At 40.5% G+C, this 894,898-nt stretch overlaps 5 protein-coding genes across 15 annotated transcripts; 1 reads left to right on the forward strand and 4 right to left on the reverse strand.

Moving 5' to 3' along the window:
* Nucleotides 1-7,246: 7,246 nt before the first annotated feature.
* Nucleotides 7,247-43,482, reverse strand: fancg (FA complementation group G). The gene is made up of 14 exons (XM_072251782.1): nucleotides 43,381-43,482; nucleotides 34,907-34,991; nucleotides 33,307-33,435; nucleotides 32,033-32,223; nucleotides 28,250-28,409; nucleotides 23,883-24,013; nucleotides 22,993-23,139; nucleotides 18,237-18,403; nucleotides 17,072-17,138; nucleotides 14,725-15,110; nucleotides 13,095-13,144; nucleotides 11,560-11,727; nucleotides 10,488-10,623; nucleotides 7,247-8,220 (listed from the first exon to the last, which is right to left on the reverse strand). Exons 1-14 carry the CDS (start codon nucleotides 43,453-43,455, stop codon nucleotides 8,073-8,075), a joined length of 2,040 nt encoding a protein of 679 aa, XP_072107883.1. The 5' UTR covers nucleotides 43,456-43,482; the 3' UTR covers nucleotides 7,247-8,072.
* A 4,305-nt stretch (nucleotides 43,483-47,787) lies between these two features.
* Nucleotides 47,788-99,370, reverse strand: pigo (phosphatidylinositol glycan anchor biosynthesis, class O). Of its 2 annotated transcripts, XM_072252467.1 has the most exons (10): nucleotides 98,560-99,369; nucleotides 84,735-84,878; nucleotides 77,435-77,558; nucleotides 72,596-72,755; nucleotides 71,376-71,552; nucleotides 66,707-68,306; nucleotides 64,421-64,624; nucleotides 57,855-58,042; nucleotides 53,379-53,449; nucleotides 47,788-49,070 (listed from the first exon to the last, which is right to left on the reverse strand). In XM_072252467.1, the coding sequence occupies exons 1-10, from the start codon at nucleotides 99,047-99,049 to the stop codon at nucleotides 48,944-48,946; spliced, it is 3,285 nt and encodes a 1,094-aa protein (XP_072108568.1). In that variant the 5' UTR covers nucleotides 99,050-99,369; the 3' UTR covers nucleotides 47,788-48,943. The 2 variants fall into 2 exon arrangements, with proteins under 2 accessions (XP_072108568.1, XP_072108569.1); XM_072252468.1 differs by lacking the exons at nucleotides 47,788-49,070; nucleotides 53,379-53,449 and having other exon boundaries at nucleotides 57,954-58,059; nucleotides 98,560-99,370.
* A 14,461-nt stretch (nucleotides 99,371-113,831) lies between these two features.
* On the reverse strand, nucleotides 113,832-160,381 carry stoml2 (stomatin (EPB72)-like 2). 2 transcript variants are annotated; one of them, XM_072252470.1, is made up of 11 exons: nucleotides 160,275-160,353; nucleotides 151,103-151,245; nucleotides 130,553-130,705; nucleotides 128,150-128,249; nucleotides 127,052-127,110; nucleotides 125,982-126,083; nucleotides 122,775-122,909; nucleotides 121,609-121,753; nucleotides 120,889-120,968; nucleotides 120,641-120,769; nucleotides 113,832-114,488 (listed from the first exon to the last, which is right to left on the reverse strand). In XM_072252470.1, the coding sequence occupies exons 2-11, from the start codon at nucleotides 151,112-151,114 to the stop codon at nucleotides 114,384-114,386; spliced, it is 1,020 nt and encodes a 339-aa protein (XP_072108571.1). In that variant the 5' UTR covers nucleotides 151,115-151,245; nucleotides 160,275-160,353; the 3' UTR covers nucleotides 113,832-114,383. The 2 variants fall into 2 exon arrangements, with proteins under 2 accessions (XP_072108571.1, XP_072108570.1); XM_072252469.1 differs by lacking the exon at nucleotides 151,103-151,245 and having other exon boundaries at nucleotides 160,275-160,381.
* A 19,416-nt stretch (nucleotides 160,382-179,797) lies between these two features.
* On the reverse strand, nucleotides 179,798-306,064 carry atosb (atos homolog b). 7 transcript variants are annotated; one of them, XM_072252471.1, is made up of 11 exons: nucleotides 305,951-306,064; nucleotides 279,089-279,201; nucleotides 234,823-234,967; nucleotides 216,586-216,816; nucleotides 200,295-201,334; nucleotides 196,910-196,968; nucleotides 195,519-195,618; nucleotides 187,785-187,943; nucleotides 185,621-185,689; nucleotides 184,000-184,196; nucleotides 179,798-181,337 (listed from the first exon to the last, which is right to left on the reverse strand). In XM_072252471.1, the coding sequence occupies exons 5-11, from the start codon at nucleotides 201,327-201,329 to the stop codon at nucleotides 181,184-181,186; spliced, it is 1,773 nt and encodes a 590-aa protein (XP_072108572.1). In that variant the 5' UTR covers nucleotides 201,330-201,334; nucleotides 216,586-216,816; nucleotides 234,823-234,967; nucleotides 279,089-279,201; nucleotides 305,951-306,064; the 3' UTR covers nucleotides 179,798-181,183. The 7 variants fall into 7 exon arrangements, with proteins under 7 accessions (XP_072108572.1, XP_072108575.1, XP_072108577.1 ...); XM_072252474.1 differs by lacking the exon at nucleotides 305,951-306,064 and adding an exon at nucleotides 305,788-305,896; XM_072252476.1 differs by lacking the exon at nucleotides 279,089-279,201.
* A 54,048-nt stretch (nucleotides 306,065-360,112) lies between these two features.
* On the forward strand, nucleotides 360,113-881,094 carry LOC140194974 (protein unc-13 homolog B-like). 3 transcript variants are annotated; one of them, XM_072252479.1, is made up of 39 exons: nucleotides 360,113-360,311; nucleotides 421,636-421,665; nucleotides 537,811-537,910; nucleotides 583,454-583,571; nucleotides 602,535-602,658; nucleotides 621,190-621,263; nucleotides 622,641-622,698; nucleotides 627,580-627,802; nucleotides 658,858-659,175; nucleotides 686,610-686,700; nucleotides 725,587-725,639; nucleotides 727,833-727,911; nucleotides 740,316-740,390; nucleotides 743,513-743,732; nucleotides 744,187-744,414; nucleotides 753,315-753,456; nucleotides 759,846-760,015; nucleotides 767,314-767,429; nucleotides 770,187-770,350; nucleotides 771,926-772,076; nucleotides 780,671-780,739; nucleotides 782,921-783,010; nucleotides 788,835-788,969; nucleotides 790,831-790,964; nucleotides 795,511-795,596; nucleotides 810,767-810,893; nucleotides 811,092-811,188; nucleotides 814,227-814,370; nucleotides 815,053-815,130; nucleotides 817,589-817,666; nucleotides 829,895-829,983; nucleotides 832,745-832,897; nucleotides 834,015-834,138; nucleotides 857,250-857,306; nucleotides 858,144-858,224; nucleotides 860,378-860,525; nucleotides 870,666-870,758; nucleotides 877,118-877,277; nucleotides 879,097-881,094. In XM_072252479.1, exons 1-39 carry the CDS (start codon nucleotides 360,290-360,292, stop codon nucleotides 879,380-879,382), a joined length of 4,785 nt encoding a protein of 1,594 aa, XP_072108580.1. In that variant the 5' UTR covers nucleotides 360,113-360,289; the 3' UTR covers nucleotides 879,383-881,094. The 3 variants fall into 3 exon arrangements, with proteins under 3 accessions (XP_072108580.1, XP_072108581.1, XP_072108582.1); XM_072252480.1 differs by lacking the exon at nucleotides 857,250-857,306; XM_072252481.1 differs by lacking the exons at nucleotides 832,745-832,897; nucleotides 834,015-834,138; nucleotides 857,250-857,306; ... (3 more) ...; nucleotides 877,118-877,277; nucleotides 879,097-881,094 and adding an exon at nucleotides 831,147-832,661.
* The last annotated feature ends 13,804 nt before the right edge of the window (nucleotides 881,095-894,898 follow it).

Below are 894,898 nucleotides of genomic sequence, written 5' to 3' on the forward strand. Positions count from 1 at the left end.
CTACTACCAAAGTGCATGACCATGCATTTTCCAACATTGTATTTCATTTGCCGCTCTCTTGCCCATTCTCATAATCTGTCTAAGTCCTTCTGCAGCCTACCTGTTTCCTCAATACTACCTGCCCCTCCATCAATCTTCATATCATCTGTAAACTTGGCAACAAAGCCATCTATTCCATCATCTAAATCATTGATACACAACATAAAAAGAAGTGGCCCCAACACTAAACCCTGCAGAACATCACCAGTCACTGGCAACCAACCAGAAAAGGATCCTTTTATTCCCAGTTGCTGCCTCCTACCAATCAGCCAATGCTCTAACCATGTTAGTAACTTTCCTGTACTACCATGGCTCTTAACTTAGTAAGCAGCCTCATGTGTGGCACCTTGTCAAAGGCCTTCTGTAAGTCCAAATATACAATATTCCCTACATCCCCTTTATCTATCCTACTTGTAATCTCCACAAAGAATTCCAACAGGTTCATCAGGCAAGATTTTCCTTAAAAGAAACCATGCTGACTTTGTCCTATCTTGTCCTGTGTCACCAGGTACTCCATAACCTCATCCTTAACAATTGACTCCAGCATCTTCCCAGCCACTGAGGTCAGGCTAACTGGCCTATAACTTCCTTTTTGCTGCCTTCCTGTTTTCTTAAAGATTGGAGTGACATTTGCAATTTTCCAGTCCTCTGGCACCATGCAAGAGTCCAATGATCTTTCAAAGATCATTATTAATGCCTCCACAATCGTACTGCTACCTCTTTTAGAACCCAAGGGTGCAGTCCACCTGGTCTGGGTGATGTGAATTCTTTAGGTCTTTCAGCTTTTTGAGCACTTTCTCCCTTGTAACAGTAACTGCACTCACTTCTCTTCCCTCATACCCTTCAACATCTGACACACTGCTAGTGTCTTCCACAGTGAAGTATGTGGGTTTCCTCTGGTGATCTGGTTTCTTCCCACAGTCGAAAGATAAACCAGTTAGTAGGTTAATTGGCCATTGTACATTGGCTTGTCATTAAGCTAGGGTTACATAGGTCGTTGCTGGGTGGAACAGCTTGTTGGACCGGATGACCCATAATGTTAACTTATTGCCAACAAAGCTGATGTGAGCATTTTCTGAGCCAACAAATCTTCCAAAGATTTGCTCATTAACAAAGCATTTGAGGAAAATTTTACCAGAAAGCAGAAAAAAAGCTGATGAAGGGGTTGAGAGATTCTGCTGTACATGGACCTTCAAGATGCATTTGATGAAATTCTCCTTAATAGGCTCATCTTCAGGACTGAATATAAATGAAGAGAAACAGGGATTGGAACTGGGTCATTATTGTCGCATTTACTGAGGTACAGAGAAAAACTCATCTTCCTTACAGATCAGATCATTGAGGTAACGGGGGAAACAATAACAATGCAGAGTGAAGTGTAATTGCTAGAGAAAGTGGAATGCAGGTAAACGAGACAGTGCAAATCATAATGAGGTACATTGTGAGGTCAAGATAAGGAACAGAAACATACTGTCGGTGTTTAGACTGGAGCAAAGTGTATTGTGGCATTCCTCCGCGCTAAGTAAAACAGAAACACAGCAACTGCAATGGAATGGCACAGAAAAAAATGCTGCGGGAGTTCAGCAGGTCAGGCAGCATCTACTGAGGGAAATGAACAGTCGATGTTTCAGGCCATGACCCTTCATCAGGACTGGAAAGAAAGAGGGGAGAAGCCAGACTAAAAGGTTGGAGGGTGGGAGAGGAGCATGAGCTGCTGAGAAGAAAAGGTGGCTGGGTGGGGGAGGGGAGGAAAGGGAATGATGTGTAAAAACTGCAGGTGATAGGTGGAAGGGCTGAAAAAGTTGAGGAAAGGGGTCAATACTAGAGCCACTGTTTTCCTTCCTCCAAATTATTAACTTTGTCTTAGGTCTACAGGGCTCAATTTCCAAATCTATAGACAAAACCAAATTTTGAAGCATAGTAAACTCTGAAGCATAAGAATACTTCAAAAGGATATAGACATCAGTACTTCATTAAAAGTGCCAAGTCAAGCTGTGAATGCAGTTAAAAATATGGAAGATCCAAGTCTTTATGAATGGTGGCTTATGGAGCAAAGAGGTAATGATGAACTAGATACCAGTTCAGCCACAAGATTATCTTGCAGAGTATGTGCAGTTCTGTGCACTATTCTTTTGGAAAGCTATAGTTTTAAAATGACTCCAGGGATAAGAGGCTTCAGTATTGTGGATAGACTGAAAAAGTTTTCCTTTGAACAGTTTGAAAGGGTATCTGATGCAAGTAATTAAATCATAAACAAAGGGAGGGTTAAGAACTAGAGGACATGAAGTGAAAGCAAAAGTACTAAAAATGCCATATGAGCAAAAACATTACAAAACAAGCAATCAGGGTCTGGAAAGCACCATCAGAGGATTGTGATGGAAAGTTCCCTTGTGAGCTTCAAAAGGGAAAATTTGAAAGGAAAACATTTGCAAGGCTGAAGAGGGAAAGAAGGGTAATGGTGATGGATTATACCTGCAGAGAACTGACATGAGCTCAAAGTAGTCTTTTTCTACGCTTCATCTTCTTTTTGATTCTGTGATGACAGTAAAATCAATCATGCGATGGGTAATTTACAATTGTATTGTCATTACTACTTCTAATTATGCACTGAGGATATGAGCAACATATCCTCTGAAGATATACCAAATCAGAAACACTAGATGGAAGAACACATTTGAAATGTTGTTGAAGTTTCAGAAAAATACAAGTTAGAAGTGAAAGTCACCAGTAATTTATTAAAGCTATGTTTATTTGACAAGAAGTAGAGTGTGTTGTTGAGGTAGAGCACAGCATATTCTTGTGAACTTTTAAAAGGAGCATTCAAGGAATTCTATAAAATTGACTAAGGAATTAATAGCGGAGAGCAATGACAAGTGGTTTTCTGTCAGATTATTCTAGTTACACAGAGTGTAAAATCTCCAGGAGTCAAAACTACTGTTTTATTGTATATTGAGCTTAGAACATTACAGCACAGTACAGGTCCTTTGGCCCACAATGTTGTGCCAATCTTTTAACTTGCTCTAAAATCGATCCAAACCTTCCCTCCTATGTAATCCTCACCTGTTTTAGCATCTATATGCCTATATAAAATTTTCTTAAATGTCCCTAATCTATCTGCCTGTACCACCACCATGGCAGTGTCTTCCACATGCCTGTGTAAAAAAAACTTAACCTCTGACATTCCCCCATACCTTCCTCCAATATGTCATTGACTTGGAATTATGTACAAAGGCATATGTTAATATTTTCACACAAAACAAATCTCAAAACCTAGTCAATGGCAATTATAACAGCTTTCAGGAAGAGAGAGGGTAGCAAAACAGACCAAAGCAGAGCATATCAAATTTAACGTAGAGGGAGCATAATATCCTGTACCTTGTAGAAAGACTGAGGTATCTACAAGGTGAGTGGCGGATTTTAGAAGAGTTTGCAGAAACAAAGTATCTTGAAGTGTACATACACTTATTTTTAATAAATGTGGTGGAGCAAAGGACATTTCACTGCTAGATTGACGATATCTGGCAGGTGGAATAGGTCGACAATTGGCCAACTTGAGAAGGCTATAAAAATGCATACTGGGACTGCTGGCACTTTAAGTAAAAATATAAGGAGCAAACAAAGAGGTGGTGCTAAACCATTAAGACTCAACTGGAATTCAGCTCTCAATTTGGAAACCAACCTGCAGGAAGGATGTCAAAGCTTTAGCAATCGATGAGATTAGAAAGAACTTTCAAAACATAACACAAAAAAGTCAAAAGTTGAAAAATACAGGACCACAGGGTAAGAGGACTGTGACTATGGGTAGCCTATCTGTACTCTATTACTCCTTTGTTCTATAACATGACTGAAGTGCTACCTCTTCTTTCGTATTACTCTGCCTTGTTTCTATAACTTCTATTTACTGCACACATACTTTAGCCAAACTATTCAACTTTGAAAATACAAAAAAACAGTTGATGCTGGAAATCTGAAATAAAAATGGAAAATACTGTAAAAATTCAGGAGGTCAGGCAGCACGTGACAATGTATTAGGCCCACTGCCCCTTGTTAGAACTGGTAAAAAGTAGATGCAAGCAAGTTTTCAGTAAGAGAGAAATTGTAGAAGAGATGTTTATTTTATAAAAAAGACCATTGTAAAATGGTAGTAGTTATGAACTCATTGGGCTTCTTGGTTGGTATAATAGACTGTTGATAGTGAAGTCTTGAGCCGTCAAGCAGGCAAGACTTTATGAGTAACATAAGAAAAACTAGCAAATATGATATAAAAAAAAGAACGTGCTGATAAAACTGAATAGATCAGGCAGCATTTGTGGAGGGAGAAACGTTATCATTTTGGATGAGAGACCATTCATCTAGCCTGAGAAAGAGAGAAATACATGAAACTAGAGAGCACCAACATGTGGTGGAGCAAAGAACATTTCACTGCTAGATTGACGATATCTGGCAGGTGGAATAGGTTAAACCACTAATGTGGAATGAGGTGTAGGGATGAAACAAGAATGCCATCAAATTCCCCACATTCTATTCCTTACCTACTGCAACCCAAGTACTTATCAAAAGTGTCCCAGCGATGGCGCAGGAACACTACTTTCCACTATCCCAGCAGCTAGCATAGCACTTTGCAGCACCTTATTAAGATCAGAGTTCAATTCCCACCTCCGTCTATAAAGAGTTTGAATGTTATTCTCATGAGTTTCCTCTGGGGGCTCCAATTTCCTCCTGTGTTCTAAAGATGTATTGTTAGGGTGGGTGAGTTGTGGCCAGGCTATGTTGGCGCTGGAAGAGTAGTTGCTGGAATTGTGGGCTGCCCTCGCCATAATCCTTGCTGATTTCATTGATGCAAATGATGCACTTCAATGCATGTTTCGCCGTACATGTGACAAATAAAGGTAATCTTTAATCTTATATTTGCTTGCCTGTAAGTCAATTCCCTACCTGTGCTACTACTATTTAATTCTGTTGTTAGAGAATAACTCCAGGAACTTGATAGCTCCCTATTTCCAGCACAAATCACATCGCTCCCATCTGTGACCTTTCATGTCTTCCAGCCCTATAACATCTTCCTTAATTAGTGATTGTCACTCTTTCCTTCCTGACCTATTTTTTCCTGAGCAGTTTCTATCCTAGAATACCATCACCAAGTCCTATCCTCTTTCGGGACACATATTGGTTTTTACTTCATCTTAACCCTACCTAGTTATTTATATCTGCACCTCACTAATCTTATAGACACTGCTTTATTGTGGCTGTGTACATACATTCAAGACTCATTTTTATATTCCTCGTTCCCCCTGTATCTAATACTGAACTAAATCCTTCACTGTTCCGATCAAATAATCTCTATTTTTTGCACATTTTCTTCCTTGCTATTACCATATACTGGTCTCCATCCACGCTAGTACACCTCCCTGTTCAAACACTGGACCAGCCCAGTTAAGGTGCAACCAAACTCTTTTGCCCAGTGCTCTTGGCATCCCTCCCCTTTGCACAGTGCATTTTCCCAAAAAATACTGAATTTACTATTTCTATTCTCAATAACGGTGGGTAGAATCTTGAGATTAGAACATTTTTCCCAAGCTCTGAAAATGTAGAATGAAAGACCCACATTTTTTTGACTTCCTATCTCAAAGGTCCATCATGAGTTATGACTTCTAGGGTTTTTAAAAAGCTTTGTTTATCACATGTATATCAACATCGAAACACACATTGCGATGCATCGTTTGCGTCAACGACCAACACAGTCCGAGGAGTAACCTGGGAGCAGCCCGCAAGTGTCACCACACTTCCAGCGGCAACATAGTATGCCCACAATTCACAAACCATGCGTCTTTGGAATGTGGAAGGAAACCAGGGCACCCAGAAGAAACCCATGCAGGCACCGGGAGAGTGTACGAACTCCTCAGAGTGACAGGAATCAAACCCGGATCTGTGATGACGGATGCTGTATAGGCTGTAAAGCATTTCGCTAACCACTACACTAGTGTGCTGCCTTTAGAATGTCCTTCATTCTCATCATACTCATTCTAGCATCAAGGAGACGAGATAAAACTCATGTCTAAAGCTATAAGTAATGCTCATATGTCTCCCTGAAAAAGGAATCTCCTATGACTACCACATTTGTAACCGCCCCTCTTCCCCCACACAACCCTTTATCTAACTGTGCCATGTACTGCTCTGCATCCCTTCAGAATGCAAGATCTGTTGTTGTTTTCAAAACCTTGGCCTCAATACTTCCCTGTGCAATTGGATCCTCGATTTCCTCATTTGCAGACCCCATTCAGCTCAGATTGGCAACAACGTCTCCTCCACAATCTCCATCAGCAGAGGTGCACCACAAGGCTGTGTGCTCAGTCCCCTGCTCTGCTTGATTTAGACTTATGACTGTGTGGCTAAGTACAGCTCCAATGTCATATTCAAGTTTGCTGATGACACCACTGTCGTCGGTTGAATCAAAGGTGGTGACGAGTCAGCATACAGGAGGGAGATTGAAAACCTGGCTGAGTGATGCCACAACAACAACCTCTCACTCAACGTCAGCAAGACCAAGGAGCTGATTATTGACTTCAGGAGGAGGAAACCGGAGGTCGATGAGCCAGTCCTCATCAGGGAAATCAGAGGTGGAGAGGGTCAGTATCTTTAAATTCCTTGGTGATACCAGGTGGGGCAACCTATCCTGGGCCCAGCACACAAGTGCAATTACAAAGAAAGCCTGGCAGCGCCTCTGCTTAGGAGTTGGTGAAGATTCAGCATGACATCTAAAACTTTGACAAACTTGGATGGGTGTTTGTGGGACAGTATATTGACTAGCTGCATCACAGCCTGGTGTGGAAGCACCAATGACCTTGAGCAGAAAATCCTACTGAAAAGTAGTGGGTACGGCCCAGTGCATCAAAGGTAAAGTCCTTCCCACCACTGAGCATGTCCACGTGGAGCGTTGTCGCAGGAAAGCTTCATCCATTATCAGGGACAGCTACCACTCAGGCCGTGTTCTTTTCTCGCCTCAGCCATCAGGAAGGTGGTACAAGAGCCTCAGGACTCATACCAGCAGATCCAGGAACAGTTATTACCCTCAACCATCAGGCTATTGAACCACAGAGGATAGCTTCATTTGAATTCACTTGCCTCATCACTGAAATGTTCCTACAACCTATGAACGCACTTTCAAGGACTCTTCATATCATGTTCTCAATATTATTTATTTATTTGTTTATTTTCTCTTTATTTTTGTACTTGCATGGTTTGTTGTCTTTGACACCCTTGTGTAATGCCCAAGTTGGTGCAGTCTTTCATTGATTCTGAAATAGTTATTATTTTATTTTGGATTTACCAGGTACGTCCACAAAAATGAATCTCAGTGTTGTATATGAGTATACATGTACTTTGATAATAAATTTACTTTGAATTTTGTTTTAAACATAAGAAATTTAAATCTCAAGAAACAATCCTTTTTGCTGCAACTTATTATTAAAAAGTTTCATATTTGTGAACATTTAGACATGCACTTTTGTATAAATGTGATGGATTCTTTATAAATGTCAAAAGTAAATAGTGCTGAAATAAATTCTCAGTTCATTTCAAAAGATTGGATAATAAAATAATTTACGGAAATATAAGAAAATATTAGGAGGATATGTCCACCTGCTCAACCATTCGATGAGGTCATTAATGATTTGACCTTGGCCTCAGTTTTATGTTTGGCCGTCTATGTAGACCAAAGATCTCTCTGCCTCAGCCTTGAATCTTGCCAATATTTCTGAATTCACAGCTTTGTGGGATACAGACAAAAGAATAATGATCTTCTGGGAGAACTGCTGCATGGCTCCATTACAGATTTATGTAATACCCGAACTAGAAATTTTGCAGTTTAAACATTGAAATATCAAGTGCAATCTTCCTTTGTCACAAAGGTACTTGCCATGGCCAAATCATGCAACAGACAGGATAAGTGCATGTTTCAAAATGATTTAAAATGACATTAATTCAGAATGTTCTTTGCCGTTTTCTTTCACTTGGACCTGGATGACTGCTGATGGTCATGAATAAGACGTGGATCTCAGAAACTGAACAGCTGATTTCTCTTTAGAATGAGAGACACAATGTGCCTGCAACATTTCAGAAACTGCTTCTTCCTCTGAAGGACTTATTTCATTGAGATGAGGAATCAAGAATAAGGGCAATTTTCTGAAAAGGAAAAACGAGATAAATGACAGGTAGGGAATGCAGTACTTTAGTCTGATACCCATTTTCAGTACTGAGCATCAGGCCAGTTGTAAATTAACTAACCTTGAATATGTTTTTTATCATCTCTTACCTTAGAAAAGTACTCTTAAGTAATCATAATGTATTTTCTCTTTTTGTCTACAGCCAGAATAGTCCACATCCCTAAGAAGTGGACTGAAACTCAGTTTGATGAAAAACATTTAAATCAGGATTTAAATGGAAAGGTATAAAGTACTTTTCTAATACCCTAGTGCCAAAATGAACTATTTACATTTTCACACTTGGACGTTTACAAAGAAAGATCAGTCTAATATAACCTTTATTTGCATGCATTGTCCTTATGGAAAGCAACCAACCAGTGTGATAATTGGCGATGACTGGCACAGGTATTTAGTTATTCCCAGCTACTGCTCTTTCCCCATAGCCTCTGGGTACTTGGACACACATAATAATATAGGCCAAAGTCTGCATGGTTTCCTTTAGGAAAAATCTTGTCTGACTCATCTGTTGGAACTCTTTGAAGAAACAGCAAGCAGGATAGACAAAGGAAAATTGATTGATGTTGCGTACTTGGATTATACAGAAGGCCTGTGACAAGGTGCCACACATGAGGCTGCTTAACAAGCTATGAGCCAATGGTATTACAGGAAAGATACTAGCATTGACAGACGACTGGCTGATTGGTAGGAGGCAAAGAGTGGGAATAAAGAGAGCCTTTTCTAATTGCCAGTGACTAGTGGAGTTCTGCAAGGGTTGGTGTTGGGACTGCTTTTTATGTTATTTATCAATGACCTGGATGATGGAATTGATGGCTTTGTGGCCAAGTTTGCAGGCAATATGAAGATCAGTGGAGGGGCAGGTAGTGTTGAGGAAGCAGGGAGGCTGCTGAAGGACTGAGGCAGATTAGGAGAATGGGCAATGAAGTGGCAGATGGAATACAGTGTCGGGAAGTGTATGGTCATGCTCTTTGGTTGAAGGAATAAAAACGTAGATAATTTTCTAAACAAGGAGAAAATTTAAAAATTCGAGATGCAATGAATTTGAGAGTCATTGGGAAGATACCTAAAGGTTAACTTAGAGGTGGAATTGGGGGTGAGGAAGGTAAATGCAATGTTAGCATTCATTTTGTGAGGACGAGAACATTAAAGCAACTATGTAATGATGAGGCCTCACTGGGAGTATAGTGAGCAGTTTTGGGCCCCTAATCTAAGAAAGGATGTTGTGACATTGGAGAGCATTCAGAGGAGGTTTACAAGAATGATTCTGAGAATGAAAGGGTTATTGTATGAGGAGCGTTTAACGGCTCTAGGCCTGTACTCACTGGAACTTAGAAAATTGAAGGGGGTTCTCATTGAAACGTATTGAATGCTGAAAGACCTAGATAGAATGGATGTGAAGAGGATGTTTCCTATAGTGGGTGAGTCTACAACCAGAAGGCATAGCCTCGGAATAGAGGGACATCCTTTTAGAGTGGGGATGTGGACGAATTTCTTTAGCCAGAAGGTGGTGAATCTATGGAATTCGTTGCCATAGATGGGTGTGGAAGCCAGGTCATTAGGTGTATTTAAGGTGGGGCATAATAGGTTCTTGATTAGTAAGGGCTTGAAAGGTTATGGGGAGAAAGCAGGAGAATGGGGCTGAGAAGGAAAATGGATCAGCCATGATGAAAGGGTGGAGCAGACTCGATGGGCCAAATGGTCTGGTTTTACTCCTATGTCTTATGGAAATGGAGGAGGGAACAGAACTAAGCACCTTTTCTGCTACCCGAGTATTGTATCTTTGAAAACGCAAACACAAGGAAATCTGCAGATGCTGGAATTTCAAGCAACACACATAAAAGTTGCTGGTGAACGCAGCAGGCCAGGCAGCGTCTCTAGGGAGAGGTACAGTCGACGTTTCGGGCCGAGATCCTTCATCAAGACCAACTGAAAGAAGAGCTAGTAAGAGAGCTGCCTGGCCTGCTGTGTTCACCAGCAACTTTTATGTGTTGATTGTATCTCTGAATTGTTTTTCACCATTCCAAGCTTATTAAAGCTCAATTACATTATATTAAATTACCTAAATATAAATCAATTATATTATATTAAAACCCAAGTTCATGTTTATTACATGAAAGCTCAATCTGCAAAGTTTCTGGTTATTTAATAAGAATATTCTTTTAAAAATTGATTCTCCAAGGTGCTTCAGATACATTTGCAAATGAAAAGTAGGAAAGCAGTTTCACTCACTTGGACCACCCTTGTTGCACCTCCTCTGCAGATGCTCTTGTTGAACTGTGGTATTTTTGCCAGTAAGAGAGAGCTTCACCCTTCCTTTTAAGTTTCCACAGAACTTGCACCAGATTATACATTGCTTCTAAACTATCTGAAGTGAGAATCAAAATGTTTTATAACGTGTTCTCCAGATGTAGGTTATATAATTGTATGATTAAAAACAGAAACGGACACACAGATCTCAACAGGAACAAGGGTTATGAAATTCTCATTTTAAAAATTAAAAATTTTAATCTGTTGCTGCACACAGCTGTCGGTGGGTGTGCCAAATGTTGCAAACAACTTGGAGCTCACCTCCATGCTAACGTGTGCAATGACCCAATGGCACCTTTGTGCAATGCTGCACAGGCACATGAAGGGCCAGTCATCAGACAGAATGGGTTAACACTGGTCATCCAAATAACAATGTTGCTACGCATATTTTTAATACTCTGCCATGCAGGTTATGTGCAATTTATGTTAATTTAAGTTACTTTAACTTATATTGTCATGTTTGTAATGTTCTGTGCTGCTGATGCAGCAAGCTAATTTTAATAGCATTTATACCCTGGGTATGTATGCCCATCACAATGAACTAGAAACTTCATAGTCATGCTTTATTGATCCCGGGGGAAATTGGTTTTCGTTACAGTTGCACCATAAATAATGAAATAGTAATAAAACCATAAATAATTAAATAGTAATATGTAAATTATGCCAGGAAATAAGTCCAGGACCAGCCTATTGGCTCAGGGTGTCTGACCCTCCAAGGGAGGAGTTGTAAAGTTTGATGGCCACAGGCAGGAATGACTTCCTATGACGCTCTGTGTTGCATCTCGGTGGAATGAGTCTCTGGCTGAGTGTACTCAACCAGTCAACTATGTAGTGGATGGGAGATATTGAACTTAAACTTGCCTTTGTCAGAACATTATGCATATGTATTTCTGGATCCATAAAAGACTACTAGCACTATTGGTTTGCATGTTTGGGGCTATCCTTTACAGTTTAGTCTGTGGAAACGTGATCCATAGGTCCAAAAATAACATACCAGGACAAGCTTGTAGACCCAGCTGAAAATTCTGCAGAGCTTCTCTTTGTTGACCTCTTTCCGTCAGCTGCACTCCTTTTCCAACAAAAGCCAATGATTTCAGCTTTTGCAAATATTTTAGTTCCATTATCTTCCCTTTCAAAGTCTCAAATTGACTATTCGGCCCTCCTGCATGAAAATACTTCAGAATTACTCAGTGTCCTATACATAGAACAGTATGTTTAAGCCCTTTGGGTCATGAAGTTGCACCAACCTTTTAACCTACTCCAGAGTCAATCTAACCTTCCCCTCCTACAAATCCCATGATCCTCCTTTTCATCCACGGACTTATCAAAGAGTCCCTTAAATGTCCATAATACATCACTCTACTACCACCCCCATCAGTGTATTCCATTAAATACAGTAGCTACAAAACAACAAATCAGGAACTAAATCTTCAAGCAAGTTAAATGCTGGGCTTTGGCAACAATGAAATGTTTCTGGGACTTAGCAGTAAGATAAAGCCAAATCTAAGGTCAGATAGAGCAAAGAGGCGCAAGGAGGGTTAGATTTCTGGGGAGTTTCTGAAGTCTAGGAGCAGTACAAGGTATGCCATTTACACAGAGGACTGACAAGTTCTGAAATATTCAGGTATTATATCCTGCTGGCAATGGGAAGTCACTGGGGGTTATATCTTAAATAGAAGCTAAAAATATCATATCTGGAAGATCAGATCCTTTGGGAATGTCAGTATTCTTGTCTGGAAGCACTGGGAAGGGAGACAAGATCAACATAAAACACATCGAAGAGTCTCCTCAGCGTTGGAGCAAACTTCAGGCTTCTGAGAAACAGTGGCCTTTACACCAGAACTCCCTCAGCCATAACAACTAATTGGTACCATGTACTGGCTGTCCATAAACCATTGCCTAGGCTTTCTCCCTTTACTGCCCACCATATTGTTGTTTCCTCATTCCCCGTTTGGTTGACATGGGAATCCTAAGTTAAAGTTAAAATCTATTTTAAAAATCATTATTCTTTAGATTTAAAATTTGGCACACAGTAACTTTTCAGGAATGAAAGAAAATTACCAAAAGAGATCATTTGAATACTCCAAAGTTTAAAGTTCAAGGATTGGATTACTTGGTGTCTGCTGGTTATACAGTTCACAACTTTTATTTCATCCACTTTCTACTAAACAATTACTTGCACAGAAACCTGAAACTCAAGCTGCTACTTCAGTCAGGCTTCATCCTACCACTTTGCAAGTGTTGGGACTTCGAGTGTACACATTCTGTTTTGTTACCATGACTGCAGACCAGGCAAAAGACATTCCAATTCTACTGTTAGTAAATTATGTCTTTATAGAAAGGCTCCTTTAAACTGAGTACACAAAAGCAGCCCTGTACTTGGTCACAAAACATGAGTATTTAGATTTTTAAAATAGGTTCATATAATCAAAACTCAAACTGAAATCAAAATTTTGATCATCTTTAATAACCTTAAATAGATAAATAGAGCAAATTTTTAAAAAAACTTTAATATACAATAGAGCTTACCAGAATCATCAGGATCTACAACTTGAACTTTATGGAGCAAATTAACACATCTGCAAAAAAAAATACTATCACTAAGGTGGTCAAAAATGATTATCTATTAATACAAATGTAAATTGCAATACAAATGGTTAGATAATGTTCACCAAGCCACAATCAAAATGCCCAGCAGTTTAAAAGTACTGAGTGTAGCAGGTAGCCTTCGCCTCATTACACTCATGTTAGTTCATTAAAAAAATGTATCCACATGAGGTTCTCTTCTTGCTCTGATAGCCTCTTGGAGTCAATCCAATTCAAATCAAGCAGGCTGCTTGGTTCTGCATAATGATTATTTATTTATTTAAAACAACACGTAGAGAATATTCAGAATCAGGTTTAATATTATTGCCATATGTCATGAAATTTGTTGTTTTGAGGCAGTAGAACATTGCAATACAGAACAATAAAAGCAAATTACAGCAAGTATGTATATTAAAAAGTTAAATTAAATAAGCAGTGTAAAAAGGGAAATGTAAAAGGTTGTGAGGTGGTGTTCACAGGTTCAATGTCCATTCAGAAATCTAATGGCAGAGAGGAAGAAGCTATTCCTGAATCATTGAATGTGTGCCTTCAGGCTTCTGTGCCTCCTCCCCGATGGTGACAATGAGAAGGCATCCTGGGCGATGGAGGTCCTTAGTGATGGATGCCGCATTGCTCCTTGAAGATGTTCTGCATGCTGGGGAGGCTTGTGCCGAAGATGGAGTTGACTGAGTTTACAACTTTCTCCAGCTTATTTTGATCCTCTGCAAGTAGCCCCACCATACCAGACAGTTAGAACACCTGTAGAAATTTGCGAGTGTCTTTGGTGATATCCTAAAGAAAGCAGGGGGTCCTTGATGCTCAATGCTGCTTTCTTGTGACAGCGCTCCTTCTAGATGTGCTCAATGGTAGGGAGGGCTTTTCTTGTGATGGACTGGGCTATATCCACTACCTATGATAGGCATCTCCATTTCTGGTCATTGGTGTTTCCATACCTGGCTAAGATGCAAACAGTCAGGATATTCTCCACTGTGCATCTACAGAAGTTCGCCAAAGTTTTAGATGACAAGCCGAATCTGTACAAAATTCTAAGAAAGGAGAGACACTGCTATCCCTTCTTTGTAATGGCGGTTATATGCTGGTCCCAGGACTGATCCTCACCAAGGATTTTCAGGTTACTGACCTCCTCCACGACAAGCAAGAGAGCATTGGCTCAAGATGAGAGGAATAGATTTTAAGGGAGAGCTAATTTTTTCCCGTTTTTGGCTGAACATTGTGGGCATACTATGTTGCTGTCAGAATGTGAGGCGATATTTGTGGGCTGCCCTAGTACATCCTCAGATTGTGTTGGTTGTTAACACAAATGACTCATTAAACTGTATGTTTTGATGTACCTGTGACTGATAAATAAATCGAAATCTAAATCCAGAACTCCCTGCTATAGAAAGTGGTGGGATCAAATATAACTACTAGTCAGCATGATCATGATAGTTAGGTAAAATTGAAGTCAAAGGCACCAGGAGAAAATGCTACAGTCATTAGAACCATATAGAATTCTGAAATTCTGCCCAAGAAAACATAATTTCTTTAGACGAGGAGACCAGCAGCAACTCACCGACTAAAGTTAGTAATTGATTCCTTATTATTTCCCAAGAGAGCAAAAGCTTGTCCTTGATATAATAATGCACTTGCCATCCATAGAATATAATTGAGGGTTTCTTTCTTTGTTGAACATTGTGTTTGTGACTCACTGGAATAATTTGAAAGGGAACTCTGGCAAACTGTGTTAATTTCAGTCCTTTCTGAGCAATCTTTAGGCAACCATTCATTAACTCTAATCTCAAATGTTAAATTTTCAGAAAGTAAACTTGACAGTTTGCAGGTAATTTCCTCACAGACCGTGATGGCATCGTTACATCTCTGACACTGCAGAAGAGCCACAGCTGTTTCCAAATAGATTTCAGGAATTCGAGGAACCATGCAGTCTGCTACAAGAGATATCTAGGAAAGAGTGAGAACAAAGGTGAATATAAGAACAGGCAGAACAATGCGTACAAGATCAATCACAAGCCAACAGTACCCATTTTCCTGTTACAACACTCACCAGAAAGGAAAGATGTGGATTAGGGGAAAATATAATTTTTTCTTCATGATAGGCAGAGAAAATACAGAGACAAATAGAAACACATTCCAAGAACGATATTAACTAATTAACCTGTCCCATATTCTCAGGGTTTCTAAGTTCCCCTGAAAGTGCCATGTTCAATCCTGGCCCCAATGCAGCCATACAGTGACTTATCCCTGTACATCCCATATCCCGATTAGACTCAATCAGCTGTCTACACCTTCCCGGCTGTTATTTTATTATGAATGTTGTTGTGAATTCCTCTTCTCTAGAGTTATTAATCCTTGTTTCAGCCTGGCCTGGCTTGACTCAACTGCTGATCTGGACTTTATGTTGGACCTCCAAAGGAAACCCTAACCCACCCATTCCCCCCCACCCCACCCTGCAACCCCCCACGCCAAATTCTCACCTGGATTACTGCTTTACGTCCCATTTTTGACTTGCATTTAATTTCATCTGCCCACCCAAATCCAATCCATCTCCTTGTGCTCATTGTTCATTGACGTCCTTTGATTCATCAACAACATCCATTGACCCGCTGGTTCTCAGTCTAAGAATGACCGTGCCGATGATCTCTTCCACTGCATGCACGTCTCACCCCATGTTAGAAATTCTGAACTAGACTATCACATTCCCAAGATCAGCATAAAGATTTTACAATTCACTGCATTAATGTTACAGTAACAATCTTAAATTTATCTTCTTCAGTTTTTGTTCCTTCTTCCCTCCTCTGTACATTCACACTGCCCATCATCCTCATTTCCTTTATCCTCTGTCCTGTGAGTATCTGTCCTTCATCAGTCTTCACCATCCCTTTTTCCCCTTCCACACACTTGCTTTGGGGCAGCACAGTAGCGTAGCGGTTAGCCAGCGATCCAGATTCAAATCCTGCTGCTGTCTGTAAGGAGTTTGTACGTTCTCCTTGTGACCTGCCACCTTCTTCTCTCACCCCTTGACCCTATGCCCTCCTATAAATCACACCAGCCAACTCTGCCACCTTGCACAAATTCAGAAGCTCCTTAGCCTTAATCTATTTAAATTTTGCACCCCCAAGTAACTTCACGTCATTTCAAGACTGCAAAGCACATGAGATACACTATGAGAAGCTATGAAAAGAACATGAAACCTATGAGAAGACCAGGTCAGCAAGAACTAGATGGGCTGAAGGACCTGTTTCTGTGCTGTAGTACTGTTGACGAGGTTGTCCTACTATTCAAAGAGGTAGAGAGATGGATATGTGGCAGGGCATGGGAAGAGATTAGATTATGGTTAATCAATGGGAGAAAATGGAGCAAAGCCAGAAATGGAACAAGGAAAGAGCATTGTGGAGGAAGGAATGACGTGGCAGGAGGGGGGGAAAGTCTAAGTCCAGCGGGAAACCACTGAGTAGGTGACGACAATCATGTAACTTTTTAAACTTCCTTTTGTTTACAAATACAGCATGGTACTGGCCTTCTGGCCCAATTACACCTATGTGACCAGCTAACCTACTTTGGAATGTGGGAGTAAACCAGAGCACCCAGAGGAAACCCACGCAGTCCCAGGATGAACGTACAAACTCCTTACAGATAGTGGTGTGGTTGAACCTGGGTTACTGGTGCTGTGATAGTGTTACGCTAATCGCTGTACTACTGTGCTTCCCTAAAGCAAATATTTTGAAAGGGAAAAAAGGATAGGCAGAAGTTGGAATGAAGCCAATGGTGTAATCATAAAAAGTAGCACATTTTAGAGCCAAAATTTAACACTCTGTCCTTTAACAAGAACTTTGCTAAAACCAGATAAATTACCTTGCTGAAACCAAGTGCAAGACCAATAATTTTTTTTAAAGATCACGTACTTCCTGTTGTGATCCTTCATAGAATGAAGCCAGTAGGTCAAGGTAATGTTCTGCTGCCTCTCCAGCCCTAAACAAAGTAAATTGTAGGAAAAGAAAACTATTAGGATTGCTGAAATACAGCTGTAGAAGCCTGAAGACACAGAAACATTCCCTACAGGGCTTGGCATCTAATATTGTTGAACGTTTGAGACCGTTCAGATGGGGGAGGAGCAAGAAATAAATCACCAAACAAATCCCAGAGGTATTTCCAATTACTTAATTTCAATTTGAAGACTAGCATTGATATTATTATTGGCCTCAGTATTCCTGTAGCAAGCTTGGGAAATCAGTCATGACTGTAGGTTAATGTGATGACGACTACTTCCATGCTGTTTGAATGTTTATGAACTAATACAGGATTGGACAGATCCACGCGCAAACAGCGCACTTCACTGTGTGTTTCAATATGCATATAGAAAATAAATCTAATCTATAATCTTTAATTTTTAAACAAACGATACATCCAAGTACTATTATTCATAATTACAACTTGGGCAAGGAACTACAAATCATTAATGAGTCTATTTTTCATGACAAAGAAAAATGAAAAAAGATAGCAGAACACATCTTGCATGTATTGTTTTGACACTGAATTTCAACTCTGGAGGATATTTAGAGCCACAGGCCTTTCAGCCCATCGTGTTCACACCAACTATCAAGTACCTGTCATTTATTAGTCTGTATCTTTCACTGCCTTGGTGACTCAAGTGTTTTTCTTACATGTTGTGAGAGCCTCCGCCTCCACTACCCATTCAGGGAATCCATTCCAGCTTCCAAATGCCCAGGTTAAAAAAAACACTTCCTCAGATCCCCTCCTCACCTCCTACCCCTCACACTCACATACGCTCTCTAGTTTTAGATACCTCTAATACGGGTAAAAGATTCTCACAATTTGTTCTACATCAGGTCCCCTCCGCTCCAAGGAAAACAAATCCAAACTTATCCACCTCTTCCCCCCCCACACACAAGAAAGAGTTGTGCACCAACCCTTGGAATGTGGGTAATAATGTCTCAGCTGGCATCAAATATCCATCCCTAGTCATTCTGAGGTAGCAGATTAGCTTCCTGAACCAGCACAATCACTGGTATTTCCAGATGCAGCCTATAAAATGGAAGTATTACATACCTTCCTATCTGAAGATATCTTCTTGCAAGAGAATGCTTTACATATACTTGGTTTACATTGGTCAACAGACTGCATGTTGCTGGAATCCCGACCAGCTGCTCAGGCTTGATCAAAAACTGAGATTCAACGTGATTGGCGTCCTTAAATTTATCATAGTTTTCAAAAATCTGGAAATGGAATCATGGCATTTCAGTTCAAAAGCCAACTACAATGTCTACAAGTTAGAATATAGAAATATACATTCAATAGGCACACAAAATAGATTTTTAATAGTAAGACCGGACCAGATTTTACCACCAATGGTGACAACATCTGCTATCATAACAAATAGTAAATCTGCCATTATTACCTTCTATCCCAAAGCGAAATGCACCCTGATAACACATAATGTTGGGACAGACAATGTGTTCAATGTTATCACCACCCCCACCACATGGGATTAAACAAATGGATAAAAAAGCAACTGACAGATGGCAAAACCACAAACCTTTGCTTGGCCAGGTTTCAAACTGGTCAAAAATTTGATTTTCTGAATAAGTTGCAATTATAAATCCATCCCAAGAAAAAGGGCTAATAATTCCAACATTCCAGGAAGAGGGTTAGATAATTAAAGTTAAGGGATTGTAAACTTTGCTTTTGAAGGACCTCAGAAGAAATATTTTTGGGAAACTGGATTCTCAGTGGCTCTATGATTAGAATCAAGATATAATGCTAGCAGCAGCTGCTAAAGCAAGTCTTTTAGTAGAAAAACAACCACATTATCCAGGACCTAACTAAGTTCCAAATATTCTGCTCATCAAGCTGGCCTACAAAAAAAGGGCAAGCACAATAGCATCATAAATAAACAGGATTAGATAAACCATGGTGATGCAAAAATATATTCAAACACTACCATTACACAGCATAAAGGGAACTAAAGGCTATAAATGCTTGGAATGTGTCCTCTGGCAACACATTCCAGTCACCCACGACTCTCTGTGTAATAAACTTGTCCCACACATCCTTGTACTCATCCGCTCTCACATTAAATGTACGCACTCCCGTATTCATCATCATCACTATGTGCCGTGTCGTATGATGTGGGCGATCATGGTCTCGACCATCACTGTTCTTAGCAAATTTTTCTACAGAAGTAGTTTGCCATTGCTGCTTTCTGGGCAGTGCCTTTACAAGGTGGGTGACCTCAGCCGTTATCAGTACTTTTCAGAGACTGTCTGCCTGGCATCAATGGTCGCATAACAAGGACTTGTGACGTGCACCAGTTGCTCATACGACCATCTACCACCTGCTCCCATGGCTTCATGTGACTCTGATCGGGGGGGGGGTGGCTAAGCAGGTGCTACACCTTGCCCATGGGTGATCTGCAGGCTAGCGGAAGGGAGGAGTGCCTCACACCTCCTTTGGTAGACACATATCTCTGCCCCACCTCCTCTAGATTTAGACATTTCAATCCTGAGTAAAAGATACTGTTTGTCTACTCTGACAATCTGATAAACTTCTTTCAGGTCCCCTTGAGCCTCTACTGCTCCAAAGAAAGTAACTCAAGTTTGTCCAACCTCTCCTTGTATCCCAAGCAAAGCCATGCTGATTTCCCCATGGCTTTCCAAATGCTTTTAAATCCTGTTCCTGAGAATCCACTCCAATTGCTCCCCTACCACTGACTCGAGACTCACCGGCCTATAGTTACCAGGATTATCCCAATTCCCCTTCTTAAACAAAGGAATACCTGCACCTAGAGAGGACATGAAGATATTGGTCAACAATCTCATCTCTTGCTTCTCTCAGTAACCATCAGACCCTGGGACATCTATCTTAATGTTAAGGGACCCAATGCAAATTTCATTTTTTAAGCTTAAAATGCCCTGGTATATTAGCACTGATCTCCCTATCCTCTACTTCCTTCTCCTTGGTAAATACCAACACTAAGTACTCATTTACGAATTACCCACTACTTCTGCCTCCAAGCACATATTCACATGTTCCGTCCCTTATCCTTGTGGTCCTACCTTCTCTACAGTTATCTTCTTACTCTAAAGTAGGTGTACAATGCTTTAGGATTCTCCTTTAATCCTACTTGTGAAGGACTCATCACGGCCCCTCCTGGCTCTCCAAATTCTCTTCTTAAGTTCTTTTCTGGCTCCTTTATAGTCTTCAAGGGCCCTTTTTGATTTGAGCTTTTTAAACGTTGACTATCACCTCTCTTATAATCCAAGTATCTTACCTTGCCAGCCTTGCCCTCCCTTCTTAATGGGACATACCTGTCCTCTAATCTGTCTTTAAACACTCTCCATAAGTCAGATACGGACATGTCCCAAAATAGCTGTTCCTGATTAACTCTCTCTAGTTCCTGCCTAATAATATCATAGTTTGCACTGCCCCAATTTAATACTCTGCCACAAGATCCATTCTTGCCCTTAAGAGTTATGGACTCTTCATGGCGGGAGGAGAAGATGGCGGCGCGCCTGCGCGTGCGCAGCCCTCTGGTGAAAAATGATATCGTATCTGTTAAATAGGGGCCGTGGACAATTCTGATTTGATGGAGAATGGATGTGAAAGCACAGAGGAACATCTGGAGAAATTTCTGAAACGCTCGTTCGCTGCTGTTGTTACTATGTGGTCTGGAATCTTTCGGATGGTAGGCCTCAAAATCCCCAGCCTTGCCTGCTTTTGGCAACTGAGAAGGAGGTCGAATCGTTCAGACAGAGATGGCGCTCAGTACTCGGTGTCGGACAGCTGATCAGAGCTCAAAGTTTTCGGATGACTCAGAGTCGGATTGTGGTCGGCATGGCAGAGAGAGTTTTTCTTCCTTCTCCCGTCTGCATGAGATGTGGGACATTTGAGAAACTTTGAACTTTACTGTACTCATGGACTTCTTCATCAAGTTATGGTATTGTTACACTGTTGTAACTATATGTTATAATTATGTGGTTTTGTTAGTCTTTTTCAGTCTTAGTCTGTCCTGTGTTTTGTGATATCACACCGGAGTAATATTGTATCATTTCTTAATGCATGCATTACTAAATGACAATAAAAGAGGACTACGTGTCTTCATAGTCTAAATCTGATGGCGGAGGGGAAGAAGCTGGGGAAGAATCATCCTAACACGTTGACTGTGGGTCTTCAGGCACCTATACTCCTCCCTAATAGTAATAATGAGAAGAGGGCATGTCTCAGATGGTAAGCGTCCTTAAAGATGGATGCCATCTTCTTGAAGCACTGCCTTTTGAAGATGTCCTCAATGGTGGGGGAGGCTTGCGCCAGTAATGGGAGCTGGCTAAGGCCACAGCCCTCTGCAGCCTCCTTCGATCTTGCACATTGGAGCCTCCATACCAGACAGTCATGTAACGAGTCAGAATGCTCTCCACTCTACACCTATAGAAAGTTGCTAGAATCTTTGACTTCCTCTTCAACTTCCTAATGAAGTACAGCCACTAGTATGTCCCCATTCCCTGCTTTCTCACCAACTCCTCCCAGATTCCAGCACTGACCTGCACACTACAAGCAATTTACAGCGGCCAACTCACCTACCAACCTGCATATCTCGGAAATGGTTGCAGAAACTAAAGCAACCAGAGGAAATCCACATGGTCACAGGGAGAATGTGTGAACTCCACACAGATGCTACAGGTTAGAATTGAACTTGGACACTGATGCTGTGAGGAGGCAGCTCTGCCAGATATGTCACTGTGTCATTCAGGCACAACTCTCTGAGAAGTCTGGTGTCAAGGGTGAACAGCAAATGCAAAGTTTTAAATCTATGTTGGAATCCTACACCCTGTAGCATTTGTGCAGAGAACTGTCCTTTATATCTGCATGCTAATCTCAAAGTTCGATTCTTTAGAAATTCATGAGCTACTCAGAATGAAATGCTTTTCTTAATTTGTAAAACAAATAGAATTAGATCTAACTTTACATCAAAGCTGAAAGAATACAAATTTGCAAAATGTAAGAGAAAAAACTAGGATTATGCCCTTTCCTATAGGATTTAAATGAAATTTGATTTCGGATCTGCTCACATGCTCTATTTCATTGTCAGTTAAGAGTGGATATCCCTCTGTACCTCACAATTGTAGCTGCGTACAAACTTTTAAGGAGCTTTTGAGCAGTTACTTTACAGTTCCCAAAGATCTTGCCAGGGTGGTGAACTGGATGTTTTTAATCAAATTTTGTTTGATAACGTATCTATGAAAAACCTGTTATGGTTATAACAGTATATCAATGCAAGTTCTTGTTCTAATATGAGCAAAGCAAGGGACTGTAAGTGTTCTCAACCAATGAAGCCGAAGTGATTCAAGTGACAGACGTGTAGTCTAACCCAGGAAGCATAAATTAATATTTAAATGGCTGTAAAAATTACAAACAGCCAAGAATGAATAATGAGGCTTTGATTGACAAGGAACAGACACAAGTATGACGATCGCAAAGTTTCTGAATGCCCAAGAATTTTATGTGGAAACGAAACTGCATGTGGTTAAGAGTAATGCATTGGAAAACCTAACAATGTGTCTCTTATAATGCATTTGCAGGATCTGGACTACTTCAGTGATATTTCAGTGCTTAATGGAAATGTTGATGCATATCATTGTCATCAGCATCACTGTCTCTCCACAATTTAGCCCATAATCTTGCAAGGTTCCACCGAGAGACTGACACCTGCAACAAATTCTGTCCACTGGACTAAACTTTCTGCCCGGACAATATGAGAAGTTGAAAGATATGTAATCAACAGAAATGTAATGAATAAAATTAAACTCACCATAGAAAGATGGTTTAGGGCCTCAAGTTCAGCTTCCAGCATCTCTAGCTGTCGATAGACCATAGCAGTATGATACAATGCAGGAAAGCACTGGATGTCTAATTGTAGTGCCCACCTGAAATATTGCAAGCCAGTTTGTGGTTTGCCCTAAAACAATTAAATTAACAAAAATAACACATTTGTTTATTTGGGGGAATAATCTTATAAACCATCAAATTTATATTTAAAACGATTTCTCAGTCAAGTATTTATGATACATTTTCCAAGTAAATTATAACAGGAGTAAATGCTACTGTTAACCTTGAAAAAGAATCAGCTCGAATCCAATTTAACCTATCAAAGTGGACAAAATTCAATCCAATTTCATCAGTGATTCCACAAGTACAGATATTACCAAAAAGGGAATTCAAACGGTCTACAAATTAAGTTCAGATACATATACCCATAATTAGGATTCTAACGTGACTGTATTGTATGACCAAGAATACTACTGTTCGTTAAAAAAAAAGTCACTATGGGCCATTTTTATGGTTGAAATCTGTATTTGTTTCAAGAACTGAAGTTTAAGAAATCCTTCTGAAACTCTGCACATATCCCTTTAGTAAATTAATATAACTTCTGACCTAAGATTTGAATGATTTTATTTTATATTGCGAATACACCAACACAGAACTAACTTCTTGTGTCATCCAATTAAGGTAAGTGAGTGTATACTTTATATTTTGAGTTATAGGAACCTCTGTTCACTCTTGATTCCATATTAAGACAATTGTCATTTATTAAAACTCCCTTCCACTGTAACATTTACATTCTCAGATATTTCCCTCCATTCACAGATTAAAAATGACTGTATTTTCTGGTTAAACACAAACGAATTGTGATTTGTGTACCACTTGGACTGAACTGTAACCGATCAGAGTGTAGATCTCTGCCAGAATTTTCTTAGAGCAAAGTCCATCGGTTGCTTGCTGCAGGATATCGATGGCTTCCAGGTAATTACCATCTTCCACTTTACGAACACCTAGTTAGAGCACAAAAAACAATCCTCACTTATTCGCCTGACAAATAGCAAGGAGTTCATAAAAGCAGATCATTCTGACTTATCGTCAAGTCAATATGAATGTCTCCGATTGATTTTAGAAGTTTACCTGCATTGATGGAACAATCACTTAACCACTGCTTGTAAATGCTAGCTTCGCAATTTATCAGGTTAAAGATAAAACTAACTATTTAAAAGAGAATAGAGCAGTCACTTAACCAGTGTTTGTAAATGTTAGTATCACATTTTATCAGGTCAAGGATACTATCAACTATTTTAAAAGAAAATACATATAAATAGCATCAACCATCCAAATATTTACTCAGTTTATTTTAACAATCAGTGAATTAACCAAAGTAGCAATAGAGTCATAGAGCAATACAGCACAGATACACTTTGGCCCAATCAGTCTATGCCAACCACAGTGCCCACTCAGCCATTTTCAATTTCCTATGCTTGGCCCATATCCAAAGCCCTGCCCCTCCGTGTAGCTATGCATGTATAAATTAAGTACAGTGTTACTATCCACATAAAAAACAGCATAGCAGAAGACAAAAACTCTAAAGGGGCTTTAAGTGCTCAAGACAAGCTTTTTTGATGGGGAAGAAAAGGAGGACATGCCTCAGGAGGATGAATCCGTGGAAAGCATCTGGCCCAGACACCATACCTGGCCAAGTACTGACGACTTGTGCTAATCAACTGGCTGGAGTCTTTACTGACATTTTTAAACCTCTCGCTTCAGCAGTTTGATATACCCACCTGCGCCAAGTAGGTGCCCAAGGAGAACCAGGTAACCTGTGTCAATGACTATCACCCAGTTGCCCTTACTGGATCCACTGTGATCAAGGGCTTTGAGAGGTTAGTCATGAAGCCTGAGGAGTGACCTGGATCCACTCCAGTTTGCCTACCGTCACAGATGTTATTTCATTGGCCTCTCACTCATCTCTGGAACACCTGGACACATATCAGATGTTCTTTATCGGTTATAGCCCAGCACTCAATGCTATCATCCCCTGGAAACCAATCAGTAAGCTCCAAGATCTGGGCCTCGATATCTCCCTGAGCAACTAGATCCTCGATTTCCTCACTTGCAGACTTTGGTCAACACAGACTGGCAACAACATCTCCACAATCACCTTCGGCACAGGTACACCACAAGGCTGTGTATTTAACCCCCCTGCTCTGTTCACTTTACACCTATGACTGTGTGGCTAAGTACAGCTCCAACACCATATTTAAGTTTGCTGGTGACACCACTGCTGTTGAGCAAATCAAAAAGGCAAAGAATTGGCATATTGGAGGGAGATTGGAAATCTGACTGAATGGACCCACAACGACCTCTCTCTAACCGTCAGCAAAACCAAAGAGCTGATTATTGACTGCAAGAGGAAGAAGCACATGTTTTTAGAATGTGGAAGGAAACACGAGCACCCAGGGGAAACCCAAGTGGTCACCGGTTGAACGTACAAACAGTGACGGGAAATTGAACCCTGATCGCTGATCACTAGCACTGTGTTGTTACACCAACCACTACTCCACTGTGAAATCACTTGTCAAAGCTACCTGAAAGCTCTGTAGAGGCACTTTCACATCATGCATTGCAGTGATCCTTGAAGATTGTTCACTCTCAGCTCTAAGAATAAATTATGCATGGTTAAGAACTGCTGACCTTGTCAGGTTTTCGTTCATATATCCCATGGGTGGATTAAAACAAAGAAAAGTCAATTGGTCCTCATGACTAAGCAGTATTCCAGAAGGGTATTTAAAGCTTTTGTTTCCACTTTTCCTGATGGAATACTAGGCAAGCAAATAACACAAGGAGCCAAATATTTTGTGATCATTGCCACCCGGTACACGAATTGCTGTTTACATATCCTTGCAGCATATACTCTTGGTGCTGCGCTGTCTACATGCTGTACACCATAGTTCACTGCACAAGGATCAATTTCAGTTATGTCTGAGATATAGTAAGTTGCTTTGTGGGAAGGACTGTCAGAAGCAAATGATGTAATGAATGTGAAATTACTTAAGTGGCTTGATGAACGTACTTGTAAGTACAGTTACTTAATTCATTTTTAAGATTCCTTAAGGTTGTCATAGCTGGGGGGTGGTAATGGGGACAAGCTCTCACTGCCTATTAAATGCTCCCAATAAATAGCCTCTGACAACCAAGTCCAGCTCCTGGCCTTCACGTGTGGCTTAGCTACTAAGCCTGGCAGAACCGTTTCTACTGACAGCAGGAGCAAAGGCAGCTTACTGGCGCCTTAAAACCAGTCGCTCTGGGCAGACGGGGCTTGTCAGCCGTAGTTGGCAGCTCATCTAGAAGGAAAATTCTGATCTCAAACCTCAGCTGCCTTGCGGCTATACCCAGTCATGGAGAAGGCTTCGGGAGTAAAACCCAAGGGAAAAATCCGGAGTGGGCAGTCCCTAAGGCAGTCCTGCATTGAGTCCAACGCTGACTGGCAACTCCCGCGACACTGCTGGTGCCAAACTGTACCAGTCTCTGCCATTCCTTTGGGTTCATCAGTTGCATGGAGAGGGGGAGCTTGCTACATGGGCAACAGCTTGCTCTCCATATTATACTGCACAGGCTTGCGTATCTAGGCAGCTATGGCGCACTATCCATGGTCGACCCTGACCGACAGAAGCCCTCACCTCACAAGAAAAATAAGACAAATCAAACTTCAAAGAACATTCCTGTTCTTCTTCCCTGGTGCATGGGAAAATAAGGGGAGATTTGATAAGAAATATACAAAGGTTACAGGAGGCAGGTACCTGGGTGACTGTTAAGTGAGGGAAAAGCAATGGGTAGCCAGTTCAGAGCACCCCTGTGGCCATTCCCCTCAACAATGAGTATATCACTTTTTATACCTTTGCAGGGGATGACTTACAAAGAGGAAGGCAGAACGACCCGATCTCTGGCACAGACTTTGTCTCTGTAGCTCAGAAAGGGGTGGGGAAGAGAAGACGACTGCAATAGTGTTAGTGGAGAGGATGTTTACCAAAGTGGGGAAGTCTAGGGGTTGCTCTCCATATTATACTGCACAGCCTTAGCATAGAAGGATATGGATTTACAACGGAGATAAGGAGGAATTTCTTTAACCAGAGGGTAGCTAATCTGTGGAATTCATTGCCACAAACAGCTGTGCAGGCCAAATCATTGGGCATATTTAAGGTGGAGGTTGATAGATTCTTCATTAATCAGGGCATCAAAGGTTATAGGGAGAAGGCAGGAGAATGTGGTTGAGAGGGATAATAAATCAGCCAAGATGGAATGACTGAGCAGACTTCATGGGCCAAATGTCCTAATTCTGCTCCTGTGTTTTATGACATTAAAATTACGAGGAGTACAGATAGGGTTAATGCAAGCAGGCTTTTCCACTGAGAGTGGGTGAGATTAGAACTAGAGGCTATGGGTTTAGGGTGAAAGTTTTCATAACTGAATCAGTATACTGTATATGAAGCACAATGTGAAGTGGTTGCAGACACTAAGTTAACAAATAAGAGTCCTGTTGTAGAGAAAGTTAGTGGCACAGCACCACACAGTGGAGAATCAGATTACACCAGCAATCATTCCAAAAACATTGTGGTCTCCATCTGTGCAGTATCATTGCAGAAATGAGAAAAAAAAAGGAGAGAAAACATTCTAACTTGTTCACAATGGGCATTGCAGGACTTACTGACAGAAGGGCAAAATGGTTTCCAAGGAAGGAACACAGAACAAACGTTATCTCCATTGACAGAACAAATTTCAGAAAGTTGAAGATCGGATTCACTTTTCACCGCTGTCTCTAAGGAGTTTGTACATTTTCCTTGCTTCCTCTCACATTCCAAAAAGACATACGGATTAGGGTTAAGATTAGTGAGTTGTGGGCATGCTATGTTGGTGCTGGAGGTGTGGCAATGCCTGCAGGGAGCCTGGCACAATCGACGCTGAATTAATTTGATACAGTTCACTGTACATTTTAATATACATGTAGCAAATAAAGCTGATATTTCTTTTTATGAGTTTATTTTGTGCTAATGTTTGTCCTTCTATTGATTACCAAGTTTTCAAGTTGTATCCTGCAATAGACCAACACCTAAATGGCATATCACATGTCATGTTATGAACAGCACCACTACTACATCAGGCAACAGATTTTCACGTGCACTATACTGATCTCTTAGTAATCAGATTTTTAAATTGGACTCATCTTGATCTTTAAGGTCACGTACCTCGCAAAAATGTAGCACAGGTGTACATCAACTGTCCCAGACTTCTGAGACTCAGTGCCAACACAAGACGCTTCCCCCTTCCATCTTTTAGTAGGTATCCAGTTTTAATGGACTGCCACAAATCATCACAATGTATATTCAAACCGGAGGCCGAGGAACTCTGAAAAACGCAGGCAAAAAAGTAAACAATGGCTTAAAAAAACACTTTCTTTGCATTATTCCAAAACAATTTCAGAATCCTAACACAATATTAAACCTACAGTCCATGGACAAGAATTGTTTTGAACAATATTTGGACAAGTGTATATTTCATGAACTGATTATTGAACAGTTTTGTTAAATGCTGTGCCTTGTGACCAACTAAGCAAAGTCAGCTAAAGCAAAAGAATGGTGAATTCTATTGTGTTTCTTGTATTTACTGTGATTGCCCACAAGAAAATGAACCTCAGTGTTGTATATGGTGACATATATGTACTTTGATAATCAATTTACTTTGAAATATATAACTGCATGATATTTGAATCAAATTTCCGCTTTTGTCAGAAGGATCAGTTTTCAGTTATTGAAGGATAACACACTGAACATATTTAAGGAGAACATATTGAGGGGTCCCAGAAGGTGGTCATCATATGGAATGAGGTGTCAGAGGAAGTAGGTTGAGACAAGTACATTCACAAAATTTAAAAGGCACATGGATAGGAAAGATTTTGAGGAATACCAGCAAAATGTGGGGACATGGGGTGAGATTAGACGGGAATTTTGGTTGGCATTGACCAGTTGAGCCAAAAGGCCTGTTCCCATACTGTCTGACTCTTTGAAAGATACAATGAGGTTGCATCATCTCATCCACTAATGAGAAAAACCATCAGAACAACTACTAAGAGCTTATGATTCCGTTCAGAAAATCCTTTTTTCTCTTCGTTTATCTTCTGTTGCTTGAGAGGTGTGGTTACAATTACAAAGCTAATCTATTTTAGTCATGAATTCGGATTGGAAATGAACTTCCTTCTGATCAGAACAGCATTCAGACCACAAGATGTATGGTCAAATTCTGCTCCTTTGGCCCATAGGGTCAGCTCCACCACTCAATCATGGTTGTTTAAACATTACCCTATTCCAACATCTCAAGTCTTTAAAATTCACTGACTTAAATCGTTCATCAATGTCTGTCTGTAGACATCTATCTGCCTAGTTCCTCTTGTACCAGTCTGAATCAAAAGGAATAGTCAAACATAACATCTCGGTAATATATTCTTCAGTTCTCTTCTACATCTCTATAAATGTGCTCTGCGTGGGCTTTAAGTTCTCAATGCAAAACCACTCTTCTCAAAGACCTGCAGTCCAAGTTACCACAAGTTGATCTATAACCCCAAGAATGTCATTTATTGTTGTGAAGTCATTTTAACTTCTTTTCACATCCCTTTCCACCCTGTAGTGGAAAAAAGCAAAAAACACAAAGGTAAGGCAAACGATAGGCCAATACCACTAATCCTACAACATTAATGAATACTTATTTACACCAAGAGAAACTTTATGCAATCTTCCACAAACACAAGAGATTCTGCAGATGTTGGGAATCTTGAGTGACATATACAAAATACTGGCCCTGATTAAGTCTCAGCCTCTAATGTGAATAGTTTATCCCCCTCCATAGGTGTTGCCTGACCTGCCGAGTTTCACAGGCAATTTTCCAAATGACAGCAGTACCAATGTCAGCCATAGACCATAACCATCCATGGAAATAATCAAAACAAAATGCCATAGAATGGAAAAGTTCTGGGGGTGCCAAGCCATCAGACAAGTGAACAGATACTTGATCAATCAATCACACTACAGGTTGACCTTCACTAATCCAACTACCTGTAATCTGGATCCTTCAATAATCTGGCACTGCTTATGCTTAATATGATCCTTCTGTAATTCGGCATTTTCACTAATCTGGCACTCCTCAGGTCCCAATGGTGCCGGGATTAGTGAAGGTCGACCTGTATATCAAGTGGCAACAAGTAAGGTCACACAAGGACTTGATGACGTTGACGGAGAATGCTCAACTAACAATGAAAGGGGTGGATAGTGGCAAAAGTACAATCACATAGAAGATGACAAAACAAAGATTTTAAATTGTTGAAGATTCATGTATCCTACAGTGTCATTTCTGCTTCTGCATTTAACCAGATTCTTATTACTTATGGCAGTGCAGCAGTCGGCAAATCACTATTACAGTGCCAGGGATCACTGATCGGAGTTCAATTCCTGCCACTGTCCGTAAGGAGTTTGTAGTATGTTCTCCCTGTGACATGTTTCCTCCGGGTGCTCCGATATCTTTCCACATTCCAAACATGTACAACTTAGTTAGGGTTGGTAAGCTGTGGGCGTGCTCTGTTGGCATCGGAAACATGGTGACACTTATCAAATGCCAATGTAATCCTGATTTGATATGATGCAAAAATAATACATTTCACTGTATGTTTTAATGTACAGCACATGTAACAAATAAAACTAATCTTTCTTTCTTACATTATTTCTGTTTTCTAACAAAAGCTGAAGGTTCTGAAGCCAGATTTTTTACACCGGGGAGGCAGAGAATTTGCAGAAAATGTTTGGTTGTTACCATATTGGTGAATGGCAGATCTCTCTGAGAAAACTGTTTTGTAAGAAATGTGGCAACCAATCACAACAAGTACAGGGACAGAAAGGTACTTGATTGACTGGAAAGAGGTGCTATATAAAGAAATGTCCCTTTTTTTCCTGAACTCAAATATACCAGCATTTAACTGTTCATTCAGGCACTTGCTATGCTGGATACATTTGAGATTCCGTTCATAGGAAATCCTTGCAGAAGGAATGAGTATTCCAATAAGCAAGTAAAAGTTACCCAGCGAGGGCCTCAATTAAAACCAGGGATTCCCGTGTCCTATTCATGATTAGTAAATTTGCAAGTATCTTGAATTGAATTGACTTTATTTCTTACATCCTTCACCTACATGAGGAGTGAAAATCTTTGTTACATCTCCATCTAAATGTGCAATGTACAATCATAGTAATTTATAATAATTTGTAATAAATAGAACAGTCAATGTAACATAGAAATACACTCAAATCAGTGTGAATTAATCAGTCTGATGGCCTGGTGGAAGAAGCTGTCCCAGAGCCTGTTGGTCCTGGCTTTTATGCTGTGGTACTGCTTCCTGGACGGTAGCAGCTAGAATAGATTGTGGTTTGCGGTGACTCAGGTCCCCAATGATCCTTCGGGCCCTTTGCTCACACCTGTTTTTGTAAATGTCCTGAATCATGGGAAGTTCACAACTACAGATGCACTGGGCTGTCAGCACCACTCTCTGCAGAATCCTGCGATTAAGGGAGGTACAGTTCCCAGACCAGGCAGTGATGCAGCCAGTCAGGATGCTCTCAATTGTATTCCTGTAGAAAGTTCTTAGGATGTGGGGGCCCATACGAAACTTCCTCAACCGTCTGAGGTGAAGAGGTGCTGTTGTGCCTTTTTCACCACACAGCTGGTGTGTACAGACCATGTGAGGTCCTTGGTGATGTGGATACCTAGGAACCTAAAGCAGTTTACCCTCTCAACCCCAGATACTACTGAAAGCAGAGTCTCTTTCATTATTATTAAAAACAGAAAATGCTGGTAATAAATAAATAGTGCAGGCAACTCAAGCTTTGCTTGTATACCCTGACAGAACCAGTAAAGAAATCTGATCTATCACAGTATGCAATGAATTAGACAATGTACAAGCAATAAATCCTTATCTAGCGAGGCAAACTTACTCTCTCCTTGAGCATGTGTAGCACTGCATCAACTTTCTCCAGCTGATTTCTAGCCAGCCACAGCAGGCTTTGCAGATATAATATCTGATGAACTCCCTGAATAACAGTAGGGTCACTGATGTTCTGAAATATCATTTTGCATAATTTCATGATGTCCTGTTCGTCAAAACATTTACCATACGCTTCTAATCCTGTTTCAAACAAATTTGCAAAGAACCATGAAGATTAAACAACTTTGTAGTTCTTGAGTCCAAAACACAATAAGCAAACTTTCCTACCAAAGAAAGCACATACTTAGGCCATGAAGAATGCAAAAATAGTTTTATTAACTTTTGTTACCATAAGGAAAAAACTAGCACGAGCAGCAATTCTAAAGAATAATATTGATTTTTAAACAAAATATTGCAGACAGTGCATGCTCACTAAAAGATATTCTTTATTTGTTTGGGCAAACAACAGTTAAAGAAGCCAATGAGAAGAGGCAGCTTGGATGAAATAAAAGATCAGAGCAACAGCTTGCTAGTCTTGGATATCTTGTAAGGGTTGCTTAGGAGCCTCATTCACAGGTTTCCTTCTCGGCTCGGTGGCAGGGCCCTCATCACTAAGTCGGATAGTTGGAGAATCAACCACGCTCCAAAGAACTGAGCAAGCAGCTTAGGCTAATGCTTCAGCAAAGATCTGATCTCATAAACAAAGTGTTCAATTGAACCCAACTTCCTCCCAAGTGGATATAAAAAGGTCCAAATGGCATACTGTATTGAGTTCTCTTGCATATAAATTCCATTCTTCGTGGAAGCTCCATGTGTAAAATGGCTGCCATGCATCAGCAGTACACTTCAAATCTACTTAAAAGCATGGGGTATTTTTTTGGAAATCCTGAGGTTGTGATTGCAATCTTCCTGGTGACAACAGGAATTATCAACAAGCAGTGACTTAAGGTGCAAAGAAAAAGTTTAGAAAAGTGTGAGGTAATTAAAAATTTACTTGAAATTTAAAATGTCAGTGCTTAGTGAGGCAGAAAGCATCATCAGGCATATTTATTACGACAGTCTGCATCTGTACAGCTATTATATCTGCATCAGACTACATCAACTGTACTCAGTCTCTGAGTGCTTTCACAAGTGAGGTCTTCCATCTCATTTCACAATAAGGTAATCGGAAGGAAAAAAGAAGAAATATCCTGCAAACAGCTCATGTACAAGTTAGGGAGGCAGCAAACTACTAACACAGTGGTTATAACAAATCACAATCAGCCCTGCAGGTTTATAACTTACCTCGGGTTAATCCCTGGAACAACTGGGAGTGATCGCTGTGAATGACGTCAGATAAGCTGATACCTAAAACAATGGTATTGTACAGCACAGTCAGTTCCAGGGGAAGGCTGGGTATAGTCGGTGGCAACCCTGCAGGAAGACACAACATTTAGTGCGCATTCTGTAGAAAAACAAGGTTTCCCAGTTAATGAGCAATTAGACCACACATGTTGACAATAAAACAGGCTGCAGAGTGTACTGCCCAACTGAAATTGTGTACCATTCAACGCCAGGGTGCCATGTGTTTTAAAAGCCTTTCTCCTGAGATACACTGCAACCACTGAAAATCAATACACACGGAGATCGTTCTGCTCCTGTACACACTTGGGAACAATGCCACCTGACCTGTGCTTTGCCTCCTGGATTTTAAATTTTATCCGCCATCTGCTTGCACCCTCTGCCAGCCTACTATTACCTGCTGAACTCTCCCACTACTCTCCCTACTTACCGAACCAAGGACTTCTGAGCTCTGCAGCCTACATCTCTCTGAGTTAATTTTTCAATGTTGGAAAATAGTAAGGTAATTTTTGAACTTAATAACTTGCTGTATTTGGTTACACATTATGGCAAAGCCACCCAAATCCAGAGAAACTATAACGTTGCACATCTTCTGGAATGCTAATGGGGGGGGGGGGGAACTAATGCAAAATACAGACAAGAAATGTAAAACTAACAAAAAAACCTGAAGATGCTGGAAATCTGGCATAAAAAAGAAAATGTTGGAAACACTCAGCAGATCAGATAGAGAAATGGAATTGTTATTTCTATCTGAAGATCATTTGTCATCCTGCATTACCTGATGCGTATTATCAGACTTGAAACTGGAGTGTGAAGGTGGGAGACGTCTGGAGGGAGATCAGCGGGGACACCTGAGCCAGATTCTGATATGTAGAAGTGTTAACGGGAACCATTAGAGGGCAAAGGAGAGATGAATAACAGTTGGAAACAGGTGGAAGGTGGGGGGGGGGGGGGGGGGAGGGACCTGGACGTGAAGTTGGTGGATCAAGGAAGCAGAAAGAGGCAAAGATGGGTGAGTGGTGGGCTGGGAGGAGGGTGGGAAGGGGGACAGAAAATGGGAGGACTAATGGACCAGAAGGAGAAAGGGAGGAGGGGAATAAAGAAAAGGGGTGAGGGGTTACCTAAAATTGGAAAACTTAATATTCATGCCACTGGGTTGTAGACCACCCAGGTGGAGTAGAAGGTGTTTCTTATCGAGTTTGCATCAGGGTTCATCCTGGCAGTATGGTGGACAGGTCAGTGTGGGAATGGTGAGGGGACTTGAAATGGTTGACAACTGGGAGCTTAGGGTGGCCACTGCAGACGAGGTGTCCTGCAAAATAGTCGCAGAGTTTGCACTTGGTCTTGTCAATGTAGAGGAGCCCATAATGGGAGCACTGAAAGCAGCAGACAAAGCTGGAGGAGATGCATGTGAACATTTGCCTCACTTGGAAGGACTGTTTAGGCCCCTGGATGGTGGTGAGGGAGGAGGTATGGCCTTTTGCTCTTGTGGCAGGGGACGCAACAGTGATTGATGACACAGACCGGCTTACCACGTCAGTACCTTGGATTTGCTCTAGCAGTTTGTTGAAAGAAACATAGCTCTGGCGCAAGGTAGCTTTCCAACTTGCAGTGTGGGTAGAAATATTCTGGGAGAAATAAAATACATTAGTCAATTATACTGTTACATGCTCAAGGAGATCTCTTTTTTTGTGAGAATGATGTAATGGTCTTTTGGAGGTCACCTGATGTGAGGTCACGTGATGACATGTGACCCACGGGTATATAAGGGTCGACCCGGATGACGCAGTTGGGTTTTTAGTTTGTAGATTTCTAGGTAGAACGTGCTGTGTCACCGTTTCTGTTGCGTGTTTGTTTTTGTGACGCAGTTTCATTTTTAAAACGGAGTATTGCGTTCTATTGCAAGATACCATATTATTGGACTGGAAATTTTTGCTAGATGTGTTGATTTACTCAATTCCAACAGTAGAAGGGAGAGTGAAGACTTTATCGAGGTACAGGATCGAAGGATCGAGAGGAGTTGGCATCGTTTGGCAGTTTAATAAAGGATCAACCTTATTGAGTCTTCGTTGGAGGAGTACGACCTGCATCAAGGATAACTCTTGCCAAAAAGAGCAAGGAGTTCATGCAAAGGTGTGCTCTCTCTCTAAAGGAATTTAAAGTCAGTTGTTTTAAACTGTTTATTTTCGGCATCGTGAATCCTGTGGACAGAACCAGCAGGAAAGTTGCGTCTGTGAAGAAATCGTTCTCCAGAGAAGTCTCTCCCAATTGAACGTATAAATCTGTTGGACTTTCGAATTTATCGCTTTAAGAATTATATTTGACTGCATCGCTTTAAGAACTGTTTTCACATTTAACGCTTTAAGAACTAGTGCCGAGTGATGAGGTGTTGAACGGCTGCATATCGGTTAACTTCCGGTTACAGTTTTCATTTGTTTTTTTCCTTATCGTTTATCCGTGTGTAATAACTGTTTGGTTGTTTTTATATAACCTGTCTCGATTGATAGTCATTGTTGCCGTTTACGTAACAATACGATACACCACATAATTAAATACAAAAGACAAGTCTGTAAGTGAAGAGATTCAGCTGAGTTATTTGCACAAGGTGAGATTAGATAAACTGGCACAATGCTATCACTGAAGAAAAGGAAGTTCTTATAAATTTGTCAATAGTCATAGGAAACTACAGTACAGAAAAAGGCCCTTCGGCCCATCTAGTCCTTACCGAACCATTTAAACTGCCTTCTCTCATTGACCTGCAGTCGGACCATAGCCCTCCATACCCCTACCATCCATGTACCTATCCAAACTTCTCTTAAGGTTGAAATCAAGCTCACATACACCACTTGCACTAGCAGCTCATTCCACACTCTTACGACCCCTTCAGTGAAGAAGTTTTCCCTCATGTTCCCCTTACACTTTTCACCTTTCACCTTAACCCATGATCTCTGATTATAGTCCCACGTAACCTCAGTGGAAAAAGTCTGTTTGCATTTACTCTATCTATACCCCTCATAATTTTGTATACTATCAAATCTCCTCTCAAGTTTCTATGTTCCAAGGAATAAAGTTCTAACCTATATAATCCTTCCTTATAACTCAGGTCCAGACTCGGCAATATCCTTATAAGTTTTTTTTGTACTCTTTCAACCGTATTTACATCTTTCCTGCAGGTAGGTGACCAAAACTGCACATGATATTCCAACTCAGGCCTCACCAACATCTTATACAACTTCAACATAACATCCCATCTCCTGTACTCAATACATTGATTTATAAAGGCCAATGTGCCAAAAACTTTCTGTACGACCCTATCTACCTGTGATGATACTTCCAACAAATTATGGACCTGTGCTTGCAGCTGGCATGTGGAGAACTAAGGGTCATAGTTTCAAGATAAAGTATTGCCACTCTAGAACAGAATGAGCAGAAAAGTTTTCACCTACAGAACAGTGGGTAGAAGTTATTGCCCAAGTGTTTTGTGGACATTCAATGACTGAAAATTTTCAGGACTGAAATCGATAGATATTTAGATACTGGGGGTAATTATGGAATATAGACTAATGCAGGAAAGTAGCTTTGAGAAAAATGGAGTGTGTAGAAAGGGCCAAATGCCCTATTCCTGATTTTCTTTCTTATATTGTTCTCAAGTGGATTTGAATACACCTGGCGAATTAAAAATGCTTTAACTGAACTTTTTTTCTAAAATTTCTTCGGTGACACGATGAAATACTATACTAGTGTTCTATCTATTCTTTATAGCAACTAGAACAGTCATCCAGTTGTCAAAATACTCACGACTGAGAGCCTCTCGAGTATTTTACCAGTACTGACCATGCTAGTACACTATTTCCACATACGACTGGCCTGCTGAGAACAATCGATGTGTTGTTACAATGAAGTATACTACAACTGAACAGGTGTGAATTCTCAACCATGATTTCCTAGTTACTTGAATTTTGTATCTGACTGTATATGAAGCTATCCCGCCATTCATAAAGTTACTCAAACATCCATTTATTTATTTCGCGATAGTGCAGAGTAAAGCCCTTCTGACTCTTTGAGCCACGCTGTCCCAGTAACATCCGACAAACCCTAACCTAATCACGGGACAATTTACAATGACCAATTAACCTACCCGGTACATCTTTGAACCAAGGGAGGAAACCAGGGGATACAGACAAAGGAGATTCTGCAGGTGCTGGAAATCCAAAGCAACAGATACACACAAAATGCTGGAGGAACTCAGCAGGTCAGGCAGCATCTATGGAGGGGAATAAGCAGTCAACGTTTCAGGCCACAAACAAGAGAAAATCTGCAGATGCTGGAAATCCAAGTGACACACATAAAATGCTGGAGGAACTCAGGAGGCCAGGAAGCATCTATGGAAAAAAGTACAGTCAACGTTTTGGGCTGAAACCCTTTTCGGGCCAAGATCTTTCGTCAGTCTCGAAATGGTGACTGTCTATTCTCCTCCGTAAACGCAGCCTGGCCTGCTGAGTTTCTCCAGCATTTTGGGTGTTGCTCAAAGATCACCGGTTTTAATTGCTTCCTCAACAATATACAGTATTTGCCTTTAGCTGTCTAAGTCCTAAGCGCTGGAATTCCCACTGCTCAGAATCAGATTTATTTACAACGACACATGTTGTGAAATTTGTTGTCTTGCAGAAGCAGTACAGTGCAATACTTCTACTTCCTTAAAACTCTTGACCATTTTGTCACTCACAACTCCGTTTGTGACCTTTCATAAATTATAACTTATACATACCCTTGCTGCATACACTTTAAATGGCCTTTCCCTGTACTACGATCTTCATTTCCTGGCTACTGTGTATTACCTCTACCTTCACCTCACCCTTCATGAAATAACTTCCAACTACTTCTATTCTAACTTCTGATAAGCTCTGCGACAAATTTATCAACCAAATTCAGTGAAAGCCACAACTTTCAAAGTACTATTATTTTACCTGCATAAAAAAAAGAAGAAAGAAATATTTAGGTTGCTGCCATGGCACCTTAGAGATTTTGCAATGAAGACCACATTGAAGAAAGTAATCAAATCAAACTGCAATATCTTCTGCTCTGTGCCACAGGGAAAGTCACTACCAGGGTCCTGCTCAGCTGCCTGGTCACAGTCGCTCTGTGACTATCAATGCAGATTCCACCTGTCCTGAGGCGAAGTGCATATACTCTTTATCATATGACAACTGTAATCACCACATATGGCATTTTTCAAACCTATAAAAGCCTCAAGGCCAGTTAGTTCAGAGTCACGCACACACAAAATGCTGAAGGAACTCTGCAGGTCAGGTAGCCACTCTGGAAACGAATAAATAATCGATATCTTGGACCAAGACCCTTCTTCAGTACTGGAAAGGAAGGGAGAGAACACCAGACTAAAAAAGGTCAAGGAACAGGAGGGAAGAGAGCTAGTAGATGATAGGTGAAGCCAGGTAGGTAGGGAAGGTAAAGGGCTGCAGAGGAAGGAATCTGACTGGAGAGGAGAGTGGACCATTGGAGAAAGAGAAGGAAGAAAAGAAGCCGGGGGAGGCGATAGGCAGGTGAGAAGAGGTAAGAGGCTATCGTGGAGAAGAGAGGAGGGGAAGGAAAAAAATACCAAAAGAATAAATCAGTGTTCATGCCATCAGGTTGGAGGCTACCCAGACAGAATATAAGGTGTTGCTTCTCCACACTGAGGGTGGCCTCATCATGGCACAAGAGGAGGCCAGGGACTGACATGTCGAAACAGGAATGGGAATCAGAATTAAAATGTTTGACCACTGGGAAGTTCCTGTTTTAATAGTCTTAATCTAGGATCCATAAACTATCAGAATCATACAGACATACAGCATAGAAACAGGTCCTTTAACCCACTAAATACACACCGACCATCAACTACCCATTTAATATAATCCTACATTAATCCCGTTTTTATTCTCTCCACATTCTTATCATCTCCCTCAGACTGTACCACTCACCTCCAAGAGAAGGACAATTTACAGTGACCAATTAACTTACCAACTTTTGGATAGAGCATCTGGAGTAAATCTGCGTGGTCATAGGGAAAACTTGCAAATGCCACTCAGGCAGCACCAAAAGTTAGATAGAACCTGGTTAGATCAAAACATAGAAAACCTACAGCACTATGCAGGCCCCTCGACCCACAAAGCTGTGCCGAACATGTACTTACTTTAGAAATTACCCAGGGTTACCCATAGCCCTCTATTTTTCTAACCTCCATGTACCTATCCAGGAGTCTCTTAAAAGACCCTATTGTATCCACTCCTACCACCAACGCTGGCAGACCATTCCTCGCACACACCACTCTCTGCGTAGAACGACTCACTCCCTGACATCTTCTCTGTACCTTCTTCCAAGCACCTTAAAACTGTAGCAACACACACAAAATGTTGGTGGATCCTAGGGAGGCCTCCCATCCCATGATCCTCTCTCTTCTCTAGCCTTGTATCCCCTTTGCCAATTCACTTTCCAGATTTTGGATCCATCCCTCCCCCTCCTGTCCTCTCCTATCATTTTGGATCTCCCCCTCCCCCTCCCACTTTTAAATCTCTTACCATCTCTTCTTTCAGTTAGTCCTGACAAAGGCTCTCAGCCCAACACGTCGACTGTACCTCTTCCTAGAGATGCTGCCTGACCTGCTGTGTTCCACCAGCATTTTGTGTGTGTTGCTTGAATTTCCAGCATCTGCAGATTTCCTTGTGTTTGCACCTTAAAACTGTGCCCTCTCATGCTAGCCATTCAGCTCTGGGAAAAAGCTTCTGACTATCCACACGATCAATGCCCCTCAGCATCTTATACACCTCTGTCAGGTCACCTCTCATCTTCCGTCGCTCCAAAGAGAAAAGGCCAAGTTCACTCAAACTATTCTCATAAGGCATGCTCCCCAATCCAGGCAACATCCTTGTAAACCTCCTCTGCACCCTTTCTGTAGTTTCCACATCCTTCCTGTAGTGAGGTGACCAGAACTGAGCACAGTACTCCAAGTGGGGTCTGACCAGGGTCCTATATAGCTGCAACATTACCTCTCGGCTCCTAAATTCAATTCCACGATTGATGAAGGCCAATACACCGTATGCTTTCTTATCCACAAATTCAACCTGCACAGCAGCTCTGAGTGTCCAATCAACTCGGACCCCAAGATCCCTCTGATCCTGCACATTGCCAAGAGTTTTACCATTAATACTATATTCTGCCATATTTGACCTCCCAAAAGGAATCACCTCACACTTACCTGGGTTAAACTCCATCTGCCACTTCTCAGCCCAGTTTTGCATACTATCGATGTCCTGCTGTAACCTCTGACAGCCCTCCACACTATCCACAACACCCCCAACCTTCGTGTCATCAGCAAATTTACTAACCCATCCCTCCACTTCCTCATCTAGGTCATTTATAAAAATTACAAAGTGAAGGGGTCCCAGAACAGATCCCTGAGGCACACCACTGGTCACTGACCTCCATGCAGAATATGACCCACCTACAGCCACTCTTTGCCTTCTGTGGGCAAGCCAATTCTGGATCCACAAAGCAATGTCCCCTTGGATCCCATGCCTCCTTACTTTCTCAATAAGTCTGGCATGGGGTACCTTATCAAATGCCTTGCTGAAATCCATATACACTACATCTACTACTCTACCTTCATCAATGTGTTTAGTCACATCCTCAAAAAATTCAATCAGGCTCGTAAGGCACGACCTGCCCTTGACAAAGCCAAGCTGACTATTCCTAATCATATTATGCCTCTCCAAATGTTCATAAATCCTGCCTCTCAGGATCTTTTCCATCAACTTACCAACTCACTGGTCTATAATTTCTGGGCTATCTCTACTCCCTTTCATGAATAAGGTAACAACATCTGCAACCCTGCAGTCCTCCGGAAACTCCCCCGTCCCCATTGATGATGCAAAGATCATTGCCAGAGGCTCAGCAATCTCCTCCCTCGCCTCCCACAGTAACCTGGGGTACAACTCCTCTGGTCCCTGAGACCTATCCAACGATGCTTTCCAAAAGCTTCAGCATATCTTCTTTCAGAGCTCTACTGGACAGCAGCCCTACTAGCTGTGCCACTCTGCCACCCATTACAATGGAGTTCTGAGGTAAAAGAACGTTGCAGGTTCAAGGCCTCAAGAATTTCTTAAAATTTTGCACAGATTCAGCATGTCATCGAAAACTTTGATAATCTTCTATAGATGCACACCGCAGAATATCCTAACTGGTTGCAGGTCTATATGGAAACACCAATGTCCAGGAGCAGAAAAGCCCACAAAAAGTGGTCATCTATCACAGGAAAAGCCCTCCCAATCATTGAGCACATCTACAAGGAGTTCTGGCATAGGAGTGCATCATCTAGGATCCCCACCATCCAGGCCATGTTCTATTTTCTTGCATGGCATGGGAGCAAAATTAGGCCATTCAGCCCATTGAGTCTGCTCCACTATTCCATCATGGCCGATTTATTATCCTTCTCAACCCCATTCTCTAGCTTTCTCCCCATAACCTTTGACACTCTTACTAATCAGGAAACTATCAAGCTGCACTTTAAAAATACCAAATGTCTTGGCCACCACAGACATCCGTGGCAATGAATTCCACAGATTCATCACCCTCTGACTAAGGAAATCCATCCTCACCTCTCTTCTAAAGGGGTGTCCTTCTATTCTGAGGCTATGCCCTCTGGTGTGAGACACCCCGGCTTACTGAAAACATCCTCTCCACAGATACTCAACCACTTGGCTGCAGAACCAGCACGGACAACTTAACTTACCTCAACTCTGAACTGATTCCACAACCATGGACTCACTTTCAAGGACACAACTCATGTTCCTTGTTTTGTCTATGTAGTTTTTTATTTACACAGATTGTCTTCTTTTGCACATTAGTTGTCAGTCTTGTGTGTAGTTCTTCATTGATTCTATTTTATTTCTTTATTCTACTGTGAATGCCTGTAATTAAGTGTGTCTTAGGGTTGTACATGGTGACGTATTCATACTTTGATAATAAATTTACTTTGAACGTTGAAACCTGGCAAAAAAAAATCATAGTCTACCAAGCAGCCATGATCCTATATGCTTCTAAGATGAGCTGCCGAGAGCAGCCATGTGGAAATACTGGAGAGGTGCTATCAAAGCAGTCTCACAAAGTTCTCCAAATCAGTGACTGGCTGAGGAGACTAAAGTCAGTGTCCTCTCCAGTTCCAACATTGTCACCATCAGGGCCTGGATCATACCCAGCTGGCTCAGTGGGAACATGTCATATCATTTGCAATTTTGATACCAGATTCCTAAAACAGAGACCTTTTAATTATTTTTTGTATTTTTTATATTAGTTTATACATTTACTTATATGCCTTCACCTAACAGATTTTCTTTCACTTTGCAAGCACCCAAATTCACCCTGACATCTACCCGTGCACTTCACTCTCTTCCTACACGTTTTGTTCTATCGTGCTTCTAAGATATATCCCCTGCTTACCTCTCTCCTCCTCACTCAAAACGCAGGGTTCTGATCCACCAGAGTTCAATAAATGAATGCCATTCTGATGAAACGCTACTGATCCGCAACATTGACTGTTCTTTTTTCTCTCTCTCCACAGGTGCTGCCCAACCTACCAGCATTTCGGGATTCACGTAGTAGAGGAATCTGCGGGGGGTGACAGGGAGACTAATCTTGGATTATGAATCCAGATTAAATCAAAGACGCAGCCTGTTGAATTTGTTCAACTAAGGGTGAAACTATAGTGACAATTCTTGACGCGGAGAGGCCAAAGCAAGCTGATACCGAATATATTCTATTTGCACACATATACTCTCCCTGGCACACATGAACATCAAAGGGGAAAGTTTATTTTTTGATACTCTGAAATTAAACAGTTTTATCTTCACAAACGTAGAAGGCTGCAAAGCATGTTAAAACTACAGTACATTTAGAGGATTTTGTCTATAGTTTGCAACTTTACAAATCACGGATTCTGTCAGATGATTCAAACAATCTACTTACCTTCAGTTCTGCCACCAACTTGTCGTTTTCCTCTGTCCAGATTTCCAAACAGCTTTTACCACCGATACTATCCATCACTCCCAATGTATCCCTCGCCGCCAAAACTTCATAGAATCGGAAGTAACGACAGAAGTATCGGAAGCACGAAACTGGGGCATAAGCAGGAAATCCCGCCTCTCAATTCTGTCCATGGCTTCGCCACAATCTCCGAGCCTGAACACGAACTACGAGGGGACCGGGAATTTCACCTTTACAGCGCTAACTAAAATAGTTGAGGAAGGGATGGCTACGTGTTTTATATACTAAGATTTAGAGTACTTGTGCAAGTTATTTTATATCCACTTTTGTAAGGGCTATATTAATTAAAGGGGTATTATTAAACTATTGCAGCACAATCAAAGTTTTGCTGAAACGAGCTGTTCCCTTTTTTAATAATCAGTTTTTTCCACTTTTATCTCAGTACCAGAGAAAGACTCTACAACAAGAAATTTAAACCTCAGCGCCACCTTTTCCATTGTAATCTAATTGGTTTAAGGAATTGGAGAAATACTTTCAAATCAGTGTCGCAATATTCTCTGAACTACTGACGGACTAATTGAAGGAACACCCGAGTCATCAGATCCGAATGGTTCATTTGAGGCCCCTGATTTTTTTTTTCATAAGTGTGATTGAAAGTTTGCAATATTTAATATTTATGTATTTATGCACATTTTATTCCATGTCAGTACAATTATTCTTTATAATTGTTGAATTTGGTTTTTGTTGTATGCTGACCAAGACAGGGCAGCAAAATCCGATACTGTACATGTAAATGGCAAATAAAGTTGCTCCTTGATATAGACAATCCTGTTTATTTTCCGCTAATCAAAAGACTAATTTCACCTGCCAAGGCATTGAACTGCATTGGGTTATTTCGTATTTATTTTTGAATCTGGGTGCTACAGTCACGGCCAGTATTTAATGCATATCCCTAATTGACCTTAAGTGGTTTTCTCAGACGAGGTGAAGACAACAGACAGCAGATTTCTTTCCCAAAAGACAGTAGTGCAGTCGACTCCTATTCCATATATTTTTTTTTCAATTAGAGAAAAAAATAGAAAATAGGCATGTCTTAACATACAAAGAGGAATGTGTGAAAGGCTGGAGATGAAGTGCCAACCAAGAGAGGGTGTGAAGATTTGTTAATAACGCAGCTTTCAGGTAGGAAACCAAACCTGCAAATATGGCATACAGACTACAGTTGTTGGAGATACGAAATAAAGGGAATTCCAGTCAGGTCAGGTATCTGCTATGGAGTAAGGGAATTACATGAGAGAGGAGTTGGTCAGAATTGATTGGAAAAGAACACTGACAGGGAAGATAGCAGAGCAGCAATGGCTGGAATTTCTCTAAGTAATTCAGAAGGCACAGGATATATACATCCCAAAGAGGAAAAAGTATTCTATAGGAAATGTGGCCAACCATGGCTAACAAGAGAATTCAACCCCAAAAAAAGAGCATATAATAGACCAAGGATTAGTGGGAAGTTAGAGGGTTGGTAAATTTTATAAACCAATAGAAGGCAACTAAAAAAGTCATTAAGGTAAAGATGGAATACGAAAGTAAGCTAGCCAATAATATTAAAGAGGATACCAAAATTTCTTCAGATATGTGAAAGTGTAAAAGAGAGGCGACAGTGGATATTGGACTGCTGGAAAATGATGCTGGAGAGGTAGTGATAGGGAAATAGTGGATGAACTGAATAAATATTTTGCATCAGTCTTCACTGTGAAAGACACTAGCAGTATAGTGGAAGTTCCAAGTGTCAGGGGGCATGAAGTGAGTGAAGTTACCATGACTAGAGAGAAGGTTCTGGGGAAACGGAAAGGTCTGAAGGTTGATAAGTCACCTGAACCAGGTAGTGTACACACCCAAGTTCTGAAAGAAGTGGCTGAAGAAATCATGGAGGCATTAGTAACGATCTTTTAAGAAACACTCGAATGCTTCTGAAAGGCTGGAAAATTGTAAATGTCACTCCATTTTTCAAGATGGGACAGAGGCAGAAGAAAGGAAACTATAGGCCAGTTAGTCTGACCTCAGTGGTTGGGAAGATGGAGTCGATTATTAAGGATGAGATCTCAGGGTATTTGGAGGCACATAATAAAATAAGCCATAGTCAGCATGGTTTCCTCAGGGGAAAATCTTGCCTGACAAATCTGTTGGAATTCTTTGAAGTAACAAGCAGGCTAAGCAAAGGAGGATTGGTTGAAGTTGTGTACTTGGATTTTCAGAAGACCTTTGACAAGCTTAACAAGCTACCAGCCCATGGTATTACAGGAAAGATTCCAGCATGGATAAAGCAGTGGCTGATTGGCAGGAGGCAAAGAGTGGGAATAAAGGGAGCTTTTTCTGACTGGCTGCTGGTGACTAGAGATGTTCCACAAGGGTCTGTGTTGGGACTCATTCTTTTACTTTATATGTCAATGATTTGGATGATGGAATTGATGGCTTTATTGCAAAGTTTGCAGACAATTTAAAGATAGCTGGAGGGCAGGTAGTTTTGAGGCTGTAGACAGGCTACAGAAGGATTTAGATTTAGAGAATGTGCAAAGAAATGGCAGATGGAATACAGTGTCAGTAAGTGTATGGTCATACACTTTGGTTGAAGAAATTAAAGTGTTGACTATTTTCTAAATAGGCAAAAAATACAAAGAGACTTGAGAGTCCTTGTGCAGGATTCCCTCCCTGAAGGTTAATTTGCACCTGTGGTGAGGAAGGCAAATGGAATTTTAGCATTCATTTCAAGAGGACGAGAATATAAAAGGAAGGTTGTAATGTTGAGACTTTACAAAACACTGGTGAGGTGTCACTTGGAGGATTGAGAGCACATTTGGATTCTTATTTTAGAAAGGATGTGATGAAACTGGATATGGTCAAAGGATGCTCACAAAAATGATTCTGGGATTGAATGGCTTGTCATATGAAGTGCGTATGACAGTATCTACCAGTATTCATTAGAATTCAGAAGAATGACGGGTGACCTCATTGAATGGCCTTGTATCGCATGGTGAAAGGCCTTAATAGAGTGGATGTAGAGAAGATGTTTCCTATGGTGGGTGAGTCTAAGACCAGAGGACACAGCCTCAGAATAGAGGGGTGTCCTTGGAGAGAAGATAAGATAGGAAGTTCTTTAGCCAGAGGGTGATGTATCTGTGGAATTCTTTGCCACAAGAAGGCAGGAGATTGTGGATGAGAAGAAAATTGCATCAGCAATGATGAATTGGTGGAGCAAACTCGATGGGCCAAATGGCCTAATTCTGCTCCTATATCTTCAGTCTTATTCACCCATTATATTTAAGACCATAAGAGCTCTTTTAAGTAATGATGGAATAAAACAGAAGAAATTGTTCAAATGTGAGTTAATAAATTAACCTCTGGCAAAGGAAAATGCAGCTAAGACCAGTTGCTGCTGAAATGAACTTTAATGCTGCTTCTCTGGATACCTGATTAACCTGCTGCAATTTCTAGCTACAGTGGCCATATCCTTGTTAATAAATCTGAAGCCTTTGCTTTTTAAAATTTTGTAGCTATCACTGTTTCAGTACTCTGGTGGGATGTGTCTATGTGGTAAAATGTATTGATGCAACTGAAACTAATGCATAAAATATGCATTAATTTTCCAAATCAGATTAGTATTATTTAACAAACTTTTAATGTGAGCAAGGCAAATGCATTAATTTTTAGGATTACATGTTAAACAAACAGCAGAGTACTAAACAACAGGAAGCAATATAATGCTGTTGGGAAAAGATGAAGAAGAATGGAGGTTACACATCCCTGAATAGGAGGCAGCCGTCGAACCCAGAGGATCATGAGTTTGTGCCCCTGTTGGACTCTGTCCTCTCCAGGGTGCAAGCCTGGGTGGGAAGATTTGAAAAACCGGCTGTTGCCCATGCAGCAGGTTCCCCCTCTCCACGTCACTGATGTGGTCCAAGGGAAGAGCAAGTGCCGATACAGCCTGGCACTAGTGTCATCACAGAGGCTGCCAGGGTGAAATTGTAAACAACATCAAACTGCCTTAGGGACCCCGGCTCCCCAGATTTCTTCCTCGGGGTTTACTCCCAAAGCCTTTCCCATGGGTGGGTATGGACGCAAGGCAGCAGAGGTTTAAAATCAGAGTTTTCCTTATCCATAGAAGACAAAAAATATTGTAACATTTATCTAGCCAAGTTTCTGTTGACCTCATTCTACAGCAAAATAGACTAAGTGTGATGCACAATATGCAAGGATTATGGCTTGAATAATTTGTTTTACACACATAAATACACACAAACTCTTTATTCAACATTTTTCAATTTGTTTAACAAATACTATGAAATTTCATGAGAAGTCAATTGATATTTAACTTACAAGACAAACAAACACTGCAACAACACTAAATGAACAAACAATTACCTTTAGTCAAGTTTTATAGATTTTAGGGAAGAAATAATTTAATCAGCACTGCTGCAATATATCAATAATATAAAACAGCTCTTTTCACAGAAGCCTTTTTAATTAAAAATATTAATTATGATTACATTTACAAAACTTACTGAACACAGGATGAGCATCAAAGCAGTATTTAGCTTAAAACAAGTAAAACTGCAGATGCAAGATTCTGAAACAAAAACAGATATTGGAAGATCAAGTAACATCGGTGGAAAGAGAAAGCAGAGTGTTTCAGTTCAACAACCTTTCCTCAGAATTGGAAATGTGTATGTTGCTGAAGCATGAAAACGGTGGAGTAGATAATTAAACTTTTGAAATTGGAGAACTGCAAAATCAAAATGCTTAACCTAAATGAGTTTGGCATTCTAGGATGAATATTCTGCTTATATTATAGCAAATATTTAAAGGAACAGGAAATTGTAAAGTATCTCCAAATGTGTACCTCTCAAGTAATTTAGCTGAACTAATAGAACTGCTTTGTGACATACTTTTCAAGGATTCGCACAACATGTGTGCATGTAAATTTACATTCGAGCAATCCTTGCAATATGTCTACTTTCAGAGCTATCATAAACAAAGTTTGGTACTTGACATGAAAAATTTTACATACCTGTTTTTGTTTTGTAATTACATCTGCAGTCAGTAGCAATTTGCCACATTACAAAACAAACTTTGGAGTTAAAATAAAAACACACATCCTAGGTTTTCTATGCTTGATGTCATTCACTAAAATAAAAGAATTTTTAAGTTAGGCCATCATATCTACTTACCACAAGCCATACAACTGCTAAAAGTACACCTTTATTTACAAATAAACTCTTTCAAGTATTTGTCAACATCAAGAAACAGAAAACAGTTTTACTTTTCCTTCAGTGGCTCAAATCTCTTCAATCATGCATACAATAAAAATTCAGCATTCATTTGTTGGCTTCAGAAGGCAAGAAGGTAAATTGTGCTTTTTTTCCCCCAATGGTAAATGTTCAGAGATAATTACAATGTCATGGTTGGTTTTCTTTTGGTATTCAGTGAGGTTGACAATTGTAACACTCCATAGCAATCTTCACTGGACTTCATTTGTAAAGGTATTAATTAACTACCTTGACTGCTTCAGTAATTCTTTAAACCATGTATTGACACCAACATCCACACGCATCACAAAACAAAAGGTGATAACAAGGTAGATATTTGTAACAATAAAGCCCAAAGCTTCAAAAAGAAACCTAGAAAGCAAAGAGAAGAAAATAAACATCAAATTTAGGAAACAATTGTCATTCAATTCATACAAAAAACACAAGTGAATTTTTTTGTGATTAAAAAACTGTAAATGCTGGAGATCTGAGATTAAAACAGAAGATGCTGGAAATACCTGGAATCATTAGAACTGTTTCTGATAAAAGGCAATTAAACTAAAATATTATTACTATTTCTTTCTGCATATAGGCTACCTACCAAAGTATTACCAGTGTTTCCTGTTTTTATTTGAGACATTTTTAAAAATGTAATCACTGGAAGTGGGAGAGAGTGATAAGACCCTCTCCTACTTCCACGTGGAACGTGCACATAAATGTCTTGAACCGACTGTCTTGCTAAGCTATTATAGTTGATGGGTTAATAGTCCTTGCTTAAATCATTACTGTTGTGAAGACGACCAACCCTACATGCATCAATAGATGTAAGTGAACAGCAGGAGGCATATCTAAAAACGAGGCAACCTGAAAATGAAATCTCAAACTATTAAAACTTACAACAAAGCAGTGAACCAAACTGGTTCCATAGCTTAACCACAATTTGTGACTGAATTTGTCATCAATCAATGCCATTCAAAAGTACTGTATGATTTATGGTTATGTTTTTCTTGTAAATGTTCTGTCTCTGATGCTAAGTAACAATGATATCGCTGCAAGTGGCATTTCTATTGTATTTGTGGACACTTGAACATATGACAGTAAACTCATTTTAATTTATCCACTAATTACTTGACCACTGATTTATTTATTTATTTAGAGTTATAGTGAAGTGACAGGCCCTTCCAGCCCAATGAGCCCACACCACCCAATTTCTCCTATATGATCAATTAGTCTACAAACCTGTACGTCCTTGGAATGTGCGAGCAAACCTGCTTGGTCATGGGGAGAATGTACAAACTCCTTACAGACCGTGGAAGAATTGAACCTCGGTTGTTGGCGCAGTAATAGTGTTACGCTAACCAGTAAACTATCGTGTTGGATTTGATTTAGTCAAAACAGGCAAAAAAAGATTAATTCTAAAAGGTTAGTTGAAAAGGCTTCAACTTCAAAACAGCCTTTGAGTGCTACAAACCCTTGTTTAGTTGGCATCTGGGATCACACTAAATATGATGGAAGTTGTTTACGATTTTTGATTCTCATCATCTCAGTCCCAGAATATTTTTATATTTGTTCTTTAAGGAAGTGTCTATGGGCTTAAGCACCTCCAGCTGTTTCAACTAATCATTTTTTGTTCATGTTGATGATAACAGAGTTACTGACAATCAAGGGGGCCATGCTTACACCTACCAACACCTGAACACATTTTGTTTTTTTGTAGATACGTGCCAAGAAACATTTGCTCACACTTACCCGACCACCTATCATTTCAGGAACACCACCACTGGAAAACCTCAATTTGCATAGGCTCAAACTTCTAGAGCTATCTGCCTAACAGTTCTGAGGGAACTGCTGTACCACTTGGTCAGCTATGGTTCTGAAGATGCCTTGCCAAATTCTCAATGCAACTAGAAATGAGCAATAAATATAATCTTACCAGCAACACCCTAATGCTACAAAAGGATAGTTTTGGAAAATTCTCCAGATCAAACAAAGTCACTAACTGAGTTGACTCAATTTCTAAAATTCATCTAATCTGGAGTACTATTTCACAATTTACTTTAGGATAGTTGATGACAAAACCAGTTTATCAAAACATAAATTTATTTTTGAATCTGAGAAAACTGAAAATATAACATATTAATGACGAGTTCATTTACTTTTCACTCAGCAGACATACCAAAATTTGCATTAATTTAAGTCAATTTTTAAATTTATATTGGCAAAACTTATTATATAGTAAAACTCCAGTTAATACAGCTGCTAGGAACTCTGGTGATGTAGAACTGATAGATTTTATGGACTATTTAATCTTATTCCAATTAATACCACAGTGCAGTTGCTATTGAATTTTGTTTATAACCTATTACAAAGTTGTATAATGACTTTTACAGCAAACTTAGCAATGTTAAAGGGAGCAAGGGAAATGCAGCCCTAGTGAAGTTAAAGGGAGTGTGGGAAATTAGACCCTGCAGGGTTAAAGGGAGTAGAGGAAACAGGGCCTCATTGCATTGAAGAGAACACTCGTCAGCACTCAAACTTCAAAATGCAAAGCAAATTTATTATCAAAATACATATATGTCACCTGAGATTCATTTTCTTGCAGGCATTCACAGTAGATAAAAAGAAACACAACAGAATCAATGAAAAACCGCAAAGACGGACAAATGCATTAAACTGTGCAAATATAAAATAATAATCAATAAATAAGCAATATCTCATTGATTCAAATGCCAATCCATTAGGATTTCCAAATAATTAGTGGAATATTCTAGTATACACGTCTAAATATTTACATTGCTGTGTAGCACTATAACAATAAGGACATCTCATCATTGTAGGAATAAAATGCCTTATGTTATAAAATAGTTATATATTAATGTAAAAGAACACTTAGAGGCAAGTGATCATAATATGATCAAATTCACCCTAAAATTTGAGAAGGGGAAGCTAAAGTCAGATGTATCAGTATTACAGTGGAGTAAAGGGAATTACAGAGGCATGAGAGACGAGTTGGCCGGAATTGATTGGAAAAAAACTCTGGCAGGGATGACGGCAGAGCAGCAATGGGTGGAATTTTTGGAAGCAATTTGGGAGGCATTAGTAATGATCTTTCAAGAATCACTAGATTCTGGAATGGTTCCAGAAGACTGGAAAATTGCAAGTGTCACTCCACTCTTCAAGAAGGGAAAGAGGCAGAAGAAAGGAAACTATAGGCCTCAGTGGCTGGGGAGATGTTAGTTGAGTATTAAAGAGAGGTCTCAGGGTACTTGGAGGCACATGATAAAATAGGCTGTAGTCAGCATGGCTTCCATAAGGGAAAATCTTGCCTGACATATCTGTTGGAATTCTTTGAAGAAATAACAAAATATGCAGGATAGACAAAGGAGAATCAGTTGATGTTGTGTACTTGGATTTTCAGAAGGCCTTTGACAAGGTGCCACACATGAGGCTGCCTAACAAGCTACGAGTCCGTGGTATTACAGGAAAGATTCCAGCATGGATAAGGCAGTGGCTGATTGGCAGGAGGCAAAGAGTGGGAATAAAGGGAGCCTTTTCTGACTGGCTGCTGGTGATTAGTGGTGTTCCACCAGGGTCTGTGTTGGGACAGGTTCTTTTTACATTATATGTCAATGATTTGGATGATGGAATTGATGGCTTTGTTGTGAAGTTTGCAGACGATATGAAAATAGCTGGAGGGGCAGGTAGTTTTGAGGAAATAGAGAGGAGGACAGGCAGATTAGGAGAATGGGCAAATAAATGGCAGATGGAATAGTGTCGGGAAGGGTATGGTCATGCATTTTGGTAGAAGAAGGGTGACTAATTTCTAAATGGAGAGAAAATTTTTAAAAAACAGATGCAAAGGGATTTGGGAGTCCTTGTGCAGGATTCTTTGAAGATTAATTTGCAGGTTTAAGTCTGTGGTAAGGAAGGTGAATGCAGTGTTAGCATTCATTTCAAGAGGACGAGAATATAAAAGGAAGGATGCAATATTGAAACTTTATAAAGCACTGGTGAGGCCTCATTTGGAGAATTGTGAACAAGCTTGGGCCCCTTTTGTTAGAAAGGATGTGCTGAAACTGGAGAGGGTTCAAAGGAAGTTCACAAAAATGATTCCAGGATTGAACGCCCAGTCATATGAGGAGCGTTTGATGGCTCTAGGCCTGTATTGACTAGAATTCAGAAGAATGAGGGGTGACCTCATCGAAATCTATCGAATGGTGAAAAATCTTGATAGAGTGGATGTGGAGAGGATGTTCCTATGGTGGGAGAGTCTAAGACCAGAGGACACAGCCTCAGAGTAGATGGGCCTCCTTTTAGAATGGAGATGAGGAGGAATTTCTTTAGCCAGAGGCTGGTGAATCTGTGGAATTTTTTGCCACAGACAGCTGTGGAAGCCAAGTCTTTATGTATACTTAAGGCAGAGGTTGATAGATTCTTGATTGGTCAGGGCATGAAGGGACACGGGGAGAAGGCAGGAGATCAGGGCCAAGAGGAAAACTGGATCAGCCATGATGAACTGGTGGAACAGACTTGTTGGGCCAAATAGCCTAATACTGCTCCTGTATCTTATGGTCTTAATAAAGGAGCAATAATTGTAGAAGCAGTAAAATCACTGCTTGTTTAAAAAAAATGTTTCCTGTCTACTAATAGTTAGCAGCTCACTAATGAAGCATAACTTACTTTGGTGCAAAGATCTTCCAAACCATTAAATGTCTCCTTAATATGGCTGCTGCACACACAGAAGCAAGGAGCTGTGTAGAGAAGGAAACGTTTATTAAATCTTAAGTAACGGAACATTTAATTAAAAAACAAATTGATTTCATTTAATCACAAACACAAAAAAGTCTGCAGATGCTGGAAAACCAAAGTAACACACACAGAACACTGGAGGAACTCAGCAGGTCAGGCAGCATCTATGGAAAAGAGCAAACAGCCAACAGTTCAGGACAAGACCCTTTTTCAGGACTGAGAAGGAAGGAGAGGGGGAATGCCTGAATAAAAAGTGGCGGGGGGTTAGGGGGAAGAGGCTAGCTGGAAGGTGATTGGTGAAGCCATGTGGGTGGGAAAGGTCAAGGACTGGAGAAGAAAGAATCTGATAGGAGAGGAGAGTGGACAATAGAAGAAAGAGAAGGTGGTGGAGACCATGGGGAAGTAATAGGCAGCTGAGAAGAACTGAAGAGTTAGAGTGGGGAATGGAGGAGGGGGGCGTATGGAATTTGTTCACAAGAAAGAGAAATCAATATTCATGCTATCAGGTTGGATGTATCCAGATGTAATACAAGCTGTTGCTCTCCCACCCTGAGGGTGGCCTCATCTGGGCACCTGAGGAGGCCTAGATCAACACATCAGGATGGGAATGGGAATCAGAATTAAAGTGTTTGGCCACCGGGAAAACTCCCTTGTGGCAATAAGTGCGGAGGTGTTCGACAAAGTTATTCCCAACTTACAACAGGCCTCACCAATGTACAGGAGGCTGCATCGGGAACACTGGACACAATAGATGACCTCAGCAGATTCAAAGGTGAAGTGTCTGGTTAACTGGAAGGACTGTCTGGGGCAGTGAATTGAGGTGAGGAAGGAGATGTATGGGCAGGTATAGCACTTGGGCTATTTGCAGGAATAAGTGCTTGGAGGGATATTAGTGGGGAGGGAGCGATTCCTGTGAAAAGTGGGGGGGGGGAGAGCAAAGGTAGGCAAAGATACGTTTAGTGGTAGAATCCCTTTGAAGATGGCTGATGTTGTGGAGGCTAATATGTTGGATGCAAAGGCTAATTGGGTGGTAGGTAAGGACAAGAGAGTAATACTATTGTGGCAGTGGGAAGATAGGGTGAGTGCGGATGTACAGGAAATGGAGGAGATGCAAGTGAGGGCAGCATCAATAGTAGAGAGAGGGAAACCCTGTTCTTTAAAGGAGGAGGATGTCCTGGAATGGAAAGCTGCATCCTGGGAACAGATGCAGCGAAGGCGAAGAACCTGAATATAGCATTTTTACAGGAGATAGGGTGGGAAAAGGTATAGTCAAGATAACCATGGGAATCAGTAGGTTTATTAAAAATGTCTGTTGACCGCTTGTCTCTAGAGATAACAAGAAAGTGGAGGGAGACCAAGTGAATTTAAGGGCAGGGTGAAAGTTAGAGGCAAAATTGATAAAATTGATGAGTTCAGCATGGGTGCATGATGCAGCATCAGTGCAGCCGTAAATGTAGCAGAGAAGAATTGAGGAGCATAACTGGGGAAGGCTTCAAACATACATGGTTCTACACAGCTGACGAAGAGGCAGGCATAGCGTGGGCCCATGTGAGTGCCCATGGCTACCCCTCGGGTATGGAGAAAGTGGGAACCAAAGGAAAAATTGTTCAGGGTGAGAACCAGTTCTGCCAGACAGAGCAGGGTAGTGGTGGAGGGGATTGTTTGGCTCTTTTGTCAAGAAAGAAGCTTCTTGGGGCTTTGAGGCTTTCCTGATGGGGGATAGAAGTGTATAGGAACTGAACATCCACGGTGAAGTTGAGGCGGTCACAAGGCTGGGGAATTGAAAGTTACTGAGGAGGTCGAGGGCATGAGAAGTGTCATGGATGTGGGCGGGAAGGGACTGAAGGGAAGGGGATAGAATGGAATCAAGACAAGAAGACATGAATTCAGTAGGGCAGCAGCAGGCAGAGACAACAGGTCTAACTGAACAGTCTGGTTTGTGGATCTTGGGTAGGAGATAGAAGCAAGCAGAGCGGGTAAGGGAACTATGAGTTTGGTGACAGTGGTTGGAAGTTCTCCAGAGTGGATGATGTCAGTAATGGTGTTGGAGACAATTTTCTGATAAGTCTGAAGTGGGGTCCTCCTCAAGGGGTAGATATGAGGAGGGGTCTGAGTTGCAGCCTGGCCTCAGCAAAATAGAAGTCGATGCACCACGTTACAATAGCACCTCCTGTCTTCTCGGTCCTGAAGAAAGGTCTTGGCCCGAAACATCGACTGTTTAACTCTTTTCGATAGATGCTGTCTGACCTGCATTTTGTGTGTGTTGATTTTATTTAGTGTATTCCTTTATGCACCTATTTTATTCCCAATATAATTTACATCAGTTTAGCAACATTTATAGATTTCATAGAGGATATAAGTGAGATCTTAAAAAAGCAGTTAGGAGAGCAAAGAGGGAACAGGCCAACATAATTAAAGATAATTCTAAAACCTTTTGTAAGTGTATGAAAAGAGGGTAGCTAGGGAAAGAATAAGAACCTTAGAAACCAAAAGGGGAGTCATTGTGTGCAGCCAGGGTATATGTATGTTGTTGTGAATTAATACTTTGTACTAGTATTCACCAGGGAGAAGAATGGGAGAGGGGATGAAGCTGGGAGAGGATTGCATTATAGTTTGGGACATGTACCCATTAAGAAAGATCAAGAGTTAGAGATAATGACACAAAATCTCTAAATACCAGAATTAGAGGCAAATCCTCAGGGCCTGACAAAATCCATCAAGGTGTTATGGGAATCAAGGAAGGAGTTGCTGCGATTCTGATGGAGATTTTTGCATCAGCTTTAGCCATGGATGAGGAAGCAGAAGACTGAAGACTGGAGAGTAGTAATTTTCCTACAGTCAAGATGGGCAATAAGGACAAGCTAAGAAATTACAGGCTGGTGAGCCTTACATCAGTAATTAAAATACTATTGGGAAAATAATTCCTAGGGATAGGATTTATGATCATCTGGAAAGGCAGGATATTTAGGGCTATCAGCATCTTTTGGGAAATCCTGCCTCACAAATCTGATCTGATTTCTGTTTGAGGCAGGTACTAAGGTAACTGATTAAGGCAAAGCAGTTGGCTTGGTACGTGTGGACTTCAGCAAGAACTTTGACAAAGTACTGAACAGGAGGCCAGTCCAGGAAGTTAAGGCACATGAGATCCAATGTATTTTTGCAAACAGATCCAGAAATTGACTTGATGAGAGGAGGAAAAGGGCAGTTGTTTTTCCTGACTGGGAGTCTGTAATTAGTGGTGTATGACAGGAATCTGTGATGGATCCTATATATATGTTATAACGTCTGTGGCTTGAAATGCAAGAGAAAGATCGGTGAAGCTGTAGACAGCAAGGATAGTTTCCTGAGGAAACAGACTTCTCCTACTTTGGAGACAGGTGATTTAATCCAGAGAAATAGGAGGTAATGCAATTTGGGTTCTTTAATACTGGCTGGATACATATAGTAAGCAGCAAGGACTTGGAGAATTTGTCTAATATACACCTGAAAATGGTAACACAAACAGATTGGGTAGTGGAAAAGGCATATAGCTTGCTTGCCTTCACAGGATGAGGTACTGAATTTAACAGTTGAGGCATTAAGCTGCAGCTGTACCATTCTTGCTCAAGACCACATTGGGAATAGTATGCGCATTTCCGGTGACCATGCCGTGGAAAGGATTTGGTGGGACTATAAAGAGTGCTGAATGGAGGGCTATAGTGACAAGGAGACAGCAGATGGGCCAGGATTGTTTTCATTAGAGTGCGAGACTCTGAAGATGATCTTTTGGAGGTTTATAAAAATTATGAGGGGCATTTACTAGGATAGAATAGTCATCGCCTTTTCCAAGGATGGGGGAGTCTAAAACTAGAGAATTACAAGTTTAAGGTGAGGGGGAAAAGTATTTAAAAGTGGACCCGAAAGACAGGTTTTTCCACAGAGGGGATGGTGGATATATCAAACAAGCTGCTAGAGATGGTGTTAGAGGAGGTGCAACTGCAATACTTAAAGAGCCAAAAATGATTTCTGAAGGAACCCAACTGGCCAGGCAGTGTCTGTAGAAGGAAATGGACAGTTATCTGAAGAATCGACTGTGAAATACAGCTCAAAACACCCTCTTATTGGGTTGAGAAAGGTACAGGACAAAAGAAGGTCTGTTGCAGCATCCAAGATGCAGCAATGTTGACAAAGGCCAAGGCAATGACCTTGTGAAATTATTGTCAAGTATTTTGTAGCTCTAAGCCTTGACAGGGTCAATTAATTCCCCTGACTATACAATAGTTAGAGAGCATCATGTCTGCAGTCTGACTGACACATTATAGAATTTATTTAATGCAATGACATCATAGCTAATTTAACTTTTCCTGAGTGTGGCATTGCAGAATTATAATAACTTGACTTTTGCGTGGAACAGATAATATAAAATACCTGCACACCGTAGGCAAACAAGTATCTCATTCCCAGTTGCAGCATGGCAATAGAAAACATCTGAGGATTTTCTCGCAATCTCATCTCCATCATCAGCTCCTCCTCTCCAGATTCCTTTCTGGCAATCTTGCTTTTAGCGTTTTTCACTTCACGAATAAATGGCCAAAGCAGTAACAAAGGACATCCCACTATCTCAAGAATATAACTGAAAAGTCAGTTAAAAGTTTCAATGCATTTTATTGCAAGGTTGATAATATTTTATTAATATACTTTTAGCACCAGCTTGTAATGTAGTTAATCCAAGATATTATGATTAATCACATTGACAATCAGTACACTTCTGGACACTTTGTATGGTATCATCCTACTGCCACCCACCTCACACACCTCCTCACCTACTAATGCACACAATTAATCTTCCCTTCCTTGAGGAGTGGACAGAGTGGGAGATTCTTGTATAGATGTATGGTGAAACGATGACAGACAATGAGAGGAATAAGTAGGATAGAGAGGCAGATTCTTCTCCCCAGGATAGAAAACGTAGTGGAATCAGACAATTTCAAGAGGTGCTCAAACAGACTCATAAATATGAAGGGAATGGAGGGATATAGATGAAGCACAGGAGGAGGACGACATTTAGTATTAATCAGCACAACATGGTGGGCTGAATGGCCCGTCCTGTGCTCTACCTGTTCTATGTTTAATCTAACTATGGAAATATCATTTTCTTCAACCAATATTTAGAGGCATACATTTCAGCAGGAAAACAGGACATTGTTGTAATAGATGCCAATGGTAATTGTAGTGCTATGCTGCAGTCCCAAATGCTAATGTTTTACTTGGTTCATACAGTGAAAAACAATTCAAAGGGGAGAAAAAATAAATCTGGCAATTACAGTCCAGTTAGTTGAATATCCACAAACATATTGACAAACGTAGACTTGGAAAGTAAATTCACTACAGATTTATAAAAGGATAAAACATGTTTAGTCAACACGAGACAAATTTTATGAAGTAACGGAGTCGGTTGATGAAGAAAGTGAGTTGATACTGTACATTTCACTTCCAGAAGGCACCTGAATCATATTGAGCTAGTTACCAAAAAACCTCTTTAAAATGGGTAGCAGCAGCATAGTTAAAAAAAAAATTGGCTTCAGAAGTAAAAAAGATGGGTGGTAAATAGTTACATTGTGAAATTGAATAAGATATACAATTGCATTATGCAAGATTCAGTACCAGGCATTTACAGTGCATATAAAAATTAAGTTAACTTATTTGTGCAGTAGATATAAATTAAGTCAAGTCTCTTTTTTTAAAACACGAATGCAATAATTATTGCCAATCTCTCTCAACACTGAAGATGAACTGTCAAAAGTATATAGCCTCATTCCTTTGCATAATTATTATAGAAGATCTTAAAATTATTTATGCCACATGAGAAGCAGCAGACCATATGTGGTCCTGCATTTAATAACATCATGGTTTATCTGATTGTGACACTTTCACCTCCTCATTTATCAAATATTTATTGACCTCTGTCTTAAAGATAAAGACACTACTTCCACCACCCTTTGAGAAAGATTACCAAAGTCTCATGTCCGTGGAGATGGGGAGAAAAAAATATCTTAAATGAAATATCTCTTTTTAAATAGTGACCAATAGCATGTGACCAAAGCGAAACCCAATAGCATGAATGGCAACAATGCTTCACTAGCAGATGAACTCAATGCCTTCTATGCCTACTTTGAAGGGAAAATGTAACTACAGCTGTGAAGATCCCTGCTGCACCTGCACCTGATGACCTGGTGATCCCTGTCTCAGAGGCCAATGTTAGGCTGTCTTTAAAGAGGGTGAACCCTCGCAAGGCAGAAAGTCCCAACGGAGTATCTGGTAAGGCTCTGAAAACCTGTGCTAACCAACTGGTAGGAGTATTCAAGGACATTTTCAACTTCTCACTGCTACAGGCAGAAGTTCCCACTTGCTTCAAAAGGCAACAATTATACCAGTGCCTAAGAAGAATAATGTGAGCTGCCTTAATGACTATCGCCCCGGTAGCACTCAAATCTACAGTGAAGGAATGCTTTGAGAGGTTGGTCATGACTAGACTGAACTCCTGCCTTAGCAAGGACCTGGACCCATTGCAATTTGCCTGTCGCCACAATAGATCAACGACAGGTGCAACCTCAATGGCTCTTCACACAGCGTTAGGCCACCTGGACAACATAAACACCGATGTCAGGATGCTGTGCAGATTGGTGATAACATCACCTCCTCACTGACGATCAACAGTGGTGTACCTCAGGGGTGTATGCTTAGCCCACTGCTCTACTCTCCCTATACCCATGACTGTGTGGCTAGGCATTGCTCAAATACCATCTATAAATTTACCATTGTTGGTAGAATCTCAGATGGAGACAAGAGGGCATATAGGAGCGAGATATACCAACTAGTGGAGTGGTGTCGCAGGAAGACAAAAGAGCTGATTGTGGACTTCAGGAAGGGTAAGATGAAGGAACACATACCAATCTCATAGAGGGATCAGAAGTAGAGAAAGTGAGCAGTTTCAAGTTCTTGGGTGTCAAGATCTCTGAGCAGCTAACCTGGTCCTAACATATTGATGCAGTTATAAAGAAGACAAGACAGCAACTATACTTCATTAGGAGCTTAAAAAGATTTGGTATGTCAACATATACACTCAAAAACTTCTACAGATGTACCATGGACAGCATTCTGACAGGCTGCATCACTGTCTGGTATGTGGGGGGGGGGGGGGCTACCACACAGGACCGAAAGAAGCTGCAGAGGGTTGTAAATTTAGTTGGCTTCATCTTTTGTACTTGACCTGGGCACTTTGTAGGCAACTTCAAAGAGCGGTGTCTCAGAAAGGCAGCATCCATATTAAGGACCTCCAGCACCCAGGGCATGCCCTTTTCTCCCTGTTACCATCAGGTAGAAGGTACAGAAGCCTCAAGGCACATACTCAGTGATTCAGGAACAGCATCTTTCCCTCTGCCATCTGATTTCTAAATGGACACTGAACCCACAAACACTGCCTCACTTTTATAATATATATTATTTCTGTTTATTTGCATGATTTTTCATCTATTCAATATACATATACTGTAATTAGATTTACTTATTTATTATTACTATTTTATTTTTTTCTTCTTGTTCTATATTATGGGTTGCATTGAACTGCTGCTGCTGTTAACAAATTTCATGATACATGCCGGTGATAATAAACCTGATTCTGATTGTTCTAGGTTCTCCCAATATGCAGTCAGTCAAGATCTTAAGTTTCAGTCAACATCACTGGAAACAAATGTAGTCTGTCCATCTTTCCATTTAAGACAAGCTATCAATTCCAACTATTTTTGTATACTGAGTAAACCTTCTCTGAACTGCTTCCAATGCGTGAACATGGTGGTGAAATAAGAGACTAAATTGTACATAATATCCGAGATGAAGCCACACCACTGTTCTACCGACTGTAGCATAACCTCTTTGCTTCTACATTAATTCCCCTAATAATAAAAAAAATTAGCTTTCCTAGTTACTTGTTGAACCTGCATTCAATCCTTATGCAAAATTATACACTAAATCCCTTTCAAAGGTTTCAATGGTGCATTTAATGTCAGAGAAATGTATACATTTGCCCTGTGTCTTTGCATCTCAAGCTGCAATTTCCTATTTACATATGTATTTTTTTTAATTTTCCCAGTCAAGATATACAATTTCATATTTTTGCACATTATATTCCATTTGCCATATACTTTCTCACTTAATTTATCTATATCTATTCACAATCTACTTTCCTACCCATCTTTCTGCCATCTGCAAATATAACCATACTTGAAAATTTTCCCTTGGATTGAGGAAAATTAAAAAAAATTAACTGCTGAGAAACTGGACTCACTTGTTATTCCTAGTTTTAACTAGGAATAAATCATATACTTTCAGCTCTGTTTGTGATTTAAGCATGGTTGACATAGGGACTAGGCAACTTCAGAAACAAGTGTAGCCTGTCCTAGGAAAGCTGCTCAAGAACTACCCAAGGCTCTCAGAGTCTGTGATAACTCAATGGGTGAATTTCCCCTCACTTTCTGGTAGTTAAGTGCTCATACACCCATGTAAAGGGGTCCTCAGCAGTTAACACTAATGGGAGTTTTTTTTGCTACTGAGGAATCAATATGGTGGTGATTGGCTCTGTAAATGTAAGAAAAGTCAGAGACCTGCGACACACATGTGCCTTCTGAGTAAAAATAGAGTCTATGCATACAGTGTTCAGAAAAATCACATTTACCATGTACCACAATTTGCTGCTCACTACAATAACAGATGCACCCGCAGCTCAAGTAAAGCTCTACTCAATAATCATTACTTCTTCAGTGGCTAAGGATTTCATCCACATTGTGTCAGATCAGAAGACACACCTTATCATGATTAATGCTACATTTTATGGCAGAACCTATTTACCTCAACTTACTCAGTAGTTAGCATTGCCTGGAAGGCTTGAACCTTCAGTATCTCATCTAAATATTGCAAAGGCTTGCTAGAGTAGCCATTGAATGATTCGCTTTGTATTTGCTTAGCTTTACAGATGTAAAATTTCTTTCAAATACCGAGCCCTTTGGATTACTGTTGTTGCAGGTTGCTGCTGACGGGTAACAGCCTCTGCAACTGAAAGTACGAACAATAAACTTTACTGTGCTAATGAAAATGGACTCGAGATCCTTCAAGGGTTTGCAATTGAAGCTAATGAAGTTCGACGTCATTGACCAATGAGAAACCCCTGACAAAACTCAAGTTGAAAGCAACGTCAATATATTGCACAAATGGGCCTTTTTTGAGAGGTACAGTTGTTAATCATCAGAGATGGAAGCAAGTTTTGGCACACTGAAATCAAAATTTCACAGAGTGAGGGGAAAGGATTGTTTTTGAAGTTGCATGCCTGTGACTGGTGTCACACAAAGACTGATGCTGGGACACTTGCTGTTCATGGCCACTTTATTAGGTACACCTGCTAGTTAATCAGCCAAACAATGCATAAAAGCATGCAAAAATGGTCAAGAGTTTCAGCTGTTATTCAGACCAAAAATCAGACCAGGGAAAAAATGTGATCTAAGTGATTTTGACTGTGGAATGATTGTTGGTGCCAGACAGGGTGGTTTGTGTATCTCAGAAATTGCTGATCTCCTGGGATTTTCACACACCGTCTCTAGAGTTTGTGGGCAAAATGTCTTGTTAATGACAGAAGTGAGGAGAATGGCCAGACTGGTTGAAGTTGACAGGAAGGTGACAGTAACTCAAATAACCATGTGTTACAACAGTGGAGTGGAGAAAGCAACTCTGAACGCGAACCTTGAAGTGGATGGGCTGCAGAGGCAGAACACCATGACCATACACTCAGTGACCACTTTGTTAAGTACAGGAGGTAATTAAAGTGGCACTGAGTGCATGTGAATGACTTAAATGTGGAGTGGGAAGCCAGAATGGTAAGTTTAAAGATGATGTGGTGATTGGTAGAGTTCTTAGTATGGAAGCTGATTTTGGGCTACAAAGAGAATTGATGTGTTTAGGAGAATGAAGGGGTGGGGGAAACTCATTGAAACCTACAAAATATTGAAAGGCCTAGATAGAGTGGATGTGGTGAGGATGCTTCCTATAATGGGAGAGACCAAGACCAGAGGAAAGCCTCCAAATATAAGTACGTCTCTTTAGAACAGAGATGAGAAGAAATTTCTTCAGCCATTGGGTGTTGAATCTGTGGAATTCATGGCTACCAGCAGCTTTGGAGACCAAATCATTGAGTGTATTTAAAGTGAAGATTGATAGGCTCTTGATCAAAGCTTATGGGGAGAGGCAGGCAAATGGGGTTGAGAGGAAAAATAAATCAGCTATGGTGGAGAAAACTCAATGAGCTGAATGGACTAATTCTACACCCATGTCTTATGGTCTATTTATGAATTTAGGTACCTCCCCCTCTACTACAGTCATGTGTGCAGCTGTAATCTGTGTGTGGCAATGATCGATATTCTTGTGGTGGTGGTATATTTTCTACAGGTGTCCAATACTGTCTTTGAGGACTGTGCCAATCCTATTTTTAATGCAAAAATCTGATGTAAAACATTCTAATAATTTTTAAGGGTGTTTCTGGCTAATCTATTGGACCATATTAACACAATGGTACCATGTGTACTGAAAATAGATGAGATACTATTTCCAGTCGAATGTCTTTTTCTCCTTTTGTCTGTTTGCATTGAATTCACCCACATATATTTGTATTACTTCTCCATTAATTTCACTCTTCTTAAATATTTACTCAAGTCCCAGCAGTCTTGTTTCTGTCACAAGACCACTTTTTAGAGCCAATTATTACATATAAAACTTAAAAAATCTAAACATGTAAGAGCAAGTCTTGGTAATGGCAGATATTATTCAGCGCTCTGCTGAAACAAAATATTTGCTAGCAACATACATTTCACATCACAATTTTCTTTGCGGATATTCATTTAGAAAATCTCCTATTGAAAAATATGGAATTTTTGAAGCAACAAAATAATTACCTGCAAAAAGAATATGAGAAGCAAAGGTATTCATCCCAACCAGCATTGCTGGCAGCACATTGGAGCTATGCCCTTCAGTGAACCCGACAAAGGCTGCACTCCACTGGATAGTCTGGAAAGTTGGCTGATGCCCAGTGGCATAAAAGAACTGTGTAGCCGTGAAGACCCAGGCTGTAACTGCAGACCATGGGACTGTAAAATAGCCTTCAAAAAAATATAATCAGTATGAAATATCTGTGACATTATATATGAAAATCAAATAATAGTCAATAATTAATTTGCAAAGCACATCTACCATCTGCTGAAACAACTAAATATCTACTTTAAAACTTTTACAGAAATCTTAAAATATAAAAATAACGTAACTCTTTACTATATTTAATAATATAAAAATGGTTTATCCCATCTCACAATGTTATACATATTATGCCACCTTTCTAATTGAAGTATTGGTTGAAGAAATGATTTAAGGCAATTATAAAGAAGGAAGCTTCAAAGTTGATTGCCTTTGCTCTCAGTAATTAAGATTTAGTTTTTTAGTGACTTTAACAATCTCAGGAAATCTTCAACCTTTTCATAGAACTTGTCATGGACTGAACAATATTTATTACTTCTTGGTGTTTTGAAGGCATTTGGACTCCAAGGCATGGAACTTAAGTCTAGGTACAACTTATGCAAAGTGAAGAGTGAAAAAGCAGTTCTGAGTGAAGATAGAGATGCAACTGAATGCACTTCAGCTGTGGCAGGACCTGCATGTTATAACTTCCTCTCAAACAAAGCCTGACGTGGCTGTGATGCTTCATTCTCCAAATTAACTCAATGCCTTTTTGCACACTTTAGAAAGGAGAATGAAACTATAGCCGTGTGAATCCCTTCAGCATCTGACAACCTGATATCTGTCTCAGAGGTGGACGCCAGAACACCTTTTGAGAAGGTGAACCCTCACATGATGCCAGGCCCTGATGGTGTACCTGGTAGGGCACTGAAAACTAGGGCACTCCAACTTGCTGCAGTGTTCAAAGACGTCTTTAAACTTGCACTACTACAGTCAGAGATATCCAACTGCTTCAAAAAGACATCCATCATACCAGCCCCAACAAGAGCAGGAATGCAAGAAGAGCAGGAACACAAGAAGCATTGCTTCAATGACTATCAGCCAGTAGCAGTCACATTTAAGGATACAATGCTAAGGCTTTATAAGGTATTGGTCAGACCACACTTGGAGAATTGGAAATAGTTTTGAGCCCTGCATCTAAGAAAGAATCTGCTGGCATTGCAGAACGTGCAGAAGTTTCACAAGAATGATCTGGGAATGAAAGGGTTAATATATAAGGAGTGTTTGATGAGCCTATACTCACTGAAGTTCAGAATAATGTGTGTGGGGGCGGGGATCTCACTGAAACCTATCGAATATTGAATAGAGTGGACGTGGTGAGGATATTTCCAATAGTGGGAGAGTACAGGACCAAAGAGAACAGCCTCAGAACAGATGGACATTCTTTAGAACTGCAATGAGCAGGAATTTCTTTAGCCAGAGGGGTGAATTTGTGGAATTCATTACCAAAAGCAGCTGTGGAGGCCAAGTCATTGTCTATATTTAAAGCAGAGGTTAAAAGGCTCTTGATGACTCAGGGTGTCAAAGGTTACAGGAAGAATGCAGGAGAATGAGGTTCAGAGGGACAATAAATCAGCCATGATGGAATCACAAAGCAGGTTTGAGGGGCCAAATGGTCTAATGTGATGAAATGCTTTGACAGAGAGGTTTGTCATGGCTGGCATTAATGCCTCCCTGACTAGGACCTGAAGCCACTGCAAATTACTACCATCACAACAAGTCTTCAGGTCACAAAAAATATTCTTACCCATTGATTGGTAGTGAGACATTTATGCTTTCGGACACCAAATCATTCTGCTGAAGACATTTCCTCAACCTTCCCTGGTCCCCGTGCACATCTTAAGTGTTCTGTCCCTGATTTTCTTTTATTTAATCTCTTTAGCATTTTGTGGATTAGATACTCTTCAAAAAATTAAGTGTATAGATCACCTTTATATTCCACTTTAAGGTTATTTGGACCTTCTTGAGCCAGGTGGAATTTTTTGATGTTTGAAATATTTAAAACAATGCAACAAAAATGATAAATATACAGTCTGCACACTTTCAAGGGGTTTCCGTTCAAATTTCAAAACAAAGTTTGAAAGTAAGCCTAGAAAGGACCAACAAAATATTTTAAAAATCTGCAAACTGCTACTAAACAACAAATGAAATTTCTTACACTGGTTACATACCTGTGTTATCAGACTGTAATGACAGATTCCTTGCTGTACCATGTATCTCCAGAAAAGTAAATCCTTCCAAAAACAGCAGCAGGAAAGCCAGTGACATTCTCTCATTATGCAGCAGAATAAGCAAAAATGTTAAGAGAACAATAATAATGAGGAGTGCAGCAGAGTACACAGTTCCAAGGCCATAAGCAGACACTGCCTGAGACTCATTCTGATCACCACTAAAATGCATTTTCATTGACTGCTGCATCTTACGGTATATCAGTGGGATTACATGCAGGGAATCAGATTTCATTTCAGCAGAATTTTTGTAAGAAGGAATAAGAGTTTCATCAGACTGTTTGTTGTCTTTCACAAACACAGTGATTGGATTCCATAGTACAATAAAGAAGCCTGTTATTATTAGGCCAGCAACAATTCCTGGGAGAATTATTATTATCTTCTTTTTTAGATCTTGAAGTTTAATGGAAGTTTCTTCTGGCGCAGCATTTACAGCCCAAAAACAGCATAAGCAAAATACAATAAATGGGAAACCCAAACGTACAAAAAACACAATCAAGTGTGAGCTGTTGAGGTTTCCGTAATGAAGGAACCATTTTCGTACAAGGTAGATCAAGAGTGCAAGTGAACACACTGACAAGATATAATGGAGGTTCCTTTCTTGCCTGTTGTTTAAACTTGACAAAGGTTTGAGGAAGGAAGAGGGCACACAGCTCACAAGTTCTTCACGGCAATTATAAAAGTTATTGGAGAAGAGAACACACAGCAGAAAGGTCACCAGTAATCCAATGAGGTAAACAGTTTCTCTTTTATATGTAATTAAACCAGGATTCCTATGTATATCTGGCACATTTAAACTATAATTATTAAATTTACCATCCCACTTTAGTTTTATGACAGTAAAAGTCACAACAGATTTCAAAAGGAAAGATACCACTTGTCCTTCATTTACTACAAAGCTATTGGAAAACATCGCTCCACACCGTAACAGAAGCATTCCCAAAGGTACAAAGAACTTCCACAAACTTCGCCACTTCCCTTTAAAGCCAGCACTGAAGCGTTGGGATAATTTGTTTGTAACTTGATCGTCAATGTACTTAGATCTCCAAAAATACCAATGAAAGCCCAAATGTGACCCAACAGCTACCCAACAACATGCTGTTAGAGGCTCCAGCCTAATGCCAGATATCAGTATGCAGATATTGAACATTAACCCTGAAGTGAGGCCCCAGATAATTGGATAGATAAGAAGTGCTCTGTATAATGATTCAAAAGTTGATACACTTTCAGATACCAAAAAACAATGTACACAAGATGCTGCAAGAAGCAGAATACCACACAGCATGTGTGCAGGGTTGAAACGGGCCCATATTTCTTGACATGTTTCCTTGGTCTCCCTCAAGTAACGCTGCAAAGTTATTACCAGATTTTGCATCCTTGCATGGTGATCTTGGTTGGGAATATTTTTTTCAGAAACCTGTTGGCTTGTAATCAGAGCATCATATTCAGAAATTGCAGTGGAAAATAATTCCCTCAGGTAACTCAGCTTTTCCTTGGGGAGATCCTTGGCAACTTGAGAATAGGCTTCCAAAAATCGATTCACCTATAAAATGAATACACATGCAGCACATTACCAGAAGTAATGATACAGTATTAACTAGATATCCTTTTAGTATTTTAACAACCATCATTTGCCTTAAGCAATTTGATAAAATTTTCACAAAGTGATAAAATTAATGAAGTCCACACAAAAGTACATAGGATTCAGTAGTTAATTTAAATCTGAAATTGAGTTTCTGGTACACTTCTGACATTGTCAAGATTTTCAAAGATGACAAAGTAAAAGCTAGCTTTACAATCAGATTTCACATGACAATTAGATAACGCTGCTGGTCTTGCTACCTCTGGGCTCTGAAAAGGAAATGACCAATCCTGACTTTTATCCTGCTGTTAATTTAGAGTACAGAAAAATATGTTTCTGAATACTTCACTAGAAAGAAATTTAAGCATACATAATCCTGCTTGAGTCAAGCATCAAAAATTGGCAGCTCTGCACCTGAAAATGACAACCATGAATGATGAAGTCAAATTTGTAATTCAGGATAAAGGTTACACATATAAAACCACAGCTTCCAGAAATGTCAGAAATGTCCCTGCTGTATTACTAAACAGTTCACTCTGAAGGATTGCTTCATTCAAGGGAAGAGAGAAAATATCCTTGACCCATTTAAGGACAATTAGATATTCCTGAATGAATCTGAAATAGTGAGAGTACCAGCAGCTTAACTTTATCCAACATAATGTCTTGATCTGTTGCAATATTTAATGGTCACTGACAGCATTGATGGGCGTGACAAAATCCCAAGGTTCCACTGTGATTATCCTTAATCTAGCTCTGCAGCACCACTGATGTGCTAAATGGGACAGATATATCAACAGAAGCTCCAAATAGCTCAGCCCTGGGAGAGGAAGGATACACCAAGAAAATGGGTTACACCCGAGACAAAGTGCCACGATAGTGTAATTGTTTGCACGATGCTCAGGAGTTTGAAGCTCAATTACGGCACTGTTCTGTAAGGAGCCTCTGTATGCCCTCCCTGTAGAATGCGTGGGTTTTCTCCAGGTTCTCAGTTTCCTCCCATAGTCAAAAGACCTACCGTGTAGGTTAATTGGTCATTGTAAATTGTCTGCCGATTAGGATAGGGTTTATCAGGCTTGTCAGGGGTTGCTGGGTATGGCTCAAAGGGCCAGAAGGCCTACTCCGTGCAATATCGCGAAATAAATAAATATACACAATTTTAATATGCCTCTAGTGGCTAAACAAATTATAATTATAAAGTTTCTTTGCCTTCTGTTAAGTGGCTTGTATTTTCTCATTGATTAACTTTTTACCGCAGTATTGAATAAGTATTTTCCAATTGGATTATTATCTATAGATTAGAATGGAATTTTTCTCAACTCTATGGTATAAAGGAGGCTATTTTGTGCTAGGTGCCATCTTTTTTCTCTTCTTTATTTCTTTTCTTCTTCTAGTAAGAACTCCTGTTGCTGTTATGTTCCTATCAATTCTTAATAAAATGTTTGTGAAGCAACACCGGTTTTGCCTCATTCCTAACTTCTAAAAGAAACTTGAACTTAAACATGTGAATCCAACAGAACCCTAGAAGTAACTGGTTAGCATGAATCAAGGCAAAGCTTTCTATTGTCCGCGTTCATAGCTTGTACGAAAATGTTATGGTGGTTGGAGGTTGTGGTCATCATCAGGACATCCTTGACCAGCCATCTTCAGCTGCTTTATCAATAAGATTCCCTCCATTATCAAGACAGAAGTAGTGATGCAAGGTAATGATAAAATAACATTCAGTTGCATTTGCTGCTCCTCAAAAAATGAAGCAGCCCATGCCTCAATATCGGAAGACTCCAAATGCATTCAGGTATGTGCTGAAAAGTGGCAAGTAATGTCTGTTATACACAGACAAGAATATTTACAATTAGATTCCAGCCACCGTCTCTTGATATTCAACACATCACCACTACCAAATTCTCACCATCAGTATATGGGGGGGGGGGAGGGGTTGGAGATCACATGCGATCAGAAGCAAAAATGGACCACCACGTATTTACTGCTGCTACAAACAGGTATCCAGTAATAAGTGCCTTGTCTAACTCTACAAGTCTTTCCACTATCTACAGATCAGTAATGTGATGGAATACTCCCAAATTCAAAAAGCACTGCAGCAACTCAGCAAAACTCTTTAATATCATCTCCTAAATTCAAAATATCCAAATCTAGAAGGTAAAGCAAGCACAAGGAAATACACTTTCATCCTGGAACTATTATATTAGCAGCAGCATCTACCCCGCAAGGACTGCTGTAGCTCAAAGAATAGATCAATACCAAGACATTTAGGATTAGCCAACAAAATTAACCTCATCTGTCACATCCACATTCTGGGAAGAATAAATAACTCAGATCCATTTGCATGTTATAGATGATACCTGGGAGAAAATAACCCATGCACAATTCTGGCAACTTTATGTGCAGCAATATGTTATAAACTGACTGAGAAGCTTCCTTAATTTTTGAGAGGAGCATTTCCAGTAATATAATTTTGACTAAGAACTAGAGAATTCACTAGTTATCTTCGAAAAATCACTATCATAACAGCAAAAGAACATCCAAAACTTACACACGTTATTGTCCCCTCACATGTGGCACATAAACCATTAGTATACCAGCCTACTTTTAATAGTTTTTAAGTATTCATGCGCTTTGTCCTGTTTGCCAGTATATTACAAATGTAGTCTAATCCATGCAATATAGATGTACAAATCCTGTTATAATAATGCCTCCTCCAACTTATTTTCTCCTCTGTGCAGAGTACCAAGCATTCTATTCTGTGCATTTACACAGCAAAAAGATATAGCATACCACATTTTATCAACTATTTCTTTTTTTGCAATTGGAAATAGTTTCCTCATTTAGTCAAATTCCCAAATGAACAGAATAAAATATTTGCCTTGTTGCTGTAGAAAAACACTAATCTGGACCAAGCCAAGACACTTGTTTCTTCTATAACAGATTCAATAGAGTCTAAAATCATGGTGTCTGGAACTTGGGGAGAGGAAGCAAGATGGAAAACAATACACAACAAATCTTTTAGTCTTGTACCTGTATGGCATTGATGCGAAGTGCCTTTGCTTGCTCAAGATTATGATTATCACTCAGGTTTGGCAAAGATGTAAACATGTCCACAATCACCATGCCAATATTACTGTATGGAATAGGAATCCCAAGCAGAAGAGCCAAGGTTGGTACAAGATCTATCTGAGAGACAACCTCTGGGTCCTAAATGCAAATATATTTTGATGTAAATGAAAGTAAAAAAATACATAATTAAAGGAATGAATAAAAATTTCTCAAACAGAAATAAAAATAGACTGTCTTTGAATGTGGAGCTATTTCAATGAAAGGAAACACTCATTGGCTAAATATGTACAAATGTTTGTATCTGTATCTAAACAATAATTGCCTCTGTTCCCTGCATTCCTCCCAATTACTCTGTCGTTTCAAAAGTGCCTTTTCTAACTTTCCACATTGCAGAAGTTCAAAGTAAATCTATTATCTATCAAAGTACACGTATATACTATATACTTCTGAGATTCATTTTCTTGCAAAAAATCAATGAAAAACTACAAAGATATCAAATTGTGCAAATACAAAAAGAAAAACAAAGTAATAATGATAATTAAGCAATAGTTCATATAGAGAACACGAGTTGTAGTCAACCTGAAACTATACCTCTGCTTTTCCCTTCAGACTCTGCCAAATCTGAAACCTGTGAACTGTCAATTTCCTTTTCTAGTCAACCTACTTACTATTGAGTACTTAAATATTCAAACTACAGAAGACAGTCACTTGCTTTCAAGCCCTGTATTAGGTTAGCGAGACCTGGCAAGGAACACATCAGCTTTGAATAGCAATTGGATGGCTACTTGGAGAAGAGCAAGAGATCAAAATAGATGATCTTAATGATGGCTGATATTATGGTGCTTTCAATGGACAAATATGATCCTAAAATTGTGATTAATCTGGTTCAGTTTCAGACAGTTATTACAGAGAACAAAGGGTAAGAAAAAGGATTTGTGACATTGATTTAAGAACTATTCTTTGTGTATTAAAGAAAGCACTAATTTTTATTACACTATTTTGCTATGAATTTTTATTGTAAAAGAATTTTCTATTACTACATACGTTGGGGGCAACGTGTATTTGAAGTGTCTATGTCATATCTAAAAATTTAAATATGTTATATCTAGGAATGAATTGCAGCCACATTTCTGGTAATACAACATCCAGATAAATGCAACATGCTGCAAAATAGTACTTACTTCAGCAGCATTTTCCTCAAACATGGGAAATGGACTATAAACAAACAAAGCTGCATCAACTTCGCCTTCACTGTCACCTCCATGATCTCCTGTTTCCGTCATTCCATGATCTCCCATAACCACCAGCAAGGTATCATTTTGAAGTTTTGCAATTAATGACCTGTCAAATACAGAAAAATATCTTACCAGCAAAAGTTACTCTACATTTATTTTTACAATTTCCAACAGCTTAAATATTTAAAGTTCCTGGTGCACTTACCTAATAGAAATAATGTAGCTTAGACTTTAAGCCTACCATGCTACCTTGACTTCTTCAGATATTTAAGAGCTATTTTGTCTGCATCCTTCATTTCAGACAAGCTAGTTCACCTTGGCTTACTTACCAGTGTCCTGTCTTCATTGTGGTCAGCAAGTTACCTGCCCCAAGGCGGTCAAAATTATAACACTTGCCACTTGCATACAAATCCAGAGGCAAAGAAAGAAGGGTGTCCGTGAACTGTACATGGTCCAGGGGTGTGTGCGGCACCATGACATGCAGTGGACCCCTCAACCTCAGGGGTCCGCCAAGGGCTGAACCAAGCACCAACCTAGCCTGGTGCACAAAAGCAGCAGTTTCCTATGATAAAGTAAACAAGGTTTGATATGTCATTTCTTATCCCTTCCCTACAATGCAGGAAAGTGACAATATCTCCTTTACAGTCACAATTTGACTGTACACCATACAGTCCAAACGTGAATGAAAACAAAGTGATGACTCAGGACCATAAAGGCACACAATATCTCTCAATGTTGCAACATAATGATCCATGTACAGACCTTGCAGTTCCTATATGCATTTTGACAACAATCTCTACAGGGCGAGCTGTCTGAACTACTATCACCCAGTGGTACTCACATCTGCTGGGATGAAGTGCTTTGAAAGGTTGGTCATGGCTAGAATCAACTCCTGCCTAAGTGAGGATCTGCAATTTGCCTATCAGCACAATAGGTCTACAGTGGGTGCAATCTCACTAGCTCTCCACTTGATCTTGGATCGCATGGATAATTGTAATACCTACATCAGGTTGCTGTTAAATGATTACAGCTCAGCATTCAACACACTGTTCAAATCAACAAGCTCCCAAACCTGGGCCTCTGTACTTCTTTCTGCAACTGGATCCTTGACTTCTTCACTGGGAGACCAGTCAGTGCAGATCAGAAATAACATCTCTTCCTCCTCACATCAAAGATGCATGCTTAGCCCACTGCTTCACTCTCTCTACACCGACTGTGTGGCTATGCACAGCTTAAATGCCATTTATAAATTCGCTGATGACACAATTATTGTTGGCAGAATTTCAGATGGTGACAAGAAGGAGCACAGGAGTGAGAAAAGTAAGCTGGTTGAGTGATGTCGCAACAACAACCTTGCATTTAATGTCAGTAAGACCAAGGAACTGATGGGGACTTCAGGAAGGGGAATTCAAGGGAACACACACAAGTCCTCATCTGGTATGGAGGGGCCACTGCACAGATCGGAAAATACTGCAGAAAGCTGTAAACTCAGCCAGCTCCATCATGGGCACTACTGCATCTAGAACACCTTCAAAAGATGAGGCCTCAAAAAGGCAGCATCCATTATTAAGCACCCCCATCACACCCAAGACATGCCCTCTTCTCATTGCTACCATCAAGGTGGTGGTACAGGACCTTAACGACACATACTCAGTGTTTCAGGAATGGTTTCTTTCCCTCCACCATCAAATTTCTGAATGGACAATGAACCCATGAACACTACCTCACTAATATTTTCCTCTCATTTTGCACTACTTCCTTAATATTTTTCTTATATACTGTGCTTCTTATTGTAATTTATAGTTTTTATTATGATGCATTGCAAAGTACTGCTGCTGCAAAACAATACATTTCATGACAAATGCCAGTGAAATTAAACCCAATTCTGACATATATGGATTTTGGTAATAAATCTACTTTGAACATTGTGAATTTTTAAGCACATACATCCAAATGTAGCAACAAGATTAAGTACCAGATAACCTATTTCTTTTTAAACAATGTTAATCGAGGGATAAGCATTGACGAGGATACCAAAGATCAATACTGATAGCATTTTGGGACCTTTTACATCCATCTGAAGAGAGAACAGGGGCTTTGTTTAACATCTAATCTAGACAGATAGATCTAACATCTATCTAATCCAAAGTAAAGTACCTCCAGCAGTGCAGCACTCTTGAAGTTTAAGCACAGAAGCTGTTTCTGGAATTGTAGAATTAAATATCTTGTTGCTATCAAAAGAGCCACAGCAGAATAAAATATAAACAAGCTGACAACTCTACACCTACACAATAGTAACTATTTGAGAAATGTTCTGTAAAATCCTGCAGGAATATAGCACTAAAAAAAAATTGCTTTTTTCATTTATATTCATTGATGTTGAAAATGATACAGAAAAAAACATGTCAAATCTATATAATGAGATTTTGAAATATCTGAATTTTTTTCCTTTTGCAGATCTATAAATACAAGTTATATTGATAATAAGTATGTTGAAATTCTACTCAAGGTTCAAGAAAAATTTTCAGTCTTCAATCTTGGAAGTTTTATCTGCAGTCATTGGTTCCTTGAATTTGTACACAGGAAACTCCTTAACATAAACACGAATGAGAAAGGCAATTAAATCAGCTCTAATAGCTGTCCTTGCATTCTGCACTCTCAGCTTCAGCCAAAAGCTTATCTCGTTAAGCTGTCTGATGATGTGCATTCTGAATACCTCATTAAGGTGGCACAGTAGCATAGCAATTAACACAATCACTTTACAGTGCCAATGATCACTGATCAGGGTTCAATTCCAACCACCGCCTGTAAGGAGTCTGGACATTCTCCAAGTGACCAGTAGGTTTCCAACATGCACTCACGTTTCCTCCCACATTCCAAAAGATGCATAGCAGGGTTAGTGAATTGTGAGTAGATTACGTTGGCGCCAGAAGCATGGTGACACATGTGGGCTTCCCAGCACAACCCGCGTTGATTTGATTTTACGTAAACAACACATTTTACTTGTATTTCGATGCATATGTGAAAAATAAAGCTAATCTTTAATAAAGCTAATTTCAATGACCAAGTGCTCAATCCCCATTAGCTGGCTCAATATGAACAACAATGCCACATTCACAAAGCTGGTTGGGCATGTCTGGCAAACTGAAACTGACAAAGTTCTAAATTTTGACAATTCTTTTTTATATAATTTTTAGTATTGGTATCTTCCCCTGGACCAACAGCTCTATGATGGAACAGAATTCTGTAGGAGTATAACTGAGTATCACTTGTTCTTTGTGGGGAAAATTAACTTGCATAAACCCATTGTCTTAGGTGATTAATTGCTCAATTAAGACACTGAGTGAGTAGTGCTTTTTTTTAATGCTTTACCCCTTCCTTTAGCACAATATTGCCTCAGCCCAATCAAGACATCTTGCCTGCTTTGCGTAAATTTGATGCTACAAAATACGAGAATGAACGTATGTGTTAAGATCACTTTACAAAATTCAAGTTCTTAAAATTTGTTTTTTTCCTTTTATTGTCTTATATTTTCATTCCTCCAAGCTCTGTATGATTGTTGATTACTGATCTATTGCATACGCAGCCTGCTAAGAATCCATGGAATTAATGCAGGTGGGTACCCGCTGGTCAACGTGGACATAGTAGGCCCAATGGACTGTTTCCAATGCTGTATGATTCTATAGTCCAACAAACCAATTTTGCCACAGAATCATCACAGACAATCCGAATACTGTTTCATCTCTAACATACTATTGGCAATGCATTCTGCTCGGCAATCAGGATACAGAATTTTAGTCCATTATAAACTATGCTAAGAATTTAGCTTCATGTTAATCAACACTTTGAGTACATTTTAATCTTCTAAACACTTGAGTGGTAAGTTAACGAATATGATTATAAGAAAGTATTTACTGAAATGGTTTTATAATGTCTCACTAATTTAAGTTTACAACGGAACAAGCTTCATTGTTTCATGTAGTGAGACTACATGAGATAATGAAGTTAGAGACAATACACTGTACAACAGAGACAGGTTGCAACTCTGAACCACTTGTTTTCTTCTGGACTGACGGGGATTGAGACCAGTGGTAGTGAACAGCCTAAAAACATTCTACTAGTTAAACCAGACAGATCTAGCTTTTTTAGGGCCCTGTGAGGAAGAGAACGCAAAGGGAACTTTTTTGCTAGGTTCTTGGCCTGTTTACTTTGTGCTTACATATCCAAGTAATCCAACAAGACAAATAGTACCAGGCTTACAAATGTTTGTTTAAAATGATATTTTTAATAGTAATAATAATTTTTGTTTAAAATAATAATATTTATTTTTAAAGCTCTTAATGGTCTGGGACCAGAGTATATCCCAGAATCGTTTTATACTCCTGCTCAAACTCTCAGGTCTTCTTCTAGTGGTCTCATAAATTTAAACAATTTCCCTCAAAAGGGGTATTGACAGGTCAGCTTCATTGACCTATGCTCCTGAACTGTGGAAATGAGTACCTAAAACGATAAGGAACGTAGACTCAGCTGGCACATTTAAACAGCAGGTCAAAACCTATTAATTTAACCTTGTTTTTAAACTAACAACTTTTTGTATTCATTTTTATTTTTTACATTAATTTCATGTTTGCACTTGATCCCCATTGTAAAGCACTTTGAACTACACCGCCTGAATGAAAAGTGTTCTATAGATAAGTTATTATTATTAATTGCAACAAATCAATACTCAAACCCATTATATTGGCCTTCAATATTATCTAATTGCAGTCCTCACATAAAGCATACCTCAGCATCTGGTTCATCTGATTGAGTTTTTTGGCCATCATTGGGTGGTCAGGCCCATATCGATGCCCACAGTGGTCAACTCCCAGAAAGTGTGCTATGAGTACATCCCATTCACCAGTTTCCACTATAAGCAAAGTAGAAAGCATAATATTACCGTCAAAACAGAGCAATTGCAATCTATTCTTCCAATTCAAACACAGATAAAAATAATTAACTATATACAGTTAAAAACTTACAAAAACTTGTTAACGAGACTTACAAAAATCAATAAATTACTCAAACTGGAAGCCTGCAATCAAAACAGAAAATGTTGCGGATACTCAGCATGTCAGGCATGGTATGTGGAAAGACACAGATGCTGCCTATTTACAACATTTTCAGCTTCTAATAAAGAGATGTTCCATTGAATAAGGAAGTTACCATAGTGCCAAAATGAATAGAAATGGAAATCCTAAATTGAGGGAAACCACTACAAAGCGCAAAGGAATACTAAGACACTAGATAATGCATCCCCACCCCCCCAGAACACACAGAGAAAATCTACAGGTTTCCTCCGCTATCCGAAGGTACAGCGTTCCTATGAAACTGGCGTAAGGCGAAAAAGCAATTACCATTAATTTATATGGGAAAATTTTTTAAGCGTTCCCACACCCAAAAAATAACCTAACCAAATCATACCAAATAGCACATAAAACCTAAAATAACACTAACATATAGTAAAAGCAGGAATGATATGATAAATACACAGCCTATATAAAGTAGAAATAATGTATGTACAGTGTAGTTTCACTTAACAGAATCCGGAAGTTTGAGCCAAAATCAATTTGTCAAAAAAAATTAGCATGTACACGCATGTGCACATCACGCATTCGCACGTACACGCATATCATGCATGCACACGTACACGCATTCGCACATCACACATGCGCACACACCTGCCTACGCAAGGCTTCAAGGTCATGGTAGTCTTTCTTGAGGTAAGCATAAGTTTAAAGCGAGCGTCTTTTTTCGTAAAAGCAAAAATCCTCTTTCGGTTAATGAAAACAGGTACTAATGTAGGTCTTTCGTAAAAGCGAAATGTTATAAAGAGAACGTTTGGAAAGCGGGGGACACCTGTATTACCAAATTCATAATTACATGCTGTAAAATTTACATGTGAATGATAAACATGGTTCATCACCCAAGTGTTTATGACAAACTGAGAAACAAGTTATGTAGTTAAATGACATACAGGATAAATTAGAACACTACCAATAGAACTACACTACAATAAAATGTTAGTTCTTAATAGTTAACGATGGAGGAATTCATCCAGTATATGCAGCCATGTTCTTTTCATTCACTGTGATTTAACAAAATCAACGCAGACACCTACAGTAGATAATGGGCTGCCTTCATACAATGCTATCGACAATTACATTCCTCCAAATTTTCATTACCATTGTAATATTCAAGATGATTGCCGATATTTTTAAATTCTTCATAGTTCTTAACTTGTTGAAGTAGTGAAATAGTTTCATCTTCACTCCTGGCCGTTTCTGGCATCTCCAAGCCCAAATGCTTGCGACCGCAGTGAGCAAAGTAGTTCAGAATTGTTTTGCAGCTTATTTCTCACGAACTATCAGTGACAAATATCTGTGCTTTTTGAATACAAACATACAACTGGCGCTATTTTTAAAAAATTAGCTCTAATCACAGTGTAGTGTCTAACAGCAGCACAAATGCGCTGACTGAAGCTAGTTAGAATCAGTTCAGCAACAGTCCCCTACCCCAATTGAGCAGCATGTCACATATAAATTAAGGGAATCCTGGTAATTTTCTCCATTAGTTTTTGTTCTTTCAGGGTTGTCCTAAATAAATGGCTGCCCTATTTAATCAATGGCTCAATTAACCATAATCTGCTGTATTTCATTCCAGGGAAGCCTTCAAAGGGGAAATTTTGAGAGTGCAAAGTTTGTATGTTCCTGTCAGGATTAAAGGCAAATTGAATAGGAATAAGGAACCTTGGTTCTCAAGGGATATTGCAATTCTGATAAAGAAGAAGAGGGAGTTGTATGAAATGTATAGGAAACAGGGGGTAAATCAAGTGCCTGAGGAGTATAAGAAGTGCAAGAAAATACTTAAGAAAGAAGTTAGGAGGGCTAAAAGAAGACATGAGGTTGCCTTGGCAGTCAAAGTGAAGGATAATCCAAAGAGCTTTTACAAGTATATTAAGAGCAAAAGGATTGTAAGGGATAAAATTGGTCCTCTTGAAGATCAGAGTGGTTGGCTTTGTGCGGAACCAAAGGAAATGGGGGAGATCTTAAATAGGTTTCTTGCGTCTGTATTTACTAGGGAAGCTGGCATGAAATCTATGGAATTGAGGGAGTCGAGTAGTGAGACCATGGAAACTGTACAGATTGAAAAGGAGGAGGTGCTTGCTGTCTTGAGGAAAATTAAAGTGGATAAATCCCCGGGACCTGACAGAGTGTTCCCTCGGACCTTGAAGGAGACTAGTGTTGAAATTGCAGGGGCCCTGGCAGAAATATTTAAAATGTCGCTGTCTACGGGTGAAGTGCCGGAGGATTGGAGAGTGGCTCATGTTGTTCCGTTGTTTAAAAAAGGATCGAAAAGTAATCCGGGAAATTATAGGCCGGTGAGTTTAACGTCAGTAGTAGGTAAGTTATTGGAGGGAGTACTAAGAGACAGAATCTACAAGCATTTGGATAGACAGGGGCTTATTAGGGAGAGTCAACATGGCTTTGTGCGTGGTAGGTCATGTTTGACCAATCTGTTGGGAGTTTTTCGAAGAGGTTACCAGGAAAGTGGATGAAGGGAAGGCAGTGGATATTGTCTACATGGACTTCAGTAAGGCCTTTGACAAGGTCCCGCATGGGAGGTTAGTTAGGAAAATTCAGTCGCTAGGTATACATGGAGAGGTGGTAAATTGGATTAGACATTGGCTCGATGGAAGAAGCCAGAGAGTGGTGGTAGAGAATTGCTTCTCTGAGTGGAGGCCTGTGACTAGTGGTGTGCCACAGGGATCAGTGCTGGGTCCATTGTTATTTGTCATCTATATCAATGATCTGGATGATAATGTGGTAAATTGGATCAGCAAGTTTGCTGATGATACAAAGATTGGAGGTGTAGTAGACAGTGAGGAAGGTTTTCAGAGCCTCAGAGGGACTTGGACCAGCTGGAAAAATGGGCTGAAAAATGGCAGATGGAGTTTAATACTGACAAGTGTGAGGTATTGCACGTTGGAAGGACAAACCAACATAGAACATACAGGGTTAATGGTAAGGCACTGAGAGTGCAGTGGAACAGAGGGATCTGGGAATACAGATACAAAATTCCCTAAAAGTGTCATCACAGGTAGATAGGGTCGTAAAGGGAGCTTTTGGTACATTGGCCTTTATTAATCGAAGTATTGAGTATAAGAGCTGGAATGTTATGATGAGGTTGTATAAGGCATTGGTGAGGCCGAATCTGGAGTATTGTGTTCAGTTTTGGTCACCAAATTACAGGAAGGATATAAATAAGGTTGAAAGAGTGCAGAGAAGGTTTACAAGGATGTTGCCGGGACTTGAGAAACTCAGTTACAGAGAAAGGTTGAATAGGTTAGGACTTTATTCCCTGGAGCGTAGAAGAATGAGGGGAGATTTGATAGAGGTATATAAAATTATGATGGGTATAGATAGAGTGAATGCAAGCAGGCTTTTTCCACTGAGGCAAGGGGAGAAACAAACCAGAGGACATGGGTTAAGGGTGAGGGGGGAAAAGTTTAAAGGGAACATTAGGGGGGGCTTCTTCACACAAGAGAGTGGTGGGAGTATGGAATGAGCTGCCAGACGAGGTGGTAAATGCGGGTTCTTTTTCAACATTTAAGAATAAATTGGACAGATACATGGATGGGAGGTGTATGGAGGGATATGGTCCGTGTGCAGGTCAGTGGGACTAGGCAGAAAATGGTTCGGCACAGCCAAGAAGGGCCAAAGGGCCTGTTTCTGTGCTGTAGTTTCTATGGTTCTATGGTATCTGTAAGCTGGCACTATGTACAAATTACTAATGCTGGCTCTCATAAAAGACATAAAAGTCTGTTATTCACTCTAAGGAAGTAAATCACCTGATATGGTCCATCTAAGAACCTTGTCTGTGATAATAGAGGGTGCATACTGCCTGGAGGTCTGTCACCAGTGGTGTCTCATGGAGATCTATACAGGGACTCTGCTCTTTGTGATTTTTATAAATTACACTCAGAGCCTGCATGGTGCTGATTCGTTACAACACAGTTATTCAATTCTTTATTGAATATATTTTTTTTAAATGACAAATAATCATTCTAAGCAACACTTAAAACTATTCAAGAGCAGCCACTATTACAGTAAACATTCAATCAGCCAATGAGAAAACTTCACACACTCTGAGTCACTCACAGCCAATCATGCAATAGTTCTCACTCTACCTTCCCCTCCCTTGCCAATTTATTCCATTTTTTTCACCCATAATGTCTGGAAAACAGCCTACAACTTCCAGTGAGGGTAGTACATCTAAGATGTCTAGGAAAAGCATCAGCACTGGATGTGAAACTGCAAGTGATAAGGCGTTTGGAAGCTGGTGAGTATCAGGATGATGTTGAAGAGTTACTGCGTTCTCATGGTGAGAGCCTTAATAATGAAGAGCTTCGAAAATTGGCAGAGCAACACATCCTAGGTGAATCTGAGGACACAGATTGAGAAGAGGAAACATCAACAAGAAATCTCACCACAAAATTCTTCAGCACAAGCATCACCAAAGTCACACAAATCATGGACCAGTTCATCGATAATGACCCTGACTGGGAGTGAAGCAATAAGGCAAAACGAGGTGCTCTTGACATGATTTCCTGCTACCGAAAACTACTTCATGAGAGGAAACTTAAGAAAAGGCAGTCAAATCTCGATGCCTACTTGAAGAAGAAGCCAAAGTTGGAAGAGGACCCATAGCCTGGTCCCTCCTCAAAGATGTAACCACCTCCCGCTTCTCTCCACTGCTGCTGTGATGTGTTGCTGCTCCACTGATGTACAGGTTAGGCCTATTTGTGTGTTTGTTACTCCATAAATTACTGTGTATACATAAAATAATATGGATCAATATCTTGGGTTTGATTTTCTTTATCAGGCACACATGTCCATTTGCATAATGTTATAATGACTCCACATAGTGCTGATTTACATGGCACTCCACCTCCGAAAGACGCATCCTCAGCTTTAAGCAGGGTCTGAGCGTACTTGGATGAGGAAGTGGAAGGGTGGGTTAGTTTATTGTGGTTCAAGAGCCACAAAGTAATATTGTAGCTCTATAAAACTCTGGGTAGGCCACACTTGGAATATTGTGTCCAAGCAATATAGTTGAATTTTAAAGTGATTGGAGGAAAGTTTAGGAGGGATGCCAGAAGTAGTTTTGTTTAATACACAGAGTGTGGTAGGTGCGTAACTTGCTGCCAGAGGTGATGGTAGAGGCAGATACATTAGGGATATTTAAGAGTCCTCCACTTTCCTATCATCCACATGCCTCTCCAGTCTATCTGGAAGGGAAGGGCTAGAGTGATTTTAGAGTAGGTTAAAAAGTTGGCATATCATGGGCCAAAGGGCTTGTACAATACTGTACTATGTTCTGTATATATATTTTTAAAATCCACAATATATTTCTAATACCACACAAAAAACTCTTCAGTCTATTCATCAGCCATGACAAATTTGTTCACTTCAGCTTTGAGGCTGTAGGTACAAATCTCACCAGAGATGAAAGCATAACAATGGTATCCTAAACCAGGAATGAAGACAATTCATGCTCAATGCGATAGCTTTCAGATGCGATTTTAAACTATCAGGGAAACACAAAATATTGAATGACAATTTCAACGAGCAGGGAATCTATCCCCAGTGATCCAGTCAATAATTTAATTTTGTAACTTATTGTCTTATTATCAAACTGCTGTTTGTGGAGTTTGCAAAGGATAAAGTGATTACTAAAACTGGCTATAAAGAACTTTAGAGCATCATGACAGGCACATTTTTTCTTTCTAATTAAAGAAAACTAACAGGAATTATTAGTTCCATAAATTTAGGTTTGATAGATCTATTAGGGCATATTCTAGAGATATGGAATATAGGAAATACTAATTCAACAGCAAATAGTCTTCAGATCTGGAAATGGATTATAGATTGAATTTTAAGTGCAGCTCAGAACAATGGTCTTCTGGGAGCTGCATTTTGGGGTTAATTGCAGACCAGAAAACACTCCGTTGACCTGAGATGTCTCCACATGCATGAATGCAATAAAATCCCCATTCATCTGAGATGTCCGCATATGCAGACAGCAGTAACTAACATTCATTTTGGGCATGCTGGTGTGAAGACCTAGGTATTGGAAAATTATATGTATCCCAAAGGAAGCATTATGAATGCATTGTAACTATAGAAATCATTCTGCTGTTACCTTTGTTCTTTAACATATAAAAATGTGATGTACCGTTGGGTCAGGGAGTGACTGCAAGTGCTGCCAGCTTGTGTGTGCAAATAAAGATTTTTATATACTCCCAGCTACTGTCTCTCCAGGGGCTTTTGTTGATAGTCACAACGGAGCTAACTCAACTTCCAGCAGCAAGTTGTGCCATTTGGATGAAAGCAGTATTCAAAGATTTTTGCTGTATTCAGTAAATAAGGTATAGATCATTGGTTATTGGTGTTAGAGTGAGGTTTTTTTGGGTAGATGATTTGTTTACACTTAAATGACTTTGGCCACCAGACTTCTATTTGACTATTTGACAAAGTACTGTGGATTGAGTCCACAACAATGTGCTTCCTAAAAAGGTGTGAATACCAGATGCTTCTGGCGCCATAGTTTGACCAGATGCTGTAGTTTCGAAGACGGTATTATCTATACATTATAAATATTAATTGTCTTCTATGTTAGCACGTAAAATGCCAAATAAATGTATTGTGGATTTAACTTGCATTCCTAAAGACTGTGGATACCAACCCAGACATGTTGGCGTCGGAAGGAAAGGATGAAGTTAGGAGGTGTGATGTTTGTAGGTAGTTTCAAAAGGAAGCATTGTCTATAACTTTTTAAGTAGCAATTGCCTTTGTGTTTAGCATATAAACATCAATCCCACATTGGGCTAGCAGACCTTCCTACCGAAGGCGTCTCCGTCGGTATGATGCCTGCTGTACCTTGTTGTGTCGAATAACGAAGCTGTTTTGTATCTACCAGTGACTCTGTCTCCCTGGTGATTTCATCCACGCTACAACAATTGGGATACTGAGCAATTTCTTACCTGTTGTGAAAATATGTTGAAGAATACCATCATCCACTGTATGAAGGTCTCTCACATTAAATGAAGCAAAGGGGAATGATCTGTAAAACTTATTTGGAAACAGTCCTTCCCAAGTGTCATCTCCCATGAATATCACTTTCTTCTCTGAAGGAACAAAACACAGATAGATGTAATTAATATACTAAATAGAAAATGCATATTTTCATGCTGCATTTGAAAAACAAGAAATTGCAGTTGCTGAAAATCCAAAACAAAACAGAAATGTTCAGCAGCATCCAATAACAGAAATAAAGTGAAAGCTTCCAGTCAATGATCTCAGCAAGATTAGAAGTCAAAAATGTTTTAAATTCAGGGAATGATATGAAAACAAAGATTGTGATAGATAGAGATTAAATGGCATGGTCATTAATCACAGCTACTTCTTCCTGCAGAAGGTGTAGATGACGAATGAGAACAGAAGTAAGAGAGAAATCTGGAACTGTGATATTGCTGGAAATCAGAAAAAGGAACATAAAGCAGATCAGGCAGCATACAAGTGTTGTTAATGTTTCAGGTTGATGACCTTTCATCCAACAGGCAAGTTCTGATACAAACTTGGAAAGTCAAATTATCAACAAATTCAGAAAACAAACATTTAGTCAGAGTGGCTACTTTTGATCAAAGGTCTTCAGGAGATGTGTTACCCCTACTCCTTCCCTTACTCCAGAACTTAAAGTGTTCTGTTTTGAAGAACATATGAAATAGGTGTGGGTCATTCTGTCCCTCTTGCCTGCAAAGGCAATTAGAACAATCATGGCTGACCTTATACCTCAGTGCCACCTTACTGTTCTACATCTGCTCCCTTAATGTCCAAAAATATTAACTCTTTTTCCCTCTCATAATTTATTTCCAGCCTTTTCTTGTTTTTTACTTTGCAATGTTAATGCACTTTGTATAAAGACTAACCCACGAGGTCAACTTTCTTTTCCTTGAATTGTCTAACTGTAAAACCAACCCATGTATAAAGCAGGGTATCACGGAACATGTATCACTAAGTCAATTTTATTTTTATTTATTTAATGAGATACAGCGCAAAACAGGCCAGTTTAAGCCGCGCCGCCCAGTAATCCCCCAATTTAATCCTAGCCTAATCATAGGACAATTTACAATGGCCAGTTAACCTACTAGTCAGTACATCATTGGACTGCGATAGATAAGAGATTAAATGGCACAAATTTAATGCCATTAAATGGTATGGTCATTAATCACAGCTACTTTTTCCTGCAGAATGAGAACAGAAGTAAGAGAAAAATCTGGAACTGTGATATTGCTGGAAATCTGAAAAAAAGGAACAATCAGCAGATCAGGCAGCCTACATAAAGAAGTAAATGTTAAAAACAGGAGCATCCAGAGGAAACGCAAAGTCATGAGAGAATGTAAAAACTCCTTACAGGCAGGGGTTGGAACTGAACCCATGTCACCTGATCTATAAATTGTGCTAACCACTACACCGCTGTGCCACTCTCCTTTGTTTTTGTATATTTGCTTACTGTCAATATTGTTCATTGCCTTCATTCCCTCTTATGTATTCATAATGCTAACTTAGAAAAACAAGTGGGGTGTATTATTTGAAACTGCATTTTAAAATCATTTTTGAGGAAAATAATAATCAACACTTCAATCATATTTAACAGCACAAATTTTTGAAAGCCACAGGAGGTATTGCTTTAGATTTTTGGGATTAATAATAGGGTTTGTCCAGGCCAAAGAGGCTGCAACTCAATCTGGCCAGCACCAATATCCTTTCAATTACATTGACAGAGGAATAGGATGCCTGAACATAAATTCTGAAGAAAAAAAAACAGGTGGAGATGATAGGCAGAAAATTAGCAAGTTTGAAAGGCAGAATAAACAAAATAGATGATAAAGCAGTCTCACTGTGAATAATGGCATACAAGGAAACAAACTGAAGGCACAGAATATAACAGTATAGTATTTTGGCTATTACTCGCATAGTTTAAATTGGGACAAGAAAAGCATCTAGTGTTCCCAGTTGCAGAGTTTTCAAACCAGACAGAGAAAAGGATTAAAATGGGTAACAATATAACTTAAAGAAGCAAAGCTGTGGGAAGGATCCAAGAAGCTGTTTGGGTTTAATTGGAAAGCAAAAAAAGGCAACTCGCAATGTTTTACAAAACAGTCCAAGGAAAAAGAAAGAACAAATATGTACGTAAATTTCTGACTTGTAAAAGCACTAGGGTATTGCATAGGGTTTACTATTGTCACATATACCTAGGTACAGTAAAAAATCTTGCCTTGCATACTGTTCATACAGACTAATTCATTAACCAATATACTGAGGTGGTACAGGGTAAAACAATTACAGATGCAGAATAAAATATAACACTACAGAGAACAAGTAACAGCTATAGTTTCAATAAGGTGCAAGATCTTAATGAGGTAGATTGTGAGGTTAAGTCTGTTCTATCCTCCGAAGGGGCCATTTAATTGTCTTATAACAGCTGAGTAGAAGCTGACCTTCAGTCAGGTGGTATGTGTTCAATTATTTCAACATTAACAAGTTTGAAGTCAGTATGAAATGTACAGAAGTGTGAAAGGTATACCTAAACTTCACTCAGAGGAACTTCTCAGCCAGTATGCAGGAAGTCCAGTAACAGAAGTGAGGATTCAGGTGATGAGCAATACTGGAATTCATTTGAGAGAATGAGGTGGGGAGATGGAAGGAGTACAAGTGAGAGACCACTTTCATGGTAGTAACCATGATCAAACTAGAGCATGGTCACAGAGAAAGTAAGAACAAAGGCTCTAAACTGGGGAGAGGCTGATTTTACTTGACTGTCAATTGATTTAGCAGAAGTAGTGAAAGCATCTACCTGAAGTCAGTATTAGAAAAAGAAACCTTCCCAGGATAATACTCTTGGATATTCGGGATACTGTTTCCATCAAAGAAAAAGATGAGGCTGCCAAATCCAGAGCCCCAAATGACAAACATGAATTAAGCACAAAGCAAAAAGAACATTAAGTTTATGTCAGGCATCCAGAGCTTACACAGAAACATAGGAAACCCACAGCACAATACAGGCCTTTTGGCCCACAATGCTGTGCCAAACATGTTCTTACTTTAGAAATTACCTAGGGTTACCCATAGCCCTCTATTTTTCTGAGCTCCATGTACCTATCCAGAAGTCTCCTAAAAGACCCTATCATATCCGCCTCCACCACTGTCGCCGACAGCCCATTCCATGCACTCACCACTCTCTGTGTAAAATACTTACTCCTGACATTTCCTCTGTACCTACTTCCAAGCACTTTAAAACTGTGCCCTCTCATGTTAGCCATTTCAGCCCTGGGAAAAAGCCTTCACACAATCAATGCCTCTCATCATTTTATGCACCTCTATCAGGTCACCTCTCATCCTCCATCGCTCCAAGGAGAAAAGGCCAGAATCACTCAACCTAATCTCCTAAGGCATGCTCCCCAATCCAGGCAGCATCCTTGTAAATCTCCTCTGCACCCTTTCCATGGTTTCCACATCCTTCCTGTAGTGAAGCAACCAGAACTGAGCACAGTACTCCAAGTGGGGTCTGACCAGGGTCCTACATAGCTGTAAGTAACATTACCTCTCGGCTCCTAAATTCAATCCTACGGCTGATGAAGGCCAATGCAACATATGCCTTCTCAACCACAGATTCAACCTGCGTAGCAGCTTCAAGTGTCCAATGGACTCGGATCCCATGACCCCTCTGACCCTCCACACTGTCAAGAGTCTTACTACAGGTGTCCCCCGCTTTTCCAACGTTCGCTTTACGAAACCTCACTGTTACGTAAGACCTACATTAGTACCCTGTTTTCGCTTTCAGAAGGTGTTTTCACTGTTACGAAGAAAGGCAGCGCGCATCCTGAGCAGCCACTCTCCCCCGGATTCGGAACGGCATTGCTTAAACATGTGCCTGTGAGCAGCCATTTGCAAGATGAGTTCTGAGGTGTTGGAAAAGCCTGAAAGAGTAAGGGTGTTACACTTAGCGTAAAACTACACATAATTAAGCGTTTCGATCGTGGTGAACGAAGCAAGGACAAAGTGAGTTTGGCTTGTGGAAGCTGACAAACATGATGTTGAAGAGGCTTTGGCATCCCATGACCAAGAACTGATAGATGAAGAGCTGATGCAATTGGAAGAGGAAAGGATAACAATCGAAACCGAATGCAATAGCGAAAGTGAAGCAACTACGTGAGATTTTCGCTGCAATGATAAAGTACAACTTTAATTTTGAAAGGGTACGTAGGTTTAGGGGATATTTACAGGATGTTTTGAGTCTTTACAAAGAACTGTATGATAGAAAAATGCGCGAGGCTCAGCAGTCAAGCAAGCCTTCCAAATCAGCCACAGCGGACGATGAACCTTGATCTTTGACATCGAGGCGGGCAGTCCTAGGAGAAGATGAGCTGCCTGCCCTGACCGACAATGAGATGACACCCCCGTGTCCCACCACCCGGGCCCCGGACAGATACTGTACCGATTTGCGGAGAATGCAGCAGTAGCAGGGAGGCACACAGCACATCTTTAAGAAAAAAGCCGAAATAAACAAGCTAATTAATTAGGTGCCACTGACACGTAAATGTCGGCCCAGATCAGTGCCGATTTCTGATTGCATCGCCTCTGATCTGGGCTGACAATTATGTGTCGGCGGCACCTAATTAATTAGCATGTTTATTTCAGCTTTTTTCTGAAAGGTGTGCTGTGTGCCTCCCGGCTACTGCTGCCTTCTTCGCGGCAATGTATCGGGTCGGTGGCTTGGAGGGTGGGGGCCACTGCACCACCCAACCTGCGACAACTCAGCCTAACACACCATCATCAGTTCGCTCGGCAAGCTGTCTTTCTGATTCCGGTAAGTGATACTACGCTGTACATACATTATTTCTACTTTATATAGGCTGTGTAGTTTTACGTGTTATATGGTAGATTTGGCAGCCTCATAGCTTAAAGGTTACTGGAGAGAGCATTTATGCCAACAGCGCTTGCGTGAGATTTTCTGCCGAGAGCTCTTGCGTGAGATTTTTGCTACGGAGATCAGTGCAGGCAATCGTTGTAGAGAAGTATTTCTGCCTTATATAGGCTGTGTGTTTATTATATTATTCCTGCTTTTACTATATGTTACTGTTATTTTAGGTTTTATGTGTTATTTGTCATGATTTGGTAGGTTATTTTTGGGTCTGCGAACGCTCACAAAATTTTCCCATATAAATAAATGGAAATTGCTTCTTCGCTTTACAACATTTCGGCATACGAACGGTTTCATAGGAAAGCTCTACCTTCAGATGGCGGGGGAAACCTGTATTAATACTATATTCTGCCATCATATTTGACCTATCAAAATGAACCACCTCACACTTATTTGGGATAAACTCCATCTGCCACTTCTCAGCCCAGTTTTGCATCCTATTGATGCCCCGTTGTAACCTCTGACAGCCCTCCACACTAACCACAACACCCCCAACCTTTGCGTCATCAGCAAATTTACTAACCCATCCCTTCACTTCCTCATTCAGGTCATTTTTTCAATATATATACATTGTTTTTTTTGCTCAGCATAACAAAACTTTCAATTTCCAGATACACTTACATTTACATTTCTTCCCCTCACAGATATCAGGTATAAGAACACTTCCATCAAAATATAGACATCACCACAACACCCTATACAAAAGCCCTTATTAGTATAGCAAATACGAGGAATTCTGCAGATGCTGGAAATTCAAGCAACACACATCAAAGTTGCTGGTGAACGCAGCAGGCCAGGCAGCATCTCTAGGAAGAGGTACAGTTGATGTTTCAGGCCGAGACCCTTCGTCAGGACTAACTGAAGGAAGAGCTAGTAAGAGATCTGAAAGTGGGAGGGGGAGGGGGAGATCCAAAATGATAGGAGAAGACAAGAGGTGGAGGGATGGAGCCAAGAGCTGGACAGGTGATTGGCAAAAGGGATATGAGAGGATCATGGGACAGGAGGCCCAGGGAGAAGGAAAAGGGGGAGGGGGGGAAAACCCAGAGGATGGGCAAGGGGCACAGCCAGAGGGACAGAGGGAGAAAAAGGAGAGAGAGAGAGAAAGAATGTGTGTATATAAATAAATAACGGATGGGTACGAGGGGGAGGTGGGGCATTAGCGGAAGTTAGAGAAGTCAATGCCCATGCCATCAGGCTGGAGGCTACCCAGACGGAATATAAGGTGTTGTTCCTCCAACCTGAGTGTGGCCCCATCTTTACAGCAGAGGAGGCCGCGGACAGACACACCAGAATGGGAATGGGACGTGGAACCAAAATGTGTGGCCACTGGGAGATCCTGCCCTCTCTGGCGGACAGAGCGCAGGTGTTCAGCAAAATGATCTCCCAGTCTGCGTCGGGTCTTGCCAATGTATAGAAGGCCACATCGGGAGCACCGGACACAGTATATCACCCCAGCCAACTCACAGGTGAAGTGTCGCCTCACCTGGAAGGACCGTCTGGGGCCCTGAATGGTGGGAAGGGAGGAAGTGTAAGGGCATGTGCAGCACTTGTTCCATTTACAAGGATAAGTGCCAGGAGGGAGATCAATGGGGAGGGATGGGGGGGACGAATGGACAAGGGAGTTGCGTAGGGAGAGATCCCTGTGGAAAGCGGGGGGGGGGGGGGGAGGGGAGGGAAAGATTGCTTAGTGGTGAGATCCCGTTGGAGGTGGCGGAAGTTACGGAGAATAATATGTTGGACCTGGAGGCTGGTGGGGTGGTAGGTGAGGACCAGGGGAACCCTATTCCTAGTGGGGTGGTGGGAGGATGGAGTGAGAGCAGATGTTAGGAAAGCAGACAGGTTTACATCTATATACTGCAGAAAGGTTGCCATGTTTTACGAAAACTATTTGTTTTTGAGTGTATCATACATGTCAAAAAGTCCAAAGGAATGTATTCCATGATTAATTTACGCCAACCAAAAGGTCCAGGGGCCTTTTCGATATCCAACAAAGTAAAATGTTCTTCCTCGCACAAAAAGTCAGGACGTTAAAAATTTTTCTCTGATGTGCATTAATAATACGACTGCTGGGTAAGCCTAAGAGAAAAGACACTGGGTCCAGTTCAAACTTCATCTTCAGAATCCTTTCCATTTCACCCAAAATATCACTCCAGTATGCCTGAAGTTTGGGACAAGTCCAAAAACAGTGGGTGAAAGTTCCGGTATTTACTTTACATTTCAAATACATAGGAGAAACCCCCGTCTTAAATTTCAAGAGACGGTCTGGAGTCAGATGGGCTATATGCAGAATTTTGAGTTACAATGCTTTAGTTCTATTACAAATTGAAATCTTCTTTGCATTATCACAGATGTCATCCCATGTCTCAGCTGTAATTTCTACTCCCAGCTCTTCCTCCCAGACCCTTCCCAGCTGCTCAGCCTCTCCACAAGAACATTCCCTCAGGATGCTGTAAAAAGTACTAATAGAGACTTTACCCTTAGAACGAAACACCCTCTTTTCTATGTCAGAACTATAGAACTCCATTAACAATAATATTTTTTTCTGTATATAATCTCTTATCTGAAAGAAACGATAAAGATCCTTGTTGGGTATGTTAAATTTCTGTACTATTTGACTAAAAGACATCATCGTTCCTTCATCAAAAAAATCTCCTAGATGGAAAATACCCTTAAAAATCCAAAGTTTAAATCCAGAATCCATTATGCCAGGCTGAAAATCTGGACTGCCGGTTATTGGAGTGAAGGGTGATAATTTCGCTGCATTGCCCTCCAAGCCCTGACTGTATTAATTGTTATTGGATTGCAACAATATTCCTTAACTAGTTTCATCTTATTGAGGAAAAGCAAATTAATAAGAGGGCATTTTGCTTGTGAAGCTTCAATGTCCAGCCAAATTGAGGAGGGATCCCTGCAAACCCAGTCAACCACATAAGATAAAAAGGAACCTAACTGTTATTTTTTAATGTCTGGAAAATCCAGACTCCCTAGACTACCGGGAAGCTGTAACTTAGACATTTTAATACAGGGTCTTTTTTTTGTTCCAGATGAAAGAAACAAACCAGCCATTTATTTTTTTAAGTATTTGTCGGGTAAAAATGACTGAAATCATTCGTATTGGGTACAGCAGGCGAGGAAGGATGTTCATTTTGAGCAAGGATATTCGGCCAAGCCAAGAAATGGGAGGAGTGCTCCATTGCTCAAGATCCTCTTTGATTTTGTCAAATAACTGTGTAAAGTTAGCTTTGAACAATTGATCAAACGTAGGTGTGTTAAATATACCTAAGTAAACAAAACGTGTCTGCGACCATTTAAAGGGGAAAACACCCAGAGTGTCAGGTACCTGCTGCAGATTCCCCAGGGGCATATCTCTGATTTAGTAAAATTGATTTTATAACCTGAAAAGGCGCTAAATGAATTGATGCATTGTATAAGATGGTGCACTGATATAGCAGGGTTTGATAAGTAAATTAGAACATCATCCACATACAATGTAATTTTATGTGACTTTAGTCCTACGTCTGTAGCAGGTATTTTGGGGTCTCGCCGAATAGCAGCCAATGGCTCAATCACTAGTGTGAAAAGTAGTGGTGATAAAGGGCAGCCCTGCCAGCTGCCCCTCAGGATATCAAAATTATCCGACCTAATACCATTAGTGAGAATCGCAGCCGAAGGGTCATTATAAAGAACCTTCACCCACTTAATGAAGTTATTGCCCAAACCAAATCATTCTAAAGTGAAAAAAAGATACGGCCATTCGACACGATCAAAGGCCTTTTCTGCATCTAAGGAAACCACCAAGTCGTCCACTGCCTGTTGCTGACATGCCTGAGTCACATTTAGTAATCTTCTGATATTGTTAGATGATCTACAGCCTTTTACAAAACCCGTTTGATCCTCTTTTATGATATTTTCTAATCGCAACACTTAGGTAAGATTTTAAAGTCAACATTTAACAATGAAATAGGCCTGTAGGAGGCACAATCTTCAGGGCTCTTTCCTTTCTTAAGAATTAGGGAAACATTAGCTTCTCTCAATGATGGTGGGAGGAGACCACAATTAAATGCATAATTGAACATCTTTAGCATAGGCTCTGATAATAACCCTGTGAACTCTTTATAGAATTCACTAGTGAGTCCATCAGGACCAGGGGCCTTCCCACTTTGGAGCTATCTCACAGCTTCCTGTATCTCATGTATAGATAACGGAGCATTGAGGAGGGACTCTTGTTCAGAAGAAATGACTAGGAGATCTAAATTCCTGAAAAAGGACTCCATCCTAGATTGTCCATTATTACATTGCTCAGATTGATACAGTTTAGAATAAAAATTCTTAAACACAACATTAATCATTTTAGAAATACTAGTGAGCGCTCCTGTCCCATCCCTAATTGAAGCAATAGTCTGAGAGGTATTTTTCTTTCTAGCTAAATAAGGCAAATACCTACCTGGTTTCTCATCATGTTCAAACAATTATTGTTTAGCAAATGTCAATTTTCTTTTGGCTGCTTGTGTAAGTAAAGAGTTTAGTGTACAGCGTAGGGCTATGATATTCTGTAACTTGGCTGCAGAAGGCTTATTAATATAATCCTTCTCAGCTGCCGCAAGCCTTGCTTCCACTAGGCGCTGCTGTTCCGCAGCTTGTCACTTCTTACTAGCAGAGTAGGAGATAATTAATCCCCTTGCATAGGCCTTAGCGGTTTTCCAGAGCGTCGATGGACTACTAGCTGATTTGGAATTATTAGATAGGAAAGTTTTGAATTCGGAAGTAGTCTATAAATTTATTATCTTTTAGAATAAAAGGATTCAGCCTCCAATGTCTAGATCATGCTAAATTATCTTTGGGCTTAATATTTAAATATACTGCTGCATGGTCAGAAATAGCGATATTTCCAATTGTGCAGGATACAACTAAATCTAGGAGCAAAAAAACCTATTCTGGTGTAACACTTGTGTGGATTAGAAAAAAAATGTGAAGTCTTTGTCTGAGGGATGTAACAACCTTCAGGCATCCACAAGTCCTAGTTCTCCACATAAGCCCATGATTTGTTTGGACTGTGAGGAGAGCAATGGGGGAACCACTAGGCACTCTGTCCATCAATGGGTCCATGAGACAATTAAAATCCCCACCTACAATAATGTTTTGTATTGAAAAGCTTGTAAGTTTGGAAAAAGCATCTGTTAGGAATTTGAGATGAGCTGGAGGGCAGTAAACATTGAGAATACCATATTCCTCTCCATATATTGAAGTCTTAACAATCACAAATCTCCCATACTTATCCTTAATGCAGTCTAATAACTTAATAATTAAAATGGCCACCCACCTCCTGGTATTAAAAGATGAAAAATAGACTTGATCAAATCCACTCTGTTGCAGTTTTAGATGCTCTTTATCATTTAAATGTGTCTTCTGCAATAAGGCTTTATGTACCCTTTCCTTTTTCAGGTTTAGTAGGATTTTCTTTCTGTTGCTTGGTGAATGACTCCCCTTAACGTTCCAAGTGCACAATTTTAATATATTACTCATCATAACCCTTTATTACAATCATGTGACTCCGGAGGAGAAGAAACCCGACTTAAGATCAGCTGAGTAGCAATAAGTAAATTTAAAAAACCCACAAAAAAAAAGTGCCAACAGCACTGAACAAGAGGACTTACCCCACACTTAAAGGGGATATCTGAACCTTCTAGCACCTCATATTCTGCCCCACTATCAATATAGCATTTAACATAGTCAAAAATGAAAACAGGGCATAATTTATCAATCCACCGATTTGTTACTATCATATTTAAACTCCTTCAGGCTGGAGCAGCACCGCTAATTTAAACAACTAATGAAACTGTATCAATCAAAGCAAACATGTTACCCATCCTATAAGATATCCTGCCGTCGAGTAATGAAAAGGTAAAATAAAGCGACCATCGAGCATGTTATTGTCCATAACCAGGGCTACACAATATACAGTATACATTCTTTAGCCCAACGTGTCCACAAAAGTTTTAGCTTTGCCAGGTGAATCAAATATCTTCGTGGTCCCGTTGTAGGTGATTTTCAGCGCTGCTGGGTACAGCATAAAGCAGTGGTCTCCAACCTCCGGGCCGCAGACCGATACCGGGCCACGAAGCATTCAGGGGTGCAGCGGTAGCTGGAGCGCACCCAGCACATCTTTAAGAAAAAAGCCGAAATAAACAAGCTAATTAATTAGGTGCTGCCCAGAAGCCAGTCTTCATTAGAGGAACTGAGGTGGAGAGGGTCAATAACTTTAAATTCTTTGGCATTAAGGATCGACGTTTCTCTCTCTGAAACGTGTCAGAGGATCCATCCTGGGACCAGCACGTAACTGTCATTACAAAGAAAGCACAGCAGCGCCTATACTTTATTAGAAGTTTGTGTAGATTCAACAATCACCTCGATCCTGACAGCTCCGTCTTTTCAGCCTGTCTAAGCTGGCATTTAAATTGATCAAACAATGGAACAGCTAAAGGCTCCAGCGCCCTGGAAAGAGGAGTGAATATCGCGTAGGGCAAGTGAAATCAGTAATCACCTCTGATCTGGGCTGACATTTATGTGCCTGGTGGCACCTAATTAATTAGCTTGTGTATTTTGGCTTTCTTCTTAAAGACGTGCTGGGTGTGCTCCAGCTACCGCTGCAGCCCTGCATACTTTGCAGCCCGGAGGTTGGGGACCAGTGGCATAAAGTACTGGATTCCAGATTCTCTCAGCCACTTCTTTACCTGGTCGAATTCCTTGTGCTTCCAAATAATGGCTGCCGAAAAATCTTGGAAAAACATAGGCCTGGACCCCTCATATATTAAAGACTGGGCATCAGCCCCGCAGCGCCTCGAAGCCTCCATCACTCTTTGCTTATCACCGAAATTATGGAACCGCATGAGGACGGGTTGAGGGTGTTGGCCTGGGCCTGGTTTTGGTGCCAGCGTACAATGAGCTCTTTCCACTTTAATGCATCCAGCCTTGGTTTCCAAATCAAGGAAATTAAGCAGCCAGCCCTCGAAAAACTTGGCCGGTTGGCTGCCTTCTGTATCTTCAGGTAGACCGATGATTCGTATATTCTTTCTCCTACCTCTGTTCTCGAGATCATTGATATTGTCAGACAGGCTTTGAACCTGCTTTTCTAGCGCCAGGATGCAGCTTTGGGCCTGATCAGTTACAGTTTCTACCACGGAGGCTCGGCCCTCGGCTTCGGTCGTTCTTGTATCAAGATTCTTAAGCTCCAATGTGTGGTTTTGAAGTGTTAGAGAGAGTGGAGCCAGCTTCTTGTCCATCATTTTGGACATATTCTCCGTAACTTCCTGAATTACTAGACGAAAAGCAGGGTACAACTTGTTAGCATAGCTAGCAGTAGCTATCTCCTCAGCCCTGGACAAGCGCTCTGTGCAGCTCACCTTGGCCGCCTTTTTAGTACCTTTCGAGGGCATGGCGTCGACACAGCTCAAAAAAAAATTCATCAATGTTCATGTCATTAACTCTGACACTTGAGCATTTAAAAAAGTTGAAACGGATAGGTTTATATGTGAAATTATCAGTGTTGCTGTGCTGAGCTCAGCAAAGTAGACTTCTCACTGCGCCGCCATCTTGAAACTGCTCTCATTCAGGTCATTTATAATAATCACGAAGCAAAGAGGTCCCAAAACAGATCCCTGAGGCACACCACTGGTTAATTCAACAAAAGGTCTTTGAAGTGAGTGCAAAGTGTAGGGGTGAAAATGTAAAGGAAATTGGGAAAGAAAAAGGAAGCATGAAAAAAATACTGACACATGGGTGGCCCAGTAGGGTAGTGGTCAGCACAGGCAATCGAGATTCAATTTCTGATGCTGCCTGTAAGGAGTCTGGACATTCTCCTCATGACTGTGTGGGTTTCCTCCAGGTACTCTGATCCAAAGAGGAACTGGTCATTGTAAAATGTCCCGTGATTAGGCTAGGATTAAATTGGGGGATTGCTGGGTAGAATGGGTCAAAGAGTCATTAAAGCCTATTCAGCTTTGTATCTCAATAAATCAATAACTTGAAAGATAATACAAAAATGTTTCAAAAGTATATTTCAGTTACTGACAGGAAGTAGATATCTACGAGGAGGGTCTTTTAGAGATTATTAATACTTTGCAACTAGCTTTATGGAAGAGAGAGCATAGTGTGAAGATTGCAATTAAAGAGTGATTAAGAGTGAATTATAGTATGGATAAACTACAAAGTAAAAAAATGACACATTAAAATGGTTTTGTCCAATTACACATTGATAAATAGCAGGGCCCAATGGCATTCATTCCAGACAGTTAAAAATTTCAGGGGTGAAAACTGCAGAGGCCAACTGTCATTTTCAAATCCTCTCCAGCTCCAGATGTGGTGCGAAATATTAAGAAACGTTAAGGTTGTAACACTGAAGAGGGAGATGAAAATATTGCAAGTAATTACAGGCTAGGCTTTTAACCACAATGATCAAGATTATTGGAAGTAATTATTAGGGGCAATGTAAACCTTCATTTAGAAAGGCACCTTGTAAGCAGGAACAGTCAGCTTGATCTCTTTACCGAACGTCAGATCAGACAAACTTGAGTGAATTTTGCAGATAACCAGGGTTTGATAAGACCAGTGAGTTTGATGTAGTCTACGTAGTTTTTAGCAGCGTTTTCCATATTGACCCACTCGGCGGACTGATCAAAATCAACACGCCTATCGAATCCAAAACTTCCTCAGTGAGAGACATCAAAGAGAAACTATTGACTAGTGCTTTGCGACCGGCAGACTCACAATAGGTTGAATGGCCAGCAGTGTATACTTTCCATGATATACTAATTTCATTTCAAACTTACCATTTTGCACAAATTGTTGAATCAAATTATCTTCCTCGATTGCCGGAGATGCAAAGTTGCTGCCGACATCTATGAAGGTAGGTAAAGTACCCGTGGTCATCCCTTTAATCCTCTGCATTGTTGTTGTGGGCGGATCAGCTCTGAACTTGAAAAGTCTCGCATGCTGAGGTTTAGCAGCAACAGTCTGATGGATCACCTCCAGCTTATTCTCGTACGGTTTGGGATTCTTGTTTCCTGGGTCGTACTTGGCAAAGTCAAACCTCAGAGCATCTATGACGAGGACGACGGCTTTGGAAAAGCGCCTCGGCATCCAGCAGGAGTTTAAAGCCCGAGCGGAGGACGCCGCACCGGAGAACTCTGCGTCCTGACACAAGCTGCGGCCGCGGAGCTCCAGCCGAACCAGCATGAAGCCGCTGAGGAAGAGCCCGAGGCCGGCGCAGAAGAGCAGGCAAGTCCAGCAGAGGGACAACACAGTCACCATCCTCGACATGACGGCGCCTGGAAGGCTACGGGAACCGTTCAAGGTCCCGGTGTGCGGTGGAGCCGAACTGCGGGACGGGCACGACGCCAAACGTCAGCGTGGTGAGCAAAAGTTCCTCCTCACGATCAATCCCGGCTCCAGGGAAACGAGCTGATGGATTTGTAAAGTAATGACACCGGATTTGTGATCCCCAAGGTCACTTACCCCAACACACCAGCTCGCTCCCTCGCAACCGCTCGCGCATTCCCGGCGCCGGTCGGCAGGCGGCCCCCGAGGACTCCTCCGACAGCGCCGCTCCAGCGGCCGGCGGCCCCCGAGGACTCCTCCGACAGCGCCGCTCCACCGGCCACGGTGACCCTTTCCGCGACAGCGCCACCTGGGGTTCTAGCGAGCGGCGCCTCCAACCTCCTAAATTAGTCCAGAGAATTCACTGATGCAGCACCCCCGGCACCGGCGATGGGAATTTGTGCCAACGGAGCCAAACACCCCTCTTTTCCCGTCCCATCACAGCGCCAAATACAAACCATGCAGACAACAGCCTTCATGAAGTGTCTCGGCCCGAAAAAATGGACTGTTTATTCACCTCCACCGATGCTGCCTGACCTGCTGAGTTCCTCCAGCGTCTTGTGCAGACATCCCACCCTGCAAAAACTCATTTCAGGGAGGTAGCACCCCCCTCCCCCGACCTCCAAGGGTGTATGTAATACTTTGTTTAGTGATTTTGTCTAATCTGTAAACCAAGTTGGGTATGTGCAGCAAATGTGACATTAAAATATGTGCTTATATTATATTATATTATCATGTTTATTCTATTACAACGTTAAGTAAGTCTACAGGGAGTTTGGCCTTATCACGTAGGACATCAATAGCGTAGCTTCTTAGCAGCTAGTCAGCTAGTTGAAATAACGTTAGCTATGCTAATGAATGACACCTGTTAAACTCACCTCAACATGTCTTTTACAGTCTTAACCCACCATGGGCAATAGAAACGTCACTTTTGCAACCAGTGCAGTGAGCAACTCTGTCATTATTTTTGAGGTCGATTGTAAAGCCCGCCCACAGAGAAAACTGATAGGTCTACTTAACAGGGGTCCCCAACATTTTTTGCACTGCAGACCGGTTTAATATTGACAATATTCTTCGGGACCGGCCGACCGAGGGGTGGGGGGGGTGTTAATCACGACCGGAATATAGGTGATAAGTCAATAGCATCATAACATTTTAAGCAACACACATCAAAGTTGCTGGTGAACACAGCAGGCCAAGCAGCATCTGTAGGAAGAGGTGCAGTCGACGTTTCAGGCCGAGACCCTTCGTCAGGACTAACTGAAGGAAGAGTGAGTAAGGGATTTGAAAGTTGGAGGGAGAGGGGGAGATCCAAAATGATAGGAGAAGACAAGAGGGGGAGGGATAGAGCCAAGAGCTGGACAGGTGATAGGCAAAAGGGGACACGAGAGGATCATGGGACAGGAGGTCCGGGAAGAAAGACAAGGGGGGGGGACCCAGAGGATGGGCAAGAGGTATATTCAGAGGGACAGAGGGAGAAAAAGGAGAGTGAGAGAAAGAATGTGTGTATAAAAATAAGTAACAGATGGGGTACGAGGGGGAGGTGGGGCCTTAGCGGAAGTTAGAGAAGTCGATGTTCATGCCATCAGGTTGGAGGCTACCCAGACGGAATATAAGGTGTTGTTCCTCCAACCTGAATGTGGCTTCATCTTTACAGTAGAGGAGGCCGTGGATAGACATGTCAGAATGGGAATGGGATGTGGAATTAAAACGTGTGGCCACTGGGAGATCCTGCTTTCTCTGGCGGACAGAGCATAGATGTTCAGCAAAGCGGTCTCCCAGTCTGCGTCGGGTCTCGCCAATATATAAAAGGCCACATCGGGAGCACCGGACGCAGTATATCACCCCAGTCGACTCACAGGTGAAGTGTTGCCTCACCTGGAAGGATTGTTTGGGGCCCTGAATGGTGGTAAGGGAGGAAGTGTAAGGACATGTGTAGCACTTGTTCCGCTTACACGGATAAGTGCCAGGAGGGAGATCAGTGGGGAGGGATACGGGGTGGGGGGGGAACGAATGGACAAGGGAGTTGTGTAGGGAGCGATCCCTGTGGAATGCAGTGGGGGGAGGGAAAGATGTGCTTAGTGGTGGGATCCCGTTGGAGGTGGCGGAAGTTACGGAGAATAATATGTTGGAAATTTTATTGACTCTGCCTCTCGCCGCTTCTCCCGTCAAGCTCTGAAGGCGGCTCTCTCCGCCATGAGGAGGTACTTGGTGTCCCTATCTCAGACCCTTCCACACCTTCGGGACACTTTCTTCGCCGTCGGTAATGGTCCTACCCGTTATTTCATCCTCCGTCGGATTCACGCCTGCAATCGCCGTTTTTTTGACTTTGTCATGTTAGGCAAAGATCGCAAGATCCTACATCTACGGACTCCAGAGCCTACTGTCCCTGAAACTAGCAGGCATGAACTTCAGATTGCGGCCCCTGCCATTGATCTCACCGGCTCCAACACCCCAGGGCATATTCAAATCCCGGACTCCAGCAACGACCATGGACACCTTCACAGCGATTGCGCAACCACCAACTGCGACTCCAGCCTTGAACTCCAGGCCGGGTCCTTATGTGCTGCTATTGCGACTCCCGTCTCCCCTTCCCCCACCAATACTCTGCAACCCTGTCTCCTTCAGATCCCATCGTCAGCTCCTGGGTCCTCAGAGGCTCCATCTTCCTCTCACCCCAACCCTTCCCTCTCCACTGACACCCCCAGCCTTCCCCCTCCCCCCTCTGATCCCAGCTCTCATCCGTGCCGGGTCTTTACCATCCCCTCCGACCTTCAACTGTCGGAGGCAGAACGCTCTGTTCTCAGTAAGGGCCTCACGTTAGTCCCCCTTCGCCCACATCTCAGCGAGTTCCGCATTCGCCATGATGCGGAACTTTTCTTCCGCCGTCTCCGTCTCCGAGCCTACTTCTTCGGCAAGGACTCTTCCACCCCCACCGATGACCCCTTCTCCCGTCTTCAACCCTCCTCTTCTTCATGGACACCCCGCTCTGGTCTTCTGCCTGCTCTGGATCTCTTTATCGCTAATTGCCGATGGGACATCAACCGTCTCGACTTCACCGCACCTTATCCCCATTCCAACCTCACTCCTTCAGAACGCTCTGCTCTCCACTCCCTCCGCACTAATCCTAACCTTATTATTAAACCCGCCGATAAGGGGGGGTGCTGTTGTAGTCTGGCGTACTGACCCCTACCTTGCCGAGGCACAGCGACAACTCGCGGATACCTCCTCTTATTTACCCCTCGATCGTGACCCCACTAAGGAGCACCAGGCTGTTGTCTCCCACACCATCACCAACTTTATCCGCTCAGGGGATCTCCCATCCACTGCTACCAACCTTATAGTTCCAACACTCCGCACTTCCTGTTTCTACCTCCTACCCAAGATCCACAAACCTGCCTGTCCTGGCCGACCTATTGTCTCAGCTTGCTCCTGCCCCACCGAACTCGTTTCTGCATACCTCGACACGGTTTTATCACCCCTTGTTCAATCCCTTCCGACCTATGTTCGTGACACTTCTCACGCTCTTAAACTTTTCGATGATTTTAAGTTCCCTGGCCCCCACCGCTTTATTTTCACCATGGATGTCCAGTCCTTATATACTTCCATCCCCCATCAGGAAGGTCTCAAAGCTCTACGCTTCTTTTTGGATTCCAGACCTAATCAGTTCCCCTCTACCACCACTCTGCTCCGTCTAGCAGAATTAGTCCTTACTCTTAATAATTTCTCCTTTGGCTCCTCCCACTCCCTCCAAACTAAAGGTGTAGCTATGGGCACCCGTATGGGTCCTAGCTATGCCTGCCTTTTTGTTGGGTTTGTGGAACAATCTATGTTCCGTGCCTATTCTGGTATCTGTCCCCCACTTTTCCTTCGCTACATCGACAACTGCATTGGCGCTGCTTCCTGCACGCATGCATAACTCATTGACTTTATTAACTTTGCCTCCAACTTTCACCCTGCCCTCAAGTTTACCTGGTCCATTTCCGACACCTCCCTCCCCTTTCTAGATCTTTCTGTCTCTGTCTCTGGAGACAGCTTATCCACTGATGTCTACTATAAGCCTACTGACTCTCACAGCTATCTTGACTATTCCTCTTCTCACCCTGTCTCTTGCAAAAACGCCATCCCCTTCTCGCAATTCCTCCGTATCCACCGCATCTGCTCTCAGGATGAGGCTTTTCATTCTAGAACGAGGGAGATGTCTTCCTTTTTTAAAGAAAGGGGCTTCCCTTCTTCCACTATCAACTCTGCTCTTAAACGCATCTCCCCCATTTCACGTACATCTGCTCTCACTCCATCCTCCCGGCACCCCACTAGGAATAGGGTTCCCCTGGTCCTCACCTACCACCCCACCAGCCTCCGGGTCCAACATATTATTCTCCGTAACTTCCGCCACCTCCAACGGGATCCCACCACTAAGCACATCTTTCCCTCCCCCACCCCTCTCTGCATTCCGCAGGGATCACTCCCTACACAACTCCCTTGTCCATTCGTCCCCCCCATCCCTCCCCACTGATCTCCCTCCTGGCACTTATCCGTGTAAGCGGAACAAGTGCTACACATGCCCTTACACTTCCTCCCTTACCACCATTCAGGGCCCCAAACAATCCTTCCAGGTGAGGCAACACTTCACCTGTGAGTCGACTGGGGTGATATACTGCGTCTGGTGCTCCCGATGTGGCCTTTTATATATTGACGAGACCCGACGCAGACTGGGAGACCGCTTTGCTGAACATCTACGCTCTGTCCGCCAGAGAAAGTAGGATCTCCCAGTGGCCACACATTTTAATTCCACATCCCATTCCCATTCTGACATGTCTATCCACGGCCTCCTCTACTGTAAAGATGAAGCCACACTCAGGTTGGAGGAACAACACCTTATATTCCGTCTGGGTAGCCTCCAACCTGATGGCATGAACATCGACTTCTCTAACTTCTGCTAAGGCCCCACCTCCCCCTCGTACCCCATCTGTTACTTATTTTTATGCACACATTCTTCCTCCCACTCTCCTTTTTCTCCCTCTGTCCCTCTGAATATACCTCTTGCCCATCCTCTGGGTCCCCCCCCCCCCCGCCCTTGTCTTTCTTCCCGGACCTCCTGTTCCATGATCCTCTCGTATCCCCTTTTGCCAATCACCTGTCCAGCTCTTGGCTCTATCCCTCCCCCTCCTGTCTTCTCCTATCATTTTGGATCTCCCCCTCCCCCTCCTACTTTCAAATCCCTTACTCACTCTTCCTTCAGTTAGTCCTGACAAAGGGTCTCGGCCCGAAACGTCGACTGTACCTCTTCCTACAGATACTGCCTGGCCTGCTGCGTTCACCAGCAACTTTGATGTGTGTTGTTAACATTTTAAGTAACGTTTGGATATTAAACACAGCGCATATTTTCCCCGTATGAACATATAAAATCATTGCAACACACCAATATCGCTGAATCAGTGCGCGCCCTGGGCTTTTTTCATGCAACAAGATGATGCCATCGAGGGGTGATGGGAGACAGCGATACTCGAATGGGGTTCCTTATGTCCAGTCTATTCCGCAATGTAGTTTTCGTTGCATTCATCGCAGAAAACTCCGCTTTGCAGCAATATGATGTTGGAAATGGAAGCAACGTTTTCAGTGCTTTCGTGGCTATCTCAGGATATTTAGCCTTGACTTTGATCCGGAATGCCGGCAGAGATGTTATGTCAAACAAACTTTTCAGCCCGCCGTCATCTACAAGCTCGAGGAGTTGATCTTTTTCCTGCGCTGACATGGATGACCCGCGGGTAATGACCTCGTGTGCATTCAAGTTCAACAGTGCGTGACAGGGAATGTGGAAAGGTGCAAATGACTCATATCGTTTCATATCGCCAAATCATATTGTTTCCTCACGGCCCGGTGGTTGGGGACCACTCCTAGCATGAAGAGAGACCAATCAGAATGCTCGCCCTCCCTCTCCCTCTCAAAAAAAATCTATTTCCGGGATATTGTATATAATTTCCGGGCGTCAGGGAGCCACTATCGATTTGCAGGAGACTCCCAGATCTTCCGGCAGAGGTGGGATGTCTGCTTGTGTGTGCTGAGGCGACAACGAACGCACGCAAGAGCTTTTCACAGCCGCCTCATCACATTGTCCGAGGAGTTTCTGCCTTGCAGAAGGGGAGCTTGCATCTCCATTAAGAGGGAAATGAATGAGCACCTTTTTCAAGTAATGAACGCCAACACGCCAATGCAACAAGAGCGAATGGTATGGTGCTCTTTATTTTGAGAGATGCGTGAGATTGCAGATGCAGGAATATGGAGCAAAAACCACTGGAGGAACTGAGTGGATCGAGCAGTATCTGGGGAGGGAAAGGAATTGCCGACATTTGGGGTCGCGAGTTCCTCTAGCAGTTTTGTTTTTAGAGATTTGGACTAAGTTTTATTGCATATATAAAATCAACGTCTTATTTATTGTCTTAGGCATAAGTACATGTATGCACAATTACAATGAAAAACACCAGCAGCAGTCACAGACACATGGTAACATATAAGCAGGATTCACCAGAAAAAAACATAAATTATATACAATTTTTACAAGAAAGAACATAAACATAAAGTTTATTTTAATGCGGTGACCAAAGTCGTCATAATGTTACTTAACTGACTAATAAGGGTGTTGCCAGTTGACAAGTGGTTGACGGGAAGTAGAAGTTCCTGAATATGGTGGCTTGGGTCCTAAGCTCAGCCAGCTCTATCAGGGGCAAAACCCATCAAGGACATTTCAAGTGGTGATGCTTCAAGAGATACCATCCAGAGCATGCCCTCTTCCCATTATTACCATCAGGGATGAGGTACAGGACCCTGAAGACCCACACTCAACAATTTCTTCCCTTCTGAATGGCCCATTAAACCATGAACACTACCTCACTCGTCCTCTTTTGCACTTTTTTAATAACTTATAATTCTTTTTATGTCTTGCACAATACTGATGCCACCAAAAAACATTTTCACAGCATATGCCAGTGATAATAAACCTGATTTTGATCGTAATTTGTTATGGCTAGGGCACTGCTTTGAGAAATTCCTGGAGTAACCTGTGCTTACCTGAGCAATTTTGTACATTGTCAGGTAGATGCCAGTCAGGCTAGAGACTGGAAGATGGGGTAGGGCAAAGACAACATTGTGGGCCGAAGGGCCTGTACTGTGCTGTACTATTCTATATTCTATGTTCTAAAGGTTAACATAATGTCCAAGCAAAGATAGATTGCAAACAATACAGACAAGAAAGGTCTTTGAAGAGCGTAGCTTTATTTTGCATAGCAGATTCCTGGAGCTATTTCACCTTACTAGAGACGAGATAAGAATGTAATAGAAGGATTGCTTTCCTAACTTGACATTCAACAAATCATTTTTACCAAGAACCCTTCCATCAATATCATGAGCATGTCCACTGAGCAGAACCTCAGCTTGATCAGGTACGTACATGGGGTAACTAGAAGAGCAGGTCAGAGGGTGGGTACATTGTACTAAGTGATTTACCTCCTGATTTCTCATGGTGTTGCCACCTTTTAACAGACATGACAGAGTGATGGAATACTCTCCAAATTTGACATCGTGGTGCCATAAAAACAACCTCTTAATGTCAGCAAGACCAAGGAGCTGATTATTGACTTCAGGGGGAGGAAACCAGAGGTCCATGAGCCTGTCCTCATTGGAGAATTGGTGGTGGAGTGGGTCATCAATTTAAAATTCCTTGGTGTTATTATTTTGTAGGAGCCGTCCTGGCCCAGTTCGTAAATAATATTACAAGGAAATAAAGGCAATCCCTCTCGCCCTCTAGTTCCTTAAGAGTTTACAAGGATTCAGCAAGACATCTAAAACTTTGACCAACTTCTATAGATGTACAGTGGAAATTAGAGATGTTGATGTTCATGCCATCAAGTTGAAGACTAGCCAGATGGGATATGAGGGGTTGCTCCTCCAACCTGAGTGTGGCCTCTTGAAATGTTCCACAGCCTGAAGACTCACTTTCAAGGCCTCATCATCTCATGTTCTTAATATTTACTGTTTGTTTGTTTATTTATTTATTATTTCTTTTTGTATTTGCACAGTTTGTGTCTTTTGCACACTGATTGAATGCCCAAGTTGGTGTAGTCTTTCATTGGTTCTATTATGGTTATTATTCTATTATAGATTTATTGAGTATGCCCACAAGAAAATGAATCTCAGGGTGATGTATATGTACTTCGATAATGAATTTGTTTTGAACTTTGAGACCGTTTGATGGCACTTCGTCAATCATGCAGACTAGTCATTCCATTAATCACTGTGGGACAGTGGTTTCAGTGAGTATCCTTGAAAAAATCTTCACCCAGTCAACTGCAGCAGCACCTTCCGAACCCAAACCTTTTACCACCAATGAGGACAAGGGCCGCAGGCACATGGACATCTCTTCCTGGGTGTTACCCTCCCAAATGCACCATCCTCACTAGGAAATATATTGATTTTTCTTTATCACTACTGGAATGCCATCCACAACAGCAGTGTTGGGCGACCCTAGGAAGAATGACAGCAATTGTTCAAACAGGTGGCTTACGAATACTGTATCTTGATGATTGATTGATTGATGATCAGCAATAAATTTAACAAAACATACAAATCACATAAAATGCTGAAAGAACTCGGAAGGACAGGCAGCATCTATGGAGAGGAACTGATGAAGCGTTTTGGCCCAAACATCGACTCTTTTTTCCTTTCCATTAGTGGCTGCCTGACCTGCTCAGTTCTTCCAACATTGTGTATTTCTCTGAATTTCTCATGTTTAAAACATATACAGTACATTTGAACATTTATATGTAGCATGTGGTGATGAACTAGAATTTGTTACCTCCTTTCTCCTCATTCTACTCTCATTGTCCCTTCTGTTCAACATTGTATCCCTCACTCCCTCTCCCCCTTCCTCTTCCCATCCTAACCATTTCCTGTTTCCCTCTCCCTCCCTGTCATGTACTATTTAAGAGGTTTAAGTCTCTTTGATTCATATCTCTTTAAGAGCTGGATGGATTACAATTGCTCTGCGATACCATGAGAACTGTGAGAATTTGCAGCCCATCCATACAAATGGAACTGACATTGTGTATTTCACTGTTGTTACACAAGGAACTCAACAACGCTGTTTTATGATGTTCGCAATTGAATTCTGTGTTCTAGCAGCTCTCACAAACAGGTCAAAACATTGGTATGCAGTATGACTCAGTCTTATTTTAATACCCCAGAACCACAAAGAAATGGAACAATTTGTACATCCACATTTGCTACAACACTAATCACAGTCTTTAATGATTTGTAAATATCTTCGATGCAGTTATTTATCTGCTACCAGCAAACGTGTGGAAATTAGATGCAGCTGGAAAAAATATATAATTTAATTAAAACAACAGTTCCCTAATTATTAATGGGAGAGGAGAAGGAAGAGGGAAAGATGGAGCAGGAATGGATAGGTAGAATGTGGGAGGGAAGGGACAATGAGGTTAGAAAAAGAGAGAGAAAGCAGCAAATGCAAGGTCATGGCATGCTAGATAAAAACATGCCTCCACACATCCCTCCTGCGTGTTTCTTCTGTAAATTTATTCTGGATTCCCAATAAGCCTTGAGAAGACGGTAAAGAACGGCCTCCTCAAATCACTGCAGCCCTACTGTGAAGGTACCCCATGTTGGTGAAGTCAAATCAACATCTATTTCCCATCCCTAGTAATTGTACTCCAGTATAATACAAATGACTGCCTCAATTTAACTTTTTTAGAGCACACTTCAGAGTCCATGGTGTTGGTATGTGATTAGAATTACATTAGGCCAGATTAGGTATATACTGGGCTTCGTTCCCTGTGGAATTAGAGAATCCATGGAATTATCAACTCTATTCTCCTATAAATAGAAATATAGAAACAGTTAATGCTGTAACTTGAAGGAAAGATCAGCCAAGGCTGTTGGAGCCAGCACCACATTGTTGACTTTGCCTCTTTATATTTCTGCAATCATTAATTTTTTTCACTTTTTGCTCAGGGCAAATTAGTGTTGTTCTTTACTGATTATAGCTTCTACTTCAAGGTGAAATGATTAAGCTCAGTGAGACTCTTTAATGAAGCAACTAGGCTCTTCCAAGCACGTCACTATAAAGACGCCTGATGTTATAAAGTCACAACGTATCACTTCAATAGTTTGAACACACTATTTTTGTTTGGTGCCTCCAGCTACATAGGTATTACGTCTCAGTAATATTTGTATCAGAAAGTTAATCAGATCAGTTTTGCATAACACAAAGTTATTAGCAGGGTATAAAAAACTAAAGGAAATATACAGGGATGCTAAAGTTTTGAATTATTGCATCATTCTTGCATGTAGCTTTGTTTCAGATTCTTTTCAAAGGAACTAAAATCCATCTGCATGTCGTCTGTAAAACATTTGTTAGTCATTTTATGGCCCAGAACAGCAATTCATTTACTTTCTGAATGACACCAATTTGTTCTCTTTTCACTTTACATTCATTTTTTGCAATTTAAAAATAATATTTTTGTTCATTCTATTTCAGTCCATTCCTTTTTCTAATAGGTTTTGATCTAGTAGGATTTTAATTTCTGAATTAACATTCATTCTCATCATTTTAGAATACTTTTTCATAACTAGCTCACTTAAATGAATAACTATAATATTTGGCACTTGTGATGTTTCAAATATGCTGCATATGCTCAGCAGGTCAGATTGTGTCAGTGGAAAGAGAAACAGTTAACATTTCAGGTCAGGCTTCATCAGAACTGGGAAAGTAAGAAAACAAGTTAGTATTCAGTTGCAGGGAGGATGCGGAAAGGATGACCAGAACAAAGGAAGCATCTGTGATGAGGTGATGTGTTGAAAATTTAAAAAGCTTGACTCTGTTACAGTAACCATGAAACTATGAGGCTGTTGTGCAGCCATTGTGATTCAGTGTCAAAAGTAAGAAATCTGTCATCTTTACTCAGCCTGGTCTATATTTGCATCCAAACCCATCCAAATAATTGACTTTAATTGCTTTGTGTGTTCAGTACCATTTGGGGATAGAGAATATATTCTTATATTGCCAGTGATGGGGAAAAATATAGAAAATTCTCTAAACAATATTTAAAAATGCCCTGGTGTTCATGGATAATGATCCCATGCAACACATCTGAGAACATTTCTGCACCTTTAACATTAGCTGGCTTTCCTTGTCTGCAAGTTCTCCAGGAACACAGGAGAACACACATCATAGTACAATAGTCTGTTTTATTATTTTGTACATTATTGCACATTGGTAAATTATTGTGTATATTATTATTCCGTACTTTATAATTAGTTAAGTCTGCACATTGCTGCGTGTTTTTAAATGTTGCTGCTGTAATGAAAGAATTTCCCACTCGGGATCAATACTTATTATTATGTCAGGGTTACACTAAGGATAAATTGCAAATGTCACCTGCATCTAGGATAGTGAGAGGGAACGTTGTCCCTTGTTCATCAAAGCAATGAAATGAGGGTAGATGTGAGTATGCGTGCACAGGCAAAGGAATGTAAGCAATGTGAAATGTATGACCATGGGGTATGCCCATGAAGTCAGGTTGTGTGAATGGAGAGAAAAACTGAGTCATTCTCATACCATCCAAGAAGGCATATGATCAAATGTGCCCCTTCTAATGGAGACAGAGGAAGTAGTTACCTGAAGTTGTTGAAGACAATATTGAATTCAGAAGGTTGTAACATACCCAAGCAAACTTCAGTATAATGGCATGGGCACGTGAGGTCGAATCACACATTTCTCTGCTCCCATCAAGCAGAATATACAAAAGCCTGAAAGCATGTACTACCAGGCTCAAGGACAACTTCTATCCCACTGTTATCAATCTCTTGAATATACCTGTTGTACGATAAGGTGGACTTTCGACCACACAATCTACCTTATTATAATCTTGCACTTCATTGTTTACCTGAACTGCACCTTCTCTATATTTTTGTACTTTATTCTGCATTGTTATTGTTTTACCTCATTCTACCTCAGTGCAGATTTGATCTGCACAAACAGTATGCAATACAAACTTTTCACTGATCTTGGTTAATGAAACAATAATAAACCAATATCTACACCGTATATCTGGTTTAATCTATTATGTCATTTTAAGTCAAAGTATTTTATAACGTGAGGAAAATTTATTACCTTTTCCTCAAAAATAAAGATTCAGGACCCAAAAATTGCTGTCTTTATAGAGTAATGGCAACAAATTCCAAACATTTAATGTAATATGAGACTTGCAAACAGGGAAAGCCAGCTAATGTTACAGTTGCAGAATGGTTCTCATGTGTTGCATGGGATCATCATATATAAACATAGTTAAATATTGATTAGAGGATTTTCTGTATTTTTTTCCATCACTGGCAATATCAGAATATATTCGCTATCCCCAAATGGTACTGAATACACAAAGCAGTTAAGAGTCAACTATCTGGATAGGTCTGGATTCAAATATAGACGAGGCTGAGTAAGGATGACAGATCTCTTTCTTTGACAGACATGAGTGAATCAGGATGGCTTCACAACAACCTCGCAGTTTCATGGTTACTGTAACAGACGAGTTTTTTTTAAGAATTAAACAAATTTAAGTTTTCAACTCTTCTGCCATAAAATAACCATTCCTTTACCAACAATCCCGAAATATGCAAGGAAGCACTATCTTTGCACTGTTGAAGTACTGGCAAAAATGTAAAGATGACTGCAGCTGTCAGAGGAGAGTTTCAATCAGTCACCTTAATCACCACACTGTTTCATTTGGAGCAAACTTGGATGACAATGCATTATGAGTCACTGCAATGAGAGTTTGAAATAAAAAGGCAGAACTGAAATAGGAACAAAATTCATAGTGAAAAGGTCTCCATCTACCCAACTAAAGCTTTATTATTGTTTTCATATTATTTTGCACTAACAGAAGGGCCCTCAGACACAGAATTAGTCTACAGATATTGATGTATTCTGATAACTATGGTGTTCAAGAAAGACAATTCAACTCAGATTCCTTTGAAAGGTTTTTGATGTAGACAATTCTAAACTAAATGTATTACTGTGTTAGTTATTTAATTTAAAAACTTTCAGCAATAAACTATTTATTAAGGATTTGTCTTTGGGGTTTAAATAAAGTTGGTTGTGTCATATACTCTCTTCTATTCTTGATTAGTCTAGCAGTGATCCTTATAAAAAATAATATAATAAAGTCTTACCATTTATTACATACAATTGCCAAGTTAAAATGCTGACCTCTTTTTCCCAAGATTATGGGGATTGAAAAAAGTTAATAAGATATTGGGTCAGATTTAAAACTTAGATCAGATACAATTTCAAATGCAGTAAACAGTGAACCTGTGAACAGAGGATTTAACTTGGAGCAGAGGTATTATGAGGAATGGATAACAACTCAAATTCATTACTTAGAGGTCTTAGAAAGCTAAAACATTCTCCCAGTGGAAGCCAAAGAAAAGAGTTAATTCTATTCAGCTCAAAGGTTGTTCTAATTTGGAACTCATGCTAAATTAAAATAACAGAACTTCAACCTACTCGTTCTGTATCATGGCCAACTACCCATGGATCTTAAACCATTCATCTCAATTTACACCTTAGACATTTATTTCTACTGCAAATTTTAATCTGCCTGGTTGATACAGAGTTGCTTTTAATTTGTTAAATTGATGAGTAAATACAATGCACTAAGTATTTATATTCTCAACATTTAAATATTAATTCTACTAAGATTCTAAGGTTAATAATCAGTTCAAAACATTTCTTTGACTACTGGCAAGGAAAATTCGATTTATACATCTTCTAATGCGTTGAACAGGATGAAAGGTTATGCAGATGCTAATATAATTCAAACTAGTTGACGTAAGGCACTTCAACGAGCCAGATTTAGCCATTAAATCTTACATGTGAACCAAATAATTCATTCCAGAAGATTCATTGGTGCAGAGTGAAGGTGGCAAGTTGAGCTCAATATCATGCCCTCAGGAATATTCTTGTATTAATCTTTTACAAATGTTACCTTGAAATTGTGTCTGCCAGCCAGTTGTTCAAAGATAAAAGCCAATTAAAAATCCTGTATGATATAAAACACTTGACAGTAAAACATCAACCACACTATAGCTTGTACAGCAAGAGCATAATTTGAGTAATTTTTTCTTTCTCTCCAATACTGCTTTGCTTAATTTTCAACCATAAGCGTGAGCAGATGGCCTGTTTGCAGGCTGCTATTGATGCATTTTGAGAAGGGAGGAAAGTATTATCTAATAAAAGAAAAAAAATATACATTTGCCAGATCATGATTCACAGGCAGATTCTGCCAATGTGCAAATTTGGCAAAAAAAAACCTCAGTTTAGCAGATACAATTACTGAAACTCCTTTGAACTTCACATTTAATTAATTACCTCAGCGTTCACTTCTCAACTGGTGTGATGGAATTCAGACTTGCTGATCCAGATTCATAGCCCAGACAACTGGGTATTGGTCCCATACCAATACCAGGTTGTCGGAAATAAACAGTTTCAAAGAATGGGCTCTTAAATTACTTCAAACATGCAGTTTAAGTAAATATCCTGTTATACAATAATGGTTGTATTAACACATTTTTAAATTGTTTTGGAACTATAAATCATTTCCTGTTTTAAAAGATGAAAAAAAAGAATGAGTTGCAATATGTTTGCTGCAATGCATCATGTTAAATTTTCTGTGTATTTTAATTGCATACATTTATCACAAATATATCAGATTTGTCATAATAGTTACATTTATTCCAAATAGTACCTTTTGTTTCTCCTTTCCATTTTTCTGACTTTCTCCTTCACACACAAACCCTTTCCCGCTTGAGGTTAACATCTCACATTTGGATCATCCCAAATACAATTGTTCATTTTTATCCCCACTTGAAAACAATATGAATAATTACATGACAAAACAAAAATACCAAGACCACATTTACTTTTGAGGGTCAAAAAGAAATTATTAAACATTTATTTCTCAGGAAAATTTACAAACTCCTCCAAACCAATTCAACCATTTTTTTTCTTATATCCATGATGGGAGTTCAACGGAAGGCATATAAGCTACAGGCAGCCAACAATATCAATTCTTCCATGAGTATAAAATTGGTTGTGTCATGAATGAAACATATCTTCATCTCAGAACAGTCAGAGAAATTCTGCAATTTTAATTTTCATTTGTCATTCAGTTGAAACCTCAGGTTGTTATGTCTCTGAATAACATGTTCAGTTGCCACTGGCTAGTGATGATTCATCAGTATGAGCAGTGTCTCTTGTCAGTTTCTCTTTCGCTGTTTCCGGTTTATAGAGGGCACTGTAAATTCCCATGGCCTTTAATGTATAAATGGAGATAATTAATATTCTTTCCAAAGAGCAGTCCAGGGAAAGCAATGACAGCAAATACAGTATGTAATTTAAACATACAGAATACACAATAAACACAGAAAACACAAGTACATTGGCATTAAAAGCCAAATGCTCAGACTTACTGTTAACGACAAAATCAGTAATACTGAAATCCTACCAAATAAAGACAGTGCAGTAAATCCGACAGAGCAGGAAGTGTTTCCAGGATTGAGAAACAAATTAGAGTGAGTTAACAAAAATAACCCAAAGGAATCATGGACAATTAGACCACAGGTTGATCTTCCATATCAATAACTTGGGAATAATCATTAGAGGGTCAAGTTCGCAATTTTGATTATTTTGCACTAAACTTTCATGGAAAGGGTAAATACTTGACATTTTGTTTGATGCTTTTGTTCACATTCACATCAGGTTTTACGAATGAAGAATGAGAACCAAATGCTTGAATTTTTGCCAGTATTTACAGAAACTTTTAAAAAGGCAAACAAAAATGAAACCCAAGATAATAGGGAACATAATTTTTAAACCTATTTCTGATATGCCTGCAACAATATTCTGTATTTACATTCCTGGGCACTATAGCATGCAAATCCAGGACACAATGACACTGACAAGCAAATTTCCAGAAGTTTCAGCCAACAGTTGGCACAATATGGGTCATTAATCTTAACATTACATACTTCTGAAGATTACTCATAATTGAACAAGACACTTGGACCTTGGTTTCCAAGCTTTTCTGCCATCTCTCTTCCCTTTCTCCATCTCTCTGTCTCCATCACTGGAGGCAAACTGTCTAACGCTATCTTTTATAAACCCATTAATTCCAAGTCCTTTGTTTCTGCCACATCTGTTCCCAGGATGAGGCTTTCTTTTCCAGGACACCAGATATGTCCTCCTTCTTCAAAGAATGGGGTTTCCTTTCCTTTACCAATGATGCTGCTCTCACCTGCATCTCCTCCATTTCCCACACATCTGCACTCAACCTATCTTTCTGCTACAACAGGGATAGAGTTCATCTTGTCATCTACCTCATGAGCCTCCGCATCCAACACACCATTCTCCGCAACTTCCACAATTTTCAAAGGGACCCTACCACCAAACACATCTTAACCCCAGCCCCACTCTCCACTGTTCCCTCCGTGATTCCCTTGTCCATTCGTCCTTCCCCACTAATCTCCCTCCTGGCACTTATCCCCGCAAGTGGCTACACCTGCCCATTCACCTCCTCCCTCACATCAATTCAGGGCCCCAATCAGTTCTTCCAGGTGAGGCAACACTTCACCTGCAAATCTGTAGGGGTTGTCTACTATATCTTGTGCTCCTGGTGCAATCTTCTCTACATTAGTAAGATCTGATGTCGTGTACTGTAGATTGGGGGGACAACTTTGTTGAGCACCTCAACTCCTTCCACAAAAAACAGAATTTGCCAGTGGCCAACCATTTCAATTCCTATCCTCGTTCCTGTTCTAACATGTCTGTCTGTCCTTGGCCTCCTCTTATGCCACGGTGAGGCCACTCTCAAGTTACAGGAGTAACATGTTAAGGTAGCCTCCAACCTGATGACATGAACACGAATTTCTCCAACTTCCTGTATTTTTTTTCTCTCCTTCTTCTTCATTCTATCACTCTAGTAATCCCACTGCAATGTGACCCCCAACCTATCCAGTGCCCTTATTGTGGTAACAACTCAAGGTAATTTAAAGGAACTTTATCAAACACACTCTGATGTTTACCCAGGAAAAAATCAACTGAAATGAGGCTCACTCTAAGGGGGAAGAGTGGTTAAGAGGGAGGAACATTTAGGAAGGAACTTCCGAGCTTGGGTGCCAGCAGTTGAGGATACAAAATGTGGAGCAATTAAAACTGGGTATATTCAAAAGGAAGGAGATTGCATGGTCTAAGGAGGTTACTCACAAATCATGCACGTGTGATGCATTTTATTTGGTGCCATCTTTAATCCCAGTTTTCAGGATGCTTTTTGAAGTTTTGCACAGGGTATCTCATCAGCAAAGCCATCTCCTCACATCACTCAAATAGTGTCAGTTGTGTGTTTATGAAAACACTTGCTATTTTCTTTAATGGTCGTTGGCAACCTGCATTCTTACTCAACAGCCATCTCAATCAATGTTTCCTTTATACAACAGATAATTCAGTACTTCCTCTCTATATTTATTATAGAGTGGAAAGGAAACATAAGCCAGAAACATAACACAAGCAGCTTCACTTTTAGCTTCAACATAATTTTATCAACAAATAAACTTAATCTGGAGTTGTGATACCAGACCTACAGATTTTATTTCATTAAATCTTGTTTTCGCTATATGTCTTCAATTTATCTTTGAAACTTCTTTTTATTCCTCATTGCCACATATTTAGCTTAGGTAAGCCACTGAAATAAAGTCTTTAGATGTTACTCTTCTTTTGCCTTCACCTCTCAAATGTGACCTCAAATCAGTTTTGGTCATCACTTTCCAAGTCTTCTTCAAGTTATTTTCCATTTTATTTCTATGGTCAATTACTTAATTATCTCAGGGTCATTCTCAAAACTGTAATCAAATATTTATATTACTATTATGGGTTTGACAATTAGACTGTAGGGGGCTCTGGACAGAGGTTGTACCTTTGATGTCTGACAGCTGCACGCCATCTAGTAGAGTGGACAGGCATCACTGGTCCTCATTCATCTCTAAATCTCTCACATCTGCCTCCAAGTGGCACACCCTGGTACACTGCTTCAGCTGGCGGTCTAAATGACGTGACGGGTGGTGTTAACACAGCACCACCTGGCGAAGGACCTTGTCAACGGAGTCACCAGCCGGTGGACGACTTCCCTGAAGAACTACAATGGCCATGTGTTCCAGACCGGGGCGAGCCACTGAGTCGGAGGGCATCGGCTATGGTCTGGCCTGGAGCAGCATGGATGCCGCCAGGCCTCACCAACCAAAGACAAGTGACATGATGCACACAGCAATAGACCGCATACCGGATTGGTGGTCGCCCGGGTCACCAAGGACCTCATCATCTGTTGCACGCCAGGGCGAAGGTGTTAAGTAGGCTACTGATGTAGGTGCACCACAGAAGATTTGTGGAGAGACTACATCTCATTAGCCACACAGAATGTGAGAACACTTGCTCAAGCAGGAAAACTGCAGGAGCTCGCATATGAGCTAGAGAGGTATATATGGCACATCATGGGACTCCGCAAAGTCAAACTACAGTGGAGAATTTGACAAATGTGCCAATGGCGTAGGATTTCTTGTCAACATCAAGAAATCAGTACTCGTGTACCACCCAGTCTCCAACAGGGTTATTTCCACTCGCCCTAGAACAGCACCTTTCAACATCACAGTAATACAAGCTACGCACCAACAACTGACTATGAAGATGACTAGGTACAGGAATTCTACACCCAACTCCAGGGCATTGTTGACAAGGTGGACAAAAAGGACATTCTAATCATCCACAGGGACTCGAATGCCAAGGTGAGCGCAGACGTACTGGAAGACTGGAAGGAATTCTGCGGCCCCTCATGTAATGCCGTAACCAACGAGCAAGGATTGTGCCTACTTGGTTTTGCCAGCTACAACAACGTGGTGTTTGCGTACACCCTTGGAGAGCACAAGGCATCACGACCCTGGACCTGGCATGCACCCTATGGAATACATCACAGCCAGACTAATTACATACTGGTGCAGAACTGGTTTTGGTCTGGGATCAAGACAGCCACAACAAAGATGTTCCCAGGTACGGGTATTGGAAGTGACCACGACCTGGTGATAATGAACTTTAGAATCAGGCTGAAGAAAGTCAAGAAGCCTAAGAGCATCAGAATGAAATTCAACTTGGACAGATTCCATCGCCGATTCCTTCAAAGTCACAGTTGGAAAATTTGCCCCACTGCTGATGCCTGACGAAAATTCTGATGTGTTGACAGCTAAGTTCAGTGAAGTGATGATAGAAACAGCCAATGAGATACTTGGAAATCACTTGCCAGAAAACCCAATCCTGGATAACAGGGAAGATCCTGGAAATGTGTGACACTAGACGAGACCTGAAGAGAACTAAGAACAGAACAACTGGAGCTGTAGCGCATCAGCAAGATGATCAGGAAAAAGCATGATCAAGGCCAAGGAAGATTGGATTAAGAGACAGTGTACAGAGATAGAAGATAGCCTGAACAAAAACATTTCAAATTATGAACAGTCACAAGTCAACACCTTCCAAGACAAAGAAGGAAACTGTCTCACAGAAGGTGAAGACATTTTCAACATATGGACTGAGTATTGTTCAGATCTTTACAACCATCAGACCCAAGGAGACCCCAGCATACTCGCAAGCCAAGACTTGTCAAACAACAATGACTTTCCAATTCTGCGGGAAGAAGTAGAAGCAGTCATAAGATCGCAGAAGAATGGGAAAGGTGCAGGAATAGACAACGTCCCAGCTAAGCTGATAAAACATAGAGGAGAAACAGTGAAAGGCATCCTCACCAATATCTGCAACAAAATCTGGCAGACCAGGGAATGGCCCATGCCCTGGAAAACAAATCACTCATCATCTCCATCCCCAAGAAAGGCAATTTACAGCAGTGCCAGAATTATAGAGCCACAAGTCTTACCAACCATGCAAGCAAAGTGATGTTGAAAGTCATCTTGAACAGACTGAAACCACAGGCAGAAGAAATAGTCGCCAAAGAGCAGGCTGGATTCAGAAGTGGAAGAAGTACAACAGAACAGATATTCAACCTCTGAGTACTGTGCGAGATACACAACCAACATCAACAGGACATCTTCCACGTGTTCATAGACTTCAAGAAGGCATTCGATAGGGTGTGGCATGATGCACTCTGGGCCACAATGAAGAGACACAACAAGGGCCAGAAGCTGATCCAAACCATCAAGTAGTTCTACACCAAGGCTAGCAGTGCGGTACTTGTTCAAGGAACAGTTGGAGAGTAGTTCCACACCTTGTTGGGAGTCTGACAAGGCTGCCTCCTTTCACGCAAGCTCTTCAACATTTTCCTAGAGCAAATAATGACAGATGCCCTGGGAGACCTTATTGGTACAGTCAGCATTGGAGGACAGATCATAACCAACCTCAGGTTCGCTGATACCATTGATGGGCTGGCAGGAAGTGAGTCTGCCTTGTGATACATCTACCAGATACGGCACGGAGGTCAGCGCAGAGAAAACCAAGCTAATAAGAAACAATGAGGAGCCAATCACGACAAAAATTATAGTCAGTGGACGAGAACTAGAGACTGTCAAACAGTTCAAGTGTCTTAGCGCCATCATCAACCAAGAAGGATCAAAGCCTGAAGTCCTTGCAAGGACAGCCCAAACAACAGCAACACAGGCTAAACTAAAATCAATCAGGAGAGACAATAACATTGCTCACAGATCCAAGTTGAAACTCCTGGATGAAGTTGTGCTCTCCATCTTCTTGTATGCATGCAAATCATGGACTTTGACAACAGAACTGCAAAAGAAGATCCAGGCAGTAGTAATGAGATGCTTCAGAAGGCTCCTCGGCATCTCCTATACAGGCCATGTCTCAAGCAACAAAGTATGAAGAACCATCACCCGACAGTAAAAGATCGACTGTCCCCAGTAAACAAGCAGAAACCAAGAAGGTATGGTCAAATGGACGCTCAAAGACCGTTCTTCAGGGAAAAGAAAAAGGAGAAGAAATAGATAAACAACATTGTAGAGTGGACTGGAAGGAGCTTTGCCGCAAACTCAGGCACTCGTCCACAGTTATGAGAGATGGCGACAACTGATGCAGCGCTCATCTGTACAGTGCCCCTACGACCCTGACAGTTTGCAGGATCCATAACCGGAACGGTATACACAAAGCAGTCCAAAGAGATGCTCATTTGCTAATTTTTTTAAAGTGCATGATAAAAGTTATCTGTACTTAAGTTGCATTTGTGCAGTTTATTTCCATGAGAGGGTGTCAACACAGCTACAAGAATCCCTGTGAAAGTATACAGCATCATTTTCTAAAGGGCATCAAATGCTAGCTTTGGCAGTGATGCCCACATCATGGAAATAAATAAATAATTAATAAAAGACTACTGAAAGGCAGAACACCTTGAAGCTTAAAAGACATCTTACCTGTGACACCATGCTTGTGACATCACCTGTATTTGATGGAAGTAAAATTGTATTTGTCTGCTTGGCCAGGTTACTAAAGGCAGATACATACTGCTCCGCTACAGTCAGTGAAGCTGCTTGATTTCCATACTGTTAATCAAATAAAAGAAAAAACATGAAGTGCAAGTTAATAACATTTTTTTCCACTCTATTGCAATACAAAATCAGAATTGAAAATAATTTAATTCTGTGGATTCATTTGGTCTTACCTGCTGACCCAGGACTTCGGAAAGCAGTTGGATAGATTCTGCTTTTGCTTTTGCTTTTACAAGGACTGCATTGGCTTCACCTATGAACAGGTGAAAGAGTGGAATGTAAGATGTTGTGCACAGGACATTTAGGTAAGAAAGATAACATGAGCAGCTCCACTTTTAGCTTCAACATGAATCTACTAACAAATAAGCTTGATTTGTCAAGTTGTTTATTCTTTCACTGGGAGATACAGATGCCAGATCTAGAGAACAGTTACCTGAGGGCAGCATCATGAAAAGGATCACACACAAAATGCTGAAGGAACTCACCAGGTTAGACAGCATCTATGAAGGGAAATAAACAGGTGATATCACGAGTACTGAAATATCGACTGTTTATTTCCCTCCATAGATGTTGCCTAACCTGCTGTGTCCTTCCAGAATTTTGTATGTTACTCGTTTTTCAGCCTCCGCAGAATTTCTTGTGGCCATACGAAGAATGACATTTTGCTCCCATTATTGACTGCACTTAGAAATCACTAGAAAGACACTTGTTTCTCTAACCTACCAATTGATGCGCAAAAATTATCAGTAATATGCATCACATATATTATTCTTCAAAATACTTTAGAAATACAGCATACAGAACCTACAATTTGCTGAGAAAATTAATTTCGATAGTGCATGTGGGAGACCTCACAGTAAGAATAACAAGTGGTCCTTCAGCTATGAGCCTACCTGCAGCTTGGTTGATCTTTTCTGCCTTTTCTGCCTCAGAAGCCAGAATTCGAGATCGTTTCTTCCCTTCAGCAACATTGATTTCAGCCTCTCTGGCCCCTTCGGATTCCAGCACAGTAGCACGCTTTTTTCTTTCAGCCTCAACCTATAACAGTGCAATAAAATCAATAATCCACATTCCCTTTATACCATCCAATTGGTGTCAGACAGAACTTTGAAAAAGATAATAAAATAAACAGCACAAAATAACCGTTTCTAACCTGATTCAACTGACATAGAATACAGCTATTTAGTTACAATTTGTTGTATGGAACTGGAATAAACTCCATTGTGCATATACAATAAAGTGAAGAAAGTGGATAAGACTGCGAACATGACTGTAAATGTTCTTCCATCAAGGAGGAAGGAACAATTTTGATGCAGTCTAGCTTTCATGCCCATCCCTGTGGCTGTGTTCCAAATTACTCAACTATATACGTGTATACTGCCAGATGAAACAACATTCCTCCAGATCAAGATGCACAACACAGTATGTATAATTCACATACAACAGAGGTGGGTGTGTTGCAGCTAGTTGGTCATTATGCAGCCATGAAAATAGTCACCAGCTTCCTTCTCTACCATGGAATAGTATCTGGCACAGAGAGAAGTTTAGAAAATGGTGGAAAAATGCAGAGTGCGGAATGCGGGGAATGAAGAAACACACATTTCAGGAACACACACACCAGAAGTAAGTTTTTCACACACAGAGTGGTGGGTGCGTGGAATGGACTGCCGGCGTGGGTGGTGGAGGCGATTACAATAGTTCTGTTAAGAGACTCTTAGCTAGGTACATGTAGCTTAGAAAAATAGAGGGCTATGTGGTAGGGAAATTCTACAGCAGCTCTAGAGTAGGTTACAATGTCGGCACAACATTGTGGGCAGAAGGGCCTGTAATGTGCTGTAGATTTTCTATGTTCTATGTTCTAACTTGCAATATTTAAACAGAGGTTTTCTTAAATTTTTATTGTGGACAAAAAAAAATTTGTAAGAGGTCTAAAATTAGTAATGATGTGATTGTGCCCTCCATCATATATTCTTGATCAATCCAACACTTCCTTGCCACAGAATTTTAATGAACTGATTTTCCTTTATCTTCTTGAAGAAACTTCAAATTGCAAACTTACTTGCATCTGCATAGCTTCTTTCACTTTAGGTGGAACATGGATATCCTTGATCTCATATCTCAAGCAGCGGATTCCCCATGTATCTGCAGCTTGATTTATCTGAGTTACCATATTCATATTCAATACTTCTCTTTCCTGCAAAGCAATGCAAGAGATCTTTGGTCTTCCACATGCAAAATGGAAATTAATTTACTGTGTCAGAGAGATGAATGTCAATTTAAACTGATGAAATTATAGCATTTTCAATACATTTATGTTTTTTTCAAGAATTAGAAAAATGACATAGCATGAGGTTACAATAATGATAGCTTTAATGTTTGGTTCAGTTGGGACATTTTGCATTTTATCAGTGTTTAGTAAATTAGTTAATATCAATCATTTAAAAAATCTGGCAAAAAGATAAGATCAATTTTCATCGTTATTTGGGCTATATAATTGCATCTAAATTGAAACAAATAATTACAGAGGTATGGACTAATGTTATAGGGCTGTGATTTCACTTTAGAGAAATTTGTATGATGAATCCCTAACATTTGTCAGATGTGCTGATAAAGACTGGTCTTAATTCTGCTTCTTTAACAGAGACTGTCTATTTTGTCATTAAGACAGGTGCTTTATTCAAATGTGCACAATTTCCTGAAAAATGCAAAGCTATTAAGTCTCTGGTAATGTTTCCTCTCTGCTGTAATAAAACCACATACTTCACTGAGCAAACCATTTACAGCTGTAGTTAAGGCTAATTGCAATGAATATTTTGTCATGTCTTTTTGCTACAAATGAATCACTTAGCTGGGGAAATAAAGAGTACACCACATTGCTGTAGATTTAGAATCACGCAGAGGCCAGATTAGCTGAGCTGTCCTTAAATGAGGGGTATAAGCGAACCATTTGGGGTTTAAAGGCTAATTTTGTCATTTTACAATAACCATTTATAATTCCAGTTTTTTTTTAATTAAGTGAATTTTAATTCTCACCTACTGTGGTGCACAGGCTTCTGGATTAATAGTTCAGTAATTTAACACTAAAATCTCATTCTCCAATATATTCTGTCCGCAGCACATTTGTCTACATGAAGAAACACACATTATTCTTACAATTCCACCCCACCCCCATTGCCATCCTTGTGAATCTAATCAATTGGAAGGTCACAAAATCATGGACACATCAACTCCATTTTCCGTTCCAAGTCGCATCTCATTTCAATGGTCATTTGTCACTATTGCCTAATCTCTTTCCCTCAAACAATAACAAGAGCCGGATTTTCCATCCTGTATTCCAACTGGTAGCACTGCACTACTTTCTTAGAACCAGATATACTAACAACATCTGCAAGTAAACAACCAGAAAAAAGGAGAACATAAACACAACAAATTCTGCAGATGCTGTAAATCACTGAACAACAGACACAATGTTCTGGAGGAACTCAGCCAAGTCAGGCATTTTGTTTTCCCTCTCACCACTTCTCTTCACCTCCCTCTGGTTCTCCTCCCCTTAATTCCATAGTCCATTCTTCTCTCCAGGTTTCCCCCGCCATCCAAAGGTACAGCGTTCCTATGAAACAGTTTGTAAGCCAGACTATCGTAAAGCGAAGAAGCAATTCCCATTTATTTATATGGGAAAAATTTGTGAGCGTTCGCAGACCTAAAAAAATAACCTACCAAATCCTGTCAAATAACACATAAAACCTAAAATAACAGTAACATATAGTAAAAGCAGGAATGATATGATAAATACACAGCCTATATAAAGTAGAAATACTTTTCCACAATCATTGCCGTACTGTTCTCCATAGCAAAAATCTCACGCAAGCGCTCTCGGCAGAAACACTCTCTCCAGTAACTTTTAAGCTATGAAGCTGCCAAATCATACCAAATAACGCATAAAAATACACAGCCTATATAAAGTAGAAATAATGTATATACAGTGTAGTATCACTTACTGGAATCGGGACAGCGCTGAGCACACTGATGATGGTGTATTAGGCTGAGTCGTCGGAGGTTGGGGTGGTGCAGTGGTCCCCAACCTCCAGGCCGCCGACCAATACCGATCGGCGAAAAATGCAGTGGTACAGCGGTGCCAGGACGCACCCAGCTCACCTTTAAGAAAAAAGCCAAAATAAACAAGCTAATTAATTAGGTGCCGCCCGGCGTGTAAATGTCAGCACAGATCAGAGGCGACGCAATCGGCAATCATCTCTGATCTGGGCCGACATTTACGTGCTGGGCGGCACCTAATTAATTAGCTTGTTTATTTTGGCTTTTTTCTTAAAGATGTGTTGGGTGCGTCCCGGCTACCGCTGCATTCTCTGCGGCAATGTATTGGTCTGCAGCCTGGGGGTTGGGTTGGTGGGCCACTGGGGTGTCATCTCATCGTCGTCTATCTCCATCAGGGCAGACAGGTCATCTTCTTCACGTTCAGTTCCTGGACGACTTCACTTTCAGTCCGTTTGCTACTGCATTCAGTTTCAATTGTTATCCTTTCCTCTTCCAATTGCATCAGCTCTTCATCTATCAGTTCTTGGTCATGGGATGCCAAAACCTCTTCAACATCATCTTCGTCAACTTCCACAAGCCAAACTCACTTTGTCCTTACTTCGTTCACCACGATCAAAACGTTTAATTATGTCTAGTTTTACTCTAAGTGTAACACCCTTACGAGCTCTTTTAGGCTTTTCCAATACCTTAGAACTCATCTTGCTAACGGCTGCTCACAGGCATGTGTTTAAGCAGTGTCGGCTAGAATGCAGTTCCGGGGTAGGAGCTTGGCTGCTCGGGGCACGTACTGCCTTTTATCGCGCGCTGCCTTTTTTCGTAACAGTGAAAACACCTTCTGTTAGCGAAAACAGGTAACTAATGTAGGTCTTTTGTAACAGCGAGGTTTCGTAAAGCAAACGTTCGAAAAGCGGGGGACAACTGTATCAGATTTCTTCTTCTTCAGCCCTTTACCTCTTCCACCTATTATCTCCCAGATTCTTAATCGTCACCTCTCCCCATCCACACACCTTTGCCTTCACCGGTCAGCCTGTACCCCTTTTCCCCCCACCTTCCTATTCTGCCTTCTGTCCCCTTTCTTTCCAGTCCTGATGAAGAGTTTCAGCCCAAAACTGTTCGACTGTTTATTCACCTCCAGAGATGCAGCCTGACTTGCTGAATTCCTCTGTTTTGTTTGTGTTGCATAAAAAAAGAGAAACTGAATTATGTTACTCACCCTGAAAACACTGTCCAGTGAAAGCTTCCCAAGTTCAGATCTCATGGTTGTTTGGGCCAACTGAGTAACTGCATACTCGGGATCTTCAACTCCGTAACTTGCCTGAAATAGATGTCGAACTAATTAGATATTCTTTTAACTTCTACAATCTACTATTATTGATTACCTTGACCTTCACAGACTCAGCTCTGGCCAATGGGCCTTGACTTCCGGACTTCCAATTCAACCCTCAGGCCTTGATCCTTGGCATCAATCCCAGGACACATCAATCACCGAACACTAGGCCTCACAGATAATAAATTTTACTTTGAACTTCGATTTGTGAACCCAGGAAGCAATCAGAGCTGTTCCTCCTGCCCGCATGGAACTTTGATTCTGCAACCTGCCGACAACCGGCTGACTTGGGGGAGGCCTTTTCCACCATCTGCCAGTCTTACTGTACATCCGACCATGGATGCCCCAAGTCCGCATTGCTTTGAACGCAGAATGGAGACTTAGACTCCAGCCTGTTCTCTAACACCTCTCATCCCCAGCTCCTGACCTCTAATTTTCCTCTCTGTCCCTAAAACCATCATTTCGAACCTAAAAAACAATGAAAAATGAAACAATTAAAATAACAACTAAACCTGAGCTGTGACTCAACAGAGGTCACAACTCAGCACCATCTTGGGACCATCTCAACAAATATATAAAGAAGATTATAGATTTTTAAAAATTACATTATTGACAAGGAGCTTGAAAGCCACAGACTGTTGTAAGCTGCAGATGGCCTATCAGTTGGACAGAAAAATGGTAAATGCACTTTAATCGAGAGAAGTGTGAGGTAATGTGTTTGGCAGATGGAACATGCAATAACTAATAGTTGGAGGATATTAAGTGCAGTGGAGAAACATGTGGACAGATGTGTATACATCGTTAACGATAGCAAGACAAGTCCTTAAAGGTGCACCTCATTAAAGGTCATAACTCTTCCTTCTCACATGAAACCTATGCTCTCTAGTTATACGAATTCACAAAGCCTGAAGTTGTGGCATATGCTTAAGAAGAATAACATGCACAATTTATATTACCTTGTATGCATCCATTATTCGTAAATATAGTACACCATCTATCTGTAAAGTCACGTTATCTGTAACAGTAAATGAAAGATTGTGATATTTACACATATTCATTAATGCATGATAAAATACACGTCCATAAAACCATCAGCCTTGTCATACAGAAACAAGTCCAGTCCTTTCAGAACAATTAATACAAGTGAGAATAAAGGACGAAAAATGATAGAATATGAGAAGTTAAAAGTTAAAATCTATTGGCTCGAAACATTTTGTTCCGGTTGCTTTTGTAAACATACAAATAGAATCCCAGGGATCTCAGTCAGTTTTTTTCCCAAATTCTACACAGAAGGATCCTTAGTGGGAGTCACATTGCATTGCAAATAGTACATGGGCATCAATAGTGAGGAGTGACAAACTTAGCATCTACAAACCAATTAATCTCTTTTTTCACTGCAGGGAAAAATTTGAGGTATCATTGCAAGGACTAAATTAATTCTCATTTGGAAAAAGATAGGATTAACCGACTTGGATTTGTTAAATACGAATTACCTCTGCATAACCCGGAGAGATAAACAATAATAATGGATTAGATATGGACTTTCAAAAGGTGTCATTTAATCAACCACCTGCATAAAAACAAAATAGTAAAGAGATGGTGGAAATAACTGATACGTAATTAACTAAGGTATTGGCAAAATAGAAATATGTATAAATAAAGTATATGTGGATGATCTTCTGATTAGAGAGAAGTACACAAGAAGTGGCATGACCTAGCCTGCTCTCCAAATCACTAAGACATACTGTCCTGCAAATCCTAAAATCCAAAAATCAATTGTATGCCTTGAATACACTGAGAAGCAAATATCCATGAGCCTCTGAGATACAGAATTCCAAAGATTCTCAACTCTTTCAGGGATGAAATTTCTCCTCATTGCCGTTCAAAACTGTCAAACCCTCGTTCTAGTTTCCCAGGTGGGATCTATTAGTCAGCGTCTGCCCTATTATCCTCAACAGTTCTGAATTAAAATTTATAAGAAAAGCGTTATGGCAAATCTATAAATAAGAAAACTCTAAATCAAATATTTAATATTAACTTGGAACAGCACTTACCTAATGAGACAGCAGATTGTTCTGGAATATCAATAACGATCTCTTTTAAGCTCTGTACGTATCTTATCCGATCTATGACTGGAATCAAGAAATTCAAACCCTTTGTAAAGGCAACAAAAATTAATTTGAGATCAATATATGCTTTCTGTCCCTTTTGTGAAATAAAGGGTCAAGGAACAACTTGGTTTCAGGGCACAGTATAAACTAATTAAATTTGTATCTGTATTTCTTGAAACTGATGACAAGAGAGACTTTAATATTTAACTGTGGCATCTAATTGCTTGAAAAAATTGCTATAACTTCTAGTTATAATTCCATTGTCTTTTGCACCTGCACCTCTAATTGAGGTGCTCTAATTTACATGGATGAATCAAGCATAATTTAACCCAAGGTTATTTCCTCTTTCTCCTCCTGTACCTCAATGACCTATTCTCTTCCTTATCTCTTTTCTGTATCTTGACATCATCACCTACAGATTTAGGGCCAGCACTGTATTGTTGCCCGAGGGCCTATCTGATAATTTGATCTATTAATTAAACAACAGTTTAATGCACATACTTTTGTTTGAATGCTAGGGGTCTAGATATGTAATAGTTTAGATATTGTACAGAAGCATCATATAACATCAGTAAAGATGGATACAATCTTCTCAAAATCCAAATAAATCACAGTATGTAGTTTAACAAAGACACTATTTCCACCAAACATTTTGGCATACAATTTTAACATGACTTCAAAAAGTGCTCAAAAGTTATTAAATAGACAACAAAATTTCTCCACTTGAAAACTAATTTTTCTCTAAAACAGAAGCAAAATACTTCCAATAATTTGCTTAGAATTTCAATATTTTGTGAATAAAATAATTTCAAGAAACTATTTTATTATTTTGTTTTTACTATATTGAAACAGAGTCTTTTAATAGTGAGCAATGCAAGTTTCTGAAGCTGTGCTTCTGTTGGAATCTTACAATTTATCAGGTCATAAAAATGCAGACTAAACCAATAGCAATCAGATTATCGTGCTGGAGCCTTTTTCATTATCAAGTTCAACAAATTAATCAACAAAGGTCTATCACCAAAACATGAACGTTATTATAAAGGGCTCTTTATGGTCAGCAAGCTCCGAAAGAAACATTCCAGTGGCCTCATCTGAAAATAAAACTTGGACAAATATTTAAAAGCTATTTACAAATACACAAGCTTTAGCCACAACCACTTTCAGGTTTCCCATTCTCTCTGTGTATTGAAGAATGGTAACTTCTAATACAACACACACAAAATGCTGGAGGAACTCAGCAGGCCAGGCAGTATCTATGGAAAAAAAGCACAGTTGACGGTTTCGGGCTGAGCCCCTTTGGCAGGACTGGAGAAAAAAAAGCTGAGGAGTAGATTTGAAAGGTGGGGGAGGGGAGAGAGAAACACCAGGCAATAGGTGAAACTTGGAGGGGGTGGGAGTGGGGAATGAAGCAAAGAGCTAAGAAGTTGATTGGTGAAAGAGACAGAAGGCCATGGAAGAAAGAAAAAAGGGGGGGGGAGGGCTGGGGGAGGGAGGATCATCAGAAGGAGGTGATGGGTGGGCAAGGAGAAAACATGAGAGAGGGAAATCAATCCATGGCCTCCTCCACTGCTGGGATAAGGCCACACTTATATTCCATTTGGGTAGCCTCCAACCTGAAGGCATGAACATCAATTTCTCAAACTTCCAGTAATGCCCCCCCCCACTTCACCATTTCCCTCCTTCATGTTATCTCCTTGTTCGCCCATTGCCTCCCTCTGGTGCTCCCCCCCTTTTTATCCTTCTTACATGGCCTTCTGCTCTTTCACCAATCAACTTCCTAGCTCTTTGCTTCATCCCTTCTCCTCCAAGTTTCACCTATCCCCCTACCTTTCACATTTACTCTTCAGCTTTTTTTTCCCTCCAGTCCTGCCGAAGGGTTTTGGCCCGAAATGTCAATTGTGCTTTCTTTTTCCCCACAGATGCTGACTGCCCTGCTGAGTTCCTCCAGCATTTTGTGTGTGTTGCTTGGATTTCCAGCATCTGCAGATTTTCTCTTGTTTATAACTTCTAATGCCTCTGCTCTTTGTAATAGTGACCAGTTTAATGGATTAATTTATGAATTAACCTCAAAACAACCAACCCTATAAAGCTGATATGTAGCTCTATGTGGATCTATATCCAGCGGGTGTCTTCTAGGATCAGGCAGCTGCAAATGATCACATTCTGCCAAAGTCTGTGGAGTCTAGTGGCCTAGAAAAATTGCTATGACTGAGGGGTTTTAATTATTACACACATTTAAAATATTACAATCACCAAACACTCTGCAATTAATTATCATAATTGTCTATACTCAATAATAGTCAACCACCCTGGTACCTGTTTCGGTCAATCAGTGAAGTGACTTACTGGATCAAGTATTCTGTGAAAACGACCCATCCGTTCTACTACCCACGCTTCTTGTTGTGGAACAAACAATACAACTGTGTTCATGGGTAGGCTTGATGCCCATCGGTGTGGTGCTGCCGCTAACCACGCCTGAGGTAGTTCTCTTCTAGAGTGCTAGAATAAAATTACAATTGAAAATGGGTTATTTGTTTCTGTTGAAGCGTTCTCCTTAATTTTATTCTAAACATACTGACATACCATGATGGTATTAGTAAATCTTGTTTTAATTACGTGACATCAACAAGGAAGGTTGACATAACACACTGCTGGCTATTCAGCCATCAGATCCTTCTCAGTCCGAGCAAAGAGGTTATTTTAGTTCCATACTTCAAAGCTCAAAGTAAATTTATTATCGAAGTACATACATGTCACTATATACAACCCCAATATTGTTTTTCTTGCAGGTATACTCAGTAAATCCAGAACCATAATAGAATCAATGAAAAACCAGACCCAACAAGGTGGACAAACCACCAATGAGCAAAAGACAACAAACTCTGCAAACACAAAAGAGAAAAATAAATAAATAAATAAATAAACAAGCAAGCAGTAAAATATCGAGAACATGAGATGAAGGATTCTTGAAAGTGAGTCCATAGGTTGTGGGAACCGTTCAGTGATGGGGCAAGTGAAGGTGAATGAAGTTATCCTCTTTGGTTCAAGAGCCTGATGGTTGAGGATAATAACCGTTCCTGAACCTGGTAGTGTGAATCCTGATGTTCCTGTATCTTCTTGATGGCAGCAGCGAGAAGAGAGCATGTTCCAGGTGGTTGGGGCCCCTGATGATGGATGTTGCTTTCCTGCAACAGCACTCCGTGTAGATGTGCTCCACGGAGAGAAGGGCTTTACCTGAGACGGACTGGGCCGTATCCACTACTTTTTGTTGTTGCTTTGCTGTTTCCATTCCAGGCTGTGATACAGCCAGAAAATATACTCTCCACCACATATCTATAGAAGTTTGTCAAAGTTTTAGATTTAGCATGACATCTTCACAAACATCGAAGGAAGCAGAGGCACTGCCGTGTTGGGGCCAAGACAGGTCCTTATTTCCCATCAGCTCTGCAAGTTATTTTTATTAAAGCCTATCATCTCGCATTGATTCCTTTTTCTACTTTACCTACTCTATGTCTAAATTATTATAGCATGCCTTTGGGACGTGGGAAGGAAATAGAACATCCAAAACAGAGAGCACCTGTAGCCAGGATCAATCATAAATCAAACTCATTACTGTGCTACCTTTAACTGATAATTATACACAAATACTTACTATTAAGGATCACCATAAAAGAATCCGGATCTGAGAATCCTGCTTATTTCTTCCATCCTTCTACTCACACTGCAGCATTACAATTGCACCAGTGGAACTCATTTCCATTATCGATTACATACAGCTTTTAGTAACCTGCATGATCATCTGTGCTCCTCACTGAACCAGTGATGGCCCTCTGACCTGACAACAGTCGTGAGGAATATACCAGACCACCAGGTCACTGACCGTAGTGAAACAATTATCCTGCTGCTGATGCTCACAGTATCTCAAGGCTGTCCACTTTGAGCAGGCAGATCAGTTTTGAATAAGTTTGCACAGATATGAAAGTGGAACTTCAGTCTCCACAGTCACCGAATGGCACTTGCTCTTGCCAATACCGTCCTGTACAGTTACATCTGCAACATTTAAATTGGCAAGGATGAGGTCAAGGAATGTTGGTTCTAGGAAGGTCTAACACAATCTGGCAGCTAAATTGTTCAGGATACACATGACTCGGTCAGTAAAGGAGCTCCAGTGCTGCCCTTGATAATTGATACTGAATGTACACTCGGTGCTTTTGCCACTCTCCAGCACTGATCAACACAGAGAAATAATGAAATACCAGCTGAGAAAGGGCAACCTGCATTGTCTGTGCTTGACCTGATGCTACAAATCTTCATGGAATCAACATTAAAGATTCTTAGGCCACTTCTTTCCAATTATATACAAATGTACAACAGCCTCTAAATGCTAATTCTACTGCCTTTGCAGTGTGTACATATAAAGCTCTTCAGTGAGTTAAACACCTTCTCACAAATCACCTGAGACGGAAGCTTCCTTAAGGTTTTTAATGAGATCTTACTTGTGAAACTGCAGCAAGCGCAGCAAAATATGTATTAAATACAATACAGAAACATCAGATTCTTAAATGTACTAATGCTGTTGATTATTCTCGCAATCTGTTAGTCAAGGTAATAGCCACATGCAATACTCCATAACTATACCATGTAAACAAGAGTAAACTCATGATGCAATTATCTTACTAAGAAACAAACATATTTTCTTCAAAATATATCTACTAAATGTTTACCAATATTAACGAAGCTTAAGACTCACAGTTATTGCTGTTTCAAGGACAAATAAAGAGGGGATGGAGATGGATGTCTTTCTACCACCTGCTTCAAAGTGAATCCAAATTAACTCGTGTAGGAAATGATATAAAAACAGTTTACGTATAGGAAGTGATGCTCATACAAAATGAACTGCACCTCTAGAGGCCAGAACACTAATGGAATACACAGGAAACTGGGTGACAATCAGGAAGGGGAAAGGAGTTAAGCAGCCAGTGCAGAGTACCCCTATGGCCATACCCCAACAACAGATTGGATACTATTGGGGGAGATGACCCAACAGAGAAAAGCCACAGCAGTCGGGTCTCTGGCCTCTGGAACTCAGAAGGAAAAGGTGGGGGAGAAGAGGAATGTTGTGGTGATAGGGGATTTGTTAGTTAGGGGAAAGGACAGTAAGTTCTGTGGGCGAGATTGAGATTCCTGGATGATATGTTGCCTCCTGGGTGCCAGGGTCCGGCACATCTCAGATTGAATCCTCAGCATTCTTAAGTGGGAGGGTGGCCAGAGGTCATTGTCCATGTAGGTACAAATGACATGGATAGGACAAGTGACAGGGTTCTACATAGGGAGTTCTGGGAGTTAGGTGCTAAGTTAAAGGGCAGGACCTCCAGGGTTCTGACTTCAGGATTGCTAACCATGTCATGCTTGTGAGGCCAGAAGTAAGAACATTATAAAGTTTAACACGTGGCTAAGAAGTTGGAGTAGGCAGGAGGGCATAAGATTATTTGGATCATTGGGCTCTCATCCAGGGAAGGTGGGGCCTGTACAGAAGGGTTGGTTTACTGCTGAAGTGGAGGGGGACTAATATTCCAGCAGGAAGGTTTGTAGATGCTGCATGCTAGGTTTAGACTAGAGATCCAGGGGGATGAGAACCAGAGTGCCAGAACAGTTAGTGCAGAGGTTGTGGAGGCAGATGTTGGTAAGACCTCAGACAGAGTCAGGAATCAAAAGGCCGAGCATGGTGCAATCAGCGTCCTGAGCTGCGTATATTTCAATGCAAGAAGTATCATAGGAAAGGCGGATGAGCTCAGGGCATGAATCAACACCTGGAGTTATGACGTCGTAGCCATTAGTGAGACTGGGTTGCAGGAGGAGCAGGACTGGCAGCTGAGGTTCTGTTGTTTTAGACATGACAGTGTGGGAGGGATCAGAGGAGGAAGGGTGGTGTTACCAGTCAGGGAAAATGTCACAGCAGTGCTCCGTCAGGACAGACTGGAGAACTCAACTAGTGAGGCATTAAGGGTGGAACTGAGAAATAAGAAGGGTATGATGATGTTAATGAGGCTATATTACAGACCACCCAACAGTCCTAGGGATTTAGAGGAACAAATTTGTAAAGAAATTGCAGACTACTGGAAGAAACATAAGGTTGTTATAGAAGGTGATTTTAACTTTCCACAGACTATCTGACAAACCTATACTGTAAAAGGACTAGATTAGATAGCATTTGTCAAATGTGTTCAGGAAAGTACGTAGAAGTCCCAATGAGAGACTGTGCGATACTGGACCTGCTATTAGGGAATGAGACAGGGTAGGTGACAGCAGTTTGTGTAGGGGAATGCTTTGTATCCAGTGACCACAATGCCATTAATTTCAAAGTAAATATAAATATGCAAAATGATAGGTTTGGTCCGCAGGTTGAGATTTTAAATTGGAGAAAGACCAGTTTTGATGGTGTCAGAAAGGATCTGCAAATGCGAATTGAGACAGGCTCTTTTCTGTCAAAGGTGTACCTGGTAAGTGGGAGGCCTTCAAAAATGAAATTTTGAGAGTACAAAGCTTGTATTTACCTGTCAAAATAAAAGGTAAAGATAACAAGTGTAAAGAACCTAGGTTTTCGAGAGATATTAAGGCACTGGTTAAGAGAAAAAAAAGAGGTGCATAGTGGGCATACAGGCAAGTAGGAACAAATGAAGTACTTATGGAGTATAAGAAATGCAAGAGAACACTTAAGAAATAATTCAGGAAGGCCAGGAGAAGACATTAAGTCGCTCTAGCAGATAAGGTGAAGGAGAATCCTAAGAAATTCTAAAGGTACGTTCAGAGCAAAAGGATTCATCATCATCATCATCAGGTGCCATGCCCAGTTTGAGCTTTGACTACCATGGCCCACACACTCCTGTTTTGGGTCAAGTGGATCAATTCATTGGTATTCATTTCCAGTTCTCTGGCTGCTATCTCCATCATCATTTGTCTTTGTCTTCCTCTTGCTTTCTTCCCTTCAATCTCTCCCATAATTACCATGCATTCTAACTCCTCTTTCCTAATCACACGTCCGATGAAGATACGTTGCCTTTTCATGATCTCATACATTATTTCTCTTTTTGTGTTTGCTCTGATAATGACATCCTCGTTAGATATTCGTTTCATCCATGATATTCCTTGCATCATCCTCAAAAACCACATCTCTGCTGCTACAATTCATTTCCTCTTGTTACTAGATATAGTCCAACATTCTGAGCCATATAACATAACTGGATAAACGTAACATTTCAGTACTCTGAGGTGGGTTGTCATGCCTAGTTTACTATTGGTCAATATACTCTTCATTCTCATAAAGGTGGCTTTTGCCACCCCTATTCTTCTTTGGATGTCCATGTCGCACCTGCCATCTGATGTCACCCAGCTTCCTAAGTAGCAAAAGTTCTGTACTTGTTTTATGTCTTCCCCATCTATTCTCAGCCTACAGATAGGATTCTCCTTCTTTTTGGATATCACCATACATTCTGTCTTTTTGCAATCGATAGATAGACCCATTTTTGCACTTTCTTCAACAATTATATCAATTAAGTTTTGTAGTTCTTCCTCCGTACTTGCAATTAACACAGTGTCATCTGCATATCTGAAATTATTGACGTTTTCACTGCCAACTTTGATTCCCAAGATGTCTCTTATTTTTTGTAATATTGTTTCACTGTACACATCAAATAAATCAGGGGAGAAAACACACCCTTGCCTAATGCCTCTCTTGATTTTCATAAACTGACTCACTTCTCCATCTATTCTTACAGCGGCAGTTTGTTCCCAGTACAGATTTCTGATTAGGCGGAGGTCTTTCGAATCTAGATCTAGTTTTCTGTAATATTTCAAATAACTTATTGTGCTTCACTTTATCAAATGCTTTTGTGTAGTCGATAAAACAAACAAATCTTTTTGCACTTGAATAGCTCATTCTGATAGTATCCTTAACATCAATTTGGCGTTTCTTGTACCTTTGTCTTTCACAAAACCAAATTGATCTTTGCCTATTTCCGCTTGTATCTTACAGGCGGTCAGCTAGCGCACTATAAAAGAAGTTTTGTCTAGTGAAGCGGCCATTGTCAGAGCTGAGAAGGAGAGGAATCACGGGCTTTTTCAGTTTTTTTTAAAACGGCCAACAAATTCGGAGCGGAGGAGCAAAAGGATTACAAGTGACAAAATTGGTCTTCTGGAACTCCAGAATGGTAATCCATGTGTGGAGCCAAAGCAGATGGGGGAGATCTTAAATTAATTATTTGCATCTGTATTAAATTAGTTTATGGACAGAATCTATAGAAGTGAGGCAAAGCAGCATCAACTGCATGAATCCTGTTTGCTACCCTGAGGCAAATCAGGGTGGCTAAGTCCCCAGGGCCTGACAAGGTATTTCCTCAGACCCCTTGGGAGGCAAATGCAGAAAGTGGCAGAGCTCTAGCAGAGATATTTAAATCATTCTTAGCGACAGGAGAGATACCAGAGAACTGGAGGACAGCCAGTGTTGTTCCGCTGTTTAACAAAGGCTCTTAACATAAACCAGGAAACTATAGGCCGTTAAGTCTACTTCAGTTATACGGAAGTTACTGCAAAGTATTCTAAGAGGTCAGACATATAAGCATTTGGATAGACATGGACTGATTAAGGATAATCAGCATGGCTTCATATGTGGTAGGTCATGTCCAACCAATCTTACAGAGTTTTTCAAGGAAGTTAGCAGGAAAATGTCTGCAGGAAGTGGATGTCTACATGGACCTTAGTAAGGCATTTGACAAGGTCCTCCATGGGAGGCTGGTAAAGAAGGTTCAGTCACTCAGAATTCAGAATGAGATAGTGAATTGGATTAGACATTGGTTTGTTGGAGAAGCCAGAGAGTGGCGGTAGAGGATTGTCTCTCTGACTGGGAGCCTGTGACAAGTGGTGTGCTGCAGGGATTGGTGCAGGGTCCTTTGTTGTTTGTCATCTGCATCAATGATCTGGATAACAATGTGATTAACTGAATCAGCAGATTTGCAGATGACACCAAGATTGGGGGTGTGGTGGACAGTGAGGAAGGTGATCATGGTTTGCAGACAGATCTGCACCAGCTGGAAAAGTGGGCTGCAAAATGGCAAGTGGAATTTAATGCAGACAAGTGCAAGGTTTTGCACTTTGGTAGGACCAACCAGGGTAGGTCTTACTTATACTTTATACGTTATTGTCGCCAAACAATTGATACTAGAACGTACAATCATCACAGCGATATTTGATTCTGCGCTTCCTGTTCCCTGGATTACAAATATTAAATATTAAAAAATAGTAAAAACTAGTAAATATAAATATTTAAATTATAAATCATGAATAGAAAATAGAAAAATGGAAAGTAAGGTAGTGCAAAAAAACTGAGAGGCAGGTCCGGATATTTGGAGGGTACGGCCCAGATCCGGGTCAGGATCCGTTCAGCAGTCTTATCACAGTTGGAAAGAAGCTGTTCCCAAATCTGGCCGTACGAGTTTTCAAGCTCCTGAGCCTTCTCCCGGAGGGAAGAGGGACGAAAAGTGTGTTGGCTGGGTGGGTCGTGTCCTTCATTATCCTGGCAGCACTGCTCTGACAGCGTGCGGTGTAAAGTGAGTCCAAGGACGTTAAGATCTTACACAGTGAATGGTGCAACACTGAGGAGTATGGTAGAACAAAGGGATCTGGGAATACAGATCTATAATTCATTGAAAGTGGCATTACAGGTAGACAGGGTCGTAAAGAAAGCTTCATAAATCAAGTATTGAGTAGAGCAGATGGGATTTTATGTTGAAGTTTTTTTAAGATGTTGAAGAGGCCTAATTTGGAGTTTCGTTTTGGTCACCTACCTACAGAGAAGATGTAAACAAGGTTGAAAGAGTACAGAGAAAATGTACAAGGATGTTGCCGGATCTGGAGGACCTGAGTTATAAGTAAAGACTGAATAAGTTAGGACTATATTCTTTACAACGTATAAGATTAGGAGGAGATTTGATAGAGGTATACAAAATTATGAGGGGTATAGATAGGATTTTCCACTGAGGTTGGGTGGAACTAAACAAAGATCATGGGTTAAGGGTGAAAGGTGAGAAGTTTAAGGGGAACATGAGTGGAAACTTCTTCACTCAGGAGGGCCATCAGAGCATGGAATAAGCTGCTAGCAGAAGTGGTGCATGCGAGCTTGATTTCAATGTTAATGAGAGGTTTGGATAGGTACATGAATGGGAGGGGTACGGAGGGCTGTGGTCCTGGTGCAGGTTGATGGGAGTATACAGTCCAAATGGTCTTAAGCATGGACTAGATGGGCCAAAGGGCCTGTTTCTGTGCTGTACTTCTCTATGACTATGACTCTAACGCAATGATGTGATCATGATGGAGAAAGCTAAGGCATTGGCTGAAAGGAAATGTAGTGAAACGGAAAGCATTTTTGTTATTTTATGCTTTGAGTATGAATTGTTCAATTTTTAATATTAATCAGCAATTTCCTTTTCACTTCTCCATCCCAATTATGCTGTAGCATTCCTATTTTTGGCTTAATAGAGTGCATCAAGCATAGCCAATGTGACCTCACCTCCTGGTCAGCATGCTGATTCTGTTCAGTTTACAACCAAAATATTCCACTTCAGTTTGTTTTCCTTTTCTCGTGTTTGTCTAATAACCGGTTTTTGATCTGATGATAACTTTTCTCTGTATGCTATCACAGTCAATCCTTCTGTTCTCTCCACATCCTCCTCTCTTGCAATTAAAAGTAATTTTTCAATTTTCTAGTTCTGATAAAGGGTCCTTCACATGAAAGGCTGGCATCATTTCTCACCCTATAGATGCTGCTTGTCCTAAGTTTTTCATATTTGTTTTGGATTTCTAGCATCTGCAGTTTTTGTACTCCAAGCAGTACAAAAACTGAGTAAGAGTAAACAGAGTAACATCCTATGAGTCTTACTAATATAATCCATAAACTGGCTCTGCTCAAGGCCATAGATTCTATCAGTTCCATTACATTCCTCCCTACCATTGAGGACATTGTCAAAAGGTGGCATCCACTAATAATGAGTCTCACCAACTGAGACAAAGTCAAAGTACATTTATTAACCAAAGTAAATATACAGAATACAACTCTGAGATTCGTCCCCCCACAGGCAGCCAAGAAACAAAGAAACATCATGGAACCGTTAACAAAAACATCAAAAGCCTAACCCGTGAAAAAAGAACAAATTGTGCAAATGGCAAAAAGCAAGCGGATAACACACCTAACATCAAACAAGGAGTACAGTAGTATTCAGTTAAGAAAGCAGAGGAAAGCAAGTCTGGGAGGTGTGTTGTGCTGGGATTGGTTGAGGGACCGGAAATTTTTTAAAAGATGAATTGAAATTAAATCTCACAAATTACTTAATTCCAAGTATCCGTTCTAGGAATCTCCCTACCCTTTTCTTCGGAGTTTTATGTAAACACTGGAGCCAATAGCCTGACTAGGGCCAAAACAGTACTTTATAAAGACCCGGTACAACTGCCTCACTCATATTTTATATCTCTGTGTATGAAGTTAAGAATCTCATTTGATTTTGTCAAATACAGTTTTCCAGGAAAATCCAAATTATATGTTGGATTTGTTTGAGTGTCATGTCATATTTCTGAAATGTGCCACCAAGTATGACAGTTCAGGGCAAATTTATGGGATTTGAATAATGATGCAGTGGTTAGCTCTTCTGAAGAGGTGAAGAATTCTTCTGAAGAATGTTACTCTGTATGGAAAAGTTAACCTTTCCCCATGACCCTGAGGATTTTAGTAAAAATATTTATGTTCTCAGGAATTAACATTGGTTTTGTATAATGCTGTACATTAGTTATGTAAAAGATATGTAGTACTGGGTGAAATAGTATAAAACATCACTATTTTAGAGATTATTTGTCCCTTTGCATAGCATCACACGTGATGCTTCCTTGTTGGATACCTTGGTCCAAGTGCTTTTGCATCTGAGCAACGACCCAGCGAATGGCCCTTTTCTCTTTACTACCATTAGGAAGGAGGTACAACAGCTTGAAGACCCACACTCACTGTTTTAGGAACAGCTTCTTCCCCTCTGCCATTAGAATTCTGAATGTTCCATGAACACTACCTCACTATTCCTCTATTTATTGTAACTTATAGTAATTTGCCTACACAATACTGCTGCCACAAATTTCGCAACTAATGCCAGAGACAATAAAACTGATTCTAAAACTCAAGGATGTTGCCAGGACTTGAGCGCCTAAGTTATAGGGAGAGGATGGACAGACTGAGACTTTATCCCTTGGAGCACCAGAGACCAACAGGTGATTTTACAGAAGGGTATAAAATCCTGAGGGGCACATAAAGGGTGAATACACTCAGCCATGGGGAATCATGAACTAGAGGGCATAGGCATAAGGTGAGAAGGAAAAGATTAAATATGAGAAACATTCTTTCTTATACAAAGGCTGGTATATCTGTGGAATGAGCTGCCAAAGGATACAATTGAGGTGGATACAACAATAACCTCCAACACATACACAGATTGGAAAGGTTTAGAAGATCGTGGGCTAAACACTGGCAAATGAGACCAGCTTGGATGGGGCATCTCGGTGAGCATGGACCAGCTGGTCCGAAGTACCTGTTTTTGTGTGGTATAACTCTATGAACTGTTAAACAAAAAAAATCATACTGAAGGAAGCAATTTGGTCCAATATACAGTAGTTGAGTTGATCAACTGAAAGGGTTTAAACACACAGATACTTTGCTTTCTCTTTTCTTTAAATTTTCTTAAAATATTTATTTGTTCCATTTTAAACAGTCAAACTTTGTGCCTTTTTATAGTTACAATGTTCCACATTTCTAAATGTGCAGTCTAAAACAAAGTTCCTCTGACTTCATTCATTTGGCAATCCTGAAGTTATACCATCTTAACAGATAAGACTGCACTGGCGACATTCTGCGGGTTGCGGATAATACTTCTAAAAATGCCTCTTACTGAATTACTCTCACTGCAATCTGCAACATGTAATTACCCTTTAAGCAATGTACTTTTAAGTCAACTTAATGATCTACAGATTTCACTATCTTCTGAAGGACTTGGCGGACCAAGAAAGTACAGCACCTTTCAGTGGACAAAGGTTCATCGCCATGGCCGAAAGCAAGGCAGGAGGGGCAAGTCCCCTCTACCCAGCATCTTGTTAGCAAAATGTGCAGTCACTGTTGACTGCACATTAAGGACCTGGGGGCAAGATTGCTGCATCGGAGAGAAATGAGGGATTATTGTGTTTTATGCCCGAGGGAGACATGGCTTTCTCCGGGTACACCAGATGCAGCAATCAAACAAGAAGACTTCTCGATTTACCGTATGGACCGAACTGCTGATTTGGAAAAAACCAAAAGGTGGAGGTGTCTGTTTTATGATAAACTATCGCAGGTGCTCCAATGAGGCGGTTTTGTAAACTCACGACATTTAACACCTAACAATCAAATGCCATCCATTCTATTTACCAAGGGAGTTCTCCTCCATAATGCTGGCTGCAGTTTACGTAACATCAGCAGCAAACCACAATCAGGCATCTGAGATACTGCATGATGTTGTCTCTAAACAAGAAACAGTCCACCCCAACCCATTTTATATCATATTTGGGTACTTCAACCAGGCTTGTTTGAAGAAAACCTTGCCCACGTACCATCAACATATAACCTGTAATACCAGAGGCCCCAACACATTAGACCACTATTAAACTAAGAGAAGGAATGCCTACTATTCCATGCCCAGACCACATTTTGGTAAATCGGATCACTTGTTTGTCCTTCTCCTAGCTGCAGGCAGAGGCTAAAGAGCAAAGCTCAGAGATTAGGTGTTGGAGCGGCTACAGGATTGCTTCAAGTCAGTGTACTGGGCCTTGTTCAAGGACTCAATCTGTGGATCTGACTGAATACACCATGATTACCACAGATTTTATTTAAACAGTTGTAGACGAAGGTGTGCCCACAAAATCATTCAGAGACTTCCCCAACCTGAAGCCAAGGATGAACCATGAAATCCGCAATCTGCTGAGGACTAGATCAGAGGCATTCAAGTCTGGTGACCAAGAAAGTTTCAAAACGTCCAAGTACAATCTCCAGAAAGCCAACTCACAAGTGAGGTGGCAATTCCGTACTAAACTTGAATCAACAAAGGAAGCTTGACAGTTGTGGCAGGGCTTGAGTACTATCACCGCTTATAAAGTTAAATCAAGCGACATAGGCGACAGTAGCTTTGGTCCCAGATCAGCTCAATGCCTTTTATGCTCCCTTTGACTGTCAAAACATGGAGGAACCATTACAAACTCCTACAACCCCCGATGATCCTGTGACTTCGGTTTCTGAGGCCAACATGCGAGCGCCTTCAGGAGGGTAAACCCACGAAAAGCATCTGGCCCAGATGGGGTACCTGGCCAAGTATTAAAGACCTGTGCTGATCAACTGGCTGGAGTGTTCACTGTTCTCTTTAACCTTTCACTTCGACAACCTGAGGTACCGACCTGCTTCAAGCAAGCTTCAATTATACAAGTGTCCAAGAAGAACTTGGTAACCTGCCTCAATGACTATCATCTAGTAGCACTTTCATCCACAAGAATGGAGTGTTTTGAGTGGTCAATGATGAAACATTTCAACTCCTGTCTGAGAAGTGACTTGATTCCACTCCAATTTGCCTAACAGCACAACAGGTCCACAGCAGATGCCTTTTCATTGGATCTTCACTCAACCCTGGAAAATCTGGATTGTAAAGATGCATATATCAGGATATTCTTTATCAACTACAGCTCAGCATTCAATACCAAAACTAATCAATAAGCTCCAAGACCTTGGCCTCAATATCTCCTTGTGCAATTGGATCCTCTATTACCTCACTTATAGACCACAGTCAATTTGGATTGGCAACAATATCTCCTCCACCATCTCCATCAGTATAGGTGCACCTCAAGGCTGTGAGCTTAGCCCCTGCTCTACTTGCTTTACACCTATGACTGTGTGGCTAATCACAGCTCCAATGACGTATTCAAGATACCACCGTCATAGGCTGAATCAAAGGTGGTGATGGATAAGCATATAGGAGAGAGATTGAAAATCTGGCTGAGTGGTGCCATAACTACAACTTCTTATCAATATCAGCAAGACCAAGGAGGTGATTATTGACCTCAGGAGAAGGAACCCAGAGGTCCATAAGCCATTCCTCATCAGAGGATCAGAGGTACAGGATCAGCAGTGTTATTATTTTGGCGGACCTGTCCTGGGCCCAGCACATAAGTGCAATTACAAAGAAAGCATGGCAGCACCTCTACTTTCTTCGGAGTTTGTGAAGATTCAGCATAACATCTAAAACCTTGACAAACTTCTATAGATGTGTGGTGAAGAGTATATTCACTGGCTGCATCACAGCCTGGTATGGAAACACCAAAGCCCTTGAACAGAAAACCCTACAAAATGTACTGAATATAGCCCAGTCCATCACAGGTAAGACCCTCCCCACCATCGAACACATCTACAATAAACATTGTCACAGGAAAGCAGCATCCATCATCAGAGACCCCCACCTCTCTTCTCGCTGCTGCCATCAGGAACAAGGTACAAGCGCCTCAGAACACACACCACCTGGTTCTGGAACAGTTACTACCCCTCAGCCATCGGGCTTATGAACTAAAGGAGATAACTTCACTCAACCTCACTTGCCCCATCATTGAAATGTTCCCATAACCTACAGACTCACTTTCAAGGTCTCTTTATCTCATGTTCTCGACATTTATTGCTTATTTATTTATTGCTGTTATTGCTTTCTTCTTGGATTTGCACAGCATTTGGACACTGGTTGAACACCCAGGTCAGTGCAGCCTTTCATTGATTCTGTTATGGTTATTATTCTATAGACTTACTGAGTATGACCGCAAGAAAATGAATCTCAGGGGTTGCATATGATGACATACATATACTTTGATAATAAATTTATTTTGAACTTTGAACTCTAGGAAATATTTTCCCCCCAAACTTCTCATCAAAAAGGATCAACATTCTAAACAATTTTATCAATCTTTTTTGTATTATTTCTAGTTTCTCCATGTTCAGTTGGTAAATGAAGTTTCCAAAATCAAGTATTTCAGTTAATCCCATCTACAACCTCCTAATGGCTCTCGGATTTTAGCCTTAAATAAGTTGTCTGTAACAAAAATGTACTTTTACTCCCTGCTGAAACGTTCCATTTAGTACTGCTATAAATACCATGTAAGTTGTTAACACTGGAAAAAAAACTTTTTCCACCCCAAAAGATTTCAGACAGAACTCCAGAAATGTGCTTATTTTTTGGCTTACAATCCCAATACGCAATTACAAACATTTTTGCAACAAAGGTTGGATTTGTATTTGACAATGACGAAATGTCTATTGACAATAATGAGACCTCAGCTGTTATATTGGTACTGATGCAGAGGTGACCCCAATGTCATACTGGCACAGATCAAACAACGATGCGCCACTCAGCTAGTGACTATGATTGACAATGGTGTCTGAGAACCAAGAAGGGAACAGAATCACTGAATAGCTGAAGTCCTAGAGGCAGACATCTCAATGACACAAAGGACTGGTTTCTCTAAAAGTATTCTGCCAGACAGCATAAAGGCAGAGCTGAATTCTGAACATTTGATCCATTTTGTCTAGCTGTTTTGTTAAAAACAGCAAATGGTTTATATTTTGTCTATAAATATGGGAAGACTGCACTGAACCAGACATACCACCCAGAATTGCTGCTTGTACCCCCATAGAGGTGAACTTACTTTTAATGGATACAGTGGGCCTCAAACAGTAGCCCTCAAATCAGGCATCAGATCCAACCTGCAAAAGGATCACTGACAGTATTGTACAGACTTCAAAGGTGAAGGCATGGCTTGGGCTTCTGCCACAGCTGTTACTGAGCTTTGCAGTTTTTAATAAGTGCCTGAGACTTGAGACACTTATTAGTCATTTTGTTTTAAAAAGGTTAACCAAAATCACGCTAAACCAAACTAACTTTTTTTTTTAAAAACTCCACTTTGGCTCCAAATTAGCAACCTGAGAATTCCTAACAAGAGCTGTGGGGATTCACATCCTGATAAGAAGTGATTCACCCAGAGATATGCTGGAGAATTCTGCCATGACTGGCCCCCCCCATGAAGGGAGTAGGGAAAGGGATAGGGAAGAGGGATAAGAGGAGTAACCAGCAATAGGCCAAATAACCAATTCAGCCTTCCAAATCTGTTCATTTGCTCCAGACTCTATTCATTTTGAACATGGTGAAACTGGTGGTTCCAACGAAATTCTACTTAGTGAAGATTTCACAATAAATTATTTACTAGTTATTCCTCTGTCATGGGTAAATAAAGCCACATTCTAGGTTACATTGGCAAAGGTGAGTTGTTTGAAAAAAATTGCAGCGTACCATATCAGCATTACATTCTTTCTTTTCAAATCTTTTTATTGTATTTATATAGGAAAAATAACATGAGTACATCAAAGTAACAATACTTACAATGCCTCAAAAAACCCCATCATCTTAAAGATTGAAAACAAGATTTTGTGATAACAAAAAAAAACCTACTAAGCAGGAAAGTGAGAAAAAAAAGAGAACCCATTAGCTGTACAACCCCGGAGCCATGCGTCATACAAAAAGCTTCTAAAAATAAGTATCAAACCGCCAGCAAGAAAAGAAAATATACTCAAAGAGTTTACAATTAGATCGTGGAAAAATTATATCAATTAACTCAAATGATAATAACGAGCAAATGAGACCCATCTTTTCTCAAAATCAAATTAAGGTTCAAAGGTTCGACTCTAATTTTCTCCAAACTAAGACATAGCATCACTTGAGAGAACCATTGTGACAAAGTGGGAGCTGATGTATCCTTCCACTTCAACAAAATGGCCCTCCTAGCTACCAATGTAACAAATGCAATAACATGTTGGTCAGACACAGAAATACCATGAGTATTTTGAGGAACTATTCCAAAAAGCACAGTTAATTTATTAGGTTGTAAATTAATTTTAAGTGCTTTAGAAATTGTTGAGAAAACCGACTTCCAGAACTGTTCCAATATAGAACAAGACCAAAACATATGTGTCAGTGTAGCTATCTCAGTTTTACATCTATCACAATGACTATCAACATTAGGAAAAATTTTAGAAAGTCTCTCCTTTGTCAAATGGTAACAATGTACAATTTTAAATTGAATCAATGAATGGCTAGCACAAATTGAAGAAGAGTTAACCAACTTCAATATCCACATCCAATCCTCCGTCATAAAAGTCAAATTAAGTTCCTTTTTTCAATCTTGTTTAATCTTAGACAAAGGACGATTATCCCATTGTAATAATAAATTATAAATTCTTCCAATAGAACCCTTAATCAAAGGATTCATAATCATAATAGTATCTAACAGGTCAGCCTCCAATATGTAAGGAAAATTACTTAAATATTTTTGTAAAAAATGTCTAACTTGAAGGTATTGCAAAAAGTGTGAATACGAAACAGAATATTTATCAGTTAATTGTTCAAAGGACATCAATCTACCTTCTTTAAATAAATCCAAAAAAGAATTAATACCTTTATTTTTCCAAAGTAGAAAAATTGGATCACTCAAAGAAGGCTTAAAAAAGCAATTTCGGTAAATTAAACTACAAAGTTTAAATTTTGTAAGATTAAAAGAATTGCGGAACTGGAGCCAAATTTGTAAAGAATACTTAATCACAGGATATAAGTTTAAATTAACAACTTTACCTAATTGCATAGGTAAAGGAGCCCCCAATAACGAAGTTAAATACAACTGTTTTACAACTTTTAGTTCCAGATCTACCCAAATTGGCCGATCAGTCTTATCAACCCAGTATAACCAAAAAGACATATATCGCAGATGAACAGCCCAATAATACATTCTAAAATTAGGCAAAACAAGACCTCCATCCTTTTTCAATTTTTGTAAATGACATTTACTAATTCTTGGTCTTTTATTATTCCAAATAAAAGATAAAATAATGGAATCAATCCGATCAAAAAACTTCCTAGTCAAAAAAACAGGAATATTCTGAAATAAATATAAAAATTTCGGTAAAATCATCATTTTAACTATATGAATATGACCAACAAGTGAAAATGTAAGTGGACTCCATCTACTAAATAAATACTTCATAGAGTCTACTAAGGGAACAAAATTAGCTTTATAAAGATCCTTATATTTTTTAGTAATTATAATACCTAAATATCTAAAAGAGTCTGAAACTTTGAAAGGAGTATTATCATATATAACAACAGAATCATTTAAAGGAAATAATTCACTTTTACTAAAATTAATTTTATATCCTGAAAAACCTCTGAATTCATTAAATAATTTTAACAGGGCAGGAATGGATTCCTCAGGGTTAGATATATAAACCAATAAATCATCAGCATAAAGAGAGACCTCATTCACAAATATCCCATGGATATTTTTAGCCTCACGAAGAGCAATAGCAAGGGGTTCTAATATTAAATTAAACAACAAGGGACTTATTGGACAGCCTTGCCTTGTTCCCCGTGAAAGCTGAAAAAAAGGATACCTACAATTGTTAGTAACAACAGTAGCAATAGGGGCTTTATATATCATTTTAATCCAATTATTAAAATTAAAACCAAAGCCAAATTTCTCTAAAACATTGAATAAATATTTCCATTCGACTCGGTCGAACGCTTTTTCAGCATCCAAAGATACAACACATTGTGGAATTTTAGAAGAGGATGAATATATCATGTTAAGTAGTCTCCGAACATTTCAAAAGGAATAGTGACCCTTTATAAAGCCTGTTTGATCTTTACAAATAATTTTACCCAAAATATTCTCCAACCGATTGGCCGTTATCTTTGACAAAATCTTAGCGTCAACATTCAGTAATGAAATATGAAGCACAGTCAGTAGGATCTTTATCTTTTTTAAGAATTAAAGAAATAAAGGCCTCATGAAAAGTAGAGGGTAAGTCACCTTTCACAAAAGAATCCTTAAACATTTCCAACATATATGGAGAGAGCAACTTTCCAAATTTTTTATAAAATTCTACGGGATAGCCATCAAGTCCTGGGGACTTACCAGATTGCATTGAAAAAAATAGCTTTATGAGTTTCGGCTTCAGTAATTTGAGCATCGAGAATCTTTTGATCCTCAGCCGAGATTTTAGGAAAAACAATCTTTCGTAAAAAAGCATTCATTTTAGAGGAATCTAATGGACATTGAGATTTATATAGCTCAGCATAAAAGTCTTGAAAAATCTTATTAATTTCCTCATATTCCTGAGCTAAGGTACCATCTTTCCTATGAATTTTCATAATTTGCCTTTTGGCTGTAGCCATTTTTAATTGAGATGCAAGCAGTTTATTATTTTAATCTCCAGACATATAAAATTGGCTCTTTAACTTAAGCAAATAACCTCCAATGGGATGAGTTAATAACAGGTTATATTGTGATTGAAGTTCCACCCTTTGTTTAAATAAATCAGTATTGGGGGAAATTGCATAAATATTATCTAAATCTTTAATTTGTTTTGAAATTCTATCTAATTCTGCTTTAGTTTGTTTTTAAGTTTAGCTGAATAAGAAATAATCTGACCGCGTAAAAATACTTTAAATGTATCCCATATAACTAATTTAGACATACCCCCTATATCATTAAAAGAAAAAATTCCTTTATCTGGGTTTCAATGAAAGTGACAAAGTTAGAGTTTTGCAATAATGTCTGAGACATGCGCCAAGGTGGCAGGCAAGAGTGACATCATCAAATTCAAAAGACAAGCTCAGAGGCACATGATCAGATATAGCAATAGCGTCATATTCGCAGGTTTTAACACTAGGCAAGAAGCAGGGATCGATTATAATATAATCGATCCTCGAATATTTTTTATAAACGTGTGAGAACAAAGAATATTCTCTATTGTCGGGATGAAGATACCTCCACAAATCAATCAACCCAAAATCAATCAAAAAGGAATTAATAAATGATGCGGATCGATTTGGAAGTCGCTGATTGGTTGAGCTCTTATCAATCATAGGATTTAAACAACAATTAAAATCCCCACCCATTATGAGCATATATTCATTTAAGTCAGGCAGTAAAGCGAATACCTTTTTAAAAAAAGGATCATCTAAGTTAGGACCATACAAATTAACCAAAACAACTTTTCTATTACAGATTGTTCCTTTAACAATTAAGAATCTACCATTAGAATCTGATTCAATATCCTCTTGAATAAATATATTAGGTTTAATGAAAATAGACATGCCTTTTGTTTTACTCTGAGAAGTGGAGTGGAATTGCAAACCATTCCACCATCTAAAAAATCTATTTTGATCTCCCGCCCTGATATGTGTCTCTTGAGCAAAAATTATATCAGGTTGGAATCGGTGCATTACATTAAGAAGCATACAGAGCAAGAGTTCTTATTAAAAGTGCTTAGAGGGATACAGTGGATTCTGGTTAATTGGGATCAGTATATTTTGGCCCAATAAAGCAGCTGCTCCAATTAACTGAAGTTTCATGGAAATAGTTAAAAAGCTATAAAAAAAAAGGACAAACTACTGTTTAGTGGAGTAACAAATTATGTATTTAAATGAAATACAGAACACATTAGAATATTACCAATACTTTTACAGTACTATAAAACTGTACTAGTTTCTAATAGTATTGACAAAGGAATTCATCCAGTGGATGCGGCCATTTTTTTGATTGACTGTAAAGAAACAAAATCAGCGTAAACACCCAGAGCAGATAATGGACTGCCTTCGTACAATACTTTCGATGACGGCATCCTCCAAAACTTCATTTCATTGTAACATTCAAGAATATTGTCAATACCTTTAAATTATTTGTAGTTCATAACTTGCTGAAGTAGTGAAATCATTTCTTTTTCACTCCGGGCCATTTCTGGCATCTCCAAGCCTGAATGCTTGAAGCCGCAGTGAGCAGAACGGCTCTCAATTGTCTTACTGATTATTGTTTGCCAACTATTATTGACAAAAACTACTTATATTTGAACAAAAAGTAGTGGATAAGGCCCAGTACATCACAGGTAAAGCCCTCCCCACCATTGAGCACATCTACGTGGAGCATTGTAGAAGGAAAGCAGCATCCATCGTCAGAGACCTCTGCCATCCAGGTCGTGTTCTCTTCTCACTGCTGCTATCAAGGAGGAGGCTGGGGAGCCTCAGGACTCACACTGACAGGTTTAGGAACAGTTATTACCCCTAACTATCAGGCTCTTGAACCAAAGGGGATAACTTCATTCACATCATCACTGAGCTATTCCCACAACCTATTGACTCACTTTCAAGGATTCTTCATCTCATGTTCTCAATAGTTATTGCTTATTTATTATTATCATTTATTTTTTCTTTCTTCTTGTATTTGAAGTTTGTTTTCTTTCGCACACTTGTTGTCTGGCTTGTTGGTGCGGTCTTTCATTGATTCTATTATAATTATTAGATTTATTGAGTACGCCCGCAAGAAAATGAATCCCAGTGTTGTATATTGTGACATATATGTATATTGATAATAAATTTACACAAACACATGCAACTGACACTATTTAAAAACTGTTCATTCTAAGCTCAGTGTATTGTCTAACAGGCACACAAGTGCATGCAACTGACACTAGTTAGAAACCGTTCTGCAAGAGCATCCTGTCCCAATTAAGCAGCATAGTATCACAAATAAACAAAGGGAAACCTGGCCATTTTCTCAATTAGTTTTTGATCTTTAAGAGTTGTCCCAAATAAGTAGCTGCCCCAATTAACCAATAGCCAATTAACCAGAATATTTACCTCTTAGAATGCATATGGATTTTATTTAAAAAGGAACAAATGTCAATGAGTTTGAATTTTATTTTAGTACCTCAGTTTTCATTAGCTTGCTTCACTGTGTTGGAAAATCCCTGGTCACTGTTCAACAGCATGAGATATCTGACGAGCTTTCACTTCCAAATGAAATTACATTCACAAAACAGACACTCAGATCCCAAAGTTAGATTGAAAAAGCTGCCAAATTAAAAACAGAAAAGTACAAGGGGAAAACTTCAAGATGAAAATCAGAGAAAAAGTAATTAGATATTATTTTGCTTATGATCATTTGGGACCTAATTTTGTGCGGCTAGTATATTGAGAACATAAAATTGCACTAGTTAAAGGAAATGTTTTCAAGCAGCACGTGCAAACATTTCCTGCGAATTAAAATAAAATTAATTATCCATATCTGTCTCTTTTTCACCGATCTCTTGGCTCAACTTCAATGTCTGGAGAAGCAGCAAGGAAAATATTTAGATACAGCAAAACATTCAATTCATATCGAAAAGCTACATCCATTACATCCCTGATTCACATTTGTGTATGTTTGATATTGGGGAGAAAAAGGCTACTCAGCGAAGTGAAGAATCTACATAAAGTGTGACTAATACTATAAAACTAGAGAAAGTACATATAGCAGCTAGTTCTGTCATGGGAGCCCTGAATGCTGTCATTATTTTCTCAAGTAAACCTACTGTTACTGTGTTCAACACTAAAGTTAGAAATGGTAGTTACTTTAGAGGAGCAATGGTACTATTAGTAAATGCACGAGGACAGAAAAATATACCGCCCCTTAATCTAAAAAACATCAACTAAGCATTAGTCTTTTAAATCTGTTTACTTAAAATTGTTATATAATCATTTATTTAACTTGCCACACATATAACACCTTATTAATACTTGAATTAATTTTACCAAACTACTTCTTAAGTAGACATTATCATAAACTTTTTATAACCCGCATACAGACCATCCCAGGGTAACTAACAGGCACTATTTTTAGACACCCATTTGTCGATTTTGTCCGTAAGTCAGAAAATACACTAAGAATGATATGGTAAAATACTGTAATAAATGGCATCAAAAGTGCAAAAGATTGGTAAGAACGAACAATTACTAGAAGTAGAAAGAAGAAACTAGTTCTGCTCTTTGTAGGACTTCTGAATGTTGTAACATTATGGGGGCTGGTTCATATGTTGGGAAATCCATAGGTTGCATGTTCGTAACCCAGGAACAGACTATCCTGAGCATTCACTGCATTTCTTTTGTCAATACAGTCATCTTCCCAGAAATGTTTAAATGTCAGAAATTATTTGCCTTTTATGAAGCTGTATTGATTATAGTATTCATCATACCCATGAATAAATTTAGGCTGATAGTTATTTTAAATTACCTGGCTTACTCCTGTGAACCCTTTGAAAAGGGCATCCTGCTACCAATCCTCCAATGTTCTGGCATTCAGTGCCTCAAGTCTTTCACACTCTAGAGCTGCATGACCATTTCTGCTAGTATTAGCTTCTTACCCTTAGCTTCCATGACTTATGCATCAATGCTGATTCCCATTATTGCACTTTTCCATGAAAATTAAGACAGAAAGGGACAAAAGAAAGCTAGAAAAAAAACTGCTGTTGCTGACTTCTGGAATGAGAGAATGGAATGAGGGAAGAACTCAAGAGTTAACTACTGTCTGTGGAGACAAATTCAGTATGTCAACATTTCTGGTCGAGAACTGCCTCGGCACTGACTGGGAAGCGGGAAGATTGCTAGTGTATAGCAGTATATAGTGGGGTGGGATGGAGATTGGTGGGTGGTAGGTGGAGAGGGGACGATAGGCAGAAGGCACCAGGTAAGGAAAGGGGTGGACGGAAGACATGAATAAAGATGAACATGGATGGGTGAATATTGGAGGGACTACCTGAAATGTGCATACCTTTAGGTTGTAAGCTACCCAAGCATATATAATATAAACTGTAGTCCTTCAAGTTTGTGTTTAGCCTCCCCGTAGCAATGGAAAAGACAGAGGATAAACAGTTTGGTGTTGGAATGTAGGAGTGTAGAGGAGAGTTAAAAAAAAGTACAACTGGAAGCCTGAGATGGCCATTGCAGACCAAGCACGGGTGCTCTGCAAAATGGCCAATTAGTCTTCAGCATGGAACCCAACATACAGGTTGGAAGAGGTGCAGGAGAATCTGGAGGGACTGTTGAGGTACCTGGATGGTGCTGAAAGAGGAGAAAGGACAGGTGTTACCACGTCTGCAGCTGCAGGGGAAAGTACAGGGGAACAGGGAGAAATGGATGGGGAAGAGGGAGCAGACCAGTCCTGAAGAGAGCGCTCCCTACGGAAAGCAGAAATGAGGAGGGGGTAAGAGGGCAAGGTATGACTCATGGTAGGATCACTTGGAGCAGGCAGAAATGACAGAAGATGATGTGTTGCAATGGGAGGCCACTGAGATGAAAGCAATGACCAGTGAATTCTGTGGCTGTTCTGTCTGGCAGCAAGTGCAGATATTTGGGAAATGGAGCAAATGTGTGCGAGGGCTCTATCAACCACGGCAAAGGAGAAGCAACATTTCTGGAAGAAGGAAGACACTACAGATACCCTACAGTAGGTGGCCTCACATGCAGCAAAAGAGAAGAAATTGAGAAAATAAGGATAGCTTCTCTATCGGAAGCAGGGTGGGGCAATAAACAGTATATTTGAAGTAGCTGTGTGAGTCAGTGGGATGTCATCTGCTTCTAGTCGTTGAACTGGTCTATATTCAAGGACTCAGCAGCTAACCTAAATAAATACACTACTACAGTTACAGGCTTCATTCGTAAGTCTGTGAAAGACTGGGTACCAAAGAATTCAATCGTGTTCCCCAACCAGACATCATGGATGAACCAAGAAAGCCACTCCTTATTGTCTACGTCTGAGGCATTCAAATCAGGTCACCTTGACCTAGACAGAAAATCTAGGTATGACCTTTGTAAACCTATCAGGTAAGCTAAGCGACAATATGAGACCAGCTTTCAGTGGCAGCAAGGCTTGCATGCTGTAGCACAGGGGTCCCCAACCTTTTTTGCACTGCGGACTGGTTTATTATTGACAATATTCTTGCGGACCGGCTGCCCCGGGGGGGTGGTGGGGTAGGGTTGCCAACAGACAAGAGTAGCAGTCAAATACATTGTGTTTACCCTGAGAAAGACTACAATTACCATGAAGCCTTGCGCAGGCACCAGTGCGCATGTGTGTACGTGCCGATTTTTTTCTACAAATCGTTTTTGGCGATTCTGTTCGGTCTGTTCGGGGTGGGGGCGGGGGGAGTGTTAATTACGACCGGAATATAGGTGATAAGTAGCTAATACGCTCAATTTCGTTTCTAAAAGGGTTTATCTAACAAATTTAATATTAAACACACAGCGCATATTTTCCTCGCATGAATACAGTGATGTCAATTATCAGGGGAGGACAGGGGAGCTTGAAGTAAGTATTGAATGAACTTCCAGTAGAAGTGGTAAAGGCAGATTTGATATTATCATTTAAAGAAAAATTGGATAGGTATATGGACAGGAAAGGAATGGAGGGTTATGGGCTGAGTGCAGGTCGGTGGGACTAGGTGAGAGTAGCGTTCGGCATGGACTAGAAGGGCAGAGATCGCCTGTTTCTGTGCTGTAATTGTTATATGGTTATATAAGTCACTTATAAGTCAATAGCATCATAACATTGTAAGTAACGTTTGGATATTAAACACACAGCACATATTTTCCTCTATTGAACATATAAAATCATTGCAACACACCAATATCACTGAATTAGTGGGAGTCCTGGGCTTGTTTCCCTGCAGCAAGACGGTCCTATCCAGGGGTGAAGGGAGACAGCGACACTCGAAGGGGATTCCTTATGTCCAGTCTATTCTGCAATTCAGTTTTTGTTACATTCATCGCAGAGATATGTTGGAAATGGAAGCAACGTTTTCAGTGCTTTTGTGGCTATCTCAGGATATTCAGCCTTGACTTTGATCCAGAATGCTGGCAGAGATGTTATGTCAAACATACTTTTCAGCCCGCCATCATTTGCAAGCTTGAGGAGTTGATCCCCTTCTCATGCTGATATGGATGACGCGTGGATAATGACCTCGCATGCGTTCAAACTCAACAGGGCGTGACAGGGAATGAGGAAAGGTGCAGCTGACTCATATCGCCAAATCATATCGTTTCCTCGCGGCCCAGTAGCACGTGCTTGGTTGGGGACCGCTGCTGTAGCAGACTACAAAACAAAGTGAGGCCATCTTTCTGGCAACACCACCTATCTCCCTGCTTAATGTATTCCAAGCATTTTTCAAACAGAAAATCAGCCCACCCTGACCTCCGATGCACCTATGCTCACAGTCACCATTGCAGATGTCAGATCACCCTTCCTGAGAGTGAGCATGAGGAAACTATCCGGCCATGTCCTCAGATCCTGCATGGATCAGCTTTTGGATGTACTTGAAGACATCTTTTCAGCTCTCCAAATTCCAATCTGGGGTCCCACCTGCTTTAAGAACCCCACTTTCATCCTGGTACCAAAGGAAAAGAAAAAGTAACATGCCTTATTGACTGTTGACCATCAAGAAGTACTCAAGAAGATGGCTCTACACTCATCTCTGGAACATCTGGATAACAAAGACACCGATGTCAGATTCCTGTTTATTGACTATAGCTCCACCTTCAAAACTGTAATTCCAAACAAACTCATTTCCAAACTCCTAGCCCTAGAACTCAGCATCCCCATCCACAATTGGATCCTTCAGTTCCTGACCAATTAACTGTATTCAATCAGGACAGGTAACAACAACCTTGCCACAATTATCCTTAACACTGGTGCCCCACTAGGCTGCATCCTTAGACCCTTACATTATTTCTTATAGACTCACAGCTATCTTGCCAGATTCTGCTGTCACTTACAAGTTTGCAGATGACACCACGTTACTGGACCGGATCTCAACAAGAAGACAGCATACAGGAAGGAGATGGAAAGCAGAGTGGCATGGTGTCAAGACAAACAACCTGTTCCTCAAAGTTAGCAAAATAATGTAACTAAATTACTGAGATAAGAAAACCTGCAGATGCTGGAAATCCAAACAACACACGCAAAATGCTGGAGGAACTCAAAGTGCTGAAGATCGATTTCTTGAACTTCCGGTAATTGACCTCTCCCCCCACCTCCCACCTTCACATTTTCCTCTCTCACCTTATCTCTTTACCTGCCCATCACCTCCCTCTGGTGCTCCTTCCTTTTCCCTTTCTTCCATGTCTTCAACACTCTCCTGTCAGATCCCCCCTTCTCCAGCCCTTTATCTCTTTCACCAATCAATTTCCCAGCTCTTTACTTCACCATTCCCCCCCCACTCCCAGTTTCACCTCTCACCTGCCACACTGTACTTCTTCCTCCCCCCCCCCACTGTCTTGCTCTGACTTCTCATCTTCTCTTCCAGTCCTGATGAAGGGCCTTGGCCTGAAACGTCAACTGTTTACTCTTTTCCATTGATGCCTGGCCTACTGAGTTCCTCCACCATTTTCGGCGTGTTGCTCAACTAATCACTGACCTCAAGATCCTTGGAATACATTAAGCAGGGAGGTAGGTGGTGTTGCCAGGAAGATGATCTCACTGTGTTTTGTAGCCTGCTACAGCACGCAAGCCTCACCACGACTGAAAGCTGGTCTGGTATTGCCGCTTGGCTTACCTGGTAGCATCTCCAATGCAAGTGTCAAGGTGGAGATGGCAGAGTTTCAAGTTCCTGGCTGTAAATACAATCAACAACTTATCCTGTTCCAGCCACATGGACACATTGGCCAACAAACCACACAGTGCTTATACCTCTGTAGGCGGCTGAGGAAATTTGGCCCGCCTCCCAATAACCCTCACCAACTTTATTGATGCACCCTGGATAGCACCCTACCTGGATGCATCAAAGCTTGCAGGCAGCTGCTTTACTAAAGAAATAGCAGAGAGTTGCAGACCCAGCCGGGCCTACCATGCAAAGCAGCCTTCCCTCTATTGATGCTGTGTATATTTCCTGCTGCTTTGGGAAAGCAGCCAATATCATCAAGGACAACTTCCAACCCAGTCATTATCTCTTCTCCTCTCTTCCACCGGACAGAAGATACAAAACCTGAGAACACATACCACCAGTCTCAAAGACAGCTTCTATGCCATTGCTATAAAACTTTTCAAGATCAAAGTAAGTTTATTATCAAAGTACATATATGTCACCATATATAACCCTGAGGTTTGTTTCTTGCAGGCATATTCAGAAAATGCAACAACTATATTAAAATCAATGAACGAATGCAACCAGCAGGATGGGCAAACATTCAATGTGTAAAAGACAACAAACTGCAAATACAAAAGAAAAAAATAATAATAAATAAATAAATAAGCAATAACTATTGAGAACATGAGATGGAGAGTTCTTGAAAGTGAGTCCATAAGTTGTGGGAACAGTTCAGTGATGGGGCAAGAGAAGTTGAGCAAAGTTATCCCCACTGGCTCAAGAGCCTGATAGTTGATGACTTCCTGAACCTGGTTGTGTGAGTCCTGAGGCTCCTGCACCTTCTTCCTGATGGCAACAGCGAAAGGAAAGCATTGCCAGGGCAGTGGGGGTCCTTGATGATGGAAGCTGCTTTCCTGCAACAGCCTTCCATGCAAATGTGCTCAATGGTGGGAAGGACTGGGTCTTATTCACTACTTTCTGTAGGATTTTCTGTTCAAGGGCATTGGTGTTTCCACACCAGGCTGTGTGGTAGTCCATATAATCTGCACCACACATCTATAGTAGTTTGTCAAAGTTATAGATGTCATGCTGAATCTTCGCAAACTTCTAAGGAATTACAGGCACTGCCGTGCTTTCCTCATAATTGTACTTATGTGCTGAGCTCAGGAGTGATCCTCTGACATGATAACACCAAGGAAATTAAAGTTGCTGATCCCCTCCACCTCTGATCTTCTGATGAGGACTGGGTTCATGGACCTCTGGTTCCATACTCCTGAAGTCAACAATCATTTCCTTAGTCTTCCTGACATTGAGTGAGAGGTTGTTACTGTGGCACCACTAAGCCATATTTCCAATATCCCTCCTATATACTGATTTATTACCAACTTTGATTCAGCCAACGATACAGGTGTGATCAGCATTGGAGCTGTACTAGCCTCATAGTTATAAGTATACAGTGAGTAGAGCTGTAAAGTCTCTTTGGATACTTCCATCCTTGCACGACTACTGCATTTGTTCCAGGTTGAGGTACAGGTCCAGACCTCCAAGAGCTTTATATGCTGCTTCAATATTTGAAGGATACCTGTCTGGTCCTCAATACAATTTGTCTCCTCCTTCTGACTCTTGCCTTCAAGATGGCTTCTCTTAGTATCCTGGATCTTGAGTGTGTTTGTCACTGTCTCACACTGTCTCCTGTCAATGGGCTGAGTTCGATGCACTCCTGCACCCAGCTTTCCAAAGCTTGAGTTCAGAGGAAGCTCCCACATTCCAGATTCCCTCAAGATAAAGTCCCCAGGGGCTTTTACTCTCCTGGCAGGGTTTTGCTGAAATATAGTTTCTTTCTGTTCTTTCACTTCCTTTTCTAGTGGTGGTGGTGGTGGTGGCGGTGACTTCACTGCCTTATTTTGTTATTAGATGAGGACAACTGTGGATGTCTGCCTGGCTTGTCATTCCTCTTAGAGTTGACAAGAGTTGTTGGTAGTTTTTTGAAACCTTTAGGAGACTTCCCTCCCCCCCCCCCACAACCCAGTTTATTTCTTTTCACCATTTGCCAGTCTCCTGCCTCCTCCTCTTCCATTGACCACATTGGTTTGGCAGAGGTTGGGAGACGTCAACAAGCACTTCATAGCTTGCCACAGTCAGATTTTTGATTCTTTCCTCCTCATATTCCTGAGTGGTGCCTCAATGGCAGGAGGAGAGGTGTTACCATTAGCAGAAGAATGGTAGCCAGTTCCCTCCATTATAACCAGAAGACTGCTTGGGGCAAACTCTGTGGAAGTAGCTTGCTTCTTATTGCATACTGGTTGAAACAGTTCGCTTCCTTGTAAATCTCTGGTGTCATGGCCTTCCTGTTTATAGATTCTGCAGATGATGGCAAATCACATATCTGAGTTTGCCCTAGGTGTAGTACACGTTGAATTGTCCACAATGTAGCTCAGCCTTTCCCTGAATATGAAACTGGACTACAAGCAAATTCTTTTCAGTCCATTTTATGTGTCACCTTGATCTGTCACATCCTCATTACATATCCTGAAGAGGTTGTTAAATTTGATGCAGTTCCCTGCTTCATTGTTTCCTAGCAAGGAAAACTAGATGACCAATAACCACATGTTAGGTCTGTAAGTGTAGAGTTGCAGTCCAATCCTTTAATGCCAAGTGAGGATACTGCCGTCTGAACCAAATTTTACTGTCACCTTGACAACTTTGGTCAAGTTATTGTCATCTTGACAACTTTGGTCTGCACCTAAAACATTTCTTTCTTCTGTGCACCCTTCCATTCTTTGCAATTTAAAACATGCTTAATTTCACACTTTTCCAATTCTAATGATGGTCCTTGACCTGAAACATTCATTGTCACTGAGAACTGGTACACTTTGATCGGTTAGATGTTTCTAGAATCTTCCTTCTATGCTTCAGATATTGCATAAAGCTGCTGGATTAGCGACTGAAATTGCCTTTGGTTAATGGGGTAAGGATTTATTGGTTAAAGGAAATAATTAACTGACTCCCCTTCAAAGCAACACCAAGTAAACCCTTACGTCAATCTAGACAAGGCCAAGGTTTAAATTTCAACAAATACATAACCTCAAGTTACAGTGAGGGAAGGATGCCAGAGCACAGAGGGGTGGTAAGAGTTGGGCAGGAAGGAGAGTGGGGATGGCAGAGGTGCTGGGGTGAGGGCAAGGAAAGGGTGGGGTGAAGGTGAGGAAGGGAGAGGGGTAAGGATGGAGGGAATGAGTGTAGGGTTAGGGGAGATGGTTAAGGTAGGAGGGAGGAGGTGGGGCGTAGGAGAGGGGATGTGAGTACGAGTGTGGGGTGTGGTTCAGAGGGACAGAGTGACGAGTTGAAAGTAGCACGGGTGGGGGAGGGGCTGAGTGAAGAAGCGCGGCCATGTGAAGGGTGCTCGAGTAAAGGTATCGGTGGCTGGATTCCGCTGCCGAGGTCTGGTTATCTACGTGGCCGCCCGGGCCGCGTTGCCCTGGTTACCTGGAACAAGGTCCGTCCCCGGATCAGCGAGCGCAACATCTCGGCACGGTTGTGGATGGAGCAGGTGGGCGGACAGAAAGAGCGGAACTCCGACGAAACAGGCAACAAACTATTTACTCCGACAGGCAACGAAGAGCCAGTGTCTAGGGTTCCGGCAGCTAACCGTGTCCTTCCCGCGTCCGCCTCAGAGAAATCCAAACTCTCTTCCCATCGAGTATCGAAACACTGCCAATAATTGTAAACATGCTCATTTTTTTAACAAAATCGTTGTAGATATTTTTGAGAGATTTTATCTCCCGGATCTCGCTGCGAGGATTTCGGGTCAGTAAGAATTTGGGCCATTTGTAAGAATCGGTATGATAATAGTCTCCTTTGTAGAGAAATAGGCGTTAAGTGGGTGGTACATGTGAGCGAGTAAAACGTTCAGTAATACGCCTAACCAAAGGTGAACCTCTCAAGCAAATCAAAGAAAAAAATGAAAACCAAAGTTTCCAACTCCTCGGTGCTACCTGACAGAAAAGCACAGGAATAAACCCTTTGGACTGCAGTATCTGTGCCAACCATAATGTCAACTTAAATGGCATATCTGGTACATATCCCTCAATATGATTTCACAAAATTCGAGCCTAATGGAATAGTGAGCACAATACCAAAGATTCTCCCGAAGCGCAACACCATAGAAGATAAAGTTGACTGGCACTCAGTCCACCACTTTAAATGTTCATCACCAGTGCACAGTGGCTGCAGTGCGCACTATTTGGGAACTGCACATCAGTTATGTCCTGGGCTATTTTTTCAGCAGCACCCAAGCTCCCAGACTCTGCCAGTAAGAAGGATAAGAACAGCAGTCACAACTCACCACCACCTGCAGTTTCCCAAGCCATACATCATAGCCAGATGTCAATCCTGGAATACCCTAGCCAAAAGCAATTCCTTTTTCACCAGAAGGCTTACAGTGCTTCAGCAACTCAAAACTTCTCAAGGAGATTGAAATAAAGATAATAAGTATTTGATAACTACATCTGTAGAAAGTGCATCGAGCTGCAGCTCCTTTCAGAACCTCCGGCTCCTACAGGAGAATGAGGAGGTGACACACAGGAGCCAGAGGGAAGTAGTCACCCCTAATTAGCAGGAGGCAGGTACCTGGTGAGGGAAAGGGAATAGGCAGCCAGTGCAGAGTACCCCGAGGCCATACCCCTCAATAATAAGTCTTCCACTTTAGATAGTGTTGGTCGGTGGGGATGACTGATTCGGGAACACCGCCCAGCAATCCCCCAATTTAACCCTAGCCTAATCACGAGACAATTTACAATGACCAATTAACCTACCAACCAGCATGTCTTTGGACTGTGGGTCGAAACCGGAGGAAACCCACGCGGTCACGGGGGGAACATACAAACTCCTTACGGGCAGCGGTGGAAATTGAACCCAGGTCACCTGTACTGTAAAGCATTGTGCTAATCATTATGCTACTGTGCGTGTTGGTACCAACAACATAGGTAAGAAATGGGCGGAAGCCATGAGGAAAGAAATAGCTGGAAGAAAGCTGAAAAACAGGATCTCCAGGGTAGTAATCTCTGGATTGCTGCTTGTGCCAGGCGCCAGTGAGAGTAAGAATAGGATGATTTGGCAGATAAGTACATGGTTGAGAAATTGGTGTGGGGACAGGGTTTTAGATTTCTGGATCATCGGAATCTCTTCTGGGGAAGGAATGACCTGTACGAAAAGAACGGGTTACACCTGAACTCGTTACACCCTGAACTTGAGCAACGGAGGATGAGAAGTGACCTGATAGAGTTGTATAAGATGATGAGGGGCATTGATCGTGTGGATAGTCAGAGGCTTTTTCCTAGGGCTGAAATGTCTAACACCAGGGGACATAGTTTTAAGGTGCTTGGAAGTAGGTACAAGGGGGATGGCAGAGGTAAGTTCTTCATACAGAGAGTGGTGGGTGCCTGGAATGTACTGCCAGCAAAAGTGGTAGAGGTGGATACAATAGGGTCTTTTATGAGACTCTTAGATAGGTACATGGAGCTTAGAAAAATAGAGGGCTATGCGGTAGGGAAATTCTAGGCAGCTTCTAGGGTAAGTTACAGGGTCGGCACAATATTGTCGGCCAAAGGGCTTGGAATGTGCTGCAGATTTTCTGTGTTGTATGTTCTATGAACTTAATAAGTATTTTGCATCAAACACTAGCAATATGCCAGAAATTTGAGAGTGTCAGGGCAGAAGTGAGTGTTACTGCTATTACAAAGGAGAATGTACTTAGGAAGCTGAACGGTCTGACAATAGATTAATCATGTGGACCTTATGGACTACACCCAGGATATTGAAATAGGTAGCTGAAGACATTGTGAAGGCACTAAATTCCAGAATGGTTCTGGAGGACGAGAAAATTACACATGTTGCTCCACTCTTTAAGAAGGGAGGGAGGCAGAAGAAAGGGAATTATAAGCCAGTTAGCCTGACTTCAGTGGTTGGGAAGATGTTGGAGTTCATTGTTAAGGATGAGATTTTGGGGTACTTGGAGGCACCTGATAAAATAGGTCAAAGTCAGCATAGTTTCCTTAGGTAGAAATCTTGCCTGACAAATCTGTTGGAATTTGAGGAAATAACAGACAGGATAGACAAAGGAGAGTCAGTAGATGTTGTTTACTTGTGTTTTCAGAAGGCATTTAACAAGATGCCACACATGAGGCTGCTTAACAAGATAAGAGCCAATGGTATTACAGGAAAGATTCTAGCATGGATAGAAGATTGGCTGACTGGCAGGAAGCAAGGAGTGGGAATAAAGGGGGCCTTTTCTGGTTGGTCACCAGTGACTAGTGGTGTTCCGAGGGTTTGGTGTTAGGACCACTTATTTTCACGTTAATGATCTGGATGATGGAATTGATGGCTTTGTGGCCAAGTTTGTGGGAAGCATGTCTCCTGGCTTATGAGGTCAATCTGAAACCCCCAGCATACACTGGTTCAAATACAGAGAGTTTCTAGATGCAGCATCTGGCTGAAGTTTTACTCTTCCATGTGTATAGTGATTGGTCTAACCAGACTTCTGATCAAGTGACACGGCTGTTATTGACTGGATCACAGGTGATAATGAGTCAGCTTATCAGAGCAAGATAAAACAGTTGGCTGAATGGTTCCGCAACAAAGGATCAAAGCGTGCATCCATGTACTACTCTGAAATTTGTATTTCTCCAGGTAGCCACGATCAACCTCTCACTCAATGTCAGCAAAAATAACACGATGACTGTTGGTTATTTGTATTCAATACTTTTGTTATACAAACTATTTGAGATGGATGATAAAATACTGATTAAATCTCCAGGAATTAGTCCAGAATTAGAAACTTATGATGAATGGAAGATGGTCAACAAGAATAATTTAGTAAACAAATAGGTGTTTCAATACCATAGGGGTGGAAATTGATCTAAATTTTTCTGACTGTTGAGTACAGTGGCCAATTGGCCTTATTTTTTATGTGGTGTAAAACATTTGACATGGGAAGGTAGCACGTAGGACTAACTTGCATATTACAATGTAGAAAACACATCATAAGACAAAAGAACATTTCGGCCTTAGCAAGGTTAATTTGTGTGACTGAGCTATCAGCTCCAGCAACAGAAATAAGGAACAAACAGCCACTCCAATGCCTGGGTCAACACATGGACATGTGGGCAATATACTTTACTTTATACTTTATTGTCGCCAAACAGTTGATACTAGAATGTACAATCATCACAGTGATATTTGATTCTGCGCTTCCCGCTCCCTGGATTACAAATATTAAATATTAAAAATAGTAAAAATTAGTAAATATTAAAAATTTAAATTTTAAATCATAAATAGAAAGTAGAAAAATGGAAAGTAGGTATTCCAAAAATCCGAGAGGTAGGTCCGGATATTTGGAGGGTACGGCCCAGATCCGGGTCAGGACCCGTTCAGCAGTCTTATCACGTTGGAAAGAAGCCCAAATCTGGCCGTACGAGTCTTCAAGCTCCTGAGCCTTCTCCTGGAGGGAAGAGGGACGTAAAGTGTGTTGGCTGGGTGGGTCGTGTCCTTGATTATCCTGGCAGCACTGCTCCGACAGCGTGCGGTGTAAAGTGAGTCCAAGGACAGAAGATTGGTTTGTGTGATGTGCTGCACCGTGTTCATGATCTTCTGCAGCTTCTTCTGGTCTTGGACAGGACAACTACCATACCAGGTTGTGATGCACCCTAGAAGAATGCTTTCTACGGTGCATCTATAAAAATTAGTGAGGGTTATATGGAAAAAGATTTACATTGAGGATTTAATTAACATAGTCAAAACTCATGGGATCTGGTATAGCTGACAGCAAGTGATAGTGCCTTTTTGAAGAAAGTAAATAGAAAGACCAGGATTTCCTCAATGCCTGATTCCAATGGAAAGATTAAATGAATTGCAAGTTTGTTACTGTGACAAATGATCTTTGCAGAAATGCCAGGAGTGGTAACAAGCTTGTTGAACACAGGTGGAATGTGGCTCAGAATACAGGCCTGCTGGTCATAAATAGATTCTGACAAGGCTCTAATAATAAAGAAACCCGAGGCCACACAATATGGAGCAGAGCCAGGATCTCCAGGAACATGATGATCATGCAGGGAAAGTAATGTCGGAAGTGGCTGGTCATTCATTATATTGCTTCTAATTGGTTAAGAAATGACAGTTGAACTTTTGTACATTCACTTGTGTAGTTCTGTCCCCTTTCCTCAAAATGTGTGTAAGAATAGCAATCAGAGAGAGAGAGTGTGTGTGGATTTTGCCTTTGAGATGAATGAGTTTTCTCTTCCCTACAGTAGGTAAACATTTCTTGGTTTAATCAAGATATAGACTCATCTCTGCGATCATTCTGCTCCACAACATTTGCCGTTGTCAGTCGGATTGCCTCACCAACCCAGAACACAGAGGAATTTGGGTTGTGTAGACCTCACTTGGCTGGCAGTGAAAGGGGCTCTCATATTTCTGTACAGACCACACACGTGTCCCCAATACACTCTGCTCCTGGGAGAAGAGACAGCCATCCACATCTCTGCAGAGTGTAGATTTACTAAGGGAGTAAGGAGAGGGATTCCAGGGTCCTCATCCTGGTTCACCCAAGCAGCTGCGTACCAGAGGATCCTCTGGTTTATGGGCTGTTCCCAGGGTCACACACAAAAACAGACATCAAGTGCTGCTGGCGGATCTTCAACTCAGTGAAAGATTCCCTTTGGTCTGCTGAAAACTTGTTGGTCTTTTAGGATAGTAGGAAGTACATAAAGAAATGCTGCCAGCTGGCACATTCCAGGGTGCGGGGTGACATGCTGAGGGATGCACTGAATCTTGGAGAAGCCAGTGCTAAGGCTCTGTAAGGACGGGGCACAGTATTGGGTCCTTCCACTACTGCACATGGATAGGCTGAGCAGGGTGGGGAAGCTCCTTAAACATTGTAAGGGAGTATCACCCCAAATATGGTGCTATAATTTTTTGGTGTTTTTAAAAATTGGACTACTGAATATAATAACCATGAATGTAAATGTTTTCCTCTGATTCGTCCCTCGTGTATATATATATTCATTATTAATAAATTATTTTAAAATCCATCTTAAGCCCTTTATCTCTTCACCCATCACCTTTCATCTTCATTCTTCATTCCTCTTTCCAACCATCCATCTTCTCCTTCACCTGGTTTCACCTATCACCTGCTACCTTGTATTCCTTCTCCTCCTCCCACCTTTTTATTCCAGTTTCTGCCCTTTTTATTTCCAGTTCTGATGAAGGGTCTCGGCCTGAACATGTAAATTTGATTCTAATTGAAGGACCTAATGCAAGATACATAAATGTACAGCCTGGCCGACAAAACCAAAGTGTAGTGACGTGGACAGTAATACATGGCTTAGGAGCTCCATGGCTACAAAGCTGGGATCCGCAGTGAGGATCAAAAGGCTTATTAACTGGAGGGTTCAAGGAAAATCACCAAAGGTCACTAGATGGGAAAAATGCTGGTGGTACCTGAGCCACCGTTCCAAAGACCAGAAAAACTGGTGGAACAAGCAACAGAGGAATAATCTAGGGAGTTAACCATTCTGGGACCAGGGTCTTGGTGAATCACATAATTGAGGCTGTGGATAGGCTTTAAACTAAGTAGTAGGGGATGGTTCCAAAAATGTGGATAAAGTAAAAGGGAAGGGGAGTGCAGGAGATGCTACTGAAATCTTCAGAATAAAAATAAGTCAGAAAACTTAGAAAGGGATAAAAATTTAACTTCAGGTAACGTGGAGACAAATTTGAGAAGAGGGTCAGTGAATACAGGACTGAAGGTGTTATATTCAGTATATAAAACAAGGTAAATGAGCTTATAGTGCAGTTTGAAAGTGGTAGGTACTATGTTGTGGGCATCATAGAGTCATGACTGAAAGAAGATCATCTAGGAACTAAACACCCAAGGAACATAATCAGGTTTATTGTTACTGATATATGCTTTGAAATTTGTTGTTTTGTGGCAGCAATAAATGCAAGACTTAAAACATTACTGTAAGTTACAATTTCTAAAAAGTGCAAAAGAGGAATAGCAAATTTGTATTCGCTGACTGTTCTGATGGCAGAGGGGAAGAAACTGTTCCTAAATCACTGGGTTTTCAAATTCCTGTTCCTCATCCTTAAAGATAAGATCCCCCTGTGGTTAAAATTAATTTATGGTCTCTGCTTCTAAGTCAATGTAGCTTTTAACAAATGGTGTTTTAAATTCATAGTGTGAAGTTGCTTTTGCTTCATTCAGTCTAAATCAAAAATAATGGCAATATTTAGTTCAACTTAAGCATTATGCAAGTGCAATTTAATTGAGTTTTTTTGAGCCTGAGGCTAGGATTTTGCATTGGTTCCTCCCTTTTGTTGCATAAGAGAGAATCAAAAATTTGATTGATAAATGCAAGTTATAGTTTTAAATGTCCTCTTTAGTTTTGGACAGTGTGAATTTTTAAAAGTTCAAGGCATTGTAAATTAATTGCAATATCAGTCTCGTGCTGTGTTGCTTGAAATTCTGCTGATCTGCACGGGAAAGTTAACCCTTTCTGTTGACAGTTTTGTTCTGAATACCAAAGAATGGAATTTTAATTGGGTAAAAAAAACTCAGGGGTGTTGGATGCTGCAATGGGAATGCAGGCGTGACAGGTTGTGAAGGAGGAAACCAGCAGTGGAAATGCGGAGTGAGTTCATACTGAGGAGCAAGTCTCAGACATGAATAATTACTTAACAACAGCGTATCATGAAATAGAAATGGGAAAATCTGCAGATGCTGGAAATCCAAAGCAACACACACAAAATGCTGGAAGAACTTAGCAGGCCAGGCAGTATCAATGGAAAAAGAGTAAACAGTCAATGTTTCAGGCTGAGACCCTTCTTCAGGACTCATGATGAAGATTCTTGGCCCGAAATATTGACTGTTTACTCTTTTCGATTGATGCCGCCTGGCTCGTTGAGTTCCTCCAGCATTTTGTGTGTCTTGTATGTCGTGGAATACTTTATGTATCAAGAGAGAGAACTGAATAAATAATTGGGGCACTGAAGTGTAGTCCCCTGTAGACACCTATTTTGAAACTATCTGGTTGAACAATAGGAGTTGCATAGGGAGCGATCCCTGCGGAAAGCAGAGGCGGGGGGAGGGAAAGATGTGCTTAGTGGTGGGATCCCGTCGGAGGTGGCGGAAGTTACGGAGAATAATATGTTGGACCCAGTGGCTGGTGGGGTGGTAGGTGAGGACCAGGGGAACCCTATTCCTAGTGGGGTGGCGGGAGGATGGAATGAGAGCAGATGTGCGTGAAATGGGGGAGATGCATTTGAGAGCAGAGTTGATGGTGGAGGAAGGGAAGCCCCTTTCTTTAAAAAAGGAGGACATCTCCCTCATCCTGGAATGAAAAGCCTCATCCTGAGAGCAGATGTGGCGTAGGATCGCTCCCTAACCGACTCCCTTGTCCATTTGTCCCCCCCATCCCTCCCCACCGATCTCCCTCCTGGCACTTATCCTTGTAAGCGGAACAAGTGCTACACATGCCTTTACACTTCCTCCCCTACCCACCATTCAGGGCCCCAGACAGTCCTTTCAGGTGAGGCAACACTTCACCTGTGAGTCGGCTGGGGTGATATACTGCATCCGGTGCTCCCGATGTGGCCTTCTATATATTGGCGAGACCTGAAGCAGACTGGGAGATCATTTCGCTGAACACCTATGCTCTGTCCGCCAGAGAAAGCAGGGTCTCCCAGTGGCCACACATTTCAATTCCACGTCCCATTCCCATTCTGATATGCCCCACCTCCCTCCCGTAACCCATCCGTTATTTATTTATATACGCACATTCTTTCTCTCTCCTTTTTCTCCCTCTGTCCCTCTGATTATACCCCTTGCTCGTCCTCTGGGTTTTTCCCTCCTCCCCCTTTTCTTTCTCCCTGGGCCTCCTGTCCCATGATCCTCTCATATCCCTTTTGCCAATCACCTGTCCAGCTCTTGGGTCCATCCCTCCCCCTCCTGTCTTCTCCTATCATTTTGGATCTCCCCCTCCCCCTCCCACTTTCAAATCTCTTCCTAGATCTTCTTTCAGTTAGTCCTGACGAAGGGTCTCGGCCCGAAACGTCGACTGTCCCTCTTCCTAGAGATGCTGCCTGGCCTGCTGCGTTCACCGGCAACTTTGATGTGTGTTGCAAATTGGTGGTACTGTTTTGCCTCAATTCCAAAATATGTATAAGAATGTTAATCAGAGACTCTGTAATCCTCCTTTGAGATGAATGGGCCTTCTTTCTTGTGAAGCAAAATTAATCTTTCTTTCTTTGAATAACTTCTCAGGATGAATTCATGTGAATGTCTCTTTTTCCACAACAGTCCACATCAAACATGATAATACTTTCTCAGATGGGAAGATGTACATTCTCTACATAATGCACCCAGCTGTTGTGATGTGTGTTTTATGTCACATAAATTGAATATGATCTCCTGTTACTATATTTGTGCGCTGTTTGTTCTTTTTTCCTGTTCGCTGATGTTTGTTTATTTAAATAGTACCCTAATTGTTAGCTTCTGTTTATTTAAGAAGCTGACTTTATTCTTCCAGTAATGGAACTGTCCTTTAATCTGAAATAAGACTGCATGTTGCCCACTTTCATTCTCCCTTTTAAAGATGTAATTAGGATGACAATAAAACCAGAAGCATATCAGGAATCATTCATCACAATTTTAAAATGTCTTCCATCTCAGTCTCCAGAATGCATTGTCTATCAATTTCCCACACAAATTCACTCATAACATTTTTTCCACGTTGACAGAAGTTTACCACAAAGCATGTGGATTTCAAATTGCAGGGCCAATTACAACTTACACAACCGTAAAATAACTGAAACGAAAAGTAGCACATGTTTAGAATTAAAATAGTCATTCTACTAAAATTACAAACATTAACCACTCAACACAATACCTTGATTTATTCAATCCAAATGATTTAATCTGAAGAATCTGTTATAACATAATTAAATTATGTGAGTAAAGCTGGTTGTTTTGTTCCAATCTTAATCATGAGAAAAGTAAAACTAGAATAGCACACTAAATGCTGGAAGAACTCAGCAAGTCAGGCAGCATCTATGGGGAAAAATAAACAGTCAACATTTCAGGCTCAGACCTTTCATCATGACAGTCCTAATGAAGGATCCTGGCCAAAATGTCATCTGTTTATTCCTCTCCATTAATGCTTCTGAACCTGCTGAGTTCCTCCAGCATTCTGTGTGTATAACTCTAGGTTTCGAGCATCTGCAGAGCCTCTTAGATTTTTGAAAACAAAAAAATGGCTTTATGCAATTGCAATGAATGTTTCTGCAGTTTTATGCTGCCTCAGGTCTGTAAATAGGATTCAAAAAATGACTTATTTTCAAGTGAACGGATAGCATCCAGTTTGTTTTTTGAACAAAGTTTAAGCTTGCCTGCTGAATAATGACCCATATGAGCCAGGAGATGGGTGGGATCCTGTTTGCCCAGGCTGATAGTTAAAGCAGTTTGGTGACACCATGACTAATATCTCAGCGTCTTCTCCAGTCTAAGCAGGAAAAGCTATCACTCTTTCCAAGTTACAGTCTGAAAAATTGAAAGCCTAGAATAAATAAATAGTAACCTAAATTACAATAAACAGATCAAATTGAAGAAAGCAATAAATCCTAATAAGTACTCATGAATTCAAATCCATAGGTCAGATGACTGGCAAAAGAAATATTTTTAGAAAATAATTGAATACAAGATAAATCAATGGAAGTAAATGAGATCACACTTGCCAATGCTAACAAAATGTTATATAGACACTAGATCAAGTTTGTTCAGAGTACTGAATGTAATCTTTTCTGTACTAAATCCCACATATCCATCCTGTTTACTTCAACTCACCACACTCCATAAATTTTACAACTTTCCAGACTATAAATTTATCTATGAGATTGCTCCACCTTATCTTTCTGGTTTCTTCCAAGCCCAGAATTTCTTCTAAGTATTTCATGGGTGACTGAAGCCTTTTGTGTCCATTGTTCTTGTTACCTCAGCCATATTTGTTCTTAAGGAGGTGATAGATAATGGGAATTTGACAGAAATTACGATACGATTCAAAGATTTTAATGAGCTGAGGTCAGTAACTATGTCAATTTTATTTTATTTTGCCAGCATTAGATAAACAGAATGTCCTAATTTAGGATGTATAACTGAAAACAAACCAATAGAAATTTGCCCACTTTGCTCAGTGGAACTGGCAGTAACTTGAGGATTTAGCCCTTTGTGGATGTGGATGTCCTCCACAGACTGCACTCTTTCTTTTTTTTTAATTTTATTTTTATTTGGATAAGGAATTCACAAATATCATGTACTTTTTTCACACATATAACCTTTTCCATTTTTTTATATGTATAAAACTACAATTATTTATACATTCTTCAGTACACATTGAGATGATATAAAAGGAAAATAAACATTTAAATAGATAATTATGTACTGTGGTAAATCTAACCTATTAGGCTAAGTAATGGAATAAGTTGTTAAGAAAAATGGTAATAATAGTTTCCATATAACCCTTCTGGACCATTTCCACTGGTCCAAAATGTTGTATATAAGCCTATGTATCAACCATTGTAGGTGTTTATATCCTAATTTGTTGATGCTTGCTCCTGCCCGCAGACATAATTATCCAATCCCTATGTACTTATTTACTTAATTTTTTCATTTTTTTATCCCTTTCCCAAATCTTTCCCTTTACTTGTGTTAATTCTCTATTTTTCAAAAGAAAACGAAAAAAACAAACATTTAGACTAGGGGTGCTTACGTTAGCAATATTACTGTGTTGATGAGAAGAGCAGTATAAATCATTAGGAGAGTCATCTAAAGTCTGCTCGCATTGGGGTTATATATTCAATCCATTTATTCCAGATTTGATAAAATTTTTCTTTTTGAGTTCTCAGGGAGTAAGTCAACTTTTCCATTTTAAATATTTCCAAGATAATTTCGTACCAATCTTCTAATGTAGGTGGTATTGGATTTAGCCATTTTCTAGTGATTGATTTCGTACTTGCCGCTAAGAGGGCCTGCAGCAACTTTATATTTTCCTTCTGTTCAAGAAACAATACATGCCCCAAATAGAGCCTCTCAAAGTTCAGAGGTATCTGGGACCTAAGTACCTTAACTAATGTTCTATGAATACCTTCCCAAAATAGACTTAATTTAGGGCAATCCCAAAAAATATGAAAATGATTTGCCTCCTTGGAGCCGCACCTTCTCCAACACATCACATTTGTATCTTTATATTTTTCCTCATATGGGGTCTTGAAGTATCTTATAATATTTTTCCAACAATGTTCTCTCCAAGTCAAAGAATTAGTCGAGGACCATTGAAAGATGCAGATTTTCCCCCAAGCCTCCTCTGAAAGTACCAACCCCGCTTCTTTCTCCCACTTCTCTTTAGTATACAGTGCATTTACATTTTTAGCATGGGAGAGTGCATTATATAATCGAGAAACTGATTTACTAGGTATTGAACTGCAAGCCGAATTCAGAATCTTGAAAAATTCTAATTCTACTTTTGATAGGTCTGTATATCTACAACTCTGGTTAACATAGTTTCGTACTTGAAGGTACCTAAAAAAGTCATTATGTTCTAGGCCATGTTTGTCCTGCAGGATTTGGAAACTTTGTAATACTCTTTTATCTATAAATGAGAGGTAGGTTGTAAGACCTTTCTTTATCCATAGCTCAAATCTTTTATCTCCTCTGTTGGGAAGGAATTCGGTATCATATGCACACCATCTAAAGAGTTTTAACATGTTATTAATTCCACTTGAATTAACCACCTTCTGCCATACTTTTAATGTAAGATTTATCCAAGCGTTTTTTAAATTTTTCCAACTGGGCCATCAATCCTTTGTCAGCTATTGAGGCCTGAAGAGGAAAACTGTCAACTAATCCAAATTCTATTTCCTTCCATCTAGCCTTATATTCCCTATTACACCAATATAACAGAGGGGTTATCTGTGAGGCATAAAAATAATTTCTCAGGCAAGGAAGAACCATACCTCCTCCTTCCTTCCCTAACTGTAAGGTGTTATATCGAATTCTAGGTTTCTTTCCTTGCCAAATGAAGCGGGAAATCCATTTGTCCCATTCCCTGAATTGATTATCATCCACCTCCACTGGTAAAGTACGGAAAAGATACAATAACCGAGGAAGAATATTCATTTTTATAGTATTTATCCTTGAATTTAAACTTAAAAAGGGGATAAGATTCCATCTATGCATATCTGCTTTTATCTCTGAGATTAATGGCCCATAATTTACCTGTGACAGTGTTGAAAGATCCTTCGGCAGGGTTATTCCTAAATACTTTAATGATTTAGCTTTCCACTTAAGATCATATGTATCCTGCAATTTTTTGGATGGTGTATAATTTAGGGACATAACCTGCGTTTTCTTTACATTTATTTTATAACCTGATATTTTCCCAAAGTCATCCAACAGTGTAAACAATCCTATAAATGATTTTTCTGGTTCACTCAGATAGACCAAAACATCATCTGCGAATAACGCCACTTTCTGTTCAATCCCTGCCACCTTGATACCTTTTACGATTTCGCTCTGTCTTATTAGTTGGGCAAGCGGTTCAATATATAGCACAAAAAGGAGAGGAGAAATTGGGCATCCCTGTCTAGTCCCTCTCTCTAATATGAAGGAGTCAGAGAGGTCCCCATTTATCTTAATTTGGGCTGTAGGGCTGTCATATAGAGTCTGAATTACTTTAATAAACTTTTCTTGAAAGCCGAATCTTCCTAACACTCTGTATAGGAATGCCCAACTAACCGAATCAAAAGCTTTCTCAGCGTCCAATCCTACTACCATTGTCTCTGTCTCGTTCTTATTAACCTGTTCTAATATGTGCAGAGTTCTCCTTATGTTGTCCTGTGTTTGTCTTTGTTGAATAAATCCAGTCTGGTCTAAGTGGATTAGGCCAGGTAAAAGCTTTTCCAATCTGTGCGCTAATATAGATGTAAATAGTTTGTAATCTAAATTAAGAACACTAATTGGCCGATAATTGCCACATTCTAGTTTATCTTTACCCTCTTTAGGAATAACTGAAATAATCACTTCTCTCCAGGAAGGTGGAGTTTCTCCTCTCTGCAAGATCCAATTAAAAGTGTTAAGTAGTAATGGGGCTAACTGTGTCTTCAGGGACTTGTACCACTCTGAGGTAAACCCGTCAGAACCCGGGGACTTTCCAGCCTTTAACCTAGAGATGTCCACGTTCAGTTCTTTGACAGTTACTGGTTCTAATAAACTTTCATTTTGTAAATCTGTAAGTTTAGGTAGATCTAAACAATTCAATACACTGTCTATATAGGGCTCATTGGGGGCCTGGGGTTGGGGGTACAGCTCTCGATAATATGTTTCAAAACTCTCTTGAATTTTCCCTATTGTACTCTCCACAAGCTTTGTCTTTGGATTCTTTATTTTATGAATTGTATTGTCTGCTTGTTGTTTTCGTGATTTATATGCTAATAATCTAGCTGATTTACCTCCTACTTCATAATTCTTTTGTCTCAGGTAAAGAAAATTTCTTTGAGTTTCCAACGTATAAATATCGTCAATTTCACTTTGCAATTTCCTAATTTCCTGTTTTCGATTTGAATTACTTTTGTTGCTATCTACAACTTGAAGTTGTTTTAATTTTCCTTGAAGGTCTGCTAATTTTTGTGCATTGATTTTTTTCATGTGAGTGGTAATGGAAATAATTTTCCCTCTCAGTACAGCTTTCAATGTATCCCATAAGATCACTGGTGATGTTTCTCCCGTGTCATTAAGGTCTAGATATTCTTTGATTTCTCCCCTTAATCTCTCCATTACTTTTGGGTTATTGAGTATATGTGAGTTTAGCCTCCATAGTGTTTTCCTCATTTTCCTTTCCAGGATTAGAGACATAGAGACTGGGCTATGATCCGACAGATCAATTGTTGCAATATTACAGTTTTTTATCCTGAGTCTAGACTGCACTCTTTCAAGGACGAGGACACGAGGCTGCTACACGGCCCCTCAGCTTTCTTTGTCATTTGTTTTATCAACTCTTCCAATTTCATGTTGCCATCAATTCAAAGATTTATCTGCCTCCATCTTAAATGCACATAATGAACTGTGCTCCACAGTTCTCTGGGTTAGAGAATTCCAGAGATTCACTATCCTCTGCATTAAGAAATTTCCATATACCTTGGTATTAAATGACTAACTCTATCTCCTCATATATGATTTCCCCTTTAGGGAAAATACCTCATTATCTACCCTGTCATGCCCTCTAAGGATCTTGTGCAGTATCATACTATCATGTAGCACAGATACAGACCCTTTGTTTGTTTAATATATTTAATGTTTAGTGTCATTTCCAGTACTCAAGCGTAAAGGAGAATGAAGTAATTGTTACTCTGGATCTGATGCAGCATATAAAAACAAACTAAGATAAAGAGCAATTATAAATATATAAGAAAGCTTATATACACATACATAGATCGATTATATGTACATAAAGTGATGCTAGGTGCAGGAGAGTCCGTACATATGGTGACTGATAGAAAACTATTAAGTAGTGGTGGTGGAGGTTGTGGTGGGGTGGGTTAGAAACATAGAAACATAACCCCCTTACACATAGAAAATAGGTGCAGGAGTAGGCCATTCGGCCCTTCGAGCCTGCACCGCCATTCAGTATGATCATGGCTGATCATCCAACTCAGAACCCTGTACCAGCCTTCCCCCTGTACCCCCTGATCCCTTTAGCCACAAGGGCCATATCTAACTCCCTCTTAAATCTAGCCAATGAACTGGCCTCAACTGTTTCCTGTGGCAGAGAATTCCACAGATTCACCACTCCCTGTGTGAAGAAGTTTTTCCTAATCTTGGTCTTAAAAGGCTTCCCCTTTATCCTCAAACTGTGACCCTTCGTTCTGGACTTCCCCAACATCGGGAACAATCTTCCTGCATCTAGCCTGTCCAATCCCTTTAGAATTTTATATGGTTCAATCAGATCCCCCCTCAATCTTCTAAATTCCAGCGACAGTGGAATAAAGTTAGTGGGTGGAGATGCTGATCAGCCTTGGAAAAAATAAGCTGATCTAAGTCTGGTGGTCCTGGCATGGATGTGATGTAGCCTCCTCCCTGATGGAAATGGGAGGAACAGTTCATGAGCAAGGTGGGTGGGATCCTTTATGATATTGCTGGCACCTTTCTGTGTATAGTGTAGTTCCTTGATGGCAGGTAGGTTGGTATGGGTGATGCACCGGGCAGTTTTGACTACCCGTTGTAAAGCCTTCCTGTCCACCAGAGTGCACCTCCCATACCATGCAGTGAGGTAGAAGGCCATGAGTACTGATGAGTTTTGACCCAACTGGATGATATCCATTGAAGCTAATTCCATTTGCCTGCATTTAGCCCAACATTTCCTATCCATGTACCCGTCTGTGTCTTTGAAATGTTGTTAAGATTATCCCTCATTCTTCTAAACACAAAGTATATAGATCTAACCCTTTCAGCCTCTTGATGTATATAGTTCTCATTCCAGGAATTAGCCTGGTATATCTCCTTTGGACAGCCTCCAATGCTACTATATCCTTTCTAAAGGGATCAAAATTGTGCACAGTACTCGAGGTGTACTCTCACCAACACCCTACACAATTGAAAACTTTTTCTTTAAACTCCAACACCTTCAATAAAATTCTTACCATCCTCTGCATCACAATGACATACAAGTCATGATCCTCGTACAATGTTGTCCACATTGACCCAATCCCAGTCCACCTGGAGTCAAAAGCAAGGCTGTGTCATTGTACAATCCTCTTCATTCTTCCTCATTATAGTGTTTCACCTCATTTTAAATGTCCACAGCTCAGGTGAATTCACAGAAAAGATGTGAAATCATTCATTGCCACTCCTTCAAACTACAATATGCTTCTGTGCCTGCATACTCGGAGGTTGGCATGGATGAAAATGTGGGTGGTTTGATTCGTAAATTGGCAGATAACATGAAAATTCATGGGGCTATAGCTAGTGAAGAAGGTTGCCAAAGGATACAGCAGGATTTAGGTCAGATGGAACTTTGGACAGAAAATGGTAGATGGAGATTAATCCGTACAATTATGAGATGTTGCTTTTATTTTGAAAATTAAAAGCAAGAGGAAAGCACGCAATGAGTGGCAGGGCCCTTAGGATCACTGATGTGCAGTGGGATACAGGGATGAAAGTTCAAAGCTTCCTGAAAGTTGTAACACAAGTGGATGGTGAGGTTGGGACATTGAGATTAAGATCTGGCAAATCATACTCCAGCTATATAGAATTTTGGTTGGTTTATATTTGGAGCACAGTGTGTAGATTTGGTCACCCTACTATAGGAATGACATTAGAAACATTTTAATTCCCATTCTGACATGTTGGATCATAGACTCCTCTTGTGCCAGGATGAAGCCACCCTGAGGGTGGAAGAGTAACACCTTATATTTCAATCCAACCTAATGACATGAATATTGATTTCTCCTCTAGTAAAAATTTACCCTCCCCGTCTCTTCTTCTATTCCTGACTCTAGCCCCTTACCTCTTCTCACCTGCCTACTACCTCCCCTGGTGCCCCTCTTCCTTCCTTTTCTCCTATGGTCCAATCTCCTCTCATATTAGATTCACTCTTCTACAGCCCTTTACCTTTCCCACCCATCTGGCTCCACCAATCACCATCTAGCCACCCTCCTTTCCTCCCCCACCCACTTTTTTAATTCTGGCATTTCCTCCCTTCCTTTCCAGTCCTGCAGGAAGTGTCTCAGCCTAAAACATTGCCTATTTGTTAATTTCCATGGATCCTGGCTGACTTGCTGAGTTTCTCCAGCACTTTGTGTGTGTTGAATAGGAATGATGTGGAGGTTTTGAAGGGTTGTAGTGTATTACCTTTCAAAGGAAATGTGGATACACTTGGATTATTTTCCCTGGAGTTTTGGAACAATGACCCAAAAGAGCCTCTTGGAGTGGCTCCATTGCAGCATTTAAGAAAAGTTTGGACAATTACATAGGTGGGAGGAATATAGAAAGCTATGGTCCAGTCTTGGGTCATTGGGATGCAGTAGAATAAAAGTTTGGCATGGACTAGGTGGGTCAAACGGCTGTTTCTTTGCTATTGTACTCTATGACTCTAAAGAAATACATAAAGTTATGAGAGTCATAGATAGAATTCTCTCCCAGGATGGGGATGTCATACACTGGAGGCACAAGTTTAAGTTGAGAGGTGGGAAATGTTTAAACTAAATTTAAGAGGAAAGTTTTTTTTAGTACACAGCTGGGGTAATGTAACTTTGCACATTAGTTGATTAGAGAGTGATGTTTTCCACTCTCTCCACAGTGGAGAGAGCGGAAAACATCAAGTTCCTTGGGGTGCAGATCTCAGACAATCTCATCTGGTCCAGGAACACCACTGGGATTGTGAAACGGGCCCAGCAGAGATTGCACTTTCTGAGGAAGCTTGAACAAGCATCACTCCCCACTAACATCTTAACTACATTCTACAGAGGCGTGGTTGAGAGTGTGCTGACCTTTTGCATCACAACCTGGTACTCCAGCTGCAGTGCTGTCGACAAAAAAGCCTTGCAGAGGGTGGTTAGGGGAGTAGAGAAGGTTATTGAGGTCTCCCTACCTTCTGTCCAAGACCTCTTTCAGAGTCGATGCCTCCAGAAGACACGGTACATCATTAAAGACCCCTCACACCCTCTCCATGAACTGTTTGTTCTTCTGCCATCAGGCAAACGTTACAGGAGCATCAAAACTAAAACCACAAGGCTACTAAGCAGCTTCCTCCCATAGGCAGTCAGACTGCTAAATAGCTGCTCTACCTGACTCTGCTTTGGACACTTTTAACTTGCACTGGACACTTATAACTGATTTTAACTGACATGTGGCTGTTGTGTTTTACTATTTATTGTTATGTTTATTATTTAGTGTTGCATTTGTTATGTTATGATTGCACTGCCCCTGAGAAACGCTCTCATTCTGCCCTGCAGAGCTGATGAATGGTTAGAATGACAATAAAGTTTTTTGAATCTTTGAATCAAACATCGTCACAGGAATAGTTGATCTATCAGTGGTTGGGATATTTTGTATACTCAGAAGAAAAGCTCTCACAGCATTAATTGTGAGGTTCTGGGATCTGTGTCCCTAGAAGCTTTTAGACCCTTGGTTAATGAGAGGGGTACATGGCATAAAAATGGTTGGGAACTGCTGTTTTAGACCATCTGTGTAAATTACTTTGCACCAAAAGAACTAGAATTCATTCCTCATCTTTGGTTTCTGTGATGGACGACACTTTTGCCTGGAACTTGTTGGTATGTTATTTTAGCTTGTAAGCATTGTACCTGTTTTTGGAAATCCTTTGCAGTTTAGATATTTTTTGTAATTTCATAAATCAGAAATCTGCTATGTGTGTTAATAACAATGTCTAAATTTTAAACATGTATCATTAAAAATAAAAGTGTTTAAACTACTTTAATAGCCAGAAGCATCTCCTCCTTGATAGGAAGGCAGAAATCACCACTCAAGCATTGGGTATTGACAGCTAGACCTCACTGCAGAGACCAGAAAGGGAAATAAGCTGGTCCTTGGTGGTGGATATAGTATAACCTTTTTAAAGTGAGAGTACCTGTAGATACTTGTATCTGATAGGGCTCATCTTCTTTTGAGTTAAGGATTTTGTGGACAGGGAATCTAATACCATCACATCCTCCAATGTTATCAGTTCTTATACATTTTCAGCTGGAATTGTTACAAGTTCATAAATTTTATTTCTGCAGCTTAGTGGCAATTGTCAATTTTTTGACATCAGTTAACAGGCTGGAGATCAAATCTGACATCATCTTGCTGTCTTGCACAAAATCTTTGAAGTTAGCTCTTGGGAAAACAGAATAGATATAAAGAGAATGAACAGCGAGATCTTATTTGGCATGCATGTTTAAAAGAATATTCAAAACCAGTATTTTTACAGCAGTTTATTCCATCAAAAAATACAATCTACTTCACTTTGCTTTATGTTTCTACAACTGTTTCAACAATATGATTAGTAGGTTTAGGAGTTTGAACAACAATGATAATATTAAGAACAAAAACTAATGTCTTTTCTGAAGCGTACCTTCTGAATATAATACTACACAGTGCATAATGGAAAAGTAAAATTAACATTAGGAAACATTTTAATTAACTCTTTAATCTACAGTTTGCCCATACAAAAAGTTTCATTTACTCCAGAATGAAGAGTTAGTTATCAGAACATCGAAGAAACTCACCCTTTCTCAAACACTTTGGCAAATATAAAAGTTCATTAACTATCACCAAACATCACAGTGCATTTGTAATCAATTTGTGTGTGCCAAGTAAAAGGACATTTTAACTGTTGAGGCATCAAGGGGAAAGCAGAGGCTTGATATTCTTCTGTTGATTGGGGAAGAAACCAAAAATTAAAAAAACCTAATCAGAGTTCACCCTTTTGTCTCATGGATTTGCCAGCTGGTTGTGGAAAAATAACAGGAAGAGATTTCCTACTTCAGCTTCCATCCAGAGAACAGCTCTTTTGCCATTGCCAAATGTCAAAAGTTGGACATAATTGTAAAATGGGAGAATTTAAATTAAATTGAAAAAAGGTCTAAACTATTGCCAATTCAACCAGCTTTTCTCACCTTCCTTTTCCCTTCCCAATGGCCTTGTTAGTATTATTTCTAAGTGGGAGAAGATTAGAACAAGTTAAAATTAGTTTTTGCAGCAAAATTAACTTTGAGGTTTATAAACCTCTTAGGGAGAAAATTAAGTCTTTGGAGAAGGAAAGAGGTTTTCCCAAAAGTAAATCTGGAAGCAGCAACGTTCACATTGTACATTAAGTATTGTAAAGATTTTTGCACAAGACCTATAAATTAAAGAGTTAAATCAAACTATTATTATTTATTCCCAAACTGCAAATGTGTCTTTTGTGGTCCTGACAGTTTATGAATCAGGGAACACATAATTACAATAATTATTAATATAGGCAATGAAAGATATTTAAGATAAATAGATCAATGTTTCAAAGTAAAATGGGATTTTGATACTGAGATTAAAGAATTAAATTTCCATCAACTGAGAGCAAAAGTGTATATTAAATATTATTTCAAGCCTACATTAAAGCAAGTTTCCTGTGCTTTTTAAAATCAAAATGTACAGAATGACACCATTGGAAACTGCACTTTAAACAGATCTTTAATATTTATTACAAAGCATGCGTTTTAACACTGAACTGAAAATCTTTCTCCATAGTTAGAACCAATTGCTAGATAAATAATTACTGAATTCCAATATAGATAGTCTTGAAATTGATGTGCTAAACTCGTGGTGAATATTTTGGATTTCTTGGCATTTCTGTAAATGACTTTAACTCGTAAGGTATCCCAGCATCCACTTCACTTGATTTTCGGGAAAACAGCAGCCTAATATCACTGTGCAAGTAGATTTTTCCAGACTTGGAACTCTGAAACCTGAGCATTTAGATAAAAAGTAGAATGAGGTGAATATCTGCATGCTAATTAAAAAAGTAAGTTTAAAAAAAAATAACGAAAGGGTGTCAGGGAAAATTACTCAAATGTAGTCTACGTGAACACACATATCAAGTTAACAATTCATAATTGAATTAATTCATCACATCAGCCAAATGATCGAATATACATACTTCCCATTCCACTACATTAAGACATAATTCACTGGCATTTTCTGTACTTATTCCAAAATGGACATTCATCATATGTAACCTTGGACAAGGAAGGTTAGATTATTTCACCAAGCAACTATGACAGTGGGTCCAATCCTCTCATACAATACACTAAATTACTTCCTCCTTGTCAAGATGTTCAAATCAACTATTTCTGCTTGGAAGAAAGATCTCTAGATCCCTGTTCTACAGTACTCCCCATGGCCCTGTCATCCACTTTATATTCTGTCTTGATTTAACTTCTCAAAATGCACTGCGTTGCACTTTCCAAGTTAAATTGGTCAAGATCCCGCTGTATCCCTCTTCACTGTCCACCACACCACCAATTCTCAAACCAACTATAATGCCATCTATATTCTCATCCATATTTAATATAAAAGGCAAACAAGGCAGTGAAGAGGATGCAAAGATGACTTTAAGGATGTGACCAAATATGCAGGAATATACTGTACATATGAGGGAAGGATTAACAGACTGGGCTTCTTTTCTCAGAGCCAACTGAAGCTTCTAAAATGATGAAGAGCTTTGAAAAACAGTGCAACATTTCCAACTGTGTAGAACATGTCTAGAGAACCCTAAAATAGAATCAAATCTAATAATAGTTATAAATTTGATTACTTAGAAGGTGATTTTAGTGAGAAGTATAGACAAGTTTATGAAGAGGCCGGACAAGCAATGGGATAAGGAAAATAATTATGCAAATGTAGCTAGATGGAAGATTAGCTACAATGGCCCATGATACTATTTTTGTGCTCTGTATTATTTGTAATCCTGCAAAATAACTAAATATTGATATTATCTTTCATCCTTTACTGCTAATGACTTCAGCACTTAAAAAATATTTCAGATGCTCTTGCATTTACAGAATTTTACTTGTGGATGCACACCATTTATACTGGAGTGCTTTTTAAAATCAAGAGAACTGACAAGGGTGGTGGTGGGGTGGAGGAAGCCTTTGACAAATCCTGCATGGGAAGCTGCTCAGAAGGTTAGATCACATGGGATCCAAGAGTGAGCTAGCCAAATGGACACAAAATAGTCTTTTAAGAATCAGAAGGTGATTGTGGATTATTTTCCAGATTGGAGGCCTGTGCCCAGCAGTGTGCTACAGGGACTGGGATGGGTCCACTGTTGCTTGTCATTTGTGTTAACAATTTGGATGAGAATATAATCGGAAATACAGATGGAATTTAACTCAGCCAAGTGCAACAAGTGCTGCATCTTAGGTTAATCCACAGTAAAACTAGCACAGTAAGTGGCAGGACCCCAGAGAGTACAGTAGAACACAGATCCAGGGGTAAAGTACACAGTTACCTGAAAGGGCAACACAGGTATACAGGGTGGTGAAGGTGGAGTTTGGCAGGCTTGCCTTCATTGGTCAGGGCACCGAGTGTGAGGGTTGGGATGTCATGTTTCAGGTGCCCTGAAGACATTTTTGGGAGTATTATGTGCAGTTCTGATTGCTGTGCTATAGGAAGGTTGTCATTGAGCTAGAAATTGTGCGGAAAACATTCCCAAGGGAATTACAGGCACTGGAGGGTGTGAATTATAGTGAGGAGACTAGTCAGGCTGGGACTTCTGGCCTGGAGCATAGGAGGTTGATATAGGAGCACACACAAGGTGAATTCTCAGTCTTTTTCCCAGGATCATAGTCAGAGTTAAGTAACATGGAAACAAGCCCTTTAGTCCAACTCATCCATGCCAACTGAAAGCTCTGACCCAGCTATTATTGTTTGCATACGTTTAAAACCCAATCATTCTAAAAACTTCCTTATCCACATGCACCTGTCTAAACGCTTTTTAAACATTATAATTGTGTCTGCCCCTCGAGCTTTCTCTGGCAGCCTTTGCATATACCCAAGATCTCTGTGAGGGGCAGGGAGGAAAGTAATTTCCTCTCAGGTCCCTTTTAAATCTTTCCCCTCTCACCTTAAATCTATGATTTTCAGTATTAGACTATCTACGACCCAGGTCAGGGGAATCTAAAACCAGAAGACAGATTTAAGGCAAGAAGGAAAAGACTTAAAAGGACCTAAGGGGCAAGTCCTTCACGCAGGGGATGGTGCCAGAGGAAGTGGTAGATGCAAGGACAATTGCAACATTTAAAAGACAGTTGGGCAAGTACATAGACAGAACAGGTTTAGAGATTTCCTTAAGGGAAAATCTTGCCTGACCAATCTGTTGGAATTCTTTGAGGAAATAACAAGCAGCATAGACAAAGAAGAATCAATGGATGTTGTGTACTTGGATTTTTAGAAGGGCTATGACAAGGCACCACATGAAGCTGCTTAGCAAGATAATAGCCCATGGTATTACAGGAAAGATACTAGCATGGATAGAGTGGGAATAAAGGGAGTCTTTTCTGATTTGCTTCCGGTGAGTGAATCCTTGTGCTAGGATATATGTGGGCGTTGCTTTCAGATTATACATACCTTAAATGAATCAGATAACATAGTACTTTTCTTTTTACTTCTGAATTTTCCATATTTTCACATGTTCCTTCATTTTCTTCCACTGGTACAAGGAAGATCCTGTGGCGCAGAAGTGTTATGTGGTTTGGTGGCATGTCACTGAAGTCGTATGTTACTAGAAACATTTTCACCACAGTTTTGTTTGGGTTGAATAAGGTCTGTAAGTAGAGAGCAATTGTTATGCTGTTAATTTAAATACAATAGCCTGCGGATTTGTCAGAATGGATAGGAAGAGAAACAAACAATGAGTTTTGCAATAGATTATGCACAAAAAACCAAATGGGTTGCAATAGCTTTCAACATAAATAATGATTATTAATTCTCAAACAGGACTGGAGAAAAAAAGACGAGGAGTCAGAGTTAGAAGGTGGGGGAAGGGAGGAAGAAACACAAGGTGATAGGAGAAACTGGGAGGGGGAGGGGTGAAGTAAAGGACTGGGAAGTTCTGAAATAGTTCTGAAGTGCATTCTCTTTTATATTGAGAGAAACAGCAAAAAAGTGTACAGTCAACTGCTGCATACAGCATAAGAATAATGACAGTAATAACTCTTCATGAAGAGCAAAGATTCTGCCCCCCCCCCCCCCCAGTCAGTAATCAGGTCAAGTGACTGAAATATTCACAAAGCTAGATTTATCGCATGTGGGAGGTGCATACTCTCAAGGTGGGAACATATGTTCCCTACTCAAGCAGAGAGAACAGATAAAAACTAGTCACAAGACAAGAGAAGCATGGTTTCAGAGGCAAAGATGGGTTCATACTATGACCCAACATTCATCTATGCATATATTCCTTCCTAATGGCAAGGAATTTCAAGGAGAAAGATTATTTGAGAGAGTGCATTTCAAAAATAAAGTGAAGTATCCTTATGAACATCTAGACAAGAATAGAAATAGGTGATAGCTCAAAGTTCAATGGTTCCATTTAATATCAGAGAATGTATACAATATACAACCTGAAATTCTTACTCTCCGCAAACATCCTCAAAACAGAAGAAAAAAACCACAAATAATGAATGACAGAAAAAATTGCAATCCCAAAGCCCCCACCCCCCAAAAATAGGCCAAATTGTATCCATTCTCCCCTGAAAACATAAAATTCTGCAAGAGTATATTTTAATCAAACACTCACCATCTTCCAATGCCCTGTTAAAGCAGCTAACCTCAACAAAGAGCAGCATCTGTCAACCAAATAGTCAACTGGTAATCTAAAGATTAATCTCCTCATTGAATATCTACTTCATCAGAAAATTTTGGAAGCAGATGCAATCAGAAACCTTAGGTCCTTTTCTTACTTTCTCCCTGCGAATCAGCTTCAAAACTCAAACTTCTTCAGTCTATTTTATAATGCTATTTACAATGAAAAGAAAACACATTATTTAGAAATGTAAAGAGTGATTTTAATTTGGTGCATATGTTTAGTGTAATTTTACATAGTAAGGGAATTAAGGGTTATGGGAAAAAGGCAGGTAGATGGAGCTGAGTTTACAGACAGATCAGCCATGATCTTATTGAATGGTGGGGACAGGCTCGATACTCCTATTTCTTACGTTCCTTTGAGAAAATCTAGATGTGGACAACTTACCACTTGGATGGTTCCAGCCTTGGGGACATTGTAACCCTTCTTTCCCAAAGATTCCAGATTTATCACACCCTAATGGAAAAGAAAATAACAATAAAATATCAAGGTTTCCTTTCCAACAATGGAGAATCCTCGGTTGGAGATGCCTAAACATGTGGTTTTCTTCTTAAGCTTTACAATAAATCAAGCTATAAATCAATCAATAAATTTATCGCTTTTAGACAAAAGTAAGGTGTATGCACAGTAATATAAGCCATGATCAGATTCATGTCAATTTTTATATGTTTGTCATTAATTGGTTTGAAAATAAGTATAGTATATATTTTTAAAGAATGTGTTTTGGAATGCAAAAAATTCACAGTTGATAGATAGGATAGATCTTCTGGGAAAATACTCAGGGTTTGAGCTCTTTCTGGCCACACTTCATGTAAATATTTTGATAAACTTACTTTTTGATGACAGTGCTCCCACAAAGAACTCTCCATTAGGCTATATGCATATTCTTGGTTTGCCTGAATGCTGCCAGAATTGGCTGCCTCAGGACGACCCAATGTTGCATTCTGCGTCTCAAACCCAAAACACTTATGATTCAGACATTTCTTATGCCCATACAAGTATGGAATGCTACCTATTTCAAGCTCACTTTAAACATATGCTTCTGTCTGCCTTGTTGAAGATTCCTCTCAGGGAGGTGACTGTGCTTGTTTCAAAGTGATATCAAGATACTTTTATTGAGGAAGTTAGTGTTATTTAATGAGAAACACAAGTTGTCCTTTGCATTGAAGATTTGAAGATAAAATATCCAATTCATATAAAACAGCATTAAAGGAAATTAAATAATCTATTCTGGATCACTGACTGGCAGCAGAAAGTCTGCCAGACCTGTACTAAGTCTTGTGTCTTGACCAGACTTGTATCTAATCTTTCCCAACATCAGTTTTATAAAACCCAAGAAATGTGGTAAAAACAGAAAATGCTGCAAACATTAGACAGGCCAGGCAAGCTGATGAACCAAATGTTTCCAGCATATTTTGCTATAATTTTAGATTTCTTTAAATGTATTCACTATAATTTAGGAAACATCAGAGTCATAGTAACAAATTCTCTCAAACTACAAGCTAATAATCAATTGAAAATCTGTTTAGTGACATTAATGGAGGGATAATATTGCTCAAGATACCAGGAGGAAGATACTTGCTCTGAAATAGTATGATTTGTTACACTCATTTTGGAGACCTGACAAGTCTTAATTTAACATTAGACCTTGAAAAAAATGATCTTATGGCAGAAATATTTTATAGTGCAGTATCAGCCTAGTTTTTTGTTGTTGTAGTCTGTAGGATGTGACTTCACAATCTTCAAATGGAGTTTATTGTATGTTGGCCCTGGGCCTGTTCTCATTGGAGTTTAAAAGAATGAGTGGGGGGGGGGGGGGAATCTCATTAAAACTTATCAAATATTGAAAGGCCTAGACCGTGACATAGAGAGGATGTTTCCAAAGGTGGGAGTTATGGAACAGACAGCAGAGCCTCAGAACAGAAGGACGTCCTTTAGAACAGCAACAATAAGAATTACTTTAGCCACTGGGTGGCCAATCTGTGGAATTCATTGCCACAGACTCCCGTGGAGGCCAAGTCATTGGGTATATTGACAGCGGAGATTGATAGGTTCTTGATTAGTAAAGGTGTCAAAGCTTACAGGGAGAAAGCAGGAAAAAGGGGTTAAGAGGGACAATAAATCAGTCATGATGGAATGTTGGAACAGTCTCAATGGGCCAATGGCCTAATTCTGCTCCTATGGCGGTACTGGTGTGTAATGGTTATGTAGTGCTATTACAGCACCAGCGAAATGGGCTCAATTCTCGCTGCTGTCTGCAAGGAGTTTGTACATTCTCCTGTGACCGTGTCCATTCCTATGGGTATTCAGTTTCCTCCCTCATTCCAAAGACATATGGGTTAGGGTTAGTATGTTGTGGGCATGCTATGTTGGCACTGGAAGCAGACTGGCCACAGCATACCCTTGGACTGTGTTGGTTGTTGACGCAAACGACACTTTTCACTGTTTTCAGTGTTTTAATGTACATACGACAAATAAAGCTAATCTTTTATTCTCATTTTATGGTCAAACAGTAATCTTGATGAACGATGTTCACTTGCCATTTGCTTACCAGGAATGGTGATGGGGCGCTATGTTCAGAAATATTATAGTAAGACACATCCACAGGTAATGTTACATGCTGTGGGCAATATGATCCACTTGCCCCAAGTTCAGCTGTAAAACCTTCAATTCTTCCTGATGGTGCAAACCTGCCATTTAACAAGGATTCCTGAAATGAAATAAAAAGGCAACACCAACTTAATTTGCAGGCTTGTGAGTTTTATTCCTTAAATATTTCAGGATGTTTCTAAAGTCACTTAGTACCAAAACAAAACATTAAGCAGCACCCACCCTCACAGTAATAGCAGAATGAAATTGGGAGTCCAGTGTTATCAAAATCAAGAACTGCAAATTGGAGATTAATTTAAGTCCATGTTCAAGTTCCAATTTATTGCCATATAGCTGTACCCACATATACTGCCAAATGAAGCAACATTCTTCCAGACCAAGGTGCACAACACAGTACATATGACTCATATATACAACACAAAATAATATTACCACTAGTTACTTAATAATATAATGCATTTACAATACAAGTTAAAAAGTAAGCAGTATAACTTCATTAGTATCCTCTAGCTTCAAAAATCTGAAAAGTATAAACTTGACAGAGGATGATTCTGTGACCATTCACAAGACTGCTAACAAACTAATAACACAGGCAAGGAACAAGTTTGCTCTGCCTGTGTCTTTTCTTCTATGACAATGTTGGAACACTGACATAAAACACCGTAGTTGGTATAAATCTGAAATAATAAAATAATACTATAAAAGATTATCAGCAGGTATGGCAACAACTGCAGAGAAAATTAGAGTTAACAGTAACGAACTTTCATCAGAACTGGCCAACTCTGACACATGCTACAAAATTTGTTTTACTGAAATTGTTGAATTCAATGTTGAGCCCCCAAAGATCCGGAACAAACTTTTTTTTTCAAAATTGTATATAGCATTCAATAGGCAAGATGCCCTGATTACCGTACTGTGCAAAAGTCTTAGGTGGGTAATGTAGCAGGATCCTCTTTTGAATCAGTATGGGTGGATGTCAGGAACAGGAAGGGAGCAGTTACTCTACTGGGAGTATTCTATAGGCACCCTGGTAGCAGCAGAGATACCGAGGAGCAGATTGGGAGGCAGATTTTGGAAAGGTGCAAAAATAACAGGGTTGTTATCATGGGTGACTTTAACTTCCCTAATATTGATTGGCACCTGATTAGTTCCAAGGGTTTAGATGGGGCAGAGTTTGTTAAGTGTGTCCAGGATGGATTCCTGTCACAGTATGTTGACAGGCCGACTCGGGGGAATGCCATACTAGATCTAGTATTAGGTAATGAACCGGGTCAGGTCACAGACCTCTCAGTGGGTGAGCATCTGGGGGACAGTGACCACCGCTCCCTGGCCTTTAGCATTATCATGGAAAAGGATAGAGTCAGAGAGGACAGGGAAATTTTTTATTGGGTAAGGGCAAATTATGAGGCTATAAGGCTAGAACTTGCAGATGTGAATTGAGATGATGTTTTTGCAGGGAAATGTACTATGGACATGTGTTCGATGTTCAGGGATCTCTTGCAGGATGTTAGGGATAAATTTGTCCCGGTGAGGAAGATAAAGAATGGTAGGGTGAAGAAACCATAGGTGACAAGTGAGGTGGAAAATCTAGTCAGGTGGAAGGCGGCAGCATACATGAGGTTTAGGAAGCAAGGATCAGATGGGTCTATTGAATATAGGGTAGCAAGAAAGGAGCTTAAGAAGGGGCTGAGGAGAGCAAGAAGGGGGCATGAGAAGGCCTTGGCAAATAGGGTAAAGGAAAACCCCAAGGCATTCTTCAATTATGTGAAGAACAAAAGGATGACAAGAGTGAAGATAGGACCAATTAGAGATAAAGGTGGGAATATGTGCCTGGAGGCTGTGGAAGTGAGTGAGGTCCTCAATGAATACTTCTCTTCAGTATTCACCAATGAGAGGGAACTTGATGACGGTGAGGACAATATGAGTGAGGTTGATGTTCTGGAGCATGTTGATATTAAGGGGGAGGAGGTATTGGAGTTGTTAAAATACATTAGGACAGGTAAGTCCCTGGGGCCTGACGGTATATTCCCCAGGCTGCTCCATGAGGCGAGGGAAGAGATTGCTGAATCTCTGGCTGGGATCTTTATGTCCTTGTTGTCCACGGGAATGGTACCAGAGGATTGGAGGGAGGCGAATGTTGTCCCCTTGTTCAAAAAAGGTAGTAGGGATAGTCCGGGTAATTATAGACCAGTGAGCCTTACATCTGTGGTGGGAAAGCTGTTGGAAAAGATTCTTAGAGATAAGATCTATGGGCATTTAGAGAATCATGGTCTGATCAGGGACAGTCAGCATGGCTTTGTGAAGGGCAGATCGTGGCTAACAAGCATGATAGAGTTCTTTGAGGAGGTGACCAGGCATATAGATGAGGGTAGTGCAGTGGATGTGATCTACATGGATCTTAGTAAGGCACTTGACAGGGTTTCATATGGTAGGCTTATTCAGAAAGTCAGAGGGCATGGGATTCAAGGAAGTTTGGCTAGGTGGATTCAGAATTGGCTTGCCTGCAGAAAGCAGAGGGTCGTGGTGGAGGGTCTACATTTGGATTGGAGGGTTGTGACTAGTGGTGTCCCACAAGGAACGGTTCTGGGACTTCTACTTTTTGTGATTTTTATTAACAACCTGGATGTGGGGGTAGAAGGGTGGGTTGGCAAGTTTGCAGATGACACAAAGGTTGGTGGTGTTGTGGATAGTGTAGAGGATTGTCGAAGATTGCAGAGAGACATTGATAGGATGCAGAAGTGGGCTGAGAAGTGGCAGATGGAGTTCAATCTGGAGAAGTGTGAGGTGGTACACTTTGGAAGGACAAACTCCAAGGCAGAGTGCAAAGTAAATGGCAGGATACTTGGAAGTGTGGAGGAGCAGAGAGATCTGGGGGTACATGTCCGCAGATCCCTGAAAGTTGCCTTACAGGTAGAAAGGGTAGTTAAGAAAGCTTATGGGGGGTTAGCCTTCATAAGTCATTGGATAGAGTTTAAAAGTTGCAAGGTAATGATGCAGCTCTATAAAACTCTGGTTAGGCCACAATTGGAGTACTGTGTCTAGTTCTGGTTGCCTCACTATAGGAAGGATGTGGAAGCATTGGAAAGGACCGATTAGAGATAAAGGTGGGAAGATGTGCCTGGAGGCTGTGGAAGTGAGCGAGGTCCTCAATGAATACTTCTCTTCGGTATTCACCAATGAGAGGAGATTTAACAGGATGCTGCCTGGTTTAGAGAGTATGCATTATGATCAGAGATTAAGGGAGCTAGGGCTTTACTCTCTGGAGAGAAGGAGGTTGAGAGGAGACATGATAGAAGTATACAAGATATTAAGAGGTATAGATAGAGTGGACAGCCAGCACCTCTCCCCCAGGGCACCACTGCTCAATACAAGAGGACATGGCTTTAAGGTAAGGGGTGGGAAGTTCAAAGGGGATATTAGAGGAAGGTTTTTTACTCAAAGAGTGGTTGGTGTGTGGAATGCACTGCCTGAGTCAGTGGTGGAGGCAGATACACTAGTGAAATTTAAGAGACTACTAGACAGGTATATGGAGGAATTTAAGTTGGGGGGTTATATGGGAGGCAAGGTTTAAGGGTTGGCACAACATTGTGGGCCGAAGGGCCTGTACTGTGCTGTACTATTCTATGTTCTGTGTTCTATATGCAGCTCGGGTGCCTAAGGCACAGTACTGTATATTGGTTAAGATAGGAAGGTGGTTGGGGAAACAGAAATAGTGTCCTTAGCTTTGTACGAGCTCAGTAATACTAGGTATTATTTAGTAACTGGAAAGACAAACAATACTGTGCGATAATCTTAGGCACCCTAGGCACATGTGCCTAAGATTTTTGCACAGTAGTATAGGTGCTGCTCATCAAGTTTACACTGTGGTTTGCCCACAGGATAGTAAACATTTTGAAATAATCAGAGTCTTACTCAGAGGATTTCACATCAAGGTTGACAGATTAAAAAAACGAAAACCAATCTTTCCGTTTTGTGACCTTATCTCAGTGGTAGGGAGGCTTTAAGGGAGAGGATGTAAAGTGTATACAGAATGTAAAGTAAGTAAAGTGACTCAGATGAGAATGTAGGTGGCATGATTAATAAGGCTGCAGATGACACAAAAATTAGTGAAGTTGCAGATAACAAGGATTGTTGTTCAAGGATACAGTGGGACATGGATCAGCTCTTGAGTTGGAGTGGTGGCAAATGGAATTTAATCCAGACACATACAAAGTCTGCACACTTTGAGGTCAAATTTTGTAGGATGTCTAGAGTAAATGGCAGGGCCATTAGAAGTATTGATGCATAGAGAGACTTTTGTGTGCAAGTCCATAGCTCCCCAAAAGCTATATACCGTGTGATAAAGGAGTGTTTTGCTTTCATAGGCTGAGTTAGAATACAACTACTGGGATGTCACATTGCAACTATACAGAACATTGGATAGACCACACTTTAGAGAACTGGGTACAGTTCTGGTTCCCATGTCACTGGAAGAATTTCACCAAAATGTTGCATGGAATAGAGGGCTGTAGCTATACGGAGAGATTGGATTGGTTGGATTTATTCTCACTGAAATCTGGGAGCGGTACCCTTATAGAGATTTATGAAGAGCGTAGAAAGGATAGATACTATTCTCAGGACAAAGGAGAGTAGAACTAGAGAGCATATATTTAAAGTTAATGGAGAGAAATTTGAGAGATCTCGGAGGTAAGGGTGTTGAATAGATAGAATGACCTGCCAGAGCAGAGAGAAGCATATACAGTTACAATGTTTGAGGGTTTGGACAGGTACTTGGATAGGAAAGGTGCAGAAGGACACTGGCCTAGTGCGGGCAAATTGGATTAGCACAAGTACCATCACAATTAGTGTGAACAAGGTGAACAGAAAGGACATGTTTCTGCGCCATATACAGTGGCATGCAAAAGTTTGGGCACCCCTGATCAAAATTTCTGTTACTCTGAATAGCTAAGCCAGTAAAAGATGAACTAAAAGGCATAACGTTAAAGTTAAAGATGATACATTTCTTTAATATTTTAAGCAAGAAAACTTTTATTTCCATCTTTTACAATTTCAAAATAACAAAAAAAGAAAAGGGCCCGAAGCAAAAGTTTGGGCACCCTGCGTGGCAGTACTTAGTAACACCCCCTTTGGCAAGTATCACAGCTTGTAAATGCTTTTTATAGCCAACTAAGAGTCTTTCAATTCTTGTTTGGTGGATTTTCGCCCATTCTTCCTCGCAAAAGGCTTCTAGTTCTGCGAGATTCTTGGGCCGTCTTGCATGCGTTGCTCTTTTGAGGTCTATCCACAGATTCTCGATGATGCTTAGGTCAGGGGACTGTGAGGGCCATGGCAAAACCTTCAGCTTGCGCCTCTTGAGGTAGTCCATTGTGGATTTTGAGATGTGTTTAGGTTCATTATCCTGTTGTAGAAGCCATCCTCTTTTCATCTTCGGCTGCTTTTTTTTTTTAAACAGACTGTGTGATGTTTGCTTCCAGAGTTTGCTGGTATTGAATTCATACTTCACTCTACCAGTAAGTGTTCCCCGTGCCACTGGCTGCAACACAAGCCCAAAGCATGATTGATCCACCCCCATGCTTAACTGTTGGAGAGAGGTTCTTTTCATGAAATTCTGCACCCTTTTTTTCTCCAAACATACTTTTGCTCATTGCGGCCAAAAAGTTCTATTTTAACTTCATCAGTCCACAGGACTTGTTTCCAAAGTGCATCAGGCTTGTTTAGATGTTCCTTTGAACCTTTTGAATAGAACTTTTTGGCTAAAAGATGTAAATAAAAAAGTTTTCTTGCTTAAAATATTAAAGAAATGTGTCATCTTTAACTTTATGCCTTTTGGAAATCAGTTCATCTTTTACTCGCTTAGTTATTCACAGTAACAGAAATTTTGATCTGGGTGCTCAAACTTATGTATGTCACTGTATATATGGTGTGTGTCAGTACTGGAAAATTCTGATGAAAACACTTCATTCGGTAAAGTTAGCTTCATTCCCCTAATTTCTTCCCCACCCCCACACAGATATTATCAATCTGCAATCTATTTTCAGCATTTGTTTTACCCTTTCATTTCTAATGTTTTCTTCTCAGAGTATAGGAACCAGGATCCCTTGTCAAAGGGATCATTATGATCTTCATTTAGTACTTAGAAAAGTGAAGGCGTTTTACTTCATATTTAGTCTGGGTAGACAGGTTTAGAAATATTTTCTAATTTATTGTCTCTTATGGGGATGGAAATTTCATTTTTCTTCCCACAGAGCTGAATTAATTGAAACATTGTCAAAGATCGGATTAAAATTGAGATACAAGAGACTGCAAGATTGGAACTCAACTCTTGTTATTTCACAGCACAGCTGTCAGGTAGATATGTGCACAAGCCAAGTGTTGGTCAGGTAAGGTTGCATTGTAACCGAGCTGTTTCACAGACTGAGAGATTTCTTCACAGCTTGCACTCTGCGACTTGGCAACTTTCACATATTTAACTCAGACTCAGCTTATATATTATTCTGAGTGAAATAGCAGCCAATCAGAGCAAGAATAGGCAGCAACACCTCTGCCACAATTATTTTAAACACTGGCACTCCACAAAGGTGTGCCCTCTGCCCCCTGCTCTATTCCCTATATAATCATGACTATATGGCCAGATTCTGCTCTAACTCCATCTACAAATTTGTCTTCATCTCAAATAACAATGAGTCAGAGTGGAGCAAGCAGATTGAGCACTTCGCGACATGGTGTCACGACAGCAACCCTAATGTCAGCAAAAACAAAAGAGCTGGTCATTGGAACCAGAAAGGGAGGTGCCTACATCAACGGTGTTGTTGAGAGCTTCAGGTTCCTAGGACTGTACATCAGCAATAGTCTTTCATGGTCCAACCATGTAAACCCACATCCAAGAACACCTCTACTTTCTCAGGTGGTATAAAAAAAAATTGGTATGTCCCATTGACCCTTAGCAATTTTTGATGTACCACAGAAAGCATCCTATCTGGTTGCATAAAGTTCACCATAAATTCATTATCAGATATATTACTACATACTACCTTGATATTCATATGAGATTCACATGCATAACAGCTTGCATTGGCCACTGCTCTATCTGCAACTGCAAGAAGCGGCAGGAAATTGTGGACACAGCTCAGCACATAATGGAAACTAGCCTCACCTCCATAGATTCTGTTTATATTTCTTGATGTCTCAATGAGGCATCCAGCATAATCAAAGATCTCACCCACCCCGGACATCCTTTTTTCTCCCGTCTTTTATTGGGTAGAGGATACAAAGCCTGAAAGCATGCATCATCAGGCTCAAGGAGAGCTTCTGCCCCACTGTCATAAGACAGTTCCCTTGTCTGATAAAATGGACTCTTGACCTCAGCCTACTGCGTTATGATCCAACAACTTATTGTCTATCTGCACTGCACCTTTCCAGTAGCTATTTTACTCTTTATTCTGTATTATAGTTTTACCTTATACTGCCTCAATGCACTGTAGAACGATTTGATCTATTCGAATAGTATGCAAGATATGCAGTCACTGCATCTCTATGTGCATGTGACAATAATAAACCAATACTGATTCGATTCAGTAGATGGATAAAACACATTTCTTGCTATGTTAATTACAACATAGGAAGCAGAGCAAAATCAAACTCATTTTCTGATGCAAGTCATGTTCTGCAATCATACCTCAAAATTTCCAAGCAAAGAACGACTAACAGAAAAACTTGTGTTGTTTCTTGATGAAAACTTATTGGATTCTCCTGTAAGTGCACTCCTTAGGTGTCTCCTGTAGAGCAAATAAGTATCATGTCTTTATACTTTAAAAAAATAATTTCAGTTACAGAATAGTATTATTTAAAGCATTTGTATATCTAATGTCATAACGCGTCCCCATTTATTTAAATAAAAACAAAACAGAATTAATGGAACAATGAAATTTATCTTCATCTCTTCACTTTTGAAGCTTCTTATTCTAACCACTCTGGATTGTTTGAATATGTCCAGCAGACTTCACTGACTGCTAGCATGATAAAAATCAATAATGTACATTGGAAAGCTTTGAAACATAAAGCAAAAGGGGAACCTGTGGTCATCTTCTGGAGTTGGAGAATTCAAAAGCTACTGATGAATTTAGCAATGTGACCTACTGGTAATTTTTCTGCTTTTAAGCAAAACTGATTTGCACTGATTAATACAAGCAAATGCTTTCATCACCTACTTTGTATGTTCCTCTTTGTCATTCAAATAAAGTACCCAGCTGATTGTTTTCTGGCTTTGTCTCATTGGGAGTTTCATTAGGCACCTTAGAAATAAGATGGCAGTTGTGAAGTCAGATACAAAGCCGGGAATTGAAAGGATAGAGAAACTATTATTTGCTTTTTTGGGGAATCCAAGACCAAATGAAAATAGCCCTAAAATTAGGAACAAAGGTTTTAACATGGGAACTTAGAGAACTGTTTCAGAAGTTTCAAACTCCCTTATATGGACAGCAATCAGAGGTAATCAATATTAATTTTATATAGAACTTCTATCATTTTTGTGAACCAAAGTTAAGGAATAGGGAAAAGGACAGTTGTATTTTTTTAATGATGAAACAGAATATATAAAAGGCTTATTCCTTTTACTATCTGGTCAAATAGCTGAACAAAAACAAGAAATATGATACAATTGACTTTTAAAATCATGCATGGTGAGAAGATCGGAAAATGGCTGATGAATGATATACGATTTTTAAGTCTTAGAAATTAACGATGTACTTCAGAATCCGGTCTTCTAAATAGCAAATCTAAAAACATAATGATCAAACAAATAACAGGGAACTAAATTAAAGCTGATTCATTCATTAATTGGAATTAAATAAATCACCCGATGCCAACATGACAAAGATCACTTACTACATTTCTGGGGAACATTTTTAAAGTACAATAACTAAATATTGCTAATGGTATTTCTTGCAAACTCCTTTCAGTGGAACTGGGCATGAAAACAGGGAGACTGTGACTTCTAGTGCAATTTTCATTCTTCTAGCAAAGCACAAGGTGAAATTCAGAATACCTAATTTCATATCAACTACTTACGATTTCAGACGCAATCCATTCTTTAACCTTCTGGCAGCACTGATGCAGTCAGAAGAATTCTAATGAAAAAGCACATACAGGCATTAACAGGCACCTATTGCAGTTTTGCTCCAAATGTTACAGGAGGATAATTGAGTCACCTTTCACGGAAAGAAAGGATGATCAATAATAGAAGTACATGAGCTGTGCTAAAGAGCACCGAGTTTGGAAATGTTTAAATTCACAGAGACATTAAGGAGTCGCACATTAATAGCCATTGATTTGGAGTTGGTCTTTTACTGATACATATATTTATTATTTTCTCCACTCAGGTTTAAGACTTCAGAAATCCCGTCTCTCAGGAATAACAGGCAGTTTTTACAAAGTATGACACATAACAAGCTTCACAAGAAATAAGACTAGTAATTTGGATAATTATATTAATGACACATATAAAAACAAATTACAAGTGTCTATCAAACATCAAAAAGTAGCTTCCTGTCAGCAATACACATTCAGGCAATTTCTAGGGATAAAGCGGTTAAATCATAGTACTAAGATACTCGAGGATGGTCAAAGTAACGAATTTTGTTTAATCATCTTCAGTTAGCTGACTCAAGGGACCAACAGGCAGCTGTTGAAGTCAAGTCTTTATGTTTATTTAAAGCAGAGGTGGATAGATTTTTAGAGTGGTCAGGGCATGAAGGGATACGGGGAGAAGGCAGGAATTTGGGGTTGAGAGGGAAAATGGACCAGCCATGTTTAAATGGCTGAGCTGACTTGATGGGCCAAATGGCTTAATTCTGCTCCTATATCTTATAGATCTGTGATACAGAAAACAATACTTGATTTGTTTTTGGTATTTTTTAAAAACAATCTAAAATGTGGTCTTGCTGAAACCATTTTAGCCAAAGTTTTCATTACTCGTGACTAGTAAACCAAACGGATTTAAATGACAAATTTCAAAATTGTTGTGAAAGAGATTAGCTCTTTTAGAACACAAAAAAACACACATCTATTTAATTATTTGAACTTAAATTCACAATCTGTCAAATAAGGATTCCAATTCATGTCCCTAAATCAAAGATCAAGAACTCTGGCTTCCAGTTCAGCAACTTGTAACCAATGTTCCATTTCTTTATCTGTCAATTAAAGACTGTTTAAGCACAAATGACAACACTAACATTACTTGATGAGTTTAAGCAAATATAACTTAAAAGAACTGATCTTCATCACTTATTCAAAAATGCATTTCATGCCGAAGAGTATTTCTATTGAAGGATAACGCACAGAGGTTTAACATACACCTGAGGACAAGGAGCGAGCTAGTGAAGGGGCGTAACATATGCTGGAGATGGCAAGACCACTCGGAAATCAATAATGCACTTTACAGGGGCATTAGAGAAAAACAATGATGGAACTGAGTACAGGTGGCAGTCTTTGGTATTTACTGGGTCCTTAAAACAGTTGTCCAATTTAACCTATGCTCTAAATTTTGTAATAACCCTGTTGTATCATATTGCCTTTCAAATTTTTCTTCAGAATCTAGTTCTATCACATTTCAGATCAAGTATTCCAACTTTTAACAACCCTCTGAACGAATTGCTATTCATTACCTTTCCTATTTTTTCCCATTTATTTAAAATTGAATTTATTAAAATTAATTGAAAAAGGGCCCAGAGGATCATCAGGGACTCCAGCCACCCCAACCACAAACTGTTTCAGCTGCTTCCATCTGGCAAATAGTACCACACCATTAGCCAGGACCTACAGGCTATGGGACAGCTTCTTTCACCAGGCTATCAGATTTATTAATACATATTGATCTGATTGCACAGCTGACTGTACATTGTATATGACTGTACATGTATACAAAACAAATATGTATACAATCTGAGTGTTTGGGTAATATCCTTGCACATTTTCCTTCCTTATTGCTTGTACACATCGACGGAGAGGCAACATAAAGATTTTTAACTCTCTCATGTTGTGAGATGGTTGTAAGAATATAAAATTTTGATTCTAATTCTAAAATGAAGGTGGATTTTTGTTGCAACAGACTCCAATGAAACATGGCGCCCCAAAATATTTAACAATTAGAAAGTAATTAGGATTTTGAATGAAAAATAAAAAGAATGGCATTTGGAATAAAGGCATGGAAAGTTATGCACTTTACTTCACAGAAACAGAAAATAGCATGGCCATGAAGCAAAGTGGACAATAAGCAGTAGGTTATGGAAGAGAACATTGAGTTGAACTGTATCATCTTTTAAAAAAAAAGTCAGGTAAAAGAAAAGTAAAAATCTAAAATGACATGATCTTTATCTGACTGCAGACTTTAAACAAATTAGGTAATGTAACCAAAAGTAATAACACAATCATGTTTTGGAGTGGGATATGGATGGGGGGGGAGGGGGTGGTGATTCAGTCTTCCTACAAGCTGAAAAAAATCTAGTTAACAAATGCAGCTGGGGAGCTTATTGAATGCATTCAGGGCTGGTTTTCTAAGCAATCTATCAAGGAATAATTTTAAATCTCAATTTGTTTAATGAGACAGGATTAATTATCAATCTCATTATGATAATTTTTTTATCAAGCAGATCTCCTCTGATGCAATCAGAGTTTGGTTTGCAACTATTTACAATCTAGATGAGAAACTTGAGGATGTAATGTTTCCAACTCTGCAGAGACGTTAAAGCTTGGAGGAATGTATGCTCTTTCACCAGGCCATCAGGTTTATCAATATGTATTGATCCGATTGCATAGCTGACTGTATATTGTACATGTATACAGAACAATATGTATACAATCTGAGTGTTTGGGTAATATCCTCAGTGTTTGGGTAAAGTCTCAGAAAGACGACAGATGTAATGGTTGGTGCATAAATTGTATTTATTGTGGGGAAAATTTTGATACAATAGGAAGATTTTTTTAAAATGAGAAATTTGTACTTCTGCAGTGATATTTGTTCAACTGGTTTTTCTTGTTAGATATCATTCATCAGTTAATGAGTTCATTCCAGTTTTGCTGCAATTCAAGTGACTGCTGCCATAACAACTGAACATTTCTGTCAAGGAAAATCTATGTGGATTCAGTTTTAGAATTCTATGCTGCTTGGTTTTGGTAATATAATTTACTGATGTGGCCCATATATCAAGTAGATAGTGCTTTGATAAATCCAGGCAACCAATACCCAGATCAAGAAAAGAGAACCAAAGAAAATTATGTGCTAAAGTTGCATTTCTTCACTTGGGAATGACATTTTTGCCAAAACCAAAGAATGAATAGGGCTTTATTTGCAGATTATGCTATAAGCATTTGCGGACCATTAACTCATGCACTTAAATACAAGTTCCATTAAAAATACAATAGCTCGTCTAATAATGAAATATTAGTCAGTACAAACCTTGGCTGCATCTCTTGAGGATGGAAGTAAGTGATTCCAGAAAGGTGCTGCTTTGGCATCAGTACTTCTGCAAGAAACTGGGATGGAATTAGTTAACTGAATCCTACATTTCTTTGCAACAGAGGGGGTTTCGTCTCCTAAGCACAAATCTTTCCCTAATGCATTTGTTGGTGATAGCAGCTTTCGTTTTGCTGTACATCTAACAGAGATTGTACTTGAGTGTCCTAAAGAGGAAGGTGTTTTTTCAGATGATAGCAGTCCAGTGTTGGTAATAGGCTGAACCTCTTTCTCGGAGGTTGGTGTCATTGGCACCAGTTTATTTCTAGGTGTGCCTGTCTCACCATCTTCGATCAAAATACTGTCTTGGAAGTCTTTATGTTCAATAACATGCAAACCACTGTGACAAAAATGTTGTGCAGAACCATGCACAATTGGTTCTTCATCATGGAAGCTAACATCTTGTTGATCCGTATAGTCAACTGCCTTTTCTATGTTTTTTTCAGAAAGACTATCATCAACTCCACAATGAGATGCATTTAAATTTTCAGTCAACGTGGCAGAATTTTTGCAATGCAGGTGAATTCTTTTCTGATTGAGTTCAAGTTCAAGATCTGGATGAAGTTCAGTTACACTTCTTTTAATACTCCGTTTGCAATTTTTCTGTTCCAAGCTATTTGAAGAGTTAGAAAGGTGAGAAAATATTGAAAGCTGATACACTTTTTGAATTCTAACCTCGTTCTCACTATACCCTGCCAAAATTCCTCTTTCAGGGATGACATCACTAGAGTCCAAGCGATAGTCGCTCATTGGTGTATCTTGGAAGCTCCCATCTGCATGGCTTGTAGCCTGCCGAGACAAGTTGTTGGACTGCTCTTTCTGAGAAGTCTCCAGATGCATGTGCCTCATGGACTGTCGTATCTTACACCACAAAAACTTTGAAATCCGAGGACAGAAAAAAATATTTAGTTTGCAATGGTCTGAGTAATTCCTCATGAAGTTGAACCAATGGTACTTCTTATGATTTCCCTCTGACATAGCATCTGAAAAAGAAAATTGCATAGTAGCATTTAATTAATAGATAATATTCACAATTAAAACACAATATAGTAACTTTACTTTGAGCATTTCCATGAGCATAAGCATTTATGGTGGGGTATCCGCTTTTGGATCCTACAGGTTACAACTAGGGAAACTCAAGGAGATGCACAAGGTTAATTAAAAAATAAGTATTAAATGGATCCTTGATGGTTTTCATGGATGTGGTGGGTCAAAGGGCCTGTTCTGGAGCTGCTCCGGCCTATGGTCAGGCCACACTTAGATCCCCTCCAGTTCGCCTACCAGCCCCGACTAGGAGTTGAGGATGCCATCGTCTTCCTGCTGAACTGTGTCTACACCCACCTGGACAAGCCAGCGAGCACTGTGGGGGTCATGTTTTTTGACTTCTCCAGTGCGTTCAACACCATCTGCCCTGCTCTGCTGGGGGAGAAGCTGACAGCGATGCAGGTGGATGCTTCCCTGGTATCATGGATTCTTGATTACCTGACTGGCAGACCACAGTATGTGTGCTTGCAACACTGTGTGTCCGACAGAGTGATCAGCAGCACTGGGGCTCCACAGGGGACTGTCTTGTCTCCCTTTCTCTTCACCATTTACACCTCGGACTTCAACTACTGCACAGAGTCTTGTCACCTTCAGAAGTTTTCGGATGACTCTGCCATAGTTGGATGCATCAGCAAGGGAAATGAGGCTGAGTACAGGGCTACGGTAGGAAACTTTGTCACGTGGTGTTAGCAGAATTATCTGCAGCTTACTGTGAAAAAAACCAAGGAGCTGGTGGTAGACCTGAGGAGAGCTAAGGTACCAGTGACCCCTGTTTCCATCCAGGGGGTCAGTGTGGACATGGTGGAGGATTACAAATACCTGGGGATACAAATTGACAATAAACTGGACTGGTCAAAGAACACTGAGGCTGTCTACAAGAAGGCCAGAGCTGTCGCTATTTCCTGAGGAGACTGAGGTCCTTTAACATCTGCTGGACGATGCTGAGGACGTTCTACGAGTTTGTGGTGGCCAGTGCTATCATGTTTGCTGTTGTGTGCTGGGGCAGCAGGCTGAGGGTGGCAGACACCAACAGAATCAACAAACTCATTCGTAAGGCCAGTGATGTTGTGGGGATGGAACTGGACTCTCTCACGGTGGTGTCTGAAAAGAGGATGCTGTCTAAGTTGCATGCCATCTTGGTCAATGTCTCCCATCCACTACATAGTGTACTGGGTTGGCACAGGAGTACATTCAGCCAGAGACTCATTCCACCGAGATGCAGCACTGAGTGTCATAGGAAGTCATTCCTGCCTGTGGCCATCAAACTTTACAACTCCTCCCTTGGAGGGTCAGACACCCTGAGCCAATAGGCTGGTCCTGGACTTACTTCATAATTTACTGGCATAACTTACATATTACTATTTAACTATTTAGGGTTCTATTGTTATTTATTATTTATGGTGCAACTGTAACAAAAACCAATTTCCCCTGGGATCAATAAAGTATGACTATGACTATACTATGACTACTCCCTGATGTATGACTATAATTACACACCTGCCACAGGTTTCAAGTATATATTCACTTGAATGGAGATTGTTGGACTGTCATGAAAAAGGCAACAAGTTTGTGAGTAGACACACATAAAAGTTGCTGGTGAACTCAGCAGGTCAGGCAGCATCTCTAGGAAGAGGTACAGTTGACGTTTCGGGCTGAGACCCTTCGTCAGTACTAACTGAAAGAAGAGTTAGTAAGAGATTTGAAAGCGGGAGGGGGAGGGGGAGGGGGAGGGGGTTGATCCAAAAAGATAGGAGAAGACAGGAGGGGGAGGGATGGAGCCAAGAGCTGGACAGTTGATTGGCAAAAGGGATATGAGAGGATAAGGAACGGGAGGCCTAGAGAGAAGGAAAGGGGGAGGGAGGGAAGACCAGAGGATGGGTAAGGAGTATAGTGAGAGGGACAGAGGGAGAAAAAGGGGAGAGAGAGAGAGAGAAGGAAAATATATATCGGATGGGGTACAAGGAGGAGGTGGGACATTAGCGGAAGTTAGAGAAGTCAATGTTCATGCCATCAGGTTGGAGGCTACCCAGATGGAATATAAGGTGTTGTTCCTCCAACCTGAGTGTGGCTTCATCTTTACAGTAGAGAAGGCCATGGATAGACATATTAGAATGTGAATGGGACGTGGAATTAAAATGTGTGGCCACTGGGAGATCCCGCTTTCTCTAGCGGAAAGAGCATAAGTGTTCAGCAAAATGGTCTCCCAGTCTGCGTTGGGTCTCGCCAATATATAGAAGGCTGTATCAGGAGCTCCCCCCTCATACCTCATCTGTTATTTATTTATTATTATTTTTTATATATATATTCTCTCTCTCTCTCTTCTTTTTCTCCCTCTGTCCCTCTAATTATACTCCTTGCCCATCCTCTGGTCTTCCCCCACCCCCACTTTCCTTCTCCCTAGGCCTCCCGTCCCATTATTCTCTCATATCCCTTTTGCCAATCAACTGTCCAGCTCTTGGCTCTATCCCTTCCCCTCCTGTCTTCTCCTATCATTTTGGATCTCCCCCTCCCACTTTCAAACCTCTTACCATCTCTTCTTTCAGTTAGTACTGATGAAGGGTCTCGGCCCGAAATGTCGACTGTACCTCTTCCTACAGATGCTGCCTGACCTGCTGCGTTCACCAGCAACTTTTATGTGTGTTGCTTGAAATTCCAGCATCCGCAGATTTCCTTGTGTTTGCCTTTTTAAAGTTTGTGAGTAGAGCTTGTTTCAGCCCACTAAGGTAACCTGAGTACATGTTCAACATCCTGCTGCAACTTCAGCCATGACACCAGTCCTCACTGAGGTATCAGAAGTGGAAAGAGTGAGCACTTTCAAGTTCCCAGGTGTCAACATCTCTTTCCACTTCTGATCCTTTATTGTGTCCCTTGACCTCCCCTTCCTTAAGTCTAAAATCAATTTCTTGGTCTTACTGATGTTGAGTGCAATGTTTTTGTTGTGAAACCACTCAACCAGCTGATCTCTTTCCTGCTTGCCTCCTTGTCTCCACTTGAAGTTCTGCCAACAATAGTTGTGGGTGTAGAGTTGAGTGGAACAGAGCACTGGGCTGAGTACATATCCTTGTGGTGTGCCACTGTTTATTGTCAGCAAGGAGGAAATATTATTTCCAATCTGCACCGACTGGGGTCTCCTGGTGAGGAAGTCAAGGATCCAATGGCAGAGAAAAGTACAGAGGCCCAGGTTTTGGGCAATTTGATTAGAACTGAGGGTACATGATAGTGTTGAATGCTGAGCTGTCGTCAATAAACAGCAGCCTGATACAAGTATTACTATTACCCAGGTGATCCAATGCCAAGTGGAGAGCCAGTGAGATTGCATCCGCTGTAGCCCTATTGTGGTGATGGACAAATTACAGCGGGTCCAGGTCCTTGTTTAGGCAGGAGTAGATTCTAGCCATGACCAACCTCTCAAAGCACAGTAAATGTGAGGGCCACTGACCCTTCTCTTCTCGGACACTGCAAACACTGCAGCAGTGAGAGACTGAAGTTGTGCTTGAACACTCCTGCTAGTTGGTTGGTACTGGTTTTTAGAGCCCTATCAAATACACCATCAGAGCTGATGCCTTGCGAGGCTTCACCCTCATGAAAGATACTCTGATGTTGGCCTCTAAGACAGATCACAAGATGCTGCGGGGATTTGCACAGGTGTAGTTTTATTATCCCTTTCAAAGCATGCATAAAAAGTGTTGAGCTCATTAGGGAGTGAAGCATCCCTGCCATTCCTACACAGCAAAACTGAACATCAGGAAGCAATGGTCTGCAAACCCTGCCAAAGTTGCTGTGCATCTGATTCTGTCTCTAACCTCAATTATTTTTTTATTTTCCTCCCCCCCCCCCCCCCCCCCACCACTCTTAGGATAGTTTTCCATAGTTCATAGCTCATAGCTGGACTTGTAGTTCTGGATCACTTGTCTTGAATGCCTCAACCGACTATGAATCTCTTGGTTCATCCATGTGTTTCCTTTTAATTTTCTTATTGTAATTCACAGCTTTTTTTTGTATTATGTATTACAAAATACAGTGGGACAAAACAACAAATTCCATGATGTATGCCAGTGATATTAAACTCGATTCTGATTCCGATATCCCTTAATACTTTTTTTTTTTTTTTTTTTTGCGTACACTCAGAGTTAGACAGCTCCAGTCAAGCACCTATCCAACAAGGCAAAAATTACTCAAGTACTTCCAGTCAATAAAACCAATAAAAATAGGAAAATGCCATTCTGGTTAATTATTATCCAAACATCTCTCAACTACCAACAAGTTGATGTAATAATCTGATGGCAGCGAAATGGTGAAATGTGTACACAACATTGTCAAACAGAGCTTGCCCACCAATAACCTACTCAATGTTTGATTTGGAATTCACTCAAACATCTCAGTCCGCAGACTCCGAAAGCTACTTTGACTATTTCATTCCCCCCACTGCTACCCCCCCAGTTTTGAAGAACTATTTCTCACTTTTTGTTTGCAATAAGGCTTCCTGTTTTCCCATTTGCAGTTTCCTCTTCACCATAGTTGGCAATGATCTCAATTACATCTTCTTTTTCTCACCACTTCTCTACCCAATCTGAACAAGCATGATTTACTTCCACACCTTCCAATATATTCAGTGAAATATCTGTAATTTCTTCTGCCTTCAAGGTGATGACACAATCAACAAATCTTCCTCTCCTAACACAACATTCCAAAGGACTGTTTTCCCACTGTGATATTCTTCTTCATTCTTCCATCTCCAACAATAATACATCCTCTTCTTACAGCATTTCCTCATGAAAATGCAGCAGACGCCACACCCATCTTTTTACCTCTTTGATGACCAGAGCCCAAACATACTTTCCAGATGAAGCAGTGATTTACTTTCATTTCTTCCAAGTTATTAACTGCAGTTTGTGTTAATGAAATGGTGTTATCAGCAGTGTGCTTGGCAAAGCGGTTATGTTTTGTTCAGTCCACAAGAGCGACCCAGAACCTCTGGTTACCTACCATCTCTCTTCCAAAGCACTTTGATTTGTCTCTAACCTTCTACACTGCTCCAAAGCTTCAAGAAACAGAACTTCATCTTGCAACTTGGCACATCCCAGCTTTAAAAGCTCAACATTAACTTCAAAATCAGAAAAAAAAATTAGATAATCTGCCAAGTCTTCTATTCACTTTTCATGCATTATTCATTTGCCCCTCTTCCTTACGGCATTTGGGATTTCTTTCATTTTCTCCTTCCTTCACCTTCTCCAGACATAGATTATATTATTTACTAGCTTTTGCCACCCTCTTTTAGCTTGCAGCATCAACAATTGCGTAATTGAGTTCCTCCTGGTCTCTAAATTATTTCTAACATTTCCGAGTTCTGATTGATCATTGATCTCAACTACTAATTGCTTTTCTCTTTCCCATAAATGCTGTGCGTATCCAACATTCTCCATTCAGCATGAGAATTGCTCTAAAATATGATATTGTTGTTTCAGAACTCAATTAATTCCACCTGCTGAAAATAACTACATTTGACATCAGGGCAACATTGGGCATAGCCCAATGCAAGAAGTATCGTAGGAAAGGCGGATGATAGTGCTGAAGTTGAGGTAGCTGACTCAGAGACAATGTGTGGTAAGGAGAGGCTGTTGATGGGCCAAAATTGCAGTCAAGTGGATGAGTTGTAGTGTAAACAGCGGAGAAAGTTGAAAAGGGTGAATACAGGACTGAAGGTATGGACTAAGTTACACTGTAGCACAGTGCTGTAGGCATCACTGCATCATGGCTGAAAGAAGATTATAGCTGGAAGCTCGATGTCCAAAGATACACATTACATCAAAAGGACAGGCAAGAATGCAATAAGGGGGTGGTGTTGTTCTGTTGATAAAACATGATATCAAGTCATTAGAAAGAGGTGACATAGGGTCAGAAGGTGTTGAATTATTCTGGATAGAGCTAAGGAACTGCAATGATAAAAAAGACCCTGATGGGAGTTGCGCACAGACCCCTAAACAGTAGTAAGGATGTGGCCTACAAATTACATGAAGTGTAAAAGAGAGGTAAGAGTAGATATTGGACCACAGGAAAATGATGTTGGGTTGGTAGAAATGGGGAACAAGGAAACGGCAGATGAACTGAATAAGTATTTTGCATCAGTCTTCACTGTGGAAGACACTAGCAGTATGGTGGAAGTTCCAGGTGTCAGGTGTCATGAAGTGTGTGAAGTTGCGTTGCCATTACTAGAGAGAAGGCTCTTGGGAAACTAAAAGGTCTGAAGGTAGATAGGTCACCTGGACCAGATGGGGTACACCCCAGAGTTCTGAAAGAGGTGGCTGAAGAGGTTGTGGAGGTATCAGTAATGATCTTTCAAGAATCACTAGATTCTGGAATAGTTCCAGAATACTGGAAAATTGCAAGTATCACACCACTCTTCAAGAAGGGAGAGAGGCAGAAGAAAGGAAACTATAGGCCAGTTAGTCTGACCTCAATGGTTGTGTAGATGTTGGAGTTGATTATTAAAGGAGAGGTCTCAGAGAACTTGGAGGCACATGATAAAATAGGCCTTAGCATGCTTTCCTCAAGAGAAAATCTTCCCTAATAAATCTGTTGGAACTATTTGAAGAAATAACAGGCAGGATAGACAAAGGAGAATTGGTTGATGTTGTGTACTTGGATTTTCAGAAGGCCTTTGACAAGATGCCACATGAGGCTGCTTAGCAAGGTACGAGCCCATGGTATTACAGGAAATATTCCAGCACAGATAAAGCAGTGGTTGGCTGCCACTGACTAGTGGTGTTCCACAGGGGTCTGTGTCGGCAATGATTCTTTTTATGTTTTATGTCAATTTGGCTGATGGAATTGATGACTTTCTTGCAAAGTTTTCAGATGATATGAAGATAGGTGGAGGGATAGGTAGTTCTGAGGAAGCAGAGAGGCTACAAAAGGATTTAGACAGATTAGGAGAAGAAGAATACAGCGCAGGGAAATGTATGGTCATGCACTTTGGGAGATGAAATGAAAGGATTGACTATTTTCTAAATGGAGAAAAAAAAACAAAAAAAAGGTGCAAAGGGACTTCAGAATCCTTGTGCAGGATTCTGTAAAGGTTAATTTGCAGGTCGAGTCTTTGGTAAGGAAGGCAAATGTGAAGTTATCATTAATTTCAAGTGGACTAGAATATAAAAACAAGGATAGAATGTTGAGATTTTATAAAGCATTGGTGAGGCCTCACTTGGGAGTACTGTGAACAATTTTGGGCCCATCATTTTAGAAAGGACATGCTGAAACTGGAAATAGTTTATAGGGGGTTTAAGAAAATGATTCCAGGATTGAATGGCTTGTCACATGAAGAGGGTTTGATGGCTCTCGGCCTATATTCACTGGAATTCAGAAGAACGGGGGCAATCTCATTGAAATCTATCAAATATTGAAAGGCCTGAATACAATGGCAATGGAGAGGACATTTCCAATAGTGGGGGAGTCCAGGACCAGATGGCACAGTCTCAAAATAAAAGGACATTCATTTAGAACATACATGAGGAGGAATTTCTTTAGCCAGAGAAGGATGAATCTGTGAAATTTATTGCCACAGACGGCTGGGGAAGCCAAGTCATACGGTACATTTAAAGTGGAGGTTGATAGGTTCTTGATTATTAAAAGAGCATCTATGGTTACAGAGAGAAGGCAGGAGAATGGGGTTGAGGATTCTAAATCAGCCATAATAGCATGGCAGAGCAAACTCAACGGGCTTAATGGCTCACTGTATTTCTTAGGGTCTTACAGTTGCACTTTTATTTTCAATTGTTTTATAAATACATATTTAGCCATAATTCCCAGTGATTATAGGATATCACAAGTCTCAAAACTCATAATTGTATTGCCATAATAGTACCAAATCAATTCTTTAAAATGCAATTTGAAGCAAAAATTACTTTCAGTATACAATTTAAACTATGCTCTCCACTACATTTGCAATTATGGTGATGATAACTTTCCTGAAATAGATTGTTTGCGCTGACTCACGCCAGAAAGATTAGCTAACTGTGTCTTTTGCACAAGTGACTATTCCCGGTACTAGGTATGAGTTTTAAAGTATTTTGAAATTTCTCGAAAAAAAATCATGCACTTCTTCCCTTTTGCATTAAAAAGGGGAAAAATTGCCACACTATAACCCGACTAACAGCATTTTTTTAAAAACAGTTGAACAAAGTAAAATCTGCAAAGATAATTAAGAGGCATTTGGACAGTTACACAAGTGGGCAGGGAATTGAGGAATATAATCTTTAGGCACATAGATGAGCAATCTAAATTGGCATTATAGTTGGCACAAACATCATTAGTCAAAGGGCCTGTTCCACCACCGTACTGCTCTTCAAAGGGCGAGAGACTTACATGCAAAAACCGAATGATCTTCAAATGCTAGAAAATACTATTTAAGCACAAAAAAATGCCATTAATCTTTCTTTTTTCCGAGAAGTCAATATTGCCTGCACCAAGTACACACATTCCTTAGTGAAATAGGATTTTGCCCATTTTAGCCAAATATCTCACAATTAGTGATTAATTTTAATGATAAGCTTTACAGAACCATTTCCCTTTCTTCCAGCATTACAGTGAAACTTAGATCACTCATTTCCCTGTAAATCAAATTGTTTCACATTTTAAGAGAAAAAGGGGCATTACAATGTAGTACATCATAAACATCTATTTCACTTGTTCTGCAATTTCTGATCCCAAACATAATATTTTATTTAGCTGATTTGTCAAGCATTTTAGAAGACAAAGAAAATGATTGAGAGAGCAAAAGTAGCTGAATATTTCAAAAAGAATTTAAAAAAAAGACTAACTGCATTCTAAATCGAGCATTATAATGTGTTAGGGAAGAGATGTGAGATTCAAGAGGCCTAAAATAGCAACAGAATGTTAAAAATGCACCACATCATGCAACCAGAATTTAGGAAGAGCACCAATTTGGACATCAGTCACTCAGGAATGCCACTACATTAAACTAAGGTACTGTCAAATCCCACTGTACTTTTACAGTTATGAACTAGAAACAGAACAAAACACTGATTCTCATCTGTACCCAAAAAGTACATGAAACTTCATACTTAGAAAAAGAGAAAAAAGTTTGTATTTTTAAGGGTTAAATTGTTGAGCATCTACACAAGTAGGAAACGAACCAATAAAATAAACAGAATCCATTGATGAATAAATTAATCAACCAAAATAACACCAAAAGCCAATAAACAGAAGATTGACAGCATGTCCTCCCATCATTAGCAGCAATATCCAGCAAATTGTAATTTGAGAGCAAGTGAAGCTGAAAAAAAGTTGTGTCTTCTTTGGCCTTTCACCAATTTAGGGGAAAAAAAGTGCTTGGCTTGCTTTTATTTTCTCCATGTGGTACTGATAATGCAAACGGATTTGGAATTAAAAGACAACTGCAGTACTTTTGCACAATTTGACAGTGTCCAGTTAATCAACAATGGCACATTTAGATTTAAATTGATACTGGAATTGGCTTCCAGCTGACTAATAACTTCTATTTCTGGAACTCTGTGGCAAAGGCTGTGATTAAGTGCCTTTTAAGGCTCCTTGTCTAAATTGGAGAGAACAACAGGCATGCAAGGAAAGTTAAATGAAGTTTAAATGCCTCACTAGCAAAACACAGATCTAACCAATGAACTGAAATCCTTTAAATATTTAAAGTAAATTCATTTACAATATCATTCAGATAAAGTTTCCTACCATCCCCCACTCCACTAAAAGTTCTAAAAATACTGTTCAGCAGCTTGAATTTACATAGCACTTTCAACTTTGCACATGTCCCAGGGTATTTCAATTAAGGGGTCACAGTTTGAGGATAAAGGGGAAGCCTTTTAGGACCGAGATGAGGAAAAACTTCTTCACACAGAGAGTGGTGAATCTGTGGAATTCTCTGCCACAGGAAACAGTTGAGACCAGTTCATTGGCTATATTTAAGAGGGAGTTAGATATGGCCCTTGTGGCTAAAGGGATCAGGGGGTATGGAGAGAAGGCAGGTACAGGGTTCTGAGTTGGATGATCAGCCATGATCATACTGAATGTTGGTGCAGGCTCGAAGGGCCGAATGGTCTACTCCTGCACCTATTTTCTATGTCTCTAAGGCAAAAAAAAAAAGCTCCAAGTAGCTTTAAAATAATGAATGAAACCCTTTAAACAAAAACAATTTTGAACATACATCACATTTGGAAAAGAATTTGTAAAGGTGAAATGACCAAGCCATGAATTTCCAAAAATTGTAGCCATTGTTAAGCAGTGGAAGATGGTCATTAGTATGGTGGCTAGGGAAGAGCAAGCGTTAAGGATAAGAAATGTTAAGGTTGATTCTTGGGCTAGAGCAGATTACATGAAAATACATTAAAATTTACAGAACTGATAGTTAAATGAACAGCTGGTCCACTGAACATATGATTCACAGAGTGACACATTATACCTCAGTGCAAGTTGTCAAGCTAGGAGAAGAAGTTGTAAGCTTACAAGCTCAATGCCATGCAGGATAGAAAGATACTAATCTTAAGATATGGCTGCCATCCATTTTAGAAATTTAGATGTCATGTATTGTGTTCCATTTGCTAGCTAAGAAAGCATATTAAAGTGTGGAGACTACGAAGCCAATACAGGGTGGTGGGGTGAAAACACTAAAGCGAAGAGCAGAGGAATAGACGTCACTGAGTCATGATACCTGTGCCAACAAAGATGCCAAAATAAACACAAGAGAATCTGCAAACACGAGGAAATCTGCAGATGCTGGAAATTCAAGCAACACACATAAAAAATGCTGGTGAACGCAGCAGGCCAGGCAGCATCCGTAGGAAGAGGTACAGTCGACATTTTGGGCCGAAACCCTTCATCAGGACTAAATGAAAGAAGAAATAGTAAGAGATTTGAAAGTGGGAGGGGGAGGGGGAGATCCGAAATGATAGGAGAAGACAAGAGGGGGAGGGATGGAGCTAAGAGCTGGAAAGTTGATTGGCAAAAGGGATACGAGGCTGGAGAAGGAAGAGGATCATGGGATGTGAGGCCTAGGGAGAAAGAAAGGGGAGGGGAGCCCAGAGGATGGGCAAGGAGTTATTGTTAGAGGGACAGAGGGAATAAAAAGAGAGCAAGAGAAAAAAAAATAATAAAAATAAATAAGGGATGGGGTATGAATGGGAGGTGGAGCATTAGCAGAAGTTACAGAATTCAATGTTCACGCATATCAGGTTGAAGGCTACCCAGACGGAATATAAGGTGTTGTTCCTCTAACCTGAGTGTGGCTTCACCTTGACAGTAGAGGAGGCCGTGGATAGACATATCAGAATGTGAATGGGACCAGGAATTAAAATGTGTGGCCACTGGGAGATCCTGCTTTCTCTGGCGGACAGAGCGTAGGTGTTCAGCGAAACGGTCTCCCAGCCTGCGTTGGGTCTCACCAATATATAGGTGGCCGCATTGGGAGCACCGAACGCAGTATGTCACCTCAGCTGACTCACAGGTGAAGTGTTGCCTCACCTAGAAGGACTGTCTGGGGCCCTGAAGGGTGGTGAGGGAGGAAGTGTAAGGGCATGTGTAGCATTTATTCCGCTTACAAGGATGAGTGCCAGGAGGGAGATCGGTAGGAAGGTGGTCTCGGACCAAAACGTCGACTGTACCTCTTCCTATCGATTCTGCAAATGCCTGGAAATCCAGAGTAACACACACAAAATGCTGGAGGAACTCTGCAGGTCAAGCAGCATCTATGGAGAGGAATAAACAGATGATGTTTTGGGCCGAGGCCCTTCATCAGGACAAAGAACCTTTATTTGTGTGCCAAAATAAACTAACCCCTATTTGTTTGCACATTATCCACAATCACTCTATTTGCTGCTTGTTAATGTGCCTGTCTAAATGGTCTTAAACACCACAGCTTCTACCATCCCTGCTGGCAGCACACTCCAAGAATCTACCACTCTGTAAAATGAAACTTGTTTCTCACATCTCCTTTAAACTGAGCCCCCCTCATCTTTAATCTATGCCGTAATATGACTTCCCGACTGTTATACTCAACACCCCGACCAATGCAGGTACTTGCTTCAGGCTGTACATCACCTTCACCACCCTACACCCGACTTGCCACTTTCAGGGAGTTTTGACTTGCACCACAAGATTTCTCTGTCTACCAATGCTCCCAAGATACACAAGATAAATAAATGAATCTGAACCTGCATTTACTTTATACTTTCCCTTAACATCTGAGCTCTCAAAAGTGTGATACCTCACACTTCCTGTATTCAGCTTCATCTGCTATTTCTTCTCCCATACATGTAACTGACTTATCTTGCTACATCATTTGACAATCTTTACCATAACTCTTAACCCTTTTTCACGTCATCTGCAAATTAACTCATCTACAGTTTTATTCAAATCATTTGTATGCATCACAGGCAAAGGTCACAGCACTGATCCCTACAGATGATAGCTGGTTTTAGAAATACTATTCTGCCACTTCCCTCTGTCTTCCATTGCAAGGCCAGTTCTGAATCTGATTTATCAAATCTCACTGGACTCCATGTATCTTAATCTTTTGGATCAGCCCAATATCGGTGACCTTACCAAAAACATTAAGTTCCATGCAGACAACATCAATTACCGTACTCTCAGTCATCTTTGTGACCTCCTCATGAAACTCAATCAAATTCATAAAGCATGGCCTGCCCCACACAAAGCTGATTATCCCTAATAAGCCCACGCTTTCCAAAATGCAACTATATTCTATCCATACGAATCCTTTCAAGTAGCTTTTCTACCACTGTTGTAAGGCTTACTGGTCTATAATTTGCTAGATTATTCCCATTGCCCTTCTTAAAAGGAAGAACATTGGCTTTTCTCCAGCCTTTGTCCGTATGTGCAGTTACAAAAGATAGAAATATCTCTGTTAAGGCCCAATCTTCCCTCTTGCTTCTTGCAATAACCTGGAATAGCTCCCATCACAGCCTAAAGATAAAACAGCACCACCTTCTTGGTAGCAGTATGTCCTTGAATATTAACGTACCCCACAATGATCTCACTATCTTCTTTGAATATTAATGGAAAGTACTCACTTAGTACCTTACCCCTTCCCCTGGATCCAGGCATAAATTCCTTCCTTTATCCTTGAGTGCTCCTTATCTCTAACTAGCTGCACTCTTGTTTTTGTAACATGCCTTGGGATTTTCCTTAATCCCACTTGCTAAGAAAAGTGATGCAAGTGGTTTTCTCTGCTGGGCAGCATATAGAATTTGAAACTCAGCTCAGGGCCAGGATCTTAGAAGACAGCAAAAATAAGATGAATACTCTGCAAATAATTACATTTTTATTAATCAATACACTGTGGAAATGGACAGTTTAGTCTAGCTCATATTCACCATTAGCTCGACTGGATTAATTCCTAACAGAATAATCTTCTTTGAAAGCTTAAAAACAAAGGAAAAGTTAAAATAATTTCAAAGTTGCTGGTGAATGCAGCAGGCCAGGCAGCATCTCTAGGAAGAGGTAGTCGACGTTTCAGGCCGAGACCCTTCGTCCTGACAAAGGATCTCGGCCTGAAACGTCGACTGTACCTCTTCCTAGAGATGCTGCCTGGCCTGCTGCGTTCACCAGCAACTTTGATGTGTGTTGCTTGAATTTCCAGCATCTGCAGAATTCCTGTTGTTTGCATTAAAATAATTTGTCATTTTTCCCCATTACTCCATAGAATTTCCAGGATAAAAAGTCACCCTTCTAGTTTTTAAACTGGAGCTATTCAATTGTTCCCAATTTCACATTGCCCAGTGATATTTTAATGGATTTTCATTGACCCAAACTACTAACTGTTTTCTTCTGCCTGACCTGCTAAGTTTTTTTTTTCCATTTTCCATTCTGTTCTGGGTTTCAAACACCCACACTCTTGGATTGTCATTTTTTCCTTTTATATAGATACTTTTAAAGTAAAAACTTTTAAAATTAATTGCAATGGCTGATATTGAAAAAAGTATTTAAAAGCACTTTATTTAACAAAAAGTATTTTAGACTATTATAATGTGATACTGGACAAGTAGATACTGTAATATATCTGTGGGAGAGATTTTGGGGATAGTGATTGCATCTCTGTAAGATTCACAGCTCAGAGTAAATCTATTATTAAAGTAGGTACGTATATTACCACATGCTACCTTGAGGTTCATTTTCTTGCAGACATTTCCATAAAAAAAATAAGAGTGTTATGATAAAGCATACTTAGACAAAGACCGACAACCAATGTGCAAAAGACGACAAACTGCAAATAATATTGAAAACATGAATTGGAAAAATGGATCTGTAGGTCATCGAATTCAGAGTGGTTCTCCACGCTGGCTCAGTAGCCTGATGGTTGTAGGCTAATAACTGTTCCTGAATCTGGAGGTATGGGACCTCAGGTTTCCTTACTTCATGCCCACTCTCTGCAGCCTCTTCCACTCCTGGGCATAGGTGTTTCCATACTAGGCTGTGATGCAACCAGTTAAAAATACTCTCCACTCTGTATTCATAGAAGTTTGTCAAAGATTTTGGTGACACGGCAATTTTCTGAAAACTTCTAAGAAAGCAGGGGGCAATCGTGCCTTCTCTGTAACGGCACTTAAGTGTTGGTCCTGGGACAGATCCTCTGATATGTCAACACCAAGGAATTTAAAGCTGTTAACCCTCTCCACTTCCATTCTCCTGTCGTTGATAATCAGCTGACATTGAATGAGGGATTGTTGTTGTGGCACCATGATTCTATGTAATTATGAAAAGTGATAAGTATGGAAATTCAAATCGTGCAGTGAACGTTCAATCTCACTGCCATAAGGCAAATTTTGGCAAAAATAAACAGAGCAGCTAATTACAGACAAATCTACATCCAACACATGAGAATCTTTTAAAAGAAAAAAAAAGTGAACGTTTGGGGCCAATGTGTTCCTGAAGGGTAAAAGATAAAGATGAGAAAGGAGTGAGGTGATGGAACATTCAGTAGATGAGTGACAGGAATAGAAGTTGTCAATGAAGCAGAAGAAAAGTCAAACAGAAATTATGGATATCCACTACTATTGAAAATCTGAAAACGAAACAGGAGTGCTTAGCAGGTGAAGCAAACATGCTTGGAGAAAAAGCAGAGCTTGATGACTTTTCATAATCTCATCATAGTTCAGGCTAAACAACTCAGTTGCCTGGTTAAACTTACCATTACAACATTCTGATGATTGCCTTGTCTGAACGTAGGCTGTGCCACACGACTTTCTTGGTACAATAAATTCCAAATAGTTTTAGTGCTATCAGCTACTTTGGCAAATCCATCTTCACAACGATAGATACTAGATGGTTGCAGAGCAACTTCCACCATCACTGGAACATGCAATTTGCTTAAATGGGTATGACTTTTTCTCCACTGAAATGCCAGCAGCACCCGAGAATACTGGAGGAAAAATAAAGTAATTCTATTTTAGTTTTCTTATATTTACAGTTTAATACACAAGATTCATGAAATTATAGTTTCAGATTGTGAAAGAGTTGTTTACAGCTCAGTTGAAAAATTATGTGGTAAAAGAACTTTTGAAACAACCTCATAAAAACATTTGCCCTTGACTTCAAAGACTCAATTTACATACACAAGATAATGATTTTCAGTAGGAGAACCAATAACTTTGTGAAGAATTCTAATGATGCCAGAAAACTTTTATTCCACTTGAATATACAATGTCATACCAATATGTGAAATGGACATGTTCCCTGAAAGGTCCATATGAATTCAATTATACTCTCATCTAAGGTTCAGCACCATGCCTTCCAAAGGTGATGAAAATCTCCTCATGATAGCATTTTATAATCTATCTAAATTTGATGAAGTAGCCTCCAGATGGCTTAGATCTGGCATACATACACGAGTCAGTCTGGCATCAGACAATCAGGCGCTCTCAAGTGCTGCAAGAGTGATCTGAAATTATAAATCGGAATTTTATAATCGGTTGGATCAAAGGTCTTTGTAGAACATCTTAAAGAAAAAAATCTTGAGAAGCTATCTTGAAATGAGTATTGTTCACATTTTTCAGATATATCTCATTTTATTACTTTGATTGTCAGAGATGAAATAGTCATTTTGTTCACTGCATACACATGAAATGTTTCATTTTAAGTGAAAATAAGGAGATAACTGAGTAGTCATACAGTGTGCATAATTTTTACCAAAACAAATAGAACCTCTGCTGACTTTCTTAACTGAGAGCAACATGTTATATGACAATAAATGCAGTAGTACAGAGAGGGTACCTGGATTATAAGAAAGGTATGTGTGGTAAACCACATATATGTGGTAACTGGGTTAACTGTCTGGACACGCCCCTCTGCTGACTGCCCCTGTGGCTCCTCCCACAGATTCCTGTATAAAGGTATTTCGCCTTGCCCCTCCCCCTCAGTCCGGGGGCAGACACTCACCATGGAGGTCATATTGTACAGCGAATAAAATCATTTCAGTATTTTACCCAACTTCGGTCTTCTGGAGTTATTGAAGGTGCTTCAGTATGTTGCATCCGGATTTTCTGGTTAGCGGGCGATTTCCATCCACGCCACTCTGACGTACTGGGAAATTGTGTATGAGGGCAAGTTACAGCAGTGGTTTGCCATTGCCTTCTGTTGGGTGAGTTTTTTTTTAAAAAAGAGATCACCAACTCTTAACCCAGCACAGATGGAGAGCGTGCAAGTGTGCCGGCTGGAATTGAATTCAGGACCTCTCGCCCCGAAGTCCAGCGCTGATGCCACTACACCAGGGGTCCCCAACCTTTTTTGCACCGCGGACCAGTTTAATATTGACAATATTCTTGCGGACCAGCCGACGGGGGTGGGGGGGGGGGGTGTTCAAGTAGAGTTGCCAACTTTCTCACTCCCAAATAAGGGACAAAAGTAGCAATCAAATACGGGACACTTGTGTTTACCCCGAGAAAGACTACCATAACCATGAAGCCTTGCGCCGGCATCTGTGTGCGCATACATGACATGCGCATACATGACGTGTACATGTCAATTTTTTTTTCTACAAATCGGTTTTGGCTTAATCTTCCCGATTCTGTTAAGTGAAACTATATTGTACATACATTATTTCTACGTTCTATAGGCTGTGTATTTATCATATCATTCCTGCTTTTACTATATGTTAGTGTTATTTTAGGTTTTATGTGTTATTTGGTAGGTTATCTCAAGTTCAACAGTGCGTGACAGGGAACGAGGAAAGGTGCAGCTGACTCATATCGTCTCATATCGCCAAATCATATCATTTCCTCGCAGCCTGGTAGCACATGCCTTGTGGCCTGGTACCAGTCCACGGCCCGGTGGTTGGGGACCACTGCACTAGGCCACCAGCTGGCCTGGATTATACACATGTTAAAGACAGAACATTTCATTTTGGAAGGATTACATTATCCGTTAGTAATTGCTGAAAAATGTAGAACCTACTAAAGTAATCAAATAAAATTATCAAAAGCAGAGTCATTTAAAGAACACAACAACTTTTCTTTACTGCTAGTTTAGAAATTTACCATATTAATAAACCTTTGAATAAAACTAAAATCACCTCAGCCTTAATAATGCTAAATCTACAGGGTTGGCTTTCCTGTGCTGCACACAACCCCCTCCCCATATCTAACTGCTCCCAGTTCTCCAGCCCCAACCTTTATCTGCTCCTGAAATACAAGCAAAATCTCTGAAGTGTTAATTAACTTAATTCTGAAAAATACTGTTTTTTCAATATCTTTCATTTAATCTTTTTTATCATTCACTACTTTTACTACTAATTCCTGTTACTTAGTTTCATTTGATACATTTTCAAGATCATAATCTGTTTGATCAAGTACAATATAACATCTAAATAACAAACACCATTAAGGCATACATATTTAAAATGAAGAATTGATATTGCATGTATGTGATTTTTAAATTTAGTTCCGTATTAATTTTTTTAAAAGTTGGCTCTTAAGAGCTTCAATTTAGATTTACATAGCGTTATTCTGCTTCTTAGAATACCTTCACTTTATCCAAAAGAGGTTACACGCAATTATGCTGAGCCCTAACAATCAATTTTGGAATCTTCAAGTCTGCAGTAGCAAATAAAGTTATCAGACAGGAATTAAAATATGACAGAGTATGATGTCATTCTGATGAAGGATACCTGGCCTGAAACATTAACTCCATTTCTCTTTCCGCAGATGCTGCCTGACTGAGTGCTTCCAGTGTTTTCTATTTGTATTTCAGATTTAATCTACAGTATTTGATTTTTACATATTTAAATGGCTTTGCTCATCCTCTTGTTCTAGCCTGTTATCATTCATTGTTCTTGAACCATATGAAAGAAAGTGCAGGTGCTAGAAGTCTGAAATAAAATAGAAAATGTTGGAAATACTGTCAGGCAGCATCACTTAAATTAGGAGACTGAATACACAAACTGACTAAAGCCTGCACACAAATACGGTAAATGATCAACATACTCATCAGGAGAAGGTTGCAATTTAAGTATTAAGTGACGATTCAGTTGCCTAAAACAATTGAAAGATCCCAACATAAGAAATGAATTTAGTTTTGCATGAAAATCTGCGAGAACAATATTTTGGCAGTGGAGGTATGCCGCACTTGTGTAAGGAGGAATATTCACTGGAGGTATGTCGCACTCGTGTAAGGAGGAATATTCACTAGAACTTTACAGTTTAAACACTGGTTTAATTATTCACTTCACTTTGGTTATATTCCAGAGAGTTGAGATGATTAAGAGATTATCTAAATGAAGTCTTTAAAATGTTAATTGTAACAGAATTATGCCAATTCAAAGAAATGCAGGAAGCATTTAATCATATGAAAGACAGTTAAAATATGGCAGTCCAAATCCAAAAGATTTTAAATGCTGGATCATAGAGTCATAGGAAAGTGCAGAACAGAAACAGGCCTTCGGCCCAACAAGATCACTTGAGTGTTAAAATTAAATCCATCTGGTAACTAAATCATGGAATCAAGACAAGGCCATCAAGATGAATTGGTGAATCAGCTTCTTAGCTTAAATAGCATCCTCCTTTCTAGAGGGAGATACGGAAAGTTTGAAAACAGCCACCAGATTAAGCCCTAGGTATTATAGATCACAAATCTTGAAAATCATCTGGTTGAGTTAACTTTTCAGATTGTCGGAAAATATGAGTGACAAAATATGTAATAAACCAACCCCTTCCTGAAGTCAATGACCAGCTCTTTTAATTTGCTGACATTGAAAAGGCTGTTGTCGTGTCATAACACCAGGCTCCTTATCTCCCTCCTGCACTCTGACTCATCATTATTTGAGATACTGCTCACTTTTAGTGGCAACACCTGCAAACTTTTTTGTAGATGGGAGTTTTTTTTTTAAATAGCGACATTGGGTGAGATAGAGTGGACATCCTAAATGAGATGATTTAACTACGAGTGGCTGGAGGGGAAGAAATGGAGGAAAATGCATTGTAAATCAGTCTTTCCGCAAGTTTTCCTTTAAAGGAAAGCTAATCTAAGTTTCCCACATACTGCTCCTCCCTTTCAATAAAACATGTGGTTTGAAAGATGTGGGAGATAATCTCAGTAGAATTCAAAATATGTTTCACAAAACCTTGGAAAATGTAGCTTTCACAAAGATTTACACTGTAATGTTTTTTATTTGGAGTAAATGGATTCAAACGAGAATTTGTTCCATTTAGGAACAAAATGCAGAAACGATAGCAAATATTTGGATTTCAAGGGAAACAAATAGCCCTTAGTCTACTCTGGTTAGAGTTAGAGATATAGACGAATGGATATGTACAGTGAAAAATTTACTGGGGTTAGAAACCTGCTCAAGTAGCAGTAAGAGTCCATTTGGTTCAGATTGGGAACATCTCCTCCACAATTTCCATCAGCACAGGTGCACCACAAGGCTGTGTGCTTAGCCCCTACTCTACTTACTTTGCACTTATGACTGTGTGGTTCAGCACAGCTCCAATGCCATATTTAAGCTTGTTGATGACACCGCTATTGTTGGCTGAATCAAAGCTGGTGATAAATCGGAGGATGGATATTGAAAATCTGGCTGAGTGGTACCATAACAACCACCTCTCACCATGTCAGAAAGATCAAGGAGATGATTATTACTTCAGAAGGAAGAAACTAGGATGTCCATGTGCCAGTCCTCATCAAGGCGATCAGAGGTGGAGAGGGTTAAAAATTCCTCGATGTTATCATTTCGGAGGAATGGGCTCTGGGCCCAGCAAGTGAGTGCAATTATAAAGAAAGCACAGCAGTGTCTCTACTTCCTTAGAACCTCTAAGTTCGACAAATTTCTATAGATGTGTAGTGGAGAGTATATCGATTGGCTGCAGCACAGCCTGGTATAGAAACACCAATGCCCTTGAATGGAAAATCCTACAAGAGTAGTGGGTATGGCCGAGTCCATCATGGCTAAAACCCTTCCCGCCACTGCGTACATCTACGCAAGGTGTTGTCGCAGGTAAGCAGCATCCATCATCAGGGACACCCCCCTCCAACCACCTAGATCATGCTCTCTTCTTACTGTTGCCATCAGGTAAAAGGTAGAGGAGCTTCAAATTCAGGAGCAGTTATTACCCCTCAACCCGAGGGGATAATTTTACTTGCCACATCTCTGAACTGTTCCCATAGCCTATGGGCACACTTTAAAAGACTGTTCATTTCATGTTCTTGATACTTCTAAGAATCCTGACATTAATGTTGTACGGTGCTTCAAGTTCAACCCTCCAATGGGTGTCACTTCAGACTTTTCCAGATTGAACTCTACCTACCACTTCTCAGCCCAGCTCTGCATCCTGTCCTATGTCCCACTGTAAATTATGACAACCATCTACAATATCCATAACACCAACATCTTTTGTGTCATTTGCAAATTTACTAACCCACCCTTCTACTGCTTCAGCCAAGTCCTTTATTAAAAACCACCAAGATCGCTATGGACCTCCACTGGTCACTAACCTCCAGGCAGAAATACACTCCATCTGCCTTCTGTGGGCAAGCCAATACAGAATCCGTACAGTCAAGTTTCCATGGATCCCTTACGACTTTCTGAAGCTGTCTACCATAGGGAACCTTGCATATGGATTTTAGTAAGGAATTTTACACCATATATACTGCTCTATCTCAAAAATATTTTGTCATTTCCCACTAAAAGTCAACCAGGCTTGAGGTCCAACTTGCTTTTCACAAATCCATTCTGGGCTATGCTATGCTTCTCCCAATGTTTGTAAATCTTGTCTGCTAGAATCCTCTCCAATAGTTTGCCCATCACTCACTGGTCTATAATTCTCAAGATTATCCCAATTACATTTCTTGAACAATGAAACTACATTCACTATTCTCTTATCCTCTGGTACTCCTCCAGTGGCCAATATGTTCTGAAAGATCATTGTCCACACCTACCAATCTCTTCCAACAGTCACTTGGGTTATACTCCATCTGGCTCCAGTACTTATTGATCCTACTGCGTCTTGTTCTATACTGATGCTACATTCATCAAATTCCCTCCCCTGGTAAGCATTAAACTGAAGTATTCATTAAGTATTCTCTCCTGGGTATGAGGATAAACTACATTCGACTGTGGAGCATTTGCTCTGGGTAATGAGGTTACCATTAACCACAGCTACCTCCAGGTCACCCTTAGGCAAGGTGTAGCACCTGTTAGCCTCCCTACTTGGGTTACAGTGAAGCCACGGATTGCAGGTGGTGGATGAAGCACAAGGCAAGTTGTGAGCAACACAATCGATGGTTCCTGCTTCTCAGACGCTGAGCAGTAGATCCTTTTAATAGGACAATGGTCAGGGTCACCCATCTTGTAAAGACACTGCATCGGAAGTAAGCAAGGGGAAGCTACTTCTTGTATTTTATCCCTAGTACAACCATGGTTAATACACACACAAATGTAAAAGACAACAGCATAAATGGCAGCCCACTTCCAAATAGTGCGGACACCTCGCTCGGTACGGGATGTCATGTAAACAGACAGGTGAGCCTGGATCGTCATACCACTACTGTCTGCAAGAACAAGAGACTGCGAATTGCCACTTGGAACGTTCGAACGCTGCACCAAGCTGGTAAGCTAGAAACCGTAAAATTAGAAATGAGGAGGCTAGAAGTCAGCATCCTAGGCCTAAGTGAAATAAGATGGAAAGGCACTGGAGTATTCCAATCAGACGACTAAAAGATGATGTACTCTGGTGGAGATAAACATGATAAGGGTGTTGCAATCATCTTAAACAAAGAAACATCCAAGAGCCTGCTAGGATACTGGCATATCTCAGACAGAATGATGCTAATCGAACTAAAGGGACAACAAAACAACATCTCTATCATCCAAGTATATGCACCCACAATGGCAAGCTCAGAGGAAGAAACTGATGCCTTCTACCACTCCCGAGACAAAGCACTAGAAGAATGCAAATCACAAGAAGCCATCATAGTCATGGGCGACTTCAATGCAAAAGTTGGTGAGGGAAGAGAAGACCATATTGTTAGAGACCAGAGATTGGGAGAAAGAAATGAAAGAGGAGAAAAGCTTATATCACGGTGTAAAACAAACAATCAGATAATCACCAACACTTGGTTTAAACAACATCCAAGAAGGAAATGGACATGGAGAAGCCCAGATGGGAACAACAAAAATGAAATCGACTACATGACAATCAATAACAGATTCAAAAACTCGATAACTCAATCTAAAAGCTACCCTGGAGCAGACTGTGGAAGCGACCACATACCAGTCATTTGCAAAATGAAAATAAAGATGAGAAAATTAAAGAAACCAAAAAGATCAGAACCACTGGATTATCAATAACTACAAAACAACCCTCATCTGAAAACAGAATACACAGTTCAAGGTGAAAAACCGTTTTCAATTGCTGCAGGATGAAGGAGGCAAATCTTCCTGGGACACACTGAAGGAATCCATGGTTGAAGCTGCAAAAGAAACCATCCCACGAAAAGAATGGAAAAGTAGGAAGAAATGGATAACTGAAGATATAATACAATTGATGCAACAAAAACAGACCATCAAACTAAGAGACAGCGAAGAATACAAACAACTTGATAAGACAATAAAAAGAAAATGCAGAGAAGCTAAAGACAGATGGCTAAATGAGAAATGCTCAGAGATAGAAATGCTACAAACCCATTACCCTGGAACAAAGTTGATGCACAATAAGATTAAAAAACTAACGGGGAAAATACCTTGCTCAGCAAGTGGATGCATCAAGACAAAAGATGGCAGTTTAATTATGAACAAACAGGAAATCCTAAACAGATGGACAGAATATATAAAAGAACTTTTGAAGACCAAAGAGGAGAAAAACGGAACATAAAGAAGAATCTTGAGGGACCTAGCATTCTAAAATCAGAAATTCGAGCAGCCGTAAATAAAACAAAACATAACGGAGTAACTGGTCCAGACAACATCGCTGCTGAAATGATACTGGCCTTAGAAGATTTTGGAACAGAGAAAATAACAGAAATAGCAAATGAAATCTATGATCATGGGGAGATACCTAATGATTTAAGTAAATCAGTGTTCATCACACTTCCAAAGAAAGAGGGAGTAACAGAATGTGTGTTACATCATACAATAAGCCTGATGAGCCACGTGGCAAAAATTATTCTCAGAGTAATCATGATGAGAGCAAGACGCTGTATAAAACCAGAAATCAGTAAAGAACAATGTGGTTTGTGTGGAAAACACTGGAACCAGAAATGCAATTTTCATGCTACGGATGATCTGTGAACGAGCCATCCAGGTACAAGAAGACATCTACCTATGTTTTATTGACTATACAAAAGCTTTTGACACTGTCAGACTGCAAGAACTTCTGGAAATGCTTCAAGATCTTGACATAGATGGGAAAGATATACGTTTCTTCAGAAACTTATACTGAGACCAGACAGCATCCATCAGAATAGAAGGAGAAGTGAGTGAGTATGTGAATATAACGAGAGGAGTCAGGCAAGGTTGTGTCTTTTCGCCAGACTTACTCAACCCGTATAGTGAAAATATCTTGAGAAGTATCAAAGACATCAAAGGATTCACAATTGGAGGCCATAATATAAATAACATCAGAGATGCTGATGACATCGTACTAATAGCTGACTCAGAAACAAAACTTCAAGAACTACTCACTATAGTGGCAGCAGAAAGTAATCGCAGAGGCCTCTCAGTCAATACCAAGACGACAGAAAGTATGGTCACCTCCAGAAAGACAAACATCCCACAATGTGTGATCAAGATCGGAAATACAAACATCAAACAGGTCAACAAATTCAAATATTTTGGCAGTCTAATGTAATGGCAGGTGCAACACAGATATCAAATACAGAATAGCAATGGCGAAAGAAGCTTTCCAAAAAATGAAGACCATATTAACAGACAGAAAGATGAGCACGTACACTAAAAACAGAATACTGCAGTGCTACATTTATTCTATCCTGACTTATGGAAGTGAATGCCGGACCATTTCTCCACCCATGGAAAAGAGACTAGAAGCAGCCGAATTATGGTTCTACAGGAGAATGTTAAAAATATCATGGACCACACACACATCAAATGAAGAAGTTCTCAGAAAAGCCCAAGCAGTTCAATCACTCATACCAACAATAAGAGAAAGACAACTCAGATTCCTAGGACACATCATGCAGAAAGATGAACTAGAAAAACTCATACTCTCTGGAAGGATTGAGGGGAGTAAACCTAGAGGAAGACCTCAGCTTATGTACATCAAAAGCATAGCCAGGTGGCTGCACATCGAGGAAATGGAAGTCATCCAAAAAACGAAGGATAGATCTATATGGAAAACCATGGTCACCAAAGTCTGCGTCGGAAATGGTACCTAGACAGACAGACATTCACTAAGGACCTCCCGAAGCTCCTCGAACACCTGGCACATCTCCCCATTTATCCCTCAGCAGTTTTACCCTCATGAGTTATCCTCCTGTTATTCACCTATGTGTAGAATGCCTTGGGATTTCCCTTACATGGGGATAGAGGAAAAGATCTCAAGGACATCCTCTGAGCTTTCTTGAAAACATGCAATATATTTGTGCCAACTCTTAGGAATCACTGGCCCCTGATCAGTTAGATTGGAGTTAAATTTAGCATGGAGAACCTTGTGTCAATATACCAGAGGTCCAGAATGAATGGTGATAGAAGTACATCACCTCCAGCAGGCTGCTCAAGTGGAGCAGAAATTCCTTGAAGGTCCAAAGTTAACCATTCACCTGGACCATCAAGAAATTTCTGCGCCTTCCGAGCAGCCTACTAATCTCACTTTCGTTTCATTAGCCACCTCAGCACTGATGATCTTCATGATGCTCTTTTCAAATTAATGTTATGGATTTTTGACATTCATTCAGCATAACTGAAAAGACTTTGGTCATCATCTCAATAGAAAGACATTGCAGCACCCTCTTAAAAATCCATTGCCATTATCCAAATGAACTCATCTAAGCAAATGTTGTACAAGAATTCACTTGAACATGTCCTCCGCAGTGAGCCTTCAATCCATGACTTTCTTACTTGGAAACAGAACCATTTTGCAGCCAATTACTATTCAATACTTAATAGGGTGAAATTCAATAGGGCAAAGGAGCAAACCCTTCAGCCTATCTCAGCTAAGCAAACTAAAGCTTCCTTCAACCAACACATAAAAAGGTTGTTGGTGAATGCAGCAGGCCAGGCAGCATCTATAGGAAGAGGCACAGTCGACGTTTCGGGCCAAGACCCTTCATCAGGACTAACTGAAAGAAGAGCTAGTAAGAGCTAGCTGCGTTCACCAGCAACTTATGTGTTGCTTGAAATTCCAGCATCTGCAGATTTCCTCGTGTAAAGCCTCCTTCCTCAGCTTTAACTTATATACCTGCATTAGCCCATCTTCCTCTAAAGCATTCCTTTTCATGACAAGATAATTGACGAGTGATTAATTTTGGCAAGGGATTAACTCTTTGGAAAAAGTGTTTATGATAATCTTTCCATCCAAATGGGGGATAGTACAGGGTCTTAATTACAAGCCTCTTGAAATACAGTTCCTCCAAGTTTAAAAAGCACTACTCTGAACTCTCAGTTTGGATTTTTGTGCTCAAATCTTCAATATGTCAACATTACTGCAGAGGGTTACTCATCTATATGCATTTACAATTTTGCTTTTCCCTTCCATAAAAATGGTCTTTTATATTTTAAAAAGTGAACTCCATCAAAAAGTTAGTACAGACTGGCATCCTAATTGCAAATAACAAGATTTAGAAAGCATCACAGCAAATACAGCATCAGTTCAAGGGAATTGTGTTCTCTAACAAATACAATTTAAATAATGCCCAGCAAACTTATTACTTCACCTCATGTCTTCTCCAACAATCATCTTGGGCATTTACAAGTGATGCTTGGATTCTCAACTCCAGTGCTGTCCCTTACTTTAAGAAAATTAAAGGAAGCTTAAAGAAATTAGAATATATGAGCGCTCTTTAAATATACAACTTACCAATATTGTATTTGTACTCAAGTTCAACACAAAATGAATTGGCTGTTTCAGTCAAGTACAATTTTCGATTTCAGATGACATCATAATGAGGGTTATGAAATCATATAGGACATGGATAGTGTGGAGATCGGAAACTTGTTTATCGGACACACAAGTTAGGAAAGGTTTTTAATTGCATTATATTCTTGTATAGTCTACATTCCAGAGGATATACACTAGTTGAGTGGAAACATTGGACGGCATGCAAACCAACAGGTGCACAATGGAGCCTATTCCAGAGAAGGCTGGTATGAAACAAGGCTGTAAGATTGCACCAATTTTGAGATACACCAGTCTTTCCCACTTCACCTCCAACAAACTATCAGAGGAAGAATAGCCAAATCAGAAAATTCTCTGACCTAAGGTCATTGTGTTTCAGAATGAAGGCCACTGAGTCCGAATTGTTGAACCGCCATATGAACACAATGCTTTTGTGCAAGCTCAGAGGGTGAGATTGAATCATTCAATGAGAGAATAAGCTTCACACCCAATATCCTCAAGATCTCAGACTCTGCACCTGGAATATAGCACTGGCCACCAACATAAAACCACATGATCCCAAGATGCAAGACCATTCCCCAAATCCCAGAAGCCACATTTTAGTGAAGGCAGTTATCTAAATGAAATCTACTACTATCTTCAATCCACCAGCACAACATTTGTTCCATGAAGAAGCAGAATCAGATTTATTATCACTGACATATGACACAATCAGTCAGAATACTCTCCACCAAACATCTATAGTGATCTGCAAGAGTCTTTGGAGATCTATTGAATCTCCTCAAACTTCTAATGAAGCATCAACGTATTCGGCTCAAGAAAGATCCTCTGAGATGATGACACCTGAGAACATGAAGCTGCTCAACTCTCAGTGAAGTCCATATTTCAGAAGTGCACAGAAGCTCTGTGGAAACCTTCAACTACCCACCTGCCTACCCCATCAGGTATCTTCTGCCCCATCTGTAGAAGTTTGCAGGTGCCACACTGACATCACTTACTACCTCAGAGACCACAATAGAGGTAAGTCATTCATCATCCCAACTGACAGCCCAAGATGATTCAAGTATTTACTGAACGATGAGAAGCAGAAAGATTTGGGTATCCAAATATATATAAAAAAACGTACATTGGGCAGGTGGAAAACAAAATTAGGTAACAAATAAGGAGATTAAAAATTAATAGGTGTACTTACTTTAAGATATAGAAAAACACCACTGAGAGTAACATTGTATGAAGTCTTGGCTACTTGCAGTCGATCTTTTGAGGTCACATTTCATCAGAATGATAACAGTTTAGATTATGATAACAGGTTATATCAACTTAGTTTGTATTGCTTGGACTATACAATATCATGGAATAATCAGACCAAACAAGATAAAGTCAAAACCTGGGAAAGCCTTACATATATTAAAACCTTATCCCACGATATTTGTAAGCATGTTTCTGGCTGGTCAGGAAAGAAAGGAGGCATCGTCTTACAAACTGGAGTTAAGCCAATCAAGACTGAAATTGGAACCACCTTGTCCACACATGAGGTAGATGAAATCTGCAATTCTCAAGAGATGCTAGCATGATTTCTACTAAACTCTACATTTATATTGGGCAAGAGGTATGCTATTGGGCAAGAAAAAAGAAGTGAATGCACAGGACTTGCAGGTTAAATGATGAAATAAACCACAAGTTGGTAAATCATCTCTTGTTCCCAATCTTCTGTCATGTAGCTTCCAGTCATCACTAATTAGCATGTTTATTGCTCCAATAATGGTGGCTAAAGCCAACTAGAAGCAATATAACTGCAACATCAGATTTGTCTTAATTTAGTGCCTTTCATAGTCTTGTTCCAATGTACTATATAGCCAATAAAGTATGTTTAAAGAGTATTCAATGTTGTCACATAGGAAACAAGTATGTATACACTCAGACACACACACACAGACATGGAAAAATAGAAATAGTAGAGCAACAGTAATGATGATTCTATGACTTCGAAGTTTACTTTCAGTATGCATGATGGGTTAACTTGACCTTAGTCTCAACTCTGCATTCCCCACTTACATTGGGCAACCTTTCACCTTACCAGCTATGAATCTACATCTATCTTTAAAACTATTCAAGGAGTGCTTCCAACAGTCCTGAGGAGTAGAGTTTCAAAGACACACAATTCTTAGAAGCAAAATATATTATCCCTTTATAAAAATAAGAAATGACTCATGGATATTTCATTGCTCAATATAGTATACTTCTTTTCCCCAAACTGCATCCAAAGTATTAATATCCTTAAAAAAAGGAAGGCAAATATGCCCTAAATAAATAAAGCACAACTTCCCCGGCTTTGTATTACCTTCCCTAGCAATAAATAATCACATTCTGTCACTTTTCTTGCTACTTACTTGGTATACTTGGAAACTAATCTTGAATTATTTTGGTAGACAAAATCATCTAAATTAAAGAATGTAGATTAATTCAAACAGTACACATTTTCAATACATCCTCAGGTAAGATCATTTAGATTAGCATTCAAATTTAGAATGTTTTTGATCTGAATGATACAGCAGAACAATATCAACAGCTGATTAAAGCCAAATAGAACTTAAAAGTGCAACTTACGTGTTTATTTGATAGGTAAATAGACTATGAAACTTCATATATATGTAAATAAAGTACTGCAACCAGAACTTTGAAGGCATAATAGACTCAAAGCTACTTTTCTGGAGTTAAAAGTTTATTCGTCATCTTGCTGCTGTATTACTATACTTGATATTTTTCCATTACCACTTTGATTAGCACTGTTGAGCTTAATGTGCTGTCCCAAGAGAGATATTTTATAACACTTGTGATGCCTGGCCACAGATATACTAGGTGGGCAGTTGGCTGAAATATGCTGTTTTAGAGATTTAGATCACTAAAGCAGCATGCTGTAATGAACCCAGGGCAGCTTGATTGAAAGACAAAAACAGTTTGCTCATCTATTATTTGCTAATGCAGTCAGTCCCTCAGCAGATTGTAACCACTGTGACATCAGAAGTCAGAAATGGTCACCTAGTGTACTTCTATCCATTGAATGAAACTCCTGTTTTCCAGCAACTCCAGGCAATAATGAAAGTTGTTTTAAAGTAAACTGTTAAATTTTAGTCAAAAATGTTCCTAATTAATAGAATACACAGAAAGTATTGATATTGAAAGTACACCAGAAAGTAATATACAAATTACTAATTGCACAATTTGCATGTCTATTTCGAATGGTCGAATCGTTCGGATAGGGATGGTGCTCGGTACTCTGTGTTGGACGGCTGATCGGAGGCTCGAAGTTTTCGGTCGACTCAGAGTCAGACTGTGGTCAGGCATGGCAGGGAGAGTTTTCTTCCTTCTCCCGTCTGCGTGAGGTGTGGGACATTCGAGAGACTTTGAACTTTTTTTTACTGTGCCATGGACTGTTCTTCGTCAAGTTATGGTATTGTTGCACTGTTGTAACTATATGTTATAATTATGTGGTTTTGTTAGTTTTTCAGTCTTGGTCTGTCCTGTGTTTCTGTGATATCACACCAGAGGAATATTGTATCATTTCTTAATGCATGCATTACCAAATGACAATAAAAGAGGACTGCGTGTCCTCATAATCTAATCTAATCTATTTATTAGTCAGATGGTAGTTAAGTTTTAAAGAAAAGTTCTAGAAGCATAACAATTGTCTGTCAAATTATCTGGAACAGATTATATTTTATCATTGTGACTACAGTACTACATCAAGACTTGCAAAAATAGTGTAAATCTAAACATGTAAAATTATAATGCACAAGTTATATCAATGTTTAAGAAATATTAAGAGGTGTGTAAATACTTTTCAAATATGTCTGAGAATCAAAGGTTTGATTTTGTTTTCAAGAAGTCTTTTATTTTTTTTAAACAGTAATTATGCATTTTTGAAAATTCCTAACACAGCCAGACTGAGTAAAATATAGTTTATAGTATTAAAAGTAAAATGCTCAAATTCTGGTTACAAACACGTCTAAGATTAAGGAATTATCTTAAACAATGTTCCATTATCTCATCGGGCAAAACTTTGTAGTTGCACAAAACATACTTCTCAGAATTTTCAAAGTACATGACTTGAAAGAGACCAAGTAACCTATCGCACCTGTTCAATTTAGCAATCTGGCATCTGAGCAAAATGACCAAAATACTAACCTAAAGATATAGATTAGACTTTAAAATACTTAAAGCATTCAGTGGTAAAAACATTATATGATTCCAGTTAAAGAAAAACTTGGGAAACAAAGTAAGAACAAAACTCAAGTCATGACGGGCAGGCAGTAGTGGATAAGACAATGGGAATATCTGTGTTGGGGTGAAACCAGAGTTGCCATGGAGACAAGTCTTAAATGTCCCACAGTCAAATGCATTAATAATAAAAGTTAGAAGGTGACAATAAAGTTTAATCTTTTGAAAATACCAGGACTGAGGAACATGTTTGGCAAGTCAGAGAAAGAGAAAGAGGAAAAACTCATCCAAGGTTACAGATGGATGAATTATAGCAGGAATGGTAACTTAATACCAGCCAGAGAAAGTTAATGGAAGCTGGAGAGTTCAATGATATCGAATCTGGAAGACTACAATGTGCCTAGATGGAAGAGGAAGTGCTGTCCTCAAACTTATGCTGGGTGTCAGTACTTCTTTCTTCAAAGAGGAAAGACCGTTCCACTCAAATAAAGAAGGTAATTTTCTAAATTTGTCCACAGCAATCCACTCTTCAGCTGATTGGTTAAAATGCGCCACAGTATCTTTAAAAAAAAAACTTGTCCTAACTTACTGAACACAATTCCTGTTTCCTATTAAACTTTAAAGAAAGTACTTGTTATGCTGGCAATATATTAGTACTGTGTACAGAAAAAAAAAATCAGGAAAAAAGTTATTAAACTTGATTCTTTTTCAGTGCTTGCAGAAGAGAAGAAAGACAGCATAGAAAAGTAATAGTGATGATATCTTTTATCAAGTATTGGTCTATGAAGTATGAAGTAAATTTGATTGCTCAATGGATTGTTATGACTGTAAAATAGGGTGCTTGGTGATACTATGATATAACTAAAGTTATGAAGGTTTTCTGATCCCTTGAGAAAATTGTCTCGCAATGCACTGCAGTTCAGGAATGACCTGAAGGGTTTATTGTGGGAAAGAAGAAAGAATTCACAGGATATTGACATTAAATGCACTCAGGCTCATACTTGGAGCCCTTGATGATGGACCTTTACCTTCAACTACCAGCAGCACCTTGATACAATGAAATGGAGTTTCAGACTACTTTAGGAGGACAGTCAAGAGTTATAATGATAATAATGCAAACACGAGGAAATCTGCAGATGCTGGAATTTCAAGCAACACACATCAAAATTGCTGGTGAACACAGCAGGCCAGGCAGCATCTCTAGGAAGAGGTACAGTCGATGTTTCGGGCTGAGACCCTTCGTCAGGACTAACTGAAAGAAGAGCTAGTAAGAGATTCAAAGGTGGGAGGGGGAGATCCAAAATGATAGGAGAAGACAGGAAGGGGAGGGATGGAGCCAAGAGCTAGACAGTTGATTGGCAAAGGGGACATGAGAGGATCATGGGACAGGAGGCCTAGGGAGAAAGAAAAGGGGGGGGGAGCCCAGAGGATGGGCAAGGGGTATAGTGAGAGGAACAGAGGGAGAAAAAGGAGCTGCCAATCACCTGTCCAGCTCTTGGCTCCATCCCTCCCCCTCCTGTCTTCTCCTATCATTTTGGATCTCCCCCTCCCCCTCCCACTTTCAAATCTCTTACTAGCTCTTTCAGTTAGTCCAGACGAAGGGTCTAGGTCTGAAACATCGACTGTACCTCTTCCTAGAGATGCTGCCTGGCCTGTTGCGTTCAGCAGCAACTTTTGTGTGTGTTGTAATGGTAATAATGTTTCCTTCCCAAAAGGGCATTAATGAATTTTCCTTATGATCTGAATATTTATTCAGCTGCAGTTAAACTCCAATGACTACCACGCCTTCTTGACAAAGTTCCTAATTCTAACATTCTAAGAATTTGATTTTCAGCTGTGCCAACAAAGGATCATAAAACTTCATCAATACTAAAGAGTATCAAATCAACAGCAATGCAGCCAAGTCTGCGTCCCCACCTTTTCTTGAAGCCCTGCAATTTTATTTGAAATGCAGATTCTGTTCCCCTTTGAAAGTCACAAATGAATCTACCTCCACTAATTTGTCACACAGTACACCCAGTCATTAGCCATTCAGTGTTTGGAAAGGCTGTTCCTTACAGTACTTTTCATTCATTTCCTACTTCCCTGAGATGTTGGTCTTTAGGCTCACCATTATTCCACAAAAAGGAACCGTTTCTCTGTCAAGCTCCTCTGGCTCTCTCATTATTTTGAACATTTCTACCACATCTTCAGTGCACTCCAAAATGAAAATATTAAGTTTCTTTAGCCTTCCCAAATCCCTCACTCAAGCAAGGTTAATTTGTGCCTGCACCAAGGTTTTCCACCATCTCCAAATTTAGAGCCCAAGCTTCTTTGCGATATCTTTTGATTAACTGCTAATTAAAATGTACACAATTCAATTATGTTTATTAAGATGTTTCAATAAACAAACTAATACAAAGAAGTGATGAAATACTGCAAGGCATTTCACAAAAGGGAAGGCGGCAGAAAAAAAACACTAACTAGAACAAAAATGAGGGAAAGTTGGAAAAAAAAAGGAAGTGTCCAAGATCAATAATGAACAAATAATGGATTGAGATTGAGAGTTATCAAATGAAAGTATTTTATAATAACAAAGAGCAGAACACACTATTACCAACATGAACATTACTTTTAGGGAGGTTTGCAGTAAATGTCATTGAACTAACCTGGAGCTGGACATCATTTGATGATCATTTTCATGTTATCATATGTTCAACAACTGCCAGTCAGCTGTTCAACCTTCAAGCTTGTGCAACAGTTCCACAAATCAGAGAGTTTGAAAGAAAATAATCTTTGTTGTATCACAAGAACCTGTTGATGAAGAAAGCTATTTTAATGAAATCCTGGGATATTGAAATTACAGGAATATTAAAATATATTTTTGGAAAAATCATTCAGCCCATGTAGGATCAAAGCATGCAAAAAATTTAGCAGCATGCCTATAATAACCCACATGACGACCAGGAAGAGGAAATAGCCCAATAACAGTGGAATTTGGAATCTTACACCTGCCACTTTAATACACACTGCTCAAGAAAGTTAGTCAGGGTGAACCTTTAACAGCCCAGAATGGAATTTAAATATATTGGCTGCTACGGGGTATGGATCTTGATCAATGGCTTAATATATACTAGCTTGGCTCAGTTGGTAGTACTGTCTAGGAAAACTGTGTGCTTGAATTCTTCTCTAGAATTTGAGCAATTCATCGGAAATGAGAAGTTTTCAATGCAAAAGTGAGTGTTACATTATTCAACCAAAGCACTGTTCTCCTGGCTGGTGAAATACAGAACCCTTAGCACAATTTGGTAAATGTAATAAAATCTCAAAGCTTGGTTTGCATTGAACTGTGCATGTTTCATTTCCATAATTCCTTGGATACAAAAAAAAGATGAACTGAGGTAATAAACAGACACAATATTGTGGCAATTACTAAGACATGGCTTAAAGATGCTGGAAACAGCAGCTCAATATTTCCATCAAAAGGATTTTGAAAGGGAATAAGGAGCTTAGCTATATTAGTTGAGAAAATCCATTTTGAAATCAGAATGTAGTAAGTGGGGGAGTTATAAAACAGTTTAATTGAACAAGATTGGTTTGTTAGAAAATGTAGCAGTGGGAAATCATTAGAGAAGCTGCAACACAATTCAGAAGACCATAAAACATAGGAGCAGAATTAGACCATTTGGCCCATCAAGTCTGTTCTGCCATTTCATAATGGCTGATCCATTTCCCTCTCAGCCCCAATCCCCTGCCTTCTCCCCATGTCCCTTCATGCCCTGACCAATTAATAATCTATCAACCTCTGCCTCAATTATACATTAAGACTTGGCCTGCACAGCTGCCTGTGGCAACGAATTCCACAGACTCATCACTCCCTGGCTAAAGGAATTCCTCATTTCCATTCTAAAAGATCGCCCCTCTATTCTGAGGCCGTGCCCTCTGATCCTAGATTCTCTCACCATAGGAACCATAGATTACCTATCCACGCTATCGAGGCCTTTCAACATTCGAAAGATTTCAATGAGGTCACCCTTCATTTTTCTGAATTCCAGTGAATCCAGGCCCAGAGCCAAACGCTCTTCATATGATAAGCTGTTCAATCTTGGAATAATTTTTCTGAACCTCCTTTGAACCCTCTCCAGTGTCAGAACATCCTTTCTAAGATAAGCGGCCCAAACTGCTCACAATACTGTAAGTGAGGCCTCACCAGTGCTTTATAAGCCAGACATGTTTAGAATCAAATCAAACACTGCAGAAGCTGGAAAACAAAGAACATCAGAATACTCTAGGTACTCAGTCGGTCAGGCAGCATTCAGGGGAAAAAACGTTTTACACCTGAAACCTTTCACCAGAACAAGAGTTTAGCAGATTTAACAAACAGATTTAGCACTGCTCTGGAAAAGAACAAAAACAGACCAAGAATAACATTACTCAATTGGGATACACCTATTTTACCAGGATGAGAAATACACTGGAGAAGGCCACTTTAAGATAAATTGGTGTCAAAACACCATATGCATTTGAGGAAACAGTTAATGTTCCCCCAACAAATGAAAAAGTGAGAGCTTCAAATCTAGGTCTCCTTTGATGTCAAAATACAATTTAAGAGAGCATAAGGCAAGCAAAAGCAAGATAACAAATGCCAAGAGGAATACATTCAAAGTGTCTGGAGAAATATTGTACATCAGGGTGAAAAATAAAAGTTACTCAGGAAAAGATGTTGCATGAAAAAAAAGGAAAATGAATATCTTTTTAATGAAGGCATGAAACGAGAGGGGAAACTTACTGATTGGGGAATCCATTTAGACTGAAATAGTACCTTAATTTGGGGACAAAGTGCTATGGTTCTAATTTTTAAAAAGTCCTATGTTATGGAACAGGATTAGTGGTGACGTTTAAAGTAAAAAGCATTGGAAAAATGTATGTGCGCCAGAAAATGTATCCAATATGATTAAAAATGGGGAAAAATGGCATAGGCATTAACTAAAGTTATTTTCCAATTTCCTGATTCCAGATAACCATCTGAAAGAGCTGGGGAACAGAGTGCTGGGAAGTAGGTTAATCTTTAAGTGTTGCTTTGCTGACAGGTTTCTCTGATGTAAATTCATGTCCTGTAAATATTTGACTTTTAATCATGATGGGAACAGATTAACACTGGTCCTTTGGGGCTTGTATGCAGTTTTGCCACATAAAACATTATTTAGTACGCTTACAAAAATACTAGAACATCCTAAAGTATAACATTTTATTTTGGAAATCGCATTATTCTAACCCAAAGAAGTTACCTTGTAACTTACTCTATAATTTATTATATGGATGTTCCAGATTTAAGACAATCATAAAGTGGCTCTGAAACAGTTAAACTACCAATATGTAAATAGTAACACCAGGAGCAGCACTGTTATGTTTCAAAACCACCTAGGTCTAGAAATACACAAGGAGTTTAATAAGCAGAATATGCTTGGATACTGAACACATCAAGCAGGATGTGGAAATAGAAACAGATTTAAGCTCCTGGATCAAGGGCCATCAGAACTAATGCTCTGTCCAGAGATTATTAATCTAAAACATGATTGCTTCACTCTCCATAGGTACTGTCAGACTTGGAATCCTAAGTGGGAATGGTGGGGGGGGGGGGCGGGGGTGGTTAGTTGCTTCCAAGGCTATAGGTTTTGAAAATATGACTCAGTGGCCCTGTGCTTAATGTCAATTCATGAAAAAAGTGGGAACAACCAAGTAGAGATTAAGAAATAGAAAAAGATATTTCATCTCAGATGTGCAGAGTGGGAAACTTTGTGGGCAGCCTAGTACCATTTAGTATAAACTTGACACAGTAAAAAGCTAATTTTCTTTCCATCCTACATAACATGATTGTAAATTGAGACCTGTTCTTAAAGATAATCCAAGTTAAAGTAGAATTACAAAATAAACCTAGCCACAACTGACAATGGACATCTCAGTCTTCAAACTCTCCAGCTCAGAATCATTACGGTGAAATGCCAATTGAAGACCCTCTGACAAAGGAGCTGGGCAGTTTGATCCAGGCGTCAGATGCATCTTGCATCTTTGAAAGCACAAGGTTAGCAAGATTGATGTATACGAGAAGAGAATCTGAATCACATGTGCTCAGTGTATTCAAATGGGAAAAAATGATGGCTTTTAGAAGGAAGGTCAGACGTAATGATTATTATGGCATCTTGATGGAGAAAGTATTTAGAAAGGGAAAAAGCAGGAGTCATGATTGGGGAATTAAACTTAAACAGCAGAATCCCATAATTATGAGAACACAAGGTCCTTGTGAAGACTGCTATATGGATACTTTGAAGCAAAAACACAAGTAGACTATATTAAATACACTAATAATTAATGAGGTAGATTTAGTTAACAGCCCACAGTGCTTAAGTATTTATCCTCTGATAATCAATGTCAACACTGTTTTGAAAAACAAAAGTAAGATTCTGTGACAGAACCTTTTCATATTAAATCAGGCAAATGAGTAAAATAACAATAAGTGATTCCTAAAACACATTTATTTTGATCCAGACAAATAAACCTTCGCCATTCCTCTCTGAATTGCTATCAACAGTAGTTGTGCCACTCATTCTCTCATGGGCTCTGCCTTATCACAGACATTCCCTTGAGACTTTCTACCACTTCCTTCCTGCAACTTTAAACATCTTTGCTATCTCAATTTTCAATAACTTTGTTTCTGACTTGTTCCTCTCTAGACTAGACTATGCGTAAAGATAGGGAACCCAGCCGATACGGTAGGGTTCATAAAGTAATCTTCCTTCCATGCTGCATAAAATGGTTGTAAATTGAGATTTATTTTTTTTTAAATATAAATTAAAGCAGAGTTCCAAACGTGCACCAAGCCGCTGGCAAATGTTTGAAGACAAAATTAAAAATTTTGTTTTATTCAGGTATTTTAAAAATTTGATTTAAAAAATATCCTTAAGCCTGCAGGTTGGGCCAACTTGGCATACAAATTTAAGTACTCGGACAAAAAGATCAGATTCAGATTGGGCATTATTGAATTGGATTCAAGTTGGATTTTAATTTTACACCAACACAGAGCTTTGCTTGATATCCAATAGTGGCGATAATCTTAATCCAATATTGAGCCATGTTTTCTTCCTCTTATTTATAACGTCTTAAATGCATGTTTAAAAAAAAGTACTACTGTGTAGAATGTTTCTTCCCATGCTGTCCCCCAGAGTCACAGATGATTTGTTTTCAGTCTGTTTTGTAGATTCTGAGATGCGTCTCTCTCTCCCCATCCATCCCTCCCTCCCTCCCATAGGATGATGATGGTTCCTTTCAGTCAGTTACTGGGGTTTGATAGGATACCCCACTCCTCAGAAAGGAACAGTGCATGTGTCAATGGATTTTAGGTGAGTAGGGGGTTGCACAGGTACAGACCCACCCTCTGGACATCCTCTCCCGGATCCAGCGGCATGGTGGGGTCCAAGGCAGCTGGGGGAAGTTCTGTTGCAGTGAATGGCCAGACCAAGCTTCGATGCAAGGGATGCCCTTTCCACGCTTCACGGTACGTGTTTGCTAGATGGCCATTGACCCTATGAGAGGGTTCATCTGCCCTTTGACAGGTCTTGTTTTCCGTCCTGCAGGGTGTCTAGCCACCCTCCTCACCAGGCAAGCCTGGTGAGGGAGCCGGTTTAGTTGCCGACCATGCGACAGGTAGTACTGGGTTACATGGTACCAGTAGCACTCAGACGAGTGACCTGACAATAGATGGGTACGTTGTTATTAACTGGGCAAGTAGCTTGTGAGGTGGTGATGATCTTCCGCTATTGACACATTTAGTTCTGAAGATTAGCTCCACGCAAGGTATCATGAGAAGAATTGACAATAATGTTGGGGTGATCTTCACTGATAATTGGTTTTGATACAAACCCACTGATTAGGATAATGTTATATAATATTCATTGTGTGTCTAGGTCAGGGGTTCCCAATCTTTTTAATGCCGTTATCAGAGGAATCAATAGACCCCAAGCTAGGAATCCTTAGGACACATTGATGGAGTCCACATTGCAATTTGGGGAGGTAATTGTTTCGTTACTGGGGGGAACAATTGAGGATGACTCTGGCAATAACTTCTCCCAATGGCAGACAGCAAGGAGACCACTCTGTAGTCAGATTTATCTCCTTTAAGAAAATCATGATTTACAACATCTGAGGTCTCCTGATACATCTTCTTTCATATATGTACACAGTCATGTGTGAGGTGGTAGCTAGTGGAGTCACTGCCTACCAGTGCCAGGTTCAAACCTGACATCAGGTGTTGTCTGTCTCAAAGTTGCACGCTCTCCCTGTTACTGTGTGGGTTTCCTTAAGGTGCTCTGGTTTCCCTCCATATCCCAAAGACAGTTCTTTACAGCAGGTTAGCTGGCCACTGTTAGCTGAATGCCACAAATATGTGGCTGTCTGGGCACTGCAGCGTCTTGCTAAAAATGTGCGGGGGAGAAAAGTGATTATCGTAGGACTGGTGCAAATGGGCAACTGTTAGCATAGATTTGATGGTCAGAAGGTTCTAATTTTTATACTGCATCTTTATACCAGTAATGGAAATCTACTCCGAGCAGAATTTTGTAAACAATTAGAGAAAAAAATTCCATGACTGTGTGAAAACTTAACAGGCATGTGGGATAAATGGTAGCTCTTTCATCAAGCCACTATATGGACCAATGGGCCAAATGTACTCTAGCTTATTTTATCATGCAAGTAAAATGGAGAAGTTTGTAGATAAACATAGTCACACGTCTGTAGTTCAGTGTTAGAGATCACCTAATCTTGAAATAACTACTTCTATTTCATCAACACAGAGGTTAGATATTTTTGTTCCATTAATCTATCATATAACTTGTGATTTAGTTTCATGAGGTCCAAAACAAGTCATGTGATAAGTATCATGCTCCACTTGATACAGGTCTCAAACCTTAAAAACACCCACTCCCACTTTTCACACAGATTGTCATACACATTAGCCAAAAAAAGGATAGCTTTCATCCATTATCAGCTTGAAAGCTGCTGGCTGATAGTGCCTGAGCTGTTTAAACTGTAATTTAGTTTTTGTCAGATTATAATGCTTTTTGGACCTTGCATCAGTTTGCACTCTTGCAAAATGGGTCAGTTTTTTATGATTACAGCTAAAGACTTCTGAGTTACTGAAATGCAACGTTTTAATCTAGTCACTGCGGGGCATAGAAACTCTATTTTCCCCTCAACCTGTCCATGGACAGTTCTTATGCTAAGAAACAATAATTATTTCCAGACTGAAACACAACAAAATGCGAAGTGAAGCAGACTAAAAACTTGTTTGCTCACTATTCCAGAATTTTAAAAAACTGGAATATATGAAAGTACACACTCCTAATGAAATTAGTGTTTTCATTATTCACTATCTAAAAGCAGCTTTTCAAAAGGCATGTGCCTTCTGACGCTTTGTGGCCAATTCATTGTGGTTTAGCTGTTACGTGCTTCGGAAACACGCCAGCAGCTGACACAAAAATCTGACAATTAAAGCTTTGTTGAACCAGGTCTTTTATGTTCTTAGAAATAGCTTAAATGACATTGTACTGGAATATTACTATGTATTACTGTGCTAATTCAGGGAAAAGGAAAGAGTGGTGAAAAAAACACCTTCCACTGTTAGAAACATTTTCACATTAAATAGCAACTATAAATGGGATTTGGGTTTCCTACTCACTGCCCAAAGTAATAAAAAATGGGCAACTTTAAGAAACTTTGCAGGAAATCCCTGTATGGTTATGAGTATAATATTCCAACTCCAAATGAAGATCGTTCTTTGATATATTGCCTGTACCCACAGGAAATTAAATTATTCAGAAACCTCAGCATGCTTTATAAACAGTAATAATATTCCAGAAGAATTAAAACAAGTTGTTTAAAAAGATTTTAAATGGAAGGTCCTGATGCGAGATTTCAATGTGAAACGTCACCATTGCTTTGCCTGAGCTGCTGAATTCTTCCAGCAATTAATTGCTTGCTCCAGATTAGAGAATCTGCAGTCTTTCCTGGAAAGGTTGTTCCTTCAAATACTAATCTACATCTGCATCCTCCTCACTTCTATTCATTTTGCAGCACCCCTTTGAATGAATTTTCTAACTTTCATTTGATGCAATTCTGCTTAATCAAAGCCACCACCCATCCTGGATATTCTCTCTTCTCTTTTATTGGGCAGGAGATGCAAAAGCCCAAAAGCATGCACCTCCGGGCTCAAGGACAGCTTCTACCCCACTGTAATAAGACCATGTTTCTCAAATACGATAAAATGGACTCCAATCTACCTCATTATGATTTGCACTTTGTTTATATGCACTGTGTTTTCTCAGTAGCTGTTACACTTTATTCTGCATTGTTACTGTTTTACCTTGTTCTGTCTCAATGCACTGTGTAATAATTTGATCCATATTAACAGTGTGCAAGACAAGCTTTTCATGGCATCTTGGTACATGTGACAAATAATAAACGAATTCTAATTTCAGCATTAATGCTAATGTACGTTATTTAGTCTTGATGTTTTCAAAGAGGTAATGAACCATTTCTATAAATGCTATAGTCCTTGGGACGAATTTGCTCTCAAATACGCTAATAAGGTGGGTGTTGTAGGATTTTGATAAAACATTAATGTAGAAACTAAGATGCAACCTGGAGGGCAACACCAGAATAAAATACTGTAAAACCTGGAAACCCAAAATAAAAATGTTAGATATGCTGATTATCTGAAGTTTTAATTAAATATTGTCTCCAAAAAGTTGTAATTTGTCCAGTTAGTAGATGACATCTTTTCCTTAAGGGAAATTTCCAGATGGGGGCATTGATATGTGCCTCATGCCCTTGTAGATGGCAGAGGAACTAATTTGGAAGGTGCTTTGAAGAAATCATGTGTTGTCGCTGAATGTTGTAGACAGCTGAGCTATTGCATTCAAAGTATGCTTGCACCTTAGGGAGTTATTGTTCAAGATGATGGATAGGCTGCCAATCAAATAGCTTCTTTGTCTTGATTAAAGTCAAAATGAGAGTGTTTTTGAAGCAGACAATCCTGTATCTACCTACCATATTTCTGATGTGCCTCAAAAGCTGTTTAAATTCTTTGGGCATTCAGGAGCCGATTCACCTGCCACTTTACTGAGCAACAGACCAGGGCCAATTAATTTTCCTGTCACATTGCTCTCATTGCCAGAATTATCCACGTCTGAAACTTGCTCCATTTTGGTACTTATGGTATCTGGGTACGGATTGCCTCCTTGTCTGCAGAGCTCCTAGCAAAACTCAATTTTGCAATCATAAGGGATCTCTTTTACTTTCCCAGGAAGCTAAAGAAATCTGGCATGCCCCTTTTGACCTTCATCAATTTTTATCGATGCATTATATAGAAAGCTTCCTATCTGGATGTATCACAGCTTGGTATGACAACTGCGACCGGAAGAAACTGCAGAGAGCTGTGGATGCAGCTCAGTATATCAAAGCCAGTCTCTTCCACCCCTTCCCCTCCCCTACTGTACAATGTCTAGACTTCTCATTGTCCTTTCTCTGTAACTCTAACACTTTATTCTACACTCATATTGATTTCTTTTTAACCTTGTATTACCTCAATGCACTATTGTAACAAATTGATCTGTTTGAACAGAATGCAAGTTTTTCCATTCTACCTCAGTACATGTGACAATGAGAAACAATTCTCAGTATTCAAAACAGCCAGGCCTTGAATACTTCCCTAAGGAGGCCTTGCAGTGTGCCTTGGGCTGAGGCCTAGGCCCGAAACGTCGACTGCTTATTCATTTCCACAGATGCTGTCTGACCTGCTGAGTTACTTTTGTGGTGTAGCTTGTGGAAAGCTTTCATCATAATTTATATTGGCTTCAAGTTTATTTGTGCTCTTTAACAATACATTTAGGAAAATGAAGACTTGAAGAAAAAGACTGCCACTCTCATCTCAGTTATGTAACTCAGCTCAATTATCCTCTGTTGGACCAAAACCATGATGATGCGGTTTGCTCTGCAGTTAAAATAGTCCTAGCAAAACCCTAAATGAACAGTGCATAGGTTCGCAAGTCCACTATCGATTTCTTGGTCTTTGGTTATTTGTGAATAAGTTTCATTTGTTAGTACTGTTAACAACATCCACCTGTTACCGTTTGCATGATTGCGATTAAACTGATAGACTAATAATTGACAGCATTAATTATACACAGCTTTTTGAGAACAGGAAAGATGTAGGTGAGCTTTGTTGAGTGGATGTCAGTATTGGAGTTGGATGGAACAGTTTGGCTGGAGGGAACAAAATTCTTTGCAAAACAGCCCAAATACTGTTAAGATTATGATTATTGGATACCAATATTTTAACTCCAGACATTACAGCACGAGTCTCTTGGGCCAGTGATCCAAACCATATCACCTCCAACTGCTTCATCACAACTAAGAGTGGGGATACTGCTGGCAGAACTCAGCCATTCCAGCCGCATCGATGGAGATACCTAAACTGTTGGCGTTTCAGGCTCAGAGCCTTCAGCAACGCTGGAACGGAAAGTGGGGAGAAGCCAGAATAATAGGAAGGGGTAAGGGAAGGAGTACAAGCTAGCAAGTGATAGGTGAAACCAGGTGAGGGGATGAAGTGAGGTTAGGAGGTGGTAGGTGGAACAGGTAAAGGGATCTGATAGACAGAAGAGTGGACCATGGGAAAAGAGGAGGAGGAGGGGCACCAGAGAAAGATGATGGACAGGAGAGAAGGGGTAAGAGGGGAGCCAGAATGGGGAACGGAAACAGAGAAGGTGGGGAGGTGGAAGTGGAGAAGTTACCAGGTTAGGGAAATTGATGTTCATGCTACCAGCTTGGAGACTACTCAGACGAATGAGGTGTTGCTCCTCCAACCGGAGAGTGGCCTCATCATGGCAGCAGAGAAGGCCATGTAGTGGCATGATGGAATAGGAAGCAGAACTAAAAATGGTGGCCACCAGAAAAGCCCAGCTTTTGTGCAGGACAGAGCAAAAGATGTTACCTGATGATTGAAGGGTGGTAATTTGACTTCCAATTTCTCAGGCAATAAATGTAGTTCTATTTTTATGACAAGACCTAGAGACGTTAAAGTTTGGGCTGCTGAAGACAAGTAAAATTTTGCATCATGCAAATGTGCCAGAAAATGGTCTACAGCATTGAAGCAACTCTCTCAGTTCAATAACATCACTGTCACCAAAATCTCACCACAGATATCTTGGGGTCATTGCAGGTTTGAAACCTGATAGAACCTGCCAGAAGTTAAAAGCATGAAATGGTCCGAACACTCATTAGGTCTGGCAGTACTGTATCTGGAAAGAAAAACAGTTAACATTTCAGGTCAATAACCTTCCATCAAAATATCATGGTGATAGGAATAGTTCAAAAGCATTGCATTTTGCAGGAAATTACTTGTGTCTGGACTCCCACAAAACCTTTCTGCTATCGAGGGACTTGGCCGTTAAAGATTAGTTTCCAGTTGCCTGAGTGTATCCAAACCACTCAAGCAGCTCAACACCATCTATGACAAAGCAGCCAATTTAATTGGCACCCAACTTTAAACATTCACACCATTAACCCTTGGTGCACCATAGTATGCAAGACATACTTACTAAAGTTGTGCAGCAGCAGTTTGCCAGGCCCACTTTAATAGTATGGCAGAAAGCTGCAAGCTCTTGCAATTATAAAGCAAAGCAAAGTAGATGGAAATCCTATGATTTTCAAATCACAGACATTCACCCTTAAAACAAAGGTGTAAGGGTAGGACATTTTGCCCTTCAAGACTGCTCCACTATCAGTTCTTTATCTCAATACCTTATTTCTGCTCTCTCCCCACTTAGAAATTTATTGCTGTTCCTTCAATGTTGGTGGATTCAAATATGAGAATATCTTCCAGCAGCAGTGACACTAATGAAAAAATACTATTGAAGTGGGAGGCTTGAGGTACAGAGTCAATATAAAACAAAAGATTGGAAGGAAATGAATAAATCATAAGCGTCATACCCATTAAAAACTTGTGGGAGAAAAAGAAATCTAACCATTTCTTGGATACCGTGACATGAAGTGACCCTATAAGGATCACAGAGATAACTTTAAAAACAAATGTATCAGGTATTAGAGAAAGTACACCTGCTATTGAGTTAGTCCGCTTCTAATTTATTATGATGGATAATTTTAAAAAATGCATTAAAATAATTGCTTTAGAAATTAACATTCAGGAACTTCTTTTCTGAAATGCATCCACAGTAACTCTTTCACAAAGGCTGGAATTGTTAACTTAAGTAATTGCACTAGTGCTATACTAGGTCACTAAAACATGCACACTACCATTCTGAAGCATTCTTGCAGAATTTCCCCTCAAGATTCATGAACAATCGTGCTATTACAATGCATTTCCTCTAACCTTAGAAGGAAAAGCTAATGCATCATTGTTTCTCTTGGTCACCATGATTAATCAAAATGAGAGCACAAAAAGCTCTTAACGCCGACACACACAGACACGGGTCAATTTACCCAATACCTCAGTTCTCTGGTGGATGGGTTATTTCGTCCTGTACTTAGCACCTTGCTGAATAAACGTTTCCTTTAATATTTCACTTGCTTTCAGACCAAGACTAGCTTTAGTGACAGGTGCTTATGAAGAATTAAATTATCACAAAGCTATATTTAAAAAATGAAACCTGCTATTTCCAATACTGCACAGAAACTACAAAAGCTCAATTTTGGACAACCGCACAAAAAAAACTAATTAAGCCAAATTTAAAGATTTGTGCACAAACCATATGAAAGCAATATATTGTAAATAAATCAGCAGTATGAATAATCAGTAACTACTTTTAAGTCAACATTAAAATTGTTCCCATCAAGCACAGGGCAAGTAACCAGTGCTTCGCCCACAACCGACTACATAGAACACTGTGTGCATACCTTAATCAAACAGCAATTACCCAGTTAACTTTTCCACAGAATATTCTATTCCAGTGCTAACAGAGCTACACAGTGCCCACTGGAAAGGAAACAAAGCTCTATATTGTTACACAGATACACGATAGTGTATTACAGACCTTGCGTAGCATTATTTGTTATTTGTAACCATTTATGATTCTCACCCTTGCCTAGGCACAATGAGAAATATTCACATTCAGAGCCTTGTTCTTGCCGGCTACAGCCTTCACTTCATTTCCTATCAGCTGACTAAACAAGCTCATTCCGTCAGCTCTGGCTTTTCAGCACAGCACACTGCTGATTGGAAGATTCCAGCCTGCTACGATTGGCAATTAACTTAGAAAAACTCCTCCTTGTTGCTTAGCATGATGATGGGCAAGACATTCTGACTAAACAGAAAGCTTAAAACCATTCAAAAGCAAAGATAATTCATGCAAATGTAATCTTAAGCATGCCATTTTAAACATTTAGATAGGTGGATCCTTAACTGACTACAGGAAACAAAAAAGGAACTGCATCATGCTCGAAAGGGAGACCATTTAAATTAAATTATTTTTTCTAATTTGCCATTTCCCTGTTCCCACAAACACAATTGTGGAAATATGAAATTATTCAGAATTCTCAAATACATATTTCCATTTTATATAATGAACACATTTGCATTACAATACAGTCAAATATGTTGCTATTTAAACCAAAAGTTTTTGAACTTTTGCATCCCTTTATAGATTTAACAGTCATCCACGTACTTGTACCTTATTTAAATATATTTTCACCTCTCAAATCCAATGTTCTAAGTCTGCTCTAGTTCTTTCCGAATTTCAACCATGAAAATAGTGCTGTTGTCATGTCATCACCATTTGGAAGCCTGGCTGAACTAGTTCAAAAGAAGCACTGATAAATCTAATTCATTATCCTCCGTGACACATATCCTGTGCACTGCCATTCTCCAGTTTATAACCCAACAATAAGACTTGCAACCTCATGGTCGATTTCATTGTTTAATCGCAACTCCATTGACCCATTCAATCCCACAGCAATAGCTCCCTGTAATCAAAAATTCAATTAACCTACCAGGGATTCAGGGACCCCTCAGTTGATGGTAAGGGTCTATGGGTCAATCTTGCCTTTCACTAAAGCTGAGGTAGGGGACCTTGGGCTTAAAAAAGTTGGCGACCACTAGTCTATGGCATAAAAAGGTTGGGAATCCCTGAGGCATCCTTGATGATTTGTTGCATGGTGTGTTGCCTCCCAGGTGCCAGGGTACGGGATGTCTCGGATTGGGTGCAGAGTATTCTGAAGGGAGAGGGTGAATAGCCAGAAGTCTTGGTACACATTGGTACCAATGACATAGGTAGAAAAAGGGAGGAGGTTCTGAAGAGAGAATTCAGGGAGATGGGTAGGAAGGTGAAAAGCAGGACCTCCAGGGTAGTAATCTCAGGAATGCTGCCTGTGCCATGTGCTAACGAGTGCAAGAATAGCACGATCAGGCATATTAATGTGTGGTTGAGAGACTGGTGTAGGGGGCAGGACTTCGGGTTCCTGGATCATTGGGACATCTTCTGGGGGAGGTATGGCCTGTACAAAAAGGACAGGTTACACCTGAACTCAAAGGGGTCCAATATCATAGCAGGCAGGTTTATTAGAGCTGTTAGGGAGGGTTTAATCTAATTTGGCAGGGGGATGGGAACTGGAGTGAGGGCTGAGGAAGGGGGAAACAGAAATAAATCAAAGATAGCATGCAACAGAAATGATAGAAAGGACAGGCAGGAGATGAGGCATTATCACAGCCAGTGGGATGAATTACAGGGCAATAGAGGTATGGTGCAGTTAAAACAGAAAGCAACAAATACCAGACTGAAAGTGTTATATTTGAATGCATGCAGCATAAGAAATAAAATGGACGATCTTGAAATTCAGCTATAGATTGGCAATTTGACATTGTAGCCATCTCGGAAACTTCTCTAAAGGATGGCTGCCATTGGGAGCTGAACGTCCAAGGATATATGGTGTATCGGAAAGAAAGGTTAGTAGGCAGAGGGGGTGGTGTGGGCCTGTGTATAAGAAATAATATTAAATCATTAGAAAGGGATGACATAGGATCGGAAGGTGTAGCATCTCTACGGTTGAGTTAAGAAATGGCAAGGGTAAAAGGACCCTAATGGCAGTTGTATTCAGGCCTCCAAACAGCAGCCAGGATGTGCATTACAAATTAGAGCAGGAGATAGAAAAGGCGTGTCAGAAGGGCAATGTTATGATAATCATTGGGGATTTTAACATGAAAATGGATTGGGAAAACCAGGCCAGTACTGGACCTCATGAGAGAGAATTTGTAGAATGTCTAAGGGATGGCTTTTTAGAACAGCTTGTTGTTGAGCCCACTAGGGGATCGGTTGTGCAGGATTTGGTGTTGTGCAATGATTCAGAGGTGATAAGAGAGTTTAAGGTTAAGGAACCCTTAGGCAACAGTGATCACAATATGATTGCTTTCACTTTGAAATTTGAGGAGAAACTAAATTCCAATGTGTCGGTATTTCAGTGGCATAAAGGAAATTACAATGGCATGAGAGGGGAGCTGGCCATGGTTGACTGGAAAGGATCACTAGCAGGAAGGACAGCAGTGCAGAAATGGCTGGAGTTTTTGCGAAAAATGAGGGAAATGCAAAACAGATATATTCCAATTATGAAGAAATTTTTGAAGGACACTACCGTGGCTGACAAGGGAAGTCAGAGCCAAAGTAAAAGCAAAAGAGAGGGCATACAATGAAGCCAAAGCTAGTGGCAAGATAGAGGATTTGGAAGCTTTTAAAAATTTGTGGAAGGAAACTAAGAAGGTCATTCGGAAGGAAAAGATGGATTATGAAAGGAAGCTGGTGACTAATATCAAAGAAGATACTAAAAGCTTTTTTAAGTATATAAAGGGTAAAAGAGAGCTGAGGGTAGATGTAGGACCAATACAAAATGACGCTGAGATATTGTAATGAGAGAGACACACAGAGATGGCAGAGGAAATGAATGCATATTTTGCAGCAGTCTTCACAGTGGAAGACATCTGCAGTATACCAGACATTCAAGAGTGTCAGGGAAGTGAAGTATGTGCAGTGAAAATTATTACTGAGAAGGTGCTCAGGAAGCTTAATGGCCTGAGAGTGGATAAATCTCCTGGACCTGATAGAATGCATCCTCCGGTTCTGAAGGAAGTAGCTAGAGAGATTACGAAGGCATTAACAATGATCTTTCAAGAATCGATAGATTTTGGCATTGTACCACATGATTAGGAAATTGCAAATGTTACTCCGCTATTTAAAAAGGGTGGGAGGCAGCAGAAAGGAAACTATAGACCTGTTAGCCTGACATCAGTGGTTGGGAAGTTGTTGGAATCGATTGTTAGGGATGACATTACGAAATACCAGGAGGCACATGACAAGATAGGCCAAAGCCAATGTAATTTCCTGAAAGGAAAATCCTGTCTGACAAACCTACTGCAATTTTTTCAGGAAATTACAAGCAGGGTAGACAAAGAAGATGCAATAGATGTGGTGTAATTGGATTTTCAGAAGGGCTTTGACAAGGTGTCGCGCATGAGGCCACTTAGCAAGATAACAGCCCATGGAATTACAGGGAAGTTACTAACATGGGTGGAGCTTTGGCTGATCTGCAGAAAGCAGAGAGTGGGAATAAAGGCATCCTATCTTGGCTGGTTGCCGGTTACCAGTGGAGTTCCACAGGGGTCGGTGTTGGGACTGCTGATTTTTACGATGCATGTCAATGATTTGGACTATGGGATTAATGGATTTGTGGCTAAATTTGCCGATGATACAAAGATAGGTGGAGGAGTGGGTAGTTTTAAAAACGCAAATACGCGGAAATCTGCAGATGCTGGAATTTCAAGCAACACACATAAAAGTTGCTGGTGAACACAGCAGGCTAAGCAGCATCTCTAGGAAGAGGTATAGTCGACGTTTCGGGCCGAGAACCTTCGTCAGGACCCTTCGCCAGCATCTTTTATGTGTGTTGGAGGAGCAGGTAGTGTTCAGGAAACAGAGAGCCTGCAGAGAGACTTAGATAGTTTAGGGGAATGGGCAAACAAGTGGCAAAGGAAATTCAACCTTGAAAAGTATACGGTCATGCACTTTGATGGAAGAAATAAACAGGCAGACTATTATTTAGATGGGGAAAGAATTCAAAATGCAGAGATGCAAAGGGACTTGGGAGTCTTTGTGCAGGATACCCTAAAGGTTAACCTCCAGGTTGAATTGGTGGTGAAGAAGGTGAATGTGATGTTGGTGTTCATATCTAGAGTATAGAATATAAGAGCATGGATGTGATGTTGAGGCTCTATAATGCACTTGTAAGACCACACTTGGAGTATTGTGTGCAGTTTTGGGCTCCTTTCTTTAGAAAGGATACACTGACATTGGACAGGGTTCAGAGAAGATTCACCAGAATGATTCCCAGAATGAAAGGGTTACCGTATGAGGAATGTCTGGAAGCTCTTGGGCTGTATTCCCTGGAGTTCAGGAGAATGAAGGGCAATTTCATAGAAACATTCCGAATGTTAAAAGTCCTGAACAGGTTAGATATGGCAAAGTTATTTCCTATGGTGGGGGAGTCTAGGAGAAGATGGCATGACTTCAGGATTGAAGAACGTCCATTTAGGACAGAGATGTGGAGAAATTACTTTAGTCAGAGGGTGGTAAATCTGTGGAATTTGTTACCACAAGCGGCTGTGGAGGCCAAGTCATTGGGTGCATTTAAGGAAGAGATAAATAGGTTCTTGATTAGCCAGGACATCAAAGGGTATGGGGAGAAGGCTGGGGAGTTGGGATGACTGGAAAAATTGGATCAGCCATGATTGAATGGTAGAACAGACTCGATGGGCCAAATGGCCTACTTCTGCTCCTATATTTTATGGTCTCATGATTCAGCATCCATGAATCTCAGTCCAGAATTGCCGATTTACAATCCACAGGAAAAATTCCTCATCTTTATCTCAGAACAAGGGATCATGTCCCCTAAATCAGAGAATTTTCACAGCATCTACCTTGTCAAACCCCCTCAGAATCTTATATATTTTTAAGTAATCACCCTCATTCTACTAAAATCCAGAAAACATAGGCCCAATTCACTCAGCTTTTTATCCCCCATAAAACAAGGAGACTCTTCTAAACTGCCTTCAAAGTAAATATATCCCAAGTAAGGAAACTAGAATTACAGTAATCTGCGAGAAAGCTCATTAAGCACTGTCAATTGTAGCACAACTTCACTGTGTTCTACTTCTCTGGCAATAAAGCCAAAATTCTTTTTAAAAATAATTTCTAGCTTTATCTGCATTCTAACATTGTTTTGTGCAATTAATCTGCATGAAAATGCTTGAATCTATGGATGCAAGTGCTTGTTAATCTCACATCATCTAAGTAGTACTCTGCTTTTAGTTCTTGGTACTGAAGTGGATAATCTCACATTGTCACCCATTTGCCATCTCCTTATCCACTCAGTTACCCCAGCCATATTCGTTTGTAATCTTTCTCGGAGGTTACTCACAAGTTATCTTCTAACCTGTTTTCAATACACTTGGTACACTTACTGAGCCTTTATAAGACACTAGTCAGGCTGCACTTGGAGTACTGTCAACAGTTTGGGCCCCAAATCTCAGACAGGATGTGTTGTCATTGGAGAGAGTCCAGAGGAGGTTCACGAGGATGATTCCAGGAATGAAGGGGTTAACATATGAGGAGCGTTTGGCAGCTTTGGGCCTGTACTCACTGGAATTTAGAAGAATGCGGGGTGATCTCATTGAAACCTATCGAATGTTGAAAGAACTAGATAGGGCAGACCTGGAGAAGATGTTTCCTACAGTGGGGATATCCAGAACTAGAGGGCACAACCTCAAAACTGAGGGGTGACCCTTTAGAACAGAGGTAAGGAGGAATTTTTCTTAGCCCAAGGATAGTAAATCTGTGGAATGCTCTGCCACAGGCTGTAGTGGAGGCAAAGCCTGTGGGTATATTTAAGGTGAAAGTTGATCATTTCCTGATCAGTCAAGGCATCAAAGGATATGGTGAGAAGGCAGTGGAATGGGGTTGAGTGGGATCCAGGATCAACCACAATGGAATGGTGGAAAAGATTTGATGGGCAGAATGGCTTAAGTCTGCTCCTGTATCTTATGGTCCTTGCATACAAGTCGTTAACAAACTACAAGTAGCAAGGTCTCAACACTGATCCTTGTTGCACCCTAATAATTACAGCCTGACAATCCTGAAAATGTTAAATTCAAGAGTTTCTGCAGATGCAGAAACTCATACAAAATGGAGTAAGTCAGAAAATGCCCCATTTATCCCATGGTAATTTTCTGTTAGTGAACTAATTCTCCAACTGTGCGAATGATATTACCCAGAATACCATGACCTGTTACCTTGTGCAGTCACTTTTCATGGGACTTTGTTGAATGCCTTTACAAAATCCCCCAAATACACTACGTTCACCAGACAGTGGTGGATTGAACCCGGGCCGCTGACACTGTAATAGCGTTACGCTAATGGCTACGGAACTGTGCCGCCTCTTCACATTTTGTTTATTGCCCCTCCTCCCTTTCTTTATTTTCAGTGGAAATTAATAAATAGTTCTTTAAATATTTCCACTGCTTAGTTACAGGCATAGCTTTTAATACAATTCCTTAATCAACTTTAGCAATTTCTCTCTTCGTGCCCACCCTTCCAGCTAACCAGGCAGCTCAGTTATTTCTAGGGTCTGAGAAAGTCCAGTATTGCAGCAATTGATTTTGCAGCTGAAGTAGTGTCACAACCAGCAGTAGTTCGGAGAACAGGGCAGTCATCCGATCTCCTTTTCCGTAGGCCCAATCACAACTACAGGAGTTCCGCCGGACAGTACCCTCTGCTCAATGATTTCCAGCTGCTTCACCAGTGATCTTTTTTGCATCATAAGGCTGGGATATTTGCTGATGATTGTACAATTTCAATTTCATTCCCAACTCTCAGCAATGAAGCCATTTGTGTCTACACTCAGCAAGGCCCAGGTACCATTTAGGTGCATTTATTTATCACATGTACATCAGAAATGTCTTACTTGCATTAGCAACAAACACGCCTGAGGACGTGCTGGAGGCAGCCTGCAAGTGTCACCACGCATTCCACTGCCAACATAGAACGGCCACAATGCTTGGCAGAACAACACAGAACACAACATGCAACAGGCAGATATGTTGGTAAAACCTCAGATAAAGTCAGGAATCAAAAGGGTGAATAAAAGACAGAAGGTATCATATCTGAATGTGCGCAGTATATGGAACAAGTAGGTGAACTTGTAGCACAGCTGCAGATTGACAGGTATGATGTTGTAGGCATTACTGAAAGATTATAGCTGGGAGCTACACAATGTATCGAAAGGACAGGCAGAAAGGCTGAGGGGCGGCTCTGTTGGTAAAAAATGTAATCAAATCATTAGAAAGAGGTGACATAGGGTTGAAAGCTGCTGAATCATTGTGGATAGAGCTAAGGATTTGCAAGGGTAAAAAGACCCTGATGGGAGTGGTATACAGACTCCCAAACAGTAGTAAGGATGTTGGTTATAAATTACAATGGGAAATATAAAATTTATGCCAAAAGGGCAATGTTACAATATTCATGGGGGACTTCAATACATAGGTAGATTGGGAAAAAATCAGATTGGTGCTGGATTACAGAGGGGGATTTCAAGAATTACTAGATTCTGGAATGTTCCCAGAAGACTGGAAAATTGCAAATGTTACTCCACTATTCAAGAAGGGAAGAGGCAGAAGAATGGAAATTATAAGCAAGTTAGTCTGACCTCTATGGTTGGGAAGACGTTGGAGTCGATTATTAAGGATGAGGTCTCAGGGTACTGTACTTGGAGGCACATGATAAAATAGGCTGTAGTCAGCATGGCTTCCTCAAAAGGACTAGACAGATTTGGAGAATGAGCAAAAAATGGTAGATGGAATACAGTGTTCTGAAGTGTATGGTCATGCACTTTGGTAGAAGGAAGGGTCGACTATTTTCTAAATGTAGAGAACATACTAAACACTGAGCCACAAAGGGACTTGGGAGTTCTTGTGCAAGGTTCCCTGAATGAATCCTAAGGGAAGTTTCAGGTTGAGTCTGTGGTGAGGAAGGCAAATGCAATGTTAACATTCATTTCAAGAGGACTAGAATATAGAAGCAAGGATGAAGCACTGGTGAGGCCTCATTTGGAGTAATGTGAGCAGGTCTGGGCCCCTTATCTTAGAAAGGATGTGCTGAAACTGGAGAGGGTTCAAAGGAAGTTCACGAAAATGATTCCAGGATTGAATGCCTTGTCATATGAAGAGTGTCTGATGGCTCTAGGCCCGTATTGACTAGAATTCAGAAGAATGAGGGGTGACCTCATTGAAATCTATCAAATAGTGAAAAGCCTTGATACAGTGGATGTGGAGAGGATGTTTCCTATATAACCATAACCATATATAACCATATAACAATTACAGCACAGAAACAGGTGGGAGAGTCTAAGACCAGAGGACACAGCCTCAGCACAGAGGGGCTCCTTTTAGAATGGAGATGAGGAGGAATTTCTTTAGCTAGTGAGTGCTGAACCTGTGGAATTCTTTGCCAAAGACAGCTTTAGAGATCAGGTCTTTATGTATGTTTAAGACAGAGGTTGATAAGTTCTTGATTGGTCAGAGCATGAAGGGATATGGGGAGAAGGCAGGAGATTGGGGCTGTGAGAAAAACTAGATTAGCCATGATGAAATAGCAGAGCAGACTTGATGGACCAAATGGCCTAATTTTGCTCCTATATCTTATGGTCTATAACAACAACAGCAAAACAAACGCATTCCCTCCCTCCCACCCACTCATCTACATATTCAGACATAAACTGATATGTCCAAACAACTGTCATTCCAATAAAAGGGAGTCTCACTCCTTAACATCAGTACTATTTTTTCAACAGATTATTTCAAATGACAATTTTGATTCTGTCTCAGTTACCACTTGATCTTCTGAGCATTTCCTGTATCTTCCAACTTTAATTTTGGATCCCTTTCATTTTTTATACCAATTAACTGATTTTATTTTAATATTCTATGCATAAATGTACAAAGTGTGCATATGCATACAGAATGGCACTGTCCTAAAACTGTTGAGTTACATGTTGATGGTATTGAAACAGAAATAGAGAATGACAGAAGTATTTAAAAGATCAGACAGCCACCATGGAGCGAAAAAAAAACAGAAAATAGAAAAAAGAAGTTACATTTTCTTTTAAAACATGCATTGTAACAACAGCAGAGGCGGTCAAGACTGGTGTCCAAGAAAGTTTGGAGGTCCAGGTATGATCGCCAGTAAGCCATCTCACAGGGAACGTGACAAATCTGGGCTAAACTTGAACCAACGAAGGATGCTCGACAGTTATGGCAGGGCTTGAATAACAAAGTAACATGGGTGACAGCAGGGCTTCGCTTCCAGATGAGCTCAATGCCTTCTATCCCCTACTTGCTTTACACTTACGACTGTGTGGCTTAGCACAGCTCCAATGCCAGATTCAAGGTTGCTGATGACACCACTGTCATAGGCCGAATCAAAGGTGGCGATGAATCAGCATGTAGGAGAGAGACTCTGGCTGAGTGGTACCATAACAACAATCTTTTACTCAATATCATCAAGACCAAGGAACTGATTATTGACTTTAAGAGGAGGAAACCAGGAGTCTACGAGCGAGTCCTTATCGGAGGATCAGAGGTGGTTAGCAACTTTAAATTCATCAGTATTATTATTTTAGAGGACCTGTCCTGGGCCCAGCACAGAAGTGCAATCACAAAGAAAGTACGGTAGTACCTCTACATCCTCAGGAGTTTGCAAAAATTCAGCACAAATAAGCTTTGACAAACTTCTATAGATGTGTGGTGGGAGTATATTGACCGGTTGCGTCACAGCTCTTGAATGGAAAATCCTACAAAAGTAGTGGATACGGCCCAGTCCATCATGGGTAAAGCCATCCCAACCATTGAGCACATCGACTGTCGCAGAAAAGTAACATCCATGATCAGGGACCTCCTCCACTCAGGTCATGCTCTTTTCTCATCGCCGCCATTAGGAAGGAGGTACAGGAGCCTCGGGACATACACTACCAGGTTCAGGAACCGTTATTACCCTTTAACCATCAGGCTCTTGAACCAAAGGGGATAACTTCACTCAACTTCACTTGCCCCATCATTGAAATGTTCCCACAACCTATAGACTCACTTCTAAGGACTCTTCTTCTTATGTTCTCAATATTTATTGTTTATTTCTTTCTTTCTTTCTTTCTTTTTGTATTTACAATTTGTTGTTTTCTGCACCCTGGTTGAATACCCAAGATGGGTGGTCTTTCATTCATTCAGTTATGATTATTATTCTATAGACATTGAGTATGCCCACAAGAAAATGAACCTCAAGGTTATACTGTATACGTACTTTGATGATACGTTTACTTTGAACTTTTAACAAAGGGGTGGAAAGGAAATCAGGGTTAAGGAAGGTATGTGATGGTGAGGATAGAAGGCAGGAGAGATTCAATGAGAAAATCTTCTATGATAGCTCATGTCTTTAACATTCCCTCTTTTGAATCATCACCCACAAGTCACTTAACCTTTCTCATCTTTCAGCACATCAAAAATGTTCAATATTTCTTTCTGCCCTTCTCAACTTCTTCTGCAATTAAAAACTTATTTTCTCACTAATTTTTCCCAATTGTGATGAATGATCACTACCTCAAAACACTAACACTGCTTGACTCCTGAGATGCTGCATGACCTGTTGATTATTTCTAGCTAATGTTTTTTTTCAAAGCTTCTGTTTTCCAGTTTCTGTAATATTTCGCTTATTTAATTCAGCATGGTGCATTCAATTTAATACCTAGTTTGTTGCTATTGAAGTTCTCTGTTCTTTAATTTATATTATTAGTATTAAATTTACATTTGAATGTAGTCAATCATTTTTATGCTTTCTGTTGACCTTGTTTTCTTTTGTGGTTTAGCAGCTCATTTAGATTAAAAAAAAACAGGACTAACCTTCTGTTTGTCACAAAATATATTAAACTGACTAGTTTTAAATCATGGGTGTATAGTAGATTGTGCACTTAAATTTACTATTTTAAACAATTCACTTATTTAAGCATATAGCAATCTTAATGTTGTTCTAAACTAAACCTTGATTGCTAACCCTTAGACATGCATATACTGTTTAAGACCAATTAACACAAAGAATAGCAGACTTAGGTAGTAGAAATAGAATTGTTAAAGATGACAATTTAATAAAGCATTGTTATCAGAAACCACACACTTCAAAGTGAAACTAACTCCTGAGATTTGTTTTGTTTATAAGACATGCATGGTCTTGAAAAACATTGTCTCGTTTTTACTGTGTACTGTACCAGCAGTTATGGTCGAAATGACAATAAAAAGTGATTTGACTTGACGACTTAGAACTTATATCAAGACATTCTGATTTTTTCACTACTCCCTAAATTATTTCACTCAAGTCCTCTTTCAATTAATACCCCTACAAGTAAATTTGGTTTTGCAAGACAATTTTATATAGTTTTAAGTTCTATTGGTCAACCCGTACAACTCATCCTACTTAATTTTCTGCTAAAGATCTGGCTAAACATTTTCGATCTATTATTATGTTACATTGAATTTAAAGCACTGCTGGAGCTGCTAAATGTCAGTAAAGGATGCTCCGTGAACCCGTTGCAATAGAAACTGCCAAAGATTTAATGTGCAGCCATTAAAAAGTCATTCTGGAATGAGATAGCAGACAGACTGGATTGTAAATGACTTGCATTGAAGTGGGTCTTAAAAAAGCAGCGCAAACCAATGAATAAGTTTGAGGCCAAAAGGGAAATTTCATCACGAGTTCAATTAAATTCATACCAAATGGGTGATATTGTACTTGTTAACTGAATCCATAATCAGATCACGGAGCTCTGAATGGGACCTGGAAGACCACAATCTGAGTTGTTAAGTGTACACTAGACAACGGGGTGACCCGTTGGGGCACCCTTTCAGAGAAGGGTAGTGCAGTCTGATGTGACCAGAATGAACATTAAATTTTCCTGAATGCTATTGGTATCACTTTGCTTTGGAAACTGAAGTAGAAAACCTCAGTTTATTAAAAAAGAACGACTCATAGCAAAGCAAATATAGCTGCTCCTTGTTTAACGAAGGACACTTTTGATGTCATCATTTCTGGTTTATCTGCCGCCCTTGTGCCTGTTGTTGTCATTCTGGAGACGTGCAGTCCTTTCATCCACTGTCTCTTCATCTCTTCTGCTGTTTATTCTTTGTCTCTGATCTTGGAGAAGTGCATTTCACTGCTCCTTTGTCGCTTCCTCTCTCCTCTTCCTGTGTCTGTTTTTGTCATTCTGGAGACGTGCAGCCCTTTCATCCCCCATCTCTTCTGTTGTTTGTTCTTTGTCTCTGATCCTGGAGATGTGCATTTCTCAGCTCCTTTGTCTCTTCCTCTCACCTCCTTCTATGCCAGTTGTTGTCATTTTGGAGACATGCATGCCTCCCCTCCGTCTCTTCTTCTCTCATCTGTTTTTGTCCTGACCCTTTGTTCCTGGAGTCGTGCGGCCCTGGCCTCATCCGATTTTTGTTCTCTCCCTCTCCTTGCTGCTTCCCGACGATGTTTAGCATAATCTCTTGACCATAATGTCCCCCTTCCCTTTCCACGTGGCATAATTAGGTTGACCATTTTTTTAAAACCCTAATGCTGGATAGAAGATAAGAAACAGTTGCACCAGAGGATGCTGATTATTCTTGAAACGCAAACGTGAGGAAATCTGCAGATGTTGGAATTTCAAGCAACACACATAAAATTGCTGGTGAATGCAGCAGGCCAGGCAACATCTATAGGAAGAGGTACAGTCGACGTTTTGGGCCGAGACCCATTGTCAGGACTAACCAAAAGAAGAGACAATAAGAGGCTTGAAAGTGGGAGGGGGAGGGGGAGATCCGAAATGATAGGAGAAGACAGGAGGGGGAGGGATGGAGCCAAGAGCTGCACAGGTGATTGGCAAAAGGGATACAAGAGGATCATGGGACAGGAGGCCCAGGGAGAAAGAAAGGGGGAGGGGGGAAGCCCAGAGGATGGGCAAAGAGTATAGTGAGGGAGACGGGGGGAGAGGGGGGGAGAGGGAGGGGGGAAGGGGGGGAGGGGGGAAGGGGGGAATTAATTATAATAAATAGCGGATGGGGTACGAAGGGGAGGTGGGGCATTAACGGAAGTTAGAGAAGTCAATGTTCATGCTATCAGGTTGAAGGCTACCCAGACGGAATATAAGGTGTTGTTCCTCCAACCTGAGTGTGGCTTCATCTTGACAGTAGAGGCCGTGGATACACATATCAGAATGGGAATGGGACGTGGAATTAAAATGTGTGGCCACTGGGAGATCCTGCTTTCTCTGGCGGACAGAGCGTAGGTGTTCAGCGAAATGGTCTCCCAGCCTGCGTTGGGTCTTGCCAATATATGGAAGGTCGCATCAGGAGCACTGGACGCAGTATATCACCCCAGCCCATTCACAGGTGAAGTGTCGTCTCACCTGGAAGGACTGTCTGGGGCCCTGAATGGTGGTAAGGGAGGAAGTGTAAGGGCATGTGTAGCACTTGTTCCGCTTACAAGGATAAGTGCCAGGAGGGAGATCAGTGGGAAGGGATGGGGGGGGGGGGGAAACGAATGGACAAGGGAGTCTCATAGGGAGCGATCCCTGCAGAAAGCGGGGGGGGGGGGGGGAGGGAAAGATGTGCTTAGTGGTGGGATCCCGTTGGAGGTGGTGGAAGTTACGGAGAATTATATGTTGGACCCAGAGGCTGGTGGGGTGGTAGGTGAGGACGAGGGGAACCCTATTCCTAGTGGGGTGGCAGGAGGATGAGGTGAGAGCAGATGTGCGTGAAATGGGAGAGATGTATTTGAGAGCAGAGTTGGTGGTGGAAGAAGGGAAGCCCCTTTCTTTAAAACAGGAGGACATCTCCCTCATCCTGGAATGAAAAGCCTTATCCTGAGAGCAGATGCAGCAGAGATGGAGGAATTGCAAGAAGGAGATGGCATTTTTGCAAGAGACAGGGTGAGAAGAGGAATAGTCCAGGTAGCTATGAGAGTCCGTAGGCTTATAGTACACATCAGTAGATAAGCTGTCTTCAGAGATAGAGACAGAAAGATCTAGAAAGCGGAGGGAGGTGTCGGAAGTGGACCAGGTAAACTTGAGGACAGGGTGAAAGTTGGAGGCAAAGCTAATGAAGTCAACGAGCTCAGCACGCTTGCAGGAAGCAGCACCAATGCAGTCGTCGATGTAGCGAAGGAAAAGTGGGGGACAAATACCAGTATAGGCTTGGAATATGGATTGTTTCAGAAAGCCAACAAAAAGGCAGGCATAGCTGGGACCCATACGGGTGCCCATGGCTACACCTTTAGTTTGGAGGAAGTGGGAGGAGCGAAGGGAGAAATTATTAAGAGTACGGACTAATTCCGCTAGATGGAGCAGAGTGGTGGTAGAGGGGAACTGATTAGGTCTGGAATCCAAAAAGAAGCGGAGAGCTTTGAGACCTTCCTGGTGGGGGATGGAAGTATATAGGGACTGGACATCCATGGTGAAAATAAAGCGGTGGGAGCCAGGGAACTTAAAATCATCGAAAAAAATTCAGAGCGTGAGAAGTGTCACGAACATAGGTAGGAAGGGATTGAACACGGGGGGATAAAACTGTGTCGAGGTATGCAGAAATGAGTTCACTGGGGCAGGAGCAAGCTGAGACAACGGGTCTACCTGGACAGGCAGGTTTATGGATCTTGGGTAGGAGATAGAAACGGGAAGTGCGGGGTGTGGGAACTATAAGGTTGTTAGCAATGGATAGGAGATCCCATGAGCAGATAAAGTTGGTGATGATTTGGGAGACAATGGCCTGGTGCTCCTTAGTGGGGTCATGATCGAGGGGTAAATAAGAGGAAGTATCTGCGAGTTTTTGCTGCGCCTCGGAAAGGTAGAGGTCAGTATGCCAGACTACAACAGCACTCCCCTTTATCGGCGAGTTTTATAGTAAGGTTAGGATTAGTGCGGAGGGAGTGGAGAGCAAAGCGTTCGGAAGGAGTGAGGTTGGAATGGGAACAAGGTGCGGTGAAGTTGAGATGGTTATTCTCGATTATTCTTGATGACGTGGTTGGCGCTCTCCCAAATAGACGTGACATAGTCACTGCTGTCCTTTGACTGCAGCAAAGGGTTTTATGGGTGTCTCGAAGTACGTTATTACAATAAGATGTAATTATTTGTTATGGATGGGTGGCAGTTAGATCTGTCCCAATCCTGCACATGCTGATGGTGATTAGCAGAGTGTGACCCCTCAAAATAGAGCCCTTTTGCTCCGGTAGGTGTCGCTGCTGAGGCTGTCGTGTCCTGATTTCCATGATGGCGGATCAGCTCTTGGGTTAAAAGGGAGCCTGTTGATTTTGGCGAATGAGCAATTTTATATGAATATATAACCCTGAACTTTGCCTGCATTCTGTAAGTTAGCGCATTTTAATTCAATTTAGCCAAAAAAAGTGCTGCTGTAATGCACCATTTGCGCTAGTTGGAGGTCACAAACAGACAGACAGACAGAGCATGAAAGTTTTAGTAGTATATAGATTCAAGCACATCTAGACAGACAATGGAAGTGGAAAAACAATCGTGATTAAAGACAAGAATCCAAGGATGACGATCATAAAGCCAGCAAATACTGTATGCAAAAAATCTTTGTACCAGACAAAAAATTCATTGATACTGTGTTTCTCAAAATTTGTTGGTTAGTGTAACATTTTCCTTTTTTCAAAAATAATTAGAGATCAATTTCCTCACTATTTTTCATTAGTATTCAGTGGGTGTGCAAAAGGGATCTAAACCTAGATTATTAAAATGTCAATTCATGCGCTGCAAATGCAATTAAATTGGGTTCAAGAGTAGAATAATTTCCACTAAACATATCGTCTCGAAGGTAGTAATGTACTAGGGGAAATAATCGTACATACAACATACATTTTTAAACATTAACCCATGAAAGAAGTTGAAATGCCCACAGTAACAAAGATCATACATTGAGACCTCATATTCCAAAGAATGAAGAAATTCAAGTCACCTGGCAAGTTAATATTTTCTCCAAAACCAGTGACTGCTTCTCCATTTTTAAACCTAGAAAAAATATTTCTATCATTGCAATTAATGCTGGAACTTAACTAGTTATTTCCTTCATTCTGTACAGACTCACCGTTTTATTGTGATGACGGTACAGTATTAGAACATTTTGTGCAATTAGTACATGATATTCAAGAAATATAAACTTATGGAAAAATTACCTCAAACATGATTTTCTAAACACAAAATACCTTAAAACTTTTCTCGAGTATACTTAAGGAGAGGTATATTTTGGATAAAGGTGGAATGTGCTGTAAATACCTAGCAGGTGAGGTAGTTTATATTGAGAGATAACAGTTAATGTTTTAGATTAATAATCCACATTTTTTGCTCTCTCCATGGATGATACCTGACCTTTTGAGTATTTCCCACATTTTACTTCAGATTTCCATCACTAGCAGTGTTTTACTTAACTCTGGCTGGGCTATGCAACTTCATTTTTGCCAATTTGCTTGCAAAAGTGGATTAGAAATTGATGAATGAAAGGACTTGAAGCAATTTCAAATTTGCCTCTGGGTATGAAGCTACTCATGAAAAACAAAACAGATAAGTAATTTTAACCACTTAAATGCTTCCACTAACCACCACAAATACTTAAGGTACAAAAGAACACCTCCTTCTCACCTCTGTATCGGATTTTATGGTCACCATGTTCTTAGAAGTATACTTCATACAAGACCAATAAAGAAGGGCAGTAAAAGTTGCCAGAGAGGGACAGCAAGTCCAGGAGACTGGTAGGCAAGAGGACAGATAAACCAAAAATGTGTTCCACAGTACAAGAAGCAGACCAAGACCTTGGGGTGATGGGCAACAAGGAGAATAAAAGAATTCCAAGATGTATATTAATTTCACACTGAAGATCATAATCATTGCCTGAATAATATGGCAGCTATAGCATCAATATTAAATGGAAAAATAATACTCTCTATCCACGATCAAAGTTTTCCTCAAGTACACTGACATGAAAAGCTAGTTGCTCTGTGTCGGGCTGTTAATGCAGCAAAGCTTGGAGCTGTGGTACCAAGGTTACCTAAGAATGCGTACTGAAGGATGTATGTGCCCACAATAAGGATACAATTTAACATTGATGATGTCTTGCAAATCATGTATAACAACAGGATACGTGATTGTACACAAATACCAAAACAGAGCACTACAGCACCGAGGCCTTTTGACCCACTGAGACCTTGTTAAACAGTTATTCTGCCTACTCCCATCAGCCTGCGCTTGGACCAGAGCCCCCCATATGCCTCTCACCCATGTGCTTCTCCAAACTTAAGTGCTGCATTTAAACTTGCATCCACCACTTGTGCTGGCAGCCCAGACCACACTCTCACTACCAAAACACCAAAAGCTGCCTGTGTCCATTCTGCAGATAGTACATAATACAGACAGGTGGAGTGAATTTACATGGGGATAAAGAGGCCAATTAAGCTTTGACCTGATTAATGCTAGACTTCAGTGCTATTTTGTGCTGGCTTAGTACCCCATTGAATTACTGGTGGTGCAGAGATATTAGGTGAGAACTCATGTTATAATACAGCAAGGACTTGAGGACAAGATTGCTGTATCGAGGGGAAATGAGGGATTGTTGTGTTCTATGTCTGAGCAAGACATGGCTTTCTCCCAGCTCACCAAATACAGTGATCAGGCCTGAAGGCTCTCAATTTACACAATGGATCAAACTGCTGATTCTGAAAAGGCAAAAGGGGGAGATAGGTGTTTCATGATAAACTTTTGGTGGTACTCCAACGTGGCAGTTTTGTTTAACTCATTTTTCTCTGGCCTTGAACATCTCATGCACATGCAGGTCAACTCTGAGTGATTATGCAGAAAGTTTGAAGTTAATAACTCATCTGCTTCTACCTTAGGCCACTTACTTATCAATCACCCCTGATGAGTTATTACCTTCAAACTTTCTGCATAATCACTCAAAGAGTTGACCTGCACGTGCATGTACCAAGAGCCATATAACTCATCTCTTTCTACCTTAGGCCACAAACTTATCAATCACCCCTGCTGTGGACAGTTTCTGGAGGTCCAAGATCCGTATGCTCCACAACCCCTGGACAAAGTGTCTAAATGTAGGAGGGGACTATGTTGAAAAATAAATGTGCTAGGTTTTCTAAAATTGACTCCTTCTACCTTAGGCCACGAACTTATCAATCGCCCCTCATATATACCAATAGTTGCTGACTATAATCAAGTGCTTGAGATGCTGCATGATGCCATCTCTAAACAAGAAACAGTTCATCCCGACGCATTTCAAATCATAGTTAGGAATTTCAACCAGGCCTGTTTGAAGAAAACCCTGTTTTAATAATTATCAGCATATAACCTGAGGCACCAGAGATCACAACAATCTAGACCACTGTTTCACCAAGATGAGGAATGCCTGCCATTCCACGCCCAGACCACATTTTGGAAAATTGGATCACTTAGCTGCCCTGCTCTTACCTGCATACAGGTGGAGGATAAAGAGCAAAGCTCCAGTGATTAGGACAACAAAGAGGTAGTCGTGGGAGCCAGGGAAGTGCTTTGAGTCAGTGGACTGACACGTGTTCAAGGATTCATCTGTGGATCTGAATGAATACACCATGGCTGTCACGGACTTCATTAGAATAATTGTAGACAAGTGTGTCCCCACAATATCAATCAAATTCTTCCCCAATCAGATGGATGAATCATGAAATCTTCAATCTGTTGAGGGTCTGATCAGAGGCATTCAAGTCTAGTGACGAAGAAAGTTACAAGAGGTCTAGGTGTGATCTTCAGAAATCCTTCTCATGGGCCAAGTGGCAATTCCGGATTAAAGTTGAATCAACGAAGGATGCTCGACAGCTGTGGCAGGGCTTGAATACAGTCACCCCTTATAAAGTTAAATCAAGTGACATTGGTAACAACAGGACTTCGCTTCCAGATGAGCTCAATGCCTCCTATGTTTGCTTTGATCACCAAAGCATGGAGGAACCATCACAAACACCCACAGCTCCCGATAATACTGCGATTTCAGTCTCTGACGCTGACGTACAAGTAACCTTCAGCAGGGTGAATCAACAAAAACATCCGGCACAGGCGGGAAGCCTGGCCAAGTACTAAGGACCTGTGATGGTCAACTGGCTGAAGTGTTCACTGAGATCTTTAACCTCACGTTTCGGCAGTCTGAGTCTGCTCCAAGCAGGCTTCAATTATACAGGTCCTGCCTCAATGACTATCGTCCAGTAGCATTGACATCCACAGTGATAGAGTGTTTTGAGAGGTTGGTGATGAAACACATCAACTCCTGTCTGAGAAGCAACTTAGATCCACTCTAATTAGCATATAGGAGCAACGAGTCCACAGGAGATGCCATCTCACTGGTTCTTCACACAACCCCGGAACATCTAAACAGCAAAGATGCATACATCAGGATGCTCTATATTGACAATAGTCAGCATTTAATACCACTGTCCCCTCAAAACTAATCAATAAGCTTCAAGACCCTGGCCTCAAAACCTCCTTGTGCAATTGGATCCTCGAATTCCTCCCTTGCAGACCCTAGTTGGCAACAACATCTCCTCCACAATCTTCATCAGCAAAGGTACACCACAAGGCTGTATGCTTAGACTTGTGCTCTACTCACTTTACATGTATGACAGTGTGGCTAAGTACAGCTCCAATATCATATTCAAGTTTGCTGACAGCAACAGTGTCGTGGGCCAAATCAAAGGTGGTGATGAATCGGCATACAGGAGGGAGACTGAAACTCTGACCAGGGGTGCCATACCAACAACTTCTTACTCAATGTCAACAGGACCACGGAGCTGATTATTTCAGGAGGATGAAACCAGAGGTCCATAAGCCAGTCCTCATGAGGGGATCAAAGGTGCAGAGGGTTAGCTACTTTAAATGCTTCGGCGTTATTACCTGTCCTAGGCCTAGCAAGAAAGTGCAAATACAAAGAAAGCACAGCAGCGCATCTACTTCCTTAGGAGTTTGCGAAGATTCAGCATGATGTCCAAAACTTTGACAAACTTCTATGGATATGTAATGGAGAGTATATCCAATGGCTGCATCATAGCCTGGTATGGAAACACCAATACCCTTGAATGGAACATGCTTGAAAAAGTAGTGGATACGGCCCAGTCTATCACAGGAAAAGCCCTCACCACTATTCAGCATATCTACATGTCGCATGAAAGCAGCATTCATCATCAGGGACCCCTACCACCTACAACATGCTTTCTTCTCACTGCTCCTATCAGGAAGAAAGTACAGAAGCCTCAGGACTCACACCACCAGCTTCAGGGACAGTTATTATCCCTAACCATCAGGCTCTTGACCCAAAGGGAAGAACTTCATTCAACTTCACTTCATCATTGAAATTTCCCTAAAACCTATGGACTCACTTTCAAGGACTCATCATCTCATGTTCTCAATATTAATTGCTTACTTATTTATTATTATGATTATTATTTATTTTTGTATTTGCACATTTTGTGACTTTTGCACACTGATTGAATGCTCAAGTTGGTGTGGTCTTTCAATGGATCCTATTATGGACCTGTTGAGTATGCCCGCAAGAAAATGAATCTCTTGGTTGAATACAGTGACATATATGTACTTTGATAGTAAATTTACTTTGAACTTTGAGCAGGTATGCCAGTGTTCATACAGTAAGTTCAATTAACTTTGAGTTAAATGTTGAATTTCTCTATTTATGGTTAAATATTCCTTTTCTTAAAGAAACTCAACATTAGACAGGACATAGAAGTTCACTTGTTAGGGATCCAATCCATAGTCACTCAGTCACCCTACAATCAATACACAGTAGCTGCAATTTGTACTGAAACAACTCTTCAAGACTTCTTATTCAGCACCTTTCAAGCCTTTGACCTCTAACACGGCATTGGACATAAGCACCTAGATGATGCCCTCAAGCCAAGCGCCATTCTGATTTGGAAAGATGTTGCTGTTCCTTCACCACTGCGGGCTCAAAATCCTAGAGTTTCTTCTCTGACAACATTGCAGGCACACCCAAATGTCAAGTGCTGCAATGGTTCAAGAAGGCACCTCACTATCACCTTCTGCGGCAATTAGAGATGGGCAATTAATGCTGGTTCAGTCTGCAAACCCCACACCCCTTTTATAAAAATCAAAGATAGTTGATGGGAGATTTGGAGTGCCATTGAATGGCAGGAAATATTATATTAGGTAGAATATAGTGGAAAAATCAAGGCTTTCAAGAAATACTTATACTGCACTCTATAATCACCACATCTCAGCCCAATGGAAAAATTTGTGCACTCAGAAGCCATTTAAAATAAGTAATACTTTGCAGGCAGACACTTGAGTAATCTTGGTAGCAATGAAAGCATTGGAGATCAGCAAAAAAAAAAAGCCACAGTGATTGTATTTTTCCCTCAGAGACTTGCATCTATATAGTCACAGAAAACTTCTGCACAGAAACAGGCTCTTCAGCCCAACTATTCCCTGCCAAACCATTAAACTGCCTAGTCCTCCATACCTCCCCACCCCCACCCATGTAGCTATCCAAACTTGAAATCGATTCCGCATCCACCGCTTGTGCTGGCAGCTTGTTCCACACTCACCACCCTTCACCAGTGAACATGATCCATCTCATGATCAATCCCCTTAAATATTTCACCTTTCACCCTTAACCCATGACCCTTAGGTGTAGTCTCATCCAACCTCAATGGAAAAAGCTTGCTTTCATTTACCCTATCTATACAGCACATGGCATGGATAGCAATCCTGAGATCACAACTCTGGAGGTCCTGTTCTTTAATAAACCTCCTTTCTCACTCATCCAAATTAAATGTCTCCTCAGGAACTGTGGCATGCAAAAATACGATGTGGGCAACCTCACAGATATTTAAATCAGTTGAATCTATTAATGGAAGGAACAGATCAAATGATTGGCCTTAGTTATGTTCTTAGTATTCTGATTGACATCCATGGTGTCTCTGAAAGCTCTCCATTTTTTGTCAGGAGGAGTTTTGCTCTATATTCATCTTGGATGGACATATACACAAGATTGGCAGTGCCATCATGGACAGATACATCTGCAACAAATAAACTGACAAGGACAAAGTCAAAGTTTGAACCTCAAAGAGGACCACAACCTTGTCATGGTTAGTGTGCTTCAATAACCCAGAGAACTATGTTGGCTGGAGTCATGGCTTTATGCTTTGGCTCTTGATAGTGTTACCCATGTCAAACAGGTTGAAGAGCAAGATCAGACTAAGAAGGCTCCACTAGTCTTCCAGGTTTGGGTGTTCAACCTTGGCTGGTAAAACAGAATTGTTATGGAAACAGCAATGGAGAATCTTTCTACATCTGATTCCTGAGTATCCACCCAGGATTTGAATGACTGACAGCAGTGAAAACCCAGAGGAAGTTACCTTCACAATGAAGGAAGCCCTGAATACTGCCAGACATGGAAGCCCTTCATTGCTGCCCTAAATGCCAACAGCTTAACGAGCAGTAAGTAAGTAACATGTAGTGAACAGAGTCTAGCAACTGTGTACTTCAGAATTCAGCCAAATAGTTATTAATGGTGCTACCAAGCCACTGGGTGATGGATACTGAAGCTCTCCCATCCAAAGAATGTTCTACACCCTTGCTACTTACTTTCAGTGCTTCTTTTAAAAGATTGTTTAATACAAAGAGCATAGGTCCAAAACAACAACAGGCCCCTTGGTCTACCATGTCTAAACCAACCATGATGCCAATCTAACAAAACACATCTGCTTGCATGTGATCTGTATCACTTTATTCCCTGTTATTTATGTTTGTGTCATTTAAATGTCACTATAATGCCTGCTTCCACAACTATCCCTGGCAGCGTGTTCCAGGCACCTACTACTCTTTAAGCATCCCACTTAAACTCATTTAATCTTTAATCTAGGTCCTCTAGTGTTTGACATTCCTACTCTGGGAAAAGAGATTTTGGCTGTCTACCTTCATTCCTCAATCTTCAATCAGGTCTTCCCTCAGCCTCTTACACTCTAGAGAAAACAACCCAAGTTTGTCCAACTTCTTCTTAAAGTTAATACTCTCTCATACAAGCAGCATCCTCATGAAACTCTTCTGCACCCTCTCCAGAGCTTCCACATCCTTCCAGATAATGTGGCAACCCTGAATGGTATGTAATAATCCTAAAAGTTCAAAGTAAATTTATTACCAAAGTACTTATATGTCACCATTTTCAATCCTGAGATTTATTTTCTTGATGGCATACTCAATAAATCCATAATAGAATAATAACCATAATAGAAGCAGAGTGCAGTTTAACCAAAGTTTTATAAAGCTGCAATATGACTTCTTCTTCTTCTTCTTAAGCCCATCACGTTAAGCCCGCTGGGGCATAGGCCACCAAGAGCAGCTCGCCAGAGTCCTTTGTCCTGACCTGAAGGTTGACTGACCCCGAGGCTCCTGCTTTCACCACATGGTTTTATATGTCTTCTAAGCAAAAATCTTTCTTCTCCCAGAGATGAGGTCTTTGGAGCTTCTGTTGACATTTCTGTGGCACTGGGTTTTTAAGAGGATGGGGTTGCTAGCAAAATGACTTCCTGACTCTTACACTGTCCAATCATGCTAATCATATGCATTTTTATGTATTCCATTGGGACTTCATTAACAACCAATTCCAGTATTTTCCAGCAGCTGATCTCATTCTCTAATCCCTCTGATGTGTCATTTTCTTTTTCTAATCTCAGCTGAATCCACCAAATTTTGGATGAAAACCAGACATCCCATGCCAGTTTTCATGAGTGGGACACAGGCAGAGAAAATTGGCAGCTTCGAGTTCCTACACGTTAATATCTAAGCTTAAGGAGAGTTTGCATATCACCAAATACTCTGACAAATTTCTAAAGATGCAATGCACAAAATACCCTAATAGTTGCTTAATCAACTGGTTCAGCAGTGCTCTCTGTAACTGGATCTTAAATTTAAAACCATTAGATATAGGAGTAGAACTAGGCCATTTAACCCATCGAGTCTGCTCTGCCATTTCATTGTGTCTGATCCATTTCCCGCTCAACCCCATTTCCTGCCTTCTCCCCATAACTCTTCAAGCTCGAACTAATGAAGAACCAATCTACCTTTGCCTTAAATATACCTAATGACTTGGCCTCCACTGTCAACTGTGGCAATGAATTCCATAGATTCACCACTCTCTGGCTAAAGAAATTGCTCTGCGTTCCCATTCTAAATGGATATCCCTCTATTCTGACGCTGCGTCCTCTGGTCTTAGACTCCCCCACCATAGGAAACATCCTCTCCGCATCCACTCTTTGGAGACCTTTCAACGTTTGATAGATTTCAATGAGACCCGCTCTCCCCTCCCATTTCTCTGCATTCCTGCGAATACAGACTAGGGCCACCAAATGCTCCTCAGATGATAAGCCTTTCAATCCCAGAATCATTTTTGTGAACCTCCTTTGAACCCTCTCCAATATCAGCACATCCTTTCTTGGATAAGGGGCCCAAAATCGTTCACAATACTCCATGTGAGGCCTCACCAGTGCCTTACAAAACCTCACCACTACAACCTTGCTTTTATATTCTAGAACTCTCGAAATGAATGCTAACATTGCATTTACCTTCCTTACCACCAACTCAACCTGCAAATGAACCTTTAGGGAACCTGGCACAAGGACTTCCAAGTCCCTTCGCACCTTTGATTTTTGCATTCTCTCTCCATTTAGGAAACAGTCTGCGCTTTTATTTGTTCTACTATAATGCATGACAATACACTTCCTGACAGTGCTCCATCTGCCACTTCTTTGCCATTCTCCTCACCTATTTAATTCCTTTTGTAGCCTCTCTGCTATCTCAACAGTACCTGCTCCTACACCTATCTTCATATTGTCTGCAAACTTTGCAACAAAGCCATCAATGCTATCATTTAAGTTGTTGACATATAACATAAAAAAGCAGTCCCAATACAGACCCTTTTGAAACGCCACTAATCACCGGCAGCCAACCAGAAAAGGCTCCCTTGATTCCCAATATTTGCCTCCTGCCATTCAGCCAATGCTCCGTCCATGGTGGTAATACTATGGGCTCTTTAACTTGTTAAGTAGCCTCATGTGAGGCATCTTGTCAAACTCCTGAAAATCCAAATACAGAACACCCACCAAATAGCATTTGTCTATTCTGCTTGTTATTTCTCCCAAGAATTCCAACATATTTGTCCGGCGAGATTTTCCCTTAAGGAAACCATGCTGCCTATGGCCTATTTTATCATGTGCTTCCAAATACACTGAAACCTCATTATTAACAATAGACTCCAACATCTTCCCACCCACTGAGGTCAAGCTAACTGGCCTATAATTTCCTTTCTTCTGCCTCTCTCCCTTTTTGAAAAGGAAAGTGGCATTTGCAATTTTTCAGCCCTCCTGAACCACGCGAGGATCTATTGATTCTTGAAAGATCATTACTAATGGCTCCACAATCTCTACAGCCACTTTTTTTCCAAAATAAACTGGATGCAGATTACTTATCTACTTTCAGACCTTTCAGTTTGTCAAGAGCCTTCTCCCTAGTAATGACCATTTCATTCATTTTCGGCATACCACTGGAGTCTTCCACAGTGAAGATTAATGTAAAATACTTACTCAGTTCATCCACCATTTCCTTGTCCCCCATTACTACCTCTTCGGCATCATTTTCCAGTGGTTCGCTATCTACTCTCGCCCCTCTTTTATTCTTTATATCCTCTTTAATATTATCGCCTAGCTTACCTTTGTATTCCAACTTTTGCTTCTTTATGACTTTTAGTAGCCTTCTGTTGGTTTTTAAAAGCTTCTGACTATTTTTTGCTCTATTATATGCCTGCTTTTTGACTTTTATGTTGGCTTTGACTTCCCTTGTCAGCCACAATTTCATCATCCTGACTTCTTTTTCTTTGGGATGTATCTATCATGTACCTTCCAAATTACTCCCAGAAACTCCACCCGTTGCTCCTTGCTACTGTTCCCTTCCAATCAATTTTGGCCAGCTTCCCTCTCATGCCTCTGTAATTCTTTTCACTCAATACCCCCTTGTGCAATTGGATCCTGGATTTCCTCGCTTGTAGACTCCAGTTAACCCAGATTAGCGAAAACATCTCCTCTACAATTTCCAACAGGAGAGGAGCACTGAAGGGATGTGTACTCAGCCCCCCGCTCCACTTGCTTTACACCTACGACTGTGTGGCGAAGTACAGCTCCAACACCACATACAAGTTTGTTGACGACACCACTGCTGTGGGCTGTATCAAAGGTGGTGATGAATCAGCATACAGGAGGGAAACTGAACATTTGGCCGAGTGGTGTAATAACAACAGCTTCTCACTCAATGTCAATAAGATCAAGGAAGTGATTGTAGACTTCAGGAGGGGGAAACCAGGGGTCCATGAGCCAGTAATCATTGAAGGATTGGAGGTGGAGAGGGTCAGTAACTTTAAATTTCTGTGTGTCACTAACTCAGAAGACCTATCCTGATCCATCATTTCAATATAATTGCAAAGATAGCATAACAGCACCTCTACTTCCTCAGGAATCTGCGGAGATTCGGCATGTCATTGAAAACCTTGGCAAACTTCCATAGGTGTGCAGTGGAAGGTGTGCTGACTGGCTGCATTACAGCCTGGTATGGGAACATCGATGCCTTTGAGTGGAAAGTCCTACACAGGTAATTGGTTTGCTCCAGTACATTACGGGTCAAACCTTCCTGAACATTGAGAACATTTACATGAAACGGTGCCGTAGGAAAGCAGCATCCATTGTCAAAGATCCTCACCATCCAGGCCCTGCACTTTTCTCGCTGCTGCCATCAGGTAGAAGGTACAAGTGCCTCAGGACTCATACCACCAGGTTCTAGAGTAGTTACCACCCCTCAACCATCAGGCTCTTGAACAAAAGGGATAACTGCACATTTAAGGACTCTGTTATATTGTTATTTCATGCTTGTTATTTATTGCTATTTATTTATATTTGCATTTGCAGAGTTTGTTGTCCATTGATCCTGTTTACAGTTAATGTTCTTTAAATTTGCTAAGTATGCCCACAGGAAAAACAATCTCAGGGTTGTATGTGATAAGATGTGTGTACTCTGATAATAAATCTTACTTTGAACTTTGATCATATCATGATCACTGTCTCCTAAGGGTTCTTTTCCCTTAAGCTCTCTAATCAATTCCAGTTCATTGCACAGCACCCAATCCAGAATAGCTGATCCCCCAGTGGGTTCAACCACGAGCTGCTATAAAAAGCCAAATTGTAGGCACTCTACAAGTTCCCCCTATTGGGATCCAGTGCCAATTTGATTTTCCCAATCTATATGCATATTGAAATCTCCTATGAATATTGTAACATTGTCCTTTTGACATGCGTTTTCCATCTCCCGTTGTCATTTGTAGATCACATCTTTACCACTGTCCAGTGGTCTGTATATAACTCCCAGCAGGGTCTTTTTACCATTGCAGTATCTTAGCTCTACCCACATTGATACTACACCTTTTGATCCTATGTCACCTTTTTCTATGGATTTGATTTCATTTTTTTTAAATCAATAGAGCCACATCACCCCCCACCCCCTCTGTCTACCTGCTGGTCCTTTTGATACAATGTGTAACCTTGGATGTTAAGCTCCCAGCTGTATTTTTTTAGCAACAATTCAGTAATGCCCTCAACATCATACATGCCAATCTCTAACTGCAGACATCCCACCTCTCCCAGAAGATCTGGGAGTCTCCCGCATATCGATAGTGGCTCCCTGACGCCCGGAAATTATATACAATATCTCGGAAATAGATTTTTTTGAGAGGGAGAGGGAGAGAGAGAGCGAGCATCCTGATTGGTCTCTCTTCGTGCTAAGAGTGGTTCCCAACCATCGGGCCGTGAGGAAACAATATGATTTGGCGATATGAAACGATATGAGTCATTTGCACTTTTCCACATTCCCTGTCACGCCCACTGATCAGCCATTACGCACGCGAGGTCATTATCCGCGGGTCATCCATGTCAGCGCGGGAAGGAGATCAACTCCTCGAGCTTGCAAATGACAGCGGGCTGAAAAGTATGCTTGACATAACATCTCTGCCAGCATTCTGGATCAAAGTCAAGGCTAAATATCCTGAGATAGTCAGGAAAGCACTGAAAACGTTGCTTCTATTTCCAACATCATATCGCTGCGAAGCGGAGTTTTCTGCGATGAATGCAACGAAAACTAAATTGCGGAATAGACTGGACATAAGAACCCCGTTCGAGTATCGCTGTCTCCCGTCACCCCTCGATGGCATCATCTTGTTGCAGGAAAACAAGCCCAGGGCTCGCACTGATTCAGCGATATTGGTGTGTTACAATGATTTCATATGTTCATACGGGGAAAATATGCACTGTGTTTAATATCCAAACGTTACTTAAAATGTTATGGTGCTATTGACTTAGCACCTACATTCTGGTCGTGATTAAATCCCACCCCCCGGTCGGCCGGTCCACAAGAATATTGTCAATATTAAACCGGTCTGCGGTGCAGAAAATGTTGGGGACCCCTGCGAAGTAGACCTATCAGTTTTCTCTGTGGGCGTGCTTTACAGTCGACCTCAAAAATAATGACAGTGTTGCTCACTGTACTGTTTGCAACAGTGACTTTTCTATTGCCCATGGTGGGTTAAAATGTAAAAGACATGTTGAGGTGAGTTTAACAGGTGTCATTACAGCATAGCTAACATTATTTAAACTAGCTGGCTAGCTGCTAAGGAGCTACGCTATTGATGTCCTACGTGATGAGGCCAAACTCCCTGTAGACTTGCTTAAAGTTGTAATAGAATAAACATGATAATATAAGTACATATTTTAATGTCACATTTGCTGCATATACCCAACTTAGTTTACAGATTAGACAAAATCACTAAACAAAGTATTACATACACCCTTGGAGGTCGGTGGGGGGGGGGGGATATGGTGTTGCGGGGGGTGGGTGCTACCTCCCTGAAATGGTGGTGATACCTCCCTGAAATGAGTTTTTGCAGGGTGGGATGTCTGTAACTGTGATACAAGTTCATCTACCTTATTCTGTATATTGTATGCATTCAAAAAATAGCACCTTCAGTCCTGTATTCATTGCCCTTTTTGATTTAGTCCCCCTTTTACATTGCAACTCATTCCATTGATTGTAATTTTGCCCATCATCAGCCTTTCCCTGCCAGCAGTCTAAGTATACATTGGCTCACACAGAATGGCTGCTCTGCTTGTGCCTGCCTTAGTTTTATTTGCCCTCTCTAATGAATCCCTTTCACTGATTAGGTGCAGCCAAACTCTAAAAAAACCGTCAAGAAGCACAGCTTTTTTTTAATCTTCAATCATGGACCTGTGTGAAGTTGGTGCTTCTTCACATGCTCCCATTTACTGATCAGGCACAGTCCACAATTCTTGACACAAAGACCATAGTCAGTCTGTATTGGCAGCAACATCTCTAGTTCCATCATGCCGAGGGCTGTCACCCCCAGGGCTCTATGCTCAGCCTACTGTTGTTCATGCCACTGACATATGACTGTACTGCTAGATCCAGCTCAAACTGAATCATCAGGTTTGCTGATGACAGAACAGTGGTTGGTGTTGAGAATGTGCAGAGAGGAGGTACAGCGGCTTGTAGAACAGTGTGAGCACAACTTGAGCTACAGGTAAGTGGCTCCTCTGTCGAGAGAGTTAGGAGCACCAAATTTCTGAGAGTGTACATAATGGACGATTTCACCTGGTCCCTCAACACCACCTGTTTGGACAAGAAAGCACAGCAGCATCTCCACTTCCTGAGCAGATTGAGGCGAGTAAGCCGCCCCTCTACTCTAACTACTTTTTACAAGAGAGTGTCCTGACCAGCTGCCCCACCATTTGCCACGGGAACTGCAAGGCATCCGACCACAAGATCCTAGAAAAAGATTGCGAGGACTGCTGAGACAATCATCGGGGTCTTTCGTCACCCAGCCAAGATATGCATGCAGAGCCCTTTGTGGAGCTCTCCCATTTGTCCCACAATCTTTCTGACCCCTTCCCATCAAGTAGGAGGTATTGTAGCATTAGGAGAACTGTTAGGAAGGGAAACAGCTTCTTCCACCAGGCCATGAGACTACTGAACTCCCTACCACCACTCAGGTCTGCATACTTATAAAGTGCCAAGCGTCAGTAGCATTATACGGCTTACCTCTTGACTTCTGTCACAAATGCCCCTTATGCTAAACGTCAATCTCCGGAATAGATTTTATTATTTGCTCATTTATTTGTGGCAATATTACTTTTATGTTTTGAGTAAATTATATGTACTGTGTGGTGCAATTTGGTCCAGAGAAAAAGTTGTTTCATTTGGCAGTATACAGTTATACATTAAATGACAAGAAACTTGGAAATTCCAATGCCCAGGAACACAAGAGGCTGCAAAGAGTAGTAGCTGGGGTCCAGACCTTCACCGGCACAGCCCTCCTCACCATTGAAAGCATCTATATAAGGTGCTATAGCCTATCACCTATGATTGAGAAAATACTGGAATTCATTAACTAATCACTTTTTCTCCCCCAGAATCAAACTATTGTAATTCTTTGGTGAGATTGCACTTGGAGGATTGTAGGCAGTTCTGCTACCCAGCTGCTAGATTATTATTAAGCTGGAAAAAGGTGCAGAAAAGGTTTACAAGGATATTGTAAACACAAGAGGCTGCAGATGCTAGAAATCTAAAGCAACACTGGAGTTTTCAGGAAGGGTCTTGACCCAAAATGTCAACTATCCATTTTCCTCTACAAATACCGCCTGACGCTCTTAAGTTCCTCCAGCTCCTTTGTGTGTTAGTTTACAAGAATATTGTTAGTAATAAATGGTTGGAGTTATTAAGGCACAATGGCTAGGCCAGTATTGTTTACCTTAGAATGAAGAAGGCTGAAAGGTGACCCTTAGGGAAGTTAAAAATTATGAAGAGCATGGAAAAGGTGAATAGCTATTGTATTTTGCCAAGGGCAGGGCATAGGTTTCAGTTGAGAGGGGAAAGATTTAAAAAGGACCTGAGGAACAAGTTTTTCCACACTGAGGTTTGAGGGTATATGAAACAAACTAGTGGGCATGGGCCTCTTTCTGTGTGCTATAACTCTCTAAGTCATAAGATAGTCAAGCAGAATCAACACAGCTTTATGAAAAAGAGACAAATTTGCCAGAGTTCTTCGAGAAGGTAACAAAAGGGTGGATGAAGAAGTATGAGTAGATGCAGCAGACTTGGATTTACAAAATGTATTTATAAAAGGTTGCTGCACAAGATAAGATAAAAATACAATGTTTAGTGTAATATATTGGCATGGATAGACGTGATAACCCAATTAAAAGCAAGAAATGGTGGATTGGCTGTATGAGCAGAGGGTGAGTAGACAAGGTGTGTATTCTCTAGAGTTTAATGAGAGGAGAGCTCACGGAAACTTATATATTTTTTTACTGTGCAAGGTGGATGTGGACAAGATGATTCCCCTGGCTGAGGAGACTAAAACTTAGCACAGGGATAGGTCAATTCAGATGAAGATCAGGTGAAACTATTGCACTGAGAGGATGGTAAATCTCTTGAATTCTCTGACCCAGAGAACTATGGCAGGTCAGTCATTGAATTAATTCAAATTTAGCAACAATAGGGATATTATCTACAATGACACTGATAGATCAAGATACTATTTTGATGAATGGTCTATCACCTTGAGCGGGGTCAAATGCTTACCCATACAGCTGATTCTTACACACTTTCAAACAAGGCACAGAAATCCACAGGAGATCTTAGTCATCAGAACCATCATACAGTAAGTCATTGGTCACATCATCAGTATCTTCATTCTGTGGGAAGGAAGCAATGCTGAAAACTAGTTGCTGAGCCAGAAAAGGGTGTGGTGGAAGCACAATTGAGGTAGCAGGGGTCAAATAGACTCTGTCCAAAAACATACACAAGTCATGTAAACATACAGAGAACGGGTGTTTATTTCTAGAAGTGCAATGGTTAGGAGACACAATACCACTGTATATTTAGTTCTGAGTAGCAAACTTTAAAAAGTTTAAATATTGGCCTTGGATAAAAATGCTTACAAGAATGATACCTGGACTCCAAGGGTTAACTAATAAAATGAGCAAAATGAAACAACCAGTTTATCTATAAGGATGTGAAAAGATGATTTGAATCAAATTGAACATATTCTAGGGAATTAAAAGGGTACATAGAAGGAATGAAATGAAGAAACTCTATTCCAATTGTAAGATGAGAAATATATCCTAAAATTTACAGCTTGACCTTCCAGGAGTAAATTTAGGAATTAAATTTATGTACATTCAGAAGGTAGCTGAAATTTCTCACCTTTTTCTGCAAACCCTACCAGATTAATTGTTATTTTAGAACGTGAGTTAATTCAATAAAACTTTGAAAAGGGATTGTGGAGGAAAAACAGACATACAGGGTTAAAACACAGATCATCCAGACCCACTCCTACTCTTATGATACCACATAACAGAAAATACAACATCCAGTGGGAGTATACATGGAAACCACAATTACGAGATATTTGAATTAGACAATGACAACAGGTCAGCAATTTTAATTTCAATTAAAGCGTGTGCAAGAGCATAGGTTTCTTTTAAAACTTGCCAAGCTGATACCAGGGACTCAATGGCATTTTGATTTGAAAATTTTATGGATAAGGTGAATAACACCAATAGCAGAAATTTAAAAAAAAAATCAGAAAAATCCAAGCTGCTTTTACAAGATATTCAGTTTCTCTGAATATCTTAGTGTCAATCTATTTAACTATAACTTTATCCCCACCTTGGACTAAAACCCCACCTTGGACTAAAACAGAATAACCAGCATCCTAGAGCTCATGAGAATTTTTCACTTAATATCAAGAATTTTGAGCTTTGAGATAATTTAAAACATTTTTTTTGATATCACATTTCCATTTTATAATTATAGTTTTCCTTGTGAGAAAGCTACTTCAGGAATTGCCCTGTTCTCAGAAGAGAGAGGTGAAAATTCAAACGTCCGGCTCAGAAAGCTTCATTGAAAAACAAATGGTTAAAATAAATTAGCATGGTCTCAAACATTCAAGTACTCTGTTCAATCTACAGTAATTCTAACATGCAAGTCTGTTGATCCCCATGCGGTTTCCTATTATGATGATGACAGCATGACATGACTGTGCTGAATTCCTATTGACAAAGGAAAAACACACAGGAGGGAAGCTCCCAAGTCAATGTAATAGGGACAAAGCCCAACTGTCCCTTGTATCCAGTATTAGCAAATTTAGTTGAAATTTTCTAATTTGCTGCTGAGAGTACTGAATGAAATATCAGATTGCCCCATCTGTTGCTTTAGTAAAAGAACAACCCTCAGCTGAAGAAATGAAGAACTTCAAAATTGTGAAAAGCAGAAAAAATATTAGTGACCTGATGGAAATGTCAAAAGATAAAACAAAAAGGACTGATCTCATCTTATCAGCCATGGTTTATTGAGAGACTTTAGAAACTTACGTTAGCTGAGTTTATAGTAAAATTTTGTTGGCTGTACATATTACAAGAGGTATTTTCAAAATGACATTAAGTAAACAGAATTCTGGTCTACTAAGTTGTAGAACTGCTAAGCTGTGTGATGTTGTGAAAGGTACTGAGAAAATGGAGAAAGGGAAGATGGTCTCATTTGAAAGTCCCTAGTCTGAAAGGGTTTGTAGACTGTTACATAATACTGAAGGGGTAAGAGGGAAGAGGGAAAAATGGAACAGTATAATAAACAAAGAAGAGAGGGGACATTGTGATCCTCAAGAACACTGGAAGGGTGCTGGATTTAAGGGCATATCATCATTGAAGAGGTAATGCCAGGGTTTAGGAACATTGCAAAGAGATGCAGAATGTTGGAAAAGTATTTTTGAAGACTGATAGACAATAAATGAGAGCAGTAACTGATAAAAGAGAGGATGGACAGAAGGCAGGGACGAAAAGGATCTACACCAGACAGCTAAAAGGGTGTAAAACAAAATGACATTTTATTCGAACCACACCAACTCTCCCTTGTATCCGAGTAACAAAATAACAAAACCTAATTTGGGTTAAAAGTCTGTTATTAGGGGTGGATTTGTTGTCACATCTCATGGAGAGTCACCAACTAATATTCCAGCATACCATGAGGAAACCAAGGGCAAGGTTTCTCTCACAACATGTAAACAGACAAAGCCACCTTTCCACCTAAAATTCCTTTGTACAATTGAAATTGTGTTTGACCATGTTATAACTTTGCAACATAATAAAATGATATCAAACAGCTGACACAGTTAGCAGACAGGGAGAGAGAAAAACAAAAGCCCTGGCTTTCTCAGCATGGGGGCGGGGGTGTTTGAGGGAAGAAGGAAGGAGGAAGGAGCAGATTACAGAATTTCTCGGCCACATGGAGTACGGAGATAGAGGTCGCAGGTGAGTAAATATGATGTGATTAACCTTCAGCAGTCGTGCCTTACCTGATCATTGTTGGATTGACCGTGAGGGAGAGACACAAGTGTGTGTCCTCAGCTTGAAGCACAGTGGGATAAGATGAATTATGCAAGCAACAATCCTATTTCTCTCTCACCACATAAATGATATTGGCAGATGATCAAAAGTTTATTCAAAGATGTAGTGTATATATTAAAAAAACATTTTAAATGAATGAGGTAAAGAAGCAAAGAGATTTAATGGGGGAATGCCAGAGTTTTAGGACTTAGCACGCTCAAAAACAGTTGTCAACTAAGAGATTAAAACTGGGAATATTCAGGATATCTTGGGGGATGCACAGCTGGAGAAAGTTAGAATTAGAGCCAATGCCAAATATGGATTCAAGTATAAGGAGACTTTTTTGTCTCTGAGTGCCTATGGAGCTCAGAGTGAATGTGAATAGAAGAGGTTGGTGCTGAAGCACCTTCAATAACTCCAAAAGACTGAGGTTGGGTAAAACACTGAAAGGCTTTTATTCACTGTACAATACGACCTCCATGGTGAGTGTCCGCCCCCGGACTGAGGGGGAGGGGCAAGGCGAACACCCCTATACAGGATCTGTGGGAGGAGCCACAGGGGTAGTCAGCAGAGGAGCATGTCCAGACAGTTAACCCAGTTACAACGTATTATTGTTGTATCGCTGTACATTTTAAAGCATGGAACACACACTGAGACCCAACAAGTTAGACCTCGATCCACAAATGCCTGAAGCTGGAAACACTTTCGAACTCTGGCTGGCCTGCTTTGAAGCATACCTAGAGGTGATTAAAGCGCTCAACCCCGTAGCGAAGCGCAGAGTCCTACTCTCCAGGGTCAGTCCACGGGTCTATTCACTGATCAGAGACCAGCCAAGCTACGACGGCGCAATGAGCACCCTCAAAGACCAATACCTGCAGCTGATAAACAGCGCCTATGCTCGGCACCGCTTAGTGACAAGGCAACGACGGCCCAGGGAATCAAGTGCTGAGTTCGTCCAGGCCTTACGGACGCTCGTGCGAGCCTGAAATTACCAGGAGCTGACGGCCGCGCAGCATGCAGAGCTCCTAGTGAGAGACCCCTTCGTCACGGGGACCAGGTCAGTGTATGTGTGCCAGCGGCTGCTGGAAAAAGCCGATCTTACCTTAAGTTCGGCGATCGAGCTGGCTGATACGCTGGAGGCTGCTCTGCATAACTCCGAGGCTCTCCAGGCACGCGATCCCCCGATGGCCCCGTGGGTGCCGCGGACCCCCCAACCCGCCAGCAAATCAACCTCGGCTGCTGCCAGTTGCAAGTCCCCGCAACCCGCCGGCAAGTCGACCTCGGCTGCCACCAGTCACGAGTCCACGAAGTGCTACTTCTGCGGACTGGAAAAGCACCCCTGGAAACGTTGTGCGGCCCAACAAGCTACCTGCTCCAGCTGTGGAAAGAAGGGCCACTTTGCCAAGGTTTGTAGGTCCAAACTGCGAGCGGGATCGAGCAGCGCCGCGTGCGAGATGTGGGGGTCGCCATCTTGCCTGCCACCATCTTCCCTGCACGCCGTCACTACGTGCGAGACATGGGGGCGGCCATCTTGGTCGGCGCCCCCTCCCACCGCCTATGACCAACGGGTGCTCACGGGGCCCCCCACCTTGCTGGACCAAGACAGCGACTCAACCCTGGCCTCCGTGACCCTTGACCAAAGCGCTCCCCACCAGCTCGCAAGGTCAATGATGGACATCCTGGTGGAGGGGTGCAGGACAAGCTGCCTGTTTGATACAGGCAGCACGGAGAGTTTTATCCACCTGGGCACGGTGCAGCATTGCGGACTCGTGATATGGCCGGTATGTCAGAGGGTCACCGTGGCTTCCGGGTCGCATACAACAGACATCCGGGGGGGTTATGTAGTGACACTAGTGTTGCAGGGCACAGAATATCGAGACTTTACGTTACTGGTCTTGCCTCAACTGTGTGCCCCTGTGCTATTGGGGCTTGACTTCCAGAGCCACCTGAAGAGTGTGACAATGAAGTATGATAGGCCCCTCCCACCAATCACTGTCGTAAATCCCCAGTTTTGTAGGGATACGTCACATACCCTGCTGCTGACCACACGCACACACTGACCCGCACATCCCACCCAACACCATGCCAACTACCACACCACCGACGCCACTTGCGGCCTCTCCACCCTCAAGATCCCTCCCCTACCACTGTTCGCCAACCTGACCCCCGACTGTAAACCTGTGGCAACTAAAAGCAGGAGGTACAGCGCGGGGGACAGAGCTTTCATTAAGTTGGAGGTGCAGTGGCTGCTCAGGGAGGGGGTCATTGAGATAAGCACAAGTCTTTGAAGGGAGCAGGTGGTCGTTGTTCGGAACGGGGAAAAGAATAGGATGGTCATGGACTATAGCCAGACCATCAATAGGTTCACGCAGTTCGATGCGTACCCTCTACCCCGCATCGCGGATATGGTCAATCAGATAGCACAGTCCAAGGTGTACTCGACCATAGACCTAAAATCCGCTTACCATCAGCTCCCCATCTGCCGGGAGGACCGCCCTTACACTGCCTTTGAGGCAGACGGCAGGCTTTATCACTTCCTGCGTGTCCCCTTCAGTGTCACGAATGGTGTATCTGTCTTCCAGAGGGCAATGGACCGGATGGTGGACCAGTGCCAACTGGCCACGTTCCCATATCTGGATAACATCACCATCTGCGGTCACGGCTGGCAGGATCACAACAACAACCTCCAAAAATTTCTCCAAGCAGCCAAAGCTTTCAATCTCACCTATAACAAGGACAAGTGTGTGTTTGGGACCACCTGACTTGCTATCCTTGGGTGTGTCGTGGAGAATGGAGTCATTGGCCCTGACCCCGACCGTATGTGCCCCCTGTTGGAACTCCCTCTTCCCAACATCCCCAGAGCCCTCAAAAGGTGCCTGGGCTTCTTTTCATATTACGCCCAATGGGTCTCTAACTACGCAGACAAGGCCTGCCCCCTGGTCAAGTCCACCACATTCCCTTCTCTGCCAAGGCCTGCGCGGCCTTCGCTGCATAAAAGGGGACATTGCCAAACCAGCAATGCATGCGGTGGATGGGGCCATTCCCTTCCAAGTAGAGAGTGACGCCTCCGACTTTGCGCTGGCTGCTACCCTCAACCAGGCAGGAAGACCAGTAGTGTTCTTCTCCCGTACTCTTCAAGGCCCTGAACTTCGGCACCCCGCAGTGGAGAAAGTGGCCCAGGCCATAGTGGAAGCTATTAGGCACTGGAGGCACTACCTTGCTGGCAAAAAATTCACCCTGCTAACTGACCAGCGCTCAGTCGCATTCATGTTTAATAACCAACAGCGGGGCAAAATCAAAAATGATAAAATTCTGAGGTGGAGAATGGAACTCTCCATCTACAACTATGACATCGTGTGCAGGCCTGGGAAGCTCAACGAGCCCTCCGATGCCCTATCCTGGGGAACGTGCGCCAGCGCGCAGATCGACCGGCTATACGCCCTACATGTAGATCTTTGCCACCCAGGGGTCACCCAGCTTTCCCACTTCGTGAAAGCCCGGAATCTGCCTTACTCCCTTGAGGAGATCAGGACAATGATCTGGGACTGCCAAGTCTGCGCAGAGTGCAAACCGCACTTCTACCGACCCAAAAAGGCACAACTCATCAAGGCCACCCGCCCCTTTGAGCGACTAAGTGTTGACTTTAAGGGCCCCCTTCCCTCCACCAACCGCAATGTGTACTTCCTTAACGTTATCGACGAGTACTCGCGGTTCCCCTTCGCCGTCCCCTGCCCCGACACCACAACCACGTCAGTTATAAAAGCCCTGCGCAAGCTCTTCACTTGTTCGGATACCCATGCTATATCCACAGTGACAGAGGGTTCTCGTTTATAAGTGACGAGCTGCACCAATACCTACTGGCTAGGGGAATTGCAACCAGTAGGACCACGAGCTATAATCCCCGGGGGAATGGACAGGTGGAGAAGGAGAATGGCACGGTGTGGAAAGCCACACTCTTAGCCCTCAGGTCAAAAGGACTGCCAGTCTCTCGCTGGCAGGAGGTCCTTCCTGAGGCACTCCACTCCATCCGCTCCCTGTTATGCACGGCCACCGATGCCACCCCTCATGAGCGGCTCTTTTCATTTCCCAGAAAATCCACCACTGGGACCACCCTACCAACTTGGCTGACGTCCCCGGGGCCAGTGCTGCTCCGGAAACATGCGAAGAATAATTAATACTCCCCGATGGTCCAGAGGGCTCACTTACTTCATGCGAACCCTCAGCATGCCTATGTAGTTTTACCTGATGGGTGGGAGGACACGGTCTCCATCCGCGACCTGGCGCCCGCAGCAGCACCGGGCCCCTACCCTGAACACTCTGTGGTGACTATTGACCCCGTACCCACTGATGTATGTACCCACGAGACACCGTGCATCCAAACTCTACACAGACACCACAAGAACTCCCATACCGGGCGCGACGCACACGCACGAGGAATTAACAACGCCTAACGTGCTGGCACCTCAAGTCAGGCCAGAGCCAGCACAACCGCCATCGCCGATGCAATCACCACCGGTGCTATGTAGATCACAGCGACGGAGTCGACTGCCTGATAGACTTAACCTGTAAATATACTTGTTTTAAATATTGTCAGTCACTTCACCCCGCGGGACTCTTTTTTAAAAAAGGAGGGGTGCATGTGGTAAACCATATATATGTGGTAACTGGGTTAACTGTCTGGACACGCCCCTCTGCTGACTGCCCGTTGGTCCTCCCACAGAGCCCTGTATAAAGGTGTTTCGCCTTGCCCCTCCCCCTCAGTCCGGGGGCAGACACTCACCGTGGAGGTCGTATTGTACAGCGAATAAAATTGAAGCACCTTCAATAACTCCAAAAGACTGAGGTTGGGTAAAATACTGAAAGGCTTTTATTCGCTGTACAATACGACCTCCATGGTGAGTGTCTGCCCCCGGACTGAGGGGGAAGGGGCAAGGCGAAACACCTTTATATAGGGCTCTGTGGGAGGAGCCACAGGGGCAATCAGCAGAGGGGCGTGTCCAGACAGTTAACCCAGTTACAACATATATATGGTTTACCACAGGTGCATGAAGCACAGAGCAGAGTTTTGAATGATGGGTTTGACAGAGGTTTTGAAATACAGGGGAATGAGAGAGCACAGGAGTTAGCCAACATACAGAGGAGGATTTCGGCAAATGAACATGAGGTACATGGGGAGCCTAGCAATGTTAACATTAATGATGTTTGGTGACGATCAGAAAGAACATCATCACAGTACCATATATTTAATATATGTTTGTAATTATTGCAGTTGACAAAGAAAGAAATGAAGTCAGCAAGAAAACCAAAAACAATGGATCAGACCGGCCACGCATGCTTCAAACCCCCAAGCTATTCTTCTGGATGTCCTCAACTGCTACAGCAATTTCAGTACAGACCATGCCTTAGCACTACTCTACAGACATCTCAGGAAACAGACATGCACACAGGTGACAGATGAACTGAAAGCCCTGCCATCCTATACGGCTGTAGAACTTGCTGTTGGCTAGGTTATCTTTTACCCCCTTATTCAGAGACATAGTTAAAATGAAATAAAATACAATAATCATTAAAAACAGCTTACACTACTGCTAATTAGAAACAATAACACAATGAAACAAAAAAATCATTTAGCAAAGTTTGCTATTTTTAAGGAGGTGCACTAGATTTCTCAGCTCAGCATGTTCCAGATTTCCCATTGGACTCTGTACTAAGTCCAGTAGCAAAGTAGGAGACCTCCTCCAATGTGTACTGTGCTCAGCACTGTAGTATGCAGAAGTTCCTAATCACCTTCAATCAGATGTCCATTAATACTGAATAGAGAGTCAAATTTTAACAATGGAAAATATGTGGTCCTCAACTAGTAAACAATTAGCATTCTTGACCAGCTGTTGCACATGCTTTAGAAATTTGTACCTTGTAGATATTCTTGCACAAGTGGGTTAATGGCTTCCTTGATAGTAAATGATTAGTGCCCTACAAAGCCATTTTCAGCAGAATGACAAGTAGCCTGTCATTGGCCAGAAGGATTCAGAAAATAAATAAAATGACGAGTGGAAATTAATGATGGACAAGCATGGCATGTGAAAAAGTGTGAGCATAAAGATTTTTACAAAATAGAAGTGTTATTTGACAGTAAGATCATGTAAAGTGGACAGTATGCGTGATTATTAATATTAGCCTTGCAAAACAGCCTCATATTCTCTCACTAATTAGAACTAAAAAGACAGTGAAAATTCAAATAAAGTATACAGAAAGCAATGAGAAAATTGCATAAAAGAAATCATTTGTCATTTAATATTGTTGTAATGCTAGTCTGGTGATCAGCATATAAAAACAGTAATCTTTAACCCTATTTATTTCCATCTACGAGTAATTTCCTCTGCAACCCACACAAAATGCTGGAGAAACTAGCAGGTCAAGCAGCATCTCTGGAATTGAACAAATAGTCAATGTTTTGGGCCGAGAACCTTCATCAGGACTGGAAAGGAAGCGGGAAGATGTCAGAATAAGAATGGGGTGGGGAGGAGAAGGAGAAGCTAGATGATGATAGGAGAAGCCAGGTGGGTGGGGGAGGGGGGATGAAGAAAGAAGCAGGGAGGTGCTAGGTGGAAAAGACAAAAGGCTGGAGAAGGAACCTGATCGAACAAGAGAGTGGACCATGGGAAAAAGGAAAGCAGGAGAGACACCTGGGGGAGGTGAGGAGAAGAGGCAAGAGGCCAAAGTGGAGAATTGAAGAAGCAGAGGTTAAGCAGAATGATGTGTTGGATGCAGAGGTGGTAGGTGAGGTCATCAGGAACTCTATCCCTGTTAAGGCAGTGGGAAGGTGGGATGAGTGCAGAAGACCAGGAAATGAAGGAGATGCGGTTGAGGGCAACGTCAATGGTGGGGGAAGAGAGACCCATTCAGCAGAAATGCTACACCTGCCCAATCATCTCCTCTCTCACTTCAATTTAGGACCCCAAACTGCCCTTCCAGGTGAGGCAACACTTCACATCCGAATCTGTTGGGGTTGTCTACTATATCACTACTCTTGATGTGACCTCCTCTACATCAGTGACACTTGATGTAGATTGGTAAACAGCTTTGTCAAGCACATGTGCTCCATCCACGAAAAGCAGGATTTCCCATGACCAACTATTTTAATTCCTGTCACATTCCAATTCTGACATATTGGTCCATGGCCTCCTCTTCTGCCGTGATGTGGCCACTCTCAGTTCAAAGGAGGAACACCTCAAATTCCATCCACACTGATCGCATGAACATTAATTTATCCAACTTCTGGTCACTTCCCCCCTCCTTTCTCCTCTTCAATTCCCCACTATAACCTTTTACCTCTTCTCACCTGCCTATTACCTCCCCGCTGCCCCCCTCCTTCCATTTCTCCCATGGTCCACTCTCCTCTCATATCTAAATCCTTCTCCTATAGCCCTCTTTACTTTTTCCAGCTCTCACCTCCTAGCTTCTTACTTCATCACCCTCCCCCACCTACCTGACTTCACCTATCACCTTCCAGGTTGTCCTCCTTCCCCTCCCCCAACCATTTTCATATATTGGCATCTTCACCTTTCCTTCTCAATCTTGATGAAGGGTCTTGGCCCAAACGTAAACTGTTTAAAATGCAATTTCTGTGACCAATTTTCCTTTTGAAAGTGTGGTGAAATCATGACCAAACTTTCAGTACTGGAGGCAATTCACTAAACAAGGTAGCTTCTAGCAGGATTATTACCACGAGATCAAACCTTCTCATGCCAGAAACAATGTTGGGGATGCTGAAATTGAAATGACTGGCACTGAAAGCTACAAGCCATGATTCTTGTGGCTCACGGATTGTTGTAGTTTTCACATTTGGTTTTGGGCCAGTGCTTTAATATCTGTTTTGCAAGCAAACCAATTGAAAACATTCTAATTGTTGCTGTGGCAATTACCTTTTTCTTAGGTAAATTCCCAGGATGAATTGTTTCTGTTCTGATATATTGGCAGCAACACATCATTTGAAGTATAACTGATTGAAAATGTATGGACAGGCATAAAGGGATTTATGCCAAATACAGGCAAATGGGATTAGTGTAGATAGGCATCATGATTAGCATGGATAAATTGGGCCAAATGGGTTAGAGTTAGAATTTTATGACCATCAGGCTAATAGTCCAGCAAGAAAATATAGATGGACTCACAAATCCAGAATGATTCCAGATCAAATTGATCTGGATTTTCAAACAACTCATTAAGGTTGCATGAAGCACTTCATCTCTAACAACTTTCAGGCCATTTTCTAATGCTCGTTTCCTGGGTTGAATGATAATGTGCTGATGTCATTTTTAAATATATTTATTCAAGTGAGTGGGCTTCACAGGCTGAGCTGGCATTTAATTGTCCATTTGTAATTGCCCTGGAAAAGATGGCAGTGATTATTCCCTTTCTTCTCCACCTCCATCCTGAATACTATTGGATCCCATAGACATTAAATCTATTGTCTTTACTTCTCTCAATAATTTCTCCAACTGATGTCCGATGAAAACGATTATATATTGTGCGTGTGAGCTGAGACCGAATGTCATGACATTTTGCACTCTGCCCCATTCTTTATTTAGTCATTTGTACTTCTGATGTAAGACAAAGAGATGGAAGGGGAATTTGGACCACTGGTTTACGCACAAATTTGTATGCATGACTACTGGATTGCAGACTAACTAATCTGAGGCTCAGGTTTTCCCATATATGGCAACAATCTCCAGTTGAGAGTGAGAGACCTTTGCAATGTAGACTAGGCAATGTGCCTTTGTCACATTCTCATTTGATGTCTATGTCATAACTGCATTTTGATTCTTATTCTTTATTTTAGAAACATAGAAACATAGAAACATAGAAAATAGGTGCAGGAGTAGGCCATTCGGCCCTTCGAGCCTGCACCGCCATTTATTATGATCATGGCTGATCATCCAACTCAGAACACCGCCCCAGCCTTCCCTCCATACCCCCTGACCCCCGTAGCCACAAGGGCCATATCCAACTCCCTCTGCAATATAGCCAATGAACTGGCCTCAACTGTTTCCTGTGGCAGAGAATTCCACAGATTCACCACTCTCTGTGTGAAGAAGTTTTTCCTAATCTCCGTCCTAAAAGGCTTCCCCTCTATCCTCAAACTGTGACCCCTCGTTCTGGACTTCCCCAACATTGGGAACAATCTTCCTGCATCTAGCCTGTCCAATCCCTTTAGGATCTTATACGTTTCAATCAGATCCCCCCTCAATCTTCTAAATTCCAACGAGTACAAGCCCAGTTCATCCAGTCTTTCTTCATATGAAAGTCTTGCCATCCCAGGAATCAATCTGGTGAACCTTCTCTGTACTCCCTCTATGGCAAGGATGTCTTTCCTCAGATTAGGGGACCAAAACTGCACACAATACTCCAGGTGTGGTCTCACCAAGGCCTTGTACAACTGCAGTAGTACTTCCCTGCTCCTGTACTCAAATCCTCTCGCTATAAATGCCAGCATACCATTCGCCTTTTTCACCGCCTGCTGTATCTGCATGCCCACTTTCAATGACTGGTGTATAATGACACCCAGGTCTTGTTGCACCTCCCCTTTTCCTAATCGGCCACCATTCAGATAATAATCTGTTTTCCTATTTTGGCCACCAAAGTGGATAACTTCACATTTATCCACATTAAATTGCATCTGCCATGAATTTGCCCACTCACCCAACCTATCCAAGTCACCCTGCATCCTCTTAGCATCCTCCTCACAGCTAACACTGCCACCCAGCTTCGTGTCATCCGCAAACTTGGAGATGCTGCATCTAATTCCCTCATCCAAGTCATTAATATATATTGTAAACAACTGGGGTCCCAGCACTGAGCCTTGCGGTACCCCACTAGTCACTGCCTGCCATTCTGAAAAGGTCCCGTTTATTCCCACTCTTTGCTTCCTGTCTGCTAACCAACTCTCCACCCACACCAATACCTTACCCCCAATACCGTGTGCTTTAAGTTTGCACACTAATCTCCTGTGTGGGACCTTGTCAAAAGCCTTCTGAAAATCCAAATATACCACATCCACTGGTTCTCCCCTATCCACTCTACTAGTTACATCCTCAAAAAATTCTATGAGATTCGTCAGACATGATTTTCCTTTCACAAATCCATGCTGACTTTGTCCGATCATTTCACCGCTTTCCAAATGTGCTGTTATCACATCCTTGATAACTGACTCCAGCAGTTTCCCCACCACCGACATTAGGCTAACCGGTCTATAATTCCCCGGTTTCTCTCTCCCTCCTTTTTTAAAAAGTGGAGTTACATTAGCCACCCTCCAATCCTCAGGAACTAGTTTTATTCAACAAAATGTTCTGCAGGATTGCCTCAAAGAGCAACCAAGACATGACTGGAGTCACACGTAAAGCAGATAGATAAGCAGTGAAAGAATTGGGTTTTCAAAACAATGTGACAACTTTGTGACTACTTAATAGTACGTTATTCATTTCCACTTTTTAAAAGAAATTAAGTTTTAAGTAATATTTTCTGGATTATTAAATCCTTAACATAAATACGACACCTTATACCTACATACTGATTTATTGTAGAAGTTACTCAAAGAGCATGCAGATGAGTTTTCCTAATTTACTTGTCTATTTCTCATATTTTGCAGTGAGTTACCAAATACACTGCGTTGCTTACTCATCTTTGCTGCCTTCACAACATGTTTTCTGTCTTTCTTCTGGTTTTCCGTAGCTCATCACTTGCCTACCCTCTCTGCTTCTTGTTTTTTGATGAAGCATATTTTTATGTGACCACTTCATCACATGAAAAAGTTCAATGGAGTGAAGGGCAGGAATAAACCCATAATATTACGATCACTTAAGTCAAATAAGACGTTCTCCTTAGGGATTGTCAATTGGTGGGTCCTCAGGTGGTTCTAGAGGCTGATCTGGGATCCACATATTCTGGTGTAGTGTGGACATAAGTGAGTGGTAACTGTGATTAGTGGTCAGGTCTTTCAGTTGTTTATTCTCTCCTTTCACCGATGCCACTTGTTCTCTGTGGCATAGGGGGAGGTCACTCTCCTCCAGTTGCATCTAATGAGTGCTAAGCCTTCTCAGTGGTGGTACTGACCTTGTTCTTGCCTTAAACCAGTTGAGGTTGAAAAGCCTGGTATCTATTCTCTTCATGATTGGGATTCCCTGTGGCAGGTCTTGGCCAATGAGGTGAAGAATGGTAGCAATAGGATGGCAAATAGGGTGGGGACAACGACACAGCCCTGTTTGACTCTGACTTTACAGTGAAGGGTTCTGATTCAGCGCCCCTATTGCTGAGCACCGTGGCTGACATGCCATCATGCAGAAGGCTCAGTATTTGTCTGTACTTGTCAGAATGGCCATATCTTGATAGTGTGTGCCAGAGAGCTTGGCATTCTACTATATCAAATGTCTGGCAAACTATGAATGCCAAATACAAGGGTTGCCTTTGTTCATGGCATTTTTCTGTAATGGGTGTGGTGTGAAGATCATGTCTGCAGTACCTCGAGACCGGTGGAAGCCACAGATCCAGGGAGTACGTCTTCAGATAGCAGAAGGAGCTGGTTGACAAGAGTACATGCAAGCACTTTGCCTGCTTTTGATAGGAGGGAAGTGCCTCTGTAATTACCACAATCTGCCTCATCTCCCTTCTTGAATATAGTCACTATAAGAGCACCCCTGAGCTCTGAGGACAGCTGTTCCGCCAGGAGCAAGGCATTTTATATGGTGCAAAAGTACTGATCCAACTTCCTTAAGAATCTCTGCTGGAATCCCATCAGGATTTGATTTTCAGGCTCCTGATGACATCGTGGACGTCTTTCGTACTGGGGGATTCCCCTATGTCTTCACTCACAGGTCTCTGGAGGATTTGGTTAGTAACCTCTGGCTCAGGGGTGCTGTTGTGGTTAAGAATTTTTGAAAGTGCTCTCCAGATTGATTGTTGATATCCTTCCAAACCTTTAGTAAGTTCTTTCCATCTTTTGAGTGCTGAAGTAACTTGTACCATAGATAGCATTGGTGGCACTAAAGCCTCTTGTCATAAAGTACAGCACAGAAACAGGCCATTTGGCCCATGCCAAATCAATTAAATTGCCGCCCCATCGACCTGCATGGACCATAGTCGTCTGTACCCTTGCCATCCATGCACCTATCCAAACTTCTCTTAAATGTTCAAACCGAGCTTGCATGCACCACTTATGCTGGCAGTTTATCCTACACCCTCACGACCCTCTGAGTGAAGAAATTTCTCATGTTCCACTTTTCACCTTTCACCCTTCACCCTTAACCCATGACTTCTAGTCATAATACCACTCAACCTCAATGGGAAAAAACCTGCTTGCATTTACCCTATCTATACCCCTCATGATTTTGTATACCTCTATCAAATCTCCTCTCAATCTTTTACATTCCACAGAATAAAGTCCTAACTTATTGAATCTTTCCCTATAACTCAGGTCCTACAGTCTTGGCAACCTCCTTGTAAATTTTCTCTGTACTCTTTCAAACTTACTTACATCTTTCCTGTAGGTAAGTGATCAAAACTGCACACAATACTCCAAATTAGGCCTCACCAATGTCTTATACAACTTCAACAAAACATTCCATCTCCTGTACTCAATACTTCTGATTTATGAAAGCAAATATACCCAAAGCTTTCCCTATGACCCTATCTACCTGTGCCGCCTCATTCAATGAATTATGAACCTGTATTCCCAGACACCTTTGTTCCATCACATTCCTCAGTGCCCTGCTGTTCACTTTATAAGACCTACCCTGGTAGTGCAACACCTCATAATGTATGCATTAAATTCCATCTTTATTTTTCAGCGCTCTTTTCCAGCAGGTCCAAATCCCGTTGCAAGCTCTGTTAGTTTTCTCACTGTTCACAAGATCCCCAGTCTTTGTATCATCCGCAGATTTGCTGATCTAGTTAACCACATTATCATCGATCTGGATGATATCCATAACAAACAACAACAGACCCAGCACCAATCCCACTAGTCACAGGCCTCGAATCTGGGAGACAACCATCCACTACCACTCTCTTCCACAAAGCCAACACCTAATCCAATTTACTACCTTATCTTGAATGCCAAGCAACTGAACTTTCTTGACCAACCTCTCATGCGGGACCTTGTCAAATGCTTTGCTGAAGTCCATGTATACAATATCCTTCACCAACTTTCCTGGTAATTTCCTTGAAAATCTCTATTAAGATTGGTTAGACACAACTTGTCACACACAAAGCCATGCTGACTATCCCTAATCAATCTACGTCTATCCAAATACTCACAGATCCGGTCCATTAGAATACCTTCCAATAACTTTCCCACTACAGATGTCAGGCTCACTTGCCTATGATTTCCTGGTTAAATTTCTTAACAGCTAACAACATTAGGTATCCTCCAATTCTCTGGTACCTCATCTGTTGCTAAGGATGATTTAAGTATCTCTGCTAGGGCCCCTGCAATTTCTGCATTTGCCTCCCTTGGGTTTAAGGAAACATCTTGTCAGGGCCCTGGAGATTTATCCATTCTAACTTGCCTCGAAAGAGAAAACACTTCCTCCTCTGTAATCTGTGAGGTCCATGACCTCATTGCTGATTTCCCTCACTTCTATAGACTGAGTCCATTTCCCAAGCAAATAAAGATGCAAAATATTCCTTTAAGCTCTCCCCATCTCTTTTGAATCCATGCATAGAATAACATTCTGATCTCCCATTGGACTAATTTTGTCTCTTGCTATCCTTTTGCTCTTATCATATCTGTAGAATCCCTTAGGATTCTCCTTCACCTTGTCTGCTAGGGCAATCTCATACCTTTTAGCTCTCCTGATTTCTTTGTTATCTTTTCCCATATTTACTTTGAAACTAATGGCATTATGATCACCAGATGCAAAATGTTCCCTGACCCAAACTTCTGTAACCTGCCGTGTGTCATTTCACAGTAGCAGATCAAGTATCACACACTTTCATTGGGACGTCTATGCTAAGGACACTTTCCTGAACACATTTGATGAACTTGATGAGTTATAGGGGATTCCACTGTAAGGGGGATGGACAAGAGATTCTGCGAGCCGGACAAGGATACCCGGATGGTGTTGCCTCCCTGGTGCCCAGGTACGGAATGTCTCAGATCGAGTCCAGAGTATTCTGAGGAGAGAGGGCGAGCAGCCGGAAGTCTTGGTACATGTTGGTACCAATGACATAGACAGAAAAAGAGAGGAGGTCCTGAAGAAAGATTACTGGGAGCTAGGAAGAAAATTGAAAAGCCGGACCTCCAGAGTAATAATATCAGGATTGCTGCCTGAGCTGCGCGCTAATGATGGTAAGAATAGCAGAATTAAGCAGATGAATGTGTGACTAAGTAACTGGTGCAGGGGGCAAGACTTCAAATTCTTGAATCTTTGGGATCTATTTTGGGGAAGGTATGACTTATACAAAAAAGATGGATTACACCTGAACCCAAAAGGTACTAATATCCCGGCGGGATTGTTTAATATAGCTGTTAGGGAGGGTTTAAACTAAGTTGGCAAGGGGAAGGAAACCAAGGTGTTAGGGTCGAGGAAGAGGAAAATAGAAATAAGTCAAAAATACTGTGCAGCAAAGGTCGCAAGAAGGACAGGCCGGTGAATATACAGGATAATTTGCTGCAAAACAGATATATAGCACAAGTGGCAACAGGTACCGATCTAAATGTACTGTACTTAAATGCACGCAGCATTAGAAATAAAGTGGATGACCTTGCTGCACAGCTGCAGGTTAAAAGGTATGACATTGTGGCCATCACCGAGTCATGGCTAAATGATGGATGTGATTGGGAGCTGAGTATCCAAGGATACACAGTGTATAGGAAAGATAGGAAGGTAGGTAAAGAGGGTGGCGTGGCCCTGATGGTAAGTAACGATATCAAATCAATAGAAAGAAGGGACATAGGATCAGAAGAGGTAGAATCCTTATGGGTAGAATTAAGAAATGGTAAGGGTAAAAAGACACTAATAGCAGTTATATACAGGCCTCCAAACAGCAGCCGGGATGTGGACTACAAGTTGCAGCTGGAAATAGAAAAAGCATGTCAGAAGGAAAATGTCAAGATAATTATGGGGGACTTTAATATAAAAGTGGATTGGGAAAGTCGGGAAGGTAATGGATCTCAGGAGAGGGAGTTTGTAGAATGCCTACAATGCCTTGTCCAGAAGCCCACCAGGGGACTGGCTGTTTTGGATTGGGTGCTGTGTAATGAACCTGAGGCGATTAGGGAGCTGGAGGTAAAGGAACCTCTTGGAAGTAGTGATCATAATGTGACTGAGTTCAGTTTCAAATTTGAAAAGGAGAAGCTGGTATCAGGTGTATTGTTATTTCAGTGGAACAGGGGAAATTACAGTGGTGTGAGAGAGGAACTGGCCCAAGTTGATTGGAAAAGTAAGCTAAATGGAGGGACGGCAGAGCAGAATTGGATGAAATTCCTACAAGAAATAAAGAAAACACAGGAAAAATATATTCCAAGAAAAAAGAAAATCATGAATGGAAAAATGGCACAAATGTGGCTAACGAGAGAGGTTAAGGCAAAAATAAAAGCAAAAGAAACAGTGTACAAGGAAGCAAAAATTCGTGAGAAAAATGAGGACTGGAAGACTTTTAAAAACTTACAGAAGAAAACTAAGAAAGTCATTAGGAAAGAAAAGATGAATTATGAAAGGAAGTTGGCGATTAACATAAAAGGATACTAAGAGTTTTTTTAAATATATGAAGAGTAAAAGAGTGACAAGGGTAGATACGGGACCGATTGAAAATGATGCTGGAGAAATTATAATGGACAACCAAGAGATGGCGGAGGAACTGAATGTGTATTTTGCATCAGTCTTCACAGTGGAAGACATGAGCAATATACCTGATAGCCAGAGGTATCAGGGAATAGAATTAGGTACAGTCAAGATTACTAGAGAGAAAGTGCTTGGGAAGCTAAGTGGACTAAGAATAGATAAGTCTCCTGGTCCGGATGAGGTGCACCCAAGGGTTATGAAGGAGGTGGCTTTGGAGATTGTGGAAGCATTGGAAATGATCTTCCAGGAATCAATAGACTCTGGCATGATTCCGGAGTACTGGAAGGTCGCAAATGTAGTTCCGTTATTTAAGAAAGGAAGGAGGCAGCAAAAAGAAAATTACATACCTATTAGTCTGACGTCGGTAGTTGGAAAGATATTGGAGTCAATCCTCAAGGACGAGGTTATGAAATACCTCGAGGTGCATGACAAGATAGGCCGAAGCCAGCATGGTTTCATGAAGGGAAGATCCTGTCTCACCAACCTATTGGAATTTTTTGAGGTAATCTCGAATAAGATTGACAAGGGAGAGGCTGTGGATGTTGTGTATTTGGATTTTCAAAAGGCCTTCGATAAGGCGCCGCATATGAGGCTGCTTAATAAGATGAGAGCCCATGGAATTATAGGAAAGATATTGAAATAGGTGGAGCATTGGCTGATAGGCAGAAAGCAAAGGGTGGGAATAAAGGGATCCTATTCTGATTGGTTGCCGGTTACTAGTGGTGTTCCGCAGGGGTCGGTGTTGGGGCCGCTTCTTTTTACGATGTATGTCGATGATTTGGATTATGGATTAAATGGTTTTGTGGCTAAATTTGCGGATAACACCAAGATAGGTGGAGCAGCAGGAAATGTTGAAGAAATGGAAAGGTTGCAGAGAGATTTAGTCAGTTTAGGAGAGTGGGCAAAGAAATGGCAGATGAGATACAACGTTGACAAATGTACAGTTGTACATTTCGGAAGAAGAAATAATTGGTCAGATTATTATTTAGATGGGGAGAAAATTCAAAAATCGGAAGTGCAAAGGGACTTGGGGGTCCTCGTGCAGGATACCCTAAAGGTTAACCACCAAGTTGGATTGGTGGTAAGGAAAGCGAATGCTATGTTGGCATTCATTTCAAGAGGAATAGTGTATAAGAGTAAGGAGGTGTTGATGAGGCTCTATGGGGCATTAGTGAGACCTCATTTGGAATAGTGTGTGCAGTTTTGGGCCCCCTACCTTAGAAAGGATGTACTGATGTTGGAGAGAGTTCAGAGAAGACTTACGAGGATGATTCCTGGAATGCAGGGGCTAACATATGAGGAGCGTTTGTCGGCTCTTGGATTGTATTCATTAGAGTATAGAAGAATGAGAGGGGATCTCATAGAAACATTTCGAATGTTGAAAGGGTTGGACAGAGTAGATGTGGAAAGGTTGTTTCCCTTGGTGGGTGAGTCCAGGACAAGAGGCCATAGTCTTAGAATTAGAGGGTACCCAGTTAAAACAGAGATGAGGAGAGATTATTTTAGCCAGAGGGTCGTGGATATGTGGAATTCGTTGCCACATACAGCTGTGGAGGCCCAATCATTGAGGGTGTTTAAGGAGGAGATTGACAAGTATCTAATTAGTCAGGGTATCAAGGGATATGGGGAAAAAGCTGGAAATTGGAACTAGATGGGTGAATAGTTTAGCTCATGGGGGAGCTGTGGAGAAGACTCGATGGGCCGAATGGTCTACTTCTGCTCCTTTGTCTTGTGATCTTGTGAACTCTATCCCATTGAGTCTTTTTACAGTCCGGGAATCCCAATCAATATGTGGAAAGTCAAACCATAACAACCTTATGTTTCTTGCAACAGTCTGAGATCTCTCTACAAATTTGTTCCTCTATATCAAGCAGACTGTCCAGTGGTCTATAATATAGCCCCATTAACATGGTCATACCTTTCGTATTCCTTAGTTCCACCCTTAAAGTCTCATTCTCCAGTCTGTCCTGACTGAGCACTAACGTGGTATTTTCTCTGACAAGTAACACCACCCCCTTTTAATCTCTCCCCCTCTGTCACATCTAAAACAATGGAATGCCAGAATATTAAGCTGCCAGTCCTGCCCCTCCTGCAAACAAGTTTCACTATGGCTACAATATCATAATTCCATGTGTTAATCCATGCCCTGAGCTTATCTGCCTTTCCTACAATACTTCTTCCATTGAAATATATGCAGCTCAGTACATTAGTCCCACCATGCTCAATCTTTTGATTCCTGACTTAGTTGGAGGACTTAACAATGTCTACCTCCACAGCCACTCCACTGTCTGTTCTGACACTCTGGATCCCATCCCCCTGCAATTCTAGTTTTAACCCCCCGTGCAGCACTAGCAAACCTTCTGACCAGGATATTAGTCCAACTCCAGTTCAGGTGCAAACTGTCTCTTCTAAACAGGTCTCACCTTCTCTGGAAGAGAGTACAATGATTCAAGAATCTGACGCCCTCCCTCCTACACCAACTCCTTAGCCATGTATAATCTTCCTATTTCTGGCCTCACTAGCATGTGGCACAGGTAGCAATCCTGAGATCACAACACTGGAGGTCCTGTCTATTAACTTAGCACCGAACTCCCTGAACTCACTTTGCAGAACATCGTCATTCTTCCAACCTATGTCATTGCTTACCTACATGGACCATGACCACGACCACTGGCTGTTCGCCCTCCCACTTAAGAATGCTGAGAAATCAATCCGAGATGACCTGGATACTGGCATCCGGGAGGAAACATACCATCCAGGTATCTCATTCTTGTCCACAGCATCTCTCTTCTGCTCCCCTAACACCACAGTGCACTTCTTCTCCCGCCTTCCCTTCTGAGTCACAGAGCCAGACTTAGTGCCGATTGCTGTGACTGTCCTCTGCTAGGTCAACACTCACAACAGTATCCAAGATGATATATCTGTTTTCTGGAAATCCAGAGACTGGCAAACACTGGTGACACGTTCAGAGTATTCATGAGACTGGAACTGGACTCTCTGACAGTGGTGTCTGAAAAGAGGATGCTGTCCAAGTTGCATGCCACCTCGGACAATGTCTCCCATCCACTACATAATGTACTGGTTGGGCACAGGAGTACATTCAGCCAGGGACTCATTCCACCGAGATGCAACACTGAGCGTCATAGGAAGTCATTCCTGCCTGTGGCCATTAAACTTTACAACTCCTCCCTTGGAGGGTCAGACACCCTGAGCCAATAGGCTGGTCCTGGACTTATTTCCTGGCGTAATTTACATATTACTATTTAATTATTTATGGTTTTATTACTATTTAATTATTTATGGTGCAACTGTAACAAAAACCAATTTTCCCAGGGATCAATAAAGTATGACTATGACTGTTGTAGAGGGGGATGACCACAGGGGTACTTTGCATCAGCTCCTTAACCCTTTCCCCTTCCTGACAGTCATCCAGTCTTCCTGTGTCCTGCACCTTGGGTGTAACTACCTCAATATGTCCTGTCTATCACTCCCTCAGTCTCACGAATACTCTGAACGTGACACCAGTGTTTGCCAGTCTCTGGATTTCCAGGCCTTTTTCAGTCCACCAAGAATTCTTTAGTTCCTTCACCCTGCAGGGGACATTTGCCTTGTCTCGGGAGTAAGCTTCTCTTTTGGCCTTGCTGCCAATGTTGTTCTGCCAGGCACAAAAGGCTTTCCTTTCCTTAGAGATAAGTTGTTCCATCTTCATATCATTATAATCAAACCAATCCTGATGCTTTCTGGACTTGTACCCAAGGATATTTTTACAAGTATAGAGAGATGGTGGAGTTAAGCAGACCCCAGTGTTCTTTGATATTCTCCAGAAATTTCTGTTGGGAGATTTTCCCCAAACGAGGCTGAAGGCGCTAATGGCTGGTAGTGTCAAGCAGTCTCTCAGGTCTATCCTAATTTCAGACACACATCACCTCCATAGAAGACATTCCCAGCAAAAATCTGAAAATTATCATTAATTTTGAGCAAAAATACATTGCCCTCACTATTGGTATGGAAGAGCCCTTACATATTCTGCAATTCTTCTTTCCATATTGTACATGCAGTGGTCACTTTATTAAATACACCCACTCGTTGATGAAATATCTAATCAGCCAGTCATGCAGCAGAAACTCAATTCATAAAAGCATACGGACATGGTCAAGAAGTCCAGTTGTTGTTCAGACCAACTATTAGAATGGGGAACCAATAAGTGACTGCTTGTGGAATTATCTGCTAGTGCCACATGGGGTGGTTTGAGCATCTCAGAACTGCTACTCCCTCTGGGATTTTCATGCCCAGTAGTCTCTGGAGTTTATAGAGAATGGTGCAAAAAAAAAAAAAAAAAAAAAAAAGATTAAAAATTCCAGTGAGCAGCAGTCTGTGCATCAATACACCTTGATAATGAGAGAGGTCAAAGGAGAATGGCCAGATTGATTCAAGCTGACAGGAAGCCGACAGTAACTCAAATAACCATGCGTTACAACAGTGCCCTGCAGAAGAGCATCTCTGAATGCACAACACGTTGAATCTTGAAGTAGATGGGCTACAGCAGCAGAAGACCATGCCGGTTTCCACTCCTGTACCTAATAAAGTGACCACTGAGTACACATAGCTTTGTGCATATATTTATTTATTTAGAGATGCTTTGCAGAACAGGCCCTTCTGGCCTTCAAGCTGCACTGCCCAACAACTCATAACTTACCCCTAACCTAACTATGGGACGATTTACAATAAGCAATTAACCTACTAACCGGCGTATACACACTTCCTTACAGTCGATGCCGGCATTGCACTCTGAACTCCGACGCCCCGAGGTGTAATAGCATTGCACTAACTGCATCACTACTGTGGCTCCTAATATATTAAACTAAAAGATACTCACTCCATGTGAAGGGTGAAGAAGGGCATTTGCACTCTTGCCCAACCTGTGCCTTGCAGCACCACGAAAGCCAAACAGAACAAGTTTGGAGGAGATTGTGGAAAGGCAATGACGGGCAAAGTGGAAGAAAGGAAACAAGCACATTTACATTTTAAACGTTGTCCAACAGGATTAGCAAGTCAATGAAACAAATGAGCTTTCCAAAATATCAGAAAGAATAAAAGCTTTATTTCTGCTGTCATTCAATTTTACTTTCACGAACTGTAATTCATTGTCTGATTTAACTAAAATAGCCTTCATTTTAAGTTACTTCATGTACAAAGGGGTACATGACCGAAGAGCAGTGACACCAATGTTTTTCTTTTTCATAAAGCTCCTATATTAATGAGATTGAAGTGCATCATTAACTCAGAGTTTACTTAGTATTTTTTAAAATACCTGGCATAAGCATTCAACAATGCATTATCTATTTCCCACAGCTTTGTTGCTCTGCCATTTTCTAGAGCGAAGAGATGGATTTAACTTTCTGACAAGCTGTAAAGATCCATAATGGAACCAGTCTATCAGCTGGATATCTTGATTTGAATGCAGAAAAAAATTCTGTTGCTTGCCACAACTTAGTGAACCATGTAAACCCAAAATTCAGATATGAATATCCATATGTCTCCATCATAGGACAGGGCCACAACACGCTGGAGGAACTCAGCAGGTCGGGCAGCATCTGTGGAAACGATCAGTGACCGTTTCGGGCTGGAACCCTTCGTCAGGACTCTGACCCCAGCATCTGCAGAGTATTTTGTGTATAGAGCAAAGCCATTCAGGCCTATTTTATCAATCCTGGCTCACACAGCAATGCTGACTTGCTCTGTACCCTATTCTCCCCTCATTCCCATTAGTTCCACCCCCACTCCCACCTCCTCCAGATTACAGCCTTCACCTACAAGCTAAGGGGAAATTTACAATGGTCAATTATCTTATTACCTTGCACATCTGGAACATGGGAAGAAAGCAGACACCTAGGTGGAACTAATGCAGTCACGGGGAGAATGTGCAAGCTCGACAGACAGCTCGGATTGAAACCAGGTTGCTGGAGCTACTGAGCAGTTGCTGTACTCCCTGTGATGCAGTGTTCACTTAAAAGGACCGTGTGCCACCCGACCCAAAGGAAAATGCCACCCGTGAACCAAGAGTTTGCTCCAAGTTTTCTTCCTTCCAGTTGCCTTCACCTTCTGGTTGAATGGAAAGACATTTCAAATCTGTATTTTTTTTTCAAAACCTATTCAAGAATTAGATGCTACATGTAGAAAAACCACTGGCACTGTAGTTTTCAAGAAATTTAGGAAAATATGAAGGAAGGCAAATGTGATATCAGCATGCATCTCGGGAAGATTAGAATATAAAAGCAAGGATATAATGCAGATGCATTATAAGGAGCTGATCAGACCACACTTGGGGTATTGTGAGCAGTTTTAGGCCCCATAACTAAGAAAGGATGCACTGACATTTAAGCAGTCATGAGGAGGATTACGAAAATAATCCCAGGAATTAAAGAATATGAGGAGCATTTGAGATCTCTGGCCCTGCTCACTGGAGTTTAGAAGAATGGGGAGGGGATTTTACTGAAATCCATCAAATATTGTAAGGCCTAGCTAGATAGAGTGGACGTGAAAGTGGGAGAGTCTAGGACTAGAGGACACAGCCTCAGAACAGAAGCACATCAGAGATGAAAAGGAATTTATTTAGCCAAAGGGTGGTGAATCTGTAGAATTTATTGCCACAGATGGCTGTGACGGCCAAGTCATTGGGTATATTTTCAGCTGCAAGGCATCAGACTGCAAGGCCCTATACAGGATAATAAAAACCACCCGGAGGATCACCAGGGTCTCGCTCACCCCATTTGTGGCATTTACTGGGTGTGTTGCAGACAAAGGACCTGAAGCATTGTTGGGGATCCCTACCACCCATCCAACAATCTCCAACCCACTATAAATCAGGAAAGAGGTACAGAAGCATCAAGACTAGGACTGCCAGACTGTGTAACAGCTCCTTCCCTCAGGCTATGAGACTAATGAATACCCTGCCACCATTGAGGTCTCATCACGAGGACAGCGAGCTGCGCACTACATGCATTTTGAATTATATTTATTCACTTATTTGTGGTAATATTTTGCTTTATGTGCTGTGTGTAATATAGGTTTTTATGGGTGCACCACGGTCTGGAGATTGATAGGTTCTTGATTCGTAAGGATGTCAGTGGTATGGGGGAGAAAGCAGGAGAATGGGGGTTGAGAGGGAAAAACAAATCAGCCATGATTGAATAGCAGAGCAGACTCGATGGGCTGAATGGCCCAATTATGCTGCTATGTTTTATGGTCTTGAAAAACAAAATCTTTACAAATATCTTAAAAGTTAGAAAACTTACTAAAAGAAAATTAGTATTTATTATACCAAAATATGGATACTTAAATTAAGTTTAGGGATGTTCATCATTGCTGGAAACATAGGAAAACTAAATTTGTATAAGAAAAACTAATATATTTCATATGAATTTTTATTTTATAAAATAAGGGCTGATGACTTGATTCTGAAAATCCAAGTATGCCTCGGTAAGTAGGCCCAATGAATTGAAATCCGGAACACAATGGGTTAACCAGTAGATGCCAATACTTTTTATAGACCGTTGAAGGACTTTCTTTTGGTCACCATGGGGACATAGTCTCGTTGCTAATAATAAAAAAAATCCGTCAAATGCATCCGCAAGAATAGGTGTATTTGCAATTGTCAAATGAGCCTTTTGATCAAACGAGTCCTCCAGACAGTCACTCCTTTTCCTTTTTGTTAATGCACTGACTGCAAACAAGTTGACAGATTAAACCAACACTAACACGAACTGTCCTCACGTTCCGAGATATAAGCGTTCTCTACGGATCTTTGTATATGAAAAGGTTATGAATATCTACGTATATTTCTAAAACTCCTTCTCCTCTAATTTCCCCTCAAAATTAAGAATTAAATTTGGAAAGAGGATTAATTGCTAATAATAAAACTATAAAGCTGCAAGTTTTACGACAGCACAAATAGCCACAAAGACAACAATCTTCCCCAAGAATCAAAAAGCAATACCCGTCAGTCTCTTGAATACCTCAAGATACAGCCCAGCTGACAGACAAAAAGCCCCGAGGTTCATACCTTCACAGAGCAGGAGCAGAGCTCACAGCTGATCTGTTGTGGCAAGTCGGGAGTTTAACTCCTTCCTGAAACTAACAGCCGGTTCAAGTGGCTGGAAAACAAGGCAGAGGAACGCCCGCTTCTGTCTACCGTTCCCTTCCCCTCGACCCTGAGCACAACTAACCTGGGGACCGTCCAACCCGCTGTATCCTAATTTCTACGATCTTCTCCCTTCCAGTTCGGTGAAACAAACCCAGTTCAATACATCGCTTGACCCACACTGGCTTCCGTACACATACATTCCTTCCGGCCTGTTGTCAGGAGACTGTGCTTCGCCAATACCCGCCCCCCTCCACAGCTGCGGGATGATTGGACACACGGCGCCTCATTTGCATTACAATGCTAATAAATAAGAACATGGCACAGGCGATCAATCGATGCGATGGGTGTCAATCAGTGAACGTCACAGGTCGTGCAGACCCTCGTGCACGTGCTGTAGTTGAGGAGTTTTATTGTGGAGGGGGTGGAGCCTCTTCAGGTGCCCCCTGCCCTGGGAATTTGAGTGCAGTGGATAGACATCATGTTGGTGACCAACTACCAATGGTCCCCAGTCCAGATAGATTCCCATTCTTTGATACCTCCTCCTGGGTGGTGGAAGGCTGCAGCTCTGGTCGGCCCTTTGGGGATCGAAGGTCACTTCCAATGACACATCTTAACCAGGCAGACTGGATATTGTGAAAGTTGGGTAACTTTCTCACACACCCATGTCTGTTGGGAAGGCAGAAAAGTTGTGATGAAGAACATCAAAAAAGAAACAAAATTTGAACAATAACCCCAGTCTTTAAAAGTATTGACTTTTCCCTCAGCTCTTTGTATCGATGACAATCAAATGGTCTATTTCGGACTAATATCACTCCCTAGTTCTTAATGTGTTGCTGTTAAGGCCATGGCTCTTCATCTGCTCAACTGGCTAGTTTTCAAAAATGTTGAATGCTGCTGGAATGTCACTTTACTTACTGCAGTAGCTTTAATTCCAAATTATTTCTCAATCCCAACCTTAAATTCTTTCACAAATTAACTTAAATATTTTACTTGTTGACCTCCATGATGGGGGATGGTGAGACGTTGAAAGCAAAGTCCAATAATGGAAATCTGAAAAAGTGCAGGAGCTAATAAAGAACATAACATCCTCTGGCAACTATAATAAAGGTGCAATGTCAAGTCACTTAGAAAGTAACAATATGATTGAACAGGCACAACATATGCATTAAATAAAAACTATATTTGATGATCTGCTGGAGTTATATGAATATAATTTTAGTCAAATAAATAAAAAGGAACCAGGGTTGTACTGCTTTGAGTTTTAAGAAAGCTTTTGATTAGTTCCTTATGGGTATGTGGAGGATAAATAACTACTGTATCAGATCCTATGCCCTTTGTTAGATCTGGGAAACAGATCTTGTGAGATAATTCACTTTTTCTCCATTAGAATTGGCCATTTTTGTCTGCTTTTTGGCTTAGATTTTCTGTTGCCGTTAGTATAGTCTGGTTTATGGGTGTATTCCATAGGCTTATTATTACTAACACAACATAAAGAAGTGAAATGGGCGATTAACTAAAGTCATTTTGGTCTCACAATATCGGAGATATTCCCCTTGTTCTAACAAGTCCTACCTTCTCCTCTGCTGTCTGAAAACCAATTGGTTTTCTTTATTTCCCAGTGCTGCCTCAGGTTTTAGTACTTGAAATATTTTTTCTTTACATAGATGCTGCCTGCTCTTAAGGTACACTTATAATCTCCTAACCAAAAGGATATATTTGTTATAGTGAGAATACAGCAGAGTTCCATCATATATGTAGGAAAAGGACCTGAGTTGAATAGGCCGGTCTTCTCTGCTGTTTAGAAAAATGAGACGAGACATTATTTAAAGAAATATTTATTTAAAATATAGAAAATATTTAAAAGTCTTAACAGGGATGTTTCCCTGGCTAAGGATGTGGAGATTCAGTCTTGATTGGATTCAAAGTGAGGGGTGAGAGAAATCACGGGATATTGGGCGAGGGCAAAAACTGGGGTTGAGATTAAGTTTCAGCTAATAATCATGTTGAATGGCACAGCAGGTGCAAAGGACCGAATGGCCAATTGCTATTTCTATTTCTTCTGTTCTGTGGAAAACAGCAGATTTAAGTACGGAAGAAACATGAGCAAGATGGAAGGTTTGGTCCTCTGAGTCTCCCCTGGCATTTATAATTATTGTGGATCCTCTAGCTTTGCACCATTTTCTTGCACTACACCCATATTCCTTGATCGCCTGACTGCCCAGAAATCTATCGATCCCTATTTTAAATGAATTTAATAACTGAACCTCCTCAGTCTTCTGGAGTTGAAAACTTCAAAGATTCAATGCCCTCTGAAGAAGTTGCATCTCATCTCAACCCTAAGTGGACAATGGTTTTCCTGAGACCAGGACCTCTGATTCCTCAGCTGCGGAAACACTCCTTCCATTTAACTTCTCAAACCCCATGAGAATTTTATGTTTCAATTGGCCCTTTGTCATTCCTCTAAATGCCAGATAATATAGGCCCAGTCTACTCAATTCTTCCTCATGTCCACCATCACTGGAATTCATACTGCATTCCCTTTTAGGCATATCCTTTCTTGGATGAGAAGACCAAAACTACAGACAAAATTCATGAAATGAATGGTTTCACTAAATCCCTATTTTATAAGCGTCCGTTAGTCTCATGAGACCACGGACTTGCGCCTTGGAAGTTTTCCAGGGCACAGGCCTGGGCAAGGTTGTATGGAGGACCAGCAGTTGCCCATGCTGCAAGTCTCCCCTCTCCATGCCACCAATGTTGTCCAAGGGAAGGGCATTAGGACCCATACAGCTTGGCACCGGTGTCGTCGCAGAGCAATGTGTGGTTAAGTGCCTTGCTCAAGGACATACACGTTGCCTCAGCCAAGGCTCGAACTAGCGAACGTCAAATCACTAGACGAACGCCTTAACCACTTGGCCATGCGGCAACACAAATCCCTATATAGTTGCAGTAAAACATCTTTACTCTTATACTCAAATCTCAAAACATCACCATACCATTTGCCTGCTATACGTGCTTGTTATAATTTTGTCTACCTGCTGAACTGTGTCTACGCCCACTTGGACAAGCCAGCAGGAACTGTGAAGGTCATATTTTTTGACTTCTCCAGTGCGTTCTGCTGGGGGAGAAGCTGACAGCGATGCAGGTGGATGCTTTCCTGGTGTCGTAGATTCTTGATTACCTGATTGGCAGACCACAGTACATGTGCTTGCAACACTGTGTGTCCGACAGAGTGATCAGCAGCACTGGGGTTCCACAAGGGACTGTCTTGTCTCCCTTTCTCTTCACCATTTACACCTCGGACTTCAACTACTGCACTGAGTCTTGTCATCTTCAGAAATTTTCTGATGACTCTGCCATAATTGGATGCATCAGCAAGGGAGATGAGGCTGAGTACAGGGCTACGGTAGGAAACTTTGTCACATGGTGTGAGCAGAATTATCTGCAGCTTAATGTGGAAAAGGCTAAGGAGCTGGTGGTAGACCTGGGGAGAGCTAAGGCACTGATGACCCCTGTTTCCATCCAGGGGGTCAGTGTGGACATGGTGGAGGGTTACAAGTACCTGGGGATACGAATTGACAATAAACTGGACTGGTCAAAGAACACTGAGGCTGTCTACAAGAAGGGTCAGAGCTGTCTCTATTTCCTGAGGAGACTGAGGTCCTTTAACATCTGTCTGACGATGCTGAGGATGTTCTATGAGTCTGTGGTGGCCAGTGCGATCATGTTTGCTGTTGTGTGCTGGGGCAGCAGGCTGAGGGTAGCAGACAACAACAGAATCAACAAACTCATTCGTAAGGCCAGTGATGTTGTGGGGATGGAACTGGACTCTCTCACGGTGGTGTCTGAAAAGAGGATGCTGTCTAAGTTGCATGCCATCTTGGACAATGTCTTCCATCCACTACATAATGTACTGGGTGGGCACAGGAGTACATTCAGCCAGAGACTCATTCCACCGAGATGCAACACTGAGCGTCATAGGAAGTCATTCCTGCCTGTGGCCATCAAACTTTACGACTCCCTTGGAGGGTCAGACACCCTGAGCCAATAGGCTGATCCTGGACTTACTTCCTGGCATAATTTACATATTACTATTTAATTATTTATGGTTTTATTACTATTTAATTATTTATGGTACAACTGTAACGAAAACCAGTTTCCCCCAGGATCAATAAAGTATGACTATGACAATGACTATTTGTGCACGAGAGCACTTTGGTCTCCTTAAACATCCACATTTTCCAGTCTCTTTCTATTTAAAACAATACTCAGGATTTCCATTTTCTACCAATGTGAATCACCTCACATCTTTGCCATATTGCTGCCTACTTACAATTTCTTTGTAACCTTTATCATTATTAACTTTTTAACTTAATTTTGTGCATTGAGCACACTTGCAGATTTTACATTTGATCCCCTCAACCAAATTGGAACTTGAATGTGAGTAGTGGGACCTTATCGAGTGCCCTCTGAAAATCCAAATAGGTTTCCAATCAACCTGCTCTTCTAAAATACAGACTCAAAGGTCTCCAATATATTGGTCAGACATGATTTTCCTTTAATTAATCCATATTTACTCAGCTTAACCATATTATATTTTGATTAAATATCTTTATTGTAGATTCCAGTAGTTTCTCTGCTACAAGTGTCAGGCTAACAGTTTGACAGTTCCCTGTTTTCTCTCCCTTCTTTCTTAAATTGTCTCATATGCAAACCTTGAATCTTCAAGAATTATTCCAAATTCTAAAGAAATTTGGATAATGAAGTGCAGAGTATTTACCATCTCTATAGCCACTTCTTTCAAAACTCTGGGATGTTGACCACCAGGTGGGATGGAGCTCTTAATTAAGGATGAGATCAGGGCAATTGTGAGAGACAATAAAAGATCTACGGAGCAGAATGTTGAGTCCATCTGGGTAGAGATTAAGAATAGTAAAGGGGAAAAAAAATCACTGGTGGAAGTTGTCTATAGGCCACCTAATAAAAATATTGCAGTAGCAGAGGCAATTAACCAAGAAATAACTGAGGCTTGTAAGAACAGAACAGCAGTTGTCATGGGGGATTTTAACTTCCACATAGATTGGGTGAATTAGGTTGGTCAAGGAAGTCTTGAGGAGGACTTCACAGAATACATCTGTGATGGGTTTCTTGAGCAGCATGTTAGTGGACCTACAAGGGAAAATGCTATCTTAGATCTAGTCCTGTGCAATGAGACAGTTAAGATTAACGATCTTTTAGTCAGGGATCCTCTTGGAAAGAGTGATCATAGTATGACTGAATTTCGCATACAGATGGAGGATGAAATAGTTAGATCCAAAACTAGTGTATTATGCTTGAACAAGGGAGACTACAACAGGATGAGGGAGGAGTTGGCTAACGTGTAGTGGGAGCACAGGCTATTTGGTAGGACAGCTGAGGAACAGTGGAATACTTTCAAAGAGATTTTTCACAGTGCTGAAGAAAAGTATGTTCCACTCAAAAGTAAGGACAGTAAGTGTGGGGACAGCCAGCCTTAGATAACTAAGGAAGTAAAAGATAGCATCAAATTAAAAGCTCCTGTACAAAGTCGCAAAGAGTAGTGGGAGACTGGAGGATTGGGAAAACTTTAAAAAGCAACAAAGAACAACTAAACAAGAAATAAGGAAAGGGAAGATAGCATATGAAAGTAAATTAGCACAAAATATAAAAGCAGATAGCAGAAGTTTTTATAAATATATAAAGCAGAAGAGTGTGGCTAAAGTCAATGTAGGTTCCTTGGAAGGCGAGAAGGGGAAACTGATATTGGGTGATAAGGAAATGGCTGAGGCATTGAACGACTATTTTGTGTTGGTCTTCATGGTGGAGGACATGTCTAATAGATAGATAGATAGATAGATAGATATACTTTATTGATCCCAAGGGAAATTGGGTTTCGTTACAGCCGCACCAACCAAGAATAGAGCATAAATATAGCAAAACAAAAACCACAAACAATCAAACAAAAAAATGCAAACTATGCCAGATGGAAAATAAGTCCAGGACCAGTCTATCGGCTCAGGGTGTCTGACCCTTCACGGGAGGAGCTGCAAGTTCGATGGCCACAGGCAGGAACGACCTCCCGTGCCGCCCAGTGTTGTACCTCGGTGGAACGTGACCGAAGTCCAACAGTAAAAAGTTCAATATCCGGTCTACAAACATGTTTCTCGATTGTAATATGACCAGGATTGCACCATCTGTTGTTAACCAGAACAGTAAGCACCCAATTCCTTTATGCTTACCGCTCTCAGTGCACTTCCGGTCAGTCGGAACGGTCTGGAAGCCGTCCATGGCCAAAGAGTGATGTTATGGACGAAATGGAGGTAAGGACCTTGATAAAATCACTGTCACTAAAGAGATAGTGATGAGCAAACTAGCGGGCGTGAAGGTAGACAAGTCCCCTGGTCCTGATGGGATGCATCCCAGAGTGCTGAGGGAATTGGCGGAGATTATAATAGACATGTTGGTAATCATTTACCAAAATTTTCTAGACTCTGGGCAGGTCCCGGTGGATTGGAAGACAGCAAATGTCACACCACTTTTTAAAAAAGAATGTAATCAAAAGACAGGCAACTACAGGCCAGTTAGCTTAACATCTGTAGTTGGGAAAATGCTTGAAGCTGTCATTAAGGAAGAAATAGTGAAACATTTAGAAAGGAGTGGTTCCATTAGACAGATGCAGCATGGATTCAGAAAGGGCAGGTCCTGTTTGACAAACTTACTGGAGTTCTTTGAGAACATAATGAGTGAAGTGGATAGAGGGGAACAGGTGGATGTCATATACTTGGATTTCCAGAAGGTGTTTGATAAGGTGCCGCACAAGAGACTTATAAATAAGGTATGGATGCATGGAGTCGGAGGAAGTGTATTGGCATGGATAGTGGATTGGTTAACCAATAGAAGGCAGAAGGTATAAATGGGTGTTTCTCCAGTTGGCAGTCAGTGGTGAGTGGGGTGCTGCAGGGGTTGGTGCTGGGCCCGCAGCTGTTTACCATTTACATTGATGATTTGGAAGAGGGGACTGAGTGTAGCGTAGCAAAATTTGCTGATGACACTAAACTGAGTGGAAAAGCAAATTGTACGGAAGATGTGGAGAGCCTGCAGTGGGATATAGATATGTTAAGTGAGTGCGCCAAGGTCTGTCAGATGGACTACAACGTTGGTAAATGTGAGATCATCCACTTTGGAAGGAATAACAGAAGAGCAGATTATTATTTAAATGGTGAAGATTGCAGCATGCTGTTGTGCAGAGGGACTTGGGGGTGCTTGTTCATGAATTGCAAGAAGTTGGCTTGCAGGTACAACAGGTTATTAAGAAGGCAAACGAAATGTTGGCCTTCATTGCTGGAGGGATTGAATTCAAGAGCAGGGAGGTCATGCTGCAACTACACAGGGTACTGGTGAGGCCACACCTGGAGTACTATGTGCATTTCGGTTCTCCATACTTGAGGAAGGATATACTGGCTTTGGAGGCAGTGCAGAGGAGGTTCACCAGGTTGATTCCAGAGATGAAGGGGTTAACCTATGAGGAGAGATTGAGTCACCTGGAACTATACTCTCTGGAATTCAGAAGAATGAGAGGGGATCTTATAGAAACATACAAAAATTTGAAAGGGATAGATAAGACAGAAGTAGGAAGGTTGCTTCCATTGGTAGGTGAGACTAGAACTAGGGGATATTGCCTCAAGATTCAGGGGAGAAGATTTAGGACAGAGACGAGGAGAAACTGTTTTTCCCAGAGAGTGGTTAATCTGTGGAATTCTCTCCAGGGAAGCAGTTGAGGCTTCCTCACTAAATATATTTAAGATACTGTTAGATAGATTTTTACATAGTAGGGGAATTAAGGGTTATGGGGAAAAGGCAGGTAGATGGAGCTGAGTTTATGGACAGACCAGCCATGATCCTATTGAATAGCAGGGCAGGCTCAACGGGCCGGATGGCTTACTCCTGCTCTTATTTCTGATGTTCTTATCATGGTCTTGTAATCTATCAGCTTCAAGGCTTTTCTAGATGTAATTTTTTAACAATTTTAATTTCTTTTATTTCCTTACGGGCACTGGGACCTTGGTTATCTAGTATATCTTTTTTCTGCTCTACAGTGGTGAGACCCGATGTAAATTGGGGGACAACTTTGTCGAGCACCTCCACTCCATCTGCCAAAATTGGAATTTCTCGGTAGCCAACCATTTTAATTCCTATCCCCATTCCCATTCTGACATTCCTCTTTTGCCATGATGAGGCCACTCTTAATGTGGAGGAGCAACACCTCTTCTTTCACTTGTTTAGTTACTGACAAATGTTAACTTTCTTTCCATTCATGTTGCCTGACCTCCTGAGCATCCACAGCATTTTCTGACTTTTATTTCACATTTCAAGCATCTGCATTTATAAGAGTGTTCATCATTTAAGAATTTTTAAATAATGATTAGCTTCATTTGTCACAAGTACAGTGCATTGAAATGTACAGTGAATGGGTCGTCAATAATAAAAGAGTTGAAGATGTGGTCAGGGCAGCCCGCAAATGCCTTGCTTCCACCGTCAACATAGCACGCCCACAACTTACTAACCTGTGCATCACTGGGATATGGGAGGAAACCAGAGCACTAGGAAGAAACCCAAGCGGTCATGGGGAGACATACAAACTCCTTACAGACTGCGGCAGGAATACAACCCTGATTGCTGGCACTGTAAAGTGTTATGCTAAATGTGATGTTAACAGTGACGTTAACAGCTGCCCTAATTCAATTACCCTGCCATTTCCTTTTTCTCTATTATCAATTCTCTACTCTTCATCAGTAAAGGACCCAATTTTGCATTCATTAATCTTTATCCTTCCAATTCTAGTACCTGAAAAGTTAGCTCTGCCTCTTTCTGCACCGTGGTTGCAATAGTGGAGTAAGTTACGAGACTTGCAGAGTCCTAAACTATTGAGTTAAAGATATTAATTTGAATCCCACTTTAGCAACTAGAGGAATTAAAATTAAAAAAAAATCAAGCACATTGGTAGTGCTGCTGGCATTTACTGTGCATTCAGAATTGTCCCTGAATTAAAACAATTCAGACTCTACTGTCTGAGTCAGTGTGTATTTTCAACCAGATTGAGTAAGGACCCTGAAAGACATTAATAAATCTGAAGAGGTTTTAAAGTTTTATGGTTTCCTAGCTACTGTTAGTCAAACAATTTCTTTTAGGATTCAAGATTTTATTTTATTACTTGAACTTAAGTTAATTTCAAATTTAAATTTCCTGTCGTGGTGGGATTCAACTCCAGATTTAAAATTCTTTCAGTTTGTCCAATAATTTTACTGGTCATGGTAACTACCGAATTTAATTTAAGTTAATTAAATTTTGCCTCAGCCTTCTTAGTTCAAAGAGGAAAAAGCCTAGTTTAGTCATTTCTTCCTTTGTAACTCCAATTCAGTCTATAATTCTGAGGACCTCTTCTCATTACTACCATCAGGGAGGAGGTAAAGAAGCCTGAAGACTCACACTCTACAGTTTAGGAACAACTTCTTCCCTCCTGAACAATCCATGAACCAATTACTACTACCTCACTGTCCTTCTTTTGTATTATTTATTTATTTTTTTGTAACTCATAGTAATTTTTAAAATCCTGCACTATACTGCTGCTACTATAAATTGCACATTGCATTTTAGACGGAGACATAACACAAAAATTTTTACTCCTCATGTATGTGAAGGACCTGGTCCTGATTCTGTTGTATATTTCTTCTGCAATCTCTCCAGTGCCATCATATCTTTATTGTGACCTCCACCAAAAGGCTACTGGAAAATAATTGTCATTTATTCCTTTATTTTTCATAGGGTTGTGAGGTGTGTTTTGAACATAGCAATTTAAAAATTCTCAAATCTTGTCTACGTCCCTCTATCATTTTCGGGTTCAATATTGCTTTTCTTTAACATCAACTTCTTTCATCACTTTCTGTGAAGCTATTCAATCAGAACTACACATAATTTCCCCCTCCACATTTAAGTTATATTTTAATGTCTGTGATAGGCCAATAATCCCCCCTTTTAAGAGTTGCTTCACTTCCTGTGCCTGCCTGCTATGAAAAATGATGCCTACCAAAGGATTTATCCCTCATCCCTCTATACTTCTTATGATGCTTCCTCTTATCAATGTTAACTGAAAATGGAGTCAATTTACACACATATAACAGATAGCTGTAACTGGCCGCCGTGCCTCTTGACCTTGCCACAGCCTCAGCCACACTCAAGTTGTTATAAATCAATGAGCATAAACGTTCTCCAATGAAATATTTACTGCTCCAAGGCTATTGTCTGTAGTCGCAGCTACAACTTCTATTCCCCACCAAACAACTTCATCCTTCTCCTTGACAACTGCGAGACAAAACCATAATATTTGCAAGCTGATGACGTTTCTGACAAAAGGTGAGTTCGTTGACTTAGCCAGGTCATTATTACGGCTGCCTGTTTTCACTTCTGTAATATTGGCAGAGTCTGCCTGTTCCCGCTGCTGCTGAAACATTCATGCATGCTTTTGATACATTTCAAACTGGACTATTTTTATGCTGAGTAGCCCTTACACCTGCTTTGTGGATATTCTTAACCCTTCTCTCAGGATAAACAAATGAATGAGAAAAATCAGTAAGTCTGAAAAAGGCAGAAACTGTGGCTTTCTGTTAAAATTCTCATCAATGGCAAAATGGCTTTCACTGACTTGAAGGAAAAAAAGAAAATGTAGCATGTGGTCTTTCTTAAAATTACACTTAATTTGCTTGCAGCACAAAATTAAATACATTAAATCCTTGTTATTTGTGAGCAATAAGGACACAGACTTCCTACCAGTATGAAAAAGATGCAAATACAGTTAAAGCTGATGGAAATGATGCAAAGGACACAATAGTATGTAGCAATCAACCCCTTTTATGTTACAACTTCTATGTAAGTTGCATGTTTTGGCTTGTCTGCAAACATTGGAAGTGTCTGTAGGGATGCTACCTCAGGAAGGCAATATCCATGATCAAAGATTCCCACTGTCTGGGCCATGCTACCTTTTTGCAACTGCCATGGGGCAGAGGGTACAGAAGCCTGAAGTTCCACGTCACCAGGTTCAAGAATAACTACTTCCTTCAACAGTTCAGTTCTTGAACCAACTGGCAAATCCCTTATCACTGCTCTTCAGCAGCACTTTATACTAAAATGGACCGTATTTTTGTTCTAATTGTGTTCTTTCTCGTCAAAATTGCACATAATTTATGTTTTTCTTGTGAATGTTACGTATGCTTGTGATGCTGTCACAAGTAATTCCCATTGGATCTGTGCATTCCAACCTGAACCTGAATGTTTCTGTCTCTGAACACAGCTCCAGCCATTGATATTTACTGCTTCACACATCAAAGTTGCTGGTGAACGCAGCAGGCCAGGCAGCATCTGTAGGAAGAGGTGCAGTCGACGTTTCAGGCCGAGACCCTGAAACGTCGACTGCACCTCTTCCTACAGATGCTGCCTGGCCTGCTGCGTTCACCAGCAACTTTGATGTGTGTTGCTTGAATTTCCAGCATCTGCAGAATTCCTGTTGTTTGATATTTACTGCTTGCCATCTGAAGCTATCAAACGCAATCCATCTCAAGTTAAGTAGGATTCACTGTACTCCACTGGAGAGGGCTCTGGAGAAATGCTTTATATTTACCACCACTCCCAGTAGTACATTGGCTGACCTCAAATGTAGAACAGAGGATAGGAAGTTCTAATTGTGTCTATTAACTTGGACTTATTGGTTCATCTTTGAACTTGACTCCAGCCCGAAGGACATTATCTCATGAGGAAAGGCAAACGACTTAATTAATTTATCTGTCTATAAGCTCATCTGTATCTCTGAAATGAGTAAGTGTCTTCTACATTTCATATATTTAACTTCCAGATATTGATTTCTTAATTGATATGTGGTTTTATGTATATGCAAAGTAGCAGTAGAAGCTGTTTTATGTCAAACTTAAAGTATCTTTTTGGAGCATAAGATAAGAGAACATCAAGGTCTGAAAAGTAATGGGAAAATTGAAAGCAAGTGGAGAAAAAGAGCAGTTAAACTATAAATCACTTGCAGTCTCAGAATGGCAATAATTTGTTTCAAGTACAGAGAACTATGTAGGAGAAGCAGAGTCAAGATATTCCTCAGAATATTTACTTTGGATCATTTAATTGTTAAGAGACAGAAAGTCTGGAGAAGCAATGTTACAAATACTCATATCTACATACTAAAACAACATGCAATTAAATGGTGCCTTCCATATTAAGATGTAAGAAAACAGATGGAAATTATATGATTTGACTCAATGATTGATGTGGGGAAATGTGGCAACTGTTGCGCTGATGCATTGAGCCTACTCATAATCATTAGTCTAAATGCATATTTGGTGTAAAACAAAAGAATGATTTGTACAAGATCTTGTTTTCTAGGTTCTTTCAAAAAGGATTAGAGGGGTGAAAGACACATTCGCTGCACCTTGAATAGATGATGTGCAATACAAACTGTATATTGAAGTTCAAGTGACTGAAATCACTAGAGAGGGGGACTAACGGTTGTCTGGTGGGATGCAGACTGTTGAAATGGAGAAAAAATTGTAGGAAAATTGAGAAACATGCAGACCTTTGTGTTATAAGTGGCTTCTAAAAGACCAGATTGTTATTGACAAAATATGTGAAAATCCTTATATTTGTATATCATCCTTCCATGTAAGTCAGAGGGTGCAACATCTGTTATTTTATTTATCCCTTAAGACCATTAGACATAGGAGCAGAATTAGGCCATTCAGCCCATCGAGTCTGCTCCACCGTTCCATCATGGCTGATCTTGGATCCCACTCAACCCCATACACCTTCTCCCTTCTCACTGTCCATGCTGCCAAACATTGGTTTGCTTTCAATTTAATCTACTGTGCCTGAGGTGGACTCTTCTACAATGGAGAGACCAAGACACCAGTTGGATGACTATTTTGCAATTATTGCCAATCCACTCCAAATCATAACTGAGCTGTTTGTCGCAGCTCATTTAAATTCTCTATCTCACTCTGACTTTGGTTTGTCTGTCAGCGTCATACAGTACAGAAAAAAGGCTGTTTGTCCCACTTGTCCATGCCAGCCAAGATGTCCATCTAAGCTAGTCCTATTTGCCCATGTATGGCTCCTACTAAACCTTCACTATTAATGTCCCTGTTCAATTGTCTTCTAAATGCTGTTATTGTACCTGCCTTAGCTACTTGCTCTTGCAATTCAATCCTAGAATTACCATCCTCAGTGTGAAGAAGTTGCCCCTGAGGCCCTCTTTAAATTTTTTCTTTAAAACCATGCCCTCCAGTTTTCCAAGAATTCTCTTTCCTTGGAAGAAAGACTATGCATTCACCATTTCTATGTCCCCATGATTTTACACACATCTATAAAGTCAAACCTCAGCTTCCCGAACCTCTAGTTATTAATTGAGCCCTTGACCCCTGGCAACATTCTTGTTATCTCTCCTGCGGGTTTTCCAGATTAATGATGTATTATCTGTAATAGGGTAACCAAAATTGTACACAATGTTCTTGGTACAGCCTCACCAAAGTCTTGTACAACTGCAACATAATGTCCCAACTCCTATCATCACTGCGCTGACCGATGAAAGTCACTGTGCCAAACAGCTTCTTCACCAGACTGAATGCCTGTGATGCTGTTTTCAGTGATCTAGAGTATACAAGAGTACTCCCAGGTCCCTCTGTTCCATAACATTCCCCAGGGCCCTATTATTCATTGTGAAAGTACTACCATGGTTTATCTTCCCAAAATTCAACACTTCACATTTATCTGGCTTAAACACCATTTGTAATTCTTTGACCTAGTTGATCAAGATCCTCTTGTAATTTTTGATAAGCTTCTTCACCGTCTATAATGCCACTTATTTTAGTGTCATTGGTAGACTTACTAACTATGCCTTGTACAATCTCATCCAAATTGCTTATAGAACTGGTGAAGCATATTGGCCTTAACATTGATTTCTGTGCTACAGGAATTTCTATTCCAAATCAATCTTTGACCATCACACTCTGCTTCCTACCATCAAGACAATTATGAATCCAGTTAATTTGCTCTCCTTGGATACTATGCAAACCGATCTTCCATCTAGCCTTCTATGTGGGATCTTGTCAAAGACATAAACAACATCAACCACTCTACACTCATCAACCCTCTAGGTGACCTCTTCAAAAACTCTGACTGTTGGACCATTGGGATGTGGTCTCCCATGCACAAAACAGTGCTGACTTTCCATAATCAGTCTTCGACTATCCAAATGCTGAGGATCTGTCCTTGAGAATTCCTTTCAGTAACTTACCCACCACTGAAGTCAGACTCACCCACCTGTAGTTCGTTGGCTTGCCTTTGCTAATGCACTTAAACATTGGTATAAGAATTATCTACTCTCCAGTCTTCTGGAACTGCACTGTGGATAAAGATGATGCCTTTGCAAAGGCCTCTGTAATTTTTCCCTTGTTTCTCACAAGGTCCAAGGATCCACTTGTTCAGGCCCTGGGGATTTATCCACTTCAATTTGCTTTAGGGCCACCAATACCTCAGCTTTGGTAATTGATATATGGTCCAAGGCATCACAACTCATTTGTCTGAATTCTTTCTCCTCTATTGTAAGTACTGCTGTGGCTCTACATATGGTCAGTCATGCTGGTCTCTAAGGGGACCTAACATTTCCCTAGGCACTGTTGTTCTCTTAACATACTTGTGAAATCTCTTGGGATTCCTGTCATATCCACCTCAGTCTCTCTTTCCACCCTCCTGATTTTCCTCTTTGTAGACTCCTACACTTACACTCTTTGAGGAATTCACTTGATCCTGACTGCTTAGACCTGATGTATGTATCCTTCTTTTCCTGACTAGATCCCTAACGATCCCCTCAACTTTCCAGCCTTGTCCTTCATCATGAGCTCAAGATTTCACACTTTTAAAAGACTCCCATTTGCCAGATGAACAGTTTGCAAACAGTCTCACCTTCTACAAGTTCCCATCTAATGCCTTCAAATTTGGCCCTGCCCTGTCCTGTTTTTCTCCTTAACTATTTTAAAACTAATATAATCAGAGTCACTGGTCTTAAAATGCTCCCCCCTCTGCCCCGCTGACACTTCAATCACTTGCTCTATCTCATTCTTTAAGAGGAAGGCCAGTTCTACATCCTCTCTATATATTGATTCTGAAAACTTTCTGAACACGTTTAACAAATTGTATTCTGTTCAAGCTGTTCACATTGTGGCCCAGTTAATATTAGAGAAGTTAAAATCACCGGCTAATCATCCTACTGTGCTCACAGCTCTTCTGCAATATCTGTACACATTTGCTCCTCTAATTCCAGCTAACTGTTGTTGCTGTTGAGTTGTCATCATTGCCCGTAGGGTTTCCATGGTAAGATACAGACGTAGATTGCCTGGTCTTTCGTCTGCACAGATCCTGGTAAGGTTCAAACTCAGGACCATCCCCCTCGAAGTCCAGTGCTGATGCCACTACACCACTGGCTGGCCCATCTAACTATTGGAGGGGCTTATATTACTGTCCAATCAAGATGATCATGCCATTCTTGTTTTACATTTTACTCAGATAACGTCACCATCCCCTAAGAATATTCTCTCTAATTACTGCTGTTATGAGCGCCCTCATCAAGAAGACATTCCTCCCCACTATGGCAACCTTTCTTTTATGTTGCCTGTGATATCTGTCCCCTTGTCCTTGGACTCCTGGTCAATGAACTTCAAGATAATATCAAAGACCAGCACCTCATTTTCTAGCCATCTATAATTATAAACTCTGGACTCTAAATGTAATTGTTGAATTCAGTCTTAGCTGCCTGACATTTTTGTTTCAGGTTCCAACGCCGTTCACTTCACGTTTGCAATTTTAGATAATTATTCTGTATTAACACTTCCGAATCATAGTTCCTTATAAACACTACCTTTCCACTTGAATGATTTAGTCTGTTTTGTCACTTAATCTCTCATCTTTTGTAGATTTTCTCCTTTGATCTCTTAACCTCTTTCTCTGAATCTTCAAAATTTTTTTTTATCTGCAATGAATCCTAGTTCCAATGAAAGAATTTTGATCAAAAATATTAACTCTGTCTCTTTCATCAACTGCTGTCCAAACTGCTGATTATTTCCAGCAATGCCTGCTTTTATCCCAGACCAGGCAGGTTATTAATGCTTCCAGTGCTCAATATACAGCTGGTTTGATTCCACGAAACGGTTTCTCAGCAGCTGCGTGCATGTCTCTTGGGAAGCTGCCATCTGCACAAGTCCTCATTCCTCTGTGGATCTGCAAACAAACAGTGGGTAGCTGCTAGAAGAGGTAACCTGGCTCTTGGTAACCATTGGAAATTTAATTATTGACACCCAACAATGCCCAATGGTATGCAACTGACAGCCAGATCTGTATTTGAACAAGTATTGGCATATTGAAGAGGCATTTCACATGTCTAGTTTGGTACAGAGTTGTCTTTGTAAACATTTATGAGGAAGGCGAAAGAAAGGAGAAACATGATGGTGACAAAGGATCGGCTGTGCACAAAGCTGCCCAGAGTGTTTTCATTCATGCTTGGTCAGTTTGCACCAGTAGAATAACATTAGATGCACATGCATCCATTAGTTTAACCATCAAACTCCATCATTACAAAACAGTACAGCAAATAAGTAACTCACTCTTAAATAGTTCTCCATCCACTATCTTGTTGGATCTGCTTCCCATTGGCTCTTACCGGTTCATAACATCCCTTGCATTATCGTGAAGAAACTACAAGGCAACCGTCCACTTTGTCACCAAGAATAGGACATTGATGAAAATTAGCATCTTAGGTTCTTGCGAAGAATAAGAATTTCACCATTAAAATCTGTTCCTACACCCTTCTACAAGTACAAGATTCTACTCTTAATATTTCTCATTGCTTTAATATGCAGGAGCATAGCTATGGTTTTCAGGCCCCTGATCCAACGTTTGGTCTTGGAGCCCGGGAGGTACAGCTTACAATTGTTCTACTTGTGCCTGTATAGTGGCCATTGCTACACAAGGCAGGATGTAAAGGAGTGACTAGGCTGGAAGGACCAACAGTTGAAACGTGGTGGCTGAAATTTCACTTCCATGATCTCTTCCACTATAGCCACAGTCTAGCCACAGTCCTTAGCAGTGAATTTTTTGGAGAGGATTTTAGTGCAGACCATTATGGAGTTGTGAGGCTAAAGCTAAGGTATCTGTCAAATTATTTTATGCCACCGAAGTTAATTTCCAGAGGTTGTATGGCCTACATGGGCTCATTTGATTTCAGTGATCATAGACTTGACCAATTTATCTAGGAAAGAAAAAAATCATTGCAATGCCAATGAACCATGAATAGGACAGATTCCTAAATTCTCCATAAGATCCTGGTCAGTATACTTAATGGACCTGCTATAGATAGCTGGTAATGTTTAATCATTATCCTTTTCTATTAAAACAAAAACCACACCATCATAAAAGTTTCTTCCCCTAGCGAATTAATCTGATCAACCATTCCAGTTAGCCTCACCTAACCCTCCTCTATAAATTAACCCCGTCACTGCACTGTAAACACTTTACACCACTTTTATAACACTGTTTATGTTGTAAATACATGCTGGTATTTATGCACATTTTATTCTATATCCATACTTTAACCTTCATCTTTATATTTTTACGCAATTATTTATTCTTTATAATTGTTGAATGTTGTCTTCTGTTTCATGTCATGCTCTGACCAGCACACCACAGCAAATTCCTAATACATGTAAATGTATATGGCGAATATAGTTGATTCTTGATACTTGATCCTTTCAGCAATAGTTTCCTTCATGTAGCATCCAAGTCCATCTGAGCAAAGCTTGTGCTCACTGACAAAGACCCTTCACTGCTATTCTTGTTACCACCATCTGCTCCTCTTGCTCTTGTAATGTGAATCATACCCATACAGATGTCCACTAGAACCCTCTGCAGTCTGAGTATCTGAGATGAACCATAGTTCATGTGAATCCTGTAAAAGCGCAGCAATGGACTGAATCATGTTTTCTAATACTTTTTGGGCCTAGATTTAGATTTATTTAGTAAACACATGCATTAAAGCATGCAATGAAATACATCATTTGTGTTAGCAACCAACAGAATCTGAGGATGTGTTGGGGTTGTCCACAAGTGTTGCCACACGTTCTGGTGCAGCATACAACAACAGCAATACAAATCCCTTTTCCACCTCCCTCCCCCCCCATCCAACACACAACACACATACAGGCTTGCCTCCAACCCTAGGACAGACTGTCTCTTGGCCTCTGACCTCCAGACTGTAGCCCTTGACTTGCAGACTTCTGGTCTCTGACCTCCAGACCTTGGCCTTGGACTCACAGACATTGGGTCTTTGACCTCCAGACTATGACCCTGGACTTTTAGACATTGAGCCTCTGGCCTGTAGACTCATCATTAATGATCTTCATTTGGCTTTGTTGTAAACAGTCTGGCCGAAACGGGGAGCAAGATCACAAGTTAGTACTAGAACCTTGATGTTACCAATGACTACAGTAAATGTATTTTGCTCATCCATTGAAAGTGTCAATATGATTAAATATTGTCTGACAAGTAGATAATTGATATTTAATTATATCATCAGGTAAATGCAATATTCCTGTCATCCATTCTGCAGCCATTGGTGTGAAAATAACTGATTTACCATCCTTTCTTCTCTGCTGTAGTTAGCTGCAAGTCCTGGGTGTGTCAGGGCGGGGCTTGGGGACCTTAGTTCTATCCTTCATATTCTGTCTCTCTTCTTCACCTAAAGACCTACAGGAGAAATGGTCGTAAGTGTGCTCATATTTTTAAAATTCAGCCTGTGTGATCTGGGTGTTGTTGCACCACTTACTTGGACTGAATAGCTTGCTAAGCCACTTTAGAGGGCATTGCGGAATTAACCACACTGTTGAACCTAGAGTCACATATGGCCAGACCAGGCAAGGTTGATACATTTCCTTTTCTGGGTTTTTATGACAAGCCAATAACTACGCCGTCAGTGGTACGAAGATCTGTTGTTTTTCTTAGTTGAAATTCTAGATTGTTCTTAACTGAACTCAAAATGCACAAAAGGCATGCTAAGGTTTGTATTGAATCCCTGGATTATACTTCAGATCACTGGGTTACTGAGGAGCACTTGAAATTGGGTATTAAGAGGAACAAATCGAAGTTTGTTTAGTTTTTTTTCTTAAATTCAAATTATTTAATTTAAATTTCGTTGTTGTAACAGGGAGATTTGTGCACAGGCCGACATATGAGGGTGACTGCCAGAGAGAGGCTTGAAATTACATAAAGAAAAGAGTAAATAGTGATGCTGAACAGCTGAAAATGTAAGGGAATGTGTGGAAAGAGAAGGGTGGCTGTGCTAGCCCCATTAAAAAGTGCAGAACATTGTGAGTGAGTATGGTAGACAAAGCAAAGAGAGGACTATATTAATGCACACGCCATGATCTCTGGATTGCAAATTTACCCACTTTCCATGTTGAGTCATTGAAATACTTCTTTCACCGAATCCAAGAAGAGGGGACAACGTTTCTGCTGCCAGCCTCATGGGTCATTATGCCAGCAGCAGATTTCTTCCACCCATGACTGGGAAATAGATTTACTCTGTACCCTTAAACTGGGACATCACATATAACTAACCTAAATCAATAATGAAATTTCCATCTGGGAAACTTCACAGATTTTTCTCTGTAAGGTTGATTTTGAAATCACATGGTTCAAATTCTCATCAGGTCTGTTGCCTTGTACTGTAATTGACTGCAACCTCGGGACTAAAATGGTTTGGGGGCAATTATGTTAAAAGGCCTTATGCAAGTTGAAACTCCTTCCAGGTATTTCATACAAATTGTTTCCTGTTTTCCTTATTCCCCCACAAATCTTAATAAATCTCTCAGTTATATCAGGGCCAATATTACTAAAGAAAGCCCCAAGCTTGTGAAATGTAAGTTGCACAGTCAATTTCTATAAGGAACTCAGCACTCAAAATTCAAATTAAAATTTTAATAGTGCTTGTGCTTCACATCATATGGCAAACTTGGATCATGTCATAAATTGCTTAACTTTTATGTAAATATAGCCCTGGCAATGAGTCATATCTTAACTCCATTTCTGGTCTACTATCTTTATAACTTAGTATTTAAAGGTCTGTTTTTAATAGCTTTATTGATAGTTTAGAGAATATTTCATAATCAGAGCCAAGTCATCGACATCTCTGCCCATGTTAGTGAATTGCAGTCTCCTACAAACCTATCCCATTTTCACTGCAGAGTTATTTTAGAATTATTTTTCATTCATTTTATTTGTCAGATTATTTCAGTATTGTCTAACCTGTTATTACAATAAAAGATCAAGATAATTTATATTATTGGAAATTTCTAAATTATTATTTATTAATATTGCAAACATTAGCAGACTCAAAACTCCACAATGTGCAACACAGCAAATTTATAGGCACCTTCTGCTATTAGCTGCCAAACCAATCTTTAATCCTTGATCTTTGAAAGCCTCAATTGTGATATTATATTGAATTGTTTCCAAATGATATACCAACTAGATCGTCATCAATGGCAGTTGCTTCCCAGATCTATGTGAAAAAACTAACATTTTTGTTGTTATAGAATACCAAAATTATGGTTGACAATTTCAGTTGCTTGGTCACATGAGCATTGCCATTCCTTCTAATATGTCAGAATGGAGAGATTTTCCCTGAAGAATGCATGATGTTCAATTCTGTTGGCGATTCCTCACTGTGTGAAGATGCTCATTTCTTCAGGCAACAAGACACAGACAATACTCAAGTCTAGGGTGATAAGTGGTAGGTAACATTCATGTCTCAGAAGTGCCAATTAGTGTCAACTCTGTACAAGAGACACTAGTGATGATAGATTCTGAAGTCTAGAACAACAAACAATCTTTCAGAGGAACTCGGTGGGCCAAGCAGCGTCTTTGGGAGAAAAGGAATTATTGAAGTTTCCAGTTGAAACCCTGCATCAGACAGAATGTCTAACTATTTGCCCTTAACTTTCAGTAATATTACCAGTGTCAAATTCCCCTTCATCAATATTGTCAATCTAACTACCCATATAAATACTGTGACTGCAAGGGTTAGTCAGGGTGACTTACTGCCTGACATCTCAAAAGCCTTCTAGCATCAACAAAGCACAAGCCAGAAGTATAAGAACATAAAAAAGCAGAAACAGGAATGGGTCACTTGCTCCCTTAAGTCTTCCCTGCCTTTCTATATGATCATGGTTGATCTGCTGTGGGCCTTATCTCCTCCTTCTGTGATGGAATACTCTTCATTGCCTGGATGGAAGCACTGACAACACTCAAGAAGCTCAGACACAAAATACTCTGTAGATGCTGGGGTCAAAGCAATACGCACAACACGCTGGAGGAACTCAGCAGGTCAGGCAGCATCCGTGGAAACGAACAGTCAACATCTCGGGCCAAGACCCTTCATCAGGACTAAAGAAGGTGGGGGGGAGGGTGAGAAGGAAGAGGCTGGTAGGTGTCAGGTGAAAATCCAGTAAGGGGAAAGATAAAGGGGTGGGGGAGGGGAAGCAGGGTGGTGATAGGTAGGAAAGGTGAAGAAGGAAAAGGGGAAAACACAATGGGTAGTAGAAGGAGGCGGAAACATGAGGGAGGTGATAGGCAGCTGGAGAAGGGGGCAGAGTGAAACTGGGATGAGGGTAAGGGAGGGGGAGAGAATTACTGGTAGTTGGAGAATTCAATGTTCATGCCAAGGGGCTGGACATACCCAGATGGTATATGAGGTGTTGCTCCTCCAACCTGAGGTTGGCCTCATCATGGCAGTAGAGGAGGCCATGTATGGACATATCCGAATGGGAATGTGAAGCAGAGTTGAAGTGGGTGGCAATCGGGAGATGCTGTCTGTTGTGGTGGACGGAGCAGAAGTGCTCGACAAAGCGGTCCCCCAATCTGTGTCGAGTTTCACTGATGTAGAGGAGGCCACACAGGGAGCACCAGGTGCAATAGATGACCCCAAAAGACTCACAGGTGAAGTGTTGCCTCATCTGGAAGGACTGTTTAGGGCCCTGAATGGTGGTGAGAGAGGAGGTGTAGGGACAGATGTAGCACTTACACTTTCAGGGATAAGTGCTGGGTGGGAGATCCGTGGGGAGAGACGTGTGTACCAGGGAGTCACAGAGGGAATGATCCCTGCCGAAAGCGGAGAGGGAAAGATGTGCTTAGTGGTGGGGTTCTGTTGAAGGTGGCGGAAGTTGCGAAGGATAATATGCTGGATCCGGAGGCTGGTGGGATGGTAGGCGAGGACAAGGGAAACTCTATCCCTGTTGTGGTGACGGGAGCATGGGGTGGGGGTCGAAGTGTGGGAAAAGTTTTCCCTTCTGCCATCATCAATGATGTCCTCACCCACATCTCCTCCATTTCCCCAACCCCTTGATCTTTCCCCTTACTGGTTTTTCACTGGCACCTACCAGCCTTCTCCTTCCCACCCTTCCCCCACCTTCTTTATAGGGCCCCTGCCCCTTCCCTCTTCAGTCCTGATGAAGGGTCTCTTTCCGAAACGTTGACTGTTCGTTTCTACAGATGCTGCCTGACCTGCTGAGTTCCTCCAGCGTGTTGTGCATGTTTCTCAAGAAGCTCAACACTTCACAGGAAAAAGCACCATGTTTGATTGGTTCCCCATTGTGGTAAACCATGTATATAGGTTGTAACTGGGTTAGCTGTCTGGACATGCCTGGACACGCCCCTCTGCTGACTGCTCCTGTGGCTCCTCCCACAGACCCCTGAATAAAGGTGATTGTGTCACTGCTTCTCCCTCAGTCCGGGGCAGATACTCAGCATGGACGTTGGACCATTTACTGTAAACAAAAGCCTTTCAGTATTTACTCTACTTCCAGTCTTTTGGAGTAATTGATAGTGCATCACCCATCAACCATCTGAAACATTCATTTCACCCACCACCAGGCCTATAGGCTGTAGTGTACCTGTATACAATCTGGAAAGTTTGCTGCAGTTACATATGCAAGCTACTCAAGTTGTACTTCCCAGACCAACAATCTCCGTTACTGAGAAGGACAATGGCAGCACATTATAGGTGGGAATGTCATCACCTGCAGGCTTCCCTCCAAGTCAAGCACCATCCTGACTGGCAAGTATATTAGCTGTCCTTCATTTTTGCTGGGTTTAAATGCTGGCACTCCCTGTCCATTGACAAGAGGGGAGTACACCAAAAGGATTGCAATAGTTCAATAAATCATTCATTACCACCATCTCAACACCAATTAGGGATGGTCAATAATTGCTGGCTAATAATGTCCAAATCCTCCCCAAAAATATCTGTATATATTCGCAGCTATCTGCAGACGTTTGCTAATTTGTTTTTCAGATTTACATGACCATATGCAGGAAATGTGGTTTTCTGGGGGAAATAGATGTTCAAGTTAGATTTAAGAAACTGGACATTGCCCAAGTCTAACGTGTGATGGAAATGATAAGATTGCTTTCCAAGAAAACTAGTACAAACTCAGTGGTGCTGAACAATTCTAAATGAGGTATGAAAACACTGGGAGGGGTTTTTCACAATTATATATAGAATTAATAATTCATACTCATGGTTCATGTGAAGTTTAGCTGGTGGATGTGAGCATGAGAAAAACCAAGTCTCTCACCAAAAATAAGTTTCAAAAATTCTTGGTGCAGAAGATTTGACCCAAGAGTCAAAGCATAACAACTGTATTCCCAAACTCTGCTGTAAAAATAATCACCCATCCCTGCTAATTAATGTAATTATTAATTAGCTATTGTAGACATCAGTTGGGAATACAATTATTGGAGTCAGAGAGCACTACAGCCCAGAAACAGGCCCTTTGGCCCATCTAGTCCAGGCTGAACTATTATTCTGCCTAGTCCCATCGATCCACACCTGGACCATAGCCCTCCATACCCCTCCATACCCCTCCATACCCGTCCCAGCCATGACAAAACTTTTTAGAAAACTCTTCCAGCAATGGACAATTCATTGCTGGTTTGCTGGTCATTAACTCCTCTGTTACAAAAGACAGACAAATAATTAGGAAGGCTGCAATATTAACAACTTTTATATTTTTTTATTACATTCATATGCCACTCTACGTGCTTGTTTAAATTTCAAAGTCCTGTTCTTACTACTGTTACTTCATCGTTGAATTAATTTTGAACTCATTAATGATGAATTGTGCTGAGAATAGTCCCATGGGCCATTCAAATTAAAGAAAGGCAAATGCAGCAGAGTAAAAGAAAACATTAATTAGATAGAGGGTTTGGTGTGAAATCTCTTGGGGATTTGATGGTTTCAATTTGTTTAAATTTCTCTTCTCTGCTGTCACCATACTTTTCTAGCTTGTCAGCTACTGCACTGCCAAAATTGAAACATTTTTATACGCTTCACCATAATTTTTCAGTTATTTCACAACTTCAGCATGTGTGAAAACAGCAAATCACGTCATGTCTACCTTTGTAACCATTTTTGTAAGTTGGATACTGTAACTGATGGTTTCTATATTTAGTCACATCTTGTTATTTTCCTTAGTAATTTAACGGGGTATATTTAAACCTTGTATACTTAAAATGACTACCATCTATTGCCATGCAATGTTTAAGCCAAAAACTATGAATAAAGTAACTACTGAAGAAAGAGAAACACGCATACATTTAGGTTCATATATCCTGGGAGATGAACGATGACCAATTAGATTTGGTTATCTCTAAGGGATTCTCATTAATATAATTTTGGCACCAATCAATCAACAAAATAACCTTGAATTTAAATCTAGAGTAGTTACCCTAATGTGAGACATTTAAATATTAAGGAAAGACTTCACTGCAACATGTATGTCAGGATAATAAATAGAGTGGATGAAGATTTCTGTCTGCTCAGTATTTCTCATGAAATCGTATGTATACTCTTTTTGAAACCACTTACACTACCACAAACATCAGCAAGGCCAAAGTTATGGGTTTACTACACAAATTTATGGGTTTACTACTCAGCGCGGACTGATACCACCCTACTGTGCCTATTGTCTTGTTTATTATTTATTGTAATGCCTGCACTGTTTTGTGCACTTTATGCAGTCCTGGGTAGGTCTGTAGTCTAGTGTAGTCGTTGTGTTGTTTTACGTAGTTCAGTGTAGTTTTTGCATTGTTTCATGTAGCACCATGGTCCTGAAAAACGTTGTTTCATTTTTACTGTGTACTGTACCAGCAGTTATGGTCGAAATGACAATAAAAAGTGACTTGACTTGACCTGACTTGAAATAAACATGTTACCCAGAGATTGGTTAGATTGTGGAAATTGAAACCCCAAGCAGTTTAGTTGATGAGCTGAGTACATAATAGAAACAAAAGTAGATAATTTGACCCTCATGCCCCTATTCAATAAAATCACAATAATTTTCCTGTACTAATCCCACGTTTCTCAATTCCTGTAATATCTAAGAATAAATTTATCCCTGTCAGAAACAAGTCCTCTGTTACTCTGCAAGGTAGAACATTTCAAAGATTCACTGCCCTTTTGGAGAAAAACTTTCCTCATCACTGTCCTGAAAGGTTAATCCCCTATTTTGAGACTTTGAGATTTCCTTCTCAGTCCTTGTATCATTTGACCTCACTCTTCTAAACCACAGGAGGGAAAGAAGAATGGAAGAATAGGTGCAGGAAGTAGTGTGGGGAGAGGCCCTTTCCTTGCTGTGAATACAATGTGATACAGCGCAAAGATTTCAATATTTTTCCCCTCTGTAGTGTCATCATTACAAAAATCAGACAGAAAATGACTCATTAATTTCATTGTTTATGATTTTGATAAAAGGATGTCGATCCCAAAGCAGATGATCAACATTTTTTAAATGCTTAGAAGACGGATGACTTGGATTGTGAATTGACAGGAACAGTTATAGAATTACAATTATGAAGCATCACAGCTATTAAGAAACCACAATTTCCACAGAATCATGGTGTGTGGAATAGATTTCAATTTAAAAATTAAGTTTGTCAAAATAATTAATAATTTATTTTATATTAAATACCTAGATGAAATTCCATTTTTCAATTGGAGATTCAATGCCCTTTTTACATTATGCTAATTTGAAAATTGATGGTTGACATACAACTCTGCATACTTAGCAGGCTTAGACACGTATTGATACGGATTGGTACTGAGGTAGCAAAGATTATGAAATGCAGATGCAGATGTGGTTAAAATTTTGATCTGAGTTTGGGAGAAGACAAAGGGAGGAATCTGGAGGGAATAAATTGATCTCAGCTGGTTATGATACATTAATTTTAAATAACATATTGCTACGTTTCTGAAATGTTGGCCATGAGTAAACTAATGACTGTTCTTTCATAAACCTTCAAACATCTTTGATTTTGTTTGAACTATTATTATTATAAGCACATGACTGAAGTCTTCTTCTATAAAGTGAAACCATAGTACATTTCTAATGATCTTAGTTAAAGCCACTGATGCTGTGATAATTAATTCTTACAAAAAGAACCAAATAAATAAGATATAGTAATTATCTATGATATTCTCTAGGGAGAAATCATACACCCAAACATGCAGAAAACCAATTAGAATCATACTCTGATGAGTCACAAAGTAATTCATTTTCAATACAGGACAATAACTAAAAAAAGTCAATATATTATTTGACATTTTTAAGTGCTTGTCATATCATGCTTGAAATAAAATATTAATTTTCAAATAATTTTGGCAGTAAACACATTTAAAATACATCGCTCTTTCTTTCTATTCTTCACAAAATCTACAGAATGTAGTGCCTTTACTGCTCACCAAATAGTTGATTTTTGCATTTATTATTAATTCTCTAGAAACCTAACACAGCCTCGGAGGGCACATGGGAGAGCTTTTCACTCCTCTAGAGAGTGTCACTGACAATGTTGTTCAGAGATTTATCAAAAGAAGAGAGAAACGTTCACAGTCACATGGTACTTTGCGAGACCTTAGGCCATCCCAGAGTTAATGCTTCAACGTCAGACACACACAAGCCAATCTGAACATCACAACCTTCTGTGAATGACAATGAGAAAATACAGCTTATTCACAATTTCATTTTTGTAGCAATTTTGTACAAACTACAGTTCAGAGTTGTCACATTGCAATGGGTGTGAAGTCAGATGAAAACCACAATGGGTAGAGACAACATCTTTCCTTCCGCCAAGGAAATTGGTGAAACTGATGTTTTTTTTTATGATAATGCAGAACACCCCATCCAATAGCAAATATGTGGTACTAAAAGCAGTATCTATTCAGCAAAGTGATATCTTCATCTTCTTGGCAAACTTGTCAACAATCATTAATCAGTGCTAATAGAGCGATGCAAGGATCCACTAAAACCAGGTTGGTTGAGTGTACACTCTCATGGAGGACTGGGAAAAGGCATAGCTATTGTACAATTTTGGAAAGTTTAGAAAGTCCTGGGTATTATTTATAGGATAAGGGCATTGGTGGCAAGACCAGCATTCATTGCCCATTCCTAATTGATTTTGAGGAGGTCTTACTGAACCATCTTTGAGGCCTGAAGGTTAAACCCGTGATTGGACCAGAGGGCAAAAGATCAACCAATCATGGTGGATGAGTATGCCTCATGATCAACTCTTCTTGGTGCACAAATACATCAGAGCTGTCCCAATTCTGCTCACTAGGCCTGGGTATTTAGCAGTAAAGTGCCGTCCTTTTTACCTACCACCGGAGTTCTCTGGTGTCATTTTGGTAGCAGTTTACTTTCCACATCAGGCCAATGTCAAGCAGGCTTTAGGTGGTCTGAGTAATGGGATCAACATGCACGAAACAGCGCATCCTAACGCCTTCACCATCATTGTGGGAGATTCTAACCAGGCCAGTCTGTAAAAAAATCACTAAGCAACTACCATCAACAGATCATTGCAAATACCAGAGGAAACAACATACTGCACCATTGCTATACCACCATCAAGAATGCCTACTGTGCTATTCCATGCCTTTGCTTCAGGAAGTTTGATCACCTGGCTGTACTTCTACTCCCTGATTATAGGCAGAGACTGAAGACTGCAGCACCAGTAGTAAGGACCAAGAAGGTATGGACAAGGGAAGCACAGGAGTGCCTACAGAACTGCTTTGAATCAGTGGACTGGATTGTATTCAGGGATTCATCTTCGAACCTGGATGAGTATGCTGTAGTTGTTACTGATTTCATTAAAACCTGTGTGGATGAGTGTGTGCCTACAAAGACTTGCTGTACATTCCCAAACCAAAAGCTGTGGATGAACCAAGAGGTACGTCATCTGCTGAAGGCTAGATCTGTGGCATTCAAGTCTGGCAACCCAGGCCTGTACCAGAAAACCAGGTATGATTTACGGAGGGCTATTTCAAGGATGAAGAGACAATTTCGAACAAGGTTGGAGGTGACATCGGATGCACAGCAACTCTGGCAGGGTCTGCAAGACATTACTTCCTGCAAAGTGAAACCCAATAGCATGAATGACAACGATGCTTCACTACCAGATGAACTCAACACCTGCTATGTATGCTTTGAAAGGGAGAACACAACTACAGCTGTGAAGATCCCTGCTACACCTGATGACCTTGTGATCTCCATCTCAGAGGCCGATGTTAAATTGTCTTTAAAGAGAGTGAACCCTCGCAAGGCGGAAGGTCCCGATGGAGTACCTGGTAAGGCTCTGAAAACCTGTGCCAACCAACTAGCAGGAGTATTCAAGGACATTTTCAACTTCTCACTGCTACGGGTAGAAGTTCCCACTTGCTTTAAAGAGGCAACAATTATGCCAGTACCAAAGAAGAATAACGTGGGCTGCCTTAATGACGATCACCTGGTAGCACTCATATTGACAGTGATGAAATACTTTGAGAGGTTGGTCATGAGTAAAGTGAACTCCTGCCTCAGCAAGGACCTGGACCCATTGCAATTTGCCTACCACTGGCAAACGCAATCTCAATGGCTCTCCACACGGCTTTAGACCACTTGAACAACACGAACACCTACATCAGGATGCTGTTCATTGATCATAGCTCAGCACTTAATACCATCATTCCCACAATCCTGACTGAGAAGTTGCAGAACCTGGACCTCTGTACCTCTCTCTGTAATTGGATCCTTGACTTCCTAACCAGAAGACCACAGTCTGTGTGGATTGGTGATAACATATCCTCCTCGCTGACGATCAACACTGGCGCACCTCAGGAGTGTGTGCTTAGTCCGCTGTTCTACTCTCTGTATACACATGACTGTGTGGCTAGGCATAGCTCAAATACCATCTATAAATTTGCTGATGATACAACCATTGTTGGTAGAATCTCAGGTGGTGATGAGAGGGCGTACAGGAGTGAGATATGCGAACTAGTGAAAAGGTGCCGCAGCAACAACCTGGCACTCAATGTCAGCAAGATGAGAGAGCTGATTGTGGACTTCAGGAGGGGTAAGACGAAGGAACACATACAAATCCTCATAGAGGGATCAGAAGTGGAGAGAGTGAGCAGCTTCAAGTTCCTGGGTGTCAAGATCTCTGAGGATCTAACCTGGTCCCAGCATATTGATGTAGTCATAACGTTGCAATGAGCAAATGAAGTGAACCCAAGTGCACGGAGACTGAGTTTGGATACTTACGCGGACATGAACGTTGAGCAGCAAACAGGAGGGATCTTGACACGGAGCCTTGACACAGAGAGACTGAATTTCATAGGTAAATCTTGAAACTGGAGCAAAACTTAGAACACACGGTCCTAAGCGGCTGGGAAACGTTAATTACCACACAAGCAAAACCAACGATCTGGTGACTAGTGGTTGTAACACTGGGGTTCTTATGCTGCAGGTCTTGATGGAAACCAGGTGTGCCGTTATCAAAGAGAATTAGAAGAAAATGGGAAATTAACAGTCAGAACCATGGCACAATCAAAGGAAATTAGGAGAAAGGTAGGGAATTAATGATTGGGATCGTGACAGTACCTCCCTTCCCCCCAACAGGAGCCCCCAGGTGAACCATCAGGCTTGTCTGGATTGTCTCGATGGAAATCACAGATGAGGGGAGGGTCCAGGATGAAGGAGCGGGGAATTCAGGAGCGTTCCTCCAGGCCATATCCCTCCCAATCACCAGGTACTGGAGGCACCTGCCTCGGTGGTGCACATCCAGTACTCGCTGGACGGTGTACGTTGGGTGTTCGTTGTTCCGGGCACGTGGAGGGGGTTCAGCAGGAGGGCACAAAGGGCTGACAGACACAGGTTTCAGTTGGGAGACGTGGAACGTGGAATGAATGTGCATGGATCCGGGCAGCTTGAGTCTGACCACCGAGGGGTTGGTGACACTCTCAATCTCGAATGGTCCCAGGTAGCGAGGGGTGAGCTTCTTGGGTCCATTCTTGAGGGGGATATCTTTTGATGAAGGCCAAACTTCTGCCCAGGCCGATAATTTGGTGCAGGATTTCAATGGTGATTGGCAATCGTCCGGTTGTGGTCAGCTGAGCGGAGCAGGGCCGAGCGTGCATCCTTTCAGACCTTGCGGCACTGGTGGAGATGGGCCTGAACTGAGGGTACAGCAATGTCATCTCCATGTGCAGGAAACAGAGGGGGTTGGTAACTGAGGGAGCATTCGAAGGGAGACATTTCGGTTGTGGTGCTGACCAGGGAGTTGTGGGCACACTCTAACCAAGTGAGATGGGTGCTCCAGGATGACGGGTTGTTGGTGGTTATGCAGCAGAGTGCTTCTTCCAAATCCTGGTTTGCTCGTTCTGTTTGACCGTTAGTCTGCGAATGGAAGCCGGAAGACAGATTTACTGAGGCTCCAAGGGCTTGACAAAAGGATCTCCAGTATTGGGGGCCCCGGTCAGAAATAATGTCAGAGGGAATTCCATGAAGGTGGAAGACATGATGAACAAGGAGGTCAGCTGTCTCACGGGCTGTAGGGAGTTTGGGAAGGGCTATGAAGTGCACAGCTTTGGAGAAGCGGGTCACCACGGTGAGTACAACAATGTTCCCATGTGAAGGGGGTAGTCCAGTAATGAAATCCAGTGCAATGTGAAACCAAGGGCGGCCAGGGACAGGTAGGGGACAAAGCAACCCAGCCGATGGGAGGATTTTCAGCAGGCACATACAAAACAGGCAGAGATGAAGGAGCGAGTGTCAGCATCCATGGAGGGCCACCAGAAATGTCTCTTCAGAAGGGACAGAGTTCAATCGATCCCGGGATGGCAGGTGAAATGAGAAGTATGCCCCCACGGGAGAACCTGAGACCGGACAGAGTCAGGAACGAAGAGGCGAATGGCAAGTCTATTGCCTAGGTCAGGTTGAGTCTGTTGAGCCTCTTTGGCTATGGATTCGATCTCCCAGGTGAGGGCAGCCATTACACAGGATGGTGGAAGGATGATCTCGGGATTGGGAAGGCCCTCCTCGGAGACGTATTGACGGGAGAGAGCATCCGGCTTCCCGTTCTTGGACCCCAGATGATAAGTGAGTGTGGATCTGAAACGGCCAAAAATAATGCCCAACGGACTTGGCAGGAATTCAGGTGTTTGGCAGTTTGGATGTATGCGAGGTTCTTGTGCTCTGTCCAGACAATGAATGGATGTTCCGCTCCCTCCAGCCAGTGCCTCCACTCCTCCAAAGCAAGTTTGACGGCCAGTAACTCCCGGTTCCCTATGTCATAGTTCTGTTCGGTGGGGGATAGCCGGTGAGACAAGAAGGTGCAGGGATGGAGTTTTTGGTCTGGGCCGGAGCGTTGGGAGAGGACCGCTCCCACCCCAGAGTCGGAGGCGTCGACTTCCACAATGAATTGGCGAGAGGGGTCAGGTTGGACCAGCATGGGAGCGGAGGTGAAACACCTCTTCAGCTCCGAGAAGGCTAAGTCCACCTCAAGGTCCCAGTGAAAAGGGGTCATAGCAGAGGTGATCTGAGTAAGGGGTGCTGCCACCTGGCTGTAATCCCTGATGAAGCGACAGTAGAAGTTTGCAAACCCCAGAAATCGCTGGAGTTGCTTGAGTATCGTGAGTTTGGCCACTCTGCCACCGCCCGGATCTTTTCGGGATCCACCCTCACTTGCCCGCTCTCGATGATGTACCCTAAGAAACTGACAAAAGAGACATGAAACTCGCACTTCTCAGCCTTCATGCATAGTTTGTTCTCCCAAAGCCTCTGCAGAACCTGACGGACATGGTGGGTGTGTTCCTGAAGACTGTGGGAGAAAATTAAGATGTCGCCCAAATAAACAAAAACGAAACGGTTACTAAAGTCCCTAAGGACATCGTTTATCAGGGCTTGGAAGATGGCGGGGGCATTGGTGAGAATGAAGGGCATGACCAGGTATTCAAAGAAATGAAGAGGGGTGTTAAAAGCTGTCTTCCACTCATCTCCCTCCCTTATCCTGACCAGGTGGTAGGCGTTTCGTAGGTCCAACTTAGAGAAGATGGTGGCTCCATGAAGGGGCTCGAAAGCAGAGTTGATAAGGGGCAGGGGATACTTATTCTTTATGGTGATGTTATTCAGGCCGTGGTAGTCAATGCAGGGGTGCAGTGAGCTGTCTTTCTTCCCCACAAAGGAGAAACCTGCACCTACAGGGGAAGATGAGGGTTGGTTAATGCCAGCACAAGAGAGTCATTTAGGTAAGCCTCCACTGCTTCCCTTTCTGGCCGGGACAGGTTATACAGCTGACTGGTGGGTAGAAGGGCTCCCAGGAGAAGGTCAATTGCGCAATCATAAGGGCGGTGTGGAGGCAGGGAAAAAGCCTGCTGTTTGCTAAGTACTTCTCCCAGATTGTGATACTCCGCTGGAACCTTGGATAAGTCAGGGGTTTCAGCGGTAGACGAGGTCATGGTGATCTTCACAGGGAAAGGGCCGATTGTAGACAAGTGGAGTGACAGAATGGGCTCCAGCTGATTATCCTCCTGGTGGACCAGTCAATGTGGGGATTATGGCGGCTTAACCAGGGTACCCAAGAACTATAGGAGCTTGAGGAGAGGAAATTTGGTTAAATTGTACCTGTTCCCAATGGTTCCCAGAGAGAATAAGAGACAGGGGTGGTGTGCAGTGTGTGACTCGGGCCAGAAGTCTGCTGTCCAGTGCCTGCGCTTCCAGAGGGGTACTCAACGGCTCCCGAGGAACTCCAGCCTGGGAAGTTATGTTTTCATCCAAAAGGTTTTCCTCAGTGCCGGAGTCCATGAGAGCTGACAAGGCAGGGACTGTTGGATGTAACGTAAAGTAGCTGGGATCTGCATCCGGGTTTGACGAAGGGAATGTTGTCCGGCTCACCAGGGTCCCCCTTTCTACTGGTGAGCCCTCCCTTTTGGCCGAAGGGGACAGGTAGCACAGAAGTGGCCAGAATGGCCACAATGGAGACAATTCCCTGCTCTCAATCTCCGTAGTCGTTCTGTGGGAGAAAGACAGTTCTGTCCCAGCTGCATGGTTTCCTCTCCCAGGGCAGTGGAAACGGCCAGGCTGGGAGCCATTCTAGGAGCAGGAGCAGACGAGAGGTTTGTGCTGGTGGGAGATGGTAATGAGTGCCGTGGAGTGGCCAAAGATGGTGGACGATCAGTTCTTTCCCTATGGCGTTCTCGAAGACGATTGTCCAACCCGGTGGCTAGGGAGATCAAGGAATCCAGGTTGTCGGTGTCATCTCTTGCCGCCAACTCGTCTTTCACCATATCGCTGAGACCATTCCGAAATAACCCTTGTAGTGCCTCAGCATTCCACCCCGAGTCGGATGCTAACGTCTGGAACTCCACGGAACTCCACAGAATATTCGGCAACACTGCGTGAGCCCTGACAGAGAGTGAGTAGATGCTTGGCGGCATCTTTACCATGGACAGGATGGTCAAAGATCTTCCTCATTTCGCGATAAAGGTGGGGAAAGAAGAGCAGATATCCGGTTGGTTATCCCAAACAGCTGTGGCACACGCTAAGGCACTTCCTCGCAACAACCCCATGACGTAAGCAATCTTTAACTTATCTGTGGAGTACGTGGACAACTGCTGTTCAAGCACCAAGGGGCATTGCAGAAGGAAGGCCTGGCACTTCCCCAAATCCCCAGCGTAGTGTTCAGGTTCAGGTACGTGCGGCTCTCTTGGCAGGGGAGCTGCTGACACGTAGGGGGTTGCCATTACAGACTGTCTGGGCGGGTTAGACAGAGTACCAGGAGCGGATGGGGTAAAATTAGTGGATACACGGTCCACCTGGTCACCAATCTTCGTTACGTTAGCAGACAGGGACAGAGGTTCTCCATGACATCTCAGAGAAGTTGACCGTGCAGACCCAGTAGGGATCCTGGCTGGCGAGATCTTGTTGCAGGGTATTCGTGTCCACTGGGTCCATTGTGGCCAGATTGTTCTGTTGCAATGAGCGAATGAAGCGAACCCAAGAGCAGAACACAGGCACGGAGACTGAGTTAGGATGCTTACGTAAACGTTGAACGGCAAACAGGAGGGATCTTGACATGGGGCCTTGACATGGAGCCTTGAGACAGAGAGACGGAGTTTCATAGGTAGATCTTGAAACTGGAGCAAAACTTAGAACACACAGTCCTAAGCGGGCACTTTCAAACGCATAAGTTTATATGCATTTGACTAGTAGCTGACTGACATATATCTGACTGGTAGCTTCTGAGCCTCAGTTAGTTAGCAGCGGTGATGGTGACTAAACCAAAATATTTATGCTGGTGCACTCACCTGTACTTACCATTTTCTGAGCATTAGGTAAGCTTGTGGTATTTCTTTTATATGCAGGAAAATATGGAGGCTTCTATCACTGCCAGGAAACGAACCAGTAAAACTTTTACCTTTCAATTAAAAGAGACGTTGGCATGCAGCTAGATTTTGAGCAGGACATATATGTAAATTAGTCATAAAAGTGCTCTGCTTTCTAACAGCCTCCTGTGGCAATGCCTCTTCCATGCCTCACAATGCAGGAAAACCCCATGCTTGAATTGCTTTATTCAGTGCTAACTTCACCGGTGGCACCAGCATTCATTTGCTCTAGAGAAGGTGATGAGAGCTTTTTGTCTGGTGAAAGTGCTGTTGAATAAGAAGTTCAGGGGTTTAGATCTGACATTCAAGGAGTGGCAAAAAGTTTCCAGGTTGGAATGTGGGTGACTTGGAATGTATTTCTATGAGCCTGCTATCCCTTTCCTGCTTAAGCTGCAGAGTTTTCAGGTGGCTTGCAGGTTCTGCATTTGGCTTTTAAGTTGCCGAACTTGCAGGTTTGACAGATGTGACGACATGGCCAATTGTTGCGCTGCACTTCGTTACTAGACGCTGAAGCCACGGCGGCTGGACTGAATTCTTAGCGTGGTTAATTGCATGCAATAAAATGGACTACTTAGACTGCAGATGAGCAAAGTGCAGATGGATGCAGCTGTACTTCTGCAGTGTTTGAAAAAAATTAGCAGACAGACATCGCAAGTGGCTGGGCAGACAAATGGTACATTGGCCTTTACTACAAGATGGCTGGAATTTGGGAACACAGTTCTGGTGTGGCCACACCTGGAGTACAGTGCATTCTTTGGGTCCCTTTATCTAAGAAGGGACATACTGGCATTGGGAGCAGTTCAAGATACTTACTTGGAAACTCCTAGGATGAGAGGGTTGTCCTCTTATGAATGGCTAAAATAATTATATTCATACTCTGAACACAAGAGATTCTGCAGATGCTGGAAATCCAGAATAACACACAAAAAAATGCTGGAGGAACTCAGCAGGTCAGGTAGCATCTATGGAAAGGAATAAAGAGTTGACATTTCGGACTGAGACGCTTCTTCAGGACTGGAAAGGAAGGGAGGAGAAGTCAGAATAAGAAAGTGGGGGGGGGAGGAGGGGTTGGAGTACAAACTAGAAAGTGATAGGTGAAACCAAGCTTTCCACAGTTTCAAAGAATGAAAAGCAATCTCATTGAAATATATAAGACCCTGAAAGACTAGTGAGAAAATCTCAAACAAGGGGACATAATTAAAAGATTAGAGGGCAGACATTTAAAAATGAGGGATAGGAATTTCTTAATGTGGAGGGTGGTGAATCTCTGAAATTCTATACTCAAGCAGGCTGTGGAGAATAGTTTTTGAAAGATCACGGAATTGATGTTTATGGGGAACTGGCACAGAGAAGGAGATAAAGCCTGGGGCAGATGAACCATAATCATTTTAAGTAATAGAACTGGCTTAAGAGACTGAGTGGCCTGCTCCTGCTCTTTTTAAAAATAATATTCTTATGTATATTACTCTCAATGGTGTTAAGCTATCTGAGTATTGGGAATGCAGTCATCAAAGCAAGTGGAAAATATTCAGCTGGCGTGTACTGTAGATCCTTAGAAAGGAGGTGACTCACTTGTCATTGCATACACAGACTCTGACCTGATCTTATAGCTGCAGCAAACATATGTGGTTCAATTAGCTTCTGACTAATGGCAACCCTGAATGATGTTTAAATTTGAACCAAAACAGGTTCTCATGTTTCTGCATTTATTATATTCTATCATGTCCAAATTTCCACATGATAGTGTTATATTGCAGACATTACAAAAGAATAGATATTATCAACACTTTTTCACCAGGTATGACTGCAACTTACCTTTGTTGCTTTCAAGGCCAACTCCCTCCACAACTTTATTGAGAGAAGTTTAAGATCATTATAGGCTGTCCTCAAAAGTACTGTCAGTTCTGACTCATTGTGATATGACAAATGTTAATGCATGCAAGATTCCAGAAAGGAAATATTTCACCCAGCACCAGTTGTTTTTTGGATGCCTGGATTAACTATAACAGTATGGATAAGGTTGAAATAAACAAATAAACATTGTTGGTAACTTTTGCAAGAAGCTGACTCTTGTACTCTTTATGACACAGGCCCCTGGCAGTGCATTTCATAAACGCATAAATATAGAGATCACGTTTACTTTGTACCTTTCATGAACTCAGAATATCTCTGGGCCAATGAAATAGTTTTGAAATATGTTTATTGTTGCAGTAAGGGGACATATATCACAATGGGAAATTTAGAACTGAAGAATTAAAATTGATGTAGAATCTTTGGCATCTCACCAACAACCATCAACAAAAATTGACGTTGAGCCACAAGGGAAGATATTAGGGCCACTTTTGACGAAAGATATTAAGATACATCTTTAAGGAAGAAACTAGTAAGTAGAGAGCAGAGGATTGGAGATACAGAGCAAAGGGGCCTGGCAGCAAAAGTAAATGCTGCTGATGAACTCTGGGCAAAGAGTTAAAAATGGATAAATACAATATTCCAGTGAGTTCATCGGTCACAGAATGCAGGAAGGGCAATGCCAAGAAGCTTGTGAATTTTTAAAAGAATTCTGATAATCTGACTTTAGCAGCAGGCAGTGAATGTGGAGAACATGGCACGTTGTTGAATTAGGATCTTGGCAGCTTTGTTTTGCCTTAAGTTTATATTGTTTGGTTAAAAACTGCTGACCAGCCTATTGTAAAATAATTGGGAATAAACAACAAATGCACAGAAGAATGTTGCATCATTTTTTGTCATTTATCTGACGTTTACTTCTTTTAAAAAAAATAGCAGAACCCTTATTCCATGGCAGAGAACAGCATAAGATTCACTTATAAAATGAGTGCAACAAAATGATATAGATCATAGCTTGTTCTGTATTTAATATTTCAACAGTATTTGAGTAATATTGTAAATATATTGTTTGATTATTCTGGTTCATTTAAATAATTCATTATGGATTATATGTAAAAATAAGTGAATTGCATATGTCATGACGCTACCATGTGGTACGTGCACACCTTGCTTAAAGTAAAAAAAAACGAAACTAAGACCCATTCAAAATATTCAAAAACAACTCCTAACTGAAGCATAACTTACATTTAAAGGAGCAGTTGAAATAGCTGTATCAATGGAAACAGCAGACAGAGACGCAATTGCGTAGCAGTCAGGAATGAAAGTGAACATGAACAAAGTTGCAGTGTCTAAACAGAAACCAGTCTGGATGAACAAATCGTGTTACCGTTGTGGCACAGGCTCACATACTCCAGACCAATGCACGTTTAAAGGCAATACTTGCAGAAAATGCAATGAAGTAGGACACATAAAAAGAGCATGTCGGGCAGACAAAATAAGTGTCCAGGGAAGAGGAAAAGATAAAAGTCAAGTTGTATTTTCAAAAAGAGTACTAATCTGCATGCTATTGATGAAAAATCTAATAATGATGAGAACAGCACAGGTCTGAATAGTTTTGAGATTTACAATGTGAAAAGTAATCGGAGACAAGCAATGTGGCTTACACCAGGAGTGTACCGCAGATTGATTAAAATGGAATTGGGCACTGGCTCAGCTGTTTCAGTCGTTCCACAAAATGAGTTTGAACGGCATTTCAAAGACCAAACTGAAGCCTGCAGATATCCATCTAAGAACATATACTGGAGAAAAGATAACCCTTGTGGAAATGACATTGATAACAGTGAAATATAACAACCAACAAGCCGCATTAGGCTTGCATGTGGTAAAACAGGAGGGCCAGCATTGTGGGAGTATGATTGGCTGAGACAACAACAACTTGATTGGAAATCCATCCAACGCTTGCATGCCACATCCTCTGTAATAGTGTCAGCTGAAAGTGAATTAAGAAAGGTACTGGATGATGCCACAGCAGTGTTCAAAGGTGGCAATGGAAAACTCAAACATATCAAAGGTAAAATAGTGTTAAATGAAAAGGCCACACCCATGGTTTGCAAAGCCCTTCTGGTTCCTTACACCATCTGTGATAAAGTAGTCAGTGGGCTGATCGCCTGGAGGCTGATGGAATTATTTCCAAGGTTGAGTGGAGCCCATGGGCAATGCCAGTGATCCCAGTAGCCAAAGGAATGGGTCTGCAGGATCTGTAGTGATCTTAAAGTCACCATCAACCCAGCAGATCAATACCCTCTGTGCAAGATAGAGGATATCTTTGCAAACCTTTCTGAAGGGAAACACTTCAGCAAAGTGGACTTGGCTGAGGCCTACCTACAGATGGAGATGAAAGAAGAGTCCAAAGTTTTTCTCACCATAAACGCTCACAAAGGGCTTTGTCACTATAATAGGCTTATTTTTGGAGCAGCATCTGTACCTGCACTCTTGACAGAAAGCTATGTACCAGGTGCTACAAGCTAGCCCAGACACTCAGTGTTACCTGGATGACATCATTGTTACTGGCGAGGATGACAAGGAACATCTCCAAAATCCCAACAGTGTTAAAAAGATTAGAAGATTGTGGCTTAGAGCACAATGCAACAAGTGTGAATTCTTTAGACCGGGCATCACTTATTGTGATCACACCATTGATGCCCAAGCATTACACAAGTATGCTGCAAAAGTTCAAACAGTGGTGAATGCCCCGAGGCCAAATGGCATGTCACAGTTGCAGTCCTTCTTAAGATTAGGCAATTACTATAATAGGTTCCTGCCAAACCTGGCTACTGTGCTTCATCCATTACTACAGATTGGGAAGAAATGGCAATGGGCAAAACAGTGTGAGGTAGCTTTCAAAAAGGTAAAGGAAATGGTGATGTCAAGCACTATACTCACACATTATGATCCACATTGTCCAGTGAAGCTTGCCTGAGATGACTCACCTTCTGGTATAGGAGCAGTCATGTCACATGTTATGAGCGATAGAGGTGAACACTCCATAGCCCAGTGTTTCCCAACCTTTTTTAGCTCAACGCCTCCCCTAAAGCACTTTCAGAGTTGCCAACGGTCCCCTAAAGAACCTTGATACTTGCCAATGCCTCTCTTAGGCACAATATACTTTCTGGCACCACCATAGTGTAAACACATGTCTACCATATGCAAACATGAGAAAAATGATTCTGCTTTATATTTTTATCTGTCTTTAAGCCTAGCTTACACAGTACCTGTCTGTTGTACTTCAGCTTCGATATCAATGTGATCCTTGAGCCTGATGTTTTTTAGCAACAGTTGAAAAATCTGGTTGAAGTTGTGACAGCAAAAGCCTTAAGTCTCCATGAGTAACAATGTCCAAGCAGTTTCTGTTTTTTTGTATGTGGTTCACTACGCTGAAGCCTCTTTCAACAAGTCAGGAGGATGGAAATGCAATGAAGGGCAGTTTGGACCTTCTCCAAAGATCAGGAAACTTTATAGGACAGTGTAGCCATATTTTTAAAAAGCATTTTTTTCTTCTTCATTATTCTGAATTTCAATAATTTCTTCTTGCAAGTTCTTTCCCTGTTCTTCCACCTTGCAAAGAAATGGGTTAATTACCCAGTTGGGAATTTCCAGATTGTTCAAAACCTTGAGTCAATTCTGAAAATACCTCTTCAGTAAGCAGTATTCTTGCAAATCACCATCTGTGAAAGAGAGTGCCATACTTTCCATGCAGGAAAACTGAGAACTTTCTTCTCCCAATGCTCTGCTTATATATTTCCAATTTTCTGACAGAAGTGGACTCTGCACTTTTTGCCTGGATTGAATTGAATGTTCACCCTGCAGTTTCATATTTAGAATGTTCATTTTGTCATACAGATCAGCTGGGTATGCCACATCTCCATGTAGAAGTTCACACTAGTCTGTCAAGATCTGGTCAACTTTGAGCAAAAATTCAACTATAGTTTCATAAGAGCAATGAAACATTTTAAGCAGTAGCCTTTTGACAGCCAACACATTTCAGTGTGAAGAAGCAAGTGTTCAGATTCTTCATTGTTATCTTGACATAACTGGCAAAATATTCTGCTATTTAATGGATGAGCTTTAATTTTGTTGATAGCGGATATTACAAGAGCCATGCTCGAAAAAGTCGCTGACTGAGGCTTTTGGCTGGGAGATGTTGACGATGAATTACATAGTGGATTGCAAACAGGCTTGGAGTTTCTTTTTTCATAAATGTCACTAAACCAGTATGGCAACCTATCATAAATGGTGCTCCATCTGTTGCACAAGAAATCATGTTCCTATTCAGAATACTTTTATCCTCAATATATATTTTGAGCTCATAGTAGATTGACTCTCCATTGACATTTGTTTTTAACTTTTTACAAAAGAGGATCTCTTCATGAATTATTCCATTTTTGATAAACTATACATATGCCATTAGCAATGCCTTGTTGTCTCGCACTGTTGACTCATCCAGTTGTATCCTAAATTCTGTTTTTGGAACTCTGTGCATAGTTGATACTCAATGTCTTCACTCATTTCATCAATATGACAGAGTTATTACTTAGAGGAATTGATTTTAAAATACTGGTATCTATTTTGAGAACAGCAGTGAGCACTTTTCCACTGTCTTGAGAACAATGGTGAACATTATTAATCTTTCACCAATTGTATGAGATTTTCCACACTTTGCTATCACTTTGGAAATGTTATGAGAAGCAATGAGACTACTATCAAGGTCATTTTTAGCTGTCTTGACAAATGACTTGAGTGTGCAGTGCTTTTCAAATGCCTCTTTCATCTTCTGGAACTGAGTATACCGTAAGTAGCCTTTTCAGGGTGTCTTTTATGGAAGTGTTCCTGCAAATTTGATGGTATCTTGGCTTCATTAGACAGCACAGTATTACAAATAAGACAAATGTGGCATTGCTGATCTGATGGGAACAGAATAAAACTACACTCCAGGTATGTAACATTGTATTGACACAATTTCTGTAGTTTCTGTTTCTGAGCAGGATTAAAATTCAAGGCTTCACTGCTTTCATAGGGATTACGCTGTATGTATTTATCCATCATAAACAAGGCTAAATTAAAATAAAAAAATAACACAAACTAGGAATGCCTGTTGGACATTGACGACGGCAGCTAGCTGACAATGGATAGAATGATGGTAGTGGCACACAAAGGAACGGTGAGGCAAAGATGAAGACGATCACACAGTGAAAATTATGTTGACAAGGATTCAGATTGGAATCTGAATGTTAGTTGGGATAGAGCTGGTGTTTGGCAAGCTACCTTAATACTATCCCAGTTAGTGCAATTGACCAATCACGTAAGGTCTCATAATCCCCAAAGGTGATTCTTGATCACACATATGAGGTTGAGGTCACGTTGAGCACTTTAAGAGGAATCTTTGGGATTGGCAGGTTCAGTGATTGGCTCTATTTCACTGATTGGTTCTGGCCAGCGCCGTATTGTTGTGTGACCTGTTTTCCGTAGATCTGTAGAGAAGGTTGAAAGGGTGTACTTGACTTACCAACTGTTAAATTGCATGAACTCATTCCATGCCACAAGTCAGGGGAACTGTCGGGCACCATGGTTGCTAATTTATGCATCCCCAATAATGTCTGTTTGGTTGGTAAGGTCGAATGAGATTGCCGAGTGTCAGACGGGTTGTGACAACGAGTGCTCACCACCTGCAGAGCTATGGTTCTTCCTGTGCTCCTGAGCCTCATCCTTTTTTTTTCCTGCTCTACTAATTGTCAGTCAGGTCTTGTGCCTGAAGTTAAGTGCCACTTCCTGCCCACCCACCCAAGAATCTTGAATACTCGCGGACGATTTCTATTTCCCCTAATGCCCCCTTTAGGACACATAACTGCCCCCAATGGACATAGACTTTGCATCTCGTTCCCTTACTATGGCAGGGAAAATTTGCTCACAGATTGACAGAAAGGCTTTGAGTCTGGTTTGGGGTGTAAAATGGATCAATTAGTACTTGTATAGGAGAAAGTTTACTCTCGTTACTGATCATCAACCACTAGTGTCCATTTTCAATCCACAGAAGGTGTTCCACTAACAACAGCACAAATGCAGAGATTGACTCTCTTTCTTGGAGGACAGAATTACTAGGTCAGGAAGACGACTCATCATGGAAACGCTGATGCATTGTCCTTCGGAAAGGAAATACCTGAAAAACTTACAAATGAGGGCAATCCTCCTGACGTATGCTCCCTGACACAATTTGAATGTCTCCCTAATATCGCAAAGATGATCCTAAGGGAAACCAGAAAAGACCTCACACTGTCTCAGTTCTACATGTCCATGCAAAATGGCTGGAATGTGCAGAAGAAATTCCAGTTCCCCCATTTTTATCAGCAGTGGGATGAACGCGCCCTTGATGGAAGTTGCCTTGTGTGGGGATTGAGAGTTTTTGTTCCATCCAAGCTGAGATCCAAAGTGCTGGAGGAACTACATGCTGGTCATCTAAGCATGGTCAAAATGAAAGTGTTGGCTCAAAGTTTTGTCTGGTAGTCTGGGATAGATCAGTAGATCGAACAACTTACCATGCACTGGGAGTGGCCTGCATTGACCTGGCAGAGGACTCACGTTGATTTGCTGGACAACTGGAAGGCACAAATTTCTTTTCAGTAGTGGATGCTGCTACAAAGTGGCCACAAGTGTTCCCAGCAGCCTCTACTACAGCCTTGCACACTGTTGATGCATTGAGAAGCCTCTCCTCAAGGACTGGTGTTCTAAAACACTTAGTGACAATGGACCACAGTTTGTTGTGGAAAAGTTTCAGTCATTCCTGAAAATGAATAGAATAAGGCATATTATGTCTGCACTGTACTACCTAGCTACAAATGGCTTGGTGGAAAGGTTTGTCCTGAGGTTAAAGAAAGCACTGTGAACAACGTCAACAGAACACAGTACACTAACACTGAATCAGAAGCTTGGCAATTTCCTCCTTGCGTTTCGCAGTGCGACACACTCCACAACCAACAGTTCACCAGCTATGCTGTTCCTGGCTCATCCCTTGCACTCACGCTTGGATCCTCAAACCCAATCTCAGGAGGAGTATTCAGGACAACAGCTGAGACAAGTTGAAGGCTCCTCAGACAAGGAGGTTCGATGTTTCACTCCTGGACAAGCAGTCCCAGCGAGGGACTACACAGGTGATCAAAAATGGGTACTCATAAAGATTAAGGACAATGGAGGTTGTGTCTGATATCGTCTAGAGATGACACATCAATCTGTTGAATCAATTGTTAGAGAATAAAAGTGGTCAGAGCTGTCTGAACCATTTCCTGCAGTTCCTGAGCCATCTTCTACAGCCACCACCAAAGAAGCTCCATAACTTGAGATTGCTTTGCAGCAACAAATCTCACCTGCCAAACCAAGGGATCGCCCTTGTTAGGAAAGAGATTATCCCACAAGAGTAAGAAAGCCTCTACAGTGATTAAATCTTTTGACCTGAATGAGACAATTTAAAAATTAACTCTGCTGTGGATCTCTGTATTGTAGTTGTATTATATACTTGTGTATATAGTTGAGATGCATTCAGTATTGAGTTGGAGTTTATAGCTAAGCCGGGAGGAGTGTTGTGTTTTACCATTTCAGTAGTATTTGTGTAGTATTGTAAATATAGTGTTTGATTAATCATTCTTATTTGTTTAAATAATTCTTTATGGGTTATATGTAAAAATCAGTGCATTGCATACGTCATGGTGCTACCACATGATACGTACGTACATCATGTAAAGTTAAAACTCGTACTCTTGGGCTCCTGTTTTTTTCTCGCAATTAGTTTAAGCTTTGGGGTTTTCAAAACTGCTTTCATTCCCAGTGACCAAGGCCTCAAATTCACTTTCCAAGCAAAACTGAAATTGTGCATTTTACTAATTACAGCTGCAGCAAAAAGTACAGTCTCCTTTAATACTGTGATGGGGGATGGGGAGTTGTTGGGGTTTGGTGGTCTGTGGTTGAGTTCTTTCTGGAAAGTGAACCTATTTTTCCAGTCACCTTTCATTTAAATTCTCTATTCCTCTCCCATTCTGAACACCCTCAATCTGGCCTCTGTCCTATTCCAATTTGAGTTTGAGGAGCAGTATCTTATCTCCATAATACAATGCATAACTGCCTCTTGAACTCAATCCTGACTTCTACAGTTTCAGATAATTATTTTGCTATCTCTATTTACCTCCTGTCCAGATTTATCTTTTTTTTGCACCTCTTACATTTCCATGCCTTTGTGCCTATCATTCTGTTTCCACTTAATTTCTCTTTCCTTCCACACTGGACAAAATTTACCCTATGGTCTTTTTTCTCGAGGATCAAGGTTCAACTTTATTGGCCATGCACATTTATAGGTATTAGGAATTTGCTGTGGTGTGTTGGTGTGACTTTGAATGTCTGCTCTGTTTCTCACTCCAAAAATACAGTTAAATTGTCAAATATTTCCGACATTTTTTTTGTTTATTCCTCAGATTCCCAGCATCTGCAGAATTTTGCTTTGGTGAAAGGACTTCTTCACAAAAGGTCTGTTTAACATATAAAAACATATACATAGAGCTGGGATTCAATAGGTTTCAATAGGTACATTTAATGTCAGAGAAATGTATGCAATATACATCCTGAAATTCTTTTTCTTCACAGATGTCCAAGAAAACAGAGGAGTGCCCCAAAGAACGAACCCCCCACCCCCACCAGCAAAAAAACATTGGCACCCTCCACTGAGCACTCAAGCATGCTGCAAAGCATCAATAAAGACACAGGCTTGCAATACCCCCAAAACTACTCATTCACCAGGCAGTTTGACATACCACAGGCTCTCTCTCTCCCTAATAAGGGAAAAAGAGGTGTCCCTGTTTCACAGCGAGAGGGGAGACATAACAAACAACTCGCTGATTTATGATGTTAAAAGTCTGTTGCATCACTTTTTCTGAGCTCAGCGCCCAGGGAGTCGGCACCAAAAAGCTGCAGCTCTCCGGAGACACAACCCCCGGCAGCTAATCCGCTGCTCCCGATGTTCTGTGTTCTCCCACGATGCCTCAGTCAGGGGCACTGGCCTAGAATCAGCACGTCCCCAGAGCCACGAAATCCCGGAACCCTGAAGGTGTGCTTGTCTTCCAGGTCGTATCCTTGGGATATAAAAAGCAGCCGGTCATGAGGCCCTGAGAGTGGGTCCCATTCCCACAAAGAACCGAAGTCACAGTGTAACTCCAGGTCAGGGTCTTCAAAAGAACCCCCCACATCCTGAAAAGGTAAAAAAGATATCAAAGATAGAAATGGAGCTGTTTCCAAAGATGCAAGGAAAGGAGTTCCTGTTTAGCACCATCTTGACTTCGCCGACCTCTAATAAAGGTTCCTTCTTTTATTATGCCATTGAGCCTTACCATCAACTACAAGGTCTGTGGACCCCAGGTTGGGAACTTCTAATATAGAGCATAGGAACCCTGTAATAATTTAAAGAACAAATTAATAGAGATGATAGATGGTGTACATAGGGATCTAAACGTGTCAAACAACACAGAATAATCAACTGAGTTTGCTTCTGGAATGTGCCCCAAAATCATGTTTAGATCTCATCTGTTGATCACTTTCCCATAAACTGGAAGAGAAGGCTGATGTGAAAATCGTCAAGTTTACCATTCTGCACCTGCTTACATCTGTCATCAGCATTGTTCAGTACTGAGCAGCATGGAGATTAGAAGAGAGGGGAACCAAATATATCACAAAGAAATAATCTCATCCATAACCTCCAAATCAAAATTGGTAGGTCCTGACCTAGTAGAAAGAGACAGACGCTATCCATTATGCTCATAAGCAAATAAAAATCATAAAAAGAACTTTAATTCTAAAATCTTTAAATTCATTGTGTTTGGGGCAATATTCTAAATGTCCAATAGAGGGAGCTGTAAAATAATAAATGCCGATGGATTTGACTCTTCAGAAATTTAACTCCAGGGTATTTCATCAACAGCTATAAGCCAAATAAATAGCATAATTTGGCTAAGTTTGTTAATGCCCTAAAATATAGTTATACTTTCAAGTTGTTTCACACCCTTCTGCCTATGGAAAACGGAGAGCATTGTAGCAGAAGATTTTGATACTTCAAGTACATAATTCAATCCAAGATTTGTGCAATCTACAACAGAGGTTGCCAAGTCAATGTGACATAATTCAGAAGCCCTCTGCCTCTGAAGGTTTTCTTACTCTTCAAGCTATTGGAACCAATATCTGCCAGGGCTTTGATATTTTGTTTGAGACAATTACACCACTTGCTCCAGTTGTTTACTTGTGGTTTGCATGAGTCAGGAGCAAGTCTAAAATTCACTTGCTTGGGTATCACTTGCTTGGGTATCTTGTTCTTGCTCATTGAATTTGCCTTTGTGTATGCTGTCACCTTTCAATATACTCAATAGCTCCCTGCACAATTGGTCTCTGTTTGAGTTTGTTGACTAATTTAGAAAAGACGGAAAGCAGGTTTTTTCATTTATCACAATAAAGAATTGCCAATATAATATTTACATCACCTCTTATCCGCGGTTGAGAAATAAAATTTTTTTTATAAATTACATTATTTCCTGATCACGAATACTGGATGAGAGCTGTTTGCTAAATTACTGCTGTATTACTCATTCTAAATTATCAGTAACTCCATCTGTCAAATATTAACAATTTTTTTCAATTTAGACATGATTATTACTGTATTTTTCTTATCTACATTATGGCAGTTTGACACCACAGTGATTTAGTTGTTTCATTAAGTGGGGGGAGGGGGGTTGGATAAGTACAGTATAGTGTTGCCACCTATTGTTAGATCTAAAACTGGATGAAAGCATGAACGCAGGGGTTATGGAATTGATAGCTGTTTTGTCAATCATGAACTGAGGCATTATGGCCAAACTGTCAGTCAAGTATAACCACTGAGCTACCGATAACAAGGAAATGAAATTACTTATGTTGTACTTTTGGCATGAGTCAACTAAATGTTAAAGTGAAAATTCACTGATGGACTCAGAATTCACTTGTTGATGGTTCATTGTGGTAAACTTCTACAATTACCTTGTGGCATATATAGTAAGTAAATATTTATTATGTTTCCAAGAGCTAGTAAATTATTTGTTTTTTAAATTTCAAATTATTGTTTGACTTCCTGCTGTGCAATGCAACTATGACAACCTGTAAAATTTCTCTGCTTATTTGCAAATGAGGGCAGCAAATCTCTTTTAAATTTGGCATAAGTGATTGAAATAAACATTCGTTATTTGCTGTAGCTTTCAAACTAATGCTGGAGGTTTCAAATGCATTAAGAACTGTTATTCATTAAGAAGATGAATGAGGATTCAGGTAACACCTCTCCTGATCTGTAGATGCCTCTCAGATATTTATAGCCAAAAATGTACTTCTGAAAAGTAGTTTTCCTGAAGTATTTTAGTTATGAAACACATGCATAGAGATTTTAAGATTTTAATATTTCCAAATAAACCTGATAGACTGTGGTAGCACAAAGACGGAAAAAAATCTGCAGCTGCTGGAAATGCAACGACACACACAAAATGTTGGAGGAACTCAGCAGGCCTGGCAGTATCTATGGAAACGAGTAAACCATCTTCCAGTTCTGATGAAGGGTCTCGGCCTGAAACACCGACTGTTTACTCTTTTCCGTAGATGCTGCCTGGCCTGATGAGCTCCTCCAGCATTCTGTGTGTGCTGCTAGATTGTGGGCATGTTTCTGAGGGATTCAGGTGATATTCTCTGATTACATTAACCAGTTTATGCAACTCCAAGTGGCTAATAAATCAAGTATCAAAATTTCAATAATTCTAGCAAGGTTGAATATTCTTTCTAAACTGAACGCTTAATAGGAAACTAGATGGATATAATCCTAATCACGCGAATAAATAAACTTTGCTGATTGAATTGTGTTATGTGTTTACAGATTCCAACTGCTTTGGACTTCTGATTGAAGCATTTCATGCACGTTCAGGTAAGAGAAATTTAAAACATCTATAACATTTCACCAGGTTAACTTAAAAGTCTAATGTTTAATCTAGCAGAGGCAAAGTGAAATATTATTCTCAATATCTGGCATTGGTCAATTCCTAGAAAAGCCAGCTATATTTATCACATGTGCATTGAAACATACACTGAAATGTGTAATTTTGATAATACTAATTCTGCACCAACATTACTATTTTTCAGGAATTTTTCAGATTGCCCAGCAAGGTGCTGCAGAGGTGAAAATCTTGCATGGTTCCTTTAAAAGTTAGCTGGACATGCATCTGGTGAGATTTTTGAAAAAGTGATCAATCTCAATGCCGCCAAAATGGCCAACAAGAATGAAAAAAATTCCAAATTTTCCAGAGGATGGGAATGGGATAGCATGCCTTCTGCTTGTTGATTTTTATTCTCATTGATAGGTCTATCAAAAAGGCAAAGGCATTTTTGAATATGCTTGATCATCTTAGTTGGTCTATTCACTGCAAAAATGAAGATGTGTACTTCTTTGCCAGCAGCCAGGAAGAGGATGAAAATCGGGACCAATATTTTTCATTTTAAAATCATGTAATTCAAAGAAGCTCCAAAAACATTTTCCCAAAACCAGACAGTTGCTTTACCTTTGGAATCAACTGGAACCCTAACTTCAATGGACGCACTAAACAATAGTTAGTCCATTTATCCTATAGTAGCTGTCATCTTTTACTGAAAAGTGTAGTCTTTCTCTCCTTTGTATACAGCACATTCAGGAAACTCTCCATGTTCATTTTTTCAATGATTAATTTCTTCCTCCAGTCTTTCTGCCAACATTTCCCCCCTATTTTTCTTTTAGAAAAGCAGATGGTGATATAGGTATAACACGATAACAGGACCTTCTGGCCCAATGAATCTGTGCCGCCATATTGCACTCATATGACCAACTAACCTACTGACCCATACGTGGGAGGAAACTCAAGCTGTCAAGTGGAGAATAGCGGTGGAATTGAACCCTGGCTACTGATGCTGTAATAGAGTTACACTAACCACGGATTCGCTATTCACTATTGGTGAATGAGTTACACTAACCACTTATTCACCAATAACCTCCTTGCTGGTGCTATTTTGATTTCACCAGGATCACTTAACTCTAGACCTCAACAGAGTCCTCCCCATGGACCACAGAGCCGAATCTCAAAAGTGGGGTGAGAGTGACTGCTGTTGACATCAAGGAAGCCTTTGACTGAATCAGAGGCTCTGGCAAAACTAAAGCTGGTGGGCATTAAAGGGAAAGTACTCTGGGATGGTTGCAGTTATGTTTTGCACAAAGAAAGATAGTAGGCGTTGGAGCTCAATCATTCCAGATGAAGGACATCACTACAGAAGCTTCTTCAGGCAACTTTCGAGAAGCATCCCCCTAGAACTGCTTCGTAAGTGATCTTACTTTTATCATAAGGTCTCCAACTGACCTTGGCATTCAACAGAATTACCACAACTGACTCCACAACCACCAACGCGCTTGGTAGATTGCCATGGCCTAGAATGGTTGCATGAGCAGGTCAGAGGCTAAGTATCGTGCACTGAGTGACCCACTTCTTGATATCCCTTAGCCTTTTTACCATCTACAAGGCATGTTGAAATTACAATGTCTGTATTGGTGCTGCTCCAGGTACTTTCAGGGGATGCAACATCATCCAAGACGGGGCAAACTGTTTGAATGGCACACCAACAGCCATTTTAAACATTCATTTCCTCCACCACTGGCATACTGTGGCTGTCGTGTATGCCATCTGGTTGTTCAGCACCCAAATACACAACCTGTTTTATCTAGAAAGACAAGAGTAGCAGATGAATGGGAATACCTGCATATTGCCCGTTGTGATCTGGTCCTTGTTACATCTGATCCTGAAGCTCACTGCTTAACATCACTACAGGCCTGTCTTCACCAGAAGAACTGCATTGACTCAAGAAGATAGACCACCATCTACTCTTCAGGCTGTTCTATAGGCCAAGACACAAGTGCTGGACTTACCAGTGGTTTTCAAATCGTAAAAAAAGTTGCTTATGTTTTCAGCCAGAAGTACATCAACCCATGTCCAAGCTATTTTTAAGTTCAATTAAACGATATCCAGAAGCAATCAAATGCCACAGGTATAGAGAAATAGGTTAGGACTTCATTCCCTGGAGCAAAGAAGAATGAGGGGAGATTTGATAGAGGTATATAAAATAATCATGGGTTTTGATAGAGTGAACGCAAGCAGGCTTTTCCCACTAAGACTAGGGAAAAAAAAACAGAGGACGTGGGTTAAGGGTGAAGGGAAAAGTTTAAAGGGAACATTTTTGGGGGCTTCTTCACACACAGAGTGGTGGGAGTGTGGAATGAGCTGCCAGATGAAGTGGTAAATGCGGGCTCACTTTTAACATTTAAGAAAAACTTGGAAAGGTACATGGATGAGAGGTGTATGGACGGATATGGTCCAGGTGCAGGTCAGTGGGACTAGGCAGAAAATTGGTTCAGCACAGCCAAGAAAGGCCAAAAGGCCTGATTCTGTGCTGTAATGTTCTATGGTTCTATGGGTCTATAGGCTTCACCTGTCACTTTCCGGCTCACCTCCTCCATCCCGCCCCTGCTTTTTATTCTGACGTCTTCCCGCTTCCTTCTCAGTCCTGAAAAAGGGCTGGAAACAACGGTCGTTTATTCATTTCCACAGATGCTGCCCGACTTCCTGAGTTCCTCCAGCATTTTGTGCCTGTTGCTAAGGAGTATATTCTTTCAGTTACACTCTGAAATAGATCTTGCGACCTAAACGCTACCTTTTATCGTCGTTGGACAGATCAAGGACAGCCATGAATAATGGCTAGCTCCATTGCTGTACTAAAAACATATAATCAGACTAGCAACCTGTTGTTTGTGGGTAGGTCGAGCAGCTCTAAGTTGTACATTATGAGAAAAAACGTCTGAAGTAAAAAAAAATTATTCCCATACGCGGCAGATGGCACCATTCCCCGAGCAAAGCGCACCCCTGAACAGAGGACGCTACAGTATTACCTTTAAACTAATATTTCTGAAGTTTATTATGACACTTAACTAAACTAACTAAAAGTTAGTCATTTGCTATGATTGTAACGTAGCTGAGTTTTTAAATTTTAAAAAATTGAAGTTGTAAGTGTTCTGAATGTTTTATCAGGAGTACGACCTCGGCGGACAGACAGACAAAGCAATTTTTCTGTTGTAAAACATTTGTAATCAGAATAAAATATGATTACGGGATTAATAAATATCACAGTTGCGTGTGCCTCCACAGAGAGAAGTTTATTTCTTTATGCTGTGTTGGTGTGTTTATGAAGATACGTGTCTTGGTCCGATCTGTTTGTTAAGCGCACGGGGGTGCGGGGGGGGGCCTGGGTGTGGAGAGACATTACAGGCAGGTAATTCCGAATATCTCTGGGAGAATTGACAGTGAGTCTGGTGGAATTATACTCAACGCTTCCGTTTGGCTGGATAAGAAATATATGTAATAATTGAGACGTTGTGTTACATTTCTATTTCTTCGAATGGTAGCCCAAAACAACAGTAAATGACTCGCAGGCGCCAACTGATTAAAAATTGTCCTATGGGGGGAATATCAGCGTTTTCTTTCAAATCCATTGAAACCAGCCGATGGACATCTCTTTGTATGATTAACGCTATATCTTCAAAAGAGATCGACTCCTTTATAGACTTCCTTCTTAATTGCTGAAGTAGTTAAATTACAAAAACCGCTAATATGAATATGTGGTTAATAACGGTAGTTCTTCAGTTCCATGACTAGCCGGGGACTAGATTTAATTAGACTTAATTAATCCAACCTTCAATCCAGAAGTTTGGCGAGAAATAGTGTCAAACTAAAATGTGAGGAAGAAAACCAGAAGCTTCTGCAACCACGGAACTGCCCCGTGTAGACAAGGAAACGACAGTTTTCTTCCCCACAGATACTGCTTGGGCTTACATGTCTTTCCAGCATTTTCACATGTCCAGTACCCGCAGTTTTTAATCCTACTTTTCAAAGTGGAAGGAAGTTCTAGGACTTGTAGCCTATACACAACAGACATGTACTGCATAATAATCATGGATAAAGTTACATGAACTCCGTAAGGAGATTACTTATCTTCAATCATCACTTCAACATTCACACTCTCTGGTACCATTGCCGCACGCTTGTGGGTAGAGTCACTTAATAATTTAAAATAGTCTTGTCTGTAGCCTCAACAATAGCAAAACACAGCGGACATTGCAAATATGAAATGAAAACAAAAGGATGCTGGTCAGTCAACCTTTGCGGAAAGTCTCAGACCAACAACTTTTGAGCAGTGCGTGCTGTGGCTAAATTTGATACGTTTTATTGCGACGATAAATCATGAATTTATTAACAATAATCAGTTTTTGAAAATATTTACTGTATTCATATAAATATGATTAAAAGTATGCGGTTCTTAGATAAAATTAAAAGGGAACACTGATAACAAAGGTGCTGTCTAATCAAATGAATCCTGTAACATAAAAATGGAATTAGAGAAGGCCGGGGAATGGGGCTGAGGAGGGGAAAAGGATGAGCCATGATTGAATGGCGGGGTAGGCTCGACGGGCCAAATGGCCTAATTCTGCTTCTCTGCCTTATGGTCTTATAATTACAAAGTTTTAAAAATTAATAGGAATTGAGTACACCGCTGACGTCAATGATTAGGTCGGAGAGATTTGTGTTTATGATTCAAAAGGCAAAAGGAAATCCACCTGAAATAGCGTCGGTAAATTCAAATGCACTTTAATTAGTTAAATACATAGTCTATATGAATAATGCCAAGTGTGGAAACTCGGTGGTTAAGCACATATAAATTGCATGTTCGGATTTACAAGAAGTCAAGATACACTATTTTAATGACTCAGTACATGTGCTTTTTATAAATTGTACGGCTGTTCCTAAAGCTACCGAAACACTTAATTGAAGTTATTTATTTTAGTTTCGCAATGCCGATTTATAAACTTTAATTGCCCAGTAAGAGTAAAGTTGCAACATAGTGACTCCTTCAAAACTGAAGGATGTATAATTCTAAATGCATGGAACTCAATTTGCAGCTTAAAAGCTCCAAAGGGATTTACAGCACAATTAACCCTTCTTACAAAAATAAGGCCAGCTCTGACCTAGCTGGATTCTGCGTCTACTTCGTGTTGCTAGGATCTTTAATAACTTGAATCAAGGTTTTGGGATCTGGTTTCTGGAATGACGTGGAGCGATGGTTTACCTGTAGCTGAGAATATTCGCAACAAGGCAGGTTTGAGTTCTATTTACGTCACTCACCTGACAGTATAATCACCCTCCGAGCGGCTCCTAAGCCCCGCCTCCTCCCCACCCTCGCTCCTGTTCAATTGGTTCACTGGTCGGATAGGGCGTGATGAACGAGCATCGATCACAGAACGGCGCTGCACCATTGGTTGGAAGCTGCTTGCTCTCCCGCCCCCTCCCCGCAGACACGGTACTTCCGCCTGTGGAATAAACGGACTAATCAACATGGCGATGGGCTGTCAGTGGTCGCGTCGAGCGAGTCAGAGTTCCTTCCAGATGTCAATGGTGAGGCTCGGCACAGAGCGAGCACATCCTGAAGGCCAATAAAGCCACATTTGATATTTTCAGCGGCGGCGTTAGGCAGTGAAGCGGACTTTGGTGCACTATGTCTCTACTTTGTGTGAGAGGTGAGTGTTGCTAAGGGGTGTATTAAGAGTGGGGGGCTGAGAGGCCTGGGGCAAAGGTTGATGCCCACCGTGCCATCACTTCATTCAAAGTCACCAGCTGCACATATCCCGGATCCCACTGAGAGGACTAAAAATAGGTCTTCTCATCTCTATTCTGGTTGAATAAGTAAGCGGACTTGTTGCTGGTTTGAAGAACCTCTTTCGCAATCATTACTGGTTCGTAAATAACTATTTTTTTCTCAGCTGCGACATTGAATGTGACAGTTGGGTAACTTGTTGCAGTTTTCGCGGAAATTTGTCCATTCTCACAGTTACCGTCGGTCTACTCCGCCTTTTCGCGTATCGGGAATGATTAAAATGCTAAATACTGTGTCATCGATGGAACTTTTCGCTTCACAGTTGAAATCCTGTAAAATAATCATTTGGAATTTAGTTTTCAAAAAGTATCATGGATATGCTGTGGTTAAAATACTAAACCTCGCCCGCTTTCACCGACAAGAGCAATGATTAATTCTGTTCCCATGATATGGTAATCGATCTAAAGCCTCCCATCGGAGGCGGCTGTCGGTGCAGGTCAATGGATGCGATATTCTGCAACGTGGTATAGAATATATTTTTACTCTGATACAGTAAAATCGTTTGCGAAGATGGTTCACGGCGCAATCCAGTTTTCCTCTAATGGTACTGGCTGATTACTCTGACTATAGTTTGACATTTATGAACTTTTTAATGCTGTAATTAAAATACCCTGTAACACCCTTTAGACACCCTGTAACGAGCTTTGCTTTGGCCGTTTGTAAACGTTGATAACTTGCTGATAACTTTGTAGGCAGAAACTCGTGATCGGTGGTATCACTCGAAATATTGAGTGTGATCCCAATTATTCGGCACTTTACCAACTTCTATCATAGGCATCAGATTTGTTTAAAACAGCACATTAAGAATTGCTTTAACTTTGGACGAATGAACTCGATCGATGATGTGCAGGTGCATCTCGGATTTTAGGGCGGTTTTACTCGCTGTCTTACTGTAATGCCTACCACTCTAAATACTTCATTTGCATTTTCTGTGACATTACACTTTGAATAATATTCTATTTATTCAATGCTCACTGCAGAAATCCCATCACCTTTCTTTCTAAATCCGATTTTCCAATAGTATAACATTGATGTTAAAGGCTGTGTATTTTGCAAATAGTAATAGCCGTAAGATACTCCGGAAATCTGAAAGAGTGGGAGGTATTCGCAACTTCTGTCACCAGCTCCAGATGGTGAACAATGTCAGGCGACCGACCCTCCCCGGATTTTGCCTTTTGTCTCGACGGGAGAGCTTAAGGTTGACAAAACACTGATTTAAAGGAAAGTAATTTCGAAAGTACAAAGATTTTGCTATCCCATACACCATTAAAATTTTGTGGTTATATTTGTGTTGGCTGATCATTATCTGAAGAATTTTAACCGAGAAAGAATTTAGCGATTTTGTTTCCGCACAACGCCCCCCCCCCCCAAAAAACCTTGCACTAATTCGTAAGCGTTAAGGTACGGTGATAAAACTCGTGATTTTGTTACCATCGTATTCATAGAATCAGCATAACTACAACTTAATAGTTTGTCTCACATCTAACAAAAAATCTAGAAAAAAAGCTGATCTTGCATTCCACCAGCTTTGTAGTGGCAAATCAGTCTGATTTTAGTAATGTTAAGTGTTATAATGCTAAGAACGATTTCTCTGGTTATTGGAGTGAGAGATTGAGGCGCAGATCTCTGGATAAGCAATTATGTAAAAGTGATGCTGAAGGCTAATCCAGAATGTTACCATTCTATCTTAGTAGGATTGTGACCCAAAATCTGAAGGCAAATTTTCTTCTTCTTCCCATTAATTGAATTTGGGTTGTGCAGTAAGTTCTGGTGATAATTGATGTCATATATTTTATGCTTCAGGGCTGTGATTTAAAGACATAGGCCAAAGAAGAGAAGAATCATTATCTAAAAGCTATAATTAAAGGGCTGGATTTTAAGGAGAATAGAGCTACTTGTGGAGTTAATTCTAGAACGTGGCTTATAGATGGGCGAAATAGAGTAGACAATGGTTGAGCCCTGAAGGGAACAAACCCAGGTCAGAGTCACAAAATGGAATGTTTGAATAGAAGCGTCACAGGTATTTTAGTTGTATGGAGGACTGTGCTTTAAGCATATCCAGTTGTTAAAATAGGTGACCGGAAATGTCAGTGAGGGTGGAACTTATGGGCAACCAGGACTATACAGGAAATGTCATAGACAGCAGTGATTTAGAAACGTTCACGGTAAAAGAAGTGTTTGAGACTGCAGAGAACAAGGCAAAAACAGTTTTCTATGAGCTAATGTACAAACAGAAGATGAAGTTGGGCATTGTTGTAGATCTAGACTTCTTGATTGAGAAGAAAAGATAAAATACTCAGGTTAGAATGGAAAGACTGAAAGCTGTGAAAATTATAATACAAAATGTGACCGTGTCATAAAATGGAATTAGTGATAAGGACATTGTATTTGTAAGAGGAGCTCAGTTCTTAGAAAAAATGGGTTCCTGATTTTGTACTTTACCACTCAGATGCAGAAATCACATTTAATATAATATGCCTTTCTGTTCTGGCATATTATAGCAGTGAAGATGACATAATACCAACTGTTTGATTACCTCTGGATAGCAATTTGAGGTTTCTGTCATGCAGAAATTGGAAGGGGGATTGGCTAATGGACAATTTGAATATAATTTTAGGATGAATTGGCTTAACTGTTCCCTCAGCCATTATCTTTGAATGGGGTAAAGGAAAATGTATACATCTGCCATCCATATTTGGTCTGGCTGACATGTTCAGCTTCCTGGTGAATTCCTTCTGCACTCTTTCTAATGCACAAATGTCTTTCCTGTAGTGGGGAGACCGGAACTGTAAACAATAGAGATAGTAGACAGCAAAGAAAGTTGCAAAGGAAAAATAGCTACATTGATCAGTTGGGCAGAGCAGTGGCAAATTAAATTTAATCACAGACAACTGTGAGATATGAATGAACAATTGGTAAATAATGCAGGTGAGTCACAGACACGGGTCTCCTCATTAGATAATTACGTATTAGCAACAATATAGACTTGACAAAAATGAAGAGAAGAGTGGGCAAGCTACACATATTCAGAAAATATAAATACAAGAGAGACTGCTGATGCTGGAAATCCTGAAGAAGGGTCTTGGTTGGAAAAGTCGACTGTTTATTCATTTCCATAGATGCTGCCTGACCTGCTGAGTTCCTCCAGGATTTTGTGTGTGTGTTGCTTTATATTCAGGACAGATGGGGAAGAGGATGAACCTACCTTTTGTGATCAAATATACTATGCAAGAATGAGATAATTTATTTGAAGGAGAATCTGGATGGAATCACAGAATAGTAGAGGAACTGTCATGCTGCTAAGTGTACGTTATTAGCCACAAAATACTGAGAAGGCATAGAGGAGTAATTTGCAGAAAGATTTAAAAATTTAGGTAAATATTAATGGTGGACTTGAATTATTTGTCATTTGAGTGGGAAAATAAAAAAGGGAGAATTACTGAAATGGGCATAAGAACACTTTAATTTTGATCAGCCTGTTTCCAGCCCAATCAGGAAACACGAATAGTGGATCTGTTTTTGGAATGAAATGGAATAAGTGTGATGATCTGGCATGCACAGCTAGAAAGAATATGAAAGCAGTTCCAATAGCAAGTTTTAAAAAAAGTTTAAAACCTTGAAATGTAAGTATTTGCAGGGATACAGGGAATGTGCTGGAGAGCAGAATTGATTCCATAGTTCTTAAGAGCAAGCATGGTGGATCTCTGAAACTACTTTTATAAAGATTGTCTCAGTCAGATAACAGATTCTTTGTTTAAAAATTATGTCATAGTTTTGAGATTATAAATTTAGAAGGTAGAACTAGTGTCATCGAAACATACAGAATAAGTGCAATACAAACACGAGGAAGTCTGCAGATAACACACATCAAAGTTGCTGGTGAACACAGCAGGCCAGGCAGCATCTCTAGGAGGAGGTACCGTCGACGTTTCAGGCCAAGACCCTTCGTCAGGATTAACTGAAGGAAGAGTTAGTAAGAGATTTGAAAGTGGGAGGGGGAGGGGCAGATCCAGAATAATAGGAGAAGACAGGAGGGGGAGGGATGGAGCCAAGAGCTGGACAGGTGATTGGCAAAGGGGAAATGAGAGGATCATGGGACAGGAGGTCTGGGGAGAAAGACAAAGTGGGGGGGGGAACCCAGAGGATGGGCAAGGGGTATAGTCAGAGGGACAGAAGGAGAAAAGGGAGAGAGAGAGAAAGAATGTGTATATATACAAACCCCATTTCTGGAAAAGTTGGGATATTTTCCAAAATGCAACAAAAACAAAAATCTGTGACATGCCAATTCACGTGAACCCCCATTTAACTGACAAAAGTACAAAGAAAAGATCCAAAGGACAAAGAAAAGAAAATCAGCAGATGCTGGAATTTCAAGCAACACACATAAAAGTTGCTGGTGAACACAGCACGCCAGGCAGCATCTCTAGGAAGAGGTAGGAAGAGGTACAGTCGACATTTCAGGCCAAGACCCTTCGTCCTGACGAAGGATCTCGGCCCGGAACGTTGACTGGTACCTCTTCCTAGAGATGCTGCCTGGCCTGCTGTGTTCACCAGCAATTTTTATGTGTGTAGAATAAGTACAAGTTGTGTTATTAAAATGTGTCCTCATGGTACAAATGATACATCCTAATAATGTATTATAGGATCATAGATAATTGTTTTATCTATTCTAATAGCATTTTTATAGCGATTTATCCAATGTACTTTGGTTGATTAGTAAGTGCTCTAGAGTCAGTTGTATAATATTGTGCACTGGATTTCATTTACATCAAGGTACTAAACTATATTAAACATAGTTTCACATCTTGGTGAGCATTTTGCATTAAGATAGAAATGGCATCTTTTGTATTGACTTTATTGAATTGATTAAGAAAATACATTTTAAAGTTAATACAGGAATGATATGGTGTGTTGGTTCCTAACACATTTTAATGTCTGTGTATTGAATTTTAGAAATAGTGACGTAAGCTCCTTAAACCTACGGTTATGGAAATTTTGGAATTGGTTCTTCCTTTCTAACACTGCATACTTTAGTCTCGACCAGATTGGATTCACAGCTGTGGCTGATATTCACAGTTGGGTTTCCTCTCTTGCTGCAAGTTTTCCATCTTGTCAAAGCTGTTGGATGCTACCCCAGGTGGCTGTTGAAATGCTTAGGTTTTGGAATATAGAGAACAGGGCAGTAGCTCACTTTGGTTGTGGTTCAGCAGACTTCTTACCAGTTGATCCAAGTGCAGCACTGGTGAAGCCTATGGGGGTGCTTGTTATCATCTAGGCAATTTGCTAGAGTCTCTAATAGTCTATTAAAATAATCTAACTCATTTAAAAAATCTCACTTAAGTCACCTTTTGAGCAATAGAATTATTAAGAAACAGAATGAAAGGTTTCCTTTCTCTCTCAAAATAATGTCTTGCACATACATCAGGTTAAATTCAATAGATAAAATTAGTTTAGGTTGATATGGTGATTTAAAAAAAAATCAGAAAGCGCAGGATACACTTAGTAAATCAGACAGCACTTTGAGGGAGAAGCCGTTAACGCTTCAGGTCAATGCTCCACCTACTGAATTTCCATCTGAAATACTAAGATGCTGACTGATTTGCTGAGTACTCTATTAATGTTTTTATTTCAGATTTTCAAGCACCTTTTTAACTTTTCTAATCTTAAAATGATAACTTGATTTTAAACCTGCACAGTAACAAGGACATTAAGCTGTGTTTCCATATCTGTGGAAAGAAATGATGGTATAACTTTTGGAGATCAATGTTACGGGTTTTTTTTTGACTCCTGTAGGAATGTGTTTGTGTGGATAGGAACAACATTTGTCTATTCTCCTCTCTCCAGTGTCCAATGAAGACATGTTACTTTCTTTGTAGACTAGGGCATGAAAAGTGGAAACTTCCTTTTCATTTGCAGAACCATGCCTCAGAAGTGAGAAGTACAAAAATGCCACACCAGATGGGGAAAAAAGATGTTGAAAACCCTGAATGAAAAATAGAAAATTCTGGTATTCCTCAGTAAGTCAGGCAGCATTTGTGAAAAGAGAAGCAGAGCTAAACTTTCAGGATGAAGACTCTTAATCAGAACTGGAAAGAGAAAAAACAAGCTAATTTAAATTTGCAGAGGGGTGGGGTGAGTTGGAAAGGTCAAAAGGATTATCTCTGATAGGGTAAGGCTAGAATTGCTGTGGGGCAAAAACTGAAAACTAAGGCATCCAGTGTATGGGGTAATGGAGGCAATGTTTTTTTGTGTGAGAGAGAGAATCTGAAAAGAGAACATAAATGCTCTGACATGGCAATTGGGGAGTGAGAACAGAAAGAAAGGCACAAAAGTTTCGAAAGACAGAGTTGTGGGGCACGTCCAGCCAATTACACTGTGCTAGCGGAGAGAGAAGAAATCAAGCCTGTATCACAGATGGTTAGGCTACTTCTGATATGGATAGAGAAGGTGAGTTATCTGACATTATTGTAAAAGTTAATGTGGAGTAGGGAAGGCTGTACTGTTTTACAACGAAGATGACGTGCTGCCCTGAGTGCTTGTATTGGGATGGCTCAGCTTTTCTGTCCAAAAGTTCTGAATTTTTCAAGTTTCATATTCAGCAAAGAGAGGCTAATGAAAGGGGAAAATTGCAGTCAATTGGAAGAGTTGCAATGTAAAAGGTGGTCAAAATCAAAAAGGGTGAAAACAGGACTGAATGTGTTATATTTGAACATGCGCAGTATATGGAATAAGGTAGATAAGTGTGGAGCACAGTTACAGATTGGCATGTGTGACATTGTGGACATTGCTGAATCATGTCTGAAAGAAGATAATTGCTGAGAGATTAAAGTCCTACGCATTGTATCGAAAGGGAAGGCAGAGGGGCTGGCGTGCCTCTTTTGGTTTAAAAAAAAATTGAAATCATATTATTAGAAAGAGGTGACATAGAGTCGGAAAGTGTTGAATCGTTGAGAGTAGAGCTGAGGAACTGCGATCGTAAAATGATGAGAGTAAAGATGTGGTCTACAAATCACAATGGGAAGTAGAAAATGCAAGCCAAAAAGGCAGTGTTACAATAGTCATGGGGGATTTCAATATGCAGGTAGATTGGGAAAATCAGGTAGGTGCTGGAACCCAAGAGAGGGGATTTCTAGAATGCATATGAAATGGCTTTTTAGAGCAGCTCATGGTTGAGCCCAATAAAAGAGTAGCTATTCTGGACTGGGTGTTGTGCACTGAACTGGAATTGATTAGAGAGCTTAAGGTAAAAGAACCCTTAGGGACTAGTGATCATAATATGTTAGAATTCACCCTGCAATTTGAGAAGGAGAAGCTAAAGTCAGATGTATCTGTATTACAGTGGGGTAAAGGAAATTACAGAGACATGAAAGAGGAGCTGACCAAAATTAATTGGAAAAGAACACTGGCAAGAATGATGGCAGAGCAACAATGGCTGTAATTTCAGGGAGCAACTCTGAAGGCACAGGATAGATACATCCCAAAGAGGAAGAAGTATTCTAAAGGGAGGATGACACAACTGTAGCTGATGAGAACTCAAAGCCAACATAAAAACCAAAGAGAGAATATATAGTAGAATAAAAAGTAGTGGGAAGCTAGAGGATTGGATGGTTTTAAAAACTAAAAGTCATTAAGAAGGAAAAGATGTAATAGGAAGGTAAGCTAGCCAGTAATATTAAAAAGGCTACCAAAAGTTTCTTCAGATACATAAAGTGTAAAAGAGAGGTGAGAGTGGATATTGGACCACTGGAAAATGATACTGGAGAGTTATAATGGGGGACAAGGAAATGGTGGACAAATTAAATAATTTGTATCAGTCTTCACTGTGGAAGACACTAGCATTATGCTGGAAGTTCGGTATGTCAGGGAGAAGAAGTGTGTGAAGTTGCCATTTTTCGGGAGAAGATTCTTAGGAAGCTGAAAGGTCTGAAGGTAGATAAGTCACCTGGGCCAGATGGTGTACAACCCAGGGTCCTGGAAGAGGTGGCTGAAAAGATTGTGGCGGCATTAATAATGATCTTTCAAGAATCAATTGATTGTGGCATGGTTCTGGAAGACTGAATAATTGCAAATGTCACTCCACTCTTCAAGAAAGGAAAGCGGCAGGAGAAAGGATATTATAGGCTAGTTAGTCTGACCTCAGTGGTTGGGAAGATTTTTCAGTTGATTATTAAGGATGTGGTTTCAGGATTCATGGTTTCCTCAAGGGAAAATATTGCCTTGTGAATCTTTTGGTATTCTTTGAAGAAATAACAAACAGGAGAGACAAAGGAGAATTGATGGATGTTGTGTATTTGGATTTTCAGAAGGAATTTGACAAGGTGCCACACATGAAGTTGTTTAGCAAGTTTAGAACCTATGGCATTACAGGAAAGATACCAGCATGGATAAGGTAGTGACTGATTAGAAGGAGGCAAAGGGTGGGAATAAAAGAAGCCTTTTCTGGTTGGCTGCCCATGACTAGCAATGTTCCACAGGTTCTGTGTTGGGACTGTTTCTTTTTACGTTGTATGTCAATGACTTGGATGACAGAATTGATGGCTTTGTGAACTTGTTTGCAGATGATACAAAGATAGGTGGAGGGGCAGGTGGTTTTGAGGAAGTAGACAGGCTACAGAAGGACTTAGACCGATTAGGAGATTGGACAAAGAAGTGGCAGATGGAATACAATGTTGGGGAGTGTATGGTGGAAGAAATAAAAACACAGATTATTCTTTAAATGGAGAGGGAATTAAAAAAAACAGACACAAAGTGACTTGAGAGTCCTCATGCAGGATTCCCTCAAGGTTAATTTGCAAGCTCAGTCTATGGTGAGGAAGGAAAATGCAATGTTAACATTCATTTCAAGTGGACTCGAATATAAAAGCAAGAATGTAATGTTGAGGCTTTATATAGCACCAGTGAGGCCTCACTTAGAGTATTGTGAACAGTTTTGGGTCCCTTATCTAAGAAAGGATATGCTGACATTGGAGGGGGTTCAAAGGAAGTTCACAAAAATGATTCTGGGCTTGAAAGGCTTGTCAGACGATGAGTGTTTGATAGCTCTGGGCTTGTACTCAGTGAAATTCAGGAGAATGAAGGGTGACCTCATTGAAACCTATTGAATGTTGAAAGGCCACAACAGAGTGGATGTGAAGAAAACATTTCCTATGGTAGGGGAGTGTTAAGACCAGAGGACACAGCCTCTGAATAGAGGGTTGTCTGTTTAGGATTGAGATGAGGATGAATTTCTTTAGCCAAAGAGAGATGAATTTGTGGAATTCATTGACACAGGTGGCTGTGGCGGCCAAGTTATTGGGTATATTTAGGAAGAGGTTGATAGATTCTTGATTAGTCAAAGCATGAAGGGATATGGGGAGAAGGCAGGAGAACGGGGCTGAGAGGGAAAATGGATCAGCCATGATGAAATGGCAGAGCAGACCCGATGGGCCAAATGGCCCATTTCTGCTCCTATATCTTATGGTCTTATTCTTTTATGGTCTATTTGCCAGCTAATCTCTCATTTATCTCTGCTCTTACTGTAAGTTAATCTTTCAGTTGATGGACTCGTTCACAGCGTATTTCCAAAACATTTCCGGCTTGATCAGAGATATTTCCCTTGACCTGTCCATCCCTCCCCCACTTCCTCTGCAAGTTAAAATTGACTTGCTTTTTCTTTCTCCAGCTTGGGTCTGTGAACTGATGTTTTTCATTCCACGCATGCTTCCTGACCTGCTCAATGTTTCCGGCGATTTCTGTTTAGATATGAGACAAATTTGATGTGATATGTATAGTAACATTCTAATTATATTTCTTTATTGTGTTCAAAGCATTTGGCCAAACAAAAAAAATTGTGGGAGAATTGATGTACGGTGGCATGCAAAAGTTTGGGCACCCCTGGTCAAAATTTCTGTTACCGTGAGTAGAAGATGAATTGATCTCCAAGAGTCATAAAGTTAAAGATGAAACATTCGTTTCAACATTTTAAGCAAGATTAGTGTATTATTTTTATTTTGTACAATTTTAGAGTGAAAAAAAGGAAAGGAGCACCATGCAAAACTTTGTGCACCCCAAGAGATTTGAGCTCTCAGATAACTTTTACCAAGGTCTCAGACCTTAATTAGCTTGTTAGGGCTATGGCTTGTTCACAGTCATCGTTAGGAAAGGTCAGGTGATGCAGATTTCAAAGCTTTAAAAATATCCTGACTCCTCGAACCTTGTCCCAACAATCAGCAGCCATGGGCTCCTCTAAGCAGCTGCCTAGCACTCTGAAAATTAAAATAAATGATGCCCACAAAGCAGGAGAAGGCTATAAGAAGATAGCAAAGCATTTTCAGGTACCCGTTTCCTCAGTTCGTAATGTAATTAAGAAATGACAGTTAACAGGAACGGTGGAGGTCAAGTTGAGGTCTGGAAGACCAAGAAAACTTCCCGAGAGAACTGCTCGTAGGATTACTAGAAAGGCAGATCAAAACCCCCGTTTGACTGCAGGAGACCTTCAGGAAGATTTAGCAGACTCTGGAGTAGTGGTGCACTGTTCTACTGTGCAGCGACACCTGCACAAATATGACCTTCATGGAAGAGTCATCAGAAGAAAACCTTTCCTTCGTCCTCACCACAAAATTCAGTGTCAGTAGTTTGCAAAGGAACACTAAGCAAGCCTGATGCATTTTGCAAACAAGTGCTGTGGAGTGATGAAGTTAAAATAGAACTTTTTGGCCACAATGAGCAAAGGTATGTTTGGAGAAAAAATGGTGCAGAATTTCATGAAAAGAACACCTCTCCAACTGTTAAGCACGGGGTGGATCGATCATGCTTTGGGCTTGTGTTGCAGCCAGTGGCACGGGGAACATTTCACTGGTAGAGGGAAGAATGAATTCAATTAAATACCAGCAAGTTCTGGATGGCTTCTACAACAGAATAATGATCATAAACAGACTTCAAAATTCACAATGGACTACCTCAAGAGGTGCAAGCTGAAGGTTTTGCCATGGCCCTCACAGTCCCCCGACCTAAACATCATGGAAAATCTGTGGATAGACCTCAAAAGTGCAGTGCATGCAAGACGGCCCAAGAATCTCACAGAACTAGAAGCCTTTTGCAAGGAAGAATGGGTGAAAATTTCCCAAACAAGAATTGAAAGACTCTTAGCTGGCTACAGGAAGCATTTACAGGCTGTGATGCTTGTCAAAGGGGGTGTTACTAAGTACTGACCATGCAGGGTGCCCGATCCTTTGCTTTGGGCCCTTTTCCTTTTTTGTTATTTTGAAACTGTAAAAGATGGAAATAAAAGTTTTCTTGCTTAAAATATTAAAGAAATGTGTCATCTTTAACTTTATGCCTTTTGGAAATCAGGTCATCTTTTACTCGCTTAGCTATTCACAGTAACAGAAATTTTGACTGGAGGTACCCAAACATTTGCATGCCACTGTATATGTTGTAATGTGACAGAAATGTACATAAATATGTAACTATCTTTATGGGTTTAATGGGATGAACTGTGAAGTATTCTGATCACCTTCGAACCTCTAGCTTATCTTTGTGAATAGCGAAGACATTGCTTTGCACCTATGTTTTGTATGTGAGTTCAAAGGTTTCAAAGTTACATTTAATGCCAGAGAAATATATACAATATACATCCTGAAATACCTTTTCATTGCAGCCATCCACAAAAACAGAAGAGTGCCCCAAAGAATGAATGCCAGTTAAATGTTAGAACCCCAAAGCACGACCCCCAGCTCCCCCTTCCAATGCGTAAACAGCAGCAAAGCAATAATCTCCCCTCCCTGCTTTATGTTTTATTTGTGGTCCCAGCAAATGAAACCTCTGGAACATTTGGGTGACTTGATCTGTTTTGAATGCACTGTGATTTTTTTTAAAAAAAGTAAATATTTTGGACTCCTTGGACACATGGCTCAGCATTGAGGCAGTAAAGGAATTTTGAGAGGCAGAAGCTGTGGGAGGTAGTATCTTGCCTTGCAAGGTACTACCAGCTTGGTCCCAAGATGATCGCTCTGTGACCATATGGATTTTTGTATAGGTACTGTAATTTCTTCCCATATGCCAAAGATGTTCTGCTTAGTGGGTTAATTAGCTACTGTAATAGCCACTAGTGTAAGTTGGGAGTGGGGGTTCTTATGGGGAAATTGGGTCTGCTGTAGCTCGGGGAAACACACAAAAGTGCTGGAGGAACTTAGCAGGTCAGATGGTATATATGGAAAAGAATGAAGAGTCGACATTTCAGGCCCAGGCCCTCTATCAGGCCAGGAAAGGAAGGGCAAAAGAAGCTAGAACAAGAATGGGTGGGAAAGTGGGTGGGGAGGGGAACATGAAGTGAGAAGCTGTAAGGTGATAAGTGGAAAAAGCAAAGCGCTGAAGAAGAAGGAATCTGACAGGAGAGGAGAGCTCACCATGTGAGAAACAGGAGGCGGAGAGGAGAAACTACTGGAAGTTTGGGAAGTCCATTTTCATGCTGTCAGAATGGAGGCCACCCGGCTGGAATCTGAGGTGTTGTTTCTCAAACCTGAGTATAGCCTCACTGTGGCAGTAGAGGAGGTGATGGACCAACATGTCGGAATGGGAATGGGCTGTGGAATTAAAATGATTGGCCACCAGGAAAGCCTGCTTGCTGCATACAGAGCGAAGGTGCTGGACCAAACAGTCCCCCGCCCTGCTATGGATCTCCCTGATGTAGAGGCCGCACTGGGAGCACTGGATAGAGTAAATGATCCCTACAGACTGTCAGGTGAAGTGTTGTTTCACCTGGAAGGATTGTTTGGGGCCTTGTATGGTGGTGAGGGTGAAAGTGTAGATTTAGTTCCACCTGCAGGGATAAGTACTAGGAGGAAGATCAGTGGAGGGTAATGAATAATGGAATCATGGAGGGAGTGATACCTGCAGAAAGTGGAGAGTGGGGAGGGGGTGCGGGGTAGCGTTTGGTGGTAGGATCCTATTGAAGATGGCAGAAGTTGCGGAGATGTGGAGATGTACACTATTGTAGATGGATATTTGAAGCTGGTGTGCATGTGGTGGTCTGGAAGGTCTGTTTCTGAGTTGAATGACTTGACGAGCTGTCAACTTTCCTTCTGTGACATTTCAAATATTGTTGAATTCTTGCTGTTCCTTATTCCCTTGTTTTTTAAACCATCCTGGAGAATGATAGGTTGTTATAGCCAGTGAGGACGGGGGCGGGGGGTGGTGGTGGTAATGGGGATAAACTCCCACTACCTGTTAAATGTTCCCAATGGTTATGTCTCAAATAGCTTCTGACAATCAAGTCCAACTCCTGGCCTTCACACATGGCTTAGCTGTGAAACCCTGCGGAACCGTTCTACTGATGGGAGAAGTATCTACTGATACTTTAAAACCAATTGGGCTGATGGGGCTGATCAGCTATGATTTGCAGCTTTTCTTGGAGGAGGAAAACTCTGATCTTAAAACTCTGCTTTCTTGTGGCTATACCCACTCATGAGGAATGCTTTGGGAGTAAAGCCTGAGGGAAAGAGCTGGAGTCTCTTAGGCAGTCCAGCGTTGAGCTCAACGCTGTCTGACAACTCCTGTGACACTACTGGTGCCAATCCGTATTGGTCTCTGCCATTCCTTTGGATTCATCAGCTGCATGGAGAGGGTTTACCTGCTACGTGGGCAGCGGCTTGTTCTCCATATCGTACTGCCCTGGCTTGCGTATCACGTAGATAGCTGGAATGCAACATGCATGGTTCACCCTGACCAATAGAGAGCCTTAATGAGAATGATAAATAGTATTAATTATAAGCCTTTTGCAGACCCAGAGCAGAGGCTGTTGCACCATGTTTTAGATTGTGCTGTATTATTTAAAATATGACACAGAATTCATCTGATTCACAAGATTTTGAATGTGTGTGCTTGTGCCTTCTGTGGCTTCTGTTGCAAGCTTTCCTTGATGTAAGATTCAAACAATACTTTTCAAAACTATTACTTTTTTCCTGAATATAACACCACCAATGTTTTATTCTAAATTTTCAAAATCTTTGGCACTGTTTGTTCATTATTAGAGTTCTGTAACATATTAGATTTTCAAAAACCATGGCACAGTAATTAAGTTTGCCTGGTAATCCAGAGGCTTAGACTAACAATCAAGGGATGTGAGTTTGAATCCTAGCATGGCATCTGGGGAAATTAAATTCAGTCAATTTTGTAACGTGAGGTTTAATTTTTGAGAAAGCTTGCTTACCTGGTTCTTACCCTTAGCCATTAGGCTCTATAATGAGTCGACCTATAGCCAGGGAATTGGTGACCCCCCCCCCCCCCCCCCACTGTTAGACTGTTTCAGGTAACTTATTTTTAAAATTCTTTCTTATTTCTCTTCTAATATTTGTATATCTGTGCACTTGTAATGCTACTGTGACACTGTGATTTCCTTTGGGATCATTAAAGTATCTATCATCCAGCATTTTGTGTATATTGCTTGGATGTCCAGTGTCTGCAGATTTTCTCTCCTCTATCTGTCTTGTCCTGGTAATGACAATGAAATAACTGGCTCGGCTGAAATTTTGAAACTTGCTCGATGTGGTGGGGGAGAAACATATCTGGGCCTATTTATGTAGGAATTCTTCTACTCCATGGGCCATGTGGCCTAATTTTTCTCCTATGTCTTATGGTCTTGTGTTCTTGATTTAGCTTATGTGTGATTTCTTACCGATAGCAATATGGTTGACTGTTTAGTAAGCCATTCAGTTGTATGAAGCTAGTAGGTAAACTGAATGTATCATCCAACATCCAGCTGTGATTTGGATAACACCATAAAATCCCTGGTTGTCTCTAAATCCTGTGATGCCAAACTCCACCTTTTCTGGTGTGCAATGTATGTGAGGGGGTCTTCACTTCATTTGGGTTGACCTCATTATACTGTGCCATCTGCTGTAGCTACAAAAGCCACACTGCCAGTGGGTGACAGGTTGACTGTGGCCGTGGACATTTGGTTGTGGGATCTTTCTGTTTGGAATTAAATATGTTATATATTATTTATTTTGCTGAGCCAGAGAGGTCACGCTCTTGCTCTATTTCATACCTGAGCACATTAAATTCTCTCATGCTTGAGAATAGCAGGTGTAGTGGGCACAGCTTTGTGAGGATTGTTAGCTCCCCTATGGTGTAGGATTGTATGGATGTTGGTAGCTGTCATGGTGCCTTCATTCTGCAGTATTCAGCATTTCAGTCATTGCAGAGAACCAAAGAATGGCTTCTGGCCAACAAAAGCAGTCTGTAGACAACATGGCTCTTGGCTTTAGTGCATTTGATTTTTAAAATTTCCTAGGTCTCACTTTCCTAGGTCCCATGAAAGGGCATTTACAATGTTTCTCTCTGCACAAATGCTTCAGTTTCTACCATTTTGTTTTTACTTTTACATTATGTAGCCCCCTGGTAAGCCTCAGGCCCGCTCAGCTTGCTTTCGTCTGGGGGAGCAGCCTTCGGCCCTGCCAAACTGGGTAATCAAGTTTGTGTGGATGCTGTGTGATGTACCCCACCCCACCAAATAACAGACAATACATCATATGTGATTAAATGATTACACTTTATAGATCTTACTGGAACTATGTAATTAATAGAGATAAAATATAAAAGGAAAATAAAAGGTACCAAACTTAAAAAAGTTCAACCACTTCGTACACACAGTTGGAGCTCAATTAACGGAGTCCTCTTTCCACCATTCGATCCCTTCCAACCTCCAAGACTCGCCACCTGGGACCAACCACGGTGGTCGACCAGAGTGCGTCCAGCACGTCCAGTCCTCTTCGGTTCTCCTCCTGAAAACCCTAGGCCTCGGACTCCCGCTTGGGGTCCGTTCCATCGCCCAGTTTACAGCATTGCGTCTCCTCTCTCTGTCCCCATCCGTCTTCTGCCCCAAAGCCTGTGAAAAACAATAGCTTACAGACACACAAGAAAGAATAACATCTATCCCCATTGGTTAGCAAATGAATACGATCTTCATTATCGTAATATAACCCTAACAAGCTGATAGAGAGAGAACTTTCTCAGCAGATAACATAACAAAGAAGCCATTTTTTTTTTTTTTAGCCTTAGCAGTAACATGAAAGAGGAAGCCCCTTACAATTAAATACATCACAAATGTAATCCGAAGCTGGCTAGATTCCAGTTAGTGACGTGAAAGGAGAAAGGCACATTGGTCCCGGAGGACTAGAAAATTGCAAATGTCACTCCACTCTTTAAGAAGGGAGGAAGGCAAAATAAAGGAAATTATAGGCCAGTTAGCCGAACCTCTGTGGTTGAGAAAGAGTTGGAGTCTATTATTAAGGATGAGGTTTCGAGATACTTGGGCAGTAATGTTAAAATAGAGCATGCAGTTTCTAGAAAATGATTGAATTTTAACCAACATTCCTTAAAACCAGTTCTTTTATCCGTGCTTTAGACTAATTGAAAAGGATTAATTGTTCTGTTAGCCCAATAGCTCCATTATGATCTGATGCACAAACCAGTAAGGCTGAAGGAAAATCTGTTAAATCCAAGCTCTTTGTTACTCTTTCTGTATACAGTGCTGTAGAGACAGAGATGGAGGAAAGAGAGGAGGGAAAGTTGGATTCTTGATATTAGGAATGTCACAGTAGTCATCGGAGGGGAAATTACTGAAGGATCATCTTGTGCAGTCTAATAAGAAGGGGATGATCACATTGTTGGGAATGTACTATAGGCCCCCAAATAGTCAATGGGAATTGGAAGGACAAATATACAGGGAGATTGTGCTGAGTTGTTGTAAGAATAGAGTTGTCAGAGCAGGGTTTTTAATTTTCTGAACACAGACTGGGATTGTCATACTATAAAGGTCTTAGATGGAGTGGAATTTGTTAGGTGTGTTCACTAGGGAGAGTCTTTGGTAACACAGTAGAGCGTGACAAGTTACTGAGATGACAGTGGGGGAGCACTTTGGGTCCAGTGACCATAGTTCTATTAGTTTTAAAATAGCTAATGGAAAAGGACAGAACTGGTCCACAGGTTCGAGTTCTAAGTTAGGGCTAGATGAATTTTAATGGCATTTGACAGGAGCTTGTGGACATTGTTTGTGGGCAAATAGACCATAAGCAATTGGGTGGCTTTTAAAAGTGAGATAAGAGAGAGCTCAAGATCTGCATGTTCCTGTTTGAGTGAAGGACAATACTGATAGGAACAGGAAATTATGGATAATAGCTGTTGAGGCTCTGTCCAGGAAAAAGGAGGCATGGGTTAGGTACAGCAGCTAGAATCGTGAATCCTTGGATGAGTGTGAGTGATGTCGAAGTGTACTTACAAAGGAAATCGGGAGGGCAAAAACAAGGCAGGGGATAACTTCAGCAAGGGTTAAGAAAAATCCAAAGAGATTTTGAGAATATTAAGGGAAAAAGAGTAATTGGAGAGAGGAAAAAGGGCCCCTCAGAGTCAGGAGTAAGTGAAAATTGATTTAATATGTTATAAAATTACAGTGATCAAAATAGCTACAGCCCTTTCATTGGTTGGGGACTGACCATGGCTATTGTGTGCTAGCTATAATACGCAAGCCAGGGCAGTACGATATGGAGAGCAAGCTGTTGTCTGTGCAGCAGGCTCCCCCTCTCTATGCAGCTGGTGAATCCAAAGGAACAGCAGAGACAGATATGGTTTGGCACCAACAGTTTTGCAGGAATTGCCAGTCAGCATTGAACTCAAAGTAGGACCGCCTTAGGGACTCTAGCTCTGCATCTTTTTCTCAGGGTTTACTCTCGAAGCATTTCCTATGAGTGGGTATAATCACAAGGCAATGGAAGTTTGAGACCAGAGTTTTCCTTCTGGATGAGCTGCCAACCATGGCTGATGAGCCCTATCTGCCTGGAAAATACTTAGCGATGTTGATAAAAGGAGACACAATTAATGTTTCTGCTCCAGCATTCTTTATTTGTATTTCAGGTTCCAGCATCAACAATTCGCTTATTGATTACTCTTGAGAGTAGTATTGATTTCAGGGTTAGAACAGGACCAAAAGAGTATTTTCTGTCAATGGGAAAATGATGAGAATGAAACTGAATAAAAAAGAAAATGCTGGAAATAACACAACAGGCCAGGTTGCATATGTGGGAAGAGAAACAGAGTCAGTTTTTCAAGTTGGGAGATCCTTTGTCAGAACAGAAAAGAATCAGAACTGTATCTATTATCACTAACGTTTGACACAAAATTTGTGTTTTGCACAGTAGTACAGTGCAATGGCACAATCTGCAAGTCTCAAAAATAAATAAATAGTGCAAAAAAAAAGCAATAAAGAGTTTTTGGTCATGGACCATTTAGAAATTTGGTGGAGGGGAAGAAGCTGTTCCTAAATCATTGAGCATGGGTCTTCATGCTTCTGTACCCCTTCCCTAGTGGTAGCATTGCAAAGAGGGCATATCCTGGATGGTGAGGGTTCTTAATGATGGATACTGCCTTCTTGAGGCATCACCTTTTGAAGATTTTGATGGTTGAGAAGATTGTGCTTGTGATGGAACTGGCTTAGTCTACAGCCCTCTGCACCCTCTTGCAATTTGGTGTATTGGACGTGCCTTACCAGGCAGTGATGCCTATTTACATTTATCAAAATTTTTCAGAGTCTTTGGTGACATACTGAATCTTCTCAAACTCCTGATCAAGTTAATCTGCTGTCATGCCTTCTTCATAATTGCATCAATATGCTGGGCCCAGGACAGGTTCTCTGAGATGTTGGCATTCAAGAACTAGAAGCTGTTGCCCTGTCCACTGCTGACCCTTCAATAAGAACTGCTGTGTGTTCTCTTATCTTCTCTTTCATGAAGTCTACAATCGGTTCCTTGATCTTGCTGATGATGACTGTGAGGTTGTTGCAACACCTCTCAACCAGCTGATCTACCTCACTCCTGCATGTCTCCTCAGCTCCATCTGAGATTTTACCAAAAACAATGATGTCACTGGTGAATTTATAGATGATGTTTGAGCTGTGCTTAGCCACACAGTCATGAGTGTATAGAGAATAGAACAGTGGGCTAAGCACACATCTTGGTTTGCTCGTGTTGATAGTGAGGAAGAGATGTTATTACTGATCCACACTAATTGTGGTGTCCCAATAAGGATGTCGAGGATCCAGTTGCTGAGGGAGGTACAAAGTTCCAGGTTTTAAACTTGGTGAGGGAAGAACCTAATCTTTCAAGCTGAAGCAACAGTTCATTAGCATTTCTGCCAATCTAGTGGTCATGGTCATGGTCTCCTCTACTTTGAAGAAACTGAAGACAGACTGGTTTAGTGCTTTGCAGAGCACCCAAGTTTGGTTTACAGAGGCAACCTAGAGCTTCACATTGCCTGCTACTTTAATTCCGTAGAATCATGCAAAACTGCAGGGTGGGTGGGGTAAGGATTTGTCTTTGATAGGGCAAAACCAGGAGGACTGTGGAGATAAGGTGCAATCAAAGTTACCTGGCCAGTGAGTGAATGGGAACAGTTAGAGGGTGAGAATGGTGACAAAAGAATGTTGAAGCAGTGAAATACAGCACAAGGACATGCCCAGCGGATTGAGCTGACGTGTGCTTCACTCAGAGGGGGAAATATCCAAACTGATTAATACAGACCAAGAAAACAAGTTACTGAAGGTGTAAAGCTCAATATTGAGTCCTGGAATGTGAGGTGTTTTTCTTTAAGTTTGTGTTGCGCCTCATTGTAACAATGCATGAATCCAGAGTGGGATAGGGAATTAAACTCACAGGCATTGTGAAGCTCTATGCCACTATGACCTGAACTTGGGTGTTCTCCAAAGCGATTAGCCAGTTCGATTCTGGTTTTTCCGGTACAGAAGAGACAGCGTTGTGAATGCAGTGCACTTGATTGGCAGAAGTGCAAAAAAAATTGCTGCTTTAGCTTGAAAGACTTTGTCCGTGGATGGTGGGAAGAGGCAAGTGTTATATTGGCTCGGGTTGCAAGGAAAAGTGCCGTACGAAGGTGGATGATTAGTGAGATTAGATGAGTGGATCAGAAAAGTGGAGGAAACAGTCCCTGCAAAGTGGTGAAGTGGCAGAGGGGAAAATGTGTCTGATGGTAGAATTTTTTCAAATGTGGTAAGAATTGTGGAGAGCGATCTGTTGAATTGTCAGTGGAAGGTAAGAACCAGGGTAACTTGATCTTTGTTCTGTCCTGGTGGAGGGCGTGTGGGAACAAAGGCACAGGATAAAAGATGAGGTCAAGGTCTGTGCTAGCAGTGCTAGAGTGAGTAAGCATGTAGAGGTGAAGAGGATGTTTTTATTAGTGGGAGAGTCGAGGATGTGAGGGCACAGCATCAGATTAAAGGGGTGCTCCTTTTAAAACTGAGATGAGAATTTCTTCAGACAGAGGGCGGTGAATAAGAACATAAGACATAGGAGCAGAATTAGAACATTCAGCTCATCGAGTCTGCTCTGCCATTTGATCATGGCTAATTTATGTTTCCTTTCAACCCCATTTTCCACAGCTTGGAGGCAAAGTAATTGAGAGTAGTTAAAACAGAGATCAATAGGTGTTAACATTGGTTAGTCCTGATGAAGGATCTCAGCCCGAAACGTCAACTGCTGATTCTTGTCCATAGATACTGCCTGGCTTGCTATGTTTCTCCAGCATTTTTTGTGTGTATTTCTTGGATTTCTAGCATCTGTATATTTTCTCTTGTTTGTGATTGATAGGTTATTGTTTGGTAAGGAGGTTAAGGGTTATAGGGATGAAGAAGGCAGAAGAATGCAGTTTTAAAAAAAAAGTCCCATGATTGAACAGTGTAGCAGAATTTATGGGCTGAATTGGCAGCAAAGGTAATGCTACTGTTGAATTTTTCATGAGTGGCAGAGGTAGTAGCATCAATATAGTCATTAGTGTACCAGAAAAAGTTGGGAGAGCAGGTTCCTGTTGGACTAAAACAATTACTGCTTCGAATTCAGGAACACACACAAAATGCTGGAGGGAGTCGCGTAGGGAGTGATTCCTGCAGAAAGTGTATGTGGCCGGGGGCGGGGGGGTCGGGGTGGTGGGTGAATGTGCTTGACGGTGGGATCCTGTTGAAGGTAGCAGAAGTTTCGGAGAATTGTATGCTGGACATGGATGCTGGTGGGGTGGGAGGTGGACGAGGACAAGTGGTACCCTATCCCTGGTAAGGTGGCGGGAAGATGGGGTAAGAGGAGACACACGTGAAATCGAAGAGATGCGGTTGAGGGCAGCGTTGATGGTGGAGGAAGGGATGCCCTTTCTTTGGAAAAGGAACACATCGGGGGGGGACTTCCAGGTCATCAAGGGAATGGCGGCGTAAGGAAAAGGTCTCTCGACAAAAAAGAAGGTAAACTGCCCCATAATTGAATTTAGACAAATACTTAATATTGCATAACTATATTAATAAAAGGGGCAACAATGATGTCTAAGAACAAGATTAAAAAGTCCGCTCTGAAGGCTGATAAACATAAAGAGACGCAGCAAGGCGACGGTCCTAGCTCCCCCACGGCAAGCCAGGACGGAGATAATGAGGGGGAATCGGTGACTCTGTCCTTGATTCTCGGAGAGATTCGCGAGTTCCGACAAGGTAACAGCAAACAGCTGGAAGATATTAAAGGAGAAATAGTAAAAACTAACTCGCGGATAGATGAAGCCGAAGCGAGGATTGTTGGAATTGAAGAGAAGCTACAAAACGCAGAGGAGGTGATAGCAGAAATGCTGAAGCTGCAAGACCAGCTCCAGTGGAAACTAATAGATCAAGAAGGCCGCTCGAGAAGGGAAAATGTGAGGGTTTACGGAGTTCCCGAAGGAACTGAAGGTAAACCCGGATTGATGATTCCCTTCATGGAGAAGCTACTTAGAGAGAACCTTGATATACTGGCCGCAAAAGACCTACAGATAGAAAGAGCTCACCGTGCGTTGGCACCACAGCCCCCAGCAGGCGCCCAGCCCAGATCGATTCTGGTCAGATTTCTCAGTTACAGAACGAAGGAAGAGGTGCTTAAAAGGGCATGGCAAAAGAAAGGTTTCACGTGGAACAACTGTAAAATCAGTTTAGACCACAACTACGCACCGGGGATTCTTGCCAGACGGAAGGAATATACGGAAACACGGAGAGTCCTGAAGGAAAACAACATCAGATTCCAGACACTGTATCCAGCTCGGCTGAGAGTCTTTTACGACGAAGGGACAAAAACTTACGCTACGGTGGAGGAGGCAACATTGGACCTGGCGGACCGGGGACTACTTATTAAAGTTATCACCCAACCGGAGTTGCTACTGGAGAGGATTCGGCAGAAGTCGTGGCAGTTAGTGGGGCGAGGACGCTCCACTCGAACCAGAGTGTCAAACTACAAGGAAAAGCTGCAAATATTCAGACGCAAATGTACAGAGAACACAGATTAATTAAGAGAAATGACTGAAAAGAGTAAATCGGACTTAAAAGTAAAATGAAAACTGGTAACTGAAAATAAACTAGACGGAATAACTTGAATGATAGCAATATGGTCGAGACATAAATAGGAGAAAATTCTCTATGATTATTCAAACTGCTGAGGGCCCTCTAACACAGGGTGAAGATAGAGGTTATCCCTCTGAACTGAGGCGGGTCAGTGCTCAGGCCTCACTGTGGGAAGTCGGGAAAAATTTTCAAATGTTGCACGTTCAAAAATGTCTAGGGTGTGGTTATATTTCTTGGTTTACTGTTGAGAAGGGATTGCTTACTGTTTGGTTAGAAAAGGAGAGTTTTTTTTTCTACTAGAGAAAAATGCAAACTGAATTGGTAAAAATAATTTCCTATAATGTTAATGGGGTTTTGAATCCAATTAAAAGAAATAAGATTATGTCTAAATTGAAAAAAGAGAGGGCACAAATAGCTTTCCTCCAGGAAACACATATGAGCCAATCTGAACATGGAAAATTAAAAAGAATGGGCTTTAAGCATGTATTTTATTCATCATATAAATTGAGTCACAAAAGAGAGGTAGCTACCTTAATATCAAGTACTCTTAATTATGAACATATTTCAGAGACTAGAGACAAAGAAGGACGGTTCGTAAAAATCACAGGAAGAATAGGAGGTACAGAAATAACATTGCTGAATGTTTATGCTCCTCCAGGTTGTGAATGGTCATTTTATAGACACATTTTTGACCTAATGGTCAGTTCTCAAGGGGTAGAAATTTGTGGAGGGGATTTTAATATTAGATTAAATCCTATATTAGATTCTTCAAGAATAGTTACTCAGAATAAACCTCTGACTCGGAAAGTGAATTCATTGATGGAGGAGTTGGGAATTATAGATGTCTGGAGGGAATTACACCCTACTAGTAAAGATTATACATATTACTCTTTCCCTCATTCAGCCTATTCAAGGATAGACTATTTCTTTATCTTTAATACAGATAGACTCAGGATAAAAAACTGTAATATTGCAACAATTGATCTGTCGGATCATAGCCCAGTCTCTATGTCTCTAATCCTGGAAAGGAAAATGAGGAAAACACTATGGAGGCTAAACTCACATATACTCAATAACCCGAAAGTAATGGAGAGATTAAGGGGAGAAATCAAAGAATATCTAGACCTTAATGACACGGGAGAAACATCACCAGTGATCTTATGGGATACATTGAAAGCTGTACTGAGAGGGAAAATTATTTCCATTACCACTCACATGAAAAAAATCAATGCACAAAAATTAGCAGACCTTCAAGGAAAATTAAAACAACTTCAAGTTGTAGATAGCAACAAAAGTAATTCAAATCGAAAACAGGAAATTAGGAAATTGCAAAGTGAAATTGACGATATTTATACGTCCCAATGAGCCCTATATAGACAGTGTATTGAATTGTTTAGATCAAGCTAAACTTACAGATTTACAAAATGAAAGTTTATTAGAACCAGTAACTGTCAAAGAACTGAACGTGGCCATCTCTAGGTTAAAGGCTGGAAAGTCCCCGGGTTCTGATGGGTTTACCTCAGAGTGGTACAAGTCCCTGAAGACACAGTTAGCCCCATTACTACTTAACACCTTTAATTGGATCTTGCAGAGAGGAGAAACTCCACCTTCCTGGAGAGAAGCGATTATTTCAGTTATTCCTAAAGAGGGTAAAGATAAACTAGAATGTGGCAATTATCGGCCAATTAGTGTTCTTAATTTAGATTACAAACTATTTACATCTATATTAGTGCGCAGATTGGAAAAGCTTTTACCTGGCCTAATCCACTTCGACCAGACTGGATTTATTCAACAAAGACAAACACAGGACAACATAAGGAGAACTCTGCACATATTAGAACAGGTTAATAAGAAAGAGACAGAGACAATGGTAGTAGGATTGGACGCTGAGAAAGCTTTTGATTCGGTTAGTTGGGCATTCCTATACAGAGTGTTAGGAAGATTCGGCTTTCAAGAAAAGTTTATTAAAGTAATTCAGACTCTATATGACAGCCCGAATTAAGATAAATGGGGACCTCTCTGACTCCTTCATCTTAGAGAGAGGCACCAGACAGGGATGCCCAATTTCTCCTCTCCTTTTTGCGCTATATATTGAACCGCTTGCCCAACTAATAAGACAGAGCGAAATCGTAAAAGGTATCAAGGTGGCAGGGATTGAACAGAAAGTGGCGTTATTCGCAGATGATGTTTTGGTCTATCTGAATGAACCAGAAAAATCATTTATAGGATTGTTTACACTGTTGGATGACTTTGGGAAAATATCAGGTTATAAAATAAATGTAAAGAAAACGCAGATTATGTCCCTAAATTATACACCATCCAAAAAATTGCAGGATACATATGATCTTAAGTGGGAAGCTAAATCATTGAAATATTTAGGAATAACCCTGCCGAAGGATCTTTCAACACTGTCACAGGTAAATTATGGGCCATTAATCTCAGAGATAAAAGCAGATATGCATAGATGGAATCTTATCCCCTTTTTAAGTTTAAATTCAAGGATAAATACTATAAAAATGAATATTCTTCCTCGGTTATTGTATCTTTTCCGTACTTTACCAGTGGAGGTGGATGATAATCAATTCAGGGAATGGGACAAATGGATTTCCCGCTTCATTTGGCAAGGAAAGAAACCTAGAATTCGATATAACACCTTACAGTTAGGGAAGGAAGGAGGAGGTATGGTTCTTCCTTGCCTGAGAAATTATTTTTATGCCTCACAGATAACCCCTCTGTTATATTGGTGTAATAGGGAATATAAGGCTAGATGGAAGGAAATAGAATTTGGATTAGTTGACAGTTTTCCTCTTCAGGCCTCAATAGCTGACAAAGGATTGATGGCCCAGTTGGAAAAATTTAAAAATGCTTGGATAAATCTTACATTAAAAGTATGGCAGAAGGTGGTTAATTCATGTGGAATTAATAACATGTTAAAACTCTTTAGATGGTGTGCATATGATACCGAATTCCTTCCCAACAGAGGAGATAAAGGATTTGAGCTATGGATAAAGAAAGGTCTTACAACCTACCTCTCATTTATAGATAAAAGAGTATTACAAAGTTTCCAAATCCTGCAGGACAAACATGGCCTAGAACATAATGACTTTTTTAGGTACCTTCAAGTACAAGACTATGTTAACCAGAGTTGTAGATATACAGACCTATCAACAGTAGAATTAGAATTTTTCAAGATTCTGAATTCGGCTTGCAGTTCAATACCTAGTAAATCAGTTTCTCGATTATATAATGCACTCTCCCATGCTAAAAATGTAAATACACTGTATATTAAAGAGAAGTGGGAGAAAGAAGCGGGGTTGGTACTTTCAGAGGAGGCTTGGGAGAAAATCTGCAGCTTTCAATGGTCCTCGACTAATTCTTTGACTTGGAGAGAACATTGTTGGAAAAACATTATAAGATACTTCAAGACCCCATATCAGGAAAAATATAAAGATACAAATGTGATGTGTTGGAGAAGGTGCGGCTCCAAGGAGGCAAATCATTTTCATATTTTTTGGGATTGCCCTAAATTAAGTCTATTTTGGGAAGGTATTCATAGAACATTAGTTAAGGTACTTAGGTCCCAGATAGCTCTGAACTTTGAGAGGCTCTATTTGGGGCATGTATTGTTTCTTGAACAGAAGGAAGATATAAAGTTGCTGCAGGCCCTCTTAGCGGCAAGTACGAAATCAATCACTAGAAAATGGCTAAATCCAATTCCACCTACATTAGAAGATTGGTACGAAATTATCTTGGAAATATTTAAAATGGAAAAGTTGACTTACTCCCTGAGAACTCAAAAAGAAAAATTTTATCAAATCTGGAATAAATGGATTGAATATATAACCCCAATGCGAGCAGACTTTAGATGACTCTCCTAATGATTTATACTGCTCTTCTCATCAACACAGTAATATTGCTAACGTAAGCACCCCTAGTCTAAATGTTTGTTTTTTTTTTTGTTTTCTTTTGGAAAATAGAGAATTAACACAAGTAAAGGGAAAGATTTGGGAAAGGGATAAAAAAATGAAAAAATTAAGTAAATAAGTACATAGGGATTGGATAATTATGTCTGCGGGCAGGAGCAAGCATGAACAAATTAGGATATAAACACCTACAATGGTTGATACATAGGCTTATATACAACATTTTGGACCAGTGGAAATGGTCCAGAAGGGTTATATGGAAACTATTATTACCATTTTTCTTAACAACTAATTCCATTACTTAGCCTAATAGGTTAGATTTACCACAGTACATAATTATCTATTTAAATGTTTATTTTCCTTTTATATCATCTCAATGTGTACTTAAGAATGTATAAATAATTGTAGTTTTATACATATAAAAAAAATGGAAAAGGTTATATGTGTGAAAAAAGTACATGATATTTGTGAAGTCCTTATCCAAATAAAAATAAAATTAAAAAAAAAGGAACACATCTCTTTTGTTCTGGAGTGAAACGCCTCATCCTGAGAGCAGATGCATCGGAGACAGAGGAATGTCCCTCCCCTCTCCCCCATTTTCTGCTTTCCACAGGGATTGCTCCCTACGTGACTCACTTGTCCAATCGTCCCTCTCCACCGACCTCCCTGCTGGCACTTATCCTTGCAAGCGGAACAAGTGCCACATCTGTCCCTACACCTCCTCCCTCACTACCATTCTGGGCCCACAACAGACCTTTCAGGTGAGGCGACACTTCACCTGTGAGTCTGTTGGGGGTCATTTACTGTGTTCGGTGCTTCTGTGGTGGCATCCTGTATATTGGTGAGACCCAATGTAGATTGGGAGACTGCTTCTCCGAGCACCTACACTCCGTCCGCCAGAACAAGTGGGATTTCCCAGTGGCTACCCATTTTAATTCCACTACCCATTCCCATTCTGATATGTCCATCCATGGCCTCCTCCACTGTTGTGATGAGGCCACATTTATATTGGAGGAACAACACCTTATATTCTGTTTGGGGAGCCTCCAACCTGATGGCATCAATTTCTCAAACTTCCGGTAATGACCCTCCACCCCCACTTCCTTCACAATTTCCCATCCCCTTTTTCCTCCCTCACCTTATCCCCTTGCTCACTCATCGCCTCCCTCTGGTGCTCCTCCCCCTTTTCTTTCTTCCATGGCCTCTGTCTCTTTTACCAATTAATTTTCTAGCTCTTTACTTAATCCCACTCCTGGTTTCACCTATCACCTGGTGTTTCTCTCTCCCCTCCCCCACCTTTTAGATCTACTCCTCATCTTTTTTCCTCCAGGCTTGCTGAAGGGTTTCGGCCCAAAACAATGACTCTGCTTTTTCCATAGATGCTGCCTGGCCTGCTGAATTCCTCCAGCATTTTGTGTGTGTTGTTGTGATACAGTGATTGGTGTTCTTGCAGAGTGAAGTCAAGAGCAGGCATGTGTTGAGACATGTCATTGAGTGTGGATCTGAGGTGTCAAGGAGAATACTGGATAGTTTGAACACATCTGTGATCCTGGGTTGGCCCAAACTCTGAAGGACAGCATTTCAATTGGAATCTATGTTTGATGAGTTGGAATTGGGGACACAATAAAGAAGGAATGTGATTGTGAAAACAGGGGGTATAGTACAGCCATTTAGAAATCAGTTGGGGTCAGGATGACAATTCTGAAGGCTGTATATCTCCAGACGAACTTTGAACCATTTGTACAAATCTTCATATCTACTGTAGGTACCTCACTAATTGAGAAGATCAGCAGGAAGCCTTTAGCTAGGCTATTGGCAGGTCTGTTAGCACTGACCTGTTCCGTTTAACTTCCTGGATCATGTATAGGTCATTAATGTGAGGCCAAGTGAAATTATTGTAGTATTTTGACTTTAATAATCCAACGCTGAGAGTTTATTTCTTTGCAATGTTCTTCGGTTAGCATTGAAGGCACTGTTGCACTGCAATGTTGCATCTGATCCTTAGAATTCAAAGTAAATTTATTATCAAAGTTCATATACAGTGCCTATAAAAACTATTCACCCCCCCAGAGGTTTTCATGTTTTATTGTGTTATAACACTGAATTACAGTGGATTTAATTTGGCTTTTTTTGACACTTATCAACAGAAAAAGACTCCTTTGTGTCAACGTGAAAACAGATCTCTACAAAGTGATCTAAATTAGTTACAGATATAAAACACAAAATAATTGATTACATAAGTATTCACCTCCTTTAATAAGATACACTAAATCATCACTGGTGCAGCTAATTGGTTTTAGAAGTCACATAATTAGTTAAATAGAGATCTGTTTTTGGAGATCTGTGTGTAGTCAATTGATTCCAGTAAAAATACACCTGTATCTGGAAGGTCCAACTGCTGATAAGTCAGTATCCTGGCAAAAACTATGCCATCAAGACAAAAGAACACTCCAAACAACTCTATGAAAAGGTTATTGAAAAGCACAAGTTAGAATCGGAATCAGAATCAGGTTTGTTATCACCGGTATGTGATGTGAAATTTGTTAACTTAGCAGCAGCAGTTCAATGCAATACATAATCTAGCAGAGAGAGAAAAAAACATAATAATAAATAAGTAAATCAATTACATATATTGAATAGATTATTAAAAATGTGCAAAAACAGAAATACTGTATGCAGGTGTCCCCCGCTTTTCGAACGTTCGCTGACACCTCGCTGTTATGAAAGACCTACATTAGTTACCTATTTTCGCTGACAGAAGGTGTTTTCACTGTTAGGAAAAAGGGCAGCGCGCAAAAAAAGCAGCGCACAATAAAAGGCAGCGTGCGCCCCGAGCAGCCAAGCTCCTCCCCCGGAACTGCACTCTAGCCGGCATTGCTTAAACACATGCCTGTGAGCAGCCATTAGCAAGATGAGTTCTAAGGTACCAGAAGAGCCTAAAAGAGCTCGTAAGGGTGTTACACTTAGCGTAAAACTAGACATAATTAAGCGTTTCGATCGTGGTGAATGAAGTAAGAACAAAGTGAGTTTGGCTTGTGGAAGTTGACGTAGATGATGTTGAAGAGGTTTTGGCATCCCATGACCAAGAACTGATAGATGAAGAGCTGATGCAATTGGAAGAGGAAAGGATAACAATCGAAACAGAATACAGTAGTGAATGGACCGAAAGTGAAGTCGTCCAGGAACTGAACGTGAAGCAACTGCACGAGATTTTCGCTGCAATGATTGCAGAAAAGTATGACTTTAATTTTGAAAGGGTATGTAGGTTTAGGGCATATTTGCAAGATGGTGAGTGCTGACGAAGAACTGTATGAGAGAAAAATGCGCGAGGCTAAGCAGTCAAGCATACTGTCGTTTTTCAAGCCTTCCACATCAGCCACAGCAGACGACGACCCTCGACCTTTGACATCGAGGCAGGCAGACATAGAAGAAGATGACCTGGCTGCCCTGATGGAAACAGACGATGATGAGATGATACCCCAGTGTCCCACCACCCCAACCCCTGGGCCGCAGAGAATGCAGCAGTAGCTGGGACGCACACAACACATCTTTAAGAAAAAAAAAGCCGAAATAAACAAGCTAATTAATTAGGTACCGCCCGGCACGTAAATGTCGGCCCAGATCAGAGCCGACTTGCCTCGCCTCTGATCTGGGCCAACACTTATGTGCCGGGTGACACCTAATTAATTAGCTTGTTTATTTCGGTTTTTTTCTTAAAGATACATTGGGTGCGTCCCAGCTACCGCTGCACCACTGCATGCTTCGTGGCAATGTATCGGTCAGCAGCCTGGAGGTTAGGGACCACTGCACCACCCCAACCTCCGATGACTCAGCCTAACACACCATCATCAGTGTGCTCGACGCTGTCTTCCTGGTTCCGGTAAGTGATGCTACACTGTACATACATTATTTCTACTTTATATAGGCTGTGTATTTTTATGTGTTATTTGGTATGATTTGGCAGATTCATAGCTTAAAGGTTACTGGAGAGAGTGTTTCTGCTGAGAGCGCTTGCGTGAGATTTTCGCTATGGAGAACAACGCGGCAATGATTGTAGAAAAGTATTTCTACTTTATATAGGCTGTGTACTTATCATATCATTCCTGCTTTTACTATATGTTACTGTATTTTAGGTTTGATTTGTTATTTGGCACGATTTGGTCGGTTATTTTTTTGGGTCTGCGAACGCTCACAAATTTTTCCCATATAAATAAATGGTAATTGCTTCTTCACTGTACGACATTCTGGCCTATGAACCGTTTCATAGGAACGCTCTACCTTTGGGTGGCGGGGGAAACCTGTATTAAAAAAATGAGGTAGTGTCCAAAGCTTCAAAGTCCATTCAGGAATCGGATGGCAGAGGGGAAGAAGCTGTTCCTGAATCAGATGAATACAAGAAAATTTCCAAGTCACTGTATATTCTTGGAGTACAGTTAAGTCAATCAAGAAATGAAAAGAATGTGGCACAGCTGTAAACCTGTCTAGATCAGGCTGTTCTAAAATACTGAGTGACCGTGCAAGAAGCAGACTAGTGAGGGAGGCCACCATGAGACCTATGATAAATCTCGCTTCAGTGGCTGAGATAGGAGAGACTGCGCATACAACAACTGTTGCCCTGGTGCTTTACCACTTACTTCTTTATGGGAGAGGGGCAAAGAGAAAGCCACTGTTGGGGAAAAAAAAACTCACATGAAATCTCAGCTTGAGTTTGCCAGAAGGCATGTGGGAGACTCTGAAGTTAGCTGGAAGAAGGTTCAATTGTCTGATGAAACCAAAATCGAGCTTTTTGGCCATCAGACTAAACACGGCACATCATCAAAAACACATCATCTCTACCCTACCGTGAAGCGTGGTGGTGGCTGTATCGTGCTATGGGGATGCTTCACTGCAGCAGGCCTTGGAAGGTTTGTGTAGGTAGAGGGTAAAGTGAATGCAGCAAGATACAGGGAAATCCTGGAGGAAAACCTGATTCAGTCTGCAAAAGAACTACACTTTGGGAGAAGATTTGTTTTCCAGCAAGACAATGACCCCAGCATAAGCCAAAGCTACATAGGAATGGCTTAAGAACAACAAAGTTAATGTCCTGGAGTAGCCAAGTCTAGAACATCTCAATCCAATTGAGAATTTGTGGCTGGACTAGAAAATAGCTGTTCACTCACAATCCCTATGTAATCTGATAGAGCTTGAGCAGTTTTGTAAAGAAGACTGGGGAAAAATTGCAGTGTTCAGCTGTGCGAAGCTGATCGAGACCTATCGGGCTGTAATTGCTGCCAAAGGTGCATCTACTAAATCCTGCCTTGAAGGGGGTGAATAATTATGCAATCAATTATTTTGTGTTTTATATTTGTAATTAATTTAATCACTTTGTAGAGATCTATTTTCACTTTGATACAAGTCTTTTCCTGTTGATCAGTGTCAAAAAAAATCCAAATTTAATCCACTGTGATTCATTGTTGTTAAACAACAAAACAATCTTCCAAAGGTGGTGAATACTTTATAGGCACTGTATGTCACCATACATCCTGAGATTCGTTTTCTTGTCGACATTCTCAGTAAATCCAAGAAACATAATAGAATCAAGGAAAGATCGCACTCAGCAGAACGGGCAAACAACCAATGTGCAAAAGACAATAAATTGTGCAAACACAGAAGATAAAAATCAATAAATATCGCAAAAATGAAATGAAGAGTCCTTGAAAGGAGTCCTTGAAAACAAGTCCATAGGTTGTGGGAACAGTTCAGTGATGGGGCAAGTGAAGTTCAATGAAGTTTCCCCTCTGGTTTAAGAGCCTGATGGTTGAAGGGTAATAATTATTCCTGAACATGGTGGCGTAAGTCATGAGACTCCTGTACCTTCTTTTTGATGGCAGCAGTGAGAAGAGAACATGACCTGAGTGGTGAGGGTCGTTGATGGATGCAGCCTTCCTGTGACGATGTTCTTTGTAGATGTGCTTACTGGTGAGGAGGGCTTTACCCTTGATGGACTGGGCCATAACCACTACTTTTTGTTGGATTTTCCACTCAAAGGCATTGTTGTTTCTATACCAGGCTGCAATGAAACCAGTCAAGATACACTGCACTACACAATTAAAGAAGTTTGTCAAAATTTTAGATGTTAAGCTGAATCTTCGCATTCCTCTAGGGAAGACGAGGTGCTGTTGTACCTTCATTGTAATTGCACTTACATGCTGGGCCCAGGACAGATCTTTCGAAATGATAACATTGAGGAATTTGAAGTTGCTGACCCTCTCCACCTCTGATCCTATGATGAGCACTGGCTCAAGGACCTCTGGTTCCCTCCTCCGGAAGTCAATAGTTAGCTCTTTGGTCTTGTTGACTGAGTGAGAGGTTGTTGTGGCATTACTCAACCAGATTTTCCATCTCCCTCCTATATGCTAATTTGTTACACCTCTGATTGGGCCTACGGCATTGGTGTCATCAGCAAACTTAAAGGTCAATCTGAACTAACTGGGGTCTGCAAGTGAGGAAATTGAGGATCCAGTTGTACAAGGAGATATTGAAGCTAGGGTCTTGAAGATAATTAATTAGTTTTGAGGGGATGATAGCATTGAATACTGAATTGTAACTGATTAAGGCATCCAGATGTATGCTTCTTTGGTGTCCAGATGTTTCAGGATAGAGAAAAGAGCTAATAAAGTGGCATCTGCTGTCGACCTCTTGTGCCAGTAGGCAAATTGGAGCAATTTCTCAGGCAGGAGTTGATAAGTATCATCACCAACCTCTCAAAACAGGTCATTATAGTGGATGTAAGTGTTATTGGACAATAGTCATTGACGCAGGTTACCATGTTCTTCTTTGGAGCCAGTATAGTTGAAGTCTGCTTGAAGCAGGTGTCTATATTGTTTTCTCCGGAGCATCAGAGGCTGAGGTGAGACCTGATAGAGAGCCAGAATATTTTTCCCAGTGTAGAAATATCAAAGAGTAGAGGACATAGCTATAAGGTAATGAGGAGATGGGTGGGGCAATTTTTTTGCGTAGAGTAATGGGTGCTTGGAACGTGTTTCCAGAGGTGGTAGTGGAAGTAGATACAATAGTAGTATTCAAGATGCTTTTCGATACATGAATATGCAGGGAACAGTGGGATACATGAATAAGCAGGACACATGTGCAGAGTGAAAGGATTAATTTAATTCAGCATGCTCATCACAGACATCATGGGCTGAAGGGTCTGTTCTTGTTCTGTACTAATCTGTGTTCTATATAATCTTTGTATCTGTAGCAGACTTCAAATCATTGCCATTATGTTTAAGCTGTGTAGCGCAGAAAGCAGGGGACTCAGCTGAGTGAACTGTAACCCTATGACATGCACTGTTTTGTTCACTAAATTCCTGTTGACCATTATTCTTTACTCTATCCCACAAAGAACATTTTTAATCCAACTTTGCCCCTTTGATTGTTAGTGATTTGGTCAAGTGGCACTTTGCTACATTCCACACAGAGAACATGAAATGCACTAACGTCAATATCCTCCTTGTTTCCTCTTCATACCTGTAGTCACATTGGTTAGATGCAGCTTTGAGGAGTACAGACACAGAGATTTATGATGCCCTTTTCAGTTATGTGTTTATCTACCACTGATGTTCAACTGACTGAGTTTATCACTTTCTCCTTTAAACAGTGGTATCATATTATCTTCCAGTTCTCTGGCACTATGCCTAGAGTCAAAGGGGATTAGAAAATGATTGTTATTGAGAGTGCCTTTGTATTTCCTCCCTTTTAAGAGCCTTTGATACATTTTATCCAGGCATGGCAATTAATCTACTTTGTAAAAAAGTGGATGGCCTAAATAAATTTTATTTTCTCTGTTCAGAATTTCTAATATTTGATATTCTTCATCCTTAATAGCAATGTCTGTTTCATTGTATTTCTTTTCATGAACACAGTAGAGGACTCATTTGGAACTACATATCTTCTGTATCCACACTGATTTTTAGTTTTAACAAATTATAGAGTTTTGAGACCTGACAAGATTTAGTTCAGATAACTATCCTGTCACTAAAACTTCCTATTTCCAGTTGTATAACTTTGTTTCTGTCTCATTGTATCTGCAGCCAAAACTTTGTTTATCTATGCTCATTATTTCAAGTTCAAGTTTATTGTCATTTGACTGTACGCATAGATAAACAAATGAAACAGTGTTGTTCTGGACCAAAGTGGACCCACAGATTATGTGTCACACACAGCACATAAAACAAACTATTACTATAAATAAGTTAATAAAATAAGTTAGGAAAATGGTGGACTGTACAATAAACAGCTTCCTGTCCTAGTGAGGACACTTCAGTGATGGTAGGATATTCATTATTCTCACAGCCTGAGGGAAGAAGGTGTTAACCAATCTAGCAGTTGTAGTTTCCATGCTGCTTTCCCTCCTTCCTGATGATAGTAGGTCAAAGACTATGGGATGGGTTGTAGGGATCCTCAACAATGCTTTGGGTCCTTTTTCAACAACGCTCATGGTAAATGAAATGAAATATCTTTATTGTCATTGCATAGGACAATTTGTCATGCACCAATACAGCGAAAATGAGCTTGCAACTCTCGTACTCAATGCTATGAAACAACAAATAAAATAAATAAACAATAAATAAAATCAAGCCAGTGCAAGCAATGTCCAGCAGTACAAAAGCACAACTAAGATGCATGACAGCCATAAAACCAGTATTAAAGTAGCAATATAACAGGTTTATGGATGATGCTTGATCGATTGGTTCAGAGCAATCATAGCTCTAGGGAAAAAAACTATTTTTCAGTCTGGAAGTGCGGGCTTAGAAAATCTTATAACGTCTGCCAGATGGAAGAAGTTCAAACAGATGATTGCATGGGTGTGTATTGTTCTTACAGATGTTTGTAGCTTTCCTTAGGCAGCGAGAGCTGTAGGTGTCCTCTAGGGCTGGGAGCTGTGTCCCGATGATCTTCTGTGTGCTAGAGACAAATGCCACAAATATGGGGAAGGGAGACCTCTGTGATCTTCTGTGCAGTTTTTATCATTTTCTGTAGGCTCTTGCAGTCTAATGCCTTGCAGCTTTCGTACCACACAATGATGTAGCCAGACAGGATGCTTTCGATAGTGCTTCGGTAGAAAGTTGTTAGAATGGGGGTAGGGAGCCTTGCACGCATCAATCTCCTCAGGAAGTGTAGACACTGCTGTGCCTTCTTGACTAATGAGGAGGTCTTATGGGTCCAGGTTAGATCATCTGTTATGTGCATCCAAGGAACATTGTGCTCTTCACTCTCTCCATGGCAGAACCATTGAGGCGCTTTGGAGTGTGGTCAACCTACGCCTTCTTGAAGTCCACCATCATCTCTTTTGTCTTGTCCATGTTGAGACTCGGGCTGTTGTTCTCCCACCATTTGACAAGCCTCTCTACTTCTCTGTATGGAGATTCATCATTGTTGCTGATGAGGCTGTCACTGTTGTATAATCAGCAAACTTGATTATGTGGTTTGAGCTGGATCTGGAATTGCAGTTATGAGTCAGCAGTGTGAACAGCAGCGGGTTGAGCACACAGCCCTGGGGGGCACCATTGATTAGCATAATGGAGTTTGAAATGTTGCTGCCAACTCTGACTGACTGGGGTCTTTCCATCAAAAAGTCCATGATCCAGTTACAGAGAGGAACGTTGAGTTCCAAAGAGAAAAGTTTACCCATCAGCCTCTCAGGGATGATCATTTTAAATGGTGTATGAGTCATCATTTTCTACGTGGGACAGGATGGAGTGGAGTGCTGAGTCCATGACATCATCAGTGAAGCGATTTAAGCATTAGGTGAACTGGAAAGGGTTCAATGTAGCTGGAAGGTGGGATTTTATATGATCCTTTACCAGCCGCTCAAAGTACTTCATGATTGAAATCAGTACCACTGGGTGGTAATCGTTTAGGTCAGTTACTATTGCTCTGTTTGGCACCAGAATGATGGTAGCAGCCTTGAAGCATGCAGGGACAGTGGATTGTTAACAATGTCCATTCAGACCTCTGATAACTGGGCTGCACAGTCCCTCAACAGCTGAGCAGCTATGTTGTCCATCTTTGCGTGGATTTACCCCGACTAGGATCCTCCTTGCCTGGCCTGCAGCCAGATATGGTACCTGTTCCTGAGGGGAAGAGAGGATAATGTCACATCATTCATCATATTTCCTATAAGTTATCCTGAACTTGAAAGATGGCTTAAGAAATATGTTTTATTTCTCCAGTGGAGTCCATAAGACATGGGAGCAGAATTAGGCCATTCAGCCTATCGAGTCTGCTCCACCGTTCCATCATGGCTGATGCCAGTTCCGACTCAACCACATACACTAGCCTTCTCGCCATATCCTTTGGTGCCCTGACCAATCAGGAAAGGATCAACTTCGCCTTAAATATACGCATGGATTTGGCCTCCACTGCAGACTGTGGCAGAGCATTCCACAGACTTACAACTCTCTGGCTAAAAAATATTCTTCCTTACCTCTGTTCTAAAGGGTTACCCTTCAATTTTGAGGCTGTGCCCTCTAGTTCTGGATATCCCCACCAGAGGAAACATCCTCTCCACATCCACCCTATCTAGCCCTTTCAACATTCGGTATGTTTCAATGAGATCCCCCTGCATTCTTCTAAATTAGTCACAGTCATAGTCATATTAATCCCGGGGGAAATTGGTTTTTGTTACAGTTGCTCCATAAATAATAAATAGTAATAGAACCCTAAATAGTTAAATAGTAATATGTAAATTATGCCAGTAAGTTATGAAATAAGTCCAGGACCAGCCTATTGCCTCAGGATGTCTGACCCTCCAAGGGAGGAGTTGTAAAGTTTGATGGCCACAGGCAGGAATGACTTCCTGTGACGCTCAGTGCTGCATCTCGGTGGAATGAGTCTCTAGCTGAATGTACTCCTGTGCCCACCCAGTACATTATGTAGCGGATGGGAGACATTGACCAAGATGGCATGCAACTTAGACAGCATCCTCTTTTCAGACACCACCGTGAGAGAGTCCAGTTCCATCCCCACAACATCACTGGCCTTACGAATGAGTTTGTTGATTCTGTTGGTGTCTGCCACCCTCAGCCTGCTGCCCCAGCACACAACAGCAAACTTGATAGCACTGGCCACCACAGGCTCATAGAACATCCTCAGCATCGTCCGGCAGATGTTAAAGGACTTCACTTTCCTCAGGAAATAGAGACGGCTCTGACCCAGTGTGTACAGGCCTGAAGCTACCAATTGCTCCTCACATGTTAACCCTTTCATTCCTGGAATCATCCTTGTGAACCTCCTCTAGACTCTCTCCAATGACAACACATCCTTTTTGAGCTATGGGGCCAAAAACTGTTGACAATAGTCTTAGTGCGGCCTGACTAGTGTCTTAAAATGTTTGGCATTACCTCCTTGCTTTTGTATTCTATCCACCCTGAAATAAATGACAACATTGCATTTGCTGCCTTTACCACAGACCCAACCTGTAAATTAACCTTCTGGGAGTTTTGCACAAGGACTCCTCAATCCCTCTGCATCTCTGAATTTGAACCTTCTCCCCACTTAGATAATAGTCTGCACTATGTTCCTTTTACCAAAAGGCATTATCATACATTTCTCAACACTATATTCCATCTGCCACTTTTTTGTCCACTCTTCCAATTTGTTTATGTCCTGCTGCAATCACATTGCTTCCTCAGCACCACCTACCCCTCCACCTACCTTCGTATCATCTGCAAACTTTGCCACAAAGCCATCAATCCCGTTATCTAAACTGTTAACAATGTGAAAAGCAGCAGTCTCAATACTGTGATCTAGTCCATCTGGAATTTTTGCTGGAATCTGGAGTCCTGGCTGGAATTTTAATTTCTTTTAATCTGATATCTTAACCTTATCCAAAACCCTGCAGTCCATGTCCTAACTCGCTTTGTTCTTTCATTAATCAATTTATTGCCATTCTTCTATTTGCTCCTTAAGCAATGCCTTAATGTTTTTGAATTTCTCTATCATTAATTCCGAATTCCTTGGGTTCTCCCTGTCTGGATGATCTACAGCTGTCTGAGATATTGTACACCTGCATTTCCGGCCTCTTCAAAATTTTCCTGATATTCATTGGCACCCATGCAATGTCCACAATGTTCTAAACTCTGTACTTTCCCTCTGTGAGTCTTTTAGCCTCTGCTTTTTCATTCTTTAAGACTGACTCAACAACTCTTTGATTAGGCTTCTGGTTATTTGCACTGGAACATGGGTTTGTGATTTGATGTCATATTTTATTTGATAATACTTCTCATGGAGATAGGAACATTTTATTATTTTAGAGGGCCTGTGTGACTACAGTGATGCTGCAGCGATGACTTATAGTGGTGTTGAGTTGCCCAGAGGGATATTTGGAAGCCAAGTCTGAGCTATGAGCAAGGCATTAGTGAACTTGCAATTGATTAGAATCCAGTTAATTACTATGTTAAATTATATTTAAGTAATGGAATAATGTTAACATTTGTAGGCATTATAGTTCTTTAGGTGGCAGGAAATTTGTGTTTTCAGTTGTATTACTTATTAATTTAAGAAGTATTTTGGTTGTGGCTGCTAAATTTTGTCATTCACAGTTCAGTTATTAGAATGTATTAGTGTGACTTAATTTATGTATGCTGAGTACGTTGTGCTGATGTCAAAAGTCATGTCAAGAAGTCCAAGAAAGGTGGTTTGCTTTATTTGCTTTTCTGAATCATGGCCAAGTGCCAGGTTTCTGATTCCAACCAGATTGCCTTTTAGCAGGGTGAGGATCAGTGAAGGAGAGAAATACTGTACCAACTACTTCCATAAGGACAACAGGAAAGTCGCGTACCGAGATCGGAGAACTCAAATGATGTATGTCACTGTGTTTCACTGTACATGTGGTAAATTAATCTGAATAAGAATGTGAATCTGATGAGTTCATGACTGAATGAATCAGATGGAACCCAGCTTCTGTTTTGCTATTATTGGACTCTTGGATAGACTTCTATTAAGCTAAACAATGAACTCTTGACTTCCGAATCCTCCTCCATCATGGTACTTTCACTTTATTTGTTAACTTGCATTGTACTTCTGTAACTGTAATACTATATTCTGTATTCTGTTTTCCTTCTAATGAGATTGATGTACTTGTGTATGGAATCACGCCAAAAAAACTCTAAATTGTATCTCAGTGTACAGACAACAAATTTTAGAAAAATCTCTATTCTCTCTCATTTTCTCACAGTCTGGTGAGTTGCATAAAGCAGACAGACTACCATGAATCTTGCTAGCTTGCTTTTGAGGTAACCGACACACCAAATGGCAGCATTCATTTTTAATTGGCAAGGTCACAGCACTACTTAATGTCCACCACTTGTCCACACTGTCTGGCTAGAATCAATAGACAGTGGTCAAAATTGAGCACGAAAGGTTCTCGGCTTCAGGTTTTTTTTCTTCTTTCATCATTATTTTTTATTTCATGAAATCTGAACATTGGAATTACAGCAACTTCTTGCCCTGCCCATCCTGCTGAAGTAGTTGCAGGATGTCAAAGGACAGCTCTTCATTATCTGCCATAACAGGAAAGAAATTTGTTTTATGTTTAGCGTGAAACATGCAAATTGAAACAAGTCTTTGTTCCCTACCTGGCTAATTATTAGGATTGGTTTCTTAGCAATGTTGATGATTTTGGGATAAGTGAATATGATAATTTTCAGAAAATATAAATATTTACTAAAAAAAAGGATACTTGTGAGAAATTAACAAAGCTGTACTCCCCGGCTCATCTTGTCCTTTTGAAGTTTGAGAACAAAGATTGATTTACATTCGTTTTATGAGGATTCACTGGCTTTTTAATATATTCAGTAAATTTTGTGATGATTTGTGTTATGTTTTGCTTGTTTTAACTTTTAAAACAACTTTTTGGATCCATTAGAGCAAAATTGCAGTCATGTTTTAGTTGTAATATAATAAATTTAAGGTTAAGGTTCATATGCACAGGCTTTGTTTCAGTAATCTATAGCTTATGTAGAATCCCTGGTGATCAGATAATTTTCATAACCCTCCCCTCCCCCGCCCCCCAAGTTTGACTGATAATTTTCAGATGAAGACAGTGAGGCACTTGATTGTGATATAGTAGCTTCCTCTCCTCAGTCATCTATACTGCTGTACATTTGACCACTTGACTTCTACCTGAAAAACAAAGACACATACATATTTTTTGCTGCCTAAATGTCCATCTTAATGTAAACTATGAGCAAAGGAAAGCCCAAGGATATTGAGTCATCTACTGTAAGGAGACCTTTGGTTAATTGCTCAAATTCTATCCTAGACATGTGTGTCTCACAGCAAAACCTCTTGGTAGCTTTGATGACCATAAGATATAGGAGCAGATTAAGGCCAATCTATCTAAATCCTTCTGTAGCCTTCCTATTTCCTCAAAACTACCTGGCCCTCCATGTATATTCATATCGTCTGCAAACTTTGCAACAAAGCCATCAATTTCACCTTCCAAATTATTGACATATAATGAAAAAAGAATCAGTCCCAACACAGACCCCTGTGGAACAACACTGGCTGTGGACTGCCAGTCAGTCAGAAAAGGCTCTCTTTATTCCTACTCTTTGCCTCCTGCCAATCAAGTACTGCTTTATCCATGCTCAAATCATTCCTGTAATAGCATGGGGTTGTAGCTTGTTAAGCAGCCTCATGTGTGGCACCTTGTCAAAGGCCTTCTGAAAATCCACGTACACAACATCAACCAATTTTCTTTTGTCTTTCTTACTTGTTACTATTTCAAAGAGTTCCAACAGATTAGACAGGCAAAATTTTCCCTTGAGGAAACCTTGCTGACTACCACCTATTTCATCATGTACCTCCAAGTGCCCTGAGACCTCATCCATGATAATCAACTCCAACATCTTCCCAATGATTGAGGTCAGACTAACTGCTGTATAATTTCCTTTCTTCTGCCTCTCTCCTGTCTTGAAGAGTGGAGTGGAGTGCAATTTTCCAGTCTTCTGGGACCATGATCATTACCAATGCTTCCACGATCTCTTCAACCACCACTTTCAGAACTCTGGGGTTACACCACCTGGTCCAGGTGACTTATCTACCTTCAGACCTTTCAGTTTCCCAAGAACCTTCATACCAGGCTGGTGTTATGTCAACTAAAAAAGTGCAAGTCCTCAAGCATACAACATTATTGCATTGCCGAAATTCTTGGCAGACAGGAACTTCAGTGACACCTTCACAGCTTTGTCTCCCACATTGGGATTCATTGTGTATAAGGGTGACCTTCCTTCCCTCACACTCCCAACCCAAACAAAAAAAAACTGGCGAAATAGAAATTGCTGAAAATTCTCAAAAGATGGAGCATCACCGTGGAAACAGAAACAAAGCTTCAAGGCGAAAATGCAGGAAAAGCAAGTTAGCTTTAAGTTGCAGCAAGATTGGGGGATGTCTGGATAGAACAATGGAAATCTCAAAGTATGTGGCCAAGGTTATCATAGTGATGGATTGCTTGTGAGTATGAAACTCAATTTTGGGCCCTCCTTGTTTATGAGAATAAGTTTAAGTTACAAAGAGTGGCAGGGAGGATTGGGAGGATGAATAGGACAAAGTTAATATCTTAGGGTGAAATTAGGTTAAACTTGTAGGGCAGTTGTGGAGTGATTTTGTTTCTTTGTCTAATATATATTGGTAATAGCAGAGCCATGCTACATGCCTAGCAGATTAGACTGTGCTAGTAAAGAACCATGTACCACTCACAATGAACAGGGTACCATCTCTTAAAAAAGGCAGGCATTAGTTTTGAATCTCACCATAAGTATGACTTTTTTGGCTGTCTGAAGATAAAAGTGCTTCATGATTAAGATCCCAGATTTAGTTCAATGTTCACAGTCTACAGGCCATCAGTGATTGTGTTGTTCTGAGTTTTGGATGCAGACACATCCAAAGCCCTGGAATGGTGCTACACAAAATTCTCTTGCAGGCTAGTATATTGCACATTCATAGCCAAATTATAACCAGCTAGCTATAATGGACAGACCACCTAGTTTGTATGTTTGACATCAACGTTCCAGAAAGGCTTTCCATTCCTAGTGCCATCATGACAAGAAATTAACAAGAGAGAAAAGTAAGCAATTCAAAGCGGTTTGAAGTTAGAGGCCTAATGTCTGAGGATCAAGGTTCAAGGACTGGACATCTAGAGGTAGTCTGTCTTGGGATTGGAGGTCTGTTTAGATGTGTGGGTGGGAAAGGGGCTTGCTTAGCTGTTGTCTTGTTTTGTTTTTGTTGCTGCTTGTGTTGTTCTGTGGAATATTGTGAGCATACCATGTTGGCGCTAGAATGCATGGCGACACTTGTGGGTTGTTTGCATTTATAACCCAGCATGCTTGGATATGCTGGTTGATAATACAAATGACACATTTCACTATATATTTAGATGTACAAGTGATAAATCTGAATCTGAGTTTTCATTGGGGGGGGGGGAGTGTAACAGCAACTTCAAGGACTTGTGCAAGCCCCTAGACCATGATTGCTTAAATTGCCAAAGGAGCCTTGAGAACCCTGACTTTTCAGGATCCTTGCTGCACGTGAACTGCTTGTCTTTACAGAATAACTGCAGCAAAAGGTCTCAAAGCATTGGAGAGCTTGGCTACAAAGAAATCAAGCCCAATTGTGTGGACTTGCTGGAAATGAATGCATGGTGGGAAGCCTATCATTGCGGCAAAGCAGCTCAGCTACAACTTTGTAAATGATTGGTTGGGTGTCACATGGAATATTGTGAACAATTGTGATGCCACACTTTAAGGAAGCTATGAAGAACTTGACCATGATGATGCCAGAGATAATGAACATTATTTATGAAAAGTGATTGCAGACATCCCACCTCTCCTGGAAGTTCCGGGAGCCTCCGGCAAATTAATAGTGGCTCCCTGATGCCCGCAAATTATATACAATGTCCCGGAAATTGAATTTTTTGAGAGCGAGCATGAGAGATCGCGCGACAGAGAGACAGCGAGAAAGCAAGCGCGAGAGAGAGTGAGAGCGAGTGAGAGTGCGAGAGCGCATGCGCGGCAGAGAGCAAGAGCAAGAAAGCAAGCGCGAGAGAGCGACCACGAGAGAGAGAGAGCGCGAGAGCAAGAGCGAGAAAGCAAACGCGAGTGAGTAACCACGAGCGAGAGAGCGTGCGTGCGCGCGATAGAGAGAGAGCAAGAGCAAGAGAGTTCCAAAAAAAGTCAGAGTGGCAGAGTGCTCAGAAAAAAGTATAAAACATACGTCATCCCAGACTACACTAAAGTGTACCCCTGCCTAATAGGGGTCAAAAATAATGACAGTGTTGCTCGCTGCACTGTTTGCAACAGTGACTTTTCTATTGCCCATGGTGGGTTAAGACTGTAAAAGACATGTTGAGGTGAGTTTAGCAGGTGTCATTTGTTCATTAGCATAGCTAACGTTATTTAAACTAGCTGGCTGGCTGCTAAGGGCTACTCTATTGCAGACATCCCACCGCTCCCGGAAGTCTCCTGCAAATTGATGATGCTACCTCCCTGAAATGAGTTTTTACAGGGTGAGATGCCTGTGATTGAAAAGGCAAGGACTATGCTTCTTAAAATAAAGAAGAGTAAATGGTACCATTTTGAGGTTATCTTGAGGACGAATGTAAGAATTTAATAAACAGAAGAAGGAAGAGGCTATTACAGCTCAGATTTCAGAGATCTGAGATGTATACTTAGTGGTCGCTGTTAGGTACACCTGCTCATTAATGCTTCTAATCTGGCAGCAGCTCAATGTATAAAAGCATGTAGATGTGGTCAAGAGGTTCAGTTGTTGTTCAGAATAGGGAAGAAATGCCATCTAAGTGACCTTGTCTGTGGAATGATTGTTGGTGCCAGACAGGCCAGTTTGGGTACCTCAGAAATTGCTGATGTCCTGGGATTTTCATGCATAACAGTCTCTAGAATTTACAGAAAATGGTGCATATAAAAACAAAACTGAAGAAAAGTAACAACATCCAGTGAGCAGCAGTTCTGTGGGCAGGAACACCATGTTAATGAGAGAGGTTAAGGGAGAACAACCAGACTGGTTCAAGCTGACAGGAAGATAACTAACTCCAATAACTATACGTCATGACAGTGTTGTGCAGGAGAGCATCTCTGAACACATGTCAAACCTTGAAGTGGATAGGCTACAGCAGCAGAAGAGCATGAACATACACTTTCTGGCCACTTTACAGGAGGTACATAATAAAGTGGCCACTGAGTGTAAATGGATCTGGATGTCCTAGTGTACAATTTTCAAAAGGGTAGCAAATAAGCAAGCTATAATTCATACAAAAGTAGGGAGGTTGTGCTTCAGAAACACAGGGTATTAGTGTGACCGTATCTGGTGGTCTGTGTACAGTTGATCATCTTATTTAAAGATTTTAGTGAATTAGAAACAGTTCAGAATGGGTTTCCCAGATTGGAAGAGGTAGGTTACTTTATGAGAAAGGGTTGGATAAAGCTTGTATAGGTGGAGTGAATCTTTTGAATAGGCTGTCCAAGAGGATTTTGGAGGTTCATTCTGTGTATATTCAAGATCAAATTAATAGTTTTTCTTAGATACCCTGTGAGTCTCTTAATATTGAGTTTCTTCTTCTTATGCCCATCACCCCTACTGGGGCATGTCTGTCTGTCTAGGTACCATATCCGATGCAAACGTTGGTGACCATGGTTTTCCATATAGATTTATCCCTCGTTCCTTGGATGACTTCCATTTCCTCTGTGTAGCCACCTGACTAGGCTTTTGCTGTACATAAGCCGAGGTCTTTCTCTAGGTTTGCTCCCCTCAATCTTTCCAGAGAGTGTGAGGTTTTTCTAGTTCATGTTTCCGCATGATGTGTCCTGGGAATCTGAGTTGTCTTTCTCTTATTGTTGGTATGAGTGATCGAACTGCTTGGGCTCTTCTGAGAACTTCTTCATTTGATGTGTGTGTGGTCCATGATATTTTTAACATTCTCCCGTAGAACCAGGAGAATGCTTCTAGTCTCTTTTCCGTTGCTGGGGAAATGGTCCAGCATTCACTTCCATAAGTCAGGATAGAATAAATGTAGCATTGCAGTATTCTGCCAATAGTAGCACACCAGTATTCTGTCCTAGGCCAGTCTTTCGAGTCTAGGTGTAGCCCATTTAAATGTCTTATAGGTGAAGATCCTTCCTCTCCCAGGGATAAGAGCTTTGGAGCTTTTGTTGGTGTTTTTGTAGCACTGGGTTTTTACGGGGTGGGGTTGCTAGCCCCATGCCTAACCTTCTCCTTTCACAGCTGGGCTTGGGACCATCTATGGTGGTTTGATATTGAGTTTGTTTAAAGAAAATGATGCTGATGTAAAAAGAACCATGGTGAGCTTATTGAATGTCAGGGCTGACACGATGCTGAATGGTATGCTCTGGCTTTTTCTTACATTATTATTGTCATTTTTACAGCAGATAAAATGTCATTACTACTCAACCTGACCTGTTGACTCTAAACACATAGTAATATGGTATCCTTTTTTCAATGTTCTAATAAGGTACTCTATATCAAACTGATATATAAAATCATGATAAAGGCAAAACCAGACAGACCCTTCTCTACATTAACCAGAGCTCTGGATGTAGAAAGCAACAAAAATTTACCTGGTTCAGTCAGCACTATTATCTCTTCTTCATTAACGTCTGGATCAAACTTTTGGACCTCTGTTCAACAGAACTGTGCAAAAATAAGAGCGACATGAGTTTTTTACTACTGTCTTGCAGGCAATTAGGAATGGGCATTAAATACTAGTGTTATCAGTGAATGTGACTTGACGAACAAATTAATTAGAAGTACAAGAACATATATATGTAACATTTACAGTATTACAAATTGAGATGTTCTCATTCCTTAAGCTGTTGTGTGCTTACCCAAAAGGATCTTATTTTGGGTTTAGAGTTTCTTATTTATCAAAATAATTATCCTTTATTTGGAATTGTAATTTGAAGAAGTTAGTTATTATATTAACTGATATACTTCAACTATTTTCAGTTGAGACATTTGTTGTAATAATTTTAGAATATCTATTACAATTTTTTGGGAAAACAAATTTACAGTTGATAACAAAATGGTTGATTTAGCAGAGCAGTTGCTGGTGCAGTTCAGAAACATATTAAACTCTAGGCTTTATACAATGGTGCTGTAAGATCCTTAATCAGCAAAAATGGATAGTCTGGCAATGCTCCCCAACTCTTCCTCCACTACATTGACAAATGCATTGCTGCTGCTACATGCACTAATGCTGAGCTTGTCAATTTCATCAATTTTGCCTCCACTTCCACACTGCCTTTAAATTCACTTGGTCCAAATCTGACACCTCCCTCTCCTTTCTCGATTTCTCTCTGTCTCTGGAGACGAACTGTCAACCAACATCTTTTATAAACCAACCGATTCCCGCCTCTTCCCACCCTGTTACCTGAAAAAAATAATATTCTCAGTTCCTTTCTCTCCGCCGCATCTGTTCCTAGGATGAGGCTTTCCTTTCCAGGATATCAGAGATGTCACCCCATCTTAACAGTGATGAGTTCCTCTTGCCCTTGCCTATCACCCCATGAGCCTTTGCATCCAACATATCATGCTCCGTAACTTCTGCCATCTTCAAAGAGACAAGGTACCCTAGCACCAAACACATCTTTATTCCCCCCCCCCACCAAACTCTTCACTTCCTGCAAGGATCGCTCCTTCTGTGATTTCCTTGTCCATTCGTCCCTCCCAACTAACCTCCTTCCCTGGCACTTATCCCTGCAGATAGCCATTCACCTCCATTCAGGGCCCCAAATTGTCCTTCCAGATGAGGCAACACTTCACCTACAAATCTGCTGGGGTTGTCTATTGTGCCCAGTGCACCCTCCTCTACTTTGGTGAGACCTGTTGTAAATTGGGGTCTGCTTTATTGAGCACCTCCACTCTATCCACCAAAAGCGGAACTTCACAGCGGTCAAAGATTTTAATTCTGATTCATATTCCCATTCTGACCTGTCGGTCCATGGCCTCATGTGCCACAATGAGGTCCCCTCAGTGTGGAGGACCAACACATTATATTTCCTCTGGGTAGCCTCCAACCTAATGGTATGAATATCGATTTCTCCTTCTGATTTATATAAAAAAAATCCTCTCCCCCTTCTCTCTTCTTCTATTCCCCACCCTGACCTCTTACCTCTTCTCACCCACATATCAACTCCCTCTAGGTCCCCTCCTCCTTCCCATTCTCCTGTAGTCTGCTGTCCTCTTCTATGATACTCCTTCCCGTCCAGCCCTTTACCTTTCCCAACCTCCTGGCTTCTTCTATCACCTTCTAGTTAACCTCCTTCCCCTCTCCCCACCACCTTATTCTGGCATCTTCTCCCTTCCTTTCCAGTTCTGAAGAAGGATCTTGGCCTGAAATTCAACTTTTTATCTCCATGGATGCTGCCTGAATTTCTGAGTTCCTCCAGCATTTTGTGTGTGTGTGTAGCTCTTTGTCAAGTCTGTGATGGGCATACAAGTAAACAATAATATATTTAGCACATGTGATAATAAAAATAGCCTTATTATATTGACATTAATGTATCAACCATAATTGCTTTGTCAAATGTGAAACTTTGAATTATACAGCTTGCTAGGACAGCAGCAGATGTTGGGAGGATAATTACAGAAGAAGCTGCCAGGTCAGAATTGCGTGTACACTTTACTTATCACGCAGGGCAGCACCTGGCTGCTCAGTCAATTTATTTGAACTTCTAGTATTGGAGAGGGAGACCTGACCAAATCCAAGTCTTGTGATTCACATCGGTGGAGGCAAAGAAAGCAACATTAGGAAGAAATTCTATATATTTACAAAAAATTTTGGCTGACACTCCACTACTGAGCAAGTGCAGCAAGTCAGCCGTGCTTTATCGTAGATGAGGTCATTCATGTTAAAAGATAATTAGCCATTTTGCATAGAAGAATAGAGAAAATGGCCTTGGAATCTTGGCCAAAGCTTATCCTGTTAGCCAACATCACTGAAAGGAGACATATCTAGTGAACAGGTTGTTTTGCTATGTTATACGAGTGACCACACTCCATTGTTCCTACTGACATTTTGGAATGCAAATGTAAATCTTTAATAGACTAGACCTTAAGAGCAAAATTAGATTGTTACGTGAATTTGGCAATCCTCATTTTCAATTTTATCAACACCTGATAATTATTTTTTTTTATCCGAATTTGAATTCTGAAACTACTTGCTGAATGCAAATCATTAACTCAGGCTCCCTGAATACCAGTCCAGTGTGCTAAACATTAAAGGCTAAACAACTGTATTCAAACTGTTTGACAAATTGTCTGTTTTGTAGAAATGTCAAAGTTCAAAAATTCAAAGTTCTGATTTTATTATCAAAGTACATATAACCCTGAGATTCATCTTCTTCTGGGCATACTCAGCAGATTTATAGTACAGAATCCATGGGAGATCAACCAGAGTGCAGAAGACAGCAAACTGTGCAAATGCATATATAAATAACAAGAACATGAGATAATGAGATAGAGTCCTTGAAATATCATTGTTTACCCAGAGTATTGCATTATCAAATTAAAATAGGTATTTGAAATATTCAGTGGACTAAAATTTGGAAGGAGACTAGACAAAACTCTAGTGAAGTTACATGTCTGATTGCAGTTCTGAGAGAAGTAAGGAAAAATGCAGAAGAGCAGGTTTGTAATCTTCCAGTCATCCTTTAAAATAAAGTAGTAATAAGATATTTGTAAACTTTAAAGGCTTGTTTTAAAAAATTAGGAGCAAAGGTAAATCCAGTTACAGCATGCACATTGGATTAACCTCCGCTGTGTACATACTTCTATTGATGCTTCTGGACACATCTTCAGTGATGTTCCTGGAATCATCGGGTGTTTCGGGTCTTTCAACATCATACAACCTCCTCCAGGTGACCCAGCCGGGGCTGATCAGACCCCAGCTTGCTAGCTCCAGATGGCTACTTATGACTCCATGGCTCCCCTCTTTTGAGCCACAGCCATCTTGAGGCCCTCTCTGCCGCATCGGTGGTACTGCGGATGGCTCTCCTCTTCCCCTCTCGCTCGATGCCCAAAATGCTGAAGGCTCTAACTAAAGAATGGGCTACGAATCCCCTACAACCAACCTCCACTGGGAGACACCTCGCTCTCCATCCAGCCTGCTGACAGTTGCTGACCAGTCCTGCGTACTTGGAGAGCTTCCTTTCAAAGACCTCTTCCAAGCTATCTTCCCATGGGACTGTCAGCTCCAGCAGCACCACTTGCTTTGTCGACTCAGACACTAGGACAATGTTTGGTTGCAGGGTGGTGGCTGCGATATGGTTGGGGAACTTCCAAGAAAGCTTGGTGAATCAGTTACATGCAACAAAATCATGTAGTTACTTCTCAGTGTACAGATTAATTAATGGAAGCCAGCACAGATTGGTGAAAACCAGACTGTGTTTAATTAACCTGATTGAGATATTTTGGTGACGTTGCAGACAGGGTTGATGAGGGCATTTGAATTAAAGCGCTGCACATGAACTCCCAAATGATGTTCGATGAAAGAATACAATAGGTGTCAATAGGGCTGTAGTTCATGGAATGAAAAAGGCAGAGTTAACATCAAATCAAATCAAGTTTAATTATCATTCAAACTATACATAGATACAGCTGAACGAGACAACGTTCCTCTGTGGCCAAGGTGTAAAACATTCAAACTAGCAAACATTCAAAAATAGTGGGTAACATAATTCAAAATATTGAGCAAGGAAGAATATTCACATAAGGAAGACACACATAACCCAAGACTGTGAGCGACAACGTCCAACAATCGATGGTACTGTCTCTCAGCAGTGTACAGATGTGTGCAATCCAGCCTGTCATTTCACTGCTTGAGCATGGGAGGGCAGTACCAATGGGCAAAGCCAGGCCCCAGCCAAGTTCAACCACAGTGTTGCGCTTCTGCATCTCTCACCTGGTCTGTAGCAGCAGGCAAGCCCTGAGGCTTGAGACCTAGTTCTCACTACAACCAAGGCTACACAGCTCCTGTGTCGTCTGTTCCTCCACAAGGACTGTGGCAACTTATATTATCAGTATTCAACAGAGTATTGCAATTGCAAGTGAAATGTCTGAGACAATCTCCCATGGGTTGTCTTGATGGGATATTTTAAATTCCCCAGTATCCCCAGTAGGGGTTTAGATGGGGTGGAGTTTGTTAAGTGTGTTCAGAAAGGTTTACTGACACAATATGTAGATAAGCCTACAAGAGGAGGGGCTGTACTTGATCTGGAATTGAGAAATGAACCTGGTCAGGTGTCAGGTCTCTCAGTGGGAGAACATTTTGGAGATAGTGATCACAATTTTATCTCCTTTACCAGAGCATTGGAGAGGGATAGGAACAGACAAGTTAGGAAAGTGTTTAATTGGAGTAAGGGGAAATATGAAGCTATCAGGCGTGAACTTGGAAGCATAAATTGGAAATAGATGCTCTCAGGGAAATGTATTGCAGAAATGTAGCAAATGTTCAGGGAATATTTGCATAGCGTTCTGCATAGGTATGTTCCAATGAGATAGAGAAAGGATGGTAGGGTACAGGAACCATGGTAAACAAAGGCTGTTGACAATCCAGTCAAGAAGAAAAGAAAAGCTTACAAAAGGTTCAAAAAACTAGGTAATGAAAGAGACTGAGAAGATTATAAGGCTAGCAGGAAGGAGTTTAAGAATGAAATTAGGAGAGCCAGAAGGGGCCATGAGAAGGCCTTGGCGAGCAGGATTAAAGGAAACCCCAAGGCAGTCTTTAAGTATGTGAAGAACAAGAGGATCGGGCTTGAGAGAATAGGACCAGTCAAGTGTGACAGTGGAAAAGTGTGTATGGAACTGGAGGAGATGGTAGAGGTACTTAATGAAATACTTTGCTTCAGTATTCACTACGGAAAAGGCCCTTGGTGAGTGTAGGGATGACTTACAGCAGACTGAAAAGCTTGAGCATGTAGATATTAAGAAGGAGGATGTGCTGGAGGTTTTGGAAAGCATCAAGTTGGATAAGTCACCGGGACTGGACGAGATATACCCTGGGCTACTGTGGGAGCCAAGGGAGGAGATCGCTGAGCCTCTGGCAAAGATCTTTGTATCATCAATGGGGACGGGAGAGGTTCCAGAGGATTGGAAGGTTGCAGATGTTGTTTCTTATTCAAGGCAGGGAGTAGAGATAACACAGGAAATTATAGACCAGTGAATCTTACTTCAGTTAGTTGGTAAGTAGATGGAGAAGATCCTGAGAGACAGGATTTATGAACATTAGGAGAGGCATAGTATGATTAGGAATAGTCAGCACGGCTTTGTCAAAGGCAGGTCATGCCTTACAAGCCTGATTGAATTTTTTGACAATGTGACTAAACACATTGATGAAGGTAGAGTAATAGATGTAGTATATATGGATTTCAGCAAGGCATTTGACAAGGAACCCCATGTAAGACTTATTGAGAAAGTAAAGAGGCCTTGGATCCAGGGGGACCTTGCTTTGTGGATCCAGAACTGGCTTGCCCACAGAAGGCAAAGAGTGGTTGTAAACACAAAATAATCTGCAGATGCTGGGGTTAAAGCAACACTCACAACATGCTGGAGGAACTCAGCAGGTCGGGCAGCATCCGTGGAAAAGATCGGTCGACGTTTCGGGCCAGAACCCTTAGTCAGGACTGTAGAGGGAAGGGGCAGAGGCCCTATAAAGAAGGTGGGGGGAGGGGGGGAGGAAAAGGCTGTTAGGTTCCAGGTGAAAGACCAGTACGGGGAAAGATAAAGGGGTGGGGGAGGGGAAACAGGGAGGTGATAGGCAGGAAAGCTGAAGAAAGAATAGGGGAAAACACAATGGGTTGTAGAAGGAGGCAGAACCATGAGGGAGGTGATAGGCAGCTGGGGGAGGGGGCAGAGTGACATAGGGATAGGGCTTGGCTCCAGGTGGGCGAGCTTGTGGTCCTTCTTGGATGTGAGGAAGGAGAAGAAACGGCAGTTGGAGGCGTGAATGAAGTGTAGGAGAGGTCCATGGCAGATGGTGGAGAGTGTCGCCCGGAGTGGTGGCAGAGAGAGGGACAGGGTCCGTAGGTATCTCTGCATGGCAGCGAGCGTGGCGCGGAGAATCCGGCGGGAGCAGCGGTCAATGAAACTGAGGTACCTGGGATCTTCGCTGGGCCCGAACTGGGAGGCCTGGAACCGGAGCTGGAATCCCTGCAGTAACAGATGACAGCGGAGACACGTTCCCAGGAAGGAGACGTGGCTGTGGTAGCAGGTCTGGGTCAGGATCTGGTCGAAGAGTTGGAGAGAGGCGGAGATCACAGAGGGGGAGCAGATGAGGGACACCTCATATACTGTCTAGGTAGTGTCCAGCCCCTTCCTTGGTATGAACATAGAATTCTCCAACTTCCGGTAATTCCCTCCCCCTCCCTTCCCCTATCTCTATGTCACTCTGCCCCCTCCCCCAGCTGCCTACCACCTCCCTCATGGTTATGCCGCCTTCTACTACCCATTGTGTTTTCCCCTATTCTTTCTTTACCTTTCCTGCCTATCACCTCCCTGCCTCCCCTCCCCCACCCCTTTATCTTTCCCCTTACTGGTTTTTCACCTGGAACCTATGAGCCTTTTCCTTCCCACCCTCCCCCCACCTTCTTTATAGGGCCTCTGCCCCTTCCCTCTACAGTCCTGACGAAGGGTTCCGGCCCGAAACGTCAACCGATCTTTTCCACGGATGCTGCCCAACCTGCTGAGTTCCTCCAGCGTGTTGTGAGTATTGCAAAGAGTGGTTGTAGACGGGTCACATTCTGCATGGAGGTCGGTGACCAGTGATGTGCCTCAGGGATCTGTTCTGGGACCTCCTGCTCTTCGTGATTTTATAAATGACCTGGAAGAGGAAGTGGAGGGATGGGTTAGTAAATTTGCTGATGACAAAGGTTGGGGGTGTTGTGGATAGTGTGGAGGGCTGTCAGAGGTTACAGCAGGACACTGATGTGATGCAAAACTGGGCTGAGAAGTGGCAGATAGATTTCTACCCAGATAAGTGTGAGCTGGTTCATTTTGGCAGGTCAAATATGATGGCAGAATATACATGTTTGTAGTATTAATGGTAACACTCTTGGCAGTAGGAGGAATAGAGGGATCTTGGGGTCTGAGTCCACTGGACACTTAAAGCTGCTGTGCCGGTTGACTGTGTGGTTAAGAAGGCATGTGGTGCATTGGCCTTCATCAACCGTGGGATTGAGTTCAAGAGCTGAGAGGTAATGTTGCCGCTATATAGGACCCTGGTCAGACCCCACTTGGAGTACTGTGCTCAGTTCTGGTCACCTCACTACAGGAAGGACGTGGGAACTATAGAAAGTGTACAGAGGAGATTTACAAGTGTAATGTGCTGTAAGGATTCACTCCTAATGTAATGGCTTCTCTGTAATGTTTCACTGCTAAGGCTAATGAAATGGCTTCTCTGTAATGTTCACTGCTGAGGTAACGGTTTCTCTGTAGCAGCAATGTTTGGCTTATGGCTGGAGTTAACAGGATTGTAGTATCCATATTAGCCAATCAGGAGATTGTTGCTCTGCCCTGTGAATCTGGAAGGAGACTTTTTGCGGTCCTTGGTCGAGGAGAGGTGAAGAAGGAAGATGTGTGTGAAGAGAGCTGGTAGACCGCCGGACGGAGTGGACTGGGATCTGAGGGCCCGAAGGTCGGCGACGCTCGAAGATCGATGGTGGAAGAATGGTGATTTCGTGAGCTCCAATGTGCACTTCTGACTTTTCCTTGAAATGGGCCCTTTTTTTATTTTCACTACTAACCCCATATTCAGATTAAGATTCATAAAGTTTAATCATTTAATTGCATATGGTGTACTGTCTGATATTTTGTGTTGTGGGTTTGTAACTGGGCAGTACATTACACAGCATCCACACAAACGTGATTTCTCAGTTTGGCGGGGCCAGAGGCTGTTTCCCCTAGACGAACACGAGCTGGCCGAGCCAGAGGGTTACACAAGGATGTTACCTGGATTGGGGAGCATGCCCTATGAGAATAGGTTGAGTGAACTTGGCCTTTTCTCCTTGGAGCAACAGAGGATGAGAGGTGACCTGATAGAGGTGTATAAGATGAGAGGCATTGATTGTGTGGATAGTCAGAGGCTTTTTCCCAGGGCTGAAATGGCTAACACGAGAGGGCACAGTTTTAAGGTGCTGGGAGGTAGGTACAGAGGAGATGTCAGGGGAAAGTTTTTTTTGTGCAGAGGGTGGTGAGTGCGTGGAATGGGCTGCCGGCGACAGTGGTGGAGGAGGATACAATAAGGTGTTTTAAGAGACTCCGGATAGGTGCATGGCACTTAGAAAAATAGAGAGCTATGGGTAACCCTAGGTAATTTCTAAAGTAAGTACGTATTTGGCGCACCCCATTGTGGGCCAAAGGGTTTTGTATTTGCTGTAGGTTTTCTATGTTTCTATGGTTATACTGCACCTATTCTGATGCATCCGAGTAGCTGGCAGCAACACGGTCTGCAGCCAGGTCAGCTCCTCTGAACCAAAACTGGTATCCCGACGGGCTCCTTCGACACCTCTGCCAGCTCCATTGCGGCCACCAGTCCAGCTACTCCGATCAATGAGCAACTCGTTGATGAAGCAGCCTAGCTGTACCTGATGTTGCAGCATGCAAAATACAATGGCTTCAGGACTAAAATCAATGGATTTTTTAGACTGGAGAATGGTAGACAATGCTGTTCTGTTGGGATTTCTTTTGAGATTGCTGCTTCTGATGTATGTTGATGACAGATTAGAGAGGACAGGAATGCCTTTAAAATTTACTAGTGATGGAAACCTCAATGTATAATGACAGACTTAAACTTGTGGAATAAGCAGACATGTGGCAGGGCTAAACGTCTGAGAATGTGAGTTGAAAACTGAGATGATTGGCAACAGAGCCAGGGTGATTTTGGGAAAAATCTTTCATGTCCTGTGTGGTTAGCTTTGCCTGATGGGAGTGAAAGCAAATTTAGTTATGACATTAAAAAGAGAATTAAATGAAAACAAAATATTGCAAGACTTCAGGGCACTGGTGGAGAATGAAGCTAGCTGGATTACTCTTGCAGCAAGCCAGCACAGATCAAAGCATTTGATGGTCTCCCATGCAGTTGTCATTCTGTTGGTCATTGTATGAATAAATAATTTTTTGACCTTTTTGGAAAGGGGTTGTATTCTCAGAATGTTAAGTCTCGCCTTTTGTTGATCTACATTTGGTTCACAACATTAAAGCATTGCATTTTGTGGCCAAAATCAGCTCACAATTCAAGAGAGGTGCCTGCTGTTATTTTCTTAATCTTTTTTATATGCCACATATTCTTTCCAAAGCAAGTGACATCAGCTAAATATCACAGTTGGCATAGTTACATCTGAGAGATTCCATCACCTGCGTCATTCTGGAAAAGCTTTGCTTATTCCTGAGCTTTTCTGATTAATGGTTGTCTGCTACTTGCTCAATTATAAGAGACGAATTCCTCCAATACTGAGTGCATCATCAACACAAACTGATCTGTTCTGCCATATTTTGCATGAGTTTTGTGGCAGAAGCAGTGAAGAGGAAGATTAAGGGCTGACTTTGTAAAAGTATCAAATGTTTGTCTGAACAAGTAGGGCAAAGGAAAATGTGAATAAACTGAGAAGAAAGTGAGCATGACCTTGCCGTTCTTACTACTAGTTTTATTGACTTGTATCTTGTTCAGTGCGAATAAGATAGAGATAGGGAAAATAGGAGTAGGAGCAGGGGAAGATCATTTGGCCACTTGAGCTGACAAAGCCATTTTAATGCTAATTATCCAAATTCAAAATTCATAGAATATTAATTATTAAAGTATGTATACCATATACAACCTTAAGATTTGTCTTGTTGCAGGCAGCCACAAAACAAAGAAACACAATGGAATGTACGAAAACCCCATACAACAAGGACCGTCAAACACCGGATGTGTGGGGGGAAAAGAACAGATCATGCAAACAATAAAAAAGTAAACAACTAACACACAGAATAGGAACCTTAGAGTCCCTGAAAGTGAGTCCACAGCCATGGAGCCAGTTCCGTGCTGTAGTCAGTCCAGGTTTCTGTTGGCTACAGAGTCAGTTCAGTGCTGAGACGAGTAAAGCCTCATGGAGTAGTGAGCTGAACACTGGTTCATCCTTCAACCTTGCCCTCAATGCCTTGATCATTTTAATCTGGCTCGTTCTTTAAATCCGCTAAACTTCGGTTCATTTTTCGCTCTCAGGCCCCAATTCCGCTCCAACAATGGCCGATATAGCAGTACCTGCATTCTCGAGAGTCTGTTCGCTGAATCCTTCAAGATACTGCAAAAACGCCGGATTGTTCAGCCTGTTGAAAAGCACAACTCCCAAAGGGAAATTACAAGCTGCAGAGTGCAGTGATCGCTGTCCAAAAAAGTGCATTTAATGGTAGCTGTGCCTGCTTTCTCTCTATATCCATGGTCTCCTTTAGCCTTTTGGACTATTCAAATTTATTTATCAATTTGTCCTTAGCTGACTTGTGTGGTGGAGAATTCCACATTCCAGACTTTAAAGATTAGCTTTATTTGTCACATGTACATCAAAATACACAGTGAAATATGTTGTTTGCATCAAGTTAAATCAGCGAAGAATGTTCTGTGTGCTTCCGGCAGCAATTTAGCATGCCACATCTTAGTAACCCAAACCATGCATCTTCGGAATGTTCGAGGAAACCAGAGTATACAGAGGAAACTTACGCAGCTATGAGGAGAATGTACCAACTCTTTTATAGACAGAGGTGCAAATTGAACCCCAGTGGGTGATTTCTGTAAAACGACTTGGACTAACCAGTATGCTACCATGCTTCACATTCTCGGAGATATTTGCACAGTCACTCCAATCCCCCCTTCATGGGTCAGTACTGTAAGTCCAGGAACCAATCTGGTGAACTCTTTGCTGGACTTTCTCCATTGCAAGACCACACTCCCTCAGATAAGGCAACTTGAACTCCACACTGTACTCAAGATGTGTTATTACCAATGCAGTTCCTATACTTCACTCCTCTGATTATGAAAATTGACATACTATGTGCTTTGTTAACTGCATACTAGCTTTCAACAACTGATGTACTAGTACACCCAGATGTTGTTTCACCTATCCTTAAGTGTCCACTTTCTTATTCATCCGCATTATATTGTATCGCCTTGTCTAACTCTCACTGGAGCTTCTCCTTGTCCTCCTCCACAGCTCTTACTCACACCCAGATTTGTGCTTTTATTACTTTCAAGTCCCCTCACCTAAATCATTAATGTATACTGTGAATAGCTGTAGTCCAGCCTCTGAGCCTGCCAGTTCCCTATTGGCAGAACATCACCCTCAGTTCCCATGTGCTTTAATTCCCCACACTGATTTTGTGTGAAAGATCTTGTCGCAAGTTTTCTGTGTGACGACAAACCAAGTTATCAGAAGATTGGTGCTAATGAGAGAGAGATAAGGGAGACAATGGAGAAACATTCAAAATGCTAATAAGAGAGAAGAGAGAGACTAACAAGAAAGAAAACACAATTCAGATATTGACAGACCGTTTGCTTTGAACCTGAACTGTTTGAAGTTTGATGGACAGGCGATACCCCAGCAGGGGGATAAAAAGAACAGGTTCGCTAAGGCGCGACACACACCATGAGATCACGAGATAACGAGACCCTGGAAGAGCGGTGTGGCCCCACAAGTTGGTGATTCTTTTCTCTCTCTCTCTCTCTCCATCGGCACAACAGCGATTACTGCGAACTGTACTAAACTGAAGTGAACTCTGCGTCACTTAAGACTGATCATTTAACCCCTAGACTGCGATAGAGCTTGGTTGATTCCTGTTACCCTAGTTCTGTGTACACGTGTGTATTATCATTGCTAACCTGTTGCATTTACATCCTTACGATTAGAGTACTGTGTTACTTATTTCTTTAATAAAACTTTATTAGTTTCTGTTAAACCAGACCAACTAAGTGGTCCATTTCTGCTGGTTTGGCAACCCAGTTACGGGGTATGTAACATCTGAAAGCCCAGTAAGGTTTTTGAATGTCTGCAACTCTCCCACAATGTTCTTTTCTGCTATTAATCTCCTCATATAACTCTTCATTGGTGATGGAATCATTACATGGAAGATTTCAAGGAATCATTAAAGTAACTGAGCATCCAATTTCTAGGTCTTGCTGTAGTTTTACTCCTTGCACAGCTTCTGCATTTAGAATACATGAATGAATTGTACGTGCAGTTTTTGACAATTGATATAGTCATGTGGAGAATGAGATTAATTTCTTTCAGTGCTCCCTTTTTGAATGTAATTTCATTTTAAGCTTCGAGGTTTTTATAAGCTCCTAGAATGCCATCGCTGTAAGATTAAAGTATTTGTTTTTGGGAATGACAGCAACCTACATTTTACACATATGTGAATGGTCCCTCAAACTTACCGACAGTATGTGTAATTTTTAATGGCTGAAATTGTTATTGGTTGATCTGTTTTGGAGATGACTGGCTCTGTTTATTAATACAGCTATCTGGAAATAGTGAATAGTTTTGGTTCTAAAGTTAAGAATTTAGAAAAACCTGAATATGTGTTAATTAATACATTTTTAAAGGTCAGACTTCAATTCATTGGAAAAATATTGCTTAGTGGTTCATATGGAGGAGGGGAATTGACTGGATGGATACGTAGAGCATTGATGGGGAGATGGAAAGCAAATTATTGGAGGAAAAGAAAGCTCCTCAACCTTAAATGATACGATAGGTAATTTTGCGCACGTTGCAGGAATGTTAGCATGCGTATAAAAGATCTGGAATTAGAAATGGAAGAAACTATCAAAATCTGTTTACTAAAAAGTGTGCAGCCCACAATTTACCATTGCATCAAAGTACGGTTGGGAGGAAATGTTCTGTATTTTCAAAAGTGGCTTATTATTTTAAATAAAAAGTTCTTAAGTTAAAAATGCAATATATTAGTTAGATTCCTCTATATATTGAGTTTGTCAGAAATAAGCAGCAGTATTTTACTCTGCTCCCTAGCACCACAACTTCAGCTTTGGCAAATTCATTTCATATGCTACAGTTGGGATTTCTTTTGTGCTAATGTAATAGTGTGGTGATTTGCAGTTACAACATTAATATTTAAAGCTGAGAAATGCTAGCATAGGTCATTTAAAGAACACTCTACATTGATTCGCCTTGTATAATTTTACTATCTTAGCTGAAATTGTTCAAGGATTTTAAAAATGTTAATTTAAACTGCCATTTTCATTATTGATATATTTAAAAAAGTCTTAACTCTAGTTACAGAACCATATGGACATAAACTGTTCAGATAGCAGTGGTCTCAAAATGCTAATTCTGGCAGAATGAAGAGACACAGAAGGAAGGTTAATGGTGTTTGGTTTATTACTGTCCATGTACCAAGACACAGTGAAATGCTTTTGTTTGCATGTCATCCAGATAGATCATTCAATGTAAAAGTACACCAAAGAAGAGATGGTCTTTCTCAGCAGTATCTTAAAAAAATGTAAAATGTTTACTTAATTTTTTTTTAGAATTAACTTTAGGATCAGAAAAAATCAATTATTATTTTGATATTCTATGTTTGTATTCATACAGGAAGAACTGGGGTACTTAACTCCTGTTCAATTTCACTCAGATATAAATATGGTGTTAGCGGCATGGTTAATGACACTTCACACTAAGTAATAGGCAAATAAAGGCTGTTATAACACAATCAAAGCTAGGTAGCATTTTATCTAATATATAAACAGTTCCACTGTGAACAAATCAACATAATTTTAACCCTGGGGAGCAGTAAAACTTAATGTAGAAAGACATGAATCAGTAAAGCATTAAATCTTGTTGTAGTACTCTCAGCATTTAACTATGTACTTGCAATTGATAGGCCACGTGAGTTAAATGGGAACAATTTGTTATTAGATCGAACAGTGAAAACAATCTGTACAGAAGATACGGCAATTTAACAGATTTGAATTTTTGCTCTTTCAAGGTTTGATTTGGCTGCATTATGCATAGTATCGGAAGCATTATTAACTGCTTTTGCCAAGCATCATTTAATTAAAAGAAGTTTGACAAGCAAGTTGCATGTCAATATTATTCTTTTCAATAATATTTGTTTTGCATGAAATTTTGAATAAATTTAAGTACGAAATACGTAATCCTTTGACAAAATGAAAAGCATTGATTCTATCTGAAAATTGTAAAAAAAAATTTTGCATGTAAATTTGTGGTGAGACCTTTATTCGTGGTTTCAAATAAATTAATGTTTTTGTGGTACAAAATTCATCAACTTAAAGAATGTGTGTTGCTTTTTTAACTGGCTGGTATTTCACCCAAATATTTAGGTAGAATACCTGGTTAATTTTAATAGATTTAAGAACTGATTTTGATTTTATATTTGTAATTAATTGCTTGGGCATTAATACCTGGGTATCTATCAAAAGTATTGCCAACCGATAATTTTGAAAGGTGTTCGGTTGTTTTTAGGGTTATAAGTATCAATTCAATTATTCAGATATGTGTATAGTCATATAAATAACAAGAAAGGATTACAATTAAGAACTGCTGAGTAATCTGAATTGAAAAGACTGGATTGTGGATGCATATTAAGACAAAGGGTTCCAATCAAATGAATATGACTGTGTGCTGACGCTGCACTTATTTCATCTTTTCCTGAATAAACTTAGTGGAACAATCTCTAAAGATGATGATTAATTGCACAGTTGCTGTGTTTTATATCTGTATTATTAATGCATTGAAGTAATTATTCCCTGGCGTTAATACTTTTCTTTTTCTCTTTCTTCCCTCCGCTATTTCTTTCTGTAGTTAAGAAAGCCAGCCTCAGGGGATCTCCAGGTAAGATTCCAGTATTGTTTCAAGAGAACGAATTCTTAGTCTGCTGTTGTATTTTGGTACTGTTACATTACACCAAACTGAGTTATTTTTGTAGAATGGATTTTTTTAAACTAACCTTTGTACCATGGAGAGAACATCTGTGTAATTCTGATGTGCTAAAATGAGGAATGGATTAAATTTGTGCACTTATTTACTGTGAAAATTGGACTTCGATACTGCATTGTGGAATTAAATGCCATTGTACTCTAACTATAAATTGGAAATATTTATGTATAAATATTTATGTGTAAAATTACTTTCTCTTATGTGGCAATTTGATGTTTACTTTTTTATTTTCATAAGATCATAAGACATAGGAGTAGAATGAGGCCATTTGGCCCATCGAGTCTGTTCTGCCATTCAATCATGGCTGATCCTTGCTGTCCTCGTCTCAGCCCCACTCCCCGGCCTTCTCCATGCAATCTTTAATGCTGTGGCCAATCAAGAAACTATCAGTCTCGGCCTTAAATACACCCAATAAATTGGCTACCAGAGTTTCCTGTAGTAATAAAATCCACAAATTCACCACACTCTGGCTGAAGAAATCTGTCCGCACCTCTGTTTTAAATGGACATCCTGAAGCTGTGCCCTCTTATCCTAGCCTCTCCCACCATCTTTTCTTGGATAAGGAGCCCAAAATTGTTCACAATACTCAAGGTGAGGCCTCATCAGTGCTTTATAAAGTCTCAGCATCCCATCCCTGTTCTTGCTTTCCAGACCTCTTGAAATGAATGCTAACATTGCATTTGCCTTCCTCACCACCGACTCAACCTGCAAGTTTACCTTTAGGGTGTTCTGCACAAGGACTTCCAAATCCCTTTGCATCTTAGATTATTGGATTTTGTTCCCATTTAGAAAATAGTCTGCACATTTATTTCTTCTACCAAAGTGCATGACCATGCATTTTCCAACATTGTATTTCATTTGCCACTTTCTTGCCCATTCTCCTAATCTGTCTAAATCCTTCTGCAGCCTTCCTGTTTCCTCAACACTACCTGCCACTCCAGCAATCTTTATATCTGCAAATTTGGCAACAAAGTTCCATCATCTATATCATTGGTATGCAGCATAAAAAGAAGTGGTCCTACCAATCAACCAATGCTCTAACCATGCTAGTAACTTTCCTATAATACCATGGGCTCTTAAACTTGGTAAGCAGCCTCATGTGACACCTGTCAAAGGCCTTCTGAAAATATAAATGTATAACATCCACTACATCCTTTTTATCTATCATACTTGCAATCTCCTCAAAGAATTCCAACAAGTTTGTCAGCCAAGATTTTCCCTTAAGGAAGCCATGCTAACTTTGTCCTATCTTGTCCGGTGTCACCAAGTGCTAACCACATCCTTAACAATTAACTCCAACATCTTCCCAACCACTGAGGTCAGGCTAACTGGTTTAGAATTTCCTTCCTTTCTCTTTTCTTAAAGAGTGGAGTAACATTTGCAATTTTTCGATCCTCTGGAACCATGCCAGAGTCCAATAATCTTTGAAAGGTCATTACTAATGCCTGCACAATCTCTACTGCTACCTCTTTCGGAACCCTAGGGTGCAGTTCATCTAGTCAGGGTAACTTGTGTACCCTTAAGTCTTTTAGCTTTTTGAGCACCTTCTCCCCTGTAATAGTCACTCACTTCTCTTCCCTTACACCCTTCAAAACCTGGCACATTTGCTAGTATCTTCCATAGTGAAGATTGATGCAAAATATTCATTTTGTTCACCTGCCATCTCCTTCTCTCCTGTTATTATTTCTCTGACCTCATTTTCTAGTGGTCCTATATCCACTTTCCTCTCTTTTTTTATACTTGAAAAAGCTTTTACTATCCACCTTGATATTGTTTGGTAGCTTGCTTTCATATTTCATCTTTTCTCTCCTAATGTTTCTTTCAGTGGCTTTCAGTAGGTCTTTATAAGTTTCACAATCATCTGTCTTTCCACTATTTTTGCTTTGCTGTATACCCTCTCTTTTGCTTTTACATTAGCTTTGACTTCCCTTGTCAGCCACGGTTATACTACTTTGCCATTTGAGAATTTCTTTATTTTTGGAATTAATCTATCCTGCACCTTCCTCATTTTCCCCAGAAACAAGCCATTGCTGCTCTGCTATCATCCCTGCCTGCATCTTCTTCCAATTTGGTCAACTCCTCTCTAACACTGTAATTGTCACATCTTTCTAATGTATTGATGTCATTCTTTACCAGCAGAGCCACGCCACCCCCTCTGCCTACCTTCCCATCCCTCCAATATAATGTGTAACCTTAGACGTTCAGCTCCCAACTGCAACTATCCTTCAGCCACAATTTGGTGATGGCCACAACATCATACTCTACAATCTGTAAAAGTGCAACAAGATCATTCACCTTATATCTTTTACTCCGTGCATTGAGATGTAACACTTTGAGTACTCTATTTGTTACCCTTTTTGATTATGCATCCCTAATACACTGATACCACACTGGCTGCAATTTTGTCCTATTCTGAGTCCCATCACTCTGATTCCCATCCCTCTGTCAAATTAGTTTAAACCCTTCCCAACAGCTCTAACAAACCTGCCTCTGAGAATATTGGTGCCCTTGGGTTCAGGTGCAACCTGTCCCTTTTGAACAGGTCATACCTCCCCCAGAAGAGATCCCAACGATTTAAGAATCTGAAGCCCTGCCACCTGCACCAGCATTTCAGTCACGCATTTATCTACCAAATCATCCTGTTTCTACCCTCACTGACATGTGGCACAGATAATAATCCAGGAATTACTACCCAGGAAGGCCTGCTTCTCAGCTTCTACCTGGCTCTCTCAATTCCCTCTTCAGGGCCTCTTTGCTTTTCCTTCCTATGTCATTGGTACCAATATGTGCCATGCCAAGACCTCTGGCTGCTCTCCCTCCCTCTCCAAATGCTGTGAACATGATCAGAGACGTCCCTGACCCTGGCACCTGGGAGGCAACATGCCATCTGGCTGTCCTCTTCAAGTCCACAGAATCTTCTATCTATTCCTCTAACTATTGGGTCCCCTATCACTAATCTTCCCCTCTTCTCCCTCTTTCTCTTCTGCACCATGGACCCATGCCAGTGCCAGTAACCTGGTCTCCATGGCATTCCTCTCAGAGGACATCTCCCACAACAGTATACTAATTATTGAGGAGAATGGCCACAAGAGTGCTCTGTGCTAACTGCCTATTCGACTTTCCATTCCTTCTCCTGACAGTCACCCAACTACACTCTTCCTGCAGCTTAGGGGTGACTACTTCCCTCTAACTCTGATCAATGATCTCCTCACTTTCCTGTACAAGCTTACGGTCATCCAGCTGCTGCTTCAGATCCCTAACACTGTCTTCAAGGAGCAGCAGCTGGATGCACTTTGGGCAGATGTAGTTCCCTGGGAGTCTCTGGGTCCTCCAGGATTCCAACATCCAGCATGAAGAACACACATTGACCAGTTAAGTACACCAACTACCCCTGACACAATAAACGAGCGCCACTGACCTGCGAGAAACCTCCTCGCTGTGCGCTGCTCCCGCTGCTAATTGGGCTGCCAGAATGACACTAAATGCCTGCGAAGCTCTCCTTTTAAACGAGTGCCACCGACCTGCGAGAGACTTCCTTACTGCGCGCTGCTCCCGCCGCTGATTTAGTCTGCTGGAATGACACTGAACGCTGGCGAAGCTCTCCTTTTATCTCCTCTCTGTGTACTGCTTCCACTACTGGTTGGGCCGAGGAGTGTGCTTAATAATGTACAGATTTTTGTTTCTGAATAAATGATTTCTACTGATGTTCAGTATGATCTTTTGAGGAAAGCTTAAAGACTGCATTCGGATATGTCTCCTTGTGGTTTTTGAAGTTTGTTCTTAATTTCAAGCTTTCATTGATTGAGAAGTTGGAGGTGGGAGGTTTGTTGTACCGCAAATGTCCCTGTTTAAGGTGAGGCATAATTTAGCTACATAATTGCAGATAATGTCACAGTAGTGTATTGGTGCCCTAGAAGCTACAGTTATGAACAGGGAATCTGAAGAACCATTCTTAAAGGGCAATGTGCTAAGAAATTTTTCCAAGGTACATAGAGGTTCATTTGAAGTGAAATTCCGGGGTTGAATATGAGTTTTATTCATTCAAGTTGCTCATCACTCTAACTGAACTGAGGAAAACAGAATTTTTGCCTGAATTGTCTAAATATTTTCAGCAGCTTCATCATTCCGGTAAATACCAAGGGAAAGAGAGAGTAATTGAAACCATTCAGCCAGTAGTGAAACAGGAACTTTCCCGATTTCATCCTTTCGGGAATGGATTATTAGAATTTCCAAGACAGGTTGTCATATAGATGTCTGTGCTGTCCTATTTCAAGTCAATTCAAACTGACATTGGCAAATAATTCCTGTTATATTCGTGTAGAAGTGAATGACTGCTGAGTAACAGTCTGAGATGTACTACTGTGAATAATTTCAGTAATGTTTGCAAAAGGTGACATGCAGAATTGAACTATGTTGTAATAAATGGTATTTTGAATGAGTGATTCTAGCATTAATAATTTTATAACCTTTAATTTAAAATTAATTCTATTTTCTTTAAATAATGAGATCAAATTATCTTGCACTGTATTTTCTTATGGTGCAGTATCACATTTAAAGATACTTACTTAATAGCAAATTCCACTAATTTATGTCACTAAATTTTGAAAGGTAGATTAACAGAAGAGTAATGCTCTGGGTTCCCCCCCACCCTTTGTCTTTCTCCCCAGACCTCCTGTCCCATGATCCTCTCATATCCCTTTTGCCAATCACCTGTCCAGCTCTTGGCTCCATCCCTCCCCCTCCTGTCTTCTCCTATCATTTTGGATCTCCCCCTCCCCCACCCCCTTTCAAATCTCTTACTCACTCTTCCTTCAGTTAGTCCTGATGAAGGGTCTCGGCCTGAAACGTCGACTGTACTTCTTCCTAGAGATGCTACCTGGCCTGCTGCGTTCACCAGCAACCTTGATGTGTGTTGCTTGAATTTCCAGCATCTGCAGAATTCCTGTTGTTTGCGGTAATACTTTAATGTACAGGTTTCCTCCGCCATCCGAAGGTAGAGCGTTCCTATGAAACGGTTTGTATGCCGGAATGTCATAAAGCGAAGAAGCAATTACCATTTATTTATATGGGAAAAATTTGTGAGCTTTCGCAGACCCAAAAATAACCTACCAAACCATGCCAAATAACATGTAAAACCTAATATAACAGTAACATATAGTAAAATCAGGAATGATATGATAAATACACAGCCTATATAAAGTAGAAATACTTCTCTACAACGATTGCCTGCACTGTTCTCCGTAGTGAAAATCTCATGCGAGCGCTCTTGGCAGAAACACGGCGCAAGCGTTCTCCAGTAACCGTTAAGCTATGACACTGCCAAATCATACCAAATAACACGTAAAAATACACAGCCTATATAAAGTAGAAATAATGTACGTACAGTGTAGTTTCACTTACCGGAATTGGGACAGCGCCGATGTTATGTACCCCGTAACTGGGTTGCCAAACCAGCAGAAATGGATCACTCAGTTGGAGTCTGGATTACTAGAACTAAGAAAGTTTTATTAAAGAAACAAGCAACACAGTAATCGAAAGGATAATAAATGCAACAGTTCAGCAATGATAAACACACATGTGCACAGAATTAAGATAACAGGATCAATCAAGCTCTATCATTGTCTAGGGGTAAATGACCAATTTCAAAGTGACACAAAGTCCAGTTCAATTTAGTTCAGTTCGCAGTAATCGTTGCCATGGCGATGGACAATGTGGGGGGAAGGAGAGAGAGAACAAGAATGAATGATCATTCAAAACGGCTTCCACACACAGACCTGCGATATTGCTCACAAGCAGCTTTCGAGCGAGTACTTTGTGATGTCATCTGAGGTCACCGACTGTGACCCCTCCTCCAGATGTGGTCGATCCTCTGCAGTGAACCTGGCACCCAAGCAAGGGTGGACACACACCGGGTTCCCGCTGATCGTACCTTTCCACCCTGAGCGTCCAAAGCTGATCCCGCGATCAGCCGTCCAAGAGCTTCCCACGGACTTGTGAGAGGCGCACCGCTTCCAGGGTCTAGTTACCTCGGGGTGTCGTGTGTGTGTTGCCTTAGCGAACCTGTCCCTTTTTATCCCCCTGCTGGGGTATCGCCTGTTCATCACTTCAAACAGTTCAGGGTTCAAAGGGGGAGCCGCTCTAGACAGCTCTCTCTTTCCCGTCCCTTCATTACACATCTCCAAATGCTGCTCCATTGTCTTCCTTATCTCACTCTCTTTCCTGAAGACAGGTGGCAGACCAACTGCTGATCACACAGGACAGCTAACATCTATGTGTATTCTTGTCACACTTCCCCCCTTTAAGGATTTTTACCGGGGGGTAAAAATTACAAACATGAATACATTATTTGATACACACAGAAATATACATCTTTATCAGCTATTTGGCTAACACAGCGAGTTTGAAGTTGTCAACACCTTGACAGACAGTCAGCAATCACATTTTCCGTCCCTTTTATATGTGTTATTAATAATCCCTTAGACCAGGCTCCAACTCAGCAAACTTCATAGTGGCCAAAAACACTGATGAATTGCGATCAATGTAACCTCTCATTTGGTTTTGTCCCGGACCACAATAACAAGGGTTGTCCCATTCGGACTTAGTTTTCTCTCGCAAGGGCTTAGTAGGAGGGGGAGGGGTAGTGACCGCAGAGTTATTGCAAAACTTCCTACAGTACCCCACCATCTCCAAGAGCCTTCTGAGGGCCCTCTTGTCTGTCGGGGTTGGGAGGTCAGCGATAGCCTGCACTGTAGCTTGCATCGCTGCCAGCTGCCCCTGTGTCACTACAATTCCCAGGTAAGTGACCCTCGTGTGGCCGAATTCATTTTTTTCAAGGTTCACTATGAAGCTGGCTTCAGACAGCTGTATTAAATTGCCAATACACACCTCTGTGTTCGTCAGCCCTTTAGGCACTGAATTACTCATTCTATATGGGTGTTGCTTACTAGGCTGATCCTATTGTAACAGATACCACCCAACGTCCCAGTTCTTTGCATTGCCTCAGGACAATCAAACACACAGGTGCGAGTCGTTTAATTACTTCTCCTAAAGAGTCACTTTGTTCGGGGATTAAGGGAGAGACCTTATCAGCAGACCTGGCCAAAACAATAGCCTTCTCCCATCTGATTGATACCATACTAATCTTTTCAAAATGTTTTTTTTCTCTTATCGGGGGCCCCTAGCTTCATTGATTTTTGTGCTAACACCAACTAGGTTTGTTAGCATATCAAAGGATGTGACCGTCCCAGTTCGCGTCGGCCATAATCAATAACATCCTTCCTGCTGGGCAGCCGGTAAACCTCTTTCATGATTCCACCAACTGTTTCCTCCAGCACCGCAAAATGTCCACCGGGGAGTACCTTGCGGGCCAGGTTAAAAACCTCATCCCCATAACTCTTTTGCACCACCCCCCATTCCTCATCTGCGGGCACGGCACTTGGTCTCCCTTGCTTCCTTAGCACTTCCTCCTCCGCATAATAGCCTACTAGTTCCCTTGTCAAGTCTGTGTCAGAGAGAGCTGTCTCTGCCAAAACCATCAGCCCCTCGTCTTGCTCCTGCGCTTGCACAAATTCTTTCCTGGCTAATGCTACGTCTGTCCCAGCTCCCTCATTACCTCTTGTCTCACTACACTCCTTCTTTTCATTTTCTACCCCCTTCTCGTACAAGGTTGGCAGAAACGTTTCAGCTAAATTTACCACCGCAGCCCCATGATGAACCTGTGAGTCCATGGGCGGGGCCTCAATGCTGGCAGGCTGACCTGTCAATCTCACGACTGGGAACACGATTCCCCCGGCGACGTCATTACTGAGCAAGACTTCCACGCCTTTTATCGGTAATTCGGACCTCACCCCGATCGTGACTAGTCCAGAGACCAGGTTGCTTTGTAAGTGTACCTGGTGCAAAGGGACTGTCTCTGTCCCTTCTCCAATACCTTTGACCTTGACTTCCCCAGTCTGGGTCTCTGAGCTAAACTCTAATACACTTTTCAGTATTAGTGACTGACACACTCCCGTGTCTCTTCAGATCCGCACTGGAACTGGTTTTAACCCCTCCTTCACTGACACCAATCCAGCCGAGATAAACTTCTCGCGCCCTTCCTGAACTTTGGCAGACCTGTCCTTCCCTAGCGGTTCGTGTACCAGCTCGATACAGCCAGTCAAAATCACTGTTTTCCCTTTTCCCGTCTCCTTCTTTGGGGCAAAGCACCTGGACGCAAAGTGTCCGACTTTCCCGCAATTATAACAGACGACCCCAGGAGACTTCCTACCAGACTGCTCCCGGTCTACCTTATCCTTCTCACTAGTCCCCAGCTTACTTTCTGACTTTTCTGGCGGACTCTCCCGGCCGTCCTGACTACCCTTCTGGTAGCCTTTACTCGGGGAAAACGTCATTTTATGCGTCAACGGCATACTCATCCGATAACTTAGCAGTTGCGGCTAACGTGGCTGCCTCTTTCTCATCTAGGTAGGGTCTCATACCCTCAGGGACACAACCTTTAAACTGCTCAATCAGGATCAGCTGCAGCAGTCTGTCATAATCCCCCTCTACCCCCTTTGAGGTGCACCAACGCTCACAATATGTCTGCATCTCACGGACAAACTCCAAATACGTGCGGTCCCACTGCTTCCTCGCATTCCGGAACCTCTGCCGGTATGCCTCCGGGACCAACTCATAAATCCTGAGGATGGCCCCTTTCACCACCTCATACCTCTGGGCATCTTCCGCGGACAAAGCTGAGTAAGCTTCTTGGGCTTTCCTTTTCAGTACACTCTGAAGTAAAACAGCCCACTTATCCCTCGGCCAGTCCTGACTTATAGCCACTTTTTCGAAATGGAGGAAGTACGGATCCACGTCGGTATCGTCAAATGGGGGAACCAGCCTAACCTCCTGGGTCACCCGGAACCCTCCACCTTGGTTCGGCATGAGCCCCTGCTTGGCCCTTATCTTTAACTTCTCCAGCTCAAATTCCCTTTCCCTCTGTTTCTCCTCTCGCTCCAGCTGTCTCTCTCTCTCTCTCTCTCTCTCCTGCCTTTCTAACTGTTTCTCTTTCTCCCGCCTTTCTAACTCTCTCTCCTTCTCTTCTCGCTCCAACTGTCGTATCCGGAACTCATGCTCGAGTCTCAGTTTTTTAAGCTGCACCGGTATCGCGTCTCCGGCAGGTTTTTCAATAGACACCACCTCCAGCTCGCCTTGGGGAAACACACCTTCAGATACATAGTGCTCTACGATAGCTCTGTGTATCTCCTCTCTCCTCATTGTCGACTTCCCCTTAGCAAGATTCAACCGTTTGGCCACAGCTACCAATTCCGATTTCCTGGCACCCTCTAATGCCTCCAAGGTCGGGACCTTTATAAATTCCTCAGCCTCCATTTCTGCTGTTTGTCTTTTCTTTCTTTCGGGAATTTTGACCCAATCAATTTACTCCATCCCAAATTTAGCGTTCAAAATCCCGGACGAGCCCCCACTTATGTTACGTACCCCGTAACTGGGTTGCCAAACCAGCAGAAATGGATCACTCAGTTGGAGTCTGGATTACTAGAACTAAGAAAGTTTTATTAAAAAAATAAGCAACGCAGTAATCGAAAGGATAATAAATGCAACAGTTCAGCAATGATAAACACACGTGCACAGAATTAAGATAACAGGATCAATCAAGCTCTATCGTTGTCTAGGGGTAAATGACCAATTTCAAAGTGACACAAAGTCCAGTTCAATTTAGTTCAGTTTGCAGTAATCGTTGCCATGGCGATGGACAATGTGGGGGGAAGGAGAGAGAGAACAAGAATGAATGATCATTCAAAACGGCTTCCACACACAGACCTGCGATATTGCTCACAAGCAGCTTTCGAGCGAGTCCTTTGTGATGTCATCTGAGGTCACCGACTGTGACCCCTCCTCTAGATGCGGTCGATCCTCTGCAGTGAACCTGGCACCCAAGCAAGGGTGGACACACACCGGGTTCCCGCTGATCGTGCCTTTCCACCTTGAGCATTCAAGGCTGATCCCGCGATCAGCCGTCCAAGAGCTTCCCACCGACTTGTGAGAGGCGCACCGCTTCCAGGGTCTCGTTACCTCGGGGTGTCGTGTGTGTGTTGCCTTAGCGAACCTGTCCCTTTTTATCCCCCTGCTGGGGTATCGCCTGTCCATCACTTCAAACAGTTCAGGGTTCAAAGGGGGAGCCGCTCTAGACAGCTCTCTCTCCCGTCCCTTCATTACACATCTCCAAGTGCTGCCTCATTGTCTTCCTTATCTCTCTCTCTCCCGAAGACAGGTGGCAGACCAACTGCTGATCACACAGGACAGCTAACATCTATGTGTATTCTTGTCACACTGAGCACACTGATGATGGTGTGTTAGGCTGAGTCGGAGGTTGGGTTGGTGCAGTGGTCCTACCCTCCAGGCAGTGACCTGATACTGATCCGTGAAGCATGCAGGAGTACGGCAGTGTCCGGAATGCACCCAGCACTACTTTAAGAAAAAAGCCAAAATAAACAAGCTAATTAATTAGGTGCCGCCCGGCACGTAAATGTTGGCCCAGATCAGAGGCAATTGCCAATTACATAGAGCAAGTGAAATCGGCAATTGCTTCTGATCTGGGCTGACATTTACGTGCTGGTCGGCACCTAATTAATTAGCTTGTTTATTTCGGCTTTTTTCTTAAAGACGTGCTGGGTGCCTCCCAGCTACCGCTGCATTCTCCGCGAATCGGTATCTGTCCGCGGCCCGGGGCTTGGGGTGGTGGGACACTAAGGTTTCGATCGTTATCCTTTCCTCTTCCAATTGCATCAGCTCTTCATCTATCAGTTCTTGGTCATGAGATGCCAAAACCTCTTCAACATCATCTTCGTCAACTTCCACAAGCCAAACTCACTTTGTCCTTACTTTGTTCACCACGATCGAAAGGCTTAATTATGTCTAGTTTTACGCTAAATGTAACACCCTTACAAGTTCTTTTAGGCTTTTCCGATATCTTAGAACTTATCTTGCTAACGGCTGCGCACAGGCACGTGTTTAAGCAATGCCGGTGAGAATGCAGTTCCGAATCCGGGGGAGAGCGGCTGATCGGGGTACGCGGCGCGCTGCTTTTTTTTCCACGCGCTGCCTTTTTTCGCGCGCTACTTTTTTCGTAACAGTGAAAACACCTTCGTTAGTGAAAACAGGGAACTAATATAGGTCTTTCGTAACAGTGAGGTTTCGTAAAGCGAACGTTGGAAAAGCGGGGAACACCTGTATTAATTTCAGAAATGTTGCTACAATTGTTTTAAAAGCTTTCTTCTGGCTCAATCAGTTGAGTTGATATTTGTCATGTCATAAATATGATATCAGTTTTCAGGAAGTTGCTATTTCTATGAAAGTCTTTAACATCTTGCGGAATGGATTGAGTAGGGTTTCTAACATGAAATATAGTCAGTGAAGAAAATTATGTACAGATCTTTGAATATCTTTTAATTCTTGTTCTAAAGGGCTGACAGACTCCATGCTGAAATTCTGGCAGGACTTTTGCATTAGGAAGGAGACAGTTCAAAAGAATACAGACAAAAAAATTCCCATAGTGAAGATCAGGGAAATACCCTAATAATTTGCACATCACTGTCTTTAGCGAAGTTTCTTCACTGTTTCATATAAGAAATGAGGATTTGAAGGGGACTTTTGGTGTCAGGTACTCATTCCCTGCCTTGACAGCATACATCTAGTCCTGAAACTTCATTCGTGGTTGCAAAAATACCACATGCAGATTTTTCACTTCTCTATGTTCTACCTATTGCAATGAAGTATTCTGGTAGATTCATTGAGATAGATTGACTGCAGAAGCTCGTGAATTGTACTGCTATAATTCAGTGTGACTTAAATCAGACCCAGGTGTATTATAACTGACATTTGTCGTGAAATTTGTTGTTTTGTGGCAACAGTATAATGCAAGATTTAAAGTTACTACAAGTTACAATAAAAAAATGTGCAAAAGAGGAACAGCAAGGTAGTATTCATGGGTTCATCGACTGTTCAGGGATCTGATGGCAGAGGGGAAGAAGCTGTTCCTAAAACGCTGAGTGTAGATCTTCGCTGATGGTGGTAATGATAGGAACGTGTGAGAAGAGCGAATTCAAAGCTGGGAGGTCAACTATAGACATCTTTTTCTTTCCATTTTGCTCAAGAAAAGTAAATTTCCTTTTGTGAATTTTAACTCTCTCAGCTCAAAAGTGACCAACGCTCCCTGTAGAACTGATGAAGAACTCATTCACATTGGAAAAGATGTTACCAGTTACTACAGATTGACTAACATGCAACAAATTGAAGCTCACAAAATGCTTGTGTACTTATCATTCTCAAACATGATGGAACACATGAACAATGGATACACAACAAGAGCAAAGGCTCACAAATTCCATGTGTTGTTTATTCTGCACACTTAAAATCAAATACGAAGAAGGCTTCACAATTGCACAAGTTTTTCAAAGATGAAGTTTACTGTTTAAGCGAACCTTACTAGACTGCAAACAATTGTCATCATTCTTGAAAGTGCAGTAGTAAATTTGCTTATGACAAAGCTTCCCATGCAGTGGTAACTTTAAAAAGCTGGGTACACTGGCAGATTGGTTTTGATCAGTCTGCAATAAAGAGCTTAACCTGAGCAGAAATTTGAGACAAAAGTTGCAGCTTGAAGTACAGCTCCAAGTTAAATGCCAGTTTGTCTGAGGGGCATTGACTTGGTGTGCCTACATTGAAATGAAGGGGTAGAAATGGCTGATGATAAAATGGTAAGTAAACCCTCTTCACAATTGATTTGAGAAAATCTTATTCAATAATTTAATTTTTAGTAAACCCTCTTCACAATTGTTTTGAGAAAATCTTATTCAATAATTTAATTTTTAGAAATAGTTTTCATGGTTCCCCAGTATGTTGTGAATGTTTGTAAGCAATGACAGTTTGAACATCTGGTGAGCCAGCAATACTTGAGACTTCCGAGCTGTCAAAGACATTCTAGATGCGAAGGCGCCGACTTCTATCAGAGGCTTGGGGTTAACTGGGCCTATCCAGTTAACTGGAACCCAGTCTCTCCTAGGCAGCCTGCTGGTTTGCTTAAAATCTGCCCAGTAAATTTTGATGGTGATGATAGGTTGGAAAGATCTGTATTGACCAGAGGAATTCTCCAATTTTCTCTGGATTGTGCCTTGAGATTTCCCTGTTTCATATCTAAAGATAGATGGAACCTTTTTAAGACCAAATTTGAAAGGTAGTCCTGTAATAATGTGCAAGTCTCCTGGTTCACCTGTGTATTTATAACGTGGTTCAGCTTTCTCTTACTTTGACATGCAGACATATGAATGCAGAATATTTTTGGAATAGTTAAATGTTAAATAATTAAGTTGTGAATACAATGAAAACAGTTAATTATGGAACACTCTGCAGGTAAGATGGCATCTGTGGAAAGAGAACCAAAATTAATATTTCATTTCTAAACCTTTGTCTTAGAACTTCTTTAGATGTGTAGTGGAGAGTATATTGACTGGCTACATCACAGCCTGGTATGGAAACACCAATGCTCTTGAATGGAAAATTTTACAAAAAGTAGTGGATACGTCCCTGTCCATCATGGGTAAAGCCCTCTCCACCATTTGTGAGCATCTATACGAAACATTGTCTCAGGAAAGCAACATCTATTGTAAGGGACCCCCACCATTCAGGTCATGCTCTCTTCTCAATGCTGCCATCAGGAAAAATGTACAGGAGTCTCAGGACTCTCACCACCAGGTTCAGGAACAGTTATTACCCATCAACCATCTCTTGAACCAAAGGGGATAACTTCACTCAATTTCGCTTGCCCCATGACTGAAATGTTCCCATAACCTATGGAGTCACTTTCAAAGACTCTTCATCTTATGTTTTTGATATTTATTATAGTTATTATTTCTTTCTTTTTGTATTTTCACAGTTTTTTGTCTTTTGCACATCGGTTGGTGTGGTCTTTCATTGATTCTATTATGGTTATTATTCTATTATGAACTTATTGAGTATGCCTGCAAGAAAATGAATCTCATGGTTGTATATGGTGTCATACAGCATAAGTACCTTGATAATAAATTTACTTTGAAATTTGAACTTTGTCAGAATTGAGAAAAAGAGAAAACAGCTTAGTTTCAGTAGCACAGGATGGAAGAAGATTGAATAAAACACCATCATCAGACATACATTCTTCTTCTTCTTTCCCCATTCTAATCTTTGCCCATTAACCTCTCCCTGTCTTGCATTTCTTGCATGGGCAGGTGTTATAATACCTGTCCTCCTTCTCACTTTTCAGCAACAGTCTTTATGGGTGAAACAATAATTCACCTGCTACTTTCCAATCTAGTGCACTATATTCAGTGTTAAAAATTTAGTCTCCATATTCGAGATTCCAAATACAGATTAGGTGATAACATTACAAAGTCTTTGGGAGTGAATCAAAGCTGTCAGTTGTCTAATTTCTTTAACTCTCTGTTCTTCTGCCACACTGACCTGTCTGTGATCTGCATTGTCAAAAGGAAGCTTAGTAGAATTTTGAGGAACCCCTCCTCTTTTGTCTGCAGCTCACATCCTTCCAGATACAATATCAAATTCTGCAACTTCAGGTTAACTTTCTCTCTTTCTGTATCATATCTGTCCACTTTTGCCAATCATCTGTTCATAATTTTGGCTCAGTTTTTCTTTTAGTACAGCCTGTCCTGCTGAGCATGTCCCATACCCCTGCTCTAAGCAATAAATGGCAAAGACATGAAGCACAATCTAATTCTACCTGCCACATTGAGTCATGTGGTCTCATCCTATTAGAGATATTCTATTTGTTCTACCCATTCCACCTGCTCTTTCCCAGTTCTCTTGAAGGGTCTTCAACCTGAAATATTACCTCGTTTTTTTTTTCCTTTCCTCAGATTCTGTCTGAGGCTGCTGAGGTCTGTTTTCATTTTAGATTTTGAGCAACAATGTTCCCTCCAATTTATAATGACCAGTGTGCACAAAAATCTTGTGCTGTGCATTTTTTTTGCCCAGTGACAACATGTGCACACTGAATAATTTCTTCAATAAAAACTGTTTAAATAAGCCAGTTTTAAAATTTGCATACAATCATTGCAAACTCAACATTGTAAAAAACATCCGTATCAGAAACCGGAAAAGGAGATGTGATTGTGTATGAATGTGAAGTATACTTAACGCGCTAATGAGGTAAAGATGTGTGCTTGTGCACGCCTGAGAGGGATTGTTGTCCAGCAATGATATTTTCTTTGATTTTCATTTATTTAATGCATACTTTGCTAATTAAGTTGAGAAAATAATATTGGGTGTATAAGTATTTAAAAGGATTGAATTGTAAGAGCATTTGAGTAGTGTTGGGGGGAAACTATGGAAGTTACATTTTAGACCATAAGACTTAGGAGCAGAATTGGGCCATTTGTCCATCATGTGTGTGTTCCACCATTCCATCATGACTGATTTATTTTCCACTTCAACTCCTTTTTCTTGCCTTCTCCACATAACATTTTGATGCCCTTATTACTCAAGAACCTATCACCTCCATTTTAAATATACCCAATAACTTAGCCTCCACAGCTGTCTGTTGCAATTAATTCCACAAATTCACCACCCTCTGGCCAAAGAAGATTTTTATTTTTCTGCTGAAGAGCTATTTCTAAATCTTGGCAGAGCTCTTTATAAGTGTCAACTGCAAGAACTGTATGAAGTGTAAAAAATAATTACTGTTCACCATTTTGGCATTCACATTTCTGAATATAATACCAGTGACTGACATTTACATCCATACAGCCTGGTGTTGAAACATTTGATGTTGGTGGATGCTTGTGGCTTTCATTCTCAGCAACACTACAGAATACAATGTTATCATTGTACAGCCTGCAAGTGCTGTCATCGACTAACTTGGATGAGTTCCTATTTTTCAGCATTATTTTCATTCATTTTCGTATCTGTATCTAATTGAAAGTTTGATGGTATAATTGTAAAGTAATTTACAAAGTAGTTAAGTGGCTTATAACATGTGCTGCTCCTTAATAAAAGTGGTCATTTTTGTAGACCTTGTATGTGAAAGAGGGAAGTAAAAACAAAACAAAAAAAATCACACTTGGGACTTGGCAATGTCGAAGTTGCAAGTATCATTTGGGAAAGAAAGGTGTCAGTTCCCAATTTATAAAACGTGACTGAAGGATGCATACATTAAAGAAAAGGAGTTTTGAGAGAGGTAATGAACATTCTTTTACCATTGTTGACCAATAGTTGCAAAGGCCAGTTAGATTGAGGTATAGATCCAAGAAAAAGTATTTGATACCACAAAACATTTAAATAAGCTTGCTTATACCAACTTTGTCCAATCTTGAGCAAAAAAAAAAGATAAATAAAGTTTAAAAAGTTCTAATTAATGGTGTGGTATACACAAAGTCCCAGATCAGTATTGTTCAATCTTAATGCCTTCATTGCTGCTTTGGTGCATGATATGGAATCTTGGGCACTATTAATTAAATTGATACTTGAATTCCAAATATGATAGATTATTTCTGATTAAGGATTCTTTGACCACCTGAGAACATCCCTTCCCAAGTTGTCTCATTGTTGTGGGTTAGATTGTAATGCTTTGCAGGAGCCATGTTATTTAAACATGGTCAAAGTAAAGAAAGTGGAAGGGCTTTGAAAGATGAATTTAGATTTTTGGTTATGCATTTACAAGCAGCTTTAAAGTAAAATGTACTCTAATAGTAAACTACTGAGATGTCATGTGACAGAAACTTGAATGTGTTTCACTTATTCTTGACTTCATTTTCCAAGCCAGATTTCAGTAATAGGTTGTGAATGAAAGCCGAATGCAGATAAAGGTCATGATATTGAGCAATTATGTCTCAAAAGGAAGTTCCTTCAATATATCCTATCTATGATGGCTTCAAGTAGACCTACTTTGTCAGCCTCGTTGTGCAAATTATTTTCTCTCCGGTGCCTGTCCAATGTTTAAGTTGTTGATTTAGTTTCTATGCATTGCTACGCATAATCTTTTTGGATCATTAACTACTTTTTTAAAAAAAATAAGTGGTTTTCACAAGCCTCTTGCATGCTTCAGCCTAAAGTTTTAATCCTCCAGTCTTGGGGAGTCCTGAACCACTTGATGATGGGAACAGATTTCCTCTGACCTAACTGAATGCAAAATGATTTTTACCTTTATCAGATCTTCTCTCAACTTTATTTTGCTGCAGGAAGAATTACTCCAGTCTTTCATTTCTGAAATAATTCTAGTAAATCTCTCTGTGCTCTCTCAAAGGCTTAAGCATTATATGTAGTAGCAAGTATATGGACAAAATACACTGCATGGTACTGGACCAGGGTTTTAGTGAGGTTTGTGTCCTATACTTGTGTAATCCTCTCACTGAGGCTTGTATATAAATTCAGCTCGTTAGCCTGCTCTGCTGATAGCCACGTGACTCAGCAGTGAGGAGCCACCTTTCACATGTTTAGGGTTGGTATGATTTGGGGTTCAACCAAGCAGGAATGTCATGATGTTCCAGTTAAAGAAACCTCAATTTGAGCAAATGCTGTGTAAGTTCTGTCCATGTACAATTATCGATCGGCAAGAAATAGCAAAATGCACACTGCATAAAATTATAACAAAGTATATTTATCAATTTTAGCTTTATTAAACAGTTACTTGGAAAAAAAGAAAAGAAAAGGGCCCATTACAGTTAAACCAGTCCAATGTGCACATAACCGTTGGAGCTCATGCTGGAGTATTTGGGGGTGTATTTCTGATTCATGTGCTGAACCCACAGTCTGGTGAAAACACCTGTCACTTCCCGAGCTTCCCTTGAAGTCTATCTCAAATAAACTGGCTCTCTGTCAGGAGTATTGGCTCTTCCTCCTGGGAGCTATTCATCTGCACAAAGCACTTTTTGCAAAGGGGACTCTCCTTACGACAGCTTTCTGGGGCATCTTCGCGTCTGTCCTGCTCTATAGCTCCTGCCAAAAGACCCGAAACCAGACCACTGTTCATCACCAAACTCTCTCTGCCCTGCTCTCTCTAGAACTTTTTCCCAATCCCACCATCCTGATTGGCTGACACAACATGCCTAAGTTAAACAGCAGTGCTTCTTACCTTTAGCCAAAACCAAAACATTCTTCCAACAGGATGCACCACTTTTGCAAAAAAACTGCTAAAATGAAATGTCTATAGCACAGCAATGGAAATCTTAACCAAGGTGTTACACTTATATTTATAAACTAAATGTTTTTATTTTTTAAATCACCAGTTCTTGAGCCACATATTTATTTCTCTAATCTTCTTTGCTCTTTGTCAATCCAAAGAAATTCAGCTTCTTTATGTTGTGTCTAGCACCTCATACTGACTATGCAGGACCTCCTAAAGCTGTTATTGTATGTTGACACCCACATGTACCTTTTGTCCAGGTACAGGTACAAACACCCACTAATTTCCAGAGCAGATATCCTGAATCTTGGCACTCACTGAGCAAGTAACTGGACAATTAAGCAAGCACAAAGTACAAAGTAATTTTATTATCAAAATGCCGATATGTCATCATATACAACTTCACTTCAATTTCTTACAGAAATACTTAGTAATCCATTAACCATAATGTAATCAATGACAGACCGCAGTAGCAGGGCAGACAACCAGTGTGCAAAAGACAACAGACTGTGCAAATACAAAAACAAAGAAAAATTTAATAATAATAACTAAATAAGCAATAAAAATTGAGAACATGAGATGAAGAGTTCTTGAAAGTGAGTCCATAAGTTGTGGGAGCAGGTCAGTGATGGGGCAAGTGAAGTTGAGTGAAGTAATCGCCACTGGTTCAACAGCCTGGTGTTTGAGGGGTAATACCCGAACCTGATGGTGTGTGTCCTGAGGCTCCTGTACCACCTTCCTGATGACAGATGCAAGGTGGTGGGGGTCCTTGAGGATGGATGCTGCTTTCCTGCTGCAATGCTCCGTGTAGAATGGTAGGGAGAGCTTTACCCATGATGGTCTAGGCTGTATCCCCTACTTTGGAAGGAATTTCTGTTCAAGAGCATAGGTGTTTCCGTACCAGGCCGTGATGCAAGCACTTTGTCCCAAGAAATTTCTCCTCTGCTTAGTCCTAAATATTTTGTATTTTATTTGGGAATAAAGTCCCCACGTTTACAGCTTTGTAGTCAAAGGAAGCACCTTTTTAACACCCATCTTGTTAATTCCTCTCAAAAACCTTTTAATGCACAATTTCTTCTCCTATCATTTTATATATTTCCCTCATTGTTTTCTCATTGATTAGAGGTGACTCATTAGGAAAAGCGATTATGGCTTAATGTGTCTTCATCATTTTTATATTCATGCAGTCTGTAACAAGCTACAATCAATGTTAAGTGGTGAGGTCCATTTCATGGTCTTCACCACAAAAAGTGGCAGTGCAAAATTTTCTGGTTCAATACATCAATACATTTATTTGTAGGAAATGAGTGGTTTGAAGAGAAGGTTGTAAAACCTGATATTTATCAGATCAATGGCTTGTAATCCACCTGTCCCAACCATTTCCAAAGGAGTAGATACTCAACACCAAGAAACATTAACAGAGTCTAAATATTTTTGAAAGCTTTGCATTAATTAGGCAGGGCAAGACACATACTCTGGCAACAAACGTATGAGGTAGATAATTTATAAAATTTCTGTTGTAAAACAATCCAAACAATGGTGTCAGTTTTGCTTTGTATGGAATAGTTAGAATTTTCTGAATTTTAGTGTTTGTTTTTGTGGAATTTCAAGAATGCCCTAATTAAGTGCTACTTCAGCTCAAAATGATTTATGAGATCTATTAGAAAAGGCTTTGTTTCTGGGTCAGTTTAACTTGGTTATAGATGCTGTAGAAATTTTTACCTTTTTGTAGGACAAGAAGTAGGTAAAATCTGTGAACCATGTGTATTTTAAGCAAACATTTAACTTCATGTTTTAATTTTGCCTCCAAAGCACATATTCTTTTAAAATAGCTGACAATAGTTGTGATCGTATATCTATATAAAGGCAACAAAGGTTCCAGCTCAAAGTTCTTGCCACTTTTCAGAGCATGTGTCTTGAAGTACTTCTTTAAAAAACCTTCATATGTGTTTGACTGTATTTTCAGAATATTCTAGTTTTGAGACACACACTTGCATCTTTTTTGTTAGAAAGATGAGACACACATTTGCATCTTTTCTTAGTTGCTTGTTCAGGTAAAAAAAATCATAGTAATTTGGCATTACTTTAAAGAGTGGAAGGTTCTCAATATCCTAGGAATCATTTTCCCATTTCCCTTAATAAAGAAGTTGACGTTCTTATGTTGACCAAAAATAACATTACTTTCTCTTGCATTTTCAATGTTATTTCATATATATTTTATTACCTGGCAATCGGATGATCTCTGCTTTGTTTTGTCACAATCAGTAGTCAGTGAATGAAGCAGAATAGAAAGCTGATTTTTAGTCCCTGAGCCATATGCAGATAAACCCAATATGCTTTCTACAAAATAGGCATCTAGAAATATTTAATTCTGCCATCACATGTTTCTTCCTGGGGTTGTTCTTTTGGTTGAAGATTATTTGCTTCCTCTTAGTTCTAATGGTTCTGAGGTGGCTGAAAACCATTTCGAGAGATCACGGGTGAAATAGGTGATGCTTGGTGGTGCACGGTGGAGTAAAATGTAAAGCGAAACAACAGATGAACATCCTGCGCAACTGTTATGCTAAATTGAGTGAGTTTAGTTGAGTCCATTGAAACATTACAGAACACAAATTGCAGAGTACAGTTAAATATGCTATAGGAAATTTACAACATCATGGAACTCTGCCACGGCATGGTTACAGTGGCAATCTGTGGGCAAGGAGAACTTGTTCGGCAGAAATAAACAGGAGTTAGAGAGAGAGATAGTCACCCCTAAGAGTCAGGAGACAGATGGCTGGGTGACTGTCAGGAGAGGGAAGGGGAATAGACAGAATGCGCAGAGCACCCCTGTGGCTGTTCCCACCAATAATAAGTATATCATTTTGGATACTGTTGGTGGGGACGACCTACCAAGGACAAGTTGCAGTGGTTGCATCTCTGGCACCAAGACTGCACCCTCAGCTCAGAAGGGAAGGAGGGAAAAGAGGAGAGCGGTAGTGATAGGGGACTCGATAGTTCAGGGGACAGGTAAGAGGTTCTATGGAAGAGATCGAGAATCCCGGATGGTGTGTTGCCTCCCTGGTGCCAAGGTCTGTGATATCTCGGATCGAATTCTCAGTGTTCTCAAGAGGGAAGGTGAGCAGCCAGATGTTGTGGTCCATGTAGGGACCAATGACGTGGGTAGGAAGAGTGAGGAGGTTCTGAAAGGTGAGTTTAGGGAGTTAGGTGCCAAGTTAAAGGACAGGACCTCCAGGACAGCAATCTCAGGATTGCTACCAGTGCCACGTGAAGGTGGGTTTAGAAATAGTAAGATAGCGCAGATCAACATGTGGCTGAAGACATGGTGCAGGAGGGAGTGCTTCAGATTTATAGATAATTGGGCAGTTTTCCAGGGAAGGTGGGACCTGTTCTGGCGGGACAGTTTACATCTGAACTGGAGGGGGACACATATTTTTGCAGGTAGGTTTGCTAGAGAGGCTCCAGTGGATTTAAACTAGATACAAGGGGGGAGGGGAACCAGAGTGTAGGATCAGATGTTGGGGAGAAGGAAGAAAAAGGAGATAGTAAAGTTGTTTGCACAGTTAGTGATAAACAGAGAGTAAGAGGTGGAAAATTTCTTACATGCATTTATTTTAATGCTAGGAGCAATGTAAGAAAGGTGGATGAGCTTAGAGCATGAATTGATACCTGGAAGTATGATATTGTAGCTATTAGTGAAACATGGTTGCAGGAGGGGTGTGATTGGCAACTAAATATTCCCGGATTTCGTTGCTTCAGGTGTGATAGAATCGGAGGGACAAGAGGGGGAGGTGTTGCATTGCTTGTCAGAGAAAATATTACAGCGGTGCTCTAGTAGGATAGATTAGAAGGCTTGTCTAGGGAGGCTATTTGGGTGGATTTGAGGAATGGGAAAGGTGTAGTAACACTGACAGGGGTGTATTATAGACCACCAAATGGGGAGCGAGAATTGGAGGAGCAAATTTCTAAGGAGATGGCCGATATTTGTAGTAAGCACAAGGTTGTGATTGTGGGAGATTTTAATTTTCCACAGATAGACTGGGAAGCCCAACCTGTAAAAGGGCTGGTTGGTTTGGAGTTTGTAAAATGTGTGCAGGATAGTTTTTTGCAGCAGTACATAGAGGTACCAACTAGAGAAGGGACAGTGTTGGATCTCCTGTTAGGGAATGAGATAGGTCAGGTGACGGAGGTATGTGTTGGGGAGCACTTCGGGTCCAGTGATCACAGTGCCATTAGTTTCAATATAATTATGGAGAAGGATAGGTTTGGACCCAGGGTTGAGATTTTTGATGGGAGAAAGTCCAACTTTGAGGAGATGCGAAAGGATTTAGAAGGAGTGGATTGGAACAATTTGTTTTATGGGAAGGATGTAATAGAGAAATGGAGGTCATTTAAAGGTGAAATTTTGAGGGTACAGAATCTTTATGTTCCTGTTAGGTTAAAAGAAAAGGTTAAAAGTTTGAAAGAGCCATGGTTTTCAAGGGATATTGGAAACTTGGTTCAGAAAAGGAGAGATATCTACAATAAGTGTAGGCAGCTTGGAGTAAATGAGGTGCTTGAGGAGTATAAAGAATATAAAAAGAATCTTAAGAAAGAAATTAGAAAAGCTAAAAGAAGATACGAGGTTGCTTTGGCTAGTAAGCTGAAAATAAATCCAAAGGGTTTCTACAGTTACGTTAATATCAAAAGGATAGTAAGGGATAAAATTGGTCCCTTAGAGAATCAGAATGGAACCAAAAGAGATGGGGGAGATTTTGAACAATTTCTTTTCTTCTGTATTCACTAAGGAGAAGGATATTGAATTGTGTAAGGTAAGGGAAACAGGTAGGGAAGTTATGGTAACTATGATGATTAAAGAAGAGGAAGTATTGGCGCTTTTAAGGAATATAAAAGTGGGTAAGTCTCCAAGTCCTGACAGGATATTCCCTAGGATCTTGAGAGAAGTTAGTGTAGAAATAGCAGGGGCTCTGACAGAAATATTTCAAATGTCATTAGAAATGGGGATGGTGCCGGAGGGTTAGCATGTTGCTCATGTTGTTCCATTGTTTAAAAAGGATTCTAAGAGTAAACCTAGCAATTATTGGCCTGTAGGTTTGACGTCAGTGGTGGGTAAATTAATGGAAAGTATTCTTAGAGATGATATATATAATTTTCTGAATAGACAGGGTCTGATTAGGAACAGTCAACATGGATTTGTGCGTGGAAGGTCATGTTTGACAAATCTTATTGAATTTTTGAAGCAGTTACTAGGAAAGTTGATGAGGATAAAGTGGTGGATGTTGTCTATATAGACATCAGTAAGGCCTTTGACAAGGTTCCACACGGAAGATTAGTTAGGAAGGTTCAATCATTAGGTATTAATATTGAAGTAGTAAAATGGATTCAACAGTGGCTGGATGGGAGAAGCCAGAGAGTAGTGGTGGATAACTGTTTGTCAGGTTGGAGGCCAGTGACTAGTGGTGTGCCTCAGGGACCTGTACTGAGTCCAATGTTGTTTGTCATATACATTAATGCTGTGGATGATGGGGTGGTAAATTGAATTAGTAAGTATGCAGATGATACTAAGATAGGTGGTGTTGTGGATAATGAAGTAGGCTTTCAAAGCTTGCAGAGAGATTTAGGCCAGTTAGAAGAGTGGGCTGCAAGATGTCAGATGGAGTTTAATGCTGATAAGTGTGAGGTGCTACATTTTGGTAGGACTAATCAAAATAGGACATACATGGTAAATGGTAGGGCATTGAAGAATGCAGTAGAACAGAGGGATCTAGGAATAATAGTGCGTAGTTCCCTGAAGGTGGAATCTCATGTGGATAGGGTGGTGAAGAAAGCTTTTGGTATGCTGGCCTTTATAAATCAGAGCATTCAGTATAGGAGTTGGGATGTAATGTTAAAATTGTCCAAGGCATTGGTAAGGCCAAATTTGGAGTATTGTGTACAGTTCTGGTCACCGAATTATAGGAAAGATGTCAACAAAATTGAGAGAGTACAGAGAAGATTTGCTAGAATGTTACCTGGGTTTCATCTCCTAAGTTACAGGGAAAGGTTGAACAAGTTGGGTCTTTATTCTTTGGAGTGTGGAAGGTTGAGGGGGGACTTGATAGAGGTATTTAAAATTATGAGAGGGATAGATAAAGTTGACGTGGATAGGCTTTTTCCATTGAGAGTAGGGGAGGTTCAAACGAGGACATGAGTTGAGAGTTAGGGGGAAAAAAGTTTAAGGGTAACACAAGGGGGAGCTTCTTTACTCAGAGAGTGGTAGCTATGTGGAACGAGCTTCCAGTAAAAGTGGTAGAGGCAGGTTCGATATTGTCACTTAAAGTAAAATTGGATAGCTGTATGGACAGGAAAGGAATGGAGAGTTATAGGCTGAGTGCAGGTCGGTGGGACTAGGTGAGAGTAAACGTTCGGCACGGACTAGAAGGGCTGAGATGGCCTGTTCTCGTACTCTAATTGTTATATGGTTATATGGTTATATGCTTTGTGCAAGGGGTGAGGTATCACTTTCAGCTGGAAGTGCAATCAGGAGCAAACAAAGCCTCTCCACTTAAGGAGGGGCTTCAACACTGGATTGTGTCATGAGCTGTGTCAGGGACAGTAGATAAAATGAAGGCGCTTTGTAGTAAACTTGGGGGCCCATGGGTATTTCTTTAGATAAATATGGTATTGCTCGTACTGATAAATTGTTTTAGTACTTGAAAGTTATTGCACCTCCTCATATTTCCCTCACCGCCGTATCCTGAATTGAGTATAACAGTGTGTGAGGGGTTGTTTTGAATTTTATAATTCTTTAAGCAGTGCCTTGCACTGTGTGGTTTTATTTGATTATCGTGTAAGTAATGATCAACATTTTGTGTAGAGAAGAAAATTCAGCATTACTGACAAGTTATTGGGCAGCATACACAGACACAATGAAATAGAAGTTGCAAGTTATTGCGTAAGGTAACAAGACTGACCTATAAAAGTCTCAATGGATTAATTTTGAAATGTTTCAAGATATGTAGTTGTGGTATTTCCAAACTAATTACTAAATGCATAGAAGTAAGTTAGGGGTGGTGCATTCAGGTATGTGATTTTTTAACAAAGAGTCATGATTACGGTAAACATTTTCCATGGCCATGAAAATATAACTTTATTTTCTCATCTCATGAATTAGGAGACCATTCAATCCTTTGTCAATGTCAGCTCTTAGAACAAGCACATCATCCAGTGTAATCCATTTGTTTTCACGTGTCCATCTACTTTACACTAATTCTGCAACATATCTACACTAAGGACAATAATTAACGTAAGAACCTATATATGTTGGAGATGCTGGTGAAAAACAAACCATCTAAGGAAAACCTACATAATCACTGGGAATATATGCAAGCCCTCCACAGGCTTCAACATGGGTTGTTTTTTATGGGTTGCCATTCTTTTCGGTGACTTCTGTTTCCCCATCTCGTCCATGACCTTGGCCTCAATACCTCCTTGTGCAATTGGATTCTGGATTTCCTCACTTGCAGACACCAGTCAGTTCGGTTTGGCAAAAGTGTATCTTCTATGATCTCCATCAGCAAAGGTGCACCACAGGACAATGTGCTTAGCCCCCTGTTCTATTTGCTTTACACCTATGACTGTGTGACTAAGTATAGCTCCAACACCACATACAAGTTTGCTGATGATACCACTGTTGTGGGCTGTATTAAAGGTGGTGATGAATTAGCATATTGGAGGGAAATTGAAAAATTAATTGAGAGGTTTCATAACAACTTCTCAATCAATGTCAGCAAGAGCAAGGAACTGATTGCATACTTCAGGCGAGGAAAACCAGATGTCCATGAGCCAGTAATTGTCAGAGGATCAGAGGTAGGGTCATGATTATGGTAGACATTTTCCATGGCCATGAAAATTTTAAATACCTGGGTGTTACTATTTCAGAAGACCTGTCCTGGGACCCAGCATGTAAATGCAATTGTGAAGAAAGCATGGCAGCGTCTCTATTTCCTTAGGAGTTGGCGGAGATTTGGCATGTCATCAAAAACTCTGACAGACTTCTATAGATATGTAGTGAAGAGTGTATTGACTGACTGCATCACTGCCTGATATGGAAACACTGCCTTTTAATGAAAAATCCTACAAAAGGTAGTGGACTTGGCCTGGTACATCACTGGTAAAACCCTCCCAACCATTGAGCACACCTACATGAAACACTATCGTAGGAATGCAGCATCCATCATCAGAGATCCTCACCACCCAGGCCGTGCTCTTTTTTGCTGCTACCATCAGACAGAAGATACAAGAGCTTCAGGACTTGCACCACGTGGTTCAGGAACAGTGACTACCCCTCAAACATCAGGCTCTTGAACTGCACTCACTTGCCCATCCATTGAGATGTTCCCACAACCAATGATATCACTTTAAGGACTCTTTATCTTGTTATTCCATGTTGCCGTTATTTATTGCTATTTATTTATATTTACATTTGCAGTTTGTTGACTTCTGGTTGATCTTTCATTGATTCTGTAATAGTTGCTATTCTTATAGACTCGCTGAGTATGCCCACAGGAAAATGAATCTCACGGTTGTATGTGGTGACATATATGTACTCTGATAAAATTTACTTTTAACTTTATTTCTGTCTTTATCCATCTACCTCACTGTCTGTCTCTCTTTTCAGTTCTTTTGTTTTCCACATATTTTAAATCTAATTGATGACATATGGTTTGTACCTTCTCTTTTAGACTTTGAATGTCTCAATGAAGTTTATTAAACCTGTTTGGTGGAAAGATCTCACTGTTATTTGGCTTGCTTACAGGTGCCACATAATCCCTGTAGAGATTGTGCCAAGAGATCAGATAATGATTGCAAGCTTGTGCTCAAAAAATTTGCAGACAGCTGCAGTATAGTGAATGTTGGTAGCTGTTGTTTTGCAAAATTTTGGCCATTAAACCTCCTTACCTCAATACTTTATTATTCTAAGCACTAGGCGTTGCACTCATTTGAATAGAGAAAGTTCATTCACATGATATACTTAGGTGAGAAATGGGTTGTGGGGAAAATGGAAACTTTTTTTCAGAAATTGGCTTAGTTGCAAAATTCCAAAAATGTGTCATTCAAGAGAAAGGTAGCAAATGCATGAATTATTATGCCATGAATTATTCAATTTTAATAAGTCAATTAAGTACTCTTAAGCATTTATCTTGAAACTAATTAATGTGGACTTAATCATTCATAAAATAAATGTGATATACAATAGAATATGGATCAATTTCTTCACAATCTTGAATGATTTGCCCTTTACTATGCAGCAATAACTTAATTGTGTTACATACCTCATGGGCATCTTGTGACTGTCTTATGACCATGATGTAATTGAGTATCTTGTGAGCATGATGTAATTGTCTTGTGATGGTGGGGTGATGTAATCTTCCTGCCAGTGTGAGGTCACATGATGTAATTTTTCCGCCGGTGTGAGGTCACGTGATTGAATATTTCAACAGGTATATAAAGGGGAATCTCCTGTTGTCACGCAGTTAGTTCGTCAGTTAATTCGGTAGTTAGTTTTGCTGTGTATTCGTCTCATGATACAGTTTCATTTTAAAATGGAGTTTTTACTTTCTATTGTAAGGTACAAACACATTGTACTGGCAGTTTCGCCAATTGCTGCCAGTTCTTGTTTGTTGCACCTTTGATTTACCTTTGCAGTTTAGTATTGGAGTGTGAAGACCATACCAAATTATGGGAACCCGAAGGATTGAGTAAAGTTGGTGTCATTCGGCAGTTTTATAAAGGATTGGCCGTATTGAATCTTCGTTCAGGAATAGTGGCCTGCATCTGAGATAATCCCTGCAAGATCAGGAAGGTTTGTGCAGTGTTCACCCTCCAGGAAAAAGATCAGTTCCTTTAAACCATTTTATTTCCCTCGTCGTGAATCTTTTGGACAAGGCACCCCCGGCTGGGATCAGCAGTAATGTCACGTCTTCGAAGAAAACAGTTTTCAGGGAAGTCTCTCCTTACTGACTGTATAAAATCACTTGGACTTTCAATTTACCACTTTAAGACTGTGTTTGAATTTACCACTTTAAGACTGTGTTCCAGAGTTCGGCTGTTTGTTAAATTGCCGTATAGCAGTTAACTTCTGGTTAAGTTAGTCGTTTGTTTACTTTTCACTATTGTTGAGCAGAGTTTAATTTATGTTCGTTTATAAAACCTGACTCAATTCTCTATCCATTGTTGCTGATGACATACCAAATGCCAGACTCTTGAAGCACATACAGAAGTAATAACTGCTTAGGAAAGATACCAGAGAATATCAACATCATATGAAACCATTTCCAAGTAAATGGTGTTTTCTAAAACGAAGGTGCTTCCAGCAGCCATATGGTACTGACAGGGTGTACTTGTTAGTCTTTCTCTGTTAGAAGCAGAGGAAGTTGATGACTTTTCAAGCATGCCTTCCTCCATTTCCTGCCCTGCAATTCCATAAATAAATAATCTGTTCTTCTGCCCTGCATAATGGTTAAACATGGTTGTAAAATTATGAATGAATGACACTACTATATCTTCCAAAAGTCCTAATGCACAAATTGTATCAAAATGAAAAGAAAATATTCTTACTGCTCTATTTGGAATGATGCCAGTATTTCCACCTTAGTTGTACAGCCACACAGAGAAGGGCGTGGATACAGAGAACTAATAGCATATCTAGGCATTTAGAACTATATTTCTTTGACTTGTGATGTGGAAAATAATTGCAATATCCGGGCTCAAAATGGCCTTGAATCTTATACTGAAAGGTAACAGCGTCCGAACACTCAGTATTTATCTATTTTAATATTAATTGAATTAACATCTCCATTGGAAGAAAAAAGACTATAGTCCAGATGTACATAGTGCAAAGAAACAACTGTTGGTGGAATTCAACGGGTTATGAAACATCCATAGAGTGAAATAGACAGTTGACTGTTCGGATCAAGAGCCTTCATCTGGACTGAAGGAGTTAACGGGAGATAGCTTTTACAGTAACGTGGTGAAGGGTAGAGCTGGCAAATGAAAGATGGATCGACAAACACAAGAAAATCTGCAGGTGCTGGAAATCCAAAGCAACAGACACAAAATGCAGGAGGAACTCAGCAGACAAGGCTGCATCTATGGAAAAGAGTAAACAGTTGACGTTTTGGGCCGAAGGAGTGGAAGCAGCAACAGAACTATGAGGTGGTAGATGGAGGCAATAAAGGGTGTCAGATAGGATATGACAGGAAAGGAAGGAAGTGCATGGCAGCAAATGTGAAGAGACATTGGCTGAGTGATGGGGAGATGGATGAGGAGAAAAAAGTTGGGTGATAGGGGGCCTGGAGAAGAAACTTGTTGTGCCTTTGCACAACTATGTATCAATTAAATAAAAGCACGTATGTGGGAGATGGAGTTAACTGGTGTATTCACATTGCAGCGAGAGAGAGAACAATGTGCATGCATGGACAACAGTGCAACAGCAGACAATAGATCAATATGTAGCGCTAAGGGGGTGGGGATCGTTGCTCTAAAAGAAATAGATCCATACATTACACTTGCAACAAAACCGTATATTTACAAAACATTCAATACCCCTTTCATAAACCCAAATGTCAAATAAACTTGCTTTCATGATAACAGTCCATAACTACCTTCTCAGTTGAAAAGGTTCAGGCGTTTGGGTGGCGCTTTTTTTTTCTTTCAGGATAGTGCTTCTGGACCTGTGGAGTGGCAGGTGTCTTGTCAACGATAACATTCTCGTCATGTCTCTGGACCTGTAGAATGGCACCAGGTTTGGTAGGCATCTTGTCTAAGACAACAGTCTCAGTTTCCCATGTCAGGTTTCTGTCAGTGACATGATCATCACTGAGAGGCAAGTCTGGTGACTGTAATGTGTCTCTGTGTTGGATGCAATCTATTTGGGTATGTTCTTCAGATGAGCTTCAGTATCTGGTCCACATGATGTCTCCATGTCTGATCTCCAACATCCATTGTGTACATCAGAGGTCCAGATCTTGCAGCTATCCCTTGGGTGTCCACTTGGCTTCTTGATAAGCACGCATTAGAACTTCCTGTCCAATCTTGAAGCTCCTTGCTACTTCACTTGGCAAATGGCTGAACTGTTTATTCTGCCCTTTCCAACGTAGATCTGGTTTCAGAAGGTCTATGCGAGATCTTAGATTCCTGTTAGATCATAAGATATAGGAGTAGAATTAGACCATTTGGCCCATCAAGTCTGCTCTGCCATTCAATCACAGTTGATCCTTTTTCCCCCTCCTCAGCCCCACTTAACAGCATTGCAGGTGTTTGATTTGTCATTGCATGAACAGAGTTTGATTGCACAAAAAGGGTTGTCCACCTTGTGCTGTAGAGAAATAGCCTCCATGTCCATTATTTTAATCAACTTCTTGAAGGTTTGGATAAACTTTTCAGCTAACCCATTTGTTGCTGGGTGGTGAGGATCTGACTTAAAATGTCTGATGCCATTTTGCTTCATGAATTCTTCTGAAATCTTCTGATGTGTATTGTGGTCTGTTGTCACTCATAATTTGTTCTGGTACGCTGTTCCTGGTGAAGAAAGTTCTCAAAGTAGAGCCAGTCTTTGCTGAGCTGGTTAACTTCATTGGCATAGTCTCCAGCCACTTTGAATGAGCATCCATAGCAATCAGGACCATGGAGTCCATGAATGGTCCAGCAAAGTCAATATGAACTTTTTGTTATGGTGAAGATGGTCATTCCCACGGGGTAACAATACCTGTGGGGATGCACTTCGAACTTTTTGGTATCCTGAACAACTTTTGGCCAAGTCTTCAATCTGTTTATCTATTATCTTCTCAAATACCTTCTAATTAGCATTAAGCAGCTGTGAGATCCTCAGGTTAGTGCTTTCATTTGGACTGCTTTTGCCTCTTGATGTCACACTGAGAGCTTTGAGTGCCAGTCTAGTTGGATTTTTCTCAACCATTCACACCGGAAAAGTGCTGGCTCTCCACTTTTCAATACATAAAGCTCAAACTCCTGTGTTTCACCTCCTTATGTCACATTTACCTTCAATTTGCCTTTGGGAGACACTCTATTGCCTGTGTAGGTCTTTAGCATCATCAAAGTCTTTTCTAATGGTAGCTTAAAAAAAGTGTTGTATTCAGCCTCTGAAATTATAGACAAAACTAATCCTGTGCCCAGTTCCATTATCAGTTTTACACCAGACTCATCTACTGTGATCCATATGATTTTGTGATCTGCTTCAGTGGTACTATGCAATTCCAGGCATGACTGCTCACCTTGTCAGACTCTGTGTCGTTTGTTTCACATTCGGTCATTTTATGCATTTGCTTAGTTTTCTGTATGAAACACTTCACTTGGTGTGCTTTTTTTGCTTTGGTTGTGCTTTTTATCTGACTTGCACACTCCCTCTATGTAACCTTGTTGGTGACACTTTCTGCGCATCTTTTCCTTGAACTAATAGTCATTTGCATCATGGGAGGATTTGCCACATTGATAACATTTTTGGAGGGCCATTTTGTGCATTTCATGTTCTAATCTTTTCTGTTGTTCTACTGCATCCTTTGCTGCAGTCTCTAATTATACTGCAATGGTCAATGCTCGTTCTAAGATTAGGTCTCTTTTGGACAGTAGCCTCTTTTGAGTGCTTTGACTATGCATGCCACAGATAAGCCTGTCCCTTAATGCATCAGAAAGTCCATCTCTAAAGTCACAGTACTAGGAAGGTCTGCGCCGTCCTGCAATTTATTCAGAAATGCTTTCATCTTTTGACTGGTTCTTTTTTGTAAAATCTAAATGTCTTGGCTATTACCAGTGGTTTATGGCTTAAATGATTTTGCAAAATTGTAAAAATTTCATCGGACATCTTGCTTGCTAGCTTTGCAGGGGTTACCAGGTTGTTAAAGAGACTGATCATCCTTGCACCCATTGTGCTAAGAAGTGCAGGGGCTTTATTTTGCTCCTCTACGTTGTTTGCGTTACAATACAGTACCACCCTCTCAATATATAGCTTCCAGACTTCCTTAGTGCTATCAAATTCATCAACTTTCCTGACTGAAGCCATCACCACATTATTTTAACTTTAAATTCAGCGCTTCTTTCACTGTTACTCGCGTGTTGCTTTGTTAATGTCCTTGATGGCTTTCTCATGCTGTTTAACTTTCACTGTCTCGTCCCATAACTGTCAATGCAGTTTGTGATGTTTTCTGACATTTAGGTTCATACTTGTCGCCAATTTGTATGTACACGGGTGTTGGCTTTAACTGGTGTATTCGCATTGCAGCAAGAGAGTGAGAGCAATGTGCATGTGCAGACAACAGATCAATATGTAGTGCTCAGGGGGGAGATTATTGCTCTAGAAGAAATAGATCTATATATTACAAAATCCAGTGCCTTCCTGAAGGAGAAAGATCCTAATATATGAAAGCAGTAGACCTTTGTTGTTAGCCAATTGGATGAATGAATTGTTCAAATCAGTTGATTTGCTGTTCATTATAAGAGATGTGACATGCTGAGATTGAAATGGAAATTCTACATGATTGGTGGCTGAATTTCATCTGCCTCAAATTTACAATAAAAACAACTTTCTTGATTATTTTACATTAAACGAGCATAAAATCAAATAATGTTTTTATTGTTATGTACTACTCCATTTGAAAACTAATTTGCATGTAGGAAGATTCCTAAAATACTGAAATATTGCTTTACTCGATAATTTGATTTGGTGATTTTATTTTTTTTAAAGCTTCTCATGGAAATACATTGACCAGGAGAAAGCTCTGGAGGAATTTGCCAATTTAAATAATGTCATAGCATATCTTGAACTCACTTGACAATGCGTAGTTTAAAGTTTCTGAATGATACTAACTCCAACATAGCAACTGTAATGCCAACTAAAGTTACGTTCTTCAAATTCTGCGGTAGATATTGAATAAGATTTGGACCTTAAGATTTGGATATGAGACTGCCACCTCTGAGTCAAAGATAACACATGGAGTCATCCTTCAGTCCAATATTGATTGTAATTGAGAATAACTTTACTTCAGCTCAATCTATGTTTTCAGCGAGTATCCACTACAGGGCAAGTAAGTCTTGAATTTATGCTAGAGCTAGTCTCAGTCTTGGTGCATTAATTTGCCCATGAAGCCTTGTGGAATAGAGTAGAAATAGATGAGCTTTTCTTTTTCTTATATTATAGGTGTTCTGAAGTTTATATGCTGTCCTCATATACAATATACTAATTACAGTGAGCAGTTTAAAACAGTGGCTTCAATAAAATGTTATCGTAATGACATATTCTAGGAGTTCTAAGTTAACATTATTTCTTGTGTGTGCTCAGTGAATATTTTCCACAGAATTGATATTCTCATTCTCATCTCCATTTTTATATAAATTAATTTACATACATTTCAGATGATTTATTCAATTGAGTGTCTATAGTTTGCCTATTTAGACTTCATTTTATGATATGCTTTGAGAGGGAGGGTGGATTTACTTTTAAGAATTTCACAACTGACTTGACAGGAAATAAATCTTCCTTCTTTGATGACTATGTACATCTGAGTGGAGGCCTCAAATCTTTTGCACAAAATGGTAGGAAATTTTTATCCAAAGAATTTAATCTTCCACAACCTTGCAATTAATAATGACACAAATCCGTTGTGTGAGAATGTAAATTCCCATCAGAATGACTAAGTGTACTGTAGAAGAATCTGTTCAATTAATGCAAACAATGGATATTGTATGTTTTGTGTGTTGGGAACAGAAGTAAATAAAATGCTCGGAGGTAAATATGTACGGATGTGATATTTGCAAGAATTATGGTTTGTGTGCAGCGACCAGTAATCATCCTATGAAAAAGAAAAGAGGAAGATAATAAGTCATGCAGAATCTGACCTACTAATAGATTTACTGCATGCAATGCATGGCTTCTGGATTTGGAGGGCTGTGTGAGCTTGTTGAGTCAGTATCTGGGAAGATCACCAGAGAATTCTTAGGCCCCTCTCTGGAGCCTCTGACAATTTTACATTGGAGATACCATTGGGGTTAGAGTTGTATTTCCTGTCAGTTTTTGAAAGCTTGATAATCATAGATATTTAACATTTATAGAGTACTTAATATGATATGGTATATATGCCAAAGTAACCATCTGTGAAATGCATTTGCCACAGGCAGCTGTGGAGGCCAAGTCTTTATGTATATTTAAGGCAGACATTGATAGATTCTTGATTGGTCAGGGCATGAAGGGATACGGGGAAAAGGCAGGAGATTAGGGCTGAAAGGAAAATCAGATCAGCCATGATGAAATGGCAGGGCAGACTCGATGGGCCAAATGGCCTAATTCTGCTCCTATATCCTAGATGTTATGGTCTTTTGGTCTTGTATCCTCAATATACATGGATAGAATTATTCTGGCTCTGGCCAGTGGTTTTGTCTACATTCTCCTGTTCCATGTAGCCAGCTCTGCTTCAAATATTTTTTGTCCAAAATCCTTACCATTGCTGGTATTAGTGCAGTGGCTTCAGGTTCATGGATCATTTGAACATTCTGAGGTAGAGGTGACCTGTACAAGAGAGGCAGATTGCACCTTAACTAAAGGGGACCAATATCCCGGCTGAGAGGTTTGCTTGTGCCACTCAGGTGGGTTTAATTTAATTGAGTGGGAGAAGGAAGTGGAGGGATTAAGAGGGAAGTAGATGTTATTGTCAGTAAGGGCTGGCAGGAGTAAGGTAATGGACCCAATAGGACGGGCAGGTTGAAGTGTGTGTATTTTTAATGCCAGGAGTATTGTAGGTAACAGTGATGAATTTAGAGCGTGGATCAGTATAGGGGACTTGATTGTTGTGGGCATAGTAGAGACTACGTTGAGAGTGTAACAGGAATAGCATTTAATGTTCCAGGGTTTGATGTTTTAGAAAAGATAGATAAAGAAATAAAAGGTGCCAGTGGTGGGGGTGGCTGCCCTATTCTTAATGCTTACTTGTAAGGCATTGCATACAGTTTATGATCAATTCTGTTTACTGTAGTGAAATGTTGAGATAGAGAAGTAAATGAAGTAAAGGCAAGATTCTGCAGACAGGTCTTATTCTGGCTTCTGCCCCCTTCCTTTCCAGTCCTGATGAAGGGTTTCAGGCCAAAACATCCACTGTTTATTCTGCTTTATACTACCTGACTTGCTGATTTTCTCCAGCATTTTATATGTTACTCAAATAATTAATGTAGTAGTTGCCATGTAGTTTTATACTTTGAGAAATAAAGTAGTCCTGGCAGTTTTAAGAACAGCTAATCCTTTTATTCATATAATTAGATTAGATTATGAGGGCACTCAGTCCTCGTTTATTGTCATTTAGAAATGCATGCATTAAAAAATGATACAACGTTCGCCCAGAATGATATCACAAGAAAACACAGGACAAACCAAGACTAAAACTGACAAAACCACATAATTATAACATATAGTTACAACAGTGCAAAGCAATATCATATTTTGATAAAGAGCAGACTATGTGCACGGTAAAAAAAAGTCTCAAAGTCCCAATAGACTCATCATCTCATGCAGGCGGCAGAAGGGAGGAACTCTCCCTGCCATGAACCTCCAAGCGCCGCCAACTTGCCGATGCAGCACCATTGGAAGCACCTGACTGCAGTGGACTCTGAATCCCTCCGAAAACTTCGAGCCTCCGACCAGCCCCTCCGACACAGCCTCTCTGAGCACCATCCTCTGCCGAGCGCTTCGACCCCTCTCCGGCCACCGAGCAACAAGCAAAGCTGAGGACTCGGGGCCTTCTCCTCTGGAGATTCTGGACCACACAGTAGCAGCAGCAGCAAAGCAGGCATTTCAGAAGTTTCACCAGATGTTCCTCTGTGTTCTCACGTCCGTCTCCATCAAATCAGGATTGTGCACGGCACCCTACTTGACAAATAACAGACATCACCACCGGAGTGGCCGCTGCGAGCTGCGTCATGTTGCCATCTTCTCCTTCCTAATGATGGTAAAGGGCTGGAAAGAGGTACTTTAAGTAAACTTTAAAAATTCAAATTCCTGAACCTTTCAATGGCATCTACACATTTTTTCACTTTCATATTGGACAAATTAATGGTATTGGTATCGGCTTCTTATGGTCTTTAATCTTCTGTTATGGCTTTGCTCTTCTGTTTCATGAGAATATTTTCATGGCATAGTCCTTTGTTTTTGTTGGACTGCAGATCATGGTCTCCTTGGGGGCTTTGCTATTGCTTGCTTGGTGGGTGGTGGATGCTGATGCTTTTTGCTGAAATACGTGGGGGAGGTGGGGAGCGAGGGTTGATGCTTTGCTGCTGTTTGTGCATGGGACGGGGGAGCGGAGCTTTGTGCTTCTAGTATTTTAACTGTTACTCATTCTTTAAGGTACTCTTCTGTTTTTCTGGATGTCTGCGAAGAGCAACAATTTCAGGTTGTATATACAAACGTAGTATAGATTCTCTGATGTTAAATTGAACCATTTGAGTTTGCCACGCTTGTGGTTAACTAGGCCAGGAAGTGACCTAATGTATAGCCCGTAAATAGATAATGTTTAAGAATACTTTTGGGAAGAAATAGATTACTCTTCCACCCAAACATTTTAAAAATGCCTGGGCTAATATTTCTATATCTTCGACACCCTAATAACCATCGTCATCCTTAATCTTCAAGTGTCATCAAAAATAAGGAGTTCCTCAAGTGTCACTATCTAGTCACAAGGTTTGATCACTGTATTAGCATGTGCTGCAAGATTCCTTGGCCTAAATTTCTAGGCAATTGCCCAAAGTTCAGTGAGGGAGGGAAGAAATAAATTTGCAGAATTAAGAAAAAACAGGTTGAATTTCAAATTTAGTGGTCTTCTGTTCACTGGGTAGTTGAATCTTATGTGCTCAAATGTCTGAGGGAAGCACAAAAACACGGATAGCAATAAACGATGGAAATGATTAAATTAAATCCTGGAAGAAGTGTATAATTATAATCATAAAAAGACAAAGTCTAAGTCTGTATTTTTCTCTTAACAAGGTTTTATTTTAATATGGGACAGTATTCTCCTGTCCGAGTCAGAAAGGTCAAGAATTACTTTTGATACTTCAGTATATTTCAGCACTGGTCCTGGTGCTGCCTTTCAGATAGCACAATAAATAAAAGACCTGCCTGTCCTGTCAGCTGGGTGGGCCCTTTTGTGATGATGAGGCAGAGAATTAATAGAGGGAGACAGAAAATAGGACACTACAGGCCAGGGCACTCAACTCCTTCAAAATTATAGAATAATGGAATGGTTACAATATAGAAGGAAACTGTTGAATCCATGTCTGAACCATCACACTAACAAAGCAGCTGTCTAGTTCCACTCACCAGCCTTTGCAGAATCAGAATAAGATTTATTGATACTGCCATATAATGTGAAGTTTTTACTTTAGCAGCAGTACAGTGCAAAGACACGAAAATCTCTAAGTTACTGAAGTAAACAGTCCACACAAAGAATGAAGGGATAGTGTTCATGAACCATTCAGAAACCTGGTTGCAGAGAGGACAAAGCTGTTTCTGAAAGTTCTGGCTGTGGGTCTTCAGGTTCCTATCTCATCCCTTAGGGTAGTAATGAGAAGAGGGCATATCCCAGGTGGCAGGTTTCCTTAATAATGAATGCCACTTTCTTGAAGATGTTCTGGAATGTGGGCTGTGCCTGTGATGGAGCTGGCTGAGGCTATAACCCACTGAAACCTCTTGTGTATTGGAGGCTTCATATCAGGCTGTGATGCAAGCAGTCAGAATACTGTCTGTGGTACATCTCTAGACATTTGCTACAACCTATGAAGATTGGTGGAGGGGCAGCTAGTGTTGAGGAAACGGGTAGGATGCAGAGGGACTTGGGAGTCCTTGTGCAGACCACCCTGAAGGTTAACTTGCAGGTTGAGTCTGTGGTGAGGAAGGCAATGCCATGTTAACATTCATTTCAAGAGCTCTAGAATACGAGAGCAAGGATGTGATGCTGAGGCTTTATAAGGCACTGGTGAGGCCTCAACCTTGAATATTGTGAACAGTTTTGGGCCTCTGATCGTAGAAAAGATGTGCTGGCATTGGAGAAGGTCCAGAGGAGGTTTACAAAGATGATTCCAGGAATGAAAGGGTTATCATATGAGGAACGTTTGATGGCTCTGGGTCTGTACTCGCTGGAATTCAGAGGGATGGTTGGGGGGGGGGGGTGGATCTCATTGAAACTTTTCGAATGTTGAAAGGCCTAGACAGAGTAGATGTGGAAAGGATGTTTCCCATGGTGGGAGAGTCTGAGTCAAGAAGGCACAGCCTCAGGATAGAGGGGCGCCCTTACAAGACAGAGATGTGGAGAGATTTCTTTAGCCAAAGAGTGGTGAATTTGTGGAATTTGTTGCCACATGCAGCTGTGGAAGCCAGGTTGTTGGGTGTATTTAAGGCAGAGATTGATAGGTTCTTGATTGGACATGGCATCAAAGGTTACGGGGAGAAGGCCAGGAATTTAGCTTGAGGAAGAGATAGAAAAAAGGATCAGCCATAATTGAATGGCGGAGCAGACTTGGTTGGTCAGATGGCCTAACTCTGCTCTTATGTCTTATGGTCTTACGGTCTTCAAGTACCAAATCTTCTCAAACTGCTAATGAAGTGGAGCCACTTGCACGCCTTCTTCATGATTGCGTCAACATGTAGAGCCTAGGATAGATCCACTGAGATCTTGACGCCCAAGAACTTGAAGCCGCTCGCTCTTTCAATTAATGACAACTTAATGAGGTCTGGCATGTATTCTCCCAACTTTCCTCTCATGAAGTCCACTATCAGTTCCTTGGTCTTGTTGGTGTTGAATGTGAGGTTGTGACACCACTCAACCGACTGATCTATCACGGTCCAGTAAGCCTCCTAATTTTCATCTGGGATGTTAACAGCAGCAGTGATGCCCTCTGCAAATTTATGGATGGTGTTTGAGCTGTTCTAAGCCACACTGTCGTGAGTGTAGAGAGAGTAGAGCAGTGGGCTAAGCACTTATCTGTGCAACCTGTCTGTATCAATTGTCAGTGAGGTGATGTTACCAATCCACAATGATTGTGGTCTCCCAATAAAGAAACTGAAGGTCCAGTTGCAGAGGGAGTTACAGAGACCAAGCTTAGTTTTCAGTACTAAGGGAATGATGATGTTAAATACCATGTTGTAATGGATAAGCACTAACCTGAAGTATGTGTTTTGTAGTTGTCTGGGTGCTCCAAAGCGGAGAGGAGTATTTCTGAGATTGCAGCCTGTGGGTGGGTCTGTTGCTGCAATAGGAATATTGCAGTGTGTTCAGGTCCTTTGTCAGGCAGGAGGTAATTGTAGCTATAATAAACCTATTGGAGCACTTTATTGTTGCAGATAAATGCCACTGGGTGATGGTCAGTGATACAGCTAACACTGCTCTGGCTACCAGAATGATTGCTGCTCTTTTGAATCTGGTGGCAACCTCCAACTGCTGTATGAGAGGTTGAATACAGTCTGGAATACTCCAGCCAGTTGTTCAGCACAGGATTTCAGTAACCGGCCAGATACATCAAGTCTTTGTGTAGTTTCACCCACTTAAAGAATGTGCTAATGTGAGCCTCTAAGACAGGGATCGCAGAATTGGATGCTCTGGGGATTCACACAGATGTCGTGTTATTCTCCCTTTCAAGTCATACGTGTAAGTCATTGTGCTCATCAGAGAGTGAAACATCACTGCTATTTGTGCTGCTAGTTTTTGCCTCAGTGGAAGTAAAGGTCTGCAAACCCTGACACAGCTGTTGTGCAGCTGATTCTGTAGCTTCACTTGGAGTTGTCTTTTTGCTCTTACAATGGCCTTCTGGAGGTTGTTCCTGGATTTCTTGTAGGATTCTGGATCAGTGGTCTTGAATGCCACAGATCTAGCCTCAGTAGACTGCAAGTCACCTAGTTTATCCAGAGGTTCTGGTTTTGGAAGATTTGGTATATGCTTAAGGCATACACTTGACTATACAGGTTTTGATGAAGTCAAGGACTCTTCTCAACCTTCACCAAAGAAAACAGGCTTTGTAATTGTAGTTCCTTATCCCAGGATCTATTCTTGTGAAAGCTGAATTGTCTTTTTTTGAAAATTTTGTTGAAGAGGATATTTCCTTATGTGGGATAAGTTGTACCTTGGGATTACTGTTTAAAAATAAATTGCCTGATTAGGCCAGGTGAGGTGAAAATCTTTCTGTCAGTCAATCATGAGTCTTTGAAATCCTTTCTGTAGGAGGCACTTAAATGGGAGACATTATGTGCTCTTAAGGCAGAGGCAGATGAATACTTGATAAATGAGTAAAGAGATTCTGTGGGGAAATGGGAATGTTGTGGTCACTGATAGATCAGCCATGATCTTATTAACTGACATATTAGAGCAGGGGTCCCCAACCTTTTTTGCACCGTGGACCGATTTAATATTGACAATATTCTTGCGGACCAGCTGACCGACTGGGGGGGGGGGTGGTAGGGTTGCCAGCTTTCTCACTGTGTTTACCCCGAGAAAGAGTACCATGACCATGAAGCCTTGCGCGGGCACCTGTGTGCGCATGCGTGTACCTGCTGATTTTTTTCTACAAATCGGTTTGGCGATTCTGTTCAGTGAAACTACACTGTACATACATTATTTCTACTTTATATAGGCTGTGTTTTTATTATATCATTCCTGCTTTTACTATATGTTAGTGTTATTTTAGGTTTTATGTGTTATTTGGTAGGTTATTTTTTGCGTCTGGGAACGCTCAAAAATTATTCCCATATAAATTAATGGTAATTGCTTCTTCGCTTTACGCCATTTCGGCATGAAAGGTTTCATAGGAACGCTCTCCCTTAGCGGGGGAAATACGGGACAAGCGCGGTCCCATATGGGACAAACCAATTTAGCCCAATACAGGTTTCCCCTGCCATCTGAGGGTAGAGCGTTCCTATGAAACGGCTCATAAGCCGGAATGTCGTAAAGCGAAGAAGCAGTTACCATTTATTTATAATGGAAAAATTTGTGAGCATTCGCAGACCCAAAAATAACCTACCAAATCATAGAAACCTAGAAAATAGGTGCAGGAGTAGGCCATTTGGCCCTTTGAGCCTGCACCGCCATTCAGTATGATCATGGCTGATCATCCACCTCGGAACCCTGTACCAGCCTTCCCTCCATACCCCCTGATCCCTTTAGCCACAAGGACCATATCTAACTCCCTCTTAAATATGACCAATGAACTGGCCTCAACTGTTTCCTATGGCAGAGAATTCCACAGATTCACCACTCTCTGTGTGAAGAAGTTTTTCCTAACCTTGGTCCTAAAAGGCTTCCCCTTTATCCTCAAACTGTGACCCCTCATTCTGGACTTCCCCAACATCGGGAACAATCTTCCTGCATCTAGCCTGTCCAATCCCTTTAGGATTTTATACGTTTCAATAAGATCCCCCCTCAATCTTCTAAATTCCAACGAGTATAAGCCTAGCCGATCCAGTCTTTCATCATATGGGAGTCCTGGCATCCCAGGAATCAATCTGGTGAACCTTCTTTGTACTCCTTCTATGGCAAGGATGTCTTTCCTCAGATTAGGGGACCAAAACTGCACACAATACTCCAGGTGTGGTTTCACCAAGGCCTTGTACAACTGCAGTAATACCTCCCTGCTCCTGTACTCGAATCCTCTTGCTATGAATGCCAGCATACCATTCGCCTTTTTCACCACCTGCTGTATCTGCATGCCCACTTTCAATGACTGGTGTATAATGACACCCAGGTCTTGTTGCACCTCCCCTTTTCCTAATCGGCCTCCATTCGGATAATAATCTGTTTTCCTGTTAGGTGCCACCCGGCACGTAAATGTCGGTCCAGATCTGAGGCGACACAATTGGCAATCGCCTCTGATCTGGGCCGACAGTTATGTGCCGGGAGGCACCTAATTAATTAGCTTGTTTATTTCTTAAAGATGTGCTGGGTGCATCCTGGCTACCGCTGCATTCTCCGTGGCAGTTTATTGGTCCACGGCCTGAGGGTTGGGGTGGTGGGACACTGGGGTGTCATCTTATCGTTGTCTGTTTCCATCATGGCAGGCAGGTCATCTTCTTCTATGTCTGCCTGCCTCGATGTCGAAAGTCGAGGTTCGTCGTCTGCTGTGGCTGATTGGAAGACTTGCTTGACTGCTTAGCCTCGCGCATTTTTCTATCATACAGTTCTTTGTAAGCACTCAAACCATCTTGCAAATTTGCCCTAAACTAACATACCCTTTCAAGATTAAAGTCGTACTTTATCATTGCAGCGAAAATCTCACGCAGTGGCTTCGCGTTCAGTTCCTGGACGACTTCACTTTGGGTTTGTTCGCTACTGCATTCGGTTTCGATTGTTATCCTTTTCTTTTCCAATTGCATTAGCTCTTCATCTATCAGTTCTTGGCCATGGGATGCCAAAACCTCTTCAACATCATTTTCATCAACTTCCACAAGCCAAACTCAGGTTGTCCTTACTTCGTTCACCACGATCTAAATGCTTAATTATGTCTAGTTTTATGCTAAGTGTAACACCCTTACGAGCTCCGTTAGGCTTTTCCGATACCTTAGAACTCATCTTGCAAACGGCTGCTCACAGGCACGTGTTAAGCAATGCCGGCTAGAATGCAGTTCCGAATCCGGGGGAGGAGCGGCTGCTCGGGGCGCGCGCTGCCTTCTTTCGTAACAGTCAAAACACCTTCTGTTAGCGAAAACAGGGAACTAATGTAGGTCTTTTGTAATCGTGAGGTTTCGTAAAGCGAACGTTCGAAAAGCAGGGGACACCTGTATACGGGATGTCCTGGCTAATATGGGACAGTTGGCAACCCTGGCAGAGGGATGTTAATCACGACCGAAATATAGGTGATAAGTCAACTATAAGTCATTTATAAGTGGCTAATACACTCAATTTTGTTTCTAAAAGAGTTTATCTAATGAATTTAATATTAAACACACAGCGCATGTTTTCCTCGCATGAATATAGTGATAAGTCGATGATAAGTCACTTATAAGTCAATAGCATCATAGCATTTTAAGTAACGTTTGGATATTAAACACACAGCACATATTTTCCCCGTATGAACATATAAAATCATTGCAACACACCAATATCACTGAATCAGTGGGAGCCCTGGGCTTGTTTCCCTGTAACAAGATGGTCCCATCGAGGGGTGATGGGACACAGCGATACTCAAAGGGGGTTCTTTATGTCCAGTCTATTCCGCAATTTAGTTTTCGTTGCATTCATTGCAGAAAACCCCGCTTCGCAGAGATATGATGGAAATGGAAGCAACGTATTCAGTGCTTTCGTGGCTCAGGATATTTAGCCTTGACTTTGATCCAGAATACCGGCAGAGATGTTATGTCAAGCATACTTTTCAGCCCGCCGTCATTTGCAAGCTCGAGGAGTTCATCTTCTTCCCACACTGACATGGATAATACGTGTGTTCAAGCTCAACAGTGGGCGTGACAGGAATGAGGAAAGGTGCAGCTGACTCATATCGCCAAATCATATCGTTTCCTCGTGGCCCAGTGGTTGGGGACCACTGTATTAGAGAGGCTTACTCCTGCATGTGTTCATATGTTCCTGTGACAAACTAATTTTGATGTTGGTACCTGATCTGCTGAAAGTAAACTCCGAGGATAAGGCAATTAAGTTAACTTGCCTTTTGCCACTTCCTGTTGCAAATTGTGTACAGTGGTAAAGAAGCCTTTCTATGAATGGCGGGATGTAATTTTTTAAAGACTGTACTTGGAATATTGTGTGCAGTTTTGTTTCAGTACCTAATTAAGGATATAATCATATGACAATTACAGCACGGAAACAGGCCATCTCGGCCCTTCTAGTCCGTGCCGAACTCTTACTCTCAGCTAGTCCCACCGACCTGCACTCAGCCCATAACCCTCCATTCCTTTCCTGTCCATATATCTATCCAATTTAACTTTAAACGACAACATTGAACCTGCCTCAACCACTTCTGTCGGAAGCTCGTTCCACACAACCACCACTCTCTGAGTAAAGAAGTTCCCCCTCATGTTACCCCTAAACTTTTGTCCTTTAACTCTCAACTCATGTCCTCTTGTTTCAATCTTCCCCATTCTCAATGGAAAAACCCTATCCACGTCAACTCTATCTATCTCCTTCATAATTTTAAGCACCTCTATCAAGTCCCCCCTCAACCTTCTACGCTCCAAAGAATAAAGACCTAACTTGTTCAAGCTTTCTTTGTAACTTAGGAGATGAAACCCAGGTAACATTTTAGTAAACCTCCTCTGTACTCTCAATTTTATTGACATCTTTCCTATAATTCGGTGACCAGAACTCTACACAATACTCCAAGTTTGGCCTTACTAATGCCCTATACAATTTCAACATTACATCCCATCTCCTATACTCAATGCTCTGATTAATAAAGGCCAGCAAACCAAAAGCTTTCTTCACCACCCTATCCAGTATTTATTGGATTTCAAGATGAGAACATTTCCATGTGAAGGGAGATGGAATACATCTGACCTTTATTCATTGAAGTTAAAGAGAATGAGAGGTGATTTCATGGAGCTATACAAGATTATGAGTGCGATGAAAGGACTAACTGGTGAAAGATCGATTCCTTTGGCTGGGCACTTTGGAACCAGGGAAATGGTAACAAGGTAAATGAATGAAATAGAGAACACTGAGTAACTTTTAGGACTGAGATGAGATTTTTTTTTAAATTATGAAAATCATTGTAAATCTTTGGATTTTTCTGTTTTAGACTCCGTGAATGATTAATAAGATGTATGGCAAGTTCAGCACATATAGTGGATTCTGGTTAATTGAGCCATTGGTTAATCGGGCCAGTTGCTTAATTGGTACAACCCTTAAAGAACAAAAACAAATCAATAAAATAGCCGGGACTCCCTTTATCAATCTGGGATACTATGCTGCTTAATTGGGTCAGGAGACTGTTGCCGAACAGGTTCTGATTTGTGTCAGTCGTGCATGTTTCTGTGGCCGTTAGATGCTCCGCCATGCTTTGAGCAGTTTTGAAGTAACATCAATTGCGTGCATTAGTGTCCAAAGAGCAGTGATTTTTGTCACTGATAGTTGGCGAGAAATAAGCAGCAAGACAATTCTGTGTTGTTTTGCTCTCTACAGTTTCAAGCATTCAGGCTTGGAGATGCCAGAAACAGAGGGTGAAAATTAAAACATTTCACTATTTCAAGTTAGGAACTACGAAGAATTTGACGGTATCAACAAACATCTTGAATGTTACAGTGAAAATGAAGATTTGCAGAATGCAATTGTTGATAGCATTGTATGAAGGTGGTCCTATCTGCACTAGATGTTTGCACTGATTTTTTGCTTTTACAATCAATCAAGCGAACATGGCAGTGTACACCAGATGAATTCCTCCATCGATAATTATCAGAATCTAGCACTCAGTTTTGTGGTATTGTAACACTATTGGTTACAATGTTCTAGTTTGCTCTGTATTTCACTTAATGCATAATTTATTACTCAGTTCATCTTTTTTTTAATATACCTTTTTAACTATTTCCAAGAAACATTGGCTAATTAGACAACCACTTAGTTGGGCCAAATTATACCGGTCCCGATGTGTCCCAATGAACTGGATATAGGATGGTACGGTAATTTGGTGCTTAGCACAACACATTGCAGTACAGGCGACCCAGGTTCAATTCCTGCTGCTGCCTGCAAGGAGTTTGTATGTGGGATTCCTCTAGGTGCTCTGGTTTCCTCCCAGAGTCCAAAGGGTACCAGTTGGTAGGTTAATTCATCATTGTAAATTGTTCTGTGATTCGGCTAGGATTAAATCCGGTGATTGCTGGGTGCATGGCCTGAAGGGCTGAAAGGGCCTACTCTGCACTGTATCTCAATAAAAAAATTTAAAAAATAAAAAAATCAGGAGTTGAGAGAATTACAGTAGTGATTTTTTTGAGAAGTGCATTTGAAATATGATATTAAATGGTTTGATAGGCACAAGAGCCTAGCTGGCTTAATTTCTATGCCTAAATCAGTAGTGTTCAACCCAAATCACTAATTTTGTTTCTCTTTATACACATGCTGACTGACCTACAAAGTATTTTCAGCATTTTCTGCTTTTATTTAGACTTTGGGCCTCTGTCGCAATTTGATTTTCAATTAATGAATGAAGGGAGGATACTTGCCCTAGCGACAGCATCTAAAACAAGTGGTTCAGGGTCATGGACGACAGGGCAAATGCTCAAAACTGAAATGAGGGTACGTTTCTTCACTTCTGAAGGGGAAGCTGTTGAATTTGTTACCCAGGACGACTGTGGAGACCAAGGTTGTTGAACTGATTGCATTTAAGACAGAGGTAGATAAATTGATGTTTGCAGAAGGCATCAAGGTGTTGGATAAGAGTAGAAATATGGTACTGAGATACATGATAAGCCATAATCATATTGATCATTATTTTCCGTTTCTGTGAAAGTTGCAGTGTCTGCTTCTACTTGGCTTCTGGCTACATTTTCTCATTCAGGTAACTTACCTCTTGCCACCTTTTTCTTAATTACGCTTCAAAACTTACTGTAATTTGAAATCATCCATTACATCTCAATTAATCTGTTCTAGAAAGAATAATGTCATCTTGTCTAATCTCTACATATAGATAGAAGTATGTGATATTTGGTCAGTCTTCTCTATCTAAATGTGAAGACATTATTTTCTTCTTGAAGTGTGGAGTGTTCAGTTTTCTATATGATGATATAGGAGACATGACTTTACTCCAAGTAGAGGTGTGGTTTAGCCAAAACTATAGGCACAATTTTACTTAGGTCTCATTCTTTTGAGGGAAGCATGATCTAGATGACTCATATCATATGCTCCAATAAATACTGATCTATTTTTGCAAATAGGTTTTCTACATTTCAGACAATATCAGTAATAAACACGAGGTTCTGCAGATGCTAGAAATCCAGAAAGACACACACAAAATGCTGGACAAACTCAGCAGGACAGACAGCATCTATGGAGAGGAATAAAGAGTTGATTTTTCGGCTTGTGACCCTTCATCGGAAGCATTAATACCTGAAATAACTTTGCCTGCAGGGTTGGCACAAATATTGTTTGTAATAATGCCTGATGATTCTAGTAGTAAGTGGGTGCTGAAGTATAGGTTGTCGTTCATTGACTTCAGCTCAGCATTTAACACAATCATCTTTTAGAGGATGCTGGGTAAATGTTTCTCATTGGGACTCAACACTTCTCTTTGTAACTGGATCTTGAATTTCTTGACAGAAAGACCCCAGCCAGTCTGAGTTGGCAGCAATATCTCAAGCTCCATCACACTGAGCACTGGTGCCCCCACCGCCCCCAGGCCTGTGTGCTCAACCTGCTGCTGTTTATGCTGCTTACGACTGCACTGCCAGATCCAGCTTAAACCACATCAAACCGCAGTGGTTGGCCTCATTGGCAATAACGGTGAGTCTGCATACAGAGAGGAGAACAGGAACCCGAGTCTCAAAATGGACAAGACAAAAGGGATGGCGGTGGACTTCAGGTTGACCGCTGTCTATTGCACACCAATGGCTCTGTCGTGAAGACCCACAAGACCATCTCATTAGTCAAGAAGGCACAACAGCGACAAACTTTCTGAGTAGATTGTGATGTGCGAGGCTTCCCTGCCCCCCCACCTTTCCAGCAATGTTCTTCAAGAGTACTATTGAGAGTGTCCTGTCTGGTTACATCATTGTGTGGTACGGAAGCTGCAAGGCATCAGACTGCAAGCCCCTGTAGAGGACAGCAAAAAAACTGCCGAGAGAATCACTGGGGTCTCCACTATTTGTGACATTTACCTGAAGATTTGTATATGGAGGGCCCAAACTATTGTTGAGGATCCCTACCACCCATCCCATAATCTCCTTGACCCAATACCATCAGGAAGGAAATACAGTAGCATCAGGACTAGGACTGCTAGATTGGTTAACACCTTCTTCCCTCAGGCTGTGAGACTAGTGAATATCCTGCCACCATCAAGGTCTCATCACTAGGACAGTGAGCTGTTTACCGTTTACCTGCATTGTGTATTGCATGCACTTTGAATTTTGTTAACTTATTTGCAGTCGTAATTTGTTTTATGTGATGTGTGTATTGTTACATACCTCATGGATATCTTGTGACTGTCTTATGACCATGATGTAATTGAGTATCTGATGAGCATGATGTAATGGTCTTGTGGAGGTCACATGATGTAATTTTCCCGCCGATGTGAGGTCACGTGATGGCATGTTCTCACCAGGTATATAAGGGGAGACCCCTGGTGTGACGCAGTTAGTTTTTCCAGTTGAGTTTTTAAGTTTAGTTTGTTATTTAATTCGTCAGATACTCCGTTATGCTGCGTATTCATCTCATGACGCAGTTTCGTTTTAAAGTGAAGTTCTACTTTCCATCGTAAGTCGTATTGGAGAGTGAAGACCTTACCAAAGTACAGGAATTCGCTGAGTCAAGTAAAGCTGATATCGTTCGGCGGTTTTGGAGAGGATCGACCTTTATTGAATCTTTGTTCAAGAAATAGTGACCTGCATTTTGAGATATCCTCTGCTAAAGCAGGAAGGATTGTGCAGTGTCTATTCTCCAGAGGAAAACGTCAGTTCCTTTAAACCGTTTTATTTCCGTTATCGTGAATCCTGCGGACAAGGCAGGTTCTGGCTGGTATCAGCAGTAATGTCACGTCTTCGAGGAATTCTTTACTTCAGGAAAGTCTCTCCTAACTGACTGTATAAATCTCTTGGGCTTTCGCATTTACCATTCTAAGAACTGTGTTCAAATTTACCACTTTAAGAACTGTTTTCGCATTTACCCTTTTAAGAACTGCTCCAGAGGTGCCGTATAGCAGTTAACTTCTGGTTAAGTTAGTTGTTTAAATACATTTTGCTATTTTTGAGCAGAGTTTAATAAATGTTTGTTTGTTTTTATGAAACCTGACTCAATTCTATATTCATTGTTGCCGGTCACGTGACAATATATAAAAAAAATACTTGAACTTGAGTTGGAATTTTTTGTGCACACTAAGTTAGACTAAGTGATATGATTATCCTGTTACTGCAGCACATAATCAAAGCAGATTTGGTAGTCAAAGAGAAAACTGAATTCACACTGAAGCAGTGATGAAGGAGCAACACCTTTTTATCTGTCTGGGTCGTCTCCAACCCGATGGCATGAATATCGATATCTCCTTCCAGTTTGAAAAAAAAATCCCACTCCCTCTCCTCTTCTTTATTCCCCATTCTGGCCTCTTATCTTTTTTCACCTGCATGGCAGATGCAGTTTGATGTGGATAAATGTGAGGCTATCCACTTTGGTGGCAAGAATAGGAAGGCAGATTACTATCTGAATGGTGTCAAGTTAGGGAAAGGGGAAGTACAACGAAATCTGGGTATCCTTGTTCATCAGTCACTGAAAGTAAGCATACAGGTACAGCAGGCAGTGAAGAAAGCTAATGGCATGTTGGCCTTCATAACAAGGGGAGTTGAGTATAGGAGCAAAGAGGTCCTTCTGCAGTTGTACAAGGCCCTGATGAGACCCCACCTGGAGCATTGTGTGCCGTTTTGGTCTCCAAATTTGAGGAAGGACATTCTTGCTATGGAGGGAGTGCAGCGAAGGTTCACTGGGTTAATTCCAGGGATGGCGAGAATGTCATATGTTGAAAGATTGAAGCGACTGGGCTTGTATACACTGGAATTTAGAAGGATGAGAGGGGATCGGATTGAAACATATAAAATTATTAAGGGATTGGACACGCTAGAGACAGGAAACATGTTCCCGATGTGGGGGGAGTCCAGAACCAGAGGCCACAGTTTAAGAATAAGGGGTAGACCATTTAGAATGGAGTTGAGGAAGAACTTTTTCACACAGAGGGTTGTGGATCTGTGGAATGCTCTGCCTAAGAAGGCAGTGGAGGCCAATTCCCTGGATTCTTTCAAGAAAGAGTTAGATAGAGCTCTTAAAGATAGTGGAGTGAAGGGATATGGGGAGAAGGCAGGAACAGGGTACTGATTGTGGGTGATCAGCCATGATCACAGTGAATAGCGGTGCTAGCTTGAAGGGTCAAATGGCCTACTCTTGCACCTATTGTCTATTGTCTGCCTGTAACCTTCCCCTGGGTTCCCTCCTTTTTCACTTTCTCCTATGGTCCAATCTCCTCTCCTATCAGATTCCTTCCTCTCTGACACTTTACCTTTCCTACCCACCTGCCTTCACTGAACGCCTCCAAGTTATCCTTATTCCCCACTTCCCGCCTTTTTATTCCGGTGTCTTCCTGCTTCCTTTCCAATCTTGAAGAATGGTCTTGGTCTAAGAAATCGACTATTTATTCTTTTCCATAGATACTGCCAGATCTATTGAGTTCCTCCAGCATTTTGTGTTGCTGTGGACTTTATGTAGTATGGTTTGTATACTCCTGTTACGACTTCTGCTTTCTCTACTATTACTTTTGAACCCCACCTAAACTGCTGCCATTTCCAGTTAGGGAATGATGCACACCCTGTCAGTCTACTGTATATTGTTCTTCACAGAAATATTACAGTGACTGACTCCAAGTCTGTGCCAGAATAATATAGTTGCTCCCATTTTCCTTCTTCCTTTTTCCACAAACCTTTCTCTTTTCAATTTCTTGTTCAGTTCTTATTTGAATGCTACGATTGAATCCATCTTCACCACTCCCTGTTGTAGTGTATTCCAATTCCAGGTGCTCTGTGTGTTTAAAAGATTTTCTTTGATGCATTTTTGGTTCATTTGTCAAATGCCTTAATCATATGCCCTCTGGCCATTCTGTCGATGGGCCCGTCTCTGTCTGTGCAATGACTGATTTAAAATGTTAATTTAGCACCTCAGCCACACCTTCTTCCCCTATAAATGTTTCTCCTTTTCAGTCCCTGTTATATTTTGTAACTTCAAAACATTAAACTATTTCAGATGAAGACATGGGAGTCCCACTTACTGTTTACATCCTAAGAAGAGTTTTGATTCTTTGCTCATTTCTTTTCTTACCTCTCTTGTTTTCTTTTAAGCTCCACTTAACTTTCTATAATCAGCTTTATTTATATATGTGATCAACTAGACTGTCATAATTTTTTTGGCTTTATTTTACTCTTCATCCCATTGGTCACCAAGGGATCTCTGCTTTAATTGCCAACCTCTCTCCTTTACAGGAAATTACCAAACATACACCCAGAGTTCAGACTGTTCTTCCTTAATCACTTCCATCATTCAATCTTTTATTTTCCGTCTTACCCAGATCTGATCTGTACGCATCCCATTAAATTTGGCTCCTCCCCAATTGATTATTTTTTATCTTTGTATAGTTGATGTCCTTTTCCTTGCCTGAACCCAATTCACCATGTAGATTCACGTTTCCTCTTCTCATTTGTTCACCTTTAGTTCTGAAAACATCCATTTTCAGGATACTTGTGCTTTGGAAGAAATGATGCTTTCAGTGGAAGTGGGATGACCAAAATACCTGTGGGGCCACTACTATGATATCCATACAACTGGTCTTCTGGAATTTCTCTCCCATTCATTATCTCATATCATTGCCTTTCAACCAATTTGTACTGTCCGTCATTAATTCACTTTTTTCCTGGATGAAAATTAATGTAATTTATTAATTAGCATTGGATAATACTATGCAGAAGTTTCCCAATCTCCGTGGTATAGCCTTCCTTGTTTTTTTTTTGAACAGAGGTATGTCAGGTACCACTCCATGTTCCAGCAGGACTGAGAAACTGAACCTTGGATTTCTGTTGTTTCTATCTGGGATGTACCTTGTTCCATTCAGTTGTCTTTCCCACTCTTATGTTGTCTGTTTTTAAATTGCTTCCTATGAATCTGTTTCTGTTCTGTTTCTCTACTATTGCCTCATTGATTTTGATTTTTGAAACATTCTAATCTTTAAAGAGGACAAATGTGAAATATGCATTTGGATTTTCAGATATGCTCCTTTTCTTGACAAGATTTTTTCCCTTTTTTCCCCTAATTGGCTATACCTATTTTCTGTTTGATTCTTCACTGTGTTATGAACAATGCATTTAGGAAATTCTGGAATTTCTTGTTTTTCCTTTCTTTTCCTTTCCTGATTATGAGTATTTGTATTTGAACTACCTGCTTTTTCAGGACCTAAACTTCAGCATTCAGCCTGTGCTAACTAGATTATTCATTGCCTAATATATTCATATCCATGGGCATAACTCTTCAGACCAGAAAACAATAATTCAGTCTACCCCATCTTTAAGGGGTGTGAATTGTGGCCACAACAGATGGTGGAAGTTTTTTTGCAACTGAAGAACTTAAATTGGGAAGGAACTCTCCATTCCAACAAACTTATTTGATGAGGAGAGCTGTACTCTATTCACAAGGGAATGTGTTTTCCCAACGACCTGGTGCCACCAGAAGTGTAAAGTCTGATGAAATTAGAAAGAACACATTTTCAACTGCTATGTTCCACTAGTCTTTGCAATGACTTAATGTACCACATGATTTTTCAATTTTTTTTATTAATAAGAACTAGAAACTAATGTTCTTTGGCACCAACACAAGAGATTCTGCAGATACTGGAAAACTGTGTGTATCACACATTCTTTGTTACACTGTATTTGTCACAACTTTAACCCTCAGTCAATTTCTGTAGTTTGCACACACTGTGATGGTTACAACACCTAACTATGTCCTCTGACATAAAGATGCCTTCTCCCCTTTCAGAACCAAATGACACAAGATAAATGCAATACACAGAATTCCACTGCTTTTTCAAGGCCCTCTCCACAACTGAGATTTCTAGCCCCAGTTGGAGCAGCTGTTGAATATTGATGCTGATTACATGTTCGTAACTATTGCTTGTTCTCATCCACTTTACCTCCTGCTTATAAGCTGCAGGTGGAATAATCATGGGCTCAAAGGGTGCTAATTAGCCAAATTTTTGTTACTATCATTCTTAGCCTCCTAATAATGTAACCTTTGGCCTGAAAGAAAGTTATTAAATTAATATGGGGCATAGGAAATGTATTGATCTTGTTTCAACAAAGTGTGACAGAATGTTATCATACTAGAATTGTCTGAGATTATAGTCCATTAATAGTCATGGTAAAGAATATTATAGTGTTTCTTAAATGGATAGCAATTTGCACATACTTGAGATTCTTTAAATATTTTCAATTGGTTCGCTGTATCATTCATTGTAATTTAATAATTCTAATTGAATCATCATAAGAGAATCGTGCATTGTTTTTCAGATTGGATGCCTGTGAGCAATGGTGTTCCTTAGGGAGTGGTTCTGGGTCTCCTGTTGTTCATCATATATATTAATGATTCAGATTAGAAAGTAGGCGCTATATCTTAAAAAATAATAAATTTGTGGTTTGGTGGAGAGTGAAGAAATGTGTCTAAGGTTACAAGATATTGATCAACTGAAATAGTAGACAAAGGAATGGCAGATGGAATGTAACTCTGACAAATGTGAAATTAAACCAGGGTAGGACAAGCACAATGAATGGTTGGGTCCTGGGAAGTGTTTGTGTATAGAGAGGTCTAGGTGGTACAAGTATATACTTCCCTGAAAATGGCAACACAGGTAGACACATTGGTGAAGAAGTGTATGGCATGTGGGCCTTTATCAGCCAAGGCAAATAATACCAGAGTTGGAGTGTCATTTTACAGTAGTACAGAATATTGATCAGAATGCTCTTCGAGTATTGTGTGCATTTGGTTGCTGCAAGGCAGAAAAAAATTATAATTAGGCTAGAGATGGTTTAGAAAAGATTCACAAGGATGTTATCTGGATTAGACAGTTTGAGTTATCAGGAGAAACAATATATTTATGGCTTCTGTCCCCTTCCTTTCCAGTCCTGATGAAGGGTCTCAGCCCAAAATGTTGACTGTTTATTCTCCTCTATAGATGCTGCCAGACCTGTTCAGTTCCTCCAGCATTTTGAGTGTGTTGCTCAAGATTTCCAGCATCTGCAGAATCTCTGGAGTAAAGGAAGCTGAGACAAGGATATATAAATATAAAATTGAGGTGTAGATGGTCCATCAATCTCCCATGATAGAAGTATATAAATCTAGAAGGCATAGGCTTAAGGTGAAAGGGAGGTGTTTTAAAGAAGATCCCAGCTATAAATCTTTCACACACAGAGTAGCTGGTGTCTGGAATCAACTGCCAGAGGGGGTAGTGGAGACAGGAACAGTAACAGCATTTAAGTGGTATCAGGATTGGTACTTGACTTCTGGTAAGATGGCAGCATGTGCTAACGCAGTGTCTTCTCAAGGACCAACCAAAGGTGCTTTTTACTTAGTAAAATTTGTTTTTTATGATCCAAGGACAATTCTACTCCAAAGTGTAACAGAAGGTTATCATACTAGAATTGTCTGAGATTATAGTCCATTAATAGTCATGGTAAAGAATATTATACTGTTTCTTAAATAGGTAGCAATTTGCACATATTTGAGATTCTTTAAATATTTCCAATTGGTTCTCTGTATCAGCCATGGTAATTTAATAATTCTAAATGTATCATCATAAGAGAATGGTGTGTTGTTTTTCAGATTGGATGCCTGTGAGCAAAGGTATTCCTTAGGGAGTGGTTCTGGGTCTCCTGTTGTTCATCATATATATTAATGATTTAGATTAGAAAGTAGCTGCTATATCTTACCTTGCTACTCCAATCAACGAGGAGCTCACTGATGGAGTAGCCCTGCCGTACCCGAAGTTCTTGGAGAACCCAAGGATAACAGCAAAAGACCTGCAGAAATCTCTGGAACTTGCTAAAGTCTCTGTTCATGTGTCCACTATAAGAAAAACACTGAACAAGAATAATGTTTGTGGAAGGACACCACAGAAGAAACCACTGCTCTCCAAAAGACATTGCTGCACGTTTCAAGTTTGTGAAAAAAAACACCTGTATATTCCACACACATACACCTGCAAGACAAAGTTTATTTTAGGTTTAGGTTCTCTTTATCCTAAGTTTCCAATATCTGCAGTTGGTTTAATTTAATGCAACAATCTGACTGTATCTACAAAAAAATACTGTATAAAAATACTATATAATCGTATAGGAGGAGGGGCAAAGGTGGGTCACTGGCAGCTTAAAACCAGTTGCTTTGGGGAAATGCAGCTCATCAGCCATATTTGTTAGCTCATCTTGGAGAAGGGAAACTTAATCTCAAACCTCCACTGCCTTGCAGCATGGGGAAGGCTCTGGGAGTAAACCTCCAGGAAAAATCTGGTGCTGGAGTTCCTCAGGCAATCCTCTGTTGGAGATCAACACTGACTGACAACTACCACAGTGCCGGTGGTGCCAAACTGTATCAGTTTTTGCCGTTCCTTTCGATTCATCAGCTGTGTGGAGATGAGGAGCCTGCTGCATGGGCAACAGCTTGCTCTCCATATTGAACTGCCCTGGCTTGCTTGGTTGTCCACTACTACCAAGAAATTTGTGTCCATGAAAAGGTCTGCAAAATCATATGAATTCTTTGCCAGGGCAATGCAGGCCATTCCCAGAGATGGGGAGATGCAACTTTTGGCATCTACTGTATGTATTGGCATGCTGGACAGTCATCATCATAGCTTGTCACACCAGACAGCCAGCCTGTCTAGTGTTGTTTGGTTGATGTTGAGCAGGTCAGTTTCAGCTAAATCAGGTGAGAGTGGGCAGTTGCGCATCTGCACCCTTTCGTCACACTCACAGGATTTGCTGGTCTTTAAACCCCACTTCACTATATTGTCTCCCGTCCTACAAACTCCCGCTCTCACTCTGTTGAGAGTGTACCACTTCCGTCTGTCAAGCAGTGCCCCGTCTGGTAACATTTCTGTGGGGTCTTGCACTGTATTGTTTGGTAGGGTTCTGGCTTCTGTTTGTTGCCAGAGGTCAATCCTGTATGTTTGGTGGGGGGGGGTGGGGATGTTACGTGCGGTAGTTCCTGCACTGTAGCAAAGCTTTTCCTCGATCTTAGGCGGTTTAGAAACTGTGACATGATGATGTAGTGGGTGCCGTGGATCCGAGTTCTGTTTACTATCCCAGTTCACCAGACAAACCTTCGAGCCAACACTTTCATTTTGATCATGCCCAGATGACCAGCATGTAGCTCCTCCAGCACTTTGGCTCTCAGCTTGGATGGTACAACTTCAAGGGCATGTTCATCCTGGCATTGGAAAAAGGAAGGAACTCAAATTTCTATTGCTCATTCCAGCCATTATGGGTTACTATGCAGACCTGAGACAGTACGGAGTCTTTTCTGGTTTCTGTTTGGATCATCTCTGCTGTAACAGGGAAACTTTCTGAATTGGCATTGGGGAGAATATGTCAAAAGGAGTGTCTTCTTTTGTAAATTTTTCAGGTATTTCCTTTTCCAATGATAAATGGGACAATCCATCAGCATTTCCATAATTAGCTATCCTCTTGAATTTGATCTTGTTATTGTGTCTTTAAAGAAACAGCCTTTCTTTGCATTTGTGCTGCTGATGTTTGTGGAACACCCTTCTATGGATTGAAAATGGACACTTGTGGTTGAGGGTAAACTGTTTTCCACACAAGTACTGGTTGAAATGTTTTAAACCCCAAACCGGACTCAAGGTCTCTGTTGATCTGTGCATAATTTTTCTCTGCAGTGGTAAGGGAAAGTGATGCAATGGCTATGGGGCATTCACTTCCATCCTTCATAATACAGTGGCATGCAAAAGTTTGGGCACCCCTGGTCAAAATTTCTGTTACTATGAATAGCTAAGCAAGTAAAAGATGAACTGATTTCCAAAAGGCATAAAGTTAAAGATGACACATTCCTTTAACATTTTAAGCAAGACAACTTTTTTATTTCTGTTGTAGTGTGGATGAGATCACTGGAGAGACAGTTAATGGTAGATACAAAGCAGCTTCTTTATTTGACACAACAAGGTACAGCAGGCATCATACGGACGGAGACGCTTTCAGTAGAAAGGCCTGCTAGCCCAATGTGGGCTCGATATTTATATGCTAAACACAAAGGCAATCGCTACTTAAAAGTTATAGACAATGCATAGACATTGCTTCCTTTTGAAGCTACCTACAAACATCACACCTCCTGACTTCATCCTTTCCTTCTAACGCCAACATGCCTGGGTTAGTATCCACAGCCTTTAGGAATGCAAGTTAAATCCACAGTACATTTATTGGTCATTTTATGTGCTAACATAGAAGACAATTAATATTTATAATGTATAGATAATACTGTCTTCGAAACTACAGCATCTGGTCAAACTATGGCACCAGAAGCATCTGGTATTCACACCCTTTTAGGAAGCGCATTGTTGTGGACTCAATCCACAGTACTTTGTCAAATAGAAGTCTGGTGGCCAAAGTCATTTAAGTGTAAAGGAATCATCTACCCAAAAAAACTCACTCTAACAATTTCCATCTTTTACAGTTTCAAAATAACAAAAAAGGAAAAGGGCCTGAAGCAAAAGTTTGGGCACCCTGCATGTCAGTACTTAGTAACACTCCCTTTGGCAAGTATCACAGCTTGTAAATGCTTTTTGTAGCCAGCTAAGAGTCTTTCAATTCTTGTTTGGGGGATTTTTGCCCATTCTTCCTTGCAAAAGGCTTCTAGTTCTGTGAGATTCTTGGGCCGTCTTGCATGCACTGCTTTTTTGAGGTCTATCCACAGATGCTGGATGACGTTTAGGTCAGGGGACTGTGAGGGCCATGGCAAACCCTTAAACTTGTGCCTCTTGAGGTAGTCCATTGTGGATTTTGAGGTGTATTTAGGTTCATTATCCTGGTGCAGAAGCCATCCTCTTTTCATCTTCGGCTATTTTGCAGACGGTGTGATGTTTGCTTCCAGAATTTGCTGGTATTTAATTGAATTCATTCTTCCCTCCACCAGTGAAATGTTCCCCATGCCACTGGCTGCAACACAAGCCCAAAGCATGATCGACCCACCCCCGTGCTTAACAGTTGGAGAGGTGTTCTTTTCATGAAATTCTGCACCATTTTTTCTCCAAACATACCTTTGCTCATTGCAGCCGAAAAATTCTATTTTAACTTCATCAGTCCACAGGACTTGTTTCCAAAATGCATCAGGCTTGTTTAGATGTTTCTTTGAACCTTTTGAATAGCAGCATGCAGATTCGTGCTCCTTTTGAAACTGCAACTTTTTATCTTTTTCTCTTCCCTTTTCAGGACATTTATTTTTGTCTGCCTGGCATGCTGTTTTGTATGTGTCCTACTTTGTTGTATTTTCTACAAGGTTTGCTCTTAAACCTGCATTGGTTCGGTATATGTGAACCCCTACTGCAACGGTAACTAATTTGTTTAACCAGGCAGATTTCTGTCTAGATGTTGCAATATGTTCATGCTCACATATATTCCTGATTGCAACTCAATTGCATTCTTTGTTGTTTACATAATTCATTAGAGTTTATATGTACGGATACCTGAAACACGCACATCATTACACCACCACATCATAGGGTTTTCAGTGCTGTACCAGGTTCACCAGCAGGGCCTGATACCTTGTGCGGGTCAACCCTCTTGATGTCGTCCTATGAGACCAAGTTCACCGGGTCACTCGGTGCTGCAAGAATTCACATAGGAGTAGTTTTATTTTCCCTTTCAAGCTATGCATAAAAGGTGTTGAGTACATTTGGGAGTGAATTATCTACCCCAAAGCCATTTAATTTTGTTGGTGCAACCTGTCAGCTAGATCCTAAGCCTGCCAACCACTGTGATCACCCCAATCAGATTCACATGCAAAAAGTATGGGAATTTGCATGCACGTATGTCCACAGAATTTGGGGTGCCAGAAATGAAAAAGCAAGGCTTATTTGAATCCAAAGTGAATTCAATAAAATATGCATTAAACTGATCAAAACTTTTAGAGTCGTGGAGTTATAGAGAAATACAGCACAGAAGCAGGCCTTTTGGCCCATCTAGTCCATGCCAAAATAATTTAAACTGCCTACTCCCATCAACCCACACTGGGACCATAGTCCTCCATATTGTGCAACAGAATTCCTATTTGCCCTTTCATTTTACTTTTTAAAAAGCTGAATAATAATTTTAAATTTACTAACAAAGCATTTCATCTCAGTAAATTTTGGTATCATTTTGCCTGATATTCTTATGAAATAAAAGAAAAAAAAACCTTTTTTTTTACTTGTTACAACATAGGAGGTTTCGATTTGGCTCATTGGGTCCATGCCTCCTCACAGCAGAAATATCCTGTTTCCCTCCTCTATTTCCCTGTCGTCTGCAACTATACCACTTTCACATTCCCATCAGCTTCTCTTTGCTTTGTCTATCTTTGATTCTTACCTGCGCTAAATGGCAATTTATAATGGCAAAACTGTCACAAGAAACAAATTTCATGTGATATATCAGTGATTAAAAATCTGATTCTAATTAACCCACCAGCATGTCTTTTAGCCATGGAAGAAGCTAGACCAACCAGTGGAAAACCCTTTGTTCTCAGGGAGGACACATAGACAATAAATACATGGACAGAGCCTGATTGAAACTGTTCTTTGTTATTTTTAAATACCATTTATTCTGTGTATAATCCCTCCCTTTACACACCCTAAAACAAAGATTTTATCTCCTAGGCAACTCAAATTCCAGGATAACAACAACTGGAGGCACAGTGAAAATTCTATACTGATGAATACTTCGTGTTTGATTTACATTTGACATTCACTGTGATGATTTCGATTTCTGTACCATTGAAAGTATTAATCAGAGATTTGATAAATGGTTAGGAGAAAAAAGGAATGACTTTTCTTGTGGACCAAATGGGATATGAATTTTAAAATCTCACTTCCGAGCAGTGATGGTGTAGTTATAATTTAACTGTGGATTCTTTAGCATTCAAAACTAGTTACATTTTAGGTTTGTTTCTAGCAAAGAAAGAGCATAGCAAAGATCAAACTGCTGGAGTTAAATGGATAGTTGACGTCTTGGATCAAGATCCATCATCTGGGCTGAAAGAGGAGAGGGGGATTGGCCGTTATAAAGCAGCGAGGGGAAGGAATGGAGACAAAAAGTGAAAAGTGGATCCAGGTGAAAAGGAGTGACAGGTAGATGGAGGAGGGGAGTGTGAACGTAGCAACCAAAGCTGAGAGGTGATAGATGGAGGCAACAGATAGCTGCAGATGATGGAAAAGAAAATGAGAGAAATGGTCTCAGTAGAGTGGAGAAGAGGAATGAGTGCGAGGAGTGTGTGGGTTATGGGCTGATGGAGCATAGGACCTACTTATCAAAGGCAGTCTCAAACTTCCTATTGTATAACTAGTTTTTTAAACACAATATTACGTAAACAAAATAGTATTATCCTTGGCCATTAATTCCAATAGTGTTGGTGTGGTCTTACTAGCTGGCAAAGTTTTCTGATTAGCAAAGTTTATTACCTGCAACCAGATTTCAGAATTTATAGGGGTAAAAATGCATATTCACAATGTTAACGTGCAAAGGGGATTTGGAATCTCAACTAAGTAACAAAGGGCAGGAAGCAGATTGCTGTCAGATAGTAGAAACATAGAAACATAGAAAATAGGTGCAGAAGTAGGCCATTCGGCCCTTCAAGCCTGTACTGCCATTCAGTATGATCATGGCTGATCATCCAACTCAGAACCCTGTACCTGCTTTCTCTCCATACCCCCTGATCCCTTTAGCCATAGGGGCCATATCTAACTCCCTCTTAAATCTAGCCAATGAACTGGCCTCAACAGTTTCCTGTGGCAGAGAATTCCACAGATTCACCACTCTCTGTGTGAAGAAGTTTTTCCTCATCTTGGTCCTAAAAGGCTTCCCCTTTATCCTTAAACTGTGACCCCTTGTTCTGGACTTCCCCAACATCGGGAACAATCTTCCTGCATCTAGCCTGTCCAATCCTTTTAGAATCTTATACGTTTCAATCAGATCCCCCCTCAATCTTCTAAATTCCAGCGAGTATAAGCCTAGTCAATCCAGTCTTTCATCATATGAAAGCCCTGCCATCCCAGGAATCAATTCTGGTGAACATTCTTTGTACTCCCTCTATGGCAAGAATGTTTTTCCTCAGATTAGGGGACCAAAACTGCACACAATACTCCAGGTGTGGTCTCACCAAGGCCTTGTACAACTGCAGTAGTACCTCCCTGCTCCTGTACTCGAATCCTCTTGCTATGAATGCCAGCATACCATTCGCCTTTTTCACCGCCTGCTGTACCTGCATGTCCACTTTCAATGACAGGTGTACAATGACAGCCAGGTCTCATTGCACCTCCCCTTTTCCTAATCGGCCACCATTCAGATAATAATCTGTTTTCCTGTTCTTGCCACCAAAGTGGATAACCTCACATATATCCACATTAAATTGCATCTGCCATGAATTTGCTCACTCACCTAACCCATCCAAGTCACCCTGCATCCTCCTCACAGCTAACACTGCTGCCCAGCTTCATGTCATCTGCAAACTTGGAGATGCTGCATTTAATTCCCTCATCCAAGTCATTAATATATATTGTAAACAACTGGGGTCCCAGCACCGAGCCTTGCGGTACCCCACTAGTCACTGCCTGCCATTCTGAAAAAGTCCTGTTTATTCCCACTCTTTGCTTCCTGTCTGCCAACCAATTCTCTATCCACATCAATACCTTACCCCCAATACCATGTGCTTTAAGTTTGCACACTAATCTCCTGTGTAGGACCTTGTCAAAAGCCTTTTGAAAATCCAAATATACCACATCCACTGGTTCTCCCCTATCCACTCTACTAGTCACATCCTCAAAAAATTCTGTGAGATTCGTCAGACATGATTTTCCTTTCACAAATCCACGTTGACTTTGTCCGATGATTTCACCGCTTTCCAAATGTGCTGTTATCACATCTTTGATAACTGACTCTAGCATTTTCCCCACCACCGATGTCAGGCTAGCCGGTCTATAATTTCCCGGTTTCTCTCTCCCTCCTTTTTTTTAAAAAGTGGGGTTACATTAGCCACCCTCCAATCCTCAGGAACTAATCCAGAATCTAAAGAGTGTTGAAAAATTATCACTAATGCATCCACTATTTCTTGGGCTACTTCCTTAAGCACTCTGGGATGCAGACCATCTGGCCCTGGGGATTCATCTGCCTTTAATCCCTTCAATTTACCTAACACCACTTCCCTACTAACATGTATTTCCCTCAGTTCCTCCATCTCACTAGACCCTCGGTCCCCTACTATTTCCAGAAGATTATTTATGTCCTCCATAGTGAAGACAGAACCAAGGTAGTTATTCAATTGGCCTACCATGTCCTTGTTCCCCATGATCAATTCACCTGTTTCTGACTGTAAGGGACCTACGTTTGCCTTAACCAATCTTTTCCTTTTCACATATCTATAAAAGCTTTTACAGTCAGTTTTTATGTTCCCTGCCAGCTTTCTAATTAAGCCCTTTGTCCTCCTCTGCTGGACTCTGAATTTCTCCCAGTCCTCAGGTGTGCCGCTTTTTCTGGCTAATTTGTATGTTTCTTCTTTGGAATTGATACTATTCCTAATTTCCCTTGTCAGCCACGGGTGCACTACCTTCCCTGGTTTAATCTTTTGCCAAACTGGGATGAACAATTGTTGTAGTTCATCCATGCGATCTTTAAATGCTTGCCATTGCATAACCACCGTCAACCCTTTAAGTATCATTTGCCAGTCTATCTTAGCTAATTCACGTCTCATACCTTCAAAGTTACCCTTCTTTAAGTTCAGAACCTTTGTTTCTGAATTAACTATGTCACTCTCCATCTTAATGAAGAATGCCACCATATTCTGGTCACTCTTACCCAAGGGGCCTCGCACAATAAGATTGCTAATTAACCCTTCCTCATTGCTCAATACCCAGTCCAGAATGGCCTGCTCCCTAGTTGGTTCCTCGACATGTTGGTTCAGAAAACTATCCCGCATACATTCCAAGAAATCCTCTTCCTCAGCACCCTTACCAATTTGGTTCACCCAATCTATATGTAGATTGAAGTCACCAATTATAACTGCTGTTCCTTTATTGCACGCTTTTCTAATTTCCTGTTTAATGCCATCCCCAACCTCGCTACTACTGTTAGGTGGCCTGTACACAACTCCCACCAGCGTTTTCTGCCCCTTAGTGCTATGCAGCTCTACCCATATCTATTCCACATCCTCCCGGCTAATGTCCTTCCTTTCTATTGCATTAATCTCCTCTCTAACCAGCAATGCTACCCCACCTCCTTTTCTTTCATGTCTGTCCCTCCTGAATATTGAATATCCCTGAAAGCTGAGCTCCCATCCTTGGTCACCCTGGAGCCATGTCGCTGTGATCCCAACTATATCATATTCATTAATAATTACCTGCACATTCAATTCACCACCTTGTTACGAATGCTCCTTGCATTGACACACAAAGTCTTCAGCCTTGCTTTTACAACACTCTTAGCCCTTATACAATTATGTTGAAAAGTGGCCCTTTTTGATTTTTGCCCTGGATTTGCCTGCCTGCCACTTTTACTTTTCACCTTACTACTTTTTGCTTCTACCCTCGTTTTACACCCCTCTGTCTCTCTGCACTTGTTCCCATCTCCTTGCCACATTAGTTTAAATCCTCCTGAACAACAGTAGCAAACGCTCCCCCTAGGACATTGGTTCCAGTTCAGCCCAGGTGCAGACCGTCGTGTTTGTACCGGTCCCCCCTCCTCCAGAACTGGTTCCAATGCCCCAGAAATTTGAATCTCTCCCCCTTGCACCATTTTTCAAGCCACGTATTTGTCTGATATATCCTCCTATTTCTACTCTGACTAGCACGTGGCACTGGTAGTAATCCAGAGATTATTACCTTTGTGGTCCTGCTTAGTTTATCTCCTAACTCCCTAGATTCACCTTGTAGGACCTCATCTTGTTCTTAATAGTACTTAATATAACAACCATCAAATCAATGACTTGATTGAATATAAGTTAGTTCATTTACTTGCTAAGCCGCTTGGGTTTTAAATTTTGATGGTCTGATTTTTTTTTCTTTAATCTCTGCCACTTGGATAACAAGACTAAAAAGTCATGTGTTCTTGTTTGCTACCATCATGAGTCATGTAGGTGGAAGAATTAAATTACAAAGAAGCGAGCAAAGAAATCTAATGGATGCATTTCAATGTAGGGCCTAAAGAAAGTATGGATAAATACTGTGTTGAAACTGGAAGCAATGAAGGCTCAAACTGTTTGGGATCCAGATGCATGAATCTTTAAAAACAGTTGGAGGGGATCCGAGTAAAGATTCTTTTTCTCCACCTAAAGGGCGTTTGCGATCTGGAACATACTGCCTGAGAAAGTGGTGGAGGCATGTAATATTGCAAGATTTTCAAACAAAATATTTGGACAAGCACTTGAATTGACAAGACAATCCTATGTAGCAAGTTTTTGCTACTTGTTTCAGAAACATTTCTGAAAACTGGATGAGCAACGCTCTTGGAGAGGGAAGGGCACCAAGGATTATGACAGGCCCTTAGATTTAATAATGTTTGAGTAATTTGTTTAGAAAGTTCACAACAGAAAGAAGCCTCGCTGCCAACCCAACAATCCCTTGGACTGCTCTAATTTCAGTAATCTAGCATTTCTTTGGATGGGATACAGTTTACCAAGGAATTTTCAACCAAGCAGTTCGGAAAATATAGCAGACTTTCTGTTAGGTATTATTCCTATTAATATCCAAATGCCAGTTGGACTTTTTTTAATGTGCTTCAAAATAGTGTGATATATTTACCAAAGAAAAGTAATAAGTTTAAAGAGAAGGAAATACATAAGGACTTTAGACTCGGTGGTTTGGCTGCAAACCTATCCTTGTTCCTGAACCCTGGTGTTACATAGTCCATACACTGACTCAAGAAAGACTCTGACCATCCATTCCATTTGCACTCTTGTCCTTAGCTCATGTTCTGGATGAATAAATAAGCGAGATGTTGTGCCATCAGTATTTTTAAACAACTGAATATTGCATTATCAGAGTATTACTGTATTGTACATTTCCCATTCCTGCATGCTGATGTTAATTAAAATGGGTGTCCAGACGTATGGGAATGGGAAGTGGAATATGGTCACCGATTTTAATTACAGTTCCCCGTCCCATTCCGATATGTCCCTCTATGGCTTCCTCCTTGACTGTCGTGATGAGGCCACATTCAGGTTGGAGGAACAACACCTTACATTCTGTCTGTGTAGCCTCAAACCTGTTGGCATGAATATCGATTTCTTGACTTCCAGCAATGTCCCCCTCCACCCCCATCCTTTACCATTCCTCATCCCCCTTTTCCTTTCTCACCTTATCTCCTTGCCTGCCCATCATCTTCCTCTGGTAGTCCTCCCCATTGTCTTTCTTCCATGGCCTTCTGACCTCTCCTATTGGACCCCCCCCCCCCTTCTCCAGCCCTGTATCTCTCTCACCAATCAACTTTCCAGCTCTTTACTTCATCCCTCCCCCTCCTGATTTCACCTATCACCTTGTTTCTCTTTCTCTCCCCATCTTTTATATCTACTCCTCATCTTTTTTTTCCTGTCCTGCTGAAGGATCTAGGCTGAAACATTGACTGTACTTGTTTCCATAGATGTTGCCTGGCCTGCTGAATTCCTCCAGCATTTCGTGTGTGTTGCTTGGATTTCCAGCATCTGCAGATTTTTTCTTGTTTGTAAAAAGTAGTGGATACAGCCTAGTTTATCATGGGTAAACCCTTCCCACCACTGAGCACATCTACTCAAAGCTTTGACACAGGAAAGAATCATCCATCATCAGGTCATGCTTTTTTTTCACTGCTGCCATCAGGAATAAGGTACAGGAGCTTCAGGACCTGTACCACCAGTTTCAGGGAACTTGATGACGGTGAGGACAATATGAGTGAGGTTGATGTTCTGGAGCATGTTGATATTAAGGGCGAGGAGGTGTTGGAGTTGTTAAAATACATTAGGACGGATAAGTCCCCAGGGCCTGACGGAATATTCCCCAGGCTGCTCCACGAGGCGAGGGAAGAGATTGCTGAGTCTCTGGCTAGGATCTTTATGTCCTCATTGTCCACAGCAATGGTACTGGAGGATTGGAGGGAGGCGAATGTTGTCCCCTTGTTCAAAAAAGGTAGTAGGAATAGTCCGGGTGATTATAGACCAGTGAGCCTTACGTCTGTGGTGGGAAAACTGTTGGAAAAGATTCTTAGAGATAGGATCTCTGGGCATTTAGAGAATCATGGTCTGATCAGGGACAGTCAGCATGGCTTTGTGAAGGGCAGATTGTGTCTAACAGGCCTGATAGAGTTCTTTGAGGAGGTGACCAGGCATATAGATGAGGGCAGTGCAGCGGATGTGATCTGCATGGATTTTAGTAAGGCATTTGACAAGGTTTCACACGGTAGGCTTATTCAGAAAGTCAGAGGGCATGGGATTCAGGGAAGTTTGGCCAGATGGATTCAGAATTGGCTTGCCTGCAGAAGGCAGAGGGTTGTGGTGGAGGGAGTACATTCAGACTGGAGGGTTGTGACTAGTGGTGTCCCACAAGGATCTGTTCTGGGACCTCTACTTTTCGTGATTTTTATTAGCGACCTGGATGTGGGGGTAGAGGGATGGGTTGGCAAGTTTGCAGACGACACAAAGGTTGGTGGTGTTGTGGATAATGTAGAGGATTGTCGAAGATTGCAGAGAGACATTGATAGGATGCAGAAGTGGGCTGAGAAGTGGCAGATGGAGTTCAACCCGGAGAAGTGTGAGGTGGTACACTTTGGAAGGACAAACTCCAAGGCAGAGTACAAAGTAAATGGCAGGATACTTGGTAGTGTGGAGGAGCAGAGGGATCTAGGAGTACATGTCCACAGATCCCTGAAAGTTGCCTCACAGGTAGATAGGGTAGTTAAGAAAGCTTATGGGGTGTATAGCTTTCATAAATCGAGGGATAGAGTTTAAGAGTCACGATGTAATGATGCAGCTCTATAAAACTCTGATTAGGCCACAGTTGAAGTACTATGTCCAGTTCTGGTCGCCTCACTATAGGAAGGATGTGGAAGCATTGGAAAGGGTACAGAGGATATTTACCAGGATGCTACCTGGTTTAGAGAGTATGGATTATGATCAGAGATTAAGGGAGCTAGGGATTTACTCTTTGGAGAGAAGGAGGATGAGAGGAGACATGATAGAGGTGTACAAGATATTAAAAGGAATAGATAGAGTGGATAGCCAGCGCCTCTTCCCCAGGGCACCACTGCTCAATACAAGAGGACATGGCTTTAAGGTAAGGGGTGGGAAGTTCAAGGGGGATATTAGAGAAAGGTTTTTTACTCAGAGAGTGTTTGGTGTGTGGAATGCACTGCCTGAGTCAGTGGTGGAGGCAGATACACTAGTGAAGTTTAAGAGTCTACTAGACAGATATATGGAGGAATTTAAGGTGGGGGTGGTTATATAGGAGGCAGAGTTTGAGGGTCGGCACAACATTGTGGGCCGAAGGGTCTGTAATGTGCTGTACTATTCTATGTTCTATGTTGAAGGGCAGTTATTGCCCCTCAACCATCAGGCTCTTGAATCAAAGGGCATAACTTTACACAATTTCACTTGCTCCATTATTAAAATTTCCCACAACCTACAGAGTCACTTTCGAGAACTTTACAGAACCTTGCCACTCTTCCTACCTATGTCATTGGTACCTACATGGACTGTGACTTCTGACTGTTCATCCTCCCACATTCTCGATCCAAGATGTCCTGGAACCTGCTACCTGGGAGGCAATATACCATCTATGAATCTCTTTCTTGCCTACAGAACCACCTTCCTGACCCCCTAACTAACGAACCCTCTGTCACCACAGCATGCCTCTTCTCCCCCTTCCTTTCTGAGCCACAGAACCAGATGGAATGCCAGAGACCTGACCACTGTGACTTTCCTCTGCTAGGTCATCTTCCCCCACCCCACAGTCGTATCCAAAGTGGTATATGTATTGCTGAGGAATACTTTGCACTGTCTGTTTAACCCCTTCCACTCTCCTGTCTGCACCTAGTTTCCCATGTCCTGCACCTTGGGTGTAACTACCTCTCTATATGTCCTTTTGATTACCCCCTCAGCCTTCCAAATAATCCAGACTTCATCCAGTTCCAGCTCCAGCTCCAGCTCCTTGATGATTATGATAGATAGACCTCACAGATGTGCAGTTGGCAAGAATCAGCTGAACAATCACTGTGCCAAGTATCAAATAATTAAAGGGAGAAAACAAAACTTTGTTATTCTTTATTTTTAATGTTATTTTGGAGTTTAAATGGGTTGGGCCAGTACACACAGATGATGATGTACAAAGGGATCTTGGGGTCCAAGTCCATAGCTTCCTGAAAGTAGGAAGGATGTAGAGGCTCAGAGGGTGCAGAAAATGCTTACCAAGATACTGTTGTATTAGAGGATATGTGTTCTGAGGAGAGGCTGGACAAATATGGGTTGTTTACTCTGGAGTGGCAGACACTGAGGGGGAGACCTGAGAGAAGTTTATAAGGCTGTGAGGAGCACAAATAGAGCAGGCTGCCAATATCTTTTTCCCATGGTCAAAAGAGGGTCTGCAATAAGATGGGAAGGGGGTAATTTCAAAGTAGATATACAGGGCAAGATTTTTTACACAGAGAATGGCAGGTTCCTAGAATGCACAACTTGGGATGGTAGTCAGTGTAAATACAATGGAGGTGCCCAAGAGACTCTTAGATTCACACTTTTTTTTCTATTTCCTCCTGAGACGTGTGTCATGGGGAAAGTTGATATTCAAATTACAATTTCAATTGCCATCATAAAGCAATGAGGAATATTGTTGAAGTGCAGCAGCCCTGCTGGAGAAGGATAGGAGTTTTGATCGAGTGATGATGAAGTAAGCACAAAGTATTTCCAAGTCATTGTGACTTTGAACAGAATTTGCAATTCACATTTGGCTGTTGTCTGTGTCCTTCTGGGAAGTTAAGGTCTCTAGTTTGAAACTATGGTTGAAGATGTATTTTGTAGATGTTGCACATTTCAGCAGTGTGTCCTATTAATGTTCATGGTAATCAATGGTGCACCATGCAATGGGACTGTTGTGTCCAAATAAAGTTGGACATTTTGAGTTTGGTTGGAGCTGTGATTATCCATATAAGCAAATAACTTTTGTTAGACACTGTTGAAGGCCTTTGTTGAAATAGTTTCTAGCTTTTATTTGGTACAAATGTAGCAGGCCTAATCCCAATTATTGTCCAGTTTTGCTATGTGCAAACATATTCTTCTCAATTATTTGAGGAGTTGGACATTGAATTGAAAACTATGCAGTCATAAGTAAACATATCCATTACAAGGCTAGAAGTAAATGAAAGGTCATTAAGGAAGCAGCAGAAGGTGGTTAATCTAGGATACTGTGCTGAGGAACTGTGAGAGTAATGAAGTGGGGTTGAGGTAATTAACCTTCAACAACCGCAACCATTATTCTTTTTGCTATATATTACTGAAGTACAATTTTGTTTTGTCTTGATTCAGAATCAGGTTTGTCATCACTGGCATACATCATGAAAGTTGTTTTGTGGAGCAGTACAGTGCAAAGGACTATAAATTACAATATTAAATAGTGCAAAAGTAGTGTTCATGGGTTCATGGATCTGTAAGAAATCTGATGGCAGAGGGGAAGAAGGTGCTCTGAAAACATTGAGAGTGGGGTTTCTGGCTCTTGATGGTAATGATGACAAGAGAACATGTGAGGGTGAGGGTGAGGGTCCTTAATGAAGGATGCTGCTTTCTTGAGGCACCTTCAGAAGAGGCCCTGGACGTGGGGAGGCTTGTGCTTATGATGGAGCTGACTGAGTCTACAACTCTGTAAGGTCTCTTACAATACCGTGTATTGCTGCCTCCATACCAAATACCAAATGGTGAGCAGTCAGTCAAAAATCTCTCCATGGTACATCTGCAGAACTTTGCAGAATCTTTGGTGACATACCAAATCTCCTCAAACTCCTGATGAAGTATAACTGCTGGTGTGGAAGTTGCAGTAAGGCAAGAGTTAAAGGCAAGAATAGGCTGGGACAGTTGTAGTCAAGTGACACTGCCGGAGGCATCTGCTTACTATAGACGAGGTACATGGGGGGGGCGGGGGGTGAGTGGGGTAATTTGTACTTATGCCAGACGATCGAGATCTCTGAGACTTGGCTGGAAAGTTTGTCCTAAAACATAGTGTCTCTTTACACTATAGGGGGTGCTGGTGACAGATGAGATAGGAATAACAGAAAGATGTGAAATATACTCAACGACTAAAGGACAATTGTCTTTATAAACTATGAAATATCTTTGGTTGCCCACTTGAAATTTAGATTGACTTTTAACATCTTGTGAATGGTGATTCATCTTGCAAGTAAGGAATTTAAACATATACAGTTTAATTAGCCAATATGACTGTGCATTTATTGCATTTAATCTATAACCTACCTGAGGCTAAAATTTGAAAACGTGGATCAGTAAATGAATGTATTGCAACTTGTGAGATAGCGAAGATGAGTTTAATGAGTAGTTTTTTTATGGTATTGCCAAATACATTTCCATTACATTGCTTTAGTTGAAATATTTATTGTTCCCAGTCTTGATCACCTTTGCAAATGGAAACATTTTGGGAACACTTAATTGGAGTTAATGCAAAGAGAAGATCATATATAATAATACAATTATTATATGTATCTTTATATATAAACTTCCCTTTGTACTAACCAAATGTCACTTCATATGACAGAGACCTGAATTGTTCACTGTACTCAAGTGTAGCAGAGCCAGTTTTTTTAATGGGTAATAGTATAAAGACAAAGTACTGCATTTGTTGAAAATCCAAAATTAAAATTTGACATGTATTTAATGCTTTTATCAACATAACAGTTGTTTTGGAACAGTTTTGGTATGATCCACTCTCAGTATTAGTGTTTTCTTCCTTTTCTTTCTATTTAAATTGGTACTCTGATGGCATTGGTATTGATGTTGGATTATTATGCACATGCACCAAAAGACTGTAAAAACCACATTAGAGTGCATTGAGGTAGAACAAGGTAAAACTGTAACAATGCATAATAAAATGCAACAGCTGCAGAGGAAGTGTAGTGCAGGTAAACAATAAAGTCAAAGATGATAATGAGGTAGATTCTGAGGTGAAGAGTCTGTCTGACTGTTCAAGAGGTCCATTAACAGCAGGATAGAAGCTGTTCTTGTGTCTGGTGGTACGTGCTTTCAGGTTATTGTATCTTTTGTCTGATGGGAGAAGTGAGAATGTCTGGGGTGGTTGGGGCTGGCTGCGAGGCAACAAGAAGAAAAGACAGAGTCCATGGAGGGGAGGCTGGTTTCTGGGACATTCTGAGCTGCCTCAATCTTCATTGGGACTGTAGTCTGCTCAGACATTATTGGAAGTGTGAAGAAAATGCTATTATGATAGTTTGTGTTTTTGGAGCATTCAGCTATAGAGCTATCAGTATCTTTGGTAAATGCTTTGTATTATTGTCTCAGCTTAACTGCTGACCTACTCCAAATGTGACCGCAGTACATTTGCTTCCTTCTTCCAAGTTGTTAATATATATTATAACTAGTTTAATCCACACTGATTCCTGTGTAACCCACCTGAAATTGACCTCCTTATCATTAGGTGCTACTTCCTATCTCCTATCCATTCCTTTGTGGCCATTATGTTACCTCCAACATGATGGGCTCTTGTCTTGTGACTTATTTTTCAGTGAGGCACCTTGCTGAACACCTGAATCCACTCTGACTGGGACTTCATAAAAAGTTCTATTAAAAGATTCAGACATGGTTTCCTCTTCGTCAAGCTTTACTGACTGGACCATCTATAAATTTGCTGATCATGTAACCGTTGTTGGTATGATCTCAGATGGAGAGGAGAGGGTGTAAAGGAGCAAGATATAGCAAGTAGTTGAGTGGTGTCACAGCAACAGTCTTGCAGTCAATATCAGTAAGACAAAGAGCTGATTGTGGACTTCAGAAAGTGTAAGATGAGAGAACATGAATCAATCCTCATGGATGGATCAGAAGTGGAGAGAGTGAGCAATTTCAAGTTCTTGGGAGTCAAGACCTCTGAGGATCTAACCTGGTCCCAACATATCAATGCAGCTATAAAGAAGGCAAGGCAGCAGCTGTATTTCATTAGGAATTTGAAGAGATTTGGTTTTTCAACAAAAACACTTGATAACTTCTACAGATGTATCATGAAGAATATTCTGACAGGGTGCATCACTGTCTGGTATGGGTGGGGTGTGTGTTTCTGCACAGGACTGAAAGAAGCTATAGAAAGTTGTAAAATTATTCAGCTCCATCATGGGTACTAGGTTCCATAGTACCCAAGACATCTTCAAGGAGCAGTGCCTCAGAAAGGGGATGTCCATTATTAAGGACCCCCATCTCTCAGGGCATGTCCTCTTCTTATTATTACCATCAGTAAGGAGGTAGAGAAACCTGAAGGCACACACTCACCGATTCAGGAACAGCTTCTTCCCCTCTGCCATTCAATTCCTAAATGGACGTTGAACCCATGAACACTTTTTAAAAAAACATATTATTTCTATTTTTGCACTATGTTTAATCTATTAAATATACATATTTATTCATTTATTTATTCTTTCTGTTTATTGCATTGAATTGCTGCTGCTAAGTTAACAAATCTCATGACACATGCCAGTGATAATAAACCTGATTCTGATTTTCCAAATGTGTTGTTCTTATCTCAATTGATGCTAGCATTTTACAACAGTGGACAGCTAGCTAATCAATCTATCATTACTGGATTTTTGCCTCTCTAGCTTTCTGAAAGGTCTGTCATATTGGCATCTTCAGGTCTTCAGACCTTTCTCAAGAATTTAAGACTTTTGAAGCGTTATAACTAATGCATCCACATCTTGTTAGCACTTCTGTTAGAATATTTGGATGCATACTGTTTAGGCCAGGAGCCTGTTAGTCTTTAGCTCAGCAGTTTGCCTTTTACTGATGGTGTATCAGAGGAGTGTGCTCCCTTCCCTCTCCTGTCTTCTCAGTATATCAATGACTGTGTCTCTAGTGATCCATCTGTTAAACTGATAAAGTTTGTGAATGACTTAATTGTCATTGGAATAATCACCAGAGGCAACGCATCCAAGTACTACCGGGAAGCAAATGAGCTTGTGTCCTGGTGTAATCATAACAACTTGGAGATGAATGCCCTTAAAGCTGTGGAGATGCATATGCATCAGGAGAAATTTATCTCCTTTCGACCCACTCATCAACAACCCTATAATTAGCACTGTTTTCAACATCCAGCTTCCTGGGCAACATTATTTTTCAGGACTTCATGTGGGAGAATGATCACTCCTTCATTAACAAAAGTTGGTACAATTCGATCTTTCTCAGAACATACTGGTGCAATTCTACACTGTCATCATAGAGAGCGTCCTCACATCAGCCATTACTGTCTGATTTGGTGAATTCTCTCACAATATTTGAAAGCTGAAGCATACTGTCAGGTCAGCTTTTAATCGTCATTGGCTGTAGTCTACCATCATTGTAAGACCTATATGTGTCCAGGACGTAGAATCAGGCAGGAAAAAGCGTTGTGGATACTAACCCCCCCAGCAATCTACCTTTTCCAAAAGCTCCCTTCTTGAAAGCACCAAAGGGCTATTAAAACAAAAACTTCACAACATCTTACAAGTTTTTTCCCCTTGGCAGTTAATCTTATCAACCCTTTTATAATTATGTTTACATTATTAATACATAATGGTATTTATGTATTTATGCACATTTTATTTTATATCTGTACTTTTGCCTCTAAATTTAGTTTTATATAATTCTTTATTCTTATAATTGTTGAATGTTGTTTTTTTTTGTTACATGCTGCACCAACATGCCGCAGCAAATTACTAAACGTGGAAATGTATACGGTGAATAAAGTTGATCCTTGATCCGTCTCTCATGATGGTGATCGTGTTTAATTCCTTCCCTGTATTATTTGGTATTAATGGGATGTTTGTAGTATCTTCTACTCTAAAGACTGATGCAAAATATTTGGCTTTTCTCCACTGCCATTTCTTTGATCAGGCCAAGGGATTAGGTGGAAGGATTTAGATTGAATTGTAGGTTGAGGGTTATGGTGTGAGTAAGAAGGTGTGACATGTGCAGTGTGCAAATGTATTGAATACATACAGTGCCTTGGAAAAAGTATTGAGCCCCCACAATCATTTTAACATTTTACTGTCTCATTTTATAAATTAAAAAATGTCGAAGTAGGATTTTTTGAGCTAATCTACTAAACACCTTGCATCATGTTAAATCAAAAGCAAAATTCCAAACCAGTCAAGAATTTACAAAAGATTAAAAACCAAAATTGTGAGGCTGAAAAAGTATTCATCCCCTTTGTAATTACTATGCTGACTTTCCTCTGGTGCAGTACTGTATATTTACTTACCAACTCGCCCAATTTGTTGATGTATAAAATTGGAGGATCAGCTGTTTTCAATTAAGTCATAAGAATAAATAGCCTCTATCTGTAAGGTCCAACAATATGGTAGATTTTCAACAGATCAAACCAAAATGAAGACTAAAGATTATTTAAGGCAAGTCAGGGAAATGACAATAGAGAAGCATAAATCTGGGGTTTATGTACAAGATCATCTCAAAGGTACTGAACGTACCTCGGAGCTCAGTGCAGTTCATTGTTAAAAAGTGGTAAAAATATGAAACCGCAGCCAGACTGTCTAGGTCAGGCTGCCCCTTTGAACATAGTTGCTGGAGAAGAATGGCACATGTAAGCGGGGCCACTGTGACACAACAGTCACTCTGAGTGAGCTGCAGAAGTCAGTGGCTGCAAATGGAGATGAAGCCCCCATCATCTGTAAGGCCTTGCACAGAAAGGGTGGAAGATTGACAAGGAAGAAGCCCTGGCTTAAAAAAAACATATCCTTGCCCGTAAAGACTTTGCAAAGTGTCACTTCTTGGGTGGAAATGGAGTACCTACAGGATATCCATGCAGTCATGGGGAGAATGCACAGACTCCTTACAGACATGCTACTTGAACCCGATTACTGATGGCGAGTGTGATAAAGTGATTGTACTAACTGCAATGCTAAGTTACTAAGAATTTGTACTTGGATAACTATTCAATATACTTAATGTTGGTTATGAACATTATTTTAATTATTTTCATTAAATCTAATTTCCGAAAATCTGATTCTTTGTGGTAAGCTTCTGTATTTGAATTCCTCTGAAAGGAAAAGGAAGAACATCCAAAGTAAATGCATTGTGAATGACAGAGGCATAAATGTTTACAAAAAAATAACCAAGGGGAGGCTTATGTTGAATGGCAGGAGCAAGATCCATTTTATTACCTAAATTGTGTGGGAATTGAAACATACAGTCAGTGGCCACTGAGTGCATGTTTGTGATCTTCTGCTGCTGTAGCCTATCAAGGTTTGATGTGTTGTGTGTTCAGAGATGCTGTAGCCTATCGAGGTTTGATGTATTGTGTGTTCAGAGATGCTGTTTTGCACTCCACTGTGGTACTGTGTAGTTCTTTGAGTTACTGTTTATTTAATTTAATTTTATTGAGATACAGCACGGAGTAGGCCTTTCCAGCCCTTCGAACCACACTGCCCAGCGATCCCCTGATTTAACCCTTGCCGAATCACGGGACAAGTTACAATGACCAATTAAGTGACAAACTGGTATGTCTTTAGACTGTGGGAGGACTCCGGAGCGTCCGGGGGAAGCCCATACAGTCATGGGAAGAATGCACAAACTCCTTTCAGACGATGGTGGGAATTGAACCTGGGTCACTGGTACTGTAAAGCGTAGTACTAACCACTATGCTACCGTGCTGTTGCCTTCCTGCCAGCTTGAACTAATCTTGCCATTCTCCTGTAACCTCTCTCATTAACAAGGCATTTTTGCCTCCAGAACTGCTGCCTCACTGGATGCTTTAGATTTTTTACATCACTCTCTGTAAACTCACAAGGTGTGTGAAAATCCCAGGAGATCTGCAGTTTCGGAGATGCTCAAACCACCCTGTCCTGCAGCAGCAATCATTCCATCGTCACAGTCGCTTGAATGGCATTTCCTTCTGATGTTTGGCCTGAACAACAACTGAACCACTTAAGCATGTTTGCATGGTTTTATGCATTGAGTTGCTGCCATATCAAAGTACTTGTATGTCACCATATTCAACCCTGACATTCATATTCTTGTGGGCATTCACTGTAAATGCAAGAAGCACAATAGAATCAATGAAAGGCTGCACCTGGCAGGACAAACAAATGTGCAAAAGACAACAAACAGTGCAAATATAAAAGGAAAAAAAACAGTTACAATAATAAGTAAATAAGCATTAAATACTGAGACCATGAAATGAAAAGTCCTTGAAAGTGAGTCCATAGGTTGTGGGAACAGTTCAGTGATGGGCTGATTGAAGTTGAATGAAGTTATCATTTCTGCTTAAAGAGCTTGCAGGTTTAGGAATAAAAACCGCTCCTGAAGCTGGTGGTGTAAGTCCTGAGGCTCCTGTACCATCTTCCTGATAGCAGCAGCAAGAAGACAGCAGGACTTAGGTTGATGATGGATGCTGCTTTCCTGCGATGGCACTCTGTGTAGATGTGGTCAATGGTAGGTAGGACTTGAAGGTGATGGCCTGGCCATAGCCACTTATCCACTACATTTTTGTAGGCTTTTCTGTTAAAATATATAGATGTTTCCTTACCAGACCGTGATACAACCAATCAGTATACTCTGCACCACACATCTATAGAAGTTTGTTGTCGATGATATTCCGAATCTTCATAAACTTCTAAGAAAGTAGATCTGCTGCTATGCTTTCTTTGTAATGGTGCTCTGAAATGTTAACATCAAGGAATTTAAAGTTGCTGACTCTCTCCATCTCTGACCCCTGATGAGGACTGACTTATGGACCTCTGGTTTCCTCCTCCTGAAGTCAATAATCAGCTCCTTGGTCTTGATAGCATCGAGTGAGAGGCTGTTGTTGTGGTACCACTCAGCCGGAATTTCAATCTCCCTCCTATGTGCTGATTCATCACCACCTTTGATTTGGCCAATGACAGTGGTGTCGAGAGTAAACTTAAATGTGGCATTGGAGCTGTGCTTAGCCACACCATCATAAGTATAAGTGAGTAGAGCAGGGGAGCTAAGCACACAGCCTTGTGGTGCACCTGTGCTGATGGAGATTGTAAAGGAAATGCTGTTGCCAATCCGAACTGACTGGGATCTGCAAGTGAGGAAATCGAGAATCTAATTTCACAAGGAACTATTGAAGCCAAGGTCCTGAAGCTTATAGATTTGTTTTGAGGGGAAGAGAGTATTGAATGCCAAGCTGTAATCAATGATCCTGATGTATGCACCTCTGAAAATCAAGTCTTCCCGGGTTGAGTGAAGAGCCAGTGAAATGGCATCTGCTGGTTGATGTGTTTTGACGATAGTGGATCCAAGTCGCTTCCTGGGCAGGAGCTGATATGTTTCATCACCAGCTTCTCAAAGCATTTCATCACATTGGACGTGAGTCAGGGATTCCCAATCATTTTTATGCCATAGACCCCTCCCATTAACAGAGGGTTCCATGGATCCCAGGTTGGAAATCCCTGATGTAAGTGCTACTGGATCAGTCTTTGAGGCAGGTTAGCCAGTTCTTGATAGGCACTGATATAATTGAAGACTGTTCGAAGCAGGTGGGTACCTTAGACTGCCGAAGTGAGAGGTTAAAGATATCAGGGAACACACCAGTTAGTCGATCAGCAGAGGTGTTTAGTACTTGGGCAGGTACCCCATCCAGGCCAGATGCTTTCCGTGGTTTCACTGTCCTGAAGGATGCTCTCATGTAGGCCTCAGAGACTGAAATTACAGGGCCATTATGGGCTGTGGGAGTTTATGAAAGTGCCTGTAGGTTTTGATGGTCAAAGCGAGCATAAAAGGCACTGAGCTCATCTGGGAGAGAAAACTTGTCACCTATGTCACTTGGTTTCACTTTGTAGGAGGTGATAGCATTGTTTATGTACTGATCAATACTCTAAGTTCATCACCTTTGTTCTGATACTGTACATCTCACATTAAAGTAGACACATTTCAACCCATCCATCTCAGTACATTTATGCCCTATCCACTGCCTATCCAACCTCACAGTCTGTCCACAAGCTGCATCTACTTTTACGCCAGCTTCGCCATTTTCTAACCAATCACTCTGGTTTTCTGGTTGATCAGAGATTAAGGGAGTTAGGGCTGTACTCTTTGGAGTGAAGGAGGGTGAGAGGAGACATGATAGAGGTGTACAAGATAATAAGAGGAATAGATAGAGTGGATAGCCAGCACTTCTTCCCCAGGGCACCACTGCTCAATACAAGAGGACATGGCTTTAAGGTAAGGGGTGGGAAGTTCAAGGGGGATATTAGAGGAAGGTTTTTTACTGAGAGAATGGCTGGTGCGTGGAATGCACTGCCTGAGTCAGTGGTGGAGGCAGATACACTAGTGAAGTTTAAGAGACTACTAGACAAGTATATGGAGGAACTTAAGGTGGGGGCTTATATGGGAAGCAGAGTTTGAGGGTCGGCACAACATTGTGGGCCAAAGGGCCTGTACTGTGCTGTACTATTCTATGTTCTATGTTCCCATCCCCCTGCCAACCTAGTTTAAACCCTCCCCACTAGCTCTGGCAAATCTGCCTGCAAGAATGTTGGTTCTCCTCAAGGAGTAACTTATCTTTTTTGTACAGGTTATATCTTCCCCAGAAGAGATCCCAATAATCCTCAAATCTGAAACCCTGCTCCCTGCACCAGTTCTTCAGCCATGCATTCATTTGCCAAATCATCCTATTCTTACTCTCACTGGCGTGTGACACAGGAGGCAATCTAAAGGTTACTACCCTTGTTGTCCTGCTTTTTGGCTTCTGTCCTATCTTCCTATATTCACTTTTCAGGACCTCATCTCTTTTCTGACCTTTGTTGTTGTTGTCAATATGTACCACAGCTTCTGGCTGCTCACCCTCTCCTTCAAGAATGCTATGGATCCAATCTATGGTGTCCTTGACCTTGGCGCCTGGGAGGCAAAATACCATCTGCAGGTCTGTCTTGTCCACGGAATTTCCTGTCTGTTCTTCTAACTTCTCAGCACTTTCTCCTCTTTTTTTCCCCACTTCCTTTCTGAGACACAGAGTCAGACTCAGTGCCAGAGACCTGGTTGCTGTAACATTCCCTGACAGTCTCCTCACCACCCCTGCTTCAACAACATGCAGAACGGCATACCTGTTATTGAGAGAAATAGCTACAGAAGTACTCCATACTGTCTGCCTTTTCCCTTTCCCTCTCCTGACAGACACATGGCTGCCTGCCTCCTGTAGTTTACGTGTGACTGCTTCCCTATAGCCCTGTAGCTCCTGTCTGTTCACCACCCCCACCAATCTCATTCTCCTGAATGATACATCGGTCATTCGGCTCCGGTTCCCGAAAGCAGTCTGAGGAGCAGCAGTCAGATGCAGTTCTCGCGGCTGCAGCCTTCAGGTATACTGGAGGTCTTCCAGTTTTCCAGCATCGTGCAAGAGGAGCACATCACTGCTCTGGGATCCATTCTCTCTGCTCGACGTGTGCAATGATAAAGAAAGAGAAATTTAACAGAAACCCCAGGCTAGCCTCTGCCTTTTCTTGGCAAAGCCTCAGTTCCCCCAGTCTAACCCTGTCCACTCACACTGTGACTGCTCTCACAATATCCACGTCACCTCTCTTAATTCTTTATCTTTTGGCCCTTGCTTAATCAGATGATCAATATAAAACTGAACAGAAAAGTCAGAAAAACAGAAAGAACAGAGTTGGAAAGGGTGATGGATCTGTGGAATTCATTGCCATAGACGGCTGTGCATGTCAAGTCAATGGGTATATTTAAAGTGGAGGTAGATGGGTTCTTGATTAGTGAGGGCATCAAAGGTTTCAGGGAGAAAATAGGATAATGAGGTTGAGAGGGATAATAAATCATGATGGAATGGCAGAGTAGAACCGATGTGTTGATGGGCCTAATTCTGCTCCTATGTCTTATGGTCTTATGATTTTAAGTCTCAACAGGTTCCACTTTTTAAATCTCCCGCTTGTCATGACAAGGGCTCCTGAACTGGAATAATAGAATAATATAGAATATCTTACTAATAGAAATTTCAGAGCTAGTGTTATGATCAAAAGTAAAGAGTATTTAAATAACCAAGGGTAAAGAGATGGAGATTACAGGCTGGACTGTAAAAATATGGAATTAGAGTGAGGGAGAGGGGGAGGAAGGAAGAGTGTGATGGAGCGAGGGAGAGAGAGTGGGACAGGAAGGCAGAGAGGGAGAGTGGGGACAGAGGAGAAATGATGAGACAGGGAGAAAAGAGAGGGGGGAGACAGAGAGAGAAAGAAACAGAGGGGGTGAGAGGGAAGGGAAGAGTACATGTACATACATTTATATGTATTCTGGATTCCAGTTAATTGGGCCATCAGTTAATCAGGACAGCAGCTTAGTTGGGACAACTCCTAAAGAATAAAAACAAATCTAGAAAATAGCTGGGAATCCGTTTGTTTATTTGGGCACCGTGGCCCTTAATTGGGACAGGAGATGTTGCCGTACAGTTTCTAACCAGTGTCAGTCACGCGTATATTGTGTGGTTATTAGATACTACACCATGCTTAGAGTTTTTTAATAATGTCGTTTGTGTTTGTGTTTAAAAAGCAGTGATTTTTGTCACTGATAGTTGGCGAGTAATAAGCAGTAAGATAATTCAGAAACTGCTTTTCTCACCGCGGTTTCAAGCATTCAGGCTTGGAGATGCCAGAAAGAGCCGAGAGTGAAAACAAAATGACTTTACTCCTTCAGCAAGTTTGGAACTACAACGAATTTGGAGGGATCAGCAATTATCTTGAACGTTACAATGGACATGAATATTTGGTGGATGCAATTGTCGAATTCATTGTTTGAAAGCAGTTCATTGTCTGCACTGATTTTTTTAACTTACAATCAATTAAAAGAACATGGCAGTGTGCACTGGATTAATTCCTACATCACTAACTATTAGGGACTAATACACAGTTTTATAGTGTAGTAGTTTTGGTAGCATTCCAATTTGTTCTGTATTTCATCAAAATACATAATTTGTTACTCAGTTGAATGGTAGTTTGTCTTTTTTATACCTTTTTAACTTTGGCTAATGGGGCAGCCGCTTAATTGGACCAAAACGCACAGGTCCCGATGTGCCCCTATTAATGGGAATCCACTGTATTGGGAAATTGCTGTGGTATGCTGGTGCTATATTTAACAAAAAATGATAACATTGAACAACATATGACGAGGATATATTAAAGGGAAAACAGACATTCACTTGGTGGGTGTGTTCCAAGGTTTTGAGGAACAGACTTTGACCACCTTATTGTTAAATATAACGAGTTTGAAAAGGATATAAAATACCATTCAAACTAATTCAGACTAGTTATAAAGCAGTTGTGTTAATCATCAGTACACCTATACTCTTAGTGATTTGTTGTTGGAACAAGAAAATCTGTTGAGTTAGTTTAAAAATAAATCTTGAAGTCAAAGAAGTCCACAAATTAGAAAATCCTACAATGGTGACCCTGCTGGGATATTTGACTAACATCTGAAACCAGGCACTATTGTGTATAAGACCACAGGCAAAACTATCATGGATCAATCATACATAGACCATAAGACCAAAAGACCACAAGACATAGGAGCAGAATTAGGCCATTTGGCCTGCCGAGTCTGTTCCTTTCTGCTGCTTTCCTCCTTTCTTAAAGAGTAGAGTGACATTTGCAATTTTCCAGTCCTCTGGCACCATGCCAAAGTCCACTGATTTTTGAAAGATCATTACTAATGTCTCCACAATCTCTATTGCTACATCTGTCAGAACCCTGGGGTGCAGTTCATCTGGTTCGGATGACTTGTGTGCCCTTTGGCCTTTCAGCTTTTTGAGCACCTTCTCCCTTGTAATGGCAACTGCACTCACTTCTCTTCCCTCATACCCTTCAACATCTATCACTGTGCTAGTGTCTTCCACAGTGAAGACTGATGCAAAATACTGTTTTAGTTCATCTGCCATCTCCTTGGTCCCCATTATTATTTCTCTAGCCTCATTTTCTAGCGATCCTATATCCACTTGCAACTCTTTTATTGTGTACATACTTGGAAAAAGCTTTTACTATCCAGTTTGATATCGTTTGCTAGCTTTCTTTCATATTTCATCTTTTCCCTCCTATGATTCTTTTAGTTGCTCCCTCTGTAGGGTTTTAAAAGCTTCCCAATCCTTTGTCTTCCCACTAATTTTTGCTTTGTTGTGTGCGCTGTCCTTTGCTTTTACATTAGCTTTGATTTCCCTGTCAGCCATGGTTGTACTATTTTGCCATTTGAGTATTTCTTTTTGATTTGGAATACATCTGTCCTGCACTTTCCTCATTTTTCCCAGAAACTCACACTATTACTGCTCTGCTGTCATCCCTGCCAGCATCTGCTTCCAATTTACTTTGGCCAACTCCTCTCTCATACTACTGTAATTTTCTTTATGTCACTGAAATACTGCTATGTCAGACTTTACTTTCTCCCTGTCAGATTTCAAGTTGAACTCAGTCATATTGTGATCAGTGACTCCTAAAGGTTCCTTTACCTTAAGCTCCCTAATTGCCTCTGGTTCATTACCTAACACCCAATCCAGTATAGCTGATCCCCTAGTAGGCTCAATGACAAACTGCTCTAAAAAGCCATCTCGTAGGCATTTAACAAACTCACTCTCTTGAGATCCATTTCCAACCTGATTTTCCCAATCGACCTGCATGGTGAAATCTCCCATGACTACCATAACATTTCCATTTTGCCGCGCCTTTTCTATTTCCTTTTGTAATCTGTGGTCCACATTCCAGCCACAGTTGGGAGACCTGTATATAATTACCATCAGTGTCCTTTTACCCTTGCAGTTTCTTAACTCAATTCACAAGAATTCAACATCTTCCGATCCTATCTCACATCTTTCTACTGATTTGATGCCATTCTTTACCAGCAGAGGCACGCCATCGCCTCTGCCTACCTTCCTATCCCTCCAATGCAACATGTAACCTTGGACATTCAGCTTCCAACTACCATCCTTCAACCATGATTCAGTGATGGTCGCAATATTATATCTGACAATCTGTAATAGTGCAACAAGATCATCCACCTTATTTCTTATACTCCATGCATTGAGATATAGCACTTTGAGTACTGAATTTGCTACCACTTTTGATTCTGCATCTCTAATGCACTGATACTCACCCTGCTGGCTACAAGTATATCCTATCATCTGCCTGCCTTTCTTTCCTGACGGTCTGACTGCATGCTATCTTTGCTTTTTTTACCATCTGTTCTATCCTGAATCCCTTCACTCCAGTTCCCACCCCCCCCGTCAAATTAGTTTAAACCCTCCCCAACAGCTCTAACAAACCTGCCCGCAAGACTATTGGTCCCCCTCGGGTTCAGTTGCAACTCATCACATTTGAACAGGTCATACCTCCCCCAGAAGAGATCCCAATGATCCAAGAACCTGAAGCCCTGCCCCCTACACTAGCTTCTCAGCCATGCATTAAATTGCCAAATCATCCTAGTTCTACTTCCTCTGGCATGTGGCACAGGCAACAATCCAGAAATTACCACCTGGGAGGTCTTGCTTCTCAGCTTCTACCTAGCTCTCTAAATTCTCTCTTCAGGACCTCTTTGCTTTTCCTTCCTATGTCATTAGTATCAATATGTGCCAAGATATCTGGCTGCTCTCCCTTCCTCATCAAGATGTTGTGGACATGATCCGAGACATCCCTGACCCTGGCACCTGGGAGGCAACATACCATCCGGGTGTCCCGTTCACATCCAGAGAATCTTCTGTCTATCCCCTGCCTATTGAGTCACTACTGCTCACCCTATCAGTAGTGCTTCCCTCTTCTCCCTCTTTATCTTCTGCACCACGGACCTATGCTCCATGCCAGTAACCCTGTCTCCATGGGATTCCCCTGGGAGGTGATCCCTGAGAACAGTATCCAAAGTGGTATACTTATTTTTGAGGGGAATGGCTTCGGAGTGCTCTGCGCTAACTGCCTGTGCACATTTCCATTTCTCCTGACAGTTGCCCGTCTGCTCACCCCCTACAATTTCGGGGTGACTACTTGCCTGTAACTCTGATCCGTTATCTCCTCACTCTCCTGTACAAGCTGAAGGTCATCCTGCTGTTACTCCAGATCCCTAACGTGGTCTTCAAGGAGCTGGCGCTGGATGCACTTCACGCAGATGTAGTTCCCTGGGAGGCACTGGGTCTTCCAGGTCTCCAATATCTGTCATGAAGAACACACAACTACACTGGGTACTGTAAGAGAGAAAAAGGGGAGCCCTAACAGAAGCTCACCCAGAGCCAATGTCTCTTTCAAGCAAAGGCCTCCTTTGAGCCAAAGGCCTCTTTCAAGGAGCTCACAACACATACCATTGATCCTTGGAAAGATTTATAGGTTAGAATGCACAAAAAAGGTGTAAACATGCATGTACAGACTCTGAGAAGACATCCAAGAGTACCTTCACAGGACACAAGATATATTCATTAGGAAACATTGTTGGCTGTATTCTGGAATTGGGGTATATAGATTTGGAATCCACATCGCCGAGCACCTACACTCTGCCAGAAAAAAGCGGGATCTCCCAGTGGCCACTTACTTTATTTCCACTTCCCATTCCAATATGTCTATCCATGGCCACACTCAGGTTGGACGAACAGCCTTATATTCCGCCTGGGAAGCCTCCAACCTGATGGCATGAACATCAATTTCTTGAACTTCTGGTACTGCCCCTCCCCCCCCCTCACCATTCCCCATCCCCCTTTCCTCTCTCACCTTATCTCCTTGCCTGCCCATCGCCTCCCCCCTTTTCTTTCCTCCATAGCACTCTGTTCTCTCTTATTAGAGCTCTCCTTCTCCCGCTGTGTATCTCCTTCACCAATCAACTTCCCAGCTCTTTTTGTGTGTGACACAAGACATTGAGTTAATCTGAAAAAATGAATTTCAGAGTTATATACTGGATGGTGGCATGTATGTACTTCGGTAATGATTTTATTTTGAACTTGGAATTTTGAAGCCTTGTTATCACCGATGTCACTTGGTTTTACTATAGGAGGTGATAGCATACAAGCTCTGTCACAACTGTCTAGTATCCTTCATCGATTCAAGATTTGTTTGGAATTGCCACTTTGCATATGAGATGACTTTCCAGATATCGTACCTGGGCTACTTGTATTTTACTTGGCAGGCAGACCTGAATGCCACTGCTATGGCCCTCAGCAGATTGCGGACCTCATAGTTCATTCAGGTTGGGGAAGACCGAATGATTTTATGGGGACACACTCATCTATGGCTGTTGTTACAATGTCCGTCGACCTTGGTGTATTTGTTCAGATTCTCTGAGTCCTTGAATGTGGCCCAGTCCAATGACTGGTCTCACCTCTGCTTCCCGTGATCACCTCTTTGTTGCCCTTAGCTGTGGAGCCTTGCTCTTTAGCCTCTGCCTCTATGTAGGTTGGAAGAGGAAAGCCAAGTGATCAGATTTCCTGAAATGTGATCTAGGCATGGAATGGTAGGCAGTCCTAATTGTAGTATAGCAGTGGTTGAGTGTATTGGGACCCCTAGTGCTGCTGGTGATATATTGATGATAAACAGGCAGAGATTTGTTCTGACAAGACTGATTGAAATCATTGCCAATGATATGAAAGGCTTCGGGGTAGGCTTACTTTTTTGTTTATGGAAACATTCAGTACCTCGAGTGCCTGCTTAGAGTCAGCCTTTGGTGGTATGTAAACTGTGGTCAGGATCTCTTGGTAAGTAGAACAGTTGACACTTAATCCTTAGATTTTGCAGGTTGTGGGAACAAGAGTGCAACAAGACCGCTGTGTCTGAGCACCAGAAAGAGTTTGTTATGAAGCACTGACCCCCCAGCTTTCGCCTTCTCTGAATCGGCAGCAAGTCCATCCTGTGTATTAGTAGTAGTAGTTACCAGCGTATCTAGTGTGAACCATATCTCCACGAAACAGAGAATGCAGCAATTCCTCATTTCCCTCCGATAAAATAATCTTGCCTGTGGGTCTTCAATCTTGTTCTCCAGTAAATATACATTTGCTAGTAAAATGCTGGGTAGAGGAAGTTTCATTCCCCAATGTTATAGCCTGGCTTAGTGTCCTCCCTTCCTCCCTCTCTTGCAACTGTGGCGATGTACTTTCGACCACTTAAAGGTGTCATTCCTGCATGCTTCAGAGTTAAGTCTGCCAAGTCCTTCAGGAGATTGTGAAATTGCTAGTTCATTGAGACAGTTGAAAAGAATGTTACTTATAGGGAAATTATCGGCTGCAGGTTGCAGTGAGAGTAGTTCAGAAGAAAATCAGCTGTTTAGATATTTGCATTAAGGAACAGGTGTAACTAATAAAGTGGGTATTGAGTGTATGAAGCCAACAGAGCTGACAAAAAAGAGCAGGCATATTTAATTGAAACCTAACAGTTTTTTAAAAAGTTAAGCCACATAAATGGTTAGCTTCAGGAAATACAGAGCTTGTTGTGGAATCAAAGAGACAATCAGGTAGAGGCAATAGATGTGGCAAAGTGTGAATATTTTGCATCTATTTTCACAATGGAATCATGCACAAAAGAGAGGAAAGGTATGGATATGATTATTAATGGAATGCACAACGATAATTTTCCAATCCATTTTAGCTACAGGCACAGTGCAATAGGGCAGTTGCGCAGTCAATACATGCCAGAGTATGAATACTGGGAAAGTGATAATCCAAGTAACATACAGCCTGTCAGCTACACACTAGTTAAAGACAAATTATTAGAAAGAGTCTGAGGGGCACAATAATTCAATGTTGACTTCATCCCTCACCCTGGGAGCTGTTTGAAACTAAGCAAGGCTTAGTGATATAATGGACATCACTTGGGTCACATTTATAACATCTTAATGATCCCTAACTCCATCCTTACTTTGCTTCATCGTATTTGATCTGCTGTTGAAAATTTCCAGTTTGGCCTCCCATGTACTACTTTCCATAACCTTTGTAAACTGATACTTTGATCATAATGCACAATACCAATTATTCATGCTCCTATGTTTTCTAATCAAATTTTTTTTTTACCAGATAAGCAATGCATCAGTTATATCCCCCATGTTCTTCTTTTCAGATGCCTCTATGCCTTTCCCTTTTGAGTCTCCATAGTCTTCTCCAGCCCGCAACATATATCATTGTGCTATATGCATCTGGCTGTGTATGAGATAGTATTAATTGATGATCTTGTAGTACAAGATAGTGTAGAAGAGCGATGAATATACAGTACATAACATGTCAGCTAGGGAATGAAAAGCCAGGGTTTTGAATAAAGGTAATTACAGAGTTTTGTAGGGACATTGCCTAAATCGATTGGGAATATGGCTAAAATTTAAAGCAGTAGATCGTCAATAGTAAAGATTTAAGGAGGCAATTCATAATCCACAACAAAAATATATTATTTTATTCTTTATGAGAAGTTGAGATGGGTACATAGATGAGAGGGTTAGAGAGAGTTTTGGTCTTGGTGTGGGTAGATGGGGCTAGACAGAGAATCAGGTCGTCATGGACGAGATGGGCAGCTGAGCCTGTTTCTGTGTTGTAGTACTCTATTACTCTATGACTAAATGGCATGTCATATTTTGAAAATTGCTGGCAACCAGAAGACCGGAGTATTTTAGAAGCCAGCAAATGTTGATGAAAAAAATAATTGAGAGAGGAAATAGATTAACAGAGAAAGACACAAATAAACAAGGGTGCTCAGTGGTTAGCATAATACAATTACAGTTCCAGTGACCCAGGTTCAGTTCTGTCTCTTTCTGTCAGGAGTTTGTATATTCTCCCCGTGATTGCGTGGGTTTCCTCCAGGTGCTCTAGTTGTATCACTAAATAAAAATAAGTAAAATAAATAAGCTATTACGTATATACTGTATATCAAAAAGGGAGTTACCATGGTGATATTGGTCACTTGGAGGATAAGTGGGATGAATTAATAATGGGTAAAGGAAAAGGCTTTGAACTAACATTTTGAATTTGTCTCCATGATGAAAGGCACTGAAACCATCCCAACATTAGTGGACAATATTGGGGTGGGGGATGGGTGCATGAAACAAAAGGAACTTAAAACAATGATCACTAGGAAAAGCCACTAAGCAACAGATGGGAGTAAACCCTGTTTCTTTCTCTCTCTCTCTCTCTCACTCTCTCTCACTCTCTCTCTCTGTTCAGCTCCTGGTCAATTTACTGAATATTCTCATTTTTGATGGGCTATTTTGAGATTGTGAAAATTAGTAATGTACCACAGAGATATGTGCTGGGGCCCAATTATTTAGAAACTACATTAATGACCAAATATTAGGGACTAAATATACCATACAGCTTTACCGATGATGCAAAATAAAAAATGTGTCCATGGGGATGGAGATGCAAAGTTTGTGCTCATAGACTTGCAAACACAAGGAATTCTGCAGATGTTGGAATTTCAAGCAACACACATCAAAGTTGCTGGTGAACACAGCAGGCCAGGCAGCATCTGTAGGAACAGGTATAGTTGGTATTTTGGGCCGAGACCCTTCATCAGGACTAACTGAAAGAAGAGTTGGTAAGAGATTTGAAGGTGGGAGGGGGAGGAGGAGATCCAAAATGATAGGAGAAGACAGGAGGGGGTGGGATGGAGCCAAGGGCTGGACAGGTGATTGGCAAAAGATATATGACAAGATCATGGGACAGGAGGCCCAGGGAGAAAGAAAAGGGGGAGGGGGGGAAAAGCCAGAGAATGGGCAAGGGGTATAGTGAGAGGGACAGAGGGAGAAAAAGAAGAGAGAGAGAAAAAGAATGTGTGTATATAAATAAATAACAGATGGGGTACAAGGGGGAGGTGGGGTATTCTCAGTTAATTTAATTCCCTTATTTGGGAGGAGAAATTAAAACACTGTTAAAAGAGGCAAATAATCAATTAAGACAAGAATAAATAAATAAAATATGAAATACAGCATTCACAGAGCATGCACAGTTTCACTGATTCGGAATAATGATGATAAATAATTAACCTAGGTGTGTTTTTTCAGCATTCATTGTCAATAGGGTGTTCTATTATGTAAAAGAGTTTCTTTTATATTTCTAAGAGCTTGTAGGCTAATTTTAAACTACTGATAAACCATCTAATAACCATAAGCTTCCATTACTCAGTTTCCTGTCAGTGAAGTAAATGACTGTAATCAATGAAATGTGAAGTTGCAGCCTGTGCAGTTGTGTAACGAACTACTTTGTTCTACTTTTCGCATGATAGTCATTTGAGTATTTCAAAATTCAAGCCTTTCTGAAAACCCATCCAACCAGAAAAAAGTTGAAACTTATGACACTAGTAAATATTGATTTTCTATTGTGGTGGGGACACATTGCCACAATAGTAATGTTGAAGATCTCAAAGATGGTTCTTCCTAGCCTTCTTCATAACACTCTAGCTTCCAACCAGAACCATAAATTGACAATATCAAAGGCACTGTCATTTCAGTCCACCATTATTAGAAAATGTGAAGAGAATTTTCCATCAGGATTGGTTTGAAGAGAATGAACCAATTAATTCAGAAATTAAATTAATTGAAAGTTCCACCATACCCGAGAGAAAAATTCTGCAGCCAGATGAAGGCTAAGTCCTTTGGAGACTCTGACTTAAAGAGCAGATGGCAGCTGGAAGACAACAGGAGTACCCTGATAATAAGCATGAACAGCATCTAAAATTACAACTGCTGGAATTGAAAACAGAACCAGAAATGGTGATTCCTGATGGAGGGTCATCGACCCAAAATGTAGTTTCTACTTCCACCAATTCTGTTCGAATGGTAGGTTCCTACATTTTTGTTTGTACTATTTATGATCTAACTATTCCACTGAGAATGAAGAAAATCAGTGAACTTTTCAAGACAATGAGGCAGTTAGCACCTCTGGATGGAACCATTCAAAGAATTGTTTAACCATATCCTCATTGCTAATACCCTTTTGGTCATTCCATTACTGATGGACAAGAAATTGAAAAGAACATGTACCACAGGAAAAACAGTGTGACCACATACATAGCCCTCCGTGCGTCTATCTAAGAGTTTCTTAAATGTCCCTAATGTATCTGCCTCTACCATCATCCCTAGCAGGGCATTCTATGCACCTGTCACTTTCTGTGCTTAAAAAAAAGAATGAATCAGAATTGTGACTTTTAGTATAACTCCATAAAGATAGTTCAACTCTGAATTAATGCTATGAACAGAATGCTTTGTTTGTTCAATTACACTTAGTCATACTTGATGCTGGTGGCTTTCCAAATTTGCTTGAGTCATTCAAGATGTTTCTTTTTCTCTCAAAGCAACTGAATGTAATAGTTCAATTTGCTTTGCATATGATTAGGGAACAAAAACACGGTTCCCTCTCCTGTCACTGGTGTTGTCACAGACACGATTCTCATTCTTGATTAGTTACTTCACTTTCTAATGTTGGTGAATCCTTTGAAGAAAGGCAAATTGTGATTTTCTTTTAGTTTCTTTGAAGGCAATGACCTAAGGTTCAGTCTTGACATCTGGTGCTGCCTGTCTGAAGTTTGCACACTCTCCTAGTGCCTGCATGGGTTTCCTTGGTTCTGTGGTTTCTTCCCGTCATTTGTTTCTGCTTCCTCCTATTTCAAAATCGTTCATGCTGTGAGAGCTAACCAGAAGTAGTAAGCGACTAGATTTTAAAGTATAAACACAAGAGATTCTGTAGCTGCTGGAAATCCAAAGCAACACACACAAAATACTGGAGGAATTCAGCAGGTCAATCAGCAACTGTGGAAATGAATAAACTTTCAATGTTTCAGGCTGTGGCCCTTCTTCAGGACTGGAAAGGAATGGGGAAGATGCCAGAATAAAAAGATGGAGGGAGGGGATAGCTAGTAGATGATGGGTGAAGCTAGGTGGGTAGGAAATATAAAGGGCTGTAGAGGAAGGAGTTTGATGGGAGAGAAGAATGGATCACGGGAGAAAGGACAGGAAGAGGGAAGGCGGGGGAGTTGATAGCCAGGTGAGAAATTGTATGAGACCAGAGTGGCGAATAGAAGGAGGGTGAAGGAAATTTATCTTAACTGGAAGGAGAAGTCGTCATTCATGCCATCAGGACGAAGGCTACCCAGACAAAATATAAGATGTTGTTCCTCTACCCTGAGGGTGATCTCATCATGGCAAAAGTGGAGGCCATGGACCAACATGTCAGAACAGGAATGGGAATCAGAATTAATGTGTGGCCACTGGGAAGTTCCAATTTTGGGGGATGATGCTTGACAAAGTGATCCCTCAACTTACGTCGGGACTCTCCAATGTAGAGGAAGCGGCATCGGGAACACCAAACTCCCGAGAGCAGAGAAGTAAAGATGTGCTTGCTGGTAGGATCTCTTTGAAGATGGCGAAGTTGTGGAGAATGATGTTGTTTCCGCAGGGATAACTCCCTCCATGACTCCCTTGTCCATTCATCCCTCCCCACTAATCTCTCTCCCAGTACTTATACCTACAAGTGGCCAAAGTACTACACCTGCCATTTACTTCCTCTCTCACGTCCATTCAGGGCTCCAAACAGTCCTTCTAGGTAAGGCAGTCCCTCACCTGCAAATCTGCTGGGGTTGTCTGTTACATCTGGTGTTCCTCACGAGGCTTCCTCTGCATTGATGAGAATCGTCGTAAATTGGAGGAACTGCTTTGTCGAGTACCTCTGTTCCTTCCACCTGAAGCTGATCTTCCTGATGGCTAAGCATTTTAATTCCAATTCCTGTTCTGACATGTCACGCCATGGCCTCCTACTGTGCCAAGATCAGGATGGAGGAGCAGCACTTTGTATTCTGTCTGGGTGGCATCTAACCTGATGGCGTGAATATCAAGATTTCCTTCCAGTAAAAAAAAAGTACCTCTCCCTCCTCTCTTCCATTCCTCACTCTGGCCTCTTAGCTCTTCTCACTTGCCTATCACCTCCACTCCTCTTTCGTTTTCTCCTATGATCCACTCTCCTCTCCTATCAGATTCCTTTCTCTCCTGCCCTTTACCTTTCCTCCTTTCCTATCCACCTAGCTTCACCTATCACCTTCTATCTATCCTTCTTCCCCCCCCCCCCACCACCTTTTTATTCTGGTGTCTTTCCCCTTCCTTTCCAGTCCTGAAGAAGGGTCTTGACCCAAAATGTTAATTGTTTCATGGATGCTGCCTGACCTACTGAGTTCCTCCAGCATTGTGTGTGTGTATGTGTGTGTGTGTATGTATTGCTTTGGATTTTAAAGTAGATCTGACTTTGTTAGTAAGTGTAAAGATAATTAATTTTTACATGATACCCATAACAGTTTTCATTAAATGGAGTAACTTGATCATTAATTAAGCTTCAGCTCATGCTCTTAAAATTGTTGTGATGTATTAGAACTATCTTTTACATTATGGAGTAAATTATAAGGCACCAATGATACCGGCAGCATTTTATTTCTTCCTTGATATTTTCAGCCATTTACAGAGAACAACAGGCCATTTCACATTTGTGTTTGGATTGATTTCTATGAGTGATTGTTCTATGAAGAATGAGTAAGATTGGGCTAGATTCATTGATGTTTAGAGCAACAAGATGTACTCTCATTGAGATATCCAAGCCCTAAGATGGATTACTAGTATAGTCATTAAGAAGCATTTTCGTTGGGAATGGTTAAGGAATTTAGAACATCCGTCCCCAAGCTACAGAAGAACAGATCAGCTTTTAGAACCGGGTGTATTCAAAGTTGAGGATGGATGTTGAGAGCTGAGTGGAGGATAATACAATTATCCAGGAAACCAGACAAGGTTCAGGGATCAGCAATAATGTTTTTAATGAATGAAAGACAGGTTTTAGGGGCTAGATGACATTTTCCTTCTCAATGTTCTTACGTACTATGTGGGAAGAAATGTATAACACTGGCAATTAGTAGACATCTCTGTTTTGCTGTTTAAAATTAATATTGAGATTTGGGGACAACTAAGCATTGTGCTTTAACCAAGGATTGTCACTGATAGTAGAGAAGCATGCAATGATAAAGCAGAGACTAAATCATTGTCTCTAGAGACACCATAAGATTTGAGAACAAATTACACAATTTGTCCTGTTGAGTCTGCGCCACTATTCAATTATGTTTGAAATTTTTTCAGCCTCATTTCCCCACCTTCTTCACGTAACTCTTACCCTTTACCAATCAAGCAAACATCAATCTCAGCTTTAAATACACCCAATAACTGGGCCTCTGCAGGCCTCTGTGGCAACAAATTCCACAGATCTACTACCTTCTGGCTGAAGAAATTTATCATCTCAGTTTTAAAGGGATGTCTGTTTATTCTGAGGCTGTGTTCTTGGATCCTAGACTCTCCTATTAAAGGAGGCATCTTATCTATCCCCATTTTATCCAGGCTTGCTAATATCCAGATATGTCTTGTCTTTAATGACTATATCAGGCTCCTGGCTGCAAGCAGTTTCTACTTCTCTTCCTATTCCCACGTTGCCCTGCCTTTCTTGGCCTTATCCATTGCCAGATGAGGTGTTGTTCGCTAGAAGAACAACACCTCATTACCCACCTGGTTAATATACAATGCAATGCTCTGAATATTGAATTTTCCAGTCCCGTTAATACTCACTTTACCCTGATCTTGATCCACCTCTGGTCTTCTGATTCTTGTTCATTTTTCCTATACCTCCTGTCCTGCCCCAATAATCCATTTTCATCCCCCTTCTCTTCCTGGTTCATCCACCTACCAAGTTTTAAATTATTGGCCTTTGTGATCCCATTTATAACCTCCAGCCTCTGTCACCACCTTAGCCTTCTCCTCCCCCCACTTGCTCCCAGCCAGATATTTCTTTCCTCCTCTGCTTCCATGTATCACCTATTTGCCTTTGTTTCATCGCTCTGCCTTTCTGTCTCCCCCCCCCGTTTCCATTTACCCATCATCCTGCATCACTCCTCAGTCTACCTATCACCTACTAGCCTCTGTCTCTCTTATTTCCTTTTCCTCCTTCTGCTGGTTATCTTCTCCGTTTACTGCACTCAAAATATTGACGATACTTTTTCACTCTACAGATGCTGTTGAACCTGTTGAGTTTCTCCAGCAATTTGTTCCCTAACTCTAATGCTCCAATCAATACTGTGTCCAATTGATACAAAACTACTCTTTTCCTTACCGACTTGTAAATAATCTTCCTCCATTTCTTTTTCTTAAAATTCCCTATTGAGCTTGCCTTTACTATTCTCATGGATTCCATATCATAACACGTCCTCTTAACATTTTCCTTATTAAGCTTCTTTTCACTTTCCTTATCCTCAAAATCCTTTTATTCCTGGTACCATTTTGAATCTCAACTGTACCCACTTTGATATTTTTATGTCCTTTCTAAACTCTGAGGTCCAGAACTGGGGAGCAGTTCTGCAATTGTATGTAATCTGTGATTGATTATGGTTTAGCATAATTTTACTTGTAACACTCGCTTTGCCTAGTGGCTTAATATAGGGAGTGATAACCCCCTGCCCGGCCAAACTTAAGAAATCTCGTTTGGGTGGATGGTGCACGATGTGTCCCCTGTTACAAATCAGTACCCCGAAATAACAAACAGTACACAATATGTGATTAAATGATTAAGCTTTGTAACTCTTACTTTGACTATATGGTTAGTAGAGAAACAAAATAAATATATTTCAAAAAAAGGGCCCAAATCTTAGTAAACAGTCTGTGCACAAAGTTGGAGCTCACACGTAAGCCGATCGGTTCCCATCGACCTCCTCCGATCGTCGCTGCCATTCGGGCCCTCTCTCTGAGTCCACCCTGTCTGGTGGTCTACCAAATCTCTTCAATCGTGTACTCCCTGTTCATCTCTCTCTCTCTGTCTCTCTCTGGCAAAAGCCTACAAAATCAACTACTTCCAGATTCACCAGACAGGGCAACAAAATCCTGATTGGCTAACATGCATCCACTGTCCTGTTATCTCCAGCCATAACCCAAACATTGCTGTTACAGAGAAACCGTTACTTCAGCAGTGAACGTTACAAAAAAAACCATTACATTAGCAGTGAAACCTTACAGCGCATTACATACTTTTTCATTCCTTGTTTGTGTTTATAAAGCAATATTTTTCCTATTTTTAATAGTCACCATAATCACCATTCTTCCACCTTCAAAAAAATGTTTGACCATCAACAAATCTGTTCTTGCATCCTCTTTTAGACTATACAATGCACGTATTTTTCCATCTAAGATAAAATGCTGTTTCCACCTTTCTCACGCTTAGTTTCTTGATAAGATGTGTCTCACAGAATGATGCTGTACAGAAGTCCAGCTGTTCAATTCTCTTTTTAAATGTTGCTGTTTAATCTGCTTCCATTACTCTTGCAGGCAGTACATTTCAGATCTGTGGCTGTGTAAATTGTTTTCTTACATCACCTCTGGGTCTTTTAGTAATCACCTTAAACCTCTGAACTCTGGTTTAATGCCCTTCCTACCAGTGGAAACCATTTGTCCTTTTCACTCTGTTAAAACCATTCAAGATTTTGAGCTCATCTATCAAGTTTTCTCTTCGCCTTTTGAGTGAGTTTTTTTCTCATTTTTCCCAGATTACTAAATTCCCTTGTGCAGCTTAGAAATTCTGACTTTTATTTATCCCCGAGTCCTTTTTTTAAGATAACCTCCTATAGCCTGGATTTGGGAATACAAAACAGAATTTCAGATCTTTCAGATGATGTGAAGCTCGAAGCATTAACTTGGCTGATAATGGATGCTAGCACCAGTGTGGGTTAGTAATATAAAGGCCCTTGTTTATGAGCACCATCACAAATTGAATGGATGAAAAGGTAGATTATTGTAGAAACATAGAAACATAGAAAATAGGTGCAGGAGTAGGCCATTCAGCCCTTCAAGCCTGCACCACCATTCAGTATGATCATGCCTGATCATCCAACTCAGAGCCCTGTACCTGCCTTCTCTCCATACCCCCTGATCCCTTTAGCCACAAGGGCCATATCTAACTCCCTCTTAAATATAGCCAATGAACTGGCCTCAACTGTTTCCTGTGGCAGAGAATTCCACAGATTCACCACTCTCTGTGTGAAGAAGTTTTTCCTCATCTCGGTCCTAAAAGGCTTCCCCTTTATCCTTAAACTGTGACCTCTCGTTCTGGACTTCCCCAACATCGGGAACAATCTTCCTGCATCTGGATTGTCCAATCCCTTTAGAATTTTATACGTTTCAATAAGATCCCCCCTCAATCTTCTAAATTCCAGTGAGTATAAGCCTAGTCAATCCGGTCTTTCATCATGAAAGTCCTGCCATCCCAGGAATCAATCTGGTGAACCTTCTTTGTACTGCCTCTATGGCAAGAATGTCTTTCCTCAGATTAGGGGACCAAAACTGCACAGCATACTCCAAGTGTGGTCTCACCAAGGCCTTGTACAACTGCAGTAGAACCTCCCTGCTCCTGTACTCGAATCCTCTTGCTATGAATGCCAGCATACCATTCGCCTTTTTCACTGCCTGCTGTACCTGCATGCCCACTTTCAAAGACTGGTGTACAATGACACCCAAGTCTCGTTGCACCTCCCCTTTTCCTAATTAGCCACCATTCAGATAATAATCTGTTTTCCTGTTCTTGCCACCAAAGTGGATAACCTCACATTTATCCACATTAAATTGCATCTGCCATGAATTTGCCCACTCACCTAACCTATCCAAGTCACCCTGCATCCTCTTAGCATCCTCCTCACAGCTAACAATGCTGCCCAGCTTCGTGTCATCCGCAGACTTGGAGATGCTGCATTTAATTCCCTCGTCTAAGTCATTAATATATGTTGTAAGCAACTGGGGTCCCAGCACTGAGCCTTGCGGTACCCCACTAGTCACCGCCTGCCATTCTGAAAAGGTCCCGTTTATTTCCACTCTTTGCTTCCTGTCTGCCAACCAATTCTCTATCCACATCAATACCATACCCCCAATACCGTGTGCTTTAAGTTTGCACACTAATCTCCTGTGTAGGACCTTGTCAAAAGCCTTTTGAAAATCCAAATATACCACATCCACTGGTTCTCCCCTATCCACTCTACTAGTTACATCCTCAAAAAATTCTGTGAGATTCGTCAGACATGATTTTCCCTTCACAAATCCATGCTGACTTTGTCTGATGATTTCACCGCTTTCCAAATGTGCTGTTATCACATCTTTGATAACTGACTTTAGCATTTTCCCCACCACCGATGTCAGGCTAACCGGTCTATAATTCCCCGGTTTCTCTCTCCCTCCTTTTTCAAAAAGTGGGGTTACATTAGCCACCCTCCAATCTTCAGGAACTAGTCCAGAATCTAAAGAGTTTTGAAAAATTATCACTAATGCATCCACTATTTTTTGGGCTACTTCCTTAAGCACTCTGGGATGCAGACCATCTGGCCCTCGGGATTTATCTGCCTTTAATCCCTTCAATTTACCTAACACCACTTCCCTACTAACATGTATTTCCCTCAGTTCCTCCATCTCACTAGACCCTCGGTCCCCTACTATTTCTGGAAGATTATTTATGTCCTCCTTAGTGAAGACAGAACCAAGGTAGTTATTCAATTGACCTGCCATGTCCTTGTTCCCCATGATCAATTCACCTGTTTCTGACTGTAAGGGACCTACAGTTGAGACGAGTTGAACAGGTACTTTGGATCTGTCTTCACTAGGGAAGACACAAACAATCTCCCAGATTTAATAGTGGCCAAAGGACCTAGGGTAATGTATGAATTGAAGGAAATTTATATTAGGCAGGAAATGGTGTTGGATAGGCTGTTGGGCCTGAAGGCTGATAAGTCCCCGGGACCTGATGGTCTGCATCCCAGGGTACTTAAGGAGGTGGCTTTAGAAATTATAGATGCATTAGTAAACATTTTCCAATGTTCTATAGATTCAGGATCAGTTCCTGTGGATTGGAGGGTGGCTAATGTTGTCCCTGTCTTCAAGAAGGGAGAAAGAGAGAAAATAAAGAATTATAGACCGTTTAGCCTGACATCGGTGGTGGGAAAGATGCTGGAGTCAATTATAAAAGATGAAATTAGGACACATCTGGATAGCAGTAACAGGATTGGTCCGAGTCAGCATAGATTTACAAAGGGGAAATTGTGCTTGACTAATCTTCTGGAATTTTTTGAGGATGTGAGTATGAAAATGGACAATGGAGAGCTAGTGGATGTAGTGTACCTGGACTTTCAGAAAGCCTTTGATAAAGTCCCACATAGGAGATTAGTGGGCAAAATTAGGGCACATGGTATTGGGGGCAGAGTATTGACATGGATTGAAATTTTGGCTGGCTGACAGAAAACAAAGAGTAGTGATTAACGGGTCCCTTTCGGAATGGCAGGCGGTGACCAGTGGGGTACCGCAGGGTTCAGTGCTGGGACCGCAGCTATTTACAATATATATTAATGATTTAGATGAGGGAATTAAAAGTAACATTAGCAAATTTGCCGATGACACAAAGCCGGGTGGCAGTGTGAAATGTGAGGAGGATGTTATGAGAATGCAGGGTGACTTGGACAGGCTGGGTGAGTGAGCAGATGCACGGCAGATGCAGTTTAATATGGATAAATGTGAGGTTATCCACTTTGGTGGTAAGAACAGGAAGGCAGATTATTATCTAAATGGAGTCAAGTTAGGAAAAGGGGAAGTACAACGAGATCTAGGTGTTCTTGTACATCAGTCACTGAAAGCAAGCATGCAAGTACAGCAGGCAGTGAAGAAAGCTAATGGCATGCTGGCCTTCATAACAAGGGGAATTGAGTATAAGAGCAAAGATGTCCTTCTGCAGCTGTACAGGGCCCTGGTGAGACCACACCTGGAGTACTGTGTGCAGTTTTGGTCTCCAAATTTAAGGAAGGACATTCTTGCTATTGAGGGAGTGCAGTGTAGGTTCACAAGGTTAATTCCTGGGATGGTGAGACTGTCATATGTCGAAAGCTTGGAGCGACTGTGTTTGTATACTCTGGAATTTAGAAGGCTGAGAGGGGATCTTATTGAAACATATAAGATTATTAAGGGATTGGACATGCTGGAGGCAGGAAGCATGTTCCCGCTGATGGGTGAGCCCAGAACCAGAGGCCACAGTTTAAGAATAAAGGGTAGGCCATTTAGAACGGAGTTGAGGAAAAACTTTTTCACCCAGAGAGTGGTGGATATATGGAATACTCTGCCCCAGAAGGCTGTGGAGGCCAAGTCTCTGGATGCTTTCAAGAAAGAGATGGATAGAGCTCTTAAAGATAGCAGAATCAAAGGTTATGGGGATAGGGCAGGAACTGGATACTGATTGTGGATGATCAGCCATGATCACAGTGAATGGCGGCGCTGGCTTGAAGGGCCGAATGGCCTACTCCTGCACCTATTGACTGTTGTCTACATTTGTCTTTACCAATCATTTTCTTTTCACATATCTATAAAAGCTTTTACAGTCAGTTTTTAATGTTCCCTGCCAGCTTTCTCTCATGATCTTTTTTCCCTTTCCTAATTAAGCCTTTGTCCTCCTCTGCTGGACTCTGAATTTCTCCCAGTCCTCAGGTGTGCCGCTTTTTCTGGCTAATTTGTATGTTTCTTCTTTGGAGTTGATACTATCCCTAATTTCCTTTGTCAGCCACTGGTGCACTACCTTCCCTGGTTTATTCTTTTGCCAAACTGGGATGAACAATTGTTGTAGTTCATCCATGCGACCTTTCAATGCTTGCCATTGCATATCTACCGTCAACCCTTTAAGTATCATTTGCCAGTCTATCTTAGCTAATTCACGTCTCATACCTTCAAAGTTACCCTTCTTTAAGTTCAGAACCTTTGTTTCTGAATGAACTATGTCACTCTCCATCTTAATGAAGAATTCCACTATATTATGCTCACTCTTACCCAAGGGGCCTCGCACGACAAGATTGCTAACTAACCCTTCCTCATTACTCAATACCCAGTCTAGAATGCCCTGCTCTGTAGTTGGTTCCTCGACATGTTGGTTCAGAAAACCATCCTGCATGCATTATATTTAAGACAATTCTATCATTGAAAAAATAAATTTACTTTCACTTTTTTTGCTCCCAATCCTGAAATTGCACAAAATTTTTCAAGTAATTTTAACTTTGTTTACCTTCAGTATAATCGTACCTCAAAGGGATAACACCTAATTTTCTGAAAATCTGAAGTAATATTTTTAAATATTCAAATCAAAATGGGAATGCATTTAATAAAATTGAAAAATATAAGAGGTTATTAATAAACTTGGAAATTGGTTTGTGTAATTACCAGGAGACACAAGAGACGACATAGACTGGAATCTGGAGTGGGTGAGCAGAATCTGTGGCAGGATAGGAATTACTCATGTTTTGGGTTGAAACTCCACCTCCAGACTGCATGTAGAGGGAAAGATGGATGATTGATGAAGGTAGGCCAAAAAAGGCAGATGGGACCACCCATCTAAGTGGGAATACAAAGGCTACCAGTGCTGTAATCTTTTAAGCAAGGAAGGTGATAATGAGAACCATTCAGGGAAGGATCGACAGTTCAGGGAGGAGAGGGTAAAATTTATCCAGGAGAGGAAGAGGGACAAATGTGGGTGATGTAGAGGTTGGACTGATGGTACCTATCATCTACCTGCCATTGTTTCACCAACTCCAATCTTCTCCTATTGGGCTCCATCTTCTCTTCAATCTTCATGTATGTCAAGTCAAGTCAAATGTACTTATAAAGCACATTTAAAAACAACCCATGTTGACCAAAGTACTGTACAACAGGTAGTTAAAATCTCAAATACAAGAAACACAGATATAAACAACAAGGCACACAGCTGATAGGCATAAAATAAACAACCTAGTCATTCATTTCCCCTCTCCTATTTATACTGGGTATCTTCTATCTCCAACCTCAGTCTTGATGCAGGGAACATCAGCCACCCCCCAGAAGGACCCTTCTGAACTTCGCCAGTAGATTGTTTGTTGCACAGTTGCCAAATGATTTTTTTGTATGGTGGGAGGTTATATTTAGTGGATATAAAGAAGGATTCTACATACTGCATTTCTAAGGAGAATCAAAATGTGTCAAGGAGTCAAGAAACGTAAGGAATTTAAGAATCTGGAGCAGGAACTCAAATATTGGCCTCTTGCACTTGCTCTCCTCAGTCAGATCGTGGGTAATCAATTCTTGGCCTTGATAACACTTCCTTGCTCTCTACCCAAACCATCTGAATCCTTTTTTTATATGTTTGACAATCTTCACCTTGAGTTCAATTGTTGATTCAGCTTCTATAGATTGGGATAATTTCAAAGGCTATCCATACTTCAAAAGGAAGACATTTTGATTCCATCTGGATTGGAAATAGGCCATCACTGATTTTGAGTTTCTAATTCTAAGTACCATCAATCTGTTAGTACCCTTAGAATCTCAGATATCTCACAAAAATCTGGGTGGGAAGAGTTAGACTGATCTTAGACTAGGTCAAAAAATCAGCATAACATCTTGGGCTGAAGGGCCTGTACTGTGCTGTAATGTTCTATGGCATGTTCTAAAAATGATCTCTTATTCTGCTATATTCCATTCAGTATAGGCTCAATCTTTCTTTATCAATCCAGAGATAATTGAATGAACCTTTTCTCTGTTGATCCTTTTCTCCAAAGCCAGCACATCCTCCATTAAATATGGAGATCAACATTGTATGCAAAGTTGTATTCAAACTTTAATTGTATGCTTCATTTCCTTGCTATATTAAACTTCATTAGGTTTCCTAATTAATTGCTGTAGCTGGATGCTGGCTTTTTCATTCTGGTCAAGATGTGGCGAACTATAATCTCTGCCGAGGTCGTGGCTCAAACAGTTGTTTTTTAGGTTCTCAGGGACGATTTTAGGGACAGAGGGGGGTTGGGAACCAGACTGGAGGCCTTTGCTCTGCATTTGAAGGGCAGTGGCATGGGCATATGACAAAGGACATTTGTGGTTAGATGACGGACTAGCAGACCAGTGAGGATGAGGATTGGTTCCCCCTCCGGTCAGCGAATAATCAGCAATTCTGGGATTGGATTTCTGTGCAGGCAGGTGGAACGAGGGCTGGTGACACCCTAGTTGCCAAAGACTGGAGTTCGAGGCCTAGTGTTTGGAGTCCTGGTCATTGGAGAATCTGGATTATGAGGCTTGGATGGAGTACAGGGTCCTCATTCATTGTCATTATTGAGTCCTGGATCTGTACCACAAATCAGGGTCCAAAGGGTCATTGGAAATCTGGAGGTTGAGGCTCTGAGTCTGTGAGTTCACTGAGGAAGTCAAAGGCCCAATGTTTGAGAATTTGTGAATCCACTGGAGGCCAATGGTGGCCTGTTCTGGGGTTGGAGGACTGTCTGTATGTCTGTGCATGGCTGCGTAAGGAGGAACAAGGCTTTGTCTGCTGTTGTTATTTGGTTGTTATTGCTGTTGCTTGTGTTTCGTGAACATGGTTGGCATGCTATGTTGGTGTCAGAATGTATGGCGATATTTGTGGGTTGCCCCCAGCACCTCCTTGGTTGAGTTGGTTGCTAATAAAAATGACATGTTTCAGTGTATAGTGTTGGCGCATGGCCAAGTGGTTAAGGTGTTCGTCTAGTGATTTGAAGGTCCCTAGTTCAAGCCTTGGCTGAGGCAGCGTGTGTGTCCTTGAGCAAGGCACTTAACCACACATTGTTCTGCGATGACACCGGTGCCAAGTTGTATGAGTCCGAATGCCCTTCCCTTGGACAACATCGGTGGCGTGGAGAGGGGAGACTTGCAGCATGGGCAACTGCCGGTCTTCCATGTAACCCTGCCCAGGCCTGCACCCTGGAAACCTTCCAAGGTGCAAATCCATGGTCTCATGAGACTAACGGATGCCTGTAAAATTTCAGTGTATGTTTCAGTGCAAATGTGATAAGTAAATGAATATGAATCTGAATCTGAATTTTATATTTCAGGTACCAGGACCCCTCTGCTCATTGCAGATGCCTTTGTACTACAGCATTTTGAAGTGCCACTTTGCTGAAACAATAGTTTGCATTTTCATTCTTTTTTCAAGTTTATTTTCCTATATTAAAAACTTTGTCCACACCTTTAGCCTACCTACCCCATTTATAGTTTCTTTACTTTCTCACCATTTTGGGGATATAGGAACAGAAATTGAAAGGACATTTAAAAAAATATATAACATAAGCAAACAATACAATGAGATCCTTTTCTATAAAAGATGAGAAGGGGACGTGTTAAATTCAGTTCCGGTATATTGCTTATTTATTTTGGAAACCTGAGATGGTCCTCATAGAATATTTTAAAACACTGAATGAGTCACCCACAAATCCAAAAGGGAAGTTGGTTATATGTCTTTGCCCAAAGAGTGGTGAAATAGTGGAACTGTTTATCACAGGAATCACTGAGACAAGCAGAATAAATGCTGTTTAAGGAGAACCAGGATTGATTATGACAAAGAGTGGAATAGAAGTATATGCATCCATCAAAGTGCAGAGAAGGTGAACTACTAACAACTATTAAAGTTCAAAGTAAAATTTATTATCAGAGTACAAATGTATTACTACATACAATCCTGAAATTCTTTTACCATGGGCATACTTAGCAAATCTATAGAACAGGAACTGTAAACTTTAAACATCAGGAACTGTAAACAAACTGTATAAATGCAGATATAAATAAATAGCAATATATAATAAGCATGAAATAACAAGATTAAAGAGTCCTTAAATGAGTATAGTTATCCCCTGTTGTTCAAGAGTCTGATGGTTGTGGGGTAGTAACTGTTATGGAACCTGGTGGTGCAAGCCCTGAGGCACCTGTACCTTCTACCTGATGGCAGTAGCAAGAAAAGAGCATGGCCTGGGTGATGAGGATCTTTGATTATGGATATTGGTTTTCTATGACAAAGTTTCATGTAGATGTGCTCAATAGTTGGGAGGGCTTTACCCCTGATATACTGGGTATATCCTTTTTAGGATTTTCCGCTCAAAAGCATTGGGTGTTCCCTTACCAGGCCATAATGCAGCCAGTCAGCTCACTTCACACCATACTTCTATAGAAGTTTGCCGAGGTTTTTGATAACATGTTGAATCTCCGCAGACTCCTGAGGAAGTAGAGACGCTGTCGTGCTTCCTTCACAATTATATTTATATGATGGGTCCAGGACAGGTCCCCTGAGGTAGTGATGCCCAGGAATTTAAATTTACTGATCTTCTCCACCTCTGATCCTCTGTTGATTACTGGCTCATGGACCTCTGGCTTTCTTCTACTGTAGCCTGTAGTCTACTATCTATCTATCTATCTATATATTACCCATTTTTAGCAGGAGTTCTTCTGAAACTGGTAATCATGCCTATGATCCCTTGGCCTCAATAATTCAGATGCCCAAAAGCTAATGACTCAATCCTTGACTCTGATTTTTGCCTCTCTTTCTCTCTCTTTTTTTCTTTGCGAACTCCCATAACCTAAAGTCTTCCAGATGGACGTCTTAAGTAACTCCAGCTTTAGATTGAACTGTGCGTTATCCTTATATCCTTGTCTTTTCATTTTTAACCTTACAATTTGCTGAGTTTGTATTGGCTGAACAATATTCACAAGTATCTATCTATCTATATATATATAGCTTCCTTTATCACTAGCAGAACAGATTTAAAATAAAAAGCGTCAAGTAGTATACAAGGTGCAGGCTGCATCATCTTTTCACATTCAACATGTTCATATGTAAATTTTAATATAAATTTTAAGCAAATCTGTGTGGAAATATTTTTAAAATATTCAATTATGACAAACACTGTTTTAAAATGTACATGAGAAAGAGATTCTGCAAAGGCTGCAAGTTTGAATTAGAAAGGGAAAAAAAAATGCTGGAAATACACCACAAGTCTCATAACCAAAAAAGATTTTGGATGTAAACTCATTCTTTTGAAGAGGGTGCAATGAATGAATTCTGTAGAACTTAAATGCTGTATTATAAACAAGGGCAACATTTGCTGTGTTGCATCAGTTGGTTATTTTGGTGCTCATGTTATTGAGCTGAGATTATTTCAACAAGCCCTTCATATTTACTTATCATGAATAAAATATGGTGGAGTTAAGAGCATTTTAATTAATATATTTCATTTATTATTATTAATTCAGCTACATTTTGCAATGTATGCTCATTTTTCAATTTAAAATTTCAGTGTGAATTTTTAACATTTAATTTAATAAGTCATGCAATTGGAAATCTAGATCACTTAAGATTTGAAATTCTTCTTGTGTAGAGTAACAGTTTTGATAAAGCAGCTGCAACTCAGTCATATATTTCAGTTTAAACACAAGGTTCAGATTTGGCACTGGAATATGACTGTATAGAAAATCACTTGTTGTGTGATCGTTCACAGTGGGTCAGGTGGCCTACTCCAGTGATCCCATGATTATCTACACTATCTCAAATTTTAACCAGTTAGTTGGATCTGGGGTAATGATTTTCATTGGAAGTAGACAGGATTATAGAAATATAGAAAACTTATAGCACAATACAGGCCTTTTAGCCCACAATGCTGTGCCGAACATCACTTACTTTAGAAATTACCTAGGGCTACCCATAGCTCTCTACTTTTCTAAGCTCCATGTACCTATCCAGGAGTCTCTTAAAAGACCCTATCGTATCCGCCTCCACCACCGTCGCCAGCAGCCTATTCCACGTACTCACCACTCTCTGTGTAAAAAAAAAACTTAGCCCCGACGTCTCCTCTGTACCTACTTCCAAGCATCTTAAAACTGTGCTCTTTCATGTTAGCCATTTCAGCCCTGGGAAAAAGCCTCTGACTATCCACACGATCAATGCCTCTCATTATCTTGTACACCTCTATCAGGTCACCTCTCATCCTCCATCGCTCCAAGAAGAAAAAGCTGAGTTCACTCAACCTATTCTCATAAGGCATGCTCCCCAATCCAGGCAACAAGCTTGTAAATCTCCTCTGCACCCTTTCTATGGTTTCCACATCCTTCCTGTAGTGTGGTGGCCAGAAATGAGCACAGTACTCCAAATGGAGTCTGACCATGGTCCTATAAAGCAGCAGCATTACCTCTCGGCTCTTAAACTCAATCCCACAGTTGATGAAGGCCAATGCACCATGTGCCTTCTTAACCACAGAGTCAACCTGCGCAGCAGCTTTAAGTGTCCTATGGACTCGGACCCCAAGATCCCTCTGATCCTCCACACTGTCAAGAGTCTTGCCATTAATACTATATTCTGCCATCACATTTGACCTTCTAAAATGAACCACCTCACACTCATCTGGGTTGAACTCCATCTGCTGCTTCTCAGCCCAGTTTTGCATCCTATCACTGTCCCGCTGTAACCTCTGACAGCCTTCCACACTATCCACAACACCCCCAATCTTTGTGTCATCAGCAAATTTACTAACCCATCCCTCCACTTCCTCATCCAGGTCATTTATAAAAATCCCGAAGAGAAGGGGTCCCAGAACAGATCCCTGAAGCACTGGCCTCTGTGCAGAATATGACCTCTTTACCTTCTGTGGACAAGCCAATTCTAGATCCACAATGCAAGATCCCCTTGGATCCCATGCCTCCTTACTTTCTCAATAAGCCTTGCATGGGGTACCTTATTGAATACCTTGCTGAAATCCATATACACTACATCTACTACTCTACCTTTGTCGATGTGTTTAGTCACATCCTCAAAAAATTCAATCAGGCTTGTAAAGCATAAACTGCCTTTGACAAAGCCATGCTGACTATTCCTAATCATATTATGCCTCTCCAAATGTTCATAAATCCTGCCTCTTAGGATCTTTTCCATCAACTTACCAACCACTGAAGTAAGACTCACTGGTCTATAATATATATTATATTAGATTAGATTACATTATGAGGACACTCAGTCCTCGTTTATTGTCATTGAGAAATGCATGGTCACTGTCTATTTCGAAATGATACAATGTTCCTCCAGAGTGATATCACAAAAAAAACAAGACAAACCAAAGATTAACACTGACACGACCACATAATTATAACATATAGTTACAGCAGTGCAAAGCAATACCATAATTTGATAAAGAGCAGACCATGGGAACGGTAATAAAAGTCTCAAAGATCCGATCGACTCCCGATAGTCCCCGATAGCAGGCGACAGAAGGGAGAAGCTCTCTCTGCTATAAACCTCCAGGCACCAACAACTGTCGATGCATTGGAAGCACCTGACCACAGCCGACTCTGAGTCCGTCCAAAAACTTGAGCCTCTGACCAACCCTTCGACACCGAGCACCGAGCACTATCTCTGCCGAGCGCTTTGACCCCGTCCTGGCCACCGAACAACAAGCAAGGCCGAGGATTCGGGGCCTTCCCCTCTGGAGATTCTGGATCACACAGTAACAGCGGCAGCGAAAAAGGCATTTCAGAAGTTTCTCCAGTTGTTCCTCCGTTTTCTCACGTCTGTCTCCATCAAATCAGGATTGTGCACAGCACCCTACTTAACAGATTATAGATATCATTCACCAGAGTGGCCGCGCAAGATGCGTCGTGTTGCCATCTTCTCCTCCTCCTCTTTCATAAATCATAAATAAGTTGGTTATGTCATTGCCTTCAGCAGGGAAGCTGTTGTGCATTTTCAGGTAATCAAAGTTTGTCAGAAAGCATTCCTGAGTTACAGGAGTTATTTTGATGGCTACATTTTTTCATCAAAATTTTCACTTTACTTTGTACTTGTAGTTCGATGACAGCAGGTTCAATCCACACCCTAAACCATTCCTCCTCTCCAACATATCCCACTCACTCTCAACTTGGCAGATGAAACTCCCTAGCCTGAACTAGCCTAGCCACTCAGGCTTCAGCTCATAGATGGTCATTTGCAACTTTTGATGACTTCAGAGGAGTAGCTGATTGATGGCATACAGACAAAGTCAGAGACTTGTGCTGCTTATTCATCTGCCCTTACTTACTATTTCCCCACTCTCTGAAATCCCAGGGAGAGAGAAGTATATTTCATACATAAATATTTAGCCTTTTAATTTATTAACAAAGGACAGATGTACAAATATTACATTGAGTTACTTATTTTTGTTGTGAGTAAAAAATAATCCATTTAAATTTTGATTTTCTCCTCCTTCATTTTTATGAAGTGTTTTGGGCTGAACCTATTTCACCAACTTCGTGTGTGTAATCAATATCATTTATGTTTTAATAATCAAAGGTGATCTTGAATTATCTTTGTAATTGCATGATTGGTTCTGCAACAAGTTTCACTCTTCAAATATATACCTACAAAGTAATATCTTAAAGCTGCATATACAAACGTAATTACAAGAATCATCACAAAGTGACTAAAGCTTGCAGCACTCGTGACATTTGAGGGGCAAAATGTAATATTGGACTGAGAAATGTGTTTGTTCTTTAATGATGGACTCAAGCTGAGTGTTAATGTCAGATTGTGAAGTGGGAACATCTGAAAAGTAAGGGATTATAGAATTAGAAAATAGGTTTACACAGAGAGGCCAAAATATTTCACTCTGCATGCACCTTTTCGCATAGCAGCATTGTTAGTCCCACCCTCCTGCTCAGTCTTCATAAACTTGCAGTTTTTTCACATGTAATTTATCAATTAGCTTTGATAGAGTTACTATATATAACCCTTTCATAAAATGCATTGTGAATCATAATCACCTGCTGCAAAAAAAAACTCATACTGTCGCCAGTTCTTGCCATAAAACTGCCGTGTGATCAATGACTTTGTTTTTAGATATTGGAAATCTTGGTCAAACTCCTTTTATAATTTTAAATATTACTATCAATTCTTCTTTTAGCCTTTTCTATTCCACAAACTACCTCAGTTTCTCCAACTTATTCATAAAACTGTGATTTTTTTTCTTGTGAATCAGGCTAGTAATTCTGTACACTTGTGTTCTCTGCAAAGCCAGGACGTAATCTTCATTTTAACTGTAACATTAAAGATGATTGTTGATACCTTCAAATTCTTTGTAATACAGGAACACATACAGGCACCGAGACTGCTGTTGATTGAAGAATGCTTTTGGTTTCATAAGCGGAATCAAAACGAAGAGGAGTCCAATTCAGCTTGTATGGCTGAATTGAAGAATTTGTCCAAGCATTGTCAGTTCAGTGATGGGCTTAATGATGCACTGAGAGATCACTTAGTTTGTGGAATCTTACAAGAGAGCATTCAAAACTGTTACAAACTGAAGCACAACTTGCATTTAAAAGAGCAGTTGTAATCATTGTATCAATTGAAACCGCATCCAGAGACACAATAGTGTTGCTCTCAGGAATGAAAGTGAGCACGAACAAAATTGCAACGCTAGGCAGAGACCAGCCTGGCCAAACTAATTATGTTACCATTGTGGCAAGGGCTCACATACCAAACCAATGCAAGTTTAAAGACAAACCTTGGAGAAAATGCAACAAATTAGGACACATTAAGAGAGTATGTTGGGCAGACAAAATAAATGGACTGCACAGGGAAGAGAAAAAGATAAAAAGTCAAATTGCAGTTTCAAAAATAAAGCACTAATCTGTATGCTGTTGAAAAGTCTAATGATGTTGAGAGCGGCACAGGACTGAGTAGCCTTGAGATCTGCAAAGTGAAGGCTAACAAGAGATAAGCAATATAGCTTACACCAGAAGTGAACAGCAAGTTAATTCAAATGAACTTGGACACTGGTTTGGCTGTTCCAGTCATTCCAGAAGATGACTTTGAATGGCATTCCAAAGATAATGAACTGAAGCCTGCAGATATCCAACTAAGAACTTATATTGAAGAAAAGATAACTGCTGTGGAAATGACACTTGTAACAGTGAAATACAACAACTGACAAGCCACATTGGTCTTGTATGTGGTAAAAACAAGAGGACAAGCATTGTGGAGGCATGATTAGCTGAGACAACTACAACTTGATCCATCCACCATTTGCATGCCACAGAGTCAACTGGAAGTGAATTAAGAAAGGTACTCAGTGACACACCAGTGTTCGAGGATGGCACTGGAAAACTCAAACATATCAAGGGCAAAATAGTTTTAAATGACAAAGCCATGTCATGTTATATTAAGTCCTTCCAGATCCTTATACCATCCGTGATAAAGTAGCCAGTGAGTTAGATCGCGTGGACCTTTCCAAGGTTGAGTGGATCTCAGGAATAACATCAGTCACCTCAGTAGCTAAGAAAGATGGGTCTGTCAGAATCCGTGGTGATTTTAACCTCAACAACCCAGAACTGTAAGTAGATCAATACTCTCTGCGCAATTTAGAGGATATTTTATCAAATCTTTCTGGAGGGAAACACTTAAGCAAATTAGACTCAACTGAGTCCTACCTACAGATGGAGATGGAAGAAGAGTCCAAAGTGTTTCTCACCATAAGCACTCACGAAGTGATTTCTTGCTACAGTGGCCTTATTTTTGGAGTAGCATCTGCACCTGAACTCTAGCAGAAAGTTATAGATTAGGTGCTGCAAGGCTGCCTGGGCAATCAGTGGTACTGATCATCGTTATCAGTGGGAATGGCAAGGAACATCGCCAAAGTCTCAGGACAGTGTTAAAAAGATTACAAGATTATGGGTTCAGGGCACGATGTCACAAGTGTGAGTTTGTTAATCCAAGCATCATTTCCTATGGTCACACCATTCATGAACACAAGAATTACACAAGTGTGCTGAGAAAATTCAAGCAATGGTGGATGCCTCAAAGTCAAAGGGTGTGACACAATTGTGGTATCTTTAAGGATTTGTCATTTATTATGACAGATTCCTGCCAAACTTGGCTACTTAACTCCATCCCTTGAACTCATTACTACAGATGGGGAATAAATGGTAATGGACAAAGCAGTGTGAGGTGGCTTTCCAAAAGGCAAATGAATTGGTGATGTCAGACACTGTACTCACACATTATGATACACATTGTTCAGTGAAGCTTGTGTGTAATACCTCGCCTTATGGTATAGGTACAGTCATGTCACATTTTATGAGTAATGGAAGTGAACGCCCCATAGTCTTTGCATCACAATTCCTTAATGCTGCAGAGAAAAATTGCGCACGGATTAACAGAGCGGCCTTGAGACAGGTGTGGTATGTAAAGCATGTAAAATGATGCCTTTTTTCAGTCCACAGAGGGGTGTTCCACTGACAGCAGCACCATGATATAGAGATGGGCTCTGTTTCTTGGAGGATACTCAAGAGGATAACTAAACATGGAAATGCAGATGAATTGTCCTGTTTACCCTTAGAAAAGGAAATAACTGGAACATTTATAAAGAAGATAATCCTCTTGAAGTATTCTCCCCAATGCAAATTGAATGCCTCCCTATTACAGCAGAGGTGCTCCAAAGGGAAGCCAGAAGCCACCCCACACTGTTTCAGGTCTACATGGCAACCCAAAGTGGCTGGAATGTGTATCAGAAATTCCAGTTCCACCATTCTCACCACCCCTGGGATGAGCTGCTTTTGACGGGGGTTGCCTAAGTGGCGATTGAGAGTTGTTGTACCATTCAAGCTGACAGCTTAACTGTTGGAGGAGCTACCTGCTGGTAATCTAGGCATGGTCACCTGGGATAGATCAGCAGATCAAGTAGCTTTCCTAGCACTTGTTGGGATGCCAACACATCAGGAAGATGCCAAGACCAGTGCCTCTCCATTCCTGGGAATGGCCTGCATTGCCCTGGCAGAGGATTCATGTGGATTTTGCAGACTATTCATGGACAGAAGTTTCTTGATTGTAGTGGATACAGCTACAAAAATGTCCAGAAGTGTTCCCAGTAGCCTCCACTACAGCCTCACGCTTTTGATGTGTTGAAAAGCCTCTTCTCAAGGACTGATGTTTCATAACACTTAGTCTTTGACAATGGAGCAGTTTGTTGTGGAACAGTTTCATTCATCCCTGAAAATTAATGGACCAAGATATATTATGACTGTACCCTATCACCCAACTACAAATGGTTTATTGGAAAGGCTTGTTCAGAGTGTAAAGAATGCACTGTGTACAATGTCAGTAAAACATACTACACTAAATCAGAAACACACTAATTTTCTCTTTGCATATCGCAATGGAGCGCACTCCACAACCATCAACTCAACAGCTGTGCTGTTCTTGGATCATCCTCAATTCCAACCACAAAAAAAAACAAATTTTCGTGCCATTTGTGAGTGATAATAAACCTGACTCTGATGTGGGTATCTACTGTGGATAGCGAGGGGAATCATGGCTGGGGACAGGGGAAGGATGAGGGGAGGGAGCAGAAAGCACCAGAGAGACATTCTGTAATGATCAATAAGCCAATTGTTTGGAATCAAAAGACCTTGCCTGGTGTCTCGGGGCCGGGTGTGTCTTCACCTGCGCTGTTCCCCTGCCACTGGTACCCCTTCTCTGACACCCATCCCACCCCTGCCACAGTGCTTCACTCTCACCATATCCAACATCCTTTGCTCCCATTAGATTTACAAACTCGCTCTCTGCTTCATGTTGACAAATGCAGTACTGTGCAAAAGTCTTAGGTACCCAAGCTATATATGTGCCAAAGACTTTTGCACAGTACTCTGTATATGTAACTAGAGAGCAATATGTTACACATTTGAAATGACATACACTCTATATTGAGTTGGAATTTACAGCTAAGCAGGGAGGAATGTAGTGTATTTTATAGTTCAGTAATATTTGTGTTATATTGAAAATACAGCAATTGATTATGCATTCTTTGTTTACATATTTCATCATGGAGTATATGTAAGAAATGCATGAACAACATGTGTCATTACCCCACGACGTAATATGTGAGCACCTTACTAAGAAAAACTAAGTAGACAAGCATCCCAGCTCTTGGGTTTTTCTTTCAATTAGTTTTTGGAGTTACAAAGCATAGCACAAGGGGCATTGTGTGTAAAAGTAAGGAAGTAAGGGGGATTTGGGGGTTGATGTGTCTGATCTGTTTTGTTTGTTTTTTTTTGAGCGGGAGGAGGGATTTGGGGGTCAATGTGCCTGATCCATTTTGTTCGGTTTTTTTGAGTGGGAGGAGGGATTTGGAGGTCGATGTACCTATTCCGTTTTTGTTCGTTTTTTTTGTGGGGAGGTGGGATTTGGGGGTTGATGATCATGCTATCTTTCTTTTCTTTCTTGGATTCATGGACCTGGAGAATTGAAGAATTTCAGAGTTGTATGCTATGATAATAAATGAACCTTTGAACCTCTGAAATTTTCATGTACCTTTCCAGGGCACTAATGCAGCCGAACGTAGTATATTGCATACAGTCGTGAATTGTGACATTCAAGAAAGGTTTTGCTTGTATTAGACAAAAGGTTTTGAAGGTTTATTAGGTTAATTCTTGGATAGGAGGGGTTGCCATAGCTGTATGAAGAGAGGTTCAGCAAATTATTTTTATGCTTTTTGGAGGGTGAATTTATGTTTTCTTCTGGTGGAGTATTGAGAAATAGGGAGCACAGTTTCTGAGTAAGAAGTTTACCATTTCAGATGGACATTGGGAGGAAAGTGATTTCACAGAGGACCATGTATCTTTGTGGGAGTGGTGTAGTTGAATGCATTCAAAGTATATACAGGTGTCCCCTGCTTTTCGAATGTTCGCTTTATGAAACCACACTGTTACGAAAGACCTACATTAGTACCCTGTTTTCGCTTTCAGAATGTGTTTGCATTGTTACGAAGAAAGGCAGCGCGCGATGAAAAATCAGCGTGCGCCCCGAGCAGCTGCGCTGCCCCAGATTCGGAATGGCATTGCTTTAACACGTTGCACTGAGCAGCCATTAGTGAGATGAGTTCTAAGGTGTCGGAAAAGCCTGAAAGCGTAAGGGTGTTACTCTTAGTGTAAAACTAGACATAATTAAGTGTTTCGATTGTGGTGAACGAAGCAAGGACAAAGTGAGTTTGGTTTGTGGAAGTTGACGAAGATGATGTTGAAGAGGTTTTGGCATCCCATGACCAAGAACTGATAGATGAAGAGCTGATGCAATTGGGAGAGGAAAGGATAACAATCGAAACCGAATGCAGAAAGTGAAGCAACTGCGTGAGGTTTTCACTGCAATGATAAAGTACGACTTTAATTTTGAAAGGGTACGTAGATTTAGGGGATATTTGCAGGATGGTTTGAGTGCTTACAAATAACTGTATGATAGAAAAATGCGTGAGGCTCAGCAGTCAAGCAAGCCTTCCACATCAGCCACAGCAGACGACAAACCTCGACCTTCGACATCGAGGCGGGCAGTCATAGGAGAAGATGAGCTGCTTGCCCTGATCGACGATGAGATGACATCCCCGTGTCCCATCACCCCAACACCTGGGCCCCAGGCAGATACTGTACCGATTCGTGAAGAACGCAGCGGTAGCCGGGAGGCACACAGCACGTCTTTAAGAAAAAAGCCGAAATAAACATGCTAACTAATTAGGTGCCGCCTAGCACATAATTGTCGGCCCAGACGATGCAATCGGCAATCGCCTCTGGTCTGCTCTGTCATTTACGTGCTGGGCAGCACCTAATTAATTAGCAAGTTTATTTCGGCTTTTTTCTTAAAGATGTGCTGGGTGCCTCCCGGCTACCGCTGCGTTCTTCGTGGCAATGTATTAGGTCGGCGGCCTGGAGGTTGGGGGCCACTGCACCACCCAGCCTGTGATGACTCAGTCTAACACACCATCATCAGTGTGCTCGGTGCTGTTTTCCCAATTCTGGTAAGTGATACTACACTGTACATACATTATTTCTACTTTATATAGGCTGTGTATTTTTACGTGTTATTTGGTAGATTTGGCAGCTTCATAGTTTAAAGGTTACTGGAGAGCGCGTTTATGCCAACAGCGCTTGCGTGAGATTTTCTCCCAAGAGCGCTTGTGTGAGATTTTCACTACGGAGATCTGTGCAGGCAATCGGTGTAGAGAAGTATTTCTACTTTATATAGACTGTGTATTTATCATATCATTCCTGCTTTTACTATGTGTTACTATTATTTTAGGTTTTATGTGTTATTTGGCATGATTTGGTAGGTTATTTTTGGGTCTGCGAACGCTCACAAAATTTTCCCATATAAATAAATGGTAATTGCTTCCTCGCGTTACGACATTTCGTCTGACGAACCGTTTCATAGGAACGCTCTACCTTCGGATGGCGGGGGAAACCTGTAATACATATAAATATGGGAGAGTTAAGCGATATGAGGAGAGTGTGGAAAAGTAGTGTAGAAACCAAGATGAGATCAACGTAACCTTTCTGAATGGGTCTGATGTGGTGTACTGTTGGTCCTGTTTCCTAAGTTCTTAAGATCTGCTCTGAGAGGTACCCTCTCTCTCTTCTCCTCTTGGCATCTCAGGAGGTTGGTTAGCAAACTGGACATCCAAATGTGAGAAATAGTGGATTCTAGGATTTCCAGGAACCCACTTGTCTGAAATCCTCGACTTTGATTGTTATCTGAAGACATGGTGGCCTCACCTCTGTTTGACTTTGTAGCCTCTTCAAGCCATTACTGTCTGTGATTTCCAATTCTGGCAGCTTGGGTATTTTCTTCACTTGCTTTACTCTTAGTGTTTCTCTCTGCATTTACTGACAAATTTCTGCTCTAAACCATGTTGTATCTCTAACTCACTTAAGACTTCTAAAACGCACATTTGCTTGTCTTCCAAATTTTGTTTGATGGCAATATTTTGTAAATGGCTGGCTTATGAAAAATGGCCAATGTTATATTAATGTAAATTATTTGTTGTGATAAAATACCTGCTGGATGTGAAATTAAAATTAAGCTGTTAAAACTTGTATCTGTGCACTTGTATAAAAGAGTCTTTTCTGTTTTGACAGATAAATTTAACACTTATGTAACACTGAAAGTACAGAATGTAAAAAGCACTACAATAGCAGTACGAGGGGACCAGCCTTGCTGGGAGCAGGACTTCATGTTGTAAGTACTGATTTACATTTCAGTTTTGACTTATTTTGGGCAGGCCTTATCCAAATGTGAGAAAGAGTGGATTCTAGGATATCCGCGAACACACTTGTTTGAATTCCAAGACATGGATTGTTATGTTAAGAATGGGGGTGGGCTGATGGTGGCAGAGTTAAGAATGGGTACTTATAAATCTTTTGCAATTAACTTATTTTAAAATGCACAAGAAGTGCAGTAAAAATAAACTGTTGAACACAAATATGATGAATTGCTCCCATGATTCTTAACAATGTCATATTTATGTAAAAAAATTCCTTGAGAATATATGTCACTGATAAATTTAGAGCCTGATAATTGCCCGCCAGATGGTAGACTTTGAAGATTACTTTCCTCAATAATCTGGGTCTTAATTTTGAAAACTGAGGACCATGTTCTGAATTGTAACTTAAAACAATTAACATCTTTTTAATTAACTTAGGAATGACAATGCTTGTTGTTTCCTGTTTAAAATGGTGAAATAGTAATATGCCTACAGTTTTACATTACTCAGTTTAATAATTGTTGCAGATCTTGTCCTTTTCCATGGAGTGACAGATGTAGTTGTGAGCCTATTACATCTGTCACAGTGCGGTGTGTTGCTTTGGAAACGGGGTTGGAAATGTAGAAAGCTATAAACTGCTAAGCACCTGCAAAACAACATGGCAGCATAATTTCAGCTTCATTTGTTTTTGAATACATTTCCTAATGCTTTGGTTATTTTTAATAAAAAAATACTTTACTGCAAGAAGTGCTGGTTTATGCCTGATTCCCAAATATAGATTTCTTAATAATGTAACTTGTTGATCTTGACACTTTATCTTAGCTCCCAGAAAATATCATTGGGAAGCAATCATTGAATTCCCTATGTTTTTATTCCTTAAAATCTGTGTTTTGGCATAAAAGCTGAGACTGGGAATTTGGTATATGAAGACAGGCAACCATCCCGAATCTGTGATAGTGTTTTGGGACAGTACTGATGAGTTGCTTGTATAGTTTAAAAGCAAATTTGCATCCCTGCAAATTAATTAGCTCATTAATTGCAAATGTAAACCATAGATAAATTATTTATATGGCATATTATTTAATTTGGAAAATGCACTATTGTTTTCTGGAAGTCTCCACTGGGAATTTCACAATCAGCTATTTTAGGAAATTCTAGCTTTGCTGCAATTGGCTTGTGCATTGATACCAAAGTGGCTTGTTAGATGAGCAGCTTGACATAGTCCCATCAAAAATGCTAATTTTTTTTCATTATGCTCCAAGTAAAATGTGCAGAAGGAATGAACAGGTTATACTAATTTATTTGGCAATGTTTCTGTTTTATTTTAATGAGTGGAACTGAGTGTGTAAGCAACTGAGCATCACTTCTTTGGCTTGGTTGAGAAGCCTTCTTTCCTCCAACACCAAGTCAACATTTGACTTTCCTACTAAAGGTGAGAATTCATTCTACCTGATTTATTCCAACATCCGTGGTACTTACAAGGTTGCTCCCACCTTGGGTACTCTGACCAAGTTCAGATTCAAGTTTAATTGTCATTCAACCATACACATGTGTACAACTAAACAAAACAGTGTTCCTCCGAGGCCAAAATACAAAACACAGTACATACAGTTACACACAGCATATATTGTTATGATAGCACATAAATGACAAAAAATAATATTAGTACAAGCCCCTGAGTGATATGGCCTGTAGATTGATAGTGCATGGACGTTGTCCTGGAGCCCCTTTTCCGCAAGAACAAATATGTAACAGTTCCTCATCTCGCTTTGGTTCAGCAGGTGAAAGCAAAACAGTTTGTCTCAGGCTGGGTCAGCTGCAGGTAATCCAGTTTGTCTTCTGGGGGTGAACATTAGAGAGCAGCACAGATAGGAGGGGCCAGCATATCTATTCTGCGAATTCCTGCACACAGACCACTGATGAAAGGAGTCGCACTGTTCAAAGGGAGATAAAGACCTGGTCAGAAGGAGCAGCCTCAGCTTTACAGGACCGTTTTGAAAACACAGAATGGAGCATGTACGGGGAGACGGCTACCTATCACATTAGTACTGATGAATATGTGGGATCTCTGACTAGCTATATAGAGAAATGCACTGAGGACATCACTGTTATTAAACACATCTCTGTGAGGGCAAATCAGAAACCACGGTTGACAGCAGTGGTCCTGGCACTACTGAGAGATTGGCATGCTGCTTTCAGTTTGGGGAATAAAACAGCTCTTAGGTCAGCAACTGCTGCACTTTATGACACCAATAGGATGGCAGAACGGGATTATTTATAGAGAATTTACAGTCATTTCTGTGACACCAGAGACACGGGGCATGTGTGGCAGGCATTCAGACCATAACAGACTGGACTTCTAGTCTGTGCCTGATGGGCTGAATGTTTTTAATGCATGGTTTGACGCACAAAATGATGTGCTGGCGAGGAAGGCCTCTTCTTCCTCTAAGGAGCAGGCATTCTGTCTGGACACAGCTGGTGTGAGGAAGACCCTAGCCAGTGTCAACCAAGTAAAGCTATGGGGCCTGATGACGTACCTGGTTGTGTGCTAGGAGACTGTGCAGCCCAGTTAACAGAGGTTCTAATGATATCTTCAACATCTCTTTGGAACAATCCATTGTTCTTGCATGCTTCAAGGCAGCCACCATCATTCCTGTGCTCAAGAAGGCAACAGTAACTTGCCTTAATGACTACTGTGTTGGCTGCAGCATCTCCAGCTCCATCACACAAGCACCCAGGGCTGACTCATGACCATACTGCTAAATCTAGCTCAAACTGAATCATCAAGTTTGCTACTGACACAGCAGTGATTGGCCTCATCAATAATGACAATGACATTGCATACAGGAAGGAGTTAGAGTGGTTTGTAGAATGCTGCAGGCACAATAACTTGAGTTTCAATGTGGACAAGCCGAAAGAGATGATTGTGGATTTTAGGAAGGTGAAGGCTGACCACTCCTTACTGTGCATAAGGTGGAGAGAGTTAGAGAACCAAGTTTCTAGGAGTACACATAATGGACGATCTCACCTGGTCCCTCAACACCACCTCTTTAATCAAGAAAGGACAGCAGCATATCCATTCCCTAAGTAAATTGAGACGAGCAAGCCCCTCCCACCCCCCCCACCATTGAGAGTGTCCTGACTAGCTGCATCACTGTCTGACGTGGGATTTGCAAGGCATCTGACTCCAAGACCTTACAAAGGATTGCAAGGAATGAAGAACGGGGTCTCTCTTCCACCCATCCAAGATATTTATCAGGAGCACTGTGTACGCAGGGTCCTCAGCATTGTCGAAGATCCCTCTCATTTGTCCCCTGAACTGGGTACCACCACCCAGATCTCATCACATATGAAGTCCCAGTGGCATTTGTATACAGTGCCTATAAAAAGTATTCACCCCCCTTGGAAGTTTTCATGTTTTATTGTTTTACAACATTGAATCACAGCGGATTTATTTTGGATTTTTTTTGACACTGATCAACAGAAAAAGACTTTTGTGATAAAGTGAAAAAAGATCTCTAAATCAACTACAAATATATAAAACAAAATAATTGATTGCACAATATTCACCCCCTTTAATGTGACACAGCAAATCATCACTGGTGCAGCCATTTGGTTTTAAAGTCACATAATTAATTAAATGGAGATCAAATGGTGGTGGCTGCATCATGCTGTGGGGATGCTTCACTGCAGCAGGCCCTGAAAGGCTTGTGAATGTAGAGGGTAAAATGAATGCAGCAAAATACCGGGAAATCCTGGAGGAAAAGGGGGTCCTGAAGGGGGTGAGTAATTATGCAATCAATTATTTTGTGTTTAATGATTTTAATAAATTTAGACCAATTTGGAGAAATTTGTTCTTAGTTTGACAAGAAAGAATCTTTTCTGTTGATCAATGTCAAAAAAGTAAGGTGAAAATAGATAACAGACCACTGGAAAATGATGCTGGAGAGGTAGTAATGGGGTACAAGGAAATAGCTGACAAACTGAATAAGTATTTTGCATCACTTTTCACTGTGGAAGACACTAGTAGTATGCTGGAGGTTCGAGAGTGTCGGGGCAGAAGTGTGTGAAGTTATCATTACTAGGGAAAGGTTCTTGGGAAATTGGAGGGCCTGAAGGTAGATAAGTCACCTGGATCAGATGGTATATACCCCAGCGTTCTGAAAGAGGTGACTAAAGAGATTGTGGAGGCATTAGTAATGATCTTTCAAAAATCAATTGATTCTGGCATGGTTCTGGAGGACTGGAAATTACAATAGTCACTCCACTCTCCAGAAAGGGAGAGAGGTAGAAGAAAGGATATTATAGGCTAGTTAGTCTGACCTTAGTGTTTGGGAAGATGTTGGAGTTCTTTGTTAAGAGTGTGGTTTTGAGGTATTTGGAGGCACATGATAAAATAAGCTGTAGTTTGCATGGTTGCCTGACAAATCTGTTGAAATTTTTTGAAGAAATAACAAGCAGGATAGACAAAGGATATTTGGTGGATGTTGTGTACTTGGATTTTCAGAATGCCTTTGACAAGGTGCAAAACATGAGGCTGCTTAATGGAGTATAGCTCATGGTATTTCTGTAAAGATACTTGCATGCATAGAGCATTGGCTGATCGGCAGGAGGCAAAGAGTGGGAATAAAGAGAGCATTTACTTGTTGGCTGCAGGTGACTAGTAGTGTTCCACAGGATCCTGTGTTGGACCTGCTTCTTTTAAAGTTGTATGTCAGTGATTTAGATGATGAAATTGATTGCTTTGTGGCCATGTTTGCAGATGATATGAAGAAAGGTGGAGGGGCAGGTAGTTTTGAGGAAGTAAAGAAGCTACAGAAGGTCTCATATAGATTAGGAGATTGGGAAGCAAAGTGGCAGATGGAATACAGTGTTGGAAAGTGTATGGCCTTGCACTTTGGTAGAAGAAATGAAAGTGTAGACTATTTTCTAAGTGGAGAGAAAATTTAAAACTCTAAGGTGCAAAGGGACTTTGGAGTCCTTGTGCAGGATTCCCTAAAAGTTAATTTGCAAGTTGAGTAGGTGGTGAGAAAGGCAAATTTGATGTTAGCGTTCATTTTGAGAGGACTAAACTTTTAAAAGCAAGGATGTTACGTTGAAGCTTTATCAAGCAGTGGTGAGGCCTCACTTGGAGTACTGTGAGCGGGTTTGGGACCCTCATCTAGGAAAGGATGTGCTGACTTTGGAGAGGATTCAACTGAGGTTCATGAAAATGATTCCAAGATTGAAAGGCTTGTCATAGGGAGAGCATTTGATGGCTCTGGGCCTTTATTCACTATAATTCAGGAGAATAAGGGGTGACCTCATTGAAACCTATTGAATGTTGAAAGGCCTCGAAAGAGTGGATATGGAGAGGATGGTTCCTATGGCGAGTAAGTCTAGGACCAGAGGACACAGTCCCGGAATAGGGGGTCGTCCTTTTAGAACCAAGATGAGGAGGAATTTCTTTAGCCAGAGAATGGTGAATCTGTGGAATTCGTTGCCACATGCGGTTCTGGAGGCCAGGTCATTGGGTATATTTAAGGCAGAGGTTGATAGAGTCTTGATTGGTCAAGGCATGAGGGGATATGGGGAGAAGGCAGGAGATTGGGGCTGAGAGGGCAAATGGATTAGCCCTGATGAAATTGCGGAGCAGACTAGATGGCTTAGGTGGCCTAATTTTGTTCCTATATCTTATGGACTTACGGCCTTGTGTAGAAAGTGGCACTGAGGGAAAGTCAGTCATGATCTTTTTGGAATGATAATGCAGGTGCGAAGGACCAATTGACTCTATCTTGCTTGGATATCTTTTATTCTTAATGAAATATAGGTTGACAATATAACAACATTGTCATGCTGAGTTAAAGAGGGTCTTCAAAATGTGGAAAATTAATTACAAAGGAAGTAATAGAATGTGCTTTGTCTCTTGCAAATATGTTCCAAATGAGAAGGATCTTGGTAGAGAAGGTTTTGAGTGAGGGCTGATAGGAATTTATATGTATTGGTATCAGATCTGTATTAGTATGCAGGAGAAAATAGTCTGTCTTCATGAAGCATATTCAGGGGGAGAAGGTGAAGGTAAATCCTTGTATAAGTATTATAGTCGTAGAATAATACAGCACATAAACAGGCCCTTTGGCCCACCTAGTCTATGCTGAGCTGTTATTCTGCCTAATCCCATTGGCCTGCACCAGCACCATTGCCCTCCATACCCTCACATCCATTTACTTAGCCAAACTTCTCTTAAATGTTGAAATTGAACCTGTATCCACCAATTCCACTGCAGCTTACTCCACACTCTCACCACTCTCTGAGTGAAGAAGTTTCCCCTTAAATATTTCACCTTTCCCCTTAACCCCTGACTTTTAGTTCTTGTCTCACCAACCTCAGTGGAAAGTCTGCTTGCATATACCCATCGTAATTTTGTATAACTCTCAAATCTCCCCTCATTCTCCGACTCTCCAGGGAATAAATTCCTAACTTATTCAACCTTTCCCTATAATAATCTCCACAATCTGTTAAATCCTCAGAGATACAAATAACTTTTAAATCACTGATGTGATAACAATGTCAAGTTTTTGATTTTTTTTTTCAGTCACAACTCCCAAAGTTACGCATTATTGAACAAGTTAATTCGCATAAATTTTTGTATCTCTTGCACTGAAGTACTGTTTTAATATTTCTAATCTAATTTGGTCCAGAAAATATTTCAAAGATTTGAAAATTGTTTCTGAAGATTAACTATATTCAGTCTTAATCTGTCATCTGCTGTCTGGCCCTGTTCTTAATTCCCTAAAAATCTTTAAATTTTGCTGTTTTGCTATTATTGCTGATGGACATAAGAGACTACAAACACTGGAATTTGGAGAAATAAACAATCTGTTGGAGAAACCGCTGAGTTCCTCCAGCAGACTGTTGCTGTCTGAGGTTCTTGTTAAAATTGAAAACACTGTTTACAATGAAAGACTATTTCCTATCTAGATTTCTTTGCAGGTTCAGGTTTGCAAAGGCAGTAATCGTGGGAATATGTATTCTGCTCAGAGAAGACTCTCAGATGTGGTTAAAGTAGGTAAATCATGTGGTACAGACAGGATGCATTTGAGGCTACTGATGGAAGTAGGAAGAAAATTGTGGAGGCCCTGCTTAAACTATTTCAAACAGTTATAGATCTGGAGTGATGCTAGAGGATTGAAAAATTTGAAATGCTTCATCCTTTGTTCAAAAATTCGATAGGGATTAAACCTGGTGACTACAAGTTAGTAAGTTTACCCTTAGGAGTGGTGACATTATTAACAGACACTTGGAATAAGTGTACGTGTGTTTATGAGGATAGACAAAGACAAATTGTGTCTTAAAGAGATTTTGAAGTCATAACACCAAGAGTTCTTGAGAGAAACATGGTTGTGAAAGTATAATGTGTTTGATTGTACCACATAAAAAGCTTATCCTCAAGATTAAATTATGCAAAATAAAAGGGATCGTGGCAGAATGGGAAATAATTGGCTAAGAACCAGGAAACAGAAGTAGTGAAAGACTATGTTTAGGATGGGAGGGAAAAGTACAGTGTTATTCCCAGGAAAAACACCAAAGCTTTTCTTCATATGTGATTTTTGACAGATTGTATAGGGCAAAATTTCCGTTTCTGCAGATGATGCAATACTTAGGCGTGTGACGAGGATAATAATAGATTCCAAGGATGTAGAAGTAAGTTACTGGAATGTGCACGAATATTACTGTTTGCCACTTATCCACATGGCTATTGCATTCTTGGAGAACTCTTTAATAGGTTTGTCAAAGAAATGTTGTTTGTGTTGTGACTTTTATGGATTCCAATCTTTCAGCATTCAAAAACTCAAAAGATAACGTTTAACTTTAAGGTATTCCTATGGTGATATCTCTTGCTTTCAGTCTTGATCAATCGTATAAGCCTTACAAATATTTGCTATATAAAGGTAAACATTTTATTCCATTTAAATGCTTGTGTTGTTTTTTTGCAGCGTTTTCATACATCTGGCAAGTATTTTTTCTGTCTCTTAATGTAATTCAGGTTGATCACAAGAGTAGTGAAATATTAAATATCAGCCATTTTCTCCCTTGCAAGTTAGTTGGCTAAATATAGTAGCTTCTCAATGGGAATGTTTTTTGTCAATTTACGAGAATTAGACATAAAAGAAGTGTCTGAACAGATTAGAGTGTTACAAACTATGCAAACTAGGGTCTTGTAATAGCTTTGGGCTATTTTTGTCATCCCAGTAAGACTCCTCTCATTAGTTAAGCTACCCTCTTTCCAGAGATAACATGTGATGAGAAGCACTGAGGTGCAGTTGAGTTTAAAGAATGCTCAGCATTTGAGGTAAAGGCATCATCAGCTAATTCAGAGCTCATTGATGTAGAATGGAAGCAACTTATCATGGATCCTGAGGAGCTTCCTCAGATGAACTGGGACATCGTATTGATTTGAAGCAACACAAAGTAGCTGGGAGAGCTCAAAGCCTCAGGCAGTGTGTCTGGAGGGAAATGGAAAGTTGACATTTTGGGTAAGACCCTTCATTGGACCTCATTTTATTGATTCTATAGGTTTTGGAACTTTCTGGCTTTAATCAGTCTGCAAAATGCTCAGTGCTATTATTATTCATTGTGGATTTCCTAAAATTGTGGACTGGTTTGTCACTGATGAATCATGTAGCTATTTCATCTACTACCTGGGGGAACCATGGCACAATGTTAAATTACTAGACTAGTAAGCTGGAGGGCTGTGTTTTAGAAGGGGAAAAAATCAGTAAATTTAAAAACTCATTACAGCAGCAATGTAATTTAAATCTAGTAAATTAAATAACCTGTAATTGAGAAGCTGATATTAGTAATGGTGGCATAAAGTTTTATTTGGTTTACTAATGTCTGTCACCCCTTGCCCAGTCTGTCATTTATGTGATTCCAGACCATTAGCAATGTTGTTAATTCTTAATTGACTTGTGAAATAGCCTGGCAAAACTTTTAGTTACACTGCATTAAAACAGATAACAAGTTAAAACTGAATGGACTGAGTGCATAGATTAGATATTGAATTTGGATATGGCAAGTCACACCCAATCAAATCAATCTGGGACCTGGTGTCTGAAGCAGGAGAGCTATTTATTAAACAAGCTAAACAAACCTGTGGCATAGTCACACTAGCACAATCATTCTTTACAACTGATGTCCCAGGGTCTGCCAAGATCCCTGGGAATAGACTCTGCCACTGTCATGGCAGACCTGTGAAAGAAGGTGGTACAGTTCATGTGTACACTGTGTTGAAAGTCTTTCAGTCTCTCTCACTACTGAGTCTCCAGTCTGCATTTCTTTGTATTCTTTTCCCACAAACCTAATTGCAAGTGCATTTACTGTTTGCCTCGATACACTATGTTGCGATGTTCCATATTTTCATTCTCTGGGTATAAGCACTTGGTCTGTATTTTTTTTGAATGTTCTAATGATTACCTCATAATTCTGAGCTTTAGATTTTTGATTCATCCATTAAGGAAATAACTTGCCTTCCCTTATGGCATCTCCTGCCCACATATTGAGATAATGAAGATTTTTGAATGAAGTGAGAAAGCTGGGATATTTGTTTACTGGTTTTACACACTAGAACCTTGGAATAACAGTACTGTTATGGCAGCTGAATATAAGTAACTTTAATGAACTAATCTAGAATTTATATTAAATAGGTAACATTTCAAAGGTCTGAGATAGTGTCAGGGTTTCTTGATAAATCTGTGGGACATAATTATCATGAAACTAACAGATTGTCATAAGAAAAACCCATCTGTTTTATTAATAGGTTTTGGACGGAATTAAAAGCAAAGGTCAAATAGGTTGTATACTATTGTTCCATCTGTACTGGAGCTAAATTTACTCAGGGCTGAGATAATATATCTGTGGATGTGTGAGGATGTAGGGATGGTACTCGAAGCTCAAACCATGATCTGATTGAATGGTGGCGCAGGCTCAAGGGACCATATGACCTATTTCTTGGCTTAATCCTGCTTCCATTTTGATCCGCTCTCTTATTTCTCCTTTAAATTAACTAACACTTGATTTAAGTATGTTAAATAAAGTGCAGCGCTAAAGCACTTTAGTGAATGAAAAACAAATGATAAAAAATACCTGGTGGGCAGTATCATTGGAGCATGGTGCAAGCCTGGACATGGGGCTGATAAGTGCCCTTTTAATGTGCAAGCTCCATAGAAAAGTAATTTAGCATCTGTTTTAATACATAATTGCCAAAGTACTGTTCACCCTTGTGTAGTTTATAATTTTTGAGGTCATTTGCAAGTATATTCTTGTTATCAGTAGCATGACACTTGTTACTGCAGATAGAAAATAGAGTAATAGTATACAACCTATTTGACCTTTGCTTTTAACTCTCATTGAATCAAGGAGCTGATCGTGTAGCCTGCTCATGTGCGGATTAAAGGATTTCCACTGGGGCATTGTTTGTTGTTTTGGCTGTGGACTCTTTCATAATTGTTTGTATATTGCATTTTTATCTACAGACTTCATCATCTGAGGTCACAGTATTTTTCTGTATTTTGCATGAGTGCAAGGTACTGCATTCACCAGCTCCTTGATGATCATAAAGTCATAAAAAATGATGCCTCAAAGAAGCTCATTTGCTCCATTAGGTTAGTGCTGGTCAATAAAGGAGCTCTTCAGCCTAATCCCACCTTTTAGCATGCTGTCTGCAGCTCTGAAAGTCATGGTTCTTCAAGTACACATCCAAATACTTTGTAAGTTTGAATGTCTCTACCAAGTTTGATTGGTCAGGGCACAAAGGGATACAGGGAAAAGGCAAGACATTGAGGCTGAGAGGAAAATTGGATCAGCCATGATGAAATGGCGGAGCAGACTTGATGGGCCAAATGGCCTACTTCAGCTCTATATCTCATGGTTGCAGTTCTCTGTTGTGGCATGGTAATATATCAATCCTCATTTATCATCATTGGGTAAAATCTGGAACTGCTCACCTGAGAACAATGCAAGAGACTGGCTTGTGACCACTTTCCCAAGGGCATTTAGGGATTGTAACTAAGCAGTAGAGCTCCTAAATTTTACTGATAAAACAGTAGGACTCATTCCTTGGTTGTGTTCTGACTCTTTATTCTTAATTGGCATTATATGACAGCAGTCTATAATATCAGTGTAAGACTGTATGTGCTTGCTTAACCCAGGCCAGAACTTCCACATTTTTCAAAACCCTATCTTTGGAACATTTTATGAAGGGAGAAATGCAAATGTAAACACAAAATCTTTAGTTTCTTTAGGTGATTAATTTCTTTCAGGTGATCAAGTTGATTATACAACTCTCTAAAATGTATTGCACGTTATATTGCAACAGATTTGCAACTGTGTCAAATTTGTGTATAATCAGTTGTATCGATGTGACCTAGTTTTGATGTTATTAGATTGGTTCAGTTCTTGCGAAACATTTTTATTACCACTGTCTCCAGTTCATGATTTTAATTTCCTGTATTTTGAATTTTCAGACAATTAATCTGAGATAAGAGAGTCTGCATTATGTATTTTTCTCTCTGTTTATAATTCATAAACTGTACTATTACATCAGAGATGAATGTGGCCCAAATTAAATTTCTGACTTGAAGTTTGTGGGATTATGCTGTACTGGTGACCCTAATATAAGGAAATGGTTTACATGTATGAACATAATACATTAAACAATGCTTCACTTTTATGTTCATTTAGTAACCAAGGAAGTAAGCTACACTGCTATTCAACTGCAACTCCTCATCATCAACAAATTAAAAATATTAATAGTTGATGTACTGTATATACATAGAACTGTACAGCATAGGAACAGACCCTTCAGCCCACAATATTGTGATGAACCAAATAAATCAGTAATCAAATGGCCAGCTAAACCAATCCCTTAAGGCTACACAACACCCAAATCCTTCCTTTTCCCTCACATTCATGTACCTATCTCAATGGCTCTTCAAAGTCCCTAATGTTTCTGACTCTACCACTACGCCAGGCAGTGTATTCCAGGCACCCACTACTGTGAGTTTTTGGGGAAAAAACCCTGCTCCACACATCTCCTTTGAAATTACTCCCTCTCACCTTAAATGCATGCTCTCTGGTATTAGACTTTTCAACCCTGGGGAAAAAGGTGCTGTCTATCATAGTCTCAGAAACCTCTATTAGATCTCCCTTCAGCCTCCGCTGCTCCAGAGAAAACAACCCAAATTTGTCCAACCTCTTTTGAGAGCACATGCCCTCTAATTCAGGTAGCATACTGGTAAACCTCCACTGCACCCTCTCCAAAGCTCTAATATCCCTCCGATAATGGGGCAACCAAAACTGTATGCAATAGTTCAGACACGAACTAGCTCGTATTTTATCAAGCTGCCACATAAGTTCCTGATTGTTGAACTCATTGCCTCGACTAGTAAAAAGTAATCATGCTATATGCGGCCTTGATCACTCTATCAACCTATGTAGTCACCTGCAGGGAGCTATGGAACATCCAATGAAGGGAAAAATGCAAGTGTAAACATAAAATCTTTAGTTTCTTTAGGTGATTAATTTCTTTCAGGTGATCAAGTTGATTATACGACTCTCTAAAATGTATTGCACATTATATTATAACAGATTTGCAACTGTGTTAAATTTGTGTATAATCAGTTGTATTGATGTGACCTAGTTTTGATGTTATTGAATTGGTTCAGTTCTTGTGAAACATTTGCTCCCTCTGCTCATCAATTCTGTTAAGGGTCTTACAGTGTACTGACTCTTTACATTTGACCCACTAAGATGCAACACTTCACATTTGTCCGGGTTAAACTCCATTTCTCCGCTCATACCTGCAACTGTTCTATATCCCGGTGAATTCTTTGCCAGTTATCCACATCTTCTAACACCACCAATTTTCATATCATCTGCAAACTTACTAAACCAGTCATCTACACTTTCATCCAAATACTTTATACAAGTTGCAAACAGCAGAGATCCCAGTACAGAACCCTGCAGAGCACCACTAGTATCAGACCTCTGCCTAGAATAAGTTCCTTCGACCTCTATCCTCTGTCTTCTATGGGCAAGCCAGTTCTGAATCCAAAAGCCAATTCACCATGGATTTCATGCATCTTATCTTCTGGATGAGCCTCCCATGAGGGAACTTGTCAAACGCCTTACTAAAATTCATGTGAACAACATCCACAGCTCTGCCTTCGTCAATCACCCTCATCAGCTCAGCAAAAAACTCAGGCAAGCTAGTATGACATGACTTGTCCCAAACAAAGCTATGCTGGTTCTCCCTAATTAAGGCCATGGTTTTCCAAATGTTCGTAAATTCTATCCTTGAGAATTCTCTACAGTAACTTCCATACCACTGACGTGAGTCTCACCGTTCTGTAGTTTACATGATTATCCTTGGATTCCCTTCTTGAATAATGGAACAGCATTTGCTCCTCTCCAGTCCTCTGGGATCTCGTCTGTGACTAGAGATGGCATGAAGATATTGGTCAAGGCACCAGCAATCTCTTCCCTTGCCACTCTCAATAACCTTGGGTATATCCCGATATACCTTGGTGATTTAGCCACCTTAATGCTCTTTAAGAGACCCCATACTACCTTACCTCCTCCTTGACTTTGAAATGCCAAAGGATATTAATACTTTCGGCACTGATTTCCTATCCTTCACTTCCTTTTCCTTGGTAAATACTGATGTAAGTTACTCATCAAGGACCTCACCCACTGTCCAGTTCGGGGGAGGGGGAGATGAGGGGGTGGTGGCGGGTGGCTTATTATGATTGTCGAAAGTTGCTTCTGTCGTGATTGGTTAGTTTAGAAACTGCAGTTGGTCCTCCATTGGTTAGTTGCCTGAAATCCATTTTCAAATATCTCAGGTTTGTAGAAAGCACATGTAGGAGGTGCTCTTTCTCTCCCTTTGTTTAAGGCAAGCAGTGCACATACCCATTGGGAAGGTATGCTCTGTGTGTGCTTTTAGCTATTTTTGTTGAATGTATGTTCCGACAAGAACTGTCCTTTGATATTCAAATAACAAGCCATGGGTGACAAAGGACATAAGGACATCCTGAATGCTAAAAAGAGGGTGTTTAGAGATGGAAATAGGGAGGAGCTGAGGGCAATACAGAGAGACCTGAAAACCAGGATCAGGGAGGCTAAAGACAGGTACAGGAGGAAGCTTGAGTGGAAACTCCAGCAGAACAACATGAGAGAGATCTGGAGTGGGATGAGTACCATCACTGGGTTCCGGCAAACTAGCAACAGAGGAGCTGAAGGCAGTGTGGACAGGACCAATGAACTTAACTTGTTCTTTAACAGATTTGACATTGTGGCCCCTGCCCATCCCCCACACGAGCCATCTGTTGACAGCCCCGAGCCAACACATATTCCACTCTCCCCTCCTACCCCTCCTCACAGTCCCCCTCCCTGCTCTCTTGACTATACCCCTTCCCCACACGAAAACACCACAGTGGGCTTTACAGCTGAACAAGTGAGAAGACAGCTGAAATGTCTCAACCCAAGCAAGGCTGCAGGACCGGATGATGTCGGTACCAGGGTGCTCAAAGCCTGTGCCCCTCAGCTATGTGGAGTACTTCGCCATGTATTCAACCTGAGCCTGAGGCTCCGGAGGGTTCCTCTACTGTGGAAGACGTCCTGCCCCGTCCCTGTGCCGAAGACGCAGCACCCCAGCAGCCTCAATGACTACAGACTGGTGGCATTGACCTCCCACATCATGAAGACCCTGGAGAGACTTGTTCTGGAGCTGCGCTGGCCTATGGTCAGGCCACACGTAGATCCCCTCCAGTTTGCCTACCAGCCCCGACTAGGAGTTGAGGATGCCATCGTCTACCTGCTGAACCGTGTCTACGGCCACCTGAGCAAGCCAGCGAGCACTGTGAAGGTCATGTTTTTTGACTTCTCCAGTGCGTTCAACACCATCTGCCCTGCTCTGCTGGGGGAGAAGCTGACAGCGATGCAGGTGGATGCTTCCCTGGTGTCATGGATTCTTGATTACCTGACTGGCAGACCACAGTACGTGTGCTTGCAACACTGTGTGTCTGACAGAGTGATCAGCAGCACTGGGGCTCCACAGGGGACTGTCTTGTCTCCCTTTCTCTTCACCATTTACACCTCGGACTTCAACTACTGCACAGAGTCTTGTCATCTTCAGAAGTTTTCGGATGACTCTGCCGTAAGGGAAATGAGGCTGAGTACAGGGCTACGGTAGGAAACTTTGTCACATGGTGTGAGCAGAATTATCTGCAGCTTAATGTGAAAAAGACTAAGGAGCTGGTGGTAGACCTGAGGAGAGCTAAGGTACTGGTGACCCCTGTTTCCATCCAGGGGGTCAGTGTGGACATGGTGGAGGATTACAAATACCTGGGGATACGAATCGACAATAAACTGGACTGGTCAAAGAACACTGAAGCTGTCTACAAGAAGGGTCAGAGCTGTCACTGATTCCTGAGGAGACTGAGGTCCTTTAACATCTGCCGGATGATGCTGAGGATGTTCTACGAGTCTGTGGTGGCCAGTGCTATCATGTTTGCTGTTGTGTGCTGGGACAGCAGGCTGAGGGTAGCAGACACCAACAGAATCAACAAACTCATTCGTAAGGCCAGTGATGTTGTGGGGATGGAACTGGACTCTCTCACGGTGGTGTCTGAAAAGAGGATGCTGTCTAAGTTGCATGCCATCTTGGACAATGTCTCCCATCCACTACATAATGTACTGGGTGGGCACAGGAGTACATTCAGCCAGAGACTTATTCCACTGAGATGCAACATAGAGCGTCATAGGAAATCATTCCTGCCTGTGGCCATCAAACTTTGCAACTCCTCCCTTGGAGGGTCAGACACCCTGAGCTAATAGGCTGGTCCTGGACTTATTTCATAATTTACTGGCATAATTTACATATTACTATTTAACTATTTATGGATTTATTACTATTTATTATTTATAGTGCAACTGTAACGAAAACCAATTTCCCCCGGGATCAATAAAGTATGACTATCACTATGACTATGACTATGTTTGCTGAGTATTCAGCTTTGTAGTGTCTGTAACTCAGTGAACATGAATGTTTGGTAGCATTTTTACTGTATGTAAATAAATAATAACCTGTGGTCCACTTCCCAGCCACTGTTGGGAGGCCTGTATGTAATTGCCATCAATGTCCTTTTACCTCGCAGTTTCTTAACTCAACTCACAAGGATTCAACATTTTCTGATCCTATGTCATATCTTTCTACTGATTTGATGCCATTCTTTACCAGTAGAGCCACACTACCTCCTCTGCTTACCTTCCTGTCCCTCTGATATCACATGTAACATTGGACATTCAGCTCTCAACTACAAACATCCTTCAGCATGATTCGGTGATGGCCACAACATCATACCTGGCAATAAGTAATAGTACAACAAGATCATCCACCTTATTTCTTATGTTGTTGTTGTTGTTCGTCCATCGTTGACGTCGATGAGGACCTCGACACCATTATGATGGTGTCGAGACTAGCGCGCGATTTGGATTTAAGTGAGGGAGAGTTGCGCAGCGTCAGCCTCACTCTCTCTTCCCAATTCCCATCTGGATCCAGTGGCAAGACAGAGTCTACACGGCTGGAAATGGGACTAGGCGCAGTGGATGACCAGGACGTCTTCTGTGTCTTGTCCTGCTCTACACGTTCCACGACACTTGCAGAGACCACCTTCTTGACCGTTGGACCTTCCATAGGTCTCGTCCACTCAATCCGCCGGAGTCTGTCTTCACATGCTGGGATAGACAACTCCCTATCATACCGAGGGTTTGAGACCCGTCGGCTACCCTCACCTGATTTAGCCGGCTTGTCGAAGCCGTTGCCCGAGGTGTGGCTGCTGACGCATGCAAACAACTACGGGGAGCCACAGGTGAGAGCTGAGTGCCAGATGGGGACCAAAGGTGGACTAACCGCCCTGAAAAGGACGCGACATGTTCCCCCACCAGAGGTGCTACCCCTCCCTGACTCCCCATACCCCTTATACTATGCGCATTTAGATACAACACCTTGAATACCGTATTTGCTATCCTTTCTGATTCTGTAGTCCCAATGTTTTGATACTCAGCCTGTTGGCTGCAACTAAGTCCCATCACCTGCCTGCCCTTCCTGACAGTCTGACTGCATGCTCTCTTTACTTTTTTACTATCCATCTTATCCTGAGTCCCTTCATTCCAGTTCCCACCCACCTGCCAAATTAATTTAAACCCTCTCTTCAAAAGCTCTAACAAACCTTCCCACAAGAATATTGGTCCCCCTCAGGTTCAGGTGCAACCCATCACTTTTGAACAGGTTATACCTCCCCCAGAAGAGATTCCAATGATCCAAGAACCTGAAGCCCTGCCCCGTGCACCAGCTTCTCAGCCACATCATTCTGTTTCTACCCTCACTGGTGAATGGCACAGGCAACAATCCAGAAATTACTACCCAGGAGGTCCTGCTTCTCAACTTTCTACCTAGCTCTCTAAATTCTCTTTTCAGGACCTCTTTGCTTTTCTTTCCTATGTCATTGGTCCCAATATGTACCAAGATATTTGGCTGCTCCTCCTCCCTTTCCAAAATTTTGTGGACACAATCTGAGACATCCCTGACCCTGGCACCTGGGAGGCAACATACCATCCGCATGTCCCGTTCACATCCACAGAATTCCTGTCTGTCCTCCTCACTATTGAGTCCCCTATCACTACCGCTCCCTTCTTCTCTCTCTTTCCCTTCTGCACCACAGGCCCATGCTTAGTGCCTGTAAACCGGTTGCTGTGGTATTCTCTCGGGAGGTCACCCTCCACAAAAGTATCCAAAGCAGTATACTTGTTTTTGAGAGAATGGCCTCAAGGGTGCTCTGCTCTAACTGCCTATTTCCATTTCTCCCCACAGTCACCCAGCTACTTGCCTCCTGCAACTTCGGGGTGACTACTTTTCCGTAACTCTGATCAATTATCTCCTCACTGTCCTGTACAAGCCCAAGGTCATCCAATTGCTGCTGCAGATCCCTAACGTGATCTCCAAGGAGCTGCAGCCAGATGTACTTCATGGGAGACTCTGTAGCTCCCGCCTAATGCTCTCTTAATCTGCCCTGCTCCAATTTAATATTCTTCTGCAAGGTCCATACTTTGAGTTGCAGTCATGTTCCCTAACTGCTCACCACCTGAAAAACCTGTCACCTGGCTAGGCTCATTACCCAACACCAGATCCAGTATAGCTCCTCCTCTTGCAAAGATGACAGTTGATATCATGTTCTTAAATACTGGTCTATTTCTTTATATTAATTCACCCTAATTTAGTTTGATATACAGTGTGTATCAAAGGAGGATCAGTAAATATTGTTTACTTGTTTCAGAAGTCTTTTGACAGATTGCCACATATTAACAAGAGAAGAGCCTCGGGTATTGGAGGAAAGATACTAGCATGAATAGAAGATCGGCTGACTGGCAGGAGGCGACAGTTGGGATTAAAAGTGGCCTTATCTGAATGGCTGCCAATGATAGTGGTGTGCTACAAGGGTCAGTGTTGGAGCCTCTTCTTTTTATTGACTTGGATGATGAAATTGGTGGCTTTGTGGCCAAGTTTGCAGATGATAAGAAGATAAGTGGAGGAGCAAGTAGTATTGAGGAAGCAGTGAGTCTGCAGAAGGACTTAGATTGGGAAAATGGGCAAGGAAATGGCAAATGGAATTCAGTGTCTGGTCATGTGTTTTGCCAGAAGGAATAAAGGCATAGACTGTTTTCTTAATGAGAAGAAATTTTAAAAATCAGAGGTGCATAGGGACTTGGGAGTCCTCGTGTAAGATTCTTTAACAGTTAACTTGCAAGTTGAGTCGGTGGTAAGGAAGGCAAATGCAATGTTAGCATTCTTTTCAAGAGGGCCAGAATATAAGAGCAAGGATGTAACACTCAGGCTTTACAAGGCATTAGTCAGACCACACTTGGAGTATTTTGAGCAGTTTTAGCCCCCACTTAGCGAAGAAAACATGTGCTGACATTGGAGAAGGTCCAGAGGAGCTTCATGAGAATGATTCTGGGAATTAAAGTGTTAATGTGTGAGGAGCATTTGATGGTTTTGGCCCTGTATTTGCTAGAGATTAGAATAATGAGGGGGGATCTGATTGAAACCTATTGAATACACTGGACAACACATTTTTTCAAAAGTGTTGATGCCTCAGACATTACCCCTGACATCTCCTCTCTACCTACATGCAAACACCTAAAAACTGTGCCCTCTAGTATTAGCTATTTCAGCCCTGGGAAAAAGCCTCTGACTATCCACATGATCAGTGCCTCTCATCATCTTATATATCTCTATCAGGTCATCTCTCATCCTCTGTTGCTCCAAGGAGAAAAGACCAAGTTCACTCAACCTATTCTCATAAGGCATGCTCTCCAAGCCAGGCAACATCCTTATAAATCTCCTCTGCACCCTTTCTATGGTTTCCACATCCTTCCTGTAGTGAGGTGACCAGAACTAAGTACAGTACTCCAAGTGGGGTCTGACCAGGGTCCTATATAGCTGTAACATTACCTCTTAGTTCTTGAACTCAATCCCACGGTTGATGATGATCAATGCACCGTATGCCTTCTTAACCACGCAGCAGCTTTGAGTGTACTGTGGACTTGGACCCCAAGATTCCTCTGATCCTCTACACTGCCAAGAGTCTTACCATTAATACTATATTCTGCCATCCTATTTGACCTACGAAAATGAACCCCTTCACACTTACCTGGGTTGAACTCCATCTGCCTCTTCTCAGTCCAGTTTTTCATCCTATCAATGTCTCGTTGTAACCCCTGACAGCCCTCCACACTATCCACAACACCTCCAACCTTCGTGTCATCAGAAAATTTACTAACCCATCTCTTCACTTCCTCATCCAGGTCATTTATAAAAATAAAAAAGAGAAGGGGTCCCAGAATAGATCCCTGAGGCCCGCCACTGGTCATCGACCTCCATGCAGAATATGACCCGTCTACAACCACTCTTTGCCTTCTGTGGGCAAGCCAATTCTGGATCCACAAAGCAATGTCCCCTTGGATCCCATGCCTCCTTACTTTCTCAATAAACCTTGCATGGGGTACCTTATCAAATGCCTTGTTGAAATCCATGTGCACTACATTTACTGCTCTACCTTCATCAATGTGTTTAGTCACATCCTCAAAAAATTCAGTCAGGCTCGTAATGCACTAATCATATTATGCCTCTCCAAATGTTTATAAATCTTGCCTCTCAGGATCTTTTCCATCAACTTGACAATCACCGAAGTAAGACTCACTGGTCTATAATTTCCTGGGCTATCTCTACTCCCTTTCTTGAATAAGGGAACAACATCTGTAACCCTCCAATCCTCCAGAACCTCTCCCATCCCCATTGATGATGCAAAGATCATTTGCAAAGTCTCAGCAATCTCCTCCCTCGCCTCCCACAGTAGCCTGGGGTACATCTCATCCGGTCCCGGAAACTTATCCAACTTGTTGCTTTCCAAAAGTTCCAACACATCTCTTTCTTTCTTTCTTTTTTTTTTTGGTGTGTGTGTGCGTGTACGTCTATGCATGTGCGTCTGCATGCGTGCATGCATCCGTGCGTGTGTGATGTTGGGACGATTTCTTTTTCATGCCTTTACAAGGCGCGGAGTGCGAGAGAGAGAATGTGTGGCGCGCCACTCCCCACACAGACTTTTCGCAGTATTTTTCCCTTTATTTTACGAGGTCGAGTTGCGATCTCGACACTCAACCCGGCACAGATGGAAAGCATACTTGGGAGCGGACTCGACTGGGTTTGAACTTGGTAACTTCCGTTCCAAAGTACGACGCTGATGTCATTGTGCCACCAGCTGCCCCACGTCCTCTTTCTTAATCTGTATATGCTCAAGCTTTTCAATCCACTGTAAATCATCCCTACAATTGCCAAGATCCTTTTCCGTAGTGAATACTGAAGTAAGGTATTATGTCCTCCGGTTCCATACACACTTTTCCACTGTCACAGTTGATTGGTGCTATTCTCTCCCATCTTATCCTCTTGCTCGTCACATACTTGTAGAATGCCTTGGGGTTTTCTTTAATCTTGCTAGCCAAGGCCTTCTCGTGGTCCCTCCTGGCTCTCCTAATTTCATTCTTAAGCTCTTTCCTGCTAGCCTTATAATCTTCTTGATCTCTATCATTATGTAGTTTTTTGAACCTTTCGTAAGCTTTTCTTTTCTTGACTACATTTTCAATAGCCTTTCCCTTTCTCATTGGAACATACCTATTCAGAATGCCGCGCAACTATCCCCTGGACATTTGCCACATTTTTGCTGTGTATTTCCCTGAGAACATCTGTTCCCAATTTATGCTTCCAAGTTCCTGCCTGATAGCTTAATAGTTCCCCTTACTCCAATTAAATGCTTTCCTAACTTGTCTGTTCCTATTCCTCTCCAATGCTATGGTAAAGGAGATAGAATTGTGATCACTATCTCCAAAATGCTCACCCACTCAGAGACTGGACACCTGACCAAGTTCATTTCCCAATACCAGACCAAGTACAGCCTCTCCTCTTGTAGGCTTATCTACATATTGTGTCAGGAAACCTTCCTGAACAAACCTATCAAACTCCACCCCATCTAAACCCCTTGCTCTAGAGAGATGCCAATCAATATATGGGAAATTAAAATCTCCCACCACGACAACCCTGTTATTGTTACACCTTTCCAGAATCTGTCTCCCTATCTACTTCTCGATGTCCCTGTTACTATTGGGTGGTCAATAAAAGAAAACATCCAGTAGAGTTATTGACCCCTTCCTGTTTCTAACATCCACCTACAGAGACTCTGTAGACAATCCCTCCATGACTTTCTCCTTTTCTGTAGCTGTGACACTATCTCTGATCAGAAGTGCCACGCCCCCACCTCTTTTGTCTCCCTCCATGTCCTTTCTAAGACATCTAAAGCCTGGCACTCTAAGTAACCATTCCTGCTCCTGAGCCATCCAAGCCTCTGTAATGGCCACAACATCATAGCTCCAAGTACTGATCCATGCTCTAAATTCATCTGCTTTGTTCATGATGCTTTTTGCGTTAAAATAGACGCACCTCAAACCATCGATCTGAGTGTATCCCTTCTGTATCACCTGCCTATCTTCCCTCTCGCACTGTCTCCAAGCTTTCTCTATTTGTGAGCCAACTGCCCCTTCCTCCGTCTCTTCAGTTCGGTTCCCACCTCGAAGTGGTCATTTCTGATATTGTTGGAGATGGCAAATTTACTGAAGTTTTAGAATTCAGTATTAAACCTGGAAGTCTGCTTTGTACCCAGATGGAAGATGAACTGCTTTTCCTCAAGCCTGTTATAACATTGCAGGAAGCTGCTAACAAGTGCATCAGAGTGAGCTCATCTTTCACAATTCTGATGAAGAGACTTAGAATTTGAAAAATCAACTCTGCTTTTCGTTGTACAGCTGGGCCTGTTGAGTGCTTTCAGCATATGCTGTTTTATTTCACTAAAATTTGTAGTACAAGGTCACTGAGCTAGTGTGACAGCTCTATTCCTTTCCTTGTTGCTATCACTGACCTGTGTGTTTGCGACATACTCTGTTTTTATTTCTTCAACGAGGCAGGTCGACTTGGGGGGAGAGAAACGCAAAATAGCTAATGCAATGGTCGGCCTTATAACTAGAATACTTAAATATAAATAAGAAGAAATCTGACATATTTGTATACATTAAAAGGAAACAAAAGAGATTGCAGATGGGCAGTGCAAAGGAAATATTTGTCATTGTATTGGGTTAGGGTTACTTGGGGGATGAATTGTAAAATCTGGAACAACAACCTGTTAGATCAACTCAGAGGGTCAAGCAGTATCGGTGGTTGGGGGAAAGGAATTCTTGATGTTTTGGGTTGAAACCCTGTATCAGGATTAGGTTAAAAGGAGAAACTGGCAAGTGAGCTCTGTATAAAGTTCTGGATGATGTAGATCATACTTGCTGAGTATAAGTACAGTCAAGCTAGGGACTCATTGAATGTTGGAACAGACTTGAGGTGCTAAATGACCTAATCCTGTTCCGGCAATCCTACTCAGTTCAGTTTGCTTTAATAAGGTTTATTGTTGTTAATATCTTTAATATGAAGAAAGGCTATTTACTCTTTACAATTGCTTGTACGTGCATTATTGGCTGGCAGTTTAGTGTGGATTTTGTTTTTATTCCAATGTGTGACAATTAAAGCGCATGCATGGATACTAATTTTTTTCTTTCATCAATTAATTGCTATTTTATATCAGTTTCATTATATTTGTGTTAAGCTAGTAAATAGCTTTCGATAACTCACCACATTGTGCTATGTCATGTACAGTAAGCCACTGAAATGGATGTAAAATCAGTCTCCTGGAGAGTGAGCCTCTGGAAATAATCTGTCCTGGATGTGTCTTTAAATTAATCTGACCCTTACTGTGTCTTTGAATTCTGTGCAGATCAGGTGGCAGGGGTATTTGCAGACATTTCTAACCTTTTGCAACTGGATCCCTGACTTACTGACGAACAGACTGCAATCAGTACACAGGTGCCTCACAGGATGTGTCCTCAGTCTGCTGCTCTACTGTCTGTATACTCACAACTGCGTGGCAAGATTCTCCTCTAAACCCATCTACAAGCTTGCAGTTGATACCACTGTAGTGGGAGGTACCACAAATTACAGACATTTAGGAAAGAGATAGAGAGTTCAGTAACATGGTGTCATGACAACAACCTGTCCCTGTATGTCAGCAAAATAAAAGAGCTGATCATTGGCTTCAGGTGGGGGTGTCCAGTGGAAAAGTGCCTGTTTATGACAATGATGTTGAGGTCAAGAGGGTTGAGAGCTTTAACTTCTCAGGAGTGGACATCACCAATAGCCAGTCCTGGCCTGACCATGTCAATACCATGGCCAAGAAGGTTCACCAGCGCCTCCTCTTCCTCAGGAGACAAGAGAAATTTGGCAAGTCTTCTTTGACCCTCACCAATTTTATCAATGCAACATAGGCTTCCTATCTAGATGCATTGCAGCTTGGTATGATATCTGCTGTGCCTGTGTCCACTCTGTCTATGACCTTGTACTCTGCCTTCAAATTCGTTCTTCTAAAGTGTATTACTTCACACTTCCATGGATTGAACTCTATATGCATCCTGTCTAAATCCTATTGCAGCCTATGGCAACATTCTACACTATCCACAACACCATCACCATTTATGTCATCTTCAAATTTATCAACCTACCTTTCCACTACCCCATTTGTAAAAATCACAAAGAGAAGGGCTCTCAGAAAAGATCCCTGCAGAACACCACTGCTCACTGATCTCATAGGCAGAATACACTCCATCTCCAACTTCCCCTTGCCTTCTGTGGACAAGCCCAGCTTCCATGGATCCAATGCCTCAGCTTTCTGGATGAAAGCTCACAGCTCAGCAGATCACAGAAATCAGCCTTTACTCTTTCTACACTTCTCCCTGCAGCAAGTGTGATCAAAGACCCAACCAACCCTAGATATTCTGTCTTCTCCCCCCTCCCATTTGGCTGAAGATACAAAAGTTTGAAAGAATGCACCACCAAGCTCAAGGACATTCTATCCTACTGTTAGACTATTGAGTGACACCCTGGTACAATAAGACGAACTCTTGACCTCACACCTCACACAAAATGCTGGGGAACTCAGCAGGTCAGGCAGCAATTATGGAAGGAAATGAAAAGTCAATGTTTTGGCCAAAATCCTTTATCAGGACTGGAAAGGAAGAGGGCAGAAGCCAGAATAAAATAGTAAGGGAAGAGGAAGAATACAAACTGGCAGGTAATAGGTGAGTCGAGGTAAGAAGTGTCAGGTAGATAGGTGGGTTTGGGAAAAGGGTTGAAAGGGGATGATGTGAGAAGCCAAGAGGTGACAGCTCAAAGAGACAAAGGGTTAAAGAAGGGTAAGGAGGTTGGCAGCCAAAGTGAGGTGATGGGCAAGTTGTAAGCTTGGAAAGAGATAGGGAAGGAGTGAGGGGGCAGAGGAATGAGGGGAAAGAAAAGGGAATGATTACCGCAAGTTAGAGAAATCTATGCGAATGCTGTTAGGTTGGAGACCACTGAGACGGGATATGAGGTGTTGTTCCGTGAACTTGCATCTGGTCACATCGTGGCAGTAGAGAAAACTGGACAGACATGTCATTGTTAAGTGGAGTTGAACTGGGCAGCCACTGGGAGATCTTGGCTGTTGTGGCACTTGATAAAGTAGTATCTTACAATATGTGTTGGGTCTCATTGATGTATAGAGGCTACACTGGGAGCAATGGATACAGTAGATGACCCCAACAGACTTGCAGGTGTGTTGCCTTACCTGGTTGGACTGTTTGGGGCCCTGAATGGTGGTGAGGGAGGAGTGTAGGAGCAATTGTAGTTGCAGGGATAAGTACCAGGAGGGAGAATGGTGGGGAGGGATGAGTGGACAAGAGGGTCATTTTCAGCATCTTCAGAAAGCTGAGAAAGAGCAGGAGGGAGTGATGTAGGACCTTTGTTGGAGATGGTGGAGGTTGTAGAAGCTTATGGAGTGGTAGGTGAGTACAGGTCGATGGGGATTCACTTAATAAGAAATACCCTTTTTACTTCTGGCTTCTCTCTTTCCAGCCCTGCTGAAGGGTCTTGGCCTGAAATGTTGACTATTCATTTCCCTCCATAGCTGCTGCCTGACCTACTGACCTCCCACCACATTTTGTGTGCGTTATTCAAGATTTGCAGCGTCTACAGAATCTCTGTGTCTACCTCACAATCTACCTCATTGTGACCTTGCACCTTATTGTCTAATTGCACTGCAATTTCTCTAAATTTAGCACCTTATTCTGTATAATGTTACTGTGTTTCTATGTACCTCCTCAATGCACTGTTGTAGTGGTGTAATTGGAATGAATGCTGTGCGAGGTAGGATTTACATTGTCCCTTGGCACATGTGACAATACCAATTAAATACAATTCAGTTATGAAAATGTTGAAAGAACAATTCAAATGTATTCCATGACTGGCACTGTCACAGTTTTTGACATGCTTATTTTGATTCTGGAGCCTTATTGCCATTTAGATACTTTCTATCCCTATAATCACTTCTTCAAAAGGAAACAGCTCAAATTGCTCCCTCAAGAATAAATTATGTAAGGTTATACATTGATTAACAAGTTAGCAATGCAAAATATGCTGCTGACAGTTCTAGATGTAATTGTTTGTTTATTAAATCCACTGTGCCAAGATGTTACAAGTTGTTCTGTCAGTACCTGATATCCTATGAAATAATCAATTTATTTTTACCCCAAGGATTTCGTTGTTTTGCAGTCACAAAAACTCACAATGACCAAAGCTTTATTTAATTACTTTAGTAGTAAATTTAAATTCAGAGTAGCTACCTCAGAATTATGAACACCTTTAAAATGAAATAATGTGCCAACTTTTAAGTTAAAGGTTGAGAGATAAGTTTCTTTTCAAATTTAATTACACAAACGTTTCAAGCTTTTCTCCCCCAAGCCCATAATATTTTCTTCTTTTTTGTGTTTTCTTTGCTGCTGTATCCTTTTGTCCTCCAGCCTCATCTAATCATTTACCTTCCACACTTCCTCCTTGTGTTTTTTTTATAGATGAATTCACCTCTCAAATACATTATTTTACAGCCCTTTCTCTTTTACAACTTGGGTTTTGATCTATTTTGAAGAGGACCATTGGTACCTTTTGCCTTTAAAAAAATTATGGCACTTAGTGCTGTATTTTTATGTAATAATCAGAAGTGTACATCTTCCACACATGGTAAGATTATTGTCCAACACAACTGTTAAGTTCTGACATCTACTTATATCATATTTATTAATTGCATGGCACAATGTCAGTAACCTCTTCCAGTATATTGACCATCACATTGTAAGGAATGTTGTTGCTTTGTCTGTCATTGAATTTGAATTATAACTTCACTTCATCAAGTCAAGGTGTGCCTAGAGAATAACAGGTTAAATTAGTTATTAGCAGTCAACTTAGAAACATAGAAAACCTACAGCACAATACAGGCCCTTCAGCCCACAACGTTGTGCTGAACATGTCCCTACCTTAGAAATTACTAGACTTCCCTATAGCCCTCTATTTTTCTAAGCGCCATGTACCTATTTAAAAGTCTCTTAAAAGACCCTATCGTTTCCGCCTCCACCACCGTTGCTGGCAGCCCATTCCACGCACTTACCAATCTCTGAGTTTAAAAAAAAACTTACCGCTGACATCTCCTCTGTACCTACTCCCCAGCACCTTAAACCTGTGTCCTCTTGTGGCAACCATTTCAGCCCTGGGGAAAAGCCTCTCACTATCCACACAATCAATGCCTCTCATCATCTTGTACACCCCTATCAGGTCACCTCTCATCCTCCGTCACTCCAAGGAGAAAAGGCCGAGTTCACTCAGCCTGTTTTCATAAGGCATGCTCCCCAATCCAGGAAACATCCTTGTAAATCTCTTCTGTACCATTTCTATGGCTTCCACATCCTTCCTGTAGTGAGGCGACCAGAACTGAGCACAGTACTCCAAGTGGGGTCTGACCAGGGTCCTATATAGCTGCAACATTACCTCTCGGCTCCTAAATTCAATTCCACGATTAATGAAGGCCAATACACTGTATGCCTCCTTAACCACAGTGTCAACCTGCGCAGCTGCTTTGAGCGTCCTAGAACTTGGACCCCAAGATCCCTCTGATCCTCCACACTGCCAAGAGTCTTACCATTGATACTATATTCTGCCATCATATTTGATCTACCAAAATGAACCACTTCACACTTATCTGGGTTGAACTTCATCTGCCACTTCTCAGCCCAGTTTTGCATCCTATCAATGTCCCGCTGTAACCTCTGACAGCCCTCCACACTATCCACAGCACCCCCAAGCTTTGTGTCATCAGAAAATTTACTACCTCATCCCTCCACTTCCTCATCCTGGTCATTTATAAAAATCAAGAAGAGTAAGGGTCCCAGAACAGATCCCTGAGGCACACCACTGGTGACCAACCTCCATGCAGAATATGACCCGTCTACAACCACTCTTTGCCTTCTGTGGATAAGCCAGTTCTGGATCCACAAAGCAATGCCCCCTTGGATTCCATGCGTCCTTATTTTCTCAATAAGCCTTGCGTGGGGTATCTTATCAAATGCCTTGTTGAAATCCATACACACTACATCTACTGCTCTTCCTTCATCAATGTGTTTAGTCACATTCTCAAAAAATTTAATCAGGCTCATAAGGCATGACCTACCCTTGACAAAGCCATGCTGACTATTCCTAATCATATTATACCTCTCCAAATGTTCATAAATCCTGCCTCTCAGGATCCTCTCCATCAACTTACCAACCACTGATAAGTTCTTGCATAATGGAACAAGATCTGCAACCCTCCAATCTTCCAGAACCTCTCGCACCCCCATTGCTGATGCAAAGATCATCGCCAGAGGATCAGCAATCTCCTCCCTCAGCTCCCACAGTAGCCTGGAGTACATCTCATCTGGTCCCGGCGATTTATCCAACTTTATGCTTTCCAAAAGCTCCAGCACATCTTCTTTCTTCGTATCTACATGCTCAAGGTCTGCTACAAGTCAGCACTACAATCACCAAGATCCTTTTCCATAGTGAATACTGAAGGTTTCATAAAGTTATCCCTGCTTTTTCCTCCAGTTCCATACACACTTTCCCACTGTTACACTTGATAGGGCCTATTCTTTCACGTCTTATCCTCTTGCTCTTCACATACTTGTAGAACTTGTCATGGTTTGATCAAATCAAATTTCACAGTAATTTTATTATCAAAGTACAAATTTGTCGCCATATACAGTACAACTCTTAGATAAATTTTCTTGCAGGCATTCACATAAAAAACAAAATAATAAAACATAAATATCCAAGAACGTAAGATGAAGGGCCCTTGAAAGTGAGTCCATTGGTTGTGAGAAAAGTTCAGTGTTGGGGTGAGTGTAGTTGAGTCCAGCTATTCCCTCTGGTTCGAAAGCCTGATGGTTGAGGGGTAATATTGTTCCTGAACCTGGTGGTGTAAGTCCTGAGGCTCCTGTACCACCTTCCTGATGGTAACAGCGAGGAGCATGGCTTGGATTCTGGGGTTCTTTGATGATGGACGCTGCTTTCCTGTGATAGTGCTCCCTGTCGATGTGCTCAGTGGTGCAGAGAGGTTTGCCTATAATGGACTGGGCTGCATCTACTACTTTTTGTAGGCTTTTCCATTCAAGGAAATTGGTGTTTCCATATAAGGCTGTGATGCAACCAGTCAATATACTCTCCACTACACATGTATAGGAGTTTGTCAGAATTTAGATGTTGGGATGGGGTGGCTGTTTGTGTGAGGTATTGTTGACATTTCAGATTGGGATCCTGCATCAGTCCTGAAACATCTGTGATTTCTTTCCCTTTGATATACTGCTTGACCCACTGAGTTCCTCCAGTAGTTTGTGCTCCATCTGCTGTCTCTTGTTTCTCCACTCTAGATCATGAGGTTGAAGAGCTGCAGAAATAAGTTAATATGTAGGGTTAGGAAATCATGGTGACAAGAGAAAATTAATTTTAAAAATGGATAGGTATGTGGACCAAATATTATACTTTGTAGGGAAAGAGAAAGACAAGGATGACAAAGAAACTAAACTTTGCATTCTAGAGGGAAGGGGTACAACTAAAAATGAAAGAAGAAAATAGGAGTATTAATGAAGAATAAAGGAAGAATTCTAACAGAAGAACAAGAGAGTTTAAAAATGGAATCTATTTGATAAGATGGGCAAAGGCATAAAGAACTGTTACATTGCTGGATTCTATTTTATTGAATTAGAGCAAATCTCTAGACAAATTTCAGGGAACTGAAACAGTGATGGAGATGTTACATTGGTCCAGATGAAATTTCTTAATCAATATGCTACTTGCTCATTGAGGAAAACAGTGCTTGATCTAAGTGTTGCAGAGAGAAGATATGTAGGTTACATTGACCTTAATGTAAGCAACACACACAAAATGCTGGAGGAACTCAGGCTAGGCCAGGCCGCATCTATGGAAACGATTACAGTCAACGTTTCGGGCCGAGACTCTTCAGCAGGACTGAAGAATAAAAGATGGGGGGAGGGGAGGGAAAAACACAAGGTGGTAGGTGAAACTGGGAGGCTCAATCCTCCCAAAGGGCCTTGGCCCAAAACGTTGACTGTACGTTTTTCCGTAGATGCTGCCTGGTCTGCTGAGTTCCTTTAGCATTTTGTGTGTGTTTAGATTTCCAGCATCTGCAAATTTTCTCTTCTTATTGATCTCAATATAATTAGGTTTAAAGTAGTTTTGGACAGGATAAAAGATGCATGAGGAGTCAAAACCCCCAGAAAGATGAGAAACAATTTCAATACCTTGAAGTAGGATCTGGCATAGGTGGACAGGAAACAAAGTTGGTCAAAAATGCAGTTAGCAGGCAATGATAAGTGTTCAAAGCAGAAATAATTTGCATACAAATCCACTATAATCCTGTCAGAAAGAAAGATAGTTATCCATAGATGGAGATTAAAATAAGGCAGAAAGAGAAGCTTAGAGGCATAGAGTCACGGAAGTTTATTTCAAATGCCAGTTACAAAATATGTATAATATGTGCTAGGGAGAAATTTAATAAAATCAAAATGAACAAGGAACACATTAATAAATTAGCTGATAAATCAACATAATGAATACAAAAAGATTTTCTGAACATATAAAATGTAAAAGGATTGTTGAATGGTGATGCTGATCAAGGTCAAGAAGCAGCAGATGTAACTGGAAAAATAGACATGAATGAGTGTTCTGTCTCTCTTCACAGAAAGAGAAGAAATAATTAATATAAAGTTATAAGTATCTTGGCATCATTTAATTAAGTTACTTGAAATGAACTAATCTGCAGCAAGATGAGGTAAAAGCTCTTTCAAAGACCCACCATAGGCATGATATATGACTGGCTCTTTTCTGTCATTAAAGGTTCTTTCTTCCCAAAGTTTAATGAGGTTTTCAGGAAGATGTTTCCTGCTTGGCATTGCTGCCTGCCGTACCTGCAACTGCCCTTATGTCAGCTGCAGGGTCATCAGCCAGAGAACACCATTCATTGATGTTTCACTCCCTTAGCACTGGTACATCTCCTGGTGGTGGTGCAGTGGCAGGGATGTCTCCTTGCCACTTGCTGCAGCTTCCAATGGGATTAGTACGTCCTCCATTTTCTGCCCTTCCTCCTCAGCATAGCCAAAAGCTGCTCTTTTCTGCTTCTTCAGCCAACTTTCTGATGGCAATCCAGAGCCTTGCTCCAGTTACTGCCATATCACGGGGTAACCTTGCCAACGATGCACCAACGAAGCCCCAGCATCCTACCTCTTTCCGCAGGGTACTTTTATTGCTGACTACTCATTATTAATTCTGCAATTTTATTTATGACCAATCTAGATCACCTCTATTCAATTGCACCTTTCATTCTTTTGTTTGTTCATAATAAATATACCTTCCACCCTGATTCTGAATTCAATCCATCATTTCATTTTTCTCACTTTCGATCTTGGGTCTCATCTTTATGTAGATCCTCTTTTTTTCCTTGTCTGTTCTGTCACTTCATTTTTTTTTCACTAAAAGCCTGCCCTAGATTTTACCCACACTCCTGGAAAATTTTGTTGCCCCTGTGCTTATCTTCTACATCTCTCCATTTAAACTCGTCCAGTGTTTCCTGTTGTATTGATGTTAGGTGCCGACATCATCCCATAGATTACATTCTACGAAGAGAAATTTTGCATTGTTGTGGCTTCTCTTTCAGATGTCTATTCACTATCATCCAGTACAGTGCCATCAGTTGATAATGTTTTTTTAGAATCTTTAGTTTTTCCTTTGATTCTTTTAAATTGTTTTCAATATTCAGGTAATTCTGGACAGAAGCTCTTTGCTGTCATACACAAACATTTCTACCACAGTTTTTCTGCCATTAATTTTATCCACACCTTTCACATGTTGGTTATTTCAGTGCTTCTCGATGCTCTTTCCTCAAGTATCTACAAACTTCAGTTATCCAATGATCTGTTTGTGTCCCAGTCAATCTTTAATCAAAATCATCAGTCAAATTCATCCTTTCTGATAGTGGGTTAATGCCCAAATTTCCATACCGATATTCAAATGGCTCCTTTGGCTAAACTCTTCTATAACTTTGTAACTAAATCTTTGATCCTGGGTCACTGATCTTTTTTTGCTGGAAACAGTTTCTTCTATTTGCAGTATCAAATTCATGAATTTCTATCAAATCCTAATTTGGCCTCAATAGTAGTCAAATACTTCAGCTGAGGCATTTCAAATAATTTATACCCTGACCATTCTGTTCACCTGGGTATTAAGCACATGCATGCACTCTAATAACCTTCTCAACTGTTTGCTATCAGAGAGATTTGTGGATGTTCAGTTTGATGTATTCCTTATCCATCCAGTTAAAATTGCAATATTTAGTAGCAGTAATATGAAAAATAATGCTTCTCATTATTCTTATGTGTAAATGCAATGTGAAACCTTCCATGTCTACAAAATATATTCTGCATATCTTGCATATGAAAAATGCTAGCATCAGTAATGATTACAGCAAAATGACTGGGCTGTCATAAAAACTTCATTCAATTTTTATGTAATTTCAAACCCCATCTACGTGGCTGACTCTAAACTGCTGCCTGTAAGAACCAAGCAAAACTATTTGTTTAGAGCTTTAATATTGATATACTGTAAAATATGCCAGAATTGCCAGCACTGTTAGCATTATCAACACTGGATTAAAAATTTCTTTTCCTTTCTTAGTTGAATTAGCTGTGGGAACTGTGTGTAACAAAGTAGAAGTTTTTTTTCTGACCCTGTTTAAAAGGAAGCAATTGGTGATGGTCACCACAACGAATCTCATCACTCACTGTTGCTTGTGACTCTTGGTCTTGTTCCTTGGCATTACTCAAATCTAGTTCAAAGCTTCTGAGCCATGGTATCTAAACACTATCCTTATAATTGTGATCTTGTTTGTTCAATTTTGAGAAATGTTTAATAATAAAAATAGACATCTTTTCCAGTCGGAAAATTCTGGAAATCATTTGGATGTTGAAAGGATTGTGGGCCAAAGGGCCTGTTCCTGTGCTGTACTGGTTAGAACTTAATATATGCCAGCCAGCGCATCCCATATAAAAGATATTTGGAAATTTACCTGTAAAGCCATAATCTGCTAAGGCTGTGACATTGTGTGGAAAGGTAGGATTAGCTGGAGGACTGATGAAGGGTCTTGGCCAAAACATTGACAATACTCTTTTCTATAGATGCTGCCTGGCCTGCTGAGTTCCTCTAGTACTTTGATTGGATGCTTAGATTTCCAGCACCTGCAGATTTTCTCTTGTTTGTGAAAGTTTGGATCAGGCTGGCACTTTCTGGCACAAACACTCTTAGGCTGAATGGCCCCCTGGGTTGTAAATTTTCTGCAGTTCTGTCGTTTAATGATTTGGTGTTACAGTGACATAACTTGCTCTGAGAAGCTGTGCGCAGCTAGAGGTTAAGCACATGGTCTAAAATATTCATCACATACCAAAGTGCTAAGAAGACAGACCTCCTCAGATGTACAGCAGCCTGGGGTGTTACGATGACAACTACTTTGGGGGGATTTAGAGCAGCCAGTAGTTAACAGAAAATTTGGTTTAAAATATTCATACGCACTACTGAATATCAGTTGAATACGACTATAGCACTATGAAATGACGTGTAATGGTTGGTTAATTTCTGAGCAAGCAGTGAGTAATTTAATTTTCTAATGGCTCACTCTAAAATCTTCATTTAGGCAATTGTAGATTCTGATAAAAAGGACATAAAATGATACAATTTCAATAAAACTATGAATACAAAGTAAAACTCTGAACAATAACTAAGTAAATCACTTGCTTTATTTAATGCTTGATCCTTTTAATCCATTCCAATATTTTGTTTAATCTGGTTAAATTTAAGTTCTGCAGAAATGCAGATGAACGTATCCTGGAGGAAAAACCACTCTCCTAATTTGTCACCAGGATATCCTTCATCAGTAATTATTAAATCTAACATTTTCATACAATCTATTTGGCATCTATTTTATTTTTATCTCTCTCCCACTCTCCATCCCTCCTTCTCTCCCCCCCCCCCCCCACCCCCCACTTTCATATACTTTCTTTCAGTTAATCATCTTCCAGGCATTGTTTTTGTTAGTCATAAGTCATTAATTTGGATTTTAGACCATAAGATCATAAGATAAAGGAGCAGTGTTAGGCCATTTGGCCCATCGAATCTGCTGTGTCATTTCCTGATAGCTAATTCAATTTTCCTCTCAGTCCTAATCTCTTACCTTCTCCCTGTATCCCTTCATGCCCTGACCAATTGAGAATGTATCAACATCTGCTTTAAATATATGTAAAGACTTGGCCTTCACGGCTGCCTGTGGCAAAGAATTCCACAGATTCACCACTCTCTGGCTAAAGAAATTCATCTTCATCTCCCTGTATTCTGAGACTGTGTCCTCTGGTCTTAGACTCTCCCACCATGGGAAACATCCTCTCTACATCCACTCTATCAAGACCTTTCACCATTCGATAGGTTTCAATGAGGTCACCCTTCATTCTTCTGAATTCTAGTGAATACTGGCCTAGAGCCATCAAATGCTCTTCATATGACAAGCTGACAGTATCATTACCCATTACCACTCATATCATTCAATTTTTTATAGTTTTAAGCCTTTAGTCATAGTCATTATTTTCTGCCTATCCTCCCTTTCTCTACAGCCTTAAACTTAATTTAATTCTAACTTCTTACAATTCTGATGAGATCTGAAATCTTAACTTTAGTGCTCTTGGCTTCTTGGGGAAGGGGGTCTCATGTTTTTGAAGTTCACTTTCTATCATCAAGTAAATTTCCAAATAACAGTTTGTTTAATTTCTGGTCATAAATCGGGAGTTGGTCTTCGGTTCTTAAAATCTAAATGGAAAGCAGCAATCAGTTTGAAGTTAAAACAAAGTTTTGTCTGTAGAACACTTTCGTAAATGAGCTCATATATAGCAGGCCCTCTGTAGAAAGTAAGATGTAGTTCACTGTATTTGGTTTATTGCTGCTCGAGTGCAGTATAAGACAATGGGTTGTTTAATTTGGGTTATTTCAACTAGACAAGCTGATTAAGTTGCTTAGTTCAGGGAAGCTTGCAGACCAGATGGATCATACAATTTACTGTATCAATAACTGATCTATTAATGTTGGGAATTTTGTTTACTCAAGGAAGTAAGTTTTATAACATTAGCTCCAAAAAGTTTTAAGGCTGTTTTGTGTAAAACGAATATTAGAGGCACTTTATATGCAGGTGACATTCACTCAAAGAGCAGAGAAAGGGTATAAATGAAGCAAGCAGTTCAGGCTTATTGAGAATGATTAAATAACATCAAGAAGAAAGAAAAAAACGTGGGGAGAATTAGAATCCATTCCACTGTCTTTCATTTCTGTGATGGATGATTTGTTGGTCTGCATCGACAGTATGTCGTTGTAGCTTATAGCGATTGTAGCTGTGTTTTGGAAATGCTTTGTGCTTTAGAAATGATTTGTAATTTGGAAATGTTGAAGATAGAAATCCTCTGAATTTTAAATTTTTTTTAGAATGTTGTTTGAATTTAAAAATGTATCACTGAACTATGTTTTAATCTGCTTTGCTAGCTACAAGTATCTCCTCCTTGGTAGGGAGAAGAGACCCACAGCTGAAATAATGAGTATTGGCAGCTAAACTGGCCATGGAGAATAAACAGGGAAGTGAACTAGTCTTTGAAGATTGGGCGGTTACAATATAATCTCCCTTTAATGAGAGTACTCGTGCCTATTTATATCTGTTAGAGCTTAAGGTCTTCGTTTGAGTTTTGATCTTAACAATCAGTAAACCCAATACCGGCACAGATTCGTTTTACCTGTCCATAGATGCTGCCCAGCATATGGAGAAATCACAGATTTTTGAATTCTTATTTCAGATTTCTAGCATCTGCCTTACTCTGCTTTTGGATCGTTAGATTAATTATATCACTACACTAATGTGTCAGCAAGTCTGAGGGGGTCAAAAGGTTTCATCCAGTGCTGTTTTGTTTTTCTTGGGAGTTAGCTTGATAAATTCACATACTATTGAAGCTTATCTTCTGAATTTTATCAGTTCAACTATCATTTTTACAATATTTTTTCAAAACCTATAAGTATTAAAAAGATAACATTAATAAAAATCAGAATGAGGTTAGAATAAGTTGTACCAGTTTTGTAGTCAAGCTGAAATATTAGAGCACTTGATATACTTTCTTGATAACCTAATTGTTTGGTGAGCACCATTACCGGCAAACATCTTTGTTTTTTTTCTAATGGAGATGTAAAATGGTAAATCTTTTTTAAAAATTAATCTTTCTATTGATTTTGAGAAAACCTATACACAGACAAGGGGAGAATTATCTCAAATATGTATCAGCAACAATATAAACAAAAGATAAAATAGATATTATCATAATCATACATAGTATTAAGCAAATATGCAATATATAATAAAAAGGACAGCTAATTCTCCTCTTTTCAATTCATAAAGAGAGGAAAAAAAACTTTAAATTTAAAATAAAGAAAAAAAACCCACTACACTAAAAGAAGAGAAAAAAAAGGGGACTGGGCGGTCCATTCAGAGGATACAACCAAGAAAAAAGGAAAGACTTTCTGATGAAATCTAAAGCTTTGAAAAAATGAAATAATTGGAAGAATAATAAATCAAATCGAATGAAAATATAAAATAAAAGGTCACCATATTTGCTCAAATTTAAAGGATGTATCAAGTGTCCGACTTCTTATTTTCTCTAAACTTAAGTAGGACATAATGGAGGAAAGCCAAAAAATGACAGAAGATGGATTAATATCTTTCCACTTCAACAAAATGGCTCTCCTAGCCAATAAAGTCGAAAAGGCTATCATATGTTGAGCGGAAACAGGAATATTTCGTGCTTCCGATGGGATAATCTCAGGTAAATCTTTTATCTCCTATTTTGAACATTCTCCCCATGACTGCATGTGTTTCCCCTAGGTTGTCCAGTTTCCTCCCACATTCAATTGTAACAAAGCTTCCTTTTTTCCCGACACATCAATATTTGAGATGTTGTCCACTACAGTAGTATCATCTTCAACTTATAGAACAAGCAATAGGTAAGAGAGCAGATTCTGCCCATGCATTCATGAGTCTACAGGGGGTAAGGCAGGGAGCTAAGGGCCCTTCCTTGTTGACCACTGTTGTATAGAATCATGGCAGAGGTGTTCCCGATAGTTTCTGCCTGCTCCTGCCCCACCGAACTTGTATCTGCCTACCTGGAGTCCATTTTGTCACCCATAGTTCAGTCCCTCCCCGCCTACATCCGGGATACATCCCATGCCCTCCACCTCTTCAATAACTTCCAGTTCCCTGGTCCTGACCACTTCATTTTCACTATGGATGTCCAATCCTTATACACTTCCATTCCCCATCAAGAAGGCCTCAAAGACCTCCGCTACTTTTTGGACAATAGACCTCACCAGTTCCCCACCACCACTACCCTCCTCTGGTTGACGGAACTAGTACTCACACTTGATAACTTCTCTTTTGGCTCTTCCCACTTTCTTCAGATCAAGGATGTAGCTATGGGCACTCACATGGGCCCCAGCTATGCCTGCCTGTTCGTTGGTTATGTGGAACAGTTTATGCTGCAAACCTATACTGCTACTGCTCCCCAACGTTTCCTTTGCTATATTGACGATTACATTGGTGCTGCTTCCTGCACCCATGCTGAGCTCGTCAATTTCATCGACTTTGCTTCTAACTTCACCCAGCCCTCAGACTTACTCAGTCCATCTCAGACACTTCTCTTCCCTTTCACGATCTCTCAGTCTTCATCGCTGGAGACAGACTGTCCACTGACATCTTCTACAAGCCCACTGACTCTCATAACTACCTCAACTATACCTCTTCCCACCCTTCCACACGCAAAAATGCCATTCCCTATTCCTAGTTCCTGCGTCTTCGCCGTATCTGCGCCCAGGATGAGGCTTTCCGTTCCAGGACATCTCAAATGTCCTCTTTCTTTAAGGATTATGGTTTCCCTTCTGCTGTCATCAATGATGCCCTCACCCACATCTCCTCCATTTCCCGCACTTTGTCTCTCACCCCATCCTACCTTCACCACAGCAGGGACAGAGCTCCCCTTGTCCTCACCTACCACCCCAGCAGCCTCCGGATCCAGCACATTATCCTCAGTAACTTCCGCCACCTTCAACAGGACCCCATCACTAAGCACATCTTTCCCTCTCCACCCCTCTCTGCTTTCCACAGGGATCATTCCCTCCTCGACTCCCTGGTCCACACGTCCCTCCTCATGGATCTCTCACCTGGCACTTATCCCTGCAAGCGTAAGTGCTACACCTGTCCCTACACCTCCTCTCTCACCACCATTCAGGGCCCCTAACAGTCCTTCCAGGTGAGACAACACTTCACTTGTGAGTCTGTTGGGGTCATCTATTGCATCCGGTGCTCCCGGTGCAGCCTCCTCTACTTTGGTGAGACCCGATGCGGATTGGGGGACCATTTCGTTGAGCACTTCCGCTCCATCTGCCACAACAGACAGGATCTCCCGGTTGCCACCCACTTCAACTCTGCTTCACATTCCCATTCGAATATGTCCATACATGGCCTCCTCTACTGCCATGATGAGGCCAAACTCAGGTTGGAGGAGCAACACCTCATATACTGTCTGGGTAGTCTCCAGCCCCTTGGCATGAACATTGAATTCTCCAACTTCCGGTAATTCCCTCCCCCTCCCTTTCCCCCTCCCAGTTTCACTCTGCCCCCTCCCCCAGCTGCCTATCACCTCCTTCATAGTTCTGCCTCCTTCTACTACCCATTGTGCTTTCCCCTATTACTTCACCTTTCCTGCCTATCTCTTCCCTGCTTCCCCTCCCCCATCCCTTTATCTTTCCCTTTATTGGTTTTTCACCTGGCACCAACCAGTCTTCTCCTTCCCACCCTCCCCCCCACCTTCTTTATAGGGCCCCTGCCCCCTCCCTCTTCAGCTCTGATGAAAGGTCTCGGCCCGAAATGTTGACTGTTTGTTTCCACGGATGCTGCCCGACCTGCTGAGTTCCTCCAGTGTTTTGTGCATGTTGCTGTCTATCCTTGCTGATTGCAGTCTGTTGGTTGGAAAATCTCGGAGGCATTAACTCCAAGGGTCTGGTGTTTGGTGATGGGTTTGTTTGGAATAATAGTATTGAAGGCAGACTGTAGTCAATAGACAATAGTATGATATATGTGTTCAGATGCTCCAGAGATGATTGTAGGGGTGGGGGCTGGTATCTGCCATGGACCTAGTTTGTCACTGGTTTTTCCACTTATTTTTCAAGACAAGTCAAGTTTATTGTCATTTAACTATATATATGTATACTGTCATACGAGACGATGTTTCTCCAGACCAGGGTATAAAGCACAGTAGTACACATAACACACAATAACTTAGGAAAGTAAGAATTAAATCTACAAATGTGAGAAAGGTGAGATGGCCATCAACCTTCTCCTAGCTGCAAAAATCCTGGGAGTTCAGAGTGCCATGAAGACTGTCCAAATAGATTTCTGTCTCAAATCTGTTGCTTGTGCAAGGCACGGGGCACCTGTAGACATTGCAAGAATTACATCCTTCATACACTAGTTATTGTTTAGATATTATTCATTCCCAGTAGGGAAAATATTTGAAAAAAAAAACAATCTTCCTTCACCATGAAAGAATCTCAGAAATTAGAAGTGGTAGGAATTGCTTCTTTCCATTCAGCAATACATTCCATCAGCTGTCTATTTCCCTCAAGATCTACTTGCCACAATCTATTCATACACTGTATTGCAATGTTTAATAGCGAAACATCTCATGTGAACACCCCTAATTTAATTGTGAAGGAACTGTTAGTAAATGTTATATGCCGGATTAGAGATATAGGAGAGGGCTTCCATGAGTGAAAAAATTTGAAGTATAACGAGTTGGAGGAAGTGGATGTTGCTACCACCAACTTACCATTTCATAGTGTTGTAATATTTCTTCTTACTATTTGTCACTACCTTTCATGCTGAGACATGCATTCACTCGTAAGTAATCACTTGATCCAAAATGATGTTGGGTCAGGTTTGTGGTAGGGATTGATGAAGTAGTTGTATTAGTGAAAGAGATGGACTTGATAGATCTCTTTGGCTCAGGTACAGAGCACTCCCTTGTCATGTGTTGTACTGGCAATGGAAGGGTTTTGCATTCATGCAGTAAATCCTTCTGTCATGAGAAGAGACTTGCAATTTTTAGAGCTCTGTGTTTGCTAGAAGGGGATCAGTTGGCAATATGTTTGGTGATTGAACAGTACCATCACTAATTATTGTTATGTTGTACTGGAGAAGCCACAACTTATGATTCAGTAATTTTGTCGTTAATTGCTTCTAGTTTCTCTACCTTGAAGGCTGAAGTTATTCATTCAGAGATTTTCCTTTTGTATCACTTAAGCCTTCATTCTGAATGTATAACTGGCTTACTGTAAGCAGGTAAAGTATCCATATACAGTAAGGATTCCCCCTAAAGATCCAGCCTGTGTACCCTTGATTTTTCCTGTAATCGTTTGGAACAAAGAAAATTCCTAGTAACATGTTCAATGAATGAAAAAGTGCAAATAGATAATAGCAAGGTGCTACAGGGGTAATTAGAATATATGCAGAGAGCAAAAATTTTGATCTATTTAGTATAATTTAAGATCTGCTTGCAATAGCATCTCATCACTTATCCCAGTAGCATGATGACTTACAAAAACTGACCGTTTTGCTTTTCTAATAGATATGATACTGAGTCCCAGAGTTATTTTGATATATGATTTCTGAGTGTCAAAAACTTCTACTAGCTGGTCCCCATCTTTACTTGCATTACCTGTAGTGTGACGTTTAGAACTATAGCATCCTATCCGGATTTACTTGTTCTCTGTGACGGGAACCTACTCCGTACTAGTTTGCTATTCTGTATATTCAATTAGGATCCCCAAAGGAAAATGCATTCAGATATTAATGGAATTTATTTTGTCACTGTGCTACCTCAATTAACTTTTACACACTGATACTCTAATACTTAATTATGTCTTCTGGCCCCTATTGTATTAAATGTTTTCATTAATATATTTAATAAATTCTAAACAATGACTTCAAAGCATTTGTAAAATACACATAAGAATTGTGGTACTAATCCATAAAATTAAGTCTGGTCTTCCTTTACATCCTATGGACACTTGGAATATCGAGGAGGTGTACCTGCCCAAGGAAGTCTTTAAATGTTTCTTTACAGATTCAGATAATACTTTAAGCAATGCTTTGATGAGTATAATCTCTTGCCTGCTTGTGCATTATGAGGTCTATTATGTCATAATGTTATCATAGTTACTTCAACTGTAGCATTACTTTGACTCTTCCTTGGTTACATGTATCCTTGTGGTGAAAGAGTATGTTTGAATAACATGCTAAGCAAATAGAAGTTCTAATTGTATACATTCAAAGCCTAGCTTATTAGGTACACCTGCTTGTTAATGTAAATATGTAATCGTTCAATCATGTGGCAGCAACTCAATGCATAAATGCATGCAGAAATAGTCAAGAGTTTCAGTTTTTATTCAGACCAAACATCATAATGAGGAAGAAATGTGATTTAAGTGACCTTGATTGTGGAATGGTTGTTGGTGCCAGATGGGGTTTGGATATCTCAGAATCTGCTGATCTTTTCGGATTTTCAGCACAGCAGTCTCTAAAGCTTACAAAGAATAGTGTGAAAACCAAAACACATTCAGTGAACAGTTCTATGGGCAAAAATGTCTTGCTAATGAGATAGCTCAGAGGAGAATGGCCAGACTGGTTCAAGCTGACAGTAAGGTGACAGTAACTCAAATAACCATGTATTACAACAGTGCTGTTCAGAAAAGCATCTCTGAATACAGGACATTGAACCTTGACGTGAATGAGCTACACCAGCGGAAGACCATACCGAGTTCCACTCCTGTACCTAATGCAGTGGCCACTGAATATAGATTCAGCAGTTACCTGACTTATAGTCTCTTAGATATGGTGAAAGATTTTTGTAAGTGCTAGACATCAATTTGACAAAAATACGATTTGAAAAATAAATCTGGTTCAAAAGGTCTTGTGCGATAAATGTCTTTCCTCTATGGCTCCAGTCCAATTAACTCATAGTTACAGTACAGTACAGCTCATATGAGACAATTATGTCAGCTTGACAAAATTTGCAACACATGCACAGCTCCGAGATTGAAGGTCATGGGTTCAATCTTCACATTAAAGCTTTTGATTTATCCATTTTGACATTCTGATGCATTACTAAGGTGGAAGTATATTTTATTATGATTTCTATGTATCGATTTTGTCTATTAAAGTGGTTCAAGTGGTCAGGGAAAGATTTAATAATAATGAAGACCTGAAGGAAGTTATTGGTAGCTAGTCCAATTTACAATGCTCAAGCAACAAAAGCAAGTTGTTTCTTTCATTCGCAAACACGAGAAAATCTGCAGATGCTGGAAATTCAAGCAACACACACAAAATGCTGATGGAATGCAGCAGGCCAGACAGCATCTATAGGAAGAAGTACAGTCGACGTTTCGGGCTGAGACCCTTCATCAGGACTAACTGAAAGAAGAAATAGTAAGAGATTTGAGAGGGGGAGGGGGAGATCTGAAATGATAGGAGAAGACAGGAGGGGGAGGGATGAAGCTAAGAGCTGGAAAGTTGATTGGCAAAAGGGATACAGAGCTGGAGAGGATCATGGGACGGGAGGCCTAGGGAGAAAGAAAGGGGGAGGGTAGCCCAGAGAAAGATGGAGAGCAGGCAAGGAATGATTGTGAGAGGGACAGAGAGAGAGAAAAAAGGGGATGGGTATAATAAATAAATAAATAAGGGATGGGGTAAGAAGGGGAGGCGGGGCATTAACGGAAGTTAGATAAGTGTTCATGCTATCAGGTTGGAGGCTACCCAGACGGTTTATACGGTATTGCTCCTGCAACCTGAGTGTGACTTCATCTTGACAGTAGAGGAGGCCATGGATTGACATTGATTTCTCTAACCTCCGTTAATGCCCCTCCTCCCCTTCTTACACCATCCCTTATTTATTTATTTATTTATTACTATTTTTCCTTTTTTTTTCTTCTCTTTTTTCTTTCTCTGACCCTTTCACAATAACTCCTTGCCTACTCTCCATCTTCCTTTGTGCTCCCCCCCCCTTTCTTTCTCCCTAGGCCTCCTGTCTCATGATCCTCTCCCTTCTCCAGCCTTGTATCCATTTTGCCAATCAACTTTCAAGCTGTTAGTTTCATCTCAACCCCTCCTGTCTTCTCTTATCGTTTCAGATCTCCCCTCCCCCTCCCACTCTCAAATTTCTCACTATCTCTTCTTTCAGTTAGTCCTGACGAAGGGTCTCGGCCCGAAACGTCAACTGTGCTTCTTCCTATAGATGCTGCCTGGCCTGCTGTGTTCACCAGCATTTTGTGTGTGTTACTTGTTTCTTTCATTGTATTTTTTAGATTTGGTTGCCACAAAGATCACCATTTTCTCTACAACTTCAGTTATTGAACTTCAAATTCATTTACATGTCACTAGTCAGTTTTGGATCAAAACCACAAATAAAATCAGTTCTATGTTGATTGCAATCACTGTTTTTAGGTATGAAAATATTACCTGATGTTATTGTTATTTACCAACTAACTTTGTTGTGAATTCCTGTCATTATTCCAGAATAATTGAAATGACTTGGAAGTGTAGAGTTGGATAGAAATTATGACCGGATTTATTTAACTTCACTAAATTGTTCTGCAGTTTCCATGTTTCCAATTTTACCACAGCGTACTACTGTTATACTTTGTATGAGCCTCTGGTTTCTTTGTGCACACTTGACACATCAGGTCTTTCATGTACAAGAATCAGTTACTGTATTTGCACAACTTTTCTGTAATATGGAAGAGAATTTTTAAAAATAGATTGGATCAATTAATGGCTATGGGAAAATGTGAGGGTTAATGATAAGAAAGTATTCAGTGGAATGGCAGAATATTGAATGGTAAAATATAAATTGTACTATGTCTTATAAACCATTAATTCCTATTCTTGAACTATTTCTAAATTCCATTATTAAAAACTATTTAACCTTCCAGTGAAAAACTAGTTCTGACTTGAAATGCATTAATCAAGGTGTCCAAAGTTCTAGAAGAACTATAAGTACCAAATATAAAATTGTTTCTAAAATAAACCAATTTCCCAATCTAATTTACCAATTCCTGAACAATAGTTCTCATTTTTGATTACTTTTTGTCATCCATAATTTCATAACTCCAGAATAATCCCTGATAGTAAGTATTATTTTGATATTCATTTCCCTACTAAGGAGCAATAAATGCTGTTTCAGCCAACTTATAACTTCTCCACTCTGTAGAAATTGTCTTCAAGAGAATGGTTTCTGTACAGGATTTTGAACTTAACCTTTTGACAAGCCCTCCTTATTCAATTTCAAGGAACAGTTTGTAAAACCGGTAAATTGGTTTATTATTGACACATGTCATGAGATTTAGTCAAAGACTTGTCTTGCATTCCAGTCATAATATAAGCATGTTTTTAACATGTTTTTGTACAATTCTTTGTAAATTCAAAAAATATAAGGAACTGGAGCATTTAAGAGAAACTTAGGGGGGAAAGTATATTCTTATACAATTTGCACTTTCAAATATATTTTCTGCCATTCCAAATGTTCAGCAGATAAAACTCATTCTACCTTGAATTTGCACATTACAGAACAATGTGTACAGGATGGAAACAGGCGCTTTTGCACTAGCAGTCAAGCATTTGTTGGCACGAATGCTGCTGCTCAATACACACTAGGAGCATTTTACTGTGTCCAACTAGCCTACTAACCAGCACATCTTTGAAATGTTGAAAGATCCTGGACCACTAGGGAAAGCCCATGTAATGACATACAAACTCTGCATGGCGGTATCAGAAGTTGGGATCGATCCTGAGACGATGGTGTTCTGAGGAAGCAGCTCCACCAGCTGAGGTGATATGCTGCCCAAATGAGTGCTGAATTGAATTATGATCTTTATTCTTTCTTTTATCTCTTAAACGTTTGAACTTTATTGATGGTGGAATTATTTTGCAGAAATTGCCTTTCTCTGTATTTTCTGATAACCAAAATATAGACTGGTACAGAATATGTAACAAAATAAATTGAACTTTGAGAGCGATGCATTTCTGCAGATCTCTCCATAGTGTTCTGCAATTGTGCCTTGGAGAGAGAATTTTTTTGAATTAAAAAGTATTGTATAATCCATTTTTTCTTGCACAAATATTGCTATAGTATTAAGAAGTACAACATTATACAACTGTGATTTAAAGATACATTCATTTTCTTTTCCATAGTGAGATCAGCAAGTTGGAACTTGGTTTGATTGTTGAAGTCTGGAACAAAGGATTAATCTGGGATACAATGGTGGGCAATGTGTGGATACCACTAAAAAGCATTCGACAGTCTGATGAGGTAGGAGCTTGAATGTTATTGCAAGTTCTTGTTATAATGGCTCTTTCAAAGTTTTCCATGGTAACTTACTAATTATGATTTGCATTTTTGTGGCAATTGAGCCCTGTGTTCATTATTGCATTGATTTACTACGTGAAACAAGTGAACAGCTTGTTTTCTTTAACATACTACTTTTTTTTTTAGTTATTTCAATACTAATTAGCAATCCACTGTGGTTTGGTTTGCATTGTGTTTGATATTCTTTAGTACTGAAAAGTCTAAATTACATTGAATGGGATTGTATCTTTACTGATTCCAATTATCCACCAGAAAACATAGCTTTGTTGTTTTCTGACAACTTTCAATCCGCCAGCCTCCACACACTTCAGTTATCCTATTTGCATGGCAACTGTCTGTAAGTTCCTGTATTGCTTATTGTCACTTAGAATGTGTGAAGTTTCCCTCCTTTCGTTGCAAGTATAACAAAACACAAAATTATTCTGAAGCAAAAAACAGCAGATGCTAGAAATTTTTAATAAAAGCAGGGAATGCTGGAAATAATCAGCCAATTACCATTTCAAGTGGATAACCTTTCGCTGGAACTGAAAATATGAGAAAACAAATGCGCTTTAAGTTGCAGAGAGGTGGCAGGAGAGGGGTGAAGAAAGAAAAGGGAATGTCTGTGATAAAGCAGACAGTGGGATTGTTCACATGACACAATTGCTTTTGATAGTCTGAGAAACTGTGGAAAATACTTGTTAATCATATCTGAACTGTCTAGAGGGATGTAAATATGGGGGGATAATGAGCACAAAGAGATAAAAGTACAATGCTGGATTTGAAAAGTAGATCACAACAGTTGATGGACATTGAATTGAATTGACTTTAGTTCTTACATCCTTCTTTCAGAAGCAGAATCAGGTTTATTATCACCGGCATGTATCGTGAAATTTGTTAACTTAGCAGCAGCAGTTCAATACAATACATAATATAGAAGAAAAAATATATTAAGAAAAAAGATTAAGTAATCAATTATAGTATGCATATATTGAATAGATTAAAAATCGTGCAAAAAACCAGAAATGATATATATTAAAAAGTGAGGTAGTGTTCAAGGGTCAATGTCCATTTAGGAATCGGACGGCAGAGGGGAAGGAGCTGTTCCTGAATCTCTGAGTGTGTGGTGTATATTAGGAGTAAAAATCTTTATGTTATGTCTCCGTCTACATGTGCAACGTGTAATTTATAGTAATATATAATAAATAGTGTGTACAACAGGACAGTCAAGATAACATAAAAATACAGTTGTATCAGCATAAATTAATCAGTCTGATTGCCTGGTGGAAGAAGCTGCCCTGGAGCCTGTTGGTCCTGGCTTTTATGCTGTGGTACCATTTCCCGGATGGTAGCAGCTGGAACAGTTTGTGGTTGGGGTGACTCAGGTCCCCAGTGACCCTTCGGGCCCTTTTCACACAGCTGTCTTTATAAATATCCTGAATCATGGGAAGTTCACATCTACAGATGCGCTGGGCTGTCCACACCACTCTCTGCAGAGTCCTGCGATTGAGGGAAGTACAGTTCCCATACCAGGTAGTGATGGAGCCAGTCAGGATGCTCTCAATTGTGCCCCTGTAGAAACTTTGTAGGATTTGGGGGCTCATATCAAACTTCTTCAACCGTCTGAGGTGAATGAGGTGCTGTTGTGAGATCCTCGGTGATGTTTATGCTGAGGAACTTAAAACTGTTCACCCCCTCAACCCCAGATCCATTGACATTAATAGGGGTTAGCCTGTCTTCATTCCTCCTCTAGTCCACAACCAGCTCCTTTGTTCTTGTGACATTGAGGGAGAGGTTGTTTTCTTGACACCACTGTGTCAGGGTGATGACTTCTTCTCTGTCGGCTCCCTCATTATTATTTGAGATTAGGCCAATCAGTGTAGTGTTGTCAGCAAATTTAATTAGCAGATTGGAGCTGTGGGTGATGACACAGTTATGGGTATACAGAATGTAAAGGAGGGGGTTTAGTACACAGCCCTGAGGGCCACCTGTGTGAGGATCAGAGGGGCAGAGGTGAGGGAGCCCACTCCTACCACCTGCTGGTGATCTGACAGGAAGTCAGACGACAGTGTTGGAAATAGTTAGCATGTATGGTACTATGGGTGGAGGGAAAAAACCTCAGATGTAATGTGAGTTGCTTGAACTTATGTTTGGCATTATTGAGCGTCAAGGAGAGACGAGAGAGAAACATGATGGGAAAATGAAAGTTCAGGATTGTTCTTCCAACTGAATAGGAATGTCCTGCAAAATGGAAAACAAGTCTGAGCTTGAGCATTGCTCCAATGTTATGAGCAGCAAATGCAGCGAGTTATATTGGAAGATGTGCCAATGAACTACTACCACATCTGGAAAGGGGGTGTTTGAGTCCTTAGATGGGGGAAAGGGAAGAGGTGAATAGTTAGGTGTTGCACTCCTGTAGTTGCATTGGGATGGTGCTGTCAGAAAATAAGAGACTGATGGAGATGGAAAAATAGATCAAGAGAGTTGGGAAGGGAATGGTCCCTATGATAGGCTCTATGAGGAGGGGTGGAAAGTTATATTTCGTAGGGAAATCCCATTGGAGACACAGTAGGGTAGTTTCACAAAATTGAATCTTGGGATATAGTTCAAATAAGTTTGATCTTCACATGCCCTTGTTCCCCACTCATAAAATTTAGTATAATGGGGACAATATTGTTGATACACGTCATATTCAAAGGGAGGTTGGCATAGTATATCCCGGAGGATGGTAATAAAATCCAAAATTAAAGAGGCATGGTTTTGGGACCAGTGGTTGCCCACTAAAATGAAAATGAGAAGGAAATTCTTCTATAAAGAGTTGTGACCTTTGGGATTCTCTATCCAAGAAGCGGAGGCTTGACCACCGTGTTATTTGAAGTGTAAATAAATGCATTTTTGGAAGTTCAGAGCATTGAGAGCTATGGGGAAGTGGCACAAGAGAGCAGTTGAGATCTGGAGGTAATCAACTATGATAATTTTGCTGGGGCAAATTTGATGGGTTGAATGGCCCACTCCTGCTCTTATTTCCTTATGTTCCTGCAGAGGTGGTGCAAATGCTGGACAGGAAATCTTGAATGTGGAGGCTAGTGAAGTGGGAAATAAATACAATGCGAACCACAATCTTCTCTTGATGGGGGAAAAGGGGACAAGAGTAGAAGTGTGCAAAATAGAATGGATGCAGTTGAGAGCCCTGCCGACTGTAAGAGCAGAGGTTTCCTGTCAGAAGCACTGGTTTTGAAAATCTCCTTGGAACATGCTGTATATGACGTTGCTTTTCTTTACCGGTCACATTGGTATTGGAAGGATGTGGTAACCTTAGCGAGGGTGCAAACGAGGTTTTCCCAGATGTTGCCTGAAAGAGAGAGTTGTTCAGTTATGGAGGAGAGATTGTAAAAGCTAGATCTGTTCACCATGGAGTAGAGAAGATTAAGAGAATGTATGACTGAAGTATAGAAAATTATAAAAGGTATGGATGGGAAAGACTGCACAAAACTTTTTCCGATGTCAGAGGCAGATAAAGTTAAAAGACATAGATTTACAGTAAGGGGGAAGAGATTTAGAGTAAATCTACGGGGATTCTTCACCCAGAGAATGGTACGTATGTGAAATGTGCTACTCGAGAGAGTGGATGAAGTTGGATAACTGGTAACATTAAAGAAGTGTGTATGTATACACTTGAATCACTAAGGCACAGAGGACTATGAAACAAGTGCTGGGAGCTGGGATTAATGCAGAAAGGTGCTCGTGGATGAAATGGGATGAATGGCCTTTTTATGATGCTGTATTATTCTAGGACTCTTGACATATGCATCTTCTTCAATAAACCTTCCTGCAAATAGATCATGGCTAATAAACATTCATCCATGCTCTCATAGACAGTTATTTTCTTTTCTGTGATCAGTTGAGCATTTTCTTTTATTTCATTTTATTTCAGTATATCCTTTAAGTATTTTTGCACTTTTGAACGCTGGCACTCGATAATGTCGTCCATTGACTCACACTTCAACACTTTAGGAACAGCTTCTTCCTTCTGCCATTAGATTTCTGAACAATCCATGAACCCATGAAAACTATCTTGTTATTCTCTTTTGCATTGTCTATTTTCGTACCTTATACTTTTATGTCTTGCATTGGGCCAATTTTCATGACATATGTCAATGATAAAAATGATAAACCTGATTCTGATTCTGAAGGCAGGTAGAAGGAGGTAGAGTAGTTTTGATAAAATTGTACAGGATTCGAGTCACACCATATCTGGAGTACTGTATAAGTTTGGTTTCATACTTAAGAAAGTATATACTTGTGCTGGAGCATAGCACAAAGTTCAATGATGCCTGGGAGGAGGATTGAATAGAGTGCGTCTTTACCCCATTATGACTTTAAATGAGCCGCACAACAAATGGAGTTTCGTGGATTCAGATTTGGCTTGCCCACAAAAGGCAGATGGTGGTAGTAGATGGAGAGTGTTCTGCCTGAAAGTCAGTGACCTGTCAAGTTCCATAGGGATCTATTCTGGAACCATTGCTCTTTGTGATTTTTAGAAATGATTTGGATGAGGCACTGGAAGGATGGGTTAGTAAGTCTGCAGATGACACTTAAGATAGGTGGTGTTGTGGATAGTATAGAAGTTTGTCATAGGCTACAACAGGTCAGTGACAGGAAGCAGAGCTGGGTGGGTCAGATGGCGTTCAATCTGGAAATGTGTGAAATGATACACTTTGGTAAGCCAAACTTGAAGGCAGAGTACAGGGCTAATGGTGGGTCTCAGTGGTGTGGATGATCAGAGGAATCTTGGTGTCCACATCCATAGATCCCTCAAAGTTATCATGCAAGTTGATAGGGTTGTTAGGAAAGTGTATGATATGTTGGCTTTCATTAGTCAGGGGATTGAGTTCAAGAGCCACATCTATAAAACTCTGGTTAGACCACTCTTGGAATATTGTGTTTGGTTCTGGTTGCCTCTTTATAGGAAGGATGCGGAAGCTTTCGAGAAATTGCAGAGGGGATTTCCTTGTACCAAGATGCTGCCTGGATTAGAGAACATGTCTTATGACAATAGGTTGAGTGAGCTAGAGCTTTTCTTTTTGGAGTGAAGGAGGATGAGAGGTGATTTGACAGATTTGTATAATATGATAAGAGTCATAGATAGTGGATAGGCAGAGACATTTCTCCCAGGGTGGAAATAGCCAATATGAGAGGACATAATTTTAAAGTGATTGGATGAAACTATAGAGGGAATGCCAGAATGGTGTCTGCATGGAACATACCGCCAGGGGTGGTAATAGAGGCAGATACATTAGGGACATTTAAGAGTCTTGTATAGGTATATGGATAGAAAAGAAATGGAAGACTATGTGTGAGGGAAGGGTTGGATTGATCTCAAAGTAGATGAAAAGGTTGGCACAATGTCATGGGTCTTGGGGCTTAGGCTGTACTGTACTGTTCTATGTTCTAATAAGGTGATTATAATTATTGACTGTGGTTGTGATTATATTCAAATCTACAATATATTTCTGAACTAAATAATGAAAATACCTGTATAAACATCAAGAATATTTTATCAACGGGAAACAAAGCACTGTAACATCTTGTGCTTTACCGAAACCTGGTTGTTGGAGGAAGTACTAGACCAAGCCATCAAACCCATCAGGTTCTCCGTGTTCCGAGCAGGCAGGTCTAAAGACCTCTCTAGGAAAAGTAAAGGCGGGGGAGTATGTTTCATGGTGAACAATGGTTGGTGTGACCCAGGAAGCATGCACACCCTCAAATCATTTTGCTCCCCTGAATAGGAGTACCTCTATGTTGACCTTACTGGCTGCCTAGAGAATTCACGTCTGTTATTATGACAGCTGTGAACATCCCACCACAGGCCGATGCTAACCTGGCTCTTAATGAACTTTGCGAAACCATCAATATCAATGAAACCACACACCCAGAGGCTGCTTTCATCATCACTGGAGACTTTAACCAAGCGTCGCTGACCAGAACTTATCCGACGTTCTGCCAACACGTCGAGGTAAGCAGACGGGGAAGATGCATACTCGACTACTGCTACTCTCCCTTCCACAATGCCTACAAAACACATCTCTGCCCTCTGTTTGGAAACTCTGATCATTCCTCCATCTTGTTCTTGCCCGCCTGCAGGCAGAAATTGAAGCAGGAAGTGTCCATATTGAAAACTATCCACTGCTGGTCCAACCAGTCAGACTCAATGTTATAAGACTGCTTTGACAGCATCACCTGGGAGGCATTTCGGCTGAGAACATCTCTGAATACATGGAGGTGGTCACAAGCTTTATTTGGAAGTGCATTGAAGACAATGGTCCCCAAAACTTTGTCCGAGTTACCCAAGTAAGAAGCCTTGGATAAGTAGTTCAGTGAGCGTTGCTCTCAGCACAAAGGATAAAACCTTTGCCTTCGGAGACCAACAGGAGCTCAAGAGATGCCACTATGATTTATATAGAGCCATCAAGGTGGCAAAACACCAACACGAACAAAACCCACTCACAACTCTGCAGCAATGACATATGTAGTATATGGCAAGCACTGCGCACCATCGTGGACTTCAAGAGGAAATGCAGCAGTACAGCCAACGTTGCTGCCTCACTCCCGGACGAGCTGTATGTTTTTACGTTCCAGTCGAGGTTGATAGGACTGAACCCCTGAGGAGAGCCACTGATGAGACCTGAACCTTGGTCATCTCTGAGGCTGAGGTACGTGGAATATTCCAACTGATCACAGAACAGTATACATATCACCGATGACACCGGCAAAAAAAAAAAGCACAACAGCCTCTCTTCCACCTCAGGCGACTAAAGAAGTTCGGTCTGGGCCCCAAAATCCTCAAGACCTTCTACAGGGGCACCATTGAGAGCATACTGCCTGGCTGCATCACCACCTGGTATGGGAAGTGCAGCAACCTTGATTGCTGCAGAGAGTGGTATGGACAGCACAGTGTATCTGTGGATGTGAACTTCTCTCCATTGAGGACATTTATAGCAGTAGGTACAGAAAGAAGGCCTGGATGATCACTGGGGACACCAGTCACTCCAACCATAAACTGTTTCAGCTGCTTCCGTCTGGTAAATACTACCATAGCATTAAAGCCAGGACCAATAAGCTATGGGATAGCTTCTTTCTACAATCCATTAGACTTTTAAATTCACATGTTTGTACATTGTAACGGAGTCATAACACAGACTTTTATTCCCTCACATTGTGGGATGGATGTAAGATTTAAGTAAATTCTAAATTCTAAGTTACAATTAGGACTGGGCCTATTGACCTCTTAAATCTGCTCTGCCTTTCGGTTGAATTTAGAAAGTTGGCTGATTGAAATTTCAACTTTCCATTCCATTCCAGCCATACGAAACTTATTCGTACTATTTTATCTTTGCATGAAAAATATTTAAAGGCTTTGCTTCTATCATCTTTGAGAAAGAATGTTCCAAAGACTCACAATCGTCTGAGAGAAATCTCTTGATCTTCTCTGTCTTAACTGATCAACCCCTTATCTTTAAATAATAGCCGTAAGTTGTAGACTCTTCCACAAGTGGAAACATCCCCTCTACACCTATCCTGTCATAATTCTATAAAGAACTTGTGTTGCAATCTGATTTTCCTATGGTCAGCCTGTCCAATATTTCCTCCAAAGACAATGAATGATTTCAAGTGTTAGTTTAGTAAACATTTTATGAATGGCTTCCTGTGCATTTACACTTTTTAAATAAGGTGAACAGTACTACTAACTGTACTTCAGGTGTGATTTCAGCCATATCCCATATACACATGTATTCTGGTATTTGATGCTCTGTGTAATAAATTATAACAATCTGTTAGCTTTCCTAATTACTTAATGTATCTGCATGGAGCTGTATGTGAACTAATGCTTCTGTGGCTAGGGGAGAATCAAATTAGTCGAAGATTTCAGGGCTTAACTGAATAGTGATACATTTTAACATGAGGGATTGCTTAAGAAGTTAAAGGTGACAGTGGTGGTGTCACTTATTCATCGGCCTCGTCATTCTCTGTGGCTGAGGTTGCATGTGTGCAATGTGCTGTTGAAAAATAATTATTAAAGTCAGGTCTGTAATTAGTACATATTTCATCCACTGCATGCTAGTGCTGAAAGAAGTGAACCTATAAACCCCTGCAAAGGCTGCAGATAATTGGTTTGCTTTGTTCAGGTTCAAAGTTCCTAAATACTATTGTGGTTACACCCCTTCAAGCAAATGTGGACCATTCTGCCTGTTTAATTATCCACCATCACCTGTGATTGGATGAATCTGCCACCATCAACACATCCTGGTGGGGTCACCATTGCTCGAAAACTTAATTGGAAATGAATACAGGAACTGCCAGAGCAGGTCAGAGGCTGGTTATTTTGCAGCAAATGACTCGCCTGTCAGGTTGGCATCAACAGGACACAACAAGCATGTTGTATAATATTCTTTCTCTTGTAATGCTGGGAAATATGGTAATGGGTTTATCATTACCCTGTTCAGCCTGCTCCAGTTCAATTGAAGGCAGATTTTAAATTGCGCTGGAAGTCTTGCCTAGTCTTCTCTTCCTGACCTGTTTCTTCTTTCAGTGGCCTGCATGCAACTAATGTTCATCAGCTTAACTTCTTGTTTATTTGGAAATATTTCAATTAACCCTTATGACTATTTTAACATTTCCCTGTAGTACACTTAAATTGCTTTCTTTTGTGAAAAAGATGCAATATATTAATTTAATCAATTATGGACATATTTTGACCTTCTAAAGAGAGTCTATCTTTGACTATTTTAGTTTGCATGCTTCCAAAATATGCTATGCCATGTTTTCTCATTTTTTTCTTCTTTATCGTATTTCTATTTTATTTTTAACTCCATTTACCTTCCAGCTGCATTCCTCATAATTTTTAGCTATTGCTTTAATTTTGTTATATGTTTCACTTTCAATTCTAATTCATCACAATTACAAAATTCTTATTTTATTTCACCTATAAGCCTTATTGTATTCATTGTATTCAGTATTTATTTTGTGCTATTCAATTAATAACTGCAGACTTACTAAAAGATTCCTGCCGATTTATCTCATTGCATCCTGACTTTTCCATGAAAGTACTCTCAGCTTTGATTCTACTTTTTTCTTTTCTTGCAGTGACTTTATTTGTGACTGTTATTTTGCAACCATGTTCTTATTGACACGGCTATTTGCTCGTCTTCATTTCTCGGAATTGTGACTGTTTAGTTTTTGTTTTGGCTTGGCCTCAGAGCTGGTGGGAAAAGCTGAACAAATATTTTTGGCAAGAAACATTGTACATTGTTACAATTATACACAAAACCCCATTAACTGAATGATTTGGATGGTATTAATTTCTGTATTGTAAGAACTTGTACTGTTCACACCTTTAGGATTCCCCAAATCACTTAATAGCCAATGAAGTGTAATTGTACTCTGTTTATGATCTGGGCATGAATGGAAATGATTCAAAGCCAAATATAATTGTCATCTCTAGTGAAGCTCATTTCTTAATGAAATTATTTATTCCTTTACTTTTTGCATTGTCTCTATAATTTGCAATAAATAATTCAGCATTGTAAAATTTGATTAATTGTAAATAACTCTTTTGTTCTTTTGTACTTATTTGAACATATGACTTTTAATTTCCCAGATTTTTCAGTCATGTTGTGATATTTTGTTTACCTATAAGGCTTCATAAGGTTAATTTCTGAATTGAAAATATGTGATCAAGAGCCATTGAAGCGTGCCTTGACACTTGCTCTTTGATAATGCTTGCAATTAATGGCTCGAAGTTCCTTTTTAAGAATAAATTTCCATAGCATCATTCTCTTTTATGGCCTGATGAAGAGTCTCAGTGTGAAACGTTAACTCTTTATTCCTTTCCATAGATGCTGCCTGACCTGCTGTGTTCCATCAGAATTTTGTGTGTGTTGCTTTTACATGTTTAGCGCTGTACTTTTTTTATGCATTGTTGCGTGGAGTGCAACTGATGGAGTTACAGAGAGGGCACCATCAACAGAACAAAAGTCAAATTGATGGATTATGAAATTAACTTCCCAAGGGCTAAGAAGAATTCCAATCCCAGTACCATAACCACAACCATTTATTGTTATCTTCTTAATATTGCCTGACTCTTCTCCATTTCAGTGTCTCTATCTTTTATTTACCAATTTACCAATCTGTCAGATTCTTGAATGAGCCTCCAAAGAGGAATTCTTGATCTCCCATTCCACTTCGTCATTGGGCTTTGCACTTTATTTGTTGAAATACACTGCACTTTATCTGCTTCTGCGACACTGTTTCTCCATTATGTTTCCTTACCTTGCTGTACTTACATTTGGCGTGGACGGCACACAAACAACCTTCTTGCTGTATCTTTGTATTTGTTACAATAATAAACCGGTACAAATACCAGTGCAATCACCCAAGGTCTCTGTCCTTGTGGAAAGTTGAGTTTTGATTTGGGGAGATTACTGAAGAAGTTGCTAGCCAATTCTACAATATCAAATCAAACCTCATGTATTCTACAAAGCTCTTACAGTACTTTCACTCAATGGTTCTGCTATACCAAATAATCTTCCTTTGTTGTCCTCCTCTCCAGCATTTTTGTCCTTTGTTCATCATTTTTTAGTCAAACCGAAATCTGACAGGAATGCCCATTCATACAGAACTTCTGGGAACAACTGATATGTGCAGAAGACTTGGATATAAAAGTCCTTTGGAGTTGGCATATTAGACCTTATAGATTCGAACCTTAAAAAACAAAAGAAAAGACTACAACCTTGTAAATTTGCCACCACAGTCAACGTAACTAACTCAACTAATCTGGAAGTCACTGCTTTGAAATAAAATTGTTGGAATTTGTAGGGAGGGCTTGGAGCTACAGGATTCTGATCATATATTCAATTGTCCAGGATCGAGGAGGGTATTAGCTAAGACGTGAATTGTCATCCAACTCTGCAGCACTTGGATTAGATCAACATTGCACACTGGCATCATGACTTTTCATCTTTGTATTTATGTCTTAATGCCTTAAGCAATGCTACCCAGCGTTATGGCACAAATATGTTTGTGGTTGTCAGTAGCCAGATTAGAACTAATCTAAAGCTGATTTTTTTGGACTTTTAAGGTTTTTTTCAAATCTCAGAACTTTGAGATTTATTTTAAAAAACAGTCTAATTTGATTTTTATTTTTCAAAATTAGATGAAGAGAGAGTCGAGTTTACATCCTGATTGTTTTAGTACATTATACGCTCGTGCAAAGATGTAATTTTATTAATGTGGTTGCCTGGGGGAAAATTACTGCACTCTACATTTATCTTCTCTGAAGAAAACATTTAATATCTGGTAAAGCCCAAGAGCCAAGAGTGCACATCGCAATCAATATCACAGTTGCTGCTTTATTTTGTAGCCTGATATCTGTGTAGCATGTTGGCTGATTGTTATGCAGCTGAACAATCAGTGCTGCTTAGTTTTGAAGCAGATCAATATTTTCAATACGTAAACCTTATTAATTATGGTTTAAAATCAATGATGTGCAATTGTAATAATTATTGTACGATACAGATAGTAAAACCTTCCCATTTTCTATTTTCTAAGATTTTCTACCAGAAATGTAATCGTGCTCTTGTTTGATTATTTTTATCGATTTCAAAATAGAATGGCATGACTTTTAGGTTCAGTTATGGTTTTTGAAGCAAGGCCCCAAGTAGTAAGCTACTGTGATGAAGATTGAATCCAGATATTGGGCTAGAATTTCCCCAGTGTGGTCCATCCCCAGGTTGGCCTTCTGCAGAGGTTCCTGACCTGAAGCCTTGGTTTCACAACTGTCCCAGTTCATTTGCAGGCTGAGAGTGGTGATCAGGCCTCTAGAGCTTGCACCTTGAAGCCTCACACTGCACCAGCTCTGATGGTTGGTGGGTCATACTGATATAGCACCTGACACTGTTTTTAAATATGCATGATAATCATTTGAATTTGATGAAGCAAGTGGTCAGATATGCTAGCGTCTGACTTCCCGGTCGAGTCAGTACTACTTTGCCCCATGGTTTGTTGAATATGTGTTCTGTAGCTAGCTGGCATTTCATGAAATCGCTTTGAATGGTCAATGAAATTGAGCTCAAATTGACAAAGTGTCAAGGGTCAACTTTATTTGCCTTATACATGTACATGTATGAGGAATTTGCTGTGATATGTTGACATGACATTGAACAAAATGCAACATTCATTGATGTGACCAAGTTATCAGAAGATGCCGATAAGAGAGATAGGCTAGAGACAAATGGGGGAAACATTCAAAATGCTAATAAGAGAGAGATGAGAGAGATTAACGAAAAGGAGACACAGTTCCGAGTATTGTCAGAGACCGGTTGCTTTGAACCTGAATTGTTTGAAGTTTGATGGACAGGCGATACCCCAGCAGGGGGATAAAAGGAACAGGTTCGTAAAGGCAAGACATACCACGACACCACGAGACAACGAGACCCTGGAAGTGCGGTGTGCCCCCACAAGCTGGTGGAGTTTTGGAGGTCTGGTCGCGGCACCAACCATAGACGCACAGGGTGAGACGGTACGATCGGCGGGAACCTGATGTGTGTGTCCACCCTTACCTGGGTGCCGGGTTCACCGCAGAAGAACGATTGTATCCGGAACGGAGGGGTCACAGTCGGTGACCTCAGAAGACATTAAAAAGGGCTCGCGCCGAAAGCTAACTGCGAAGAATATCAAAGGTCTGTTGAATCCAATTTGAATATCAGCATTCGCTCTCTCTCTCTCCCCAACGACACGACGGCAATTACTGCGAACTGAAACTGAACTGAACTCTGCGTCACTTGAGACTGATCATTTTACCCCTAGACTGCGATAGAGCTTGATTGATCCTATTATCCTAGTTCTGTGTACATGTGTGTCTATTCATTGCTAACCTGTTGCACTTATATCCTTACTATTAGAGTACTGTGTTACTTATTTCTTTAATAAAACTTTCTTAGTTCCAGTAATCCAGACTCCAACTAAGTGGTCCATTTCTGCTGGTTTGGCAACCCAGTTACGGGGTACGTAACATAAGTGGGGTTCTTGTCCGCGATTTTGAATGCTAAATTTGGGACTGGGTAAATTGATTGGGTTAAGATTCCCGAAAGAAAGAAAAGGCAAACAGCAGAAATGGAGATTGAGGAATTTCTAAAGGCGCCGACCTTGGAGGCATTAGAGGATGCCAGGAAAGTAGAATTGGCAGCTGTGGCCAAACGGTTGAATCTTTTTAAGGGGAAGTCGACAATGAGGAGAGAGGAGATGCACAGAGCTATCATAGAGCATTATGTATCTAAAGATGAGGTTCCCCGAGGGGAGCTGGAGGTGGTGTCTATGGGAAAACCTGATGGAGACGCAGTACAGGTGCAGCTTGAAAAATTGAGACTCAAGCATGAGTTCTGGGTATGGCAGCTAGAACATGAAGAGAAGCAGTTAGAACGGCAAGAGAGAGAGAGACAGTTAGAACGGCAGGAGAGGGAGAGACAGTTAGAACAGCAAGAGAGAGAGAGGCAGTTGGAGCGAGAAGAGGGGGACAAACAGTTAGAGCGAGAAGAGAAACAGAGGGAAAGGGAATTCGAGCTGGAGAGGATAAAGATGATGGCAGCGCAGGGGCCCATGCCGAACCAAGGTGGAGGGTTCAGGGTGACCCAAGAGGTTAGGCTGGTTCCCCCATTTGACGAGACCGATGTTGATCGGTACTTTCTCCATTTTGAAAAAGTTGCTGTAAGTCAGGACTGGCCGAGGGATAAGTGGGCTGTAATGCTTCAGAGTGTACTTAAAGGAAAAGCCCAACAAGCTTACTCGGCATTGTCCGCAGAAGATGCCTGGAGGTATGAGGTGGTGAAAGAGGCCATCCTCAGGATTTATGAATTGGTCACGGAGGCATACTGGCAGAGATTCCGGAATGCGAGGAAGCAGTGGGACCGCATGTATTTAGAGTTTGCCCGTGAGCTGCAGACACACTGTGAGTGTTGGTGCGCCTCGGAAGGGGTCAATGGGGATTATGACAGATTGCTACAGCTAATCCTGATTGAGCAGTTTAAAGGTTGTGTCCCTGAAGGTATGAGACCCTACCTAGATGAGAAAGAGGCAGACACTTTAGCCGCAACTGCTAAGTTAGCGGATGAGTACGCGTTGACACATAAGACGAAGTTTGCCCCGAGTAAAGGCTACTAGAAGGGTAGTCAGGATGGCGGGGAGAGTCCGCCAGAAAAGTCAGAAAGTAAGCCGGGAACTAGTGAGAAGGATAAGGTAGACCAGGAGCAGTTTGGTAGGAAGTCTCCTGGGGTCGTATGTTATAATTGTGGGAAAGTCGGACACTTTGTGTCCAGGTGCTTTGCCCCAAAGAAGGAGACGGAAAAAGGGAAAACGGTGGTTCCGACTGGCTGTATTGAGCTGGTAAGCAAACTGCTAGGAGAGAAGGGGTCTGATAAAGTTCAGGAAGGGCGCGAGAGGTTTATCTTGGCTGGATGGGTGTCGGTGAAGGAGGGGTTAAACCCAGTTCCAGTACGGATCTGGAGAGACACGGGAGCGTGTCAGTCATTGATATTAAAGAGTGTGTTGGACTTTAGTTCAGAGACCCAGACTGGGGAGGTCAGGGTCATAAAAGGCATTGGGAAAGGGACTGAGGCAGTACCTTTGCACCAGGTACACCTAAAAAGTGACTTGGTCTCTGGACCGGTCACGATCGGGGTGAGGCCCGAACTACCGATGAAAGACGTGGAGGTCTTACTCGGTAATGACCTTGCCGGTGGAAACGTGTTCTCAGCAGTAAAACTGACAAGCCAGCCTGCCAGCATTGAGGCCCTGCCCATGGACTCACAGGTTTATCCTGTTTGCGCTGTGACTCGGCGTGTGTCCAGAAAGGCTGCCGAAGTAACTATAGAATTGGCTGAGACGTTTTTACCAGCCTTGTACCGGGGGGGGGGGGGGGGGTTAGAAAGTGAAAAGAAGGAGCAGAGTGAAACAGGAGGAAGTGAGGGAGTTGAGGCAGACTTAGCATTAGCAAGGAAGGACTTTGTACAGACACAGGAGCGAGATGAGGAGCTGATGGTTTTGGTGGAGACAGCTCTCTCTGAAGCAGAATTAAAAAGGGAGCCAGTAGGCTATTGTGTAGAGGAGGGAGTACTAAGGAAGAAAGGGAGACCAAGTACCGTGCCCGCAGATGAGGAAGGGGGGATGGTGCCAAAAATTTATGGGGATGAGATTCTTAACCTGGCCCACAAGATACCCCTCGGTGGACATTTTGGGGGGAGGAAAACAGTCGGCAGAATCATGAAAGAGTTTTACTGGCTGCACAGGAAGAAGGATGATATTGACTATTGCAGACGTGAGCTGACACAGTTACAGGCTTTTGATATGCTAACAGCTTGCCACGATAGGCGAACAAACTTAGTCGGTGTTATCACGAAAATTAATGAGGCTAGGGTGCCACCTGATAAGGGGAAAACCCATTTTGAAAAGATAAGTATGGGGCCGACCAGATGGGAGATGTCTATTGTTTTGACCAGTTTTGCTGATAAGGTCTTTTCCTTAATCCCCGAACAAAGCGGCCCATTAAGAGAGCTAATTAAATGGCACGCACACAAAAGTCCAGATGTCCCGAGGCAATGCAAAGAGCTGGGACATGGAGTTGTTGTCACTTCAGGTCAGCCTAGTGAGCAACACTCTTATAGAATGATTAATTCAGTGACAAAAGGGCTAAAGAACACAGAAGTGTATATTGGCGATGTAGTGGTCTGGAGTGACACGTGGGAAGAGCACATTGTGGCACTGTTTAAATGGCTGTCTAAAGCCAGCCTGACATTGAACCTCGCAAAAAGTGAATTCGGCCACGGAAAAATCACTTATCTGGGATTTGTGGTAAGACGGGGCAGCTGGCACCGATGCAAGTTAAGGTGCGGGCTATCTCCGACGTCCCAACTCTGACAGACAAGAGAACCCTGAGAAGGTTCTTGGAGATGGTGGGGTACTATCGGAAGTTTTGCAAAAAAAAACTTTGCGGATATTACCCACCCTCTTACTAAGCTCTTGCCAAAGAATGCTAAGTTGGTATGGGACGACCCTTGTTATCTTGGTCCGGGACGAAAACCACTGAGAAGTTACACTGATCACAACTCATTAGTGTTTTTGACCACTATGAAGTTTGCTAAGTTGGAGCCTGCTTTTAGAGGATTATTAAAATAACACATATAAAAGGAACAGAAAATGTGATTGCTGACTGTCTGTCAAGGTGTTGGCAACTTAAAGTTCTCTGTATTAGCCAAATAGCTGATGAACATGTATGTTTGTGTGTATCTAATAATGTATTCATGCCTATAATTTTTACCCCGGTAAAAATCCTTTGAAGGGTAGGGGTGTGACCAAGTTATCAGAAGATGCCGATAAGAGAGATAAGCGAGAGACAAATGGGGGAAACATTCAAAATGCTAATAAGAGAGAGATGAGAGAGATTAACGAAAAGGAGACACAGTTCCGAGTATTGTCAGAGACCGGTTGCTTTGAACCTGAACTGTTTGAAGTTTGATGGACAGGCGATGCCCCAGCAGGGGGATAAAAGGAACAGGTTCGCTATGGCAAGACACACCACGAGACAACGAGACCCTGGAAGTGCGGTGTGCCCCCACAAGTTGGTGGAGTTTTGGAGGTCTGGTTGCGGGACCAACCATAGACACACAGGGTGAGCCGGTACGATCGGTGGGAACCTGGTGTGTGTGTCCACCCTTGCCTGGGTGCCGGGTTCACCGCAGAAGAACGATTGTATCCGGAACGCAGGGGTCACAGTCGGTGACCTCAGAAGACATTAAAAAGGGCTCGCGCCGAAAGCTAACTGCGAGGAATATCAAAGGTCTGTTGAATCCGATTTGAATATCAGGATTCGCTCTCTCTCTCTCTCTCTCTCTCTCTCTCTCTCCCAACGGCACTACAGCAATTACTGCGAACTGAAACTGAACTGAACTCTGTGTCACTTGAGACTGATCATCTTACCCCTAGACTGCGATAGAGCTTGATTGATCCTATTATCCTAGTTCTGTGTACATGTGTGTCTATTCATTGTTAACCTGTTGCATTTATATCCTTACTATTAGAGTACTGTGTTACTTATTTCTTTAATAAAACTTTCCTAGTTCCAGTAATCCAGACTCCAACTAAGTGGTCCATTTCTGCTGGTTTGGCAACCCAGTTACGGGGTACGTAACACTGATAATAAAGAATTAAAAGTGATTAAAAGCATGGATTTGGAATAAAATATGCATAAATATATAACTGTCAGTATGGATTTACAACTTAAATAGCATTATAAACAATAGCTTAAAGTGCTTACAGTGCAGTTGAGTAACTGAGGTAGTAGGTAGAGGGAGGTGGTGGGGGGGAGGGCAAACTGAATGCTTGATCAGATTAACAGACTGGGTGAAGGAACTTTTAAGATGGTGTAATTTAAAAAAAATAGCCCTTTCCAGAGGGGAGAAGTGAGCTTTTGGTAAAGGCGGTTTGTTAGGAGGGTAATGTCTGCAATGAAATTTTCTTGTCTGCTTCTTTGTCCTGGACATATCCAAGCCCTGCAGTGATGGTAAACTGCAGCCAATGACTTTATCTGCTGTCCTGACAGTTCACTGTTGTTTTTGTATGTCCTAAGAGGATGTTGCTCCAAACCAGACAGTAATGGCTGATGTGAAGATACTTTCTATGATGGCAGTGTAGAATTGCATCAGCATGTTCTGGGAAAGATGAAATTTTACCAACTGCAAGTAGTACATTATCTGCCAGGTCTTTATGTTAATAAAAGAGATATGGTTCTCCCAGATGAGTTCCTGCAAATCATGATGCCCAGGAGCCTAAATGTTGAATTGGTGCTAACTGTAGAGTTGCTGATGACGATCAGATATAGAAGAGACATATTTCTCATGAAGTCGATGTGCATCTCCAAGGGTTTTGATAGCATTCATTTCCAAGTTGTGATTGCACCAGGAGGGTAGCATGTTTACTTCCTGGTGCTATTTGGATTTGTTGCCTCTGCGGATTAGTACTATGACAGTTTAACTGATGTATTACTGGATGACAGCAACTGATGTAGAAGGGAAATAGGAGAGGGGAGAGAGCACACTCCTGTGGCGTACCACTGCTGAGTAAGCAGAATGTGGAGACATGCTTGCCTAGTCTCACATGCTGCTCCTTGTCAGAGAGGAAGTTTGTGATTCACTTGCAGATGGTACCTAGTACATATTTCCACTTTTGTAGGGTTGCTGTATGAAATTTTGGAACATGTATCCTTTAGATGTGTCATACTCATAACAGCATTATCAGTTACAACTGGGCAACCATCAGAATTGTTTCCATTTTCTAATCATTCTCACATTGGTGCCAAAGGAAATGGCATGCTAAGGCTGAGAATGAGGCCTTTTGTCTTGGGAAAGGAGAGATATCCATCAATATTGATGCGGAGAATCACAGATTGAGGCAGTGCTGTCGTCCAGTAATCACTAAAGAACTAAGTAAGACATTTTAACGGGTTTATACACAATGGAAGTCATGTATTTTACATTATAAAATAATGGGATGATGTTGGTAGTGTCATTATGCATTTTCTGTGCTGTAAATAGGTTTTCACGGGACATAACTTTAAAGTTAAGTGGATTATCTGCCTGCTGCTCAGGACCTTCTATTCCATCAAATCAACTGGTTATAAAATCATGCCAGATGTTCAATGAGCAGCAGGTCACCTACTGTTTACTTTTCATTGGTGCCAGTGTTAAACAGACAAGTCTAGGCATCTGAATCCTTGTCACTACTTGAGTATTTTCCAACATGACCAGCCATGTATGTTAGCCTGCAAGTTTATTATTAATGTTTGGTTCTTCATTATACTTGCTGGTATTTATATTATAACAGGAAGGGCCAGGAGATTGGTCGACTCTGGATGCTGAAGTTTTAATGAAGGAAGATGAGATATGTGGAACCAGATGTCCAACACCGCATAAAATCCTATTAGATACTCGTTTTGAGTTGCCTTTTGGTAAGTACCTTTGAAACATATTTGGAATGTGAGAGGCTGATTCTTTTGTGAGTATTTTAAAAACAAAACTATAATTTGTGGATCTATTTCTTTCAGAATAAAGATCCTCTCCTTAGCACTACCTATTGATCTGTTGTCTACATATGCACATTGTTCTTTGCTCTCCCAGCAATGTGAATACACTAGTAAAATCCATCTCCTGCGTACATGCTTTTATTTAATATGTATGTAGTTCTGCACAGACACAACATAAAGCAGCCTGAAAGACAGTAAAATATTAAAACCTGAAATTAAACACAGAAATTGTTGAAAAATAGAATTTGCAGGTTAAGCACTGTAAAATCAATTCCCAATTGATTGATGAGTCTAAATTCAGGGCTACTGTTGCATCTTTTTTCAACCAGAATTTCATCACTGATTGCATTAAAAAATATTATTCTGAAATCTTTCCCCTGAAATTCATTCCATTTACCTCAATAAAAGTAATTGCAGTTCTCTGGTACTGTTAAAAAGCACACCTAGCATTGCCAATCAAGAAAAAAATCGTGAGCATCTCTGATTTGAAATTTTACTACGGTAAAGGAATATCAAATACAATTTCTTTAATTTGAGAATTGGAAGAAAGAGAGAATCTCATTGAAATTAAAATCAGCATTCTAAATGGTACCAGGCTAATTTTCGGAGCTGCAAGCTTACCTCGTCTTCAGGCCATGCTGGACTACAATTAGAATCTTAAAAGCAGCGAAATAGTTCAAAGTTCAAAGTAAATTTACTATCAAAATACATGTATGTTATCACACACTACCTTGAGATTCATTTTCTTTCAGGCATTTACAGGAGCAAAATAAATACCATAGAATTTTATGAAAAACTGTACATAAACAGTCAAAGACTGACAAACACCAATGTGTGCAAGACAAACTGTGCAAATAAAAAGAATACTGAGAATAAGAATTGTAAAGAGATCTTGAAAGTGAGTCTTCAGATCATAGAATCAGTTCAGTGTAGTGGTGAATACATTTATCCGCGTTGGTTCAGGAGCCTGATGGTTGTAGGGTAATAACTGTTCCTCGTGGAACCCAAGTCTTCTGTACTTCTTACCTGATAATAGTAGTGAGAAGAGGGCATAGACTGGATAATGAAGGTCTTTGATGATGGGTGTTGCTTTTTTGTGGCAGCACTCCATGGAAGTGTACGCAATAGAAACAGAGGCCTGCTCGTGGACCTTTGGCTTGTTCCTCCTGTAGTCAATAATCAACTCCTTGGTTTTGCTCTTGTTGATTGAGAAGTTGTTCCTGTGATACCACTTAACTATATTTTCAATATCCCTCTTGTATGCCGATTTGTCACCATCTTTTATTTGGCTAATTACTTTAGTGTTGTCAGCAAACACAGAATCAGCATTGGAGCTGTACTTAGCCACACAAACAAAAGGATAAAGTGGGTTGATGTATTGGCAGATGTAAGAGTTTGAAACTTTTATTAAACACATTATAGAAGGGCACATAGAAAAAATTCGAGATAATCTATCAATGTCGACGTGATTTTTGACATTTTTCAACCCATTTATCAAAGTCAAAGTACATTTATTATCAATGTATGTGTGTGTGTATATATATATATATATACACACACACACACACACACACACTATACAACCCTGAGATATGTCTTCCCACAGACTGTCATGAAACAAAGAAATACCATGGGACCCATTCAAAGAAAATATCAAACACCCAGTGCTCAAAAAAAGAACGAATCACACAAATGGCAAAAAAATGAGTGAAAAAGAACAAAGTACAAAACATCCAACCACAGAGTCCTTCAATCTGTTTAGGAATGTTCAATTTAATTCAGTTCATTTCAATTTAGCGTTGTGTCGTTCACTGACTGCATGCCGCAGAGCTGGTCCGCCCTGATCAAAATAGCAATAAAAAAAGGAGTAACCAGAAACAAGAAACACATATAACGTGAACTGCATAGACCAGTCCACAAACTGCTCCGATTAAACCTTGTCCAAAACCCAAGACTCCAGCACCTTCCTCTAGCTGCAGGGAGTGAGAGCTAGACCTGTCAAACACAGGCAGACAGTGCTGAACACCCTTCTACTCTCATCCTCAGTGATATCAATTTTCTTTGATGCTTTAATTAGCAAGAAATAAGTCGATCATGGGTTCATGCCCCGTCTCCAGGCTTGGGCCTCTAGGCTGCTCACTTAGCTCCAAATTTCACCAAACACACTTGGTGAAAACAAAGTGTCAGATTGCACAATCTGCCTGATTACACACCATCAAAATATACTCACAGGTTCCAATCACACACAACTTAGTAGTAGAATTGCATAAGAAAGAAGAAGTAGTAAAAGAAATAGCTTTGTGAACTGTCTGAAGGATGTCACTGTGGTTCATCTCGTTGGTTGCTGGTGCCATCTTTCCCTTTACTCAGAGTTTATTGAAGAAGACAATGTGCCATGAATAAAATGGAAATGGCATTGCTCTATTTTTAGACTTCTAGAAAGTATTTCATAAGCTGCTACATCAAAAGTTAATACAAAAAATAAAAGCTTGTGGAGGGGTATAACTTAATGAAATGAATAGTAGATTAGCTGGCTAACTGAGTGTAGACATAATGGGTTTCTCTCTTGTTGGCGAGATGTAACGAATGGTGTACCAAGGGAACAGTGCTAGGGCTCAACTTTACACAAAGGATTTGGATAAAGGCACGAATTGTGTGGTCACTAAGTTTTCTGATGACACCAAGGTAGAGAAGATGTGTAGCTCAGGTGGTTGATAGTTTGGTTAAGTTGTTCTCTGATCTTGGCAATTTACTTGCAAATGTTTCATCACCATGTAAGGTGACATCATCAATGTGCTGTTGACTGTAATGTGTTCTCTAAATGTTCGGCCTTTATAGACTTTTCAATCAGCTGATTGGGCATCATTTCGGAAATTAATTTGTGATATGGGGAGGAAATTTCATCACTGATTGGCTGTGTGGTGAACTTTGTGCTTTGCGGTCAGGAATTTTGCCCGCATCGACTCATAAATTGAGACTAGTCATGCGTAAGCCAACAGCACCATTAAGAGTACTTTGCAAACCAAAAAAACAAACCAAACTATTAGACAAGACCAATGTAGTCACAAAATCAAATGCGGGGACCGCAGCACATGCTATATTGGCCAAACCGGGATCTACAAGGATTAATGAACATCAACTGGCTGTAAAGAAGCATGACCATCTCTCCCTAGTTCCTACCCATGAAGATCAAGAGGGGCGTAAGTTTGACTGGGCATCAATGAAAAACATGGTGCAAGCGAACATGCGATATGCAAGAGAGTTCCTAGAAGTGTGGCTTTTCACAAAGAATTTTATAAACAAGCACATAGACCTCGATCCTATTTGTGAGTCAATGTGGGCAAAATTGCTGACCACAATGCATGAAGTTTGCTACATAGCCAATCAGCAATGAGATTTCTTCCCCACGTCCCAATTGAGTTTCTGAAATGATGTCCAATCAGCTGATTGAGAAGTAGATAATGACCAAGCATTTGGAGGACATATCACAATCAACAGTGCACTGATGATATCTACTTGGTGACTTTGTGAATAGGCCGTAAAAAAGCCAGGCTGGGTTATAGAAGATTTGAGTCAGTGATTAAAGGTCTGGAAAATGTGTATATATCTCTATTTGGGCAGATAAAAAAATCACATTAAATATTTGGAAATTTCAGATTTCTGAGATGGAAAGGAATCTTGGTGTTTTGGTGCATGACTTCCAAAAGGCTGGTATGGTGGTATTGCAAGGAATTAGTAAAGTTAAGAGAATGTTACTGTTTATTGCTAGGGTATTGATGGAAGTTTTGCTTCAGTTTTATAAGGCATTGTTTTGTGAGATTGTGTCTGGAGAACTTTGTACACTATTGGTCAATTTATTTAAGGATGCATCTGAATCTGTTAGAGATTTGATTTAAATGTGCAGTTGTTTATGTGGTGGGTTGGGAGTAGAATTGCAGGGAGCTTTAAGGACATAAAGAAAAATCCTTAAATAAGCGGAACAATATATATAGACAAACACAAAGAAAACTGAGAAACTTGGAGCATAGTGTAGTGTTCATATGGGAGGAGGACTATGTAGGTTATGGTGGGTACCCAGAAGTGCAGACAGGAAGTCGATGAAAAGATAAAGAGTCTGAAGTTGAAGGAGGGAAGAAAATTGATATTTTGCATTTTAAGTAAGACCAGAAAACTGCAGCAGTATTCTTGCAACGTAAAAGGGATGTTATTGATAGGAATGGAACAAAAAGATCTTAATATGTCCTTAGAAGAGGCATAAACAGCTAGAATCCTAGTCTGTTTTTTGTCAACAGCATCTGTAATTTAGTGGAAATATGGAGGTAAAGAGTGGAAGAGATTGCTAGTGGTTGTGATTAGTTCAGATTTCATTCAAGGATTGAATGGAAAGCAGTCAGTGTCTGTTGCTGGGGATGGAGATTTAAAGAGTTTGGATCTCTATGTTGAAAAAGAGATTAGGATCATAAAATTATTAAAGTGATAGAGGATATTGAAAGGATTGCAGAGGAAAGAGGAAAAAAAGTCAGCCTGTTTTACATGAGGCAAGAAAAGGCTGAAATTAAATGCCTTGTGTTGGTGATCAATACTTTCCCTTCACTACCTGTCGAAATAATGCTAGAAGCTTTAGCAAATAACACAGGATTCTGTTATGATCAATGTTGTTGTGAATTTGTATGTTTAGTATATTGGTAAGTTAAGGTTTGATCTTCAGCCTTCCTAGTGTTGTGATACTTTGCAGTATAAAAAAAAGGTAACAGGAGGATGACTTTCCATGATTCCCAGTGATCATTTCATTATTATCTTCATGACTGGTATAAATACTTAAGATGAAATGGCACAGAGAGCAGACTCAATGGTCTAATTCTGCTGCTGTATTTTTATAGTTATGGTCTTATAACTCTGTGTAGATCATATGACAACAGCATTGACCATGCTAAATTCAATTAATGTTTTACAAGTTATTTGAAAGTTAGGATGCTAGTTTTTGGTCATCTTGTTTTTATTTCCCGTGGGATGGCCGAAATATTTATGATGGGTTCCAAATGTTGAAACAGAAGTAGTGATATAACTTACAGGCTTCCACATTAGTTTCTCCCACAACATTATCTGCTCTAATTATAAACATTAAATATAAATTTAAATTTGTTTTTATACTTGTTTCTACCTTCAAACATCATATCTTCTTGTGGAGTAATCTTCTGGTTTGAAAACCTAGGAAAATAATTGCAAATATAGACTTTGTTTTGTGATTCTTCTGTTAAATTTCCAGAACAGATTTGGAAAGTCTTCTGGGTGTACATAGGACATTATTTTGTATTTCGCTTGGCTTTATTGAAGTGTTATAACATTGTCAAATGGATGTCTTAATATCTTTGAAGAGTAGGACAACTTTTAAATAGAAATGATTAAGAGAATGACACCTATGCAACAAATTGGAACCTCCCTGAGGATGTTAACCTAAACTTTGAGTGATCAGTACACAAGACCTGGAAAGGTGATAAATATCTGAAAATATTAAAGAATCTAGAGCTGATAAGAGAGCGTAGAGGGCCTTGTAATCTTTCATTTACTTCTCCTAGCCTGCTCAGAGGTGGTCTCTTCATTCTTGGAACAAGTGGTTTGCCAGTTGTTTTGCATGGCAACAACTAAAGATACTCATGTATTCAGTGGTATGCAGAACAACATCTTGTGGCAATGACAATTTTTTGTCAGATGTAAAGAAGATAAGAATTAGAAGGATTAAGTCATACATTTCTTGAAGCTTGACTCATCTAATGTTCTCCTCAACTCCATGACTCTTAAATGTCCCATGTCCAAAAATATATCTCTACTAAATATCTAATGACTCTGTCTTCACTACTATCTGGGCCAGTGTATTGCGATAATTCACACCCTCCTGAAAGAAGATGTTTTTCCTCATTTCTGTCTTAAATGGTTGTCCCATTATTCTGAATCAGTGCCCCATAATTCAGCTTTTCCATTATGTGGGGAAACATTCTTTTGACATCTGCCCCAACAGGTTTACTTACATTTTCTCTAATTTTTCTATACTTCAACACTATTTATTATCAAATCATCCAAGAAATCAGTCTGCTGAACATGCTTCAAACCCTCAGTGCAAGTGTATTCCTTAAGTAATGAAGCAGCAGTGAACACATGCCTAGATAATGAAAATGGCAGCCTGGGAGAAAAGCTTAAATTAGGTTGAACAGTGGGTGTCACATATGGGATGAGTAAACAAAATCCAACAAAATTTCTCTGAAGTGAGAAAAACTAAAACCGTTGGGTTTTGACCCAAAGCACCAACAATTCATTTCCTTCCACAGATGTTGTTTGACCCACTGAGTTCCTCCAGTGGATTATTTGTTGCTTCAGTTTCTAGCATCTATAGTCTTTGTGTCTCCAAGAGGAAGACTTTGAATGGAAGTCAATGATGTATTTAAAATAATGAAAGTACCTTATGCTGTGCATACAAAGCATCATATACTTATGTGATATTTGCGAGTATTTTAGCCTGAGAGAGAAATTAAGGAGTTTTCTTTTCATTTCCCTTACTCTCAAGCTTCAGGATACCTTACTTTTACATCTTTCATTATAAGAATTACAACATAGAAGCGACTGGTTAGACTAACCAATTCATGGCACTGGCTTGGTTCTGTTGGAGTCTGCTCTCAGTTCTCTCCACTTCCCTGATTCATTGCTGAAGCCAAATGTGTGAACCATGTGTTTCTACTTGGGACATCTGTTGTTACCTTTTCTTTTGGCATCTTTTGGTGTCTGTTAATGTTATCGCAGAAAATCTATTTTGTTACCAACACTTCATCACAAAACTTCCTGCTGTGATATAAAAGCTTGTCTGGAACTATTCTTCTCATTCCTCTCTCCAGTGCATTTTAAACTCCAGTACGGTGTTTTAGATAATGCTAAATAATTTATTCTATTTAATAATCTCTACATAACTAGACTTAGATTCCCATTAATGTGTCCAGATAAGTGCCTTCCATCTTTGGACTGTGATTCTTTTATATCAACGGCAGAGACATATGCTCCTTCCAAAGTGTGTGTTTCACTCAAACACTGTTGACTGATCCAGCAAAAATTCTTAAGGCTCAATCTGATCATCAGTTAATAAGAATTTACCTCAATCTCCTAATAACAATTTTAACTATGGATAGGTTTTGTTTCCACCACCATCTCCAACCTAAATATAGAACATAGAACATAGAACATTATAGCACAATACAGACCCTTTGCCCCATGATAGAACATAGAAGAAAACATAGAAAACCTACAGCACAGTACAGGCCCTTCGGCCCACAGAGCTGTGCCGAATATGTCCTCACCTTAGAACTACCTAGGCTTACCCATAGCCCTCTATTTTTCTAAGCTCCATGTATCCATCCAGGAGTCTCTTAAAAGTCCCTATCATTTTCACCTCGACCACCGCTGTTGGCAGCCTATTCCACGCACTCACCACTCTCTGCAGAAAAAAACTTACCCCTGACATCTCCTCTGTACCTGCTTCCAAGCACCTTAAAACTATGCCCTCTCGTGCTAGTCATTTCAGTGCTGGGAAAAAGCCTCTGACTACCCACATGATCAATGCCTCTCATTATCTTTTGTATACCTCTATCAGGTCACCTCTCATCCTCCATCACTCCAAGGAGAAAAGTCCGAGTTCACTCAACCTGTTCTCATAAGGTATGCTCCCCAATCCAGGCAACATCCTTGTAAATCTCTTCATCCTTTCTGTGGTTTTCATATCCTTCCTGTAGTGAGGCGACCAGAACTGAGCACAGTACTCCAAGTGGGGTCTGACCAGGGTCCTATATAGCTGCAACATTACCTCTCGGCTGTTAAACTCAATCCCACGATTGATGAAGGCCAATGCACTTGTATGCCTTCTTAACCACAGAGTCAACATGCGTAGCAGCTTTCAGTGTCCTATGGACTCAGACCCCAAGATCCTTCTGATCCTCCAGACTGCCAAGAATCTTGCCATTAATGCTATATTCTGCCATTATATTTGACCTACCAAAATGAACGACCTCAGACTTATCTGGGTTGAACTCCATCTGCCACTTCTCAGCCCAATTTTGCATCCTGTCAATGTCCTGCTGTAACCTCTGACAGCCGTCCACACTATCCACAACACCCCCAACCTTCGTGTCATCAACAAATTTACTAACTCATCCCTCCACTTCCTCATCCAGGTCACTTATAAAAATCAGAAAAAATAGGGGTCCCAAGAACAGATCCCTGAGGCACACCACTGGTCACCGGCCTCTATGCAGAATATGACCCGTCTACAACCACTTTTTGCCTTCTGTGGACAAGCCAGTCCTGGATCCACAAAGCAATGTCCCCTTGGATCCCATGCCTCCTTACTTTCTCAATAAGCCTTGCATGTGGTACCTTATTAAATGCCTTGCTAAAATCCATATACACTACATCTATGGCTCTACTTCATCAATGTGTTTAGTCACATTGTCAAAAAATTCAATCAGGCTCGTAAGGCATGACGTGCCTTTGACAAAGCCATGCTGACTATTCCTAATCATATTATGCCTCTCCAAATGTTCATAAATCCTACCTCTCAGGATCTCCTCCATCAACTTACCAACCACTGAAGTAAGGCTCACTGATCTATAATTTCCTGGGCTATCCCTACTCCCATTCTTGAATAAGGGGATGAAGTCCGCAACTCTCCAATCTTCTGGATCCTCTCTCATCCTCATTGATGATGCAAAGATCATTGCCAGAGGCTCAGCAATCTCCTCCCTCGCTTCCCACGGTAGCCTGGGGTACATCCTGTCTGGTCCCAGTGACTTATCCAACTTGATGCTTTCCAAAAGCTCCAGCACGTCCTCTTCCTTAATATCTACATGCTGTAGCTTTTCAGTCCACTGCAAGTCATTCCTACAATCACCAAGATCCTTTTCGGTAGTGAATACTGAAGCAAAGTATTCATTAAGTACCTCTGCCATCTCCTCCGGTTTCATACACATTTTTCCACTGTCACACTCAATTGTTCCTATTCTCTCACGTCTTATCCTCTTGATATTGTGTCAATCTTTATACCTACTGGAAGACCAATCTAACCTTTTCCTTCAATCTTTTCCTTCTATATAGGTCTCCATTTTTCCATCATAAATGTGGCTAACTAAGCTTCTTAAATGCCCCCAATGCATCTATCTCTACTGCCACCACATACAGTGCATTCCAGGCACCCACCTCTCTCTGTGTAAAGAACTTACTTCTGACATTCCCCCATATTTTCTTCTAATCACCTGATATCATGCCTCTTTTATTAACCATTTCCACCCTGGGAAAACGTCTCTGGCTATCCACTTGTTCTTTGGCTCTTATCATCTTGTATGTCTTTATCAGATCACCTCTCACCTACCTTCGATCCAAAGAGAATCTCCCTAACTGGTTCATCCTATCATCATAAGACATCCTGTCTAGTCCAGACAGTATCTTGCTAATTCTCCTCTGCACCCTCTCTAAACCTTCCACATCCTTCCTATAATGAGACCATCAGAACTGAACATAATATTCTAAGTGTGGTCTAACCAGGAGCTGCAACGTTACTTTGCTTGAACTCAATCCACAAACTAATAACATCCAACATACTAAATGCATTCTTAACAACTCTATAAACTTGTGTGGCAATTTTGAAGAATGTATGAGAGTAGACCCCAAGATCCCTCTGTTCCTCCATGCTCCCAAGAATCTTACTATTAACCCTGTATTCGGCCTTCAAATTCAACTCTCCAAAGTGAATCACTTCGCACTTTTCTGGGTTGAACTCCATCTGCCAGTTCTCAGCTCAGCTCTGCATCCTGTCTATGTCCTCTTGCAACCTATAGTAACACTCCACCAACCTTTGGTTGTTTGTAAACTTACTAACCCACCCGTCCACTTCCTTATCCAAGTCATTTATAAACATCACAAAGATTGGGGGTCCTAGGACAGATCCTTGTGGATCTGTGGTAAACCATATATATGTAGTAACTGGAATAACTGTCTGGACACGCCCCTCTGCTGACTGCCCCTGTGGCTCCTCCCACAGGTTCCTGTATAAAGGTGTTTTGCCTTGCCCCTCCCCCTCAGTCCGGGGGCAGACACTCAACATGGAGGTCGTATTGTACAGTGAATAAAAGCCTTTCAGTATTTTACCCAACTTCAGTCTTTTGGAGTTATTGAAGGTGCTTCAATTTTATTCGCTGTACATTTTAAAGCATGGAACACCCTCTGAGACCCGACAAGTTAGACCTTGATCTGCAAACACCTGAAGCTGGAAACACTTTCGAAGTCTGGCTGGCCTGTTTCGAAGCATACCTAGAGGAGATTAAAGCGACCGACTCCGTAGTGAAGCGCAGAGTTCTACTCTGTAGGGTCAGTCCACGGGTCTGTTCGCTGATCAGAGACCAGCCGAGCTACGACAGAGCGATGAGCGCCCTCAAAGGCCAATACCTGCGGCCGATAAACAGTGTCTATGCTCGGCATTGCTTAACGACATGGCAACAACGGCCCGGGGAATCAAGTGCTGAGTTCGTCCAGGCCCTACGGACGCTCATGCGGGCCTGCAATTGCCAGGAGCTGACGGTGGCGCAGCATGCAGAACTCCTAGTGAGAGATGCCTTCGTCACGGAGACCAGGTCAGTGTATGTGCGCCTGCGGCTGTTGGAAAAAGCTGATCTTACCTTAAGTTCGACGATCAAGCTAGCCGACATGCTGGAGGCCGCCCTGCATAACTCTGAGGCTCTCCAGGCACGCGATCCCCTGACGGCCGCGTGGGCGCTGCAGATCCCGCATCCCGCCAGTGAATTGACCTCGGCTGCCGCCAGTTGCGAGTCTACGAAGTGCTACTTCTGTGGACTCGAGAAGCACCCCCTGAAATGCTGCCCAGCTCGACAAGCTACATGCTCCAGCTGTGGAAAGAAGGGCCACTTCGCCAAGGCCTGTAAGTCCAAATCGCGAGTGGGATCGAGCAGCACCGTGTGTGGGACGTGGGGGTCGCCATCTTGCCTGCCGCCATCTTTCCTGCACACTGCCACCACGTGCGAGACATGGGGGTTGCCATCTTGCCTGCCGCCATCTTCCCTGCACGCCGCCACCACGTGCGAGATATGGGGGCGGCCATCTTGGTTGGCGCCCCCTCCCACCGTCTACGACCAACAGGTGCTCACGGGGCACCCCACCGCGCCGGACTAAGACAGCAACTCAACCCTGGCCTCCGTGACTCTCGACCAAAGCGCTCCCCGCCAGCTCGCAAGGTCAACAATGGACATCCTGGTGGAGGGGCGCAGGACAAGCTGCCTGTTTGACACGGGCAGCATGGAGAGTTTTATCCACCTGGCCACGGTGCAGCATTGCGGACTCGTGATACGGCCGGTAAGTCAGAGGGTCACCATGGCTTTCGGGTAGCATACAACAGACATCCGGGGGGTTTTGTAGCAATGCTAGTGGTGCAGGGCACCGAATATCGAGACTTTACGTTACTGGTCATGCCTCAACTGTGTGCCCCTGTGCCATTGGGGCTGGACTTCCAGAGCCACCTGAAAAGCGTGACAATGGAGTATGATGGGCCCTTCCCACCAATTACTGTCGTAAATCCCCAGTTTGGTAGGAATACGTCACATACCCCGCTACTGACCACAGACACACACCGACCCCCACATCCCACCCAACACCATGCCAACTACCACACCACCGACGCCACTTGCGGCCTCTCCACCTTCAAGATCCCTCCCCCACCGCTGTTTGCCAACCTGACCCCCGACTGTAAACCTGTGACAACTAAAAGCAGGAGGTACAGCACGAGGGACAGAGCCTTCATTAAGTTGGAGGTGCAGTGGCTGCTCAGGGAGGGGGTCATTGAGGCAAGCACAAGTCCTTGGAGGGCGCAGGTGGTCATTGTTCGGAACGGGGAAAAGAATAGGATGGTCATGGACTATAGCCAGACCATCAGTAGGTTCACGCAGCTCGACGCGTACTCTCTACCCCGCATCGCAGATATGGTCAGTCAGATAGCACAGTACAAGGTGTACTCGACCATAGACCTAAAATCCGCTTACCATCAGCTCCCCATCCGCCGGGAGGACCGCCCTTACACCGCCTTCAAGGCGGATGGCAGGCTTTATCAATTCCTGCGTGTCCCCTTCGGTGTCACGAATGGTGTATCTGTCTTCCAGAGGGCAATGGACCTGATGGTGGACCAGTGCCAACTGAAGGCCATGTTCCCATATCTGGATAACATCACCATCTGCGGTCACAACCGGCAGGATCACGACAACAGCCTCCAAAAATTTCTCCAAGCGGCCAAATCTTTCAACCTCACGTATAATAAGGACAAGTGTGTATTCGGGACCACCCGACTTGCTATCCTTGGTGTGTCGTGGAGAATGGAATCATTGGCCCTGATCCCGACTGTATGCGCCCCCTGTTGGAACTCCCTCTTCCCAACACCCCCAGAGCCCTCAAAAGGTGCCTGGGCTTCTTTTCATATTACGCCCAATGGGTCTCTAACTATGCAGACAAGGCCCACCCCCGGTCAAGTCCACCACATTCCCCCTCTCAGCCGAGGCCCGCGCGGCCTTCGCTGCATAAAAGGGGACATTGCCAAAGCAGCAATGCATGCGGTGGATGAGGCCATTCCCTTCCAAGTAGAGAGTGACGCCTCCGACTTTGCGCTGGCTGCTACCCTCAACCAGGCGGGAAGACCAGTGGTGTTCTTCTCCCATACCCTTCAAGGCCCTGAACTTCGGCACTCCGCAGTGGAGAAAGAGGCCCAGGCCATTGTGGAAGCTATTAGGCACTGGAGGCACTATCTCGCTGGTAAAAGGCTCACCCTGCTAACTTGACCAGCGCTCAGTCGCATTCATGTTTAATAACCAACAGCGGGGCAAAATCAAAAATGATAAAATTCTGAGGTGGAGAATCAAACTCTCCACCTTCAACTATGACATTATGTACAGGCCTGGGAAGCTCAACGAGCCCTCCGATGCCCTATCCCGGGGAACGTGCGCCAGCGCGCAGATCGACCGGCTATATGCCCTACATGTAGATCTTTGGCACCCGGGGGTCACCCGGCTTTTCCACTTCATGAAAGCCCGGAACCTGCCTTACTCCCTTGAGGAGATCAGGATGATGACCAGGGACTGCCAAGTCTGCGCAGAGTGCAAACCGCACTTCTACCGACCCAAAAAGGCACAACTCATCAAGGCCGCCCATCCCTTTGAGCGACTGAGTGTTGACTTTAAGGGCCCCCTTCCCTCCACCGATCGCAATGTGTACTTTCTTAACATTATTGACGAGTACTCGTGGTTCCCCTTCGCCATCCCCTGCCCAGACACCACTACCACATCAGTTATAAAAGCCCTGCGCAAGCTCTTCACTCTGTTCGGATACCCTTGCCATATCCACAGTGACAGAGGGTCCTTGTTTATGAGTGACGAGCTGCGCCAATACCTACTGGCTATGGGAATTACAACTAGTAGGACCACGAGCTATAATCCCCGGGGGAATGGACGGGTGGAGAAGGAGAATAGCTTGGTGTGGAAAGCCACACTCTTAGCCCTCAGTTCAAAGGGACTGCCCGTCTCTCGCTGGCAGGAGGTCCTTCCCGAGGCACTCCACTCCATCCGCTCCCTGGTATGCAAGGCCACCAATGCCACCCCTCATGAGTGGCTCTTTACATTTCCCAGAAGGTCAACCACTGGGACCACCCTACCAACTTGGCTGAAGTCCCCGGGGCCAGTGCTGCTCCGGAAACATGCGAAGAATAATTAATACTCCCCGATGGTCGAGAGGGTTCACTTACTTCATGCGAGCCCCCAGTACGCCTACGTGGTTTTACTTGATGGGCCGGAGGACACTGTCTCCATCCGCGACCTGGTGCCCGCAGGAGCACCGGGCCCCTACCCTGAACACTCCGTGGTGACTATTGACCCCGTACCCACCGATGTATGTACCCACGAGACACCGCGCACTCCAAGCCCTACACAGACACCACACGACACTCCCATACCGGGCGCAACACACACGCGCAAGGGATTAACAACGCCTAACGTGCTGGCACCTCAAGTCAGGCTAGAGCCAGCACAACCGTTGTCGCCGATGCAATCACCATCGGTGCTATGTAGATCACAGCGACGGACTCGACTGCCTGATAGACTTGACCTTTAATATACTTGTTTTAAATATTGTCAGTCACTTCACCCCGCGGGACTCTTTTTAAAAAAAGGAGGGGTGAATGTGGTAAACCATGTATATATGTTGTAACTCGGTTACCTGCCTGGACACGCCCCTCTGCTGACTGCCCCTGTGACTCCTCCCACAGATTCCTGTATAAAGGTGTTTTGCCTTGCCCCTCCCCCTCAGTCCGGGGGCAGACACTCACCATGGAGGTTGTATTGTACAGCGAATAAAATCATTTCAGTATTTTACCCAACTTCAGTCTTTTGGAGTTATTGAAAGTGCTTCAGGATCACCACTGGTCAATGACCTCCAGGCAGAATACACTCCATCAACTAACACCTTCTCTCTTTTGCGGGAGCGAATTCTGTATCCACACAGCCAGGTTTCCGTGAATCCCATGATTCCTGACTTTCTGAGTGGGCCTCCATAGAGAATGTTATCAAATGCCTTCATAAATGCATCACTGCTCTACCTTCATCAATGTGCTTTGTCACCTTTTCAAAGAATTCAGTCAGGCTCATGAGGCATGGGTTGCTGCACACAAAGTCATGCTGGCTATCCCTAATCAGACTATGCTTCTCCAACTAGTCATAATTCCTTCTCTAAGAGTCCTCTCCAATAATTTGCCCAACAGTGAAGTAAGACTCACTGGTCTACAATTTCCAGGGTTATCCCTACTTCCTTTCTTGAACAAAGTAATGATATTTGCCACCCTCCAAATATCTGGTACTACACCGTGGCTAGTGAGGATGCAAAGACCATCGCCAAAGGTGCAGCAATCTCATACCTTGCTTCCCGTAGTAATGTGGGATATAGCCTGTTTGACCCCGGGGATTTATCTACCGTAATGTTTTTCAAAAGTTCTAGCACATCCACTTTCTTAACATCAATATGTTCAAGCATATCAGCTTGTTTTTCACTGTCCTCACAAACGTCAAGGTCCCTCTCACTGGTGAATATAGCCATACCATCTGCTTGCCATATGTTAGTGTGATGTGTCAATCAGTGACCTTAATGTGTGATAATACAGACAGAAGATCTGAGACTCATTTTCAAACTAGCCTTGTGTTTTTATCTTCAGGCATATATTTTGGGAGTGCAAATCCTATTTTTGTCTTCCACTATTTATAAGAAATGTATTTTCTTTCATAAAACATCACCTTTAGTACTGACATGCTGCCATTGATAGTGTTCTCTTTTCCTTGGAAGAGTGCTTCATTATAACTTGTGCATTTTCAATTGGACTCATTGCAAATTGTAATCGAGAAGCAGAAATAAAATGTAATGCTGGAAATCTAAAATAAAAATAGTAAATGCTGGGAATACTCAGCTGGTCAAGCACCAGATGTGCAGAGAAAAACAGAATTAACATTTCGGGCAGGTCACAGACTCCTTGTCAGAACTGTTCTGATGAAGGGTTAGTGTTACCTGTTCTCCTTTTTCCACAGATGCTGCCTGATCAGCATTTTCTGCTTTGTTTCATATGATGCTTCATTAGAAATTAAACAGGCTTTTAGCAAAGTTTGAAATGTGGAGAGAACGAAAGGATAATCTCTTTTACATTGGATATCAAGAGAGGCTGAATTGTGTAAAATAGAGTTGTGTTGGCTCAGAGACTACTGGGAAAGCAGATGAGGTGTAAATAGAGAGGTGAATGTCGATGTAAGAGATGGGGGAAAAATAAAAACATGTTGGAACTGTACAATTCAGAGCACTGCAATTGCTGAAAATCTGAAATGGAAGCCACCTTTGACAATACTACCGGTTTGGAGAAGTTATTCTTGAGTAATAGGTAACTGATGCAGACATAATAGCATTCAAAGTATAACCCCAGGAAAGGGACCATAGTGTTTCAGGCCACCTTAGAAATAGAGAACTTATTCACAGCATTGCCATTTAATGCCCAATACTTATCGTCCTTTACTTGGTATGGATGACCATCATTTTGAACCAATGGAGTTATTTTGGTGAAGGCACTGAAACTAAGTGTTAGTGGGTAGTTAGTTCAAAAGTTTAGATCCTGCACTAATGAAAGGACATGAATATGTTACTACATCAGGGTGGTGTATGACTTGGAAGAGAACTTGGAGATTGTGTACCTCTTATAGTGGGACATTTTTAGGTTGAATTGAGTAATTGTTGCTTCATCCCTTTAGATAATACAGGCCTGTGCATACCTATGAAGGGCTGTTGCTTGAAATGAGGCCTACTTCCACCAAAATTTCACAATAGTTTACATCTATCATTGTACATTAACAGATGCTACTGTAGTGTGCCCTCTGATCTCCATGTAGAAGGATTGATGATGGCAGTATAATTTCCAGAACTGCACGTTAGGACACTCCAAGTTAACGTAATTTTTAATGATTTTTGGATAAAATTCTGTTGTATAGACCATCAATATATTGATCTAAGTGAAAGAATTTACAATTTTTTTTTCTCCAGGTAATTACAAAATGATTTTAAAGTTAATATTGGTAATCTATTGTCAACATCAAGTACTATTCAAAGAGTGTTTTTGTTTTGATGCCCTTGAACTGATCAAATGTGCTGGATGAATGGAAAGCTAAGTGTTGTTCACTGTCACAAGTCCTCAAAAGTCCAAAGAAAAACTTACAGATATTGGAAATTTGACCCACAAACAGAAAATACCAGTCAGGCAGATTCTGTGGAAAAAGAAGTAGAGTTAACCCTGACCCTTTGTCAGAAAAATTCTGACAGAGTCTTTGACCTGGAATGTTAACTCTGTTTCTTATCCACATATGCTGCCTGACCTGCTGAGTGTTTGCAGCATTTTCTGTTTTATTTCCGTGCCACCAGGTCTCGCTCATTTTCACCCAACGCGTAATTCACCAGAGAATTCCAATAGATGCACCAAAAACAGGTAACAGATTGTGTGTTCAAAGAAAATTAAATTGTTTCAACCAAGATTTGTTTGTTGTAATCCTGACATTATTATGTTCTTTAAGAGAATTCTGACAGGAATCGGCAAAGAAGATGATCGATGTGCACTGTAAGAAAGTTCTTCGTCGTGTGACATTAAGTGGAGTGTGATTTTGTTTTTGAAGTGTTTCTCAATCTGAGATTGAATGTGGTTTTGCAAACTGAATTTGAAGGTGATAAGTTAAAATAAGTGCTGTTTACGTGGATAATATTTTGGTCTAAATATAAATTCTGCAATGCCTTGTGGAATTTCAGTTTATTATTTGATTTGACCTTTTGTGTGAAACTGAATAGTTCAGTTATACCTTCAATCACACGATTCTCCAAAAACAGCTAAAGTGCGAACCATTGGTAATGCCTGTTCCCGTATGGATATTCTTATCTCAACTTTAGTGACTCAAATTACTAATTTTGTTGCAGACATGTCACTCATTTGGAAGTGTACTTCTGTCAACTACTGATTTGCATTGAATCATTGTAAAGTTTAATATTTTCTTGCACATTGGCACATTACTTATTCTGTGCAATATGTACCACTTCAAAATAGTACAGGAAAGGAAATCCTTCGGTGAATATTTTTTATATATTGGGCACACGAATTTCTGGATAATCCTCCCTGTCTTTTGGATAGTTGAATCAAATGTCTTGGCGTGAACACCTCCACCTTTGCTGTTGATGTGACTTTGAGATTGGTTGGCGTGGTATCAGTGGTGTTTGCCTTCCTTAGTGTGAAACAATCTTGCAAACTCTGCAATCCCTGTTCCATCTCACGACGGGTTATGTCTAGCAGTTTGACTAAGGACGTAACCAATTTGTGCCTTGCAGCAGTTCAGGCATGATATTTGTAGAATTATGTAATTTGATCTAACTCTGTTCAGGTTGGAATATTGATCTAATCAGGAAGAGTATAAAATGTTAAGATTAGTGTATTATTCCAAAAGAATGGGGGAACTGTGCTGAGAATTGATGAACCTTATAATTGTATTCATGATATTTTTTCCTCGTGCATTTGTGTGAGGAAGAGCAAAATGAAAATGTGATATTTGAGAAAATCCTCAAATCATCTCTAGGTAGCAGGGCCTAGTTCCTGGAATGGGTAAGTTTTAGGTTTCCTTTGCTACAGAGTTGAGTGAGGGGCTGGTAATGGGTGAAGAAAGAAACAATAAAATAAATGCATATCTAATTTAAGTGCATTATATTCTGTATGATTTCATTGTTTGCTGTGATTTCTCTTAATCAAGATTAGAGAGGCAGTAAGATATAGTTTGTTTCTCTGAAAATGTAATAATTGTGGCTATATCTCAATTACAGATATCCCAGAAGAAGAAGCAAAATATTGGACGCAGAAGCTGGAGGAGTTGAACGCCATAAGGAATCATGATGAGGTTAATAAAAGCTGTGTTCAAGTGAATAAAAACGTTAATTGTAAAATGATGACTGTAATATTCATAAATTGTTTAAATAGTAATCTTAATTTCAGGAGTGAATTCTTCACATGCTATTTGTGAAGAAAGCTAAAAAAATTAAATATTTCATTTTTCATAAGTGAAAATTTAAAATACTGTTTTTATTAAGACAAACTTCAAGAAACTGTAAATGTCACCCGATTAAAACATTTCAAATAACAATTTACCTAACGTCAATCTATGTTTGTAGAATGATGTTCAAAATTCCTCCGACTTGTGTGTAAAAGTGCTTTCTAAATTTACTCCTCAAAGGGTTGCCTTTTTAGGCTAGTCCTAATCTCCACAAGTCAATTATTCTTCATTAATCCTATCAGTTTAAAACCTGCCCAGTAAAGAGGTGTCTTCACAATGAATGTTGATATCCAGGATCTCTAGTGCATTGCAAGTGTGAAGATACAACTTGTGTTAAGTGCTCAATTTTTTGAAATTAAATAATGTAACACACAAAAAGATTATGCTGCATGATTCATAAGAATATTAGGAACGTAATAAATGTAGGAGTAGGCCTCTTTTTCCATTGAGACTGTTCTGCTAGTCAATAAGCTCGTGGCTGATCTATCCATGGACTCAGCTCCACCTCCCTGACTTTTCCCCATAACCTTTAATCCCCCTGCTTTGCAAAAGCCTATCGGTGTATTAAACATATTTAATGAGGTAGCCTTAACTGCTTCCTGGGCAGAGAATTGCATATTGTCAATACTCCCTTCGAAAAGCAGCTTCTCCTCATCTCTGTCCTAAATTTATTCCCTTAAATCTTACAGCGATATCCCCTAGTTCTATTCTCACTTCCATATGGAAACAACTTTTGTGCCACTAACTCATCTATCCCTTTCATAATTTTATGTGTTTCTATGAGATTCCCTCTTATTATTCTGAGTTGCAGTGAGTTCCCTCTCATTATTCTGAATTGAGTCCTAAGGGACTCAATCTCCCCTCACGGGTTAACTCCCCTGATCTCTGGAATTACATAATGAATCTCCTCTGCATTACTTCCAAAGCCTCAAGTAAAGAGACACCATGCAATACCTTAGTTTTGTGTTAACGTCCCTACGGTGGACCTGAAACTCTCAACCAATGGATTCAGTTTTTTAGGCATGGGGATTTTACCAGTAGTATATGTTAGTTGGGTCAGGTAGGTTTGCATGGACACCATACTTGCATATTTATAAACTCTAGCTTCATTCTTTGCAATTAAATGTAGATATATTTGTTTATAATGCCAAGATTATTATTGTTCATTCACTAGTAATTTTACTAACTATATAAATGATCTACTGTACGATTTGTCTTGCATAGTACCCAATTCGAGAAGAAGTCCAGAAGAAACCTTTGCCCACTGCTCCCTCCCAGTGTTGTAAGTTTAAAACAATAACAATTTGCTTTTTGCTGCTTGAATCATTGTTCAGTGCTTTGCTTTGAACAATTTGTGTGTTGTATTTTTAGTTTCTCACACTTAAAAATGTTTTTTGTTTTTTTTCTAATATTCATCATCAAGCCTTTAATTTGGAATCGTAGTTGGAAAATTCACTTACAAAATGTGATTTTTTTTGACAAAAAATTGGATAATTCTTTTTATATTTTAAAATTCTATTAAACACATTTGTGCTTTGATGTAACTATTTGAGGCATGTTGATGCAAAGTTTTGCGTGGTACTGCTCATATCATGCTTGCATGATATGGATAGTTTTTGCAAGAAAATTTTTGCAATATGTGCAATAATTTAAATGTAGGCAGTTTATGTCACTAACATGACAGTGATAAAATGCCAAATAATGGAAGTATGAACTGAAGAAATTATCAGTAAATGATTTTTGGATTTGTTAAACATATTGTAAATTGAATTCATTGCAAACATCTAGTTCTCATGCAACACACAATTCGCTCGAATTTTAGTTTCAATACGTCATTCTGTATAAGATAATTTTCGCAATTTTTTGAATATAGAATAAAATTTCAAACAGGAAAAATATGGCCTGGGGCATTATAAGTTTGATTTTAGAATAACTGAAGAAGTAGACATGTTGGAGAAATGAACAGTGGTGAAAGTGCTGAAGGCACATTACTATTGTTGGAATGAAGATTGTGTTGAGATGCACTGGAGACTGGAGTATGAGGAAAAGATGAACTTCAGAGGTTTTCAGTTTGGAAGAGTTTGTAGAGGTGATAGAAGGCGATATTAAAAATGTGTTAATTAAGGAATTTAATTCCATATGCTTTCCATTGCATCCACAGGAGTTAATAATCAGTCATTTATTAGTGGCAATGTGACTGGTGCTATTTTAAAATTATATCAGCTTCATTGGTCCAAAATGACAGTTGACTGCTTGTTTGAAACAGATCGGAATTCAGAACTGTTTGTATGTAAAACTGAAGTGTTGGATGAAAACTCTTCCATGTCTCTGCAAAGCCAAAAGCAGCCTTGATTGATTATGCAGGTTGCAAAAGTAACCTGGAGGGCTGACCCCACCCTCAGTGATTATGGCACCCACCTACAACTTCAGTTGGAAGAGTGCTGGTCTCTTACGCTTCGCTAAGTCCAGGAAACAACGTGGAGTCCTTAGCTCGTAAATATAAAGGACACTGCAAACAGTAAACAAGATGACAAGGGGTTGCAGCAGTTAATACTGCTGATTTGTAACTCCAGGATGTAGGCTTAATTCTCACCCCAGGTGCAGTCTGTGTGGAGTTTGACAATGATGTGGATTTCTTTCAGGTGCTTCAGTTTTCTCTCACATCCTGTTGGAATACTGATAGGTCAGTTTGGTACTGTGAATTACCTCTCCCTGTAACACAATCATAGGGTGTTGATGGGCATGTGTGAGAGAAAATGGGTTGTAGAGGTAGAAGAAATAAGAGAGGAGAATGGAATGAATGAGATTGCTCCCTTGGGACCAAGTGTTTTTCTTCTGCATTATCGTAAATGTAAGATTTACAAAGATATTCAAAAACACAGCCTGTCCCCGTTACCAGCACCGCCACAGGAGCCACTTCGCTTAATGAGTGGTAAAGCAGCTTACTCCATGAATTAGTTGAAAAATCAAAAAAGACTGTTAGAAATACAAGTGATTCTACAGATGCTGGAAATCTTGGGTAACACACATAACATGCTAGAGGGACTCAGAAAATCTGGCAACATCTATGAAGGGGAATAAACAGTCGATATTTTGGGCTGAGACCCTTCATCAGGACCTGCTTGATGAAGGGTCTAAGCCCTAAGCTTTGACTGTTTAGTCTTCCTCCATAGGATTGTTAGAATGAGGGGTTTATGTTTGAGAGCTTCGAAATCAGCATAATGGTCAGCACTGATGGGTGAGGGATTTTTCATGGCAGGTAGAGTGGCATTTAATAAGCTTACCTTGAATGAGATGAATGTCCAGCGAAAACCCCTCATTCTAAAGTCTGGAGATTATAAAATAGAGACAAGATTTCACCGGCAAATGAAGTAACAGGCTGGTGGAAGGGGAGGAGGAGGATTGGTGGTCATTGGGAATGGAATCAGGAAAGCCACTTAGGTGAATACGAAGTTGAATGTTCAACTTTGTGAAATCAGTTAACTTCAGCATGTTAATGAAGGGTGTCTTAACTGCAACGTTACCAGGGGTAAAGGCTGATCTGAATTTTTAAAGCTCTGGATGTCAGGAATAGTTAGAAAATCGAGGCAGATGAATAATATTGATATTAAGTGAAATAGTACGGTTAAAACCTGAGCATTATTGCAAGTTAAATTGTGTTTGAAAAGTAGGAAGTCTTGAGTACTTCGATATATTATGCGGAGAATTAATCTCAGAAGACACTTTTTATTGTAGGAATGTACATTTTCAGGCGCTGGTTTTCAGTAAGGAAGGCATTAAAACATGGAGAATATTGTTTCAAATTAATTTTTGCACATCTCTACCAATTTTGTATTATCCATTTTTCTGGCTGGACTATTGTGATCTAATTAAAAAGAATTCATTTAGATATGAAAGAACGATTGATATATTTATTTAGTTCATTGATGCAACATCCCAGCATGTTTCATATTTAAGTCAAAGAAAGGGGCATTAGGGAAATAGCAAAAAATTAATGAGATGAATTTTAAAAAAGTCTTTTATCGGATAGAATTAAGCAGTGAGGTAGGGACTAGTTGTCAGATGAATTAAATTTCAGGGCCGGAGATGACTGCAAATATATTACTTCATCAATTTTTTAGTGCTACATGGTCTGGTGATGAATTTCTGATCAGTGGGATTTGAAACTGTGGTCCAGAATGGTGAAGATTCAGTCATCAATGATGTTATGAAAAATGGGTAAAACTTAGACAAAGAATTGAATGAGTTTGTTGGTCTGAAGGGAGGTGACAGAAAAAAAGGAAAAGAATAGGTCAAGACCATGATATGATTCAAACACAATGATGAGAACTTGATTTAAGCCCTATCAGATTTAATATTACTGGCATATGTCGTGAAATTTGTTGTTTTGCGGCAACTTGAAAGGAAATATGTTGTTTAGCATTGAGAGCTCTCGTAAATTACCAGGATATGATCGCAAATGCTTACAGAAATATGGGCCATGTACAAGCAAATGGGACTAGCACAGGAAGGCACCTTGGTTGGCATGATGAGTGCCCCGAAGTGTCTGTTTCTGTGCTAGTCAACTCCGTGACTCTATATGATGGTTCATGAATGAGTACGATTTGGTGCATCACGCTTTAAGATAAAAATATTAGAAATGAAACTCTACTCAGTCCCTTGTGCTTGCTCCATTATTCAAGGCTAATATGTTACTTCAGCAACACTTACTATACCTGTACCAACTCCATATCTTTTCATTCTCCAAGGATTTCTTTTCAACCCTTTACAGAATGACAATATTGTAGCTCTTGATTTGAGACACCCTGGCCAGAGGAGGCATCAACTCAGCATCTCCCTTGTCAAGCCCCTAAGATTTTTTCTTATTCTTCTAAAAAGCATTGATTTAGCTTATGTTTCCTTATATGAAAAATATTCCATCTTTGTAATCCATCCAGTGAATCTTTGTTGTACCCTCTCATTTGCAGGGATATTCTTCCCTTGGTAGGGAAAACAGACCTTTGCATAATATCTCACATGCGGACTACTGTCCTTCTACTTATTGGAATGTAGGAAAATGCATCAATTAAAGGAAGAATTTTAACGAACAGCAATTTAGTATTTGTTTAATCATCAATGCATGTACTGTAAAGCTTTAAATTAGTGCCATTAGTGAATGTTTCATACCATTATTTTAACAGAGATATTAACCCATTTAAAATATACAGCTGCATCTTTTTAAAACATGGTGAAACCAATTTGCTACAATTGCTATAAAAACGTGCATTATAAAAAGGTCACAATTTCTAGGCTATAGTGAACTAACAAAAACGATTTTTTAAATGTTATGCTACTTAGCATCATTGTTCTGAGCAGGATGTACAGATGCTGAGATTTCTTTCTTAAAATAAGTTATTCCCCTTGGTTTGCTGAAGTATTCTTTTTCCCCCTTCTTTGCCAACGTTTGCATCCACCAGGCAATTGGAGTTATTTCGGATGGGGAGAGCCGCAAAGTATGTAAAGATTTATTATTCACAAGTACCTTGGCTCCTATATTAGCATGCTCCAACCAGAGAGACATGGGGTATTCATACATAGAGGGGATACATATATCCCTCATTGTATGATTACATTAGTTTTATTTTCCTCCAAGTAGTCTTTGTCTACTTAGCTTTCTATTTTTGTCTGTGTTATGTTTGTGATGTACATTCATTTTTTATTTTCCTTTTATTTGTATTGCCTTTGTTAAATAAAAACATAAAATACCATTGAATGCATGGATATTTATCAAACAGTGTGTGCATGGACCTGCTCCAAGGTAATATTCTGCTTTAACATCTGCACATCATTATGCTGTAAAGATAAGTTTGAAACTTAAATTGTATTGCCAGCTTCCTGCACTGTTAACTGAAGATATGGGAAAAAAACTATTTCACATTTTTACTTTGATGTGCAGAGTAAAGAAATAAAAAAATATTTTTAACCTATTTTAAAAAAACTCATTTAGATGATGCTGAAGGATATTTTGATGTTATCTGTCAGATGCTACTTATACTGTGAGCTATAACTAGGAAATAATTTCTAGTTATAACAGAAAATAATTTCTTCAAAAACGAATGGTTCTGCCCTCATAAATAAGAATATAAACAGTAGATGTAAGTAGTTTCCTTTTTTCTCTTTTCAGCCCTTGAAGATCCTGACAGTGCTGTTGATGATAGAGACAGTGATTATCGTAGTGAGACCAGTAACAGCATTCCACCTCCCTTTCATACTACATCCCAGCCCAATGCGTCTGTTCATCAATTCCCTGTTCAGTCAAGGTTTCAGCTCCAAGGAAGTTCACAGGACTCCTATGTTGATACAATCCCAAACTATGATCTAGATTACCGTGAAAAGAAAGGAATCAGGTATGTACCCTCGTTTTGGAAAGGTAGCATTTCATTTTGTTAGATTCATATTCAGATAAGCACAGTTACATTTGCAAATAAAATCTTGCTATAACATTTTACTTAAGATGCAATGTTATCCACTTGAAATGTTAACTAATTCCTCAATCTTGATTTCGTAGCAATGGAAAATTTTATTTACTCAACTATTCCCTCACCCCCTCCACAGACTTTATAATGCAAGTTAGCTTAGACATACACTGATCTTCAAATTCCTGGCACAAGTAATCCCTTTCAGGATTATCCTGGGTCGTGGATGGTCCACAATTCCATACAGTCGAAGTGCTAGAGCATGGAAACAGGTCCTTCGCCCACCAAGTCCACATTAACTGGGAAGCACCCATTTGTTATAATTCTACCCTAACCTATTTTATTCCCACATTTTCATCAATTCACTCCCACCGAGATTCTACCTTTCATTAACACACAAAGGACAATTTATAGTAGTCAATCCTCATGCTTCTGGAATGTGGGAGGAAAATGGAGCTCCTGGAGAAAACTGATGCATTCACAGGAAGAATGTGAAAACTCCACACATACATCAGAGGCTAGGATTGAACCCAGGTCTTTGGAGCTGTGAAGCTGTGGCAGTACAGGCTGCCCCACAATGCTGCCCCATTTTCTGTGGGAAATCTCTGTTCTCTCATTGTTTCCATAAAATCCATTTCCTCTAACTCATTTGGTCAAGTGTAAACAACTTTGAATGGACTATCTCAATCTTTTAATACTGTTCCTTTCTTTTACTTGTTTTCCAAGCCGGACCTCTGAGGCTCTACCCATAAAATCCGTGTTCTAATTTAGTTTCCGTGGCTCTATCAAGCTCCTTTCATCCAAAGTGACCATCTATACAACAATTTTCACCAACCATTTCCCATTATTGGCTCTCTTTCTAATCATTATTCTTCCAGCAGTTTTCCACTTTTACTATTCATCATGTCCCCCAAGCAGTTATAAAATATTGCTCCAAGCATAATTTAATGTTTTCATTTTCTGTATTTCTTATTGTAACTTATGTATTTTTTTCTATTTCAATGTGCTACTACTACTGCAAAACAACAAGTTTCATGACGTACGTCAGTGCTATTAAACTGATTCTATCAGATCTGTACACATCTCATATGCAGGCCCCAATTTGACATTTTAGTATCAGTATAGTGTTCTTATGCTAATCCTAACAAGAATTGTTAGGGTCTCGACAAGTATTCCAGTGATTAAATTACTAGATTAGGGCTCAGAGTCCACCGTGACAATAATTGGATTCAAATTTAATTAATCTGGAATTAAAAATAAATCTCATTTTATTACGACTATGGAACTCATGAAATTCACGAAGTTCCAAAGGAGAAATTTTTCTCCTGGCCCTGTTAGATCTGCAAGGTTCACTTGGCATATTTTCGGGGAGTAGGAGAGCTATCCCACAAGTTAATTGTATAACAGCCTGTCATAGTCATCATCATACAACATGGCAGACTCCACCGTCACGGTATGTGCTGTCCCAAGGAGCATGGACATCTTCAGCGTTGATTTCATAACCATGATCCTTTATGGCATTAGGTTAAGTATAGCTAAGGAAGCCTTCTGCTTTATGCCACCTTCCATTCTTCATCAGCTGAATCAGTGCTGCACCATGTTGAACACTTGTTGGGGAAAAACACTGAAATTAGCAGGGTCAGCAACTGTACTCTGGAACTCTGGATGGTGCCTTCAGTATCCCTAAACAAAAGTGGCTGACTGGTACTGATGCTAATTCAGTTGGCCAAGTGATGAAAGATCTGCAGTAGGTAAATATTGAATCACCACCTGGTATAAATCTTCACCAATGATTATTGAACTGAAGCATTAGCTCTGCTCCTCTCTCCACAAATGCTGCCTGACCTGAATATTTCATGATTTTTTAAATTTAGAGATACAGCACAGTGACAGGCCCTTCCAGACCAAAAAGCCCACACAGCTTTCAATAAAGACAATCTCTTCCTTTTCACTAAGTGTGATTCCAATCACTGGACTGTTTCCATTGACTGTAGTTTTACTATAGCTCCTTAATGACACACTTGTTCACATGCTGCCTTGTTGACCAGAGCCATCACTCCATCTATTCCTCTGGAATTCAGCCCTTTGATCCATGTTTGGCCCAAGACCATGAGAAAGGTCTGGAGCCAAGTAGTCCTGCTCGAACCAAGTATGCATTAGTGAGCAGATTACAGGTGAGTCAGCATTGCTACGTAGTACTGCAGATGACAGCCTTTGCTGATAAGTGAGAGCAGACTGATAGAGAAGTAATTAGCCACAATAGATTTAACCTGCATGACAGAACTGGGTAATTTTATCAGATAGGTTTGATTGTCGCCAGAATGGAAAGGTTAGCCAGTGAAAATACTAGCTCTAGGGCAGCCATGGTGGTATAGTGGTTATCTCAATGCTTTACAGCACCAGCTGTGAGATCGGGATTCAATTCCTGCAGCTGTCTGTAAGGAGCTTGTATGATCTCCCCAAGAATGGGTGGGCTTCCTTGAGGTGCTCCGATTTCCTCCCACAGAAAGTGAATTGTGGGCAGCACAGCTCTTGCTGATTTGATTTGACACAAATGATGTATTTCACTGTATGTCTCATTGTACATGTGACAAATTAAGCTAATCTTTAATTCTGGAGCACAGCTTAGATCTGATCTGTTGCCTATGGAATGGTTTAGCATTGTTATTTTCAGGCTCTTTTCACCAGTTTGACATGTATATATACATAGAGTGCCTATAAAAAGTATTCACACCCATTGGAAGTTTTCATGTTTTACTGTTTTACAGGATTGTTTTACTTGTTTCACAGTGGATTAATTCTGGCTTTTTTTTGACACTGAACAACATAAAAGACTCTTTTGTGTCAAAGTGAAAACAGATCTCTACAAATTGGTCTAAATTTTATTACAATTATGAAATATAAAATAATTGATTGCAGAATTACTCACCCCCTTCAAGTGAGTATTTAGTGAATGCGCCTTTGGCAGCAATTACAGCCTTGAGTTTGTGTGGATAGGTCTCTATCAGTTTTGCACATTTGGACACTGCAATTTTTCCCCATTCTTCTTTACAAAACAGCTTAAGCTTTGTCAGATTGCGTGGGGATTGTGAGTGAACAGCCATTTTCAAGTCCAGCCCCAAATTCTCAATTGGATTGAGGTCTGGACTGTGATTTGGCCACTCCAATACATTAGCTTTCTTGCTTTTAAGCCATTCTAGTGCAGCTTTGGTTTTATGCTTGGGGTTATTGTCTTGCTGGAAAACAAATCTTCTCCCAAGTTGTAGTTCTCTTGAAGACTGTATCAGGTTTTCCTCCTGGATTTCCCTGTATTTTGCTGCATTCATTTTCCCCTCTACCTTCACAGCCTTCCAGAGCCTGCTGCACAATGCAGCCACCACCATGCTTCTCGGTAGGGATGATGTGCTTACGCTAAACATAGCATTTAGTCTGATGGCCAAAAATCTCAATTTTGGTTTGACCAGACCATAGAACCTTCTTCCAGCTGATTTCAGTGTCTCTCACATGCCTTCTAGCAAACGCTAGCTGAGATTTCATGTGAGTTTTGTTCAACAGTTGCTTTCTCTTTTCCACTCTCCCATAAAGCTGTGACTGGTGAAGCACCCAGGCAACAGATGTTGTATGAACAGTCTCTCCCATCTCAGCCACTGAAGCTTGTAACTCCTCCAGAGTTGTCATAGGTCTCTTGGTGGCCTCCCTCACTAGTCCCCTTCTTGTACGGTCACTCAGTTTTTGAGGACAGCATGCTCTAGGCAGATTTACAACTGTGCCATATTCTTTCCATTTCTTGATGATTGATTTAACTGTACTCCAAGGGATATTCAGTGACTTGGAAATTTTCTTGTATCCATCTCCTGATTTGTGCTTTTCAATAATCTGTTCGTGGAGTTGCTTGGAGTGTTCTTTTTTTGTTTTCATGGTGTAGTTTTTGCCAGGATACTGATTCACTAGCAGTTGGACCTTTCAGATGCAGGCATAATCCAGGGCAAAAATCAAAAAGGGCCACTTTTCAACATAATTGTATAAGGGCAAAGAGTGTTGTAAAAACAAGCCTGAAGGCTTTGTGTGTCAATGCAAGGAGCATTTGTAACAAGGTGGATGAATTGAATGTGCAGATAGTTATTAATGAATATGATATAGTTGGGATCACAGAGACATGGCTCTAGGGTGACCAAGGATGGGAGCTCAACATTCAGGGATATTCAATATTCAGGAGGGATAGACATGAAAGAAAAGGAGGTGGGGTCGCATTGCTGGTTAGAGAGGAGATTAACGCAATGGAAAGGAAGGACATTAGCCTGGAGGATGTGGAATCGATATGGGTAGAGCTGCATAACACTAAGAGGCAGAAAACGCTGGTGGGAGTTGTGTACAGGCCACCTAACAGGAGTAGTGAGGTTGGGGATGGCATTAAACAGGAAAATAGAAATGCGTGCAATAAAGGAACAGCAGTTATAATGGGTGACTCCAATCTATATATAGATTGGGTGAACCAAATTGGTAAGGGTGCTGAGGAAGAGGATTTCTTGGAATGTATGTGGCATGGTTTTCTGAACCAACATGTTGAGGAACCAACTAGAGAGCAGGCCATGGGTTAGTTAGCAATCTTGTCGTGCGAGGCCCCTTGGGTAAGAGTGACCATAATGTGGTGGAATTCTTCATTAAGATGGAGAGTGACATAGTTAATTCAGAAACAAAGGTTCTGGACTTAAAGAAGGGTAACTTTGAAGGTATGAGACATGAATTAGCTAAGATAGACTGGCAAATGATACTTAAAGCATTTAAAGATCGCATGGATGAACTACAACAATTGTTCATCCCAGTTTGGCAAAAGAATAAACCAGGGAAGGTAATGCACCCATGGCTGACAAGGGAAATTAGGGATAGTATCAATTCCAAAGAAGAAACATACAAATTAGCCAGAAAAAGTGGCGCACCTGAGGACTGGGAGAAATTCAGAGTCCAGCAGAGGAGGACAAAGGGCTTAATTAGGAAAGGGAAAAAAGATTATGAGAGAAAGCTGGCAGGGAACATAAAAACTGACTGTAAAAGCTTTTATAGGTATATGAAAAGAAAAAGATTAGTTAAGACAAATGTAGGTCCCTTACAGTCAGAAACAGGTGAATTGATCATGGGGAACAAGGACATGGCAGGCCAATTGAATAACTACTTTGGTTCTGTCTTCTCTAAGGAGGACATAAATAATCTTCCGGAAATAGTAGGGGACCGAGGGTCTAGTGAGATGGAGGAACTGAGGGAAATGCATGTTAGTAGGGAAGTGGTGTTAGGTAAATTGAAGGGATTGAAGGCAGATAAATCCTCAGGGCCAGATGGTCTGCATCCCAGAGTGCTTAAGGAAGTAGCCCAAGAAATAGTGGATGCATTGGTGATAATTTTTCAAAACTCTTTAGATTCTGGATTAGTTCCTGAGGATTGGAGGGTGGCTAATGCAACCCCGCTTTTTAAAAAAGGAAGGAGAGAGAAACCGGGGAATTATAGACTGGTTAACCTGACATCGGTGGTGGGGAAAATGCTAGAGTCAGTTATCAAAGATGTGATAACAGCACATTTGGAAAGCGGTGAAATCATCGGAAAAAGTCAGCATGGATTTGTGAAAGGAAAATCACGTCTGACGAATCTTAAAGAATTTTTTGAGGATGTAACTAGTAGAGTGGATAGGGGAGAACCAGTGGATGTGGTATATTTGGATTTTCAAGAGGCTTTTGACAAGGTCCCACACAGGAGATTAATGTGCAGACTTAAAGCACACTGTATTGGGGATATGGTATTGATGTGGATGGAGAATTGGTTGGCAGACAGGAAGCAAAGAGTGGGAATAAACGGGACCTTTTCGGAATGGCAGGCAGTGACTAGTGGGGTACTGCAGGGCTCAGTGCTGGGACCCCAGTTGTTTACAATATATATTAATGACTTAGACGAGGGAATTAAATGCAGCATCTCCAAGCTTGCGGATGACACGAAGCTGGGCGGCAGTGTTAGCTGTGAGGAGGATGCTAAGAGGATGCGGGGTGACTTGGATAGGTTAGGTGAGTGGGCAAATTCATGGCAGATGCAATTTAATGTGGATAAATGTGAGGTTATCCACTTTGGTGGCAAGAACAGGAAAACAGATATTATCTGGATGGTGGCCGATTAGGAAAGGGGAGGCGCAACGAGATTTGGGTGTCATTGTACACCAGTCATTGAAAGTTGGCATGCAGGTACAGCAGGCGGTGAAAAAGGCGAATGGTATGCTGGCATTCATAGCAAGAGGATTCGAGTACAGGAGCAGGGCGGTTCTACTGCAGTTGTACAAGGCCTTGGTAAGACCACACCTGGAATATTGTGTGCAGTTTTGGTCCCCTAATCTGAGGAAAGACATTCTTGCCATAGAGGGAGTACAAAGAAGGTTCACCAGATTGATTCCTGGGATGGCAGGACTTTCATATGATGAAAGACTGGATTGACTAGGCTTATACTCGCTGGAATTTAGAAGATTGAGGGGGATCCTATTGAAAGGTATAAAATTCTAAAGGGATTGGACAGGCTAGATGCAGGAAGATTGTCCCCGATGTTGGGGAAGTCCAGAACAAGGGGTCACAGTTTAAGGATAAAGGGGAAGCCTTTTAGGACCGAGATGAGGAAAAACTTCCTCATGCAGAGAGGAGTGGTGAATCCGTGGAATTCTCTGCCACAGGAAACAGTTGAGGCCAGTTCATTGGCTATATTTAAGAGGGAGTTAGATATGGCCCTTGTGGCTAAAGGGATCAGGGGGTATGGAGAGAAGGCAGGTACAGGGTTCTGAGTTGGATGATCAGCCATGATCATACTGAATGGCGGTGGAGGCTCTAAGGGCCGAATGGCCTACTCCTGCACCTATTTTCTATGTTTCTATGTATTTTTATTACAATCAATTGAAACACCTTGTCTGCACAGAGGTGATCTCCATTTAACTAATTATGTGACTTCTAAAACCAATTGGCTGCACTGGTGATGATTTGTTGTGTCATATTAAAGGGGGTGAATACTTACGCAATCAATTATTTTGTGTTTTATATTTGTAATTAATTTAGGTCACTATGTAGAGATCTGTTTTCACTTTGACACGAAAGAGTCTTTTTCTGTTGATCAGTGTCAAAAAAAGCCAAATTACAAACCCCATTTCCAGAAAAGTTGGGATATTTTCCAAAATGCAATAAAAACAAAAATCTGTGATATGTTAATTCACGTGAAGCTTTATTTAACTGACAAAAGTACAAAGAAAAGATCTTCAATAGTTTTACTGACCAACTTAATTGTATTTTGTAAACATACACAAATTTAGAATTTGATGGCTGCAACATACTCAACAAAAGTTGGGACAGAGGCATGTTTACCATTGTGTTACATCACCTTTCCTTTTAACAACACTTTTTAATTGTTTTGGAACTGAGGATATTAATTGTAGTAGATTTGTAATTGGAAATTTTGTCCATTCTTGCTTGATATAAGACTTCAGCTGCTCAACAGTCCATGGTCTCTGTTGTCTGATTCTCCTCTTCATGATGCGCCATACATTTTCAATAGGAGATAGATCTGGACTGGCAGCAGGCCAGTCAAGCACATGCACTCTGTGTCTACAAAGCCACGCTGTTGTAGCTCATGCAGAATGTGGTCTGGCATTGTCCTGCTGAAATAAGCATGGACGTCCTGGGAAGAGATGTTGCCTTGATGGCAACATATGTCTCTCTAAAATCCTAATATATGCCTCAGACTCAATGGTACCTTCACATACATGCAACTCACCCATGCTGTGGGCACTGATGCACCCCCATACCATCACAGATGCTGGCTTTTGCACCTTTCGCTGATAACAATCTGGATGGTCGTTCTCATCCTTGGCACGGAGAACTTGACACACGTTTTTTCCGAAAACTGGCTGAAATGTGGACTCATCTGACCACAGCACATGGTTCCACAGTCTTTCGGTCCATCTGAGATGAGCTTGGGCCCAGAGAACTTGCTGGCGTTTCTGCATAGAGTTGATGTATGGTTTCCTCCTTGCGTAATACAGTTTCAAGTTGCATTTCTGGATGCAGCGACGGACTGTGTTGAGTGACAATGGTTTTCCGAAGTACTCCCGAGCCCAGGTGGCTATAGTTGTCACAGTAGCATGACTTTTCTGTGCACTTTTCAATCTTATTTTAACTCTGTTCGAACTTTTGTCGAGTGTGTTGCAGCCATCAAATTCTAAATTTGTGTATATTTACAAAATACAATTAAGTTGGTCAGTAAAACTATTGAAAATCTTTTCTTTGTACTTTTTTCAGTTAAATAAGGGTTCACGTGAATTGACATAGCACGGATTTTTGTTTTTATTGCATTTTGGAAAATATCCCAACTTTTCTGGAAATGAGGTTTGTAAATCCACTGTGATTCAATGTTGTAACAGAATAAAATATAAGCATTTCCAAGGGGGTGAATACTTTGTATAGGCACTGTATACTGCACCTTTGCCAGGATAGCACCTCACTTTAAGACATGCATTAATTTTGCTTCCAACAAGCCCTTATACTCATTAAATCGGGGTTGATCCCCTGAACTGATTGGAATAGCAGTATGAGAGGTAGGCCAGCCCAAGAGGATACAAATGATGTCAAATTCCTCCTACTGCTGACTGTCTGCAGGGCCTCATGGACATTCAGTCTGGAGCTATCAGACAGCATTGTATCACAATGGCAGTGCGATACTAGGTGTGAAGAAGGACTTTCTCTCCACAAGTAATATTCCATTACAACTTCTACTAATGTTGTATGAATAGATGCATCAGAAGATTGATAAGGTTAATAGCAACTAGATTTATTCCTTGAAAATGAAATCTCTACCTAAGCTAGTAATTTGAAATAAAGACGGAAAGTGCGAGGAGGCACGGTAGTATAGCAGTTAGTGTTAGGAGCCTGTATGTTCTTCCCATGGCCGCGTGGGTTTCCTCTAGGTGCTCCATTTTTCTCCCACATTCCAAAGATATATGTGTCAGTAGGTTAATTGGTCATTTGAGTGTGTTTGGCATCACAGACTTGTTGGGCTGGAAGTGACTATACGTGCTGTATCCCTAGATTAAAGACACTTTTGTATTCCCAAAGTGCAACACCTTGCACTTATCAGAATTAAGCTCCATTTGCCATTCCTTGCCCACTTACCCATCTGATCAAGATCCCTCTGTAAATTCTGATAACCATTTTCCCTATCTACAACAGTACCTGTTCTACTGTCATCTGTAAATTTACCAGCCATGCCTTGTACATTCTCATCCAAATCCTCGACATAGAACATAGCTGTTTTATAATATCATTCACTTTAAATGTTCGTTCCCTTCACCAGTAGAGTACCATGGCTGAGGTGACTTGTAAACTGAAGTGGATTGCAGGCACTCACTCAGAAAGACAAAGGCAGTTGATGCATGGAAATACCATCTTGTATTGGTTATCCTTCAGCTCATGATCCATACTTAGATATATATCACTATTTGGTCTTTAACACTGGAACTCTTTCACAACAGCTTTGTGGAAATGCTTCACTGAAAGGACTGTGGCACCAGAAAGGAGACTCACCAGCAGTGGCCAAGGCACAGTATTTGATGAATAAAATCCATTCTTCTCGGCCCAAACACAATGGCCTAACCTATATTATAAGCAATTGTTAATTCCAGCACTGGGACCTTTATATCTTAAATCTAACTTAAGAACCTCTTCCTCCACTATTGATGCTGCTTTTGTTTTCTGTCTCAGTTTAATTTCACCTTTATCAACTGAGATAATATGTCTCACGTTTGCTTCTCTTCTGATAATAGAATTACTTTAGAAAGCTATCGTACAAGACCTCCTCAAGACTAATCTCTGCATATTGTATGTTCAGTTTATCTTTAAGTTGAGCAGCTAATATCCATTTATCTTCATCATAACGTCTCCATACTTTTACCTTAATAACCTTGCTTATCACATCCTTCATTCCAGTCTAGTTCATTAAAGTTTCAAGTTAAATCTCAATCCTTATGCTAATATATTTAGGCATGTAATCTTTTCTAAGATGATATTGTCCTGCTCTCAAAACTTTGGCCTAATAGCTTTACATCTTTATCACACCATTGTACCTTTAGCTGGAATTTTTTGTGGAATCTTTTGTTTCTTAACTTCTTTTTGGAAGCTTGCTTGTATCTCAAATGCTTGGCAAAACATTTAGTCAGCCCCATGCGATAAATCTTTCTTTGACTTCTTAATCCTTTTTGTTTTGCTTTTGACAAAGCTCGTTAGGATCTTTTTTTACAATTTTCAAGATCTTGTTTGAATGTAATCTTGTTTTAATGTTTGAGAAATTACAAATATTTTACATAAATATTACATAATATTTTTGCTATTTTGTTGTGGAGTATTTTTATCAAGGTGCCCTTTCTGGAGATGGGTATCATTTTATGTGATCTCTCCTCCACCCAAAAACACACTCCTGTCATCTTGTTACCCATACCTATACTTATAAGATAAACAATGAAGAGCAGAATCATTCTTGACTTCTCATCCTAATCCATGTATAGTTGCAGCAATTGTCGTATCACTTCTGCTGTGTACAGTGAGATTACTTGGCCTATCTTGGTACTTCTTAAAGGACTGCTGTCACTCATTGAGTTTTGAGCATAGAACATACCAGTAGAACACCACAGCACAGTTCAGGCTCTTCAGACCACAATGTTGTGATGACCTTTTAGCCTACTCTAAAATTAACTTACATCTGACATCCCCCTGATACTTTCCACCAATCTCCTTAAAATTATGCTACCTCGTTTTGGCCGCTTCTGCCCTGGGAAGAAGTCGCTGGCTGCCCAGTCAATCTATACCTTTGATTATCTTGTACACATCTATCAAGACCCCTCTTATTTTTCTTCACTCCAAAGAGAAAGGCCCTAGCTCACTCACCCTATCCACGTAAACCAAGCTCTCTAATCCAGGCAGCATCTTGGTAAATTCACTCTGCACCCTCTATAAAGATTCAACATCCTTCCTATAATGAGGTGACCAGAACTGATGGAAATATTCCAAGTTTGATCTAACCATGGTGTTATGGAGGTACAACGTTACCTCATGGTTCTTGAACTCAATACCCCGACTAACAAAAGCCAACACATCGTGCACCTTCTTGAGCACCCTAAAACTTTGAGTTATCCAAAATTTGAATTTTCTAAAAAGGAATTGGGAATCCATTGTGGTCAGTTTAAAAATAAAAGTTTTTTCTCCCCTTTGTTGCCAGCACCCCTAGAAATAGCACTTTTTCTTCAATATTTTAATTATTAAACATGTGCACACATATTCCATCAACTTCTCCTGTATGCACATGAAAATGACTGAGGATTTTTTTAAATATAACCACATTTAGTCTCGTATAAGAATACTTGAAACAGTAGGGCAAATTATCATTTTTTTAGACTCGGGATGCTACATTGCAATCATTGGGGGGAAAACTGTTTAGCTTTGGGGGCAAATAAATATAAATCACATAAGTGTATATTGTTTATCTATATTATTTTCAGTTTCCTTTTGTTAAATTTGTACTATTTTTAGTTATCTGGATGATGTAAAATTCAGAATTGGATTGGATGTTGAGAAAATTCAGTTATATCTGACTGAAGTTATGATATAATTGATGATTTTGTGTTATTACTTTACATGTAAGTTTTTTAAGAGGGAAAAGTAAGGTAACTTTGATATATTTATGGGGAATCACTTCATTCAATTTTAAAGTAGAACAGTTTTGGATGCTTTTACTGATTGGTACTGTGCTTCCTTTTTGTTGAATTTTTAATGATATTCATTCTTAACAAAGTATTATATATGTATCTATATGCAGTGAAGTGTTAGGTTCAAAAGAAGAAATCATTCAAGATCTGACATGTTGCCAGATCTTTGTGATCTTGAGGCAGCATTCAATTAATGCATTTCAGAAGCAATACCAGTGGGTTTTTTGTTTAACTTAAATGCATTTTATATAGACTAACCTGTTTGAGGTCTGAAATGCAGTGCTACACAGTAAGTAATAATTTACCCTCCTGTTTTCTACTGTCATTCATTTTTGTTACCAGACGATATGATAGCATAGATTCTGCTGCAAATGGCCGTAGTGATCTAGAGTCTGCATCTGAGTCTAGTCAGCTAACCAGCCGCCAATACTCCCTCGAAAGTAGGCAGTCTCTAGATCTGTCCGATAGGTGGGTTCTGTTCTTCTTGGCCTTGATGTTGCTGTGTAATGGTGTGCTATGATGGTATGAAGATAATGTTGGCTCAACTGTTTGCATGCTTTTAATGTTTATGTAGATGTTGTGTTTCCAGATAGGGTAAAGCTAATTACAAAATCTTCTTAAAGAAAGAAAATAAGTCAAACTGTATTATGAACATGAGTAAAAAAAAATGTATATGTATATTTAAATTCTCTTGAGTTTTTGATCATTGTTTAATTTCTGTTTGCCATTTTACTCAATATTCCATTAAGTTGAAATGTTTTCAATATGATTCTCTTTTTTTTAATTCATTCCTTAACATTGCTTTCAAAACCTTCTGTTCTCTACTTACGCATGCCTTGCCTTCACAAGCTGGAGCACCTTACAAGGAAAGGTTAGAATCATACCAGTGGATTCTGGTGTTGGAGAAGAAGACTGGGAAAATAAAAACATGAAGTTAGGGAAACAGTTCAACAGCTTTTCTGTGAAAGAAAGTCAGGAAAACAGGCAAGAAGAAATCCTGAAGAAGAATCCTACAAAAGAAAATAATCATAAATGCAGAGAGCATGCAGATGGGAAAAACCAAAAAATATTAAGGTGTAAGCAGTTTCTCAATGGAAAATCAAAGAATTTGCTGTATTCCAGTTATCCAGAAGAATATAATACTATAGACAGGCGAAAAAAGAAAGGCAGACATAAAGGTTTGGAGGACAAAGACATGGAAAAGCAAAACTATTCTAACAGTTTAGATAACCCCTCCCCCAGTGGTACATTTATCAGCAACCTTTCCAGTAAAGGGTTAGGAATAAAATCTGAAACGATGAAATGGAATCTTAGTGACCCTTTGCTGTATAGCTATGGTATGGTGTCAGCAGCAGACCAGCAGAATAAATGGGAACCTGTGAAAAGATGTAACACTTGGAGATTGAATGAGTCACTCAACAACAGCCTTGATGATATGATCGATGTAGAAGAATGCCTGCCGGAAATATACAAAGATGAAATGTCAGAAGGACTGTTACCTCATATATATGATACATATGAGAGTAGTGACTCTGATGAACTTTGTTCTTTTGGATCTGATGATGAACAGGAAATAGTATTAATTGCACAGACATGGGAAGAGGATGACAAAACTTACATGAATTACAGGAAACAAGATATCACTGCTCCAAATATCCTCCAAAGCATTCATCAACCAAAACTCATTCTGGATGAAGAAAATGATGACAGGTTAAACCAAACTAAAAACAAGTTGCATCCCTCTCAAAGGGAGCAAATGAATGAAGATTTTATTGATACAATGGATGAACTGCAAGGTCTAGTGGCATCTGTATCTGAGTACTTGGCAGAAAAGGAACAGGAAATTAATAAATTTGGTTCATTTCCAAAACTGCAGAATAAAGCTCTCAGGCATTCTCAGGAAGAGTCCATTAAGCATATTAGTGAAGATAAAGTACCTTGTTGTCATGGACAAGAATTGGAAGATCAAAAAGGGTGGAAACAGACTTCTGTAAAATGTGATAGTGGACGTAGTGATCAGAAAGTGGACTCCATTCCTGATCTTACTGGTGTGAAGAATACAATGCAGTCTCTATTTGGTTCAATAGGTGTGAGAATAGGAATGGGGAAAAGGCAGCATTCACTTATGGATAAAATATTTTCTGTTACTTCAGAAACTCTCGACAAAATGAATAAGGATCACACTGATCTTGAAAACTTATTGTCTCCCTTAACCAATGATTCAAAAATTAATGCTCCTATGAATGATGCACCAGAAGGAACAGATACCTTGCTGTCTAAACCTCCATGCCATTCTCTTGAAAACAAAGAATCTGCTTTTCCAAGTGTGTTTAATGCAGCAGAAGAAAACATATCATTTTCAATTGTGACGCAAAAGCCACAGGATGAAAACATCTCGGTGATAACTGAATCAACACAAAGCACAGTCATTGACTCGTTGCTTGGGAAGCTAAAGCCTATAAAGTTCTTTATTGGAAAAAATGAATCAAATGATACACAGAATGGTATTGAGCCAAATAGAACACATCAAGCTTCTGACCCTGATAACAAAACTATCGCTTCCAATGATAATATAATTTCAAACTGTGAAGGAAAAGATGCTTTGCACGTATTTGAAAATCGTGTCCTCTTTGATGACATTGAGAATAACTCTCAAAATAACTTTAAGGACAACTTGTACCAACAAAAGAACTCTTTAACAAGTAACTCGCAGAAATATGTTGCTCTAAATAAATGTACCGATCATGCTCCAGATAAATCTACATCTGTCTTTGAGTTACGTAACAAGTCACAAACTATAGATCAGTCAATTCCAATTGTACCAGCAGATAATGATAAACCTGACATTCTGGGACCAAATATTGTTCATAACAATAAATTAGAGAATGACATGAAGTTTTCTCAGAAAATAGAAACCTCTTTACAAACCAACTCCGATACATCAAACCATTCTGGAATTAATTTGAGAAGTTTTAACTCTTTTAAAAAGTCACTAAGTCAAGTTTTATATTCTTCATTGGACAATGAAACACAAACTGCATCTGACACCGTATCGAAGTTTACTCTGCACAGATCCGCTGAAGATCTTCGAAATGAAGAGAAAATTGGCGATAATCAGTCTTTCTCCCTTCTCGGAAAATTGAAACGCCCATTCTTTTCTTCTGAAAACATTTCTTCTGAAAATCAAAAAGAAGTGAGCTCAGGTGGAAATCTATTTTCTGTAAAATTTCCTATGAATGACAGACCATCAGTATTTAAACAAAGAATAAGTGATGAACCACAAGCAGATAAAATTAAAGCATCTAGTGAATACAAAGATAAGATGTTATTAGATGTTTCAAAGTTTTCCTCAAGTTCCAAACAAAAAAATGATGCTGATAGAAAGGAAAAACAGAGCAGTAGTGAACAAGGATTTTTTTCAGGCTTGTTTAAATTTTCATTCAGTAAAAATGCATCCACATCAACACTAGAAAGGAACAATAAAGGGGAAATTTTGGAAACTGCATCTAAGCAAGTAGACCTAAATAGACATATCACATTTTCGGATGCAACAATGTCTTCCTCCGATCACTGTACTTCAGCAGCTACACCCACTTCGGAACATGAGCATATTGGATCAGTGGAAGAAAAGAAAGCTGCAACAGATAAACTAACCTCTGGTGAACCTGGACTTTTAAATTGGGCTTCAAATGAAAATTTATTAAGCTTAAAGCAGGAAAAGTTTAGTAGAAAAGATTATTCTGATAAAATGATAAAAATAGAAAAAAGAGACACTCACAAGGACAATTCTTTGAATATGTCATCAAAGACATCAGATCAAGCTGTCATTTTGGTTAAAACTGAGAACAGTACACTGAGGCCAAACAACGCAAATGACAAAGAAGATTGCAGTAACCAGTCAGGTTTTATCTCAGCACTCTTTAATTTATCAGCAAAGAAACAAGAGATCGTGTCTTCAAAGTATGAGAGTCCTCTGCAACTCTTAAAGTTTATGGATAAAAGTCAGTCCAGTAAAGGAAAAACTGAGAATGAGGGTGGATGTCATCAGGCAAGTTCTCTCTTAGCCAGTGTTATTAATATGGCAGACAAAAAGACAAATGAAGAATCATCTTTCAGTTTGTTTGGGCAATTCACTTCTAAAACAAAGGAGGATAAGGAAGAACCTACAAAATCTAAGGATGATTTTGATCAATCTGAAGAATCATTGTGGAGCATTAGCAATCCTTTCCTTACATCAGAGACTACTGATGATGAAAAAGTTAAGCATAAAATGCAAGTACACTTGAATGAATGTGATCTTTCTGAACAGACCAGCAGTTGCGCAAATAACTCGGCAATAAAAAGTCATAACAGTTTCATTCAGAATTTGCAAGAATTGAAGCATGGTATCACTGGTTCAATGGAACAGAAGCTTACCTGTGGAGATCATCTAGAATATAATCCATTAAGAATAAGTGATGAAAAATGTATAGAATTGATAAATCCCACTAATTTCAGCAATTTGAATGTTGAATTGGAATTAAGAAATGATAACTGTATAAACAATTGTTCATATGAAGGTGTAAATTCATGTTGTTTAGATTTGACTATAAATCAAGATGCATTCCAGACCCAGTGCAGAGACCGGAGCCATGAGAGAGAAGAATATTCCCATATAGTGAATTTTTCAATAAATGACACCAGTTTTGAAGGGTGTAGGTATTTATTTAACAATAGGATTGAAAATGACATTGAATTTGATGACTTAGAACTTGGTGAAAAATCAAGGGATATCAGTATACCGTATTTATATCAAGAAGATGGTGACCTGGGGGATGCAAGATGTATGGGGATGGGGCTAGAGAAAGATTGGAATTCACTGGAATTTGAGGATGATGAATGGAGTTCTTTAGAATTACCTCTGGATTTAAGTTTCTCTGGCAATGCAGTTGCTTGGCTTTTCACACAAGAGCAAGAGTCAAATAGCAAAGAAGACTCATTTTTTCTTAAAATCTACCAAGAACAGCAAGAATGGTTAACTTTATTTCAACAAGGAATATGGTGGCCTTCAGATGATGCTGAGTATGGTTACTACATCTTTAGTGATAATAAATACATATATTCCTTGCTTACTGATGGCAGCGGCCAGTTTATATACCTATGGAGTCCAGAGAGAGACGAAGAGAGAGAAGAATGGGAGTATTATCAATGGTTTAATGGTGATTTTGACACTGAGCCTAATAATTACATAGTTCCTGTTTGTGGTTTTAAAGTACCTATTCTGAGTTATTTGGATTTATTCTGGTGCTGTGAAGAGCAATCAATGGAATCAGAAATCGATGATGTACCTCTCGATCTTTCTCTGATTCTAGAGAAAAATAAACAAGTCATAAATAAACATCTGGGTACTTTTGCAGATATATTTCAGGATTCAGTAGAGTGGGCTAAAGAAGAGCCGCTGAACTTTTCATTAAGACAAAGCCCATATAGATTGGAAAAGCTTAAGATGGATTTAAAATCTGAGCAGCAACTCATTCATCTCCATGAACCACTTCAGAATACAGCTTTTGATCTTAGAATAGTCCAAAGTGGTCATTTGACTCATAGAGCAATAGCCAATGCAGCAACTGCAAGTGAAACATCTGACTATACATTTTCAAAATCACAGCCTAAATCTCTGTCACAGCCTTTCTCCACAGACAAACTAAATCTGTTTAATTCTTCTGCTAAGCTTTCGAATACTTACAAATCTGAACAAAAGATATCAGAATTTACAGAACCATCTGAAGGACGCAAGCCATCTTTTAAGAGGATTACACATTTTTTCTCAGCATTGGGTGGTTTAGTTGTGAAACCAAGCAGGAGAAATTTTGATCATTCTAATTTGTCACCCACAGATGCAACATCGGTTACTCCTGCAAAGAATACATTAGAAACCGATAAGACTAGAACTCCCCCACAGAATGATAATATGAATAAAGCAAATGAAAATAACGACAATGTGCAACCATTGACAGCTAATCATGATCATACACCAAGCAATATATTTGCAGCTGGTATAAAAAGCTTGAAATCCATTTCCACAAGCTGGAAGTCACACACAAATGTAGCTGGAGAACAGCCAGTTGTGGTTAATGAGCATCCGAACGTTATAAATCAAGATTTTTCTGCCCTCAAATCTGATCATTTTCTAAATGATAAGCACAACTTACACCAAAACACAATAGAGGTAAGATTGCAGCCAATAACTGAGAACCTCTCCAACATAAATCAAAATTCAGTTACTTCAAACCCACAACACAAAGATTTATCAACTGAGTTACCATCTCAAAAACATCTAGCTGCTCCAGAAACTTCCACCCAGACTGTACAAGAGTCATTCTTTAAAAGTTCTTTTAAGATTTTTAATTTTTCTGAAAGTCAGTCTCACGTTAAAACTGATGAGAAATTTCAAAATGTCCATGATTTTTTTACATTGGCTAGATCAAAAGAAGAGCTTAGGCCCTCAGGCACGTGCTTGTCAGAGAAAGAAATAGAGGACAAAAGCAAAACACTGAAGAAGGAGGAGAATGATGGAGCAACAACTGTTCCACCTAATGCAGAAATTCACTCCTCAGGCTTCTCTTCCTTTATAGGCTCAATTGGAGCTTTCTTCAAAATGGATGCAAGTCCAGTTCAGCAATCAGATGTTTTGAACTCAACACAAAAAGAAAGTAAATATTTTTTGGATCAGCACAGAGCTCAAAATAAAAGTCAGAAAAATATACAAGAAAGTGCTGCACTAGAATTCTCAAACTGTGAGGTGTCACGTTCAAGACTAAAAGGTTTGCGAAAGCAGCAAACACTGAAGGAATGGAGTGCTGGCTGTGAAGTTGAAACAATGAAAGGAAGTGACTTTACAAATAAAATGGTAAATGTAGAAAACACTGCTGGTGCAATAGAAAAGGAAAACATTTCATCTTCTTTGAAAGCTGGCAATGGAGTTATCCCAAATAATAATAGAACATCAAGTGATGAATCTGCCTCTCTTTGTGAAGTGAAATCTGTTCAATGCATTAAGGAAACAGAGTTTTCTGATATAAAAGCATCCCCAAAAGAACCTACCATTACAAATTCAAGCAAACAATTTTTACAAACACCAAGTTCTTCAAACTTTGCAACGCTGAAAAAATACGATGAGGATCAAGATAATTCTCTTCATGTATCTGCTTCATCAGAAAATGAAGAAAAGTTAGAGCAAAAATCCAAATTTGGTCTCTTTGATTTATCCTTTAAGGATGATTGGAAACTTCCTAATATTTCCACTTCCAAACAGCATGGAACAAATAAGGGCATATTTTCTTTCTTCAGTGCAGTAGCTGATTCATCAAATCATAGCCAAGTTGATAATAGTGGCTCTTCTGTACCCAGGGCCAAACAGAATGATAATTCAGATGGATTCTTCAGGGTACCAGCTTTCTTCTCAACAGCAACCTCAGCTGAGAAAATAACAAAAGAAAGCAGCTCTGTTTTTAGTTTCTTTGACATGACGTTCAGTGATGAGAAAAATACAAAACCATACATCTCTAAACCAAGTTTTGAAGAAAAGCCTGAAAAAGATGTAAAGCAGGATGATAAAGCAGCTGTAGATCAAATAGGATCTGTCACAGAAATGGAGCAGTTGAACATAATCTCATCAGCTATGCAGCCAAACAATACTGTTGCAAAAGTAAGTGAAAATAACTTATTAACCATGGAAAGCTCAGTGATAAGTAACAAAAACAATGAGCAACCAGCAGATAATGATACTTGGGTTGGAAGCACAGATGCTGCTGACAAGTTGTTCTGTTCAAATCAGAATGAAAATCAAGTTGTATTCGAGACAACATGTCTTCTTAACAATTATGATGCACATAAAGTTCTGACAGATGATCATGGCATCATATCCAATTCTAAAGTTACAGAGAGCCTGGAACCTGATAATGTCAACATTGATAATTACAATGAAGATGAAAATATTGTGCATGCTAATGTTGCAGAAGAATATGTAACACAAACTAATCTTATGAGCAATTCAGTTTGTTTGGAGGAAAAATCACTTAAAGATAGTTGTCACTTGCATTCTGATGTGAAAAAAGATCTGGGCAAGATTGATACTGGAAGGGAGAGACTTTGGGAACTGCAAAGTAACCAAACAAATGATTTGAAAAATGAAAAACAGGAGACTGTAACAATCTCCAGAGTTACAGAACAGATGGATTCTAATGAAAAAGTGAAACCTCCTGAAAGTGGCAAGTCTTTGATAGACTCATCTGTGGAAATGTTTTCCGGATTTATGACGAAATTTAAGCTGTTTTCTGCTAGTGAATCTACAAAAAGTTCAAATAGTTCATTTTCATCATTGCAATCAGTATTTACAAATTCAAACTCAGCATCAAGCATTCAGCATCAAAGTTCATTTTTTAATTCTCAAGGTAGCCAAACTCCATCAACCAAAAATGATCTTCTCAATATATTTAAATTGCCTTCTGGAGAAACAAAACATCCTGACCATTTGAAAACCAGTTTGCCTCAAGAAGAAAATGGCAAATTTAAAGAAGTAGATTGCTTCCAAGCTCCAAAGTACCCACATAAAGAAGAAGAATTGATTTTGAGTATTTCTGGTGAAAGTAAAAGTGATGCTTGTATCTTGGAGCAAGAATTTGTCAGCTGCACTGCATGCAATGGCACTATTCTTCATAAAGACACAAATAGTGGACAGCTGGATAACAATTTGGAGGATACTGAGGCTGCACATCAAATAGTATCTGTTGCTAGTTCAGAGGCAAAGCCCACAAGTATTTTCAAAACAGATGATATTACAGTGGCTTCCGATGCACAGGAAAGTGCAGAGTTGGCAGCTACAGTTTCTATAAGGGACAGTTCTTTCAGTCCTGTTGCAACAAATGTAGACATTCCACTTTTAGAAAGTAATATCAAATCGGATAATGCAGTTATCAGAATTGAATTTCAAGAAAAAGATACAACTATTACACAGAACAGTGTTAATGCTTGTGATGCACCTTTTTCTGGTGGTTTAACAACCAACTCAGCTTCACAAAAGTCTGATTGTGAGCCACTCATGCCAGGTTTTGAAATTCCAAATGTAAAAGCACTTAAGTTCAATTTCTTGTCTTCTGGAGAAAATAGCATGTCAATTAGTTCTTTGTTTTCACAGCAGACATCTCTTAAAGGTAGTTCAATCAAGCAAACAGGGTTGCTATCAAGTTTCAAGAAATTTTCCAAGACACTTTTTGAAAGGGGTGCTGATCAACTGGAGAGAGAGGGAGATACTGTGCAGGATTCTGGCTTTGGAAATCTGAATGATAGCTTATGTCAAAAAGAGTCTGCCACTAGACAAGGAAGCCATGTTATCACAGAGCAACCTTTAGAAAGAGATAAAATGGACATCCTTTACATTTCAATATCTGATTCAGTGGATCAGAAAGGTCACACTAACATATTAAAGGAGAAGGAAGGATTTGAGGAGTTAGAGCAAGCATCAGAAGTTACAGAAAACATTGCTGAAAATACTGGGAGGGAACAGTCATTTCTTACAGCAAGAAATTCAGATATTTTGCAAGATATTCCAGATACCATTCCTTCAGAAGAATCACCGGAACAACACTCTATCAACCTGGGGAAGATAATAGGGGATGAAACAGATATTTCAGTTGCAGCTTGTTCATCTCCAGAGATGGTGCATGGACTACAGGACCAAACTTTGCACACTTTGGACCTTTTGAATGTGAAAAGGCCAGTTTAGCTGTCGCATGATAAATGGCACCAAAAGGTTAACCATTTATAATGCATTAGTAAATTAGTAGTAGAGTACATGTATTGCAGTAGTCTAGTGATTGAATTTCCAAATCTGTCCTTTTTCATTTTAATGCTTGATGTGCATTACAGTAGGGCCTCCAAGTGATTTAGTCCAGGCACCTAAAATTATGCCCCGTAATATCCAGTCCACTGCTAATAATAATTAACTAAAATAACTAAGAAACCATATAAGCTCTTGCCTTTCATATCATTTCCACCATTGTCAATATATATTTACCAACTGCTAATGTAAAGCTTGAACACTTCATTTGATAATAGGTTAAAAGGAACATTTTAATTTATATACCATAATGTAAAATGCATAATTTGGATTGAACATCTCACTGTAATATTGAATATAATCTGGTTCCTTGTCACTGCTTGTGCCTGGTTATTTCTGGCAGTGTGTAACCCATGGTATATTTGGTATGAATGCAGCTAATAGGCACTTGTCTTTTTCTGCATTCTGCTACCCACATTGAAAGACATCCTTTGGTTTTTATCTTTTCATTTTGGTATTGGCTTACTTTTATTCAATTATCATTACTTTGGATTTAAAGAAAACAAAACTTGTTGAGAAGTTTTGCTTTTACTAGAGAAGAAAATGCTGGTAGGAGTCATCTTCAGATTGTGAATTGGACTTGGAATTGGTTTACTATTGTCATATGTGCCAAGGTACAGTGAAAAGCTTGTCTTGCATGCTGCCATACAGATCAAATCATTACACAATGCATACAGCGTGTACAAGCCAAAACAGTTTAAATGTAGAATAAGAGCAACAGCTACAGAGGAAATGCTATGCAGATAGCCAAAAGCTGCAAGATCATAACAAGGTAGATTGCAAGGTCAAGTCCCTATCTAATTGGGAATCATTCAGTAGCCTTCTAACGGTAGGATAGAAGCTGTCCTTGAGCCTAATGGTATGCATTTTCAAGCTTTTGTTTTTCTGCCCAATGGGAATCGGGAGAAGAGAGAACGTCTTTGGTTAGAATCTTTGATCATACTGGCTACTTTTCTGAGGCAATAAAAAGTGTAGATGGAGTCCATGAAGAGGAGGCTGTTTTCTGTGATGTGCTGAATTTTGTCTGCAATGCTGCAGTTTCTTGTCATAGACAGAGTAGTTGCCATACTAAACTGTGATACATCCAGAGAGGATGCTTTCTTTGACCTAACAGTGAAAACTGGTAAGAGCTGAAGGGAACATGCGGAATTTCTTTAGCCTCTTGAAGATGTAGAGGTGTTGGTGAACTTCCTTGGCTGTAGCATCTACGTGGTTGGGCCAACACAGGCTATTGATAATGTACACACTCAAGAACTTGAAATCCTCAACCTCGACTTTGTAACTGTACACTCTCCCTCTTATTGACATCATTAACCAGCTCTTTTGTTCTGCCGACATTAAGGGAAAGATTGTTGCTATGATACCACGTTACTAAACTTTCTATCTCCTTGCTTTAATTCGACTTATTCTGATTTGAGATACGGCCCACTACAATGGTATCATCTGCAAGCTTGTGGATGGAGTTAGAACAGTATCTGACCATGCAATTAAGAGTGCACATCGAAGTCTGAGGATGCAGCCTTGTGGGTCTCCAGTGTTGAGGATAATCATGATGGGGCGTTCCTCCTTGTCATTACTGATTGCGGTCTATAGGTCAAAAAGTTGAGGATCCAGTTGCAGAGGGAGGTGTTAACTCCCAGATCTTAGAGTTTGGTGATGAGTTTGCTTGAAATTATAGTATTGAAGGTGGAACAGTAGTCAATAAGCAATAGACTAACGTAGGTGTCTTTGCTGTCCAGATGCTCCAGACATGAGTATAGGACCAGGGTGAAGGCATTTGCCATTCACTGGTAGGCAAATTGCGGTGGGTTGAGGTTGTCTGCGAGGCTAGTATTACTGTGTGAAATGACCAGCCTCTCAAAGCACTTCTTGATGGCAGATGCCAGAGCCACCTGATGGGAATCATTATGGCATCTTGCCTTTTTTTTTAGGTACTGGTGTGATGGTGGTCTTCTTAAAGCAGATGAGTACCAAAGATTGAAGTGGGGTGGGGGGGTGGTGGTTAAATATGTCTGCAAATAACCCTGTCAGTGATCTGTACAAGATCTAAGGAAATGTATCATTTCCCAATGTTGTTGTTACAATTGAGTGACGTCAAAAATAATCAAGTGCTGTTAAAATTTGATCTATAGTATAATGCAGCAGTATATTTTCAGAAAACTCTGAAATCATTTGACATCTTTGTCCTAAATACTGTTCAAGACTCCTTCTCATCAAGGATAACAATATCACAGTCAATTAAGCTGCAAGGATTGGGAAGGATTCAAATCAGAATATGTTGAGAGGCAAAATAATATTATGATTGAGTTTGATTTATGTGAACAACTCTTTCAAACTGCTGCTGTAAAGACTGGTAGTATAGATATCGTGGTGACATTTGTATCATTGGTTGAAATCTTTTGAAAGTACAGTACAATATGAGCAAAAAAAAAGCTGGTTTGCTTTGATATGTTTTTCACACAATGGTGTTAGAAGCTTCTTATCACCAGAGATGACTTAAGCTATAGATTCAAGTTTCTTAAATGGTCTGATGATACTTTAACAATATGGCACATTCACAATACCTCTCTTGTGCAGTCCAAGGGTTTATTTTATTTGCAAGATTCTAAACAAGCAACATCCCTAATGAGTTGTGAATAATTCATTGAGGCTTGTTCCCCTTATCTTTTAAATAGTAGAAATAAGTTTTAAACAACTTTTTCAGCTTACCAGAACTACCAGACTACTGAATCCATTCTCTTTTAATATGACATTGAGATATATTTTGTGGTTGATGCAAAGCAATAGTTCTTGAACATTCTATCCAATTTTACAGTTAATTTTCTATGAAAGAAAAATTATTAAACAAGCACAACAGACTAATTAACTTCATTGTCTTTCATAATTGCATAAACTTATCCAAAATAAGGGAATTCAAAGTAAGGTACACACACAAGTGTACTTATTCTTTCTCTTTACATTGTCATTGAGCAGATTTCAAAAGTCTGCATAGGTTTTGTAAGACTTTTTCCTTTTCCTTGTATGTCCAGGAAGGATCATTTTGTAGATTTCATAATTTTTTTTTCTATTATAATAGGATAGCTAATTATAGATTCATGGTTCCTTTGATCTCAAGTTTATTCTTAAATGATCCATAAGGAATGGATACCAGTGGAAGTCTGTGGGGAAAAAAAAACAATTTTTGAAATTAACACCAGTTTCTACAAATTAAGCTTAAGCTTCCCAACTTTTGACTTTGAACTGAACTGGACTCTGTTGTTGCAAGATGAAACAGTTACACCCACTTTGCTAATCCGTTGAGTCTGGAATGCAAGATTTGGAAGCGATTCCTTGCCTTGAGATGCTGCTTTCTGCAGAGACTGTTCTTCTTTGGTAGTCCCTCGCAACTGAGCATGACTTGCTTTAACTCTGGATTTCAGGGTTATAACATTGAGTTTAATAGACAAACTCTAGACACTACCATGAAAATGCAAGAAGTGCTGAATGAAGCAGACATGTAGGTAGTTTGTGTGGTAGTATGTTCTTTTTATATCATTCTACTACTTATAGAGGGCTTTTCTGTGTTCCAGTACATGGCCCTAGTTCTCAGTACCAGCCTAATTGAACCTTCTCACCTTTAAGCAGTCATGGTCGCGAGATATCTAGGAGTCACTGTGCTGTTTCACCTTTTCAAGAAGTTTTGAGCATATGCTTGAATCTTCTTCTCTGTTTGATAATCTGTTTCCACAACAAGGCTCACAACAGGGTATCGGTTTCAGGAGTTTTGCAGCAGGCATGCAAATAATGTTGCCTGTCCAACATAGCTAACTGGTGGTAGCCTGGGCCCCAATACTGGAGGTGTTTTCCTGGAAGAGGACATTGACATTAGCTCACTTATCTTTCCAGTGAGTTTGCAGGATTTTATAGAGATAAAGCTGGTGATATTTTTGAAGTGCCCTGAGATGTCTGTTGTAGGTAGTCCAGATATTAGAAGCACATGGATGTAGGTATTATTGCTCTCCCATGAATAATGTGCCAGTTCTGTGACTTTGATTTTTAAATACTTTTTTCCTCAATCATTCAAAGGCATTGAAGACAGTAGTGAATTCCACCTGAACCAAGAAGTGGCTCCTGAAATAGGAGAAACAATCCACAATCCACATTTTGCAGTCTTGTTGTGAACTTTTATTGTCTAAATTTCGTGTGGTGCACCAAAGGCAGATTGGTAAATTGCTAACACGAGGAAATCTGCAGATGCTGGAATTTCAAGTAACACACATAAAAATTGCTGGTGAACGCAGCAGGCCAGGCAGCATCTATAGGAAGAGGCACAGTCGACGTTTCGGGCCAAGACACTTCGCCTCGGCCCGAAACGTCAACTGGACCTCTTCCTATAGATGCTGCCTGGCCTGCTGCGTTCACCAGCAATTTTTATGTGTGTTGCTTGGTAAATTGCTGAGACTTCTCTCGCTGATACTGGCTGTAAGGCCCATTTTCTCATATGCTTCTATGAACAAATTTCAGATATCTTTGAGCTTGGTCTCTGAACATACACAAACACATTGTTTGTCTATTGATGTTCAGGTGATCTTGGTTCTGAAGTGCAATTGTACTTATCCTATTAGTTTTAAAATACAGTACCACTCCCAAGGGAAGTTACAACATGTGGTGAGAATGATTGGGAAAATATTGGGGCAATGGTGCAGCCTCGTTTGAACTGGTCTTCACAGCATTTGGTGCTGTTACATATCTTGTTGATTAGAATTGTGGCTATCTTCATGAACAAAAAAATGGAGATGAATTTCTGGAACCCAGCTGAATTTGAGAATATTCCACAGTTCCTCTCTAATGATGGAGTGCAGGGCTTTAGTGAGATGGAAAAAGAACGCGTATAGTGCCTGGTGCTACTCCTGCAATTTTCTCGGCAATGCCAAAGTTTTTATGTTGCCTTTGGATGGATGGAATCCACGCTGTGATTCAGGAAGCATTTCTTCATTTGTTGAGAAGGATCCTGAATTTCCATGCGGCAAACGGCAGGGAGACCGAAGATGGTTACGGCTGTGGCAACACAAGGGAGAATAGTACACTTGGCATAACTGTATTGCCTCATACATCACTATTTGGTGTGTACCAATCTGAACTGACTGGTAGTCATGTACATGACATAGAAGTTCAGTGCTTAGATTCTTCGTTTTCTTTCTTGCCCAATCTTGTATTACTTTCCACCATCCCTGATGCTTTCTGGGGTTTCTTCACCATTACTTGAACTTTGTTGGTCTTGCCTGAAGATTTCTACTGTTTAGTTTTGATCAGAACTTAAGTGCACATTATAAGGACTTATAAAGATTGTATTTAGGTATTCACTCATAAGAAGGAAATGGCTAAAATATGCTCTCCACCCCATCACAAAACTCACAGGAATAGATATTGAATCAGTTTCTACCTTCTATAAGGTTATCTTCAACTTAAAATGCACTTCATTGGCTGTTATCTGGAATTCATAAAATAAACTTTGCCTCTATTTGGCTGTTATGAACTATGATTACTTTCTTATTGTAGTGTCATTCTTCAGCAGCTCTTACAAAACCTCACCTTGTTGAGACAGCCGTAACACTTATTACACACTTACCAAATGCATTTGGTTTTGTATTTCCTCCCAAGCACCCATTTACAAAGAAAAATATGAACAACCATATGAATAAAATATTCTTTGAAACTTTGTGGTAGACACTGGCTCTCAATTGCTTGAGCTAAACATGCAACTTAGCTATGGAAAGTGGAAGCAGTAGAACTGAATTTGGAAAGTTCTCAGTACACTTAGTAGATAGTGACATATTATAAAATGTGTTTTATAATATTCCTATCCACTTATATTTTTGTAACAGTTACTCTCAATTTCCTTTGACTTTTGTCACATTGAGTTATACTTCCAGTGGTTTGTTTGTATATAAATAGGTTTTCATTTGCTCCGCCAATAGATAAAACATTCACTCTAACAAACAGGTGCACTAGCACAGGTTTTGGATGAGACCTGTCAGTTGCATGTGAGAAAAAAAATCTCATGGTACTATTTTAATAGATGAACAAAGTTTTGTAACTAGGCCAATACTGATTCCTCAATGCATATTGTGAAACAAATTAGCTGCTAATTGTAATAAAGACTACAGTGGATTCTGGTTAATTGGGACACACTGGGAGCAGTACATTTTGGCCCAATTAATTGGCTGCCCTAATTAGCCGAAGTTTCATGGAAGTAGTTAAAATGGTATAAAAGAAGAATAATTCCATTTAACTGAGAAAGAAATTATATATTTGAATGAAATACAGAACAAATTAGAACACTACCTATACTACAGTAGTACAAAAAAACTGTGTATTAGTCCTTAATAGTTATCAGCGGAGGAATTCATCCAGAGTACACACTGCGGTATTCTTTTGATTGGTTGTAAATCAAGAGTTGCCAACCTGGGGCCCACAGACCCCTTGCCTAATGGTATTGGTCAGTGGCGTAAAAAGGTTGAAAAACCCTGCTGTAGATGGATAAAATCAGTACATTAAAGCTAGTGCAGGTAATGGACTATCTTCATAAAGTGTTTCATCCAAATCTTCATTTTCATTGTAACATTCATGATGATTATTGATGCTTCAAATTCCTTGTAGTTCTTAACTCGTTGAAGTAGTGAGATCGTTTCATTTTCACTTCCGGCTGTTTCTAGCATCTCCAGACCTGAACGCTTGAAACTGTACATAGCAAAACACTTCTGGATTGTCTTGCTGCTTAATTCTCATGAACTATCAGTAACAAAATTACTGCTTTTTGAAACAAGCACTCGCAGCTGACGCTATTTAAAAACGGTTTGCTCTAAGTATGGTGTAGTGTCTAACGGCCACAGAGGTGCAAGCAACTGATGCCCTTTAAACACTATTTGACAAATACCTCCTGTCCCAATTAAGTAGCATAGTGTCCTAAATAAACAAAGAGAATCCTGGCTCTTTAGTTGATTTTTTTTTGTTCCACAAGAGTTATCCTAAATTAGTGGCTGTCCCAATTAACCGATGGCCCAATTAACCAGAATCCACTGTATATATAAAAAATACTTTATTTACTTTAAAGCTTTTGCTGATATCCTGAAATGACTGTGAAAAATTCCAGATGAATATCAACTTTTATATAAAGCTGTTGTTTATGCAAGTGTACTAGTCAAGATTGATTTAAAGTCACCATTTTACTTGACATTTTGTGGTCAAGCTTCTGTTGCAAAATCTTGTGATTTGTATAACTATCTATGTATCTTGCATTGCATTTTCAATTTTACCCACAATCTCACAAATGTATTTCCATTTGAATTTGAACTTATTTTTATCTCTAAAGTTTACGATTATAGCTGGTATTTAGCAAAACCAGATATCCTGTCATAAAACTAATGCAGGAAGTCTCTCTTTTTAACACACTGGCAAATAAATGTGTTTTATCGCCTTTCAAGACAAATACCTTCCGGCTTCTTAATCTACCTAAAAGCAAAGGAAAATATTTGGAAATTTTAGCTATAATTTCATGACTGAAATGTCAGGTATTATCTGTGGACTATCAAGCTGCAGCAATTCTCCAGTGACATCTGGGAGCTCAATAAGTTAGAGGCGAAGAATTGCAATTGAACATGTTTGATAAATATAATAGGCATACATAAATTGCTCATAAAATTTACTTTTTAATGAGCTCAACATGACTTTAGCACAAAAAAAATCTTATAATTGCACATGATAGTCAAATGAACTAAATTGCTTTGGGACTTGTGAAAGTCTGAAATATAATGGATTGCAAAATCGGGATAGTCCATTCACTTCCTATGAACATTTTGAATACCTGAGCTCTTACGATTAATATTTGTAGAATACCTATTACAGGTCCTCCCAGATCATGAGCACCTGACTTTTCTGCAGCCCATACATTTGGATGTGCATTTAGGAGTCAGTTGGATTGGTTTTGCCCACTGTTGTGGGGATGCAACCATCTATGAATTGTCATGAAAAGCTTATAGAAACGGCAGCCTGCCACACCCTGGGGTGACCTGTAATCATTTCTTAACATAGTAATAAGTCCTCAATGCCATTTATTTTCAGTTAGAGATCATGATTTTATTTATAATTTCACACAACTAAAAGATTTAGAAAAAAACATGATTTTATATGTCGTATCTTAACTGTGCAGGGTCTTAGTTTTAGTTTAGTTTGCTTACCGTGAAGGTGAATATGCGAGAGCTTTGTCTTTCGTGTGCTATGTGTAGTTTTACCTGCTGCTTCTGGTACCATGTGTTGTCATTGTTCTTTGGTATGTGTTGTTTTGTATTCAGTAAAATGTACTTCCCAAAGAAACTGTAACACAAGAGCTTGTATATTAAAATTCAAGAATATGCAAAACAGATAGCATGATTTAATGATATATAAAGATTAACATAACTGAAGGTATCAGAGATAAACATAGAAGATGCTGGAAATAATCAACAGGTCAGTTAGTATCTGTTGGCAGAGAAATAGAGTTGATGTTTCAGAGCCACAGCCTTTCTGCTGAGCTGAGAAAATTTATAAGATACATTTCCTACATTTGTAGGAAGATAAAAGGAGACAGAGTGGAGCCCAAGAGAATGCACACAAAATGCTGGAGGAACTCAGCAGGGCAGGCAGCATCTATGGAAAAAAGTACAGTCGATGTTTTGGGCCGAGTCGCGTTGGCAGGACAGCTAGCTTTACTAGAGAATATGTAAATAGAAGGATGCACATTTGGCCAGTAAATTGAAAGATATTTGCCCAGATTTTCCTGTCAGTGGTGAAGGGTTATCACCGGTCTCTGCTAATTCTTTCACAAAGGTTATAGTCTTATAGATTTCTGCTTTTCAATTCAGTTTGCAATTAGGTGCAAGTTGTAGGGATGTAAGTCTCCACTTATAAGTTGCAGGTCTCCAGAAGCAATGATTGTCAAACTAAAAGAAACACAGCGACATAAGTATGTTATTAAGGCTGAAACTAAAACATAAGTGTGAGTGAATGAAATAAAAATAATTTGTATGATTTTATAAAACATTTGAATTTGCTATTGTTATTTTCAGGGAACATCAATTTACATATGAAAAATATAGCCCTTCACAGTTAAGAATAATATTTAGTGTGTTTATCTTTACAATTTTGTCAGGAGGAAAATCGTTTCTCATAAATCAAAAAACTTTGACCTTGGTTATAGTTTGTATAACGCTATTCCAAATAACACAATTGTTAAGAATCACATTCATGCTATCTGTTATGCCATGTACATGTATACCTTTTTACAATTATTCTGAGTTAGCTGCTGAACTTCTTGTTTATGCTGTATAGTCCTACAGGAAGTAGCAGATATGGCTCATCAGGAAACCTCAGCCAAGGCAGTTCTCAACTTAGTGAACTTGATCATGATAATGAAAACGTCCATGAGTCGGCAATGGATGACAAGCGAGATCAAGAGTCATATCACTCTCATCACAGTTCAGGTACACAGGAATGGTATAATGAAGCTGATAAACAGCCAGGGCATTCGAATGAAAACAAGATCAATGGATGTCATGAAAATTCCAGAAAAGTGACTGAAGCTGTACTCGATACTCCCCTCTCTAACATCTCGCCCCAGCTGGATATGATTGCAAAACCACATGATAGGTGAGTACTGCAGTTTTCTGTAAGTATATTTTGTTCATTTTAGTTTAACTATGACTAGTGTGAATTTTTCCTTAAGTAAAATTTCAAAAAAAGCACTAATCTTGTAATTTGCTTCCTACTTTTCCTCATAACTTAGAAAATATTTCTTTACGGTTAGTGAAAGTTACCATAAATATAAAAGGTCATCTTTAACTTTATGTTCCAATCCTATAGCAATAAGCATAATCTTGTCATATGCCTTCCTAATAACTTGCTTTATCTGAAAACTAATATTTTTGCACAGAAATTTGATTGCAGAGCAGTTTGTTATTCTATGTAATCCGAATTTGATGTAACCCATAGCAAATTATGTAATGACATTTCTGAATACAATTATTGTTCTTTTTAAAGATTATGTGCTTTCAGATGAAGTCCACACTACCCTATTTCATGTTTTCCCAGAATCATTCATTGTGCAAAGCACATTTGAAACTTACTGCATATAAATTGAAATTTATGTATTCTGAAAATACTTATTATTGCTGTTTGCAACAGTCTGCTGTACTCAACATTTCAACATTATTTCGAGTGCCCTATAGCTTACAATGAGCTTTTTACTGCAGACTGCCCACACACATTCCAGTGTGCTCAACCATACTTAAACTAGCAAAGAATACTCCTTGGAGATTGGAACAGCTGCCCACGGGGAGGAGGACTCTTTCCTCCAGTCTAATGGGGCATTGCTCTCAAGAATACCTCCCCATCCAGGGGGCTTGTCATTATATACGTAAATTTCTAACTTGACAGAGGATATTTGGCAACTAAACCTTTGGTGTATATTTATAGGTGGGGTCTGTGGGTGGGTTATTTGTGTATGTAGCTGAAGCCTTGAGAGATAAGGACTAGAGGATGGAGCTCTGGGTGTGTTGGTGTGTTTGTATACATCCATATGAGCTTTAAAGGAGAATATTTATAATGGTATTGAACAATGTTCCCTCTAATTTGTAATGACTAATGTGTGCAAAAATCTTGTCCTGTGCTATTTTTTGCCCAGTGACAACAACATGTGTACACTGAATTTTTAAGTGGAAGTTATCCTGAAGCTATTGTAAGTATAATAAGCCTTTCCTCTTTAAATGAACTAGCAGTTCTTTTCTGCTTAAAGCCCTTTGCTTCTTTGGAATTTGACTTTCCCAAACTATATCACGTTTAAATTTAGAAAAATCAGAAGTGACATTTTTGATCCTTCGGTTAAATTTGAAGAGACTTGGAAACCATTTATTCAACATTTTCGTATGATGTAATTTGACCTTTCCAAATCCTTATTAACTTAAAATATATGAATAGAGGAGCGGAGTTGACGGCATTATTGAACGTATTCGATTTAAGATATTGGTCTAGCCTTGTTTAGTTCCGTTTTATTTTTTTGGGGGGGTTTTACTTTGTTTTTTTTTCTTTTTATTTCTTTTTTCTCTATGATTAACTATATTAAGGGTTTGGAAGTCTATTACACCTGTATTATTTGAAGTCTTTTTTGTACATGTTTATCAACAATAAGATTATTCAGATCTCTCTGTATCAATATTGTTACTCTGTTTATAATTTTGGAAAACTAATAAAAAGATTTAAAAAGAAAGAAAGAAAGGAATTCAACATAGTGAATCAATAATTTCTTCAATAAAAAGAGTATAAATAAGCCAGTTCTAAAATTTGCAGACAAATCATCACAACTTCTCGTTGTCAACAGTATTGCATCAGAAACTGGAAAAGGAAATATGATTGTGTATGATTGTAAAATATACTAATATGCCAACGAGGGGAGAGGGTGACAACCTTTTGTGCGCTGTAGCAAAAGATGTGTGTGCACACGCACTGGCACACCTTAGAGGGAACATTGGTGGCGGAATCACCTTCATACATCTATTGATGCCTTGTTATCATTGCCCAATGTACATGAGTTCACATTCCTTATGTTGATCTCATCCAGCACTTCACTGTCACTCTTACTCAAAGAAACTTGACACCCAATATCCAGCTTTGCTGCATGGTAAAGTTATGGCAGTTAAGATACATAAGAGTGCTATTGTATTTTGATTTAACCTGTTGTTGTGGGTGCAGACAATTCAAATGGTTTGTAGTTTTGTGACCTTTTTTTACAGGGCCTGATTTGGTGCTAATGCTACATGCAGCAATATTTTAGCATTACCTGAAATCCAGTTCTAGGCACTTTTGACTCATGTATGAAGATGGATACATTGTACATCTTTAAAAGCAGTGTTTAATAATTGTCGACCATTTAAAAATATGTACCTTTATTTGCCATCTACCTACTGAAGTGAAAAACTTTTCATTGCCCACGTAATACTCCATCTGCCAAATTATTACCGCTGCCCCAAAGCTTCTCATGCAGACTCTGTGCATCCTCCTGACAAACTTCTTTCCTTCCCAGTTTTGTATAGACTGCAGTTGGTCCTCTCAACTATGCTACTGGTGTGGAGAGTAAACAGATGGAGCTTAATCCCAAACTTCTTGAAGTCCCATTAAATGCAGGCTGACAATTTTAAAAAAATGTCTAATTTCTGATGCAGTCCTGATGTGAGATCTCAGTCTGAAACACTGACAATTCTTTTTCCTTTATAGCCTCTGCTTGACTTCCTTAAGTTTCTCTAACAGTTTTTCTGTTGCTTGATTCCAGTATTCCTACTTGCTCATTAACAAATCTGCTTTCTCCATGAGTGCTTTAGCTGTATAACCAAGTCAAAGAATTCAGAAAGTGTGAAATGCAGAGTAGGGAACCCTTTTACAAAATGGAAATCTCGGTAAATATGTGGAAAGTTAAGATCACTTCCTATCACAACGTTCTATTTCTTGCAACTGTTCACGATCTCCCTACAAATTTGCTCCTCTAAATACTGCTGACAACTTTTTGAGTATTTCAGTTAAGGGTCACCTTTGAAAATTTGATCGAGGTCAGGGACGAAGTCCCTCATTCAGGGGCACTTATTAAATTTAGAAGGATGTTGTCAGAATTTGAGGTTTAGATTATGAGAACACTCAGTCCTCTTTTATTGTCATTTAGAAATGCATACATGCATTAAGAAATGATACAATGTTTCTCTGGCGTGATATCGCAGAAAACAAGACAGACCAAAGACTAATACTACAAAACCACATAATTATAACATATAGTTACAGCAGTGCAAAGCAATACCATAATTTGATGAAGACCAGTCCATAGGCACAGTAAAAAAAAATAGTCTCAAAGTCCCCGAGTCCCCGATAGCGGCGGCAAAAGAGAGAAACTCCCTGCCATAAACCTCTAGGCACCATCAACTTGCCGATACCTTGGAAGCAGCTGAACACAGCCGACACTGAGTCCATCCGTCCGAAAACTTCGAGCTTCCAAGCAACCTCTCCGATACAGCCTCCTGAGCGCCATCCTCTGCCGAGCGCCTTCGACCTGTCCTCGACCGCTGAAACACGCAAAGCCGAGGATTTTGAGGCCTTCAACTCCAGGGATTCCGGTTACCACACAGTAGCAGCGGTAGCAAAGCAGACATTTCAGAAGGATCTTAGTTATAGGGAAAGGATAAATAGGTTAGGACTTTATTTCCTGGTGTGTAGGAGAATGAGGAGAGATTTAATAGAGGTATACAAAATTTCCACTGAGGTTCAGTGAGACTAGAGGGGAACCTGAGAGGGAACTTCTTCACTCAGAGGGTAGGGCGAGTGTGGAATGAACGACTAGCAGAAGCGGTAGATGTGGGTTCGATTTCAATACTTAAGAGAAGTTCGGATAAGTACATGGATGGAAGGAAGGGGTATGGAGGGCTATAGTCCAGGTGCAGGTTGATGGGACGAGGCAGAGTAAAATGATAGCACAGACTAGATGGGCCAAAGGGCCTGTTTCTGTGCTGTAGTGCTCTATGATTCTATGACAGAATGTGATATCTGGTCACTGAGTAGAACATGGTTAACTGCTCAAGTTGTATGGAACAAATTAAAATAGTCTGCTTGTCAGTTGGTTCAATTACGTTTTATGTGACATTGTCTAGATATCTGTGCAGATGTGATTTGTGCTTGCTGACATGAAAAGTAAAGTCTTCCATCAATTATTAGTTTACCTTTTGCTCTTTGTTCATGTTATTTCTTAGTAATCCTTGTAATTTAGTAGCTGGCATGGCCTGTATGTGTTTGTCCTAGCTGCCTTTTTATTTTTCTTCTCTCCACTCACACTTACGGAACAAATCCTAAACACTGGCCTAAGGAACTTAAGAACATTAGGCCGTAAGACGTAGGAGCAGAATTAAGCCATTCAGCCCATGGAGTCTACTGTGCCATTCCATCATGGCTGATCCCAGATCCCACTCAACCCCATACACCTGCCTTCTCACCATATCCTTTGATGCCCTGACTGATCAGGAAGTGTTCAATTTTCGCATTAGGTATACCCACGGACCTGGCCTCCTTGGCATTCTGTGTGGCAGAGCATTCCACAGATTCACTACTCTCTGGCTAAAAAAGAATCCTCATTACCTCTATTCTAAAAGGTTGCCTGTCAATCTTGAGGCTGTGCCCTCTAGTTCTGGATGTCCCCACCATAGGAAACATCCTCTCTATATCCACCCTCTCTGGTCCTTTCAACACTTGCTAGGTTTCAATAAGATCCCCATGTATTCTTCTAAATTCCCGTGAGTACAGGGCCAAAGCTGCCAGACGCTGCTCATATTTTAACCCCTTCATTCCTGGAATCATCCTCGTGAATCTCCCCTGGACTTTCTCCAATGACAACACATACTTTCTGAGATATGGGGCCCAAAACTGTTGACAATACTCCAAGTGCGGCCTGACTAGTGTCTAATAAAGCAGTGGACCCCAACCTCCGGGCCGCGGATCGATACCGGGCCGCGAAGCATGCAGGGGTGCAGCAGTAGCCGGAGCACACCCAGCACATCTTTAAGAAAAAAGCCAAAATAAACAAGTTAATTAATTAGGTGCTGCCCAGAAGCCAGTCTTCATTAGAGGAACTGAGGTGGAGAGGGTCAATAACATTGAATTCTTCAGCATTAAGGATCGACGTTTCTCTCTCTGAAAAGTGTCAGAGGATCTGTCCTGGGACCAGCTCGTAACTGTCATTACAAAGAAAGCACGCAGCGCCTATACTTTATTAGAAGTTTGTGTAGATTCAACATGTTTGCATTGTATCTCTAAATAAATAGATCCTGACAGCCCTGTCCTTTCAGCCTTTCTGGGCTGGCATTTAAGTTGACCAAACAATGGAACAGCTAAAGGCTCCATTGCCTTGGAAAGAGGAGTGAACATTGCGTAGAGCAAGTGAAATCGGCAATCGCCTCTGACCTGGGCCGACATTTAAGTGCCGGGCGGCACCTAATTAATTAGCTTGTTTATTTCGGCTTTTTTCTTAAAGATTTGCTGGGTGCACTCCAGCTACCACTGCACCCCTGATGCTTTGCAGCCCGGGGGTTGGGGACCACTGTTATAAAAGCTCAGCATTATCTCCTTGCTTTTATATTCTATTCCCCTTGAAATAAATGCCAACGTTGTATTTGCATTCTTTACCACAGATTCGGCCTGTAAATTAACCGGCTTGAGAGTCTTGCACAAGGACTCCCAAGTCCCTCTGCACCTCTGATGTTTGAACCTTCTCCCCATTTAGATCATAGCCTCATTATTGTTCCTTTTACTAAAATGCATTATCATACATTTCCCAACACTGTATTCCATCTGCCACTTTTTTTGCCCATTCTTCCAATTTGTCTAAGTCCTGCTGCAATCACATTGCTTCCTCAGCACTACCTACCCCTCCACCTATCTTTGTTTCATCTGCAAACTTTGCCACAAAGCCATCAATTCCACTATCCAAATCACTGACAAACGATGTGAAAAGTAGTGGTTTCAATACTGACCCCTGAGGAACACCACTAGTCACCGGCAATCAACCAGAAAAGGCCCGTTTTATTCCCACTTGCTGTCTGCTGCCTGTTAGCCATTCCTCTATCCATACCACTGTCTTTCCTGTAACGCCGTAGGATTTTATCTTGTTAAACAGCCTCATGTGTGGCACCTTATCAAATGCCTTCTGAAAATCCAAGTAAATGACACCCACTGCCTCTTCTTTGTTCACCCTGCTTGTTACTTCCTCAAAGCTAATCTGAAGATTTTGAGAGTGGTTTAGGGCTGGGTGATGGAATCTGGGCCTGGAGCGAGGAGCGAGGTGCTGGGCGACATGGTCTAGGCGCGGTGCCCAGGTCCTATAATGAGGTAACTTACTCTGTTTAGACAATTTGAATACTGGCCCAGATTGGAGGCGAGAGCTGATTTCACTCGCTGTCTGCAACGATCACTCCTCTCTCCTGGGCACCGGAGCCTTTTGCCTGTTCTGTTGTTTGGTCAATTTGAATGCCAGCCCAGACAGACTGAAAAGACTAGGTGTTGGTCAGGGTGAGAAGTGATTTTGCTTGTTCTCTACGATGGTTATCTCCATGGTGCTGAAACTATGAAGACTGCCCAGCTGCTGTTCTCTGTGCCCACTAATATAACAAACTGATACTCAGGCTTTAGGCCTACTCTGGGCTGCTCTGGGGTTTGGATCTGAAGATGCAATTTTGGTTCAGAATGCTGTTGATCGCTTCAATTGTTTGCATGATTTGTATGTTTTTCTTTCTCTTGCACATTGAGTGTTGGTCTTTTATTTTAATTTTTTATTCTTGTTTTTCTTTTAATCGGGTTCTTTTGGGTTTCTGTGTTTGTGGCTACCTGTGAGCAAGCAAATCTCAAGGTTGTTTAATTTATACATTAATAGACAATAGGTGCAGGAGTGGGCCATTCAGCCCTTTGAGCCAGCACCGCCATTCACTGTGATCATGGCTGATCATCCACAATCAGTACCCTTTTCCTGCCTTCTCCCCATATCTCTTGACTCTGCTATCTTTAAGAGCTCTATCTAACTCTTTCTTGGAAGAATCCAGAGAATTGGCCTCCACTGCCTTCTGAGGCAGAGCATCCCACAGATCCACAACCCTCTGTGTGAAAAAGTTTTTCCTCAACTCCATTCTAAATGGTCTACCCTTTATTCTTAAGCTGTGGCCTCTGGTTCTGGACTCAGTGTTCAATCCCTTAATAATCTTATATGTTTCAATCAGATCCACTCTCATCCTTCTAAATTCCAGTGTATACAAGCCCAGTCACTCCAATCTTTCAACATATGACAGTCCCGCCATCCCAGAAATTAACATTGTTTGATAATAAATGAATTAATAATTGGAACATATACAATTGAGTATTTCACCTACATCACTACTTAATAACCTGTTTTTAAGCATTCTGCCCTTTGAAATATTTAATTTCCAACAAAGGTCCCTTTGTCACGGCATCTCCATAACTATGTTGTAATTTATGTCACCTCAGTTTTGGGGTAATACCACTTCATCTATGACATTGATCCTTTGGCATACTGGTTAGTAGAGTAATTGGTCATTGTAAATTGCACTGTGATTAGGCTAGTGTTAATTGGGTGGGTTGCCAGGGCGATGTGGCTTGCTGGGCTGGAAGGGTCTGTTCTGCGTTGTACCTCTAAATAAAATAAAATAATAATGATGATTCTACTGTTCTATCGAAATACATGCATCATTCCCTGCTGTAACTAAATGTCTGAGTGCAGTACAAAATGCCATTGTACCTCATTGCATCACCGCAGTCCTATAATATGTTGATTTGATCTTCACTGAGATATTTAACATCTCTCTGCAACTGTGCAGGGTTCCAGACTGCTTTAAATTTATTCAATTGTTTCTGTTCCTAAGAAAGACAAGATCACTAGAGTTAATGATTGTAGGCCAGTTGCTCTGAATTCAGTAGTTATGAAAACTTTTGAACACCTGATGTTGGCCTGATGACCTTCTTCTTGACTTGCTACAGTTTGCTTGAAGAGCAAATTGCTCAGTTGAGGATGCAGGTAACTTCAGCTTTCATTACCTTCTTCAACATTTGGACACTTGGACTCTCCTAACACCTATGTGGGGATCCAGTTTGTGGATTTTATCTCTGCCTTCAACACTATTATTCTGGAGTTGCTCCACAGAAAGCTAACCCAGCCAGCTGAACCCTACGGTATCTGTCAGTGGATTAAGAAACTTTCTGACAGGAAGGAAACAGTATGTAAGGCTGGGCTCCTACTTGTCCAATCCAATGTCTATAAGCACAGGCTCTCCCCACAGCTGTGTTCTTTCATCTTGTTCTCAGTTTATACAAATGACTACCTCCGCAGATAAATATGTAAAATCTTAAAGTTTGTGGATGACACTACTGTAGTTGGTCTCATCTCTAATAATGATATGATTTGCTATCAAAGAGAGGTAGACTGTCTTGTAACATGGTGTGCTCATAACAACTTCAAGCTTAATGCTATCAAGACAGTGCAATTGAGGATTGGCCTTCGCGACAACCTCCTACTTGCCCTGCCCCCCCGCCCCCCCTGGAACAGCGGAAACTAATGGTCAGGCACCTCTATCACCGTTTGATTTGCTCTCACTTCCTTCCTTTCCAAGTCCAGGTTGCAGCGAGTGGCCCAATCAACGGAGAAGATCATTGGTTGTCAGCTACCAACATTAAAAGACCTGTTCATCACCCGCCCTCACAGTCAGTTATACACCAAATTGCCATCACGGAGGCGCTACAAGTCCATCTCCACCAGGACTACACATCATCTCCAAAGCTTGTTTCCTGTAGCTATCCAGTTTCTCACGGAAAGTCACTTAGGTGTAATATCCTAAATGTCCCTGCACAACACCTGTTATATGGTTTTTCCTGCTCTCCGTGTTTTGTTGATAGTTCGTGAGTCTGTTCATATGCTCACATTTATTTAAGTTTCATTACTGATGTTTGGCCATGTGACTGTTTTGCTAATTGTTGATTGCTCATGGCTGTTTGCACTATTGTCTAGTAAATTGTTGGTTGCTGTTGTGTGGTCTGTTATGGTAGTGTCCTGTGTTTTATGCTTGGCACTGAACCACAATCAATTCTGGTATGTTTCTCATACTGACAAGTGATTCTGATTCTGTAAACAATAGGGTTTCCGGAGCATATGGTTTCCCTGCTGAAGCTCTAAAACTTGTCAAATCATAGAGTTATACAACAGGGAGCCCAACTCATTCATGTCAAGCGAGTTACCTTCCTCAGCTGGTCTTATTTTCCTGTACTTAACCCAACCTTTCTTACAGATAAACCTGTCCAAATGTTGTTCGATTATTCAAGAAGGGAAATAGAAATAATCTGGAAACTATGGGCTGGCATCACCCTTGTGAATCTTGCCTGCACTTTCTTTAGCTATTCATATCCTTTCTCTAGTATGGTAATCAGAGCTGCACACTATATTCTGTTTATGATTCTACCAATGTCTCTATAGCTGTAACGTGGCATCTCAGCTCTTGTACTCAGTGCCTTACCTGATGAAGGCAGGTATGCCATGTGTTCTTCACCACTTTCAAAGGGTCAAAGGTCAAGTTTAATGTCAGAGAAATATATACAATATACATCCTGAAATGCTTTTTCTTCGCAAAACATACACGAAAACAGAGAAGTGCCCCAAAGAATGAATGACAGTTAAACTTGAGAACCCCAAAAACCCCAAAGTCCCCCACCCCCCAGCTCCCCCCTCCGGCACGTAAGCGACAGCCAACTCTATTGCTACTTTCAGGGAACTATGTTCTTGGTAATCCTAAGATCTGTTTGTTCTACAACACTTCCTAGGGCCCTGTCATTAACTGTGTATGTCCCAGCCTGGTTGAACTTCTAACACAAGACCATAAAAACATCAGATATAAGAGCAGAATTAGGCCACTTTGGCCCATCAAGTCTGCTCCTCCATTTCATCATGGCTGATCCAATTTTCCTCAGCACCAATCTCCTGTCTTCTCCCCGTATCCTTTCATGCACTGACCAATCAAGAATCTATCAACCTTTGCCTTAAATATATGTAAAGATTTGGCCCCCACAGCTGCCTTGGCAAAGAATTCCACAGATTCAGCACTCTCTGGCTAAAAAAGAAATCCTCCTCATCTCCATTCTAAAAGGATGCCACTCTATTCTGGTCTTAGACTCTCCCACCATAGGAAACATCCTCGCCACATCCATTCTATCAAGGCCTTTCACCATTTGATAGGTTTCAATGAGGTCACCCCTCATTCTTCTGAATTCAAGTGAATTCAGGCTCAGAGCTATAAGACACTCTTCATATGACAAGCTATTCAATCCTTGAATCATTTTCATGAGCCTCCTTTGAATCCTCTCCACTTTCAGCACATCTTTTCTTAGGTAAACGGCTCACAGTACTCTAAGTTAGGCTTCACAAGTAAGTCTCAACACTACATCATTGCTTTTGTATTCTAGTCCTCATGAAATGAATGCTAACATCACAATTACCTTCCTCACCACAGTCTCAACCTGCAAATTAACCTTTAGGGAATCCTGCACAAGGATTGCCAAATCCTTATGTGCCTCAGTTTTCGTATTTTCTCTGCATTTAGTAAATCGTCAACCTTTCATTTCTTCTATCGAAGTGCATGATCATACATTTTCTGACACCATTAGGAGAATGGGCAAAGTAATCTGTCTGAGTCCTTTTGTAGCCTTTCTACTTCTTCAAACTACCTGCCCCTCCAGCTTCAAATCATCTACAAACTTTGCAACAAAGCCATCAATTCCATCATCCAAATCTTTGATATATAACATAAAAAGAATTGGTCCCAACACAGAACCCCGTGGAACACCACTGGTCACAGACAGCCATCCAGAAATGGCTCCTTTTGTTCCCACTCTTTGCCTCCTGCCAATCAGCCACTACTTTAGCCATGCTCAAATCTTGCTGTAATACCATGGGCTCATAGCTTATTAAGCAGCCTCATGTGTGGCGCCTTGTCAAAGGCCTTATGAAAATCCAAGTACACAACATCTACTGATTCTCTTTTGTCTATTCTGTTTGTTATTTCTTCAAAGAATTCCAACAGATTTTTTAAGTAAGATTTTCCCTCGAGGAAACCATACCTATTTTATCATATACCTCCAAGTACCCTGAGACCTCATTGTTAATAATCAACAGCAACATATTCCTAACCGCTGAGGTCAGACTAACTGGCCTATAATTTCCTTTCTTCTGCCTCTCTCCCTTCTTGAATTTTCCAGTCTTCCGGAACCATTCCAAAATCTCATGGTTTTTGCAAGATCATTGCTAACGCGTCTGTGATCTCTTCAGCCACCTCTTTCTGAACCCTGGACGTACACCACCTGTTCTAGTTAACTTATCTACCTTCAGACCTCTCTGTTTCCAAAGAACCTTCTTTCTAGTAATGGTAACGTCACACACTTCATGACCCCTGACACCTTGAACATCCACCATACTGCTAGTGTCTACCACAGCAAAGACTGATGCAAAATATTTATTCAGTTTGTCCGCCACTTCATTGTGCTTCATTACTACCTCGCATTGTTTTCCAGCGGTCTGATATCTCTCGCCTCTCTTTTACACTTTATGTATCTGAAGAAACTTTTGGTACCCTCTTTAATATTATTGGCTAGCTTACTTTTGTATTCCATCTTTACCTCAATTACTTTTTTAATTGCCTTCTTGTGTTTTTTAAAAGCTTCCCAATCCTCTAATTTTGCACTAATTTTTGCTCTATTATCTGCCCTCTGTTTGGCTTTTATGTTGGCTTTGACTTTTCTTGTTAGCCACGGTTCTGTCATCTTTCCTTTAGAATACTTCTTCCTCTTTGGATGTATATTTCCTGAACTGCTTCCAGAAATTCCAACTATTGCTGTTTTGCTATCATATCTGCCATATTCTTTTCCAATCAATTCTAGCCAATTCCTCAGTTCCCTTTGCTCCACTGTAATACTGATACATCTGACTTTAACTTCTCCATTTCAAATTTCAGGGTGAATTTGATTATATGATGATCACTTTTCCCTCAGGGTTCTTTTACCTTAAGCTCTCTAATCAATTCTGGATCATTGCACAACACCTAATCCAGAATAGCAGATTCCCTCATCGGCTCAACCACAAACTGCTCTAAAGTACCATCTCTTGGACAATCCAGAAATTTCCCCTCCTGGAATCCAGCACCAGCCTAATTTTCCCAACTACTTGCACACTGATGTCCCCTGTTATATTTGTAACACTACTTTTTGGCATGCATTTTCTATCTCCCATTATAATTTGTAGGCCACATCCTTACTACTGTTTGGGGTTCTGTAGACAACTTCCATCAGGGCCTTTTTACCTTACCCTTACCCTTAACTCTATCTAGAATAATTCAACACCTTCTGACCCTATGTCATCTCCTTCTGATGATTTGATTTCATGTTTTACCAAGGGCAATGCCACTTCCTCTGCCTTTCTGTCTGTCCTTTCAATACAGTGTGTATTGTTGAACATTAAGCTCCCAGCTATAAACTTCTTTCAGCCATGATTCTGTAATGCCTACAACATCATACCTGCCAATCTTACTGTGCTACAAGTTCATCTGCCTTATTCTGTATCCTGCGCACCTAGAAAAAAATTGCTTCATAAAATCCACTAAGGGAACTAAATTAGCTCTATAAAGGTCTCCATAATTTTTAGTGATGATAATACCTAAATATTTAAAAGAATCCGTAACTTTTAAAAGAATGTCATCATATATAGAAGCAGAATCATTTAACGGAAATAATTCACTTTTATGCAGGTTTAATTTATATCCTGAAAACAATCCAAATTCATTTAATAATTTTAATAAATTAGGAATAGATTCTTTGGGATTCGAAACATAAACCAAAAGATCATCTGCATAAAGGGAAATCTTAATAGTCCCATTTATAGAAATTCCTTGAATATCTTTAGCTTCACGAAGTGAAATAGCCAAAGGTTCCAACATCAAATTAAGTAACAAAGGGCTTAACAGGCATCCTTGTCTTGTACCCCGCGAAAGTTGGAAAAAGGGGGATCTACAGTTATTAGTAATAACAGTGGCAATAGGGTTTTTATATATCAATCTAATCCATTTATTAAAATTAGTACCAAAGCTAAATTTCTCTAAAACTTTAAATAGATATTTCCATTCAACTCTATCAAATGCCTTTTCAGCGTCTAGAGAAACAACACACTGGGGAGTCTTAGAGAGGAATGTGTATATAATATTTAACAATCTCCGAGTGTTTGAAGAAGAATAACGGCAAAGGAGAGATTGTCTAAAATATTTCCTAATGTAAATAGTCAGTATTTATTTGACAAAGGAGAGTTGTCTAAAATATTTCCTAATGTGTATAGTCAGTGTGATAGATGTAAAACTGAGATAGCTACATTGACACATATGTTTTGGTCATGCTCTGTATTGAAACAGTTTTGGAAATCTATTTTTTCTACAATTTCTAAAGCTTTAAAAATCAATTTACAGCCTAATAAATTGACAGTTTTGTTTGGTATAATTCCTCAATATATTCACGGTATTTCTATATCAGACCAACACGTAATTGCATTTGTCACATTATTGGCTAGAAGGGCTATTTTATTGAAATGGAAAGATGCCTCTGCTCCCACTTTGATACACTGGTTCTCTCAGGTGATGTTATGTCTTAGTTTGGAAAAAATTAGTAGAACTTTTGATCCTCGATTTGACTTCGAGAAAAGGTGGGGCTCTTTTGCCCGTTATTATCATTTGATTTGAGTTAATAAAGATGGTTCTTTTCTGATGCTTGGCTATATGGATTTGGTTGGTGGATTGATATCTTTCTTTTATGGAAGCTTGTATGGCGTATAGCTCTGGGTCTGTATCCTGTGCACACTCAAATACAATACCTTCAGTCCTGTATGCACCCTTTTCGATTGTATCCACTTTTTACGTTGTGACTTGTCTTGTTGACTGCATTTCCGCTCCAGCAACAGTCTCTCCTGACTACCCATTGCCCCTGTTTGTAAATGAGCTACCTCATCTTCAGCACTATTAACCACCTTTCCTCCGATACTTCTTGCATTGAAATATATGCAGCTCAGGATCCTGCTCAACCTTTTGATTCCTAACTTTGTCTGAGGTCTTGCCAATATCTACCTCCACAACCTCCCCATTAGCTGTTCTGGCACTCTTGTTCCCACCCCCCCTGCAACTCTAGGTTAATCCCCACCGTACAGCATTAACATAGCTTCCTGCCAGACCATTAGTCCCCCTTCAGTTCATGTACAAACCATCCGTTCTGTACAGGTCTCACCGTCCTTGGAAGAGAATCCATGGTCCAAAAATCTTATGCCCTCCCTCCTACAACTCCTTAGTCACTTACTAAACTGTATAATCTTCCTAGTTCTGGCCTCACTAGCACGTGGCATGTGTAGCAATCCCGAGATCACCACCCTGGAGGTTGTACAGTACCCTTTAACTCAGTACCTAACTCCCTGAATTCCCTATGCAGAACTTTGTCACTCATCCTACCCTTGTCATTGATACCTACATGGACCATGACTTCTGGCTGTTTACCCTCTCACTTAAGAATGCTAACGATTCGATATCCCAGACCCCGGCATCTGGGAGGTAACGTACCATCCTTGAATCTCATTCTCATCCACAGAGCCTCCTGTCTGTTCCCCTAAGTAATGAGCCCTATATCAAAATAGTATGCCTGTTATCCCCCCCACCCCCTTACCTTCTGAGTCACAGAGGCAAATTCAGTGCCAGAGACTCGACCATGGTGACTTTCCTCTGTTAGATCATCCCCCACCCCCCACCCTTGACAGTATCCAAAGTGATATACCTGTTGTTCAGAGGGATGGCCACAGGGATACTCTGCGCTGGCTGTTTAACCTCTTTCCCCTTCCTGACTCACTTATTCTCCTGTGTCCTGCCCCTCTCTATATGTTCTATCTTTCACCTCCTCAGCCTACTGAATGATTCGGAGTTCATCCAGTTCCAGGTCCAACTCCTCAACGAGGATTGTTAGAAGCTGCAGCAGAATGCACTTCTTGTAGTTGTAGTCTCCCTGCTTTCTCATATCTCACAAGAGGAGCATTCCACTATCCTGCCTAACATCTCTGCTGTCCTTGCTGAGCAGATATAAAGAAGGGAAGGAAAAAAAAACTTAATCTAGAGTTTATCTTTCCTTTGCTTTCTCTGACTGAAGCCTCTCCTTGTGGATGCCTCGAAGAGCTAAAGCCTCGAGATTACCTCTCTGACTCTGTCCAGACGACAGCCACTGTGCTTGCCATTACATTTCTATAATTTGTTCACTGATCAATCCCAAATGCGGATTGATCACTGGTCAAAGCTCTTTCGTGCTGTAGAGACCTGCTGCTGCCAGTTATACTTGGGCAGTAGACCTGATTGAAGTCCCCTCTTCAGATGCCTGGATTGGCAGCTGGTCAAAGCTCTTTTTCATGCCACCAATATTGGTATCATTTGCAAACCTGCTAATCATACCATCCACATTCTCATTCAAATAGTTTACATATACAGTATGAAGAACAGCAGGAGATCCAACGCTGATCCCTGTCGCACGTCACTGGTCTCGGGCCTCCAATCTGAAAACCCTCTGATTTATTGAACAAAGCTAATTTTGCATCTAACTGATTAGCTCTTCCTGGATCTCAATGACTCAGCTTTCCATAGCTGTGTAACATACGGGACATTGTTAGAAACATTGTTGAAGTCGAAGTAGGTAGTCTTGTGCCTTGTGTCAAATGGTCTCAGAGATAATGTAATCACTACCATTTCTGAGAAAGAAGACAAACAGTGATAATTACAGAAATGTTTCCCAGTTCTCTGCCACAGAGAAAAAAAATCACCGAGGTCTTTCTTAATCACTTCTTCCTAATGGCTCTTCCCTGAATTGTATTTTGGAGCCTATCCATGAGAGACACAATAGAGATGATAGTTACCACATAATCAATTTCAATGTAACTGCAGGGAGTAGCATTAACCACCATACATAGCCTTTTCAATCATATTACTTGCTCCACCTCCTTCTGTAGTTCATCTGTGATTAACTGGCTTGTCTCAAAGGCACCAAGGTCATTCTTTTCATTCAGCTTGCCTGGTTGCCACACTTCCACAAACATCCCTTTTGCTCTTTCCACCCCACCTCCTTTCTCTAGAACCTGAAATGTTTGTTTGCAATGTTTGCTCTGTCCTGATAGGAGTTCCTTGACCTGAATCATTAATTCCATTTGGCACTCTACAGATGCTGCCTGACCTATTGAATATTTTCAGCATTTTCTAATCCACGCGAGATAACTTGAACAAGGAGATTCAAGAGCCTGCGGGTGCTGGGATCTAGAGCAGCAAACAATCTGCTGGAGGGGTTCAGCTAGTTGGGCAGCATCTGTGGGGTAGGGGTTGTGGGGGTAAAAATGATGTTTAGGGTTGAAACCTTGCATCAGGGACAATAATGTTTTGAAGAAGAGTCATTTCTATAAACTAAAATGTCTAACAGATGCAGATACATGTATAGAATGATGTAAAAAACTGTTTCATAATTTAAAGTATATAAATTTTTATGAGAAATTATTCTAAAATAAAATGGAAATGCACTGATTTCACTTGCTCTAGCTTGTTCCCCAATAATGTCCTGTCCATCATGATGGTGTCCCATTAGACTTGCTGTTCTTATATAAGGATGGATAATGTTTACTTTACTTACTCTCATTCCTTCGATGCTAATACACAAAATTGTCTTCTGTTACCAAGCTGAGTAAGGCTGAGCATCATAATAAAATGTCAGTGTAGCTCTTTGCAATACTGCACTCTAATAATTTAAAAATATATTGACTGATGTTTCTTGTGGGCATACAGTGGTATGCAAAAGTTTGGGCACCCTGGTCAGAATTTCTGTTACTGTGACAAGCTAAGCGAGTAAAGGTTGACCTGATTTCCAAAAGGCATAAAGTTAAAGATGACACATCTCTTTAAATACTTTTTTATTTCCATCTTTTACAGTTCAAAATAACAAAAAAAGGAAAAGGGCCTGAAGCAAAAGTTTGGGCACCCTGCATGGTCAGTATTTAGTAACACCCACTTTGGCAAGTATCATGGCTTGTAAATGCTTTCTGGAGCCAGCTAAAAGTCTTTCAATTCTTGTTTGGGGGATTTTCACTCATTCTTCCTTGCAAAAGCCTTCTAGTTCTGTGAGATTCTTCGACCATCTTGCATGCGCTGCTCTTTTGAGGTCTACCCACAGATTCTCGATGATGTTTAGGTGGGGGGATTGTGAGGACCGTGGCAAAACCTTCAGCTTGCACCTCTTGAGGTAATCCATTGTGGATTTTGAGGTGTGCTTAGGATCATTATCCTGTTGTAGAAGCCATCCTCTTTTCATCTTCAAACAACAGGAATTCTGTAGATGCTGGAAATTCAAGCAACACACATCAAAGTTGCTGATGAACGCAGCAGGCCAGGCAGCATCTCTAGGAAGAGGTACATTCAATGTTTCAGGCCGAGACCCTTCGTCAGGACTAACTGAAGGAAGAGTTAATAAGAGATTTGAAAGTGGAAGGGGGAGGGGCAGATCCAAAATGATAGGAGAAGACAGGAGGGGGAGGGATGGAGCCAAGAGCTGGACAGGTGATTGGCAAAGGGAATATGAGAGGATCATGGGACAGCAGGTCTCTACCTCTTCCTGGAGATGCTGCCTGGCCTGCTGCGTTCACCAGCAACTTTGATGTGTGTTGCTGTTTTCATCTTTGGCTTTTTTTACAGACTGTGTGATGTTTGCTTCCAGAATTTGCTGGTATTTAATTGAATTCATTCTTCCCTCTACCAGTGACATGTTCCCTGTGCCACTGGCTACAACACAAGCCCAAAGCATGATCGATCAACCCCTGTGCTTTACAGTTGGAGAGGTGTTCTTTTCATGAAATTCTGCACCCTTTTTTCTCCAACCATACCTTTGCTCATTGCAGCCAAAAGAGTTCTATTTTAACTTCATCAGTCCACAGGACATGTTTCCAAAATGCATCAGGCTTGTTTAGATGTTCCTTTGCAAACTTCTGACGCTGAATTTTGTGGTGAGGACGCAGGAAAGGTTTTCTTCTGATGACTCTTCCATGAAGGTCATATTTGTGCAGGTGTCACTATACAGTAGAGCAGTGCACCACCACTCCAGAGTCTGCTAAATCTTCCTGAAGGTCTTTTGCAGTCAAATGGGAGTTTTGATTTGCCTTTCTAGCAATCCTACGAGCAGTTCTCTCGGAAAGTTTTCTTAGTTTTCCAGACCTCAACTTGACCTCCATCATTCCTATTAACTGCCATTTCTTAGTTACATTATGAACTGAGGAAACAGCTACCTGAAAATGCTATCTTCTTATAGCTTTCTCCTGCTTTGTGGGCAATATTTATTTTTAATTTTCAGAGGGTTAGGCAGCTGCTTAGAGGAGCCCATTGCTGCTGGTTGTTGGGACGAGGTTTGAGGAGTCAGGGTATTTATAAAGCTTTGAAATTTGCATCACCTGGCCTTTCTTAACGATGATTGTGAACAAGCCATAGCCCTAACAAGCTAATTAAGGTCTGAGACCTTGGTAAAAGTTACATGTGAGCTGAAATCTCTTGGGGTGCCCAGACTTTTGCATGGTGCTCATTTCCTTATTTTCATTCACTCTAATATTGTACAAAACAAAAATAATACACTAATCTTGCTTAAAGTTTTGAAAAGAATGTTTCATCTTTAACTTTATGACTTCTGGAAATTAGTTCATCTTCTACACACTTAACTATTCACAGTAACAGAAATTTTGACCGGGGTGCCCAAAATTTTGCATGCCACCGTAAATCTACTTTGTCAGGACTGCAGAAAGTTCTTAGCTCTTACCATTTCCTGATAGCCAAGTAATATACTTTTTATATTGTTAAAAGTTTTTTTTCAAATGTAGCTCAGATTTTCCTATATTTATGCATTTCACACACTAAGGACTTTCATTTATTGGCAACATTTTGAATTATGCCCGCATTTATAATATGAATGGTTTCTGGCCATGATATAATCACAAGCTATGATGTGAAGACATCAAAAACGAAGAGAAATGGTAATAAGATAGGAAGTGCTGGGAATTCTCATATTTCTACATGCGCAGTATTTGATTTAGAAATAATTGGGAATTTTTTCACTGTTTGCACCAAGGTTTTTTTTGACGTCAAAGATGCCAAAATCGTGACCACCTTCAAGAAAGGAGACAGATATAACTGTGGTGTAATTGCAGAGGGATCTCCTTACTGTCTGCCACAGAGAAAATAGTTATCATTTTTTTCTCAACAGCCACTTCTTGGAACTGCTTCCTAAATCTCACAATGAATTTCTTCTTTGTAGATATGTAGCAGGCATGCATTTCCATTTGCAGGGACAGGAATGGATTAGGATGGTCAGCATGGCTTTATTTGTAGGAGATTATGTCTGATATTTTTGAGAGTGTGACCAAGAGGACAACAACTGTGGTTGGCAGAATTTCAAATGGTGATGAGGAGGCATACAAGAGTGAGTTAGATCAGTTCATTGAGTGGTGTTGCCACAACAACCTCGCACTCAGTGTCAGTAAGACCAAGGAACTGATTGTGGACTTTAGGAATGGAAGGTGAGGAAACACACATCAGTGCTCATTGAGGGATCAGTAGTGGAAAGGGTAAGCAATTTCAAGTACTTGGGTGTCAATACCTGAAGCTTTATCCTGGGTCCAGCATATTGATGCAATTATAAAGAAGGCATAACAGCATTTATTTTTCATTATCAATTTAAGGAGATTTGGTATGTCACCAAAGGATTTTGCAAATTTCTACAGATGTAACGTGGAGAGTATTCTAACTGGTTGCATCACCATCTGGTATGGAGGGGCCACTGCACAGGATTGTAAAATGCTGCAGAAATTTGCAAACTCAGCCAGCCCCATCATGGGCACCAGCATTGTTAGCATTGAGGGCATCTTCAGAGGATGATGCCTTAAAAAGTTGGCATCTGTCATTAAGTGCCCCCATCAACCAGGACCTGCTCTCTTCTTATTGCTACCATCAAGGTGGAGCTACAGGAACCTGAAGACATACTCACTGTTTTAGGAACAGCTTCTTCCCCTCTGCCATCAGAGACCCAAGTGGACAATGATCCCGTGCAAACTACCTTACCATTTTTCTTTTCGTGCTTCGCTTCCCTTTTTGCACTGCTTATTTAATTTAATTTTTAAATGTATTTCTTATTGCAATTTAAAGTTTATTATTATGTATTCCAAGTATTGCTGCCCCCAAACAACAAATTTCATGACATATGCCAGTGATATTAAACCTGGTTTATAATTTGATTCTGAGGATTGATGTGGGTTCAGTGGTACACATTGTTTGCATGGACTAGTAAAGCCTTTGCCAAGGTCTTGTAAACAGGCTGGTCCTGATTGTTAGAATGCATGAGATTCAGAGTGAGGGGGTAAAACTGTTCCAAAATTGGGTTGGTGGTTGGAGCTAGAGAGGAAAAAAAGGGGAAGGTTACTTTTAATTTCACAGCCCAGTCCGGCACAGCCAAATACCTCCCCACAATTGTATATGGAGTGCTTTCACAAGAAAGCAGCATTCACCATCAATGTCTGCACCATCTAGGCCACACCCTTTTCTCACTATTACCATTGGGCAGGAGGTTGAACATCACCAGCTTCAGGATCAGTTATTACCCTACAACCATCAGGCTCCTGAACTGACATAGATAACTGTATTCACCACTGTTCTGAACTGAATCTGTGACCTACAGGTTCACTTTCAAGGACTCTTTACAAATTATGTTCTCTGTTATTTTAATTTACATCGGTTATTTGTCAGTTTTTCTTAGGTTTTTTTTGTAAAATTCTATTTTACTGTAAATGCCTGAAAGAAAATGAATCGTGTACATACTTTAATAATAAATTTATTTTGAACTTTGATCAAGCTAGTGTAGATGTCTGTTAGATTTTCAAGGATTTTGCCAGGATAGGAGTGTTTTAGTTATTAGGGGAGACTATACAGACTGGGAAAGAAGTTCCTGGAATGAAGGACACTGAAATCAATTACTTGTATGTTATAAAATCAATTACTTGTATGTTTTTCCAAGGATAGTGGAGTCGGAAACTAGAGTACATATAAGAGGGGAAAGATTTAAAGAGAATCTGATGGGCATGTTTTCCCACAGAAAGTGGTGAGTACAGTTACAAAGTGTACATGGATAGGAAAGGTTTAGAAGGATGTGGACCAAATACAGTACAAAGATAACCTAAACCTTCATAATCAGAATGCAATGTGCTGATGATTGTTTTTCAATGCACTCAGAGGGTCAAACTTCTGACATACATTCCTGATGTACATTATTCATGTATATTAATATTTAATGAGTTAAATTAATTTTCTTTTAAATCATTTTATAAATTTGTTACTATTTCATTTTAGTAGATTTTTATGTTATACAGATAAAGCACAATTTATAAACCCTAATGACTGACAGCTGACCAGTCTGGAGGTAGAGCTCTGCCACCTGTCAACACTGTTGGGAAAGCCTTATGACGAAACTTTATGTTACACTGGTGGAGACCTTGTCAACAATCAGGCATTACTGATCAAGTCTCGCACTCTTCTAGTCAGACTGAGATAGATCCTCAACATCTGGATCAGATAAATAAGACCTAGAGAGACCTGGTTTAGCTTTAATAGGTGGTAAACCCATGCCATCAAGCTGTGGCTCATCATTTTAGATTTGGGTGTCTAGGGTTTAATTTCTAAATTAGCATTTGACTCAAGGAACTGACAAGTGAACTGAAGAATTGTGGAATGACAGACATATAACATGAAATTTAACACAATTTATGAGGTGACACATTGTTCCAAGAAGAATGAAGCCAGATAATTTGAACTGAATAGTATTGTATGAAAGAGTGTGGGAATGGTGATATATGCACATTTTTGAAGATTTAAAAACTTGCATATTGTTGAAAGGACTCATGATCCTCAGATTTATAAGTACAAAACCAGAGAACAGGAGCAGAGTAATTGTGCTAATTTAGTAAATACTAGGTAGACCTCAACTGGAGTATTTTGTTAAAGTTTAGGCACTATGCTTTTGGAGAAGTGATAGAGCTTTAAAGAGCATGCAGAGGACATTTATTAAAATGTTGCTGAGAGTGAGTGAGATATTAAGAAACGTGGATTGTTATTGAGAAACTGAAAGGATTACAGGAGACTTGATGTAGGCTTAAGGATAATGAAACCGGGAAGACAGATTTAAGGTAATTTCCAAAAGAAGTAAAAAGCAGGTGTAAGTAAAGACAGTAGATAGATAACAAATTCATACCTTTGGGTTAGACCAAAGCCAATGACATAGAAACTTTCAGAAGAGATTTTAATAAAGGTACAGGCTGAAGAAATAATTTATATTTGGATTAAATTTTATTAATTCATAGCAGGTTCCCAACTGATTCATGTCACCGCTTAGTTTTGACTACTTCATTGTGTAATATTGGGCCACAAATATCAGATGTTTCTGCATGTATTTTCTTTTAACCTTAGTCATTATTAAAAAAAAGGATCTAGAGCTTTGCTGGTGTATATGACAAAAACACTTTTCGCGGGCTTCCATCCAGGTACAAGTACTAATTTTAACCAATGTTTCGATGAGAAACTCTGCTATCTTCATCAGGGATGATGCCTGGGCATGTTTAGACCGGTGGCGTTTATATCCCCATTGTCGGTCCCTTCTGATTGGTTAGTTCTCATCCAGTCAGGTTTCTGATGCGCCACTTGTTTACCATGGATTTCCAGTTCTTAATTAGAGAGAGACCTTCGTCTTTGTTAAAATTCTTTTCGGCTAGTTTTATTTCAATGGCTTCTTTCACCGGGTGGTCCCAAAAGCCATTGGCGTGACTCAGTACTTTTGTGCCATCGAAGTCAACCCAATGGTCATTGCGAATGCAGGGTTCTGCTACCACCGATTTCTCGGGGTAACCCAAATGGATATATCTCCTGTGTTGATTGATGCCAGTTTCCATTGTGCATCCTGTCTAATTGATATCCAGAGGGAATCCTGTAAACACCAGGCTTCCTGAGTCCCATGTCATCTTTGACTTGCATAAGCTGTGGTTTGAGCTTCCTTATGGGTTTGTGGTGGTATAAATCTGGTATTTCTTCAGGATCCAGGCGATCCTTCCAGAAACTGCAGAAATATAGGGAAAACAGGTGGTAGTGATGGGTTCCTCATCATTGTTAGGTTTCCTAGTTTTCCATTGTAAATTGTCTACGGTGTACATTTTCAGATAAGGAAAAATATTGGCAATGGTTTGATTTGTAAAGCAATAGGAAGGAATTATTAAGGTTATGGTCAAGTAGCTATTGTTGCTGCATGAATGGAAGAATTTCAATGAAGAATGTTTAGGTTGGTACATTGAATTTACAAAGTGCATTGCAGTGAAATTCAAGACAACAGGCATATGTAGTCATACTTATTTTTATAACTAAAACTTTTATTAACTTGCAGAAGTTGGCAACTTAATATTATAAACTACAATTTGCTGATAGAAAATTTTCACATGATAATTGTAGCCTACAACCAGTGGCAGAATTGTAGATCTCAGGAGGGTGGAATTAGAAAATCCTCTGGCATTATTCTTTGATGGTGAGATTGAAAGTGTAACTATCTGTTATTGTTCTTGAAGGAAAGTGGGAGAGACACTAACAGTGTTGTTGAGAGGAGAAATCAGTGGCTCTGAAGTGGTAGGCATGTAGATAGATGGGGAGGGTCATCTTCACATTTGGATAACTAATTCACATTCGCCAATGCCTTGACTTAAAGGCTGTGCTACTGAGATCATGTTCTGGAGTTCCTCAGGAAGATGTTCACAGAACAGTGTGTCCCTGTTCCCATAGGATGTACCAAAAGGATATTTGCGTGGGAGATGACATCCCCTGGAATGAACGATATGGAGATTTGGGTTGCAGGGTGACTAACTACAGGCATTACCCAATCAAGTTTTGTAAATATTATATAAGAACATAAAATAAGAAATAGGAGCAGGAGTAGGCCACCTGGCCTGTCGAGTCTGCTCTGCCATTCAATAAGATCATGGCTGATCTGACCATGGACTCATCTCTACCTACCTGCCTTTTCCCCATAACCCTTAATTTCCCTACTATGCAAAAATCTATTCAACTTTGTCTTAAATTTATTTACTGAGTTAGCCTCCACTGCTTCATTGGACAGAGAATTCCACAGTTTCACCACTCACTGATAGGTCAACACCAGCTGACCTAATGTGGGTCTCAAGGGGAGGTAAAATCAGATTTAACTTCTTTGTTCAATTTAGAACATGTCTTTTCTGGAGCTCTGCCAGCATGTTACGATCTTATTCACATTCACATGCAGATGACATGAAGGTTGGTGGTGGTGCGGATAGTTTAAAAGGTTGTCATAGGTTACAGCGTGACATCGATGGAATGCAGAGCTATTGATACAGTAGTTAAGACCATACGATATAGGAGCAGAATTAGGCCATTTGGCCCACTGAGCCTGCTCTGCCTTTTTATCAGGGCTGATCCATTTTCCCTTTCAGCCCCTATTTCCTGCGTTTTCCCCTATCCCTTCATGCCCTGACTAATCAAGAACCTATCAACCTCTGCCTTAAATATACATAATAACTTGGTCTCCACAACTGCCTGTGGCAAAGAATTCAACAGATTCACCACTCTATAGGAAACATATTCTCCACATCCACTGTATTGAGGCCTTTCAATATTTGATAGGTTTCAGAGGATACCCCTCATTTTCTGAACCCCATTGAGTAGAGACCCAGAGCCATCAAACACTCCTCGTTCGACAAGCCTTTTAATCCTGGGATCATTTTTGTGAACATCATTTGAATCCTCTCCAATGTCAGCACATCCTTTCTTAGGTAAGGGGCCCAAAACTGCGCACAATATTCCCAAGCGAGGCCTCAACACTGCTTGATAAAGCCACAGCATTACATCCTTGCTTTTAAATTTTAGCCCTATGGAAATAAATGTTAACATCGCATTTGCCTTTCTCACCACCAACTCAACTTGCAAATTAACTTTTCTCCCAAGTCCTTTGCACCTTTGATTTTTGAATTTTCTCTCCATTTAGGAAATAGTCCTTGCCTTTATTTCTACTACTAAAGTACATGACCATGCACTTCTCAACAGCCACTTCTTTGCCCATTCTCCTAATTGGTCTAAGTCTTTCCGTAGCCTCTCTACTTTCTCAAAACTACATACCCCTCCACCTATCTTCATATCATCTGCAAGCTTGGCCACAAAGCCACCAATTGTGTCATCCAAATCATTGACATGAAAAGAAGTGGTTCCAACACAAACCTCTGTGGAACTCCACTATTCCCTGGCAGCCAGCCAGAAGAAGCTCCTTTTATTCCCACTGTGTGCCTCCTGCCAATCAGCCAATACTCTATCCATGCTGGTATCTTTCCTGTAATACCATGGGCTCTTAACTTGTTAAGCAGCCTCATCTGCAGCACCTTTTCAAAGGCCTTCTGTAAATCCAAGAACACAACATCTGCTGATTCTCCTTTGTCTATTCTGTTTGTTATTTCATCAAAGAACTCCAACAGATTAGTCGGGCAAGATTTTCCCTGAAGAAACCATGCTGACTACGGCCTATTTTATCATGTGCCTCCAAGTACCCTGAAACTACATCCTTAACTATCAACTCCAACATCTTCCCAAACACTAGTGTCGGACTAACTGGCCTATAATTTCCTTTCTTCTGCCTCTCTCTCTTCTTGAAGAGTGGAGTGACATTTACAATTTTCAGTTCCTCTGGATTCTTGAAAGATTAATACTAATGCCTCCATAATCTCTTCAGACACCTCTTTCTGAACCCTGGGATGTATAAGAAGGAATATGGTGTGTTGGCCTTCATTAGTCAGAGGGTTGAATTCAAGGGCCATGAGGCAATTTTGCAGATCTACAAAACTCTGCTTAGACTACACTTAGAGTATTGTGTTCATTTCCTTATAAGGGGTTGAGGAAGCTTTGGAGAGGTTGCAGAGGAGATTTACCAGGATCCTGCTTGGATTAGAAAACCTGTTGTATGAGGAAAAGTTGAGCGAGCTACTGGTGTTTTTCTCTTTCGAGTGAAGGAGGATGAGAATTGATTTGATAGAGGTGTAAAAGATGTTGAGAGTGGACAGCCAACGCATTTTTCCCAGGGCAGCAATGGCTGATAACGAGAGGGCATAATTTTAAGGTGACTGGAGGAAACTGTAGAGAGATGTCAGGTAGATTTTCTATGCAGATCATTGTAAGTACAGATACATTAGGGATACTCAGGAGACTCGTATAGGTACATCGATGTTAGAAAAATTGAGAGATTTATGGGAGGGAAGGGTTATATTGATCTTGGAGTAGGTTAAAAGGTTGGCATAACCTCATGGGCCAAAGGATCTGTACTGTGCTGTAGTGTTGTATGTTCTATGAAATATTGACTGGTTTCTATTTCCACAGATACTGCTTGACTGGCAGAGGTTTTTGAGCTTTTAATTTATTTGTTAGCATTCCAGTTTAATTTATTTTTCATTATGCAATTAGATTTCCGGACAAAATAAACAAACATTGGAGCAGCGCGCAGCTTTAATAGCGTTCTATTAGGGTAAATTGGTCTGTTTTGGGAAATTGGTTCAGAGAGAAAGCATGCTTCCAACACTTGTTAAAGGACTGGTCATTTAAAAGGGAGTGTACAAAAAATTCTTCAGAGAGTAGTGAATGCCTGGAATTCTCTGCTACCAAGGATGATGGAGGCCAGATAATTATCAAAGTCAATGTTGAGTCTATTTTCATATGCACAAGTACTGTGTAAAACGTACTATCAGCAGCATGACAAGCGCATAGCATTATACAAGCAGCATTCATCAGAAAAATATAAACATATAAACATTTTTCTCAAGAAACCACAATTAAAGATTTCACCCAACCTGCCCAAGTACTGTTTGTCCCACTCCCATCAGGACCATTTACTTTCCCCCAGCAGATAGGCTGATCAACACCAACAACCACTAATACATCCCTCCATGCCCCAACCACCCCTACTTTATCACTTTCTGTCAGAGTCCTCTTATGTACAGACACTCCTGTGTCTAGTGTCACTTAATGGACAATCAGTCTATGTATATAAGCTATCATGTGTATTTATATTTATTACTTTTTTAAAATTATTATTGTGTTCTTTATCTTATTGTGTTTTCTTGTGCCGCATCGGATCTGGAGTAACAATTATTTTGTTCTCGTTTACATTTGTGTACTGGAAATGTCATTAAACAATCTTGAATCATAAATCTGTAATCAATCTATTTTGAAAATAAATTTAATCACCAAGTGCCTTTTTCTTTATACTTAACGATCTATTGTATTTCATTTACTGAGACTACATAGTTCATTACAGTTGGTTCATAAAATAAATTTGTTTTCCAGTTATAATGATGAGGATAGTATTCCTGTATTTCCTCCTGCTCGAGCACGCTGGATCCGAGCCATTAACAAAGTCCGAATGCAAATCCAAGAGGTAGGACTAAAGTTTAGGTTCTTCTAACTGTTCCTGTTTCCAAATGCATAATTATATATTGAATTGATTTCTTGCTCCATATTGTAGACTATCATTAATTCTTTCTTATTGCAGATTCCATGTCATGATATTGATGGTCTGTGCTGTTGAGTGCTTACATATTGTGAAGTAGTGACATTTTGCTTGCCACAGTGCCGAGGAGAAATCAGATTGCGTAGAGGAAGAGAGAGTTTAAGAGAAGTGAGTGGGGGCAGTTGGCATATTTTGTATGTCACAGTTCCCAAAGAGACATTAGATTGCACATAATTAGGCACTTGGCAAGGACCAATAAAAATAAATTAGTTTTTAGTGGAGTTGACATTCTGTGACTGAGCCAGTGTTAGAGCGGGAAATTGAAGCTGTAGCTTATTGTGGCTTCTGTGAGGAGAAGTATAGGTCATAGGCAGATTTTTTTTTGTCATTATTTATCTTATTTTCTTACTGCACATTTAGAACCATGGGGATGCCTGCTAGGATAGTGGAATATTCCTCTTGTGGGATATGGAAAGGCAGGGAGACCTCCAGTGTCCCTGACAACTGCACCTGCAAGAAATGCATTCAGCTGCAGCTTCTAACAGACCATGTTAAGGAGGTGGAACTGGAATTGGAAGAATTCTGGATTATTTGGGAGGCTGTGAGTTGATTGACAGGACATTCAGGGTAGTAGGTGCATCCAATGTGTAGGGCACAAGTAACTAGCTGACTGTCAGGAGGAGAAAAGGGGATTAGGTAGCTAGTGCAGAGTATCCCTTTGGTCATTCCCCTCAAAAATGGGTCTATTGCTTTGAATACTGTTGTTGGGGGGGGCGGTGGTGGTGGAAATGACCTAGCAGTTAGGCCTCTGGCACTGAGTTTGGCTCTGTGGCTCAGAAGGGAAGGGGAGTGGAGAAGAGGCGAGCTGTGGTGATAGGTGATTCATTGGTTAAGGGAACAGAAAGAAGGTTTTATGGATGAGAATGAGACTCCCCCGTTGGTTTGTTGCCCTCCAGATTCCAGGGTCAGGGACACTTCGGATCAAGTTCTCAGTATTCTTAAGTGGGAGGGTGAGCAGCTAGATGTTGTGATCCATTTTGGTACCAATGTCATGGGTAGAAAGGTTGACAAGGTCCTGCAAAGTGAGTTCAAGGAGTTAGGTGCTAAATCAAAGGACAGGATCTCCTGGGTTATGATCTCAGGATTGCTGCCTGTGCCACGTGCTAGTGAGGCCAGAAATAGGAAGATCATAATGTTTAACATGTGGCTATGAAGATTATGCAGGATGAGGGTCTTCAGATTTTTGAATCACTGGGCTCTCTTCCAGGGAAGATGGGACTTGTACAGAAGGGATAATTTGCACCTGAAAAGAAGGGGACTAATACCCCAGCAGGAAGGTTTACTAGTGCTGCATGGGTGGGTGGGAGGGGGTTTAAACTAGAGTTGCAGAACTAATTCTAGAGAACCAGAATGCTAGAACAGATAGTGGAGTGGTTGTAGAGAATTGCCTTCATACAAAAAGTTGACCATTGTGGGACTAATTTTCTAGCTGTGCATAATTCAATGCAAAGAATATTGTAGGAAAGGCACATATGCTTAGGGCATAGATCAGCATGTGAAATTATGATATTGTAGCCTTTAATGAAACTTGGTTGCATGAGGGTCAGGACTGGTAGTTCAATGTTCTGGGGTCCTCTTGTTTTCTACATGATAGCGGAGAGAGATTAAAGTGGGAGGGGTGGCATTACTAGTCAGGGTAAATGCTCTGGCAGTGCTCTGTCAGGACAGACTGGAGAGTTCGTCTAGTGAAGCTTTTTTGGGTAGAGCTGACAATAAGGAAGTTATGACCGCATTAATGGGATTGTATTAAAGACTACCCAATAGTCTGCAGGATTTAGAGGGGACAATTTGTAGTGAGATTGCAAACTTTTGCAAGAAACATAAGATTATGATAGGTGATTTTAATTTTTCATATATTGACTTGGATTCCCATACCGTAAGAGGGCTGGATGGGATAGAATTTGTCAAATGTGCTCAGGAAAGTTTCCTTAATCAGTACATGGAAGTCCCAGCTAGAGAAAGTGTGATACTGGATCTTCTATTGGGGAATGAGACAGGGCAGGTGAGAGAAGTCTGAGTGGGGAACGCTCTGCATCTAGTAGTCATAATGCCATTAGTTTACAGGTAATTATGGAAAAGGATTGGCCTGGTTCTTGGGTTGCAATTCTAAATTGGAGAAAGGCCAATTTTGATGGTATCAGAAAGGATCAAGTAGGTATGGACTGGGCCAGGTTGTCTTCTGGCAATGGTATACTTGCTAAGTGGGAGACCTTCAAGTGAGAATACAGAGTTTGTATGTTCTTGTCAGAATAAAAGGCAAGGGTAGCAAGTTCAGGGCACCTTGGCTTTCGAGAGATATTGATGCCCTGGTTAAGATGAAGTAGGAGGTAAGGATAAATGAGGTAGTCGATGTGAATAAGAAATGCAAGAGAATACTTAAGAAGGAAATCAGGAGGGCCAAAAGAAGACATGAGGTTCCTCTAGCAGACAAGTTGAGGGAGAATCCTAAGGGCTTCTGCAGGTATATTAAGAGCAAAAGGATAACAAGGCACAAATTGGTCCTTTGGAAGATCAGAGTGGTAATTTATGTCTGGAGCGGAAGGAAATGAGGGAGATGTTAAATGGATGTTTTGCATCTGTATTTACTCAGGAGACAGACACTGAGCATATAGATGTGAGGCAGTGCAGCAGCGAAGTCATGGTCTTTACTGTCGCCAAACAATTGCAGACTGGATATTGAACTTTTTACTGTTGGACTTCGGCCACATTCCACTGTGATACAACACTTGGCGGCACGGGAGGTCGTTCCTGCCTGTGGCCATCGAACGTGCAGCTCCTCCTGTGGAGGGTCAGATACCCTGAGCCAATAGACTGGTGCTGGACTTATTTTCCATCTGGCATAGTTTGCATTTTGGTGTTTGATTTTGGGTTTTTTTTTAATAGCTATATTTACGCTCTATTCTTGGTTGGTGTGGATGTAACGAAACCAAATTTCCCTCGGGATTATTAAAGTATATCTATCTATCTATCTATCTAGATACTAGAGCGTACAATCATCACAGCGATATTTGATTCTGCGCTTCGCACTCCCTGGAGTACAAATCGATAGTAAATATTAAAAATTTAAATTATAAATTTTAAATAGAAAATAGAAAAGGGAAAGTAAAATAGTGCAAAAAAACCAAGAAGCAGGTCCGGATATTTGGAGGGTATGGCCCAGATCCGGGTCAGGATCCATTTAGTAGTATTATCACAGTTGGAAAGAGCTGTTCCCAAATCTGGCCATACGAATCTTTAAGCTCCTGAGCCTTCTCCTGGAGGGAAGATGGACAAAAAGTGGGTTAGTTGGGTGGGTCATGTCCTTGATTATCCTGGCAGCACTGCTCCAACAGCATGCGGTGTAAAGTGAGTCCAAGGATGGAAGATTGGTTTGTGTGATGTGCTGTGCCGTGTTCACGATCTTCTGCAGCTTCTTCCGGCCTTGGACAGGACAACTTCCTTACCAGGTTGTGATGCACCCTAGAAGAATGCTTTCTACGGTGCATCTATAAAAATTAGTGAGGGTTTTAGGGGACAGGCCAAATTTTTTTAGTTTTCTCAGGAAGTAAAGGTGCTGATGGGCCTTCTTGGCAGTGGACTGTGCTTGGTTGGACCAAGTCAGGTCATTTATGATATTGACCCTGAGAAACTTAAAACTTTATAGAGATTAATGAAGAATATTGCAGAGTGTTTGCACACTTGAGGCAAATTAGGGTGGATAAGCCCCCAGGGCCTGATAATGTGTTCCCTCAGACCCTGTGTGAGGCTAGTGCAGAAATTGCAGAGGCCCTAGCAGAGATATTTAAAATATCCAAAGCCATGGGTGAGCCGACAGAGGATTGGGGGATACGTATTGACAATAAACTGGACTGGTCAAAGAACACTGAGGCTGTCTACAAGAAGGGTCAGAGCCGTCTCTATTTCCTGAGGAGACTGAGGTCCTTTAACATCTGCCGGACGATGCTGAGGATGTTCTACGAGTCTGTGGTGGCCATTGCTATCATGTTTGCTGTTGTGTGCTGGGGCAGCAGGCTGAGGGTGGCAGACACCAACAGAATCAACAAACTCATCCGTAAGGCCAGTGATGTTGTGGGGATGGAACTGGACTCTCTCACGGTGGTGTCTGAAAAGAGGATGCTGTCTAAGTTGCATGCCATCTTGGTCAATGTCTCCCATCCACTACATAATGTACTGGGTGGGCATAGGAGTACATTCAGCCAGAGACTCATTCCTCCGAGATGCAGCACAGAGCGTCATAGGAAGTCATTCCTGCCTGTGGCCATCAAACTTTACAACTCCTCCCTTGGAGGGTCAGACACTCTGTGCCGATAGGCTGGTCCTGGATTTATTTCATAATTTACTGGCATAATTTACATATTACTATTTAACTACTTATGGTTCTATTACTATTTATTATTTATGGTGCAACTGTAACGAAAACCAATTTCCCCCGGGATCAATAAAGTATGACTATGACTAATGTTCCGTTGTTTAAGAAAGGCTCTAAGAATAAGCCAGGAAACTATAGGCTAGTGAACCTGACATCAGTAGTGGGAAAGTTATTCTAAGGGACTGGATATACAAGTATTTGGATAAACTGGGACTGATTAGGGATAGCCAACATGGCTTTGTGTGTGGCAAGTTGTGTCTAACCAACCAGAGTATATTTCGAGGAAGTTACTCGGAAAGTTGATGAGAGAAAGACAGTGGATATTGTCTATATAGACTTTAGCAAGGCCTGCATGGGAGGTCGGTCAAGAAGGTTCAGTCCCTCGGCATTCAGGATGAGGTAGTAAATTAGTTTAGACATTGGCTTTGCAAAGAAACCAGAGAGTGATAGTGGATGGTTGCCTCTCTGACTAGAAGCCTGTGACCTGTGGTGTGCCGCAGAGATTAATTCTGGGTCTGTTGATGTTTGTCATCTATATCAATGAATTGGATGATAACGCAGTAAGCTGGATCAGCAAATTTGCAGATGACACCAAGATGTAGTAGACAGCAATGAAGACTATCAAAGCTTGCAGCAGGATCTGGATCAGCTGGAACAATGGGCTGAAAAATGGCAGATGCAATTTAGTGCAGAGAAGTGTGAGGTTTTGCACTTTGGGAGGACCAGTCAAATCTTACACGATGAATGGTAGGGCACTGATGGGTATGGTAGAACAGAGGGATCTGGGAATACACATCCATAATTCCTTGAAATTGGTGTCACAGGTAGATAGCATCATAAAGAAAGCTTTTGCGATATTGGTCTTCATAAATCAATCTACTGAGTACAAGAGTTGGGATGTTATTTTGAAATTGTTTAAGACATTGATGAGGCCTAATTTGGAGTTTTGTGTCTGTTTTAGTCACTTACCTATAGGCAAGATGTAAACAATATCGAAAAAGTGCAGAGAAAATTGTGGTCAGGATCTGCAGACCTGAGCTATAGGGAGAAGTTGAATAGGTTAGAATTATTAGGTTAGAGAGGATTTTATAGAGGTATACAAAATTACGGGGGGTATAAGTAGGATAAATACAAGCAGTCTTTTTCCACTGAAGTTGGGTGAGATTACAACTGGAGGTCATGGGTTAAGGGTGAAAGAGGAAATCTTTAAGGGGAACTTGAGAGGGAATCTCTTCACTCAGAGGGGCGAGAGTGTGGAACTAGCTGCCAGCACAAGTGGTGGATGCAAGGTCGATTTCTAAGAGAAATTTGAATAGGTACGTGAGTCGGATGAGTATTGGGGGTTTTGGTCCGGGTGCAAGTCGATGGGGCAAGGCGTATTAATGGTTCAGCATGGACACGATGGGCCAAAGAGCCTGTTTCATGGCTGTAATGACCCTGTTATTCTATACACAGAGCTAGATTTTATGAATATAAAACAAGGAGCTGGAGTGGTTATTATCTGGCTAATTGAGCCATCTGTTTTATTCAGTGATATGGTTGAACTGCTGCATCAGTTCTCCATCAAAGAGCCTCCCACTTATCAGATATCTCTAAAGACATCTCCTTAACTGCAAACAGCCTTTCCCAATCTACATTTGTGATTTCCTGTCTGATGCCATCAAAATTAATCTTCCTCCTCACCCATGTTCATTTGCTTCCCATTATCCAAGAATGTCGATCTCAGTTTTGAATACATGGAATTGTTAAGCATGTATTGATTTCTGGGATAGAAAATATAAAATTTCAAGGATTTACAGCACACTAAATGGCAAGGTTTCACCTTGTCTGTCTCAGTGGCTATTTTTTCTCCACACCATCAGACTTGATTCAGGACCTCAACTTGAAAAGTTGACCATCGGCTTGTCACCTCAGAGGCTGCTTAACATGCTAAGTTCCTTTTTTTATTTGTTCCAGATTCCAGCATCTGCAGTGTATTGTGTGTTCTCACTCCTTTAATAGTTGCCTTCTTATTTAAGGATGCATTTCAACTACCAGATATTTTTTTTATTAGTTTCTGAAGTTTTATGTCTTCTTGGTATCTTCACAGCTTTGTTGCCTGACTTTGTTAATAAACTTCTATATATTGAACACAGTCTCATTTAGAGGATTGATGTAGATTGCAAACAGTCTACCAATCCTAAATACTCTCATCCATCTATTGTTCCCTGTTGGATATTTTCTGTCCATTTCATAACCGGCACAAAAAGAGGATGAGATCTGGGGTAGTCTTGAGGGGTCAAGTGGCTCACAATTCCTCTTTCTATTTTCTCATGTTTCGATTAAATAATTTTCAATTTATGCTTTATTCCAAGCCCATGAAGCTAACGTTGTGTAGCAACACATTGAGTTGTAACTTTTTGAATGTCTTCAGAAAATGCTAATAATTTGCATTTACTGGTTCTTCCTTATTTAGTCTTTATAATTATACTGTCAAAGCTTTGACAGACTTGCCAAACCTAATTTCCCGTTCATAAAATTGTGTTAATTCAAGTCAGTGAAACGTTTCAAGTTTGATCATGCCCAAATTCAAGTCTTTTACCATAGATAATAATCTCCAGATTGACTTGGTCAGTCATTAGATCAAGGGGCAAATTCTGAAAAATAAATCCTAAATACTTTACTGTGGACAATAGAGTATTAGAAAAATAGTTTTAATAAGACTATTTGGAAAATAACCTATAAGTGGAATTTATATATATGTTTAAATATGAATCACAATGAAGGAAATATGATGCATTTTGAGGAAATTTGGAAAAAAATTAACAGCTTCTTTCTTATGACATTTTGACCTTTACTACCAATTTAAAAAAAAATTACAAAAGCTATTTCAGTACAAACAATAGAAAACTTAAAGGTATTTTTTGTTAAATAGATATAGATTCAAGTAAATTTTCTGCGAAATATGTAAATGAGTGAATTTTAATTCTCAAAACGGTTTACATGTGGTCATATCAGAATTCTGAATATGAAGTGGAGTAATGAAATATAGGTGATTGATTCACTCAGAAGTCAAATGTCATTTAACTCATAATGAGGGTGTCTTAATTGTTTTAACCATTCATTTTTAAAATTAGGTCATGAAGTATTTGTTCAGCATTACCTAACTGAATAATTTCAACCTCCAAATTATGTTTGGCATTATTTCTCGGTTGAATGGCATCAATTTCAAAATTTAACTGAGCACATCCTTATTTGAGTGACCCCATGTTGTAGAATGTTTTCCCTATTCCACCTGTCTTGCCACTTTCAAGGTCTTTTTTAAATCTACCTTGGTGCTATTTTTACATCAGAGATGCACATTTACCTGAAGTGCTTCTTGGAGGGCGCTATCATTGCGAGCCTTTTGGTGAATGATAAAATTAGCTCTGTTCCTCCAACATTAGGATCTATGCACTGTGCACTTCTACAACCTCTGTCATTTGTGGTCACACATATCCTTTATCTCTGATCTCTTTTTAATTGTGGCTTCCCTGATTTCCTTCACTAAAACACCTAAAAAGTCATTGCTCGCTTTTTCACTGCTCTCAACTGCAAATCAGGGTCCAACTCTCAACAATTATCAAATGCTGGCAAGATTTATGCCCCTATCACATTGGTGCCAGACCAATTTTTACCTTGTTCATGAACCTAACCCCATTTCCACTTCCACCCGTTACCCTGTAACAGAGGCCTTGAGCCTCAATTGGAAGCCAGTTCTAATACAGCAGGTCAGTAACCTACAGAATTCAGATATTGCACCATCACTTTTATGATCTTTTAGAACATTAGCATTTTTAAGCAATTATATCTTAGCCACCAAAAATTTGTATCTGAATGCAGATGAAAAGAGCTGAAGCTAGGAGCTAACTGCTTTTACAGCACTACTTGTATGCTAGGAAGACCAGAAGTGCAATGTTTCTGTTCCCCATTCATCACCATCTACCTTGCTGCCCTTTGCTCTCTCAACAATGCCAAACTAACAGGAGATATTGTGAACGATGGCTAATGACTCAGTCAACAAGATGGCTTTTAAGGTGGCAAAACAGGTGGAAAAGGGAAGGCATTCCATAACATAGAGTCGAGACTGCAGAACATACAGCCAGCAATGGTGTGACAAAGAAAATCTCAGGTTCTGAAGAGCAGTTTTTTTCAGAGTAGTTTATTTACATACTGTCACTGATATTTCCACCTATTTCTCTTAATTTCTTTGCCACTGTTGCATTAATCACTTAAGAGCGTTACCTTGGAGTACAAAAGGGAGCCAGTTGAGTTGATGGTAGTTCTTTGTGGAGTAATGCAGTCAATTCCATTCCCCTACTTTTTTTCTATTGTATTGCAATATTGTCTTTTTGTTTTACTTCCCTTTTGAAAGCCATAATTCTACATTTATCACTTTTTAGACAATGCATTCTACATCATAAATCATCATTGAATTAAAAATGCTTTTCTTCAAAATACAGGACCTGTGTTTTTTGCATCCCTGATCTCTCCGCTAATTTGAACATTTTCACATTTAACAAGATTTTGTACATCACTACCTATTCTGCTCTCAACTGTCTGATTCAAGTAAAATATTCAAAATTTTCTTGACAGCTCCTAACTGAATTCTTTTATCCCTAGAACTAATCTTGTAAATGACTGGAAGATACTTTGGTGTCATATTCTACCATTTTATGCTTTTGCTGAATATTTTTATGAATGATGAGTTCATTTAATATTATACTGTATTACAGTGAGAATAGATGTTTTTTCCAATGCTTGTTTCCCCTCATTTTTACTTTGTAATTTATCCATAACTTTCACAGATAATGATCGGATTGTTGTTGTACCATTTTTTGCAACATGCCAACATTTCTGCCTGTTGATGAAATGCATGGACTTCTATGTTTTGTAAAAGCAGCAATTGCTTTTTTACTTGAAGTTTTGCTTCCCTATGCCACACCCCTGACCTATTAGAATTTGCAACCCTGCAGTTATAACAAAGTAAGCCTATTGTTTAATTAGTTCACTGTATGTTATAATTATACTTTTAAGCAACTTAGCCAAATTGATATAGATGGAAGAGAGCCAATTATAGAGAATTCTATTGTACAACTTCTGTTTTCTTCTCTTCCTGAAACTGGACAGCTTTGACAGCTTAATTGTATTTGCCCTTTGAATTTCATTTTTATCTAGCAGAGTCAGTGCTTTCAGATAAATTGTGCTTTGATCACATTTAACTCAAGGGTTGATGATGTTCGTCACATGATCAGGCATTTCAAGTTGAGATAGAAAGGAGTCAACAGCTGGAAAATGTCCAAGTTTGAAGGAATGGTGGTGGAGGAAAGAGAGAAAATAGCTCAAATCTATCTTGTTGAGTGATGTTGGATTATTTTGCCAATTTCAGTGCTGGGAAGCCTGCAGTTGTTAGTGCAGCCCTATTGGACTCCATGAGGCACAGGCATAATCACAGCTGGCAGCATTGGCAGAGTGAAAGATGAAACTGATGATTTAGGCCAATACCAATGTTGGGACTTCCAGAGCAAAATGTGCACATCCCATAATTAATGTTGTTATCAGGGTTGAAGATCTGCACTTTTATTCCCAGAGAGCATCAGGGGTAGCTAGCAATTGACCTGAAAAGTCACAGTGTGAAGAATAAAGGGAAATTAGTAAAATTTTATATTCACCAAAAGTTCATTACAATGGAGAAGACACATTAGTTTCAGATGTAGGTAACATTTCTAATTCTAGTTTAGCAAGGCAAAATACCTGTAGAAAAGCAATTAATTTGGCCAGCTAATTAAATTGGTTTAGGAGATTATTTCAGATGATTAAATCCATGCCAATTTGCAGTAATCCCAACCCCCCTCCCTAATTTTTCCTTTAGCCAATTCTCCCCATGTTCCAATCAGAACCCCCCCACCTTTGAGGTTCTACCGCTGACCTGTGCACTTGGGGCAATTTACATTGGCCAGTTAACCTGCCAACCTGTTCATCTTTGGGATTAGGGAAGAAACTGGAGCATCCAAAAAGAGGCTCCCATTGTCATAAGAAGAACGTGCAAAACTCACATATATGGCATTGGAGGCCAGCTTTGAACCGGAGTTGTTCGAGCAGGGAGGCGGTAGCTCCTCTAGGTTCACCATCATGTTTCTTTTGTTATCAAATCATGTATAATTTTAGTTGTTTCCTTTAATTCATTATTTTAAAGGGATGTATCCAACTTTAAATAAAAGAATGTAACACAGGTTCTTTCAGACTTTTAAGTGGTAACTCCCCCCAGATTGGCCTCAATAGCCAGTATAGCTCCCCTCAGAGCCAACAGTGTCACATGGGTAGAGGATTTGCTGTACCAGTTCACAACTCCTTTATCTTCACCTTTCTTGAAGTGGCATTAACACTTGTACTGGGGACATCAGAAGAGCCAGCTACTTAAAGCATTAACAAAGGTTAATTTGGCTTCTCATTTCTGCTCTGCCATTCAGTAAGACACGATTGATTTTTTACGTCAGTACTGTTCCCACATCAACACTTTTTACCTAATTATACCTAAAGACTTGTTTGTCATTTTCTTAGAGAAACAAGAGACACTGAATCTTGAAATTTGGAGCAAAAACACGCTGCAACAGGTGCAGCAGCATCTGTGGAGGCAAAAGGGATGTGTTGATGATTTAGGTTGAGTCCCTTAGGATAGATGGGGAAGGGTTATATATAGAGTGGAAATATATCCCTCATCTGGAAGTGTGGAGACAGGTGGAATAACAACTGATAGGTGATGGGGAGGGGGTGGGGAATGATGAGCATATGGAGCCAGGTGGGAGAGGGGAAAGGGATAGGGAATGTAAACAAAACAGGAGAGAACTTGGGAGGACTGTTGGGAGTGGAAAAGGAACAGAGAGATGTGGATGAATGAAATCTGTGTCTCAGCAACTGAGCCCCTCCTAGCTGTCCTGAAGACTAAAATTTGAGGAGGCACCACCCCATCAGTGAAATAGTTACATCTCTTCTCTGTCTTGAATGACCGTATCTTTATTTTAAGTCTGTGACCCTTATTTCTAAACACCATAATGAGGAGAAACATCAACTTTTCATCATCTCTGTCAAGAATTTCGTATATTCCAATGAAATCACCTCTTGTTCTTCTAGCCTCAGGAGAGTACAGGCCTAATCAATTTGATCTGACCTTGTAGGTCAAACCTGCCATCCCAAGAAGCAGCTTGGTAAACTTTTGCTGCACTTTATCACATATATCCATCCTTGGGTTGCAAGATCACACTTGTATACAGGATTCCAGATGTGGTCTCAGCAGGGCTCTTTATAATTGGAGCTAGACAACTCATATTCAAATCCTCTTACAGTAAAGGCTGAAACACTGTTTGACTTCATAATTCATTGCTAAAGTGGTATATTAACATTGTGTGATTCTCGTACAAGGACATCTAGGATTCTCTGAACATCAGTATCATTCAGACTTTCACCATTTAAAGAACACTTTTTCTACAAAATGGATGCCCTCGAATTTTTTTCCCCCACAATAAATCTGCTGTGTTCTTCCCATTTCATTTTGTGACTCTATCTCACTTTGAAGCCTCTCTGCAATGGACAGCACAGTGGTGCAGCTGGTGGAGTGGAAGTCTCACAATGGCAGAGAACTAGGCTTAATCCTGACTTTGGAGTTTGCATATTTCCCAAGCTTCTGGGTATTCCGGTTTTTGCCGCCATCCCAATATGTGCAAGTCTGAAGGTTGATTGGGTACTGTAACATACCCCTTATATGCAAGTGAGATCTGAGCTTTATGTTGATCTGTTTCCCAGTAGAATCCCTGTAGGATCAACAGGAGGCTAATTAGAAAATAGTCGAATGGGTACCTAAACCACTTAGACTTTCATCCAATCTGGTGGAAGACATGCCATATTGGCCTTGTGGTAAAGATGCATATTAACAGTACTGGCATTGTAATGCCTACAAAGCGCAATCATGAATTCAAGGAGATTCTCAGCATGAACTATCAAGAATGGGGACAATCTTCCATTAGAGCACAGAACATTGAATAGTGCAGCACATTACAGGCCCTTCAGCCCACCATGTTGTTCTCAACCTATCCTCATAAGACAGACTCTCCAATCCAGTCAGCATCCTGGCAAAACTTCTCTACACCATCTCTGAAGCCTCCACTTCCTTCCTATAATGAGGTGACCAAAACTGAACACAATTTTCCAGGTGTGGTGTAACCAGAGTTTTATAGAGCTCCATTACCTCACTGCAGTTGAACTCAATCCTCCAACTAATGAAGAACAGCACGTCATGTGCCTTCTTAACCAACCTATCAACCTGCACGACAACTTAAGGATTCTATGGGCATGGACCCTATGACCCCTCTGTTCCTCCACACTGCTAAAGATCCTGCAATTATTCCTGTATTCTGTCTCTAAGTTCAGCTTTCCAAACTCTATTTCTTCACTCCTTTCCAGACTGAACTCCATCTGCCGTTTGTCAGCCCAGTCCTATCATTGTCCCCTTGTAACCTATGACAGCCTTCTGTACTATTATACCATCAATCTTTGTTTCTAATTAATTAATGAAAAATCAACACAGCTAACTCTTGGCAATTCCTGGAAGTTCTTTATAGTATTTTATCACTGGCCTTTTATTTAAAATCCCTTCATATCTTATCTCACCTTATTTCATATTTCCATACAACACGGCATGAACCCATTAGCCTAATGAGTTTATGCTGGTCCTTAGAGCCACCCTGTTCCCCCACTTATTTCTCTGTCACGTATCCATGAACATTCCCAATTCTTCCACTGTACTGTTTACCTGTATAAGAGGTACTTTGCAGAAACCAGTTAGGCTAACAGAACCATAGAACACTACAGCACAGAAAACAGGCCGTTCGGCCCTTCTAGTCTGTGCCGAAACATTAATCCGCTAGTCCCATTGACCTGCATCCAGTCCATAACCCTCCAGACCTCTCCCATCCATGTACCTATCCAATTTATTCTTAAAACTTAAGAGTGAGCCCGCATTTACCACGTCAGATGGCAGCTCGTTCCACACTTCCACCATTCTCGGAGTGAAGAAGTTCCCCCTAATGTTCCCCCTCAACCTTTCCCCTTTCATCCTAAAGCCATGTCCTCTCGTATTTATGCTAGCGTGTCTTTGGAATGCGAGAAACAGCTAAAATTTCTGTGTTCATCCAGTCCTGTTCTCTTTAATTTTAATACATAAGCAACGCACTTTTCTACATTTACCTTTTCCCATAGGATCAATAATCTTGTTCTAATAAAAAGTGCCCCTATCAAAATGACGTAGGAATATGAACTACATCCTCCCTGTCTTCATGGAGAAGACAAGTGTGCTGGGACTGGACTTTTAGATAGTCTGGGACTGTGCAAGTATAGAAATCCATGACCCTCTAAGATAATGATTACTGACTGTAAGTGAAATTCTGTCTGAAATGAAGCTATAGAAATTGAAACAGGTCCAAAACATTGAAAAAAAATCACAGAACCATTCAAACTCATTTTAAAAAAATTATGAATCTGATGCAGCAATCCTTTGCAGTTGGTCACCACCATTGAAGTCAATGGAAAACTTGTCTCTATGTCAGACCTGACGTGGCACATAATGGTTGAGTAATTTCCACATTATAAGAGGTAGGGAACTGAGACAACCTCTTGCTCTATTCTTTAAAGACTCTAGTGGAGTGCAGGCAGGTGAGTCAGCACACTTTGCTTAATTAACATTTCGTTTATTGTTACCAGACGCTCCCAACCGTGCCAGCTTCTAGGATTTAGATGCTCTTAACTCCGGAGTATGGATAGCTGGTGCAGCTCTCTTAAGGGTTTAGGATGGTCCCACTAATTGGCAATCATGTTTTAGGCACCAAGAATTGAGTTTTTAAGGAACATCTGAACTGAGGTTCGGTGCTCAATCATAAGCCTAACTGAAAATACCGACTAGTGTTTTGTTTTTGTTCAGTTCTCATTCCAGCTTGATAGTGTGCCTCGATTCCAGCCTTGGATACTCCAGCACTTTGGCCCAAACCATCTTTGTCAAAGTTTCTCGTCGCAGTATGATTGAGGCAACATGGATCCAGCAGGCTCTCGGCCACTGTGGCCAGCCACAGCGAGAGGATTACCAGACAGAACTTGGAGGTACACAGTCTCCAGACTGCTGTCTACCAGCTATCACAAGGAGAATGCTAGAGTCTCCTGTGCGAGGCTGTCGGTCACTCTGTGGAACCTGTACATCTTCCGACACCGGAGAGATTCGACGAAGTCCAGGGTTCTTGCCGCGGCTTCCTCACTCATTGCTCATTGGAGTTCAAATTCTAGCCGTCCCAGTTCCCTTCGAAGCATGGAAAAATGGCCTTCATGATCTAACTCCTGACCAGGAGTGTCCTTGCCTGGGCCTCTGTGCATCAGGAACAAAGGCTGGAGATTTGTGCCAATTCGGAGGAATTCATGGCTAGCATGAGAAAGATATCTTATCATCCCTGCCCTGCAAACAGAGCCTTGGACTTTCTGTGAAGATGCACCAATGAAGTCAGTCAGTGGCCAACTGCACTATTGAGTCCCAAACTTTGCCACAAGAGAGTGGTTGGAACAGGGAAGCTTTGGCCATTCTGTTCCGCCAAGGACTCTGCCCTCACCTTGGGAGAGCCAACAGGGGGCTTAGAGGTCCTCATCGACCAGTCCATTTGCCTTGACAGTCATTTGGGACAGCGTAAGGGGGACTACATTACGAGGCTGGCGAGGCTGGAGGGCAGCCCCGAGCCCAGCTCCAATCCATTGCAGTTCCAACACCCACCCCCCCCACCGCCCCAGACCTCAGACAATGACCAGGTCATCTCCAGCTTGGGACTCTCTCAAGCCCATGCAAATTGGTTAAACGAGGCTCTCCATCACTGAGGGGTCCTGGTGTCTGAATCAAGGCCGTTGCTATTACTGCAGGGAAGCAGGTCACCTGCACATTGTGCAGCCACCTGGAAAACCCTTAAGACTGTCCAGTATCGAGAGGACTGTGATGATGGCAGCTACTACTGCCAATTCCACTGATTCTGGTTTTGTGTTGAAGGCAGAGTTCATCTGGGATAAGAACTTGAGACAGGTAAGGGCTTTTATGGACTCTGGAGCAGCAGGTAATTTTCTGGTCTTAGGTACCACCCATTGGCTCGACATACCGCTGTGAGAGTTAGAAACCATAGAAACCATAGAAACTACAGCACAGAAACAGGCCTTTTGGCCCTTCTTGGCTGTGCTGAACCATTTTCTGCCTAGTCTCACTGACCTGCACACAGACCATATCCCTCCATACACCTCCCATCCATGTATCTGTCCAATTTATTCTTAAATTTTAAAAAAGAACCCGCATTTACCACCTCGTCTGGCAGCTCATTCCATACTCCCACCACTGTCTATGTGAAGAAGCCCCCCCTAATGTTTCCTTTAAACTTTTCCCCCCTCACCCTAAACCCATGTCCCCTGGTTTTTTTCTCCCCTTGCCTCAGTGTAAAAAGCCTGCTTGCATTCACTCTATCTATACCCATCATAATTTTATATACCTCTATCAAATCTCCCCTCATTCTTCTACGCTGCAGGGAATAAAGTCCCAACCTATTCAACCTTTCTCTGTAACTGAGTTTCTCAAGTCCCGGCAACATCCTTGTAAACTTTCTCTGCACTCTTTCAACCTTATTTATATCCTTCCTGTAATTTGGTGACCAAAACTGAACACAATACTCCAGATTCGGTCTCACCAATGCCTTATACAATCTCATCATAACATTCCAGCTCTTATACTCAATACTTTGATTAATAAAGGCCAATGTACCAGAAGCTCTCTTTACGACCCTATCTACCTGTGACGCCACTTTTAGGGAATTTTGTATCTGTATTCCCAGATCCCTCTGTTCCACTGCACTCCTCAGTGCCTTACCATTAACCCTGTATGTTCTACCTTGGTTTGTCCTTCCAACGTGCAATACCTCACACTTGTCAGTATTAAACTCCATCTGCCATTTTTTAGCCCATTTTTCCAGCTGGTCCAAGTCCCTCTGCAGGCTCTGAAAACCTTCCTCACTGTCTACTACACCTCCAATCTTTGTATCATCAGCAAAGTTGCTGATCCAATTTACCACATTATCATCCAGATCATTGATATAGATGACAAATAACAATGGACCCAGCACTGATCCCTGTGGCACACCACTAGTCACAGGCCTCCACTCAGAAAAGCAATTTTCTACCACCACTCTCTGGCTTCTTCCATCGGGCCAATGTCTAATCCAATTTACCACCTCTCCATGTATACCTAGCGACTGAATTTTCCTAACTAACCTCCTATGCGGGACCTTGTCAAAGGCCTTACTGAAGTCCATGTAGACAATATCCACTGCCTTCCCTTCATCCACTTTCCTGGTAACCTTCTCGAAAAACTCCAATAGATTGGTCAAACATGACCTACCACGCACAAAGCCATGTTGACTCTCCCTAATAAGTCCCAGTCTATCCAAATGCTTGTAGATTCTGTCTCTTAGTACTCCCTCCAATAACTTACCTACTACTGATGTTAAATTTACTGGCCTATAATTTCCCGGATTACTTTTCGATCCTTTTTTAAACAACGGAACAACATGAGCTACTCTCCAATCCTCCGGCACCTCACCTGTAGACAGCGACATTTTAAATATTTCAGCCAGGGCCCCTGCAATTTCAACACTAGTCTCCTTCAGGGTCCGAGGGAACACCCTGTCAGGTCCCGGGGATTTATCCACTTTAATTTTCCTCAAGACAGCAAGGACCTCCTCCTTTTCGATCTGTACAGTTTCCATGATCTCACTACTTATTTCCCTTAATTCCATAGACTTCATGACAGTTTCCTTAGTAAACACAGACGCAAAAAACCTATTTAAGATCTCCCCCATTTCCTTTGGTTCCGCACATAGCCGACCACTCTGATCTTCAAGAGGACCAATTTTATCCCTTACAATCCTTTTGCTCTTAATATACTTGTAAAAGCTCTTTGGATTATCCTTCACTTTGACTGCCAAGGCAACCTCATGTCTTCTTTTAGCCCTCCTGATTTCTTTCTTAAGTATTTTCTTGCACTTCCTATACTCCTCAAGCACCTTATTTACTCCCTGCTTCCTATACACGTCATACAACTCCCTCTTCTTCTTTATCAGAGTTGCAATATCCCTTGAGAACCAAGATTCCTTATTCCTATTCACCTTGCCTTTAATCCTGACTGGAACATACAAATTCTGCACTCTCAAAATTTCTCCTTTGAAGGCTTCCCACATGCCGGTCACATCCATGCCAGAGAACAACCTGTCCCAATCCACGCTTTTTAGATCCTTTCTCATTTCTTCAAATTTGGCCTTCTTCCAGTTAAGAACCTCAACTCTAGGACCAGATCTATCCCTGTCCATGATCAAGTTGAAACTAATGGTGTTATGATCACTGGAACCAAAGTGCTCCCCTACATAGACTTCTGTCACTTGTCCTAACTCGTTTCCTAACAGGAGATCCAATATTGCATCCCCTCTAGTTGGTCCCTCTATATATTGATTTAGAAAATTTTCTTGAACATATTTTACAAACTCTAAACCATCTAGACCCCTAACAGTATGGGAGACTCAATCAATATATGGAAAATTAAAATCTCCTACCACCACAACTTTATGTTTCCTGCAGATGCCTGCTATCTCTCTGCAGATTTGCACTTCCAATTCTCTTTGACTATTGGGTGGTCTGTAATACAATCCCACTAATGTGGCCATACCTTTCCTGTTTCTCAGCTCCACCCACAAGGACTCAGTAGACAAGCCCTCTAATCTGTCCTGCCTGAGCACTGCTGTAATATTTTCCCTAACAAGCAATGCCACTCCCCCACCTTTCATTCCTCTGTCTCGATCACATCTGAAACATCGGAACCCTGGAATATTAAGCTGCCAGTCCTGCTCCTCCTGTAGCCAAGTTTCACTAATTGCTACAACGTATAATTCCACGTGTCAATCCACGCCCTCAACTCATCCGCCTTCCCCGCAATACTCCTAGCATTGATCCAGTCCATGCCCGCCACTGTCTTGGACGGCCACTCGCTAGGTTCTGGGTAGAGCCAGCAACAGACTGTGATTTTTCAGATGAGGATAGGGGACCATGTGGAAGATATTAGTGTCTACATCATTGACATCATTGATCCTGGGGTACCCTTGGCTGTCCCAGCAAAACCCATCCGTGGACTGGAAAGAGGGAAGAATCACTGCTTGGTCCAGTTCTTGTAATAGGGTATGTTTGCAACATGGTGTTCCAACCCCCAGACTTTCCTGAGACCAACGACCCGCAAGGGGACAGACTGCAGTGTGTTGTAACCCGTAGCCTAAGGAATCCAGCTGCCAGGTCTTGACTAATGGGAAGACTCCTAAACGCAACCCCTTGGAGCCTGTTCCTGGGTGCAGAAGGACCATCTGTAACAGCTTGTTGCCATTGCCTGAGGATATGATAGGGTCTAATGAACCCAGGGAAGGGTTTCGGAGATTGGTTGAACCACCCATGCCACCTAAGAAGCCTCAGAAGGATGGTTCACAAGAACTTGCAACACCCAGGATGGTTGAAGTTTCTTCCATATACCAGGATTTAGAAGAGGTCTTCAGCAAGGTAAAGGCCTTGACTCTTCCACCACACTGACCCGATCTACGACTGTGCTGTGGATCTTCTGCCAGGTACTTGGCCAGAGAGAAGTGCCGTGGAAGACTAAATATGGGAGGCTCTTGCTATGGGATTCAATTGGCCCTCCACTTCACCAGCTAGCACAGGCTTCTTCTTCGTGCAAAAGAAGGACGGGAGCTTGCTGCCATGTATTGATTATAGACGATTAAACCGCATAACAGTCAAGAATCATTACCCCCTTCCACTCATGAATTTCTTCAAGGGGCAAGAATATTCACTAAGCTAGATCTACAGAGTGCATACAATCTGGTCTGCGTGATGGGAAGCGATGAGTGGAAGACTGTGTTCAATACACCGTCAAGCACTATGAGTCCGTGGTTATGCCCTTGAGCCTTGCAAATCTTGCAAATACTCTGATAGTTTTTCAGGCCTTTATAAAATGACATGGTCCGGGATACCCCCCCGCCCCCCCCCCACCGCCATAAGTATGCCTTCATCTACTGAGATGCTATCCTAATTTCTTGAAGTCCATGCAAGAGCACGTTGGTCATATCAGGTACGTTTTAAAGAGGCACCTAGACCATGGACTTTATATCAAGTCGGAGAAGTCCAAATTTCATGTGTTGACAGTTTCACGTTTGCGTTTTATCATCTCCAACAGCAAACTCAAGATGGACCCTACGAAGACCCAGGCAGTCAGAGATTGGCCACAGCCATCCAGTGTCAAACATGTCCAATGATTTCTGGGGTTTTCTGACTTTTATCAGAAGTTCATCAGGAACTTCAGCTTGGTGGCAGCTCCGCTGATGGCTCTAACTAAGAGATCGAATGGGCCCTTTTGTCTGGATTACTGAAGCAGAGGCTGTTTTTGCAGAGCTTAAACAGCAGTTCGCATCAGCTCCCATCTTGGTGTCACCTAACCCGGACCTTCCCTTCATTGTGGGATGCCTCAGACGCTCACCCTTGGCCAGTAAATTGTACCTGCGTGCATTCTTCTCCAGGCGGCTATCCCCGGCAGAGAGAAACTATGACATTGGGAATCGGGAGCTATTTGCAGTTAAGTTGGCACTGGAGGATTGGCGTCACTGACTTGAAGGGGCCAAGAGCCCTTTTATTGTCTGGATAGACCACAAGAAATTGGTTTATATTCTGAATTCCAGGCAGGCCAGGTGATCTCTTTTCTTCAGCCGTTTTAACTTTGTCCTGACCTATCGACCAGGGTCAAAGAATCGAAAACCAGATGCTTTGTCTTGTTAGTTCAACTATCCTGAAGAAGAAGAGTAACTTACCACCATTTTGCCCCAAGCGAAGGTGATAATGCCAATCCATTGGGGAATCGATGAGTTTGTCACTTGGCCCAGGCACATTGGGGCAACTGTCTCAAGCTCCATCAGGTCATAGGTGCTCCAATGGGGACATTCATTGAGAATAACCACTCATCTTGGGATTGCTAGGACCATTGAGTTCCTCAAGAAAAGGTATTGGTGGCCCGGAATGGCAAAAGACTTTCAACAACATGTGCAGGTATGTGAGGTGTACACCGGGAACAAGGAGCCATGTACCCAACCTCAAGGGCTCATCTGTCCTCTACCTGTTCCACACATCTCCATGGACTTTGTCACCCTTGTCACGGGTCTTCCACTTTGTAGGGGGAAGACTGTCATAATGGTAGTTGTCAATCGATTTTCTTTTTTTTTTGTAATTTATTTTTTAGTGAATTTCATCATCAAACAAACATTTCCATAAGATGTATTTCTGATACTGTACATGTATATCATATAATCATATTTGTCACAAATCTCCACATAATATTTTTCTGAGTTATACACCTATAGAAAAGGAGAGGAAAGAAAGAACAATCAAAAGAAGAAAACTATGTACAGAGTAGGGAGTGATCTTTTTTTTACAACATATTCATTGACTTGTGAGAATAAAATCAGGCCTATGAGATGTTCTGTAGTTAAACCATTTTTTCCAGTATGAATAAAATTTTTCCAACTTATGATTAACAGATGCTGTTATCTTCTCCATTTTGTAAATGTCCATTGTAATTTCCATCCATACATTTAAAGTTGGGCACTCCTGTGACAACCACTTCCTGGTAAGGGTCTTTTTACCAGCCACCAGCAGTACGTTCTTTAAATATTTATCTCTTTTCAACCATTCTTGAGGTATATACCCAAAATATATGGTCTTACTCTCTAAGGGTATTTCACATTTAAAGATGTTTTGTAGGGCATTATGTATCCCACTCCAATAGTCTTTGATAATGGAGCATTCCCAGAAAATATGATAATAGTTTGCATTTTGATTTCTACAATTTCTCCAGCAAACAGGGGGATTACTATCATAATGGGATTTCTGAGAGGGTATAATAAAATATCTTATCAAGTTTTTCCACCCAAATCCCTCCATTTCTGTGAACTGGTACACTTCCATTGATACTTCCATATTATTGTCCAGTCTTCCTCAGATATTATTATCCCTCCTTTCTTCTCCCATTTTGTTTTAATGTTTGAAGTTGGATGTGTTTTAAGATTTGACAAGCCCTTATACACACTTGAAATTATTCTACTACCATTGTCTGAATTATATGGTTTCTAAATAGCTCTATCAGACACGTACTTGCCTTGGTTGCATTTTTAACCATCCTATTAACATACTGTCGCATCTGTAAATACCGGTAAAAGTCTTGTTTTTCTAATAAGTGTTTCTCTTTGAGCATTTCAAAACTGAACAATGTTCCTTCTTTCATCATATTGCAAATAGCTGTTATTTCTTTAGCCGTCCAGTCCTTAAATCTAGCATTCAGTTTATTTGCGTAAAATCCGAGTCATATGCACACCATTTAAGAATTGCAATGTCTCTCTCTAGTTTATATTCTTTCATAATAGTTTTCCATATTTTAAGAGTCCATTTCACCCACGGATTGTCAAAATTATTTATGTAACTTTATAGGTTATTATCAGCCAAAATTGCCTGTATGGGAATGGAAAGTATCCTCTCCTCAATGTTTTTCCATTGAGCGCCATATGATGGGTTGCACCAGCATATTACGGCTCTCAACTGTGCTGGAAAATAATACTCTCTAAGAGAAGGTAGGCCCTATCCTCCCTTTTCCTTGGCTAATTGGAAAGTTTTTGAGACGAACCCTAGGCCTTTTGCCTTGCCATATATATCTTGATAGCATCTTGTTCCATTCATTGAATTGATTTTGGTTCATCTCTATTGGTAGGGTCTGAAAGAGATGGGGTCTGGGCAGTATATTCATTTTAATGGATTCAATCCTTGAACTGAAACCAAGAAAAGGAATTGGGTTCCATCTTGTTATATCTTCCTTAATTTGTTTATGTATAGGCTGATAATTGCTTCTGATAATTTTTGCCAAATCTTTTGGCATAATGATGCCCAAATATTTGACGGACTCTGTTTGCCTTGCCCAAGGATATCTACTTTCAATTTCTCTTGGTGGGCTATAGTTATATGAAAGGTTTTATCTATGTTGATCTTGTATCCTGCCATATTGTTAAAGGATTGCATCAATTTAGGTAAAGAGTATGTTGGTTGCCTTAGATAGATCAAAATGTCATCCGCTTAACAGGCCAATTTATGCTCTGTCCCTTTAATAGTAATTCCCCTGATATCTTCATTTGTCTGATGTATTGAGCTAATGGTTCCAGATATAATGCGAAGAGTAGCGGTGACCATGCACAACCCTGTCTTGTGCCCCTTTCTATTAGATAAATATCCATTGATTTTAATCCTGGCAGTAGGATTGTCATATAGTGCCTGTATAGTTTTAATAATTATGTCATGTAGACCAAATCTATGTAAAACTCTGTAAAGAAAATTCCAATTAACCAAATCAAATGCCTTTTCAGCGTCCATGCTTATCACTATTGCTTCAATTTCATTTTTTTATATATGATCCATAATGTGAAGTGTCCTTCGTATATCGTCTTGTGTTTGGTGTTGTTGTATAAAAGCTGTCTGATCATTATGTATCAGTGTGGGTAGAAACTCTTCTAACCATCAATTGATTTTCAAAGGCCTACAGATTAATTGCCTTGGGCAAGTTACCATCCACAGCAGAGACAGCCAAAATTGCCTTGGACCAGGTATTCAGAATCCATGGTTTCCCAGTGGACCTTGTCTTGGATTGTGGTCCACAACTCATATCACATTTCCGGAGGGCATTCTGTAAGCTGATAGGGGTAACAGCAAACCTTTTCTCTGGGTTTCACCCGCAATCCAATGGCTAGATGGAGTGGACCAACCAAAATTTAGAATGCACTTTAAGATGCCTGGCCTCAGAAAGACCAGGTGAGTGCTGCGACCAATTGATGTGGGCAGAGGTCACCCACACCATACAGCATTCGGTGCATGGGATGTCACCGTTTGAGTGCCAGTTTGGGTAAGCTCTGTCTCTTTTTCGGAACAGGAAGCTGACGGTGGGGTCCCTGCGACCAATGTTCTCATCCAGTGCTGCAAGCAATAATGGATTAGGGCAAGAGAGATTTTGCTGGCCTCTACCCTGAAGGCAGAGACCAAGGCGAACCAACGGATAAGGCAGGGGCTCACTTAATAGCCTGGGCAGCAGGTCTGCCTGTCCACTCATGATTTTCCTCTCCAGGTAGAATCTAGAAAGTTGGTGCCCAAGTTCATTGGACCCTTCCAAGTTCCGAGAAAGTAAACCAGGTGGCGTATACCTTGCATTTCTCCAAGACATTATGAATCAATCCCACCTTCCACATCTCTAAATTGAAACCTGTCTGCACCAGCACCTTAGCCCCACCACCACCAGCCTCATCGCCACCCAGGTTTATCAAGGGGGAACTGGTTTTCATGGTGAGAAGACTTTTGGTCCCACGTTACACTCAGGGTGTTTAGCAATACCTTCTGGACTGCAAAGATTCGAACCCAGGAAAAGGTGCTAAGTGCCTGATACAGACATCTTGGATTCGGCTCTCATCTTCGACTACCATCACAGCCTTTCTGAGCAGTCAGGGCTGTCAGGCGTTGGCTATAGGAGTGGGTGTCCTGTTACGAGATGCTCCCAACTGCGCCAGCTTCTGGAATTTAGATGAACTACTCTCCGGAGTATAGATAGCTGGCGTGGCCCCTTTAAGGGTTCAAGACAGTCCTGCTAATTGGCAATCATGTTTTCAGTACCAATAATTGACTATTTCAGGAGCACCTGAACTGATGTTCAGTGCTCAATCATAAGCCTAAGTAGAGATATTGTCTAGTGTTTTGTTTATGCTCAGTTCTTGTTTCAGCTTGACTCTGTGTCTCGATTCCAGCAATTGGGTCCAACCATCCTTGTCAAGGTCTCTCACCAGTTTATAATATCTAATTTCAGTGATGCAGCGTTACATTTCCTTCAGGATTGCAACCACATGCAATAGTCCAGCACCATCCATATTTGTTGAAGCTGTCATTAAACACAAGCATGTAGTACTCTTAAAATTGATTGAAGAATATAAAAATAGCTTTGTGCAGATTTATATATTGCATCATAACAAAAAGGTCATTAAAGTAATTTGTGAAGAATGCTCAAAGGGCTTTTTTTAAATTTACCACATCCAGTAGTTGCATTTTGGGTTACTTTTGCTAAGCCTATTCATGTAAATGTTGCAAATCAGAATATTGATTTGAATAAGTATTTAGTAAAAAAAATAAATTTCAGCAATTTGTGATTTAATAGTTTAGTATAAATTGAAATAACATTGAGTTCAGATTGTAATTTCATAACAAACTTTAAAAATATTTGTTCACAATGTTTTATTAGTATTTCAGTTTTCATAAGTTGTGTGCCAATTCTATTATATGAACTCCAGCTTCCTTGAAGACCTAAAATGAATGAAATTCAGAAAATTGAGATTTTCATGTTACTTAAGAACAGATGGTTGACAAAATTAAAATGTTTGTTTTTAATATATGATGTGAGAAAGTTGGCTGCTCATCAGACACATGGCTGGAATCTGTATCAGTCTGACAGATAAAATGCAGCTTCGCTGGCATTTCTTCATGTCTGTTAGAGAATTTATTTCTGCTTTGGAAGTTGGTAACTGAAGTTATTAAAGGAGACTCAGAGTGCACTAATTAGAAATGGGAACTTGGCAGGTAATTTTCTTTTAAGATGCTGTGGGATAAAAGCTATCCACAAAACTGAGGAATTCAGATTTTCAAAGATTTGTTTGTGCTCACGATGGAAGAGCTCTCATTAATGTCTCTCAAGTTGACGTGTAGTTGTGACATTTCTTATAAATGAAAGAAAGTATGTTTCCTATGCTGAGCATGTCTAAGATCATATGACATAGCCTCAGAATAGAGGGGTATCCTTTTAGAATGGAGATGATGAGGAATTTTTTTAGCCATAGAGTAGTGAATCTGTGGAATTCTTTGTCACAGGCCAAGTCTTCATGTATATTTAAGGCAGAAGTGGATAGATTCTTGATTAGTCAGGACATGAAGAGATATGAGGAGAAGGCAGGAGATAGGGGCTGAGAGGAAAACTGGATCAGCCATGATGAAATGGCAGAGCAGACCTGATGGGCCAAATGGCCTACTTCTGCTCCTATACCTTATGGTTTTATGGTCTTAATTTCATAATGAAGATTTCTAGCAGATGTCCTTACATTATTTGTTGTTGTGACTGGTGTTGATGTCCTTCTTCACTTCCCCATTGTCATTGGTTCAAGGTTTAGTTTGTTTCCATCTACTATTAATTTAATGTTTTCATTTCATTCATTTCACATTCTATCGGTAAATGTCTTCAATTTGCAGTTTAACTTTTCAGAATGGCAGGCAGTGACTAGTGGGGTACCGCAAGGCTCAGTGCTGGGACCCCAGTTGTTTACAATATATATTAATGACTTAGATGAGGGAATTAAATGCAGCATCTTCAAGTTTGCGGATGACACGAAGCTGGGCAGCAGTGTTAGCTATGAGGAGGATGCTAAGAGGATGCAGGGTGACTTGGATAGGTTAGGTGAGTGGGCAGATTCAAGGCAGATGCAATTTAATGTGGATAAATGTGAGGTTATCCACTTTGGTAGCAAGAACAGGAAAATAGATTATCATCTGAATGGTGGCCGATCAGGAAAAGGGGAGGTGCAACGAGACTTGGGTGTCATTATACACCAGTCATTGAAAGTGGGCATGCAGGTACAGCAGGCGGTGAAAAGGGCGAATGGTATGCTGGCATTCATAGCAAGAGGATTCGAGTACAGGAGCAGGGAGGTACTACTGCAGTTGTACAAGGCCTTGGTGAAACCACACCTGGAGTATTGTGTGCAGTTTTGGTCCCCTAATCTGAGGAAAGACATTCTTGCCATAGAGGGAGTACAAAGAAGGTTCACCAGATTGATTCCTGGGATGGCAGGACTTTCATATGATGAAAGACTGGATCGACTAGGCTTATACTCGCTGGAATTTAGAAGATTGAGGGGAGATCTTATTGAAACGTATAAAATTCTAAAGGGATTGGACAGGCTAGATGCAGGAAGATTGTTCCCGATGTTGGGGAAGTCCAGAATGAGGGGTCACAGTTTAAGGATAAAGAAGAAGCCTTTTAGGACCAAGATGAGGAAAAACTTCTTCACAGAGAGAGTGGTGAATCAGTGGAATTCTCTGCCACAGGAAACAGTTGAGGCCAGTTCATTGGCTATATTTAAGAGGGAGTTAGATATGGCCCTTGTGGCTAAAGGGATCAGGGGGTATGGAGAGAAGGCAGGTACAGGGTTCTGAGTTGGATGATCAGCCATGATCATACTGAATGGCGGTGCAGGCTCAAAGGGCTGAATAGCCTACTCCTGCACAGTTTTTTCTGTGTTTCTATGTAACTGTTTCCACTGTGGGTTTCCCTATTCTGGTCCGTGCCCTGATTCCTCTGACAGACAAGGGGTGCCCAAGCTCCATTTGATAAATTTCTCACCAGTGCAGACTCAGGAGATTGCTGATGGTGGAATCTGGGACAAAAAAAAAACAAATTTCTGAAAGAACTCGGTGGGTCAAGTGGCCTCAGAGGCAAAAGGATGGTTGACACTTTCAGTTGAGACCCCACATCAGAACTTAGAGGGTGGAGGAAGGATAAATGAAATTTGCGGTCTGCTGAGGGCTTGATCTGTGCATCCAAGACCGGAGATCCAGAATCCTACAAGAAGTCCAGGTACAACATACGGACAGTCTTTATGAAAGTGAAAAATTCAGTTCCGTGTGAAATTAGATACATGACAACTGTGGCAAGGCTTGCATGCTATTACTTCTGATAAGGTGAAATATCACAATATAAATGGCAGTGATGGTTCGCTCCCCAATAATACGCTTTGAAATAACACTACACCTGTGTAAATCCCCAAGCATCCAGTTACCCTGTGACCTCTATCTCAGAGGCTGATATGTCAAAACATCCTTCAAGACAGTTAAACCTGCAAGGCATCAGGCCTTGATCGTGTACTTGCCCAGGTACTGAAGACCAGTTCTGACCAGCTGACTGGAGCGTTTAAGGTTATCTTCAACCTCTCACTGCTTCAAAAGAACATCAATATACTGATGCCCAAGAAGAGCAGGGTGAGCTGCCTCAACGACATTTGACTGGTGGTACTCACATGTACAATAATGAAGTGCTTCAAGATGTTGATCATGGTTGAAATTAACTCCTGCCTGACCAAGGGTCTGAACTCACTGCAATTCGCCTGCTGCTGCAACAGGTCTACAGCAGATGGAATCACACCGACTCTCCACTGTGCTTTGAAGAACCTGGACAACAGCAAGATATATATGTCAAGCTGCTGTTTACCATTGTCCCCTCGGTATTAATCACCAAGATTCAAAACCTGCCCCTACGTGCCTCCCTTTGCAAGTGGATCCTCAACTATCTCATCAAGATACCATAGTCAGTACGGGTCAATGATGCATATCCTCCTCACTGACAGTCAACAGAGGTGTGCCTCATGGGCATGTGCTTAGCCCACAACCCTAATCTCTCTACACACGGCAGTGTGGTCAAGCACAACCAAAACACCATCTGCAAGTTTGCAGATGGCATCACTGTCATTGGTAGAAATTCAGATGACAGCAAGGAGGTGTACAGGAGTGACATGGGTTGGCTGGTTGAGTGGTGTCACAACAACCTAAGAATCAACTTCAGCAAGACCAAGGAATTGATTGTAGACTTCATGAAAGGGTAGTGAGGGGAACGTGTACCTGTGCTTATTGAGCGATCAGCTGTGGAAAGGTTGAGCAAATATGTTTCTCGGTATCAACATCTTGGAGGATCTGTCCTGGACCCAGCACGTCAATACAATCATGAAAAAGACATGGCAGCAGCTCTGCTTCATAGGGAGTTTGAGGAGATTTGGTATGCCACCCAAGACTCTTACAAAATTCTAGAGATCTACGGTGGTGTGCGTTCTTTCTGGTTGCATGAAAGCCTGGTATGGTGCTTCCAATGTGCAGGATGACAGGTGGCTGCAGAGGGTTATATACTGAGCCATCTGGACATGCACATCAACATGCACCCTTAAGAGCTCATCTGGCATAATAGTACATCCCCAGTGATTTCCAGTTTGTACTTTCCAGATGTACACATTTTAATTGGTCTTGCAGTTTTATCATCGAGAACATCATCATGTTTTCCACACACCCTAGTTGCAGGTGAGCATAAGTTCCAGTATTTCTTGTTGTAAATTAATACGGTGGCTATAGAAGGTATTTACCCCCTTGAACATTTTCATGTTTTATTGTTTTACAGCATTCAATTAGTGGATTTAATTTGACTTTTTTGACACTGATCAACAGAAAAAGATTCTTTACTGTCAAAGACAAAACAGATCTCAGTGATCTAAATTAATTACAAATACAAAACACAAAATGATTGATTGCATAATTACTCAGCCCCTTCAAGTCAGTATTTAGCAGAAGTACCTTTGATGGCAATTACAGCCTTGAATCTGTGTGTATGGGTCTCTCAGCTTTGCACATGTGGACACTGCAACCTTTTCCCCCATTCTTCTTTGCAAAACTGTTCACGGTCTGTCAGATTGCATGGGGATCATGAGTGAAGAGCCCTTTTCAAATCCAGCCACAAATTCTCAATTGGATTGAGGTCTGGACTCTGACTTTGCCAGTCCAGGATATTAACTTTGTTGTTTTTAAGCCATTCCTGTGTAGCTTTGGATTTATGCTTGAAGTCATTGTCTTGCTGGAAAACAAATCTTCTCCCAAGTCACAGTTCTCTTGCGAGTGCATCAGGTTTTCCTCCAGGATTTCCCTGTATTTTATTGCATTCATTTTGCCCTCTACCTTCACAAGACTTCCAGGGCCTGGTACAGTGAAGCATCCCCACAGGATGATGCAGCCACCACCATGCTTCACGGTAAGGATGGTGTGTTTTGGATGACATATAACATTTGGCTTATGCCAAACATAGCGTTTAGTCTGATGGCCAAAAGGCTCAATTTTGGTTTCATCAGACCATAGATCCTTCTTCCAGTTGACTTCAGAGCCTCCCACATGCCTTCTGGCAAACTCAAGCCGAGATTTCATGTGAGTTTTTTTAACAGTGGCTTTCTCTTTGCCATTCTCACATAAAGCTGCGACTGGTGAAGCACCCGGGCAACAGTTGTTGTATGCGCAGTCTCTCCCATCTCAGCCACTGAAGCTTGAAATTCTTCCAGAGTTGTTATATGTCTCTTGGTGGTTTCCTTTGCTAGTCCCCTTCTTGAGCGCTCACTCAATTTTTGGGGACGGACTGTTCCAGGCAGAATTACAGCTGTGCCATATCCTTTCCATTTCTAGATGATTGACTTAACTGTCCTCCAAGAGATATTCAGTGATTTGGAAATGTTCTTGTATCCATCTTCTGACTTGTGCTTTTCAATAATCTTTTTGTGGAGTTTCTTGGAGTGTTCTTTCGTCTTCATGGTGTAGTTTTTGCCAGGATACTGACTCACCAGCAATTGGACCTTCCAGCTACAGGTGTATTTTTGCCACAATCAGTTGAAACACCTTGACTGCACATGGTGATCTCCATTTAACTAATTATGTGACTTCTAAAACCAATTGGTTGCACCAGTGGTGATTTAGTGGGTCTTGGTCCTTATACATGGGTTCACTCTCTAGAAGAGTGTTCTGATGTCTGCAGTGTTGGTTGTGGCTACAAGCTGTGCAGAGTGTCAGTGTGGTGGTGACATAATATTTCTCTTCTAATTAAAATCTGCATAGAATGCATTAAGCTTGTCAGGAAGAGATGTACTGTTGTCAGCAACGCTGGTAGATTTCATTTAATAACCAGTTGCAGCACGTAAGCCCTCCCGCAACTGATGGCTGGTCCTGGACTTGATTTTGGACTGGCATTATTTCTTTGCATTCCTGATAGCTTTACAAAGGTTGTACCTCAACTACTGTGGGTCAGGGTCACCTAATCTGCAGCCGTGGACTTGAACAGGGAGTGGACCTCTCAGTTTGTCTGTGGTTTCTGGTTTGGGAATACCCTAGTTGACCTTGCAGTGGAGGAATAGTGGTTGCTGCAACTATAAATATGCCATGGAGCTTGTCTGAAGTACAGTATAATATCAAGTCAACTGCTGTTTGTTTTCCTGTTGGCAGAAGTAGATTGATCAGAGATGAAGCTTCGTAAATCTCAAGGTTTCCACACATTTCTCCCTTTCCACAGCTAGGCAGACTCATATAATTCACTATTATAATCAATAAGGCAATATAACCGTTGTTATCTTAAGTCATCCCAGAACCAACCAGGGAGACATTTCTATCAATACTTTGTGTCTCATTTTGACAATTCCTAGCAATTTTGTTCCTCACCCCTTCTATTATCTCCTGTTACCATTCCTTAATGCTTTCAATTAGTCTCACAATATGTGTAGCACGGTAACACTGCGGTTAGTGTAAAACTATTACAGCCCCAGTGACTCGGATTCCATTCTACTACTGTCTGTAACAGCATGGTTCTTCCTGTGACAGCATGATTTTCCTCCAGGTGCTCTGGTTTCTTCTCGTATTCCAAAGATGCAGAAAGAGTTAGAAGGATAATTGTCCACGTAGATGTAATTGAGTGGCAGGGGCTCATTGAACTGGAAGGGCCTGGTACCATGTTGTATCTCTAAATAAAAATAAAATGTGACAAATGCCTCCATATCCTATCTGTTATTGGCACTTTATCTTCACTAAGGGTAGGAGATCCACCTGGGAGCCACGTGGTCCTACAGGTCTGTTCATCCACTCTCAGTCTTGTCAGGGCTTGTTCTTCCTTGCATAACATTTATAGGAGGAACATGAGCCCATCTCTTGCCAGTCTGTTCTATGCTCTTTACTGTGACAGTCTTTAATATCCAGTTCTTCTGATCCACCTTGCCCAAAGGCTTGAGGATGATAAAGTACGTGAAGCTTCTATTTTATCCTTAGCAGCTGGCATATCGTTCTCATCACTTTTGAAGGGGGTTTCCCTATCTAGCTTTTACTTTGTTCATATTTGTTGCTACAGTTCAGGCAGACCAATCTGCATCTATATCCATGACTGCAAGGCAATATATCTTAACCCTCTACTATTACGTCGGGCTCTGGAATATTGATCTGTAACTTTTACAGGAATCCTTAGATTTTGATTGGTTAGCAAATTTAAACCTGAAGGCATTGGCTGCATTGTTTCATTAAAAAAAAGTCTCTGGCTGCATCTTACAGTATCCTAGTCCATTTCCGGTCATCACCGAATATACTGCAAGACTCAGTGTCCCTTCCTCTCAGTTTGTTGGTATTCCCCAGTGCAGTCAGAATATGGCAGTCAAGGAGAATGGTTTATCCATTTTTCGCCATCACTCAACTAGCCCTTACTACCCAGGGTGTGTAATCAGAGTCTCCCCGTGACCTTTCGGTGGAGTAATATGTTTCTGAACTGCAGTGTAGTGATTTCTTATTACCACCATGCAAATGGAGCATCTGTCTACATCCAGCAGCTCCAAGGCTGAGACATTTATCAATGCTTGTCATGTCACCACTCCACTGTTTTCCCAAGAGATTGGGCTCCTCTTTCACTAACACTAGTTTTACCAGTGCTGTGAAATTACAATTAAATTTTTTCCAGTACTTAAAATATCCTACGGATTTTCTAATCCCTCTCATGTACTCAAGTCAGGGCATCCTGGTACTGATGATCTACGAATCAACAGAGATGGGGCTAGTTCCCTTTGTGGATGATATGTCCCAGATCTTCATTTTAGTTGGTCCTTTAGGATCAAGGTTGACTTGCTTTTATTTCAGTTTTGTGGGTTCTGAGGTGCCTTATGAGGCCAGTATGGTAAATACAACTCTTCCACAGATAGAGCAGATGGTGACTGATTGGGGTGGGGCTGGTGTTGCCAGAGGTGGTGGATAGTTTCTGATGTGATTGTTTGCCATTTACTGTGTGTCCCTGAATTGTAGTTTTGAGATTCATGTTTCCATCTTTCTCCATGACCTTTCTTGTCGAATGGTCAAGGGGTAAGGTTGCTAAGAGTAGGGCGTCCTGAATGACGATATTGAGGCTCGGGCCCGGGAAAAGAGGAAGGCATGGGTCAGATACAGCTAGTAGGGATCAAGTCAATCTGTGGAGGAGTGTAAAGTATGCGGAAGTGTACACAAGCAGGAGATCATGAGGGCAAAAAGTTGGTTTACAAAAGATAATTTTGGTAGAGAAGATTAAATAAAATCCAAAAAGATGAATATATTAAGAAAAAAAAGTGTAACTAGAGAGAAAATAGGTCCCCTCAAATACTGAAAGGAATACCTTTGTGTGGAGCCACTGGAAATACGCCAAGTCTTTGATGAACATGTCTCCTCTTTATAGACAAACATGAAGACTTCAGAACCAGGAAAAGTAAATAGGGAGGTATGTAGGGACAGTCCCCATAGCATAGGAGCAGAATTAGGCCATTTGGCCCATTGAGACTGCTCCAACCTTTGGTCATGGCTCCTTTATTTTTTCCTCTCAACCCTATTCTGATGCTTTTTAAATGCTGTGAGGGTGCCTTCCCTCCCTCAGCTTCTCAGGCATTTTGCTCCTAATTCCAACCACACTCTGGCTGATGTGGCTGCAAAGGACGACATTGATTTTATTTTAAATTGCAGATTTTGTTTCAGACTGGCTGAATTCAATGTTGGTTACAGGGACCCTGGAAACAATTTGCTGTTACTTGTGAGGAAAAGAAAGAATAAAATTCAACAAAGGCAGAGTGTTACTTGCATTTAATTATATGAACTTGTGGAATTAAAATGTTATTTTTACTTTTGTTTTTTAGAGTGGTGTTCAGCAGAGTGACAATTTAAATCACTTCTCATTTTAAAGTTTCTTCACCTAGGTATCCAGATATAGATAATAATGATCCTGATATGACTGCAATTCCATGTGTTCTCTCACCATATTACTAGTTACCATCACTTCATTAACATGTGCAAAAGTGTGTTTTTTTTCAATTTGTGTAATTCAGAATTATTGAAGTACCAGCTTAGTGCTGAGTGAAGGTTTTGTTCATGAAACACTTATGTAAGTGAGAAAATCCTTCAAACATCATAAAATTGAATGGACATTTCAAAATCCACATATACACACACACACACACACACATATATATATATATATATAACATATTAGATAAAAAGTGCAAAACATAGAGTGCAAATATAAAAAAAAGTGAGGTAGTGTTCATGGGGTCAATATCCGTTTAGGAATTGGATGCAGAGGGAAAGAAGCTGTTCCCAAATCGCTGAGTGTGTGCCTTTCTGAGGCACCACTTCTTGAAGATGTCTTGGATACTGCAGAGGCTAGGAACCAAGATGGAGCTGACTAATTTTACAACTTTCTGTAGCTTCTTTCAGTCCTGTGCAGTAGTCCCTTCCCCCTCATAACAAGATAGTGATACAGCCTATCAGATTGCCCTTCATGGTACATTTATAGAAGTTTTCAAGTGTTTTTGCTGCCAAACCAAATCCCTTCAAACTCTGAATAAAATATAGCCACTGTCTTGCCTTCTTTATAGCTGCATCAATATGTTGGGACCAGGTTAGATCCTCAGAGATCTTGATACTCAGGAACTTGAAATTGCTCACTCTCTCCACTTCTAATCTCTCAATGGGGATTGGCTTGTGTTCCGTCGATTTACCTTTCCCAAAGTCCACAATCAGCTCTTTTGTCTTACTGACTTTGAGTGCAAGTTTGTTGCTGTGACACCACTCAACTAGTTGGTGTATCATGCTCCTGTATGCTTCATCTCCAAGTGAGATTCTGCCAACAATGGTTGTATCATCAGCAAATTTATAAATGCCATTTGAGCTATACCTTGCCACACAGTCATAGGTATAGAGAGAGTAGAGCCGTGGGCTAAGCACAGACCCCTGAGATGCACCAGTGTTAATCGTCAGCGAGGAGGAGATATTATTAGGAATTCGCACAGATTGTGGTCTTCCGGTTAGGAAGTTGAGGATCTAATGGCAGAGGGAGGTATAGAGGCCTTGGTTCTGAAGCTTATCGATCAGGACTATGGGAAAGATAGTGTTAATCACGAAGCTATGGTTAATGAATAGCATCCTGACATAAGTGGTTGTATTATCCAGGTGATTTAGAGCTATGTAAAGAGACATTGAGATTGTGTCCGCTATAGACCTATTGTGGCGATAGGCAAATTGCAGTGGGTCCAGATCCTTGCTGAGGCAGGAGATGATTCGAGCCATGACCAACATCTTGAAATGTTTCATCACCGTAGATGTGAGTGCTGCTGGATGATAGTCATTAAGGCAGCTCACACTACACTTCTTAGGCGCTGGTATAATTGTTGCATTTTTGAAGCAGGTGGGAATTTCCAACCATAACAGTGAGAGGTTGAATACTCCAGCCAGTTGGTTGGCACAAGTTTTTAGAGCCTTGCCAGGTATTCCATTGGTGCCTGCCATCTTGTGAGGGTCTCCCTCCTGAAAGATAGCCTGACATCAGCCTCTGAGACTGAGATCACGGGGTCACTAGGTACAGCAGGGATTTTCACAGATGTAGTTATTGTGGCATGCAAAAGTTTGGGCACCCCGGTCAAAATTTCTGTTACTGTGAATAGCTAAGCAAGTAAAAGATGACCTGATTTGCAAAAGGCATAGAGTTAAAGATGACACATTTTAAAAATATTTTAAGCAAGATTACTTTTATTTCTGTCTCTAGCAGTTTCAAAATAACAAAAAAGGAAATGGGCCCAAAGCAAAAGTTTGGGCACCCTGCATGGTCAGTACTTAGTAACACCCCCTTTGGCAAGTATCACGGCTTGTAAGCGTTTTCTGGAGCCAGCTAGATAGAACATAGAATGTAGAATAGTACAGCACACTACAGGTCCTTCGGCCCACAATGTTGTGCCAACCCTCAAACCCTGTTTCCCAAATAAGCCCCCACCTTAAGTTCCTCCATATACCTGTCTAGTAGTCTCTTAAACTTCACTAGTGTATCTGCCTCCACCACTGACTCAGGCAGTGCATTCCACGCACCAACCACTCTCTGAGTAAAAAACCTTCCTCTAATATCCCCCTTGAACTTCCCACCCCTTACCTTAAAGCCATGTCCTCTTGTATTGAGCAGTGGTGCCCTGGGGAAGAGACGCTGGCTGTCCACTCTATCTATTCCTCTTATTATCTTGTACACCTCTATCATGTCTCCTCTCATCCTCCTTCTCTCCAAAGAGTAAAACCCTAGCTCCCTTAATCTGTGATCATAATGCATACTTTCTAAACCAGGCAGCATCCTGGTAAATCTCCTCTGTACCCTTTCTAATGCTTCCACATCCTTCCTATAGTGAGGTGAGAGTCCATAGCTAAGAGTCTTTCAATTCTTGTTTAGGGAATTTTCGCCCATTCTTCCTTACAAAAGCCTTCTAGTTCTGTGAGATTCTTGGGCCGTCTTGCATGCGCTGCTCTTTTGAGGTCTATCCACGGATTTTCGATGATGTTTAGGTGGGGAGATTGTGAGGGCTATGGCAAAACTTTCAGCTTGCACCTCTTGAGGTAGTCCATTGTGGATTTTGAGATGTGTTTAAGATCATTATCCTGTTGTAGAAGCCATCCTCTTTTCATCTTCGGCTTTTTTACAGACAGTGTGATGTTTGTTTCCAGGATTTGCTGGTATTTAATTGAATTCATTCTTCCCTCTACCAGTGAAATGTTCCCCGTGCCACTGGCTGCAACACAAGCCCAAAGCCTGATCAATTCACCCTGTGCTTAACAGTTGGAGAGGTGTTCTTTTCATGAAATTCTGCACTCTTTTTTCTCCAAACATACCTTTGCTTGTTGTGGCCAAAAAGTTCTATTTTAACTTCATCAGTCCGCAGGACTTGTTTCCAAAGTGCATCAGGCTTGTTTAGATGTTCCTTTGCAAACTTCTGACGCTGAATTTTGTGGTGAGGACGCAGGATAGGTTTTCTTCTGATGGCTTTTCAGTGAAGGTCATATTTGTGCAGGTGTCGCTGCACAGTAGAACAGTGCACCACCACTCTAGAGTCTGCTAAATCTTCCTGAAGGTCTTTTGCAGTCAAACGGAGGTTTTGATTCGCCTTTCTAGCAATCCTACGAGCAGTTCTCTCGGAAAGTTTTCTTGGTCTTCCAGACCTCAACTTGACCTCCACCGTTCCGGTTAACTGCCATTTCTTAATTACATGATGAACTGAGGAAACAGCTACCTGAAAACGCTTTGATATCTTCTTATAGCCTTCTCCTGCTTTGTGGGCATCATTTATTTTAATTTTCAGAGTGCTAATCAGCTGTTTAGAGGAGCCCATGGCTACTGATTGTTGGGACAAGGTTTGAGGAGTCGGGGTATTTATAAAGCTTTGAAATTTGCATCACCTGGCCTTTCCTAACAATGACTGTGACCAAGCCTAGCCCTAACAAGCTAATTAAGGTCTGAGACCTTGGTAAAAGTTATCTGAGAGCTCAAATTGCTTGGGGTGCCCAAACTTTTGCATGGTGCTCCTTTCCTTTTTTTCACTCTAAAATTGTACAAAACAAAAATAATACATTAATCTCGTTTAAAATGTTGAAAAGAATGTTTCATCTTTAACTTTATGGCTTTTGGAGATCAGTTCATCTTCTACTCACTTAACTATTCACAGTAACAGAAATTTTGACCAGGGGTGCCCAAACCTTTGCATGCCACTGTATATTCTTCCTTTCAAAGCAAGCATAAAAGGCATTGAGCTCATCTGGTAGTGAAGCATCGCTGCCATTCATGCTATTTGCTTTCTAGTAAGTAAAGACCTGCAGACTCTGCCAGAGTTGACCTGCAGAGTTGTCGCCTCCAGCCTCGCTTGGAATTGTTTTTTGCTCTTGAAGTAGACCCCTGCAAGTCACACCTAGTTTCCTTGTACAGACCTGGGTTACCAGACTTAAATGCCTAACAACAGATAAATGCCAAATTGTTGTTACTTAATTTTACCCATTCAGTGCTTAGTCAAATTGATAAAATTGTTCCCTGTTGTTGAAGGGGGTTTTAATGCTCTACAGCTTAGTAAGTGAACATGGAGAGCCACATGTAAATAAAAACTGGACCCACAGTGAAATCTCTACCTTTCAGTACGGATATCTGGAAAATAAGACGAGAAGGGGCAGAGAAAGCTTACTTGGGTCTGGTGTCATAGGCTAAGCTGCAATATAAACATAGTCCAGCAATTCTTACAAACTGTTAGTTCTGCGGAACCGTTAGAAATCACCATTAACTGTACACGTCCAGACTTTTATTCTTTGCTGAGTTCATAATGAATGTACAAATTTCTTTCACAAGGTCCGGTAGATTTGGAACATTATTGCAGTATGATAAGTTTGTTTTATTGAGATGTATTTAAATTGCATCTCTGCTCTGAAGTGACTCTGACTTCCAGTTTATGAAGGAAAGTTTGTATATCCCCCTCACTAAACTTCTCGCAAGCAAGCCCTAGCATGGTGTCTACCATCCTCTTTTGTCTTCTATGATTTTTTATGGTTACTTTGTTTTCACATATTTGTGCTTTAATGCAGTGGTCCCCAACCTCCGGGCTTGTTTGTTTATTTGTTTATTTTGGCTTTTTTCTTAAAGATGTGCTGGGTGCATCCCAGCTACCGCTGTGCCACTGCATTCTTCGCGGCAATGTATTGGTCCGCAGCCCAGAGGTTGGGGACCACTACTTTAATACCTTTGGAAGCAGCGATGTACAAGGGGTGATTGATAAGTTCGTGGCCTGAGGTCAAAGGAGTCAATTTTAGAAAACCTAGCACGTTTATTTTTCCTACATTTACACACTTACTCCAGCGGTCGTGGAGCGGTCGTGCTCTTTGCAGAAGTCAGCATCTTGGACCTTCAGAAGTAGTCTACAGCAGGGGAGATTGATAAGTTTGTGGCCTGAGTTAGAAGGAGATGAGTTATTAACTTCAAACTTTCTGCATTTTCACTCAAAGAGTTGACCTGCACGTGCATGTAACGAGAGCTGTTTTACTCATCTCCTTCTACCTTAGGCCACGAACTTATCAATTACCCCTCCTGTGGATCACTTCTACAAATATGGGATCCATATGCTCTAAAATTGACTAATATTGACTCCTTCTACTTTAGGCCACGAACTTATCAATCACCCCTCGTATAGTGAGCATCATAAATTGATTGGTTTATTGAACTAATTGTTTAATGTTTATTCCTCTTCTAAAAATTACAGGCTCAGCTTGGAGGTGATGGTGATCCATCCAAATCATCTTGGTTTAAAGGAGGGCAAGTACTTACTTTATTTCCTACATAAATAATATAGGAAGGAAACTCCTGAAGACAGGTGGCAGATCAACTGATGATCCCACTGGTGATAGCACAGGACAGTTAACATCTTAGTCCAAGTGTATTTTGTATCTCTCTATTTCCTACATAAATAATATAGGAAGGAAGCATAATCAATCCAAATAATAATTTAAAGCTATTCAGTTGCATCATTCTTAGTTGCTTGTGCTTTCAAATTAAATTTCAAGACGCACATAAAATTAATTTAATTATACTTACGATTTATCTAACGCATATTACAAAGCAAAGTTTCTAAATTAGTAATGACCTTTTACAAATCAGTGATATGACCTAAATGGCCAAATCTTGTGAATGTCTTATGCAATCATTTTAAACATTCAAAATTGAAAGTCCTGTTTCATAGAAGCTATCACTTGATTTTACTGATTGTCTTCAATGTGTTTATCAGATACAGTATGTGATGAGAACTTGTTTCTCCATCTGATAGGTAAATGTATTTTTCTCTGTACCTCTCCAATTATAGGTGGATTTTTGTGGCCCATTGGACAGTAGAGGAATGGAGATATATTGTTTTGGACTGACAAATGATATATCTACCTTTTAGCAAAGATACATTTGAAAAGGGGGAGGTTTGGGGCAAATGTTGCTAATTTGTGTGTCACATAAGACCTTAAGCTACAAAATGAACATTGTTTTGTACATTCAATGTTGTACAACAGCTAGGAAGTAAAACTGAACAACCTCCTGCAAGATGTAGATAATATATCAATCAAAACAGCAAGGAATTTTCATGCTATCAGGTGATAATTGGAACAGCAATAGCTCCATCTGTATAGATCGACATCATCATGATGTTCTTGCTGAAATGGGACACGACAGACAAACTTCATCAGAATGGTAGAGTTTTCCTGGGTAGCAAAATATCCATAATGGCAGCAGCACTCTAAAGCAAAATAGTTGTGCTTGCTGCAAGAAATAAAAACATAAAATGCTGAAATCAATCTTTCAACTGATGTGCCTGATGTGCTGAATGTTTCCAGCATTTTCTGTTTTTGTTTTAGATTACCAGCATCAATACTTGTATAATTTTCATATACTGCTTATGCTCGAGTTACTTCAGAACAAGGAGAATTTGAAAACATTAATAACTATCATCAGGAAGTATTCATGTGCTATACTTTGTTGCATGATATTTCATTCTGTTTTTATCATTTAACCACCAAAGTCAAAGTTGAGTTTATTTGTCATATGCAAAGGCACGTAGCATCAGATAAGCAGCATTCTTAGGAAAAACATAAACTAAACTTAAATTATATACAACTTTTACAAAAAAGAACACAATCAGAACCAAACGGGTGAAGGGAAGTAGCTGTTCTTAAACTTGATGGAATGGGACTTCAGGCTTCTCGCTCAGCGGTGTCTGTGTGAAGGTTGCATTCTGATAAATGCCTCTGAAAGAAAAGCCAATGATTGAATTGTTCAGAAAGGATTTTTATTTTACTTGTAAGACTTAATGTCATTCTCAGAATGCCAGTGCTTTTTGCATTATTGGGTCTTTCCTGCTTGCTTGGATCTAATTGAGAGATTTTGCTGACACCAAAGACTGAACGACAAATATAAGACTGGAGCCTCATTAGGTCAGAGGTGTTGAGGACAACTGCTTTTCTTTCCTAAAGGCTGTCAGTGAAGCAGTTGAATTGCTATTGATAAGACGATAGCATTGTGGTTATTACTTTGATTAATACCACATTTTTACTTCCTGATTTATTTATTTAGTGGTGCAAATTCAGTACGAGAATAAGGAAGTCATTACCAAATGGATTGACTGCTTTGGTAACATTAATTTGAATACTTAGCAGCTTTGTAAGTATAAAGGTGGGAGAGGAGCAGAAGGGTAATTGACAGTGATATGAACATGTCTGAAGGCTGGGTGGAGCATAATCAGCTGCATAGACATGTTGGTTTGAATTTTCTGTTTAACTGCTGTGTCTTATGCTGCCTCTCTAGTTTTCAAACTGCTGTGTTACAATTTGAAATTATTTCAGATCTCATTATTACTAGCTTAGTAACATGAAGTAAGTCTGATATTTAAAATTGATTAATTAGAAAGTATGATTGATTTTCAAGAGCAATAGTTAAAAGTCAGGATACTGTTCGTCTTTCTTCCCCCAGGTCTGGCGGTGGTCTATATGGTATTGACAGTATGCCTGACCTTCGGAAGAAAAAGCCCATCCCACTTGTTAGTGACCTGGTAAGTTTTGTTTCTTTTCCCATACAATCATCTGCATCTTGTTAGTTTTTATTCCTGTAATTTCTCCTTTTTATGTTGTTTTGCATTCAGTTTTTAATTCTGAGTGAACCGGGCATCTTGAATAATTTGACATTCAAAAAATAGAGTCCTTGTATGGACAGCTTAAGGTGCACACCACTGTCATGAGATTGCTTGAATCGAAGAAGCTATATGCTTAAATGATGTTTTAGAGCATCTTGTGGTAACATTAAGAGTTTCCATTCAACAATTTTAATGTGCGCATTTAACAGCTTTATCTTTTACATATCCAAATCACTTCAGGCAATTAAAGCTGTTTATTTCTATACATTATCTCTTATGCAACCAGCTGCATTTGACAATTGTTTAAGTACCCATGGGCCTATGTTCCTTCTAAATATACCATATGCTTCTGTATAAATTTCCATTTAACAAAAATCAGTAAAATGTTTAATATAAGCCTGCTTGTAGGAAACATGTTTTATCACAGTTCCTCATAATGATATATGTGGTGTACCTGAGGGTGTGTAACCCATATTATTTCTATACTATTGCTTTAAAGCAGACTTTGAAAATGTTTTACCATAAATAAAAGTTTTACTCAATAATTAAAAATTGTAATAAAAATTAATAGATTGATTTCAGGTTGAGAAAGTTTGATATGGGCCCCCAAATCCCAAGAACTTTCTATAAGGGCACAATTGAGACCATTCTGACTGGCTGCATCATTGCCTGGTATGGGAACTGTACTTCCCTCAATCGCAGGATTCTGTAGAGAATGGTGCAGACAGCCCAGCGCATCTGTAGATGTGAACATCCCACTATTCAGGACATTTACAAAGACAGGTGTGTAAAAAGGGCCCAAAGGATCATTGGGAACCCAAGCCATCCCAACCAGAAACTGTTCCAGCTGCTACCATCCAGGAAATGGTACCACAGCATAAAAGCCAGGACCAACAGGCTCCAGGACGGCTTCTTCCACCAGGCCATCAGTCTGCTTAATTCATGCTGACGCAGCTTTATTTCTATGTTATATTGACTATCCTGTTGTACATACTATTTATTATAAATAATTATAAATTGCACATTGCACACTTAGACGGAGACGTAATGTAAAGATTTTTACTCTTCATGTATATGAAGGGGTATATAATAAAGTCAATTTACTTCAGTACTTTATAAAGGATAAACATGAGATTCGGCAGATGAGGGAAATCTTGCTGAGGTCCCCTAGCACTTGTCAAATCTGCTGGAACTCTTTTAGAATGTAGCTATCAGAATAGAAACATAGAAAACCTACAGCACAATACAGGCCCTTTGGCCCACAGAGTTGTGCCCAACATGTCCCTACCTTAGAATACTTGAAGAAGGACTCATGGATGTGGTTTATTTGGACTTCTGGAGCTTTTCAATAAGGCCTCACGTAAATCATTAGCTTGAAATTAAACCACGTAGAATTGGGGATAAAGCACTGATGTGGATAGAGAACTGGCTGACCAACAGGAAACAAAGAGTACAAATATATAGGGCAGGCAGTATATCGGGAACTGTACATTTTGGCCCAATTAGCTGAAGTTACATGGAAATAGGTAAAAAGGAATAAAAAAGACAAACTGAGTAATATTATTTATTTAAATAAAATACATTAAAAATAGAACACTATCAATTGCACTACAGTACAGTGTATTAGTTCCCAGTAGTTATCAATGGAGAAATACATCCAGTGTACGAAATGAGCAAAAGCAGTCTATTATCTGAAGTTATTCTACTTCAGATAATCTACTGCCTTTCCACAGAGTTATTGATGATTGTATCCTCCAAATTATCATTTTCATTATAGCATTCAACGTGATTGCCAATATCTTCAAATTCTTCGTAGGTCCTAACTTGTTGAAGTAGTGAAATTGTTTCATTTACGGCCCTGGCCGCTTCTGGCATCTCTGAGCCTGAATGCTTGAAACCACAGTGAGCAAAACAGTTTGGAATCGTCTTGCTGCTTATTTCTCATCAACTATCAGTGACAACAATGACTGCTTTTTCAGCACAAACACGCGCAAATGATGCTATTTAAAATGGGTTCACTGTAAGCATGGTGTAGCATCCAATACCCACGTAAGTGTGCACAACTAATGCTAGTTTGAACCTGTTTGGCAGCAGTCTCCTGCTCCAGTTAGTGTCCCAAATAAACTAAGGGGATCCTGGCAATTTTCTCAATTCATTTTTGTTTGCTAAGAGTCGTCCCAAATAAGCAGCTGCCCTAAGTAACTGATAGCCTAATTAACTGGAGTCCACTGTATTAAGGATTTAAGGTAAAACCTTCAGGTTCCCACTCAAAGCGGTATAGAAGTGATAACCCTGGGGAAGATGCAAAGAAGCTCCAATATGATTTGAACAGGCTCCAGGAGTGAGAAAAATTGTTTAAGAATTCATATGAGATTAGCTATTTTGATGGCAGTCACAGGAGGCAGCTATTTTTTAAAATTTTATTAAATGGCAATCGCTGAGGAAATGTTATAGCCTGAGGAAGGATACTCTTACTGTGGAAGGGATGCAACCTTGATTCAGCCAAGACTGGTGATTGCTATTTTTGCATGGCCAGTGAAGGGAGTATGAGAAATTCTGCTATTACCAGAAATTCAAAGCGACACACAAAATGCTAGAGGAACTCAGCAGGTCAGGCAGCATCTGTAGAAATAAATTGACTTTTCAAGATTCAAGATTAAAGATTCAAAAAACTTTATTGTCATTCTAACCGTATATCAGCTCTGCAGGTAGAATGAAACAGCGTTTCCCAGGAGTAGTGCAATCATAACATAACAAATGCAACACTAAATAATAAACATAACAATAAATAGTAAAACACAATAGCCACATTTCAGTTAAAATCAAGTTATAAGTGTCCAGTGCAAGTTAAAAGTGTCCAAAGCAGAGTCAGGTGGAGCAGCTATTTAGCAGTCTGACTGCCTGTGGGAAGAAGCTGCTTAGTAGCCTTGTGGTTTTAGATTTGATGCTCCTGTAACGTTTGCCTGATGGCAGAAGAACAAACAGTTCATGGAGAGGGTGTGAGGGGTCTTTAATGATGTACCGTGTCTTCTGGAGGCATCGACTCTGAAAGAGGTCTTGGACAGAAGGTAGGGAGACCCCAATAACCTTCTCTGTTCCCCAACCACCCTCTGCAAGGCTTTTTTGTCGACAGCACTGCAGATGGAGTACCAGGTTGTGATGCAAAAGGTCAGCACACTCTCAACCACGCCTCTGTAGAATGTAGTTAAGATGTTAGTGGGGGAGTGATGCTTGTTTAAGCTTCCTTAGAAAGTGCAATCTCTGCTGGGCCCGTTTCACAATCCCAGTGGTGTTCCTGGACCAGGTGAGATTGTCCGAGATCTGCACCCCAAGGAACTTGATGTTTTCCACTCTCTCCACTGTGGAGCCGCTGATGCTGAGGGGTGTGTGCTCAGGCTGAGACCGTCTGAAATCGACGATCATCTCCTTAGTTCGGGCCCAGTCCCTTCATTAGGACATCCTCGGACTTGGTTGGTTGTTGACACAAATGACGCAGTTCACTGTTTTGATGTACATGTGACAAATGACAAATTAATCTGATCTCAAACTCTCAGCTTCTACCAACAACATCACCGGCGCATGCTGTTTGTGTTTGGCCTCACTCTGGCAGTGAATAAGGCTGAGGATAGACTTCGGTTGGTTTAGGAATGGGGAAGGAAATTAAAATAGCTTGCAAGCAGAAGTTCCAGATGGGCATCGTGGATGGAGCGCAGGTGCTTGGCAAAGCTTGGTTTATCATTGATCCTTTGTATATATAACAAACCTGATAACACACCATTGAACTAAGTCTATTTACGTCAGAAATTGGGTGGCAGAAATGGATTCCACTCTGGTCATCACCGGCCAGTAAACTTAGTTTATTATTACCGACAATTATTCAAATACTCCTTGACCTCATTTTCTGATTCTAATGTCAATTGCAGCATCTTTTTTATGTATTCAAATTAAAATTGTTTGGTTTGATATTCATTATTTAAGCTTTGTGAAGTCCTTTTTAATTGGTCTGCTATTACATTAATGTGCTGCTATTCTTGATCAACTGTATGCTCAACATTTCAGCTTGTTATTCAGTTCATTATGAAATCTTATGCTGAGATGACATGCTGAAATATTGCATATTTAAATTCTATTGGTCTGAAATTGCTAAACAGATACAATAATTCTTTTGCCCTTCTGTTGATTCTGCATTCCAATAAAATATTTGAAGTAGCTTTTTTGCTAGTTGAGATTGCAATATCAATGGTTATGGAATATAAAGGGTTTTCTATGCACTGAATTTAGAATGATAAATGTAATTTTTTGCCTTTATCAATATGTGGTGAACATTTAAAACATTGAGCAAGGAGTCTAATTCTTTAACAAAAATTCAGGAAGAAGAAAAAAATGAAAGCGTGAAAATAATCAAGCACCCAATCCATATACATTTCTTTCTCTCTGAGTGGGTCACGTTGAAATCAAAGCAGTAAGCTTTGACATGAAAAGACAAGTAATAATGTGGTAATAGCACAACATGATTGCTGTTAACTTCAGAAGAATTATACTCTGCAATAATTTTTGTAATTTTTTTGTATGCAAACATTCCTTTTGTCCAGGCCATGGTAAGTGGTGCTATAATCTCCCCATTAAGTCAACAAAGGAGCTTTATGCTTGTTGATTCTCAACCTGTCATTTTGTTGTTTTGCCATATTTACAGCATTTCCATAACAGCTTCCACTTTAGCACAGTAAATATTTTAATATATTTGAGAGATGTGAACCTTACATACAAGCTGTAAAGGATACTTGGGAGGAAATTGTAATGCCATGATAAATTGTAGTGTTAGTAAGTGATGTATTGTTCTCCTCACTAATGAAGTGTGACTTTGGCTTTTGTGCCCAAACATGTATGTAGCTTGGAGATAAATTAATTATGTAATTTAAAAGTTTGTAAAATTTTGAGGATGTGAGTTGCACATGTAAGAATTAACAAGTCAAAGTATTGGAGTCATAGAGATGTACAAAATAGAAATAGGCCTTTCAGGCCTACCATGATCAGTTCTTCTCCATTTATGTGCCTGTCTATACATCCCTGAAACAGTGATTGTACCTGACTTCACCACCTCTTCTGACTGTGAGTTCAATATATTAGCCACTTCGATGTGTGTAATAAAAAACACAAACACTTTTCACTGAAATCTCCTTTAAAACTTCTTTCTCTCACCCTAAACCCATGCCTTCTTGTTTTTGGTAGCCCTACCATGGGGGGAGAAAAGAGATTCCAACTATATATCCTATCTTTCTAAGTCTCTTACAATTTCATTATCTTCTATCAGGTTAACTCCTTAACGTCCTTTGTTCCCCCCATAATTAAAATCCTCCAATTCAAGCTGTTTAATTCTTTAAGACTGTTGAATCCCTTCTCAGAATCAGAATCAGGTTTAATATCACCGGCGCATGTCGTGAAATTTGTGGTGGTTTGCACACTGTCCTGTCAAACCACATCCTTCCTATAGTGTGGCAATCAGAATGGACCATACTCCTAGTGCAGTCTAATCAGCCTTTTGTAAAGTTGCTATGTGATATCCCAATTATTGTATTTTATGTCCTGACCTATGAAGCCAAGCATGTTATCTGTCTTTTTACTACACCACCTACCTGTGTTGCCACATTAAAGGAATGATTGACTTGAATCCCAGGTCCCTCTGTTCATCTACATTCCTTAGTGTCCTATCATTTAGAAAATAGACAATAGGTGCAGGAGTAGGCCATTCGGCCCTTCGAGCCAGCACCACCATTCACTGTGATCATGGCTGATCATCCACAATCAGTATCCAGTTCCTGCCTTATCCCCATAACCTTTGATTCTGCTATCTTTAAGAGCTCTATCCATCTATCCATTGAAGGCATCCAGAGACCTGGCCTCCACAGCCTTCTGGGGCAGAGCATTCCATATATCCACCACTCTCTGGGTGAAAAAGTTTTTTCACAATTCCGTTCTAAGTGGCCTACCCCTTATTGTTAAATTGTGGCCTCTGGTTCTGGACTCACCCATCAGCGGGAACATGCTTCCTGCCTCCAGCGTGTCCAATCCCTTAATAGTCTTATATGTTTCAATAAGATCCCCTCTCACCCTTCTAAATTCCAGAGTATACAAGCCCAGTTGCTCCAATCTTTCGACATATGACAGTCCTGCCATCCCGGGAATTAACTTTGTTAACCTACGCTGCACTCCCTCAATAGCAAGAATGTCCTTCCTCAAATTTGGAGACCAAAACTGCACACAGTACTCCAGGTGTGGTCTCACCAGGGCCCTGTACAGCTGCAGAAGGACCTCTTTGCTCTTATACTCAATTCCCCTTGTTATGAAGGCCAGCATGCCATTAGCTTTCTTCACTGCCTGCTGTACTTGCATGCTTGCTTTCAGTGACTGATGTACAAGAACACCTAGATATCGTTGTACTTCCCCTTTTCATAACTTGACTCCATTTAGATAATAATCTGCCGTCCTGTTCTTACCACCAAAGTGGATAACCTCGCATTTATCCACATTAAACTGCATCTGCCATGCATCTGCCCACTCACCCAGCCTGTCCAAGTCACTCTGCATTCTCATAACATCCCCCTCACATTTCACACTGCCACCCAGCTTTGTGTCATTGGCAAATTTGCTAATGTTACTTTTAATCCCCTCATCTAAATCATTAATATATATTGTAAACAGCTGCGGTCCCAGCACTGAACCCTGCGGTACCCCACTGGTCACCGCCTGCCATTCCGAAAGGGACCCGTTAATCACTACTCTTGTTTTCTGTCAGCCAGCCAATTTTCAATCCATGTCACTACTCTGCCTCCAATCCCATGTGCCCTAATTTTGCCCACTAATCTCCTATGTGGGACCTTATCAAAGGCTTTCTGAAAGTCCAGGTACACTACATCCCCTGGCTCTCCCTTGTCCATTTTCGTAGTTACATCCTCAAAAAATTCCAGAAGATCAGTCAAGCACGATTTCCCCTTCGTAAATCTATGCTGACTCGGACCGATCCTGTTACTGCTACCCAGTAATTTCATCTTTTATAATTGACTCCAGCATCTTTCCCACCACTGACGTCAGGCTAACTGGTCTATAATTCCCTGTTTTCTCTCTTCCTCCCTTCTTGAAGAGAGGGACAACATTAGCCACCCTCCAATCCTCCAATCAGGAACTGATCCTGAATCTATAGAACATTGGAAAATGATTACCAATGCATCCACGATTTCTAAAGCTCCCTCCTTAAGTACCCTGGGATGCAGACCATCAGGTCCCGGTGACTTATCAGCCTTCAGACCCAACAGTCTATCTGACACCATTTCCTGCCTAATATAAATTTCCTTCAGTTCATCCATTAGCCTAGGTCCTTTGGCCACTATTATATCTGGGAGATTGTTTGTGTCTTCCCGAGTGAAGACAGATCCAAAGTACCTGTTCAACTCGTCTGCCATTTCCTTGTTCCCCATAATAAATTCACCCGCTTCTGTCTTCAAGGGCCCAATTTTGGTCTTAACTATTTTTTTCGTTTTCACATACCTAAAGAAGCTTTTACTATCCTCCTTTATATTCTTGGCTAGTTTACCTTCATACCTCATTTTTTCTCCGCGTATTGCCTTTTTAGTTACCTTCTGTTGCTCTTTAGAAGTTTCCCAATCCTCCGGCTTCCCACTCGTCTTTGCTATGTTATACTTCTTCTCTTTTATTTTTACGCTGTCCATTACTTCCCTTGTCAGCCACGGCCTCCCCTTACTCCCCTTAGGATCCTTCTTCCTTTTTGGAATGAACTAATCCTGCACCTTCCGCATTATTCCCAGAAACATTTGCCATTGCTCTTCCACTGTCATCCCTGCTAGGGTATTGTTCCATTGAACTTTGGCCAGCTCCTCCCACATAGCACCATAGTTCCCTTTGTTCAACTGTAATACTGACACTTCCGAGTTTCCCTTCTCCCTATCAAATTGTAGATTAAAAATTCATATTATGGTCAGTACCTCTTAATGGCTCCTTTACCTCAAGGTCCCTGATCAAATCTGGTGCATTGCACAACACTAAATCTAGAATTGCGTTCTCTCTGGTAGGCTCCACTACAAGCTGTTCTAAGAATCCATCTCGGAGGGACTCCACAAACTCCTTTCTTGGGGTCCAGTGCCAACCTGATTCCTCCAGCCTACCTGCACGTTGGAGTCCCCCATAACAACTGTAGCATTACCTTTGCGACATGCCAATTTTAACTCTTGATTCAACTTGCACCCTACATCCAGCCTACTGTTTGGGGGCCTGTAGATAACTCCCATTAGGGTCTTTCTACCCTTAGAATTTCTCAGTTCTATTCATACTGACTCTATGTCTCCTGATTCTATGTCCCCCCTCGCAAGGGACTGAATATCATTCCTCACCAACAGAGCCACCCCACCCCCTCTGCCCATCAGTCTGTCCTTTTGATAGGACGTATATCCTTGAATATTCATTTCCCAGGCCCTGTCCACTTGAAGCCATGTCTCTGTTATTCCCACAACATCATACTTACCAATTTCCAACTGTGCCTCAAGCTCGTCCACTTTATTTCTTATACTCCATGCATTCATATACAATACTTTTAATTCATTATTCCCCTCACCTCCCATATCAGTTCCTATTTCACTTGACCATACTGTACGATCCCTTCTTGAGCTTTCTGCTCTGTTGATTCTGCTGTCATTCTTAACATTTCTTATTCTCACGTTCCCTTTATCTCCATCCTTATATTTCCAGTTCGTCCCCTCCCCCCACTACTTAGTTTAAACACACCCGTGTTGCAGAGGCAAACCTGCCTGCCAGAATGCTGGTGCCCCACTTATTAAGGTGCAACCCCTTTCCTTTTGTACAATTCATCCTTACCCCAAAACATACCCCTGTGGTCCAAGAATGTAAATCCTTGCTTCCTGCACTAGTTCCACAGCCACACATTCAGATCCATTGTCCCCCTGTTCCTGCCCACTCCAGCACGAGGAACTGGAAGCAAACCGGAGATAACCACCCTGGAAGTCCTGCTTTTCAGCCTTCTTCCGAGTTCTCTGAAGTTACGCTGTAGAATGTCTTTCCTCTTCTTCCCCATGTCATTTGTGCCGACATGCACCACCACTTCCGGATGTTGACCTTCACTCTTGAGGATTCCCTGCAATCGATCTGTGACATCCTGGATCCCGGCACCAGGGAGGCAACACACCATCCTTAAATCTCGCCTGTTACCACAGAAACCCCTTTCTGTACCTCTCACTATGGAGTCCCCTACTACCACAGCTCTGCCTGATGTCTATCTCCTCGGCTTTGCTTCAGCGCCAACTGTTGACTGGCAGATCTGACCGCCTCTCAGGCTGGCAATCTCTTTTGACCCGACAGCTTCCAAGAGGGTGAACTTGTTTACAAGAGGCACATCCCCCGGGGTCTCCTGTACTTCAAGCATCCTTTCCTTCCTCATCGTCGCCCCCGCTTCTCTCTTCCGGTATCCTTGGTGTAATGACCTCACTGTAGGTCCTGTCCAGAAAACTCTCGTTTTCCTGGATGAACCTGTTATCTTTTTACTGTTTATAATTTACTGTTATCCTTATTTAACTTCCCAAAATGGATTACTTTGTGCTTGTCAGAATTACTTCCATCTGCTACACTTTGTCCTGCTTGCCAAATAATCTGTGTCCTACTGTAGCCTTAGCCTTAGACAACCTTCCTTCCTCTTCACACCATCTACTTTCATGTCATTCACAAACTGATGAACTGGATATTCCTGAATTTGATACACTTACAGCTGCTTATAAGAACAGAAGAAATAGGAGCAGGAGTAGGCCATCTGGCCCGTTGAGCCTGCACCGCCATTCAATAAGGTCATGGCTGGTCTGGCCATGGACTCATCTCCACCTACCTGCTTTTTTTTAATAACCCTTAATTCCTCTACTTTGCAAAAATCTACCCAACCTTGTCTTAAATATATTTACCGAGGTAGCCTCCACTGCTTCACTGGGCAGGAAATTCCACAGATTCACAGATCAACACTGGCGCACCTCAGGGGTACGTGCTTAGCCCACTGCTCTATTCTCTGTATACACATGAGTGTGTGTCTAGGCATAGCTCAAATACCATTTATAAATTTGCTGATGATACAACCATTGTTGGTAGAATCTCAGGTGATGACGAGAGGGCGTACAGGAGTGAGATATGCCAACTAGTGGAATGGTGCCACAGCAGCAATCTGGCACTCAACGTCAGTAAGACGAAAGAGCTGATTGTGGACTTCAGGAAGGGTAAGATGAAGGAACACATACCAATCCTCATAGAGGGATCAGAAGTAGAGAGAGTGAGCAGCTTGAAGTTCCTGGGTGTCAAGATCACTGAGGATCTAACCTGGTCCCAACATATTGATATAGTCATAAAGAAGGCAAGACAGCGGCTATATTTCATTAGGAGTTTGAAGAGATTTGGTATGTCAAAAATACACTCAAAAACTTCTATAGTTGTACCGTGGAGAGCATTCTGACAGGCTACATCACTGTCTGGAATGGAGGGGCTACTGCACAGGACTGAAAGAAGCTGTAGAAGGTTGTAAATCTAGTCAGCTGCATCTTGGGCACTAACCTACAAAGTACCCAGGACATCTTTAGGGAGTGGTGTCTCAGAAAGGCAGTGTCCAATATTAAGGACCTCCAGCACCCAGGGCATGCCCTTTTCTCACTGTTACCATCAGGTAGGAGATACAGAAGCCTGAAGGCACACACTCAGCGATTCAGGAACAGCTTCTTCCCCTCTGCCATCCAATTCCTAAAGGGACTTTGAGGCTTTGGACACTACCTCACTATTTCAATATACAGTTTTTCTGTTTTTGCACATTTTTAAAATAATCTATTCAATATATGTAATTGATTTACTTGTTTATTTACTATTATTATTATTTTCTCTCTGTTAGATTATGTATTGCATTGAATTGCTGCTGCTAAGTTAATATATTTCACGTCACATGCCAATGATAATAAACTTGATTCTGATTCTGTCTCTTTGGGAAAAGCAGTTCCTCCTCACTTCTGTCCTAAATTTACTCACCCGAACCTTGAGGCTATGTCCCCTAGTTCCAGTCTCACCTGCCAATGGAAACAACTTTCCTGTCTTTATCTTATCTACCTTTTTCATGATTTTATATGTTTCTATAAGATCTCTCTAGTCTAACCTAGTGACTCATATAGTTATCGTCAGAGTTTCAGGTACAACAGGAAAGTTTCACTTGTTTTAGAGTGACAATTTTTATTATTTTCATAGATTTTTCTGGCTTGCCTTAAAAATTCCCTCCCCTTTTTGCAAATTCTTAAACATATTTGATTTCACAGTTGATAGTTAAGTGATAACAATAAACATTTATTTGGTGGAACTTGGACCTTTGGGCACTGTTGATCTATGATTATTTTTACTTTGGTGTTTCCCTTCATTTGATAGTCAATGAAATATGGTCCATTTCAGATCAGATAAAGGATCATGAGATAATGTATTTTCAGGTTTAACTTCCAGGATGTGCCATGCAGAAAATTTAAGGCTTTAGAGTTTTGGCATTTTGGTACATTGTAAGCAAATAGAATTTTTGGTGTCATAAAGTTTTAATGTCACATAGGTGCTTATGTGGAACTTAAACCTTGTGAGGATTTAATTTTTATATTATTGTTAGTAATATTTTTATGAAGTTCTTTTATTTGCCTGTGATATTCTTCTGAAAATGTCGACCCATATCAGGTTGCATTTTCACATGTATTTCACAAAATATGCAATAGAGTCATAGTCAGAGAGCACCACCATCACAAAAACAGATCCTTTAGCCTATCTAGTCCATGTTGAACTATTATTCTGCCTAGTCCCATCGACCTATACCATATTATTTTGCCTCCATTTAGCGCCAAAGGCTGGTGTAGTATCTCATTCACGTGATAGCTCAGATCAGTAAATGGCATAGATAGTGTGATTTGGAGCAAATATATAATTTGTCAACAGATTCACTAGAAGAACTATTGCAATTAATACCCAAAAAACCCTACTGTTTTCATGGTCTTGTGTTCAGAGAGTATCCTTTACAACAGCCTTTTATGAATAAGGTTCAGTTTTTTAGCAGCACAGGTTAACCACTTGTGTGCAGATAATTTTGTCTTAAACAATTTCACGGTTTTCAGTTCAGATGTATGTGGTTATTAATTTATATTATCCTAATCCATATTCAGTACAATTTAGTGAGTTTCTTCTGCATGTTTCCTGTTTTGTCTACAAAATTACATTGATCTTTCATTTATATTATACCTGGTTTTACATTACAGTCACTTGTTCAATCAAGAAAAGCTGGCATTACCTCTGCAATGGCTACTCGTACTTCCTTAAAAGATGAGGATCTGGTAAGAGCTGGAACTTGAAAATTACCTTTTACTTCATTTCCCATTGCTCTTCATTATTTGTTTGTGCGCATATACAATTCAACACTAGCCACTTGTTTTGTGTCTGCCTGAAAGGAGACAAATCTCAAGGTTGTATAATGTATAGATATTTCTTGGGTCGACCATTACCAGCTCCCTGTCCCTTAGAGCAGAGGTGAACAGCAGAATTGCCAAAGCTGCGGCTGTCATGGCCAGACTGAACAAGTGAGTGTGGAGCAACAGACAGCTGACAAAAAAGACCAAGCTGTGTTTGTGTGTACCAGGTTTGTGTGCTCAATATACTCATCTACACCAGTGAGGCTTGGACGCCATACATCAGCCAAGAGAAGAGGCTAAACTCATTCCACCTCCGCTGCCTCAGGTGCATCTTGCACATCTCCTTGCAGGACAGAACCACCAACACAGAGGTTCTGCAGTGGGCTGACACCTTCTACATCCACATACTACTCAGCCACAGGACACCTCAGATGGTTGGACCATGTCAAATGGATTGACCATGGACCCATTCCCACCGACATGCTGCACGGTGAGCTGAGTGAGGGTTACCACCCACAAGGAAGACCATGCCTCTGCTACAGGGATATCTGAAAGTGTGACATGCAGCTGGCAGGCATCAGCCTCAACACATGGGAGGAAACAGTTGAAAACCAAATAGCATGGAGGACTGCAGTCAGAAGCAGTGTGCAATGTGCTGAGACAGCAAGGACCAACATGCTTATCAATAAGAGAGCCAGAGGAAAAGCCAGTGCTGCATCACCCAGAGCACCTTCCTCCTTCATTTGCAGCCGCTGTGAAAGAGACTGTCACTTTAGAGTGTGTGGTACAGCCACTCTAGAAAGTGTAAACAGCCCCAAGGCTACAACCCCAGGAACCATCAGAAAAAGTGTCACACCATCTTCTTTCAAGATGTATGGATGCCAACAATGACGACGTTGAACCTCAATTAGTTGATATGTTTGGTTCAGCTGGGAGTGTAAAAGTTTGAAGTTGGAACTCAACACAATATCAAAATATTTCATAAGTAATTGTATTTTCTCATTCTGCACTTCAAACTCATACATTTACAAATTTTACAAGAGATGAGATGAGTTGAGGACCAGAAACTGCAACTTTGTAATGAAGTTATTAGCCTTTTTAACCAGTCACACAGTTTTTTTAACCTTAATTATATGAAGGTGTTAAGTTCTACTTTAGATATTCTGTTTAAACATTTGTCGTCTTTTATTACAGTAAAAATAATAAGGATCTATAATTATACAGCAAATGAGAAAGTCAGTTCTTTGACCAGCGGCATGACGAACCATAATCACCACATGGCAAATTTCTGATTCAAGCTGGTTACTGGAGAATAAGATGGATGGGATATAGAATAACTAAAATGAGAATAGTGAAAGAGAAAAATACAGGAAAGTCTACAATTTTCCAAAGAACTACTTCTTCCAAAAATACAGTGCCTATAAAAAGTATTCACCCTCTTGGAGGTTTTCATGTTTTATTGTTTCACAACATTGAATCACAGTGGATTTAATTTGTCTTTTTTGACAATGATCAACAGGAAAAAGTCTCTTTCGTGTCAAAGTGAAAATAGATCTCTACAAAATGATCTAAATTAATTACAAATATAAAACATAAAATAATTGATTGCATTAAGTATTCACCCCTTTAATATGACACACCAAGTCATCACTGGTGCAGCAAATTGGTTTTAGAAGTCACATAATTAGTTAAATGGAGATCTGATTTTGGAGACCTGTGTATAGTCAAGTTGTTTCAATTGATTATAGTAAAATTATACCTGTATCTGGAAGGTCCAATTGCTGCTGAGTCGGTATCCTAGCAAAAGCTACACCATGAAGACAAAAGAACACTCCAAGCCACTCCGTGAAAAAGTTATTGAACATCACAAATCAGGAGATGGATACAAGAAGATTTCCAAGTCACTGAATATCCCTTGGAATACAGTTAAATCAATCATCAAGAAATGGAAAGAATATGGCACAGCTGTAAATCTCCCTAGAGCTTGCTGTCCTCAAAAACTGAGTGACTGTGCAAGAAGGTGACTCATGAGGGAGGCCACCAAGAGACCTATGACAGCTCTGGAGGAGCTATAAGCTTCAGTGGCTAAGAAAGGAGAGACTGCACATACAGTAACTGTTGCCTAGGTGCTTCACCAGTTGCAGCTTTATGGGAGAGTGGCAAAGAAAAAGCCACTGTTGGAACAAAAACTCACATGAAATCTCGGCTGAAGATTGCCAGAAGGCATGTGGGAGGCTCTGAAGACAGCTGGAAGAGGGTTCTATGGTTTGATGAAACTAAAATTGAGCTTTTTGGCCATCAGACTAAATGCTATGTTTGGTGCAAGCATAAAGCCAAAGCTACACAGGAATGGCTTAAAAACAAGAGAGTTAATGTCCTAGAGTGACTAAGTCAGAGTTCAGACATCAATCCAAATGAGAATTTGTGGCTGGACATGAAAAGGGTTGTTCACTCATGGTCCCAATGCAATCTGACAGAGCTTGAACAGTTTTCTAAAGAGGAATGGGGAAAAATGCAGCGTCCAGATGTGCAAAACTGATAGAGATCTATCCACACAGGCTTAAGACTGTAATTGCTGCCTCTACTAGTGCATCTACTAAATGCTGACTTAAAGGGGGTGAATACTTATGCAATCAATTACTTTGTGTTTTATATTTGTAATTAATTTAGATATCTTTGTAGAGATCTGTTTTCTCTTTGATACAAAAGAGTCTTTTTTCTGTTGTTTTAAGTCAAAAAAACCAAATTAAGTCCACAGTGATTCAATGTTGTACAACAATAAAACATGAAAACTTCCAAGTTGGTGAATACTTTTTATAGGCTCTGTATATATTTTACATGCTTTGTTTTCACAGCCAGTCAGGCAAACATTTTCTGGCATTGCCATTCAGAAGGCAAACATCTTCTCGTTCTTGTAAGTGATGTAATTGCAGCAATTTGTAAGAGTGAGAGTGGAATTAAAACCTATGATTAGACATTTATAATAAATATATCTAAATCGTTTGAGGATTTTAAGTGCATCATAATACTTGTATTTGCCTCTGCAGAAAAGTCATGTTTATAAGAAGACCCTTCAAGCCTTAATCTACCCCATCTCTTGCACTACCCCACACAACTTTGAGATCTGGACTGCCACAACACCTACTTATTGCTATGAATGTGAGGGACTTTTATGGGGTATTGCTCGTCAGGGAATGCGGTGCACAGAGTGCGGGGTAAAGTGTCATGAAAAGTGCCAAGATTTACTAAATGCCGACTGTTTACAACGTAAGTATGTTTCAGATGTGTTTACTTATTTTATGAAATTTCAATTCAGTGTAACTCGCATCACATTTTAACTTCGTCTCACTTGTAAACCAGCAATATCCAGAATCAAAGATCAACTTATAGATTTTCTTTTGATATTGTACATCTTTTTGATGAAATCCTCTGTGGTAATGATCATGGTGCATTCTTCCATTCGTCCTTCTTGACCTTTCTGTAGACATTGATACAGCTGACCCTACAATGTTCCTCTTTTGTAGTCTTGCTTTGTGCTCCAATGTATTATGGCACATTTGACTTGTTCCTTTGTGCTGATTAGAGTATGCATGTACTGAATTAGTACATAAAATCTAATAAGCTTTTATAGCTATATGGTAATTCACATATTGTTCATTTAATAATGCTTTTATTTAAACCTTTCTGTATTAATTCAAACAGCAATGTTTCTTCGACACAGGTGCAGCAGAAAAAAGCTCCAAACATGGTGCAGAAGATAGAACACAAAATATCATCATGGCAATGAAGGACAGAATGAAGATCCGAGAACGGAACAAGCCGGAAATCTTCGAGTTGATCCGAGATGTCTTTGGAGTAACAAAAGTTGCACATGCCCAGCAGATGAAGACCATCAAACAAAGTGTACTTGATGGAACATCCAAGTGGTCAGCAAAGATTACCATAACCGGTACAGTGACAAAGATCAACCTCTTCAAATTGTTGGAATGGAATTTGTAAATTTCAAGTATGTTGTTCATGATACAGTTTTTATGTGATGTTGTATAAGAGCAAGACATCCTAGAAGATTCTGGAGATTTAAGTTTAAATCTCTAGTAGTGTGAATCCTGACAGCAACATACCACATGATAAATTGAAATTTTCTCATAGCAGCACTTACTTAGGAGAGCTAATAATTGATACTTTGCTGAGATTTCAGATTTAGATCATTTATTTTTGAGGAGGTGCCAGTAACCCCAAATCTCCTGTATCCTTAGAGAAAAATCTAACTCTGGCTTAAAACTGTGATTACTCCTTCCTACGACTCATTCTTTCTGTAGGCTTTCCACCCCAAACTGCATTTTGTTCATACTATCTAAGAGCCATGTGGACAACAAGCACTTGTTTACAATTTCTGCAGCCTGGGGATCATCTCTTTTTGTTGCATCGGTCCTCTGCAAGTTATTACTGTGGACTTTATGTATTCCAAAGGACTTTGGAGTTGTTTTGTTGCATTTCTGCAACAGAAGATCAGCAAACCTGCTCGTTGTTTGGAGCAAGATCTTTCTTTTTACGAATAAAACTGCTATACTTTGTTCTGCTTGCTAACTTTTTCCTGGTCTGAGTGTCCTCAATCTGGAATTCCATGATAAACACTGATCAGATGTTTATTTTAAAAAAAATTGAGTGACAGGTGATACAGCCCCACTTTGCTTTAGAATCAGAATCAGAGTCAGGTTTAATATCACCGGCATATGTCATGAAATTTGTTAACTTAGCAGCAGCAGTACAATGCAATATACAATAATACAGAAAAATAAATAAGTAAATCAATTACAGTAAGTGTATATATGTACATTAAATAGTTAAATTAAAAATAGTACAAAAACAGAAATAATAAAAGTGAAGTAATGTTCATGGATTCAATGTCCATTTAGGAATTGGATGGCGAAGAAAAAGAAACTGTTCCTGAATCACTTGAGTGTGTGCTCTGGCTTCCCTTCATCCTTGCCCATTATGTATCTGGTGTTTAGGGCAGCAAAGAAGGTCCTCCATCTTGACTCGGTTTTCACTACTCTCAGTTATACAAGTCCTGGATGGAGACTCAGGAATACCATCGCACTCAGACGTAGAATTATTCATTTTTGTTTCTGCAACAATTTTGTTTTACCAGTCCCAAACCTGAAGGATCAATGGGCCACTCTTTGTCTGGCCTCTACCCTTCGACCTGTTTGGCATTGGTGATCCTTACTAGTCCTCTCTTATTTTCTGTAATTTTGTCACCAACTTCCTTCATGTTATTTTTTTCCATTTCTTTGACTTTAGTGTTCATTTTTAGTATTCATTTCTTTGACTTTAGCAGTCTCCATTAGCATTCATCCATATATCTATATTGGAAATCCAAGACTCTCAGGACTTGTTCTCATGTAAGATCTGTGGCGTGTGTCTTGATTTGTTCGCTTGTGCCTGTTTTGCTCAAGTTTCCCTGTAGATATTACTGTTTTAGCATATTTTCAACCCTGTATCAGCTTATTAATCAGTGCCCCATCATGAACTCATCTGTATCAGAAGATGGCATCTGGTGGTCTTTCAGGTAACCGGTCATTCAGCTTTCCTTGAACTACATATTGTAAGTTGTCTATTTTAATATTTTACAGCTCTTGTATGATTCTCTGCTGTGTTTAGTTTTCCTTGCAGATGGATATTTCACTCAGGTTTCTTTTCAAATTTTCATAATAAGACCATAAGATGTAGGAGTAGAAATAGGCCATTGGCCCAACGAGTATGTTCCACCATTCAATTATGGCTGATTCTTATCTTCCCCCTCCTCAGCCCCACTCCCCGACCTTCTCCCCTTACCCTTGATGCCATGCCCAATCAAAAACCTATCAATCTCTGCGCTAAATATACACAACAACCTGGCCTCCACAGAATCCTCTGATAATGAATTCTACAAATTCACCACCCTCTGGCAAAAGAGATGTCTCCGCATCTCTTTTTAAATGGATGCCTCTCTATCCTGAGGCTGTGTGCTCTTGTCCTGGATTCCCTCACCATGAGAAACACCATTCCACATCTACTCTGTCTAGGACTTTCAACATTCGAAAGGTTTCAATGAAATCCTCCTCATCCTTCGAAATTCCAACAAATACAAGCCCAGAGCTATCAAATGTTCTACACATGATAACTCTGTCATTCCCGGAATCATCCTTGTGAAACTCCTCGGAACCCTCTCCAATGCCAGCTCATCTTTTGCTAGATAAAGAGCCCAAAACTGTTTGCAATACTCAAGGTGAGGCCTCACCAGTGCCTTATAAAGCCTCAACATCACATTCCTGCTGTTATATTCTAGACCTCTTGAAATGAATCCTGACATTGCATTTGCCTTCCTTACCACCAACTCAACCTACAAGTTAACCTTTAGGGTGTTCTACACAAGGACTCCCAAGTCCCTATGCATCTCAGATTTTTGGATTTTCTCCCTGATGAGAAAATGGTCTGCACATTTATTTCTTCTACCAAAGTGTATGACAATGCATTTTCCAACATTGTATTTCATTTGCCATTTTCTTGTCCATTCTCCTAATTTGTCTAAATCCTTCTGTAGCCTTCCTGTTTTCTCAACACCACCTGCCACTTGCTCAATCTTCGTATCATCTGCAAACCTGACAACAAGGACATCTGTTCCATCATTTACATCATTATATGCAGCATAGAAAGGAACGGTCCCAGCACCAACCCCTGCAGAACACCACTAGCCACTGGCAGCCAACCAGAAAAGGATCCTTTTATTCCCACTCACTACCAATTAGCCAATGCTCTAACCACGCTATTAACTTTACTGTAATACCATGGGTTCTTAACTTGTTAAGCAGCCTCACGTGTGGCACCTTGTCAAAGGCCTTCTGAAAAGGTGCAGGATCAGTTCATTCCAGAGGAAGAAAGATTCTAAGGGGAGTAAGGGGCAACCGTGGCTAACAAGGGAAGTCAAGGACAGTATAAAAATAAAAGAGAAGAAGTATAACATAGCAAAGATGAGGGGGAAGCCGGTGGATTGGGAAACTTTTAAAGAGCAACAGAAGATAACTAAAAAGGCAGTATGGGGAGAAAAGATGAGGTATGAAGGTAAGCTAGCCAAGAATATAAAGGAGGATAGTAAAAGCTTCTTTAGGTATGTGAAGAGGAAAAAATTAGTTAAGACCAAAGTTGGGCCCTTGAAGACAGAAACGGGTGAATTTATTATGGGGAACAAGGAAATGGCAGATGAGTTGAACAGGTACTTTGGATCTGTCTTCACTCGGGAAGACACAAACAATCTCCCAGATATAATAGTGGCCAAAGGACCTAGGGTAACAGAGGAACTGAAGGAAATTCACATTAGGTAGAAAATGGTGTTGGATGGACTGATGGGACTGAAGGCTGATAAGTCCCCAGGGCTTGATGGTCTGCATCCCAGGGTACTTAAGGACGTGGCTCTAGAAATCGTGGACACATTGGTAATCATTTCCAATGTTCTATAGATTCAGGATCAGTTCCTGTAGATTGGAGGGTAGCTAATGTTATTCCACTTTTTAAGAAAGGAGGGAGAGAGAAAACAGGGAATTATAGACCAGTTAGCCTGACATCAGTGGTGGGAAGATGCTGAAGTCAATTATATAAGACGAAATAGCGGCACAATGGATAGCAATAACAAGATTGGTCCGAGTCAGCATGGATCTATGAAGGGGAAATCATGCTTGACTAATCTTCTGGAATTTTTTGAGAATGTAACTATGAAAATGGACAAGGGAGAGCCAGTGTATGCAGTGTACCTGGACTTTCAGAAAGCCTTTGATAAGGTCCCACATAGGAGATTAGTGGGCAAAATTAGAGCACATGGTATTTAGGATAGGGTACTGACATGGATAGAAAATTGGTTGGCAGACAGGAAACAAAGAGTAGGGATTAACAGAGCCCTTTCAGAATGGCAGGCGGTGACTAGTGGGGTACCGCAAGGCTCGGTGCTGGGACCGCAGCTATTTACAATATACATTAATGATTTAGATGTGGGGATTAGAAGTAACATTAGCAAATTTGCAGATGACACAAAGCTGGGTGGCAGTGCCAAATGTGAGGAGGATGCGAGGAGGACATAAGATTTTTACAGTATTGTGCAAAAGTGTTAGGCACTCTAGCTATGTATATCTGCCTAAGACTGTTGCACAGCACTGTAACCAGCCTATAGCTTATCTCTACTTTTACACAGATCACCTAGAAAATTGCCAGACCTTGGGGGCACACTCCCCTTAGCAGTCACATTTCAGCAGCATAATATACTGCTAGGGAGGTGAGGAAAATGGTGAGAGAGGGAAGTCTGGACAGTTTTGTGCTTTTGGGGGAACCTCCATGTTGTGATCTGCCATGATGAGTTAAACCATGTGTATCCTCACATTAGTGTGTGGTAAGGGCTAAACTGGGTAGAAGAAATTGCAACATTGATGTCACCGACAGCCAACCAGAAAAGGCCCTGTTTATTTTCACCCCTGTCATCCTGACAGTCATCCAATCTTCTATCCAGTATCTTTTTCACTCTTTTATTCTAGTATCTTTCCTGTAATACCATGGGCTCTTGTTTTGTAGCCTCAGGAGAGAAAGACTCCCAGAGAGGGATGGAAAGGAGCATGGAGATCTGAGGGGAAATAAGACTATAAGACATACAAGCAGAATTAGACCATTTGGCCTATCGAGTCTTCTCTGCCATTCACTCATGGCTGATCCATTTTCCCCTTCCTTAGCTCCACTCTCGGGCCTCTCCCCATAACCTTTGATGCCATGTCCAATCAAGAACCTATCAAGCTCTGCCTTAAATACACCCAGTGACCTGGCCTCCACAGCTGCATGTGGCAACAAATTCCACAAATTTACCACCCTTTGGCTAAAGAAAATTCTCTGCATCTCTGTTTTGAAAGGGCACCCCTCTATCCTGAGGCTGTGCCCTCTTGTTCTAGACTCTCCCATCATGGGAAACATCTATTCCACATCTACTCTGTCTAGGCCTTTCAACATTCAAAAGGTTTCAATGAGATCCTTCCTCATCCTTTTAAATTACAGCAACTACGGACCCAGAGCTATCAAACGTTCCTGGAATCATCCTTGTGAACCTCCTCTGTAACCTCTCCAATGTCAACACATCTTTTCTTATCCAAGGAACCCAGAACCATTCACAATATTCAAGGTGAGGCCTCACCTGTGCCTTATAAAGCCTCAGCATCTTATCCCTGCTCTTGTATGCTAGCATTCTTGAAATGAATGCTAACATGGCATTTGCCTTCATCACCAACTCTACCTGCATGTTCACCTTTAGGTTGCTCTGCAAAAGGACTTCCAAGTCAGTTTGCATCTTGGATTTTTGGATTTTTTGCCCATTTGGAAAATAGTGTGTACATTTATTTCTTCCACCAAAGTGCATGACCATGCATTTTCCAACATTGTATTTTATTTGCCACTTTCTTGCCCATTCTCCTATCTGTCTAAGTCCTTCTGTGGCCTGCCTTTTTCCTCAACACTACCCGCCCCTCCACCAATTTTCTTGTCATCTGCAAACTTGGTAACAAAGCCATCTATTCCATCATCTCAATTATTGATATACAGCATAAAAAGAAGCGATCCCAGCTCTGACCCCTGCAGAACACCACTAGTCACTGGCAACCAACCAGAAAAGGATTCTTTTATACCCAGTGAAGGGAATAGTGTCAAGTGGGTAGAGCAGCAAGAAGGAGTAGATGGAAACAGGTAAATGAAGACCAGCATGGAGAAGGAGAGACACACACAAAACACCGTGGACGGAGTGAAGGAGGGATGCAAAGCAGTATAAAGAGAGAGATGCAGGGCAGCAGTAAAGGAAGAGGGAGAGACTTACACATAGAACAAAAAAGAAAACAGACGATGAAAATACATTTCAGCAACTGAAGGGAGAGAAACAAATGCAGAGCAGCAGTGAGAAGCCGATGTCCACAGGGTTCAGGGAAGCAGGGCGAGAGAGAGACCTGCAGAGCAGCTTCAGGAACAGCTTTGTCCCCTTTACCATCAGATTTCTGAATGAACGATGAATCAATAACCACTACCTCACTATTTTTTCCACTCTTTTGTACTGCTAATTAATTTAATTTTTTATATCTACTTACTGTAATTTATAGATTTTTAAAATTGTGTATTGCAATGTAAAATGACATATTTCACAACATATGCCAGTGCAATTCCGAGAAAGGAGAGAGAAAAGTGGAATAACTGCAGAAAGGAGTGGTGTAGAGATAAGAGAGCAGTGATGTAATGTTGTAGCTCTATAAAACCCTGGCTGGACCTTAGTTAAACTTGGAAGTTTGTGTTCATTTCTAGTCGCCTCATTAAGGAAGGGTGTAAAAGCTTTAGACAGGGTGCAGAGGAAATTTACTTGGATTATAGATCATGTTTTATGAGGATAGGTGCAGTGAGCTTTGGCTTTTCTCTTTGGAGCAAAGGAAGATGAGGATTGACTTGATAGAGGTGCACAAAATGATAGGAGGCATTGATCAGCTGGATAGCCAGAGTTTTTTCCCCAGGGCAGAAATGACTAAAATCACAGTGAATAATTTTAAGGTGGTTGCAGGAATGTCAGAAGTGAGATTTTTACACAAAGAGTGGTGGGTGTGTGGAGTGCCCTGCCAGGGTGAGGGTAGAGGCAGATACATTAGGGGCAGTTAAGAAACTCTGAGATAGGCACATGGATGATAGAAAAGCAGAGGGCTGTTAGGAGGTAAGGGTTAGATTTTATTTATTAATTAATTTATATAAAGATACAGCGTGGAATAGGCCATTTCAGTCCAATGGGCCGCACCGCCCATCAACACACCTATTTAACATTAGCAATCACGGGACAATTTACAATGACGAGTTAATCTACTAACCTTATTTTAGAGTAGTTTAGAGAACTCTTGGGATAAAATATAAGGGATTAAACTGGTGTTCTGGCATTGAAGAAACAATGTAGAGGCAGTTCTAACACCTAGACTTCTCACTGAGAGACTTTGTCCTTGAAATATTGAGAAGTTTGCGTGGTGCTATGTGAAAACTAAACAATTTGATTTTGTTAACTTGGTGGTAATCAAAGGTCTTTATATATGCAGAGTTAGATTAGTTGGACAAATTTACTTACTTGTGAGCTTAAGCATCTACTGTACTTCAGATCTGCTACAGGTCTTTAAAACTGAGCTGGTCTGGTTTTTACATGTGCCCGATCACAAGACATTGAATATGTAGACAAGGTGTTTTGTGAGGTTTAGTCATGGTCTTCTCTACTCATTTTTAATGCATTAAAGGGCTAAATAAAAAAACCCTTATTTTCCACACATCTTCTGAATTATTGTTGTCCATGGTTTTTCTTGTATTACATCCTCAATATTATGTAGTCATATTTGGTTAGATGCAGATATGCTATGTGATTATAAAGCTTAGTTTCATTATTACTGGTTGATGGTTTAGCTGGTCTTCTGTATTTATTCTCATGATCAGAATTAAAGATGGGTCATATTTTTGTTATTTGTAGAACTTCGTTGATAATGCTGATTGCTTAATTTCCTTCCATAATTATTTTCTTATAGGACATTTAAAGATGTCCTGAGAATCTGCTAAAAAGCTGGATAAATACGTTCCTTTTGTTCATCGATTTTGAATGTAATTAATGAAATGCATTATGACATTATAAATCTCAGTGTATTCTTTTGCTATTGTTTTTATGGGATTAAACTCCAAACCAGCAGAAGAGTGTTCCCAATGATATACTGAAAAGAAAGCATCAAATAATTGCAACTTCAATATTAATTTTTCATTTTTCAGAATGTGATTTCCAGGATTAGGATATATTAAATCAGTTTATAGTAAGCAGTCTGTATAGTGAATTCCATTTAATTGAGCCCTCATAGCATTCACTTATTTGGAGTAACTCTTAAAGAACAAAAAATAATGAAGAAAATCACTGGGATTTCCTGTGTTTATTTGGGACACTGTGCTGCTGAATTGGGACAGGACGCTATTGCAGGACAGTTTCTAACTAGCATCGGTCGTGTGCACTTGTGTGGCCATTGGACACTATACCGTACTTAGAGCGAGCAGTTTTTAAACAGCATCTGTTGCATGTGTTTGTGCTCAAAAAGCAGTGATTTTTGTCACTGATAGTTGGCAAGAAGCAAGTGTTTTACTCGCCATGGGTTCAAACGTTCAGGCTTGGAGATGCCAGAAGTGGCTGTGAGAAAAGATGAAACAATTTCGTTACTTCAACAAGTTAGGGACTACGAAGAATTTGAAGGTATTGACAATCATCTTGAATACTACAATGGAAATGAAGATTTGGAGAACTCAGTCATCAAAAGCATTGTACGAAGGCAGTCCATTCTCTGTACTAGGGTGTGTGCTGATTTTGTTCGTGCACAGTCAATCAAAAAAAAACATGGCAGCTACACTGGATGAATTCTTCTCATAACTATTAGGAATTAATACACAGTTTTATAGTACTGTAGAGGTATTGAAAGTGTTCTAATTTGTTCTATAATTCATTTACATATTATTGTTATTCAGTTAAATGGTAGATTGTTTTTTTGTTAATACCGTTTGAAAAATATCCATGAATTTTAAACTATTTGGGGCAGCCGCTTAATTGGGCCAAAAATGTACTGGTCCTGATGTGTCCTAATTAACTGTAATGCACTGTATTGAAATGGAGAATATTGAGAACTGCTGTAACCTTGATAGGCCTGAATTCTGGGCTTTGATTTCTTAACTCAAAGAACATTAGGAATTTAAAATCAATTTCTAGATCTATTCGGACTGTACTTAAGCCTTGTTTTCATATCTTCTTAGTGTTCTGTGCTCAGGGACTTCAAGCAAAGGATAAAACTGGCTCTAGTGATCCTTATGTCACTGTTCAGGTTGGCAAAACCAAGAAGAGAACAAAGACTATCTATGGAAACCTGAATCCTGTGTGGGAAGAGAAATTTTATTTGTAAGTTTTCTTATGAGATAAGGGAAAAAAGTTAAAATTGCTATTGTTCTGTATAAAATATCACTTTAAAAAGGTTGTGTTTTGGGATATTTAAACAATGGGTGACACATTTGACATAATGCAAAATCAAAATGCTGCAGATAGTGAAAATCTGAAATAAAGACAGACTGTTCTGGAAATGCTCAATTCATCAGCGAATGGCAAGTAAACAATTTTAGACTGATCATTTTAAATGGGGAATGATCAATATCAACAGTCAAATATTTGGCTGAAGTGCTGATGGAGAGTGAGGGTTGAAAGTATTTTGGATTATTTGGTCTTTTATGGAAAAGGAGTGACCTGTACAGGGATTTGATCTGAACTGGATAGGGACCAATAACCTTGCAGGAAGTTTTGTTCATATAGCACAGGGGTTTAAACTAAGGAAGCCCTGGACTGACAGCTTAGCCAGTGTGGAGGCTGACTCATATATGGAAAATAGAGCTATCCAATAGGGAAAGTTGGCAGACACAGGAAAGGAAGCATGAGAAAGCCAGGAATTTTAACTTCTGCAGGGAGCCTGATAGAGAAGATGGATGGGTTGAGAGTGTGCATCAGTAAAAGGCCTGAACAGATTAGATATGGCAAAGTTATTTCCCATGGTAGGGGATTCTAGGACAAGAGGGCACGACTTCAGGATTGAAGGACATCCATTTAGAACTGAGATGTGGAGAAATTACTTTAGTCAGAGGGTGGTAAATCTGTGGAATTTGTTGCCATGAGCGGCTGTGGAAGCCAAGTCATTGGGTGTATTTGAGGCAGAGATAGATAGGTTTGTGATTAGCCAGGGCATCAAAGGGTATGAGGTGAAGGCAAGGGAGTGGGGATGACTGGAAGAATTGGATTAGCCCATGATTGAATGGCCAAGCAGACTCAATGGGCCGAATGGCCTACTTCTGCTCCTATATCTTATAGTCTTATAGTAGATGAGATTATGGTATTGTTGCAATCATGGAAATGTGGTTCAGACCATAAGACATGGGAGCAGAAATTGGCCATTTGGCCCATTGAGTCTGCTCTGCCATTCCATCATGGCTGATTTATTTACTATGCCTCTCAACTCCATTCTCCTGCCTGCTCTTTGTAACCTTTGACACCCTCACTAATCAAGATCCATCAATCTCTGCTTTAAACATACACAATGATTTGGCCTCCACAGCCATCTGTGACATTGAATTCCACAGACTCAGCACCCTCTGGCTAAAACAAATACCTTCTCATTTCTGTTCTAAAGGGATGTCCTATTCTGAGGCTGAGGAGATACATTTTTTTCATGTTCACTCTATCTGGGCCTTTCAATATTCAATTGGTTTCAATGAAATCCCCCCTCATTCTTCTAAACTCCAGCGAGTACAGGATCAAAACAATCAAATGCCCCTCAAACGTTAACCCTTTTATTCCTGCGATCATTCTTGTGAACTTCCTATGGACCCTTGTCCTCTTGAGGAGGGAAGGTCAGCTTGGTGCTCTAGGGTGTCAACATTCATACACGATGGGGAGGTGTAGAAGTGGAGCAGGTGTTGCATTGCTGCTTAGAAACAGCACAATAGCAGTGCTCGGGGATTATTATGGAGTCAGTCAGTGCCCAATCAGTGAATGGGATTGATTAGAGAGGGCGAATAAAACTAGGGCAAGGGGAGTAGCCATTGTGTGAGTGGGCCAGATTCAGAGTGGCTTTGGCTCATCAGACTTGGGTGAGATAAGTATCTGATAAGTTTCACCTTCTTTATTCTTCATTCCTCGTCTGTTAGGGCATAGTTAGTGCAGTGAGAATGGCTCCAGGGGCTGTGTTTTGTTCTGTATGTGAGTTGTGGGAATTCTAGGAGACCTTCAGCCTCCCAGATAACTGCACTGAGCTGCAGCTACTCAGAAACGTGTTAAGGAACTGGAGCTGCAGTTCAATGCCCTTTGGTTCATACGGGAGAATGTGAAGGTGACAGGAGTTTCAGAGAGATAGCCACCCCTAGGCTGCAGGAGGCAGGTAGCTGGGTGACTGTCAGGAGAAGAAAGGGAAATGGGCAGCTAGTACAGAGTATCCCTGTGGCCATTCCACTTACTCAGTGTACCACTTTGGATACTGTTGAGGAGAATGACCTACCAGGGGAGAGCCGCAGTGACTGGGCCTCAGGCACCGTGGCTCAGAAGAGAACAGAGGTGAAGAGGTCTGCAGTAGTGATAGGAGATTCCATAGTCAAAGGAATGGAGATGAGATTCTGTGGGTGCAATTAAGATACCTGGATGGTATCTTCCCTCCCAGATGCCAGGATTAAGGATGTCTTAGGTGTGTCCATGGAATTCTAAAGGGAGAGGGTGAGCAGCTAGAATCTTGGTACATATTAGCACCAATGACATAGGGAGGAAAAGTGAAAAGGTCCTGAAGAGAGATTTTAGGGAGATCGATAGAAAGCTGAAAGGCAGGGGCTCCAGAGAAGTAATCTCTGGATTGTTGCCTGTGTCATGTGCCAATGAGGGGAAGAGTAGGAGCATTTGGCAGATGAATACGTGGCTGAGGAACTGATGCAAGTACAGGGGTTCAGATGTCTGGATCATTTGGATTTCTTCTGGGGAAGGTACAGCCTGAACAAAAGGGATGGGTAACAGCTGAACTCAAAGGGGACCAATATCTTGAGCAGGTTTGCTAAAGCTGTTCAGGAGGGTTTATACTAATTTGACAGGCGGATGAGATCTGGAGTGAGAGTGCTGAGGATGAGGTAGTTGGTTTACATACTTAAACAGTGTGTAGTGAAACTGCTAGCAAGGAGAGACTGATGACAGGGCAAAATTGCAGTCAACAGGATGAGCTGCAATGTAAAAAGCAGACAAAATCAAGAAGGTTGAATACAGGGCTGAAGGTATTATATTTGAATGTACGCAGCATATGGAATAAGGTAGATGAACTTGTAGCACAGTTAGAGATTGCCATGTATGATGTTGTGGACATCACTGAATTGTGGCTGAGAGAAGATTATAGCTGAGATCTTAATGTCCAATGATACACATTGTATTAAAGGATGGGTAGGTAGGCAGAGGGAGTGGTGTTGGCTCAGTTGGTAAAAAATGAAATTATGTCATTAGAAAGAGATGACATAGGGTTGGAAGGTGTAGAATAGTTGTCAGTAGAGCTGAGGAACTGCAAGGGTAAAAAGACTCTGTTGGGAGTCTACAGTGCCTATAAAAAGTATTCAGCCCCCCCCCCAGAAGTTTTCATGTTTTATTGTTTTACACCATTGAATCACAGTGGATTTAATTTCGCTTTTCTGATACCGATCAACAAAAAAAAGACTCTTTTGCGTCAAAGTGAAGACAGTTTTCTAAAATGTGATCGGAATTAATTACAATATAAAACACAAAATAATCGAATGCACAATTACTCAGCTCCTTCAATTCAGTATTTAGTAGTCATGGAGAATTTTAATATGCAGGTTGGTGCTGGATTCAAAGAGGGGGAATTTCTAGAAAGCCTAGGAGATGGCTTTTCAAAGTTCTCAGGGTTGAGCCCACTAGCGGATCAACTATCTGGATTAGATGTTGTGCAATGAATTGGAATTGATTAGAGAGGTTAATGTAAGAGAACCCTTGGATGCAATGATCATAATATGATAGAATTCACCCTGCAATTTGAGAAGGAGAAACTGAAGTCAGATGTATTAGTAATACAGTGGAATAACGGGAATTACAGAGGCAGGAGAGAGGAGCTGGCTAAAATTGATTGGAAGAGAACACTAGCAAGGCTAACAGCAGAATAGCAATGGCTTGAATTTCTGGGAATAATTTGGAAGGCACAGAATATATGTATGTATCCTAATGAAGAAATATTCTAAAGGCAGGATAACAGCAACCTTGGCTGACAAGAAAAGTCAAAGGCAACATAAAAGCCAAAGAGAGGGCATATAATAGACAATAATTATTGGGAAATTAGAGGATTGTGAATCTTTTAAAAACTAACAGAAGGCAACTAAAAAGTCATAAAGGAGGAAAAGGTGGAATATGAAGGTAAGCTATAGTATTAAAAAGGAAAGCTAAAGTTGCTTCATATATATGTTGAGATTTTATAAAGTGCTGGTGAGGCCTCACTTGGAATATTGTGAGGAGTTTGGGCCCTTATGTTAGCAAGGATGTGCTGAAACTGTTAGAAAGAATGTGCTGAAAAATCAGGAGTGACCTCACTGAAATCTATCAAATGATTGAAGGCCTTAATACAGTGGATGTTTCCATGATGGGAGAGTCTAAGACCAGAGAACACAGCTTCAGAATCAAGGGGTGTCCTTTTAGGATGGAGGTGAGGAGGAATTTTACTGCAAAGTGGTGAATCTGTGGAACTCTTTGGCATAGGCAGCTGTGGAGACCAAATCTTTATGTATATTTAAGGCAGAGGTTGATAGATTCTTGATTGGACAGGGCATGAAGGGATACGAGGAGAAGGCAGGAGATTGGGGCTGAGAGGAAAATTGAGTCAACCAGAGCAGACTCAATGGGCCAAATGGCCTAATTTTGCTTCTATATCTTATGGTCTTATATATAAAATGAAAAGGAGAAGCAAGAATAGATATTGGACCGCTGGAAAATGATGCTGGAGAGGTAGTAATGGGGATCAAGGAAATGGCGGACAAATTGAATAAGTATTTTGTGGAATTGATGGCTTTGTGGCCCAACTTGCAGAAAATATGAAGATAGGTGGAGGGGCAGGTAGTTTTGAGGAAGCAGAGTGGCTCCAGAAGGTCTCAGAATGCACAAAGAAGTGGCAGATAGAATACAGTGTCGGGAAGTGTATGGTTATACACCTGTTAGAAGAAATAAAAGTGTAGACTATTTTCTAAATAGAGAGAAAATTCAAAAATCTGAGGTGCAAAGAAACTTGGGAGTCTTCACGCAGTATTCCATGAAGATAATTGGCAGGTCAAGTCATCGGTGAGGAAGGAAAATGTAATATTAGCGTTCTTTTTGAGAGGACTAGAATATAAAAGCAAGAATGTAATGTTGAGGCTTTGTAAACAGTGGTGGGGCCTGACTTGGAGTATTATGAGCAATTTTAGGCTACCTATCTAAGCAAGGATATGCTGAGAGGGTTCAAAGGAGGTTTACAAAAATGATTCTAGGATTGAAAGGCTTGTCATATGTGGAGCATTTTATGGCTTTGGATCTCTACTCACTGGAATTCAGAAGAATGAGTGGTGACCTAATTGAAACTTATCACATGTTGAAGGGCCTTAATAGAGTGGATGTGGAGAGGATATTTCCTATGCTGGGCGAGTCTAAGAACAGAGGATGCAGCCTCAGAATAGAGGGATGTCCTTTTAGAATGGAGAAATTCTTTAGCCTGAGAGTGGTAAATCTGTGGAGTTCATTGCCACAGGTGGCTGTGGAGGCCAAATCGTAAGGGTATATTTAAGGCAGAGGTTGATAGATTCTTGATTAGTTGGGGCATGAAGGGATTCAGGTAAAGGCAGGAGATAGGGGCTGAGAGGGAAAATGGATCAGCCATGATGAATTGGCAAAGCAGGCTCGATGGGCCAAATGGCCTAATTCTGTTACTATATCTTGTGGTGTTATACTCTTATATCCTAGGCCCGGGCTAGTAAAACTTCTCCAGAAAAGAAATGGCTTGACCTTAAAGTGCACTGTAATAAAACTTATGAGAGTTTGGATAATTTTGAGAGTTTGGATATTCTTCATTGTCCAATTTAGATTTTCCTTACATTGTTTTATTCTAGGAATTTGTTCCCAATTCTATTTCCTAAATTCTAAAATTTCATCCTAATTTTAATTTGTGTCAGTTTCCATTTAGCCTGCTGCTAAATAGGAGAGTTTGACGTAAGAAAGCCTGTCAATGTTTCGATCATTTTGCATTTAAAAATAGCTGTTACATTGTATGATAGCATGTTGGCAGTCATTGTTACAACTTCATTTGATATTCTAATGATGTTCATTCTTTCTGGGAAAGAAACACCACAAAGAGAGAATATGTCATGTATTCATATATAGTTGCAGTTACCTTTGAACCTAACATTGTATTTGTTTATTGTTTAAGACAAAGTTGTAGAGCTCTTGCATTTCCTGAGTCTTATTAAAACATTCATGCCTTGGGGAGAAATATAATTCCAACTACTTTGTGCAAGGTTGTTTGCAGGTTAGAACAAATATTAAGTCTACTAGTGTAGGTATACCTCAGTATTCCTCCTGATCCCCCAATACATCCATAATCCATACTGGGAATCACCAAGGAATGGAGCACATTCAAGAACATTCTTTTTTCATTAATAAATAGACTATTGAACTACTGAGGAACTTTTTTTTGATGCTTTGTTTTGGTGTCTGTTACAAGTGCAAATCTGTTTTCTCTCTTCACGTAGTGAATGCCACAATTCCTCTGATCGTATCAAAGTAAGAGTGTGGGATGAAGATGATGATATTAAATCACGTGTTAAACAGAGGCTAAAACGGGAATCTGATGATTTCTTGGGACAAACTATCATTGAGGTTCGGACACTAAGTGGAGAAATGGATGTCTGGTATAATCTGGGTGAGTGAAACGATGTTCTGGGCAATTTGGTATATTTTTACATGCCAAATTTCAAATGCTGTTGTATTTTTAAATATTCTGTGTAGGCATGGAAACTTCAACGTTAGATTTCATTGATATGATGATACAAACATATCAAGCTGTGAAAAGGATGTGGAACTGGTAGGGGGTGAAGCACGAGTAAGCATCACTTAAAATACTGTGAGAATGTGAAAAATGGACAGTGAAACTGTGTCACCAAATACAATAAGATGTTGTTTCTTAATCTCAGCGTTCCTAATGGGGGCAACCTAAACTCGTAAGTTATAAAACCCATGTCACATGTCTGAACATCTGTTCTTACCCCACCTCCCTCTAGACGGAACAGATAGAGTTCCCTTATTTTCCCGTTTTCACCCTACTAGTCACCACATCCAGCACATCATGTCATTTCCACCAGCTGCAATGAGATTCTGTCACAATCTACATCTTTCCCTCCCCACCCTTTTCCATATTCCACAGGGACCATTTCTCCTTCACTCCCTGCTCTGCTCATCCCTCCCCACCCACCCCTACTTGACCTTGGGCACTTTCCCCCAAAACTCAGAAGGTGCAGCATTTCCTCCCTCACTGCTATGCAGAACCTAAACAGCCCTTCCAGGTGAGGAAGATTCAAGTCCATATCCCACAATGTTCTCAACCACATTCTTTATTCTTGATGTAGTTTCCTCTTTCTCAGTGAGACCATGCACAGACTGGGTACCAATTCACAGAGCACCTGTTCTCTCTCTCCATTGGTCTTCCTGATATGTCACTTCAATTCCTCTTCCTACTCCTACACTGATCAGTCCTACCTTGACCTCTTCTACTACCAGGATGAGACCCAACGCAACCTAGAGGAGCAGCTGGGTAGTCAACATCCCAATTGTACAAACATTGAATTTTCCAGTGTCAAAGGACCATAAAACACAAGAGTAGAATCAGGCCATTCAGCCCATCAGGTCTGCTCCAGTATTCAATCATAACTGATTTATTTTCCCTCTCAACTCATTCTCCTGCCTTCTGCTAATAACCTTTGCTGTCCCAACTGATCAAGAACCTTTTAACCTCTCGTGATGTAGAGGCATTGTATGAGCTCCATGGCCTGACACATCTAGAAAACAAGGCCCTAGTGTCAAAATGCTGTTTCTGGATCTCAGTTCAGCATTCAGCACTGTTGTCCCACAGTCCATGGTGAACAAACTCCTACTCCTCAGTCATCTAAATACACCACTATGCAACCGTGTGCTGGACTTCCTAACCGACAGACCTTACTTAGATAGTGTGGTTGTACCACCTCTCCTCCCTCCCCATCAACCCCAGCACAGATGTCCCCCAGAACTGTGTGCTGAGCACATTGCTGTCCACTATGGTCACACATGACTGCATGGCCAATCTCCTGAGTAATCGCATTGTCAGGTGGTGGGGCTCATTACTGACAACAATGAGACAGCCTACAGGGAGAAGGTGGAAGAACCAGGCAAATAACCTATTACTCGATGTCAGCAAGATAAAGGAGATGGTTATCAGTCTCAGGAGTACTCACACCACTCACACCCCTTTTTACATCAGCGGCACAGCAGTGGAAACTACGAGCAGTTTCAAACTCCTGGGAGTGTACATCTCGTGGTCCCACATTCCACACAATCAGGAAAGCTCACCAATACCTTTTCTTTCTGAGAAGGCTGAAGAAAGCTGGACTTTGCGCATCCATACTCACATCAATCTACAGATAAGCAGTGGAGTGCATCCTAACAAGCTAGATCACTACATGGCACAGAAACTGCACTGTGACAGACAGGATGGCTCTACACCAGGGTAGTCAAAACTTACCAAACATTACTGGCACCAGCCTACCTGCCATCAAAAGACATGTATACAGAAAGGTGCTGGAAAAGGACTAGGAACATGATAAGGATTCCACCCTCCCCGCTCATGGACTGTTTGTTCCACTCCCATAAGAAAAGAGGCAAGGTAGCATCACGTTAGGACCACCAGACTCAGTTACTTTCCCCAAGCTGTAAGGCTGATCAACACCTCCACCCTCTGACCCACCCCCTCCATACCCTCCAAACCACTACTATCATTTCCCTCCATACCCTCTGACCCACCGCCTCCATACTCTCCAAACCACTACTATCATTTCCTGTCCCCCCTAATGTACAGACCCTTGTGCTTAGCGTCACTTTATGGACATTCGGTCACTCTATGTATATAAGCTATCTTATGTTTTTCTATTTGTTGTGTATTTTTTGTGCTCTGTTGGATCCTGAGTAACAATTATTTACTTATGTACTGAATGTCATTAAACAATCTTGAATAGTTTTGTAATGATTACCATTGAAAAGCATCTAACACTGGTAAGAAAGAATTATGAAAAGTAGAGAGAGGAAGCATATGAACAGTATGTTCATTGGACTTGTGAATTTAATAATATGGTAACTCATTCATGGTTTCTGTTCTTGTTGTATGTCTGGAGACGCACGAAAGGCATCCTCTGTGAAGGTGCCAGAATTCCTCCCATTAATAAACCAGATAGATTTTATGACAAAGACGAGGAAAATCTTCAGATGCTCGAAATTCAAAGCAACACACACAAAATGCTGGAGGAACTCGGCAGGCCAGGCAGTGTCTATGGAAACGAGTAAACAGTCGATGTTTCGGGCCGAGACCCTTCATCAGGGCAGACCTGATTTTTGTGTGTGTTGCTTCGATTTTATTGGTTCATGGTCTCCGTTACTGATACTAGTTTTTTATATCTCAGAGTAAATATTTAACTGGATTTGAATACCGGTCTGGCAGCATTTGAATCTGTGGATTATCTCTGGATTACCATGTTAAATCCCGACTGCACTAAATGTCAGCCTGCAGCATGCGGAGGCAGCTTGATGTGCCGGTGGAAGTTGCTAGTATGGCACAACATTGAGAAAGCTTGCTGGAAGGCCTGGTGCAGATGGATTTTCTATTCCATATGGGGGCAGAGAACACTCCAGACATATGTTGCAAAATGACATGAGGAATTTGTCAGTGCCAGATATGCAGTTCTGAGAACCTAGGTGGAGTGATGCATGATCAAGGTGTTTTCTGATACCATAATCTGACCATTATGTCACTGGTCTCAAAAGCTGCATATATCCTTCAGATACCAACAGCTATTGTGCATCTATTCTACCATTCCTTCACACAAAGTACTTCTGGAGGCTTCACACTAATATCGCAAAGCTCTTCATATCCAGGGCTATGCTGAAATCATTAAAGATAGTATCCTAATACATACGTAATCCTCCTCATCACACCTTCCTCGTTCCCTCAGCACCTAATCTCTTATTATTAAGACATGCATACTTTATCCCACATTCTCTCATAATTGTTTTGCCCTTGTCCTATTATTCTTTCCAATAAACTAGAACTGCACCTTAGCCAGATGGTGGAAAAAGAGCAAGCATGAAGTCATTACTTGGCTTGACACTTTCAAAAATCAGCTTAGAATATTCTCTTCCATTAAGATCTCCAGCTGGCTCTCTTAATTTTATGCTGTTCTTGAATATCTCCCGGGTTAGAATGTATTCTAATATGCTTACTGACAACCACCACAGCCACACTGAATGTGCAGATCAACTTTTAATGCATTCAAACTTACAAAGCATTTGCTAGAATCGGAATATGGCTGGTGGCTAAATCTGGCTTTGTTGATTAATATAAATAGACTTGAATAGAATATAACCAACACATATTCCACTCTCTGCTTCTACCCCTTCTCACAGTCCCCCACCCTGCTGTCATGACTATACCCCTTCCCCACATGAAACCACCACGGTGGGCTTCACAGCTGAACAGGTGAGAAGACAGCTGAAACGTCTCAACCCAAGCAAGGCTGCAGGACCGGATGGTGTCAGTACCAGGGTGCTCAAAGCCTGTGCCCCTCAGCTATGTGGAGTATTTTGCCATGTCTTCAACCTGAGCCTGAGGCTCCAGAGGGTTCCTGTGCTGTGGAAGATGTCCTGCCTCGTCCCTGTGCCGAAGACGCCGCGCCCCAGCAGCCTCAATGACTACAGACCGGTGGCACTGACCTCCCACATCATGAAGACCCTGGAGAGGCTTGTTCTGGAGCTGCTCCAGCCTATGGTCAGGCCACACTTAGATCCTCTCCAGTTCACCTACCAGCCCCGACTAGGAGTTGAGGATGCCATCGTCTACCTGCTGAACCGTGTTTACACCCACCTGGACAAGCCAGCGAGCACTGTAAGGGTCATGTTTTTTGACTTCTCCAGTGCGTTCAACACCATCCGCCCTGCTCTGCTGGGGGAGAAACTGACAGCGATACAGGTGGATGCTTTCCTGGAGTCATAGATTCTTGATTACCTGACTGGCAGACCACAGTGTGTGTGCTCGCAACACCGTGTGTCCGACAGAGTGATCAGCAGCACTGGGGCTCCACAGGGGACTGTCTTGTCTCCCTTTCTCTTCACCATTTACACCTCGGACTTCAACTACTGCACAGAGTCTTGTCATCTTCAGAAGTTTTCTGATGACTCTGCCATAGTTGGATGCATCAGCAAGGGAGATGAGGCTGAGTACAGGGCTACGGTAGGAAACTTTGTCACATGGTGTGAGCAGAATTATCTGCAGCTTAATATGAAAAAGGCTAAGGAGCTGGTGGTAGACCTGAGGAGAGCTAAGGCACCGGCGACCCCTGTTTCCATCCAGGGGGTCAGTGTGGACATGGTGGAGGATTACAAATACCTGGGGATACGAATTGACAATAAACTGGACTGGTCAAAGAACACTGAGGCTGTCTACATGAAGGGTCAGAGCCGTCTCTATTTCCTGAGGAGACTGAGGTCCTTTAACATCTGCCGGACGATGCTGAGGATGTTCTATGAGTCTGTGGTGGCCAGTGCTATCATGTTTGCTGTTGTGTGCTGGGGCAGCAGGCTGAGGGTAGCAGACACCAACAGAATCAACAAACTCATTCGTAAGGCCAGTGATGTTGTGAGGATGGAACTGGACTCTCTCACGGTGGTGTCTGAAAAGAGGATGCCGTCCAAGTTGCATGCCATCTTGGACAATGTCTCCCATCCACTACATAACGTACTGGTTGGGCACAGGAGTACATTCAGCCAGAGTCATTCCACAGAGATGCAACACAGAGCGTCATAAGAAGTCATTCCTGCCTGTGGCCATCAAACTGTACAACTCCTCCCTTGGACGGTCAGACACCCTGAGCGAATAGGCTGGTCCTGGACTTATTTCCTGGCATAATTTACGTATTAGTATTTAACTATTTATGGTCTTATTACTATTTAATTATTTATGGTGCAACTGTAACGAAAACCAATTTCCCCCGGTATCAATAAAGTATGACTATGGTCGTACAGTGCACAATGAAATGGACTTGAGAAGAACATAGTGGTGAAATAGCTTGGCACATGGAAGCAAACGTGGCTTGTATTTATTTTTTGCTCTGGTCCTTGGTGCCAAGAATCCAAGTAAGGAGTTATTGGTGAGGACAGGTACATTTTAAAAAGCACCTTAAGGAGAAGAAGGGTTGCATTGGTTTAAAGCAATAAATCCAGAGTTCAGGGAGCTGATTACTCAAAGCATGACTCCTAATGATGGTAGGACTAAATTTGACATGCTAAAGAATACAGGATTGTTGAAGTGTAGTTAACTTTAAAGATTATAGGGTTCAGTAAGGTCAAAGGGATAGAGGAGGAACTACTGTGAAGAATTTTATCAAGGATGAGAGTTTTAAAGTAAAGGTTCTGCTTTAAGGTCTGTGGTAAATGAATAAATGGTAGGAGTGTTTTGTATGAATTGGACACGGTAAGCAAAGCTTTGGAGGGTAGTTACACACGCAAAATGCTAGAGCAGCTCAGCAGCATCTATGGAAATGAACAGTTGACTTTTCAGGCGAGACCCTTCCTCAGGAGGGTAGTTGATGGAAGGCCACGGTTGTATGTTGAACTGGTCAAGACTAGAGAAAACAAAGGAACGGATAAAGGATCAGCACAGGCAGAGGTATAATCCAGCAATGTTAAAATGTTGATAATGATGCAAGGACATGTTGGCAGCTGGCTGATCTCAAGATTAGATACAATATTAAGGTTGTAAAAGAGGATGGAATCAGTAGACAGAGAACAAATGTTGTCTTTGGGACCGAAAACAGTGACAGGTAAAGTCAAACCTGTAGTTTCAATGATCAACATAATTAATAATAGCTTCTAACTCAAAATTGATCTAATCAGCCGCAACAATGTTCCACATCGAGATTGAAACTATGACTGCATAGATTTAAAATGCTTAATTTACAATCGTTATTTCAAGTTCAAGTTCAAATTTGTTTATTATTCAACCATACATGAATACAGCCAGTCAAAGCAGCATAATATATAGTAGCTACTCATCAACCTTGCCATTCAAATCTGTTTGATAATGTACATTGGGATATGTTTCTACATTAAATATTGTATAAATGCAAGTACAGTAGTGTTTGTTTTGAACTAGGTGTAGTCAATCATGGCTGAAATTTTTTTTTAAAAAATCCATAATCCAGAAATGAATCCAAAAACTAAATATCTGCAGAACAATAGTACTTTGTCAGTCTGATGGTACTACCATTGAATCTTGTTGACAAGTTATTGGCAATGTTACTTCACACTTGGGTAAAATTATTCAGACTTCAAATTGTTACAGTGGTTTCTTAAGGGTTTATATGATTCAGAATTCCTGGTTTCTTTGTGCCAGAGCTCTGTGATATATTTGAAGAATTCTCCAAACAAGTGAGGTTACTATTTGGAGAGCAAACTGAGGCAGTATAAAATTTTTTAATGAATCCTTACAGAGGCTGTTTGGAACTGACACATGGGGATGCAATTTCCTGCAGATTGTCCTAGATAGTTTCCTCTTGAGAGTAAATAATTGAATGCACACCCAGAATGCAGCTTTCCCAATTTTAATCATCGGTTTTGGGAATAGGAAATGTTATATAATTATATTTTATGTGTTATACATTCTGTATCATTCTGTTGCCACATAGGGATGTGGTCCTTTAGGAAGAAAATAACTAATTGCTATTAATCAGGGTCTTTGATTAATCAGTTATTAATTTCCCACCAAGCCACTGTTTAAAATCTTGTTTGGGCAAATTTTAGGAAGCATTTTTATCATTTTTCCATTAATTAGAGGTCTTAAAACTGACCTCTGTCTTGTGGTGACTTGTAGGTTAATACAAATGTCTGCTAAGAGCAAATGGTGTGAGTTCATGTGTTCCTTTACAGAGAAAAGAACAGATAAATCCGCAGTCTCAGGTGCTATTCGATTGCAAATCAGTGTTGAAATCAAAGGTGAAGAGAAAGTTGCTCCTTACCACATTCAATATACCTGTCTGCATGAAGTAAGTTCAGCATTTCGATACCTTCCTCCCTTTCCCTGATGTTTGGTTGACTGAAAAATCATAAAAGCTGTCATTTATTTTAATTTCAAAAGTTGTACAAGTAAAGATAAATACAGTACTGAATATCCATTGAAATAATACATGGCAATTAACTGAGAGTGAAGCACAATTAATTATGATTTAAAACATAAATTGACACATTACATTATTTTTAATTTATTTGCTGAAGATCAGGGTTAATATTACTGATGGTATTGTGTATTGCTTATATACATATTACCAAGCTGTTTTTGATTGTATACGAAAATATAGCTGGTACCCTCTGAATAATGATATTCAGTTGTAATGTGAAAAATAGGAAGCCGGTCAGCAAGGCATTTTGAAGATAATAGCTAATTATCCAAGTCAAAACGTGACCACGAAGTACATTAGAGCATCTGGAGTCTGAATTTAAATCCAGCTTTAATTAATGAGAAAAGAAATTGTGTGTGTGCCTGTCTGGCCCTGTCTGCCCTCGCTTTCCGTAATGAATTTCAGTTCACAGCTCATATGTGCTCAGTTTGCCATTCTCACACAGAGAAACCAAAATGATAGATGTAGGAAAATATAAATTTTATACCAGATACAGAGCAGATTTTTTTTGGTGTCAAGATAGAGGAAGAGAGAGGATTATGCTGCTTTAAGCCATGTTGTACTTGATGAGGGACTGTTAGTTCTTGTCACTGTTTCTTTTGGAAGTGTATCCATTGTCATTCTTTTCTTGAAGGAGCAATAACATTATTCAAGCAATTTAACTCTGAAGAAAGCTGAACTGTGTTGAAACTTTGGTTTCCCCTTGTCTAAAGTACCAAAGCATCTGGATTGAGAATTTACCACAATGCACAGAGTATGGTCACTGTTTGTTTTGATTCGCTTTTGTGTATGAGTTCTGTTGCATAAGGGTAATACATTTAAGGTAATCAGACATTGTACATTATACATTATTTGGCATGTGCTTCCTGCTATTTCTTGCATTTCAGTCATCTGCTACTGTTGCATTTTTCTTGTCATTCGGATGATATGCATCTCTGTGCTTTTTGAACATTGTTCTAGAAATAGAAAAAATGTTACAGTAGAATTGGGCAACAAATCCAGACTGCTGGAGAAACTGGGCAGGTCAAGAAGCATCTATGGAGGGGAACAGAGAGTTGATGTTTCAGGCTGAGACCCTTCATCAGAACTGGGAAGGAACAAACAAGAAATTGGGGGGGGGGGCGTGGAGAAGGAATACAAGCTGGCAGGTGAGCCAGGTGAGGGGGAGTGGAGATGAAGTGAGAAGCTGGGAGGTGACAAATGGAAAAATTAAAGGGCAGAAGAAAGAAGAATCTGATAGGAGAAGGCATTGGACCATGGGAGAAAAGGAAAGGAATAGGGAACGAGAAGGAGGTGATGGGCAGGTGGAGAGAAGGGAAGGGTTACGAGGGGAGCCAAGATGAGGAATTGAAAAAGAGATAAGGGGGAGGGGTAGAAATTTCTGGAAGTTAGAGAAATCAGTGTATGTGCCATCAGATTGGAGTTATTTAGATCAATGGTCATTGAATTTGGCAGCTTGTCAGCCACTTCCTCCTCTAGCCACTTTTTGATTACCACTTAAATTCCAAGCCTCAAACTTCAATATGCAACCACCAGTGATTTTCTTCCACATCCTTCCCTTTTTGCTGAATCTTTAGCTCCTTTTTCAACCATGAGAAGGTGCACTTAAAGCTGTAGCAGCAGACCCAGAATGAAAAGCGTTCTTGACACACCACTTCTATACCAACCTACATCACCCATTTTAGACTTTCTGGACCTGCATAGTATGGCTTACCTATTTAAAGAACTTCACCAGTACAGGAAGTATTTTGTTGTATCTGCTAGTAAGAGAGAAAGGGGAAATAATAGATATTATTAAGTTGGGAATCAACACAACATTTTCAGGCATAGTTTTTGAAAGAAATAGGCTTTCCTCATCTAAAGTCACCAACTTGAAATGTTAAATATACCTCTCCATTGATGTTTTTGGTCCTGCTGACTATTTTTCTGGGCGTTATGTTTTATTTTAGATTTCTAGCATTTGCAATATTTAGCTTCATTTGTGTATTTGTGTTGGCAAGGTGGAGGGAATATGAGGAGTATTTGACAGGGTTGTGCATAATGGTTTACTGATGGTTTGATGTTAGAGCTAAGCAAGAAAGCAGCAAAGTAAGGTCTGAAAATCAGAACAAAACTGAAGCTAGTGGAATTTGGAAATCGTATGACTGATGAAAAGCTGGAAGAAAGTGCTTACAATATAATATGTCAGCCATTATAGTTGGGTCAGATGATGCAGAAATAGCATTAGTTAAATTAATTCTTAATTTGATGAACAGACAGGTGAAACTTCCTGCAGTATATCGCAATGATGGGTGGGGGACAGTGATGTTTTAGAGCGATAAGCTACCAGGCATATTTATTTTTATAATAGTTACACTTTATTTCATGTTGTCTTCTGATGACATTATAATTCAGCTTGTGTAGAATGCTTTTGATTAAGTTTCAGAAAATACGTACTGCCAACAGTTAGGACACTTAGTGACTTTGAGTAATTTAGGTGCATTATTCTTCCATGAATAATTGAACAGGATCATCACTGACAGCTGGAGTTACTTTGCATCAACAATTAGGTACAAACGTAAAAAGGCACTAGCTCACAATTACGTACAGTTTAAAGCTAAGCTGTTTGCTGTTACTCTTTTGCAGAACCTTTTCCACTGTCTCACAGATCTTCAGAGTAGTGGTGTTGTAAAAATACCAGATGCCAAAGGAGATGAAGCGTGGAAGGTTTACTTTGATGAAACTGCACAAGAAATAGTGGATGAATTTGCAATGCGTTATGGAATAGAATCCATTTACCAGGCAATGACGTAAGTTTGAAATATAATTTTTAGGAAGACTAGTGACAACCGACAGGAGGAATAAAACCTGTGTTTTTCCACTCATGGTTAAACAATGAAATAAATGGAAGAGTGTTGCAATGTAACGCAGCTCAAATTATTCCAGTGATATAGCAGTCACATTCTGGCGTATATTCAAAGACATGATAGTCTGAGAACTGAGATTAACCTCAAACTTAATTTGGGGCTAGATCAGATGGGTAGGAACTGAGACAGATGGCAAACAGTGTGAACTTGACAAGGTTAGGCCCTGCCTTTTTAAAATCCCTTGAGTTAATTTACACACGCCTACCTGCAGGCTCCAGGTAGGTGTGTGTAAATTGTACCTGACAGCAACCATGAAAAGAATAACTTGACAGCATGGGGAAGGCTTTTGAAAAATATCCAATGTTGCTTAAAGAAGAGATCGGAGACCCCTAATTCTTTCCGTGTGTTGAAGGAGCAAAGACGCATTCCTCTTTCCTGACCCCAAGGAAGTTAAAAATACACATTACTCCTGAATCCCTTTTGACCCAAATTCTTATACCGTCCAGGTAAACTCAAAGAATGCTGTTTTTTTATTAAGGAAGCAATTAAGACCTGATTGTATAGCCAGGGGTTGACCCATAAGCATAAAGGAAGATCTGACTGGCTTCTGGTTGCTGCTTTGCCCATTCATTCACTAGATTATTTTAAGATTGAAAATGATAAAATGGTAAAGACTGTCAACAGGTAAATATCTTGGACTGTTTTAACTTCTCCTCTCTGGGTTATTAAAATTTGACAGGATTAAAATCATGCTTGTTATTCTGGCATAACTGAAATGAAAACTGAAACAAACATTATGTGGCGAATGTTATCATTTCAGTAGATCTTGTATTCATTTAGTTTGCGTGAAGTGAATTTATAGAGCTTGTTAATTAACAAGGGAAGTAAAGATGGGAACCCCACCATCTGGACATTGCCCTCCAAGTCACACAGCACCCTGACTTGGAAGTATATCATTGTTCCTACGCCAATGCCAGATCTCTTGAAACTTCCTGTATACCCACACCTCATGGATTGCAGCATTCTAAGAAGGCAAATCACCGCTAGCAATTGGGGATGGGCCATTGATGCTGGCTCTGACTGTGGAGTTCTCATCTAAAGAATGAATGAAAAAAAATACCTTCAAGGTGGATGCTTCATATTAAAGTACAAAATTACTAGAATCGTCAAAAGTAAAAAGTAACTTGGAAAAAATTGCATATATTGTTAATCTCAAGCAAATATATCCCGGAGGATGGGGGAGGGGGAAATGGGACATTACATAGATACCTTCCATTAGAATTAAATTCTGAGGAAGTGGTAATGTATTTTTTTCAGATGTGAGTTGATTTTCGTTATCTGGAATATAGCTTTATAAAAGCTTATATTTGTTTTTTTTTAAACATCAGATTTTACAAAATGAGATTTTGCTGATATTTTAAAAATGTAGCAAAGAAAGCAGTTTTTCTATTTCTAATTTAAACATGTGCAATGTACTATTTGTGTCCAATGCCTAACTGTAAGCTTCTGCCTTTACAGGCATTTTGCTTGTTTATCTTCTAAGTACATGTGTCCAGGAGTGCCAGCTGTAATGAGTACCTTGTTAGCTAATATAAATGCATACTATGCACACACCACTGCCTCTACCAATGTATCTGCCTCTGATCGTTTCGCTGCTTCAAACTTTGGGGTAGGTCCATCCCTACATTCGCCTTCAATGTTCGTGTTATTTCATTTTTGTGTATAGTTTTATGTATTGTTTTGCTTCCATTCACAATCTCACTCCCCTCTTGTACGCGAACATGGTCAGTCTGGAATCTTGTTCCAATGTGCTTCGAGAACTGGCCATTCACAGGTCAGTGGGAGTCATACTCCTTGCCTTCAGATGTTTGTTCCTCTCCTGCTTTGCACGCAGAGCTTCTCTGAACCAGTCAAATGAGAACTTTCTGTGTGGATCTTCAGAGACTATTGTGTCTTATCATTTGCTGTTGATGTACAGTCCTAATAAGTTTATGTTTGTAACCTTAGGAATAATTTTGGTTGTATTCGTTGCATAATTTGATACTGCTGCTATAGTTGGCACAAAAAGATCCTCCCCTGCTTATGAATGTCTGACATACGTATATACCATCTATACATACAACTGTGCATCTGACAGACTGGCTGGATGGATGTTCTGGTTGCAGCTGGGATGCAGACATCTTATGCTGCTAGAAATGAAATATACAGCTGCATTTCTTGAAACACACGAAATGTGTTACAAGACCGTAAGCTATAAGAGCAGAATTAGACCATTCAGCCTATCATGTCTGCTCCGCCATTCCAACATGGCTGATTTATTATCCCTCTTAACCCCATTGTCTTGCCTTCTCCCCATAATTTTTGACATCCTTACTAAGCAGGAACCTATCAAGCTTCACTATAAATATACCCAATGACTTGGCCTCCACAGATTCACTACCCACTGGCTAAAGAAATTCCTCCTAATCTCTGTTGTAAATGATTGTCCCTCTATTTTGAAGCTTCCCCTCGAGTCCTAGACTCCCCCATGACAGGAAACATCCTCTCCATATCCACTCAGTTTAGGTCACTAGGCCATGATCTTAAACATGATTTGATTGGTTTCACTGAGATCTCTCCCTCATTCTTCTAACTCCATTGAGTACTGGCCCAGAGCTATCAAATGCTTGTCATATATTAACCCTTTCATTCTTGGAATCATTCTCTTGAATCTCTTTTGGAATCTCTCCAATCCCAGCACATTTTTTTTGAGGTAAGGGCTTCTCAAAATACTCCAAGTGTGGTCTGACCAATGCCTTATAAAGCCTCAGCATTATATCCTTGCTTTTGCTATGTATTCTAGTTCCCCTGAAATGAATGCTAACATTATATTTGCCTTCCTTACCACTGACTCAACATGCAAGTTAACCTTTAGGAATCCTGCGTAAGGACTTCCAAGTCCCTTTGCACCTCTGATATTTGAATTTTCATCCCGTTTAGAAAATATTCTACAACTTTATTCCTTCTACCAAAATGAATGTCCATACACTTTCTTACACTATATTCTGTCTGCTGCTTCTTTTCCCATTCTCCCAATCTGTCTACATCCTTCTGTAGACTCGCTACTTCCTCAACACTACCTGCCCCTGCACCTATTTTTGTATCACCTGTAAAATTGTCCACAAAGCCATCAATTCTGTCATCCAAATCATTGACATATAACATGAAAAGAAGTGGTACTAACACCGACCCCTGCGGAACACCACTATTGATCATTAACCAACCAGAAAGGCCCTTTTATTCCCACTTTTGCCTCCTGTCAATCAGCCTTCTATTCATGCCAGTATCTTTCCTGTAATACTGTGGGCCCTTATATTGTTAAGCAGCCTCATGTGCAGCATCTTTTCAAATGCCTTCTGAAAATTCAAATAAACAACGTCCACTGACTGTCTATCCTGCTTGCCATTTAAAGTCATAGAAGAGTACAGTACAGAATCAGGCCCTTCAGCCGATCTAGTCCGTGCCAAGCCTTTTAAACTGCTTACTTCCATTGACTTGCACTAGGGCTGTAGTGCCCTATACTCCTATCATCCATGTACCTATCCAAACTTCTCTTAATCATTGAAATCGAGCTCACATGTACCACTTGCATCGTCATCTCTCTCCACACTTTAACGACCCTCGGAGTGAAGACATTCCACTCATGTTCCCTTTAAACTTTTCACCTTTTGCCCCTAATCCATGAGTTCCAGTTGTAGTCCCACTCAACCTCAGTGGAAAAAGCCTGCTTGCATTTACCCTATCTATACCCCTCATAATTTTGTGTACCTCTATCAACTCTCCTCTCAATCTTCTACGTTCCAAGGAATAAAGTCCTAACCTGTCCAGTCTTTCCATATAACCTCAGCAACATCCTTGTAAATTTTCTCTGTACTCTTTCAACCTTATTTACATCCTTCCTTTAGGCAGGTGACCAACACTGCAAACACTACTCCAGTTAGGCCACACCAATGTCTTATACAACTTCAACATAATATCCCATCTCCTGTACTCAGTGCTTTGATATATGAAGGCCAGTGTGCCAAAAGCCTTTGTTATGACCCTATCAACCCGTGACACGACTTTCAATGAATTATGGAACTGTATTCCCAAATCCCACTCCTCTGTGCCCTACCATTCACTGCAAGACCTACTCTGGTTGGTCCTATTGAGGTGCAATACCTCACGTTTGTCTACATTAAATTCCATCTACCACTTTTAACCCATTTTTCTTGCTGGTCCAGATGCCACTCAAGTCATGATAGTTTTCCTTGCTGTCCATTATACCCCCAATCTTGGTGTCATCAGTCAATATGCTGATCCGGTAAACACGTTATCACTCAGATCGTTGATATAGATGACAAGCAACAACAGACCCAGTACCGATCCCTGTGACACTTCACTAGTGGCAAGCTTGCAGTCAGAGAGGCAACCATCTCCTACCACTCTCTGGCTTCTTCCCCAAACCCAGTGTGCAATCCAATTTACCACCTCATCTTGAATACCAAGCGACTGAACCATCTTGCCCAACTTCCCATGCAGGACCTTATCAAAGGCCTTTCTAAAGTCTATGTAGAGAGTATCCACTGCCCTGCCTTCATCAGCTTCCCTGGTAACTTCCTTGAAATACTCTATAAGATTGTTTATACACGACCTACCACACACGAAGTCATGCTGACTATCTTTAATCAGTCCATGTCTATCCAAATACTCATATATCTGCTCCCTTAGAATACTTTACAATAACTTTGCCACTACTGATGTCAGGCTCACCGGCCTACAACTTCCTGGTTTATTTTTGGAACTTTTCTTAAATAGTGGTACCTCACTTGTTGCTAAGGATGATTTAAACATCTCCGCCAGGGTGCTGGTAATTTCAGCACTTGCCTCAAAGATTTCCAACAGATCTGTCAGGCAAGATTTCCCATGAAGGAAACCATGCTAACTTTGGCTTATTTTATCATGTGTATCCAAGTACTCCGAAACCTCATCCTTGATAGTCAACTCCAACGTCTTTCCAACCACTGAAGTCAGGCTAACTGGCCTATAATTTACTTTTTCCTGCCTCCTTGTCTTAAAGACTGGAGGGATATTTGCAATTTTCCAGTCCTCCAGAGTTCTTACTGAATCTACTGATTCTTGAAAGATCATTACTAATGACCCTACCATCTCTTCAGCCACTTCTTTCAGAATCTTGGAGTGTAGTCTGTCTGGTCCAGGTGACTTACCTATCTTCAGACCTTTAAGCTTCCCAAGCACCTCCTCCTTAGTAATAGCAACTCTCAAATTTCTGGCACACTGCTCTTGTCTTCCACAGTGAAGACCGACATAAAGTTCGTCTGCCATTTCTTGGTCCCCTGTTACTACCCCTCCAGCATCATTTTCAAGCAGTCCAATATACACTGTTGCCTCTCTTTTAGTTTTTATATATCTGAAAAAATGTTTTGTATCCTTTTTTATATTATTAGCTAGCTTACCTTCATGTTTCATCTTTTTTCTCCTTATGACATTTTTAGTTGTTTCCTGTTGGCTTTTAAACGTTTCCACTCCTCTAACTTCTCACCAACACAAAATAACCTGCAGATGCTGGGGTCAAAGCAACATTCACAACACACTGGAGGAACTCAGCAGGTTGGGCAGCATCCATGGAAACGATGAGTTGACGTTTTGGGCCGGAACCCTTCACCAGGACTGAAGAGGGAAGGGGCAGAGGCCCTATAAAGAAGGTGGGGGGAGGGTGGGAAGGAGATGGCTGGTAGGTTCCAGGTGAAAAACCAGTAAGGGGAAAGATAAAGGGGTGGGGGAGGGGATAGGCAGGAAAGGTGAAGAAAGAATAGGGGAAAGGACAATGGGTAGTAAAAGGAGGCGGGACCATGAGGGAGGTGGTGGACAGCTGGGGGAGGGGGCAGAGTGACATAGGGATAGGGGAAGGGAGGGGGAGGGAATTACCGGAAGTTTGGAGAATTCTATGTTCATACCAAGGGGCTGGAGACTACCTAGACGGTATATGAGGTGTTGCTCCTCCAACCTGAGTTTAGCCTCATCATGGCAGTAGAGGAGGCCATGTATGGACATATCTGAATGGGAGTGGGAAGCAGAGTTGAAGTTGGTGGCTACTAGGAGATCCTGTCTGTTTTGGTGGACGGAGCGGAGGTGCTTGACGAAGCGGTTCCCCAATCTGCGTCGGGTTTCACCGATGTAGAGGAGGCCGCACCGGGAGCACCGGATGCAATAGATGACCCCAACAGACTCACAAGTGAAGTGTTGCCTCACTTGAAAATACTGAATGGTGGCAAGAGAGGAGGTGTAGGGACAGGTGTAGCACTTGCGCTTACAGGGATAAGTGCCAGGTGGGAGATCAGTGGGGAGGGACGTGTGGACGAGTCGCGGAGGGACCGATCCCTGTGGAAGGCAGAGAGGGCTGGAGAGGGAAAGCTGGACTTAGTGGTGGGGTCCTGTTAAAGGTGGCGGAAGTTGCGGAGGATAATATGTTGGAACTGGAGGCTAGTGGGGTGGTAGGTGAGAACAAGGGGAACTCTGTCCCTGTTGTGGTGGCGGGAGGATGGGGTGAGAGCTGAAGTGCGGGAAATGGAAGAGATGCGGATGAGGGCATCATTGATGACAGCAGAAGGGAAACCATGATCCTTAAAGAAAGAGGACATTTGAGATGTCCTGGAACGGAAAACCTCATCCTTGGAGCAGATGCGGCAGAGACAGAGGAACTGGGAATAGGGAATGGCATTTTTGCATGTGGCGGGTGGGAAGAGGTATAGTTGAGGTAGTTATGCGAGTCAGTGGGCTTGTAGAAGATGTCAGTGGACAGTCTGTCTCCAGAGATGGAGACCGAGAGATCGAGAAAGGAGAGAAAAGTGTCCGAGACAGACCAAGTGAATTTGAGGGCTGGGTGGAAGTTAGAAGTAAAGTCGATGAAATTGATGAGCTCAGCATGGGTGCAGGAAGCAGCCCAATGTAGTCGTCAATGTAGCGAAGGAAAAGTTGGGGAGCAGTACCAGTATAGGTTTGGAGCACAGACTGTTCCACATAACCAGCAAAGAGGCAGGCATAGCTAGGGCCCATGCGAGTTCCCATAGCTACACCCTTGGTCTGAAGAAAGTGGGAAGAGCCAAAAGAGAAGTTATTGAGTGTGAGAACCAGTTCCGCCAACCGGAGGAGGGTAGTGGTGGTGGGGAACTGGTGAGGTCTATTATCCAGAAAGTAGTGGAGGGCTTTGAGGCCGCCTTCATGGGGAATGGAGGTGTATAGGGATTGGACATCCAAAGTGATGTCCAAAAGTGGTTTCCCTTCTGCTGTCATCAATGATGCCCTCATCCGCATCTCCTCCATTTCCTGCACTTCGGCTCTCACCCCATCCTCCTGCCACCACAACAGGGACAGAGTTCCCCTTGTCCTTACCTACCACCCCACTAGCCTCCGGATCCAACACATTATCCTCCGCAACTTCCTCCACCTTCAACAGGACCCCACCACTAAGCACATCTTTCCCTCTCCGGCCCTCTCCGCCTTCCGCAGGGATTGGTCCCTCCGCGACTCCCTGGTCCACACGTCCCTCCCCACGGATCTCCCACCTGGCACTTATCCCTGTAAGCGTAAGTGCTACACCTGTCCCTACACCTCCTCTCTTGCCACCATTCAGGGCCCCAAACAGTACTTCCAAGTGAGGCAACCCTTCACTTGTGAGTCTGTTGGGGTCATCAATTGCATCTGGTGCTCCCGGTGCAGCCTCCTCTACATCGGTGAAACCCGACACAGATTGGGGGACCGCTTCGTCGAGCACCTCCGCTCCGTCCGCCAAAACAGACAGGATCTCCCAGTAGCCACCCACTTCAACTCTGCTTCCCATTCCCATTCAGATATGTCCATACATGGCCTCCTCTACTGCCAGGATGAGGCTAAACTCAGGTTGGAGGAGCAACACCTCATATACCGTCTAGGTAGTCTCCAGCCCCTTGGTATGAACATAGAATTCTCCAACTTCCGGTAATTCCCTCCCCCTCCCTTACCCTATCCCTATATCACTCTGCCCCCTCCCGCAGCTGCCTATCACCTCCCTCATGGTTCCGCCTCCTTCTACTACCCATTGTGTTTTACCCTATTCTTTCTTCACCTTTCCTGCCTATCACCTCCCTGCTTCCCCTCCCCCACCCCTTTGTCTTTCCCCTTACTGGTTTTTCACCTGGAACCTACCAGCCTTCTCCTTCCCACCCTCCCCCCACCTTCTTTATAGGGCCTCTGCCCCTTCCCCCTACAGTCCTGACGAAGGGTTCCGGCCCGAAACGTCACTCATGGTTTCCACGGATGTTGCCCAACCTGCTGAGTTCCTCCAGCGTGTTGTGAGTCTAACTTCTCACCAATTTTTGCTATGTTATATGCATTTGACCTCCCTTGTCAGCCACATTGCCTCGCCTCCTTTTGGAATATTACTTCATCTTTGGTATGTATCTATCCTACGCCTTCTGAATTTCTCCCAGAAACTCCAACCATTGCTATTCTGCTGTTATCCCTACTAGTTTGTCTTTCCAAATCTGGTTCATTACAGAACACCTAATATAGAATTGCCTTTCCCCAGATGGGATTAACCACAAGCTGCTATACCTGCAAGAAAATGAATCTCAGATTCTACATCGTGACATATATGTACTTTAATAATACACTTACTTTGAACTTTGAACATCCCTGTCCTCAGCCCTATCACGCTGGTTCCCATCCTCCTGCCAAATTAGTTTAATCCCTTCCCAAGAGCTTTAGCAAACCTGCTGTAACTGAAGTTGTACAGGCTATGACCTGTTCACAGGAATGGAACCCTGCTGTAGCCTGGGAGGAGCTGCATTATGTTAATAAACCAGGGTATTTCACATTGTGCTAGATATCTTCCAAATAATTATTGAAATCTTTAGATAATAAGTATTTTGTTGCTTAGAAGGCCTGGTGGAATGTAGTTATTGCTCAAAGCAGATGAGAAACCAATTCAAAGAAAGTGAAAAGCATTCATAAAATGGCAGAACAAGGTACCACCAAGTGGCTGACTGGCAGAATGCAAGGACTGGGAATAAAAGATGCCTTTTCTATTAAGCTGGCCATGACTAGTAGTGTTCCACAGGGGTCAATGTAGGGACCACTCCTTTACACATTATCTGTTAATAATCTGGATGATGGAATTGATGGCTTTGTGGCCAAGTTTGCAGATGATGCAAAGATAGGTGGAGGAGTGAATGATGTTGAGGAAGCAGGAACTCTGTAGAAGGACTTGGACAGATTGTGTAAAGAAGTGGCAGATAGGATACAGTGTAGGGAAGTGCATGGTCATGCACTTCAGTAGTAAGAATAGAGACATAGCCTATTTTCTAAATGGGCAGCAATTTCAGAAGTTGGAAGTGCAAAGAGACCTGGGAGGTCTTTGTACAAGTTTCCCTAGAAGTTAACTGGCAGATTGAATTGATAGTATGGAAGGCATTGTTAATGTTCACATTCATTTCAAGAGGTCTAAGATATAAAAGTAAGGATGTAATGGCCTGGTTTTATAGGTCATGGGTCAGATTACATTTGGAGTCTGTTGAACAGTTGTGGACCTTGTATCTTAGAAAGGATATGCTGGGTTTAGAGAGGGTCCAGATGAGAATGATCCCAGAAGTGAAATTGTTAACATGAGAAGCATTAGATGGCTTTTGGCCTGTACTTGCTGGAGTTTAGAAGAATGAGGGAAAATCTTACTGAAGTGTGTTGAATATTGAAAGGCCTAGATAGAATGGGTAAGCAGAGGACATTTCCAATGGTGGTTGAAAGGTCTCGGACTAGAGGGCACAGTCTCAGAATAGAACAGTGCCCCTTTAGAATAGAGGAGAGGAGGAATATCTTTAGCCAGAGGATGGAGGAACTGTAGAATTCATTGCCTCTGATGGTGTGGAGGCCAAGCCATAGGGTATTTAAAGTGGCAGTTGAAAGGTTCTTGATTAGCAAGGGCTTCAAAGTTTATGGGGAGAAGGCAGGAGAATGGGGTTGAGAGGGATAATAAGTCAGCTGTGATTATATGAACGAGCAGATTGATATACTGCATTGCCTAAACTGCTTGTATATCTTATGGCCTAAATATGAATAAAACAATGGATTTTCGAATATAGTGCTGATTAAGAGCTAGAGAATTCTTAATGTAGTCTCTTACGAAGTCGGAGATGTTTACTGAGAAATTTTTACATTGAAATTCAATCTTCTTTTATTTTAATAATTTAGAAAGAGAGGTTTGTGAAACTGCTTGATCAACTGCACAATTCACTTCGTATTGACCTTTCCATGTATAGGGTGAGTGAAAATTGTCTTAACTACCTATTTACTGTAATACTGTAAACTGCTACCTAATACTTTTTAAATAATTCTATTTCTTGGTTTGAACTCTAGATTGTGCCAAAGTCTCAGTGAGCAATGTGACATCATTTTTGCTGTATACTATCACTTCTTATGCTATCATACTATTAATATTGAACAGATGATGCAGCTTTCAATTAATTGTAAAAGTCGAGTCAAGGTTCTATTATAGGTTAGCTGACATTTTTGAGCTACTCCAGTTCTTCCATTATTAAATGTGATGCCCTTCAAACCCTTTGGTGACTTACTTGTACTTCAATGCTTAGTATATATTCTCCTCCCCCATGCAAATTAATCGATACCTATATTCCACAATATCATGTTCAAAAAATTTATTTATCATGCAATTATTTTCTTCTAGTTGACAGGAGGTGGATTAAATGCCAATATATTGTTAAATGTAAAATAAGTAGACTTCAAAAGACATTATTAACATATGCATCATTAACAGTTTTGGAAAATAGGTAAAGTTACATATAATTAACTTACTTTTCTCAATTTCTGAGAAACGTGGTGTGTTGTGATAGGTCAAAATTCAAAACTACCACAGTAAAACTCTGGCATTCTGGCACCCTGAATATATGGACATACTAGACTAGGGATTTTCTAGACAACTGGATATTTTTCCTATTAATACCTCAACAGGGTTTATTTATCATTTGTTGAATGTTACCCAATAATATAGTAGATCTTCCAGTGAACTGAGTGAGTTCCAAGAGAATGCAGGTAACTAAGACCTATTCTGTTTAAGGGGAGTGTGGGAAGTGGAGCTCCATAATTTTAAAGAGAGAACGGGGAACATTGTCCTGGTGAGTTTAAAAGGAGCATGGGAAATAGAATTTCATTAATTTTAAAGGATTGTTGGGGAACAGAATCTAATTAGTGCATGTTAGGTGAAGTTAGTTTATTCAGGAAAGCTTAAAGGGAGTGTGGGAAATAAACACTGGTGTATAATAAAAGGAGCACTAAGCTCTCTTGAATTTAAAGGACACATTAGAAACAAAACCTGGTAAAATGGAGATTTCCAAACACCCTGCATTATCAGAGTTTTTCTGTATTTGTGAAAGGAAAGCGAGCTTTTAATATTCCAGATAAATTGTCAATTGTTGAAAATATATTTTGATGGGTAGAATTTTGTTCTGTTGAAAATTGTACAAATGTATTTATTAATAAATATTCAAAACTATTCTGAGTTACTGCCATATATATCCTAAACCAGCTATGTGAGTGAACAGCCATTTTTTTTTTTTGCATACTGAAATTGCTTTGCCATTGTCAAGGCCTATCAGCTTGAAGTTATGATATCAGAATAATTCATTCTGTCTGGAGACTTCCCAGCTCCATTCACCGCAGTTTCTAGTTTAGAGAAAGTTTAATTTGTCAGGAAAAAAATATTTCAGGCTCTGAACAGGAACCCCAACCCACCCCATTGGTAATGAGTAGTCCTGTTGTTGCAATGTGTGCTAGCATCTGAAGAAACAGTTGGGTACTTAAAGGGACACAAGAGCCTCCCTGGTGAAAAGGCATAAGTTGTTGAAATGAACATTAGGAGCTGTTGTAGCTATTACTGTCATTACCAAAGTTTGTTGCCAGGTTTCTCCAGGCAATCTGGGAAAGCAATAGGAAGAAGGGCAAGCAAGAAAAAATGGGCCAAGAACTGACACACCTCTCCTCATCTGAACTCAGAACAAATTCAAATTACTGTAGTAGTCACAGTTTCTTTTTAGTATACATTTTAAAAAAGTCAAAAAGCGGCTTTTAGGAAGCTTTAAACATTTTGCGTCAGTACCCTATTGTATTTTCATCTCAAACTAATTATTAGGCAATCCAGATGGATTTATTTTCTATTCTGTATTTAATCCCAGAGGATGCTTAATGCTGACATGATATGTCTATCCAATTGATGCTTACAGAAGATGAAATCTTGTTCAAATGCTAAAAAGTGGTAGAATGAGTTATACTGCAGCTTATCTGCTAAAATGCTCAAAGTTGTGTTAAATTACTTAAAAATGTAATAATTACTTAAAGAAGTGAAAAGTTGTATTCATGTTTTATCTCCATCTGATATTGATGGAAAATAGTGAATCAGAGAATTTGAAATATTGTTTTATTTGATAGAATAATTTTCCCGCAAGTAGCCCTGAACGGTTGCAAGATCTGAAGTCCACAGTTGATCTGCTGACTAGTATAACCTTCTTCAGAATGAAGGTAATTGTTTTACTGCCTTTCTCAGCTGCTATAAACAATGATTAGATTATGAGGACACGCAGTCCTCTTTTATTGTCATTTAGTAATGCATGCATTAAGAAATGATACAATATTCCTCCGGTGTGATATCACAGAAACACAGGACAGACCAAGACTGAAAAACTGACAAAAACCACATAATTATAACATATAGTTACGACAGTGCAAGCAATACCGTAACTTGATGAACAACAGGCCATGGGCACGGTAAAAAAAAAAGTTCAAAGTCTCTCGAAAGTCCCACATCTCACACAGACGGGAGAAGGAAGAAAACTCTCCCTACCATGTCCGACCACAGTCCGACTCTGAGTCGTCCGAAAACTTCGAGCCTCCGACCAGCTCTCCGACACCGAGCACCGAGCACCACCTCTGCTGAGCGCTTCGACCCCAGCCCTGGCTGCCAGCAGCAGGCAAAGCCGAGGATTTGGGGCCTCCCGTCCGGAGATTCTCGATCACACAGTAGCAGCAGCAGCGAACCGGGCATTTTAGAAGTTTCTCCAGATGTTCCTCCATGCTTCTCATGGCTGTCTCCATCAAATCAGGATTGTGCATGGTATCCTATTTAACAAATATGATATCATTTCACCGGAGAGGCTGCGCAAAGTGCTGCTACTTCAAGTAGAGAAATAAGGGAAATGAGAGTCAGATTATATATGCTTGTGAACCATTTTTTGCCCCTCTTCTAGGCTTCACCTGCAGTTTTTGTCACCTATCAATTTGCCTCTCACTCCCCAAACTTCTGACCTAAAATAAAAATATTAAAATGGTCTCATTGGTTATATCTGTTGTAGCTTTACTTTTCCACATTGCTGCTGAGCTTGTGTTGTGTAGCCTGTCTGTTTACTGTATTACAACCATCATAATTCTACTTCAGAGAGGTAGAGTATTCCGTGAATTGGCTGTTCACTGTGGCTTCCTTCCTCATCCATGGTGCTTGCACTTAAGTGCCAGCTTGGCTCCTCATATTCCTGGCTAATGTCAGAGCAGTCTGACACTGCTGTAGCATCTGAGACCTCAGATGCAGCATTATTCCAGGCTACTGTTGGTCTTAGCTAATTTTCCCACCTTGTTCTCTGCTGCTAACTGTACCTGTTACTGTTTTGCTTCTCACTTTCACTTTCGTGACTGCTCCTTTGTTTTCTGTGGTCATGGATGCCAAAGTAAGCTTAGCACACTTACCTATTTTAATTAAACTTACTATAAAATATTCAGAGAAAGACTTCCTGGGATGTTTCGCAAAGATGCCTACGGCCCAGCTGAGTTTTAAAGATGCATTCTACCACAACCTAAAAATCAAACTGGAGCCGATCCTGTAATTTTACTGTTAAGTATTAATTTGTTTCAATAATGACTCCTTTATCTCCCCCTATGCTGCCGCTTTTTTTTATCCTCTACTTTCACTTTAAAAAATTTATTTCCCTGCCTCCTTTCTTATCTTTATACTTTATAGTTCACCTGCACTGCACTTTCTCTTCAGCTGTTACATTTCATTCTGCAATTTGTTGTTATTTTACCTTGTGCTACCTTTGGTGCACTGTGTTATGAATTGATGTGTATGAACAGTATGCAAGACAAGGTTTTCACTGTACCTCAGTATATGTGACAAAGATAAATCAATTCAATCTCCAGTGACTTGCTCCCTACTCTTTCACCTTTCATCCTCACTCGTCTCTCACCCCCTTCCCTTCACTCTTCTCCTGTTGATTCATCTTCCCTTTTCAGTCCTTTTCCCTTTTCCCTCCATCTTTCTCTTTCCTCTTACCCACTTTTCCTTTCAACTTTACTCCCCCTTATCTCTAGCTCCTCTCTTTATCTCAAATTTTTCTCATTCTTCTCTCCTCACTAATTTCACTTTTCGTCTAGCTCACCATGAGCTATTTACAATATGTTGTTTTACTTAGATTAGCAGCCAATTGGTCGAGGAATTGCACTGTTCCATCTCAAGCCTTTCACTGAATTGGCATGACATTTATTCCTTCACCTTCTACGAAGTTTGGAAAGGGAAATGCACCTTGTCAAACCGAGGGCAGCTGGAGAATGAGGTGGGGTGGGGGGTTCTGGAAAGGGTTGGAGTCAGTCACTTGATGGTAGTGATGTATGGTTTGGATTGGCCACTAGAGGACCTGGGAATGAATGGGTGCAGTAAGTCAGCCATTGAAGGAGTGGCTATGCGTTTGTGATGGGTGAAGATTCAGAGGATCAGGAGCAGCAGCAGCTGGTGCAGCAGGGGTTAGGAATGATCAAGGAGGTCTGAGTTAGAGGTCATTGGGTTTTCCTTAATGGGGCATAAAATTAAGATGTTGTCTTTTTAATTAAGAGATAAGGGCTCTGAAGGCATATTTGCTTAGCATATTCAAAATAGTGATTGATGAACATTTAGATATTAGGGAAATTGAGGGATACAGGTTTAAAACAGTGAAGTCAAGTTGGGATAATAGATCACCCATAATTTTATTGATCAGCAGGTAGTCACACTGGAACAAATGGTGTCCTAACACATCCACTTCGTAAATTGTTATTGTTTCTGTCTACGGCCTCTGTCGGTCAGAGTTGACAATGGATATTGTGTCCTTGCTGTCTAGATACATAAGCCTGGGTAGTACGATATAGACAGCAAGTTGTTGCTCATGTAGCAGGCTCACCCTCTCCAGGCATCTGATGAACCCAAGGGAACGGCAGAGTCTGATACAGCTTGGTACCACGTGTGTCGCAGGAGTCGCATTGAACTAAATATAGAACTGCCTTAGGGACTCCAGCTCTGGATTTTTCCCTCTGGGTTTACTCCTGAAGCCTTCCCCATGAGTGGCTATAGCCACAAGGTAGCAGGGGTTTGAGATCAGAGTTTTCCTTCTTGTAGATGAGATGAGCAGTCAACCATGATTGACAAGCCCCTTCTGCCTGAAGCGGCTGGTTTTAAGTGCCAGTAACCCGCCTTTGCCCCCTTTCCTGCCAGTAGAAATGGTTCTCTCAGTCTTAGTAGCCAAGCCACACATGTAATCCAGGAGCTGGGCATAGTTTTCAGGGGCTATTTCTGGCACACACCATTGGGAACATTTATTAGGTAGTGGGAGCTTGTCCCCAATTACCACCCCCGGCTAAAACAACATGCCCATGATAATGGCATTGTTTCACCAAAAAATATGATGGCACACTGAGAGGAGGCGGCTTCTCTGGCTCCCAATAATGATGCTAATTTTAAATTCTTAGATAGCGTTTTGAAGTTTCTAGTCAGAGATTTCAGTCAGCCAAAGCTTCACAAACACGGTGCCACTGAACTCCTAGACAAAATTACTTCTAAACTGCTGGCAGCACAGTTAACAGCAGTTCTCAATAGATTAGGGATTCTATGGACTCCAGGTTGAGCAACCTGGCCTGGGTGGTTCAGCGAGGAAATGGCAGATGCAGATGGAGTGAGAGGAATCAGAAACATTGCAGGAGAGCCAGGGTACTAACCTGACCTGACCAGCGGTACCATCATTTTTCCTGGTCAATGTCTGTTCACTAGAATAAAATGGACTCATTGAGACTGAGAATGAACACACAGAAAGAACATTCCGGTGCATTCTGTTTTTCACCAAAGCATGGCCAAATAACAAAACACCCTGGCTGGCCGTTTCAACTCACCAGTATGACTCTGTTCTGCCCAGACAGAAACTTCCTGTTGGGGAAATCCAAAGGAGATGGTTTCTGTGTGTACATTAACAAGGGTTGGTGGACACCTTCAGTATTTCACTCATCCAGGCTGCTGTTCCCTTGTACTTAAAATTAGACACCATTATCTTTGTACCAAAGAACATCTACACCTTCAGAACTAAATGACTACTGCCCAGTGGCACTGACACCAATCATCATGAAGTGCTTTGAACCACTGGGTGTAATGACACACATCAAAAACTCTATTCCTGCCACACTGGACACTCACTGATATGTTTATCTACAGAAGTGCTCTGTGACAGATGCCATCTGTTGTGCACCTTGCCCTGACACACGTAGAAAACAAGGATACTTATGTCAGGTTCCCCCCTCCAGGGCTCTGTGCTGAGCCTATTTCTATATTCTCTCTTCAACATGACTGTTCGACCAAGTACCCGAGAATCACATCATCAAGTTCACTAATGACCTGATAGTGGTGGGGCTCATCACCAACAACAGTGAGGCGGCCTATAGAGAGGAGGTAGAAGAGCTTGAGGCCTGGTACCAGGCAAATAACCTCTTGCTCGGTGTCAACAAGACAAAGAAAACGGTTATTGACTTCAGGAGAGCTTGCACCATTCACAGCCCACTTTGCGGCACATTAGTGGAAACTGTGAGCAGTGTCAGTCTCCTGGGAGAAAACTTCTCGCACAACCTGTCAAGGTCCCAGAACACATTCTCCCCTACCAGGAAATCTCAGCAATGCCTCACTTTCTGAGGAGGCTGACTGTGCACGTGTGTCCACAGGCTATTCTACAGATACGCAGAAGAGAGTATTCAAACAATCGGCATCACTGCACGGTACGGAAGCTGCACTGTGGCGGACCAGGTAGTCAAAACTGCCCAGCACGTCACCAGCAGCAGCCTCCCATTATCAAGGACATAAATACAAAATGTGCCGGGAAAGGGCCAGGAACATCACAAAGGATTCCACCCACCCTGCTGGTTGCACGCCCACCAGGGAGGACGCTATGTAGCATCCATCCCAGGACTACCAGACTCGAAAACAGTTACTTTCCCCAAGCGGTAAGGCTGATCTACACCTCCACCTATTAACCCTCCCCTTCACACCCCCCATCCACCACTATTTTAATATTTCTTATCATAGTCACCTTATTTACAGACACTCCCATGCCTAGCATCACCTTATGGACATAAATCAATCTCTGTATGTAAACTACCTTACATATTTTTAGTAATTGTATTTTTTGTTATTGTGTCCATTTTTTTGGTGCTGCGTCAGATTCGTGGTAACAATTATTTTGTTCTCCTTTACACTTGTGTACTAGAAATAACATTAAACAATCTTGAATTACTTTAAACATACCTTTTTCCTCTGTTCCTCCTCCTGCTGTGGAGCCAAATTATGATCCACATCTCACCCTTTGTTCCTCAACACGATGTGGATTTTACATAATTGCACAAAGGATTCTAACAATTACAGTAAACACATACAAAATGCTGGAAGAACTCAGCAGGCCGGGCAGCATCTATGGAAAAGAGTAGTCGACATTTCGGGCCAAAACTCTTTTCTATAGACGCTGCCTGGCCTGCTGCGTTTCTCCAGCATTTTGTGTGTGTTGCTCAGATTTCAAGCATCTGTTGATTTTCCCTTATTTGTAATTGGTTAACAATTAAAGTGCACAGATACACGAGTGTGTTTAACTGAGGTTCTTTCTTTCTGCCCTGTGCTGGATTTGTTATGTAGTCTGGAGGACTGCAGATAACAGTTTGTGCATTAAGAGCTGACAATACATCAGGACTGTTGGCTTTTTGGATGGTATGATGGTGAATCTTTTGTCTCCTGCTCCTCTGTAAGATGAACTCAATTGTTTTTTTTTATTGCCATGATACAATTTCGACTTTAGTATGATTATATTAGCACAGCCACAATCGTTTTCAGCACAGTTTTCAGAGAATCTTGCAGCTTTTTGAGTTATAATTCAGGATAAAATTCCTATAGACTTTATAATTAAAATACTAAATAACACAACCATTTAACTTTGCTATATCATCTAAATTTGTTTGAATGTTGTAAAATTATTGAATATATTTGAACATACATTAAACATTTGTAATTACTTATGCTTAGGTGCAGGAACTGCAGAGCCCTCCTCGTGCTAGTCAAGTGGTGAAGGACTGTGTCAAAGCTTGCCTCAATTCGACTTATGAATACATTTTCAACAACTGCCATGAATTGTATAGTCGTGAATATCAGACTGATCCAGTAAGTGATAAATTAACAATTCTAATCTCTGTGCATGAAATAGAGAACACCAGGAACACAAAAAGGGCAGGACAGCACCGTAGTGGTTGGTGCAATCACCAATCAGAACGTACATCATTTGGTTCCTTTAAACAGCTTGTTTGTTCTCCCCATGATCGCATGGGTTTCCTCTAGGAGCTCTAGTTTCCTCCCACATTCCAAAGGTGCATGGTTAGGATTAGTAAGTTGTGGGCTCGTGATGCTGGTGCCGGTGCCGGTGCCGGAAGTATGGTGACAGTTGCGGGCTGTCTCCAGCACCCTTCTCTGATTTTGTTGGCTATTGATACAAAACTGTATGTTTTGATGTTTCGATTTGCATGTGAGCATAAAGCTAGTCTTTAAGTTATCTTCATATTTTTAAGAGCAGCCAGCAGACCTCTCAAGCTGTCCTGCCATTCAGTGTAATTATTGCTAATTTCTGCTGGCCGTAACTTCTTTTCTGTGTCTGTCCCTCCTTAATCAAAGATTTCAAAGGTACATTTAATGTCAGAGAAATGTATACAATATACATCCTGAAATGCTTTTTCTTTGCAACCATCCACAAAAACAGAGAATTGCCCCCAGAGAATGAATGACAGTTAAATGTCAGAACCCCAGAGTCCCCCCAGCTCCCCTCCCTCCTGCATGTAAGTGGCAGCGAGCAACAATCCCGCCTCCCCCCACCAGCAAAAAAAAGCATCAGCACCCACCTCCAAGCATTCAAGCGTGAGCAAGGCAACAGCAAAGACACAGACTCCGTTACCCCAAAGACTACGTTGTTTACCCGGCATTCAACATATCACAGGCTCTCTCTCTCTCTAATAAGGGAGAAAGAGATGTCTCTGTTTCACAGTGAGAGGGGAGACATAACAAACAACTCACTGGTTTATGATGTTAAAAGTCTATTGCATCGGTTTTTTTGAGCTCTGTGCCCAAAGATCTCGGGTCTCTGGGCACAGTCTTAGATCTTCCATCTCCCACGACACACCGGTCTTCTGCTCGGATACCGACCTCCGATCCCCTCGTCTCCAGAGCCACGAAAGCTCGGTCCTCCGAAGGCAAGCAGAGCTCTTAGGCTGAGCCCTTGGCATGCCAAACAATGGCCAGTTGTGAAACCCCGAGAGCAGGTCCCATTCCTGCAAAGAACCGTAGTCAGCGTATAACTCCAAGTCAGGGTCTTCAAAAGAACCCTGAAAGGGAAAAATAGAGATATTAAAGATGGAAATAGGGCTGTTTCCAAAGATGCAGGCAAAGCAGTCGCTGTTAGGTGCCATTAGGTGCCAGAAAGCTCCACCTTCTTTCAAATATTCATCTACTTTCACTTTAAATATATCTAATGATCTGCTGTCCTCCACCACCCTCAGGGGCAGAGAATTCTAGAGATTCACTACCCTCTTGAGGGAAGAAATTTAAATATCCAACCCTCTTATTTTGTAGCTATTTTTCCTCATTTGTGACTTTCCTGCTAGGGAAAACTGTGGTGCTGTACATTGTAACTGTGAAGGCAATTTTGGGAAACTTAAAATATACAGCTGCTAAGCAAGCAGATAAAAAAATCTTTACTTCATTTTGCAAAGCAGATGGCAAAGCAGATGGGAGATGTAGCAGTGATTCAAGAACAATCGGTGAAGAATTTGTTAGCCATAGTGTCTCTCTCTATAGCTTGGAAGTTATAACAGGAAACAAGATTATTTACTGGCTCCTTTTCCTACCCATAGACTTAATAGCAGGATCTACCCAGTAAATACAAAAATGTCAGAAACTGTCATAGAGTTAAATGTTTCTTTTACTCCATATAACATGATATTCAATGTTTCAAATTATATTTATATCTTTTTTACAGAACAAAAAGCAAGATCTACCTCCTGAGGAACAGGGACCAAGTATTAAAAATTTGGATTTCTGGCCAAAGCTCATCACTCTAATAGTCTCCATTATTGAAGAGGACAAGAATTCATACACTCCAGTACTTAATCAGTAAGTAGGGCTGACTATAATAGTTAATGTACAGTACAATAAAAGCAGTTACTTTTTCTAAACTGTTGTGAAAAGGCAATATTTACAGATTGAACAATGCATGAAAAATGAGATTAGTTTGGGGTCTTCATTGAATTTAAGCATTTTTTTGTTCCTCTCCGCGCCTTGTGGTGCATCGGGCAGCAACCTTTCTGTTTCTTCAGCATTTTTGTCTGTTTTTACAAGGCCAAGTTGCTAGCTTGATGCTTAACCCAGCATGGATGGAAAGCGTGCAAGGAGAACACGAATGAATAGTTGAGATTTGTAACAGTAGGTGCATTGTGGCTGCCTTTATTCAAGTTTTTTTTATTATTTAAGATTTATTTCATCAATTTACCGTGGTTTGATTTGAATGCATAACTGCTAATGTTTTGACTCTGGATTATTAGTCCATTAAAGTAACTGATATGATACAATAACACTAATGAAAGAATGAATAAGTGAGAAAGCTGAATGATTGATAAAAATTGAGGGGCTGTGAATTTGGGAAGAAGACAAGAGACTGCAGTGTCTGGAAACTGAAAGAGTGGAAAACAGAATTCAAGAGGAACTCGGTGTTTCAAGAGGCAATGGTTGTGTGTCGACATTTCTAGACCTTGTATCAAGAGTCATTACAGCTGTCTCCAAAAATGCTGCTTGACCCGCTGAGTTCACCGACGTGTGAAACTTGTTCTGCATGCTGTTCATGCAGCTCAATTTATTACAACAGTGCATTGAGGTAGTATGAAGGAAAGCAAAAAAGAGTGCAGAATAAGGTGTTACGTTTGCAGAGAAATCGCAGTACTGGTAGACCATAAGGTACAAGTCATAATAACGTGGATTGTGGGAAACAAATTGAAGCAGGGAGAGCTTAAAAATGTCTGCAAATATTCCCACCAGCTGATGTGTACAGGATCTAATGATGTGATAAAGGTCACCATCTGAGCCAGGTGCTTTCTACAGGTTCACTCTCCAGAAGACTGATCTGATGCCCATAATAGTAGGAGGCTGTCAGGGTGGGTGGTGACATTCCAATATCCTTCTGTTCAAAGCATGTATATATTGAGTTAAGTCATCAGGAAGGGCTGGGCTGCTGTCATGGATGCTGCCTGACTTTGTTATGTAGCCTGTTATAACATGTAAATCCCACTGCAACAGACGGCTGGTCTGGGTCCCGATATTGGACTGGTATTTTTTCTTGGCTTCCCTGATAGCTTACTGAAATCATAATCTGGATTTCTTGCAAATGTCAGGCTTGAATGTTGCAGTCTTAGACTTCACTAAGGAGTGGATCTCCTAGTTTACCCTTAGTTTCCAGTTTGGGAGCACTCCGATTATCCTCTTTAGTACACAGTCCTCACATACTTGCTGATAATGTCCATGACAGTGGTGATATACTCATCTAGGCTGATTGCTGAGTCTGAAATGAACGAGTTTACCAACAGGAAGAATGTGGGCTACTTAGGGACAGTCAGCATAGCTTTGCGTGGGGCAGGTAATGTCTTACAGACTTGATCGGGTTTCTCTGAGGAGGGTATGGCAAGGGTTGTTGTTGACATGGAATTTAGTGACAAGGCCCTTCATGGTAGGTTGATCAGGAAGATTAAGATTTGTGGAATCCGCAGTGACTTGATAGTTTAGATTCAGAATTGGCTTCCACACTGAAGACAAAGGGTAGTGATGAAAGGATATTATTCTGGCTGGTGGTCTGTTACAGATGATGTTCTCAAGGGATTGATGCTAGGAGCTCCATTACTGCGATATTTATAAATGACTTGGATGAAAATGTAAATAGGTTGGTTAATAAGATTGCTGACAACACAAAAATTCAGGAAGTTGTGAACAACAAAGAAGGTGTAAAAGGATATAGTAAAATCATTTACAATTATGAGCAGAGGGATGGCTGGTGGACTTTAATCTGGGTAAGTGTTAAGTGTTGCGGTTTGAGGCGTCAAATGTAAGGAAAAAGTACACAGTAAATGAAAGCACTTTAACAGCATTGATCCACAGAGGGATTCTTGGGGGGGAAGGGAGTCTAATACTTCCCTGAAGCAGCATCCTGGTGAGGTAAGCTTGTGCCCTCTTCTATGCCCTCTAAAATCCTCCAGGTCCTTCTTGTAAAGGGGTAACCAGAACTCCATGTAATACTCCAACTGGGTTGTAACAAAGACAAATGGCATGCTTGCATCATTGCTAGGGCCAAGGATATAGGATCCAGGAAGTCATGATGCAATTGTATAAAACTGTGGATAGGCTGCACTTGGAATAAGTATCATAAGATGGATGCAGAGTATTTGGAGAGAGCATAGAAGAGGGCACACACTTACATTATCAGGATGCTGCCTGGATTAAAGGATATGAACTATAAGAAGAGGTTGGACTGATTTAAACATAGAAACATAGAAAACCTACAGCACAATACAGGCCCTTCGGGCCACAAAGCTGTGCCAAACATATCCTTACCTTAGAAGTTACCTAGGAGTACCCATAGCCCTCTATTTTTCTGAGCTCCATGTACCTATCCAGGAATCTCTTAAAAGACCCTATGGTATCCGCCTCTACTACCGTCACTGGCAGCCCATACACTCTCTGTGTAAAAAAAAAACCTACCCCTGACATCTTCTCTTTTCCTACTTCCAAGCACCTTAAAACTATGCCCTCTCTTGCTAGCCATTTCAGCCCTGGGAAAAACCCTCTGACTATCCACATGATCAATGCCTTGCATCATCTGAAACACCTCTACAGGTCACCTTTCATCCTCTGTCGCTCCAAGGAGAAAAAACCAAGTTCACTCAACCTATTCTCATAAGACATGCTCCCCAATCCAGACAACATCCTTGTAAATCTCCTCTGCACCATTTCTATGGTTTCCAAAGTCTTCCTGTAATGAGGCGACCAGAACTGAACACAGTACTCCAAGAGGGGTCTGACCAGGGTTCTATATAGCTGCAGCATTACCTCTTGGCTCCTAAACTCAATCCCATGATTGATGAAGGCCAATGCACTGTATGCCTTCTTAACCACAGAGTGAACCTGCATAACAGCTTTGAGTGTCCTATAGACTCGAACCCCAAGATCCCTTTGACCCTTCACACTGCCAAGAGTCTTACCATTAATACTATATTCTGCCATCATAGTTGACCTGCCAAAATGAACCACCTCACACTCATCTGCGTTGAACTCAGTCTGCCACTTCTCAGCCCAGTTTTGTGTCCTATCAATGTCTCACTGTAACCTCTGACAGCCCTCCACACTATCCACAACACCTCCAACCTTTGTGTCATCAGAAAATTTACTAACCCATCCCTCCACTTCCTCATCCAGGTCATTTATACAAATAATATAGACTAGGGGTCCCAGAACAGATCCCTGAGGCACACCACTGGTCACCGGCCTCTATGCAGAATATGACCCGTCTACAACCACTGTTTGCCTTCTGTGGGCAAGCCAGTTCTGGATCCACAAAGCAATGTCCCTTTGGATCCCATGCCTCTTTACTTTCTCAATAAGCCTTGCTTGGGGTACCTTGTCAAATGCCCTTCTGAAATTTATATACACTACATTTAGATTGCTTTCTCTAGAGCATTGGAAGCAGAGTGGAGACCTGATAGATGTTTATAAAATGAGAGAGATAGGTTAGGTAGCCAGAATTTTTTGGGAAATGTTGAATACTTGAGGACAAAGCTTTAAGTTGAGAGGGAGAATGTTTAAAGGGGATGTGTGGGGTAAGTTTTTTTTAACACAGAGTGTGGTGAGTGCATTACTATGGTTGTTGGTGGATGCAGTTAGTATAGTGACGTTCAAGACCCTCTTAGATAGACACAGAAATATGTAAGGAATAGAGAGAGATGGATCAAGTGCAGAGAGAAAGGGTTACTTTAATTTGGTATCATGTTTGTCAAAGAAATCCTGGGTGAAGGGCCTGTCCTATTGTGTGATATTCAGTATTTCCTGTTGTTCGAACAGTACAAAAGCTGCAAGGTATTGGGTGCCATGAAGAGAGACATTGAAGGGGTTGGTGATGTCAGAGGAGGAAGGTAGAAGATGGCAGGAGACTGCAGAGATCGAGAGAAGATTGCAGATTGCATGAAGGTGGAGAGATTAGGAGGGATGATGAAGTTCTTAGTTCAAGCAAACAAATTTCTCTGCATTCTGAGTTCAAACAAACAAATTACTCTGGGTTGCAAATACTTCACAGAATCATCTTGGTAAAATTGAGATTTCTGCCTTGTTTTTGCATTTCTTACAAAGCAAATGTGAATCCTCTTCAACATTACTTCACTAGGTGTCTTTTTGTTAACCTTGGTGCTATCTGATTTATTTTTGATGCTTGTAGGGATGGAAGTGGAAGATTGCCTTCACTAAATTATATTGGGGAACCAGCAGAGTGATAATGGTTGCCATCCATTCAGCAGCTTCACTGATAACAGTTCATAAGAATCAGACTTGTTGCATATGATAGATGTTTTGGCTATATATCTATTTTCTTTCCCTGACTAACTTTAACACCAATTTTTCTTGATTTTAGATTTCCCCAAGAGCTTAATGTAGGCAAGATAAGTGCAGAAGTCATGTGGAACCTATTTGCACAGGATATGAAATATGCCATGGAAGGTATGTGTTAAACTCAAAAACACTTGGCACAATGATACAGTTACAGGTGCTTTTCAGACATTATCCAGATTTTGAGATAACTATATTGAACTTATTATTTATTCATGAAATATACAGTAGGTGTCACAAGTATTTATTGCCCTTCTCTACTTGCCATTTGAACAGTTTCATATATCTGATACATGGATGGTTGAATATGGTTGGTATTTCCCATTCAAAATGGCTTTGCATTATTGCTGTATTCAGAAGTTTTGGCGAAACAGAATTCCATTCTATATTTCTAAAACATGCAGTTTAGATTGAATGGTTGGATTGAGGTAGTTTTGCAGTGGTATGGTGGTTCCATTGTATGGTGCAGTAACAAAATAAAAGGATTAATTTCTCTTATAATTTTCTTTGTAATTTTAAATCTTTTTTTTATTTACCTTGACTTTACCTACTTATACCCTGACTATCTAATTTCCATAGGAAATTTCCAGCTGCAACACTCACCAGAAAGCCATTGACCATTGTTAGAAGAAATGAGAGGATTTGACTATTTTCTAAATGGAGAGAAAATAGAAAAAACTGAGACACAAAGGGACTTGGGAGTCCTTGTGTAGGATTCCCTAAAGGCTAATTTGCAGATTGAGTCTGTGGTGAGGTAGGCAAATGCTATGTTAGCAGGCCCTTTAGGGCATGAAAGAATATGGGGAGAAGGCAGGAGATTGGGGCTGAGAGGAAAATTGGATCAACCATGATGAAATGATGGAGCAGACTTGATGGGCCAAATGGCCTAATTCTGCTCCTGTATCTTATGGTCTTATGGCTTGGATTGTTTAATATGTTGGAACAATGTAGAAAAGTACTGGATATTTGAAATAATAGCAAATGTTAGATGTTAACACTTGAAAGCTTGCTTTGTTGTCTACCTGACTGGATGGTAATATCAAAGGATGCATTCTACAGAGAACTGAATTTGCACAGTTTGGAGAGCGATCCTCTGTTAATATCCCAGTCATTGTGTTTGTCCAATGTAAGATTCTGAGATTAAGCTGAAAGTCATAATTTTCAGCTCCAGTGTTGCAACTTGCAGGGGACCCGTTCTGTCAACACATATTGTTCTTGTTTTTGAAATGTAATTATTGGTATGTCTGTGTCTGTAAGGAAATAAGCATAAATGAGAAGGGGCATTGGGCATTTTCTTATTTATTACAGATATGCTATTATAAGAGTGAAACAGTCTCAGGATTTTTGAACAAACTTGGGGTATAAGCTTCAGTTTCCTGTTGAGAATCTATTGCACCACTTTGAAACAAAAGCAATCAATTTCCATTGATTAATATTTTAATTAATATATTGTTGCTGCAATTGTAATTCCCATTTCAAATACTGTAAAATAGTGATAGGAAGTTAATTATTGAAGATAACAGTTTATTATATCACTACAGTGAAAATGCTGAGCAACATCAAAGTTACAATAGACCTGATCACAAAGGAAATTAAAATTCACAGAGCATGAATGACAAATTAGATTTAACAAAATTCAAAACTGATATCAGGAAATGCAAGTGCTCTTCTGGACCATTAATTATCTGATGTTTTGTCCTTACAATTAATTGATCTGTATTTAGTGTTATATTTTTACAATGGCAATTCTCCAGCAAATGTTTATTCAATGTGAAAATTAATGATATTGTAGAATGTGCCATAGAGATGGGGACATCATGCTAGTTACAGGATATTGCTATTTTTATACATTGTATCTGTGAGCAGTTAAACATATGTAAGAGAAGTGCATTAAATCACATACCAAAGTCAATGACTGATATTTCAGGGATTGGCTATATGCCGATTGATCACTGTTTGTTCCGATGTTATTACCAGAGTTCTATTCTTTCAAGTAATTTCCTGAGTTAAGTACTATGCCAGAAATTAGCCTCTGAGGCTGATATATGAGCATTCTTCAGGATGGTGAACCCACAAAAAGCATCCAGCCCAGATGAGGTACCTGGCCAAGACCTGTGCTGATCAACTGGCTGGAGTGTTGACTGAGATCTTTAACCTCCCACTTTGACAGTCTGAGGTACCCACCTGCTTCAAGCAGTCTTCAGTTCTATCAGTGCCTGAGAGTGACATGGTAACCTGCCTTAATAACTATCGTCCTGCAGCACTTACATCCACTGTGATGAAGTACTTTGAGAGGTTGGTGATGAAACGTATCAGCTCCTGCCTGAGAAGAGACTTGGATCTGCTGGTGCAACAGGTCAACAGTAGATGCCATCTCATTGGCTCTTAGTTCAACCTTGGAACATCTAGATAGCAAAGATGCATACATTAGGATGCTCTTTGTTGACCACAGCTCAACATTCAACACTATCATCCCCTCAAAGCTAATCAATAAGCTTTAAGACCTTGGTCTCAATACTTCCTTGTGCAAGTTGTGAGTATATTGCCTGGCTGCACCTCAGTTTGATACGGGAACACGATTACCCCTGAATGGAAAATCCTACAAAAAATAGTGGATACGGACCAGTCCATTACAGGTAAAGCCCCCCTCACCATTGATTACATCTGCAAGAAGTGTTATTGCACAAAAGCAGCATCCATCATCAAGGACCTTCACCGTCCAGGTCATGTTCTCTTCTCACTACTACCACCAGGAAGAAGGTACAGGAGCCTCAGGGCTCTCATTACCAGGTTCAGGAACAGTTATTACCCCTCAGCCATTAGGCTCTTGAACCAAAAGGGATAACTTCACTTGCCCCATCACTGAAATGTTCCCATAACCTGTGGACTCACTTTCAAGGGTTCTTCATCTCATTTTCTTGATATTTATTGCTTATTTATTTATTATTATTATTCCTTTCTCTTTGTATTTGCACAGTTTGTAGGCTTTTGCACACTAGTTAAATGCCCAGTTGGTGCAGTCTTTCATTGATTCTATTGTGGTTATTATTCTATTATGAATGTATTGAGTATGCCCACAAGAAAATGAATCTCAGGGTTGTATATGTTGACGTACGTTGACTTTGATAATAAGTTTCAACTTTGAGGTGTTTGGCTGGGAAGAAATCATTATTACCTCTGAATTTAAGTTGTACTTCATTGAGTTACTAAAATTGATGGTAAGATTAAAGGGCCACAAAATAGTAAACTTTAAAGACAGAAGCAATTCTGCAGATGTTGGAAATCTTGAGTAACATAGAGAAAATGTGGGCAGAATTCTGTAGGTCAGGCAGCAACTGTGGAGAAGCCAATTGACGTTTCAGGCCAAGGCACTATTTTCCTGCAGTAGTGCAAAACTTAGAAAATAAATTTTATCTGCTGAATTATTACGAACATTCTTAAATACGATATTGTTGCACTTAATATCACATAAGTATGGTAAAATAATACTGGTAAATTGCAGAATAGTTTGAGATCAAAATAAATATTCTCATGTATTTTACAACTATAGATAATGCACTTCAACAGACTCTATATTTGCACACATTAAATATATTTGATGTGACTGGTGCATATTATAGGTGCACACATTTCCCTAACCTACATCCCCAGCACCTACCAGTGAGTTGTTAGTTTATATTAACACTGATATTTTGTATATGTGTGTACTGTATACCTTTCCAATTGCACCGGAGCATACAGGTTTGAAAGGCTTGTATTGTCAACTAGGATTACTTTAGTTCACAAAACTTGTCTTGCTCCAAAGAGCACTCTTGATATTGGGGGCATTTGTGTTTGTGGAAAGGAGAAAATCATAATGAAATCAGTTCAGACTCAATTGTGGTGAGCAGTACAGTAGAGTAGTGGCACATGCTCTCTTTTTGCCATTTCCTTGATGGTTTTGTGACTTTAACCAACTTTTAACTGAGGCACAGATATTAAGAGTAATTTCTAAATTAAAATCACTGTGGCTAGTCATTTCCATACCCTTAGTGCATGTGCTTTTCTGTAATTATGAAGTGAAGTATGTGAGTTTCTTTTTGCTGACCAAGATACTTTTTAATATAGCTATGACTGCATTAAAAGAGGCAAGTAGAGTATGTTTTTCCTTTGAGTATCAAGGAGAAATGCTGAAATTACTGTTTAATTCAAAGTGTCAGGCATTAGTGCCTTCATAATGGTAAATCTTGCTGATTTTTATTTATCCAGCAAGTCACAGACTTGTCCTGCAATAGAATGGATCTTCCATGCATTTGGCTTTGATTCTGCTCTTCATCTTATGGTGCTGTATGCAAAACTTAGTCTCATGATGACCAGAATATATATCAGGCAGCAGATGGTGATGATGTGTGAGATCTTTTTCAAAGAATGTTGAAGCAACAGTAAAATATGAAAGAGAAACAGGAGCCAGGCCATTCGGCTTCTCAAGCCTGTTCTGACTTTCTACAGGGTTATAGCAAACCCACCACAAAAACTGTCCTATCTCCATTACTTGATTGTTTTATTATCCAGACATCTATTGATCTGTTTGGTTAGCAGTCTGTAACACTTGTGTAGCACTTGTCTTATCTCATCTGAGTGGTCAACGCACTCTTTATGAGAAAATCAAATTACTTAGTATCACACTAGGTGCTAGTAGGCCATCAGAAGCTCTAGGTAACAGAAGGAGACAGTGAATAAAAAACACACACTTCTTGAGGTAGGTTTTGTTTATAAAAAATAGCAATATATACAAAATATTTACATGAGTAAGAACAATTCAAAATTCCAACATTCTGTTTAGGTTCCAAATTTCAGATATCAAACAAAAACCAAATTCCTTTTTAGTCCGAATCTGTAAGATTCATTAGGATAACCTTTATTACTCCATTTTCTCTAATTAGATCTAGTGTTACTTCCTATTTAAAGGTTTACAGACTAACATTTGCCTTTTTACTTATCCCTAGTTAGTTAGAAAACTAACTGAATTTCTATTCTCAACTATTATGGTTAACTTCAGTTTCAGTTCCATTCAGTAGCTCTACAAATTCATATTCAAATTCAAAAATTATATATATATATATATATATATATATATATATATATGTGTGTGTGTGTGTATGTACAGCTAAAACTCCTTTCATGACGATTCTCCAACATCACAACTTTTAAACAAAGTATATCTTGTTCAGTAATTCTTTGCAAAAATAATCAGTTCTTGCAGAAAATCAAATTCAGATACTTCAAATGAAAATAAACTTAAACATCCAACTGTATTAAATCCTCTGCGTCATTACACGTTTCGTTCAAGTACTGGTTCTTTGATCTTGGGTGGCTCGCCATCTTGTTTCTTGGTTCGTTGGATGAAATAGTTGATCATCCACATAAAGTCGATTCACAATACTTACACAAAAAAATACTGACCAAATCCTTTGTGGTATGATTTAAAAGAACTAATTCCCGGTTACACAGTAGAGATTTTGGACACTTGTCTCTGCTGATATTGTCTTATTATAGCTGCTGCTTGTTCTAGCTGTAGCTTCAATAAATCTTTTATCGGTATTGTCTCTCTCCCAGGACTTTCCCCCTGAGGTTTTTTAGTAAGTAGGGTAGAGATACTCACTACTAATGGAATTTGTAATGGGTTTGGGGTGTTCAACATATGTGAAATCTGGAAGAGACAGCAGTAGTGAACTCAGACCTTGGAAAAGAGACTGAACTATTGTCACTAAAGGATTTCCTAGCTCAGGATATGTTAAGAGTTCCAGGCTTTTCTCTGTGTCTAGAAGACCTTCTGAGTTCCGGCTCTTCTTTGTGAGAATTTTCATTTGTCGTGTCTTTTCTAGTCAACACTTCATCACGTGTCTCTTTTTCTTATCAAATCTCAGACTCATTTGGGATTGACGAAATTTCCAGACTTCCGCCATTAGGTGGGATACACTGATTATACATTTCCTCATTTGTTGTTTCTTCCACAGGGTTTTCTTCAAGCCTGACAAGTAAGTTATTTTCTACAGTGGATTACTCTACATTAGGGAAATAATTAGCATTTCTTTGGGATTCCAGCACTGGCTCTGCAACCGGAGTGGTTGTAAATGTCTGGTTTCGGCTTGGGTTGGAGCCCACAGTTCTTCTGTATAACTGTTCACCAGTCTCTCAACTCTTTGAAGATTCATCTACAATGTCAAGTCTTGGTTTGAGGTAAAAAACCTCATCCTCGTCCTCTACAGAGTCAATTGGATTTTCTTCCTCTTCGACCAGCTGTCCTTAGTACTGTACTCCTGTGAGTTGTGTACTTGTGAACAGGGACTGGAGAAACGTGTTCATTGTCTTCAGAAGGAAGAAATCCACAAGGGAGCAATATATCCCTATGTAATGTTCATATGGGTTGAGACTGGTTGTCAGGACGTACCTTGTAGACGGGCAGATCACCAGCTTGGCTCACCACTACATAGACTATTTCTTCCCATTTATTGGCAAATTTGTTCCTTGCTAGTACTCGGTCTCCTCCTTTCAACTCTGAAGCTGTCACATGTTTACCATATCTGTTCTTGCTTTGGTCTGCCATTTTCTATGAGTTCTCCTGTGGAGCTTTCCTCAAGATGAGATTTCAAATTTTGTACCTACCGAGAATGTGATGTACCATGTTTGTCTTTCAAGGGTAATCTGAAAGCTAAGTCAACTGGGAGTCTGGGTTGTCGTCTGAACATCAATTCATATGGTCTAAAGCCATTCATCTCGTTCCTAGTACAATTATAAGCATGGGCGGGGGGTTTCATAAATTCTCACCAGCGACTTTTATCTTTCATCTCCAGGGTAAAAACATATTTAAGAGGGTCCTGTTAAACCTCTCGACAGGGTTTCCTCTGGGATAATATGGTGTGTTTCTGACTTTTTGACTTCCAGCTCTCTCACACAATTCTTTAATCAAGTGGGATTCAAAGTCAGGCCCTCTATCGCTGTGTAGGCTCTCAGGATAGCCATAATGCAAGATGAAATGCTCCTATAGGCACTTTGAAACCATCTTGGCATTTTGGTTAGGTGTAGGAATAGCCAAAGCATATTTTATGAAATGTCAGTTATTACTAACGCATCTTTTGTGTTACTTTGATTCGATTCTAAGAAAGTCCATGCAGACCAGCTGCAAGGGTTAAGTAGTCACTGACGGAGCAGCTTTCTCAGGCAAGGTCTTTCTTCTTATGCCTTGACTGCTTGTTTTAATCTTGTGCTCTACATCAGCAGCCATCTTGGGCCAATAGAATTGGTCTCTGACTAAATCCAGGGTACGATCGATACCCATGTGACCAAAGTTTTCATGAAGACTCTTAAGTACCTCAGATTGAAATTTCTCAGGTAAAATAAGCTGATATGTTGTTTTATTTCTGGTTAATCTTTTCCTGTACAGAATTCCATCTTTTAGCTCTGGATGATCCCATTCTCTGAGAAGGTAGGGTAGTCTGGGGATTGCAATTCTCACTGAAGGAGATGGTTTTCTCTAGTTTCCATCTGCTTGATGATTCCCTAATAAGAGGATCTGCCAACTGGGAGTCGGTAATCTCAGCATCAGAAAGATGAGAAATAACCGGTAATCTCCCACACTGATATTCTTGTGCATAATTGTCAGTTATAGCACTTGAATGGATTGTTAAGGATCTAACAAATATAATGGCGACATCTGTGGCAGGTTCTGTCTGTTGGATAAGACAACTCTCACATATTACATGCACAATATCAGCGCTAACTTCAACCATATCACCTGAGTTCACCAGATGACTTTCAGTAAACTTCAAGATGTGTTCCCGCTCTTTCTGGGACTTTGTCTCCCTGGGCAAGATCTTGAAGCTTTTGCTACATACTTTGTCAACATCAGTTCCCGTTTGTCCCACAACAGAAACTGCTTCTAGTTTAGAACAAGGCTTAGGAGTACCATGACGTGATTCCCACTCACTCAGTCTCTTTTCAAGCTGTTTTATCTTTTCTGCTACTAATGCAGGATTGGATTCATAGGAGCAAAAGCTGGCTATGTGCCCATCTTCGTCATGTTTAAAACAGTACCAAGATTTCAGTTTTACACTTGGCTGTTTGTTAATGGTTGTTGTGGACTCTTGTTTATCTTTTGTGTCTGCCTTTCCTTTTAGTGGCTTATCACTTGCTGTCTTAGAGCTTCCCTTTACCTTCTGCTGTTTTGAATCTTGTAGAACAGCAAGTTGACTTTGAAGCTCAGCGATCTGTTTAGTCAGTTGAGAAGTAACTGAAATTAGCTGTGCTATATTATCTTCTTTTGAGTCATCTGTGGTCAGAGACTGTATAACGGCACGTTGTTTAACTGTTCCTAAATGCTGTTTCATGCTTACAGAACCACACACATGCTTGTCTTCCTCACCTTGATGATCTTAATAGATTCCTCATTGCCGATATGCCTCTGATTGTGATTGTTCTCTCCACTAGAACTAGGAACTCAGACTAGAGTAAGTTGCCAAAGGTAGAGATATGGCCCTTGTCTCTCATAGGTTGCTTCAAAAATTATCTGCTACAGAGACTCAAGAATGAAAGTATGGTATCAGCTTCTTGAAACAATTTTCTAGCACTTTTCTTTGAGATCATACTGCAACTATATTGGGGCAACGTGTGGCTTTGCAAAGTAGGAAGAACTCTAGGCTCATGTGGTACCTAAAGTGCCATCTAATTACAATTTTTAATTCACTGAACCTTTTGGAAAGTACCATCCTAGAAAGGTCACTACTGACACTGCTTTCATGGCAGTAAACGGGAAAATGCAAGCTGACGTGCATCAGCCACCACTGTCCAGAATGCTCAGGGGCCGGCCTAGAAAATCGGAGTAACAAACGTCCATCACCTTTAAGGAAGGGTAATCTCTGTCGCTTCTTATGCATTGCCCCTTGTACTTTTAATGGAGGTGCATAGTTCTCAGATTGGCCCTTCTGCCCTCTGTCAGGCTCTTCTGGAAAGTCACGAATGTCTTTTGTGTTCTCCTCCTGTGGAGACAGTGTGGTAAGTACACAGGTGCTCATAATATGGAATTGGAGCTCAGTACTCATGCACATTTACCTCGATAGCTGGTGCTGCATTTTTCTTTCCTATGGAATGAGGATGCTCAGCTGTAAATCACTGCCTTGCAAACCAACAAAAGATTAATAATCATTTAAATATTGCTGATGCAGTTCATTTCCCTACATTTAAAGCCTATTTTCTAATGCATATCCATGTTGAGAGAAGAGCCAACAACTGGACGTTGAATATGACATTACTCATGTATTCGTTACCCACAAATCAATTTCAAAGCTCTTAAAAACACACACATCATGCAGCTGAATTACAGAGTTGTAAATTCCAAGCTAGAGCAAAGCCTTGGGGCAGATTGCACTTGCTGAGCAGAGGGAAGCGGGATATGGCAGTGACAGATGGTCTCAGTCTTGGTACTACCTCTTACTTGTTGGCACTGGTAAATATTTCAACAAATTCTGTGCATTCATCCAGTACTCTCAGTGTTGTTAATGAATGCTATTTTAGTCTGATTCTGTAATGCCCCTTCCTTTCTTAATAAAGTAACTTGAACTTTTTCTTTTCTATATACTTAAATCGGAATAAATATATATTTACACGTATTAGTATTTTTAAAAATATTAGTTTAACAAGATAAATTGTTATAAGACCATAAGACATAGGAGCAAAATTAGGCCATCTGGCCCATTGAGTCTGCTCTGCCATGGCTGATCCTTTTCTCCCCCTCCTCAACCCCAGTTCCCAGCCTTCTCCCTGTAACCTTTTGATGCTGTGTCCAATCAAGAACCTATCAATTTCTGCCTTAAATACACCCAATGCCCTGGCCTCCACAACTGCCTATGGTAACAAATTCCACAAATTCACCACCCTCTGGCTAAAGAAGTTTCTCCACATCTCTGTTTTAAATGGGTGCCCCTCTATCCTGAAACTGTGCCCTCTTGTCCTACACTCTCCCATGAGAAGCATCCTTTCCACATCTTCTCTGTCTAAGCCTTTTAACATTTGAAAGGTTTCAATGAGATCCCCCTTATCGTTCTAAACTCCAGTAAGTACAGACCCGGAGCCAGTAAGTGTTCTTTGTATGATAACCCTTTCATTCCTGGAATCACCCTAGTGAACCGCCTCTGGATCCTCTCCAATGCCAGCACATCTTTTCTTAGATGAGGAGCCCAAAACTGTTCACAATACTCAAAGTGAGGCCTCACCAGTGCCTTTCAAAACCTCAGCATTGCATCCCTGCTCTTATATTCTAAACCTAGACACTAGACACTAGAATACTACAGCACAGTACAGACCCTTTGGCCCTCAATGTTGTGCCGACCCATATATTCCTTAAAAAAAAACGTTCTAAACCCCTCCTCTTGAAAGGATTCTAACATTGCATTTGCCTTCATCACCACCAATTCTACCTGCAAGTTAACCTTTAGGGTGTTCTGCACAATGACTCCCAAGTCCCTTTGTATCTCAGATTTTTGGATTTTCTCCCCATTCAGAAAAAAGTCTGCACATTTATTTCTATTGCCAAGTGCATGACCAAGCATTTTCCAACACTGTATTTCATTTGCCACTTTCTTACCCATTCTCCTAATCTGTCTAAGTCATTCTGCAGACTACCTGCTTCCTGAACACTATCTGCCCTTCCACCAATCTTCATATCATTTGCAAACTTGGCAACAAAGCCATCTATTCAGTTATCTAAATCTATTTCTGCTTATAGATTTTCTTTCATTAAGTCAGGTATATATTAGTAATTATGGGTCTTCAACAAAGAAAGTTTAGATTATTCTTCTACAGTTATTGTACAGAGTGTTAAAGAGGTCCTATGAAAGATAGGGTCATAATTTCAAGTGATCAACAGTGATACCAGCACAGATTTAGCAGAGGAATTGGCATAATTTATCCCTGTAATTGCTGGTATTTCACTGTGTACAATTGAAAGCAACAGGGAATTTGGTCCATTGATTCGCCACAGTGAATTGCTCAAAGTGTGCTGATATGCGGTGGAATGTGAAAACCAAGGAACTGATTATAGATTTCAGGAGAGGGAAACCAGAGGTCCATGAGTCAATCCTCATCAGAGGATCAGGGTTGGAAAGGATTAGTAGCTTTAAATTCCTGGGTGTTACTATTTCAGTGGACTTGTCCTGGGCCCAGCATGTAAATGCAATTGCAAGGAATGCACAGCAGTGCCTCTACTTCCTTAGGAGTTTGTGGAGATTCGGCATGACATCTGAAACTTTGACAAGCTTCTATAGATATGTAGTGGAGAGTATATTGGTGCTTCCCAGCCTGGTGTGGAACCAACAATGCTATTGAGCAGAAAATCCTACAAAAAGCAGTGGATTCAGCCCAGTACATCACACATAAAGCCCCCCGCCCCACCAATCACTGAGCATCTATCATCAGGGACTCCACCGCCCAGGTCATGCTCTCTTCTGGCTGCCACCATCAGGTCGAAAGTACGAGAGCCTCAGGACTCGCACCGCCAGGTTTAAAAACAGTTACTACCCCACAACCATCAGGCCCTTCCAGGGCTGGACTTTAGGCAGGGCTAGGCTGGGCTGCAGCCCAGGGGCCAGAGCTGCAGAGGGGCCCAAAATAGGTAGTTATCATCATGGCGGACAAAAAAAAAATACGAGAGTGAAGCACAGAAAAGAAAAAAGAAACAAGAAAAAGAGGACCGTGAGAAAGAAGCATTAAAAAAGACATTGAAATTGACAGAATTTTTTAAACCTGTTCTCGATGATGCAGCAGTACCATTGCTCTTGTCACAGTCTGAGACCGGTGGACAAATGGAGACTTGTTCAACAGCTAGCGCTAGCACCAGCGTAAACACAGGACCACCGTCCTTGCCACAGTCAGCAGCTAACGTTGAAGAGGCAGAGAGAATGACTTTGGGATTCCCAACCACAGAGGCCTCCGAACAACCAAGTCGGGCCTCCATTAATGTTAACGTTACCGCTGCTGGGGATCCTTACAGCACTAATCCTGCTCGCTGGGGAAAGGAAACGTTAGATGATTCAGTCCGAGCGTACTGGGCTAAGAAAGGGCCAGAGTCCTGCCAGAATAAGAATGTGGATATCAAAGCTTCGGAACAAGTATACAAACAGCAGAGACATTTTTCCCCAAATTTCACTTCAAACACAGGTCATCTTGCAGGTCATCTTCCCAAACGTAAGCATTGCTTTGAGGCTTTACCTGACTCTTCCTGTCACAAATGCGATCTTTCTCCAAGCTCAAGCTTGTGAAGAACAGGCTCAGATCCACAATGGGACAGGACAGGCTGAATCATCTTACTCTGACGTCACTTGAAAGTGATCTTGTTCGGAAACTGGATTTTAGAGATCTGATCAAGGACTTTGCTGCGAAGAAATCCAGAAGAACTAGGCTCTAATTTTAAAAAGCAAGCCTCTGGCTTTGTAAATATCTAGGCTTGTGTGTCAGTGCTGTTCCTGTTTTTGTTGCAATAGGCTAATAGTTGACTGTTTACAAACCTAGTAAGTAGTAAGTGGTCTTTACTCTGCAAGCCACATAGCACAGCAATAGGTTGGTATGTGCTAGATCTCATTTTTCAAAATGATTGTTGGAGTATTGTCAAGTTTCCTAGTTTGCCATAGTGCCATCTCTCTTGGCCTTTTTGCCTCTCATTTCCATTTTACTTTCTCAGAGCACATAGTTGAGAAAAATACCTAGATAAAAATGCTTTAGCATTGTTTGAGAAATAAGGCCTATGGTATGTGCAGCAATAGCTAAATAAAGATTTAAGATTGGGTAGATCATACTGCGTCTCCCTCATAACTTTACTAAGCCAACTAAGCCTAGGTCAATTTTTGAGTGCTTTAGATGCTGTCCTTCAAACTAAGAATCTGCATTACTTTCTGTCCTCCCTCTTAAGGCCTGTAAGTTTATAGCCTACGTGTTGTACTAAACCAATGTCTTGGTCCACAGCTTTGATATTTAGACTAGTACGACCTTTACTCTTGTTCTTGCCTTTTTTTTTGCTTGGTACAGCAGCATTTTACAGTGTCGGCAAGGGCCCATCAGGGCCTCCAGCCCAAGGGCCCCGGCCTTGGACCCTTCAACAGAAGGGGTAACTACACTCAACATCACTTACCACATCATTGTAATGTTCCCACAACCAATGATCTCACTTTCAGGGACTCTTCAACTCATGTCCTCGTTATCTATCACTATTTATTTATATTTGCATTTGCACAGTTTGTTGTCTTCTGCACTCTGGTTGATCTTTCATTGATCAATAGACAATAGGTGCAGGAGTAGGCCATTTGGCCCTTCGAGCCAGCACTGCCATTCACTGTGATCATGGCTGATCATCCACAACCTGTACCCCATTCCTGCCTTCTCCCCATATTGCTTGACTCCGCTATCATTAAGAGCTCTATCTAACTCTTTCTTGAAAAAATCCGGAGAATTGACCTCCACTGCCTTCTGAGGTAGAGCATTCCACAGATCCACAACTCTCTGGGTGAAAAAGTTTTTCCTCAACTCCGTTCTAAATGGTCTACCCCTTATTCCCAAATTGTGGCCTCTGGTTCTGGACTCTCCCAACATCAGGAACATGTTTCCTGCCTCTAGCGTGGCCAACCCCTCAATAATCTTACATGTTTCAATCAGATCCCCTCTCATCCTTCTAAATTCCAGTGTATACAAGCCCAGTTGCTCCAATCTTTCAACATATGACAGTCCCGCCATCCCAGGAATTAACCTCGCGAACCTCCGCTGCACTCCCTCAATAGCAAGAATGTCCTTCCTCAAATTTGGAGACCAAAACTGTACACAATACTCCAGGTGTGGTCTCACCAGGGCCCTGTACAACTGCAGAAGGACCTCTTTGCTCCTGTACTCAACTCCCCTTGTTATGAAGGCCAACATGCCATTAGCTTTCTTCACTGCCTGCTGTACCTGCATGCTTACTTTCAGTGACTGATGAACAAGGACACCTAGATCTCGTTGTACTTCCCCTTTTCCTAACTTGACACCATTTAAATAGTAATCTGCCTTCCTTAGTGGATAACTTCCAAAGTGGATAACCTTACATTTATCCACATTAAACTGCATCTGCCATGCATCTACCCACTCACCCAACCTGTCCAAGTCATCCTGCATTATCTCAACATCCTCCGCCCATTTCACACTGCCACCCAGCTTTGTGTCACCTGCAAATTTGCTAATGTTGCTTTTAATCCCTTCATCTAAATCATTAATGTATATTATAAATAGCTGTGGTCCCAGCACTGAATCCTATGGTACCCCACTAGTCACCTCCTGCCATTCTGATCCTATTTATAGTTACTATTCTATAGATTTGCTGAGTACGTCCACAATAAAATGAATATCAAGGTTGTGTATGGTGGCATATATCTACTTTGATAATAAAATTTACCTTGAACTTTGAACAAATGGAATGGAATTGATATTAATGTGTGTTTGAATATTAATGTGCATTTGATGGTTGACAATGATATGGTGGTGCAAGTGGCCTCTTACCACGTTCCATGAGTCAATGTGGGCTGCTTTGTTCTGAATGAAATTGAGTTTTTAGGTTGTTTTTGGAGCTGCACAGATCCAGCAGCTGCAGAGTATCCTGTGTTGAGGAATTCACCTCAGAGTTGTGTGTTGGATGTCAGGAGATGAATCACTCACTACAGGATGCCATGCCTTTGGCCTCCTCTGGTAACCACAGTATTTTTGTGAATAGTCCAATTGAGTTTATATATCAAGCAGCCATATTAGTGAATTGGACTAAATATAATGTATCCAAGTTTGCTGATGATTCAAATCCCAATGCCACTGTGGCTGAAGTGGAGGATGTTCAGAGGCTTCAGAGAGATATAGATGAGCAAGCTAAGTAAGAAGGACCTAGGAAAATAAGGTCATCTGTTTAGGTTGAACAAATAAGAATGTGAATATTTTTAATATGATCAATGTTCGAACGATTTGGTGTTCAGAATAGGAAAATAAGAGTTATGTGGTCCTTCATTGCAAAAAGTTTGAGTACAAGAGTAAAGATATCTTGTGTCATGTATTTGGATCCTGGTCAGACTATACCTTTAATTTTGTGTAACTAAAGAGGGAGCAAAGTGAATGTTCATCTAAATTACTCTTGGATAAAAACAGAAGATGTTGCAAACAGTTAGCAGGTCAGGCATTGTGAGTGGAAAAAGAAGTAGCAAGAATTAACATTTTATATTAATTAGTTTAATGTTTTGATTCTTCAGAACATGAGAAGCACAGACTCTGTAAAAGTGCAGACTACATGAATTTACACTTCAAAGTGAAATGGCTGTACAATGAATATGTCCGAGATCTTCCAGCAATCAAAGGGACGATACCTGAATATCCAGCGTAAGTATGCTGAGCCATTAAAACTGCTGTGCTGCGAGGTTTGAAATGCTTTACTGTTGAGTTAATTTAAATATGTTAGAACATAATTCAAATGCATATGTGCTCCATATTTTAAAATGCATCATTTCAAAGTATCTGACTCTTTTACGTGTTCTTTAGAAGTTTATTTGAATTTTGAATATACTTGGTCTTACATAGGTGGTTTGAACAATTCGTAATGCAGTGGTTGGATGAGAATGAGGAAGTCTCACTAGAATTTCTACACGGAGCTCTTGAGAGAGATAAAAAGGATGGGGTATGTATTCAGATACTCTACCGTGTTGAGACATGTTTAGACCATGAATAATAAAATCTCGTGGTGTAGTAGACAGCATATTGTCGTATACTAAAGGTTGGCTGGCTTATAAAAAACAGAGAACAGTCTTAATTGAAATTTATAGCAATAATGATTTTTATTAAATTTTTTTTCTGCACCATCTTCAAAGTTTGAACGTTTTGACAACTGGAACAAGACATAATATATTCAGTCTGGTTCAGTAAGAGTATTACTGGAATGTTCCATTGTTTAGTCTGACTTATATTTAACCTATTTGACTGAGTTACTCCACGTTAATAGAATGCGAAGTCTCTGAAGGCACATAGGTTCTGAAATTTATCCTACAGTAATTCAATGCCATTTATAAAGAATGTCATTTATTTGTAATTAGTAAAATTAAGTTTACCCTTACTGTAATTTTGCAAAAATGATTTTGTAATTTTTGGGTTACCATTCTGACTATATTGTTCTTCCAAATTCGGCTTCATCTGCAAATGAAGTTTTCTGAATCCTAAACATCAAGTTAAGTTAAAAAATTAATGTACAAACTTGAAGTTGTGGCCATTATGTGAGTGGAAAGTATTAGGATAGTGTGGCTCAACAAACTTGGGCAAGCACTGGCAGAGGTTCTAAGTAAGTTTCTAGTAATTTTGCTTTCTGCTAGTACATATCTAGTGCGCTGAGAATGGATCCAGAGTTAGTTGAATGTTCCTTGTGTGAAATGTGGGAACTTTGGGAGACCTTCAGTTTCCCATGTTAAGAAACTGGAGCTGCAGCTGGATGACCTTTGGCTCATATGGGAAATTGAGGAGGTGATAGGAGCTACAAGGAGGTAGTCACCCCTAAGTTGCAGGAGGCAGGTACCTAGGTGACAGTCAGGAGAGGGAAAGGGAATAGTCAACCAGTGCAGCGTACCCCTGTGGCCATCAGGGTAAAAAGACCTGATGGAATTTATACACAGGCCTGGCTACAAGTTACAATGGGAGCTAGAAAATACATGTAAAAAGGTTAATGCAGCAATAGTCATGGGGGATTTCAGTATACAGGTAGATTGGTGCTGGATCCCAAGAGAAACAATTTGTAGAATGCCTACGAGATTTTTTTTTATATAGCAGCTTCTGTTTCTGCCCTAGATAGAGTGATTATGGAGAGGATAATTCCTATAGTGCAGGGGTCGGCAACCTTTTTGCCTCTGTGGGCCGGATCGCGTATTAATGAGCGGACGGTGGGCCAGATAAATGCCATAAAAAACTTGAACTATGGGAATTATCCATTTAAATACACCTAGATATGTTTTGCCTCAAATTAATGAATAACGCATGCTAGAAAATCATTTGTGCTTAAGATTGCCTACCCCTGCTATAGTAAGTCAGTCTAGGACCAGAGGGCACAGCCTCAGAATATAGGGAGATCTGTTTAGAACAGAGATGAGGAAAGTTTCTTTAACCAGAAGGTGGTGAATCTGTAGAATTCACTGCCACAGATGCTTTGCTGACCAAGTCATTGGGTATATTTAAGGTGGAGGTTGATAGGTTCTTGATTGATCAAGACTTCAAAGGTTACAGAGAAAAGGCTGGAGAATGGGGTTGAGAGGAATAATAAATCAGTCATGATGGAATGGCAGAGCAGACTTGATGGGCCGAATAGCCTAATTCTGCCCCTATGCCTCATGGTCTTATGGAATTCCTTATTTGGCAGTTCCTACCTTACAAATTGATCCTTTTTTGGGAACTCATTCCCCGCAACTAGTTTCTTTCCTAATTTTGCCTTAAATCCAGTCGAAGGTGAGTTTTGAAATAGGAATTACAAGTAAAAGCTCTTAATAAATTGACACAAAAAATTCTGTAGATGCTGTAAATCTTGAGCAACACACATGAAATGCAGGAGGAACTCAGCAAACCAGACTGCATCTGTGCAGGCAAATAAACAGTCGACATTTCATCAGGGTCTTGGACTGAAATTTCGACTGTTTATTCCCCTCCATAAATGCTGCCCGACTTGCTGAGTTTCCCTGACATTTTGTGTGTGTTGCTGGTAATGAACTAAATCACATCCTGGTGGTGTGAGCCCTAGGTCCCGCACACCAGGTTCAGGAACAGTTACTACCCTTCAATCATCAAGGTTCTAAACCAATATGATAACCACTCAGCTCAACACTGAACTGATTCCACACCTAGTGTCTCACTTTCAAACATTCCACAACTCCTGTTTGCAGTTATTTATTGGATTGTTTGCATTGTCTGTCTTCTTTTGCACGTTGGTTGTCAGTCTTGGTCTGTGCGCAGCTTTTCATTGATTCCATTATATTTTTTGTTCTACTGTGAGTACCAAGAAGAAAATGAATCTCAGAGTAGCATATAGTGACACGTAGCTACTTTGATAATAAATTTACTTTGAACTTTGAATTCTGTTATATTATTTTCTTGTTTTGAGAATGGGAATGAACTGACTACGTAAAGAGTGATTGGGGTGCATTGCATGGAAGAATTTTTTAAAAGTTAATGGAGAAAAAGTTAACAGGATATGTTGATAGATTAATGTGGGAGGCCATATTTTTGAACTATGAACACTGTCATTAATCTATTGAGTCAAATTCAGAATTTAATTAAAGATTTCCCTTTGTCTAAGGATTTCGCAGATTGTGAAAAAAGGTTATCTTGCAAAATATTTCAGAAATGATATTCCTGTGACAATTATACAATTGAATTTGAAATTACAACTCCTGCAAATGAAGGACCAGAATTTTTTCCAGGGCTGTTGAGTAAATGCGAAAGTTATCAGTGACACCATTATTAAGAATTAACTATGAATTATAGAGAAAGGAAGCTTGTTTTGATGTTCTGAACAATAAACAAAATTACAGTTTTTAACAATGAAATATTGAAGCATTCTTAACAAGAATTGTCAATTTTTTGTGTTAAAAAAACATGGCTTCTATTCTCAGTACTTGAATTCTCTTACTGTATCAGTTTTGTATATTCCAACATTTTTAACTGAATTTATCTTTTCTATGTCAGTTCCAGCAAACATCTGAACATGCTTTATTCTCTTGCTCGGTGGTGGATGTTTTCACACAATTAAATCAGAGCTTTGAGATTATTAAGAAACTCGAGTGTCCCGATCCAGTGATTGTTGCTCATTACATGAGAAGGTTTGCAAAGGTATGAACATTATTTTCAATGCATTCTTTGCATTTATTCTTTTATTTTTTTTGGACTACACACAAAAACACTGTAGAAAAATCTGTTCTACATCCAATTTATTACAGTGCATTCTCGTGATTATTTCAAGGTTTCTTAGAATTTTTAGTGCAAGAGCTCATCACATTTTCTGTCCTGGAGCTTATGCAAATTGAGTGTCTTTTAATCCATAGCATTTAAATTAAAAAATATTGTTAAGTTTGCACGAATGTGGTTTGAATATAATGAGACAGACTATTTGCTGGTAAACCATTGGTTCCCTGCTTCTCTGAGTGAAGTTCAGGTTGTTTCCCTTCCCACTTAGCTGAAGTGGGTTGGGAAACCAGTAAAACAGAATATAGCAACTTGCTGTCCTAACCCACCACTTTCCCATGTGTTTTGAACAGGATGAGGGCACCAACCCAGAGGACAGAGTGACTATTTCCAAGCATATTTCAAGCATATCATTGAGGGCTATTTGCAATTTTAAGCTGTGGAACCATTATGGTATCCTTATCAGGCCAACCTAGTAGCAAGAAGAGCAAAGCACTTTGATTAAAATCAAGACTCAACTGGCTGCAGTGTTCTTCTTTTTAAATAAATTAAATGTTATCAACAGCTGCAAATGAAATGGACTTTCACGTGTGTTTTCTCTCTCTAACAGACCATTAGCAAAGTTTTGCTACAGTATGCGGATATTCTCCTAAAGAACTTTAAGTCGTACTGTTCCAAGGAAACATTGGTAAACATATTTTCTTCACTTGAATACTTACTATGTATAGTTTCAGATTTAACACTTGCAGCAGCAACTCCACAAGTCTTTAAATGTCTCCTAAACATATGAACATCCAGTTTCTACAGAGTTTGTTATAATTAACATTATATTTACAAATTATTTTGAAGATAGGATTTTATAATAATTTATCCACAGCCACACTTTTATGTATTTCAAGTGTATGATTTTTTTGGGCCAGGTTAACTAAATATTATTGAGAAATTACAGTATCTGTAGGCTCTTCACTGTTGTTGCTTAAAAGCTATATAACAGATAAAGAGCTATGAACAGAGCATATTTTGTTGAAGTTAGTAATTTTTCAATTATTGGCAATGTGCAGAACAGTACATCATACTACAATGTACATTCAGCTTTTAAAGGTGAGTGTATCCAATGGCATTTCAGCCCACAGCTTTATTAGGCCAGGAACCTCCCAGAAAATTGGGCACAATGGGCTGAATGACTTTTTGTGCAGGAAATTCCTATGAATTCAAGCTAGTTGGTCACATTTTCTCAGATCCCTGCAATTTTATAAATCAACTTCAGATTTTAAAGAAATAGTGAGAAATAAAATTATTCCATTACTGACATTTGTGGCATTTTACCGACTCCTTCCCTTTACCACAGCTTGACTTCAGGGTGAGTTTCAGGCCACATATCTATACCAGTTATGTAACATCACCAGATTCCATTCCAGTACAGTTCATCTCCTGAAACTCTCATCTCTGCCTTTAATACCTCAATACTTGAGGTCATTCAAAGTATTGAAGTTTGTGTTCTTATTACAGTAATGGCCATGAGCTTCCACACCTATATTGTCTTCTGTTTATGCATCACCTGTATTGTAAAATTCTGAATCCTTGTTTTCAGATACCTTTATACTCTTGCCTATTTCCATTTCCACAAATGTCCAAAATCTCTGCATCTTCCAGTTCTCACCTCTTGATCATCCTAAAATTCATTGCTCCACCACTGGCCATGCCTTTAATTTCTGTGATCTACATAGAGTTTGTCCCCTTTCTTTCTCTCTTTGATGTATCTCAATATCATCCCCTTTTATCACAAACTTTGTGAATGTTCTCATGTCAACTGGTGGCTTGGTGTTATATTTTGTTTGACAAAATACCAGTGAATCATGTTGGGATGTTTAACTAGAGGGGTTATTGTTCTTGTACTACATCTATTCAATTTAGACCACTTTCAGTAAAATTAATTCCCCAGTAATGGAAAAGTCACTGGGAGCATGGAAAAGACAGGCTTAATGCCAGAGCTGAGGTAAACGGTTGTTTTTCAGACTGGAGAATTAGACGGTAGGCTCACAAGAGGCCAGTGCTTGCATTTTTAAGTATACGTTGCTAAATCAAATGTGAGCATGCAACATAAAATTACATTTTCTGATTCAAAACATGAAAATGTAGTAAACAGTGAAAAGATTTGCTGCATACTGATAGAATACTTAGGCTGGCAGATTAATAAAGAAATTTGTGATTAATGTGTTTCTCAAGAGGAGAGATAGGATGAACTAACATGGCACAGTTCTGACATGTGTGCAGGGATAGAGGAACCAGGATGTACTTGTGCATAAATCTTTGGAAAGTGGGAGGATAAGTTGAGAGAGCAGGTGGTAAAGCATAATGTATCCTGGGCTTCTTGCTTGGAGTACAAGAGCAAGAAGATTATGATGAACTTTTAATTTATATATAAGAGTATTACACTTATTTTTGGTTACCGTAATTTATGAAGGATATGAACACCCTAGAGAGATAGAAATGATTTACTAAGGTCAGCTGAGGTCCTGGAGCAAAGAAAATTGATTGATACGTTCATGAGTAATTTAAAGTTTAGATGGATAACTGGAGAGAAATAGTTTCCAGTAGCAGATAGTTCAAAGATCTGGGACACAGCTTTGAAATATTGACAGAAACATACAGGGGTACAAGAGAAAAACATTCATGTTAAAATCTGGAATACCCTGCTATTAAGGGTAGTGGAAATAACTTGCAATGCTATATATGAAAAAAAGAGCAGCAGATTGGTACTGACTGGATCCTGGATCACTCCAAAGGATGCCAGCATGAACATGTTGGCCCAAATAGACATCTATGTCATAATGATTCAGTGAATCTTGCAGTAATGATTCTAGTGTTGTCAGAATGAATATACTAAGTTTACATTTGTTATCAGAGAAAAGTATACTTTAGCTTTATTCTTAGCTTTCTGTTTTCCTGAACAGAATTAAAGAAAACTAATTGTTTATTCTGAGAGAGAGATATCCAAAATTGAACCTTTTTTTTCCTTTTAAGAACTGATGCTAAATGTAGCCAGATTATTTGTTATTGCATAAAATTGAATGTAGCTTTGATACTAATTTAAAGAAAGAGTCTGATGCAATTGAACATAACTCCTATTTTTTTTTTGCCAACAGCCTTGCATTCTGATGAACAATGTACAGCAGCTCAGAGTTCAGCTGGAAAAGATGTTTGAAGCCATGGGTGGAAAAGAGGTAAGAGGCCGAATCTGAAGTGACTGTATTTACAGGTTCAGAAAGCAACAGTCTTACAAATAATTTGAGGGTTCACTTGAAGAAGGTATGTTTGTTTCTCAGAATCCCATAGCATAGTTTCAAGATCTTCACAAATAGAAGCACATGCTTCTTTGGCTGAGAATCTGTTATGTTGATAATGCAAAAGTGCTGCTGAGCTGTTTAATAGTCTTTGTTTTTACGACTTTCTAACACTGTAGGCTATGTCACAGAAATGTGAAAATCAAGCATTTATTGTAAGGTGTAATGAGGAAATTAAATGGGAATTCCATACAAGCTGAGGTGACATGTTCATGGATCTCAAAAAGGGAAAGTTTGAGTTAGCGTTACAACTCCAAAAACTAATTGCAAGTAAAACATGGGAGCTGGGATGCATGTATATGTACTTAGTTTCTTCTCTTTAGTTAGGTGCTCAAATATGACATGGTTGTGTAAATGAATGGAGAATTCTTAATCAAACCATGTATTTACAAAGCAACACACACAAAATTCTGGAGGAACTCAGCAGGTCATACGCATCCAGGGAAGTGAATGGACAATCACTGTTTCAGGCCAAGACTTCCTTCAGGACAGAGAAGGAAGGGGGGAGATGTCTGAATAAAATGGTGGAGTGGGGGGGAGGGCTAGCTGGAAGGTAGTAGGTGAAGCCAAGTAGGTGGGAAAAGTCAAAGGCTGGAGAAGAAGTAATCTGATAGGAGAGGAGAGTGGATCATAGGAGAAAAGGAAGGAGGGGGAGACCCAGGGGTTTTAAAGGCAGGTTAGAACACTTACAATATTACTGATATATTAAAAACTCTACACTACTCCCTGCATAGCTATAAACTCCAGTTCAATTTACAGTATGTATGTATGTGCGTGAATTGCCCATTTAATTTTATGTTACCAAAAGATTTAATCACTATGGAGGATTCTGTACTCTTGTGGGATAACTTCTTTCCTGACAAGGAGCAGGGAGCCACGCTGCTTGGCAGATGAGACTTAACGACTATGAAACAATCTCAGGTTCTGGGATCTCCTCAGTGGGGATTGTAAGAATTGACTCTGGGACTGTACGAAGTGGTTCTGACAGCTCTGGCCTTCTTTCTTCTCCAACAATTGACTCTGCTCTTCTTAATTGATCAATGTGTCGTGTCCAGATGACATCAGATGTAATCTCCACTTTGTAGGAGAGTGGTCCAGTTCTATACTTAATCTTTCAGAGTACCCATTTTTGATCACCTCTGTGGTCTTTCACCAGGACTGCTTCTCCAGGAGTGAAACATCAAATCTCCCAGTGTGTTTCAGCTGTTTGTTCTGTGTACTCATTCCGAGATTGGGGGTTTGAGGAGATCCAAACATGAGCACAAGGGACAACCCAGGAAGAGCATAGATTGTGCTGAATTGCAATATGCAAGAAGGAAAATGGTGAGCTTCTGATTCAGTGTCAGTGTGCTTTGCTGACATTGCTCACAGTGTATTCTCTAGACTCTGGACAAACCTTTCCACCAAGCCATTTGTAGCCGGGTGATACGGTACAGATGTAATATGTCTTATTCCATTCATTTTCAGGAATGACTGGAACTGTTATGACACAAAGTGTGGCCAATTGTCACGGACTAAGTGTTCTGGACACCAGTCCTTGAGAAGAGGCTTCTCAACACATCAACAGTGTGCGAGGTTGTAGTGGGGTCTATAGGAAATACTTCTGGCCACTTTGTAGCTGCGTCCACTATTACCAAGAAACTTGTGCGCATGAATGTCCAGCGAAATCCACATGAATCCTCTGCCAGTGCAATGCAGGCCATTTCCAGGGATGGAGAGGCACTGCTCTTGTCATCTTCTGGAGGCATTGGCATCCCGAACAGTGCATGGCAAGTTGCTCGATCTGCTGATCTGTTCCAGGCCACCATACAAAGCTTCAAGACAATGCTTTCATTTTGACCATGCCAGATGACCAGGATGTGGTTCTTTCAACACTTTAGCTCTCAGCTTGGATGGTACAGCTCTCAATACTCACATATGGCAATCCCTGTCAAGGGCAAGTTCAATGTGACACTGGTAAAAATAGGAGAACTGGAATTTCTGTTGCACATCCCAATCATTTTGGGTTGCCATGTTGACCTGAGACAGTGTGGGGTCTCCTCTGGTTTTGCTTTGGAATATCTCTGCCGTAATAGGGAGACTTTGGATTTGCATTAGGGAGAATACATCAAGAGGATTGTCCTCTTTTGTACATTTTTGAGACATCAGTGGTTGATGATAGTAATGAGGGTCAACTCTCTCCCACTGTCTTTTGGAAAGCCGCCTTGCACTGCTTTGTGCATTTGCCTTTTCTTCCTGATCTGTTGTAAAGAGTTTAAGGGATGGAGCATAATAGCCAGGTTTGACAGGAACCAGTTATAGTAATTGACAAATTGTAAAAAGGACCACAACTGGGACACTTTTTTGGCCTTGGGGCATCCACCACTGCTTTAATCTTCTTAGCACACTTGTGTAATTCTTGTGTGTCAATAGTGTGACCACAGTAAGTGATGCTTGGTTTAAAGAATTCACACTTGTTGCGTTGCGCTCTGAGCTCATAATCTTCTAATCTTTTTAACACCGTCTTGAGATTTTGGAGATGTTCCTTGTCATCCTCACGTTAATAATGATGTCTTCCAAGTAACACTGAGTGCCTGGGCAGACTTGCAGCACCTGGTACAGATGCTACTCCAGACATAAGTCTATTGATAATCCAAGTGATAAAGGCCTTTGTGAGTGTTTATGGTGAGAAACACTTTGGACTCTTCTTTCATCTCCATCTGTAGGTAGGCCTCAACTAAGTCCTCCTTGCTGAAGAGTTTCCCTCCTGAAAGATGACCTTTATCCTGGGCAGAGGGTATTAATCTACTTTCAGTACTGGGTTAATAGTTACCTTAAAATTGCCAAAAATCCCGATGGACTCATCTTTCTGGCTACTGGGACCACTGGTGGGCTTCACTCAACCTTGGAAAGAATTTCTTCGGCCTCCATGTGATCCAGCTCACTGGCTGTTTTATCAAGGATGGTAAAAGGAACTGGATGGGCTTTGTAAAACTTGGGTGTGGCATTTTCATTTATCACTATTTTACCCTTGACATGTTTCGGTTTTCCTTTCTTTCTTTTTCCAATATTTTTATAAGACCTATTAAATTTCATATGCATAAATACAGAATTCAGAAGGATACTTATTATAAATCAAAATAAGGTAGCACATAATGCACTATATGTAAATCACACTGATACAATCCACAGTATCCCATATTTATGATCAATCTAATAAAATAAATTGAATTATGAAATACAATAATATGGTTAATTATATTATTTTAAAAAATCTACACCCACTACCAAGACAAAGCTGGTTGATAAAAAAAAAACAAAAAAAAGAGTACTTTACCATGTAATGTTTTATAATAATAGCCCAGATCTATATTTTAATAACAGTAACAATTCAAAGATTTTCAAAATAGTTCAGAAAGGGACCCCATAACGTTTGAAAATCTTGATTAGAATCAGAAATCGAACAACGAATCTTCTCTAAATTTAAACGTGACATAACATCGCATAACCATTGAGCATGTGTGGGGGGTGCAACCTCCTTCCATTTAAGCAATATCACCCTCCTAGCCATAAGAACAATAAAACCCAGTACCCGCAAGTGAGAAGGCTCCAAAATTCTAGCTCTTTCCTCAACAATACCAAATAAGGCAGTCAAAGGATTGGGCTTAAAATTAACTTTAAAAAGTACAGAGAAAGTTTGGAATACATCTTTCCAATATTTTTCAAGGCTCGAACATGACCAAACATATGAATTAATGAAGCTTCTCCATTATTACATCTGTCACAATAAGAAGATATATCTGCAATAAAATGAGAAAGCTTGTCTTTGGACATATGAGCCCTATGTACCACTTTAAATTGTAGGAGGGAATGACGAATGATGAAGAATTAACCATTTTGAAAATAGCCCTCCAGTTCTCATCAGATAATGAAGTCTGTAAATCCTTTTCCCAATCTTTTTTAATTTTGTCTAAAGGAGCCATTCTCAGTCCCAGCAACAGACCATAAATATAAGATATTGAGCCATTAAACAGATCCTGCAATCGTTTAATGCCTAATCTCTCCCATTCTCTAAAAAACAGATTGGTTGTAGATGGTTTAAAAAAAAATTAGAAAAATAGGACTTGAAAGAGAAAATCTCAATAAACCAAAATGTTTTCTAAACAGTAGCCAGATCCTCAAAGTGTGTTTAACCACCAAACTGTCAGTTAATTTATTTAAAGATGAAGGAAGAGAAGATCCGAGAAGAAAAATAATAGAAAATTTCGTAACAGAGTTGGCTTCCAAAAAGACCCATATTGGACAATCCTCACGGTTAATATAATATAACCAGAACGTGAGATTTTGTATGTTAATTGCCAATAATATAACCTAAAATTGGGTAGAGCAAGGCCTTCATTCTTTTTAATTTTTTGAAGGTGGGCTTTATTTAATTGGGGTTTTCTGTTCTTCCATATATAGGAAGAAAGAATCAAATCTAAAGAATCAAAAAAAGACTTAAGAATAAAACCAGGTACAGCTTGAAAAAAGTATATAAATTTAGGTAAAATATTCATTTTAATAGAATTAATTCAACCAATCAATGATAAAGAAAGAGGCGACCAACTAGAAAGTGTCTTTTTCACATAATTCATTAAGGTTAGAGCGTTTTCTTTAAATAGTTCTTTATAATCCTTAGTGATTGTTACACCCAAATATGTAAATTGTTTTCTTATAATTTTAAAAGGAAGATTAATATCGGATGGTATGAAATTATTTGAAGGAAACAATTCACTCTTATGTAAATTCAATTTATATCCTGAAAACTGACTAAAATTAGTCAGTAAAAGAAACATAGAGGGTAAAGAAGTTGTAACATTAAATATAAAAAGCAATAGGTCATCAGCATACAGTGAAACTTTATGAATAGTACCTTTCCTTAAGATACCGGTGATATCTTTAGACTCTCGAAAGACAATTACTAAAGGTTCTAATATCAAATCAAGAAGCAAAGGGCTCAGTGGACATCCTTGTCTGGTTCTGTGTTGGAGTTCAATTGGTTTAGAATTCTGAAAGTTAGTAAGGACCTGAGCGGAGGGAGATAAGTAAAGTAATTTAATCCAAAAAATAAAATTGGGCCCAAAATTTAATTTTTCTGAGGTTTAAATAGGTAATTCCATTCAACTCGGTCAACTCGGTCCGCATCCAGAGAAATCACACATTCCGATATTTCCTTGGATGGAGAATGCATAATATTTTACAATCGCTGTATATTAAAATGGGAATATCGATTTTTAATAAATCCTGTCTGATCATCAGCTATTATAGGAGGTATAATATTCTCGAGTCTACAGGCCAAGACTTTAGATAGGATCTTAGCATCAACATTGAGTAAAGAAATTGGTCTATATGAAGAGCATTCAGTGGGATTCTTATTCTTTTTAACAACAAGCGAAATGGAAGCTTCATAAAAAGACTGTGGCAACCTACCCACCTTGAAGGAATCAGTAAAGGTAGAACATAAATGAGGTATAAGCATTGAAGAAAAAGCCTTATAAAGTTCTCCAAAGAATCTGTCAGGTTCTGGAGATTTCCCAGAATGCAATGAATGTATAGCCTCAGTGATTTCCTCTTGCGAAATAGGTTGATCCAGCTGCTTTCGATTATCAACCGAAAGTCCAGGAATATTTAATTGGTCTAAAAAATTATTCATTGCAGTATTATCTTTAACAAATTTAGAACTATGCAATTTAGAATAAAATTCTTTAAAAGTGTCATTTATTTCAAAATGGTCAGTTGTCAAATTACCATTGGTTTTGTGAATTTCTTTAATTTGCCTTTTATCTATAAAGGTCTTCAATTGATTAGCCAATAGTTTACCAGTTTTTTCTCCATATATATAGAATTAGCTTCTATCTTTTAAAAGTTGGCTTTCAATTGGATACGTTATAAGAAGATCATATTAAGTTTTAATTTCAGTATATCTTTTGTATAGTTCAGGGTCTGGTGCCAAAAGATATTTCTGGTCTAGCTGTTTTAATTGATAAACTAAGTCAGTTCTCTCTTTATTAGCTTTTTTCTTAATATATGCAATATAGGAGATAATTTGTTCTCTAATGTATACCTTAGAAGTGTCCCAAATGATAAGACTAGAGGTCCCTTCCAGTGTATTTTACTTAAAAAAAGAGTAATTTTATTCTCCAAAAATTTTAGAAAGTCCTTATCAGATAACCATATCAGTTAACCATATCAGTTAAATTAAAACACCAGGATCTGTTCATATGTGTAAAACCAGGAAGATTTAAAGATAGAAATACTGGAGAATGGTTGGATACAGCTATTTCTTTATATTCAATGGATCGAACTAATGGAATCATTTGACTATCAATAAAAAATAATCAATCCTGGTATAGGAATGATGGACATGAGAGAAGGATGAATACTCCCTTTCTGCTGGGTGAAAAAAACACCAGACATCAACAATATCACATTTCATTACGAAGAATTGAATAAATAAAGCTGATTTATTAGGTGCAGCTGATTTAGGAGAAGAACGATCTAATACTGGGTCTAGACAACAATTAAAATCTCCACCCATCACTAAAGAATGAAGACTAATTCTGGGAGGAATGAAAAGAAAAGCTCAAAAAATCCTGGGTCATCCGTATTGGGGGCGTACACATTAGAAAATACAATTAATTTATTATCTAGTTTCCATCACATTATGACAAATCGCCCATTAGGGTCAGAGACAACTTTATGTTGAACAAAAGAAAATGTATTGTCTATACAAATGGAGACCCCACGAGATTTAGCTCTGAATGAAGAATTAAATTGTAAGTCCCTCCACCGATTTAAAAAGGAGTGCGTTGTCACAACTACATACATGCGTTTCTTGCAGAAAAATAATGGGGGCCCTTAACTTTTTAATATAAGCAAAAATCTTATTCCTTTCCACAGGATGATTTAACCCTTTCACATTAAAACTATTTAAATTAATATTTTGATCCATTTTAAATACAGGTGTCCCCCGCTTTTCGAATGTTCACTTTACGAAACCTCACTGTTGCGAAAGACCTACATTAGTACCCTGTTTTTGCTAACAGAAGGTGTTTTCACTGTTACGAAAAAAATCAGCGTGCGATAAAAGACAGCGCACGCCCCGAGCAGCCGCTGTCCCCTGGATTCTCGCCGGCATTGCTTTAACACATGCCTGTGAGCAGCCGTTTGCAAGATGAGTTCTATAGTATCGGAAAAGCCTGAAAGAGCTTGTAAGGGTGTTACACTTAGCGTAAAACTAGACATAATTAAGCATTTTGATCGTGGTGAACGAAGTAAGGACAAAGTGAGTTTGGCTTGTGGAAGCTGACGAAGATGATGTTGAAGAGGTTTTGGCATCCCATGACCAAGACCTGATCGATGAAGAGCTGATGCAATTGGAAGAGGAAAGGATAACAATCGAAACAGAATGCAGTAGCGAAATGAACGTGAAGCAACTGCGTGAGATTTTCGTTGCAATGATAAAGTATGACTTTAATTTTGAAAGGGTACGTAGGTTTAGGGGATATTTGCAAGATGGTTTGAGTCCTTACAAAGAACTGTATGATAGAAAAATGCGCGAGGCTCAGCAGTCAAGCAAGCCTTCCACATCAGCCACAGCAGACGACGAACATCGACCTTCGACATCGAGGCGGGCAGTCATAGGAGAAGATGAGCTGCCTGCCCTAATGGAAACAGATGACAATGAGATGACACCCCAGTGTCCCACCACCCCAACCCCCGGGCTATGGACAGATGCCGATTTGCGGAGACTGCAGCGGTAGCCGGGAGGCACACAGCACATCTTTAAGAAAAAAGCCGAAATAAACATGCTAATTAATTAAGTGCTGCCCCACACATAAATATCGGCCCAGATCAGAGGCGATGCAATCGGCACTGATCTGGGCCAGCAATTACGTGTTGGGCGGCACCTAATTAATTAGCATGTTTATTTCGGCTTTTTTCTTAAAGATGTGCTGTGTGCCTCTCGGCTACCGCTGGACCCCTGCATGCTTCGCGGCAATGTATCGGTCGGCGGCCTGAAGGGTGGGGGCCACTGCACCACCCCAACCTGCGACGACTCAGTCTAACACACCATCATCAGTGTGCTCTGCGCTGTCTTCCCAATTCCAGTAAGTGATATGACACTGTACATACATTATTTCTACTTTATATCGGCTGTGTATTTTTACGTGTTATTTGGTATGATTTGGCAGCTTCATAGCTTAAGGGTTACTGGAGAGCGCTTGCGCCGTGTTTTTGCCAACGCGCTTACGTGAGATTTTCTGCTGGGAGCGCTTGTGTGAGATTTTTGCTTCAGCAAACAGTGCCGGCAATGATTGTGGAAAAGTATTTCTACTTTATATAGGCTGTGTATTTATCATATTATTCCTGTTTTTACTCTATGTTACTGTTACTTTAGGTTTTATGTGTTATTTGGCATGACTTGGTAGGTTATTTTTGGGTCTGCGAACGCTTACAAAATTTTTCCATATAGATAAATGGTAATTACTTCTTCGCTTTATGACATTTCAGCTTACAAACCATTTCATAGGAACGCTCTACCTTCGGATGGCAGGGGAAACCTGTACTAATTAACAGAAGAGTTAAAAGATCTGACCATAAATTATTAGAACCAGAGAACGAAGCATAAAATAAGGTACTGAAACAGAAAATTTGGATGATAGTCCAACCCAGTTTCCAAAGAAAAAAGAAACTCCACCCCCTCCCCAATGCCAAAAAAGCCGCCCAAAGAACAGATGGCATGCTAACCCTAAAGACAACCCTCCCAGGGAAATCCTGCTCGCAAAACTCTAATCATTCAAGGATATTATGTTCCTACCAAGAGAAATCACAAAATAAGCTTATCAGAAATCCAAAACATATGAGGATTCATTTTAACAATTTCAAAAAATATATAGAAAAACCTCAAAAAAAGAATAAAGTAATAAAAAATATCAAATAAAATATCAAAAAGCAAGATATATAAACGGTCAAAACGTAAGTTTATTAAAACCTTATTCCATCCAACATTAAAAAACAATTGCTCTTGTAAAAGATATAACGCAATTAATTAACACACATCAAAGTTGCTGGTGAACGCAGCAGGCCAGGCAGCATCTCTAGGAAGAGGTGCAGTCGACGTTTCCTGATGAAGGGTCTCGGCCTGAAACGTCGACTGCACCTCTTCCTAGAGATGCTGCCTGGCCTGCTGCGTTCACCAGCAATTTTGATGTGTGTTGCTTGAATTTCCAGCATCTGCAGAATTCCTGTTGTAACGCAATTAATCTTCTGCTTTCAAAAACTTCTGCGCGTGTTCAACCGATCCCAGCCATTTCTGCAGACCATTTTTCTGAACGATTCTAAGACATGCGGGGAGGCAAAGGGAGGGCTTAAACCCTTTATTATAAAGCAGCAACATAACCTCTTTGTATTTGACACCTTAAACCATAACCTCCGGTGTATAATCTTCCACAAATCTGATCACTTTCCCGTTGTAATCGATCATTCCTACTCGATGGGTATGACAAATTAAAAGCTCCTTAGTATGAAATTCATGAAAACACAGGATCACCGATCTAGGTTGCTCCCCCGACTTTGGCTTCGGGGCCAGTGACCGGTGGACGCAGTCCAACTTAGGCACAGACGGCAATAAATCAGGGAATAGCTGCTTCAGAAAACTTGCAAAAAAATTCGTGGGATGGGCACCTGCAATTGATTCTTCAAGACCCAGAATGTGTAGATTGTTCCTTCTGCTTCTGCTTTCCAGGTTGGTAATGTTCTTTGTTAATCTTTCATTAGATAATGATCATTTTTTGCAGAGCTTACTCGTGTTTTCTAAGTCTGCTTCCGATATCAACAAAGCTTCTTTATTCTCCTTAATTCGCTTATCATGTTCGATTAGAGCTTGTTGAATAGTGTCCAACTTGATGTTGCTGTTGAAATTCCTCAGAAAGTTCTGTTCCTTGCTGTTTAAGAAAATCTCCAATTGATTCCAAAATGGTTGGAGAATCATCTTCTTTTTCTTTTGCAGAGGCTTTACTCTTTCTCAAAGACATAATAGAGCAATATTGAGATTTATAATAAGGTTTCAAAAAACTGGTAGGAAACAAAAAGGTAGGTAAGGTAGGAGAAAGTTCAAAAAGATGTTACCCCCATTGGCTGCCAGCAGGGCTCTCCTCCTCAGTTTTCTAATGCCATCCTCGAAAACTGCTGTGGCATCATCCAGTATGTTTCTTAATTCACTTTTAGTTGGCTTTATAGCAGGGGACGTGGCAAGCAAATGGTAGCTGAATCTGTAATGAAGTTGTCGCCTCAGCCAATCACAATCCCTCAATGCTGTCCCTCCTGTTTTTACCACATAGAAACCCAGTGTGGCTTGTTGGTTATTGTATGTCACTGTTACGAATGTCATTTCCACAAGAGTTATCTTTCCTCCAGTATAGATTCTTAGCTGGATATCTGTAAGCTTCAGTTTTGTATCTTTGAAATGTCGTTCAAGCTAATTTTGTGGAATAACTGAAACAGTTGAACCGGTGTCCAATTAATTTTAATTAATTTGCTTTTCACTTCTGATATAAGCTATATTGCTTGTCTCTTGTTAGTTTTCACAATGCAAATCTCAAGGCAACTTACTGCTGTGTCACTCTCGTCATTATCAGATTGCTTTTATCAGAAGCATGTATATTAGTCCTCTTTTCGAAGCTGCAGCTTGACTTTCTGTCTTTTTCTCTTCCCTCTGCCTGACATGCTCTTTGTGTGTGTCCTGCTTTGTTGCAGTTTTGCAAGTTTCACCTTTAAACTTGCATTAGTTTGGTGTATGTGAGCCCCTGCCACAACAGTAACACAATTTGTTTGGCCATGCAGGTTTCTGTTTACTTGTTGCAATTTTGTTCACTATCACTTTCATTCCTGACTGCAACTCAATGATGTCTCTGGCTGCTGTTTCCATTGATATAATGATCTCAACTGCTCTTTTAAATTTGAGTTGTGCTTGATTTTCGTTGCTTTCTTGTAAGATTCCACAAACTGAATTATCTCTCAGTGCTTGAACAGGTAGGTAGTCGTCTCGGATTCATTTTAGTAACTATTGTTAATGTTTGTAACTCTGAAAAATGAAAGAAAAACACAGGAGCTGAAATGTGTGTGGACTGAGTTCCTTTATTTTATTGAGGCACTCAAATATGATGTGTGTAATGGCATATGTTATTCACTTACTTCCTGCATATAACACATAATGAATTATGTAAACTAACAAAGAATGCTTAATCTAATAATATATTTACAATATTACTCAGATATTACTGAAATATTAAATGCACAACAAGTGTCACATTAGGGAAAGGATGAATCAGCAGAAATAGGGGCTTTTTAGCGAAAGGCAATGAGGATAACTTTGGAAAACTTGAGTTAAAGTAAATTAAAACCTGATTTTAAGTAGCAGTTATCAATTCTGCACCTGTTGGGGCCAGCGAAGATAATTGAGTTGTGGTTAGATGATAAGGGATTGAGTGGTCATTTACAAAGAGGAGAAGAGCTTGCAGAGAAAGTGATGTGAAGGAGGTGAGCAGATGGAGGTGAGATTGGAGTACAAAGGGTACAGGAAAGGCTTTGGAGAATATGAGAGAGGAAGAGAGAATAGCTAGTGGTAGGGAAAAATCAGAGTTATTTGATGTAGAAACCATTGAGCGCTTATTCATTGATGTGGAAATGTATTTATTTCATGAAGTACAATGATCTAAATGTTGCTCTTCAACCCTTGAAGAAGTTATGTAGTACTTGGTCCAGGTAAGCTGGTACAAGATGGAGAGGCCAGTTGGCTTATTCCTCTTCAGAGATGTTACCTGACTTGCTGAGTTCCTCCAGCAGTTTGTGTGTGCTGTGCAAGATGGAGAAGTCCATATAATCATTCTCATTTATTTTTGCTTTTTCTTTTTTTTTTCTGTTTATCTTCCTGTTCCCTTGGCTGTAATTGAATCTGCATATACTGTCTTTTCTATAATGGGATTTATCATTGCTGCCCAGATTCTATTCAGATGAAAATGTAGTGATGTAATTAAGAATGATAGATATAACTGAAGATGAACATCAGATGTATCTTTGAAATCACAGCTAGATTCGGAGGCAGCCGACACTTTGAAGGACCTCCAGGTGAAGCTGAACGGTGTTCTAGATGAGCTTAGTGATGTATTTGGTGTAAGGTGAGTAATTAAATTTCTCTTACTTTACCTGTTTATTTTTAAAGCTGACCTTTGTGCAAATATAATAGTAAGTGAACAAATTTTATTCCATAATCAAAAATGATAACGCCCTTATGAATTGGGCATGGATGATTAAAATAATTGGTCAACTAACTCATGCACAGCTTGCGTGTTTTGGGTTTATACTCTGATAAGTTAATTCCCAACTATAGCTGACATTTGACCTCAGTGACCTCATTAGGGAGAGGAAACTTAAAATTGCAATTTTTTTCCCTAGAAAATGCAGGTATCAGGTCAGGTCAGGTCAGGATCTTACTCAACCATGTTGGTGCCGCTGGTTGATATTTTTATGTGGGCCTTAGTGAGCTGTTAATTAACTCCCTTGAGCTGCAGCCCAACAAGAAGTCATTGGGCTAAATCAAGCTGAATTAAGCTTCTGCCTACCCAGGGTATTGAGGATGGTTAAACAAGTTGAATCTCTGTGCTCATGAAGCATACTAAAGCCTTGGTTGCGAGTAGAGCTCAAACAGCTTATTGTGAGGCTTTTCTGAAATATCATGACATCTTTGGATGGAATTAAGGCTAAAGACAGAGCTTTGTTTCCCGTCAAAATCTGGAACAGTTCTAAAAATTTCTGACATCTGGACATCTATGAAATATTAAGATTTATTTAAATATTGTAAAATAAAAATATTTAAATCATTTTTTAAAAAACACTGCAAATAAAAAAAACTTTCATCTAACCCACTGAGTCACAAGTTGCTATTCAAGTGAGTGGGGTTGCCACTCCATGGCTGGTCTTCCTGAAGCAGAATGGGGAGGGGCACCCCCCAGCACAGTGATGGAGAATTTCAGTATGGTTGAGCTTTCCTGCTCGACTCCTGCAGTAATGGGACCTGCAGAGTGATGGGTACCAGCGGGTCATCCATTATTTAGCTTAATAACTTCACCTAGTGAGATGAACCCCTTTGAAACATAGAAATAACTGGACTTTTAAAAAAAGATAAAGGATAAGTTACATTTGACGATGCATTTAAAGTTTTGCTATCTGTATTTTTTTTTATTTTATTTAATAATACAGCACAGAGCAGGTCCTTCTGGCGCTTCGAGCCATGCTGCCCAGCAACCCCCAATAAACCGGATTAATCCTTGCTTAATCACAGGTCAATTTTCTATGACGTATTAACCTACCCTGTATGTCTGTGGACTGTGAGAGTAAACTGGAGCAGAGAAGATCCACGCATTCCATGGGGAGGTATGGAGACGCCTTACAGAATGCCACCAGAATTGTACTCCGATCTCCGGAAGGCCTCAAGCTGTAATAGTGTCATGCTAACCGCTACGCGACCATGGCACCCAAAATTATTGATTAATCTCAGCACTGTTCATCCTCCAGCTGCCAACGTGGGATTTGAACTCAATGATCCAACTCCCTACCTGCTATCCCAATGACTTAACCACTAGACTAATCTACCAGGCACCATTTTCTTTCACTGATACCCTTGCAGTCAACAAAAATATGGATCCTTAACCTCTGTACACTTTTAATAATTTATAATTTGGTATAAAATGTGTAATTTGAGTGATGGGCAGAACAAGTATAAATTTTGAGTCTATGCTTTCCTGAAAACTAATCCTTATTATATTTACTTAACAGAATAAATATTGTATTTGAAATGCACATTCCTTGCTCCAAGGTGGGTGTGTGTTACAAATTAAAATGCACCTCTTTAATTCTCCTTATGGGGATGAAAACATTTCAGAGCTTAGAGAAACAAAACATTGTGTAAGTTAAAGAAGGGTTTCTTAAGAGCTTGTACCAGGGTGAAACAAGTATTGACTGAATGAACAGCCAATAATGCAGAGCTAGAGGCCAAGGAAAAGCCTAGTGTTTAAAAATTGTGTTGTGAAGTAAAGCAAGAAGAATTGGTGTTCTTTGCTGGGGTTTGATGAGTAGGATCATGATAGAAGTAACAATGAAGTGCAGGATAATAAGTGTGTGAAAGCCAGTTTTGATCACATTTGATGCTATTTATAATTTTTGTTTATGCACTTTCATAGTGAAACCGAAATTTAGATTGGAAAATCACTACTGATAAGAGAACAATTGTGAGGCACCATGTGTTGCAGGAGTTTAAGAAGAAAGGAATAGTTAGAGATGGAATGATAAAATGTAGAAGATAAGAATATGTAAGTTCTTGAGAAAGGGATTCACAATGAAAATTTTGAATAAGTTGCAAGCTTTCTTGAATGACTGTTGTGATTATTTCAGTGAGCAGATGATGATAAAGTAGAATCGGATTCTGTCTAGAACTAGAGCAGAAATGAGTCATTCACAGATTGCATTGGCTGAAGGGGGACAGGAAAACTAAGACAAAGATTGGATTGATTGGTTGGATAGTGATTAGGTATGAGAGTTTGAAATTTTAGAGAAGGTACATATGTCGTGTACGCCTATTTTATAATTTTCTTATTTGTGAAATGTGCCTTATCTCTGGAATTAAACATTTATCAAACACATAAAGTATTTTTTGTCAAATTCACATTGGATTTCATCTCGCAAGTCAACTATTCAATGTTTATCCTTCCTGCACATTTATATGCATATTATTGACCATATTGACCTAATGTAAAGTGACTGGTGGTTGTTAGGATTCCATCAGTCTTAAACTTGAACCACCAACATATTAAATATTTATATGTTCTAAGTTGTTGTGGAACATTTGCAGTTGCTACAACCTTAACTTCTGCTACAATACAGTTTCCAGCCTCGCCTTGATGAATGTGTTAAACAGATGGGAGATATCCTAAGCCAGGTTAAAGGTACTGGGAATGTCCCTGCTACAGCTCGTAATAGTGTAGCACAAGATGCAGATAATGTGCTTGGACCATTAATGGATTTCTTGGATGGCAAGTAAGTAAGAAGGAAAGTATTTAAGATATAACGCAATCTCCAGAAAGATCTTCTGGAGCAGTACACAGTACATATTTTTAGGACGAGGTTGCTTTACCATTTTTAGAAATGTTATTATCTGTTGGACTGTTAATGAGAAATGAACCGATATTTAGTGAACTGCTTTAACACGTGGCATGTGGCCAACTGGTTAAGGCATTTGTCTATGATCTAAAGGTCGCTAGTTCGAGCCTCAGCTGTGGCAGCGTGTTTGTGTCCTTGAGCAAGGCACTTAATCACACATTGCTCTAGTGTCTATGCGAGGAGTGGCGCCCCACACAGACTTCCAATCTGCGCCATGTAAGGCATGAAAATGCCTGACGCAGGCCTCTCATGGTCGGAGTCGACGTTCCCTCCTCCCCTTCCCTCCCTCCCTTTAACTAGGCCTCAGCATTCGACCCAATTTCTTTAACTTGCTTATTCATTCTTATCAAGTTCATGATTGATTATGACATTATGTGCATATTTCTATCTTAAAATTTAAGTTAGAGTGTGATCACAATTGATAATTGTTCATGCTGCATTGCATCATCACCCCCCCAATTTACAATCTCTGTTTTGTGAATTGATTAACTGCAAGCAGTATCTGTGAAATAATTTTTAAGTAGCCCCGATGAGGTAATTGACCAAAGACATCAAGGTATGATTATTCAGTTTATACAGTTGTTTCTCAAAAATAATGTTTCTTCAGGACTAAAAAGGTTAATGTGATTGATTATTTGCATTATGTACATCTATATAATCCTTAATCCCAGTTTAGACACTTAATGCTATTTTTCAAAATATAGTCAAACAGACGATATTGTGTATTTGTTTAATCTCTTTGATGGCAGCAGAAAAATAATTCCATACCACAGGGCTTGCCTGCTTACAGACTGTTGTAGAGCAGTATAAATGTGGATGTCAAACTGTTGCCAAATTACCCAGAGGTTTTATTATAAAATAGCAAACCTGAATGAAATAGAAACTAAGTAATACTTCAGTACATAGGCCATCTTCAATAATGTAATAATTCTATATTGAAAACTTCTGTCTCCACTTGATTACTTTTTAAAGTAGGTTGTCTTTTATTTTGCAGTTTGACACTGTTTGCCAAAGTGTGTGAAAAGACAGTGTTAAAACGTGTTCTCAAGGAACTGTGGAAAATTGTGGTAAACACAATAGAAAGGACAATTGTTCTGCCTCCTCTAACTGATCAGTCGGTGAGTAGCCAAAGTGTTGTCCAATTCTTCACAAGCTGTGTTCAATTTAAAAGTTGCACATTTTATTTAGATTTCATGGATTTCATAGAACTCAGAGGTGATCTAGTCAATGCATGTCATCACTGATGCTCCACTTGAACCTCTTCCCATTTCCTCCAGTATAACCTTCTGTTTCCTTCTCTGTCACATACTCATTTAAATAAACCTACTCTATTAACCTCAACCACTCCCCACGCTAGCAAGTTTCACAACCTTATATATTTGATTGAATAATTTACAAACTTAGGTTGGTTGTAATGTTCGTGTGCAGAACATTATGGATTATTGTTCCTGTGATTCATGGTGGTATTGCAGTCCCTGACGTAAATCAACTGAAGCACTTGGGGCAATTTGTGCCAGAAAATAGATAATGTAGGTGGTGAGCAGTTTACATCACTGTAACACTAAAGGCTTTGTACAATTTATATCTGCTGTCCCAATCATATGCCTTTGACAGTTGCAATCAATCTATTTTAATGAATTTGTATCTTAATATTGCTTTGAAGTTCCTAAAGGCTGAAAGCTAGTATACTGCACGGTGTGCTGTGTGACAGCATTCTGCATGGTGTGCTTGCTGTATGCTTGGACGTTGCTTTCATTTATTCATTAGGAAAAAGTGCTTGGTTAAATTCTGATCATGATTGAATACTTATAATTTATTAACATTTTCTAGTGTTTAATTATACATCTAGCAGTCTTTATAAATATTATTGTAGTACCTTACACCTATAAATATTTGGTGAGATATAAATTATTGCTTTTTCACATTTTGTTGATTATAAAAAATGCCAAATATAGTTTCTTGGATCTTTCCCTATATGTACCTTATGCAAAGTATCTTATTCTCCTGAGCAGAATTTCTATTGATAGAGCGCTCCTTTGATTAGATTCGATAAGGTTTCCATTTCATTTACTGGCAATACAATGTTAATTTAATTCAGTTCATCATCCCTTGGAGGGCAATACTGTTTGTTTCTGAATTGTCATCCATTTCCATTTTAATGTTTGAGAGTGTATGCAGAGAATATCGTTATTGGAAAGAAGAGAGGGAGAAGTTACATCATCAACAAGTTAGGGAGTGAAAAAATTGAGTTGAAGTGTACAGGTTTTTGAGATTTGTCTTCCAAACTGACAGCTAGTAAATACGGTCTGACCTTATCAGGACTCTGGTGCCAGGTCTGATATAAATAGGACATTATTAAATTATAAATGGAAGCAATCAGTAGTTCATCAGAAAGTGCTTGTTGGCATTTAGTGAAAACTTGGAACTTTTTTCCTCAAAACTCTGTAAAGTGGATTAACTTTCAAGACTGAAATCAGTAGCTTTTAATTATTAATGAGTGCCAGGGGATATGTGAAAGACAAAAAGAAATGAAGTTGAAGTATACCTCAGCCATGATATAGTTGATTGGGTGCCTAGCTGAGCTTTGAATTCTGCAGACGTGGAATGTATTGTCTCCAGATCAGCATGTAATCCAAGTTCTTCTGCTTTGCCTCATCTGCTACCCCTGATATCATATTGAGATTGTTGTAAAATATGTCATACATCTTAATTAATTTAGTGTTTGGTGAATAGGCAAATCAGTATATCCTGTGTCACATGAGCATCAAAAGTCAGGATTGTCCTCCATGTCATTTATCCTGCTTGTCGAAGCTGCCTTTCGTAACTGTTGATTTGATTGTAGTTACTGAATCTCTAGATCAGGCCATATGGGCAACCCAAGCCCTCAGTGTCCTTTCCTGTTTTTTGACTATAGCCACCAAATGGTACTCAGATCTTCTGAAGCATGTTGGCGACATTTTGGTCATGATTGTAGATATTGTAGGAGACAAGGTTAATATCTCCTAATTGAGAATAACATGAGATCAGCAGTTTTCTATTTTAACACAATGAAAAGTGAACCTATTGAGGGAAGTATAGATCATACTTAGGAATAAACTTTTTTTCAAAACCTTTAATCCATTTTTGATTTATTGTCTAATAACTTTCCCTAACTATCAACTGGCTGTATCACACTGTCACATAATTTGTACACAGTAGCTGCTGTCCAGTTTCTCTCACTGATTTAATACACTTATTAAAAAATAAGGAGTCATTCAGAAAGAATAGGATTATAACATACATCCTCCCTTTCTCATTTCTTCTATCAGAAAAGAAATTATCTCTCTGTAGCTATAACATCTTGTGGTAGGTTGAATTGGTAATGAGATTTATTGAAATATTGGTCGCAGGATGGTAATTCAACTGAGATGTTGATTGAAGAGACAGTCTTTAGAATCCACGTGATCTCATATAATTTCAAAATCTCAATCCAAGGGTACCTATGTAGCAAATTGGTAATAATTCTAAGGTGTGACTGCAATCATTTCTCAATTATTTAAGGTTAAAAATACAAGGAGATTTAATAAGTATTCATTGTGCCTGGGTTTTATTTTCATTTTAAAACAGTGCAAAGCAAAGAAAATTGACAGGAGAATAACCTGCAACTGTTGCACACAGGCATTGGATCCACTATTAAGTTCATGTTCCCATATTTTAGGCATTATGCTAGCTGCTCAAAACTAGCATTGCAAATGGGAGAACAATACGCACTGGAAATCTGAAATGAAAACAGAAAATCTAAAAAAAAATTTAGCAGGTTGGCAAGTTACATATGAGTGAAATACTCTTTCAGCCTCTACCCTGTAAATTCCCCTCAGTTATTTATGACTTTCAAGAGATCATCCCTCATTTTTCAATTTTCAAGCTAGGCCTACCCTGCCTACTGGTCCTTATAAACCTTTGTAATCCCAGAAGTCATCCCAGTAAACGTTCTCTAAACTAGGTCCATTGCAACCATATCCCTTCTTAATTACGAAGTCCAAAACTCCATTCAGTGCTCCAGGTATCTTCTCACCTATGTCCTTACTTTTGTACTCCAGACCCAGGCAATAAAGGCTATTCAGAGACACGAGATTCTGCAGATGCTAAAATACTGAACAACACACAAAATACTGGGGGAACTCAGCAAGTCAGGCAACATCTATGGAGGGAATAGATTGTCGATATTTCAGGCCGAGGCCCTTCATCAGGACTTCAAAGGAGGGGAGCTGAAGCCAGAATTAAGAATGCAGAAATTTGCTTTCTTAATGATCTGTAGTATCAAAAAACCCACTGTCTGTTTTCATACAGTGCCTTGAAAAAGTATTCAGCACCCACAACTATTTTCACATTTTACTGTCTCATTTTCCAAATTTAAAATATATTAAAGTAGAATTTTTGAGCTAATCTGCAAAACATTGTGCGTCATGTCAAATCAAAAGAAAAATTCTAAAACCAGTCAACAATTTACTATAAATTTAAAACCCAAAATTGTGAGGCCGAAGAAGTGTTCATTCCCTTTGTAATTAGTATGCTAACTTTCCTCAGGTGCAATTATACCTTACCAGCTCAACCAATTTGTTGATGTAGCAAGTTCAAGAATCACTTGTTTTCAATTAATTCGTAAGAATAAATACTCTTTTTCTCTGTAAGGTCTAAGGGTATGATAGACTTTCAACAGACCAAACCAAAATGAAGTCAAAAGAGCATTTAAGACAAGTCAGGGAAATTATAGAGAAGCACAAATCTGGGGAACTACTAGACCATCTCAAAGGCACTTGAGCATACTACAGAGCTTAGTGCAGTCCATTGTGGAAAAAGTAGAAAAATATGAAACCACAGCCACACTGCACATGTCAGACTGTCCATCTAAACTTAGTCACTGGAGAAGAATGTAAGAAAGGCTACTGTGACACTAACAGTCACTCTGAGTGAGCTGCAGAAGTCAGTAGCTGCAACTGAAGATGAAGTTCACAGCTCTACAATCTCTAAGGCCTTGCATCAAAAGAGTATTTATGCAGGAGTTGCAAAGAAAAATTGTTGTGCTCTCCACTAAAGAAAAATTGCCAATTTAAGATGACTTATTCATCACAAACATCTGATTAATGGGAAAAATAATCTATGCTAGTAAATTATTCCCAATATATTGCAATAAATCACCTTCATCATCATGAGCTTTTATCTTGTGCAGTGTTCTTCTATATGAATGCCTTTTGGAAATCCAAATACACTACCTGTACTGGATCTGTGTTGGTGCCTTGACAGATGCTGTACATCATCATAGAACTCTATTAAATTTATTAATCAAGATTTCCCATCATAAAACCATACTGCCTCCACTTTATTGTTTTATGATTTTCCATACATCCTGCTACCACTTGCTTAATAACAGGTTCCAGTATTTTCCCATCAACAGATGTTTGGTAAATTGGACTACAGGTTCCTGCTTTCTCTCTCCTTCTTATGTGAATAGGACCATTATATTTATATTTGACTATCTAATGGCACCATTCCAGAATCTAGGGAGCCTTAAAAGATAAAAGTAATGCAGTAATTTCTTTAAATCCCTAAGCTGTGGACCATCAGGCCCGTGGACTTGCATTCATAGCCACAGAGCATGCAAGTCTGGTCTGATCATTAAGTACTCATTTACATTAATCCTATACTTAATGGATTTTATTCTCCTTACTTTCTCACCAACAGTATTCTATCCTACAAATATATAACCTAAAGTCAGGTTTGAACCAAATGCACTTTGGTCCTTTTCATCTGCCCACTGCATTTTCTCCACAGATTTAAGTGCTTAACTTTTGTCCCCTGACAAAAAAATTATTGAAATGCTTTTTGTTTTACTCTGCTGTGGAAACATGTCCCAAATATTTGTTCAACATCACTGTTCCTTCTAACATCTATATATATATATATATATGTATCTCTTTTTTGTAATCCTTTGTCACTTTTTAAACTTTTCCTAGTTTCTGTTCCTGTTCCTTCTGTTCCTTCTAATATATATATCTATCTATCTCTGTCTCTCTCTTTTGTAATACCTTGTCACTTTTTAAACCTTTCCCAGTTTTTTGACCTACCATTTATATGTGTACATGAAATGCCAGTCTTTCATCTTCAACTTATTTTTTTCAGAGTTTTTACTTCTCACTACAATATGGTAAAACTCCTATAATTTGGCACATTTGGGACATTGGTGAGGCTGAACCAGCAAATTTGTCATGCCACTGACTGTTACTTGTTCTGATAATGAGTCACATATTTACATTCATTTCTGTAGAGGATAGACAATTTTGTCAAAAATTTTCCAGTAAAGCAGATTAGCATAGCCAAGGGGACCCAGTGAGAGCAAAGCCCCACAGAATGAGAAAGGAACATGGGAATTGGAGCCAATAACTTCTAGGGAGCACAGGAACTACAAGAAATGAGCTGGCACAGGAATGAGGACCCTGGTAAATAGGAAGAGAAAAGAAGAAGTGGGACAACTGATGAGGGGAGAGATTGTGTATGGGCGAAGGTAAGATGAGAGGACAGAATCCAGGATCTTGGTAAGCAGAAAGGAACACAGGAACTGGGCCCCACTGAGTTGAAAAGAAGCATGACAAACATTTCCTGGTGAGCCAGATATTGAACTGTCATGTTTTCTGAAATCAGATTACAAATTATCAGAATTTTCCTGCATGTATCGGTTCTGAATTATAAAGTATTTCCTTAAATGTCTTTAACTTCTTATCTGCCATTTATAAATGCATTTTGTCAGTCAGCTTTGTCTTCAAAACCTTTCGTGGTCTTTATTTAAGTTCACAGGCCAAGATGACTGAACATATTTCATAGTGATAGCATTTGCTCGATTTACTATAGCCTGGAATACAACCACATCTTGACAAGTTTCTGATTATTCTGGTCTATTGACCAGTCAGTCCAATTTAAAAAAAAAATCTCTGTTAAGTGCTTGTAGTGACATATCTGCACTGGCCATTCAATGAGACCCAAAGATCTTTTGAGTTATATACACAAGGCTCTCCATTGGTTGGAGTCATCCTGCCTGTCTACGTGATATGCATTTTGTCACCAGCAGATTCAGAGGAGTTGCCAGTCAGCGTTGAACTCAAAATAGGCTGACTTAGAGACTCCAGCTGTTCTGGGTTCACTCTGAAAGCCTTCCCCATGAATGGGTATAGCCACAAGGCAGCGGAGGTTCAAGATCAGAGTTCTACTTCTCCTAGATGAGCTTCCAGCCATAGCTGATGAGCCCCATCTGTTTATTTTTATCTTCTGCATCAGTGTGTCCGTAGAAAAGAACAAATTTTAGATTTTCAAACATTCATTTTTAAAAAAAAATTATATGTTGCAGAGAATGCTTTTTTATTTCATTAAAGTAAATAACATTAAGTAGTAACCACTTTTCAAATAAAAATTTGATTACTTTATAGGTATCTAGGCCAGTGCATGATTAAGCAAAGACAACAAACAGGATGCTAATGATCAATGATATAATGAGTTGAATGAACTAAACTGATTAACTGAAAGAGAAACAGGTGTAGAAGGAATCAAACTGGGTAAAGGACAACCAAACTGAAAGGTGAGGGTGCAGCAGGTGTGACAGTTTAACCTTTAAATCATCAATTCTCACACCATGGCAAGAGTATAGCAACAAGACACAAAGTGGTCAACATCCATCAGCAAGTTCTCTCCCAAGCAGAAATTTCATGGCAAACAGGTGTTTGAAGATGTGCAGTCTAAGCTCTACAGAAGAAGCACAAAGAAATGGGCAAGGTTGAGGGCCAGAAATAGTGGATTCTGGTTAATGGGAGCAGCTGCTTATTTGGAACAACACTTTAATAACTAAAACTATGGAGAAAACCCCCTTTGCTTATTTGCCTCTTGTTGTGAATGTGGCCGTTTACACAATAATATTATTAGTAAAAACGCTAGAGACTGGAGTTAAGTTAACAGGGGCTTTTACTTACAGAACTCAAACCGAACACATAGTATACAGATCAATACGCGCCTAATAGTGCATGCTCAATAATGTGTTACTACGACATAAAATAGTCCCATATTATACAGTAGGCTATATGGTACACCTCTTAATTGGGATGGGATACTGTTGCTGAACAATTTCTACCTAGTGTCAGTTGTGGGCAATTGCATGGCTGTTAGACATTACACTGTGCTTAGAGCGAACAGTTTTAAAATAGTGTCAGTTCTGTGTGTGTTGTGTTGGAAAAAGTAGTGATTTTGTCATTGATAGTTGGTGATCAATAAACAGTAAAACAATTCAGAACTATTTGGCTCACTGTGATTTCAAGCATTCAGATTTGGAGATGTCAGAAATGGCCCTAAGTGAAAATGAAATGATTTCATTACTTCAAGTTAGGAACTAAGAAGAATTTGAAGAAAACAAAAATCATCGTGATTGTTACAAAGAAAATGACATTTTGGAAGATGCAATCATCAAAAGCATTGTCTGAAGGCAGTCCATTATCTACTCTAGGTGTCTGTGCTGATTTTCTTCACTTACAGTCAATCAAAAGAACATGGCAGCGTAAACTAGATGAATTCCTCTATCATTTTGAATCTCCCCTGCCCCCTCCCACTTTCAAATCTCTTACTATCTCTTCTTTCAGTTAGTCCTGACGAAGGGTCTCGGCCCAAAACGTCGACTGTATCTCTTCCTAGAGATGCTGCCTGGCCTGCTGTGTTCCACCAGCATTTTTTGTGTGTGTTGCTTGATTTTCTCTGGCAATAACTATTAGAACCAATGCACAGTTTTATAATACTGTAGTAATATTAGTAGTGTTCAAATTTGTTTTGTATTTTATTTAAATATATAATTTGTTACTCAGTTAAATGGCAGTTTGTCTTTTTTATGCCTTTTTAACATTCTGTGAAACTTTGACTAATTGGGGCAGCTGCTTAATTGCACCAAAATTTACTGGTCTCAATGTGTCCCAATGAACTAGAATTTATTATTTATGTAACACACATCAAAGTTGCTGGTGAACGCAGCAGGCCAGGCAGCATCTGTAGGAAGAGGTGCAGTCGACGTTTCAGGCCGAGACTCTTCGTCAGGACTAACTGAAGGAAGAGTGAGTAAGGGATCTGGAAGTTGGAGGGGGAGGGGAAGATCCAAAATAATAGGAGAAGACAGGAGGGGGAGGGATGGAGCCAAGAGCTGGACAGGTGATTGGCAAAGGGGACATGAGAGGATCATGGGACAGGAGGCCCAGGGAGAAAGACAAGGGGGGGTGGAAACCAGAGGATGGGCAAGGGGTATAGTCAGAGGGACAGAGGGAGAAAAAGGAGAGTGAGAGAAAGAATGTGTATATAAAAATAAATAACGGATGGGGTACGAGGGGGAGGTGGGGCATTAGCGGAAGTTGGAGAAGTCGATGTTCCTGCCATCAGGTTGGAGGCTACCCAGACGGAATATAAGGTGTTGTTCCTCCAACCTGAGTGTGGCTTCATCTTTACAGTAGAGGAGGCTGTGGATAGACATGTCAGAATGGGGATGGGATGTGGAATTAAATGTGCGTTCACCAGCAACTTTGATGTGTGTTGCTTGAATTTCCAGCATCTGCAGAATTCCTGTTGTTTGCGTTTATTATTTATGTGGTCACTATTTTTCTGTGAACCTGGAATGAACGTCAGCTAGATGGTTCACCACAAGGTGAGCCTGAACCAATTCTTGCCTAGTGCACCGCATTGTTTTGAAACCATGATGGCAAAATGGTGCAGCTAATAGAGTTGTTGTCTCACAAAGCTCCAGTGAGTAGAGCTGACCTCCAGTGATGTTCATGTGGAGTTTGGGTTTTGGGTTTGTCTGTATCTATATGGGTTTCCTCTTCATGCTCCCACATCCCAAAAATGTAGAGCTTGTTAGATTATTTAGCCTACTTGTAGATGTATGGTAGAATCTGGAGAGTTGAGTGGTGAGAATAAAATGTGTATGGGTTGGATTAGTGTTCACTTGGGTTCCTGATGGTTTGTATGGACTTGTTGGGCCAAAGGACCTGTTTCTATGTTGTATCTCACACTGATCTGTAAATTGCAGTTGTAGCGATAGTGGAAACAGTTGGTGATTGGCTTCATATTTGTGTAAAATTGATCTCAACGTTGGGCAGTGAAATACGAAATCCGGAAGATACTGGGAACTCCTGTACCCTCCATGGGTTGTATCATAGTCTTCACTATTAAAATCAACAAAAACAGTGAAAATGTGAATTTTAATAACTTGCCATATAAAATTACATGAAAATGTGAAATATCATTGTATAATATAAAACTTAGTTTTTAATGACGAATCGCCACTCTGACCCTGAAAGATAAATTTTGAGTGTGATCTGCATTTCTGTACATTGCCTAAATGTTTGAAACAATAAATTTCATTTTTTTCCATTTTTTAAGTTATATCCTTCCTTAATTCCAAGTGTTTATCTAGATGTTTTACATTCAGATATCACAGTTATTATAGGCCAGCTGGTGGCGCAATGACATCAATGCCGGACTCCGGAGCGAATGCTCCCGAGTTCGAATCCAAGACGGGCCACCCCTGGAGCACGCTTTCCATCCCTGTGGGGTTGAGCATCGAGCTAGCCACTCGGCCTCATATAAAAAAAAAGGGTCGAATCAGGAACGTTCATATCGTGACCCAGTTAGTCTGAAAGGAGACCAGTCCTGATTCCACATGACAGACAAGAATGGCTGACTGTCTGGTGCAACACGCTAAAAAAAACTTATTATGGTCATCACTTTCATTTCTGCAAACATCCTTAATTTGTTTGCTCATTTTTGGGTTTACTGTTCTTGCATGCAATAGATTACCTACAAATGATGCTGGACCTCAAGTCGGACCAGAATACAGGAAATTTAGGCCACTCAATCCACCAAATCATTGTGGATGGCTTTTATTTGACATCACCAGTGATCGCCTCTGATTACCAAATTCAAGCCATTAATTTTATATTCATTTTGAAGTATTCTGTCAGCATCTTAACTGATTTGGCTGCTCTGATGGTTGGATCTTGATCTTGCAGAGGAATTCTGGGTGTTCTTTTTCTTTTCCCCCTTCCTGCTGTGTGTACAAACAAGACAAAACACAAAATATTTAATGATTTTTTAGTGTTACTTTTTGAAATAATTGTGTTGTATTTTGTCTGTAATGGTATATAATCAGTACTAGAAGATGGAATTGCATTGACTGATAATTCTTTCTTTGATTACTGTGCATGCTGGGTTTTACAGATGATTGTAAGTATGAAACGGCTTAATTTTCCATGTCTAGATGTGTTTGGTAGCTTTGTATCCCTGCTAACGTCATGTTATATGTGGTGATGTTTGAAATGCAGCTAGCTTCAGTATTTGGTGTTTGTCTGGAATTCTAGTTTAATTAATTAACCACATTCAGTGGTGAGATCAATAGATTTTAGGGTAATAAGATAATAAAGAGTTATTGAAGTAAGATGGTAAAATGGAGATGTGTTACAAGAACAGTTCAGATCACAGTAATTAGGAAAGAAGCCTCTTGGCTTGCTCCTGCTTCTGCTTCTCATAGGTTTATATAGAAGTTGAAATTCCTTTTTGGTTGCTGATGCTAAAGCTGTTCTATAGTATTGGGCACCTACTAAATTTCCCTCTTGGTATTCATTTCATATTAATAACAGGCAGCAATCAAAAATGTATTTCTGTGTTGTAATGTTTTTGTTGTGAAAGGGGTTTTAAATGTCTAGCATTATGCTATGTGTCCGTTTACGTGGAGCTCCGTCCATAGGCTCTTGTCTACTAATACTGGATGACTTGCCACCGACAAGAAATAATTTTCCTTCCACATTTCTCAAAATTGAATGATTTTCATTGGTTTAAAATAAGGTCTGGAGCTTCTAATTGTGGTTTTGTGTCTAATATATTTAATGGAAGAAATGGTTCCTAAGACATCTAATAGCACACAGCTATTTGTTTTAATCTCTCTTGCAGTTTTTATACCTTTATTTAATCTTACCTAAAGATCAATCAACCTGGCCCCAGAAAACTGACCTTGACATAATTATTGCTTTAAATCTACACTTATGTGCTTATGTTTTGCTATTTTCAGATAAGCATATTCCTATTTTGGGTCGGGTAATATAAAAAAATGGTTAAAAGATAGGTTGAATGAAGATCAAACAACTTTCTGCTTAAGCTTTGCCTTTAGTTAAGGGTTAAATATACTGATCTGAGTTAGCTAAAGCAAAGAACTTGGTTGAAGCTAGAAACACACAAACTTCTGTTGTACCAAATGGAGCAGAATTAGTGGTCAATGCCTACCTGCTCATACTCACTACTGACCTACATAAGAAATTCTTATTTACTACCCCTAGTAATAAGCTGAGGAATGAAACCTGGTCTTTTCACCGTGAAGAGGCCCTTCATTGCTGCAGGCTTTTCCACATAGTAAATGCCATCACTTGAGGTAGGGTGGGTAGAAAGCAAACAAAGCATCTCTTATTCCTGTGTCATTCCAAAATATGTATTTTATTGGAAGACCAAATGTCAAACAAAAAACATTTAGATTTATTTTAATAATTTAAGTTTATTTGATGGGTCATTATGTTGCAGCTTTACAAAAGGCTGCACTAGGAGTACTGTGTATGGTTCTAGTCACTATAGTATAGGAAGAGAATGATTGCATTAGAGAGAGAGCAGAAGAGACTCACTAGCTTGGAGACATTGCCTAGATTACAGTATTTTAATTGTGGGAAGCTCTTGGGTAGACTGGGCTAGTTTTTTTTATCTGGACCAAGGAGGCTAAGAGTGATCTGATAGAAATATATAAGATTATGAGAGGCTTGGATTGGGTAGATTGCAAAAATTGTTCCCTATACTGGGGCATCATAAACAAGAGACTTAGCTTCAAGGTGATAGGCAGGAATTTTAAAGAGGACCTGAGGGGTAAAGTTTTTACACAGAAAATTGTTAATATCTGGAACATTTTGCTAGAGTAGGTAGTGGAATCAAATAGAATTACTACATTAAGAGGCATTTTGGTATAGAATTAAAAAGATAAAGAATTGAACTCAATCCTCCTTAGTTCAAAGTGGAGTGCTGTCTTACAAAGTTGCTATAAAGAGTAATTTCTGTATCATGTGGAAATCCCTAAATTGTCAAAGTTGTGCAGAGAAATGTTGGCAAATACACAGGGATTTGAATTAAGGCCTATTATTTCCGTTCCTCTGCTGCCTTTATGAAACAAAGGTAAATTAAATACAGTAGACATATTACTTTCAAATTTCATTTGTATATTTTAATCACACCAGCATTTCAATCATTACAGTACTATAATGACTGTGTAAAAAGTAGCCATGGCAGGTTTTTTTGTATATTGACTTGATTATTTTTACCGCTACCTGTAGGTTACTGTAAAACCTAAACAGTCTTTAAGGCATGAAATAATTAGGACTTATAAAATCAAGGATGATTTTAATGTTCATGTAAATAGGAAAATTTAAGTTGGCAGAAACGGTCTTGGGGACAAGTTCATGAACTGTATTTCGTTTCTCAGAACAATAAATCGTTGAACTAAGAAACAGTATGTTGGAACTTGTCTTGTGTTATGAGGCAGGATTATGTATCTTATTATAATAGGGGATGAGTGATTTATAATGTCCACCTACCACTTCCTTAATAATGGACTCTAATATTTACCCAAGTGATAGTGTTTGTGTAGTAGACATTGTTTGTGATCCTCTAGAATTGCCCTAGATTCTGTTCCCAGTGGGCTGAAATGTAAAAGAAAATCAAGAAAAGAGCAGAAATTATGAAACTATAGGCCAGTTAACCAAACATCTGTCATTGGGCAAATATTGGAATCCACAATGAAGGAGCTAGTAGGAGGAGATCATAAAGTAATACTACCTTGTTTTATGGAAGGAAAATGGTGTTGACAAATTTTTTGAAGTTTTATTAGGATGTAATTATCAGGGTTGATAACGGGAAAACAGATGATGTATATTTGAACTTGCTAAAGAAACTTGATATAGTACTTCATTAAAAAAAATTACAACTGAAGATAAAGAGTACAGGGTTTTGAGGTAACATGTTGATGTGGATAGGGAATTTGCAAAGTATCAACAATGAGATGATATAAATAGGTAATTCTCAGGTTTGCATCGTTTAGTTAGTCTACTTTTAGTATGAAGAAGAGAAATTTCTGCACAGAGGCATCTAGGAGTCTATGCATATTAAGTATAAGAACTTGGCATGGGGCTTAGGAGCTAGTCATTAAAAAGGCAGGTAGAATGTTGGCCTTTATTGCGAGGGGTACAGAGTATAAGGTTACAAAAGTCTTGCTACCAATGTACAGGTTGTTAGAGTACAGTACATAGTTTTGCTCTCATTATTATACTTGGACTGGAAGCAGAAAATGCTAACTGAATTGAATCCTGGATGAATAAATTGACTTGTGCAACAGATTTAAGCAGGTTAGGTATATAACCAATAAAGTCTGAAGACCTGAATGTTATTTTATTGAAACAGTTAAGATTCAGAGAGAACTTGACAGAGTAGACAGTGAAGGACATTGTTTCCTAGTCATTGATTTTGTTTGGGGGGGGAGAGGGTTTGGGGACCAAGGAGGGGGGTTGCTAGTGGGAAGCGTTTAGAACTAGGAACTAAATTTGCAGAATAATGAGCTACTCATTTAAAATGGGAATGAGGAGGAATTCCCTCTCACAGAAAGCCATAGAGATGGTCACTGAATTAAAAACAGAAATGAGATTTCTGGATGAAAGGAGAATCAATGTTGTGATGGAAAAGTGGAGCTGAACCCACATTACGTTGGGTATGATCTCATTAAGTGAGCAAGTAAGTTTATTTCTTGTGTTCTTGTATCATTAAAATGAACATAGTCCCAGGGGTAACTTGTTCTGTAAACCTGTCACAGAAACGGAATTACTAACTGCTGTTTGATGATATGGTGTTAACAGTTCCACACTACTTAACATGGAATCAAATGCAAATAATGTTAACAATATTACAGAGAGCTTGAGAGATTAATTGATGTACAATGCTAATATCTGTAAAGTTTTTTACATATCTTGACTAGAAAAGATGGTGAGATACAATTGATTTTATTTTAATATACTACCAATGCCAATAAATACTATATATATCTGTTGTAAGTTTGCAATGAGCAAATGAATTCATATTCTGTTGAATGTCTAATATTGATTCAACATATTGTTTGAATATAGCATTAGTTAGCCATTGTTTCTTGATAGCCGAATTATATAAAACTCTGTACTGCTTGCTTATAACAATGTTTTTCAGCATGTTGGCCATCCTAGCAAGGCAGCCCAACCCAAAGTAACTTTGCAATGATGGTGACTATCCACCATCTTGAACCACTGCAGTGTATTTTGCTGATGGGACACATTACAACCAGTGATGGAGGGAACAAGTCTATGGAGTGGTGGATAGTGTCAATCAAGCAGGTTGCTATGTCCTGCATAGTGTTATATCAAATGTTATATGAGCTGTCATGTTGGCACGTGGCCAAGTGGTTAAGGCATTCGTCTAGTGACTTGAAGGTCGCTAGTTCGAGCCTTGGCTGAGGCAGCCTGTGTGTCCTGGAGCAAGGTGCTTAACCACACATTGCTCTGCGACGATACTGGTGCCAAGCTGTATGGGTCCTAATGCCCTTCCCTTGGACAACATCGGTGGCGTGGAGAGGGGAGACTTGCAGCAAGGGCAACTGCTGATCTTCTATACAACCTTGCACCCTGGAAACTTTACGAGGCGCAAATCCATGGTCTCATGAGACTAACGGATGCCTATATAAAAAAAAATGAGCTGTACTTATTCAAGCAAAGGAAGTGTAGTCTATTATCCTGAGATGTGCCTCATTAGTAGTGGAAAGGCTTTGGGATATTAGAAAGTGCATCACTTTTTGCATTATAATTACTATCTAATACTAAGTTTCTGATCAGTAAAGACAGCCAATCTAAGCTTTGATCTGGATTTAAGTGGCATTGACGATATCCAAACTGAGTAGGGTTGGTAAGAAGATTATTGGAGAGCATATGTCCTTGAGTACATGTTCTAATCTAAACTAATGTACTATTAAGACAGTATGCTTTTTAGTATTTGAAACAATAAATGTTTTAGCTAATTGTGGAAGAAATTCTATAGTGCATAACAAATTGGTTATTGAATTGAATGGACTTGTGCAAGTTTGATTGAGGGTTTGGGCTATTATGATTCCAATATGACAGAGAAAGCATCCTGCATTTTTGAATTGTGAATCTCAGAGCTTCGTGTACAAAATTTTCGATGTGCCCCATGAATTTGTTCCTATATCCACAGAGGGAACTCTGAAAAAGAAATTCCTAAAAAGAATTGTCATTTAAATTAGTGTGGTTCCTTTGGGTTTTTGTCTGGTGGAGAGTGTAATAATGAGTACTTGTGTCATTGTCATAGAATATGGGCACCTGGCTTATGGGTTGTAGTGCTTAGGACACTAAATCCTGAGAGAAAGAAGACTAGTTTGGAAAAATGAAGTTCATTCCTCACTCTCAGATTTCTCGCACAGGACCTGGTAGGTATAGGTCCTTTAACTAGTATAGTAGCAAGCCCTCAACGCATTGCTAGGTCTAGCAGTTGATGTCAGCATAATAAAAACAGACCATATTCCTGCATGCTGAAAATTATGCCTATTGATGTCACTGTGTTCATTTTACAGTCTCTAAGCATAAAATCACTGTAGCATGGTGATTAGCACAATGCTTTACAGGCGATCCGGGTTCAGTTCCTATCACTGCCTTTAAAGTATATTTATGTATTCCCCATGACCGTGTGGGTTTCCTTCATGTGCTCTGGCTCCGTCCCACAGTTCAAAGACATACCAGTTGATAGGTTAACTGGCATTGTAAACTGTCCAGTGATTAGGCTAAGAGTAAATTGAAGATTGCTGGGCAGCATGAATTGAAGGGTCTATTCCACGCCTTATCTCAATAAATAAATAATACACGCAGAGGACTGTTTCAATTTTTGAAAATATACAAGTATGATGTTAACAAAGTTTCTGATAAAGTTCCACCAGAGAGTACTTCAAAATGTCATGTTGCACAGTGGAATTTCTAAACTGCAGTGCTTACAGCTTTAGATTTATTATTCATTTGCTATCATGTTCATAAGATTTTCCAAATTACCTGTAAAGCAAGGTGTCATAATTGCTTTCGTCATTTCCCATTACATAATGATCTCTCGGATCTTCAGCAGTCATGGACCAGATTATGAAACTTATTCATGCTGAAAGATTAATTTCCATGCAAGGTACTCTGACCAGCTGTTTATTATCACAACCAAATAGTTGAAACAGAACGAATGAGAGAAGCTTCAATAAAACAGATTGTTCCACTGTGATCATTAGTGCAAGAACAGTCTTGTGTTACATCCTCTTAACACTTTCACAACTGAAACTGAAAAGTTGTTCCAGCAAGTACTTTGCAAACTTTTATCAAATATGCTCTGTTTTGTTTTCCAATTCTGCAGACATTGTTTTCCTTTATAAGAACAGCATTTGCGTGAATATTTAAAATAACCTGTAATAGCATAAGAATTTTCTTCATTTTATAGAGTTTATTTTGTAGCATTTATAATGTCTATTAGTGTTTAGAATACTACTTATTATTAACACTGGAAAAACTTAAGGTTTGCAAAACAATGTAAATGTTACTCATAAGTTGTGATTCATGTGTTTGGGTGGTAACAAATTTTACATTACATTAAATAAAGTTGTAATGAATATTCTAAGCACTGTTGGGAATTGTAAATGCTATTTAAGATGACAAAAATCACAGATTGAGACTTTTGAACGTCATTGAGTTCACATTATAGCACTGTGCCACTTCTACTTAACTAAAGTGGATAATGAGCAGATTTCTTCGATGGATGAGCTAAGATGAGTCCATAATTGATATCATTCATCTCTCTGGCTATCCATCCCATAGGATGATGATGGTTCCTTTCAGTCAGTTAGTGGGGTGGTACCCCACTCCTCAGAAAGGAACAGTGTGTGCGTGAGTGGATTTTAGGTGAGTAGGGGGTTGCACAGGTCCAGACCCACCCTCTTGACATCCCCTCCCGGACCCAGTGGCATGGTGGGGCCCAAGACGGCTAGGGGAAGTTCTGTTGCAGTGAATGACCAGACCAAACTTTGATACAAGGGATGCCCTTCCCGCACTTCGCGGCACGTGTTTGCTAGATGGCCGTTTTCCCTACAGGAGGGTTCATCCACCCCTTGACAGGTCTTGTTTTTCATCTTGCAGGGTGTCTAGACACCCTCCTCACCAAGCAAGTCTGGTGGGGGAGCCGGTTTAGTCACCGACTACCCGACCATGCGACAGGTAGTACTGGGTTACATGGTACCAGTAGCACTCAGACAAGTGACCTGATCAGGTAGTTATCATTTATAATCATTCATAATTACGTAATGAGCTACTCACACCAATATTTCAAAATAGAGGATATTTCATTTTAAAAGCAAACCCCATGAAGATGTTGACATGTGCACAATATCACAGTGGTCAGACAGTTGAATGAAAAATTGTCCAAAATTGGCCAGAGAATCTTGTAAAAATTGGCTGATTCATTTGGGAGCAGCTCTACTTGTTCCTTGTCTTTATGTTCTATTAAAGGTGACTTGTAAAACCACTACTCTCTTAGTTGATTAATTACTGTGCTCTATACATTTATCCATTTTAGTTACTTTAAGAAAATAAAGAAAAAATGATTTGCTGCCAGTGACACCTACTTTAAAAACGTTAATCACTTGAATCTATTTTCTATGTAGATCTGGGTGAAAACATCAAACTAATTTTGTTGTTGGCTTATTCTGAAATTTTAGCCAATTAACACATAATCTCCTATTAAAAATTGTAATCTGCTTTGTTGAAGTGATAATTCAAAATGAACAAAATGAATAATTGTAACTTTTAACCCCTTTATGTAAACTTGACCTCATACATTGAGGGCTAATAATTGCTATTATTAAAATGAATTAATAACCTGAAACGTGAAGTCAAACCACTACCATTCTGCCCATTTGAAGTTTACTGCAGGAGGTCCTGATCTGTCCAGATGATCTATTAAGAGAAACAAGATTGTAGTTTATACTTTGACTGCATTTAAATTTAATGGCTGTGACCTGAAGTCCTGGTCAGATCCAACAAGTCGGCACTTTGCCAGCACTGCTTGTGAGCCAGAAGTTCAAATTGAGATTTGCCGATATCCAGATCCACTGACCTCTTGAATACTCTGAACATCAGCTGATTTTACATGTTATCTCTTTCTTCCACTATGTTTATCTCCTTGTTGTACTTCTAAGTAGTCTTATGGATGGTATACCATTTCACATCACATTTGATGCATGCTCCGTTCACCATCTTCAATAAAACAGTTTTTGTTGGTAGTTGATTCTTGTTACTTCTTTAGTGAATAGCCTCTAATATATTAAACCTCTTTATTCCCTTGCCATCTGCCCCCTTCAATCCATTTCTCAGCACACCCCTTCTGTTCCATAGGATCATGCCCTCTTCTCACACCCCTTCTGTTCCATAGGATCATGCCCTCTTCTCAAACCCCAACCTTCCCACCACATGTTCTGTCCTCGTGCACTATCCCTCTAAATGCTCCCATGCTGTCTCCCTGCCCATTCAAGTTATTCAACCTTCCTTCCCATACCTCTTTGAACGTGTTTCCCATCATGGTCTCCACTCCTACACCACCAACCCGCTTCCAAACGGTCTCCCTTCCAACTTATCGCTTCTTGATCATGGGCTCCCTGTCCAGTTAGACAAGAGCATCAAAGCGGCAAATACTTGCAGGAAAAAGAGTAACTTTATACCAATGAGATTTTGGATTCTCTAGCTGCTGCTTTGACATTTTGTGATTTTTTTTATTCCTTTATTGAATGTGGACTTTGTAGGAAAACCCAGCATTTATTGCCCGTTTCTATCTGCCTCTAAAGTGAGCATTTTGCTAAGCCATTCTCAAGGCTTATTAAGAATCAACCAGCAATGGATTAGAGTTACAAATAGGCCAGCTTGGATAACGATAGGAAAAAAAAAGGTCCCTAAAGAACATCCACAGGAAAATCTGCAGATACTGCAAACCCGAGCAACACATACAAAATGCTGGAGGAACTCCGCAGGCCAGGCATCATCTGTGGAAAAGAGTAAACAGTCAACATTTCGAGCTGAGACCCTTCATGAGTCCTGTTGAAGGATCTCAGCCCAAAACGTTGATTGCTTCTTCTTCCGTAGATGCTGCCTGGCCTGCCAAGTTCCTCCCGCATTTTGTGTGTGTTCCCTAAAGAACGTCAGTGAGTAATCTGAGTTTTTATGAGTTTTTACTATTTTTGTTTATAAAATCTTTTAAAACCAGATTTACTAAATTGGTAACATTAAATTCCTCAGTGTGATTTGAAATTGTCTTCAGATCCACTATCTAAGTTTCTGGATTTTTATTTTCTGGACAACTATATAATCAAATCCTGCCAGAGTGATTGATAACTTTAGTTATAATGTGTTTCTAGATAGTCAATGAACCTGAAAGAAAAATAATGTATTGCTTGACCCTCTAGTGATCAGATATAAAATTAAAGTGTTTACAGAATCAGTTACAGCCTCTTACTTACTCATCAGTTTTGATGAATTTATTACTTAAAAGAAACTCATTTACACGGATCTTGGAATAGAGCTTATTCACACCTGATGTTTGTTTTGTTGTGTCTGAAGCTTAGCTTTTTCATTGCCATTTTTGTCCCATTATTTTTTTAAATTTTATTTAGTGTGGTGTAGCTGACAATTCACCACCCATCTGTAACTGCCCTCGATAAGTTGGTATACAGAAATGAAGGGATTCCCACTGCACTACTGGGTAGGGAGTTCTAGCATTTAAAACTACCGAAAATTACTATCTATTTCTAAATTTGGATGTGTTTAAGAACACTCAGCTATGTAACAGATATTTAATAATGGTTATTAGAATGAGCAGCCGTAGAGCTGGAGACCTGAAATTATCATTAAAAAAGGAAAAGGTTTTTGTGAATATCAAATTAGACTGTAGGAAATTATTTATCTAGTAGCCTTTGCCGAGGCTGCTACCAAGTATTTTGAAGGCTTTAGAGAAGACCTGAAGCTCTCTGATCACCTGGCATACATTAGCTCAGAACCAGTGAACATAATCAATCGCTAAAATGAGAGAATAGGAGGACAAGGCAACATTTGAACTGAATGGAACGACCCCTATGCAATTATCCTTCTGATCTTTCCCCCACCCCAAGAATTTATGATTAATGTGTTTCTAATGAAGCCTTCAGCTGGGGCTCCTTATAATCGCTGCAAATCACTATTAAGCCACTAGCTCATATCAAGCAGATTCCTAGGATTTCTGTAACTTTTCAAAATTCGTTCTCTAAGTATATTTATCACAGGTACTTATTGTTCCTCTACACGGAAGTGAAAAGTAAGGCCAGTTAAATGGGCAGTTAAGAGTAAAATTGAGATATAAGCTAGATAGAACAAAAGGTTTATTTCCTTAAAAGAAACTAGTGAACCACTAGGGTTTTAAATAGTTACTCTTCACATAACAAAACTGAAGAACAGATCCAGTTTGAAACTATGGTAAGGTATGATGAGGCCATTTATTTTAATAATGGTGTTGGATTCCCCAGGTGCAAGATATGATAGATAGATGGTGCATGTTTAGCATTCTAATTCAAGTTGTTTTGGTGTATTTGTTGGCAAAGCAGCAATAGCCAACAATTGTAGATGGGATAGGCAAATGGCCCCCATTATCTCTACATATTGTATAGCAAAGAAAGCCAATTTACTCATAAGCCAGCTGGAACATAGAATTTAGAACAGCACAGCGAGGTTTAGGCCCTTTGGCCCAGGATGTTGTGATGACCTGCTGTATCCACAATTAATCTAACTCCTCCCTCCTACATAGCACATAACTCTCATCCAACTACAGTAACTTAATAAAAGCAGGATCATATTTCTAAAAAACAATGAGTGAAGATGGTTGCATGTTCAATTCTGTTTTTATTCACGTAAGATCAATCTTAGTCACTTACTGTAGAGCAGCTTTCCAACCCCAATTGAAAGGTGAGTTACATAAAGTTTCTCTAGAAATTTCCATGATGTAGTTAGTCTTCCATATTTTATAAATGAATAGCTTGTAGTGATCTTCCTGGAAGAGCAAATCCCTTCAAAGAGCTAAGAGGACCACAATGGTCAACGATGACATCCTTAAAGGATTCTTTGGCAGCATATTAATTCAGGCTTTGTAACAGCTACAAAAGATTGTTTATTTTATTTATTTAGAGATGCAACGTGGAACAGGCCTTTCTGACCCAACGAGTTGCACCACTCAGCAACCACCTATTTAACCCTATCCTCATCACAGGTCAATTTACAATGATCAATTAATCTACTAACGGTATGTTTCTGGACTGTGGGAAGAAACTGGATGGAAATCTGAACTCCAGCACTCCAAGCTGTAATAGAGTCGCACTAACTAAAGCTCTACAGTTGCACCCCTTAATGCTGGAAATTAAACCAAAATCTTGAAAATTGTTAATTCTAGCAGAATAGACATAATTAATGTCTCAAATTGATGACCTCTCATGAAAACTAGGAAAAGTTAGAAATCAAACATGTATTTAAGGTATAGAGAACAAAGAGAAGAGAATAAAAGATAATGTTCTGGTTGGTGGAAACCAACTCAGATTCAATGACACAAATAATTCCAGAGCTTAGAGTTCAATTCTGGTGCTGTTCTGTAGGGAGTCTCTCTATGTCCTCGTGGAATGTGTGGAGTTTCCCTGGGTACTCCAGTTTCCTCCCACAGTCCAAAGACATACCAGGTAGGTTAGTTGGTCATTGTAAATTGCTCTGTGACTAGGTTAGGGTTAATTGGGTTGTGGAGCTGGTGGGGCCGCATGGCTCAGAGGACCTGAAAGACCTACAATGTGTTGTATTGCTAAATTTAAAAGGAAGTAAATAATGGTAGTGTAAGCTGAGAGAGAATGGGAAGGCATCTTAATAACAATTTATCTGTCTTTAAGAGATGTAAATAGAAAAAAGCTGAATAAAACTAGGAAAGAAAAGAAAAAATGCTGCAATCACGAGCTTCTAGAAATCTGAAATAAACATGTAATGATAAGACTACTTTTGTTTAACTGTGATTCCAAGAAAGAGTAAAGCAACAGAGAAATACCACTCAGAGGATTTCCCTGCCAAAGCTGTAGCAGAACAGCAATTTTTGATTGTTTCTCCCCCGCCCATCTTCAAATGAATGACCAACTACTCAATCAATCAGTGACTTCACATTGGATTTCTTTGAACCTACAGAACAAATAAAATTAAGTGCACTCAATGTTGTATGCTATTATCATTAAATAATAGTAAAGTGCATTTTCCTTCAGTACAGAGAATTCCCAGTGGCCTTGAATCATAGCATTAGTCCAAGATTAAGGACAATAATTGATATTATTACATGATCAGTTGACATCAGTTTACTAAGCTTTGGTCAATTTCTGCCTCATGAGAGTTTGCCTCTGTGATGCCCAAGACCTTTTACTGATATTTCTTCCAATAAGTGCTCAGTAATATTGGAAATAATTTTGTCTGATGCTTTAAATGGGCATGTCAGCAACAGATCCTGCTTCTCTTTGCATGCTGAATTTTAATTCCCAAGTTTCTAATCATGATGTAAAAGTTCTAATCTATCAAGAGGATATGCATATTTATCAGCATGATAAACTAACAAGTAGAGTTCTAACAGGTAGAACTGTAGTGCCATTGAGAAGCACAAAGCTATACAAGTGTGACTCAAGACTTAGTTATCTCAATGGATATAAAACAGAAATACTTGATTCAGCTGTAGCAAGTTCTTTTAATCTGGGAACATTCAAGAAATTGTGGAATCAATTACCACCTCAGGTATTATGTAACATATTAATTCATGCAATAACAATTTATATAATTAAATGCAGATTTGTTTAAAGTTGTAATCCTTGATTACGTATGTACTATACATCATGTATAAAATCTGTATGTGAAACTTGCATGCCACTTAGTTTGTTAAATGGTTTATCAAGTTTTTGTAATTTTTTCCTGCTTTTAATTATTTTTCTCCCTTTTAATACATGCGATCACAGGGTACTCAGTTGATTTTTACTGCTGCAAAAGAACTGGGGCAGTTATCAAAGCTGAAGGTATCTGTATTCTGTTGCACAGACTATGCGTATAGAAAATGCATGACTCTTAAATTTTAACGCATTTAATTTTTTTCATTTTATTTTTCTTTTATCAAATAAAAAGACAGAACTTGGCTTTGGTTCATTCATGGAACAGTTATTTTGCTGTTTATATATGTGGCCTTTCCTGGTGTGTGATATCTCTTTGAACATAAATAGATCATCAGGAGATAAGAAACCAAACCGAGTCTTGTTGCAGGTTTCAATAGAGAAAGCCTAAACTCTGAGAGAATGACCTAGTGTAAAAATGTACACTGGGATACATTTTATTTCTTCTGTACTTGGCGATATTTATTTAATCAGGACAATAAAGCACAAGTCTCCCTCTCTCTTAAATGGAGAAAGAAGGATTAAATGCCTGTTTCGTGGTACCTTTAGAAAGAAATAAACTAAATAGGGAGAATGAGCACGAATAAAATTTCAGTTATTTTTGCATTTTTACGTTTAAGAATGCTTCCTAACACAATTTTGAAAGAGATTTCATCAATTGTAGTTTATTTTCTTTCTGTTTTTTTATGCACTTATGTAAATATGATTCTCTCTGTGCAAAAAATGAATTATATTGGCATCTATCATGCTTAGATTTCTGCATGGTCTCCAGACAAAACAGCTGAAGAAGCCTTTAGACTTCCAGTTAGCTACAAACCAAACTAGGTACCAATCAAATAAAACCAAAATTATTTTGATGTTTTGGTTGCTTTGGGTGGTGGCAAACAGGAGAACAAAATCATTCCTTTGTTCCTGTGGTACAATAGTCATGATGCTTATATTTATGATGTTTGGATATTTTTTAAGGATCACATGGTTCGTGAAGAAGCTAGAAGCCTTACACCAAAGCAATGTGCTATAATGGATTTGGCCCTGGACACAATAAAGGTAAGTAATAGAATATCAGCCTAATCTTAGATAGTATCTCTAACAGAGATGAAAAAAATTCTAAACCCTCCAATCTTTTGTAAACAACTAATCCTTAAGATGTTTATTGATGGCAGCGAATTATTTGGATGTGCAACACCAAACATTTGCTTTAAAACATTTTTATGGATATGATAAATTTCTTCTGACTGTGGCTTTATGTTAGTATTAAGAATTAGTATTTTCAAATTGAATGCATTACAAAATATGACAACTTTTAAGGAAAATATTCTTATTCACTACAATAGTAAATATTAATCATTCAATTTTTAAAGGCAGAATTACAATTTGTCAAAACTAATCACATTGATTGTTATTTAAATACATTTATTAATTTTTACAAGAGGACCTTGTCAAATCAGTTAATAGTTTCAAAGCATTTATAGATACTCATTTTGTATAAGATATATTTTAAAAAACAAGCTCTAAATTGCAACCTTAAGGGCATGACCAACTTTTGTTTCAAGTAAAATTTTTTTATTCCTATTGAAATCTTTTTTTGAAGCAGTGTGGAGGTTTCCCAGTATTTACTGCCTTTCCAAAGAGCATATCAGTTGTAACATGGCAGAACTCCTAGCATTCCAATTTTACTTGCAGACTTCACAGATGATTATTCACAGTGACTTCTCTAATTTTATAAGTTACTTTACATTCTACAAATGACAGAGGCAATTTTATTTCAGAACAGTAAATTTCTCAGCCTAGAAGCTGTAGTTAGGTCTATCAAGGAACAAAATAATTGCTGAAAGTTGTATTTTCATTTGGTTATCTTCAAAAAATGAATTGTAGAACATAGCTCTTATTTCTAGTTCGAGAAACTGCTTTAGATGGGAAGCAAACCAACTATATGGAAGTTATCATAGGAACTTATTATGGCAATTATTATGTTTTGTGAATAACAGAGGGATGTTAAATGAATGTACTTATCTGCTATTATCAGTGTTGTATTCTTAAATATAACAAAATACTTCATGACTGTAATTAAATCTTAAAGATTAAGTCCAGATTTAATTCTTTATTTGTTGACTTGGCATCGAGACTGGACACTGATGTGGTTGTGAATCTGGTCTAAGCTGTAATTGTAAAATGCAGTACCATTTGATTTAATTGGGCTGCATGTTGTAAAAAGTTTGATTTTACAAATAACCAGCAAAGACATGAAAAGTTTACTTTTTCAGTAATTGGGTGCAGGAGATTTGTGATAAAATTCCTGCAGCTACATTTGTTCCTGTTTGAAATATCTCCAATGAATATTTTTGGGGTGAATGCAGAAAAGATTCAGATTACAAAATCATATAAAATGAACTGCTGTTTTGCAAATACAGGAGAGCACAGTGATATAGTATCGAGAAAGGATCAAAAATGATCATATTAGAATGGCTCCAAGGACTGAATAGCCCATTTCTGCTCCTATTTTCTTTGTTTCCTGTAAAGTTCAGAGGCTAGCTTCAAATCTAAAAAAAACTACTGCTACTGCTCCATTTATTCTAACCTAGTGGTGAGATTGTGAGCCCTCACAGCCAATAATGTCAGGATGAGGATTCCCAAGTGGTTAACACAGATCACCTGCTCGTACAGTTTGGTCAGTGCATGCAATATAACTGGGCTCTATTCTAACTAATTAGCTACTAGACTTTTTAATAACATTGTATCTGCAATAATAGTTTTTAATTAATTCTTGGACATTCCATACTTAAAATGTACATGTTTACTTCCTGTCAACTTACAAGAATCAAACAAGCACAAATTGTTGTTATTTGGTTTTTCACTGTCTGCCTTTAAACTCTTTTCCTATGCAAGCAAAACATTGATCATCAACTTATAAATCAACAGATTAAATATAGTTAACAGTTGAATGTTAAATGAAATAACCATGGTTATTTCCTCTTTTAACCTTATAAGCATGATTGAAAGAGGAAAAAGTTACAGAAGTAACTCATCTTTGAATGTCATTTATCTTATAATTTGTATTTAAGTAATTAAAAGATTCCAACCAAACTTTGATTAAAAAGCAATTCTTAAAAATAATCTGAATACCACACCATGTTTGCATGTACTGTATGTTCATGATTCATGAACTGAAAATTCTTATAGTTTATACGTTGACATTGCAGCAATACTTCCATGCTGGTGGAAATGGTTTGAAAAAGACTTTCCTGGAGAAGAGCCCAGACCTTCAGTCGCTACGATATGCTCTCTCGCTCTACACTCAGACCACCGATACGCTTATCAAAACATTTGTTCAATCTCAAACTGCTCAGGGTAAGTTTTTCAAACAAACCCTTCTTGGCTTTTACCTAAAACTGACTTCTACCTTTTGCAGTTCTGAGAAGATCGAACACCACCATTGTGAAAGTCTTCACCTCCTATTAATTTTCAAAATACAATTAGTACTCCTCAGATAGAAAGGAAACTTTGTCTAAGTCTTCTACTCTTGCCATGGAATAACTATAAACTGAGAACAATGTTATAGTTATATAGAAAGTAAATCATATAGCTCATACATAATTGGCCTCCTCCTGTCTTTTCTGATTCACACATACTCTACCCTGTGATCTGCCTCAACGATCTGCGAGAGTATTCACTCCTGAGCAAAACAGTTCCGTGAATCAATTTTCTGAAGTCCATCTTATATTCATGATCTTTAGTTATGATTTCCCCATTTGGAAAAACACTCTCAGGAGAAATAGAAAAAGCATTATTAGATTGCTCCTTGTTTATCATCTCCTGATGAGTATACCTTACCTTACAATACATATAAAGACTTTTCAAATCCCTTCATTGCCTTCTTATCCTTTTTATAATGTTACCAGAGTTATTGACAGTACTCCTTGTGAGTTAATGAAGGTTTGACCTCTGTAATTAAAAAAATATCATTTTTCTTCTTTAATGTCGAGTGTGGGCCCTAATAATAAATTTTGGGTGGTAAGCTAGTGTAGTAATTCGAGTAATGCATTTACAGCGCCAGCCATCTGAGTTCAATTCTACCATTGCCTGTAAGAAGTTTATACCACGTGAATTTCCTCTGAATGCTTAGTTGTAGGCTAATTGGTCACATGGGTGTAATTGGGTGGCGCGGACTCGTTGGCCTCCAAAGGTATCGTGTGGTACCTCTAAATTAATAAAAAATCTTCTTGTCCATTCATGGACTAGTATCAACAGTTTGAGGAGACAATTTATTCATAATAATGAATTCTTGATGTTGTTTTGGATAAAAAAACAATTTGACATTAGCCTCACAATAAAGTAGATTAATATGTTCTCTGCCAAGCCACTAGATGGTGTATCAGAAAGGTGAATGAGAGATGCCAGCGATTAAGCTCTGCAGTAGAACCAGCAGAAGAAATGCAAGAGATGTTAGCAAGCAATTGGCCTGCCTTTCAGAAGGGCTTAATGAATCACTTAATGCATGGAAAGGGATATCCTTTTATTAAAATCTGTTGATAAATAAAATCAACAAATAAAGAAATAATTGATTATCCTGTGAGAATGAGCTGAGTCAAGAACATCTGGATTTGTATATTTTGTATCATATCTTTCAAAAGTTATGAGTTATTCATAAGGTACATTGTGTCCCCACTGACAACTCATAAAAACATACATCAAGACACATCCATTGCTTTGGTATTATACTACTGGATATGTAGTTCAATAATAACTTGGAAGAAGAACCTTTTTCACCCCTCAGGAACTTTTCTGAGGTTATGTAATTCAAGTGTATTCACTCCTTTCTCTACCACTTGGGCTGTATCTGTCATCTTGACCTGCATCTTTCCCCATGAAGCTACAAGGTGTATTAGATGTGTAAACTGGAATGCAGGAGTATTGAGGTGTCCATACTTCTCCACAGATCAATCAGTTGCCTACTTTTTAAGGGGAATCAAAAGCAAATGGTGCAGTGCCACACGTGCTGTGATCCTGTTCTCTCCCCCCTCTCTCTCTCTCTCTCTCTCTCTCTCTCTCTCTCTCTCTTCTCTCTCTCTTCTCGCTCTCTTCTCGCTCTCTTCTCTCTCTCCCCCCCCCCCCCCATCCCTGATCCCTGATTTTGTACCATGGAAATTCAGGCTGATTTCAGCCCCTATTGTGCCACCACGCCATTACACTGTCCATAACAATCAGATATGAAACAACTCCACAGGAAACCTGATTGCATTTTTTGAGCCAATTATGGCATCCTGCTACCTTTTAGTTTATAATCCAGGCATTGAAAAGAAAATGTCATATGTTTTTGTCTTTTCACATTTTGCAGTTATCTTTTGATAACTGTTATCAGTTATCTTTTACTTTTATTTTCAAACTGATGCTATTTTTAGGAGCTTTTTAATTTTGTAATTATCTCTCCTCTTCCACCAGAATTGCCAAAAATTCATATTTATTTTAAGTGTAATGTCAGATTAATTTTAAGCAAGAGTCATACTGTGATCCTTAATTATGTCTAGTTCCCATCCATTTATGATGCCAACAGAATCCAAATGCAGAAGGTTAAATTGGTTACTTGCTTTGAATTGACACTAGATACTTTTGCATAGGTGACCCTTGTACAGGTCATTCAAGTAACAGAAATTCACCCTTATAGAATTCACAAGTCTATGAAAAAATTGGCATTCAGAATAAAATTTAGTTGTGTGGAAAAAAATGTGAAAGAAGTATGTAAATGCAAAATTTAATTTTTTCAACACTTTTCTTGATGTATGCACAGATGATGTGGCTTTGTGTTATGGAAAATGACTATATGGGCCTTTTTTGGGAATGCAAATCTTCAGCAATACAGTAATTTCATGATGTATTTTTGTGCAATGCAAGTTTGAAGTGACAAGTGACCTGCTTGCTTCTTGAGTTATAGTTCCTTTTAATGGCTTTATGCTATAAACATTACTATAGCCACCACTATTGCCTTTTATACGGGTTCCTTGCACTTAGCATTGAATATGCCTATCTAGAAACTTTCAAGCTATTTCGTCAGGGCAGTAATATGCATGTGGGAGAGGATGGGAAAATCTGCCTCGTTTCCATGGTTTCTCATCTTCTACTGTGCTGAGAAAGTAAAAGCCATGATCTTATTGAATGGTGAAATGGGCACGATGGGTCAAATTGCCTAATCCCACCTGTTATTCTCGTGTTTCTTAATGTTCCTGGTCTTTATGATATAACCTGTATTCTCATTTTCTTCTCCCTTTTGTCCTGCTTGCTGACTTTGATAACATGAATCAGTGCATGGTGGAAAGGGTATTAGGGTTACCGCTAATGAGGACGCTCTTCCTGATAAGGGTATGTCTGAGTCTAATGTTGCCCAGCTATGACAACATTAGCTAAACACAGGCTTGATAAATCAAAACTTTCCCACTATAACAGGAATATTTTGGAAACCTTTGCTTTATTGTTGTCATTGTTAATGATTCTGATGATTTATGACAAAGAAAAATAGTATAATGTGGTTCTTCACTGCAAAATATTTTACTGATTGAGATGTCAAATCAGATATTACTGAAAATGCACAATGACAAAATTTACGTATATTGGAATGTTGAAAGTAGATAAATAAATGGGTGTGTTGTAATTCTGTTTTGCTTTCAGCAAACAGTTTGGCAGTTTGGGAGACTTGTGTTAATACCTCTGCCTCTTAATTAAAGCAAACCATATATCTGCGCTACATTGACATCTGCATTGGTGCTGCTTCATGCACCCATGTTGAGCTCATCAATTGCATCAACTTTGCCTGCAATTTCCACCCTGCTCTTAAATTCACTTGGTCCATTTCTGACAGCTCTCTCCCCTTTCTCAATCTCTCTGTCTCCATCTCTTAATGTTTAGCAATATCTTTTATAAACCCACTGATTCCCACAGCTATCTTGACTGTACTTCTTCCCATCCTGTCTCCAGTAAAAATGCTGTTCCATTTTCTCAGTTCTTTCGCCTCTGCTAGATCTGCTCTCAGGATGAGGCTTTCCTTTCCAGGATATCAGAGATGTCCTCCTTTTTCAAAGAATGGGGTTTCCCTTCCTCCACCTTTAATGCTGCTCTCACCCACACCTCCATTTCCCAGACATCTGTGCTCACCCCCTCTACCCACCACATTAACAGGGTTAGAGTTCCTCTTATTCTCACCTACCACTCCATAAACCTCCCATCTGACACCTTATTCTCCACAACTTCCACCATATTCAGTAGGATCCTACCACCAAATACCTTCTCTCCCCTCACTTTCCACTTTCTACAGGAATCGGCCCCTCCGTGATTCTCTTGTCCATTCATTCCTCCCTACTAATCTCCCTCCTGGTACATATCCTTGCAAGCGAAAGATATGCTACACCTGCCCATTCACCTCCTCTCTCACCTCCATTCAGAGCCTCAAATAGTCCTTCCAGATGAGGCAACACTTCACCTGCGAATCTGTTAGAGTCGTCTACTATATATCTAATGCGTCTGATGCAGCCTCCTCCACATTGGTGAGACCCAACATAAACTAGGGGAATGCTCTGTCAAGCATCTCTGGTCTATCCGCAAAATAACAGTATCTCCCAGTGGCCAACCATTTTAATTTCTATCTCCGTTCTTTTTCCGACCTGTCGGTCCATGGCCTCTTCTTCTGCCGTGATGAGGCCACTCTCAGGGTGGAGGAGCAACACCTCTTATTCCATCTGTGTGGCCTCCAACCTGATGGCATGAAAATTGATTTCTCCTTCCAGTAATTTTATCCTTCCTCTTTCTCTCTTCTTTTTCCAAAGAGCCTCTTAGCTCTTCTCTTAACCTGCCTGTCACCTCCCTCTGGTGCCCCTCCTCCTTCCATTTCTCCCATGGTCTATTCTCCTCTTCTCTCAGATTCCTTCTGCTCTAGCCCTTTGCCTTTTCCACCTACTACCTCCCAGCTTCTTAACCCATCCCCTCTCCCCCACCAACCTGGCTTCAATCTTTCACCTTCTAGTTTGTCTTCCTTCCCCTTCCCCGCCTTTTTTGTTCCGGCATCTTCCCCCTTCCTTTCCAGTCCTGATAAAAGGCCTCGGCCCAAAACTTTGATTGTTTATTCCTCTCCATAGATGCAGCCTGAGTTCCTCCAGCATTTTGTGTGTGTTGCTCAATGATTGCAATGACATAAACCAAAAAAATTGTTTTGTACAGGGGACTGTATGCATAAGACGGTGGGTTTGTCAACAGAATAGATAGTATAGTAGAGAAACCAAATGCAAACTGGGTGATCACTTTATGGAACACATGTTCATAGTACACAGAATCAGTCCGGAGCTTCCTCTTGCCTGCTGTCTTAAATGCACCATCCTGCTTAGTCTGACCTGTTGGTCTATGGCTTCCTGCGCCATTATAATAAGGCTCATTGTAAGCTCGAGGGACACCACCTCATTATCCATTTAGGTACGTTGCATCCTTTGTGCTCTGTATTGAATTCTACAACTACGTGTAACTTTGTTTCTCAGTCTGTATCAGTCATCCATTAATGATATTGGCTAGGCTTGTTTCATCTTTCTTTTTCCCTACTTTCCTCCTCTGGGAGTGGAGGACACACTAACCTGCTCTGCATTTCACAACTCCCATATCACCGTATCGTTTGTCTATGTTCTCACTCTCTAATTACTCCCATTCAATCATTGACCAGATAACCGCGTTTACAGCTTATTACCATAGTCATATCAGTTTTACCTGATCAAAGACACCCCTTTCTCCCTGCAGATTAACAAGCTGTTTTTATTTCCCTCCCAGTTCTGACAAAAGGTTCTTTATATGAATTGCTCCTTCTTCCGTCAGATGTAGCCCGGCCTCTTGAGTATTTCCAGCATTTTCTTTTTCATTATTGTACCAAAATATCAAGTCATATTGACAGAATTATAACAAGCTGTTATCTGTGCTGTATTTACCTACATTTGATACCATTATCAATCAGCTGCAAATCTACCCAAGCATTAACATTTAAAAAAACTATCAACAAAGCAAAACTACTGCAGATGCTAGAAATACAAAATATAAACAGAATTGTTGGGATGACTCAACAAGTCAGACAACACTGTGAAGAGAGAAAAACAGAATGAATGTTTCTGGTTGTATTAGACTTAAAATTTCTTGAATTCTCACAGGTCATCACTATAGAAGAACAATGAACTGAAGGGAAATATCTAGTATACTTATTTAATATAGAAGAAAGCCATTTGGCTTGTTGAGCCTATGCCACTTTCTTGAGTAATCCACTTAACCCCTTATAACTAACCAGTTCTCTCATACCCATTAATAACCCCAGTGATATTCTACTATTACACCGGGAGTTATTTACTAAAGCTAATTAACCTAGCAATCAGCACATCTTTGGAAAGTTGGAGGAAATCACTGTGTCACAAACCCCATACAGTCAGCACCACAGGCCAGAACTGAACCCAAGTCACTGGTGAGATAGTTACATTAATAACTGCAGCACTGTGACTCACCATTTTAATTTTAATTTCCATTTTAATTTGTTTATAGCCACTGGATATAAATAGCAAAGACCAAAGAGCTCAAGCAGTGTAATTTTTTTCGGTTATAATGCAGAGGTTCTCTTAAATCTTGCATATGTTGATATATAGGTCACATGTTTTATTAGTCCAAAGGTCAAGTGCTTTTTCAGTGATATGGTCCAATGGTGTATTTGTTTTATATTGCTCCTATGTTTTCCTTAAAGGTTATTTGTTTCTTTTCATAACAAGCCTAATATTCTTGTTCACTTTAAGTCATCCTTTATCTGAAACTGTAACCATGGTCTGACTACTTGATTTGTTCAGGTAGATGTTAAGGATTTCATAACCTTCCAAAACTTAAGAATGGGCAAGTTCTTTATCCATTTAATCAATTTAAAGGGTTTACTTATTTTCTCTCTCGAAAATTTGGTGTAATGAATGCATCACAAAATACATTAAGACACCTTTCAAAAATTAAGCTGATCATTGGCCCATTACAGAGCAATCATCAAATTTTGTTTTTGCAATATTAGTAGCACAAAATGTTTTCATTTTAACATTATTGCTCGTATTTACTTTTCTTTTCTAAAGAACCCATTTAAAGAAGAAAAAATGAAAAACCCTACTCAAATAGTAACAGGGTAAATTGAAATCTTTTTCTCTATTTTCCATTCATTCTAATATAGAACATAAAACATAGAAATAACATCATTCCACCTCAAATCCAATCCTAAGAGGCACTTCGTTAGCAAAATCTAGTTAAACTAAATTGAAATGGCAGCTAAAAATTCAGGGCATGTTAACTAGACTACATAATGACTATAGAAAGAGTAAAACAAAGTTAATTATTGGTGATTTACATTAGAAAAGAAAAACAAAGTTTGAGTTTAAAGGGTTTCAAGCAAATACAGAGGCAGAGGGAAGAAAGAACAAAAGTGAAGGCTGATGATAGGATGAAATGAAATGATGAAAGAGCACAAAGGGATAGAACTCCACAACTAGAGAAACAAATGATGAATTTAGAGGAAGTGTAAGTGAAAAATAAAAGTTCCATAACCAATGATTTGATGCTATTTTCAAATCTACCAATGACCTTCATTGAAATAGTGTTACAGCCACAAGACCGATATCAGAGTGAGACTAAGCCAAAGTGCTGCAGTGACATTCAATTTCCTTTTTGAATGCTGTGCTTACTTCTTATTTTACCAACCTTTGGGAACTGTGTTCTAACTACCTCCTTTCTAACCATGTGGATAAAGATTTCTTAATTAAGTGGAGAATTCATTTATTTAAATCTCCATTTGTCTTTCTGTTTTTCAAAGTAATCAACAGTTTATTCAATTTTTCATAAAACCCCAATGGTGAATTTATACTTTCTTCTAATCTCCATGCTCTTATATTCTGTGTCTTAATTAATAATAAATCCCTTTTTGTGTTCAACAACCTAAATGTATGTAAAGATGTGCACTCCAAGATTCTTGCACACTTCTGAGCACAAACCTTTGAATGGGCATTCCTTTATTTTGTTGCCATTGTTGACCTTTCTACTCTAGAATTTATTTTCTTTGATTGACACATTACTATTGTTTTCTGCCTTGTACTTCCCTTTTGCTATTTTCAACACAATGGCAGACCTATCATTTCACTGTTTTCACTCTATATCCACAGTCTTAATTCTTCCTGTATTCTTGTTTGAAGTTTGTTCATCAAAACCGATTAATCAACCAGAAACCAAAGTTTCTGTTCACCAGTGACCTTGGTTATCCACCAATAACCAAGTATGTCACCTTGGTGAATCATATCCTTTGCACTTCTTCTACTCCTTTTAAACGAGTGGACCTGTTATTTCTGCACCACTGCTAACTTAGCACAGATTCTCAATAGATTTTATGACTGCAAGGAAACTGGAAAAGTTTTCATTTGCACTTGGACACCATGTCAAGTCAAATGCTGGAGTTCAGTCAGGGAGTCCCTGATGATCAACTGTGCAGAAGCTCATGATTTTTGTAGTTGTGTTAAATTGCTAATGCTAGTGTGAAAAAGTTCAACCCAATAATTCTGCTTCTCTCACAAGTGCATTTTGTAGCATTTTGTAGCATTTTCATGATGTTTAATATTCAAACTATTTTGACTTCATATACAAAACTAGAATGTAATGGAAATTATGTTCTAAGAAAAGCTTTACAAATATCTTCCAGTTTGCAACCCTGTCGTTTTTCAACATTATGATAGCAAACATTTCACTATACATTAAAATCTATCGCAAATACACAATATGTAATAACTATAGGAAATTAATAACACAAGGGATTCTGCAGATGCTGGAAATCCAGAGTAACACACACCGGAGGAACTCAGCGGGACAGGTGTCACCTGTGGCAATGAACAGGCAGTCGAGGTTTTGGGCTCAGACCCTCCTTCATGGTGGGAAAGGATGGGGAAGGCTCCAGAATAAGAAGGTGGGGGAAGGGGAAGGAGGACTAGCTAGAAGGTGATAAGTGAAACCAGGTGGGTGGGAATGGTAAAGGGCTAGGAGAAGAAGGAATTTGATAGGAGAGGAGAGTGGACCGTGGAAGAAAGGGAAGAAGGAGGGGCACCAAAGGGAGGTGATTGGCAGGTGAGGAGAAGGGGTAAGAGACCAGAGGGATGAATACAAGAAGAGGGAAGGAGGAGAAAAAAAAATAAATTGTCAGAAGAAAAAATTGAAGTTCAGGTTGGAGGCTACCTAGATGGAGTATGAGGTGTTGCTTCTCCACCTTGAGAGAGGCCTTGTCGTGGCAGAAGAGGGGCCGTGTACCGACATGTTAGAATGAGAATGGGGATAGGAATTCAAATGATTGGCCAGTAGGAAATTCCATTTTTGGTGATTGGGCGGAGGTGCTCGACAAAGTCCCCCAATTTACATTGGGTCTCACCAATATTGAGGAAATCGCATCAGGAGCACTGGATATAATAGACTGCCCCAACAGATTCATAAGTGAAATATTGCCCCACCTGCAAGGACTGTTTGGGGCCGTGAATGGAGGTAAACCAGGAGGCGAGCGAAGAGGTGCAGCATTTCTGTCGCTTGCAGGGCTATGTGCCAGGAGAGAGATTAGTGGAGAGGGACAAACGGACAAGAGATTCATAGTGGGAGCGATCCATATGGAAAGCAGAGAGTGGGCGAGGAAGATAAAGACGTGTTTGGTGGTAGGGTCCTGTTGAAGGTGATGGAAGTTGTGGAGAATGGTGGGTTGGAATGATGTGGAGGAGTTTTATAATGTGTATATATTGCTGCTGAAATCAATGACAACCAATATATTTATCCTGTACAATGCAGTTGTTAGGTACAATATTTAAATGATACTTAGGGTTTAATTCTAACCTAAATAGGCCAGAAGAGCTCATGGTTCAAACCTTTAATTGCCAAGTTAGAAAATCAGATTGAGGTAGTTGTGTGATCTGAGAGGTAGGGATTAAAAATAGGGTGGGCAACAAAATATCATGTAAGTTTTACGTCATCCAGGGAGGTAATTGTTATTTCAAGAGAAGCATGGAACGGGTATGTCCTCGCCGTCAGACGGCAAACTATGAGGGAGGAAAGGATTTGATGAGAGCACTGTGAATATTAACAGCTTAATTTGCCATTGTGAAAATGGAATCCAGACCAAATATTTATCAGCTACTGCTATAATCCTGAATTTTTTCAATAATTCCAATGAAGCAATAGTTTCATCTGATTTCTTTCCTCCTGTCCACGAGGCAGGCTTTAATTCTTACTTTTGATCAGTATTGATGCATGACTAATATGGTCTTGTGCATGGATCATATCAAATATTTCAAGCATGAAAACCAAATATTTTAATATCAAAGTTCTTTTCAGTGCATTGCACAACTGCCTTGAAGTGAATGTGGCACTGAAAAGCCTGCACTCATCAATGATAATGTAGCTTCGGAGTTTCATCTTTATGCTTTAATTATTAATCAGGCTCTGGTGTGGAAGAACCAGTGGGCGAAGTCTCCATACAGATAGATCTTTTCACCCATCCAGGAACAGGAGAACACAAAGTAACAGTAAAAGGTAAGGTTAATACCATTAGTAGAAATACAAAAATGTTGTTGAATCCCCAAAATATTTAATGAGAATTTAGGCTCTAACTGGAATATTGGAACTCTTAATGTAGTTATTGATACAGTTTAGTTCACAGTACTTCAGCTAAACAAAACAAAAAAATTCCTTTTATTTATATTCAAAATGGTATATCTTTAAATGTGTATTCTCTAATCTTTCCTGTATTATTAAAATCCGTTCCTGAGTACTTCTTGGTGCTTTTTAAAAATTGTTATCTTTTCAATACAATTCTTACTTAATTTGTTATTTCCAATTTTCTTAACATCAATTGTTTTATCATTTCAACATATGGGTTTAAATACTGGTAGATTCTCTGTGGTATTCTTCATAAATAATAGAATTGTTACAAAATAGGAGGGAGCCCAATAATTCAGTAATAAGTCATTGCAGAATCATTTCTTGCTTGCTTTAGCCAAAGCTATGCAGGTATTTATCCAGTTCTCCTTAAAAATCACGAACAAATCTGCATACTTGCAAATTTTCAGAGATTAAAATTCAGGTCATCACTCCCCCATGTTTATGGAAATTTATGCTCACACCAAATTGGATCCTTTGCATGTATTTTAAATCTCTGTTCTCTAGTGCTTCGAGTTCAAGTGTATTGTTGCCAAAGGCATACATGCACCGGGTGTAAATGCCATTAAAATGAGCTTTTTGCACTAGCAGCTGACTACAAGATGAGGACAAACATGAACTAATATCAATTTAAATTAACATAAATTATACATAATTGCAAAATAAACAAAATTCCTAGCCTTGCAAGGTTGACTTTCTGACACACTCATGTAACTAATGTCATCTTTATCACCAATAACAATATTTTTGCTCTACTAACCCTGTCATAGTTTTGAGCACCTCTATTAAATTTCTTCTTAAACTTCTCTAAGACCATCTTCAGTCAATAGTCTCTTTTAGAGGAAATCCCTCAAATATGGTACTATATTATCTTTCATTATTAAAGTATGTAATACAGTGTATTAATTTGCTGTAAAAATGGATAACCTTCATGTTGTTCTATCCTAAATGCTTTAACACTGATAATGCCAGGTCAATTCCAGTCTAGTGTAACTTTTTTGTTAATTGCTAGTGATGTTCAAAGTAGCACCTGTGGTATGTGATATCAGGTTGATGCAGTAGGTTAATGTATGACAAAATATTTTGTAACTGTAACATCTTAATTCTAAGATTTGAAGTTTTAGACATAAGACTATAGATTTTGTTTTTAATTTGCCCTTTTCATTCCATCTGGATTGTCATTTAGTCTTTGTTTTATATCCTGAGCAAATACATTTAAACACCAGTAGGGGTATGTGTCTGGGTAATCATTCTCATGACCCAATTACTCAGGAGTTATAGTAGTTGTAGTAGTTATAGCTGCTCTTTTCAAGGATATAATCAACAAAGAACTGATGGCATATGCATCATTCAGTCGGATCTAGTTCAAAGCAATATACAAAGGTAGTGCGTAGTGATGCCATTTTTAAACAACATTGTTGGGTGATTGTTTTGTGGGATTTTTTTAGATCTTATATGAAAAATACAGTAAATAATTAGGAGAAGTCATGCAATTTCAATTTCAAACCTTGAATTTTTAGGAAGATGGAAATGTAACTGCAAAAAGATTTCTTATGTCTATTAATTTTGTAATGGAAGCTCTTTTCAATAAATTTAATGTATGGATGTGTATTAATACAAATCGTACACAGTGGTTTCCGGTTAATTGGGCAGGCTATTAAATGGCTGCTCCAATTAAGTTTTATGGAAGTGGTTAAAATGGTATATCAAAAAAGACAAACTACTATTTAACTGAGTAACAAATTATGCACTTAAATGAAATACAGAACAAAATAGAACACTACCAGTACTACTTGTCCATCGTATCCGACACTATGTGTCTCGTTATGCCCTGCACCTTCCATATAGATTTGCAGAACTGCCTTCCTGGCTGTTGGATCTCAATGTAGATCTTATCCACCCCGTCTGCTGGAGCTGACTTCGTATTCTTGGACATGCATAAGACTTAGGAGCAGAACTAGACCATTTGCCCATCAAGAATGCTCCACCATTTCATCGTGCTGATCCATTTTCCCCTCAGCCTCAATCTCCTGCCTTCATCCAGTATCCCTTCATGCCCTAATATAAGCATCTATCAACCTCTGCTTTAAGTTTACATGTGGCAACAGACTCCAAAGATTCACTACACTCTGGCTAAAGAAATTCCTCCTCATCTCCATTCTAAAAGGATGCCCTTTTATTTTGAGGCTGTGTCCTCTGCTCTTAGATTCTCCCACCATAAGAAACATCTACTCCACATCCACTCTATCAAGGCACTTCAACATTTATTAGGGTTACAATTAGGTCACCCCTCATTCTTCTGAATTCTTGTGAATACAGGTCCAGAGCCATCTGACACTCTCCATATGGCAAGTCATTTAATCCTGGAATCATTTTCATGAACCTCTTTTGAACCCGCTCCAGTTTCAGCACTTCTTTTCAAAGATAAGGGGTCCGAATCTGCTCACAATACTCGATGAGGCCTCATCAGTGCTTTATAAAGTATCAGCATTAGATCCTTGCTTTTATATTCTAGACCTCTTGAAATGAATGCTAACATTGCATTTGCCGCCTTCACCACAGACTCAACCTGCAAATTAACCTTTCGGGAATCCTGCACAAGGACTTCCACCTCTCTATGCACCTCGGTTTTTTTCTGTGTTTTTCTCCCTTTAGAAAATAGTTAACCCTTCTATTTCTTCTACTAAAATGCATGACTATACACTTCCCAAAGCTGTATTCCATCCGTAATTTCTTTGCCCGTTCTCCTAATCTGTCTAAGTCCTTCTGTAGCCTCTCTACTTCCTCAAGATTACTTGCCCCTCCACCTATCTTTGTATCATCTTCAAATTTTGCAACTAAGCCATCAATTCTGACATCCAAGTTATTGATATATAACGTAAAAAGGAGCGGTCCCAATACACACCCCTGTGGAAAATCACAAGTTACAGGCAGCCAGCCAGAAAAGGCTCCCTTTATTTCCACTCTTTGCCTCATTCCAATCAGCTAACACTTTGTCCATGCTAGTATCTTTCCTGTAATACCATGGGCAACTTGTTAAGCAGGCTCATGGGTGGCACCTTGTCAAAGCCCTTCTGAAAATCCAAGTACAGAGCATCAGCCAATTCTCCATTGTCTATCCTACTTGTTATTTCTTCAAAGAATTCCAACAGATTTGCCAGGCAAGAATTTCCCTTGAGGTAACCATATTGACTGTGGCCTATTTTATCATGTGCCTCCAAGTACCCCAAAACCACATCCTTAACAATTGACTCTGACACCTTCCCAACCACTGAGGTCAGACCAACTGTCCTATAATTTCCTTTCTTCTGCCTCTCTCCCTTGGATGGATGGATATTTGCAATTTTCCAGTCTTCCGGAACCATTCCAGAATTCTTGAAAGATCATTACTAATGCCTCCATAATGTCTTCAGCCACCTCTTAATCCTATTCTTACTCTCACTGGTGCGTGGCACAGGCAGCAATCTAGAGATTACTACACTAGAGGTCCTGTTTTTCGGCTTTCTACCTAGTTCCCTAAAATCTCTCTTCTGGACCTCCTCACCTTGTTTACGTATATCATTGGTACCAATATGCTCCAAGACTTCCGGCTGCTCACTTTCGCCCTTGAGAATGTCCCTATCTCACTGGCATATGAGAATCTCCAGCTACTCTCACCTGGTTTAGCCTGCCTGTCAAAGTGGTGTTTGGGGTATGGCTACTGACACATGCAAACAGCTACTTGGCACCAGAGGCAACAGTTTCGTGTCAGTGACGACGAAAGGTAACATTTAAGATGATTGTTGATACTTTCAAATTCTACATAATTCCTAACTAAACTGTTTTATTTTCACTCCTGGCTGTTTCTGGCATTTCCAAGTCTCAACGCTTGAAACCGGAGTGAGCAAAACAATTCTGAACTGTCTTGCTCTTTATTTTTCACCAACCATCAGTGACAAAAATCACTGCTTTTTGAACACAAACGCATGTGCACAACTGACGTGACTTTAGTAAGAAAATGTTCGGCAAAGTCTCCTGTCCCAATTAAGCAGTACATTCTCCTAAATAAACGAAGGGATTAATGGATATTTTCTCAATTTGTTTTTGTTCTTGAATAGTTGTCCCAAGTAAGTGGCTACCCCGATTAACCAACAGCCAAATTGACTAGTATCCACTGTATTTAGTTTTCTATTATGAGAGACAAACCGCTACAGAAGATCAGGACTCAGAGAAGAGTTTGAGCATCATTTCTTAACTGGGTTCATCTAGAACTGATAATATCGGAGTACGAGTAATTAACTTTAGATGTTGTGGAACTTGAACTACAGGGCAGTTCAAGGGTGAGTTGTCTGAACTAATTGCAATAAATATACATTTATTAGACTCAATAGAATCATTAAATGGTACAATGATTGAATAGCGTGTTTTATCACACATTAAAATTTAATTCGTTCCACTATACCACCACTCCATTAGCTTTTAATTTTAATGAATATAGTTTGAAAAGTAATTCCTTGTTTTTGTCTTAGATTTGTTTCAGTTGAGGTTCATGAAGTATTACAAACCTGAAATTGGCCTGGAGCCACCGCTATCAATCATCCCAGGAGGCACTGTTTTGTATAGATACCTTTGGATATCTCTTAGACCCTGCCTGATGGTTCCTTACCACCGATTGCATGGCTGTAATTCAGACTCAGAATCAGGTTTATTATCACCGGCATGTGGCGTGAGATTTGTTAACTTCGTAGCAGCAGTTCAATGCAGTACATAATATAGAAGAAAAATGTTAATAATAATAAATAAGTAAATCTAATTCAGGATACTTTATACAGCATATGTAATTTGAATAGGGTAAAAATTGTGCAAAATACAGAAATACTATACATTAAAAAAAAGTGAGGTAGTGTCCAAGAGTTCAATGTTCATTTAGGAATCGGATGGCAGAGGGGAAGAAGCTGTTCCTGAATTGCTGAGTGTGTGCCTTCAGGCCTCTGTACCTCCCACCTGATGGTAACAGGGAGAAAAGAGCATGCCCTGGGTGCTGGAGGTCCTTAATAATGGATGCTGCCTTTCTGAGACACCGCTCCCTGAAAATGTCCTGCATACCTTGTGGCCTAGTACCCAAGATGGAGCCGACTAGATTTACAACCCTCTGCAACTTCTTTTGGTCCTGTGCAGTAGTTCTCTCCCCACCCCATACCTGATAGTGATGCCATCTGTCAAGAGTGCTCTCCACAGTACGTCTATAGAAGTTTTGGAGTGTTTTTATTGACATGCCTAATCTTTTCAAGCTCCTAATGAAGTATAGTCACTGTCTTGCCTTCTTTATAACTCATCGATATGTTGGGACCAGGTTAGATCCTCAGAGATCTTGACACCCAGGAACTTGAAACTGCTCACTCTCCCCACTTCTGATCCCTCTATGAGGATTGGTATGTGTTCCTTCGTCTTACCCTTCCTGAAGTACACAGTCAGCTCTTTCATCTTATTGACATTGAGTACAAGGTTGTTTCCTTCTTTATGGCTGCATCAATATGTTGGGACCAGGTTAGATCCTCAGAGATCTTGACAGACTTTCCAACTCAACTTATTTTCCAGATGTGTACTTGTTTGTTTAATTTCTTCAGATTCCTGCTGACACCGCTCCATAATTATCTTACCACTTTAACTATCTATGATTATCAAGGTGCCTGTTTCCATCTATGCACAAGATATATCTGTTTATTCTGTGATTAGGTCCTGTTTACAGAGCTGTCAGGACATTTCTCCTTTCTCATATTCTCATAATGTGCCCAGGTGTCAATCCCATGACCACATTTCACTTCTTCATGCTTCCTTTGTTCTGCTACTCCCTTCAATAGGTCCTGTCACAACATTTAAAACGTGCTTACGTGACCATTTAAAAATCATGAGGTAAAAGGCTACTGGCTGAAACCAGTAAATTGGCTCAGAAAAGCCTGTTTCTGTGCTTTTAACAGTCTTAAGAACTTTAAAGTGATTCTTCATTGGCATGAAAGTTCTGGTGATTTTTCTATGTTGTGGTTAAATGAAAATGCAAATATAAAATTGTGAGATTTATTTTTATGTGAGGATAATTTATTTTATCCTATCTTGAATAAAAATTAAGGAATTAGTTGTATATTTTGGCTTTAAGTCAGTTAGTGGCAAATATTGTTTGCAAAGAGATTCATTTGGGATTTTATTTGAAATTTGTTGAAGCAATTAAATCAGTATAATGTGATTTATTTTTACAGTGGTAGCTGCTAATGATCTGAAATGGCAAACAAATGGCATGTTTCGACCATTTGTTGAGGTCACTATGATTGGTCCACACCTCAGTGACAAGAAAAGAAAATTTACTACAAAATCGAAAAGCAACAACTGGGCTCCAAAATACAATGAAACATTTCACTTGTGAGTAAATGATTGCTTTAGATAAAACAATTTTTACGTTGGCTTTAATGAAATGCGTATAATTAGATACAAATTGGGAAATGTACATAATACGTGTGTGAAAATAACAGACATTTTCTGAAGAAGCTTTGGTGTAAAGTGTAGACTCAAAGAAGAGTTAGCACCGGTGTTTATTTGGTGCTGCCCTCTGACGTTTACTTGGTGGTAGAACAAGCGGAACCAGGACAACATCCTTTAAATCAACAGTCATGTTACTCAAGGACTTGGGTTATAGTTTTTTTTCTCTCTTTATGACTTTATGTTTTTCTGAAAATGTAACCGTATGTGTTCTTTGTGCTATGTGCTGTGGGTAATGCGTTTTGCATCTTGGCCTGGATGAACTGTTTCATTTGGCTGTATTCATGTATGACTGAATGATAATTCAACTTGCACTTGAATTTAATCATCAGAATATGCATGTTCTTCACAAGTCCACATGGGTGTCCCTTGAATACTCTGACTTCTTCCCATGCCCAAAGACAACCTGCTTCTGCAGCAACAGACTGCGCAACAGAAGAAAGCTTTTTAGGTTATAATAATTTCAACTACCATTAATCAAGTTAATTGGTCATGCCCTGTTCTTGGATATTCCTGCAGTATCAGGGGCCAGTTTTCACCGAAGTTTGCATATTCCACACACATATTGGGACAGAGGTCTGAGTGCACTATGCATATTGTCTTTTGGGGAAAAAAACCTGTGGTCTCAAAGCAGATGTTTAAAGTGACTCCAGAATCATAGCACATGGCTTCATAAATCAGCCTGTTCCACATTATTGATGTGACACAAGTGAAACCAGCTGAACCATATGAAATTGGCACCGGAATCAGACAAAATAGGCATATGTCATGTATTTACCTCTGCAACATTCTCATGATTTCTGAATTCAGAGTAATCATTGCTGCCTTGTCATATAATTTACCTCAACCGGAGAATCAATCCTGATTAATTGTATAGTTCTGATGAACATGCCAAACTTAAACTGGAGACTCAAACATTAATGCTAAAGGTTAGAAATAATTGCATATGGAACAGTGGAAGGCTTGAATGATGATGAACAAATTAATGGTGATGGGTGAAGGCTCCAGGAACAGTTTCCTCCTCAATGATGGCAGCACACAGTATATGAGTATAAAAGACACATGATATAAAGAATGGTGCACAAACACCTCTGGCTTAATGTTGCATAGTTTGACAGTGCAAGATGCCACTCTGGCTGAGACCTCTTTGATAGTGACCACCTACTCTGTCAGTGGCTTGGACATCAGAATTCACTTATATACTGAGGCCCATCTGATCTTGTAAAGTGGGAATTCTTGTCCCCTATGTTGCCTTCTCTGCACCCTTCAGCCCCTTCTACTGTCCCAGTAGCACTAGCAATGGTTCAATGGTTCAATTTAGTATCAGAGAATGCATACAGTACATTTTATCCCTTACAATTGACTGGAAGTGGCAGAGTCTGAACACCTGACGAAGGGTCTCGGCCTGAAACGTCAACTGAACCTCTTCCTGTAGATGCTGCCTGACCTGCTGCGTTCACCAGCAACTTTGATGTGTGTTGTCTGAACACTTCTGTTATCTTTTGGTATATTTAATGGATTCCAGGAAATTTCACTGTTTAAGGCATAGCACAATTAAAATATGAAGTTTTATATATATACATATAATATTTTCTGATTGTCTTCAAATAAATCTGTTGCTTTAAAACAATCTGCATTAATAACATCACCTCAATTCAGTGAACTTTTCTGAGTGAGATTTTTTTAAATTTTCTTTTTGCAGTATATTGGGTAATGAAGATGGTCCAGATGCATATGAACTTCAGGTCTGTGTAAAGGATTACTGCTTTGCAAGAGAAGATCGTATTATTGGGATTGCTTTAATGCAACTACGAGATATTGTAGATAAAGGCAGCTGTGCTTGCTGGTGTCCACTAGGCCGCAGTATTCACATGGATGAGACAGGTTTAACTGTTCTTCGGATACTTTCACAAAGAACCAATGATGAAGTGGCAAAAGAATTTGTCAAACTGAAGTCAGAGTCTCGGTCTGCTGAAGAAAGCAGTTGAATCTTAGAGGGTTGCTTGTTCCAGTGGCTCGGGTCGTTTTTGTTTCTAATTTATACCTCGTGCCAATATGTGCAAGTGTTCAACAATTCTCTTTTGTAAATGGGACCCTCTGCACTACTCTGTTATTGTTAATAAGGCTGTGTTGTATACCAATCAAAGTATAGATCTTTATGTGAACTTTATTTATTTACAATAATCAAAAGGTTAAATTGTGTTTAGAAATAAAATGTTATTGCATAAAATAGGATGCTTACATTTATGTAAATAATTTTATTAACTGGACATGAGGCCAAGAGTCTCAGAATATTTTTTCACTTCAATTGAACACTGTGATACCATCATTTAGTGAGATGAACAACGGAGAAATACTAACAAAAATCCCACACTCATGCCTAGAGTCTCAGTTTTTCATCTCTCTCTCATAGGATTGCCAAAGGTTGTCTTTTAATTGTTGTAGATAAAATCATGCATTCCATTTAATAATACTAAGTGTTTAGAATCCAGTGCTATGCCTGCTAATTTCTCGTGCGGGATTAATTTGTGCGTGGGGTCTTTTAACCACAGAGGTGTCAAACTTGAAATATAAAACTACTGCAATAAGTGGATGACACTATGGAAGAACGATTGGCCAAATACTTATTCAACTACTTTTTTCTGATTATGTTTCTAATAAATTGTGTGAAAATGAAGCCAAATCTGTTATTAATTTTGGAATTTCTTAGCTATCTGAAGATTATGTCCTAAGATAGTTAACATCTTGAAAGTCCTTATTTTGAGCGTTATTGTTATTTGCTGAATTTCTAAAAAGGTGCATACAAAGCTAAGCTTCTATTTTTAATATTTCTTTTGGACGTCATAACAAATTAATCTGTATTTCACATTCACATACTTGGCACTATTTCATTTGGGGAAAATCAAAATCCATTTTGAGGATTTTGATTTTGATTTGAGGACTGCTTATCCATTATCAGATCCGTACAATGGATCCATACATTCATGTAGGACCTCTGTCAATCTTCAACAGAGAACTGAAAAAGCTCTTACAGACATTCTGTCCTGTAGGTTATCTGCATTGGGAAACAGTTACGGTATTTTTACATTGCCACGTAATGTACCATTTCTATAAAACAAAGTATTGTAATTAATGAAGTCCCCATCTAGAAGTTCCTTAAACCCAAATAATTATTCTGTAAGTAAATACAACTTCAGTTAAAAAAGGACTTTCATATTGTTCTCTTTATAAATATTAAAATTCATATCCTGAGGAAAAAAATTTTGACTACAGATTCTCAGAAAACAATATTCTTGGGTTTTTTAGTTAAATTGTGCAATCAGAATGATAAATTTACATTGGCAAAATGCACTGTAGGTGTCAATTTCATGTCAAAAACATTGACACGAGGCCGAAACAAGTGTGCATCTCGTAAATGTGAACAAATATTAAACTTTTATAATGAACACTTGCATTTATCTAGTGCATCTAAAGTGCTGAAACAATACAATCTGAAGACATTTCACAAGACCCATCAGGTAAAAACTAAGTTCCAGTTAGACAAGTTTTTAAAAATATATATCTAACTGTGAGGTATGAGATCCATGTGTTGACAAAGTTAACTTCTTTTGTGTTGAGCTGTATTGAAATCTGGGTACTAAAGTTGAACATGTAACATGTTTAAGTGATTACACACTGAATTTGGCATTTTTGACAGAAATTGGTTAAGATTAAATAACATCAATCTGATTCAGACTGAGAGTGATATTTTTCGAGGTGCAACTGCAGACAAGGCTCCACTTGAGCAATGTTTACAGACTGAAGTGTGTAGTTCTGATGATTATTGCCACTTTGCCCAGAAATTCTTTACCATCTTCTTTTTACACAATTGCTTCATTAAGGAGGAGTGTCATTCACCGCTGAGTGCACTGGCTAAGCCTTGTGAGATTTTTTCTTTGTAAGAAACACTATATCAAGAAAGTTTCTGGGCTTTATTCACTTCTAATTATGTTAATACTTAGTGCTTTTAAAAGTACCAAAGTAATGATGAGTTTGAGATTTTTGGTTACTGATTCACAGATTTTTTTTCATATATTTTCTCTTCAGATTTGTCTGAGCCTTATTAGTTTGATTACTGTTAAATAATTCCAGCCCTCCTTTTTATTGTGACAAGACCCTACCCTAACCCCTTCATGGAAAAGGTACAGAATGCCCCATGGACACCCAGTTCTAAGCCAAACTTGTGGAAAAGATTTGAGGTGAATGACCAAAAAAGGAAGAAATCATTCTTAACTATAAATTGTGGGAATAGTCCTCTGGGAAATTTCTTGTAGGAGCCCTGTGTTCAATGGATAAGATTATCCAAGTTTAAAAGTGAAGAACTTCCCTTGCAAAGAGTGATTGTTGCAGTATAATTATTTTTATTTGACAGATCCAGATGCCACAAAGGACAATGGGTCACCCAGTCATCTTTGCATTCTTTTCCATCTCCAAAAAGGGAGCAGAATTTCTTGAGGAGAAGTTCACTACCATTTGGCAAGATAGTGTTTCGAAAGACTGATTGGTCTATGACTGCTCATAGTTTTGATAGTCATAGTCATACTTTATTGATCCCAGGGGAAATTGGTTTTCGTTACATTTGCGCCATAAATAATAAATAGTAATAGAACCATAAATAGTAATATGTAAATTATGCCAGTAAATTATGAAATAAGTCCAGGACCAGCCTATTGGCTCAGGGTGTCTGACCGTCCAAGGGAGGAGTTGTAAAGTTTGATGGCCACAGGCAGGAATGACTTCCTATGACGCTCTGTGTTGCATCTCGCTGGAATGAGTCTCTGGTTGAATGTACTCCTGTGCCCACCCAGTACATTATGTAGTGGATGGGAGACATTGACCAAGATGGCATGCAACTTAGACAGCATCCTCTTTTCAGACACCACCGTGAGAGAGTTCAGTTCCATCCCCACAACATCACTGGCCTTATGAATGAGTTTGTTGATTCTGTTGGTGTCCGCTACCCTCAGCCTGCTGCCCCAGCACACAACAGCAAACATGATCGCACTGGCCACCACAGAATCGTAGAGCATCCTCAGCGTCGTCCAGCACATGTTAAAGGACCTCAGTCTCCTCAGGAAATAGAGATAGCTCTGACCCTTCTTGTAGACAGCCTCAGTGTTCTTTGACCAGTCCAGTTTATTGTCAATTCGTATCCCCAGGTATAAGGACCAATTAAAGGTGGAATGTCAATATGGAAAGAAGTAGAGTGTAGACCAGAGAATATTTATAATCACAGAAGATCATAATACGAACACAAGTAAGTCATCCATCTTCTTTCAGCCTAATCCAGCATTCATCAATACCTTTGCTAATATTTTACCTCAGCAAAATTTTCCAACACAATTGTCATAGCCCTCAATTCCTTTGGTATTTAGAAGTCTATCAGTCTGCGTTTTGAGTGAACTCTACGGCACAGTGGTATGTTCTACTGCATCACAGCTCGAGACCTGGGTTTGATCCAGATTATAATGCTGTCTATGTGGAGTTTTGTGACTGTGAGATTCCTCCAGTTGTTCAAGTTTCCCCTTGCGTGCCAAAGACCTGCTGGTTTGTAGTTTAATTGGCTAAATTGGTGTTAAAGAAAGTAAGTGGCTGGAAACTTGGGTGGTGAGGAGTGCAGGAGGAGTTTATGGGAACACAAGAGGAACAATGGGATTAGTGCAGGATAAAAAAATGTTGAATAATGGATTGATGCAAATGCAATGAACCAAAGAATCTGTTTCTGCACGGGCTGACTCTATACAATGAGTTTCTACAGCTTTCTGGAGTGGAGAAATGGAAACATTCACCACCCTCATCTTACTCCTAAATAGTCTATTCTTTATTATGAAACTGTGTCCCCCTGATCCCAGACTCCTCAATCAGTGGAAACTTCCTCCCTGCATTTATAGCCTGTCAAACTTTTAAGGAATATTGTAAGTTTTGAAATCTGGAGAATAAAACCCTAGTATAGTCACCCGCATATGGCAGACCAACCATCATTGCAATTGGTCTAAGTGAATCTTCAAAGAATTCTATCCATGCCAAATACATTGTCTCAGGAGAAGAGGCCAAAACTAAGCACAGTATTCCAGGTGGGTTCTCGCCAAAGTCTAAAGGACCATAATATAATAATCCAGTTATCAAATTGTTATGAAGGCTAACACATCATTTGCCCTTCTAACCATCTTTGGCACGTGTGCTTTTGCCTTCAGTGAGTTATGTACAAGAACATTGAGGTTTCTCAACACTACCTAGCCTTTAACAAAAACCCTTCTTTTCTGTTATATTCTCCAAAACAAATGCCCTTTATTTTACCACTTTATATTTCATCTGCCAGTCACACTGCTTGTCCATATATCCTTTAAACATCTTTCCATTTTCACAATCTAGTTCAGTTTAGTATCAGATAACACTTGGAAATACCCTCTGCAAAATTGTCTATGCAAATTGTGAATTAACAGGGCCTAGGCATTGATCTTTGTGGTGTTCCACTAGTCACAATCTGTTAACTTGAGAACGATACACAATTTGCTTTCTGACCAAATATAATTCCCTATTTACAACAATATATTTCCCCTGCTTCCAAGTGCTCTATCCTTATTTCCTAACTTCATTAAAAGTTTTATGAACATCCAGAAACACATCCTCCACAGGTTTCCTCTTAATCTATTGATACGCTAAGAAATATCCAGTAGCTAAATCAAAAACTTTTTATTTTCATAAATCATCATTGACTCAGCTCAATTCTATTATTCTTTTCAAGGTTTTCTGTTTTTACATCAATCCTTATAGATTCTATCATTTTCTTACCACTGACAATAAGGTAAGAGGCCAGTAGTTCTGTTTTCTCTCTTCTTCCTCAAATACGGGGTCACATTTGTTATTCTCACTCCCTCTGATCCAGATACTAATCCAGAATCTACAGAATTAGAGATGATAACCAGACCATCCACTATTTCTATATACACCTCTCAAAATTTTGGGATGTAGATCCTCAGAACCTTGCCAACGTCTTTAATTCCATCTTTTGACTAATGCTGGTTTCCTGAAGATCATCTTATGGCCAAGCAATTGTACAAAATGAATATTCTGCACAATAATAATACCATTTTTACCTGGAGTTAGTTTTATCTAGATACATACCTAACTTGAAAATTATCATGACTCTACCAGTCCTACAAACTTACACAATCAACATTTCAAGTTCCTTGCAAGTTTACAAAGGAAATGCGTTCAAATCTGATTAAGTTGTATAAACGTATATGTCAAATAAGATTCCCATGCAAACTGATAATTGTTATATTCAAACATAAAAGTGCTCGAAAATAATTCCTAAGAACATGAAAGTTTTTATTATGACATTGTGAGTGACTTTTTTATGGTTTTCAGACCTACTGTCTAGCTCAAAGGTTGAAAACAGTTATGGCTATAAATTAAAAATAACATAGCTCACAACACGTTGGAGGAACTCAGCAGGTCGGGCAGCATCCGTGGAAATGATCAGTCAATGTTTCAGGCCGGAACCTTTCACGTAGGAAGGGTTTTGGTCTGAAACATCGACTGTTTATACATTTCCATAGATGCTGCCTGACCTGCTGAGTTCCTTTAGCATTTTGTGTGTGTTGCCTAAGAAAGAGGTAAGTTATTGTCAGAGAATGTGTGCGTAGTTATACTTGACAGCAGAACTAGTACTTACACAGGCATGAGGTGCCAAATAATGTTCTTTTATATTACAATTTCTCTGATTCTATAAAGATGCATTTGATTTGTTTTTACATAGCAAATTAAATTCACTGGCACTGATGCAACAGGCAGAGCAGTAAGTGTAGATCTGTATTTCTGTCTTGATTTATAATTAGCTGCTGTTAAGCACAAATTAATAGCCAGTGAACTTTTCACTGAGTCAATTAGCTGCACTTCCTTATTCAAGGTGTATGCAGAATAAAGAAAAATCTTTATATGGCAAGCTGAGGTTTCCCGTGCTGGACCTCATTTATCATAACTGAAAGTAAAATATCTATGTGGATATCATCATAATTGACTGACACTGATTCAGTTTTTATGGTAATCAATTAGCTTTATAATTTTTACCCTCCCATTGATAACAGGAACTACTTCGGTATATTTGAACCGATAAGCGATAACAACACACATATTGAAATTTATAAAGTCATCTTTAAATTATGATCAAAGGTCACAATTTTTGAAGTTGCTTGAACCTGGTTCTCAAATAGGGAATCAGCTCTGCTAATCAGTAGTATTTTTTCTTTCTTACTTTTTGAATTTTTTGAGCTTAGGTGGAAGAATATACTCTACACAATCTTAATTTATTAATTGTTAATTCCTAAATAAAAATACAAATGTCTATTTATAACAGCATCTCATTGAATACAAAACATGAATATTTGATTAATGAGGCTCTATTGTAATATTAATGTTCCTGGTTCAAAGGTTTGTGCAGCGCTACTTTAATCAACGAGTTGGAGGTGTAGCTAAGTGTATGACTCATAGTGGCCTATTGTATAAAAAACAAATTCAATTTATTGGGGAAAGCCATCTGCAGTCAGAAATGGAGGGAACAGCGGCAATCTGTTAGTCAAATCAAGTTGAGTTTATTGCTGTGTGCACAGGTCAAAGTCGAAGGCGAGTTTATTGTCTAGTGCACAAGTACATGTATGCAGAAGTGCAAAGGAAAACTTGCTTGGAGCAGTATCACAGGCACCTAGCATCAGATACAAAGCATTCACAAGATGAGCGATGTTTGTATAACTATATATAAATTATGCAAACACTTTTCAAGAAAATCACAACAAAGACAAGCAAAAATCTTTTGAAGTGCAAACTGGTCGAAGTGGTCAGTTTGCTATATTGAAATAGTGATGAGGTTTGATTGGCTTGGTTCAGGAACTGAATAGTTGAAGATAAGGAGCTGTTTTTGAAACTGGTTTTCTGTACTTCCTGCCTGATGGTAGCCGAGACAAGATGTCATGGCGTAAATAGTGGCATCTTCAATGGTACATGTTGTCTTCTTGATGCAGCTACTGATGAGGGGAGGGATGTGCCAGTGATGTATTCCTCTATTCTGGAAACATAGGAAACCTACAGCACAATACAGGCCCTGTGGCCCATAATGCTGTGCCAAACATGTACTTACTTCAGAAATTACCTGGGGTTACCCATAGCCCTCTATTTTTCTAAGCTCCATCTACCTATCCAGGAGTCTCTTAAAAGACCCTATCGTATCTGCCTCCACCACCATCACTGGCAGCCCATTCCATGCACTCAATACTCTCTGCGTAAAAAAAATTACCCTGACATCTCCTCTGTACCTACTTCCAAGCACCTTAAAAATGCGCCCTCTTGTGTTAGCCATTTCAGCCCTGGGAAAAAGCCCCTGACCATCCACACAATCAATGCGTCTCATCATCTTATATACCTCTATCAAGTCACCTCTCATCCTACGTCGCTCCAAGGAGAAAAGGCCAAGTTCACTCAACCTATTCTTATAAAGCATGCTCCCCAATCCAGGCAACATCCTTGTAAATTTCCTCTGCACCCTTTCTATAGTTTCCACATCCTTCCTGTGGTGAGGTGACCAGAACTGACCACAGTACTCCAAGTGGGGTCTGATCAGGGTTTTATATAGCTGTAACATTACCTCTCGGCTCTTGAACTCAGTCCCACAGTTGATGAACGCCACTACACTGTGTGACTTCTTAATTCTTAACCATACAGTCAACCTGCTCAGCAGCTTTGGGTGTCCTATGGACTCAGACCCCAAGATCCCACTGATCTTCCACACTGCCAAGAGTCTTACCATTAATACTATATTCTGCCATCATATTTGACCTACCAAATGAATTACCTCACTTATCTGGGTTGAACTCCATCTGCCACTTCTCAGCCCAGTTTTGCATCCTATCGATGTCCCACTGACTGCCCTCCACACTATCCACAACACCCCCAACCTTTGTGTCATCAGAAAATCCCTCAGTCTAGACTGGAAAATGTTTTTCTTCCTTCCCATTCCTGGAGTCTACAATCAGCTGTTTAGTTTTACCGACTTTAAGCAGGAAGTTGTCATCTTGAAAAAAGTCCAACAGGTGTCCTATCTCACATAGGTAAGCTAGCTCATTACTACATGTCATTTGTCCAACAACCTGTACTGTCATCTGCAAATCTGAAGGTGGTATTAGATGTGCTTAGCCACAGAGTTCTGTGCATATAGAGAGTAGAGAGGGGGCTAGGCATACAGCCTTGAGGGACTCTTGTGTTGATGACCATTGAGGACAAGACGTTATTACTGATCCTCACTGACAAAGGTCTGCCAAGGAGGAAATGAATATTCAGTTGTAGATGGAGGTGCAGAGGCCCGGAAGCTTGATGGTGAGTTTGACTGGGATAATCATGTTGAATGTCAAGCTGTGGTGAAACAACAGCACCCTGACATATGAGTTCTTGTTGTCCGGATAGTTCAGAGTAAAGTAAAGTGCCAGACAAATTGAATCTGCTGTTGTCCTGTTGTGGTGGTAGGCAAATTAGAGTGGATACAGGTCATCTGAGGCAAGAGCTGATTTGTACCATTACTAACATCAAAGCACTGCAGCATGGTTGATGTAATTATACCATGCAAGCAATAGCAGAACTCCCCCCCCCCCACCCAAAGAGAACTCCATCTGGAGTCTATCAAAAACTACAGTCCATAACCCAACACGTTGGTGTTCCAGACAAGTCTCCCACCCCCAAATGCCAACTGCATATTACCACCTTTGCTTGCAAAATGTTGCTGTGGCCTCTTCACAGGTTAGCGTTGCCAAAGCGCTCACTGCAGTGTTGCCTTTTTATTCTCTGTTCTCAACGTCAGGATCATTTTGGCACGGTAGTATTTATCATCAAGGTATGCAGAGTTTTCTTTGTGAACATTAGGCTGGGCCCAGACATAAGAGGTTCAGTTTTATGAACTTTAGCTTGCCAATATGGCATAACAATCTTGGGATATAGGCAAAAGGTATTGCTTATTATCTATCGTCACTTGTCATTCTAATTTCTTCAAAAGTAAAAGTATCGAACTTGGATTCTGCTAAGATGCCAACGTACACTTTCACCCTAAACTCTGTCACTCAGGTTTGCCTTTCTTCCGACTGACCTTTCAACACATTGAATACTGGCAGGGTCGTGGTGGGGGGGGGGGGCGTGGTTACAGTGGTATTGTCTGTTTTTTAATGTGTATCACGTTTATTTCTCTCATTGCTTATCTATGAAACTAAATATCTCTTCATTTTCTTTCAGAACCTTGTGCTATATTGAGTTGGAATATGTTTTCACAATCAATCTTCACCTCCTTCATGTATTTTTGCTCAACAGGGTCGTTCTGTTATTGTCCTCTACAAAGGGTGACCTTGCTTTCTAACCAGTATATAGTACAATACATCACAAATGCAGTGTATGGGGTATCCCAGGGAGGGGTAGCTCCTCTGGTGATGGGGCTTGTTGTGTAGCTCACCTGTGGCACCAAGTAGCTGTTTGCATGTGACAGCAACCATCATTTCCACAGGCAGCTAAACCAGGTGAGGGTAGCTGGCAGGCCTCATACCCTGGAGAAATAGGGACATGCCTATCCTAGCATGTGAAGTCTGCTTCAGTGGACAGGGCAGATGAGATCAACGGCCATGAAGGCAATTCTGCAACACTTCGTGGGGAACGAAGGGCATGATAAGGCACAAAAAAGTCATGGATTATCCATTACAACCAAGGAAGACCCCAGCTTGTGATAACTATTGGACCCAAACTTCTGAGTTTGTGAGTGTGGAACTGTTCCCATGCGATGGCTTTTCCACGTGTAAGATTCCCCTGCACAGCTTTTACCGTGATCATTGGATGTGATGCGCAGCCTGACTGTAAATGATCAAAATCAGCACAGACACCTAGTGCAGATAAAGTATTGCCTTCATACAATGCTGTTGATGACTGCATCCCCCAAATCTTTTATTTTCATTGTAACATTCAAGATGATTGTCAATATCTTCAAGTTCCTCATAGTTCCTAACTTGTTGAAGCAGTGAAATTGTTTAATTTTTACTCCCGGCTGTTTCTGGCAACTCCAGGCATGAATGCTTGAAACCACAGTGAGCAAAAGAATTCCAAATCATTTTATTGCTTATTTCTCACGGTACTTATTTATTATCAGCGACAAGAATCACTGCTTTTTGAATGCAAACACAAGCAACTGACACTGATGCCATTTAAAAACTGTTTGCTCAAGTCAGTGATTCCCAACACGGGCAGTTACATGACCTAAGGGAGTGTTTGGAGAAATACTTTACTTTTACTTTATACTTTATTGTCGCCAAACAATGGATACTAGAGCGGACAATCATCACGGCGATATTTGATTCTGCTCTTCGTGCTCCCTGGAGTCCAAATCGATAGTAAATATTAAACATTTAAATTATAAATCATAAATAGAAAATAGAAAAGGGAAAGTAAGGTAGTGCAAAAAAAACCGAGAGGCAGGTCTGGATATTTGGAGGGTACGGCCCAGATGCGGGTCAGGATCTGTTCAGCAGTCTTATCACAGTTGGAAAGAAGCCGTTCCGAAATCTAGCCGTACGAGTCTTCAAGCTCCTGAGCCTTGAGGGATGAGGGACGAAAAGTGTGTTGACTGGGTGGGTCGTATCCTTGATTATCCTGGCAGCACTGCTCCGACAGCATGCGGTGTAAAGTGAGTCCAAGGATGGAAGATTGGTTTGTGTGATGTGCTGGGCTGTGTTCACGATCTTCTGCAGCTTCTTTTGGTCTTGCAGACATCCCACCTCTCCCGGAACTTCTGGGAGTCTCCTGCATATTAATAGTGGCTCCCTGATGCCCGCAAATTATATACAATATCATGGAAATCAATTTTTTTGAGAGCAAGTGAGAGAAAAGCAAGAGAGAGCACGAGAGAGCGAAAGCGAGCGAGAGAGGGAGAGAGAGCGAGCGAGAGAGAAAGCAAGCGAGAGCGCGCGAGCGACCACGAGAGAGAGAGAGAGCAAGCGAGAGCGCGCCATGGTAGAGTGTTCCAAAAAATATATAAAACGTACATCACCCCAGACCACACTAAAGCGTACCCCTGCCTAATAGGGGTCAAAATAATGACAGTGTTGCTCGCTACACTGTTTGCAACAGTGACTTTTCTATTGCCCATGGTGGGTTAAGACTGTAAAAGACATGTTGAGGTGAGTTTATCAGGTGTCATTCGTTTATTAGCATAGCTAACATTATTTAAACTAGCTGGCTAGTTGCTAAGGAGCTCCTCTATTGCAGACATCCCACCTCTCCCGGAAGTCTCCCACAAATTGATGGCGCTACCTCCCTGAAATGAGTTTTTGCAGGGTGGGATGTCTGGTCTTGGACAGGACAACTTCCATACCAGGCAGATGTTTCCATATCCCAGAAAAATGCTTTCTATGGTGCATCTATAAAAATTAGTGAGGGTTTTAGGGGACAGGCCAAATTTCTTTAGTTTTCTCAGGAAGTAAAGGCGCTGGTGGGCCTTCTTGGCAGTGGACTCTGCTTGGCTGGACCAAGTCAGGTCATTTGTTGATATTGACCCCGAGGAACTTAAAGCTTTTGACCTGTTCCACTTGTGCACCACCAATGTAAATTGGGTTGTGCGGTCTGCTACTCCTTCTGACATCAACAACCAATTCCTTCGTCTTGCTGACGTTGAGGGATAGGTTATTGTCTTCGCACCATGCCACCAGGTTCTTAATTTCCTCTCTGTACTCAAACTCATCATTACCCGAGATACGGCCTACAATTGTGGTGTCATCAGCAAACTTATATATTGAGTTTGATATAAACTTGGCTACACAATCATGGGTGTACAGTGAGTACAGCAGGGGGCTGAGTACACAGCCTTGTGGGGCACCGGTGCTCAGAGTGATTGAAGAGGAGAGCTTGCCCCCTATTTTTACAGCCTGGGTCCTGTCTATGAGGAAGTTGAAGATCCAGCTGCAGATCTGAGTGCTAAGGCCCAGGTTCCGGAGCTTAGGAATCAGTTTATTTGCAATGATGGTATTAAAGGCAGAGCTGTAGTCAATGAAAAGGAGCCTTATGTATGTGTCTTTATTCCCCAGGTGTTCTAAGGAGGAATGTAGGGCCAGAGAGATGGCATCTGCCATTGACCTGTTGCTCTGGTAGGCGAATTGCAAAGCGTCGAGGTTGACCGGTAGGCTGTGGTTGATGTGTGCCATAACCAATCTCTCGAAGCACTTCATAGCAATTGATGTCAGAGCCACAGGTCGATAGTCATTCAGGCATGCCACCTTGCTCTTCTTTGGCACTGGGATTATCGTTGCCTTCTTAAAACACGGGGGGATCTTAGACTGAAGCAAGGAGCAGTTGAAGATGTCAGCAAACACTCCAGCTAGCTCGCTTGCACAGGCCCGGAGAACCCGTCCCGGGACGCCATCTGGGCCCGTCGCCTTCCTTGGATTTATCTTCAGGATGGCCCTTCTAACGTCCTCCTCAGCGATGATGAATCTCGATGCCACCAGGTCCGGTACATCCGGAGGGAGTGGGACGCTCCTCTTCCGTTTGAATCTTGCGTAGAATACGTTAAGTTCATCAGGAAGAGAAGCGCCACAGTTATTGATATTCTCAGCCTTTTCTTTGCACCCAGTGATCTCATTTAGACCCTGCCATAGACTACCGGCATCCTCTGGTTAGCCTGGGCTTCCAACTTGGCTGGATATTGCCTCTTGGCACCATTAATAGCTTTCTGGAGTTCACACCTGGATTCCGTGTAGCGACTGGTAACCCCGGACCTAAAAACCACAGCTCTAGCTTTCAAAAGGGACTTGACCTCATAATTCATCCAAGGTTTCTAGTTAGGGAATACCCGGATCGTCTTGCAAGACGCACAGTCCTCTGTGCATTTCCAGATAAAGTCCGCGACAGCTGAGGCATACTCATCGAGGTTAGCTGCCGAGAGGGGCATTCAGGATGCTTGGGGGGAATAATTGCAGTAATTGGTGCCCTAACTTGAGGCACGAGACCTGGCCAACCATGTCAACCCATTGCCTTTGTCAACATCCAGTAGGCATTCCCAGTTTGTGTTAATATTTTATTTTAATTTAACCCCTTCAATGATGGACAAATACATACGGTGTAATCTCTATGAGTCTGAAGGTGGTGAAGCCTCAAATTCTAATCCTGCTAAGAAACAGAAACTACAGAAATTGCATCAATATAATGTTACATACCTCAAGTGCAGTTTTATTCCATTCCCATCAGATCAGCGACATCCCATGTGTCTTATTTGTAATGTTGTACAGTCTAATGAAGCCATGAAACCAGCAAGATTGCAGGAACAGTTCAGTAAAGGACCCTTTAAAAAAGCTGCTCATGGTATTACTCAGTTCCAGAAGAAGAAGGAAGCGTTTGAAAAGCACTGCATACTTGAGTCATTTGCCAAGAAAGCAAAAGTGATCTTGGTAGTGGATGAGGTTTTTCATTCCAGAACCAGGGAGATGTCATCCTTCTTCATAGAAAGGGGCTTCCCTTCCTCCACCATCAACGCTGCCCTCAACCGCATCTCTTCTATTTCACGCATGTCTGCTCTCAGTCCATCCTCCTGCCACCCTACAGGGATAGGGTTCCTCTTGTCCTCACCTACCATCCCACCAGACTCCGCATCCAGCACATAATTCCTCGCAACTTCTGCCATCTCCAGTGGGATCCCACCACCAAGCACATCTTTCCCTACCCCCACCCCCACTTTCTCCTTTCCACAGGGATCACTCCCTATGTGACTCCCTTATCCATTCATCCCTCTCCACTGATCTCTCTCCTGGCACTTACCCTTGCAAGTGGAACAAGTTCTACACCTGCCTCTACACCTCCTCCCTCACTGCCATTCAGGACCCCAAACAGTCCTGCCAGGTGAGACAACACTCTTGGGGTCACTTACTGTGATCGGTGCTCCCAGTCTGTCCTCTTGTATATCGGTGAGACACGACGTAGATTGGGAGACTGCTTCACCGAGCACCTACAGCCCATCCGCCAGAAAAAATGGGATCTCCCAGTGGCCAACCATTTTAATTCCACTTCCCAGTCCCATTCTGTTATGTCAATCCATAGCTTCTACTGTCATGATGAGGCCACACTCAGGCTGGAGGAACAACACGTTATATTCCATCTGCGTAGCCTCCAACCTGAACATTGACTTCTCAAACTTCTGGCAATGCCCCCCCCCCCGCCAAATCACCATTCTCCATCCCCTTTTCTCTCTCTTACCTTATCTGCTTACCTGCCCATCGCCCCCTCTGATGCTCCTCACCCTTTTCTTTCTTCCATGGCCTGACCCTCCTAACAGATCCCCCTTCTCCAGCACTGCATCTCTTTCACCAAACAATTTATCAGCTCTTTACTTCACCCCTCCCCCTCCCTGTTTCACCAATCAGCTTGAGTTTCTCCCTCTCCTCCCCCCACCTTTTAACCCTACTCCTCATCTTTTTTTCTCCAGTCCTGCTGAAGGGTCTTAGCCCAAAACGTCGACTGTACTCTTTTTCATAGACGCTGCCTGGCCTGATGAGTTCCTCCAGCAATTTGTGTGTGTTGCTTGGATTTCCAGCAACTACAGGTTTTCTCTTGTTTTTGATTGTAGTCTCATTGCTTCTTATAACATCTCCAAAGTGATAGCAAAGTGTGGAAAATCTCGTACAACTGGTAAAAGATAAATAATGCCTGCTGTATTGGAAGTGCTTACCACTGATCTCAAAAGGGACACCAGTATTTTAAAATCAATTCCTCTGAGGAATAATGCTGTAGCTCATTGTATTGATGAAATGAGTGAAGACATTGACTATCAACTATGTAGAGAGCTGTAGAAAACAGAATTTGGGATACAACTGGATGAGTCAACTATGCCAGGCAATGAGGCATTGCTAATGGCATATGTACCGTTTAACAAAATGGAGAGATTCTCTTTTGTAAAAGGTTAAAAACAAGTATCAATGGAGAATCAATCTAAGATGAGCTCAAAAATGTACTTTGAGTATAAAATAATCCTGATGAGGAACATGATTTCTAGTGCACAGATGGAGCACCGTATATGTGAGGTTGCCATGCTGGTTTAGTGGTATTTATGAAAAAAGAAATTCCAAGTCTGTTTGAAACACTATTATTCCCACAATCTGATTGAGAAGTTACAAACACCATCATTCCCACAATCCTGATGGAGTAGTTACAGAACCTGGGCCTTGTACCACCCTCTGCAATTGGATCCTCAACTTTCTAACCGAAAGGCCACAATTGTGCGGATTGGTGATAATATCTCCTTCCCACTGACGATCAGCCCTGGTGCACCTCAGGGGTGTGTGCCTAGCCCACTGCTCTATTCTCTATATACACATGACTGTGTGGCTAGGCATGGCTCAAATACCATCTATAAATTTGCTGATGATACAACCATTGTTGGTAGAATCTCAGATGGAGACGAG

The sequence above is a fragment of the Mobula birostris genome, chromosome 3 (genome assembly GCF_030028105.1).
Source record: "Mobula birostris isolate sMobBir1 chromosome 3, sMobBir1.hap1, whole genome shotgun sequence".
Taxonomy (NCBI): Eukaryota; Metazoa; Chordata; class Chondrichthyes; order Myliobatiformes; family Myliobatidae; genus Mobula; species Mobula birostris.

What these genes read in the sequence shown, in the direction of transcription:
- stoml2 (XM_072252469.1), bottom strand. Translation starts at nt 160,313, where the DNA reads ATGTTGCGCTCGCTGATCCGGGGACGGACCTTGTTCCAG. An exon ending in TTCACAGAATACTTGATCCA is followed by an intron (nt 128,250 to 130,552) that starts GTAAGTCACTTC and finishes GCCTTTACAAAG; the next exon opens with GGTTTGAATTTCTTGATTCC. An exon ending in AAGAAGCTATGCAGATGCAA is followed by an intron (nt 121,754 to 122,774) that starts GTAAGTTTGCAA and finishes GCACTGTTATAG; the next exon opens with GTTGAGGCTGAAAGAAAAAA.
- fancg (XM_072251782.1), bottom strand. Translation starts at nt 43,455, where the DNA reads ATGGATAGTATCGGTGGTAAAAGCTGTTTGGAAATCTGGACAGAGGAA. An exon ending in TACACATGCTCAAGGAGAGA is followed by an intron (nt 28,410 to 32,032) that starts GTAAGTTTGCCT and finishes TGCGTTTTTCAG; the next exon opens with AGTTCCTCGGCCTCCGGTTT. An exon ending in CTGTGCTACATTTTTGCGAG is followed by an intron (nt 24,014 to 28,249) that starts GTACGTGACCTT and finishes TGCTCTAACTAG; the next exon opens with GTGTTCGTAAAGTGGAAGAT.
- pigo (XM_072252467.1), bottom strand. Translation starts at nt 99,049, where the DNA reads ATGTCGAGGATGGTGACTGTGTTGTCCCTCTGCTGGACTTGCCTGCTC. An exon ending in TCAACAATTTGTGCAAAATG is followed by an intron (nt 84,879 to 98,559) that starts GTAAGTTTGAAA and finishes TTGTTCCTTCAG; the next exon opens with AGAAGAAAGTGATATTCATG. An exon ending in TTCGCATCAATGCCATACAG is followed by an intron (nt 68,307 to 71,375) that starts GTACAAGACTAA and finishes TTCATTTTATAG; the next exon opens with GTGAATCGATTTTTGGAAGC.
- atosb (XM_072252476.1), bottom strand. Translation starts at nt 201,329, where the DNA reads ATGTCAGAGGGAAATCATAAGAAGTACCATTGGTTCAACTTCATGAGG. An exon ending in CTTTGCTTGGAAATTTTGAG is followed by an intron (nt 187,944 to 195,518) that starts GTATGATTGCAG and finishes ATTTCATTTCAG; the next exon opens with GAATCCTTGTTAAATGGCAG. An exon ending in TGTTATCTGATTCATTTAAG is followed by an intron (nt 181,338 to 183,999) that starts GTATGTATAATC and finishes CTAAATGCTCAG; the next exon opens with GTTTCAGAGTTCCAAGTCTG.
- LOC140194974 (XM_072252479.1), top strand. Translation starts at nt 360,290, where the DNA reads ATGTCTCTACTTTGTGTGAGAG. An exon ending in CCATAAGGAATCATGATGAG is followed by an intron (nt 621,264 to 622,640) that starts GTTAATAAAAGC and finishes TGTCTTGCATAG; the next exon opens with TACCCAATTCGAGAAGAAGT. An exon ending in GGCAGTTATCAAAGCTGAAG is followed by an intron (nt 857,307 to 858,143) that starts GTATCTGTATTC and finishes ATATTTTTTAAG; the next exon opens with GATCACATGGTTCGTGAAGA.